General features: G+C 34.4%; 12 protein-coding genes and 2 long non-coding RNA genes across 19 annotated transcripts; 9 read left to right on the forward strand and 5 right to left on the reverse strand.

The window, feature by feature from the left end:
* Positions 1-706: 706 nt before the first annotated feature.
* LOC147064870 (beta-1,3-glucosyltransferase) lies at positions 707-64,450 on the reverse strand. Its single transcript, XM_085958168.1, has 11 exons — positions 64,299-64,450; positions 56,725-56,769; positions 12,682-12,791; positions 10,402-10,578; positions 8,176-8,312; positions 7,533-7,716; positions 7,186-7,321; positions 5,850-6,003; positions 4,809-5,067; positions 2,936-3,159; positions 707-1,133 (listed from the first exon to the last, which is right to left on the reverse strand). The coding sequence occupies exons 1-10, from the start codon at positions 64,309-64,311 to the stop codon at positions 2,989-2,991; spliced, it is 1,386 nt and encodes a 461-aa protein (XP_085814294.1). The 5' UTR covers positions 64,312-64,450; the 3' UTR covers positions 707-1,133; positions 2,936-2,988.
* A 281-nt stretch (positions 64,451-64,731) lies between these two features.
* LOC147064871 (peroxisomal acyl-coenzyme A oxidase 3-like) lies at positions 64,732-92,902 on the forward strand. 5 transcript variants are annotated; one of them, XM_085958313.1, is made up of 13 exons: positions 64,732-65,049; positions 73,971-74,115; positions 76,155-76,292; positions 78,455-78,770; positions 80,021-80,195; positions 82,343-82,625; positions 83,366-83,468; positions 84,511-84,648; positions 88,572-88,805; positions 89,411-89,565; positions 90,751-90,882; positions 91,797-91,949; positions 92,654-92,902. In XM_085958313.1, exons 1-13 carry the CDS (start codon positions 64,955-64,957, stop codon positions 92,762-92,764), a joined length of 2,178 nt encoding a protein of 725 aa, XP_085814439.1. In that variant the 5' UTR covers positions 64,732-64,954; the 3' UTR covers positions 92,765-92,902. The 5 variants fall into 5 exon arrangements, with proteins under 5 accessions (XP_085814439.1, XP_085814442.1, XP_085814441.1 ...); XM_085958316.1 differs by having other exon boundaries at positions 64,732-64,975; XM_085958315.1 differs by having other exon boundaries at positions 64,732-64,779.
* A 5,155-nt stretch (positions 92,903-98,057) lies between these two features.
* Positions 98,058-114,187, forward strand: LOC147064872 (peroxisomal acyl-coenzyme A oxidase 3-like). The gene is made up of 11 exons (XM_085958318.1): positions 98,058-98,304; positions 103,618-103,933; positions 105,297-105,471; positions 107,010-107,292; positions 107,870-107,972; positions 108,857-108,997; positions 109,408-109,641; positions 110,251-110,405; positions 111,282-111,413; positions 113,268-113,420; positions 113,938-114,187. The coding sequence occupies exons 1-11, from the start codon at positions 98,125-98,127 to the stop codon at positions 114,046-114,048; spliced, it is 1,983 nt and encodes a 660-aa protein (XP_085814444.1). The 5' UTR covers positions 98,058-98,124; the 3' UTR covers positions 114,049-114,187.
* LOC147064873 (uncharacterized) lies at positions 109,852-119,774 on the reverse strand. Its single transcript, XR_015071956.1, has 3 exons — positions 119,688-119,774; positions 111,257-111,423; positions 109,852-110,953 (listed from the first exon to the last, which is right to left on the reverse strand). It is a non-coding gene; the product is annotated as an uncharacterized LOC147064873 (long non-coding RNA).
* A 111-nt stretch (positions 119,775-119,885) lies between these two features.
* LOC147064874 (uncharacterized) lies at positions 119,886-121,492 on the forward strand. The gene has a single exon (XM_085957514.1). It carries the CDS (start codon positions 119,909-119,911, stop codon positions 121,283-121,285), a length of 1,377 nt encoding a protein of 458 aa, XP_085813640.1. The 5' UTR covers positions 119,886-119,908; the 3' UTR covers positions 121,286-121,492.
* Positions 121,493-125,655: 4,163 nt separating this feature from the next.
* On the forward strand, positions 125,656-141,504 carry Ir68a (Ionotropic receptor 68a). The gene is made up of 8 exons (XM_085957723.1): positions 125,656-126,269; positions 128,792-128,984; positions 129,559-129,707; positions 132,458-132,845; positions 133,503-133,789; positions 136,333-136,481; positions 138,140-138,377; positions 140,737-141,504. The coding sequence occupies exons 1-8, from the start codon at positions 125,656-125,658 to the stop codon at positions 141,434-141,436; spliced, it is 2,718 nt and encodes a 905-aa protein (XP_085813849.1). The 3' UTR covers positions 141,437-141,504.
* Positions 141,505-144,896: 3,392 nt separating this feature from the next.
* Positions 144,897-523,237, forward strand: LOC147064876 (RWD domain-containing protein 4). Of its 2 annotated transcripts, XR_015071938.1 has the most exons (6): positions 144,897-145,027; positions 145,114-145,220; positions 146,986-147,095; positions 151,481-151,673; positions 151,961-152,768; positions 523,007-523,237. XR_015071938.1 is itself a non-coding variant. In XM_085958181.1 (5 exons), exons 2-5 carry the CDS (start codon positions 145,116-145,118, stop codon positions 152,147-152,149), a joined length of 597 nt encoding a protein of 198 aa, XP_085814307.1. In that variant the 5' UTR covers positions 144,897-145,027; positions 145,114-145,115; the 3' UTR covers positions 152,150-153,349. The 2 variants fall into 2 exon arrangements, 1 of the variants encoding a protein (XP_085814307.1); XM_085958181.1 differs by lacking the exon at positions 523,007-523,237 and having other exon boundaries at positions 151,961-153,349.
* On the reverse strand, positions 155,064-164,987 carry LOC147064877 (RUS family member 1). The gene is made up of 10 exons (XM_085958179.1): positions 164,851-164,987; positions 164,539-164,697; positions 161,598-161,777; positions 160,728-160,866; positions 159,315-159,472; positions 158,418-158,562; positions 158,020-158,222; positions 156,930-157,189; positions 156,201-156,363; positions 155,064-156,009 (listed from the first exon to the last, which is right to left on the reverse strand). The coding sequence occupies exons 1-10, from the start codon at positions 164,876-164,878 to the stop codon at positions 155,930-155,932; spliced, it is 1,515 nt and encodes a 504-aa protein (XP_085814305.1). The 5' UTR covers positions 164,879-164,987; the 3' UTR covers positions 155,064-155,929.
* On the forward strand, positions 165,314-167,892 carry LOC147064878 (cytochrome b5 domain-containing protein 1). Its single transcript, XM_085957724.1, has 3 exons — positions 165,314-165,442; positions 165,676-165,943; positions 167,576-167,892. The coding sequence occupies exons 1-3, from the start codon at positions 165,314-165,316 to the stop codon at positions 167,890-167,892; spliced, it is 714 nt and encodes a 237-aa protein (XP_085813850.1).
* On the forward strand, positions 395,571-441,965 carry Traf4 (TNF receptor associated factor 4). The gene is made up of 5 exons (XM_085958180.1): positions 395,571-396,186; positions 437,793-438,059; positions 438,298-438,615; positions 439,707-439,967; positions 440,462-441,965. The coding sequence occupies exons 1-5, from the start codon at positions 395,974-395,976 to the stop codon at positions 440,813-440,815; spliced, it is 1,413 nt and encodes a 470-aa protein (XP_085814306.1). The 5' UTR covers positions 395,571-395,973; the 3' UTR covers positions 440,816-441,965.
* LOC147064880 (zinc finger MYM-type protein 1-like) lies at positions 490,385-494,993 on the forward strand. The gene has a single exon (XM_085958178.1). The coding sequence runs from the start codon at positions 491,410-491,412 to the stop codon at positions 493,489-493,491; it is 2,082 nt and encodes a 693-aa protein (XP_085814304.1). The 5' UTR covers positions 490,385-491,409; the 3' UTR covers positions 493,492-494,993.
* On the reverse strand, positions 496,896-515,782 carry LOC147064881 (uncharacterized). The gene is made up of 3 exons (XR_015071939.1): positions 515,407-515,782; positions 502,808-502,978; positions 496,896-501,029 (listed from the first exon to the last, which is right to left on the reverse strand). It is a non-coding gene; the product is annotated as an uncharacterized LOC147064881 (long non-coding RNA).
* Positions 523,238-525,273: 2,036 nt separating the features above from the next.
* Positions 525,274-877,445, reverse strand: Drak (Death-associated protein kinase related). Its single transcript, XM_085958187.1, has 5 exons — positions 876,830-877,445; positions 532,335-532,547; positions 531,410-531,678; positions 530,222-530,450; positions 525,274-527,935 (listed from the first exon to the last, which is right to left on the reverse strand). Exons 1-5 carry the CDS (start codon positions 876,976-876,978, stop codon positions 527,272-527,274), a joined length of 1,524 nt encoding a protein of 507 aa, XP_085814313.1. The 5' UTR covers positions 876,979-877,445; the 3' UTR covers positions 525,274-527,271.
* Positions 877,446-877,828: 383 nt separating this feature from the next.
* Blos2 (biogenesis of lysosome-related organelles complex 1 subunit 2) lies at positions 877,829-878,453 on the forward strand. The gene has a single exon (XM_085957459.1). It carries the CDS (start codon positions 878,020-878,022, stop codon positions 878,443-878,445), a length of 426 nt encoding a protein of 141 aa, XP_085813585.1. The 5' UTR covers positions 877,829-878,019; the 3' UTR covers positions 878,446-878,453.
* Positions 878,454-881,320: the final 2,867 nt, after the last annotated feature.

An 881,320-nucleotide genomic window follows, 5' to 3' on the forward strand; every position in this document is an offset into this window, starting at 1 on the left:
TAACCTGTAAACTAGACATTTTAAAATACTTCTATATTTAAAACACAGCTTAGATACAATATCAGATTTCAACTGACATAATTGACTGAATAAATTGTCTTAGTCTATGAATAAACTAACTAACAAATAAAAATCACGAGATAATTTTTTTTTTTTTTTTAACAACAATCAATATTTATATGTGATTGAATCCCATAGAAATATTTTTTTAAAATTATCTTATAAATTATTTTGAATAAATGTGCACTTACGTAAAATGTAAGCGCTCCTTAAATAGTTTACCAATTTATATGGACCGCCGCAGACGTGTTGAAATTATGAGAAACAAACTTCATATAAAAAAGTTTTCGATTCACGCGAACATAATCCATACAATATGTGAAGCGAAACGAGATGTCGCTTATTTTTTTAAACCTTCGAGACATGCCATAAATGGTGCTTATTGAAATAGTGGAAAAGATCGTAAAATTATTATGACAATTCTACGATAGATGTCGTTGGGCATATTGAATATATTATTATGTGATTATCTTATTTAATATGTCAATATAAAATTAAAAAATATTTTTCTTAAGAAGGTAGGCTTTAAATAATCGCCTAGTATGAAGTCTTCGCCACTGACATACTCTAACCTTGAGTAGATACATAATATAAAATATAGGGTAACAGGAGAAATATAATATTGGGTGAAAATGAAACACAAGAATATTGATATGTTATTATTTGTACAAAATGCCTTTATTGGACGTAAAACTTTTTTAACATCATCAATAAAACACTTTATTTATGTACAAACATCAACTCCGAACACATAATTTCATCACATAGTTTTAACGACAGCCATATTTCATTACCTATTAATATTATTTGATGGAAATATTTATCGAATTCGATGTACATAATTTTACTTAATATTTACACAAATAAATTGTCCATAATACTGAATATATGGCATAATAATAATTATATTGTCTATAATAAATCACTCATTGAAGATGGCATGTCCATTGTCTATGGAAATATTAGTCCGCATTAGTCTTTTGAATTTGAATAGATGCATGTTTCATAATATCGCGGTGGAGAGAAATTCTTCTTATTATGATGTTATTCTGATCCTGAAGACTACTCTGATCCTGTGAAAGCCATACAACATCATTAAAACATACGTTTTCATTCAAACGTTAAATATTATTTAAATAGTAGTGATCATTTAAATGTATCAAACTAAAAATAACTAGTTTACTCTATTTTATGGTGCATAAAAAAGCTTCAATTTTATATCTCATACTACTTTATTACAAATTTGGAAGATAAAAAAAATTAAGGGAGAATTACGCTAAGCATTAATTTACATCTATAGATTTCTAAAATTGTTAGTTTATCAAGCATTAAAGATTGATCATATTATTATACAAAAAAATTCGACCGTGTTTAGGAAAAAGGGCATAACCCTCACAGATCAAATTTTACAGGAGGGGCAAAAAACGTTTTTTTGAATGATTTTAGTTTAATATTTAAAAAAAAAAAAAAATAGGCACAGACATTGGGTGCTAGATGATTCATGATTTGGTGTAATATATTTTCGATCTAATAATAATTCAAGAAGTTATTACAGAAAAATCATTGAAATTGAAAGTAAATGCTTTTTTCCTTAAATTAAAACTTAATTAATCTCAATTAAGACCTGAATTTAGATAATAATTCGGTATTTGCGGCTTATTTCCGTTTTATAGAACGTGTATTTAGTTGTATACATTGTTAATATCGAATAAAAGCACTTTTCGAAAAATCGTGGGTTACGCCCTATTTCCTAAACAGCCGATATGCAAGATTGTTTAAATTTGACTGACATCAAATGGATGAGTATTCATCCCCTTTTTAGCAAATGCTAAACTTTGATTCTAATAATGTAAGATCGGTTACATGTTAATTGTACGTAAAACATTTCACAGTGACACAGTTTGCCGTGAACTTTCTTATCAGAAAGAGATGACCATATATTATACGGTCTCCAATTTTATTAGATTCAATATTTTCATAGCTGATTTTGGCAAAATTCATGAATCAAGAATGAAAACCTAACCTAACCTAACAAATAATCCAGTATATCGCCTATTTTCAAAATTTGTTTGCTGCTGGCTTCCAGTAAAGTGTAAAACGACAAGAACCGTGTTTTATATAAACATGAATTTTTTGTCAGTAGGTACTATAAAAAGGTTGAATGGTCTTTAATATATGGCCATATATTTCCGATACAACATTTCACGGTAAAGTGTGATACGGCGAACTGCATACGTACAAGTTTCCGGTCACGTGAAAGATCGTCCAGTTTGTCCGAAATATTAGACGTCACAAAAGTCACATTTTGACTTACACACCCTTACCATTATAATATTATCATGGCTGCGGGCGGGCATCAGCAGTGATCTATTTTCACAAAAAAAAAATGGATATGCCCGATTGACCGAAAAAACCCACTCACGAACGCTGATGTAATTGCGCAGTTACTGGGCGCAACAATTGCCATCACAGTACCTCGACTCGAATTCTCGAGTCTGGCGAGCGCTTGTATTTTGCGTGCGAGAGGTGATACGCCGTGAGTGCATGTGGACGGCTCAATAAGGTCATCTATACCTAGCAAGCGCACAAGTTGTTAGGTGCTAGTCAAATCGCCACATCTGGGCAGGCTTCTAATCTGATAATGTTTTTATCAAAAAAAAAACAATCTAAAACTTATACAATCGCGTTGTGTAACATGTAATTTCAATTGAATTTTGTACATGCCATGTACTAAGATATACTAATATAAAATGGGACTGTAAAAACTACACGCAAATAGCGAGAAAATATGAATTCCGGGCACGTAAAATCAGGGCTCCACTGTATATTGCTTTATTTTAATTCTAGTAATAGTCAAAATTCATCGGTGACTCACCTGTCACACATTTTCGTCGTCTCCAGGAGTTATATGAAATACCAATCACCATCTTATAATTCCTTATGCCTAATAGTGTCCTGCACCATATTTCTCAGAAACTTGAGGTCATCTCTTTCAAACCAATCTTTGTATACTTGCACAGGGTCTATCATCCAATGCTTGTGAAATGAAATTGGTCTATGAGGAGCGAGATATTCAGAAGAATAATCGATTGGGCGTGCCTGGAAAATAAATGAGCCAGTCACAGTTTAGGAATTTTCATGCCGTTAATATTAGACTCGCAGCTTAATTGATTTAAGAATTCTGGTTTCTGTTCGAATAGACCCATTCTGTGATAATAATTTAGGGAAAAAATCTATACCTACTCAACATACAATCGGATTTAAAACACTTTGGCTGTGCGGGTGCAAATGACGCATGCCGAACGAAATATAATTTGTCATATAAATCCAACATGCGTCCATTTATTGTTCTATTAGTAACAATTAATAATATATTCATTGACATGTTTTCTTTTTCAAATAAATGGGTAACGTTTTTAGTCATCTTTATACGATTTAAGAATTAATACCCCCGTCGCCATCGCGAAACAAATTGACGTGTTCACACCTCGCGTTCGCTCTCCGAATGCCAGCGAGTCCAAAATTTCGTCGCGCCTATAGTTGAAAATTATTTGCCGTTTCACTGATGTATCGTCTTAAGCAAAACAATATTTCGCTTGATGACATGTTGCTACTACTAAAAACTTTTCCCAAAAACATGGCCACACTTACCTATTTGCCTGTATTTTTAAGCAAGTTTTCTATCAGTGACGGCATAGATGAAACATGGACATTAAAATGTGTACTTAGATATTTAAAATATTTGTAATCAATTTTTATATCATGTTCATTTATTCATGGACAGATGTATCTTGGTCTGGACTGGCTTAGAGAAAGGGGGGGGACCAGTTTGAAGAGACTGCACATGATTAGTAGCAGGAATATATCGTCGGTGTTTTATAAAAAAGGGGCGAATCAACCATTTTGGCGAAATCGAGATTTTAATGAAAAAACAATATGTACCTACCTCACTAGCTTTGTTGTGTAAAAACGGCGAATTTGTATCTCCACAGGAAAGTACTTAAAAACGATAATCGTAAGGGCGAATATCTAATTAGTGTTACTGATAAAAAGCGAATGTGACATATTGAGCCTTTTAAAATATTATAAAGTTTATTATAAAGACAGTAATATTCTTTCTAGGCTTCATTATAAACTTGTTAGACATTTATAATCATCCACAGGTAATTAATGAATGTCAAAAGGTAAAAATCCTCCTGTAAAATAACATTTTGGTTACAGTCCTACAAACCTTTCTAAAGAACGGTCAAAAATGGAACTACAAACTACAATATGGACGCCATATTAAAAACGACATTCGAATGTCAGATTATGTCCAGTTGCGAGTCTTGATTGGGTAGTTTTCGACAGTGGCTCCCCCATCCATTCTTTAGATAAGTTTGTAGGTCTGTAATTAGTCTTTCTTACAAAACACCGACGATATATATGGGGCAATGACAACAATCGTCTGCAAAAAATTCAATGAAAAGTTTACCAATAACATTTTAGAATGTAATGTTGGATAACAACTAAATTAAATGTATAACCACATATTAGCAAAAGAATAATTTCACATGACTTTATTTTCAACTGTAGAATGATGACTTATTGTGAAATAACGAAAGATTATAATATGTATCACTCTGAAATAATGGTATTACTATAATGGCATATATAATTATTTCCCAAAGGTACCCCAAATTCTTTATTTTTGACTGTGACCTGGTCCCTTGACATTCTGAAGTCAGGAAAATATATATTATTTATACCTGATGAAACAGTGGAGAATGTATGACGGGAACTTTGATTGATGCCAGACAAACTCCAAGCCACATATCATCAGGAGATGAGGGACTCGGACAGGCGCATTCTATAAGCCGCGGAAGCAAGTCAACACTCAAGACTAAGCTGCCCCCGCCTGTCAAATAGTCGTAGCCCTTCCCATTGAGGATATCGTAGCCGTAACGTTCCCCGAGAGCTACGTTTTTGTTTCCGTAACACGAGAGCACTTCACAGAGACGAGAAACACTGAAAACAATCAAATAATAAAATATTCACATCAATTTTATCAGTCACAACACATTTTATTCTTGAAAATTCTTATACATAAAAAATAGATGAGAAATTATCATTTCAAAACCAAAATCAAAAACAAGAAGGTCATAAAACTAAGTTGGTAATCACTTAAATATTGTCTGTTACATAAAGTTTATTGGTAAGATTTTATGTACAAAAGCCCAGCTCTATCTTTTCTCTGGGAAATTTGAATCTGTTTGTGATATCAAAATATGGTAGATCTAACACCATACGCCAGATGTGTAGGTATTTTGAAGGCTAGATGCGTATCCAAAAATGATCTGGCAAGAATAACGCAAAGTTGACAACAACACAACAAACTGGCTCTGATCATTATTAGATGGCATGTTGTAATCAAATGTAATGTAATAGATTGATGTCTTTCCAACAAGAGTTGACAGTTAACACGATATTATTGTTCAAGCATTCGCATTATCTTAACGGATATTTTTAAAATTTTTTGATAAATGAAAATATTATTGTCGATATGGTCGATCTTATGAATCCAGTAAACTCTATTTTGGTCAATAGCGAGATTTTTATTGAACCTACACAGAACAGATAATAAATATAATTCCGATGGGCTATATACCAATACAGTAAATTTTGACGCAGGGTTTTGAATGTGTGAGTGTCCTACGAAAATGAACCACGCATTATATACTGCTATTAGGTATATTTAATGCTACTTCAATTATTAAAAGTTAATATTGTAATACGTAAAATGAAAATACCTCAATATTGTGTCATCATCCGCAATAACAACCCACTTTATGTGAGGTTGAGATTTCAAATAGTTTGACAGGTAACTCAGGATTCCCATGGTCTTGGCGCAGTGTCCCCTTTCTGTATTTTCAATCCCCAAATCCATTGTTGGTATTGAGGTATCTGAAAGATATTTTAGTAATTCAATAAAATATTATTATATAGATGTCTCTCAATAATAAGAGATGTATCCGTTTTTACACAAGAATTCATTCACAAAAATTTGTTTATGAGATAAATCTCTACCTTTAAATACCTTTGTATGTATATATTTTTATAGATTATATTATGGTATGACGAGGACCACTATATTCAGGCTGCGGCACGAAACTATGAATTTCGATCGTAATTATTGGTTATAAACCTAACCGAAAAAAAAACGTTATTTTTAAAAACGGTACATGTTTCCGGTACACGCGCGTTAACATGATCTTACTCCCTAGTTCATTTATCGTTTGTCAATTTATGGCTACGGTCGTATGTTATAGCTTAACCACTGGGACATGCCAATAGAAATGGCGTATTTCAAAAAAATACTACCTTATTCTTAGGTCAATAATTATTATAAAACAATCATTATTCGTAGGATGTTTATCACATTTGAATGGTCAAAGACATAGCTTATAATCAGTATCTTTAGAATTATCTTCAAATGGGTTAATCGCATTTTTTGAATAATAAAATGCCTAATTCTTGTCAAATTTTGGATCACAGAGATTATAAAATATAATTTTTTATCGTAAATATTTCACTATAATAATTTCAACATAAATTTTACTAATGGTTTTATAAATGCGTTTGAAAATTACTAAAACTAAAAAATCTTAACACCACTGCACATGGAAGTACTGAAATATGACTATATTCTAAAACATTAGATCAAGGGTTTAAAAGAATACTATTTTATGTAGTAAAAATACTTTATGCAGTCATCAAATGTTTAAAATAAATATAAAGGATAATAAGGCTTCAAAATTATATAAATAGATTATCAACAACGTTTAAGGAATGTCCAGGGTTATGCTTTGAAAATACCATAAAACCTCCATTTTGACATACGTTGGGCATGTGGGCCCTTAATATATCCTAGAGTCGTCGCACACAATAATGGCAAAACCTGATGGCAGGAAATAAGAGAGTGCAGGGACAATTTGCTGCTGACCCAAGCGGTGAACCCGCACGCACATGAGTTGAGCATACAGGGAATAGGCGGTAAACAGTTTAAATCGCATATTCCCTGTACGTCTTTCAAAGGTGTGCGCGATGGGTCTAAATCTGTTATTGTACATTAAAATAAATTCTCACCATTTTTATCACTGAAAAACATTAAATTTGAAGCGAATCTTCCCCAAGTTTTTTTAACAACTGGTACCCTGACTTTGTGGAACTCGTGGTAAGTCTTTACGGCAAAGAAAAATGATTCCTTTGGCACCGGATCACCCTGAAAAAAATTCACAGTTTATTTTATATATCTTACTGTCACTAGTTGGAAAATTATTGGAATAGCATATGGAGACTTCTAGGATGAAACCTTAGCTGGGTAACCAGGGCATTTATGTAAGTATACATAATATTCTCTCTCCATAGCATAGGAGTTAAGCGAATGGCTTACAACACACTGGTCAAAATGTATTTATCAATTACAAACTTACACAGGCTTCGTGACTCTTCGGATATGTGGCACAGGTCTTGCTGGAGACGATGCAAAATTCATCAGAATGCGTAAGCTGAGACCCTTGACCGTTGTCATAGACAAACGTGGCTAGCTCAAACGCAGGATCGATAGAGAATTCTGTGTGCGATGTCGACTCGTTTTCTTTGAAACGGTGGTGGAGTCTGAAATTTTAAAAAGCTGGCATCAATACAAACATAAAATTTCTGGCTATGAGAGTTCGTATGATTTAATATGAGAAAAAAACTTTGTAAAGCCTTAAATTCTTAAAGCTTATGGATGGGGTCTAATAATCAACAAGTTGTTGCGAAGAATAATTGATTTAGATTTCATAATCGATTTGTTTTGATATCAAAATATGAACACCGAAGTGTGTCACACCTGTAATGCTGACATGGTATGATTGCTACAGTATTCCCCCTCCAGAAATTAAGTAGTAATTTTGATATACGAGTGACATGCAATTGCTACATCCACATATAAAATCAAAAAATCTTTGCTTCAAAAGCACTACAATATACTTGATGCCAAATTTCTTGCTTAACCCCAAGCCATTTCAGCATTCCTCAAGTACAACGAATAATAAAAGGTGAAAAGTATTAAAATTTGATTATATGACTTACGTTCGTAGCAGGGCCATACTCATGGCGAATCCTGAAGCGAAGTTCGGGTACGTAAAGTCATACTCTTCAGTCGCAAGAGAAAAGTGGTGGATTATCGTAGGCTCCACGTCTTTCAAGCCATGTCCGATCCAGATTTCCTAGAAAGGAAATTTAATATATAATAAATGTATATATCATCATCAACCGAGGTCGATCTACTGCTCATAGAAGGTCTCCCCTAGCTCTCTCCACTCTTCTCGGTCTCTAGTTCTTTGCCGCCACGTACATCTACCGAACTTGGAAATGGACAAGTACGAGCATTTGCCAATGTTACCATAATAATGTTCCAAACATGGGATCCTGAGAATAATTATTTTTGAATAGAAAAAAAAAATTGTTATACTTTTCCAGAAATTGTCTCAGAAAAAGTAAAGGGAAACCGTGTTTCATCCTAATCGGCAGTGGCGAAGGGTGGAGGTAAGCTGTTAAGATCCGCCATAAATAGTGCACACTAAACTTTATCAGTCATACGTATTTGTTTTCATTGAAATAAGACTACAACTTACAGATGGTGTTCTTTAGTTTTTAAAATACAATTAAACCCTGCGAAAACCAAGCCATAATAGATAATAGTCAAAAAATACTCGTCTATCTATAAAGTATCTATAATTATGCACTTAAATCATACATAACTTTGACTATTTTATAGATAGAGTAATATTTTTTATCTATTATGGTTTGGTTTAGGCAGGGCTTAATGAATTTTAAAAAATGAACCAACAATATGTGTAATATGTATTCTAAATACAACGAAATCGGATAGGTATGAATGAAAAGGTGTGCACAATTTTGTCGTATCGCCCAAAATATACCAAAACGATTGTGGTTTGGCTTAGTCAGGGTTTAATTGATTTTTAAAAACTAACCAATACAATCTGTAAATTATAGTCTCAACTCAATAAAAACAAATACGTACGACTAACAAAGTTTAATGTGCACTATTTATGGCGAATCTTAATAGCCTACCTCCACCCTACGCTACTGCTAATCGGAGCATATGGCCCTTCACAGAGTGGATGTTGTATTAACATATTTTTATTGCGAGGAATAGTAGTTAACCATTCACCCAACCCATAGGGTCCTTGCATTAACACATTGGCAAAATAACATGCGTTTATGACAGGCTGCGAGATCCTATATATTATAAGCGATGAGAATTTTCTCTGCCAAATAGCTTATTTATATCTTCTTACCCGGTTTGGCATATTTTGGCCTACAAGAGTTGGAAACATTGTTCGATCTGGTAAGTTTTGAAAAAAAATCATCACCGTGTTTTTTTGTATTTCTTAAAATAATTAATTTTATTCGAAACAACACCTTACATATTGGTGGAATTCGTAATATGGGGAAATAAATTGTATTATTTTATTTTCAGCACGGTCAGTTCAATTTGGCAGTTAGTTTAGGTAAAATAAAATCCCATTATCTGATAAAGTTTCCTAAACTTTTAATATTCCAGTAGGTACCCCTTTAGAAACTTAGATCTTATCACGTGTTTTTGTAGCTTTTTTTCTATACGTTTTTTTATTTTACTTTTTCGATTTTCAAAAATTAAATATTTCCGAAAAAATATAGTAGATACCTACCTACCAATGGCATTATTAATGGACAACGCACTCAATACAGTAGCTAGCAAGTAAATTCGCACATAGCGAGATTCGCACATGTATAGGTAGACGTCACGCAATTTCCATTATGCGATATCACGCATCGGGAATTTATAGCAATATCACCTTTATTGTAATGGCGTTAGAACAGTGTTTCTATTCAATGTCAATGTCAATGATCATTTGAGCGAGCCCGTTTGAACCGAACCATTCGGCAGACCCGACAAAAAGCATCGGGAATTTATAGAAATATCACTTTTATTGTAATGGCGTTAGAACAGATTATGCCATTCGGCAGACTCGACAAAAAAGTGAGTGTCATTTTTTTTCCAGGTGCTTCGTCCATATAAATGTCATTGCTACCTACAGAAATGATAAAACATTTCACTGGTAAGTACCTAAGTCAAACATTTTACGAAAAAAAATCGCCTGCGGGTACGCATACCACAGTTTTAGAAACACTGATTGTACCTATTGAAATTGCAGAAAATGTATTTATTTACATTAACTAACTAAACTAAGTCCAAGACGTTGACAACATAAAGAAAAAATTGGCTAGTATGCAAGAGAGTTATGTTACCTCTTTCGGATCATAATCTATGAGTATCTCCCTAAGATGAGGCAGTCTAACTGTGATGTGCTGATCGCAGAAGAAGACCCATTTTGCGGAAGTGCTGTGATCCTCGGCTAGCTGCGACAGGAGAGGCAGCACCGTCCAGGAGCCTCTGGCGTGTGTCGTTACCACTTCTGGCTTCCTCTAAGAAATATATATTTTTCAAGTGAAACATGCACCGGCAGAGTGAATCAGGCTGATGTGAACGAGAAACAGGCCACAGTGAACCACCGTCAGCTGTGAACCAAATGTGTGGACCAGAACCAGTTTGACCAACCCACAATTATTATTCAGTTCTGAGATAATTGGTGTTAAAGTTATAGATTCATTGAAAAAAAGCTCAATATTGCTTCCGCAAAATACCTGATAATTTAACTCAATCACTTGAAGGCTTGTATTCATTGTTATCTGTTGAAAAATCTTCATCTGTTTGTTCTAGCATTTCACAAATAATGTCAGACTTGTCCGCCATTTATATGTGGAATAGATGAATACGGCACCCATTATGAATTATTGGTACAGTTCGGTTATGAGGAATACAGCGGCAACACACACTTTGAAAAAAGCCGATATACTGGATTATTTGTTAGTTTAACCTAACCAAACCTAAACTAACCCAAACTGACAAATAATCCAGTATATCGGGTATTTTCAAAATGTGTTTTCCGCTGTATTCCTCATAACCGAACTGTACCCAATTTATATCATTACAAGAAATGACTGTGGATGGCAGTGTCATAAGACGACAATTTTTAGTGATAAGTCATATTTGAACCAGACACAAAATTAATATTTAATAGCGATGAGATGTCTAACTTAGTTTTCTCATTTTTGTGGGTTGGACAAGTCTGGTTCTGATCCACACAAATAAACTTTTGAGGCGGTGACAAATATGAAAAAAATTGAGAATCATTAGGGCTTAGACACGCGGTGTTGCAATTGGTGGTCCTTGCTTTAGTCCAATTGGACACGTTTGGAATCAAGCGAGACATGCTTTGACGCATCGCAGTCTGCGTCGTTTTGCAGTGACGTGTATTTGCCCGTAGTACCTACAAATGTATTAAATTATAAAAAATCATTGGATCAAAACATAAAACTCCGCCATCTTTTATTAAAAATTGTGAAATAATTAGAGGATCGTAACAAATAAATAATCAAGAATCATGTAAATAGTAGGTACAGAATTTAGATAAATTGGAAACCTCAGAATCATACAAATTAGAAAAAAATCTTGAAAAAAAATCCATAGGATTATGATGGGTCAATGTGCTTTATCAATTTAGTCACCTGCACCCACTTGAATAAAAAAAACAATGTTTGTTAAATAAGATATACGCCCACGATGGTCGCGCGGCTTAAGCGTCGGCCTATACCGTAGTGGGTCCCAGGTTCGAATCCTGGGTCCGGCAAGTACACATATTGCTTTTCAATTTGAGTTGAGTCAGAGTCCATACCTAATAGGTTGAGCAAGTGGCTGATATCCATTTCTCGTAAAAACAAAATCTGTTAATACAAACCCACTCTGTGGAGGCCCATATATAATAAATGATCTTATTAGGATCGGACATGATCGGAAAAAAATCAATAAACGCGATTATTCTTGAAGATCAAGTTACGTGAACACTGAAAATCAATTAATGAAACCACAGCCTTCTATATTTTTCATATAAATAGAAAGCTGTGGTAAAACTCGTCATCGCCGTGAATTAGGGGATTTATGATAAATTATGACATTTTTTATATGTATTTTGGAATTTATCAAGAGGAATATTTGAGGAGCAAACATTCAAAAAGTGATTTGTCACACATTTTGAAAAATGCCGTTTATTGTCAATTCTGATAGTCCATATTTAAATCTATGAAAGGAAACCAGAATCAGTGTTCAAAGAACCTTTTATCATATAAAAAAATATAATGCCTTGATTTTCATTCAAATAGTGTTTTGCCCACAAGTTTCATGCAAATCGTGTTTTGTCCAAATTTCAAATCAAAAAATGAACCACTTCCGCGAATTTTGGATTATACCAAATACCAGGTTTAAAATTCTTTCCTTAAACAGTTTTATAATAAAAAAACCATTTTGAGTACAATATGTTTTTCTTGATTATCTCAGCTCAACATTTGTGTGACAAATCACGTTTTGAATGTTTGCTCCTCATTTATATTCAAGGACAACGAAAATATTTAAATATTTGAACGAAGTACCTAAATAAGTGGTCATTAATAATATAGAATAACTTTTCATACATGTTCCTCCTCTAAAGCCTGGGTTATAATCTCCCTCTTTAGTCTGTCTGCCAAACTGGTATGGTACGGGTGATGCTGGCTTAATATTACGAATAAGATGTCTGCATAATCTGAAACAAGAGAAAAAATAACAACATTATACATATGGACAATAGGCATAGGGATTAGGCGAATGTTTAAAAACCACGATTGGCCACTTGCATACGTTGCTAAACTACGACCATATTTTGGAGAAAGCATTAAATACAAAAATACAAGATAAAAAGAACCTTTTATATACTTGTACTTGATATCAAACTTGTACTTGATATGAAGTAAATAAAAAACAAACAAACAAACAAATATGGAATACTGAAATATCATTTTGATTTCCATAGTAACGCACGTATATATTAATAATTTAGTTGCTATGACCATCCAATTAGCAACCAATAATAGTGGATTAGATTACGGATTTCTTCCGAAATAACTTTTCATACAAAACAGAATTAACTGAAAATGAATTCAATTCTACTTAAAGATGGCTAAAAGAATGCACTGGCATCGTGTCAGTGACGTCCCCTGGGGTAGGCAGATTGAGTGTCGCTTGGGGGCGGCAGTTACCCAAAGGGCGGCAAATAGAGGAGAATCACTAGGTACCATATAGAAATAGATAACTAAACTTAGTAATAACGGAAATATCTATCCATTAAAAAAGTCAGCTCAATGGTTGGAAACAAAATGTATTAATTAGGTACGAATAAGGATTTTTTGTCGGGTTCGCGATGTCTAGTTTACTTCCGTTGTCCTTGGATGTCAAGTTCTTGGTGAACAGCAATGACACGTGCATACATTATTTAAAATTTATCCAAATATGTTTGCCAGTCACTCGCGAGTTTTGGAAGTTGTCAAGTGTATTTTTAAATTTACCTATCTGAAACCGTAGAGTCGCAATATTGTCTATTGAAGCAGAGAAGGCATTTACATTAGATTTATATTGTTAGTAATGTATCCACACAACACATATTTCTTAGATATTGGAGACATGAAAGAATGATATTATAAAGTACTATATAAAAAATGTGGCGGCATTTTGGCACTGCCTAGGGGCGGCATTTTGTCCAGGGACGTCACTGCATCGTGTTCTGATAAATTCTAAAAGTTTTAAATGTCTAGCTAGTCGGGAAGTTAATTAAAAATTGATTGCAAGATTTGTACTGGATAAACAACCACCGGACAAATAAGAATACGAGCTAATAAAAACGTTGTAATAATAATAATTGTGACTGAATTTATATTGGGTTTAATCTCAATGAATAGTGGACAAAGAGTTGAGGGTCTACCACTCCACTGTGGATATGTCTTTATCTCTTCTCGAAAAGATTTTAGGGGTGACATTTTCCGCTAAATGAAATAGTAGATACCCACGATAACCGGCGACTACGTGACAAAAATGTTGAATTGCTCGCACGAATTTAAAATCTTCTCGCTTTTTTCTCTCTAATACAAGGCAAATATCATTTAGTACGACTGCTGAAAGGATATCTCTATGCTTGTACCACACCCCACCACACTGAAGCTCTGGATATGGTTTACGTCGTTAGGATACCAGATCATTAGGATCCATTTTGATTTAATTTTAATAGTAAGATCTGTGGGTCTATTCTATACTTATCGAACACTAAATTGATAAATAGTATCAAACTTAGGGTAGGTTTGTATCAAAATATTAGCACTTATTGTAACAATTACACGAAGCCGGTTTTTATTGTTGCAATAAGTGCGATATTTTAACAGCAGCAAGATAGGTGCTGTTAAAATATAGCACTTATTGCAACAATAAAAACCGGCTTCGTGTAATTGTTACAATAAGTGCTAATATTTTGATACAAACATACCCTAAGTTTGATAATATTTTTCACTTTATCACTTTAGCGGTCGATAAGCATAGAATAGACCCACTGACCCCCTGAAGCGCCCCTGTAGCTATCGCCAAGATTTTTTTTTAGAATAATTATTAATAACAATAACCATATCTTTGCTTTTTCGTACAAGGTGGTTGTTAGTAATTTTGAACAATCACAGGCACCCAGGCTTTCAGAAAAACACATAAATATTGTGTGTCCTGACCGGGAATCGAACCCAGGAACTCTCGGGTGGAAGGCAAGCGACTTACGCACTGCACCACGAGAGCCGCCTGCTATCGCCAAGGTTAAGGGCAGTTTGATATTCTACAGTAGTGTTCCTCAAAAGTGAACCTCAAGGTTCCGCGATGTAAAATTAAGGGTAGGTAATCTTTTTTTTTATTTCACAATAAATCCATTTGAATTATTGAGTTGTCGGCACTCGACTGACATCATATTATTAAGCACTGATCACAACGTCCTTTTATGGTAGCCAAGTAGAGTATACGCTTTATAACTTTGCACTTTTTACTACACTGATACGCCTCTTTGCCTGATTACCTCGCACAAAATTACATAAAATGATAATATTCACTTCTATTCATATATGTCGTAAATCAATAAAAAAATATATAATAATATTATATCATATAATGTTTGAGGCTTTCACGGTTGTTTTTTATCGTAGTATATTCTTGGGTTTTCACCGTGTCTCCTTCTTCCTTCTTTACTCGACGTTTCGGGCTCGTTGCAGAGGCCATTATCAAGAGATATGTTTTATGATGAAATGTAGTGTAGGTATGTGAATGTAAACGTTGCTCTAAGAATGTCAAAAGGAATCCGATTATCTAAGAGCAAACGTTGCTCAGAGTAATCTGTCAATCATTATGACCGAGGATACCGGCTCGAATATTAGATTTTGCTGATAGTGCCGGAAGCCATGACTTTTTTTTTTTTTTTTTTTTAACCGTAATCGGGATGATGAATTACGGTTAAAAACGATTCATCATAAAACATATCTCTTGATAATGGCCTCTGCAACGAGCCCGAAACGTCGAGTAAAGAAGGAGACACGGTGAAAACCCAAGAATATACTACGATATTATATCATGTAAAGAAATATTTTTAGAATAATTACAACATTGTCATCCTAGAGCCGGAGTGCAAAGTTATGAAGTGGCAACTCTAACATGCGATCATTCGCCATGCTGGATAAATAGCCATTTTTATTAGTCAGAAAACACTACAAATAATTATATAATAAAATTCTACATGTGAATTATCATGTAATTATATCAATCAGCATATCTCACCAAATTGCATCGCACAGCCACATATTTGAAATGTTAATATTGTAAGTAAAACAGCGCCGCAGGTGATTTTTTTTTTACTATTGGAGAAAATTTGTGGTGTTTGTTTATCTCACTTAACTAGTCGACCCACTATGTTGCCCCCCGCCTAAGGTCAGGCTCCCAGGCTAGAATCCTGTCAGCCCCTTTGTGGGGGGTCATGCATTACGGATACGTATGTGATGTCACGCATGCGGATAAGAACTCCATATCGACCATATCTATAAATAAGAAGTACAGTAGCACCGTAAGCTCCACTTAACAGATATAATATAATATCTTCTTCCTATGCCATTCCCCACCAGAGGTGGGCAACCATGTGGGTGATCTTCGCTTTATCATCTGTTACCCAGAACAGTTCTGTCAAGCTGCACTCGGTACCAATCACGGAAGTTATTAGGAAACTAACAGTTGATCTATCTTTAGATAATGAGATGCTCGAAATAGGTACTGTAGATGTCTGGCTTTAATACTAAGCACAACTTCTCGATCGTACCATAAGACAAAAGATGAGAAGATGGAGTCATACAGTAACTTTAACCTGCTGCGCCTACGGGATAAACATCATAGTGTAATGAAATCTAGTCAATTATATCTATGTTACGCTGCCAGTAATCTTCTTCTTCTTTCACCCTATCACGACCCAGCATTGGGGCATATGGCAAGCACAAATTCGCGCCACTTCCCTTGATCCATCGCCAACTCTCGCGCCACACGCCATCCCAGACCTGCAGCGCGTAGATCGCTTTTGTAGCACCGCTGCAGGGTGAGGGAGGGCCGGCCACGACGATGGAACCATTGAGGCTGTGCCACAAGGGTACGAAGCGTCGTACTCTTTGGCGGCATCCGGAACACATGTCCCAGCCACGTAAAACGTCCCTTCGTGATTAGGCAGCTATGTCTACTCACGAACTCGGGTGTTTGTAACGTGGTCGTACCAATGTACCCCTGAGATTCGGCGGAGACATCGATTCTCAAAGCTCAAAAGCCGAGATCCTCGAAGCTTGTAAGATGAAATGCCTCACAGCCATGCAGGAGCACAGGTAGCACGCACGCGTTGATTATTCTGTGAGGACCAAACGTCCTTGTTCTGCCAGTAATAGTCAAACTTTTTAAACTATTCCCACGTGCCTCGTCCCAACTATCTAATAATAAAGATAATAACGCGAAAGCACTGTTTGCATATTATTTACCACTGCATTCGCGACCATAAACAATCCACTATCTTCTGGAAGTTGAGCGGTAAATTTGGTGGGAGTATGACTGCAAGAATGTTCCGAGAAACTAAATGCACGTTCCGTGAATATTATGCACTGTTATCGAAATCTGCACGCGAAGCTATTTTCTTCATTTGAACCGAGCGGTAAAAATGTTGCCAGTATTAAAATGAAAAATACAAACATGTACCTACAGGTAAATCATTCTACGGTGGCACCATGGGTGATTCGCGTGTGTGTATTGGTATAATTTGCTACAATGCCTTCACATCGTAAGATATATTTAAAAAAAATAAGGCCCGTAGTACCTATATCATTTAAATTATGTGCAATTCATTTTGCATTGCAGACTAATTTGTAGCATACATCACTATTTTCGGTCACGTCATTCTGTCAAAGACGGTAAACATTCCAATAAAATTTTAGATTCACCAAAAGAGTAGGTAAATTCGATAAATTATGAGATGCCAAGATAAATCCTGAAACTTGAATTTGTGAATAAACCTTATTATTTAAAATATATTTTAGATGGAAAACCACAAAATACTCGTATATTTATACGTATATACATAACAACAAAACGTCAAAAGATAGAATAATAGAAGAAAAGATAGAAGCAGGCGATAACAGTGTAAAATGTGCTACAAATGTATCTGCAATGCGAAATTGCGTGCATTTAATTTAATAATTAGTCTTAGTAATGTTTTCCCTGCTTCACTTTCACAAAAAATGTGAGAGAAAACATCTTCAACATCATTGAATAAGATAATAGGTATTAGGTATGTATGTTTTCTTTAGATATACTTAATATTGTTAATGTAAATTGTACGTAAAACATTTCACCGTGGCACAGTTCGCCGTGAGCTTTCTTATCGAAAAGAGATGATCGTATACTATACATACGGTCTGCAATTTTATTAGATTCACTATGAACATTAATTCAATTTTCATAGCTGATTTTGGCAAAATTCATGAATTCAAAAATGAAAACTTAACCTAACCTAAAAAATTATCCAGTATATCGGCTATTTTCAAAATTTGTTTGCTGCTGGCTTCCTATATAGTGTAAACCGACAAGAATCGTGTTTTATTTAGACATGAATAATTTTATGTCAGTACTATACGACCCAAAGAGGTTGGACGGTCTTTAAAATACAGCCATATATTTCCGATACAACATTTCACGGTGAAGTGTGATACGGCGAACTGCATACGTACAAGTTTCCGGACACATAGTCGCCTACGCGCTCTCTTTTACAACGATTAGCGGTAAAAAAAATGAAATATGTACTTAGTTAATTGTACCATCGTCAGAATGTACTGGTGCCTATGTAGGTACTAATATTAAATCAAATTGTAAGTGTACTCGAGACAGTGTCAGTGGAGCTGATCAATAATGTTTACCTATCTATAACTTTATAGAAGAGGAAGAAGCATAATCGAATATTACGAAGATTCGAATGCAGTGTTCTAAAATAGAACACTGGCGAACATAGACAACGGTCATTATACTATGCACCTCGCAATGGGGCGTGCATTATATTAAAGTGCATAGATAACGAGCCAGATGAAATATTATTCAGGTCTTAAATATGACGGCGTCGCAAGGAAAATGGCATCACGGCACGGCCACTGCTATTAACTGCTTCATTATACTTCACATTTTAGATATCAAAGGAAACTTGCTGTACCTAACGTAACCATAGACTAATTTTATTTATATATTAAAAGGTCGCATAGGTAAATTTGGGTAAATTGTATTTTACTTGAGGTTGTATGGATACTATCCGTGGTTTCATCCAATTGACTTTCTCTTAGGTATGCTTACATACTGTAGTCTGCAATTTAGAAGAGATCTTTATTTTAGCTACGTATTTTTTTCGACTTATACGATGTATAAATGAGAACTCTGCCATTCTGGGCAGTGTTGACCTGTGTGTCCCTGATAACTATCTTAGAAATAGGGAGCATCAGTTATTTATTCTCCCTAGGTGCAGAACCAATTTTCCACTGGTAATGCCAATTGGGAGGGCGATAACTATGTTCAACCAAATTGCTTCGGGTGTTGATATATTCCACTTCCGTGAAGGTGAGTTTAGGTGGACGCTATTTTATGAATTATTAAAATAGGGTCTCCTTAGCAAACTCGGTGTACTTCTTTGAACTTCTACAGATGTATAATTGTATTTTCATTTTTGTCGTTTTTATTACTTTTCTTCTTTATAATAATGTTTTATGTCGTGTTGTGAACGTCTTAAACTTATAACTTGTAATGTCCACAATATCTTTAAAAAAATAATTGCAATTGAAATAAATTAAGAATAGCAATAAAGGCGACATATCTACCAACATGATGGAATTTTACGTTTGGCAATGATTGCTCGGGTCGGTTGAATTGTCATCTAGGTTAGCATTTTAGAACATTAAGGGGGGACATGCTCGACGTATGTCAAAATCGAGCTTTTATTGCATTTTCAAACCATGATCCTGGACATTCCTTAAACGTTGTAGATAATCTATTTATATAATTTTGAAGCCTTATTATCCTTTATATTTATTTTAAACATTTGATGACTGCATAAAGTATTTTTATTACATAAAATAGTATTCTTTTAAACCTTTCGCTCTAATGTTTTAGAATATAGTCATATTTCGGTACATGAATGTGCAGTGGTGTTAAGATTTTTTACATTTATTAATTTTTAAACGCATTTATAAAACCATTAGTATAATTTATGACGAGATAATTTTAGTAAAATATTCACGATAAAAATTTATATTGATAATCTCTGTGATCCCAAATTTGACAAGAATTAGGCATTATATTATTCAAAAAATCGGCAAGATTAACACATTTGAAGATAATTCTAAAGATACTCATTATAAACTATGTTTTTGACCATTCAAGTGTGATAAACATCCTACGAATAATGATTGCTTTATAATAATTATTGACCTAAGAATAAGGTAGTGTTTTTTTGAAATACGCCATTTCTTTTGTCATTCCCCAGTGGTTAAACTACAACATACGGCCGTAGCCATAAATTAACAAACTATAATTAAAGTAGGGAGTAAAATGATATTGAAGCGCGTGTTTCAACATGTACCGTTTAAATTTTTTTTTTTAAAAATTCGGTTAGGTACATGTTCAAACACGCGCGTTAACATAATTTTACTCCCTACTTTAATTATAGTTTGTCAATTTATGGCTACGGCCGTATGTACTACTACATCAAATGTTTAAAATAAATATAAAGGATAATAAGGCTTCAAAATTATATAAATAGATTATCTACAACGTTTAAGGAATGTCCAGGATCATGGTTTAAAAATACAATAAAAACTCAATTTTGACCTACGCTGAGCATGTGGGTCGTTAAGTTACATTTAAAAAAAATAAAAAGTTTGTAGTCCGTTTCACGCTGAAACAACGCACCATGTCACACTTTTGAAATTTAAAGAAATGATGTTTTAAACATTTAATTTCTAAATTAGGTGGGTATATGGCATTGTGAGTTTATTAATTGTTTTATACAAAACATAATCAACCAACATTATATTATTGTATAACAAGAAGGAAATTTCAGAATTAAACTAACCAGTAAGGCATTTCTGAAATGTTTTATTGTCCCGCTAGCCTTTTTAGACTCATCAAGAACCATCTCTCCGGCCGAAAAGTCATAGTCGAATATGTTGGTATGTCTGGCACAGAGGAGACGTCAAAGGACTGCATACGGGGTTCGTCTTCCATGCTCTCCTGTGAAACATACTTCTCGAGTATATACTCTCTTGGTCGTTCACTGAATACGACGAAATATTCTAAAGAAATTTTCAGGGTTTTTGCGAGGCGGTTTCATAGACCATAGCCAACTTCAAATCAGTTGCGGGTAGACAAATCTCGAATAAGGGATTTTCATATCTACGCATTCAAAAACAATAAAGTTGTTAGAGTGCGAATCACAATGAATAGAATATATACATATTTCCTACAAAGTCTACGGATTATTCAAGTTTAGCTCACAAAGATACCTAAAATTCTTCATTTTCGATCTTCTCATGACACACGGGCCCGTTGAGTCTACTATAGTGGAATAGTAGATGCGATTTCTTCTGATGTGCAGCATTTAGGCAGAAACTCGCGGTTTCCATATATATTTTTTAGCGATTTTTCGTATTTTTAAATAAATTCACTTGAATTGTCGACACTCGGCTTCGTGACTGATCGTGACCCTCTTTTGTGATAGCCAAGTAACATGCGACCCTTCGTCATATTGGATAGTCATTTTTATTAGTCGGAAAACACACTAAAAATAATTAAGTATACCATAAAATTCTGTGTCAATTTTTTTTACTATTAAAAAAAGTAAATTTGTGGTGTGTTGTTATCTCACATAACTGGTCGACCTGCCACGCCTGGCGCCCCCTAAGCCCGGCCCTCCAGGCTAGAGCCCTGTCAGTCCCCCCTTACGGAAGGCATGACTGTAGTTACCTACTTACATCAATAATATTGCATTTCTTCATCAATATAGCTTTCGATCGCTCGTCACCCCATACAACTACATAATATAGTTTTCTGTTTGGTTAAAACTACCGAACTTCACGCTAATGTGGCATGTTTATAGGTACACAATACCAAAGACGTTGAAAAAACGTTTTCTATAGAGATGGAGCCGAAATGTATGAAATCGAAGTAAAATATGACCACTGGCCCGCTGATTAAGTTAGCTACAAGTGACTTGCATTGCAGGTTCTTTTGCAGAAAACTTCACACTACTCCCATGATATTTATTTGACAATTTGCAGGGCGTAGGTATAAAAAGACAGTCCGTCATGATTTGAAGGCGTCCACCGAAAAGGGGTTTATATAAAACATCATGTCACTGCCACAGTTTTTGAGATATTAGCAATACTAAAATGCTTACCGTAGAAGAGGGGTTTATATAATTATTTTATTATCAAAAAAAAATTGTCAATGATAAAGAGTGCTTTCATGAACATAATTATTATCACAGATATGCTCCAAAAGTCCACATGATCGAAGAAAACGTTTTGTCCTCTCCTGAACAATTTTGTTTTTGCATATAGACCCCTTTTCGGGGGACGCCTTCATTTGTAGATAAGCAGCCAATAATACTGCACTTCGGCGTTATTATTTAGTTGAAAAATTAAAAATGTCCGCCATTGCTTGACTGATAAGTGAACTAAGCGATCTTAATATTTGTGATGCGCTTACAACATAATTTCAAATGATGAAATAGCGTACAAGACTCTTTTTATTTATAGTTCAAATACAGACTTTTCAGTCATGTCAAAACGACGCAAAAATAGCTCTAAACACCAGTGAAGATATAAATGCTAAAAGACAATAATAATATTATGTTAAATAATGTAACAGAAAGGGCTCGATAAACCTCCATAATACGCAATACACGCCATCTATTTGCACGACCCAACAGCGGCTGTCAAATTCGAAAAAGGAATTTTATTGAAAAGGCGCGAAATGTAGATAAAACATCATGGCTGTCGTAACCTTTTGACAGTTTGCTTTTAAAATGTAATATTTTCCGCGTAGGGAAATCAATCAATCGGAGAAGCGGAGGCAGCGAGGCTCCGGAGGAAGCGACGAACAGGCGAAATTCGCGGGTATATTTTATAGATCAGTGGCGAGCCTACTTTGTCAAAACCAGTGCCAGAGAAAGCATATGAAAGTGATATATGTAGGTATATGTACCTGATTTTGAGCTTGTTAGACTAATCTGAAATCTCTAATTAAATGAGTTGTGTCGTAGTCCAATAATTACATATACAATAAAGTATCTTATTGCGTTTCCCATAATAATCAATTTGATTGAACGCGTGTGTTTGTGATTTCGAAATTTGCACGTTGATCAGTGCACAAAATATAGTTTTTAAAAGGTTTGGTTGGTTGTTCATTCCGTTATAACTTAAAAAATATTAAAAAAAAAACTATGATGAAACTTACACAGACCACATTGTTGGTGACACTTTTTCATCCTCATCATCATCATCCTCATAATGTTTGAAAGTTAAATATGTATACATAAATAATAATAAATGCAACCATTCTTCACGAACAGGTAAAGTATTCAAATGACAGCGGTGATGTGTGGTGAGGGTAGAGGGTCGCACACCTACACCTAACCGTTGTCGATCTCCTGGGCTCACTCAAGTTCGCATTCGAGTATAACTGACTTACGTATCTAAGTTTATATTCTCGTTCATAAGAATTCACAGGTTTTACAATCTGCAACACAGAGATTATGTCGACTACGATAAGTCAATGACAATTTTCAACTTAACAAATCACGATTTGAAAAAAAAAATATATATTTTCCACGTCCCAAATTTCCCAAGTTCGTCACAAGTTTCCACGTTCCAAATGATTGAACCTTATAAAAAACTATGTTACACGGTAAATTCCCTAATCCCTTTATGGCTTAACATCCTCGATGTATAGGTTACCTACATATAAATTGTACGTAAAACATTTCACCGTGGCACAGTTTGCCGTGAGCTTTCTACCGGAGAACATTAACATTATGAACATTAATTCAATTTTCATAGCCGATTTTGGCAAAATTCATGAATTCAAGAATAATACCTAACCTAACAAATAATCCAGTATATCGGCTATTTATGTTTGCCGCTGGCTTCCTAAAAAGTTTACGTTTACAGTGTAAACCGACAAGAACCGTGTTTTATTATTAATTTTATTTCGGTACTTTACGACCTAAAGAGATTGGACGGTCTTTAATATACGACCATATTATATTTCCGATACAATATTTCACGATACAGTGTGATACTCCGAATTGCATACTTACAAATTTCCGGACACGGATGCATAATGCAGAGCGTTTGAGCGGAGCTCGGAACAGGAGCACATAAAATGTGTAGTGCTCTACTGCTCCGGATTATTTCTTTATTATTAAATTTTCGTCCTAAAATCAAATGAAAGTAGTATATTTTGAAACTTTGCAACACTGGAATTATTTGAAATATGGCAACACTGCCGAGTGATAAATAACCTCACTTTTTTGACAAAGAGGCAAATAATGAGAGTCGATTTGCTGGCGGTAATTTTGTTTAATATAATTAATAATGAAAATGACGATTATTTTAAAACTACTTATTTTTACATTTGTATACATATATATATATATATATATAATACTTATTAAAACTTTATACCCGGAGCGAAGCAGACCCTGGAGCGGAGCCAGAGCAAGTATTAGGTCCCGGAGAGGAGCAACTCAAAAAAGGGTCCGCTCCATCGCTCTGGTATAATGTCGCACCGTGAGTGTAAAACCAAGGCAACTGCATATTTTTCAATTTCGAGATTAAATGCAAAACAACTGCAAAAGTCGTGAACTTGATAATTTAAAAGTGAAGTAACTGAAAGAACATGCAATATATGTAGATATAAACCAAGTATTATGTTTTTTTTTAGAAACTCTATTTCTCCTAACAAAACGAAAACTTCAAACCCTAATATATCCAAAATATGTATTTTACAGATGCCTTAGTTTTACAGTCACGGTGCGAGTGTTAGTATGAAAGATATTAATAATAAAATGTTCAATGTTTTCTATGGAATTATTATTGTTCCGGTCCGCTACTGATTGCAGCCGATATGGATCTTTCAGCACTTCGAACATATTTTTGAGTCAGCAGATTTGAATTCGGAATCCAACTCCCGCCGCTGATGTTTTATTCAGCCGAAAGTTTTGTTTTGCGACAATCCCGTCATGAATTTATCGAAGGAGTGAGACGCGATCTCGCTAAGTATCGTCTGCCAACTGGCACAAGTGTGGGGAACTAACTATGAGCACATTCTACAAAGTTATGTAAATCTGATACAATGGGGAAAGTTTATTGGAACTTTCGAAACAAATAATACGTGCCAACATATTATTGTTCTATTCCCTTTTTTTTAAATCATAATAATGCACGAAAAACTGTTTCACAACATGATTGTATGAACGAACATTATCTTAAAAACGTGTTTTTAAACGTATGTATAGACTTTTAGCATTATTTATATAATCCATATAAATATATTAATACTATCGACCGAAGGTAGCTAGGTACTTGATGGAATTTGAATTTGAATATTAATGGATTTAAGTTTTGTACTATTCCATTTGAGTCATTTTTTGCGACCCGGGTTTACCTGTTGGTGCACACATAGTGCTTGATAGATGCCGAAAGACGAAACAAAAAAACGACTCAAATGGAATAATACAAAACTTAAATCCATTAGAATCCATAAAAATATGTTTTTACCTAGTTGAGCCCAAAACCTACTTACTACATACACAATTTAGTTACCCTCTTCTTCTTGGTCGTCTCCTCATGGCTGAGGATCGTAACCATCTTGAAATTCAGGATAAGCGTTGTGTTTACGTGACAAAATTTAATGCATTATAATATGATACGACGTAAATATTGAAAATTACACATTATCCTTTGACACGTCTTTTAGTTTATCCCATATTTCTACGCATTCGAGAATCATACCTTCTTACAACCAGTTCCCATTATGTTTGCGTTTCCCCAAAATATCCTAAAATATCACCAATATTGAATGCGTTTACGTGACAAAATTTAATGTATAATATGATAGACGGTGGAGAGAGAGGATAGAGGTGCATACTAGGCATAACGCGAAAGGACAAAATGAAGAATGAGTGAATAAGGCAACAGACAAGGGTTTGCGATGTAATAGAGTTTGCTAAAAACCTTAAATGGAAATGGGCTGGACACATAGCTTGGATAAAGTACAATCGTTGGACAAATTTAGTCATCCAGTTGTATCCAAGAGGTACAAAACGTCCGCAAGGTAGACCTAGAGGCCGCTGGATCGATGAAATGATAATGTTAGGCAGAACTACGTGGCATCGCAACGCACAGTACCGAGAGTAGTGGAATCAGCTTGGAGAGGCCTTCATCCAGCAGTGGATAGATTCAGGCTGATGATGATGATAATAGAAGTAAATATTTTAAAAATATTTATCTCATATTTCTCCACATTCCAGAGTCGTATCTTCGTACAACCACAACCAGAAAGTAACGCACTTCCCAATATTTTTGTGTTCCCAGGATTTTCTTTTTTGAAGTGTAAAATATTTAAATTTGGATCTAGCTAGGAATGTATTTTTTTTGAATTTAAAAAAGGTTTTAATTTTCTAATTGATTACCTACCTAATAGGTATTGTACGTTATTAAAACCGTACTTGCGCCTGTTGTGTTCTCGTCCGCTTAATGGCCTCGAATTATATGAGCGGCTATACTCAGTCGAATTTTAGTTTCGGTTTATAATTTTCATAGTAAATCGAATTAGTTATCCACCAATCTGCAGGCAGCGTTCTATAGAGAGCTCTCCACAAAGGCTACGGAATCCAATTATGGGTATTAATTAACTATACAAAGCTTATAATGCAGTTTATAGTGTGGTTGCATAGACAGAACTAAATATAATCTATGAGTATACAATGTTCCTATCAGTAGCGAAGTGTGAATGTAGGCTGTTAAGATCCGCCATAAATAGTGCATGTTGAACTATGTTAGTCATACGTATTTATTTTTATTGAACTAAGACTACAATTTACAGATGGTGTTGGTTAATTTTTAAAAATAAATAAAACACTGCCTAAACCAAACCATAATAGTTTTGGTATACTTTGGGCGATACGACAAAATTGTGCACACTTTTTTAATTCATACTTATTGGTTTTACGTATTACACATAATGCTGGTTCATTTTTTAAATACATTAAGCCATGCCTAAACCAAACTATAATTGATAACAAATATTATTCTATCTATAAAATATCCAAATATATGTATGGTTTGATTGCATAATTTTTGTTATTTTATAGATAGACGAGTATTTTTTATTATGACTTGGTTCGCAGGGTTTAATTGAATTTTAAAAACTAACTAACACCCTCCGTAAATTGTAATTTTATTTCAATGAAAACAAATACGCATAACTTACAAAGTTTACTGTACACTATTTATGGCAGATCTTAACAGCCTACCTTCACCCTTCACCACCGGTACCTATAGTGTGCGATATTTATTTCACTATATTGAGCTACATGTCCAGTGGCGGGATACAGGGCTTCGCCAAGCGGGGTGTTGGGGCGCCAGCACCCTGGCGGCAAAATACCCGAATAATATTTTTAGTATTAAATACCCACAACACTATAAACCTCTCAAAACCAAATCGGCCCATATCACACCCGGTCTTAATCTGGCGTATAACGAAGCCCTACGTGAAAAATCATCCGCTGTTTTGTATTTAATAGTTTTATGTCATTCTTGGACTAACACCATGTGCAAGGAACGATTATTTTATTGAGAGATTATTAGAGATCTGTTTGATTAAAAGGTTTGATATCGACTAATTATATCTAATAATATAAAATGATAAGTTCGAGTGACGAGTAGGTACTTAATTATCGTCTGAGATCGTTTGTTATAATATTATGTCGATTGACCTGTGTGTCCATGATAACTATCTTACAAATCGGGAGCATCAGTTGCTTGTTCTTCCAAGGCAGGGGAGGGCAAACTGCGGCCCGCGGGCCGCATGTGGCCCGCCGGGTATTTTTTGCGGCCCGCCATCATTAATTGTACTTCTGATTACGAATAACTTTTTTATATATTTTTTAAAAAATATTGACAATAGATTAAAATTTGAAGAATTTGTTGTTTCATTAATGTATTATCTCAGTATGTCTTCCTTGCGTCTCGTCTCACACTATGTAACCACTATCTTCTATGTTGAACATCGTGACACATTTAAATACTTTTAACTCTGCGTTGCAAGGAAAAAAAATATATGCCCACGATATGGTGAAGAGTTTGAATGGATTTCAATTAAAACTCAAGTTGTTCCTTCGACAAATATCGAATAAAAACGTGGACCACTTTCCAAATTTGAAGTTGCTGAATATACCAGAATATAAATTTGAAGAATATGGTAAAATTATTAAAGCTCTGAATGACGATTTTTTACAAAGATTTGGTGACTTCCGAAAACTTGAGACAAGTTTAGCAACAGTAGGTACGCGATCCATTTTCAATAGATATTGATAGTATACTGACAGAGCTACAACTTGAGATTATTGGTCTGCAGTGTGACACTGATTTAAGAGAATTGCATCGTCGTGAAGATATATTCAAATTTTACAATGTCCTTAATTCAGACAAATTCGAACAACTTAAAGATTATGCAAGAAAAATGTTCGTTGTTTTTGGATCAACCTATATATGTGAACAAACATTTTCGATCATGAACCTCAATAAAAATTCTTTACGATCAAATATCTCCGATGCCCATTTACAAGCAGTTTTGAAAATATCAACTACAAAATTAACACCTGAATTTGAAAAAATGTACAACACTTTCATTCTCTTCATTAATTTTTTTGTAATGTTTATTTTTCGTGATAATAAATAGTGTATATCTAAAAATGGTATTTTACTTGCGGCCCGCCGCTCATTTTGAATTCTTGAATTTGGCCCTCCATCCAAAAAGTTTGCCTGCCCCTGTTCCAAGGTGTAGAACTAACCTGCCATCGGTAATGCCAATTGAGAAGGCAATAATTCTGTTCAACTAAATAACTTCGGATATTGACATATTCCACATACGTGAGGATGAGTATAGGTGGGCATTGTTTTATAAATTTTTAAAATAGCCTACTTAGCTCATTCGGTGTCCATCCTTGTGTCTAATTTATAATTTTTGTATTTACACTTTCTACTGTTCTTTTTTTATATACCTATACTGTTTTAATAATCTTTCTTTGTTTTTAAATGTCATGTTGTGAACGTTTTAATTAATAATTTGTAATATTCACTATATGTAAAATAAATAAATAAATAAATGATTTGGTGTTACTATAAAATGCAGAAAGTTGATATTTTTGATATCCATAAATCCATGTGAAAAAAATATGTTCATACTTATGTTGTTATTTTGGATACCTACCATAAATGGTATGCATGCATGCCAATTTATCATTTTCAAATTGCATCTAGGGAACTATCTAGGAAGCGAACTGGGACAGCAATAATATATATGCGAACCGTTTTCACAATACTGTGGTATGGGGCAACTGAGAATCTACAATAAACAGCACCGCGACGTTACGAACAAGCGTCGTAGAAGCTGCGTGCTAAATTTTCCTGTCGGTGGGGTTAAAAGAATATTATTTATCATGATTAAAAAAATAATAAACTCATTTAACACATAGGTAATTAATGTATGAAAGAAACGAGAGTATTCAATGAGTGAACAGATTTTTTAATTAAGTAATTGATGTTGGCCACTTTGCTCGCTGGCCTAGGTGCATGCTTTGGGTTGTGGGGATTACACATTTTAAAAAAACCCAGACTCACTACTTTATAACCGAACCAATCTTTGTAATCAGTGCATAATATGCAATCAAAAATCATCTCTTTCGTCTTTAAATAAAAATCTAATATAAAAGAAAATTTTTGAAATACAGTATATAAATTAATAACTTCACAACATCGAATCAATCCAACATATTATGGTTTTGTTATTCTATTTTCATACAAATCAAATCAAATCGAATCAAATCAAATCAAATCAAATTTATTTATTTTACATAAATAATGAACATAACAAATTATAAATTCAAAGCGTTCACGACATGATATAAAATAAGTGTTAATAAATTTAAAAATAAAAATACAGAGAATAAGTAATAAAATAAGAAATAAAATAAGTAACAAAATAAAAGTAGATGGAAGCACACAGAGTGAACTTTGATAGACCCTATCTTAAAAACTTATAAAACAACGTCCACCTAAATTCACCCTCACGTAAGTGGAATATATCAATATCCGAAGCGATTTCATTAAACATGGTTACTGCGAACGATTAACGATGTTGCTAAGTAAAATTAAAACATTATAATATAACATATATAAGACAGTGGCGAAGGGTGACTTTTGGAAAGAGATAGGCTGTGGAGATATGAGAAAAAAATATACTTGTCACAATACACAACACAATGACACACATCACAAGATACAATTATTTTAAATTTTTAAAATCAATTTTTAATTATATCTCATTGAATCCAATAGAAATTATTTTTTTAAATCATTTTAGGTATGTATTTATTATTTGTTTAAAGCGACAGACATCGACAATAAACATATTCCTACATAGTGTAGGGCCTACAGTAAGCGTATCCTGTAGCGCTTATAGATTCGGTTCAAATTTACAGACATGCTTGATGTTATGTGACGTCATAGCGATACAAAATTTAGTTTGGATTTTGTCGATCGGAATCCGAAGCTAATTCAGTTGAAAATAGATGGCGCTTGTGGCCACTTAATTTTTATTCGAAACTCAACTAAATTAAACGATGTTCTAAATTCTGACGATAGATGACTCTGAATTGTTTTATATTTTGCATACATATTTTTTATTTACCTATTTTAATATAAATCAAATACTTGAAGATATATTGTTCTTAGAAGGTAGGCTTTAAATAATCGCCTAGTATGGAGCCTTCGCCACTGATATAAGATTTGTACAGACCTACAAACTTACCTATAGAATGGCCAAAAATGGAACTACGAACTACCATAGGCCGCTATTTGTCGACGAATGTCAGATTTTGTCCAGTTACAGGTCTTGATTGGGTAGTTTTCGACAGTGGCTCCCCCATCCCATTCTTCAGATCAGTTTGTAGGTCTGTAGAACATTTTTACAGTAGTAGATTTTATAGCCAGAGGAAAATAAATATAGTGTAATTTATAGTATGAGAATTTATCACTCGGTATTTATTTACCACATATAAAAAACTTGCTTTACAAAACGTGTTTCGTTCACTTGGTGAGCTTTATCAAGTACATAATATGACTATAAAACTCACATTATAAAATTATGACTATATACCATCGAGTAAACGAAGTATTCCAAGAAAAGAATAATATTTTATAGGTTGGAGGATTGGCATTATTATAAGCGCTGTCTTCGTTTTGACTTTTCGATAGGTACGAATGGCATACGCGTCTGACACTTTTGTGATTGTGCATTTAAATATCTGGGCTATATCTGCTCACATTTTGTTGAATAGGTAGGTATATGTACTTGTCTAATACGTAAACAGTTATTACGATTCAACTCCACACTGAGAAACCAATTCATCACTTACCCAATCATTTCAGGATAGTCTGTTTCTCATTTTCACTAATCATTATTAATGCATTGGAAATATTCACAATAATAATGGGCGATATTAGTGAAAATTATTAAAAATAATTACAAGATAAAATGAACTTTTTATATACAACGTTTTTAAATTTTCTGTTGAATCATATAAACTTGACTTGACCAGCTTAAACGATCAAAAAAAATTGTACTTGATAGAAATAATACTAAAATGTCATTTTGACACCCATATTGATTTCCATAGTAACGCACGTATACATTAATAATTTAGTTGCTAGGACCCCAGACCCCTAGCAACCAATAATAGTGGATTGGATTACGGATATCTTACAAAATAACTTTTCATACAAAACAAAATTAGCTGAAAATGAATTCAATTCTACTTAAAGATGGCTAAAAGTATTAAAGGAATGCATTGGCATCGTGTTCTGATATATTCTAAAAGTTGAAATGTGTAGCTAGTCGGGAAGTTAGTTAAAAATCTACTGTAAGATTTGTACCGGATAAAAACAATCACCGGACAAATAAGAATACGAGCTAATAATGAATTTCGGCTAATTTAAACAATAGAAAATGAGCCCATTTTTTTATATTCGCCTTCTAGTTCCGACTAGTTACATAGTACGCCACTGTAAGGGGCAAGAAGACTCTTGTAGGACACTGGTTATTATTAGTTATGGGGGCTATTTCGATTTAAGACATGCTTGGGTGCCACTTATCGAGTTATAATGTTATAGAAGAGCTACGTAGCTACGTGAGAGGGTACTTGGTTCCCAAATATATGATAATATTATGCATATTATTCCAATATACACGATGTTGCGATGCAGATTTATAATATGTATTTCGCAAATCGGTCCTTACCTCAATAAGCGAGTAGTGAACTAGTTATTTTTCCCCCCGACCATGTCCGATCCTAATAGGATATAAATATAATATGGGCCTCCACAGAATAGAGGTTTGTATTAACAGATTTTGTTTTTTACGAGAAATGAAAAAAAAGAAAAAAAGCGAGACCAGTTGTCAAAACGAATGCGAAGGTGTATTATTGACATCTTAACACGTGTTTAAGTTTATCCCATATTCTTCCACACTCAAGATCGGTTGCCTGTTTCAGTTCCCATTATTTCTGAGTTACCTGACTGCAACGCAGGTAAATTTAATCATTCGCCTTAAAGAACTAACTCACTTCAACTAATCAATCAAATCATGATATAGCTAACGTAAAAAAAAATAGTTTTCATGAATATCTTTGAACCTACTTACTGTAATCAACTGCTGCGCTTACTCACTTACTGCGCTAAAGATGTTCGGCTTTGTCTTGCCTACTTCCCGGACCTTTTCGCATGTTACGGTACTAAAAATTCTCTATAACTCCTTAGTTAGAAGCAGACTTGAGAGTGGATCTATCGTTTGGGCCCCGCATCAGTTGAAGTACGGCCTTATGGTGGAGAGAGTCCAAAAGAATTTTTTGAATTTTTGATCCTTTACTTTCGGCTGTATGGATATTATCCGACTGGTATGCTCACTTACTGTAGCTTAAAATTTAGAAGGAATCTTTATTTAGCTACATATTTTTTCAGACTTATACGCGGCATAAATGTGAACTCTGCCATTCTTGGTGATGTTGGCTTGTGTGTCTCAGATAATTACTTTAGGAATCGAGGGGATCCGTTGTTTGTTCTTCCAAGATGCAGAACTAACCTGCCATTACTAATGCCAATTGGGAGGGAAATAACCATGTTTAATGAAATCGCTTCGGATATTGATATATTCCACATAGGTGAGAGTGAATTTAGGTGGACGTTGTTTTATAAGTTTTTAAGATAGGGTCTATCAAGGTTCACTCTGTGTGCTTCCATCTACTTTTATTTTTGTTATTTTATTTTATTTCTTTTCTTATTTTATTATTAACTCACATTCTCTATATATATTTTTTTTTAATTATTAACACTATGTCATGTCGTGAACGCTTTGAATTTATAATTTGTTATGTTCATTATATGTAAAATAAATAAATTTGAATTTGAATCAAATGTATTTGTATGCTCAGAAAGTACGCTATGACCGAATATTAGTTATGAGTTAACGTGAAGCTAGTGTTCACTCCATCGTTACTGACAATAAGTTTTGGCTACACCGTATCGCCACCCGTTCAAGGGAAACTTACATTAACTCCTAACTGTTATTAATGTGATAAAACTGAAAAGATAACAAAGAAAATGAAAATGTGGATGTACCACGAAACCGAGAGGAAAAAAAACGACCCCAGATAATACCATGCATGATTGTGTAGATATACAGTTGAGTAGGTTTAAATTTGACTTAGTTGCAGCGTTCGAAATGGACAATTTTACGAACCGGAGCGCTCGATAATTTTCCGAAAATATTAACATATTTATGTAATAATTTTATGAAAGTATTTTATAAAAATTGTGTATGTATTCGATTTTTTGTTATATAACTGCCAAGATTATACGGTTTAACGGGCCAGTTTTGTGTCGTGTGCGAAATTTGGGCATAATCGGCAAGGTAGATGACAATAATTGAGGTTTACGTGTCACATCATAAATATTATTTTTTAATATGATTCCCATATGTTTCGTGTAAACTTTAAAAACTATATTTAAATATGTAAATGATTATATTACTTTTAAATAATTCACGAATTATAATGCAACTTTTATTTTTCCACGAGACGGAGCGATAATCTCGAGGATTTCACGAACAGGAGCTGCGCTCCGGTGCGTTCCAGTCCGTTTCGAGCGCTGCTTAGTTGTAAGTATGTAGATTGTAGAAAGATTTATATAAGACGAGATTGCTCCCAGAATTCAAACTGGCATTGGAATGGGACGACTTTGTGCCAGCGTCTGGACTAGAAGAGTCTAGACTAGAAGAGACTAGAAGAGTCAGCGTCTGGAATCCAATCCCGAGCCGAAATCCCGGGATTTTGGGATTACAATGACAAGAACGCGCGTGTTTGAACATGTACCTAACCGATTTTTTTAACGGTACATGTTCAAACACGCGCGTTAACATCATTTTACTCCTTACTTCAATTATAGTTTGTCAATTTATGGCTACGGCCGTATGTTGTAGCTTATCCACTGAGGAATGCCAAAAGAAATGGCGTATTTCAAAAAAACACTACCTTATTTTTAGGTCAATAATTATTATAAAGCAATCATTATTCGTAGGACGTTTATCACACTTGAATGGTCAAAGACATAGCTTATAATTAGTATCTTTAGAATTATCTTCAAATGTGTTAATCTTGCCCATTTTTTGAATAATAAAATGCCCAATTCTTGTCAAATTTGGGATCACAGAGATTATCAATATAATTTTTTATCGTAAATATTTCACTATAATAATGTCGATATAAATTATACTGATGGTTTTATAAATGCGTTTAAAAATTAATAAATGTAAAAAATCTTAACACCACTGCACATTTATGTACTGAACTATGACTATATTCTAAAACATTAGAGCGAGAGGTTTAAAAGAATACTATTTTATGTAATAAAAATACTTTATGCAGTCATCAAATGTTTAAAATAAATATAAAGGATAATAAGGCTTCAAAATAATATAAATAGATTATCTACAACGTTTAAGGTATGCCCAGGATCATGCTTTGAAAATAGAACAAAAGCTCAATTTTGACCTACGCTGAGCATGTCCCCCTTAATATAAAATTTTTATATTTACAAATAACATTGATAAAATCGGTCAAAAATAAATCTAGTATAATTTATACCATTTAAGACATTTATTGTTAATATTGTATATCTACGTTCAATCTTGGAAATACATAAGTTTAATAGATTAAATAATATTGTAATATAAATAATAATGTGAATTTAATATGAGATTGCTGTTTCTGATAGTAAAGACTTAATGAATGGATTAGCGAGATTTAAAATAGTAAAGCAAGTAATCATGGTGTACTTATGGCCAACGCTTCATAAATCTAACGAGTCAACCAAATATGAAACTGTCGTAAAACGTATGAGATCATGGTGGAATTACTTTGTTAAAAGTGCGAGGCATTGTTTTTTCCAATCTTTCTCATTTTTATTAATTTATGTGAAAAAATAAAATGAATCTGCAACTTACACATGGGTATAAATCAAACTTTATTCAAACTCAGTATATTTCTAATGTAGTTATTTGTTATTAAAAGTATTTTTTCTGTTATATTTTCGTTTTTATTTTATTTTCCATAAAAATTGATAAAAAAAACTCAATCCCGAAAGTTTCGGGATTATTTTTATCAATCCCGGGATTCATTGCTATCGAAAATAGCTCGGGATCCCGGGAATTGGAATCCCTAGTCTGGACTACACGACAACTGTGCAATTGACATATTCGCGCCGGTATAGATAAATAAAATTGGAGGATATATAAACTAGAGATTTTAATATTATCGATCGCGCCCCCTCCCATATATTGATACATATATGTAGTTCAATTACTAACCGACGCCCGGCTCTCGCCAAATATTTTAGTTATAACGTCTACTTGAACTTGCTAACAATTTTAAATAAAATAAAAGAAATGGTTTAATAACATGATAATAATTAGCCACCATAAAAAACATAGGTATATTTTTGTAGCAATAAAAATATACCTATATTTTTTATGGTGGCTAATTATTAAATTTTTCAACCATAATCATTTGTTTACAAAAGCATAACCATACCCAAGTGTCTACGAATAGGGTAGTTAACGAGGGCCATTTTAATGTTCTTCTTTAAATTTTCCTTATAAAGATTCTAAAGATAGGTAATATCGACTGAAAAGTTTGAGTCTTTTTTTACGAAATCAAATATAGCTACAGATAACTAACGATAGACAAGCAACCGGGGTTCCTTAACCTTTTTGAGACGCGGCCCAGATTATGGTAATTGTTTTGGTTTTGCGACCCAAGAAAAAAAATCCACCCAAAGTCGAGAGATATCTTTTATTTTATTTTTTTGCCCAAGCGGTTGATCCGCATCATAAAAATGTTCAGTCCAGAATCAAAATCGAAAGCTTTTACTGTAGTTCTTCCTTTCAAAAACTTTCAAAAGTTATTTATTATCTTAAAGTGTGTCATTATTGATCAGTGGTGAAGGGTGACTTTTGGAAAGAGGTAGGCTGTGGAGATCTGATAAAAAGAGCACACTTGTCAGGTATAATTACGAGAATAGTATGATATTTACTACTAATGAATAGGTACACACTAATAAATGACGACACACTAATTCAATGAAACTTCAAAAACTCATTGACGACATAAAAATGAGCGATGTGTTTAAATTACGTATTTTTCGAAACATGTGTACCCATCAAAAATCATTAGATAAAATTTATTTTTATTTTTATAAACAATCTATACTTACTTATTTATTAATATTCGATTAAACGCAGTTGAAATTATTTTTTTAATTATCTAATTATTAATGATTTTGGACAAAGTGCGCAGTCCAGACAACAATATTATGCGCGAATGTTTTAGGCTCTGCGATAGGAGCTTACCTTATTTCGTACAAATAAGCAGACTTGCTGAGGTTACGAGACGTAAAGTCCATACGAAAAAAATTCAGAATTATTTCACACATAATCGGAAATTTATTTACGTCGAGACGTCGCGGCGTTTATTATTTAATTTACGGCGCGCTGTGGTATATTTTTTAATACCTTTGCAGATTGTTTTGTAAACTGTGTAATACTGTAATACATTCCTACTTATACGACATCTCTCGTTGGCAAAATAAATTATTTTTATATAACATAAAATAATGAAGTGATTAAGTATATAAATATGTCAATATGCAATTAAAAATTATTTTTAATTGCATATTGCGGCTTTAAATAATCGCCTAGTATGGAGTCTTCGCCACTGTTATTGATAGTGTTCTGTGACCCACTCAACGTGCCAATCGATCTAATTTAGAGAATCCCTGAAATAAGCCACGATGAGTTTATTTCTTATTGACACGTGTCTATGAATTACGGTGGTAGGTTAATCGTGTTTTTTGATTTCCCAAATGAGTTATAAAACGTCTACGTTGTAGATGGATTAAGATCTTATCTGAATAAAGAAATTGGAATGTGTGGGTGTCCATTATTGTAGACTAATTTTCCCAAACTGTGTGCGGTGTGGACGCGCGTTCCGTGAAAAACGATTATCGAATAAGTAAGAAAACATAGTTTAATTAACATAATTTTGCTTTTTAGCAAGTAGGTACTTATTTCGAGTTATTTTTTTTAATAAATCAGTTAGAGCAGTATCAACTAGATTAATTAGTATTTAAAATATATATACAGTTGTATATATTTCATTACAATTGACAATTAATATGTTGAAAAAACTTTCTTCTATTAAGAGCGTACTTCAGTGGAACGACAAATAATTTTCAACAGTAGGTGCGACGAAATTTCTCACTAGTCGCAAATAGGAGACCGACAGTCGAGGTGTCCGCACGTCGATTTGTTTTGTCATGGTGTCGGATGAAAATATTCTTAAATCGTGTAAAGATGACTAAAAAACTTTACGTATGTACTTAAAAAAGAAAACATGTCAATGAATATACTATTATTATTAGTAATAAAACCATAAACATAACATTAAATGGACGCATGTTGGATTTTTATGACAAATTATATTTCGTTCGGCACGCGTCATTTGTACAATCCGCGCATCGCCTAGCCACGATATTTTTAGACCATGCCTCGACTGAAGTATATCCTTAATAAAATAGTCTATATTTAATATATAAATCATAATTTACGTGCATAAATAAATACTCAAAACAAAACGTCAACAGTAAGCCGCCATTTTGGAAATGGATGTTAGTCACTTGCTATTAGGTCCATACTGACTACAAACATACATTGAAAAACAACATGATAATTTTTCCCAGACCCGGGATTAGAACCACGATATGATGACCGTGCGGCTTAAACATCGGCTTATAATGTCATGGGTCCCAGGTTCGAATCCTGGGTCTGGCAAATAGACGCTGTTACTAATAGGTAATAACCTAATACTAATAGGTTGAGCAAGTGACTGACATCAATATCTCGTAAAATCAAAATCTGTTAATACAACCTCCACCCTGTGGAGACCCGTATGATCTTATTAGAATTGAACATGGTGAAGTATTATAGGCAAATGGTGGAGGTTATATTATCAACAGACCTTTTAAAAGGGGAATGGTTGTATACCATTCGCCAAACCCTTCAGATCCGTGGTCAGGATGAAACACACATTGTAAAATTATATATACACCATCATAAATCGTCAGGTGTTCGAATATAGAACTAATCTCATCACAGTATAAAAAGTATTGAATGATATGTCAAATGCTAGCATGTGGCACCCACACTCAGCAGACAACTTATACTGGTAATAACATGTGATTTTGGCTTATGCGGTAAAATACTGGAACAATGAATATGAGCAGACGCGATATCTTTTCTTGTATAGGAATTAGGCATGTCTAATATGATCATTAATACGGTCGCTATCATAAACTACTTGTATCAAATCTATTAGGTACATCGCAAAGCCCACTATAATCAGGTCGGGCACTGAATAGCGAGTTATGATGGTAATGCGAGTTATTTATTATCTTCGAAAGCAATGCGGTAACCCGTTCACATAAATAAATATTTTATTCAAATTAATTAATGTATTACCATTTTAAATCATTTTCTATAAACAATTTACCATATTATATTTGAAGAATAAGCAACAACCAGCACTACGATCGAAATTTGCAGCTTCGTGCCCCGTCTGAATATAGTCAGCCTTACCCTTCAGCTATGTCTCGCTTCGTGGTCAAATTATGGAACCGCACGCCAATAGATACAAAACAATCTGCAAAGGTTTAAAAAAAAAATATACCACAGCGCATCATTTGCCTTGACGTAAATAAATCTCGAATTATTTCTCAAGGAATTGTGACATTTTTTCATATGGACTTTACCTCACGTAACTACGCTTAGTTAGTGTATCAAATTGTATGAAATATGGTAGGCTCCTATTGCAGAGCTTAAAACCTTCGCGCATAATATTGTTGTCATGACTGCACTTTGGTCAAAATTATTAATAACTAGCTGAAGTACCCGGCTTCGCACAGGGTCGCTTCGTGGTTATATTTAACTTAGATATTTAAAAAATAGTAAGAGGTAATTATTTTTTTAATATTAAAATATCTGTGTAATACAATATGGCAATATGAAAATAATTCTAATAGGAGTAAAGGTCAAACAAAAGAACACTAAATTAAAATCGAATCCAAAATATGAAAACGTTGTTAATGTTATTATATGTAGTAAAAAATAAATCAAAATTGGATGGAACAAACAAACAACAATCTTTGCATGTTATATAATACTAATTCAGAAACCTTCGCAGGTGTGCGCACAACAACTGACAAAAGTTTCATCGCAATCGGATGAATGGTATAGGAACGCATACGAATAGAAGAAGAAGATGATTTTCTAATTCATTAATCTTCGTGGGCATGCGCACGACAACTCACCAAAGTTTCATTGCAATCGGATTAATGGTATAGGAACGCATACGAATAGAAGAAGATGGTTGTATTAATTCAGAAACCTTCGCGGGTGTTGGCACAATTACTGACGAAAATTTTATTGCAATCGTATGATTGGAATAGGAACGCATACGAATAGAAGAATATAGAATAGAAGAAGAAGATGGTTGTACTAATTCAGAAACCTTTGCGGGTGTTATTACAACAACTGACGAAGGTTTCATCGCAATCGGATGAATGGTATAGGGACCATACGAATAAAAGAAGATAGAATGAAGAAGAAGAAGAAGAAGATGGTTGTATCAATTCACAAACCTTAGCGGACGTGAGAACAACACTTGATCAAAATTTCATTTTGTTTTTTGCTTTTTTTCAATTGCATTTCATCGCAATCGGATGAATGGTAGGTATAGGAACCATACGAATAAAAGAATATATAATGAAGAAGAAGAAGATGGTTTTTCTTATTCAGAAACCTTTGCAGGTGTGCGTACAACAACTGATGAATGATGTATGAACCATACGAATAAAAGAAAATAGAATGAAGAAGAAGAAGAAGATGATAATTTTTGTAATTCAGAAACCTTCGCGGGTGTCCATACAACCACTTACCAAAATTTCATCGCAATCGGATGAATGGTATAGGAACGTATACGGGACAGACAGACAGACATTCATTTTTTTTATATATAAGATATAGCCTATACTCTTCGCGCAAGTGCAAGCAATAAGTTGACAAAGTTTTATCGCAATCGGATGAACGGTATGGCAGCGCATAAAATACGAACAAACAAACAAACAAACAAATATTGATTTTTATATATTAGATTAGATAATTTAAAAAAATATATTTCTATGGCGTTTAACCGCATATCAATAAATATAGATTGTTTTTAAAAATACGTAATGTAAACTCATCACTCAATTTTATGTCGTCAGTAAGTTTTTGAAGTTTCATTGAATTAGTGTGTACCTTTTCATTAGAAGTAATATCGTATTATCTTCTTATTTCCCGTAAGTATACCTGACAAGTGTACTCTTGTTCTCAGATCACCACAGCCCACCTCTTTCTAAAAGTCACCCTTCGCCACTGATAGATACACAATAACTGTGTCATTGGCAAGATGTCTTCGTACCTGAAAAGTTTGACAACCGCTGTTGCACATATTTGTATTGTCGCATTCCCAATAAAATTTCACCGAGTAGAGAAGAACACAACCGGTCGAGAATTGGATTTTTCCCCATTTAATATCCCAGAAAACGTATTAAATCGCAAAAAAAAATAAAAATACAGAATCACGCCATCCTTTGACTGCAGAGACCCGTCGACGTAACAATAACATTTTATGCGCTGGCGGTGGAAGGGGGGAGGGCGCCGGGAGGAGGGAAAAAACAAGGACGGCACGAACACGGGCGACAAAAGAAAAATATTTACGCCGGTTCGCAAATAATGGAGAAAAATTGATAACTGCCAAGGCGTGATTTTATGATTCGTTCGGCGTTATTGGTTTCTCACGGCGGTGGGCTTCCCCGAGACATGTTTTGCGGGCATACGTTCCGAACGGGTTGACCCGTCCGCGGACGACATTATCGTTAAAATCTTATTATATTCGAATCAAGGAAATATTGTTGTTTTAAGAATACAATACAACAAAAAATCGGTGGGTGTACGCGCGTTAAAAGTTATACTTCTTTGGCGTAACAAACCAAAATAAGCCGTTACCCGATTCAATTAATATTACAGTGGATTAGGTTGATGAAAACGTACGCGATTCATCTGTGTCTCATATAGCACATGATAATTGTAATTTAATTATTGTATTGGACCATATCTCATCTTTGCCATACAGCGGTTATAATCGATTCAGAAGTGCCCATGATGAATTAATAAAAAATCAAATTTTAATATAATTTTTTTAATATTTACCAACTAAACATTCACAAAATTTATTTATTTATTTATATATAATTTTACTCGTAAATGATACTTACATAAATATAGCCTCAAATCTTGATACACAATCTTTACAATGAAAAAAATATATACACTCCAATATAAATAAAGTTTTATGAATATAAATTAACAGTGTAGAATGTTAGTCTCCAGAAATTTGTTTATAAACATATATATTTATTATTATGACACAATATTGGTTATGTTCACAACACGTGTCTTTACTTGGTTGTATTGAACGACTAACTAAATGACACTATGCGCATGCTCGCAACTTCGTCGCACGCTAAAAATACGCTCGGATCTATTTTCCCAAACGAGCTAAAAAAAAATATAACTTCAAAAACGTGAAGAAAACATGACTTATTGACAGAATTTACAAGATTTACGAGGGAAATAAGATAACGGTTAACAAAGAGTTTATTTTATCCATAATTGGATGTAGTTACGAAGAAGGAAGCAATTTGCAAAAACTATTTTTTTTCCGTAAATAAAAATTCGGAAATTTTATATTAACAAAAACTACATTTTTCAGATACGATACTTTTTCTTTCGATACGACTCTACCCTATAATATATCAGGGCTTCGAACCGGAATTGAACCGAAAAGTGGAAAAACCGTTCTTTTTATCGGAACCGAACCGAATGTCGGTTTTTTCGGTTCGGCACATGTTCAAACACGAGCGTTAACATGATATTACTCACCAACTATGGTGCACTGCGATGTAGCAATTGCGCCGCTAGGCGACGTTAGTCATTGACGAAAACATCAATTCGACAAGCATAATATGTCATTATGTATACGAAATAATTAATATGCTGTTTTTTTCAATTGAAATATGTGTGTCAAATTCAAGGCGCACAGAAATCATAATAAAAATATAATATATTATTTTTTAAATTTATGGCTACGGCCATGCGGTGCAACAGAACCATTGGTTTCGGAGCGTGGTGTCGGGCTGTCGTAAAAGTACCATAAAATGTTCTAAATTATGGTAGAAAATATTTTATTAATACAAATAAAAACGGAATAAAAAAATTAATATTCGGAGCTGATCCGAAAACCGGAAAACAGTTATTTTTTTGGATAGAAAACCGAAACGAAAAAAATAACGATTCGAAGCCCTGCTATATAATACACACTACTTTAACCCAGGCATCGCTGATAAAAATATTTACCTGATATATTATTATGAATAGAAAATTTAGATACTTAAAAAAAATATGTAATCGTTCTTTATCATTATTGTTGCTGTGACACTAGAGTGGGGTAGGGGGCGTACCTGCGTCCGCGGACACGCTGTTGGTAACCCCTTGAATCCGGTGTAACACTCATTTGACACGATCGAGAAATTAACTACTTAAATAAATACCGCGTCATGTAAAACAGACAACGGCAGCGAATAATGAAGTAGAAAGAATAAATATTTAACACGATGATTGGGCAAACAGCATAAATGCGAGAACTGCGTGTTGAGCGACGCGTTAATTCGATGTTTGCACTTCGGTAACGGGTTAAAAAGCAGATAAAAAGCGGACAATAAAAGAAAATTGGTTCAGCGAATAACACCATCGGGGCGGACGTCGTCACGCGACGATCGCGCTTAATACCACTCATAAACCACACACACACTATTATGACGAGCGTGTACAAACGATAAGGGATGTTCAAAATATGCCTATTATGTAAGATTACTATAATGCGCTGACTGCATAGCAGTGGCGAAGGGTGGAGGTAGGCTGTTAAGATCCGACATAAATAGTGTAAATCAAACTGTGCCAGTCATAAGTATTTGTTTTTATTGAGTTAAGACTACAATAATTTACAGATGGTGTTGGTTAGTTTTTAAAAATGTATTAAACCCTTCCTAAACAAAACCAAAATAGTTTTGGTACGCTTTGGGCGATCAGACAAAATTCGAGTGCTTAAAGTCAGACAACGTTATCTACAAAAAAGTGTTTTTTTTTTTAGATAACGTTATTTTACATTTAAGGCTACATGATAGTCAAACAACGTTATGTCAATCTTTTCTAATTTCTTATTAAATCGTCAGTAAAGTTTAACGCTAACTACATAAGTTACCCTTGTTTTCGTATTTTTTTAAACTATCCCTATAAATTTTAACATCATCATAAGCAAGATAAATGTACAATACACAATAAATTATAAAATATTAACATTAGGTTTTAAATAAACATTTCCCTTGTTGAGTTACAAGAATCTAAAATAACGATTTTTGGCTCTACTGTAAAGTTGCACTTTTGTAGATAGTGTTGTTTGACACTAAGCCCTCGAATTGTGCACACCTTTTCAGTCATACTTATTTGTTTTCGTTGAATTAAGAATACATAATATTATTACTGTTAGTTTTTTTTTAATTCATTAAACCCTGCCTAAACCAAACCATAATAGATAAACTATATTATTATTCTATCTATAATAAATATATTCAAAATTATGTATGCTTTAATGCGATACATTTAGAAATGTTGTAGATAGACGAGTATTTTTGACTATTATCAATAATTATGGCTTGGTTTTAGTAGGGTTTAGTTGAATTTTAAGAACTAACCAACATTATCTGTAAATTGTAGTCTTATTTCAATGAAAACAAATACATATGACTGACAAATTTTAGTGTGCACTATTTATTTCGGATCTTAACAGCCTACCTCCACCCTTCGCCACTGCTGTATAGTAACATCTAGTTATCGACAAAAATTGTCGCAGTCGATAATGTAGCACTCCTCAAAAAAGACTTAGGCCTAAAGCCCATCAAGACGGACGAGCGGGCGCAGTCGGCGTAAGAAGCGTATATTCATAACCATAATCACACGCCTCTTGCCGCGCATTACCCTTCACCTATGTAATAAGGAGCCCAAGAAGCACAAAATAATTATTATTACATCGTCTCTCATAACAAAGCAATAAAAATATTATATTATTTCTCCGGGCTTGTAATTAAATATCGGACACGCAATAACTAAACAAAGCGTACACTGTTCTGAATAATGGCTTCTCGCCCGTCTTATCGACGACGCTTCAAGGAGCGTGATTTTGCTTGCTGTGTTCAATGAATGGTTCAATGAATTGTATTTTCGTTAAATCGTATCGCTGAGAAGCGAAAAACGGTGACTCATGCGGCACGCGGGCACAAGGCGTCGTCAAATCCAATGGGCGCTGGCGTATTTGATTACGTTGTATTTTCGACGATTTACGCGCCACTTATAGAAATTTTGCGCGAGCGCCCCACTCGCTGCGTCAATGGGCTTTATGCCTTAGATCACATTGTAATTTAGTCGTGTTACAGAAGACAATCAATAAGTAGATAGGAATTAAAAACTGTTCTGATTATTAAGTAATCAATTCTGACTCCACATCTCAAAAAAACTTAAACCTAATAACTACACAGCTATAGCTGTTTTAGAGGGATGAATTGCGGCGTAGCAGGTTTAATCAAATCATTGACTTTCCATGGGGTAGCCGGCTCTGGCGTTGCATATGGGCGGCGAACAAAGGAACGATACAAATTATAGACGAGTGGCTGTTTTTAAGGCTTATACTTCAGTTGAGGCATGGTCTAAAAATATCGTGGCTAGGCGATGCGCGGATTGTGCAAATGACGCGTGCCGAACGAAATATAATTTGTCATAAAAATCCAACATGCGTCCATTTAATGTTATGTTTATTGTTATATTACTAATAATAATAGTATATTCATTGACATGTTTTCTTATTTAAATACATACTTCTTCTTCTACGTCATCTTTAGACGATTTAAGAATATTTTCATCCGACGTCATGACAAAACAAATCGGCGTGCGGACACCTCGACCATCGGTCTCCGATTGGCGACTAGTGAAAAATTTCGTCGCACCTACTGTTGAAAATTATTTGCCGTTTCACTGAAGTACGCTCTTAATGAAGCAGACGATGACGACGATGAGGTCGCTTCATTAAAAAGTATCTACATATTAGTTTAAAAAATACAAAATTAAGGATATTTTTTTTAAATGGACTCCTTATACATTTTTTGTGTGCACGTCTGCGGGTGACTCTCTAGTGTCCAGGTAGAAACAGGGCACGATTGCTACTGACCGGTGCGAACGCCTTTATTTTCGTCCTACCCGATCAATCATGAAGCTACATAAAAGTGTAAATTTCAAAATTTTAAAGATCGAACGAGTCTGTATGTCAAAGTATTCCTTTATGTCTTATAATAATGCATCGGTTTAGGTAAAATATCACAAACGCATTATTATGGTGGCAACTCTACATACTGTTGAAACTAAAATATAATGCAAGTCACTATAAATATAGGTATTTTTAGTAACTTGCAGATATTTTTCGTGTTGACGCTAATTCTAATAAAGACCGATATTTACACTGTAAACTGATGAAAATAGCAGTGTTAGATAGGCGACTACTAGAGCCAAGGGTCAATATAACACGATATACGATTTTGTTACAGTCCGGCTCGTGCCAGGCGTTTCTGACAGCTGATAAGTTTGATTTACGATTGGGCAGTGTTGACAAGCGAAATAAACGTGTATATTACAGATTATCGCAGTTATGATTTGAACGCCCCCGATACGGTGTGCGGAATATTATTACTTCTGGTCAGAGGTGTCCACCCGCGGCCTACGGACGATTTAATAAATTTAGTTAGCATCCAGAAAAGGTCTTGGTAAAAAAAGTAAGGTAATATTTTTTTTTACGTAAACAGTTTATTCCATGTAGACAATTATAATAAATAGCTTTCTCTGTCGGCGCGTCGGCTTTTCGATCCAATAATCGTTAATTGAAAATTTGAAATTTTCATACATTTTTATACAACATTATCACAAACTAAGGGCGTAATGCTCAATTCGTACTTACCACAAACTTACAGTAAAATTGGTAAATAGCCGAAATCCATCTGTTAACTATAGATTATAGTGATAAGGAATCCTTAACCATAGACTACTTTTGTTATGAACTACCCCCCTTCTGTATTTCCATTGACCGCTGACAGCTGCTGTCAAAATACATTTACGTGTCTTTAAAACGGCCAATACACTCAAATTCATTTAACAATTGATCTCAATATGGGTATTGAACAACTATTAAATATCCGTGACATTTAATACGACATATTTTCCTTTACTTTCTTGATTCTGTACATGTTTTAATTTAGTAAAACCGATTATCGAATTGAAATGTCAGCGTCAATGAATTATGAATTAACTTTTCTTATTCAGATTTAGATATTTATGTAATATTAAACCAATAGATAGGTAGTTGAAATATATAAGTATTTAGTTACCTACACACCAACATGGTAATATTAGTTTTAATCACTCTATATAATTATTCACATCATGGCATATTTGTATTAATTGTAAATGACAAAATCTGACATTTCAACGGCAAGTGTTACCATATCGGGAAAAACATGGGTCAAAAAATAACTTATATTATTCACTAATTGCGGAGACATTTAATAATTTTAATTAAATATTAATTGTGTATTTATAGTTATTGAATTTATTTTGTATATTTTTCATATTTTTGTCATCGTTTAACAATTACAAAATAATTTACCTAAATTATGAAAAAGAGAATTTTTATATATGGTAATATTTTCAATAGAAAAACAGAACGAAGCTATTGCAGATTTGGTGGACCATAGACAACTCGATCATAACTATGAAAGGCTTTCTGGATAGTGTTTTGTTGTAATTATGAGCCCTATGCACAATCGTCTGTCATAATTACAACAAAATTTAAGGTTTTATGCAGTAATAAAAATACTTTATGCAGTCATCAAATGTTTAAAATAAATATAAAGGATAATAAGGCTTCAAAATTATATAAATAGATTATCTACAACGTTTAAGGAGTGTCCAGGATCATGGTTTGAAAATACAATAAAAACTCAATTTTGACCTTCGACGAGCATGTCCCCCCTTAATATTTAATAAAAATGATTAAATGTCTCCGGAATTAGTGAATAATATAGTAAGTTATTTTTTGACCATGTTTTTCCCGATACGGTAACACTTGCCGTTGAAATGTGAGATTTTGTCATTTACAATTATTACAGATATATGCCATGATGTGAATAATTATATAGAGTGATTAAAACTAATATTACCATGTTGGTGTGTAGGTAACTAAGTACTTATATATTTCAACTACCTATCTATTGGTTTAATATTACATAAATATCTAGATCTGAATAAGAAAAGTTAATTCATAATTCATTGACACTGACATTTCAATTCGATAATCGGTTTTACTAAATTAAGACATGTACAGAATCAAGAAAGTAAAGGAAAATATGTCGTATTAAATGTCACGGATATTTAATAGTTGTTCAATACCCATATTGAGATCAATTGTTAAATGAATTTGAGTGTATTGGCCGTTTTAAAGACACGGCAATTTATTTTGACAGCAGCTGTCAGTGGTAAATGGCAATACGGAAGGGGGGCAAGGGGGCGAGTTCATAACAAAAGTAGTCTATGGTTAAGGATTCCTTATCTCTATAATCTATAGTTAACAGATGGATTTCGGCTACTTACAATTTTTACTGTTATTTTATGGTAAGTACGAATTGAGCATCGCGCTCTATGACAGACGATTGAGCATCGCGCTCTAAGATTATATGAGGTAATATTAGGTTGGGGTAGGTTATGTTTGGTTTGGTTTGGTCTAAAAAGAAAGTTGTAAAATCTCATGTTCACCTCTGCGGCACATTTACCAAAAGCAAATTAAAGTCAATGTATCTTGCAATTTTTTTACGAATGGACAATTTTATGCATTGTTTGACTAGTATTGTGCTACGGACCGGAGGCGGAGACGTTAACTTTACTGTCAGCGCTTCCCCGAAACTACTGGTGTTCATTGTTGGATCTCAAAGGATCTTTGACCCAAACTGTGAAGATGGCACCTGGCGATGTATTGTGATGGCAAAACCATTGTCATTCTATCACGTGACATGAGGCTTTTTGTATAAAGCCTAACAGGCGATTATGTATTAATTACTTAATTTCGGCGCTCTGGATTCGTCCCGTAGTCTCGTGGTTTGAGCGTCCGACTCTTGTGATAACGCAATTTTATGGCTCGAGGTCGAATTGCGGCTGGGGCGGTTGGGCATTACTTTTTTAAAATTGTCCCGTTGTCTTTTTTTCGTATAAATACTTAATAAATATTATAAAAAATGTAAAATATAATATTTTTTGTTCAGTAAAATATGGAATATTGTTATAGCCCGCATCTTTGAGCTTATCTTTGTATGCTTATCAAGTATTAATAAGTATGCATAATGAATGGCTGGTAATGCATTTGATAAAGAATTGTTTTAATAAGTAATCGACTGGAATACAATGTATCTTTATCGCTCATTGTTTCAAACTTATTTCTAAGGGATATTGTCGTCTGAGAAAGTCATAAGTACGTAATACGAGGGTGGTCCCAGAAGTACCCGACCTAACAATAAAAACACAAAAAAATTGGGATTTTTTTTTATTTCTCTACGTAGTCTCCTTTTAGGTCGATACACTTTTTCCAGCGATGTTCAATAGCTTTGATACCCTGTTTATAGTGAGAATTGTAGAGTTTCTCAAAATAGCCATCAACCGCCGACTCCACCTTTGCCACCAAGCCATTTTTTCAAGTTTGGAAACAGAAAATAAGCCGAGGGGGCTAAATCTGGCGAATAGAGTTTGTGAGGAAGCAATTCGAACATTAACTCATTGATTTTGGCCATCGCGATAACGGATGTGTGAACTAATGAATTGTCCTGATGAAACGAAACTTTCTTTTTCGCCAAATGCGGTTGTTTTTTCTTGATTTCATTACTAAAACGCTGCAATAAGTTTGCATAATACACGCTGTTGATTGATTTTCCTTTCTGAAGATAATCAATGAAAATTACCCCACGCGTATCCCAAAAAACTGACGCCATGACCTTGCCTGCAGATGGAACTATCTTCGCCTTCTTTGGAGCCGATTCTCCCATTTAAGTCGATTGTTTTGACTGTTCTTTCGTCTCAGGTGTAAAGTGATGGACCAATGTTTCATCCATGGTTATGAATAGACGCAAAAACTCTGCTTTATTGCTGTGAAACTTCGCCAAACACTCGATTGAAACATCCTCACGATACTGTTTTTGTTCCATTGTGAGTAATCGCGGCACCCACCTTGCGCACAGCTTTCTCATATCCAAATTTTCAGTCAATATGTGATGTACAGCACTTTTTAAAATGCCTACCAAGTCTACTAGCTCGCGCAATTTCAGTCGACGTTCATCCAATACCATTTTGTGGATTTTCGTCACCATTTCTGGCATGGTCACCTCATTTGGTCGACCACTGTGATGTTCGTCTTAGCAGCTCGTACAGCCTCGTACTCAGCCAACCAATATGTTACTGTTGTAAACAAAGGAGCAGACACCCCACAGAATAGAATCTAGCGCCGCTTTGATATTGGTTGGACTGAAGCCTTTCAAATGAAAATATTGTATCACATGAAGATAACCAATTTTTCCATGTTTACAAATTCACTGAGAGCGTTCACTGTTGATGGCTGACAAATAATTACTGAACAACGTAGCGTCGTCAAACTTCAAACTTAGGCTTTATAAGGTTGGTACTTTCTATCATGGTCACTATTTTCAAACAACAACTGCTATCTATACGTCAGGTCGGGTACTTCCGGGACTACCGGTATCAATGTTTGTTTTCTTAACAAAAATAGGTTTTCAACTTAGTTTAAATTCAACCTTTACGAAAGGACGCATCGACTGCTTTCAATCACTGTATCAAACCAGATGTTAACAAGTTATTGTCTAAAATATAATCTGCAGTAAGTATATACATTTTCCCATCTTGCTGTCCATCTACCGCAAATTAATCTAATATAATGGGATCTTCCCCCATTGAATAAATAAAACGTATTGTAACGCAATAATGTATGTGATGTAATGTATGAAAAATTAGACTATCCTGCTGTGGCGATGGGTGTAGGTAGGGTGGATCTACCATAGATAGTACAGACTAAGCTTTGTCAGTTATATGTATTTGTTTACATTGAAATAAAACTACAATTTACAGATGATGTTGGTTAGTTTTTAAAATTCAATTAAACCCTGGGAAAACCAAGCCACAATACGTATCTGTCCATATAATATTTAAAATTATGCCATTAAATCATACTTCGTTTTGGATATTTCATAACTCATTCCGTCAGCGCTGTAAGGATTTTAATAGATAGAATAATATTTTTAACTACTATTGTTTGGTTTAGGCAAGGTTTAATGAATTATAAAAAAACTAACCAACAACATGACGTGCAATTATATGTATTCTTAGATCAACGAAAACAAATAAGTATGAATGACAAAGTGCAATATATAAACATATTGTATTCTATTAAAATGTCAGTGATAGCAATCGGCGATTGCCAGCTTTTCTGCTTGGCCTATCAGTCTGAAGTGGTGTCAGACGATATTGTGAAGGCCAGACTCCAAAATAGACTACGCATATGAGCCCAAATTTATGTTGGCAGTGACGACATGCAAATCGTAAAACTGACAAGTCAGCGAAATGTCAAACTGTCTGAGGTGAATGAAAATCCATTCCGAAGGGAAAACTATGGCGCCGTCTATGCATACTTCACAATTATATTAATATCCAACACCGCCAAGCCGTCTGCAAGACCTAGCGAGACAGACTGGCGACCGCCAGCTGGCTCTGCCAGTATTAACAATTACCTTTTTATAAAATCAGTTTAAATATAAAAGGTGTTTATAGTATGAAAATGATCCCGCCGTTATGAACAAAATTCAAATTCAAGTAAGTGCCTTTTGTAAATATGGTTGTCTTAGGATTTGTTTTCAGTTATCTACCACACCATATCTATCTTCAGCAGCAACCATTCGCCATTGGTCCAGAACAATTGTGATGCTGCTTCGTTCAGCTTTGCAAGTCTGCTAAGAACTTCAACTGATTTCCTGTCCGGCAAGAATTAATGGCGTAAATCGTATAGTTTATTGATGAGATTTGTATTATGTACATATTTGTAATATACATTACAGATATCAAGCAATAGAGTCGACAGGGGTCGTGTAGTTTTGTGTAATTTGAGAATAGCACGGTCCAAATTACTAAGATTGATAACCTCTGATAGTGGAGGAAAGAAACCCGATCGACCCAACAACGAAATTAGATAACCATTTCCATTACACACGGATACTGCCAGTCACGGCGCCTCCGCTGCCACCCGGCCCATCGACAATAAACAATGGCCGACCATAATAGAAGAAAATAAGTTTTCCGACAACACGCTTGTAATAAGTGTTAAGTTGAGTCGCGCAATAAAGCCTGCGAAAAAGTTTCAGAAGCCACCTTTGTGACGTGAAAATTATTATCAGAATGCGTAGCTGATCTTTTGATAAGCTAGGCGGATGTCGTGGTGTAGTGCGTAAGGTTTTGGCCTTCCATTCGGGAGCTCTGGGTTTGTGATTGTTCAAAATTACTAACAACCACGTTGTACGAAAAAGAAAGGACATGGTTATTAATAATTTAAAAAAATCTTTTGGTAGGAGGGTCATGGCCCCTACAAGGGGGGAGGCTGACAGGACTCTAGCCTGGGGTGGGGGGTCGACCAGTTAAGTGAGATAAACACACATCACAAATTTGCTTAATTAGGATTAGGTTAAAAAAATGCATTTTAAAATATCTGACTATGCGATGCAATTCGATGAGATAGATACGTATGATTGATTAAATTAAATGATAATTCACTGTAGAATTTTATTTTATAATAATGTGTTTCCTGACTAATAAACATGGTTATGTATCAAATATAGTGAATGGTCGCATGTTACTTGGCTACCATAAAAGGGAGTTGCGATCACTGCTTTATAATATGATAGATATCTAATGCCAACAACTCAATAATTCAAGTGGATTTAATGAAAAATATAGAAAAATCGCTAAAAGTACATGGAACACCCTTAATTATACCTAGCATAACCATGGTGTTCCACGGAATACCATTTGGAGAACTCTGTAGAACACCAAACTGCCCTTAACCTTGGTGATAGGTAGAGCGCCCGCAAACATCCTGGCCTGGGGGCCCGCTTCAGGATGTGGGGCCATGAGGAAGGTACTTGTTTCTTTTGCAGGAACCGGAACCGAACCGATATATCCTTTTTACATGAACCGGAACGAAAACCGAAACGAAAAAAAATGTTCGAAACCTTGGTTTTTAACAATTTTCACACTATTGACCGGATATTTTGGTCCGTTACCTATATCCGAAGTCCGCTATATCCAGGTCTGTTATATAGAGGTTCTACTGCAAAATCAAACTTGTCTCCAATGGGTTAAGCGAACGTCTCAGGTGCGTCTCATGTCTCTTTACTGGAATATTTATTTTAAAGTCGTAAAGAGAAACAAGGAATAGCCTTTGGAATTGAACGCAAACATTTCGTATCGCTCGAGGCTCTTCAGTGGAGACTGTAGAATGTGATGGCATCGCAACACTCTTTACTGCAAATGGCTGCATATACATATTTCGTTTACTTTTTTGCAACCCTGTGTTTTGAAATGCCGCCGTTTGTTTATTTTCCTTTCGTTTGTTTGTGCTAACATTTTGAATTCGATGCATTCCGATCGACCTGCATTGATTTATAAACTGTCACTGTCAAACTGTATTGAGAAAAAATAATTACAAGATAAAAATAACTTTTTATATACCACGTTTTTAAATTTTCTGTTGAATCAAATAAACTTGACAATTCTATGTATTAATAAATACTTTTTTTGTACTTGATAGAAATACTGAATAAATATAGAATACTGAAATGTCATTTTGATATTTCATATCGATTTCCATAGTAACGCACGTATATATTAATAATTTAGTTGCTAGAACCCCATTAGCAACTAATAATAGTGTATTACTTTTAACGATTTTTTTCCGAAACATACAAAAACAGAATTAACTGAAAATGAATTCAATTCTGCTTAAAGATGACCAAAAGTATTAAAAGAATTCATTGTCGTCGTGTTCTGATATATTCTAAATGTCTAGCTAGTCGGGAAGTTATTTAAAAATCGATTGCAAGATTTGTACCGGACAAAGAACCACCGGACAAATAAAAATACAAAAGAAAAACAATGTAAAAAATAACATAGCCCGCCATCAAATCATGTATGAATTTAGAATAAATTATTTGCGTAATAGTACGATATAATTGATTTGCATAAAAAAATTAAAACTGACTATTTACTTCTAAAAACACTCGGGGCTTTGCACCTCGCGGGGGGGCTCCACCCCCCTGGGTCCCTCAGATGATAGTTACTTAAACCGTAACGGCTAAAATTATTAAACATGGATCATGCTTTGCCTACTGATTCTCCTCTGAAAGCTGGTTATCCAAATGCGAAAGAAAATTTATTTGTCAAAGTAACCGAATCCAAAGGATTCAAACAATTTAACTTTTCTATTTAACTAGTCTATTTTTCGTAACGCTTTTGCGTCGGATATCATGAGTAAAACATGTTCCATGTTAAAATCTGTATGCGTGGAGGTAGGAAACATTTGTGGGAAACGAAATGTTGCTTTGGAAGAATGTGAACTATGATGGAATTCTGGAGAGAAAGAACGGTAACCGGACATGTCATGTTTTGTCATGCTCTGTTTTGTCATGAAACCGAAAGAACATGTTATATTGTATTTGTTTTCTTGTACCTAATTAAAGTAGAATTTCGATAATAATCAAAGTCAAACAATGATATTAAGGAACAGTACATATTATTTTCTTTCTAATATCTCCTTCAATTTTTATTAAAATAATCCCAATATGTCGGCATCTCACAATTATTGTGTAAGCGTCGACTTATAAATACTTCCCGAAGACAATCGAAAGATCGTGTCAAGTGAAACTCTCGGAAAAATATTACGTTGTCTGATTGTAAAGAAATAGTTAAATAAGTATGTATTGAACCAACGACATATATTTAAATACACTACAAAGGAAGACATGATAAATTTGAATCTTCAGAATTGCAAATGAGATGCAATCAATTCATTGAAAATATCCGATACTTGTGAGCTCTGCAGTTGAGCTTACAGTGATATATAAACTATTTTTAACTATATCTGCAAAACGCTAATATTTTCAATCTTCCTATACGGTGTTCAAATATATATAAGTAAGTATATATATATGTTTTTTTTTCTACATACCGTGAACCAGGGAACTCAGACATAACGGGTAAGGCGATAGCAGGTAACCGACTCGAGTAAGGAAGAATCCGGGTTAAACTTACGCACGTGTCAAGAATACGTTTTACGTCGAATACTGAAAACTGCTCTCGGTTTGTGCATTTACGCGCATTTAACGTTGGTATATTACACACACTATTGCACGTACATAATGCGTGCTTCATTTTCGTAGGACACTCACACATTCAAAACACTGCATCAACATGCGGCGTATTGAATATAGCCTATCGGTATTCTATTTATTATCTGTTCTGTGCCGTGAACATTACAAATTATAAATTTAAAATGTTCACATAGAAACAGTGTAAAGAAGTAATAAATATATGCAGTATCACAAAAACAGTATGAAAAATAAAGTAAAAGATGCAAAAAATATAAAAAAAAAATTATAAAAAATATAAATTATAAAGCATAACACACCAAATGTGCTAAGAGGACCATATTTTAAGAATTTATAAAACAACGTCCACCTATACTCATCCTGGCGTAGGTGGAATATATCAACATCCGAAGCGATTTGGTTGAATAGAAAGAGTTATTGCCCTCCCAATTGGCATTATCAATGGCAGGTTAGTTCTGCTCCTCGGGAGATCAAACAACTGATGCTCCCGATTTCTACGATAGTTATCAGGGACACACAAGTCAATACTATCAAGAATGGCAGAGTTCTCATTTACACCACGTATAAGTCGAAAAAAATACGTGGCCAAATATTGATATCTTCTAGCATTTAAATTACAGTATATAACCATACCGACCTAAGAGAAAGTCAGTTGGATAAAGCCACGGATAGTATCCATATAACCTAAAATAAAGGAGTCTCAAAATTTTCTTTTGAACTCTCTCACCATAAGGTCATATTTCAACTGATGCAGGGCCCAAGCAATCGAACCACTCTCAAGCCGGCTTCTAACTAAGAAATTATAAAGAATTTTGTTGAAACTAGAATCCAATAGAAAGAAAATTGAATAAATGTCTCTACGCTGGAAAAGCTTGGCATCAAAGAACGGCTCACAGCCAACTGCAAGAGACGCGTTCTTCAATTCTTTGGCCACGCAGTAAGAAGAAATCCGAGCAGCCTGGAGAGAAGTATGATCTCTGGTTGCGTCAAGAAAACGACTGAATCAAAAAGATCAGCGCAGGATCGCTCTAGATCAATGTTTTTCAAAGTATTAGCTTCGGAAATAATGGGGGGGGGTGTTGAATAGAAATAAGGGGGCGGTGAAAGCATGAAAGAAATTTTAAAAAAGCTGTATGTCATACCAACATGTTTCAAGTTAGTGTTGTGTATCATAATATAGTTAAATTCGTAGTGATTATTGTGTTAAATTTATTTTTAAAAACTAACCAGCACCAACTGCAAATTGTATTCTTAGTCCCATGAAAACAAATGAGTATGATTGACAAAGTTTAGTGTGCACTATTTATGTAAAATCTTAATAGGCTACCCCCACTCCTAGACAATGAGACGTGTTGGCGACGTGAATAATGTTGACAGGTGGTACTGCCACCTGGTAATATTTGCTACTGTCAATAGAATATTTAATTGTGTACTTACTGAGAGCTGCAGTGGAAATGGCGATTTGCAACAGCAAAACGAGCCCTGTAAAGAGAATAAAAAAACATTAATTTAAGGCACTAAATTCAATTCTAAGGCGTAGGTCCCGGTTCGAATCCCGGGTCTGTCAAACTCACATGTTCTTCAATGTGTGTTTCGATCCAGAGTACGGACCCTATAGGTTGAGCAAGTGGCGAACATCCATTTCTCGTAAAAACAAAAATCTGTTAATACAACCTCCACTCTATGGAGACCCATATTATAATCTTCTTAGAATCGAACATGATATAAAAAAATATTAAGTACATACATAGGGGTTGAGACGGCTTCAAAGCAAGTTGGAATATGAATAAGCGGAATAAAAGTAAAGAATATGACATACAATCCCCGCTATAGTCAGACCGTGACACAAAACCGTAAATTTCGATCGTAGTGCCAGCACTTTGAATGAAATATAGTAAACTGTTTTTATAAGATGTTTCATATTGAAATAAATGGTAATACGTTAGTTAAATCGAACGAAATATAGAATCGTAAATCTTCATTTACTGCGAACAGGTTTCTGCATTTCATTCGAAAATTATCAATTACTAGCACTACTATCGTAACTCGCAATCCCTGGCCTGTCTATAGTCGGCCCTGATACAATGCCTAGACATTAGTTGTAATTTATTCATTATGATTTAACGTATTTTACCACGTTTTTCTTAGCTCGTATTCTTGTTTGTCCGGTGGTTGTTTATCCAGTACAAACCTTGCAATTGATTTTTAACTAACTTCCCGAATAGCTAGACATTTGAAACTTTTAGAATATATCAGAACACGATGCCAATGCATTCTTTTAATACGTTTAGCCATCTTTAAGTAGAATTGAATTCATTTTCAGTTAATTCTGTTTTGTATGAAAAGTTATTTCGGAAGAAATCCGTAATCCAATCCACTATTATTGGTTGCTAAGGGGGTTGTCCTAGCAACTAAATTATTATTATATACGTGCGTTACTATGGAAATCAAAATGACATTTCAGTATTCTATATTAAATTTTGTTTGTTGCAAAATAGCAAAAAAATGATTTGTTAACAATTGCCTTATTTTTCCTAAATTATTAATACATAGAATTGTCAAGTTTATATGATGGATTCAACAGAAAATTTAAAAACGTGGTATATAAAAAGTTCTTTTTATATTGTAATTATTATATCATGAATTTTATTTTCAGTTCTAAGAAATTTTGACTTTTACACCATTAACGAGACTATAATTGAGGTGGTGAGTATTGCACGAATATAATCAGTGTTGCCAATTTAACATTTTTCTTGCCAAGTCATATTTATTATTATGTTTTTCGTGTTTTAAGAAGAATGTGTTACGTTACGTTTTAAATAAGCGGTGTACCTATATACATTGGTGTTATTAGCGAAGGGTGGAGGTGGGCTCTTATTAGCCACCATAAATAGTGCAAATTAAAATTCATTAGTCATACGTATTAGTTTTTTTTCAACTAAGACTACAATAATTAACAGATGGTGTTGATTAGTTTTAAAAAAATCAATTAAACCCTGCCTAACCAAACCATAATAGTTTAGTATAGGTACATAGGGCGATACGAAAAAATTGGAGACATTTTTTCGTTCATACTTATTTGTTTTCGTCGGATTAACTGATAGAATACATATTACACATATTGTTGGTTCGTTTTTTTTATAGCCAAACTATAATTGATAAAAAAATATTATTCTATCTATAAAATATCCAAAGTTATGTATGATTTAATTGTATCATTTTAAATATTTTCTAGATAGGCGAGTATTTTTTGACTATTACCTATTATGGCTTGGTTACTGCAGGGTTTAATTGATTTTTTAAAACTAACCTACACCATCTATAAATTGTAGTCTTATTTCAATGAAAACAAATACCTACGTATGACTGACAAAGTTTAGTGTGCACTATTTTGGTGGATATTAACAGTCTACCTTCACCCTTCGCCACTGATTGGTATGAAAATACACCATGCATATTGCGATATAAACCAATGTTAGTAATATACTACTTAACTTCTCAATCAAAATAGTTACAAGTTAGAATTCTGTTATAAATAATTAAGTATTATAGTATTGAAAAAACTGCTTCTAACTACCTATTTGTTTTTAATTATTTTGTTTTCCAAAAACCCACAGCCTGTAACGTGTCAAGTCAGTTTCCTGAGATTTTAGAACACAATATGTTTACATCATACGGTCCAAGCTCTGGATGAAACCACATTGAAAAAGAAACATGTTACTTTAAGAGTTCGCAGCGCTAACCTACGGGTTTTAAGCGTGTTTTCTGCCACCACTCCACTGCGGACACATTAATACCAACCGTAATTAAATTAATTATGTACCGACCAAGTAAAGAACAAATAAAATTCGTCCGAAACAAAGTTATCAGTGCAATATCTCGTAAAAATAAACCAACCTCCAATTACAGCAACTGAGAAAACTTTCATCGTAGCAGTTGCGAAAAAGCTCGTAGCAGTGAACCCCTTCTACAGCCGCTACGCCAGACCAACTAAACTTTCACTGGTATAAAGATACTGCTACGGTAGATACGGCGTAGAACCTGCGCTTGCTCATACGAAGTTGTGATACAGTATAATAAACAAACAACTTTTATAGCGGATAGTTGGATCCGAATTTAAACATAATTTAATAACAATATAGTATTGTTAACTAAACAGTTTCTAATTGCCAATTACAAATAACAATATGTTACTATGTATTATTAATGTTGCATTGATTATAAGGCGCACCCTTAGTCACCAATCATAAAATAAAAATAAATCAAATTTACGATTTTTCTGAATTATATTATCATCATCAGCCGGGGGCGATCCACCGCTGGATGAAAGTCTCCTCTAACTCCCTCCACTCTTCTCGATCCCTAGTCCTTCGCTGCCACGTACAGCTACCGAATTTTGTGAGTTCGTCTACCCAGCAGGTTATGGTGTGGACCTTCGCGTACTCTTTGTCTGTTTCCTAATCCATTGATTTATTTTTTGATCTTTCCGTGTTATGCCCAACATGCACATTTCCATGCCACATTGCACTACTCGTATTTTTTGATTTCCCTCAGATTAATAGTCCATGTTTCACATGCATATGTGAGCGTTGGTAACACATGTTGGTTGAACACTTCACGCTTAAGACTACTATTCAGGTGTCCAAATGCACTTGTATCATTAGTTATATGTAATTATATGAATTCTCGAGACGACAAACCCGAATATACATGTATATTAATTGGTTACATCCAAATTGTACGTCTGCAGTTCACCGTGAGAAACAAATGGTCGCATAGGATTGAGAAATTACGAAAAATGTCGCGTTGTCCGTGGAGCAGTTTACCAACACCTACGTTAATTCAGAAGTCTACATAAATATATACGATATTACGATTGTAATTTCTATTGTCATCTGTCTTTCCCGGTGTCTATTCTGGTGGTTTTAACAACGTATTTTGCAAGCGTTTTATTTTAACACAAATTTGATAACAAATGATAATATAAATAATATTAAATTCTACAGGTATTTTTTAAGTCGATGACTATTACAGTTGTAACACCATTATCAACACTAAATTTATATGAACATATATGTAAAATGGAATTCTATCAAGTAAATGCTGACTCAATTAATAAACGAATTTGATCTCAATACGGCCATTTATTTCCGATACGACAGCTCACGGTGAACTATGGTACGGCGAACTACATGCGTACAATTTTCTGGACATGATGAGTGAATGAATGAGAAAATATATTAAAAATTATAATAAAACAAAGCATTACACGTGGATTACTTATAATATTTTGCTGTTTCAAAATGTTACTTTTCATCTCGAATAATCTAGTTGGCGACCTCCTAGAAATCATCTTGTGAATCCCCTGATTTGAGACTTTAGCGTCTAGGCCGTGCCACCATAAAACGCACGCGTACCATAGATTTCCGGCCACTGAGGTATGGAATGATACCATACAAATACAAAAAAGTTAGTAACATATTATTATTAAATACATTTGTTAATTATATTATTATAAAGTATTTCAGTTATTTGTTAAAAAAGTGAGATCCAATTGTTGGCCATTGTACATCTAGCTATTATACAACAGTCAAATTCATTGGTGCTGGTGAGACAGCGATATGTCGAATTAAATTGGATAAATTCTTTCCAAGAGCAAAAAAGGAACTTACTTTCCATATACGGTGGATATTCGATACGTAACCCTACATTTAGCTAGAACTGTGATTCCAAACTGGTTCCTTGAGTTCCTCGAACTCATTTAAAAGCTGGCGAAAAACGTTATTGTAATTGAGTAAAACATTAAAAAAACGTGAATGAATATTGAAAATTTTGATTCTTTCATAATATATCAATCATTACAAAATATATGTGTACGAAAGTAAAGGGGAGAGATACCTAATCACGAGGCCAATTATAGTTAGCCCGTGACACGAAACTGTAAATTTCGATTAGTGCTAGTTATTGCTCATATTTCGATTGTAGAAAATAATGATTGTTTCATATTGAAATGAATTTTCCGACCATGCCCGATCCTAATAGGATCATATGGACCTCCACAGAGTAGAGGTTTGTATTAACAGATTTTGTTTTTTACGAGAAATGGATGTCAGCCACTTGCACAACCTATTAGGTCCATTTAATTAAGGTAATTAAGGTCCATGAGGTCACACAAATTGAAAAAAAAAAAAAGTGTACTAGCCAGGCCCAGGATTCGAACTTGGGAACCACGGCGTTATAGTCCAACGCTTAAGCCGCGCGGCCACCGTGGGTACGAAATGAATAGTAATACGTTAATAGATTTGAACGAAAGGAGGATCAGAACTGTTTCCTCGTGTCAAGCCTATCAGGCACCATTAGCGTGGGTGCAATGCTAGTTAATGCGCTCCCTAAAGACATAGACATTTTCAATGGTGTGCTGAATTTTGTTTTTGAAACTTTATTTTACTGTATACAATTGTTTATGTTTATTATTTTTTCGTCTTCTCTCTTTGGGTACTCTTTTCTAAGGGTAATATTTATTATAATGTAAATCTCGTGTTGTGAACGTCCTGAATTTTGATTTGTTATGTCCACAATGCTTTGTTTTCTTAAATAAATAAATGCAATCTAAAATATTCACTTACCTACTGTGAACACTTACAGGTTACCGCATTGGATTCTAAAATAATCAACAACTACAACTACCATCGAAATTCAGTGCCCCGGCCTGTCTATAGTCGGCCTTGGCCTAATCACTAAGATAACTTTGCATATTATATACTAATGAACTAATGTGTAAAATTTACTAATTTAACGACGTTAATTCGATTCATCCCCTTTTTCTTTTATTCATTTATTATGTATCCATGGTTCATTTGACATATTAAACTCATTTTTTTCGTTTTTCAGACATAGCTCCCTTTTCCTTTCACACAGATCTGTATTTTTATATATACCTAAAGATAATATTTTTTGGTAAACAGTAATAAAGTGAATAATATTGTTTTTTAAACTTCTGTCTAACGTAATGTGTGTAAACCGAGTAGGGGGTTTCCCAATAATTTACAAAATATGGGTAGGTTTTAAATATAGGTTCTTCAGACCAAAAAAGGTTCGGAATCGCTGCGAGTCTAGAATCTACTAAACTAAACAGTAAAATAATTACAAGATAAAAAGAACTTTTTATATACAAGGTTTTTAAATTTTCTGTTCAATTATTTATTATGCTCAATATGCTCAAACTTGTACTTGATATGAAGTAAGTAAATAAAAAACAAACAAACAGATATAGAACACTGAAATGTCATTTTGATTTCCATAGTAACGCACGTAAGATATATTAATAATTTAGTTCCTAGGACCACCCACTTAACAACCAATAATAGTGGATTAGATTACGGATTTCTTGCGAAATAACTTTTCATGCAAAACAGAATTAACTGAAAATGAATTCAATTCTTCTTAAAGATGGCTAAAAGTATTAAAAGGATGCATTGGCATCGTGTTATGATATATTCTAAAAGTTTCAAATGTCTAGCTATTCGGGAAGTTAGTTAAAAATCGATTGCAAGATTTGTACTAATAATATATATAAAATAATTAAAAAATAACTACATTAGAAATAAACTGAGTTTGAATGAAGTTTGATTTATACCCATGTGTAGGTAGCCGATTCATTTTATTTTTTCACATAAATTATTAAAAATGAGAAAGATTGGAAAAAACAATGCTTCGCACTTTTAACAAAGTAATTCCACCATGATATCATACGTTTTACGGCAATTTCATATTTGGCTGACTAATTAGATTTATGAAGCGGAAAGGCCATAAGTACGCCATGATTATTTGCTTTACTATTTTAAATCTCGCTAATCTATTCATTATGTCTTTACTATCAGAAACAGCAATCTCATATTAAATTCACATTATTATTTGTATTACAATATTATTTACTCCATTAAACTTGTGTATTTCCAAGATTGAACGTATACAATATTAACAATAAATTTCTTAAATAGAATGAATTATACTAGATTTATTTTTGGTCGATTTTATCAGTGTTATTTGTAATATAAATTTTTTATATAAACAATGGAATAAAATGCCAATCCCGGGACCAGTCCCGGGATCCCGGGATTGTCAAATTGTAATCCCGAAATCCCGGCATCAGAATTTTGGCTCGGGATTGGATTCCCTAGTATTCACTAAGTATACTTGAAGCATAATGGAAAAAAATTACATATTTCAATTTACGGTAATAACTAATACATAATAATACATATATAATAACGGTATGAGGTAAGTAGCTAGATATCAGTGGTGGAGTAAGACACTTTTGGTTCTGGTACCCAACTGGAGACCCCACAGTAAAATTAATAAAACAATAGTATCACAACCCATTTTCCCCTGTAAAATAGCTTTGTTTAAGGGTTGTGATCTATTATTTTTATTATTAATATTATTCTTCAGACGTTGGCAGGACCGCGAGCCAACAAAAATTAAAAAAATAAAACTAAAATCGAAACCTACTCATAAATATTCTCTTTATTTATTTTATTGCCGTCCTTCAACAGTGCATGACCTGCCTACCCTCACAGGGTATTGCTAGAGTTATAACATGTATCGATAATTTCTCTTGAAAGGGACTAAAAAAAACTTCACGGATAAATTAGTTACATACCTATAGATAATTATTTAAAAATAGGCAGGTCATGCACTGCTTAATGGGTGGCAAATAAAAGAAGGAGAGAGAACAATTCAACATTTGAGAGTAGTTTTCGGTGAAGGGACATTTTTTGAAAGTAGACTTGATTAAAAAAAAAAACGTTTTCAAAGCGGCGAACCATGAATCCGAATTTAATATAAATGTGACCGCAAGTGAAATCTTTCAGTTAATTTCTTTACGACACACTTACCAAATTAATGTTCTTTAAATGTTTATCTTATATTTTTGAACATTTTACCATTAAATGACAGCAACGATTTTTTCTACAGAAACTAAACAATGAAATATAACGTATTATCTTTACCGATTATATGCATACTGTGTGTAGTTATCACTTATCACGTATTCACTTGGGTGATATCTATAATGATTGTTGTAGGTTTTCATTTAAAACAAAATCATTGTTTGCGTGATATTAAACTTACTGTCAGACTTGGTAGAGACATTATTCAGATCACAGATTCAGATTTTGACAGTTGTTTTCAAACATTACACATTGCCAGTTACAAAAATTATAACAATACAAGAAACAGTGATGCACTGTCTAAGATTTAAAAAATAAAAACATTCGACTACAAGATAAATTATTGTTTATTTGTAATATTCACAATAAATATATGGATAATAATAATATTTTCAAAATATTATATTAATAAAGACACTTTTTTATTTATTTTCTTCTAGGTATATGATTGAGTATACACAAAACATTGTGAATTATTATCTTTTGCCAGCTTGTCAAAGCAATTGAAGAAAAGGAACTGACGTCTCGTTTGTTATCATTAGTAAGTCAATGAGATTATTATTATGTAAATAGATTAATGTAAACTCCAATCATTGTGCATACTGATTAAATCGTTGCGGTGGAATGGGCAAGGTTCATTTTTGCCAAAGCCGTTTGACCGGTACGAGCTGCACTTGACACCGAAGTGGTATGGAAGGAAAACAAGTGGGAGAATAATGATGATAAGACGCAACATCGTAAGAAAGTTTATTTCGTACACAACTACATTGCGCAGTTTCCGCGAGGCTTCGTCAGTGACTTGTAAAGCAAAGTAAATAATATAACATTAAAACATATCAATGGTTCAAGTTTTAATTTTAATTACTAATACAAATTAACTGCGGTGGCGGGATGGTGATTTAAAGTGTGTGAATAAAATAATTATTACAACTTAACTTTTAAAAGAAATATTTATGTTTAGGCTGACCATATCTCCTTGGGATATAAACAGAGTAATTAGGTAGGTGGGGTGTCATGATGTTTAAACTATAGTACATACTCATTTGATTAAATCTTTATAAAACCTAAAAAGTTGCATACATAATATGTAGCCTTCTGTGGTTTCCCTATCAAATCACGAAAGCAAGGTCAAGTTTGTAATAAGTGTCATTTTTCTATATAACAATGAGTTACATACATCTTCTCTTTTCCGAGTTTGTATGGAAATTTGTTGACCGTTCTTTGTTTCACTTTCATAATATTATGAGGCTCCATCATTGTTAACTTTACTGTTGTTCACAAAAATATGCCAGATAGGGTAAGAAAATAAGCTAGATTTTGCCATAATTATTAACATTGTTTTTACAAGAACAAAGGTTGAAGAAGAATTTCGTGTTTTACAACTAATAAAATATGACATAAATACTTGAAATTAAAAAATTATGCAGGTAATAAATTAAGTCATCAATAATTTGTATATAATATTTATTTAATTTCATACAAAGTAGGTACCTACAAAAGACCAGCATGTTGATTTTCAAGCAAATCTGGTACTTATAATATTGTAGCTTTATTATGAGACATTGTAAGTTATCTGTCTTGTCAAAAAACGCTAAATTTAAGGCCATATGAGAATTTTGCAAGATAGGTGCCTATTCAAAAATGCTTCATCTGGCAAGAAAAACGCTAAGTTGGCAACACTGGCCGCTCCTTCTCTACAAGAGAATTTCTTCAACATCTTTATAGAAAAAAGACACAGTAAATTAAAGATAATATTAATAACAATGCATATAAAATTCCATCCGGCAGAGACCCAATAAAAAAATTAAGTACAGGTTGAAAACAGGATATATTAAGTATTATGGTCAACCTATTTGCTTTTTTTTCACCTCTCTAAAACTGCAAAATTACTTCATTATTAATAGATGATCTTGGTTGATGGCAGTCGATTGAAAATAGCATTTGTCACTTTTACTTTTATTCAACATAAATTTTCATTGCAATGACTAAATAATGAGTACTTTCTAGTGTAGCTACTCGCAGCACAAAGTAAATTACTGTCATGAACATTTAGCTGATTATATTCACTTTTAGTTTTGTTTTTTATGGCTACATAATTACAGTTTATGAAATGTGTTTCAATTATTTACCTACCTAGTGAAATTACATTATAAAATATTAAGTTTATTTGTAAGTACTTATTTGGTCATAAAAATTTATATTATCTGTGTCATTGTCAAGCTGTCATTTTTGATAAAAACAATCAATCACATTTTAATTTATGAACTACGAGTAATCTCATCAAAAGTACTTTTCACTTGTTTTTTTTCAATATATTTGTTGATAGAAGGCTCTGAAACTGCCTCGTTTGCGCCGTATTCAATCGCTCAACTTTCCTCTCCTTTTCAGTTCATTTACATTCATACAATGTACTGACCTAGCCAGTGCAGTCTCCCAAACTTAATTGATTGAACTGCACTACAACTTCGTACAGAGTATAGATAGGTACCTTGTCCTCTGATCGGTCCATAAATATGGTGGGAAATTTTTCTTTAGGGCCTTGTATATTTCGCAGAGTTAATGTCCAGCTTTCCTAAGCTTCTGTGAGCGTGACTTTATGAGTGTTTTGTAAAATGTGCTTTATTTCAGCGATGTAGTAGGTGGGGCTTAAAATGTCTTAATATACCGAAGTAGGTTTCATTTGTTCGCTGCCATAATTCTCTTATTAATTTCCTCTGTAATCTCGTTATTAGGTTCATGTAAGACCTAAGGTAGACGAAACTGTCGGTCATTCAAACGGTACCTGTGTAGATGCAGTTTCTCATAGTGTAACAAAGACAGGCATATATAATATTTTAGCTTTGTTTTCATCGCCGATTCTGATAATATGGCAATGATATCTATATCATTGGCATATACCAACAGCTGCATAGGTTTATACCACAGAAAAGATTAAAAATATATAATTTTAATTGCCAGTTGCCACAGATGAAGGTTTTGAACCCAGGTTTGGTTTATTATTTTACGATGTTCAGGGTATAAGACACTGGGAATACAACGCGTGCTGAGTATCATCATCAATTACCAATATTGAATGCGAGTTGTGTTTACGTGACAAACTTTAATGCGTAATAATTTTATGATACAAATGTAAATATTAAAAATAACATTTATTCTTTAACACAAAAAATTCAGAAGCTTACAAACTATTTTGATTAATGCAAGCAAGCTTGCAACTGCAGGATAATACATGTTTACCCATAAATTATCTTGTTATCGCCGCGATAATACTTACTGTCAACAGTAAATATGGATAAATGGGGTATTACTTTAATTATCAACTACATTAAAGTTTGAATTTTGCACCATCCTTCGGGCCGGAAGCCGCGATTTAATTAAAAGTTAATCAAACAATTATTATTTTTAATTGTACCACTCTCAGATTATACGTCATTCAATTAGAATAATTATATTCATCTCACCTTTAGCCCCCCAGAGATATTAATAGATACCTCACAATCATTGCATAAATAAAAATATCATGTATGTAGATCTAAATACTACATACTTATTTCTTCCACTGTTAAGATTAGTAAATAATCACATAATACTTATTTAAACTCGACTTTTGAACAGCTGGTCATGATACTGTCACCTCTGATTTATGTTTCTTATCTAATTAATTGTTTTTAGTGCATATGTTCTAACATTGATTGTTCCTACTCATTCTTTTTTTTAATTTTTGCAGTTATTTTCAAGCAGGTATGCAGGTATGTTATAATAGAAAAGTAGGTAGATATAGTCAGGTGGCATAGCTCGGAAAATCCAACAAATTGTACACTTTTCTCGTTACATGTAAATTGTACATATTACATTTCACCGTATCACAGTTTGCCGTGAGCTTGCTTATCGGCTTTGTCTCGGTACTATATGACCTAGAGGTGGCAGGTTATATGAAAGTATGGTGAAGCAGGCTGGTATGGTGAGGCGGGCTGGTAATCAAGTTGCGACAAAATTTCCACGTTAACATTATATTACGTTATGATGACCAAAGTAAATCCTCCGTGATGCCCTGAATATTTTTTATCCTGTCGCCATTTCTCTTAAGTTATCGGCTATTGTTGGCCTGCTTCATTCAGTTCATACCTCTATGTATACGACCCAAAAAGGTTGGACGGTCTTTAATATACGACCATATATTTCCGATACAACATTTAACGGTGAAGTGTGATACGGTGAACTGAATATGTTTCCGGACACGCACTTTTGTATAAAAGCATGAACTTTGATATGATGAATAGGTATATCCTAAGCATGGCCCTCACTAGGGGGGGCTGACAGGGCTCTAGCCTAGTAGTCCGGGCTCAGGGGGGGCCCGGCATGACGGGTCGACCAGATAAATGAGATAAATACACATCTTAAATTTGCTCTAATAGCAAAAAAAGTCTCCTGCGACGCTAGTTTGGTTCGGAGTTATTACCATTTTAAAAAATATGGTTGTTGGGACGTGTTGAATAATACTCGACAACTCCATAATTCGATATGTTATAAAATCGCTAACTTACACTGAATTTTATTTGACCTCGAACACCATTTGAAAAACAATACTCGAGAGCGTCAAACTGCCTTTAACCATAGCGATAGGTAGGGGGGGCCGCCCAAGATCCTGGCCTGGGGGCCCGCTTCAAGATGTGGGGGCCATGATCATAAGTGTATTTCTTAAGTTATTGAATTGCTTCAATATTTACCCATTCTAAATGTCAAAATGGCGGAGAAAAGTGAAATTCTACCATCTGCAATTTGTATTCTTAGGCCATCCGCTCACGCAGAAACTAAAATCTGATGAACTGGTTAGTGATGGAACTCAAACTGACCAGTGACTGATGCTTCACACATACGGCGAACTGAAACCTAATAATCTTATAACCTCAAACTGTCAAACCCATTGTCTTTCCTACGTCATTCTAAGCTTTTTACGGGAATATTCTGGCAGCCTGTAATTAATTATACAGGCAGGAGTATTTCTCAACATCTGCCACATATTTTAAATTAAAAATCGGTTCGCTCATCTTTAACTTTTGACATCATGAATTGTTATTGCTTGTTTAGTTCAGTTCAGTGGTACCAATTTTGTTAAGAAAATATGATTTTTCATCGAATCTTGATATTGGTACCATTGTATTATGGGTGATTGGAAACTGAGAGACTGGGAGACTAGCATGTCGCGTCTCTTCGGTTTCGGTCACGGACGTTTCGAAACTGAGAGATTCCAGTCTTGACGTCACCGAGCTGCAATTGAAATACTTTAGCTAGATACTGGAGTTTCAGTCTTGTCTTTTTTGAGTATGTGAGCGGAAGGCCTTAGTTTAATGAAAACAAGTATGACTGATAAAGTTTAGTGTATTTTCCACTGTCACATATGCAGATGATTATATTTATAAAATAAATAATGTTATTTAGGTTAAGTGCTTATCTAGAGAGAGATGTTTACTAACTTACATATTGTCTAATATTTTTCTTTGTATTATAATTTAGCTACGTTATCTTTCTCACCTTAAACAAGAGTTTAGAATGTTGATTATAATGTAAAGCAAATAAAACTCAACTTTTCTTGATTCTTCTCGTTAATTGATTTCTCGAAAAATTTCTCTTTAAGGCTCATTTTCTTTTGAAGATTATTTTTCTGTCAAGAGTTTTTTTGTCTAACTCGAACAAAGTTTGCTGGCAAATTTTTAACAATTTCTATTTAGGACCAAACTCAAAAGTTTTTTTATTTACCTGTGTGCTACATTCGAGCTATTATAAAATCATAATTAAGTGCACAGCTTACTAAAATTTTCTGTGCTTGGAATTATAGAGTTGCTGCACATTTTACCAAGTTGGGTAAATCAACTTCAAACTTAAATATGTAATTGTCAGTTTTACATAACTTTTATCAACATTCTGTTAGTGAAGTCTTCTTTTTTATCACTATTCTATACAACATGTTATACACAATGTCAAGGTTGACTAATAGACCGGCCGGTGCACTGAATTGCGAGTTACGATGGTAGTATTAGTTATTAATTATTTTCAAATGCAATGCCGTAACCTATTCACAGTGAATGAAGATTTTTGATTGTATATTTTGTTGAAATCAATTTCAATATGAAACAATCATCGTTTTCCACAAATAGTTTATCATATTGCACTCGAAATATGACCAACAACTAGCGCTACGATCGAAATTCACTATATCATGTTACTGCCTGATTATAGTGGGCGTTGCACCATGTCTATTGGATATACTGCGATATTGGAAATAAAATGCCAATGTCTTTTCGTACAAAGCTAGCTCCTAACTCATTTTTAACTAGAATATGTTTATTGGCACGATCTACCTTGAAATATCGTAATGCAAAGGTGACATACATAATTTTTGTATTGTAATGAAGCATCAGAAAGCATGCTGCATTAAAACCGGGTGCTCTGCCTCTAGACCGGTGGTGTAGTTGGATACAGCGAAATAAAAAATTATTTATTCTATCACGGACCCAAACCAAAATATTTGTAATTATAAAACTAAACACATATAGACGCTTTAATAAACTATTTCTTTTATTCAACGGACACAAGATTTGAGAATGTAACATTCTATATACACTGAACTCCCCATTTACACGGTAGATACGTTCCACGCGATACCGTGTTAAAAAAAACATGTAATAAAATTATACACTAAAATACTTTAAAAAATCAAAGGTAACAAAATTTGTTAAATATTTAATATTATTCACTATGTTTTAACACATTCTGATTGTTCTTCAACATGCATTCAGAGTTTGTCAGATAGGCTTTGCACCGTGGTATTTCGAAATTGTGTAAAAAGGAAGTACAGTGTACTGAATATACATAATTTGAAAAAATCTCATGCATATAAACACTAGAAAAAATCATTTTGTAGAGGAAAAAAATACGACACCCAACGGGACTTGAATCTGTATCTGCTGGATTCGCACCAGAATGCTTTTCCGATTAAGCTACGGTCATCTTATTGAACTATGACGATTTTAACTAGTAGTTGCTACATGAAATGCTTATCGAATTGCGTGAAAATGTTGGCTATCGGTTTTAGTATATTAAATTAAGGTAGGTATCAATTAATTCCTTAATTAATAACCGATGTGGCGGATCACTCAATTATTTAGTTTTTATAACGGGTGTCAATTTTTTTTCTACAAAATGATTTTTTCTAGTGTGTATATCAGTGGCGAAGTGTGGAGGTAGGCTGTTAAGATTCGCTATAAATAGTGCACACTAAACTTTTTTAGTCATATGTATTTGTTTTTATTGAACTAAGACTACAATTTACAGATGGTGTTACTTAGTTTTTAAAAATCAATTAAACCCTGCCTAACGAAACCATAATAGTTTTGGTCTAATTTGGGCAATACGATAAAATTGTGCACACTTTTTCATTCATAGTTATTTGTTTTCGTTGGATTAAAAATACATATTACACATATTGTTGGTTAATTTTTTTAATTCATTAAGCCCTGCCTATACCAAACTATAATAAATAAAAAATATTATTCTATTTATAAAATATTCAAAGTTATGTATGATTTAATTGCATATTTTTAGATATTTTATAGATAGACATGTATTTTTTGACTATTATCTATTATGGCTTGGTTTCTCAGAGTTTAATTGAATTTTAAAAACTAACCAACACTATCTGTAAATTGTAGTCTTATATCAATGAAAACAAATATGTATGTCTGAAAAAGTTTAATGTGCACTGTTTATGGCGGATCTTAACAGCCTACCTCCACCCTTCGCCACTGGTGTATATGCATGAAATGTTTTCAAATTATGTATATTCAACATATAGACGTTTTTGTCAAATCTATATTAAGTACTGAAATAAATGGGTCCACACTGTATATCTAATGAGTTTGAACATCCACAAGTATCTATAATACAAGCAACATCTCAAATTTAAAATCAGTCACATTACCTAAACGTCCCCGTCACTTATCCAATGACTTGTGTTCAATCAAGATCAATTGAAAATTCTTTAGAATGTTTCGCTTAAATATGAGTAGTTGGAATAACAAAATTTCAACAACTTGCTAACAATAATATTCAAGTCACTTAAGTCTTTGAGTGCGCAAAGATAATATTCGATACCGATTCACAAAAACTGTGCTAAGAAAGAGATTCTATACTAAATTAGCAAAAATATATTTTCCATTATCTTCTTACGCTTTAAAGTACGCGCTCTTAACCCATGGGTCGCGATATATTTCGCTATCAACTAAATAGAAAATACATTTTTAAATAAGTGACTTAATGTTTGAATATTATTGAATATGGAACTTTTTCGGACGGAACTTCATGTTATATAAATATTTATACTGTGAAAAATTTATGTGGCACCTGAGAAATTGACACTCGATTAAACTCGTCGACGGAAACTCAGGAATTTGGTTGAAAGTGGGAACCAACGGGTCCGTTTATCGATTACCGGTGTAATAAATTAAAATAAGTCTTCAAGACACAACTAAAGTGAAAAAAAAATATGTTGACTGACAATTCACATACCTACTTAAAAAAAACATGTTTTGTGAGAAAATGACAGATAATGCATCTGTTTGAGTTGTTCACAATTGTTTGTTATTGTATTAGGTTTTTGGATTGTCACTGTGTGTTCTAATTCTTCTTTCTTTTTCTCAACGTTTTGGGCCTATTGCAGAAGAGACAATGAGTCCGGAACGTCCAGGAAAGAGAGAGGAAGAACACACGGTGATATTGAAATTAATGGCCCTAAGAAACTACACCCACCCCGCACCTGCTCTTAATCGGGCATATTATGGGACAGGGTATCAGGAGCAGTTACCCAAGACCAAAGTCACCATGCCCTAGTGCAGCGATGGCAAATACGTGGCACACATACCCAACTTGGCACGCTAAAAGCTTTTGACGGCTCGCCAATAAATAAAAAAAATTTAATATAATAATATTGAAAACATGGAAATGCTGCTGATACTTTTATATCTGCTAAAAACTAGCAATCTCGTTGTTGACCATTTTTTCTTCCACGTACTCATATGAAAGTATTTTTTCTACATTGAATCGTACATTCAAAGGCTAGAAATAGGTTTACAAAAGAAGATTCGGCAGCATGTATTAATTTGCAATCAACGACATATCAACCTGATATTAAAAAAGTCTCGCAAATAACATGAAACAAAAAACCTCAAACAAAAATTAGTGTGTTATTAAATGTTTTTTATTGCCTTATTTTCTTTCATTTTATGTGTATCATTTTTTGCTTTATTGATTTATATTATATCATGTGTACACCTAAAAGGGAATGGCACACACCACGAATTACAAAAAAAATGGCTTATTTTGGCACGCCGATCAAATACTATTTGCCATCCCTGCCCTAGTGTGATTTGACTGAATTTACATGACTTTAAGTAAAGAGTGTCCTTGGGAGAGAGGTTGGTCATGGTGACAATTCAAAAATCTTATAGAATGATGCACCTGTAAAATTTTGTTTCATAATTATTTGTAATGTGTTTTTTTCACCCTATTGAAAATGTGGTGGGGAATTGCAGGTTACTTGGCTATTATAAAAATTATTAAAGGGGGTTGCAACTCGAATAACTTTGGGAAACGGTGCTAACAAAAGTTTTGGTGTTAGCATTAAGTAATCAAATACTTGTGCATTTGATTAAGTATTTTATTGTGTCTTTGTTCAAGAATGGAACCTGATCAAAGCATCCCGTTGACGAGTATATTGACAGATTTCCCAAAGGGTCCTTTAACTGTTTATAGAAAAAAGGCTTCTTTTGAATGGAGGAAATTAAAATTAGCAATCGACGGGGAGGAAATGATTCGATACAAAGTAAGTCATTAACCGTTAACTTACGTTAACCATAATTTTATTACTTTTCCATAAATTATTATTTAAATATGTTTCCTAGATATATTGCGCACCCACTTTGAAATACCTTCAGTATCTGCCTCTAGTGCCATGTGTCACATCCGGTACATTCACGTGCTGTTTTGTCAATGTGTGTTGCATTCAGAGCCAGGTACCAAATCGGTTGAGCGAATGGGATAATGGGACCATGGGATAAACTCCAATATTAAGAATAAAATGATTGTAATTTTTTATACAAAGCAGTTACATTTTTGAGTTGTGTTTCACGCATAATTCGATATGTGGTGATGCATTTAGTATAATATGTTACTTGTAATCATTTAATCCTCTACATCTCATCTATTGTTACAGTGTCACAAAAAAAAATATTATTACGCAGTATTTTAAATGCATAATTAATTACGTACTAAAATACACTGAATAAATTAAATTATTCTTTTTATGATTGTCAAATTATAATAATCATTTTCATTGTGTTTCATAATCTCTTACTTTCACACTAAAAAATAATACTCACATTTTTTACAACGTTTTAATAGCTCGTATTCTTGTTTGTCCGGTGGTTGTTTGTCCAGTACAAATCTTGCAATCGATTTTTAACTAACTTCCCGACTAGCTGGAGATTTGAAACTTTTAGAATATATCAGAACACGACGCCAATGCATTCTTTTAATACTTTTAGCCATCTTTAAGCAGAATTGAATTCATTTTCAGTTAATTCTGTTTTGTATGAAAAGTTATTTCGGAAGAAATTCGTAATCCAATCCACTATTATTGGTTGCTAAGTGGGTGGTACTAGCAACTAAATTATTAATATATACGTGCGTTACTATGGAAATCAAAATGACATTTCAGTATTCTATATTTGTTTGTTTGTTTGTTTTTTATTTACTTCATATCAAGTACAAGTTTGAGTATATTGAGCATAATACTTCAACAGAAATTTTAAAAACGTATATAAAAAGTTCTTTTTATCTTGTAATTATTGTTAATTTATTTAGATCCGTTTTAAATATAGAACGTTGCTGTCTCATCAATTGTATAAATACATAAATAATGTCTCAAAAGCATTCATTGCAAGGAAGGAATCATAATTTATTCAAACATTTTCTTTAACGTAACAAAAAAATTGTGTGGCCTTATGAATTCATTAACACTGGTCTAAATTAAATAACGTTGTCCATGACTTGACTGTTTTGTATTAAATTAAACTGATAATCCACTGTTAACCACTATAAATGGAGCATATAATATAATATATTACATACAATCCCTCACGTAGACATCATTGGCTTTACGATCCAGTGTGGACATTGACAACCTCCCGAAGACGCTTCTTAATATTTTTTACGAGTAATAGTCAGGTATTATCCATTCACTCAACCTAGTAGATCCGTGCTCTGAATCCTAAAATACATTAAAAAAAAATTCAGACGCACCTTTTAAACCCATGACTCCTGGCTTCGGGAGAAGACATTCTACCACTGAACCAGGACAGGCTATAAATTATCATGATATATACGAAAATAATGACGCATCCAAACATCCGTATTAATTTTGAATATACACTAATTGTTTATATAGTATTAATTTTTGCACTAGTTCACATCCGGCTTTTTTAATGTGATTGGAAAAATTTTGTCTTTTTTTAATAAATATAATATGTGCAGATGCACTTTGATTCAAGGTATGGGTGTTTGTCATATTCTTAGCATACTTCTTTCCAATCCTATGTGAAGAATCGCTGATCAAACAAATTGCTAGCAACCATAAGCGCTTGAAAAACTCATGCATAGACCTAATAAGTTGAGTGAATATCTAATAAGCATCACGCCGTGACAGTAATTTACCGATGGGGCACTAAATGACCACTCGCTGGTTAGATGAACTCATAAAATTTGGTGGATGCATGTGGCAGCGAAGGCCTTCATCCAACAGTTGATCAACCCCGGCTAATGATGTTGATGATTTTTATTTTATGTCGCCCCTTTCTATTCCAGGACTTTCTGTGGAAAATTTTACAAAATGACGAAGTCTTTCACCTGTCACCTGAAACTGAACCCTTGGATGAGCAGAGATACCTTGTGCAGAAACGTATGAAGGCTTTGCACGACTATAACTTGCTGGCCGTGGATAAGGTTCGTGCTTTATGTCTGATTATATACCGCAGAAATTAAATTTCTGCAATGTGTCATATTCAACGTAATGTATGTAATATTTGACAGGCACCGACTTGCTTTTTTTGAGATATCGAGAATCAAGAATGAAATGTTCTAAGTAAATTATCTGATAAAGTAAATAGACATCACCTACGTTATTTTGCTTTTTTATCTGGAAACCAACCGTGAAGAATCTAATGGTGAAGGTTTTAGATTGATTGTGTCATTAATAAAAAGGTTGTATTGGGACCCCATGTTTGGAGCACCAGAAGAAGCTGAAACTCGACCTCAGCGTGACTAATAATATACTTTATAATTTGTAAAATTTTTATTATCGGACGACCAGTAGTTTTTGAGTTTTATTAATTAGATATAGTCACGTAATTCCATCAATTCATTGATCCAGTTGACTTCACGGCAGACAGCGATTATCCAATCAGATAAAAATATTTAAAAAAGACACACCAGGGATAAAAGATGAAATGTCAACAAAAAACGATTAAAAATTCATAAACACCACACAATACCGGTGTTACATAGTTAATTGTGTTAAGACATTCAATGGTAATGTGATTCATTACAATCCTTCAATGATTATGTAAAATTGTCATCAAATAAGTATGACACTCAGACGCTTATCACTGTCAGAGTCCAAAGTAGTACTGTGTCCATGCCATGAGATAGTATTGATAATCTGAAATCAATAATTTCAGTGATTATTCTTGTAATACAATATATAAAAGGTACCTACTGGCATGTCTTTATACTACTAATGTTGTAAAAACTCACACATATGTACGGTACATAGTCCATACCTATATGTATTTATAACATTGGTCGCCCAAAGAAAGCAAGGGCAATTACATTTTTTGCAAGCAGTGAAGCAGTATTGTGTATTTTAGAATGTATGTGTTGACAAAAGAATCATATGAAATAGTATTATAACCACAGTAACTTTGAAATAGAGCTTTATCCTCTAAGTTAATTTCATGTGTCAGAATTATGATTTTAGCGACTAAATATAAATGCAAAGAAAATCACAAGCAAAAAACTTACTTTTACATACATTTTCAATTATTGTTTTAGTTGGTAGCAATGTGCCCCTACCCTGTAACAACTTGCCCCCGGCTGGGGCACATTGTCACAATTTTAATTTTTTGTTATTGCTATTGTAAATTTTGTAAGGTATGTATGGAGACAAATAAACCGTATTGTAATAGCTAAATATATCGTCTCTGTTCTGGCAAAACACACTAACTGGAGAATACTAGTTTTGAGTAATTTAACTTTGAAGTTAAGATGTTTGAAATGGTCTATAATGTGAGTTTATTAAGTAATCATAAAAAGGATGACTTTAAAATAAAGACTGTTTATTTATTAAGAAGGTTTCCATACGGTGAAGTTTGAAATAAGGAACATTTTGGTATAACTAACTCAATATGTAATTTTTTCGAATTAGTGTCTTCTGCCAGAACCGTGACGATATGTAGAATTAGTAATAATTAATATGATGTGTCTTAAGATAAACGGATTTCAGCTATTTAACTTTTTATTTTTTTGTAACAACTAGCCTCTACTAGGCAACTAGCCTCCCCCTACCTAAAACCTTGTTTATTTTTATATATTTTTTTTAATTTTTGTATTGGTACATTGTTGAATATTCAAAAAGGTGTCTGTGTTATTTAATGAAATAAAGGGGGTGGCGCCAAGATTAGATTTTTTTTAAAGGGAGGCGTAGTAATATGAAGTTTAGAAACCACTACTTTATAGTACGTACGCGTTGTTTCTCAAAAAATTAACGGAAGATTTGAGATAGTCAGTCGCTTTTTTTACATGTTCTGACAAAAGAAAAAATACAGCGAATTGAAAATATCTGTTTCAAAGCAATGCAATTGTTAATCTCTTTTGCGGAGCTGGTATAAACCCAAAATGTTGTATTTCATTATTCATTTTGCTGGCTACGTGACATCACTGTCCCGACAAGACCTTGCCTATGCGCACGGAAGAAAGTTGCAATACTGCTCCCAGTTTTTATATGTCCCAGTCGAGACAATTTTCAATATGTGACTGGGCTTAGTGTTTCTCATAATGATGATCCATTGAATACCAGTGAAATAATAATTCTTAAATGGTTTTCCCAGATTGCGTTGAATAATCGATTGCCGTCAGCATGGTGCGAGGCTCTGTTCATGTACGACGTGTCAACCGGTGTCAAGCTTGGCCTGGGGTATGGCATGTTTGTCAATGTGATACGAGGATTGGGAACGGACAGGCACTACAAATTCATCGAGGCTGCTCTGAACTCAGAGATCTCCGGATGCTTTGCGCTCACGGAGATAGCACATGGCTCCAACGCCAAGGGCATGAGAACGACGGCAACGTATGACCTTGAAAGCAAGGACTTCATCCTGCACTCTGCTGACTTCGAGGCTGCCAAATGTTGGGTCGGTGCTCTAGGTAAAGTATTATGTTTATTTCCATTGAGCTATTCAAATTCGTACCCATGTTTCTTTCTTTGTTGGTAGAACAGCCATATTTTTCTATAAATATGAAACCATGGGTTGCATGTTCAAACGCTCAGCTGATCAAGCTAGTTGTTTTTTTTCGATTTGTAGTAGATCCCGCTCAAGGATGTAATTAGATTGGGTGAATAGTTAACAACTATGTAGTCAATGTAAATAAAAAGGATTTAAAATTTTTTATATTATAACAATGAATTTTTCAAGAAAAATTATAGTGGGTAGGTACTGTCATACCCCCGAATTGTCCCCATTTGGGGATGTCTCCTTTGGAGGTCTAGAGAAGCCGGAACCGTTATCGAGCTGACGCGTAGAAATGGTTGATTGCGAGGAAAAAAAAAATTAAAACATAACCGGCAATATTGTTTGTTCAAATGCTGTTAAAAATAAAGGGAACAGCAACACCGCATTCTTGTACTCGCTGATGAACGTTTTTCGCGCGCAGTAGAATCTTCCAGAAGCGGTTTACTAGCGAATTTGTAAACAGTGCGATTCATGCGCCCCGCAAATATTTTATAAAAATGTAATAATCAAAGCCGTATACTGTAAATAAAATCTCACCGTTTTCGACCATCATTCCGGTGTTTACTTTGTTCACTCTCAAGTACAGAACAACAGACGATGACCAGCATATTGAGAGGGGAGGGAAAATTCATCTCCTCGCTCCCAACATTTTGACAGGAGGTGACAGTACCATGGATAGAACTTATCAAACTACATTTTGAATGATAACGATATCCATTAAAACAATGTAATTAAAATTGAACTTCCATTGAACGCATATTTTATATTAGTACAAAAATTCCCCAAAAACTCGTCATGGCACATTCACCACATTCTACTGCCCTGGCACCATCAGATTATCATCTTTTCCGCAGACTGGAAAACCATATTAATGGGAAACGGTTTATTACAAAAGATGACATCCAAAGGTAGCTTGATTTATTCTTCAGCCACATTTTTATGGGGTTACCTAATGCAGGTAATCCTTGTTCAATGCAGACCCTGGCAAGTGCGAATTTGTTATTGAATTGCATTCAATTTTTAATAATATTTTTTTGTCCCATACTCATTTTGACATTTGTCATAAAATCGCCAGGAATCATCATAATGAGTGGAATAACGCACAAATAGGGGTTTTTTTAACTTTAGCCCCAAAGTCATAACATATTACGTTTTATTTTGCAGGAAAATGTGCAACGCATGCTGTTGTCTACGCCAAGCTAATAACGCCAAATGGAGAAGACCAAGGCCTCCACGCTTTTGTAGTTCCAATACGGTGCACGCGCACCTTGAAACCTTTCGCCGGTGTGATCGTGGGAGACCTCGGTGAAAAAATTGGCCTCAATGGCATTGACAACGGGTACGGAAATCCCATTATATTCAATATTGTTTTCCCACCATAACCACTACTGCGGGTCTATTCTATACACAAGGCTGCTTTTGGCCGCTACGGCAGCTATCTAGTGTAGGAAAGTATCGAAGTTTTAGCACTTATTGTAACAATTACACTAAGTTAGCCGTCTAAACAGTTAAAACTGACTATCTCGCTCTAAAATTTATCATAGCCAAGAGAGGTGCTGTTAAAACATAGCACTTATTGTAACAATTACAACTAATGATGAGCTGATGGAACTTATCATCAAAAGCAAGTGTATATCGTCGGTGTTTTGTAAAAAGGGCGAATTAACCAAAATGCTACTTTACAAGAGGAGGATTTTTAACTTTTGACATTTATTTGTTTTTTACCTGTAGATGATTATAAATATCTAACAAGTTTATAATAAAGCTTAGAAAGAATACTGTCATTATAATAGGTATTATAATATTATATTTTAAAAGGCCTAATATGTCACATTTGCTTTTTATTTCGTAATTTTAATTAATTTAATTTTAGTCGATTATCGTTTTTAAGTACTTTCCTGTAGAGATAAAAATTCTGCATTTTTACACAACAAAGCTAGTGGGGTACATATTGTATTTTCATTAAAATCTCGATTTCGCCAAAATGGTTGATTCGCCCTTTTTACAAAACACCGACAAATCTCACCGTATTGACACCGTATATCTCATGTTTTTGACACAAAACGTTGCAAATTTTGTGATGTTGTCAACTCCAGTAAGATCTCTATTTAATACGTAAGTAGCAAGAAAGACCCGTATTGGAGATATCTTAGTTATGATAGGAATTGAGTGGAGAAAGTGTAAAAATATATACATTCAGTTGTAATATAATATAATTTTATAGAGGTGTTGAAGGAGAAGCGTTTACCATAACTATTTTTATTGCCTAAACTAGTATACGTGAAAATCGTGTTAAAATTAACCATCAGTCTCGTCATATTACGTGATTTGTGCTGCATCATTCACAGCCTGCCTCAGGAGTAAGAGAAAGTGAAGATGAAAATCCCCGCATTTAAACTGAGTTGTAGTTTTTCCTTACCGTCGCGCAATAGGGTCTTTGCAATGGGTGCGCAAAAAATGACAAAAATTTATCACAAACGGGAAATTTAGTACGTATTTCTTTTTGAGACGAGTGTGGTTGTTTACGTTTAACATCTCATGTAGTATATCATTGCCTATTCGAAGTTGGACATGCCTGCTCTAAAAAATCGAGAGTGTCGGTTGTTTGGTTTCCTAACGTATGTAACCAATCTTTCATTGTTGATTCCAACCGGGAGGGAAATAGTGTGCAACCAAATTGATTCGGATATTGTTATATTTCATTTACGTGAAGTGAATTTAGATGAAGTTTTGTTTATAAATCTCTTAAAATACGGTCTATTTAACTAGTAGCCTTACTGCTTTCTCTCACTGTATGTTTATGTCACATTGTGAAAATCTTAAATCAATAAATTATATCTTATAAGGGGATCTAACTGTTCCTTCTTCTATTTATAAAAGTCGTGGGTGTCTAGAAAAGAATATGGTATATTTGATTTTAGACGGTAACAATACAATTTTATATGAGCGAGTATAATAAGTTCGAGGGCGTAGTCAGACCATGTACCTACCCAGCTCAATCAAATAGCTGACTGGACTCTGATAGGGCTTACGGCTAAATATTTATCCGTTTTCAGAGTGCATGCAAGACTACTGTAGTGAACAAGGTGAATTTGCTTTCTTGACAAAGCCAAGCTCGACTCAATTCTAATCCATAACTGAAGGCCAAACATCGCATTATATAGTCAAATAGGCTACGCCTTCTCTGCCGTCGTCTATGTGATAACGTCTGCGCGCTGTAGATTGAATTGAGAAAATATTAAGGTTTGGCGGAATTATGTGACACTGAAAAATAAGGAACCAGAGAAGTGGAGAAGTCCTGTAATGGATTGAGACAAGCTGATGATGAATGTCCATAATAATATCTTATAATAAATTAATCAGTATAGCCAGTCTAAAGTGAATGATCACTTCATTTGCTAGCAGCGCCGTGTGAAAAGAGCATTGCAATTACGATCGCAATATATATGCAGTGCTTCAAATTGATTGTTATAATTCATTTTTCAGATTTGTCATGTTCAATTCCTATCACATACCCGCAGAAAATTTGCTCAATAAACTGGGTGACGTGGATGACAATGGGAACTACGTCTCTCCCATTCGGGATTCCAGCAAACGGTTCGGAGCATCGCTGGGCATCCTCTCGGGGGGCCGCGTGCAGATCACAGGAATGGCCACCAACCAGCTGCAGAAAGCCATCACCATCGCCATCCGGTACTCTTCGGTTCGAAGGCAATTTGGACCCGACGACTCCAAAGATGAATTCCCTGTCATTGAATATCAGCAACAGGTAATATTTTGAATTAATTAACACAATTTTAGGCATCCACGGAGATACTGAAATAAGACGCAATTTAAATTAAAATCACCAACCAGTAGCTTATGCCGCATATTAATGTATTTCAAAGGGCGTGACTAATTTTTAAACAGTGGTTCGCAACACATCCGTGATTTATTACTAGAGACGCGACATGCTAGTCACCAGACTACTAGTTACAAACTGAAACAATGTTCTCATGGTAACTCAAAACCACTCAGATGTCTATACAAAAAGAAAAAATATGAGTGACCAATTTTTAATATAAAATTTGTTGCAGAAGTGGAGAAAATTTCTCTATAATAATTACAGGCTGTCTAAATATTCCTTTAGAATATTTCAGTTTGACAGCTTGTGATTTTAATCACTTAGGAGTAGCGCCGTATGCAAAACACCAGTAACTGACCAGTTGTATCTTCTCTGAGAATCTCCGTAGGCTGAAGAAGACCTTAGAGATAAAAACTACTTCTTGAATTTGTAATGGATACATTATTATGAACTCAAATATAAATCGATTTATAGTATTTTTTGTGAATGAAATTATTGTTTGTTAATCTAAATAATTAATATTAATACTATCGACCGATGGTAATTTGAATTTAAATTCTAATGGATTTAAGTTTTGCACTATTCCATTTGAGTCGTTTTTGGTGACCCGGGTTTCGCCTTTCTAAAGTAATATTAAACAACATAATACTTTTGATATTTTTCAGCAATTCCGACTGATCCCGTATTTGGCAGCTACCTACGCCATGCGAATTTTCGCAAACTGGTTCTCGGAAACTCATACAAAGTTTGTCATGGACTCGTTTATGAGTGAGTATTCAAATACGATCTGAGTGGTAATGTGAAGAAGGTGTGGGTCTCGGATTCGAATCCCGAGTCTGGCAAATTCACATATTGTTTGGACCGTGCACCTAATGAGTTTGTGGCTAACATCGCATTTCTTGTAAAAAAAATTGTTCAGAAACCTCTTCTTGTGGCTCTAAAGCAAATGGAAAAAAATGTAATTTAAAATTATAAAATTACAAATGCATGTGCACATTGATTGCTGACTAGATAATTGATAATTACTTTTTTAATTACCACATTTAAATAGCATGCTAATTATATATTATATCGAATGCCCACCTAGTCGTTACTCGCTAGGCGCATCCGGAACTCTTTCTTCCTCTATTTATAAATGATAAGTTGTGGATGTCTCGAAGAGTATACGGTTTATTTGATTTTATACGGTATCAATACGATAAATTGATGTGCGCTAGTATAAGTTCGATGTAATTTATACTGGAACTATGGCGTAGTCAGACTTTGTACCTAGCTCAATCGAATAGCTCACTTGACTCTGATAGGGCTTACGGCTAACCGTTTATCCGTTTTCAGAGTGCAAGCAAGACTACTGTAGTAAACTCAGTGATTTAGGTCTCTTGACTGAAGGTTGACTTAATTCTAATTGATAACTGAAGGCCATGAAGGCCAAACGTCGCCTTATATAGTCAAATAGGCGACCTCTTCTCTGCCGTCTATGTGATAACGTCGGCGCGCTGTAGTGGGAGCGCCTGATAGCGGGGGCGTGCGATACTGGGGGCGCCCAGACGGCGCTGTATGCGATGTCCGATGAGTGAAAGAGAAAGTATTCGAAGGCCCCTCGCTATAAGAATATCTTAATCTGAATATCTTGTCAGATTTATATCTTTCATTGCAAATAATAGCTTTTTCACGGAATCTACAACATTAATTTTACTGTTTCATTTTGAAAGAATATGAAATATGAAACTATTTTCTTTCATAAACTTTTGAATTATTGACAATTTCAAATTATGAGTGAATTAATAAAATTTTACTGTATCGATTTTAGACAAAAACTCCAACGGTTTTCCAAGGGGAATAGAAATTCATGCCCTGTCTTCAGCTGCGAAACCCATTATCACATGGACTGCGAGGGATGGAATCCAGGTGTGCAGAGAGGCATGCGGTGGACACGGATATTTGAAAGGTGTGCAAAAACGTACATATTAAGGTGATGTCTCTAGGTAAAGTTGTTATCTAAAAATAGCTAGAAAAGTTTATTAATCGGTAAATATATATTCAAAAGTAATGAGAAAAATAAAATAAAAAATTAAGAAGTATCATGGAGTTCTATATACCAAAAATAAGTGTCAAATTCGGTACATTTCTATCGGGTGGTAAGAATGAATGACATAAGATTTATTATCAAAATTACGATAAAAATGTACGTAAATCTATTACCCAGGGAAACGCTAAGCGAAAATTGGAATTTATTATATCCTTATATCTCTTTTTTCAAATTTAAAAAACATCGATTTAGAGGTTAGAAAGCACGCAATTAAAATCGAAAAATCTCGGCTTACACGCAATTTATCGCGAATAACGCTTAGCGTTTCTATTAAAAATATTATTTATTAATTTTTACGGCAGTTATTTAAATTTAATCTTGTATTTTTGTATATTAACGAATCGATAGAAATCGAAACCATAATAATTGCTCAAATTGGCAACATGTTTGTCTGTATGGTGCTGCCGTTGTGGAATTATTTGGAAACAAAATATCTCCATACAAAACACACATACCATAACATGACGTTGAAAATGAAACTCACACATAGACAAGACAAAATAACATTTCTCTGCATTTTGACAAAAATCAGTTTATCAGTTTGAGGCGAAATTGCCATATGAATAAAAATAACTTAATAATTGAAATTACAATATTAACTTAATTTACGTATAAACCTGCCTATATTCAAAATTTGAAACTGCGAATTATTTGCAATTAGTATTTGCTTAAATTACAACTGTTTTTTTATCATTATTTATGATAAAAATAATCAACAAAATAAACAAATCTCGCATTTTAACATATGGTAGCATTAGTCTATGGTAGCATTCGTGCTCTCGATCTAATATCGGATTTATGACAATTCTTTTTTATTTGGCCATTATTAGGTATATTGTTTGAAAACAGGAAGGAATCGACTCATCAGTAACATTTTTGTCAAGTAAGTAAACTTTTCAGTGTATAATAAATAATATTATTATCGTACATCAAAATGACAAACTATGTCACGCAGTTTTGATTGTCAAACAAACATTCAAAAATTATTGAAAAGAGTTACATATACTGTATTTTCAATCACCATCATGCATTTATCATCAATATATATTATTTTAGGCGTAGACTCATCGTTTTCGTAAAATTATAAATACTTTACGTTAGTTTGAGGTTATGTTTATGACAAATGTCATCGAGCCCATCTTGTACGTTTTGTAAATTATCTAATAGATAGTGAATTTCTTTCATTCGCATATTATGATTGTAGAACCGAATTTAATAAAATAAAATTTTAATTTCATTCAAAATTACTGAAACTTGTCTCGAAAATGTATCTCATAATCATCATTATAATTATTCACAATGCTACAGTGATAAGTTTGACACGAGTATATGAATGTAATTAGGTTATGTTTTTTTGTTTACATATAGATAAATCTTTTAATACTGATGAACTCGACGAAATATTGGACGACAGACTGCGAAGTCGGCGACGGTTACGAGTCCGACAACAGCGACGACATTTACATTCGACATTTACAACCTTCGACATCACAATCCAGGGTGCTTCCCTGGCTCACAAAATGGTAGGTTTACAATTTTCTTAATAATATATTTATTGGTTTTATATACCATCCGGTCATACACTAGATTCATTTTCATTACATGCTTTGGCATAAAAACAAGAATTCATTACATCTTGTACACATGATGTAGCGATTGTCTCGAATGAGGAGTTGATGGTTTGAATAGTAAACTTCAATCAAAACATATTATTACCCATCATTATTTGTATTTTTACTGCTAAATACTTGAATTAATGAGGAAATATGGATTATGTAATAATATTTTTTTCCTATTGTTTCAGTATGCCGAATGCTGGTCCGGAATTGGAGGAAGATTTGTTGGCGAGAGGGCATGTCGGCGATCGGATAATTGCTTATTACAGGACTGCGATGAAGACATGCAAATGGCCTGTGAGGGTTTTTAACCACTTTGTGGACTTGGCGGTAGTAAACTGTTGGCTAATGTATATGCGGAATTGTAAACTAGAAAATGTACCCCGAAAGGATATTATGAGACTGTTGTCGTACTGAATCAGATTAGCGAAAGCTATGATTCGGTATGAAGATCGGGTAGCCAACATTTTAACACTGCCAGCACGAGGTCGGCCAAGAAACATGTCGACATCGCAGGTAGACACAGAGCCACCAGCTCGCAGGAGAACGGTTTTCCCCCAACCGATCGCTGAGGTACGTTTGGACAGCGTTGGCCACCATTCAGCATCCGTGTGCAGATACCCTGGATGCAAGTCCCGCACCAGGTATATTTGCATAAAATGCAATATATACGTGTGCACAAAATTTTGCTTTGAGCTGTATCACACAGTATAGGATGCAGCTCAAAGCAATTTTAAAGTACATATCGTCGTTGAAACTAGAAAATTGTGTAACTCCAAAAACACTACTTTACAGGAGAGACAAAAAACATTATGGTTTCCTATACAAATGTATGGTTTTGGAGTGAAATCATCCATGATTTAACAATGATACAATTTTTCTGGAATTACAAAATTTGCAAGACGGATAGATATTATCAACGGCCACTAGATGGCATTCAAAGTCAATTTTCGATTAAAACGGAGTTACACAATTTTCTAGTTTCAACGACGATATTTAGGGTTTTATTTCATAATTTTAACTAATTTTAAGTGTAAATATATTTAATTATCCTATTTATAATGTTTTTGTATTGTTTTTATTGTGTAATGTTCTATTAAAATTGACCATTCCTATGACAAGTTGTTTTCTTTACCTTCCCTAAGTTTATAGAGTAGGTAATATTCATCTGCAGTGTTACCTGGTATGTGCATATAGTATATTTTACTTTACAAAATAAAAAAAACGTAAAAAAAATTTTTTTGTCAATAGACTAATACTTCTCTTCCATAAAATCAAAGAAATATTTTTTTTGATGGCTGGTTCTCCCTCGGGTCTCAAGTGGTTATATTTGAATATATTATTATATTCTTAAATAATAATATGTAAATGAATTTTTGTCTAGCAATTTTATTCATCTAGAATTCCATTCCATTGGCAACTTTAATTTACTTTTAAAATTAGTTATGGTAACTCACTGCCATCTGATTGAAACTGACCAAAGTTTTTAGTAACAGATTTTTAGAAATTCATGGTAGATGCCTTTAAATATAAATAGATGGCGTAAAAGTCACATTATATGTGTTATTTAGGCCGAAGACATCGCCTTAATGTGTACGTTAACACATCCGCGGACATGACGTCTATAAACGTCGTATTTTGTGAGATGTGATATGACAGGACGTTCATTGACATCCTGTACTGTGGAACGGAATACAACACAACATTTATAGAAGTCGTATTTTGGATTAAAACAATATGTTCCCTTCTACTTCTTGTGTCATGGTGCAAAAATATTTCCATTAGATAGTGTCGTATCTTAAGATTTAACTCATTTCTATATATCTAAATCGAAAATTTAAACTACAACGTTGGAAAGGTTATGGACTCCTTCAAATACTTTTTCCAGTTGATCTGGCTCAGCCCTAAAATCCCCAGTGGTGCAATCCCTTGGCCTCAGGGGATGTGGACATAGCTCACCATGCCTGTAACTCCTCTGGCATTCTTTGCACGTGACCGATCCACCCAAGTCTTTTTATGTTCCTGTGTTCTATTCACCCCACCATCCAACTCCTCAATGTACGTCAATCTCAAAATGTAATTTTTTGCCTGCCTCATTTAAAATACGATCGAGAAAATAGAATATAGTGACAAATTAAACTTAATCCATGGTTTTTGTTATTTCAGCAACTGGAATCGGAGACATGCGTAACGAGAATGATGCAAACTGCACGTACGAGGGTGAAAATAGTATTTTAATCCAGCAGACCAGCAATTGGCTACTCGGCTTGTGGCGAAACCTGCAGAAAGGCGAGCAGATTGACACCCCATACAAAACGGCGGACTTCTTAAATAACTACAAAAATTTAGATAAAACTACTTTCAAACCGAAAACTGCTATAGAAATAATCGAACCTACAAGTAAGTATATCTATTATGTATCTCGCAATGAGAATTTTCATTCTAACCAGTTGTGGCCTGTCCTCCTGGACGATCCAGCGCCGACCTGACACTCTAATTGTTTTGACCGAGCACATTTAAATATCCCATGGCACAGTCCAGCCATCTCAATTTTGGACGTCCAGGTCTTCTCTTACCATCGGGGGTTGTGTACACACCCACCTCGTTGGTATATCCTCCGGCATTCTATGCATGTGGCCTATCCAGCCAGTCTCTTTGTGATTCGCTCGCACTCTCCGAGTGATCTGTTCGCTCCCATAAAGTATGTATAGCTCCTCATTATACCTTGACCTCCTGTGGGTGAGTGGTGGCCTGTGGATTTCAGAATATTCTTTGGTGGGGGTGCACTGAAAACATACCTTTTTAAAAAGAAGAATAACGTCTATAATTTAATAAATAAATTTGGATACATACATCAAAATTGTATCGAATACTGATTATCTATGAAAATATCTACCAAAAAGACCATTGGCAATAAAGCAACCATTGAAGTTGTTTGAAGTTTATATTTATCATAAATTTATATCGTGCATTTTTCATACTATGTATAACTAATTTCTTTTCAGATTTAATAAACTCTTATAGATGGCTTGTGTGCTATATGTTAAAACTGACATTTGAGAAAGTTGAAAGGCTTTCGAAAGAAGGAAACGATAACTTCACCGTGAGAAACAACACTCAAGCGTACCACGCTGCCATTTTGTCTGCCGTGTTTGCCGAGGTAATTTTTGACATTGTCAATCAAATTTATTCACTCTTTATTGATTATGACCTATATCAGGGATCGCAAAGATAAGGGAAGTGGGTTACCTTCTGGGTGTGTGAAGAAATATGGGATAAACTTAAACATGTGTTAAAGAGTGTTATTTTCTGTATTTATGTCTGTATCATAATATGCATTAAAGTAAACAAAATGCGCATTCGTAATATTTGAGGACATTCAATGGGCTATGTATTTCTCGCATTTTATGGCCTGACTGTTATTAAGCCATAAACCATTAGGGCCAATTGATCCATTTTCTAATTTTTTACGGGCCGCAGTGGGTAAAAGTGTTGAAAAATAATGATATATTATACTAGACGAGAGATAGATTTTATTATTTTATTGTTACGTATTGGCGACGAAGTACTTGTTGTTTTGGGCCGCATGCGTCCCACAGGCCGCAGTTTGTGCATCACTGGCATATGGCCACAGGCTTTAACATTTCCATCTGTTCTGTGGTCTACACAAACAATAAAATTGATGTTTGTTATTTCAAAATATTTTAAAGTTTTTTTATTTTTGTTTTTTTTTTCCGTTATGACTCAAAAACTACTGGATCAATATTTATAAAACTTACATAGCTCATAGCCTTGACCTCCATGCCTGTATTCTGTGTGAACCAAATGTCGTTTGTTTAATGCGTGCGTCCTACCTGTGCTCCTGTATAGCTGAGACATGGCATCTTACTAAGCTTCAAAGGTATCGGCTTTTGAGCTTTGAGAACCGGTGTCTTTGCCGAATCTTAGGGGTACATTGGTACAACCGCGTTACAAAAACCCGAGTTCGTGAGCGGACACAGCAGCCTTCGGTGATTGAGGTAATCACGAAGAGACGCTTTACATGGCTGGGACATGTGTTCCGGATGCCGCCAAACTTGTGGCACAGCCTCAAGGGCTCCGTCGTCGTGGCCGGCCCTCCCTCACCGTGCAGCGGTGCTACAAAAGCAATCTACACGTTGCAGGTCTGACATAGCATGAGGCGCAAGAGTTGGTGATGAATCGAGGGAAGTGGCGTGAACTTGTGCTTGCCCTATGCCCCAATGCTGGGTTGTGACAGGGTGAAAGAATAAGAAGAAAGAAGCTCATAGCAGTGCTAATTTTTTTTGCAACAAAACCCACGTCATTTGTTTATTGTTTATTTCAGCACGCCATTGTTGATCATTTTCACACATTTGCAATGAATGTGGAAGACAAAAATACAAGAGAGGTTCTGATGAAATTGGTGTCATTGTATGGTGCCTGGTCGTTGGAGAAACATCTTGCAACTTTGTATATTGTAAGTATGCCTAGTATATTATTTACTGCTGCTTTTACTAGCAAAGTTAACATTAGGGTTTAACTCGAGGTGTGATGGTTTTGAAAACTGATAGTCCGAAATACACCATCAATACTCACATCACGACAATATTGCCACTGTCGTGTTGCATTTCAAGTGACAGTTGCTGGTCTCTAGTGAACACATCTAAAAAGTAACAGTTTCTCAGAATTTGCAAATCAAAAATGATCAAAACTTTCTGAACAACGGTAGTCTAAAATTCCTTCATCACATGAATAAAATAGGTTTAAAAATGAATACAGTAGAATCTCGATTATATAATTTCGAAAAAATATGTAGTCAATGAAAAAAAGGTGAAAATTTCAGATAAAGCTGGTAAAAATATATTTTTATATAAGTTTTTGATTATCTGGATATGCAGACTATCTACATTCTCAATCTGTCCAGATAATCAAGGTTTTTGTGTAGTTTAAAATCCCTAGAATTACCAACAATATAGATTAAACTCTAATTTGTTCCTCACAGCTTATTTTTTCATTAAAAATCCACTCTGTAACAACTTCACCCAACTATCTTTTTCCCACACTACGCACATGAATTCAAACGTACCGAATATTCATACTGAATAAAGTTTCCCATGTGAACGAAACATGTGTCATCTATCTTTATAATATTATGTGTTTGAATACCAAGTGATATTATAAAAATCATCATGAATTACCAACAAGTAAGCGCTGACTTAAAAAGACACTAAATTGACTTTCTGTTTTACTTTACACACGCTAATTTCGAGGATTTCTCTTGACGTAACAAAAAGTTAAATGTCAGTCAAAAATATACAGGATGTAAAACCCTAAAGCAGCACGGACAACAATTAAACCAATATTTATTGTATTATTATTTAATACTTTCAGGGAGGATATTTTTCGAAGGATGCAGGTCTTTTACTTCGGGAAGGTATCCTGGATTTGTGTGTAGCATTAAAACCGGAAGCAGTGTCGCTCGTAGATACCATCGCCCCACCCGATTTCATCCTGAATTCGGTTCTCGGAAACAGCGATGGATATGTAAGTCCATAAATACGTATTTTTACATAATCTTCATAAATTAGATTTTTAAAAATCTATATCTACTGACTGAATTTTTAACCGGATGGCTGCCAATGACGTCGTAAGATGCAAACTTTTCCGTGAACGGAATGCCGCTCATACAAAAATGACGTCTTTGGACGTCCCGCTTTAAATGGGATTACTAACGTAAATCAATTATTTTAAATATATAAATATGTTGAACACACAACGACATATATTGGGAATATCGTCACAGAATTCGTTTTTACTACTTGAAACGTAAATTAATTTTAATATCCGCCATACATACACCTACCGGCAGTAAAAAGGTTAATTGGGCAAAGAAAACACGATTTCACACGTGGATTATTTACTTGTAAATTCACAAATATTACATTTTCTTTCATTATTACAGACGTTATATTCACTGTACCCTAATTCTCTGTACAAATTTTTGCATTGTTTTTTCTGCTACTTTTAAATTAGCAAATATCGCATTTGGTTTCACTTTACTAGTCTCTGTTTGTGTAATGTCGAACATTACACTTTTTCTAGTGTCTTGAGAATAAAATACACTAGTCTCAAAAGTACAAATGACTTGCAGCTAATTTAACCACCAGCATTAGTAACCTTAGTAACTTCACTTTGAAATACAAGTATTATATAAACACTTCAGTTTCAATTTCATCTGTTTTTTTTAGGTGTACCAAAATTTGCAATCGTCGATATTCTCGTATCCTGGAGCGTTGACCAGACCAAACTGGTGGAAGGAAGTCGTCCATTGGGAAACCAAAATGCCCTCAAAGCTTTAATAACTCTTATGATATTACATATACATTTTACATACTTTTAGGATAGGCTCAGGTTTACTGTATTAAATACAATGCTTTGTTTATTTTATTTTTTTACATTTTATTAAAAATATTGATTGTTACAATTGTTATTACATATTTGAATTGTTTTATTTTATACCCCGCCCTAATGCTCCAATTACATGAGCAGACCTGATGATTCACAATGATCATCATGAGCAACCATCGCTTTCATCAAAACCCACTATAACACTTATTATTATTTTAAGAAAATCATTAAAAACTTTTTGAACTAAAAAGGTTTTTGAATGTTACACATAGTGTTATAGTGCGAATTGATATACGCATTGATTTCGTTTCATAAATGACAGAATGACAGAATCGTAGCAGATTTTGAAAGAGGCGATAAAATTGTCGTGTAGAGATTTTAAAAACGAATCCATTGATATATAATGTATATCTTAATTATTTCAAAAAAGTGTTATAGTGGGTTTTGAAATTTAGCGACACATATAACAATTACGATTCATATTCAGCGATGAGGTTTAAGCAAGTAAAGGTTATATAATTAAAGAATTAATCGGAGCAGTTTTCACATACTTATTTATACACGGAACGGGAATCAAACATGTAATTTCTTGGTATGGCAAGTTATAAGCAATTTATTCCCCTAATATTGGATTATATCCCATAGACGGTGTTTAAAATGTTATTTTTGTAGTAACAGTATATACAGTCGAATTTGGTTATTACGATCACGGAAATAGCGAGATCTCGGATGTAATGAGGAAACATTCGTTGACATTTTAGTTTATGATTTTCTCCATACATTTATTCACTTTTATAACGAGCTTCTCGGGTATACGGAACAAAACTGTTAATGTGCCAATCGTTTAAAAACAACATTTTCGACCCTAAGCAATAAAATCCGACCGGGAAGTTAACTAGACTGATGCCGTCGGGATCGGATTACGTTTATGATACTAGATAAGTTTCTAAGTACCTAATTTGTTTTTTCACCGACAACATTGAAAAAGTATCCACGCATATGGTTGAAATTGCATTTAAAAAATCCAAGTTTTGTTCAGTCAGTAGGTACCTACCAGCGCCGGCGGCTCAACACTTCATTACAATAAACAACTTCTTTTGTAGTTTATGAATACCATGCTTGTTTCGGGGATTTTTACGATGGTTTTCAGATTTTTTATGTTCATATGCTTAAATAGAACGTGGCGCGAAAAATGTTATATAATGAGCAAATTCAGTCGGTCCCACCTTCCTCGTAAATAACCAAGTGCGACTGTAATTTGAATGTTTTGGCCTTACTTACCATACTTCAAATACTAAGAATATAATAGACATAGGAGAAAAATCGAGAATTTTTCTTGGAAGAGTAATATTGGATGATTGATAAATCAGCTGTCGCTGGATAAAATGTTGCCAATTCGAAAGACAAACCTCTCAAAAAACACCCTTTATTAACTCCAATCGTAGTGAATACTGATGAATTTGTTGCGTTAAAATAGGCAAGGTTAATTTTTGCCAAAGCCGTTTGACCGGTATGAGCTACACTTACTGCTGTTGTGGTTTGGAAAACAAGTGGGAGAATAATGATAATAAGACATAACATTGTGAGAGATTTTATTTAGTTCTCAACTACATTGCGCAGTTTCAGCGAGGCTTCATCAGTGACTTGTACAGCAAAGTAAATAATATCACAACATTAAAAATATATCAATGGTTCAAGTTTTATTACTAACACAAAATAACTTTGGTGTCGGTTTGGTGATTTAAAGTGTGTGAATAAAATAATAACACTTCTATGTACTAAAAAAATATTTACGTTCGTTGACCATAGCTCCGTGGGACCTAACCACGGTATATAGGGAGGTGGGTCATAGTGTTTAAACTATACTTATTTCATTAAATAAAGAAAGCCATATAAAACCAAAATTTTGCACAAAGAATATGGAGCCTTTTGTGGTTTCCATATCAAAATCACAAAAACAATGTCAAGTCTGTCATAAGTGCCATTTTTCTATGTAACTTTAAATTATAAGACTTTTTTGCTTCACTTTCATATTATGAGGCTCCATCATTGTTGTCAACTGCCATTCACAAAAATATGCCAGATAGGGTAAGAAAATTAGCTAAATTTTGTCATAAATATTAATATTGTTTTTACAAGAACAAAGGTCGAAGAAGAATTTCGTGTTTTACAACTAATAAAATACGACATAAATTCTCGAAATTAAAAATGAATGCAGGTACGAAATTTAGTCATAAATTTGTATATAATATTTATTTAATTTATACGAAATACCTACAAAAGGCATGTTGATTTTCAAGCAAATCTGGTACATATAATATTGTAGCCTTATTATGAGACGTAAGCTAAATTTAACATCATACGCCAGATGCAAATTTTGCAAGCTACATGCTTATTCAAAAAAGTTAAATCATGCAAGAAAAACACTAAGTTGGCAATGCTGGGCTCCGTCTCTACATGATAAGGATTTCTTCAACATCTTTGTAGAAAACAGACTGTAAATTAATAATAACATCAATGTATACAAAATTTCCTCTGGCTGAGGCCTAATAATTAAATTAAGTACATGAACCTATTGGCTTATTTTTGTTTCACCTCTAAAACTAAAATTAATCTTGGTTGATGGCATTTAAGTCAATTCAAAATAGAATTTGTCATTTACTTTATTCAACATTTCATTGCAATGACTAAATAATGAGTACTTTCTTGTGTAGCAACTCGATAGCACAAAGTAAATTACTGACATGAACATGATAATATCTAGTAGTTAGCTATTTATATTCACTATTAGTTTTTCTTTTTAGTTTTTTATGGCTATATAATTATAGTTTATTAAATGTGTTTCAATTATTTACCTACCTACAAAGTTGCAACTCAAAAAACGTTTGGGAACCCATGCATTAAAGGGTGCTAACAAAACAAATAATATTGTGGATCCCAAGTTCGAATCCTGGATCTGGCAAATATACACATATTGTTTTTGAATTCGTGTTTGGAGTCAAAGTATGGACCTTATAGCAAATGACATACATCCATTTCTCGTAAAAAAAAAAATCTGTTGGGTCCATAATATGATCTTATTAGGATCGGACATGGTCAAAATAGTTACCATTTGTTACAAGGCGCTTAAGATGTTGGGCTTCGTCATACGTTCTTCCCGGGTCTTTTCGGATGTTACGGTATTAAAACTTTTGCTTAATTCTTTAGTTTGAAGCAGGCTTGAGAATGGGTCTATTGTTTGGGCACCGCATCAGTGAAGTATGGCCTTATGGTCAAGAGGGTTCAGTAGAAATTCTTGAGACTCCTTTACTTGAAGTTATATGGATACTATCCGTGGCTTTATCCAACTGACTTTCTCTTAGGTATGTCCACATACCGCAGTCTGCAATTTAGAAGAGATTTTTATTTAGCTATGTATTTTTTTCGACTTATACGAGGTATAAATGAGAACTCTGCCATTCAGGGCAGTGTTGACCTGTGTGTCCCTGATAACTATCTTAGAAATGGGTAGCATCAGTTATTTATTCTCCCAAGGTGCAGAACCAACCTACCACTGGTGGTGCCACATATCGTCGGTGTTTTGTAAAAAGGGCGAATCAACCATTTTGGCGAAATCGAGATTTTAATGAAAATACAATATGTACCCCACTAGCTTTGTTGTGTAAAAACGGCGAATTTTTATCTCCACAGGAAAGTACTTAAAAACGAAAATCGACTAAAATTAAATTAATTAAAATTACGAAATAAAAAGCAAATGTGACATATTAGGCCTTTTTAAAATATTATATAATAAATACCTATTATAATGACAGTATTCTTTTTACTCTCTCGCACTTTTTACAAAACACCGACGATATGGTCAACCAAATTGCTTCGGGTGTTGATATATTCCACTTGCGTGAGGTGAGTTTAGGTGAACGCTATTTTATAAATTCTTAAAATAGAGTCTACTTAGCTAACTCGGTGTACTTCTTTAAACTACCATAGATGTATAATTGTATTTTCACTGTGTTTGTATGTTTATTTTATATTATGTTCTCTTTTTATATTTTCATTTTTATCCCTTTTATTACTTTTCTTTTTTTTTCTTCTTTATAATACTGTTTCATGTCATGTTGTGAACGTCTTAAACTTATAATTTGTAATGTCCACAATATGTAAAATAAATAAATTGAATATAATAGCAGCAAAGCAATAGATCACCAATTATGTCAGTAAATACAAATTATTGTAGCATTTGATAATGTATTTTATTTTGTAGAAATCATTTTTATAAATATTTTTTTGTTCAAGAATGGAACCAGATCACAGCATCCCGTTGGCAAGTATATTGACAGATTTCCCAAAGGGTCCTTTAACTGTTTATAGAAAAAAGGCTTCTTTCGAATGGAGGAAGTTAAAATTAGCAATCGACGGAGAGGATATGATTCGATACAAAGTAAGTCACTAACTATTTACGTTAACCAGAATTACTTTCCGATGAATTATTGCTTAAATATGTTTGATAGATAAAAGCGCACCAATGGTGGAATAGTTACAGTGTTCGCCTCTATTGCCATGTGTCACATCTGGTACATTCTCGTACTGTTTTTTTCAATATGTGCTTCATTCAGGGCAAGGACCAGATCGGTTGAGCAACGCACACATGGGATAAACTCTAATATTTAAAATAAAATGATTGTAACTTTTTATACAAAGCAGTTAGATTTTTGAGTTGTGTTACACACATAAATTGGTACGTGGTGATGTATGTAGCAGTGGCGAAGGTTGGAGGTAGGCTGTTAAGATCCGGCATAATAAGTCTAGAAATCATGTTATGGTGTAATTGCATTTTGAAGTTTGACATGCTTTATAAAATCTGGCATAATGCTAATTTCTTTGTGCTTTATATCGGATGACCTTGAATTTTTATAATATATAGACACATAATCCATTATTAACTCTAATTACCTAAATTATCGACTTACCAACTTTTGGCAGCAACCCCAGGAATTATGCAGATGCACTTTGATTGAAGGCATATGTGTTTGTGATGTTCTTAACATACTTCTTCCCAATCCGATGAATCGTTTGAACCCAGTGCCCAATAAGTTCAGTGAATGGCTATTTCTTGTAAAAGATACTGTAATTTACGTTATATATACCCAAGGGTAATAAACAACCACTAGGAAAGCTTAAAACCCGCTTGATAGATGTACTTATAAAGTTTGGTGGATGTATATGTCAGCAAAAAATAACTAGGGACTGAGAAGAGAAGAGTGGAGGGAAGAAGGTGGGAGGCCTTCATTCAACAGTGAATCGACCCCGGCTAATGATGATGATATTTATTTTATGTTGCCCCTTTCTTTTCCAGGACTTTGTGTGTAAAATTTTACAAAATGACAATATCTTCCGCCTGTCACCTGAAACCGAACCCTTGGATGAGCAGCGATACATTGTGCAGAAACGTATAAAGGCTTTGCACAACTATAACTTGATGGCCATGGAAAAGGTTTGTGTTTTATTTCAGATTATACTGCAGAAATCAAATTTATGTAATGTGTCATGTCCACTTTATTAACCATAAGCTTAATTAAGTAAGAAGCCAGTTTTTCTCAGGTGGAATTTATGGTATGTAATTTTTGACAGGCGCCAGCACTCGAAAAGGAAAAGTTTACGAACCTCAATTTTCTGAAAATATTTACATAGTTCTCAAATTTTATGTGTATTCTTTAAAAATAAGTGTGTTAGATTTTCTATTATATTGCCTATCTAGCTCAGACGGTCAAAGTATTTTTTCCGTGAGACGGAGCGATAATATTACCAATTTCACGAGCCAGAACGGCGCTCCGGTCATTTCAAGCCTGACAGGTGCATGCTTTTGTTTCTTTTTAAAAATATACTTTGTTTCTTTTGAGATATTAAATAATGAAATGTTCTCAAAAAGTCAATTATCTCATAAATTAAATCAACAACATTATTTTGAGTTTTTATCTCGAAACCGACCACAAAGAATTGGTGAAGGTTGTATGTTGATTGTATCATTAATAAAAAAGTTTGTTTTTCTGGAAGAAGGTTGTATGGACACCAGAAGAAGATGAAACTCTACTACAGTGAGACTAATAAAATACTCTATAACCTGTTAAAGTTTCATTTTTATACGACGAGTAGTTTTTGAGTCATATGCGAACAAACGGAAATGATCAAACAATCATATCCATTAATTCATTGATCAAGTTGGCTTTAAGGCAGCCAGTGGTTATCCATTCAAAAGCAGACAATAATAGACACTCCAGGGATAAAAGATGAAATTTAATGTCAGTATTAAAATGAACAAAAAATGATTAAAAACACAGCACAATATGTTTGTTACATTCCACGGTAAACTGGTTTCTTACAATAGTATTTATTATTATTCCTTCAACAATGTAATAATTTATTCTGTGTATAAAATTGTCATCAAATAGTTAAGTTTTATAACTGTCAGAGTCCAAAGTAATGCTATGTCCACGTCATAAGATAATCTAAATTCAATAATTTCAGTGATTATTCTTATAATAAAAAACATAATAATAATATTATTATTATGTAATATGTAGGTAGGTACTTACATCTTTTTATTCTACGAATAGTAAAAACTGTGGTAAGCGACATAAGTCCATATCTGTAATATATTATTAATAATATTTTCGCTTTAAGACAAGGTCGTCCAAAGTAGCGTAATAAATAACATTTTTTGCAAGCAGTGAATCATGAATGATCTTTTTTCTACTTGATATTGTCTACTTAAGGGCCGAAGTATGTTAGGGATCTAAGCCTGCTCAATTGGTTAACTTTATAAGAAATATATTACATAATGTCATTATTTTTGACCATTGTATAGCAACTGGTCCATTAATGACAAATAGATATTTTTTTTATAACTTGGTAAATTCAACCACAATAATTATAACAGGTATTATGAACTGTCAATAAAAAAAATCTATTCAACAATTGAAAAGACCTTAATAAAGAAATCAACACAAATTACCCAATAAATGATCCATAAAATGTGGTTTATTGTTATGTTATGGCCAAATTTACAGTTGAAGGGGCCCTGGGTTAATATAATATTTTGTACAATTTATTAAAACAACAGTTTACAAAATCTTAATTATTTTTAATAGTCTTACCTTACGATAAAGGTTCAAATATATTATGATGCACGTCGCTTACTGTCACGTGATGTCACAGTAAGCTGCCGCTACGGGAAAAAAATGTGTAATATCATTTTCTTGATGTTTAAAATGTTATCAGACTGATGCTCCCATCCCGTAGCACATTTTGAACCTTTAAACCAGGGGTTCACAAACTTTTTCATCAAAGGGACAATTTTGAAATCAAAAATATTTGCCCATTCGCCATTTCTTTTGTAAATATTTTCTGTTTTTAAAAAACATATGTGTAAACTTATATTTTTAACTAAATATTCGTAATAGAATATCGTAATATTTAAATATTATTATCACTCTAATAATAAATATAATATTGAAATTTTTTCACCGTGTGATTTATGCAATTGTTTATTTAAAACTAAATCCTGCAATCTAGGCTCAATGTTTGTGGTGTGAATACGCAAAACGGATGCGATATGGTTGTCTGTTAATTTTGATCCTAAGTTTGATTTATTAATGCTCATTGTAGAAAATGTTTTTTCACAAATATATGTACTTCCAAATAAAGAAGCCATTTGATGAGCATGTTTAACTATATTTGGATATACCTCAAGTGTAAGTCCTTTGTAGAATTCAATTAAATTCTTATCACTATAAGATGCTTTTGCTTCCACGTTTTCTTACCTATTCATTCAAACTGCATATTTACGGGAACAGCACTTCGCACATACGCATACACAAATATCAAAGTGTCTGACCATTCATTCTAGCCAGAGGATATGTAATTCTAAATGTAATTTTTAATATTCGATATGAAGAATAAAAAATAATATAGATTTAACATAAATCTCGCGGGACACACTTTGTGAACCCCTGCTTTAAACAAACTTGTCAGTTAGGAAAATATGCCGAAATCACCAGAACAACAATTAAGTCACTTCACGCACACCGCACTGCATGATGGTATCGCATCACTCAATGAACGTTTTTTATCATTTTCTACATGCCTAGATACACGCGTGTTTTTTGTTTTTAGCGGTTGGCACTATGTATTTTCTATAAGAATGTTGTCTATTACCTATGATCTGCAGGTTGGGTTGGTTCTGTTCAAAATAATATCGCAACTAATATTAATTAACTAATAATTAACATATGCACACGTAGAAACTGTTAAAATTAATTGAAATTGGCATGAATAATGAATAATAATTCAAAATACTAATACATTAAAGTAGGCACTCTCCATCATTGAATTTATAGAGATGGTGATCATTCAAAATATTCTACATAATGATGAAACCATAGACTAAATTTATCGCCGTGACAGCATGACAGTATGCAACATGCATCATGTTTTTGAAGCATTGCACATTTTTCAACGACAACAAATATTTTGGTTGATGCATACAATAATTTTTGCATGTCAAAACGTCTTAATGCTACGGTGGTTTTTGCCGCTTCATAAATTTCTACATGTAAATTCATATTCTTTCAGTGGCTTATTTCTTGCATCTGCTTGAAAGTTATGGCATATTTTATTGATTGTAGATGCCAACTTTTATGCAGCATTTGGATCCTGCTAATTAATTCGCGTGCGGGCGGCTGCTTAATCTAACTGTTTTCATCAACATTTCCAAATTTTATTTTTCGAATCCTGGGTCTCCTATCAATTTTTAATCCCCGGGCTCTAACCCCTTTAGCCCTATGGTAAATTAGGCTCTGCTTATTTATGAGTCAATCACAAACAAAATTTATATGGTACTTAAAAAAACATCCAATATAACTCAAAACCATCAAAAGATGCACATAGTGGGTATCAACCATTGATATACTACTGGATGAATCATATGCTTCTAAAATGACGCCCGATTTTCAGCGACTCGGCCAGTGTTAAAACTTACTGTTTTAATATCAGCGGACTTAACTTGATATAAGCTCACTTAATATTTGTCTCGAAAACGACCTGGCAATAATTATGAGTAAGCCCGATCTAGCTTGCATCTTACTCTAACTAATAGTCAGCGCATGACGACTTGCTCTGTCCGCTCAGACATGAATTTTTGGTAGCTTGTAAGCTTTGGGTTGCAGCACCCTTAGGGTCACTATTCCAAGAACGCAAATTAATTTTTACAGCCAGGGCAATACAGGTGAAATTCGGGAATCCATGTTAACGGTCTTAACGCATTATACCTACAAGGAAATATTATAAGACGATATTCGTAATATCTTCTTTTGTGGTACATTTTTAAAATGACACTTGTATGGGTACTCCTCATCTAGTAGTATATCAATGGTATCAACGCAATATTTAGAAGTGTGCATTATTTATTTGCTAATAAATGGCATACTTATATTATAATATAGTATCATTTAAGATTAAATCAAACATTTATTGTAAAAAAAAAATTATATTACATTATTTAGTTAATGTTACACATGTTGGTTAGTTGTCAACGATAAGTTGCTGAACTAAAAATCCGCTATCCTCTGCATACAGTGATACACACTAATGTCATTCAATAGCAGAAAATATTAACTTTAAGTATCATTTTGCTCATTTTATTTTCCTGTCGTAATTAAAATATTGTCATTTGCAAGTAACCACACTGAAGCTACTTTTTTAAGTATCTGTGGTAAAAGACAATATCGCTGTGCACATAAATGGCTTTAACCACTGGTTTTTTTTTGCATTCAATGTCATCAATATATTGTATTATTTTTTTAAAAAATCCCTAATCTATTAAGACAACTAATAACTTACTTACTGTGTGCAAATTACCAGCCACACTAGTTGCGGATTTTCAGAATTACCATGACTATTTACTACGGTAAAGAAGAGAGAACAACCCCAGTACAAGAACCCCAGTTGTCTTCCCAGATTATGCCAGCGTAGTAACATACAAAGGATGGTATTTAGCAGTAGCGAAGGGTGGAGGTAGGCTGTTAAGATCTGCCATAAATAGTGCACATTAAACTTCGTTAGTCATACGTATTTATTTTTATTGAACTAAGACTACAATTTACAGATGGTATTGGTTAGTTTTTAAAAATGAATTAAACGCTGCCTAAACTAAGCCATAATAGTTTTTGTACATTTTGGGCGATACAACAAAATTGTGCACACTTTTTTATTAATACTTATTTGTTTTCGTTAGATTAAGAATACATATTACACGTATTGTTGGTTCAATTTATAAATTCATTAAGCCCTGCCTAAATCAAACTATAATAGATAAAAAATATTATTCTAACTATAAAATATCCAAAGTTATGTATGACTTATTTGCATAATTTAAGATATTTTATATAGAGTATTTTTTAACTATTAACTATTGGTTTCGCAGGGTTTAGTTGAATTTTAAGAACTAACCAACACCATCTGTAAATTGTAGTCCTATTTCAATGAAAACAAATACGTATGACTGACAACGTTTAGTGTGCACTATTTATGGCGGATCTTAACAGCCTACCTCTACCCTTCGCTACTGATTAGTATTTACTATTTACTATTTAGTGACTTTACAAGACGCCGGAATCTAGTTGGGTAGAAGAAAAATCATCCTAGCTTAAGACTAGATGCATCCAGCACATGGCTGGATGTTAAGTCTTCCCTTTACTGTTTCTTATATTTGAATATTAGTAAAATAATAATTCTTAAATGGTTTTTCCAGATTGTGTTGGATAATCGAATGCCGGCAGCATTGTGCGAAATTCTGTTCATGTACGACGTGTCAACCACTGTCAAGCTTGGCCTGGCATACAATATGTTTACCAATGTGATAAGAGGAATGGGAACGGACAGGCACTACAAGTTCATCGAGGCCACTCTGAACTCAGAGATCTTCGGATGCTTTGCCCTTACAGAGATGGCGCACGGCTCCAACGTCAAGGGCATGAGAACTACGGCAACGTATGACCTCGCAAGCAAGGACTTTATTCTGCACTCTCCCGACTTCGAGGCCGCTAAATGTTGGGTCGGTGGTCTAGGTAAAGTATACTTTTATTTCTATTTAGCTACTCAATTCCATAGTTGGCTCCGTTGGTAGAACGGCCATATTTGTATAAATAATATGAAACCATGAGTCGCATGTTCGGCGGCTGATCATGCTACATGTTTTTTCAATTTGTATTTGATCCAGCGCAAGGACGTTATGGGTTGTGTGAATGACTAACAACTACAGTACTCTCTCAACAATCCGCCACCCCAAAAACCAGACAAAGTGTCAATTTAGTGAAAGCTGCGGATTATAGTGCATACATACAAAATATGGTAAAAATTGAAACAGGTAATTCGTAAAAATAGTTTTTTTGAGAAATTTGTACTCGCAAATTACGGTTTTAGTTATAATCAAAATCAAGTATATACTAAATTATACATATTTATAAACCAAGTTTATTAACTAAATATTAAACAGTAAATCACTTGACACAACCAGTTGTTCAGCGAGGCAGATGTTCTTGAATGGCTTAGGATTCCTGGCTTTGCCTATGACCAAAAGCTTCATTTTGTGTGCCCCGGTTGCATTGGAGCACAGCATAATTGTGATGCATTCCTTGGGCACTTTCCTCCCTGGTACATTACTTTCTTCGCGATGAACGTACGATTTACGAAGGACAAGTTTCCAAAATAAACCCGTCTCATCTGCGTTGTATACTTGTACACGACGGACTACTGAATTTGACAATCGAATACCGGCGAATTATAGAGCTTGATTTTGTGCTTTCAACTAGTAAAAATAACGGCGGATTATAGTAGTTGTCGGATAATCGAGCGGCGGATTACTGAGAGTGTACTGTATTCATTATAAATAAAAAAGATTTCAAATTACTTATATATTCTCCGGAAAAATCGAATTTTTTGTAAATTATAACAATGAAATTTTCACATGTGAATTACATGTTTCATTTTGACATGTGCCATAATCCAGGAATTGTCATAATGAATGTACCATCTTCAAAACGTATCCCCCGCATTACCTGTACATGATGGGTGGAGACAAGTAAATTTAGCCCCTAGGGGTGGCAGGTCATATGAAAGTATGGTGAAGCAGGCAAGTATGATGAAAAGGTATGGTGAGTCAGGCTGATAATCAATTTACGGAAAAATTTCCACGTTAACATTATATCATATGGGTACGTTATAATGACCAAAATAAATCCTCCGTGATGCCCTGCATTTTTTTTACCGCGTCGCTATTTCTTGTATATTGTATTGTTGGCCTGCTTCATTCAGTTGTATGAGAAAGCCGATTCCTTGCCCGTCTTTTTATTTAATACTCTATGTTTAGCCCCAATGAACTCCTCTAAAATTCAAAATGATAATGTTAAAATATACCGTTTTATTTTGCAGGAAAATGTGCAACGCATGCTGTTGTCTACGCCAAGCTAATAACGCCAAACGGAGAAGACCACGGCCTTCACGTTTTTGTAGTTCCAATCCGGTGCACGCGCACCTTGAAACCTTTCGCCGGTGTGATTGTGGGAGACCTCGGTGAAAAAATTGGCCTTAATGGCATTGACAACGGGTACAGAAATGTCATTATATTCTATATTGTTTTCCCACCATATCGACTACTGATTCAGCCTTTCATGGAGGCAGGGCTAGAAATGGACCGGAACGCACCGGAGCGCCGTTCTGATTAATAAAATCTCGTAGGAAAATAATTTGACCGTCTGAGCTAGAACGGCCATAAAACAAAAAAAACCAACACTTATATTTATAAAATACTCATAAATTTAGATAACTTTGTTAATATTTTCTTAAAATCATCGAGCGCTCCGGTTCGTAAAATTTTCCATTTCGAGCACTGCATGGAGAGCAAGTGTGATACCGTATATCTCATGTCTTCATACACAGAGAAAACATCACCAATTTTATAATGACATCAACTCCAATGAGATCACTATCTTTATACTTTCCAACCTGATGCCAATTAGGAGTCCAATAGCTGTGATCAACCAAATTAGTTCGGATATTGTTATATTCCACTTATGTGAGGTGAATTTAGATGAATGTTATTTTATAATTTCTTAAAATAGGGTCTGTTTAATGCGATGTCTTTATCAACCAGATGCACCTAGCGGAAAAATACAAAGCTTACTATTTGAGACATTTTTCTGATAATTTACAATTTCAACTGCATTAATTAATAAATATGTATCTCAAAACAAAAAGAATTTCAAATTATACACATTACACAATGAATTAGTAAAAAATCTCTTAAGTTAAACCTAAAAAACTTAATAAAGTAAATTTTAATAATAAATATGACTATAAAATATAATATGTAATAATAAGATGGGGGGTTACAACTATTTTTAGAGTTTATCTTTGACTTAAAATAAAAAATATTTTTCTTTTTAATGTTTTCATATACATATTTATTAATTAATACAGTTAAAATTGAAAATTCAAAATTATCAATAAAATGTCTCATATTGCAAGCTTCGTATTTTTCCGTGAGGTGCCTCTGGTAGGTAAAGACATCGCCTTTCTCACTATATGTTTATGTCATGTTGTGAACATTTTGAATCAATCATTTTGCCAACTTTTCACAGTAAATTTTATCATATTATATCCATCTATGGGCAATTTTTTTTTATGTCTGAGATAAATGTATGAAGCGTAAAGGCAGAAAAAGGATTAAATGGTAGCAAAAGAGAGTGTGCGAGATAGTTAAGCATGGCAAAACTATTAAATGGTGATGGACCAGATACATAACCCGTAAAGAGTATTACAGCTAGAAAAATCTGATAATCCAGAGGTACCCAGAGGATATACGAAAACTTTGCTCCAAGGTGCACTGGATTGACAAAATATTAAGGTTCGGCGGAATTATCTGACACTGAAAAACAAGGAACCGAGAGAAGTGGAAGAGTCCAGTAGTAGTTTGAGACAAGCTGATGATGAATGTCCATAATATTTTACAATAAATTAATCAGTACAGCCAGTCTAAAGTGTATGATCACTTCATTTACTACCAGCGCCATGTGAAAAGAGCACTGCAATCACTGTCGGAAAATACAGTGCTTTCCAAATTGATTGTTACCATTAATTTTTCAGATTTGTTATGTTCAATTCCTATCACATACCCGCTGAAAATTTGCTCAATAAACTGGGTGATGTGGATGACAATGGGAACTACGTGTCTCCCGTTCGTGATTCCAGTAAACGGTTTGGAGCATCGCTGGGCATCCTCTCGGGGGGCCGCGTGCAGATCACGGTAATAGCAACAAACCTGCTGCAGAAAGCCATCACGGTCGCCATTCGGTACTCTTCAGTTCGAAAACAATTTGGACCCGATGACTCCAAAGATGAATTCCCTGTCATCGAATATCAGCAACAGGTAATATTTTGAATTATGTAACACAATTTTAGGTCTCCCACCCACGGAGCTACTGAAAGACGATTCTACGAATAATGATTGCTTTATAATAATTATTGACCTAAGAATAAAGTAGTATTTTTTTGAAATACGCCATTTCTATTGGCATTTCCCAGTGGTTAAGCTACAACATACGGCCGTAGCCATAAATTGACAAACGATAAATGAAATAGGGAGTGGTATCAAGGTAACGTGCGTGTTTGAACATGTACCGTTTTTTAAAAAATATATTTTTTTTTGTTAGGTACATGTTCAAACACGCGTATTGCTGTCATCAAATGTTTAAAATAAATATAAAGGATAATAAGGCTTCAAAATTATATAAATAGATTATCTACAATGTGTAAGGAATGTCCAGGGTTATGGTCTGAAAATACCATAAAAGCTCCATTTTGACGTACGCTGAGCATCTGGGCCCTTAAGTTTAAATTCCAAACTATTCATAAATCTAGTATTTTTAGTTATGTAGCTTATTTTTTTAAGAGTTGCCATTTCTAAAGTAAAGTAAAATAATATAATTACTTTTGATATTTTTCAGCAATTCCGACTGATCCCATATTTGGCAGCTACCTACGCCATGCGAATCTTCGCAAACTGGTTCATGCAAACTCACACAGACTTTGTCGTCGACTCGTTTATGAGTGAGTATAATCAGACTATTAAGCAAAATTTTGAATTACATAATGTAGGTATCTAATTTGGGAAAGCGAACACCGAGTGTTAACGTGAAGTGGTATGTCAAATTCGCATGTTGTTTGGACCATGTAGGTACCTAATAATTTGCATTTCTCAATAAAATAAAATGTTAGGAAACCTCTTCGTGAGGTGTCCACAATTCATGTCAGCTTGTAGAGCAAATAAAGAAAATGTAATTTAGTATAATGAAAATATGTACATCAGTGGCGAAGGGTGGAGGTAGGCTTTTAAGATCCGACATAAATAATGCACAATAAACTTTGTCAGTCATACTTGTTTGTTTTTATAGAATTAAGACTGCAATGTGTGGATAGTGTACCTATATGTACTGGTTTTTAAATGTAATTAAAAAATCCCAGCCATATGATAGTAGGTAAAAGTCAAAAATTATTTGTTTATCCATAAAATATTTAAAATTATCCAACATCACATGGTTTAATTGATTTAAAAAAACTAACCAGCACCATCTTCAAATTGTATTTTTAGTTTTATAAAAACAAATAAGTATGACTGACAAAGTTTACTGTGCACTATTTATGATGAATCTTAACAGCCTACCTCCACCCCTCGCCACCGATGTACATGTGGCCTTAATAATATCAAACTATTTTTAATAGGTATCTATTAATTTGAAAGAAAAAGTAAAATAAAACTGAATATATAAGATTCTTGTCAGATTTATATATTTTATTGAAAATAATAGTTTTTTCACGGGATCTAAAACCATAATTTTACTATTTCATTTTGAATTTTATATGTCATTATTTTCTAATAATTATAGACAATATCGAATTGTGAGTGAGTTAATATTTTACAATATTGATTATAGATAAAAACACCAGCAACGGTTATTCAAAGGGAATAGAGATTCATGCTCTATCTTCGGCTGCGAAACCCATTGTCACGTGGACTGCAAGGGATGGAATCCAGGTGTCCAGAGAGGCATGCGGTGGACACGGATATTTGAAAGGTGAGTAAATACATAGATTGTCTTTTTTAAATACGCTAATATTCATTTTTATCTACTTCTTACTATGATATAATCATCATTTTTGGCACTACAACGATTGGCAGGTCATGGCCTACTTCAAAAATTTTTCCAGTTGATTTGGATCTGCTCTAAAATCCCCTTAGCCTCAAGAGATCCAAACATAGCTCACCGTGCCTGTAACTCCGCTGGTATTCTTTGCATGTTGCTGATCCACCGTAGTCTCTGTTTTTTCGTATGCCACATATTCTATTAACTCTTATTAAATACATTCAACTCCTCATCGTACCTCAACCTCCAAATATTGTTTTCTGCCAGCCTCATTTAAAATACGATCGAGGGAATAGAAAATAGTGACAAATAAAGCTTGATCCATGGTTTTGCTATTCCAGCAACGGGAATCGGAGATATGCGTAACGAGAATGATGCAAACTGCACATACGAAGGTGAAAATAGTATTTTAATCCAGCAGACCAGCAATTGGCTACTCGGCTTATGGCGAAACCTGCAGAATGGCGAGCAGATCAACACCCCATACAAAACGGCGGACTTCTTAAATAACTATAAAAATTTAGATAAAACTACTTTCAAACCGAAAACTGCTAGAGAAATAATCGAACCTACAAGTAAGTTTATATGTATCTCCCAGTTACAATTGTCATTCCACCCAGTGGCGGCCTGTGGATTTCAGAATAGTATTTGGTGGGGACGCACTGAAAACATACCTTTCAAAAAAGAATTAGAAAACGGTCTATAACTTGATCATTTGGATACATCAAAATTTTATTAAGCACTGATTATCTACACGAACACCAACCAAAAAAAACCATTGGATTGAATAATTTTGCATACATTTTTATTATGTCATTAATAATAAATAAAACTACATATGGTCTTCACAATGTGATTGCCGCACATGTATTTGTTAAAATTGCAACCATTGAAATTATTTGAAGTTTATATTAACTATAAATGTATCATTTTTTAATTGACAGATCGACAGTGCCAAGTTATTTATTATTTTGACAAACAGTCCATAATCAGTTAACTTTACATAACGTCAACCATCTTTGCATTAATTAGGCCCTTAATCTATCTACTTTGATTCCTCAATTAAAACCAATGTAATACATGAATCATTTGGGTGTAACTAATTATTGTATTGCCTTGTAAATACTACATTACAAAATGAAATCCACTGTGTGTTGGTTAACTGTTATTGCAATTATTTTCAGATTTAATAAACTCTTATAGATGGCTTGTGTGCTATGTGTTGAAAATGACATTCGAGAAAGTTGAAAGGCTATTGAAAGAAGGAAACGATAACTTCACCGTGAGAAACAACACTCAAGCGTACCACGCTGCCATTCTATCTGCCGTCTTTGCCGAGGTATTTTTTGAGATTGTCATTTTCAAGTCTTAATATTTTGTGGATTTCTGCCGATTAAAACAGAAGAATATTCATTGATTATGTCCTACACTAGGGAACACAAAATTAAGGGAAGTGGGTTACCATCTGGGTGTGGCTGTAAAAACGTAAAGAAATATGGAATAAACATGTGTTAAAGAACATTATTTTCTATATATTATTATAATAAACATTAAAGTTTATCAATTAAACAAAAGGAGAGTTCATTATTGATAATATTTGAGGACATTCAACGGGCTTTGTATTTCTTGAGTTTTATGGCCTGACTGTTATTATTTCATAAACCAAAACTGCCATCAAAGTCTTGGTCTATCACTCTATCATATTAATCTGTTCTGTGGTCTACACAGTGATACACAAATAATAAAATTGATGTCTGTGATTTCAAAGTATTTGCATTTTAATCTGCATTTTAACTATTTCCACAATAAAGGGGACGGCATTCTAAGTTTGAATAAGGTAGCACTTAGCCTAGAGATGTCACTGTTGGTATGAGTTTCATCTTTGTTCTGAAATTAAATTAAGTTTTCATTGATTCTGTTCCCATTATAATTTCTTTCAAAATAAAATAAAAGTGTTAATTTATGCTTCAAGAATAATTCAACGTAAAAATATGGAATGGTATAATTATTGTGAAAGACAGTAAAAACATTATTGCCTTTATGACAAGACAAAAATATATATGTGTACCTACAATATGTAATTAGGTAAACATGGAACAAAAATGTATTCAACTAAATCTGAGTTTTTATATTATGTAAGGCCGGTTACAATTCGTAGTAGAGGTAGATTTTTATTGTAACAAAACTCACGTCACTTGTTTGTTATTTATTTCAGCACGCCATTGTTGATCGCTTTTACACATTCGCAATGAATGTGGAAGACAAGAATGCAAAAGAGGTTCTGATGAAATTGGTCTCATTGTATGGTGCCTGGTCGTTGGAGAAACATCTTGCAACGTTGTATATTGTAAGTATGGCTGAAATTAGAACATATTATTATTATTTACATACTGCTGCTTTTACTATCAAGGTTATTCTACAAATACTTCTCGAGGTGCAACAGTTTGGAGATAGTATCGCCACCATCGCATACCTCTAGTTATAGTTGCCGGTCTCTACTGAGCATATTAGACGCCTAAAAAGTAATAATTTCTCAGAAACTAAAATTTGCAAACCACTTAATTGAAAATTATTAAAACTTTCTGAAAGACAGTAATTTCAAAGTATTTGAATAAAATAGATTTTAAAATGAATATGTAGGTACAGTAAAATCTCGATTATCCGGATCTATATAATGCTCATTAGTTTCGTAATTAAGTATTTAGAAAAATATGTAACTAATGAAAAAAGTGTAAATTTCAAAGAAAATTCGGTAAATACAGTACTCTCTCAGTAATCCACCACCTCAAAAACCAGACAAGTGTCCAATTAGTGAAAACGGCGGATTATAGTGCATGAATACAAAATATTGTAAAAATTTAGACAGATATTTCGTAAAAATAGTTTTTATTGAGAAATTTGTGCAAGCAACTAGCAAAGAATATTGTTGAAGATTGTGTCATCTCATAATTTATGCATCATGATGAATGTGTTGACGGTTGCATTATTTTCCTCTGCCCATTTAATCGTGACGCGTCAGTCCCGGCTAGTGCATCTTCTGATTTGACTGTATGAGCTACGGTCAGTTGACAATTATTGCCTTAACTTTCCGCTATCCATTCTTCTAAAGCATTTCGCTTTAGCTCTGAGTTTTCAGTCGCCCTCTGAATCAATTCCTCTAATGGAATTAAGTCTTCCGGTTCCCAGTTTTCATCATCTTGATTCATGGAGGGCCATAGCTTTTTTCACGATTAAATTATTGCTCATCCCGGTAGGTTGTTCCATGCCTCAGCTACATTAAATCATCATCAGCCTGCATCTATCCACTGCTGGATGAAGGCCTCTTCAAGCTGCTTCCACTTCTTTCGGTCTTGTGCATTGCGTTGCCACGTACTTCCGCAGAACTTGATCATTTCATCGATCCAGCGGCCTCTAGGTCTACCTTGCGAACGTTTTGTACTTTTTGGATACCACTGGATGACTAGATTTGTCCAACAATTGTCTCTTCTTAGAACTATGTGTCCAGCCCATCTCCATTTAAGGCTTTTAATAAACTCTATTACATTGCAAACCCTTGTCTGCTTCCTTATCCACTCATTCCTCTTTTTGTCTTTTCGCGTTATGCCCAGCATGCACCTCTCCATACCACGTTGTGCTACTCTAAGTTTCTGGATCTCTCTTTTACTTATGGTCCATGTTTCACACGCATATGTCATTACGGGAAGCACATACCGGTTGAACACTTTGCGCTTTAGGCACAGTGGAAGGTCACTTTTGAAGACATTATTCAGGCGGCCAAAAGCACTCCAGCCTAGCTTTACTCTGCGAACAATTTCATCGAATATACATCCATCTATAGACACTTGTTGTCCCAGATAGATGTAGCTTTTCACCTGTTCGAGCTGAGTGCCATTGATGAGGATCTCTTTTTCTCCCGCAAAGCAGTTGAACATGACTTTCGTCTTTGTTACATTAAATACGACTATTTAATTTTACGACTACACGCGGCAGACTATTTAATTTTACATACGAATACCGGCGAATTTAACTAGAAAAAATAACGGCGGATTATAGTAGTTGTCAGATAATCGAGCAGCGGATTACTGAGAGAGTACTGTATATATTTTTGTATTAGTTTTCGATTATTTGGAATTATCATTAATCAAGACTACAATATATCGACGACTCCAATATTTATTGATTATTATTTTAATACTTTCAGGGAGGATATTTCTCAAAGGATGCAGGCCACTTGCTTCGGGAAGGTATCCTGGATTTGTGTATAGCAATAAAACCAGAAGCAGTGTCGCTCGTAGATACCATCGCCCCACCCGATTTCATCCTGAATTCGGTTCTCGGAAACAGCGATGGATATGTATGTCCATCAATATATATATATTTTTTAAATAACATTCATAAATTGATTTTTAACAAACTAAATCTACTGACTGAATTTTTATTTAACTCATTTGGTGCTAACACTGCGACTGGCACGTTTGGAGTAATTGGCCATTAAATATAATTAACATGTTATTTAAATGTGGTAATTAAAAGTTTAGTAGTGATTGTGTTAATAGGACAAAGAAAATACATTAATTAACAATTATTATTTTATTATTACAGAAGTTATTCACTTTATCATAATTTTATTCTCGATACAATTTTTTGCATTGTGTTTTTTGCTATTTTTAAGTTAGCAAACATCACATTTCGTTTCACTTTACTAGTTTCTGTTTGCGTACTGTCAAACATTACACATTTTCTAGTATTTTGAGAATAAAATACACTAGTCTCAAAAGTACAAATGACTTGCAGATAATTTAACCACTAGCATTAGTAACCTTAGTAACTTCACTTTCAAATACAAGTATAATGACTTGTTTTTTTTTCAGGTGTACCAAAATTTGCAATCATCGATATTCTCGTATCCAGGAGCGTTGAGCAGACCAAACTGGTGGAAGGAAGTCGTCCATTGGGAAACCAAAATGCCCTCAAAGCTTTAATAATATCAACTCTTATGATATTATATTATATTTTACATAGTTTTAGGATCGGCTCAGGTTTACTGTATTAAATACCTACAATGCTTTGTTTTTACATTTTATTAAAAATATTGATTGTTACAATTAATGTTTATTACATATTTGAACTTTTATTTTTTACCCCTCCCTAATAGGTACTCTAATTACATGAGCATTACATTTTACACATGCATGGATTTTCTGCTGACAGTATGTATTATCGCGACCATAACAAGAAAATGCATGTATAAACATGTATCATCGACCAAATTGCATGCGTGGATCAAAAATGATCAGAAACTTGAAAAAGACAGTTGGAATTTGTGTGATATGTGATAGGTGGCGCATTAAAATGGGTGGATAATAAACAAAGGCACACACAAAACAAACACTGCCTAATGTTTATATTACAGTACTTACGAGTAATGACATTTTAATAGACTCGCTAATTTATATTAACAGTGGGTATGTAATAGAGCATATTATGTTAATGTATGATATTTCGTATGTATGATATATATATATATAAATCCAGCTATCATTGTTGCGTCCTTTTACAGAACCCACAGTATAGCGTCCATCTGAAAGACTTGATTTTTCGTAAATTTGAACAAAGTATATTCTTTTTGTCATTTATCTGACAACCGTGAGGTATTTAAATTTTTGAAAAACGTTTATATAAAAATATACAAAAATAAAAAACTACCTTTCAATGACCCGCTTACCGGAACTCCTTTCATATTAATACATTGGGGGGGTCCTTCATATATTTTTTCATAGTGGGTAGCATGTCGTGCGTCCCACTTGTATATTTGATTTGATTGTCCCAACAATCGGACATCTTGCGATGTTGCCACTATTTCTCTACGTTTTTGTTTAATAGGTATGTAGATAGGTTGTTATTGAATGTTAAAGCGTTCTGGGAAGAGCGCTATGATCATGGCGCGTTATTATGAGTTTTCGGAGACTATTATTTAGAATAGAAAAATTGGAATGGTACTCTTTATTATGGTTAGTGATATGAGATATATTATGTTTTGTTGGGTAGGTACTTTCCAACCTTTTTCAGATCATTCTCCCGCCTCAATTTTCTTTCGTCTTTGCTGGAATACTTATTTTTAGGTCTCGTAGATCTTGATATTTTCTATAATATAGTATGTGGCAGTATCGAAGGATGGAGGTAGGTTGTAAGATTCGACATAAATTGTCTGCACTAAACTTTGTCAGTCATACGTATTTGTTTTCATTGAAATAAGACTAGAGATCGGTTGGTTTGTTTTTAAAATTCAATTAAACCCTGCGAAAACCAAGCCATAATAGATAATAGTCAATAAATACTAGTAAGTATATCTATAAAATATCTAAAATTATGCAATTAAGTCATTCATAACTTTGGACATTTTATATATATAATAATATTTTTTTTATCTATTATAATTTGGTTTAGGAAGGGCTTCATTAATTTTACTAACATTAATTTTAACAATTAACCAACAATATGTGTAATATGTATTATGAATCCAACGAAAACAAATAAGTATGAATGAAAAAGTGTAATCAATTTTGTCGTATCGTCCAAAATATACCAAAACTATTTTGGTTTGGTTTAGGCAGGGTTTAATTAATTTTTTTAAACTAACCAACACCATCTGTAAATTGTAGTCTTAGTTCAATAAAAATAAATACGTGTGACTAACAAAGTTTAATGTGGATTATTTATGGCAGGTCTTAACAGCCTACCTCCACACTTCGCTGCTGGAAGGTGGTAATTAAGTTTCATAATTCTCTGATTCCCTTTACTGTGATAAGTAAAACTATACTTTGCGGATCCATAAAATTTTATAAGCAAAGAGAAAGAGCGTATTTAATATAAAATTGATAGCATAACATTCTTATAAGTATATCTGAATAAACACAAAAAAACTAGATATTTATTTATTTTATATAATGTCATTGTCCAGGATCTATCCGATGCTGGGTGAAAGAAAAATAGTCATAAGCAACAAAATTATTTTTAATAAATTCATATTATAATAACTGTTATAGTATTATAGTTACTACTTTAAATAATAACTATATCTACATGAAGTTAGGTTGGTAGTTAGTAGAAACATTAGTTGATAAAAATAATAGGCACCCAATATGTACTTCAAAATAGTTACACAATTTAATAATTTAAAAAAACAAGAACAATGTCTAAATAAAGTTAGGTTTTTGGTAGAAACACAATATTATGACATTGTATAAGAAAAAAATAACCCTATATATAATGGAAAATAGGTTAACAAAAAGAAAAAAACAAGAATTACCTACAAGTAACAAAATAAAGTTAAGATGGTTGATAAAAACATACGAGTATCAATAAAATAGCTGGTGATAAACTTTTGGAAAAATTTCAATAAAGCATCTTTCCCTACCAACAATAAAAATAAAGATATTAAGGAATGAGTAATGAATAAATAATAATTATTATTGTTATTGCATCACACGTGCTGGCATAAAAAGCTGGAATACAGCGTTGCCAACCGTAAGACGTACGACACGCGACACATTGTAAACAAAATATACAGGCACAAATATACAATCATCGCTAGTAGCGCCGTCAGCGACAAAACTGCAAACTACAAATACATATTTTGTTCCTATGAGGTAACAAAACTGCGTCTAGGCTATTTTCGGTTTTAGACTCTATGAGCGGTTGGGAGATGAGAAAACGTAAAATTACATGAATTCAATTCTGCGTCCGTATACCGGACGCCGAATTACAGTTGGACGCAAGATTGAATGAAAGTGTCCTATTAGATGACGCAGTAATGATAGCGGGATGTATATATATATATATATATATATAAATCCAGCTATCATTGGTGCGTCCTTTTACGGACCCCACAGTATAGCGTCCATCAGAAAGACTTGATTTTTCGTAAATTTAAATAAAGTATATTCTTTTTGTCATGCACCTGACAACCGTGAGGTATTTACATTTTTGAAAAACGTTTATTTAAAAATATACAAAAACAAAAAACCACCTTTTAATAACCCGCTTATCGGAACTCCTTTCATATTAATACATTAAGGCGTCCTGCATATATTTCGTTATAGTGGGTAGCGTCTAGTGCGCCCAACTTGTATATTTCGTTAGATTATCCCAACAATCGGACGTCTTGCAACGTTGCCACTATTTCTTTACGTTTTTGTTTTATAGTTAGGTACGTTGTTATTGAATGTTAAAGCGTTCGTACGTAATTATGAGTATTTTGGAGACAATTATTTAGAATAGAAAAATTGGAATGGTACTCGTATTTATATTATTATGTTTCGTGATATGATTGATATATGTAATGTTGGGTATTTTCCAACCTTTGTCTTTTCATTCTCCCGCCTCAATTTTCTTCCGTCTTTGCTGGAATACTTATTTTTAAGTATCGGAGATTTTGATATCTTCTATATAGTAGGTGGCAGTAGCGAAGGGTGGGCGTGGGCTTTTAAGATCCGCCATAAATAGTTTTTTGTTAGTCATAGATATTTGTTTTTATTGAAGTAAGATTACAATTTACAGAGGGTGCTGGTTAGTTTTAAAAAATCAATTAAACCCTGCATAACCAAACCATAATAGTTTTGGTATACTTTGGGCGATACTACAAAATTTTACACACTTTTTCATTCATACTTATTAGTTTTCGTTGGATTACATATTATTACAAAAATTTTTGGCTCATTTTTTTAAATTCAATAAACATCCTAAACATCCATAAGATGTCCAAAGTTATATTTGATTTAATTGCATAAATTTAGATATTTTATAGATAGATGAATATCTTTTGACTGTTATTTATTATGGATTGGTTTCGCAGGGTCTAATTACATTTTAAAAACTTAAAAACACCGTGTGTAAATTGTAGTCGTATTTCAATGAAAACAAATACGTATGACTGACAAAATTTTATGTGCACTATTTATAGCTGATCTTAACAGCCTATCTCCATCCTTTGCCACTGGTAGGTGGTAATTAAGTTTCAAAATTCTCTGATTTCCTTTACTCTGATAAGTGAAACTATATTTTGCGGATTCATTAATTGTATAAGCAGAGTGTTTACAATAAAATTAATAGCATATTACCTGTATAGGTACCTACATTTGAATAAACACAAAAAAACTAGATATTTATTTAGTTTATATAATGTCATCATCATTGTCCAGGGTCTATCCAATGCTGGGTGAAAGAAAAATAGTCATAAGCCACAATTTTTTTTTATACATTCATATTCCTTGTGATGTGTAGATTAATAATAGTACACACAAATAAACACAGCAAAACGGCTATAATAATATAAAAATGCTCATATCTCAAAACAATGTTTTTGTGGCATATTATTGTCTTGTAATAACCCATTCAATTGTAAAAACGTGTATCTTCGTATTTTAAACATTTCCTTAAATATCATTGTTAAAAGAAAATTAGAGGGCGGCAAACTCAAGGACTGTCCTAGACGGCAAAACCCTTAGCTACGTCACTACCTTATCTTAAAGGAAAAGCATAAAATGAAACGAAACAATGGTACTGTTCGGTTATACGGAATACAGCGGAAAACGCATTTTTAGAATACCCGATATACTGGATTATTTGTTAGTTTGGGTTAGTTTAGGTTAGGTTAGGTTAGTTTAGGTTAGGTTAGGTTTGGTTAGGTTGACCTAACAAATAATCCAGTTTCTCGGCTATTTTCAAAATGTGTTTTCCGCTGTATTCCGTATAACCGAACAGTACCGAAACAATTAATAAAACATGGTTTTTATAATGAAATATTATTTATCTTTTATAAATTGAAAATAACGTAGTACCTATTCAATAATAATTGGGTGTCGTGACACACATAAAAAGTATTTTCATTTAATTGGGACATAATACCTTAATATAGTTAAGGTAATTGATAAAATTATACAATAGTGGATATGAAAAAAAGGTACCTACCCGATCTGTACTTAAAAATAATCATACAAATTAATAATTATTTTTATTTTTTACTAAACATACATTATTATTACTCTTATTAATATAATAATAAATCACCATATTGTGATTTATGCAGTAATATTATTGTTTGTTTCAAACTAAATCCTGCAATCTAGGCTCAAATTTTGTGGTGTGAATAAGCAAAACAGATGCGATATGGTTGTATGTTAATTTTGATCTTAAGTTTGATTTATCAATGCTCATTGTATAAAATGTTTTTTCACAGAATATATAGGTAGGTACTTACCAAATAAAGAAGACATTAAATTTGATGAGCATGTTTAGCTATATTTGGACATACCTCAAGTGAAAGTCCTTTGTAAAATTTAATTAAATTCTTATCACGATAAGATGCTTTTGCTTTAACGTTCTCTTGCAAATCTATTAATTTAAACTGCATATTTACGGAAACAGCGTCCGGGTTACATGAAAAGGGAACCTGCCCACATTAGAAGCCCCTGGTGTAGGATCAAACACAAGAAAATCTTCTTCTATATCTTTTACAATGTAAGATACTTTTATAGTTATTAAGACCCCATATAGTTGCGAGATGATATCATTGAAATAATTATTATTGCATTAATAATTATATTAAAATCTTAATGAGTACCTAGGCATCAAGTGAGCACCGAAATAAAAACATCCAAAAATTGCGGCGTGATTGAAATGATGACATTTAATACAGGAGCGTCCGTATAACGTATAACTTACTTTTTTTTAAATTCTGGCAGCACTTGTTCGTATTTTTTTTGTTGCGTCATCACCCTAACCGTTCTGTATTTTTGTAAACTTCAAATTCAAACTTGTAACAATTTCTCTGTCTAGTTCGTCATGGACGGAATAAAGAAATTTGACGATAAGGAAAATATTATTGATAAATATAAAATGATAAAGTCAGCAGTCAAGCCCTTCCAAAAGAGTGGTTTAAATAAAGTTACTACTCAAACCACTAACGAAATCACACCAAAAGTTTTAAACCCCAAGGACCGTGCTTTCAAACCGTTGAACGCGAAGCAATATCAACCTATGCCTTCACGGATTACGCCGATGAATACTCATAAAGAGGTCGTTAAAAACAAACCTTTATCATCGACAACGGCCGCCAGAGATTACAAAAATATCGCCATGACAGCAGCAGTCAGACAAACGATCGCAGCTAAAACACCACAAATACCGAAACTTCCCAGTAGAATCCCGCAAACGGTAGAGACCATGACTGTCTCCGTATCACAGGGTATCGTAATTAAAGAGGGAGTCGTTCCTAAACTGGAGCAAGTCGCCACCCAGCCCATCCCCAAAGTGCAAAATCCCACTACATGTGAAGTTACGTCGACTGTTTTGGATGATCCCAGTACAGCTGTTGTGGTTGCCCCTTCGACGTCAGAGCAAGAAGCTGCTCCGAAAAAGCAACTTTGGTGTTTAGACAACTTCGATCTTGGCAAACCTCTAGGAAAAGGTAAATTTGGAAACGTTTACTTAGCCAGAGAGAAACAATCTAAATTTGTTGTGGCAATCAAAGTGCTGTTCAAAAATCAAATACAGGCATCTGAGGTGGAACATCAGGTCCGCCGTGAGGTAGAAATCCAAACTCACCTCCGGCACCCCAACATCCTTCGAATGTACGGATACTTTCATGATGATAAGCGGGTTTACTTAATATTGGAGTTTGCAAGAAACGGAGCACTTTATAAACACTTGCAAGATCAGCCTAATAAACGATTCTCCGAGAAGAGAGCGGCAGGTTACATTAGAGATCTTACAAACGCTTTAATGTATTGCCATAGTAAAAAAGTAATCCACCGTGACATTAAACCGGAAAATATTCTAGTGGGAAGTAACGGAGAGTTAAAAATGGCTGACTTTGGATGGTCAGTTCACGCTCCGTCGTCCAGAAGGTATACGTTATGCGGTACGGTCGATTACCTTTCCCCTGAAATGGTGCAGGGTAAAGCTCATACTTACACCGTTGACCTATGGAGCTTGGGTATTCTCTGCTACGAGATGATTGTCGGTCAGCCTCCGTTTGACGCTCGGGAGTACGGGCAGACTTACCGGAAGATTCTCTCGGCCGATATTAAATTCCCAGACTTTGTGAGTGCGAACGCAAAGGATTTGATCTCGAAGCTTGTCGTAGTTAACCCTGAAGGACGACTACCCTTGAAGGATGTTCTAGTGCACCCGTGGATGGTTGAAAATCTTTCTAGCTAATATATAAACAGGTTATGTTAATTATCGTATCCGACAATTCAGTGTATCTAAATTTAAACTATTTTATTACAGAGTACAGCTTTACCTTGTATGAATGAGCCTTGATTTTAACACTACTGTACAGTTAACCCATTGAGAATTTTGGTTTCAGTTACTGTATTGAAATATCTGATAATGTTTGCTAGTGTGTCTTTATTTTCTTCTTGATCCCTGCCTCCAAAAATCCCTGTTTATTTGGGTCGTTTGACTTGAAAAACTGGTTGAAATCCTCCTGAAGCACCCGTAGCACATGGCCGAGCCACATCTGACATCGCTTCTTCACTTTTAAAGTGATAAGCGGTGGCACGGTGTGAATACTTATCTACTAATTACTTCTTAATTTATACCACCAAACACAAACATCCGTTCTCGAACCTCAGTATGCAGCTGCTCTGAGCCTTAAAGCTGTCTACACTTGATGTTTTGTCTGTCGGCTAATCAGGGGAAAATCTGGATCGGGACCAGTGGCAATGCACAAAATGTTGGTTTTCTTCGCGTTGATAGTCAAACCGACTCGGCACGAATTATTTTGAAACCTGTCGGTTGTCACTTGAATACCCGCTTGTGTCTTATAGCTTTCTAGAAATATATACGAGTCGAAGCAGTTTAGAATATTACAATGTGACACATTTATGAAGCATCATAGTGGAGAATTCGGGGAACTTATAATGCTCGCAGTAATCACGTCATGATAAGCGGCACTACCACAATTTTTCTTAATCATTTTACACTCTTGTCTCCCGTACGAATTGGTCAACTGGATGGTTTTTTTCCATTTGTAGATCAAGCGATATTTGCTGACATAATTGTGTTTTCTTAAAAATTTATTCAATTAGCGCAACCCTTGAAAATTCCTTCCAGGGAATGGGACAATTTGCCAATGTCTATTGGACAACTCTGACTGAGGGACAGATATCTGAGTGCTATGATAAATCAATTATGTCAAGAAATTCATATAAATCACGAGTTGAACCAGTAAATAGACAAACACTTCTAACATAAAGTGTGTACCTATAATCAAGCCAAACCAAAGACGCATGTCAATGGTGTGGTTTCATATTCCACTCTACCGCCACCAATATTGCACAATAAGTAGGCACAATATTTTTTACAAATTGCGCAATGCATTTCATGAACTTTTGATTAGCACAGTACAAACCTTCAATATGAAGATCAGCGATATTGTGCAATGACAACGATATGTCCTCACTGTCAGTGGTGAAGATTGGAGGTAGGTCTGACATAAATTGTGCACACCAAACTTTGTAAGTCAAAGGTATTTGTTTTCATTAATCTGAGACTACAATGTGTCGATAGTGTTTGTTAGTTTTTAATATTCAATTAAACCCTGCCTAATCCAGCCATAGTCATCATTATCAGGGGCGCGACAACCCGGTGTGGGTCCTGGCCTCCTCCAACAGCTCCCTCCACCTGTCCCTATCCAGTGTGGCCGCTTTCCAATTTGGTACCCCCAGAATACGGCAGTCACTGGCAGCTCCATCCAACCAGCGAATCTTTGGCCTCCCACTTCTTCTACGTCCTATTGGATTGCTGGACATCACTCTCTTTGCTGGTTCATTGTCATTCATACGGTGCACATGACCTAGCCATCGCAGTCTCCCAATCTTGATTGATTGAACTGCGCTGCAATCTTCGTACAGCCCGTTGAGCTCAGCATTACCTATATCTTCTCCAATTGATGCCATCCCTGATCGGTCCATATATACGGCGGAGAATTTTACTTTCAAAGATGTTCAGGGCTCGTTCAATCCAGCCATAGTAGATAACAGTTAAAAAATATTTGTTAATTAATAAAATGCAAATTGTATTCTTAGTTCAATGAAAACAAATAAGTATGACTGACAAAGTTTAGTCACTATTTATGTTGAATCTTAACAGCCTTCCTCCACCCCTCGCCACCGACACATTGCACAATATCACTGATCATCATATTGAAGGTTTGTACTGTGCTAATCAAAGGTTCATGAAATACATTACGCAATTTGTAATAGACTTGCTGATTGATGTCATAATGTGCTTGTATTTTTTCCCGCATTTCATTTATCATAGCGGCACGGCCTGTTGTCCTAGGAAAGTTCAGTCACCATGCCGAATCATCCTAAATCCTTCCACATGCTACCGGTGAGTAACAAAAGTCCCTTGGCGAATGAATTACTCAATGATATTATAATTATGTCTGATAAATGTATAAATTTAAATAGTGTACGCCTTCTATTTCCGCTCGGCTGCTGTTTGTTGTTAAAGTTGAAAATAGAATAGAACTTTGCCATCTATGGAACTAAAAATCAGTCCCTGTTTCACGTACTTCCCCATGACCACCTTTTCCGCTCTTATAATGCTATGATGTCGCAGTCATGATCTGTTGGTCCGTCTATAGTTCATTATAGTATAACGATTCATAGGTATAGCTGTATATTTGGAAATTATGCTAAGGTATATTTAATTTACATTTATAATTCAGTCATTTTGAATTTGTTGTTTAATGTACTGAACTGCTGCGAAATTGAACAACTTTATGTATTGCATTTTGTTTATAAGTGAAACATTTCTTTATACTGCTCTTGGTTATTGGTTTAAAACTCTCGAAGTAATAAAATGTTTTGATATGTAAGTAATTTGATCTTTGAATGCATAATGTGTTGCAATAATTCTTCTCATATTTAGAAAGAGGTTTTATAATGTTTGAACATGTTATTAATACTATACGGTTTTTTACTATTCAAAATATTTGATGTAATCAGTAATGTAATGTCAGGTGGGTGATTAAGACTGTTTGAATAAACTGAAAATGATAATTCTCTTTATTCACAATTGACTTATATCTTTTATTATTAGTTATTAGTTTTAATTGTGTTTTTATGTTAATCTTAGAAGTGTTTTTGTATGTAGTTTTAATTAGAGAAATATAATTTTAATGTTTTTACACTTACGACTTACGTGGCATTCAGTCAGTAAAATGAAATTTAAAAAAAATATATCACCATGGAAAACAGAATGGTAATAACATATACTAATAATAATATAATAAATCTGACTTGGAGGTTCTATAATTATTTAATAATTCCATAGACAATTTTGTGTATTTAATAAATATATTTTAATAGCATGGTGGCATATGAAAAAATATCAATTTAGGGTAAATAATACATTTTATTTGAACAATATTTTTTGTAGCATTTGTATCATTTCTGCTAATAAATACTTTTAAAGAAAATAATGAAAATGTTTCTTACTGAGAGTCAAATAATCATTTAATTTTATGATTCCTTATATTCATATTAGGCTTTTCCCAGCTATCCCGGTCTACTGTTTATTTATCCAGTATTAACCGGTTATATGCCGGGAGTTTTAGTATGGCCGTGCATGAAGGGCCGCGATTTTCTTTTAAAAAATAAAACCTAATAAATATATATTTTTTGGCGATAAATTAATAGTATATCATATAGATTTACCAAATAAATGCACTATTTGTCATCTGCTTCGCCATTTATTAAAAAAATCAAAACCAAATATTTTACAAAACGTCAGGGTTGTCACAAAACTTACACACGATTATAAAACTATCATAAAAGAAATGAACTATAAAATCACAATATTCCAGTATTCCACCCGTGAAACAAAGTTTGGTTAGCAATGCAAATATCACGAGACAACTGACTGATATTGTCAACACGTGTGTGTCAACCCTGCTGAGCGACAAATATCGGTAACGAGATGAAGCTATTTTAAAACACTGATTTTAAAACAAAAAAAAAGTTGTGCAAATACGAAAACATTACACCATGATTCCAAGACATGTTGCTGTGTATACCATATGTTGGAATTATTAAAATAATTGTCATTGGATAGTAAAAATAGGTGTCAAAGTGTACCGTATATATACGGTCATTTGCTATGGTCGGCACTGCGCTCACGGAATTGTAGACCGTATATATACGGTCGTGGCATCTAACCGGTTAAATCCTTTGAATGCACATCAATTATTTAATAATCCATTAATCAATTGCATATAATGCCGGAGGATTTATGCCAGCAAGGTGGGCTATGTGCGCAACCCCCGAGGGCAAGAGAAGATCTGGATAGCCGAAATTGAGATGGTTGGCCTGCGCCACAGGATATTTAAGAATGCTCGGTCAAAGCAACTGGATCGTCCAGGATGGAGGAAGTTTTTGAAGGAGGCCAAGACCCACCAATGATTGTAGTGCCATAAATGATGAACGGAACTCATCAACGGAGAATACCTCAGTCACCTGCGTTTTGCAGACGACATTGTTGTCTTCGCGGAAAGTTAAGAAGAACTCCAAGGCATGATGCAAGAGCTCGCAAATGAAAGCTTGAAAGTAGGTTTAAAGATTAATGTCTCAAAGACAAAACTAATGATAAACCACTTCGCTGATCCAAAAGCGATCTTCATTAACGGCAATCAAATCGAAAGGACCAACAGCTATATCTACCTCGGTGAGCAAATGTCTGTAGATGGAGGCATAGATGACGAGATTGCTCAAAGAGCCAAGCTAGCATGGAGTGCATTCGGGCGCTTCAGTAATATCTTCAAGAGCGACCTTCCAATATGCCTGAAGCGTAAAGTATTCAACCAATGTGTGCTACCAGTGCTAACGTATGCTTGCGAAACATGGACTCCCAACACACGCGAGATCCAAAAATTGAGAGTTGCGCAATGTGGCATGGAAATGTGCATGTTGGGCATAACGCGTAAGGACCGCAGAAGAAACCAATGGATAAGAAAGCAAACAATAGTGAGAGATGTGATAGAGGTTACCAAACTGATGAAATGGCGATGGGCCGGACATATCGCACGGCGAACGGACAACCGCTGGACGAATACAGTCATTCAGTGGTACTCGAGGGGCACTAAGCAGCCACAGGGTCGCCCCAAAACCTGCTGGATTGACGGACTTGTCAGGTTTGATGGAAGTACGTGGCAGAAAGCAAGGAACCGAGAAGAGTGGAGGGAGCTGGGGGAGGCCTTCATCCAGCAGTGGATCGACCCCGGCTGAAAATATATAAATGATGATGATTAATCAATTGCGGAAAAATTAAATTTTACTTAATTTGCAATTGTCCATTGCAACATAGACTCGTTTTCTTAGGCGTGAGGAATAATAGGGTGAGTGAGGAAGCAATTCGAACTTTAACTCATTGATTTTGGCCACTGCGATAACGGATGTGTGAACTGGTGCATTGTGCTGATGAAACGAAACTTTCTTTTTCACCAAATGTGGTTGTTTTTTCTTGATTTCATCACTCAAACGCTGCAATAAGTTTGCATAATACCCGTTGATTGATTTTCCTTTCTGAAGATAATCAATGAAAATTACCCCACGCGTATCCCAAAAAGCTAACGCCATGACCTTGCCTGCAGATGGAACTGTCTTCGCCTTCTTTGAAGCATTTCTCCCCTTTCAGTCCATTGTTTTGACTGTTCCTTCGTCTCAGGTGTGAAGTGATGGACCCATGTTTCATCCATGGTAATGAAGAGACGCAAAAACTTTGCTTTATTGCTGTGAAACTTCGCCAAACACTCGATTGAAACATCCTCACAATTTTTTGTTTCATTGTGAGTAATGGCGGCACCCACCTTGCGCACAGCTTTCTCATGTACAAATTTTTAGTCAATATGTGATGTACAGCACTTTTTGAAATGCCTACCATGTCTGCTAGCTCGCGCAATTTCAGTCGACGTTCATCCAATACCATTTTGTGGATTTTCGTCACCATTTCTGGCGTGGTCACCTCATTTGGTCAACCACTGCGATGTTCGTCTTGGCAGCTCATCCGGAATCGTTTGAACTCGGCCACCCAATATTTTACAGTTGTAAACAAAGGAGCAGACACCCCCAGAGGAGAATCTAGCGCCGCTTTGATATTGGTTGGACTGAAGCCTTTCAAATGAAAGTATTGTATCACATGACGATGACCAATTTTTTCCATATTTACAAATTCACTGAGAGCGTTCACTGTTAATGGCTGACAAACAATTACTGGACAACGTAGCATCGTCAAACTTCAAACTTAAGCTTTATAAGGTTGGTACTTTTTAAGATGGTCATTATTTTCAAACTGTCATCTATACGTCAGGTCGGGTACTTCTGGGATACCCGGTATTGTCGCGGCCATAACAAAAAATGCACATGTAAACACAAACTATCATACAAGTTATAAGATTGCATGCATGGATCAAAAAAAATTAGAGGCTTCTAATTTTCACGTGACAATTGGACTGTGTGATATCTGCGAATGCACAGTAGAACAATAATGGCGAACCTACCAGAAAAAAACGAACTACCCCGCACAGAGATTTATTTTGACGTTTACTGATTTTCACGACCTGTCAAATAGCACCATACAATGATAACATCGCGTCTGGGTTACTCTTTAATAATGAGATTGAGGAGACAGTCAGGACTTTTATGTGTTAACAGTTATTATCGGGATTGTTTAAAATACACACTATTGTTGCAAGTAAATCCATGCACGTGTACAGGCGCCAATACTTCATGCGCAAATCATGCCATAATATAAATAACGTATAAGGCTATTTCTGTTTTTATAGTCCACATTCTTTGGATCACATAGATTAGAGACACGTTGCCTTTATTGCAATTTGTTTCAGTAGTCATGAGATGTCAACTGTGATTGACAGGTCTGAATTGAAAAATCTATTATGCATTGGAAGTTAAGTAATTTGATTTGACTTCAACAGAATAATATAAAACTCTTATCACGAAACTAAATTGAATTTGGAAAGCGTAGCGGCTTGCAGATTTGTCAGTTTGATTATTCGGATTATAGGAGTCACAAATACATATTCTTCTAATAATTACTCTTTAACAAAATAATATGGATAGTCACATTAAAATGGCCATTTTATTATGCTCATTCTACATTGTGGAATCACATTTGGTTGATTTAAATAATCAGTAATATTTTTAAGAATCATAATTTATGTAAAAAAGGAAGAATCGAATATTAATTGAGGAACTTGGTGGAAGACGGATGTATATACTGTCGAACAAGAGCTTCTTGCCCATGTGTTAAAACTGTGAACTAACAATCCTCTCCAGTAAAGCTAATCACACTTCCGTTTTCAAATGAGGAACGCCCCAAATATTTTATTTTAATTTTACGCTCTTTAAGCCTTTTACAGACAGTACGAAACTATATTTACGAGAAAAACACATTCGAACATCTTAATTAATACAAACAATGTCTTTCAGTATGGGTACATATTGCTCACTCTAATGACATTTGTAGTCGTCAAATCAATTTTGGGTGAAATTGTAAAGAACGAATTGAGAATTCTAAAGACACAACCGAATGTCCCAGTTTTATCTAGTTCCTCAATTATAAAATTTTGTTCATTAACGGAACAGTAGTGTGTAATATTTGGAATAACAATTTGTATAATTTGGATTATGCTTTCAGAAATCGTCACGAAGACAAATTTATCCGTGATATTTCTGCCAAAAGGGATTTAGAAAAGCTTGTGAGTGCCATTACGAATAATTTAATAGAGGCAAACAAACTTAATTGTATTTCTGTTATAACCGACAATATCTATTTGGATGTCTTTGATGCAAAATGGTTTCGCTCTAAAATAACAGTTCCATTTTTAATGGTAATTATTTTTGATTATGTTTGTTTCCATTGTAATGTTTTGTATGGGAACAAACTCTTCTTCTGCCAGATAGAGCCTTATGTGGTTTCTTATTCATTTCACTGAATTTAGTTCCATTTTTGTATGTAAACGTAAACTCAATGAACTGCTTGACATCTTTGAGTATATCAATATGTTTCAAAATTTTCAATATGTGCTCTGTTTTAATGTGGAATTTTATATATTATATTGTTTCATAGGTGCATGCAACATTTACAAATAAATTATTTAAATTGACATTATATGAGTGTCTGTTGAATCCAGGAAATAAGTTCTTGCAATTTTACACACTTTACAACTTCTAGACAACTGGACATGGCTCTATACTGGTTCATAGTCATTCATAATATGATGCTTATGACCTAATCATCACAGTCAACTAATCTTGATCTGCACTCGAATTTTCACACCGATCTAAAGATATATTTTGAGGCGTAATTAAGCATTGGTTTTACAAGATGTCTTGTAAAGCTTAGTTTGTTAATGTGAGTTTTATTAACTACGATAAATATGCATGTTTTAAATATTATTCCAGGTGGTTGTCGAAGAATATGAGGATCTTCTCTCACCGAATTTCGATACACTTGAATCATTACGACAGATGCGAAGAGATGGATGCCAAGTGTACATAATTATGATCGCTAATGGAATGCAAGTGGCACGCTTACTCCGATTTGGTGACAGGCAAGTAGCTTGAATTAGTCAATATATTTTATGTGCACATTGATCCTTTTTTATTTTGCCACTACATTCATGCTTAGAAAATTTGAGCTCTATAAAACTATAACCCAATGTATGCCACGCCTCTGCAATTCTGTACTTGCAAGGCCAGCCATAAAAAATAAGCATGTATACATGCCATTCTTCACATGCATTATACTAGCCCGAGTCAATTGCTTTAAATACTTTGAAGGGTACACAGCAAAAACAACCTCATAGAATTGTTCACATTTTTGATATTTAAATGCCAATTTGTTCAAGAGAGGAAGCGCTCAAGAATGGTATCATTAAAACTACCAAAATCGATTTTATTGCTTCATAAATGAAGGGAGGAGAAGTGTAGTCAAGGCCAAAATCACCTCATTGCGTTAAAAACTGCACAAAAACGTAGGATATATTTTATTATTTTGTTTCACTTTTATTATATTTCAAAATAAATTAGAAATCAATATATAAATTCTTTTACTTAAGGGGACGCTCTACAGAATTGCCCTTGAGAATTGAAAATATGATTTTTTTACATGTGGTCCGGAATTGTTGCTCTACTGGTAATATTCAAAGGTCGCCGACAATGCTTTGGTCTAAAGTAAATAATGTTATCTTAATTAAATTTAAATCATAAACACTGTCGAAGTGAATAAAGAATGGGGTGACCAAAAAATGATATCTTCTAATATACGTAAATGTTACTAAATTCAATTTGTTAATCAGCTATTTGGTGGCAAGTAATTGCAACCAATATGATGGATAGCCACGATATAAACATAATAATATATTAATAACGTTTTAACCTGAAAACCTTTAACTAAACATACGAAGGATGTTGAAATACACATCTACCTACATTTTTATTTCATGTGCTATCCAAGAAAACATTATTAATGAATAGTATTTATTTTGAATGTGTAAGACATATTACATAATTATTAAAAATAAATAGGTACATATTGTTTAATTCTAATGCATATTTTAAAAAAACGTGGAATATAGTTTATTATAAAAAGAAAGTGACTTTTTATTACTTACCAGATTGGTTTAAATTTAGTCTGACACTTTTAAAAACAAGTAACGCAACTTTACTTTTAGTTGGTAGGTACAATAATTATTGTATTTTGTTGAAAGTAAAGCCAATGCAAGAAATAATTTATACTTATAAAAAATGATTATTAACGTGGTCACCCACAGATTACTTTTTTATTCATAGCTAGCGGATCGCCGAGAACAAGACAAAAAAAACTGCCGACAGACTCGAATCACCCAGGGCTGTCGAAGACGTCTTACTTGTTTTTAAGATAAATTGTTTTTAATTGTGTGCAGTTTTATTTTTTATCTTGCCCATCTCGCGTAAGGCTATCTGATATTATAAAAGTCACACAGTACAACAGTGTTTAAATCTAATATGTAATTGCACCGGTTTAATTAAAAACTATAACGAAATTAACATTTTAATGATTTACAGATTTTCCTATGTTATATCAACTTAATAGCAATTTTAATGAGACCAGATACATATTACGATATATCCAAAATACACATCATCAGATAATATGTGAAATATTTTGATAAGCAAAAAAATAAGAACAATACAAAAATAACATAACATAATCAGCCAGTCTTTTCATAATTATTTTAGATGAATGTTGTATGCCGTTTGACGCTTGGAAGTATGTAATTATTCCATCTGTACAGTAAGCTATTTTTAACTTTAAATTTGTAACTATTTAAAACCGAAAATTAGATTGATATTATTTTGACAGCCCTGTATTCGTTCGGCCGGCTTCAGGTTACGTCGCATACATGTTATCTTTGAAGGGAATAATAATAATAATGATATTCGTTCGACCGAGAATTGTAATTAATAATTATTGCGTTTCTTAAAATAAATCCCCGATGGTTAGAGGTTTTTGAGGTTAGACTGAATTAAAATGACGTCCTTTCAACGCTGAGGTTTATTTCTGACTAAACTATGAATGACCTTGTTCCTGTTCAGCTGAGTCTTAATATTAAACCCATTTTTCAACTAATAACAATTTCATTCTTCTTTCTGCTCCCTTGCACAATTATCATTTTGTATCACCTTCATTTTATATATTGTACACACACTGCCATCTCTTGGAATTATGGTGAAATTCTTAACCGAATTACCTGATCAGTGCCACGGGCGAGTTGACTCGCCAAAGCATGTATGTCGCGTCAGGCCACGGATGAGATAACTCGCGGGTTCTTGTAAACGTCATAACTTCTGAATGAAATAATGTATATTTTCTAAACAATATTTATCATTTTAGTGTGAAAATATTCACGATAATCTCGAGAAACATGTTGATTTGGTAAATTTTCACAAATATTTTTCATTCTGTTCCTATTTCATATTTTTTAAGGGATTTAATTTATTCCAAAAATAGCTGGTCTACAAGTGTCCACCTAGTAAAAATTGGCTGGCAGTGATAAGGTATACCAAATAGATACCAGATAGATAAGATTATACCAAAAAAATATATGTTTATGTACAAAGTAAGAAATTCGCGGCCCGCCAATGCTAATATCGTCAATGCTAATCGGTGGCGCTATAGTTGAATACATATTATTGAAATTTTATATTATTTTTACCTATCATACATCTTTCTTTGATATCATAGAATTATTTTGCTAACTTTTACAGTCAGTAACCTAACCTAACCTAACCTACTAATCTGTGAAATGTTACTTGACAGATACCGCGTAATTGACACAAGAGCAAAATTTGTTTTGCTACATGACTTCCGGGTCTTCAAATCAGATATTCAATACATATGGAAAAGGATAGTTAATGTGGTCTTCATTCGACATTATGTGGGCAATGTTCGTAAAGATAATGACGAGTCTTGGTTTGAACTGACCACCGTACCGTTTCCGTCGCCGATTCGAGAGGTATTAGTACCGCGAAGATTGATCACGTGGAAGAGTAACAAGGAGGCTGATCTCTCATTCTTATTCAAAGAGAAAACATTGGATTTGAAAGGACACAATCTTCATGTGGTTGTTTTGCCTCACGTGCCAGCGGTGGTTGTAAATTCAAAAGAAAATAAGAATGGAACTCGTTTTGGTGGAATGGAAATTGAGGTAAACATGTCTATACATACTTGCTTTGCTCTCCACCACCGGCCACATCTCCACACCTGTTAAGCAGGTGTATACCGTGCTAAAAGTAACCCAGGAGCAACTTTCCAAGACTTTAGTAGGCGTACACTAGGACTAGTGTGCGTGATTCTTGCTTTGATATAGTAAATTACAGTCAATTCTCAGTGATAAAAGACCTCACTCGCCGTAAAATGCTGTAAATAAACTTTTTGAAAGCTGAGAAATTTTCCCTCATAGATACCAAGTCGCAATGGCCGACCGATACAACTAAGGGTCGGACCGACTTGAAAACCTCTTCCCTTTGCCTATACAATTTAAAATAGACAGTGTATTATACAATAAAAACCTAACTATTCGAACTAAGAGGTAATTTTAGGTTTTGTAACAAACTGAGGACCTGACAGATTTGGAGGCCTCCTAAGGAAAATTTTGCCTGTGCGACAAATCACCATTGGTTGTCAAAATATATCAAAAATTATGTCGCTATGGTATTTTGGTACTATCAGTACTTCACGGAAATACTCCACTATGCTTGTGAATCCTGGGCTACTCCATCCAACCACTGATACTATGAGTTCCTAACACTCTTTTCACACAAGAAAACATCCTGTATATTAATGATAAAGCATTTTGTTGAAGATAATGAAGGCATTCGCTTCCGCAATGAACTTTCTTCCTAAAGTGTATGAGCCGAATAATGTTATGAAGGAACAATGGGGTTATAAGCAACTGAATGGCTCTTTTACCGGCCTGCTTGGTGAGATGGTGGGCGGCAACGCGGACATTGCTTTGGGAAATTTGCATTATACCCCATACCACCTGCAGCTTACCGATCTGACAATACCTTACATAACAGAATGTCTCACCTTTTTAACACCTGAGTCATTGACAGACTACTCATGGAAGACTTTGATTCTACCATTTAAGTAAGTAGTATTTCTCTCATTTGCTCAAGTATTTATTGTTATAATTGAGGCGTCTAATTACAAAAAGCGACAAGTCCACAATTCAATATTTTCAGGAAACGACGTTTTTATGTTTCAAGCTTCAATTATTTGTTTTAACGTGAGATTATTTTTCCATTATATTCTATGTCGAAATTAAAACCAAATGGCAATTTGTTTCAGCTGATAAACTCTTAAATGTAATAAATATAGGCAAAATCAAATTGGATGTAGCGCTATTTGTATCTCACTTTTTAATTTACTCCGCATAAGTCATATATTTCAGTGGCACTGTCATGAGTTTACCAGATGCAACAGCAAGGGAGACGCCCTTTTCAATATTGAACGTCCCTTTAGCGATGGTGCCCACAGACGCGTCGGGCGCGCGAAGTCGGCGAATGCAGTGTTTATTCATAACCATAATCACATGTCTCTTCCCGCGCATTACCCTTCACCTATGTTATAAGCGGCCCAAGCAGCACAAAATAAATATTATTAGAGCGCCTCTCATAACAAAGCAATAAAAATATTATATTATTTCGGGCTTGTAATTAAAATTTACGACGACATTATTCAACCAGCGATAAACTGAACACGCAATAAAATAAAACAATGACTTCTCTGTAATTAAATAATTGCTTTTCGCCCGTCGATCGACGAGGCCTCGCGCAGCGTGTTTTTGCTCGCTGTGTTCAATGAATGGACTCCATTGTATTTTCTTTCATTCGTATCGCCGAGAAGCGGTGATTCGCGAAAAAACGATGATTCATGCGGCGCGCGCGTAAAATGCGTCGTCAAATCCAGTGGGCGCTGGCGTATTTGATTACGTTGTATTTTCATTGATTTACGCGCCACTTGTAGAAATTTTGCGCGAGCGCCGCACTCGCTGCGTCAATGGGCTTTATGCCTTATTGGTTGACTTAAACACGTGCGAAATCAACCAAGCTTTAAATAATATGACACACGGACTTGGCGCTTTTTGTAATAAATCGAGACTTAAAATATTTTTTTTCGTAGGGTTATGTCGCGTTTTGGAATTTATAGATCAATACATATTGTGTAAAATTATACAAAGAATACGTGCGTATTTTTTTCTCGATTTTGACCAAATGTGGACTTATCGCTTTTTGGAATTAGACACCTCAATTCATTCATTTTATAATTATTGGGCAACATTTATAGTTTGAATAATGCTGTAACGTTTTTGAATAATCGCAATTATTTAGTGGGGATTTTTAATCTTTTCACTGCCAGCCAAATTTTACTGGATACAAGCCAGCAATTTCTGGAATAAAATAAATTACATGAAACATTGAAAAATTGTGAAAAAGCTGTCAAATTGACACGTTTACCTATTTTTTTCGTCAACATTTTTGACGGCTTGTTACGATGTCGACACGAATTAAATCGTTTATGGCCTGACGGTACATAAAAACTCTGGTGAATAAACTCGCCCGTGGCGCTTAATGAGTTAATTAAAATATTGATTTGACGGTATATTTAAAAAGTGATTTTATTTGATCAAAAAAACTGTAAACAATTTTTCAATATCTTTTAATATCTTTCAATATGTATTATTTTAGTTGAATATGAAATTAAAGATTAATCAAATATCTGTGACTCTTATGTTTCCATCTTCATTTCAATTGTTGAGTAGGAATTCGGTGGATAACTATATACAAACCCTTATAAAGTAGCTAAAATCCCTAGTTCTTCGTTGCCATGTGCATCCGTGGCCCTCGTATATAAGTGCGTAAGGCGATAGACTTTCATCCGAGGACTCTGATTCAAATACCGGTGAGGTCACAATATTTATGTAATTTTCTCAAAGCCTGGGTGTTTGTGATTGTTTCACTTCTATTACTAATAATGATACTACTGTTTCACTGCACTACTGTCATTGGGACTTATGGCCTGTTATCTATCTATAAATCTGTCAAACTTAGTGAGTTTGCTGATTCAGCGGGTTTTAGAACAGCCCTGTGGTTGTTTAATGTTCCGTGCGTGCTACTGTATGACTGTATTTATCTAGCAGTTGTCCACTTGCTGAACACCATATCCAGCCCATTGCTATTTCATCAGGTGAGCAACCTCTATCACACCGTGTACTCTTGTCTGCCTCCTTAGTCTTTTTGTGATCTTTCTGCATTATGCCCACCACCCAAGTACAATTTTTGGTTTTCTTTCGGGTCCATATTTCAATTACATACGTGTAGCATTGGTAGCAAACAATGGTTGAACACTTTACGCTTTAAGCACTTTTAAAAATACTATTCAGTCGACTAATGTGCTCGATGGAAGTTGGTTTCTATGAGCAATTTTGTCATACATGACATTCAGATTTTATTTTAAAAGAACATGGTATAATAGTAAAATACCATACCAATAAAAACATTAATGTATAATCTATATTGAGAGAGTAAAATAGAACCTATTTTAAGAAATTACATCAAAACAATGTAAACATAAATTTATTGTCATGTAAGTGATATCTGAAATATAATATGGTACTAATTTGTTTTCAGACTCAACATGTGGATTGCTGTGCTGATTGTTTTATTCATGAGTGGATTTATATTTTATGCTTTGGCAAAATTTCACTATAAATTAAATGATTCCAATACTTTACCAATAGAAGAGACATTGGAAGAAAAAAAGTTTGCAGTTATAAAAGGTAACTATGTATTGAATGTGACAATTTAACTGCCCAACCTGTGTGCCAGAGGACTTCATTACACTTCCTTTATAAATCATATAAATTCTGATAAATATTCATATTAAGCCTCGATTACACTTATTGAAGGGATTCACGACGCGCTATGTGACCTTGGCCGTGAATACTTCAGTGCATCTATTCTATACACAATAATGCTATTGGTGGCTATCGAAGGTAGTTTATCATATCTATGTATTTAGTGTTATAATTGTTACAATAAGTTAGTTGAAATTGGGCCAATTACAACTAACGATGGCCGCGCGGTTTAAGTCTGCCTCTAACGTTGTAGGTCCCAGGTTCGAATCCTGGATATGGTAAGTACACATATTGTTTTTCAAATTGTGTAGAGTCAGAGTATGGACCTAATAGGTTGATGATACACCCCTGTTACAGGCGGGCTTCTCCCGGTGTAAAATAATCATTTAGTAGTCATAAGCTGAAACGTAACCCTGACCTCTAGAAACGGCTTCATAAAACATCTAATCTGATTCCTTGCTCAACTACGTAAGTATTTTTTTTATTCATAAGTAAAGGCCTTCGTCCGGTGTGTGAAAATCATATACTGGGCGGAGGTGTAATTAAGATAAATTTAATTTGATTTAAAAAGTATAAATGATGATGGATGAAAGAGATAATTTTAAGACTAAATATAAGTATTTAAATCTAATAAATTTTGCCGCACATTGCGCAACGTTAAAATTTCCGCGCGCCTGCGCCGAGGTGGGCCTCGTGATTCGTCAAATCAAAAGGATCATGCGATCAGTTTGGCCAATCACGAGAGTCCTTTTTGCTGGTCGGCGTAGGTACGAGGAATTTAAAAAGAGGAAAAAAGTTAGTAAGCGTCCTTTGTAAACCGTGTACGGACCTGCGAAACTGATTGTAAGAACAAAATATGTAAAAGACTACAAAATAACGTTGTCCAACTAAATATTAAAATATATAACGCTAAGACCCGCACAAGAAAGACTTGGTGTTTTATTTAACCTAACAAACATAAATATATCGTTCTTTTTTTTGTGAATCCGGGGTTCGATGGACACCTGAGCTAGCCGCTGGAACCCTGGATATCTCATTGAGCAAGTGGCTAACATCCATTTCTCATAAAAACAAAATCTGTTAATACAAAAACCTCCACTATGTGGAGGCCTATATGATCTTATTAGGATCGGACATGGTAAAAAAAAAATTATTACAATACCTCTCTTGGCTGTGTTGTTAACTTTTAGAACGAGATACTCTTTAGACGGCCAACTTATTGTAACAATTATAATATCTCAATACATAAATATAATAAAATGCTCTCGATAGCCGCCGATAGCAGTCTTGTGTATGGAATAGATGAGCAGATGTGTCTATAATTGAATGTGTTGAAATTAATTGAATTTTTAATTTTAATAATTCTAATTAAATTTTGAATAATTGAGGCGTAAATTGTGGAAAATGAAAAGGTAAAACCAATTATTAAATATACTAAAAATAAACAGGTCAGAAACTAAACGCTAATAGCGGATAAACATGAATTTTAGGCACGTAAAATCAATGTTCCACTGTAGATGGAAAAAAATTGGTATAACACAGTTTGTATTAGGGTGGTGTGATTCAATTATTTCTTACAGCTGTTGGTGGCAATAAAAAAATTCAAATACCGAGGAAAGTCGTGGGGCTATATCTTTTTGAAGAGATGCCCAACAGCATTCTTTATACTTTCGGAATGCTGTTAGTGGTATCTTTACCTAAGCTTCCGTCTGGCTGGTCACTGCGTCTGCTAACTGGTTGGTACTGGCTTTACTGTGTATTGGTTGTCGTTTCATATAGAGCAAGTATGACAGCAATACTTGCCAATCCCGTAAGAAGGTTAGTCAATGTATGTATATATAGAATTATTCCCCACTATATTATAATATTGTCTCACGCATATCATAAGGGGGGAGGGTAGCAGGGGCAGTACCTCAGATGCTTAGTTGTTAGGAAATATCTGCATGGGTAAGTAGTACTTGAGTCGATAAAGAACTAGTCTCGCATGCTATAGAACCAGTTTCAAACCTTGTTTGATCCAAGATTTTTTCATTGATATCCCTAATAGTTATTTTTCTTATGGTGCTTGCAATAAAGAATGTTACATTCTTTAATCTTGTGTGTATATGTTACGCCGAATCTGAGAAATTGACTATTACATGAAATGGGCTAAATTTTGCCTAAATCATGAAAAATGCAAGCCCGTTGCCTTATTCATGAACTAGACAAAATATCTGGTGAGTGCATGAATTCCGCAGTAATTTTTCTGCCTTGTTCATGCATTGGACAAATTAGATAGTAGCGCTACGGTGGTATTTTTTGCAACTAAACTAAATGTGTGAAATGCTCGTGGATTGGAAAAAATATATGTATATTATCTATGGTCAAAATAGGTGGTCGCGCTCCGGTGGTATTTTTTGCAACTAATCAAACTAACCAAATGTGTCAAATAATTTCATTGATAATAATATAAAAATATACCAATCAATAACTAAAATGACGTTCATATCCATTTACTATGCGCAAAAAAACTAGAACTATAATATGATAACGGATGAATTTTGATAAAAGGTATTTTCGCGATTTGATTCGTGCTTGGGTATCGTACATGCAATGGTCGATTGTACGTTTTTGATAGTTTGTTGGCACTTGTTAGCTAACCTCAAAATGGACATTCAGTTGAATAATTCAGAATTTCAAAACCTAACCTAACCTTACCTAACCTAACCCAACCCAACCTAACCTAATAATATTATATTATGTCCAATTATAACTAATAAAATCATCCGTATTAAATTTACTTTTTCTGCTGTCATGTTGACAGTTTAAGAATTCCATGCCCTGGCGACTTCATGTACTCGGCAGAAAATTTACCTTATTCATGAATAAGGCAACAGGCTTGACTATTACATGAATTAGCCAAAATTTAGCCCATTTCATGTAATAGTCAATTTCGCACATTTGGCGTAACATATACACTATTAAATTTGTATTATGATATTCGAATACATTTACCGAGTGAATGAAGCATGGTTAAGTTGATACAATGCACAGATATTAACATCACTAAGTTGGCATTTATGATTTGACTACTTGATGATTTACTTGTCATGGTTTATATGATCTGCAAATTTGCAAATAATCGTCATGAAATTCTTTTCAAATAAATGTGAAGTCATTCGTAGTTAATCTAATCAGCTGACCAGAGGTATTTTTTGCTTCACTTTCATAATTCTCAAGATTCTCTTCTTAAGATTCTATTAATTGAAGAGTGACATTCCTAACCGGCCTAAGTCTAAAAATCTGATTTTAAGATAATCATATTTTTGTGATTTGCAATTTACCTCTTAATTTTTCGGTACTATAATGTTTGGCAATTTCATAGAAAGTTCAAAGACTCGAAAACATGATATATAATAACATTAAAATAGTAAAACTTCAAAAAAATTCATTCAAAAACTGACTTTTCTTTCAAAATGGCCGTAAGTATGTACTAAGTACAGTTTGGAACACAATAAACTAAAGTTGAGTATCTTTTGTGTGTACAATAATTATGATTGTGTAATAGAATGTTGTCATAGACAGGTCTGTAGGGATGATTAATGATTGAAAATAATATTAAATTTCTTTCACTTTATTGCATTTTTTGATAAAAAGTAAACATTGTAACTTTTACAGCATAATAATATATTATGTAATAATACTACAATGTAGGAATCTTCTTCAATAAAAAAATAGTTTACTGATGTGCACATGAACTTATAAAACACAAATTCTCTAATATTTCATCTGACATTTCTAATCTGACGTGTTAAAATATTATATTATGGCCGCTTGGAACGTAAATGTAGCAAAAAGAGCATGCGCATATATCCTTAGGCGAGTTTGGAAAGAATTAACCGTTACCTTAGTGCTGTTTTGAAAAAAAAATGCACATTTCGACATCAAATTGAAGAGACTTGTAAAATATAAGTTTTAGTGAGACTAAAGATCTCAGCACACTCTATCGGATTCCATCAAAACATGAAAATTTGTAATTTTGGAATACAGCCAGTTTGGAATGTCACTTTTCAATTTATAAGAAGAAGATTCCTTCAACATCTTTATTCATCACTATCTTAAATAAAAAATAATCTAATTTAAAATAAATAAATAGTTTAAAAATGCCATCTTTATAATGATATTAAATATATTCCAGGGTAACTATTGATACAATAAATCAATTGGCAGATAGCTCAATCACCTGCGGCGGATGGGGCGATCAAGTCAAGATATTTTTCGTCAACTCTCTCGATGAGAAAAGCAAAAAGATTGGAGACAAATTTGAAACAGTCAATAACGCTAAAGACGGTGTCTTGAGAGTTGCAAAAGGAGACCTTGCATATTTTGAGGACGTATACTTTCTGAAATATCTCAGTGTTAGCCATCAGCAGAATTCTGGAATGAAGAGAAATCGCACACTGTATCAGAATAAAATCAATGAGACAAATGATGTTTCGATAAGTTCGCCTGAAAACAGAAATTTACACATCATGCAAGAGTGTGCTATAAATATGCCTGTATCGATTGGACTTCAAAAGAATTCTCCTCTAAAACCGAGAGCTGATAAACTTTTAAGGAGGATAATGGAAGCTGGACTTATACAAAAATGGTTGAACGATGTAATGGTGCCAATTTACGCTGCAATGTCATCAGCTGATGAAAGTAATACAAAAGCTCTCATGACTCTGCAAAAATTGTACGGTGGATTTGTGGCTTTGGGTATCGGTTATTTTCTAGGCACAATGTTTTTTATCGGAGAACATATTCACTGGCATTATTTTGTTAAACGTGATCCCAATTTTGATATTTACGCATTAGATCTTTACTATCGTTCTAAACAAATAATACATAAATAAAGGAAGTAGGTTACCTTCTAGGTGAGGCTGTAAGAAGGTATAATTCTTGAGTGTGGAGATATAATGTGGGATAACTGATTACTTGTAATTTTTATTCTAAATGTCATGTTGTGAACGTCCTGAATTAATAATTTGTTATGTACTCAACGTGTCTTTTTCAAATAAATAAATAAATACATATTAAGGCGATACATCAGTGAAACGGCAAATAATTTTCAACTATAGGCTCGATGAAATTTTGGACTCGCTGCCATTTGGAGAGAGAACGTCGAGCTGGAAACACGTCAATTTGTTTTGTGATGGCGACGGGCGTATTAATTCTTAAATCGTGTGAAGATGACTAAAAACGTTACCCATTTACCTTAAAAAGAAAACATGTCAATGAATATATTATTATTGTTACTGTTAGAACAATAAACAGAACATTAAATGGACACATGTTGGATTTATATGACAAATTATATTTCGTTTGACATGCGTTATTTGCACCCGCGACCTGCAATCCGCGCATCGCCTAGCCACGATCTTTTTAGACCGTGCCTCAACTGAGGTATAGCCTTAAAGAATAATATGCTATTTTTAATAGTTACGTCTGTATCATAATACTATGCATTAGAGTTTGTCACGTAAACAAAACGTACATTCAATATTCAATTGGTAATATTTTAGGACACTCGGTGGGCTTTATATTATTTATTGCGTTTTATGGCCTGACTATCATTAATTAGGAATAAACCAAAACTGGCTTCAAAGCCTTGGTCTATGGCAACTGACTTTCGCATTTCTATCTTATTTTACTGTTCTGTGGTTATAAAGATTTATTCAGTATTTTAAGGAAAATCTTTAATGCTAGAAATGAGTCGTATAGTTTCTATATACGATAAGTCCACTTTGATAAAATGTTGGCAAACTAAATATTTTCATTTAAAACTACTTCTTCTTATGAAAACCTATGATTGAATTTATATTATGGTGGTGTGTTGTTTTTATACAAATATTCACAATAAAATTAATCATTTTCGTAGCAGTAAAGGAGAAATTGACAAAACAGTGATGGATTTATCGGCATTTGGAACTGTCAAATTTATCGTATTTAGGAACCCAGTAGGTGTGACTTATCGGTCTTTGTTTCTCAACGCTAACGATAAGTGGTTGACAAGTATAGGGTAAATAAAAATAAATACAAAAATAATTTGTTAGAATGATTTCATTCATTGGTGATCTGAGAATTTTCGTCAGTAAAATAAAAATCGTATTTTTTTTAAATTTATTTATTATCATAAAACCTAATACATTAGAACGAATCGAACATAAGTTTTGTCTTCTCTTCATCTAATAGACATATGATTAGTAAAATAAAATCAAAAAAATATAACATGGTTAGGTAACTTAAAAAGATTTTTTAGGTAAGTGATAGTATAAAAAGATACACAAATGTAATTATCGTCTTCGCTCCTAAGCAGAGCATATGAACCTCCACAGAGTGAAGGTTATATTAAGAGACCCTTTTTTTCGAGGAATGGTTGTTAGCCATTCGCCCAACCCATTAGGCCCTTGCACTGGATCAAGCATACATTGAAAAAACAACATGCACTTTTACACAATGTACCTATTATGTATAATGTTGACACTTTTTTACTATCAAGAATGTAATCACAATATTTTTTTTTTAAATAAACGTATTCCGAGTACCTAAGTAATTTTTAACAGAAAAAAATGTTAAAAAAAAATCTTATTAAAAAACCATTATTTGAAACGAGGGAAGTTTACATTCACACAGATTTTATTTTGTGCAGGTAGAACAATTATTACAAAAAAGTACGGAAATAACTAAAATAAAAACAATTGTTTAATTCGAGAGAAATTCTCAATCACCCAGTATTTGCCAACACTTAATGCAAAATAGTTTATTTTAAATACCTTTCCCGATGATCCACGTTCTTTTTCCATAATTCCTAATTGATGAATCGTTTCCTTGATGTATTTCCTTCCACTTTAGCAACATTCTGGGTAAGATCACACATTATTTCGTTGTATTTCTACTAAAAACTTGAGACACTTTTGATAATGCGAACTGCTACAACGGCCATGTTGATTTTAGCAAATGCTCGATGCTAATTGGCTGTCTACAAGGTCGCATGGATTTATCGGCCTTAGGAACCAACCGCACCGTGGATTTATCGCTGATAGGAATTCATCGTGATTTTGAAACTGTCTTTTCATATGAATTTATAGCTTTTAGGAACGAATCAACTGAACCAAATTGTGGAGCGCTGGCGGTAGAAAAAAATGTCATCATTACCTCAATTTTGATCAAAAGTGCACTTATCGTATATAGGAACTATACGACTCAAATAATCTATGACATGTACGGTTTTATAAACAAAAATATAAATTGGTATCTACACAGAATATGACCAATGAATGAATATTATGTTAAAGATTGTCCATTCTGTGATATCAAGACACATAAATAATTTTATAGTCCAGCTAATACGCACTTTATCTATTTATTTTTATTATTAGGAGTATTAGTCACAAAACAAAAATTAATTAACGGTGATTTTAAACGCAGTGTTATTATGAAACTAGGTAGTATGGTAATTTAAAATGGCAGCACATGGAAGAATGGAATTTATTTACTCAGTAAGACAAGGGTTAAGAACCAAAAAAGGGTGGGATGGTGTGATAATACAGTCAATATAGATGCTCTATAATATATTGCTTGGAATAATTGGGGCTTGATAGTAAAAGAATAGCTGAGCTTTGACTTGAGCCCGAACCCTGCGCTATTACGAACTGAGATATCCAACTTCTTTAACTATATCATACAATGCTGAGCTCTAAGGGCTGTACAAAGATTCCAGGACGGTATAATCAATCAAGATTGGGAAACTGCACTGGCTGGATCATACGCACTGTCTGTTGACGAGATTAATGTTAAGCAGTGCAATAGGGTTGCAGAAAAAATAATGAACAGGTCAAAAATCTATCCATGATCCGATTACAAAGAAGTGAAAGTAGGTAGGTACCTGATGAAATTGTTTCAAAGATTGTTTTTATTAGGAGATGTTATGATTGTCTTTTCCATCAAATATTTTTTTCCTAGTCGATGTAAAACATTATAATATTATTAAATTGTACTTAACTGTAAAATAAATGATTCCTAATAAAGTAGTTTTACAAAAGTCAAAAGATGCTTTCATCATCAAATTAGTAAATTATAGTGGGTCGTAAACAGGGAACCCAGAAATAAATTGTTCTGTGGTCGTAAAGTAAATAAATGATTGATTTTGAGGGTATACACACTTATTATTTTAATTTTAAGATAGAGGCTGATTTTATAACAAAAAAAAAATGAGAACCTCATTTATTTTGCAACAATATGCCGAGCCTACTTTTAAATTTAGACCATAGATAATATACATTTAGACTGGCAGCACTGAGAAATGTCAATAGACAATAATAAAAAATTGACATTTGTAAAAGTAAATTACAAATTCGCTGTACATGCAGCTGTCAATTTAATTTGCCCTAATGGTTCTAACAAAAACTCATTTAAATCACTCCACCGAATATAAAACAATAAGAGTAAGTTTCTAATCATTATTCCAAATAACTTGTGACAGATTATTTTGATTTCGTATCGATTTTAATACAAATTTTGTGTTACCCAGAGATGACTGATGCAGAATTACAAACAGAGGAAAGAGAAGTGCTCTCTTCTATTTATGACGGCGATGAGGCCTTTAAACAAATATCGTCCAGCGTTTTTCAATATAAGGTATGGAACTTTTAATTGATTTGTTTGTGCATTGACAACATGTGGGTTAACATTGATATAAACATGGGTTCAAAAGATTTCCTGAAGTTCATAAAGGAAAAAGTAATCACACAGCACTGTATATTGACCTAATAATTGTTACGAAAATGTTAAAATATGTAATTAGTATGAATTTAAGTAAAATTGTCATATAGTAAGTTCCTCACCCTAAATATACATTTATCAATGTGAGAAATTTGTTAAAGTCCAAAGGCATTGAATAAAACATTCTTTAGACAGACAGAGCTTAATATATGAATCTATTAGGAGTAAGAATCATGAAGTGGCGTGTGGCTACTTATAATTGTAGAAAATGCTGTTGAATAACAATCATAATAATATGCACATATTATTATCTACTACTATTGTGGCAGATGATGTAATATGGTGTTTGGCAATGCGGTATAGTTGCTCTAGATATTAAAATATGTTTGATAATTGTCCCGCAAATGCCGTCATGAGCTTTTATAATTATTTTTTTTACGAAAACAGTTTATTCCATGCAGACAATTATAATAAATACCCTTTTCTGTCGGCGCATCGGCTTTTCGATCCAATAATCGTTGATTGAAAATTTGAAACTTTCATACATTTTGATGCATCATTATCACAAACTAAGATTATATTAGGTTGGGGTAGGTTAGTGATACATCCCTGTTACAGGCCTGCCCGTGTGAAAAAATCATTTAATAATTATAAGCCAAAATGTAACCCTAACCTCTAGAAACGGCTTCATAAAACATCTAATTTGATTCCTTCACTCCTCAACTACGTAAATATTTTATTCATAAATAAAGGCCTTTGTCCGGTGCGTGAAAATCACTTACTGGGCGGAGGTGTAATTAAGATAAATTTTAAAGTATAAATGATGATGGATGAAAGAGATAATTTTAAGACTAAATAAAATATATAAGTAAGAATTTAAATATTATAATTTTGCCGCGCATTGCACAATGCTAAAATCTTCGCACGCCGGTGCCAAAGTCAGCCTCGTGATTCGCCGAATCCAAAGATCATCTGATCGGATTTGGCCAATTACGAGAGCTCTTTGGTAAGTCGGCGTGGGTTCGGAGGAATTTCAAAAAAGGGAACCCCGAGAGACAAGTTAGTGAGCGTCCTTTGTTAAAAGCATACAGACCTGATGACTGTAATTGTAGAAACCCGAAAATAAACTTAAAGATTAAAAATATAAGACCACATTACGAACAAGAAAGACCTTTTTTTTATTTAATTTCTTTCGTTTAATTTTCTGTGAATCCGGGGTTCTATCGACACCTGAGCCAGCCACTGGAACCCTGGATATCTCATTAGGTTAGGTTAGGTTTGGTTTGGTCTAAAAAGAAAGTTTTAAAATCTCATGACGGCATCTGCGCCACATTTACCAAATATTTACATAATATATAATTATACAATAAATACATGTGTATATTGATTATTTCTGGGGATGCTTCACATCCGGAGCATCTATGGACCGCACGCCACTGGTTATGACAGTAGGGTGCAAGTCGGTTTACAGGAAGCCAGGCGGGAACTTTCACAGTCAATTTTGGCAAAATTCACGAGTTCAAGAATGAAAACCTAACCTAACAAATAATCCAGTATATCGGCTATTTTCAAAAAAAAAATGCGACTGGCTTTCTGTAAACCGACAAGAACCGCTAATAGTACCTACCTACTCTAAAGGTTTCTAATAATTCAACCTGAATTTTATTTTATTCTGTTCCAGTATGGAGAAAACGAAGACATAAAGTCATTCCTGTTGGAAATATCATGGGGCCCCAATTATCCATCTGAAAAACCAGCCATAAATATGGATACATTTTACAATAGGAATTTGTGAGTGTCAATGTATTTTAATTTTAACTGATGCGTACTAGTAACGTGGTATGGTCCATAACCCATGTGAGACAACCGGCGCCAATTTAACGCCGCTATTGACCAAGTGATTCTGAACAATCATATTTCTTAAACCCTACAAATTTACGTGTTTAATTAAGTTAATTAATGTGTTTCAATACCTACACAAGTTGTAGCAGGCTTAGTAAATTCTTATTAAATTTACTACAATATTTAATCTGACTGTTGGTCCTTTTTTTTTCTCTTTTTCTGTCTGTCTCCAATGGGTTAAGACCTATTCTACAAGACAAGGTAAAAGCCCGCGGTTTGGCTTCTACCGACTGTGTCATCAGACAGAATTGGCCAGTCTGGATAGGCATTGAAAGGTGTAATTCCTACTAGCAGGCGAACAAGTATTCTGTTTAAACGTTCCATTTAACAGTAATATTCCTACAATGCCACTGGATTGATTACCGTGTCCATTTCGCAACTCATTAACGCGTGTTAACAGCATGTTTTTTGTTCACCTGCTGCGTTTTGACAGTCATATGTAGGTGAATTTAGGGGCAGGCGTCTGTAACGACTAAATCGCAGCGTGTTACCTGCTGGTATAGCATGGCCCTAAACAGTGGCGGCCGGTGACAAGAATATGAGGGAGTGCAAAAAAGACTCACCTATTTATGCAAGAAGTCCATCCTCCGATCCTTGGATTTTGAAAACACGTCAATAACACGAATATTAAAGTCTGGTATTGACGATATCAATTGTTTTTCTATACTTAGCATCGCAAGAGCATTTAGCCTGCCTTGAGACATAGTATTTCTCAAAAATGACTTAACCCTCTTTAAAGTTGAGAAACAACGCTCACTTTCCACTGAAGTCATCGGAATTGTACAAATTATTTTTAATAGGGTAACACTTTCACTAAATACTTCCAGTAAATTATTATTAGTGAAAAGTTGAAGTATCGACAATGCTCCATCAGTAACGTAGAAATCTTCTCTACTGTATAAGACTATTAGTTCATTTTTAAGTTTAAATTTGTCAATAATGTCGTATAATGAGGTTACCGTATTAAAATCTGTAGTTGGAAAATTTGTATGATAATCCCGAAACTTTTCACTAAAAAACAATTTGGCTATTACTAAATGACCTTTATATTCGAAACGATCTTTCGCTTGGTTCACTATAATGTCGCATACTTCATTGCATATCACAGAATGAGGTAAATCATTGGGACGACGTTTTTTCGATGGTTGAATTTGTGACATATGATTATTTTGACGAATACGTTCTATAGCACGCGTAAAGTGTTCAATGTCCATATTTATCTCCAACACGTCCTTTGACCTCGATTGAAGTTGTTTAAAAAGTATATCACAGTTTGGCATAATTTTGGCAAAGAAATCTAACCAATAGTTAAAATTGTCTTCGTTTAAATACCGTAACAACATTCCAGCTTGATTAATGGTATCGGCGTCTAAATTTTCAGATTCTAAAATGTGTTCCATGCACTCTTTTAACTGATCGCGATAAGTATGCACAACAGTAACTGTTCTTATATTGAAATTCCACCTCGTTGTTGGTGCTGCTGGTATTTTTCTATGAACTATTTCTTTCAAGATATCAGTTCGCTTCGCAGACCTCGAAAAAAAAATTGGAAACGCTCGTAAATTAGCAAAAAAGTTTCGGACTATGGTGTTAGCTGAAACACTTCTTTCCATTATCAAATTCAATTGATGTGCATAACAATGTATGAAGTGTGCGTGTGGATACGAAGCTTTTATCAAAGCCTGTACACCACCTAATCGGCCACTCATCACGGATGCGCCGTCATAACTCTGGCCAATTAGTTGTGCTTGTTTAATGTCGAGAAGTTCTAGTTCTTTCAAAATTTCAGATGCAATACCTGCCGCAGTGTGGTTTTTCGGCGTCATAAATTTCCAGAATCGTTCATGTATCTGTCCTCGTAGTTCATACCTTATGACCAAAACAAGTTGTTCTGTAGTAGATATGTCCGTTGTTTCATCTGCTTGTATAGCTACAAACTTGCTTTGTGATATTTCATTTTTAATTTCGTTACGGCACACCTCTAGAATCGAATCTAAAATGTCATTTTGAATCGTTTTTGACGTACCCTTAAAAACACTATTGCTCTCCAAATGCTGTCTCATGGCTATGTCAATTTCCGAGACAAAGTCAATAAGCCCTCGGTAAACACCTGGATTATTTGAATCTGCAGATTCATCATGTCCTCTAAGAGCTAATTCAAATGCACCACAGAACTTCACACAGTCAATCAATCTGGATAAAATAAAACGATTTTTGTCGACACATTCATTAAATTGTTTCACAGATAAACGGTACCCTGCATCCAATTGTGAACGTATATCTATTTCTCCCAAGACTGCAAGTTGCATTTCATTTAAAATATGTTTTTCTGAACCACTGTGTTTTTTGATTTTTACTGACAGGTGGACCAAGTCTTGAATCCCATGGACCGTCCAGTTAACTTCTCCGCCGAACAACAGACACGGAAAACAAAATAGGGTATTAAGAATATTACATCCGCAAAGCCATTGTGTTTTTGAGTACATTTGCACATTAAATTTCCGATTAACAATCTTCGTTTTCACTGTACACTTTTGAATTAAATTTATACATGGCAAAGGACGGCCTGCCACTTTAATATCAATTCGTTTGGAAAAATCGTGACGATTGTCCTTAATATATGCAACTGAATACACGGTACTCATTGTAAACACTATTAAATCTATATTATAAACCCAACTGTCGAACGATCAACCCATAGACTATATCAACCAAACTAACAGTCGTGATGATTCTATTTTTGACACAATATGCATCGACATGAAGTTCGTCATTTCATTATAATAATTAGGCATCCAACTGTACCTCGACGCATCGCCTGAGTTATATGTAGGAATATTCATATTGGTTAGTGAGGTTTGTGTATAAAAGTCCAAATGACTAGTTAATGTGTGTGTGCTTTCGACCGGTACACTGTACTTGAAATGAAAAGTAGATGAAAAACATCGTTTCCAACGAAGACTCATGTAGTCTTATAGAACTTTGGTGATTTTGATTCTACAAGCTTCATTTCTTTTGTCGTTGTGGTTGTCCGCTATAAATGTGTGCGTGTAAAATGTGCGTAAATTCAAGGAACACTTCGAATAATGCACCCTGGCGTATCACATCGATGGAATTATTATGTGTGTATTGGTCGCGTCTCATCGACATTGTTTTTTCGACATTTGTGTGTATGGGTGACTGAGGCGAAGTGTTGAGCGCTTGCGTTACCATTGTTCGGAAACGCGCGGAATTTAAAATGAGTGATTTCGCATAAGTTTTCGGTATCGCATTTTTCTGAATACATGGGGGTTTTATATTATATATTTTTATTTAATCTATGATGGGAGTGCACTGCACACTTTGCTCCTTTACTAGAGCCGTCCCTGGCCCTAAATGAGAGGCGGTGTGTGCACGGAATGGCATTTATTAAGCTGTACATAGTGTCACTAAATGCCCAAGTTACAATAGGAGACGATGGCTCTCACCGAGAAATGTCACTTTCAATCTCTTTGTCGAATCATGAGCAAAATAGAAACATTTCTATTGTATCCTGATCCATCTTGACGATTGGGGTGAAAGATTGCCTCGAAGGCACTAACCTCTGTATCCACTAGCATTCGGCGCGCCCATGTTGAGGTGTAATAGTCTCCGGACTTTATTCATTATTTTAACAGACAAATAATCATATGAAACAAAAATAATATGTTTTCATCCAATCAGCAACATGTCTAAATACAATAATAGTTTACAGTGTATGTCGGAAAACAGTTCCGTGTAACCACCAAACTGACCAAGAGATATTTTTCAGTTTACTTATAAGTTTTAACACTAGCAACACATAATAATTGTTATAGACCGCCGGTTTTTGTTTGAAGGACTAGTCTGACTTTGACAGCTGATGAATAACAGGAATGTGTATTATTTATTAATAACACTGATGGTTAATATATTTGATTTGAGAATTTTTTATAATTCAATTTGAAACAAGAAAGGGCGAATCAATATGTCAAGCAATCTGGGATCTGATTTTGACAGCTGAAAAGTGGACCACTCATTACTTGTGCAAAAAGTTATGCTCAGGCTTTATTAATCTAAAGATGGCGGTGTATAGACCAATCACAGCTAGCATTGAGACGATCCAATTGGTACCTATCTGAATTGTTGCTTGTAATTGATATTTACGGATGACAATTTTATTGTTGTTCATGATGTCGGCATAAATCTTGTTTTAATTGTTTAAGCATTATGTACAATTTTTTTATTGTTAATTAATTTTTCACTTGATATTTCAGAGTGGAACCAGTAAAGAATAAAATAATCTCAATCGTAAACGAAGAAGCGGATCAATGGATAGGCTGTGCGATGACCTACACATTATTCGAATGCTTAAAAGAAAGATATTTAGAAATTCTTGAAGACCAGCTCGAGGTGGTTATACCGGAGTTATCTGCTGAAGTGGAAAAGGTTTCTCTGGACGACGGGCAGGTATGTAATATTATGAAGATGTTGAAGAGCCTATGTTTCTAATGCCTAGTCCAAAATATATCAGTTCATTTAAACCTTATATGAAAAATGTTAACGAAAATAGAATAAGAAATAAATAAAAAAAGAGTTAAAAGAATTCTCTTGGGCCGCACACAGAAAAATGTCATTCATTACTGATGAGAACTGTTAAAACTGCAAGAATACCAGAGTGTGTTCCGACCCCGATGCACGATTGATTGCAATCCCTACTTGCTTAAAATATATATGTGTTCATTTATTATTTCTAGGATGATAACAAAAAGGCACCTAAGAAAGAACAAATGACTAAGTCTCAGAAGAGAAGGGCATGGGACCGTGCGGAGACGGGGAAAGGGGGCGAGAAGCCTCGCGGCTGGGATTGGGTAGACCTCGTTAAGCATCTCTCACAAGCTCCAGGACCGAAACAAGCCCAACAGGCGGCGTTAGCATCGTCTTAGTCTTTAAATTTCATAATCATAATAGACTCGTATGTAATTGGGTATATTGAAGCAAAAATATCTGACCCACAAAAACTGCAAACTGAAAAATTGCATGTTTTATTACAAATCACATGTTTCCAAGGTTTATCAAAATCATGTATTTTTTATACAATTTATTTTTCTTCTGACGGTTAGATAGGGTCTCGTAAGTCACTTATATTTGACACATATTGTTAAAAACTATATGGAAAACGATTGTTGGTTAAAAAAAAAATTGTTAAAACAATACAATCAAAAGACAATATCGAGGGTATACTGACAGAAAGCATTAACTCATTAAAACAAGTTCTGAGGTAATCGCAAAAAGGACTTAATTTTTTTTTTTAAAGCGTTTTCCCACGTAGTTTTTTTTATAATTTAAAAACATTTTTTCTACATTATAAAGACTAACCTTTATGGCAAACACAATATACGACATGTTACAAGTCCTTTATTTTGTATACACAGAACGCATTAGGTCATTATCATGCTATCTATCAGAATAAAAAAATAACAATATGATTTAATAATGTTTCTATTTTCTCGCCATTATATCCTATGCCTTTGTGCGTTTTACCAGGACGTAGAACGTAAAATTGTATACATTTTGGCATTTAAAACAGAAAAACGGCAAAAACTGAAATAATGCGTTCTGTCAGTATACCCTCGATATCTAATATCCACCAAAGGTTTTAGCAAGCAGTTTGCATACAATTAATTACCTCAGCTGTTTTTTAATGTTGGGGGTTACTGCCAAAAGTTAGTAAGTCTCGAAATCACATTATGGAATAATTGCAGTTTGAAGTTTGACATGCCCTCTAAAATCAGGGATAATACTAATTTCTTTGTGCTTTATGTGCATGTTCTATATTATATTTACTTACCAACTTTTGGTAGCAACTCCACATGATTGCTAACATAATTTTACCACCTAAAACCTAGACACTTGCAATGTAATTAGTAGGTAATGGTTATAATAATATGTAAATACATAGTGCTACAGTGTGAAAAGTGTACCCATTAAACATTTATTTGTGAGTCAGATGTTTTTGCTTCATTACTGCAATTTAATCTTTATGCCATTTCAACGGAGAGTAAATCTAGCCTGTCATAAATGCAATATGTATCGTTTTTTATACAATTATAAATAATTTTGTGTGGTCAGAATAGCAAGTTATGAAAAAAAAGTACTGACATCCCAGACTGGGAAACTGACATGATTTATTTTAATTGTTCAGTTGTTTTTTTCTTTTATTAGGTATTTCAATTATGTGTATATATTATTTATTTTCACAGTGAAAAGATTAAACAATTAGTTTATTTTGCAATTTATTGGTATATTTAGATGAATTTCCCACTTATTAAAATTGTTGTGTTCAAAAATCATAAAGTTGCAACATCAACATTATTACATAATAATATAAACATTGAATTTGTTAAAATTATTGTTACAAAAATCTTAGAAAAATATAATTTTACAGTATGTACCTATATTTATTATGTAATAAATAATATGTTGACAATTTTGCCTAGTTAAAATATGTATAAAAATTACGCATTTATGTATTGTGCTTCCAATAATCAGATCATTTTATTTATTATTAAATCAACCTCCAAATATACTATTATTATGTAATGCATGATCCATAACCATTTCTATGCCTCTCGATTTTACTATGGCAGTACCTGACGGGCCGCAGATTTTTAACGACATACGTTGAATGTAGAATGAAGTTCTTACTAAAATTGCTGTAAGACTGATAATGTTTGGATTAGTATTTCATAATTATTCAAACAGATGTCACTGTGCTTAATTTTTTAGATTATGTAAATTAATCGACAGTGGCTAGTGGCGAAATTTGTATGTGCGGCATGTCAATCACGGCCTAATGGAGCGAGAAAACTCGCTGGAGGCATAGAACCGGTTAAAGAGCCAAGCCATCGTTAGCGATAGTGACAACAGTGAAACCTTGTTAATTCTGACACTCGTAATTCTAAATTTAGTGTACATAATTTGATTTTTTGCCAATTTTTAATTTAATAGAAAATATAAAAAAGATTTTTATTACCTGTCCAAAATGAGTTAACCAGGCAGGTATGTATAAAGATTCAAATACAAAATAGAATAGTCTGATACAATACAATATAATATACCTGCCATGTCTAATGCGTCGATCGCAGGATGGATTCTGGTTGACCATACCATCGGCCCTTAGGAATTGAGTAATAAAAATGTAAAAAGCGTCGACATTCAGTTGTAATATATTATGAGGTTTTGAATGGGAAGCATTTACCCTAATTATTATTTATTTTCGTAATATGTGAAAGTCGTTTTCTTATTAACCATGAAGTTCGCGTGACATCATATCACGTGATCCATAACATCACTGACAGTCTGCCACTGAACTGAGAGAAAGAAGTGATGTGAATCCCCGCGCTTTTAATTGAGGCATAGTTCCACTTATCATCGCGCAGTAGGCTCTTTTCACAGTAGGAGAATAGTTTAATGATGAGTGTACTAAAGTAGACCAAAACATCATAATATTCACGACGACGAATGGGAAATTGAGTATTTTTTGTATTGGGGAAAACAAGTAGCTACATTGTTCTCAGCCAGATATATTACATTTGTTCAAGTTGAAGAATGTCAATGGAAGAGTGTTGTAGATCACTAGCATATTTAATACTGGGTAGTACAATACCGCCTACTTGAAGTTGGACATGTCTGCAATATAAATAATCATTTTCAAAATATAGGTTTTGTTTAATTAAAGACAAATTTTGAATTATCAGAAGAATTTTGTGTAGTAAAAATTTCGAATTACACCACATTTCGAATTAAAAAAGGTTTTGCTGTGCTCGTATATAAATGTCATTAGAAATAACAAAAAGTCATTGTTAATTATGCTTATAATGCACGACGGAAGTTGTGGCTTATGAACATTAGGCTCCAACGATTACGGAAAGTATTTATTAGTATATAAATCGTTTTTATGGTATTTTTGTGATTAAAAAATGATCTATACATAGGTATACTATTGAATTGTTTGTTGGAGATATCTGTGAATAGTTGATCAGTTATTATAATATTATTACCAACAGCGTGTATGTTGATATATAATAAATGAAATTATAATCTTTTACAAAAAAATATTTGCTTTATTTGTTTAAAATACATTAAAATTATAATATGTAGCTCTTCTATTTCAGGAGTTCCTTGGTTCAGTCTCATTACTTACACAATAAAAAAAACTATAAAAACAACAAATAGATCACATTAGATATTACTAAACTTAATAGATCAAATGACATATAAAAAAAAGTGTGTAGGAGGTCACGCAACTGAAGTGAAACCTGTTTCCATCTATAAAATTTTCAAATAAATCACGAGTAAAAAAGATTCACTTCAATAAAACAATAAAAATTGTTTAGATATTGCCATCTGTTATTACTAACACAAGTAATATGTTTAATAAAATTATTGGTTTGAATCTATAATAATAGATTTCTTCCTTCCTTACAGTTAACAGTATTAACTCTCGTAAAAATATTAGTTATATAAAATATGCAACTGCTGTAAAAGGTATAAATAATGACCGAGCTCCTTAAAATTAAGCACCATTGCATCACCAATTGAAAAAACCTCGATGGAGGCCAATCCTGGAGGTGGACAAGGTTGTATTACGAAGATAAAGATGGAATGGGAATGAAGTAGGTATCTATCCTTCATAAAGATCTCTTCTATTGTTTGCTGTAGTCTTATTCATTTTTCTGGTCACCGTGTGTCCATTGTCCTCTCCATTCTCCTGATAGAATGAGACATTGATTCAATCTCCAACCTGTTGATATAACACAATACTTAATTTAAAAAATTTGCTGCGTAAAATGTACAAGACACTTTGAGGGGGACTTATTGACACATGTATAAAATATAGTTATTTCTTCCAATTTCAAAGTGAGATGGATTCAGATAAATACTTTTTCTAAATACCTATTCAACTGCACAGAAATATTGATTGATGCATTTTACCTGTATTTTTTAGACCATCACTAAAATCGCCCCACTCCTTGGTGACATAATCTTGAATCTTTTGACAGAACTCGATAGATGAAGTTTCTGAAGTATCTTTCATAGACTTGCGGAAACTTTGAAATTCTTCCTGAGAATGCCAGGTGGAATCAGAGAGAAGAGCCTGAAAGAAACAATAATTACTAGCAGACAAACTGAATACGTATCACAAGATTTTAGTACTGACTTTCTTTCAATTGAGCTAGTAAAGATGGATTTAAAATTTTACAAAATTGGAGAGTTTCAACTGTACATCGACAACATAAAAGTGTTGTATGGTTTTCGTAGATTTCTCAAACTCAAAACAATTTTTTTAAAGTATAATACAGCATAAATTTTCCAGAATTCACGCCAAAGATGTTGAATGAATCTTCTGTGGTTTCCGTGTTAAAATTGTTGGAAACGAGTTTCAGTTTAATGTAAGTGGCATTTTTGTAAGCAAAAATAAAGCACACTCATTTTAGAGTTTGCAATAAAAATTACATTATGATTTTAGCCACTTGCTCAATCCATTAGGTCCATACTTTGACTCACATCACTCACTCACTTGAAAAACAATAGGTGCATTTGCCAGACCCAGGATTCAAACCTAGGACCCACGACATTATAAGCCGACACGTGAGCCACTCAGCCATCATATAATAGTTATATTATTACATGTTGTAAACATAGTGATTGTACTTCACTTACCAGAGGTCGATTGTCATTTGCTGATAGTAAAATCCCATAGACAACTGCATGGAAATATGAACATAGCGTGTCTTCCGACGATGCAGACTTATCTAATACTATACAGATGTTTTTCATTTTTGAATTAACTATCAGTAGATATTTGGAATGTTTAAATACACATATGGCATTGTTCATGTCATTCAATGAAGTTTCTTCGGAAGCAACCAAATTCTTTATTGAATTTCCTACATTTATTTTATAGCCGCATATGTTTTCCTCTGAAATCATAAAGTAGGTATACATTATATTCAGCAGACGGAATTCGTATTCACTGTGTCAAAATTAACTTCGAATTGGTATAGTATAGTAGTTAGTAGAACATCACATAAATATTATTTTCAAATTTATAATCATCCATGTCGAAATTATAAGTTATACGTTATACCATAATACGATATGTGGCCTAGGACAGGGCGCTGAGCCAGGGTATGTTTTTTTATCAGAATGCGGTATACGGCAGTTATCGAATAAAAATAAGATTACAATGTGATACAGGTTGAAACGGAATCAATTTCAGGTGTCGACAAGTTAAAGTCCAAGTGACCAGCCCAGGTAACTGGCCAGGTCTATGTGATGAGTATTCGCCATTTCCATCATAGTATAAGACAATATGTTATAGGTACAAATTTCATCGAGGCAACATGTAATTATGAAGAAATTGTCTGTGACAATTTCTGCTGGCAGACACAAAGTGTTTGCCCTTCATTGCAACATAACCTATACTTATATTATCATCTATATAGCTGATCCGCGTTTGCCTTTTGATTAATTCATACCGTGTCTGTAATTGTATAGGTTAATGGTTAATGTAACTAAATAAATTAACACAGTGATCATGGAAATAATGTTATATCTTTCATCCTACATTTCCAGTTGGTTTACGCCCTTCGATGAAATAACATTATGTCCGTTGGATTGTATCATAAAAGAAAGGTACTTTAACAATAGCATAAAACTAGAGTTTCAGAATGTTGATTATAATCACTAGAAAACGTGAAGAAATCGTAAAAGCTTGCATTTTCACCAATGAATGATCAGGGATACATACCCGTTATATTGTTTTCAAAGAAGAAAACTGGCTCCCGGGCATTGACAAAGCTTGGTTTTACAAACATCTTATGCTGCAGATAAATCATAATTGTAATCAGATACCGGCTAGAGTTGAATTTTTGCAGGCAGACCGATTTTACCGCTCGGTAATTTGAAAAGATGTGCAGCGAGGTGAAGAGGAAAAACAACGGCCAAATGAACCTGGAAAAATAACACATAATTCATACTGGATATAAGCTGGGTTGTACATCTAAACTCATCTTGACTGCAACAAGTCGAATATATCAATGTGGTTTTGTTGGTATTCACAAAACACATGTAGAGTCCGATTTCTATAACCTGGCGTACACGTCACCACGGTTCTTTTATGAACTAGCACGTCATGCATTGACTTACTGATCGCAGACAGAAAGAATGACAATTGCAGCGAGAGACGCAATGAGATTGGTTGCAGTTTCCTGCGATCCATCTTTGGCAGCGACGTCGGCTAAGTTTCCTCTCACAGACTGGTGCTGGATCAGAGCAGCTCGTGTTGCCCCACCTGGTAGGAAATTACATACAGTTTAATGTTTTACATCAACAGCGATCACCATAATTTATTGAATTTGAATTTTTCAATGATTTCCTCCAGCACAGCAAGAAAAGGTAGAGGTCAGCAGAGGCGGAGGGAGAAAGAGATTCCCTCGGCTATGCAATCTCTGTCAGTGGCACAATGTCCAAGGCGTTAATAATATGATACAATTAGCCTAGGATCTCTTCACTTAGATTATTCGGCAGTTTTGTATTAGCTTCAACTGTTACTTATTACAATGTTTTATTTTGTTGCAATGTGTTCATCTCTCTCATGGGCATTTAAATTCAGTAAAAGCACACATTGAAGAGATCATTAGTAAGTTCCTGTTTCCAGGTCCTCTCGATTATCCATATTTTTATTATCCAAACCAGCTTAATTCCCGTTTGGTTCGGATAATCAAGGTTCTAATATAATTCAAACTTGTTGGGAAGTGGTATTGTGGAATGGTAGTTTTGTGACACTCTAAACATATTTATTTAACCCATACGTACCGATAAGCACGTAAACATGCCCAAACGAATCGAGTCTATATTGTGATAGACATTTTAACATGCCTGAAATTAATTGAAATCAAATTTTCCTGCAGTTAATAAATAAATAACGAGTGTCAAAAAGGTTGCCCAGCTGCAACCAGGAAGTAGAATTTTAGAGGGATGATAAAATATAGTTTACTCATATATATTATTGTTGAATGGAAAACTACTGGTTGAACTGCTAACCTGATACTCCTACGATGGCTTTCATAACAGTTGAGATACAGAGAATGACTGTCGTATAGCCTCCGAACATTGGCAGCGCTAACTCCAAACACAAAGCCGCATCATTCAGAACATCAGCTACAAGTCTCCATTTTTTGCAGTCAGCATCTAAGGAGGTCCTAAAATATAAATAAAGAAATTTTCAATAAAATATTTTTTTATTAAAATATGCAAATATTTACTAATGTAGAATTCAGGCACATATCTATTAGTAAAAATACGTGTAGCTTGCGGGACTTGGAACAGCATCTATCTGATTCTGGCCAATGTGTTGATACTATCCGTGGCTTTATCCAACTGGCTTTCTCTTAGGTATGCTTACATACCGTAGTTTAAATGCTAGAATATATCAATATATGGCCACATATTTTTTTTCGATTTATACGTGGTATAAATGAGAACTCTGCCATTCTTCGTAGTATCGATTTGTGTGTCCCTTGTCTTAGAAGACAGGAGCATCAGTTGTTTGTTTTTCCCAAGGTCCAGAACTACCTGCCATTGGTGATGCCAGTAATTGGGAGGGCAACACCTAAATCACTGCGGATGTTGATATATTCCACCTACCTGAGGATGAGTATTAATTGTAGGCGTTGTTTTATAAATTCTTAAAATAGGGTTCATTATGCTTCCATGCTTTATAATTTTTGTACCTATTCACCTTTTCTACTGTTTTTTTAATACTGGATATATATCTTTCTTCTTTACAGTGTTTTAATATTATTTCTTTGTTTTTAAATGTCACGTTGTGAGCGTCTTAAATTTATAATTTGTAATGTTCACTGTGTGTAAAAATATGTAAATTTTAAATTAAATTTGAAAGCATAGAATAGGGTGGCATTCGGTGGCATGCCTCGGGTCAGGAGGCTGGTAGGGTGGGTTCTAGTTTATTGAAGACTAAGACAATTACAGCATGAAGATTACAAGATTCAAGCAGTCGACAAATATAGACCGGGTAAACGTAAAAGTCCTAGTGACGAAAAGTTAACGATACGTTAATAAAACAGGTGTGAGAGTTAGTTTGAGTTTATATTGTAGAACAGTATATCACATTGCATGATTTATTATTAGCAACTACATCGTAGAAAGGCAGGTATAGCTAGCCTTATCGGAATTGGGCAGCTGTTATATATGAGTATAATATAACTAATTTACATACAAAAATTGAATAATATAAATTTGCAATTATCTTCGTTTATTTGGCCGTGAAATGCTATTCTGAGTTGTTTTCGGAGACCATCCGAAGTATTAAATTTATTTATTAATAAAGCGTATTGGCCGGAATCTGATAAATGCAGTTTCAACTCCCGCTTCAATAGGGAAATTGTTAATACCAACTGGTGATAATCCTGGTATTTATCATAGTAGAGTTCTTACCCTTTCCACCATGCAAAAGCGATCCTGCCTATATGACCAGTCCCGTCCTTTATAACCCATGTTATTGTCGCCGCGAGGGGAGTAGCTTCTACATTTCCTACGCCGACTCCTTTCATAACAGCTTGGGTTGCGAGTATTCCTGAATGATATTATAAATCTAAATTATTAGCGCAAATATGCGAAGTAAGCCGTACAATATTACTTATATTATGACTGGCAGGAAGAACGACAATATGAGAGTGCGGTAGATTACAGCCTACCAATGGCGAAGGGTGGAGGTAGGTTGTTACAATCCGCCATAAATGGTGCACACTAAACTTTGTCAGTCATACATATTTGTTTTCATTGAAATAAGACTACAATTTACAGATATTCAATTAAACCTTGCGAATCTAAGCCACAATAGGTAATAGTCAAAAAATACTATCTATAAAATATCTAAAATTATGCAATTAAATCATACATAACTTTGAATATTTTATAGATAGAATAATATTTTTTATCTATTATAGTTTGGTTTAGGGAGGGCTTAATGAATTTTAAAAATTTAACCAAAAATATGTGTAAAATGTATTCTTAATCCAACGAAAAGAAATAAGTATGAATGAAAAAGTGTACAATTTTGTTGTATCTCCCAAAGTATACCAAAACTATTATGGTTTGGTTTCGGCAGGGTTTCATTGATTTTTAAAAACTAATCAATACCATCTGTAAATTGTGGCCTTAGTTCAATAAAAACAAACAGGTATGACTAACAATGTGTAATGTGCAATATTTATGGCGGATCTTAACCCTTCGCTACTGCAGCCTACTTGAAGTTGGATATGCCAGCAGTATAACATACACTTACGACAGTAAACTTTAACTTACCAGTAATTGTACTGCAAAACGCCTGAGTAGTATCCCATATCTGATAGCTCGTATAATCCTCACTCACGCTGGACGGATAACCTTGGGGCAGGAATATTTCCCATAGGAAATTCCTGATGCTGTCTTGTATATTACTGTTAGTGGAACTCTCCATCGAAACTGGCACCAGGACTTTCTGATCTAAAAATAACAAATAGCATAAGTGGCTCATCTTAGCACAGTAGTTATTTGTGAAACTGAAAAATCGGTATGCCCTTTTTTCTGCAGTGATTTACTATCATCCTAAATTGACTATGCATTATTATTGAATTATTACAGTTGAAATTTTTCGAGCTGTGTAACTAAAACTCACTGATATATTATTATATATTATTGTATCTAAAGCAGTCAAAAAAATATCGATACTTCAGTACTTTGCTTCCAGTAACAGTATAGATATTTTTTTGTCAATATCAGAACAAATGATAATTTTTCTCTTTTTGGAATTTTTAAATGCTCGATAGCGGCGACCATAATTGCATTATTTTCAGTGTAGTTTTTGTCATAGTTTTTACTCTAACAGTGTTTCCCAAAGAGTGGTACGCGTACCCCCTGGGGTACGGGAAGAGTTCGGCGGAGGTATGCGCTGCACCGGGATTTGACTGCACCTAATACAACAAGCATTAATACGACATCAATACAACATCCATGATAGAAGGTTTATCTCATGCGGAAGAAGAGTAACTGTTTAAATTAGCTTCAGACCGATTCTTGAAATAATATACTTAACATCATTCTGGTTGCAAATGCAACATGTGTATCCAGTTTTAACAGAGAAAGTCCTGAAATACATCTTCTTATCCAACTTCATATCTATGTAAAGTTGCTTTTTCAGTATTTGTAGACATTAAGTCAAAAAAATGGAACAGGCTTTTGGATGTGGAACCCCATGTCAGATTAAATTTAATAACCGGGGCACCAAATTACGATGATCTGTCTCAATAGAAACAATTATTTCATCCTTCTCATTGATTATAATGAATGTTATTTATAATATATATAACATATATTTATTTTATTATGAATGAATTTTATTTTTCTTTATTTTGTTTATGTACTAAAAAGGAAAAAATAAATATATTTTGATTGTTATTAAACTATATGCAATTTTTTTTCGAGGTGTACTCAGTGTTACGGAAATTATAGAACGGGTACCTACACAGATGTCGAAAGTTTGGGAAACATCGAGTCTAGATAGAACCTAATATTACATATTATAATAAATTAAGTGGAAATTATTTTTGTTTCATATTCTTTGATATAGGTATATGACGTCTGACAATATGTAAATATTGTGAATAATATCACCATTTTGAAGTTAATTATTGACAGTTGTTTTGGGTTGACATGTCAAAAACACCAACCACTGCACACTGCAATTCCTGTGATCAGTAACACAAACTATTTTTTAATGCGTAACGAAATAAATATGTACAGAGAAATGGGGTGAGATTAGACCAATGCTATTTTGAAAACTTTTTGTACCAAATTAATGTTTTAAGCGCATCAAATTTTGTTATACAGCCATCCTGCATGATTATATAAATATAGTATTATATCATGGTAAATCAAACAATTATTTGTGATTTATGATTTATGCTTCAGATTTATGCATAATACATATTTCTTCCGATGCCGTAGTTTTGTTTCAGTAATTAATTTCAATAATACTTAGTTTTAATTAAAATAAATCACAATAATAATATGTAGCACTAGTGTCATTTATTTTAATATTAGTCAGGACCTGGTTTCGTCCTCTTCAAAGGGACATTGTCAAACTGGTAATGTTGACAATGTATCTTTCGATAATGTACCAGTTGCCAATGTCCCTTTGACTCGAACGAAACCAGTCCTGACTAGGGAATCCAATCCCGAGCCAAAATTCTGATCCCAGGATTTCGGGATTACAATTTGACAATCCCGGGATCCCGGGACTGGTCCCGGGATTGGCATTTTTTTCCATTGTTAATATAAAATTTTTATAGTTACAAATAACATTGATAAAATCGGTCAAAAATAAATCTAGTATAATTTATACTATTTAAGACATTTATTGTTAATATTGTATACGTTCAATCTTGGAAATACACAAGTTTAATGGAGTAAATAATATTGTAATATAAATAATAATGTGAATTTAATATGAGATTGCTGTTTCTGATAGTAAAGACATAATGAATGGATTAGCGAGATTTAAAATAGTAAAGCAAATAATCATGGCATACTTATGGCCTTTCCGCTTCATAAATCTAATTAGTCAGCCAAATATGAAACTGCCGTAAAACGTATGATATCATGGTGGAATTACTTTGTTAAAAGTGCGAAGTATTGTTTTTTTCCAATCTTTCTCATTTTTAATAATTTATGTGAAAAAATAAAATGAATCGGCAACCTACACATGGGTATAAATCAAACTTCATTCAAACTCAGTTTATTTCTAATGTAGTTATTTTTTATTAAAAGTATTTTTTCTGTTATATTTTCGCTTTTATTTTATTTTCCATAAAAATTGATAAAAAAATCAATCCCGGGATTATGTTTTCAATCCCGGGATTCATAGGTATCGAAAATAGCTCGGGATCCCGGGATTGGAATTCCTAGTCCTGACTTACATAAAAATAAAAGGAACTAGCACTACATAATATTGTGTTTTATTTTAATTAATACAATGAATTTCCACCAAAAATTGATAGTTAACTAAAACCATAAAAGGAATATTTAGTTTATTCAAAATATCTACATCTGTCTCATCTCTAACTCATGCATGTTTTTATTATATTTTTCAAACTCCTTGGATTCCCCTTGGTTTCACTCTACGGTAAATTATTCATCCTAGACTCAGGAAGGAATACATCACAGTATTATGATTATGACCTATTGAATAATTTATTTAGATACCCACCTGTAGGTTGAACATAATGAACTTCTTTTCCAAAGGAAGCATTTATTTCTGATAAAAGAAACGCATCATTTTTCTTTGAAGTTAAATTTGACGCTACAGGATTCACTGTTTTGTTATTGGTAAAAGATGTGGCTGTCTCTTCAAACGGCAGAATGTTTTCTATAAAAGAAAACATTAACAAATAATTTTAGAAGTTATACCTACTCAGTGGTATGTTTTCATACAGTATTTATAATTTAGCTTCAAAAAATTTGGTAGTATTCATTCGTCAAAATAGGAGACAAATATATAAAATATGAATATATCTATTACCATACTTGAAGTCGGAAATGATATCCATGGTTGTTTAATTAAAATATTTAATATTGATAATTAAATCGATAATAATAAACCGGCATGTAATTTGTTTACATTTACAACACTTGACATATGACAGCTACGTTGACAGCATAGACCATAGATAATATACGCGACAAACAACAGCTGATTATGGTCTATGGTAGTATAATACTGCCATTACCAATAAATGAAATATCTAAACAATTTTGTGGTAATTTTTAAATAGATAATAATTCACGATATACTTTTGGAATTCATACATTTTTCCGACAAAATTAATTCATGGGACAATTTTGTCACATTCAACAAACTTCAACGGTGTTCCTAAAGAACTTTTGTCTCAAAAATTACGAAAAAACAAAAGCATAAACATTTAACGTCAAACCCATAATTTTATTCTGTGTACTAAAAACCTTTTTTTTAATTTTGTTTAAAAATGAAAAAGAAAGTGTGGTTTTTGCCATCAGAAGTTGTTATTCATAATAGGTGCTATGATATATGGATAATTATAAATAGAAAAATATTTAATCTGACAAATTTGGTAAAAGAAAATGTAGATAATGATGTGAGAAAATATTTATTTCAGATTTTAGATTTTTGGTTCCTACGATAATATTATTTTTAATAGAATGTACATAGGTTTTATTGTCATGATACTAATATTTCTATTCAAACGCAAATTTAATAGGAATGGATTGATAGATAATAATATTTTTTCAGTGTTTCTCAACCAAATAGGAATCTAATTGGGTGAGTTAACAATAAATTTAATATTCTCCTCATAAATATTTTTTTTAGGAAATCCTTCCTATTCTTGCGTTTGCTGGCAAAGACATCAGTCATTGGTTTGACCAACTCGGAGATTTTAAAACATTTGTACATTCAATAACAGGATTGCGAATTCCATATGCACCGTTCGGTCCAGTTTTGGATTACAATAATATAAATGAAGAAAATGAAAACGTGGACCCTGATGGTAAATTGCCTTGGTGGAGAGATAACAAGTACGTTGAGGGATTCGTGACAGTCAATGCCAGACCGCTTAAAATTATTAATTCTCTGACAGGTAAAAATACCAACATAATACCTAATTATAATTAACCACCTCCCACTATAGATCTTGACCGCATTGAGAAAAAATGTCAACTCTATTTTTGATGCAAGTTTTTTGGTAATTCTGCCGCAGATGAGCTTTTATCATTTTTTTTAAGAGAACAGTTTATTCCATGTAGACCAGTGGTTTCCAAACTTTATGTTACTACGCCTCCATTACAAAAAAATCTAATCTTGGCGCCTCCCCCTCCCTTTATTGCTTTATTCCATTAAATAATACACACATTTTTACGTCTACAAATGTACTAATACAAAAAATGAAAAAAAAACTGAATTAAGAAAATAAACAAGGTTTTACCATATTATATTCATTTTTAAATTTATTTGTTTTCATGCGATTGATGTACTTACTTATTTATTAGCACAAAGTGCTATTTTTTTACTAAATGGGCTTGCATTGATTTATTCACTCAATTTTACCCAAAATAGACGAGTTCAGCAATAAAGTTTTTTTTTCGACCATGTCCGATACTGATATGATCATATGGGCCTCCACAGAGTAGAGGTTTGTATTGACAGATTTTGTTTTTTTTACGAGAAATGGATGTCAGCCACTTGCTCAACCTATTAGGTCCATACCCTGACACACACAAATTGAAAAACAATATGACGTGTACTTGCCAGACCCAGGATTGGAACCTGGGACCCACGGCTTTATAGTCCAACGCTTAAGCCGCGCGGCCACCGTTCCTAAATAGATTTGTCTCTTCAATATGATTTAACCATTTTATATCATTGTTTCATGAAATAGCTAGCGCACTTCACAATTAATAGTATAGAAGTATAGTATAGAGGTATAATAAAATTAGTCTCCCAGACGGATTTCCAAGCAACATAACTTTTAAAGGACTGTTTTTTAATGTAGTTATAACTAGCGGCCGTTTTATGAACTATCCACTTGCAAACTGCAAACCTGTGGCTACATTATTTGTGTTAAACTTTTCGCGCCTCCCTCAGCGACAGTCCGCGCCTCCCAGTTTGGAAATCGCTGATGTAGACAATAATTATTATAATAAATACCATTTTCTGTCGGCGCATAGGCTTTTCGATCCAATAATTGTTAATTTAAAATTTGAAATTTTCATACATATCATCACAAACTAAGATTATATTAGGTAATATTAGGATGGGGTAGGTTATGTTAGGTTAGGTTTGGTTTGGTTAAAAGAAAGTTATAAAATCTCATGACGGCATCTGCGGCACATTTACCACTTGTTTTACTTTGGACGCTAAAGACGCACCTAGCGCGTAATGATTAGATGGCCAATCGATATAATTAGCATGCTATTTAAATGTGGTAATTAAAAAGTAATTATCTAGTCAGCAGTCAATGTGTTAAGCCTCAAAGGTGCGGTCTCCTCTTTCAACCATTGTAATCACCTCTGGTTAGTCTTTCGCCCGGTCCTTTTATTGAAATAATTGAATACATTGTAAATACTATTTATAATTATTATTAGTATATCTTCGCTGTCGTGCAAGAGGTTGAGGAAATGGGTATCAAACGGTCCTGGCAAAAAACCACACTTCCAAAGACACCAAATATATTATGATCCGTCATTCAGTGATGATATTTCTGATGTTTCAGGATGTGCAGTGCTTCTAAACGTTTGCGAAGAAGAAACCTTTTACGAAATTGCAGAGCGATACAAAAAGTTCAACAGTGCCTGTCTGCAGGATTATTCGTGGTGGCATATAAATGAGCCCATAGTCATGTCCAAGACGCTACTTGGGAACAATATCAGTGATGACAGGATGAAGTTTATAAGACTGGGTATCGACGAGGATTTTCACACCCCTGCAATTATTTTGATTTATCATGATGACTGCACATTGGAGTGTCAAATTTCAGATTCGGCCGAATCACTGAGATCTCACCTAGATTTGTCACTGTCCAGCACATAGAATTTAAATGGATGGATGTCTCTCTATCATATTATTATATCGTAATTTCATAATGGATCAAAATTATTCTTTGACGTTCACATGCTTCTTTGAATTTTCATAAGAATTAAAATTTATTTTTAAATTATTATATTAATTATTTTGTCACACTGTAAACATTAAATAATATTGTATGTTCAATACGTTCAGTGCTCGGCCGTAGTGGTTTGGCGGGCGCGGCGCGGCGGCGTCTTGCGAAACTCAAACGTATAACCGTGTGTTTTATGCCCCAAAAAAGACACTGTCTACGAACATTTCACACACGGTTATCCGTTTGAGTTTCGCAAGACACCGCCGCGCCGCGCCCGCCAAACCACTACGGCTGAGCACTCACAGTATAACAAGTACCGTTTTTCAAAATAAGGAAAAAATAATAAGGTTTCGAGATAAATTAAATAATAAAGCAAGTAAGTAAAAATATCAATTAAAAATAATGAGAAACCTACAGCAGAAACAGTGAGGAGTCTACCTAGTAAGTTACACAGATCATAATATTTTAAGCAGAGCTGTTAGTACACCTACATTTTTAAAGGTTCGGTTCCATCAAGTCAAAAATCAGTCGGGCAGTTTTAAAGTTCCTATAAATATTACCTGCGTATGCTTATATGCCTGAATGCCGAATGGGATGTAACCAAGCCGTGGAGAAGGCTGTCGGATGGCCAAATCATTATGGGTCATGACTCATGATCCTCAGTCATGTGGTCCCAACGAAGAAGAATATTTATACCTATTGACATTATTATAATGAATAATATACTAGTTTATCAAGACATCTTTATTAGGTGGAGCTTATGGACACAATAATAATAATATGTAGGTTTTCAACCACAGAAGTAAACCTTTAGTAAAACGTTACGTCGGAATGTACAATGCTCCCGATTTGTTCGATGGTTATCAGGAGCACACTGACCAACACTAGCAAGGATGGCTGAGTTATCATTTACATAATCGTTATATTCATTCAAGGCAGAATAAAATGCACCTAAATTACTAGGTAAAATAACGGTTTTGAAATACAGTAGATACCTACGTAAGTAAGCCCAATAGAAAATCTGTCAATAAAAATATGATAAAGGGCAGTGGCGAGGGGTGTAGTTAGGCTGTTAAGATCCGACATAAATAGTGCACACTAAACTTTATCAGTGATACTTATTTGTTTTCATTGAACTAATAATACAAATTGCAGATGGTGCTGGTTAGTTCTTAAAAATCAATTAAACCCTGTCTAAACCAAACCATAATAGTTTAGGCATGCTATGTATGATCCGACAAAAATAGTGTAAGTACATTTTTTCGATGTATTAAGAATATTACAGATGGTGTTGGTTAGTTTTTTTAGTTCATTAACCCCTGCCTAAACCAAACCATGATAGATAAAAATATTCTTCTATGTAATAGATATACGAATATATGTTTTGACTATTATCTATTATGGCTTGGTTACTCAGGGTTAAATTGAATTTTATAAACCAATTTGTTGTCTTAGTTCAATGAAAACAAATACAAATGACTGACAAAGTTTAGTGTACACTATTTATGTCGGATATTAATAGGCTATCTCCACCCTTCGCCACTGATGTAATATGGAGTTAATTTAAAAAAAGAAAATAGTCATTTTCTGTCAAAATTATTGAGCTCCACAATACCGTGGTATGTTTATTTATATTTATAGTAACAGCATGTTGCAAGTCAGCTCATTTTTATTCCATATCCCATTAACATACTCATTCCCAAGATGGTCATGATGAGGTCAGAAAGTCTGTCACCGTCACACTGGCTGAACTAACAAAACCGATATTGTTCCGCTCCGCGGGCACCCGTCTCGGCGGCCTGCGGACACCAGCCGCCCCTGGCTATTCCTAGCACGCGCTTGCACCTGAAATTTTACATTTCTGTACGCGCACCGTGAAATATTTTAACAACATCGAATACCTAATGAGTTTTTTAAATCACAGTGACGGCGAATGATTACAATTTAGTATTCTGTATTTTGCACCCTCTCATATTATTATGTTCGTGCGATTCTTATGAACTCATTCTAATAGTAAGTACCTACACACCCACATTCTTGCTCGATGGTTTTACGCTTATTCCAACATGTCTCAACTCAACGTGTGTACCATCTGACTTGATGGTTTTTTGTTCGACATCGAGCAAATTGCACGATCCGAAAAAGATTGAAGGTCCGTAATTCTTGCTCGATGCAGTTTGAGTGATGGAGTGAGGACGCACCGGCAAGGCTCGTGTGGCCTCGCTCTCACTCGTGGTGGTGCGACGGTGGCCTCACAGCGTCTTGTGTCAATTTGCTCAACTGTATGGATGCAACGTCGAGCGTGCTTCCAAGTCAACATGCTCGATCGAGCAAAACCGTCGAGCAAGAACGTGCGTGGGTACTAAGTCTTATAATATAACACCAATAACGATTACTCAACAGTATTTTGTACGTTGGCGGATAGGAAAATAGCCTTTGTAAGATTTATTAAACACAACACGGGTTAGTATTTTTAATTTTAAAATTCATCAATAAGGTATATTTTTCATTACCACAATCACACTACTTAATTGAAATAATATAATTTTATTAAATTAAAATGATCAATAATATTATACCCGCGAAAATACGTCATGTGAAAATAAATAATTACAATGCTTATAAGTACGACAACATCTTTTTCACTAAGTGTTAAAACTGTGAACTAACATGTTCCTCCCATTTTTAACCGCACTTCCATTATAAACTAACAAGCTCCTCCCATTTAGCCGACAACAGCGCTTCCTTCACGTAGCCAAGAAAATGTTGCAGAAGTAATAATACATGTTGAATTGGTTGGGCTGTATCTTTTCGTTCTAGTAAATGATTTTGTGCTCATCATGCTCACGTCTGATATTTTTTAAACTAAATTGTGAACACAATTTCCAAAAGAACTTAACAATGAGACGAGGCGTGGTGGTTTTAGGTACGTGGAGGTCTGAGGCGCTGACAAGTTTTGAGGTCATCGTGCGAGAGTTTTTTTATTATGCAATAAACCACCATTGAGTATTAAAGGTATGGCAATAATTGCTATGTTGCCAGGATTTTTTTTACAATTTTATACATTCAAATTGACAAAAAATGTTTTTTTTATGATTTTCATACTTTCTGACGAAGCGATCGCGTCATCTGTTTTATGAGAATCCACCACGGGTTACGAGAATTGGCTTCCAAAACAAAATGTAGTGTAAAAATGGGGGCTTAATTTTTGCCAATTAAAATATTATTATGTCATTCTTTCGTAAGAATGGTCACTCATGGTCAGACCCTGCAACAAATTCGCCGGTATGCACCTGGTACCTACCCATATTATATATTATATTTATTAGAAATATTAGTACAAGCTATACACATAACAGAAGTCTAGCAATGACGGCGTTAATGGCATATTTTAATATAATTCGTAGGTTGGGGGGAACTACGCACCAGTGACCAGTGGCGTACCGTCACGGCTAGCGACCGAGGAACCCGTCTTCGCATCCATTAAAATCATTATTATTCCTTAAAAAAAACACAAATGTTATTCACGGACAATGGATAAATAATGCACTTAAAATGTGGTGTATGGTTAATGGAGATTAATAGTTATAATTCTCTTTTGTTAGTGCGCAATATGGGCGATGGATGAAGCGTATTTAATTGGATAGTATTAAAAAAATCGTGATGTGAATTTTTTTCATTTGCAGTTTTATTGAAAGTAAGTATATACCGCCCACGGTGGCCGCGCGGCATAAGCGTTGGACTATAAAGCCGTGGGTCCCAGGTTCGAATCCTGGGTCTGGCAAGTACACATATTGTTTTTCAATTTGTGTGTGTCAGGGTATGGACCTAATAGGTTGAGCAAGTGGCTGACATCCATTTCTCGTAAAAAACAAAATCTGTCAATGCAAACCTCCACTCTGTGGAGGCCCATATGATCCTATCAGGATCGGACATGGTCGAAAAAAAAAAAAAAAAAAAAAGTATATTATAAATAATTTTATATACTTAACCACATTTTAATATTTTCCAAAAAAATATGCCTGATTTGATTTACCTACAGCTTTCTACACAGTTCCAATTTTAAAAACATTATTTTCGTCGATGACAGATGAAAAAAATAAATGATCGTTGCTGTCATTTGCATTGCGCCCTGAAAAAATGTTATTACTTATATTTTTTTTTGTTTTCTTTATTTTATTACTTATATCACACCTGCATATTACCTATTATACCTGCAACATATTATGCCACACAATTTATAATACCATATTATCTTTCCCAATCATTGATAGATAACCTTCATCATCACAGCAGGACAAACATTCGATAAGTCGTCGATACCGCTTATGAATATATGGTGGATCAATCAAACTATAATCCAGCCAATCCCGGAGCATTATCCGATCAGTTATAAGCAACATTTACTAAGCCATCGGCTTACCCGTGGCATTTGAAAAATATATACTATTAATAATCGTGTTCCATCATATTTGCACTATTTACGATTCTGGAAGATAGCTCAATATATTTCGTACTTATGCGATATAGTTGTAGTTATAGCATTAGCTTCCACCTTTATGGCTTGTTTTTCGAATGAACGAACGCCTACATATGTGTTAAATTAGCTTTAACGTAATCTGACCACCTTTCCAGTCAACGCCACGAAATCCCATATTATTATTAATATCAATTCAATCCCTCAATAGTCAATGTTATCACTGTTATCAGGGTTCCATGCAGTGCTTGATTTACACTTGAAAAGGTACTGGGGCCTGGATTATACCTATTGATTGAGGGGGGGCAAAGCCCAACTTATTAAAACGTAATTTAAAAAAATATATTTATTTTAATTTATATATTTGCTTATTACTACGCATGTAAAGTTGTAAAAAGAACACTGAAATGCAACACGAGGTTTCCTAAACGATACGTTCACAAATTGTATCGGCTGTAGCCTCTTTAGCCCTATGGTAAATTTAGCCTTGGTTCCGGGGCTGATTTCTGGTTTCATCTCCAGCTCTGATTAAACTCCGTTATTTATTAATCTTGTAAATGATCAAAAGTAGAAATAATGGCCATATGTGTATTTTCTTTTTGAGACCATCAATTTTTTTTATGCTCCGTTTTCAGTAAAAACTCTTTAGGTAGGTACACATTATTATTATATATCACGCAGAAATGTTTTATTTTTGTATAAATAAGTATATATTATTATTTATTAAAATACCTAATTAACTCAAGACAGACTTAATATTCTCGTTCAGTAATTTAGTTGTTCAATGTCAGAATGGCTAAAAATCAATGTAAAAAGTTATTAAATATATTTTCACACTGCAACTACTCTTCCATCCTGGAACAGAAATGGATGAACATGTTTATTTTTAATAAATGCTAACATTCTGAAATACTTACCACGGAAATATTGGGATCTGAAATACGTAACGGGTGTGGAGTAACAGGCAACCGATCTCGACTGTGGAAGAATATGGAATATGGGATAAACTTAAACACGTGTCAAAATACGCTTGTCCTTCGTTCTGACAGCTGCTCTCGGCTTATGCACTGACGCTCATTCAATATTGGCGTATTTTAAGGTTGCAACACACGCTATTGCACGTCAATAATGTGTGGTTCATTTTCGTAGGTAGGACACTCACACATTCAAAACCCTGCGTCAAAATATGGTGTATTGGGGTTATCGGAATTATATTTATTAATCTGTTCGGTGTGAAATACTTACCTGCATGAGGATTTGATTGTTTTAATATAATTTATTTTTACTCTGTCTTGCCAATGTATTATTGAACTATTCTAAAGATCGCTTTTTACGAGCAGTGCCAACTCGGAGAATAACCCGTGAAGCCTGAATGTAGCAAGTTTTATTTGTCTTAATTCTGTATGTGATACAACGTGCGAATCTGTTTATTTATAAAACATTTGTAAACAAAGCAAGAGGGCGGGCCAGATGTCACGGTGCAATCACATTCACTTCTGTAATAGCCCTCAAAATAACAATATTCTCTAACCCCATGCGAAGAATACATTTTTATGGACGTATAACTCCCATGCTGAGTTTAATCTACTCATCAGTATCAACAGAATAACCATCCATGTCGGTTACGCAAAACTGTGAATGTTTCACTATTATTACGTGACGCGGGTGCCGAAAAGTGTATTGAAAAACTTCATAGATAACATTCGTCCGATTGAAGTTTTCGCGAGCTTTTTTTAAATTTATATAGTGCACAAAATGGCGATGAAGTAGTTCATGAGATTCACGACAGTGTTGCTAGTAATTAAAACATGGATTTATTTATTAATGACAAATAATTAATAAATTAGAATGGTTACTATTACTATGGGAATTAATTATTGAGTTTCATCAACAAAATCTTCGTGTGACGTGTGTTTTGGCGGGTTATTAAAGGAAATCATAACATTCAAAATGGCTGCGGAAAAGTGTTGAATTTTCTTGGTGTTTACGTACCTAATCAATTTTCAATGGTATTGTTTTTCCCGTGCGCAGGAAATCAGCCTAATCTGTTTATTGTCGATGTCGATATATATATATATATCTCTCAGTGTTTAGATCGCGCCTGTTGTATCGCATTGTCTCACTCAGCGATGCTCCCACCATTTCTTGGTTCATACCTAAAAGTAGTGTAGTAGAAAGGTACTACACTGTTTTTTTAATACTTACATAAAACATCGGCATTTATGTAGGTAGGTAACTAATCGTAGTTTGTACCTACGCATGTAGCATTCAATACCATAATAATTTTAATATTTTTAGTGAAGAATACAGGTAATTTAAGAATGTAACATTCTTTATTTAAATTACAAAGATGGCAGTCACTAGCCGCTTGGTATACCGGGTAGGCTTTAGTCAATTACGTCGGTATTAGGAATTTTAAAGCGGTAATTTATTGGTAATAAATCTAATAATTTGTATTTGAAATAAGATTCAATCAGAGATTTTTTTAGGCAAGTTGGTTCTTGTCGGTTTAAGGGAAGCCAGCGGCAAACAAATTTTTAAAATAGACTATATACTGGATTATTTGTTAGGTTATGTTAGGTTTTCATTCTTGAAATCATGAATTTTGCCAAAATCGACTATGTAAATTGGCGCGGTTCCCGCCTGGATTCCGTAAACCGACATACCGGCAAGTTTTTACGGCAAGAATGTTTATAATGTACATAATATATCACACAACTATCACGAGTATTGATTTCTTTCGAATATTTGTTTATAAAGAGGGGTGGAATGGATAGATACACCCAGTGTTGCACAATAACTTCATTTCAACCTCCCCCCTCAATAATAATAATAACAAATTGAATCGGTGGCGAGGGCTAAAAATATTTTTTAGGGTTGCCAGTTATGTTGTCGTGTTTACGCTTAGTTGATGTGTAACACTTGGGTTTCTTGTCAAATTAAAACGTTACAAATAGAGCAATCAATTAAAGAGACAAGGAGTCTGTGTAGTCAGGCGTAATATGTCTTTTTTATTTTGTTTTGCACTCAAAAGGTATGAACAGATGAGATGACACACACTTTCGGTAACACTATTTTTTCTAGGTAGCATAACAGTAAATAAAAATAATATTTACATTCCAATTGTATACTTATTATATATCATGAACATATTATATCTCTACCTAAGTAACTGTTCTTCTGTTAACTCAACTTCTGTTGAAATCAATGATATTATATATTATATATATATTAAAAAAAACTATGAAAAAGATAAATTGCAATTACCATTATACATATTTTAACATCCCTTTCTAAAAATGAGCAATGAATTCCAATTTTTATATGATGTACGTTTCCATTATTATAATCAATGGTTGAAATACAAAATTTTCATGAAACACAAAATGGAGATTTTTAAAATCCATCTGTTTGATCCAGGGAACTCAGAAATAATGGGAACTGAAATACATAACGGGTAAGGCGATAGCAGGTAACCGAGTCGAGTAAGGAAGAATCCGTGTTAAACTTACACACGACGTGTCAAGAATACGTTTTACGTCGAATACTGAAAACTGCTCTCGGCTTATGCATTTACGCTCATTTAATGTTGGTGTATTACATACACTATTGCACGTGCATAATGCGTGCTTGATTTTCGTAGGGCACTCACACATTCAAAAGCCTGCTTCAACATGCGGCGTGTTGAATATAGCCTATCGGTATTCTATTTATTATCTGTTCTGTGGTTTGATTCATTGTAACTCAATATCTACAAAATCAATATTGATAAAACTTGCACAACTTATAGTCTATACAATATTGGATTTTATAATTCAGTTTTATCTAAATATGTATCTGAAATAAGTTTTCTATAAGTTTTAATTAAACGTATTTTTTTCAATACTAATATTAAGAATGTTACATTCTCAGATCGAATAGAATTATAACCCACACCTATCGTATTCCGGAAGCGAAATTTACCAATTAAGCTACTGACCTACACCAAGTCCATGCTGATATTTTCTTTAAATTTTCAAGGGTTTTTCTAATTTTGAGTTTTTGAGGCTGTTCCAAATTACGTATTTATCAGTGGTGTGCGGTCCATAGATGCTGTGGATCGGAGCATGCCCATAAGTAGTATTCGATAAATTATTATGTAACAATATCACGTAGGAATAATTGCACAATTATTATATGGTAGGTACTTAGATTTAATTAAAATAGTTATACTTTTTCTAAAGGCTTTATATTATATAATATAAGGGTCTAGCACAATGCAATGGAATGTAATTCGAAAATAAAATTAGACATTCGTGAATTATGGGTACTTTTAAAATATATTATATTTAAAATTATTATTCATATTTAAATTATTATAAGTATTATTGATGACACCCATGGTGGCCGCGCGGCTTAAGCGTTGGACTATCACGCCGTGGGTCCCAGGTTCGAATCTTGGGTCTGGCAAGTACACATATTGTTTTTCAATTTGTGTGTGAGTCAGGGTATTGACCTAATAGGTTGAGCAAGTGGCTAACATCCATTTCTCGTAAAAAAACAAAATCTGTTAATACAAACCTCTACTCTGTGGAGGCCCATAATATGATCCTATTTGGATATGACATGGTCGGAAATAATGATTTTATTGTGCATATTATAATTAAGTTCCAACGAGAAGAGATATTTTATTTTTATATAAAGCCTCAGGCATTCACAATCCGTAATAAAAAAATATTATGTTAAGACCAAAATGAATTAAAACTACTAAGTAGTACACAGAAACTTATTAAAATTCCCCGTCTACTTTCTATATAGAATCTTAACGAACGTCTATTTATTTTATTTGAAAGTGCTGCGCCTAATTGTCCTAGCGCCCAGTTGTCCCATCTTTCACGGTTGATTATTATTTTTTTATGTATAATTATTATGAATGTAGATATTTTTGACACCCACGGTGGCCGCGCGGCTTGAGCGTTGGACTATCACGCCGTGGGTCTCAGGTTCGAATACTGGGTCTGGCAAGTACACATATTGTTTTTCAATCTGTGTGTAAGTCAGGGTATGGACCTAATAGGTTGAGCAAGTGGCTGACATCTATTTCTCGTAAAAAAAACAAATTCTGTTAATACAAACCTCTACTCTGTGGAGGCCCATAATGATCCTATTAGGATCGGACATGGTCAAAAAAAATATATATATTTTTTAGAATATACATACTTCCTACACTTTGAAATAGCACACAGCATACAACCCGCCAATATTCAATAATTTGCAAATAACCATAAATAGATACAGGATACCTATACCATGTTTTCTGCCCTTTCTATACTCGTAGACTGACAGAATTGCGATGTGCAGTCTGTGGGTTTTATACTTTATTAACATGTAGTGAGTTTTGCAATATAATTGCATTATATAATATAAAGAGGGAAGAATACATAGGTATAATCAATTTATGCGTAGAATGTGCACACGTGTCCCAACTAATTGTGTGCAGTCAGAATAATGCGCATATTACAAGTAAAACCATACCGGTCATTTCCATATATATATTTTTTATATACTTATATGGCTTTTTATAATATGCATTGTTAGACTGCAGAGAATATTAAGAACCTACTTTAGGGAGGAATCCAGTTTTTATTACGTATTAAATAATAATTCTTCGATTGAAAAGCATCTGCAACGTCATTATTGAAGTCAGTAGCCATGAAAGTTATGATGCAAAAATATACGTATATAATTACTTAGTGTCATAATTTCTACGTTACACTAGACTACATTAATAGTATTACTAGGTACATAGTATCAGTGACGAAGGGTGGAGGTGGGTTGTTAAGATCAGTCATAAATAGTGAACACTAAACTTTGTCAGTCAGACGTATTTGTTTTCATTGAACTAAAACTACAGTGTGTATTTAATATTCAATATTTTTTATCGATTATTTTTTGGAACGGCAGGGTTAATGAATTAAAAAAAACTAATCAACACTGTCTGTAATATATTATATTCTTAAATAAGTATGACTGAAAAAGTGTGCACTATTTTTGTTGGATCGCCCAAAGCATACCCAAACTATTATGGTTTGCTTTAGAAAGGGTTTAATTTAATTAATTGTTTTTTTAATGAACATCTGACAAAATTTCTGACAATTGCGTTTCATGTCAAGGGCATTCTGACAAAATATAAACATGTTATGCTTGATCTTTCAAGCGAAGTTCAATGCTATAGATCTACCAGTATTAGTTGTCTGCTGAGTGAGGACGTCACATGCTAACATTTGACATATCATTCAAAACTTTTTATACTGTATTCAGCTTAGTTCTTAATTAACGTATTTGTTTTCATTGAAATAAGACTATGATTTAGAGACTGAGTTGATTAGTTTTAAAAAATCAATTAATCCCTGCGAAACCAATCCATAATAAATAATAGTCAAAAAATACTCGTCTATCTATAAAATATCTATGCACTTAAATCATACATAAATTTGGATATTTTATAGATATAATAATATTGGTGTATATTATAGTTTGGTTTAGGCAGGGCTTAATGAATTTAAAATAATGAACCAACAATATGTGTAGGTAATAGGTATGTATTCTTTATCCAACGAAAACAAATAATTAGTAAGAATGAAAAAATGTGCACAATTTTGTCGTATAGCCCAAAGTATAGCAAAACTATTATGGTTTGGTTTAGGCAGGGTTTAATTGATTTTTTTAAATTAACCAACACCATCTGCCAATTTTATTGTAGTCTTAGTTCAATAAAAACAAATACATGACTAATAAAGTTTAATGTGCACTATTCATGGCGGATATTAACAGCCTACCTCCACCCTAAGTTACTGCATAGTATAATACTATATTATATCATATCATCAGCTGGAGTTGATCCACTGTTTGATGAAGGCCTCCCCTAGCTCGCTCCACTGTTCTCGTTCCTTAGTTCTTCGCTGCCACGTACATCCGTTAAACATTACGAGATCCGTCGGATTTTACGACGTTTAGTGACGTTTTCGGACGTTTAGTGCCATTTGGATATCACTGTATGAAGGCATTTGTCCAGTGGTTGTTCACGTGTCCAGCTCATTGCCATTTCATTTGCTTAGCGACCTCTATCACATCGCGTACTCTTCTCTGCTTCCTTATCCATTGTTTATTTTGTGATCTTTTCGCGTTATGCATAACATGCATCTTTCCATGCCAGATTTGCCTACTTGTATCGTACATTAAGAGTCCATGTTTTATACGGATACTTGAGCGTTGGTAGCACACATTGGTTGAACACTTTACGCTTACGTCTCAATGAGAAGTTACATTTGAAGATGCTATTCAGGGGCCTTATGTTCTAACTTGTGACATTAAGTCACCCGACGACATGACGTAATTGTGACGTAAGCCAATACACGGTCGAGGCAAGCCGCCCAACCTAGGGACGGCAACGTATATGAAAGTATGGTGAGGCAGGCTGGTAATCAAGTTATGGTAGCACTTCAACGTGCGTCACATTGACGTTCAGTTTGCATTGGTAAATCAACGTGGAAGGTTCGCCTGAGCTAGGTAATATTCAGTAAAAATGGTTGTGTGTAGTGTGTTAAATTGTAAAAACGACAGTAATGAAAAGAATAAACGCGTAGGAGCCGTGCCGTATCACAAATGAGTATATTTAATTAATTTTATACATGTTAAAATAATAATCTAAAATAAACTCGGCTGCATAACGCATGCTTAAATTCGTTCCGAATTACTCTGTTTACATACCATTACACAGCAGTCGTGTTTGTATTGCTCAGGACCGCATTTAAGTGAACGCATTGATTATTAATATTATAATTGAATATAAGTAACACATTTTGATTGTATCGTATATTTGAGCATTGTTATATCATTGTATGCGTTGATACTTTGATATTATTCACTTTTTAAAAATTGTGAATAACGTTATTTATTTATTTATTTATTTATTTATTTATTTATTTATTTATTTATTTATTTATTTTGTTTACAATATTAATTGATTATGAGACGTGTTTGTGTTCAGATATTTATAATCCATATACCTAACTATAGATATGTACGTACTATATATTATATAAGTTAGGAAAGGAAAGTTGTTTACTTATATATTATATATATTGTAGGTATATATATTATATTGTAGTATAACTTAATTAAACCCGAACTAATTACAAATGTGTAAGTTAAACTTAATTAAGGCTGAATTAATTACAGTGATGGGATATTTGCAAGAATTTAATAATGTGTTTTCTATATCTTTATGTAAACTTTATTTTTGATTAATATAATATGACATAATATATATTAATAACCTTTTATAATTTTATTTACTTTAATTACTTTATTGCTATTATTATAATTACTTTATTACTTGTATTAATTTTGAAAGACAAATAGAGTAAGTACCTAAATAACCTACCTATCTTTTCATAAATTCCCAACATTCAAATATAATTATACTAAAATCCTAACAGTGTTGTCATTTTAAACCTTCCTTCGCTGAAAATTATTATATTATATGAGTACGTAGTAACTACGTAAGGTACTACGGTCAAAGGGCCAACGTAAATCCTCAGTGATGCCCTGCGTTTTTTTTATCGCGTCGCTTTTTCTCGTAAGTTGTCGGCTGTCGTCGACATGCTTCATTTGGTTGCATGAGTAACCCGCTTCGTTGCCTATCTCTATATTTAGAACATCTATGCGCCCAACGCACACAGCTCAAACATGCTGAAACACCTATTTGTGTATGGGGACAATGGATAACGCCAGTGTTTGAGCAGCGTTAATTTCTCGAATGCTATTATCACTCCGGTAGTACGTCACAATGATGTCATATGACGTCATGTCGACCGGGAGACTTGGACTCGCAAGTTCTAACATAAGGCCCCAGGGGCTCGATTTCCAAACTATCGTCTCGTGTGGCACCAGACGATAGTTAGGAAATCGGGCTGCAGGCGTCCAAATGTCAGTTTGGTTCTGTTTATTAAAAACGCAATATTAAAAACATTATCGGCAATTATTATTAAAAGTGATATACACAGATATTTATAGGTATATTGTCAAACAACTAGATCTATAATGACAATGCCTGATCAGTGGCAGTTTTCCAAGAAGAATAATATGAGGCTGCTTCTTTATGAGAAAGTACCAACCAAAAACTTAAGATGTAGGTACTTAACACTCAATGGTGGATTACCGCACGGGATTCAAGCGTGTCAACGAATCGGACCTTCAAGTATCTAATATTACTACTAGGTTAGTGTAATATGATCGAGATTCTTACTTATAGGTAACTCGTTGAAATTAAGAAGTCTGGTCTCTTTAATTTGATATCAAAATATCTGTTTTTAGTGCACTAGTTAAGGATTTCACATTCATATTTAGAAAAATGTAGCCTGCAGCAGCGCTATTGTGCTCTTCTTTGTTGCAGTTTGAGTAGGCCTCTATTGCCATCTATCGGGTTTTTTTTTGCACAAATTTAACGTTTCAGATCTCGGTGTCAGTAACATAATATAATAATATTATATTTGACGTAAGCCGGCTCTCACATCACAACTCGCCTCGCTTGCAACGTGTCGAATACGTCGATGTGACGTCATCGTTATTCACAAAACACACGTTGCCAAATGGAGCTCCGCAGATTGGTCGAATGCGACTGTTTAGTATGAAAAAAATATCTGCTGTTGCAATCGACAAGTTGCATGCGTCTCGGGCTCCTAGTCGAAGACGCCAGGTCGCATACAAACAACTACTAATTGGTAATTCATATACCGGCTCAACGATCACCCTATCCAAATATCTATTACGTTTCGAAGGTTACGTACGACTGTCGCTAGGTAGATCTGCGCGGTTTTCATCTGCAACACCGGGTCGCCGTTCTTGGAAGGTTTGATTTGTGGCTATGCGGCTGCCGAGGCGAGTATAGATGTGAGAGCCGACTATGATATTTATTTTATTGTCAGTGTCTTGCATAAACGATGTGAGAAATGTCATCTGATAAACAAAAAACGAACAAATCATAACAAGCATTGGACTCATTAGAGTGTGACAAATTGAAAAAGAGACACATTTAAAAAAAAATGATAATTTTCAGTGAACATGATTTTTATTTCATTAAAGATTAGCAAAAAAATATTCTTTATTGTCTATTAAACATTCTGCAATAATTTTTATAAGCTGATTACAAAATAATATGCATTTTATCTGGGGAAACCGATGTCAATTTTACAACATCGAAAGTGATTTTGGTTGAATAATTATTGTGGTTTTGATGTGAGAATTCGACCGATTTCTCCATTGTGCCAAATTTTACAATATACAAGGCCGAAGGTATTGAGATTTTTAAAACAATGATCCGTTGTAAATTTTCTATTAATAAAAAATCATTTATACAATGCATGCTTCACAGATATCAAAATTAATAGACACTATAGCGATATTTATATAAAATAATTTGGGTACAATTACTATTTTCGATTCTAAACGGACAATGATTTGAGTTGCCCCATCTCCACCCGCCATGTATATGCAGCCGCGGCTTATGCACGGCCGCCTTCCATGACGCTATAAACGTATCAGAATGAAATGATTTTAGTGTCACACTTTCTTGTCCCTAAGCGATGATGCACGGAACTGATGTAGCAACCATGCACCTTAGTGCTTAAAGAAAGAGTTTTTGAAAATAAAAAGAATCTTGACTTGCTCTGCCGTCATTTATATTTAATGACATGAAGTGTCCTCTGTACCCGTGTACTCAAACTCTGCCGAAACAGAGCAGTCAGGAGTTGAAAGTGATGAATCTAGTGATGGATCGGAATTATTCCGTCCTCTATAAGTTGGCCTTGGTTGATATCAAGTCGGCGTGGCCAATCGGGCCCGTGTGTGGACGGAGCCTGGCAAACAGCTCCGCTCGGTCGGATCCCATCAACGGGCTGTCCCAGAGGACGTGTTCAGTGTCTTGATGGTCGTGCCCGCATGTGCATTCAGGCCCATGTCCTATCAAACGAAAACCATGTAGCTTGGCTGCGAAGTCACCATGGCCGGTCAGGAACTGGCTTACCCAGTGTGTTAAACGGATACGTTTGTCGTCCCTTGGTGGATGCCGACGACCTCGACTGCCATGTATCGATTGCTATCTTGTAAACGTACAGTATGCCTGTAAGATACGTCTTCAGACAAATGTACAATATTATTGGCCTCCGCGGAGTTGAGGTTATATTGATATATGTTTTACGAGGAATAGTTGTCAGCTACTCGCCGAACCTATTAGGGCTCTAGATGAGATATAAATTATAAATCGAGATGTGATTTTATCGACCAGTGTACACAATATGTCTTAGACAGGATGCTCATCAATTTCCAATTGTTTATAAAGTCTGATATATAATATATATGTAGATATTTGAATTGAATGACGAATCTTTTGAGTAATTTTGTTCATTGGTCAACGTTCAACTGAATCGTGGGAATAATTCCTGGCAACGAGCGGTCAACCCATATACAATACAATATAAAAATGTCCAAGTACGAGCATTGATTTGACTATTTCACGCCTTGCATTCATAATAATTTTACATTATTATTTACTAATTATCGTTAACACAATAATACTGCTTACCAGCTTACATACATCATTGTTTTACTGTGGATATAAAAAACATTTAGAAAATTAATACTATCGAGATCGACTGAGACTACATACTACTTGATGGAATTTAAATTTAGATTCTGTTTGATTTAAATTTTGTACTATTCCATTTGAATCATATTTTGCAACGGGTCTCGCCTTTTGGCCAATGGTAAATGCACACTGACAACCAATGAATGCAGTTCATAATTCTCGTACAGTGAAAAGTTAAATAAAATTAGAATTTAACTACATTAGGATTAAAATTGGATGATTTTCACGATTAATATTTTCACTATATTTATTATTATGAACTATTTTTTTTATTCAACGAATAATTCACAAGATTTAAGAATGTAACATTTTTTTATTGAACACACATAATTTGGAAACACCTAAGAAACATATATATATATAAATATATATATATTTCCAAGTACATTCCCCATAGCCAGACAATTTTGAGTCTAGATCTGACCTGAAGCTAAAACTAAGCGTGTTTACCTACACGTTATTGCGAGCTGTCGCATCCACAAGTGGTCATCAATCGTATCGTTATAATTATTATTATTATTATTGTAGGTATCCGTTTGTGTCATCGGCGTTGTTTTCTTTTTTGGACATATCGCATAGGAATATTAAAGCATACATTGGATAGATACCCCAGATAGTTGCACCAATTTATGAGTGCCATGGTTCCTCCAGTGGCCACAGGCTTTGCGTGTCCATATAATGAGCCAGTGGAGAAGGATGTTCGACAGTAACTCACCCGGGTCACGAGCCTCAGTCATAAGATCTTGAAAAAAAATAGTAATATTGTATTCTGTCCGTTTCTGGGCGAAGTCCGGACCCAAATGCTCTCCCTCCCTCCTTGTATGCACGCCTGTTAGGGAATAATGTGACCAATAAGTAAAATGATTTCTTTCGGGGTTATTGGAATTATTGATGGATAAATTTGTTTGAAGAATTGAAGAGTTTATGTATATGTCGTGTTGTCAATCTAATCTTAACCAATATATGAATAAAATAAACATACAAATGTCTTCAGTCAATCCTGTGTCCAAACTCCAAGGGGTTAACGTCTTGAATGAATAGAATAAATCACCATAATGTCGCTTTTGATAAGCTAGCGCATAATGGGGCGCGATGAATCATTGCCAGCCTAAAAAAAGACAAAAGAGTAGAAACTAGCAACACTGGGAATACAGGTCGTGGCGTATTCACTCCTGAATATCTCCCCGAGCTATTGACCTCTCGAAGAATTGAAAAGCATAAGTACAGCTTTTGAGGTCTCAGGACCCCGCGGCGATGACTCTCTACTAAATTCCCCATTTGTCATCCACATTTTGTAACTCTGTAAAGAAAATGTCTACGGGCTTTACGATAATCATTGAATAAAAATATTTGGTAAGACCGGACATTACTAGGTACTCTTTTTAATATTTATAATACGCTGGAAAAAAGTTTTTTCAAGATTGTTGTAAACATCGGCGAATATTTCAGCATTTTGTGTCTTTCGGTTTTGGTATTGTGGCAATACAGAAGCCCTTTTCAAAGTAAATAAAAATGATCTTAAACGAATTATTATTTTCTGGAAAATGGAATATTTTCCTGACTACTATAAATTATAAAAAAAGTCCTACATCTTCGAGAGAGAATAATCACAAATGAACACGATGAAATAATTATACAATTAATATTTTGATCTTTAGATTATTCTTTTAAAATACTGGGATTATACAAACTGGTTTATTAAACAAAATAACAAAAAATATGAAGGACTTAAACTATAGTGGTACGTGAGTACGTGAAAATTGTCTATGTCTTCATCGGCCATATCCGTCCATTAGTTCAAGCATATTATGGACCACCACGCGGCGCCTCCAAGAATCCCTGTCACTCGCCAGTCTTCTTGCATCGTTCTAGATCATACAATATCATAGCTCCGCCGTATACACTCTATATATAGTATTTAACGACCTTCCAGGACGCCGGAATCCGAAGAATGAGGGAAAGGCAAGCCATGTTGAGGTTCTCTTCTGACATCCGCAGTACATACCCGAGCTAGGTGCAAGGTCGCATCTTCACTCTCAGGCTCAGCGTGATTAGAGGCTGCTTGGTGCGTTCTCTTATCTTATAGTACACCGCACGCACAGTATCTGTCGCAAACATTTTATTTTCTAAGGTATCATATCATATCATCTCTTGATAATGGCCTCTGCAACGAGCCCGAAACGTCGAGGAAAGAAGGAAGAAGGACACACGGTGGAAACCCAAAAATCTACTACGATATCTACATATAAAGTTTATTTATTTCCTGCATTCATAATATTATACCTGTATGGCATATGTACCCGACATATATACATCATTCTTTTAGATCTATGATAAATAATAATTCAACCAAACGCCTATCCGAAATTTCAATCAAACGTGTGTTTCATTATTTTTGACACGTATTCATCGCACATGAATCACCCTGACTTTGACCCAATCGCTTGACCTCATATATTTATTTATGTATTTTATTCAAATGGGGTGAATCATTGGCTTTGTTATGGGCGTTATGGAAATACAGGTAAGCACATAGATATACCTCACAATTTTATTACCATTCGAAAATAATTACTCAAAGGTATTATATTTTTAAAAATTGCGTTCTTTCTAGTAGATAGGTAGGTCTTCAAATTATGCATGTTGAATAAAGAATGTTACATTTTTAAATCATATGAATTATTCTTTGAATAAACAAATGATATAATAATACATATTTAACATTGTTCGATGACCTTATCACGCTCACAGCGTAAAGTTCTGATTATATCGAGAAGTACGTCGCATACTGTCACGGCGACAAATTTAGTCTATGGTTTCGTGATTTTGCAGAATATTTTGAATGAATACCACCTCTGTAAATTCAATGATAGAGAGTGCCAACTCTAATGTATTAGTATTTTAAATTATTATTCATGCTAGTTTCAATTAATTGTAACAGTTTCTACGTGTGCGTACGTTAAAATTACTTGCGATATTATATCCATAGATATTTGTTGAACAAAACCCAACCTGCAGACCATTGATAATAGACAACATTCTATATTCTATAAAATACATAGTGCCAACCTCTAAAAACAATGTTTCATGCGGGTGTCAATGCAGTGCGCTACACGTGAAGTGACCTCATTCTTGTTCTGGTGATTTCGGCAGATTTTGCTAACTGACAATGTTCGTTTCAAACTTGTACAACAACGTTCCAACGGTAACAACGTTTAAAATGTAATACGGGATGGGAGCATCAGTTTGATAACATTTGTAACACCAATAAAAATTAAATTACATAATGTGACGTCACGTGATAGTACGCGACGTGTATCTCAATATAATCATAACTTTATCAAATATCAATCCATTGTTGACATGAAATATATATATTTATCTTGTCGCACATAAATAAAGCTCTAATTCAACACTCTATTAAACAAATTGCCCAAACTATTGTAATTTTTATGACTAAAATAGCTTTTAAAAGAGTCGGCCAATGAATATAAAATTTGGTTTAATCTAAAAATTCATCTAAATGTAGTATTTTCTATTGTTGATACATAATAAAATAACAACAACAAGTCTTACTTTAAAGTATCTATGTAAATTTCTTTTTTTTCTTTGTCACCTTCCATTGGTGTAATTGAACTTCTGGATTTCGGTTGACAAGATAGAAATATATCAGACAACATGAATATTATGAAAATGCAATAGGCGTACCAAGAAAACTTGCGGGAGGAGCTTTATAAACTCAATGAAATCGACAGATTAATAATATAGGAACTAAGATCTAGGACATTGGTTCAATGCATTCAATGAATGGTCAAAAACATTTTTTTTTGCTGTTGTAAAAAAACATATCTTAAAGGAAAGGGTGCTGTGTGAAGGTGGACAATTAAGGATTTGTGGTATCTTTGCAAGCTTAGCTTAGGCTTAGATAATCTGTAGACTTATTTTAATGGGGATATAATACATTAAACTGTCATATCATGGCAAATGGTTATATGTAAATTTTACTCTAAACATTTCACCGTGGCACAGTTCGCCGTGAGCTTTCTTATCGGAAAGAGATGACCGTATAGGTAATATACGGTCTCTAATTTTATTAGATTCAATAATTATGAACATTAATTCAATTTTCATAGCTGATTTTGACAAAATTCGTGAATGAAAACCTAACCTAACCTAAAAAATATTACAGAATATATTTTTTCGATATATAATGTTAAATTAGATGAAAATTGAAGATATAATTTGAAAAAGTGCTATAGCCCGGAACATCTGATGTACCAAATATGGCTTTATTCTCAATGTTAACACGACTATGTTTACAAAAATACTCTTTTATGGTATTTATATATTTTATATGATCAAATTTTTCATTTCTGAAATAAAAAATTCAATATATCATAATGAATGAATGACATATACGTATTTTTACAACGTCCACACTTGCTTGGTAATTTTTCTTTAATGAACCGAATAATACATCACGTTACATCACTATATTTAATTTAATAATATCCTAGCATCCATTACATTACAAACTTTTCAGGTGGCTCAACTCTGCAGAACTATTAATCGAGTGGAACTGTTTTTTTTTCTTTTGCCTCCTTCAAATTAAGTTGCTCCAAACTTACCATTCATTATAACTGGACAACTGTATCGTTATTAATTGTTTTTTCCCTTCTATTTTCTGTTTTCCTTTCATATAATATTTATGTTTTTTTTTTGTATATTTAATTTTCATTTTCTTATAATATTATGTACTATCCCTTTTTCTAGTACTTTTTCATAACTGTTTATTTTAATTAATACAATTATGATCTATGTGTCCGCCTATTATTGGGATCATTACTTATTCAACGTGTTTATGTGTTATACCTATGTACACATAATATTCTATAATTCTGTGATTTATGCTGTTGGTTGCCATTAATAAAAAAACAACAATGAAAATTACAGTATTATGGGATTACAGTAAAGACATGCATAAGAATATAAATAATTTAATAAATTTGAAAAATTAATAAAAATATTTTTTCCACTTCTAGGCTATTATTTTTTAATTATTTAGTTTCAAGCAAAATAATTAACACAAACTGATACAATTTTGGAGCTACTATTTTAAGTCTAAGAAATGAAAGAAATGACACCATTTTTACCTTACCTCTATGACGTTGCTAGTGATATGTCGCTATGTGACCACATTATTATAGGCCTGGGGTACAGCCGAGATTTGAGCCCAGCACTCCATCCCTATTTAGACCAGCGATAGAAAGGATCATATGATACAAAAAGAGAGGAAAATTAGATAATATATTAGAGTGCACGCGGTTCTATCTTCTGGATACAGCGGCAAACACATTTTGAAAATAGCCGATATACTGGATTACTTGTTAGTTTGGGTGAGTTTAGGTTAGTTTAGGTTAGGTTGGGTTAGGTTATCCTAACAAATAATCCAGTATATCGGCTATTTTCAAAATGTGTTTGCCGCTGTATCCAGGATAAGCGACTAGTACCGTACACGCTTTCCAAATAGCTGATGGAAATAAATTATTAGTAACGAAACTAAGTAAGGATTTAATGTAGATTTTGGACGTCACTGTCAAAATGTATACCATGTCACCTAGTACGAGTTTAGTGAAGAATAAAGATTAGATAAGGCTTTGGGAAAAATGACTCATGTCAAAGTCGGAACATACGACCTCATTATTTGTCCCCCAATAATTTTACGTCACTTTTGTGTCACTTTTTAATGCCTCGCTTAATTGTTGGACCGTTCCAAGCGCATTCTTACGTCTTATAAACGCATGTAGATATTTAAATCTTTATCCCCGTACAGATCGACAGAATTGAATTTATTATAATATATACTTACATAACATAATATATCTTCCCATTCTTTCCTATCTATCAGTGGCGAAAGGTGGAGGTAAACTGTTAAGATCCGCCATAAATAGTGCACACTAAACTTTGTCTGTCATCCGTATTTGTTTTCATTGAAATAAGACTATAATTTACAGATGGTGTTGATTGGTTTTTAAAGTACAATTAAACCCTGCGAAAACCAAACCATAATAGATAATAGTCAAAAAATACTCGTCTATATATAAAGTATCTATAATTATGCAATTAAATAATATTATAGTTTTGTTTAGGCAGGGCCTAATGAATTTAAGAAATTAACCAACAATATTATGTGAACGAAACGAAACCAAATAGGTATGAATGAAAAAGTGTGCAAAATTTTGTCGTATCGCCCAAAATATACCAAAACTATTATGGTTTGGTTTAGGCAGGGTTTAATTGGTTTTTAAAAACTAACCAATACCATCTGTAAATTGTAGTCTTAGCTCAACAAAAACAAATACGTATGACCAACAAAGTTTAATGTGCAATATTTATGGCGGATCTTAACAGCCTACCTCCACCCTTCGCCACTGCTATCTATAATATTACTCTATAACATAAAAAGATAAGCTGAAACCTGCAATTTTTCCCGTTATGTTTATCTATCAGGTTTCTTCTGCTGTTTTTTTGTCTTATTACTCTTATTAAAAAATTCTTTTTGCCTATTTTCCGTATACTAAGGCACTTTAAATACAACACATACGCTAGTGCGGTGACAATATGAGTAGTCGAGTCGTAAAATCCGCTCTGAATATTTGTACAGCACCCTTTCTTATAAATTGCATGACATTTCCTTACGAATTAATATGATATATTTACATAGTAGAGGTGTGAAATAAAAACCGCTTTTACTTGATCCGTTTTTAGACTCAACAAATTATATATTTTATTAAAAACTGGGGGCGGTCCGGTACTATATACATGCAGTTTCCCTAGGATGTTTTTGAAAAACTAACTTGTATGTTAATGGTCCTTCGGTTCTGAAACCGTAGTAATAGATTCGTCGTAGACGGTTAACAAAATGTAACAAAAACATGGTTATCATCGATCTACTTTTCGAGATATTGGAACATGAACATTGCATTATTTTACGTGCGTAACCCTTCTAGCATATCATCATCATATTAATAATCATTATTATTATTATTATTCGCTGTTATCGTATCGAAGGAAATAGTATCAATACTCGCAAGTAATAGTGCCTGTACACGTGCATGTATTTTCTTGAACCACTAGTGTGTATTTTAAACTATCGTGAAAATAACTGTTTATACATAAAAATGGTGACTGTCCCTCCAATCTCATTCTTCAAGCGTAAGCAAGACGCTATGTTGTCATCGTATGATGCTATTTGACAGATTCATACAGATTCGGACAAGTTCATAGATAATCCGTAGACGTCAAAATATTCTGTGCGGTGTAGTTCGTATTTCTTCCGGCAGTTTCGCCACTGTCGTTCTACTGCGCATGAGCACCGCCATGCAAGTACCAATTATTGCGTGAAAATTCAGAAGTTTCTAAACTTTTTTGATACATGCATGCAATCTTGCAACATGCACGATCATACGTGTTTATACTAAATTTTCTTGTTACGGCCGCGATAATACGTACTATCAGCAGTAAATCCATGCACGTGCAAACGTGGTTTAATAACGCCTGTACACGTGCATGGATTTACTTGTACCAATAGTGTTTATTTAAAACTATTGCGATAATAACACGTAAAAGTGCTGACTGTTTCACCAATCTCATTCTTCAAGATTAAGCGAGACGCGATGTTATCATTTTATGGTACTATTTGACGAGTCGTGAAAATCAGTTAACCTCAAAATGAGCCTCTGCGCGGTATCGTTCTACTGCGCAGGCGCAGATATTCTACGATCAAATTGCCGCGTGAAAATTCAGAAGCTTCCGAATATGTGTTTACACGTGCATTTTCTTGTTATGGCCGCGATAATACGTATGTACTGTTAGCAGTAAATCCATGCGGGTATAACGGCATCAAATTAATGATAGGTAGGTACTTGTCCGCGAGGGTTCCATTTCAAAAAAAATGTAAAATCAGTATCAGTATTGAAAGAAAGTAACGACCCCAAAGTCTCGAAGTATCGGTAAAACTATCGATACATTTTTGGCAACCCTAGTTCCAATATGCATAACCGATTCCTTTAATTAAAAAACTGAATAAACCTCTACAATACTAAAAATACTTATGCATCTTGTTTAATCAGCTACTTATTTTTTTTAATTATCACCGCAACGTTCACACACTTTAAATAAAATTATGGTGCCGATGAAACTTTATCCTTTCAAATAATATCATGTTACCAATATGAAATAATTAAATACATTTAGATGGGTATTAATATTTATTAAATTATGCATGCAACCTTCTCATTTATATTATTTTAGTTGTAATGTAAAATCTGGAAGAGACATGGTGTGATTTAAAAAAACAAGTGATGAAAATAATAATCCCAAAGTGATACATTATATAAACGAATTAATCAAACAAGTTCGTGTATACACTGCATTACTATATACATAATTTAAACATTTAATACAATTACAGTTGGAAAGTGTTTTTGACCTTAAACCTGGATTCCTGGAATGGCCACCCTGCCTCTGTACGTGACTTTAGACGGGTAAGTCCTTTTACATTAATTTATCACTGTCAATACTGGAATATTTCTACTTTGAAGATAATGGCCCCACCAAACTACACCCGGTATTAATCGGGCGTATCACGGGGTCGTATATTTGGGGATGTGAAGCATATTTTTTTATCACTGGGAATGTCTCGAGAGCAGTTACCCAAGACTGAAGTCGCCATGCATTCAAATTTATTTTGACTGACTGTCCTTAACTGTACTTAAATTTAACCATTGGAGAGAGGAGCAGGTAGAGGTAAAATTGTAGGAAGTAGTTAAAAGTAACAAAAGCTATTACAAAACCGCTGAACAATCTAAGTGAAGAGCTCTTCACGTTGGTAATATGCAACAAAACAGGTCGGATGGTCCGATCGGCTCAACAGCTAGCTGAACCGACTTCAGCAGCTCTTCCCTTTCCGTAGACATTTTAGGACATTCCACATGACACATGGACATCTTGAACGGGAATCTGTCTACAGTGGCAACTAAAAGCAATTCGCAATTGTATTGGTTTGGTATTGTATGTTACAATACAATGCCTATTTCAATGCAAACAATCGACACCGATACAGTATGATGCAGAATGATTACAGTTTTTCATACCATTGCTCTGCCAATTGAGTGGGTATTCATAGAACGACTGCCTTCGTCTTGTGATATTCTGGTAGCCAGACCATTCAAATGTAGCATGACCAGGACCCTTGTTAAGGGACAAAGGTTTTTTGACTGATTTTAATTCAATTTCTTCCACCGAATTTACCAAGTTCTACTCTGGAACTTTTGAGCAAACGACGCCATCTTGGTAAAATGGCAGTCAACAATTGTTTTTAAATAATATTTCATTAACCATGATCCCTACAGAAATTTTATACTCAGATGAAATAAAGGTCTGTAAATTTTACACAAAAAAGGTAGGTATTTCACATATTTTTGGTAAATTAAACGCTTTATCACTATTTAAAAATTAATATTAACATTTAGTAGTCTTCTCGGTTTTTTTCGTAAAAATTGTAGGTATGCTTAGTTAATATAATATATAACCTTGAACCTGTGGAGGCTTAAATGATTTTCATAGAACCGAAAATCCTGATTTACTTGTAATTATATGATTGTCTTTTACCAGCGGCGATTTTCTTTGACGCAGATGACGCAATCGATTCGTCAGAAAGGGGCATCGAAACAGTTCAAACCAGTTATACAATTATTAAATTAGGTACCGCCTGTGAATACACTCGGATGTAGCGATATGCTAGTACTGCACTGTAAGTATCTGTCAAACTATTATAAGAGTAGCCTATAATTTGTTTTCGTTCACGACCGGATTAAAATAAACGATTCGTTTACTTGCGTGTTAGATTATCTATAGTAACATCTATCGAGCCTTCCGGCTTTTGCCTAAATCTTCTTGTTGGAGAGTACATAATAATATTATCTGCGTCAAAGAAAATCGCTGCTGGCTGAAAGTGTGCCTTTGCATGGCCCCCACATCCTGAAGCGGGCCCCTAGGCTAGTATCTTTAGCGCCCCCCTACCTATCGCTAAGGATAAAGGCAGTGTGACGCTCCACAGTAGCTTTTTCCAAATGATGTACGCGGCAAAATTAATGTGTATATTTTTAGTGTTTTTTTTTATATTTTAATACATTCAATTTAAATATGGAATTATCGAGTATACACAAACAAAAATTGTATCGTACAAACACATAATTTTAAATAATAACATTATTGAAGGAAAATGATTTTTTTTACTATTAGAGAGGATTTGTGATGTGAATTTATATCACTTTATCTGGTCGACTCGCCATGCCGGGCCCTTCCTGAGCCCGGGCCCCCAGGCTAGAGCCCTGTCAGCCCCCCTTTGTGGGGGCTATGGCCCTCTGATCTATATAATGACATATTTTCAACAACAAAATCACAGTTAGCAATCATGGCCTGAATTAAAAATGATTGATTATTTATGATCCGTTGTCTTCTTCAATACACATACAACACTACGTCTTCCTAATGTGTATAAATTTAACCAAGCACCCACACATTACTCATTACAAAGAATGCTTCGCCATCGCTCACCGGCCCAAATCGCTCATTATTTGTCTGATCGTAAATCCTTCAGTGGATCGTTCTGTGATCGCCATACTTGTCACGTTTACTGCTCTCCGATTTCAGTTATTTCACGCCCGAGCAGACACGGATTTAGGAAAAGGGTTACTAATAATAATTAATCATGGGTCATTTCGGGTAATCAATTATCATGTTTGTCTGGCTAGATTGATTTGAAGTCAATCACATTTTAATAAAATTGGGTATATACATATTATTATGTAATAATTAATAGGCTTGGCAAAACTGAGATTTCACTTGATTTGTAGCTCAAGAAATCTATAGATTGAATAAACTGTAATACTTAAATAAAAAATATTTTTTTTTTGTATTGTTTTAAATATTATAATATAAAAACATTGTTAAAATAAACGTACCTAAATCAACGTACCTAAATCAACCACTATCACATCCATTCTTATCGTGGATTACTTTAATAATATAATATTGTTTTGATTTATAATGGATGTAAAAAGCTGTCTTCATAATAGAATGTGAGTTTGAGAGGAAAATCTTTCCAAAATTAAAATTTAGAGAGAACCTGGCGCCGTCTAGGAATTAAGATAAATATGTACCTAACTAGATTTTAAATCACAAAAGATGGTCGTCAATATTAACGAATTTGTAAATATCTCGGGCACATAGTTATTGATTAATTTATTGTGATTATGTATGATACAGGTGATTCAAATAGTCGATCACATTGGCCTGAATCCGATGGATGCGGTTTGAAGTCCCGCCCGCCACCAATATTTGTTTCTAATATGTTACTGAAGTATTTCGAATTATGTCTATCCAATATTATGTCGAATGTGTCTTTGAGAGGAAAATCTATCGGAAAATGTGATGCGATGCCAGCCACCAGTTTTTTCCCCAATATGTGAGGTATTTCGAATTATGTATATTCAATAAGAAAGATTACATTCTTCAATCATGTGAATTATTCAATGAATAAAAAAGGTAATTTAATTTAAAAGAATATTTGTTGTTATTAGAAACATTAGAAACATTTGTTACTATTGGAAACACTAGTCCCGACTCTAACAACCCTGTATTCAGGGCTCGAAATGGACCGGAACGCACCGGAGCGCCGTTCCGGTTCGTAAAATCCCCAAAATTATCGCTCCGTCTCGTGGACATTTTAAATTGACAGTGAGCTAGATTTTCCATTTAATGTAAAAATGTAAAAGTTTGTCCACACTGGTAATTTCATTAAATTTCACGATAATTATCAAAATTTGTTTGACCAAAAATTATTTTAATCGAAATTTAATGAGGTTGCCAACAACTTGTTTCCAATGTGGACACGGTATAACGCGTTTATTTTTATAAAATACACAAGCAATTAGATAACTATGTTAACATTTTCATAAAATAATGAGCGCTCCGGTTCGTAAAATATTCCATTTCGAGCGCTGCCTGGATTAGGTACTATCTTTACAACATTACGGGTATTCGAGACTCCTTCGGTAGATTGACGTAGGTATCCATAACTACACGTACCTACATCAAATAATATTTGCAATATAATCAAAACGTCCAAATTTCAACTCCTTGAACCGGATACAAATTGGCGTTAAACCGCCCTTTTTCGAGTGTGTCCCTCAAAAAAGATGTTTTGTTTATTCAAAAGTAGAAGTTGCCATTTCTACATTGATATCGTTGTCTGAATTCTGGACTTCACTAAGGCGCCAATAGAGGTAACTATTTTACGTGAGCCACCTTCTTTATCGGCATAATATTTTTTATATTATAAGCAGACATATTGTATATTCTGTATATTGATTACAACTCAAGTCGGTTCAACAAGCATTTGAGCCTATCGGACCGTCCAACCTGGTCGCCACAAACGCCAATTTTGTTACATTTAGAAAATTTGCTTCGCACACTGTCAACGTGAAGATCTCTTTACGAAGATTGTTCGGCAGTTTTCGTTATTTGCCACGATTTTTAATTCAATCAAAATACATACACTTGAGTGCCTTTGTGACACGTATTGGGTAGCTTATATTGAAACATTCCTAGTTATATAAAACACTGATGCTTAACACCAAACGTGGGGTCTTTAGGTGATATGGCCGATTAAGACCGGGTTTGGTGCAGGGCGGTGTGGTTTGGAAGGGCTGTTAACTTCAATACTGATCGACTAATGTTTGACTAAATAAATAACTATAATGTCTAAAAATGTATCCTTATTCCATCTCTGTATTAATTTGAATAACGTGAAACTGAGACTAATCTCCTCAGTTCAGTATCTGCAAACAATTATTTTGCCGGAGTTGGGTGTCATGCGATTGCGCTGTACCGCTTGGCTGACTCACTCATAGTTGCGCCTCGAATATCTCTCACTTGGGACCAATTAGGGGTGGAAATTTATGTATTTCAAAACACCGCGCGTAACAACACCTGTAAATGATTAATCTACACATGGAAAAAAGCTCAAGGGTCCTACTGGAATGAAGAAGATGGAGTCCATCACTCATCTAAGCCAGTTATCATAATATTGGAAGATTGAAACTTCGTCGACCGACGTGACCAAGGGCGGCTCTACCCTATGGGTTCATGGGGACCATCCCCACATCCATATCATGTCAAAAATACACATCCGATATTATTATTATTATTAGATATAATATACCTACTTCATTACATGATTAAAATTACAAATCTCGTTCTACAAAGGATGCGAATGCATTAGCGTTAGTGTACGCATACCGGGAGCGATTCAAATAACCCTGAGGTGAATAAAAAAGCTCGCTGTACATACAGTAGGCGCTCGGTAATCCGGCGTTCACGAATCCGGCACGTCCAATAGCTCTCCTGCTCTATAGGATCAGGTCTCTCAGGTTTCATATTAAACTGCCGGATTATAGAGCGGATTTCGGAGCGGATCAGATTTACTGGAAAGATTTTACTGTGAAAATCTGTGATAGAATTATTTCCTACAGAAATCCAATAATAGGTGAAAAAATATGGGTGCCGGATTACCGAGCGCCTACTGTATGTCATTGTTCAAAACCGATAATGATAAGTCGATAATTATTAATTATTATTATTATTAATTAGGTTTTTTAAGCACGCTTTTTAGTTATGACTAAGTAACGACTCATACGATGTATGTATTGTCTTCTTCTTCTTATTGTGCCATCCCCTAGCGGAGGTCGGCCACCATCAAGGCGATCTTGTCTTTGTCGTCTGCTACCCAGAACAGTACAGTGGAGCTGCACTCGTACCAATCACGAAGGTTCTTAAGCCACGAAATGCGGCGCCATCCTCTGCTACGCTTCCCATTGATCTTTCCTTGAATGACAAGTTGGGGAATGCTGTATTTTTGTCCTCTCATAATGTGGCCGAGGTACTGTAGTTTCCTGGTTTTGATACTACGTAGAACTTCTCGGTCTTTCTCCATTCGATTGAGAACTTCAACATTTGTCACCCGGTCAGTCCAAGGAATTTTTGAGGATGCGTCTATACAGCCACATCTCGAAAGCTTCAAGGCTCCGTGACATCTCTTGGTTTAGCGTTCATACTTCCATACCATAGAAAAGAATTGTCAGAACATAGCAACGTACCATATGCAGTCTCAGACCTAGGTTAAGATCTCGATTGCTATATGTATTTACGTATTATTTATTCTGAAAAATCACTCATTTCCCATTACTAAAATAATATTATTATAAGTAGCTTGGTACATGATATATAATAATTATTATGAGGAAGTAGGTATATACGTATATTTAATAATTAATGGCTAAACCCACCACCTAGAAAGTCGTCGAGCCGCCACTGGACGTGACGATGGCATACCCAATCAAAATCAATACGTATTGTAAGAAAATGCTTAAAAACAATGTCACACATCTTTTGAATGTTAGTATAATAAAATGTTGTGTCTATGTTATAATATCCAGGCGCGTACACAAGGTGGTATCTCCCCCAGGAACGAATTATTTAGATTAATAGAATTTAACTTCTTCTTCTTCTTTTTAGTCAAGACCTCATCCTAGCGAAGGGAAACCTATCTAAAACCACCGATTTCTCCAGATTCTCTACTACACAATGAGTAATATACCCGAAAATTGCAGAATGTCTGCAGTGCAATATTTTACCTGTCGAAGAAATGCAAAACAACAATTTACAAAGATATTAATTATTGCATTAGATACATTCTCTTTCCTTCAAGATCCACGAGACGATTAGTATGTTTCACAATGTAAGTGTAAAAAATCAACCAAAGATTTTTAAATACTGGCAACATAACTATATTTCTATATTTTCAACACCAAATTGTCATTTATCGTTCACGGTAATTGGTTGTGAGGTAGTCTCCAAACCTGTCAGTGAATCGAGCCACTGTGTACATACATAAAACCACCAATACTTTGACGAAGAATTTCAGTTACAGACCGACAGCTATAACTTGAGGTGCGCGAACTAATACCTCGCAATACACCGGCAATACTCACATCGAGACACTAATGCAAAGATCACACCTCAACTTATAGGTGTACCTACTCAGTGGCGAGGGGTGAAGGTAGACTGTTAAGATTCTCATTTACCCTCTGTCTAAGTTACATGAAATCGTTTAACGCCCTACAATCTACATTATATCAGACCGACTTGGCACGCGGCGCACATTATATCCTTGGCGAACGGTGGATTTAGGCAGTGGAGATTCGAGATTTCACAGTACAAACAAAACTTTGTCAGTCATACTTATTTGTTTTCATTGAACTAAGAATACAATCTGTAGATAGTACTGGTTAGCTTAAAATTTTTAATTAAACCCTGCCTAACCAAAACATAATAGTTTAGGTATGGTATGGCCTATGGGCGATCCGACAAAAATAGTGCACACTTTTTCAGTCATAGTTATTTGTATTCGTTGAATTTAGAACACATTTACAGATGGTGTTGGTTAGTTTTTTTTAATTCATCAAGGCATGCCTAAACCAAACCTCAATCGATACAATATATTCTTCTATCTATAAAATATCTAAAATTATGTATGGTTTAATGGCATAAACGATTTTTTTAATTGAAGTTACCTACATCATTTTAAAAACACTTCTGAGAAAATAAATATAACCAATAGAAAAAATCCAGCAGGAATCGAACCTGCGTCTCTTGGGATTCGCACCCATGGACATCGACCACAATGCTATAGGTATCATATCTAATTGCGACAAATTTTAACTAATGGGTCTTACAATACTCTCTGAAGCGCTTTTCAAATTGAGTTACTATTGGTAATCGGCTTTTGTAATTTAAATCAAAGAAGGTATTAATTACGTTAATTACTAATCGATGTCATGGTTCACTCCAAGATGTTATGTTGTAAATTGAGTGAATAACTCGTTAAATATAAAAAATAGTTCATTAGAATATTTTTTTTGTCTATTATCTACTGGTTGGATTAGGCAGAGTTTAATTGGATTTTAAAAACTAACAATTACTATGGATACATTGTAGTCTTAGTTCAATGAAAACAAATACGTTTGGCTGACAAAGTTTATTGTGCATTATTTATGTCGGATACAAGTTAAACTATTAAAGTTTAAAATAACTCATTGCAACTTTGTTTTGACATTACAAATAAGCGTTACCGAAATATTGAATACTGTTGTGAAATAAAACGGTATAAAAATGGACCAATAATGAATACTGAATAATTAATCGTTGTCGAATTTATTCCAACAATGGAGATCTGCTCCTACTTCTCAGGCAATTGTTTGCAAATTTCTGTTACGATCCGCTAAACTAAGTCCGACAGTAATGAGTGAATATGTAGATTGCCGTCATTATCTGATATCTAAAAAGTAAAAGGCATCTGATTGAGAGTGATCCGGGCAATAAACGGATATAGAAAGTGTAAAAAAATACACACTTTTATGCGTAATTTTGCGTGGGATAATAGGTTTAAATTATTAGAATCTTGTCTACCGATTAAAACTATTTTATAATATTATTAATACTATCGACCGAGGGTACTTGATGGAATTTGAAATTAAATTCTAATGGATTCAAATTTTGTACTGTTCGAGTTGAGTCTTTGATGATTAAGATGCCAAAAGGCGAAATCCAGATCGCAAAAAAACGACTCAAATGGAATAGTACAAAACTTATATCTATTAGACAGGGGTTCACAAAGTCTGTCCCGCGGGCCAATTATGTCGTGCGTGACTTTTTGATGTGTCCCGCAAGATTTATGTTAAATTTTATTATTTTATATTCTTCATATCGAATATTAAAATTACATTTAGAATTAAATATCCTCTGGAAAAAAATGAATGGTCAAACAATTTGATATTTGTGCATGCGATGTGCAAAGCGCTGTTCCCGTAAATATGCAGTTTCAATGAATAGATTTGCGAGAGAACGTGGAAGCAAAAGCATCTTATCGTGATAAGAATTCAATTGAATTCTACAAAGGACTTTCACTTGAGGTATATTCAAATATAGTTGAACATGCTCATCAAATGGGTTCATTATTTGGAAGTACCTATATTTGTGGAAAAAATATTTCCAATAATGAGCATTAATAAATCTTACTTAAGATTAAAATTAACAGACAGCCATATCGCATCTGGTTTGTGTATTCACACCACAAACGTTGAACTTAGATTGCATGATTTAGTTTCAAACAAACAATTACACAAATCACATGGTGAAAAATTTTAAATATTATTTTTTAGTATATTAATAAGAGTAATAATAATGTACATATGTATATTTAGTTTATACAATGAAATATTTATTTTTTATTTTTTTGCCTTATGTTTTTCAAAAACAGAAAATATTCACAAAATATTTTTGATTTCATAATTGTTCCTTTGACGAAAAAGTTTGTGAAACGCTGTATTAGAATTTAAATTTAAATTCCATCAAGTACCCTCGGTCGATAGTATTAATACCATTAGAACTATTTATAATATCAATTAAAGCGTTAAATAATAACAGGATATCCAGAAATGTGGAGAGTGTGATAGAATTTCCAAGTTTAGTATATCTTCTGATTTCTTTCAGATGTAAGGTGCATTGGGGTAATTCCGACAGAAATTTATATGAGATGACTAGAGGTTATATATTTCGGTTAATTATTCAAAGTGTTTCATATTTATTGCCATTATTGTTTTACCTCTGTGTACTTAAAGAAAAGATGTATGATAAATATATATTAGATTCTTGAATATATAGTTGGGTTCTTTAAATTGAGAATTTGAAATATTGAGTCATTTTTTTTTGGTATTGGGGAAATTACGAACTATCTTGGGGTAATTCCGAAATTATTCAAAAGTTGATTTTATTGCACTTTGACCGAAGGTTTACCTTTCTTTTTCGACCGTAAATACTCCTAACACAAAATATCATCAATTTTGTTATTAGTTTCCATTATCCCTAACTTTTGATACTATTAGTTCGGAATTACCCCAAAAAAAGATAGTGGTTCTCAACATTTCAGTTAAGTACTTAGGATTATAGGGATTGTGGAACGGGATGGAGCAGAGCAGGTTTATTCCCGGTTGTCACTACCAGTTTTGTTCCCACCGGTGACAAATAATGAGAAAAAATATTTCAATATGACACAAGTACGGGGAAAATCAAAGAAAGTGATAATTTTAAAAATCAATTTTTATTTGAGTCTACATTCTTATTTGCCTAACTTGATAGAACAATATTTTTTTATAAAGATGTCTTTTGTTTACTTACTGCTTTTTGCATAACGAAATAAACTTTCTTCATACCCATACAATTAAATTAGTCAACATTATAAATAGAGCGCCTATTATTGTGATGAAGAAATTATCCTATTCCATTTAATTAAACTTGTCCCTATCAATATTTGGATTGGTCGATTCGATGATAGATATTAATTACAATCAATATATTTTCCTGGTTTTAGCGATTTAAAGTTTAGAGATTGTTTATTAAAAAAATAGAAATACTTTTAATATTTTTTTAGAGTTCACAGAGATTGATCATCAATAAAAGAGAATAATTCAAATGGATACACGGAAATAGATTAACAAGATAAGATGACTCTCTCGGCCGTCGACCCAGTGAGCAGATGAACTTGCCATAGGATTAGTTCTCTTCAAGTGTGTATCGCATTTGACAAATTGTTATTGCACCACAATAATAGTTAAACTGAAGATGATAGTTCGTACAGCGTCTAAATACCCACCTTTACCTGCACTGTGTATCATGGAGACAGTGACGTCTCTATGCAAAGTGCCGCCCTTGGGCATACTTAGAATGGAGTCTACTTTAATTTTTAGCCTCAAATTGCATGCAAAAAATGCAATGCAAACATTTTCACGAAACATAAGTATTGTTTAAATTGTAACGCTTCAGTATCATCAGTCAAATATAATAAGTTGAATAATGGCAATGTGGTTACTAGTTGATCAGTACCGGTTTTGATAATGGATAGTAAGATCATAACTTACTTGAAGATACACACACATGCATAAGCTGGCAGACCATACTGGTCAGGGCTCGAAATGGACCGGAACGCACCGGAGCGCCGTTCTGGTTCGTGAAATCTGTAAAGTTATCGCTCCGTCTCGTGGACAAAATAATTTGACCGTCTGAGCTAGATATGCCATATAATAAAAAATCTAGTACACTTATGTTTATAAAATACACATAAAATTCTATAACCATGTTAATTTTCGAGCGCTCCGGTTCGTAATCTTTTCCATTTCGAGCGCTGATACTGGTTCACTAATAGTATTAGTACTTTAATTCATGATTAATTTTATTACCAAGCATAAAATACAGCCACATAAGTTGGCTCCCTAAATTAATTCGATGTATGATTATACAACTACTTTATCGAGAAGACAGAATATCACTATTATTTAAGAGAATTAATACGTAGTACATGTTTTACTACCTTCCGTATGGTGGAGATACTAACCATTAAAAGAATGAAGCACATTTCTTTACAAAATGGACACTTAAAATTATTTAGTACCTCGTTAAATCGGGTGCACGTCAAAATTCCCCTAGGGCGGATTATTAGGGGGCTTATTTTTAATAAAATCCATAGACAAACTTCCGCAAAAGCGGAGGGCAAGTAAGCGATAAAATTTCATAGCCCACAGAACGAAATATTACAACAGCGTGAAATGTAAATAATAATAAATTCGTAGTCAGATGAAAATAAAAGTGAAATAATAATGCACGGAGTTCGTTAGCTGGAGGTGTTTTCAAAAATAGAACACCGTGCATGCATTTTGAATTTTATTTTAAGCTATTTTATATGATGCAGCTTTCCTCGGCACACGTCATCTGAATATAACCAATGATGGTGCACTTAAAGTGGTTCTCAAACGGAATTTTAGTATTAAACAATTAGATCGCTGCGGTCCGGATATATATTTTTTAAGCGATGCTTTCCACCCAGTCGAATCTTTTCATTATGCGTGTCGCTTATATTGAGTATACGGATACTACGCGTCGCTTTAATTAATCTCTGGCAGGGAACTCAGAAATACCTAATGGGTAAGGCAGTGGTCGGCAAACTCATTTGTCAACAGAGCCAAATATCAACAGTACAACGATTAAGATTTTTTTGAGAGCCAAATTTCTTAATCTTAAATTATATAATATGTAGGTACAATGTTTATTAACTTGATATCATGCGTAATATGATCTTATCTATTGATAAAAATTAAATTGTAAGTATGGTATCCATACAATTCAATCATGACAATGACTGATAAACACTCAATGTGAATAGTGGTCTAGCATCTCCTTGGATAGCTTGGGAAGTCAGGTTTGCATGTTGCTGTTTTTAATTTTAAGCACAATTCCAGGTTCTCATCAATAAGACGACTTCTCAATTTACTCTTGATTTCCTCTCTAAGAAATCTCTTTACTAGCCACTAAACTTGCATTAATAACATTTTTGGAAGATTATCTTCAGTAATAATTAAAGACAGAACTTGATTTTTCTTGACTCTTCTAAAGTTTCTCAACTGCTTTCTTCCTTGCATCACCGACATGATATTTAGTGCTAAATGACGTGACAGGGCGTGTTTAGTTGTAAAGTGTCTCTCCAAATTTGACCTCTTGTTATGGTCCAATTTTTCCCGACAAATAATACAGGTCGGTATGTCATTTAAGTTTTGAATAAACGCGAAAGTCTCGGTCCATTCAACTTTAAATTCACGGTTTTCATCTTCCGTTTTTCTTTGATTCTTCTTTGTAGCCATGCTAAATAGGGCAGAGTGCATTTGTGGAAGAGCCGCATTCAAGGGGCCAAAGAGCCGCATGTGGCTTGCGAGCCGCGGTTTGCCGACCGCTGCGGTAGAATATACGTTTTATAACTATGCACTTTTTTGCACTTTCTACTACACTGATTCGCCTCTTTGCCTAATAACCTATCATAAAATTAGATCAAATGATATTCGCTTGTATTAATAAATTTAGGTACTAATAAGAAAATAAATGGATTCTATATATGTGAAAAAATATTTTTAGAATATATTACATCATTTTCATCCTAGAGCCGGGAGTGCAAAGTTACGAAGAAGAAACTCTAGCAGGTAACCGATCTCGAGTAAGGAAGAATCCGGGATACACTTAAACACCTGTCAAGAATACGTTATACGTCGAATACTGACAACTGCTCTCGGTTTATGCGTTGACGCTCATTTAATATTGGTGTATTACACACACTATTGAACGTGCATAATGCGTGTTTCATTTTCGTAGGACACTCACACATTCAAAACCCTGCATCAAAATGTAGCGTATTGAATATAGCCTATCGGAATTCTATTTATTGCCTGTTCTGTGATCTCTGATCATGACATCATTGCGTAGATCTGTCACATTACACCTCTGGATGGTGTTTAATGGTCTTCCAGCTTGAGGCACCCATAATATGTGCCCAAATATATCCAACGTCGTGTCTTCATCTTGTGACGAGAGGCTGCATTGCTCTCTTTCATGATAATTTCAAAGACATAATATGCATACCGTAAGCATTCGGAACCTTTGATATATCGAAATAAAATTTTAATCTGTACTAATAATATAGGTAGTCTATTATATAAACTTGCAAGTTTCATAAATATTGGTCAAGAGCCAGTTGAGCAGCTATAATGGTAAAAAATATACAGATAGACAACAAGTAAAAAGAAAAACTATGTTGTGTGGGTATCACGGCAATAGTCAAAAGCTGATAAAATGCAAAAATTCAATTTTATTAGAAGTATGTAGGTATATATAAATATACCTACCCAATAATCCATGATATAAAGAGGTGCACGCTGGGCATATTTTGATAAGCAACAAATAAGGTTGTACGGTGTAATTGAGTTAACTAAAAACACCCCGGGCGGCTCTCGTGGTGCAGTGCGTAAGGCGCTGGTCTTCCACCCGAAACTTCTGGGTTCGATCCCCGGCGAGGACACAATATTTATGTGTTTTTCTCAAAGTTTGGCTGTTTGTGATTGTTCAAAAGCAAGGACATAGTTATTAATAATTCTAAAAAAAACTAAAAACACCCTATATTAAAATGATCACTTGGACGTGTAGCTCGAAAGAGAGACAATTGTTGTATGAATAAAATCATCCAGCAGCAGGTACCCAAAAGGGCGAAGACATAATATGAAAGTTGAGGCCACTGGATTTTCGAGATAGTTATATTTTTCAGAGGTAGGTTCAATTTAAAATACAGCACCGATCAGCTTGAAGAGGCCTTCAACCATCAATAGATTGATCTAGCTAGGCTGATGAAAAGTTAATAAAATTATATTACATTTTTGTTTTATCAGGATATTTTATGACATGTAATTAAAACAGTTTGATAATCTTCGCGATACACACGGATATTGAACATTTCAAAAATTGACGTGGAAAGAGCGCGCAAGCGACGCGTTCCAAAAGCAATAAATTTAAAAGTAGAACAGAACGAAAAGCGATGGACGCCATTGCTATTAGACTGTGAGCACTTTGGTAAAGTTTCATCATTTTAATTCCAACTTTCAGTATTGTGGTGAAAAATATCATTAATTAAAACATTCCAGACACTTTTGTTCTTCAGTGGCAAAGTGTGGAAGTAGGCCATTGAGATGCGACAAAAATAGTACACACTAAACATTACTTAGTCATAATTATTTGTTTTAATTGGACTGAGAATACAAATTGCAGATGGTGTTGGTTTTTTTTTAAATTCAATTAAACCCTGCCTAAAGTTAACCATAATAGATGTTAGAAAGGATTTTTTCATCATCTCTATCTATACAATATCTAAATATTTATGCCATTAAATTATACCTACATGATAGTATTACATATTTTATAGATACATGAATATTTTTTTTACCAATTATGGTTTGGTTAGGCAGGTTTTAACCAAATTTTAAAACCCACCAGAAATTTCTATTTTTAGTTAAATGAAAACAAATAAGTATGACTTATAAAGTGTGCATTATTCTTTTCGGGTCTCTATAGCCTACCTATACCATTATGGTTTGGTTTAGGCAGGGTTTAATTGTGTTTAAAAACTAACCAACACCATCTGAAATTTGTATTCGTAGTTGAATGAAAAAGTTAAGCGTGCACTATTTACGTCGAATCTCCACAGCCTATATCCACCATTCGCCACTGTTGTTCTGTATACATGGTCACCAGGCTTAACAATGGAGTTTAAAGTGCGTCATATCCGTGGAATCTTGTTACCGGATAACGAATAAGAAAATGACACTGATTAACAAAATGGGAGGAATTTAGCATTATTAAGAGGAAAATATTTTTCTTAATAATACGTATCATCATCAGCCTGAATCTATCCACTGCTGGATGAAGGCCTCTTCAAGCTGCTTCCACTTCTCTCGGTCCTGTGGATTGCAATGCAGCGTACTTCCGAAGAACTTTATCATTTCATCGATCCAGCGGCCTCTAGGTCTACCTTGCGGACGTTTTGTACTTCTTGGATACCACTGGATGACTAGATTTGTCCAACGATTGTCTCTTCTTCGATGTGTCCAGCCCATCTCCATTTAAGGCTTTTAATAAACTCTATTACATCGCAAACCCTTGTCTGCTTCCTTATCTACTCATTCCTCTTTTTGTCCTTTCGCGTTATGCCCAGCATGCACCTCTCCATACCACGTTGTGTTACTCTAAGTTTCTAGATCTCTCTTTTACTTAGGGTCCATGTTTCACACGCATATGTGATCACAGGAAGCGCCCACTGGTTGAACATTATTATTCAGGCGGCCAAAAGCACTCCAGCCTAGCTTTACTCTGCGAACAATTTCATCAAATATATACAATATGTATATACGTATAGTAAGTATATAATATATACGAATAGAGGCCCGATAAGGATAGGTTTCACGGGCTGAGCTAAACTTACTATATATGCATAATAATTTAATGATTTCATGGAATCCAAATATTCAGATTTGGTGACCGGAACGACTAAATTCGTTTGGTATCAAATTTACGTACATGTGCTGGCAACTATGCACGAGGAATAATTCACATAGGTACTTAATTAAAAAAATATATATCACTATTACTAAAAATTACAAGATAAAAAGAACTTTTTATATACAATGTTTTTAAATTCTCTTGAACCATATAAACTTTACTTGACTAGCTTAAACGATCAAAAAATTTGTACTTGAAAGAAATACTGAATACATATTATTATTATGGAATACTGAAATCTCATTTTTACATTTTATATTGATTTCCATAGTAATACATACTAACCTAACCTAACCTAACCTAACCTAACCTAACCTAACCTAACCTAACCTAACCTAACCTAACCTAACCACACGCAGTATATATTAATAATTTAGTTGCTAGACCCTAGACCTAGCAACCAATAATAGTGTTTTACTTTTTACGGATTTCTTCCGAAATAACTTTTCATACAAAACAGAATTAACTGAAAATGAATTCAATTCTACTTAAAGATGGCTAAAAGTATTAAAAGAATGCATTGGCATCGTGTCCTGAGATATTCTAAAAGTTTCAAATGTCTAGCTAGTCGGGAAGTTAGTTAAAAACCACCGGACAAATAAGAATACGACCTAATAAAAACGTTGTAAAATTAATAATCACTATCACGTTACAAAATAATAATTGTATTTTGAACATTTTGATTCACTACAAATAACTTTTAATAATACACATTATAAAGAAGATATCCATTATTACTTACAATCCAAGGCCCACATATAGTCAGGTCGTGACACGAAACTGTAAACTTCGATCGTAGTGCCAGTTATTGCTCGTACTTCGAATGCAATATTGTAAATTAATTTTGTAGAAAATGATCGGTGTTGCATATTGTGAAATAAATGGTAATTATATTTCGAACGAAATATGCAATAGAAAATCTCTATTTACAGTGACGTTCCTAGATAAAATGCCGCCCCTAGGCAGCGCCAAAATGCCGCTTAATTTTTTATACAGTATTTTTATCATCCTTTCATCAGTAAAATATCTAAGAAATGTGTTGTATGAATACTTACATTACTAACAAAATATATACCACTAAATCTAATTTAAATCCCATCTCTGCTTCAATATACAATATTGCGAGTCCACGCTTTTCAACACATTTAAAAATACACTTGACAAAATCCAAAACTCACGAGTGACTGGCAAAAATATTTGGATAAATTTTAAATTAGGTAAGTATGTATGTACCTACCTATAATTCGCAAATCTGCACGTATAATTGCTGATCATCAAGGACGTGACGTCCAAGTACCTACAACGTTAAATCGAGTTCTGTTCATCAAGGACGTCGAAGGGCAACGGAAGTAAGCTACACATCGTGAACCCGACAAAAAAATACAGTCCCGTTAAACCTTATATGTTAATTAATACATTTTGTTTCCAACCAGTGAGCTGATTTTTTTAATGTAACGATATTTCCTTTATTACTAAGTTTAAGTAGCTATGTCTAAATATACCTAACGATTCTTCTCGATTTTCCACCCTTCGAGTAACTGCCGCCCCCAAGCGATGCTCAATCTGCCTACCCCACGGGACGTCACTGTCTATTTATTGCAAACAGGTTACTGAATTGCATTCGAAGATAATCGATAACTAGCACTACTATACAATTCTCAATTCACTGCCACGACTTAATTACAGTCAATTAAACAATTTTGCACCATTTTTCTTTTTATACATTTCTAAATAATGCAGCAATAGTAACGTAAACAAAGTCATAGTAAAAAAAATCGAATTAAAACATAAGTAACTAAGTTCTAGGGTACTTATACATTTTCCATGAATCAAAAAATTGACTATGCTCGTTCATTGAGGGATTTATTAAAATTATTGAAAATATCATAATTTGTTAAAAAAATTTAAGTTAGTTCAGTGCAGGGAACGTTAACTGTTCTGTAGTCGGGTGAAATTATACTGCACTGTAGTGACCGTAGCAAGTTTTTCTTGAGGTGGATAAAATGAATCCCGGTGCATCGATATATAAGAGCACTAACTCAAAATCGTTTCGGGATCACGACGGCACGTGTATGGCGCACGCCACCTGTCCTTCACCTTAATGCCAGGGCCTTGTCAAGGAATTTCTTTTAAGACCACGTCGATAATAGATGATTTTCAAATCGGCCATTTATATAATATATATATAAATTTTAGGGCTCTACGCCAATAGTAACTCAATTTGGAAAGCGCTTCAGAGAGTATTAAGAGCCATTAATAAAATTTGTCGCAATTAAGTATGGCGCCTATAGCATAGTGGTATATGTGCATGGGCGCGAAACCCGAGAGATGCAGGTTCGATCCTGCTGGGTGTCTTACTTTTTTCAAAAAAGATTTTTTCTATTGGTTATAATATATTTTCTCAAAATTGTTTTCAAAATTATGCATTTTCAATAATTAGAAAGTTACATTCTCAAATCTTGTGAATTAATAGTTGAATAAAAAATAGTTAATTAGAGATTAAAATAGTATTTGAAGTGTGCATAATTAACGTATTTGAGTTAGGGTTTAAAAAGGAAATGAGTCCATAAGAAAAAACTGTTCCATAAATAAACAGAACGGTGAGAAAACAGAACAGCGATAAACAGAACAATGACACGCCGTGGGTCTCAGGTTCGAATCCTGGGTCTGGCAAGTACACATATTGTTTTTCAATTTGTGTGTGAGTCAGGGTATGGACCTAATATGTTGAGCAAGTGGCTGACATCCATTTCTCGTAAAAAAACAAAATCTGTTAATACAAAACCTCTACTCTGTGGAGGCCCATATGATCCTATTAGGATCGGACATGGTCGGAACAATTGAAATTGTCGTATCTATATAAATTATGTTGCATAGTTTTTTTTTAATAACACATGTTTTCAATACACCGTAAAAAATCAAATTATTGATTTCTGCATTTCTAATCGCTGAAAAGCCTCAATTAAACGGGACTCAACTCGGTGTTGCCGACAAGCTAAGTATATCTCGTCTTAATCAATCTAATATGTTCAAAAAATGCAAGGGTGACTAGGTACAACAAAATAATGAATGAGTTTCATAATTCTGTGGAGTTTTGCATGATTATCAAAATCAAGGAGGTCACCGTTCTGTTTAAGGTATTCATGTTCTGTTTTGTCCGATTACCAAAAAAACATGTCAACTACTTACTATTATTATTGAGCTGTGAGTTTTCTAACCGCTGACTACAGTCGGATATAAAACGACAAGCTATTTTAAACACATGCCCATTATAGTATAATCATGATGAAGTCTTCCTGTCTATCAAAATTGTGTCGCAGTTATTTTTCCAACTTTTGGGAGGTCTGCTGGAGGGACAGTGATCCATCATAAGGTGTGGGATTCTAGGTTCGTCAATCCTTTCCACGTGTGTATTTAATTTTCCTGATCATATTCTCAACTTTCTGTAAATTTCTCTGATCTGTTAATTTCTTATATTATGTATTTCACCTGCGTGTTTTGAGTATATTCATTTCTACGCTTTGAAATATACATTTAGTTTCGGTGTGTGCTCTGGACTCAATCCTCAATGCCATATTATGTAAGTCAGAATTGGTCTTAGGCACATTTTGTAAATTAGTATTTTGCTGTATGTACAAGATTATACATTCTCATATTTGGGTTTTTCCTAAGAATGTCTTGTAACTATCCAGAGTAAACAACAGCTTTACTTAATTTCCATTTAATTCCACTCTTGAGATGTCATTAAATGAGCAGATCAACCCACAGATCTCAGAGTTAAGTCTTTCCTCTCCCTACCGAGTGCCACCCTTATGATAAATTATTGCTAAATAAAATAAACACGCACATCACTAATATAATATTCATGGGTTTAGTTGTGTCGATTCAATGATGGTAAAACTTTTAATACTAACTGTATAACATGAATTTCGTTGAAACTTATCAATCAAATATTGTCGTTGAAAATCATACATTGTCAAATGACATAAGTGTATGTGTATGGCTTCATTACATTCATTGTCCGCAAAATTTTATTATAGGCACTCTAATAATATCAATTAAGTAAATAATACGTGCTTACATCCCTGGTTTCAGACACAGGGCGCAGCTGCCTTTAGTGAAACAGCTGCCCTGCGCCGCGATTTGACTCAAAAAAATTAACATTAAAAACCAAAACACCCGCCTCACAAAACACGTTTTAAATCTTTAAATACATTATTATCGCCAGATCGTTTCAGGAGATTTACGCCATGTTGCATTTATGAACATGGCAACACTAATTTAGACCGGAATAAGTATTTATTTTTAAATTTAGAATGTAATTCAAATATCTGCACATAGAATACATAGGTACCTACTGATCTATTTTAAATGTACTTATTGCAAATTAATGAAATCTAATAAACAGGGAAATAAAATGACCTAACATCGACTTCAAAGTAAAATAATTGCCATTATACATAACCTGTTTTCAACATTCTGTTCCTAATTAATGAGGTCTTGTTCTTATAGATGATCCATTATTACTATTCGAAGACAAAAGAATTATATTTATTTATGTTTATGAGTGTGTATACTATTTGAAAGGGTATAAGTCAAGCCAACAAATTACAGTTAGATAAGTTGCTATGAAAATCATAACAAAAGTGCATGGAGTGTAATCTGTTATAATGCGAATAAAATGCCTAATATAGCCAAAAGTAAATAAAATCCAAAGTGGCGCAAAAATGTATGCCCAATATAGTCAATCTCTTGGTCGTTTGTCACATTGTTAGATGTAATTGATCTGAAGTTTTCCGTAAAGTTTATTAAGAAACACCTGAACCAACCCTGAAGGACATGGGCATTGAAGTTAAAAGCCCTTCACCAAAGCCGCCCCGCACCATCCTCGGTCTTAATCGAGAGTATAAGGTACCCTTCAATTGGTGATGTGAAGCATCTGAATCAATTGGACCTCGGGAGTATCCTGGGAGAAAATGCCCAAGACCAGGGCTTGAAATGGACCGGAGCGCCGTTCTGGTTCGTGAAATCGGTAAAATTATCGCTCCGTCTCGTGGAAAAAATTAATTTGACCGCCTGAGCTAGATAGGCTATAAGATAACAAAAAATCTAACACACTTATTTTTATAAAATACACATAACATTTGATAACTATGTTATATCTTCGGAAAATTGTCGAGCGCACCGTTTCGTGAACTTTTCCATTTCGAGCGCTGCCCAAGACTTAGGTTGCTACGCTCAGAGTGAGCTCTGGCTGAGTTTACTGAGTTTACTCTAATATAAAGTGCCGGGGAGAGAAAAAGCAAATGGAAATTACTAAAAAGAAAATGAAGTTGTTTATTAAATCAAAAGAACGAAGCTAATCATACGGACAGCAAAATTTATGTGAATAGATGTTCACGCCCGCAGTAAGACGCCGCAAATTTTAAAAGCAGGATAATTGACCTCTGTAGCAACCAAGTCAGACGCGCCGATAGGTCCAATAGCTGGCTGGACCGACCTGAGCATTTCCTCCTGTTCTGAGCACATACTCAGACATTCCCAAAGGATGTGGTTAGCATCCTGTATTTTCCCCTCCGTATGACCATGTCGGACGGCTTGCAAGTCCAAGCTCTAAGAGCCTGCCAGAGAATCCACAATGACCAGTCACAAATTGACTGGTGTACCTAATGGTCTGGAGTCAGATATTTGGTTATCTCCATTCGCCACTATATGGACATGGGCAAATAACGCCAAAAGGAACGCAGAGTGTGTCTGACTGGAGAGAGAGAGAGATAAGGATAGAGATTCCTGGACGACGGTTGTCTAGTCGGCCATGATTCCGAATGGTCTATAGCGCTAGTTCAAGTAAATAAATAAGTAAGATACTAATAATACTATATAATCAAATGTATGTCAGTTATCTACTGATTTATTTGTAGTAGGTACAAACATATTTAATTTGTTTTGTATTTTTTTCGTTATATTCCAAAACTCGTATAACGTTAGTACATACACACTTGACAAACAATTGATATATTTTTACTCAAATAATCACTATCATCATCATCAGGGGCGCGACAGCCCGGTGTGGGTCCTAGCCTCCTCCAACAGCTCCCTCCACCTGTCCCTATCTAGTGTGGCCGCTTTCCAATTTGGTACCCCCAGAATACGGCAGTCACTGGCAGCTCCATCTAACCAGCGAATCTTTGGCTTCCCTCTTCTTCTACGTCCTATTGGATTGCTGGACATCACTCTCTTTGCCGGTTCATTGTCATTCATACGGTGCACATGACCTAGCCATCGCAGTCTCCCAATCTTAATTGATTGAACTGCGCTGCAATCTTCGTACAGTCCGTAGAGCTCAGCATTATATCTTCTCCTCCAATTGGTGCCATCTCTGATCGGTCCATATATACGCCGCAGAATTTTTCTTAATATCCTTAATAATCACTATGAATGATTTAATTAAGTTACTTGAATAAGAAAAACATGTATAGGAACTCTGTCTCTCTCTCTCTCTTCTTGGTAGTCCCCTCATGGCTGACGATCGTGAATACCTTTGAATTTTGTCATCTTTTGAGCAATCACCAGTCTATCCAGGTTGTCTAGTCCGGGAATACAAAAACCGCAGAAGGTGTTTCAGACATAAGCACGTGCTTTGTCCAAGAAATGCGAAGCATTCGGCGCCAACACCACATCTCGAAGGCATCAATTGACTTCCGATCCCTTGCCTTCAGGGTTCATGACTCGACACCGAATAAATCATACGTATTGGTACATAAATGTATAGAATCAACAAAATATTTTTATAATAAAATAAGACAATAGGTACAGCCGAGTAAATATTTATTTATTAATTTAAAAAGACATTGAGCACATTACAAATTAATAATTCAAGACGTTCATAACATGACATTTAGAATAAAAAGTACAAGTAAATCAACTAGGAAAATAAACAAGCTAAGTACAGAAAAAAACAAAGCAAAAAATAATTTTATAAAAAAGAAATAAAACAAAAAACAAAACTTATTCAAAAAAAAAAATACAAATTAAACAATGAAATAGAATTTTAAAAACAAAATACATATTGCATCGCTAAAAATCTCTACATCTCTAGGGAGTGCATTGACCAGCCGCACAGCCCTCGCTATTGGTGCCTGATGAGTCTGACATGAGGAAACAGCTTTCACACATGTTATTGACGGGTGCATAAAAATTCAAATTTTCCAGAATATCGGGATTGGAAACTATATCACGCGAGAGCAGGGGAAAATGCTTTAAGAGAATCCACAAAGAATAGTATTCAGGGAATTCTTTGTATTGTACAGTAATTGTATATGTACATAATAATATGGTACTTATATTATTATTTGCTGTTGAATGTTTTATTGTAAGCGAATTCTGTTTCAATGGTATTATAGGTTATTGCAAATCTCACCAGGTGCATTCGGCCCTTGTGGTAATGATTGATGTTGCAAAAAATACCCGCCCGGCCGTATGGTATGGCATATTATATTATTTTATACGAAAAACTATTTATGTTTAAGAAAGATTTGTCAATTTTATTTGTTGGAGAACTTGATAATATTTTATTAATTATTACTAATATGAATCCTATACAAACTGTTCATCTAGATATCTAGAGGGAATCACGTAAGATTTGGTGATAGGTGGGTGACCAGTGAAACATATGAGGGCACTTTTGATATTAGGTTTATATGAGTTAATTAAATATGTTGTTAATTTTAACTTGTGTGCATGAGTGTGTAATGCGCGTGTGTTGCGCCCAGAGGCCTGCGACGGAGGATCAAGTAATGACTGAAGTGAGCGGGACGCTATATTTTTATAATACAACATTATAATATACTAAATTATAGTAATTACAGAAGATTTTGATATTGTTGATTTAGAAACTTTTTTTTTGCAAAATAAACAAGGAAATGGCGGCCTGTTTTGAACTTTTGTTATACTGACTTACACCAACAATACCTTCACAAACGTCGAGGTGACTTGTGGATCTATTCTATACTTACACAAGACTGCTATCAGATATCAAGGGTAGTTCATCATATTATGTTTGTATTGAGGTATTATAATTGTTATAATAAGTCTAAATAGTCAAACTATCTATCTCGCTCTAAAATTTAACACAACCAAGAGAGGTTCTAAACACTTAGTGTAACAATTAGTAATAGCAGTCTTGTTTGTTGCTACTCAAAATGTCAACTGTTTTATCACCAAGTGAATAACAAAAAAATCACATGTGAACAAATTATGCAGTAGCAAAGGAATTAAATCGTCGCTGACAGACCCGTATAGTGCGGTTTTTATTTAATACTTACTACTATTTTTTATACGTAATACGAGGAGAGCGATTGGAGTATCTGATAATATTATGTAACTATTAAATTTAAAATAATTAAATATATGTTTAGTCTAATATACTTACTATATCATTACATTTTAACATTTTACTACTTTTATCCAATGTGGTATTTTTGTATGTGTCAACAATTACAATATGGATAAATTGGGCCTTCTGTCAAATAAGTTGTGCACTACTAAACTGGTGTAAAGCTTACTACACATGGACTTTATTTTCATGGCTATATTCACATGGTTATATTTTCTTAAAAAATAAAACGGAAGATACACTATATTTGTCAGTGTCACTTTGGACATCAACTTCTTTATTTTATGAATTTTAACAAAAAGGCGAAGAGGATAAAACCTATGATATTGTATATTATTATTTATTAATTTTTATAGAAAAAGAGTATTTATGGCATTACAGAGATTGGCCAATGCGCCATAATACATGATAAATACAAATAAATTATAAAAATGATTTAATTACAAATAACAACCAATATAACAAGAAAGTAAAAAAGAAAGTATATGCTTATCTAGATATTAAAGTAAAATGATAAATACAATTAATTATAAATTGAACACGTCCACAAACATGATATTATCGCATTCGCTGCTGAATAGATAATGAGATTTTAATTGCCCCCTTTAAAATGCACGTTAATTACATCGATCGGCCGCCTGGTCATTACGCGCCGTGTGCGTCTTCCGCGTCCAAAGTATTATAGTTAATAAAAAATAAATCAACCTTTATGGTGCCATCGAATAAGTTAATCGCACGATACACAGTATCATGAAACATCACATCCGCCCTGCGATGGGGTATCTGAAGACCGTAGAGTTACGACCGATATTGGTGGGAACATACAAATTAATATTATTATTATTAAATAATATTATTATTAAAAATTAATCAATTTATGTAATGTATTTAATTGTGAATTAATTGTTGACACTCCCTGAATCTATTTAAATTAAGAATATCAACAATAAATAATTATTCACTGGTTCTGTTTTTTAGGATTACTAATCAAGGAATGTACTTCTTTTGATCGACTTCCGACTATAGTAAGGTGCGGCGGTCTCAGGTGAACAAGCAAAATGTACTTACCTAACTAAAAAGAAAGGAAAAGGAGCTACGGTGTAATTATCATTGAAAAACGATACGGTGGGGTCATCTGCCACCTGTCACCTGGCGTAAAGCTGGCGTTTGTATACCTCAGTATTAATTGCAATAAGAATGACGTAAAAAAGGAAAATATTTATTTTCAGGTACCTATTACCCATTACATTACATTTAATTAAATTATCTACTGGTTGAGCAAATATGTATTACATTTTATTTCCACATACAATAGTTATCGACTGTCATAGATATTTGGGTATTAATAATTCAATTAGTTTTGTCTATTAAGTTGTGATCAAATTGAGATGCATGTCACGTCACTGTCACGCTGTCACGGCGTCAAATTTAGTCTATGGTTTCGTCATTTTGCAGAATATTTTTAATGATCACCACCTCTGTAAATTCAATGATGGATAGTGCCATGTCTAATGTATTAGTATTTTGAATTATTATTCATTATTCATGCTAATTTCAATTAATTTTAACAGTTTCTACGTGTGCGTACGTTTAAATTACTTGCGATACGATATTCATAGATAATATTTTGAACAGAACCCAACCAGCAGAACATAGATAATAGAACACATTCTCATAGAAAATACATAGTGCCAACCACTAAAAATAAAAAATATCCGATTTTGACGTATTTCGAAAATGTTTAGGCAAGTAGAAATGATAAAAAACTTTCATTAAGTCATGCAGGTGTAGATGCAGTGCGGTTCAACGTGAGGTGACCTCATTGTTGTTTTCGTGATTTCGGCAGATTTTGCTAACTGACAATGTTCGTTTAAAGGTTCAAAATGTGCTACGGGATGGAAGCATCAGTCTGATAACATTTTACATACCAAGAAAAATGACATTACACACTTTTATTCCGTAACGGCAGCTTACTGTGACGTCACGTGATAGTAGGCGACATGCACCATAATGTATTTCGCGCTTAAATGTTATAAAAATTAATATCTCACGTGATATGAGAAAAATATCTGCAATTCAAATTTGTCATGAACTTATGATAGCTTGATAAAATATGTTGAGAAAAAGTCGTTAAGAGCATACTTCAGTGAAACGGCAAATAATTTTCAACTAAGAGTGCGACGAAATTTCACGAAAAATCAGGAAATCGTGTAAAGATGACTAAAAAACGTTACCCATTTATTTGAAAAAGAAAACATGTCAATGAATATATTATTATTATTACTAATAGAACAATAAATATAAAATTAAATGGACGCATGTTGATTTTTTATGACAAATTATGTTTTGTTTTGCACGCGCGTTTGCACAATTTTCGCGTCGCGTAGTCACGATCGTTTTAGACCATGCCCCAGCTGAAGTATTATAGCCTTAAGTAAAATTGCACCTTTAAGTTACTCGGTAGGGTCACCTGGCGTTAAGGAATGTTATTAAGACGCGCGCCGAACGACAGATGGCAACATCAGACAGAAGGATTTTAATGTTACCATTGGATAAAAATATAATAGGGTGAAAAAAACACAGGGTTGGCAAAAAAAAATATCCCCCTGACAGAAGTAAAAATGTTGTCTCGCATTTTATCTTAATGGCTATTGCCGGGTAGTTTTTATCATTAGATAGTGCCATAATAATAACTGACATCATTTTCCGACAGCCTTATGGTTTTAATGTCAATTTAAGTGCTCGAATTGGAAAATTTCACGAACAGGAACGCTCTATAATTTTCCAAAAAAACGGTATGCTTATTTTTTTCTTTACATACGTACGTACGTTGGATGTATAAATGCAACAATAAACTTTGAACTTCTTACGTGGATGTATATTGAGCAAGTGGGCAAAGATTGTCAGCGCCGCAGGCGAAAGAACCTCGTCTCAACAAAGTATACCGTCAAGAATTGTATTATTCTTTACTCTTACTTTATCTACCACCCACAATCAGCAGGCATGTTACTTCTACCACCACTCGTCACTGCTTATAACTTATATTACTGTCTCATTTGGGATAGTTCAGTTTGTTAATTAATTAAACTTAAAAAACAACATATCCACATACCTACCATAAAGATTCAAATTAAAAATTAGTTTACATATAACAAATTTTACAGATTATAGATTCAAGACGAGCACAGAATATTTTTAAAAAAATCAAAGAAATAGTATTAAAATAGTGTTTAAAAATAAAGAAATAGATGCAGCAACTATTAGAAAAAATAGTAAGTACCTATACAGAGACGAGTAAATACAAAATTTATACAGTACATATCTGTACACCGATAGAGCTAACTACGCCATTTAATTATTTAAGAAGTTATAAAACAAAGAATTATAATTATTATAATTATAATAAATCGTTCACATAAACTCGTTCTCACGCAGGAGGAATATACCACTATCCGAAGCAATTTGGTTGAACACAGTGTGTAAGCGTTCTTAAGATAAATCAATCGGATAAAGCCATGGATGGCATCCACACAGCTTCAAACAAAGGATCCTCAAAGATTTCTTTTGAACCTTCTCCACCATAAGGGCCATTAGGCCATACCCACTTCTAAGAAAAGCTTCAAGCCATCATCACCAAACTACGTACTTATAGCATTTTAAATTACCAATGGTGTATCATTAATTATCGGCTTTTGAGCTTTGAGAATCGATGTCTCCGCCGAATCTTAGGGGTACATTGGTACGACCGCGTTATAAATACCCGAGTTCGTGAGCACAGCAGCCTTCGGTGATTAAAGTTATCACGAAGAGACGATTTACGTGGCTGGGACACGTATTCCGGATGCCGCCAAAGAGTGCGGCACTTCGTACCCTTGTGGCACAGCCTCAAGGGTTCCATCGCCGTGGCCGCCTCTCCCTCACCCTGCAGCGGTGCTACAAAAGCGACCTATTTGCTGCAGGTCTGACATGGCGGGAGGCGCATGGCGATGGACCGAGGGAAGTGGCGCCAATGCTTGCCCTATGCCCCAATATTAGGACATGACAGGGTAGAAGAAGAAGTATCATTAATTATATAAGATAAAACATGACGGAAGGTGCAACTCGAGTTGCTGAACACGATTCCTATAGAATAATATAAAATTGTCATTAATCAGTAGGTACCTACCTATATTCAACATTATAAGGACTTATATTGTAGTGTATGTATATACCTATACCATAGGCCCCACATCGTGAAGCTGGCCCCCAGGCTAGGATCTTTGGTGGGGCCCCCTTCTTATCGCTAAGAATAAAGGCAGTATGTACGGGGTAACAATAATCTGTATATTTAGTGTTTTATTGTATATTTTAAAACATTCATACGAATTATGGAGATGTCCAGTATTGATAAACAATTAAGAATTGTTTCGTATAACCACATAACTATAAATAATAGTACCTATTGTAAGAAAATTCTTTTTTTTACTATTAAAGCAAATTTGTGATGTGTGTTTATCTCACTTATCTGGTCGATTCGCCTCGCCGGGCTCCTCCTGAGCACGGGCTCTCAGGCTAGAGCCCTCTCAGCCCCTCGTTGTGGAGACCATGACCTATATGTTACAATGATGATGCTTTGGTTACCATTATTGTAATATACGTACACTTACCACCTCAGATTAAAGAACTTACCACCGTATTTATTTAATCTATGACTACCATCTAAAATTATTTGTTGTCCGCACTGAACACGTACCTACCTAATTTGTGAGTGTATTTTAAGCTAAACGATTCAATTTGTGATGTTTGTCCTTACCTAGTCTCATTATAGTCATTATTATTGCCACGGTGATGAATAATGATAATACAGAACAATAATTTATTATTATGATAGTAATAAAATTTTATTGGAGCATATTCTTTTTTTTTAAAACAAATTTACAACAAAAATTAACTAAAAGTTCTCTACATAGTAGGTATCTATTATTTCTATTATTTTTAAAGTAGCAAGTTACAACGTATGTAATTATAACACAATAGAAACGTCCCTTAAAAATAAACTAATTACGGTAGGCTATTCAATAGTTTCATACCAAAAACATTTTTGTAGGAAAATGGCATAATGGTGCATTTATTTATTATTCACTGTAAAAATAAGGGTTTACGACACGTCATAAATATTTTTTAACACGTCGAGTCAATTGTCGAAATGACATTGAATCAGAAAACGCTGTTTCAACTGTATTGTCGATCTTAAATGCTTATCGGAGTGAATTCTTAATGTTTTAGCAGATTTACAAGAAGTACCTACTACTTAATTAAACCTTCATAAAATTTATAAATATCCACTCATATTTATCATTTTCAAAACGAAAAAATTCTGCTTGTGGCCACTGGTCAACAGCATTATATGTTAAATCAGTTTGGATACCAACGACAAAAAATATACTTATATGTAATATATAGAAAGGTATCGCCTGCTGAGATGTTTAACCAAATTTTAAGAGAACAAATTTAAATAATACAAAATGTTTTAAAAAACAAGCGATTATCACTAATAAGTAGATTTTAGCGGAATTGTACGATTTAAATTACCAAACTTTATCATATTAATTTTACCACCGAAAATTTTGCCCGCAAAAATAGACGTGGGTATAAAATTAACACGGCGATTAGATGGCGATGAAAATAAATAAGTTTTATCACTCACAATAAAATATAAGTAATAAATTAGTAGGTAAGTAAATTCGCAATGCATACCAGTCAAAGGTGAAAGCGAGACTGTACTGAGATGTTTCATACTTTAGAAATTATTATACAAATATGTAGGTGCCAACTTTATTTTTTATTGAATTTAAGTTATTAAAGTACAAAAGGTTTTCAAACAATGTCAGCAAAGGCACAATTCTTTTGTAACTTGCAGCTGTAGTTACTTTTTTTATGTAAGTATGCAATTATTTGGAGTGCTTAGACAATGCATTTAGACACGGATGTATCGACACAAAAAAGAAAATTGAAAGAAATTTAGGGATGTCATAAATTTTATTGTTAACCCTTGCACGCCCGGCATGACATAACTTCGTTAATTTTTAATTTTGAGAAAAACTTTAAAAGATACATTCACACATAAATATCTCAATCTAACGAACCGCAACGCAATTTTAAATGAATCCACGAGCCGGAACGGTATATTTTGAAATTCCACGAACCACAACGGCGCTCCGGTGCGTTCCTGTCCATTTCGAGCGCTGAATTTAATACTTTCCTGAACCCTGGGCAGCAAATGGCATCATTTTGAGATACCAGCGGTCTCTAAATTCAATAAGCATGCAAACCAGTGGCGGAGGGTGGAGGTAGGCTGTATAGATCTGACATAAATAGTGCTCTCTAAATTTTATCAGTCAAATGTATTTGTTTTTATTGAACCGAGACTACAATGTGTATTGTTTGTTAGTTTTTTTTAAATTCAATTAAGCCCTGCCAAATTCAAGCCATATGTAGTAGATAATAGTAAAAAAATATTCGTTTATCTATAAAATATCTAAAATTATGCCATTAAACCATACAAAACCATAGATATTTTATAGATAGAAGAATATTTTTTATCGATTATGGTTTTGTTAGACAGAGCTTAATGAATTTTAAAAAACTAACCAACACTGTCATCTATCTGTAATATTATATTGTATTCTTAATTCAACGGAAACAAATACCTAAGTATGACTGAAAAAGTGTGCACTATTTTTATCAGATTGGCCATAGCATACCTAAACTATCATGGTTTGGTCTAGGCAGGGCTTAATTGAATTTTAAAAACTAACCAGCACCATCTGCAATTTGTATTATTTGTTCAATGAAAATAAATAGGTATGACTGGCAAAGTTTAGTGTGCACTATTCATGTCGAATCTTAACAGTCTACCTCAACGCCTCACCAATGATGCAAGCTTTTTGAAATATAAATTATCTGGCGAGCTACACCTACATTTTTATGTATTCCGGATTTAGTAAATAATGGAAAGCATTTAGTTTGAAAACGTAATTCACAAAAAAATCATACATTAGTTGTCGACTGTAAAAACTAAAAAGGACGTATTCCACGCAAATCATATTTTACAGGGGGCAAATCTATGCAGGGGGCACCAAAACGTTTTTGTCATGGTTTTTGGTCAAAGTTAAAATAAAAATTATACATAACTGTGCGTGATACTCAATACCTTGGTTTTATTAATAATTATTGAGTTAATTAAATAAAAACCAACAAAAATGTTGGTTAAGTCGTTTTTCCCACTTGACTTCCTTATTTTTTGAAATTTTAAGCTAAATTTAGATAATAAATCGGCATGTGCAGCGTATATCATTTTGACACAATGTGTCAGTCGTGTACAACGTTATTATCAGATAAAACCTCTTTTGAAAAAACTGAGGGTTACGTCCTTTTTCCTTTCTACATTTTCTACATTTGCTTCCTATTGAAGCGGATTAATAAATAATAATATTGTAATGAAACAAAAAGTTCCCACAACCTGTAATTCATTGTGACCATTGGAAGCTAAGACCAGGGGTGGCCACACTTTTTTTTTCTAGGATCGACTAGTTGAAAAAAAATATTTATGGCGATCGACTAATATCACTTGTAATTATATCATGCAAGAACAATAGAAACCCATTTTTTATAATTAAAATATGTATTTTGAAAACAGATATTTTATATATATCAAAAAGAACGATACAGAAACTTCGAATTAATGACAATAATATACTTAAGTAATATTATTATGTCTTTCACTTTTAAAAAAATTAAGTAGGTACACATTAACTGTAATTTCGACATAGTTACACAATTTACCTGTATATCGAATATTAAAAATGTTGTAGTAGCCAAGTAACATGCAACCCTTTGCCAGGAAACGTACTTAAAATAAATTCTATACAATATGAATTATCATTTAATTACATCAATAATCATATCACATCAAATTGCATCGGACTGCCATAAATTTTAAAATTTAAATATCCGTCGAGGGAAATAGCGCCGCAGGCGACTTTTTTATTATTCGAACAAATTTGTGGTTTGTGTTTTTCTTACCTAACTGGTCGATCTGGTGTATGATGCAATGATAACTGATAAAAGTGGGTACTGTTTCCTCGTTTTTACATAAAGTAATAAACCCAACATGATTCCCAACCATAGCAGGAGCTCCATTAGTCGTTACTGATACTAGTTTATGAAAAGGAAATCGAGTACGATTAATATACGACTTAAATTCATTAAATATATCTTCTCTTTTGAATTGTTCCTCCATTGGTAAAACTGTTAATAATTCTTCTGAAGCAAACATATCTTAAACCAATCGAATAAAAACGCATAGTTAGTTGTGCAATATCCGTGTAATCTACCGACTCAACAAATTGCAAGGATAGGAATTTACATTTATTTTATTAATGTTTTCCTGTAGAATTTCTTTTAAGTTTTCATCACTTGTGTTCTTCGCATAACTGTATTTCTTGATAATGATATGGAAGAGAAGAGATATGAACTAACGTATTTTAAGAGCTGGAACTTCGAGTAGTTTTGACTCGTTTGAACAAGAAATAGTACAATATATTATTATGTTGCACTGGCCATCCCTGCTCTATACATGATAAATAAAGGCTTGTATCAATAAATTAAATACCAAGAAATGAGGTGATGCCTAATTTAGTCACACCGAGCGGTGTCTTTCAAAAAAAATAGCCTACGACCCCATACATCCGGTCTCTTGTCCGCTTTTAATACCGCGGACTAAACTTGTTCTGTACTTTCTTGGTCATTATTCATTAATAATATACCATAAAGCCACTTATTGTATCGTAATACTGGTTTAGCTACAGCTGTTTCAGACATTAGCGGATCCAGAAAATTGTCAAGGGCGATGGGTCATTCGATTTGAAAAAGTAATTCACAAAACATGCATAAAATATAGATAATTCTATATTATCTATCAAATATATTTAACGATAAAAAGAATTGTGTATATTTTGTACATTTTGATGCAATAGAGTAAATAGTGAAATATTAATACATCATTTCAGCTGGAATTTATCTACAGCTAGATGAATGCCTCCCGTAGATCCTTCTATCCATCTCGTTTCGTAGTTTTTCGCTTCCATGCATTGGTCAACGAACTTGACCAGCTCAACAATCGGGTGGTTTTATTGGAGAGAGGCAAATGGCAATTTAATGCCCCTTGGGCAAGGCCAGATTTAGAGTATATGCTTCATAACTTAGCAATCCTGCTTTAGGATGAAAATGATGTTATATAATCTAAAAATATATTTTTAGATTTATTATCTATTTATGTATTTATTATTACAGTATAAATGAATATCATTTAATCAGGCAATGAGGCGTATCAGTGTAGTACCTACAAAGTGCAAAAAAGTGCAAATTTATAAAACGTAGGTATACTCTACTGTACGGCTAAAGGACATATAGCTTTGAGCACCTATTCTAGTACGGGCCCCGGAATCTGAAAAATAATATGAAATAATTTACAAAATGTTGCGTCATTGGAATGCCCAAATGTAAGATCTTCTAAATTCTAGCAGATGGGAGCCCAATTCCAAGTTTAATTACTTAAAACATTCAAATTTCTTTAATTCATCTGACCTAACGTGAATATATGAATATCACAATTCCCTCCTATCCAAATTATTACAATATTATCACACTATCACTTTCCCATTAGCACGTGACATCAAAATATATGAACGACTCCTGTACACTGCATTTATTACGTAAACATGGCCAAAAAATTGAGTCAATGGTGCGATTAAAATAAAAAAATTATCGCAATTATTTAGTAAATAATAAAATAATTTATGTGCGTGTAAAAGAAATACACAAAATTCAAATTTAAGTCCCGCAAGTGTCCGAATGTGCATTTTTTTCTATTGACCATCACTAAGGTTTACCATACGTCCCGGCTTAACCGGGATTGTCCCGGTTTCCCGGACCCAGCTGGTTTGCCATTTTGTCCCGGCTGTTGAACCGCGTACGAATAATTGTCAATAATAAATTGCAATGATTGACCGTATAGTAGTCTCGTAGGTATATGTGATGAGACAGCAGGGAACGGTGCGAAAAAGATCATTCCAGCGAGAAGTACGGCTGGTACAATAAATAAATAAAATAATTTAAATTTCTACTACAGCAGACCTTCTGCATTCTTTTTTTGTACATACTTTTAGTAGGTAATAAAACAATTGTTGGTGGTTAAATTTGTTTCTTTGCCCTATACCCAGTTCCTGTCCCGGTTTAGAGTTTCATAATTATGGTAAGCCAACGGCCATCACATACCTTCGTCTAACTCTAATATACATTCATCGCCATTATTGTATGACTTGGCCATGGCCCCCCTTGGATCCGTCTTTGGTTCTAGAATAAATGAATATTCTTTCAATAATGACTGAATTGAATATAGTCATAATGGCGAGTCTATTTCTCATCTATAATGAATAGAATAACAATTTAATTATTAATCACCTTAATGTTCCGGTAAATTGCTAGAATAATTTAATCAATAATTTAAAAAGAAACTGTGTAAAAAATAATTGGTTTGACCGTAAAAAAGGTGTTCATAAAGTCTTTGAATAAACAACTTTATTGCGCAATTAGCATTGCTTGATTACACGTATTATTTTATTTCTTTTATACTATTGTATTATAATGACGGTATTAGGTACTTAATTATTTACGCATATTTATCTGACAAACGTGTCGATTTTAACTCATGAACCATGTTTATAGGTACTGTCTATTTCATTAAACTGTAAAAAAAAACTTTATTTGGTCATGGTACTCACAATCAACATAACCTATATAGTATCTATCGGTATATTAATTAAAAGTCAAAATATATTTTGTTTGATTTCATTTTCCTACTTGACATCAACTGACATATTATACATAATATAAAAAATACAAAGTCACCTTTCCAGCCAATTCCAATTTTGAATTTTCACTACAGTTTGCATATTTTGGATTCGATTTGGATTTCTTTTGTTTCACTTGGCTGCCAGCATTACTTTTCATTTTGGCATGTTCTATGCCTAGATACATATATCTTTTATATCGAAGAATGTAATTATTATTATTTTGATAACTAAGACGAATGTATATCGATCAATGAAGTGATCTCGTGCGAAGCCGGGTAGTTAGGTACTTTATGTAAATAAAAATAAAGTTTGTGTATTTTGGATTCAGTTTTAATTAGGTGTTCTTTTGTTTGACTATTTTCATTTTGACATACTGCATGCCTAGATACAAATATTTTCATGTTGAAAAATATAATTGTTATTGTTTTATAATGTAAGATAAATTGTATGTATTTAAAGTGACCTGGTGTGAAACCGGAATTTTTCGATATTTTTGACGTAGAATATGTCTTTTAAATCGGTCCCGTATCATACAATTTTTAACATCTACAACTCAGCAACTAATCAACGATTAGTAACATGTAACACCTGATTATAAAATCAAAAGTCCAATGTTATCAACGTCCGCCAATTAAAAAGAATGCGGGATAAGCAATTTAACACAAGAAGTCCCTTGAATGTTCACAAATATTAACAATATTTCAGACGTAAATATTGAAATTTTTATATTCTATACCTAACTAGTTTATCCCCTATCCGTACTCTAGAGTCGTACCTTCTTACAGCCACACCCAGAAGATAACGCTCTTCCCATAATTTTGGTGTTCATTATAACATGTCCAGTTATATTGAAATTTGCTTTGATGCAATAGTAAACTAACTAAATTAATCTGTATTCAGTATTTTAATTTTTCCCACTATATTAAATCTCGATCCATTGGATCACTAATTATTTAAAAATCATATAAAAAATTAAATAACCCTATTTTATTAGAAATTAACTCTACCTACATTGCAATAAAGTTATTTGTCCAATAATTATTATACAAGTATGCCCACTGTAACACTAAGATTATGTTTCTGTATGAGTATCGTGGTTATGAATGTATGAAAAGTAGATTAACACCGAAATGACTCGAAGGAATTAACGGAGGCCTTCATTCAGTAATAAACCGATCACGACTGATGCATTTATTTATAAATGGTACATGGGTCTTAGAACAAATATTTGTGTAGAATATGATCGGCTCGAAATTTGTTCTAGGTTATTATTTTCTCCAGGTTTCTGTAATACCGCAGCGTTGATGTTCTTTAAGCAATCTTTGCGGAAATGATTACAATATTGATACTTATTTATAATACCTACTATAAGAATAAATTATAGTAGGTAGTGAGTAAGTATTTATTTATTTATTTATTTATTTATTTATTTATTTATTTATTTATTTATTTATAAAAAAGAGTATTACGGCATTACAGCTTTTGGCCAATGCGCCATAATACATAATACATACAAATATATAAAAATATCTTAATTACAAATAACAACTAATATGACAAGAAAGAGGAAAAGACAGCATGTGTAAATATTAAAGAAATAAGATAATATATACAATTATAAATTTATCCTATTTAAAACGTCTACAAACATTATATAATTAATAAAAAACAAATCAACCTTTATGGTGCCATCAAATAAGCTAATTGCACGATACACAGCATCATGAAACATAACATCTGTCCTGCGACAAGGTATCTTGAAGACCGTGGAGCTGCGAGTGATATTGGTGGGAACATGAAAATTAATATTTGCCAGTATATGCGGATTGTAAATGAACCCACGAAGAAGTAAAAAGAAATGCTTTAAAAGAACAATCACTCTTCGGGTAGACAGGGATTGCATTGATAGCATACCCAGAAGAAAACGAGTCGGGAAATTCATTTATTGTCATTATCATAAGGAAAGAACCCGTATGTTCTTAAGTAGAGAAATCTAAGAAATCTATTGTGGACTCGATCCAGCTTAATTGTGTGCATGAACCTATTAGGACTCCAAATAATGCTGGCATATTCAAGAATGCTCAACACAAATGATACGTATAATGTACGTAGCACTCGGACGTTTTCGAATGATTTTGAAACCCTCATAACAAAACCAAGCATTTTGCTAGATCTAGTACTGATGTTAAGAATATGCTGATTGAAAGTGAACTTTGTATCATACAATACTCCCAAATCTTTTATCTCCGTTACCCTACTCAATATTATACCAGACAATGTGTATGGGAACAATAAGGTGTGCCTTGAACGATTGAATGAAATAATATTACATTTGGAGGTAGCGAATTCAAGTTTATTTAAGATAGACCATTGCGAGATAGCATCTAGGTCAGACTGCAACATCGCACAGCATAATGGGGTTTCAATAGTTCGAAAAAGTTTAAGATCATCTGCGAATAGCAAACAAGAAGAATTGGTTATAACTTTGACAATATCATCAAAAAATATTAAAAACAAAATTGGGCCAAGATTTGAACCTTGAGGAACACCAGAGTTTGTTCTAAAAATCCGCGATTCATTCCCATGGTAATCAACAAATTGACGGCGATTTTTCAAATAAGAAGCAAAAAAACATATTATACTATATGACGCGCCAAATGTACAAAGCTTTTGTAATAAAATATCGTGATCAACACGATCAAATGCCTTGGAAATATCTGTGTACACAGAATCAACTTGAATTGACTTATCCATAGAATTTGAAATAAAATTATTATACACTATAAGATTTGTTACTGTGGACCGCCTAAGTCGAAAACCATGCTGCGAATCGGAGAGGCGAGAGTCTATTTGACGGTTGATGTTTATATGTAATATCGATTCAAATAATTTACATGGAGCCGAAAGAACTGCTATTGGCCTATAGTTAGAGATCTCTGATCTAGATCCCTTTTTATGAAGCGGCCTTAGGCGGGTTATTTTCCATGCATCAGGAAAAGTGCTGGATGCTATGATTAAATTAAATATATGTTTAAGCGGAAAGGATATATGTTCGTAACAGCCCTTAACCACATAAGGTGGCAAGCCATCTGGACCAAATGAACTTTTGGGAGACAAATTTGAAAACCCATATTCCATATCTTTCTCGTCAAAAGCTGAGATTTGAATATCTTGCGTTGCAGACGAAGGACCAGCAGAATCGGGGTCAAGTAGCGGTTCTATTGAGCTATAAAGTGATTCAAAATGCTTAGCAAATGCATCAGATATAACATGGTTCTCTATAGGATCATTATTCAACGTCATCATGGCATTGTCTTTTGTAGTACTACTGGAACTAAGCGAATGAATATATTTCCAAAAACAATTAGGATCTGAGACAATATTTCGACCAATCGACGTTAGATATGATTTGTGAGCCGAAGAGATGTCACACTTCAATGAGTTTCTAAGACAGGAAAATTTACTATAATCTGCAGTCCGTCTATGTTTTTTCCACAGTGCATGATAATATGCCTTTGACCTTAGATTATAAATAATTTCTGGCGTAAACCACTTAGGATATGAGTACTTCGGTAGATGAACGAGCCGGCGAGGGAAACAGGAGTCCAGACTATTATAAAATTTATTATAAAAAATAGCTAATGCCGTGTTTACATCAATTTGTTCATATAAAGAGGTCCAATCTGTAGTACTCAAAGAATTATACAGCGCTAAAAAATTTCCATTTGAAAAATTCCATTGCGGATTATGCCTATTCAGTGGAGGAATCGACGAATCATTTCTGTGCGATACATGCTTAAAAGATAAAATTGTGCAAGTAGAGGGATGATAGACATCTTCAGGAACGAGAGGCTCATCACACGCGCTGACCACCGTGCAACCAACGTTAGATAGCACCAAATCAAGCGTCTGACCGAGACTATTTTTCACAGAAGAAAATTGTTTTAAATTAAATAAATTATTAAAGCTGGTATAATCAGATTCAATTATACCAGCGGAATACAAATTAAAATCTCCCAAAATAATTAGTTTTTTGTTGGGCAGTACCAAATTTTCTATTATGTGAAAAAAGTCACTGTATGTAGTCGCTGAGCTGCCGGGAGGGAAGTATACAGCGGCCAAGTACAGTGAACAAAAGTTAAAATTAACTTTACACAAATTAAAATCAAAATCATATTCAGTTAAATTTGATCTGGTTGGATATAAAGTTTGTGTGGATAAAGCTACCCCATTTCTAATTGCCAGCAAAACGCCCCCACCTCGTCTACCATTTCGACGGTCTGTTCTATGCACAGAATATTCACTTCCGAACAGCTCATTGGCCGATATGGTGTCGTCGAGCCATGTTTCGCTTAGAGCAATTATCGATGGTCGGGCACACAATATACCCTCTTTAAATGTATTTACTTTAGTTTTAAGGCCTCTTACATTTTGATAATAAATCTCGCATGACCAAGGTGCGGAAGTTGTTGAATGATGCTTATTATAAGCGAGTCATGCTGAGGATGGGTGAGGGATTTCAATTGAGTAGTCCGTCATTGATCGCTCCCTCTGCTCCGCATACAGGCGAGCCGGACATGTTGCACTATGGGTCGGGTGGTCATATGGCCGCTTGTGACGGCGGCAGGCAACGCATTTTGGTGAAGCTTCCTTCACGGGGCAGTCCGCACGGTCGTGGCCTGGTTCGGCACAGTAAGAACAGGTGACGTCTTTTGCCGAGCATGATTTGGCCATGTGCCCATATAAGTGGCATTTATTGCACTTGGTTACCCCTAGATAGTTCTGGAGTGGGAAAGAGTCCCACCCCATGTACAGTCTGTCATCTGCAATGAGAGCAGACCACACCGCGGCAGGTACATACGTGATATAATGGCATCTGCCAGTCCTGGGACCCGCCTTGTGGCTGAGGCGTACGGCCTGGTAGGCCTCCTCAGATAGACCCGTTTGCTCTCTTGTAGAGTTGTAAATTGCCTCCCGAAGCTGGGGTTCTGTAGTGGAAGCCGGCATATTAAAAATAATAATGCGAGGCTGCTTTTTTCCTGCAAGTTTAACACTCAGAGCAGTCTCTGAGGTCTCCAGAGCGCTGACGAGACGCTTGGCCTCGTCCTCAGAGCGGGGGTGTACGATAACACCCCCGTTTCTGACGTTTCTAATTTCCGTTATTTGTACCCCAATATCCCTGGGGTTAAGGGACTTCTTGATGAGCTCTCTTGTCGTTTCCGATCGTTTTTCTCCTTCTCCCGTAGGGAAAAAGAGGACTCCAGGCCTTGGTGCTAGCGGCAACAGCGAAGGAAATGCTGACCCGGTGACAGCAGGTGCCGTGAATGGCGCCGCTGCCGGACGCTGCCGCCTTCCTAACGCAGTAGCCCAGGTGGTATCAATAGGGGGGGCAGTGATGGTAGGCTCCTTGTTGATTTGTAATGTGGCAGTTTTGAGAGTTTTCGTCTGCTCTCTTAAATCAGCAATGGCCAGGTTTTGATTTTCAATGCTTAACGCTTTCGCTGCTGAATAGATAATGAGATTTTAATTGCCCCCTTTAAAATGCACGTTAATTACATCGATCGGCCGCCTGGTCATTACGCACCGTGTGCGTCTTCCGCGTCCAAAGTATTAATTGCCTATCACGAAGTTGAATCTGCAGGCCCTTAATCTCGCATTCCTGCGCTACGACTTTAATCTCCAGCTTGGCCATGCACAAATTCTGCCTTCCAACAGCCTCGGAAAGGCTTAGTAGGGAATTATGTAGCTTATCTTTAGACTCAGCCCTGAGGGAGGAGTGCACTTCATGTAAGCACGTTTGTATGTCATCATAGATGACATTATTTTCAGGCTCGGTTGTGGTGTCCGATACTGCTGAATCTATAACGACGTTGCAGTCGCTTTCGACATCCGACGTACTCGGGGGTGCAGGCTGGTGGCTTCTTTGCTTGGTTTTCTTTTGCTTTGGCTCTCTTTCTCCATCTTCAGCAGTAGAGGCCTTATCTTGTTGTGATTTGGGGCTCTTCGGCGAGCGTTCCTTTTTTGACCGCTCGCGTACGCGTGTTCCGATTCCTGAAGCAGTTTTTGCATGGCCTGGAATGTCCGGTAGCGATTCCCCACGAGGAGGGGTCCGTTTGAGCGGCATATTACTATGCCTTTGCTGCCAATATGATTTAAATGTCTGAACGGTTGCTACCTTAGGATTTTGCAAGATCACTTAGTTTTACCGGAGTGTAGGTCATTATAACTAAACACAAAGTACGATTTTAAACTGTTGCCTTAATCCATAATAATAATAAGAAATTACAAAATTACAATATTAAACTATCCCGTTTATTTATTAACTACAAAATCGTTATTATTAATAATTATTATAAATATAAGATGAACTAAATCGAAACAATTTGTACAACGTTAACAAATTTTTATGAAACACCAAATTTAATTACTAGCTTAACACTAATTTAACGATTTATAATGATCGTTTATGATCGTAATAACTAATTAAGCAAAGCAATTATTTGTAATTAGACGTATATTAGAAGTATAATAATCTTTTATAGGTATTATGTTCTTAAAGATATTTATATGAGATGTCTATTATGCCTTATTATTTTATTGGCATTTGATACGTTCTTCCACCCTAATACACTTTTTTGACTATATGTGTAATAATTATCATAATAAAAAAACAAGAATAAATTATGTGGTGAGGTCCTAACCAATCACATCCGGTGTCAGTGTCTGCGAGGAATGATGAGGACGATAAAGGATCGCTTGCGATGTGGTAATCCAGTAGCGCGCGAAAGACTCTTAATAAATTTAATTAAATAAATGTTCAAAATTAAGAACAAACATAATGTTGAAAACTTAACGCTTAAAACCCATTTGCTGCGGACCTTTTAATTAATATTTAATTACCACATTTAAATACCATGCTAATTATGTATAATGGTAAAGTTTATTTTATGTATTCTGAACAATATTGCAAATACAATTTAGTGAAGTGATTTCCAAATAGGTTCCGGATGCATTTAAAAAATCTTATGAAAAAAATACAATCCAAAGTTAGCTCGTGTTACAAATGATTTAATGTGATATATTATCAAACACTGAAGCATTTAAGGAGATTATTTTAATTATATATTATGGGCAAAATCAAATTAAAGGAGGACTGCAAATAATATGGGTTTTAAGAGTAGATTCTGTGGAGGTGACATTTTTTCTGCTGTGGTGCTAATACTATATCTGTCTATACCTACTCTTGTGGGTGTATCTATTTTTGAATATTTTTAAATACTTACAACCTTTTAGATCTTTCTGTGTTACTCATGTAGAGGTTATTCGAGATTTCATAAATTGTCTAAAAGAATCCGATCAGAGTTAAAAGGTTTATAACTACTGATAGTATGTACCTAGCGTAATATTATTTTATTTTGGCCGCAAGACAGGTAAGTTGTAATTTTAATCCTATTCACGATAAGAAGGTCAAAGTTGATCAAAAATCTACCAATTAATAAAATAATTGACATTCAACAAAAAAATTCAGAATTAACAAAAACATTGTTTAAAACCTATTATAATGGAGTTCTGCTACGTTATGATAGTTAAAACAATTAATTATCTATTTATAATCTAATAATAAAGTACAAAGTAAAAAAATAAGGTAATAATAAATAAAATAAAGACGTCACTGGTGTAACCGGGGGCGCGGGAACCTCTTCGCCATGACAATGGAGGGATCACTGCTCGAATTCTTTGCATTCCTTCCCAACAAATTAACTTCGACCTTAAGATTCCCGCAGTTTGTTCAACAAGTCCTGGAGTATAAACACTATTTTTCCGTTGACAGTCTGACATTAGTCTAAATACCCTGAGAAAACCTAATTGACTTACAACAATTTACCTAATATCCAATCAAATAGTCCATGTATTTATTAAAATGGGTGGTCCGACCATCAAGATGCTGAACACGTCATATAAAACTGCCCGTTGATGGGATCCGACCGAGCGGATCTGTTTGACAGGGTCCGTCCACACACGGGCTCGATTGGCCACGCCGACTTGATATCAACCAAGGCTAACTTTAAGGCATTTGAAAACTTTGCTGCGTATGAAGGACGAAATGATACCAATCCCTCCTTAGATTCATCACTTTCAACTCCTGACTCCTCTTCTTCGCCAGAGATTCAGTACACGCGTACAGAAGACACTTCATGTCATTAAAGATAAATGACGGCAGAGCAAGTCAAGATTCTTTATATTTTCAAAATTTTTTTCTTTACGTACTAAGGTGCATGGTTGCTACATCAGTCCTGTGCAGCATCGCTTCGGGACAAGGAAGTGTGGTACTAAAATCTTTTCTTTGTGACATATTTATAGCGTCATGGAAGGCGGCCGAGCACAAACCGCGGCTGCATGTATATGGCGGGTGGAGATGGGGCAACTCAAATCATGGTCCAGATTGGTCTTTGATCCAAATATCTTCCCAAGAAACAGCATAATATATTATGAACAGTCCAATGTAATAAAAATAAACATATAAGTTAGCAAGGCGTAGGTATCTAACGGCTAACCATATAAAACTTTATGACCCCAGTTGTACAAATTTTTTGACAATTATGTATGCAAAGACTTACCGTTTGATGGAATAACATTATTTAGCATACTATTTTCATATATGGTAATGTTTCTTTCTTATTTTGGATATAATATTAATAAAACACGACATGATGGCTCAGCCGAAAACGTGCAAATCATTTTAATACTTTAGTATTACTTATGCGCTATTTCGCGTTTCCGAAAACACAGAGCAGAATTGTGAAAGATTAAATTGATTATCTATATTTATAATTTTATAACTTCTACTTAGTCAAAACAATATTATGCTTGCACAGTAGAGTACACAATTCAGCCAGAAATAACATAGATTTTCTAATTGCTTAGTTGATTAAATTGTCCTCCAATATCTCTATTCTGAGGTCTACTTCTCTTTCTGTGTCTCTCTTGATGTTACGGCCCAGGGACCGAGTGCTTACAGGAGTACCTTCATAAACTTCATAGAAAGCTCTTGAGCTTCGGGCCCTCAATACATTGACGATACATTAAACCCGTTTCCATACGAATGCCGAGCTCTACGAATACTTTAAGCATACTATAGTATAATACATAGTTTTCGAGTATCTTGATATACGAAATATATTATATTTATTACGCTTTCCACAGAAAGTTTTCAGTAATAAAGTCTATCTCTAGAGCAAGGATAGAAGGATTTAGCGAATGGTAATCATTTGATCAAATATTTTTACTATCCGTACAAGTCTCGCCGACGCATTATCATGATAGTGACACTTTAGATCAGTGGTCCCCAACCCCCTGTCCGTGGATCAAATGTTACCGGGCCGCCCAAGGAACATTAAATTATTTCCATTTTATGTACTGCGGTGTATTTCTCTCGGGTTTGTGCGACTTTCCATGGACAAGAGGTTAACCGGGAGCTGAGAGACATCACTATCTTAAAACTACGTTTGAGACAACAACTCTGCCGGTGTTCTGGATTAAAGTCATGGCGGAATACCCTGAGATTCCCACCACATCACTTAAATCCCTATTGCCATTTCCGACATCCTATCTGTGTGAAGCGGGGTTTTCTGCAATGACAGCAACCAAAACAAAACAACGGAATAAACTGGACATAAGCAACACACTTCGGGTGTCATTGTCTCATATTACCCTACCCTAGGTGGAACCGTATCGTTGCACAGAAACAAGCTCAGGGTTTTCATTGATTTAGCGTTCTAGTCTGTTAAAATGTTAAATCACTTTATATTCATTTTTTGGTGTACCTAACTATATTTTATTTTGAAGGCATGTTTAAACACAATTAAATTAAAATTATTAAATCAAAGCAATCTAAAATATAAACAATCAACGTCCCCCTCCCCCTCAACGGGCCGCGGTAAAATTATAAAATGTTGACCGGTCTGCGGCGATAAAAAGGTTAGGGACCTCTGCTTTAGATAATAAAATAATTTAATAATTTATATAACATACAACATTGCAGTAAAAAATATCCAGTAAGTAATTGATTAATATTTAAAAGTTAATAGTGTGTAACTCTACAATAGGTTAGTCAATCTAGTCTCTTATATGTTTACAAACATCGTAGAATAGGACTGTAGAAGGAAGTTGCTTATTATAAAATGATGTCTTTTTTTACTGAAAATTTGTTTTTATGAGTGCGTTCACGCCTATTGTGTCTACATTTTATGATGCATGTTCATAAATTCAAATTTAAAATTTGATTAAACTGATAAGAGGTACGTGAATAATTAATTAAATTATATTAATTAAAATATTCCAAGAACTTGAGAAATTGAAATAAAAGTATTGTTGTTCCATTTCCATGAAACCGATATATATATATTTTAACTTCAGAAGATAAAATAAAGGACCTCCACAGAGTTAAGGTTTGTATTAACAGATTTTTGTTTTTACGAGAAATAGATGTTAGCCACTTGCTCAACCTATTAGGTTCATACTCTGTGTACAAACACACATTAAAAACAATATGTATATTTACCAGACCCAGTTTTTAACCTGACATTATAAGCCAACGCGTTAACCGCTCAGCCATCATGGGCGTATAATTATTACCAAATTATTATAACATTAGTTACACAGGTACTGTTATTTCACCCGCCAGTTATAAATGGAGGACAATTAATAATTATATTTAACAAATAATTATTGTCATCAGCCGGGATCGATCCACTGCAAACACTGTGAAGACTTCCCCTAACTCTTTCCACTCTTCTCGGTCTATAGTTCTATGCTGCTACGTAACTCACCAAACTTTATGAGTTCACATATCCAGCGATTCTCCACTCGCCGAACAACATAACCTGCCCGTTGCCATTTCACCTATTTAACGACCTCTACCACATTACGTACCTGCTTCCTTATCCATTGGTTTGTTTTGCGGTCTTTCCGCGTTATGCCCAACGTGCACCTTTCGCCGTTAGCTACGTTTCGCTACTCGTTATTTTTGAAATGTTTCACATGCCACACATTGGTTGAACACTTAATACACAATAAGTTAATAAAAATATTTCAAAATAGGCTGATCAATGTTGTTTTAGGCATTTAATCAGTCAAATATATTTGTGTAAATTTAACGATTGTCCAAAATATTTATCAAATCCTTTCATGTTATCAGAGTCCGTTCAAGAACTATTGATGTTTAGTCTTAGTAGGTTTTACCCATAGACTATAGATACATATTTTACCACGTTTTCTTAGCTCGTATTCTTGTTTGTCCGGTGGTTGTTTATCCAGTAAAAATCTTGCAATCGATTTTTAACTAACTTCCCGACTAGCTAGACATTTGAAACTTTTAGAATATATCAGAACACGATGCCAATGCATTCTTTTAATACTTTTAGCCATCTTTAAGTAGAATTGAATTCATTTTCAGTTAATTCTGTTTTGTATGAAAAGTTATTTCGGAAGAAATCCGTAATCCAAACCACTATATTGGTTGCTGAGGGGGTGGTCCTAGCAACTAAATTATTAATATATACGTGCGTTACTATGAAAATCAAAATGACATTTCAGTATTCTATATTTGTTTGTTTGTTGCAAAATAGCAAAAAAATGATTTATTGACAATTGCCTTATTTGTCCTAAATTATTAATACATAGAATTGTCAAGTTTATATGACTCAACAGAAAATTTAAAAACGTGGTATATAAAAAGTTCTTTTTATCTTGTAATTATTTATTTATTTCATTGGTGTAGGTACGAGGGTGGGTCAATAATTCCTTAGAAAAAAGCATTAAAACAGTTTTTATTTTTGTATTTTTTTTTATTTCTCAACATAATCTCCTTGGAGCTCAATACACTTGGTAAGACGTTTCTCAATTTTTTTAAACCGTCAGAAAAATAAGTTTTCGGAAGGTCCTCAAAATAAGCATTTGTCCGATCGATGACTTCTTCATTTGAAAAAAAACGTTGTCCACTTAGCCATTTTTTTAAGTTTGGGAAAAGGAAAAAGTCACTGGGGGCTAAATCTGGCGAATACGGTGGGTGGTCGACCAATTCGAACTTCAATTCTTCAATTTTAGCCATTGATCGTAAACATGTGTGAACACGGGCATTGTCCTGATGAAAGAGGATTTTTTTCCTGTTTAAATGAGGCCGTTTTTCTTCAATTTTGTTTTTTAGCTGGTCCAATAAAGATGCATAATAATCCCCTGTTATTGTTTTTCCTTTTTCCAAATAGTCAACGAAAATAATTTCACGTGCATCCCAAAATACAGTAGCCATAACCTTACCAGCTGATTTTACGGTTTTCGCCTTCTTTGGACATGGTTTGCCTTCGCAATCCACTGCTTTGACTGTTCTTTCGTCTCGGGAGTATAGTGGTGTATCCATGTTTCATCCACAGTCACAAAGCGACGAAAAAATTCATCCGGATTGCGTTGCATGAGCGACAACAGGGCTTTAGAGGCCACCACCCTATTGCGTTTATTGTCGACTGTGAGCAAACGCGGCACCCATCTTGCAGAAATATTTTTCATGCCCAATTTGTCATGTAAAATAGAAATGACGCTACCTTTTGAGATCCCTGTAACCTCAATTATCTCACTCAACTTTAATCTTCGGTCACTTAACACCATATCGTGGATTTTATTGATCATTTCTGGTGTAGTCACCTCTACAGGACGTCCTGAGCGTGGTTCATCCTTTGTTGATGTACGACCACGTTTAAATTCATTTAACCAGTTATAAATAGTTGCAAGTGAAGGAGCAGATATGCCGTGAACTAAATCCAACTCATTTTTTATTTCCTTTGCTGTTAACCCTTTTATATTAAAATGTTTAATAACAGCTCTAAACTCAATTTTCTCCATTTTCCATTTTTCCATTTTCCACAAGCAAATTTTTTTTTAAATGTACGAGAAACACACAACAACCCGACCAATCTGATTGAAACTTCGCAGCATACTGAATCGGTAGTGCCGCTGCATGAAAACAAACCGCTTACAGTACTAGTCGCGCCACCTGTCGGCTTTTCTAAGGACTTATTGACCCACCCTCGTACTATACTTTGTATGATAATCATAAATTCTTCACTAAAAGCAGTGGTGGGGAACCACATGGTATAAGAGCCCGCTGTGCTAAAGCGTTCGTAGACCCAGGGCGGACAAATGACAATGATCTATAACTTCCAAAATTTACCAAAACATACGAAAATTTTCTTAAGAACATAATGAATTACAGAAACCAATTAATTAAAATAATGCAAATTTTAGTTTGCTTATATTTATTGCAATAAAGTGTTTGTTGCTAATTTTGCATACCATTCTTAGCCAACTCGCACATATAAACTCGTCTTGTCTGCAACGTGTCGAATACGTTGATGTGACGTTATCGTTATTCACAAAACATACGTTGTCAAATGGAGCTCCGCACATTCGTAGAATGCGACTTATTAGTTTGAAAAAAAATATCTAGTGCTTGTTAGTAACAAGTCACATGCATCTCGGGCTGCGAGTCGAAGACGCCAGAATGCATACGCACTCCTATGAATTGGTCATTCATATATATAGAGGCTCGCTGGTCGCCGCATCCAAATATGTATACTTACGTTTCGAGAGGTTACGCGCGACTGTCTCTAGGTAGATATGCGCGGTCTTCATATGCAGCATCGGAGCGACGTTCCTAGAAGGTTTGATTTATGGCTGTGCAGCAAACGAGGCGAGTTTAGATGTGAGAGTCAGCCATTCTGGGTAGTGTTGACATGTGTGTCTCTGATAACTATCTCAGAAATAGAGAGCATCAGTTGTTTATTCTCCCAAGGTGCAGAACCAATCTGCCCACTGGTAACGCCAATAGGGAGAGCGATAACTATGTTCAACCAAATTGCTTCGGGTGTTGATATATTCCACTTGCGTGAGGTTGAGTTTAGGTAGACGCTATTTTATAATATATTATTAAAATAGGGTCGCCTTAGTAAACTCGGTGTAGGTACTTCTTTGAACTTATATAGATGTATAATTGCATTTTTACTGCTTTGATATGTTTATATTATGTTGTTTTTTTTTATATTTTCATTTTTATCATTTTTATTACTTTTTTCGGTTCTATCTATACGTTTATCCTGGATTCAGCGGCAAACACATTTTGAAAATAGCCGATATACTGGATTATTTATTAGTTTGGGTTAGTTTAGGTTAGGTTAAGTTAGGTTAGGTTAGCTTAGGTTATCTATTATTATTTTGGAAATGTGTTTGCCCCTGTATCCAGGATAACCGACTAGTACCCTTTTTTCTTTATTATAATGTTTCATTTCATGTTGTGAACGTCTTATACTTATAATTTGCAATGTCCACAATATGTGTCCACAATAATTGGAATTAATTAAAAATTACTTTTAAATTATAGGTCAATGGAAAATGTAACAATCATTTACGTTTAAAACCTATAAACATCGTTTACTATAAATATTTAAATATGGAATTGGCGGTATTCGGAAACAGATGCTTCAATTGTTAGGGTATGTTACTAAAAAGAGTGCATGTACCTACTTATAATATTAATGTCTTCCAATCTATCATAAAATAAACAATTCTATCACTGGCTACTTTTAAACATAAAAACAAAAAATTCTCACCGTAAAACGTAATTCTCAAATGAAACACTTTTAAGCGGACAGCAAACATCTTGTTTAATATTTTACGAGCTTCTCAGAGAGATATAAAATGGTGGATTGTGGAATTATTTTGCTCAATTTGTTATCTTTATGATTTAGTTTTTTAGCGGCTTGAACTTGTTGTTTTACTATTAAAATTCCGACAACCTTGCCGGCCATCCTGTTTATATCCTTTCCTTCCATAACTTCTGCAGCGGCGACGTGCTGTCTCGCGCCAGTGCCGAATCAAGAATAATTAAATATCTACAATTATTATTGAATATTATTAATTTAAAAAACTATTACTACTGCCAGTCCTAATTAGAAAAGTATTTTTAAAAAATCAGTAGGTACTTTTGTACAGAGAGTTTAGACAATTTTGCATGTGAATTATCATGCTTCTGAATTCAAGGCGTCTCTTTTTTCATTATGGTTAATTAGATATGTTTAAAATACATTCACTGCTGACCAGTTAAATACTTTTTAATTACCACATTTAAATATATATATATATATACTTAATTACACTTTTGTATAAATCATGATGGGTAAGAAAGACCATCATGATTATTTAATGATATTCAATAAATTTATACATGTAGTGTATGGTGTTTAACTTTTTACAATAATTGGAAGCCCATAAAATAGCAAGATGGCGGCCGAAAAATTACATTAAAAATTCCGATTTCTTTATATAAATACGTATACATATCGCACCATGAGTGTAAAACCAATATTTTGGATATATTAGGGTTTGAAGTTTTCGTTTTGTTATGAGAAATAGAGTTTCTAAAAAAATATTTGGTTTATATCTACATTATATTGCACGTTCTTTCAGTTACTTCACTTTTACATTATCAAGTTCATGACTATTGCAGTTGTTTTGCATTTAATCTCGAAATTGAAAAATTTGCAGATGCGTTGGTATTACACTCACTGTATAACATGTATAACTTTATTTAATTGAAAAAAATGATGATTGACTTTATTTAATTTTCAATAGCAGCCACAGATAATAGACATGTTACACACTTAATTGACACCGTTTTAAAGTAATTGACTTAAAGTGTTATAATCAATACAAAGCCCGCAGTCATACGAGTATTAACTACACTTACGCAGTCTATGAAAGTACTGTGGCTGCTATTAACAATTACATAAACTTGTTTAGAACCAAATGACTATAGCCAAAACTCTTGGACATTAAAATCATATCATTTAACTAATTTTTTTACGCTACGTCAAAACTCACAATTGAATTACTAGTTCCGTGTATGACAAAGTATGCAATATATTTTTATAAGTTTCTAATTTTTAAATTATGGGTTAATGCGCTCGATATGGCTGAGCGGTGACATATACGCTTATTAAGTCGTAGATTTCGGATTCAATTCCCGGGCCTGGGAAATCCACATACTGTAAAAATGAATTGATTAACCTACGTAGGACAAAGGTAGACAAGAATTACTTAAGTAGATAGTTGTGGCATTATGATTGCCTAAATTCGCTACTGCATTTCGTACAAGTCCTGGGAAGGCGGCCAGTGCACGTTCAGCATTCGCCAGTCACAGGTCTTTTAGCTCCGGATGTAGGAAACCGTAGAACCTGATCGCAACCGCACGCCGATTATGACTGGTCGGCTCTAGACGATGCGTTGATTCGTACTACGAAGGATATCATTTTACTCCAAGTGAACATAGAAAAGAGAGCCATAGTCAAAATTATATAATTTGAAATGTGGAAATAATGTTGTATGCTAATATCATAATAATATGTGTAATGTATATTATTAACAAGTTTTCAAATAACTCTTTTTTTTCTTGATAGTCGATATTTATCACGGCTAAGTGTCACGATTTCTACTGACTGCAAAATGATGATTTTCCTCCATTTCTTCTTCCATTACACAGATAAGAGAAGTTGCTTTTTTCCTCCACCACCCACCACTTCTGTACAATCTTTTCTTTCTTTGTAATGCGGAGAATATCCCGAGAGCAACCTACCAATACCTTGACTGATATGGATTGCACTGACATGGATCCTTGTTGGATCAAATTCATTGAATCAATATAAATTATACACCCGCTAATATGACAGGAAAATGGCATAAAGCCAGGGAACTCGGAAATAATGGGAACTGAAATACCTAACGGGTAAGAAGAAGCAGGCAACCGATCTTGAGTAAGGAAGAATACATGATACATTTAAACACGTGAAAAGAATACGTCATACGTCGAATACTGTATTACATACACTATTGCACGTCTATAATGCGTGGCTCATTTTGTTAGGGCACTCATACATTCAAAACCCTGCGTCAAAATTTCCCGTATTGGTATATAGCCTATCAAATTCTATTTATTATCTGTTCTGTACCTAAATCCGAACAATGTGATACTTTTCTATTTTCAGTATTTTCTGTATGTTGTGTAGGTATGTCAAAACATACTAAAATCATTATGTTTTTTGTATATTAGCGAATCATTCGCCGCATTACGAACATATTCGTATGCATTGGCGCATCGTTTTTTAGCCCCTTTTTGACATTCGTGTCTCGCATTCTCGATTATAAAAATCCAAGCAACATTATTTTGACTTTATAACCTCATTAATTTACCATAAACAAACCAATCGGATTTTGAGTTTGGAAATCGATTAAAAATTTTTTTGTTGGGTTATTATATAACTGGGCGACGTAGGATGTGTCCTGTTTTTACTTTATATTTACCACCAATTATCATGCGTTCAAAGGCTGTCATAATCAAATATGCATCATGTTTTTTTTAATATAATTTCGTGACATCTACCGGAAAATTATCATAACACAGATCGGTAAATTGCACTAAAGCTAAAGTTTTTTCATTGTTAGCCTTCAAGCAAATAATTAAAAATTAGATCATTTAAAAAAAATTACGCCGAACCACTTCAATAATATAGATATAATATACATTTTAGACATTGCGTCAACTATTACAGTATTAGTACTAGGGATTGCTATACCGGGATTTCAAAACCGGTATTCCAGTATTTATCAATACCGAAATACCGGTTTTAAAAATCCAAAATACCGGAATTTTATATTCTTTATTTCAATATAATATTAAGAGAAAGCACACTCGTTTACGTTTTTGAAAATGAATTATAAGTTATGTGCTGCTAAAATGCAAATATATTGAGTGAATCCAACAGAGGTTAAAAAATAATAAAACAAATTTCATCAAATATATTTATATAAGTAATTATCGCGATGAATTATCATAATATTATTTCGAAATAGGAAATATCCGTGACAAAAATGTTCAATTATTCTATAATTAAAGATTACTGTACAAGCGTTGAATTTATGAAGCTTTTCCTGCAGCCTGGACTTATTTTTTTTTTTTTTTTTTTTTTCGACCATGTCCGATCCTGATAGGATCATATGGGCCTCCACAAAGTGGAGGATTGACAGATTTTGTTTTTTTACGAGAAATGGATGTCAGCCACTTGCTCAACCTATTAGGTCCATACCCTGACACACACAAATTGAAAAACAATATGTGTACTTGCCAGACCCAGGATTCGAACCTGGGACCCACGGCTTTATAGTCCAACGCTTATGCCGCGCGGCCACCGTGGACTTATATACACTTGATTAACTTTTGAGGGCTTTGGTTAAAATTATCAATATATTCATGCTATAAAATAATATTTTTAAAAGATTTTAATATATATATTTATTTATAAGCACCTACTTCTGTTTTTTTAATTTTTAATAAATACCGGTATTCAATAAGAAATACCGAAAAACCGGTATTGACATTTTCATTCAGTATGGCAATCCCTAATTAGTACGTATCGATTATTAATCTGTTACTGATATTATGTAATATACAGTTTATTTGTATTAATGTCGACTTCCAATTTAAACTATTACCTGGGAAGGAGTCGTCGCCACCGGTATATGAAAATAAAATGAATAGCTTTAACATTTACCTGTCGTCAGATCATTTTGTCCACGTCTCGGCACTGCGGAAGTGACTCTCCGGCGTCCATTGTTTTCAAATCGGCAACCTGCTCAGGTCAACCAGTTAAAACATTTAATTCACCTATGCAGATTTCATAAACAGCGACATGTTGAAGCTTGTACACAGGTAGGCTTTCAACCGTTTCCCACATAGCTGAGGATCGGTGGAGCATGTCTACCAAGTACTTAATCTTTATGGTAGCTTATCTTGCTCATAACTATTTTATATAGCCTTTTACAACTCACTTATAAATATTCATACTTAGTTCGCTGGAAAGCTTGTGATTAATCGGCCTACCGGATGTGTTTTTGATGTTACATATTAGGAGCTAAGTTATTATAAAATAGTAAAAAAAAACTTTGTTTTATGTTCAATTTTATATTAAGTATTACTCAGTTGTTCACTGTAGTGTTGCAATATTACGGTGGGTGCAAGCAGCAAATATAATGTATAATATTTTACAACGAACATATTATTTTCATAACTGCAGTTAAAGAACTAAAGCGATGGTCGGTCGGTTGGTGGCATAATACATAATTCGACTATAGAAAGGAAAGAGGACGTAACCCTCAGTTTTAAAAAAAATAGGTTTTATTGTATAATAACGTTATACACACTAAATTTACGTTGTGTCTATTGGATGTAAGCTGCAAAAGGCGATTTATTTTTTTAAATGTATTTGGCAATTAAAAAAAATGGAAGTGAAGTGGGAAAATGACATAACCATAATATTAGATTAGAAATATATTAATCAAATTATTAATTATCATGCACTTCACGGTTATGTCTATTTTGTATTTTTACTTTGACCGAAAACCATAACAAAAACGTTATTGTGCCTCCTGTAAAATTTGATTTGTGTGGATTACGTCCTTTTTTCTTTGTATACATGTAAAAAATGTTTCAATCTCATCTAATCAAAATTCTGATTTGTTACAATTTTGTACTATTTCATTTAAACCTTTTTTTGCGACCCGGGTTTCGCATCTTCATGCACTATATGCACTCAGCAATGGTGTTAATACTGTTAATCAGTTAAAATTTAAATACGATTTCCACTAAGCAACCTTGAATCGAAGTCATCTAACAGTGGGGGTAAGCTGCTAAGATATGACATAAATCGTGCGCATAGGTGAATTTTAAAAAAAAACTTACCCAATACGGTATTATGTATTTTTAATTTTATTTTTTTTCGACCATATCCGATCCTAAAAAGATCATATGGGCCTCCACAGAATGGAGGTTTGTATTAACAGATTTTATTTTTACGAGAAATGGATGTCAGCCACTTGCTCAACCTATTAGGTCATACTCTGACTTATACACAAATTGAAAAACAATATGTGTACTTACCAGACCCTGGATTCGAACCTATGACCCGCGGCGTTATAGGCCGACGCTTAAGCCCCGCAGCCATCCTAATTCAACGAAAACAAATAAGACGTATGACTGAAAAAGTGTGCATTATTCTGTCGGATCGCCCATAGTATACATAAACTGTTATGATTTGGTTTAAGCAGGGTTTAATTGAAATTTTAAAAGCTAACCACCAGTACCATCTGAAAATTTATTATTAGTTCAATACGACTGACAAAGTCTGAAATATTTATGTCGAATCTTTACAGTATACCTACTAACTGTCATCCGACCATATTATTTGTCGTACAGGATTCAGTTATCTTGTTAGCATAATTACAAAATAATTACAAAATAAAAAGAACTTTTTATATACTTACAACGTTTTTAAATTTTCTGTTGAATAATTATGCTCAATATGCTCAAACTTGTACTTGATATGAAGTAAATAAAAAACAAACAAACAAACAAATATAGAATACTGAAATGTCATTTTGTCATTTCATTTTTATTTCCATAGTAACGCACGTATATATTAATAATTTAGTTACTAGGACCACCCCCTTAGCAACCAATAATAGTCTTTTACTTTTTACGGATTTTTCTGAAATAACTTTCGATACAAAACAGAATTAACTGAAAATGAATTCAATTCTGCTTAAAGATGGCTAAAAGTATTAAAAGAATGCATTGGCATCGTGTACTGATATATTCTAAAAGTTTCAATTAATGTCTAGCTAGTCGGGAAGTTAGTTAAAAATCGATTGCGAGATTTGTACTGGACAAACAATCACCGGACAAACAAGAATACGAGCTAATAAAAACGTTGTAAATAACGTCATTTTATAACATTATTAAATTCATGAATCATATTTTTCTTCGAAACAACTGATGCTGCAATCACAAGCCAATCATATTCATACCAGTCAAAACTTTCTGAGTCCCAACAGCCCAGCATGTGTGCAAGTTTAAAATAAAATGCATTGCGTATTATCGTACTTTAATAGATATTTAAGAGATACATAGGCTACTTCCAGAATTTAATGAAAACCGCCCACGTACGTTCGCACGTGTCTTTCCCAACGGATAGATCTACTCAGGTAATGCGTAAACACTATTCATTCGCGATGTACAAATAGTAAAAAGTTTCAGATGGCATGATTTTTTTCCGCCTACGGGATTTGGTGGTTGTTAATGATTCGTTTTAGTTGAGTGCTAATGATAATTATTTAAATATTTTAATTAAACTACAGTTTCATTAATGAGCACTACCCACACAAGATTATACGTTTCACTGGATGCCCTCCAAAAAAAAACTAGAACCAGCGTTTGGCAGCCAAATAACTGCTAGAGTATATGCTTCATAACTTTGGACTCCGACTCTAGGATGAAAATGATGTAATATATTCTAAAAATATTTTTGTACTTATTTATCTATGTATTTATTTATTACTACATATAGTACGAGTATAATATAAGTAGTATAGTATAAATAAGTATAGTATATAATAAGTATAGTAAGTATATAATAAATATAATAAGTATATTATAAATATAGTATAATATATTATAATACAAGTGAATATCATTTGATCTATTGTATTCGAGGTAATCACGCAAAGAGGCGTATCAGTGTAGTCATGAGTGCAAAAAATTGCAAAGTTTTAAAACGTATAGGTACTCTACAAGTCTACAACATAAAGAGGTCATTTTCTTTGACGCATATAACGCAATCGATTCATCAAAATATTTAAAAGGGGGGCTCGAAACAGTTCAACAATACTACAGTGTACCAAAGTCTTGAAACTATGCGGATGTATCACACAATATATCAATTTATTACCCAATGTATAATTAAATCCCTGCGTCATAAACATCAAAAGGGCTTGTCTATAGCTTTAACTACTCAAACATATTATACAATATACGTACCATTACACAACAAATAAACCACTTGTGTGTCGTTACTGTCATCTTCAATAATAATTCGATAGCAAAAAGATAAGTACATTGTTGTTTTTCGTGAGTGTTAAGGGGGACATGCTCAGCGTACGTCAAAATGGAGCTTTTATGCTATTTTCAAAGCATGATCCTGGACATCCCTTAAACGTTGTAGATAATCTATTTAGATAATTTTGAAGCCTTATTATCCTTTATATTTATTTTAAACATTTGATGACTGCATAAAGTATTTTTATTACATAAAATAGTATTCTTTTAAACCTCTCGCTCTAATGTTTTAGAATATAAAAACAGCAGAGTTTTTTTTTTCAGACAAAACAGTTGCATTCGACCAATCTACGGAGTTCCATTTGGCAACGTATGTTTTGTGAATAACGATGATGTCACATTGACGTATTCAACACGTTGCAGGCCAGACGAGTTTTGATGTGAGAGCCGGGTATAAAACGTGGTCGATAATATTAATTGATTTTGAAAGAATTTACGTTACAAAATTTCGGCCCGGTAAGTGATTTCACCTTTAACCTAAACTAGTAAATCACACCGCCATTTCGACGGATGTTGTTTCAAGTTCTATACGGTAGGTACTTCCAAATATTTTCTATAAAAAATCTAATGTATTGTATGTTTCTGAGGTTGTTCCAAATTACGTATGTTGAATAAATTAAATAGACACAACGTCTAAAAACTATCAGTTCAGTTGTATCAGTTGGCAAGATCGAAGATCGAATCATCTTATTGGAAGGGGTAATAATAATTATTACTGGGTAGCAGTCAGTTATTGTGAACCAGCGGCTGAGGTAGTTGCCTTGTGAACGTGCGGAGGCGGTATGCGGCCTTCCGGATGTACGAAACCCTTCTGTCAGCTATATGCAACTATTTTAAATGTTTGCAAGCCAAATTTTAATATGTGTACTTATTTTGTTTACCTTCAGTGCTCCAGGCATGCAAGTAGTATAATATTATAATAGTTGAATTAACAAGTTATTTTCCGTGAATTACCTGTCCGTTATTCGGTCAATAAGTGGTAAAAGAAGGCACAGAAAAGGGAGAGCATTCTGAACCCGAGAGGTAAGCTATGCTACTCAAAAATTATACCGTTTCAATTCAATACGATAAAATAGTAAATACTTACCTACCTAAGTAGTGTAACCTTTTTTCTTTAAGTTACATTATAATATACGACATAGAGGCTATGAGTTGTGATTTCATTTCAAGTGAGTGGAGTGGTAAATCATAACAAAATTATATACGGTCGAGATCTCTCCGGACGTATTTATTTTATTTCTAAGATTTTTACATTAAACAGAAACTTAATAATTACAAAATGGTTGTGATTAAATTTGCCTAGGTATCTACCAATAAAAATGGCTAGATTTACATTACTAAAACAAATCTATGGTCTAGTTTCTATTAGCGATGATATTATAAAGATATTATATCACTTAGATGATTTCTGCTGTCGACTTCTGAAAAAAAAATGCATGTACTCGCGAATGTATATATATTGGTTTTTTATCGAACCAAGCTTCTCTCCACGAAATATAAAATTAAAAATTAAGCGGAATGTTTTGATTAAACACAATAAATACATCACTGCATTACACCTCGACGATGGTAACGGGTTATCAAATAAGAGATATTATAATATATATATATAGTGAATTTCTATCTCAATAAGTTGATTATGTCACGAGCACGGCATGTTGTACCATCTTGTTGGAACCACATACGGTCCAGACCAAAATCATTTTAATTCATGCCACAAAAAAATCAGTAAGTAATCACATTTTAGTACCTACCATTTTCCATTAACAGTAACTGCATTACAATTTTCGCTTTCACCCAAATTTTCTAATTACACCTCTAGACCATAAACCACACCAATCTGTTAATTTGTGTGGATGTAAAAGTGTTCCAAGAATAACATATTATGGGTCTTCATTACTTCAAATGTGACTTCATTATATTCTGTATTCAGGTATTTTTCATCAGTTAAGTCCCAGCAGTCACAATATGTCGTTATAAATACAATCAAGCTACTGAACTCCATAGACCATGGCCCCCATATCCTGAAGCGGGCTACCAGGCTATAATCTTTAGCACCCCCCCATACCTATCGCTAAATTTAAAGGCAGTGTGACTATATACCGTTGTGTATTCCAAATAGTGTTTTAGGTAAAAATAAGGGTAGTTTTAGTGTTTTTTTGTATTTTTAATACACCCACATGAATTATGAAGATATCGAATATTGACAAACAATAATCAAAAGTTCCATCACACAACCACATAATTGATATTATTAATTATGCGAATGTTGGCGGGCCTCGTGGTTAGGGAATCCAATCCCGAGCCAAAATTCTGATCCCGGGATTTTGGGATTACAATTTGATAATCCCGGGATCCCGGGACTGGTCCCGGGATTGGCATTTTTTCCATAGTTAATACATTTTTTTTTTAATATTTACAAATAACATTGATAAAATCGGGCAAAAATAAATAATTTAAGTATACTATTTAAGACATTTTTATGCAACGTTTTCATTAGCTCGTATTCTTATTTGTCCGGTAGTTGTTTGTCCGGTACAAATCTTGCAATCGATTTTTAACTAACTTCCCGGCTAGCTAGACATTTGAAACATTTTAAATATATCAAAACACGATGTCAATGGATTCTTTTAATACTTTTAGCCATATTTAAGCAGAATCGAATTCATTTTCAATTAATTCTGTTTTGTATAGAAAGTTATTTCAGAAAAATCCGTAAAAAGTTAAAGACTATTATTGGTTACTAAGGCGGTGGTCCTAGCAACTAAATTATTAAAATATACGTGCGTTACTATGGAAATCAAAATGAAATGTCAAAATGACATTTCAGTATTTTACATTTGTTTGTTTGTTTGATTTTTTATTTAATTCATATCAAGTACAAGTTTGAGCATATTTATTATAATAATTCAACAGAAAATTTAAAAACGTTGTATATAAAAGTTCTTTTTATTTTGAAATTATTATTGTTAATTATGTTAATTGTTCAATCTTGAAGATACATAAGTTTAATGGAGTAATGTAATATAAATAATAATGTGAATTTAATATGAGATTGCTGTTTCTGGTAGTAAAGACTTAATTAATGGGTTAGCTAGATTTTAAATAGTAATGCAAATCGTGGTGTATGGCCTTTTCGCTTCATAAATCTAATTAATCAGCCAAATATGAAACTGCCGTAAAACGTATAAGATCATGGTGGAATTACTTTGTTAAAAGTGCGAAGAATTGTTTTTTTCCAATCTTTCTCATTTTTATTGATTTATGTGAAAAAATAAAATGAATCGGCAACTTACATATGGGTATAAATCAAACTTCATTCAAACTCAGTTTATTTCTAATTTAATTATTTGTTATTAAAAGTATTTTTTCTGTTATATTTTAGTTTTTATTTTATTTTCCATAAAAATTGATAAAAAATCAATCCCGAAATCCCGGGATTATGTTTACCAATCCCGGGATTCATGGGTATTGAAAATATCTCGGGATTGGAATCCCTACTCGTGGTGCAGTGGGTAATGCGCTGGCCTTCCACCCGAGAGTTCTGGGTTCGATTCCCGGCGAGGACACAATATATATGTATTTTTCTCACCCACCACCTTGTACGAAAAAGCAAGGACATGGTTATTAATAATTCTAAAAAAACAAAAAAATATGCGAATGTTTTTACTATTAGTGCATTTTTTTCATATGTGTTTATCTCACTTGGCTGGTCAATTCGCCAGGCTGGGCCCCCCTTAAGCCAGGGCCTAGACTATAATAAATGTTTTAAGTATAATAATAGCTGATTTAATTTATTTTGGATGATGGATTTAATAAAAACGAGGCTAAGATACACCATCACTGTACATTTTACCATCTGCTGCCTGTGAACCTGACAGGATTCCACGAAGTACCCTTTCCATAATGGCATCACATCCACAATACATCCGGTGCATGGAGTATCTGAATTCAGCCCGAGGTTTGACCCGTCAATAGTGATAAATTTCGGTGCATAATGATTCTTTATTTCGTTTTCAATCGATTATTTTTACAACTCGTATATCGATGACTGAGAAATTTTTGGTTGCAAAATTATAAATATTAGTACTTCCACAGTCTACAACTCTACACAATCGAATTATTCATTTCTGTAGATCATGTGACTAAATATTTATATATGTACCTACGTTAAGCGAGCATACAGAACAATGTTTTGGGGGGTCTATTTTGAAAATATCTATAATGATTTATTTTTGATTTTTAAGAAAGTGGGAGGGGCTGGTTTTAACAACAATTTGCAGGTACCATTGACTTGCGGTTTATCTCGTCTAATACTTATAGCTTCCCGTCACTTTAACTTTAGCCCCCCGCATTTTTCCAGCTACATTATCCATACATTCAGATTTTTTTGTCTAGCGATGAGCACCTGGCCTGCAGCTATAACTACGTGTCTTGTTCACAAGTGGTTATAGAATATGAGTGACCTAATGATCATTATTATTATTAGGATCATTGGTGTACGTTTGTGTCATCCGCGCTGTCTTGTCTTTTTGACATGCCACGTTAGAATATTAAAGCAAACATTGGATGCCTCAGATAGTTTGACAAATCGATGAGATCTATTGACATTTAGGTCTTGCGTGTCGTAGAATTACAAAAAGGGAGGAGTCAACACGTTATTCGACACCCAAGCCAATCTTGTCATTATCCTCAGTTATGAGGTCCTGACAAAGAAGAAGTAGAAATATCCCATTCACCTAAGTAATTTGTATTTTTCATTTCTGGGGAGGATTCACGCGTCGTTCATGGACCATTGCAGACAGTGCTTCGATTGCTATCAAATATCTGATAATAACGCTGTTATCATTATCAGATATGTGATAGTTACAACTTCATACTTACGATCACCTACCAGAAGTATAATATATATGATATAATTATTGCATTTTTAATTTACTTACCTACATTTTTTATTCTATCTTTTCTTTGTATTTCGGTGGATCTTGTTACGTATTTTTATGTATATTATTTAGACGTGAATTTGATCTCATTACTATACGGCCATCTATTTCCGATACAACATTTCATGGTAAATTGTAATACAGCCAACTGCATTTCTAGACTCGTAACTTTATGGGTTCGTTAATCCAGACGGCATTTTTGGCCAGCATTGGAATTCCATATGCTTAGCGATGTCTATCGCATCGCGTCCCGTTTTCTGCCTTCAAATTCATTGGTTTATTTTGTGGTCTTTCCACGTCAAGGCCCAACATACACTTTACCATGCCACATTGCGCAACTCATAGTTTTTGGATTTCTTTTGTTTATATGAACTAGTGATACCTATAAAGCCTCTATTTATGTCATTGCGTTTTAATATTTACGAGTGTATAATAAAAAATATTTAAATAGGTACTGACTTTAAATGAATAACAATATTATAAGGTACACTAATCTTTTAAACGGTGTTGCCGCAAGCTAAGAAATAGTTTAATTATTCGTGGCGCGTGTGTACCTTTATCCCACGCATTTTAAAGGCTTGTTAATGAACACAACGGTATGGAAATTCTCTCTGATTTTTCCGTAATTAGAATAAAGATATGTACGTATTTGCATAGTTTAAAATAGATACCTACACGAAATTCACGTTTTCACGTCTTATAGTACTTCCGTATTACATTCGTATTAATTCAGGGCCGGATCTATGATCCTTAATAAAGCTATAGCCCGGGGCTCCAAATTGCTATGGGTTATCGGGTACCAGGCGACGTTTGTGTACTATTTAGCTAACAATAATATCATGAGTATAGTGACGTCCCGTGGGGGTAGGCAGATTGAGCGTCGTTTAGGGGCGACAGTTACTCGAAAAGCGGTAAATCGAGGAAAATCATTTAGAATATATAGAAACAGCTACCCAAACTTAGTAATAAGGAAAATATCTTTCCATTAAAAAAATTAACTCACTGGTTTTGTCGGGTTTGCAATATCTAGTTTACTTCCGTTACCCTTCGACGTCCTTAATGACCAAAAATGACACGTGCAGATTTGCGAATAATTAGTCTGATATTTTGTTACTAATGTATCCATACAACACATTTCTTAGATATTGGACTCATGAAAGGATGATAAAAATAATGTAAGTTTAACAATGAGGCGGCATTTTGGTGCTGCCTAGGGGCGGCATTTTATCTAGGAACGTCACTGCATGAGTACATCAGTAGGTAGGGTAGAGTACATCAGTAGGGTATCAAAATTAATTTATAGCTAAATACCGCGTCGATTTGAATGGCAATAGAGATTGGTAGATATCTGTTTTGATGAAGCCGGTGTATTTTACATTAGTTTCATCAAGAATGACAGTCGCATGAGAGAATTACCACGCGGACCCGATTACACGGCGACAGTTCAGACGGTTAACTGATTGTAATCATTAACAGCCTCAAATGGTTAGTTATGTTATAACGTACTTGTACTTGCTAATAATTTAATAAACTATTTCTTTTATTCAACGAATAATATGTTTAATATTCACATAAACGTATAAGTATATCTTTTTAATAGAACATATTTTATTTTATTCACAAGCTGTTTTTTGTATAAAAGGTTTCTCTAAATATTGCGATTGTTTGTGTTCACTTGTATAATGCTCTAAAAGTCTAAAGCACAGGTTCTCAATATGTATAGGGGCACAGCCCCCCATATTTTTTAACTAACCTTTTTTGCATCACCATCTTAAAAAAAACAATTATTGCAAATATAATTTTTAAACATGGATTATTATATGGATAGGATAGATAGGGTGTGACCCATATCCTATTTCTGAGATCAAAAAATGTTTCAATGAGAGAAGATATAACTCATCCTTAATCATATTTATAAGTATTTTTATTAGCAATAAAAGAAGGCTTTGGATTTAAAACTTATAGCATGAATCTGATGCATTTCGACGAGTTTGCTAATATCAGGCTCGAATTAACTTTAAAACAGCCGTAAGTCACCGCGTTCAGTAACTTGCAGCCGATTTCTCTTTTTAGTTAGCAACGTTGCGACAGCACTAAATCTACGTTCACACAATGCTATAGATCAACTAATGCTATCAGAGATCGTTGAACAACCGACCATAACACCCAGGGTACAGTTGAGAGATTTGCTTCTGCAGCCAAAATTCTTGGTAGCCATTCTTGAATTTAATTTTTAATTCTTAGATTTTTATTGATAGAATTTGTCTACCGTCGCCCCTCTAGATTTCCTTAACGCCCCTTAATTTTCTTTGAGCCTTATACTGCCCCCTAAAATCTTCCAACGCCCACAGGGGGGCGTTATCGCCCACTTTGAGAAAGACTGGTCTAAAGCATATTAATACCTAAGCAATAAATAATGTACATAGTAAGGAGTTTGTACCACTGAACTCTGAAGCATATGTATTATTATACTTGACCTATCACTTAGGTTTTAGATTACACTTGGATAGATATCAATCTGTTGATTGAAATCATTACCTTGTCAGCTGTTATTTATCTACACTACACCATTATCGATATATTGTATTCGTTGCTCGGTGGACAACGGTAAACCTTCTAGCTTGCTTTAAGCACCTGTAATTCCGCAAAAGAAAATTAATGACAACAAGAAAAGACCTAGCCTACATCCTCTGGTAGGCAAAAAACCGACATTACCTCCACAACAGATTGCAAGCGAAGGATTGTATGAAATAATTAGGCAGGTGAGGTTATTTATTAATTATCTGGATTCAATTAGATTCTTGAAATTGAATTTAATGGAGAAGAGTTTGTTAAAGATATGTTTTTTTTTGTTCTATTACAAGAAATCAATCAATACCACAGGTGGAATTTTTAAACTAAAATGAGATCATATTAAAAAGGTTATTGGACACATATTGTAATGTTACCGCTCATGTAATAATTCTGGCATCATTTATGTCAGTGATTATCAACCTTCATTTTTTCGACCAAATTAAATACAAAATAATTACAAGATAAAAAGAACTTTTTAAATACAACGTTTTTAAATTTTCTGTTTAATCATATAAACTTAACTTGACTAGCTTAAACGATCAAAAAAAATTGTACTTGATAGAAATAATACTGAATGACTGTCATATTGATTTCCATAGTAACGCACGTATATATTAATAATTTAGTTGCTAGGACCCCAGACCCCTTGGAACCAATTAATAATGGTGTGGAAATAACTTTTCATACAAAACAGAATTAACTGAAAATGAATTCAATTCTACTTAAAAATGGATAAAAGTATTTAAAAAATGCATTGGCATCGTGTTATGATATATTCTAAAAGTTTCAAATGTCCAGCTAGTCGGGAAGTTAGTTAAAAATCGATTGCAAGATTTGTATCGGACAAAGAACCACTGGACAAATAAGAATACGAGCTAAGAAAAACGTTGTAATAAATTATATTTTCACATAAACTATATAATTTTTGATTTTACATTATTTGATAAAATAAGCAAATCTTTATTGATTCTTTATATTAGATACCTACTAGCAAATATTACCAAGCGGCACTAGCACCTGTCAACATTACCATGCGTAATCTCCCTGTCTCCCTCTCTCTCATACGTTTACGTGTATGTTATATCTTATTGTTTTTGTGCTGGTGTTTCAGCCTTAATCATTAATTTATTGTCTGTCAGCTGCTTCGTCAGTTTGCGGAGTTTTTGTAGAGTTTCTTGACATTTCCGAGCACGTCATCGCTGAACTCAATCATTTGGTAAGCGGCGACGCATGGCTGATAGTTCATCTTCATTCAAATTGTTTATGTTTGTGTTAGGTTACAATAGGTTAAAATACCATATTCCTGTTATAATCACTCTTAAACCGATTGGATAACATACTAATTTATCAATACTTTAATCACTCGATACGTTATTACCGCACAGGAAGCATTTGTCAAACTATTATGAGAGTATTCTTTCACGACCCGATTAAAATAAACGATTACTCTGATTTTAAAAATTAATAATTTGCATTCATCTATGTTTAATACGTCTTCTCCCTATCTCGCCCTTGCTTACAAATTTTCATATGTTTTCTCTCATGTACCTATTACCAGTGGCAAAGGGTGGAGGTAGGCTTTTAAGACACGCCATTAATAATGCACATAAAATTTTGTTAGTCATACTTATTTGTTTTTATAGACTAGAATTTACAGATGGTGGTGGTTAGTTTTTTAAAAATCAATTAAGCACTGCCTAAACCAAGCCATAATAGTTTTGGTATATTTTGGGCGATAAGACAAAATTGTGCACACTTTTTCAATCATACTTATTTGTTTTCGTTGGATTAAGAATACCTACATATAACACATATTGTTGGTTCAACGGCAAATATTTTTCAACTGTATGTGGAACGAAATTACGGCCGTGTTGCCATTCGGAGAGCGATAGTCGGGGTGTCTGCACGTCGATTCGTTTTGTCATGGCGTCGGATGAAAATATTCTTAAATCGTGTAAAGATGACTAAAAAACTTTACGTCTGTACTTAAAAAAGAAAACATGTCAATGAAGATACTATTATTATTACGAATATAATAATAAACATAGCATAAAAAGGACGCATGTTGAACTTTTATGACAAATTATATTTCGTTCGGCTTGCGTAATTTGCACCCGCGACCCGCAATCTGCGCATCGCCTAGTCACGATCTTTTTAGACCATGCCCAGCTGAGGTATAGCCTTAAGCCCTGCCTAAACCAAACTGTAATAGATAAAAAAATATTATTCTATCTATAAATATCCAAAGTTATTTATGATGTAATTGCATATATTTTTAGATAGACGAGTATTTTTTGACTATTACTTATTATGGCTTAGTTTCGCAGGGTTTGATTGAATTTTAAAAACTAACCAACACCATCGGTAAATTGAATTGTCTTGTTTCAATGAAAACAAATACATATGACTGACAAAGTTTAATGTGCACTAATTATGGCGGATCTTAACAGCCTACCTCCACCCTTCACCACTGCCTATTACATACAGTTCATTATCTTTATTGGAAACAACAATAATAATCCTATTTAGATATATATTATTAAATCAATTCCGTTATATAACAACATAAAAAAAACACTTTTAAAAACATCCAGTCATATAAGATAGAAGATGTTCGCATCGAATCGTTTTTGCACGGTGGCAAAGTTGAAAAATGCATAAAGTAGGAGGCTAACATCCGATTTATTGCAGGTTCGAGTCGCATAGAGGTCGGGGCGAGTGTAATTTATATTACATCACGCACTAGAGTTTAATTGTAGACGTTTCTACTCACTATCGAGCGGCCTGGCCGTTGTGACCACAAGAAAAGGGCATAATATACCTAGGTATATAATAATATATGAGATAATACGTAGGGGGGAATATAACAATTTCTTATTTCTAATAAGTGTAAAAAAACGTATGCAGTTTGCCGTAACACAGTTCATCGTGAGATATTTTATCGGAAATAGATGCCCGTATTCGTATAAAATATTGAAATCAATTCCTAATCTAAATAAACCACTTAAAAACCACCAGAATATAAGGAAAGACAGGAATAATAGGTAGGTAAGTAAATTAGAAATGCAAATATGCAATCATAATATCGTATAATTTATATAAAATTCTGGTAGGTTCTCGTATCAAGTATCTGATTATAATTACAGGATTATTATCAAACATTTGATGCCAATCAATATTAAATTAATGTTCTTATTGAATCTATACTATATATTAGTACTATCTGGATGATCCACGAACAACGTGTTTTTTTTAGCTCAATGGTATACGGGAATTTCTTTCCAGTAAGACAGCTCACGGTAAACTGTGCTACGGCGAAATTTAATACGTACAATTTACATGTAACCACATCAAACATGACAAGTAGCTATCGTTTGAGGACGCTACAATGTCGTCGATCTAGGGGTGGCAGGTTATATGAAAGTATGGTGAAGCAGTCAAGTATGGTGAAAAAGTATGGTGAGGCAGGCTGGTAATCAATTTGCGGCAAAATTTCCACGTTAACGTTGTATTATATGGGTACGTTATAATGACCAAAGTAAATCCTCCGTGATGCCCTGCCTTTTTTTTATCGCGTCGCTATTTATCGAAAGTTGTCGGCTATTGTAGGCCTGCTTCATTCAGCTGTATGTCAGCTGATTCCTTGCCCATCTTTTTATTTAATACCTCTATGTCGTTGATATATTATTACTAAAGGCATATTTTCGCGATCGTTTTTTAACACCAGATGACGTTAATGGGGGAGGGCGTCTTCGAGTCACAAAGTGTGTAAGCGAATAGAGTATTACTTATCGCTGTATTATTGTTTACTAGAAAAAATTACCGGATGGCAGTGCCACCTGTCAACATTCTTTGATGTGACTTATTTCTGCAACATAAATTTTTTTGATTAAAATCACATTTCGTCGTTGAAAATAGAAAATTATGTAACTCCGTTTTAATCGAAAATTGACTTTGAATGCCATCTAAGTAGTGGCTGTTGATAATATAATATATCTTACAATTTTTTTAATTCCAAAAAAAATTTAACATTGTTAAATCATGGATGATTTAACTCCAAAACCATATATTTGTATAGGAAACCATAATGTTTTTTGTCTCTCCTGTAAAGTAGAATTTTCTACTTTCAATGTCGATTTAGATTATTAGTTATTACTCCCTTACTTTCCTGTAAAAAGAATCGCTTAATACTTTATATTTACTCTGTATGCCAATAGGTACTACACTGTAAGTATTTGTCAAACTATTTCGAGAGTATCCTATCATTTGTTTTTTTTACTATCGATTAAAATTAATAATTTATTTGGTACTGTTCGGTTATACGGAATACAGCGGAAAACGCATTTTGAAAATAGCAGATAAACTGGACTATTTATTAAGTTAACCTAACCAAACCAAACCTAACCTAACTTAACCTAACCTAACCTAACCTAACCCAAACTAACAAATAATCCAGTTTATCGGCTATTTTCAAAATGCGTTTTCCGCTGTATTCCGTATAACCGAACAGTACCATTTATTTTCAAATTTAGATTTTACGTTTACGTGTATATTTTCTTTTAACATGCTTCTTTTAAAACGTTTTTTAGTTGTCTCACGTTCCCCTATACATTTACATGTTTTCCCCTATTACATATTACAGATAAATCAAGATAAATATAATAATATATAAGGCAATAAGAAATGTTTGCTTAATACTGCCATGTGTAATGTTTAAAAGAAGAGACAACGTGGCGCAGATGATAAAAGCAGTTCTAATTAGGACGACGCACAAATCGGAATGCAGAATACCTGTGCATGGGAAATGTAGTATTTACACAGGAATGTGCAGGGGGTCCACGGTGAAAACGACAAAATTATAAATTATTATATTATATAAGTCCTCATCTTTAAGAAATCAATAGTCTTTGTTTTGAAATGGACAACCTCCCATACCATTTAATAATTGATCGATTGGAAGGCCATTAAATAAGAAAATCTCTAGTAAAATATAAAATGTATTTTTTTCTTCAAAAAATAAGTTGATCTGAAGAAATGCTTCGATGCGAATTCGTGACATTGGCAGGTGACGTCACACGCGTAACTAACCTACCCAATACAAGCAATGGAATGCAAGCCTACTATTACATCACCAGTGGTGGAACTACATTTCGCCAGGATACGGAGGGGTCCAGTGTCCATGGAGTCCTTCAAAAAAAATCAAGATCTATAATCATAATACAGTGTGTCGAAGCATCCATTGAGTGTAACTCCAATGAACCATTCAATTATTTGTGTTAATACAGATGTTTCTTACATAATTAATTTATTGTTAAATGTCGCAAACACATGATGTGTAATCATCGACCAATCTTCAAATAAAGTATGTATGTTCGGGAAAAAAATATAAATTTGTTCATTTTAAATATTGAAAAAAATTTGCCTGCGGCACAATTTTATTTTACTTATATAGATTGTTGTTACACTTAGGTATATATAATTTTTAATTTTATGCTTTTAAGCTACCAATAAATATTTTAGAAATTAAAACTATTTGAAAATTTACTTTAGTTTCGGTGCTAATTTTATTGATATTCGTATAGTATATACAGTTAAGCTCGATTTTCTAATGTGGGTCCATGCAAAAATACAGTATTGGAGACTTGTAATTATCAATCCTCTATCTATACCATTGCTCTAGTTGCAGATTCGGACTATAAATACTCAAGCGCACACACAGAAAAATGTTATAATGGGAGCCATTTAGAAAAATATCCATAATAACTATTGATTGCGAGCGGGTTGGGGTTAATAAAATCTAGCAAATCCTACTGACTTCCTCATTTACCACGTAGATTCCTGCATTTTCCGGGTACATACCCCATACACACACATTTCGCTGTTTCAATCTAGCTATGACCACCTAGCCTGCAGCTATAAAAACTACGGGTACTCACCTACGAGCTATTACTACATGTCGCATTCACAAGTGGTTATCGAAAGCATTTTGTCTAACGGTCATATGATTACTAAGATCGTTAGTGTCTGTTTGTATCGTCCGTGCCATCTTGTTTTGTAGACATACTGCATGAGGATATTAAAGCAAAAACACTAATTCATATATGCCACGAGTCTTCCACTGACACAGGTCTTGCGTGTCATATCTAAAATACCAAGAGTAGTGAGGTTAACCCTTTGAGAAGGCTGTTCGACAGCCAATTCATCACCGTTACGATCCTCAGTAATAAGGTCCTAGTGAAGAATAAGAGGCCATCCATAGCGGCTTAGAACCGTGTGACACACTAAACTTATGACTTCTGTTCATGAAAATATATTTTCACTAAGTTTGTAAGTATGGTATAAATGAACTTGATCAGATGCTTATAATTTATACTTTGTGAAAACATATTTCCATGAACAGAAATTATAAGTTTAGTATGGCACACGCAAACCGCATACGGTTTCAGTCTATGGATTGCCCCTAAAAAGAAGTAATATTCCATTTATCTAAACGGTTTGTATTTTGTCTGTTTCTGGGAGGGGATTCGGATCCCAAAACCCTCCCCTTGTCTACGCGCCTGACTATACCTAATACACAACACGCAACTCATGTCGGTCTGCAAAGAGTAAAAAGATGCGCCTTGTCCTCTCGGCTGTCGAACCGGGTATTGCAGACTCTTCCACTCTGTCAAGCGTAATTTGTCAACCGTAGACTCAGATGGACAGCAAAGATGCTTGATGAATATTCAAGCGGCATTTATCAGTGGTATGTAAATGCATTGCATTGATGGACATATAAGTGCAATGAGGCCAATCAAGTAAGTTCCTTGGATCTGAGTAAAACATGTATTTACATCTTTTTTTGCTTTTAAACTACGCTCGTGATGAATACTTAATGAAGTGATTATTTTGACATTAGGTAGGTACCATTAATTTTTGTTATCTCATTTTTTGTGTAAGTAATTTACAATCGAATCCTTGTAAATAGATACATAATAACTACAAAACAACACAAATATTAATCTTTCCAAACTAACCCGCCCTGCGCCACACTCGCCAAAGTCGCATTTTGAGATAATGAGACATTCACATTTTTTAGAATTTTCAATAATGTGGATGAATCTTTTGATTTATGGTATAAGCAAAAACCAGTAAATTTTCAATCGATGCTGTCTTTTTGCTGCTTATAGATCTCTTTATAATCTGTCATCTTGTTTCGAATAACTGCTGTTTCGCAAAAAAAAAAAATTAAAAACAATGTGTATTTTTATACTGAAATATATTTTATACTGCTTTTCAAATGTTCAAAATTTCACGTAGAACATTATCCATATACTAAATTGACTAAATCAATTTGTGATTTTTGTCGAAAAGCTGCCTTTTTCCTTATGGATAAGAGTGGTTTTCCCACTCGATAATTAAGTAGGTAAGTGTATCTTCGTACAGCCCCAGAAAGTAACCCACTTCCCTTATGTGTGTATTCCTTGATAATAACAATGTATATTTTATTGAGCATACATAATTTGAAAATACCTCAGAGATATAAGCACTAGAAAAAAAAGGTTGAAATAGTTACGACGCCTCGCGGGATACGAACCCGCGCTCACTGGATTCGCTCAAATGTACTATACCAACTACGCTACGTGTGTCCCATCTAATTGCGATGAAATTAACTAGTAGTTTTGTCCACCTCACAAACTGCGTTAATTTCGTCTTGTATTTTAAATCAAAATATTAATTACCCCAAAAACTAACCGATGAATCTCTTCAAATTCCAGCGCAAAAAGTTTGTTTAATTGTTATATTATATTAATTTCTCTGAGGTGTTTTCAAATTATGTATGTTTAATAAAATAATGTTACATTCTCAAATCTCTTCAATTATTTATTATTAAAAGACGTTAAACAATCACATACATCCAGGCTATGAGATAATCAAATACTTACATAATAATATATTGTGATCTAGTCGGGAATCATACCCGGAGCCCGCGGATGTAAGGCCAGCGCCTTACGCACCAGACTACGAGGGACTATTAGTTGCAATATTAAAAGTACTACCAATTTTAATTTAACTGTGACTTTTTAATTCACGACAAATTAAAATATAAAAACAGAGTGAATAAATATTACATAAGCAGTAAAAAACATGGAAAATAGGCGTAATAAAAGTTGATTGAATTGCTTTACTCAATAAATAAAGTTTTTAAACATTACATAACGAAAATGAAAACTTATGATATTGAATTGTGGTTTAAATTCTTTGAGACTTAATATACTATGGTACCTAACAGTATCTTGTTAAATAATGAATAATGGAAGGGAAGGTAAGCAGAGACAGCCACAGGAAGACATGACGTGGTTGGCAAACCATCGAATTAAGGAGGAAGTGCGCTTATAACTTTATATTCCACAGGATGCCCTTGTAAACCCTTTCAAAATTTAAAACATGGCGTACATTTTACAATATTTTAACTGGAATACAGTATGTAGTCGTAAAGAGATCATAAATTTAATCGGCAGTTCATTATTAGTGGTAGTTTTTTTAATTGACAATAAAATTCAATTAGTCTGCTCTTGGTTGCCTTCTAAAGAAGTTTCTAAGCATTTTTTTACGAAAAATAATTATTAGTCATTCGCTTAATCTTAAATATACATTGTATGGATACAGACACATATTCAAAGAGTGATGACATAATATGGAAACATTCTAAATGCATTAATATTGACCCAAGGTTTCTCATCAGAAGACTTCGAATACGACTTCCGATGGGGTCACAATATAATAATATGTATGTGATTTTATCGAAGTCTGGGTATTTCTGTGATTTTTTTACTATGTACTACTACACTACTGTCATTGAGCTTCATGGTAAATTGTAGTACTCAAGGAACCCAAAAATAAGAGAAACGAATTAACTTTTGAATTATAATATGCATTAAAGTTTGACATGTAAACGCAACACATAGACGCATTCAATATTGGTTTTATTTGAGTACATTATGGGGAATTTCTATTTATTTCTTGCGTTTGCCCCTGATTAAATCATAAACAAAAACCCGTCAAAGTCTTGGTTTATGATGATTGGCTTTCATATTTATATTTTATTAATCTGTTATGTGGTAGCCGAAAATAGAATAAGAACCCATACATAGTATGTATTATACAGCGTCAAATAAGTAGGTACCTATCTACTATATGTTTAGTATTCCTTCAGTGTACACTATTTATATTAATCAATATTATCAAAATAGAAAAACTGATTTCACAAATTGGAAAATACGGAAAAAACAGTGGTCGCGCGACTTAAGCGTTGGACTTTCACGCCGTGCATCCCAGGTTCGAATCCTGGGTCTGGCAAGTACACATATTGTTTTTTAATTTGTGTGTGAGTCAGGGTATGGACCTAATAGGTTGAGCAAGTGGCTGACATCCATTTCTCGTAAAAAACATAATTTGTTAATACAAACCTCTATTCTGTGGAGGCCCATATGATCCTGTTAGGATCGGATATGGTCAGAAAAAAAATATGTTATAGTATGTGTTTATTTATAAAATAGAAACACTTCCGGTTTAGTATATATTCAGAGTTCACAGAAATTATTCAATAATAACAGAGAATACTTCAAACGGTACACGAAAACAGATTAACAAGATAAAATGACTCGTTCGACCAAATAACCAGATGAACTTGCCAAAGGATTAGTTCAGTTCAGGCAGGTATCACATTAGACAACTAGAAACCACACCTATCACTAGATACGAATATCGACAATGTAAGGTGCTTAGTTTCAACATAGAGGACCTGTATGATCAAAGAGCTGACTGGCTGTAAGATCGTGGGAGATAAAACTTACGGAGTTAACATAGAGTTAAATCGTAATCCGTCTACATAGCGCTTGCCGCATCCAGTCAATGGGCAGCGATAAATATGGGGCTTTTTTTGAAATCACGCCGCTACAATGTCCGATTATATCTTAAAGAAAGTATACAAAATAATAAAATTATTTCATTAAAAAAGAAAATCTACATATTATTCTAAAGTCTCCAAGATTAATGATGATTGTAACATGTTAAACACTAATTTTAAATAGCTAAAGATAGCAGCAGACCATGTCAGATCGCGTGAAGATATTTTCAATATTAAGTGAAAACGGAAATTCAATAAATTTCTCAGTGAAGATTAAAAACTGTAGACAACTAAACAAATAAAAATAAATAATACATAAATTTTCAGTGAGAGCATATTAATCGTATGTTATATTAGTAAACGAAATAAATAACGTAAATAATTACAATATAAACCCAGCGAAACCAAGCCACAATAGATAATAGTAAAAAATACGCGTCTATCTATAAAATATCTAAAATGATGCAATTAAATCATACATAACTTTGGATATTTTATAGATAGAATAATATTTTTGTATCTATTATAGTTTAATTTAGGCAGGGCTTAATGAGTTTAAATAATTACAAGATAAAAAGAACTTTTTATATACAACGTTTTTAAATTTTCTGTTGAATCATATAAACTTGACTTGACTAGCTTAAACGATCATAAAAAATTGTATTTGATAGAAATAATACTGAAATGTCATTTTTACATTCATATTTTCCATAGTAACGCACGTATATATTAATAATTTCCTAGCAAAAAATAATAGTGGATTAGATTACGGATTTCTTCCAAAATAACTTTTCATACAAAACAGAATTAACTGAAAATGAATTTAATTCTACTTAAAGATGGCTTTAAAGTATTTAAAAATGCATTGGAAGCATTGGCATCATTTTCTGATATATTCTAAAAGTTTCAAATGTCTAGCTAGTCGGGAAGTTAATTAAAAATCGATTGCAAGATTTGTACCGGACAAACAACCACCTAACAAATAAGAATACGACCTAATAAAAACGTTGTAATAAAATAGCAAATATGTCTTGAGAAAATTTAAAGAATATGAATGTATAATACAAATCAATATTATTAACTGTTTGAATTATTGAATTATTTACCATATTATACTCCAGCATAGGACACAATGACAGGTTCAAGGATTTGAAAACCCGAGGCACTGACTGAATTTGAGACCACCAATGATAAAAAATAAAATAAATTCCAACAGTATAAAATATCAATATATCATCACGCGCGTATCAGGACAGCGTGACTGAGGATCTTAACCTCCTTCTCAAAGGGTTGGCCCCGTTCATCTCGGTATTCTACGACACGCAAGGCCTATGTCCAGTGAAAAACACGTGGCACTCATAAATTGGTATAATCATAATATGTAGCATACAATACTTATTTCCTTTAATATTCTGATGCGGTATGTTCAAGAAAAAAAGGCGGCGCGAATGACACAAATAGACAATAACGATCTTAATAAATATTATGTGTTCATCGCTAGTCTCAAAGTTTGGAGTGTGGTATGGAGTATGCACAGGGAAAACTGGAGGGATCGGCATGGTAATATAATAAACTATTATGGATAATTTTTCGAAATGGTCCGCCCCCATACCATTCTTCTATGTACGTACCTGATGTAGATACATATCTTTCCTAGAATCACATCCTGTGAATCAATGCATAATAATATGAGTGGTTTATTTTTTGTATAAAAATATATGTATTATTTGTATGACTAATTTGAACCGTTTCGAGGCCCCTTTTAAAATCTTCTGTAGAATCAATTGCGTTGTCTGTGTCAAAGAAAATTGTCGCTGTATAAGAGTCCTAAATATGATCTTGCAATGAAAATCTTCAAACATAGGTACCATAGACTATAGATACATCTAGACGCCACCCGTTGCATTGCTAAATGAAGCTACGTGCCGTGCGTTTGGTTTGTGGGCGAGCGAACGCATTCGCCTACAAATGTTCGAGACCATAGACCATTTTGCTAGTGCTCGCCCAAAGTGCTCGCACTAGACGCTCAGAATTAAAATATAATTTTCTATTTTTTTACGTTATATAGTATTTTTAAGCGGTCAAAATGCAACCATTAAGTAAAGATATCCATAATTTAAGTTATTATAGAGAAACACTAGGTCACTGATATTAAAATAAATAATAATATACAAATAAATTCTCACGAACATGTATCAACTTACCTATGAAACGTAATACCATCTTCTTGCTTATCAGTACGGCTACCATATTTTAATACAACACGCAGAACCACCTTTCCTACTTAATTAACTAAAAATATATACCACTGACTTTATGTTTAACACAAAAAATAGCAAATTTAGCAACACGAACTCGCAGATTATCGATGCTACATGAAGCGATTCACCACAATTTTCCAGCGATACTTTTGGAAACTGACTCAAAAATATGTAGACCTTTTATCTTACTCTAGCGCGTGTCGCAGAGATTATAAGGGTGCCGAATACTTTCTCACTCGCACTCATGCATCGTTTTTGTTCAGGCCTTGATAGGTACAATTTTTTTATGCCGAGTTGACATTTGAAAATAATATTGCAGTTCTCAGTGAGTGCATTATCGAATACACGCTGGAACAATGGCTATCGCTTGAATTCCGACAGGTTATTGCATTTCACAGATTGGCTTGCTTGACTTTCACGTTCATTACGGCTCACCTTAGATAAATGTCAGAATAGCAATACCAACCTAACATACCTATGTTGTACAACAAATAGCTTTACGTTCAAGCCAGATGCATAAAAAGTTGCACCTCAACAAAGTTAGCGAAGTGAAATTTAATCAAATTTTATCATGATCTCTACCAGGGACGCGCCAAGTGTGGCTGCTGCCCGGGTGCCACTAGAAGACTTTAAACTTAAACTATTGTTTCATCGTCATCAAAATACAAAACAAAAATTATGACAAATTTTACCAAATAAATAATAATAAGAAGAGCATTCTGAATTATAATGCAAAGCATCTTTAATCGATACGTAAAATGTTTATTTTGGACCCCAAACACCACCACTTGGCCTATACCTACGCCTCCAAGAAACATACATTTTAAACGAGAACCAATTAAGTATATTAATTCATTATGAACCACACTCTTGTAAATTAATAGGCGACAGCGTCACCTGTCAACATTCTTTCAGCTAAGAGGGTAACCATATTTAAAGATAAAGAATGCGCCAATTTAAATACCAATATAGATTGGTGGGTATCTGTTAATCAAATAATTAATTACATAGTTAATGAAAATCTGTTAATACAAACCTCCGCTCCGTGGAGGCCCATATGATCCTATTAGGATCGGACATGGTCAATAGAAGAAAAAAAAAATGGATTGGTAAATATCTATTTCGATAAAGCCGGTGTATTTTCCGTAAGTTTCATCCAATGGGACAGTCGCATGAGAGAACTACCACGCGGACCCGATTCCGCCATTATTATTACTATGCAATTAATAATTGTCCCGGTGCAGATAGAAAAAGAGAGCTTGGCTGTTTCACACGAGACACCAGTGTCTCGAGCTGCATTTACACATAAATGAATGGGCGAATTCAGATGGAGAAACACGTGTGTCGTTCATTTATATGTATATGCAGTATCCAGACACCAGTATCTCGTGTGAAATGGCTCTGAATCTATGTGTTGCGCTGCGTTACAGACAGACTTACAGATAGATAAATAGAGACAAATATATATAATGTTTAAAAATTGGAAATTATTTTACAAGAAATAATTTAATAATAATTATGGTCGGTATTTCCTTGTAAATTTTAGTCATTGTATTCGTTAGCTAACTATAAACTGTTATGAATATTACAATAATAATATGTGTACTTATATTAATATTTATTTCATACGTGAAACTTACATGTCTTGTAAAAAACTTCGCATTTTTTAAACGTAAAAAGCCTTATCTTAAGCCTCAATCATCGCGTAGTTTTTCCAACCATGCAAATAAATCTTCCGCATTCGGCTGACATGTTTATAATATTATGGTAGAATTATTATTATAAAAATCTCTCAATAATGTGCACACTCCCACGCGTTGAGACTTTTACAGTTTCACCCGCGTCTATCAGAAACTGAGAAAATAACACTCCGCTTGCATCGAAGGTATTCTAAGGCATTCGCATTGTTACTCAGGTGAAGATTGAATCACACGTCATAGTAAATATTCCATAAAAATAATGTTATTTATCTTTACGCTATTTTATATGACGCGCGCGATCTTGAGTAGGTATACTATCTTTGAAGAGGTTGTCAGGAGATCTATTAAAACACGAATACCTAATTCAAAATAAATACTATGAAATTCTAATTCTTTTTATTTTTTTGGTACCGTTGCCGACTAAATTGCAGTACACCTCGCTATCCATATATCAGTGGCGAAGAGTGGAGGTAGGCTGTTAAGATTCAACATAAATAGTACACATTAAAAGTTGTCAGTCATATTTATTTGTTTTCATTGAACCAAGAATACAATTTGCAGACTATGCCGGTAAGTTTTTAAAATTCAATTAAACTCTGCCTAAACCATACCATAATAATTTAGGTATGCTATGGGCGATCCGACAAAAAATAGTGCACACTTTTTCTGTCATGCTTATTTGTTTTCGTTGAATTATGAATACATATTTACAGATGGTGTTGGTTAGTTTTATAAAATTCATTAAGCCCTGTCTTTTTCAAACCATAATTGTTAAAAAATATTGTTCTATCTATAAACCTTCTAAAATTATATTGTATGGTATAATGATAATATCATAATTTTAGATATTTATATATAAACGAATATTTTTTGACTATGGCTTGGATTAGGCAGGGTTTAATTGAATAAAAAAAACTAACAAATACCATCTACACATTGTAGTATTGGTTCAATGAAAACTAATATCTACGTATGGCTGACAAAGTTTAGTGTGCACTATTTATGTCTGATCTTAACAGCCTACCTCCACCATTTGCCACTGCCTAATACACATCATAGAAATTTAATGCTACCCGCGACTACGATTTTGGCATCTCTGAATTACACTGTCGGGCTACGACCTAGGCCCTAGGCGAACTAACTAGGTATATCCTGAATTAAAATACATATGTTTATAAAGTAATCTACATTACAGCTTATAATTATTTAAAGATGTTGCCAACATTGAGAAAGAACAAATTAACTGAGTAACAGAATTAACTATATTGAAACAAACAATGCATACAGAAATCAAGTACATAGAATATATTATTAATATTTAATAGACGTTAATCCGAACGACTCATGGTTATGTCGATAACTCGATGTGGAGACCCGTCACCAGGACAGTGAACAGATATGAGGTTCCAGTTCGAGTCCCTGTTTTCTGAAGTTATTTCAATATTAGTGTATTTTCAATAACAAGAAAAAAATACATTATATGTAAATATATTTGTCTTGATTTATCTGTCTGTCTGTAACGCCTAAGCTGTCTCAATGCGACGTACGTAAATTTTCATGCGAATGAGTTTGCGACTTTGTTGCGCTGCCGCATAAATAGAACCTATGTTGCATCCCTCTCATGCGCGCTGGACTTAATAGCTTAGCCACGTATATGTATTTATCACTTTAAATATACCGACTTTATCGAAATAGATACCTATATTGTGATTCAAATTGATACTATGAATACTATTACCCGACATTGCCTTGCCTTTAATGTAAAAAAATAGTATTATTGAACTCATCGACATTAATGTTAACAGATTGCATAACCACCCGCCAATCGCAAGTTACCACAATAACGCAGTGTCCTGCGGCACCTTACCGTAGCTTGTGGTATCCTGCGGTAAAATTTGGTTATGATTTCATCACTCATAATAGGTCCCACAAATTTTGTATTAAATATTACCCAAATCATAAGAAAAACACTGCAACTAACTTACTAATATCTAAAGAGGCCTATAATAGTAGGTATAATATAAACCTTCAAACAATTACCACGCTCTTATATATAAAAAAACATACTACTAATAAATACATTCGTCACCGTCGTCATATTCAGTAATAATTGTTTTGATTTACACTATGTATTTACATCATGTGATTTTAGAAAAGATGTATTTTTATGAGGTACGATGGAAGTTGTAATTTATGATTTTATTGATTTTTTATCACCAGGAGTCCTCAAAATTATTCAGTACCTCTGGTATCTACATTATAATATAGAATATAGATACGAAAACTTGCCACTGGTAATGCCAATTGGGAGAACGATAACTATGTTCAACGAAATTGCTTCGGGTGTTGATATATTCCACCTACGTGAGGATGAGTATAGGTTGACGTTGCTTTATAAATTCTTAAAATAGGGCCTGCTTCACTCATCCAGTGTACTTCCTTGTACCTATCTAATTAATATTTTTTTAATGTACACATTTCTACTGTAATAACTTACTATCTATCTCTATACTGATCTATCTCTTTTTTTATGTAATACTGTTTTATATTTCTTTATTTCTAAATGTCATGTTGTGAACGTCTTACATTTATAATTTGTAATGTCCATGATATGTTAAAAATAAATAAATTGAAATTGAAAAGTGAAACCCGGGTCCCTAAAAGTGTTTCTTGTGAAATTTTACACAACTCTTATTATCTATATTAGAATTATTTCCATAAAATTAAAACAACAGTAAATACTTGATTATTCAACAACTGCGGTATGACGATAGATACATACTTAATATTAGATAATATACATTATTATTTAAAATACAATGTTGATCAAATTCACTTTAAAAGATACGGCTATCTAGAAAAATAATTGCTAAACAATTAATGCAATTGTTAATAGGCGAAGGTTTTTTCTCAGCACATAAGCGTTGCATCACAAAGAAAAATACATCTAATGATGAATAAACTGGGTAATTATCATACGCTCTCGCTGACTTGTCGCGGTGTATTTTCTCTACAACGGGTAAGCATAATAAAATAATACTCGCTGAAGACTGACGACCGTTCATATCCGCTGCGACCGGTGGACTCGGTTACAGGTGATTTCGCTTGTCAGATGTGCTTCCACTGCGTCTCTGACCGGTACTAACTGAACACCCGCAGTTTAATTAGCCGCCTGCACTGTCGCAAATAATATAATCTATTGTGTTCCAAATTTGAAAAAAAAAAAACAAACAATCATAGACTAAATAATTATATTTTTTAAATTCAATTTTAAAAGCGGCCGCGTGCGAATTGTGCAAGACGTGCATATTGAACGTTAATTAATTTCGCGATTTTGCATTTTTATTTACGTAAACCGTGTATTGTTTTTAAATTAAACTAGTAATAAATCATTCTAAACAACATAGACAATATTACAACCTGTGTGAATATTAAACAACCATTGTTGCTGTAATTGTCTCTGTTAATAAAATAAACTATTTTAAAATCACTTTGTTTATCAAAATAATAAGTGTTTATTGTTCAGTGTTTTATTAGATACTAAAATTTAAAAAAAAACGTTTAAATTATAATAAATAGAAAAAATATATAGTTATTCGTGTCCATGAAAAAAATGGTGCCAGTTGGACTTCTCTTCAAAGTTAACAGGTAATTTAATTAAGTTTAATTTAACAACCATCATTATTTATTGACATTTACCGTACGGACTTGTAGCATGTATTTTTTTGATCTAGCAATATTTTTGCGGTACAGTTTTGTGGTAGGTCCAAAAATTGCAGGGTTAAAGATGAATCGTTGATTCCTTACAGCATTGTATTTAATTTAAAACAACACATACATTTGAATACGCCTTTTATAGCCTTTCAATTGATATATATATATATTTATAGTTAACACTTTATAATATTATCGAATATTGTTTACATTTTTATCAGATCGACTAGAACCGTAGTTAAAGTGATAATTATTATCGTTTGTTATCATTGTTATCAATTTTATCTTCTGTTTTTTATTGGTAGAAAGCTGTGATAATTATTAAATGAATAATAATATTATTTAGAATTATTTTTAATCCTTCTCAAGGGAACATTTTTTAAATTAACAGATAATTATTTGAATAAAATTTTTTAAATATTTTTTCAAGCTTAGATAACAAGAGAGTTTGATTTTTTTCTGCCGCTATAATCAATGCTACAGTAAAATAATGTGGTACACATTTATTAGTACTTACATTACTTACATACACAAAATAACAACCACAGTCCAAGAAAATCCAGTAAAATATTGTTTTCATGGCCGAGGCCAATGGCATTGCATTTTTCAAAATAGTAGGTATACTAAAAAAACTAAAATAAGAAGAATCTTAATATCAAGAAAATATGTTGTCTGCAGACAAAGTTATTCGCGAAGGTGACATCACAAGTCTTCCCAGCGAAGGATTGTAAAAGATCGCAATTTCCAACGGTTTTACAAAGTTGTGAATTTTTTTTAATGTACGTCCATAGTCCATACATATTATACCATAGCCAGTGCTGGCGAACTGATGGCACGCGAATAAATTATGTGGTACATTATGACGTTCAGTGGGAGTAGGCAGGTCATGCGTTGCATAGGGGCTGCGAATGAAGCAGGCGACGCGGTCGCTTCATTAAAATGACATTTGAATTTAAACAATGATCGAAGAATACAAAACACAATTGTAATGGCGATTTACTGCACAGGCAGCATGTACACAAGGGTGCCTCCAAACCTGTCAGCGACACAGACCTCCATCTACCTAAAAATACCACTGTTTGAGAGTAAGTGTCGTGAAAATCTTCTAATTCTCAGTGGCTGATGTGTATGTGAATTTAAAGATTTTTGGTGTATTTGTCTAATTCAGATTGCCGAAAATAAATATGAAAATATGTACCTAACAAATTTGTAAATAATAAATATGTAAATGGGTACCTAACAATTTGAAACTAATAACTTTGCTTAAGGACGACATTTACAACAACAGGGACGATTCCAAACGTCACGGAATTTGAAGAGATACTAATGAACCATGAGCACCAGGCTGAAATAGGAAACGGAAAATCATCCAGACGTAGTTTTCGGAAATAAATGAAAGCTATACAAATGTATCATCTTTCATTTTGGGGGATTTGTTTTCTTTCCCGAAGGCGACCTAAAGCTTTCTCGAAGCTAATTAATATACTAATCTGATTTTTTAAATTTGTTAAAAATATTTTTTTTTGTTTGTTTAGAACCTAAATATTTTCTCTATGCATAAAAAGGTTTTATTAATAATTTAATAATCATATTATTATTTCGATCAATGTTTATCATTATTAAGTATTCGATTTATTCATTTATTATTTCATTATTATATTAAAATCCACCACCATAAATGGTTATGACTTTAATGAGGTACAAATATGCCCTGTGAAGCTTTTCCGGTGTATCCCGCTTGTAGTAAACTAAGTAAACAATCGATTCTTATTTGTTTTGTATCACAACCTACAACCCAGCATGGTTCCTGAATTCCTTAAAAATCTGCCCAGAATCCGCCTAGATCGTACTCGACATTATTCATCCATCTTGCACGTAGTCGTCCAAAATGTCTTCTGCCATCTGGCTTCCAAAATATCTGTTGTTTTGCCGTGCGTGACTCATACATCCTGAGTCAACCATCTGAAACGTTCCATACTAATAGTTTTTACAATATACGGGTCTTTGTATAACTTATATAATTACATATTAGTTGTATCTATTTCTCCACCCTGGTTAATTACTATTGATATTCCTAAGACACCACATTGCACTCGACCACCCTACGTTTGCGGTTCAACGTCATGAAACGCAGAAACTTAGCGAGATCACTGAGGCAACATTTCATTATAAGCATTAATCGACTCAGTGATGTCTCATGGGGATAGGCAGGTTATGCGTTACATAGGGGTGGCAAATAAAGAAACTAGTACAAATATTATAACTTTTGAGTACAATGGTGGTTTTCCATTAAAGTGACGCATCAGTGAAACGCCAAATAATTTTCAACTGTACGCGCGACGAAATTTTGTACTCGCTTCGCATTCATTGAGAGAACGTCGAGTCAGACATACGTCACTTTGCTGCGTGATGGCGACGGGCCAATTAATTCTAAAATCGTGTAAAGATGACTAAAAACGTTACCCATTTACTTTAAAAAGAAAACATGTCAATGAATATATTATTATTGTTACTAATAGAATAATAAACAGAACATAAAATGGACGTATGTTGGATTTATATGAGAAATAATATTTCGTTTGACAGGCGTCTTTTGCACCCGCGACCCGCAATCCGCACATCGCCTAGCAACGATCTTTTTAGACCGTGCCTCAACTAATGCATGGCCTTAAGCAAAAGCTTCATTAGAGTGTCGACATCTTTGATTAGAAAATAATCAAAGCATAAAAAGTCCCGATATAACTATTGCTGTATTGTAATATACATTGCAATGATGGTTTATCGGACAAGCAAAAGGACCTAAACACCGTTTTTTTGAGAGCATGTTTCGAGGAAAATATGCTCTAATTTTCAGTAGATGGATGTGTTTATCAATTTAAAGATTTTTTGTGTATTTGTCTGGTTAAGATAGCCGAAAATATAATTATTATCAAATAGGTAAGTAGTGATATGAATGTGTTCATATCGGAGGGTTTGTTTTTACTTTAATTAAAAAACCACGGATTCGGGAAATTCAAAAATTTATTTTGCTTCACACGAGATACCAGATATAGATATTGATTAAAGTAACAATTATTATGAATTTTTAAATAACACTTTGGCGCTAAAAAGGTGGCGATTTAGATTCGGACACGTCAGAACGACAGTCAAAAGCTAGTTACCGACTACATACCCTCTATCCTTCCAGCCATTCCAATGAAGTCAAACAACGGTACTTTTTTCACTATTTTTTTATATTATACTTTCTCACTTTATTTCGCTGTGAATCCCGATCTGGGATTCCTCGATCGTTTCATTTATTTAAAAGTTATTATTATGTACAAGTTGTTTTCTTATTAACTCTGTTGATTACAGGATTATTGATGGAGGAATCTTGCGATATTTGATATCAGTAAATACCTAACGAATTTGCAGAATATTTTAAACTAAAAATGAATGTTGACGGTATTCTACCCCCACTTAAGGGCAATATTTTATCTAGGGACGTCACTGAATCGACTGATTACATCTTTTATTTTTAAGTGTCACAAAATCCTCATAATCAATGATGTAATCATATTCAAAAGTATTGACTTCCTACATTATATAAATTTTGAAAATGTGATTATATTTTAATGTATTTATTATGTAAGTATAAGTATTGATTTCGGCTTATACCTATGCCTTTTGCCGATAGGTGTAAAATGTGCGATTATGTGCGGGATGTAGGTACATTAAATGCGTGTCCAGAAACTTGTACATATGCAGTTTGCCGTATCACACTTTACCGTGAAATGTTGTGTCGGAAATATATGGCCGTATATTAAAGACCGTCCAACTTGTTTGGGTCGTATAGTAGTGACATAAAATTGTCTAAAAACACAGTTTTTGTCCGTTTACAATTTAAAGGAAGGCAGCAGAAAACAATTTTTGAAAAAAGCCGATTTACTGGATTATATATAGGTTAGGTTTTCATTCTTGAATTCATGAATTTTACCAAAATCAGCTATGAAAATTGAATTAATGCTCATACTGAATCTAATGAAATTGAAGACCTTATAGTATACGGTCATCTCTTTCCGATAAAAAGCTAACGGCTGTGCCACGGTGAAATGTTTTACGTACAATTTACATGTAACCTATTAGGTGACGGCGGTTGAACTTCAGGGCATTCAGAAAGTCCATATTTTTGGCATTCATTAACCATAAATACTTAAGATCCAACGGTCGCCTTCTTCCGTCACGAGCTCCCAGCCGACGTTTTTACATTACTATGTACAAAAACTGCCATAAATCAATACTATAAAAGCATGCACCAATAAAGAACTACTGATTTAACGACTATATGAACACAACTATATTTGCTTACTCTACCGGGTGTAGTACACAGGCTACGAATCTCGAATTTGGATAAATATGGGATAAACTTAAACAAGTGTTATTTTCCTTACTTACATTTGTTTCAACATATATGTAATTGAACATTATATAATTTAGAAAAACACTTTCTGAGAGAGTATATTATTACCAATAGAAAAAATCTTTTTTGAAAAAAGTAAGCCACCCGGCCGGGAATCGAACCCTGCATCTCCACGGGTAAACGTAATTAGTTTTCCACATAAACGAAGCTCACATTTAGGATTTGAGGACAGTTGGAACCAAGGCCTGAACAAAAACGATGCATGAGTGCGAGTGAGAAAGTATTCGACACCCTTATAATCTCTGCGACATGCGCTAGAGTAAGATAAAAGGTCTACATATTTTTAAGTTGGTTTCCAAAAATATCGCCGGCAAATTGTGCTGAATCGCTTCACGTAGCGTGTTGTCGTGTTGCTAAATTTGCTATTTTTTGTGTTAAACATAAAGTCAGTGGTAAATATTCTTAGTTAATTAAGTAGGAAAGGTGGTTCTGCATGTTGTTTTAAAATATGGTAGCCGTACTGATAAGCAAGAAGATGGTATTACGTTTCATAGGTAAGTTGATACATGTTCGTGACAATTTATTTGTATATTATTATTTATTTTAATATCAGTGACCTAGTGTTTCTTTAAAATAACTTAAATTATGGATATATTTACCTAATTGGTTGCATTTTGACCGCTTAAAAATACTATATAACGTAAAAAAACAGAAAATTATATTTTAATTCTGAGCGTCTAGTGCGAGCACTTTGGGCGAGCACTAGCGAAATGGTCTATGGTCTCGAACATTTATAGGCGAATGCGTTCGCTCGCCCACAAACCAAACGTACGGCACGTAGCTTCATTTAGCAATGCAACGGGTGGCGTCTATATGTATCTATAGTCTATGGTTGGAACGCTTTATATTTTTTGGGCTAGATCAAAAAATTATAAAAATAGCCCGACTTCTAAGCCATGGTTTTCACATAAAATTTATATCATATCGACTGTGTTTAGGAAAAAGGGCGTAACCCTCGATTTTTCAAAAAATGCTTTTATTAGATATTAACAATGTATACAATTAAATACACGTTCTGTAAAAAGGAAGTAAGCCACAAATGCCGATCTATTATCTAAATTCAGGTTTTAATTGAGTTTTAATTAAGTTTTAATTTAAGGAAAAAAGCATTTACCCTCAATTTCAATGATTTTTTTGTAATAACTTCTTTAATTATTAGTAGATCAAAAAGATATTACACCAAATCATCAATCATCATGCACCCAATGTCTGTGACTATTTTTTTTATTAATATTGAACCAAAATCATTCAAAAAACGTTTTTTGCCTCTCCTGTAAAATTTGTTCTGTGTGGATTACGCCCTTTTTCCTAAACACAGTCGATATATTATTATTTGATGTAGATTTCAACAAATTCATAGTAAATATACATACTCCTTACTCATTTTAAATAAAAATATTACATATTATTATTATTATTATAATTATATCGAATAAGATAACTTGCACTGCCCCCCCATTATTAATCGGTGTTCTTATGGTTTTGTGTCGTTATAAAAAATGTATTTCTTATTTTTTTAATTTGTGACATTTTGTGGTTTCTCACGAGGTCAGCTAGGGTTCAGATATAACCCATAAGTTTATTTGCAATCAAGTTACAATAATTTATTGTACAATAAAAAGAGTCACTGATACTTTGTGTTATAAAAACAAGATAAAAATACACCTACAGAAATTATAATAATATGTAAGTAGGCATCTATTATACAAAACATGTATTTCCTTATTGACGTTTTTATATAATTCTATGTATACACCAAAAATACATGAAAATTCCACATATTTTTTTAAAATCGGAATAGAATTGTCATCGATCGTGACTCCATTTAATTATAATAACATGATAATTATTTGTGACTGATGACTGACGTGAAATTTAGATAATGCAACGGGCTGACCCAATATAGGCCCAACAACTCACATGCTTATCGCGATCACGTTCTTAAAGTCATTTTTATTGCAAAATTATGCAGATACTAAAAAAATTGGAGAGGATTTGAATTATAAAGAATTTACATAACTGTGTTGTCTGAGTTTTAGCACTTTTTAAAAAAAGAGTTCTTTAAACAAAACAGCAAAATGAGTCGTGCAGAAACAAACGAGTTGATATTATTATTGCATAGTTTAAATTCGCAAACGTCTACTATGGAGTGTGCTCTCCAGTTTGAAAAACATTGTGACCTAATCCTAATAGCGCCTGCACCTGTAGACGTGTATGTATTTACTGGCAGCAATTAAACTATCGTGACAATAGCTGTTTACTCTTACAGTGACAAGCACTGACTGTCTCTCCAATCTCATTCTTCAAGAGTAAGCGAGTTGCAATGTTATCATTTTACTATTTGACACGTCGTACAAATCGTTTAACTCCAAAATGAGTCTCTCCGCGGTGTAGTTCGTTTTTTTGCCGGCAGGTTCGCCACAATCGTTCTACTGCGCAGGCGCAGATCGAAAACATCCCAACAAGCTTCCGAACTTTTTTGATTCATTCATGAAATCTTGCAACTGCAGGATAATACATGCCGCATTAATATGCACTATCACCAGTAAATCCATGCACGCGTAAACGATGTATAATTCAATAAATTCAATGACAGTTTTGTTAAGCTGAAATTAAACCGGTCAGTGATGTCCCTAGGCAAAGTATCGCCCTTAAGCAGACTTAGAATTCCCTCTTCATGTTTAGTCTTAAATTTAATGTAATTTGTTGGATAACTACCGACCTATATTATTAGTCATCATCTACTGAGAGGATTAAAGCATTTCCACCAAGGCCTGAACAAAAACGATGCATGAGTGCGAGTGAGAAAGTATTCGGCACCCTTACAATCTCTGCGACACGCGCTAGAGTAAGATAAAAGGTCTACTAGCTACAAGCCAGTTTCCAAAAGTATCGCCATCAAATCGGGGCGAAACGCTTCACATAGCGTCGATAACTTGCGAGCTCGTGTTGCTAAAATTGATATTTTTTGTGTTAAACATAAAGTCAGTGGTAAATATTTTTGGTTAATTAAGTAGAAAAGATGGTTCTGTGTGTTGTCTTAAAATATGGTAGCCGTACTGATAAGCAAGAAGATGGTATTACGTTTCATAAGTAAGTTGATACATGTTCGTGATAATTTATTTGTATTTTATTATATATTTTAATATCAGTGACCTAGTGTTTCTTTAAAATAACTTAAATCATGGATATCTTTATCTAATGGTTGCATTTTGACCGCTTAAAAATAATATATAACGTAAAAAAATAGAAAATTATATTTTAATTCTGAACGTCTAGTGCGAGCATTTTGGGCGAGCACTAGCGAAATGGTCTATGGTCTCGAACATTTGTAGGCGAATTCGTTCACTCGCTCACAAGCCAAACGCAAGGCACGCTGCTTCATTTAGCAATGCAACGGGTGGCGTCTAGATGTATCTATAGTCTAAGATTTCCACGAAACATAGTCTCAACGAACGGTGTTGTTAGGTGCGTGTGCGGTGTAAGTCTGAGGCCTTGACAGTTGTCGAGCTGTAAACATTATTTTCCTGTGCAATGTACCACCATTGGGGATTACAATGCTAACATATGAATAATAGAATTGGTTAACCGAATTTTGAATGCTTCTATTATTTTTTAAACTAAGATGTCGGCACTTTTCAACGAATCGACTCCATCGTCTGCTTTACGGGAAACCACCACTGCTTTCAAAAGGTATAATATTCGCATTCGTTCTTTCGTTTGCCACCCTTTATAGTGTGCTACCCCTAAGCAACGAATGGCCTTCCTACCTCAATGGGGCGTCACTGATATCGACAGATTCTCAAACCGATCGCGAAATGTCATTTTGGATCGTTTCCTAGAGTCGTTGTCAAAATATAATAATCTTATTTTTCGCGCATGACTAAATCTATGATCAGTGACAGTTGGGTCAACGATTACTGAAAACATGACGTGGTAACCATCGACCCAATGTCACCGGTATTTTATAGAGTCGTTAGCGAAAAGTAGGAATTATTATTTTTTGGCCACGACGTCAGTGAAAGATCCAAAAGTGACATTTCATGATCGGGGGGACGATCGTGGCAGACGATCGGCGTGAGAATCTTCCAGTATAATTGACCTTTATTAACGTCACCTTTTTTAATATTTTAGAATATATAATTAAATAAAATAGCTAAATTGCCATTTTAGGTACTAAGGCTGCAGATATACGGCATTGCAATGGACGTGCGTAGAGTATATGTTTCATAACTTTGCACTCCGGGTCTAGGATTAAAATGATGTAACATAATCTAAAAATACTATTTTTACATATATTATCTATTTATTTATATTAATACAAGTAAATATCATTTGATCTAATTTTATACGAGGTTATCAGAAAGAGGCATATCAGTGTAGTAAAACCTGAAAAAAACTGCAAAGTTATAAAACGTATAATGTACTCCACGTAGGATTTGTTTTATCCAATTGATGATTCTAATCGGATCGCACGTCGACTGCGATGCCGTGTGTCCGCGCCCTAAGTGGAACGAATGGGTCTCAGAATCACAGAACAGCTGATAAATGATATAGAAATGTGAAAGCCATTCGCCACGTACCAAGGATTTGAAGCCAATTTAAGCACACCGACCCATGGATCGAAGATCTAAAGGCGGCAATATTAAGATACCGCCAACCTCCCAAACCAACCCCTAATCCCAAGATGCACTAAATGACCACAGGAATGCCTTAAAATCCAATGTATAGACCGCCCACTTTTCTATCTCTGTTAGTAGTAAAATTTTCTAACCGCCCACCGGTTCCACAGTAGTGATTTATAAAGTAGGGTAGTAACTTTTAAAGTAGTTTTTAAAACCCCTACCGCCCAGCATGAAAGCTGAAACGCCCACTAGTGGGCGGTAGGGACCAGGTTGACTACCCCTGGTATAGACGAACTCATAAAAATGTGGATGTCGTTGGTGATCACCGTGAACTTTCTATCGGAAAGAGATGAACCGTATACTATACGTTCTCCAATCTTATTAAATTAAATATGAATATTAATTAAATTTTCTTAGCTGATTTTGGCAAAATTCACGAATTCAAGAATGAAAATCTTTGTAAAAAAGTAAGACACTCGGCAGGAATCGAACCTGCATCTCCTGGGTTTACGCCCCAATCTGCGCATTATCCACTATGCTACGAGGTGCCATACTAATGACGACAAACTTTAACTATTTTATTTTAATATCTGCTCATTAGCGTTCTTCCAAATCATGTGTATGTCCAATATGTACGTTCAATAATTATTAGAATGGTACATTCTTAAATCATGTGAATTATTCGTTGAATAAAAGAAATAGTTAATTAACAATATTTCACGGTGAAGTGTGATACGGCGAACTGCATACGTACAAGTTTCCGGACACGGTGCAAAACTGGGGACCGAAAAAATTGGAGGAAGGTAGGATTGACCCCGCTTGATGATGATCATTGATCACGAATAAAATATTAAAATACTCGAGCTGATTGCAAATCTCTAGACTTCTAAAAGATTCCAGCCGACCGATACGATGTTAGACATCATAATAAATTTAGTACCGCTTTGCATAGTCGTTTTTTATTTACATTTACGAGTTTTTAACTACGTAGACTTGGCCTTTCTCAGAGGCTCAGCGACATATTGACACTTTGTCACCTGCAACAGTTGTGGCTCGCGGCTCGCGGCATGTCGTTCATTCACCTTTGTGATAGATCAGGAAAGCCTACGCACAATGATGTTATATGAGTGGCTTGTGGATAATTATCATTGCGAAAGCTCTAAGTGCAGCTACTACCAACACGGAAGGTTGTTAATGGCTGACTATTCCTTAGAAATATTGCTCAGAACAGGCGCGCACATAGAAAATGGTTTGTAGGGTCCATTATTTTTCACCGGGTCTTTTCGATTGTTACGGTATTAAAACTTTTATTTAATTCTTTAGTTCGAAGCAGACTTGAGAGTAGGTCTATTGTTTGAGAGGGTACAGAAGAAATTCTTGAGACTCCTTTACTTGTGGTTGTATGGATACTATCCGTGGGTTTATCCAACTGACTTTCTCTTAAGCATGCTTACATACTCTTACATCTTACTCTTATATCTTACAAATCTGCAATTTAGAAGAAATCTTTATTTAGCTTTTTTTTCGACTTATACGAGGTATAAATGAGAACTCTGCCACTCTGGGCAGTGTTGACCTGTGTCTCCCTGATAACTATCTTAGAAATAGAGACCATCAGTTGTTTATTCTCCCAAGGTGCAGAACCAACCTGCCACTGGTAATGCCAATTGGGAGGGCGATAACTATGTTCAACGAAATTGCTTCGGGTGTTGATATATTCCACCTACGTGAGAATGAGTTTAGGTGGACGTTGTTTTATAAATTCTTAAAATAGGGTCTGCTTAACTCATCCGGTGTACTTCCTTTTACCTATCTAATTTATATTTTTTGTATTTACACATTTCTACTGTTTTATAACATACTATCTATCTCTATACTGATCTATCTCTTTTTTATGTAATACTATTTTATATTTCTTTGTTTCTAAATGCCATGGTGTGAACGTCTTAAACTTATAATTTATAATGTCCACAATATGTTAAAAAATAAATAAATTGAAATTGAATTGATGAATATATTTATTGATTTTAAGGCGAAATATAGCGGGTGGCACTGACTTCCACACTTACCCCGCTTACTAGTTATAGATTTTCATTGCTTCAACCGCACTTTTACAGGTACATTCATCATACCCAGAAACCACACTTTGAGTCGAGCGATAAAGGCCTGGTCTGCAGGCATAACTAAGAGTGCTCACCTAAGATTTATTGCGAGATGTCACATTCACAAGTGGTTATTGAATGCGTGTGGCTTAACGGTTATCATCTAACCCGAACCCCCCTTGTATGCGCACCTGGCTTAGAAATATTGACAGGAGCGGAATCAAGGAACGATTTACAAATTCTCTGAGTTGCCTCACGAGCAGGTCACCGACATTCAAGAATTTCAAAAGATTACAATCAAAAATCAGATTTCAGAATCACTAAAATAAAAAGTTTCACGAAATAGCTTATATAATTATTCAGTTTAGCAATAATGATGTACCTACATCCCAATAAGAGAATTCTCGAAGAATTCTTATATGTGAATGATTTTTTTTAAATTTCCCGGCAATGTGTTTGTTCGCCGGAAGAGCTAAAAAATGTTTCAATTTTCAATCTGAAATTGATATCTGTAAACAACAAAAAAAAAAAAAGATTTATCCGCACCCACGTCCTCCGAGACAATATGTGTCAAGAAAGAATGAACCTTCGTTTTTGGATATTTCATTGTCAACAATTAGTTTACACGCTGAACGACTGACTATCCCTAATTATAATATATATTCACAATATGGTAAACGAACGACTATCAATTACTGTTTGTCCAGAAAAATCCTTCAGCACTCTAAAGCCCATTTCCATTTACTCACTGGCGAATTAAATCAATAATAAATTGTATAAATTAACTACGAGATTACTGCATTTTATCATTTTATAACTCTTGAGTTGTAATTAACTTTCTTTTAGAATTTCTTTTGTTATATTATACAGACAATTAGTCATTCCAACATGAACATTATGACAAATGAAATTTTCTAATACCAACAATTACCGTGTGTCTTAAATTTCAAATTTAAAAGTATATCTATACATTGTAATTATTCTTTGATTAAATTATATTTAGATCATATTAATATGAATTGAATACGATTGAATAAAATTGCCGCGCACCTGCCGGTCTGACAAATTCACATATTGTTTTCCAATGTGTGTTTGGAGCCATAGTATAGAATAAGGAATCCAATCCCGAGCCAAAATTCTGATCCCGGGATTTCGGGATTACAATTTGACAATCGCGGGATTGGCATTTTTTTCCATTGTTAATATAAAATTTTTATATTTACAAATAACATTGATGAAATCGATCAAAAATAAATCTAGTATAATTTATACTATTTAAGACATTTATTGTCAATATTGTATACATTCAAACTTGTATTGTAATATAAATAATAACGTGAATTCAATATGAGATTGCTGTTTCTGATAGTAAAGACTTAATGAATTTAGACGAGATTTCAAATAGTAAAGCAAATCATGGTGTACTTATGGCCTTTCCACTTCATAAATCTAATTAGTCAGCCAAATATGAAACTGCCGTAAAACGTATGAGATCATGGTAGAATTACTTTGTTAATAGTGCGAACCATTGTTTTTTTCCAATCTTTCTCATTTTTATTAATTTATGTGAAAAAATAAAATGAATCGGCAACTTACATATGGGTATAAATCAAACTTCATTCAAACTTTGTTTATTTCTAATGTAGTTCTTTGTTTTAAAAGTATTTTTTCTGTTATATTTTCGTTTTTATTTTATTTTCCATAAAAATTGATAAAAAAACCAATCCCGAAAGTTTCGGGATAATATTTATCAATCCCGGGATTCATAGGTATCGAAAATAGCTCGGGATCCCGGGATTGGAATCCCTAGTATAGACCTAATAATTTGGCTAATATCCATTTCTCGTAAAAACAAAAATATACATAAAATTCGAACAAAGTAAATCTAAGTGTATAATATACGTATACAAGTTGTTTATGTGAAGAGAATTTAATGAATAGTGAACCGGTGAACTAAATGGGTAAATAGAGAAGTTAAATAGCTACCTGCCTACCAATGAGATTCTAATTTATACACAAAGGTTTTCGAAATGAATCCCCCCCCTAATCATTTTTATGTGTGAACGCATGGTTTCAAGTTGTGTCCGGAAACTTGTACGTATGCAGTTCGCCGTATCACACTCTACTATGAAATGTTATATCGGAAATATATCGCCGTATATTAAAGACCATCCAACCTCTTTGGGTCGTATAGTACAGTGCTCCGCAACCGGAGTGCCGTGAGACGATGCTAGGTGTGCCGCGGTGCATTGATTAAAAAAACACAAATAAATAAAACAATGCAAGGTCAAAGTGAAAATAAATTAGAAGGAGTTAAGACAAGGATCTCTAAAAATGTACCAAAGGACATACCAGACCACCATTGAAAACAAACAATTGATTTTGGATCCGTCTCAAAAACATTTAACTTTGCTGCAAAAAAAAAATCATCATTACTTTCTTACAATCAATACGCCTGGATTCGAAACCCTTTGGCAACCAATACCGAAAATTGTATAGAAACGCTTTCACTATAAATTCGAGAGGAATTGGTTGAATTGAGAAACGACGGGGCGCTAAAACTGAACTTCGCCGATGTTCCATTCAATTGGCTATTTTCTGGATTTCGGTTAATAAATAATGTCCTCGGTATTTTTGTATAATCTAAGGTCCTCGGATTTCCGACAAGGCTATCGCAGTTCAGCTCCCATTGTCTACGACATATCTGGTGAGAAAAGTTTTTCAACTCAAGTTTTAATTAAAAATAATAAGTAGTCTTGCTTGAAGGGTCTTGACTTTGTGTTTCTCTTTAAAATATCAAGTCAAAATATATAAAACTTTTACGTTCATTGAAACAAGCTCAGTTATCACATTAATGACCTAGTTATTATATTGATAATACAATACATGGAAATATGTACGTTTAGTTCTTCGTCGTGTGTTATGTTGTTTGTATATTTAATTATTTATCAAATAAAAAAACATAAAGTAATGTAATTTTGGAGCATGGCCCCTACAAGGGGGGACTGACAGGGCTCTAGCCTGGGGAGGGGGGGCGTGGCAGGTCAACCAGATAAGTGAGATGAACACAAATTGCTCTAATAGTAAAAAAAAGTCGCCTGTGACGCTGTTTTACTACGCTATTATTAATATTTTAAAGCATGTGATTGTAACATACAATTTATTATTATTATGTCAATACTCGACAAATAATTATTCTTAACCCGACAACTAACCATAATTCAAGTGAATGTGTTAATAACTACAAAAAATCGCATACAATCAATACCATCAATTTTACTTCGAACACCATTTAAAAAACGCCATTTTAGAGTAGGTATGTGGGGTCCATGATTTGGTGTATAATTTGTTTTACGTGTGGTGTGCCACGGAATTTTGGGAAGACCTTTAGTGTGCCGTGCGTGATAAAAGGTTACGGAGCACTGGTATAGTAGGTACTGACATAAAATTCATGTCTAAATAAAACACGGTTCTTGTCGGTTTACACTTTACAGGAAGCCAGCAGCAAACAAAGTTTGAAAATAGTCGACATACTGGATTATTTGTTAGGTTAGGTTTTCATTCTTGAATTCATGAATTTTGCTAAAATCAGCCATGAAAATTGAATTAATGTTCATATTGAATCTAATAAAATTGGAGACCGTGAAGTATACGGTCATCTCTTTCCGATAATAAAACTCACGGCAAACTGTGCCACGGTGAAATGTTTTACGTACAATGGACATGTAACCGTTTCAAGTTACTACAGGCGTCTGCTATGCTGAATATTACGTATTTCAAATATATACTTGGAATGAATATAAAATGGCTTTTAGGAAGTTTACAATAATTACACAGTAATTTCATGACCCTTAATTATACTCAATTACACCTGCCATTAAAAGTGTCGATCATTATTCTAATCACATTTGTTTTGTTTTGTTTACAGTGAAGGACTCTTTACATGTCCAGTGAATGCATCGCCAATTGATTACGCAAAGGTAAGCTATTTACAACACTCCTCACTTACATATTGTTATTATAATAGAACTAACTACCTGGTATTTAGTAATTACCTGACATTTATTTATTGTCGTGAGATAAAAATGAATTTCAAGGATCGCATCAGGGCCCACCAAGGATAGTTGTCAATGCGAAAGCAACAATGAAGATATAAATCACACTATTTGGCAATATCCGTTTATGATGATCAAAGACAAAGGCTCTCTAAAAATGTTAGAAGTCAACATTATCAATTACCTCTTAATAAGAAGTTTTTCGCTTAGCCAAACATCAATGCGCTTTTGTGTATCCATTTTAAGAGAACGTAACATGTAAGTATAAAATATAATACCACATGGTTGAAGCTAAGTTGTAAAATATTATGTAGGTAGTACCAAATATGAATAGTATCTCTTTTTTGTATTTATAATCATGAACCCAACTACCAATACAACTGCCTTATAGTACATTGTTATAAATAATATTAAAGATTCATATCTACTTCTATTAATTATTCTTATAAGATTATTAGATTAATTATTATAGAAAAATATAGTAATTATTCATATAACAACACAATTATTAAAATATATATGCAATCTATCTACATTAAAACAATATCATTTAACGTGGTTTGTGAAGCATGCGTAAATAATTATATTATACGGGTATTCTGCAAAATAATAAAATTATGGACGATTTATGTTATCTTCCATCTAGGGTGCTGGGGTCTTATTATTCATTTTATATGTGATATACAGTCATATTTTCTAGATTGTTTTTTATATACACGCAATTATGGTCAAATAGATTCATAATATTCATTGTGTTATATTTTCTTGGAAAGTGGAGAATGACTTATTCGATTTTTTATGCAATCATATTGTACTGGCACACAAGAGGCGGGGAGGGGGAATACATTTTTTAGGCAAATTGAATATTAACTCTTCTTCTTTTTTATCAAGACCTCATGACTGAGGATCAATGACGTGCGTCGGCAAAGTGCCGCCGTTCAACAGACTTAAAATGCCGTCCCTTTTCATTTTACAACGTTTTTCTTAGCTCGTATTCTTATTTGTCCGCTGGTTCTTTGTCCGGAACAAATCTTGCAATCGATTTTTAACTAACTTCCCGACTAGCTAGACATTTGAAACTATTATAATATATTATCAAAACACGATGCCAATGCATTTTTTAATACTTTTAGCCAATCTTTTAGCCATCTTTAAGTAGAATTGAATTCATTATCAGTTAATTCTGTTTTGTATGAAAAGTTATTTCGACACCATTATTGGTTGCCGAGGGTCTGGGGTCCTAGCAACTAAATTATTAATATAAACGTGCGTTACTATGTACCTAAATCAATATGACATGTCAAGTACAAATTTTTTTGATCGTTAAGCTAGCCAAGTCAAGTTTATATGATTCAACAGAAAATTTAAAAACGTTGTATATAAAAAGTTCTTTTTATCTTGTAATTATTTTATTTTGTCTCAAAGTGTATGCAAATATGTTAGGTGTATACCTACCTATTTATTATATTGTCTTATACACTTACAATACTTACAAATACATCAAAATTATTGAATTCTAAGGAGGATTAGAGAATTTCTACGAAATTTATCAAACTAGGGGGGGGTTTAGATACGAGGACTTATTTTAAAACTAAGATGTCGGTATTTTCTAACGAAGCGACCATAATCAAACCGCCACAGCTTTCACATGCTGTAATAATCATATTCATTTCTTTATTTGCCGCCCCTAAGCAACGCATGTCCTGCATATCCTCACGACCTGTCATTGCTGAAGATCATGACCATTATGATTTGCTATCAAATAGCCTTTCCAACGGACCGGCCTTAGTCTACTCGGTTTTCCAAGATACGCAAGGCTTGTGGCCACTGGAAAATCCAAGGCACTCATAAATTGGTACAACTACTTGGGGCATCCAATATTTGCTTTAATATTCCGATGCGTCATATATAAAAGATAAGACAGCGCGGATAACACAAGCGGACACTAATTATCCTAATAAACAAGACCGTTGATACACGCGCATTCGATACTCACATGTGAATGCGACAGCTCGCAATAAGTCGTAGATGAGAACACTTAGTTATACCAGGTGTTCATCGCTGACTCAAAGTGCGGAATGTCTGGGTATGGAGAATTTACCTTGAAAAGTGCGATATTTCACGGGTGAGGAAAATGTGGAAGCTAGAGGCACCTGCTAGAGAATCAGTTTTTACTCAACTGAATTTAACAGACCCCTAAAATACAAGATTTTTTTTTCTAAATGGACTCATCAGATACCTGGTTCCCAATCCAACCGCACAATAAACGTTCTGGAATCGCTTTCATGTAATCTAATTTTGTAAAAAAAATAAAGGTCACATTATAATATTTCAGTATCTTTAGATAGTACCTATTGTGTTTTATTTTACAATGCATTATTTAATTGAAATACAGTGCAACATTTTATCGTAATGTACGTTTTTAATATTGCCCAGTGAAACGTTTTACTAACTTTTACTGATTCGAAATGCAATTCAAATGCATGGTTTTATATCACACACAGTAGCGTCGAATCGTGACAAATGAATTAATATTCATACATTTTGGAATAAAATAAAATACAATAAAAGTGCGTGATTCATATATCATCGGCGTCGTCCATTAAGGGCCAACATCCCCAACGTAGATTAAAATGGAGTTTTATGGTATTTTCAATGCATAATCCTGGAAATTCCTTAAACGTTGTAGATAATCTATTTATATAATTTTGAAGCCTTATTATCCTTTATATTTATTTTAAACATTTCATGACTGCATAAAGTATTTTTATTACATAAAATAGTATTCTTTTAAACCTCTCGATCTAATGTTTTAGAATATAGTCATATTTCAGTACATTCATGTGCAGTGGTGTTAAGATTTTTAAGGTTTATTAATTTTTAAGCGCATTTATAAAACCAGTAGTAAAAATTATGTTAACATTATACAGTGAAATATGTGCGATAAAAAAATATATTTCATAATCTCTGTGATCTCAAATTTGATAAGAATTAGGCATTTTATTATTGAAAAAAAAAATGGGCACGATTAACACATTTGAAGATAATTCTAAAGATACAGATAAGCTATGTATTTGACCAATCAAAAAAAGAAAAATTTCGGTTCGGTACATGTTCAAATACGCGCGTTAACATGATCTTACTCCCTACTTCATTTATCGTTTGTCAATTTATGGCTACGGCCGTATGTTGTAGCTTAACCACTGAGAAATGCCAATAGAAATGGCATATTTCAAAAAAATACTGCCTTATTCTTAGGTCAGTAATTATTATAAAACAATCATTATTTGTAAGATGTTTATCACATTTTCACAGTCAATGGTGTTAATTTAAAAAATATGTACATACCTAAATGTATTTTTTATACACACCACTGATAAAATATGCCGATAAATACACGTCCGCTTTTTAATCCGCAAACTTCCGCCGCCGCAGTGAGCTTTATTTAAAGCTTTTATATTATTAAAAGTTACGAGTCATTGTGAGCTTTTATTTAAACTGCTAAACTTATAATAATATGCTGGTAGTCAAGGAGATGTAAGTATTTTTACAGGAAATACAAATAATACACATTGTACTTTTTTAATTGACTTTACATCCGGTATGGATTTGGCGCCGCCACTCGAAAGTTTGTCTACACATATTTGTTAGAAAAATAAATCGTTGTTAGCCATTCGGTCAGATTATCAATCTAGATATGACCGGCTAAAATAAAGCTTGTCACACACGTAGTTATTTTATGTAAAGCTACATATATATTAATATATTCTATTAATGTCATTTAAATTGCCTATAATATATTTATAGAATAATTTCCCTAGATTTTATAGAAAGAAGTAATATAAGAAATAAGATTAAAAAAATAATAATAACTATTATTCTATATATTCATTTCACGTAGATTCCACATAAGTTTGTGTAAATATAAATCCACTTCACGAAGAGCGTGCCCAATCTCATAAGCCACAGCACGACTGTCCTAATCTAAGACCATGTTTATTATATTCGTATATAAAGCTAATATTCTTTACTGACTTTGTAGAAATAAATTATCGGCTAGGGACTATGCACTGCTGGGTTTAGGCTTTCCTTAACTGCCACCACTCTTTCCGCTCCCTAGTTCTTCGCTAAACTGCCAAAATGTCTCGATGTAGAGGTTTTTAGAGCTATGGCGATCAAGACCGGTTTCTTTCATTTAGTCATGAGAACAGAGTCGTCAAGCAGGGAACTGGGTTTATGCACTGACGCTCATTCAATATTTGTGTATTTGAAGGCTGCAACACACACTATTGCACGCACACATTCAAAGCCCTTCATCAAAATGTACTGTATTGGAATCATGGCCTCTAAGAGGAAGCTGGCAGGGATCTAGCCTAGTGGCCCGGGCTTAGGGGGGGGGGGGTGGCGTGGACAGTTAAGTGAGATATAATGAGATATTATATATATAATGTGCGATGCAATTTGATGTGATATGAAGATTGATATAGTTAAATGATAATTCATGTTTAGACTATTATTTTATAATTATTTTTATTGTGTTCCCTGACTATAAACATGGCTATTTATCCAATATGTAGAGGGGTCGCATGTTACTTGGCCACCACAAATAGGGTCGCTATTAGTGCTTCATAACATGATGCTGAGTGTCGACAACTCAATAAATCAATTGGATTTATTTAAAAAGACAAAAATCACTAAAAAATACATAAAACACCCTTAATTTGACCTCAAAGAAACCTGGGGTTCCGCAGAATGCCATTTGGGGAACACTAATGTAAAAAAAATCACATTGCCCTTCACCTTAGCGATAGGTCTGGGGGCCCGATTCCGGATGTGGGGGCCATGATTAGGATATAGTCTATCGGAATTATATTTATTAATCTGTTCTGTGTCGTCAAGTGACAATGTTTATGTTGCATTCATTCAAAACTTCATACGAAATCTATTAAAACGACGAAAGTGTGAGAGCGTACCAACGTAAATATTTAATGAACATCGGATAAAGTATAATGATTACTCTGATAATTTATACTGTGCATAGTATCGCTGTTTTAGAAATTTAAAATGATGGTGATACATAGAAAATTTCACAGCAATTTATGTAAATAATTTGCCGCCATTTATACGAAATAAATGGCTTTCCGACAGGTACTTAATAAACAATAATGACATTTAAATAAGTTTTCAAATTCAATTCATGCGTCCTACGCACGGTCCCGGCAATTTATGTCTTCCACGAAATCACCTCATAATAATATATCGATTGCCATAACATTAAAATTAATATCGAATAAACAGAGATAATAAATTTTGGTTTCATAACTATAAAGAGACTTTATCCGTAACTAATATATTTGACTATAATCAATGATGTTGTTGATGAATGAATTCATTTACAATGATTAAGCCTTCATAGCTGCGAATTTTGCATTATTTGTAGCAACGTACTTTAAATTATTTTTAATTCAATTAAGCAATTAAGGCAATGGTTAAGTATTAGGTTAGGGGAAATTATTCGCACATAGTTTTTCATTAGTTTTTTTATACCTACTGAAATTTTCACAAATTCATCAGTTTAACTTGGTTATTACGAGGAAGATGGGACCGTTAAAGTTCCACCACCACCCGTCATATATGCACAGCCGTGGATATGCACGGCCGCTTTCCATGACGATTTAAACGTGTCTGAAAGAAGTGATTTTAAGTGCTCATTCCGTCCTGAGACGGAGCCGCACAGGACTGATGCTGCAACCATGTGCTTAAAAAAGAAAGTTAAGAAAGATTTTTTTTGTTTTTGGACTGGCTCTGCTGTCCACTGACGTTAAGCGCCCTGTGTACCCGCATACTGGACCGACAGAATTTGCTCGTTATAAGCGTTACTCGTTATATCAGAGAATAGGTATTTTTAAATGAGCGGTCACTTAAAACAAAAAGTCGCAATTCAAACAAAAATACACAATTAGAATTTTTCCCCGAAACATGCATGGTATTCAACTACAAAAGAAGTTGTTTATTGTAATGAATGCTGGTAGATACCTACTGCCTTCACAAACCTTTTTACATGCAATTTCAACCATATGCGTGGATACTTTTTCAATATTGTCGACGAAAACACCAAATAGGTAAGTACTTAAGGACTTAACTAGTGTTATAAACGTAATGCGATCCCGGCAGCATCACGTCCAGTCGGATTTTATTGCTTAGGGTCGAAATGTTTTTAAACGATCGATACATCAAGTTTTAAGAAAAATTTTGACGATATTTTAGCTCGTTATAACAGTGAATAAATGTATGGAGAAAATCATAAACAAAATGTCAACTAATGTTTCCTTGTTACATCCGAGATCTCACTATATCTGTGATCGTAATAAGCGAGTTTGACATTCACGTAAGTATAAATAAAGGCTATATTGACTGAAATTTGTGTAATAAGTTCCTGGGGCATGAACACATTCAAAATGTAATTATTAAGTGAATTTTAGTAACTAGTAATAATTAATTACTTACTTTGATAATATTATTGTTGGATAAATAAGTAGCATGAATATTATCTAAACTAAAAGTTTAAAAAAGTAGCACCTACAAGCTGGAAATGGAATCGAAACTGGAACCCTAAAAAGCCCTTCATTATTTTGGAACCGGAACCGGCACCGGAAACATTTAATTCCGAATCATGGTAATCCTGAATCGGAACCTAAAATCCTTAAAAATATTATTTTCTATTATTTTTGATCGTCGTTCACTCACGCTGGAGACGATTATTCAAAAGAAAAATTAAAATATTATATTAGACATAATTTTGACGCAATGTTTTGCTGAAGTTGTTTTTGCTAAAAATATTGAATAATATCTGGAATAGTATATAAATCACATATGCGTGTGAAACATGGACCCTAAGTAAAAGAGATATCCAGAAACTTAGAGTAGCACAACGTGGTATGGAAAGGTGCATGCTGGACATAACGCGAAACGACAAAGTCAGGACAAAAATGAGTGTATAAGGAAACAGACAATTGTTTGCGATGCAATAGAGTTCGCTAAAAACCTCAAATGGAAATAGGCTGGACACATAGCTCGCTCGAAGTAAGGACAATCGTTGGACAAATCTAGTCATCCAATGGTATCCAAGAGGTACAAAACGTCCACAAGGTAGACCTAGAGGCAACGCAACGCACAAGACCGAGAGAAGTTGAATCAACTTGGAAAGGCCTTCATTCAGCAGTGGATAGATTCAGGCTCATGATGATGATGATATAAATCTATTAACTTTTTGAGTTTTTAAATTAAAATAAAACATTCAAAATAAAACTGTGATGGAACCAAACCCCATTATTATTTTCACTGGAACCGAATATTTGAAAAACCTCTAATGTTAAGCCATGCCTTATCCCAACTCACAATATTATTAAAAATTAAAAAATATAGGTATATGTGAAAAAATAGGGTAACTAAAAGGAGTGTGGCTTATTTATTGAATTAGAGTCCTCCAAACTGTTGTTGGTTCTGACTGTACTAGATCTTATTATTTCTACTGTTCTGTACTAAACTAATTGACGATAAAAATACACACCATATATTGTATTATACTAGATAACATAATATTATTATTATTATTATGATACCACGTATATGTTATTACCTATATATTGTGGATGTATAATGGGTTCAAAGCTTTTGTTAGACAAACTGTAGGACATTAAACTTGCAGTGGATATAAGTAAAACTACTCGCTAATGGCACATGTTCGATAACCGCCCACCAAATTATACCAAGACCCTTTTTACTTTTGGATATTACTGGTAATTTGATTGTCTGCTACAGATATTCTTAAAATGTTTACCATATAAACACTACACATATAAATAATTATTACACGCACAAAACATAAACAGTAAAAATAACTTTTGAGAGTAAATCGATAAAGATTGGTTCAGAAGACTTATAATGTTAAATATTCAGCTTGCTGAAAAAAACATAGATGGATTTGTAAGTTAATCTGCTAATTACTGATTTATATGATATTATCATTTTGTAGTATAGCGTAATTCATTGGCTTTCTTTGGTTCTTCATTTCTTCGTATTATTTTCCTCTTTCAACTTAAATATCCGTAATAGTTTAAAGGGAACAAAATATGTTTTCTAGCGGCCAAATTTAGAACTAAAATCACTAAGTATATTCAAAAAACAACAAAACCACCACAAATTATTTGCTTGATACAAAATTGTGACATACGCCGGTATTACACTATCAAAGATCTTAATTTGACAAAGATGTTTAATAAAAATATTTTATAGGTTATGTTTAAAAAATGGATAACGAATGTACTTCTTGTACAATGTGTACGTTTATGTTATGCTATTATTGATATCTGAGTGGCTAGTACCAGTAGTACCTGTATAACATTTCATATTTTTTGTATCTAACGATCAATAATTTGTTTATTAATTGCTTGCCGTCATACATCGTATCAAAACTAGGGATTGCAATACCGAATGAAAATGTCAATACCGGTTTTTCGGTATTTCTTATTGAATTGTTGAAATTTGTTTTATTATTATTTCATCTCCGTTGGATTCACTCAATATATTTGCATTTTAGCAGCACCTAACTTATAATTCATTTTCAAAAACGTAAACGAGTGTGCTTTCTTAATACCAAAAATTCCGGTATTTTGGATTTAAAAAACCGGTATTTTGGTATTGATAAATATTGGAATACCGATTTTGAAATACCGGTATTGCAACCCCTAGTCAAAACAATAGAAACCCAGTATTGTCATCTTTATTGAAATTTTAGTAGATCTGCTAATAAAAATATTAATATAACGTCACATTTACGTAATAATAGTGAGATTATAATAATAGAATGCTTTACTAAGGCCACTAACCATCAAATAAATAATATCGTTTATTTACAAACATTTTTATCAGCCTACTAAATTTTGAAAATGTTATCTGATAAAACAGAAAACTGCAATACACTCTTTACCATAGATAGACCAATCTTTGATAAAAGGTAATGTTATGATATTGCCTTCTATAAAAGATATTATGAATGAAATATTTTATAAAATATAGACTATTTATACTGTAAAAGATTTTATAAAACATTCTTCATGATATAAGACATTTCTTAAAGATCGTTAATAATTTAATATAGTCTGTGTTATGTTTTCTTAAAATGCTGAAGGGCTTAGGTACATTAACTTCGTGATAATATCCGTATAGCAATAATATGTATAAAGACAACAGGCGATGATTCCCAAGTACAGTAGTGTTGTAGTAAAACAATATTGCAGTCGTAGTACGATTACAAATGTCCAAACTATGAGAAAACTACATGAATATATTGTGACCTCGCCGAGAATCGGACACGGAGCCCCGGGTGAGAGCCCAGTGCTTTCCGCACTGGACTACGAGGGCAGACGACAAATCGGACGTCTTCCTAACTATACTTTAGGCAATAAATTCATGTAAAATTACTATTTAAAAACAATCTGTAAGACGATTAATAATATAATAAAATTCCGGGTACTGTTCGGTTATCAGGAATACAGCGGAAAACACATTTTGAAAATACCCGATATACTGCATTATTTGTTAGTTTAGATTAGGTTAGGTTTGGTTAGGTTAGGTTAACCTAACAAATAATCCAGTTTATCGGCTATTTTCAAAATGTGTTTTCCGCTGTATTCCTGATAACCGAACAGTACCAAATTCTGTCATCTGATGGCCTCGATTACCGTTCGTCATTATTTTCTGATGTTTTCTTAACACGAATTTGCTATTAAAATATTACGATACATAATTAGGTAGTTAAGGATAAAATTTCAATTAGATTATTTTAATTTCTCAAAACAGCGAGGCTTCAATAATAATTTTACAACACATAACACTTAAGTACCTACTATTGATTTGGTATAGAAATTAATATTTTTCGTAATTGAATAAATAAAAAATATTTAATAAAATTGAGTAACACTGGTTTTAGAAAGATAGTCACAGCTGGTTCAACTTTTTTTACGGGATGGTCATGGATGGACTATAACGTAAACGTAGTTACCCGACAACTTACGAGAGATGAACCATAATTTTCTTCGACTTGCTGTTTTCCTTAACTTTCAGCAACAATTTTTAAAAATAATCTTCAAGCTTCGGAATAGATAGGTAAGCTATTTAAAAATAAATTCCTTGGTATATTTAAATGTAGTCAACACCAATAACAATCTAGGATCTAGGCTTGTGAAACGCATATAAAATTAAGGTTATGTTACACTGTTACAGTATAAAAATAAGGGATTCAGCGGGTCTATTCTATACACAAGGCGATTATCGACCGCTAAGTCAGTTAAGTTAGCCGTCTAAACAGTCAAACGGTCTATCTTGCTCTAAATTTTATCACATCACAGAGAGGTGCTGTTAAAATATAGCACTTATTACAACAATTACAACGAACTTATTGTAATTGTTACAATAAGTGTTAACACTTTGATACAAACCTACCCTAGTTAGCCGACGAATTTATCACTTTAGCGGTCGATAAGTATAGAATAGACCCACAGTTCTGCTCTGTCAAATTGATTTCCGTCTACGCGTCTACTAATGAAACTCGTAATGCGTTTTTTTAATACACAGGTATAATAACTCCAACCTCTGTTGACATTTTCGTCAAGTAATTCAAAATATTACAGACCCTTTATTAGAACGAAGAATAGCATTACATATTCAAATAATCATTGCGATGTCTTCATATACACTTAATATTTATATCTTATTCTATTACTTTTAAATATTATATATGACCTGTGGCGAAGGGTGACTTTTGCAAATCAGAGTAAAAGAGCACACTTGTCAGGTATAATAGTTACGGAAATAAGAAGATAACACGATATTACCTACTACTAAACATACATAATTTTGAAAACACTTCTGAGAAAATATATTATAACCACTAGATTTTTTTAAAAATTAAGACACTTCCCGCAGGAATTGAACCTGCGTCTAGATATTACTAATTATGAATAGGTAGGTATACACTAATGACAACGACGCTCTAATTCGATGGAATTTTGATAGCTCACTGATGATATAAAACTGAACGATGGGTTTAAATTACTTATGTCCATATTTTTCTGAATATTTATAAACATCAAAAATCATTACCTAGATAAAATTTATTTTTATTTTTAAAAACAATCAAGCATGTATTCTTTTTAGATTATCTTATTATTAATTATGTGGGACATAGCCGCAGTCATCGACAATAATATTATACGCAAAGGTTTTAGACTTCGCCTTTTGAGTCTACCGTATTGCATACATAACGGTAGACGCAGCTGTGGTCCAAGAGGTAAAGTACATTTTTTTAAATTTGACATTCATCCGATACATACAATAGTTGAAGAGAGATGTCGCTGCGGCATATTTTTTTTAACCTATTACAGATGGTTCTGTATATATTTATAATACATTTCTACATATACGACAGATGTCGTTGATAAATTAAAATATTTTTGTAGAACGTAAAATCTTATATAATATTGAAGTTATTATTTAAAATACGTTAATATGCAATTCAAAAATATTTTATTTAAGACAATAGGCATTGAATAATCGCCTTGTATGGAGTCTTTGCCACTGTGTGTGACAATATATAATAGGTATGTAAACGGAATTCTATGTGAATTCAAGCTGAAATCAAAAAACGACAATATCGCAGTTGGGTGTAAAATGTTACTTTATATTATATTGTGTCAAATTGTAGTATCTCCCTGATTTTAAATGGGAATTATAGCAACTTGTGTTACTCCTGAGTTTCAAAAAAGTATGTAAATGTCGCAACAGCTGTTACAAAATTTTAACATTAAAGATGTAAAGCAGTGACGTCCCGTGGGGGTAGGCAGATTGAGCGTCGCTTGGGGGCGGCAGTTACTTGAAGGGCGGCAAATCGAGGAGAATCATTTGATATATGTAGAAATAGGTAGGTACATAAACTCAATAATAATAGAAATATCTTTCCATGAAAAAATCAGCTCACTGGTTGGAAATAAAATGTATTAATTAACATAAAAGGTTTAACAGGACTGTGATTTTTTTGTCGGATTTGCGATGTCTAGTTGACTTCCGTTGTCACGTGCAAATTATATTTGAATTATAGGTAGATACACGAGTACTCAAGTACCTACCTAATTAATTTATCCGAATATTCTTGCCAGTCATTCGCGAGTTTTGAATTTTGTCAGGTGTATTTTTAAATATATCTGAAACCGTGGATGGCATTTAAATTAGATTTAGTGGTATATATATATTGTTAGTAATGTATCCATACAACACATTTCTTAGATATTGGAGTAAAATAAAAATAAAAAAAATACTGTAAGTATAAAAATGTGCGGTGCAGTTTTGGTGCAGCCTAGGGGCGGCATTTTGTCTAGCGACGTCACTGATGTAAAGCGTCGAATAATAATTTCATCTGTGTATGAGCCATGGCCCCCACATCCTGAAGCGGGCCTCCAGTCTAGGATCTTACCTATCGCTAAGGATAAAGGCAGTGTGACGCTCTCTACCTACCTTAATATATCTATGGATGCTCTACAGTAGCGTTTTCCAAATGGTGTAATGGTGTAATAAAATTAATATATTTAGTGTTTTTTTGTATACTTATTTTAATACATCCATTTGAATTATGGACTTGTTGGGTATCGATACACAATTGAAAATTGCATCTTTGAACTACATACATACATAATAACATAACCAGAGCAATGAATTAAAAAATCTCCAATAAAAATGTTGCAAATCGACCTACTACTTATATACAATAATATTATGGTAGGTACCTTCGAGAATTTTTTTTTCCGATTACAAACGGCAATTCGTAGTTACAAGCTACAACATTTTGACACTATGAGTCGATATTATACTCTTTCAATAGTTTTCGTGCAGAGGGCACGTCATGTCAGCCGCAATGTTTATAAGTGTCGTTTTTTTTTCTTTCCTCGTTCTACAACCTATTATAGTACGCAAGACCAGTCGTAGGTCTCGTAAGAGTCGTAAGTACAATGCGTTTGAAAAAAAAGTGAATACACTTGGATCCCAGCTGTTCGCTGCAAGCAAGATCAAGTTACAAACGCATCCTAAACAGATGCACTCAATGTGTGCATCTAATGTCAGTGGCGTACACGCTAGCCATGCCAGAAGGTTTTTTTTCTTCTAGATACTAAATATATACAGAAGTCAAACTTCATCACTGAATTGCGACTTTGTACGTCGTGTGTTGTCTTCCGAAAGAAGGTTTACATATCATTGTTTAACCTTCTTCCTATTTGTTGCGACAATCATGGCCCCCACAAGGAGGGGGGCTGACAGGGTTCTAGTCTGGGGGCCCGGGCTCTTGGGGGGCCCAACGTCGCGAGTCGACCAGTGAGATAAACACACATCACAAATTTGCTCTAATAGTAAAAAAAGTCGCCTGTATTAATGTTTATATTTTAAAATAGGTATGTGATTGTGCGATGTAATTTTTTATCGTGTCATTACTTGATAACTCCATATTTCAAGTGGACGTAAGTATAAAAATACACTAAATATCCTTAATTTTACCGTGAACACCATTTGGCAAACGCTACTGTAGAGCATCACACTGCTTTTAACCTTGGCGATAGGTAGGGGGGCCCGACAAATATCCTAGCCTTGGGGCCGGCTTTAGGATGTGGGGGCCACCCAACTACTTTAATAATTGAAACATTGACTTTTTAATTGTACTCCCAAGAAATGTATATTCTTTCCAGCTTTCTTTTGCTTACATTTTCCCCTGTATGATTAACTGAAACAGTCCATATTATTTGTCATTTCGTATATTATGACAAATTAAGTAGGTTTTCGTTTGATTACAATGAATATGATTTCATGGCTTTTTGAACCAATTTTTTTTGCAGTATGTACCTACTACATATTTACATATTATTTTTGGTTTACATAATATCGTAAAGATTCTCCCTAGAACCATTTTTTTGATCACATTTAAGACACGCTTCTTTGTTGATGTTACAAAGAAAAGTACAAATATGTTTTCTAATATGAAACCGTACTAATAAACTTTTAAATGTACCTACGTCTCACATTAAAATTTGTTATATATATCACCTAATTATCATGATGGCCGAGCGGCTTACGCGTCGGGTTATAATGTCGTGGGTACCAGGTTCGAATCCTGGGTGTGGCAAGTACACATATTGTTTTTCAATGTGTGTTCGTAGTCAAAGTATGGATCTAATAGGTTGAGCAAATGGTTAACATCCATTTATCGTAAAAACAAAATGTGTTAATACAAATCTACACTATGTGGAAGCTCATATTATTATGTTCGTATTAAGATCGGACATGGTCAAAAAATATATATTTCTAATGACGCTACAGCTGAAATTAGCCCTTTTGGTTTTTTCCAATAGATAAAATATGTAGCCATTCTTCCCCTCTTCCGTAATTAAGCTCATATCTACTATACATATCATATAAATGAAACAAATACGTCCGTTGAGATTTCAACCGAGATTTATTATTCGTTATCATTTACCGCTACATTAATTAAATCCAAATCCATAGTTTTCTACCCTGTATTGTTTTGATGACTTGAAACTCTTTTTGGAAGTTGTCACCTTAAACGATTGTCGTCAGCTCCAACTTGATATAAATAATATATTAAATTGGGGCAGGCGAAACAAACTAGAGTTCAATATTGATAAATGCAATCTTTTATCGTTTACCAGAGCCTCAAAAGTGTTGTTTTTCAAATACTCGATGCATGGCAGAGTTCTGTCTCGAATATCATCTGTAAGGGATCTTGGCATTACGTTTGAGAGTAAACTGACATTTATTAGCCATATAGTTACCATTTGTAACAAAGCGCTTAAAATTTTGGGGTTCGTCATGCGTACTTCCCGGGTCTTTTCAGACGTTACGGTATTAAAACTTTTATTTAATCTCAAGCAGACTTGAGAGTGGGTCTATGGTTTGGGCACCGCATCAGTTGAAGTATGACCTTATGGTGGAGAGGGTACAGAAGAAATTCTTGAGATTCCTTTACTTGAGATTGTATGGATACTATCCGTGGCTTTATCCAACTGACTTTCTCTTAGGCATGCTTACATACTGCAGTCTGCAACTTAGAAGAGATCTTTATTTAGCTACGTATTTTTTCGACTTATACGAAGTATAAATGAGAACTCTGCCATTCTGGGCAGTGTTGACCTGTGTGTCCCTGATAACTATCTTAGAAATAGAGACCATCCGTTGTTTATTCTCCCAAGGTGCAGAACCAACCTGCCACTGGTAATGCCAATTGGGAGAGCGATAACTATGTTCAACGAAATTGCTTCGGGTGTTGATATATTCCACCTACATGAGAATGAGTTTCGGTATATGTTGTTTTATAAATTCTTAAAATAGGGTCTGCTTAACTCATCCGGTGTACTTCCTTGTACCTATCTAATTTATCTACTGATATATCTCTTTTTTTATGTAATACTGTTATATTTATGTATCATTGTTTCTAAATGTCATGTTGTGAACGTCTTAAACTTATAATTAGTAATGTCCACAATATGTTAAAAAAAAAAATTGAAAATAAATAAATAAAAAAAAATTGAAATTAAATAAATCGAATTGTACCTAAGGTAAACAACTGTAATCGGAAGATTACTATATCTAGTTACTTAATTAAATTCTCTATTATACAAAGTTACCTGCAATTAATTATTAAATTTAATATTAAACTCTCCGCACGCCCTTTGTCATTATTCCGTTTGCCTCCGGGCTATGGAAAATGTTGTTTGAATCAGAAGTGAATTAAAAAAAATAACGCTTTCAAATATATACGAATCTTTTGTACTCCTATCCTATGTCAAGAAGATCAAAATAATCATTAACTGCCACAGTTTTTTTTCTAATAAGCACTCGTTTCACCTCGTCTAAACATCACGATCTCACAGAAAGTCGTTAGTTTAACGAGATTTATGAATTATGGTAAATAAAAATAAACAATATTAATGTACTCAATAATTAGGCTGGTGCAGGTGTTAGGGTCAAGCGACCATTAGTATATACACGGGATACGTAGACAAGTATTATATACTACATTACTTATAGATACATGGAGGAAATTATCTGTTTTTCTATAGTTGTTAGTGGTATTATAGTGCCCAACGGCTTATTCCTATTATAAGTACGTAGCACACCCGTTAATAAAATTCAATAAATAAAGCATAGGTATTTACTTCTTCGTCTTACTTCATTTTACTATTTTCCTTTTAAACCAAGGCCTGAACAAAAACGATGCATAAGTGCGAGTGAGAAAGTATTCGGTACCCTTACAATCTCTGCGACACGCGCTAGAGTAAGATAAAAGGTCTACTAGCTACAAGCCAGTTTCCAAAAGTATCGCCATCAAATCGGGGCGAAACGCTTCACATAGCGTCGATAACTCGCGAGCTCGTGTTGCTAAAATTGATATTTTTTATGTTAAACATAAAGTCAGTGGTAAATATTTTTGGTTAATTAAGTAGAAAATATGGTTTTGTGTGTTGTCTTAAAATGTGGTAGCCGTACTGATAAGCAAGAAGATGGTATTACGTTTCATAAGTAAGTTGATACATGTTCGTGATAATTTATTTGTATTTTATTATATATTTTAATATCAGTGACCTAGTGTTTCTTTAAAATAACTTAAAATATGGATATCTTTATCTAATGGTTGCATTTTGACCGCTTAAAAATACTATATAACGTAAAAAAATAGAATATTATATTTTAATTCTGAGCGTCTAGTGCTAGCACTTTGGGCGAGCACTAGCAAAATGGTCTATGGTCTCGAACATTTGTAGACGAATGCGTTCGCTCGCTCACAAACCAAACGCAGGGCACGCGGCTTCATTTAGCAATGCAACGGGTGGCGTCTAGAGGTATCTATAGTCTAAGTTTTAAACCGTAATATTATATTGTATCCATGATCATACTTACAAGGAAGTTAGGAGTATAAGTAGGTACTTACTACTATTTTAAATTTCTTTTTTTTTCAGCGCATCCCGGGAAAATATTTTAACAGATAACAAAGTGTATTTTTTTTAAATTTACCAAAATATTTATGTAGTCTGTATTTATGTATTATTTTTTAATTTAAAAAGTTTTGTAAGTACAACTATTTAAAATTATATTCGGAGAAGAAACAAAAATGGGAAGTCAGTTATGTACTGTGTGATGTTGTAACACGGTTTAATTAATAAATCATGAATGTGAAGAAATATGAACTTAAACACATCTTAATAAATTCATTCTCTTCTTGGTCGTTCCCACGGCTGAGAATCGTGACCATACTTGAATTTTGTCATCTTTTGAGCGACCAAGACTTTCTACCCCTCTCGATCCTTTGCTTCTCTCAGGGCAGAGTGCATGATGTCCCTAAAAACCTTACTCAATTCCTCGCGAGTATTCTCAACTGCCAGTGACGTCTTTAGGCAAGGTGCCGCCCATGGGCACTTATAATGCCGACCCGATTGCCGACCCCTTTCACGTTTAGTGTGAGACCTCAGTGCCAGCGTTCGGCGCAGCGTTGAGCGTTCTGCACAATTCAAACGTACAACCGTATAAATTTATAACCATAAAAAGACACTGTCTACGAACATTTTCACACACGGTTATACGTTTGAGTTGCGCAAAACGCTCAACGCTGCGCCAAACGCTGCCACTCAGGACGTACACTTAGTCTCAAATTGTATGCAAAATTATTAGCTGCATTCTACTATATTATAAAACTGACAAATGAAACAAAATGACATAGATAATTATCATCTACTGACGATTTGAGTATTTCTACGATAACTACTCCCAAACAGCGATGGTTTTAGATGCGTTTGCACTTACAAGTTTGAAGACTCTCTTATGACTTCTCTAAACTAAGATGTCAGTACTTTCTAACGATGGAAAACGCAACTGCTTTTAACAGTTGTTATGCATAAGCAACGCATAGCCTGCCCACTCCCACAGGACGTCACTGTCAACAGCTCTTCTTTTATAAAATAAGTTGTATAAAATATTACAACTCATTGCCTTCCTTGATAATAAAATATATTGAAAACGGTTCTTCAGTTACGAGTACAAAAATTCGCAGCACAACATACTCTACTCGTTCATTAATATGACTATCGCACGCTATTAAAATATTTATTCGTCATACTCATAACTCAAAACGCAGAGATTGGCCACTATATTTTCTACACATTACATTCATAATATTAATATAGTTATCATTAGAATAGCATCTATCAATTATAATAGAAAATTTATTATTAACGCGTGGATGCCACCTACTTTCCTGTTATTTTTTGTATAACACTACTCTTTACCACGAAATCGTCATGAATTATAACGTTTCGTGATAATTAAAAAAATGTAACTGTTCCTACTGTTAATATCGTATGGTGCGTGCTTGGCTGAAATAAACACGCAATTATTATAAGAGGGACCAAATTATATACGTAGTGATAATCATTTTTGCGAGTATTTTATACATAATATTCATTATATTCTAAATAGTTAATACAGTCGAACATTACTTATTACGATCAAGGAAATAGCGAGATCTCGGATGTAATAAGGAAACATTCGTTGACATTTTAGTTTTAGATTTTCTCCATACATTTATTCACTTTTTTAACGAGCTACTTCTCGAGTATACGGTATACCGAGCAAAACTGTTAATGAGTCGATCGTTTAAAAACAACATTTTCGACCTTAAGGGCGAACGTGCTCAACGTGGGTCAAAATGGCACTTTTTCTATTTTCAAAGCATGATCCTGGACATATCTTAAACGTTGTAGATAATCTATTTATATAATGTTGAAGCCTTATATTTCCTTTATATTTATTTTAAACATTTGATGACTGCATAAAGTATTTTTATTACATAAAATAGTACTTATTATTTTAAACCTCTCGCTCTAATGTTTTAGAATATAGTTTCAGTACATAAATGTGCAGTGGTGTTAAGATTTTTTACATTTATTAATTTTTAAACGCATTTATAAAACCATCAGTATAATTTATATCGACATTATTATAGTGAAATATTTACGATAAAAAATTATATTGATAATCTCTGTGATCCCAAATTTGACAAGAATTGGGCATTTTATTATTCAAAAAATGGGCAAGATTAACACATTTGAAGATAATTCTAATGATACTCATTATTAGCTATGTCTTTGACCATTCAAGTGTGATAAACATCCTATGAATAATGATTGCTTTATAATAATTATTGACCTAAGAATAAGGTAGTGTTTTTTTGAAATAAGCCATTTCTTTTGGTATTCCCCAGTGGTTAAGCTACAACATACGGCCGTAGCCATAAATTGACAAACTATAATTGAAGTAAGGAGTAAAATTATGTTAACGCGCGTATTTGAACATGTACCTAACCGATTTTTTTTTTAAACGGTACATGTTCAAACACGTTTTTTAAACGGTACAAGTCCGCCCTTAAGCAATAAAATCCGACCGGGCAATTAACTAAACCGATGCCGCCGGGATCGGATTACGTTTATGACACTAGTTAAGTGTCTAAGTACCTAATTGGTGTTTTCGCCGACAACATTGAAAAAGTATCCACGCATATGGTTGAAATTGCATTTAAAAAATCCAAGCTTTGTGAAGTCAGTAGGTACCTACAAGCGCCGGCGGCTCAGCACTTCATTACAATAATCAACCTATTTTGTAGTTTATGAATGCCATGCTTGTTTCGGGGATTTTTACGACGGTTTTCAGATTTTTTATGTTCTATGCTTAAATAGAACGTGGCGCGAAAAATGTTATATGACGATATAATAATATGCTTATAACGAGCAAATTCAGTCGGTCCCATCTTCCTCGTAATAACCAAGTTAGACTGTATTGTATACATATTATAGTCTTCTAAATAGTTAATACTTAGATGCGGTTATATCCATTTTCTAAAGAAGTCTTTTTTTACCTAGATAATTTGGCCATCTAAAAGCCTGGCTTTATCAACAGTACGCAGGACTTGTGCTAGTGGGAAACCCATTGCATTATTGATTACATCGTGAGTTTAATCCGATCCCGGCGGCATCCTGTCCGGTCGGATTTTATTGCTTAGGGTCGAAACTTTTTTAAACGATCGACACAAAAAAAAATACGATATTTTAGCTCGGTAAACCCGATAAGTAGCTCGTTATAAAAGTGAATAAATGTATGGAGAAAATCATAAACTAAAATGTCAACGAATATTTCCTCGTAACATCCGAGATCTCGCTATATCCGTTATAAGCATTAGGCCACACGCAGTCGATAACTACTTATGGACGCAACAGGCAGCAATAACTAGATCAGAATCCGTTGTTATAACTGCTGACCGACTCGTTGTACATATAAGTTCAAAGGTAAATTCCAAGTGCTTTCCCGTCACCTTAAATACCTACTCAATAATTATCCTTTTACAACGTTTTTTACATTACAACGTTTTTATTAGGTCATATTCTTATTTGTCCGGTGGTTGTTTGTCCGGTACAAATCTTGCAATCGATTTTTAATTAACTTCCTGACTAGCTAGCATGTATTTTTTAGCCATCTTTAAGTAGAAATAAATTCATTTTCAGTTCATTATGTTTTGTATAAAAAGTTATTTCGGAAAAAATCCGTAAATCAATCCACTATTATTGGTTGCTAGGAAATTATTAATATATACGTGCGTTACTATGGAAATCAATATGAGTGTCAAAATGACAGTTCAGTATTATTTCTATCAAATACAATTTTTTTTGATCATTTAAGCTAGTCAAGTCAAGTTTATATGATTCAACAGAAAATTTAAAAACGTTGTATATAAAAAGTTATTTTTATCTTGTAATTACTTATTGACAATCTTTCGAAACGGACCCCATACCATATTTTTCCGCGTGCGCGCATGGATCTTACGATGTCTCAAGATTATAATTTATTAAAACGTTACAAAATAAATACATTCAATATATTAGACTGATAATTTGCCATTCGATATACTGTCTGTTTTTTTGCCATGATGTATTATTATTATGATCACATTCATGTAAATATTTGTCCGTGATTTATTTATTACATAATTCAAAACGGTACTTACAAAATAACAATAACTGAGCTAAACGTTTTTTATCGCTCCTAATATAATGAATTAAAATGAACAACATTGACTTTATCTTGTTTCGAACGAGCTTAGTTCACCTTGTAATTATTTTCAGTACAACTTAACAACGGTGTTTGCGTGAACAAAAACTGCAATTCTTCATTTTTTGCCATGTCAAAATTAATTTAATACAAACTCTCAGGCTTATAATATTAACAATAGAGTTGCACAACCAGCATCTAAAAACAACAATCACGCTGTTTTCTAAGAAGAGGTAAATATTTAGACTAAATTGAGAGTTGGATTTATTATATTTTTTTAATAATAATGAATCCCTCTAAGTTGTGATACAATTAATGATTTTACACAACTTATAGATAATTAAATATTATCCACTGTCGGAAGCCACTCATAAGAAATGATTAATGATTATTGCAGGTACTTTTCTCCTATATAATCTTAGGTTATATATTTTACAATCACGATGGCCGCGCGGCTTAAGGCACCTCAGTTGAGGCACGGTCTAAAAAGATCGTGGCTAGGCGATGCGCGGATTGCGAGTCGCGGGTGCAAGTGACGCATGCCAAACGAAATATAATTTGTCATATAAATCCAACATGCGTCCTTTTAATGTTCTCTTTATTGTTCTATTAGTAACAATAATAATATATTCATTGACATGTTTTCTTTTTCAAGTAAATGGGTAACGTTTTTAGTCATCTTTACACGATTTAAGAATTAATACCCCCGTCGCCATCACGAAACAAATTGACGTGTTCCCAGCTCGACGTTCTCTCTCCGAATGGCAGCGAGTCCAAAATTTCGTCACGGCTATAGTTGAAAATTATTTTCCGTTTCACTGATGTATCGCCTTAAGCGTTGGCCTATAGTGTCGTGGGTCCCAGGTTCAAATCCTGGGTCTGGCAATTACACATAATTGTTTTTCAATTTGTGTATGAGTCAGGGTATGGACCTAATAGGTTGAACAAATGTCTGATATCCATTTCTTGTAAAAACAAAATCTGTTAATACAAACCTCAACTCTGTGGAGGCCCATATGATTCTATTAGGATCGGACATGGTTAAAAAAATATAATTAAAATAAGTTAAGCTCACTAATATACATAATTTGAAAACACCACTAGAAAAATAAGAATAAAAGAAAAGAATTAAGAAGAATAAAATAAATAGTTTATTAAATTATTACCAAGTGCAAGTACGTTATAACTAAAATTTTGAGTGATCCAGGCGTCGGGTTGTAATTAGGGCAATTAATTGATACCTTGATTTAAAACATAAAAACCGATCGCCAGCGCATTTCATATAAAACTACTGGTTAAATTCATCGTAATTAATTAGGACGCTCGTAGCTTAATTGGTAAATCACTTTGGCGTAAATTCAGTGGTTCAAATTCAAGAGAACCTATCTATAATATACAATCTAACATTATTAATTCATCTTCATTTTTTGTACCTAAATTTTAACTGTGGTATGTCAAATTCAACCAATCAGTACACAATCTGCTTTATGATCAATTATGGTAAATGAAATTGCTAACTTAATCGTAATAGACGTCCGGCGCTAGCCAAATTTTATTATTGACGTTTAAACTTAAAAAAAGTGTCTATCTATAATAATGAATACTTATAACATTCTTAAAAACCTTGTGTATATTCAGTATTAAATATAAAAATATATATTTTTAAGCAAATACTTTCATATCTACACAAAAACTACATCTATATGGGACAACAAGTATCTATAGATGGATGTATATTTGATGAAATTGTTCGCAGAGTAATGCTAGGCTGGAGTGCTTTTAGCCGCCTGAATAATGACTTTAAAAGTGACCTCCCACTGTGCCTAAAGCACAGTGTTCAATCAGTGTGTGCTTTCCGTTATCACATATGCGTGTGATACATGGACCCTAAGTAAAAGAGAGATCCAGAAACACCATACCACAACGTGATATGAAAAGGTGCATGCTGGGCATAACGCGAAAGGACAAAAAGAGGAATGAGTGGATAAAGTGGACAGGCAAGGGTTTGCGATGTAATAGAGTTCGCAATAAATCTCAAATGGAAATGGGCTGGACACATAGCTCGAAGAAGGGACAAATTTATACATCCAGTGGCATCCAAGAGGTACAAACCGTCCGCAAGGTAGACCTAGAGGCCACAGGACCGAGAGAAGTTGAATCAGCTTGGAGAGGCCTTCATTTTGAAGTGGATAGAATCAAGGTGATGATGATGATGACTCATATATATATACGTAGCTACCTAATTATCTCACAAAACCATTAAAAAAAATATATTTTTTTTGTAAAAACCCAAATTTCCATTTGAATTCAAGTGCAATTTATGTTTCACCAAGCACTGCCATTAAATATGTTGCCTTAAAAATATAATAAATGGTGATGTTTTTTTAATAAAATTAAGATATTTTACATGTTAATTTCATATATTATCGTTTTCTTAATTACCAGTTTGTTTAATATATTGTATAATACCAATATTGAACAAAAGCTTTACAAATACCATATTTTTAATGGACGGCATTGAAAACATAACATGTCATATTGTGTAAACTGGTTTTATTGAGGCGACGTGTATTATTATTAATGTAATATTATTCATTTTTAATTTGTAGGTATACCTACTTAATTCTATTATTAATAACACAAATAATAATATGTGAATTATAAGTGTAGGTGGATATTCAATAATTTATATATTATTATGTTAACAAATTTGTTATAATTAATAGATAATAATTACGTGTTGCAATAGTCTCTATAAAAAGCCTTGCGAGGCCGCGTTGCAATATTATTATGCTTTTGTAAGACATAAAGATAAGTAGGAGTCAGAAATACTATATCATCGATGAGGTATTTCGCAATGCAAAAATAGTTTAAGGCAGTGATGTTCCGTATAACGGATTTCTATCAAACGGTTCCCAAAATATGGTGGGGCACATCGAATTATTGACTGACATAAACACAGAGAATGGAGAAAAAAACGAATTGATTTTTCTACAGCCATTATTATCTGATTATCGGATGCTGAGTTGGTTTTTAATAATATAATGAGATCTCTTGAATTATATAAACGTCAGTGTATTATATCGTGAGGTTACTGTCAAAAGTTAGTAAGTCGATAATTTAGGTATTTAAAGTTAACAACGTATTATATGTCTAATTATAAATATGTGTGCTACAGAAAAAAATCAATGTTATCCGATAAAATATAGAACATGCACATAACGCACAAAGAAATTACCATAATGACCGTTTTTTTTATAATCATTAATTTAATTATAAATGTAATAATTAATATGAAGCAAAATAAAACATAGCTGAAACTTCGTAACTTAACTCATTTGCTGCTGACTAAATAATGATTTTTTAATTACCACCTTTAAAATGCACGTTAATTACATCGATCGGCCGCCTGGTCATTACTCTTCAGCGACCAAAGTATTAATAAAAATAAAAAAAATACCAAGCATATGAAACATTCAACGGGCACAAATAGCAGACTATTACTGATGATGGTCACGATATGAAAATTACAAATTATAAGTTAACACATTCACAATATGACATTAAACACCGGAACTTACATTCACACCACAAGAATAATATAATATTGATATCCGAAATAATTTAGTTGAGAACGGTGTTATTATCATCCCAGTTTGCGTTAGCATCACCAATTACAGGTTAGTTACGCATATTGAGATAACACTCAATACTTCTGATTTATTAGATACCTATCACCGACGTACATAATAGAGTCAAATAAACCTATCTTAATTTTTAACAATTTTGAGTTACGTATGGTACTGGACATTAAATGACAAGTTATGTTAAGTGACAAAGAAACTTATCAAAAAATTCAATGGATAAAAGATAATTCAATACATATCTCCTGCAAACACTTTCTTGTTAATGTCTGTGGAATGTAAATTTACTTGTGTTTGGGGTCTCCTGTAAAGTAGAGAAAAATGAAATACGTTTCTTTGACTCTAAGGGGCCGAAATATCATAATAACAAAGTTATCAATTAAACGTCAGAAATAAATAAGTAGGTACATAATCGAAAAAATAAGGCGTCCCTATAAAAAGGATATATATGCAATATTCACAAATGTTCAGGAGAGATGAAAAACACAACAATAAATACAATAATTTCAAAGTTTTATGTGTATATTTTAAAAGTTAGGCATTTTCTTAAAAAAAAACAGTATTTTAAGATACAATACATAATAGATCAAACAATAAAAACATAAAAACTCAAAGTAAAGGTATCAAATTGTTCATCGCATGTAGACCCATCTAATCCACATTAGCCAACCTTGTCGAACGAATTTTGATAAGAAGTGTTGCGATATTATGAAAATTAAATTCCTCACGCTGTGTAAACTGTGTTACAGACCCTTTAAATACAATAAAATCACTTTGATACCAATGTATTATATAGACCCTTTTTCTAGGGATGCCTTCAAATATCTTTCCTAACTTTAAATTACGTAAGCGTGCCAAAAAGAAACAAAGTATCCATTCACTGTGTTATCAATTTAAAATATTTGTAATCAATTATTAAACAATGTAGTTCATTTCCTAGCGAAAAATGAAAAAAAATCCGATACCCTTGCATTATTATCTGAAGTCATTTTATTGTCAACCGATTCGGTGGTATACTATTTTTTAACATCCGGGTCGTGCGAGCCGTTGCGAATTTGTAGAGGACATCTCAAATCTAACGACACGAAGATGGAAACAAGAGATGGTAGATGAACGTGGATTGAAGAGGGAGGAAATGCTTGCTTACCGTTAAGCGCATCGGCTTTGAAACAACCTATAAAGGCTATAAAGTAACATTATAGTAAAGTCGGCGATATTATACGTATTAAAACAGCGGATGTCAGAGGCGACTTAGATCATTGATTGATTTAGAAATGAATCGTGATTAGAAATTGCATAACTACATAACTAAATTTATGCATCATCAAAATCAGTAATATTTAAATAAATAAGTAAATAAAAATCTTTGTCCATTGAATAAATAAATGCAATTATAATCTCAAAATATATTAAAATGCACTAAAAATATTTACGCGTCGAAATATCATCATTATAAGGGACTGCAATTTTACGGATTGTATCAGTGTCGACTTCACATAATAATATTACAACGTTTTTCTTAGCTCGTATTCTTGTTTGTCCGGTGGCTCTTTGTCCGGTACAAATCTTGCAATCGATTTTTAACTAACTTTTCGACTAGCTAGATATTTGAAACTTTTAGAATATATCAGAACACGATGCCAATGCATTTTTTAATACTTTTAGCCATTTTTAAGTAGAATTGAATTAATTTTCAGTTAATTCTGTTTTGTATTAAAAGTTATTTCGATACCATTATTGGTTGTCAGGGGTCTGGGGTCCTAGCAACTAAATTAGTAATATATACGTGCTTTACTATGGAAATCAATATGATATGTCAAGTACAAATTTTTTTGATCGTTTAAGCTAGTCAAGTCAAGTTTACATGGTTCAACAGAATTTAAAAAAGTTGTATATAAAAAGTTCTTTTTGTCTTGTAATTATTTTATTTATTAATTCTGAATGTATCTATCATTATAAAAAAAGTTGTAAAACAGTGATATTTACGTCATCTTCAAAGATGAAATTTTTTTTTTAATTCTGTCAGTGTCTATTAACTAGTTTGATCGAATGTGATTTAAGTATTGTTTAATGTATATGATTGATGAACAACACAATGTACAATAGCATAGTATTATATTATATACTACTAGCTGAAGTACCCGGCTTCGCACGGGGTCGCTTCGTGGTTATATTTATCTTAGATATTTGAAAAATAATAAGAGGTAATTATTTCTTTAATATTAAAATATCTGTGTAATACAATATGGCAATATGAAAATAATTATAATAGGAGTAAAGGTCAAACATAAGAACACTAAATTAATATCGAATCCAAAATATGAAAACGTTATTAATGTTATAAATATGTAGTAAAAAAAAATCAAAATTGGATGGAACAAACAAACAACAAACTTTGTATGTTATATAATAATAATTTAGAAACCGCACACAACTGACAAAAGTTTCATCGCAATCGGATGAATGGTATAGGAACGCATACGAATAGTATAAGAAGATGATTTTATAATTCAGAAACCTTCGTGGGCATGCGCATGACAACTCACCAAAGTTTCATTGCAATCGGATTAATGGTATAGGAACGCATACGAATAGAAGAAGAAGAAGATGGTTGTACTAATTCAAAAACCTTCGCGGGCTTGCGCACAACAACTGGTCAAAATTTCATCACAATCGGATGAATGGCATAAGAACGCATACAAATATAAGAAGAAAAAGATGATTGTAGTAATTCAGAAACCTTTGCGGGCAAGGGCACAACAACTCACCAAAGTTTCATTGCAATCGGATGAATGGTATAGGAATGCATACGAATAGAAGAAGAAGAAGATGGTTGTACTAATTCAGAACTCTTTGCGGGCGTGCTCACAACAACTGGTCAAAATTTCATCGCAATCGGATGAATGGTATAAGAACGCATACAAATAGAAGAAGATAGAATAGAAGAAAAAGAAAATAGTTGTAACAATTCAGAGACCTTTGCGGCGTGAGCACAACAGTTGATCAAAATTTCATTGCAATCGGATGAATGGTATAGGAACGCATACGAATAGAAGATAGAATAGAAGAAGAAGATGGTTGCACCAATTCAGAAACCTTCGCGGGTGTTGGCACAATTACTGACGAAAAATTTGTTGCAATCGGATGAATGGAATAGAAACGCATACGAATAGAAGAATATAGAATAGAAGAAGAAGAAGAAGAAGATAGTTGTACTAATTCAAAAACCATTGCGGGTGTTACCACAACAACTGACGAAGGTTTCATCGCAATCGGATAAATGGTATAGGGACCATACGAATAAAAGAAGATAGAATGAAGAAGAAGAAGAAGAAGATGGTTGTACTAATTCAGAAACCTTCGCGGGTGTAGGCACAATTACTAACGAAAATTTTATTGCAATCGGATGAATAGAATAGGAACGCATACGAATAGAAGAATATAGAATAGAAGAAGAAGAAGAAGAAGATGGTTGTACTAATTAAAAAACCATTGCGGGTGTTACCACAATAACTGATGAAGGTTTCATTGCAATCGGATGAATGGTATAGGGACCATACGAATAAAAGAAGATAGAATGAAGAAGAAGAAGAAGATAGTTGTACTAATTCAGAAACCTTTGCGGGTGTTGGCACAATTACTGACGAAAATTTTATTGCAATCGGATGAATGGAATAGGAACGCATACGAATAGAAGAATATAGAATAGAAGAAGAAGAAGAAGAAGAAGAAGAAGATGGTTGTACTAATTCAAAAACCATTGCGGGTGTTACCACAACAACTGATGAAGGTTTCATCGCAATCGGATAAATGGTATAGGGACCATACGAATAAAAGAAGATAGAATGAAGAAGAAGAAGAAGATGATGATTTTTCTAATTCAGAAACTTTCATGGGTATGCATACAACCACTTGCCAAAATTTCATTGCAATCGGATGAATGGTATAGGAACCATACGAATAAAAGAAAATATAATGAAGAAGAAGAAGAAGATGATGATTTTTCTAATTCAGAAACCTTTATGGGTATGCATACAACCACTTACCAAAATTTCATTGCAATCGGATGAATGGTATAGGAACGCATACGGGACAGACACACAGACATACAGACAGGCAGACATTCATTTTTATATATTAGTATAGCCTATACTCTTCCCGCAAGTGCAAGCAATAAGTTTACAAAGTTTTATCGCAATCGGATGAACGGTATGGCTGCGCATTAAATACGAACAAACAAACACACAAATATTAATTTTTATATATTAGAAGATATGTATATACGAGAAATATAGTGGATAGATTAAAAATGTATGCGATTTTAAGTAAGAGAATTTATTTACCACTAAAATATATATTTTAAAAATGTATGTATTTATGTACATATTACATTTATTTAAATTAGGCAGTGACATATCTAGAAATTATAGACACCTCATGATTATCGCAGCCTACACCATCCATTCAAATCTAAACGAATTCGCGTACGTCATACCAGTAAAACTATTTGTACTCTTTTAAAGAAATGTATGATAATAACAATCTTTACAATCTGCCGACTGCGGTTTCATCTTTTTCTATTTTGTCTGTCTAATTCTACTAATTTATCTGTGTCTATGTAGTTGGGCTTGAATATTTTTCATTAGATTTTTACAACACTCATTTTAATCGAGTTAGTAGAGCGGTCGTCCATAAGACTGACGACCACAGGATCGATTTTGTGGCTGGTAAATTAAAAGTGTAATGTATATAGTTTTATTTATTTATCAGTAAAACACTGAAGAATAAACAAAATTCAACTTTAAGCCGCGTAAGCATTACTGTCTCCATTAGCGAAGGGTGGGGGCAAGCTGTTAGGATCTGACATAAATAGTGCACACTAAACTTTAACGTATTTGTTTTCATTGAACTAAGACTACACTGTCTAGCTAGATAGTGTTTGTTAGTTTTCAAAGTTCAATTAAACCCCGCCTAATCCAAGCCATAAGTAGATAATTATAGTCAAAAAATATTCCTTTATCTATAAAATATCTAAATGTATGTACGGTTTAACATAGCATAATTTTGGATAATTTTTATCGATTATGGTTTGATTTAGACACGGCAGGGCTTATTGATTTTATACAAAAAACTAAGTAACACTATCTTTGATATTATTCATTTTTAATTCAACAAAAACAAATATGTAGGTATTACTGAAAAGGTGTGCACTAGTTTTGTCAGGTCGCACATAGTATACCTTAACTATTATGGTTTAGTTTAAGCAGGGTTTAATTGATTTTTATAAACTTACCAGTATCAACTGCAAATAATTGTATTCAAAGGCCAATAAAAACAAATATGTATGACTGACAAAGTTAAGTGTGCGCTATTTATATCGAATCTTAACAGCCTACCTCCACCCTTCATGGTAGTTATATTTATGTGCCAATGTTAATTTATTTTAATCATTTACCGGTTTCTTGTATGATACAACAAGAAATAAAATTTAATATATTTGCCAATCCAAGTGACCAAACAACAATTAAATCAATTACCATTGACATTATTACCTTTCGATACATTACGGTCCAGGTGCATATGCAGCCGGCCCTGTCTGAATAAGGAGTCGCAAATATCACCTGTCTACCCCCTTGCCCCTCTTTCCGGGCACAGCACCCCTTACCTGTGCTCCATCTATATCGGTTCGTGAGGTGAGCGACACGTCGGGCGGCCTTGCAATGCTAACCGGTGCAATAGTCACGTTCTCTACATTATGCATACATCCTGAATCTATTACAATACTATTATTGTTAACCGAACGATTGAAACCGCATATAGATTATAGACACACAGGTAATCTTCATGGTTAATATTTATTCATGAATGATTATTAAATTTTAACTGACTTTTTACTGCATCGTATAAGTACCTACCCATTTTTAAAATATGTGCAACGCTAGATAGATGAATGAAATAATTGTAACCGGACAAAACAGAACGTGACAAAACAGAACAGTGACAAAACAGAACAGCCAGCGGAAAAATAAAACATTATTTTTTGTGGAATCTATTTATTAATAAAATTAATTAATTTAAAAAAAAACTTCGGTTTAAAATATTTAATATTTAAAAAAATTCAATTTTAAGTGAAAATGTGAAAAATTCATTATTTTCAAAATTATCAACTGTTATTAAGTACCTATATATACATTAAAACCGTTATTTTCAAAATAATGATTCTTTTTATATTTTCACTTAAAAATCTCGACTTAAGAGTAGTAATTTACCTCAATAAAAATAAGTACTTTTACCCACTTATGTAGATAACGCAATATACTTTTATTATATCGTATGCAGTCAATAATAATACTAATGTAAGAGGGGGGAAGTTGAGGAACTCTAATGAAAAGAGAGAGAGAGAGAGGGAAATGGCTAGAACTTTAGAAATAAACTTTCCATACATAGCAAATTACAATATTATTATCAGAATATCAGAGATAGGTACCTTATGTTATATTAATTTTGTTATCTATTCAGTTAACGAAATATTAACGGATGCGCCATTATAAACCAGTTTCTTCAGTTTTTTATTAAATTAGATTACGAATTTTGGTATCAGTTGGATAATTGATTAAATTAATGACTTAATGAAATCAATAATCAATTTCCCATCTCTCTGGATGACAGCGACGATAAATTAAAACCTACACCTCGAAATGGATCACCTATATAAGTATTAAGCAAGTAGGTATTTTAAATAATGACTATTCCAACCAATTAGTGATGAGTGATGCTACATACATATACAAATATATATTTTTAACGATCGTCCAGTTCATTAGTCAGACAACTCCAAAAAAAAAAAATTTGAGTTAAATATGCAGTTTTGTGTAAAATTTTACACTCTATCTGGTTCAGTACTCAGATATGTCCAAAATGCTACCAAAAAATACTAATGCTGATAAACTTCTAAAGAATTAAATGAAATGTTGATATTGTCTGGTTCATTAAAAGAATATTTCTAAATATCCTCTCTAAATATCTCTAAAAGAACCTAATCTTTAAACACATGACGATAAAATATATAAAATTCTGGCATAAATCAATATTAGATTTTTTGGTGACCATTACAATATTGCTTTTGCCATTATCTCAAAAGTAGTTATTTCTGATATTCTGACTAATGAACTGGATGATCTACCTATATATAGACCGCCTGATATACAGCATCATTCAGCATCAGCGCATCTATTCTATACACAAGGCTGCTATCATAATATATCATATTTATGTATCGAGGCGGTTAATTGTTACAATAAGTTACAATAAGAACTGTGAAAAAGTTTTAACAGCACCTCTCTTTGCTGTGTTAACTTTTAGAGTGAGATAGAAGGTTTTGACAGTTTAGACTGAGTAATTTATTGTATTTATCGCCCACGGTGGTCGCGCGGCTTAAGCGTTGGACTATCACGCCGTGGGTCCCAGGTTCGAATCCTGGGTCTGGAAAGTACACATATTGTTTTTCAATTTGTGTGTGAGTCAGGGTATGGACCTAATAGGTTGAGCAAGTGGCTGACATCCATTTTTCGTAAAAAACAAATTCTGTTAATACAAACCTCTACTCTGTGGAGGCCCATATGATCATATTAGGATCGGACATGGTAGAAAAAAAAATACTGTATCACCTACGATGGCCGCGTGGCTTAAGCGTTGGCCTTTAGTGTCGTGGGTCCCAGGTTCGAATCCTGGGTCTGACAAATACACATATTGTTATTCAATTTGTGTTTGAGTCAGAGTATGGACCTAATAGGTTGAGCAAGTGGCTGACATCCATTTCTCGTAAAAACAAAATCTGTTAATACAAACCTCTACTCTGTGGAGGCCCATATGATCTTATTCGGATCGGACATGATCGAAAAAAAAATATAATACTTCAATATATAAATATAAACCGAATGAATTATGTGCTTAGATAAATATGAATGGTAGGAAAAATATCAAAAAAAGTCGTCCGATATTTTATTATAGAACATGCACATAAAGCGCAAATAAATTAACATTCTATGCCTGATTTTAGAGGACATGTCAAACTTCAAATTGCAATTACTCCGTAGCATGGTTTCAAGACTTACCAACTTTTGGCAGCAACCCATTGATATACTACTGGATGAATCATATTCTTCTTAAAATGATGCCCGATTTTCAGCGACTCGGCCGGTGTTAATACTTACTGTTTTAATATCAGCGGACTTAACTCGATATAAGATCACTTAATATTTGTCTCGAAAACGACCTGGCAATAATTATTATGAGAAAGCCCGATCTAGCTTGCATCTTACTCTAACTAATCGTCAGCGCATGATGACTTGCTCTGTCTGTTTTGCGTTGCAGCCACCCTTAGGTTCACTATTCCAAGAACGCAAATTTAGTTTTACAGCCAGAGCAATACGGGTGAAATTCGGGAATCCATGTTAACGGTCGTAACGCATTATACCTACCAGGGAATATTATAAGACGATATTCGTAATATCTTCTTTTGTGGTACATTTTTAAAATAACACTTGTATGGGAACTCCTCATCTAGTAGTATATCAATGCAGCAACCCCACAATATAACTATAATATTCAATAATGTACTGTTCTTCACGGATACGGACCGTTTACTTCCCTCCAATGCCCAGTCATCGTCACTGATTTCCATAAATGGAAAAATAGCAGTTTGCTACAAGAATATTGAATAAATTTACAAAGTAACGTAGTTTAGCATTTGACATTATACGAGGAATTTTCAGTGTGCGGCAATGTTATGCACATTTTTAGCATTCACCTGTGAATCCCTCCCACTAACAATTCATTTTATTGATAAGTACCTCCAGTAACATAATTTTGCCTTTCTCTTGCGCGCTGTTGCATGTTTATGCATCACGATACTAAAAAAAATGTGTATTGATTTTATAACAAACAATGTGACACGAGACATAAATTAGTTATTATAATAAACACGATGATATTTTAAAAAAGGTTTTCTTCTAAAGTAAAAAAATATGAGAAACTTCATCAGAAGGTGGCCAGGAATACGATTGGATAACCAATGGAATATATATATATATATATTGTGTAAGTTAGCTTGTAAAGAGTTATATTATGACATTCGTATAAAGTAAAACTATCTAAATTTCATTTATATTTATGAATTTTCTATATTGACAAACCTAATCAATTTTAAGAAACTTGATTTTTAATAAAAACAGTATAATATGTATTCTTCATTCATTTTGCAACACAACATTATGTAAATATTTGTTGACACGTTAGTAGAATAGAACAACAATGTTGGGACTACAGGGACATGTATGCAGTATTTCAGAGTAAAAAAAAAATATTCACATTCATTTGTTTTTATCTGTTTATGTAATAATTATGCGTTTTAAACCAAAGATAATTATTAACAAAAATCTTTTACTATAAAGATTGAGCTTAAATGTAATATATTAAAGCAACAAAGGGCATCTGTTCTACCAATTTTCATACAATTTATGAAGGGGTATAAGGGATTATGGTTCACTTCGCTATGAAAAATGGTACTCATCGCAGACTGAAACTAGCTAGCTTCAGTGATGTTGATAGGGAAATCACAGAAGGCTACATTTGGAAAAGAGTGGTCTCTTCAACATCGTTGCTTTTAATATATTAAGACGTTATATATCAAGATTTATTTATTCAAAAAACATACATTGACCACATAACAAATTATTAATTCAAGACGTTAACAACATGACACTTAGAATAAAAAGTAAAGGTAAATCAACTAAGTAGAGAAAAAACAAAGCAAAAAATAATTTTATGTCAAAAGAAATAAAACAAAAATAGCAACAATACAAATTAAACAATAACATAGAATTTTAAAAATAAAATACACATTGCATCGCTTAAAATGTCTATATCTCTAGGGAGTGCATTGGCCAGCCGCACAGCCCTCGCTATTGGTGCCTGGTAAGCCTGACATGAGAAAGCAGCTTTCACCCAAAATGGGTCACGTATGTAATTGACGGGTGCAAAAAACTCAAATTTTCCAGAATATCGGGATTGGAAACTATACCACGTGAGAGCAGGGAAAATGCTTTAAGAGCAGAAGTGACATACGAGCTTCAAGAGAATGAAAGGTGAGCATGCCTTGAAGAAAGTTAGTCGGAAAATACTCGTTTGAGAAACTGTCAAAAAAAAATAATTATATACATTATTATAAAGACATCGAAGAAATTTCTTCTGAATACGCTCTAAAACAAGCTTATAGGAAACCTCATAAGGTCTCCAGATAATGGACCCATACTCAAGAATACTCCGTACCAATGGCACATAGAGTGTACGTAAAACAACATAAAAAGGATCGAGATACCGATTTGCAATTGATTTTAAAGCTCAAAGTATTTGTTTTGATATTATATTATATAGCGGGGCGGGGCAAATAAATTACTCAACTATCGTATATGTGCCTGCCAGGTAAATTTTAAACTTAGTCTACCGTAGTTTATATGTCATGATGATTTAAGCTGTTAATTACAGCACAATAACATAGCTGTATAAATGGTGATACTGTCTAACATAACATCGCGTTTTATAACACGGTAAACAAAACCGGAGTCTGACATTTTGGCGACAGTCGGATGCAAAAGTGGGTCACACCACTTCAACTCTGCAGGTATTATGACAATAATTATTATTCGCCGCGGTGGCGTCACTTTTAATTACACGATGGAACAATGCGCTGTAATAAGTCTTTCTCTTAACAAGTAAATTTTGTATGTTTACTTAAATGGTTACCCACTTTATCTCAACGTCTACATTTCTTTCTGTTTTTGTATTACTTTCTATGGCATGAAGGTATAAAGACCGGTAGTGCAGTGGGGACATGGCCCCCACATCATGAAGCGGGCCCCCTACCTGTCGTTAAGATTAAGATCAGTGTAATTTTCAACAGAACCCCAGAGTTTAGGGTATTCTGTGTATTTTTAGCGATTTTTAAATAAATCCATTTGATTTATTGAGTTGCCGGTAATTAAGTAGCATGCTACCCGTCAACATATTGGATGAAAAGCCATTTTGTGAGTTAGGAAACATACTTAGTTAAAATATCATACCACATCAAATTACATGGCACGGTTACATAATTATGTTTAATGTTAATAATCATTAAGGAAAATAGTGCCGCGCCACAAGCGACTTTTTTAAAATTATTTATTCATATTACCTATATTATATTTTAAATTTGAGGTGTATGTTTCTCTCATTCTCCACCACGCCGGGCCCCCTCTAAGCCCGGGCTCCCAGGCTAGAGACCTGACCGCCCTCCTCTTGTAGGTGCCATGAGTGAAGGCCATGGTCAGGATGTTTGACGAGCCCTCCTACCTATCGATAAGGTTAAGGGCAATATGATGCTCTACAGCAGTGGTTCCCAAAGTTCACTGGGCTTCGACCCATCTAACAAAAATTTCCAATCTTGGGACCCACCTCTTAGCTGTCTTAGAGAAAAGAGGGCATAAATATTGGCAATGCTCAGATTCCCTAGTGGCGAGTCGTGGAACTACTTAATGCTGTCTATTTGTTCTAATTGAAATAAAAAAAAATATTTTTTATAAGTGTTACCAATATGAATGAAAGACTGTTGAAATAAGAAACACAACTTAAATTTAAAAAAAAATATTACTTAAATACCTACACCTGCAAAGTTTTTTTACAAAGTTATTTCAATGGGAAGGATTTATTTGTTTCTTATTTTTCTTCATTACAGTTTTAGCATTAACTTCAACTTTAGTTACTTTTAATCGCAGTGAGTTTGATATATCTAATTTATTTCGGTATTTAGTTTTAATGTTAACCATAGCCGAAAATCCGACCTCACATAGATATGAGGTAGTAAAGAGGAGGAGGACTTTCATAGCTTCATTGACCAGGCAATGATAATTATCAGCAACTGAGAGACAGAATTTCGTTTAAAACTATTTTTCAGTGACGTATCTTCTGATAAATCAATGAGTTCTTCACTTGCTTTTGTTGACATACTAGTTGGTAAGTCGTCTTGAAATGGGTTACAAATCCAACGCAACGAATCAAACTTTTTCATCTCTTCCCCAAAATAGTCGTCAAAGTTATTTATCAACAGTGTGATAAATGACTGGAAATTTCAGACAGTACGTTCTTCTTAGGCTGCACTTGGTTTTTAATAATAAAAGTTTCAAGTGTTTCAAAACTACTAATTTTTAGGAATTATAAATAACTGAGTGAAATATCAAATTTATCACTTCCTATTTTTTTTTAATTCATGTATACAGTGGCGAGGGCCCACTCAATATTCGCTCGCGACCCACTGGTGGGTCGCGACCCATAGTTTGGGAAACCATGCTCTACAGTAGTTTTCCCCAAATGGTACTCAGAGAATTTTGAAGTCAAATCAAAGGTATTCGATATTTTTATAGCAATTTTTGACTTTTTTACTTGAATTAAGTATTGAGTTGTCAGCACTTGTCATAATATTATGAAGCACTAATCGCGACCCCCTTTTTTGGTAACCAAGTGACATACGAGCTTTCGACATAATGGATAAATAACCATTTATATTAATCACGCTAAAAATAATTATAAAATAAAATTCATCACGTGAGTTATCATTTAATTATATTATCAACTCCTTGAAACCCTATGCCAGGTCCCGCCTAAGCCCGGGCCTAAAGGCTAGAACCCTGTCAGCCCCTCCCTTGTGGGGTACATGAGTGATGCCATAGTTTTTTCAAACACAATAAAATATTCCATATGAATATTATAAACACACAATACTTTTGAATGACGTGAATAAGTAACTATACACTATAATATAAGATAGATTCGCCCAAAATTACCCCATAAGAATATTATTTGACTGCAGTACTAACCCTTATCTCATGATGGTAATTTCTAATACGTAGCTGATATGCATGGTTCACTCTAGACTAGAAACTCGTGTAAATCTCGAGCTATTAGATTGGTTCCATAGTTCGCGGTTGCTGACTTAACCTACCGTTGATGTCTCTTTGGTGTTAACGGCATTTTTGTCGATACGTTATTTTGCGCACAGTACAATAATAATATTTCCGAGTTCCCTGATTTTGCGTGTCCGAATAATTGTACGTATGCAGTTTGATATATCACATTCACCGTGAGCTGTTGTACCCCAATACACTACATTTTGAAGCAGGGTTTTAAATGTGTGAGTATCCTAGGAAAATGTGAAAAAATTAAACACACATTATGGACGTGCAAAAGTATGTATTGCAACCTTCAAATACAACAATATTGGATGGGTGTCAGTGCATAAACCGAGAGAAATTGTCAGAACGAAGGACACGCTTATAGTGACGTATTCTTAACACGTGTTGAGGTTTATCCAGAGTCTCCGCTCCGGGTAAAAAGTTGTAATAGTTATTATATGTATACAATGTTAAAAAATAAGTAGTTAAAATAAGGTAAGTATTGATTATATTAAACAAAATCGTCATTAATTGTTTGCCTCTTCTGTAACAAAAAAGGGAGGTTATTTATCACTCGTCTTTAAATAATTCCAATGTTGCAAAGTATCAAATATAATATTTTTAAAAAAATCATCCGGAGCAGCGGAGCATTACACATTTTCGGTGCTCCGGCTAAAACCCAATTGCTCCACTGCTCCGTGCTCTTGCTCCTAGCTCCCTCCAACGCTTTTGGGTTTATCCCATATTCTTCCACACTCGAGATCAGTTTTCTGTTACTCCACACCCGTTAGGTATTTCAGTTCCAATTAATTCTGTGTTCCCTCAGTCGCTGACAGCTGTCAAAATAATCAAGTGACATCAATATGATCATACTCAAAGCAATAATAATTAGTATTTTGTAGTTCGCTTATTCGTATTTATGAATTACACAAATTTTATGTTGGTTAAAAGGAGTTTGGTAATACATTAATGTTTTTTTTTATTTATTTAAAATAGTGATGCCTATGATAAAAAAAAACGATAGCATTATATTACATTTAAATAATAGCTATGCCGTTGCAGTCGATTATTCTGTATAATAACAAATCCTCATCAAAAATAACGGCCTTCAAAAATAAAGAAAACATAATTTTGTAAATACCAAAGACATAATAGAATCGGATAGACATTTTAATAAATTGGATGGAATTTCACTCGTGACAATAAAGGAATTTCGCTTTTTAAATCCGCATTGTGTGAAACAATTTTTTAAAAATATCAAGTTTCATTTATTTTTATTTTACGCCCTGCAAAGGGGTCTGAATGAATTCCTCTCTCATTGTAGGGTGCCCTTTAATACATCTCATATGACAGGATCTTTAAAGAATTATCTTATTATTCTGACAATCTTGTCTGGCGATGTTGAGGCAGACATGATTCAAATTCAAATGATGGCTATTTGATTGTATGTTGAAAATGCATTCACTATGTATGCATGGCTTTATCAAATAATGTTTTGTTATGCATACTTTTTCTTTACAATAAAAAAAATATCTCGAATATTGAGTTGATACTTGATCATTTTAATATAGGCGTGCACACAGAAAATGGTATGAGGGGAGGGGGGGGGGTTTAACTTAAAAAAATATACATATTATTAAAATAATTGATTTTTGATTTTTAAAAGATTGTTACTGTAACATGTCGCAGTCCAATGTAGTAGTTTCTCACATCTCCTTCTTCTTCTTCTTCGGCCATATCCGCGACTTATTTGGTGCATATGGACACCAAGCGGAGCCTCCAAGAATCCTTGTCATCGCCAGTCTTCTTGCTTCGTTCCAGGTCAAACCATTATCCCGTAGCTCCGCCGTATACACTCTATAGATAGTATTTAGTGGCCTTCCAGGACGCCGGAATCCGGTCGGCTTGAAAAACAGGCAAGCCAGGTTGAGGTTCTCTTCTGGCATCCGCAGCACGTGGCCGAGCCAGGTCCAACGTCGCCTCTTCATTCTCATATGGGGGTTCATAATTCGATTCCCAATGAGTTCAAAATTTTTTTTTGTGATTTTCTCAAACTAGTGTGTTTCTGTAATTGTTTCACGACTACTACTGTTTCGTTTATCGATAATAGTACAGTATTTAGACCTCCTTAAATTCGAGTCCAGAAATTTGTGCGTATGCAGTTCGCCGCATCACACTTCACCGTGAAATTTTGTGTCTAAAATATATGGTCGTATATTAAAGACCGTCCAACCTCTTTGGATTATATAGTACTGAGATAAAATTCATTTCTAAATAAAATACGGTTTTTGTCGGTTTAGAGTACCAACTTAATCCATAGCAAATATTTTTTTAAAATAGCCGATGTACTGGATTATTTGTTAGGTTAGGTTAGGTTTTCATTCTTGAATTTTGCCAAAATCAGAGATGACCATATAGTATACGGTCATCTCTTTCCGATAAGAAAGCTCACGGCAAACTGTGCTACGGTGAAATTTAATATATACAATTTACATGTAGCCTTTCAATTATCTCTTTTATATGGACACTGCTATGTATTGAACAGAGCACAGGACTAACCAATACACCCTTCTCCACCTGCAGTCTCTGTACAGCTGTGGATTATGCACGGCCGCCTTCCACAGCGCTGTATTGCGACATAATGAATATTTAATTGCTCACATTTCGTTCCGAACGGAGCCGCACGGGACCGATTATTTGCAACCATACACCTCGGTGCTTAATACTGACTCTAGAAAGAAAGTGAGGTCCAGCTCTGCTGGGCGCCGGCGTGATGCGCCCTATGTACCTGCGTACTGATATTTTAATCTGATTCTACGGAGGAGTCGGGATTATTCCGCTCCCCATACGACGCTGCAAATTTTTCAAATATCGCAAAATTGGCCTCTGTTGCAATCAGGTCCGCGTGGCCAATTGGACCTTTGTGAAGATGGACCCTGGCAAACAGCTCCAGTCAATCATTTAGAAAGACTCAAGATAAAGGACCCGACAATATTCGGTACGGACCAGATAATTTGGAGATACTTGTAGTTTTGGATAGCATCTAGGTAAGATACAGCAGAGGAAGAGTGTCGGCGCGCTGAAGCGACCAAGTCAGGGAGCTTACTGGGGACAATATTCACTATGCACTGAGAGAAACAGAGGACGGAGAGGAGTGGAGAGGAGTGGAGACTCTTGATCGCTCAGAAGATGACCGTTGTCAAGGTATTTATGACCTTCAGTCGTGAATGTCAGTCATGACCAAGAAGAAGAAAAAAAACTATCTTTAAATACAAAAAAAAACAATCCTCTTCTCATGAATTTGCTGAAAAATAAATAGGTACATAGCTATAATATGTTTATTATATATCCGCTACAGAGGAGATGCAAATTTGAATTCTTGTAAATAATTAAATAAAATGAGAATCGTCTCAATTTTTTCGTAGTCTTCATCAGAGCTCAACCCCATCATTCCAAACCTAACCTGGATCCAAATACAAACATAGAGAAATCATAATTAACTATACCCATTAAACCAATGCCGTCGTGATTAAAACTCGTGACCCATTCATTGATGAGACGTGCAACTCGCTAACTAATAGATACCTTCTCCATGATAATGGGTCTGGCAAATACACATTTTTTTTTCAATTTGTGTTTGAGTATGGACCTAATAGGTTGAGCAAGTGGCTAACATCCATTTCTCGTAAAAAAAACTGTTAATACAAGCCTTCACTCTGTTGGCTCATAATGATCATATTAAGATTGGACATCATAAACAAAAATACTAGTTTTGAATATTATTTTTTTTTCAAATATAATAATTTATAATTATATTATTTTATTGAAATCTTTATGATATATTTTGGTTACATATAAGTTGTACGTATGCAGTTGGCCGTAGGACAATTATTATTATTCTTCGTGAGCCTGTGTCCTTGTAACATGTGTTCGTAAAGCACTTAATCACATTTCGAGTTGTTCGTTGAACATTTCACAATGAATTTTAAATGCGGCGCTAGTTTGCAAACAGCAATGTTCCAATTAGATTCAATTCGAATGAATAACGATGAAACTATATATTAAATAATATATACGATATGATTATTTTAATTTAGATACCTGCCAATTTTCTTCTATCCTTCCGATGGTTTTTTACGTATTTTTAAGTGTTTTATTTTGACATGAATATTATAGGTTAACTGAAACGACAATATTTACTTCAATATATTAATTTACAGTTTACCAATAAGTGTCTACTTAACTGTATCCATTTCTCGAAAATACTTTATGTAGCTATCTAATTGGAACATTACTGTTTGCAAACTACTGTCGCATTTTCTAACATACGTACAATATACTCCACGGTGAAATGTGCAAACACATTTTGAAAATAGCCGATATACTGGATTATTTGTTAGGTTGGGTTAGTTTAGGTTAGGTTAAGTTAGGTTAGGTTAGGTTTTAATTCTTGAATTTTGCCAAAATCGGTTATGATAATTAGCGCGGTTCCCGTCTGGCTTCCCCATAACCGACTTGTACCATTTTATGTATACACAAATAATATACTATTGACAGTAAAAAATCTAAATTAAAACACCAATAACCAAATAACAAACATAAATAATTCAGTTATTCGACTAATAACGAATACTAGATATCTATATGCCCGTGACCGTATATTATGTTAGAATTTAGATTATGATAAAATTAAAAACCTACATACCACTTTCTGACCGTTAGAAACCGTAGATATTGACTTATACAATATTATAAATCCATTTATAACAATTTATTTGTTTGAGTTAACTTTAAAAGGTTTGGCAACGTTCCATGACGAAATATTACAACAATTTAAATAGTAAATTCCATACAATTAAGATAATTTCTATTAACATATCTATGCGGATTAATTAAATTGTTTTCAAATAAAAAGTAATGTTACTGCATACAATTCCTTTCATGGCTTCGACCACTTGTGCTGATGAATTCCATCACCACCACTCTTCCACACGCTTTGTGAAGTGGAATGTCAGAAACCCACACACCATATTTTCGTGATTAAATATTACCTCGCGGCTTAGTGATAATTATGCAAATGGTCTATTTGTGAAAAGCTTTGAAATCGATTGAATTTATTTAAAAAAAAAAAAAAAAAAGATTCACGTTTCTAAAATTTATATCTTTCTCACAGTTATATTTAATCTATGATTCTCACGTAATGGTAACTAAAAATGTTTTACACATATATAACAATTTAGAATGCCGGAAGAAATCTTTATAAGTCATAAACTCTATTTTAATGATAAAAATAACCATGGAATATATAATAATTAGGGTAGATTTACGATTTTTCAAAAATTGAGTATAAATTGATATTACCTAAACTAAAGCCAAAGCATAAACTTACATTAACAGGGTATATACATTATACGAGTAATATAAACACTCCAATAATACGTAGGTACATATATTATTTAAAAAATCTTTAATAAAAAATATTTTTAGTTTTAACTTACACACTTACTCACTTACATGATATTATGATTCTCAGAAAGATTTACATTGATCATTTTACTGGGTACCTACGTTGGAAATTGGTAGTTTCAATTTATGATTTTTGTTTTTTTTATCGCGGGAGCCTCAAAATCGGGTCTAGGACGATTTGGCGCCGGGACAACTGGACGCCACGCAATTCGAAAAGATATAGACGTTAGCTACATAATAAAGGTACTTTATTAATTGAGTTAGCATTTACTTGGTAGAATTCCATTTTACAAGAAATGAAAATATAATTAATATTAAATTCTACAGGTTTTTAAAAAGGTTTGTCGATAGCTATTTCGGTTGTAACACCATTATCAAGAATATTCAGATAAGCCGTTGCTTAAATACTATACGTATAGATAGAGACAGAATACATTTCTTATTCGTTCCAACAATATTATGAATTTGTACACTTATTATATACGAAATATATATATACGAAAACCCTAAGTGGGTTTTTTAATGGATATCAAAATTTTCAAAATTTACAAAATTTTGTAAAAGTAAGTATAGAAAATCCTTACAACATAAATATTATTGTACTGTAATACCCAATAATGTTGCAAGTCTCTTCTGCGCACACAGATGGTACCATGCCGGTACAGTGACGTCACATACGTAGCCGAAACGAATGACTGACCTCGAATAGGACCTAAGACCTACGCATTCGCTGATTCACATTGTTCTATTCTACTGCAGCCAATGACATATAATGTCATTGACTGCAGCCCATGCCAAGTGAAATTTGTTACATGCGACAAACAAATATTTTTTCTACAAAAAATGTCACACCGACGCTATTTGTAACATTAATTTACATGTCTTTTGTGAATGACAACAAAATCACATCGACAAATTCGACGTATTGCAGTCGAGACGAGTTTTTATGTGCGACCAGGCTTAGTAAGCTTTTTAGCTTTTATAATACGAGTATGTTGGTACCGATATTAGTTTATCTCCTTATAAAATGGATTGTTACAAGTCGGTTATGGGGAAGCCAGCGGCAAACACATTTTGAAAATAGCCGATATACTGGATTATTTGTTAGGTTGGGTTAGTTTAGGTTAAGTTAGGTTAGGTTAGGTTATGTTTTCATTCTTGAATTCATGAATTTTGCCGAAATCGGCTATGAAAATTAGCGCGGTTACCGCCTGGCTTCCCCGTAACCGACTTGTTCCAAAGGTTTTATTCCACATATTTGGATCCTTTTAGTTGTTTGGGGTGATATATATATATATATATATATATATTACATTTACAATCTGTTTCTGTAATTATATCAATTCGAAGAAAAAATCGTGATGTTTCCTATTGTGGTGCGAAATACTGGTGGTCCGTTTTTATTTCAAAAGGTGGCGTTGGTGGCGATCTCGACAATAATTATTTTCAGAAGTGCCGAGCGGTGTCGCTTTGACTCTTTGACGTGAAAAACGTTACATTCTACGTAGGATACATTTTATTATAATTTATATCGATCACATTATTACTTTCTGCGAATTTTGATCTAAATAAATTTATTGAAATCCTTTTCAAGATTGCCGCCTTTAACGGACGCTTCACAATTTATTTATTCTTTTAAATATTTGACGTTCAATCGATCTTCGGCTCAAAACCATAACAGAAAGGATACAACCCCATAATGTGCAGTGACGTAACAAGGGGTGTGCGAGCGATACAGATGATTCGGGCGCATATCGGGTAGGGGCGCCGAAGTGGAGTTTTGTTGAACGTCCAAGAAAGGTCTTTTTGGTGTTTATAATCATTAAAAAAATGTGTTTATGTTATACTAAAGTCGAATGTAATTTATCAGTTGTCTTTCATCTGGTTAATTATGTAGGTACTGTTCGGTTATCGATTACAGCGGAAAACACATTTTGAAAATAGCCGATAAACTGGGTTAACCTAACCAAACCTAACCTAACCTAAACTAACCCAAACTAACAAATAATCCAGTATATCGCGTATTTTCAAAATGTGTTTTCCGCTGTATTCCTGATAACCGAAAAGTACCATTATGTATATAATGTTAAAAATTTACTGTTTTCCCATCATAATCAAGTATATGAAGAGTTCTATGATTTTTATACTAGCAAAAAATCAGGGATCTTGAACTTTTTCAGTCTTACGGGCAGTAAATTTTTGAAAATTAGTTTTTTAATCTGTAGGTATAATTTTAATTGTGTTTATGATAACCAGATACCGTCTAACTTATCATGTTATTGGTAGATAATAAGTATGCTCCCATAGGTGCCTACAAGTGTTATATTCCGTAAGGGGTGGGGTGCATTTTTCCTAGGTACTGGCCCCGGGCGCTAAAATATATCTTCTGACTATGTCCGATCCTAATAAGATCATAAGCCTCCACAGATTTTGTTTTACGAGAAATGGATGTCAGCCACTTGCTCAACCCATACTCTGACTCATACACAAAATTGAAAAACAAGATGTGTACTATCCAGACCCAGGATTCGAACCAGGGACACACGACGCCTCGCATTTTGGCAATAGTAGGTCATAATTATATTACCGACGCCTTGGAACTCCTCACAATGGGAGACAATGTGGAGTGGTGTGAGATTTGCTATTTGATAGTGAAATAATTACAAGATAAAAAGAACTTTTTATATACAACGTTTTTAAATATTCTGATGAATTATTGTGCTCAATATGTTCAAACTTGTGCTTGATATGAAGTAAATAAAAAACAAATAAATATAGAATACTGAAATATCATTTTGACATTACATTTTGATTTCCATAGTGACGCACGTATATATTAATAATTTAGTTGCTAGGACCAGCCCCTTAGCAATCAATAATAGTCTTCTACTTTTTACGGATTTTTCTGAAATAACTTTCCATACAAAATAGAATCCATCGTGGGTGGGCTAAAATATATACTTACCAATTAATTATATAAGTAAGTATACTTTTTAAAGGGCTAGTAAATAATAATAGTATGTAGGTATAGTGAAGCCTTTGCCAGTAGTATTTACGTTTAACCACTATCGATTATTGATTAAGTATATTACCCGCTTACATTCTTGCATTGAATTGCGGTAGATCCGTAAACTAAACATTTACTTACGTCGATTCGCGTATAAAACGCAAAGGAATGTTGTGGTTTTATATGTGGGCTTATTTTCAGCTAAAAGGTGCAGGCTTAGGTAGACACGTATAGCTTATCATCGGCAGGTAATGGCAGGTTAATTCTAAGAAATTTTAGCAATGATTGATTACAATGTTTACCGATATCAATGACAACCTGCTCATTGCAAAATTAATGTTCAAATTTATTTATTTAATATTTTATTTTATTATAGGAGTATTTTAGTACTTATACCAAAGAGATTCTTTGACTTATACAGTTTATAATATAATATTACAGTAACATATTATATCTAGTAAGCTAGATACAGTATAGTTGTTAGGCGGACAGAATGCAACCAGTGACGTCCCTAGACAAAATGCCGCCCCATTATTTATACAGTATTTTTTATCATCCTTTCATGACTCCTATATCTAAGAAATGTGTTGTATGGATACCAGTGGCAAAGAGTGGAAGTAGGCTGTTAAAATTCGCTATAAATAGTGCACACTTTTTCATTCATAGTTATTCGTTTTCGTTGGATTAAAAATACATATTACACATATTGTTGGTTATTTTTTTAAATTCATTAAGCTCTGACTAAACCAAACTATCTTCTAATATATAAAAATTAATATTTGTGTGTTTGTTTGTTCGTATTGAATGCGCAGCCATACCGTTCATCCGATTGCGATAAAACTTTGTAAACTTATTTCTTGCACTTGCGCGAAGAGTATAGGCTATACTAATATATAAAAATGAATGTCTGTCTGTCTGTATGTCTGTGTGTCTGTCCTGTATGCGTTCCTATACCATTCATCCGATTGCGATGAAATTTTGGTAAGTGGTTGTATGCACACCCATGAAGGTTTCTGAATTAGAAAAATCATCATCTTCTTCTTCTTCTTCATTCTATTTTTTTTTATTCGTATGGTTCCTATACCATTCATCCGATTGCAATGAAATTTTGGTAAGTGGTTGTATGCACACCCATGAAGGTTTTTTAATTAGAAAAATCATCATCTTCTTCTTCTTCTTCATTATATCGTCTTTTATTCGTATGGTTCCTATACCATTCATCCGATTGCGATGAAACCTTCGTCAGTTGTTGTGTTAACACCCGCAAAGGTTTCTGAAATAGTACAACCATCTTCTTCTTCTTCTTCTTATTCATTCTATCTTATTTTATTCGTATGGTCCCTATACTATTCATCCGATTGCAATGAAACCTTCGTCAGTTTTTGTGGTAACACCCGCAATGGTTTTTTAATTAGTACAACCATCTTCTTCTTCTTCTTCTATTCTATATTTTTCTATTCGTATGGTCCCTATACCATTCATCCGATTGCAATGAAACCTTCGTCAGTTTTGTGGTAATACCCGCAATGGTTTCTGAATTAGTACAACCATCTTCTTCTTCTATTCTATATTTTTCTATTCGTATGCGTTCCTATTCCATCCATCCGATTGCAATAAAATTTTCGTCAGTAATTGTGCCAACACCCGCGAAGGTTTCTGAATTAGTACAACCATCTTCTTCTTCTTCTTCATTCTATCTTCTTTTATTCGTATGGTCCCTATACCATTCATCCGATAGCGATGAAACCTTCGTCAGTTGTTGTGGTAACACCCGCAATAGTTTTTGAATTAGTACAACTATCTTCTTCTATTCTATATTCTTCTATTCGTATGCGTTTCTATTCCATTCATCCGATTGCAATAAAATTTACGTCAGTAATTGTGCCAACACCCGCGAAGGTTTCTGAATTAGTACAACCATCTTCTTCTTCTATTCTATCTTCTTCTATTCTATCTTCTTCTATTCGTATCCGTTCCTATACCATCCATCCGATTGCAATGAAAATTTGATCAAGTGTTGTGTTTACGCCCGCAAAGGTTTCTGAATTGATACAACCATTTTCTTCTTCTATTCGTATGCGTTCCTATACCATTCATCCGATTGCAAGTGTTGTGCCCTTGCCCGCAAAGGTTTCTGAATTAGTACAATCATCTTTTTCTTCTATTTGTATGCGTTCTTATGCCATTCATCCGATTGTGATGAAATTTTGACCAGTTGTGCGCACGCCCGCGAAGTTTTTGAATTAGTACAACCATCTTCTTCTATTCGTATGCGTTCCTATACCATTAATCCGATTGCAATGAAACTTTGGTGAGTTTTCATGCGCATACCCACGAAGATTTCTGAATTAGAAAATCATCTTCTACTATTCGTATGCGTTCCTATACCATTCATCCGATTGCGATGAAACTTTTTTCAGTTGTTGTGCGCACACCTGCGAAGGTTTCTAAATTATTAATATATAAAATACAAAGTTTGTTGTTTGTTTGTTCCATCCAATTTTGTTTTTTTTTTTTTACTACATATTAATAACATTAATAACGTTTTCATATTTTGGATTCGATTTTAATTTAGTGTTTTTACTCCTATTATAATTATTTTCATATTGCCATATTGTATTACACAGATATTTTAATATAAAAAAATAATTACCTCTTATTATTTTTCAAATATCTAAGATAAATATAACCACGAAGCGACCCTGTGCGAAGCCGGGTACTTCAGCTAGTAATAAATAAAAAATATGATTCTATTTATAAAATATTCAAAGTTATGTATGATTTAATTGCATAATTTTAGATATTTTATAAATAGACATGTATTTTTTGACTATTATCTATTATGGCTTGGTTTCTCAGGGTTTAATTGAATTTTAAAAACTATCCAACACTATCTGTAAATTGTAGTCTTATTTCAATGAAAACAAATATGTATGTCTGAAAAAGTTTAATGTGCACTGTTTATGGCGGATCTTAACAGCCTACCTCCACCCTTCACCACTGATGGATACCCACATAACTAAGAAAATATAATTAGGTACCACTAAATCTAATTTTATTTAAATACCATCTCTGCTTCAATATACAATATTGCGAGTCCACGGTTTCAGATGCATTTAAAAATACACCTGACAACTTAAGGTAAGTATGTACCTACCTATAATTCAAATATAATTCGCAAATCTGCACGTGTTATGCATGCTGATTATCAAGAACGTGACGTCCAATAACAGCGGAAGTAGACTAGATATCGCGAATCCGATAAAAAAATACAGTTCTGTTAAATCTTTTATGTAAATTAATACATTTTGTTTCCAACCAGTGGACTGATTTTTTAAATGGAAAGATATTTCCGTTATTATTAGTTTAGGTAGCTATTTTCTACATGGAGCTAATGATTCTCCTCGATTTGCCGCCCCCAAGCGACGCTCAATCTGCCTACCCCCACCGGACGTCACTGAATGCAACTCGCTTTCATTTTAGTCTCAAACTGTATGCAAATAATAATTGTGAAGAAAACATTATAAACCCTAAATATATTTTGAAAATTCCGCAACCCCCTCCCGCTCTCGCAGTAACAGGTTAAGTGGAGTAGAGATCTGACACATTGACTGATTTTGTAGATGAAAAAAATCACATCCACATACTTAATCTAGTGTCAAAAATATAGGTAAGTATATATTTAATATTAGTAATTTTTGTTTTCATTTTTAGTCTCTTAGCAACGCATAACTTGCCTAATCCCTCCGAACATCACTGATTTAAACATTGTTGAATCGTTGAGCGGGTGTTCTGTGAAATCTAAATTGAAATTATTTAAATTAAAAAAAAACATAAAATTTGTGAGAAATATGCATGTTTTTTGAGATTTTGGTATAATTGAAAACTATGATTGATATAATGAAAAACTAGTTTCAAACTATTTGGAGGCCTTCTTTAAATTTTCTGATTAGTCGATTGCGTCATTTGCGTCAAAGAAAATCCCCGCCGCCTCCTTGTACGGACGCCTCTAAAAGATTGATTTAAGTAAGTGCTTATATATTATTTATCATCCTGAAATTGGTTACAATGTATTGTATAAGATGGGGGGCAGAAAACCGATCAGAATAGAGGTGTTTGTTTCCAAGTTCCAAGGTTTGAATATAAGTTCCTAAATTTAATCTTATATAAATTGTTACCGATCACTATATACTATATCGTCTACTTATTATGCAAACCGTTTTATGTCTGTTTTAGAAAAAAATACAGGAGAGAGTTAAAACGTATTATTTGTTACATTTCTTTTATAAATAAAAGAGTTTTTTCTACGATATTATTTAAAGTTCACTCTTTTTTGATAAACTCATAAATTTAAAACTTTTTTATTTAAGTACCTATAAAAGAACTGTCCAAAAAATTAGCGCTTATCAGGCGCGGACCGGACAACCTAGAGAGACTGGTAGTTTTGGGTGGCCTCCAGGGAAGGCGAAGCAGAGGAAGCGCGTCTGCGCGTTGGAGCGACCAACTGAAAGAGCTGACTGGGGAGGGGGCACCATCCATTCTGCCCTGAGAGAAGCGGAAGATCGAGAAGGATGGAAAGTCTCGGTCGCTTAAAGGATGGCGAAATTCAAATGTGGTCACGATCCTCAGTCATGAGTGCACGACCAAGAAGAAGAGATTAAAGAACTGTATAATACGTGTTAATTTTAACTCTCTCTTGAACTTTTTTCTAAAACAGACATAAAAGGTTTGCATAGTAGGCCGACGATATGTAGGTACCTACATTCTTTATCAATATTAACAGTCTGTTTTTAAGGTAAGTACCAAATCAAGTGAAAATAAAAAAAAATACTTAATAAAAATTCTAACCTATCTTGGAATGTCAAAAGAACGTAAATTATAATAGAAACATAGTAATTTAATATATCGCAGACATGTTAGTTTCTAGGTTACATGGTCTCTGTGTAAGTCCGCCAAACCGCATGCCCACTTATCGAGAAATGCATGAACATGTCCAGCCTACTGCCGTTTTAGTATACACAGAAATGGTAGCATGAAAATCAGATCGTTGAAGAATGTTGTGGAAATGTTATTATTCCTTTTGAAAGCACCCTGTCTGTGACAGCTGCAAAATGATGTCGGCGGCCCAACAATTACTTATTTATCGAATACCGCAAAGATCCCAAAACTGTAACTCTATAGTACTATTTTTGCATTGTCTCATATTTTTCTGTAAATTGTTGATATTATTAATAATCTGTTACTGCAGTTTCATCTAGACTGAAATAAATACATAAGCACATAATTTGGAACACATCAGAAAAATACATATTAGAAACATATTAAATACATATATATATACATTTATACGGAGCAAGACTCGAACCTGCATTAATGGATTAATGCTAATGCGCGGCTTAAGCGTCGGCCTTTGGCGTTGTGGATCCCAGGTTTGAATCTTGGGTATTGCAAGTACACATAATGTTTTTCAATTTGTGTATGAGTTAGAGTATGGACCTATTAGGTTGAGCAAGTGGCTGACATCCATTTCTCGTACACACAAAATCTGTTAATACAAACCTCTACTCTGTAGAGACCCATTTGATCCTATTTGGATCGGACATGGTCGGAATGAATGAATAATGTTCTTTATCAATTCAACCATCCATTCCACACATAATCATAATATCATCCAACGAATGCGGGTTCGAATACTTCGAATCCAGCTCCTTGCCTACATATTTTTTAACAATATTTGTCTAGTTTAGTACCTACATATTATGTTTCTGACGTAGGTATTCCATATTAAGCATATACATCAACGAATACTACATTCTAAAAATGCTGTAGCTTATTTGAAACAGTTTAGTGAATATTTACATCGTGTCCGGACATTTGCTCGTATGCAGTTCACCGTGAAATGTTGTATCGGAAATATATACTACTACTACTTCACCATGTTCGATCCTAAGAGGATCATGACATGGGCGTTCACAGAGTGGAGGTTGTATTAACAGATTTTGTTTGTACGAGAAATGGATGGTAGCCACTTGCTCAACCTAATAGGTCTATACTCTAACTCATACACAAATTGAAAAGCAATATATTATGTACTTTCCAGATCCAAGATTCGAACCTGTGACCCACGACGTTATAGGACGACGATTAAGCAGGCGGCCATCGTAAGCGTCATAATATAACACTTCACCGTGAAATGTTGTACCGGAAATATATGGCCGTATATTAAAGACAGTCCAACCTCTTTGGATCGTATAGTACTGAGGTAAAATTTATGTAAGTTAATAAAACACGGTTCTTGTCGGTTTGAAGGAAGCCAGCGGCAAACAAATTTAAAAAAATAATTACAAGATAAAAAGAACTTTTTATATACAATGTTTTTAAATTTTCTGTTGATTTTTTATGCTCAAACTTGTACTTGATATGAAGTAAATAAAAAACAAACAAACAAATATAGAATACTGAAAGGTCATTTTGATTTCCATAGTAACGCACGTATATATTAAAAATTTAGTTTGTAGGACCACCCACTTAGCAACCAATAATAGTGGATTGGATTACGGATTTCTTCAGAAATAACTTTTCATACAAAACAGAATTAATTGAAAATGAATTCAATTCTACTTAAAGATGGCTAAAGGTATTAAAAGAATGCATTGGCAACGTGTTCGCTAGTCGGGAAGTTAGTTAAAAATCGATTGCGAAATTTGTACTGGATAAACAACCACCGGACAAATAAGAATACAAGCTAATAAAAACGTTGTAATAAGCGATATACTGGATTATTTGTTAGATTAGGTTAGGTTAGGATCTAATAAAATTGGAACATTATTGTCTGCAATGCTACACGAACAACGCGTAATTTTTCCATCTCTTCCCGATAAGAAAGCTCACGGCGAACTGTGCTACGGTGAAATGTAATACGTACAATTTATATGTAACCTATTTACATACATTTAAACTATTTTTATTTTCACAAACCGGCCAGTCCAGACAATATCGTCAAAATCTATAAAAAAAATATAATATGTACAATATTAAAGTTATTATACTATAACATGTGTAATTTCACACAGTAATTTATGTATTCATATTTAACTTTTAACACTCGCCATCATTAAAAGCATTTGAAAAAAATAAGATTTACACAAACCGTTTAATCAAAATGATACAAATACACTAAAAACCGAAACGAGTATTAACATATAAACTATTCATAACATATTTTTTTTTAAATACTTACACTTATTGCCTATAAAAAACTTCATGTCTTGTATTTTATTTCACATATCGGTTCTTGTTGGTTTACTTTACAAGAAGCCAACGGCAAACAAATTTTGAAAATAATCGATATACTGGATTATTTGTTAGGTTAGGTTATATTAGGTTTTCATTCTTTAATTCATGAATTTTGCCAAATTCGGCTATGAAAATTAGCGCGGATCCCGCAAGGATAGTTAAACTCTTTCACAAATTCATATAGTAAAAAGATCTACTGAGTAACTAAGCAAAATTCCTGAATAAAAAAAATAATTGAATGAAGTTTTGAAAGCAAATTTTAAGCACCATTGGTAGGCAAGGTGTTCCGGCCCAAACACCAGATGTTTCTGTTTTTGTTTCCACATTTCTTCAACAGCTTGGCCTCTTCAGCTCTGCACCCTGCACTAAACATCATAGGATTCATAGGAACTATTCTATAACGTACAACAGAAGCATACATTAATGTGTAATATAAGGTACAATGGGTAGACAATTTCCGATATGCCTCCATGACGCTGTACTTCATATTATTAATCCGAATATAACCGTATTCTGAATGTGTGAATTATCTTATTGTTTAATCTCAGTTAACTTATACTTAGCAATCTATCATGCAAGTTTGTGGTCTATTGTAGTATTTTTAATGTTGCTATAATGCGTAGTGTGGTGATAGGTTTTTCCCGAATCATGGTAATTATATTTACTTATTTAATAACGAGGATATTACATAATATCACAGGTTATTTAAATTTATTATTATTATGTATGGTAAATTGTAACCTGCTATTCAATATAGGAGTAATACCTGCTATGCATATGATAATAATGTATCAAACGATCACTGTTATTAATCATTGTACATGATTAATGTCCTCACCAAGCCCTCCGCATGAGCCGATTTTAGTGAGTAATGTTTAACCAAGTGCATAGCCTGTCTTGCACATTCCCAAATGTAGAAATATTATTGAATTTCTTTTTTAAATAATCCCTTTATCTAATGCGTCAGGTGAAAGATCGTTTTCTAGAAAGAGCGTATAAAAAATTATTTGAGAAGTACCATAGGAGAAGAAAGATTAAATAGTATGGCCATTTTGCATATAGAGCAAGAAATCTTAAACCGAATTGACACTGACAAAATAATTGACGAATTTGCAAGAAATAAAGCAAGACGAAAATTTATTTAAAAAATATGTTTTTTTATTCCATTTCTTTTACCTTTGTTATATTTTATATTAATAAATTAATGAGATTTTCCATTTATATAACTTTTTTTCTAACTTCCGAAAGGGGGGTCCGAAATTTTTACCGCTCAGGGCCTCCGCTCGACTTGATCCGCCCCAGCCTATGTGTTATAACGTATCTAGTGGATTAAACTATAAGAATTGTGTTCTGTTATAATTAATTAATATCGTTTTTAATATTCTCAAAGTTCTAACCCATAACAGTACTATTATTAGTGAGATTTTGTATGGATATAGTATGTATCCTGTAAGTAGGTACATTCAATATTACTACCTATCCTAAAAAAATATTGTCCATCACCAAAGAATTTTGAAGAAGGTTTTCTTCAAAATCTTTGTCCGTCACCTACTAAAAATATGCCTTATCCTCTCGACCGTGAGCTAAGCTAAGATTATGAAAATCTGTGGTTAAAAAGTTGAAATTTATTAATATTAATCCAAGGCTAAAAAATAACTTATTACTGCAACACGACATAGGTACCTACGTAAGTAGGTACCTATTTACACTTCCTGCATTATTTGTATATACATTACCTAATGTAAATGTGAAAATTTGAAATGACGTATTTTCTTTAAATTTCAATAAAAATATTTCACAATACCAAGAGAAATAAAAAGTAAACAAATATACAGAATGAACTACCTAAGCCTGGATCTGTGCGTCCTCGTCTCTGCCCAGCTGTTTCATTCCTATGAATATCCAGTCTGTGCCTTTAGACTTTTTAGACACGTACCTATGTAGTATAATAATTATAGTGCCTGTACACATGCATGGTTTTACTGGCAACACTAGCGTGTAAATTAAACTATCGCGACAATAACTGTTTACACACAAAAAAACACAGTTTTCGGTTCGGTACATGTTAAAACACGCGCGTTAACATGATCTTACTCCCTACTTCAGTTTTAGTTTGTCAATTTATGGCTACGGACGTATGTTGTAGCTTAACCACAGGGGAACGCCAAAAGAAATGGCGTATTTCAAAAAAACACTACCTTATTCTTAGGTCAATAATTATTATAAAGCAATCATTATTCGTAGGATGTTTTATCACATTTGAATGGTTAAAGACATAGCTTATAATCAGTAACTTTAAAATTATCTTCAAATTTGTTAATCGTGCCCATTTTTTGAATAATAAAATGCCCAATTCTTGTCAAATTTGGGATCACAGAGATTTTAAATATAATTTTTTATCGTAAATATTTCACTACCTAAGTATATAATCTTAACACTAATTTTACTAATGGTTTTATAAATGCATTTAAAAATTAATAAATCCTAACACCACTGCACATGGATGTACTGAAATGTAACTTTATCCTAAAAAACATTAGATCGAGAGGTTTAAAAGAATACTATTGTATGTAATAAAGATACTTTATGCAGTCATCAAAATGTTTAAAATAAATATAAAGGATGATAAGGCCACAAAATTATATAAATAGATTATCTACAACGTTTAAGGAATGTCCAGGCTTATGCTCTGAAAATATCATAAAACTCCATTTTGACCTACGTGGCGCACGTGGGCCTACTGTAGTTTTTTTATGTAAGTATGTATAACGGAATAGCAAGGATAAGCAAAAATGTAAAAAAATAACTGTGCTTGTGACCATTGGAAATGTCAAATATTATTATTTATTAGTAAACCATAGACAGACTATTTAATTGTTTAACTGTTGTATAATTATTCGAATAGATTTATCTCGGCTAAAATAAAACCACAGCAATTTCATAAAATATTATACTTAATACAAACTACATATTACACTTTTCAATGTTTAAATTAACATTTACATTTCAATATCATAATCACAATACGTATAAAAATAATAATTAAATAAATATATCACACTTGTTATAGACAAGTCGCAAACTTTCCATTCGACCTTGACACAGTACCTACCAACCAGCTCCACAATAGAAACTGAAAACCATATAAATTTACGAGACCGATTCAAGACTTTATAATATAAGCATTCATTTCATTCGTTCTAATCAAAATGCAATTTATAACACATCACCATACGGCGTATGTACACAGTGAATATAATAGTATAAAAAAAATATAATAGTGGCGATAGTGGTGGTTTCAGGCTGGTAGTCTAGAAATCAGCACTGTCTATTAACCGGTTCGCAAATATACTAGTAACAATCGTGTAAGAAGTGTGTAAATTAAATTATCATATTATTTTGTTCCTGACCAGAACAAATGTGCCTCCATAGTAGAGGCGAAGGGTGGAGGTAGGATGTTAAGATCCGCTATAAATAGTGCACACTAAACTTTGTCAGTCATATGTATTTGTTTTCATTGAGTCTACGATTTACAGATGGTGTTGGTTAATTTTTAAAATTCAATTAAACCCTACGAAAACCAAGCCATAATAGATAACAGTCAAAAAATATTCGTCTATCTATAAAATATCTAAAAATACGCAATTAAATCATACATAACTCTGAATATTTTATAGATAGAATAATATTGTTTACTATTTTAGTTTGGTTTAGGCAGGGCTTAATGAATTTAAAAAAAAAAATAATTGTAAAATGCTTAGATTGGTAATACAGTATGTACCTATTCTTAATCCAACGAAAACAAATAAGTATGAATGAAAAAGTGTGCACAATTTTGTCGTATAGCCCAAAATATACTAAAACTATTATGGTTTGCTTTAGGCAGGGCTTAATAATTGATTTTTTTTAAACTAACGAATATCATCTGTAAATTGTTGCCTTAGTTCAATACAAACGAATACGTATGACTAACATATTTTTGACAAAGTTTAATGTGCACTATTCATGGCGGAGCTTAACAGCCTACCTCCAGCCTTCGCTACTGCGTCCACAGAGATGACTTTTTTCAAGGAATACATGTAAGCCTTTCGCATAACTCATTGGGACATCTGTCTGGACCAAACAGAGTTTGAAAAAAACAAATAAAATATGCAATTACAAATCCGATGGCTTCAGAGAGACATGCTCTACTAATTATATGGTTTTTTACAGTAGGTTAATCGTTTGTTTACATTACGCATCTAAATGTTCATTTCACTAACTTATTGGGATAACGTGAACAAAAAATAGTGTACCTACAAAATTAATTTTATCGGAGGGTAACTTGATATAATTTGAATTGAAATTCTGATTTATTCAGTTTGTACTATTTCCATTTGAATTATTTTTTGCGACCTGGATATTAATTACTCTTCGACATCTTCAAGCACTGTGCGCGCTCACCAATGACAACTGCACACTGACCATATAAGAATAATAATTATTGATGCTTCACAACGAAATGTATGGTCCCGTGATACGGCCGATTAAGGGAATCACGTCAAAAGTTGCGATTTCATAGAGATATGTATATTAACCAATTAACCGAATTACGAAGCATACAATAATAGATTCCTGAGCAATGACATTATTAATGGACGACGCACTCAGTACAGTAGCTAGCAAGTAAATTCACTCATAGCGACATTCGCACGTGCATAGGTAGACGTCACGCAATATCCATTATGCGATATCACGCATCGGGAATTTATAGCAATATCACCTTTATTGTAATGGCGTTAGAACACTGTTTCTAGTATCAATGTTTGTTTGAGCGAACCCGTTCGAACCGAACCATTCGGCAGACCCAACAAAAAGCATCGGGAATTTATAGCAATATCACCTTTATTGTAATGGCGTTAGAACAGATTATGCCATTCGGCAGACCCGACAAAAAAGTGAGTGTCATTTTTTCCCCCAGATGATTCGTCCATATTAATGTCATTATTCCTGAGGGTCTAGGATGATTCGGCGCCGGGACAACTGGACGCCACGCAATCTAATGAAATATAGACAAAAAAGAATAGACGTTCGTGAATAATTTTAGTTAAGTTCTTAAAAAATATATATTTAATATTAGATATCATTTCTATTTATATTGTTAAGTATTTATATTATTATTTAATACCTACTTGGTGAGAGTTTAAATATGCACACGTAAATAATAATTTAATTAAGTATGTTTAAGTTCCTATGAGAAGAGATCTCTTTATTTTTTTATAATGCCTCAGGCATGATAATTCTCAATCCGCAATAAAAAAAACATTATGTTAAGAGCAAAATGAATTAAAACTACTAAGTAGGATATAGAAACTGATTAAAATTCCTCCTGTACTTAAGTATAAAATTATAACAAACGTATATTTATTTCATTCGATAGCGCGACGCCCAATTGTCCTGGCGCCCAGTTGTCCCATTTCCATTCGTGAGGCTCTGATTCCAATACAAATTATCTTCGAGGCAACTTTACTAGATGTCACTATAATTAAAATAATTACATGTCAATAATAAATATTCTAAAAACCGATACATAATTAATTATTTAAACATTAGTAGGTACTTATATACATATAGGTATATCATATTGTATTTTATTTCAGCCGGGCTTATATTTTAACATATTATTTCGACAAAATATATATAAAAAACAAAATCGGCAAGATGCGTGTATAATGTACAGCGCTTATCCCATATTTCTCCGCACTCACAGTCTCACCAATTATGTCTAATGTTAACTGATCCATGCTAGTATAAATGGTACGAACAAATTAATGAAAAATATTAATTACTTAACCAATTATATGGATTACGTTGCGATTCAATAGATCTTCTTAATTGATTTCATCAACTGGTTCGCGTACATCAGCGTAAACCACTAGTTGGTCGTGACAACACTGATTAGTGATTAAAGTATTGAGTAGTTATTGAATCACAAATCAGAATTCAAACTGGATCCGGGTGAAAAAATCGCCTTGCTTTCCAATCCAAACACTTACGTAAGTTTAGAATACAATGTGATAATGCCATTCCATCTTTAGCCCAGTTGGCTGGCGCAAGTTGAGACTTGCTCAGGTCTTTGCTCAGTCAACTCGTAAACAAAGAACCTGCGAAGCCTTATTGCTTATTATGTAGGTAGTTATGTGTGTGTCGGTCTACTGATACAATACCTATGAGAGAGGCTTTTATCGAAACTGGACGCAGGTCGTCAACCATTCTAATTATTAATTATCTTGGTATTAATTAACAATAAATATTAACATTAATTTGGAGTACCTACTTATTACCTATTAGAGTGGCAAAATATCGAATTGAATAATTCCCAACTGATACCTATTAAATTAATTAAATATTTTTAAAACTACATAAGTACTTGTAATCGGCATTAAAACCATACAAACTACAACAAACTAGAAAATTTCTTATAGAGGGTGAGATTCTAATACAGTAGAACTTAATATATACATAGATAACAAATAGAATTCCGATAGGCTATATAGGTACCAATACAGTAAATTTTGACGCAGGGTTTTAAATGTGTGAGTGTCCTACGAAAATGAGCCACGCATTATAGACGTGTAATAGTGTGTGTAAAGGCGCGTCCACACTATGCCAATGTTGTTGTTGGCAATGCCAGTTGCTGTAAAAACGTCTACATCTGTGTTGGCATTTAATTAGTTTAGTCGCACAATGTTCACCGAGGCCACGTGAGGCCAGTGGTTGGCACGTCCCCACTCTCTGTTCTCATTGGCTTTCTTTGAAGGAGACCGACACTCGATCGATTTTTGCCAATGGTCACGTCTACTTCTACATCGTTTCAGCTTTTCCAACTGGCAAACAGCGGCATAGTGTGGTCACGCCTTAATACACCAATATTAAATGGGCGTCAATACATAAACCGAGAGCAATTGACAGTATTCTTGACAAGTGTTTTAATTTATCCCGTATTCTTAGATTAAGGAATCCCGTACTCTTCCTTACTCAAGATCGGTTGCCTGCTTCTCCTTACCCGTTAGGTATTTAAGTTCTCATTATTTCTGAGTTCCCTGTATCTGACTATTACGGTTGAGGGGGTGTCCGTTAAGGCCAAAAGTCCGTTATATAAAAACAGAAACAAAATCCTGTTTATTCGTCTTCGAATGATAATATATCCAGACAACACCCGTTGTGCAGTGACGTTAATATTGTATGTCGACGGGCATGCTTTCGGTAATTCTGCTTTGAAAAATTAGTCAAGTTTTGTTTGCACTTTTGAAATCTGCTATTTTTTATAATCAACTCTCAAAAGTTACGAAAACGTATGTAATAATATAAAAATTGAATTTCGTTATCTGACGAATAATTAATTAATAAATGTTATTAGATTATCAACATTTTAAACAGCGGTGATTTAAACATGTAAGCATTAAGAGGATGTTTTTAATAATTCTCACATTTGACCAACAAACCATTTAAATCTTTGCATAATCAATAATAACGATGGTTCTGAACACCTGTCAGGTAGAGAGGTGTATACAAAACAATATATATGTAGGTAATATCGTTATGCTCGGATGACCGCCGCGAGATTAACAGGTTGATACAAGTCGAGACAAGTCACCAGCTTTTGAATTGGGTGCCGCCTCTCGGGTCCTTCGCGTCCTTGCATCAGTGGAGGCTTTGATTTCGAAATACAATGAAATTCTACGTGATCTGCATACATAACAGCATTGTAAATAATAATATCTCGTTAAATTTTCAAAGCCAATAAAAAAACTTGCTTTGCAGAAATATAGTCCGTTATAAACCAATAATTTAAAATCCCAGACATTAGTGATGATCCTAATATCACCAATATGAAAGGAAAATATAAATAGTAGTACCTACTCTAGTTATATAAAGAAATAAGTAACTAAAACACAACTAAAAGGTTTTTGCTAAATTAAGCAACATTGGGTGACGACTTTTTCAGAAACAATAATTCATCTTGAATCTATCTATAATAATAATACATACAAATGTAATGCCTGTATGTGGTTTTGATATAATATGTATTTGCGTTTAGGGAATCCAATCCCGAGCCAAAATTCTGATCCCGGGATTACAATTTGACAATCCCGGGATTGGGATTTTTTTCCATTGTTAATATAAAATTTTTATATTTACAAATAACATTGATAAAATCGGTCAAAAATAAATCTAGTATAATTTATACTATTTAAGACATTTATTGTTAATATTGTATACGTTAAATCTTGGAAATACACAAGTTTAATGGAGTAAATAATATTATAATATAAATAATAATGTGAATTTAATATGAGATTGCTATTTCTGATAGTAAAGACATAATGAATAGATCAGCGAGATTTAAATTAGTAAAGCAAATAATCATGGCGTATTTATGGCCTTTCCGCTTCATAAATCTAATTAGTCAGCCAAATATGAAACTGCCGTAAAACGTATGATATCATGGTGGAATTACTTTGTTAAAAGTGCGAAGCATTGTTTTTTTACCAATCTTTCTCATTTTTAATAATCTATGGGAAAAAATAAAATGAATCGGCAACCTACACATCAAACTTCATTCAAACTCAGTTTATTTCTAATGTAGTTATTTTGTATTAAAAATATTTTTTCTGTTATATTTTCCATAAAAATTGATAAAAAAATCAATCCCGAAATCCCGGGATTATGTTTATCAATCCCGGGATTCATAGGTATCGAAAATAGCCCGGGATTGGATTCCCTATTTGCGTTGACTGTTTGTTTACTGTACCAATTGATAGCATTGTATGTGTCAATTTAGTAGATTATCTCAAATAATGGTTGCAAAATGGTCAAACAACAGCGGTGGAGTGTTGCGGTGTCGGCAGAGGGATGCGTGCCTATATCCAACCCTTCTCAAATAACGCACTTGCAATAATCCATCACGAGTAGGAAAAGTTGTCAAATAGCGATGGCAATATAGATAATTATTGTAAATAAAATAAACTATTATAATTATTATGTACTTAATAGGTAAGTAGGTATTATGTTTTATTTTCATTAATATATAATTTTCACCGAAAATCAAACGCAGTTGACTCTTAGCGATTGATAAAATATTTCTTGAATCACAGCATGCTCACATACAAAGGTGAGGACTCAAAGTGCGGAGTGTCTGGGAATAGGGAATATCTCAGGAAAAGTACGGAGGTTAACAGCTGTTGAATCGACGAAAACCTATAAGTAGTAGACGGAATAAATTAGGCACCTGTTAGATTTTGTTAATCCGACCCCCTCCCCTCGCCTAATTACAAAACAATAATAAATAATTATTATTATATTATTACTGATGAGAAAGAGAGACCTATGATGGTCAGCAGTGGATGTCTCCGGGCCCAAGATGAATTAGGAGGAGAAGATGCTGTCCCTAGATAAATTATTGAAATAATCAATTGTGAAATGTTTATTTAATATTTTCGTTAGGTTAGCATCGTAATAATACACATATGAAACAATGTATTATTGTACTTAATCATAATTAATTGACCAAAGCAGACTCAGTTTAACTTTTGTTTGAAATACGCGCCGTGCCGCGCGTCTTATAGCGAAAGCGAATAATAAAGACACTTCCGGATTTGTAAACCTAAGAATATTGATGAATACTGATAGTAAGTAGACGATTCATCCCCTGATTGTTTTTTTTTTTTGCCAAGAAAGGGTGTTGTAATTTCGAGTCCCGCCACTAAGCTAAAAACAGAGCGTCGGAGCGGACCCTTTTTTGAGTTGCTCCCCTTGATATATCAATGATTGCTCCGCTCCGGGACCTAATACTTGCTCCGGCTACGCTCCAGAGTCTGCTTCGCTCCGGGTAAAAAGTTTTAATAAGTATTATTATGTAAGTATATAAATGTTATTAAATGCTATTAAACAAAATTTCCCAACAGCAAATCGTCTCTCATTATTTGCCTCTTCTTTCAAAAAAGTGAGGTTTTTTATCACTCGGTAGTGTTGAAATATTTTAAATAATTCCAGTGTTGCAAAGTGTCAAAATATACTATTTTCATTGGACTTAGGACGAAAAATTGATAATAAAAAAAAACATCCGTAGCAGTGGGGCAGTACACATTTTCTGTGCTCCGGCTCCGCTTCTGCTCCGTGTAAAATTCCATTGCTCCAGTACTCCGTGCTCCTGCTCCGAGCTCCGCTCCAACGCTCTGGCTAAAAATCAATTCCAAATAAATCAGTATCAAAATAAATGTGTTTGATTGGATTAGATTGTAAATGAAGTACCTACCTGTTATCAATTACTTTATCTCTCGAATCGACATCATAATATCGAGTTTCCTCCCATTACCCCTAAAGTACGATAAGCCCAATGTCACAATGGGAACTTTTGTTTAGTACAGCCTTGCCATTGGCAATGAAAAGTGTGAGAAATACCATCTTACTTACTTCATTCCATTCTTTCAAACTATTTTTCTTATTATTTCGCGAGCATAATAGGCTATTTAAAAACTTGTAATATTATAATATAATTCTGCTCGTTGAAATTTTAGATTGGGCAAATTCCAAAATGGCGGTTATTTTTCTTTTCAAAAACACTGTTTTTAAACGACGTAGCTATTATGTTTCGCACCTACCTATTATTCGTAGCCTCATTCTCATGTTTTTCTGTACCTAGCTGTAAAGAATAATCGTAAAAAATAAATATATGCAAGCTATGATGAAAAAGAAATTTTGCATATTATTATAGTTGAATCCGTACGAAAAATAAATCATATTAATATATTCACTCTCTGAATAATTATTGTTTCTTTTTCACAGCTGCCCTTTATTCTTGGTTAGGTACATGTAAATTGTACGTATTACATTTCACCGTAGCACAGTTTGTCGTGAGCTTTCTTATCGGAAAGAGATGACCGTAAAGTATACAGACATTTATATAGCACCGAGATGAAAAAATACGCGTTGTTCGTGGAGTATTGCAGACAATAATGCTTCTTCAAGTATGAAAACCTAACTTAATCTAACAATTAATAATCCTGTATATGGGCTATTTTCAAAAATTGTTTGCCGCTGGCTTCCTGGAAACCGACAAGAACCATGTTTTATTTAGACATGAATTTTATCTCAGTACTATACGAGCCAAAGAGGTTGAACGGTCTTTAATAATCTTGTATCTACCGCAGAACTTCATCATTTCACCGATCCAGCGGCCTCTAGGTCTACCTTGCGGACGTTTTGTACCTCTTGGGTACCACTGGATGACTAGATTTGTCCAAAGATTGTCCCTTCTTCGAGCTATGTGTCCAGCCCATTTCCATTTGAGGTCTTTAGCTTTAACTCTACTACATCGCAAACCCTTATCTGTTTCGACCATATATTTTCGAAACAATAATTCACAGTGAAGTATGATACGGCGATCTGTATACGTACAAATTTCCGGACACGAATTTTACATTAAATGTAAAATTCGTGACTGGACCATTTTATATTACTATTCTAGATTTCTAGTACTGAGGAAGTCATCTGTCAAGGTACAGCATAACCATAGACGATTGTGGTATTAGTGTATGATACAACTAACTCGAATATTAGTCTATGGTATAACTCTGATTGGAATAGTTAGGACAGAGAAGAATACTATCCTATTAAATTAAAAAAAGCGGCCAACTAAATTATTTCTTCCCAAATTTTAATCTATTCTGACACACAAATATTTATACTTGACATTAAACATTTTAATAAATTCCCTGTGTTTATTTAAATACTTTCTCATATTATTATTTGAATACTTACCATTTAGCATTTTTTACTTGCTGCTAATTTTAAATTATTCCCAAAGATTAATAAAATACTTAAGATACTTCCTGTTTCTTAATATTTATACTTACCGAAAAATTAGAGGCCTTTTATATTTTGTACAATATAACAGAAACTTGTCGCAGAAAAAAATCCTGATTGCGACAAGCTGAAAACCATAGACTAATATTCGAGTTAGTTGTATCATACACTAATACCACAATCGTCTATGGTTATGCTGTACCTTGACAGATGACTTCCTCAGTACTAGAAATCTAGAATAGTAATATAAAATGGTCCAGTGACTAAAATATGAAAAAAAACTGCTTTAAAACAAGCTTAATAGTCAAGGATTTGGTCGTATCAAAATTCAATTTCAACCCGCTTCGGTTCCACTTCCTCAAAACATATACTTAATCAAATCCCTGTTAACAAGTACATCCTTGAAAAGTAGTTATGTTATTAAAAATAATTAGGTAAGTAGTTACAATAGATTTAAAATAGAATTAATAATGATTAGTAACAGATTTTCGAAACGTGGAAGTATCATGCTATTGATCATTTTTGTATAAAAACGTTATTCATTCAGTCAAGAATAATCTGTTAATGAAAACCGGTTGTCATTAAAAGATTTATTTTGTAACGACTTATTAGTAGGTACAACGATCTTTGTAAGTTTTTGTATGTATTCATTCACTGATAGATCTTTAGCCAGACTTATTCCGAAGTAACTTACACGTCATAGTACAGCGCCTTCTCGAATTATCGATTGCTCTCGCCATATCAATAGTAAAGTCAAAGCCAGATCAGTGATTATTTGAAATGACGTATTCATGATGACATAAAAGTAATCACCTCGATTTCGTCGCTTTAATTTAATGGATGTACTATCAATTCATCCCCATTTACTCGGTATGCACTTATTAAGGCTATACTTGCGCTGTTGCTGTTGGATTAAGAATACATATTACACATATTGTTGGTTCATTTTTTTAAAATTCGTTAAGCCCTGCCTAAACCAAACTATATCTTATATATATTATTCTATCTATAAAACATCCAAAGTTGTGTATGATATAATGGCATATTTTTAGATATTTTATAGATAGACGAGTATTTTTGACTATTATCTATGATGGGTTACTTTTCGCAAGGTTTGGTTGAATTTTAAAAACTAACCACTGTAGATTTGTAGTCTTATTTCAATGAAAACGAATACCTACGTATGACTGACAAAGTTAAATGTGCACTATTTATGGCGGGTCTTAACAGCCTACCTCCACCCTTCGCCACTGCTACATACATATTATAATAAACTGCCCTCGATAGCCACCGGTAGTGTATAGAATAGAGGCGCATAGTTGAGGCATGGTCTAAAAAGATCGTGGCTAGGCGATGCGCGGATTGTGCAAATGACGCGTGCCGAACGAAATATAATTTGTCATAAAAATCCAACATGCGTCCATTTAGTGTTATGTTTATTATTACATTACTAATAATAATAGTAAATTCATTGACTTGTTTTCTTTTTTAAGTACATACGTAAAGTTTTTTAGTCATCTTTACACGATTTAAGAATATTTTCATCCGACGCCATGACAATGACTTGTTTCCGATTGGCGACTAGTGAGAAATTTCGTCGCACCTATTGTTGAAAATTATTTGCCGTTTCACTGAAGTACGCTCTTAAGCATGCCCCCACATCCTGAAGCGGGCCCCCAGACTAGGATATTTGGCGGGCCCCCCTACCTATCGCTTAACATAATGGTAGTGCGACGCTCTACAGTAGCGTTTTCCAAATGGTGTACGCGGTAAAAATTAATGCTTTATTGTGTATTTCAATATATCCATTTAAATTACTTATGGAGTTCTCGAGTATTGATACACAATTAAAAATTGTATTGTACAACCCCATGCATTTAAATATTATATATTGAAAATAGCGCCGCAGGCGACTTTTTTTACTGGTAAAGCAAATTTATGATGTGTGTGTTTATCTTACTTATCTGGCGACTCGCCTCGCCAATCGCCGGGCCCCTCTTGAGCCCGGGCCCTCAGGCTAGAGCCCTGTCAGCCTCCCTCTTGTGGGGGCCATGCTCTTAAGTATAATATACATTTGTATTCCAGGATTTTTCCGCCTAGTTACTTTAAAGCGAATACTCTACCTACCAGAACCACCTAGCAGAAAAATATGAAGCTTCCAATTTGAGACATTTTTTTGATAATTTACAATTTAAAGTGTTTTAATTAATAAATAATACGTACCTGTCTAAAATCGTTAAAATGTTAAAATATTTTTTTTATTTTAAGTCAAAGATTTTTTTTTAAATATCTTATAAAATGTGAATTCGTTACATAATTAAAGGATCCAATCTTATTATTACATATTATTTTACGGTCATATTTATTATTAGAATTAAGTTTATTAAATTTTCTCAAATGTACCTAATTTGTAAAGATTTTTGACTAATACACAATTTTGATGTTTTTTTTTTTAAAAAAAAACATCGATTTTTAGAAAAAATAAAAATGTTGATATCCTTTTTAATTATATAAAATCGAGCTTCAATATTGGGACCGTAGGTACCTAAATTTATTCAGGTATTAACTATTAAGTATTTTTCCACTAGGTGCCTCTGGTAGGCGGAGTATTCGCCTTAAAGAATTCAAATAATCTTATATCTATTGACATGAGAGTGAAGAGACAAGTATTATTTTATTATATTATATAGTAATGTTGTTTATCTATATATATAAAACAAAGTCGGGTTAGTTACACCATTTATAACTCAAGAACGGCTGGACAGATTTTTATAATCTTTGTTTTGTTGGATTTGTCTCCGCCCGGAATAACAGAATAGCTATTAAAACATAGGATAAATCACGGAAAAAATAAATTATGAAGAAAATTAATTTTCTCATACATTTTGACATTTTGAACAATAAACGCGCAATCGAAAATAAAAGAAAATCACAAAAAATTTAAATCCATATATAACGATACATGACAGAAAGAATAAACAAGAAACAAACAAACAAATGAAAGGCGTTGTGTATTAATAATCTATCCTTTGACAGTTGATTCAGTTCAATATGCGCAAGATGCAATGACATAATATGTTCGTCATTACGGTCGTCCAGATTTATTCATCACCTTTACATGAAATCCGAAATGAATAGAAATTGTTCAACTGCTACTCCCCGGACAAACATAAAGTGATCGGCACGACATCACCGCACGTGTGTTTAAACAAAAAATCCTGTCGCTGATGAACTGCGTCTTTGAGGATACTCGATGCTGGATGTATTCGATTGAATGACAAAAACGAAGCTTGCCGCATGCACACATTCTTATTTGGTGAGTCGAAAGAATTCGACCAGACCAAAAAGATTACATCATATGTGCCGAGATTCCTGATCCCGAAACCGATCCAGACCTGCATGATGTTGTAATTACGTACATGATTCATGGACAGTGTGGCGCCATCAACCCCCAATCACCGTGCATGGTCGACGGCTAGTGTTCCAAGCGTTATCCATGAAGTTTAACGGCGGAGACTATCACTGCCAATGATGGTTATCCACTGTATCGGCGTCGATCACCCAATGATAACGGTAGAACTATCACAACGAAAATGAAGTGAAACGATATCGTGGTCGACAACACTTGGATTGTTCCGTATTCGCCACTTTTTTCCAAAACATTCAAGGCGCATTGCACCGTGGAGTTTTTCAATTCAGTGAAGTCCATCAAATACATCTGCAAATATGTCACCAAAGGCAGCGATATTGTAGTTTTTGGCGTTCAAACTCCCAATACCAACGATGAAATCACGCACTATCAAGTTGGTCGATATGTGAGCTGCAATGAAGCAATTTGGCGTATTCTTTCATTCCCCATTCATGAACGTCATCTCACTGCTGTACATTTGGCGGTGCATCTGGAGAATGGTCAGCAAGTTTGTTTCAACGCATCGAATGTTGCTCAACGTGCTGAAATATCTCCAGCGCCAACATTGACCAGTTTCTTTTCGATTTGCCAAAGCGATCCGTTTTCACAAACGTTGTTCTACTCTAAGATGCCACGTTATTAAACTTGGAACGCTTCATCGAAGAAATTTCAACGTCGGAAGCAAGGCGATGCGGTTCCTGATCATCTGGATGTGCATTCTACTGATGCTCTTGGTCGCATTTACACAGTTCATCCGAAGAATGGCGAATGATTCTACTTGCGGTTGTTGCTGGTAAATTTTCGTGGGCCGACATCATTTGAATCACTTCAAACTATCGATGGTGTAGTGTGCCCAACATTTTGTGCTGCATTTCAAAAGCTCAATTTGCTTGAAAATGATACTCATTGGGACATGACAATCGCTAAAGCATTTGTTTCTGCATCTCCAAGTCAGATACGCACATTATTTGCAATCATTATTTCGACATGCTTACCATCAAATCCACCTGAGCTGTGGAACAAGTACAAGGATGACATGTCAGAAGACATTTTACATCGAATTCGTGTCAGTTCAGAGAATCCCGATCTCAAAGTGAATGAGGAAATACATAACCAGGCTTTGCTTTTGATCGAAGACATGTGTTATCTCATGTGCGGCAGTTTGTTAGTCAAGTTAGGAATGCCAACGCCTGATTGTGGAATGAATGACGCTTTCAATCGAGAATTGGAACGTGAACATGAATATGATTGAGATGCATTGAACCAATCAGTTCGAACGAATGTACCACTGTTCAACCCCCAACAGAAGGAAGTGTACGATACGTTAATGAAGGCAATTGATGATGAAAATGGTGGCTTATTTTTCCTCGATGCGCCCGGTAGAACTGGGAAGACATTCCTCATGTTCATGATTTCGCCACTGTTCGTGCGAGATCCGAAATTAATGTATCAGTTGCTTTTTTCGGGATAGCGGCCACGTTGCTAGGAGGATGCTGAACGGCTCATTCAGCGTTGAAATTGCCGATAAACCTTCAAACGACTCAAAAACCGACATGCAACATTGCGAAACACTCAGCAATGGCCAAAGGTTTGGAAGCAAGTAAAATCATCAGCTGGTATGAGTGCACAATGGCGCACAAACGCGCATTGGAAGCACTCAATCGAACTATGAAAGATCTGCGATCAAAATGTTTTGGAGGCGCAATGATTCTACTATCTGGTGATTTCCGCCAAACACTACCAGTCATTCCAAGATCGACCGCTGCCGATGAAATAAACCCTTGCCTCAAATCATCGACTCTGTGGCGCTATGTGAAGAAACTTCAGCTGTCGACAAACATGCGTTGCATTGCTAAACGATCCATCTGCCGAAGATTTCTCCAAGCAATTGCTGACTATCGGTAACGGCCGTGTTCCTGTCGATGAATCGAATGGATAGATTTCGTTTCCGCTGAATTTTTGCAATTTCGTCTCAACGAAGGATGACCTCATCAACAAAGTGTTCCCGAACATCATTGCTAACCACGATCAACAAATCACAAGGCCAATCCTTGAGTGTTTGTGGCCTGAATCTAGAAAATGAATGTTCCTCTCACGGTCAATTGTACGTAGCATGATCACGTGTCGGCAAACCATCCACTTTGTTCGTTCTCGCACTTGACAACAAAACGAAAAATGTCGTATAGCACAAGTTACTTCAATGAAGGGAATCGACCCGAGTGCAACCCATCCACCAAATAGTTTAACAGAAAGTAGTGCAACAATGCTACGCGAATCATATCTATTCACTTCAATAAAGCAAATGCCTTGCTGCCACGTGAATTACATTAATTTCAATGTAATTAAAATACTTTTCATTTTGATTTGATTTTTGCACATTTATTGAACTTAAATAATTTTGAGTATTCATAAAAACCGAATTAAATTCAGCTAATAAGTTAACACAAGATTTCTTGATTCAGAGGCGGTACGAAGTTCGCCGGGTCAGCTAGTATAATATATATATTATATACAATACTGGCCAACCCCTAATAACCCACATCCTATTTGAAATCTTTCAAGGTTTTTTAACTTCTTATAAAATTATTCCGTTGGACGTCGAAACCATGTCGTATGAATTTGCTCACTAAATGTAAATTTTAGATTATTTACCTGCCTTACTAGTCCGTTGTGCTAGCTCATCGTTTACTTTGTGGTACTAATATAAATGTTGATAAAATTTATCAACATACTTTCTTTGCAAATGTGTACATTTTGACGTAATAGCAACAATGACTGTTTGTTCAGAAGCGGTCAAGCGCCGGCTAGACGCTCATGCATTACCACAATCTTGCCTGCGCAAATCGATTTGTATCGGGAAGCCCGTGTGTATGGTTGGGAAAACTGAAGCTCGCGCAAACTGAAAAGCATCCCGCGCAGGCAAGTCGAGGGCGATATGACCGGTTGGACTAAATCGGCCTCGCGACCTTACTGGAGAAAAATAAAAAAGAAATTATACATAAGTTAAAATTTAATTACTATCAAATGTGAGAATACACATTTAAGACGCGAGGCCCCCTGTGCAATACAATCATAGAATTAATTCTCAACTCTAAGTACGACGCGTGTCCAGTAAAGTTACTCAGGACTAAATTAAAGACACGTTAAAAAAACATCTTATCGGCATCATGGAAGATACAGTACAAAACAATACTGCTAAAAGAAAAAAAACTCCATTTTAATTTTGAAATTAATTTAAAATCTAATTATGCTATTGTCAAATAATTATAACTAATTTGTTAAAATATCATCTTGATTGGGTATGTAATTTTGTAAAATGTCGTGTCAATTTGTTTATGAAGATTTAATAAAAGGTTTACCAATTAAACTATTCACACGTGGTGGAGTGCCAATCGATATTAGTGTAGAAGTAGATTGTAGAAGATAATATCGTGGCCTCGCATCACATGCTCCAATGCCTCCAATCGGGCCTCGCACTAGCTAGGACCAGCTCTGGTCTTGTTATTCGACCGGCAAAATGCTTTACGAGCGACGTTATTACGGATATTGAAATCTCGGGTAGAATTTTACATCCCTACAATTAGAAAAAAAATGTGTATTGTACAGAACTCTTAAAATGCGGTGGAAGTAGGTACATGTCAGTAAGAATTTATTAGGGAACGAGTCGAAGGAGTAAGGAGACGCCTTCATCCAGCATAGAATGAACTTCAGTTGATGATAATGATAATTTTACAAAGTGAACCATTAAAAGACTCAATGTGAACTCGGTTTTTTAAAAATATCATAAACTCACCAAACAATCGACGTCCGAAACATTCTAACGAGGATTGTGAAGTATTTCCGTTTACGGATTATAAACACCGCAAAAAAACGCAATGCCAAACTTTTTGTGTTATCATTTTTTTTCTACCTGTTTGTTACAAAGGCTTCGTCTTTAGTTCGATTGCTCAATTCGATATGATGTCATTAATATATAAGTAGCAGTGTAATTTCATTTTTAAAACTGGCGACCGCCATCAACTTCATCCGCGTGAAATACCTAAATTACGAGTATTATTTGGTAAGAGTAATAATTATTGACCTAAGAATAAGGTAGTTTTTTTTAAACGGTACATGTTCAAACACGCGCGTTAAGATGATCTTACTCCCTACTTCATTTATCGTTTGTCAATTTATGGCTACGACCGTATGTTGTGTAGCTTAACCACTAGGTAAGGCCAATAGAAATGACGTATTTCAAAATAATACTACCTTATTCTTAGGTCAATAATAATTATTATAAAACAATCATTATTCGTAGGATGTTTATCACATTTGAATGGTCAAAGACATAGCTTATAATCAATATCTTTATTATTATGTTCAAATGTGTTAATCTTGCCCATTTTTTGAATAATAAAATGCCCAATTCTTGTCAAATTTGGAATCAGAGAGATTATAAAATATATTTTTTTATCGTAAATATTTCACTATTTATAATGTTAACATTAATTTTACTAATGGTTTTGTAAATGCGTTTAAAAATTAATAAATCTTAACACCACTGCACATGGATGTACTGAAATATGACTATATTCTAAAACATTAGATCGAGAGGTTTAAAAGAATACTATTTTATGTAATAAAAATACTTTATGCAGTCATGTTTAAAATAAATATAAAGGATAATAAGGCTTCAAAATTATATAAATAGATTGTCTACAACGTTTAAGGAATGTCCAGGGTTATGCTCTGAAAATACCATAAAATCTCCATTTTGTCTTACGTTGGGCATGTGGGCCCTTAATGAATTTAAAAAAATGAACTAACAATCTGTGTAATATGTATACCTAATCCAACGAAAACAAATAAGTATGAATGAAAAAGTATGCACAATTTTGTCGTATTACCCAAATTATACCAAAACTATTATGGTTTGGTTTTGGCAGGGTTTAATTGATTTTTAAAAACAAACCAACACCATCTGTAAATTGTAGTCTTAATTCAATAAAAACAAATACGAATGACTAACAAAGTTTAATGTGCACTATTTATGACGGATCTTAACAGCCTACCTCTACCCTTCGCTACTGCTATATATAGGCATATTTAAATGGTGTAGAAATTACCTGCTTTGGCTGTTATTTGTTTGGCATTATCATGTATTTTCTCACCACAGATGATGAAACCTTGGCGAAACATTTTCTCATAGTTAGTTCAGTGTCATTTCGTCTTGCCCTTGAAGCATTTGATACATCAGGGACCGGATAGTGGTAATTCCACATTACGTCCGGCCATCAGCATAGCCTATATTATTATATTATATTAGCAAGTACACACAGTGTCTACTGACAACTCCATAGAAATTATATTCTGTTTTATTGTCCAATCATAATAACATGAACAACGGAAACTGCGGTACAAATAGGTCTTGACTTGATTTAAATCGAAAACTGAAATATTATTACATTATTCACGGACGCGCTAAAAGGCCTATGTTAAAAAGGGGTGTTAGGGTATGAAACACCCGAGCAATAATATTTAGAGAACAGCAAAAATCAGACAAAACTACAGAATAGATGTAAATAGAATTCCAATATACTACATTTTGACGCAGGGGTTTGAATGTGAGTGTCCTACGAAAATGAACCACACATTATAGACGTACAATAGTGTGCATTGCAACTGTCAAATAAATACACCAATATTGAAAGAATGTCAGTGCCACAGAACAGATAATAAATAGAACACCGATAGGCCATATTCAAAACGCCGCATGGTGAAGCAGGATTTTGAATGTGTGAGTGTCCTACGAAAATGAAGCACGCATTATGCACGTGCAATGGTGTGTGTAATACACCAACATTAAATGAGCGTAAATGCATAAACCGAGAGCAGTTTTCAGTATTCGACGTATTTGAATATTTGAATGAAGTTTGATTTACACACATATGTAAGTTGCCGATTCATTTTATTTTTCACATAAATTAATAAAAATGAGAAAGATTGGAAAAAAACAATGCTTCGCACTATTAACAAAGTAATTCCACCATGATCTCATATGTATTACGGTAGTATTTGGCTGACTAATTAGATTTATGAAGCGGAAAGGCCATAAGTACACCATGATTTGCTTTACTATTTGAAATCTCACTAACCCATTCATTAAGCCATTACTATCAGAAATAGCAATCTCATATTAAATTCACATTATTATTTATATTACAATATTATTTACTCCATTAAACTTATGTACGAGATTTCCAAGATTGAACGTATACAATATTAACAATAAATGTCTTAAATAGTATAAACTATACTTACTACTCGTAGATTTATTTTTGACAGATTTTATCAATGTTATCTGTAAATATAAAATTTTTATATTAACAATGGAAAAAAATGCAAATCCCGGGATTGTCAAATTGTATCTAATCCCGAAATCCCGGGATCAGAATTTTATTAAAACCGTATTATATTAAAGTTATTACACAGAAGAAAAGTGTAAATGGAAAAATATATAAATTATATACAAGGAAGTGCACCGAATGAGCTAAGCAGACCATATTTTAAGAATTTATTAAACAATGCCCACCTATACTCATCCTCACGCAGGTGGAATATGTCAATATCCGAAGTGATTTGTTTGAACAGAGTTATTGCCTTCCCAATTGGCATTACCAATGGCAGGTTAGTTCTGCACAATAGGAGAACAAACCACTGATGCTCCCGATTTCTAAGATGGTTATCAGAGACACACAGGTCGCGTTATGTGGCCATCTCGTTATGTACCTACGAGTATGGAGTACTCTTTTCGGCTTCAAATTGAATTTTATTCCAAATCTTAATCTAAAATACAGACTCTATTTAAACAAACAGATAAGCACTATTATATTCTTTCCCAATATCATAATAGTATACATATTTTAGTAGATTAATGCATGTGTCGCTTTACTGAGCGTTATTATATTATTATTAAGCATATCCCAGTATTTTTTAACGGTTGACAAACCGGTTTAGCTGGTCACTAGTAGAATGATACAGTGGTTGTCACAATATAAACAACATTCAATGTTATTATTATATTATTATATTATTAAAATAATATTATTAATTATTAATATTATTATATTATTAAAATATCAATCGCTTCTAATGAAGAATACTTATATCAGTTTTGCATTTGGCCACATATAATAACAACTCCTCTCGCGTTGGTTTGAAAATCAACGCGAAGAAAACCAACGTCTTAATAACGTGTAATAGCAACTGTCCTGTGGGTCTATTCTATGCTTATCGACCGCTAAAGTGATAAAGTGAAAAATATTATCAAACTTAGGGTAGGTTTGTATCAAAATATTAGCACTTATTGTAACAATTACACGAAGCCGGTTTTTATTGTTGCAATAAGTGCTATATTTTAACAGCACCTATCTTGCTGCTGTTAAAATATCGCACTTATTGCAACAATAAAAACCGGCTTCGTGTAATTGTTACAATAAGTGCTAATATTTTGATACAAACCTACCCTAAGTTTGATACTATTTATCAATTTAGTGTTCGATAAGTATAGAATAGACCCACTGATCCAGATTTCCCTCTGATTAGCGACGAACGAAACATCGAGAGCATCGAAAGCTTCAAGTACCTGGGGGTACACATCACGGGAAATGGCATTTTGCAGAAAGAGCTCGCTATCCGAATGGGAATGGCTGGAGCAACATTCAACTCGATGCGAAATGTCTGGGACTCACGATTGTACTCGGTCATTATTAGTACGCCTATTCGACGCTTGCATTCTGACGGTGCTGCTTTACGGTAACGAATCATGGCACCTTACGAAGGCTCAGAGCAACCGTATACTGAGCTTCGAAAACAGATGTTTACGACTAATACTGGGTGTGCGGTGGTGGTATAACTTTAGGAGCAACGAGGAGATAAGAGAACGCACCAAGCAGCCTCTCATCACGCTGAAAGTGAAGAGGCGACGTTGGACCTGGCTTGGCCACGTGCTGCGGATGCCAGAAGAGAACTTCAACCTGGCTTGCCTGTTCTTCAAGCCGACCGGATTCCGGTGTCCTGGAAGGCCGCTAAATACAATCTACAGAGTGTATACGGCGGAGCTACGGGATGCTGGTTTGACCTGGAACGAAGCAAGAAGACTGGCGAGCGACAGGGATTATTGGAGGCACCGCGTGGTGTCCATATGCTCCAGTTAAGGGGCGGATATGGCAAAAGAAAGAAGAAATTATATACTACTGACCTGTGGCCAATTTATGATAAGTGCATAATTATTGGTAATTTCTAGATATAAATCTATAAAAAAATATTTTTTATGGCCGTCAGTAAACAAAATGGAAATGTCCGCCTGCAAATTTAGGGTATGCCTGTAAAGATGAAGCATTTTAAATGCAACGGTTGCTCCATGTAGACTGGACTCCAGACCATGAGATCAAGGTCGAAACGGCAAGAAGCATTTTCGAAAAAATGAAAGATCTCTTCTGCACTGAAGTGGTCACGTGGCACGTCACATAGTGGCGAAGGGTGGAGATAGGCTGTTAAGATCCGACATAAATAGTGCACACTAAACTTAGTCAGTCATTCGTATTTGTTTTCATTGAACTAGGACTATAAATTACAGATGGTACCTATTGGTTAGATTTTTAATTTTAAAGCAAGTTTGTTGTGTGTGTGTTTATCTCACTTAACTGGTCGACCCACAACACGGGGTCCTCCCTAAGCCCGGTCCCCAGGCTAAAATACTGTCGGCCCACCCTCCCCCTTATGATAGGAAGCGTAGGTCGAAGAAGATGCCCTTGGCAACGCTATCTCTAGCTAAATATCCAAGGCTTTGAAGATCTAACATGACTGGTCCAAGATATGTGACATTTACTGCAATTTAGTTGACACACTTCAATAAAAGACATTGAAACATGAAAATAAGGTTAATATTTCGAAATCATTATTTTATTTAAGTAATCAGTACATTTTGAACAATACTGCTTTAATGCAATCCGTTGCATTATAAGTAATAACACGTACGTTGAATCTAGTCTCTGGACAAGACATTAGACACCATTTCTATCAGACTATACGACTTATGAATATGTATTATTAATTCAGTACTATTTAAATTAAATCACATATTATCCCACGATATAATATATTATTATAATAATAAAATGATTCGTTTGCATTTAATATATTGACGTCTTAACGGCAAATAAAAGCGTTGAATTAATTAGTACTCAGTAGAATAATTTTACTCAAAGTCTTAATATCATCATCATCAGCCGAGGTAGATACACTGTTAGCTCAATCCACTCTTCTCATTCCCGAGATCTTTAAGAGCGTACTTCAGTGAAACGGCAAATAATTTTCAACAGAAGGTGCGATGAAATTTCTCACTAGTCGCCAATCGGAGACCGACAGTCGAGGTGTCCGCACGTCGATTTGTTTTGTCATGGCGTCGGATGAAAATATTCTTAAATCGTGTAAAGATGACTAAAAAACTTTACGTATGTACTTAAAAAAGAAAACATGTCAATGAATATACTATTATTATTAGTAATATAACAATAAACATAACATTAAATGGACGCATGTTGGATTTTTATGACAAATTATATTTCGTTCGGCGCGCATCATTTGCACAATCCGCGCATCGCATAGCCACGTTCTTTTTAGACCATGCCTCAACTGAAGTATACCTAACCTTAACATAACATCAGCTAAAGTTATAAAATTGTTTTTGTCTCTATTTTCCCATTACTAACTCTCCCAATCTTGTTTTGTTGTGTTAACTGTATATTCATGGCGGAACTGCATTGTATCATTGATTAGTTTAATAAAACGCAAAAATTCTTAGTACTTATTCCACTTTTAATAAATAAATCTGGACCGGTTTCGTCCGCCTCAAAGGGACATTTTCAACCAAATAATATTTATAAAACAGGTATTTACGAAAACAAATTCAAAAGGCGACCCAAATAATCTACCAATACATTGCATTATCCGTCCAATAATACTTTCTCAATAACAATTAAATTTAAATTAATTAAATTGGATATACACTAAATAACATATTCTAAAATTATTATCATAAAACAAAATATGAAGCAATAAGCACTTACAATAACATTTCAATATCCAAACACATATTTTATGATTTTTTTTTGTTTGACCATGTCTGTTACTAATAGGATCATATTATGGGCCTCTACAGAGTGGAGGTTTGTATTAACAGATTTTATTTTTACGAGAAATGGATGTCAGCTACTTGCTCAACCTATTAGGTCCATACTCTGACTCATACACAAATTGAAAAACAATATGTGTACTTGCCAGACCCAGGATTCGAACCTAGGACCCTCGACACCACAGAACAGATAATAAATAGAATACCGATAGGCAATACTCAATACGCCGCATGGTGAAGCAGGCTTTTGAATGTGTGAGTGTCCTACGAAAATGAAGCAAGCATTATGCACGTGCAATAGTGTGTGTAATACACCAACATTAAATGAACGTAAATGTATAAACCGAGAGCAGTTTTTAGTATTCGACGTAAAACGTATTCTTAACACGTGTGTAAGTTTAACCCGGATTCTTCCTTACTCGAGTCGGTTACCTGCTATCGCCTTACCCGTTGTGTATTTCAGTTCCCATTATTTCTGAGTTCCCTGCTCGACACTATAGACCGGCGCTTAAGCTACGCGGCCATCGTGTATATTATCCATATTTAATAACACAAAAAAATTTGATTAATAAATTCATTTAAGTAAGTATAAAATTTACAATAAAAAATAAACAATATTACCCCTTGATGTAAAAATGAATATAATTACGAATATAAACGAAAATATGAGTCAACATTAAATAACAAATAAAATAAATTGATAATTTCTATAATCTAAGATTGATAAATAATGTACAATAATCTATAAAGCTATGGTAAATCCACTAATCAATAAGACAATCCCAAACCTTATTTATGATACAAAAACGGAGATGACACAAAATTCAATTTATCATTTAACAAATAAGAATTAGGCAAAAATATATTAGTACCTATTAATCTCTAGGATTTTGCAAAAACAAAAAATGCGTTTTATTAACTCGTACAATTTTCTGTTGATATTTCAGAGCTCTGTGTCTCGTTTCAATGTCCACACCTGTATGTATCTATAGTCTAAGGTCCACACGAAATTTTGTATCTTAGCATGGAATTGGAATATAGTAAGTAAAATAGACAACAGCATTGAAAATTAACGTTGAAAAAAACTGGTCTCTTTAGTGCTAAAAGCAACGAGGTTAATAAGCAAATTTTGATCTTGTTTAGATTAATCTGAAACGAGTAAATATAATTGAATTCAAGGACGAAAACTATATCATTTCATGTTGACAGTTATATTAATTTATGTTGTTGACATAATGTTATTCAAGGATCATTTTCGTGGGTACAAATTTCATAATTTATATTTAAGACGCGTTTAATATAATATTATACTTAGATTTTTTTCTTTTCGGAATTCAACGGCCGTTGATTTGGTAATTTTCTAAACCAGTTTTTTTGCTGCGAAATTCTACTATGGCGGTTAAAAACAGCAAAATTCGTTTTATTTGAATACATTAATGCATAATAATAATATGCTGAAACGATGATTCATTTACCAGCTGATAAATCAAGTCTTTTTCGTTTAGGGCGGCCCATTTTGTAATACTTATGTTTCCATTTACTTAGAAATATTCCTACTGACTTATCTATGCATGATAAACACCCATTTTAATGCGTGATAGAAAGCATTTACTGATAATTTTCAATTGTTATACTTTATTCTGTTGACAAGTTTCTAACCCGAGGGTATTAATTATTATCGTCTTACTAGGTAAATACAAGATGGAACCAAACATCACTAATAACAATGCAACACTCTGTTACCAAAATACAATAATAGGTAGGAATTATGTTACGCATTTACCAAAATGATAATAGATAGTAGTACCTAATGGTAATTTATTATCCATGACAAACTACTGATTTCTTACCTGAGAAAGGTAGTTTCATTCGTGTAATTGTATTGTATTCAGTAAACAAAACAGTTGACGATATTTTATAATAACAAACACTCTACGTTGTAGGTAGGTTGGTTCTACCTTCATCCAATTATTCATGTCCAGAAAATTGTACGTAAATTACAGTTTTCCATGAGCGATTAGCCGTTGTATCGGAAACCGATGGATGTACAGAACAGATTAATATAATAATGTAAAGGTCAGTGTTGTCCTGGACCATGGTTCTGGAACGGTTTTTTTTATTATTTTATGACCCAACCCAAACAACATAAAGCATGCCGACGGTCTTCTCTTCATTGTGACAATCATGCACTGATACAGATGTATTGGAAATACCTAGCATAATTATTACTTAACACGTGTCTAAGTCTATCTGGTTCTTGTCAGTGTACTGGAAGACAGCGGCAAACAAATTTTGAAAATACAAGATACATATACTGGATTATTTGTTAGGTTAGGTTTTAATTCTTAAATAAAATTATTCATGAAATTTCCCGAAATTGGCTATGAAAATAAGCGCGGTTCCCGCCTGGTTTCCTGTAAACTGACTTGTACCGTTTATCCCCACTCAAAGTCTGAAGCCTGTTATACCTACCACTTATACCACACCCAGTGGGGTAAGTCAGTTCCCATTCATTTTGTCTTCCTGGCTTCATGGCTGTATAACATTGAGATCAAATCCATGACTAAATAAAACAGTTAAAAAATATATAGTAAAAACCACTGGAATTCATGGAAAAGACAAAATGGGTGGGTAATTAAATTAGAAATGCAATCATTTCATATACTTACTTATTTTCATATAAAATTCTGAATGATTCAAAAGTAGGTTGGCAAGTATCACCTCATAATAAATATAAATAATAAATATCTGATAATAATATCAAAAAAATGTTTTTATTTTTACTTTTTAATACAATCAATTTAACTGGACCACTGGTTTTAGTTGTGAATTGAATATTTTTAGCTAGTCTTTTTCAATCTCTTTGTTAACGTCATCTTACCAAAATCAGCAATCCTTTCGGACACCATTTTGGATACGCATGACTACCTAGATATGTTTAAAAAGAACTTCATATTTTTATTACAAGCATTAATAAGTAAGTATTATTAAATTGCCAAACATCGACCGACAGTAATACCTAATATTAATGAATTACATTTTCCTTTACAATATAATAATAATATTATATGTAAATAATACATACTGTTTTGATAGTTATATTAAATTATTATAGGTTTCCTTAGGCGTATGGTACTTACGTTATGTTCTCTCAATTCTTTTCTATGGTATGGAAGTATGGACGCTAAACCAAGAGATGTCACGGAGACTTGAAGCTTTCGAGATGTGGCTGTAAAAACGCATCCTCAAAATTCCTTGGATTGACCTGGTGACAAATGTTGAAGTTCTCAATCGAATGGGAAAGGACCGAGAAGTTCTGCGTAGTATCAAAACTAGGAAACTACAGTACCTCGGCCACATTATGAGAGTACAAAAGTGCAGCATTCCCCAACTTGTTATTTAAGGAAAGATCAATGGTAAGCGTAGCAGAAGATGACGCCGCATTTCTTCCGTGACTGGTACGAGTGCAGCTCCACTGAACTATTCCGGGTAGCAGATGACAAATATCGGCTTGATGGTGGCCGACCTCCGCTAGGGGATGGCACAATAAGAAGAAGATAGGTTTCCTCTAATTATATGAAATAGGTATAACGTTCAGGCAATAAATAAAATTAAGGGTCTGCATGACGAAATAAAACAGTACAGATTGCACACGTGTCCGACTTGCAAACACAAAAAAAAAATTACAAAGGTTTCTGCATAAAGGTCTTCCTTTGTCTGGCGAGCCACTTAAGTAGTGGCATTATAATAAAATAATAAATGAAAAAAATGCTGGGAGAAATTTAGTAGGTAGGTACATCTGTTCACTTAATTTTGGCGGGAATAACGTTCCATAAATAAATTGCAGACGTTACATTTTGCTTTCAATTGTTTGTATAAACGTTTTGTATTTTCGTATTAATTATTATGGATAATAAATTGAATTCATTTTGATTTTGAATGTTTGTGTTTTGAACCGAGAGCAGTTGTCTGTATTTGACGTATTCTTCCTTACTCGAGATCGGTTACCTGCTACTCCTTAGTCCTTACCCGTTAGGTATTTCAGTACCCTTTATATCTGAGTTCCCTGGGATTATCGATAATTCTAACTGTTTTTAGACGGTTCGGCGCTGGGACAACTGGGTGCTACGCAATCGGATGAAATTCGAAAATAAATAGACGTTCGTAAATTATAGCTACTTTTAAAATTTATATTTAATACTTATCGATATATTATTATATTATTTAATACTCGGTGAGAATTTACATATGCACACGTAAATCATGATTTAATTATCCATATTATGTTTAAGTTCCCACGAGAAGAGAGTTATTTTATTTTTATATGAAGCGTCAGGTATAATAATTCTCAATCCGCAATAAAAAAAAAACATTATGTTAAAAGCAAAATCAATTAAAACTACTAAGTAGTAGATATAAACCTATTAAACTTCATGGTTTATTTTCTGTATCGTAATGAACGTAGATCTATTTCATTAATGAACGTTATTTCATTTGTTTCCTGGCGTCCATTTGTCCCAGTGCCCTGTTTTTGCACGTGACACACTGTGTGGTTTTCAATTTCAACATTGTACTTTTGAGAATCGATAGTTTCACGTAATTTTAGTGTACACTGGGACGACCACGTTTCTAGCACCCAATCAAGTTCATCATGAACTAACACGACAGTCCTTAATGATGAATGAGATAACGAAGAGGCGGTTGAGATGACTGGGACATAATAATTATGTTCTGGAAAACCTATTGTTTTTTAATGTGATGAAGTTGAGCAAATGGCTAGTAACCATCCCTCGTATAAAAGTGTGTTAACAAAACCTCCCACCTTGTGGACGCTGGCTGATATGCTCCGATTTTGAGCAAAAACACTGTTATATAACAAATGAAAACCGGGGGTTATTGAATTTTTATTCAGTTTTAGGGGTTCATTTTGTATTTTAACAAAACTTATGAACTCAATATTTATATGTCAAATAATATGTAAGTACGAGTAGCATAAGTAATTACCTACAAGTTTTGTATTAAGTAGGGGGTGCATTTTTTATTACTGCCCGGGTGCTAAAACACCTTGCTACGTCACTGGACATCACTAATGGAAGGTACATTATGCATTTTTGGAAAGCATACTACTAACAGATCAGCAATAATAATTACATTATTATTTGATGAATATAAAATGAATTTTAAATTTTATATAAAGTATTGAAAAATGTAACCAATGTAAAAGTAAATTTCTCATCTTTTATGACGGGCATGTGAACAAACACGCAATAGATGATAAAATTAAAAATTTTAAATTTGATTAAATGTTTTGTATTTAACAATATGCTAAAGCAAGCGAACTAACTAACTGGATGAGAATTTTTAAGACAATGAATGCTCTTTTGAAGATTTGTAGCGATTAATTTGTTTGGAAAGTGTTAATGAATTTTGAATTGCACTTCCACTGCTGTAAATTAGAGATTTCACTGATTTTGATAAGTTAAATCTAGTTTTACCTTCACGCTAAATGGTTTATGGTATATAGTGTACAGTTATATTACCGATTTGCATTACAAGATGAATTTGTAAAGATACCTATCTTATTTTTAGTTAGGTAGAATAGAATTAGTTAGGAACAAACTAATTCATTACATTTCACAATCCACTGTGAACTGTCGTACTGTAAAAAGATGGCCGTCTACTGTATGTAGCACTGAGATCAAAAAGCGTTGTTCGGGGAGAATTAGTATTGTTAAAATGTTATTACATTCAATTCAGTAAAAAATAACAATGTATCAATTCCTTTTCCAATTATTATTTAAGATATCTGTTTTTGAGGATGTACTATTATAAGTAGGCCCTTCTGATGGCACTGGAACAACTGGACGTCATGACAAGTGGGTGCCGCAATGTCGAATTAAATAACGTTCATTAATAAAATAAATAGACGTTCGTTACTGTTATACTCAAATTGTGAGTTAATAATAATTGTGTGAACTACATATTTCCCCCAATATCTTCTGATGAATCGACTGCGTCACCAGCGTCACAGACAATCACCGCTGTCTGTAAAACGATAAAGGTTGAAAAACACTGCATTAAATTTAACTTGTTTATAATAATGCTTGTCAGCTAGTGGGTATAAGTTGTTCCAGCGATAATGGAAGAGAGTTAGGTTTATTTTTAGATAGCTGGATATAACTGACAGGCGACCGTATTCCGAAAATAGTTTCCTTTGTTGTTTGTAAACAAAGTTCTTTTTAACCGAAAAGCGACGATATTGAAGATGTTGTTGTTGTTGTGAAATAGGTAAGTACACTACTTGGTGAAATTGAAGTTAAATGACGCTCAGTTAAGTGAGTGTGATTAAAACACAAAATACAACAACAAAAAAACACAGTTAAATCAGAGAATCATTACTTTTGGTCCTCTTTTCGTTTTTTCTCGTTTCGCTGGTATCTTATTATTAAATTTATACTTCCAAAGTGCGTACTGCGTAGGTAACAATAAGGTAATCAGTTCAATCATAATTATTTGTCTTCTCGGTTGTCCACAGTAATAGGATGAAGTACCTATATAATTCTATCTGCGTGCACTCAATGCGAAATTCTGCATGAAATCGAATGTTATCATCTTCAATTCATCACACTGTGTTTATTGTTCAACGGTGTAGTATGCGTATATATCTATACCTAAAAATGGTTTAGGGAATCCATTTTGAAAAAATATTTTTTATTAAATTTTAATCCGGCTTAAAAAAATTCAGTTGCAATTCTCCATACCCAGACACTCCGCACTTTGAGTGTAGCTATAAACATCGGACCTGCAGGTATAATAAAGAGTAAGTTCGTGCGAGCTGTCGTCTCTACAAGTGGTTATCAATCGGGCCTGGTTTAACGGTCATAATTATTAGGATCGTTAACTGTCTTGTCTCTTATACACGCCGCATCAGAATATTAAAGCAAACATGGGATGCCCCAGATCATTACCGTGCCCGAAAATTTGTACGTATGCAGTTCGCCGTATCACACTTCACCATGAAATGTTTATCGGAAATATATGGTCGTATTTAAAGACCGTCCAACCTCTTTGCGTCGTATAGTACTGAGATAAAATTCATGTCTAAATAAAACACGGTTCTTGTCGTATTACAATTATTACAGGAAGCCAGTGGCAAAAAAATGAAAATAACCGATATACCATAATATACTATACGGTCATCTCTTTCCGACAAGAAACCTCAAGGCGAACAGTGCTACGGTAAAATGTAATACGTACAATTTACATGTAACCTATTTACATAGGTACATTAAATCTATAGAATACTCAAGTTTATTTTCAAAAACCGACTAGTCCAGATAATATCGTCGAAATCTATAAAAAAAATATAATATTATAGTTATTGTTATTATACTACGATATCATGACGTGTAATTTCATACAGAAATTTATGTATTTATATTTAACTTTTAACACTCACCATCATCAAAAGCATTTGAAAAAAATAAGATTTACACAAACCGTTTAATAAAAATGATACAAATAAGTACACCAAAAACCGAAACGAATATAAACATATAAATTCTTCATAATATATATTTTTTTAAATAAGTTACTCGTATTGCCTATAAAAATCTTTATGTGTTGTATTTTATTTCATAATAATATATTGGTTTTTGCCGGTTAACAGGAAGCCAGCGGCAAACATATTTTAAAAATAGCCGATATGCTGGATTATTTGTTAGGTTAGGTTAGGTTTTCATTCTTTAATTAATTTCTTTTATTTTATTAACTGTCAATTCATGGTGGAACTGCATTGTATTGTTGTTTTAATTTAATAAAACGCAATTTTTTTGTAGTACTTATTCCACTTTTAATCAATAAATTAGGACCGGTTGCAAAATTTGAAAAATTGCGTTTTATTAAATTAAAACAACAATTCTTTAATTAATGAATTATGCCAAAATTGGCTATGAAAATTGGCGCGATTCCCGTATGGATGTCTTCTTCATGGCCCCCATATCCTAAAGCAGGCCCCCAGTTCAGAATCATTGATGGCCTCCCCTACCTATCGCTAAGGTTAAAGGCAGTCTGATGTTCTACAGTGGCGTTTTCCAAATGGTTTTCGAGGTCAAATAAAATTCAGTGTAGATTTTTTAACACAACCAAAAATTGCGTCGCACAACCATATAATTTTAAAATGTGACTAAACCTGAAGTAAAATAGCGCCGCAGGTGACTTTTTTACTACTTATTAGAGGTTATTTAAAATGTGTGTTAATCTCATTTATCTGGTCGACCGCCACGCCTGGCCCCTAGACTAAAAACCTGTCAGCCCCCCCCCTACCCTTGTGGGGGCCATGGTCTTCTTATATATTTATTTTAAATTATTTCAAAAGTTTATATAGTAAAAAGATTAACCAAGTAACTCTATCGCCCTAAAGAATCCTAAGCCCGGGCCCCCAAGCTAGAGCCCTGTCATGGTTTAATTAAATTTTAAAAACTAACTACAACTATCTATTCTGCAAAGTATTCTTAGTTCAATGAAAACAAATAAGTATGACTTAAAAGTTTAGTGTGCACTATTTTGATGTAGAATCTTGTCAGCTTGTCTCCACCCGTTGCCACTGCTATCTACATTATATATTATTAATAATAATAAAATTCAGGTGTATGTCTGCGACGTTGACATTGATCAGTCAAGTTTAAAGATGCGAGCGTGTTTGAAAAAATCTAAAATTAATACTCAGTTCATAATGACATAGTCGCTTCGTTCACTAAGTGAAAGCTCTAATTAGTCGTCAAGCGTGACATTACGTTTTCCTAGGCGACAATATTAGTGGCTCTAATTATTTATTAGTAGAATTAACTGACATTTTCAATTGGTACAATAATGCCACTTCAAACGTAAAAAAAAATGAAACCAATTAGTACACACATACATAATTTTGAAAACACTTCTGAGAAAATATATTATACTTAACAGCGTACATAAGTGAAACGCAAATAATTTTCAACTGTATGTAGAACGAAATTACGGCCGCGTTGTCATTCGGAGAGCGATATTCGAGGCGTCTGGACGTCGACGTCGATTCGTTTTGTCATGGCGTCGGATGAAAATATTCTTAAATCGTGTAAAGATGACTAAAAAACTTTACGTATGTACTTAAAAAAGAAATCATGTCAATGAATATACTATTATTATTACGAATATAATAATAAACATAACATAAAAAGGACGTATGTTGAACTTTCATAACAAATTATATTTCGTTCGGCTTCCGTCATTTGCACCCGCGAGCCGCATTCCGCGCATCGCCTAGTCACGATCTTTTTAGACCATGCCTAAATCTTGTTTGAAAAAAAGTAAGACACCCAGCAGGAATCGAACCCGCATCTTTCGGGATTCGCACCCATGCACAAAAGAAAATCTATTGGTTATAATATATTTTCTCAAAAGTGTGTAGGTATGTTCAATAATTAGAATGTTACATTCTTAAATCTTGTGAATTATTCGTTGAACAAAAAAATGGTTAATTAATACATTCATGTTTATAATGTATCTATGTGCATATTATTATGCGTGTCTGTTACTGTCCTATAATTATTTAGTTCATTTAAAGTTATTTTACAGTAGGTACATTTCATTAAAAAAAATGTGTTGCATCGGCGCGCGCAACTTCGCCACACGCCAAAAATACACTCTGATCCAAGGCCTGAACAAATACGATGCATGAGTGCGAGTGAGAAAGTATTCGGCACCCTTGCAATCTCTGCGACACGCGCTAGAGTAAGATAAAAGATATACATATGTATGAGCTAGTTTCCAAAAGTATCGCCATCAAATCGGGGCGAAACGCTTCACATAGCGTCGATAACTTGCCAGCTCGTGTTGCTAAAATTGATATTTTTTGTGTTAAACATAAAGTCAGTGGTAAATATTTTTAGTTAATTAACTAGAAAAGATGGTTCTGTGTGTTGTCTTAAAATGTGGTAGCCGTACTGATAAGCAAGAAGATGGTATTACGTTTCATAGGTAAGTTGATACATGTTCGTGATAATTTATTTGTATTTTATTATATATTTTAATATCAGTGACCTAGTGTTTCTTTAAAATAACTTAAATTATGGATATCTTTATCTAATGGTTGTATTTTGACCGCTTAAAAATACTATATAACGTAAAAAAATAGAAAATTATATTTTAATTCTGAGCGTCTAGTGCGAGCACTTTGGGCGAGCACTAGCGAAATGGTCTATGATCTTGAACATTTGTAGACGAATGCGTTCGCTCGCCCACAAACCAAACGCAAGGCACACGGCTTCATTTAGGAATGCAACGGGTGGCGTCTAGATGTATCCATAGTCTAAGCTCTGATCTGTTTTCCCAAACGCGCCAAAAGAATAGTATAACTTCAAAAAAAACGTAAGTAAGGACGCCGCTTACTAGCAACAAGTGACATCGTGAAAAAATGCCTTTCTTCAAGCATGCGCATGTTGTAGGTCGCTCTGTGTTATTACACATCATGATCTGTAAAAATTCCACAATGTTTTGAGCTGTCTATATATTATTATATTTAAGTATTTAGATTTATTTATTTATTTCATAGTCATATTATGAAATTGCAGCTTTTGGCCAATGCACCACGTGTTTGTTGAGCAGTTTAATATATTTAAGTATTTAAAAAAGACACACTAAGCACGTAACAAATTATTAATTCAATACTTTCACAACATTTAGAATAAAAAGTACAGGTTACTTGGTAAAGAATGAAAAAGCAAAAAATAATTTCATAGTGAAAGAAATAAAATTTTAAAAAATCAACAATAACTCAAGAATAATAGAATAGATATATAGAAGGAAAATGCAGTACATATTATTATACACAAGTCAACAGAGAATATAGAAAAAAATAAAATAATTGATGGAGTATAAGTATTTATAATAATTTAATTACGATAAAACAATAATGTATTAGGGCTATTAAGCCATTAGGGTATGCATATTATTGTGCAGGTAACATAAAATAGAAAACGTAATGGTCTATGAGCAATATAAGGGAAAATAAAGATTATACTTATTTTAATGGCTATTAGAGCTATAAATCTAGATACGATAGCAAACTGTAAGATGGACTTATTATATAATATGGTTAATCGTATCGTTTTCGTCGTGGCCGAATGACTGAGGATGATGATTTGGCCGCCTGAAAGCCTTCTCCGCGGTTTGATTCCATCCCTATCGGCATTAAGTGGCATGCAGGGCGTTTGCCAGTGTGAAACCTGTGGCATTGATTGGCCCATCCATCTGGAGGGAATCGTTATTTCTGACCTTGACCTACATTGCCCAATGGTACGAGTGTTTTTAGACTGCCATCTTCGCTATGGACTATATGACCAAAGAGATTCTGTGTCGAATCTAGAATTCGCCACTGCAGACACATTTTCTCCATTTTGTAAAATGTTTGTCTTCTTCTTCTTCTTCTTCTTTCACCCTGTCACGTCCCAACATTGGGGCATAGGGCAAGCACAAGTTGGCGCCACTTCCCTCGGTCCATCGCCAACTCCTGTGCCTCCCGCCATGTCAGACCTGCAGCACATAGGTCACTTTTGTAGCATCGCTGCAGGGTGAGGGAGGGCCGGCCACGGCGACGGAACCCTTGAGGCTGTGCCACAAGGGTACGAAGTGCCGCACTCTTTGGCGGCATCCGGAATACATGTCCCAGCCACGTAATTCGTCTCTTTGTGATAACTTAAGACCTACAAACGTATCTGAAGAATCGATGGGGGAGCTACAGTCGAAAACTACCCAATTAAGACTCGCAACTGGACAGAATGTAATATTCTAATGTCGTTTTCAATATGGCATCTATATAGTAGTTCGTAGTTCCATTTTTGATCGTTCTTTAGATAAGTTTGTATGGCTGTAGAATTATTATTACAAAACACAAAAAAACACACTTAACTTGAAAATGTTGTAGAATGCTGCCATTTTTAAAAAAAATAATTACTAGGTATCATCTCATGGCACTCACACCACTCACGTGTAATTATAAATATCTAAGTACCTACATACATGTTTATTTCATTCATAAAATAATATTACTATTACAGAACGCCATCGAAAATTTGCTTTGAATGCGCAATTAGTTCGGAAATAATTTGCAACTCTGTACGCCATTAGGGTTTGCAATACCGGATAGATAGGTATACCGAAATCTTCGAATTAAAAGTATTACAATCCCGGGATTTCAAAATTATTTTCATATTATAATTTTTGTTACATAAATTACACTTCAAAAAGTTACCTATTACAAAAAAATATTGTAAAATAAACATAATTTAACTCCTTGTGTCTTCCTTTCTTTCCAGTAGCGCTCTAATCGAGCCTTGACCTCCTCCATTTTTCTTGAGCTCCAGCAATCACCAACCAGTCCTACATGCCTGGTAGCTCCAATAACACGTCCATTTTCAAGAATCCAGGAGATCCAATCTTCCGTTTAGTTATACAAAATGCATTTTATAAAAAAAAAATATAGACAGACCTATTATAGCCCGTAGCGGACCAAGGCTGCCTCAAGCAGACTCCTCCACTCACCTGGTCCAAAATTCTCCGCTTAAACACCTGCAACTTCTGGGAATCACTGACAGTTTACTGTCCACATTTCAGGTCAGTAGCACACTATTGGTGACAACATTATTTTATATAGACAGGCAGTGACGTCCCGTGGTGGTAGCCAGGTCATGCGTTGCATATGAGTGGAACATAATAAAGGGCAGCGAGTGGAGGAACAAATACAAGTATTACAACTTTTGAAAGCATGAAACAGACGATGCGGTCGCTTTATTAGAAAGTATCCACATGTTAGTTAAGTTAGCTAACCTAACCTAACCTAACAATATTGCAGACAATTTGAAACTAAAAATATAAGAGGACGGCATTCTAAGTCTACTGTAGGGCGGCATTTTGCTTAGGGACGTCACTGAGTTTTGTGTTTCTTGATTCTTGGTGCATACCTAAGGAAAAACCAAAACTAAAAACACTTTTTCCGGGATTGTAATTCATTCATTCTGGAAATGCAATCCCTAGTTGTCATGCAGTGCCCCAATAAAAAGTCACTGTCAGCGACTGTCTGGTGCTGCACACAGCAATCACTGCAACTGTAATTCGAAGCTGCATGCTAAAACAATAACCTCGCATCGTGGGAACAAATAATTGAACGTACTTCTGACTAAGTGATTTGATTACCATACAATATAAACACATAAACAATTGAGACAGAAATCAATCTCTGTGCGAATTGTGAAGAGTTGCATTCCGAGAACGATGTTTACCCGTGGAAATCACTCGAGGAATAAGAATTTCATTTGATTTATTGGTTTGTTTTTGCGTGATTTTGTTTGAAATCGTGCGAAATTTGAATGATATTTTCTAACGCGATTAAGTAGGTACTATTATTCAATTGCTTCTAAATCATCTGTGAACCAAACTCATCAATCCAAGGCCTAGTTTAAATAATGAGCGGGAAATCGCAATTAAATAATGATGCGAAAAAAACGAAAGTTTAAAAATCAAATAATATTCACCCATATATATTCTCTCTTTCTTAAAGGCGCTACATTCCAAATCTTGCTTTAGCGTTCACATTTTTTCCTCCATACCCCTCAGTCTCCAGTTGTCTTCAGACATGCCTGGACACCAAACGTTACTGCCACCCACAGAGCTATTCTAACATCACTTGACTCATATGCTTGACTCCAAAGCTTTTTTCGGAGACCGCGTATGGTAAGTTGTTATGTTCTCTCAACTCTTTCCTATAGTATGGAAGTATGGACGCTAAACCAAGAGATGCCACGGAGACTTGAAACTTTCGAAATGTGGCTGTATGGACGCATCCTCAAAATTTCTTGGACTGACCGGGTGACAAATGTTGAAGATCTCAATCGAATGGGAAAGGACCGATAAGTTCGGCGTAGTATCAAAACCAGGAAACTCCAGTACCTCGGCCACATATTTAGAGGACAAAAGTACAGCATTCTCCAACTTGTCATTCAAGGAATGATCAATGGTAAGCGTAGCAGAGGACGGTGCCGCATTTCGTGGCTTAAAAACCTCCGCAATTGGTACGAACGAGTCCAGCTCCACTGAACTGTTCCGGGTAGAAGATGACAAATCTTAAATCGCCCTGATGGTTGCTGACCTCCGCTAGGGTATGGCACAATAATAAAAACTCCAAAATCAATAAAAAGTTATAAGTATGCTATATCGTATTCAGTTAATAATCCCGGGCTGTGAACTGTCAGACGTGATGTTTTTTTAACACGGCCACTCGTGACCTGTTTTGAATTGTTTTGGACCGAGATAGTGTACGACAATAATTAACATATTGAGAATTGAGATACAGTGATATTGAAAACCACAACATATTTTTAATAGCGATTTTGTCTTACTTAATTCCAAATGCATTCGATTAGAATTTTTAATTAAAATGTTTGGACGAGATTATGAATAGGTTGAGCAAGTGATTAATGTCAATTTCCTGTAAAAAAAACAAAATCTGTTAATTCAATCTCTTCTCTGTGCGCATATGATCCTTTTCTTAGGATCGAATATGGTGATGTGTGTTTCCCTGTATTTGAAGCAATTACGAAAGTGAATGAATATTTGTTGCATAGATATTGAAATAGAAAACAGTTTGGCATATAAATTTGAAAAAAATGGTCGTTAGGTAGGTTTTGAAACTAATGTGTTCAGATGGGTAGGTATATAAATAGTTTGTCATATATTTCATAATGTCCAATAATCAAAATGATCAAGATTGCTTTCAACATTATCATAGATCTGTCACATGCGGTGTGGTACCTACTTACATGGCTAAGTAAAATCGTTACATCACCTTCAAGTCGTGAACTCCGAAGATTGAACAATGAGAGGATGCATGGGACATGTGACATACAACACTGAACATAATGGCCGCCGGGAAATCTCGAGGCGAGTAAAAGTATTAAGTATGGAGGGAATAAAGACAATACAGGTTTGTGATTGCGGACGATTATAATGTAACATTAACCAGTGGCCACGTGCCATGGAAAAGATAAAGAAACCACTAGGCGTCGTGATCTAAGACTTTTTGGACGGTATTAATCAAAAACATTTTGGCAGGGTCGAACGTCGGTTTTAAAACGCCGCACGAAACACGTATTAAGAAAAGATTTTTTGAGTATTTTTTGTAATTTTACTATTGACTATACGGATTGACATTATGCTTAGCTCCATCCACCAAGCATCACTGACAAAAATATGACCAATCTCACAATCTTACATATAAATTTACAATAAAAGAAATTAATATAAGTATCTATATGGATTATAGAAATAGTGAGCATCAGTAAAGTTGTATGTTATCCTAAGACGCATTTCTAAAATACCATTGGTGATGCCAATTGGGCGGGCAATAACTACGTTCAACGTTCAACCAAATCGCTTCTGATGTTGATATATTTCACCTACCCGAGGATGAGTATAATAGATGGGCGTTGTTCTATAACTTCTTAAAATGGGGTATAGTTAGCTCATTTGGTGTAGTTCCATGTATCTACTAACTACCTACTTAATAATTTTTGTATTTACTCATTACACTGTTTTTCTAATACTTCGTATATTTCTTTGTTTGGTCGTGTCGTGTCGTAAACGTCTTGGATTTGTAATTTGTAATGTTCACTAAATGTAAATAAATAAATATGAATTTAAATTTGAATCATATTCCATCCAATTTTGAAGTGAATTAAAAAACGAAAATATAGTTAACTACATAGGTAGTTCAATATTATTACGTATGTAATTATATATAGTATGTATAAGAAACAGTCGATTCTCGATTTTATTTATTCGATACTTCTCCTCTACATACAAAAGAAACATCGTTTCAATGTTACTGTATGTGCAATATAAATAATTTGTTTTTCTAATATTGCCCAATGCCTGGCGAAGACTCTGGTTTCAACAAAATATTATTATGTGACTTTAAGCATGACGACTTTTATCACATGGTCATGATCTAAAATATAATGTGTTGTCCAAAAATACTATGACAAAATATAAAGAATAATAATTTCAAAACGAGTATTTTTAATACGTATTCTTACTAATCTAGTCTAACTGACATTGGAGACATTTCAAAACATTTAAATAAAACAACACAAACGACATACCTACAACTTAGTATATGAATAAGAAAACACGTTTTTTGTTCAATCTATGCCATGAAAACTCACCCTTTTAATTTTCCACTGGCATAATTGTAGAGGGGTAGTGAAAATCGTTAAATTGTAGGTGTGCAAAGGTGTGCCGATGTACACAGCAATTATTAAAGTTATTTTAGTTTTAGACCACTCCCATAATGCAGCTTTCATATTTATTTCCTAATTGACAAACAAAGTTTATTTCAATACTGAATGTTCTGACAGTCGAGTCGGAAACAGAAAAGACCAAAAAGTGGAACATTTAAAAAATGATGTCTCTTATTCTTGCTTCGAAACTCAAAGTACTGTCAATTTTTAAATCATTCAAAGTTTGGCTAAATTTATTAACCTAGTATGTTTTAGCGGCAAAGATTAAAATTGTGACGTAAAAAAATGAGCACGATTAAATAGGTACTTTTTTAAATTTTATTTTTATGAAATATTTTTATCATAATTTAATCATAAAATTTCTCGATCCCTTTTAACGATTTTTTCATATTGTGAATTACATAGCATCTTTTTTTAATGCTGATAATGAAAAAAGGCAGTATAAAGGTGGTAAATAATAAAGGTTTTAATCAGAGAACTCAGAAATAGTGGGAACTGAAATACCTAACGGCTATGGAGAAACAGGCAACCGATCTCGAGTGTGGAAAAATATGGGATAAACTTAAACACGTGTCAAGAATACGCTTGTATTTCGTTCTGAGAACTGCTCTCGTTTTATGCAATGACACTCATTCAATATTGGTGTATTTGAAGGTTGCAACACACACTATTGCACGTCTATAATGTGTGGTTCACTTTCGTAGGACACATTCAAAACCCTGCATAGTGTATTGGGATAATAGCCTATAGGAATTATATTTATTAATCTGTTCTGTGGTTTTAATTTTAGTACAATTTGCCGATCTGTTGCGATATTTTATATGTACAAGATAATTTTATGTGCGGATTATTACAACCGTTGAACGCATGAGTATTGTTAATAAATATACGATGCAGTACAATTATTACATTAATTACGTATCAATGTATATGTTAGTCTTTTAAGGTGTTATGCAATATAAATTTTATTTTATTGAAGCAGGGTTCACCAGCTTGGACCTAACTACTATAGAACTATCATTAAGATTAAATGTCTGTGTTTAACCAGTTTGTTGATCCCAACATAATTAAATATTATTATTATAAATTAATTCAACATACCGAGAGAAAGAGTGAAGAATTTGGAAATACATGCTAAACGCAGTATTGATACTATCTAATCTATTTACCTGTTACCTTCACGATTTTACATAGTTACCAATAACGCAAATTCTTTGAGGCATAGTGATGTTAGCGATTAGCTTGATTGTACAGTTGAACAAGACTTACCTCGATTTTATTCGTGCTTTCTTCTTTTCTATAATATGCATACTAGAACAATAATTGCTATCTTACAAAGCAGTACATTTTTTTTTTTTTTTTATTAAAGCAGTACATTTTAATTGGAACAATTTAGTATGCTAGGTTTGTAAAGTGTTTCACCTGTGTTTGTTAGTTTCTAATGTATTATATTTATATTATAAGGAAGCAGGCAAGAGTACGCGATGTGATCAGCCGTGGTCGATCCACTACTAGATGAAGGCCTTCCTTTAACTCCCTTCACTCTTCTCGAGCCTTTGTTTTCGCTGCCATGCATATCCACCGAACAATGTGTTCGTTTATCCAGCGCTTTTTGGGGCATCTTTGTGGGTGTTTAGTGCCAGTGACGTCCCTAGATAAAATGCCGCCTCATTTTTTTTAAACATTATTTTTATCATCCTTTCATGAGTCCAATATCTAAGAAATGTGTTCTATGGATACATTACCAACAAAATATCAGACTAATCGCAAATCTGCAAATGTGGTCTCTGGTTTCTGGTCACTAAGGACGTTACGTTGAAGGGCAACGGAAGTAAACTAGATATCGTGAACCCGATAAAACCAGTGAGCTGATTTTTTTAATGGAAAGATATTTTCACTATTTTATGGAGGGATTTTCGTTATTACTAAGTTTATGTAGCTATTTCTATATATTCCAAATGATTTTCCTCGATTTGCCGCCCTTCGAGTAACTGCCGCCCCAAAGCGACGCTCAATCTGCTTACCCCCACGGGACGTCACTGTTTAGTGCCCCTCGGGTGCCGATGTTAGCGACCTCTATCGCATAGCGTACTCTTGTGTGTTTTCTTATCCATTAATTTCTTTTGTGGTATTTTTGCGTTATGCCCAACATGTACATTTCCTTGTCACGTTGCGCTACTCGTAATTTTTGTATTTCTCTTTTATGTTTTACGCACATTCGTAAACACTGGTAGCACACATTGAACGCTTGGCACAATGGGAGGTCACTTTTCAAGATACTATTCGGGCGCCCAAATGCACTCCATGCCAGTTTGGTTATTCGGGCAATATCGTCACACATACCAGTAAATAGGTATACCCACTACCATGGCCCCCACATCCTGAAGTGGGCCCCCCTACCTATCGTTAAAGATAAAGGCAGTGTGACGCACTACAGTAGCGTTTTCCAAATGGTGTACGCGGAAAATTAATGTGTATATTTAGTGTTTTTTTTGTATACTCGTACATCCATTTGAATTAAGTAGTGGTCGAGTATCAAGTGCAAAATAAAAAAATTGTATTGTAGGTACAACCACATAATTTTAAATAATAACATTATTGAGGAAACGAAGTGCCGCAGGCAACTTTTTTTTAACTATTAGAGAGAATGTTTGATGTGTTTTTATATCACTTAACTGGTCGACTCGCCACGCCGGGCCCTTCTTGAGCCCGGACCCCCAGGCTAGAGCCCTGTCAGCCCCCCTTTTGTGGGGGCCATGCCTACTACCTAAATAATTCACCGCCTTCTTCTACTCACAAACATGGATAATCTAAGATAAATAATTAACATAATTATTAATCGATATTAATTGCAAAGCTATGGAATTTTTTTTATACCTAAGCATTGCTAAAAAAATGCAAAATTGAAACCCCTAAATTTGTGAGACACGGTGCAACAGCCCCTCCAGTGGTACATAACAATTATGTGTATTAGTATATAATAACATAGTACGATAGCTCGTGCGTTGAGCAAACAAATAAGCACCCTCACTTATCCACTAAATAGGGGGCGAAAAAAATCCAATATCGATCGCAAAAAAACACGACAAACTCGACGGAAGCTTGTTGCATATTTGGCGAGGTTTTGTATGCTGTAACGCGAGACAAGATGGAAGGGTGTAATGGAGAACGGTTTTGTTCGAAGAGTGTGACGCCCCCTCGATCCTTTTTGCCCTCGCCAGCTGCGAACCCTGTACCCTCACTCCGCATCCTCTTTTGCACCCTTATTTCACATCATTCACCTCGATATCCATGTGTGTCTCTACGCTGAACACCCTGGCGTTACGAATTGAGTTATCTGCATCAGCTGCTCGAAATAAGCTTTTCTTTGACTTATTTTAACATTATATTATGAGATCAGCTGTTTGCCTGGCGTTCTAGTCGTAGTAATGAGTGTTTACCTCTAACTTTTTTCAAATTCTATAAATGTTTTAGATTTTTAGAAGGTAATAATATCTACAATATAAAATTAACGTAAACTATATTTTACCATTATAATTCAAATTTAAATTTATTTATTTACATATAGTGAAAATTACAAATTCAAGACATTCACAATATAACATGAAAAAACAATGAAATATAAATAGAAACACTCTTAAAAAAATAGTACAAAAAAAGTATAAGTACTTACTATTTCTTTGAACATACATAAGTTGGAGTACCTCAGAAACATACTTATTACTTATAAGATAACATATTGTTACGTGTCGGGATGAGAAGCCGCTTCCATGGAATGCCGGCCAATATCCCTTACCAATCAAGTCGCCTGTAAAATCTGTACCTAATCACGCCGAAATTAATAAAAAATCTATGCGTCCGAGGTGGAATGACAATTTTCATTAATATCGGCAACTGTCTTTTGTGATTTTTAATCAAGGTATTAACAGTAAAACCTTGATTCCTATTAATTGAACAAACAAATACACCAAAAATATTTAAATGTACATTCACAGTACTGAGACTTGTTCCACGAAACCTACTCTCAAACAGTGGTGATTTTAGGTACGTGGATGTTTGTGGTACTGACAGGTTTGGAGGCACTGTAAAATTGGTCTATGTGATAAACTGACATTAAAATATGTATTATATTTTTGACAGTACAATACTAGTTATGTTGTCAGTATTTTTAAAACTGAGATGTCGATGCTTCATGGAAAGCCGCCGCTGCTCTCAACAGTTGAAATATTATTGTATTTGTTCATTAATTGAGTTACCATTTACTTGGTAGTATTCCATTTTACAAGAAATGAAAATATAATTAATATTAAATTCTACAGGTTTTTTTTAAAAAGGTTTTGTGGATAGCTATTTCGGTTGTAACACCATTATCAAGACTATTAAGATAGGCCGTTTGCCATTGCTTAAATATTATACGTATAGATAGAGACAAATACATTTTCTTATTCGTTCCAATTGTTCGTTCCAATCGTATGGTGTCACAACCAAAATAGCTATCCACAAAACCTTTTTTAAAAAACCTGTAGAAATTAATATTATTTATATTTTCATTTCTTTTATTTGTTCCTTTATTCGCCGCCCTTTATAGTGAGCCGCCCCTATGTAACGCATGACTTGCTTGCCCCCACGGAACGGCACTGGGTATACATTCATTTATATTATACGAAATAATGAAACTCTATTGAGGGCAGTCTTATTCCTCAAATGGTGCGTCCACTAGTAAGTGATTTTAGTTGTGATTCGATTTAAAATGCTGTTTTTCACTCAAGTCAGCGTTCAGGTGCAACTTTAGTTTTATAAAATCACCTAGAGTCTGGCATCATCTCCCGTCGTACAAAAATTCTAATCCAACCAATGTCATTGGATCCAACCAATACTGACTGACCTATGGGTCGGAGTGTTGAACTCTAACGCTGAGTTGAATATATGTGAGAGGAAAGTCCTGCATAGGATATATGGGTTCATACCAGAAGGAGAAGAATGACGTATTCGCTATAACCTGGGGCTCTACAACCTCTAGAAAATGCATCAAGAATTGACAGTGATCAACCAGTCGGAGGTCGACCGGCACTCCAGTGGTTGGACAGTGTCAACATATGTACGGCCTAGTTTCAAATCCCCCTTTGAACATTTTTGAGTTAGATATGTATTTAGATGGATAGTTTTGTTAGGTAGGTGGGTAGGTAGGTGTACCTACATATATGATGGCCAAAGATTTAACTTTAAAAAACGCCAAAAATCGCCAATAAGTAGGACGTATGATAAAAAATTAGGGTAAATTTCAAAACCCGCTAAAATGGTTGGGTGTGCTTTTCAAATACCCCTAAAATGAAAAGCCAAAATACTTTATACTTTAGAATGTAACGAATTAAAAAAATAAATACATAAAGTTCACAGATTTAATAGATATAAGTTTTTCTCATTTTTCTCAAAACTTCTTAAAAGTGTTTTAGGGGTTTTGAAATTAGGCGCTTCATATCAGCTAGAGCGACCGGCACACAGTCTTGGAGAACACAGGTCCAAGTTCGGGGGAGATGGAAGAAGTTCTTGGAGGAAGCTAATACCTTCCCTTGGATGATATGTTTTACTTGACAGGTTAAAATCGTCACAAATTAAAGGCAATTCAAAAAGTAAACAACAAGTATATATGTTCAGTTACCGAGTACGTTCATAGATTAAGGTAATAATAAAAAAACTTGAACAAGTTTTTATGTTGTTTTAAAACAAAACAACAAAATAAAAGCAATCAGATTAAAATCTCCTATTTTTCCTAGAGTAATACTAGCTTTTTTTAATAGTATCTACCAGGTTTTAAAAAAGGAACAAAATGAAAAGTCTCCCGGAGGCTCTTAGGCAGTTTAAATTTCCAGATAAAGAACCGCTCTTTATATTATTATCTTTTGATTTTTCTGTTTTATTTTTACGTATATAATTTGATTATACGTAGTGAGGCTTCATAATACAACGACCCCGTTTTCTGTGTTTTTTTTATTTATTTATTTGGCTGTTGAAGCTTAGGTTGTCTTCAAAAGTTTCTATTATAATGATTGTAGTTTTTAACCAATGCGATACCGGCCAGTCTGTCGGAATTGAAATTGGTAACGTTGTATTTTTTTGTCAATAAAATGCAGCCGACCGGAAAACTGCGCGGGCGGGTAAATTTGCAAGGGTTCTTGTCAATTTAGTAGTGGAAGAAACTTTGAAATTAGCCGATATCATGGCCCCCACAAGGGGGGCTGACAGGGCTCTAGCCTAGGAGCCCGGGTTCAGGAGAGCTCGGCGTGGCGGGTTCGACCACATAATTGAAATAAACACACATCTTAAATGTGCCCTAATAGTAAAAAAAAGTCGGCGCAATTTTACTTCAGAGTTATTACCATTTTAAAATATACTTACCTAAGTATGGTTGTGCGATGCAATTTTTGGTTATTGTGTGTTGATACTCGACAACTCCATAATTCGATGTGTTAAAAATCGCTAAAATTAAACTGAATTTTAATAAACCTCGAACACCATTTAAAAAACGCCACTGTAGAGCAGCAGACTACCCAGACTACATTTAACCTTAGTGATAACTAGGGGGGCCCGCTTCAGGATGTGGGAGCCATGGCCGATATACTGGACTATTTGTTAGGTTAGGTTAGATTATCATTCATGAATTTTGCTGAAATCGGCTATGAGAATTGCCGCTGTTCCCGCATGGCTTTCAGTAAACAGACTAGCACCTACTCACTATATTTAAAAAAATACTAACATTAAAAAAACAATTACTTATAGTAAATTACTAAATTTCATAAAAAAGGTCTTGCGAAACGATAATCAAAAGTTATCTCATTATTTCTAGAAAACCCTGAGACGAGAATTGTCACACTACGAAGGAACTCAGAAACAATGGGAAGTGAAATACCTAACGGGTAACGAGTAGCAGGTAACCGAGCTCGAGTAAGGGAGAACCGGGATAAACTTAAACACGTGCCGAGAATACGTCATATGTTGAATACTGACAACTGCTCTCGGTTTAGCCTTTGACGTTCATTTAATATTGGTGTATTATACACACGCACGTGCATAATGCGTGTTTCATTTTCGTAGGACACTCACACATTCAAAACCCTGCATTATAAATATTATAATGTAGGTAGGGTGTTGAATATAGCCTATCGGAATTATATTTATTATCTGTTCTGTGCACACTACTCAAAAATTTACCAAAACTGCTGATAGCATGATAAATATTTATCACTTAGGGCAGACCAGGGAACGGTTATTAATCTCTTCTGTTTAGTTATATTTTTGGAAAACTATTGTTCTTTGTTATTTTTTTTTTTAATTTAAATAATGTTCCAAGATGCAATGTGTTAGTTTGGTATCGATAAAGAAGCTTTAACGGGGTGAAAGGGACAAACTTACCCGACGACGAAAGTAAAACGGAGACAAGGCGTATGCAGCTGCCGGCCAAAGGGCAGTCCACGCGGCCATTACTGCACTCAATGTCAAATAGTTCGTTTACAAAACTTAAATTACAATATTTTATGAGACCCCATTGTTATTCAAATCCGTACTGTCAATGCGTGATTTCTTTTTTTTATTGTGGACCGTATCTGGTAATTTAATAAGCAGTAGAAAGATATTATACAAAATAATATTATTACTACAGCCAATAATGGAAAATTATAACGATAATAAAATTGTGTAAATTTATGTTTTGTTTACATTTTGTTTACTTTAATCTACTGGTAAATTATTGTTCTTATGGCTACCGTGCAACAAACACTTCGTTGCATGTGTGTTCGGTCGGTAACCGGACAAAACAGAACAGCCAGGGGAAAAATGAAACATTAATTTTTGTGGAATCTATTTAGGTTAGGTGAGGTTAGGTTAGGTTAGGTCATTATTTCGTTGTACCTAGTCACCCAATCATTTTGAACATATTATATTGATTAAGATGAAATATCCTAAGTTTGCCGGCAAAGTCCCGTTTATTTGAGGCTTTCTAGCCATTGATTTATTATGGCGTATTGAAAATCTGTGCTATTAAAAATCTATCAACATAATAGAGATAAGACAATTTCATTATTAAATTTATATTTTTCCTGAAAGGTCATAGTTATATTTATCGTTGTTCTGTTTTGTCACTGTTTTTTGTCATGTTCTGTTTTGTCATGTTCTGTTTTGCAGCGCTCGAAATGAAAATTTTTACGAACCGGAGCGCTCGATAATTTTGTGAAAATATTAACCTTGTTATCTAATTGTAACTATAGGTATTTTATAAAATAAGTCTGTTAGATTTTTTATTATATGACATATCTAGCTCAGGCGGTCAGATTAATATTTCCACGAGACGAAGTAATAATTTTGGAGATTTTATGAACCGGAACGGCGCTCCGGTGCGTTCCGGCTCATTTCGAGACCTGGTTTGGCACTGTTCTGTTTTGTATAATAATATACATATAGTTTGAATCACAGAACAGATGAATACGACATAAATATGAAAGCCAGTCGCCATGGTCAAAATTTTTGAAGCAGAGTTCGCTTTATAACTTTAATAATGGTTCCCAATCAGTCGATCCCAATAACGATTGTGAATTTTTAAAATAATAATGATTTTCATATTTTTCTACAGTTATACAGTTTCTTATCACCACCATTAAAAATGAATAAAAATAATGTCCAAAGTTTAGCTCAAACCATAGTAATGATTTCTCCAATGGATGTGTGGAAATTCAAATTACAGTTGATTGAATTGCACAATTATTACAATCTTCTGATATATGGATAGTAGGTACCCATATTTAAAATGTAAATACCCATATTTAATACCCATATGTAAATACCCATATTTAAAAAAAGGACGTCTGTCATCGGATTTTATCAAGTTTTGGAAGTACATATTATTATGATACATATCTATACATATTACATGAATCTTCATTTTCTCATATTAAATGTATTCAATTCAAATATTGAACACGTTTAAAGGGTGACCACCGTGATGACAGTTTGCGTTTTGCAACAAATAATTTTATTGTAAGTCGAATTATTTAAAGATTCCAATGATTCAAATGAAACAACGTCAAATATGTCATTAATTATACATATTAATAAAATATATTTGAATTAATGAAAAACTGCATGAAACCCTTGGGTACACTTGCGTTAGAGGCCATAAACCCAAGGTACACAAGGCGCCGACTGTTCTCAAATATTGAATGCGTGCTTCGTTTACGTGACAAACTTTAATGCATATTACTATGAGACAGGCGTGACTATTGAAAATTACACATTCTTTAACCAGTGATTAATTTTATCTCATAGTTCTCCAAACTAAAGATCCGTACCCGGTATGGTAAGACAGTTCCCATTATTTTTTTGTTCCCTGGTCTGAATATTTGATTATATCAAGATATCCAGTATGCATAAAATTAGTATAATATGCTTAATGGAAAAAAGGAATGAGTCAAATCAACGTAGAGGGATTCGTCGTTTTAGAAGTAAAAGTTATCCGAAATTCATTTTCTTTGGCTTTCATAATGATTTTAGACTTTCCCTTTTTTTTGGTTTCGTACAAAGATATTATATTTGTATCCATGACACCCAATACATTAATTGAATGGCTAAAAACCGATCTTTTTGTTGACTTGTTTCCTCAATGTTCTCAAGATAATATGCTGTACTGTCCAACAAGAAGATTTAGGCCCCACCCGGAAGGCACTGTCGTCGACTAAATGGGAAGAGCTTATCAGTTCACAGTTTTAACACGTAGCCAAGAAGATGTTGTTCGACAGTAGCTAGAGCGATGCCGAGCGAGAGAAAACGATACAATAGACTACATGTAAGAGCAGTCAGAAATAATAATTAAATTTATCCTATGTAAATCGTGAGCAGTAGAAGAAATCTCAATCTGCAAATATCAAGATTAAGTTGTTCCACTATAAAATGTGAACTGTCCAAAAATACATTAAACTCGATAACAATGTTTGCTGAGTTCCAAACTAAATATGATTGTGCACGTGCATTTGTGTGGTGGATAATTATACAAACCATTGTAAAATGTGTATGCGTACTTCAAGAATATGCATACTGTATAGTGTATAATATTATTATAAATATTTTTTCGGTTCTAAAAATATTTGTGACAACCCTGCAAGGAGTCTTAACGCACGTGCAGAAGCCTCTCACAGGAAGTGTTGCACGAGCCCCCTGCCCTTCCCCCCTCCCAGCCTTCAATACACTTCAATATTTCCACTACCAACACATGTTTTCAACACATGCGCAAGTACGTAACAAAAAGCTCTCGTCTTGCCCGCTACGTCACTGAATTTCACTCGTAAACCGGCCGCCGTGCGTTACGGACGTGTAGATAAATTCACGCGTCAGTTTGAAACGCACAGCTGATCGCTGTAAACAAAATAAATTATTGTGCATTATTTAACTTTATAAAACAATACAATTTACTCAAATGAGGTTATGTGCTCCAATGGCTATATGTAATGCATTAACGACTAATAATAACATTATAGTGATTGAAACCGAGTGGAGTTGATTGGATTATTATTTGAAAATAGAAGTAGACTATGTTAATTAAAATTGGCCTAAATCTAACGGACTTGTTAAAAGTTAAACAGTGATTTTTTTTAAATAAACTTTTAGTGTTTCGTTATAAACAGACAGTGCTTTACTACAATTTCGTTCAAAGTGTTTCCCAAACGAGGAAAAATGGTGCGAAGTCTCGCGCAGTGGACAAAGACCCTGAGCTTCCCGTCGAGGTTGTCTCCGAACAGGAGCTCCAAGGAGAGCGTCATCAACGTACAGCCGGGGCTGGGGGCTGGAGCCTCTCCGACGCCTAGCTCCTCGTCCATTCCCCGGCGGTCCAACTCGCCGGACCAGAAGAGCGTCACGCCGATTCCCATCACGGAGATCAGCCAAATTGTAAGCGACAGCTTTACATAATATGTGTTTATATTTCTTTACGGAATTTACGACAAGAATGTATGTAAAACACCAAGAAAAACTTTATGACGGGTGGAAAACATATTATTGATTTATCTATCCTATACTATAGTATACCTTCTCTAAATAAGTATTATTGTATATGGTTATTTACCTATTTGTTAGTATGCTAAGTATTATAAACAGGGCTTTTTTGGAATGTATCGCGGTGGAACGGCGTTCCGGCACATTTTTTCATGGTATTTTTAACGTTTCAAAAGCAATTAGACGAATTTTCCTGAATCATCTCATAATATGAAAAGACCTATTATCTGAAAAACTATCGCGTTTGATAATACATATATGCATTGAATTATATTACCATTTTTTCAAGTGAATGTGAACACTAATTTTCGCAAATGAATCTAATTATTACCCCAAACAAGAGGTTCGTGAAGACTAAAACAGTTTCGGAACTTTTGTTAATCAAGCTCGTCGGACCACCTTTGACACTTTTTGATCCTTCAAAATACGTTGATCGGTGGTTACTCAATGGAAGACATTCGGCCATAAACACTAGGAATCAAGACGATTTGCCTGACGAAAATTGGACTGAACTTTGGAAATCACCATGGCCCCCACAAAGTGGGGCTGAGAGGGCTCTAGCTTAGGGAATTGACCAGATAAGTGAGATAAACGCTAAACAAATTTGCTTTAATGGTAAAAAAAAAATACATAGGTGGTATCAAAATATGTTAATGTTATTTTGCGGTATGAATATGTTTTAATAAACAAGTCAACAAATGAATGCAAAAATTATAATTATAATTAATAATAATTAACGCAAATGAGTACCTACCTACCCGCGAGCCACGAGAGGTAAAATGTCCGCTTTAGACACCTGAGGTTTCGGGTTCAGTCCTGCGTCTGTCAAATTAACATTTTGTTTTTCCATCATGCATTTGAATCTAGCTAGGAATCATAGTTGAACGCTTGGCTAATGCCGGGTCCACACTGGCAACCTCGTTAGATTTTACGATAATAATGATTATTGTAAAATTTAATGAGGTTGCCAGTGTGGATACGGCATAACAATCGTTGATCGCTTAACATACACTTTGGAGACGACCATACGGGGTTGTAGAGCCAATTGAAGAAAAAACTGATTTTATTGCTTTAATTATTAATACCTAAATAAATAATTACGCATCGTCGACAGTTTAAAATTGAAATAATGTAGCATAATATAATAATAAATATATATTATTACTAAACTTATTAGGGCATTCAATATACCTACCTACATAGTTTCGTTTGTCGTAAGTTTTGCTGTGGTGGCTGAATTCGATAGCGTAACGTTTATACAAAGCAAAAATAAATAGCCAAATAGTGATACCATAAAAATTAGTGACACATCAAAATTTCGTGAGAATTTCTCGAGGATATGCCCGCATTCCAACCGCGCCTTTTATTATAAAAAACCGCGATTAATCGTAATAAACAACAATAGTACATTATACCCGATGTTCATTTATTTATTTTGTTGTGTATCTTATCTTTCCAAGATTCTGAGGGTGATAAATGCCATTTCTGCAAGTGCCGCAGGCGAAAAAATATTTAATGAACGAATTCTATCGATAATTGTCGTATTTTTTTTAAAAATTAATTATGGTATGCAGATTAGAAAAGATTTATTGGTACATGTCTGTTTACTGGAAGCTAGGCGGGGGAACAGCGGCAGTTTTCATAGCCGATTTCGGCAAATTTCATGAATTCAAGAATCTGACCTAACAGGTAATCCAGTATATCGGCTATTTTCATTTTTTTGCCGCTGGCTTTAACTATTGGTCAATTTTAATACCTACTCATCAGCGCTCTTCCAAATCAAGCTACTTAGTAATCGAAGTAATAGATATCTACTTTGATTTAAGAAACAAAAATCGATTGCCAAAGTAGCTTGATTTGGAAGAGCGCTGATAAAATTGACCAATAGTTAAAATTTGTCGCAATTAGTATGTCACTGCGTAGCATATTGGTAAATGCGACGGATGGGGGCGTAAACCCGGGAGATACAGGGTTCGATTCTCCGTCGGGGTGGCTTACTTTTTTCTAAAAAGATTTTATCTATTGGTTATAATATACTCTCTGTTGTGAGTGTTTTTCTAAATTATGTGTGTTCAATAATTAGAATGATACATTCTTAAATCTTGTGAATTATTCGTTGAATAAAAGAAATAGTTTACTCTTGCAATATACAATATGTACAGTAAATTAAGTGATTCACTGCAACAGTGATACAATTAGTAAAAAAGTTTAATTGAGTCAATGAATCACACAATTATGACTGTAAGTAAGTATGTACAATATTATTATGCGCTTGTTTAAATTATTTCTTTCAAACTTTTCCTCGTCTGTGGCCTGGCTTTCAAAATAACAACATTGCGTCTATTTTTAAACATTTAAACCTGAAACGAAGATAGGACATTATTAACTCGTTTCCAATTTTAACTGCGATGGTTTGCGAGAAGCTCGAACGCTATGACTAATCATCAGCACTCACATCACGTTTCTAAAAGGCCATAGGTATATTGTTTTTGTAGAAAATCACACAAAGTTTTCAGGTAGAGTTCCACAGTGGCGAACTTATTTTTTATTTATTATATTCTGTATCCAATTAAACACTACATAAATCAATTTTTGTCCAAAATGAACTGTTTTTCTCGCTCCAAGTAAGTCGTCAGAAAATCTTAGCTATTAAAAGTCGTTATGAAATACCATAAGACTAATAGAAATAAATGCAATAATATTATATAGTATGTAATTGTTTAGGGAAAGCGTTTTATGTAGATTTGGATATAATTAATTTAGTAAGTATTATCGTTGTATTCAATTGCTACACTACATAAAAAGTGCACTAATCTGATGTTAATATTCCCCAGTTAAGACCCGAACACAGCAGACGTATGCATATAATTCTATATTGCACTGAATTTTACCTAGGTACTTAAAATGTTAACTAGCACCATCTGCGAATTGTATTCTTAGTCCAATGAAATCAAATAAGTATGACTAAGAAAGTTAAGTGTGCAGTTATGTATGTCGAATCTTAACAGCCTACCTCCACCCCTCGCCACTGCGCGGTATAGTAGTAGTAGAGTGTCCGCCACTAAATCTGTTTGTCACGCAAATGCATGGTTAATAAAATTATGAGCGCTATTTTTTCAATATGTGCTTGGACCAAGAACATTGACCTAACCTGACTTGAACCTAATCGATCAATATTGTGACTCAAAACTGTGTTGGCAAAATTCACACCAGAAGGGAGAAAAGTATTTTTTTAATAGCTATAGGGTAAGGGGAGATAATTTCGTGATAGATTTTACAAAGTAGGTAGGTACTCTATGAAACTGTAGGCTTACATAATATTAAAATTGCAATATTGGTGAGTTAAATGGCTGGATTTTAACTTTATGATAGGCAATACATAGGATTTGTAAAGTTAGTAGCTATTAAAAATATTGATAATTTTGTTTGAACCCGAGGAGTAAGGTAAAATGTCGTGATAAAGGATGTTAATATCGTGGTAGTGGTAAGTTAATATCGTGATAAATGGATTAACACCAACAGTATGCTGGTATAATTGCAATTCATATATTCTTGTTTATCGATCACTAAACTTGTGAGTATTTTATACTTATTGAAAAAAAAACTTAGCTGCATTTTTATAAAACTCCCTCGTTATTTTATGTCATTCCAATATTGAATTCTAAGGCCGTACCTACTTATATATTTCATAGCTGATTTTTTTTCGATGAACCATAAAGTTTAGTAATATGTAGTACATTATCGACGTTAATATTTTGTTTATATACAAAAAATATTATAAACTATGTAACATATTTATATTATTTTTCAAGTGTTCTTCAAATATACTTAGGCACCCGTTATAAAATTGTATTCAGTTTAAGTACCTACCTAAGTAATATTATAAACGTAAATATTTTTACGTGACCAATGACCATAATGTTTTCTGAAAACATGTTGTCCATCGATTAGTTAATGACCAATCATATTAGTTCTGTTTTCTACAAAGCTTTCAGATTATCAGTGGTGAAAGTTTTCCACTACATGTATATAGTTACGTCTCTAAGTACGAGTATGTAGATTTATTTAATAAGCTTACGAATATGTCTAAAAGCACAAATGCTCGGTTGCGAATATACCTAGATATGATAAGTTCTGGCATTACCTACTGAAGACTGAAAGATTATTGAGGTTAAAACATTTTCTACGTTGTCATCAATTTGAGACATTTTTTTGATAATTTACAATTTAAACTATATTAATTAATAAATATTATGTATCTGATAACATTAAAAAGAAAAATATTTTTTTATTTTAAGTCAAAGTCAATAAATTGTAAAAAAATGTTATAAAATGTGAATTTGTTAAAAGATCCTATCTGATTATGATATGTTATTTTATGGACACTTTTACTAATTCATAGTTTTAATATTTTTATATTTATTTTAAAAAACATAGATTTTTATAAAAATGTAAATGTGTAGGTCCTTTAAATACTTTGAAATCCTATACTGACGATCATAATAATAATTATTATCGTTAGACCACAGGCATTCGACAACCACTTGTGGATGCGATACGTTCCAATGCAATAATAACTTAACTGCATGCCATCTCTGCATCTCAAAGTGCGGAGTGTTTAGCTATGGGGAATATACCTGTAAAAGTGGACCCCCCCCCACTGTTGAAGCGACGACAAGAATTGGTAGGCGAGTAAATACGGAAGTGAACGTGAACCCAGCCCTCTTCCGTCGTCTCAAAAAAAAAAAATATCACGAATATTTTTCTAAATGGACCCTACCGTAATATTTCTTTTTCTGCGCGACTGTATTCTTCTGTAAGTGGTAGGCTACTTTTCGTATGCACATATTATCTACCTGTCGGTATGGTTTCCTGATAGAAAATTAGGAGCGTCCGTCCAATATGCCGACTATTTCTAGTTGAAGATAGATAGTAAACATAGCACAGTATCTATCGCTGAGATGGTATGGCAAGTTTGTTTGGGGCTTGCCAGATCTAGCTTAGCATGCTGATGCCGACCTAGCGGCTTCAACATTTCTCGATTGTATTTAAATATAGATTCCGTGTATATTTATTATGTGAACCATGGGCAGTCAACTGAGTAAATGTTCAAACTAATCACAATTTTATAAAACTATAGCTAACTATCATTATCTTATTATCTATCATAAAATGACACAATTATTTTCCTGTAGCAAGAATATTATTGGTGTTGATTTTAGTATAAAAGAACCGAAACATTAAACAGTAAAATAGATGATTAGGAGGTAAATGGCTGTACACAGTAACGTCCCTATACAAAATGCCACCCCATTTTTTTATACAGTATTTTTTTATTATCCTTTCATGACTCCAATATCTGATAAATGTTTTGTATGGATACATTACTAACAAAGTATATACCCCTAAAACATACGCAACTAAATTTAGATATAAAAAGTGAATAAATATAATAATAGGTAATTTTGTTAGACACCCAAATCATCAGAGTCTGAGATTCTTTTTCTGACACATTTGGTTTGTACCATTTAGCAATACACAGATTTATTATTTTCACACAATATTTACTGTTATTTATTGTACAACATGTAAAAAAAATGTTAGCTATTTATATATATATATACCGAATGATTCTCTTCGATTTGCCGCCCATATAGTAACTGCCGCCCCCAAGCGATGCTCAATCTGCCTACCCCCATGGGAAGTCACTGGCTGTACATAATGCTTTCGAGTGTTTAGACGTAAACATGCATAATATATTTCTGCAAATACCAGGGAACTCGGAAATAATGGGAACTGAAATATAATAATATAATACAGTAACAAGGCAACCGATCTAAAGTGTGGAAGAGTATGGGATAAACTCAAACAAGTGTTAAGAATACGTCATACGTCGAATACTGACAACTGTTCTCGGTTTATGCATTGACGTTCATTTAATATTGGTGTATTCCATACACAATTGGACGTGCATAATGTCTGGTTCATTGTCGTAGGACACTGACACATTCAAAACACTGCATCAAAATGTAGTGTATCGGAATTATATTTGTTAATCTGTTCTGTGCCAACACTATCTGCAATTTGTAGTCTTAGTTCAATGAAAACAAATACGTATGACTAACCAAGTTTAGTGTGCACTATTTATGTCGAATTTTATCGGTCTACTTCCCTTCCCCATAATCGGATTATAATCACAGAGTAAGTTGAATAAAGATTAAGTAACATTAATGATTAACTCATCGATGTAGATGAGGACTTTTGTATTTTTATTAAGTGACTCATCCTCGTCTCTGATAATAACACATAAAGAATTAACCAATTTCTACCTATATGTTCATAATAGTACCTACATATTAATTTATTATTCCAACATTAACATGATAGAATCATTTCTTATGAAAAAGGTTGTGAATTACTGATGTAAACAAACTGAGCGACGGACGAAATGCGAGTGGTCGATTGGAGAATGAAATACCAGAACAGAAATATAACCAATATTCATTTTATCAAAAACTGTTTAGATGTCATTAAGATAATCTATATAATTTGATGAATGCGTATTAAGAATTCAGTGGCGAAGACTCCTTGCTAAATATTTTGAATATATCACTAGTAACAGACTTAACAGGGGCATCCATACGTAACATGCTGTAATAATTTTCATCGCAGTATAACCTATATAGATGCGTTACGTCGTATATTTACCATCAATACTCATGCATTCAAAGGGTGTAATAATCCGTACGTAAATTTATCATATTTTGTTTATTATAATATCGTGAAATCTACTGGCAAAATTTTCTTAATTCTCTGATTATTCTACGTTCACATTATGATTATTGTGTACCTATTCATTAGTAGTAATGTCATACCCAGGGAACTCAGAAATAATGGGAACTGAAATACACAACTGGTAAGGCGATAGCAGGTAACCGAGTCGAGTAAGGAAGAATCCGGGTTAAACTTACCCACGTGTCTAGAATACGTTTTACGTCGAATACTGAAAACAGTGAAAACTGCTCTCGGTTTATGCATTTACGCTCATTTAATGTTGGTGTATTACACACACTATTGCACGTGCATAATGCGTGCTTCATTTTCGTAGGGCACTCACACATTCAAAAGCCTGTTTCACCATGCGGCGTATTGAATATAGCCTAGCGGTATTCTAATTATTATCTGTTCTGTGGTCATACCTATGCACTGTTTCCGAAAATGTGTACGTATGCAGTAGGTTGTATCACAGTTTGTCCTGAGCTTTTGTATTGGAAATAGATGACCGTACCTATGTATAGTATTGAGATCAAACCCATACCTAAATATAAATTCGTATGAAAACCCACAGAAATAAATACAAGATTAAGACGGAAATAATAAATAATTACAAAAAACAATAATATCGTATATATTTATATTTTAATAGGTGCTTCAAGTCGTATCCATTAATTATCTGATGATAATAAATGACAGCGTTATTTTCAGATATTTGATAACAATAAAAATCAAATGAATTGAATCTAATAAAATTAAAAGCAGTTTGTATTTCTCCACGAATATCGCGTAATTTGATCTCATTTATTCATCTCTTTCCGTTAAGACAGCTCACGGTGAACTGTTATACTGCTTAATATAATCTTAAACCCTATGTACTATTTCCCCCATAGCCTACCTGGGTACTTCCATAAGTCACCCTTGGCCCACTGATTTATAAAAATATATTATAGAAAACTCTCAAAATAAAAATTATTCCCTACAACTTTGTATTTAATTTATTAAGACATCAAAATTACCTTGTGAATAATAAATAGCATTGAAGACGCCTTTATTCGGCAGTTTATGTTAACACACAGCAGTTGTTGATGACTGGTGATGAATGATTATTCCATAATTAACGATTATTTGCAATTTATCAGATCTGATGATTACACAATAAAGTATAACATAACACATTACAAAATATAATTCTATGCTGTAAGCATTTTTGAAAGTGTCAACGACTCAAATACAGTGTGTTGACCCAGTGAATACTTTTGCGTATGAGAATACAAATAGGTACAATACTATACACACATATTATAGAATAGTATACTTAACAATATTTTCTATGAGCGAATAAATACCGCAATATTTTTTTTAAAACAGACAGTTTTTGGGCTCGCGCTTTCTTTAAATAACTCGAATGTTGGCTTGCTTTGTGTTTGCATCTCAAATAAACTCCATTACTCATTATAGACGTATAGAATATAGAATAATCAACTGTCTTCTTCGTAGTATCAGGTTTTCAATTAATTCAGGGAGTCACAGAATTTAGGAAAGGCAACACTCTTTTTGTCAGTTTAGTTTCAAAAATAGTCGACGCATTAAAAATGCTGATATTTGGGTGTGAAGCATCAGCAGTTATTTATGCCTGGGATTGTCTCAGGAGCAGTTGCCCAGGACTGAGGTCACACTCAAGTGTGATTTGACTGGGTTTACTGAGACACAATTCAATCAAAGTGCCCATAGAAGAAAGTAGGACGGAGAATTAACAAAAATAAATGATTCTAATTAATGTACATATAATATGCAAAAACAAAATATGTATGCATATTATTGTATTGACGATTTATCGCACAGGCAAAATTTGCACAAAAGTGCCTAAAACGACCACTGTTTTAGTTTAGATGTCGTGGAAATACTCTAATTCTCAGTAGATCGTGTGTACTTACGTCAATTTAAAGATTTTTGGGTGTATTTGTCTGATTTTACGATAACCGGAAATTAATAATAAAATAGATAAATAGATTGGTATATAACGAGTTTTCAGATCATTTTAAACTAAAATGAAAGGGGACGGTACTTTTAGGGACACTAGGGACGTTAGCCTCACTGTGCTTCGCGTTTCTTGAGGTTTACCTAAAAATTACCAATATCTCCATTGTATCCGGCCGCCGACGTCTTATTGCGGACGTGAAGATCAACTTCACATAGTTTAGTATGTCCGAATTGTTTTTGCATATTTTATGAAAATGAATTAAAATTATTTATTTTTATTAATTCTCCGTGCTCCTATCTCCCATAGGCACTTTGATTAAGATTAAATTATGTCTCAGTAAACTCAGTCAAATCAAACTCAGCCCAAGACTTCGATGCTTCACATTCAAATATAGGGCCTCGTGATTCGCTCGATTACGACCAAGTGGGCGACTTGGTTTGGAGGTAACTATTAGGTAGGTCTACGACGAGTTTTACTTTGTATAGGTACCATAATTATTTTGGTGCATTTTTCTTTGGTATGAGTTAATAATGGCACATCAACAGTCGTTAAGTTCATTAAGTCAGAAAAGCGGTATCAACGTTCGTAGCAATAATGCAACTAACAAATAATATAAAGTAAAAATATGCGAATAACAATTAAAAGAAATGCCGCAAGATGTAGCTTCACACTTGACGACCCATCGTAACGAGACGCAATGCCTCGTCGCTGTTAACAATGGCAAACAAAAACACATTTTCGCGATGTTATTATATAGATAGGTAGTTAATAATAATTCTTTCCGGAGTAAAATTTATGATAATTTAATCAGGTGAGGTAGACGACCAGAATACACGCAATAATTTGTGTTGAATATAGTGTTTTTTTTGGTAGCATGGTTTGCATTTCCGACTCTTGGGCTCCCACGTGATTCGTAATCCTAAAAATCCCTAGATATCGGGATAAGTTTTTTTATATTTTTTTGTCAAAATAGATAAATAAATGTAATTTATAATAATTTTTCCTACATGTTGATTTATTAGTTGATAGCTATTTCTGTTATCACACCACTATCAAGACTACAGGTAAAATTACCTGTACTTTGTAGAATTTAATATAATTCATATTTGTATAATGGAATTTTACGTAATAAAAGTTAACTTGATCCATAAAAAACACTCGAAGTAAGTGACAGTTTCTAGTAAAAAATATTATATTTAAATCTAGGGAAATATAGGAAAAATAGGGAAATCAGCTGAAGAAATAAACTCATCAAGTCTAATTACGAACCGAAAAGAGTAAAAGGAGCAATGATGATGCCTTATCTATAAGTTGATCGACTCCGGGTAATGATAATGATGAAAATTACAAGATAAAAATATTTTTTTTATATAGGTACAACGTTTTTAAATTCTGTTGAACCATATATAAACTTGACTTGACTAGCTTAAACGATCAAAAAAATTGTACTTGACATGTCATATTGATTTCCATAGTAACGCACGTAGGTATATATTAATAATTTAGTTGCTCCCTAGCAACCAATAATGGTGTCGAAATAACTTTTCATACAAAACAGAATTAACTGAAAATGAATTCAATTCTACTTAAAGATGGCTAAAAGAATGTAAAAAAATGCATTGGCATCGTGTTCTGATATATTCTAAAAGTTTCAAATGTCTAGCTAGTCGGGAAGTTAGTTAAAAATCGATTGCAAGACTTGTACAGGACAAATAAGAATACGAGCTAAGAAAAACGTTGTAAAAGAGCTCGTATTTTGACCATTTCGACCGGTTCGGAATCGGGATTTAAAAGTGTTAGCGGGGATTACAATCTCTACTTAGGATAATACCGGATGACTACAGAATGTAGTACATCTATGACAATGTGGCAATTTACATGTCAACTTTAATACAAAAACGTCGTAGTTATAATATTATCGATGTATAATATCTACTATAAGATAAATAAACAAAAGAGAGATGACAGTTAGTAACATGTAACACGTCTTACAAACTCAGAACAAATACGCGAACCGACGTGGTTCAAATCTGTATGACTCTATTAAATTTCATTATATTATATAAGTAGTCTCTACTTAGTAGAGACATAAAGATACTCCACTGCACTGTTGTTATCCGCTGCATTGGAACACGTTTCAATAACTGCATTATATCAATGATAATTCTATTTTTAGTAATACTTCAATAACAAAGCAGGTAGATTTCACATAATTTCAAGTAGATAATTCATTTTTATTATCTAGTCTTGGCTGCAACGTGTGGGCGAACGAGTTTAATTTCACTTGCATGCCCAATTATCAAAACTTGCGTCACTTTAATATAAATTTCTAGAAAACGCTGACTGTTAAATGATCAAATTCTTAAAAAATGCCATGACTACGTGGCTACCGTTAGGTATTACAACGTAATATAAATTGTATTAATTAATGCAACTACATACATGACAAAAATGATCCTATACTCTACACTTCTACAGTATCGTTACTTGATTGGGTATTTGACATTAATTATTACTTCAAGCTAATCATGAAGTGTCCAATATTGGCGATTGTCCAATTTTTTACGAGTTTTAGAAGGTTTCTTTCGGTATTATAAATTCTAATTATAAAATATACGTAACAACCTTCCTCTAAAACCATCAGGCCTGAAAAAAATCATATTTTAAGTGTCTTTAAGCTAGTGGCTAACAAGCACCATTCTTTCCAATAGTTTATGAATGGTGGTGGAACTGTCCCTCCAACCTCATTTTTCGAGAGTAAGCGAGACGCGATGTTGTCATTTTATTTTACTATTTGGCAGGTCGTAAAAATCGGTTAATCTCAAAAATTGAGTCTCTCCGCGGTGTAGTTCGTTTTTTTGAAATTTTATCGCAGATCGAAAAAAACCCAAATGTCGTATGAAAATTCCGATGCTTTTGAACTTGTTTGATTCATGCATGCAATCTTGCGAGTGCAGGATACCTAATACATGTTAAAACGTATAAGTATTGTCTTGTTATGGCCGCGATAATACGTACTGTCAACAGTGAATCCATGCACGTGTAAACGGAGTATAAAACACAATAATGTAATACGTTTTATTCGAATTCCGCTTCAATTGGACACTTTCAATTGATACAATATATACAATTTTACAAATTTCTATAGTATTTGTTAGTATCCACATAAAATTAAATTAAAAATAGCTATTTGTATGTATAGTTTCAGTACTATTGGATTTTATTTTAAGCCATAGAAATCATTGAATATTGTACTTCTCTTTTTGGTGTCACAAAACCTATATGAATCTTGGCCTCATCCAAATATTTACATTTAAAACAATCTTTGCACTCCTTCGGCTTTATAATTTGATCTGTATGTACATACAATGTTTTGTTAATAATATGTAATTTTATATTATTTTTTACGAGCATTTTAATCTTTAAATAAATTTCGATTCTGATCTATGTCAGATCGGTCGTAACATGACTAACATAATCACCGTAAATAAGCGAGGCCGATTTTTGAAGGAATCCGGAACAAACAATGGAAATGCCAATGCAGCCCGTCAGAACTTCTTTACCATTAACTTGCAGCAACGAGTAAACTTAAATGCCTATATTATTTATGAAATAAAAAAGATTGGATATAAATACGCAAGTAAAATGATGCGGAGTTATTTACGTCAAATCTTTTTGTTAGTCTGCAAATTTAATTAAAATTCCTCCCCGTTTGACGGGCCGATGCACTTTGCATAACGGTTTTTGCAAGAATGCAAACAACTCTGAGTGCACCAGCGTATATGAGAAACCACAATAAATTACGATTAGGCTCGTTGTCTACTCGTCTAGTATGCATAACGTGTCTCCATGGCATGCATAAATGAGTTTAGATGCTCAGGATTATAATAATGTTACTCTCACGGTGGGAATTGATTCTTTTTATAAATGTCACTGACAATCAGCTGTTCTCACATTTAACGCCATTTGCAATCATGAATTCCGTCAAAACTAAAGATAGAAGTATTTATAATATGCATTAGGATTTTTAAGTCATTGCGATTTTAACATCGACCGATTGTACGAGTGGTTAATAAGTTAATTATGTATTTGTCTTCTTCTATTGTCAGCCCCAGAAACAAAATAGCGGCTCGCATTCTGGTTATGTGAGATACGTGAATAATGTTAAATACAGGTCTAATTTATTTATTATAATAATATATTATTATCCAATTCTATGAATTTAAGTATTTTAGCAATATCCGCATATTACATAATCATGACGTATGTAATTAACAAATTGGGTGAAGCTGAAATTATAGCAGTATATCACAGCAGAATTATATTAAATGAACCTGCAATGCAAAGCCACTTTTAGTTAACTTGATCAGTAGACCAGAGATCCTTATTTGCTTCAATTGCATATCTCTAATGAAAGTAGTTTCAACATCCTTAGTAAAAACCTTATTTTTATTTAGTTTGAGAATGAATATCAATCTCTATTCTCTATATACATAATAATAATGTATTATTTATTTTATTGAGACTTAATGGAGAAACTGTGTTGTAAAGAATTAAAAAAGAAAAAAATGCACGAGAGCCACCATAACAATATAAATTATAATTATTTGTACTATGGATGACTACATTATTATATTAGTTTTATGGAAATATAATAATATTGAGTGACACAATTTGGCAGCCGGTATCAAATATGAAAACACGCAGCCATATTTGGACCAATGCAAAATTATGTTACGGATCATATGCATAATAACCATTCCAGACCTTGACAAGCTGAAAATCAAAATTATATAAGTAACTATTGTAATATAATCTTTCTGGTCTTCGTTTATCGTTTTTCCTGAACTTTCCATTACATCAGCGATTTCCAAACTGGGCGACGCGCCTCCCTGGGGAGCCGCAGATTAGGGTAAAAGGAGGCGCGATCAGGATGATGAATTTGGATTGACTACTATTGAAAAGTAAAAAAAAATGATAGAATTATCATGAGATACTTCATTGAAACTAATAATTGAGAATGAAACCCTTGTTCAATTTTAGTTGAGTCGAAGTAAAGAATATAATACTCTATCAAGCAAAGCAATGCGAGTAATATTGCCATTCGTAACATCATATTTTTGCGAAACGGGATTTGGTGAATTATCTGCAATTTGTAAAACTTTGTGCTAATAAAATAAACAATCACATCCATCCCATTAAAATTAATATACTATTACAAATTACTTATAGTAAAATCTTCTAATTATTCTGTCAATTACGATTTTTTTTATATTAACACACTTTTTATCATTTAAAAAAATGTGTGTGCATTATTTTATGAAATAAGAGGGGAGGCGCCAAGATGAGATTTTTTAAAGGGGGGCGTAGTAACATAGAGTTTGGAAACCACTGATTACATTATTACGATTGATTAGCAAAAGGTATTCGAGGAAACGTTTCTTCGCGATTAACATAACTAAGCACCAAACCAGGTGATAACATCATTTTTATATTCCGATGAGAAGACAAGTTAGTAGCATGTTAATTCTAATCTCAGTAAATGAAATCAGTTGTAACGATACTGGAAACGACCAGTTAGCTTTTCACGCAGGAAATTGAATATCTGTTTTAGTTTCTCAGATTTGTACTGACAAGCGGAAGTTCTCACTTATGAATATACGTGGCGTCTCGAGTGACAGACGATAACTTCGATAACACACACTTGCAACATGTACGAACGATAGCTGGTACAATTTAATAGTGTTTGATGTCATTTGTATATTGTAAGTTGAAACATACGTGGTGACATCTGTGATTTTATTCGGTATAAGTCGGTTTATGGGAAACCAGGCGGGAACCGCGCCAGTTTGTCATGGCCAATTTTGGCAAAATTCATGAATTCAAGAATGAAAATCTAACTTAACCTAACCGAACCTAACACATACCTAATCCAGAAAGTATATTGGCTATTTTCAAACTTTGTTTGCAGCTGGCTTCCCTTAAACCGACAAGAACATTTTATTCTTTATTAATAATATGTATTCTCACTTATCAATATTGACGCCCACGATGACCGAGCGAGTGTCATCGATCCCAGGTTCGAAACCTGGGTCTGGCAAATACATAGGTATATTGTTTTTCAATGAGTATGGATCTAATAGGTTGAGCAGGTTGCTAACATAATTTCTCGTAAAAACAAAAATTTGTTAAAACAAACCTCCACTATCTGGAGAAACACCTGATCTTCTTAGAATCGGACATGGTTAATATACCTATTATGTATGTATTCTTCATTGTTGAAGGTGAAAAATATTAGTTCTTGAGCTGTTAAAGTAATAGATATTTCTGCAATGAATATGAAAACTCAACACAGCGAAAACCATATCCATTACGTGCTGAACCACCACCTGAACGAGAAGTTCCCTTCATCCTTGTGCCTGGATAGTCACAGGAGGAACTTCCCAATATTTGGATTACCTAGAATCACGTTCAGTAAAAAATGTGCAGAATTCTTAATTTAACACTCCCCGTATGACACCGCAAATAATGTTCAACTGAAAGTTCTTATCTTGAGGAAAAGGAAGAAACATTTTCAAATCTTAGTTTTATTATTAAATAATAATTTTATTCTTAATTTGACAAAATTACATAAATAATGTTATTCTTTTTCGTGAAACGTGTATTAGTGATTTACTTTCAATCAAGAATGTAGTTACATGCAATGTGAAAAAAATCCAGTTTATATATTGTATTATTTAATTATATAGTACGCAACACGAAAATGCAATATAATTCGACATTCTGTTCTGTATGCAATGCGTATGCAACTTGCTAATATGCCTCATAATTTGCGGCGTTTTTATTGCATCATAACTGTGATATGCGAATTTTTTAGCAATGTAATAATATGACGTTTTATAACAATAGACAATAATATTACTAAAAAGTATATTTTGCTACGCTTCAAGAAGCTAATTACATTCTTTATCAGAATGGTAACACTTGGTTACATGTAATTATTATTTTGCTATTAATATTTAGTTACACAGAATTTACATTCTCTTATCATGTAACAGGTATGTATGTACTATTAATTGGTTTTAGATATTTTGAATTAACATTTTTTTACGTCTTAAAGTTCAATCCGCTATTCTATTGTTGGCGGTGTTGCCCTTAACACTATTAAATTGTTTCGACGCGCGTTAATTATTTTATTATTTATTGATTAACAGCTGCACAATTTTATTTTAATTAATTTCGGGCATTTTCTGCTACTAAAATGTTTTAAAAAATGTTTTAGGTTATAGGCCATCGATTTCTTTACTCCATTTTTAACAAGTTTCTATTAATCATTATCTCAAAATGCACGTTGTACTTGTCGATTTCAAATGTCAAACATAGATCGTTAATTTTTCATCAAGAATAAAGTGTTTTTAGACCAAAAACCAAACCAAACCCTAACACAATCTACTCTAACCCATAAATAAGTAGCTTGTGTTAGGTTTTGTTCTGGTTTTCGGTCTCAAAAGACATTGATCACAAAAACTATAATATGGAGTAATATAGCTTTACCCATAGATCTTCAAATTGATTATAAGAATTGGTGAAAAGAAATTATCAGAATCAGACAAAAATATAATAAAAAATGCTTGTTGCCATTTTAAAAGAGATTTAAAATTTTATATTGTCTAAATGTAAGCATTATTCATAGATTATAATTCCGGGAAGCGATTTGGCTGTTTGCCCCTGAAACCATTCTCGCGAAAATGATTACAGAATTCTCGCTGTAAAAAAAATAAACCAACCTGATTGCCAGTCGTGACCAAAAAATACAATCTTCTGAATCTGTAAATTTATAAATTTATGCAATGTTGATTGAAATAATAAAGTCATATCGAAGTGACTTGTGCCAGGTACGAGAAGGTGGCCGCCAGTTCCTCGCAGTCGCAACATTCCTGCGAATTATTTTATCAAACTAAACTTGCAAGTCGAGACTATTCACAACACTTAAAGCCAGGTGAATAAATTATATTAGGATCAGTAACTGAACAAAACAGTGCCGTGCTTATAAATCCGGCATACACTTACATTTTGATTTAAATTATTGAAAAAGGAGGCGTTTCTCTGGTCCATCTGATCAGATGTAAGTAAAGATAGTCTTGATAATGGTGTTACAACCTAAATAGCTATCGACAAACCTGTTTTAAGAACCTGTAGAATTTAATATTGATAATATTTTCATTTCTTGTAAAATGGTAATCGATAAAAACTCACATCCCCTTGGTTTAATTAATCTTATGGATGTACTGGATCGAATGGATGTACTGATCAACGACTATAATTCTAATACATTACATCGAGAGGTTTAAAAGAATACTATTTTATGCAATAAAAGTACTTTATGCAGTCATCAAATGTTTAAAATAAATATAAAGGATAATAAGGCTATACTTATATAATTTTGAAAATTATATAAATAGATTATCTACAACGTTTAAGGAATGCCCAGGCTTATGCTCTGAAAATACCATAAAAACCCCATTTTGACCATCGTGGCGCATGTGGGCCCTTAAATCTATTAAATTAATTAATAACATTGACGTACGACTGGCGACTGCACGCCAATGGTTCAGCGAACGATGTGACCCGCCGACTACCTGTTGTCTTCGACCTGCGTGATTCACGCATAATAATAATAACACGCCGACGAGAGAACTCATCGGAGATGCAAGTTTTATCACATTACATCGATGTCGTATCCGGCATGACGTCATTAATTTCGCGAACATTATCCAATTTGCACTCACCTGGATTATCTATGTATATATAAAACGTCACCGAAATGGATTCAAGTGACTTATCCAAATAAAATGAATTAACACCAAATTAACCAGAAATAGAGATCTTTTGAGAGAGTTTTTAAAAAAGAAAACTTTATCGTCAATTATCTCTTGAGCCTATAACTACAATGCGCAAGGCACGAAATTCCCATACAGTGGGTCCCTGATTCAATTCAATGTACCTACGTATCCGGAAATTTGTACGTATGCAGTTCGCCGTATCACACTTCACCATGAAATATTGTATCGGACATATATGGTAGTATATTAAAGACCATCCAACCCCTTTGGGTCGTATCTGTTGAGATAATATTCATGTCTAAATAAAACACGGTTCTTGTCGGTTTAACACAGAAAGTCACCGGGCAACAATTTTTGAAAATGACCGAAAAACTGGATCATTATTGTTAGGTTAGGTTAGTGAATTCATGAAGTTTGCCAAAATCGGCTATGAAAATAAAATTGAATTGTTCATATTGAATCTAATAAAATTGGAGACGGTGAAATGCTTTACGTACATTTTACATGTAACCACCTATCACAGTACAGTCATATTATAATAATATGTAATTTCCTCAAGTCTGGAGTTTCTGTGATGTGTTTCACTAGTTACATGCATACTATTATATTGAGTTCTAGTTATTTACTGTTAAAAAGCCTCCCTAAGAATGCCCAGTTAATTTTAGATATTGTAAATTTCATTATATTTCACAATTTCCTTCTGAATTTTAAACTGTAAATACGACAGCATGCCGGACTACATTTTTCAGCAATTAATTAGAAAGTACATATGCAATTATTTCTCTCTAGATTGTAACTAAATGTGATTTTAATTAGCGAATTCATTTTATTTGGATACAATGCTGTGTGCAATTTTTTTTTTAACAAAAACTCTTTATGCGTTCACTATCTATGATAAATACCAACTCAACAATAGGTCTATTTTTTGAATGGTGATTTTCTATTATTTCAACAAAAACTTTGTCTACTATTACAAAATTATAACAGTATTTAGGTAGCCATATAGAAATTTGTTTTCAAATGTTAATTGATTTCCTTTTTTTTAAATAGGGGTAAATAGAACGTCGCATTCTTTTGTTTAAAATATTTTATTGTTGCGTTTATTTTGTACAACTTACAATGATCTTGTAATAGTACTCTTCCATATTCGTCGCTTTCTTTAGTGATCTTTACGTGCAATGCCCAACATGCACGTTGCTATAAATTATGCTTAATATTGGGATATCTCTTACGTACGAGTCCATTTTTCTCATGTTAATGTTCATGTTAAAATACTTACCTTGATATTTAATGCATATTAAATGCAATTCCAATTCAATAAAAACACCTTTCAAACTACATGTTGATAAATATCGATTTTTACACGAAAGTGGATTATTGACTTATATTATCAATCAAGATTTACGTTAATATGGATCTGCATTGAATGCTAATCATACTCATTAATTAAACAGTCACATGCCAGTGTTGTTTCAGGAATATTCTCTACTGTATTTCATTTCAAATGCGTTTTATCAGTTATTGTACCTCAGTGGCGAGGGGTGGAGGTAGGCTGTTAAGATTCGACATACATACTGCACACTAAACATTATCAGTTATACTTATTTGTTTTTATTGAACTAAGAATACAATTTCATGCTGGTTAGTTTTTAAAATTCAATTAAACCCTGCCTAAACAGAACCATAATAATTTATGTATGCTATGGGCAAAATTAGTGCACACTTTTTCAGTCATAATTATTTGTTTTCGTTGAATTAAAATATATAATTATTATCACAGATGTTAATTATTTTTTTAAATTCAATAATCCCCGTCTAAACCAAACCATAATCAATTAAATATAATCTTCTTTCTATAAACTATGTATACTTTAATGACATAATTTTAGATATTTTTTGACTATTATCTACTATGGCTTAGATTAGGCAGGGTTTAATTTAATTGTATAAACTAACAAACTTCATCTACACATTGTAGTATTAGTACAATGAAAATAAATACGTTTGACTGACAAAATTTAGTGTGAACTATTTATGTCGGATCTTAACAGTCTACATCCACCCTTCGCCACTGTAATGTACTTGTTAATTAAACGAAGATTGGAATCAGGTGAATAATATCTAGACCACAGTATCTTTTCATTTAGCACTTTTATCAGTATTATCAGATATGCCATTATTCCTCAAAAAATTTGTATAGTATTATCTTTATTTTGAATTAGATTCGTTTAATTTTTAATTAATCGTAATGTAAATATTGTCGTAAATTTAATGTAATCAGAGGCTTAAAAATTGTAATTGTGATTGTTATCTTGTGCCATATATTAAATTAGATACAATTATCTGTTAATTAATCGGCTGCGTAAAATATTGAATTAGGCCATTTTTAGTGGTATTTGTTTATTTTATTGTTTGGTCATTTTCTACACAGCAGAGTTGTGCGTATCAAATGAACGGGTAAGTGGGTAAAATATGATTGTTAGGTTTAATCTATAAACCGGTTCTCGCGGAGCCGTGGATTTAGAAGGAAGAAAAACGATTAAATATAATATGTACTTACTTATGTATTGACGTTAGTTTGTTGCACCTTGTCGCCGGCAAAGTTCCTTCACACTAAACTTTCAAAAATATCTTCATACATATTCATAGCAAGTTGTCGCACAGTCATTGTGTCATATTATAATTATTATTGTATTACATAATACGATTACGTCTGTCGTGTTAATTTGATTTTAATATTACTTTTGTATTGGCAACACTGTCTATGTCTATGGTATTTAAATCAGAGCTGAAATCGGAACCGGTACCAAACCCTGAGAACTTATTAATTATTTTGTGACTGGGACCGAACTCTTGATTCTGAATCTTGAGGACACCAAACTGAACCCTTTAAAAATTACAGGATTCCAGAGCTTCAATTTTTCTATTATTTTAGTTGTTGCCAGCATAGATTTAGTTGCCAGTTATTCCGAAAACATTAATTAATGATATGGTATTCACCTGTTAAGGATATCTTAAAAAACGGTAAATACTTTTGGAGATCTATCTACCTTTTAATATCTGGTAGGTAGTATAATAGAGGCAGTGACGTCCCTAGATAAAATGTCGCCCCTAGGCAGTGCCAAAATGCCGCCTCATTTTTTATACAGTATTTTTATCATCCTTTCACGAGTCCAATAATATATAAGAAATATGTTGTATGGATACTTTACTAACAAAACATCAGACTAATTATTCGCAAATCTGCACGTCTCATTTCTGGTCACCAAGGACGTCGAAGGGGAACGGAAGTAAACTATGTATCGCGAACCCGAGTAAACCAGTGAGCTGAATTTTTTAATGAAAAATATTTTCGTTATTACTAAGTTTTGGTAGCTATTTCTATATATTCCAAATCATTTTCCTCGATTTGCCGCCCTTCGAGTAATTGCCGCCCCCAAGCGACGCTCAATCTGCCTACCCCCACGGGACGTCACTGAATAGAGGTAGATATATAAGAGGTTTTAAAAAGCCGGTACCAAATCTTGGATTCAGAGTTCTGATTTTTAACTTGATAGGACCGAAACCCATTCGATTTTTCTACTGAAACCGAACCCAGAAAATAATCATACAACTGAGGGTTTCTAACCTAACCTAACTGCTCTGATGTGAATATAATAAATTGTTATTGTTTATGTTTAAGTTAAATCACATGTAATTTTCACATCACCTATTGCACTGCCGTCAAAATATATATTGTATTCTGTTAGATTTTCAAACTCATCTGAAGTACATTCCATAAAATTCGTGGTTTAGTTTCGTGATAGCATAACCGCGTACTTATTTACATATTGATCACCCTTCACAAATAAAAATATAAATAATAAATAAATGTGGACAACTGCAGATAAATGCACTAATTGTGTACGATTTTAAAACATGGTGGATGGTAGTAACCTAATCGTAAGTACGAAACTTGATTGTTTATATTCTATGATGTAAAATTGTAAAACGAATATAGCTCTCCGATGTCGATACTAGTATTAGTAATATAATATATTACTATTTAAATATTTTACCATAATTCTTTCAAGATTTATAAAATATTATGTAGGTAGGTAAATTGATGGATGTTCATCATAAAGGTTTTATTGTCGATATTAATATAGAGAGCGTTTATGTCATTCATTATGGCATCCTATTCTAAATTCAAATCACTCAGGCTGGGCAAACGTCTCCCATATTATTACAGTATAATTTTATTAGATCCATATGGCTCGAGCGAGATGGTGCGGCTGGCTGTCGAAAATAAAAATAAACCCATGAGGATAATTTAATTTATGGTGCGAGAGCATCTTCCAGTGGTTCGGCTCCCACGGTAGGTGGATGGTGCATCGCCCGCGGCACGGGACGACTTGCCCTGTCTGGTAGGCAAAATGATAACAGAATAATATTATTATTTTGTACAGGGTTGCCATTTTACTAATAATAAATTATACATCAATACGTGTTTATATTATCATCAAAGACGGGAGATATCAATGTTGGATGCAGACTTTTTAAGATTGTTGGTTATCAGCCATTCAGTCAACTCCTTGGGACGTGTCATGGATATTACTCACATAATTATATTGATTGATAAAACCGTACGCTATTTATCGTATGCAAAAGTCTAGCTTCTAGTCACGTGGCACATCGATCATCCAATACAAAAGTTTCAAATAGTTGTATGAATAATATTTATTCCGAAAGTATAAAAAAATATTTTGATTTTCGATTATCTGTATATTTACCTTATTCTCCAATTAGTCCGGACGATTCTACTGTAATGGCATTGGATTTTTCACCGGTTTAATTGTCATGTTAAGTTACGTATTTCTAACTAACGATAGCCCACGACTTCGTCCATGTTATTAACGGAAATAAATAATAGTCTACTTAATTCAATTTGAATTTTTCAAGTCAATGATATGGATAACGGTTGAATCTGGGCATGCACCACTCTAACAGCATGTCACATCACTATTCCACCGCTGCTGTGTGACCACTTTACCTATATTGTGTTCAGTTGCAGGTGCGTTATTAAGGTTTTATATTGTAACTTTAGAACCTTTTGAGACATCGAGATGAATTTTTTTACGAATAGCGTATAGCAAAAAGCTGATCATACCGTAAATATGTTGATACCATAGGCTATAGGGCATAGACAGACACTTCGTATGTATGGTATAATACATTTTTTAGATCTCTAAATTACTAACGTTAATGAAGTTTTGAAAATGGCGTTAGCTACCGACAAACTTTATAAGAAACGTGGATATATTATATTGTTTACTCTTTTCTTTTTATCATGTTGTATCGGTAGGTACCAAAATTCCTTCGAATAAAAAATTCTCCATTTTCATATCCGTCGATTATCGCATTCTTCCTCTAATACCATCTGGTGTTTGGTAACCGCAGGGCAGCCCATCAGCCGGATATCGTCTTTGTAACCCTTCGGAACCGTTCTGCATGACGACCTACTCCTTTGGCCTGAGGTTATTCCAAAAAATATCCATTCAATAGAATAAAATAACACTTCACAATTCCGACGGGCTAACAGACAATTTTAATCCCATTATACCTAATAATATTATTGTTTGTAATCAGTTTATAAAACATGCAAATTATACGAGCAAACTAGTAATTTGAAAAAAAGTTTGTGGTTTCGTTCTTTGTAATAGGTAGCTATTAATTTAATAGTTTATAATACCGATTCATTCTTTAAAAAAAACATCTCTAAATACAAATATAAATGGATCGAATATTATTCACTACCTACCTATCGAAGGTATTGGAGAAAACAATAATAATTGTCTATAGACAACCAATTTTCTTATAAACTCTGGAAGCAATTGGTGCAATTTTTGGCACAAAAAAATGTCACTTGCATCAAACAGAAGGCTCCACATATGTTACTATGTACTTAAATTTACATACACTTTCTTGGAAGTTGTTTCTGGGAGAGGTTGTAGTGTAGCGAATGGCACTATACTGACATGGTAACATGAGGAGAGCTCATCACAGTTGAGTAAGAAGTGGCAGAATGCCTAATAACAAAACCCGTAGTTTCGGTTCAAATGCACTTGCTGTTTTTTAAATGTGTATTTTAAATGTGTATTTGAATCATTGTTTCAGAAAATGGCTGACAGAGTGACGTCAATTCCTTGTGAATTTAACTCTGCGCATCTATTATATACACAAGACTGCTATCGAGGGTAGTTTATCATAATATGTTTGTATTGAGGTCAAAAAGTTAGCCGTCTAAACAGTCAAAACTGTCCACCTCGCTCTAAAATTTAGCACAGCCAAGAGAGGTGCTGTTAAAATATATCACTTATTATAACAATTACAACTAACTTATTGTAAAAATTATAATACCTCAATACAAACATATAAAAAACTACCTTCGACAGCAGTCTTGTGTGTAGATTAGATGCGATGGGGGCATCATTTACTAATTTGTATATACATATTCGTATTAATACAGTGTATTATATTAATTAATATAAAACACAATAATATGTAGTAATTATTCCATTCCATACAATAATAATCAGGACTGGTCTCAGCCGCTTCAAAAAGACATCGTCAACTGGTACAGAATATAATACATATATCTAATAATTATGACAATTTTCAAATGAATAATTAAACAAAAGGTAGCGGCCGAAACCGGTTTAATTATACAATGTATTTCCATCAAAGATTGCCTAAAAAATAGTATAAAATAAAACTATTTATTATTATTTACGCTGAAAGAAAGTTTAAAGGGGGGAATGTGATGTTAATTACTTGGGTTTAACTTTCATTTTTAATAATATTCCGATTATGTCGATGACCTGAGTATTTCCCTCGGGCTGTCAATTTTGACAAAATAAACAGAAAATACACAGTAGCTTCGTACTATTAATTATATTTAGAAAGTTAATTATTTCCTATAAAAATAACTAACCTAGAATTTATGAGGTTCAGTGCTTATTTAATTGATAACAATTGGAAATTTCTTAATCCACTGCTGGATGAAGTCGTTGTCATTATTATTATACGTCATATTTCTATCGAATATGTACTCTGCACAGATCAGATAATAAATAGAATACCGATAGGCTATATTCAATACGCCGCATCTTGATGCAGGGTTTTGAATGTATGAGTGTCCTACGAAAATGAAGCACGCATAATGCATGGGCAATAGTGTGTGTAATACACCAACAATTAAATGAGCGTAAATGCGTATAAACCGAGAACAGTTTTCAGTATTCGACGTAAAACGTATTCTTGACACGTGTGTAAGTTTAACCCGTATTCTTCCTTACTCGAGTCGGTTACCTACTATCACCTTGCCCGTTATGTATCTCAATTCCCATTATTTCTGAGTTCCCTGGTACGCTGTGTTACCACCATAGATAAGATACTTAGTTACCACGCGCTTCGGCAGAACATAACTACTAGCTTGTGGACCCAGCATTTTCGGATATTTTCTACCGCTGGATGACTAGATGTATCCCGACGATTGTTTCTTCTTCAACCAATGTGACTTGCCTAATTTCATTTGCGGTGTTACAGTGTTTCGTGTCCGGAAACTTGTACGTATGTAGTTCGCCGTATCACACTTCACCGTGAAATGTTGTCTCGGAAATATATGGCCGTATATTAAAGACCGTCTAACCTCTGGGCCGTACAGTACTGACATAAAATTCATGTCTAAATGAAACACGGTTCATGTCGGTTTACAGACACTTTACAGGAAGCCAGCAGAAAACAAATTTTGAAAATATATACTGGATTATTTGTTAGGTTAGGTTTTCATTCTTGTTCATAATTTCATAATGTTTCTATTTTTTGTTTGATTGTTTATGTTTTCCAGGTTACAACACCCTATCCCTATTATAATTACCCTTAAATCTCTTGGATAACATACCTACCTACTAATTTATCGATACTTTGAATCACTTGATATTCTATTATTTCTATTACAACCTGTCTAGTATGAGGGTATCATTTATTTTCTTTCACGACCCGATTAAAATAAACGATTTCTACGATTTTTCAAATTTAGAATTTGTGTTTATACGTGTATGTTTAATACGACTTCTCACTGTAGGTATCATTTTTTCTTGCACATTTTCATGCGTAACAGATAACTCAAGATAATATCTAAATATGGTAATTCTGATTCTTATTTTAGCACGATATAACATTATAATAGAATTTAAAGAAGTTTTTTAAATAACAATACAAATCTCAATTCACACAAGCTTGTAATTTAGAATTTTAATCATAGTTTGAATTAAAAAATAAATAAACGCCTATGTACACACTGTCTTTGCATTTGTCTTTCAGAATGACATTCCTAGACTACCAATTAAAAATAGGCAGTTATCCGGTAACTCCTTTTATAGGTCGACTGCATTAAACTAGTCCGCCGGTTATAAATAGGCCGACTATTGATTGCTAAATATTCGAAACCAGCGGTTCCTGATACACTTTTGGCACTTTTGTTTGCAGTAATTAAGAAGGAATAGGCAAGGTATGTAAATGATACAAGAAAATCGCACAAAGAAACATTGTGCGTGTATATAACACCCTGCCGCCATACGAGAAGAATGTAGGTACAACAACAAAAACATCGTGTGAGTAATAAACGAGGCTTACCTACATATTGAAATATTATATATCAAAGCCCACTACAGTCAGACCGTGACACGAAATTTTGATGCTAGTGCTCAATGACATTAATATGGACGAAGCATCTAGAAAATAAAATGACACTCACTTTGTGTCGGGTCTGCCGGATGGCGAAATTCATATTTTAATATCGGTATCCTACGCTCTAATGAACATTCTGCTTGCAAGCGGTCTGGCGACACCGCTGGGTCTGCCCATACAAAATTTCTGACTGTCAGGTTTCGACTCCACCGTTATTATTGTGTTACAAAATGCCAATGTGCCTAGTTAAAAATTGTAAAAAAAATCTACTTAACACTCCAAGAAAGATGGGATATCACTTTGCATGTGTTAGTATTATTTATTATTTATAAAATGCCATTTTAAGATATTGATGAATGTTTATTCAATGCAATTGAATGACAGGAACCATTGGACAGTCAGTCGCCTGTGATTCGCTGGGCTCACTTGCGTCTAATCTCCGAGAAGTCGTAAGTAACCGAGAATCTGTTTCTAACGCAATGAGTCATGACACTAATACGCCATTACAATAAAGGTTATATTACTATAAATTCTCGAAGCTTGTATCGCATAATGGAAACAGATACGTCAATGGTCACGTGACATCTACCTATACATCTGTGAATGACTTTCATGCACAATTTCTCGTGCGCGCCGGGTATGAAGTGAGTCGTCCATTTAATATGTCATTGCTAGTGCTAGTCATTGCTCATACTTTGAATGCAATATGATAAACTGTAGAAAATGATAATTGTTGCTTATTGAAATAAATGGTAATAATTTTAACGAAATATGCAATCTAAAATGTTCATTTATTGCGGATAGGTTATCGAATTATTGCATTCAAAGATAATTTTTATAACTAACACTGTGACACGAACAAAAACGCCGACCTTCAGTTAGTGTTTGTGGCAGAGTATGGTTTAACGACATAACTATACAAATCTAGCCTTGTAGTCAATTCTACTTCTCAATAGCCATGCGACAACCTCACGACACGGTTTAGACAGGATATATAAGTCCCATGGTTCTAAATTATGGAAGAAGCAGAGAAGAAATGGTCGAAAGAGACCTTGAACAGGTAACCAGTAACGTAATCGTTTAGTAATAGGAAGTAAAATGTATGTTGTTAACCTTTTCTTTGTAAATGTAATAAAATTTTACGTAAAAAATTTCGCCTCCAAAAATCGAGACTGCTAAAGTGTAATTAGAGCGCTGTGACCACAGGCCTCGAAATGACACGTCACGTAGATTCGGCGCGATCTAATTTGGAAATAATTTCCGGGAAATCTCCATGAAACTTAGAAAATAAGTTATGGAAGAGATTGTTTACGTAAAATTTAGCAAGTACGTGCTTCAATAACTTTTATAGCAATAATGGAAATGTATGAGAATTGAGAAAGAAAATTGAATATTTATAAATTTATATACTGTATAATTATAAATAAAGAATTTTAATACTAATTTTATCAATACAAGATAGAAGCTAACTACCGTTATAAAAATACTGTAAACGCGTACTTATACTTATAGACGCGTAATTATAATTATAGATTTTGTTAATGCTATAACTTGCTGACTATAATGAATATTGTAAAAGTAACAATTGGAAAAACTTAAGATTCTGGTATAGATGGGTTTCTACCCATAAACAATAATAAATCTTAATCGCATCCTAAGTAATAAAAGAATCAAAAATCACAACTAAAAATACGAATTATCGCTCAACCTTGAACTTTAAAGAAAATCTATTTCAGTCAAAAGTACCGACCAGCTGGTTCACGTCGCGAGACAAAAATAGATTCAAGGTTGCATTCAAATTACTACATAAAAGTCACTATGCAAGATTAAATAAGTTAGTAACTGTTCGTGTATAACATCTTGTTAGGATTAAGCATTTATATATTTAAGTTGAAATGTTAAGTATAATATTATAGTATTTTCTCGTAATAATGTTCGTCCGAAAGGTAAATATCGAATGAGAAAGTTTCTGCGGCTCCAAACAGTTTTATTAAAACTTAGTAAAATTCTATTGGCCTAAAAAGGCCGAGAGTGGTGGAAAGGACTAGTACATGGGTGTCAACCTTTCGTTTTGACATTTTAAATTTAAAGACTGCCATTCCCTTATTTAGTACCCGAATACCTATTCCGATACCTCGTTGGAAAGCTAGAAACTTTCCCCTTCGTTTGAACACGAAAAATCATATAAAATCAACTATTTTGCTTACGTCATCCTAACTGCGCATTTAAGGGACATGTTCTAGAGGGTGCTTGAAACACCCCTATTGAGTCTTAATTTTGCGAAAATAAAGTAGAGTAAATTTAACCCGACTAAATTAGAAGATATCTCTATTAGAAAGTTGCCAGGAACGGGAGATATACGTAAATTTATCCCGTGAGAGAAAGATATACATCTGCTATCCCTTACGGACTGTTTCCTGTTAAACCTCTATCCGAAGGGTATAAAAGGCGACCACTTTTCCCGTAAAATCATTAGTTTCTACACTCTTCACCAGCGATCTTCAGCAAGCAGCAGTCCTCACTGCAAAGTTGTGAGACATGGTTCTCAGTACATTCGCGATTCCTACGTACCAGTAAGTCCCCCTTCGTCGGGCAAAACGTAACGCGAATAACACGTATCTGTCGGTAGTGACGTCGGCCGCTAAAACGCAGCGCGAATAGCACGTATCTGCCGGTAGTGACGTACACGCGGAGTAATTTTATTTTTCATTACTCATCCTACGAGGTGACGTAATCGGGATAAATTACGCGATCGGATTTGTTTTATAAAAACAAATTAATAAACTCAGTCTGTAATAATAAATTTTACAAATCTTTTCGGGATTATAAAATAAATTTTTGAAACTTTATTAAGTAAACATAATCATAAAGTAGATTTTAGTAAACAAATTCATAAACATAAAAACAAATTTTAGTAAATAAATTTGTAAACATTAAGCAAACCTTTTGTAAACAAGTCTGTAAACACAAATAAATATTTGTAAATACACTGTGAACATAAATAAACTTTATAAACAACAATAAAATAATTCTATTCTTTTATAAACCTAATACTGTGTGACCAAAGAATAATTTATATTTTCTTTCTTATGGGAAAATATTTCATGAATTAAAAATATCCAAAGAATATCTGTGTATACATTCTCTGAATTAGGTGTGACTTTTTGGGAACTTGTGAAAGATTTCACAGAGATCCTATAGTGAACAAATAAATAGTTTGCTGATACTTTAATGAGATTTAATTACGGGAACAATGACAGTTAACCTTATTGTGTGACCGTGAACTCTAGTACCTGAATAAATTCGGCACCACACCAGCTGAGAGTTTTATTCGGGAATTCAAAAGTTGTGATACTACAAAGGAGATCCACCTCTCCTAGTTCATCACTAGTCTCCTCAGTGACGGCCCGGTAGCATTATTGAGCTAGCCGTGAGCCGGGTCATGTCAACTGCCATAATAATTCGCAATTCAATGACACGGCCTATAGATAGTCGACCTTGATTACTTATAATCTTGTATAATAGACTAATGCGTTAGCCTAATTTTTGTATAGCTTAAATGTTTTAAAAGCCTTAAAATGACTTCAAACACAATAAAAACAAAAGCATTTTTCCCACCAAATAGAAAGAGGTTTAACCCATCAACCGTGTATAACACATAATTAATAATAGAATAGTCGTGTAAAGGTGGTTACTTTTAAAATCAATTCTTCTGATGCGTTGCGTAAATCTCAATAAATTGCGCCCTGTACATTAACTAACACTAACTTGTTTAAAAATTGACATTTTATCATAAAATGTTTGAGAAAGACCAGCTTTTGTTAGTAGCCATTAATATATTACTTTACAATTTCTCAGCTATCACAAATACAACAGTTTGGCATCTTTAAACAGATAACATCAATTTATTTGATTAGCATTATTACAAAATCTTTACATAGTTCGGTAAAAGGTATTTTAACAGGAAATGTTTGATGTCAAATGACTTGAAGATAAAAGGTTTCAATCACTGAAATATTCGTTGAATTAACATTCAGAAGTGATAGTAGAGACAGTAGTGTGGGAGGGACAACATTTCGAACGCTACGCTAAGAGAATCGTTAAGTAGTTTACAAGGAAATTCACTTGGATTTGGAAAAAAAATAATATCTACATAAGATATTGGCTTCACATTCCGCAAGTGGTTGCTAGGTCAACGTTACCATATAAAACCGATAAAGAAAACCTTCAAATTATAAATGGTACATTTTAGCTTGGCTTTTTATCATTTTGGGGTTAGTTTGAAACGGGTAAGTACACAGTTCTTTCTGCATTATTTGTAGCTGTCACTTATTTGCGTCAAACATAAGCATTTCGGCAATCTATAGGTTTTTGATGCAGTTTTTTTCCAGTACTGGTTAGAGTATTCATTTTATAATTTTGCACTTTTTACCACACTGATACGCCTCTTTGCCTGATTCCCTCACATAAAATTAGATTAAATGATATTCACTTGTATTAATATCATCATCTGCCTGAATCTATCCACTGCTGGATGAAGGCCTCTTCAAGCTGCTTCCACTTCTCTCGGTCCTGTGCATTGCGTTGCCACGTACTTCCGCAGAACTTTATCATTTCATTGATCCAGTGGCCTCTAGCTCTACCTTGCGGACGTTTTGTAGTTCTTGGATACCACTGGATGAATAGATTTGTCCAACAATTGTCTCTTCTTCGAGCTATGTGTCCAGCCCATCTCCATTTAAGGCTTTTAATAAACTCTATTACATCGCAAACCCTTGTCTGCTTCCTTCCTTATGTATTAATATAAGTGGCAATAAATAGATAATATATGTAAAAAATAAATGATTACAATATATTACATCATTTTCATCCTCGAACTGGAGTGCAAAGTTATGATGCGTTCTCTACCACTATACTAAATGAACTAACTTGTCCAGATCCAATCGATAGAATGCCCATTCCAAACGTATAGCGAAATTAATTATTATAGTGAATGTGTTTATCTCAGTATTTCAATTAAGGTTCAAATAGACTATATGACGATCGGGGACATATATGCTAAGAGCGTTTTAGTGTATATGATCAAATCTATGCCATTCCGACATATTATACATACATATTGTATGAAAGCTATGACATCGTATTTACACTCTGTGACACCCTGTGACACAGGACGCCAACATAAGAAACGGGTTTTTCGACATATATATGACCGATCGTCATAGAGTCTATTTGAATCATTAGGTACCCCTTTAGCCAGCATATGTGGAAGATATCTTAACATTTGTTGTGTAAGGATCAGCAAAGCAAGATCATAACCCAATCCCCATCTATCAATCACAGAACACTAACCTCTATTTTACGATGTACCTTAAAGTTTGCTTACTTACCAATTTTTACAGTCCATTGCGCTATGCCAATTCAACACAAAAATAATCTGAAATAGGTTACCTTCTGGGTGAGGTTGTTACAAGTTTTAAATCTCGAGTGTGAAGAAATGTGTGATAAATTTAAACGCGTTAAAAATATTTTATTTTTAATAATTATGTCTGTGTGTATTAATGATTTTAACGTAACCGTAAAGCGCTTTCAATATTGGTGATATTTCGGAAGCTGTGTATTTATTGCGTTTTATTGCCTGATCGTCATAAAATCAAAACTGGCTTTAAAGTCTTGGTCTATTATGGCGACTTGCTTTCGCATTTCTCTCTTATTATTCTGTTCCCGTTATAGTTTGTAGTGTCCACAACGTGTTCAAATAATAATTTTAAAATTAGAAATCTTACATAATCACTTAATCAGTGATAAATTAATGTAATATCAAACACCGGATGCCACTAGTGACAGCGTCATTAATATTCGGCATAACCATTACATTATATACACACAGGTGCTAAATTTCGCTTTAAAAATTATCGCGATCTACATTTTATTATAGAATAGGCAAGAGGCCGAACGGATTCTCTCTGTCCCTATCTCCTCTTGATGACAACGGTTAGAAAAAATAATATATGCATGTCAACAAAATTCTGCGACCTCATAATATTACTATCAGGTGCGTCGCCCACTCACCTTTTTTTTGTTTAACCCGAAACAGAGTCATTGCGAAATAACTTGTAAAAAAAACTCTCGTGCGGCGTGTGGGAAGCCGTTATAATCATTTAATATCAACGAGAAGAATTTTTTTTTATAATTTATAGCAGATGTTTTATGAAATTCTAAATATATTAAAATTAAACTGAATTTCATCAATCTTTAAACATCGCTGATCATAATGCAACTGCAGTCCTGATCATGAATCATAGCCATTACGAAACTTGTTACCATTAACAATCACCACGTAATACCAACAAAATTACATTTTCTGGTTAAATAATTTAATTGATAAATAAATATATATTATATTAATATTCTTTTTTGCTGACGATGACCGAACGGTTATGCGTCAGGCTTTGTTTTTCAATGTGTGTTTGGACCCAGAACAATGTGTTGATCAAGTAACTAACGTATATTTCTCATAAAACAAAAATCTGTTAAATGCGGCTCAGCGCATCTATTCACACAAAACTGCTATCGGCAGCTATCGAGGGTAGTTTTTCATATTGCTGTATCGAAGTATTAGCACTCATTGTAAAAATTACAATAAATTAGTTGTAATTGTTACTATAAGTGCTGTTGCTGTTTTAACAGCACCTCTCTTGACTGTGCTAAATTTTAGAGCGAGATAGTTAGTTTTGACTTTTTAGACGACTTACTTATTGTAACAAATATAACACTTCAATACAAACATAATATGATAAACTACCCTCGTTAACCGCCGATAGTAGTCTTGTTTATAGAATAAATGCGCAGATACATATACGATTGTAGAGTTGCAACATAGCCGGCAGTTTTGATTTATAACTAATTTGTATGTGCGATCGGGGTTATGTTAGGTTAGGTTAGGTCTGGTTAGATTAGCGAGACTGCGGGTAGCCTGCGAACATAATATTTTGATGGAGACACTAAATGTGCATAGCAACGAAGAGCCTAAAATATTTGAGAAATAATCGGAATTTTGATTTCAATTGAATAGGTTATGACAATTATCAATCCATCAAGACAAATGAACATGTATTTTATATCAATATAAGCACATCAAAATTAATTTCGTTGCTATCGTCAATCAATAAATATTATTGTTTATCTTTGAATTCGTTTTGTTATGAGAACCTCGTGTTTAAAGTATCTGCATTTTTTTGTAATATTAAAAAAACATAATTTATTATAACTCGAAAAGGTACTTACTTACCTGTAACGATTTGACATGTCGGTGTGTCCATTAATTTGATTGAGCCTAGCGAAATGTTTTGAAACACATCGTAGGCGGCAATATTTGTACAATAAAAATAATATTAGCTAATTGTAATATAATCATAAGTTTTAGAGTTTTAGACATTCATGGGTAGGTATCTATTGATTATACTTATACATAACACCTATATAAGCATAATTTTGGTACAGTCGAACTTGGTTATTACGAGGAAGATGGGACCGACTGAATTTGCTCGTTAAATCGTTATATAACATTTTTCGCGCCACGTTATATTTAAGCATAGAACATAAAAAATCTGAAAACCATGTAAAACCCCCTAAACAAGCATGGCATTCATAAACTACAAAAGAAGTTGTTTATTGTAATGAAGTGCTGAGCCGCCGGCGCTGGTAGGTACCTATTGAGTACTGACTTCACAAAGCTTGGATGTTTTACATGCAATTTCAACCATATGCGTGGATACTTCTTCAATGTTGTCGGCGAAAATTCCAATTCGGTACTTTAACTAGTCTCATAAACGTAATCCGATCCCGGCGGCATCGGCCTAGTTAACTAACTGCCCTGTCGGATTTTATTGCTTAGGGTCGAAAATGTTGTTTTTAAACGATCGACACATTACAGTTTTGCTCGGTATACCCAAGAAGTAGCTCGTTATAAAAGTGAATCAATGTATGAAAAAAATCATAAACTAAAATGTCAACGAATGTTTTCTCATTACATCCGAGATCTCGCTATTTCCGTGATCGTAATAACCAAGTTCGACTGTATTTATTTCTTTATATTACATTAGTAATATTATAGTAATGTAAAACATAACGTATGATTGTCTACCTTTTTTGGCTGCAGCATACGTGAAAGCATGATCAAATGAGCGGTTTCATTTCCATTTCCAAAAGTTCCATTTCCAAAAGTTCTGTGTTCGGTCCGGTGTTCCTATTATGGTTCAATTTCCAGCTCTGATTTAAATATATATTATTTCAAATCAAATCAACCTAACTAACTGAAAACGTCAATATGATAAGTTCTTTTGCGGACAGTCTGTACACAAACGAACGCATAAAATCTTGAAAATGTGTTAATTATTACAATATATTTCACTGCATCTCTTGCTAGCTGTTTATGGATGAGCTGTCTGTCAATTTCTCACGCTCAATCCAGCCGCCCCCTCACTGTACTTTTTTTTGAGATGCATCGTCTTTCGCCCTCACAAAAACAGTTTTTATTGTTTATGATTTTCAATGTGCAATGGATATTTCACTTGTATCGGGCCGACAAAGCATCGAGATTTTTTTTATGATATCGGTCTTCATGTATCGGAAACCTTTTCTCGTAGGTTTACTATCTACTACTGAAGTCTACGCTGGCTCTCACTTCTAAACTCGTCCGTCTGCAACGTGTCGAATACGTCGATGTAACGTCATCGTTATTCACAAAACACACGTTATCTTGTGGACCTTCGCACACTGGTAGAATAAAACATATGGAGGCACATGCAATTATTTTCACCCGACATGCAGCGCAGGTATTATCCCGTAATGTCGCACGTCGTCATTCATTTTGTCTTGCCAAATGGCGTCACTGTCCTCGCACGGCCTTGCTGTACGCACATAAGTAAGTTTCATGTTGCGCTCATTTTGATTTATGACTTATCCCAGTCGAGACGATTTTCAATGTGCGACTGGGCACATGCAGAGATGTCGCCGTTAAAATAACATGAGTAGCTCGGCCACTACATTGTAACAGACTTGTGAAATGCAATTATTGCATCTGTCAAAATAGTCACGTAGGTTTCGTTTATACATAATATAATTTGTGTTTGTACTGTATGTATACGATATGAATATATTATCAATTTGACTTACGTTTCTCAATTTAGTAGTGCCATCAGTCTCTAAATAATGTCCGATTTTGATTCGCTTTAAGTAGCAGTAAATTTTGACTAAGCATCTGACCATTAGAAAACTTCCGTACGCTATGACGATTATAATGCTGTCAACTGCAATTATTAGATTATATATTCTCCTGCATAGTGGTAAACCCTTTAAAATAGATACATACACCTACATTAAAATAATATGCTGAAACATGAACCCGAATTTACAACATGCATGCACTCTTAGTGTAATGTAAGGAAGCAAATTGTTTTTTTTTTTTTTTTTTAACTAAATTCATCAAATAATTAAATTTGTATTAGCAGTAACACAGTTCACCGTGAACTGTTGTATCAGAAATAGATTTCCTCATATTATTGAGATCGAATTCATGCATAAATTAAACACGTAATAGGTACAAACCACCGCAATGCAAGGAAAAGGCAGAAGAAAATACGTATCTAGATAAGTTAATTATTATGTAATACAATCATATCGTATATATATTAGTATATTACTATAAAAAATCTGAATGATTCAAAAGTAGGTTAGCAAGTAGGTGCTCATAAGTATCAAGTCGTACCTATCAAATATCTGATGATAATAATGACATCGTAATTTTCACATATTGGATACCAATCATCATCAATCTAATAAAATCGGAACATTACTGTCTGAAATGCTCCACGAAACGCGCTATTTTCTTATTTCAATGCTATACGGCCCCATCCATTTACACGAAACCGAATCGTTAAAGATGGACATTTTATTCTTCAGCGTTCATCAATTAGTGTCTGTAGCAGGGAACTCAGAAATAATGGGAAATGCAATACCTGACGGGTAAGGAGAAGCAGGCAACCGATCTCGAGTAAGGAAGAAGAGAATACGGGATAAATTTAAACACGTGTCAAGAATACGTCATACGCCGAATACTGACAACTGCTCTCGGTTTATGCATTGACGATCATTTAATATTTTTTGTGTATTACACACACTATTGCATGTCTATAATGCGTGGTTCATTTTCGTAGGACACTCACACATTCAAAATGTACTGTATGCCTATCAGAATTCTATTTATTATCTGTTCTGTGGTCTGTACACTCGTCTACCAAAGGTTGTGGATCCCATCATGACGATATCAGCAATGTGGGAGGCGTATTTTATAGTATGACATTCTTCAAGCACTAATACATTCTGTACGGTATAATTTATGACACTACAAGTAAATATTTGCGCACAATACTCATCCCAGCCCTTGGATTTGCTGCCTTGGACAATGAATGGTCCATCATACAATCATACTCAAGGCATGAGGGTGACGAATCCATCTGTACAACTAAGTTACGATAACAGAGATACCTAGCTAACGTATTACCATTGTATTACATTATTATTTATGAAAAGCTTATAGATAACTTATAACAAGTCAATTCATTCAAAAATGTGAAAAAAAACAGTTAGGTAGGTAGGATTTGATTTACCGATTATTGTGTAGGACGTGGGTACTATCGAGTACTGACTCGAAGCGAAAAGTCTCGCAAGCCCTCTGTTGGTTGGACTTTAAATTATTCAGACATTATTCCAAATTCAAAATGAAACCTCATTTGACATTTCATTGTTTTTCTTATCTTTTAATAGTAAAAAATTATGACGCATTTTGTAATGCATTTGAAACAAAAAAATCTCACGGCAAGTTCGTGAATTAATTTGACCCAATATCGGAATATTAATACACTATTGATTGCGCTATTATATTGTTTTTTAATTTGTTTTTGAGTCACGGTATGGACCTAATAGGTTGAGCAAGTGGCTGACATCCATTTCTCGTAAAAAAAATATGTTATTATAAATTTCCACTCTGTGGTGGCCCATAATATTATGATCTTATTAGGATCGGACACGGTCGAAAAAAAATTGATTAATGGCCAAATGCAGAGATGTCGCCGTTAAGTTAGCCTAACTGAAATGTTCATTTATTATAAACATATCGCTTGTTTTCTCACTGACTGCCACTAAATTGCTGCTTTTGGCGGCGTAAGCTTAAGTAATGGTATAACTATGCATTTAGCCCTAAGACTTGACCTAAGTTTGTTCAGAATTAATGACTTCACACGATTTTCGATATTTTTGAACACCCTCCATGTGAATGATGAAAGACACGCAACCACCCAAAAGGCTTCATTCAATACAGATTCGAATGGAAAAATCAGTGTCTGGAAGTGGAGATCAAGACTGCGATGTTTGCGCCAGTTTTGTGTTGCCTAGTTAAGATTATAGTAATTTGACACATTGGATAGTAATAACAACTTGATTTTCACGACAGAAAAAAATCCCTCCCTGTGGAAACATAGCTTTGAAGGCGGCTCTCGTGGTGCAGTGCGTAAGGCGCTTGCCTCCTACCCGAGAGTTCTGGGTTCGATTCCCGGTGAGGACACGATATTTTCATGTGTTTTTCTCAAAGCCTGGGTGTTTGTGATTGTTCAAAATTACTAACAACCACCTTGTACGAAAAAGCAAGGACCTGATTATTAATAATTACAAAAAAAAAACACAGCTTTGAAATTTAATAAACTACACTCTGTAAAGCACTTGCGTATTCCAATCTCTCATGAAGTCATAAGATAGTCCATAGGTATTCACATATTGTGAAACTATCTATTATTATCGGGCGGCAAATCGAGGGTAAACGCACCAGTGAGTGACCACCGTGATTCTCGCCGGGGGTCCCTTTATTCTGCATTTTGACGAAAGTTAAAAATATTATTTACCTACGATGCGGGAGACACGATGTAGTCGGAATTGAGTGCAAAGCTATTATGATAGGCAGATAATCATTATTGCATTACGAAGTTTCAAGAATTTCGTCAAAAATATATATTATGTATAGATTTATTAATAGTGTGAATGTAACATGTAAACATAACACATAATAATAATATTATTATTGCTTATCTGTCATATTATCTGAAATACGGAAAAGTTATTGATAAATGATTCAGTACATTTTAAATCAAATTCGATCGTGTTTATCACGAATCTGAGTTGAATGGCATTCGATGTGTATAATATCAGTTTGCAGGATATTAAAAATAAATAACGTTTCCCTCATTCGGCATTCCTGTCGTTTGAGATAAAATTTTTATCGCTCTTATCTTCCGCTGTGAAGTTTGTTTACATTCGACATTCGCCCTGAAAATGTAAACAAACATAAAAAAATACACACGTCTGTTACAAACAAGATATCTGAAAATAAATAGCTAGACTACTGATGCTGAGATTAAAATTAATTTTAGTGACATGTGGACTGAATATTTACCAATATTTATTTACGTATGAACATATATCACGTTAGCAGAAGTTCGATAGTTTTGACAGAAAATAAGTCATGGAGCCAAGTGAGAGAATACGATGCAATAGACTTGATGTAAGTTAAGTCGGGAATAGTAAACATAAAAACAATTGGTTCTTGTCGGTTTACACTTTAGAGGAAGCCAGCGGCAAACAAATTTTGAAAATAGCCTATATACTGGATTATTTGTTAGTTTAGGTTAGTTTTCATTCTTGAATTCATGAATTATGTCAAAATCGGCCATGCAAATTAAAAAAATAGTAGGTACAAAATAATCAAAATAACCATGTGCACAGGCGAGCAGTCTGAAATAGTATTGGCAACAATAATAATTAGCTCTGTGTAATTCGTGCGCACCAGAAAAAATCGCATCTGCGCTAGTTCAAAGTTAAATTGTTCCACTATAATATAATCATCCGTACTACTTGCACCAATACCGCAACTTGTGAACAGGCCGAATTAGTAATCGTGCTGTTTATACCCATTGGTATTAGAGCAAGTACTAATGATTAGTACTAAGCCCTCGTAAACAAGCCGTGATTCGTGCCCACACATGAAGCAATCGCGTCTGCGCGTGTTCAACATTTAATTATTGTTCCACTACAATAATTTTGCATTGCATATTATAAACTGTCAAGTATGGAGCATAATAACTTTTAGTATGCCATTGCAACGAGTCGTAAGACGATGATATTAAGCGTATTTATATATAAAAAATACAATATCAGGTTAAATTCTTTCGTAGTATATTTGTGTAGAAACATTACATCTGTTTATTTAGCTTGATTGCATAGTGTTGTATTGCAATACTGTCATAACATAACTAAAAGCATGTTAACCCGAGTTTTCTTTTCTGGGTTCTTTGAATTATTATGTATCGCTCAGTTTCCCAACTATAAAATGACGTGTGGATAAAAAATGCTAAAATTAGAATATATTATGACAAAATTCAAATAGGTTGGGCGGGTTTTTTATTAAGACCCCACATGCCGCTTGCTTTTCTATTGAAAAGGGCAAGTTGTTTTCCGGTTTTAATTATTTAATTAATAAACCTACGTATTTTAAACATAGAATTGGACAGAACACCGGATTTGGGTAATATAAATACAATGAATGACTGTGTGTATTTTTATAGTATGTACAGCTTGTTTGCGGTAACGGTTTAACAGGATAAGGAAAAGAATATTATGTAGAATGCAAGTACAGTATTTATTCTTGAAAAAAGATAAAGAAAGACATGGATCTGTTCAAAAAGGTTTAGTTTTAGTGTGAACAACATTTCTCTGGTGACGTGTCGTACTTTTATGTTGTTTCAAATTCATATTAATTTTGCGGTCTCCGATGACCGACAAAATTGTTTTTTGTTCTGCTGGAATCTCAGGAGCTCCCCGGATTTGTATTTCCTTGTGTGCTATATTTTTTTCCGCTATATCAAATAAAAAATAATTCTTAAATGCCAGTCTGTTTTTTGGTGTCCAGTGATCATCATTGTTGTTTTGTTATTTGTGAAAATGTTGAATTATCTGTTTGGAAGCAAGCGAAAGCCAAAGAGGCGGCAAACATTTAGTTATTTTCCTAAAGAAGCAGTGAGCAACATTATAATATACCTACTGACGTTTGTTTTACAATGAAAATAATAATCAAGGAGCCGATTTTTAAATGAGGCCCAACAATTGTTTAATTTTTAATTGACTATTTCTTTTATTCAACGAATAATTTACAAGATTTAAGAATGTACCATTCTAATTATTGAACACACATAATTCTGAAAACACTCAATAGAGAAAATAGAGCCAATAGAAAAAATCTTTTTTCGAAAAAAGTAAGACACCCGGCTGGAATCGAACCAGCGTCTCTTGGGTTTCGCGCCCTGTGCATTACCACTATGCTACGACTGCCATGCTTAAATGCGACAAACTTTAACTATTGGCTTTTTTATTAATAATACCTGCTCATCAGTGCTCTCCAAATTGAGTTACGGTAGGCAATCGATTTTTGTATTCTAAATTACCACTGATTGATTAGAATTGTCCAACGATTGTCTCTTTTTCGAGTTATGTGTCCTGCCCGTTTTCTTTTAAGGCTTTTGGCAAATTCTTTTAGATTGCATACCCGACTCTGTCCCAGTCCATAAATTACACCCACAAAACAAATTAATAAGATAGAAATACGAAACCCGATCGCCATGGACCAACACTTTGAAGGTAGTTTTGGTTTATGACTTAATGACGGTCAGACCAAAAGATGCTAGAAATTAATGTCCTCAAATATTTGATGCGTACTTCGTTTACGTGACGGATTATTATGTATGAAACAGACGTACATATTAAAAATTCTTTAACGCGTGTTTAATTTTATCCCATATTATTTCTCCACACGCGAGAATGGTACCTACCTTCTTACAGCTACACCTAGAAGGTAACCCACTTCCATTATTTGTCTGTTCGCTGATTACACCCATAATGTATCTTTCCATACCACACAATGCTACCTACTACATTTTCTCGATGTCTCTTTTACTTACAAAGAAAGATTCATATTTCACTTGGATCCTTGTATGCAATCTGATCAGTTTTATTTGTCCCAAGTTAATTATCATTGACTTTAACATATTGTTTTCTCATTTTTTCAGATATATCCTGATCCAGATTCGGAGAAGGCCATAATGGGTTCAGTGGTGTACTGTATCCATCACAAGGAGGGCTGCAAGTGGTCCGACGAGCTGCGGAAGCTGAAGGCTCATCTGAACACATGCAAGCATGACGCCGTTCCATGCGGAAGCCACTGTGGGGCCATGATCCCCAGGGTTCTGATGCAGGACCACCTCCGGTACACATGTCCTCAGCGAAGGGCCAACTGCGAGTTTTGCAACAAGGAGTTCTCTGGACACATGCTTGAGGTGAGTTTTTATTGCTTTGAAATGTTACCAATTTCATAGAAAATAATGATTGTTTGTTTAATTTGAGAAAAAGTGGTAATACGTTAATTAATATGAACGAAATATCAAACGAAAATATTTACTGCATTCAAAGTTAATGAATAACTAACACTACCATCAGATCTCACTGTGGGCCATGTTTTATAATACAATACATGAATTGAAATCAAACAACTGATCATGGTGTTGTCCATTTCAGAATCACTCTGGCAACTGTGGCTATGAGCCAACGTACTGCGAGAACAAATGCGGCGTGAAGATCCAGCGTCGTCTCCTCGCCCAGCACAAGAGCAATGACTGCACCAAGAGGTTGGTCGGCTGCAGGCACTGCGGCAAGGAGTTCGTCGCGGACACCCTCAGCACTCACCACACTGCCTGCCCCCGCCTCCCCGTCGCCTGTCCACACCGCTGCGAGGCCCCGCTTCTGCCCAGGGAGGAGCTAGATGTTCACCTTAAAGATCAGTGCACCACACTTGTCATTCCGTGCAACTTCAAAGATGCTGGGTGCCGGTTTAAGGTTGGTTTCATCTTCTTATTTTCGTGCGATCTTTGCTACCCCGGAACAGTTCGGTGGAGCTGTGCTCGTACTAATCACGGAGGTTCTTAAGCTACGAGATGTGGCATTATAATTAATGCTGTCGGTAATTTTGTCCTCCCATAGTGTTACAACCGAGATAGGTACTGTAGTTTTCTAGTTTTGATACTACGCTACGTTGGTTTCATAATTTACTATATTTAGGTAGTTAAAGAGGACTGTTTTAATGATTGGTTTATACCACGAAACAACTGTGTCAGCTAAAGTAAAATTAACAAAAATAGCTTTGTTTCAAAACCATTATTTACAGTTATATTATACTAGTTATATTATATTTACAGTTATATAGTACGTTCCCAAAGGAAATTTAATATTATATTTATTATATAAGATTGGAGTAAAGCATTTTCATTCAAATAAATAACTCTAAAAATTTTCTATGATGTGGATTTATATTTACAAAGTTACAGAGGAAAAACTTTTTTTATAGTTGGAGGTTAAAAGGAAGAATAGACTCCTGTTTATTAATTTTCATACAAACCGTGAAGTAAGCTAGTAGATAAGCTCTTCTTGTTGGGTAGAAAAATAGCACTTACGATTAATAATAATTGAAACTTGCATTGAAAACGGAAGATTTGATTTTGAGCCTAAATCGTGTATTGTGACAATGCCGTAGCTTTGATATTAATAAAAACTACATAATATTTCAAATTATACATTTTTTTTTTATTTTCTAGAATCTAGATTATGTTTTTTAAATTAAATAATAAATAAATTATAAACATAAATCATTAAAATCTCATATGTTCAGAGACTTAGGAACACACATTTTATAACAGGTTATTGAAAAATTTACCAACGCATTAAAATGTAAATTATCAGGAAATAACACTAAATTCCATGTCAGATGCCCCTAGTAGAGTCCATTCAGGTTACTGAAGTCAATAATATAAATTCCTCGATCAGGTTCTGAATTAAAATTGGCATCATCACATGCTGGTCTGAAGCCTTACAAACATTATATCGTACGGTGTCATCCGTATATTCAAAATATGTTTTGATATTTTCATCAGGGTTCGAGAGTTCTGCTGGAAAGACACTTGGAAGAGAACTGCGCACAACACCTGTCTCTAGTCGGAGCTTTGGCCAGCAGACAACAGCAACAGATCACAACCCTCAAAGCGGCCATGGCCCGAATGTCCTTGAACTATACCGGCACCCTTATCTGGAAAATCAGCGACTGGGCATCCAAAATGGTGGAGGCAAAGACCAAAGATGGAATAGAACTCATCTCACCACCTTTCTACACTAGTCAATATGGATACAAATTGCAGGTAATTGACAATATTCAATTTATGGATTCCGTTTAGAATCTTTACATTACCAGCAGATCTATTCTAATATAACACAACATAACGCTTAATTCCGAAATAATGGAAAATTGTGATAAACATGCTATGATGTATTTGTTCAAAGTGTTAATTATCTCGGGGTTATGAAATGTCAAAAATAACATTTGTTAACATCGCCTCTGTTGTCCACGAGGCAATATATTATAATTATAATTAGATCAGCCCACGTACTGTCATTATTATGCAAAGGCGACTTCTCACATAAGGTAAAGCATGGGTACCAACTCAAAGATTCATCGTGATAGAGATAAATGGTATTTTTTATAATATCATAAACTAACCACTTTTGATTTTGAGATCAAAGGTTTCCAAACTTCAATAGAGGCTTTGAGAATATAGTAGAATGAACATATTGTTATTTGGTATTTTACATCAATCATTACCTGAATATATATTTTTATCTTTTGATTTTTTAGGCTTCTCTATTTCTTAACGGCAACGGCGCTGGTGAGGCCTCCCACATGTCAGTGTACATCAAAATCCTTCCCGGCGATTACGACGCCCTCCTCCGCTGGCCGTTCTCTCACTCCGTTTCCTTCACCCTCTTCGATCAGACGGCGTGCGCGGAGAAAGCATGCAACATCGTGGAGAGTTTCATCCCGGACCCCACGTGGAAAAACTTCCAGAGACCCAGCAGAGAACCGGATACCCTCGGGTTCGGTTTTCCCAGATTCGTCTCTCACGAGATGCTCAAGAAAAGGCATTTCGTCAAGGACGACGTCATGTTTGTGCGTGTCAAGGTGGACCCCAGTAAAATCATAGCAGTTTAAAATAATATGTATCTATAATATTACGGCCATTTATTTTTGTAACGGTTAAATAGAAATTGAGCTTAACTTGAGGTATTGATGATTTTGATATAACAAAAACAAATGTTATGATGTAAATTGTTAAATTAATTAACATAATAATATTTTCCATGCCTTATTTGTCTGTCAGAACTCATCAGAATAACATTAGCGTCTTTCTAAGAATTTTATTTGTTTTTGTATTGTATGTACTGATAAAAATAACCAGACAAAAATAGAATATTATTATAAATGTACCACTTTGTAGTTAAAAATTGACTATCGGTGATAGCGGACATTTTGATTCAAAAAATTGTTTCAAATCATTATTCAATCACACATAGAAACAAAAACTGATAGAAATTTTATTTATTTTGATGCAGTTTTCCAAGCTACCCCTGTACATACTAAAAAATATCTTTCGACTGCAGTATTCAATATAATATAATTATATAAGCAGTGAATGCTTACTTGATCTATCATTTTTTGAAGAGGCCAGATGAATGAGGTATAAAGCAGGAATCGTTTTTTCAGGGGGTTAAAATATGATTATGACAAGTTCAGTGTGACCAGAGGTGTTTTAGATACGTGGAAGACCGGGCCATTGACAGGTTCAGAATCCCCCATCTGAAAATGTTGCCTATGTGCCACTATTGAAAGTTAAAAATATATCAATTTTTTTAGGATTTGTTACTTCAGATTGGTATCTATTCTATCTATTCTACTTTCTGACAAAGTGACAATCCCGTATACTTCATGGAAAACAGAACAACCAGTGTTGCCTGTAATTTTATTATAACTTTGGTTTCACTTGTAAAATGGTAAAACATACTATAATTTTCTACTTAATATGCGATTCAGGATTTCATTTTGGATCCTACTATATTCATTCCATAAACAATCACTCAAACCTAAAAATATGACAAATTAGATAAAAGATTTTAACTTATTCCACACTGTTTTGTCAAGAAATGATAGATCAAAATTCCACCATATATTATTTTATTATAGAGGTTATTTTCGGTTAATAATGACATAATAAATAAGCGAAAAAGTAGTCAATAAGTTTCACCTTTTAATATAATTTTTTTTTGGTTGGTGCGATCTCTTAAAATTATTTTGAACACATTCAAAAAAAAAAAAAAAATCATCATTATCAAGGCAGTTAGACTGCATAACATAATAATATCATATATCTTGTAAATAAGTATGTAGGATTATAAAAGAACTGTACATATCTCATAATCGTATTCGAACATAATAGTTATTACGGAAATAATAATCATATATTTTTTAATATAGAATTTAGCTTATTAATATTATTATCATTATAAGCATTCATCTCGATCATGCCATTATAGACTAGTGGCATATTTTAATATCCATCAACGAATTACAATACATTTATTACCTGGCAAAAACTTACCATTCTTCTTCTTGTTTCTACAACCCTTGGCAGGTGGGTCTTGGCTTAAGAATTATGATTTCATTTGTCATCGCAGTCTATGTTAACTCATTTAGTGCTGACAACGCGACTGGCGCGTTTGCATTAGATATAATTAATATGATATTTAAATGTGGTAATTAGATATTAATTAACGGATCAGCCACAGTGATTGTGTTGAACATATCCACAAAATGGACATGTCAGTTGCAGATTTATTCCATTCCGCCCAAGAATAATTTTGTCATTACCCTCAATAATGATTTATGTTACATTTGGGCATTTTGAGGTAATCAAATAAAACTATTTTGTTGAGGAGAAACTATTTATAGTCAAACTTAGTTATTACGATCACGGAAATAGCGAGATCTCGGATGTAATGACATTTTAGTTTATGATTTTCGCCATACATATATTCACTTTTATAACGAGCTACTTCTCGGGTATACCGAACTAAGCTGTTAATGTGTCGATCGTTTAAAAACAACATTTTCGACCCTAAACAATAAAATCCGACAGGGCAGTCAACTAGACCGATGCTGCCGGGATCGGGTTACGTTTATGACACTAGTTGAGTGTCTAAGTACCTAATTGGTGTTTTCGCTGACAACATTGAAAAAGTATCCACGCACAAGGTTGAAATTGCATGTAAAAAATCCAAGCTTTGTGAAGTCAGTAGGTACCTGTACCAGCACCGGCGGCTTAGCACTTCATTACAATAAACAACTTCTTTTTTAGTTTCTGAATGCCATGCTTGTTTCGGGGATTTTTACGATCGTTGTCGTGAAGCGAAAAATGTTATATAACGATATAACGAGTAAATTCAGTCGGTCCCATCTTCCTCGTAATAACCTAGTTCGACTGTAATTAAAAGGCGTCTCCTGTATTTATTACTTATTTATTCCTCTTCCAGTTTTCCATCTGCATGGGTTAACAAAAACTCTCGTGTCATCCTCCATTTTGACAGATGCATAGATCATTATTGTAGGGAGGCCAACATAACCGATCAAAAACAAGTGACTTCATGTTGCTAGACCAAAAAAATAAATATGCCTAAACAGAGGCAATATATTGCTATTGGTTTTAAAGTCGGTTACGGTTGGTTCCAATGCAAATCCAAAATAAACTCCATTATTGTTTGTTCAATTCGATTTTAAACCAGAATGTTGATTGGAAAGTCAGTTAAATTCATCAACTTACATAATATTACATTACTTAATATACAAAAAGAAAATTATCTATTTTCAGTCCTAAATGTGCTTGATGGCGCGATGGCTTTTTGTGATTATCTCAAAATTGGGGATTATGGAGCCAACTAACCTTGAAACCAATACATTCATTTTGATGAGTTATTTAATTTTTTTTTGTTCTGTAACTATCGAAATCCATAAGGATAAAAATAAAATTGTTCCCGAAGTGAGCGGAAAAGTAGCCAAAACAATGAAATTCGTAGCGATATTGAACAATAATTATTTAGTGCTCCAAATGCACCTCACATTATTCATGAATCGTACCAACTTTTAGGCAGGGCAGGGTAGGCCTCGTTAATAAAATGAATAATGATGTTTCTGAATTGAGCTTGGTGCCTCTTTGATTAATAATATCATCGTTATGGCCAGACTATCTCCAATATTATTTTATTTAACAAGGACTGTTTGCCTCGGAAGAGCCTCAGAGTGGAACACATGTTTCGCTTGCCGGGTGAGTGCCGATATGAGTGTTTCTAATGTCTGTCAATAGGTGGCCACTGTCTTTTAAATATAAATCAAAGTTACATAACATTAATAATTTGGTGTGTATATATTTTCAATAAAGAACGCTAAATCTTGATTCATTTGTTACATAATTCCAGTGTGTGAAAGGGAAAGGGTGATAAAATTAATGGGAACTTACTTACCGTACTGGGTGTACAAACTACAGCTGTCGAAAAATATGGGATAAACACGTGTTAAATAATGTTATTTTCAATAGTTATGTCTGTATGATAATATGTCATGTAAATGTAACGTGCATGCAATATTGAGGGCCTTCGGTAAGCTGTTATACTTGAGTTTTATGGCCTGACCGTCATAAAAGCACCCTGCTTCAAAAGCTTATGGCTTTTACATTATTATTTATTAATCTGTTCTGTAGTTTTTGACAACCTTATATGGGAATTTCTATATTTTTGTGTGAAAAAATCTACTTATTCTCGGGCATTGTTTCGGTTTGTCCTTTTTTCTCATAGGTGTATTACTGTATTGCATTGTGGTTTTATCTCCCTTCTCCCTTCGTACACAGAATTACTCCCGAGTCTCAGTGTGCAGTTAAACTTTGCCATTCTCCATCTATAATGTTAAATTCACTGGGGAAAAAAACATTTGATGGTTTCACTCATTATGATCTGTACATAGTGTTCTATTGTTTTTTTAATTTAATTTGTGGCTACATTCACACAAATTGAACTTCTTTAAATAGATGTTTACTTGTTGTGTGAAGTTATAAAAAAGCTGGAGATAAACCAAAGGTTGTTTTGATTTCTTTGCACACCACCCATCATGTATAATTCGCAATGCAAAGAAATTCATAATCAGTCATAACGTGTAGAACTTTAAATATAATATTATGTATATTGCATTTTAATATTGTCATTTTTGCTTTTTGAAATGTATAATTTTATTATTCACTGTTCTTTGGGTATAATTTACATCATGTGTACTCCTCGATGAGAATATAATGAATGTAAAAAAAACACAGATTTACTTGTGTTACAGCTGTACTTAGCTTTTTCATGTGTATATATATATTTTAGCAGATAAGTTTAAAAGTGGTTTTATATAAGAAAATAAACAATGATTAATAAATTTAACTCTTTTATTTATAAATAAAATACAGATTCCATACAAAACAAACATACAAAAGAAGTAATCAGACTATAAATATATAATTGCACTCATGTGTATATTTTTTATATAGAAAGGTTTATTGAAATATTTTAACATGGGGAGGCGCAGTACTGACTCATTTATAGAGGCAGGTTCATTAAGGTCAAAGAAACGTATTTCAATTATTAGCAATTTTTAGTAGGTACCATGCTACTGGGACATGAAAATTAAAAAAGGTAAAACATAGTTCAGTTCTCCTGAAAACACTTTCTTGTTCAATGGTCAGTGGAATGTAAATTTACTTGTGTTTTAAGTGTCCAGTAGAGTAGAGAAAATGAAATACATTTTTTAGGCCCTAAGGGCCGAGGTGAGCTTATGTGATATTTTTGGCATGGAAATGTCAGAAAGTTAAGAATGCAAATCGTTGGTCAATGTTAATACCCCGTATCTGACTTATGATGAAAATGACTAAAAATTCCCGTATTTGTAGTTATTTTGACAAATTTAAGTAATTAACAGCCATTTTAGTAATTTCCCGTATCTGAACATTGCAGGAATAAACCTGTAATATCCCATATCTTGCCTCCAAGCTGTCAAGCATGTTGCATGACAAGTGTTAAATTCAGCTTCAGAATGTCACTTTCGAATTATTTAAAACGTAAAACAATTAGGACGTTTCCTTTGCTTTACCACTTTTTACGTTACGGATTATTGGCAATACAACATGTGTGTGCCATTAGTCAGATACGGGTTATTAAATATTTAGTTTCTTAGCTTCCTGCACAATTTGTAAAAAGTCACTTACGTAATATTAACATTAGGCCATCAACATGCAATAATTCTTCACACTCGATTAGCGTAAAAATATGGAAGAATTTTACTCAGTTAAAAATGAAAAAACAAAATTTCAATTGAAAATTCTATATCAGTCTGCAAATGAGGTATACTATATCTTTGATTTTTAGTAATTGAAGGAGGAAAACGTAAATAACAATTATTTTATGCACACACAGCTGGAGTTTTTGCATTGTAATCCAACGTTAATACTAAAATGCTTATAATTTTACACAATCAGTTAATTAGTTATGTGTGTATTGTGACAACTGTTCTGAACTCATTTTTAATTATGTCTTTTACACTCCAATCCACATGAATGAATTAAAATCACATCCAAATACAGAAAATACAATTGGACATACTTATGCAGAAAGTAGCCAGTCCACAAAAATAAAAAGAGATTTGCTATAAATCAGATGCGAGAAGGTTTTCTCTACATTCTGCTGAAAATAGCCAAGCCGCAAAAAAATTATTCTTGAAATAAAATACTATTTACAATTTGACATTTTACATACATTTTTAATAAACATGTTACTAAAGTACCATTATCTCAGCTCGACATTATTGTGGACTGGCTACATTCTGCATAAACTACGTTCAATTTAATATCAGATGCAGAATACACAAAAAATATAGGTAGTAATTAACAAAACAATATAAAGTATGATTAGAAACTCTTTTATCTGGATCTGCGTAATTGTACATACAAAACTTTGTATGAATCATAGAGTAATCAGGATAATCGAGGTACTTACTACATACATTACAAAGGCACTATATCACAAATACAGGACACATTTAAATAAGATAAGCTCAAAAGAAATAATATTTAAAAAAAAACATTACATATAAATTTTGACAAATGTATTTATTATTTATAAATGGCGCATGTCATTATACCATTTCACCACTACTACAGTGGACTACAGTGGGAGAACCAATCGTGCTGCATACATACGCCCAGCAATTACAATTACATGATGTGTGAATCTTGCAAAAAGTTTTCGAGATTTATGAAATAAATTAATTTTATCAGTTTTTAATTAACTCTGCCGGGGAATACTTTAAATGAAAATTATATACACAAAATGAGGTTAGAATCTCAAACATTACTTCACAGACACAATATAGAATCGTTCCAGAGCTTCAAAAAATTTCTTCAGATACATGATGAATCAACAAATGATTACAACAAAATCAAATTATTACAAAAAAAATACACCTAGTGGACCAAAAAGAACCGAACCATGCTAGTTCTAAAACCCCTCCAGTGCTTCTTTCCACATACTCTGATACGTCTCATTTTGAGTGGTCATCCACAGGAGCGACAAGCAATGAGACAAGAGTAAAATTTACCTTAGTGAGTGATTCCACCCGGGTTGAAATTGTTATCCAAGACTATGGTATCTAAGATGGAAAGTACAATCAATAGGGCACAATTGCCTGATTTTTATAACAGAAATGCGTTATACTGCGTCAACTCGTACAGCTAGAGACTGGACTATAAGCCAGCTATGAATGTCGGTCCAAACCAACTCGGCCAACATTTGGCTACCAAGTGATCCTAGACAAAAAAACATAAGATAGAATGTTGGGTATCAAACTTGGATTTCCATAAAAAACGCAATTGGAAATATCAAAATCGGAGATGATAAATAAGGACGTGATCAGATATTGCATGACAAAAGTGCGGTCAAATCAGCAAACAATTACAATTAATCTCCTTCCTTTAAAAAATTGGAAAACATTTTTTATGAAGTATTTTTATACCCATTACATATTTTCCATACTCATTTAAAAAGAATTATTTTATAAGTAAATTGAGTTACTTTGCAAATTGTGAGTGATGATTATAATATTATAATAATCACATTTAAATGGTTTTTCTCCTGAATGAGTCATTTGATGTATTTTGAGATGTTTCTTATGCAGACATTGTTTAAAACAAACATTGCATTGATGATGTTTTTAAGTAGTATGTGCAATTTTATGTTTTTTTATATCACAGCTTCGTATGATTTTTGAAAACACACGCATTGATGTGGCCTTTCACCAGAATGTGCCATGTGTGTGTAAATTCATGTCATCAGATCTTCTGCAGGAGTAATTAACCATTAAAAAACAATTCAACTTCGTTTTAGTTAAACTTTTTGATATATCAGCAAAAAATATTACCAATAGCCTATTATTTTGTTTATATGAGCACGGATTCCATGACATTTTCCTCTGAGTGTTTTATTAGTTTCGTGCGTGATAGGTCTTCTGTAATGATAGGTAAAGATTCAGGGGTCGCAAAACGCCTAAGAAACATATTTCCCAATTTACTGGTGTGGCATTGTGCCAATCATAAGCTGAAGCTAGCAGTCAATGATGTAGTCAAAGAAGTTGCTGGTATAAACCATATCAAAATTTTCATTGATAAATTATACATGTCATATGAGACGATTAAGATCAAAAATGGTCATCTCCAAAATAATCAACTTTTCAACTAACACTGGCAATTTACTCCTCAATGAAATATCTTCAAGATGTCACGGTCAAAATTAGTCAAATAAAATCGAAACACATAGAAAAGACGTGTAAAAATGGCATTAGTAACAAAGAGTCAAATCTTACATTGTGTAAGAATCGAAATTGGTCAAATCTGTGCAGCCAATCAGAGCCCTAGAAAAATCCCACATGACAGGAGTGTTCATAGAAGATTAGTACCCTTTGAATTGCTAATGGCAATTGTTGTGATTGACCGTTGACAGTACCTCGGACAATATTATCATTTTAATTGTGTATTGTGAACAATACGATGAGTGGAATACAAGTGGTGGAGCCCAAAGAAGCAAGGAAACGACTGGTACAAAAAGATAAATGGAAGAAGACAATGGACAAGCAGAAAAGGTTAGTTTATTTCTGTCACCACATCATTGCCAGTGGAGTTACATGATTGCGTATTTTTAAAGATAGTTATAAAAGTTGAAAGCTCGCATAATGGTGGGTTAGGATGCAAGATCAAATTCTAGAGTTCATGTGATAATATTATTTGAGCGATTAGTGGCCGAAAGAGTTGCGTTTCGCAAATGGGTATTTTGGATTAAATAATCTTCCAAAAGTATTTGTTCATATTATAATTGAATATTATTATGTACGTAATTCAAAATAAATTTTAATACTTTAAAAGTAAAATGAAAAATGTAGGTACATAGACAAATATATATTTACCTAAATTTATAATCCCTAATTTATTCTCTTTCAGATATCAATCGAAGACCGTGCCAAAGTACCCGGTCTGCCAACATTATTCCAAAGCTTTCCCTATCATTGAGTATGCAAGATGTAAACAATTTTCACAAAGCATTCTACCGCTTAAGTGATAAAATATCTCAAGATAATTTTATTATTAAACATTGCATGGATAAAAAAGTCACTCGAAACCGTCCAGCTGTGGTATTGGAAACAAGAAGTCAATATCCATTGTTTACACGGTTCGTTGACGGGGGGAGTTAGTCTCATACCGGTTTGCAAAGGTACTTTATGAATATTTTGGGCATCAAAAAAGGAAGGTAACAGATGGTGGTTGGTGAAGTACACGATTCTGAAACCGTGCTGTATGTCTGGTATGAGTTTTTTTCTTATTTATAAGATTTTAAGTCTTGCGTTTATGGCTCTTTCTAGAATTTTACTCATCGTGGGAAGTAAACTAAATGGCCTGTGGTTCTGTGTGAGTTTAAGATTCTTGCCTGGATTGGGCAAATGATGTCGGAATTTTCCAGGCATCTGGAAAGTATTGCTGTTCTAGGCAAGCATTGAGGATGCTTGTTAGGGATGCGATTCCTTTATCTGGGAGCCTTTTTACGGTAAGGTTACTTACACCGTCGTTTCCAGGCGCATTACGATTTTAAAGTCGTTTAATGAGAATCTCTGATTCGTCTGTTGTGACGACTGTTAATGGTGTCTATGAAGGACTAGGTGTTAAGTTGACTAGAGCGCTGGGTTCTTTGGTAATTGCGTTTACGTTTCTAGAATGGATTAACAAACTCAAAAATCTAGTTAAGGCAGCGCTCTGTTTTGTCCGGTTACCCTGTTACTCATACCTGGTGGTCATTGGTCCATGAAGCGTACAATTGCAGACAATGGTTCATCGAAAATTTTAGGAAGTTCAGGAACTATGTTATTATTGAAATCTTCACAATCAAGTATCAGCCAAGGCTCTTCAGCCTCTGAAGAGCCTTTGCTGATACTTAGTTCCTGAACTTCCTAAAATTGTCGATGAACCGTTGTCTGCAGTTCTACGCTACATGGACCAAGGCCCACTAGGTATGAGTAACACGGTAACCGGACAAAACAGAACATGACAAAACAGAGCGCTACCCTGAACTAGATTTTTGAGTTTGTAAATCCATTCTAGAAATGTAAACGCAATTACAAAACAACCCAGCGCTGCAGTCAACTTAACACCTAGTTCTCCAGACACCATTAACAGCCGTCACAGCAGACGAATCAGAGATTCTCAATAAACAACTTAAGAATCGTAATGCGCCTGGAAACGACAGTGTAAGTAACCTAACCCTAAAAAGGCTCCCAGATAAAGGAATCGTATTCCTAACAAGCATCCTAAATGCTTGCCTAGAACAGATATACTTTCCAGATGCCTGGAAAATTGGCGGCATCATTTGCCCAATCCAGGCAAGAATCTTAAACTCCCACAGAGCAACAGGCCGTTTCCCACAATGAGTAAAATTCTAGAAAGAGGCAAGACTTAAAATCTTATGAATAAGAAAAAACTGATACCAGACAAACAGCACGGTTTCAGAATCGTGTACTCCACCAACCACCATCTGTCACGCAACACAGAGTACATCGCAGATGCTCTTAATCACAAGTTCACAGTAGGAGTGTTTTTAAGATATAGCTGAACACCTTCGACAAAGTTTGGATCGAAGGCCTACTAATAGTTAAACTATCAAGAGCATAACTAGACCTTCCGATGATCCTACACCTCACAAGAAGACAGTTTTCAGTAAAATATCATGCCACCAAATCCAGCATACAGACTACCAAGCCAGAGTCCCCCAAGGTTCATTACTAGCCCCCCCCACGCTGTACAACCTTTTCACTAAACACACCCATCCGTCCAAACAGCTCAAAAAATCCTACATAGTAGCACAATACGCCGATGACACCACAATCCTAGCTAAATCAGAAAATAGAAACCTCGCCAGACTTGGTTAAAAAAAAAATTCGCATGGTGCTCCACTTGGTGCATCAGGATCAATGCGGATGAAAGTGCAGCAGTTACATTCTCAAACCGCCGTAACAACCATTCCAAATCCAAAAAGACACTCCGTATGCACAACATGGAAATCCCCATGTCAGATACAGTCAAATACCTAGGCCTCCACCTAGATAGAAGGCTCACCTTCCACAGTCACATCAACATCAGGACAGACAGGCCAGAATAGCCAAAGCCAAACTAACCCAGTGATAGGCAAATATAGCAAAATCTTCCTCAGAGGAAAACTCCTATATACTACCCATCATCAGACCCATCATGACATAAACCTACCCCGGTAGCCCCACCCTCATCTAGGACACATACTTCCGCACCATCACACAGGCCCCTCGATACGTCCTGAGGCACAACCATTCAGAGACCTAGAAGATCATATCCTAAAACTAGCTACAAAGTTCTACTCAATGACAGACCACCTCAACCCTTCAATCAACAACCTGAATGACTATGACGAAAACGTCCCCACTGAGTTCAACGGGCCAAAAACAATCCTGAGGAAAAGCCCCCTAGCTTCCACAATAAATACATGAACCACTAACGGACCCTCTCTGATTATAGATCCGAAGCAGCCACCCACCATCAAGCATTATCACAAACACTAATTTCTTACATTAGTCAACACAACTTCCTATACAGATTATAATCACAGCGGAAGGGTTTTTGGATGAGTATTGCACACCCCACCCCATTTTCACCCCCCTAAACAGTGCATGGTCTGCCACCCCCACAGGATGTTACTGCATATATGTAAAGTTTGGTGACACTAGATCCTCCACTTTGTTGGAAATTGAAATCTATACAAAATATCTCTTTATATAATATGGTTTACTTAATTTACAAAATAAGGTAATCACTTCATCCCCATGGATAAGATTCACAATTTGAGAGAATCGGGTGTCACTCAATTAAGAAAGTGCCTATTTCAAGGTGTTTACCCATTTTACTCTCATAAATGGTATTGCTTTCTCTTCAGAGGATACCACCCCACTCGGAAGCCAAGACTTTGCTACCCGGGATAAGTTCATGGTGATAATCATTGAGGATGGTAAATGCCTACCAATCTATTATTTATTGTGAACATTGGTTATTCCATTAAAATATTGTTCTATTTTCTGTATATTTTCTATCCAATTTTATCATTTTAGTGTGAAAATAGTCACGATAAATTCGAGATACATGTTGATTTGGTAAGTTTTCACTAATATTTATCATTCTGTTCCTATTTCATATTTTTTAAGGGATTTATTTTATTCTATAAATTCCAAAAACAAGTGTCTACCTAGTAAAAATTAGCTGGCAGTGAAAAGGTCGATTCATAATTAATTTAGGATGATTGAATTAATTGCACAATGTTTACTGCAACTTATTCTTAATTACAAAGATGGTAGCCATTCATATGTCGACGACATTTGGAAACCTGCCTCAGTTACATTGATATTAAGAATATCCACAAGAACTATATTAGGAATGACGTGTGTTCGAATATAAATGTATGTTTATGAGGCTTTTTCAAATTATATGTTAAAAGTTTTTACAATATTTATAATATGCAGTATAATGTATAAACAAACATCCATGTATTTATTAAAATGGGACCTCAACAATGTAACAGAGATTTCAATATTCAACAAGACAATCGTTGTCCAATGCTGCTGCTACTCGTATGTTATATTTTCTATCTTCCTGTATGGGACAAATTAAGTATACTTGGACAATGGACATGCAAATTATAAATTGGAAGATTCTACTATGTGGAAGTATGCAATGTCATCATCATCATTATCATCAGCCTGAATCTATCCACTGCTGGATGAAGGCTAAGCTGAAGGAAATATCAAACTAATGATATTATTGAATCTAATAAAATTGGAATATTACTGTCTGCAATGCTCCACGAACAACGCAGGATTTTTTGATCTCAATGCTTATGGACTTTTTTTTTCGAAATGACAGCTCCAACTGATCTGTAATACATACAATTTATATGTAACCCATCTAGGTATAGCACCGGCAGACGTTGAATATTGTGACACAAAAATCTACATTATTGATGCATCATCTGGTCATTATTACCTATGAAGTATTAAGCCGGGTACTCATTAGCAAGCCGTAACCATGTTCGTTGCAAATACAGTAACCAGTATGGATACCAAATAATTAGTTTGCGAGCCTAATAAATAATTATTCTAGATATGGTTACAGTTACGGCTTGCTAATGAGTACCCGGCTTTATAAATAGTTCATAATCATAAAAAAATGACACCCTAGCTCTTATACAGTGTGTTTCACAATCGATTTGCAATAGTTGTACATTATGCTGTCTGAGAAAAGAAAGGATATTTATATGTACATAAGTCTTCAAAATTAGTTAAATATATCCATACATATTTATAATCAAAAAAGGATGATTCAAATCAACATAACGAATTAATAAATTTCACACAAAATATAAGAATCCTAATGAGGAAAGTGTGTAAAGTTGTCCAAAATTCAATTTACATAGTGAGTTTAGACACAGTATGATCATGACATTCATTTTTATTACAAAATTCACATTGTTGAATAGTGAACATGAATAGGCATAGTTAGTATTGCAATAGTGATTCAAAATACTAGTGAAACACCAAATGAAACCAAAATAAATTATATTTTATGCCCAAAACAACCTACTAAATTTATAATAATACTTAAATAAGTTTACCATCTGGAATGGACCCCGTCAAATCAAAACAAATATTTATGCAAGCAATGCAATTATGAGACTGTGTAGAGCATTAAGCACGTCATATGCACGTTTAGCTGTACATGTATTGGTGCTGGCTAGGGGTCGCCACTAGAAATACCCACTCCTACATAAAAAATGTTAGTACCTAGGTAAAAGTTGACATACATATTATTATTATTATAATAATACAACATATGTCACAAGTTGTTTTAGTTTGCCAGTCAGACGTCAGTGATTAACGGTCATCCATCCATTTAAATAAGTTTTAAATTATATTTGTTAATACATACTCCCTATTAGTATTGTGAAGTTTGATTAAGATTTGATTTTTGAAATTTGTAGATAGTTTTCATCTCACGTTACTAAAATAATTTTGATAAATAATATTAAGTAGGTACTATGATGAATGAGGTGGATTATTTTGTGACGTTGCAGACGTCACCAACGGGCTAATTAACAATCATAATTAGTAGAGAGGTTTTTCTCTCGCGGGCAACACTAAAATCCTGCGGTTGGCACTTCAAGCTTCCGGGTTGGATGAGTGGTGGGGGGATCGATGTCAGGCGATCGAATTGGATCTCCTTTCCTTTTCTGGTTGACCCTTGAGAACGAGAGGACGTTGGGAGGAGCGATTCCCGCTTGGCAATTTGCCAAGCGGCTGTAAATACATTTCAATTTCATTTTTTTAGTATTAATTAATTTTAAGTTTTTGTTTTAATTATAACCTCACTCACATGTGGATATTTTGGTTTAAGTTTAAGTTAGTTGCTGAGAACTTATTGTGTTAAAATTTTAGTTTGCAGACGCTGATATTGTGTCTTTTGTATAACGTAAATATTTATGTATTATAACCTCGTCGTTTGTGAACGGTGGTGATTTTTCTATGGCGTCATGTCGCCATTTATGTACCATTGACTTTTAATTGCATTTTCTTTAAATACAGTGAGGTTAAAATTATCACGGTGTTTCATTTAATTTAATTGTATCCCGTAATATTATGTTCTTTTCTTTCATAGAAAAGGCTTTGGCGTCCAATAGAGTCAAGTTTTCAGTGCTCGCAATTAGCTCCTGCAGCGGGTATGGTAAACATTATCCATCGAATACCAATTGATTTCGATGGTCCTTTCCGTAACAGGATTGGAATTCATCAGAGAGATAGTGTGGAAACCCAGTACCCTGAGCTAGCGGTGCCTGTTATCCACATAGCTTGGATAACAGTGTTAAATGAAGGTCGGTTGTTATTTTTCATTTAACAATTTATTGAAATATAAGTTCAGTACATTGACATTTGAAGATAAACTAGAAGTGAAATGATTAGGGCCTCACCAACCTAGTGATTTAGTTATTGTGTATGAACTAGTGAAACAAAAAAAGTGAAACGAAAGGAGAATGTTCGAAGCTTTTTTACTAACCAAGAGATGCATCCATCCAGACCACAAATTGGGCCTCGGGTCGGTCGCGAAGCCACCGAGGTCCATTAAACAAAAGAGGAAGTAAAAAAAACCCTAAAGGCACTCCTAAAGACAACTACTTGATATAACGGGGATAGTTAAGACTATCTGGTGCCCCATAATTTATGCCATTACCGTAATTGGAAGTTTTAATATGAAATCCAAAAAAAGTTTGTGGGATGAAATTTCTCGCAAAATGATAGGATATGGGTTCGAGTTTACACATGCTCAGTGTGAGAACAGGTGGAGGGTCCTGGAGCGTAATTATAAAAATTATAAAGATAGGGTGAACAGGACAGGTGAGGGTCGACAGACCTTCCAGCTTCTAAACGAAATGGACGATATATTTTACCAGAGGCAAAAAATATATCCGGTGATGGCGATGTCCTCGGACACAATTGCGGGGTTAGAAATTTTGTGATATCTCCATTTTTTTCAAACAATGATGAAATTCCGGCCGCCAGCACAAACCGCCTAAACAAGATTAAAAATATAATCTATTACTTCACGAAGAAATTTCAGGAAGTGTATAAGCCGAATCAAAACCTGTCTCTAGACGAAGGAATGATTCCGTGGAGAGGTCATCTGAATTGTCGAGTATACAATCCGATGAAAATAATAAAATATGGCATTCTGAATAGAATGATTTGTGAGTCAAAGAGTGGATATATCTGCAATTTTAAATTATATTCAGGTATATGCGCGCTACTTTAGATTCCACAATAACTCAATTGCTGTCACCATACCTAAATCAATGGCATAACGTACACGCAGATAATTACTATAATAGCTACTATAATAGTTTAGCTAATTATCTAATGGGGTTAAAAACTCGTATCTGTGGCACAATTAGAAAAAATCGAGGTATACCACCAATACTATACAAAATATCTCTTTACATAATATGTGGGTCTATTCTATGCTTATCGACCGCTAAAGTGATAAAGTGAAAAATATTATCAAACTTAGGGTAGGTTTGTATCAAAATATTAGCACTTATTGTAACAATTACACGAAGCCGGTTTTTATTGTTGCAATAAGTGCGATATTTTAACAGCAGCAAGATAGGTGCTGTTAAAATATAGCACTTATTGCAACAATAAAAACCGGCTTCGTGTAATTGTTACAATAAGTGCTAATATTTTGATACAAACCTACCCTAAGTTTGATAATATTTTTCACTTTATCACTTTAGCGGTCGATAAGCATAGAATAGACCCAATGGTTTACCTAATTTACAAAATAAGGTAATCACTTCATCCCCATGGATAAAGTTCACAATTTGAGAGAATCGGGTGTCACTCAATTAAGAAAGTGCCTATTTCAAGGTGTTTACCCATTTTACTCTCATAAATGGTATTGCTTTCTCTTCAGAGGATACCACCCTACTCGGAAGCCAAGACTTTGCTACCCGGGATAAGTCCATGGTGATAATCATTGAGGATGGTAAATGCCTACCAATCTATTATTTATTGTGAACATTGGTTATTCCATTAAAATATTGTTACAGACCGATTTTCAAAATAGTTTTAGTAACCCATATGTAAAACTTTGTGAACCACCCAAAAAACGTTGCCAAAATTAACTAAATGATGAGCAATATTTAAGCATCGTGTTTAAGCCACAAAGCCGGACCGAAAACAGGCAGATGCCACTTCAAATTTAAAAATTACCACAACAATCCGAGATCAGCTCACGCACTCAAATGGAAAGATGTGACGATCCAAGAACTGAAAAAATGAAAAATACCATCGGGGATTGTTGGTCCACAAATCCTCGGATAGAGACCCCATATTTTAGAAAAACAATGAGCTGCGATAGATTTCAAGCGGCCACGTTTATTAGCGCAGTCGCCTAATCGTGTCACTTCAAAGTGCCAAGCAAACTACTGAATTTACTCCCTCATTGGGTGTCCCGAGCGGAACCGCACGGGACTGATACAACCAAGCACTGCAGTGCTACAATGCAATGGCTACCTTAAGAGAGTCATAGTTACGCCCGCCGTTTACCGCGATATCTCCATTTTTCAAACAATGATGAAATTCCGGCCGCCAGCACAAACCGCCTAAACGAGATTCAAAACATAATCGATTACTTCACGAAGAAATTTCAGGAAGTGTATAAGCCGAATCAAAACCTGTCTCTAGACGAAGGGATGATTCCGTGGAGAGGTCGTCTGAATTGTCGAGTATACAATCCGATGAAAATAATAAAATATGGCATTCTGAATAGAATGATTTGTGAGTCAAAGAGTGGATATATCTGCAATTTTAAATTATATTCAGGTATTGGAGAGGTCGTCTGAATTGTCGAGTATACAATCCGATGAAAATAATAAAATATGGCATTCTGAATAGAATGATTTGTGAGTCAAAGAGTGGATATATCTGCAATTTTAAATTATATTCAGGTATATGCGCGCTACTTTAGATTCCACAATAACTCAATTGCTGTCACCATACCTAAATCAATGGCATAACGTACACGCAGATAATTACTATAATAGCTACTATAATAGTTTAGCTAATTATCTAATGGGGTTAAAAACTCGTATCTGTGGCACAATTAGAAAAAATCGAGGTATACCGCCAATACTGAAAAATATACATCTTAAAATCCAGGAAACCACATATCGACGAAAAGGGGATGTACTTCTTCAAGCAAGAAGAGAGATGTAAGGATGATCTCTACGATACATCAAGCCGATGATATAGTAGATACCGGAAAAATTGACAGAAGAACTGGGTTACCTATCAAAAAACCAAAATGTATTGTGGATTACAATAATTATATGAATGGCGTTGATCTTGCAGATCAATATCTATCTTACAATCCAATATGCAGAAAATCTTTAAAGTGGACCAAAAAAGCTTCCTTATACCTCATAACCGGTCTTTATGCCGAGTCGTGATTTCCGAAAGTTACTAGTGTTAGATAGATGCCTTTTGCTTATAAGGAATAAGATATGAACAATACGAATGTTAATAAGTTAGTAAGAGTTGGTTCATTGGGTCCCCACTTGAGTTTACTTGATCGTACACCCTTAAAAGTGACAGATTGGACTTTTCCAGTACCTCTCAATCATAAGTCAGATCACAGCGCCAGGACACACTGCTTTACCCAGCTGGATTGACCCCAGGGGGATGAAAGTTCCATACAGCGAACGTGACCACCTAATACTCAGTTTTCAGAATAGATGGTAGCACGGTCACACACGAAGTCGCATGATACAAGGCCATTTCAATGACCAATCAGAGCTCACCCATGGTCCAGCCAATCAACATTCGAGCTTTCGATCAGTCTTTTCAAATTTCATGTCAATTCTACATGATATTTTCAAAACAAAAGCAGTCGTCCAAGTGTCAATAGTGTCAGAATAATATTGCTGTTCGGCGTTTTTAAACCATATTGACAAATGGTTTTGCAATCCGATAGCTGATAAAATAAGTTAATGGGTAAGTCTACTTTTATTATATTATGTTTATAGGTATATACAATTGTATGCCCCTTGAAATTTCTTTGCAGTCGTGGTATCGGAATAATGATAGTACTTACTTTCCTATTGTAATTTTCACGTTTGCAAATCTACCAAGGCAAACATAAAAAATAGGTAGGCATATAAAGAAGATTATGTTTGAGTAAATTACGTACCTACCTATAGGTATAACATGTCTATATTATATTTGCGCATTCTTACAAAAGTGTAAATAGCGACCATTGTCATTTTATATTTTGAGATTAAGTAGATTTTAAAATTATTGTTTCAGAATCTACATCAGTTGATCGTCAAGCGATGAAAATTTATAAAGAAATCTTCAAGCTACACAATATATGAAATAATTAATGAAATCATCAATCTGACAGGAAGTGCTGACAAATAACTTCCATGGTGGGAGTGCATTACTACTATTATTATTACATAATTATGTCCTCATAAATTTATATTGTTACTCATAATTTGTCAATATGATTATCATTGCAATAAAGTGTACCTATCTGTGGGTCTATTCTATGCTTATCGACCGCTAAAGTGATAAAGTGAAAAATATTATCAAACTTAGGGTAGGTTTGTATCAAAATATTAGCACTTATTGTAACAATTACACGAAGCCGGTTTTTATTGTTGCAATAAGTGCTATATTTTAACAGCACCTATCTTGCTGCTGTTAAAATATCGCACTTATTGCAACAATAAAAACCGGCTACGTGTAATTGTTACAATAAGTGCTAATATTTTGATACAAACCTACCCTAAGTTTGATACTATTTATCAATTTAGTGTTCGATAAGTATAGAATAGACCCACTGAATTGAAATATCGACTTTTATTCATTTTTATCACAATTTCGTTTTTATAATTATAAATACTTTTTGGGTTCGGATCTATGGTTCTGTCATAGCCAAAACTTCTAGTCACGCCAATAGATGGTGCCAATTATAGGGGGTATCTTCTTGTATGGAACTTACGAATCTATATATATATATATATATACGTCTGTTATCTATGATTGACCAACACTTCTCGTTTGACACACGTACCGACAACACCTCTCTGCAACCGCTCCGATCTCAGCCTTCACTACTGAATTAATTTGCAAAAATTATTCTGTACTGTTATCGCACCGGAATCCAGATACCATCGACTCGCCGCTATCATCGCCAGCCTGAGGATTTCTAGCAGCCATCGACCTGCCGCTGAATAGTCTTTTTTAAGATAATCGCCGACAGCCGACTAACCTAGTATCTTCGCCGGGCCTTCATAGTGGAGAATCGACCCGTCTTACGTGTCCAGACCTGAATTGCGCCTCTCTCGCCTACCCGCCCACCCAATCACATACACCTACCTACTATCCACCGCCCAGTGAAGTGCTTAGCCGCGGGCCACCGCTTTCGTGTTCTCCAAAGTGTTGTGTTTCGTGTGTACCCGTGGAGTGCAACGCTGTCAGTTCCGTGCAGTTCAGTGTTTTTGTCGTGTGCGATCCGAGTAAACCTCATCTCACCAGAGTTGTCGCCATCCCGGATCGCATAAATCGACGGCGGCCCCGTTCAGCTCGGTCCAGCCAGCGCAAGTGCCCCAGGGAGACCACCGGATCACCGCGCCTCAGGAGACGAGGCTGCAGCTAAGCAATCTATCACCCTGTTTATCCTATTTAATTAAATTTCACTCTTGCCCATACCAATTTTACTATAAATTCATCAGCTCACATAGAATAAATTAAATACCTACTAACGTTAAATCTTTTCAAAACTGCAAAAAAGCACAGAGGCTTCACCTACCTGCTCGTATAACAATAGACTCGCTCGGTCCGTCTGACCCTTTTACGCCTCGTACCTTTTTACCTCAGCTCGCCGAGAGACCCTTTCTCAGCCCCTTTTTTCAGCCCCTAAAACTAGTACCTAAAAAACTTCCATACCTACCAACCACCCATCCAACCCTCCCCCCCCACCTACCCCGACCCCCCTACCCACCGTGCAACATCATTGCGCAATATTTTCAAAATTTTCAAATTAATTAATTTTCGCGCCCTTTAATAATTTTTATTTTTTACTTATTGCACTAACTTGGATTGCGCAATAGTAACCCTCCCCCCCTACCTACCGTGCATTATCATTGCGCAATAATTTTTAAAAATTAATTTTCGCGACCTTAATAATATAATATTTGTTCTCTACTTATTGCACAAACTCGGATTGCGCAATCAACATCAACCCTCCCCCCCTACCTACTCCGACCTCCCCTACCTACCGCGCTTCCACATTGCGCAATAATTCTAAACTCATTTTCGCGCCATTTACTAACAAACTTATTTCCACAACATTGCACAAAATTGGATTGCGCAATTTTTTCAATTTTCAATCTTATTTAATATTCTTTTTCTTTTCTTTTTTCCTATCCTTCTCTACTTCTTATTTTTGTTTCATTCTTGTTCACCTTTTACTTACTACAAACATTGCACAAATTTGGATTGCGCAATTTTAATTATAATTATAAAAAATTTTTTTGAAATTTTTAACTTTTTAATTTCTTCTCTTAATTTTTACTAATCTTTAAGTTTTATTTTTTCATATTTTCCTCTCTGCATTTACTTAAAATGGCTCCCGCCAAAAAGAATAACCAAAACCCAAAAACCCAACCCTCGTTGATCACTCAATTACTGGCCTTCCTTATGAATGTCCAGGTTTCACCGGCCGAAGCAGAGACCCTGAACAAAATACAAACTTTTATCAAACATTGCGAACCCGCTGACATCTCCACTTCTCCCCCAGGTACACCGACTACAGGACGCCAAACCAGGAGCACCTCCCGGAATAATAATCAACCCGCCCAAACCCAGCTCCCTGACTCCCAAGCTACCATCACCCCAGATGAAGTACATAACTTGGACTCAGATGAGGAGGACAGCCTCATTAACACCTCCAATTCCACATCCTCCCCCCTCACCAAGGAGATCCGCAAAAACTTAGACGAAGGAACTCCCAAACGATTGGAAACAATCACTGAGAATGAAGCAACCTCCCCCCCCAACCACTCCACCCCCATAACCCTGGGGAAAAAAGCGCGCAAAAGAATGGAGCACAACGAGAGCAGGAGAAACGCCTCGAGCTCCTCAATCAGCTCACCCAAGGCTCCCACAAACCCTGCCATCGTTCCACCTCCTACACCAACTCAAACTCCCATACCGGACTCTCCACCAGGATTCTCTAGCGCCAGCTCCAGCGCCAGCTCGCAGTCGAACACGCCCCCTCCTAACCCCCCCCCGACAACCACCAACAAATCAATCAAGATCCCACCCATTGTCATTCATGACAAAGCAGTTTACAGGAGATTCCAACACGACCTGTTCCGGTCAGGAATACCCTTAGGAGACGCTGTAGACACCCGAGAAGGCATAAAAATCACCTTCCCAACCATTGAGGCATACCGATACGCCCAAAACAAACTCCAAAACGATAAGACTGCATATAACTCTTACCAAATGCAATCCGACAAACCATATAAAATCGTCCTCAGAGGACTCGACCCAATTTACACCGAGCAGGAGATTCTAGACGAACTCCTCCTGCTCAACTACCCAGTCCAAAAAGTTCACAGAATGAACAAAGGACAAAACAGGACCCCCATGCCCCTAGTCCTCCTGGACGTCGAGAAGTCAGAAAAAGGAAAGGAAGTCTACAACCTGACCTCACTATGGCAACTCCGCATTCAGGCGGAACCCCTCAGGAGGAAAGCAGCTGCTGGGCAATGTCACAACTGCCAAGGCTTCCACCATTCGGCAATGCACTGCCATGCCCCTCCGAGATGTGTCAAATGTGCAGGAAGCCACAAAACTGACACCTGCTCTCACACCCGAGAAATGGGCCCGGCCACTTGCGCCAATTGCCAGGGCTCGCACCCCGCTAATTTCAAGGGCTGCCCTAGACGCCCAGGCAACCAAGGTTTCCCCAGACGCCAGCCCCCGCAGCCTCTGATGAGCCTGCCGGCGCAGCGTCCGAACGCCTGGACCGCAAGAGCGGCCTCCCAGCGTAACAACGCCCCCCAATCCCAGGTCCCACCCACAACTACCACCACATTCATCACCCTCCCGCAGGAGCACCCTCAGATTCAGCACCTTTTACAGCTGTCTCAGAGGATAAAGTCCATATCGGAGGATGTCCAATCCACACTACAGACCATCTGCCCAACCCTCTATGGCCGGTAAAATAAAACCGACATCACTACAGACCGCGTTCTGGAACACCCGAGGATCACTCCTCAAAGACAAACACGAAGTCCGACACTTCCTGCGCGAGCACGACATTGACATACTTCTCGTCAATGAAACATGGCTCAAACCCTCGCATCGTATTAACATACCGAACTATACTATACATAGAACCGACAGACCTACTAAAGGTGGCGGAACAGCCATCATCGTAAAATCACATATCGAGCACTGTTCAACACACTTTCAGCCAACCGCGCGCGTCGTCCCACGTCCGGCTATAGAATCTACCTCGATATTAGTAACCACTAAGAATTACGGCTTAGTTAAATTCACAGCTATCTACTGTCCTCCGAAGAACAAGATCACCAGGTCAGACTACGACAATTTACTGGATACAAATAACACTCCCACAGTCATAGCCGGAGACTTCAACGCCAAGCATTCCGCTTGGAACAACCGTAAGTCAACAGCTCGTGGAGTGATATTACACGACTTTATCCAAGCTAGCCAATCAGTGATAGTCGCACCTCTGTCGCCCACAAACTTCCCAAACAGAGGCATGCCTAGTATTCTCGACTTTGCCATTATCCGTAATACCAACTACATCCCCATAATTCGTACGGTAGATGAACTCAATTCCGATCATAAACCGGTCTTATTGTTCCTCGGGGATGCATTGGACCCGCTAGTCACGTCACCAGACTCCCAACGATATAAAGTATCATGGGAAGACTTTGCCATTCATCTGGAGGAACACCACACGATTCCATTAGATCTCTCGTCAACACCTAAGATAGATTCCGCAATAAGGGACCTGACAGCTTCTATAAACGAAGCAATCAAATCCGCTTCTTCTTCGATCAGTCAGACTGACACCCACAGACTGGATATGCCAAAATCCACTAGAAGTAAAATCACGGCGAGAAACCGCGCCAGAAAAATCTCCCAAATCTTGGGAGATCAGCCCTCCTTTCGCAAGTTTAAAAAACTAAGGAATGAGGTTCGCAAATTAAACGCCATACACGCTAGTGAGACCTGGAATTCCAAACTCACAGAGTTACTAAAGGGTAGTGACCCCTTCTGGAAACTCTCTAAAGCCTTGAGGATAAAGAAATGTCCTATCACTCCCCTGAAAGCCCATAATAAAATGGTCTTCACGACTGAGGAGAAACTCGAGGTATTTGCGGACAGCCTCCAAAATCAATTTAGACCCAACGAGACAAACACTTCTAAAAGGTCCACCAGACGACACCTAAAATCAATTGAAGATAGGGCCAGCGCTATAATACACAATAGAATAGTTCCTCCACCCTCTCCGATTACTCCAACCTCCACTCAGGAAGTTGAATATTTAATCTCACGACTTAAAAATCGTTCAGCGCCAGGCAATGACGGAGTGAGCAACCTCTCCCTCAAGAAACTACCAGAGAAAGGCATCCTTGCCTTAACAGGAATCTTCAATGCCTGTTTAGAGCTGCAATACTTCCCAGATGACTGGAAACTTGCGGACATCATCCTCCTGCCAAAACCTGGCAAGGATCACACACTCCCCGAGAGTCACCGGCCGATCAGTCTCCTCCCTACGATGAGCAAACTCTTAGAAAGACTTATAAATGCCAGACTTCAAATCGTTATCCATGAGAAGAAACTCATACCAGACGTACAGCACGGGTTCAGAGCCGGTCACGCAACGAACCACCAACTGCTGCGTGTAACAGAATATATAACAGACGGTTTCAATCATCATAAAACTACAGTTGGCTTGTTCTTAGATATTGCTAAGGCCTTCGATAAAGTTTGGATCGAAGGACTTATAGTTAAACTCTCTGAGGCCGAAATTGAGCAACCAATCATTAAAATCTTACACTCGTTCATCACCGACAGACACTTCGCAGTCAAACTGTTCGGAGAAAGATCCACAATCAGACCCGCAAGCGCCGGAGTCCCTCAAGGCTCTGTACTCGCTCCATCTCTGTATAATCTATATACAAGAGACATTCCAATCCCATTAGATACCCCTTCAGATTCGTGCATAATAGCACAATATGCAGACGATACAGCGATCCTATCTCGATCGATGCATCGACACAGAGCTACAGAATTAGTCCAAAAGTCGGCCGATCAGGTCTCCGCCTGGTGCGATAAATGGCGCATAAAAATAAACGCAGACAAAAGTAACGCCATTTGCTTCAAGCGCAACTTTAAAAAGCGACCTAGCGAACGCAAGCGCAATTTTCCACACCTGGTAATGCATAAAACTAAAATCCCTTGGACCAATACGGTCAAATATCTTGGTCTAACGCTAGACACCGCACTCAACTTTTCTAAACACATTAGCGAAAAAAGACGCCAAGCCGTCATAGTCTTAGCACAGCTCAAACCCATGATAGGAAATAGGAGCAAGCTTGCCCATCGCAGCAAACTGCTATTATACACAGCTATCGTTCGCCCCATTATGACCTACGCGTGCCCCGTCTGGGCATATGCCGGCCTAAAATTCATCAACAAACTGCAAATCCTACAGAACAAAACTCTCAGAGCAATCACAAATGCTCCCTGGTTCGTCAGGAACACCACACTCCACAGCGATCTTAACTTGGAAACCCTCCAAACCCACATCCTCAAGCTCACGAAGCAATTCTACAGCTCCATCAACAACCATCCCAACACGACAATCAAAGACTTACTACAATATGACATACACGATCACTACCAATTCGACCGGCCAAGGAGGGTACTCCTTCAGATACCCCCCTCCCCTAAATAATACTCTGTATTATTATTATTTTTCTATTTTTCTTGTACTTTTCTCTTATGATTACAGATCCCTTACCACTCAACCTAGACCGATCAACACCCAGGACGTCCGGATGACCCAGGAGGGTACTTCTATAATTCCCCCCTCCCCTAATAAAATATCCTTTTTCCTCACATAAATTCTCTCTTTGTTTATTCTTTACTTCTTGTACTTCTCCATGATTACAGATCCAATGTCAATCAACATAGACCGACCACCACCCAAGACGACCGGATGACCCAGGAGGATATCTCCAATAAATCCCCCCTCCCCTAAATAAATATCCTTTCTCCTTCACTTTTTTCAATCTACTATTATTTTTTTGTACCTTTATGTCTCCCTACAGATTAAAACCACAGCGGAGGGGTTTTTGGCCGGAGTTGGGCTTGCTCACCTCCGGAGTTTTTCACCCCTCTGCGGCTCAAATTTTGATGAGCAAACGGGCTAAGACCCGAATGTACCAAACGATAAAGATGAGACTATGCAGCCGATTTGCTTTTGGCCTTCTCTCAGTCTTCCTGGGAGCACTCGACTGGATTGGAAGAAGACGACCCCAACACGGGATTCGGATTGGACCAACACCTAACCCCACGGACTGAACGCTGGACTCCGCAGAACCGGACTGAAGCGAGATGTGGGGTGGAAGGTCGATGGAGGCCTGTGACGGCGGCGGTTCTGTTGTTTTGTTTGCACACGCGAAGCACTTTTTTCTTTTTACTTACTAGAGATCCCTTCTCCCAGACCTAAAACCTAGCCTCGGTCGGTCGCGAAACCACTGAGGCCGGGTCCTTTTTCACACCCAATCATGCTTCACTCCCGACAGGCACTTCATATAAAGGGGATAGACGCTAAAAACCGTCTAGGTGGCCCAAATGAATAAGCACATATCCTAAGTAACTATGATTGACCCTCAACCAATTACACGACTCATTGCCCAGAGTCCATGACCGAGCGGACTACCCCAAAAAGGGAAACCCACCCATTTTAGCTAATAAGCGGAGAATATTTTACCGACCACTAGAGAGTATTATAAAAAGCTTGCTGTGTGGCTCGATAACTTTGTCAGGTATCTCTCTATGAGGGCAAACAACTAGAAGATAATGAGAAAATTAACGGCAATAATACTTTTTTGAACATCCCCCCAACGAAGCAACGTGCTTCTCAATCAGATTGTAATATTTTCACCAGTAAGTGACTTTTTATGTTTCTTAACATCACCAAGTTGTGATCATCTATGGTGAACACGCATTGCTTCCGTAATGTAGCCCAAACCTAGAGTAAATAATACATTGTTTTATGTTTCAGATAAAAGATATGACAGCATATTAGCGCGTGTTGGTGTCCCTCGTGTTGATCAACTCACCCCCAAGGCAAGAATACTCCATGAAACAGCGGTTAATGTTCGAAGGCAGATAACAAGGGCATTAAATGGTGGCGCATTCTGCAAAAAAACTACCGTCTCTGTCAAACAATGTGAGAGGCCAAAGTGTTACATACGAATTGATAGAAATCATTAATTTATATCTTCTGTTACAAAATGGAAATGTTTTTCGCAGATAGACAAAAGATTGAAGAAATTTTACTGTCCCTGTATTGGACTACTGGTAGACAAAACATCTATGGAAGATATAAAATCTGTAATCAAAAACATTATGTTCATTGCATTGTCAAATGTCAAATTCATGAAAACATTCAAAGTACTTTATCTAAAAATTTCCTCATATCATAATATGATGTGGCGAATGGAATTTGTGATAATTTATTACAACATGATACAACACATTTTTAATTTTACCAATTTTGTCAATGTAAATAGCTGTAATTTTGTACTGACGTACAATGTTTGGACGATTTGTTGACGCATTTAACAAATGCATTATTTCAACGTGTGAATCAATCTCATCTGGTTCACATTTTATATCCATTGTATGTATTGATTGATTCGTAAATGTAACAAACATATTAAGAAAGCTTTCAACGCGTGGAGTAGCAATTGTCAGGCTTGACCATAGACTGATATCTATATACTAGCCTTGATAATAACCGTTTACCATTTTTTGTATAAATGATTTTGATTTAGGAGTCATCGGTCGACAAGTTCACAAATTTTATGCGGTCAGAAAAGAACTACCCACATTAGATAAATTGCAAAAAGTTTTGAGAAAGATATACAGTTCCAAGGTAGTCGCGAGACTCCGTAAGATACTGCAAAATTTAGAATTTCATTTTAGAAATACTAAAACTAACCGTAAATTGCTTATTATTATTGTTGATTATAGGTATGGCAAGACATAAGGCGCAATACGAGGGTCAAAAGAGTTAAAACCATCAACTCCCAAAGGAAGACGGGAGAAGGACGGCCATCTAGAATCTCTACTCTTACTTTCTTATGTCGAGTACTTCTGGGACTACCCTCTTATGTGATTATTTGTTGTATTTTGTAGTCAGGTGATAGACAGAATAAGAACATTGCTAGCATGTACACCTTATGTCGACCCGAAGATTACCACCCTGCTTCAGAAGATTGCCTTTGAAGTCTTTGAAAATCAGGAACTGGAAAAGACGTGCCGAGGACCGTTCAAAATCAGGAACAGGAAAAGACGTGTGGAAGACCGTTCCGGCTGGAGGACGGCGGTGGAGGAGGCCAGGGCTCGATTGGAAGGACTTGGAAGGCAGAACCGACATTGATATGTACCTCATAGACAGCAACATCCGTGATGACCTTACGACGATATATCTCACCAAAAGGAAGCGAAGAGCGTCTGATTTCGCCTACATTTACGGCTTCCTCACGCTGGCTTATGGAGTCCCGCCACACAGAACACTGCCTATGCTAACACTCAAGAAAAACAGATCAATGCCAAAGCCAGGCACCTTCAAACAAATGACAGACAAAGAGTTGGAAGACCGCTGGGGAGACATACTTGGCGACTTGGACCCCCCCTCCTCAGATGAGGAGGAGAAATCAGACGACACTGCATCTATACTCCAGGAGCACACCAAACGTTTGCAAGCTTCCGGGCATGCATCCGCGGGGACTGAGAGCACCGATAAGCCCGCCCGTCAGTATAACTGATGCCAAAAACCTGAAAACGGGTGTTATACTTCAGATCACTGACAGGGACTCATACCGACTCACTGTCAACATCCTTGATACCGACAAAATTTCCTTTCACAGCTATAACTTACATGAAGAAAAACCACTGAAGGTAGTTCTTCGTGGAATTCCAGAAGAAATCGCCGCCGAAGAGGTCCACGTCGAACTGACAAGACGGGGATTCAAAGTTAAACACACATATAGCGAAGCTATTCGACCTTTCCATAAAGGTCGAACCACTTCGCCAAAGAACACCAGATGGACAGTGCCACAGCTGCCAAGGCTTCGGCCATGCAGCATCATGCTGCCATGCCACCCCGACATGTGTTCGCTGTGCAGGAGAACACCTCACCACGGACTGCGAGAAACCAAACCGCACTGACCTGGCAAAATGCGCCAACTGTGGCGGGCCACACCCGGCCAACTACAGGGGGTTCCCTCGGCACCCTGAACACGCAAAATACGCCTATACCGACGCCGAGAAACGCCTCGACGAGAAATCGAGAGCCAACTTGGCATGGCCAAGACCTGCATGGGACAAGCAACAACCGTCGCTTCGCCCAGCATGGATGGACCGACAAGACACTCCAACAGTATCAGTATACAAACAGAGTCCAAAAGCTTATAGATTTTTGTCTAAGGTGTTTGTTTTGCCTGCTCCACGAACATTGCTGAAAGTTCTTCAGAGAGTACGATTGACTGATGGCATTAATGACCATATATTTGCTCACCTCAAACAGATTGTGCGTAGAATACCACAAGAACAAAGATATTGCACATTACTCTTTGATGAAATGGCTCTGAGTCCCCGTTTACAATATGATGAAAGGAAGGACAGAATCGAAGGCTTCGAAGACTATGGCAATAATCGAAGGACCAACAAAATTGCTGATCATGTGCTTGTTTTTATGATAAGAGGCATACGTCGTAAATTTAAACAACCTGTTGCTTACACAAGACCAATCAAGTGTGGGGATGTCACATCTCTATTTATCGGGGACGATTTATTTGATACAATTGCCAAAGAAACGAACGCATATCGTGAAAGAAATTACCACAACAATATGAGATCAGCTCACGCACTCAAATGGAAAGATGTGACGATCCAAGAACTGAAAAAATGGTATGTAGAAACAATATGCGATCAAGGCAAGGGTAATGAGGCTGCCATCAAGCAACTCATCCAGCAGACAAAAAGATCGTATTTGAGCGACGAGAAACGAGCTCATCTCTATAAGAGTGAGAAGTAAATGGGCAAAAAGTAATACCAATATTTGATACTCCCCCCATTTAATGAAAGGAATGAGAAATAACTTATTGACAAAAAACTTAAAATGCACAATTGACGGAAAACAATTAGTTGGAAAATGGGATCATGCGGTACAAAAGTATATCATGCTGATACTACAATGAATGATATTAGGGTGTTACCAAAATTGACAGAGCTCCATGTAGTACCAGATAAAATCCCAAAAATGAAGGTGAAATATGCCAGTCAGATTTTTAGTCATGGAGTGGGTGCGAACATGCTACTCTTTGCCAGTATGCAGGGGCGGCTCTTCCTTTGGGTACCTAGGGGACAGACCCCGGTCCCCTCATCATCATTCTATAATCAATATTCAATTGATATTCATGTTATACGTTCCTACCATAATACATTGATTTTGTATAAATTAATTAAGTATATATTTTATTTGCACCGTTTACCCATCCCTAATTCTTGTTTCGTGGCGCAACCCTGTTAATGCTTCAGTCTACCTACGTAGCAGGTACGTACAACGATAATGTCCGGTCACAGTTCTGAGAACTTTCCGAGTTCCCTTGTAGCCGGGACCATCTGGAATGGACCCCTTCAAATCAAAACAAATATTTATGCAAGCAATGCAATTATGAGACTGTGTAGAGCATTAAGCACGTCATATGCACGTTTAGCTGTACATGTATTGGTGCTGGCTAGGGGTCGCCACTAGAAATACCCACTCCTACATAAAAAATGTTAGTACCTAGGTAAAAGTTGACGTACATATTATTATTATTATAATAATACAACATATGTCACAAGTTGTTTTAGTTTGCCAGTCAGACGTCAGTGATTAACGTCAGTGATTAACGGTCATCTATCCATTTAAATAAGTTTTAAATTATATTTGTTAATACATACTCCCTATTAGTATTGTGAAGTTTGATTAAGATTTGATTTTTGAAATTTGTAGATAGTTTTCATCTCACGTTACTAAAATAATTTTGATAAATAATATTAAGTAGGTACTATGATGAATGAGGTGGATTATTTATTGAAATATAAGTTAAGTACATTGACATTTGAAGATAAACTAGAAGTGAAACGATTAGGGCCTCACCAACCTAGTGATTTAGTTATTGTGTATGAACTAGTGAAACAAAAAAAGTAAAACGAAAGGAGAATGTTCGAAGCTTTTTTACTAACCAAGAGATGCATCCATCCAGACCAAAAGAGGAAGTAAAAAAAACCCTGAAGGCACTCCTAAAGACAACTACTTGATATAACGGGGATAGTTAAGACTATCTGGTGCCCCATAATTTATGCCATTACCGTAATTGGAAGTTTTAATATGAAATCCAAAAAAAGTTTGTGGGATGAAATTTCTCGCAAAATGATAGGATATGGGTTCGAGTTTACACATGCTCAGTGTGAGAACAGGGGAGGGTCCTGGAGCGTAATTATAAAAATTATAAAGATAGGGTGAACAGGACAGGTGAGGGTCGACAGACCTTCCAGCTTCTAAACGAAATGAACGATATATTTTACCAGAGGCAAAACATATATCCGGTGATGGCGATGTCCTCGGACACAATTGCGGGGTTAGAAATTTTGTGATATCTCCATTTTTTTCAAACAATGATGAAATTCCGGCCGCCAGCACAAACCGCCTAAACAAGATTAAAAATATAATCTATTACTTTACGAAGAAATTTCAGGAAGTGTATAAGCCGAATCAAAACCTGTCTCTAGACGAAGGAATTATTCCGTGGAGAGGTCATCTGAATTGTCGAGTATACAATCCGATGAAAATAATAAAATATTGCATTCTGAATAGAATGATTTGTGAGTCAAAGAGTGGATATATCTGCAATTTTAAATTATATTCAGGTATATGCGCGCTACTTTAGATTCCACAATAACTCAATTGCTGTCACCATACCTAAATCAATGGCATAACGTACACGCAGATAATTACTATAATAGCTACTATAATAGTTTAGCTAATTATCTAATGGGGTTAAAAACTCGTATCTGTGGCACAATTAGAAAAAATCGAGGTATACCACCAATACTATACAAAATATCTCTTTACATAATATGGTTTACACATTGACATATTGATATTCTATTTTTTTATAAAATGTTTTCTTTGTATTTGTGTTTTTTGTTTACGTTTTGTAAATACATTTAAAAATAGATTTATTATTTTAAAACATTTTTGTTTATTATTTATTAATAAATTATGAATATAAGAAAATAAATTATGGGAAAATGAGAAGTTATGGAAGGAGTTTGTCGATTAAAATTAGGTGGTGCCCGCCACCCTACCGATATTTTAGAATGTGCTCTAGAGTACAAAAAGGTTGGGAACCCCTGCCCTAAGTCAAACCCAAAACTTAATAAATAATTTGGAAAAAAAAAACGCTTTTATTAAATTGGTTTACTTTTTTTCACAAAATAATGTCTCATTGTCAAATTTTATTTAAACAAATAAAGCCTTTAGCATGACGATTCTTAAAAAAACTCATTTTCCCCAAAAACTGAGTTGCATCCGTCTGCCTCATTGCTTTCCAGTTATATTAATATCCTACATATTATTAATATAATTAGTATCCAGTCAGATTATGTTATAAGCAGAAATTATTATACTTAAAATAAGAAAAAGTGTACCAAAACAAGATTAGTTTTCAATTATAAGCAAAACCATACGGCAAGCAATACCGACATTTTATTCAAATACTAATTAATATTAAAATCACTCCGAAAAAAAACCCGCGCGATGTTTTCCATAAGGCAACGATGCAAAGTCAGAGGTACGAAACTCATGTGAAATTACACGCTAAACTAAAAATTAAATTCAATCGCAAATGACAGTAGGGGCGGGGCGTACCGAAGCTACTGTCGTCTATTTCTCAATTATAAACTATGAATCGCGAAGGTGGAGTAATAAAAAAAAATCAGAAGGTATCGCTTACTGGAATGTGTTTATATAATAGATGTAAACCTAGGAATAGTTTAGAATTAAAGAAAGAGGAAGATGAAGAATGTTTGTGTAAAGGTAAATACTGCAAAAGATAAACGTCCCAACGCAGTAGTTCTTGCCGAGAAAATGGTGTAAGTAAACGTAAGTAGTGATTTAACCGATTCTGGTAATATTAATAAAAGTAAACATGCTCAAAGCAAAAATTTAAATTAATCAAATAAAAACATTCCTTCCGGATGTTAAAATTAGTTTCTAATAATGACATTAAATATCCAATTGAAATATGTGATAGAATGGATCCTACTATTAAAAAATAAAGCCTCTTCAAGCAGTCGCTAATAAGATTCCGTAAATAATATAATTTTAACCAATACAGAAAACAGTAAATTGTATTATGTACAACTTAACTGACAAGAAAGGTAATTTTAATAATAATACATAATGTAACAAGCTCAACTAATAAAATGTTAACTACCACTGAAATGTCTAATATAAACTAATAAAAAGTTTCCGCATCTAAGATTAAGGGCCGTATGTATGAGAGTCCCAAATTCTTTATAAGCTATTTAACCGATTTTCCATCGAATAGCTTATAACACTGTTTGTGACGTAAGCGATCTGACGTCATGCGCCATTAAAAATGGCTGCCTCAGCTGTCACTTTCAAATTGTCATTTTAATTTTGCATTCATTGCAACAAACGTTTGGTTGAGGCCCTTGTTTGTTTTGTAGATTCTGTAAAACATTTGCGAACTTTAAAAACAGTTCCTAGTCGTGCTGTTTACAAAATACGTATAATTTTGATCCCTAGTCTATAATCTAGATAGTAGGTAACTGATAAAATGCCTCGTACCTATTTCGCTTGCAATATTTCTCATGTAGACATAAGATGGACTTACGTAAGATTACGATAAAATATCTCCGCTATACCACCGCAAAAATATGTACCTACTGCTGTATCTGGCATTAAAATATACCATTGGAAGCATTCTTCAAAATATTATGGTACCTACCTACCTAGTTAATTATTGTAAGATAATTGTAATAAACAAGGCACAACTCTCAAATACACTGGAAACATCAATAGTTGTCATACAGTGATTGGTATAAATCAGGGGCGGCAAACTTTTTGGATGGAGGGCCAAATTCAAGAATTCAAAATGAGCGGCGGGCCGCAAGTAAAATACCATTTTTAGATATACACTATTTATTATCACGAAAAATAAACATTACAAAAAAAATATTGTGAAGAATGAAAGTGTTGTACATTTTTTCAAATTCAGGTGTTAATTTTGTGGTTGATATTTTCAAAACTGCTTGTAAATGGGCATCGGAGATATTTGATCGTAAAGAATTTTTATTGAGGTTCATGATCGAAAATGTTTGTTCACATATATAGGTTGATCCAAAAACAACGAAAATTTTTCTTGCATAATCTTTAAGTTGTTCGAATTTGTCTGAATTAAGGGCATTGTAAAATTTGGATATATCTTCACGACGATGCAATTCTCTTAAATCAGTGTCACACTGCAGACCAATAATCTCAAGTTGTAGCTCTGTAAGTACACTATCAATATCTATTGAAAATGGATCGCGTACTGTTGCTAAACCAATGACATTATTAATGGACGACGCACTCAATACAGTAGCTAGCAAGTAAATTCGCATGTATAGGTAGACGTCACGCAATTTCCATTATGCGATATCACGCATCGGGAATTTATAGCAATATGACCTTTATTGTAATGGCGTTAGAGCAGTGTTTCTAATGTCAATGTTGATTTGAGCGAACCAGTTCGAACCGAACCATTCGGCAGACCCAACAAAAAGCATCAGGAATTTATAGCAATATCACCTTTATTGTAATGGCGTTAGAACAGATTATGCCATTCGGCAGACCCGACAATAAAGTGAGTGACATTTTCTTTTCCATATGATTCGTCCATATTACTTAATGTCATTGTGCTAAACTTGTCTCAATTTTTCGGAAGTCACCAAATCTTTGTAAAAAATCGTCATTCAGAGCTTTAATAATTCTACCATATTCTTCAAATTTATATTCTGGTATATTCAGCAACTTCAAAGTTGGAAAGTGGTACACGTTCTTATTTAATATTTGTCGAAGGAACAGCTTGAGTTTTAATTGAAATCCATTCAAACTCTTCACCATATCGTGGGCATATATTTTTTTCCTTGCAAAACGCAGAGTTAAAAGTATTTAAATGTGTCACGATGTTCAACATAGAAAATAGTATTACATAGTGTGAGACGAGACGCAAGGAAGACGTACTGAGATAGTACATTAACGAAACAACAAATTCTTCAAATTTTAATCTATTGTCAATATTTCTTAAAAAAATATAAAAAAAGTTATTCGTAATCAGAAGTACAATTCGAGTGCTTAAAGTCAGACAACGTTATCTACAAAAAAGTGTTTTTTTTTTTTTTTTGAGATAACGTTATTTTACATTTACGTCTACATGATAGTCAAACAACGTTATGTCAATCTTTTCTAATTTCTTATTAAATCGTCAGTAAAGTTTAACGCTAATTACATAAATTACCCTTGTTTTCATATTTCTTAAAAACTATCCCTATAAATTTTAACATCATCATAAGCAAGATAAATCTACATTACACAATAAATTATAAAATATTAACATTAGGTTTTAAATAAACATTTCCCTTGTTAAGTGACAAGAATCTAAAATAACGATTTTTGGCTCTCCTGTAAAGTTTCACTTTTGTAGATAGTGTTGTTTGACACTAAGCCCTCGAATTAATGATGGCGGGCCGCAAAAAAATACCCGGCGGGCCGCAGTTTGCCCTCCCCTGGTATAAATGATAATATTATACAGAGATCATTACATATTATTGTCTAAACCATTTGAATTTTCTGTCATTTGTTCTTATTCTGTTTTGACATCTATTGAAGTGAAGTTAGTCATAATAATATTCAGTATTGCCACCAAATGTATTCAGTGTTGCCACCAAATGGAAAAGTATACTGGCAATACAACCTTTCGTACAGTAGAATAATTGAGCCGTTGCCCGGAATAATGTTGTATCCAACAAAATTGTCAATGTTGAGTTATTGATGGAATAATGTTGGGTATGTTTTTATGCATCGTTTAAGGTAGGTAGTATGGCAAAGAAAAATTATTTAGGCTTGTGGCAGCATTTTAAAGTTATTGGTTTGTGGAAGAATGTTGTATATGTTATTGTGAAAATGGCGTCGCCGTCCGTCAATATCACGGAGCGTGGTATAATTCACTTGAATAAAGAAAGAAAACAGACATCTAATGTTTTAAACTGGACAAATATCAAAGCTAGGAAGCTGAAGGATGTAGGAAAAGAGTATTTATCCAGAAAAAATATTATTAAGCCTGCAATTTACCCGTCGAAACAGTTTTGTGGAATAATGTTGTATACCATTTGACAGTTCTGTTGATCTCATGAATAAAATTATTACGTTCGACATATTATTAATATGTCGAACGTTAATCGATTGTATTCAATTGATTTATCCATATTGTTATTGGAAATGTTGTTTGATAATAATGCTGGCATTGTAGTGCTCTATAGTATGTGAAATTTTCATATACAACATTTTTCCACTAATTTACTATATTTTTTTGTAATAAATCCAAATTTAATTGCCTTTCTTCACCACTTTACATTTCAAACTTTTAATATATGTATGTCTATTGTATTTAAAATATAAAATGTAACAAAACATAACTGGTTTAATTTTTTCCATTTTTCTCAAAACAAGAATATTGTTGGATACAACGTTATTCTGGGCAAGGGCTCAATTATAAAATACATGTGATAAAATAGCTGATAAATTATTTAAAGTTCATAATAATTATTCATGTATAATTATTAAATTTATATGGTACCGTTCGCACACTTTCAGACACATTTACAATTTCAAAATTTTGAATTATTTATCGGGGAATGAAATTTTATAATACGAACACCATGACACATGAGAAGTCACGTTCGTGACGTCATTTAACAGCTAATTACGTTTGTACTCATGCATACAAACGTGCAGTATATAGCCTATAAGGTTTTTGGGAATCTCATGCATACGACCCTAAGTTAATAAAGGCGTGTATTTTTCAAGTAAGTATTAATAGACAATTTTGATAAGTTTTTAAATTTCAAGTGTCAGAATCTTTAATCATTGGTAAGTATTTATTTCGAAACGTCAGAATAATGTCGCCAGTTGCAATGTGGAGGGTAAAATAATGTTTGAGCAAGTAATTATAATAAAAAATCGGTTGTAAAACTAAATAATCATTATTTAAATTACGTATGTCAGTAGATATAACATATATCCATTATTATTATGATAATTTGACAAGTAAACAACTTTATATGGGATGCAGAGCAATTTAGGGTTACCATCCTCGCACATTAAGAATATTTGTCTATGATCGCATGAATATTCGGTACAAATAACCATTATTGTGATTATTAAAAGAACCTCAGAAGTATCGAAGGTGCAGCAAAAAGAGCTAAGCATATGGGCACACCACAAAGGGAAGACAGATAACCTTAATTCCGATAACTTTAAACCCAAAATATAATAAGTGATCAATTGATTGATTGACAGTTTACAAATATTATGGAAATTAAAAATATATTAAACTATTATTGTCTAATTGAAAAAACCCATTTTATAAATTATTTCTATTGAAATGATTGTGAATTATTTGTCTTCAATAATTGAAATTGCATGCAAAATTACTAAAGTTAAGTGTGAGTTAATGAATTATTTCAACCTCGAAAAAAATTCGAGTACCTACCTAGGTACCTATAAGTATTGGATAACGGAGTGACTTCGAATTATTGTAATTCATCAAATTATTATTGTACCTACTTATAGTAATAACTAAATAATTATAGTAATAGCATCTAAGATCGTACCTACATTAGCTGTTAAAATAAATTACAATTAATATTGCTCGTTTAATAATTTAAAATTGCTTGTGGCTACATAAAAAAAAAAAAATATAATAATTCATCGCAATACTAGGTATCGTTTCAATAATGGCTATTTAAATTTATTGTACCTAATACATAATAATTATGTAGGAACATGTTTATGGATATTATACTACCGGATAACTTTTATTATTCATAAAAACATCTAAGGACATAATTAATATCATTAATTAAATTGTCATAATTATTATGTAGGGATATTTTTTTAAAACCTTTTTTTACCTATCTAGGTAGGTATGTAATAATGAGAGAATTATACCTTATTGCATGTTTAATTTTATTAAAAATGTTATACGGTAAAATATTGTTCATAATATTACTATTACAACCAAATTTTTCATACATTTTGAATGAGATTGAAATAGCTAATATGATTGATCGAACTAATAAATCGAGTTTATGTGATAATGATATTAAATTATTCAATTAAAATAGATAGGTAGCTGCTTACTGGTTTACATGTCGATGAGAAAACATTAATTAACTAAGTATAATAAAAATCTTTTAGATATGTAGGTAACGAAACTAATAACATCGAGACAATTAAGGCATATTAATAGTACATTTTGCTTATTTCAAAATTACAGAAATCGATTAATTATTATTACACCAAATAGTTTTATTTATAGTAGGTACCTACCTACTCTTTTGTATCTTCATTGATGATCGACACTGACTAGGCATTTTGATTTGGGGAAAATATTGTTAATTTTTTTCAAAATTTATAATAACCTGGCCACACTGATCACCGTTGACATGTTTACAAGCCAAGCGTCCTTTCAATTTCTATTTATCATTCTTTCCTTCCATCGTCTTCCCATTGTCGAGTCGTGTAAACAATTATTGTGACTTGCCCTGAAGTAAAATATTTTTATTATAATATCACGTGGCATTATATTTGAGCCGTTGCCCGGAATAATGTTGTATCCAACAAAATTGTCAATGTTGAGTTATTGATGGAATAATGTTGGGTATGTTTTTATGCATCGTTTAAGGTAGGTAGTATGGCAAAGAAAAAATATTTAGGCTTGTGGCAGCATTTTAAAGTTATTGGTTTGTGGAAGAACGTTGTATATGTTATTGTCAAAATGGCGTCGCCGTCCGTCAATATCACGGAGCGTGGTATAATTCACTTGAATAAAGGAAGAAAACGAACATCTAATGTTTTAAACTGGACAAATATCAAAGCTAGGAAGCTGAAGGATGTAGGAAAAGAGTATTTATCCAGAAAAAATATTATTAAGCCTGCAATTTACCCGTCGAAACAGTTTTGTGGAATAATGTTGTATACCATTTGACAGTTCTGTTGATCTCATGAATAAAATTATTACGTTCGACATATTATTAATATGTCGAACGTTAATCGATTGTATTCAATTGATTTATCCATATTGTTATTTGAAATGTTGTTTGATAATAATGCTGGCATTGTAGTGCTCTATATATTGTAACTTAATCTAATACCGTTTCAATTTTTTTAATCGTTCCTAGTTCTATTTTGCAAGGTCTCGTTTGTGCCAAAAAAAATTTATTCCTGGATGTGTTCTCTATTTTAATATAAAGACAAATATTCAATTAGCATTCAGGTTACTGAATCACAATGGACAAAGTCATCATCTCGTCTCATGTATTGAGAGTCGAATGTCGGACGCTATGTTCAGAAAGCAGACGAAGATAATTCTAAGCTCAAAAACCTCAATGACATGTGTGAATTCATGTAAGATGAGCATGCTGCCTTTTTAAAGACACTATTGAGTGAAGCAGAATGAATAAAATACATTTTGCGGAATAATGTTGTATGTGAAATTTTCATATACAACATTTTTCCACTAATTTACTATATTTTTTTTTAATAAATCCAAATTTAATTGCCTTTCTTCACAACTTTACATTTAAAACTCTTAATAATTGTATGTTTATTGTGTTTAAAATATAAAATGTAACAAAACATAACTGGTTTAATTTTTTCCATTTTTCTCAAAACAAGAATATTGTTGGATACAACGTTATTCCGGGCAAGGGCTCATTTAATACACGAGCACGTGGTATATTAATTATCAAAATTTAATCTGAATGCGGTACTTAGTCGAGAAACAATAGATTCATTCGCTGTCTACAAAGAGGTATGTAAAATTTTTATTATTTCATCAATATTATTATAATATATATTACCAATACTCCTTTGCTTATTAAGTAAGAATAACATTAATTCCCGTTGGGAGATTAAGTGAAAGCTATGACCACTAATTTTTCGCCATTCGAATCGCTGTTACCATTTTGTCGTTTTCCATTAATGAAATGACTGCTGCATTTACGTGGCGTGTACTTGACAGAAGCTAGGATTTTGAGAATTGTTTTACCTTACCGGCCCTACGTTGAAGCCAATGGTTAAAAACCTTCAGTGGACTGGCTAAAACGATGGCATACATTGAAAGAATTTAAAAAGAAGTCTGATAGTTGGGTTTATTTGTTTGAAATGCCATTGACGGTGCGCGGCGTCACAAGCATCACAGACGTTTTATGGCGGTCTACCGCTGAAATGTGTCAAAATCGCTTATGGCTTTCGCACATCTATATATTATCGTAATTTAAACCCTGACCAGGTTAATATTTATTGTCAAAATTTGACGTAAGCATTGGGACGTACTATAACTATATCAATATTTTTTTTATATCTTTTAGTTGCTGTTTGTACCTAAAAAAATGGAAGGGTACTTGGAGATGTATATGTCAGATGAATCGACGGAAGATGTTACCCTAAATCCAACATTTAACAATGCACGTCGAAGAATGAAGAGGGAGAGAACTTGGGAGAAAATTATGACGTATAACTGCAAGGAAGATGCCGAGACCGCAGTGAAAGCTGAAAAAATTTGGAGCTTTCACTATAGAAATGCAACAATTGAAGGAAGTAAAATTTATTATCGCTGTAATGCAGTCAAAAAGAGGGCGCAGCAATGTGATGCTGGAGTATATTTACTTTTTGATAGCAGGTCCGACAATGTGTTTTTATTTAAAGCGACTGACCCCCATACCCATGCGGAAGACTTGGCACCAGTAAGGCTCTCTGATGAACTAAAATTGGAAATAAATGCACTATTCGAATTGAAAGTGAAACCGAAAAAAATGACGCAAATTTTGTTAGAAAAGGGATATCAATTCAAAAAAACACAATTGAATAATTACTTATCCAGAATGAAGAAAGATATTTATGGACCAAGCCAGATTAGTATGGGCGAACTGGAGCAGTGGTGCTTGGACCATGCAACGGTACCAGAGTGTGATGATACCGCATATGTGATTGCACATAGATTTAAATATAGCAGTGCGGATGATAATGAATCAGAATTTGGTGTATTCGTCTCAACGAATCGGCTCTTAAGAAATGCTGTTAAGTCGAAAAATATCCACACAGATGCAACATACAAATTGGTATGGGAAGGGATGCCTGTATTGGTCATAGGGTGCACTGATGCCGATCGCCAGTTTAATGTTACTGGAATGGCAGTCTGCTCCCATGAGCAAACTGCAGACTTTATTTTTATTTTTCGAGCCCTGGTTACGGGTGTCTGCAACGTAAACGAGACAATTAATCCTGATTATCTCATCTCGGATGCATCCCCTGCCATACGAAATGCATTTTGTCATGTTTTTGGGGCCGATAAATTACAAATAATGTGCTGGGCCCACATGCGGCGAAATACTAACAAGAAAGTGGAATCTTTGGTCGATGCCCGTTACAGGATGGCGATCATGGCGGACATTGATTTGCTGCAGTTGGCGCCTAATACAAAAGTGTTTCAAAATGCAGTGCCGCTTTTTATAAACAAATGGCTTGACATAGGTGAATCTAACATTATTACATATTTTAATATGCAGTGGCTAACCACACACCGGAATTGGTACGAAGGAGCTGCCGAGCGAACTCCATCGACTAATAATGCACTGGAGGCATTTAATTTATGTATAAAAAGAGAAGAGACATTCCGGGAAAGGTTGCCTGTTGCAAGATTTCTTCAGTTAACTCTCCAGACATCTGAGAAATGGTCGAAGGACTATTTCCTAGGAACGAAAATCATCCACTGCACAACAACAATTGAGTTGCGACACTGGACAGAGGGATATCAATGGGCAAAATCGGATGTGAGGGTGACAATTAAATCTTCACAGGATAATATTACCCAATATTTTTGTCCGTCGGCTGGTTCCACACAGGTGACATCGGAAGAGATTTCTGGTGTTACCCAAATGTTATGGCGTACGTTCGACGAGTACGCAGATATGGCGTTTAAAGTGTGGATAGTGGAAGTGCCCATTGGGGAAAATTGGGTAAATGGGAGATGTAGTTGTCCGAAATATTTTAAGAAGTACATGTGTAAACATTTAATTGGTTTGGCTATACGCCTGAAATATGCTAAACCTCCTCCGGCCGCAAAACAAATCCCCATAGGAAAGAAAAGGCAAAGAGGGAGGCCAAAGTTGGCAACCCGAGCTCTTTTGATAGATTAAGAATGTGTTAGTAATAAGTTTGTAAATAAAAAACTTTTAATGTTTGGCTGTAAATATGTATGTTTTGTATTTTTTATAATCATTGTCGAATGCTAATGGTTGGTCGTTTGTAATTGAAAGGTTTATGTTAGCGATTGACTGTATCTGTGTTTTGTATTTTCGATTTGAGGAGTATGTATTTTATACGATCATTGTCGAATGCTAATATGTAATAATTCATCATCATCGCGGTTTCTTTATGGTAGTAAGTTGTCGTTTGTAATTGAAAGACTTTGTTAACGATTGACTGTATCTGTGTTTTGTATTTTCGATTTGAGGAGTATGTATTTTTTACGATCATTGTCGAATGCTAATATGTAGTAATTCATCATCATCGCGGTTTCTTTATGGTAGTAAGTTGTCGTTTGTAATTGAAAGACTCTGTTAGCGATTGACTGTGTATCTGTGTTTTATATTTATGATTTGAGGAGTGTGTATTTTTTATGATCATTGTCGAATGCTAATAGTTATCATTCATCATCATCGTGGTTTCTTTATGATAATAAGTTGTCGTTTGTAATTGAAAGACTTTGTTAGTGATTGACTGTGTATCTGTGTTTTTTGTCTTTTTTTATAATCATGAAGTGCTAATCGTTGCCTTTAATTGTTATCGTGGCCATTGTCAAATCACAGCAACTCTGAATTTGTATCTAAAAAACTTTGTTTCTAAATCATTATAACTGAGTTTTACCATGCTGAAAGGTCAGTTTGATCAATGTTGTATTTTAATCTACTGCATTGAGTTTGTGTTTTTGATTCAGTTACCCACTGTATTTTTAAATATTAATTATTCTCATCAAAGTCAGTTCACTTTTTATAATTGTGTTTCATGTAATTGTGAAGAGACCTTAAGGCCATGCATTAGTTGAGGCACGGTCTAAAAAGATCGTTGCTAGGCGATGTGCGGATTGCGGGTCGCGGGTGAAAATGACGCCTGTCAAACGAAATATTATTTCTCATATAAATCCAACATACGTCCATTTTATGTTCTGTTTATTATTCTATTAGTATCAATAATAATATATTCATTGACATGTTTGCTTTTTAAAGTAAATGGGTAAAGTTTTTAGTCATCTTTACACGATTTTAGAATTAATTGGCCCGTCGCCATCACGCAGCAAAGTGACGTGCGTCCGACTCCACGTTCTCTCAATGAATGCGAAGCAAGTACAAATTTTCGTCGCGCGTACAGTTGAACATTATTTGGCGTTTCACTGATGCGTCACCTTAAATATAGTCATATTTGTGTAAATGTGTAGGCTTGTGTGTTACTTAGAATGGGATTCTTATGTCGTCTATCCCCATTGATTTTGTTAAAATATTTTGATTGTCTTAGGAAAAATAATAAATGTATTTTTTTGTAAACTGAAGTCTGCCTTATTATTTATTCTAATGTCGAAAATATAGGTACCTATAATAAACTATACAAACTGAAGTATGCCTTGTTATTTATTGCAATGTTGGAAAATACATTTTATAATACCCACTATACAACAGAACTCAATGGAGCATGTATTTTCAATGATCTAGGCCAGAGTGTAGATCCAAAAAACAGGTATGTAATGAACATTAATTTGATAAAAATAATTCTGTTGGACCCAGAGCCAACAGTTACAGCTGACGGCTAAAACGAATTTCTTAAGAAATCTGTTCAGAAGATCCAAATTGTTTCGTGGAGCCATTTTTTGGATACATTCATTATAGAAAAAAATACTATTCTAGATTTCTAGTGGTTGGGAAGTCAACTGTCATCTGTCAAGGTACAACATAACCATAGACAAAAAATATGGTACAACTAACTTATTTATTAGTCTATGGTATAACCCTCGTTGGAGTGCCAGAGAAGAATACTATCCTACAAAAATTTAAAAAGCGGCCCACTAAATTATTTCTGCCCAAATTTTAATCTATTCTGACACACAAATATTTATACTAGCTATTGAGCATTTTAATAATTCCCTGTGCTTTTTTAAATACTTTCTCACATTTATTTGAATACTTACCAATGATTATTTTTTTACTTGTTGTTGATTTTAAATTATTCCCAACTTTTAATAAACTACTTTTAATAAGATACTTCCTGTTTTTGCGTATTTATACTTACCGATTAATTAGAAGCCGTTAATAAACAATAAGTTAAACTAAGTACATTTAATATAAGTTAGTGTATAAGTCTTGCTTGTAAAAAATTAAAAAACACAAAGGAAGACATTTTAATTTTGATATTACGCCCTATAGTTTGACTGAGCTAGTCAACATTTCTGGGGTAGTATTACTAGGTATTGTCCGGCAACTTCATCTTGGCTACGTGGCAAAACTGTGAACTACAATCGAACTTCCGGTTTCAAATAAGGAACGCCCCCAAATTATTCATTACATTTTTGACAGTCGTATTGGACGCATTTATCTATTTACGTAATTTGAAGCTTTTTATATTCAAAAGATGTCTAAAACAATACAAAGGGATGTTCGTAATATTATTAGTAAACTTTTGATGTATTATGAAGAAGAAAAAGAGTAGCATTTAAAAGGTGAGCCTATACAATACTTAAACAAGCCCATATCACGGGTGGCGGTCATGTCAGGTATGTCAAAATTCAGTGTTGTAATACTAGAAATATTTCCCCAAATACTGGGAATTAGGTTTGTTTATTATATAGTTGTGTGTATCGTAATATGTTTCATTAATATTTTTAGACGTATAATAATTAAGTATAAATGATCATTTAAGTACACTGGCAGTGTAATAATAAATTGGCAAGAAGAATATTTTCAAGAATAAACATTATTGTAATTAAATCAATTATTGGAGATGTAAAATTTACAAAAATGCTTAAAATTATATAGATACTTATACGAAGTGTATCATTAACTTACAGGAATATCCCCAAGGACAGTTTCGAGAATCAAGAAAGAAATGACTACAGCGAGTGCCTCCTTTTCAAAAATCGTAACGCCTGGAAAAAAACGCCGTGGAAAAAAATAAGATTGCATTGGACAGTATGGACTTATGTACCATACGTCAAAAAGTGCAAGAGTTTTATACTGTCCGCAAACAAGTTCCGACGCTGCGAACCTTACTAGTTTCTTTAAGAGAGTGCATGGACTTTCAAGGAAGCAAAGAATTTTTACGGCGATGGTTACATAAGCTAGGGTTTAAATTTAAAAAAAGCCTTTCTAAAAGAAATAATATTATCATAGAGAGACACGACATAGTTGCGTGGAGAGGTAGATATCTCAATACTATGCGAAACAATCGACTTGGTGAAAATCGTCCTGTGTTCTATATAGATAAAACATACGTGCACGCATCCTATGTTATGAATAAATGTTGGCATAGTGATGATATTAGAGGAGTTTTGAAACCGGAATCCGCTGGTCCTCGATTATGCATAATACATGCTGGGACTGAAAATGGGTTTATTAATAATGGATTGGTAGTATTTAAATCTAAATCAAAATCTGAAGACTACCATGACGGTACGAACACAACTAATTTTAAACAATGGGTGGAAACACGCCTTGTTCCAAACATTCCCACAAATTCTATAATAGTTATTGATAATGCCCTTTACCATAGCATTAAAATAAATAAACCGCCAACTATGGCCAATAAAAAAAGCGTTGGCTTGAAAAATGAAAGAATGGCTGAAAGAAAATAATATTATATTCGAAGAAAATATGGTTAAAACTAAATTGAAAGAAATACTTGATAGAAATAAACCACCACCAAAGTATTTATTCGACGAGCTGATCAAAGAAAAAGGCTCAACAGCAGTTCGACTACCACCATACCACTGTGATCTTAACCCAATAGAATCTATGTGGTCACTTGTGAAAAGAAGAATTTCAAGTAATAATGTTGATTGCCGAGCAGCTGACATGCAGAGGATTAACAGAAGATGCTTTTGGAACGATAACACCGGACGATTGGAAAAATCAATTTGAACACACAATACATTTGGAAGAGGATTATATGGTAAAAGATAGATGTTGTGAGACTATGAGTGACCAAAGTTTAGTTTTTAGTGTCGATTTTGATAGCAGTAGTGAAAGTGAATTAGTATCGATCGAGTGATGTTGAAGCGAATATGTCTGGTGTAGAATACCTCACATGATGATTGGTTTAATCAATTTTTAATGTCGTGTCCTTGGAAATGTACTTTTAAAAGTTGTGTTGATGACCTTACATATGATGTTATAAATTATTTGAATCTTATTTGTATTTACGGTTAGTTAATTAGTTGTCCTTGTATTTTTAAACTGATAAGTAGGAACATATTGTTTTAAAGTTTATAATGTTAGGAGGATATAATTTAATTTATAGAAAATTATTTTCACAGTAGTATGTGTTTCTGCAACAATTTTACTAAAAATACTATAAAAGACGTCATTTGTAAATTATAAAAAAATGTGATTAGGCCATCAATATAATATTGAATATGTTATATCTTTCACTTCTACTTATTTAATCATAATTTGTGTTCTCCTAATTATTTAATTCATAAATACCTGCAGCAATATTATCAGTGAATGTGGGTACAATGATAGATTTCCTTCCAAATTCAATAATTACGCTGTATTAATTAACCTAATATAATAGTAATGAGGTGAAATTATTTGCAATAATTTTTCTATTGATACTTATCGAACAATAATTAGACTTATAAATTAATTACTTACTGAGAATAGAATTGATATAAATTAAAAACCTAATTTCGCGGGATTTGTTTTCTCAAAAAATGACAACACTGAGAAATATTCTATACGCGACACGGGCGACTTCCTGTTGTCGCCTAAATAATGTTGTCGTACAGTAGGTATACCGATTCCATAAAATAAAAAATACTATTATTCGAATTTGACTTTGAAGTCCTTGAGATAGAGTTTGATCTTCCTTTTCCGCGTGAGGAGTTATTTTACAAATTTATCCCATTTCTTGTCGTTAGTCATTCCTTTTTCTGGCAATACCCAAACCCGCGTCCCCAAACAACTTTTTATACATAGATTTGGGAGGTCTGGGTGTAGCGTCTATAATTTCGTTCGTGATTATCTAACAAAATAATCTTGTCGTACATTAAGTGATCGTTAAGTGAATATTAAGTTATCAGTGAATATGGCACAACACCTGGAGGACCGTGAGGAGGAAAATTTACAATCGATGGACACGTCAGACGGCGAAACGGAACTTCTTCAGGAGGAAGAGTTCGATGTCAGAGCGTCAATCAGGACGCTAATGTTTGAGGTATCTTCGTACATTATTTCAGCAGAGGGACAGACAAGGAGTGGCACAACCACCGCCGACCCTTGAGGCGGAGAAAACCTCGGTGATGAACCGTTTACGGCCCCCACAAAATCTTGGGGGTCAAAGTACCAGTAATTTAAACTACTGTTAAGGAACCAATGTTCCCCAAGCCAGACCCGGCTCGATTCCTGGAATTGACTGGACTCCAACATTTCGACTCCGATGATTGGGCTGGTGTAAGATACGAGGGTGGGTCAATAAGTCCTTAGAAAAGCCGACAGGTGGCGCGACTAGTACTGTAAGCGGTTTGTTTTCATGCAGCGGCACTACCGATTCAGTATGCTGCGAAGTTTCAATCAGATTGGTCGGGTTGTTGTGTGTTTCTCGTACATTTAAAAAAAAAATTTGCTTGCGGAAAATGGAAAAATGGAAAATGGAGAAAATTGAGTTTAGAGCTGTTATTAAACATTTTAATATAAAAGGGTTAACAGCAAAGGAAATAAAAAATGAGTTGGATTTAGTTCACGGCATATCTGCTCCTTCACTTGCAACTATTTATAACTGGTTAAATGAATTTAAACGTGGTCGTACATCAACAAAGGATGAACCACGCTCAGGACGTCCTGTAGAGGTGACTACACCAGAAATGATCAATAAAATCCACGATATGGTGTTAAGTGACCGAAGATTAAAGTTGAGTGAGATAATTGAGGTTACAGGGATCTCAAAAGGTAGCGTCATTTCTATTTTACATGACAAATTGGGCATGAAAAATATTTCTGCAAGATGGGTGCCGCGTTTGCTCACAGTCGACAATAAACGCAATAGGGTGGTGGCCTCTAAAGCCCTGTTGTCGCTAATGCAACGCAATCCGGATGAATTTTTTCGTCGCTTTGTGACTGTAGATGAAACATGGATACACCACTATACTCCCGAGACGAAAGAACAGTCAAAGCAGTGGATTGCGAAGGCAAACCATGTCCAAAGAAGGCGAAAACCGTGAAATCAGCTGGTAAGGTTATGGCTACTGTATTTTGGGATGCACGTGAAATTATTTTCGTTGACTATTTGGAAAAAGGAAAAACAATAACAGGGGATTATTATGCATCTTTATTGGACCAGCTAAAAAACAAAATTGAAGAAAAACGGCCTCATTTAAACAGGAAAAAAATCCTCTTTCATCAGGACAATGCCCGTGTTCACACATGTTTACGATCAATGGCTAAAATTGAAGAATTGAAGTTCGAATTGGTCGACCACCCACCGTATTCGCCAGATTTAGCCCCCCAGTGACTTTTTCCTTTTCCCAAACTTAAAAAAATGGCTAAGTGGACAACGTTTTTTTTCAAATGAAGAAGTCATCGATCGGACAAATGCTTATTTTGAGGACCTTCCGAAAACTTATTTTTCTGACGGTTTAAAAAAAATTGAGAAACGTCTAACCAAGTGTATTGAGCTCCAAGGAGATTATGTTGAGAAATAAAAAAAAAATACAAAAATAAAAACTGTTTTAATGCTTTTTTCTAAGGAATTATTGACCCACCCTCGTACAACGACGCCCAAAAACAATTTTAATAACAGTTTTATTGGTAGGTAAAACCCCTTTCATTATTATTCACTGTTTCAGATGTGTGTGCATTTGCTATTTTCTAAAAATAGCTTTTCTAGTCTATTTTTATACATAAGTTATTCCGTATTTTACTTAAGATGTCAAATGTAAATAAAAAAGCGAAGTCCTATTTGGACACACTTTACTTTAATGCCAACTGGTCTAGCAAGATGCGATATTTGCAGAATTCATTTATCAACAAAGGGCGGCTCAATCAGTAATTTATCTTGTCATCTAAAATCAAAACATGGAACAGTTCCGTTAATTAGAAACTCGGTCGTTTCAACTATTTCAACGGAAACCACTAATTCACAAAGTCATAGTTAACCATGACTATATTGCTAATTAGTCACATACAACATCCAGTACATCAATTCAATCTGCATACGTAACCCTAAATAATGTAAGCGTTGGCAATGTAAATAATATAATTTCTGCGGCAAGAACTAATATTCCTTCAACGTCAAATATTCGCGGTTATTTTCATCAACCCATGACCATTGCGAAATCAAAAACATTCATCGGGAATTGTTAAACATGATCATCAAAGATTACCTACCATTTTCTATCGTAGAAAGTGAATCGTTCAAGACTCTTGTTAATTCATTGTCATGTTCAGTGGCGATTTTCCAATGAGAGCGGTGGAGCGGTGAACACCCACCCACCCACTCAATTTATGCGAAAATATTTTTTTTTTAAATAAGTATTTCATTTATATTTGATTTATTAAAAGTGTTCTGATCTATTAATTACCGTGGTCATTAATTCATATACAAAAACAAATTCCAATATGTGTTTTTAACCGGCTATTTTAAAGACTTGTTCATTTGAGCGATATACCGTGTCGCTCGTCTGTCGGAAAGCGCCCGGAAATCTTATATCGATTAATGCTTTTGCAATGAGCAAAAAACCAATTTGTACATATTTTTTCATCGTGAAATGTCGTCTACGCGAGCGACGGTTCAAGTCGCTCACGTCCGAATGCCTACTTCGAAGAACGTCGGGAATATTCGGTCTTAAAACCATACAGCCCGTATTACACAACAATTATTGTTTGACAATTTTTATTCAATATTATTATAAAAATAAATTCGTTTCACAGTACGTATATTAAATTTCCGCACATGTTGACAATATTTCTCAAATTTAAGCGAAGTACAATTTAAAAATAAACTTCAAGTTTTTTTCAGTTTGACAACTAAATTCACAATGTTTATCAATTATGATATCTCTCCAAACTAGCTCTGTGGGGTTTTAACATGCGTGGTAGGGTGGAAATCGTAAAATATCACGGCTGTGATGTGCAATGCTTTAATAATGTTAATTTTGATGAGTTACTGCTTTCAAGAGCCACATTAAATCAGGTCACCTATTTTCTTAATATGTTATTGAAGTAAGTCATTCCTTAATATGTTGCTTCTCATAAGCGGAAGTTCTATTTTTTATTCGAATTGAATGATAAATGGCATTACTGATGGTAATATTCTCAATAATTGTCCATTCAATAAAATAAAACATTTGCTAACACGAAGACGAGATTGTCACGCGTTGGCAAGTTATAGTATTGCAGCTTGTAATATTGACGTGGTTTCCGGCTGCAACAGCTGATCAACATCGCCAGTTGCCATTAGTTCCCGCTTATTGGTAATGTAAAACGGTGGTGCGCGCTTGTTAAATTATTTTTCAATGTGATATTTTTAGTTACTGTGTACATTAGTTTTTTTTAAAATGGCACCGTTTGATGTTGAGTACATAAAAAAACATTCTAATACGTTTGAAGAACGCCTTCGTATTAAAAGCAGCAGCAGACCTGTTCCTAACCTAAAATTAAAACAACAATGCGTTTCAAAAACTAAAAAATACGAAAGAACATTCAATGTTAAACAATATGAACAAAATTCATGGCTGTGTGGATGTGACAAATTAAATGCACTATTCTGTTTTCCATGTATTGTTTTTAGTGGCAGTGACGAGTGGACCATCAAAGGTGTAGTGGATTTGGCGCACTTGACAATAAAAATTAAAAAACATGCTGCTTCACAAATACATTTAACAAATTGTATGCATTTGGCCGCTTTAGGAACGATGAATATACGGCAACAACTGGATTCAGGGTACCGAAAATCAATCAAAGAATTTAACGAAAAAGTTGATAAAAATCGATACATATTATCCAGATTGATTGATTGCGTTAAATTCTGTGGCGCATTCGAATTAGCACTACGTGGGCATGACGAATCAGCTGGATCGCTAAATCCAGGAGTGTATAAAGGGTTGGTGAATTTTGTTTCTGAAATAGATCTGTCAATGAAAGAGCATTTAGATAGTAATAGTGCTTTTAAAGGAATTTCATGTAACATACAGAACGATATTTTGGATGCAATGCTTATGGTATGTCAAGATGAAATTAAACAACAAATTGCTAGCTGTAGATTTGTTGCTGTTCAAGCAGATGAGACAACTGATATATCGACACAAACACAGCTTGTGTTTGTTATAAGATATACAAAAGATGGCGAAATTTTTGAACGATTTTGGAAATTTATACATCCGAAAGGACATACTGCCCATGATATCGCTGCAGAAATTCTGAAAGAGTTAGAAATTTTACAAATTGACAAAAATAAACTTGTTGGTCAATGTTATGATGGTGCTGCTGTTATGTCGGGACGATTAGGAGGTGTACAATCAATTATAAAGTCTACATTTCCTTACGCATTTTTTGTCCATTGTTACGCACACCAATTTAACTTGGTTTTAGAAAAAAGCGTAAATGTAAATAGAAATGTGGCAAATTTTTTTGCAAACTTACATGCATTTCCACCTTTTTTCTCGAGATCATCTAAACGTATGGAGATTTTGAAAAATATAGTGAAGAAGAAAATTCCATCAGCCAATCAAACTAGATGGAATTTTAATATACGGACAGTTCGCGCTGTTCATGATAATAGTGAATCATTGAAGGAGTGCTTAGACGTTCTATTAAACGATAATTCCAACGACTACAACACAATTAATCAAGCTGAAATGTTACTGGGTTACTTAAACAATAATTTATTTATATTTTGGTTAAATTTTTTTTCAAAAGTAATGCCTGTGTGTGAAATATTATTTCAACAGTTTCAATCGCGCAATATTGATAATATTAAGATCCAAAATAGTGTTGGTGATTTCGAACGGGCAATGGTTAATATCCGCCAATCATCTGATACCTTAACTGAACCTATAGTGACAAAACGTCGGCGAGTGAATGATTTACCCTGTTTAGTGGAATCCAAGCAAGTGTGTGATTTAATAATTAATCAAGCAAAAGACCGTTTTCAATTTTGTGATCATTTATTAGCATCCAAATTATTTTATTCTGATCAATTTATTAATTATCATAAATCTTTTCCTACAAATGATTTTAATTTGGTGACTAAAACGTATGACTTTTTAGATAAAAATAAATTCAAAAATGAATTGTCTGTTATTTACAGCTTGGATAATTTTTATAATGCTGATGGTGCCTCAGCATTATTAAACATTTTAATCGAAAAAAATCTCATTGACACATTTACGGAAACGGTTTTACTATTAAACTTAATTTGTACTATTCCGATGACATCAGTGGAAAGCGAAAGATGTTTTTCCACACTCAAACGGATTAAGTGTTTTAGTAGAAACACCATCGCGCAACCAAGATTGAACGCATTATGTATGCTCAGTATCGAAAAAAAAATGATACAAGAGATTCCTGACTTCAACAAACGCGTAATTGAAAAATTTGTGTCTATGAAAAACAGAAGAATGGATTTCTCATACAAATGAACAATAAATCCCGGTCACTGCCGGATACGAGATATTTCGGTACTACCTACTAATAATTCGGTCAAAACAAATTGTTTGTGTCTACCAGTTTGTGTAAAAGTTTAAAATCCATTTTTTTTCAAGAAAAACTGTTTTTAGAAGTACAACAAATAATAAATGGTGAGTTATTTATGATTTTTTTTAAATGTACTTAATTAAAAAACCAATAGTTTTTTTGATTTTTTGGTGAAGTTTTGATGAAGGCAAATGCCTTTTTACTGCAGTCAACAGGTGAAAAAAGTGAACTCCCAGTAAAATAACTCACCGGTCGCCACTGGTCATGTTAGAACATGCCCACATTTGGGCTTCGATTTTTATTACACTGGCAACACCAAGCTCGACGGCAGAACGAATACGCATGCGTGCGTTGAAAAACTTTGAAGGACGGCCGTTAGAACAATTCCGGCGCGAAGTGAACGGAGATTATATACCGTAAAGGCCGACCGATTCTCGCTCTCTCGGTCTCAAACGCCCATATCTCTCGGTCTCCGGTGAGAATTTTTTACGATAACGACAGATTGTTGGACATCTGCGTGTAATGACGATTATATGGCGATGACTGTGCATTTATTAAATAGTAGTTATCAAAACGAGTCTGCCTTATTAGATTGTTTTAAAAGATCGGGAAATCATACTTCTGAATATTTGGGGGCAAAGTTAAAAAGAGTCTTGGGTGATTCGAATATCCCGAATGAAAAGAGTATTGCTGTAGTCAGCGACAACGCATCCAATATTGTTAAAGCAATTAAAGATAACAACTGGAAGCACGTGCCGTGTTTTGCACATGTGCTTAATTTAATTGTAAAAACTGGAATTGAGCAAATTCCAAATACCAGAGCTAAGGTGAAAAATATTGTTGAACTTTTCAAGCGATCGACTAAAGCCAAAGAGAAGTTTTTCAACCTTCAGAGACAAATGAACCCAGAGAAGCAAGCATTGTCGCTGAAACAAGACGTCCCCACAAGGTGGAACTCAACATTTTGTATATTTGAAATGTTCCTAAATCTGAGGGAACCGATCATAGCTACAATCCCTTTGGTCAAACCACAATTGCAGCAGCTTGATGCAACGACTGGGATACTTCGAAGTATGCCACTATGTTATTATCATTTTTTAATGATGCAACAATCGAAATGAGTAGCGAAAAGACGGTAACTTTATATAAGGTCATATTGCTGAGCAATAGCTTGAAGAAACATTGCGTCAATTTTAAAACTCACAAATTTCCTCCAGTTGTTGGTAAGATGGTAGAGGGTATGTTGTTTAGGATGGAAAAATACTTTCACCAGTTCAAATTCAATAAATTATTGGCAGATGCAACACTTTTAGATCCGCATTATAAAAATTATGGTTTTATTGACCAGAACTCCTGCAAAATGGTAAAAGATAACCTAACTATGCTTGCGAGAAATGCTCCAATAAGGTCTGCCAATATTTCTTCAAATTTAGTAAGTGCTGAATTAGCTACCCTCTGGAAAGTTCTTCAACGATATGGGATGATTTTGATAAGCAAGTAGCCAACGTAATCCAAGATGATAGTCCACAGGCTAATGCTTTAATCGAAGTGAATCAGTATATGAAAGAACCAATGATGAATCGACGTTGCGATCCTCTCAAATGGTGGTTCGATCGCAAAGAATATTATCCTAGACTTGCATGGGTGGTCAAAAAGCGTCTATCGATCGTAGCAACCTTGTGAAAGAGTATTTTCGAAAAGTAGTCTTAATAATCAGTGAAAGACGTTCTAGACTTAAACCAAACAAACTGTCAAAAATGTTATTTTTAAATTATAATTTGAAATAAGGTAAATTACATTTTTATGAATTTAAAGTGTCAGTGTTATAATACATAATATTATAGTGTTCATATTATTAAAGAGTGTTCAATTAATTACAGGAAAAGTCATGAATAATGTGAAATAAGTTTAATTCAATTACTATATTGTGTTGAAAGTGTCAGTGTTAAAATAAAAATAGAGTGTTCATATTATGAAAGAATTTATAAAATGTTTTCAAATAATTACGGGATACGTCCGTTATGGACGTTACGGTTATGCTGGGCTATTTTTTATAATTGATATCTAAAATCCGTTACTCAATATTATGATATTAAAATTAAACATGGCATATGGTTACATAAAAATATTTTGGGATAGGTATTTATTTGTTTTGCTATATTACATACAAATTATCATAAGCATGGTAGGTATCTGTAGTTATTTTTACCCACTATACCAGTGGTTTTTAACCAGGGTTCGATCGAACCCCAAGGGTTCGGTGAGTCAGTCTCAGGGGTTCAGCGGAGGTCAAGACACACACCCGACTCATATGATTTGTGATGACACCGCACTAGCACCGGCAAAACTAAGAGAACACTTCCTTAAGCTGCATGGAGATGGCGATTAGAAAGAGAGGCCGGCTATCCGCACGCCGACAAAAAAATGCACTCTCTTGTCTCGACCATCGCCCAGTGCGAGCGGACCCCTCCGGGGCAGCAGCGAACCATTCACTTAGGACGCCATCTTGTCAGCCACACGTGTACCATCACTCAGTGGCGCCGTGGCGCGATATTTTTATTTCTGCGTGTCTCTGCAGCTACGCCCCCGCGGCTGTCCCGCCTACCGTCCAGCCCCTCGCCGCCTACCGCGATCCCGGAATGTGCCACGTGCTTCGCGCCCCTCGCCGCCTACCGTGATCCCAGAACCTGCCACGAGTTTCGCGCCCATTGCCGCCGACCGCTATCAATCCGCGCAAGGCTGCTCAGCCCACAGATAAATGTTGTGTAAACGCAACCTCGTGATAATAATATAAAGTGAAGTGCAAATCAATTAAACGTTACGTTCCCTTAAATAATCAACCTCTATCGCCCACGCCAACTTAATGCATTGTGGCACCAAACATGCGCTCTATAATAATTTTAGTTTGTCTCAGTCATGCTGAATCTATGTATAACTTCATGTATGACTTCCATGTTTTCATGTAAATAAATCTAATTCCGCGCGGAATTTCAAATTAAATTTCTGTGTTATGTTATAACTAATCCTGCCCGCCCATGATGTCTATCTGACTTATTACTTCCTTTATATCTCAAATCTTCACCTGTACTATCAATCAATTTTATACCCGTGTAATTCACTGATTAAATTTGTTTCACTATTAATTAAATTATACCTGTGTAATTCACTAATTAAATTTGTTTTGTTACTAAACAATCAACCCTATATTTCTGTCGCCTATTCTTGTAATAAACGTGCTTCGTTTTGAACAGACCGAGTGTTTGATTTCTCCACCCACCTCACATTACCTACCTAGATAATAAGTTATTTTTAATTGATGTTATTTTATGTTCTTTTAAATATATTTTTTGGATCTATTTGTAATAAGTCCTTTAATTGCTTAATAAAAACAGTTATCTTAATTTCATATTACGTTTTTTATGGAAATAATATCTATCTGACAATAAAGTAAAAAGAAATATTATCTATCTGCTTGATTTCTTTTATTATGACATTACAATTTCCATACATCTTCTTTAAATCACTGTTTTAGTACTAATATTAAATCATTTCACTTGAAAAATAATACCGATGCCGACAAAAACAGTTTTTTGTACCCCCTGAAAAGATGACTATTTGTCATCAGCTAGATACTGTTGTCAGATCACCGTCGATATGCTCAAACTACGTTGAAAGAATATTAGGCGAGATAAAGACAAATTAAAAACGTGTTTAATCTTGGCAACGGACAGCAAATTGGAACTTGGGTTTTGACTGTCGACAATTTATTTTTTCCCAGTGTAAATATCGGCAAAATGGATATGGTGTGTGGGCATTGCGATTCAACAATGAAACACCAGGAATTTGCTGCGCGAATGGCAAAGTTAAATTGCCGACATTGCATCTACGACCTGATCCATTGTTGTCATTGCTTTCGGGTGACTCACCTGATTCCAAACATTCGCAAATATAATTTAAATGACATCTTTTGGAGCCAACAAAGTTTTCCAAGATCAGTACATGCCTACTTTCAATATTCAAGGACTAATATATCACCGTGTTGGTTCATTTCTACAGGTTTCCGACGCTGAACATAAATTTCTACAAATCTACTTTATGGGTGACAATGATGCACAAGTTGATCAACGCGCTGCGATGCACTTGCAGGCACAAACGCCACATAATATCCTATTTGCAAATATTTTTCCACTAACACAATGCATTAATAAAATTATTCAAAACTTCTATTGACAACTTACCGGCGGATAATTACACAAATACGAGCCGACAAAACACCACGCGGACAGCATGCCGGACGCTACAACACACCTACCATCAATAAAGTTGCGATTGTCATAGTTGGTGAGGAACGTGATACGCGTGATATAATTCTTCAGCGACGGAATAATACAATCCAATGTGTCGCTGAAACACATCGATCTTACGATGCGCTGCAGTATCCCATAAAGTTTTGGGAGGGGCAGGACGAATATCACTTCAATATTATGCAAACTAATCCAATCACAGGTAACTAAAGAAATCTTTATTTCATTTTATCAAATAAAAATATTTTTTTTTTAACTTTCAAACATTCGTAAATGTAATTTAAATTTTTCTTATCTTTCGTTTACTTTATTCTTACAGGTGAACAACTCAATAAAAAAGTATCAGCGATAAATTATTATTCATACCGCATAATGATACCTCAGAATGAACAAATCAAATTCTGCAATGCCATCAATTATTTCATCAATACGTGGTAGACATGTATGCCAAAATTGAATCCGAACGTTTGTTATTCATTCGCTTAAATCAAACATTGTTGCGTTCAGAAGAATACATTCATTTACGTGATGCAATTGAAAAAGATGGAAATGTTTCAGACATTCGCAAAATGGTCATACGTCCAGCAACTTTCAATGGCAGCCCACGGCATATGCATGAATATGCACAAGATGCCATGGCATATGTGCATTCATATGGCTGCTCTGACTTTATCATCACATTTACATGCAATCCAGCATGGCAAGATAAAGGAGCTTCTATTACCCGGTCAGCTTCCATCCGATTTGACTGCACGAATATTCAAACAAAAACTTACTAAACTGATGGACTTACTTAATTGTGAAGTATCACATTTATGGTGAAACTCGCTGCTGGATGTATGCGATTGAATGGCAGAAGAGGACTTCCACATGCTCATATGGCTCAAAACGAAAATACACGCAGCTCAAATTGGTGATGTCATTTGTGCAGAAATTCCTAATCCTGAAGAAGATCCACTGCTGTTCGATATTGTGACAAAAACCATGGTGCATGGACCAATGAATCCACAATCTCCTTGCATGGTGAACAATAAATACATGAAAAAGTACCCCAGAGACTTAGTTCATGAAACACGCACTGGTGATGACGGATATCCACAATACAGACGCCGAAAACCAGAAGATGGAGGTCATACAACAACAATCAGAATGAGAAATGTTGACGTTGAAATCAACAACAGATGGATTGTGCCATACTGTCCTTTGTTATCGAAAACATTCAAAGCTCATATCAACGTCGAATATTGTCGTTCCATCAAATCTATCAAGTATATATGCAAATACGTCAACAAAGGCAGCGATATGGCAGTAGTCAGTATTGATAGACCTGATGAGCGCAACGATGAAGTGAGTCAATTTCAAACAGGTCGATATATCAGCAGCAACAAGGCTGTTCGACGTATTTTGAGTTTCTCAATCCACAGTTGCAATCCCAATGTTGTTTTCATCTCAGTGTTAATCTTGAAAATGGACAAAGAGTCTATTTCACGGCAGACACTGCACGAAATGTTGTTGCTGAACCAGCCAGCGCATACAAGCATTTTCTGCGCTGTGTGAAGATGTATTTGCCAAGACATTATTGTACGCAGGAGTTCCAAAGTACTATACATGGAATGCTACATCCAAGAAATTCCAACGACGTAAGCAAGGCTTGCGTGTTGAAGGCTATCAAAATCTGTATTTGACTGACGCATTGGGCCGTATTTACACAGTATGTATATCCAAATAATGCCGAGTGTTACTATTTAAGAATGCTATTGGTTAATGTCAAAGGTCCTACTTCATTTGCAAATTTGAGAACGGTTGATGGCGTAGAATGCCAGACATACAGAGAAGCTTGCCAAAAGCTTCATTTCCTCGAAGATGGCCAACAGTGGGAAACGACATTGACGGACGCACGTGCCAGCTGTCATCCGCGACAAATTCAAACATTATTCGCTATAATTTTGACCACATGTTCGCCATCAAACCTGAAATATTTGTGGGAAAAATTCAGAGAGGATTTGAGCGAAGACATTTTGCAACGTGTTTGTACCGTTAACAATGACATGGGTCACTGCGGATGATTCCTCCGCGATAATCGTCAAAAGTGAACCACGTAAACGGGACTTTACTTACTTTGTAATTAGAAAGGTAAAAACCAAAATTTTATAGTCACTTTCTCATTCAGGTTTTTAATACTTCAAATTTGACGCAATGCACTTGCGCAGTGAGTAAACCAGAATTGGTTTGAAATCCGACGTAAGAGTATGCATTCCCGCAAGTTACTAACGGTCAGAAACCATCAGAAATGGTTTGACCCAACACTTCAAACCACTTTTCTCTGACTCGTCTGATTAAAAACGATCTGTCAAATTGACAGTCGTCAAAAAGTATACATAACCCAAAAACGATATTGATCTATTATTTTCGTACAAATATTTTGTTTTGCCATTTTCTCGACATATTACTTTTTCCGAAAGAAAGTAGGATTAAGAAAAATCGAGATATACAGCATTCTCCGCAATATGTAAGACAATTGAAATGTTAATAAAATATTTTAGATATCAACATTGAATTAGTTACCTATACACATACCTACACAAAGTTCGATTTGTATAATATCATCATATCATTTATATGACCAAAAATTAACTACATATACCCTGAAAAACCCCTCCATAATATTCTCACCCTATAGTGAAGTTTAAAATGCAGACCTTTTGTTGAAGCAAACGGAAAACAGTCGGGTTTTATATGTAACTAATTTCAAATTAAGTTTCACATTACAATCACAGATGGAATTGAACACACATGATAACGCAATGAACACAGCAGACATGAATAGAATCAACTAGGAGTGGCCTCTATCTAGCAATGGATTCATCCAGGCTGATAATAATTTTGATATCATATTGTAATCATGTGACAAATCAAAAACTACCGCCCAATAGCAGGGCCAACACGACAACCTAATGAGCACACACATTGAAGAAAATTGTCATTGAAAAATCACACATTTTAGTATAAATAACAATACAAAACTCTCCGGAAGTAGAATTCCCGCCGGTGAAGCATGAAGAACTTGCATCTGGAACATTCCAGGATCCCCGGAGAATCTGGATAACTGCAATTGGAAGAGACGTCCACGTTGGCTGTCGAGATATTACTATGGTGTTGCCAATAATGTAGATAACACTCTGGGGAAAAAAAACATTTTTCTCATTTATTTTAAAATCTGTACTTTATTTTATTATATTAAATATATTTTATAAAAATAAAAATTTATACCCTGAAAATACTTCACATAGTGAGATATCCTGAGTTCTAGGCTAGCTCAGGGTTAATAAGCGTTAATAAGCATGTGGCTTTATATTTTCAGTGATTTTCTTTTCTACACAATTATATACTAATAATTAAAACAATAGTTTATTTTTGGCGCGGAGTACACGAATTCAACTTGCGTCAGCTCGCAACTCGTGTTTCTTAAGACTGCCTCATTAAATGTTTAAAAATTCTCGTGTGAGTGTGTCTTCCACTCTTACATCGTATACACCCATCTCTTTCAAGCTCATAAAACAAGACCTTTCATTAGATTTACAAACTATTCCTATTACTAAATTAATTACAATTTTAATGGTATAAATCTTAATATTACACTTAAAGCTATTAGTTTGAAATTTTATATCTAGGTACATACTATAATTAGCATTCTAAATCTAACATTTATTCCTTTTTATCCAGATAGCCAAGTGAAACGTCATAAGTCTTTCATATTCTGTTAATTGACTATGTGACCAAGCTGCACGCTTAGGCCTACAAAACTTTATTCCGGCTCCCCATTGAAGACGGGAAGTCCAGGAGTATGTCAATAGAGACATGGAGAACTTTTGATGGTCAACTCGGAAAAGTGCGATCAAACTGAGTGCCAAAAAGTTGGGAGTATGCGGATTCCGAGAACGCTGATAAGTTTTTTATACCTTTTTATAAGAACTGGTTGGTATTGATTTGCCAGTGGCGTAGGGTGGAAGTAAGCTGCAGAGATATGATATAAATAGTGTGAACTAAACATTGTCAATCATACTTACTATTTGTTTTCATTAAATTAAGAATACAAATTGCAGATGGTGCTGATTAGTCCTTAAAAATCAATTAAACCCTAAACCAAACCATAATAGATAAAAAAAAAAAATCTATATCCATCTATAAAATATCTAAAATTATGCCAATAAATCATAATCAGTATGATGAAATTCTGTGACTGCAGAATTCACATGTTGTTTATTTTGTATTTGCCTTTTTACTAAGTTGTATTATCTTACGGTTGACGGCCGCAGTGGTGAAGAGTGGAGTAGGCTGTGGAAATTCAACATAAATAATGCACAATTTGTTTTCATTGAACTAAGAATACAAATTGCAAATAGTGTTGGTTAGTTTAATTTTATTTAACATTGGCTAAGCCCGCTAAACCAAACCATAATAGAAAAAATTATTCCTAATAAGATCATATGGGCCTCCACAGGATGGAGGTTTGTATTAACAGATTATGTTTTTACGAGAAATGGATGTAAGCCACTAATTATATTCTATATATATTATATTCTGCCTCATACCCAAATTGAAAAACAATAGCAGAAACAACAAACCCAGGATTAAGACCTGGGATCCACGACGTTATAGGCTGATGCTTAAGCCGCGTGGCCATCGTGTGGGGCCGTCTAACATAAGATAATACAACCTAGTAAAAAAGCAAATATAGAATAAACAACATGTGAAAATTTGGCAGTCGCAGGATTCATCAGACTGCTTCAGAAAGCAAAATGACACTATTGCATCACAAGCAATAAAGTGTAAAGACAATCACTGCTGACCTGTTAATTAATTTTTAATTACCACATTTAAATAGCATGTTAATTATATCTAATGGCCAGGTAACGCAAACGCACCAGTCACAGTGTCAGTTTAAAAAAAAAATTACCTTCTAAAAAGAAGAGATGACCTAGTCCAAATTTTCTGTACGATAGTCCAGTCAACCATAATTTTCATTTTCTCCAGTTTTCATCCATGTGACAATGCAGGTCTCCGGGAGGCCATGCGAATATCCCAGATGTCCTCGGTAGCCGACACTGAACAGAAATCTCACCTCCACCTGCAGAATAATAGTATGCCCATGACACAAATGAGGGGAGTAGGCTAAGAAGCCGGAAACAAATGCATTTAATTTATAAACCTCTAATGTTTGATTTAATAAAGTTACCATGTCTACCTGTTAAGGGGGGACGTGCTCAGCGTGGGTCAAAATTGAGCTTTTGTTCTATTTTCAAAGCATGATCCTGGACATACCTTAAATGTTGTAGATAATCTATTTATATAATTTTGAAGCCTTATTATCCTTTATATTTATTTAAAATATTTGATGACTGCATTAAGTATTTTTATTACATAAAATAGTATTATTTAAACCTCTCGCTCTAATGTTTTAGAATATAGTCATATTTCAGTACATAAATGTGCAGTGGTGTTAAGATTTTTTACGTTTATTATTTTTTAAACGCAATTTATAAAACCATTAGTATAATTTATGTCGACATTATTATAGTGAAATATTTACGATAAAAAATTATATTGATAATCTCTGTGATCCCAAATTTGATAAGAATTGAAGCGTCTAATTACAAAAAGCGATAAAACCACATCGAGAAAAAAATACGTTCGTATTGTACGCGTAATTTTACACCATGTGTGAAAATTTTATGTTTCTAAACCCGATATAAACCTACAAAAAAAATATTTAAATTCTTAATTTGGTACAAAAAGCGATATAATCATACATCGGAATATTTTAAATCTGGTTAATTCCGCGCGCATTTCTGTCGACCAATCAGCGAGCGGTAAATATTAAAAATGGCATCAGAACTAAATCTAAAGTTTTACGATCAAGGTGACAGTTATTCGGTGTATTCATCTTGTTTTATCACTATAAATAATGAGTGACTAACTCAAAAATTTAGAAAAGATCACCAATGAAGTGTCTAGAAAGCGAATACAAAACAAAGATTCGTAAAAGAACAGGAGCGCCGTATAAAGTAAGTAAATTTTGCACTACATGCCATGTACAGTGTAACCGCTAAATATATATTTTTTTATTTTTAATTAGTATTTTTTGCGTAATATTTTTGTGTATACGAAGTGTTATGTCATCAAATGTTTGTTTTTTTTTTTTATGTGAAATATATTAGATTTTAATTGATTATAGTTCATGCACTTTCTTACGTTGAGTGTTTTCTATGAAAATATTAAGCTTATCAAAACAATTTGTTAAAATGAAATTCCAGTGGATTCCAAATGCATCTGGTGTTTATTATATTCTTTATACTAACTTTATAAAAATTATGATTAAAATTAAACTGTTCCCATACATATATTGTCACCAAATAAATGCGTGCGACCCCCGTCGCGCTAAGGTTGTCTACCCCTGTGCTGGACAGGGCAGAGGGATAACGGTTGTTTTAAGAAAGCGGCGGATCGCGAACGTTCCAAGGTCAGCAATGCGACCCTGACCGTACTACCTGCTGTCTTACGCAAAGCAAAAGAAAATAAAGCATCCGATAAATTAAAGACACACGTTCCCGCGAGAAACATGACGTTCCTAGATATTAGAACCAGACATAACCGCTCGAATATCCACCCCATTCGACTTAAAATTGTAAATAATTAGAGTTGAAACACGCCAGCAACAACCAACACACCACAGGGGAAGCTTTTAAATGAGCCGGCGCAACGTGAAGAAGCTCTCTTTTCTTCCCCGACGCCTTGAGGACATCACCTGGACCTTCACGGTACCTTCAAAAACCTCACACATCAGCCCGATATATAAACCTAAGTACCCTGTGTCGATATAACTGTTGATTTCTCATTCGTTTATAACCTTATGTATTATTAACTTTCGTCTTTCCCGCCTATTTCCGGCCGAATTCACCTCAAACTAGTGTCTTCCACTGGGTCTAAATAATATCAAAACCGTGCCCTGCTACTATAGAATTAATTCCAGTAATACTGGCTTTGTTTTTAATTATTATTAATTATTGTTTCCTTTTTTTTATGTTGTATATTATTGATTTATGTGTGTGTTTTTCTTTTCGTAGACATAGCGCCGTTATTCGAGGCCTCACATATAATTTCATCTCATGGTTATTTTTAAATTTATTCCGCGATCCACTGACTTTGATATTGCCATTACCATGTTTAGATATTAAGATTAATTAAGGCTTGTAATTTTTGTAGTATGATGTATAGTGCCACAATATTTTAATCGGGGAATAAACTAAATAATAGTTGCGTTAAATCATAATGGTTCGCGCCGAATTGGTTTGAAACCGATACAATCGCCGCGAGGCGGGGTATATGCTGCCACCTGTGGGCGCTCGCCGGAAGTGAGTCGGCGACGCGATAATTATTACGATTTGACATGTATTATTGTAATGTTAATTTTTTTGTTTTAATTATTTCGCAGTTACGTTGGTATTAATCGAATCAATAAATAATTGGCGGACGTCGTAGGTGTCATCGAAGGCTTGAACCTCTATTCCTGCCCGTAAAAGTAAATTTCATTGAGTGCCTTCATTCTAAGTTAGGTGAAATTTTGTGGCACAATATTTCATCAAATACGCATAGATATAGGGTTCTGCTTGTCTCTAGTTGTGTCAACGGCTAATATAACCAGACCGGGACGACTAACAGGTGTTTGAAGGCTTCCAATCTTTGTCTTTGAATTAATGTAACTTTGTTCGCAAATACCACTGCCACCTGTCGGCCATCCATATATCATAATAATTTTTAATACAAAAATATACCCTTTCAGAAAACCAATAAGCTCCCCTGTCTCTGGAAAGGGTCAGGTTCGAAGATTGGCAAGCAGGTTCGTGTAGCCAAGTCTTCACAGGTTCGAACTGTGGTTGCAGTACTGGGTATCTTTGGCCCAGCACTCTCAAGCGAAGCCCTATATCGGTCACATTAAATATGGTTAAATTAGTGTATAGTTTTTCATTATGACGGTGAGATTTTCATTTGCTATTTGATGTGCCCCTATGGTAATATAATCTATGCTGTACCTGTATAATTATTTAACCCCTTCAGGCCCCTACCGTTAGTTAAGTAAATTTGTGTTGTAACTAGTTGATTATTTTTGTTCATGTATAATTCAATAATTAAACCTGTATTTGTGATTGAATAACATCGTAAACCATATTTCTGTCGTCTACTGTATTAAACGGATCTCTGTTGAGACGATCGAGCGTTTCATTTCGACCACCCGAGTCTCCTTCCTTCTCAATATTACACTAAATAAATTGCTTTCTATTTTTTTAGGTACATCCCCACTAATTTTCCTGATCTCACCGTGCCGACACAATGCAAGGGGCTTTAACTGTGGTACCGTAACTGTAGACAATTATTGTGTGTAATTTTAATTTGTTGGCATTTATGTATTTCATCGAAATATGTCATTCTTTGTATGTCAACTATGTAAAATAAATATTATTTTAATAGTTATTTAATTTCATTATCTTTTAATACACTATAACATTTTGGTATTTTCTACCCTTCATATTCTGTGCCCATCCTTTCCTGGATTAAGAGTTCAGGGAAATTCCTAATCACGCTTAATTCCGAAAAAAAAACTAACATACATTTCATCCAAAATAATCTACAATAAAATGTTCTGTTCTACATTATTTTACTTTATATTACGAGGGTGGGTCAATAAGTCCTTAGAAAAGCCGACAGGTGCGCGACTAGTACTGTAAGCAGTTTGTTTTCATGCAGCGGCACTACCGATTCAGTATGCTGCGAAGTTTCAATCAGATTGGTCGAGTTGTTGTGTGTTTCTCGTACATTTAAAAAAAAAATTTGCTTGTGGAAAATGGAAAATGGAGAAAATTGAGTTTAGAGCTGTTATTAAACATTTTAATATAAAAGGGTTAACAGCAAAGGAAATAAAAAATGAGTTGGATTTAGTTCACGGCATATCTGCTCCTTCACTTGCAACTATTTATAACTGATTAAATGAATTTAAACGTGGTCGTACATCAATAAAGGATGAACCACGCTCAGGACGTCCTGTAGAGGTGACTACACCAGAAATGATCAATAAAATCCACGATATGGTGTTAAGTGACCGAAGATTAAAGTTGAGTGAGATAATTGAGGTTACAGGGATCTCAAAAGGTAGCGTCATTTCTATTTTACATGACAAATTGGGCATGAAAAAAATTTCTGCAAGATGGGTGCCGCGTTTGCTCACAGTCGACAATAAACGCAATAGGGTGGTGGCCTCTAAAGCCCTGTTGTCGCTCATGCAACGCAATCCGGATGAATTTTTTCGTCGCTTTGTGACTGTAGATGAAACATGGATACACCACTATACTCCCGAGACGAAAGAACAGTCAAAGCAGTGGATTGCGAAAGGCGAACCATGTCCAAAGAAGGCGAATACCGTAAAATCAGCTGGTAAGGTTATGGCTACTGTATTTTGGGATGCACGTGGAATTATTTTCGTTGACTATTTGGAAAAAGGAAAAACAATAACAGGGGATTATTATGCATCTTTATTGGACCAGCTAAAAAACAAAATTGAAGAAAAACGGCCTCATTTAAACAGGAAAAAAATCCTCTTTCATTAGGACAATGCCCGTGTTCACACATGTTTACGATCAATGGCTAAAATTGAAGAATTGAAGTTCGAATTGGTCGACCACCCACCGTATTCGCCAGATTTAGCCCCCAGTGACTTTTTCCTTTTCCCAAACTTAAAAAAATGGCTAAGTGGACAACGTTTTTTTCAAATGAAGAAGTCATCGATCGGACAAATGCTTATTTTGAGGACCTTCCGAAAATTTATTTTTCTGACGGTTTAAAAAAAATTGAGAAACGTCTAACCAAGTGTATTGAGCTCCAAGGAGATTATGTTGAGAAATAAAAAAAAAATACAAAAATAAAAACTGTTTTAATGCTTTTTTCTAAGGAATTATTGACCCACCCTCGTATCTAAGCTTTTATTTTCATTTCTATTATCTAAGTTTTATTACCAGTTCAATTTATAATACTTACATGTAAATCTTTAAAAACATTTGTGTTATACCATGCTAATATTTTTTTAATTTAGAGCAAAAAATAACATTAGTTTTAGTACAAACTGTTTCCTAACCATGCTGTAGCTTCTCCTCGGCGCGTGCCGAATGAGAGGTGAGTTTGCGCCAATCCTAAAGTCGGTTACAAATCGCAATATATACAATCTTATTTTGCTAATATTTATTTGATTATAGAGTTTATAGGCACTTAGACATTGTTATTTTGTTCTAATTTAAACATACAATATGATGGAATACATAATCTTAACTTAAAATAACAAATTTTACCTTAAAACATAAAAACATGTTTCCTGCAAATATTGAAAATGTTATCATATCGCTTTTTGTAACTAGACGCTTCAATTAGGCATTTTATTATTCAAAAAATGGGCAAGATTTACACATTTGAAGATCTAAACATCCTATGAATAATGATTGCTTTATAATAATTATTGACCTAAGAATAAGGTAGTGTTTTTTTGAAATACGCCATTTCTTTTGGCATTCCCCAGTGGTTAAGCTACAACATACGGCCGTAGCCATAAATTGACAAACTATAATTGAAGTAGGGAGTAAAATGATGTTAACGCGCGTGTTTGAACATGTACCGTTTAAAAAAAAATAAAAAAAATTTCGGTTAGGTAGCCAAATATAATAAGTTAGTTAAGTTGAAGAATAATGTTGCGAGTGTGGAATTCTAGTAATCTCACTGAAATGCTTCAAGTTTGACTGTTGAAGGTAGTAGGTATATAGTGGAATCATTCCACAGTTTCTCCTTACCATCCCACAGTAGGCTTTATGCGCAGGCTACACGGTAGCGACTTGCCTGTGCAAAAAAGACGGAACACTCTCGCGTGGCCACAGGGCACAGGTAAAACTGCGCAAACCTCATTACGTTACAACAGAAGTCGTCGTCGTGAAAACACTGTTTTTCGGAATCGCAACAATGTCGTGTCAAGTGACGATTTGTTTTTGTCATAATCGTTTTTCTACTGTTTATTGGTTAATAAAAGAGAAATAAATCCTCCAGATCCAAATGGACCAAACAATGGCTATTGAGAAGAAACATACACTCGCATATAAATCAGCATTTTTTGCTTAAATTTAATATAATATATACTAGTGGCAGTGACGTCCCGTGGGGGTAGGCAGATTGAGCGTCGCTTGGGGGCGGCAGTTACTCGAAGGGCGGCATATCTAAGAGAAACAATAAATAGATATAGGAATAGGTACCTACCTAAACTTAGTAATAACGGAAATATCTTTCCATTAAAAAAATCAGCTCACTGGTTGGAAACAAAATGTACCTATTAATTATCATAAACGGTTTAACAGGGCTGTATTTTTTTTCGGCCGGTGCGCATGGGAGCCCGGGTTCAGCAAACCGGCGAGCGAGGGGATCCTGCTCATCTTGGCTTGCTTTGACGAACTGATGCACAAATACCGGTAACAATAACTGAATGTGATTATTGGCGCTGTGCTACGGGTCTGTTCCCCGCTATGAAGGCTTCAGAAGAGTTCTAAATCATTCGGCCGTCGATAACTATCTTAAAAAAGACTATTAGTGGCGGCAGAAGTTCGTCAGGAATCCTCCGGATGGGCGTTAATAACAGTGATGCAGTGTCTATAGGTGGCAAGTTGAAACGGCGAAATCGTTTCAACGAAGGTTGCAGGATCGTATTAAAATCGAATCGGCGAGGGTGGCGGAGCAAGGTGGCGGAATACAGTGGCGGAATTGTATCGGAATTATTTACTAGTATCGGAGCGCGTTAGTATGACTATTTGCGACGAGTGCCAGTCGTGGAAAAAAAAGGCTAAAATACTATACTTTTGAATATGGGCTAAGTTTTTTTTTCAAAAAGATTTCATTTCTACAATAAAAAAATACACCAAAAATACCAAAATTACGATATTGTCGTATCATAATTTGGTGCGAAGTACTATAATTTCGTAATAAGAGGGAATTCCCCGTTTCCTACTTTTTTGTGACAGACAAAAAACCTATACATTTTCAACAGAAAATAATGAGTAGGTAGCTAACTACTATTTTATTTTTGGACAAAACACTATAATTTTGGTCCCCGTACTATACTATATACACGCATCAAAAATTTGCTCTAATAGTAAAAAAAGTCGCCTGCGGCGCAAGTTTACTTTGAGATTGTTAAAAGTTTGAAATACTTATATGGTTGTGGAATACCTAAAAATTTTTGATTATAGTTTGTCGATATCAAATACTTCGAGTAGATGTAGGTAGGTTCTCAACAAAACAATAAATACTAACTGTTACTTCGCGGAACAACATTTGGGGAACGCTATAGGTAGGGGGGCCCGCCAATGATCTTGGCTAGGGGGCCCCGCTTCAGGATGTGGGGCATGGCCTACCCCCCACGGGACGTCACTGCCACTAGTATATATTATATTTAAGCAAAAAATGCTGATTTATATGCGAGTGTATGTTTCTTCTAAATAGCCATTGTTTGGTCCATTTGGATCTGGAGGATTTATTTCTCTTTTATTAACCAATAAACAATAGAAAAGTGCTTGTGACAAAAACAAATTGTCACTTGACACGACATTGCTGCGATTCGGAAAAACAGTGTTTTCACGACGACGACTTCTGTTGTAACGTAATGAGGTTTGCGCAGTTTTACTTGTGCTGTGTGGCCACGCGAGTGTTCCGTCTTTTTTGCACAGGCAAGACCGCGCAGGCAAGTCGCTGCGGTTTGCGCGCGCTTCCGTTTTCCCGTCCATACACACCAGCTTCTCGATACAAACCGGTTTGCGCAGGTAAGCTTGTCGTAAAGCATGAGCGTCTAGTCGGCGCTTTAGGGATACACGGTAGGATACAGGTGTGCTATAAAAGTATAATATTATAGCTATAAATCAAGTGCGACTATTGAAGACAGTATTGCATCATTATTTAATTTGACGCCTCAATGGCCCACAACCCAAAATAGGTACCGTAAAACCCCCTAACTTCGCCTGGTTTTTTAACAGAAAGTCGTTTTGCCACCAAAATATCCACCAATATGAAGTTTATAGACCTTATGTAATGCACAATGCTAGTGTTTATTTTTATTTATATTGAAGTAACACCCTTTTCATACTAAATAATACAATAAATCACTATTTTTTATATAGACGAAGTTACGGCACGATTCCGTATTTAAATTTAGGTCTTATGCTAGAGACAATTTGACATATTTTAAAGAAATATCTATGTTGGCGAAGTTAGGAATCACTTCAATGACAGTTTCATACAACCTACCAATTTACGCTAGGGTTGCCAAAGACCAAAGCATTATAGTATCATTTTTATGTATTGATTTAGATAGTAAATTTTTAATAAAGGAAGTATGAGAAAAATTGTTAACTGGTGAATCAAAGTGATGAATAGTTTTTAGTCTAAAAACCATAAAAATAAAAAAACACATCTACTTCAAAAAAAAGCATTTTTTTGTGACAACCCTAAAGCCATGAGAAGTGTAGGAACATGTAGTTTCTAGATATGAGAAATGAGTCACTTAATGAGGACTCCGACCGAATAGGTCAATTACGGATAGTGATTTATTCGGATAGATTAGGTCAATTGTGTCTTTTGTTGCCGTAATAAAATGTATAGTACAACGCGTACGAATTACGGAATCTCGTCGCCCTCGTTACATTTGGCAAGCAGACTATATCACTATATTATATTCAAAATATGAAGAACCTACCTCTACAAGATTCGTAGAAATCAGCAAAAAGTTAAGAGGTATTCCGAAAAAATTTCTTCAAACCGGACTCGAAAAAACGGTACTAATACAAACACGGCGAAAATAATGGCGGTTTGAAAATTTTGTGGTGACAGGACAAATATTATCTTTAAAATCGCCTTAAACCTCAATTACATTGAGCTTCTTTACGAGCTGTGTGTTGGCGAATTTATAATCTGCCTGTAAAGTCGCCCAGTGTAATCATCGAACAAGCTAACATGTTAGGTAATGTTATGTAAAAGGCGTTAAACAAAGTGAAAGAGTTTCCTTTGTCTTAACTTCAGATGAATGGCAAAGCAAGGAAACCCAGAAACGGAGAGAAAAAAGTCTTAAAGAAGAACAAGTCAAGAAAAGAAAAGAGGAGAGAATCCAAAAACAAAAGGAAGTGAAAACTAAACAAGGAGAAAAGAAAAACCTTACAAAAAAAACAGCAGCAACGTTAACACTCCCGTTGCCACGATGGTCTCGCAGTTTAGAAATGACCTTAAATCATAGATACCCCACTTATTATTATGTATATAAACGTCTACTTTTAGCTATTTGTAGATAAAATATTTAGGCATAAAAAGAAAAATATGTAGGTAGTTGAATTGAATGTCTTATATGTAAAATTAATCATTTTTCAAAAGTCTAATCAATATTTTGATAAGACAGTGACAGGGCTATCTAGAAAGATATACGTTAGAGAAACGCGCATAATAGTAATGTAAACATGAGACACTATTTTAAAATGTCATTTGTTAGGCAGAGATAGAAATTTATGTCTTTGTTCAACATAATTCTGTGAAGGATGCATTCAGCCGTAGCCTCTTACAATATATCGAACCTTGAATTATAAATTTTTCAAATGCATCTCACGATAAACGCCAAAGCAACCCTTAATGTAATGTTATAAGTGTTCATTTTAGCAAGTCAACTTCGCTTTATATGCCGTTTATTCCAAAATACTGACAGGAAGGGCTCAGTTTTATTGAGCCCGTAATAAAAAAAAAATGTACCCGGATTTTGAATACAGACCCTTATTGCCAGGTATGTAAGAATTACATCGGTTTGTGGGCCATGTGTATTTGAAAACTTCGAGCGACCTAAAAAAAACATACTATTATTTGGGTGCACAGCAGGCAGTCGAACGGTTAGATTTGTGCGTACTCCCATCATCTACACGTCGATTATCAAATTGACAAATATTTTTGAAAATATTTAATCATGCCGAGAAGATATTTAACAGAGGAAGAAATCAGGGTGGCTGCAGAGGAGTTTTGTGATGACTCTGATATTGAGGTTGAAGTGAACGACAATAATATTTTGGATAATGAAAATTTAATAGAAGTTTATAATATATAAGTATTAAATTGCGGTACCTATCATATACATATGTATAAAAGTAGATTTTTCTGGGGATACAATATTATATTAAATATATGTTTATGTATTTTATTATTGACTATAAAACCTCTTGTTATGAAATTATCTAAAAGTAGGTGTGATATATCTATAGTCTAAGAGGTATAGACTTAATACGTGCATATAGGTTCAAGTAGCGTAGTGATTCAATTTTTTTAATGTGTATTATTTCAACATAATAAACATAATATTAAAATATATTTAGTAGAAACTATACGATCGGAGTATTTTTGTTGTTTAAGTATTCTTATGTAAGTATATTTTTAATGTGTTTTAAAATCCGATTTTTAATAAAACCTAATAACATGATACAATAAGATCACAATGTTTTAAAATTATGTATATAGGCAATCGATATTGCAAAATTATAACTATTATTTTATGTGGTAAACGTGATAACGCAAGTCCATGCAGATGTTATGCTACCTAAAAACATCCCTCATTCGCTTCGGATGAATTAGCCACCCCCACTCTCCGTGAAATGACAGCGTGTGTTGGTTGTTCCATTTAAAACAGATCGAGACATGCCGTGGTTTGGTTATGATGTACATTTATCGATGTTCGATTATTATACACGATTATAAGATAATTGCATGTGATATACACAGAATAATATGTTAAACGATGACTAAATAGTATTTAAAAACATACTTTACCTTTTGAAGCAATCAATTAGCTTTTAAAATACCTTAAAATGCCAAATTTCTATTGGGACACTGAGTGGACAGCATGGGAACGGGCGTAATTTTTTTACCATGGTAAGGGAAAGGTTAATAAACAGAGTAAGAAAGTGCAGTTCGTACCTGTGCAAAATACAACTAAAAGAGAATGTCAAGTGGAAAGAGAACCTAATGTAAAAAAAGAGAATAAGCTACCCGAAACGAAAAGAATCAAAGTACTGGCCAATATAAGATTGAACAACCCTCTGATGCCAATAGTTAACCAACTAGTTGATGAAGACAAGAAAAATTATGGGATTCGAGATCCCTTTGATAAAATTTTAAGCAGTCGTAAGAAATCATACACGCTGGAAGAACTTGAAGCCATTTTAAACAATGGTGATTAAATATTTAAACGGTTAACATCATAAGAACTTACGTAATTTAATTTTAGACACCTAAATATATTTTGAGAATCTTTTGATCTCAATTAGTTCCCAAATTTACTAGATTTTTATTTAAATATAAGCATTGTTTCTTTTGAGGTTTTTTAAAAATAATGTTATCTAAGAATAAATGTATGAATACTAGTGTAAAACGTGTTTGATTTGCATGATTAGTACACTTTTTTGGATCTCTATTAGGGCTTGCGCAGACAGAGAGCGGTCAGGCGGTCTGCGTTCCGCGTTCGGAGTTCTGCGTTCTTTGTACTGTATGGACTTCATACTGTATGGGTACACAGCCGGCGGTCAGACCGCGCCGGTCAATTGGAACGCTAGCGTTCTAGAGTTCTATTCCCGGAATTACAAAGAACGCCGTACCTCCCGTCCAGTCCCGTCATAGGAATTTGAGCAGTCACACAACATAGAGCGAAACCACACGGGGGAGTGAGTACGCAACAGCGGTGCTTTCTCACTTCCACTCGCAGTCGGAATATAGCGGTCTCGCATTATGCAGCGCCTGTGTCAGTACAACGTTTGTAAACAAATGGAACGCTTATTGTTGACCGCCACCTGTCTGCTGTCCCTGAACGCTAGCGGTCAACGGTCGGTTGAACGCAGAACTCCGACCGCTCTCTGTCTGCGCAAGCCCTTAACTGTGCCAATAATTGGAAAAGGTTGTGTCAATAATAGGGAAAAGTATGCCAATAATTGGAATAAGGGCCAAACTCAGGAAATATCACAAGTGTGTGCATAAGCACAATACAAAAGTGTTATTGGAAGTATTCAAATAAAGTTAAGTAAACATATTATTTAAATCAGGAACTTAGAAAGATAATTGATAGAATACTATGCGAACTTGAACTGCTCAGTTCCCTTAAAGTGCCAATAATTGGGTGGTTCACCCTAATAGGTTTGCTGAAGATGAAGTAGATATCACAGTGGATGACACAAAAAGATGCGGAAGATTCATTCGGCTATATAATAAATATTAAACAGACGAATAAATCTTTGTCAGGTTTGTTTTGTTCATAATAAAACAAACCCAAGACATAATATTATGTAAAACCAAAATGGAGGCACCACGAAACCGCGTGCTTTATGAACTAGGTACCTACCGAAATAACAATAGAAAGGTGATTAAAACAAATCTCATTAAAACATATATTAGGTATATAACGAATCCTACCTCGACTGTTCTCCTCGTCCAGGAAACCATCGTTGGCGGCGTAACTCTGCATTTTTTATATTGCCTGTTTACACGGTTTTGTTTCCAATAAATACAACTCAGCAACGCTTTGAGCCAATTCCCAGATTGCATCTAGTTGGAAATACTTTTGTCTGCTACAAAGCTTGGCGTGATGTTTACTGTCGTATTTTCAGTGAGAAAAACGACTTCATCGGCAACCACTAAAACTAGATTTCAGTTTCTTCATGTTGCTAACCGCTATTCGCAAGCTCTCGCCACGGCCCACAAGACCGGGAACAAGCAAAACAGAACAAGAAACGAAGAAAGCCGGAAGTTGTCTGTCATTTGTCTTTGACATTGACAACAACAACTCTATGTTTTGCCGCCTTTTTACTTGTCTTAATACCAAATAAGCATACTTTTCAATTTCATTTATGAGGCTGATAAAATGATGAAATTGTTCTATTAAATTATTATAAATTGATTAGAATTATTTTTAAAATGTCATGCAAATAATTTCAGTACTATTAGTAGTTTATAATAAGAATAAAATTTTATAAATAACCGTAGGTTAAGTAAAAAAACACTGCTTTTGTCCTGTAAGCTGGCAATTTTCTAAAAATTAAAATGGGGCAACATCTTGAAATTACTTACGTGATTTATGGCTTAGATGTTCTCGGTCCCAAATAAAAGCAATCCCATGTAAACAATGCATGTAAATAACCATACCACATGGCTTGTAGAGCGTATTTACGATTCCTCAATTAGCGCTTGGCCGTAGTCATGGGGCGTCTTCGACGCGGAATAGGCGCGGGGACGGGCACGGGTAGAGTGTCCGTAGTAGCCAATGACATTTATATGGACGAATCATGTGGAAAATAAAATGACACTCACTTTGTGTCGGGTCTGCCGGATGGCGAAATTCATATTTTAATATCGGTATCCTTCGCTCAAATGAACATTCCGCTTGCAAGCGGTCTGGCGACACCGCTGGGTCTGCCCATACAAAATATCGATGCAATTCAATGACAGAACAATTTGACAGAAATGGCCGAACATTTTTACGCAGGCAGCGATGATTTCTCCGTTCCTATAAGGGCTCAACGCACAAATGGTGATTTATAAATTTGGTCCGTATTGTAATGACAGTAAGGTATATATTCGTTCAATTTTTCAAATATGGTAGTACTGTTTGCACCGTACTTCAGCTAATTGATTTGCATGAACGGACTGGTAATATTATTTTCAATTTATTATATGTAATTAAAAATATTTTTTGACATCGTTTGTTTAATTTAAAATACTTTTTGTCGCGAAATCGATAAATGTATTGTGAAGTATATATTTTTATAATTGAATCGCTACAAATTAAAAAGTGAAATAATGAAGAAGGGAGAATAGTAGTATTATGTCAATGGATTTAGCGGTTTTATTGTCATTATTATCTCTCATTAAATTTTAGAGTTCCTCGCAAAGCAGAAAGGCGATTACATTGGACATATATACTTAGAGTATTAAGATGCGATCCATGTTGGACACCATCGGATGAATGTGTAATATGTTCTGATCATTTTGATAGAAAACATTTCATCACGACAAGGAATGGACTTCGTCGATTAACAAAAGATAATAATCTCATATCATGTGCTCCATTTACTTTTTATGAATATTTCTATTTACTTTCTGTTGTTTTCTCTGTTTGCTTGCTCTCTGAATTATTAAAACATGCACCTATAATATAACGTTAATCGTGTATTTTTTATAACTTCATTCTTGATTTTATTGTCATTTCTTGTTGTGATTCTATAATATTTAAATAAATAGTAATAGAATTGTTATCATTTTCATGCTGAAATAATATTTTCTCCAATAAACTGATACTGGTTTTGTCATTAAAACATTTTCAACGGATCAATTTTCAGTTTCAAAATATTCTTATTAAACGCCGCTTCAAATTATACCAAATTATTATATTGCAATTCAATAACCATCATAATATGTTATTGTTTAATCTCAAACATCTTAAGCAAAGCAATATGATCAAAACGTGAAAATCTAATTACATATTCGTTGATATTTATTTGTACACTGTATGGTTTGTTAGCGCCGTAGCAAAGAATATTTTGTTTAGACAAACAACTTTTCTCAAAACTACGTAATATTCGTATTTCTTCCATAATTTGCCGCCCCTCATAATGTGGCGCCCCTAAGCAACGTTTGGTCTGCTTATCGTGTATTTTTTATAACTTGTTTCTTGATATTTTTTGTTTTCATTGTTTATGTCATAATAATTAAATTAACAATACCATTGTTATCATTACCATGATTTGATAATATACGGGTATCGTTGTTATAACATTTTCCACGGATCAACTTTCAGTTGAAAATGTCGTAATGATGAAACTGGTATCGCCTGTTTGAAAATAAATGTACGAAGATACATACGTCAAACATACAATAATAATATATTTTTATAACCTGTTTTTATCTCGAATAAATGGCGTTCAATAAAAATTTAATTGTGTTTGACTATTTTTTTTTGTTATATTTATCTACCTCCGTTCTCTTGTATTATTATCATAGGTACCTACTTTCTTCTGTATTCATACTTCGAAATTGTGTTATTAATTGATAAAAGGCATGTATTTATTATACACACAACAAAAAGAATAATAATAAAAATAACGAGTTACAAAAATATTTAAAGTTATTAATTAAGGGCAGAATTCCCAGTTTGCGTCTGGAATCGTTTCGCTGAATGCCTGGAAGCGTTTCGCTGAATCTCCGGAAGACGTAAGTAACCCGAGAATTCTAACGCGATGACATTAATACGCCGTTACAATAAAGGCTATATTACTCTAAATTCTCGAAGCTTGATATCGTATAATGGAAATGCAACGTCATATGATCACGTGATGTCTACCTATACATCTGTGAATAAGTTTCGTGCACTATTTCTCGTGCTCGCCGATATGAAATGAGTTGTCCATTTAATACGTCATTGGTAGTAGCCCGCGCGCGTCCAGTCGTGTTCAGCGTCAAATCAGGGATAGGAAACCATAAACACAGAAAAGCTTTTACTGGAAAACTCCTATTTGAAATGGCAAAACTTTGCAGCAAAATATGGGGCCAATGAAATCAATATGGAAAGCACTAATTTAACAGAAGAATTTTATAACTTATACAAGAAACTGCGGGAACAACCAGACAAGTTTTTCGAAAAAGAGTAACATGAGAAAATATTTGATTAAGTATATTCTAATTGATTTAAGTTTTTTCTATTCCTTTTGAGTCATTTTTTGCGATCCGACTATCGCCTTTTGGCATCTTCAAATACCACCAATGGTGAATACACACTGTCATCTGATACAGTTAATTCCTGTTTATTTGGTAAATTTATATAATATATGAATTTAAATTCAAATTCCATCAAGTACGCTTGGTCGATTTTATATTTTGATTATATATTGGATAATATGTAAGTTAAAGTTTAAAAAAGACTTTTCGGTTCATATGGTGTGAATGTAGGTGTAGAATGTACACTTCATAACTTTGCACCCCGGCTCTAGGATGGAAATGATGTACCTACTTAATATATTTTATTTGTATTATGTTTATATTTTTTTATTAAGGAAAACAAACAGTTACATAGACTACAAATATGTATAAAATAGACTAGAAAAAGATATTGCAACAAGCAAAGTTTCCATATAAATTATAATAATTATAGTTAATCATATTATAATTTAAATACAGAGAAATTAGATAAAGAGATAAATGAGAAAGAATATTGAATAATTATAGACAAAAAAAACATTTTTTTATGTACCTACCTTTATAACTGTAAGTAAGATAAGTATACAATATTATATGTGCGTTAAGAATTATTGAAATTTAAAGATATTATTTTTACATAATATATATTTATTTAGTACTACATATTATATTAATACAAGTGAATATCATTTGATATAATTTTATGCGACGTAATAAGGCAAAGAGGCGTATCAGTGTAGTAAAAAGTGCAACGTTATAAAACGTATACCTACTTTACATCACTGAGCACTATCTATGCTTTGTGAAAATAATACCATAAATACACCAGACGCGCGCGGTAAGCTCATGATGGTTTGAGACACCCGCTACTCGCTCGTTTCCCGCGTCGGCGCCCGTCTATTCAGTGCGGACACCTCTATGCGCGCAGTATGGGAAGAGCCCGACGCATGTACGATCTTGCCTGCGTCGAGCTAGACGCGCCAAAACAACACGCGCGAACACCCGTCCCCGCGCATTGTCTACGGACACGTCGAGACGTGTTCATACGTTTGAGTTGCCCGCCCCGCCGCCGCCCCGCGCCCGCCAAACCACCACGGACGAGCACTTAGGGTTGTCACACACAATTTATAATAACATACCGTATTAGAATTAATTTTAGAAAAATAAAGTTTAATGCAAAAATAACAAATAATATCCCACTAGCCTCAAATAGTCCACACAATTAAAAATTTAAATGATGTTAGGGTTGTCACAAATAGCGATTTTATAAAATTATTGACACGATAAATAGAAATATGTTCACAATAGTGCTTTATGATGTTCATATAACGTACATGATAGATTAAAAATTTATTTTTGTGTGGTATGTTTCGAAACATGGCACTGCACATAAGGACACATTACATTGCTTGCAAAAGAATTTTGTAGATGTTCTTTTTTTTGAGGCAGCACATACCACACAACGCCTTCTACTTATACTTCTTGCAGAAGTAGATGGCTCGGATGTAGAAGTGGGCAAAAAATCCATAAAATGTGTGTTTGCTCCAATACGGGAATGTAATGTAACAGACTTCCGCTTACGAGTGTTCGTTTTTTTATTATGTTCATCTAGCAATTGCTTGATAACTTTTGATTGAATTTCTCTTATAAAAATTGTCGAAACAAAAACTTTTTATTCATTTTGTGAGTCATTAACAGATGTCGGACCAATATTCAATAACACCAACTGAAAAATAATATTAATTTACGCGTAATAGTGTGAACTCACCGGTGCGTCTTTAGCTTGTATGGTTAGTAGGTATGCGACACACCGGTGAGCTCTTAGCTTTCTTAACTTTAATGGCTTAAATCCACTACTTTTTTATTGATGTTATCACTATTCACATAAAATCAAAATTATAAAATAACGCAAATACCAAATCTCTTATTATCATGGTAAAAAATAGTTTGCAAAACATGTTTCACACCAATAAATGTTCTGTTGTGAGATAAATCAACCTAAATGAAAAGTTTCGACTGCGATTTTTTTTCAATTCAGTACATGTTCAAACACGCGCGTTAACATGACCTTACTCCCTACTTTAGTTATAGTTTGTCAATTTATGGCTACGGCCGTATGTTGTAGCTTAGCCACTGTTTTATCACATTTAGAATTATCTTGAAATGTGGTAATCTTGCCGATTTTTTGAATAATATAATTCCTAATTCTTGTCAAATTTGGGATCACAGAGATTATAGATATAATTTTTTATTGTAAATATTTCACTATAACAATGTCAACATAAATTTTACTACTTAATGGTTTTATAAATGCGTTTAAAAATTAATAAATGTAAAAAATCTTAACACCACTGCACATTTATGTACTGAAATATTCTAAAACATTAGATCGAGATGTTTAAAAGAATACTATTTTATGTAGGTAGGTAATAAAAATACTTTATGCAGTCAATAAATATAAAGGATAATAAGGCTTCAAGATTATATAAATAGATTATCTACGTTTAAGGAATGTTCAGGCTAATGGTTTGAAAATACCATAAAACCTCCATTTTGACCTACGTAGGGCATGTGGGCCTTTAATTCATAATTTTTATTCTCCTAATTATTTAATTAATAAATTCCTGTAGCAATATAATCAGTTAATGTGGGTTTAATGATTTATTTCCTTCCAAACTCAATAATTACCGAGTATTAATTAACCTAACTAGGTACTTATCATAATACTAATAATTAAGAGATGAAATTATTTGAATTTATTTTTTTATTGTTAATTATCGAATAATAGTTGGGCTTCTAAGTGAATTACTGAGAATGGAATTGTTATAAATAAAAAATCTAATTTCGGCGGATTGGTTTTCTCAAAAAATGACAACAGAAAAAATCTTCTACATGCGACTTTCTGTTATCGCCGAGATCTTGTTGTTGACAGTAGTTTAATAATTTATTCATATTGATAGTAACTTTTTTTTTCGATTTTCTATGTGTAATACGGGGCTGTTTCCTTCTTAGACACTCGTGTACTGGCTGAAAACAGCTGAACACAACCGAATATCAAAAGGTTCACTTTTATGCTGTCATACTATATAGACAGTACTCCATCTCTATAGAAGAAGATTTCTATCAACTTCTTTGGTACATACATTTTTTACACAACTGGTGCCATTGTTCTTAAATCTGTTTGATGCAGTGTAAGGGCCCAATGGGTTGGGGCGAACGTCTGATTACCATTCCTTAATAGAACATCTGTCAATATAACCTCCTCTCTCTTGTCTATATGGTCTGCTTCGGAACAAAAATGATAATATACTTTACAGTCAATATGCAGCCTCACATCTTTCACTATTACACATTCACATATAAAACCAATCTCAGGTACAATTGTCAAATGATTTGACTCTGCAGAACCACGAATCATCATAGAAATCGAGTGAAACTGGTTTGTTAACTTCTAATCTCATTTAAAATAAGTTGCCCCAAGCCAGATTCATAAAAAATCTGGATAATGGTATTGTATATTACATGTCCTTTTTTTTTACCGTCCTCTGGTGACCTGCTTCCCTATAATAACTGTGTTTCTTTGAATGCATTTGTTTTTAATTTCTCCGTCCACTTTATACGATTTATTAACATGTAATGTTTGATTTAACAATGTTTTCTATGTCCACCTTGTTATTGCATCAATTATTTATTCATTTATTTTGTATCTCATATTCATTAATATTCTATATTACGTACGCTGAAATAAGTTATTGTATCCCAAATATTCCATAGAGGAATTTTCAGTTGTGAGGAGTATAAAATAGGGTAGGCATGTCCACCAGATAGAAAATATAAAACGCGTGTACATTTATCTGTAATGTAATATGATTTTATACAGTTTTGACGGGGAAACATGAACCATTTCTATTTTTATGTTCTTCAGTTAACGTGAGTCACTTTCAAATGAAGGGAGGAAACTTACAGCCTGCTGCAGGAGTGAACGAAAGTGAAGATGAAAATCCCAGCGTTTTAAACCGAGGCATAGAGTTCCCCTTTCTGTCCTTTGCACCACGGTAGGAGAATAATTTGATGATGAATGCAATGAGTGCCCAAAAGATGTCGAAAACTTAACATTTTTATGATGAATTCAAAATTGAGTGTTTATTTATGATGGTGAAAGCCGAATGTTGTTTAATTTGCCATGTTTGTGTCGTCAGCCAATTATTATGTTTGTTTAAGTTGAAAAATACAATGGGAGAATGTGGTATTCTGGTAGATCATTGCTATTTAGTAGATGACAGTTTACTTCAAGTTGGAAATGTCTGAAATAGTGGATATCGAGGGTATACTGACAGAAAGCATTAACTCATTAAAACAAGTTCTGAGACAATCGCAAAAAGGACTTTAATTTTTTTTTCAAAGCGTTCTCCAACGTAGATTTTCTTATGATTTAAAAACATTTTTTCTACATTATAAAGACTAACCTTTATGGCAAACACAATATACGACATGTTACAAGTCCTGTATTTTGAATACGCAGAACGCATTAGGTCATTATCATGCTTTCTATCAGAATAAAAAAATAACAATATGATTTAATAATGTTTCTATTTTCTCACCATTATTTCATATGCCTTTTTGCGTTTTACCAGGACGTAGAGCGTAAAATTGTATACATTTTGGCACTTAAAACAGAAAAACAGCAAAAACTAAAATAATGCGTTCTGTCAGTATACCCTCGATAATATCGATATATATTATATAGTATATAAAAGGAAAAAAATATTTTCTTAGTGTATCACAATAATTTATTTTATACAAGTGTGTTACGAAAACATCTGTAAACATCTTGAAGGACAATCAAAATTACAAAAGAGAAACTAAAAATAGCTACAACTATACAATAATAACAACTGACAATAATATGATTTCATATTTTGCTTTTCTCTCTTTCTATCTTTCTCTCTCTCACGCTCTTCCCTTCGGAGGTAAAACCAGTTTTAATTTTATTAGTGTATTATGAACGATGTCATAAAATATATTTATTTTAAATCTATAGTTTAATGCGTACAATTAAGTAAAAATAAAAAGTGAAATTAAATAAATATGCAATAGTTAAATATAATAATTACAAATAATTTTACCGTTTTAACATTAAGTTACAAAAAAAAAGAAAAAAAAAAGAAATTGTTTTTTTTGTTCAAAAAATTAAGAAAAATAAAATGATGTCGTCAAAGACAAAGAGTTAAAATAAAATAATTAATTCGATAGGTAGGACATTTCCAAATAAAACTATTATGCTACTGTCAATTTTAAATTGATAATTTTAATTATTGAATCAGATGAAACATGATCCATCAATTGATAATAATAGAAAAAGCACTGGCTGTAATTTTTGAATTAGGGTAGGCACATTATTGTTTAAATAAAATGATCTTGTCGTCATTCAAATAAAGGGAATGTGGATCATGATGAAATATCATAGTTTAATATGGATGAAATATATAATTAAAATAAGATTTTTTAAAAAGAAAAATAGATTAAATACAAAAATCACGCTATCCTAAGATAATGTAATGTATGAAATGCTGGGATTTATAATTATCAATTTATCGAATGATCGCATTACTGTATTCAAGAAAATAGTTCATCTGAGGATAGTAAGACACTTATCGAAACTTTCATACACGCCTTGGTTTAATTTAAATGAAGAAATGATAGTTAAAATAAACCCCAATATTAAAAAACACACTCTCTGTCTGGTGTCTTCCGCCATTACAGAGGAGCTTTGAGCTTAATAAACTCATATTATAAAGCATGTTAGGTTACAACTTATTATATAGTATGAAAAATGTACATATTAACATGACTTCGATTCGACCGTCCAACTAATGAACTGTATACAAAAATCAGTATTCAATACTAAATTGGTGAAATCATCTTATTACATATACACATTTTTGAAATGAATAAGGCTGCAACTCTATCAAACATAAGTTGCTACAAAACATGTCCAAAAATCGCAGAAAAACATTACATAAGTACTTCACAGTCGATTCAACCTTTTGTCAGCGAATTATTTCTTCAATTAACGAGACACACACGGAGCAAGTTTAGTTATTTGAAGATAGATTTATTTAAATAATTAATTATAATTGCATTTAGTGATAAACATTCTTTTTGAAAAGTTTGTGGTTCTCAACCATCTATAGAGCATGTTATTCCAAAATATTTAATATATTTTTTTAATAATTTATGTCACAAAAAACGAATGTTACATTTGCACTACATAACTTCCAAATCTCATCGATAAGATATGCTATATAGTACATATAATTGAAGAAATAATAATTTAACTGAAATTGATGTCATCACAAAAATATGACAATATGGCATGACGCAGTATCAATCTCGAACACCGTACAATTTATAGTAGGTACAATACTTTGTAAAAATGTTATATGTACTATAATTTTACGCCTAGTATGCCAAATCGTATCCGTACTAGATAATCGTACTATATAATCAGTAAGTATAGAAAAAGATGGCAACACTGTACCATATTGTATTTTTTTTTTCATAATATGTATATATTATGTAACTTTTTCTCCACCAAAAACATATATTAGTTTTATAGTAACTTCCCAAATTTATTAATGGTCGTATGTAGTACCCATATTTTAAGAAAAAATAATATTTCATTTGAATTTATAAAAGTGCCATAAGGGTTAAACCAGATTTCCGTGGTAGTGACTAATTAATTTTTTGTGACGTGTGTGTTTAGGTAATCAATGTAATTTAAGTAACACTGTTTTGATGCCGTACCTCTTAGCATATTTCTGTAGTGATAAATGCAGCCACGCATCAAAATAAATATCTCAACGAAACCATATTCAGACAAATCAAAAAGGTAGGTGTTCATACTGTCTGTGTTTCTCCGAGAATGTCTATAGGCATGGCATGCATATTAAATAAATGTTTTATAAAACAGTAATATGAACATAAATACAAACGAAACAGTGAAGGTCTGAAAAAAAATATTTTGAATAGGTATTCTCATCTTTATAACTTTGGTAAATTATTTAGAGTGAAACATTTTGGACCAGCCAGTTCTTTATAGATTCAGCAATTTTGCTCCTAAACTTTTAGTTTAGAGCAGTTCACAAGGGTCCGTCTTCAGACGGCGACCAGTTATCAATGAGACGAAGCTTTATAGTGAAATAACAGTGATGGATTCAAGGTTGATACCAGTATGACAAGGTTTCATGTAGCATATTATATTACATTCATTATTCGCTGGGCCTGCCCCCTCACAAGGATCACATGTTATGGATCAATAGATCTCGAAAAAGAATTTTGGAATCTGTTTTGTAGCAACTTAACAAATACATACATACTCATTCATAATGTTTGCGCCGCCAGATGGGCGCGATAGTACGTTTGATTTGATGGTATATTACATTAAATTTGAACAATAAGGCAGTTAAGAGTTACCCTGGACGACATACACAACTATTATATACACAATACACCCTTAAACTCTAGTAGGGAATGGATCCAAAATGTAGATACTGGCTAAATTACAAGAAATTTTCAATTAGAACCCCCGGATAAAAATATTAACACTGAGAATGATGGGAACACTATTGATAATTTATGTATTTACATGACAATTAATTTTATTTTCATTGAATTGTACTCAATAACGATGCAAGGCTGTGTTTTCAAAACACCTGCGAATCGGAGATCATTTTCAATTGAACGAAAGATTTGACACGATAATCATCCATCATTATAAAGAGTCAAGTTTAATAATTGTGCTAAGTAGTAAATTTTACCGTTTATCCGTCAATCTATATCACTAAATACGAATCAAACAAATCGGTCAAAGGAAAATGATCCATCCTCATCCGTGAATACATTACATTAGTATCTAAATGTTAACTTTGTTTAAGGTTGGCACTCTAATAAGGCAGTTGTCATTCTCGCCAAGAGAATTCAATTGTCTAACATTGAAGTAATCACTGGTATTTGTACATTTAAGAGTTAAGCACCATTTAGCTAATATTATTATTACATTGGCAGACGCCTCATCACCGCGTATAATCGACGGACTGCTCAGGTTGTATTGTCATGTAGCCGGTTACACCGCCAATATAAACCTTCGATTTGTAACAATAAATCTACAAATTCGTACGAAATTTATCATTTATCCACGAGACTATTAAGTTTTCCAGCCACTCAATTTAACCATAAGAATTATACAATAGTACAATCAATATATAATTTTATTATATAAAGTTATGACATCGGGCGATTGAAATGATATGAATAGCTTCACGAAAATTTCTGTGTACTGTTAACAATTTGAGAGATTATTTTATTATTTAATGAAATATATACCTACTATTATAATGCATTTATAGATTTATACGATGGCACAATCCTAACAGTTATCGATCTTTAATAGTTATTACAGTATTAGTAAAACGTCACTCCGCATTCAGGGGGTGGTCAAGTAAAAGGAAGCCAGCCTCACTCGAAGAAATCAATACACAGCTTGTGCACCGCGATCTGATAGCAGGCGCACACGGCCCCGATTAAATATCAACAGAGGATCGCTCTATCGACGTGATTGATAGGGCCACCATTGTGTTTGTGGGTAGATACTAGATTGCAGCACTGCACTTCGCATTTGGGGCAGTCGTACGATGACTCGGAGGATTTCCTAACGTCGGTGTCGTAGTTGACACAAGAATTGCAGCTGCTACCGTTGCTGGTTCCGTTTGAAGTCATCAGCGGATTGTTTTCTTTGGTGTGGGATTTTCCGTTGACCGCTTCGAATGCCTTGCAAACGCCCGATACAGATTTCCCGGTGTAAATGCTGTTTGCTTCGCACTTCTTCTCCGTAGATAACTTGGTGGTGTCCGTTTGAAATTTTTTGCAGAGGTTGAGCACGGAAGTGGGCGAACCGGGGTGCGACTTCCGGCTGACTTTCGGGGTGGAAGGAGCGTCCGGGAAGGCCGGAGAGGTTTCTCTGTGATGCGGATGTTTCAGGTGTGCTAGGATTGAATTGTTTGATTCGCTGTCTTCTGTTTGGTCTCCGTTAGTGGTGCCACCATTTTCAGGTATGACGACGCACAATTGGGAGTCTTTGTAATTTTCGAGCGAGGGAGTCAATAAATCTTCCAGGTCTTGAGTTGTATAGGAAAGCTTGGAGTCTTCGTTCAGCCAAGGATGATCTAAGCATTGCTGAACTGTCATACGGCCCCTGAAAAACAAAGAAAATGGTTCACGTTAGTTTTTGAAAATCGCATATTTTAAGAATACACAAAATGTTATTATTTATTGATATCATAATACCCGCATAAAAAGTATCCATTCATGATTCTGGTATTGTATATTATCATAATGAAAAAAAATCCTAATTGGTAGAGTAGGTATTATATGGAAAGAAAGTGTCAATATTTACAGGTAAAAGTATTTTGATTAATAACTTAAAGTAAACTTTTTTGACATCCCTATCTGTTATCTGTAGGTGGTGTAAAGTAATTTATTTTTATTAGTGACAGTCTATGTAAAGGTCCTTTTAAACGATCAGTTCTGCCGTCCGATCAGTCTCCGTTTCAGTCGGACTGTCAGTTAAATTGACGTATAAATACGAAACTGAAGCAGCCGACTGAAACCGAAACGGAGACGTGACATGGATTTTCCATCAGTTACCGTATCCGTTTTTAGAGTTTCCAGTTAAATTGACGTGTAAATTACTATGTTGCCGTATTTTTCATACTACTTTTCTAATTTCAATTGAAATTGTATTATTTCTTCAAATATGGGTACCGATATGTTTAGAAAGTATTATAAAAATAATATTCATTTTTAGTGGATACGTAAATATACATAGCCCGAACGACCAAGACAGAAACCTTGACCAAAATGTCTAAAAGGACCTTAAGAGTGAATTAATCTATTAGTAGATTGATGGACAGTAACTATTTTCACATGTATTAAAAACTTAAAATGGCTTTATAATGTATGAAAACATGTAAGAAATATCGATAATTTATTAAAAAAAACACGGTAATTTAATAAACGTCATTACCCGCCTACTGACTGAGCGAGCAGCCTCGGGCATTTGCTTCGTGAAAATCGCTGCGCGAGGCAGCTCACACCCGTGCTCGCAACTAATTAAACACACGCAAGGCAGCCGCGCGCAGCACCTTTGAGCATCGATAAACCGACAACGATTGTATCGGTCGTGGCAACGCTCGGCGAGAAGGCGCGTGCGTTTGCCTTGGATGAGTCGCGTACAGACTGACTGACTGAACATTTTGCATCGCGAGACTTTTACGTATATTATCTATGGCGAAGCTGCCTCGCGGCCACGCGAGGCTGCTCGCTCAGCCAGTACGTGCCTATTAAAAGTAAACTTCTAATAATATTATACTGACACCAAATAAAACAATAAATGCCTAAATCCCCCATCAATAATTATTAAATAATTAATCGATAGAGTTGGGAAGGAAAGAACTCGTACATAATAATAACATTTGTAGCTTTCAATGAGACGATCGAGGAATGGTAGACCGGTATGCACAGCAATACAAAGAATTCCATGAATCATGGCACAGTTAAGTTAAAGAACCGTTGCTTGACTCTGCATGGCTGGAGGGATAGAGGGTAGTTACTAGTAGGTAGTCGGGAAGTACCCCTTAGAACCGCCTAACCTAAATCACAACCTTATATTTCGCGAACAGTATGCGTATATACTTTTAATAATATAATGGGTACTGTTCGGTTATACCGGAGGCAGCGGAAAACGCATTTTGAAAATAGCCGATAAACTGGATTATTTGTTAGGTTAACCTAACCAAACCTAACCTAACCTAACCTAACCTAACCCAACCTAACCGAACCTAAACTAACCCAAACTAACAAATAATCCAGTTTATCGACTATTTTCAAAATGCGTTTTCCGCTGCCTCCGGTATAACCGAACAGTACCATATAATGTAATCCAAACGGTTTGTCACTTCAATATCTATATCTTATATCTTGCGTAAAGAGCAAAATATATTAATATTTAATTGCACCGAATCCGTGGTTTTAATTAAGTAAAAACCAACCCTTCCATATCAATACATACAGTAAAACCTCGATTTTGCAGACTTTGGATTTAATGGACAAAATGTCCAGTATGTACTCCGCTCGTAAAAAATGTTCAGCGCATGATTACACAGCATTACATGCTGTAATTGGTTATATTGTTGCGTGTCGTGAATTTCTGCAAGTTATAACACATGCCCACCGATGTCTGACGGGTAAACAGGAGCTTTTTTGTGTTTTTGAAACTTTAAACTTTGTTTTTTTTTAAGAACATTGTTTATTTGTTTACTTAACTACAAAATATAATTAAAAACAGGTAAATAAACTAATTTGTCATTTTTATAAAACACCCATTCGAAAACCTAATTTGTTTTATAATGGATCTTGTTGCTTAGATTAGTCGGTTATATCGAGATTTAACTGTAATACCAAATGTGAATAGTGAACTCACTTGGGGTCGATAATGAGTGCTGCTCTTATGAAGTCGAAGGCTTCATCGGAGACTTTTGTGAAGATGTCTTCCGGGAAGGAGAGGGCGCACTGTGAGATGTTGAGGAAGGTCTCTTGTTTGTTAGAACCGGCGAAAGGGCTGTAGCCGCTTAGCAATACGTAAGCGAGGACACCCACTGACCAAATATCCGTTGACAGAGATATCGGTTCATAGGATAGTATTTCTGGAGCTGGAAATATAACAAATTTGCCATCAATATTTGAAGTATCACAAAAAGTATGGTGAAGTATTTATTAAATATAGAAATTCTTAGCAAGAGAAAGTTGGAACCTTTTTGGTGGGCTGGATTATAAAATATATTAAACCACAGACATTAACTTATTGACATAAGGCTTTAAATTGTTGTCAATCATGATTGCTTACCCATACCTATTAACAACTATTTATTAATGTTAAAATAATTAGTTGAAAATTGAGAATTTTGGGTAGGCTAAGGGGCCCGACTAACATTGCCGGAGAAAAATTTGATGCCTTTCATGTCATTAGGTTGCATAATTATTATCATATAAAAATGTTTTGTACTTACAACAAAATGGTATTATTTTAAAGCATATCAAGCCATATTTCGCTTCATAAGTTACCTGTGATGATTTTGTCAGTACATGCATATCATCGGCTTACTATGCAAACCTTCTATGTCTGTTTTATGCAAATGTTGAGGAGAGAATTAAAACGTATTATTTATAACATTTCATTAATAAATTTATTTTTTTTAATTTATGATAATAAGAGTGTACTTTAAATAATATTGTAGAAAAAACTTTTTTATTTATAAAAGAAATGTATTAAATGAGACAAATAATACGTTTTAACTCTCTCCTCAATATTTACACAAAACAGACAGAAGGTTTGCATAGTAGGCCGACGCGATATACCTACATAATTAAATTTTCACTAAATACTTGTTTTGTAAAATCTGTTTGATAAAACTTTCTATGGAAGTTTGCAATTGACTCGTAAATTTCAAGAAATTGTAACGTTGATTGCAGCTTTGAAATTCACATTCTGTGATGATTTCGTATACTACTATCGCAAGGTATATTTTATCCAAGCACATGAATAATAAAATAAATAAAGAAATATTGTAATATAATTTATAACAACACTTGATTGATGGATGAAACTCACCAACATAATCAGGTGTACCGAGTATCTCCCTGACCTCCACGCCAGGCTCGATGACCCTGGATATGCCGAAGTCGCAGAGCTTGACCTCTCCGCCTTCATGCAGGTCCTTGGTAAGCAGGAGGTTCTGTGGTTTGATATCAAGGTGTGCGAGGCCGCGCGCGTGCAGGTGTGTCAGCCCCTCCAGGATGTGACGCATGGCTCGGCGGGCGTTGGGCTCATTTACGCGTTCTTCATCATCCAGGACGCGCTGTAACTCACCACCAGCAGCGCTGAAACCAATAAAAGTGCCATTAAAGTTGGCCAAATACTGAACCTTAGTCATGGAAACGTTTCCATTCTGTTAGAGGGCTTTGAAATCTAATAACCTATAAATTATCCAATATTTTAAAAGATTTGGACTTACGCATTTGAAAAAAAGATGTATTATTTTGGAAAGAAAGATTGAAGATTAATGTAAAATATTACAGGTTCTCCTGAGGAGATCTGAGACTAGTTTAATTCTAGGCAATCTGTAGTGCGGGTTCGAATCCCACGCCTGGAGAAAATCCAATGTTGTTTTTCAATGTGTGTTTAATCCCAAGCAAGGATCCAACGGGTTGGGTAAGTGGATACGACCATTCATCATAAAGAGAGTTAACTCTGTGAAGGCCCATACTCCCGAAAATAGTCATTTACCTAATAGGGGTTCCACTCAACAGGCACTTCATGAAACCAGCCATTGTAGCCAACACCCTTCACCATAAAAAATATACACGATGCGGTGTCAACATGAAGAGGCGGAGGACGTGGCGTTGGACCGCGGGTAATGGCGCAACCCGGTTTTCGCCCTACGCTCCGAGGCTGAAGTGATTACGTAATAATGACGGTGTGGTGTCGTCACCCGTTATCAATGAAATCGAAAATGGATCAAAATGTGTCTCCTTACAGTTCTAAGACGAGGGCAACTTCTGTCTTGGTGTCATAGACCTCGTGAAGGCGCACCAGGCGGTCTGAGTCGGCGCACATGGCCAGCACGGCCACCTCGTGGTGGATCTCCTTGGTGGTGTCGGCCAGCCGGCGCCGCTTCCTGATGAACTTGGCCGCGTACTCGATGCCGCTCTCCAAGTGCCGGATCTTGCGGACTGCTGCGAATTTCCCCCTGAAAACAACAAGAAACAGAACCATTAGCCATTCACATTCATCTACAGTAGCTTTCAATGCAGGCCATATTCAGAGAATGCTAGATTACAGGACTTCAAAATAACCTGATCCTACTCCAACGGAAGCGACCTAAAGACATACCTACCACCAAACAGATGAAATGTCGCTGTGAAGAACGACTGGAATAATATGGTAAGGCATGGAAACTGGAGATTGACGAAAGGAGTCAGCAGATGATTTTTAAGGACGAAGAGCGTATGTAGCGACCAAATAATGTCATTGGAACCGACGGTAAAAAGTAGTTATCAGCGCATCTATTCTGTACACAAGACTGCTATCGGCAGCTATCGAGGGTAGTTTTTCATGTTTGTATCGAAGTATTACAATTCAACAGTAAAACTGTCTATCTCGCTCTAAAAATTAGCACACTCAAGAAAGGTCCTGTTAAAACATAACACTTATTGGTAACAATAAAATTACAACTAACTTATTGTAATTGTTACAATAAGTGCTAATACAAAACAAAACAAAACTGCCCTCGATAGCTGCCGATAGTAGTCTTGTGTATAGAATAGATGTGCTGTGCAGAAGTATTAATAGTGGATAACGCAAAGAGCACCCATCCTCGTTTCGTTGGAAAAGTGCCTGTTTCTGAAACGACTGACGAAATATATGAACCTACCTATTGTTTTTTTCATTGTATGTTTTACCCAGTGCAAGGATTCAATGAGTTGCGCAAGTGGCCAACAGCAAATCTTCAAAACCGTCTGATGATGATAATAATATAACTTCTATTCCGTGGAGGCTTGTATGTTCCACTTGGGAGCGAAAATTCTCTGATAGACGTCCGAAAGAGAAGAAGACTGAGTAATCAGTATGTAGTCGAAAATAACAACGATTAGCTAAAAGCACGAGTTGGATTTTATTGTAATAAAAAATAACAACAGAATAATTCCGATGATCAATCGTTGATACTGAAATTTCACGGGAGCCTTGACCGAGATGAAACAAAATTCGCTTGCTTCAAGTATGTAATAATATTATGTTATTCACTACCTCCGTATACAGTACAAAATTAACCAAGAGCAAAATACTATAGGTATGAATTTAACAATTTACTACCGGCAAGGCTGGTCGTGCAAAAAAGACGAATGGATTTTGAGAAGATTTCTTGCGAATCAAAAGAATGGACAGGAGTTCGATGAACCTAGACGCGGCGCGGCCTAGCTAATAATAAAAATGTGCAAGGTGAACGCTACGCAATTAGATTAAAAAATCAAGTAAAAAAAATAGTTTAATGATTACGTTAAATACAACATGTCCTGTCAAATAGTACAAAAAATGACGGTTTGTTGGCTTTTGAGCGAGTGGAAAGTTTTGTGTGTCATCATCACAATCGCACTACCTGACTCGCCCGCTTTTAAACTCGCCGACTAGCAGCTTGTTAAGTAGCTCAATGTCATCGACGCTTTAAAGACATTTTTTTTTATCTTTTCCACCGGTAACTAGGTTTTGTTTACGCGTATTTTATACGCGACTTTTATTTATTAAATACTGAAATTATTTAATGCATTTGTTCAGTAGCTGAAGACACCCTCCCAACCCCCCAGGAATCGTGACCCATAGGTTGGGATTTTTTGGGAACCCGTATTGTAGGCCATTCTATTTGACATTAGCTATAAAAAAAATGAAACGTCATAACCTTATAATATAATATGCATATTTTGGTACCTATATAATATATATCTAATCTTTCCACTGTGACAGGGCTACGGTGAGTCGTGACCAGTTAGTCACTCACTACGGCCAGGATGAGTGACCGCACGCCATATGGCACGGAATGGCTGAGCAAAAAAAACAGCGGTCCTCCCTCCGACCAGCGGAGTGTTGCAACGAATCGACAGGTCGCAAAGAATCTCCGACGATGGCGTGGCAGGTGTTGAAAGGTCAGGGGCGGACCGGCGCCATTACTAACAAGTGGATCTACCTTTTGCCGATCCAGCAGGGCATGCGTCAGGGAGGAGAACCGAACTTGAGACTTGCGAGATTAACACAAGCCCTTGTAAAATTCTAAATTTCATATTTACATTATTTCATCTGCGAAATTATTCCAACTGATACATTTTAACGTCTGAATAAATATTCGAGAAACCTCACACTATCCCCGAAGAGTGAAGTTTTTAAACAACGTGTTCATCCAGTACTAACATAATATGGGTGTGAAAAAAAGAATAAAATGGCGACCAAGAACCCTCTATATCGACGAGACAAACAAGGTTTGTAAAAGTGCGTGACAACGAAAGACTAAGGACCGAGAAGAACGGGGGCAGCAAAGAGAGACCTTCATCCAGCAGCGAATTGAAAGTGGCTAACATGATGACACTATTTCATGGAAAATGGGTGATGAGCACAGAACAGATTCAATAAGATAGAACTGAGAAAGCCAGCCGCTATACACCAAGATCAGATTTTGGTTTACGACTTAATCAAGGTCAGGCTATAAAAAGAAAGAAATACTGATGGCCCGAGGAGTGTGACTAAATTTAAACAGACGTAACTATTGAAAATAACATGATATTCTTGAACACATGTGAAAAAGATTAAAACATATTTATCCCACACTCGACAATTGTACTTTCTTACAGCCACGCCTAGATGGTATAGCCCACTTCCTTTATTTTTGTGTTCCCTGGTGAAGAAGTAAACAAAAACGCGCGGAAAATAAGATGGAAAAGTTTCAAAACGACTTTCGATACTTTCGTCGGGCAGAAGGCAAACGAACAAAAAATGTCCCATTCAACAGGCCGAAGACAATCGAGGTGCAGAAAGAATGAAAGCGAAAAAAAATGTCGCAATGGCAAAAAAGAGTTTGCAAAAAGGTAGTGGCGAAATTTATGATTTATTATCGGCGACGACAATTAAGTCCGCAACAGTGTTCAGTTAACTTTCTTCATCGCACAAAACATCGTATGCATAGATACGCAGGGTTGCAACGCCGGTTTTCTGTATACCAAAATACTGGATCCGGACAATTTATTGTCAGCTGTGCGGATAGATCCAGAAGTATTATTACAATCGTAATAATGTACCGATGGCGCGTGTGAATCTATTTGAAATTGGCGCGTTTTAACAAGATGCGCTTTCTCCTTGCGAAAGCAGTACCTACCTAACATAAGCGCTTCGACATCAAGCAGAAAAAAAAACCTGAAAAATGGCTAGTTGTTTTCGGGCCGAGAGAGCATGTCGCGATCTCGGCCCAATGTGCTTTGTCGAATGTGTAATTAATTAATACCTAAATAATGTGTTCATTTAAAAATGAAGTGACGATTATCAATTACCTACCTCTCGATTCGAGGCTAGTTTTTTTGCCACACAACGTAAAGTACCATAAGCCACAACAGTATCTACACGATGTTATATTGAAGAAACTTATAATAGACATAAGTACTCTTTTATTTATTGTCTTTTTAAAAATGCATCCTAAGTTTTCAGTACATATCATTGAATACACATTTTATTGCACGTTTGTATTGCAAATCACAATCGAGATTATCCATAAACATAAACAAAGGCAATGTATCTCAATATACGAAAAATGGTTTTTTATTTCGACAATAAACGTTTTACGTATGGGAAAGCTAGGCTCAGTCTAAATGGTGGAGATTCATAACTTCTCTGTCCCATGCTCCTGTGGCAGGCCGTGAGTGATACAATACGAATCAAGTAATACGACGAGGTCACGCGTACTTCCTCATGGTTAATTTGAAAAAGGCTTTCATGTAAGCTGGTTAAGGAAACAAAAATAGGAATGGTTAATGCTTCCACTTCAAAATTAAATGAAATCATACTTTTTTTTTCTTTTAACCGTGTTCGATCGTAATAGGATTAATTGTCTGAACAGATTTTTGTTTTTACGAAAAATAGATGTTAGCCACTTGCTCAACCTATTATGTACATATTATACTCCGACTCCAAACACAAATTGAAAAACAATATGTGTATTTTACAGACCCAGAATACGAATCTGGAACCCACCGACATTAAATTTCTATGGGCCATGGTGCGATCAACCAAAATCTATCCACGATCAAAGCGTTGGACATTCCTGTTCAAAGCAATGATATTAAATTTATAAGATTTATGTTCTGTTATAACTACGAGCCGCGATGTGTATAAAATGTTATTGTAGGTAAATCTAAAAGTGCACATTCGTATGCTTTAATTTTAAAATATGACACTTAGATTTTAAAATAATAAATACCGATATTTTTATTGCTATTTTAACCGGTACCTACCGAAGTCCCTGGCCATATCAACGTCGATCGTCAATATTTTCATTGATAAAATTCAGTACAGTCGTGGCAAAAAATGCTGCCTCTGGGTGAAGTAAAATCCGGACAGTATTCACGTTATATTTACAGAAGTATTGCGGAACTACCACCATGAAAATTATTTTGATGAGACACGAGTTCTGATCAAAGAAGTAATGATCAATTTGATGATTTGCAGTTTTGGGTCCGGTTTCGGTGATAAAGAGACAATAGTTTAACGTTGTGATAACACTGATAACAACGAAAAAACGCTGTACCTTAGGACTAAAAGTGCGGTAGTCACGTTTTTATTAATTTTGAGTTAAGTATGCAGATTTAAACGTTCTCTTAACGCTGACAATTTGGGAGTTCAATGTCACATGGTTTTCAAAATAGTTGCTTCTAAAATGACGGTGTGTATTCCAATTATTATACTTTAGAGCTGAAAGAGTGGATGTTCAATTTAAGTCATTTTTAAGCTATAGCAAAAAGATTAATTGCAATAATGCAGAAGTAGAGGAATGCAGGGGTTTTAGTCTGAACGCGAGTGAGTATTTTGAATAGATTAGAACTGCAAAATATTGAATATGTGACTTCCAGAATTTTAGCTCTAAGGTACAGTCATACGTAATATTTACATTTGAATGGAAATATGGTTATTTAATACAATATACAGCTAACGATCTTCTACAAGGAATCTTCTGGACCAAGTATCGCATTAATGTGACAATTATTAAGACATTGAGACTGTCAGGTTTATGTTAAAAAAATATTTGGGCTATCTGTGGATTATCAAATATTTCAGAAACGAGGAAAATTAAACCAAGTCTTAAATATTTAATAAGAAATAGGAAAGCCGGAAGTTTTTAAACTAGGAGAAATCTTTTGCCATTTAAAGGGAGGGCACGATAACGATCTCAGAATACGTTTAATCAAGATTAAGGACACATTTAATTTAAAACAACTATAAATACGCCATCGTTATAGAATATAGATGAAGACTGCACTTGGTTTATTCTTTACACCAGTGTTAACTAAATAAGATTGTGACGTTGATATTTAATTCTCAATCGACAAAAAATGCCGTCAGTTTATGTATACTTATATTTGACATCGATGCGATGAGCAAATAAACGGCATGATCGGACTTATAAAAATAATTTTCACAGGATTGTGGCGTTAAAATTAGGTACACCAGTGTTTCCCAAACTTTCGATATCCGTATACTCCTTCTATAATTTTCGTAACACTGAGTACCCTCGTAAAAAAATGCATATACTTTAATAACAATCAAAATATTTTTTTTCCTTTTTAGTACATAAACAAAATAATAATAAACGAAAAATAAAATTCATTCATAATAAAATATTTCTAAATAAAATAAATAAAAGTTATATTATAAATAACATTTATTTTATAATCAATGAGAAAGATGAAATTGTTTATGTTGAGACGACAGATCATCGTAATTATTTGGTTCCTTGGTTGTTAATTTTAATCTGAGATGCGGTTCCACATCCAAAAGCCTATTCGTTTTTTTTTACTTTTTTTTTTTGACCATGTCCGATCCTAATAGGATCATATGGGCCTACACAGAGTAGAGGTTTGTATTAACAGATTTTGTTTTTTACGAGAAATGGAAGTCAGCCACTTAACCTATTGGGTCCATACCCTGACACACACACAAATTGATAAACGATATGTGTACTAGCCAGACCCAGGATTCGAACCTGGTACCCACGGCGTTATAGTCCAACGCTTAAGCCGCGCGGCCACCGTGGGTGTCAAACCGGGTGGGGGTTTTTACTTAATATTTGCAAATGCTAAAAAAGCAAATTCACAAATATATGAAGTTGGAAAAGGTAAGATGTATTTCAGGACTTTCTCTCTCTGTTAAAACTGGATACACATATTGCATTTGCAACCAGAATGATGTTAAAAACGTACACTCCTTATATTTATTTTTCAAGATGTCTGTACCTAATTCCAACAATTATTGCTCTTCTTCCGCATGCGATAAACTTTCTAGCATTGATGTTGTATTAATTGATGTCGTATCAATGCTTGTTGCACCAGGCGCAGCCAAAGCCCGGTGCAGCGCGTACCCCATCTACATCTTTCCGTACCACACTTTGGGAAACACTGCAATACTCCATTGTACGGAATTATATTTAAATAATCAAAAAATGGCGTACGAAATCGTTCGCCACGGCGATCGGCATTTCGCCGGCAACGTCCTTTGCCGATTAATAATAAAACGTTCCGCACAAAATGATGACGATAATATTATTATTAATACGACGCGTTTCGACACTCGGCTCAATTAGGCAGGCTCTCGAAATTCGACAAAAGGTAAATACTATCCATCCATCACGATCTTCACGATCCGGCAGACACGACAGACGTCAAAACAGAACAGTGCCACTGATGATGAGCATCGTCCCGTCAGCGGTACATCACCGCGATGACGTGACAAAGCGATATCGCAACAAAACGAATGTGTAGATAGTTACATGGTCGATTACACTACGTGTGAGGAAACTAGCTAGTATAATCATTCCTATCGATATCTGTAATGTAATGTTTTATTGAAATTCAAGTTGAAGTAGTTAAGATACCTTAACCCAGTGGGCGGTTGATACTTTTTGGGTAGAATACCAGTTATCATGTTATAATCCTCTTACTGAGTGACGTTGGTGGGCCAAATTTAGCATTTATTATACAGGTGAGGATTGATAGTGGACGCTGTTTGAGTGCTGTAAACACAGGTTCAAGCTGTAGGTACGTCGATTCTTTATTTTAATTGACTACAATCCAGAATGCATATTGGCCGCCTCCTGTAGATATATATATATATTTTTTATGCTTAATAGTTGTTGGACATCCAATCAATCTATTGGGTCCACCGTCCGGAGTATCTACTGTAAAAACACCTTCATAAGCGGGCATGCTACCACTCCACCATTAATTTAAAATTTACCTTCAATAGTACATAACATTCTAACTAGGCGAAGATTTTTCGAAACATAAAAACTCATATAAAATAATATTATTATTAAAAATGCGGTCTATCACGCGATGTTATGTTTTTTTTTATGTCTAGTAATTTTATTTTTCTGTTAAATTATTTATAGTTTCCGCAATTATTGTCCAAAAAGGAAACTGACAATAATTTGAAAGGCTTCGGAAAGTCAACCTATTCTTACGTGACTTTCAATAAATATTATTATTATTAAGACGTTGGCATAGTGTAAATTTAACAAGCGTGAAAAGCATTGCATTACAGGTTTTATTATAATCGGCACTTAAGAATTTTATTATGTCATTTTTGTGGTATTTCAAAGCATTTTTATTGCCAGTATAAATTAATTGTCGAATAAAGTTTTTTGATAAAGTTAATTCTTGAGAATATTTTCAATAATGGAGAAAAATCCGTCGAACCCATTGGCCGGCTCTCCCATCTAAACTCGCCCCGTCTGCCGCACAGCCATAAATCAAAATTTCTAGGAACGTCGCTCCGATGTTGCATATGAAAACCGCGAACATAGGCACCGAGCTGACAGTCGCGGGTAACCTCTCGAAAGTGGATGTATTGAGATGCGGCGACCGGCGAGCCTGTATGTATAGGAATGACCAATTCGTAGGTGTGCGTATGAGTTCTGGCGGCTTCGACTCGCAGCCCGAGACGCATGCGCAACTAAAAAGTCGCATTCCACCAATGTGCGGGCTCCATTTGGCAACGCATGTTTTGTGAATAACTATGACGTCACATCGACGTATTCTGCACGTTGCAGACGAGACGAGGTTTGATGTGTGAGCCGGCTTATTGGATATTATCTGTTATTTAGTCTAAGAGTGAGATACCTAGTATGCTACGTTCAATGACGATATTATAATATGTTCTTTTTTATGCCGCCAGCAAAAAGTTTTTTCTTCTCAAATGTTATTAATTTTGTACCCTCTACCAATATTACATTCTAAAGATATTCATCCATAGGTATTATCTTAATCAAAGGAATGCTTTTTGATTGTTCAATGTCTTGGCCAAAAGCCTAATCATTCATTATTGGTTCTAAAATAAAGTCATATCAAGAGCATTTCTGGTCCAGTAATTTTATTGTTGGTAGGTAACTATTATATAGGGAAACCTGGAAAACGTTGCAATAGGTAGGTACTTATGAATTTTAAAAAATGTGAAAATGTTCGTAAAATAGTATCTTCTTATTATAAGGTACCTACTTACTAACAATCCGCCCTAGGGATCCGGACGAATACGTGTGAAAGCGCAGGGGGGGGGGGTGTTTCATGTTAAAACACTGGTTTAATAAATCTGATTTACGGGACAGGAATATCGATTAAGAGCGGCGTCCTAATCTTGCGGCAGCAAGGCTAAACTAACCAAGACTCACTGTAAACTGTTCAAATGTGGGAGTGAACTCTATGGATGTATCCGGGGCACGTCTCATAATCACGAAATGCGTGAAAAATCGGATTTGATAGGAATGAAATGATGTCGTCACAAAAAGTTGATGTTAGTAGGTACATACTGATTGACAAAAATTAAGTGGCTTGGCTAATTAATAACTATCATCAGTTCGTCGTAATTTTTCCCGTAAGAAATATTGGTCAATCTCCAATACGGTGGACAATCGAGAACAGTCCCTTTAATCATGTATCTTTAATCATGTATGTCTTTCAAAGGTGACAGTATGTTGTCAGTACCTACTACAATTTATTTTATTATGTTGTTTCTGCGAATGCAAAACGCGGTCGAATGCAGTAGGTATCCAAAACAACAAAAAACCCGGCGCCGTGAACATTGTGAATGCGCACTGCTCAATGTATTTATCAACACGAAGAATCCGGGAGTAAGCAATCAATCTGACAGTGAAAGGGATGCGCAGAGGCCGCAATATTTTTGAGGCTGCGAACTTTCTCCGGCCATCGAGAGGAGAGAGACGGGTGGGGGAGGGGGCACTCTCGGAGGGCGGAGGGTGGTGAGGAGCGGTGACCCCCTCGGCACAACCTACGGAGGTAAATAAATAAACGTGCATCATCAGCTGGGGAGCGTAGCCTCCGTGAAATGATGCTCTGTGGCCGGCGACGGAGCGAGTTGCAACATCTCGCGACAAAAATGCGATGTTTCCAAGTCATACACGATTTAGTTAGAGCGGTAGGTAGTACGTTTTTTATTACAAAAAGTATCCAAAGTTAAATTGATAAATATTCATTAGCTATGTATTTTAATAGAGGCGAGATAACTAATTTACCAGCTGACTCCTGAACTATATTTCATCGACGAGTTGTAAGAACCTCCTCCGTTTAGTTAAAATGTTTTTTTTTTTTAATATACCGCATAGTTTAATGTTTAATTAAAACTCTCAATGTTCTAAATAAACCAACAAAACTAAAATATAAATTGCAAACGAAACCTGCAAATTTACATGGTATCATTAATACCGTAATACCTCCCCAATTTATGTAGTAATCACATATATTTCATCATTTATTACAAACACTCAATGCTAGCGAGCCCTTTACTACATATTATTGAGACAAATCAAATTATTCATTCCCTTCTCGGTCGCTACCTCAAGAACCACCTTGAAACGCAGACATCTTCTGAGCGAAGAAGACACTCCACCCCTCACGGCCAACGACCTAATAGTTCCCTCTAGCTAGGTTTAAATAAAACCCACCCCGCACCACACAAGATCTTAATCGAGCGTATCACGAGACCCTGACTGATTTTATACTTTAATCAAAGTGCCCATGGGAGAGAGGAGCACAGAGAATTAACAAAAATAGATGATTATTATTAATTTACATATATAGTATGTAAAAACAAAGCTAAACAATACCGACATATTAAACTATGTGAAGAGAACTTCACGTCCGCAATAAGGCGTCGTTTTTTTTAAAGCATTATAGTTGGCCTTTGTGGACACCAAGTTGGACGGCCTGAAGAGCCCAGCAGCTTCACGGTCAACTGTTACCCTCGGAGCAGAGTGAATGCTTCCACCGATAAGTTCCTTCACTTGGTTGCTCCAGCGCGCCGACGTTCTTACTCTGTTTCGCCTTCCCTGAAGACAACCCAACCCCACCAGTCTAGTCTCTCCAGGATTAAACTGATTCAATTATTATATTATGTTTCGTTATTTGTATTTTTGGTAGGCAGGAAGACTCAACGTACTATAATTTCGACGCTAATATTGCAAGAAAATATAATTTAGACATCTTTTTCAGATTTAATAAACCTACTCAAACTCAACGTCATAGAAAAAGAAAAGAAAAAATAGGTTATTAAAAATTATTAGCAAGTTCAAGTACTTACCTAAGTTACAACAAAAATTCTTGGAGTGATCCGTGACGTCGGTTAGTATTTAAAGTAATAAGTACCTACTTTGATTTGAAATACAAAAGCCGATTGCCAATAGTAGCTCAATTTGGAAAGCGCTTCAGTGAGTATTCAAAGCCATCAGTTAAAATTTGTCGCAAATAAGTATGGCACCTTTAGCACAGTGGTTTATGTGCGTAGGCCCAATACCCGAGAGATGCAGGTTCGATTCCTGCGGGGTGTCTTACTCTTTTCAAAACTCGTATATTTTTTCAGAAGTCTTCAAAATTATGTATGCTTAAAAGAAAGATTTCAACACTGCTACGTATTTTCTCGGACACGGCTCCGAGAGCCGTAAAACGTAACATTGCCAATACAAATATTTGCACACGTAATAAATTCAATAGCGGATTAATTCAACAGCACGTTGTTTTATACGAGCGGGGATAACTCCACAGGTGAGGCGGAGCGCAGAATTACTTGAACATTACCGTCTCCCCGCGACCAGCTGGCGCCGGCGCCCGATAGCAACGAAGCCAAACCACTAATTCATTACTCTTGTACGGTAAGTGCATTATATGTATAATATATTAATATTTTATTGCTCTGGGTGACATTGTAAAGTGACCGAATAAACAAACATAATTTAATGCCCGGCGAACTCTGACGCAAGACGATAATTCCCCTCTCGGAGACGCGGTGGTAGACATCTTCCGATTACGAAACACAGGCGATCGGTGAAATATTTTCATATTTAGAAAGTGCGCGAGAGATGCATTCTTATGTTGCCGGGCACACACTGCCGATGGAATGTTATTAACGCAATCGGATTGCATACTGTAACAAAAGCATGCGGCGCCAACCGCGCATGCCATTGGTGCAAGAGGATGCTGGGTAAATTGAAATGATATAATTACGTATTCTTCTTGTTTTATCATGTCCGCGTGAGATGCGCCTAAACACTCACATTTTCGCGTATTGGAGGACACTGTGACATAATGGCTTACTGGAGCTTAGATTAATCAATACTCCACTAGTACGTACATAGAGAACTAATAATAATTACTATACTAGCGAAAAAACGACTGCATGCTTCGTTCACATATTAATTAATATTCCGCATGAGAAATACGATTTACCCACTCTAACTATAGCTGATATACCATCATAAATCGGCAGGTGTTTGAATTTAGAACTAAACTCATCACAGTATAAAACGCATTGAATTATAATATGAATGTCAAATGTTAGCATGTGGCGCCCTCACTCAGCAGACAACGTATACTGGTGGATCCATACTAATAAAGTCGAGTAGCAGATGTGTAGATTGTTTTGATTATGCGACCTCCGAAACTGCACCAGTGTCCAAGACGTCGATGATCTGATACGCGTGGTCTTGTATAAGGTAGCGAGACCCGATACAGCCAAGCCGTGACACGAAACTGTAAACATCGATGGTAGTGCTAGTCGTTCCTCATACTTCGAATGCAACTATTTGTACAAATTTATTATTATTGCGTATTGAATAAATCATGGTAACAATAAAAAAAAAACATTTATTACGAACAGGTAACCGCATTGCATTTGAAGATAATCGATAACTAGCACTACCATCGTAAGTCGCAATAATCGCAATCGTATAGAGGTAGAATATATATACGTACTGCAATTTTATCCACAAACTTCGATCGAAAACAGCGCTGAGAAGCCGAAAAAATTATATAAATATGGCTGACAAAAGGTGTCATGAGAGGTTAGCAGTCACGACTCACGAGTCACCCATCCGACTGACTGTATAGTGTATAAAAATCACACATTATTTTAATCAGGCACCTATTGTGTATGTGGGTGTATGAATTCGTACAAATTATCGCTTTCGCCCAAGTGCAGATCGATGAAAGTGTCTCCGTACAAAATACATAATATGTATAGGTAACCATTATAGGTATATCTCCAGATTAACAAAATGAAACGACATGAACATCGTTAGAATTAAACCAATTTACCAAGTTTTATATTATATTACATCGTCACGGGAATCATAATATGAAAAGTAATTATATTTAATGGTTTTGAAACAAAGGTATTCTCTAATATGTATTATAGTATTTATTTTATTAAATAAAACAACTTTGTTTCAAAACCATTATAATAAAGTTCCACCACGTAAATAATGACAGTTCAATTATTAATCATTACATTTAAATTATCGTCAAGATTTAATACATTTTATTTAATTTGCAGGTTTTAAATTATTGGTAATTAATAAAATTATTCATTGAATAACCAATCAAAAACATTCGAAAAAAATGTAAACTAGCTATTTATGTGAAATCACTAATCGATAATCAATCACTTTAAAAAAAATATTTTTCAATTTATGAATGCATCGAATGCACCGTAAAACAGTCTTATTCAATATTTGATGATTATAAATTGAGTTTCGGTTTACATTATACTATTACCTAGTTGCAGACATGGGTAATGAATGTAATGATAATTATTAGGTAAGCCCGATAATTTAACACAAATCTTTACCCGGTAAAGAGTGCAGTGTCCGTTGCAAATCGTTTTACTTCAATAGTTGGCCTTAAAAACCAACATTGCGTCAGCGTGATAATGCAATAAATTATAGATAATTATTATGCTATAACCACCGATAACACTAATTTGATTTTCATATAGGAGCGCAATATAATATAACTCATAATTATTTCCAGTACAGGTAACTGAATATAATAAAAATGCATACGAAGGTACACACTACATGACTACACACTATGGCAATCTTAACAACACAATCAAAAGTACAGTTGAAACACAATATTTTATTATAACATGGATACATTGAAATATATAAATAGTGTTTCGTCTCACGCGACCTTCCAATTTCCACGTTTATGTTTTCATGGTACCCTAAAATAGCAATTAGTTGGACGAGGGAGTCAGCCGTTCATCATACAGTTTCTCAAATCTTGGAATCAAACTAGATGCAGCTACCCACTGACATACTTGAACAAATCGTCGCCCTAAGTAGAATACAAACTCAGTCCCATATATGTCCCAAAAGTGACCACCTTAAGTGTTCAACCAATGTGTGATACCAACGCTCACGTATGCGTGTTAAACAAAGACTCTTAAATCCAAGAGTCAAAAGTATCGCAACGTTGGATGGAAAGGTTCATGTTGTGGATAACGTGGAAAGACCGCCAAATAAGCCAACGGATCAGGAGGCAGACAAGAGTACGCGATGCGATAGAGGTCGCTAATCAGGTGAAATGGCGATGGGCTGAACATGTCGCTCGGCGAGTGGACAACCTCTGGACAAATGCCGTCATAAAGTGGCACTGAACGGAGCTAGGGGGGGGGGCCTTCATTCAGCAGTGGATCGCCCCAGCTGATGATGATATTTTTAGTTTTAAACTTTATATAAAGTCATTACATACCTCAGATTGTTAGAATATTTTGTTGTTTTATTTTAAACATCATATAGGTACCTACACGAAGTTTTTTTAAATCCCGACATACCTACACACGCAGAGATCGCTAACGCCGCAGGCGAAAACAATATGGATTTCAAGGAATATACTAATATACTACTGCCCTCGGGGAATACGTACATAGCCCGTCTTGTTAGTTTTAAGATACACCTCATTTCACAGTAAATGATGACAAGAAACGTGCAGAATATCATCCCCCCCCCCCCCCCCCCCAACAACGGAAAATTGCTGCTGCTAGCCAGTTAACTATTTAGTGAACAATGTACAATATGTTTGACTATGAAAAAATAATAAGTATTTCTTATCATCGCATTTAATTAAATGGTTGGTTTTAACTTGTTCACAATCTTCATACAATTCATTCAACTCAAACGATTCCTAGAAAAGCGACATTCCTCTATTAAATGATAATGTGCAGTTCTTGCAGTAAATGCCCTCGATATAATAAAATTAATAACTCTAATTACCTTTAACGACCTGAGCAATGATTATCATTATAATATAACTTAATATGTAGTATGTCAGAAGAATCTCCATTCGCTTCATGATAGAAAACTATTAATATGTAAAAATAAAGAGGTGTAAGACGGTGTCAGATTCATCTGGCAGTGTAGCCGACTCATTTAGGTGTTGGTTTCGTAACTTTACACTTACAAATGACACTAACCTGTAACTACCTACCTACTATGTATAGTGAGAAGCGCAGCGTGGCATATAAAGGTGCGAATTGCAAATAAGGCGGAAAGACTACAAAATAAACTAATAAATAACGAGGTAGACAAGAGTACGCGTTGCGATGAAATGACAAGTGGGACTGCTGGAGAAATGCTGTCATACCGTGGTACACAAGGGGTGATAAGCGACTATCCGCCCTAAGCCCCTAACTAGTCTAAAATCGACGAACTCGACATGAGTGAATGGGAACACGGGGAGGCTTTCATCCAGCATTGAATCGACCCAGGCGGATGATGATAACGAACGGTATCTACGCTTTTGCTATTTTACAATTTAAAAATCAACCAAAATTTACTTCACAAAGGTATGGCTTTGATATCGTATGTTTTTAATGTTAAAAATGTCCGAATGAAGTGGTCGAAACCGGTCCTGAGTATTGTTAGATTATTTGGAATACTACATAACGTTGTGTATTATTTTAATTAATACCTACAATATATGTTTCCAGCAATAATTGACAGTTAACACCATTCAAGAAATCAATATTGTATAATAGCGCATTAACTAAGTAGATACTTTATCCGATAATTAACTTTTCTAGGGTCAGGCTATTGCAGTACTCGGGGGCTAGTCTAATCTAGTCCAGTGAAATTGTTATATTTATGTTGTTCTATTTTATCGATCAGCTGATACATCGGTTAGATTAACTTAATTGGCAATGATCGATTAAATCAAGCACATCTCAGTACAGAGTGGTCCGCGACGTATCGCAACGAAGTATTATTAGTATTAATACGGATGGCGCAACAGAAGACACGGAGAATTCAATATAGATATACGATAGACAAACAAATGTCAATTAGACAGGAGACATATTGAGTATTGCAACGATCGTTCTACATAGCCAGTGACAAATAGATTTGCAGAAATAGAACTATCGATTAGATAAGAACAATATATTTAATTACACACAGACCTACAATGATGAAATCAATACAATCTATTGAATTGATCACATTAATAATTAACCCTCCCGCATACGCACCACCGATTTTGTATGGGTGTACTTTCACCACCATTTACATTTACAATATATAAACCGCACAATCAGGCTCCAAACAGAAGACCTTACCTACTAATGAGAAATGATTTTGAATTTTGCAGACATAATAGGTACGCGGGCTTCATACCGAAGTAACTGAATTACATTAAAAATATAGTACCTAACCCAATAAACGGTAGGTTGCCAGTTTAGTAGTAGTAAAGTTAAAGCAAAAGATGATAATTAGGTTAGGTTATAGCAAGTGTGGGGAATGCCACTATACCCGTAAGGGCCCACATGCTCAGCGTAGGTCAAAATGGAGCTTTTATAGAATTTTCAGAGCATAACCCTGGACTATTATTATTATTATTTATATTTATTTTAAACATGAAGACTGCATAAAGTATTTTTATTACATGAGATAGTATTCTTTTAAACCTCTCGCTCTAATGTTCTAATACTCTAATTAATTTTCATGTTCCCACCAATATCACTCGTAGCTCCACGGTCTTCAAGATACCTCGTCGCAGGACAGATGTTATGTTTCATGATGCTGTGTATCGTGCAATTAGCTTATTTGATGGCACCATAAAGGTTGATTTGTTTTTTATTAACTATATAATGTTTGTGGACGTATTAAATAGGCTAAATTTATAATTGTATAAATTATCATATTTCATTAATATTTACACATGCTGTCTTTTTATTGTTATTTGTAATTAAGATATTTTTATACATTTTTATTTATTATGTAATATGGCGCATTGGCCAATAGCTGTAATGCCGTAATACTGTTTTTATAAATAAATAAATAAATAGTCATATTTCAGTACATCCATGTGCAGTGGTGTTAAGATTTTTTATATTTATTAATTTTTAAACGCATTTACAAAACCATTAGTAAAATTAATGTTAACATTATAATATAGTGTAAAAATTATATTTTATACAAAATGTACAAAATTATATTTTATAACCTTTGTGATCCCAAATTTAGTTTCTTTCCTTCTCCTCTCTTGTGAGGGTAATATTTGCTATAGATAAAGGTATGTATTTTTATTTAACTTTGTTTGATTAGAACCAATTTTTTTTCAATTTAAATCTCACGTTGTGAAGTTGTGTTATCTGCACAATGTTTTGTTTTTTAAAATAAATAATTCAAGTACTTCAATGAGTCGACGTAATAACTTTAGAAGAGAAATGGTCCCCAAAACTGGTCACAATTATTTTATCAAACGAAAATAATGAAATGTGAACAAATCATGGAAACAACTTACAGACAGGACAGTAAGTTAATAACAGCATTATTAACATTAATTCACGTAAAGTTGTTGAATAAATATTTGAATGCGTATTTATTTCCTGCAGACTCGGCGCACATTTTATTACCATTCTCCCCTGACAGTGGAATAGAAATTCCTCATCATAACTCGGTGATCATTCAACTTGCATACCTACCTTACGTAGATGGGTACCTGGCGCAATCATCCAAGTGCAAAAGCCGCGTGACTTACGACTCGCGAAAGGGAATGAACTTGGCGCGGTGCAGAGTGCGGGGCGACCGCCAACAAACTGTGCAGAGGAGAGGATGGGGAGCAAAAAATGAAATAAGTAGTATGAACCAGCTGCATTCCACAGGAGCAGATGTGAGACGCCTGGACTGGAGACGCGACTTGACTTTGCTGGATGGCAACCAAACTGGCTGCGGCGATATTGTGAAGATTGTCAATCAGGGTTGAAATTCGATCATGCACGAACTGTCATAAAATAATTATGGAGTGCTCAATACCTACGTATAAAGCCAGTAACAATCAGAATCGATAGTGTCTTAGTAAGCTTATGGACATTAATAAGAATACGTAGAACATAATGGCCAACCAATAACTGACTGTTAAAAGCAATTGAAAACCGTTAGTGATTAATGCCAAAATTAATATCTACTTGTCGTTATTGACATTAAAATGCACTAGGAAATATAAATTAAATTTAACTGAATCTAAAATACAGACAACATTGCATCTACCAGGGAAATGCCAGTGGCGGATTTAGGAACGCGGAGGATCAAGTCGCTGACAGCGACAATACAAACGACAGCAACAAACGTACTGCAATATTTATGTTGACCGGATTTTGGTTGACCGCGTGTTGGTATCGTTACTTTCAACTCATTTTTTCATCGTTACAAAGTGATTTCGTCGTCGCCGCAATGCCAGAGGAATATATCCTTCTTCTAGATCGCCACGTCGGAATGTCACCTTACTCAAAGTGTGGTTTCCACTGGCTCTTGCCCCCAACGAATCTTACAAATCGTATCCAGTTTTCAGACCTCTCATATTATACAAAATTATTACAAAAATATATACTTAAAGAAGGTGGATTGTAACTAGTAGGTACCTACATAAAGTTAAAATATTTGTACATTTCCGCACTGCTGCCTGGACATATCAGGCTGTGTCACCCATAAGGATATCGCCAAGATTTTATTGAAAGGGTTCCTTTGACACACTATCTTAACCTATAATATATACCACTATTAGAGGTACTCATCCCTGCCATTATTCGTTAACCCCTCCTTATAAAAAAGTTGTTACTCAGCATAGGTATTACAGTATACACGAAAGATGCGCAATTTCCCGCAAACTATTACGGCACGAAGTCGGCACCAACTCACACCGGATAGAAATGAGTATAGTAGGTATACTGGCTGGGAAAACACTCCCCTAACATCGAGAGCTGCCACGACTCACCGACACAATGGTGTCGATAATAAACTTTTGCAGGAATAATAATTACGTATAAATCAAACAACATTCCTTGGTACAGAACGGGTTATGTTGTGAGCTCAGGTATTATGTAAGTTAGTATGAGAATAGGTTGAGTTCGGTGAATGGATGATGGTGTATTGTATGTAATTATAGTGAATATATTTTTTTCTACAACCACAAAATTGCTACTTCGCACGGTCTTCGTACAAACCAAATAAATTGTATTTATAAGGTTTTATGTATATAAGTGAAGCTGATATCAATGTCACTACAGACCTACGAGCTTATCTGTAGAATGGCCAAAAATGGAACTACGAACTACCATAGGACGCCATTTTTAAAATTTCAATAGAATGATCATATTTTGTCAAGTTATGAGTCTTCATTGGGTAGTTTACGTCAGTGGCTCCCCCATCCCATTCTTCAGATAAGTTTGTATGTCTGTACAGTGCGACTTCTATCCCAGGTCTCCTACATCACTAATTACTTACCCCGCATTTATTTTCCCCGTTACTACATTCGCCACGCCCATAGTTCAGTGTATGTTGGATATCGCGTGGAGTTTTATTAACATTAAAATGCCTAAACCTTTTCAGAAGCAGACGAAGAGCACTATTTTAAATGAAGACGTATTGTGAGGACTAGAAATAGAAGAACAATCCTCTCAATGGTGCCAGAGATAGAGCAACATACTACATTGCTTCGCTTAATACAGACGCTTTGGTGCAGACATTAACTGGAATAAAAGTAAGGCCAACTACTGTACCTACACACAAATTACGCAATACCATTAATATATAGTGTATACTATACTGGAAAACAAGACGAGGGATGCGAGGATTTCGGTCCATAATACCAACACAATAGGTATATAATGAAATGATGTTTCCAAAGAGCTGTTGAAATATTGGCGAGATCACGTCCAAATGCTGCATTTTTACTTGCAAACCGAACCATAAACATTCATATTTTTTGCCCAGCTGAAATGCGTTCGTCGAAAAATTATTGAACAGTGCACCGAAAAGAATCCGACCAAACATGGCAGAGACAAAACAGACGGGCAAAAAAAGAACAATCCGGAATAAATTGAGACGAAAATAACTCCGACGGCCTGCATGATAATGTATCATTGTCGAGTACCCGGCGAATCGAATCGAGTGCATTGTCGAGCGAGTTTGAAATTCGAGGGGACCTTGCAAGGGCGGGCAAAAAAGAGTAAGACTGCCCGCAATGGCACGAAAATAAATAAATATCGCGTGGAGACGTGTACTGTAGTATCAGCGTGACAGCGAGAGCCGCCATTCGGGCGCATTTTTGAGAGCCAACTTCTTCGATCCGTGCAATCACCATCCGGAGAAAGGACCAAGGAGCATTGTCCTGAAATGGAAGGGTTGACCAACCGGCCGGAAAACGTACGGCTGTCCTACTAACTAATAAGATTTTAGAGAATTGCGTGTTGACTGTAGATCAATAATCTTGACTGAATATACACATAAGATTAATCAACGCAGCATTCTTTTTATTGAAAATATGTAATTAAGAAAAGCCGCAGAAACTTATAAATTAGAAAAATCCTAAAAAAAATCTTGGACACAGTGGAGTTCGAACTCATCGAAGTATCCCCCTCTACACCAGCAATACGTTCGAATGGAATTTCATTTACAAACTATATATTATTATTGATTCTCGGTCATCTTAAACGGGCAGATGCATATATTTGAACGAATCTAACGTTCACTGGAAACGCACTTGTGACGTTTACAAAAAAAAACCTTTCGGCGAATCCTACTCTCGATCGGAATAGATGCAATTATATTTACTTACTTTTTGTAGGTATCGCTTCTAAGCAGTGCATGGCCTGCCTACTCTCAAAAGGAATAAAACTAAATGTATTTACTTTCTTTTTGTGCGCTTCCAAGCAGTGTAAGGCATGGCTATACCCCACGGGATATCATTGTATTAATTTATTGTTCGCAATCTGATTGGTGACCACTTAAACTACCGCACCCCGGGTTTGCAGGGCATCAAGCACAATCGCTGCCAAATACTCGGTGTAAAAAGTAATAATATGTACTAAGAGGGCGCGCCAGAGCTTCTTCACCTGCATGACGGGGCGGAAATTGCTGGAAGAAAACAGACTATAGCTCAATTTCGGCAATTACGCCAAAGTCAGTACTATGAAAGATTGACTCATTCTGCTTATCTAAAACATCAATGAGGTAACGAACGACCTTGTGACCCATACAGTAACTAAGTATACATGATCGAGGCTATATGCATATTAATGTAGTTAGATTATTTTCCTCGTTACCTCTAAACGTCTAAACTAACTATATTTAAAATGCATTTCCACGATTTCTAGGTTTGTTCTTTACATTAGTGACTCATATTCGATTTAATCACGGTAAACTAATAATTCTTAAACCGAATAAACTAATAAAAAGTAATAATCCAAGGTAAACGTTTAAAGTATTTATAAACCTGTCAAAAGTAAATCACATGTAATTTTATCTTATTGGAAACATGCGTTAGTACTCAGTAGGTAAATTTGATAATAACACCTTATCACAAGATTTATGCAGCTTATGGCAAGGTATTTTGTTTACATGTAGTTAATTACCAATATGCAATAAAAAATAATAATAAATGATCGTTGATCATCCTCAAATGTGTGTCATGATCAAAAAGTCAACTAAATTATTGTGTTTACACTAAGTACAAAATGATTTTGAGATGTAGTACCACCCAGCATAACAAGTTACCTACAGACATACATAATGTATCAAATCTGCACAATCGCGCGTAATCTAAGTTAGATCAATCTCGGTGCTTGGGATAGAATAAAAAATAATACAAGTTTAGTGGACCAGCGACCATGCTGGGCAATCAATTTATAATACCTACATAGCTAAATACAGATGTCTTAGGCAAATTGTATTAGTATAAAATATAAGAGTATATCTTCTTAAGTAGGCAGACCTTACATCTTAGCCACTACTATAATCAGTAGATATTCTAAATGCGTCCGACTATAAATCAATATATAACAATAAACAATGATTGACATTTGATATTAATTATATTTGGAAAAATAATCGATAATGATGAACAGTGTACATGATTTATTACTTCCTCTGAAGCATAATAAACTACGGTCACCGCACTCGATGCACTCGCGAATCGTCGGGGAGGGGGTTGAAGGAAGTGCATCAGGAAGGGAGTGCGCGCGGCAGTGGGGGGCGAGAGGGCGAAGGACGCTGGGGCCGCGGCAAGGTCGCGCAGGCCGATGCCCCCCCGGCCGCTGCGCTTCTTATCTCGGCGCTTCCCGATCGATCAAACATCTACGTACCACGACGCTGCACTCTTAACTTTTCTTATGCACGGTCGATCCGACTCGCTTTACTCGCGAGAGGCTTTTATTTTTACATGTATGACATGCGCATCTAACATGGGTAACAAACCATAGAATGGCGGCATGGCTGTTGGGTGTGATTGTGAAGCACTGTGAAACAACATACGAGTAGGTATATTGCCATCAAACATGTACCTAAAAAAAAAACAACTTTACTAAAGATACACAAGTAAGATGTATATCAAAACGCTTGGCACATGCATGCCCTATCGTATATAGTATTAACAGTATAAAACACTGAGAAATTATCTACTTGTGTTATTTTATGGCATGTCCGGAAATTTGTAGGTATGCAGTTCGCCGTATCCTTCACCGTGAAATGTTGTAGGTATCGGAAATATAATATGGTCGTATATTAAAGACCGTCCAAACACTTTGGGTCGTACAATACTGAAATAAAATTCATGTCTAAATAAAACACGGTTCTTGTCGGTTTGCAGGAAGCCAGCGGCAAACAAATTTTGAAAATAGCCGATATACGGGATTATTTGTTAGGTTGGGTAAGGTTAGGTTTTCAATCTTGAATTCATGAATTTTGCCAAAATCGGCTATGAAAATTGAATTAATGTTCATATTGAATCTAATAAAATTGGAGACCGTATAGTATACTGTCATCTCTTTAAGATAGAAAGCTCACGGCGAACTGTGCTACGGTCAAATGTTTTACGTACAATTTACATTTATGGTAGGTAAGTACCTCAATTTTGTAACGTGTATATATTCAATTAATCTATTTTGAACCATACCCTTGCTTTTTCATACAAGGTTCAATGTTGTAACATTATTAGAGATGCAGAGATAAAGCACATACCTAATTACATATATTATTCAATTTTGCTGAAGTATTTACATTGCGATTTTTAGATGAAAACTGTAGTGAGTAAGTAAAGTGTCATTGTTATGAGTGACTGTAATATGGTAGGGACTGAATTAGATATTTTTTGTAGTGTTTCTGTGTTATTTTGTTCTTTAGTATTTCGCGACGCTTTTGGAGGTCAATTTTGTAATAATATACATACATTTATATATTCTTTATAACACTACAATAGGCCAAGAAGCCCAATGGCTGTAGTAGCAACTAGTGAAATTAATGGTGAAGACGTGTCGTTCTACTCCGACACGAGCACTTCCATATTAGATAGAGCAAAAGCAGATTTATCTATCGCAAACGTTTATTACTTTCGTCTCAGGATGTATCGGCTAATAAAATTAATATTATACAAGAGGAGTAGTTCGCGTATGGAATCACGATGCTGGAACTCATGTAGAGATTTATGAGAGCTGTTCGCATTTTTAATATCTCACTCATAATCAACTTCCCATGATCTGACTGTAAATCACATTTATATAATCGCAAAAAGCGGCTGAATAACTTTCTGTTGTTTTATAGACTTTTAATTTTACTATTAGATATTATTCGCAACAAATACAAACATATTATAACTATATATAAATACCCATAGTAAAGTGTCGACGAGTCAACTACATATGAAGATAAAATAGTAAAAATAACGCAATGTAAAGAGAAAAAAAATAATATTTTGAAGAAAACACAAATATTTAAACGTTGTAGTTGATACTAAAGTAAATTAAAAAAAAATACAACAACAATACTAAGTAAAAAAGAGAAGGAAGAGAGGACGAAAGAAACCGATGGATAAGAGCCACCGCCCATGACGATAGTCGGTCGGTGTAATTCGAGGTCGGTAGGTGAGCATAACCACACTGAGTCCGTGTAGATTGTGCACTGTCTGAGTATTGTGAAATATAAAGTGGGGTAAATCGGAAGTACCGCTGCAGTAGGGTATGCATAGAGGTGATAGAAGATCACTGTGCGCCAATAATATCTGGTGGTTAGCCGAACAACCTGCCGTTTATGGGCCATAGCGCCGTGTTGTACCGACCTGCCGTCGTTGTGGGCGGTGGATCTATGGAGGCATGCAAGAGTTCGCGATGTGATAGACGTTGACAAGCTGAAGAAATTAAAATGAGCCGGATAAATGCAGTCACACAGTGATAGGTACTCATAAAACAACCACAGCTCCGCCAATAAACCCACCGGATCTAAGAAAGAATCAAGTTGATCTGATGTACCTACGTGGCAGCGAAGAAATAGTAGCGAGAAGAGTGAAAGAAAATAAATTAGGCTTTAATTCAGTAGTATATCTACCCCGGATGATGCTAGTCACTAAATATTATAAGTAGGTATATCATGCTTGAACAGTTACAAAACCGATGATAAATATTGGGAGTTGGTGATGGAAATACATGACAGTACCCTCCGACACTAAAATTGAATTGGCCACATCAACGTAATAAATTCAATATTAGACTTTGAAATTATACTTTATCGATTGCAATGAAGATAGCGAAAGACGAGTTAAGACAGACTGAATGTTTGCCTGAAGTTATGAGGGAAGGTGATCCAAAACCTTCACCACGATATGAACGAAATCAAGATTGGCACAGGCGAAACATAACCTTAGCGGACAATATTCGCACACCAGTGTGCCGAGAGAGGCGTGGATAAAAATGAGGATTATATTCTCAACTCAATATGAGCTTTAACGAAAATACTTTACCGAAGAGCTTTTAATAATCACAGTAGGTACACGATATTAATTTGTATATATTATGAAGATACATTCTTTAATCATTTTTGTTAACACTACAATAGAGTATAGGAAACTATTTGAGCCACATTTGCGTGATCGATCGGGAAGAGTGTTTGAAAGTATTTTAACAATAAAATTATGTTATTAAAACATTCTTTATTTTTCACAATAGTCGTTTTAAAACATACCACAAGATATTTCTTTACCTTGAATAGAGAAAAGAACTTTTTATGGAAGTATGAATCAATTCAATTAAAAAATACAACCATTAAACGCGTATCGTAATATTTTTCAATTAACGTCTATAGAAATTTAAAAAGCGAGGATGTATCGAAGCGAGAAAATATCTTTCAAAGGATTTTATTCACCCGTTGATGAACCACTATTGAGAAGGTTTTTTTTGTAAACTATCTTATTACGATCATCAACTAACTCATCTTTTCGTTTGTATTATTTACAATATTTAGAGTCAATCGTCGTAATGATCTATAATAATCTATCAGTATTAAATATTAGCCATCCACACAAAACCGGATATTCTCAACGTCACAAATGAGACACCTTTTTTCCACATCGGTTATGTTCCCGATAAGGCCATCTACAACGTAGTCGCAATATCAAACGATTTGATTTGAAAATTATTCTCCCATATTTGTCATGACAAACGATTCCAAACTAAATGATTTTTTTTGAGTCGCTAACGGCTAAACCTAAAGCGTGCAAGCATGTTGAATTTACTGATAAATAAGCAGTAGGGTACTGTAATCTTCTGTTCTTTTGTTACCTTCCACTCATTCGGGAGAGAAGGACGATGGTGTGATTTAAATTTCAAATTGGGCGCAATTTCTAGTATACTTGCTCGATACACACATACAGTTGTTGCAATAACTTATTACAGAAAACTGGAGTAGAGATAAACCGATAAGAGAGACATTTGCATTTCCCGGGAAGATGGCGTGAGATTAATTTACATACATTAGTAAATTGCTCTTAAAACAGGTTGTTACATAATGTAGCACGCGACCATTTTGAATTTATTCCCGGATATATACCGGCATAATAATGTTATGTAATACCTATGTACTTTCATAAGATCTGATAATAATATACTCGTATCATATCTAAATTTCAGTAAAATAAATGCATGGAAAATAATGATATGAAGCATTACTTCTCTCCCTACCAATGCCGGATCGCTGTGCAGTGTGCATTTCTATCGGACATAAATTATTGCATACCTTCCAGAGCTGTTAAAATTTGAAGAAGTCACCGTAAACGGAACTTATTATATGGTATCAAACAGGGAACTCAGAAATAATGGGAACTGAAATACCTAACGCGTAAGGAGTAGCGGGTAACCGATCTCGAGTGAGGAAGATCTGGGATAAACTTAAACACGTGTCAAGAATACGTCATACGTTGAATACTGACAACTGCTCTCGGTTTAGGGATCGACGCTCTTTTAATATTGGTGTATTACACACTATAGCACATGCATAATGCGTGTTTCATTTTCGTATGACACTCGCACATTCAAAACCCTGCATCAAAATGTAGTGTATTGAATATTGCCTATCGGAATTATATTTATTATCTGTTCTGTGGTATCAAATTATTGAAAGTAGGTACTAAACATATTGTAGTTTTTCAGAGATTGATAATAAAATTAATATTGGCTGAGAAGATGTGGTGGATACATGATATATTTACATTTTAAAATCAATCTGGCCAATGACTTAAAAATGATTCTGTGAATAACAACACCGGTAAAACTACCCTGTGGCATAAACTTTCACGAAACAACACGAAAAATCCGCTGTAGTAAATGTTAAGAATATGTACGCACGTGGAAATTGAATCGACATAATAAAATAACATATATATACTAATGCGGCAATCAAATGTAAATCAATCATGTTTGGTTTATATCAAACGTGGACAACATATCGGATTGAAAGTCTATAACGTATTTTATTGTATCCGCAGCTCATAACAACGACTGATCGATTAGTTACACCTACCACGAGGTCGGTGCTATGTAGGAGCTATTAAAATATTGAATGCACCTGCACGGGACAGGACTATAATTAATACATTTTTAAATGTTTTATTACGGACTAAGCCATTACAAGATTGATTCGACAATCGTTGACCGATTCGTTCCAGAAAATAACGAATTTTATAACAGAGCAGTGACACGCAACAAGTGTGTCGTGAGCCGGCCATGTGCCTAGAAACTTTGCCACAAACTGAAATATTCAGAATGTACTTTTTGTCTACTGGTCTTACTGGTTGGTTTACTTATTCAAACTATTTAAAATAATTAAAACAACAATTGGGGAACTAACCAATTAAGCGTCAAGTTTTTGAGATTAAGCAATAACTATCTGTTATTGGCTGTACAAGTCGATGTGAAGAAGTGTATTACATTTATATTAATTTATTGTTTTTACGGGAAACTGTTATTAATCATTAGCTTGATTTATTACGTGTATGGTCTGGGTTAAACCACTGACATATTAATATACATCAATGATCCAATCACACACGGAAATGGCATGAGAATTTTTCAGATGCAGAATTCTAACCGCAGAACAGATTAACAAATATAATTCCAATAGGCTATTCCACAATATACTACATTTTGACGCAGGGTTTTGAATGTGTGAGTGTCATACGAAAATGTGCCACACATTGTAGACGTGAAATAGTGTGTGTTGCAACCTTCAAATAGGTACACAAATATTGAATGAGCGTCAATGCATATACCGAGAGCAGTTGTCAGAACGAAGGACAAGCGTATTCTTTACACGTGTTTAAAATTATCCCATATTCTTCCACATTCGAGATTGGTTGCCTGTTACTCCACACCCGTTAGATATTTCAGTTCCCATTATTTCTTGAGTTTCCTGATTCTAACACATAGCTTCAAGAACGAGCATTGCCACTGAGCGAGTGCAATAACTATATTTTCTACAGTTCTAGAAAAATAGAAAAAAAACTTTGTTCATTTCAAAGCAATCGACGGCACAAATTTTCCTGTTTTTCACAAGAAAATTATCAGCACGTAATGACGCAACTGCATGTTTGTTAATTTTTCAATGTTTACAATATAAAATATTATCGACTTATATAATGACTAAATTTCAGCTATGCCAATGATAAAGAAAGGTTCAGGAGCGCTGTAATTGAGTATCGTGGTATTAAAAATAATATTCCGTATTACTTAATGATACATGTATCAATAACTCCACGGATATCAATTATTTAGAAATTAAAGTAATTTTCGCAAATAATTTTCATCTCATTTAAAAAAGAGCGGAAGTGAACGCCTAAAGATACCCAGTAATATTTTAAAATTGAAATGTACACACTTTGTTCGAAATAAATCATTAATAACGAAAATGAAAAAAAATATTGACAGTCCACGCTTGTTATCGGAAGGAGGAAATGTAACAAACATTAAATCAGAGGAATGCAATCTTGCGTTGTCTAATATATAGATAAACTAATATTATACAATGATCTTTGAAACTATTAAAACTATATAAATACTTAATACAACTCGCAATATTCTCAAATCTTCGACGTATGAAGATCCACTTCAACCATTGACTTACCAGAAGATGTGAATTTAGACATGGCTTACCTGAAAAAAAAAGAAAAAAACATTTAGTATAAATATTAAAAACAATATTATACTGAGGAATCAATGTATTGATTTCACTGCCATATTATTGACAAAACTAAGATGTCGTCACCTTACTATTAAAACCTCGTAAGTCTGTTTGAGAAGAATGTTGGGGGAGGGAAGGAAAAAACGTAATAAAAACAATATGTTAAACACCTCTCTAATCGATGAATCTGCCAACACTGATTGTGAAATACGAGGTTTTAATTCCATGTTTGAAACCAGGAACGAGACTTTAAAATGTGTCGATAGATGGACAGCACACTAATTAAAAATGTTTATTTGTTTAAATTTTCTCGAACAAACTTCATTTTTCCATAATATCGGACTTAAGAGGTTATAATAGTAAGATGACGATAATATGTTAAAATATTGATAAGAAAAAATATTAATGTTAATACCAAAGGTTGAATTCAAATAATTTAAATATATGCGATGTTGGTACCTATATAGGTACCAGGCATCTACAATACGGGAAGAGTATCTACAATAATTTTATTACTCTGGGTAGCAAAGACCACACCAAATTCTTCATGTTTATAAGTAAGTGATGGCAATATTCAAAAATGTATTTTTTTCCTTACGAGTTAAAAAAGGGGTGAGGGTAATAAATAATCATATAACTGTAAGCAGAGGTAAATTTAATAACCCAATAGTAATATTACGAACTGATAAAATAACTTCGATAATTTTTCATTATTATTAACTGCAGTTTTCAAACGTTAACGGTGAATCACTAAAACGTAAAAAAATCAGACCCAAATGATATGACGTAATTATTATAAACTGAGGAAGCCACAACTCATCCAGTCCAACACTCTTTAGGTCATCAGTGATTAAATTATTGCCGAAATAGAGTAAAACACCTCCCGCATTCGACTTCCGCTTTTACTAGACGTGGTGCATTCCCATAAAATGTCACAATAATAAGATAAATAGGAGACGCGGCAAGCCATAAATGCCAACTTTCATACTATGTTACTTCCCAGAGCGTCCCATCCAACGCGAATCGGTTAAATTTATATTTCTAGAAATTGCTGGTCAATATGTCCTGTCTTGCTGGACATGATTAAAATATCTGCAAACCTACAAATATATCAATTAAGTTAAGTACAGTTAGTAGAAATTTAGACAGCTTCCTGATTATTATTTCAACGTCTGGGACTGAGAAAATTTCTCATATTTAATATGGAATTTTCTAAACGAGCCCTGGGATATTTTGATATTTACATAATTAATACTGCTTGTTGAAAATAATAAATTGAATTTGGAAATCGAAACGATTGGTTATATTATTAAAAATAGAATGTAAAAAAGCTGATTTAAGCCGTATTTCTCTGCTAAAAAACCCGTAACTGAATCTCTGAATAAAAATCTGAAGAATATAACAGAAATATTTCCGAAGTAGGAAGCAGAAAAAAGATGAAGATATGAGAATCAAAGAAGAAACCTCCAGCAAACTGATTTAATTCGCTGAATAATATAATATGAGAAATATCTATATACCCCGATGATATTTAATCACGGAACACATTAATAAGATAGAAATGCGAAAGCCAATCCACCTGCACCAAAACTTAAATGAAAGTTTTGGCATTTGACTAAACGAAGATCATGTCATTAAACGCAAGAAATACAATGTTTAATGCATATTAAGATACATACGTAAATATTGAAAATAACATACTTATTATTTTTTAATATTTTTCCACACCACAGAAACGTATTTAGGTAAACCACTCCACAGTGGTACCGTAGGTAAGGCAAAAAGGATTCGCAGTTGTATTGGTAATGAATTCACATGTGAAACGCTTATGGTGGCACTGAATAACGATTTACCTATAGGTACATACGTTTACCTTTTTACTCAGAAGGTAAACGTATGTTTGTGTTCCCCATATCTAACGCATTTCAAATAATCGTTATGCACACCGCGTTAAACACTCAATTAACACCAGTAAGGTTTTAAAATTATTATTGATTTTCATGTATTGTCTTCATGGTGCATTTACCTAAATAATATGTTCTCGCGATTTCATATGGTTAATAATAATTATTGTATATGAGTGTGTTTATTTATCTTGTTGTCTATTGAGTTCACACAATGAATTATCTCCGTGACGGCTGTTGACAAAACACAACATGATTCACGACAATATAATTAAAAAGATGTCAACACGGAGGCGGCATCCCTATTAGTACGCCACGAGGAGGAGCCATCGATCCAAATGAGGAATGGACTCCAGCAGGAAATAGCCGCGGAATGCGAATGCCGAGCGATGTGCTCTGCCCACCGCTTTCGGCCCGCGCTGACATTTAAGTTCAATCCGGGCCGCAGGTTTATTTATGCACGGCCTAAAAATACGAGGTGCATCTCGCGGCGACTGAATGCGAATTCTCTGGCGCCGGCCGTGGCATCTCTCCCGGCCACTTTTGCTTTTGTTTGCGTCTGACAACAGTCGCGCCGAATCACTAAGGCCGACTCTCGGCCGGGCGCACGCTAATTTCAAAGTAGTGTAGTACTCGCATACTTGCGGTTTCGACACAGTATGCAGTAGCGCACTTATCTCACTCTAGGGTCAAGGTGTCGAGAGATTCTGACGGAAGCATTTACTAAATTGGACTCAGATTTTACATGCCCTAATTTCATTAAGATCTACTAATACCTACACAAAATTCGCGTTGCACAAACTACTCGTATTGAAAACAATTAATAAGTTCACTTATAAATCTTTTAATGCTGAAGGTATGACTGTATGTAGAAAGTTAATATTATTATATTTGGGCTTGATTTCATTGACAGATATGACAATTAAATTAGATTAATTATTAAAATTGAAATATTTAACAAACAAAAAGCTCGTAACGGATCATTTTGGATTGCAGTTTATAAAATTTCGTCAGTGGACAGTGGACAGTTAGCAGAAAACTTTGTAATTTCTACGTCTTTAAATTGTCTCAATGTCAGCCATGACTATAACAAAAAAACGCTCAACTGAAGTGTGAGTACTTTGAAAAAATACAGGGTCTACATTGTTTTTCATTCAAAGTTATTTAATTAAACACGAAATAAATATTATAGATTTAACCTTTCCATTCACCCAACTGGAATTAATAAACATATAACCACAAACATATCACTAGAAAAATGTTTTACATAATACAGTTTAGTTTAGTTTAGTAAAACTACACATTTATAAGATGCGACACTGGCGTTTGTAGATTGCTAATTGCACTACGATTACGTCGGAGTTAATGGCGAACGATATTCGATAAGTATATAATAAATTGAAAAATGGAAAAAAATAACGTTTTAGCAAGAAAATTACAGGCACCTGCTTGAGGTCAATATTCCTAATAAACTGTAAATAATCATAATTGTAGTAAAATGCGATGGGTACCTACTTCAAAATTAACATGCATTTTTAAAACATAATTCTATCGGCAGAGTGTACTTGATGGGAATTGGATTTATAATCTGTACACATAGCGAGTGCTGAAAGGCGAAACCCGGGTCACGAACGGCCATTATGACGGGCTTTCACAAAACAATAAATATAAATATTATGAATCAAAGCGCTACAGCCTTTATGGCATTATATCGCCGAGCTTTAAATATATAATTGATGATACAAACGACATAGCGCGGTAACTCAAAAAGTATTGCCAAAATATGTACAACATTAATGATACCTGTATGCAAGAGTATAACACTATGTTATGATGAGTCAATATTGTCAACTTTATGAGAGAAAAATTTGTGATATATTACGTTTTCAACATCTGGTATTATTAGTGAGAAGTTTAAGGTAGGTTACCTACATACAATTCTACATAGTTATATTTTTGTATAGTATTGTAAACTAGAGCGACAAAAAATATTTCCCACCGTTTCGTAGAGTAGAACTTTCGCAAAGCACCCAACCATAAAGTCTAGCGAAAATCGAAAGTTGCAATTAATATTCGTCACGAATAAATTTTATTGTTTATTAAATCAATCTTTGAATACGTTTCCTGCACCGCCCTTCGTCTGACGGCGCGCGATTGCATATTATTACAAATTAGATCCGAGTGCCAATTATTTAACCCAGGTGAAATTGCGCAATTCGATTGATATACTAATATGACACGGTGTGCAATGAGTTGCTGCAGTACTGCGGGTGGAGGGACATCCGTCTCCAAAGATACGCCAATCCCCCTACCTACCTGACGCCTTCGCACATTCTACGAAACGGGAAATATTTGCAGGAATAATTAATTATTCCGTCCAATGTATTGGTCATTCAACAGTAGTGGTGTCCGTTTGTGATTACGTCAATGTTAATAAATTTATTATTGACATGATTCATAAATTTAAAAATACTACTATAGTAAATGCATAAACGTCACTACTGCAATTTTTAATCACTGTCAAACGTCCGATAAAAAAGTTTCACCGCAGATGATATCACCTTATGATATAATTTAAAACTTCAATAATATACCACACGAAAATTGATATCTTTTCATTGATATCATTTTATAACCGCTACTTTCATGTAAAACCGTTTAATTAGTATACTTTATGCGCTAATGTAAAGTAAAAATGATTAAAAATAGGTAATCGTGGGTGTATCATCAAATAATTCTTTACAGTAATTACAACTACTATTCAGCGCCTTCCTCCCTTGGAAAATAACAGAAAACATTACCAATGATAATTATATAATCATTAATTAAATTATTGTCGGACAGGTACTAAAATTAGGTGTCAGAATCAAAATTACGGAACACAGATCTAATAAAAATTAGGTAAGTTTTAGTACGCCAATTAAATCGACACTACTATGCAACAAATCGACTGTTATGAATAAATATGACGATGCTGTGTTCCGACGTTCTCAGGCGATTATTAGTATTATTACTCTCGGTTTAACTAAAAATTCATAGCCAACTATCTCATAGCATTTCAGTATATACACAATTAGTCGGTTTATTTGCTGTATCTATGATTGCAATAGTCAATTTTTGGAGTCATACGGCGAGAGCGAATTTTTCTTTTTCATCACCAAAGAAAGCTATAGTAAGTTATAATATAAGTCAATCTACAAATCCTCGCTCCCACCACGGCCAGGAAGTGCGTTTCTCGTTCGTTACGCCACTATATATTATCTACACCCGAAATGACTTTCATGTGACAAAGGTGAACTGATTGTCATGTGACAAAGGTGGACTGAAAATATCCAATCTCAATTTATCAGTTACCTAGGTTGGGGCCATTATACAGTTGTACGAACTCCGGAGTACGAATTATCAACATATTGAAGATGCTTACAACATAATATTAAATTGACAAAAATATAAGTAAATATATTTTTTTTATAAAGAAATATAAAAGTAGACGATAGATAGACTGGTAGAAAGGTCGGTGAGTAAAGTTCAAATAAACGTAAATGTATCCCGTATTAGTTTCCTTAAATAGCCGTCCGTAATACGCCAGTAGATTAGATGTCTAGTGAGGAAGAAAGATTTTAGATTGATAGCCACGTACTACGGGACAAGAAGTATTGAAAAACTTCCATCACAAGTTGGACGAATAACATCAGAAGAGTCACCAGCCTTAGTTCGATGCGGAAAGCACACGACCGCATGCAATGGAGAGATATGGAGGCAGTAGACATTTACAGGCTAAAGAAGATCAAAAACTCTGCACAAAACGACTGCAACCACGAGATATGAATTCACGCACTGCATTGAAGTGACCACTAGACATTGTATGATTCACGCGAATCCGTCTGGCGCTTCAAGGAATTTATGGCGATCGTGTTTCCTGGAAGAATCCGGGAAGAGAACCGAGCGAGTGAGTAGTAGTGAGTAACACATCGGGTAATTATAAATAACCGTTCAACACTCACGCCGAGGGTGGGAAAAGTTAATTTTGACGTCGTCCACTAATAGATTCGTCACTGAACAGGTGACAGATTGGATGAGACAACGAAACGAGTAATTAGTTAAATGTAATCAATTAAGTATTTTCATTATTAAGATCATTGTGAGTGTATGGATGTGTAGTAAACGTACCTGAGCACATCAGTAACACAGTAAAAGTACTTTATTTTGTGTGTAAAACAAGATTGCGAAAGAATTTAATTTTCAAATATGAGTAAGTATGTACATAATTACTTGTCAAATTTTATTTACGATTCGCGCGTTTTTGTCACTGTCTTATACGTGAATGTGTATCTTACTAGCATGATGGATTCAAACAAAAAGATGTTGTATCAAAAATGGTACATACTCCTTTAGACTGTAAATTACGCGTAAACGGTCACAGCTGTTTTAAGATTTGGCCTAAAATTCTCTGACGCCACAAATCATTTTAAGAAATATACAGTAGTTTTATAAGTAGTATGCATGTTATGAAAGAAATGCAGGAAATAATAAACGTTGAACCATTGAAAAAATAATTAATTTCATAAAAAATAGACAATTAAATTTTAGAGAAAATTGACATCTCAATATCGAAATAAGATGCAAAATATGCGCTTTATAATGTGGACGATAATAAAAGTAAATCCACACGAAATCTGCGAATGGCTGCACATCTGTGTACCCCTTCTATAATTTTCGTAACTCTGAGTAGGTAGGTACCCCTCATCAAAAAATAAATGCATATATTTACATACTTTAATAACAATCAAAATATATTATTTTTTTCCTTTTTAGCAAATAAACATAACAATAATAATACATGAAAAATAAAATTCATTTATAATAAAATATAAATAAAAGTTATATTATAAATAACATTCATCATAATCAATGAGAAGGATGAAATTGTTTATGTTGAGACGACAGATCATCATAATTTGGTTTCCTGGTTGTTAATTTTAATCTGAGATACGGTTCCACATCTAAAGGCTCTTCCTTTTTTTGACTTAATGTCTACAAACGCTGAAAAAGTAACTTCACATAGATATGAAGTTGGAAAAGGCAAGATGTATTTTAAGACTTTCTCTGTTAAAGCTGGATACACATGTTGCATTTGCAACCAGAATGGTGTTAAAGTACACTCCTTATATTTATTTTTCAAGAATCCGTCTGAAGCTAATTCCAACAATTGCTCTTCTGCATGTTATAAACGTTCTAGCATGGATGTTGTATTCATGTTGAACGGATACCTTATCCATTCAATATTTTTGTTTAAATCAGAAAAATAGTTTTTCCGACCCACTTGTGTTATACATTACAGAGTATCAACGTCAATTTTACAAGCCCAACTTGTTATAAACTCACGAAGAGAGGGAAACGAGTCCACTTCTCTATTATCAACTCCCGGTGCAGCGCGTATCCCCATCAAACTCTTCCCTTACCACACTTTGGGAAACACTGAGTTAAAATATCAACCCAAACCAATAGATTTATAATTGTATATATCATACATTCCCTATTAGGCATTTCCATATGTTTGATACCCATGAAATTAAAGCCATAAACTCAATAATTTGATACACACGACATGGATGTTAGATATAAAATTAATCGTGCTCCTATCGGAAAGTACGTTCAGCGCGTTGCGCAACGCCTATTAAAGTAATAACCGTCCGTACAGCACGTTAAGATAAATAAACCCAACACAGCCAGATACAAACACATCGACCGCAGCCGATACGATCTCAGAAGGGTGTGAATCTGGGTTAGGCGGACTAAAAATTTTACATAAAAATAGTCGTGACCCGACACTCATTATCGACACAACTTCGTGAGATAATATACTTAAAACTGCAGAAAATTGCAATCAAGGTTGACGCAATCCATGTAAGAACTAACACATTTTAACATTATGCAAGAGTAACTAAGTGGTTCAAAAACGCTAAGATACTCGTAGATACTTTGAATAATATATATGCAAACTGAATTTATAATGCGCGATTTTAATATTATTATATTAAACATAAGAGAAACAGATCAAGGTTGAAATAACATATTGCATATGAATGAAAACCATTTACGACTTTCTTTAAAGTATTGTTAAATTTGCTTCAACCCCTTAATCCAGTATCGAAGTACATTACGTCAAGTACAAGACTGCGCCAGTGTCAGGTCCTTCGCCTATCATTATTCAAACATACATTCTTAGCTAGGTCCACCACTATTAGTCAGGCCGTGACACGAAACTGTAAACTTTGATGGCAGTGCTAGTTATTGCTTATACCTACCCCGTTTACAGGTCCATGGATTTACTGCTGACATTACGTATTATCGCGGCCATAACAAGAAAATGCACGTGTAAAGACGTATTATCGTGAAAGTTGCAAGATTTTATGCATGCATCAAAAAAAGTTCTGAAGCTTCTAAATTTTCACGAGACAGTTGGGATTTAGCCTATATCTACGCCTGCGCCGTAGAACGATAGTGACGAACCTGCCGGTAAAAAAATGAACTACACCGCGCACTTATTTTGACGTAAACCGATTTTCACGACCTGTCAAATAGTACTGTAATATGACAACATCGCGTCTCGCTTACTCTTGACGAATGAGATTGGAGAGACAGTCCGTAGTTTTACGTGTAAACAGTTATTATTGCAATAGTTTTAAATACACACTATCGGTGAAAGTGAATCCATGCTCGTGTACAAGCGCTATTATACTCTTGCTTCACAACACACGTAGGGCTTCGTATACGCTCGCTTACGACCGAGTGTGTTGCGGGGCGGGCTGATTTGGAGGTACGCTACTTACGGTACCCTACATTTATGTTATTTGTGGAAAAGTAGTGGTGATTAAGGGATGTTATATTTTAATACCATTAACTACTAGTGAATTTGAAACATTCTTATAATATAAACATACGATACAACATTTTTATATAAGAGTCGTACTGCAAAAGCGAAGTCATGGACTCTTGGAACTCCGCATACTAAATTCTTTACAAATTTGAAATTCAGAGCATACGTTATTAGTGGATTTATCGGAACATCAGAGTTGGCATTAAGTGAACTCGCATAAGTTGATTGCCAAAGGTCGGGCAACACCATTCTACCCACGTGTGCTTACTCCTTGCCGATCGCCTCTATAATTTATGGAAAACGATTATTGTGATGTATGAAAAAATATAATTGGATGGTGGTCATTACGCAATACTCCGCACACGGAGCGTACAACCAGGAGATACAACAAATCAATGAAATTTAAACGTAACATTCGTCATTTCGATTATCACCAAGCCGTCAAGAAAATAATAACACAATGTAGCAATCATTTTGTACATTAATACGTAAAGTGATTGAGGTAGTGTATATATATGATATATACATATATATATATATATATATAGATATTCTACTATTTTTAAAAAGTGTGTATTAAATAAAATTAATGGTAAATTATAAGTAGAATGCGGTGGGCGTAGTTGGAGGGCGCCGATGCTGTTGCACTATAATTATAACAATTACCCTAATTGATAAAATGTAATTCTATTATCAATGCTAACGACAATAAGATGTTCATAAATCATGCAAAATCGATTACAAATAGACCCCTGTCAATAACAATTAACTTACATATTAAATCAACATTTAAGCAAGTCAACTATTACATAATATATATTGAATAATGCAATGATGCTGAATAAATACATTCACTTTATCAAGTAATATTAATATTTTTTTAAATTCAAATTTATTTATATTACGTACGGTAAGAGAATGAGAAATCAGATTAGCATGGATTTTTCTCGTCTTATATCATATTTAACGATAATTTAATGTTATTGTTTGAAACCTTTCCCGAGATCGAGAGGAATCCATTGGTATATAACATATTGGACTTTCAATAAGATGTGATATGATTTTTTCTTGAAATTCAGAATTATATTTATGTAGGTATATAAAAAAATAAACAATTACATATTATTAATATTATTATACTTGTTGTCGGCGGAGAAAAAAAATGTCGTTACTGTTATGTATTTAAGGACAGGTATCCACTTGTTACAGCATTGTGTGTCATTGAGTACTTATCTCAATTCCCCCACGTATCTATCACTGTGGTGTATCCGCACTAATAGAGTAACGTATCATCCCTTAGAGGGCTCGCACATCAGAACTCGCCGCATGCGTCTTACGACGAATTCGTCGATGTGACGTCATCGTAAACCAAGAAACAAACGTTATCAAATGGAGCTTCGCAGATTGGCCGTTGCAATTGCAACGCGAGACGATCCGCTTGATCCGCAGATGCAACATGTCGAATTTAATACAGCCTGCATGTCGTATCTAAAAAAAGTCGACTAAGCGCAAGCGCACAGCCCGCGGCCATCGGCCATTTCTGTCTCTATCTCTGTCTACACTGTCACTGCTCGCTCATCGCTGGTCACCGCGTTTGACGTTTGTTCACACAATCAACAATTTTAGTTTTTTAGTTTTAAGTTTTATCAAGGAATACCGCCTGCCCGTTCTCGGAAGCTTTGATTTATGGCGGTTAGGCACACGAGGCGAGTTGTGATGTGCGAGCCGGCTTAGATGTGACGGCGAAAAACCATCAAACTGCCGATGTAGCCCGTGGCAACGATTGCGTGCCAGCTACACATCTACGCAACACGTGCATACCGGCCACAAGAATGAATTTATACTACCGCAGGATTAAAAATAAATAATAAACAAAGACACTTTAAAAAATGTTTATTTGATTTCCAACCAGATTAAAACTATACCTCAGCTGAGGCACGGTCTAGATCTAGAAAGATCGTGACTAGGCGATGCGCGGATTGCGGGTCGCGGGTGCAAATGACGCAAGCAGAACGAAATATAATTTGTCATAAAAGTTCAAAATGCGTCCTTTTTATGTTATGTTTATTATTATATTCGTAATAATAACAGTATATTCATTGACTCCATCACAAAAGAAATTGACGTGCGTACAGGTCGACTATACCTCTCCGAATGGCAACGCGCTGCAAAATTTTGTTCCACATAGTGTTGAAAATTATTTGCCGTTTCACTTATGTGCGCTCTTAACATAAAATAATAATACTTAATCCGATTAACAGACAAATTACAATGTGACTTAATCGGTGCACTTAAGCAAGATTAATATTAATATCATTACATATTATGTATATAAATAAAATATGAAAATTATATCCAATGTTCTTGGAGAACGTGACAGCAAATGAGCTATCAACATTAAAAATGATAGTTAGCGTAGTGTTTAACGCAAAACATCTGCGACGGCTATGAATACATCAGACTAATTATATTAATGTAACTACTATTCATCATAATGTAAGGATACAATTGATACAAATAATCTAATATAAATTAAAAGGGGCATGGTTCCAATCAGAGAACGCAAGTCAATTACACATACATAATATACAATGTAGTAGAATATAGACGGGGATTATAATGTATACACTGTTATTTCAAACAGGGAGGTGTAGGCAAATAGTACGTATCTACTACAAACTACACATTTTTTGAAAATGTGCGATCGATGCGTGTCGATGTGCGAATATGAGGCTGATCACTAGGGCCCGGATTTGTATGCAACAAAATCATGGTTATATGCATGCACGTATGCACTTAAAATCAATAAAATATGCAGTAAAACCGAAGAAATATGCAGTTAAAAATTGTCATTTTTTGTGGGAAAAATTGTAAATACCCACTTTACCCAATATTACTGACAACAAATCGAATAAATAGTTAATAATTTTTCAACATAATACGACATCAGAACAATAAACACAAACAAAGAATCAATAAATCAATTACAATTTTCAAATTAGTTTTTTCACAAGTACCTACAAATAATAGAATAATAAATGCAATGTAAACCAAACATAACTTAAAAAACAAAAACGACACACTTAACTATTTATTCCTAAATACTATTTTCTGTTTTTTGCCCGAAAAAAAAATACATTTTTTTTTTCAATATTATACTCTGGCATTAAATTTTTCCGCATAGATATCTGTCAGTATTTTGTTTATATGCGGAAAACTACCTCTCAACGTCCACTTGGGCAAACTTTAAATAATAGTGCCCGAGTTTACTTCACCCTTTCCACTGATAAATCCACAGCTCGGAGATGGCATTAAAAATGCAAGTGCATCTAAACTGTCTTCCTTTCTAACTTAGTTATATTTCGATAAAATAATTTAAAAAAACTAAAATTATACATTCAAAAGCTCTATAATATGCATTTATTTATGAAATATGCACTCTAATGTCTCAAATATGCTCTAACGTCTCAAATATGCATTTATATGCACAATAAAATTTTATTTTTGGATTCTGTGTCTTTCAAAACAAATTTCTGTGCGACTCTCATAGCTGTGCATACACCCTAATAAAACATGCACTAGCATATAAATCCGGGCCCTACTGATCACATTCTGCGGGCATTCTCCGCATCGCGTCGCGTCTACAAGTGGCCGTCGTGTTCGTCTGTAATTGTTGAGTTGTTTTTCCTTCAAAATAGCAAAATTTTTATAAAAAGAATTAATTTTTAGTGCTGTGTGCATGGTATCAATTTATTTATTTTCGGTTTATAACCGAAGACTTCGATACGGATTATAAGAGAATCCTACACATGGTTCAGTACCAAAACAATGGCAATCTTTCGATTAAAAATAATTAACCGACGAAAATAGTTGTTCTTACTCAAAAATGGTCAAAATAGCGGTTTGCTATTTTCTTCATTGAATTAAACGTATCTAATTTAAAAAAAAAAAAAAACTATTTCTTTCATTCAAATGAATAATTCACAAGATTTTGAAAATGTAACATTCCAAATATTGAACGTACATAACTTGAAAACACTTTTGACTAAAAGAAATAGTTTATTAAAAATTGTTAGCAAGTTCAAGTAGACGTTATAACTAAAAATATTGGCGAGAGCCGGACGTCGGTTGGTAATTAATATTCCTTGATTTAATACACAAAAACCGATAGTTAATAATAACGCAATTTGATAGGCATTTTATGTATAACCTACTAGCTTAAATTATCGTCATTAGATCTCGTAGTCGGTCTCGGTTGTCTCGTAGCATAATGGTTAATGCACAGATTGGCGCGACACCAATGGTTATACGGGTTCACATACCGTCGAGGTTCGTATTTTTTTCAAAATATGATTTTTTCTAGTGGGTATATATCTGAAGTGTTTTCAAGTTATGTATGTTGAGTATCTAGTAATGTTGGTAATGAGTTTCATTCAAATTCTTCAATAATATTATGTATTTTTCACATACCTAACATTTATTTGTATTGGTATATCGATTTAAAAAATATGTATTAAACCAGTGTTTTAGGTGAAGTACATTTAAAAATCTAGTATGTGTTAGCTAAATCAACTATGGAAAAACTGCTAAACTATTGAATTCGAACTTTACCCGCATGTCAATAGGTTCGCCTTCCCTGATAGAGGTTATATGTGAGATAAATAAAATTGAAATCATACCTGTCTACAAAGCCAGCATGAGTGAAAGGTTTCAGCAGGTAAGTGAGTATAATAATGATCTACGACTTATTATAAATTATTATAATGGCTATTATCTAGCACAAATCGACATGAAATAGATTTTCTGCTCAATTATGTAATACTTATCAACAAATGTTTACTTGTGAGGAAGTAACAAGTTAATCAAACCAAAAAACTACCTTTTCCATTATTTACTTTGCGCAACTGATAATAGTATGAGGGAATTATAATGGGAAATATTAATGACATAGCAGCAACATACGAATGGATACGTATTTTATTATATTAAGAAATTAAATTCAATTATAAATTATGCATGCCATGCCTACATAATTGAATGTTATAAACATAATGTAATGGTGTGCAAAATACGACACGTTTCTAAATATTATTCTAAGCCCTAGAATAAATACTAAACAGATTTCGAGCAGATACTAAACAAAAATAGATTTCGTAGTTTACTAAATTTGTACAAGTCTTAGAGAATCGGTCGAAAACGGGATGTAGGTATTTTGATAGTGTCGTGTCGTGAACATATAAAAAGCGTATAGTTACATTAATTAATTGTAATATATTAACTACATCCAGTGAAATTCCGATTTTATATTTTTGAAGGGACGAAAAAGGTAAATAGCGGGAAAACTGGTGGTAATGAACATTTTTAAAAAAATCATACAAAATTGGTTTAGAGCATATTATTTGGTATGTCTATGTGTTCCATCACCTTTTCAAAAATGTTCATTTTCTCTCGAACTAACAATGTTTTTCTTTGCTGAGACATTATTTGAATGAGTAGGTATAAACAAAAAGAATAACATAAAAAAAATCTTGGTATTGGTCACCGCAGACATGCCTATAAATAGAATTGCACAAATACGCTTCGGATTTTATTCATTTCAATGATTTTCATGTGAATTGAATAAGTATGTTAAAACAAATTGGAGTTAATTTTAATACCTATGCAAGGTATTTCAGATGTAAATCGAGGGAAATAATAACATAAAACTGGGTATTAAAAATGCACTAAAATGTACTACTTAATATGAAACAGGACTGCAGAAACTACACGCTAATAGCGGGAAAACGTTTAATAATTACGTTAAACTACTAAACGTTAAAATTTCCAGGCACGTAAATCGGGGTTCATTCAATGTGATTTTTGTGATTTACCATTCCTATTTTAAATTTCTGAACGACTCGTAGCTTAGGCTTACATGAAGGTCGTTTTAAAATAAACCATGAAGAAAAGCTCGTATGATTGAGAAAAGGAGAAGACGTGAACCTCCGTGTTTTAAACTGAGGAGTAGTTTTATCTTACAGTCGCGCAGTAGCCTCTTTAGGAGAGAAGGATAATAATTTGACCAAAAGAAGACTAAAACATATATTTTTTTACGATAAACGTGAAATTGGGTAGTTCTTTGTGATGATGAAAGTCATGTTTAATTTGTATCGCCTCAGTTGTCATCAGCCAAATATAAATCATGAAGAATGACAAAGGGAGAGTGTGGGAGATCACTTCCAGTATTGATACTAGATACTAGACCACAGCCTACGCGTTAATAGTCTAAACTCTTTTGTACAAATTGATTTGTTTCAGAGCAATTGATATACAATTATAATGTCTTCTACACACAAAGATAGCAAAAAATAATAATTAAAATATGACGAAAAATCAAATGATTAAGTGTTTATAACGCCTAGTTAAAAAAGGTTAGAAAGAAATTTGTAATCATCATTATTACACGGCCTAGTGACCTCTCCTCCGTCGAAACAGACACGATCTCGATCTTGGTGAGTAAATACTTACTTAAATGAATGGATTATTTGTAAATAATGCAAAAAATTAATAATACCTACCAATGTTAACCGAGGTAAAAAAGACAAATCGTGCACGATCGAATAAAAAGAATTACCATAAGCGATTTTACTATAATATAATCTAGTCTCTGTTACAAAGCATTCAGTTGACCTACAATTAAAATTAGTTAAATCTGTATTAATTTATATTCAAACTGTGAATTTTGCTACTTTCCGATGATGTTGATTCTGGAGTGTGCTCGAAAAGTTCTTGACCGGTTAATAACGGCATCATACAAGTACACTTAAATCAAATGTGCTATTATAATTCGGTTTTGACAAGATATTGAAAGCGAATTTAGTATCCGAGGATCACGAAGAATGCCCAAGTAAATATAATACTGTGGTGGTACGCTTTGGAGATCTGACATAAATAGTGCAAACTAAAATTTGTCAGTCTTCTGTCATACTTGTTGACATTTAACTAATTTTAGTTTGTTTTTAAAATTCAAATAAACACCCCGTCAACCAAGCCGTAATAGTTAATAGTAAAAAAATATTCAATTAATCTATAAAATATCAAAAATAATAGGTACCTACCACTTAAATTTAAATTATAAATAATTTGAGATATTTTAAAGATACCTACCTATAATAACATTTTTTTTATCTCTTATGGTTTGCTTAGGGAGGACTAACCAACACCATCTGTAATGTGCATTCTTAATTCAAATAAAACAAATAAGTATGACTGACAAAGTATAGTGAGCACTATTTATGTCAATTCTCCACAGCCTACCTCCACCATTCGTCAAGGATATAAACGCGTGCTAAGTAGGTCATATAATGTAGGTCGTTAAAAAAATGACGTAATTTGGACAGGAGGGTAAACTAGTTTGTAACGAAGTGTGATGTGTGTAGGGTTAAAATATACATAACATCGTGTGACGTCTATATTTACATCTACTCCCTGAGTAAGTCTCCAGTATCGGACATGTAAGGTCCTCAGCAGACTGAAAAACATAACGAGGCATGGAGCATCTGTGTCCATTCAAGGCATTCTCACTAAAATACAATTTCAATGATAGTCTATATTCTATAAGTCTATAAGATATGCTGAGGTGCAGAACGTTGCCTTTGCCAACATATACCTATGAATCCATCGTAGAATTGACACTGCGAATAAAAGATTATCAGAGTATGAATTTCATCGATAGTTACATGTTACAAACCTTTTAATTAAATGATAAGACAAGATATTAATATTATGTCGAAGAGGGGTAATTGTTTGATAGCGATAACCTTTATAATCTCAATGATATTACCACGAAATGATACAGTTAATTCCGGTAATCGTTCTATTGCGATTACAACGAATATTATACGTTAATATCATTTGCATAATCAGATTTAACCAAACAACAGTTATCAATATGAGCAAATTCTATTCTCACCATTAATCTCATAGTTTAGAATAAACAATCTAAAAGATAATAAACAATCAATGTTATTATTATCTGCGATAAAGTTCATTCAGCGGTTTAGTTACGCCGTAAATCTATCTACTGCTACTACACCATCACGAAGCGTTTTAAAATCAACATCGCGCAGAACCTAAATTCACCGCAAATGGAATAAAAGAGACGAAGACGCGCCAGTCCGGCTTCTAGTGAACTGTAGCTTCCAGTATTATGTTTCTAAAATAGATAATCCGACAATAGCTTTCCAGAGATACATCTGCGAGCAAGTCCTCTGAAACAATCGCAGTACGAGATTGCGCTGTGAATCGCAAGATACGCCAGTACAATGGGCCATAAGAAACATTGTATCATGCAAAGAATTGGTCAACAGGTTACTCAACAAAGCTGTATCTTTATTCTATCAGTTTGCAGTATTCACATAAAAAATGCAACAATACGTTTGTAAAGAAAACCCTAACAGTAAACCTAGTTTGACAGTTTAATCGGGAATTGAAATCAGTAGAAGCAAACGGACTGATTGTATTCAATAAACACAGATGAAATTTTAAAAGTCTCTTCGTAAAATTTGCAATACAATCAATGATGGATTACTATATTTTTTCAATAAGTATCACAAAAAAAACCCAGCCAGAATAAGCAAATTACAGTTATTTATTTCGGAGTCAATGGGCTGGACACATTTCGAAGAAGGGACAATCGTTGGACAAATTTAGTTATCCAGTGGTACCCAAGAGATACAAAACGTCCGCAAGGTAGACCTAGAGGCCGCTGGATCGATGGAATGATACAATTCTGTGGAAATACGCGGCAACGCAGCGCACAGGACCGAGAGAAGTGGAATTAGCTTGGAGAGGCGTTCATCCAGCAGTGGATAGATTCAGGCTGATGATGATGATTTTGGAGTCAGATTATGTTGATATTGATTCGATATTAATAATAATAACATTGAGTGTGCGTAATTCTAAATATGTATTCTAAATATATACCTGAGCAAAAACTATCTATATAATAATAAATAAGTATAAATATGTTTAATTGATTCCCTTTTCCTACTTGGCCTAAACATCTAAATACAAAAATACAAAGTTTGATTGTTCTAATTATCTCTCTTGCAAACCCCAATTTTAAATTTTCACGACAGATAATTTTGTATATTTTGGATTCGATTTTAATTTCTTTTGTTTGGCTTGACTGTCAGATTTATTTTCATTTTGATATGTTGCATGCCCAGGTATAGATATTTTAATATTGAAGAATATTACTATCATTAAATAAATGATAATTATGGAAACCCTACTAATAGACATAGAACAAACAATACGCCAGAAAGTAATGAGTGAGCGGTGATATTTCATTCTGAGCTAGAAGCGAACCAGTCATTTCGCAATCAGTTGGTCCATGCCAGCACACTCAGGTTACAAGTTACAATTAGCAAGAATTAACACAACAGCGGCTGTAGCTAATTCAGCTCAATTGAATCACGTGGACAACAATGCTAAACAAACTGACAGAGAAACGAAAAATAGAAACTGTTGCATTAATCTTATTCATTTTAATCAACACACAAGATAATCACAGAGAAGCCAATAAAATGCCACGATTACATCTGTGCATATATTCTATACATACACAATACTGCTATCGGCCACTTTAGGCAGCTATCAAGGGTAGTTTTTAATATTTTTGTATTGAAGTTTTTTTTCGACCATGTCCGATCCTAATAATATCATATGGGTCTCCACAGGGTGGAGGTTTGTATTAACATATTTTGTTTTTACGATAAATGGATGTCAGCCACTTGCTTAACCTATTAAGTTCATATGTAGACAAATTGAAAAACAATATGTGTAATTTCCATACCCAGGATTCGAACCTGAGACCCACGACGCTTAAACAGCGCGGCCATCGTGGTTGAAGTATTAGCACTCATTGTAACAATTACAATAAGTTAGTGTGACAATAAGTGCTATGTTTTAACATCACCTCTCTTGACTGTGTTAAATTTTAGAGCGAGATAGACAGTTTTGACTGTTTAGACGGCTACCTTATTGTAATAATTATAGATAGATATGGAGATAGCAGTCTTGTGTATAGAATATAATATGATAATATGCCTACTTCGCGTTTACACCGTATGGAGCTTGTCTTTCTTCATCTATAAAACAATTTAACATACCTAAGTTATTAAGCTACGATTCTTTTGAGAAGGTGTGTGCTTATTTTAATATTTTAAATTTTAGTGAAGTTTTCACTTTATTTGAGTTTACCATATTCAGTAGGTACCAAATTTGTCCCAGTAATATTATACTATCATCACCTGTAATTTCCCACGAAACCTTCGCTATAATCATTATCGCCGTTCTTTTACGATTGGCCATCATAAAAGCTCAAACGACACGATTTTTTTCTCTAAAACTACGTAAAAGGAATGAAACGAAAAGGTAGTAAAAGAGTCTCACCGCCTTCAAAAGACCCGCCCTTGTTATCTGATGAGGAAAAGTGTATTGGGCAATACGGCATTTTACGACGAAGTTTTTAGTGCATTATTATGAATACTTACTTTCTGAGAAAGATGTGATTTAATCAATGGGCCGTTGCAGGTAAGTAAGGAATTTCAGTATTTTACTTAGAAAGCTTACTTTTGATGTCGATCAATTGCCGACAGGTAATCAAACATACCTGCTAATAAATGGATTAGTTACTACTAAAATAATGTCGACGATTCATCCGTAATCAGTGTTGAACGATTTAACCAAGTTAGGTATATACGGTTTATATAGAGGAGGAGATGTACCTACACTCTTAATGGGGGCGAAAAGAGAATTGTCACCTCAATACTAAAACTAAATTTTCACTGTTTTTGAGATAGCTATTGAATATGATTCTACATTTTCTTCTCTACAAAATGATACAACTACATAGTTAAGTCGAAAGTTAATGGGAACTGTATTTATTTTGTGTTTGAAAATATTAGATAGATACTTTAAAACCATAAATCCGTTAAATAAATAAAATAATATATCCACAATATTTATTCATAAAATTGAACATTATTTGTTCCCAATTAGACAAGCACAATTTTCCATTTTTATTTTAAATAATAATTATAGCCTAGATTTATGTTAATCAAGTAAAGTTTAAATTTCAATTTCCCAACAATGACAAAACCATAGTTTTCTAGTTGTAGTATTGAGGTGACGAGATGTTCTATATTTAAAATAAAGAATTACAGTATACAATACCAACACAATAAAAATAAATGTTTACAGTTCTCCAATTGAATAAACTTCTTTTTAAAGAAATTGTCTATTAAAACGCGGACTAAACAATAATACATCGACGCTTCATTCAAGTGCAGAGAGTTGCATCGACTGTAGGTACCAACACTTACATACAAAGAACTGGGCAACATTCTCAGCGAAATAGGAGAGATACACGACCGTGACATTACATTGTTGTGAATCGATTAATATATTTATTATTCAATCGACAAAATAAACTGTCTTAAACGGTTACGGAGTTACACAAGACGCCGCGTAACGGGACGATGCATGAACGGAATTACGTTTATGGCGGACATCCGTTTTAGTTTACCATTCATTCTTTTTGAAAGCGGATATGATTATAATTGATTTTATTAATATGTATGCGAGCCAAGGACCAGAAATTTTCGGGTAGCCCCTTGTAGAGCTGTGTCCAAGGCTGCCGTGAAATTTAATAATATTTTGGTCACATGCCTCACGTAGCTATATTTTATAACACTATTTAATTCTTTATCAAAAACAAGCTGGCGTTTAAAACATTGATGATTAATTAACTATTTTTTTTTATTCAATGAATAATTTACAAGATTTAAGAATATAACATTATAATTATTGAACATACATAATTTTGAAAATACTTCTGAGAAAATATATTATAAACAATAGACAAAATCTTTTTGACACCGGCAGCAATCGAACCTGCATCTCTCGGGTTTCGCGCCCATGCACATATACCACTATGCTAAAGGCGCCATACTTAGTTGTGACAAATTTTAACTAACGGCTCTAAAATACTCTGAAGCGCTTTCCAAATTGAGTTACTATTGGCGATCAACTTTTATATTTGGATAGATGAGTTACATGATCAATAATACACTAGCATTAACACATCTTCTACAAATGTAATGCATAGATCAATGCTACATATTTTTTGGAAATCGATATTAGGTACCACCGGTTTTTGTATGAAGGACTAGTCTGACTTCGACAACTGATGAATAACAGGAATGTATATTATTTATAAATAACACTGATAGTTAATATATCTGATTTGAGGTTTTTTTATAATTCAATTTGAAACGAGAAAGGGCGAATCAATATGTCAGAAGCAATCTGGTATCTGATTTTGACAGTTGAAAAGTGGACCACTCGTTGCTCGTGCAAAAAGTTATGCTCAGGCTTTATTAATCTAAAGATGGCGGTGGGTCAGCACTCTTCAGCCATACGAAAAGAAAGACCTTTTTTCATGATAATGCATTTTTTTGTTAAAATGGTTTTATAATGCACACACAGGTTACCGTATCTGATTGGCTTGAAGAAAGAACAAGCCAGAATGAGTTGCATTTGGCCCAGTAATGTTCAATGGCTACACCTTCGTTAAACCTACATATATGGTTTTCTTTCTTTTCACCTTATTTCGTCGAACAGGGAATTGTAATTCCACGCATATTTTTAAAAGTTTAGTCGATATCTATTCCTGTTATCACATCACGGTAACATCTGAGTCCAAAATAACATAGCGTATAAGTACAAGACTAAAACATTACATAGGTACTTAAATAGAAGCATTGTGTCATTCAAGATGCAAATGTGTGTATATTTGATTTTAAATTTGGTATCAAACAACACTCTCCTAACAGAGTAAGTTCAAAGAATACAAAAATAGAAAAATGGTATGCAACGTGAATATGATCTTAATATGGGGACAGGCAATGAATGCATTCATTAAATTATAAAATCAAGGACTAATTTATTAGTACATGCCTAAAGACGGCCACAATCAGATTTCCGAGTGGACATACAGCAAGTAAATTAGCGTCCTTCGCTATACAATGACCACATCCTGCGATGGAGTCGTTCGGATTGCCCACTGACTGACTGGCGGTAGGACAGTCTCGTGCAATGTCTATCCTGCCCCCCCTGCCCGTAAGCGAACACGTACTGCGTATCCTCGTTAGTATGAGATCAACAGAATAATTTAATGACATGCATCGAAATTCAAAGAAACGCTATTGAATCATCGACGATAAATACGCAGGGTTGCCATAGTTAAAAAATAATTAGATGTTTTGTTTAATTTCTAATATGTTTGTACCAAATTATTATTCTTTGACGTTATTTAATTGTATTCATTGCTGAAAATCTCATGAGACTGTTCTTTTTGTGATTAGACCTGTGAAAAAAAATAATATGCAGTGAAATACCTTAACCAATATGACGTCCATCGACAAAACCAGAATATGACTCTCACTATCGATTATTGTACAAGCACACGATTTTATTTTAAAGGGAAATTATGGAAAACTATCATTACCAGAGACTTATTTAAGCAAAACAATTTTCTGTTAATAGTTATACAATATCTTTAATCATTTCAAAGCAGTATACGGAAATTGAAAATGACATTTTGCATAACGCACATTAAAAATTAATAGTATTTTGAACATTCCTATCATTTTTTTGATTATAAACAACAAATAAGACGTAATTTTCTAAAGTGGCAACTTTTTTTACTGGTAGACTAGCTGGAACCACACTGTTGAGAGTACTTGACAATATGAAACTTTCAGAAACCACAAAATTCAACATCACATCAACAACGTTTTAGGGAAGAGAAATGAGCATACCTATAGCATTTTCCAGCTTTGTCAAAAAGGGGGTGTGACAAATTAGAAAAGTACCTCCAAATCGGTATACTTACATGAGGCTTTCGCTTTCTGTACAAAGAATTACTTCTTGAGCTGTCAGATTCAATCATAGACGTAATTTAAAGTTTTAAGTGTAACCTTTCTAAAAAGTTTTAAACATATTCATTTAAAACTATAATAATCACCAATCAATTTATATACAATAGTGGGTATAACCTGAGGTGTTTTCAAGTTATGTATGTTCAATTTATATACATATTCCACTACGGGACTACGGCTTGGCGTTAAAAAAACTTCAGCAGCTCATCAATTCTGCCATCGCAAGTCAGTGATTACAGCCCTGAAATAGATACGACCGTCAACCATATTAGGTTTAGTAACATACTTGGAGGAAATCGTCTCATCCGGCGATTGAAGACACTGTCGTCAGTAACAGTTATGTAATTTTTAAGTAATAATATTTAATTTATAAATAGGTAGTATTTTTGTTGGCTGTTTTGTACATATACATATACAAATAAAAACACCAGGCGTGATTGATGGGAGAGGCTATTCTTTGGATAGTTGGCACTAAAGCTCTGTATTTTATCAACAGAAAGTATAGCTAACGAGCTCAGAGAATAATTAAGTACTCGTCACTCGAAACATCATAATCAGTCGATATCAAACCGTTCAATCAAGCGGTTCAAAATTAACCTCTCAATTAAATAGTCGTCCTACGCACATTGTGTTTGCCCTAATATAACATAAAACTATTAACATATTTAACTATTTTCGAAATATATACATATCCTCAAAATGTAATATAGTAAATATAACCATTAAAAACAGTTCTGTCTATCAATCAATTATATCAAAAACTTAAACTTAGTAGCCCCTTCTTAAATGAATAAACAAATACATATTTAGATTAACTGTCAAACCAATGTCGATCGATGATATTATTTTCATAAACAAAATGAAGGTTTGAAAGTAATCGACATTATTAGCTTATTTTTTGGAGGTATTACATGATAACACATACATTGCTTTATTGGCAGAATAAACGTAATTTTAATAATCGCAATCAGAGTGAGACATTGGACACCTGTCCTTATTTTGATTTCGCAACAAATCATACCAAGAGCAATAGTCATAAAACGTTTTCTTAAAAAAATCAATTAATTATATTATAGGTAAACGAGACAGTAAAAATACAGTTAAATTTTAATAATCCACTGCAAATTGCGAGCCTACGCCGGAGACAAACCATTAAAATGTAATGAAAATAAGTCGTGTGTTTAGATTCGGCTACGTTGATAAATATATTATTATGTTAATCTACCAATTACTATGATTATGCCAGCTCGGAAGGTTTTAATTATTTTTTAAGTATACCACAGATGTAATAATATTTATGGCGCAGGCTCCGTCAACACCTGAAGGTTAATGCCAGTTATTTTGTATGGTAGGTAGATTGAATAATAAATAAATAAATATGCAGACGACAAAATATTTGAAATTGTTGATAAGTTAATAGATGAGATTTGTACCAAAGCTATAATGTAAGGTAGTAATGTAGATTTCTGTATATTCAAAACCGTAAAATATCTAAACATAGGTATCTATTACATATGTAGTACCCATATTACGATTCCCATGGCATTTTTATTAGCAATGTATACATACATACACCTATAGTAGAAAGCGGTGTAACTATCCGTCAGTAGTCAAACTTAGGAAAGCTTAACAAACTAAATTTTAATAGGTAATTAATATGACCATAAAATAATATGTAGTAATAAGATGGGGAGGGGATCCTTTAACAAATTCACATTTTATAATATTTTTTGACAGTTGTACGTTTATCTTTGAATTAAAATAAAAAACATTTTTCTTTTTAATGGTTTCAGATACATTAGTATTAATTAAATACAGTTTAAATTGTAAATTATTAAAAAAATGTAAGCTTCGTATTTTCCGTTACTTGTAGGTATCGCCTTAAAGAAAATATTAAAAGAATATTAAAGAAGAAAAGAAGCTTAAAACAATACTCAACATTAGTTCCCTTTATTATAAAGAAACTGTAGTATATATTAACCCATTTATCTGTTAGTTAAACATACTCACCGTTCGGTTAAACGTTAAATTCTACCATTAACTTCAGCAGGGTTCTGGCTATAAAATGACAATACGGTAAAAACAATAGACATTTCTCCCATATTTCATAATAATACCTGCATGCAATAATAATTAAGTAATACATATTATGTAGTTTCGTACTAATTCATATAGTTCAATCATTTTTAGCGATCAGGTTTGCTGTATCATCTGGTATATTTATTACACTGAAATATTAGAGAAGGTTGTATAATTTACAATATTGCAACTTAATTAGAATTTAAATTATTTACATCAAATACATCGATAGTATTGATTAATCATATTTTTAATTTGATAATGAAATACAACGATTTCGAGTTCTATCAAAAGAATAAAAGAAAATCTATATTTAATATCATAATCCCAAGTTTTCCATCTTCAACAATGATTGATGATAATATAAATTATTCAAAGGAATGTCTCAAACGACAAAGAAGATAGAAAATCTCATTAACTTACAAAAAGTCTCGACTTGACCTACCTCGCAAGAATTCAAATTGACTTGTGCATGATATACACAGCATCTCCGACGACGAGCTGCTTTCACAACAACAACAATAACAATAAACTCGTGTTAATCTCGATTTATTTTATGCAAAACGTGAAAATGGCCAAATAAGGGCGTGCGAAAACGACACAGCGATAATTCAGATCCGAGTGTCGGCATCTAATTATGCAGAATTGCGCAGACTCGGATGATAATGGTAGTAGTTTGTGGAGACACGACACAGGCTAGATGAAGGAGGGCACACAATGGCCGGCTCGATTCCCAGGCCCTCGCCTTCAAAGGCCGCGGGCCGCACGACTAACCCACATACATTACAATAATTTATAATGCCCGGCCGGATGCATTCGCCGCGAAAAGTAGGTATTCTACCAAAAAATCTATAGTCCTATTCACCGCTATGTGGATTCGCCTTCTGCCGATCCAGAAGGTCAAACCGGTCAAGCAAGTGAGAAAAAACTGCAATATTTACATTACAACTACATATCATAATATTGACATTGGTTTGAATTTCAAAAACACAGCAAAATTACTTAGTTAGCCATTCCCTACCCTAATTTATGTGACATTTATGAAAACTTGCTTTTCTGTAAAATTCACATAAAATTACAAACATCCAAGTCGATCATTCGCTATAATAATGGCGGCATATTTATTGCAAGTAGAATAATATAGCCAACATGAAACGTTTGACTACTCGTGAGAGCGAATTCCGCAATCACAATAAGATATTTTTTTTTAAATCCAATGTATGTGTTTCCATCATAATGTCATGGCTTGGACTCACAGAGTCGAGCCAATAACTGACAGGTAACTGCCAAATCACGTAAAATTTATGCAAATGGATTTATCTCCTATTATTATCTATTGACCTATGCATATTACATTAATAGATTATATAAAATCAAGTGCACAATAAAAACAACACAACCACCTTTACTTCCTATACTATTATTACATACCATTTTATCAATCATTTTGAGGGGGTAGAGGTACAGGTACAGGTTAGCAGGCCATCCATAGACTGAATCCGTATGCGGTTTAGAACCGTGTGCCATACTAAACTCATGATTTCTGTTCACGAAAATATATTTTCATAACGGTTTCAGTCTATGGATGGCCTCTAGGGCTCCGACATATGTGTCTGAACCCTTATATGAGCCTATCTCCACTGGTTCCCACCTATGCAGAATGCTACAAAGATATGAGAACGTATTTGAAATATTTAATAAACCATGTAAAACCCATGTGTTTCATCTACAGTATTTTGTAAAATTCCCATGATGATTACGTGGATCTTTTTATTATTTAGTACACGCTCCGTCCAACAATTAGCTAATAAGGGTAACACATTGCTGTATGTATTGGGGTTATTATACCGAAATTCTAATTCACTGAAATTTCTAGATAAGTATCTAAAAGATATTCAATGAAGGCAATATCGACATGACTAAATTTAATATAAATATTGGCTGAATTAAATTCAAACAAAGACAGAGAATCGAAACTAGGAACCATCTGATTAATTACACCTAGTTAAAATCGACGTAAGACAAACCAGTGACCTCCTTATTGAATAGGTCCAGATGAAATAGTGATCCAAATCGTGATGATAACAATAGAGCGGTACAGCGGTATAACATCGGTCAGGTCAGCTAGGGTCACCCGCCCGATAGAGGGGCAACAAAGGATGACGAATGCGAAACGCTGCCTCTGATACACAAACACCATTAGCGTAAAACTCGCCGTCCGACATCGCCGCTGCAATAAATTGACGTTCGGCGATAATAAAATGCAATATAATCATAAAAAGAGATCTGGTTTTTTGCGCGACTGGGCCACGCGAATGAAAATTGGAACAGGCTCTGGATGTGCAAATTCGATGGAAACTACCTATCACATTAAAAAGGTCTGCCTACAAACAATGTACATACTCGCTTTAAAATATTAACATTATTCCTGGTAGGTACTTGATCGCTACAATTTATAAAGGATTTTGACCGGTTTAGTCCGCTGCTTAGGCTTTGGCGGAAGTTGTCTGATATTAAATTGTTTCTACAGTATCTATCAAGAAGTGAAAAATATATAGACTACATAGATACTTAGGTATTATAATCCCTGTCAGATTCTTAAATTTCGGAATTACTAGACTTTGAATTCCGGGAATTCAGGGACATACTCTCTCAATGGATTACGTGTCTAAGTTCCAACTTTTTTTTTTACAAAAATTCCCATAGTCCCAGGATTAAGAAATCAAGCGGGATTCCGGGAATGTAAACTCTACCGTAGCAAGTAAATACTACACATAATAAGACATAGGTACGTACAATAATTAGTCGTTTTTACGCCAGTAAACAAATCACAGGACGCAGGTTCTTACGAAGCTTTCTACAAATGAATATGCAGTGCAGTATTGCCATCTTTTCTATGTTAAATATAGTACCTACAAAGGTGAAAAAAAAGTATTTTTGAAAAAGCTATACATGAACATTTTTCGTCCTGAAGTCTTTAAAAATTATAGTATTTCAACATAACTACTTCGCGTAAAATTATAGTATTTTTCACTTTTCTCCTAATCAAAATTATAGTATTGTACTACTAATATTGATAAATAGGTTTGGCAGGTAGGTATCCCCTTTTCAGTTTCATTTTCATAATAAGTATACGAAAGCTCCATTTGTATACAGAAATGTTTTCCGAACAGGAACTTTTAAGCTACCTTTACACGCCTACACGTATTAATATTGATATTTCTCGTGTAAGGGGTGGAATGAACTGACGAATATTCGAATACTTTGATATTTGACCATTAGTATTGGCAATACCATAGATAAATTTAGATCATAGATAATAAATATCAAATTAAGGTGAGTATAATTTCTTCGTTTTTTATTCACTTTCGCCGATAAACCAATATGTTTAAACTTGATAATGGTAAAATGATGACCAAAATGCCTTTGAATGACTATTTATTTCGATCAATTATATCAGTAAAATTGAGAAACTGTATGAAAATTGGATAAGTATGTAGTTTTTAAAACATGTATATCGCTATAATCTCACAATAATTGAAATCGAGTAACAACGAGTAAGGTCGATAAAACATGGATGCTGATTACTGTCACCATTACTGACAGTAATACTGACCGTGTTGGGTCTGCTTTAACAACCAAACTCACCCGTGTCTTCTATGAAATGACATCACCAACCAATCATTAATAATACCCAGCGACCATCGCTATATTTTAGATTTGTTATTAAATCAAATTAAAAACCTACTCGAAGATTTCATCGTTCAATTATAATTATAGTAATCAGATACAACAAAGATAGTCCGATGTATCCCAAGTAAAAGTTCTATCCACACAAAAAACGACAAGTATATTAATTATATCGTGCTACATCGTCGAATGCCGCGATTATTCAAGTAGGTCTCATCTCGAGACGTAATTTAGGCGTTCAACAATAATAAATTGGCCAACGATACTTTCGAGAGAAGACTTCATTAGGTCACTGCAAGTTTTTTTTTAAATTTTACTACGGCGCTATTAAACCGCTGAAACAATATAATTCCCCACAACGGCGTGTAATTAGCATGTTTTGCCTGCAAACAACACTGGAGCCATAAATCTTCCGAGCCGTAATTGACGAAAATTAAAAACGAAACAAACAAAAAAAACGCGGACAATACAAGCAAAAGCGAAAGGCCACTATGCCAAGATTTGTTTATGCGTTTATCATTATTTCATTCTGTACTGAGACCTGCGTTACATATTACACGGAAGCATCTTGCCTCGTACTTGGATACCCGAGACTCATCTGCGGATTGCATCGCGGTCGAAGAATGATAACTGTGTCCGGTTTTCCAATCGCGCGTACAGGAATGAATTGCTCAAACGTAGTGTTGTTAATTCAACGAATCCGTCTATGGTCAAGCATTTTCTTTAGGTTAAGAGTTTAACTCAGTCATATAAAATCAAAAGGAGAATAACATATAAATATACCTAGGGACCTACCCCTTTAATTGACAATTAAAAAAAATGAAGATATCGTAATAATAATCGATTAAAAATTAAAAAAACACGTGTTCCAATGTTCACTAGGTATATTGATAATTCTACATTTTTCTAGGTTCTGATTCTGAAAGTAGGCACTTCTACATCGTATGTATATTCATAAAATATGAAATCTACTTGTTTGTTAGTTGTATATAATTAAACCAGAGGTTGATTGCAAAGTTTATAGGTATTCATCAGCCTCCATTTTTATTACATATATTTGACGACTAAATTTCAACAATATTTTTTATTAATTTAAATGCCTTTAAGGACATTTTATTTAGCTAATGGATTTTTCTAATTATTTATTAATGTGTTCAAAAAAAATATTATATTTGCAGTCCTAAATGTAATTGACAGTTTTTTCATCTCAAAATGGCGAAAATGACTAACAACCTCATTTGATTAAGTATTATACATATACCTACCTACAACTCGATTCATAGTTGTTATTTTTAACGAAATAATATTTACGTAAAATACTTTCTTTCGCGGTACGAGAAGCAAGTGAAGTTCTTAATGATTGCCATCATTTAAAAGTACTATATAATTTATTCATTTTAAAAATCATATTATTATTGACCGATTGGCTTTTTTATTTGATTTATATAAATCATCATAACATTTACATTTTACCCTGAATTTAAAGCAGATGCCGTTCAAGAGTGATAACACTGTTTCATTATGGCGCTGAAACCATGGATTCCGTAGTAATTATTAAAGATTATACTTAAATACAATCAATTACAAATGTCTTCTTTGTTATATTGAAATGCGGAGGAGGTAAAAATCATGCATACATGATGGGACAGTCACATGATAATACGATGTAAGTACGGAAATCCAGTGACATCGCGGGTGTTCCGTTCGACCTTTTAATGTTGACATTTATTATATTATTAGCCAATCGACCTGCAAAAAGGTTCACCGCAAACCCTGATATGGACAAGTACACAGCATAACCGAGTGAGCAAGTGCCGCGACGTGGGCCGCACTAGTTCGAAAACAATCACCAAATCGCACCGGCCTAAACCAAATCGTAAATGGCCGGACGATTAGCGAGACTTTCCAGCTGATTATTTGGCCTGACAAAAAAAAAAACAGCGAATCAAGGCAATCAAAACGGCCGAGCGACGGTGCTGAGTACACACGCTGTCATTTTATAAATGATTCGATTCGTTATTGTTTGCTAGGAGGTTGGAGGCATTTACTCGGCGACGAAGGGACGGGAGGTGTCATCGCGTGGAAATGCCGTGACGAATGGGGTACGCCAAAAAATCCGCCCTCGCCGACTGAGAATTAAGCGCTTCACGCACGGATTAGTCTCGATTTATCCCCATATAAACGAATAAAGTAAAGTTCATAAGGTAGGTACACTCGTGCTACTTCACCGTCCTGTTTTCAAGAGAAAGGTCCTGCAAGATTTCGATGACACAATTCAGATTGACAGATTGCGATACGCCGCACGAAGACTAGATAACGAAACCGACAATAGGTAAAAACGGTAATCGGTGTCATGACCCTATCGAGCAGAATATTAAGCTGAGAAATGAATCTCTGAAATGAATCTGGAGAAATTAATTAGAAATCCTCCTATTCAACTAACATAACGGTGTGATAGAATCCACCATATTAAATTTCAAGCATGAAAAAGATATTAGCTTATTCTTCCTCCAATGGCATTACAGTCCAAATCAAGCATTGACCGCTCTTCTATTCTCTTTCTGCAAAATATACCTACTAATAAACTAATAGAACTGGTTTACTGAAGTTTAGCTCAAGACTTTATGGTTCTACAGTGGGACTTATAAATCAAGTCTTCTACGTCACAGCGCTACATCGCTGATACTGTTACGTTACGTGGTTCTTCTTCCGAAACGATACTATTACGTCACATCCTCTTTGCGTGTTGACTTGTCATAATCAAATACTATATTTCTAACACTATTTAGAGAAATTAAAAGCTTTCTTTTCTGTTTCTCCCATTCGAAATAACGCTCTTCGTCTGCTGCCGGACAAGTTTGGGCATTTTAATGTTAATAAAACTCGACGCGATGTTGAACATACATTGAATTATGGGCTCGGGGAAAATAGTAAAGGGGAAAGTAAAAGCGGAGGGAGGGTTTTAGTTCCAGAAACGACCGTGGTGACGTATAAGATTAAAAGTCGCATTATGCAATCCGATGTGGATCTTAGCCGCTTCACGGAGGGTTCTTAAAAGATTTTAGCGCCTATTATCTTAAATACTTAGGAAAATATAATTGACATATCAATCTACCATTCATTACATTACATAGAGTACACACTAAGGAACGATAGAACATATTATATTATTATAGGTATATCCAGCAAATCGCCGAGTGCAAAACGTGTAGACCACGACATTAGATTATTATGGAGACGCGAATATTAATTGCAGCACGACCGAGCGCGAAAAAAAAATGTTACACATTCAAAGCCGAGAGACCAGGACTGGTTCTGTTGACAACCCACTCACACGGCTCGACGACATTATTAATCCAACTGAGAATAATGAGCGCAGGTAAATCATCCGGGCTGGCTTGTATGCCTTAAAATGGCAGGTACTAAACGCTACACCATTATGTTTGCCTCTCAAAGTCAATGATGATAGGAATGGCACATTGGGTGGAAAATATATTTTACAATGGTCATATATTACAAATATGCTTGCAGTTTTTAGCACATTGTTAAATGGAGTGTTGAAAATTTCAATTCGATAAATGAGTTTTTGTTAACATTATTGCTATACTTGTCTAATACGATCAATACTGCGACATTCAATTGTATTGTTGAATGACTAATAAAACACGTGCCGTGTTTATTACTTATGTATTCACTTTATTTCAAAACGAATTCGTTCATACTAATGTCGTTGTGCAAAACTCCGTTTCGTAGGATTATCAAGTCATAATATCTGTACCTAGCCAGCGTAAGTTATCTAAAAAAATAACAAGTTAAGATTTTCAATTTAAGCTTTATTGTTTAAGAATTTCGTGTTGCAGTTATGAATAGACTCTGCCATACATGATAACTTAGGTACAAGATCTGTAACTAACTCATTTTGGCAAAATTTGACATGAATCAATCTGGCTCTGAGGTACTTATACATATTATAAATATTATTTTTCGCCATGTGTTTTCCTCACCACCAAAAAAGCTCGATCTCGTCAATAAATTATTGGGTTTAGTTAAGGAATTAATTGTTACTGATCCTGGGAATAAACTAAATATTCTTCAGTACGAAGAGGTTATTGTTATTAGTTATTGTTACTAATAGTTACTATTTTTTCCGTCCATGTCCGATCCTAATAGGATCATATGGGCCTCCACAGAGTAGAGGTTTGTATTAACAGATTTTGTTTTTACGAGAAATGGATGTCAGCCACTTGCTCAACCTATTAGGTACATACTCTGACTCACACACAAATTGAAAAACAAAATGTGTACTTGCCAGACCCAGGATTCACACCTGGGACCCACAGCGTGATAGTCCAACGCTTAAGCCGAGTGGCCACCGTGAATTAGAAAATTAGAAAATAATTACTATTGCTCACGCGTTGAAGAAGCGCTTCAAAAACTGAATCGCCACTTAGCGGCGCTTCTGAAAAACGTAAATGTAGAAAGGCTCTGATGCAGACATTTACAAAAATCAATAACTAAAGACATCTGTTATTTGAGCGTTTGGATCCTTATTTACAAACAAGTAATTTTTGAAGAAATAAGGTTCGATTATGTCACCAGGGTAAACCGCACGAAACAGTGCATTTTTGCGGATGCAATAGAGTCTGCAGGGTCTCTTCTGGATTGATCTCGCTTTATAAATGCGACATTTTCCATATTAACAAACTCGTTATGTTAAAAATGAGCTTCATCGCTGAACGCAATTTTACGGTAAAACAACGAAAATCATCGACTACATACATAGGTAGTGATTTTCAAAGTAAATTTAGATAATCTGGTAGCGTTGTTCAAGTGTTACTGTACTCACGATGATCTGCCAGACTATCCTAATCATAAAAGTCAAAAAGTGAGCGTAGTATCACAGCTCGGTTTACTGCACATGCAACAAAAATAAGTATACACCGGGGTGACGTCATCGTATTACTCGTTGTGTATTTCGATTGACACTCTGGCATCATACGATAAAATCCACAAATCGGTTATCAAATTTTTCCTGAATGCTGCGGCATCATTACTGCGCTTCCTATATCCTGCATCGCTGGACGCGGATGTTATGACGACCCATAAAACCGTGCCCCGCAACTGCCGAACATAAAACCCATTCTCAAGTTTACGGATCCAGCAGTAAAACGGCCAAACGACAGACGGACGCGAATAATAAGGAGCCGGAAATATCTTGGTAGTATTTTGATGGACGGTTTATAGGTACCGGGCGCCGGATGCATCTGTGTATATTTAGTTAATGTTAATACCGTCTCATTATCCTCGTCTCGCATCAAAGGATGGCACATTGCACTGAGAGTAAATGCATGCCTTGCAGTTTTGTTAGTCTACAAGGTTAAGGTAGGTAGTTTTAAGATGTATAATACATGTTTAAAACACTGATAGATCGTTAATGAAGTATATTAAAACCGTCATTCACTGGCATAATATATTTACAAGGAAGAGAGGTGATATTATAGTAGATACTAGATACCTACATGAAATTACCATTATTATTCCCTCTTAAGGGGGGACATGCTCGTCGAAGGTCAAAATTGAGTTTTTATTGTATTTTCAAACCATGATACTGGACACTCCTTAAACGTTGTAGATAATCTATTTATATAATTTTGAAGCCTTATTATCCTTTATAGTTATTTTAAACATTTGATGACTGCATAAAGTATTTTTGTTACATAAAATAGTATTCTTTCAAACCTCTCGCTCTAATGTTTTAGAATATAGTCATATTTCGGTACATAACTGTGCAGTGGTGTTAAGATTTTTTACGTTTATTAATTTTTAAACGCATTTATGAAACCATTAGTATAATTTATTACGAGATAATTTTTGTAAAATATTCACGATAAAAAATTATATTGATAATCTCTTTGATCCCAAATTTGACAAGAATTAGGCATTTTATTATTTAAAAAATCGGCAAGATTAACACATTTGAAGATGATTCTAAAGTAATTTATTATAAGCTATGTCTTTGACCATTTGAGTGTGATAAACGTCTTATGAATAATGATTGCTTTATAATAATTATTGACCTAAGAATAAGGTAGTGTTTTTTTGAAATACGCCATTTCTTTTCTCATTCCCTAGTGGTTAAGCTACAACATACGGCCGTAGCCATAAATTGACAAACTATAATTAAAGTAAGGAGTAAAATTATGTTAACGCGCGTGTTTGAACATGTACCTAACCGAATTTTTTTTTATTTTTTTTTAAACGGTACATGTTCAAACACGCGCGTCAATATCATTTTACTCCCTACTTCAATTATAGTTTGTCAATTTATGGCTACGGCCGTATGTTGTAGCTTAACTACTGGGGAATGACAAAAGAAATGGCGTATTTCAAAAAAACACTACCTTATTCTTAGGTCAATAATTATTATAAAGCAATGATTATTCATAAGATGTTTATCACACTTGAATGGTCAAAGACATAGCTTATAATAAATATCTTTAGAATCATCTTCAAATGTGTTAATCTTGCCGATTTTTTTAATAATAAAATGCCTAATTCTTGTCAAATTTGGGATCACATAGATTATCAATATAATTTTTTATCGTGAATATTTTACAAAAATTATCTCGTAATAAATTATACTAATGGTTTTATAAATGCGTTTAAAAATTAATAAATGTAAAAAATCTTAACACCACTGCACAGTTATGTACCGAAATATGACTATATTCTAAAACATTAGAGCGAGAGGTTTAAAAGAATACTATTTTATGTAACAAAAATACTTTATGCAGTCATCAAATGTTTAAAATAACTATAAAGGATAATAAGGCTTCAAAATTATATAAATAGATTATGTACAACGTTTAAGGAGTGTCCAGGATCATGGTTTGAAAATACAATAAAAACTCAATTTTGACCTACGACAAGCACGTGGGCCGTTAAGCGGAGGATAAGGGCCATCCAAAGAGTCGTTAAGATAGAAAATCACATATCAAAATATTACACGCAACATTGTACGTACAATTATTGAGTTATAGTCAACAGTGAGTTGAACGTAAAAAAAAGTTTAAAGACAACCTTCGCAATATAGACGGAACCTAATTATTATGAATGCTAAGCTGAGAAAATGGTAAATAAAACTGATGATTGGATTGGATTATCTGAGAATCATTTTGCATTATATTAATTTGTAGCAAAGCTCACACCGTCATTGCACACATCTGTCAAAGCCATAAGCAGTTCAGCACATTTTCAGATTTACACTCAATGGCATAAATTATTGAATATAGGCAAAAAATGGCCTGACAGATGTATTTAATTACTACATACATTACGCATTTCGAACATAATACATGGTCGACTTGCACCAAAACTAAAACATTCAATTAATGCATAAATCAATCAGTAGTTACTGTATGTAGTGATTTCCCTCATCAGCGAGTCTACTACATCCATACACGCATAAACGTAATTCAGATGGGGAAATGTATTATACTTAAAATAACAACAACTAAACTTTCATGCACATATGCTTAAATGCAAACGCTGAAAATTAATAATTGGGTATTCAGTATGGGTAGGAATTCGACTGCAGTCTGACGAAACCAATACTTAATTCAAGACCACCAGAAGACGAGGAAAAGGCGACAAAGAAAAAGGTCACAGGATTTCCAGAAGATAAGATCCATCACGCAGTTCACTTCTTAGAATATTATATTCGTCAGTATGTATTTGTTTTGGGGTAATCAGCGATTCCCGACACGCCCGGTACATAAGCGAGACAATGCAAGTCCTTAACATAATGTTATTCACATATGACAAAAGTCGTGAGTGTACAAACATCGAAAAGGACTATTATAACGATACGCCGATCGCGCTTGAATAGAACAACACTATATTTGACAAGGCACGAATCGGACTGAAGGCGTGACGCGTGAAAGCTCCAACTTGAAATAAAACATCGGTCATGATGATGAGGCGGGCTGCCGTCGTTGTCTCCATCACGAGCTCTTTGACAAGAACTTTAAGGAGTGTCAAGATTTGTATAGTATTAATAGCGTTGTTCAAAGTATTCGTCTTTTTAAATAACCGGGTATTCGAGTAATAAAAAAAAACGAGCATTGAAGATGCATGATAAATTATTATGCAATCGCCTCTAACCAATAGCGGCTGGTCCATTAGGTCAATTGGTCAATGACCCTCCAAAAATAAACATCTTACAATCTATGTAGGTTATAATCTAAGATGTAGGTACAATGTATTATAATAATTATCGGCTAACACGTCAAGGCGAGACGCACACGGACGAACGAACTGTGTGTATAAAATTCAAACAAAATGAATCCGCTCGGTCGCTATAATTTGGGCATTTGGAAATATGCCGGAATAAAATATTTCTACCTATTTCTCTTTCTCTCTCATTTTCCATATGTGAAATGGAGAAAACACACATTTCGCCAGTCTTTTTTTTAATTTGTTTTTACGATGCATAGGCAAGATTTTCGTCATTGTCCCAGAAAGAGATAACAATACATTTTTCAGTGTGTTAAAGGAAACAGGTATAAAACGTTGTTCTGTTATTAATTATTATTGCCTCGCGATTTCATCGAGCATGTATTATATTACCTACTAAGCATGAGCATGTATTATATTACCTACCAAACATGGTTTCAACCGTATTATTTTTTATATTTTTATTATTTCAAACTTCCTATTGTTGTCTGAAAGTTTCATATTATGCAATGTCATTGTTTGTTTTGTAATATTATAGTACTCAACCAAAAATAGCTTTTTAGTTTAGTTTAAATACAACCTTTGACTAAAACGCATCGACTGCATTCATTGTATTAAACAGTTAAACCATTGTATAAAAGTTACCCTTTAAAATGTAATCTGCTATATTAATCGTAAAAGTTACCTTCTAATAAAATCAGTGGAAATATAAAAAGTGTTTATATATACATGATCCCGCCATTTCATAACAGTACACAACACTTTTTCTGATAGTGATAGTTTAATGAAAAAGCTACGGAGTTTTTATTAAATATTTTTGATTGTTTGATGTGAAAATAGACATTTTTTTTAAGGTTAAGTAGGTATCTATCTTTTTAATCTAACTATCTAACAATTTATATCACTTCTTTTATAATGTATAAAAAGCCAATTTGCTATACGTCTTTTAAGTGTACAACGAAAAGGCAAATTAAAATAATATAAAACTGACCTACCAAATCATCGAGCATAGAGCCGCCAATGCCTCTAACTGTATAATAAATATGTAATGCTAATTTCAAAATGTCACTTTAATAAGATTTGATTTAAGTAGGTTAATAAACATTGACATAAAATTTACATAAGTTTATCTATAGCACCCTTGATAATATGAGCCAAATAGTGACAGAAATATTTTAAACGAGAAAGATTACTAATTAACTAGGATGCCTCACATGTCTTTTCGTCAAATTGACTGGATTCCGTCGCCCTGAAAGGCTGTTAAATGGCATGATCTGAGACGATGAAAGAAGACTGGCGAGCGACAGAGATTCTTGGACATTCGTGGACACGAGCAAAGAAAAATTAATACCGGTAAAATTTTAATGATTAAATAAGTGATTTGGTATAAGGAAAGTATTATATATTATGCACATCGAATAAAAGGGTTTAAAAAAGTTTTCAACTATTATTTACTTGTTTATAATTTGGCAATTTAACTGCTAAACTAATCGAAATCGATTCGATTATTTTTAAATGTTGCAGTTATTGATTTTCACTACACGTTCCCGGATTTGGAAATTACACTAAAAAAAATCTGTTTAAATTGTCATATTATTATTAATCGAGAAAATACTCGACCAATCAAAATTAACTAAAATAGAAACTGTGATTGACATCCCTAACAATTACGATTATGGCTTTCTAACAAGCATGGACAATCGGTAATTGAAGTTTTGTAGATTTTTAAACTGCTCGCATGCATGTGACACGCATGCCTGATTAAGTTTAGTAATAACTAATAAGTTAAAAGAGTAAGTGACGGATACAATGGGAACGTCAACGTAATTATTATAAACAAAACAAATATAAGTAATACTGGCGGGTCACGCAATGTATGTTTGTTTAAATGTGATGATACGATATGCGATGAATAACATACGTATAATTGATTTTCACTATGCAAATGCATTTACAATATACGGTATTTATCCTCTCAAATTTTATGTTGCATCTGCGTGAAAAAAAATATGGATATACGGACAAAGATGAAATAATTACAAGATAAAAAGAACTTTTTATACACAACGCTTTTAAATTTTCTGTTGAATCATATAAACTTGACTTGACTAGCATAAACAATAAAAAAAATTGTACTTGATAGAAATAATACTGAAATGTCATTTTGACATGTCATATTGATTTCCAGAGTAACGCACGTATATATTAATAATTTAGTTGCTAGGACCCCAGACCCCTAGCAACCAATAATGGTGTCGAAATAACTTTTCATACAAAACAGAATTAACTGTAAAAGAATTCAATTCTACTTAAAGGTGGCTAAACTATTAAAAAATGCATTGGCATCGTGTTCTGATATATTCTAAAAGTTTCAAATGTCTAGCTAGTCGGGATGTTAGTAAAAAATCGATTGCAAGATTTGTACCGGACAAAGAACCACCGGTCAAATAAGAAGACGAGATAGAAAAACGTTGTAAAATACAACAATTGACATGACATAGATTCGACGAAAAATACCAAAGTGCTTAACAATATATTTTTCGATCCAAAAAAAATATTTAGGTTTAATGTTGATGGAATTATGCGCGGCAATCAATTTCTCATGTGCGTTCCCTTAAAAGCCCATGTGCGCGAGCACTAGCGCACATATTAGGACAGCAGTGGCGAAGAGTGGAGGTCAGCTATTAAGATCCGACATAAATAGTCCACGCTAAACTTTGCTACTGAAAATGGGTAGGTACGATTATACCTAATAATTACAGTATGTTGTTTTAACTCACACCGCTACCAACCAGATTTCGTCAGGGAAAACGGTCACGTCACCTAATTATGTGGCTACCAAATCCGAGTACACGAAAAGGTACATAATAATAATTGAAAAACTATAATTCCGGAGGCTCCGGGTTCCATACCCAGTGAGGTCATAAAATATTAATGTGATTTTCTCGAATTCTGGATGTTTGTGATCGTTACACTTATATTACTAACTACACTGCTGTCATTGGGCCTCATAACGTATTGTAGTGAATAATAATTATATTTAAGTATTTAAAATTTTTTCAGTTTCATAATTTATTATTTTACTTTTTTATGTTTGTATGCTATGTGTCTACTTTTTGTCTGTAGAAAAATGTGTAGGAATGTCAAATTTAATATACCTATTTGAGGTATATGAAAATGTATTTGGTCAAACTAGGATAGGTGCAAAATAGATATTTTTCTTTAGAAGAGTTTTTAAAGAAATGGTAAATTTTATAAAACTAATAATCATATAGGTGTGTACTACACTGTTATATTATTTGAATATTATACTGCATTGACAAAATAAAGGAGCAAATAAAATGGTAATAAAACTGTACCTATTTATACATATACCAAAATGACAACGTTATGTCTAAATATAATAATTAGTTTAAAAATATTTTTTTTATAATATTTAGCCATAATATGTTGACCAAAAAAACACTTCAATCTAGAATTAATTTAAAATGAATTTGTGGAGAATCGTCCAAATGCCACAATAGCATAGAATCATAATCACAATCATGACTAATAAATTAGTTGATTCAGCTTCTCAATCTAAACCTAAACCTAAACGAAGTGAATGGACGGGGAAGAAGAACGCAGAGCGATGCCGAGAAAAGAAGCAAGAGCAGGATGGATTCCGTTGTGTTGTGACCCACGACGGCCGAGCCGGACGGGGTCAACGACAAATTAATTTTAACCAGCGACACTTCCTCCCGACGTCCCCCCGCGGAAGCCCTTAACGAGGAATGGGTGCATCGTGTAGCTCTGTAGCTGAACGTATCGTGCTCAGATGCATTCATCGCTCACTTTATCACCCGGCAAATGAATAATGCAACAGCCCCGATACATCTTATTCTACGACGGCGTTTTAATGGATGACTATCACGTGCTTTCTGAATCAATTATTCAGTGTTTGTGATCCTAGTGTTTAACTAAGAACCCTTGACATTGTATTAAAATGTATCATGACGCTGATTGCGAAATCAATCAACAATCAAAATAGTCATGATTGCAGACATGTCCCAATTAATTGTCGGGCTGACTGAAAGCTGGAGAATATCATCGTTCCTACCACGCAGGTGGTTTAGAATATAAAGAAACCCTAGAAACATAGGCGTTAAATTAATTCGAGACTCCTACGGCCCTACGACAGAAGTTATACGAATCAATTATCAGTAGAAAAAATGGATCAATTTTACAATGTAAGTACCTATTTAAATAAATAAATTGACGTAGACCTACCTACCTATATAATAAACATGCAAAGATATTGGTCGATGTTTGAGCTTTCACGGTTGTTTTTTATCGTAATAGATTTTTGGGTTTCCACCGCGTGTACAACTCCCTTCTTTCCTCAACGTTTCGGGCTCGTTGCAGATGCCATTATCATGTAATCTCTTCATAATGGCCTCTGCAACGAGCCAGAAACGTCAAGGAAAGAAGGAAGTTGTACAAGCGGTGGAAACCGAAAAATATATTACGATATTGGTCGATATTACGTTGAGACGTTTAAAACTACAACACGACATGCAGTCCAATGACAGTAGTATAGCAGCAGCAGTGAACCAATCACATTAATGTATTGTATTATCACCAGGTTGAGCTCGGTGCCCCAAGACGAGAAAGCAGTGCCTTACGCATTTGCATTGGTATACATCGTTGTAATGAATAACGTTTCCAAAAAGTTATAATCTATATAAAATCATTTTTCTTTATTATAATAATATAGTAATATTTCTCACTCAACACATCATATGAGAAACTTAACAGGTAGACATTGCTGTCTGTCTTTGAAACCTGTGTTCAATTATCGTGCACTTAATCCTTTATCACTGAGCATGCAGAACAATTTCGAGACCTTGCAGATATAAACGGACGGGAAATAAAATAATTGCCACGCAAAAACAACCTGATGTAAAAGCGCGCAATCAAAAAATAAGAGGCGGCGCGGATCCGAACCCGCTGCCGGAAGAAATTGCCACGATGATTTAAGCGCTGCTGAAACGAACCGAGTGGCATTTCATTGCGATCTCGCGAGATAATTATTATGCATTTGACTCGGCTGCCGTTATGAGATTCCTCCGTACAATTTGCCCATCGGGACGGATACATCTGAAAGACTCTCTCGCATTCCTCCCCAGATATAATAAGGAGAACAAATTTCATTATTTGACAGTCAATTAGACCAGTCTGGGAATATAAACAGACAGCAAAGAAAACAGAATATACATACATACAATATTATGAAAATCTTATATTACTTATAATTATAAATCATCATTTTAATCATCAAAAATAGAGTAGGTAGGTAGGTACCAAATTCGATTTGATTTTAATTTATCCGACTATTATTATTTGCTAAGTCTACCCGCACATAAACTAACGGCTCCACTGTTGCTATCTGACGAATTTTAACTACACGTGGTGAATTTTGCATTTGCGTTATTTTCAAAAAGTGGTCGGATAGCAGTGGTAAAATGGTGAAGTTAAGTGGGGTAGAGGGTCGCGTGCCTACATTCCACCGTTGTCAATAGCGCGAGATTACTCGGAAATAATAATAAAAATTAATCAGGAAGTGGTCAGATATTTTTGGTAGATTGGAAGTGAGAGTAAACAGTTGTCTATAATAGAGATATCTTCAATATGTATGCACTAATAAAGCCTTGACAGTGTCCTTGACGATGGCCGCGCGGCTAAAGCGTCGGCCTATAGCATCGTGGGTACCAGGTTCGGATCATGGGTCTGACAAGTACACATATTGGTTTTCAATTTGTGTATGTGTCAGAGTATGTACCTAATAGGTTGAGCAAGTGGCTGACATCGATTTCTCGTAAAGACAAAATCTGTTAATACAAACCTCTACTTTGTGGAGGCCCATATTATGATCTCATTAGGAACAGAAATGGTCGAAAAAAAGCCCTTTCAAATTCTCGTCGAAACCTAGGCGTAAGACCATATTGATAATAAGAAATATATTATATAGGTAATCATCATTATTGACGTATTCAGTCATCGATAGCAGAATAATACACCACCAGCTGTTACCTACATCAAACGTATACTAACTTTACGATTCAGTTCTCACATATAGGAAGTGGGTACAATCTTTCAAGAAGGTCGCACGTACTGAACGAAATGTAAGTGATGCTGAATTTAAAAAAAGCGCGCTGCTATCATTAATGCACATTTTTCAAGCACACCATAAATCGTCCTTAATTCGAGTCATTAGCCGACCATTCGAGGGGTCGTCGATTTCAATTAAAACGAGATCTCTCATAAGTGGCGTCTCGGGCGGAATTTTAATCCGGTTCACAGAATAACATTCACGGGATCCTCTCGACTACTATGTAAATTTGACGTGTTATTAACGAATGATAAAATTGTAAGATGTTTCACTCGATGGGAATGGATGGGGAGCAGACAACAAAAAAGGTGTTTACCCGACGATGGCCTTCGGATGCTCGCTGAACCGGACAAAGTCTCATTTTACCGTGTAGTCTTCTGAATCCTTAATAGATGATTAACGTTTCTTACCTGAAAAGAAAAGAAGATATAAATTAGATATGTGCATAATTAACCAGGACAAGACATATAACATAAAGATTACAAGAGCTAAAAAGTAAATATCAAGTAGGTAGAATGTAACCTGTCCATTTTTCCTTTGTAATGTCCACAGTGTGTACAAATAAATTAAAATTAATTAATATTATGTACTACCTACTACTAGGTGTGTAAAGACACTTCTCGAAAAAATATATTTTCTGCAGACGTTCACGGTTAGCTGACATTGCATTACGTTTTTAGAACGGCCTCTACATTGGGCCCAAACTATTAAGGAAGAAGGTGGCAGTTCTAAAAAATCAAATGCCTAAATAACAACAATTAGTATGGGATACGAAAATGCGGCGTTACACCTACGGAGTTAATTCATAATATTACAAAGGTAAATACTAGTTGACTCAAATAATTCCACTCTACACTTTATCAATCACGAAGGGACGAATATTTTCCACGCATCCAAAATTAAAGCAACTACGCCGATGACGTCATAAGATTCCGGTAGAGCATACCGGAAATAAAAGACGGCATTTTTGAAAATAAATAAGTATATGTAAATGAATAAGTGTGCACAATTTTGTCGTATTGCTCAAAGTATACCAATACTATTATGGTTTGGATAGTCAGGATTTAATTGATTTTTAAAAACTAACCACCACCATCTGTAAATTGTAGTCTTATTTCAATGAAAACAAATACGTATGACTGACGAAGTTTAATGTGCACTATTTATGTCGGATATCAACAGCCTACCTCCACCCTTCGCCACTGTTACCCATAGCCTAGTAGCCTACCCCCACCTTAAAAAGCAGTCTTCGCCACTGCAATCAGCACTAAAACAAACTCGTTAACTAAATAATTAAATTATACACTTAGAGGCGGCTCTCATGGTGCAGTGCGTAGGGCCTTCCACGAGTTGTGGTTTCAGTTCCCGGTCAGGACACAATATGTATGTGTTTTTCGTAAAGCCTGGGTGTTTGTGATTGTTCAAAATTGCTAACAACCACCTTGTACGAAAAAACAAAGACATGGTTATTAATAATTCTAAATATATATATATATATACACTTGCAGCATACCCTTATAAATTTACTTTACATTTGTAACATATCTGTAAATAGGTACACAAAGAAATGTATTTAATACACAAAAAAATCAAAGTAGATAGGACAAGTACCTAATCGTTTCTATCACTTTGTCTTTGGAGTTTGTCTTTGGACATTATGGTATTGTGACTAACAAAAAAATATTACTTAACTAGTTAAAAGGACGGACCAAGCCAGTTAGTTATTCACAAGGTGAAGCAGTGTCAATTGACTAGGAAAGGAAAATGTGATATTATGCTAACGAGGTGCGTTCTCACGAGAGAGAGGCAGGAAGACATCATCATCACCTGCTCGCGGAGCTGGTTTCTAGACTGTCAATGATGCGCCAACTCCGTTATTTGCGACGTCAACTTAAGTAAGATTCCGCGAAGGGATTAAATCTATCATACAAGTCATACTAGTTAGTACCAATTACGTTAAATTGATTATATTTCTAAGCTCAATAAAATTGAAAACGGAAATATATAATATATTATATTCATTTAAAATAAAACGTTCAGTTTGAAGTATGTCATTACCAATTAAGACAGTAGGTACCTAGTTATATCAGCAACGAAGATGCATCTAAAAATGTACATACATGTTTAACTACGTGTGTACATATTTTAATACAAGACGTGTTTCGAGTGAGATTGCCGGCATTTGTAGGTTTCTATAATACCTTTAATATTTCCTTTTTGTAGTTGTTTATTCATTTAAGATTAAGTGATCACCATTTGTAGTTGTTCAACTACCAATTTTAATTTTTAATATGTGGATACATAATTGATTGAAAGACAGAAATGTTTATAATGGTTAATTATTAATATTTAGATAATATTAATTTCGTTATCAATGTTAATAATGTAGTATTTAATAGTTTTAAGTTATATTAGGACAGACTAAAATATATGCGTGGAACGACTATTTAATAGAGGTTAATTTTGAACTGCTTGCTTAAAAGGTTTGATATCGACTGATACAATGTAATATAAGTTCGAATGATGAGTACTTAATTATCGTCTGAGATCGTTAGTTATATTTTCTGTTGATATGTTACCATATATTTACACTACAATGTCATAAACTGTTTTATACTCCAAATACTCACTTCTTTCTGACACAACTAACGCTGCGCACAAATAAACTGACTATCTGCAGTCACCGTTAGTAAATACACTATGTACACTACATTTTCCATATCGTTTTACGGTACACACGCCACGTGCAACGATAGTACCTCGCTTACTAGCGCTTTGATACTTCCGTGGTTCTCCCAGTTACATGATAGTGTTGATCTGCTGCTATAAACATGGGTGGGATCCTCACCGATGAGGCGCCGCGATCTGTTGAATCCACAAGTGTTTATTATAAGATATGTGAGCATGATCTAGAACTCCAGAAGTAGTTTACAATCCAGCTGCATTGTCACTGTCATTATTATAAATGAACACACATTTGCGGAAAAACTATACCAACTGACCAAAATTTTGTTGTGCTAAGGGAATTAAAGAAGCAATAAATCACATTGTTAATAAAATTCAAAACCTAATAACACAATCTGACGTGAATTGCGGTAGGGCCAGTATTATGGTGTCTGAGAGGAAACGGGTGGTGCGAGAAGAGGGCAAGAGGTAACCTTACCACCCGCCGAGAGGAATTTCTATCCTCCTGCGTGGATAGTCCAACAGAAGAACAGGTTCTTATCGACTTCCACTACGGCCGGCAATTCGAACCGGCGATCGAACATCTATTGAATACAATAGAAGTTATCAAGCCGAGCGCTTATCCCGTGTAATCTAATGCCCACGAAACTCTTCCGGATAGAAATAAATAATAGTAAATAAAATCATCGCAGACGACTATACACTCTATTCCAAGGGTTTCGGCCCTACGCATTAGAAACGAGCTGATATAGAAGATTTAACTATACTTATACTACGTTATATAAGAAATGGCCACACGTGTATTATTAACATAAAAAATGTGTAAGTATAATATTTTTATATAATAATATGTAGACATATGAAAATAGTAAGAGGTACAAGTAGCTCAAAAGATTTTTTTTTATAATTGTTGTCACGTCAAAATTCCAATTTTGAATAGGTAAGTACCTATCTAACTAATGATGAAGGAAATTTTAAAAACAATTGAAAGTAACACGTTATTATTATTGCTAGCGCGTGGAGTGGGCACGATAAAGTTTATAGTGATGTATTATAATAATATTCAACGTTTGTGTTCAAGTATATAAATTCATTATAAAATAGCAAGTCCCACGTCATATCACAAATGCTCCCATGAGGACAAGTGCCATTCATTAAGTAAATGGATAAAACATCTACGAATTAGGGCCTGGAACTCTTCACCCCGAATACAGAATAGTAAGGATAAAATATAGACATTAATCACAAGGATGAGAGATTCCGCGACGTATATTTTTCTTAAGTGTTGTGTTCATCGTTACAAGCTGGGGTCGATCTACTACTGGATGAAGACCTTCCCATATCCCCTTCATTCATATTCGTGCATACCAAAATATTTAATTAAGCAACGGGAATTAGTTAATTTTAAGATATGTTGAAAAAAGTGATCGAGTAAACTTTATTTTCACTGTTAACGTATTTGATACGATTTTCATTAAACCTCATAACAGAAAAAAATCCTGATGTATAACCGAGGTACGATTAAATTGAAGTACCTACCTATATTTTGACGTATTATTAAGTGGGGCGATACGAAAGCAAGTCAATAGGCCATTCTATATTTGGAAAAACCCACATGGGCACCGAAAAATTTACTAGATAAAGGAACACAATTAACATTAAGTAGGCTCCAATTGAAATTCTGTCCACTCTTCAAAGGTAAACTTTTTAATGTAGAAAATAAAAAAAAAATTCAATTTGGATGATGTCGTGATATATCTACTCCCGATACAGGGCGACCGAACAATATAATGTATATATATATAATAAGGCAGTAGTGAAGGGTGGAGGTAGGCTGTTGACCTTCACCACTGTCATCAGGATAGTTCTCTATTGGAGCAAACGACTCATCTATTCGAGCAAACATAGATATCAAATATTGCTAAATTTATTAACCCGCTTAAAGTAAAATTAACCAAGTTAGATCTTCCTGATAGTGGAAACTAATACGGTTTCAAAAATACTTAGTATTTAAAGTCTGATCAAAACTCACATGTAGTGGGTGTATTGTACTATATACCTATTATACTTGTGGGAGAAAGCATAGCAATCATTATTCAATTTGTGCATGTAAGTTCCCCATAAAATCGACAATGATTTGAGTATGTTACGACATCGAAGTATCAAAATTCGTTAGCAACTCTTTGCAATAGCCATACGATTATCATGATGATGAACCGCGCGTGGGTTTCTTTCGGGCTTCTGCTTCGCTTACCAACTGTTGCAGCATACACACAATGAATAATATTATGTATTAAATAACAGTGATGCCTGCCGATCAGGACCGAATTAGCCACAATATGCCGATGATACCACAAAAGTCTTCAAAATTTCAGTGTATTTTTCACATGTATAACTCGTTTGACTACCTATACTCCGTATAATCTTTCTCGACTCACACTGAACTACACCAATGGGTCCGACAACATAACGCAGTAGTTAGGTACCTACCACATATCGTTCCAAGTTTTCAGCACACGGTTTCCAAGCCATACACAAAACTGGCCTTTTCATTATGCAAAAAGGCGGCCCATTTTATAACGTAACAATGCAGTGATGTTTAAAGCCACATTTAACCGAGCATTCATTATTAAACGTATAATTTCGTCTACATTATCATAGTTATTATAAATCAGCGGCACTCTAGATGCGGAGCACCCCCAAAATAGGCACTATGTAACAATAAGTTTGTCAAATAAAACTATATTCAGTTACACCATTTGGGAGACAGAAAGCTAAAATGAATACTTATATAACACAATGAAAATTTATAATAAGCAGTTGTACCTACATAATGTCGATAGAAATATATAGCTAAATTCTAATGGATTTAAGTTTTGTACTTTTCCATTTGAGTCGTTTTTTGGCGACCCGGGTTTCGCCTTTCGGCATCTTCAAGGCAAAACCCGGGTCGCCAAAAACGACTCAAATGGAATAGTACAAAACTTAAATCCATTAAAATTCAAATTCCATCAAGTACCATCGGTCGATAGTAACCACCTACCTATTAATATTATAAATATAGCTAAATAAAATATACCATCTAATTGCACAGAAAACACATAATATTATTACATACAATATCATTGAGTATTTCTGGATATGCTCCGCATCAACAGCATACTACATAGAACGCATCCATACAAGAAATAGTCACCGTACGCTACTGATGTCCATGATCAACATTTTTTTTTTTAAATAATTACATGTCCTTGTTTGTACACGTATAATGAATCTACTTCGTAGGAACCTGTCAAAATAAACTATATTAAAACATTACATAAAATTATGGCCCGCCGGGATTAATACCGGTGTCCGGCCCGCCTATTAGGACGAGCGCCCAACGTCACCTAAGTAACGGTCGTAGATAGAACAACTAAACTAAACGAATATCATTACGACTGCTCGTAAATGTTCCCGGTCTTCCCGATACGGCGATCACATCCGGTGGCCAACTGCGCGACTCCCCTCGATCGACACGTCTTTACGATTTTATTGACAAGTTACATGCTGTTAATAATACTTCATACATTGCAGCAATGCTAATACGTCTCCCACTGTGCTTCAATGTCATCATCATCAGCCTAGAGATGAAAGCCTCTCCAAGCTGAATTTATTCCTCTCGTTACCTACTGTGCGGTACGTTGCCATGTAATTCGGTATAGCCGAAGATTCATCTGCTTCTAGATCTACATTTAAGACGTTTTCTATCTCTTGCGCGTCAGGCATACTCTAGTAAAAGCACAACCAAGATCTTGGAAAGTTGCTCGTAGGACATATTCTCAGAACAACTTTGAAGGGCGTATAACGTTCGTTACGCCACGGTATACGATTGCATGACGTGTTGGAGAGGTCAGCCTAACTCCCATCGTTGTCAAAATGGAGTTACGATTAAATAAACTGTGTGATGTGAAAATGGGACGTTATAACAACAAAACAAGTTTCAGCTTTTGACAACTTCATGTGATAACATTATTCCTTCATGTGACATTTAAAAATTATTAAAGGCGTTGATTCAATTCGTTCCTTGTCACCCTAACGTACCTATATTAAAACAGGCTACCGTATGGTTAATTTGAAATATTCACCTTTTTTCAAATTTCCAAAGTAATCTGTTTTAGTGTCGCGCACAGACAAGAGTTTGTTTTTATAGAATTAATACGTCAAAACTTTAGTCATTTTAACTCCTAAACACTATGTATTATGGAGTTAAGGTTCTATATTTCTAAGAGAGCAAACTAGCAAAATAACAGAAGTGTTTACAATAAATTAATATTTATGACTCAATATTACAAAACAGACAATAAACACATAAATCGTCCATTCTAACTCCCCAACATTTTATAAAATAACTCAGATACAGAATCTGCACATACATTATCTACTCAACATAAAAACAAATTATAAGACATCTACTTAATCAAATCATATATTATTGTGACATAACATGACTCTTAAAATATCCAATATATCAACAAACAACGCCAGTAGAAAAGCTAATTTAATCAAGCAACTTCCTGCTTTTCACCCTCCACCCAGCGTACCAGACAAACGGAAATTCTCAATTGAAAATAACTAAATCCAGCTTTAAGCATGACGTCGTATTATTAAGTCAGGTCAGTGATGCATTACTATACATGTCAGTGAAAAAAATCTCTGGAATTTGTAACTTTTCCGTGCAAGTGCATCGGAGAGTCCCCTCACACGTGTCGCTGCCATAAATGCAGTCAGAAGTGAAGAAAGAGAAACGGGAGGAACGAACGACATCCAAGCAGCGTTGCCAGCATCGCATTTTATCTTGATATATCCCATATTTTAAGTGCGTTAACGAACAATCCCATATACCCCCGCGAAGAGGTAAGAAGCAAAGGGGCTTCTCTGCACTTTTAAAATGCACACCAGTTGTAATGTTCAAATTAGATAAGATAAATGTACCTATTACTTGTAATTGAAACAATAGTCAGAGTAGCTCAATTCACTTTACTCATATAATATTATAAAACTTATAATGTACCTAAAAACCTTAAAAAATGTGTCAATGTAAAAAAAAAATTATGCGCATATCTCAATATGCAAATAATAGAGAGAAGCCCTTTTGCTTTTGACCTACTCAATTACACCACATTTTCTTGAAAACCACCAAAATATAGGCATACGTGAAAAAATACAAGGTATGCAGATAGGTACTCTACGATCTTTGCATCCGCAAATCCCAGTAGGCAGCGCTAATAATTTGTGTGTTCGCAGATGGTCGCTATCGCAGACAGTGTTTGCATCGCTCCTCTTTCGCTATTTATATTGCTCGTATTTCGAATAATTTAATAAACATATTTACATATTATTATATTAGTTGATAACAAGGGGCACCAACCGCCCCCACAGGGACGACCTCAAACCCACTGGATAGACAAACTCATAAAGTTCGAAGGATATACGTGGCAGCAAAGAACTAGGGACCGATAAGAGTGCGAAAGAGCCAGGGGAGGACTTCAATGGATTGACCCCTGCCGATGAAGACGATATTATAAATCCTAATGAAACGCACGTCTATGCTTCTCTTCTCATAGAAACAATGTTCACAATTAATACCTAGTGTTTAAAATCCCGGCAGGCATTATTTTTTACTTTGCCAATTAGATGATTTTCTTACCATGTCTGGTATATTTTTGTCAACGACTGTAGCAGCTGGCAACACTGCACCGGGAGAGGAAAATGCAGGAATGAAGGGGCGCGCGGGGGAGTCCCATTCATGCGGGCTGGAACGGCGGCGGATTGGAAAACTAAAAAGTTATTTTTTAACTGAGGGCTAAATTGGACGCGGTGTGGCTAGCCAGCCGACCGCGGTTCAAGATCAACGATCGGGAAGATGATACATCACACTTCCAAAGCGACTGACTCCTGCACCGCATTCTGCAGTCGCGGCGAAGTTTATTTAAACTTGACAGTCGGATAAACGATGGCCCATCAAACGGGAGAATTCGGTAATAAGCCTGCACTATACTTTAAGATCATTGAACGTCTGGATATTTCGAGTGCTAATACTCAAATGTTATCTCATTTTTAGAAAGAACAAAAAACTCATCATCAACAGCAGCTTTTATACAAAACGTTGCAACATCTTAAGGTGAGTTTTTTCACGGTTTCAGTTAATTGCCAGGATCATTACTACATACCCAAAAACTGTTATTATGTAATATAAAATTTAAAAAAAATACATAATACTGATTCAAGACCGTTTCAAGGACGTTTTCAACTGAAACAAAAAAAAAATCTGCTAAGCGGACAAAACTGGTCCTAATATTTATTCAATTGTGTGTAATAAGTATTATTTAAATTATTAACATAATATCTTTTGAGAATTGACAATTAAGAAGGTGAACTTTTATATTATGCAATGCACGAGGCGTGGAGTAGGTAGGTACATAGTAATAAATCGATGGACACAACTCTTCCGATAATCCAACGTGTTTAATAAATTGCATTGCACGGTTTAGTAATGACATTCGGCATCGATTTCACCACCTTTCATATTTCAGACAAATAAAAAAAACAAAAAAAAAGTGCACGTACCTACCTACTAGGCGATTTTCCAAATTACTCTTGACACAATCTAACGTGTTCATCATTCATCAGGGTGGAGTAGACAGTTAAGATCCAAGATAAATAATGCACACTAAATTTTGTCAATAATACATTTTAATTTTAGTAATATTTGTTTTCATTGAATTAAAAGTAGCTACAATTTACAGATGGTATTGGTTAGTTTTTAAAATTCAACCAAACCTTAAGGCTTAATGAGTTAAAAAAACTAACCAACAACTTGTGTATTCAAGGAAAACAAATAAGTATGAATGAAAAAAAATGCACTATTTTGTCGGATCGCCCATAACATTATGGTTCGGTTTAGGCATGTTTTCATTGATTTTTAAAATCTAACCAACACTACCTATAAATTGTAGTCTTGTTTCAATAAAAACAAATACGTATGACTGACATAGCTTTATGTGCATTATTTATGTCAAAGCCTAATAGCCTACCTTCACCCTTAGCAACCTGTCATTCATACATTATTGGCTTTACAATCCGTCGTTGATCTCTAAAACAGATTTAAAAAGACGTGATCGTTGACAATTCGCTTAAATTCTTGTGTACGTTCGTTCTCTGGATTCGACACAGAAGATAATGAAGAAAACCCTTCTTTGGAGTTTATATTTGATTTTCGAAACGGATATTCCGCAACCAGTCCGTCAACTATTTCACAAGTCAATATTGTGAATAAATTTCTCATACGCGACAAAAGTCATACGCTCATTTAGATATCAGGTGAGACGTCAATATTTATTTTGCATATATATTATAGCGGTGCGCTAGAAAAGTGGTTTCAAAGAGGCTACGAATAATTCGCACCTATGCGCGCCAGAATCCAGTGCGAAGAAAGTTAATCTGTCCGCGGATGAAAACGAAAATCGTGTCACTCAAAGCGAAAGGTTGCGGCAACGGTCGACGATTACGCCGTACCAGTTCGCTAAAATTGCAGTAGGAAACTCCGCGACGGAGTGGTCCGGTGATTGCAGTCGCATCGATAACAGCGGCTCGCATGCGACACGAATAACGCATGCTAGAATGATTATTATTTAGTTATCACTGGGTGCACTACATTAGAAACGGTACGGTAATGAATGAGTGTCCACTACGGTTAGATGTAAATTGTACGTAAAACATTTCACCGTAGTTCCTACAGTTCGCCGTGAGCCTTCTATCGGAAATTTTATTAGATGCAATATGAACATTAATTCAATTTTCATAGCCGATTTTGGCAAAATTCATGAATGAAACCCTAATCTAACCTAAGAAATATCGGCCGTTTCCAAAATGTCTTTGCCGCTGGCTTCCTGTAAACCGACAAGAACCGTGTTTTATTTAGACATGAATTTTATGTCACCACTGTACGACCCAAAGAGGTTCGACAGTTTTTAATAAACGACCATAATAATATTATATACAACATTTAACGGTGAAGTGTGATACTGCGAACTGCACTGGACACGGTTCACTACTGACTACTCACTACACGATGTGACCGCAGTAAAAGAAAATCCGACCATCATCCACAAAATTCACAAAATGAAGGAACATATTAAATGAACGTTTCTTAAACCAATGAATACATATTATCATAACACGACTACTAACAATGCAATAATGCAACTGCAGAAATATTATTATTAATAGAATGAGAAATATTAATATACTAGTCTAAGTTTATCAAATTGACAATAATTCATAAGCTAGTAATGTATAATATGGTAGTTGTACGTACAGATTCCCTGATTCTATTCTGTATACTTTTTCCAATGAATTAATAAACTAGCATCATGCAAAAGGACCGTCACCCCAACGAGCAAATCTGCATCAAACTAATGTAACACTGACCAATGAATAACCGAGGCCCTTACGTTACGCCAAGTCGAGAAAGTGAACACATATTCTCCTAAAAGCTTTTGTAGCTTTTATGTTGAGTTGGTAAATCATGAATGGAAACGATTAGCGTAAACTCCAGAGTTACGATGCAGGCCGGAGATATCAATGAGATCATTAAAACAGTACTCCAAATAGGCATTCATTAACGTTCAGAAATAACTATAACGCAATGAAATTCTGCCAAATGACAACACGTGCAGACTGCAGATTTTAGTTTTCAAATAAGAAGCGCATTCTCAAAAGGTAGGTACTATATTTATTTTTTAACAAAAATAAAGACACTGCTGCAATATGCATATACCTACTCACGAGTTACATTAAAATCGTGAGTATATGTATCACTTTTATCATTATATCGTACCCATATTCTGGCAACATGTCCCATCTAACATTTTTGTCGAAATTAATATTGTGCATGGATACGTAGCCAATCTACGTGACTTATCCATAATTTTCATAACTTAAGAAATATAAATATTAGAAAAAATCTCGAAAAAATACGGTGCTGGGCGGGACTTGAACCAGCGCCATTGGACCGAACCAACACCGTGGATTCCGCATAATGTACTTTACCAATTTAGCCACATTTACCCTACCTAATTACGATGAAATAAGCTAATAGTAATGCAATTGAGCGCTTCTCAAATTTCGTTAATAGTGGCTAAATGCTTTTACAATTTGAATCAAGGTACCAATAATAGTTACTTTGTACCTTGCTTTCTAACCGGCATAAATAGATGTTCAAAAAAATTGATACGTCATGTACTCTATTACGGAAAACAAATTTATCTTATCAGATCATCGGTAAATTTAAATAGTAAAATGAAAAGATTCTTAACGCGATTGATAAAAAAACATCCACATTTGAACTTCATATAAAATGGTTCGTTTTTCGCTCTCCTGTAGTTTAAGATATTTTGTAAATTGTGACAATTTATTGCCAGAATGCCAGCGATATGCCACCTATTACGGAAGGTTTGATTTGACATCGATTTTCCATATTTTTTACACTAAATTATTAGAATAGATTCTAAATATGTTATAAAAGATAATGTTATGTCATATTATTAATATATTATTTCCCGAGGAAAAAAATATATGGCATTACTGCATAATTATGATTAATAAGTGACGTTCGCAGCTTATAAGTACATTATTCCGTTTGCCAAATTGTATTATACCCGTCGACAACATTGTATTATCATATAGATCTAAAATACAAAAACTAGCCCACATTGCTTTCGCAATGGAAGAAATAAAACTATACTTCATTCACTTACCTGAAAGAAGGTGCAACAAGTAAAATTAATATTGCGCACAAGAGTAGGCGGAATGGTACATAATGCGCCTAAACAATCATAATCATTGCGCCGAATGCGTCTACCAATAAACTAGGCAAATTAACTTCATTACAGTCAATAAAATATAATAACATCACTATTCCACAATGCTTCGAAGGATATAATTTACTTTATTGGTTGCTGGTACAGCTGCAATAAATGATTACTTTGCTTTCGATTTAATTCATATTTCCACATATTGACACAATAATTTTTATTCAAAACAAATTATCTTCGCAGTTGTTTCCTCGTTACCTCACAGTTCTTATTTTACTCACAATTCTCCCTGGGGCAGTGGGCTTAACTGAATAAGATCATGTCGTATTCTGGATTTGATCAGTCCTACATGCAGGTGTTCTTCCTCTTCATGGCTTACCCTGCCAATTATTGCCTATTCCATCGAACCTGTTATTCCCTCTCTAAATCACAAAGCAAATACTGAAACAGTTCGTATCTGACAAACTGTCCGTCTTTTATAATATTTAATTCTTCAAATAAGAATTTGTTGATACGATTGGATACCCAGGCGAGCATGACTGAGCATACGGCTCCAATTCTTCATCTCGATTCACTGCTTTTATGGTTTTTATATATTTCCGCTGCATAAAAAAAATATACATATAATATAATGACCAAGCTTTCTACGAGGTCAATTTTAGTAATCGTTTTAGGTATATTTACTAAACTAAACAATATAAAATTATAAGCTAATTAATAACTGCAGTGGTTTTCTGTCACGTTTTTAAACACAATTTTCGAATACTTTTTAAAGACTTTGAGTCCGGTAGGAAGGTGCTAATACGGAGACAATACATTCAATTGAAATTTGGGGGCGGTTCGGTACTCCAAACTTGATTCCTTAATACAACGTTATAAAAAAAACTTTTTTTGTTAATCTATCAATCGGTAACATTCACTAAAGATTCGTCATCAACGGTTTCCAGATAGAAATACATAGTTATTACAAAAAAAACATAGGTGTCGTCGATCTACTTCTTGAGATAATTGAATATAAATATTACCAGTGGCGATTCTCCCTTGAGAGCGTTGGAGCGGTGCACACCCACCCACTCAATTTATGCGAAAAGACTTTTTTTAAATGAGTATTTAATTTATATTTGATTAATTAAAAGTGTTCTGATCTATTACCGTAGTCATTAATTCATATACAAAAACAAATTCTAATATGTGTTTTTAACCGGCTATTTTAAATAATAATATTATATGTTGATGTGAGCGATATTCGCCATCGCTCGACCAAAGCGCCCAGTAATCTAATTTCGATTTCTTTGCAATGAGAAAGAGCGTCGTCTGGCGCGTGGAACAGCAATACGTAAATATTTTTTCTACGTGCTCGGGAGCGACAGTTCAAGTCGCTCTCGGCCCGAACGCAGATTCAGCCCGTATCAGACGTACAATTATTGTATGACAATTTTTATTCAATATTATTATAAAAATAAATTCTTTTCACGTACGCATTTAAATTTCTGCACATGTTGACAACATTTCTCAAATTTAGGCGAAGTACAATTTAAAAATAAACTTCAAGTTTTTTTTCAGTTTGATAACTAAATTCACAATGTTTATCAATTATGATATCTCTTCAAACTAGCTCTGTAATACGTCTGACTATAAAACATTTTAATCGAAAAAAATCTCATTGACACATTTACGGAAACGGTTTTACTATTAAATTTAATTTTTACTATTCCGATGACATCAGTGGAAAGCGAAAGATGTTTTTTCACACTCAAACGGATCAAGTGTTTTAGTAGAAACACCATCGCGCAATCAAGATTGAACGCATTATGTATGCTCAGTATCGAAAAAAGAATGATACAAGAGATTCCTGACTTCAACAAACGCGTAATTGAAAAATTTGTGTCGATGAAAAACAGAAGAATGGATTTCTCATACAAATGAACAATAAATCCCGGTCACTGCCAGATACGAGATATTTCGGTACTACTAATAATTCGGTCAAAACAAAATAGTTTGTGTTAAAGTTTAAAATCCATTTTTTTTTCAAGAAAAACTGTTTTTAGAGGTACAACAAATAATAAATAGTGAGTTATTTATTATTTCTTTTAAATGTACTAAATTAAAAAAACCAATAGTTTTTTTTTTTTGATTTTTTGGTGAAGTTTTGATGAAGGCAAATGCCTTTTTACGGCAGTCAAAAGGTGAAAAAAGTGAACTCCCAGTAAAATAACTCACCGGTCGCCACTGAATATTACATCAGTGCAAAAAGTGAATAGGGGTAGTGGTGAGGAATGTGATGGAGCACCACTACTATATTAGTATAAAAATATATTCTTAGATTTCTATGAGGGTCGGTTACGTGGCCATGTTAATTCCTCATATCTTGCGCCCATTAGTACCTAAGTGAATGCATATACATATTATATTAAAACGCCACGACTGGTTATTACTAATGGCACACTAGCACTGAGTAGATACAACAAACACAAGATTTCTAAAGTATTTTCCAATGATGATAATATTATATAAACATAATAAACGATCAGAATATTATAGAAACGTCACTTTAGCAAATTGGCATTAATTTCACATGGCAAGAGTGATTACGGCAGGATTGAAATCGTATTATTACCGACCCGGACGTGAGCGGGTAACACTTCTCACGTATGATAAAGATAATGTGCACGCATAATAAAGTCTCCGTCTCCGCACGGGCGATTGTTTTGCCAACGTGTAAAATCACAACACAGTTCAGCGGCTATTAACAATCGGATACTGCGTGTAAAAAAAAAAAAAAACAATACACACATGAAAGTCTATCAAAGTGAAATAGGTACACATTTCACATTCTCTTTACGAAAAATAATAATTGATTAGCAGGCAAACAATACATTTTGGTGATTTAAATTTAGAAGAAAAAAACGTGTAGAGAAATTTGATTAATTGAAATCTGAAAATAAAATGTAATTGTTTTGTCACTGGTAGGTACCTATTGAAGTTAGTTAGACACACTGACATTCAAGTAACATTTTTGCTAGTGTCACGACCTCCAGTGACGTTAACGAGTGTGTCACCGTCGATGGTAAATACCAATTGCGAAGGGTGGAGGTAGGCTGTTAAGATCCGCCATAAATAATGCACACAAAATTTTGCTAGTCATACGTATTTGTTTTTATTGCACTAAAGCGTCAATTACATTGAGCTACTTTACGAGCTGTTTGTTGGCGAATTTAAAAGCGATTGCTGCGATTGTGATGATGACACACAAAACATCCCATTCGCTGAGAAGCCACAAGCCAGCGACTATTTTGACAAAACGTAGTTCGTTTTTTTACCGGGAGGTTGCTACTACGCTCTACTGCGCAGACGCAGTAGGCCCACACGCCGGCGTGTAGCGTGTAAAGTTGACCGGCTTTCAACTTTTCTCGGTAGATTGTTTACAATCTGCTTGTTAGCTTGTTCAATGATGACACTGGGCGACTTTACAGGCATATTGTAAATTCGCCAAAAAACAGCTAGTAAAATAGCTCAATGTAAATGACGCATATGACTGCAATTTACAGATGGTGTTAGTTTTTAAAAATCAATTAAACCTTGGCTAAACGAAACCATAATAGTTTTGGTCTATTTTGGGCGATACGACAAAATTTTGCACACAATTTTATTCATTTGTTTTGGTTGGATTAAAAATACGTCATATTACACATGTTGTCGGTCCATTGTTTTAATTCATTAAGCCCTGCCTTACCAAACTATAATAAAGAAAAAATATTATTCTACATATAAAATATATTCAAAGTTATGTATGATTTCATTGCATAATTTTAGATATTTTATACAGAGACGAGTATTTTTTTATCATTATCTATTATGGCTTGATTTTCTCAGAGTTTAATTGAATTTAAAAAACTAACCAACACCATCTGTAAATTGTAGTGTTATTTCAATGAAAATAAATACGTCAAAATGTCTGAAAAGGTTTAATGTTCACTATTGATGGCGGATCTTAACAGCCTACTCCCACCCTTCGCCACTGGTAAATACCTACTCTCCAATTATTAACTCCAACGGGAGACTTTAAGACCATGATATGATTCATAAAGGACTGATGGAGCTAAGTGTGATAGCACTTTCATCAACGGCTATTTTGAAAACGGTTTGAGGCAAACAACGCGCAGGCTGCACTTCGGTGCGTTTATCCAGCGAACGAAAAAATGCCCAAATGTAGACAAGGATATTCACGAACCTGCAAATGCACTTTACTGATAGCATATCTGATATCCATGTATACCAAACCAATTCATTTCCCAGTAGTTCCGGCAAAATGTTTCGCAGTGCGTAAACAATGGCGAATACGCGAAGCTATGCGATCGGGCTGCGAGATAACGAAATGTACGTAACACAGCCGTTGCAGTAGAAATCGATCCGAGAGAATGATAGGATATCGCGGGCCAGGCGGAAGAAGTCCGAGGAATAATATGCAGTCGATATCTAAAGAGAGAAAACGTCGAGCGGAAAAGCTTTTCAGATCGATCGCTTGGGTGTCGCGTAATTGCACGCTTCACTAGACTTGCAGCGCGACATTAAACTGCATCAGTGGTCCTTTTCGTATGGTTCGAGGAATTAGGCAACAATTATAAAGACCCAGCATGAATTTTGGAACGATACCATATCCAGTTAGGTTTTAAATGACTATTTATCTTACATCACGTCAATTAAAATAAAACACAATACAAATGTAGTAAAGGTACTGTAATATATTCCACATAATCGATGTCTTCTGCTTTAGAGTAAATTCTTAATTGATACAAAACTACAATTTTAGATTATTTAAACTAACATGTTAATAAAAACAATTACATTCACTTAACTTTTATCATCCGTTATGGTGTTAACTATCAATCTTTGGTGGAAATATCGTCTCTGTTCTGGCAGAATACACTAACTGGAGAATACTAGTTTTGAGTAATTTGACTATGAAGTTGTTAAAATGTTTGAAATGGTCTATCATGTGAGTTTATTGAGTAATCGTAAAAAGGATGACTTTAAAATAAAGACTGTTTATTTATTAAGAAGGTTTCCAGACGGTAAAGTTTGAAATAAGGAACATTTTGGTATAACTAACTCAATATGTCATTTTTTCGAATTAGTGTCTTCTGCCAGAACAGTGACGATATTATATTGTATTGATGAAAATCAAACAATATTATATTGTGTTAATTCGCTTTAAGTGGAGATTGTCAAGTAGTCCATGGAAACTAGAGTGTCCCTTTGAAGCGGACGAAACGGGCCCTGAGTACCTAGTATTAAACTAAATTGAATAATAATTAGTATGTACTACAAACTGGGTTTTATTTTAATTCAAGTTTTATTAATTAATATAACAGTATTATAAAATGATAAAAATGCATGCTGATTTAGTAATAATGTGTGTGTGATCCCGTGTAAGGACCTATCGCGATGTACGGATGGCTAACAACCAACTGTACCTCGTAAAAATATAGCGTATTATTTAACCTCCACTCTGCGGAAGCTCATATGCTGCACTGGGGAGCGAACGTGGAAATTAACTGTTTTATATCATTTACTACCCAATAGGTACAGTTTATTTTCTCGGTTTGAAAGAAGACGTCAGGAAATAATATATAATTTTTCACGTATTTCTATTTTTCAGTACCTTGTAAAATAGCAGATGACAATGCTGTTTCAAAGTTAAATCGAAATCAGTTTGTAATTTAAATATACAAACTAAATACGAATATTTTCTATATAATATATGTAATATTATTTTTAATTAGGCAGTAAACTCCAAATACGTTGTATGTAAAGATAGTGATCGTTTGTAACTAGACACTATGTGTAATATTCTTTATTTAAACTGGCGTTTACGTGGTAGAATTCAATTAATGAAAACCAATAAATGTAAATAACTAATGAAAGTATCACAAAAACTGAAAATATGATAGATTTTAGATACTACGTCATGACGTGTCGCATTTTAAAAGGTTCTCCACAACTGCACAATAAAATTTTCCTCCGCCAAACAACAATCGAGCACGGCGATACGATAGAATATAGATAATCCAATGGGCAAATAGGCGGCTGCATCAAGTGCGATCGATGTTAATGGGGACATAATTTATCTCTGCGAATGGGCCGAGATGAAGTTAATAACGAGTAACACACGTCGGAAAACATATTTCCATTCATTTATAAACAATCCATTATGTCTGTGCAATGATAAAGTATTGTGAACACAAAGGCTGCGTTTGACATGGGATATGGAATTTTATAGAAATGTCATTGTTGAATAATGGATGAATTTTATTATTACTGTTTCAGACGAATGCTAAAATACAGCGTTTTACGCGGCCGTACGTGGTAACAGATAAATAAAATTATACATTTAATATTTAGTAATACAAATAACAGCATAATTTTTATCAAGAACATAATTATTGACAAACAGCGGTTCGCGAGTAAAAGTGCAGTTTTCTGGTTTTAATACTACACAGAACTTCTCAGTCTTTTCCCATTCGATTCAGAACGTCAACATTTGTCCAATTTTAATTTTGAGGATGCATCCATACAGCCATATCTGGAAATCATCAAAAATGGCCTTTTAAAAAACCCCTAATCATTGGGTTATCTACTCATATTTGGCTCACCTTTGTTAAAATTTAACCAAGGAATGATTAATTAACACGTAGTAGAGTAAATAATGTCGTGGCTCCCATGTTCAAATCCTCGGTCTGGCAAATACACAGATTCCTTGTCAATTTGTGTTTAGAGTCTGGACCTATTAGGTTGAGCAAGACGTGTCCAACATCCATTTCTCGGAAAAACAAAATCTGTTAATGCAGCATTTACGCTGTGGAGGCCCATATGATCTTCTAAGGATCGAACATGATGAAGTAGTAGTTGTAGAGATAATCTGAAAATCAAACCTATTCCAATTATAACTAACCTAAATAACTACAGTTTTATTCTAATGATTAGTTGTACCTACCCACTTACTTTATTACATACAACTCAATTAAAATAACTCACATCGTTTTATAAGTCGTATGATGGTAAAGGTTCAAAATCGTCGTGATTTATTCTATATGTCTAATGAAATTATTATTCGTCCAAAGCATCTTAAACACAAGTCTAGCAGTTGGGTAAAGATGGAAGTTTTCTTTCACGATTCGGCGATAAATTCTGCGAACATGGCCAAGAAAGTGTCCCCGACCTCTAGGCGTAAATTACCATCACGAGCAAGCACACAACCGGCTAAGCCCTCTTTGTTCTACGCTGGAATGTCGTCTCCGGTCGATATTTTTACACCACATTGCACTTCGCGATGTTATTGCAATATTAATACTAAAATATCGTATTTACGTCCGTCCGTCGCGGCCAAGGTCTGCAGGTGAGATTTACCTGTGATCATATTGTTCGCTCCTGTCGCGCATTGGAATCTGCGCGCTGGGCGCAGGGCCGTAGTCAGATACCTTAGAGTGCGTACAGTCGTCTATTTAAGAGGGTACAAAACAAGGTAGAAAATACCCATCTATATTTCCTTATCCCGTTTAGTACATATATGTACTAAACGGTGGATGGATATCATAATATATCATGACTCCGATTTTGTGTCCATCATGGTCTGATTAATCCAATGCATTTATGTGTGCCTGCAACACATGCTAAAATTCTTACCAGGTAGTTATATATCTAGGTAATTAGTAAGTTTCTTTCACATTCAGCGTTTAGTTGGTGGTAAATCATAATAATTAATAAAATTCATCAGTTGGTATCCATTATCATCAGTATATACTACAACCATGGACTCCACATCCTGAAGCGGGCCCCCAGGCTAGGATGTTTGGCGCCCCCCCCTACCTATCGGTAAGGGTAAAGGCAGTGTGACGGACTGCAGTAGCGTTTTCCAAATGGCATACGCGGTAAAATTAAAGTGTATTTTTAGCGATTTTTTGTAGTTTTAATATGTACATCCATTTGAATTACTTTTTTTATTATTAGAGCAAATTTGTGATGTGTTTATCTCACTAATCTGGTCGACTCGTCACGCCGGGCCCTTTCCGAGCCCGGGCCCCCAGGCTAAAGCCCTGTCAGCCCCCCCTTTGTGGGGGCCATGACTACAACCCAATGCGCGTATTGACTTTCAACAGAAAACGTCTCCATTCCATCTCAAGCTACTTTACTACCATAGATTCTCTTGGATGCTGTGACAGACGCAGTCCAACAGCCTCGGCAAAAGTCAGCATTTGAGCGAAACATGTAACTTTTTGTATGACATTATTTTGAAATTTTCATTCTGTCGATTTCTAAGCAGCACACATTCTTTTTTTAGGTCATGACCATTCAGTTTAGTTAATGTTATCATTAATTGTATCATTATCTATGTTTCAGAATAGTATGTAATATTATCGTGTTACTTTTTCGCGAATAATGAATTTTCTTTGCGAATGCTTAGTGTGTAATGCTTAGTACACTCACTCGGGCGGCCAGTGTCTCGAGTACGGTCCTGACCCGCCGTATCGTATTATATTATTAACCCGTGGCCATCTACGGCGGAGATTATTGCTTTCACACTGCCTTTTATAATCCGGGAAACCCGCTGATAAATGCACCCGCGTCGACTCGACATACACGAGGAATAAGAATATTAATACCGTCATAACAATAATGCCTCCTCGCAGCTGTTATCCTTGAGAGATAATCGCAATTAACATGGCAAAGGAGAGGTAAACACACGCTCTTCTTATTTACGTCCATTAAACTGCGGATTGAGAGAGATGGCATCTCGCAAAACAAATGTCTTTGTCGATTTAGATTACGCTGTTATTTAAACGTTAGTAGGTTTTTCTTGTACAACAATAATAAAGGAATCTTTTATCTCTAAAAGGTAGACAGATTAATTCTGCAATATTACTGAACGTAAAACGTCATCACATTGTTTTGTTAAAATATATTCGCGTAAGGACTTTTATTCCGTACGTTCACTGACTATATGTTTATAGTTATATAGTAGGTTGGTACTCTGTATCTTGATCATGCGGGAGGTCTCTATTTTGTATTATGACTGACTTGTATCCGGATTTATGAGGCATGATACTATATTATAAGGTCGAATATATTAATCACATTTTTGACGCTTTTGCTGGTCTTTGTTAGTAGTGTCAGATGTTGTGATGTTCTACCCCTAACTCGATAAAGAATTCACTGAATCAGACTACAGGAGGACCTCGACTTTCGCACATAATTGGTTCCTGAAAAGGTGTGCGAATGTTGAATGTTCGAAAGTAGAGGGAAGTAAAAAAAAAATTAAATTGTGTGTATTTTGAAATATTTATTTATCAAGTAGGTTTTTAGAAGGTTTATGCCCAGGGGCAACTGATTCTTCCTTAGATAAGAATGTACGACTAGGCATTTTTTTCCAAAATAAACCTGTGTCATCTACATTAAATATTTGGCTAGAGGAATATTCTCCATCTTCAATAATTTTGGATAATGAGGAAATAAATTTTTTTGCAGCATCTTTATCCGCATCAGTCGATTTTCCAGTGAATTAAATATAAAGCAACCGTTACTTGCTTGAAAAATCGTGTTAGAATCTTCTTTTTCTAGCCTTCCAATCTTTGTAGAAACTAAGAGCCTTCGCTTGAATGATTGAAATATTCAGAGGGTCATCCATAATTATGCCGTGTCCTTTGGAAACAACCTTTAAAGACAATATATTTCCACAATTTTGAACGTAGTCCTTAATTTTATTTTTATTTTTCATAATTGAACATATCGTAGTAGACCTGTTTGTATCATACGAACGTCTGATTGAAGCAAAAAATTCACCGCAACAGAACGTCATGTGAAGTTTATAAGTCCTTGTTTTCTTTTTGTTCGTATCAACACTGCAGTTTTTCCGTTTCTCACTCATGTTTATAAATTTTTAGGGTGAAATATTTCAAATGAAGAAAATTAGCAAAACGCACAACATCACACGCTCGCACGCGCTCCTGCGCAAGACTAAACCTATCCTAGCTAGCTCACAAGCAAAGTGACAGGTGCGAGCAGGATGCAAGTGACGCAAGAAATGCACTGGCTTGTGAGCGAGCGAGAAGGGGGTATCTTAACCCCACGGCCAGCGCGACGTTTTAAAAAAAACGACTTTTTTTGAAATGTGCGAAATAGCGAATTGTGCGAAAGTCGAACGTTCGTAAGTCGAGGTCCGCCTGTATACGAAAATATATTATTATTAAATAGAATTATACACAATATTTCACAAGTTATGACATACATAATGTATGTCTGTAAATTTATGATAGGCGCAACACAGTTATTTTTGTATGGAGAGTTTGAAACAATAAATTCCTCCATCGAGAAGGGTGTTATAACTTTATATAAATAAATACCCATCAAATACTGATAAAAGTGAATGTCGACATTTATGCAAAATTTACAGCTACCACAGAAACATACTAGCAATTAAGGTAATTACTTGCTAGGCAATTAAGTACCTATAGGTTAATCATTTTGCACCATGTGAGATTCGCAGATACATTAGTATTAAATTTGCTGCAATGCCTGTCTCATGCAAGCAAGTACTTAATTTAATACCATTTAAACTGCGAATCAGTTTTGCCGTACACATGGTGCCACTGAAGAATGATTTTCCTATAGTATAGACTATAGGCCATGATTGTTTTGCTTCCGTTTTCTAAACTATTTACCCTGCAACGAAGTCAAAGTGCAGAAACAGACTCGACGCCACACCAGATATTCGAATGCAACTTACCAATATTGTGCCTGATATCAAGAAGATATGCAATTCAAGGACTCAAAATCATCGAAGTCATTAACTAAGTGCTTTATTTATTCATATTGTTATGTTTATATTATAGTTGTATAGTTAAAAATATGTAATTACTAAATAAATAATGTGTTTTCTTAACATTTTTTAAATTTAACTAGTAGGAATCAATCTAAAAAACAAGCCAAGTGGTCCGTTAAAATTTCCAGGTTTGCGAAGTGTTCATTGCAGAAAAAGTTTGGGAAACCCTGTCCGATACAACCAACAACCAAGCCAAAAAAAATGTAACAGTGTAATTGAAGTGAGTATAAATGACATATAATTGAAAAAAATATTGGAAGCCGAATTCACTTATTTACGTGTGAAAGAAGATTCAATAATTTATGTTATAAAAATTATTGAAATATATCCCATTGACATGGTATATAAAATGTTAGTATTGTCATAGCAACAGTCGATTCATTAGTAATTGGCTCGACTAGTTTCTTCTCCAAACACTAAAAATCAATAGAGTAGTAATAAATAGATGGACGGAACAGATTAACAAATATAATTCAGATATGCTATACCCAAATACACTACATTTTGAAGCAGAGATTTGAACGTGTGAGTGTCCTACGAAAATGAAACACACACTATAGACGTGCAACGTGTTAAGGTTTATCCCATATTCTTCCACACTCGAGATCGGTTGCCTGTTACTCCACATCCGTTAGGTATTTCAGTTCCCATTAATTCCGTGTCCCCTAAATAGATCATTTTTCAGACTAGTATTTACGAAATGTATAATTTAATACGTACGTGATATTATTTTAATTAATGTCACGTTTCAACCCTGCGCGTTTAATAGAAACAAACTGATGATTACAAAGTATCTTAAAGTAAACGTTATCATTTGAATACAACGCTGTGGCGCGGTGCAATTAAACTGATATAAGCACTTGCCGGCTGCAATTATTATTCCGAATCGACTGACTGTCGCCAGTGATGTCGTACAGACTCGTTGCAGCTGTACCTATATTGTAATCCAGCTTCACAATGCACCAAGACACAAGAATATACTTAACATTTTAATTATAACATCGGACAATTTCAGATATCAATATTTTATGAAAATAATTTTATTATTGTCCCACAGAGGGCAAAGAAAAATGATGTAGATTCTTTTGCAGATATTTTAAACAGAAAAAAGAATTTGTAAATTTGTCGACACGTTTTCTCCGAGCTTTATTAATTTACCTTGATGACCGCATGGTAGCAACATTAATAAAATAAAGTACCGCCTTTTTATTGTATTATAGCGAGTTGGGAATATCTTTCACATTTAAGCACAGACAGCATTACCATTTTCAATTACTTGTCTCCCGTCACGGGTTACCTCCCGACTCGCTCCGTACACTCAATTGCACGTGTAGAGCAGTGTTGCCATCTTTTTTAATGCTGATTATAGTAAAAAGGCGTAAAAATTATAGTATTTCTGATAAAAATATAGTACAGGAACATTTTTCGTCTTGAATCCCTTAAAATTATAGTATTTTGGCATATTTGGCATTAAATTATAGTATTTTACATTTTTTCCCAAATAAAAATTATAGTATTGTACTTTAATTATAGTATGGTTGGCAACACTGGTGTAGAGATTCAAGTAGGCCAACATATTTTTTCCTAAAAGTTGTACATACATATAAACCAGAGAGAAAAGTAAATTAATCGATTTAGCTGTAACTCCAAGGCTAATAGGTACTACCAAAGTAGAAAAACTCTCTGAAAGCTCATTAAAATCCTTTTTTTTTTATTATGGATTAAATATATCCTTAGCAATCGCCCGAAATTATATAAATAATAAATCAGTAAAAATGTGAGCAATTTAACACGATCTAATCCAGTTGATTAAAAAAACAACTTTCCGAGAGCTGGCGGATGCATCATGTAAATGTAAAATAACCATCGTTGACCATAACATAGAAGAGTACCTATAAGTTTTATAACTTTGCACTTTTTTGCACTTCTTACTACACTGATACGCCTTTTTGCCTGATTACCTCGCATAAAATTATGTAGTAGGTAATACAAAAATAAATAGATTATACGTTATGTGAAAAAAATGTTTTTAGAATACCTATATTACATCATTTTCATCCTAGAGCCAGAGTGAAAGTTTATGAAGTAGCAACTCTACACGCTTTACTCGGTGTACCATTCAGTTGAACTTGGCGAATCTTCTTCTATAGAAGGTTAGTGACCGAAACGTCTTTATGGAATTACCACATCAAATCATATTATTTAATATTCAACTGATAAGCCTCAGTAACCCTCTCAATTTCACCGTACATTGCCCTAGGTAACGACAGAAGTTCAAGTTCACTAAAATAAGAGCAAACGCCCATTAAAACTACAGTGCGGTATGTCGATATAAGATGTATGGCCTGGATGAGTCGGTTTGATTGTTTTGATCCACGTGTGTGTGTTGAATTGCGAGGGGCGGGGGCGGCGCATTCCGAACGCTGGCCGCCCGACGCTGATCCGCCGTTTTGTAGGTTGGCGCCACACTCACACACTCTCGCGGTGCATAATCCGCGAGCGCGCCTCGGAAGTCGCCACCTCCAGTCACACTCACTGCTTACTTGTCTTGCCGTATCGCGTGCTATATGGCAATGCTAGGGATGCTCTTTATCGATACAACACTGTTTCGATACTTGCATCAATTAATTTACAGGAGACACAATAATTCCATACATCTGAACAGAAAAAGGGGTACCTTTTCTAGAAACGGTTATTATAGATATTATGAGTTGCCTAGCCATAACTCACATAGTCCAAAAATTGAGTTTTGAGATAATCGCAAAAAAACACCAGACACTGTTTTTGCGATTAGAAGAAGAGTATTGAACTCCCTTTACATTTTTTTAAAATATATACAATATGCTGTACACTATACAGTCAACTTTGTCAACGATTTTCATATGGTTTAAAGTGACTTTTGATAGACAACTATTTTTCGTTATATGGATTAAAAACGCCTTTAGAATCACTTCTTGGAATATTTAAAAAAAAAAATGTATTAAGATGAAGGCGATAAAAGAACACAATAGGTATACCTAAATTAATGCAATTTAGAAATTAAGTCTCATTACAATGCAGTTAGAGTTCATTTTTCCGTCACTTTCATCCGCATTTACCTGTTTATTAAAAAAATAAGATTTTATAGTATAATTCTGACAGATTAAACTTTAGGGCAGATTCAAATTTTAGTTGTCATTTTATTTTTCATACACTGACCAGAGACAGTCCTTACAATAATTATAAGAAGGGATTTGCCTCAATGGTGAGACAACATGTTACAAAATATCACACGTGGTCGCACGGTTATATCTTTACTTATTATAATTTTCCAATTTATTCGGCTCAATTGTGTTTCATAGTGCCGTTACCTGATTTGATAATGCTGACAGATTGTTTAGTATTCATCACCAATCGAATACCTAGTATCGATCGTCTATCCCCATAGCCCGCCAATCACATCCCTACGCCTCTACTGTGTAGGAATAGCGAGTTCGGGTTTTGTTGTATGTTTCGCAGCCGGCAGTGCGCTAACACCTACCAGGGGCGGACAGATTCAATTATTGCATAAGTGGAATGCGGTTCGAGATGATTATTGATTCCTAGTCGCGATTCTGCACGTCGATACATTACCGGCCATCCGCAATACCTCCGGCGTATTCGTTGAAATGTTTTACACATCAAATAAACACAGTGTAGGTACTGCCACTATTATTAAACTTACAAAAAATATGCGAATAAAGTCACTCGTTTCTTACATGTTGTTTTACTATTGAAGTAGATTTTTATGTAGGTAGTAATTTGTCACGTGCTTTTGACATTCCATTTCCTTTATTGGATTGTTTTTAACATAGTCTCTAAATAAACAGTGTCTATTTAGAGATTATGTCAAAAGAATCCAATAATTTAACATAAATAAGAGAAAGGGTAAGTAGTTTAAAACTAGGGTTCTCATTTCACTAAAACCAAAAACACTCTTTTTACTTAACAGGGCATCATTGCGGTCAATCCTATTCCGTACAGTATTGCAAATTGCAACACACATCAAATATTATTAATATCAATAACCGCAGCGTGTCAGAGTACGACTTTTACCTATTGTAGTGAATCGAACCGTACGCCGTGCAACGGGATATGCAACCTACACGGGATGAGTAGTTTTTTCATCAGTGATAGCTCACAGGATTATTGCATTACGACCGCGGATAGCGCGATGCAACTTAGAATGTGCGTGCACGATGCAGTTTAATGAAGCCGCCTACTGAGGCAATCAATGTTAATGCTAATCCTAACTTAATACCACGTACCGTACGTCTTTGCTTATAATCTCCATACGGTTCCATAGATCGCAACAATCCCTGTTAGCGGATGCTATACGCCGCAATAATGAATTATGCACATGAATAAATAACCACCAACTCTCGTAGTCCAATAGGTAAAACACTAGCATTTCGCAAGCCTCGTGGACTGTTGTGACGTTAAAATACGAATACTTGTCACAAATAACGTAATTTGCAGGTAAGCTGTCAGTGACGACAATATTCTCATTTTACATGAAGCCGTCGCCAATTTGAGGCGCAGTGTGGCCTTCTCAGAATGTTAGTACGGTAACAACCGATTGAGCAGGTATTTGGTTATAATGTAGGTACTAAAAGATTATCAAAATTGTACAGACACGACAAATCCAAAATAAATCTTAATATTCATAAAAATTGAGGGCAACGTCGAGTCTACGAGGAACAGGTTCCAGCCTAATCCCCGAAGGGGGATCAATTTAGTGGATGTCAGTAGGTACCTGGTCATGTGTGCTTCATTACTGAGGATGTCCTTTTTATGAACATTAAACGGTTCTAGGAGGTTTCATGTTCATATTATGTTTAGGCTCCATCTCTATAGAAGAAGGGTTTCATCTTATCATTATAAATGTTATTGATTATACCTACACAATAATTTGTTTTAATCAAAATTAAGAATCAATAAGATAATATTATTTACTGATTCAAAGATGTACATATTTTGAAAGTGGGCATGGCACAATTTATATTTGATAGCTAGATGGCATTATCGCCAGATAAAGATTTTAAATGCAAAAGTATACGCTATCTAGGACTTATTTGTATCAGATAAATTACATTTGTACACATATTAGGCATATTCTCTCCTCTAAAATAATAATTTCGCAATCGTATAATAATTATTGACTTTGGCATTGACATATTATAAGCATTCTATTGTGAACGAACACATAGATAAATATTAAAAAAAAAACTATGTGGAAATAGTGAGTGTGTTTATTAATTTTTGCCATTTAGATCGTCTTTCCGACATAAACAATATACACACAATAATTCTAATAGAGAATGACATGTTAATAATAGTCACCTTCGACATGATAAATATTTTAGTCAACCTTTATTAATTTGTTAAACATGAAAAAAAAGCAAATGTATTTTTTTCCGAATATCCATGACATTTTGAGTAAGTTTGGCAAAACGATCACATAACTGTCGCACTACATAATATTATAACATAAATTATATCGTTTAAAAAAATAACTAAGGAAAAAGAAAATAATATAGTCTATCTAATATTTATAGGTACTCAAAAAATATTCACAAAAATTATATGTGTGCCTTATTTCACAGAATATAATATAATTTGTACGATTTCAAAACTTAATGACTTACAGAAACCGATATGTTAAATTCTTGTTAGCTTATATGTTTTACAATTACGGCTTAATTGATTTATTCTTCGAAGTTGAAAATAAAATAAAATCGAAATAATAATTCAACACAAAAATTTACATCTGAAACGCGAAGTCATTTACTTGCTGCAAAGAGTGGTTTTTGTAAATAACGCTCTTATTAGATATATCATTCATTTGAAAATAATGTGTGCAAACGTCAGAAAAATATTAATAAAATAATTTCAATAATTGACTCACAAATAAGTCTTGTTTAATTGCGTAAGCAATTTGACTAGATAATTAGCACGTATAAGAAAATTAACTACAACCTTATAACAGATTCTCATACAGATCGATGATAGTGTGTTACATATTATGACTTACGTCGATTTAACTACCAATAATTATGTCCCATATTCATAGTCTTCTGGAGATATCAATCTCCGAAGAATGCTTAAATTGAGTGGTTAAAAAGCAAAATAAGTAATAATTTAAGGCCGTTGCCGCAATAAAATAAATAGGCAATAACTAATAACCGTATGTTAATTTTAATGAACAATTAGACAACGTAAAATTTTAAATTATAATGTACAAACATGGCATTTGGCTATTAATGTCTTCATCAGTCGGAATGTTAGATCACCGGTCAGAACACATACTACGTTTGAGCGGTTCTCAGTGGTTTTCAAGCGCATATTATACTTAATATAAACATAAACGAAAGCAATCTATGCATAAAACAGTTAACACAATAAAATAAGTATACTTAACAAACAATTTGAACTAATATTAGGATCAGTCTTACGAGGTTTTATTATATCACTTATTTTCGGAATGTTTTTAGTATCTACGCTTTGAATTGGTAGCAATATAAAAAAATCATATTTAAAATGTTTCGGTAATATAATATGATTTTGTTCACATAAATAACTTTAATCCGGCGTATTTGTTTCTATGCTTTCACAGAACATAGCCTACATTTAATGTGAATGTTTTGGTTCCCGTACACGTTTCATATCATGGTCAATATATATAATATATATAATCATTAAGAGCATATGTACATAAGTGAAACGGCAAATAATTTTCAACAGCAGGTGGAACGAGATTTCGCAGTCGTCGCCAATCGGAGACTGACAGTAGAGGTGTGAGCACGTCAATTTGTTTTGTGATGGCGTCGGAGGAATATATTCTTAAATCGTGTAAAGATGACTAGAAAACGTTCCGCATGTACTTGAAAAAGAAAACATGTCAATGAATATACTCTTATTATTACGAATATAATAATAAACATAACATTAAAAGGACGCATGTTAAATTTTTATGACAAATTATATTTCGTTCGGCTCGCGTCATTTGCACAATCCGCGCATCGCCTAGTCACGATCATTTTAGACCATGCCTCAGTTGAAGTATAGCATTAATACTAAAGTAACACCATGGACATAACAGGTTAAGTATCAGGATTTCTGATTATAAATATTTGCACGTTTAATCTTCTTCCTTTGGTGCCGTCTACTATTGGAGGTTGGTGAGCAACTTGCAGTAGGTATACCTTCGTATCTCGACCCAGTAGTAACAGATCCCTAACGCCTTGGGCATTGAGACATTTACGAAGCTTACGAAGCCAAGAGAATCCCCGTCTACCTTCCCATGCACTATGAGTTACATAGATCCAATGATGTTAATGGATAGATCATACTTCTCGATGCGGCAAATATCGAAGTAGTATGCAGCTTTTCATTAGATTAATAATCTGATAATGTATGCAAACGACTGCTTAATTTAAGTCAACCTGAAATTGTGTTGAAACATTAATTGTTTATCAAGATTAAAATTAGATTGTAAATCAACGATGTTGAAAATGATTTTATCTTAAGTATAGGTATAATCAGTTATTTATAAAATGTGGGATAACTCAACAGACCATTGCCTGGCTTATTAAGGCTATACTTCAGTTAAGGCATGGTCTAAAAATATCGTGGCTAGGCGATGCGAGGATTGTACAAATGACACGTGCCGAACGAAATATAATTTGTCATAAAAATCCAACATGCGTCCATTTAATGTTATGTTTATTGTTATATTACTAATATTAATATTATATTTCCTTAAATTAATAATAGTTTTCTTTTTAAGTACATACGTAAAGTTTTTTAGTCATCGATACACGAATATTTTCATCCGACGCCATGACAAAACAAATCGAAGTGCTCGACTGTCCGTCTCCGATTGGCGACTAGTGAGAAATTTGGTTGCACCTACTGTTGAAAATTATTTGCCGTTTCACTGAAGTACGCTCTTAATAATTGCAACCACGAAATTTTACAGACACGTTCGTCAGATGAACCGCGATTTTTCAAAACAAAGTTTCATATAATATTCGTATCGCGATAAAATCAAGGCACACCACGTGAACTGTGCAATGACAATGCGAATATCGGGATAATATTGCCATGACAACGATAATTATTACTCAGTAAGATTAAGTAGGTTGAATAGTTTCTAGTGTGACTTCAACCATTCGGGCAAACACTCGACGGAGTACATTTCGGTTTCATTCTCAATACGATTCAGCAAACAGCAAAACAAACCGGTGCCCGGAGACCAGCTGTGAATCTGCGACATGAGATAAGACGAGAGAGAAGTGCCGCGTAAACAATAATTTCGACAGCGATTTCTCTCAACGCCAGCGACAATATTAAATTTACACTCGAGACTTGCATTTTACATGTCGGTAAATATTGTTGTAGATGTCGAGTTGATAGCCGATGTGGTGGAAGTTAGAAGAAAGCATTCGCGTGAACATGCATGCACTCGACCGGAGATTAGCACAGCGGCAATGATCATCTCCACTGACACCTTTGCACAATAAAATCCAGAAGAGCATAGAAAATCTACATTGTATGTCAAGTGAACTCGGTGAGTTCAAAATTATATCCTAGAGCTATAGTATTATTATTGCCAGACGAAGATTTATAGCGCCCGCCCAATAAATTTAATAAATAAATAACAATACATACATACTGATATGTTATTCATTTTCTTCTTTTGTATGTCACATAACAATGTCTCGAATAAAGAAATAGGTGTGTCAGATCTAATGCATTCTAGCATTCAAAGGTATACTGGTTTACAAAATTGTGCATGTCAGGAAGATTATGCCGGAAGGAAGCTTGTCATGACCAAAAAATATTTTTGGGCGAAAAAAATATACAAATGTCCGTGCACTGTCATTTATTTGAATCCAACTCACTCTGCAAACATAGCTATCAAAACTAAACGTAGTTAGGGCAGTCGGCGTCGTAAAAAATTGCACAATATAATTAAGACAAAATTCCATGGGACCACGCGTTGTTACTTCCGACGAAACGCTAAAAACATGGTCGTATTTGTTTGTCAATACGTATGAGCGTGTTTTCCGTCTATGATATTATTCATAATACAAAATATTATTTTGATTACATTGTAGTTGACCATAAGAAATCATATATTATGTAAATTGTATGTGTGAAGAAATAAATACCCATGACTTTTTATTTATTAGTTTCAAAATATGTATCACCAGTTTTCACGATAAAATTGATTTTAAAGCTAAATACATTAAATACAGTATAATTGCAAAAAAACAGCGTTAAGCAAAATCAAGTTACATATTTATTTTGAGAAGCTCTTGCACAGTCTGCCCACTTCGCCAACCCAGCAACACCAGACATTATTGATCTACAAGTGAGATACATTTCAGCTTTAGACTTTGTTTTCAGGATATCGCGAGCCAAATACTACAAGGTTCCAAGTGTTTATTTTTTGACAAAACTATCCTAATAATGCAGTAGTATTCTAAGTTACTTTTGTTTTTCTAAAAACAAACACTTAGAACCTTGTAGTTCTGCAATCGCGATATTCCTACCTTCATTGTACCAGTATAGGCCCAATTATATATTCACATATGCATGGAGATACATATTTACTAACATATCAGGTGATCATTCGGTACCAGCAGTAACGATGCATACAAGTTTTACAACTTTACACGAACAAAAAAAAACGTATCATATTACTACGACCTCCTACACGGCGAAACACACGGACCGAACAATATAACTGTAAAAGGTCAATGACTAGAATTAATTCGATAAATTCTCTGCCAAAATCTAACAATGTAATGCGGCGCGGAGCGAAGGGTCGTGACCCCCCGTTTGCACACAGCTGGATTAGCATACAAACAAAGAAACGTGGAAGAGAACGACCGTAGCCCACTCAAATCGAGCGATTTTTATTTCATGATTAGCTACTTACCTGACGATTGTTATTAGTGCAGGGTCCCATAGACTTTTCGTATACATAATATGCGGAACGAATTCTGACAATTGGAATAGGTTCTAGGGGTCACCAAGATATATAATGTCGATGTCGCCAGGCGATATTAGTGGTCAATTTTTTTTTATTGAGGTTTTAATTTTTTTTCTTATAACCCATTAAAAATTGTTCTGAGTTCTTCAATAAAACCATGACCGAATCAGTAATTGATTGAAAATGCAATAATTGTACCATGCCATCGGCATGGTCGTAGAACGGTTCGTCCCATTTGAAAAAATAAAAATAGCGGGTACTGCAATGTGTTCAAAATTATCGATTCTTAGGATCCTCCTTGGCTTAAATTATTTTATTTAGTAGTATTTTTGTATAGAATCACCCAGATTGCTTTTTTACCATATTATATGCATATGACATTAGTTTTAGTATTATGGTTAATACAGAAACTCTGTAGGTTGCACATATAAGTAGGTGAATAAATGAAATAACGATAACCACTTACCACACTACGTACACATTTATTTAAAAAAAAAGATACAAGTCAAGTGTTCAAACTGCTTTAAGTATCATGATCACAGTTTTTACAAACACTACTTACACATTTGCACAATGATATACATGTCAAAGCCGATTTCTTATAACTACATGATAATGTACGGCAGTTAGAATTACATTTGCATGGCCTAACTAAATAATTTGGTAGAGGTTCATTCGTCATTTTTCTTGGATACGAATTATTTTCTCGTAACTCAAAGCCAAGTTGTAGGAAATCAGTAGGCTCAATAGTGTATCAGATGAGCTTTTCCATAAATAAACTTGTGTTGAAGCCCTTAAACAGCGTTAAAGATAAAGAAAGATCCTTGAAGATTTTCCCTTAGATGTTGTGGATTAATTGCAAAGATTATTTTGTGAGCCCTCAAAATAAATTACAGCTTGTTAAATTTATTTGCGAAAATGCTCCCACATTTGCAAAAATCAACGAAGAAAGTGAGCTGTATTGTACTGTACTGATTTGTGGTGGATTTGACGACCCCACACAATGGTTTAAATTGTAGTGATCAATTTTTAATGACGCCATTGATTTAAAATCAAAATCATTAGATTCTAGAATGAACTCTAGATTCTAGAATGTTCTGTTATATATTTCATGCTGTAAAAAATGCAAAATTTGGAGATTAACACACTCCCGATACAGATGTTTTAATCTTAGGCATTTATTTCTGGAATAAACTTGCAACGATTGGTTGCCGTGGATTATGGTTTGAGGGATCTCAAAAGAAATCCCGTGTTTTAGGATGGCATTTGGCAGCTGAATCTCTTGGTGAAAATATTTGTAATATTTTGCCAGTATTACATTCTTTAACCGGCTATTACACCACTAGTTGCATAGGTACAAAAAAACAAGCTTTAACCATCTCGTCAAAGAGTTTTGTTCAGGATGCACTTTCAGCTTTAGGAAATGGTTTGTTGGAGACCACAGCAGTTTCAAGACCTGGAAAAAGTTTGCACTTACTTATTATGTAAACAAAAAACAACAGCGGATGAACTTCGATATAAATTTATTTCCCAAAATATTGGATTTAGTTTAAATTTGTCAAGAGTGATATGCACATATGATTCATTGTATTTACACTGTTAGGCTTCAGCACAAGTTAATTTATGGAAAAGCTCATCTGATCCACTATTTGTAATTCTAACTGCCGTACACTATCATGTAGCTATAAGAAATCGGCTTTGACATGCATATCATTGTGCAAATGTGTAAGTAGTGTTGGAAAAACTGTGATCATGATACTTAAAGCAGTTTGAACACTTGACTTGTTTCTTTTTTTTATTAAGTGTCTACTTAGTGTGGTTAGTCGTTATCGTTATTTCATTTATTCACCAACCTATATGTGCAACCTACATTATTTCTGTATTAACCATAATACTAAAACAATGTCATATGCATATAACATGGTAAAGAAAGAAATCTGGGTGATTCTATACACAAATGCTACTAAAAAATATAATTTAAGCCAAGGAGGATCCTAAGAATCGATAATTTTGAACACATTGCAGTACCCGCTATTTTTATTTTTTCAAATGGGACGAACCGTTCTACGACCATGCCGATGGCATGGTACAATTATTGCATTTTCAATCAATTACTGATTCGGTCATGGTTTCATTGAAGAACTCAGAACAATTTTTGGTGGGTTATAAGAAAAAAAATTAAAACCTCAATAAAAAAAAATTGACCACTAATATCGCCTGGCAACATCGACATTATATATCTTGGTGACCCCTAGAACCTATTCCAATTGTCAGAATGCGTTCCGCATATTATGTATACGACAAGTCTATGGGATCCTGCACTATATGGAATCAGGCAGACCCGTATCGAATGACACCAGCTTTGTTAGTGTTTTATATAAATGCAACGTACCTACCTATACTTGAAATCCCATAAAAATATACTAAATACCCAACCTTGTAAATTGAAAGACAAATAAAATTTATGAAACTGCTTTATCAATTAATCAAGACGAGATTGCCGCAGGTTAAGTCTTGTGCACCGTATTCTTAAATGATCATTGATTTTCTAGCCAGGAGAAAAGTAAGCAAAAATTTCGCTTGATCCGTGGAACTAGCTACTCTAGAACTTCGAGTATGTACCTATTTAACACAATCACTGCAAACCTTTTAATTACCAGATTTAAATAACACGTTAATTATATATAACGGCCAACTGCTCCAAATGCGCTACTCGCGGTGTCAGCACTAAATGAGTAATCAACAAATCCACGACAAAAGGTTTTTTGCAGTGAGTAAGGACTCGACGTGAGAAGATGATGGTAATGATTTGCAATGATATTACTTCCTTCGCATTGTTAATATCCAACAGTGGCGAAGGGTGGAGGTAAGCTGCACACTTAACGTTGTCAGTCATTGTTTTCATTGAAATAAGACTACAATTTACAGACGGTGTTGGCTAGTATTTAAAATTATAAACCCTGCGAAACCAAGCCATAATAGATAATAGTAAAAAATACTCGTCTATCTATAAAATATCTAATATTATGCAATTAAACCATACACAACTTTGGATATTTTATATATAGAATAGGATTTTTTATCTAGTATAGTTTGGTTCAGGCAGGGCTTAATGAATTTAAAAAAAATAACCAACAATAGATACCTATGTGTAATAATATGTATTCTCAATACAACGAAAACAAATAAGTATGAATTAAAAAGTGTGCAAAATTTTGTCGTATAGCCCAAAGTATACCAAAACTATTATGGTTTGGTTTAGGTAGGGTTTAATTGATTGTTAACAACAAACCAACACCATCTGTAGACTGTAGTCTTAGTTCAATAAAAACAAATACGTATAACTAACAAAGTTTAATGTTCACTATTTATATCGGATCTTAACAGCCTACCTCCACCCTTCGCTACTGATATCCAGCTTCGGAGAGTACCTAGAGCAAGCATAAGGGAGGGTCATTCACGAAGACGGGAATTTGTGGGACACACGGCATCCGAAGCACCTATTTCTAATCACATCCATCATCAAGAACTGACAATTCTGGTCGCGGTCGTACAAGTGTACTCCGAATATAAATTCTCAAATCTAAAAATCAGAGACCTTTAACTTACATTAATCATATTTCCACAGTTATACGTTTATATTATGTATACACAAGAATTAATGTCATTATTGTCAGGTATCGTTGGAAGGTCATATAATAATATAACAATTGAATAATAGTCCACATTAATATAGAAACATTATTAACTATTTAAATAAAAACTATGACAGTAAATCTCTTATATTCTGCAGAATATAAATGCCAAGGAAATGAACTCATCATTTTTATACCTACTATAATAATATAATATGTCATTTTATTATAGAAATTATCCAAGGCAGGACGATCAGCATTGACCATAGCCTAGATTCGACACTGCATGGAAAGGATGATATCCGTAACGTTTTAATGAAAAGATCACATTTGAAATATTAGTAACGTAATTATTTGGATTTTGGGCGTCCGACTGTGCTGGCTACCTAATCGGGCGAGTGTCGTGGGAAGCCGCTCGATCGGCAATTATTCCGTTAACGCTTTTTGCGCAAAGTCGATACGAAACAAAGTAATCTCGTTGCGAAACGAATTGACTCGTCAGGCCTCCCGGGGCGAACTGTCCAAATATGAATCGAACCGATTTAACGCCAATTAACATTTCTGATTAACGAAATCACACACATAACCAAAAATACATAGGTACCTTCAAATAAAGGATTTTAACATAGTACACCAAATCAATTAATAACGACAACGAGCAATAACTAAGGTAAATGTAGTAGGTATGTATTATTAAGTGGCAACCACCTCTATTCCCGTTACCAGAGCAATAGCAATAAGCAGAGAACCATCCTGCGTGGTTTCAATTTGAGGGTCTGCGTATTTAAATAATAATAAAAAAAATCCCACGGTCAAAAACTATAACAATCCGCCAAACGTATGTATTTTCATATAAGTTTGACAATAAAAGAAAAACACGTGTGATGATGTGACGATACTTACTGTTAACACAATCACTGCTGAACTTTTAATTACCACATTTAAATAACACTTTAATTATATCTAATGACCAAGTACTCCAAACACGCCAGTCGTGGTGTTAGAAATAAATGAGTTAATTAGAAATGCTGATTTTTCTTCACCCCAAGAAACGATGGCAGGATAAATTTACATTTTTTTTTTATATTTCTAACAAGTTAAGTACTACAGTTGTTGGCAAGCCGACAGCCATGCGTATAAGGACTGGATTGGGATTGTGGGAACACAGTTACGTGAATTTTATGAAATTTGTATATACGTACATAATACTGCAATATTAATACAACATCTCGCAAGTTATGAATTTTAAGAATCTTAATAATGAACTGTCATATTTTATTGGATTATTTCACAATGATAATAATTCTCCAATTAACACCCCTCAGTGATGCATTATTACATTGTTCACGTCATTAATAAGCTACTTTGACTCTAAATTTACTTAAAAGTTTATTCTAGAAAGTCAAAAATGGATAATTTATACAGGTTAAATTACGTAAGTTTCATCTCATAATTATTAGGAAAGGATACTCTATAAAATTAAATTACAGATTTTGATCTGCTTTCGAAATTATTGAAAAATAACCATCACATTTAATAATATATGGTATGGATTGCTTTTAATAAAGTTCTATGAAATACTCTTGATTGCATTGATAAAAACACGGGAGAATTATTATCATTATACGTTGTGCCTAACATGCAATTTGGTGCAGCAAGAAAATTAGGCGATTGAATCGATGATACAATTTGGTTACACGGTACGATCCAATCCTGCATACTGGACAAGAAGACGACAACAACTCGTAAGACGAATAAAATTCACGATAGATGTCGTAAATTAGGTAGGTACCTACGTCAATTATTTAAAAAAGTATTTATTTATACAGGACACTAGCTTATATAGAAAATAATAATATTAATGACATGAACTCAAATTTGCAATATACATCCTTATTACGAAGTGGGTAAAGTTTACTTTTCCAACTATACCTATTTATGGACCATAATAGACTGAAACCTTTAAAATTATGTAACTGAGATAGATGATTTGGTTATTAAGACGTTCAAAATTAAATTTCTGCATTAATTAACGATGACAACATTGCAATATAACTACATAATACGGAACAACAGTTGTTGTAACTGAAGTGAAAAACTGTCTCGAAGGTAAATTTAGGGGGAAAAAAACATTCAATGAGATAGTAATGTTCGATTTTTCGATAGCAAAATTCGTCGTCGACTCGCGTCTCACGGGCAACAAACACACCGTGTAAGTCCAGTATTCGCCCAATCAATGCGATTAAATTGGTCGACAATGATGCACGCCCATATCGAAATGGAAAAGCAACGTCGGAGATTGATGTGCTCCATTGAAACCGGCCACGATAGTAAGTTTCATAATAACATAACCAACATACACGAGCGGAGCGTGTAGGGATCGCTATTTATCGCAAGACTCGGCGAAAGGTATACAGCAAACGGCACACGTGATTGTGGAAATGTCCAACAGAGTTTAAACTGGAAACTAAAACTCTCAGAGGTGAAATTATTGTCGTGTAAATAGACTGAAAGTATTGGTTGGTTTGGAGGTGTCTATGTTTGTATTGATCGCAATAAATGAATATTTTCGGTTGTTTTAGTTTTTGTTGAAAATTTATTTCCATATGCAATAACCATCATTTTCTAAACAGTTGACCATGCATTCGAAGTATGAGCAATTAATAACTAGCACTACCTATCGAAGGTTACAATTTCGTATCAAAGCCTAACAACTAGGTATAGTGGTCATTGCCATAATTCAAATCAAAAAGTAGTTGACGGGAAAATATTTCAATTTAATAATTACTTACTTAGGCTGGCGCCACAGACTATTAAGACCCATGGCCAACTGCACAACCGTATCCAGGAATCTCTACCCGAAGGCTCTCTCTCCAGTTGGAAACACTAAGCCTTTATTAATTAAAAATATATGTTCTGATTTTGGCTGTTCCGTGGATTAAGACAGATAATGAAAAGTGAAATCTTGTCAATACGTAGATCAAGCATCAGTATTTAATCAGAATGTGTCAAATTTGAGTTTCAATTTAACGAACACTTGAACCGTATGATAAAACGTTATTAGTTGGGCACAGATTAACTAGCCATATATTGCGATAACTAATTAAATATTTTTAAACACACTTGGCCTAGTTGTGGTAATAAGGTAATACAAAATTTAAATAACGGAGATAGCTATAAAAATCGCCAGTTACGAAATAATTGCGACACTTGATTTATCTATTGTCAAAACGGACTTGTACAAGACAAAAGCAAAGATTATTAACGGGCCGTTAACAGATTTGTAAATGAAAAGGCGCAGGTGGGTGTGCCGGGACATGATTTAAATTAAAATGAAAACAAATCACGGGGGGTCGCGCCGTGTCATGTGCAGTCGAGAAAGTCAAAGGAGACCGAGGACGTGTATGCTGAGTGGACGAAAGTGAGACCTCAAGTGACTGTAATGTCCACATTAATATTGCGGCATGCTTATATGCTATGGACCAGTAAATTCATGGAAAATAAATAACCAAGTATAAACTACGATTGACAAATACTTATCTTTTTTAATTTTCATCGAGGCTATAAAAATGAGTTTTTGCTTTCGTCTAACCACTGAGCAGATTAATCAGCTAAGAAATGCACCTCTACTACATCTGTGCAATTAACCAGAGGATTGGAGCGGACCATTTTGTGAGCTGCCAGGGTCTGCCTCGCTCCGGGTAAAAAGTTTTAATAAGTAATTATATGTACACAAATGTTAAAAAAAATTAAAAATAAATAGTTTTGAAATAGGGTTTATTATTCGTCCTTTTTATTATTAGATATTTCTATAAAAAAAAACCGACAGCAAATCGTCTTTCATTATCTGCCTCTTCTGTCAAAAAAATGATGTTATTTATCAAACGCCAATCTTGCCGTATTTCAAATAATTCCAGTGTTGCAAAGTGTCAAATATAATATTTTCATTGGATTTTAGGACGAAAATTTAATAATAAAAAAAAACATCCGGGGCAGTGGAGCATTACAAATTTACGGTGCTCTGGCTCGGCTCCTGTTCCGGGTATAACCCATTGCTCAACTGCTCCGGCTCCGAGCTCCGCTCCAAAGCTCTGTAATTAACTGAAGCGGTACTTATTTGATATTTCGCATGACATGTCGCCAAATAATTCGATATTTCGATTCATCAAAATAAATGGGCCGCTTAGATACATTCTTTTGAATTACCTATATCAAAATCATTAAGGTCTGTCAATAGCCTTTGCCACTTTTCTTGGTTTCTAGTTATTCACTGCCGAACTTGATAAGCCCATAGATCGAGAATGTGTTTGAACAACCTAGTGGTCATTAAGTGCTCTTTTCGAGTAATTATATCGTTATGGATTATTGATTCATAAGATATCCCGAGGATTCTTCAGTAAACCCATACTAATTATCAATGAGATTTTTATAATTTATAATTATAACAAAAACTGCAATAAAACGACATAAATATATATTGCAAAAGGAGAAGATTTAAAAAGCATTTTAACTATTTGTATTTAAACCACACAAGTATCGAACTATTGTTGTTTCTCTCTAATAATATTGCAGTCATTACCACTTGGCTACGTAGTCAGATTGATTTAACACCGTAGCAGTGCATTACCTACATCAATTAAGACGCGTGAAATTGCCACACATTGCCATTGTATAAAAAAAGCAATCTTGTTTTCATCTCCGCACCATAGAAGGAATTTTTGGAGAAAAAATCCGTTACTCGATGATAAGCAAGATTTTTTTCATTGAGTGGCAATAAACAAGTTACAGTAAGTAAGTCGTCTGTATGTAGAGAAATATATTAACAAACCAAAAAAATACTGAATAAAAACCATCAATGGTACAAGGATCCAAAAGAATTCGTAAACTAGAAGGTAAGCAAAGTTCGTCATTTAAATTGGCAAAATTCAAAATAGATTTAACGGGACTTTACAACTAATTTAAATTACAATTAAAATTCAATGCTATCATCCAATCAATGCGTAGGTACAATAAAAATCCGAATCGAGTAAAAAATATCAAGTTATTTAATAAAATAATATTTACGCCACTTTAGTTCTTTGGATATTTATTTATGTTTAGTTGTTCATTTTTTTTTTAAATTCCAATTCATTATTGTCAAGAAATTATAAATTAATACATAAGATCGAAAAAAATCGGCAAAGAATAGAATGGTGCCTTTGAAACTAACAAACAGTAGCCATCTCCGCAACCGTTATGCAATAAATATCAAACTTACTGGTAAATTGTATCATCTTCGTGTTTACACAATTAACGTTTATCATGCATGCGTAGTTTAAAAGACGATGGAGTATTGTTATCTTATGCATTTGCTGGGTGCAGGGCGGTCCAGGGAAATGCAAATCCCGATTCGATCTTATGCGCGATATTATTTACCCCCCCCCCCCCCCCAATGGTTGATGATGTGGAGGGGGTCTTGCTTATCACTGTGAATAGTTACAATAATTAAAATGACAACAGAAAAATAATATTTTACCTTCTAGAAGTCATCTTTCAATATTGCTTTGTACCGCATCTCCCATGATCCCCAACCGAATTATTTTGAATATGTTTCAAAGAGTCTTTTTTATCAATTTCAATTTAAGTAGTTCCGGAATCATTAGAAACGTGTCGCTTTCGATTTATCCCGAAAATTCTATAATTCTAGTGCACGAGGGCCTCGCATATAAAATATTTTTTACTCACTCAATTATTTAATAGACATTAAACCAGGGGCGGGCAAACTTTTTGGATGGAGGGCCAAATTCAAAAATTCAAAATGCCATTTAAAATGCAAGTAAAATACCATTTTTAGATATACACTATTTATTATCACGAAAAATAAGCATCACAAAAAAAATTATGAGAAGTGTTGTACAATTTTTCAAATTCAGGTGTTAATTTTGTGGTTTATATTTTCAAAACTGCTTGTAAATGGGCATCGGAGATATTAGATCGTAAAGAATTTTTATTGAGGTTCATGATCGAAAATGTTTGTTCACATATATAGGTTGATCCAAAAACAACGAACATTTTTCTTGCATAATCTTTAAGTTGTTCGAATTTGTCTGAATTAAGGGCATTGTAAAATTTGGATATATCTTCACGACGATGCAATTCTCTTAAATCAGTGTCACACTGCAGACCAATAATCTCAAGTTGTAGCTCTGTCAGTACACTATCAATATCTATTGAAAATGGATCGCGTACTGTTGCTAAACTTGTCTCAATCTTTTTGTCACCAAATCTTTGTAAAAAATCGTCATTCAGAGCTTTAATAATTTTACCATATTCTTCAAATTTATATTCTGGTATATTCAGCAACTTCAAAGTTGGAAAGTGGTCCACGTTCTTATTCGATATTTGTCGAAGGAACAACTTGAATTTTAATTGAAATCCATTCAAACTCTTCGCCATATTGTGAGCATATATTTGTTTTCCTTGCAACGCAGAGTTAAAAGTATTTAAATGTGCCACGATGTTCAACATAGAAAATAGTGGTTACATAGTGTGAGACGAGACGCAAGGAAGACATACTGAGATAATACATTAACGAAACAACAAATTCTTCAAATTTTAATCTATTTTCAATATTTTTTAAAAAAATATAAAAAAAGTTATTCGTAATCAGAAGTACAATTAATGATGGCGGGCCGCAAAAAAATACCCAGCGGGCCACATGCGGCCCGCGGGCCGCAGTTTGCCCTCCCCTGCATTAAACCAACTTTAATACATCGTTTCATTTTTTTTATTACATCGGAAGTCACTTAGGGCGCGAGGATCAATTGGGCCCAATCGGTTCAATCGCCCTAAGAACGAGCCTGGCTGGGACTACTAACTTCAGCGGGTAGTATGTACCTATATTGGACATCATTTTTATGATAGTGAGTTATTGTTTACACATTCGAAAACTTTTGTTTTCTTCAAGAATAAACTAGGTAGGTAGGTACACTAGATTAATTAAAATAAAAGACACTATGTACCCAATACTTATTCCAGATAATTTAATAAGCATCAGGACGTTATGGGCAATGACTGTACTTTTACGTAACCAGATTGTGACAAGAATGCATATTGCAAATATATAATAATGATGGCCGATGTTCGTAAAGAAGAAAGCAATATTTTGTTATTCTATTATGCTAACATGTCCATTTAAATAATGAGATATTGTATATTTAATTATTAGTTTGCATTATATTACAAGTCGATGTACAAAGTTGATGCCAAAACGATGAAGTCACAAAATGAATAATACAAATTAATTCATAATGTTGATGACTTTGAATAGACAGTTGGCAATTATCAAATTTTAACAGATTTTGTTCACCTGTCCGCGTGAGACGATTCAAAAAAAAATCGCGAGAGTTCATAGTGAAAAGTCACTTTCGGAATGGCCAATTAATCAAATAAAAAAAACGCCAGTTGCCAAACGAAAGTGTACAACATACCTTACATACACACGACAATTTGTTTCTCACGGGCAAAAATCCCGAAAAGCAATTTTCGAGTGAACAAGTGAATACATCCACTTCGCATGTTGGCAATAATTAATTCAACACTAATTTGTATTTCCGAATGCAATACAATATGTGATTACGTTCACACGCTTCACAAAGAAAAACAAAATACGCATAGCAAGTTAGTATATTCATACCAATACGTAGATAATAATTATATTACGAAGATTTTATGTTATTAGTAACTAGTCGTTGATTTATTTATGCCGGGACGTTTCCGTCATAGCAAATGAAGCAGTCAGAGTCATCAGAATACAAGAATTACAATGTCTACGAAAAAAAAAGATTACAATTTGAAATAATCACTGAACGTTGGTAGAGTTCACATAATCTCAATCACTCGGAAAAATTGGTATCTACCTATTATAAAAGTCGATCGATATGCTGTACTAATTAAAATTATGACACCAGGTCAATTACTATCCATGCAGAAAGTTTTTAACTTAGTATCTGAATATCAATATTAAAAATCATACTTTGTAATTTTAAATCAAAATATAATGATCTTTTAAAAGTAGATTTAATTATTTTAGAAAATCTATAACATAAGTACCTACGTCAATGTCATGTTTTTCAATCGAATTAATATGTCAACCCCGAAAAGGTGTATTATGTAAAACTTTACAACAAGAATAAATTACCGTACCTTAATGCAGATGTCAATATTGCCGCGAAGTATTCATGATAAGTAATTAACAATGCCCCTTACCTGAAAAGAAAAAATATACAATTAATATTACTTCTAAATATGTATTGTGATTGTTAACCCTGTCAAAGCTAACAATTCTGTAAGTCAAATAGAATTTCTGAATGGCTAAATGAAAGTGCGTCCTGCTTCATAATTTTATTATTTTGCAAGCTATTCTTTTTTACTTAAAATAGCGTTATAATCAAAATAATATGTACCAGCGCATCACTTATATAAAAAATTAATTGTTACTATTTTCTGTTATTCAACGAATAATTTACAAGATTTAAGAATGTATGTACCATTCTAATTATTGAACATACATAATTCTGAAAACACTCATGAGAAAATATAGACAATAGAAAAAATATTTTTCGAAAAAACTAAGACACCCGGCAGGAAACGAACCTGCGTCTCTTGGGTATCGCGCCCTGTATAAATAACATATATACAGGGCTAAATTACAAACAACACTATCTACAAAAGTGCAACTTTACAGGAGACAGGCCAGAAAACGTTTTTTTAGTTTCTAGTAACTCAACAAAGGAGATGTTTATTTAAAACCTAATGTTTATATTTTACAATTTATTGTGTATTGTACAATTATCTGACTTAAATGGTGATATTAAAATTTATAGGTATGGTTTTAAAAACAAGGGTAACATTATGTACGTTATACGTTAAACATTACTGACGATTTAAGAAGAAACTAGAAAAGATTGACAAACAGTTGTTTGACTATCATGTAGCCGAGAATGTAAAATAACGTTATCTAAAAAAAAAAAAAACAAACACTTTTTTGTAGATAACGTTGTTTGATTTTAAGCACTCGATTGGTTAAGATAGTAACTGATCTATTTCAAAGTGATAAAAGTGTGATATTATTACTGTGATACAAGTATGACCAGCCGACGTTGCTGACTTGGCAAGCGAATAATTTGCATACAAATCGAATAAAATAAATAATCGCGCATATATGGAGTCGACTCTGGACCGCAGAGACACACAATTCAATCGATCGGCGACTCGAAATTAATCGGCTGTGTTTACATTACAATATCGCATTACCGAAAAGACATCTAGAGATTAGATTCGCCCACACATATCGACGGCTCTTTGTATATGGGGCGAGATAGTGAAATAATTGATAATCTGGATTAAAGTCCTAAATCAAGGCTGGCGAAATCAGTGGTGTATTGGGGTCAAAAAAAGCTGTACCTACTTCTTAAGACACCATTCAGTTCAATTAATTTACAATTTTTCAGCATATTGTGGAAATTACAAATCAATTACTAATAATTCCAAGATAAAAAGAACTATAAATATACCACGTTTTTAAATTTTCTGTTGAATCATATAAACTTGACAATACTATGTATTAATAAATACTTTTTTTTGTACTTGATAGAAATACATATATAATACTGAAATGTCATTTTGACATTTCATATTGATTTCCACGCAACGCACGTATATATTAATAATTTAGTTGCTAGGACCCCTTAGCAACCAATAATAGTGTTTTACTTTTACGATTTTTTCCAAAACACAAAACGGAATTAACTGAAAACGAATTCAATTCTGCTTAAAGATGGCTAAGCGTATTAAAAGAATGCATTGTCGTCGTGTTCTGATATATTCTAAAAGTTTCAAATGTTTAGCTAGTCGGGAAGTTAGTTAAAAATATTCAATCGTCCAATACAAATCTTGGAGAAACAAGAAAAAAATTGTAATGGACAAACAAGAATACGAGCTAATGAAAACGTAGTAAAATATATGTTTAGGTAGTACCTATATACTCGTAAATATAGTGAGCAGTAGTGACAAACATTTTAAGTTGTTAAATAAAAATGTTGCACGTAAATTGTACGGATTACATTTTGCCGTAGCACAGTTCGCCGTGAACTGCACGTTCATACTTATATAAATCTCAGCTGATGAATATTAGCGAATTTTACTAGCAGAATTAGCTGGATTTCATAGTAAATTAATGAATTAGAGCAGTCTTTCTCAACCGCTCCAAATCGGTTTCTGATTACTATTTCAATAAACAATACTTATAATTTTCCGTATCCGGAAACATGTTTGTATGTAGTTCGCCGTATCACAATTCACCGTGAAATGTTGTATCGGAAATATTATATGGCCATATATTAAAGACCGTCCAACCTATTCGGGTCGTATAGTACGAACATAAAATTAATGTCTAAATAAAACGCGGTTCTTGTCGGTTTACACTTTACAGGAAGCCAGCAACTCACAATTTTTGAAAATAGCGGATATACTGCATTATTTGTTAGGTAGGGTTTTCATTCTTGAATTCATGAATTTTGCCCAAATCACCAATGAAAATTGAATTAATGTTCACATTGAATCTAATAAAATTTGAGACCGTATTGTATGTATACGGTCATCTCTTTCCGATAAGAAAGCTCACGGCGAACTGTGCTACGGTGAAATGTTTTACGTACAATTTATATGTAACTGTTTTTTCGGCATTTGCAATTCCCGAAATAATCTTCTATTTTTACCGGTCCGTAAGTGTAAAAAGTGTATAAGAGATCTCTGTATTAGAGGTCGATAGAAAAGTACCTACATACTTAAAACTAAAGGTAACCGATTTTGCAACTAAAATGTAATGTACCCTCATTCATTAATCGAGTTAAATAGATAGTTAATTTCAAAATCATATTCTTTACGATACACCTCTGGTCCACAATAAATATATTATAATTACTATAACGACTTAAAAAACGAGAACAATAAATTTTCCAATAGAACAGATTCAGCTGCCAGAGTACCCAGCTACGTTCCGAAAACGGCGGTTTCTGCTCGCGAATAAAACGAATACGAGGAATAATTAATTTATGCAGCCATAGGAAAAAAAAACAATCGCAAATATAAATTAAAACTAATATAAATCAACGCCCACAGGAAAACCTCGACTAGTGCAAAAACAGACGAGATGTCTGTCAGCGGTTCGCTCTCAGCATAATAATAACGTATTGAATTTTTAATTTGTTAATACACATTTTTAAATAAATAAAAAAAAAATAAAATTGCCAATCATAATTTGCAGATTATGAAACGTAAAAAATGCTAGAAATTAATAATATTGTGCATTCTAAATAAAATTAATTAGCTTTGAACATTATCCGGCATTTTTTGACATGGGCAATTCTGATTGATATTCCAAATAATTATGTATTATGAATCGGCCATATACCACGTCTTTTGCTTTCTAATGGATTGTGTAATTATGACTAAAAAATAAAACGTAAAATAGATTATAATAGGTCCCTTCAAACTACGTCAATTACATTCGTCGCCGGCCCTTTGATCAGGGGTAATTTACAATAATACATGAGAATTTTGGGCAAAGATGGCTCGAAGAATACATATTCAATATAGAGTAAGTATAAAAATAGTGAAGCCATAACAGCTGTGATTCGAGCAAGTATATTAAACAAATCTCTCAAAGAGCTAATGAAAACTATATTATTATCTATGGGTGTGTGATATTTGATAGTTATTAACCAATTATGAACCCAAAAACATAGTGCAGAAGTCATTTGCCTAAAAAAAGCTCAAAGGTTCCAATAATTTCCATATTCGTCTGGCATCTAAGAGCAATGTTGGTTTTATCAAACATGTAATAACCAGAATATGGGGAGGAAATGCTTTTCCAGTCTTCAATATTTCCCTAATAATTTTGTATGTTTACAATTAATACTCCAGCATGTACTTATGACTTTTGTGTTATGAGTCCGTTACTTGACAGTGATTCCCAGAAGCTGCAGGTGTTTCAGGGCAGAGTCTTGAGAAAGATCTTTCCCCTAGTCTGGGATGATGGCAACTGGCGACGTCATGGCGATAATCATAAAATCTACAAGCCTGACGACAGATTCAGCAAAACCCATCGACTGTGATGGGTCGGTCACGTGAATTATTTTTTATAGATGAAGAACCAACCACACACAAAGCGTATCACGTTTAATGTTCCAGATAACGGTTTCGGTAGATTCGCGAGCGGTAGATGTAATTGGGTGGAAAAGGTTAGCCGAGAACCAGGCAAAATAGAGGAATCTACTTGAGTCGGCCAAAATTCATCCCTGGATGTAGTGCAAGAAAGGAAGAAGTGGTTTAACTTACGGAGTATTTTATTAATTATTGATCTCAGGAAAAGTCAAATCTTAATTTCAGGTAGTAGGTAATAATATCATTAAACACAAATTTAATAGATTTTTGACAACATCCAGAAAAGTTACATGCACCCTGCCTGCACAGAAGACGACACTATAAAAGGAAGTATATTGTAGAATGTAGATATACACAATGTCGATAACGCATTTAAACAAGATGGGAATAGCCCGCCTCCTACATAGACTATGGAATAAAAAAAACACAAAACCTAGCGATGAATTACTAAGCTCGAGGCCCTTATATGTAAGCCCGATCTAAAAGCTACCGTGGGACGGACGCTACATTGTAGTATCGAATCCACAATATCGTTTACGACCCATGTGATATCGATAGTCGCGTGCAAAGTGGCCACAACGGCATACAATGGCGGGCGGCGAACAAGATAACGGAATGTGGAAAACGTCTTCATGATCATAATGCGAGATGAAGTGGTCACTCGAGAGCGAAGGCGGAGACCCCGAAGAGTGGACTCAGTGGCGCAACCGGGATGGCGCTGACACTGCTGATCATGAAGAAAGATAAAAAGGTAGAATGGAAGTGCGAGGAAAATGATTTCGTTGAACAACAAACATAAATTGATTATAAACTACAATGGATTAAAATTTTGTACTTTTTCGCGTGAATCGTTTTTTGCGGCCCGAGTTTCGCCTTTCGGCATATTCATGCGCTATTAGTTCCCTCTAAACCAACTACCCCCGCACCACACCCGTGTCACGAGGCCCTACGTTTGATGTGAAGCATCAGCAGTTATTCACGTCTGGGAGTGTCTCAGGAGTAGATACCTAAGACTGAGGGCGCCATGCACCCAAGTGTGCTTTGACTAAGACATAATTTAATCAAAAGGTATGCAATATTTTTGTCAGATCGCCCATAGCACCCCTAAACTATTGTGGTTTGGTTAGGCAGGGTTTAATTGAATTTTAAAAACTAATCAGCACCACCTGCAAATTCTATTCTTAGTTCAATGAAAACAAATAAGTATGACAGACAACGTTTAGTGTGCACTATTTATGTCGAGTCTTAAAAGCCTACCCCCACCCCTCGCCACTGATATATATAATAACAGTATAATATATATATTATATTTTGATCTGGAGCTTTATATTTTTTCCATAGCACCCTCCACTACGTATGGCACAAATGCGCCAATGAAAAAAACTATCAATAAATTTAGACGCGGCCTTCGCTGTACTTCCGCAGCGAGATACCCAGCATCATAGAATATGTTTAACATAATAATATATTACATAAAAACACTATACAAATAATGCTCAGTGAAACTTTATACAGCACTAATAAAGCTGTAACTGACACTGTAAAGTATTTTATTCATAACATATTTTAATAATAATACGATGGCAGATTGCGAGCTTTCGAAGTCTGCCTACGCATTTTACTGTTATGTTATGATAAATAATTCTAACTGTAGGTACGATTTTTCTCTCCGAAGACATAACAGTTCCGAAAATAATGATAATCATCACGAGAAGAACAAAAAAACGTAATTAAAAAACGCAGGCAAGGTCGCAACCGTTGGCCGCACGCAAATTACGTACATATATACGTAACAATGATTAATGACAGTAAAAGGAAACTTCAACCGAACATTACGCAATATCGTAGAAAACGTATTTAATTATGTAAAATTTTAATCATTTTCTACTGATACAAGACAATGAACAGAAGTGATTCCAGTTTTGTATTTAATTAACAAAAACACAAATCGGCAGAACATAATAATTATATTTACGATGACGTGACTAGATCGCACCAAAAACTGTCAACATTTTCATAAACACTATACTTGATTAAAAGTTGCCAATTAAGAAAAAAACTTGTATTTAAAGACGAGAGGACATTAAAAATGTGTGTATGGGAAGGCATATAAAAACGTGTGACAAGAGTGGACGGAAGTCGTGGAAGAGATCAAATACATCGCTCAAAAAGGGTAGTCTATAAATGACGTTACACTATTTTCGGTAGGTATTTTTGACCAGCACCCCCCCACCCCCCCACCCCTTCCGCCACACTTGTTACCAAATCTTTTGACACTTAAGGCTGAAGTATACTTCAGCTGAGGCATGGTGTAAAAAGATCGTGACTATGCGACGCGTTTTGTGCAAATGACGCGTGCCGAACAAAACATAATTTGACATAAAAATTCAACATGCGTCCATTTAATGGTATGTTTATTGTTATATTAGTAATAATAATAATAATATATTCATTGACATGTTCTTTTTCGAGTACATGCGTAACGTTTTTTAGTCATCATTACACGATATAAGAATATATTGACGTGCTCATACCTCGACTACCGCTCTCCGATTGGCGACGAGTGCGAAATTTCGTCCCACCTATTGTTAAAAATTATTTGCCGTTTCACTTATGTATGCCTTTAACATGTTGACATATTATATTCTCAAAAAAAAATAGTATATGTCGTGGTAGTTTTGTAACGTCGCATTTTCCGCAACCAACTCCGTCAACGAACATTATATCAACCCCCTCGCCTTTAGGGATTAACGTCCTATTAAATGGACGACCCCCCAAGTGTGATGGATTCACTATTTTCAGACGATAACGGTATCGGACAAGATTGCAAATTAAACTCGCAATATTTCGCCCAGTGATAAAAAAAATTCTTTAAAAGTAAACGAGAAGGTAATAATTCTTTCTAATAACCACGGGCAAAATATCGATTGACAGATAGTTACATGCACTCAATCAGTATAGAATTAACATGGCATAAGACATGAGCATTTGCCTATCCGTTAATTACTTGGTTAATTACGAACAGAGCATCAACCTACATTTTGGTAAATTATCCCTTCTGGCTTCTCTTGCTAGCAATCAATAGTGAATGAGTAAATGCATAACGCCAATAACGTGCAAAGGGACCAAGCGATTATTATTAAATTTGATCCATCGGACTGAATAACGACAACTGCTAGATCGTAATAAAAAATATTTTGTCGCGATTATTATAGTGTAGGCCTCCAAAACTTAAAATATTGGTTCGATGAACTTCGACAGCTGATATATAAATCTGTCCCATGTTTGTAAAAGGATTTTCGTGATGGGTGTAGCGTAGCGATAAACGTAAGCAAATAATAATTATTACATTATGAAAATTAAATCTCACGCACGAAAAAAATACATTTGAATTAGGAGTCAGTTGGATTTCTCTTTGGAACACAATTATTATTTTCGCAATAATGGACTATCTCTAACAAATAGTACAATACCTACTATTAGGTATTGTTTTATTTTTTATTAGGACTGTTTTTAAAAAAGGCATGTCGTGACGATGACGAAAAAGAAATTGAATAATAAAAATAGTGTGTGGATGCAAAATTATTATGACAAACGAAAAGAAACTAAGGTATTACAAATTAAAATGACAGTTAAAAAAAATAATCCCGGTATTTCGGTAGTATAGTTTCTTCAATCCTACGATACCGGCCGGTATTGGCTATAACTCATATTTTAGCATTGTTTTTCAGTAATTTAACCCACACACTAATATCAACATTTTCTGTCTTCTGAATTAATTAGTTGTACGACATACTTAAGTTACTAACTGCAGAAGAATAAATTATATATTCTTAAAACTTAGTAATTGTAGACTAAATAGTAAGTTTTTTTTAAACGTGAATTTCATATAAGTGTTAATCTAAAAAACTTTTTTCTGTCAAATAGCTAATATTCTCACCCTATCTGGCATATTTTGTCAACACTTTCCAAGAATAATAATACTTCATGCATGTCTGGTTCAAAATTACTTAGTATCAGTAACCGTTACGATATTTTACATAAACAAAACAAACTGTTAAATACAAACCTACTTACGAACTTCCGATACTACTACGAAATATGTACCTGTCGAAAAAAAATAGTGTACCTACATAAATAAAAATAAATAGTTTTAATACTTTTAAATGGACAGTATATTTCTTATATAATGGTCTTTGGGTTAGATTGATATCATGCAAAAAACGTTAATCCCGAAATTCCGGCAATCCGGAAATCCACCAATTTTTGCCCCAGTATTGGTAACCCTAATCCATACACACACTAAATAATTTAGTGACGTTTAGTAGGTATTTTTTTCGATGTTACCTACACAATATGTTCACCTCAGAATGACTAATTAATATTTTGTGACTTCCGAACAGAGAGTACACCCACCATCTCTATTCAATTTGATATCAATTGTTCTCGTATAGTAAGTATAAATTATTCCCTACATAGTCTCCATTCGTTGCGTTAGCATTATCTAGATTTCACTGCACGGAATGAATTAATAAATTGCCAATTTTCACTACGATTTATTGAAGGAGTTTTTATATCTGCTCTAACCAGTAACCAATGTATGGTGTTAATTATTTACAGTGGTTTATTAACCTCGAACTGGAGATGGTTGTCAATGATCGACGAGAGTGTTCAAATTCATTGCGAAAATTTCCCAAAACGTGCATGAACTCGAGTTCGACGTCCTTGCCAGTCACCCGAGCACATACCATTGTGACAGTCGTCACTGACAACAATGAAAATGAAGGAGAGAAAAGACGGCAACGGTAGCCGGCTCGGCGACACTTCAAAAGCGCGTTGTTGCGTCGCCAAATACTGTCACCTGGCGGATCGCGGTAGGTATTACGATACAAGTGTAGGAATCTGCGATAGCCATAAAAATGAACGCGGTAAGTGACCCACCTCACCTCACAAATTATATCTTAATGCAACACTTTAAATACTTGATTCATGATTATACATGAAAAACGACTAAAGAATCACTTTTACGTTAGATTAGGACTGATGTTTACTTGGTTCTTATATTTTACAACCAATTCTTCTAACGCTATATACTATATACATACGTTCCTTAGGTGATTATAGACCAAGCGGCAAAGCCCACTATAGTCAGGCCGCAGCACGAAACTGTGTTGATCGTAGAGCTAGTTATTTCTCAAACTTCGTACCTATGTAATATGGTAATACGTTTATTAATTTGAACGAAACATGCAATCGAAGACCTTCATTTATTGCGAACATGTTACCGCTTTGCATTCGAAGTTAAACAATAACTAGCACTACCATCGGAAGTCGCAATTATAACATGTGGATAGTTTTAGCGGACCAACATGCCCTAATCCGAATATACTCTAGAAGGCAGGCCAATTTGAGACTCTTAAAACGTCCGCATCAAGCACGTTACCAAGCCAGGTTCAACTTCGCATCTTCACCTTAGATGTGACAGAGGTTGCATGGACAGCTTTCTTATCTCATCGTTCCTCTTAAAGCCATACACCGAGTATACGCCGCAAACATATTACGTTCTCGTAACTCAACATACAGTTGCTAGTCTTTATAAAGTACCATGAGTCTACCATGAATATTCAAAAAATAGAATTGTCTTTACCACGACGTGTGCTCGGTTTACATAGCAAAACTCGTGACGTGTAATGTCAATTAAAATGCTTTTAAAATCATATTAATCAGGTAATGGAATTAATTGCACACAGAGTAAACGCCTAATCCATTGTAAAACTATTCAATTATGAGCGAAAAAATCTAAAATGTTCGCAATATTCAAATTTGCGAGTAATTTATAATAAACAATGGTAACTCATACATATAGCCAAATACAACTCAGGTGGGAACTACAATCAAGATTTCGGATTTATAAAAAATAATAAGACACATATCTATCTACTGGTTTTCGGAATATGTATAATGGTTAGACCGTATTATATATATATATATTTAAATTAAAAAGACCGTCTCAACATATTCAATAACTGTACAATATTAACATTAAAAATCGTTTGATTTTAACGGTAGATATTTAAGTAATTTTAAACAGTAATGTACAAAAAACAGATGTTCGTTCTATCGACACACAATAAGGCAAAATTAAAATGATGTATTATTTATAATTGATAATAAATTGAGTAGTTCGTATGTAGGTACATCCATAAGAAAGAAGCAACAGATGCCATGCGAACAGCAAAAGAATTTAATTAAAATAAATCGTCCGATTCAATAATCGCAGTTATTTTTCACTCGATAGATTTGTAAGACGGCAATCAAAAATATAGACATGTCCATTTTTTTTGGTAATTCGATATAAATGGGTATGCAAATAACTGTTAAAAATACTTAAAAAACTGTGGTTTGGCATTTCTTCTATTCATACAACATAACTAATGGATTAACTAATAAGTAATAATATACGTGAATGTGAGTGTTTTTTAAAGTGAATATTTATCTTGAAAATAATCAGGCAGCAAAAAAAGGTCAAACAATGTGCGGGGGAGACGAATAAATGAAGACGTCGTGTTAATGCAGTTTTGATTGTTTCATCACCTGTCACAGAGCTATAGCAAAAAAATATCGCACGCAGTTTCGCGTGGTATAAACACCAATACTTCCTCTTCCATTGCTCCACACATTTAATGGATACACTTAAATAACACTCCCAAGTATCTTCATGATAATCTCAACGACAAAAAACTCAACGATAGAACAAATTGCAATAAAACATTTTCCTTATCTGCGAGATACATTTATAATATCGGATAATAAGCAAGTATTATACTGCAAGATAAGATTTTTTTTTTCAAAATTTATCAAACACTTAGGTACTTACTGATTTCACTCTGTGAGATTAAAATCGCAACATAAGTAGGTATCTGACACAAACAAGGATTGAAATCGACAATGGAAATACATTGGGATTAGATATATTAGTCAGGATGCTGTTTCAAAATATTTAAAGATTTTCGCGATAGCTTGTTTGAAGTCAAATATTCCGAAGGCTCCAATGAAAACAGAAGTTTAATAATTGATCCTATCACTTGATGCCCACATTATAAAATTGGCTAACCAAAATTAAATCAATTTATACTTCGATATACACGGTTTTTTGCTACTTCCGCGTGTTTCCAAAATTGGCGACGAATTAATCACAGGAATTATTGAACAGGCTTAATCGTACAAATGGAATATATACGTAATTACTAAGCGAGACATCAAAAGCCTTAATGTCGACAGCTGCATTTAGACACCACCATGCCCAAAAACATTGGTTTACGAACTCTCTGTCTTGGGTTTCATTCCTATAATATTAATCTTGACTCGGCTGACAGCCTTCTCCACGAGTTGGCTCTACCCCCTTCGGCATTCAGGCAAGCAGGGCGTGTGTCAGTGGACACCCCGTGGCATTCTTAATCTGGAACATATCACCAAAAAATTCGCGAGTCCGGCGAATGCAAAGAAGAATCTCTTACTTACCCTTCTTACCATCCAAATATTGTTTTGCAACGTATTTTTCTTTTTGAATAAAACGTTTTACTTTTTTGTCCAAGTTTCATAGGGTTACTATAATACAAATTAGGAAGATTAGAGAGAGAGAAAGAGAGAGAGATAACTCACACTTTATAAGAAACGTGATTTTAATAAAAACAATAACTACATATAGACAAAATGAATAATAATACGTTCATATCGCACCACACAAAAATACAATTAATGCGCGCAATAAATATTACATTTTCAAGTTGACAAATAATAGTATCTATTCAATTAATGTTGGAGGAACCATTGAAGGACACCGAGATACAGGAAGGAAGAAAAAACCATGGCTAAAAAACGTCATAGATTGGACTGTTATATTATGAAATACCGAATTAGTTCTCATAGGTAATCGGCAACGTTGGGAAAACCAGAACTGTCACTTAAATCTAACGATCTCGAACCACGTTTCTCGTATTCATGTTCCAACAAGTGATTCGGAGGATATTTCAAAAAATCTTCATGATCAATGACCCAAGCGGGCAAGCCTTCTTTAGTCGAAATATTTGCGTAAATTCTCACCTACCAGTAACTTTGGGCCGTTCACACAGGCGCATACGAAACATTGTCACATTAATATTCCGAATGAGTTGCAGGATAATCCGTGATTTGAACAAGATAGTAAGTACCTACGCAAGTCGGTACAGGTGACATAAGTGAGAGAATCCCGCCAGTGACTCGTGAGTCATGAGTCATGTCGGAGAAATGAAACAAAATAAATGATTGTTGCTCGATTACGAAGGAGGAGAGGACGCACAACGCCTACAGAACGTGAAATAAAATGTATCACTACGTTATCTGAACTGTTTTCGAGACTCACATTATATTCGACATCAGCGATTAGTCGCGGCATTGTGGAGAATTATGTAAATCCGACGATGTTTTTGACCCCAAAAATGGGTACCGAGATCAAAATATCACCATATACGGTAAATTATTCAATTTTTGTATAAATACGACTAAGAAATATCTAAAGGGCATACATATGTCAAGAATAGTAAGCATAGTTAGGTAAGTAATACTTACTAAATAGTTAAGGTGTAAGGCATGGCCCCCACATCCTGAAGCGGGCCGTCAGGCTAGGAACTTTGGCGGGCCCCCTTACGTATCGTTAAGAATAAAGACAGTGTGACGCTCTACAGTAGCGTTTTCCAAATGGTGTACGCAGTAAAATTAATATATCTAGTGTTTTTTCTTGTATATTTTAATACATCCATTTGAATTATGGAGTTGTCGGGTATCGATACACAATTAAAAATTGCGTCGTCCGACCACCTAATTTTAAATAATAGCACCGCAGGCTACTTTTTTTACGATTAGAGCAAATTTGAGATGTGTGTTTATCTCACTTACTTGGCCGACTTGCCACGCCGGGCCCCCAGGCTAGAGCCCTGTCAGCCCCCCCCCCCTTGTGGGGGCTATGGTGTAAGGTATGATGTCGGATAACCGGACAGGTAGGATATAAATTCAATGATATAAATTGAAATGATGACATAACATCGAGTTACAGTATACAGTGGCACCATAGACACGATAAACGCTCATTGCAGTGTGGTATCATTTCTTACCATACAACAGGCAATGCCGCAAACAATTCCGACACATCCGCGAATCGCTTATGGCGCCACCGTGTACTTACTATGTACCTACATAATATAGTAAATACCATAATTTCAATTGGAGTACAAATATGTAGATATAGTTGGAAAAACAATCGTTTTTTTTTCAAAAGAACTTTCAAAATAGTTTACAAAATTATAAAATATTAAACAATAATGGAAACATGTTCATTATAATTCTAATAACACCATTGCATGTTATATAAAAATAACTGTCAAAATTATTCATAAAAAGTAATTTAAAATTTTGATCATACAACGCCAACATTTTTTATTTTGTGGGTTACGAAATAATTGGTATGTGGATGAATAGCATATTACATTTTATCGTTACCGGGCTAAAACCTTGTTCCTGTTGGACATAACTCGATGCAACGGTGGCGAAGAGTGGAGGTAGGCTGTTAAGATCTGACATAAATAGTGCACAATAAACTTTGTCAGTCGTATTTGTTTTCATTGAACTAAGACAATAATTAACAGACGATGTTGGTTAGTTTTTAAAATTCAATTATTTAAGCCCTGCGGAACCAACCCATAATAGGTAATACTAGTCAAAAAATGTTCATTTATCTAGAAAATATCTAAAATTATACCATTAAATGATTAAATCATACATAATTTCAGATATATTATAGATACAATAACATTCTTGATCTATTTTGGTTTGGTTAAGGCAGGGCTTAATGAATTTAAAAAATAACCAACAGGATGTTAAATATGTTTTGTTAAGAATGAAGTGTTCACTATTTGGTCGAATCATTCATAGCGTAACAAAACTATTACGGTTTGGCGTAGGCAGGGTTTAATTGATTTATAAAAACTAACCAACACCATCCCGTAAATTGTAGTCTTAGTTCCATAAAAACAAATACGTATGACTGATAAAGTTTAGCGTGCTCTATTTATATTAGATATTAATAGCCTACCTCCACCCTTAGCCACTGCAATTCAATGTCAATAAAAATAACATCGAAGTGACCCTTATATTACAGTAATATTAGAATGCTTTACAAAAATAATTCTCGTTTGATGATACTACAGGTACTAGGTACTACACCTATAAACTCAGATTAAGCTAAAAATACGTATACTAGATGCATAAGTAGCAAGTTTCAAACCGAAAACGATTATGAATTCAAGGAAGCAACTAGCAGCCGCGAACACACCATAACGGGCGCAACCCGCCTGCCATGCAAAATGCATATCCACCGATAAAAAATGCCTAAAATATGTAAAAATTCAACAACAGTTTCTGAATAAAAACGAGTGTCGGCGACGCGCAAGGACCACGCCGTCCGCATCCTTGGCAAAATATCGCCGAGAATACTAAAACAGGAAGACAAATCATTCGATTCAACACACGAAAACAAAAATTCACCGTGAATAATTCGTACAAAAATAGCCAAATTCAAAATGCTACGTGGCGTGCGACTCAATCCTACGCGACGGCCATGCCCACTGGCGGAAACGAACCTGTGACCCTTCGATTAGCCTTCGGCTGATACCAAATATTGCCAAATTAGATGAACGGTGATTCACGTGAAACGCGATAATACCTACTTACTACTTTACTACTGTTGCGTGTTAAAAAACGCCAATTGTGTGTTGGTGGTACAAAACAATTATTATTATCAAGTGAAATATAACATATTAAAATATGAGACAGGGTAATCGACTTCATGCAGCAGATTAAAATTAATAAATGCATTCCAACAAAAGCTCTGAGATGATTCCATAATTATAAATATAATATGTCATCCTCATAAGTCATTCCATCAAATGGAATAGTACAAAAAGTACCTTCGGTCGATAGTATTAGCCTCAGAATCGATTTACACGTCATAATCTAGTGAGATTCTCATTGACAATGCTTGTTCACTATTTCAAGTAACAAGAGCGTCATCAAATATTCATTACGGAGAGGAAAATTGGAAGTAATGAGATCGATTATTATTTAAGAAAAGTAAATAGGAGGCGAAAGTTATCACATAGGTACATGCCATATATTTATTTGGACACTGAAGGTTCGCCCGCAAGGGTAATTAATTAATTGGACGTCTGAGCTAAACCGACTAAACGCACGCTTTCTTTTGATAATACAAAAATCATGAACTTATTTAATGCAACAATATGGATATTAAAAGCCTTCAATCCAAACCCGTGCGAGATGATGTCCAGCAAGTATCAACTAGAAAGCTGATGTTATTTTATATTCAAAATATTGAGTAACAAAACGATAAAAAGGTGGGATTTCGGTGGAGATTTATGTTTTAGGAAACATAAAAATGTTGGTACGCGAGAGGTACACATAAATATACGCCTACCGTTTCGTATGATATTTCCTCGTACAAGCAAAATAAACGAGGAATAAACAACACGCGAAATCATCTGAATTATTAACGCGTCTGATTGAACTTGAAAATGAATTTATTGACTAATTAATTGTAATTTCGGCACATCATAAAAGGCGCATCTGCCAGATCCCATGGTTAACGAGTAAATCAGGAGTTGTGGAAGTAATAAAATAAAATCGAGAAACAATGTCTGTTATTTTAAATACATGACAAACTCATTAATAATCCTGCGTGGTTTTTAATGGGGCATGTTACTGGATCGCCACATTAGGCTTGCTATCATATTATTAGTATGTTCACTATTAATAATTATTGATGGAAAGATATTAATAAAAAATAAACACTTTAATAATACGCAAGATATATTTTTATTTTTCGTATGTTTTCCACAATTCTCAGGCTGTCCGCAAACATCAACCACTAAACGTTACGTTCGATCACCCCCTGCTCGCCTGTCGACCGATCCGCATCAATATGTATATCAGTTCTGCTGTTAACTCACAACAGTCACAGCCTTACGCCTGATGTATTTTTGTCAGTCTTATGCCGGGTCCACACCGAAAACAAGTCGCGCGACAACTCGTTAAATTTTACGATAAGCATGATAATTATCGTAAAATTTCTTAAGCAATTATGATATTTATCGTAAAATTTAACGAGTTGTCGCGCGACTTGTTGCCGGTGTGGACCAGGCATTATATTCATGCAATTAATGTAAGCACCAAACATTTTTTTTAAATATCTTTAGTTATTTTTTATATTTTAATAAATATAATATATATAAGTAACAAAATTTGTAATCAAACATTTTGTATTCAATGGATAAGTCACAAGGTTTAAGAATGTAGCATTTGTTATTTGAAAAACAAAATAAACATATCCATCACGAAAGTTGGTCGCCAATATTAACGAAACTTAATATTAACTCCAGTCACATAGCTGTCGGTTAATTTCGTCGTGATTAGGTATGAGTAGTATGATACAGATGGCTTTATTGGTGAAGCTAAGGCCGACTATAGATAGACCGGGGCACTGAATTAGTTACGATTGTAGTGCTATTTATTCAATGCGGTAACCTGTCGTATATTTCGTTCAATTCAATTAAGGTGACGCATCAGTGAAACGCCAAATAATTTTCAACTGTACGCGCGACGAAATTTTGTACTCGCTTCGCATTCATTGAGAGAACGTCGAGTCAGACATACGTCACTTTGCTGCGTGATGGCGACGGGCCAATTAATTCTAAAATCGTGTAAAGATGACTAAAAACGTTACCCATTTACTTTAAAAAGAAAACATGTCAATGAATATATTATTATTGTTACTAATAGAATAATAAACAGAACATAAAATGGACGTATGTTGGATTTATATGAGAAATAATATTTCGTTTGACAGGCGTCTTTTGCACCCGCGACCCGCAATCCGCACATCGCCTAGCAACGATCTTTTTAGACCGTGCCTCAACTAATGCATGGCCTTAACGTATTACCATTTATTTCAATATAAAACAATTTTCTACAAACAGTTAAGTATATTGTACTCGAAGTATGATCAATAACTAGCACTACGATTGAAATTTAAAGTTTTGTATCACGGCCTGACTAAGCACGATCGACGGAATCCAATGAGTGCGGGTTGACTCCTGCATTGTATCATTTTTTTTCCCAAGAGGTGAAATATTCCAAATCTAATATATAAAAATTAATATTTGTGTGTTTGTTTGTTCGTATTGAATGCGCAGCCACACCGTTCATCCGATTGCAATAAAACTTTGTAAACTTATTGCTTGCACTTGCGGGAAGAGTATAGGCTATACTAATATATAAAAATGAGTGTCTGTCTGTCTGTATGTCTGTCTGTCTGTGTGTCTGTCCCGTATGCGTTCCTATACCATTCATCCGATTGCGATGAAATTTTGGTAAGTGGTTATATGCACACCCATGAAGGTTTCTGAATTAAAAAAATCATCATCATCTTCTTTTTCTTCATTCAATTTTCTTTTATTCGTATGGTTCCTATACCATTCATCCGATTGCAATAAAATTTTGGTAAATGGTTGTATGCACACCCATTAAGGTTTCTGAATTAGAAAAATTATCATCTTCTTCTTCTTCTTCATTCTATCTTCTTTTATTCGTATGGTTCCTATACCATTCATCCGATTGCGATGAAACCTTCGTCAGTTGTTGTGTTAACACCCGCAAAGGTTTCTGAAATAGTACAACCATCTTCTTTTTCTTCTTTTTCTTCATTCTATCTTCTTTTATTCGTATGGTCCCTATACCATTCATCCGATTGCAATGAAACTTCGTCAGTTGTTGTGGTAACACCCGCAATGGTTTTTGAATTAGTACAACCATCTTCTTCTTCTTCTTCTATTCGTATGCGTTCTAATTCCATTCATCCGATTGCAATAAAATTTTCGTCAGTAATTGTGCCAACACCCGCGAGGTTTCTGAATTTTACAACCATCTTCTTCTTCTTCTTCATTCTATCTTCTTTTATTCGTATGGTCCTTATACCATTCATCCAATTGCAATGAAATTTTCGTCAGTAATTGTGCCAACACCCGCGAAGGTTTCTGAATTAGTACAACCATCTTCTTCTTCTATTATATCTTCTTCTATTCGTATGCGTTCCTATACCATTCATCCGATTGCAATGAAATTTTGATCAAGTGTTGTGCTCACGCCGCAAAGGTTTCTGAATTGATAAAACTATTTTCTTTTTCTTCTATTCTATCTTCTTCTATTTGTATGCGTTCTTATACCATTCATCCGATTGCGATGAAATCTTGAACAATTGTTGTGAGCACGCCCGCGAAAGGTTCTGAATTAGTACAACCATCTTCTTCTTCTTCTATTCGTATGCGTTCCTATACCATTCATCCGATTGCAATGAAAATTTGATCAAGTGTTGTGTTTACGCCCGCAATCTGAATTGATACAACCATTTTCTTTTTCTTCTATTCTATCTTCTTCTATTCGTATGCGTTCTTATACCATTCATCCAACTGCGATGAAATTTTGACCAGTTGTTGTGCGCAAGCCCGCAAAGGTTTCTGAATTAGTACAACCATCTTCTTCTTCTATTCTATCTTCTTCTATTCGTATGCGTTCCTATACCATTCATCCGATTGCAATGAAATTTTGATCAAGTGTTGTGCTCACGCCGCAAAGGTTTCTGAATTGATACAACTATTTTCTTTTTCTTCTATTCTATCTTCTTCTATTTGTATGCGTTCTTATACCATTCATCCGATTGCGATGAAATCTTGAACAATTGTTGTGAGCACGCCCGCGAAAGGTTCTGAATTAGTACAACCATCTTCTTCTTCTTCTATTCGTATGCGTTCCTATACCATTCATCCGATTGCAATGAAAATTTGATCAAGTGTTGTGTTTACGCCCGCAATCTGAATTGATACAACCATTTTCTTTTTCTTCTATTCTATCTTCTTCTATTCGTATGCGTTCTTATACCATTCATCCAACTGCGATGAAATTTTGACCAGTTGTTGTGCGCAAGCCGGCAAAGGTTTCTAAATTAGTACAACCATCTTCTTCTTCTATTCTATCTTCTTCTATTCGTATGCGTTCCTATACCATTCATCCGATTGCAATGAAATTTTGATCAAGTGTTGTGCTCACGCCGCAAAGGTTTCTGAATTGATACAACTATTTTCTTTTTCTTCTATTCTATCTTCTTCTATTTGTATGCGTTCTTATACCATTCATCCGATTGCGATGAAATCTTGAACAATTGTTGTGAGCACGCCCGCGAAAGGTTCTGAATTAGTACAACCATCTTCTTCTTCTTCTATTCGTATGCGTTCCTATACCATTCATCCGATTGCAATGAAAATTTGATCAAGTGTTGTGTTTACGCCCGCAATCTGAATTGATACAACCATTTTCTTTTTCTTCTATTCTATCTTCTTCTATTCGTATGCGTTCTTATACCATTCATCCAACTGCGATGAAATTTTGACCAGTTGTTGTGCGCAAGCCCGCAAAGGTTTCTGAATTAGTACAACCATCTTCTTCTTCTATTCGTATGCGTTCCTATACCATTCATCCGATTGCAATGAAATTTTGATCAAGTGTTGTGCTCACGCGGCAAAGGTTTCTGAATTGATACAACTATTTTCTTTTTCTTCTATTCTATCTTCTTCTATTTGTATGCGTTCTTATACCATTCATCCGATTGCGATGAAATCTTGAAAAATTGTTGTGAGCACGCCCGCGAAAGGTTCTGAATTAGTACAACCATCTTCTTCTTCTTCTATTCGTATGCGTTCCTATACCATTCATCCGATTGCAATGAAAATTTGATCAAGTGTTGTGTTTACGCCCGCAATCTAAATTGATACAACCATTTTCTTTTTCTTCTATTCTATCTTCTTCTATTCTATTATTTCTGAATTAGTACGATCATCTTTTTCTTCTTCTATTCTATGCGTACTTATACCATTCATCCAACTGCGATGAAATTTTGACCAGTTGTTGTGCGCAAGCCCGCGAAGGTTTCTGAATTAGTACAACCATCTTCTTCTTCTTCTATTCGTATGCGTTCCTATACCATTCATCCGATTGCAATGAAACTTTGGTGAGTTGTCGTGCGCACGCCTGCAAAGGTTTCTGAATTAGTACAACCATCATCTTCTTCTTCTATTCGAATGCGTACTTACACCATTCATCCGATTGCAATGAAACTTTGGTGAGTTGTCGTGCGCATGCCCACGAAGATTTCTGAATTAGAAAATCATCTTCTACTTCTATTCGTATGCGTTCCTATACCATTCATCCGATTGCAATGACATTTCTATCAAGTGTTGTGCCCTTGGCCGCAAAGGTTTCTGAATTAGTACGATCATCTTTTTCTTCTTCTATTTGTATGCGTTCTTATGCCATTCATCCGATTGTGATGAAATTTTGACCAGTTGTTGTGCGCACGCCCGCAAAGGTTTTTGAATTAGTACAACCATCTTCTTCTTCTTCTATTCGTATGTGTTCCTATTCCATTAATTCGACTGCAATGAAACTTTGGTGAGTTGTCATGTGCATGCCCACGAAGATTTCTGAATTAGAAAATCATCTTCTTCTACTATTCGTATGCGTTCCTATACCAATCATCCGATTGCGATGAAACTTTTGTCAGTTGGTGTGCGCACACCTGCAAAGGTTTCTAAATTATTATTATATAAAATACAAAGTTTGTTGTTTGTTTGTTCCATCCAATTTTGATTTTTTTTTTACTACATATTAATAACATTAATAACGTTTTAATATTTTGGATTCGATTTTAATTTAGTGTTCTTATGTTTGACCTTTACTCCTATTAGAATTATTTTCATATTGCCATATTGTATTACACAGATATTTTAATATTAAAAAAATAATTACCTCTTATTATTTTTCAAATATCTAAGATAAATATAACCACGAAGCGACCCTGTGCGAAGCCGGGTACTTCAGCTAGTGATTAATAAAAAAAAGCATATGCACATAGCTGACTAGTCGGCAATGGTTATAAGTAAGTAATACAAAAAGCAATAGACAGCCCTGCAACATGAGAATTTGTTCTCTGCATACCCGAGATTATGTACGCATGTATATAATTTAATCGACTTAATAAAATATGTATCTACGTAATATAAATCGATCGAAGTGATTCCATCTTACATATATTTTTATAATAGTGATAATGGTGCACTTGGATATAATATAATATCTGGTCGCATAAAATCATCATTAACGAGCGTGTAATTGCATTAATAATAAAAAAAAAAACATGTAGGTACGCGGTGCATGCATACTTAGACACGAGAACAATTTTGATAACATGGCATATTACACAGATGGTGTCGTGGAGTTGGGTTAACTTTACACATTGGTTATTGCCTTTTTAGGCGAGGCGAGTTATTATTATTGTGGTTTGAGCGATACGCTGGAACCAGTTGAGCGCTGTATCTTTTATATTACGTAGTACATTAGCTACGATACAATTTTCCTCTACGTATCGTAAAAGAAGTTTGGTATAAAACCCATCGCAATATAATAGATATAGCAGAATATTGACGATTATATTGAGCAGTCCTATCAGCAATGCGATATTTGAAAAGATAAACAAATGTTAACTATATATATTTTCCAATAATTAACCTGCTTGATTTGACCAACAACCACGTGAACAACTACATCTATCTCGGTCAACAAAAATGTCAATCGACAATGATATGTATGACGAGATTTCTCGCAGAACCAAGCTGCCATGGAGTGCTTATGGACGCCTGAATAGTATCGTGACCTCCCATTGTGCCCTAAGCGTATTCAATTTTGTTTTTTTAACGGTGAACATTACAAATTATAAATTTAAGACGTTCACAACATGATATTTAAAAACAAATAAATAGAATTAAAGAGTGTAAGGAAGAAATACATGTATGCAGCAGTATCACAAAAACAGTCAAAAAGTACAGTCAAAAAATTATAAAGCATGGAAGCACACCGAAATAGCTAAGTGGACCGGACCCTATATTAAGAATTTATAAAACAATGCTCACCCATACCTACTCATTCTCACGTAGGTGGAATATATCAACATCCGAAGCGATTAGGTTGAACAGAGTTATTGCCCTTATAACGCGGAAAGATGACAAAATAAACTAATGGATGAGAAAGCAGATAAGATTATGTGATGTAATAGAGGTCGCTAAAGAGTTGCAGTGGCAATGGGCTGGACACGTGACTCGGGGAATGGATAATTGCTGAATACCGTCATGCAGTGGTATCCAAGGAGCACTAGACGACCACAGTGACGCCCTAACCTGGATAAACGAAACGAAAGTTCGGTGGATGTACTTGGCAGCGAAGACCTAAGGACCGATAAGAGTGGATACAACAGTGGATGGACCCCGGCAGATGATGACGATATTTTCCATTACAATTTTTAATTATTTCCAATCTTGCCCTTAAATTCTCAATTCTATGGCGATAGAAACGTCTCGTTTTTGAGCTGAAATATAAATCTTCTGCCTACTGAACAGTTTCTCATTAATTAATATAATTTTGTAGACTGCCGAAAACACGATAAACAAGAATAAACCAGTATTTCTCATTATGTAAAATTTTAGTCGCAGGACTCACAGGTCACTTTCAAACGTTAGCTGATGCTGATAATGTGTTGATAATTTTTATTAACTGTGAAATGGTATACGTAGCAGCGTAGGTACCTACCAACTCATATTCTGAATGGGAAATGTTAAGCTTTTTTGATAGCACTCAATTGAAAACATCACAATGGTATTTCTCGGCCTGACTCACGAGGTGGACCGATAACAATTCGATTCGACCCTACAACCTGTTCGAACGTCGAGACGAATTATCGACTCGGATATATCCTACGCCTCCATTCTATTAAACATGGGCACGTAAACAGCGGCCCGCGGACCACATATTATCCATAACAGAATCCATACAAAATGTAGCTTATTATGACGTACCACCGATTTAGATCAAAATTATTTTTCATTTAGAAATGTAGATTGATTATTGAAAATACATAACTAGAATATCTCGAGAAACATACCGAAGTCTACTTGGGTCAATAGCTAATTGGTTAGACAGTTTTTCCTGCGATGGAACACTTCGCAAATCCTGAAATATTAACGAAACACCTGCTTATTTTGTAGAGTAGGTAAATAATACATAATCAATTTTTATATGTTCCATGACTTTGGGTGCTTGAATTGCAAATCTTCTTGATATCAGGTACAAATATTAGGAAGTTGAATTCTTATATCTGGTGTGGCGTCGAGCCAGTTCCTGGTCTTTGACTTCGTTGCAGCATAAATAGGAAAACCCTGCTTCGCATAAATATGTCTTAGTAAACGGAAGTAAAACAATAAGTTTGGTTTGACATACTGCTGGGGTACTCTTCTAATAAATTCGCGGATCACCTATTCACGTTCCGCGAGAACATCGCTTTGGGAAACCCTGGGTTGGAGTGCTCTTCCAGCAAATAAAAGCTGCGTGTTCGAAACCCACTGGTTCCACGACTATTTAAAGTTACATTTTACCAATGAATGTAATAATGTACCTAAACTTTGTCCAACACACTGGATTTTTCGAGTCTTGTCTGTAAAATAATAGCGCAGGTGATTTATCTAAAAAATAGTTACATAATATGGTAATTAATAAGGTTATGATTTCAAAGTTAACTGACTGCCAACGTTGTCCCAACTGACTTAACGCAATCTCATAACATAGCAAGTTTTACTCTGTCCCTTTTCCATGCAAATATCTGGCCACGTCTTTACTAGCAGGACCATACAGGGTCGTACCTACGTTTTTATTTTACATGTTTGACAAAAAAATCAACAAAACGACGCAACATTCAAATTCAAAGGATGGCTCTCGGTTATATAAAAATATTGACGAGCACTGACGGTGTCGATGAGGGAAACGCGCATCGACGATTCGGCCTCACCTCTCAATTTGGGAGAAGGACGCGAGGATTTTTCTACCTGGGCCTTCCAGCATCATCATCACTCGCATAGTCCCTCCTAGACCTGCTACAGGTAGGCGCGGCCCGTGATCAATCCAATCGCTTGCTACAAATCACATGCAGGAACCGAACTATCGACGACAAAAAACAACAAAATTTTACCGGTCGATCCTGGCGGCGAGTTTGAAGAAAAAACTACAGTTAATCAAACCACAATGGCATGAATGGTAGTCTGATCAGGTTAGGTAAATCATAGTAGGTTCATAAACTACAGTGTCTCCAGGGTAAGGCAAAAGCGAATCGCAGTTGTATTGATAATGATAGCTAAAAAAATAATCGAAACATGCATTTGAATACACACGCGAATCGTACATGGTGCCACTGTTGAATGATTTACCTATACAGTAAAGGTTATACTTTTACCATAGAACAGATTAATATAATACGAATGCAAAAGCCAGTCGTTATAAACCAAGACTTGAAGTCTGTTTTGGTTCATGACTTATATATAGACGGTCATACCATCATAACACGTAAGAAATATAAGGCACGCCGATGTCACCAAATATTTAAAATTTCGCACAGATATTTATAAATGATAAGTCACAGAGCGATCAACATACAGGCCAAGATTAATTAACCATTCGTTTCAAGAAGTGGCACCCACCATCAGTCATCATAATTAAGTGCTGTACAGATCAGATGAAACCGGTCCTTGCCGTTATTAACAAATTTGTGGATGAAGTACGACAACCAATAATATTTCAGTAGGTAGATGATCATTAAAAGTATGAATGCCAATTGACTGACATCAACAATATGCGAGTGAAAACCCCAATCTATTACGATGAGTGATGACACATTGAATTTAATTTCCGGTAAATTGTTTGTATACAGATCGCCTAATAAATTATCAACGTGAGCTTTTTTACGGGTGGCATACTGACAAAAGGTTATACAGCAATGAGACTAAACATGATTGTTTGTGGAGCATTTTATAACTATATCTACTTTTACAGCTTCATTGCAATATAAAACACATAAGCACTGGAATAAACCAGGAAGACAAACGATTATAGGTATGTAGATACATACCTAAGAAATTTCAAAAAAAAACCTGCCTATAAATGTAAGAAATAATATGAATGATCTAAAAGTAGGTACTTACGCGTTATTTTTACAAATAATGGCTCAAGTTCAATATTGTAACATCACTCACTGTAAAGAACATAAACGTTGTACCTATCTAAAAAAAAACGCACGTGTGTACAAAATTACCATTCGGTCAAATAATATTCGGCAAACTGCATACGTACATGTTCATTCAATGCAATTTAGGTTAAATTAAACTATATATACTTTAGTCGTTATAAGTATATTTCTCTTTGTCTATTCTGTTTTATCTCAAAACAGCTGATATTCTATATAACATTAATATCATTGTTGTAAAGTATCTTGCATGTTTGTATTATTGAGGAAATGCTGACCTTTTCGAAAGACAAAACATAACTTAACCTACATAGCAACCATAATAAATTCAAAAACAATAAAATGACAAAAGGTGCATTAATTGTATAAAAAAACGTAACGGGAAATATTATTGTCATGTTAAGAAACCTCAATCTATTCGACATACAAAAAAAATATTTAAATAACAAGTTGCTTCGGGGGTACTTTTTATAATATTATCTCCATAGATAGTATCTTACAAGGAAGGGCGTGGGAATGACACAAAGTAAATGGCTAGGTGGCCCACGACCAATGCGACAAACTAACAATGTGTATTTTTTTCTTATTTTACAAAGAATCTTATGGACACAGCACACACTGAGGCAGTGTTACGTGGAAGGATGCATCGGCGGCGGATGAGAGGACAGGTAAGGGCGCGAGTATACACAACATAGTAGATAATATTATGACCGCCTTCGACGATCCGCGGACATTATTACACGAGAAGAATGCATGTTACTGTGTTTTATAAATTTATTGATTACAATAATCCAAGGTGTTGACAATAACTCATAGAGAAACTGTGATCGATCATTATTAGATATATTAATGTTCTAATATAATGTAATTTCATCGATAATAATTATTGACAATGAAACTGAATTATCTTATTAAAAACATATTCCCGAAATTGGAGATAAAAAAACAATAAGTACATGCAAGTAATGGAGAAAGCAAAATTACCCAGTTGATTTTGATGGATTTTGACAATTTTGCTGATTTTATTTAATACTATAAAGACTACGCTGGCTTACGTTATGTTAGGTTAGGATAAGACCAGGTTTGAAATAAAAAGGGCAATTCTCAAATTGACAGCAGAAAAAATTGAAATACTATTTTATTAGTTTCGAATATTTCACTAACGACAAACAAAAAAAAACTTCGTGATTGGATTCTATAGAATTATAATTATTATGCAATATATTGCATAATAATTAATATCCTTATTCTTCAATTCATATCCATACCTACATGGGACAAATCTACATGTGACAATTTACTACAATATTAGAATGCGACATCAATAATTAATATCAATTGAGGTGCATACTATTTCTTCCATATTGCAATATGTTAACTCTTATCGATCTGACCGTGTAATAGCATCAAAAAACGACGCAACGGGAGATCTGAGGATTCAAAGGCACTACATAGAATTGTGCTAAGAGCCATTAACATATATTTTGGATACCTAGCCGTGTTTACCGAGCCCGTATAATAAATATCGAGGATCGAAAAGGGACAAGAGGTTCTGTGGGAACTTTATATTATTAAATGTTAAACTAAAATCGCCGATGCTTTAAACTGAATTAGAACCGGTGGGTGAAATTACACTCATATCATTCATAAAACATAACAGTATTTCACCTCTGAATATATCAAATATGCAGTGCTATTGTATTCATTTTTCACGCGGTCACATTTAATTACTACTGATGGAATGGCTATACACACACTCTAAAAAAATACGGATTAAAAGAAACTACAAAACACCGACATAAATTTATTCCGTATGTCACACGCGGCATCTGATGAGGTCACGTCACATATTGACATAGGTACTTTATTTGTAGTTATGTTGTGGGGGTGGGTAATACATAAGCAGCTTAGGTGCGGAAATACGTATATTATATACTTTTTACTTCCTTTTTTTAAACGCAAAATAACCCTGCAAGCACTGATACATACTCTTATGTCATAATTTAAAAGATTTTCATCTTATTTCCCTTATTGAAATGGTTGAAAACAAATGATTATTTGACAAAGGAACAACAATGCGAAAAATAATTAAAAATGGCTGTGGTCATTATAATTATTGTGATTAAGGGCGGCCACTGGTATTATGCAACGGGCACCTGAATATTTTCACAAGTAATGAAAAGGGAAAGTTTTTTTTTTATAATCTATTAACGTCCATGGGCACGAAAGCAACGGAAAAGGAAACAGCCACTGACATAAAGATAGATAAATAATATTATTCTACTGTTGAGAAGTTTAAGTCTAATGAGGCTCTATTCATGCGCTGCACAAAGTCATTTTTCTTGCAAACGCTTGTAAGGAGAAAATATTTAAGCTCTTTAAGTCACAAAACAGGCGTTAAATTTTACTTGTACTTCTGGCGAAGAAATCCGAACCACCGATTTACGGATGTCAATCATTTATCTATTATTCCATTGAATGATATTTTCTCTACACTGTGAAAGAAAGCGTTGTTTACTAACCCATTGAAAGATCTAATACAAAAGTGTAAAGAGCCTACTCAAAGGTGAGATTAAGAGTCGTGACTTTAGCAGCCAAATCCGTTCCACGAAAAGGCAGTAAGCTCGTTAAAGATTATTGTCAATATTGTTCAAAGTCTCACATGTTTATTTATCAATAAAAATGTATCTAAGAGATTCCACTAAGTACTTAATTAGAGGCAGTAATACATACTTTTTGTATTATACGTATTGTTATGTTGAAACATTACGTTCCGGAAGTAGTTGCTTGAGAAAGAGATGTGGTAAAATATTGTTTATACCAGGGAACTCAGAAATAATGGGAATTTAAATACCTAACGGGTAAGGAGAAGCAGGCAACCGATCTCGAGTAAGGTCGAATACAGGATAAACACGTGTCAAGAATACGTAATACGTCGAATATTGAAATCTATTCTCGGTTTATACATTGACGCTCATTTAATATTGGTGTATTACACACACTACCGCAGGTCTATAATGCGTGGTTAATTTTCGTAGACACTCACATATATTATTCCAAACCCTCAAGCCAAGACTTACTGTATTGGTATATAGCCTATCGGAATTATATTTATTATCTGTTCTGTGGTTGATACGTTGTGAACACGAAGTAATTGATAAATTGCATAAACTAAATTGTAGTACCTAAGTATTTTGATTTATTTCACATAACATACTTGATCAAAATACTGAATATGGCAGTCAGCGTATTTATCAACGAAAAAGAAAAAGGTATAAGAAGTCACTTTAAAGGAAGCTTTCTCTGACCTGGTAATAATAAACTGAACAATAGAAGTATCTATTAATTATATTATGTTTTCGCCACGATATCTGGATAAAAATGCCGTCAATCAGTGGTACCCGAGGGACAGAGTGGATGTACGTGGCAGAGAAGAACTAGGGACCTATAAGAGTGAAGCGAGACATCCCCTACCTTCATACATCAGTAGATGATGATGATTAGAAAGCACTAATCTAATGTTTTTTTTACTCGAAATTCCACATTTTATGTCTGTATATATTTTTAAATCAGCAAGGCATTTAGCAAAAAAAGTAAGCTGTGAGGGACTGTGTATTTGTTTCAGAATCTATTCACCGAATATGGAAAACCCTTAACAGATTAGAACTAGGGCGCACTCGAGACATTGTGGTGAAATAACGAAGCCTGCAAATGCAGCGAAATGAAAAGCAAGTAGGTATCACCCGTTTTTTAAGGAAGGTACGCCTAAGAAAATAAAATTTCATTGATATCGTGTATATAAGCTGAAAAAATGTATGTGTAGCGACACCCTTGAAAACACCCAACACGAAGAAGGAAACAGTATATTTTCTACACAGTTGTCCATAGTAAAAAATGGGGTTACGAAGCACTCTTAGTCGCTACTATACGTAGGTACTATCAACATCACCGTCGTTGTGGCAGTACGTGGATGCTTTAGGAACAATTTTGAAATATTGAATAAGTTAACACCTACATTCATACAGACAGGCGGGGAGATATATTAAAATAATAATTGATTACAGCTCGCGGTCAAGCGATGTTCTACGAAACACACGAAAAAATTAATAGGCTCCTAACGATTACATATGCATTTTGTGAAACATAATAGGAAAATGTGTAGAAAAAAAACCTCACAAGATAAGATGGGTGCAATCAGCAGCCGGCTCTTGCAGCGGTCAAAATGGATGACTCACGTAACCTAGCCATCACGAAAAGAAAAATAATTAAATCCCCAAAGGTGTTGAGCACGGAGATAATAAAAAATGCACGTGTTCAATGTCTTTCTCACTCTAATGCGTGTACCGTGTAACTGATTCTTAATACAAAATAGTCGTGTTTCGAATCACAAATTATCATTGTTGGCAATCACGAAGGCACTACCAATCAGCGAACTTCATTGGGGTTAGAAGAAGGGCTTCTCTCTAATAAATTGGGCATGTTTGCCATTGCAACCAAACATTAATAAACTGAAAGTGATTTATTTAATACCTACTAATAAAAATATTTTATATTCTAATGGATTTAAGTTTTGTACTATACCATTTGACTCGTTTTTTGCGACTCGGGTTTCGCCATCAGGCAAAATGTGTATTCGCATTTTTGTTAAAATTTACTGCTGTAGGTATAGTGTATATAATCCGCGTGGATGAATCAGAGGAGGTGGCGGAATTTAATTAAATCGAGGATTTACAAACTAAAGATATCCACCGTGATGTCCAAACTCCCACGGCCGTGGCTGTGTCGTTATTAAATCCGACCTTCGTTCCCTGAAGAACGGCAGAGTTTCTTCAAGGCGTTGTCACGCCTGCCAGTCGCATAGGTCCAGCGGCGGTGATCTGCGCCCCGGCACGTCTCTTTCATTTCTCAGCGGGCACATTCAATCATTAGAAAGTGAATCGTCCGCACACATTCCGATTAAGACCGCGGGATCATCATTATATAAAGGCAATCATCAGACATAACTGCGGAGAATAAGCGAAATAGAAAGGTTACGGCCGGTCGAAGAGGATGTTACACGCAGAACAAAATAAGCAGCGTTCGCGTAAAAATACTTTTACCCGGATCAAAAAAACTGCCTACCTAATTGATGAAGAAAGCATCGTGCGATCTACGGTAAAAAAACGCGTGATAAAGACAAAGCCCTGTGTGAATCTGAGTATCTTTTAACCTATCCAGTATCCATCCCAAGGCCGACAATAATCAAGGCGCGGCAGTCGGCACTAAGCTGTGAATCTATATCTTAGTGCTAGTTAACGCTCAAACTTCGAAGGCACTATTTGTAGAAAATGACTGTTCATATACAAAAAAATATGGTAATATTATGCTAATTAATTTGACGTAATCTTATTTTCTTTTGACCGTGTCCGATCCTAATAGGATCCATAATATGGGCCTCCAAAGAGTGGTTTGCATTAACATTTTTCTTTTACTAGAAATGGATGTTAGCCTCTTGCTCAACCTACTAGGTCCATACTCTGACTCCAAACACAATTTGGAAAACAATATATGTATTTTCCAGACCCAGGATTCGAACATGGGACCCACGACATTATAAGCTGACGCGCAAGCCGCTAGGCCATCGCGGGTTGACGTACCTAATATGCAATAGAAAATGCATTGCATTCCGAGATGGGTAATAACTAGCACTACCATAGAAACTCGCAGTTCACTGCTACAACCTGAGTGTAGTGGGCCCTGTATCCATCCATTTGGTCATCATTAGCATCCGTGGTCGATTCACTTCTGGATAAAGACTTCTCCTAGTCCTTCAGTGGAACATACACCTGCCGAACTTGATAAAGACAATTCAACTAATTTCTCCTGGAGAACAATTCCGGCACATTGCCATTATGTCAGCTTGATGACCTTTATCACATTTCGTAGTCTTGTCTGGCTGACAATCGATTTGGTGACATTGGTTAACGACGTATTAGACACACTGGGAAGTCACTTTTTATGATATTATTCAAGAGCCGAAATGCGCTCTACGCCAGCGTGGTTCTTGCAAGCAACCTCGACCGATTGTAATATAATAATATGTACCTATCAGTCTTATGTGTTCTTTATGTTGTGTCCGCGAGAGAAATGTGCCTAATTTTTTCAACGTCTTGGCTACGTTTTCAATACCTGCATATCTATAACCTTAACACAATTATAAATAAGAATCTACATTAGCTACAATTAAAACTATAAAAATATGGGAAAATAACATTAACACCTTTACGTAGAATTAGTATGGTGGTAGACAAAACCTCTGAAGCACGAAGAATGAAAACTAACTACCGGTTCACAAAAAGCTAAAAAAGCTGCGTACGTGAGTCATAAGCTGCGAGGAGACAACTCACTGACGCCAGACTCGCGAACTGCATTTACAAACAAGAGAGCTTTTAATTCCACGAAAGTGAATCATCACAATAATAAAGGGCGGCATCATAATGGTTGCTATTATAAGGATATTCGTTTCAACTCGTCAAACCCTTTCATATTAATATCATCTCTTTTATTCGGGTGGGTAATCAAAATAAAGTGTTCAAAGAATATAGGTACCTATTTGACATTTTACAGTCGATGGAACAGTTTTGTAGGTACCCAAGCATAAATAACTAGGAACGGAAAAGATTATGTACTGCATCTTACATTATTATTATTATTATGTTGTAATAGTAGTATGGCAAGTTTAAACAGATATAGAATACCTACTTCTTCTTTTTCTTCGACCATGCCTGATCCTAAAGGGATCATAAATAGGCGTCCACAGAGTGGAGGTTATATAAACAGATTTTATTTTTACGAGGAATGGATGTCAGCAACTTGCTCAACTTATTAGGTCCATACTCCATGACTCATACATAAATTGAAAAACAATAATATGTGTACTTGCCAGACCCAGGATTCGAACTTGGAGCCCTCGATGCTACAAGCCGACGCTTAAGCCGCGCGACCATCGTGGGTGTTATGGGGAAATAGTTAATAAATACGTATAATAATATGTACCTATATGTTTTAGATTTATTAAAACTAACTGTATGTAACTATCTATGCACAATAACACAATGATCAGATAACTTGCAAAACCTCCATTAGAAATAATTTATTCAGCGACAGTAAATTATTGATAACATTAAATTTAGCACGAATACGTTCTGCAAATACATCAAAGTCAACGATAATCTGTCCTGTCGCTGGACTTGTGTAATACGTTGACGTTTAATACTATACGAGAGTAAGAAACAAAAACACCGCATTAAATCACTTTTCGCCGTACGTAAACACAGACATTTCGAATAGGAAGAGATTGATTGCTTTATGCTAATAAGCAACTAGGTATGTTAGCAAAAGAAATTCTTAAAAAAAACATAATCAAAGAACGGCAAAGTGCTTACACACGGTGATACACTACGAAATAACTTTATAAGGAGAGGGAACATATTGTGAACTCTTTTAGAATGCGGTTAGCAAGGACTCTATATGGAAATAACTTAATGTAATTAGGTGTGCAGAGGATTTTCAACAATGTCCGTATATTAACCGTATTTACACAATAATTAGCGACGTCATCCATATTATTGTACATTTGTGTGGTGATGAAAGTGTAAAAACCATTCTATAATTTAGTTATGGACAGATGTATATTGGTTTATTAAATTTCAATACGGCAACAATATACAGTAAACACTGGCTAATCCCAGCGCAATATCTTCGCTGGTGACCCGACACCGGTACGTGATGATGGGCCTTGGCCTCCGACGCGCCGGCGAAGGAATTCAAGATATTCCAGGCGCCACGGCTGTTTATCGACGTGCACCATCTATTTATTTATTCATTTGCACTTGCGGAGATGCTGTGAATATGCATGTTATTTTTGTATTTATTTGTAACAGCGCTTTAAGCGATGCCGACGGAATGCCTAATTAGCGCCAGACGAGTAATTATTGTTGCAAGACTAAAAAACGAATTCGATTCGCAAATACATTCACGCATCTCTTCAATTGAGTGGAAGGGAACTATACCGACAGAATATTATGGGATAGGTTCCTAATAATAAATTGATCCTTGACATTTTGCAGAAGTAGTCAAGGAAGTGTCAAACGGCAAAGAGTTTATTATTAAAAGCTCGCCAATAAGTAATACCTAAGTAAATCTGTGGTACCTACTGTCATGACTATGAGAAATGTTAACACGAAGTGATATAAAGCAAATTTTCTTCTGTAGAGTTTTCAAAACAGTAGATTTTACACAATAATATAATTATGTAGGTACCTATATCCTTATTAGAAAAGCAATTGTTTCCATGAAACATTTTCTTTAATAAAAATACAATTAGGTACATATAGGTACCTAATTGTAACATGTCATTATGTTGATCGTTGCGTAAACAAAATAATGATAGTAAGCGTTGATCTATATATACCTAAGTACAGTGGTAGTGGGTATTCAATATTAGAAACCATATTTTTATAATCATTATAACTTTTTTCTACAATTTTTTTTTAAATTACAAAAAATATGATTTAATGTTTACGTTTTGATTAATAAGTATAAAAATCAATAGAAGAATAATTAAATTCCTAACATGCATGCAAAATTTTACTGTTGAATAAGATTTTCTACCTCATTTTAAATCATTTTTTTTTACCAAAAAGTATCCAGTACCTAATCAATCATTAAGTATTTTGCTACTTATCCCAAAAAATTGGAAGATCAAATCAATTCAAATCTACATACATAAGTAGGCTTTGCTAATTTTGCTAAATCTACCTACGATATCAAAAGTAAACATTGACAGAATTTATTATTATTACATGATATTTTCAAATAAGCGCCATAATTTTGCACTTTCAATTAAAGCGACTTTCATTTCCAAAACCAGAATACCTATTCCTGTTCTTCCATCAACGATCCATATACGATAAACTCCATTATTTTATAAAGGCCCACGCGTCCTTGGACACAACTAGTTTTTAATAAAGAAGTCGTTAGATATAAATATCCTCCGAACACACGTGGGCCTATTCCACTCACAATAAGGAAACTTGTCTACGATGAAAAGACCTAAAAGTATCTCGGCTGAGATACGGCATACCGATGACAAAAAGTTTAAATTATTCATAACAGAATCCTGAAGAATCAGACATAATGACTCAGGATGAAAGTCCGATGACTTCGCCCTCACAGGATAGTGCAGGAAGCACGCGCCAAACGAGGATCGAGTGATTATTTTCTGCAGGCTATTTTTTATTATTATTCATCTCTATTTCGGAGACGCCATCTTCCCACACGACCCGCCATCTAAAAGCGGCGGGTAAATTAATAAAACCCAATCGGAATACGAGATGAGCAGAATCCACATTTAGATTAATTACCCATCAGTTTGTAATTGGCGACATTATATTGCGCGACATAGTTTTTTTTTTACATTGGCGACATCGCGCAATAGTACCCGACACAAGTTCGTAACTGAAAATTTTGAGTACATTACTTAAATTAAACGTGAAATTTCATGTAATACATTAAACTCAATCATTGGATGCCGGATTATCAAGAAATGTTTTTTAATCGTGTTATTTTAGGTAGGTACTTAAATTACATTCTATATTTATGAATACCATGTTCAATCAATGTACATGGAAATTAACATAGTTCAAAAATTTGCGAATACAGAATTCTACAGCATTTCAGCGAGGCCATAATCTATATAAGTATGAGAAAATGACGAAAAGAGGAGAGTTAGAGAGAGAATCAAAAAAATATTTGAGATTTGTACTATTTTGAATAGGAATAAAAACTACAGGGGTGATACAAAACTCTTCGAATTCTATCGGGTTACCTACAGTCCTAATAAATTTAATATTATTAATTAATTAGTCAATATTTATTTGGCCGGACTCGAACATACTAGGCACTGGATAGTCGCCGATAGATAATCAGTAATCTTCCAAAAAATGTATCAAAGACCAAATCTAAGTATCCTAATAGTTCCAATTTAAAATACACCTAATAGGTACCTATATACATAATTAGAAAAAAAGTCTTATACGATACCTATTTTTTTTTTAATTCTATTTATTAAGGAAACAAACAGTTACATATTGATTGCAACAATTTAAAATATAATAATGAAAAGTTATTGCAACCAGCAAAGTTTCCATGTATACATTATAATATAGTTAAGCCTAACAAGATAGAGAGTAAGAATAACATAAATATAAAGAAATTAGAGAAAAATGAGGAAAAATAATGAATAATTAAATTATATACAAAAAAGTAACATAAAAAAAATATATAAGTATATATATCTAATTATACAAAATTTTGGAGATAAGCGCGTTTAAATGAAACAGGTGACTTATTAAAAGGATCAACGGTGGAAAAATACATATTATAATTTAAACAAGAGCGCCGAATAAAAGAGTTTTGTGCATAATTAGAACCGCTACAACTGATGTGGTACAAAGTTTGGTTTCGCGTAAATCTTGATGGGCAATGGAAACCCACCCTTTCGAGTAGGTTTGGCGAGTCAACAGAACCATTGATAATTTTAAAAAGAAAATATTGATCAGATATAGAACGTCGACTTTCCAAAGATGGTACCATAAAAGTTGCAGTGGTCGAAATAGAATTAGATAAATCATAACAGTAAGCTTTAAAATTGGTTTATACAAAAAAAATATTTTGGTATAATTGAGTATAGCAAATCAAGGAAAATAAATAAACTTACGTCTTGATTATTATTTGAAATGCCACAGATGGCATTGCATTCGTAATGAAAATTAATAAATTATCGACATGACATGTTAAAAGTGCAGATACACGCTAATGCCAATAACGTAAGCGATACATTATTGTTTTTAATTATCTAAATAGACCTCATGAGCTCTCTATATATAGGTAAACACGACGTGGCATTTATACTACATTATAAACTCCGCGATTTACACCTGCGATTAAAATGTTGACCGAGTGTTAATTAGTTGGATAAGAGAAATAATTAATGCATTAAAAGCGCATACATGGAACAAAGTTTTTGAATAATCAACGGCCAAGATTTAAATACGGCCGTAAGCCTAAAAAACACTCGTTTTAAATAAATTGTGAGGATAAGATGCCATGGAAAAATAGGTGATGTGATGATAAAATTATTGCCAATGATTCATCGCTGTACATCGTGCCATAAACTAGTTTGAACTAGATGTCAAGGAATTTCAGATTTCCACTGCAACATAATAGACGTGTATATCTATTTACTAAGGTGTTTTTTTATACAGTGTACCTACTTACAATAACATTGGTAATTTGGAGTCAATGGACTACGTACAGAGAACGAGGCATCAGTATATAAGAAAACATTGGGCTATTTATGTAGGATGTTATACAATTATTCTGTACCTATTGTTTATTGGTTGATCTATTCCGACAGGGCATATTTTATTTAAATATGTTGATAGTATATTTTGAGAATCACGAATAGGTAATAAATGATAATCTACATATTACATTAGTCTGGGGCTAGATATAATAATCACAATCATTAGCTCAGTCCTGTAAAGGTTTCTTCGCAGAATTTTTTAGAGAAATTGTTGCTCTGAATCCAAAACCAAACAAAAAATTAAATGAATAACATTTTTGAAAAACTACAGTATCTTAGAAAAACATTGTATCATTTAATTTAAGCTATTGATCCGTAGATGATCCATGCAAATTATTTCTAATACTTATGTTTATCTGAGATACGTAAAATTCATCCAATTCAGCCCACTCGGTCTAACATTTTGAAGAATCTAACGTTCTTAAATCTCGTGTATAATCATTACTGAATGAAACAAATATCATTTGCATTTATTTGTCAGACGCCAAATGTGATTTTAGGATGAGTCCACCGCGGAATTTCTCCTTAGGTGTTAAGTTACATACGTAGTAATTGATTCCTTGCTTAAACGAATACCTACGGAAATGAAAATAAGTGGAAATAGGTAAATTGCAAGCTACTGAACACTTTGAATTTTATTAGTGGCACTTGGTATTAACTGTCAATTTATACTTTTTTTTAAATTAATTAAATCAATAGTCAATATATAGTACGTATTCCATGTAATATTATGGTATAATAACAAGCCTATCTAATAACGGACAAAATATGCAACTAGGTATAACACAAATATTGAATAGGAATATATTCTTCTACTTCTGTCGAGTCAGTGCGAGAGATGGGCCTAGTAGCTAGATTCTTCCCAACGACGCCTTGGCCACCACCATCGGCTTCAGGATTATATTGTAATTGCATTTTAGTTATCAAACTCTGTCTAGGTTTTATAAAGTTAACATTGGCGTGTATGGATACTGCATAGTAAAATCCATATCTAATCAGTCTGTTCTATAAATCACTATGTGAATCAAAATCATCTAGATACATACCTAAGTCAAAGAAAACAGACACATATCCATATAGACATGTCAATTTAATCCGTATATTAAAACAGACACACAAGATATTTTCAACTCCATAATCACCTGTTGTTTCAATAGAAATATATTAAGTACTTATTCCAAAAGAAATTATTACAAACCCAAGACAAAAATATCAATAATACTCTCCCCGTGTTGATTAAGTAATCGAGAAACGTAATGCGTAGGGAATTCCGCGGCTATTACTTCTTTCCACATCGATGCGTGATGCCGCCTACCGCCAGCCACCGGTAGATGATGAGTCAGCAGCCAGCTTTCAGCAGGAAGGAGACGGCTGGTGGAGTGGGCAACACATCGACACTCACCACCGAGGGCGGCGACAACGCACCAAGTAACAACATTCTGCAGAGGCTTTGTGACAAATAGTATTACTACGAGATAATACGGACAAGTTACGTAACTTGGATATCGATAAATCACGTTGTAACTTTTACTCAGCGATTGTCATTGCCAAATTGGCTTGGGAAGGTAATAAATACGTAAATTGAAAGTGTTAAAGGTCAGCTGTATCATAAATTAATTCATCACACGTAATCACAACGTCTTATCCATGGTATGTATTTGAGAATAAAAGTGTTGTATCCATCACTATGCACCTGTTATTTCTTAACGGGAAAACATAACAATATTAATCGAAATAACAACACAAGTATTTTATTATCCTATTTATCAAATATGTAAGTATTGCGATAATACAAAACCAAACGTTTAAACTATTTGTAACCAAACGATAATGCCGTCAAATCGGTCTGTGTATTTTAAACATGTGGAAAAGTCAATGTAAATAAAAAATATTTAACTAACACAATAACAACGATTGCATTTACATTTTACAAAGCATTATATTTATTTATATACTCTTGGGATCAAAATAATTAATTAAGTATGTAAATAAAGTAGTCTCAACAAAATATCTTAATTGAGTTGAGTGATATGTAATACCTACTTAAAATATAATAGGTAGGTACATTGTATTCCGATTAACATAATATGTGACTTTCAAATACTTAACAAATGTAATAGATTTTTGAATTAATAACATTTTATATATGACATGTTGGTAAGTTTAAAAATATAGTTTTCGTCGAGAGTTTGAACCCTCAGAATATGCATGCGTATCATAGAATATAGCTAAATTATTATGTCAAATTATGTGGAAATGTCGGTGATTGTGACATTTTATCAAACACAGCACAATTAATCAGCCGAGTTCATTCATGATGTCTTGATAATAATGTTCATGGTCCCCAAATCCTCAAGCGGGTCCCCAAAATTTAAAAAAAAAACACTTAGAATTTAATATAAGTACTAAATGAAATAATTATACCAGTAAATGCTGACAATTAATATACCTATTAGTGAATATTTTGTTTACAAACCTTTATGGTGAGTTATATAGACTGCTGAGCTACGACTACGCTCTACAATTGTGATTATGAAGTGCTTACCTGAAAATAAAAGAAAACAATACTTAATGAAATGTTGAAATATAAATGTGTTTATCGGCAAGGCATGAGCTAAATCACAGTCGAAGTATTGATGTATATAATTCAAACAGTTTATTAATCATTCTACATTGTCAAACCAAGGAAGTACCTATATACTGTTAAAAATCATCCAATTATTCCTGTGAACAGAATTACCGAATAAAATGTATAAATTGTGATGTCCAATTGAATTTGAAAAAAGGTGAAGAAACCAAATTACAGTTTAGTTTAGGCAATGACTCGGCGCTCGGACGTCGCGAATATTAATTACATCGTAACGGAGCCTCCTTATTTCACGAGAGACCATCACACCGGCGACCAGTGACCACGTCCGATCCGATTCGGTCGTCACCTGCCCTAGGGCGATCCGACAACACCGACTGCTGTCAGGGCGCTGCATTGTTTGCGAACGGGGTGTACAACTCACAGTCCGCGGGCCAGTATATGATTGTGATTGCTGTGAATGAATGAATATTATTTGCAAGCATTATTACTTAAAAAAAAACCATTGTCTAGGGTTCGGTGTTAGCACCCCGTATTTTTACAGGGGGATTTGGACGAATTATCGTTACTGTACCGAATGAGGAATTACAGAAGCGTGGCCTCATCATATCACTTTATTTGTATTGCATCACTAAAGACCTATCTCAGGAGTGACAGAAAGACAAGATGTAAATCTCCGCGTTTTAAACTTCACCGTAGTTCCCCTTACCGTCGCGCAGTAGACCCTTTACATATTAAATAAGTATGTAGTTTGACGATGAGTGTAATGGGTGCACAAAAGAAACCCACACTGTGGGTTCTTCTTGTTGAAGAATGACTATAGTAGAGTGCGGTATACTACTGTATAATAATATAACATTGAATACTTGAAGTTGGACTTGCCTGATCTATAATTTATATCTATTATATTCTATCTATAGGTAACATTATATAGCTGGCCACAGCGGATTTAGAACTGATATGATTATTTCAAGAGTGCAAAAACAAGGTATACACATAAACGATAATATTATATAATATAGCTTCGCCAGACTTTGAAGAAACCCCGAATTATGTAATTACAGAATAGCAACATAAATTAGCAAAGTTTCTAATATTGTTTTTTTAAATACTGCCCGACTAGTTGACATCGTATGTATGCATTGGACGAATAAAACCAACAGTAATATTAACTTGCGAGGGTAACGAACCGGCTCCATTGTGGGCATAGGAAGTGCGCACGCGCGACTGTTGGGAGCCTCTCCCTGCCCCCGACTCGGCGCTCGGCCCAGCCGGGAGTCCAACGGTTGCACCTGTCGACGAGGTGCGCGAACGCGAGACACAAAAGCCCGTTATCAGCCGCCATGCTAAGTTATACACGCCAAAGGCCAAACACTTTTGCCCAACATAGAGGGTGCAGACGAACTATTGTATAAGTATGTAAGAAAACTTGTGCTTGCGATATTGACGAGAAATGTTACTACAAAAAACGTCTAATAACGCCTTATATAGAAGATGGAACCGCTCTAAATGAAAATGGAGCCGAAAAGGAAATAGATAGAATGATTCTCATTTAATGTACTCAAAACATGATCAAAGACATCAGTTGCTGTCATATTAATCCAAAGACGACGATGAAAACTTGAGTGTAACTGGAAAAAGGCTACACTTAGACTTCGCTATACAGATTAATTTTTAGCAACTTTTACATTGTTAACACTCGCGTTTATAGATTCACTCAAAAGATCAATTCCATAAATTATTGTGAATTTGTTACAAAAGCGAATGTTATTGTTTTGATAACTACTATATGGGCATTTTCGCCAAAGTTTGTACATTGCGTTTTTGGCATGTCCCATGACTTTGATTGATTTTTTCATAGTTATTATATTATAAAATGTTGGAAAGTTATGTACTTTTAACATGCAAATTTATTAATTTACTCTATTCAATCAGTTAAATACAACTATCTGACCTGTATATATTTTTAATTGATTATTTAGATCGAAAGGTAGTGCGTTTTTACCATGTCCCACCCATAAATTCAAATAAACAAAGTCTGATTTCGTCATTAATTTTGAGTGTGTAAAATTAAATTCGTAGTGTTTTCAACAGCTTACATTATATATTTTTGGAAAATATATAGTTTTTTCGTAAATTTGTACCAATATTGAAAAAAAATCACGTTTAAAGTGTGTCCCAGGATATTTGAAAAAGTGGAACTCCACATTCCGTTACCACGATTTTAGCATGAAGGCGAAAAATTTTCACTATAAATATGTTTTTTTTTAATGTAGCAACATTTTTGTATAACACTGATCGCCATGTACACTTTAAATTGTTGGTGTGTGTCGGTATCGCTATCGGAACAGGTTGCTTTCTGGGTTGGTCATTTAAGAAGTTCCACTACTGTTACCACGATTTATAAGGTAAGAAAACACATATTTCTATTTCACATACTACACATATGGAGCTTATCTTTCATACTACAGATATAATAAAACATATCGCAGGTTTAACAATAAAACTAAGCTAAATTTTGGCTTCAAACACTTCTGAAACAGAATCCGTTACTTCCACTCCGAAACTATATTGGTGGTAACGTATATGTGGAATGTAAAAGTAACGAAATGGCATGCATAAAGTTGGGTTTACAGTGTGTGTTTAGTTCTTCATAGATTATAAAAAAAATTATTTTGTCTGTTCGTATGAAAAACAAAAATATTTTCATTAAAAAATATAAAAAATAACCTGACTATAATATAATAATATAATAAAGATTAAAAAAGTATGTGATATGTCTGAATACGCAAAAATAGCGCACATAAAAGTATGGAGATAAAAAAAAACAACAGAAGGAAAAGAAAAAACACCAGACTGAAATAATTGCGAGACAGGCACTGGCTCTGTCATACTCTTTCTGTTATACGCCACCAAAATTTTAAAACTTCTCCATACATTTTAGGCATAGAAATTTATAAAAATGTATGAAAAAGTATTTTTTTGTCACGTTTAACAGAAATGTGTACTCTCGATTAGATTTAATACCTAGAACTGTAGGTATTCACGAAATGTCAGAAAAGTACGTCTTGATTACAATCAACCTGTATAGCTACATTTTATGTTGATGAATACAATTAAATTTCAAGACAACATAAAGTCGAACTTGGTTATTACGAGGAAGATGGGACCGACTGAATTTGCTTGTTATAAGCGTTACTCGTTATATCAGAGAATAGGTATTTTTAAATGAGCATGTCACATTACACAAAAAGCCGAAAATAAAAAATTTGGAAACCATCGTAAAAATCCCCGAAACGAGCATGGCATTCATAAACTACAAAAGAAGTTGTTTATTGTAATTAACGCTGGTAGGTACCTACGGACTTCACAAACCTTGGATTTTTCAACCATATGCGTGGATACTTTTTTATTATTGTCGGTGAAACACCAATAAGGTAGGTACTTAGACACTTTACTAGTGTCATAAACGTAATCCGACCCCGGCGGCATCCTGTCCAATCGGATTTTATTGCTTAGGGTCGAAATGTTTTAAAACGGTCGACACATTAACAGTATTTTAGCTCGGTATATCCGATAAGTTGCTCGTTATAACAGTGAAAGAATTAAATGTATGGCGAAAATCATAAACCAATTGTCAACAAATGTTTCGTTATTACATCCGAGATCTCGCTATGTCAGAGATCGTAATAACCGAGTTTGACTATAATTATTTTCGTAAAAGTTATATACTCCGTGCCGCGCTAGGAACTCGCGTCTGAATCCCTTGCTGATTTTTTTTTTCATATATTGTTAATTTGCTTAAAAATATTTTTTATCTGAGTTACAAATAATATAAATGCCAAATAAAGTTATGGTAATGTATAGTGTGTCAAAATTATTACCTACCTTATTTTACAAGTATTGTGAAATTTATTATAAAATATGTCTATTTTAGTGATTAAGTTTGATTTGTTTTGTTATTTTGACGCACGTTGAATATTTATCTGTCTATCAAAAAATTCAAATAAATTTCATAAAACAAAAATTTGTTTTTATGGTAACATGTAACTTAAGCTTTACAAATTACACTCCGTTACCATTTCGTTCCATTCCGAAAATGTCCCCAAAAAAGTTGAACGTTAACTATTTTTCATTTGATTATTAAATAACGAAACTTATTTATTTTTCCAATAAAATTTAGTAAAAGTGATTATTGTCTTTAAAAAAATAGCAGAACGAACATTGATTGGTTTTTTCAAATACTAAAGGAAAAATGCTCTGCCATTATAGACATAGGGTAACGGAGGGGAACGAAATGTGCCCAAGAATTAAAATTCAATAATATTTTTTGACTATTTGTAGTTTTATTTTGAAGTGTATGGTTTTTTTAATCTAATAGAGCTCTTTTAAGTGATAAAAAGTGTTTCATTCATGTTTTAAAAGCTAAGTTTCGTAGTCACGGAACGGAAACTTATTATGCCCAATTTCATAATAAAAATGATATAAATATTGTATTAATCAATATTTTGCTGAAAAATTGCTATCACCAATTCAGCAATAGAACAAGGAATCTGCTAGCTATATAAAAATGGTTAATTTGAGTGAAAAAATAATATTACCCAAATTTCAAACATGTACAAACTTTGGCGAAAATGCCCATATACATGGACATTTCGAGCACAAACACGATCGACTCGTACCGAACCAGAGCATTCACATTATAAGGCAAATGCAGTTGTAATAAATAATAAATGATATTGACCGCATTTTCAGCTAAATACACAATATTTAGATGAGCATCGATCATATTAAGAATAATAGTATAGGTATACCTACGTTAAAATAGCTGTCAATAATGAAAAGGTGTGTCTAAGCACCAACTTAACCCCTTAATGTGAATATGAATTTATCTGTGTCGACCAATTAATACAACCATATTAAAAACATTCAAATTTTCAATCGAGTGCTGTAATAGTTATTGTAATACGAAAAGTTAGTACGCCCTATCGTTCATCTTAATCGTATATGTAGTTCAAACAATTTCGTTTCGGCACTTACGGATAAAACTGATAATATAAAATATATTGCACATGTTTAAGTCACAAGCGGGATTTGAATATCAGTCATTAGTATAGGTGTAAAGAATGGAAAGGTCACGTTCGTGCAGCACTTCGGTATGCAAATATCAACACAGGTGATCCGAGCCAGCGCTAATATCAATTTGATACCCAAGAATAAATATATTTATTTGACGACAGATTAGTGCACAGCTTAGGAATTTCTAAATTCATCATGTCCTATAAATAAATGGCAATAAACTTTAAAGATTTCGACTTCAAAACTGTCTAATATAATGTCTAGTATAATGTCGCTAATGTGATGAAGAGACTCTCAATCATCTGTCAGAGACGAACTCTTCAATTAGTCGGGTCGCACATCTAACTTCGTGTCGACTGCAATACGTCGAATATGTCAATGTGATTTTCTTGGTATTCACAAAACATAATGCAATTTAATGTACCCATACTAAGCTCATACGCGACATTTTGAAATAAAAAAACAGCTGGCAATCAACAAATTTCACTTGACATGATGCGCAGCGCAGGAATACATCCAAAATGTCGCATCAGCACATGTGTAGGAGCTGCTTTTTCATTAATTTCGGCTAGCTATCCCAGTTGAGACGATTTTGAAAGTGAGACCGGGATATGGCCATGCAGCAAGGAGGGGAGGATTAGGATTACCAATGACAAAATAGGCACACTGGGCCGACCAAATAAAAATACGAAAGAATCCTTATTGGTATAAGCAACCAGTTGAGCTCCAGCAAGGAGTGAAAATTAGAGAATGATAATATCCATTCAGATGTAAAGGCGAGGTACAAGTAAGGAAGATGTGCATGAAAAAAAATCTACGGGACACGTCACAAGAGTCATTTAAAGCTGTCAATTTCCGGAAGAATCATCCAAAAGAATACATTGAGAAGACGACAAATATCTACGGGGAAAAGCGAATTGACGATATTCAGTATAATATACTGATATAAGTACCAGGGTTGGCGAACCTTTTTACGTACCCACGCGTGCCAAAATTTCCCAAATATTATTTTTTGACTGTCTGGCGTGCCGAACAGTTTTGTATAGGGAAAAATAGTAATTCATTCAATAAGAAAACATAAGAATTCTATTAAAAAGGTTCAAAAATATAATTTATTATTGGAGAATTTATTACTTTATTGGATACTTAGTTTGGTTTTTACGCACAAATTGACGTCAGAATTACTCAGATCAGATAAGGCGTTCGCTCGCTACAGTGGTCTCAAGTATTGTACATTGATTGTAAATCGATCAAAATCAGTGGGTCGCGGCTTGGTTTTCCCCGCCGCCTGTTGAGGTCAGTGTGATAATATTATACGTGACACATAAAACCTAGGGACCAACCTATTCAATTAAAGTTAAATGTAATGATTCCTATCTGCCTGCTATTTTTTATACAATGCCTGTCATTTTTATGCTTGAATTTAGTATTTTCCGCTTGCGCATCGATTGGTAAAAATATTATTAATAACCGAAGAAAATGCGAATGGCAAATTGGCAATGTCGTTGTAATTTTTTTAAATTACCTACTTATATAATATATAAGTATTATTTATTTGTAAAACTTTTTTGTATTTTTTTAAAATTATATTGCTTAATTTTTTTCTCTTCAACATAAAACATTCGCGTGCCATAGGTTCGCCATTACTGTTATATACTATATATATATATGTACCCACATACAAGTGAATGTTAATTTATTGCTTTTAATTATAATTTACTCAGGCGTTTGCCCCATTTAAGATTTACATCGACATCGTTTTACAATATTACGATGGAAATAAATAATTATTAAAATATTACCTACATAATATATTCATTTTAATACTAGCATAAATAGCATTGAAGAAAACTCTCGTGGCAGAATCGAGCTCGACTAACATGCAATATCCAATAAATTATTGCGAAAATATTTTACGCGACGCCTCAAATACAAAATAATAACAGCACACTATCGATTGTGGTAGAATTCAATTCCGTACATGACAATTAAGCGGCGTTACGAGACTTGTGCAACAGACAGACGGACGGCAACAGTACAACAGCGAACGACTCCAGTTTATTTATCGCAAGTGGCATTTGGTGTTGTGTTGTGTTGCTCGGTTGGAAATATTATACATTTTACGATACTATAAATCAATTTCGACATTAAATATTGACATTGTCTCTGGCACTTTATATAGAAACATTTTTCTTTTTTCAAATACAGAACATTTCATTACGAAATTGAATGTTGCAGCTGTTAAAAAAAAATCAAACACAATATATGAACGCCACCTACACTGTGTTTATTTAACGACTGTTATTATAATATACCATGACTTTTAGTGAGGCTTGGGCCTATTCAATCGACCGGGAGCACAAAATATACATATTTAAAAAGAATCATTCAACTTTACGAAACACTATAATACATAGGTATCACTAATGAAAGGTAAATTTTTTTTTCGACCATGTCCGATTCTAATAGGATCAAATGGGCCTCCACAGAGTATAGGTTTGTATTACCTAACAGAATTTTTGTTTTTTACGAGAAATGGATGTCAGCCAGTTGCTCAACCTATTAGTTCCATTACCCTGACTCACACACAATTTGAAAAACAATATGTGTACTTGCCAGACCCAGGATTCGAACCTGAGACCCACGGCGTGATAGTCCAACGCTTAAGCCGCGCGGCCGCCGTGGGTAAAATTATACTTATTATAAATTATATATAAAAAAAAACACTGATAAGATGCTACTACTAGGAAGACAGGATATACCTATACGTGTGCATATCCCAGGGATAAAAGACAACCTGGTGCTGGACAGCCTTGAATGGCTGAACAGCACCAAAAAATTAAAAGAGGCGTTGCTGGGTCGCCCGGAATGGAGACGGTAAAGTTTCTGGTGGACGCCAAACCCGCTAATGGCTGCAACGCTTATAATGATGAATACAAAAATGTTTTAGTTAGTGGCGAAATCGCTCACGTTGACTTATAATCCAGCGTAGCCAAGATAGCATTTTTCTTTCCAGATACCTATATAATTTTTAAGTAGTCGCCTAGTTGGCAAAAATCGTATCTGGCATATTATGACATTAAATGCAGCATTTTTTCACAACACATTTAAGTAAAGTAACACACGTACCTAAGTCGAAAACGCCTTTTTTTGATAAATAGATTTACTAGGCATGCCTTTTTGCATAAATTTGAAATTCTTAAAAAAATGTCGCTGCTCAAATAATAAGTAAAAAGCGTTTTTGGTTTTAGTGAAATGAGAACCCAAGTTTGAGTTAATTAAAAAAAAAAAATAACATTAGGTGCCTACCTAATTTATATTTTTAGATAGGTGATTATGTAAACATGTGTTGGAAAGGAAAATACTTTTTTAATTTTACATGAGTATATTTTTATAAGTATTAAAATAGTCAAGTGTGTCTAAATTAATGTAATATATTTATGAATAACTACTCTAAATTAAGCAAGATCGGGCATAGGAATAACATCACGCACCCGCCAGTCGCAACAGACGTAATATTTATTACGTGAGCAAGGAAAGATTTTCTTATAATATAATACAGGTTAACCGGTGACTCATACGTACGGGAAAGACACAAACCCGCGCGCAGTAGCTGAGATTAAAACATTTTTTAATACATTTTTTTCTGTGGGGTTGAAAATAGCGAACATGCACTACAGGTATCTTCGGCTCTGTGTATTCTTCTTCTTCCCCCTTAGTACATATACGATTCCATCTTCGTAGAATGATTGTAAGATGTTTTTTTTACAGGTCGTCTTGAGAGATAACTGGCATTGATTTGTTAGACAACAGTACAATAAAATTATGATATTGTTACAATAGATTATCAAGACTAAATTATTGTCTGTGTTTTATCGGTTTAATATACGACTGTTTGGATTCGACTCACGACCGGCATATCACTATTAAAACGCCATAAAATTAAATTTAATAGCGAAATAAAAAGAACGAGGATAATAACAATATTATTACGATGATTGCGGCAGCGGATCGAGTCGCCATATGAAATAGATCGCGGGGGCGTAGCCTAGGCAACGGGCAAACAAACCTCGTCGCTCGTGTCTTGTCTCTCTACCAAAAACGGGCGCAGAAGGTGACTCAGCCGCGCGCCAAGTTCAAAGCCGGAACGCAGATAAACTAATGATAATAATTACCGCCGCAGTTGTTAGTATGGATTGTTTCCAAAACAAATTGAGATAATGGTCGACCTAGACGTGACGCGGCAACGTCAGCTGTTTCAAATCCATTGCTGCGAAGAGACCTCACTTTGCACTCAGTCTCCTTTAATAGCAAGAAAACTGCTCAACGTCCCAACTAATGTGTGTGGATTATGAACTAAACTGGACAACACAAACATATACCTCTTTAAACCAACCCACCTAGCATCAATCTCAATAAAGCGTATCACGAGGCCCTACGTTTGCGTGTGAATCATCAGCAGTTTTTCACACCTAAGAATGTCGTAGGAGCAGTGTTTCGCTTATACTACTAACTAACTACACTACTGTTATTGGGCCTCATGGCCTGTTGTAGTGTTAAAAAATAATACGTAATATGTAATATTATATTCTACCTACATATGTAGATATTAATTATAATTATTACAATTTCTTCGGTTAATCGACTGCTATCGAGTCCATGTCCATCATTGATACTTTAGGCCAGGAACATATCATGAGAAAAGCATGCAGGTAGGTACTTATATCTAATTATCAATTATAGAATAATAATATGCTGTACCTAGATGCGGTGCAAACGACAATTATCTGAATATATTCATATTTTTACTATATCAACAAGACATCTTTTTAAGTTGATGAAGTGGGACTTATTTTGATATCTCTTGATAATGGCCTCTGCAATCAGCCCGAAACGTCGAGGAAAGAAGGAAGAAGTACACACGGTGGAAACCCAAAAATCTATTACGATAAAAAAAACAACGTGAAAGTCTCAAACATTATATTCCTGTCATATTTAGTTTCAGAAATAAGGACAACAATAATTATTTATTCAGTTTCAGTTCAGTTATTATCTATTTTGGATATGCTATCTCAGACCCCTCGCCCACTACGACGTTGCGATGTGTTGCTGTGGCCGTCGTAATGGACGCAGGCTCTAGGTCTAGCTAGAGCTCATCAAAATTAAAATCAAAATCCTTCATCGTGTTTCAGTTGTGTAACGATGGCCGCGCGGCTTAAGCGTCGGCCTATAGCGTCGTGGGTCCCAGGTTCGAATCCTGGGTATGGCTAGTACACATACTGTTTTTTCAATTTGTGTATGAGTCAAAGGATGGACCTAATATGTTGAGCAAGTGGCTGACATCCATTTCTTGTAAAAACAAAATCTGTTAATACAAACATCCACTCTATTATTATGATCGTATTAGGATCGGACATGGTCGAAAAAAAAACCTATTATTAACGTCGAAATTCCTACCTGCTATCATACAAAGTCCTGTTTCCAATTTATAGCAGGGCTCATGATAAACCAACAAAGAGGAAAATAATACTAATCTACTCAACTCTGCTATTAACAAATCTACCAAAATTAAGGACCTCCATAAATGAAAATAATACACGGCGCCTTACGGGCGCTTCGCTAATTGTCCGGTGTCCAAATGGGCGAAACGTTTTCGAAACAAGAGTTATCGTACTTGCCAAATACTTCCTTATTTTCATAGAAACCAAGCTTCCGGGACGCCAATTTCGATTTTTTTCACACGAGGCTGGCAATTAGGTAAACAGATGTAACGCAAAATACCACGATTGATTAATGGCATATAATTAAATGGTAAAACAGACATAAATAACAGTTGAATAAAAAAAGCGATAAATCAAGGCGCAAAAGCAGTACCTACCTACTTCTACATATTATTGAGACAGAAAAATGTTTTGTACACCACCAGTGACTAGATATTATACAGAACTGAACTTTAAGTGGATTTAGCCATATTATGATATGACACAGCAGTTATATTTTAATGGAGTTCCATAATATAGGTACCTATATTTACATACGTTCTATAAATGCGATGGAAATACGTGACAGTAAAAAACAACGGACAGAAGAAAGTGGAAAGAGGTAGGTACGCAAGACCTTCCAGAATTCAACCGAACCTGCCTGGTAATAATCATGAAGATGAAGGCTTCTCAAGACTGATCTCATCCCTTCTTGTCGTATGCGTTATATTAAAACGTATTTCCACGGTTCTTAAATAATTCGCGGATTCAACGGCGTATAGGTCTACCTTTATGACATTTTCTACCACTGATGTATCACTGGATAAGTAACTAAATTTGTCCAGCGATTGTCTCTTCATCGAGCTATGTGACGTGCCTATTTTCAAAAACGTACCTGGAGATAAGGACTCCGATATATGCATATGCTCAGGCTGAAAAGCGAAGGGTAGGTGGTGCCGTGCTTGAAAATTTTCTCATCAAAAAATCTCTTTAAAATGTTCAACACTGTAGTAGCATACTCATTCATTAAGTACCTAATGGAAATTAAAATTACATCTTAATAAAATAAAAAAAAAACAAACATCTAACATAGAAATTCAATATAGTTTTAAACGTAAAACTCCATTATAAAAGAAGGTTCTATTGTATTCCATCGATGAATACACAATAAAATTAATCAGATGAGTTAAAAATAATAACATGACAAGATATAGGCACCTACCACAATATACCTTGTTAAAAATTCACACATAAAAAAGACTACAGTCACGCGTCATTCATTGGCTATCGATTACTTAATTAATAAGATTTCTTCTCGAAGCGAACGATCACAATATCGTGAAATATTGTATGAATTAAATTTACTCATTTGAATGAGATGACGAAACAATTTGCGAATTCATAATAACACTACAATGAATATGAAAAACTTCCCCGCTGCGAATATGTAAGCCCGTTTACTCATCACTCGATTGAGGTGTCACCGCTTTGTAGGCACAATGATAAATATTACATCCACATTGGCCTAGTTGGTAGAGCGACCATCTTTGTAAAAATACGAAGCCGTGGATCGGCTGGTTAAAAATGTATGTTGTTTTTATTTCAATTTGTACTTTATTCAGTCCATAAACACAGTGGGTTGTGCTAACAAATAAGTATTCCACGTAAACGTTTCATAATACATGGTCCACTCTGTGGAGATTTACTTAATATTAATATTAATTTCAAACTCTCAACACAGACGGAAAAAATGATCAAAATTTAGAAGCCACAAAAATATAAGTGTAATAAATATGAATCGTGAGTACAGGACGGTCAGGTGACACGTGTGGAAATAGTACTTATTAAGAAATATACCTGTATCATTTTAAAAGGGAGATTTTGGATAACTCCGTTGACTCCAGCAGTGCAAGTAGACGACAGTAGGGGGGTAATCTTTTCATTTCCTTTTACCATCAATACGGTACTAAGGTGATCACTGAAATGACGTGTGACACGAAAAGTTGCCAACAATCTCCTAACACCTGAATCGATTATGTCCTTTGTTGCTTTTGCCATTGTTAATTCAGTCACTTTAATGATAATGTCGCTCCATCTGGACTGAACACGTCTCGCGGACAGTGGGCAAGATGCATTGAATGTCCTAAATCTACCTGGATTAAAGAATTAATTATGTTAAAAGTGTGTCAACCAAGGACTGTAACGGGTAGAAGATGTTAAGGGAGTCTTTGATGATGACATAAAACCACGTTTATACAGACTAATGAAATATTGGAGAGGCCTTAGATGGGCCAAACGAGGCCTTATTTGTAGTTGGTTATCTTTAACAAAAGTCGTTAAACTTATAATCGTGGCTACAAAACGAGATAATCTTGTTAATATCACGTCCAGATCGTGAAGCAATTACCTGAGATTTAAAGTGGATTAAAATACGCGTGCTTTAATATGACAGGTGATTATAATAAAATTATCGCACGATACCTAGGGGCAGGTAAAAAAATTACTAGATTTAAACGATTAAAATCGTCAATGTTTATTTTTAATAGATTAAAAAAAACAACTTCGCTAATTAAATTCACCATCAGCAAACATGGTAACTAGGCAGTGACTCACGGTACACGGTGCCTACTTTGTTCACGTCAATGTCCAGCATCATTACGCTGCGTTCTGTATATAAAGTGATATCCCAAAATTGGTATAATACATATATCTGCATAACTTTCCGAATACCGACGGCTATTTATATCTCGCCAATGCAGGGGACGGTAGCCGTACGGCCGTGCCATATAAAGCTATGCTGGCAGGAATGTACCGGCGCTCGCGAACCAGTGTTGCCAACTCTTGTCATCCAACATGCTATGCCAGGCGGGTTGAAAAGGGAAGGTGAAAGTATTTGGATACATGCTAGACATCTTGTAGACATCTTCAATGCTAAAACAAAAATATCTTTCAAAACAACACTTATGGTTAATTGAAGAAAATCGACGTTAACAGCAAAACATGCGAATTACTTTTTTAAGAAGTTTATTCGTCCACAAAATCAAGAAAGTTAAAAAAATAATACAAAATTTGGTACTTATATTAAACCTCATATATTATTATTATTATTGATCATAAATAATTTTGAAAATACTTCTGAGAAAATATAATATTATAACCAATAGAAAAAATCTATTTGAAAAAAGCAAGAAACCACACCCCACCCCACAGGAATCGAACCTGCATCTCTTGCGTATCGCGCCCATGCACATATAACCACTATGCTAAAGGAGTCGTACTTAATTGTGACAAAATTTAATTAATGGCTTTTTTAATACTCAATGAAATGCTTTCCAAATTGAGCTACTATTGGCGATCGGCTTTTGTATTTTAAATCAATGTAGGTATTAGTTTAATTAGAATTACTAACCGACGTCACGGATCACTCCCAAGATTTTTTGTCGCAACTTGAACTTGCTAATAATTTTTAATCAACCATTTTTTTTAAATTTTTATTTCACAAGATACATAATTTTGAAAACACTATTATTACCGCTAAGTTGGCAATGCTTTGCGATCACAGCGCGCGGGGACACAGTTTGGACATACGTTCATAATGCGGCCGGAATTCCGTGGAGGATTTACCACGAAACACGAACATTACCGCCGACAGTCGGTTGGGATTCAAAATAAGATGATGCGAGTAGTTTGAACTCTGCGACCCTTTAAGGATGTGTCTGGCATATCGATTCATGTTTTTTTCTGACAAATAACACATGAAGTCACCTGGTATCGAAAAGTAGAGGCGTTGATTGAAACATTTCGTGTCCGATTGAAATAAAATCTCAAATTGAATTGAAGTGAAGGAACTTCTTCACTTCTTCGAGACCCTGTTTCGTTAAGCAAAGAACCATCACTCCAATGATATTATTCGATATAACCTAGTTATAATGTTTGTTCTATAGTACCTGCATAAAATTAACATCTTTTTAGACTAGTTATTTTGTTCAGTAAAATAACGAGGATAAATCTCACCGCGTCATGAAGTGCACCCACCGCAGAGCAGAGGTAGGATCGCAACTGGATCGTAGGCGAGAACCCTTCAGTTAGATCACATTCACATATTTTGACAAGTGTTTTCATTCTAGGATGAGCCCTGCATAACATACAAAAGAATCTTTGGAAAAATAAGCATGCACGTGAATGCCAAATGGATGAATTATTGAAACTCAAATTAATTCAATCCCATTCCATATTTGTTTATTGTCGACAGTGTGGACGTCACATACCTTCACAACATGTGTTTATATTGTAAAAGTGAGAAAGAATATTAAATATAATAATACTATAAAGTAGAAACAGTGAGGAGTCAAAGTTTGGTGTAGGTATAGATCAATTTTATTGAAAACCCGGTAAAATTTACGGTCGTAAAACGGTTCATCCCTTTTTAAAAAAATGTAAATAGATGGTAGCACAATTATAAGCATTTTCGATTAATAGGAATGGCAAATTCTCTCACAGACTAATTAACAGTATGTCTTTATAGAAAATTAGAAACACTCGATCTGATTATTTAAATTAATCTGGGAAGGAGTTATATCGAGTGAGTTAAACTTGATAAACATGCCCTATTTTAAGAATTTAAATAACATAATCCATCTAACCATTTTCCTCAATCTATCAGTTCCCAAAATGTTGACCTGTTGATGGATAAATGATTTTAGGAGAGCTAAGTACTATTTCTAATGTAATATTACGCACTGCGTCCGTACCAACGATTCCTTTTTGAGGACACGTTTCGCTTTTTTTATATACTTGCATACATACATTTGCAGTCTCAGCTGTTGTGTAATACTAAAAAAAACATATTAAGCGCCTCCTTGGGCGGCGTTTACGATGATCTGTTATTGTTGTTAAAGCTTATGAAACCGATATGGCTCTCTCGTCGATTCCGTAAAAAGCCTGCGAATCCGGGACGTAGGTCGCACGTTGCTTCACGTCAGATGACTCACCTGCGCCGGTGATTTTGATCGGAATAAAATAATACAAAAAAAGGTAAAACGATTGTGAACTGCCGCTGTATGTGTGCGTGTGTGCGGTGGTGCGGGGCGCCCGCCGCCGGCTAGGAAGGTCGTTCGGTTGCCGGTTATGTGCAGACAGCAACATCACATGCACTCTGTTGTGTTACAAATCAGTAGTGACACATGCAGCCAACTGTACGAGATAAATTATTAATGGCAAATCATAAAAAAATAACACAAATGTTACACGCAAAAAATCATTAATCAAATTGATTAGCGATTGCAGATTACGCCTCAAGTAGTTATAATTATTCATTTTATTATTTTGTTCCACCGCGACATGGCAATGTTGACATAAACGAGGTAGTAATTCAATTTCAATATATTTATTTATAAACGAACAATGGACATTGTAAAATTATAAGACTTTTTACACTACTTATAAGATTTATGGATAAAAACTATCTGCATATTGCGTGTCAGGCCCGGTTGAAAATACCGTGAACTAAAACCCAAAAGTTAAATTAAATATTTTTAAAAAATCATTAGTTATATCGCACCGCCAGTAAGATACTGTCGTAAGTCTGGAATCGTCGTTTTAGAATTATGGATAAGGTTAGATTTGTCTTTTTTTGGTATTTTAATAAAATACTGTCGTATCTCAAACTAAAATAGTGTCAGAGAAAAGACACTTAATACAGTACCTATATTTCTTTCCGAAAACTGTTAAATCGATAATAAAATAGTGTAGATAAATAAATAATGTAAGATAATAAAATACGACAGTATTATACAAGAAACTATCTAAAAAACTAATTATACATGTCATGTTTAATATCAAGCAATTACATCCGTGAGACATCATTTTTTGAAGTCTACCTTATAATTTCGTGAAAATGTAGGAATATTTTACTCGAACCTATACGAAAAACGGCGTGGCGTATATCGTAGATACCTATCACGATAAATAACATTAGTCGAAAATAAGTTTTAAAAACAATTTGACAGCATCTTGTCCACCAAATGTATTAATAAAAAGTACGCAAGTCATCAGTAAGCTATTGAAAATCTATATAAAACACTGCATATAAACTAGAACCAGTTTCAATTTGACCATAAAATGATTCATGTGTATTATTTTACCAACCTATTTCGATTTATAAAATAAAATAAATAATAATAATTTTAAAGTTGCTTATTTAAAGTGTGAATTTGGTATTTAGACTTAGATACCTATGTAGACTTGCCCAACCACAACAGATATAAAAAAGTAATGAGGAAGAACAGTGAGAAGTCTCTAAAGTCTAAGTAAACCCCATAAGCATCAATAAAAAAGTTAATCGAAGTTTTAACGTTTAACCTTATGTATGTAAGTGTAATAATATATCAATATTCAAAACAATTTCGCCGATGCCCCCCCAAATGGTAAGTTAGCTGCATCTTGTGAACACCAGCAGCTGTTTGCATTAAGAATATTTTATTAATTCTCTACTAACTAATTTACACCATCACAAAAAGAAGATATTATAATAAAACAGTCTTCGTGTAATAAATATTATAAAACAAGATAATTAAAGCATTTGATTTTTAAGTGTCGATTGCGATTCCAAAAATCAAGTTGTGCAAGTTTAAAGTTGAAGATGTCACATTGAAATCTTCGAATAAACACAACAAACGAATGAGAATTTTACCCGTGGCATCTCATTGTCGTAGATTATTATTATATTATATGAAATCATCAGGAGTGAATCGGGCAAGGGATATTGTTCGATTACTGAAACATTATTTTTTACCTTATGTTATGCGTTATGGTTTCAAAAGTTATTTTTAGAAATCAATAATAATATTCGATATCGCAAAATTACAAATGGACACTGATGTTACAACCAAAATGTAGCTATCGACTTAATATATTTTATGGTATTGAATATATTCTACCAAATGCCAATTCAATTAGTAACGTATTTCAATGATATTAATATTAATAGTACGTCGCTCAATTCAAAGATATCGAGGATCGGGCACTAGAGAAGCTTATTAAAGTGATTTTTTTAATCTCCGATACGTGTTTGTGCGGTTGATTGACCGCATTACAGCATGCAAATTTGCTCCTTCTATTTTATAAGTCAAGAATCCAAAAGTCAAGCAGTAATCTAAAAGTCAATTAAGTACATGTATTTGGACAAGTGAAATGTATTAAACAGGTGCAAATAATATTATGTGATTCTCAAGTAAAGTTGAATGTTTCTAATCACCCACAGTTTAGAATATATGGAGACTGCATTTTACAAACAGCCTATATAGAAAAGAACAACAATGATATTATGAATACATGAAACCAAATTTGGTCTAATGACCATTATTGCAATGTAGCGAGAGTTGATTTTTCAACCACTTTCTTCTGTATTTGGGCAGACTAGTTTACGAGGGATGTATTATTTTCACATGGTGCATACGGACATCACTGTCCAACGCTTCTGTCAAACCGCATTTAAGGGAATGACCCGCCCCCACCACACTAGGTTTTAATCGGGCTTAAAACTGGACCCTATGCTTAGTGTTGAAGCATCAGTATTTTTTTAATGTCTGAACATGTCTCAGGTGCAGTTACCCAAGACTAAGGTCAGCATTAATTGAAGTATGTTTTGACTGAATGTACAAGCCTTTGTGTTAAGGCTCGCAGCGCAGCGTCATGTGCCATTGCTCCAATAATATCGGTTCACTATGAGAGTAAAAAACGCAAACATAAATCCCTCCAAACCAACCCGCCCCGCGCCACACCCGGACTTAATCGAGCGTGTCACAAGACCCTACGTTTGGATCTGAAGCATTAGCAGTTTTTTACGCTTGGGAATGTCTCAAGAGCATATACCCAAGACCGAAGACAAGAAGATACCCAATCAGCATTCACTGAAGTGTGCTTTGACTGAATTTACACGAAATTCTATGTTTAGATGTGAAGCATCAGTATTTTTATGACTAAGAATGTCTCATGGGCAGTTACCCAATACTGAGGTCACCATTCACTGAAGTGTGCTTTGACTGAATTTACACGACTTTGTGTAAAGACCCGTAGCGCGGCATCATGCGCTATTGCTCAGTTCATAGGATATCAGTTCATTTGGAGATTCAACAACTGACTCGCATCACCAATCCTCTTCTGTCGCGCGACAAAATACTATAATATGATTAGAAACCGCGCGTTCGGATTCGCAATTAGAGCCGCGGTATTGCCCACATTAGCGGTCGCGCACAGTTTATTAGACGGTTTCCCTAACGATGGTGTGATTATCGCTAGCGCCTGCCGCTCTTTCCCCGCTCTCGCCGAGAGATAGCGCGAGACAATGATCGGGTGTCACGCCATCCGACAATCGCGCGTTCGCGGCTGACCCACTAATCCGCGACACATCCGAACTCTCTTTCGGTTCTCACGGACAACGATGATGATGATGGCGAGCGTAAAAAAGTGTCTCATTAGGCGGCTGTCTCGCTGCGGCGACATGTCACGTTATTATGTTCGCTTCCCGGAAGACGAAAATCTTGAACGGACCGCTGTAAAACGTCAAACAGTACCTATTCGTTTGGCGGGGATACACGGGTATACTTTCTCAATTATGGATAAACCGAGCATAGTTTAAATGATTATTTTTTTTACAACGCCAACTTTCAAATTTTAAATATAATTACGATAGTATTTATTTAGAAGAAAACGCACGAAATAATTGGTTTAATTCGCATCAACACACGCCATGTTAGCCGAACAATATCGTCTTATATCCAATTTATGGAACCATCATTATATTATTATTAATCCGCGTAGGGATACAATTATATTGTATCATCCCGTGAAAGCGATTAATATGAATGAAATACAAAAAGTCATAATCCATTGAATATAATAATATGGCATGTCGCGTACTGTAAAGAATAAGTTAATGTAGACCTACCTATTGCTGTTCTGATCGTCGGGCGACGGGTGCAAATCAAAATTACATAGAAACACAAAGCCATAATTCGTCTCTGTTCTGGCAGAACACACTAACTGGAGAACACTAGTTTTGAGTAATTTGACTTTGAAGTTGTTAAAATGTTTGAAATGGTCTATCATGTGAGTTTATTAAGTAATCATAAAAAGGACGACTTTAAAATAAAGACTGTTTATTTATTAAGGTTTCCAGACGGTAAAGTTTGAAATAAGGAAAATTTTGGTATAACTAACTCAAAAAAACAAAACAATTTGAAATATGAAAACAGTATATTGACATACTAAAATAAAAGTAAAATAACTTTGCAATACCTACATCGAAAAATAATATTCATTTTATACCCCGATGCAAAAAAAAAATCGACAGGAAATACCATGCCTGGCCTGTCTGTTCTTATTATGTGCAATTTGTCGATAACTACTATCAATAATCAGATTATACGCACTTGATTCCACTCATTGTGACAGTTCCTGGCACGTGTCACATGTCAAAATAAATGTCAGACAAAAAAATATGTTATTAAATATCCATCGCGATATAACGAATTGGCAGTCGAGGGGGTCGTAATAAACGAGGGTTATTAGTATTATCGTTTACTACTATACATACTACCACAGTAGGTACAGTGATTAAAATAACATTACTATTTCTCTTATACCAATTCTGAATCACAAAATTATACTGACTATCTTCTTATTACCAAAAATAAATATAGTTTTCTAGTAAGTAGAAGTAGAGTAGGTATACGTTTTATAACTTTGCATTTTTTGCACTCTTTACTACACTGATACCCGATTACCTCGCATAAAATTAGATCATACAATATTCACTTGTATTAATATAATAATATGTAGTAATAAGAAAATAAATAGATAATATAAATATGTAAAAAAATATTTTTAGAATATATTAATTACATCATTTTCATCCTAGAGCCGGAATGCTTATGAAGTTACAACTCTACTTAGATATAGTTGGGTTTCATACAATGCCGACTATAGACTGGCCATGGCACTGACTTGCAAGTTACGATAGTAGTGCTAGTGATTAATAATTTTCGTTTGCAATGCGGTAACATGTTTGCAGTAAATAACAATATTCTATTTTAAAATTCGTTGAAAACAATCAACAACCACATTGCACTCGATATATGAGCAAATAACTAGCACTACTATCGAATATTTACAGTTTCGTGTCACGAACCGACTACAAGTGACGCTAGGTTCCATAAGAATTCAGAAATGCGAAACGCTGTATTTAACACGAACGAAAAATAGTCGAGTCATTCGTCGCTTTACTCTCTAACGGACATTTCCGAACCGGTTCTAAAACGCACCTCCACCTGTTGTATGGAAATTGTAATTATCACCACCATAAGAGGAAGTCCGCAATGGAAACCAATTATTATCGTGAACTCGCAATATTATAACGTATTCTGTGTGCGATACAACTATGCAGCGTGTAAATAGGTACAAACCAGGGTATGCAATTCCGGAACTCCGCTCAATTTCTCAATGCCCTTATTTCGGGATTGAAAATACTATATTTTTTGTCAACTAAAGATGTATATACATATAAATTAATGAAATTAATAGTATCTACATAAAAAAAATGTGTCAAATTACGTCGAATTGACTATAAATTTAATATTATACGAGACAATTCTAATTTCACATTTTCACTACCACTAACAAATACATATGAAAAACGTTTCTCGATTTATTCGATGAATATTTTCAGGCGAATATGAATAGCAGCATTTATAATATTATCATCGATAAATAAATATTGGCCTGCAAACATACATGAATAGACAGAAAACACGCGTGACGTTGACAGTGAAGTCGCAAGTTATCACGCTTGTGGCTTGACAGTACATACAATCTCGTTAACTTAGTAAGGGTTACTTAAAGTTAACTCGTTCATGTCACTCTTTATGTTAAATAAAAATGTGTGTAAGATTTAGCCAATGGTACATGCATATCGTAATAATAGACTGGATGTTACTATCTTCACTCTTGTATCGTTCATGATGGACGTCATCGACGTTAGCGCTAGATGCCACCATTATAACTTGAGGTGCGGCGGTTTGACACCGGGATGTTATAATAATTGTCGGTCTTTAAAGTGGGGTTTTTCCGCATCGCTCTAGCGCCTTTTGACTCGGGGTTTGAATTCGTGGTCTCGGCGACAGTGTGGAGCAGACATAATATACTATTAAGCCCTTGCCTAAAAAATCCGGTTAACAATGTGAAAATGTTTTGTATGGAATTCTATATTACTGACCTTGTTAAAAAAAATACTGTAATTGGGCAATTAATAATGAGTTCACCAATACCGGCACCAAGAAAAATACCTAATCCCGAAATTCTGAGATTTAAAATTCCGACCGGGATTGCAATCCCTAGTCCGTACCTCAAACAGAATAATTTTGTACGCGAAACGCCAAAAAAAACATTGTCGACCATAAATGATACTCGCATAACGACGACTGACATTAGTTACGTTAGGAATTCAATTTCATCATATTATTATTATATTTTTTTGTAACCTTGGCATACCGATCCGCATTTTTTGTTTGAAGAAAAATCATTAGGTACCTACGTATCTAACAATCGCCACCAGTCAGTTAATTTCTTTAAATATATTATAATATAATATTGAGGATAAAATATTTTTACTGTCACGAATTTACTCATCGGATAATAATTTATAAAATGTGCCATTCACCAAATAAAAACATATTTTACGATACGCGTTTCCCTCACATGGTAAGTTTATGTTTACCTACTGAAATTTACGTAATGTTTTAATTATCACTGTCAATTTATACCTACTGTGTGGTAGGAGGAGAAAAGTATTTACATTTAACGGGATAGTAGGTACCAAATTCCAAGCTCGTTCCCCAATAAAAATTTCCACCTTCTCTACTCAATTATTATAGCTTGGAATCTTATTAACTATCCCTTTATCACATTAAGTACCATTTATATGCAACAAAAATATGTTATCAAAAAAAAAAATAGATCTCGAGAAAATGCATGAAAAAAATATGCAGCCAAACACTACTACAAAAACTCTCCTGGGAATATCAGGAAATCTGGAACAGAAACCTATGACTGATGTCGCTACGTACTCAAGTGTACTTTGACTGAGTTTACAGATACTTTATTTAGAGAGGAGCACGGAGAGCTAACAACAACAAAAACAAATGATTCTAATCAATTACCATCATTACATTAGTACAATAAATGAAATTAGATAGCATAATAAAGTCAGATGAATCGGTAGCATAACGGATAAGCGCTGTCACACTGAAAAGGCAATATGGGAGATCGAATCCCAATCGTTCTAATATAATTTTAATAATTGTAGGTATACATTTATATTTCTGAAGTTTTTCAAAACGTAATTGTATTCAATGTGAAATACGATGTGTCGGTTACTATGGGTTTAACATGACTTTTCATTTTCTAATCCAACATTGGCATATTACATGCGACCAGAGCGAATATAACTTCGCAAAACAGCAATCATCTAGAATAGATATACTTGGCTCCCAACCCGACGTGTGAATAGCTCAGCGGGGATAGCATAGCAATCGCGGTGACCATTTAGCGCGATTCTTCCGCATCACGATGCCCTCCGGCGCCCGTCCGTTCGCGGCAGCACTGTGGGAAAGCCTTTCGCGAGCGGCCCGATTCGGCCCTGGACAGCCCCACCAAATTGCAGGCCTCGGCCGTAACCCTTCTGCCGGCCGCCTGGCTCTTCGGCGGAGACGGCGATTATGCGAATTATCTAGGAGGGACTTCAACGCGCGCTGTCTTGCAAATCAACAGCTAACTAAACTGACTATGGTAGATACAATGGCAACGGATGGCAATCGAACGTTTTTCTGAGTTTTTCGTATTATGTAGTCAACATTTACAAAAGTTAACAGCGTTATGAAGATTTCATACATATTCATGAAGACATAAAATATAAATATAATTAATTAATCCGTTTATAAATTCATAACATCATGCAATTTAGACGAGGAAGTGTCATTATGTCATTTTAATAAACGTTGAAAAAATATTTAGACATTTAGACAAATTGATTAATTCAATTTTATAGATTGTAATCCACTAATAATTAACAAATAAATAATGCTGCAATAATTAATGCAACATCTGTGTTTGGTTCACTCCCCATCAACCGTAGTCTCTTGTTTTAAGGTAGGGGTCGGCAAACTTTTGACACAGAAGAACCAAATTTAATATTAGTAGCAAGTACCTACCTATAAGGATTTAGAATTACAAGAAATGAAAATATAATTAATATTAAATTCTACAGGTTTTTAAAAGGTTTGTCGATAGCTATTTCGGTTGTAACACTATTATCAAGACTATTCAGATAGGCCGTTTGCCTTTGCTTAAATACTATACGTGTATAGATAGAGACAGAATACATTTTCTTTTTCGTTCCAGCAATATTATGAATTTGTACAATTATTTTAATTGTAATATTATTAATACTTTGAAAACCCTAAGTGGGATTTTTTTAAATGGATATCAAAATTTATCAACATTACAGTGTTTGAGTACTTAGTGAGTTATTTATTGACATTATTAATCAATTATAATCTTATTAGTATAACTGTCTTAATCGTGTGTTTAAATTATATTTAATAGTGGCGACTAGGGAATCCAATCCCGAGCCAAAATTCTGATCCCGGGATTTCGGGATTACAATTTGACAATCCCGGGATCCCGGGACTGGTCCCGGGATTGGGATTTTTTTCCATTGTTAATATAAAATTTTTATATTTACAAATAACATTGATAAAATCGGTCAAAAATAAATCTAGTATAATTTATACTATTTAAGACATTTATTGTTAATATTGTATACGTTAAATCTTGGAAATACACAAGTTTAATGGAGTAAATAATATTGTAATATAAATAATAATGTGAATTTAATATGAGATTGCTATTTCTGATAGTAAAGACATAATGAATAGATCAACGAGATTTAAAATAGTAAAGCAAATAATCATGGCGTACTTATGGCCTTTCCGCTTCATAAATCTAATTAGTCAGCCAAATATGAAACTGCCGTAAAACGTATGATATCATGGTGGAATTACTTTGTTAAAAATTCGAAGCATTGTTTTTTTACCAATCTTTCTTATTTTTAATAATCTATGTGAAAAAATAAAATGAATCGGCAACCTACACATCAAACTTCATTCAAACTCAGTTTATTTCTAATGTAGTTATTTTGTATTAAAAGTATTTTTTCTGTTATATTTTCCATAAAAATTGATAAAAAAATCAATCCCGAAATCCCGGGATTATGTTTATCAATCCCGGGATTCATAGGTATCGAAAATAGCTCGGAATCCCGGGATCCCGGGATTCGGGATCCCGGGATTGGATTCCCTAGTGGCGACGAATGCAATACCAAATTTTCATTAATTATGTGATTACTTTTGGATAATTCGCGATTAATTTCCAACTGTTCGAGTAAATTTAATTTTAGACCTTTATTACATATATGAAAACATTCCGGCGTTATATTATTACTGATGCTATGCGAATTTGATATCAAATGTTTAGCAAACTGTGAATCTGTTTTACCATTCCTGAAAGACCGGAGGTGTTTTTCGAAACGAGTTTTTATTGGCCTCCCAGATAGACCAATATAGCATAGACTACATGTAGTGTATATACATATGCACATATATGTGTGTAAAATGGAATTCTACCAAGTAAATGCTAACTCAATTAATAAAAGGATTTAGATTTCTTTATAGCCAGCGATGTATATTACGATATGGAGGTGAGGGAGGGGGATTTGACAGCTAATGGACTGCCCATGATTAACAATGTAAACGGTTAAAGAGGAATAACGCTCGCATGTACAAAATCGTGGTAAATACTTTCTGTACCTAAATCTTCTCAATTTCAGAAACATTCACAGAAAAAAGTCTGTAGGAGAGGCATTGTATCCTAAGTATGTAGTATTTGACAAGTGGTACATACTGTAGCATGTACCTACTTGTAGCATGCTACTACTTGTACACTGTAGCTGTTGACAAGTAGGTACATAATGTTACATGTAAATTGTACGTAAAACATTTCACCGTGGCACAGTTCGCCGTGAGCTATGTTATTGGAAAGAGATGACCGTATGTATACTATACGGTCTCCAATTTTATTAGATTCAATATGAACATTAATTCAATTTTCATAGCTGATTTTGGCAACATTCATGAATTCAAGAATGAAACCTAGCCTAACCAAACCTAATAAATAATCTAGTATATTTTTAAAATTTGTTTGCTGCGGCTTCCTGTGAAGTGTAAACCGACAAGAACCGTTTTTTATTCATACATGTATTTTATGTTAATACTATACGCCCCAAGAAGGTTGGACGGTCTTTAAGATACGGCCATATATTTCCGACATAATATTTCACGGTGAAGTGTCATACGGCAAACTGCATACGTGAAAGTTTCCGGAGACGACTGCGGTGCGGTTATGGTATTTTTATTTTCACATCAAAATATTTCCGAAAGACCGCGCTCGCGTAAATAATAACATGTTTCGCGTGCCGAGATTTGACGATCCGACAAAGTGTTGATAATAATATGTTTATATTGCATAATACGTATCATATCATAGACGAGCACAATGTTTACAACACGATAATCTTCACTAAGACAAAACTATCGATATGTCATTAGGATTATGGATTAAGCTTGCAAACATGAACAACAATTAAAGACCGTAATATATTATGTGCGACCAAAAGCCAGACAAAAATAAATTAATAAAATAACACAACTGGCTTATTAAGACTAACATGCACTTTGGGAAGTGCGATTAGCATTAGTGCATATTTCGCAAGCCGCGTGTCGAATTCTCACGTGCACACTTTTTACCTGCGAAGTAAATTAAATCCCCTGTCAAGTGAGGTGTCAAAGAGACTTATTATGGTAGAGATAAAGACGAAAAATATCGTAAGCTGCCAGCTCACGTCACTCAACCCCGAAGCATACAAAGGCGCGAAGTTCGCACGCGTTGTGTACGTATGAAAGTGCAGCTACGATTTATGACAACTTTCAACATTCATTACGAAGCGTATTAATGAAAATTAACTGAATCACTCTTACGAGTCAGTCATAGATTACATCTGTGAATGATTTGTGCGCGTAGTGGAGGAAAATAATATTATGAAGCACTTGAGAATCGAGTTGAGAATCCATAAAACGATTTAATCGATTAAATTACTAAAAATTAAAAAAAAAACCTTAGATGAAGGAAGTCTAAACACTGTGAAGAAAAAAAATCTATTAATTTTCTTACAAACTTACGACAGTCTGTTAAAAATATTATTTAGCATAAATCCGAAAATGAACGCCAAATTAAAAAAAAAAATGGTATACCGCTGAGATAAACAATTTTGCATAATATTTATTTTGTAAATATCTCTATTATCGACATTCTTTCCTCGGTTAGCCTGCGTTTAGGTTTTTAGCAGCTTAGCCAGCAGGATGGCCACTTGGGAAAACTCGTCGTACCTATTAGATATAGCAGTGGTTTTTAACGAGTGCACCGCTAGCTTGTTGTAAGTGCACCGCGAAAATAATGATAAAAGCAGAAAGATCCGCGAAATAGTGAAAACCAGAAAGTCCTTTGCTAAATTATGAAAGCGAAAGTTCTAATGTGATTCAGATTTTGCCGAATCGATCTGTTTAATTTTTTAATTTGTGTAATTTGTAATAAAAGTAATGTAGGTACGCATATTTTCTTTGTTTTCTGACCGTTTGATTTTGGTACACCGCAATTTTTTCCTATGATCAAAAGTGCACCGTGACTTCAAAAAGGTTAAGAACCACTGCGATAGAGTCAAAGTTTGCAAAAGTCACAAGAGCCGTATTTAGACGAGTGCACTCAAAACAACAGAGCCATGCTAGTCGTGTACAATAATTGCACGTGCGGTTAGATTCGCAAGAGTATCAAACAGGTACCTAAATCGAAGAAAATAAATAATTGCTGACATCACAAAAGAAAAAAGTCACATTTATAATGATTAATTCTAGCTTACAGTACTTGCATAGTAATAATTTCTAAATAACACATAAATCATAAAGTAAAGAAACACGGTTAAAAATCCTGGAATTAAAATCTATCGCACGGTAAATTTCCCGTGAACCACAAAACCGAAGGCTCGTAATTAGTCAAACCATCCGAATCGGGGTTGCATGTAAATTGTACGTAAAATATTTCACCGTGGCACAGTTCGCCGTGAGTTTTCTTATCGGTAAGAGATGACCGTATACTATATGGTCTCCAATTTATTTTATTAGATTCAATATTACCATTAATTCAATTTGCATAGCTGAATTTGGCAAAATTCATGAATTCAGGAATGAAAATCTAACCTAACTTAACCTAATCTAACGTAACTTAACCTGAACTAACAAATAATCCAGTAGATCGGCTATTTTCAAAATTTGAAAAGCTGCTGGCTTCCTGTAATAAGTGTAAACCGACAAGAACCGTGTTTTATTTATACATGAATTTATTTTATGTCAGTACTATACGACCCAAAGAGGTTAGGCGGTCTTTAATATACGGCCATATATTTCGGAAGCAAACAAGGGTTTGCGATGTAATAGAGTTCATTAAAAGCCTCAAATGGAGATGGGCTGGACACATAGCTCGAAGAAGAGACAATCGTTGGACAAATTTAGTCATCCAGTGGTATCCAAGAGGTACAAAACGTCAGCAAAGTTGGATCGATGAAATGATAAAGTTCTGCGGAAGTACCTACGTGACAACGCAACGCACATGACCGAGAGAAGTGGAAGCAGGTTGAAGAGGCTTTCATCGAGCAGTGGATAGATTCAACCTGATGACGATGACATTTCCGATACAACATTTCACGGTTAAGTGTGATACGGCGAACTACGTACAAGTTTCCGGATACGCCGAATCGGAGCCTCGGTCGTGAGGTCCTGACGAAAACGAAGAAGAGTAATACGCATTACACTTAACTAATATTTTAAAACGTTTTTAAACAGTTGGTTAAAAGTGACTACCCAGTTAAAAGTTAAACGCAATCAATCCAATTATCTAAGAAGATAGCCGCGACCGCATGAACGAAAATAACCGATCATTTAATAATGGGCACGTTCGGATAATTAATTAACCGTGAATGATATATCCACGCGAGGGATAAATGTCGAAATGCACAGGTAAGTAAGCATACGGAGAGGGCTAGGCTTACGAAATGCGAGTGTTGGGAAACCGAGTAGGTACTCACAACAAACATGATCGAATTCACTGACTTATTACTGAGTGGCGAGACGAACTTTCGAAAGTTGAGGCGTTCCCAAAAGCTTCCTGCTGCCATTGCCTTAACCGCCACTTCGCGATAACATTAATTTACATACGAAATTACACCTAGATGTTCACAGTTTGTACGGAATACCGCTTCAAAACAATGCAACTAACGTAACGTAACATTACAGCATAATAATTGAACGAAGCTGGTTACTATTACAGTGAGGCGGACGATTGGAGGAATTTTGTCACATAAATAAAGCTTAAGTCGGTGACATGACCCGGCTCACGGCTAGCTCAGTAATGCTACCGGGCCGTCACTGAGGAGACTAGTGATGAATTAGGAGAGGTGGATCTCCTTTGTAGTATCACAACCTTTGAATTCCCGAATAAAACTCTCAGCTGGTGTGGTGCCGAATTTATTCAGGTACTAGAGTTCACGGTCACACAATAAGGTTAACTGTCATTGTTCCCGTAATTAAATCTCATTAAAGTATCAGCAAACTATTTATTTGTTCACTATAGGATCTCTGTGAAATCTTTCACAAATTCCCGAAAAGTCACACCTAATTCAGAGAATGTATACGCAGATATTCTTTGGATATTTTTAATTCGAGAAATATTTTCCCATAAGAAAGAAAATATAAATTATTCTTTGGTCACACAGTATTAGGTTTATAAAAAAGAATAGAATTATTTTATTGTTGTTTATAAAGTTTATTTATATTCACAGTGTATTTACAAATATTTATTTGTGATTACAGACTTGTTTACAGAAGGTTTGCTTAATGTTTACAAATTTATTTACTAAAATTTGTTTTTATGTTTATGAATTTGTTTACAAAAGTTTATTTTATAATTATGTTTACTTAATAAAGTTTCAAAAATTTATTTTATAATTCCGAAAAAAGATTTGTAAAATTTATTATTACAAACTGAGTTTATTAATTTGTTTTTATAAAACAAATCCGATCACGTAATTTATCCCGATTACGTCACCTCGTATGATGAGTAATGAAAAATGAAATTACTCCGCGAGCGCGTTACTATCGACAGATACGTGGTATTCGAGCTACGTTTTAGCGGTCGACGTCACTACCGACAGATACGTGTTATTCGCGCTACGTTTTGCGGCACACGTCACGACCGGCAGATACGAGATATTCGCGTTACTTTTTGCCCGTCGATGGGGACTTATTGTAGGTAAATTTCACGAATGTTACTGAGAACCGTATCTCGTATCCGCGGAAGGACTGCTGCTTAGTAGTAGATCGCTGGTGAGAAGTGTAGAAACTAATGATTTTACGGAAAAAGGATGTCACCTTTTATACCCTCGGGATGGAGGTTTAACAGGAAACAGTCCGTAAGGGATAGCAGATGTATATCTTTCTCTCACGGGATAAATTTACGTATATCTCCCGTTCCTGGTAACTTTCTAATAGAGATATCTTCTAATTAAATCGGGTTAAATTTACTCTACTTTATTTCCGCAAAATTAAGACTTAATAGGGGTGTTTTAAGCACCCTCTAGAACATGTCCTTTAAATACGTAGTTACGGTGACGTCAGCAAAATAGTTGATTTTATATGATTTTTCGTGTTCAAACGAAGGGGAAAGTTTTTAGCTTTCCAACGAGGTATCAGAATAGGTACTCGTGTACTAAATAAGGGAATGGCAGTCTTTAAATTTAAAATGTCAAAATGAAAGGTTGACACCCACGTACTAGTCCTTTCCACCACTCTTGGCCCTTTTAGGCCAATAGAATTTTACTAAGTTTTAATAAAACTATTTGGAGCCGCAGAAAACGTTTCATTCGATATTTACCTTTCGGACGAACATTATTACGTGAAAATACTATAATATTATACTTAACATTTCAACTTAAATATATAAATGCTTAATCCTAACAAGATGTTATTTACAAGCGACTACAAATTTATTTCGTCCTTAATAGTGGCTTTTCCATAGTAATCTAAACGTAACCTTGAATCTATTTTTATCCGGCAACTCAACACAGCCGGGCCGTAAATTCTAGTCGAACAGAATTCAGTTAAGGTTCAAGGTCACGCGCCAATTTGTGTTTTTAGTCGCAGTATTTGATTCTTTTATTACTTAGGAGGCAATTAAGATTTATTATTGTTTATGGGTAGAAACCCATCTATACCAGAATCTCAAGTTTTTCCAATTGTTACTTTTACAATATTCATTATAGTCAGCAAGTTATAGCATTAACAAAATCTATAATTATAATTACGCGTCTATAGATATAGATACGCGTTTACAATATTTTTATAACGGTAGTTAACTCCTATCTTGTATTGATAAAATTAGTATTAAAATTCTTTATTTACAATTATACAGTATATAAATTTATAAATATTCAATTTTCTTTTCCAATTTTCATACACTTCCATTATAGCTATAAAAGTTATTGAAGCATGTACCTGCTTAATTTTACGTAAACAATCTCTCCCATAACTTATTTTCTAAGTTTAATGGAGATTTCCCGGAAATTATTTCCGAAATAGATCGATTTGAAATTTCATGGCGTGTCATTTCGAGGTCTGCGGTCACAGCGTTCCAATTACACTTGAACAGTCTCGATTCTCCGAGGCGAAATTTTTTACGTAAAATTTTATTACATTTTACAAAGAAAAGGTTAACAACATACATTTTACTTCCTAATACTAAACGATTACGCTACTGGTTACCTGTTCATGGTCTTTTTCGACCATTTCTTCTCTGCTTCTTCCATAGTTTAGGACCATGGGACTTATATATTCTGTTTGTACCTCGTCGTGAGGTTGTCGCACGGCTATTTGAGAAGTAGAATTGACTACAAGGCTAGATTTGTATAGTTATGTCGTTAAACCATACTCTGCCATAAACACTAACTGAAGGTCGGCGTTTTTGTTCGTGTCAAATGCCCACCCTTAATAAAGACATAACTGTATATGTCTAGTCTCAATTCACCATTGCCACACCTCAGGACTCAGTAATATGCAAAGCGATAAAGCAACAGTAAAGCATATTCAAAATAAAATATACAAAATCTGCGCATGCACACAAAGTTTTTCTTTTACTTTTTATAATTAATATTCGCCCAGATTCAGGTCTTAAAATTCTAATTAATAAAAGAAAATTATATAATTCAATAATTCTGAAGTTAAAAATTTTATTTCGAGGACGGTGAGTGCTGTATGGGACGACTACTGCTTTTCCTGCCGAGGGACAACCGCAAAGAAGAGGACTCACGGAGACGCTCCCTTTACGACCCATGGACAGAAGTAGAGTTCGACTTCCCGTCGCGAATCACGTTCCCGCTTACTAGAAAATACGGCATAGTACCATGATATGCCAGGGAGACTCCCCTGACAATACCTTTAACATTAAATTACATAGGGTCATTTAAACCTATTTAATCCAACGCTCAATACTCCTGGCTATATATTACATTCTACAGAATTTGAAATCAATCCCAATTAAGAGACTTATTTTTCGCAGCTCCGAATACTAATAAGGACTTAGCGTGAAAGTTACGAACTTCCCCACGCCTAAATTAGCAACACGTCTTCATTTCGCAGCTCCGAATACTATTAGGGGCTTAGCGTGGAAGTCAAGGACTTCCCCATGCCCTAATTAGCAACACTTTCTTCGTTTTGCTCTCCCCGAAGACTTATTTCTTTCTCGCTTCGAGAAAAGACTCGTTTGCTTCGATAATAGACTTATTTCTTTATCGCTCCTCTCGAAGACTTGTTGTTTGCTCCGATAATAGACTTATTTCTTTATCGCTCCTCTCGAAGACTTGTGGTTTGCTCCGATAATAGACTTATTTCTTTATCGCTCCTCTCGAAGACTTGTTGTTTGCTTCGATAATAGACTTATTTCTTTATCGCTCCTCTCGAAGACTTGTTGTTTGCTTTGATAATAGACTTATTTCTTTATCGCTCCTCTCAAAGACTTGTTGTTTGCTTCGATAATAGACTTATTTCTTTATCGCTCCTCTCGAAGACTTGTTTGTTTCGCAGCTCCGAATACTAATAAGGACTTAGCGTGAAAGTCACGGACTTCCCCACGCCTTAATTAGCAACACGTTCTTCGTTTCGCTCTCCCCGAAGACTTATTTCTCTTTTGCTTCGAGAAAAGACTTGTCTTTCGCTTCGATCAGAGACTTATTTCTTTATCGCTCCTCTCGAAGTCTTATCGCTCGCTTCGATAATAGACTTATTTCTTTATCGCTCCTCTCGAAGACTTATAGCTCGGTTTAGTTAGAGACTTAGCTTACAGGCGATGGCGGTAGCGATCGCTTTGAGCGACGCTTACCTGATCGGCCTATACGCTGATACTGACGTTTGGGGGGCGCATTCCGGATGGGGGCGTCTCGTAAGACAGCGTCCAACGCATCCCGCCACTCGCCAAAGGTAGTACCTTGATCTTTGCTCCAGGGCGTTGGGAAGTTGGTCCTCGCAGGGCGCCGCCCTCCCAACCGTCCCACTCTCCTAAATTCTCTCTTGGGGGGCGCTATCTTGATGGGGGCGTCTCGTAAGACTGCGTCCAACGCATCCAGCCTCTCGCCAAGGATCCTCTCTTCATTAGATATTGTCGAGTCAACAATTCTTTCCACTTCAGCTTCTCCACCGCTAAGTTCGGAATCTGTTCCTGAACTCGCCAGTAGTTCTTCCCGCGCACATTCCTGCGCATCCATACGACGTTCTGACAGGGCGTGCACTCCCTCGTCTCTGTCGTTGGTAGCTGTGGAAAGCGGCGTAGGTGATACCACCGGGTCGTCTGCTCTTTCATTAGCCAGATTCTTCTCAAACTATTTCGCACCGCAGCTCCGAATACTAGTAAAGGACTTAGCGTGGAAGTCATGCGCTTCCCCATGCCTTAACTAGCAACACTCTTTCCGCTATTAATTTAAAATATATTACACTTATCACTGATATGTATATCACGCTTATCATAATCATATATATCAAATTAATACTAGTATTTAAAACACTCTTATTACTAACATTTTTATCAAATTTAATATTTAAATCTTTAGGAGGTAAACTATTTTTATTACGTGCAATTGCAGTAGTTGGCAATTTCTCTTCACCCGGCGCATCCAACGTACTACCTACAATTGTCCACGTACTTCTGACTACGCTATTTGGACGGTCTGCAGTCGTTACAGATGGTAGTGTCTTTTGACACGCCGCAAAGTTCTGTCCCCGACTACACCTGTCCCTAGGATCTAAAATATTTACAGAACCGAGAAAATCCGTAGATATTTTGCTTTGTTGGTCATGGGCCGCCGTAGCTGAGTCCCATAACTCTTGTTCTCCGTTATTGAGTATATCACCGCCTTTGAGACGATGATCATACACAACAACTCTTTCGTCACTATATCTAGCTTTATCTATATACATTAAGTTCATGTTTCTTAGTTCAAACTTAACGCTATCAAAATTAATCTTATTAAGCTTACGTAACTTATTTTTAATAATCTTAATACTAAAGGACTTACATTTACTTGATTTTTGTTTAAGATAACGATTATAGTCATCTAATGCTATGAGCTCTTCTTCATTAAGTTTATTTCGCCTTAATTTACCGAAGGTATTAATGTTTTGTAGTCGACGATTAGTTCGACTCTTCCTAATAATATTCTTAACGTCAGCCTCGTGGGGTCTGTTCGCCAATTTAAAAGGTGAGTCCCTTCCTAAAGTTTCGTTGCTCGATTGCAACGACGATCGACTATCTAAACTACATACATCGCTATTAATATCAAGTAAACTGCCAGCTTCGGCTTTAGTATAATTAGTACTATTAATATTTTTACACAAATGGTTAGCGGAAGCACAATAATTCGTTAGATTATTTGTTACAAAAGATCTGTCGTCAGTATCGACGAGACTACAGTTACTTACGTTTGCCGATGTTCTCAGCACACCAAGAGCGCCACTGCTTACGCCTTCGCCGCATCCACTGCTAGCTGTCTTTAACTGCTTATCTTGATAACCTTCTTCCTTGCCGCCAACATTTATTTCATAACTCCCTAATTCTAATTTATCTAAAAACTTTTTATATTCTATTTCGCCGCCGGTAAAAGAATCATTAGCTCGCGAAGTCTCAACATTGGACAACGTCTTACCGCTATTCTTTTTATTAAGATTTTCTACTATTTTACTAGCAGAATTATTAATATCGCGTTTGCGATAATTCTCCGGTCTTACGCTGCTATCCTTTACAAGAGGACCTGTACAAAGATTAACTTGGTTACTGGGGCCAGCTTCGACCTCACAGTGAACCTTAGGGTTAAATGATTTCACCGGAAGGGTGTCCTTCAGTTCACTTTCACAGTTAACCCTATTCGCCAGAAGAGCGTCTATGTCACTAGCTAGAACTCGGCTGAACGGCGTTCGAGGAACGTTCGTGTCACCTTCTTGAGTCTTCTCTTCGGCGGTCCGCCAGTGTTCGTCGTCTTGGAGCCATCGACGATCAACCCGGTCCGCGAGCCGTCTTCATGGCTCCTTTCTGGTCTGCTGAGCTGCTTGCCTGTCTGGGCAATCCTTGTTTTCATGGAAGCCAGGACAATGTTGACAACGCCTTTGTCTGGCACTGCCTCGCTCTTCAACGCGAGGACGTGGGCGGTACGCAGGTCTTTCTGAATCGTTTTGCTGGTCTGATTGCCGTGGAGGCCTTTTATCAACAGCCTCCGTGGTCTTATCAGATTTCGCGTTAGTCTCTTGTACCGAACGCGGCTTCTCGCGCCAAGTATTTTGCTGAGCGGGCCTCTTTTCATTGTTTGCCTTGACGGCATTTCCTGGAGATGGCTCGGAAGCCAATGCCGATTTCAATGGTCGAAGTGTATGAGCTACTTCAAGCAGCTCGTCCATCGTCTTCCATTTCCCTTGATTAACCCTTATTTGATCGCTCACGGTGAGTAGGTCATAAAAGGTTGAAGCCAGGGTTTCCGACTTCATTTCCGGAAGGAGTACCTTGGCTAATTCCATCTTCTTCAGGAGGAAACCATAAGCTCCCTCTTGAGGTCCTTGCTCTTTATGTTCGAGCTCCGTTCGTTGAGCACGACGCCTTGAAGGTGATTCGAAGTGCTCTTTCAGGTCGTTACTAAACGACCGCCAACTGTCCGATGTGTCAATATTCTTGGCCCAAGTCTTGGCCTCTCCTCTGAGCTGACGCATAGCCAACTCTGTCCAATTCTCAGCTGGGTACTTCACAGCTTCGCAATATTCTCTGCAGCGTCGGAGAAAAAGTTCAACGCTCTGCTTTGGGCTACCCTCATAGGTGGAATGGAGTTCCGGCTTAACATGGCACGGGGTACACACGGCTGGTTCTGGTGGTGCCATTTTTTGTTTGGGATCCGACGTGCTTACTTGCAAAAATGAATCCTCTTCGGGGAATACTTGCGCGTTTTGCAAGCCTTCTTCCAATATGAAGTCTTCTTATACACTCGGACCCGGAACAGGGTTCGGCATAATTTCTTCGAATTCCTCCGTCCCCTGGAGTTGGAAGAAGCGGACCTTCGACCGTAAATTCATATAAAAATTCAGCTATCGATTGCGCCGGTTTTCAGCTTCCTACGACCACCCGTTCGTCCGCAATCGACGTTTAAAGTATTTTGAGGGCATGCGCTGCTTGTCGCTGATAACCCTGAAGGCTTGCAACTCCTGTTACAAGCGTCCAATCTTCTCCGTTTAAAATCTTATATTGTAATAGGTACAGGCCTTCATGTACCTATACCCATGACGTCACGGTAGTTATGATAATTATCGAGATTTTAATATACAAAGTAGTATAAATTTATTTTTTTCAAAAAATTTTTTCTTTGTCTGGGTCCTTGTACCTATACTTGTATGGTACTCAACTTTATATTAGAAAAAAGCTTAAAAATTCACACGAAATTTTTATTGTGCATTTTATTCTTAATTCTATTATTTCTGTTACGGTGAGTAACACAATTTATTTTTATACTTTCTTTATGGCTTAAAAGGGTCAGAGAGATCCTTTGGATAGTCTCATCGACATACTTTTGCTTAATGTCGGTATCTGACTCTAATAAATTACCAAAAGTATTTATTTTATTTATTCTTTCCTTTTCCAAGTAAATCAAGAAAAGTATTCTATATATAGTTGCCTTTACGTATATATTCTTCTCCAAATTATATTTTTCAAAAGTATTCATCACTGGTTCCTCGTTAATGCGAGTTACACTTTATTTCATTGTACTCACATTTATAAAGTTGAGGTAGATCGCTCTTGTAGCTCCGGTATAAGGTTCTTAAAACCTCTCAGGTAACCACAATTCATTGATACACTTCACAATATATTGTTTTTAAAATCTTTTAGTAGATCTTAGTTGTAGGATCGTTCAGGTTTTCGCAACCTGAAGATGCCGCACGCATTTGGGCGCCATAATGACATGACCCGGCTCACGGCTAGCTCAGTAATGCTACCGGGCCGTCACTGAGGAGACTAGTGATGAATTAGGAGAGGTGGATCTCCTTTGTAGTATCACAACCTTTGAATTCCCGAATAAAACTCTCAGCTGGTGTGGTGCCGAATTTATTCAGGTACTAGAGTTCACGGTCACACAATAAGGTTAACTGTCATTGTTCCCGTAATTAAATCTCATTAAAGTATCAGCAAACTATTTATTTGTTCACTATAGGATCTCTGTGAAATCTTTCACAAATTCCCGAAAAGTCACACCTAATTCAGAGAATGTATACGCAGATATTCTTTGGATATTTTTAATTCGAGAAATATTTTCCCATAAGAAAGAAAATATAAATTATTCTTTGGTCACACAGTATTAGGTTTATAAAAAAGAATAGAATTATTTTATTGTTGTTTATAAAGTTTATTTATATTCACAGTGTATTTACAAATATTTATTTGTGATTACAGACTTGTTTACAGAAGGTTTGCTTAATGTTTACAAATTTATTTACTAAAATTTGTTTTTATGTTTATGAATTTGTTTACAAAAGTTTATTTTATAATTATGTTTACTTAATAAAGTTTCAAAAATTTATTTTATAATTCCGAAAAAAGATTTGTAAAATTTATTATTACAAACTGAGTTTATTAATTTGTTTTTATAAAACAAATCCGATCACGTAATTTATCCCGATTACGTCACCTCGTATGATGAGTAATGAAAAATGAAATTACTCCGCGAGCGCGTTACTATCGACAGATACGTGGTATTCGAGCTACGTTTTAGCGGTCGACGTCACTACCGACAGATACGTGTTATTCGCGCTACGTTTTGCGGCACACGTCACGACCGGCAGATACGAGATATTCGCGTTACTTTTTGCCCGTCGATGGGGACTTATTGTAGGTAAATTTCACGAATGTTACTGAGAACCGTATCTCGTATCCGCGGAAGGACTGCTGCTTAGTAGGAGATCGCTGGTGAGAAGTGTAGAAACTAATGATTTTACGGAAAAAGGATGTCACCTTTTATACCCTCGGGATGGAGGTTTAACAGGAAACAGTCCGTAAGGGATAGCAGATGTATATCTTTCTCTCACGGGATAAATTTACGTATATCTCCCGTTCCTGGTAACTTTCTAATAGAGATATCTTCTAATTAAATCGGGTTAAATTTACTCTACTTTATTTCCGCAAAATTAAGACTTAATAGGGGTGTTTTAAGCACCCTCTAGAACATGTCCTTTAAATACGTAGTTACGGTGACGTCAGCAAAATAGTTGATTTTATATGATTTTTCGTGTTCAAACGAAGGGGAAAGTTTTTAGCTTTCCAACGAGGTATCAGAATAGGTACTCGTGTACTAAATAAGGGAATGGCAGTCTTTAAATTTAAAATGTCAAAATGAAAGGTTGACACCCACGTACTAGTCCTTTCCACCACTCTTGGCCCTTTTAGGCCAATAGAATTTTACTAAGTTTTAATAAAACTATTTGGAGCCGCAGAAAACGTTTCATTCGATATTTACCTTTCGGACGAACATTATTACGTGAAAATACTATAATATTATACTTAACATTTCAACTTAAATATATAAATGCTTAATCCTAACAAGATGTTATTTACAAGCGACTACAAATTTATTTCGTCCTTAATAGTGGCTTTTCCATAGTAATCTAAACGTAACCTTGAATCTATTTTTATCCGGCAACTCAACACAGCCGGGCCGTAAATTCTAGTCGAACAGAATTCAGTTAAGGTTCAAGGTCACGCGCCAATTTGTGTTTTTAGTCGCAGTATTTGATTCTTTTATTACTTAGGAGGCAATTAAGATTTATTATTGTTTATGGGTAGAAACCCATCTATACCAGAATCTCAAGTTTTTCCAATTGTTACTTTTACAATATTCATTATAGTCAGCAAGTTATAGCATTAACAAAATCTATAATTATAATTACGCGTCTATAGATATAGATACGCGTTTACAATATTTTTATAACGGTAGTTAACTCCTATCTTGTATTGATAAAATTAGTATTAAAATTCTTTATTTACAATTATACAGTATATAAATTTATAAATATTCAATTTTCTTTTCCAATTTTCATACACTTCCATTATAGCTATAAAAGTTATTGAAGCATGTACCTGCTTAATTTTACGTAAACAATCTCTCCCATAACTTATTTTCTAAGTTTAATGGAGATTTCCCGGAAATTATTTCCGAAATAGATCGATTTGAAATTTCATGGCGTGTCATTTCGAGGTCTGCGGTCACAGCGTTCCAATTACACTTGAACAGTCTCGATTCTCCGAGGCGAAATTTTTTACGTAAAATTTTATTACATTTTACAAAGAAAAGGTTAACAACATACATTTTACTTCCTAATACTAAACGATTACGCTACTGGTTACCTGTTCATGGTCTTTTTCGACCATTTCTTCTCTGCTTCTTCCATAGTTTAGGACCATGGGACTTATATATTCTGTTTGTACCTCGTCGTGAGGTTGTCGCACGGCTATTTGAGAAGTAGAATTGACTACAAGGCTAGATTTGTATAGTTATGTCGTTAAACCATACTCTGCCATAAACACTAACTGAAGGTCGGCGTTTTTGTTCGTGTCATCGGTAACCTACATTTTTATTTTTCTTGATAACTGATTATGTAAATACCTACTTATCGTATGTATAAGTATATTACTCATGAAATATCTTCGTTTAATGAAAATAAAACCGTATCATGACTGCAAAGACAGTTTTGATACTATACGACAAACTTTAAATATGATTTTTCATTAATTTTAATGACGTTAGTGACATTTTATTTCTCTATTCGCTTTTTCAAATTGTTTACTAATAGTAAAAATAAAATATTTTATTTGTAGTCTCAAGTGAGCTACACGGTTTTTGCGATTATCTCAAAATGGCGGATTAAGGTTACCGATACCTACTTTGAAACACACAGCCTTATATTATTACGTACGATTTGATATAAAAAAGAGTGGAAACATAAACGTATAACCAAACATACATTGGAGGCAGTGTACTATGCCTTCCATGTTTTATAAAAGAATGCGCTTAAAAGCAATGCTATAAAAGATTTGATAGAACATTTTGTCAAAGATATTTGATAGACGCATCCATCATGAACAACATGACTAATATCGACAAGTAACTTACACTACACTATTTAGACAAACATGCTTACATTGTTAATAAGAAAATAATGACAACGCTAACACTTCTCCTTCCCTCTATTTTATAGCATAAGCTGTCAGTTGGATCGATTCTCCACATGACTATCTACTACCAACGATTCTGATCTTCTCTAACGTCTACATGATGAGTCCCGTCTAAAGCGCTATGTCAAACGTAGTTCTAACATAAACAAGGCTATTAATTATAATGGCATAAGGGAATCGGGATGAAACAAAGTCGAGGACAAGGCCAAATCACCTGGGTCACTATCCGTATTCATGAAATCACCCGACAAAGAAGATACTCACAATACGACGATTATAACTGTTTGAAGAAGAAGTAAATTAAAATATCTATCACGTATACTGCCGGGTACTCACTAGCGAGCCGTAACTGTGACAGTTGCAGATACAGTAATCAGTATGGACGCCAAATAATTAGTTCGCGAGCCTAATAAATCATTATTTCGTACCTAGCATCATCATCAGTCGGTGAGATCCTGTATCGGAGATATCCTGTGTCTGATCGGTAGGTGGTTACAGTATCTGGAACGATTACAGTTACGGCTCGCTAATGAGTACCCGGCATAAGAACCTAAATATCGATAATGTACTGATAGGATTGCCATTGTATTATAATACGGTAGTACCTATAATCCATCAAAAAGCAGATATTATGAACAGTAGTAGATTTGCCAGAAGTAGATTTGCGAAAAAATGTTTATCACAAATACACAATGACATTAATATGGGCGGAGCATCTGGAGAAAAAAATGACACTCACTTTATTTGTCGGGTCTGCCGAATGGCATAATCTGTTCTAACGCCATTACAATAAAGGTGATATTGCTATAAATTCCCGAAACTTTTTGTCGGGTCTGCCGAATGGTTCGGTTCGAACATGTTCGCTCAAACGAACATTGATACTAGAAACACTGTTCTAACGCCGTTACAATAAAGGTGATATTGCTATAAATTCCCGATGCGTGATATCGCATAATGGATATTGCGTGACGTCTACCTATGCACGTGCGAATGTCACTATGGGCGAAATTACTTGCTAGCTACTGTACAGAGTGCGTCGTCCATTAATAATGTCATGGCAAATATATTACTATGCTTAGGAGCCAACAAATCAGGAAATCCAACACAGTTGTTGATACTTTTATTAGCCTTAGGTTCGACGATCGTGGATGAATCGTTTCAAACGTCTGTGGCCGCAGGGCGTGCGTCGAGGTTTCACCTTGAGACTACTAGATCGTTTAAAACTCCGAAATTTAATTAAACCCTTCGAAGCATGGGAAACTGGATTCGGCCGTAAAACGACTCGGCTCGGACTTCCCTCCCACGCCCGCCAAGTTAAACGTTTTTTTACACAAGTCGTTAACATAACCATTATAATAATATTGTTAATGAATAATGATTGCTCCTTGAGAGATTAGGACGTAAAAATGTCTATCAATTTCGTTAATTTTTAATTAGTCAAAAACGTCATACAAAACACAAATCAATGTTCATAATTAATACGCAACAGTTCCGTAATAGAACGCATTCAAAACGGGAACCAGCTCTTGAGTAGGTATAATGATCGTTTTTAATTACAATTTATCTGTAGGTATCGGTACGAAAAATCGGTTCTTAAAGATTATTTAACGTTCAACATGGCATGAAATATGAAAATGAAAAAATACCTAAATACCTGAGATTTTTAAAAAGCATAATATATTACAATCAGTTGCAGCTGCAGAAACATATTAGAAAATCCTTCCAATAATTATGGACCATGTGAGATACAAAAAACACATATTATTATTATATCGCATGCCGGGCGAGTCATTTACCAATTAATTAAGCTACTGAAGAAGCAAGTAGTTACTACCAATTCAGATATTACTAACAACTACGCATCTGTAATATTTTTGACAACGATATTGTTCTAATATTAATTAAATCGAGGCAAACGAGGGTCCCTCAAAAAAAATGTTAAGAAACTTCTATGTGAGGCGGCCAAGATCAACATGTATCTAATAATTGTAGAGCCAATTAAAAAAAGTACATTACCATCATTGGCTCATAGATGGCGATGGCTCCAGGACGACAATCTTATAATTCTCACATTTAACCTTAAGCTGTTTGAACCTTCGTGATATCAATATTAAATTCAAAATGTTGAAATATAAAATTTTGCGTATTCATAGTATTCAATAAAATTATTAATTAAAACTATTAGCAAGTGCAAAGACGCCTAAACTATATAGTTATTCGATCAACCAGGGTTCGGATTATTTCAATGAAACACGTGATACACTACACCAAATGACAGGGACGTAATGACGTCATTTTATTACTTTGGGAGACGAATCTAGCAGTGGTACGAACAAAATTACTATGTAAATTTCACATCAAACAAGCAATAAAAACACGCACGTTAATCTTCTAACGCCGGCCGACCGAATCAATGCGTCTTCGTACGGGCGACATTTATGGGATTTTATGTTTTACTATCCACGTAATAATTTGATACGTTAAATTTTTGTATACAAATAAACAGGCTCCGCTAAAATCCAGGGGGTCTCTCTCTCGCGGATGTAGCATTAAACATGTAAATGTCGCAACGAGATAAGCCAGTCGTAAATTAAGAGACGAATCATAAAAAATACTATTTTACACGAAATATTATCACTGGTCTGATATACAAATTTAGAAGCCGTAAAACTTTTTTACATGGATAGTACTTATAATTTAATGGATACCTATATATACGTAATATAATCAACATACCAAAATCTCTCAATGTCGCATAATCGTAAAAAATCAACACTAAAGTAAACAATTCTGTGTATAATACTTTTAGAATCCATGGACAACGTATTTAAATACTTACTTACTACGCATTCAACATAATATAGTTACAAACGTTGTTTTCACCTTCCAGATTTGATCGATTCAAATTACACATTCTACATTATTTTTTATTACTATTTTTAAACACTCACCTTACCTATAGGTAATTACTAATTATAGTAGAGAGATAATAAAAAACCACTCAATACTAATAATTCTAAAATTTACATTACTCAACCATGTTCGATCCTAAGAGGATCACTATTGACTTCCAAAGAATGGATGTTGTAATAAACAGATTTTTGTTTTGATGAGAAATGAGTATTGGCCACGCCACTTGCTCAACATATAAGATCCTGACACCAATCACATATTGAAAAAAATAACACGAAAACCCAAAAATTACTGTACCAATATTGACGAAACACACAGTTTATCGACTATGGTACCAATTTACTATAGTTTCATTTAGATATATGAAAATGTTCCAAGGTTAAGATAAAACAACGCACAACAATTAACTCCGCTTTGATTACTCCGTTTTGAAGCGTAAATGCATTCATTATTCATCGAATCACACCAAACGTAGATGTGTTTATTAATGTATGAATTCTGTTGTTTAATTTCATAATTTTCGATTTTTACATAAGCAAACCGAAACGTAAATTTCGGTACACACTTGATTCGAATTCACTATATTTTCAAATTCTGATTTATTTATTCTGGGACACACAAGTCAATAACTAACAATAAGGGCAGAGTTTCCATCGCCACGTGAGCGAAACACGTGCCCTGGATACCAAGTTATAAATTTTATCAAGAGTTTTAAAGAAGATACATAAAATTGGATTTAAACAATGTATTCAAATGACTAATACTACTAATAATTACAAGCGTAATTAGTATCATAGAATAAATAAACAATAAACCGCAAACACAAAGAACACGCAATTATTAATAAAGTCCCATTATAATAATTAATAACATGCAGAGCAACAGACAAAGAACCACGATCAGTATGGAGAAACCCATCCCTGGTTATCGGGCCAAGTTTTCCACATTGGCAGTGAAGTAAGGCGAAGTCGCAGTCGGCGGCGTTCCGTTTTAAGCCGAGCATGAAATTTCACTTTACCACTGCACTTCCATTTCCGGAAACCCCCCTTTGTTGTCCGCCGCGCCGAAAGGTCTTACCTGAAACAAAGAGACGAAAGCACATTAGACACACACAAAGCACTCGACATTTTCCCATGGAGATAATGAACTCCGAACAAGGCGAGAACGGCCCGTTCCGCGTACAACAAGCCAACACAAGTATCACTTGCCAACAATAATAATCCCGGTTCTAGGTCCTAAGACAATTGTGCCCTCTGACGTAACCCCGGTTAACTAAAGGTAAATAACTACCTCAGTTTATGATAATCACAGGGGGTCAGAGGTGATTTTGAATAAACAAATACTTGCGAGATTCAGTTTGATAAAATGCTATGGTGCGAGTTGGTTAATTCACTATACATAAGACATTTATTGTAGTACCTATCTAGTCACAAATCCGATGTGGAAATTTCACAAAACCCGCTATGTATAGTTTTAAAACCCCCTTTCGATTTGGGGTATTTATCATCACGGTTTTATACCGGTAAAATTTTTGAGAAAACAAAATAAATATTGATATATTGGATATGAAGTGAAATCTTATACATATAAGTGTTTTTTGTGATATTTATACATTTTAAGTAGAAAAATGGCCCAAGCAGATTTTGTGACTAGACGACTCGAAATAAAATACCAACATATTTAGCTAATTAAACAAGCGCTTACATGGTATAACTCCATTATAAGGCTTTTGTTAATCAATTATCGTAGAATTAACAAAAAATTCTCTGTTTTAAAATCGTCAATTCAAGAAAAACTTGCATTTATATTGTCTCGTTACAATACTCAAAAATAATCGTAGTAAAGAAATATATAACTGCCCAAACCAAATTATATTCGCCTAGACAAAGCATTCGCCTAGATTGGCTAAATGCTATATAGTTATACAATAGGAGGAGGCCAAGACCCACGCAGGATTGCACCGCCAGGAAGAAGGGTTTACTTGAGAACTGGAAAGGTAGAAAAATCCCAGGAAGCTTATTCATCATGATCTTTCATTTCAGACCGCAATGTCCGAAATGATAAATTTAAAATTATGTACTGCTTCAGTTAATCAAACATGAGAGGAAAAGGGGCAATAGAAAAAGAACGAAGAAGGCTGATCAGTGGTTTGAACTAACACAAGGTCACTTATTTATCAAAGCAGCAATGAATAAAACGAGGATGAAAATAATGATGGAAAACCTTCGTTTAGTTTTTAGAAGACGGCAAATAAATACAAGTAGGTACCTACATATTGTGAAAATGGTGCTTAGATACTTTGAAAAAAAATACCAGCTAAAGGTGAATATTGTTATAGGTAACTAAATCTAGGTTATAACTCAGGTGAGCAGATAGCAGAACAACAACAAAAAATCAATATGATCACTGGTTATCGCCGTTTATGTAATCCATGGTCAAAATGTTACTCAATTAGTAGAATAATTAGACGTGTTCCAAATTCAAAATGTCGGCTGCACTGATAACACTGATAAGATAGCGAAACCACAACCGTAAACCGTTTTGTTATCACAAAATAATCGTTCACGATTTTTCAGAAATAGCAGTCGGTTAATCGGATGTAATAAAATATCTATAAAATTATTCATGGATTTTCTATATAATATTAACATCAATATTATTTTTATATTGCACAAGGAAAGTGTATAAGTAGTAACGCTAACGATTAATTTTGGCGTAATCTAAATATCCAAATTCACGTCGTGTTGTCCAATCCAGTTGTCATCTACAAAATGGACAATCAATTTATTTCACGGATGATAACCAACCCCAAGAATCGATCATCCAGAATAAAACTCCAATGGCAGTAGTTCAGTACGTAAGGCACTGGCTTCTGATCCGGGGGGTCCGAATTAGGTTTCCGGTGAGGTCACAATTAGGGATTCCAATCCCGGGATCCCGGGATCCCGAGCTATTTTCGATACCTATGAATCCCGGGATTGATAAACGTAATCCCGGGATTTCGGGATTGATTTTTTATCAATTTTTATGGAAAATAAAATAAAAGCGAAAATATAACAGAAAAAATACTTTTAATAAAAAATAACTACATTAGAAATAAACTCAGTTTGAATGAAGTTTGATTTATATCCATGTGTAGGTTGCCGATTCATTTTATTTTTTCACGTAAATTATTAAAAATGGAAAGATTGGAAAAAAACAATGCTTCGCACTTTTAACAAAGTAATTCCACCATGATTATTTGCTTTAATATCGCTAATCCATTCATTAAGTCTTTACTATTAGAAACAGCAATCTCCTATTAAATTCACATCATTATTTAAATTACAATATTATTTACTCCGTTAAACTTGTGTATTTCCAAGATTGAACGTATACAATATTAACAATAAATGTCTTAAATTGTATAAATTATACTAGATTTATTTTTGACCGATTTTATCAATGTTATTTGTAATTATAATTTTTTTATATTAACAATGGAAAAAATGCCAATCCCGGGATTGTCAAATTGTAATCCCGAAATCCCGGGATCAGAATTTTGGCTCGGGATTGGATTCCCTAGTCACAATACATCTATGTGATTTACTCTAAGCCTGGATTGTTTATGCGATTGTTTCACTTCTACTACTGGTATAAATGCATTGTATTAACAATTAAAATACTTACAAGATAAAAATAACTTTTTATATACAACGTTTTTAAATTTTCTGTTGAATTATTATGCTCAATATGCTCAAACGTGTACTTGATATGAAGTAAATAAAAAACAAACAAATTTAATATAGAATACTGAAATGACATTTTGACATTTCATTTTGATTTCCATAGTAACGCACGTATATATTAATAATTTAGTTGCTAGGACCACCCCTTAGCAACCAATAATAGTCTTACTTTTTACGGAGTTTTCTGAAATAACTTTCCATACAAAACAGAATTAACTGAAAATGAATTTAATTCTGCTTGAAGATAGCTAAAAGTATTAAAAGAATGCATTGGCATCGTGTTCTGATATATTTGAAAAGTTTCAAATGTCTAGCTAGTAGGGAAGTTAGTTAAAAATCGATTGCAAGATTTTTACTGGACAAAAAACCACTGGACAAACAAGAATACGAGCTAATTAAAACGTTGTAATAAAGCACAATATTTATTCCACTCAGTACTAATAGTATCTACTAGTAATTAGTAAGTACTAAATTTGTGTATTATTTTAATTATTACTAATATAGTATGCTTAAACGAACGACTTACGTTAAGATAGATGCCAACCTCATTAAAAATATAATGGTGTATTACATCATACATTTTTTTATGAATTTTGGAAACTCCAATAAATGGCAAGGCAATGGCAAGGCAATGGCAAGTCATAAAAAGATTATGCTTCACATTCAATCGTAGGGTTCCGTGGTACGCCCGATTAAGACCGGGTGTGGTGTGTGGCGGATGTTCTTTGGTGGAGCCATTTACTTCAATGTCAGGTCTCTCCTTAACGATTATATCCAACATGGGTTTTTTTCGTTTGTAATGTTAAAATAAAAAAAAATATAATATGAAACTGCTAGTAGGTACCACAGAAAAAATGCAGGCTAGAGTTGATTGGCATATTGGAATAATTAATGCACTCTATAACCAACGTGAAACGACAAAATTAATAGCAAAATGTTTTCAGTTGACATTTTAGCTATAGCTATATGCACGACGAAAGTATCTACCGTATAATATAATATAACATAGCCGGTTACGAAACGTATCACAGAGAACAAAGGTACGGAGTTGTAAATATAATAAAATATGTATGTGCATTTTAAAATATGTCGCACGCTCTTCAGCACTCGACATGCTGTTGTTACCATAAAGATAATAATTATTGTAAACAGACCATAGATGGTAAAAAATAATTACCAGTCGTGCGATTTTCCGGCTCACCCGAGATATTATGCAACATGAGTTTAGATATTTTTTTCATTTCCCTCTTTGCATAATAGTCTGTGATCGTGGATCACATCTCCCTTCTCTGTATGCATCTGTCGCTATTCTAACTCTTTCTTACATAACTATCGTTTGTTTTCAAGAATTTTCATTCATTTTTTTGAAAGGGGAGACAAATTTAATATATCCCACGGCAGCGTATAATATTATATTATTCAACACATAATCAAACCAATCTTTCAGACAGATTGTACTTAAAAATAATTGAATACATACACCTATGACCTATGTTATAATTTATACAAAACAGAAAAACAATGTTATGTGGACTTAAAACGTAACATATTAAGAAATTTATATACCATGCGTTTATGTGTCAAATATAGAGTACTTAAGGAAATTGAGATCCTGGAATCAAAATATATGCGTTAAATTTTCCTTCACTCATTGGATGTTAGTCTGTTACAAAAGGTACAACCATTACGCGAGTAGACAAGTACGGCGTATGACAAATTATTGCCATACTTATACAGAAAACCCTCACGTTAATGTTAAATCCATTCAAAGCCTTCAAGCAAGAAAATACATTCATTTCTATATGTATAAAATTAATTGGAAAAGGGTGGATAATAATAATATATGGTTGGCATTTACTATGACTATTAATTATACGGTTCAAAAAATTGTCCTCGTACATAGTCTTACGCTAAAGTGAAATTGTCTTAACAGAATTTAGTCATTATTACCGATAATTTCATTAACTACGATTTGAATATGGGCAACGTTTTGGTACTGTTCGGTTATACCGGAGGCAGCGGAAAACGCATTTTGAAAATAGCCGATAAACTGGATTATTTGTTAGTTTGGGTTAGTTTAGGTTCGGTTAGGTTGGGTTAGGTTAGGTTAGGTTAGGTTAGGTTAGGTTAGGTTTGGTTAGGTTAACCTAACAAATAATCCAGTTTATCGGCTATTTTCAAAATGCGTTTTCCGCTGCCTCCGGTATAACCGAACAGTACCATACATATTTGTCATCATAATAAAAGCTTGCAAATGAATACTATTTCCATGTTTGATAGTGCACAATTTGTTTGTTAAGAAAACTCTGCGACTAATTTAATACACTATTCGTGTTTGAAGGTTTGTCCTCCGCAGCCAGTTATGGTGGCGAGGAAGTGGGCTCCTTCATCACGACCGAGCGAAGGAACCTTTCCGCCAGCCGGCGGGCCATGTGAAACGATCCATCACGACTTTTCGACTAACAACAACACGCCATCATAATATTATTCTATATGCAGCCACAGCGACCTAACCAACAGACGATTAAGAAATTCAAAATAATGGTGAAACGAAGAATTTTACTGCATTTAAATAGGTACAATACTTCACTTCACACAGTTCATAAGTCGCACTACATAAAACAGATAGATAGAGTATACGTTTTATAACTTTGCACTCTTCACTATACTGATACGCCTCTTTGCCTGATTACCTCGCGTAAAATTAGATTAAACGATATTCACCTGTATTAATATATTATGTAGTAATAAATAAATATAATATAATATAAGTATGTAAAAATATATTTTTAGAAATTACATAATTTTCGTCCTAGAGCCAGAGTGCAAAGCTATAATGCATATACTCTTGAACCTTTAGTTATTGAGTTAAATAAGTGAGGGTAAAATCAAGAATTTTTACAATAAGTAAAATATATTTGGTACGACTGGCTGAAAGAAAATTGGAAAGAATTCCACGAATATAAATGTAGTAATAAACAAATAGATATGTAAAAAAATATTTCTAGAATATATTACTTAAGGATACATCAGTGAAACGGCAAATAATTTTCAACTATAGGCGCGACGAAATTTTGGACTCGCTCGCATTCTGAGAGAGAACGTCGAGCTGGAAACACGTCACTTTGTTTCGTGATGGCGACGGGCGTATTAATTCTTAAATCGTGTAAAGATGACTAAAAATGTTACCCATTTGCTTTAAAAATAAAACATTTCAATGAATATATTATTATTGTTACTAATAGAACAATAAACAGAGCATAAAATGGACGTAGGTATGTTGGATTTATATGACAAATTATATTTCGTTTGGCATGCATCATTTGCACCCGCGACCCGCAATCCGCGCATCGCCTAGCCACGATCTTTTTAGACCGTCCCTCAACTGAGGTACAACCTTAAGCACCTACGTCATTTTCATCATAGAACCGGAGTGCAAAGTTATGGTGCCATATACTCTTCTTGCCTATTTTTTTAATATATCTCCTGTCGAATATATTTGTGTTATATCAATTATTATCAATCAAAATTTTTAAAATCCTTACGGCCATAAAACTTGTATGTTGAATGCAATAAAAACGATGTTATTTTTCTTAACGTGGCATCCCCTATCGGAGGTCGGCCACCATCATGACGATCTTTACTATTTGGAGCTGAATTCGTACCGATCACGGATATTTTTTAGCAATTAAATGCGGCGTCGCCTTCTGCTACGTTTACTATTGGATAATCAATAATTGGGAAATGCTGTAATTTTGTCCTCTCATAATATCGCCGAGGTACGTTAAAACGATTTTAAAACGTGATAGTTTTAACTATTACTTACAGACAATAGATTTGTGAATGATAATTTATTTGAAATTTGCAATAACACTGTTACTTATTGTTAAAATTATCTCGAAATCTACATTGTTTCATGCAGTTCTATGATAAAATATAGGCATACCTACATAATGTATATTCAACAAGATAAGACATCTCGCAATCAATATATTGGCAAACCGTTTGCTACTTAATAATTTGAATGTACATACATAATCCCATTTTTTTTATAATGGTAATATTTACAGCAACGGCAAACCAGTTACCCACTTAAATCAATAATACAAAAACAAGCCACGCTGCCGATAAAGCAGGATTACTTATTCTAACAAGTAAAAATCTTTATTTATGAGCACTAAATATTTATGGAGATTATTTTTTTTGCAACCCAACATTGCTTTCTCACTGACGAGTATGATAAAATCAACAGCCCCGGGCGTTCAATTATGCTAATGCGGCTGATTAACAAAATAAGAGCATCATATATGTTGATTATAGACATACGGAGTCACTCGATTATTTATAAATCCGTACATAATACGGCATTATTACAGAATAGACAATATAAAAAATGCGAGACAATAATCTGAACTTGCCTGCGATGACATTAATCAGCTATAAGTTTAAACTTTTAGTGGCTATTAATACTAATGTGATTGGGCTTTTGTAGTCGAGTATTTATAAGACCTGACCGTGGGTGGCGGTTCGAATCCCGTGGTTGGGCTAAAATAAAGATGCCTGAGTCCCATATATTTATGCATCTGAGAATTCCGTGGATAGCCAAATGTAAATGTACCAACGATTCCATAATCAGCCAATTCTGGATTTGAGATATGCTGTCCTTACTTTGTCTTTGCCGGATTCTAGAGTCGTATATATAGGCCGCAGATAAGGTTACAACCTGGACCTGGTTGCGTCGAGACAACGGCAGGATGCGACGAGGAAGAGCTCCCCCGAATCGAAGACCAAATTAAGAGTTCAAGGTTTAACATTAACGACGGCCTTGCGTACTACAAAATGTAGAGCGGGATGGACCAAAGCTGTGGAGACGGCGACAGTCGTCCAAATCACCTCGTTTCTGAGGTCCCGACGTCCTTGCAATGAAAAAATATTGCGCAATACACCATACTTTATTATAAGAGTAGATACATCAATAGAAAAATTCTAATGAATGTATTTTGTTACTTTATTGTCCTCACGTAGAATAAGTAGAAGGTCGACTGTATTCGATTTCCACTAGCGAAATTTCAGAAAACCGGTGCACCTCCGACACCACAACTGCTTTTTGCCTTTAAGGATTTTTACAAAATACCTGCTTGGACTGTTCGTTGTCGAACATTCCCTGGACGTGTCCTGCTCACAAAAGTCGTCCAATCGACAGTGCATTATATTGTATTCATTATTGCACCGAATATGCCTCGCTATAATATATATTCGTAACTGACCAAATTGAACAACGGGTGAGATTTTAATTTTAATTTTAAATTCACAATTTTATTACACGCAAATTGAAAAAAAAAAAAAACAATTACTCGGATAAATTAAAATTATCATGAATCATGACATCCCACATGGCACGTACACAGGCCATCTGATATAAAAAAACAAAACAAAAATAATTAATAACGTTTTTGTCCGTGTTGCGTAATAGTAATTTATTTGACTTTTGTACCAGATAAAGAAGATCGGGCAATGCAGGTGGATGTCCAATAATTTACCATGTTTGGGCGGATGGAATTTTTATGGACAAAAGTAACCGAATTCTCGAAATCATCGGCATTGTTTACACAATAATGGCCGATAATAAATTTGTAATAAAACAAAACACGGTCGGAAACGAAAATAAAAACATAGCCCATAAAACGCGCGTTGCAAAACACGCATCATCGTATGCAGGCTTCGACTCCACAGCGAGACACTCCTAACATAGAACTTAGGGTTATCACATCCAAATACTTTCATTAAATTAATGAAAATACAAATTGTCAATTTAATTGTATAGCGGGAGTGAAGTGGCAATTGAAGCACGAGGACCCCTCCAGAGCGTAGTAGAAAGATTTCAGAAGACTTCAAATGTAAAAGCCTTGATCCAACAATGTCAGCAGTACGTCATACCTCATAGTTGCTCACAAGATATAATATTGAAGTATAAGGAAGGATTGATCCTGAATGCTTATTCAAGGTTGATCGATCGGTTCTCTATCTCTCCTTCTACTACTCTGCTCTGTCATTACTCGTTTTCACTTGCAAGTTAAAACAGGAATAACTGCAATGAGCAATATACTTACTAGGTACCTAAGGAAAACGGAGGAAACATAGGTAAATAAATATTTTGTTCTTCAAACTCGTGAGACTAGGTTCCATTGCTTTACGCAATAATCATTTTATATCAGCTGTTTGGACAATTTTCCTTGATGAAATTAACAGTCTACTTTTTGTCATATGCCGCCGCTTACCGGGTCTGGATTTGAGACACACAACACGTAAATCTGCTTATATGACCTCACTGTCCAGAAATCTTCTTTTGATTGCACAATTAATGATAATAATATGCAAGTTGATATGTCTCTGGACGCAATATCATGTGGTCAAAGTAAAATGTTTTTGGTTTTAACTGCGTTGGTCTTTTTCATTCTCGATATCACCTACAGTCCTACACGTTCGTAAATTCGTCCTTCCAACTGATCGGAGCATACGCTGCACACCATCATTTCGAAAGCTTCAAAATTTTTAAGCGTATTCCTCCGTGATGAGCCACGCGCCTACATGCTCTGATTCCCAGGAAGTGCTAGTAAGACTAATTACACAAAACTACCGAGTCCCTGTCACGACTGACACTAAAAATTCGATACGCCGAACAAAACCTGTGTTTTCTTCGGCGAGTTCATGGGAGTTAATAAACGAGATTCGGTATGCAAATAAATCGTAGACAAAAACTGTGCCGTCCCGCCTCTGGGCATACTTGATAATCAAAACGTAAGGAATTATATATGGGCGGCCCACTCTCTTGCAAGTGAGTGGAGTACTGATGTCAGGGATGGCGAACCTATGGCACTTGAGATGACTTTTCATGGCACGCGAATTTTTTATGTTGATAACAAAAAATAGATATATGTAATTTAAAAAAAAAATACAAAAAAGGTTTTACACATACCTAAATAGACATTATACAACATTAAGAATGCGTGTATTCTTCGGTTTTTAATAATATTTTAACCAATAATATGTATCAATCGATGGGCAAACGAAACGACGAAATGTACGCATAAATGACAGATCGCATTGTATAAAAAATAACAGGCAGATACTCTTAAAGAATAAGCATTATAAATAGTTTAAATTGCATAGGTCACAGATAATAATATTATAGCACTGACCTCATCAGGCGGCGGGAAAACCCGCGTCGAGGAGAGGATGCCTCATCTGATCCGAGCAATTTTCGCGACGATTTGTGCGCATAGAACCAAACAAAGGAAGTATTTATAGTAATACTCAGGAACTCAATTTCTTATAATTTTTAAACTTTTTTTTAATAGAATTCTTACAACTATTTTTTTCCTGCTCGAACTATTCGAAAAACTGCGCGGCACGTCAACGTCAGACAGTCAAAAGATTATATTTGGAAAATTTTGGCACGCGTACGTAAAAGGGTTCGCGAGCCCTGACTTAGGTACTATCTTGACTGCGCGCGGCGGGTCTCGCCCGATTCGGCCACAATATGAAATTTATAGATCGCCGCATTCTTGTGCGATGCTGGTGCACTTTGCCTTATCGATCCACGGACGTAAATAATTGATGCAACGCGTTCCGGAAATGCCTGGACACAATGAACATAATATATGTACAAGCCGCTCGAACCAGAGGTGCTATTTTTAAAACAATTGTAATGGAGCCATCTATCTTAATGACAAAATGATACTAAAATCTCCGGGTATAAATTTAACAATCAGAATGGATTTAAATAAGCCGTCCATATACGGCTTCTCGCCCTTTAGGGTTCAAACAGATGCCAGTAGAGCGCATCGAAACTTGAAAAAATATAAATTTGACATTCAAATTGGATAAGTACATTTGGAATCAAGTTAGACCTGCTGCAACTGTAGTTTCATGTGTCTCAACCCTTAGGGGAGTTTCATAATGTGATAATAATTACAATACATCGTAATACGAGCTAAGAATAAAATACAGACTCAACTAGTTGTTTGAGTCGAACTCTTTAGGGAGGAGGGGAGCAGTAGGTGATAGCTTAGAGAGAATGTTCGTGATTGGCAAAGAACACCGTAAAAGAATAAGAACAACCATACACAAGAAGACCGATGAAATAAAAATGGAGAAAAACAGTGATCATGCATAAATAAACGTCTTCAAATAAAGATAATCAATAGTTACGTTGAATGTGCCAAAGTCTATATATTTAGGCACTGATTGAGAAGCGATTATTTTACGACGTTTTGCACCTATTTCACGGTCTATTCTCGCGGATCCACGATGATAACTAACTTCGTGGATCGTGAAATATCTAACAGAAGGGTTCAAAACGAACTAAGAGCGCGTTCCTAAGATACGCACCTATCTTTAAGACACCAATATCGGCATCGTAGATTGCGTCGCCTAAGGTATCAATACATAATAATACGTCATATAGCAGGTATATCCACGGAAAAAAGGCAGTGGCACAGAACGAAACCATTTTAAATACAGTCAAGACACACCTAAGTCAAACTAAATTACCAACTCTGGACGGTGTTTATAGCTAAGTTAATCCAGATGATTCTGCAACTCACTCCGAGGCCAATATTACATTTTTCGTATTATAATAGAAATAGATAGTGGATTGTAATAATAGTTAGTGCCCAAGATAGTTGAAAGATCCGAAGAAACATGCAGAATCAAGTTGGTTTTAATGTACGTATTTTGTAATATTATCTTTATTCTACATTGTCAAGGAAACTTCTCAACATAATTAATGATCTTAACGAATAAGGTCTTAACAAGTTGAAAATGATAAAAATAGGACCATCTTAAAATAATAATTATAGACCTACATTTAGGAATGTTGTTCTTAAATTTGTAAAATTGTCTTGAACATTAACTACGCAGAACTACAAAAATGTGCAGGTTAATTGAATGTATGAAAATTAACCGTGTCAAAACGACATTTTTAACTAGTCACATGAGTTAATTTTAATTAGTAAGTAGGCACTTATCTTCCAATCAAGCGCGATTGAGACATATTGTGAGTATGTATGTAAATATAGTGCAGTTTCATTGTGGTAACGGTCGTCGATGCCGCAAGCTGGGTCAGTGTGTCATTTTAAAATAAGATAACTCGACAAAGAATGTCGAACGGCTTGATAAGAATAAACGCGGTGACATAATAATATTATAAAAGCGTTATACGCAACGTGGAGGAAACGACCCCACCCGGATTTGGTGGGTAAACGAGATTGGGTGCCTTTTGTGACCAACGCTGCGAAATGGCAATGCAAAACGTGATAAGCTCAATACGCGAGTCATAGCTACTACAGGATTAATTATTATTACTTAGATTGCATGTCGCAATAATGCTCAACGTTTAGTGAAATCAGACTGGTAAGTTCTTACTCCTAGAACTAAGAAAACGTACGTCCTTCAATAAAGGGGGCAGGACGTGGTTGACCAGAAAATATTACGCGATATTGTAGTGTCGTGTGATTCGAGCCAGAGCCCTTATTCGTCAAACGGTAAAATAATTATGTAGCAATCCACACAATATAATATAACCGAGTCAATTCCACATGATATAAATTAAAAAAAATATCTATACTTTATTAGATATTATATAAGTACTATGTTTAACATAAAAAACTTAGCAGACTGAGAGCACAAAGGAGCGCACAGGTATCAGGCTCTCAGAAACGAACCGAGGTGCATAATATGCATGACATTTTATTCGGAGAATATTACGTACATTTACGAAACAGAAAGATGCACGATATCATGTCCTCCCAACAAACTATTGTCGTAGTGTAAGTCGCGCGCGAAATGATATACAGCCGCGTTGCAAAACTGACAGTACGATACCGCCTTGGGCCGCTGGTGCCCTGGTAACGAACGTACTCCCGGCATACATAATATTATTGTCGCGGCGCTTTGTTCCGTATTTGGGGGAAGGCTTTATCGCGACGGATTTGAACATGTTTACGGCGTTTTGTGACATTTCTAAACGTGTTAAATTTCATTCCAAACTTAGATATTATCTACACTGTATACAATATACCTACATGGCTCATCGAAAACACTCACTACACAACCAAAAGTATAAAACATGACACAACAGCTTACATTCTAGTATATTCTTATAACAGTGAATCGATATTATAATTATTCAAAGTGGTATGGAATCCCTATTTAAAAATTAAATTAAGTTAATAATAATGAATAAGAAAAACCTAGTATTGGATGAGTAATAGTGGCATGACCCCCGTATCCTGAAGCGAGTCACTGCCTATCGCTATGGATAAGTTATAAGTTATAAGGCTAAGTTAAGGACAGTATAATGTTCTACAGTAGTGTTCTCCAAATGGTTTCTTTGATGTATCTATAGTCTAAGGTTTCTTTATAATTTTAAATGAATCCACCTGAATTATTGAGTTTTCGGCACTCAGCATCATATTATGAAGCTATGATTGCGACCCACTTTTCAAATATCCAAGTAGCATAATGTGACCATTCGCCATATTGGATTAATAGCCATTTATATTAATCAGGCAACGAACTAAAAATAATTACAAAATATAATTATAAACGTAAAGTATGATTTAATTATATCAATCATATCACAACATAAATAAGTCACGAGTAAAATAGCGCCGCTGGAGACTTTTTTATATTAAAGCATATTTGTGATGTGTTTTTCTCACTTGACTGGTCGACCCGCCACATCAGGCCCCAGGCTAGAACCCTGTCGCACCCCCCCCAGGTGGGCATGGACAGTGGCTGCAATACCCTTAAAATAAATAGTTTTTCCTGCTTGTAGTTCTATTACTGTATCATGATCTTAATAAATGGTATTGATTATTGGTTGATGTTGCAGATGTTCAAATGACTTAGTTATTAATCTAATTCTGGCGATTAAAAAATGAAGAAAATAAATGAAGGAACATAACCCACTTCTACGGACTTCACATAAAACTAAATATTATATCTCTCGCAAATAGGTCAACAACAATTATCTCTACAAAACCAACTTAGTTAAACAATAGTTAAGTAGTTATTAATTGTTTAAATTACCTTATACACTACTTTAAAGTGGACACCTTTCGAACGTAATGACGCTACATAAATCTCATGCTTTATCTTTAAACTCGAATAAAAAAACGTAATACAAATTAACGTAATAAAAATATCATTTAGAATTTTTAGATGATAAACACAATTTTGAGAAACTATACTACTTTGTTAAATTAATATTACGACGTTGGTTAAAATCAGAATAGCGAAAATTTAAGACTATAGATTATGCGGAACGAATGGATTATATGGGTTACACAGCGACTGAAATACGAAGAAAAAGAGCAGATAAGCGCAATATCCATTAGCGATACCGTTCGGCACGAGGTGCACAATTCGCTAAACAAAAGCGTCAAACCATAATGATAATGCAACAGATTGGCAGTGTTACGTAAGTGAGGTAAGGGCACACGGAACGAGTGCACGATCAAAACAGACTTGTGCAACGGCCGCTAAATGCATGGCAAACCATAGGAAGCCTGCTTTGGCTCAATATCCGACGGCCCTATTAGTAGCTCTGTTTACAGAGCGATTACCAAAGAAGCTGTGTAACTTTGTTTAGAATGCTACAACACTGGGAATGTTGCATTAGTGTTGAATATTTGTTTGAAGCGGACCGATTGTTGAAATTCCGAAGCCGGCGTGAGAATTTTCCATCTCCGCGTAAACTAATTAGTTTATTAAGATTATCACACAACTGCTTCTTTGTCTTCTGTCAGTTGCTTGTCATCATAAGTCATTTACACCGCTCATTTTAGATGAGAACAATGACTAGGTACGAAAAATATTCGCTTAGAGTTTAAATGTGATGCAAATACTTACTTAAAATTTTAATAGTTATAAATGTTATAATGCAAGAAATGGAAAAATGTATTATTACTATTTAGAAAACTAAACCAAACATATTATCTAAGTCGTAATCCAAACAACATCACTGCAATCATGATGAGTGTCGTTCGATTTGTTAAATGGTCGTTGTCAAGTAATTATTACTCAGGGAATAGAGTAAAATATCATATTCTGAGGTAATGGTAAACCAGAAATTGGACCACAGTGAATTAATAGATCCAAAGCAGATTAGAAATAACCAGAAGTTCCGTTCCCCAATAGAAACATCGTATATGCTAATATGCTATCATTTATTTTGTCCATTGGTGATGATTCTAATATTGGTGGAATTACGTTTTACAAAATGATAATATAAATGTTATTAAATTCTATGGTTCGGTTGAAAGATCATTGTACAGACTAAAACGACTTGTATGTACGCCTAATATGTATAAAACTGATGAAACGAGATGACTCTCTCCCTTGGGATTATTCATGAATAATACATAATTACTTGGAAACGGTATTCAACAACAATGAATTTACTCTGACATATTTCATTTTATACTAGTATTACCGTAAAATGTGCCTTTCCATGGTGCAAGGCATTAGCATTAATGTACATATTTTTAAATAATGCAATAATTGACCCATATTAGGTACAAGCAAAAGTTAAAGCGAAGAGCATGTTTTATAGAATTATTCACAGCATTTCCTGGAGAGACCACTTGGCAAAAGTGTTAATACACAAGTACGATGAAAAATAAAAACAATAAATACAAAATCGAAACAGTAAATACAAAATGCTTCAGCCTACGATTCAAGGCAAAGTAAACTATAAAAGTGAAAATTTTGATTGATAGAAAAATCTACGGGACCGGTTCAATTTCAACACATTATCCTGTTTTTTTTTTTATCAAATTCAGCAGCTGTTTCCAATCTGCATAGTCATGGCGGTACTCAACATGCAGTAGAATACCAAATAGAACTAAAAACATGACGAATAAGTATGTGCCACAACATTATTGAGAGAATAATTCGGAGTGTACCTATAGAAAGAGAATGCGACAAAAAATGTGACACTGATATAAATCGACCCAAAATTCTTCAATGGTTACTCAAATAATTTAGCATAATAATGCAGTGGTATGATGGCGCTTTGATGCACGCTTTGTGCGACTCTCAGTAGGTCGATTGCTGACATTTTTTTTTCTCAAGTCGTTCAGGTGAGCGAGTGAGAGACGTGGGCAAGCAGAGGAGGCGATCGCAGCTGATAATAAAGTCTTTCAACACGAGTGGCTAGTGGTGTGGTTGGTGGTGACTAGGGATGTCAAAAAAATTATCGACACTTTCTTATCAATACTTCCGACACTTAGGTCATTGGTTGCTCTGTTAAGTTATTATTATTTGAGATAGTTGCATTAATTAGTAAGAGATAAATAATAGAGAATTTCGTAGACTTGTAATATGAGATAAAAATAGCGAAATTTCATTATAAATAATTAATTAACAGGTTAATGAAAAAGGCTAAAAGTGAAAAAATTATCCAAAGCTGAAAAATATGCAGTATCGTCATGTTTCCCCTTTTTGACACTACAACATACCCAATGACATTGTTTCCCTTCCTACCCTAACGTCCGTGTGAATACAACGTACACAAAATACCCAATATAATTGAGCCACCGACTGTTTTACTATACATACTAAGTAAGTAATAACGAAATTAGATTAAACATAGGAAAATTATTGTAGTAATGTTCTCATTTTTCATACTTTATCGATCTGAGCACACTATACTGATGTTTGGTGACAGAATAAGAGATCCACAACATTCATACACATAACACACAAGCATATTATTTTCATTTTTTACGTTATACAATTCGCAATGGCCAAGTGTATATTATGGTCATTTGCTGTGTTATATTTTAACCATGCGGTTTGATGAGAAAAAAAGTCATCATTTTCAGATAATATTATATGTATTATTATTAGTCGCAAATGTTAAAATATTTCGAGGCTCCCTGGAAAAGGCTTCAAGGTATCAAATGCTTTTTACGTCCGATACGGCATCCCTAGCGGTGACCCAATAAGTAAGTAAATAAATACCACGGCTTCGATTCACTTTCAACGCTGCCACGCGCAATAGCGTTGCGGAAGTTCTTCTCGCAGAATCCGCAATAAAAATAACAGGCCTTACGAAAAAATGGTTTAAAAAAAATATGTTTCACAAGTCGTCTGATCTGGTAACTATACTTTCGTGTAGGAATCGAACGGTACAGACAAAAGCTCCAATGGTCATGTATGCATGCATAATTCTGCAATTATCAACAGTGGAATTGAAAAGCCGGTGTACTTACATAATTAGCTCCAACTGCAATGCGTGTTATCTAAAAGCAACAATGGCTGCTTGCTAGATAACAAATATGCTGGTATCACGTTAGTTTACTTAACAATGCCGTTGGGAAATAGCGAACACCTACGATGAATTCTCTGGATAAAAAAATAATTTTAAAACATTTTAGACACTACATAGTATATCGTGGAAAACGTCTTAATATCTTAGTATCTAATGTGAAAAAAGGTATATCATACGGTATTTATTATCGCAGTATTCTAACTAAATAAGTCACAGATATTATATAATATGACCATTGGTCAGTGGTGAAGGATGGAGGTAGGCTGTTAAGATCCGATATAAACAGTGCACTCTAAACGGTTTGTTAGTTTTTAAAATTCAAATACCTACTGCTATTGGTTGTACATAATTATAAGTAGTAGGCACCTAAGGCATTTTACTTAAATTGATTGAATCAGGGTGCTTCCAAGAACTTTCTTTATCTGACTATAATGAAATGGTTATGGTTAAACACACATCGGACGTAGTGCGGCTGATAATGGACTTCGATTCTACAGTACCTATTTGATCCCCCATCTAGCTCCAAAACTTTACAAGCCAGATTGCAGAGCGTTATACTAATTGGCATTAAAAATTGTTCTATACATGGGATATTACTGTCATAATATCACTATTACTAGCAAAGTACAGTTAAGAAGGTCTCTAGTAATAACAAAGGACAGATTAAGTAATCGAGCTAAATCGGGAGATATGTATGTCAACGATAAGAGTAAATAAATAGGTACATCCTAAATTGGCGATACACAATCGAATGGGTTAAACATAATAATCATGAAATATCGTTTTCATATTGGTAAGTAATCAGTACTAAATTGACTTTTATGCTTTTGGCGACCTTGTAGGGAAATAAAAAAGAAAATTTCGATCCACTGCTGATAATTTTGCCTTGAGTTACTCGCGTACCTACGTCTTATACTGCAATTCAGGATGTTACGTGTTTGTGCATGTAATTACCTTATTTATATATTTGTCTTGATTTATCTGTAACGCATTAGAAAAAACATATTAAATATGTAGGAGAACTCGAGGCAAGTAGAAGACGTATTAAATGGGATAAGTTAAAAGAAAAGATACACGAAAATAAAGGAATCGTTTATTTTAATCTGGCCGTGAAAGGAAACAAATGAGAGGATACTCTCTTAATAGTTTGACAAATGATTTTAAAGCCTACATGTGATTTTAATCAAAATAATTTCAGTTGCAGAACTAAGGCACATACAAGAAATTTATGTTGACAGGTGGCACTGCCAATCGGTATTTTTTTCTAATTTTTATTCGCGTTATCTCATTACAGGCCTGGAAATTAAGTCTCGAAGCTCAATTAAGAAACTTGCTACAAATTAATCCGAAATACAAAATGACTCGCAACCGATTAATTAAGTACCCATACGTCGTATTTGTAACCGTATTTTCTGCTTCATTTCCAAACACTTATAAAATCTGCATCGAAGAAGGTGTTCCAAAGATATCTTTGGCAATATCCAACACAGCAGTCAGCAACTGGAGCGAGTTAAGACAGGTATTACAAAACAAGACGAGAAGAAAGAGGATTGCGTCAGCGGCTGTACTCACATACCGGACAAGCCAGACAGCCAGTGTTCTTTAGCTATCTGATAGATTTCAGGCGTGGCAATAATAATTATACTGCGAAACAATCGGGATAATACTAGTCGGATCGAACACACCTGGCGCGGCGGCTGTGAGAGATGGACAATGCGTCACGTCACCCGAGAGGAATGCCGTCGAAATGGCTCCCATCCGTGGATGATGCGAGCTGCTATTATTCGCACGTGCTCCACCATGAGACTCACGGCAATGATTCGTATGCAAATCGAGTCGCCGTTCTGCAGAATGGCGTGCAATGCAAAACGTGTATGGCACTAATTTTAAATGGTTTTCTTTGTGCAACTTGCGTCACGACACAATATGCAGCTGGGAAAATGGCCACCATATTTATATGACTAATCAAATTGTATGCAAATTTTTCACACAATCACTGGAATTTTCAATTTATACAATTTGTCGGCGTTAATTATTAATTGAATTATTATTCTCCGTGAGACAGCCATATCAATATTAAGCATTTTTTGTGAAGTCACTAGTGTGAAGCTGATTGCTATCATCAGTAGGACAAATGCAGCACTTACCTATTATCAGTCGCAATTAAAATTCAATACACAGATAAAAGTTGACAACATCATACAAATTCAGTATAATATGGAATTATCAATTATCATAAGTTGTTTCAATGGGTTTTCATTTATGTTTATTACTTTTAACCGAGATCTAATGGGGAAATCGAGCCGAATTACAGTTTTATGATATTGTCAACTTCTGCGCAGTGCTGATAAAGAGGATACTGCCCAGTACCTCCAAGTTAGTGAAGGCCCTAGGGCCAGTAAAATAATGAACATAGGATAAAATTTTTTGATAAGGGGATGAACATGAATTAAATTTTCTGTTTGTGATACATGTGTTATATTAAAGTCAAATTGGAAATACGAAAAAATTCAAAGCTCTTGTGATTGTAGGTATAGGTAGGTATCTGCAATTAATTTCTACGATAAACGGGTTTCGGGAAAGCGAACAAAATACTGCCTAAATTAATATCAGATACTCTAATTCTAATGTCAACTTTGAATCTAAAATGAAAAAATATTATAACTTAATAAAAAAACCAAGAGTATTAATTACGATTGAAAACGTTTTTCCGAGATCCTCTGCAGGGGTAAATCTTGCCCTGCGGTATTTCATTGATGACAAAGAAAATCGCCGACAAATTCGTAAAAGATAAAACGATGAAGAATATCAAATTTATTGGATTTTCATTGCGAATATATACCTAGTTGTACATACCCACAAACAATATGCTTGCACTATTAACAATATAACATGCTTCTTAATCTAATAAATTTCTTAGAATCTCAAAGTATGTATAGTAAATATGATATTGTGCATTCCTTCCAACAGAATAATCTGTGGGTATAATGGACACTTGCCTTTCTCGGAATTATGGCGTGAACTGTAACATTATAATGTCGCCACAGATACCTTAAGACTTCATGACATATTTGCGCTATAAATGTATCAATAATATAACTTCAGAATTTTCTACGTATCATTTGTGGAAAACCAATAAATGAAGCACTTACGCCAGAAAGAACGGCCCACACAGACCGGAAGCTGCGACATTATACGGTGTTTTGTGGCAACTTTACTTGGTGCGGTGCGTGTGGGCCGACCCTTGCTCGAGAAAACTGACAGTGACAATAAAAGCATCAATAAGCCCAGGAAACTAAGTACTAAGGACACATTTCACGCAGTAAAAATATTATTTTGGCAACCGTTCGTGCAGAGGTCGAAAGCAGAGACGAAGGTATTATGGCTACCAATTTTTCTCGCCAGTATTCAATTATTGATGATGGCATTTGTAATAGCATAATGGCATAGTTATAATAAATAACACTTCAGAAACATACCCACTATAAAAAATAGTTTTGAAGAAATAAGAATGCTAAATTTTTAAACCTTATGTATTTATTCATCATTTTTATAATGTCGTGGGTCTCGGGTTCGAACACCGGTGCTGACAAAAATTAACGTGATGTATGGAACCAGACTATAGACCTAGTCTGTTTTATATAAGCTGACGTGCGGTTCCCCCCCACCCCCGCTTCAGCATTCGGCACTGCATTCCCTCTCACCCCCCCCGCCCATTGAAAACTTGCAACAGTCGAACGCGATGGCACTATACTTTCTGTCCGTAAGCGACGTGACGTAAACGCCAACTTATAGAATACAGACTCTTAATAGGTTAAAATGCTTTCTGTCCATAAACGACGTGACGTGAACGCCAACTTATAGAATACAGACTCTAATAGGTTAAGCAAGTAGCTAACATCGATTTTTCGTAAAATCAAACATCTGTTAATACAACCACGGTGAGCATGTAAAAGCCCATAATATGATCTTGGGATCGAACATGGTTTTAAAAAAAGAAAACATTCATTGAATAAAAGAATAGTTTAATAATTAGGGATATATATCTCTATATATATAAAAATCTCGTGTCACGATGTTTGTGGTCGAACTCCTCCGAAACGGCTCGACCGATTTTTATGAATTTTTTTATGTATAATTGTTAGGTATGAGAATAGGTCAACAAGTATATTTCATACCGCTAGGTGATTCGGGTATCTCTATCCAGAAAAAAAATTCTTTAAGGCTCGACCGATTTTTATGATTTTTTTTATGTATATTTGTTAGGTATGAGAATAGGTCAACAAGTATATTTCATACCGCTAGGTGATTCGGGTATCTCTATCCAGAAAAAAATTTCTTTTATTTTTTTGACAATTTTTTTTTGTATTTTTTTTTTATTTGGCATCAAAAAATACCTATAACCCAAAATTTTCACCTTGCTACCTCCACTCTCCCATTTTTTAATCGCGATTTTAGTATTTTTGTATGAACAAATGAACCGTCGTTCGTATTTCAAACAGAACGAAATTATTTATGTTGTTGAATGACAGGTGGCGGTACGTCCGAGAAGAATTCACGAGAAGCGTCACGTTATTTTGACAATTCATTCGGCATATCACAAGACAGTGTGTGCAAAATGTTGTACGATTTATTTTAATTTATCTATTTGTGTGTGTGTGTGTGTTGTGTTACAGTGTACAATGCCAGCAAGACGTGAGGGGGCCTATTTGAGCCGTCAAACGAATAAAGCAACAAACATGCGAAACATTAGAGCAGAAATCACAGACGAACAAATCCAACAAGATAACGAAAATGTGCGTGTGAGCATATCGCGATTGCGTGAATCTCAATCACAAGAGGCACAAGCTGAACGAAATAAACAACAACAATTGGAACGGAGACAAGCGCGCCGGTTTGCAGTTAACACGCGCAGAGCAAATGACCGACAACGCCAACAAGTACATCGAGCATTATCCGCTTCGTTCCTTCGTCTTGCATTCGAATACGAGCCAGATATTGAATATTCCGCTCATCCGAAAGTGCTGATTGGTGCTATGGACAAAGAATGTCCCCATTGTCATGCGCTAAAATTCAAACATGAGTCAGCCGGTATGTGTTGCGCATCAGGAAAAGTGCAACTACCAGAAATTGAGACACCACCAGAACCATTGAACGGCTTGCTCATCGGCACGGATCCAGATTCAAACCTGTTCCTGAAATCCATTCGCACATTCAATTCATGCTTCCAAATGACTTCGTTCGGAGCTACAGAAATAGTTCACAATACTGCGGCAAATGGTCAACAATTCCATTCAACGTTCAAAATCAAAGGCCAAGTGTACCACAAAGTAGGCTCATTGCTGCCAATGCCAAACGAACCACATAAATTTTTACAAATTTACTTAATGGGCGGTGAGGACATCAATCGCGTAGATGCACGTTGCGGCTACAATAACCTCAATTCGCCTAATGCTAGGCGCATCGTCGGCGAACTGGACACCCTATTGAATGAGCACAACGAATTATTGAAATTCTTCAAATCATACATGCACGAATTGCAAAGTGACAACCACTCTATTGTCATCAATCCTGATAAAACACCAGCTGGAGAGCACGTGCGTCGATTCAATGCGCCTGTTGTTGACGACGTTGCTGGAATCATGGTTGGCGACCGCACATCGCCGCGAGAAATCGTGATTCGAAGAAGAAACAATAATCTGGAGTTCATCGCTGACACACACCGTTCATACGACGCTCTCCAATATCCGCTAATTTTCTGGAAGGGACAAGACGGATATTGCATAAACATTAAACAACGAGATCCCGCCACAGGTAATTCATTCATTATAAACATCATTATTCATTTTGAATTAATATTTATGAATGAATTAATATTTTTGAATATGTTGTTACAGGAGCCGAAACAAACAAGAAAGTGAGCTCGATGGATTTTTATGCGTATCGTATGATGATTCGACGCGGTCAGGACAACGTCATTCTGCGATGTCGTGAGCTGTGCCAACAATTCATGGTTGACATGTACGCGAAGGTAGAGAGCGAACGACTGCGATTCCTACGACACAATCAACAGAAGCTGCGTGCGGAAGAATACATTCACTTGCGAGACGCTATCATGAGCGACGCCGACACCGCCGAAATTGGTAACTCTATCATTCTACCATCATCCTACGTAGAAGAAGAATACATACAGGATGCTATGACTTTCGTGCGCGAGTACGGACGACCGTGTTTATTTATAACGTTTACATGTAATCCAAAGTGGCAGGAGATTACATCTTTGCTATTGCCAGGCCAAAATGCAATACATCGTCATGATATTACAGCACGTGTGTTCAAACAAAAATTGAAGTCTTTAATGAGCTTCATTACAAAATTACACGTATTCGGTCCCACACGTTGCTGGATGTATTCGGTAGAATGGCAAAAGCGAGGATTACCTCATGCACACATTTTGATTTGGTTAGTCGACAAAATACGCCCTGAAGAAATCGATAGTGTAATTTCCGCGGAAATTATAGATCCGTCTACTGATCAACTACTGTTCGATATCGTTACCACAAACATGATTCATGGCCCATGCGGTGATCTGAATCGTTTATCGCCTTGCATGGCAGATGGAAATGTACAAAGCGTTTTCCTAAACATTTCACCAACGACACGATCACAAATGTCGACGGATATCCAATGTATCGTCGAAGAAATACTGATAATGGCGGACAATCATTTACACTAAATATCAACAACGCAGACATTGACATTGACAATCGTTGGGTGGTACCATATTCGCCTCTGCTGAGCAAAACATTCAATGCTCATATCAATGTTGAGTTCTGCAGTTCGGTGAAGAGCATCAAATACATTTGCAAGTATGTGAATAAAGGCAGCGATATGGCTGTATTTCAAATTCAAAATACCGATGTGAATGCTCCTCGATTGAATGACAACGACGAAATAATGCGCTACCAAATTGGCCGGTACATCAGCTCCAATGAAGCTGTCTGGCGTATCTTTGGTTTCCCAATTCATGAACGGGACCCAGCAGTTATACATTTAGCCGTCCATCTTGAAAACGGCCAGCGCGTATTTTTCACCAACGAGACAGCAATTGAGCGTGCCATAAATCCACCAAAAACTACACTCACCGAATTTTTCGAATTGTGTAATCGTGCGGATACTTTCGGTGCCTTTGCACGAACATTACTCTATTCCGAAGTACCTCGCTATTTCACACGGAATCAAACAAAAAAATGGATGCCCCGCAAGCAAGGCACACCAATTGTTGCGTGCCCCGGCCTATTCAAATCAAACACTTTGGGCCGAGTATATACAGTCAATCCAAGGCAGATTGAGTGTTTCTATCTGCGACTGTTGTTGGTTAATGTCACCGGCTCATTATCATTTCAAGATATACGCAAAGTGAATGGGCAACAGTATCCAACATATAAAGATGCATGCCTTGCACTCGGCTTGCTCGAAGACGACAATCACTGGGACGATATGCTTGCTGAAGCAGCATTGTGCTGTACAGCAACACAAATTCGTCTACTATTCGCTATAGTGTTGACTACATGTTTCCCGGGACGAGCAGACACGTTGTGGGATAAGCACAAAGATTCAATGACTGACGATATATTGCATCGAATTCGTACACGGCGCAACGATCTAACGATTACATTCAGTGACGCTATGTACAATGAAGCATTGATTACTATCGAGGATCTTTGCGTTGTCATTGCCAATTTACCAAAAGTTCGCCAAAAGTTCGCCAAATCGAAGTACTTCTGATTTAATGGACACCGAAATGAATCGTGAACTGCAGTACGATACTGCAGAAATGGCAGCGATTGTTACTCGCAATGTCCCACTACTGACTCATGAACAAAAAATCATTTACGACCGCATTATGCTGGCAGTTTTGGCGGGACAAGGTGGATTCTTTTTTTTGGATGCACCAGGTGGAACTGGCAAAACATTTCTCATTTCGCTAATTCTCGCCAAAATACGATCAAATAATGGCATTGCATTGGCTGTTGCATCATCTGGCATTGCAGCAACTTTATTGGATGGAGGCAGAAAAGCTCATTCAGCATTTAAGCTGCCACTGAATATTCATAATAACCCAGACGCAATGTGCAATATAAAAAAACAATCGTCCATGGCCACAGTGCTGAAACAATGCAAAATTATCATCTGGGATGAATGCACTATGGCACACAAACATTCTCTTGAGGCGTTGAACAGAACACTTAAAGATATAAAAAACAACGACAAACTATTCGGCGGCACTCTATTATTCCTTTCAGGTGATTTCAGACAAACACTTCCCATCATTCCACGTTCAACGTACGCTGATGAGATCAACGCTTGCTTGAAATCATCGCCACTGTGGCGTAATGTTGAAAAGGTCCAGCTAAAAATAAACATGCGCGTGCAAATGTTACAAGATCCATCTGCTGACACATTCTCGAACCAATTGTTAGATATCGGCGATGGAAAAGTTGCTGTCTATGAAAATACTGGATGCATAAAATTGCCCACTAATTTCTGCAGAATCGTTGATTCGCAAAATGCTCTCATTGACCGCATATTTCCCGATGTACGCACACAATACATAAATCATGCGTGGCTAGCAGAAAGAGCCATTTTGGCAGCAAAAAATGTGGACGTTGACGATTTCAACTTCAAGATACAGCAGTCATTGCCAGGCGATTTGGTATCATACAAATCGATCGATACAGTTTGCGATGTCAACGAAGCTGTAAATTAACCAACAGAGTTTTTGAACTCACTGGATTTACCAGGCATGTCAACACACCTTCTACGACTGAAAGTTGGATCTCCGGTTATTTTACTTCGGAATTTGAACCCACCACGGCTGTGCAATGGCACGCGATTGGTCATTAAAAAATTGATGAAAAACATTATCGAAGCCACCATTTTGAATGGCAAATTCCAAGCCGAAAATGTTTTGCTGCCACGAATTCCAATGATTCTTACAGACGTGCCAATTGAATTCAAACGCGTTCAATTTCCTATTAGATTGGCATTCACAATGACAATCAATAAGTCGCAAGGCCAATCTATGTCTGTTTGCGGCTTAGATCTGGGCACACCATGTTTTTCACACGGACAATTGTACGTGGCATGTTCTCGCGTGGGCAAACCATCGAGCTTATTCGTGTTAGCTAAAGACGGACTGACAAAAAATATTGTACACTCAATTGCTCTTCAAAATTAATATTGATTTTCTTTATTTCATTTTCCTACTTTAGGATAAAAAAATTATAATTTTTTTTCACTTTACATTTAACTTTTAAGAGATCAAACAATGAATATTTTATCGGCGGTCATCGTCTACAGTGCTCCATTCCTCTTTCTGTCATAGATATCATCCCCACACACTTACAATACATTCGTTATTTTTTATTTAACAACCAAAATATTTACTAGAAATAATTTAGATGGCAGAACAACGTTTGCCGGGTCAGCTAGTATTATATAAGAAATAAATGGATAATATGTAATCATAATCACTGAAAACTCACTATCAAAACTGCATATCACAATTACGTTTGTCAAAATGGCAAAGAGCAACCCATTATGTTGTTTATTCATCTGAAAGTTAGTAAAAATTAGCCTTACACGAACATTACGTATGTCGTAATTTTCATCGGAAAGATCCACTTACGCGTAGCACAATGAAAACAATCTGAGACCGATGGCCGGCATGTGAAAAGTGCTGCACGTATTAAATCTGACTTACTCAAACAATAGACGTTCACTTAGCAGTAGTATTATTGAGCGGGGCAATTGGGCAATGAAATTGAATCAAATTATTTACGGTTACACCAGGCACACGGATTACATGGCAGAACATACAAAGAATACACCAAATATAACTAAAAATTGTCCAATCTAATTGTAGGAATACATCAATATAATTTGTTTTATAGTCTTAACTTTCAACGGTACTAAGTACATTGCAATAGAATCTATTTTTTGTATCGGGATACCTTCATGACTAATTAGACTAGGATCACACATCTCCATCTTTACATATCCTCTGTAAGCTTTATATGGGTGTAATTGATAATAAACTATTATCAAGATTCAAGAGTGCACTATAAATATAAATGCTTTCACAATCAATGAGTCAACAGATCATTTAACCGCGCGAAGTCTTGTGGAACTAGCACAAAACAAAACGCCAGGAGGAAAGTTTAAATTTTAGATAATTAGTGAGGTCCAGCACGATAATATAAAAAAACTAACATACCAACAAACGGGGAAGTAGTATAAATTCTTAGCACAAACGCAAGATTATCGGAAAAGAAATCATGATTTCCAACAATAATGAAACTAATAGGACCGCTTGTAAGGCATTTTTGTTTATATATCCCGCAGAGAATATGAAAACCTGGATCAACTAGTAGTATTTGGTCAAGTCAAAGGTCGGAGACTCGGAGAGGACTAGAAAGAGCTCCCTCTAGTCTCTAGACGGAGAAAATCACGATGGACACGGATTTTCCGCTGACATAGGCTTTGAATGCCGAGGGAGGCAGAACCAATGCCTGGAGAAGGCTGTCATAAGGAAAGTCATCCGATGCCCCATCAAAGAAAAAGTTATAACACATAAATAATATGACTAAACGTAAATTGACACGCTATAGAATAATACAATATTATATAGATAGTACATAATAAACGTGATTTAAAAACGATCAAGAACCGGATTAGGGTAAACAGTTAAAGTACAATGTTATCAAATAATTAAATGTTACTATCACAAGAAAACAGTGTTATACAATGAAGAAAATAAATGAATAAAGGAGAAAGTGTTTCAGTTACTGATCGGGACTGCATAACGTGCAAGTAGCAAAAGCGTGTAAGGAAAATAAGTGTTGGGAACAATACCAGATATTTCCTTGTTGATAATACGTAATTGGTATGGTTTAATTTGCACCTTTGCATCGCGTGGGAAGCAATCCGTTCAATGGATCGATGTTCATTGTTCTCTCTGCAATATCTGTAACGGCGAAATAAAAAGGGAAACTTGTCTATGAGGCTGTACTGTGTCACGCCTGTTGTAAGACGCGTTCCCTACGAGCTGCGGAGTGAACATCTTTATGAAGTGCGAAAGCCCATAAAATATTTACGCGCACTATACAGAATTGTCCGTAGATCATTCGGACAGAATCATTTACCAAAATAAGACACAAAACAAAAATAAATGAACCATATTAGTCAGTAATTGCATAGCTATTCATGTGAATGGAATTTATATTTTCAAAATATTTTAGGCCGTCGCTATTTAAATAAGGTACCTACGTATACTGTGCTTTTTTTCATTAGCTCTACATTCCAACATGGACCTTTAGCGAAAATAGGTGTTGCTATTTAATAATACACGTTAGTAGTAAATACACATTTAATAAAAATCAGCACGATATCAACGACTTCGTAAGCATGGAGTTAAAAGTCCTATTTGAGCGGAACTCGGAACAGGAGCACGGAGCAGTGGAGCAATGGGGTTTTACCCGGAGCAGGAGCGGAACCGGAGCAGGAGCGGAACCGGAGCGCCGTACATTTGTAGTGCTCCACTGCTCCGGGTGTTTTTTTTTTTTAATATTAATTTTCGTCCTAACATCCAAATAAAATATTATATATTTGCAATAGGTACTGGAAATATTTTAATTAATTCTACGTTAGAAGAGGCAGATAATGAAAGACCATTTGCTGTTGGAAATTTTGTTTAATAGGATAATTAATAATTAAAAAGACGAATAATAAACCTTATTTCAAAACTACTTATATTTTAATTATTTAATATTTATATACATGTAATGCCTATTAACCTATTTTTACCCGGGGCAGAGCAAACCCTGGCGCGGAGCTGGAGCAAGTACTAGATCCCGGAGCGGAGCAACTCAAAAAATGGTCCGCTCCAAGCTTTTTATTAGTAAGATGAAAACCACCGCCGAAATATCTTGTCCAAATTTGTCGACCTCTTTTAATTCTGATTAGAATGTGCCTACGCTTAATGACACAAAATGCACTTGTTCATGTTTACATACGAGGTAGGTATTTTATTTTAATAAATTAAATGTTTTTGTCAAATTAACGCCATGCCACGCAAAAAATATTGTATTGAGCTCAGGAAGAATAATAAATAAATAGTACACGGGTACTGAAGGGCGTTGAAGACATGAACTGTGTTAATATCTAGTCTAATATTTATTTACCGAGCAGAAGTCGACGTGTTAACGTCTCACTGGCAACGGTATCTCATTCCCATCTTGAATCTCAACGAGCCGGCAATAATAAAATATTAAATTACATCTCAACATTACGACGTTGTTGCGGAAGAAAGAGCGTTGCATAAAAAATCCTCCATCGAAAACGGTGCTAACTGCTAACGACTTCCTTTGTCTAAACGGATTATCCGTACAGATCTTTCCTCGTTATAGCAACAACGTCAGAACAAACAGTTGCTGCAAAACCCGCTTGAAGGTTCTCTGCAACGCGAAGATACGTACGTCGGTGTAGAGAAAAAAATCGCCGGAATGACCCCGATCGGCTAGTTTGGTAACTGTTCTGCGGCGATCAATGTAATAATAATTATGCTCAATATACGGCGTTATATTCGCATATTATACGAGTCAGCAAAAAAAAAACCCGGCAGTCAGCGGAATTTGGAGAAAAATTACAGTTTTACTGCAGACATTCGCAACAGTGTCGGATAAATAAAGCCAACTAAATAAGATATGTAAATAAAAATAGCGAGTTGTCAGACAGACTACGATGTACATAATAATTATTGATTTCTAAAAACACACTGGAATTACTGATTGAATGTTCATCTAACATACGTGTTGATATACCACACGTGAATTTACTCAAGCATATAGGACACTCCACTTGAGCAGCGAATGAGAAGCCTCGTAACATATTTTAGTATCACTGTCGTGTATAGAAAAGAACGAGCATTCAAAATTCACTCAAACAAACCAATTTAACGCATTGAAAATTGAAACATCCAAATAGGTACTTGGGGACAACATGACAGATAGCTCGTATTCAAGCAGGCATATAGTTTGCTTTGAGTTATATTTTTTAATTACACGACTTGGTGTGAATCTTGGCCACCTACCAAAGATTGTTTTGCAAGGAATCGTTGTTAACCATTAGATTAACCAAGGCAGATATTAGATCTTCGCTCTGAACCCAAACACGTAGAAAAAAAGATGTGAATTTGCCCGGCGCGATATTCTGACTCGAAACCCGCGGCTTCAGAACCGGAATGTAATGTTAAAACAATGACAACACAATAAAATATTTAACGCTGAAAAATTAATTCTTTAAACGTACCTTAAAACAAAATATGGAAAGCATGTTTTTATGTGGCAAAAACGATCCATTAAGTCGACTTAAAATATAAATTTACTTATTACAAAAATTAAAGATTCGTTGTTAATTGAATTGAAAAGACGATAGTCTCGCGGTGGACGGTCGAAACACGAAACCGGCAGCAAAGTGAGAGCACCCCCGCACGCAGAAGCCGCTGACGATAGTATATCCCAGAAGAGACATCCGAGATTGAAATGCCTCCGACAATCGATACGATACTTCTTTTACGAAGAAGTCATTCCTTACAATAGCTACCCAGACACTCAAGTTACGAAATGAAAGGCGATAAGTATGTAGTATTCAGAAAATTCAATTAATATCAATATCGGGAAGCGAGTCGTGGTTTCTAATATCACAAGGATGTACCAACTGTTGCAATGCGTTGCTGACTGCGGCTTTGCAAAGGTTAAAATCAATATCGGGAAGCGAGTCGTGGTTTCTAATATCACAAGGATGTACCAACTGTTGCAATGCGTTGCTGACTGCGGCTTTGCAAAGGTTAAACGAGAACACAATCGGGCGTTGAAATGTGTCATTAAATAAATGCAACGATTTCATAAACCGGTATTTGGATTAAAAGTATAAATAATTACGTACGACGATAATTGTAAACGTACGACAATTTGAGAAACGCCTCTGTCTTTTTATACCATTATCAAGGCATATAGTTACCACTCGTCCACGGCGCCGAGTAATACAGTGTCCGCATAATTATAAAGTTATGGATGGCATGTTCAAATCCCAAGATTGGCAATTTTTTCAAATGTGTGTTTGGACATAATATAATCCACAAAATATGTTAAGCATGTGGCTAACAATATAAATTTCTCATTAAAAAAAAATATTTAGAGATCTCTTCGGGAGGCGGCTTAAACCTACAGAGAATGCATGTACAGCCGTGGATACGCAGGGCCACCTTCCATGACGCTTGAAATGTGTCTGAAAGAATAGATTTTACGTGATCATTCTGCTATTCCTCTATAGACCTATAGCCCTATATAACAAGACTATAACTAAACGAAAAGATTTAAGTACCAACATATCATACAACTATACAATTTATAACATTGCTAATGATACCAGGTAGACAGAAATATTCCAACGACTGATGAAAACAAAAATGTTTAAACTAAAAAATCCGATTGAATGAATCTGATTGAATAAAATTTCTTATCAAAATTGATTCTAAAATCATGTTGGAGCATTGGCCAAATGTAGAAAATACAGTAATTATTATATGAGAGTAAAAGTATACTACTATACTTCTTAGTTATATGACGACACAACTTCTTCGGTGGGCTCCTCAATCATTCATCGTCGTACTGGAGGTCTTTTAAACATGCATTATCTCTGCCGACAATATGTTGCAGGGGGCATATGTGGAATGCGTGGCGTAACGTGAGACCGTTGAGAGATACCGGTCGAACAATTAAACGCCTAATGAGAGGAGCGGCGCTCCCGCGAACTGCAGTCGTTTCGCGGGTGCAACAGTTAGCATGAGATTTATTGGATGCCCGTTTCGAAGAATCGCCCAAGAGTCAGTCACTAAACAACAGCTCATTTCATAGAATGAATATTAATATTAACGGTAGGTACACAGTATAAAGAAGAAATAATGATTCTTAAAAATGATACAATACGGTCATGTTGGAATCTATTAACGTGTTTTTGATTGGAATTCATAAAATCGATATTGGTTGGTTAGATAGAATACTAGTAACAGTAACCCATCTAAGGTATCTTATTACTAATTTTAAACATGTGTTGAAATATTTCATTATTGACATGACGGTGAATAACGATTAACTTACCGAAGTCCAATTCTCTGACAGTTGACATAAGTTTTTGGATAATTTTTAAAGGTGACATAGAAACATACATAAAAATTATATCACATTTTATTATATTTAGGACCGGTTTCAATTTACGAATTAGCATTGTCAATTTGAACAAAATATTCCGATGGTCGAATCATATCACGAAATCGCTTTCTACATACCTCCTTATCTGCAGCAAACTGAACATGGTCTATCAACATAAAAATAGCTCCTTAAAGAAATGCTGTCATTAACAACTACATACTCTATTCATATGCCTTATTTCCTTTCGGTTGGCAAACGTTAATTGAGATGGATCGTCTGATAATTGGACCGCCAGTGCTGCGGCGCTACTTTCCAGGAAAACGCGAACCAATCAAATCGCTTCAATTCAATTGACATTCGGTCGGATGCTAGTTCGGCGACAATGTCATTTTAGTACACGCTGCGTTTCTCGATAATTGCAATACCCCCCACAGAGAGGCGCCACCGTCAATCAAGAGTAAATTTATTCAAAAATGGGTAGAGTTTATAACGTACATATAGTGGTAGAGATTATGTGTTAAGTTAGTTTTAATTCAAATGGAGTTACCTATAAGCGTTTTTTTTGTTTTTATTAAAGTATTTTCTGAAAAGACACTCGAAATTACGTGTAGATATTGCTTTATGTACACCAATTCAATAAAGGTCAAATTTCGACGATATGTTCAATGCGCCTGAACTACAGCGTTTATCTCAGTTTGGATTCAATAATGGGTTTGCACTTTGTACAAATAAATTTAGTGTAAATAGGTAGTGGAATCACTTTTTATGATGCACCATATGCACGCAATGCAAGCCCCGATGTCCGTCGTATAGCCGATTCGCTACGCGTTTTGTTTATCAAATATAGTTCATTCTCCTGACATATGAACAAAGTGGTTCTCCACGCACACGCATTGTATAAACAAAATATTATACATAACTTTATAATTTCTAATATCAGTTTTCTCCTCCGTTCACTAAAAACATTCCATCCTTTCAATCCCAGTATTCCTCGCCGTATTCGTCCGGAGTTAGAGGGCGGTTTGTTAGTAGGTACTAGGTACATGTAACGAAGATATGAACAGTAGAAATCAGGGAACTCAGAAATAATAGGAACTGAAATATCTAACGGGTGTGGAGAAGCAGGCAACCGATCTCGAGTGTGGAACAAACGGGATAAACTTAAACACATGTCAAGAATACGTCATACGTCGAATACTGACAACTGCGCTCGGTTATGAATTGTCGCTCATTTAATATTGGTGTAGGTATTGAAGGTTGCAACACACTATTGCACGTCTATAATACATGGTTAATTTTCGTTGGACACTCACACATTCAAAACCCTGCGTCAAAATGTAGTTTATTGGAATATAGCCTATGGGAATTATATTTATTAATCTGTTCTGTGGTAGGTACGTACCTAAAGAAAATCGCCTACTTCGGATTTAAGATGCCCGAAGTATAAAGTCAACTTAATTATTGTAAAGCGGAAAATAGAGCAACGGCGACGAATAGGGTGGAAATGTTTGTTTTGACTGCGAAATATAAGACACTAGATACACCCACGGTGGCCGCGCGGCTTCAGCGTTGAACTATAAAGCCGTGGGTCAAAGGTTCGAATCCTGGGTCTGGCAAGTACACATATTGTTTTTCAATTTGTGTTTGTCAGGGTATGGATATAATAGGTTGAGCAAGTGGCTGACATCCATTTCTCGTAAAAACAAAATCTGTCAATACAAACCTCCACTCTGTGGAGGCCCATATGATCCTATCAGAATCGGACATGGTAGATAGGAATTAATAGACCCAAGAACTTGATGCTTGCTTTGTACAGAAAGAAAAAAGAAGGTACCTACCTACATTGAAATACCTGTGGCAATATTTCTGAGGCCCATATGATCCTATCAGAATCGGACATGGTAGATAGGAATTAATAGACCCAAGAACTTGATGCTTGCGTTGTACAGAAAGAAAAAAGAAGGTACCTACCTACATTGAAATACCTGTGGCAATATTTCTATTTCGGTTTGAATCCAGCGCCTAATTTTATTGATATAACCATTTTTTTATTCTAGACCTAGGCAAACATAAAAATAGAGGGAAAAAATGTTGATTGAGTCTAAGTAGGTAGTTACAATTTAATAAATTTAGCACTTTGCTAGTATATAACCACTGTGCCCTCCGCTGTACCCGAATTGGTGAGTGTGGGCGCGATAGTAGAGCGATTCGCGCGCAAACGTTGTAATTTATTTCAAAGCATACATAATGGATTGCACAAAAAGCGCGATTACGATTACACAAACCGGCGAGGCGAAGACAAAACGTTTCCTGGCACTTGATGAAGTGTTCGCACATTATTCACAACATTATTGCAAACGCAGCGCCGATTTGAGGAGTAATAGGCATGTTGGACCGCTGTTTTCCGGGTCGGGGGTTGGACGGACGTCAATGAAAGGTAAAGAGATACCATTTTAAACCTAATACCGTATAATCAGCATAATTTAAAACGACGTATATGCATTTAATTTATTGCCGCGAGTCAGCATTGTCAGAGATGTATTGTAATGGTGAATTCGTAAGCTACGTCCTCACCCAAATTCTAAAACACACCTACAGTATTTATTTCAAATTGCTAAGAATGAACCATTGTAAAAACTCAACTGCTTTTAAAGCAAAGGTAAATTTTGTGGCATTTAGAAAATTTGCGGCGTCGTACTGTCAACGTGAAGATCTCTACACTTAGTTGTTTTTTGCTACAGTTTAATTTTGCTTATATGCGCTCCTCTCCTCCACGGGCACTCTAAGCATGGCGACCTTGGGTCACAGTCTTGGCTAACTGCTCCTGAGATATGCCCAGTCATAAAAAAGAACCGATGCCTTCACACCCCAAACGAGAGATCTCGATATTCACCCGATTAAGACTGGGTGTTAGCTTTAGGTGATTTTATGATGTTACCTAGTTCGATATATGTATTTTTTAAATAATTATTTGATTTAAAAAATCTTTCTTTAATTTCAATTTATCAAAATAATTTATTTAAATTTCGGTTGGTAATGACGTGTTTGAGAGAATAAAAAACATATAATGGCACTCCATCTTCTAAATACAAAAAAGCAATATTTGACACATTTACTTCATTTCACTGACATGCAAAATTAACTTAAAATATAAACAAATAATATAAAAATTCAATGCCTACAAATATGTAAGTCGGTAAAGGATTTATTTGAATTAAATGAATAATACATGAGTCCTATCCTGCAATATCTTTTGTCTAAACCGAATGTATCCATTGATCCAATGAACTGATTTACAACCGTATATAAACCTTAGATAAACGGACTCATATATAATACAAATATTGTTTTAGATTTTTCTACATAAAAGTTATTCTTTCGCCATTCAACATTTTGCACAAATATAATGAATTCATTTCCTTATGGATCGGATAAGTCACGTTTTACGAATACTCCCCTTGATAATAATATTATGTACTCAGTACTGTTAAAAATATATTAAACATCAATATTTGGTGCACATATACATTGCAACTTCCTTAAACAACCGTCGTGAAAATAATTCAAACAGCAGCGCTAAATTATTATTAATATTTATGCAACAGTTCATTGTGCAGCGACCCGGTGCTTAGTGGCAACGTGTCCACATGGTGCGCGAATCAATTCAAAGCGGCCTTGGTTCGAATCAGAGCCATCAAAGCGCAATTGCTTGTCGGACAATAAAAATTCGATTCAATAATATAAAACCCATTAAAATGACATAATTTATGCCCGACTGGGACAATAAAAAATAATAACCATTTTTTTTATTAAGACCTGTGCGTAGGGGAATTATTGCTATGCGACATTAAATATTAGCGATGTTAAAAATTGATTCGTTTTTGATTGGATAAAACAATTTAAAAATCGTTCTTAAGTATTCATTCATTGATAAGTCGTAAACAGTTTTTAGTTTGGCACAGATTAATTAATAATTAGTACCTAACACCTTTATGTTCAAAAGTTTCCACGTTTTTTTTTTAAATAAAAAGGCTACACTATAAAAGAGATAAATAGTTTTAAAATAACCTGGATATATGAAAGCGAGTCAAGCAGCCGTCGAATCGAAGGTGAGTGATGCGATGTTGTATATGGCGTGGTTATGTTCCCTCTTAATGTCCACTTCCCTTAATTTTGTCTACATCCTGGCCCTAATAAATTGCGGACATGGACCGAGAAAGATCAACATAAAACATAGAGCAATAACTTGAGATATCACAAACACCTAAATTTTTAATCTTCTACATTTCACACGACAGAAAGCCAGTAAACGCCGGAAAATATAATTTATTATAATCCGTAAGAAGGAAACGAACGCCAAAGTAAAGTCTCTTGAACGATCAATAATGTATTTATCTTTTATTATTGTATAAATAAAATGATTAAAAATGTAAAAACAAGTAAAAATACCAACCGTTAATAAAAATTAATCTTCTTTACATGTACGTATAAGCAAAGAATGAGGTCACCACTATCAAATTTTATAGAAGTAAATACCCGTACTGGCGTATTGAAAAATAATTTAACAGTAATTACGAATACCTATTCAGTTTTATACATAAATAATCGAAAGCAGTAGATGTCTAGTTCTTTTCCTATTAATTGGTAAAAAACAGCGATAATACCTGCCAATGTGCAATGGATATTTTTAGAACTACGATTAAAAACACATAAATTCTACAATAATTATGTTTTATTAAACGCAGAACACAGGTAAGCAATAAATCCATAATCATCACACTCATTAGTTTTAATAACCAGATAGACGATAGGTATACGATGCATAGAAATACTCATCATAGCAATTATTTAGTTTAATTGTATTGATCCACTCATTTTGTACAGGATACGTGAACAATAATTATTATTAAGAGTCCGTGCGTACAGTTTTAATGCAATAATCAATAATAATTGGATCCAGTACATGCACAAAAATAAGAATATTTTTATACAAATTCTCGTGTAGCAAGAACTGTGTTATTAAAACTTGATTTACTGGTCGGCAGTTTTATTGATTGGATTGATAAAAAAACAGATGACGAGAGATCTAAAATAAATAACTGCCGATATGCACAGGTGACTTCTTCACTTAACTAGTTGAAAATATTCTAGCGATTTTATTGTGGTGGGGTGTATTCGCGTTATTTCGGTACTGCTGTTTTCAGGGGATACACCGCAGTTAAACACTGACTGAAAACATGCATCTGCCACGCATAATCAAAACATACTGATACATAGAACCAAATCACGTTTTAAACCTCATAAATTAAATCATAACCTCCTTCAATATTTTAGCATTCAGTTTTAGTGAAAATGAGCTGGCATGCACTACCAGTGCCTCTCTGATGGTAACTATTTCTTAACATCATTTCTATACATCATACAAAACCAGTGGATCGAGTCTGCAGAACTATGAATCTTCACAGTGATCGAGTGGATCTGTTTAGTTCATTTGCCTTTCAAATTAAGTTGAACTCACTGTAACTGGACGACTGCTTTCTTATTGTATTTTTCTTTTCTTATATTGCCGTCTTCTCTACATAAATATATTTATCTACGTTTTTCTGTATATTTTCTATTTTTCTGAAGATGTGTTTTTCTTTTTTAATCGTTTTCGATAACTCTTCAATATATTCTTTATAACTGTATTTTATATTTGATCTAATTTAATTTGATTTATCATTCTTTTTGTGTCCGCCTGTTATTGGGGACCATCACGTCATATTCTTTTATTCTATATTCTCATTATAGTTATTATCTGTGATTGATCCTGTTGGTTGACCTAAATAAAAAAAAATATGTAACCCTGTGTTGGTAACTGCGGTTTTGTTTGTGTGTAATTTATACATTGTTGTCTACACCCTGTCGTCATGCAAGATAATGGATGAATGTTCTACTCAAGGAATATTCCACATGGGTGCAAATCAGAAGAAAGCATGACTATCGAAACGAGATCTACGTTTACGTTTTCTGCACGCCATCGCAACGGTCAAGTAATAGACAAGTACTTACACGCAATGGAATGCGACAAACCTCTTGTCTTTCATGAATATTTTCAGGAGCAGCGTTTTACTATGTTAAGTTATCCACTGTGAAAATACTAAGCTGATGAATATTATTGACATAATAATATTATAATGATAATTAAATAAGTTGATTAAACTTATAGCGTTGTGGATAATGGTCAAAAGCTACACGATATAAAATTGCTATAATCGAATAATCGAATATTAAAATAACCTGGCCTCAACAGGTTGGGCCTATGATTAAGTGGGTAATAAATCAGTGTGGTTTCGATGGCAATTTTAGCAGCCATTAGTTCGGAAATGAGTCGCCACAATAATTTATTTATCTACCTTTACGGCTTACCAACCGGAAAGATTTATTCTTCCAATGCCATCATCACCACAAAAAATCTTACAATATAATGTACCCATTTACTTAAATATTATTTAATTATTAGAAACATGTGCAAAGAGTCCAATAGGACTACATCAGACATTGCTGCCTTTGCTTCCAACAGGGTCCATATATGATTACTTTACATTTTACATTGATTGATAAACAGAATTGTTTAGAAAGGTTAAGTATTTTATACACTTTGTACACTGTATTACATTTTGAGGATGTATATTTTTAAATAATATTAATTTGGTTATCTACATTAATTTAGTACCTACCTATTTAATAGTGATATGTAATTCTCGGACAATTATTACAATTTATGCAAAGAACGGTTAATTAATTGAGAGGTCAATTTTGAACTGGTTGATTCAAAGGTTTGACATCGACAGATTAATATGATGTTCGAGTGACGAGTACTGAAGTATTGTCTTAGCTCGTCAGTTATAGGTACTTTATGATGATAGATTTTACTGTATGAGTTTGTAGATACCACTGAATCTTCAATAAATACACTATTATATTGTCGACATGCTCATCAACGTAATTATGCACAAAGATACATTACATATTTTTTCAATTTATAAATTGTTACTTATGTTATTTTCAGTCGTTAAAAACAAACAATTGAAAATTCGACCCGCCCTTGATTCCTACCCAGATTAACAAAGTTCAAAAATGTTTAGTATCAAAATAGTAGTAAAATCGAATACATTAAGAAAATGCATTGTGCATGTGTTGCCGATTAAATATTTAATAAAATGTGATTGGAAAAAGCAGCCGTCAGAAATCGACTTACCCCGCATTCCATCAAAAAATGTCATACGTGTCTTCAATTCTTTCGTATACAATAAATAACATGGGAAGTCGATATAAAATATAGTATGTAGGTATAGGTACCTAAACATATGAGAAGAATCACAGGTTGGTAAAGGAATGGTAACTATTCATTGGAGATACGGCTAACTGAAAGATATTCGAATGAACAGAAAATCATTACTTTTTCTTTCGGCCTAAAAAGCTTGTGATATTCATCAGTAAAAATGCAACAATGTCGAAAATTTTCAATATCTAATCATAAAATTCTCGATCCTGCCTGTTCCGTATGCGCGATTTTGTCATAGCAAAATTTAAAAAAAAAAACGTTTCATAATAGTAAAAAAATATCCACTATCTTATCGCCCTGTTGATAAAACCGGTTGAATAACATTTTATTTTTTGACAAACAGAAACGTATATATAGCGAAACTTAATTTGCAAAACGACCGGAAAGAGACTTACTTACTCCCACTCAGAAAGCGAATAGATACATACAGTCCAAACTGATACCACAAATAGACAAAAAAAAATACAATAAATAGGTAATTCAACATAAATTATCATAAAATGTCAAGGTGGCGCTATAATCGCGTGATTAAATTCCTCGCGTGTCACCTTAGCAAATCCCACCAATACCTAAACATATTATGATGAGTCTAATAAACAAGAAGCAATTACTCACTGGGGAAATATCATATAGTTATATATAAATATTTTTTTTAACGTATGATAATTGATAACACTATTGTAATTATGTTAATGTCTAAAAAATACAATTATGACACAATTTTTCCTGTTCTAGGTAAACGTAGAGAACAGTCAAGAGAGGATATCCAACCGTAGCTTCGAATCTCGGATATAATATTGTGTAGGCACATTAATTAAAATTTACATTAGGGATTTTAAGCACTATATAGTTTAGTACCTAGTGGTCAATACGGGGACATAAAATAAATCACGTTTTTACAGATCTTGTGACATCCATAAGGAGTTTAGTTATTTAAATTTTAAACCTTAATAATATATTATTATTAAAACTATGGACTAATAAAACAATCTGCAGAATTTAATTGACATCTGAAAAGAGGCGATTTACGCGGAATAATAGCTTGATATTTAAATGTGAGACACTACAACCAATGAAGATATTATTATGCAAGTCTGATTGAGTTTGTCTTCACTGTTTTTGTTTTATATTCATGGCTTGTTTATCAGAAAAATGATATTGATAAAATAAAAACAATGCGGAAATAACATAATTTTGAAAAACTTCAGAAGCATACACATTAGAAAAAATCTTGAAAAAAAGTTAGACCGAGTGAGTCCACACTCTAATACTTATGTATGTTTTTGAGGTTATCAAAATTATGTTATTTCTATAATAAAGAATCAACATTCCTAAAAAAAACCTTGTGTAGGTAAGTATATTCAATTTGAAGAAAGAAAAAAAACAACATTAATGACAATGGCAAGGTTCACCAGTCGTCAATGTCCCTTTGAAGCGACTGATATACAAATAAGTGGAATTAGTACCTATTACAATGTTTTATTTTATGTACTTCCAACAAGAATTAACAGTAACGTTGTCATCATGAAAGGAAAAAAATGATAAATGCAACGTTCAAAAAATCAGTCAAAAAATGGGGAGATTGTAGGATGGATACATTATTTACTTAACTGTAAATATTCGAGTAATATTGTATGGTAAGCAAGCGCCTATCTCATTACATTATTAAGATAGCTGCTTATTTTACAAAATCGAAGGGGGCTGAATGGCCAGGTGCAAATTCCATTCCTCTTCTAACGCAGTTGGCGAAATCATTTTAAATGGAAACATAAAGTAAAAAAAAATGTGTTGAGGAGTAAAGGGAAGTATGTACCTATATTATATCCTGCAAAGGACCAAAGTGTGGTGGTTATGGACGTTACGGTGAAGTAAGAATAAGTAAATTCTAGTTAAAAGCAACGATATATTTTGATGACGTGGGACGTGTATAGTTTTAATGTCGCTGCTGTCAAAACCGCACGGCATTTAGATAAACAAAACGCATGTCATTCGTTACGTGCGGATACGGCCAAACCGTAGAAACAACAATCACAATTACGCTGATAGTAAGAATCGTATATAACGTCGAACAGCGATAAATAACATAAATGCCCTATTAATCTTCTTTGTGCGAGAACGGAGACTGTCGCGGTGACACCTCGGACAATACTAACATCAACTCTGAAATGTTTAAATACCTGTGCAGATAGACCTACTGGATAAACATTCACCCAAAGAGCTAACTTACTGTTAGGTACCTATTCGAGACGAGTCGTTCAATGTGTAAAGGCTGATGGACGGTTGAACGGAATAAAGTCAAATCAAAAAAAAACAACATAAATATGTTAACTTCGACGGATGTGTGCCGTTTTGCCGTCAGCTTAAAGCCAGTCTAATATTTCTGCCTACAATGTACCAGTATTTATGATGGCCCGATAGAGCCACTTCTACACAAAGTCGAGCAAAAAAAAACAGCGGCTATAGATGGTAATAAATTTTCAAAAAAGTCGCAACATACAAAGTGAAGCAGAATCTTGATAGCGTTTCAGACGTGGAAGCACAACGCGGCCTTAAAAGCTATTCTATTTTAGCAGGCGGCAGGTGTTGGATAATTTATTGGAGACTGTCAGGTTTTAGCGAATAAGTATTTGGTTCACAATTTCATAGTTGCACGAATGCCTATAACTTAATTATGTTGAATGTAGATTCTCACATCTGATAAATCGGAATTACGATAAAAATCTAAGAAAATAAGGACACTCATGATGGTAAATTTAATTAATTACTGAAAAAATAACAAGATGTAGTTTTATATTAATTTTAGAATCGTGGACACTAACTGTGAAATCAGCTGGACTGATAAAAGACATTTGAGAGAAAAATGTTATGGTGAAAAAATAATAGAAATGTGATTCGCTATTGTACAACAGGATTCGAAGCTCAAACTGGGCAGGTCCAGCGTGTGCCAGAGACATGGGTACTAAATCGCCCCTACCCGTAAAAACCCCAAGAGGAATCACACCAACCGGGATGCGCCGGGAAGTATCTTTATATCTGAAAACGCTGAATTTAACGTCTTACACCAGATACATATTTTGCAAGTTATAGCAAATATTAATATGCCTATACAAGAATGCTAGACCTGCCAACGCTTAAAAGGTCCTTTATAATTTTTTTAAAAAATACAAAGTTTGTGAACTTTGTCATAATTATGATCGATCAAGCCAAACTATTAAAATAATGATAGTATTTGATGGTTAGTTTTATTAAACTTAGTAGAACAATATGTTTTATTTCAGTTTATAGGGAGAAATAAAAAGTTGAAACCCGTATAATTAAAACTATCAGGAAATCACCAATCATATCAATCATAAGGTGACAAAAGAAAAAATAAGTTATGTAGTATGTCGTACCTATCATAAATATAAAAAGGTAATAATCGAATATCAGCATGATCGATGGTTTCAACATCTCCACGAACACGACAATTTAAATTGACAGGTTTGTGAGCTTTATCATTTGGTCAATCCAAACTATTAAGATAATGATAGTACATATTTGATGGTTAGTTTTATTAAACTTACTATTACTAGAACAATAATATATTTTATTTCGGTTTACCCTTGTTTTACTCCTTAGAAATAAAAGGTTGATATAATTAAACTATCAGGAAATTACTAATCATAACTGACAAAAGAAAAAAATAAGTTGTAAAATTATGTAAGTAATTATGCATGATCATATTATTATAACATACCTATTATAAAAAAGGTAAAATTCAATATCAGCATGATCGAGGGTTTCATCATCTCCACGTAACACAATCAAAACATGTTATGATATTTTCGAGAAAATAAATAAACTCTGTTTTTATATTGCACGTCATTCGAAATGCAAATGAGTTGTTTTAGGGGCAATATTCAAAGCGAATGACCCCTATATCCGGGGTACCAGACGGCACGGGCAGGTGGCACGTCTGCGACGCCCAAAGAAACGCATTGCCAAAATAATTTACACGCAACCGCCTCAGCAGAGTGCGCTGCACGTGTTGTTAGCTGCAGGTAGCTAATTTTTCACCTTTAAGGCGAAGTCTTCATTGAGCCTTTTTTAAAGAGGCACCTAGCGGAAAAATACGAAGCTTGCAATTTGAGACATTTTTTTGATAATTTACAATTTCAACTGTAATAATGTATAAATATGTATTTGAAAACATTAAAAATAAAAATATTTTTTATTTTAAGTCAAAGACAAACTTACAATTTTAAAAAATGTAATAAAATGTGAATTTGTTCTATCGGTCCGCACCCTATTAATACATATATTTTATGGTCATATTTATTATTAATATTTAGTTTATTAAGTTTTCTAAGCATCACCTAAGCGATTTTTGACAAATTCATAGTTTTAATATTTTTTATATTTATTTTAAAAAACATCGATTTTTATAAAAAATATAAATGTGTGTAACTTGAAATCCTTTTTATTTATATCAAATCAATAATTTTTATAAATATAAATAAAATATTTATATTAATATAAATAAAAAAGATTTCAAGTTATACACATTTATATTTTTTATAAAAATCGATGTTTTTTAAAATACGATATAAAAAATAATAAAACTATGAATTTGTCAAAAATCGCTTAGGTGATGCTTAGAAAACTTAATAAACTAAATATTCCACCCCTAACTCAAAGTATGGTTAAGAATGGTGTGGTAAATAAAATGAATGCGTAAATACGTCCTCCCTACAATATACTTTTGACTTGCGATTCACTTTAAAAAAACTAACAAATAATAATGATTGTTTGATTCGACAATAGTTACACATAATATCACACAAATATTCAATGCAAAGTAAAGAATCTACGCATGTTTAAAATCAACTCCGTTTAATTGTATTGTAAAGTCGTTGCACGTCTACTCTATTATTTTATTATCTCTACGGGTGCATGCTCATACACGCGTATATTATCTAATTATCTATGCTGTTCTCACCTATTCGAAGAGCTTGAATCGGTAGATCCACGGGTGAAAAAAAATCGAATAATAGATACTCTTTGTCAGACCGAAGAGTCGACCTCTCTCTTCGCATTGGCACGAGCACCAGTATGCGAGAGGCATCCAGGTCGGCCGAGATGGCGATCGGCGACCCACTATCGGGCAGCCGCGGGGCCCCCGTCCGCGGCGGCGAGATGCGCGGCTGACGACGCGGAGGCCGACTGTGGATCTCGGCCACCGGGGCGAAAGCGACCAGCCTCGTTGTGTGCCGGCGATTCTAGACTGATGGGCCGCCGAGGAATGCTACCGGTACAAGGTGCATCTTTATTTGTTTTATATCAACATTACTCAGATAATTAATTTAAAAAAATTGCACGCTTATCGTAGGAATCCAACAACCACCTAACCATAAGCGGGATACCACAAGGAACAATTAAAAAAAAAAGGAAAATTAGCATTACTTTCTGTTTATCAGTGGCGAAAAATCCCATAATATCGTGTCAAAATGGAGTTTTTTTTTCTATTTTCAAAGCATCATCCTGGACATACCTTAAACATTGTAGATAATCTATATAATTTTGAAGCCTTATTATCCTTTATATTTATTTTAAACATTTGATGACTGCATAAAGTATTTTTATTACATAAAATAGTATTCTTTTAAACCTCTCTATATAGTCGAAATATAGTCATATTTCAGTACATAACTGTGCAGTGGTGTTAAGATTTTTTACATTTATTAATTTTTAAACGCATTTGTAAAATCATCAGTATAATTTATATCGACATTATTATAGTGGAATATTTACTATAAAAAATTATATTGATAATCTCTGTGATCCCAAATTTGACAAGAATTAGGCATTTTATTATTCAAAAAATGGGCAAGATTAACAGATTTGAAGATAATTCTAAAGATACTCATTATAAGCTATGTTTTTGACCATTCAAGTGTGATAAACATTCTACGAATAATAATTGCTTTATAATAATTATTGACTTAAGAATAAGGTAGTGTTTTTTTGAAATACGCCATTTCTTTTGGCATTCCCCAGTGGTTAAGCCACAACATACGGCCGTAGCCATAAATTGACAAACTATAATTGAAGTAGGGAGTAGAATGATGTTAACGCGCGTGTTTTACAACGTTTAAGGTATGTCCAGGATCATGCTTGGAAAATAGAACAAAAGCTCCATTTTGACCTACGCTGAGCATGTCGCCCCTTGCAGCGTAGGTATCTTCTAAATAAAATAAATTATTTGCTTTGATACGTATTTAAACATATGTTTATATTCTACGAAAAATATAATTTGCCAACGACATAGGTATTGTCTGGAATGGATGTACGAGTATTATAAATTGGTTGTCGATTTGGTCAATCAGGCGACTCGTAGCAATAATTCCAGTACCAGAACATAATACGTAAATGGCTATATATAACACAATCTAATAAAGGCTTCAACCAATTAGGCAGGTGCATCTCGTATATAGAATACGATTACACACGTATCGTAAAAAAAAAACACTCAATATCAAAAACCTGAGGCTCTTGGTATAAAATTCTGACATATTTACAATATCTATTCATTCTGGGACTCGATGCGAAACAGTTCCTTCGACTAAACACTGAACTACCGAGACTGTAGAATTTTCTAGCCCGAGTTCGAATCGCTGTTGGGCATTAGTTTTTATATCCATTTTAGTGCATGTTGTCCCTTTTTCGTGAAATATCTATTAGAAAACGATATGGGGTGATACACGTTGGGCATAACGTGTAGATACCGAAAAAAATGGGTAAAGAAACAGACAAAATTATTCGATATAATACATAGTGTGAACAACAGAATTATCACCGCTGGACAAATCTCATCACCTGTGATAAAATTGGAAACACATTATTACCTTAATAGTATACTTATAGAAATATGATATTTTGTCTCTGCCGTTAATATTTCTTACAGACAAAACTATTACAAATAAAACGGTAGGTACTCTGTTAAATTCCATCAAAATTGTTTCAAAGTTGACGGTTATTTAGGTCTATCACACCGATGTTTCTTAACCTTTTTACATCCGCGGACCACAAAAAAAATCAAAAAATGTTTTGCTGACCATCAACATTAGAATAAAATAATAAATATTTATATTTACAATATTTTTGAAACAATTGTCGAAATATAATACAACCCCACTTCAAATGTTGGGTTTCTAGGTAAGTAACTATTTTTGAACTGCAGAAAAATTTTGCGGCCCACCCAAAAAGCTTCGCGGACCACCGGTTAAGAAATTATGTATCACACCACTATAAAAACTAATTCATATCATTCTTTTTATTAGACTACTCGTCAATTATTGTATGAAGCTTATCTTTTGATTTTAGAATCTATATAATAGGATTTATTCCATGGGGTAGTTTACAAACATATTAAGAATTATTATGAAGATTCTAATGGATTTAAGTTTTTTACTGACACTTGCCTTTTGATGAGTTGGATCCATTGGAATTTAAATAGTCGATAGTATTATTATTATATTATTAACTCTGAGTGTTTTTGCCGTTTTCCCAAATACAGTGAAGTGCATCTCCGTCGCGTTTGCTTCTAATAAATTGTATTCTTCATACTATCAAACAGATCACAATGAAATTTTAATAATAGTAGGCCATCCGCCGCGAAGATGGCAGCGTTGCAGGTCGATCTTCGCATGCACTCGCTTGACCGATATTCGCGCCGGCCGGCCCGACGTCATTGCGAAGAATACCCACACACCAACCCAGAGGCTGGGGCTTTCACAAACCCATTTTTCTCGCGACTTCATTACCCCTCCCTCAATGAATGAGGCGAGTAACCCACTTAAGCACAACGTCACTTTCAATTTACAACAGTTATATTGTTGAGCTGGTGGTGAAGTCTGGACTGGTCGAATATCGGACCAGGTGTTCCGAGTGCTTTGCGCAAAGGCCTATTGAATGAAACTAAAAATGACAACATACATTATGAATATTTATAATGAACATAATTAGTATTTATATAATTGGCGGTCAGTCTGATATGTAAAATTATTGAAGAATTTCTAGCGACAAATTGTAAGATAAAAATATAATAAAACTGAAAAAAATACCAGGTAGCTTCGCGACCTGTCAACATATTGTCGATATGCTCACAGATACTATTTAGCTAATACTAATAATACCACGTTTCACATTACAAGCAAAGCGATATAGGGTAACAATGTTCATAGTTACAGAACGAGTCGATTTGAATACAAATATAGATTGGTGGGTATCTATTCCGATAAAACAAGGTGTATTTTGCGTGCTTTAGGTACATTGGTATTGTCTTAAAGTAGTTTTTTTTTTATTTAAAAAATAACGAAACTTTAATTAAAACAATACAGTGAATGGGCTCGTGTGTGCGAAATGCGTATACGTAAATAAGCGATTAAGTGCAACGCGCACCGTGGGCGTTCTATTTATACGATCGCACAACAAAGACGCAAACTCTTTTGCTTGCAAATAAATCAATTGCATATAAACGTCGACCGTAATACATACTATTTATTGCAACTACTGTCAAATACGGTGGCACCCGATAGACACTAAACGACCACGAGGCTTCCACAAAACAAGCTGGATCGACGATCTCACGAAGATTGACAGAAGTACTTAAGTACGAACTTCTTGTTTATTAAATTTTTCGTTGTATTTTGATTTGGGATTTTATGCGTAGATCGATTATCGAGAGGTGAACGGCGTCAGTACCCACTCTTGCAAAGAGCGAAGAGTCTAGGAGAGTAGTTGGAATAACACACGATGAGCAACATACAACTATAAGTTTAAAATGAATATAAGAAGGTACCTATGTATATAAAAAAAAACATTTAATTAAATAATTTTCCTTATCAAGCCGTCAACCGCAAAAAAATCATGCCACAAAACTGCAATGTTCGACAATTTTATTAATCATAAAAAAATTACCTTGCCTTTTGCATCATACCGATTCCAGGTAAAAATAAATAAATAGGTGTCAGCTTGAGTCGAATAATTTGAATGAAAAACACATTACTTTTTTATTCATACATTTTTGCAGAGGTGTTGAGTTATGCGCGAGAGGTTGACACTCGGAAAAAAATGATATGTGCAATTTACGAGATACCTAAGTATAACGTAACATAATGTTACAGAAATTAAAAAAGTTATATGAAAAAAAAAATCGTGGCATAATTACTGATAAAGTGACCTACCTTGCTAGATAAATTAAATTATTCTTGTCTCATAATATATCAATGCGTTAATATCTATACAATTAATCAGTAAAATGTCTATTGATATTATTAAGATAATAAGTCATAACATAACATAAGAATGCCATGTTAATCAAAACACTGTCCTGAGATTGGTATAAATAAAAGTTATATTATAATGTACTGTGTTTTTTTTCTTCAATGTACTTAATATAAAGTACATTTTTGAATGAATAAGAATTAATAGTTGACATGCCATATTATGCTGAACTTAGGTTAATTTAGATTCTTACCAACAACCCTCCCCCCCCCACCCGCCGCGACTTTACGAGCTTGGAGTTACGCGGTTCTTTATCCGATACTTCAAATCCAGTTCCACCAGAAAAGCACATGACAATAATTGCAAGCTTGACAGAAGATCTTAACTCAATTGAAAAGGGCTTTAAGATTTTAGAAAACAGACTCCAACGAAGACCGCGTTTTAAAGCTACAAAGCAAGGAATAATTTTTTTATTAGTTTGCTACGAAGAAATTATGCGTGATAAAAAGAAGGGATTAGACATCGACATCAAAATAACTTTTTTACGTAAATTTATAATTTAGGTTGAAGCTTTTCATAATAAATATATTATGTCTTAAACGATCAGGAGTGATGTTAGCATTATTATTACCAAACTTTTGGTTTATTGCAAAAGAATACATCTAAGAAAAGAGTCGATACATATTTTTTTTTATTTTTTTAAATATTTCGTACATATTAATATGTAACTGCAGATTTATTAAATATTACTGTTCTAGTGTTTTGTTAGTCCTCGGTCTCAATTAAACAACATTTATATGTATTTATATGCAAAGTTGTACCCGACTTGCGCGAATTCGACATAAGCGATTTTCGTCGGACCCATACTACAGCAAACCAGTTTAATATTCCAGATCAATCGGTCGGATAAAAATAAAATACAATATTATAATATAAACATAAACCAATATAATCAATCAGATTGCAACTAATATATCGTCACTGTTCTGGCAGAAAACACCAATTCGAAAAAATTACATATTGAGTTAGTTATACCAAAATGTTCCTTATTTCAAACTTTACCGTCTGGAAACCTTCTTAATAAATAAAGAGTCTTTATTTTAAAGTCATCCTTTTTACGATTACCTAATAAACTCACATGCTAGACCATTTCAAACATTTTAACAACTTCAAAGTCAAATTACTCAACACTAATATTCACCAGTTAGTGTGTTCTGCCAGAGCAGAGACGATATTTAGAACATACATAATTGAATTGAATTAATCGCATGCATAGGTATACCTACTAGAAAAAAGTATACGGCATTACGTATCCGGAAATTTGTACGTAAACATTTCACCGCAGGACACTTATTTGTGTGCCGCAGTACGTGAAACATGAGTTCGTGTAACATTTAATCAAATGACGAGTTCTTCGTTGAACATTTCACCGTTGAGTATATTTGTACGTATGCTACAACATGTATCGAGTTCTATGAGATGTCTTTACTAGATTAGGTTAGGTTAGGGTTCATCTAATTGGAACAGTACTATTTGCAAACTATCGCCGCATTTTGTAAGATACGTACAAATGTATTCCACGGTAAAATGTTCAACGAAGAACTCGTCATTTGATAAAAATGTTATACGAACTCATGTTTCACGTACTGTGGCGCACGAATAAGTGTCCCACGATGAACTGCATACGTACAACTTACAAGTAACCACTACATTATTGGTGGCATTAAACGACAAGGGCGCCCTAAAACCCGCTGGTTAGGCGAACATAGTAAGTTCGTGGATTTACGTGGCAGCGAAGAAACATAGCAGATGAAGATCTTCGAAAATCGATCATTGATTTCCAATAATGAGGGGGTCAAACGGTTAACGACTGAAATATTGAACGGCCCGTGTACCGTTCGCGATTCGCAACGCGGAAGAGCCGCAGTTGTCGATTTTTTACAAATTTCCTCCGCGTCACTCCGCGGCGTGGCCGGACGATAAGTTTCGCTTCTGCCGATACCTCTCGGGAACGGTAAAAACGGGTTGGTGGCCGTTTTTACTTTGCCTACAACAGCAGACTGGCGACTACAAAACCCGAATGGTTCGCTGGCCCATTCAACTCGTTGGTGTCTGGTGTTATACAATCAACGCACCGGTTCGCAGGACGTAGTGTCAACTTTGGTGAATGAATGAGAAACAACATCCACTATATTTAATGCCCTTCGGGGATCAGACCGTAACCGACGTCTGATGGTCTCATAACTAGGAGTAGCTTAAAGTATGTAGGTAATAAAAATATTTAGTAGTATTGTATGTATCTCCACAAATTTGGTAGTGGTTCCAGAATGTTTTGCCAGTGAGCCATTACTGAGAAGGTCACGCTGTAGCGAGAGGGGATCACGATTAGATAGGATCGTGACTTGCTGTTTTACCTGATAATTATTGCAGATAACGCCAACACAGACGTATATACACATCAAATCAACCCGCCACACACCACACTCGGTCTTAATAAAGCATATCACGAGGCCCTACGTTTGGTGTGAAGCGTCAGAAGTTTTCTACGCATGAGAATGTCTCAGGAGCAGTTACCCAAGACCAAGGTCGCCACGCACCCAAGTGTGCTTTGACCAAGTGTAAATTGACTTATTCAATGAAAGTTCCCATGGTAGGTAGAGAGGAGTACGGAGAACTAACAAAAATAAAAACTATAAGTACCTAAGTAATATTATTAAACAAATATATATAAAACAAAGCTAACTCAAAACTGATGAACATTCTATAAGAATCTTCACGTCGGCAGTAATACGCCGCAAACTCACAGGTTCATTTTATCAATTATTCTATAATTTAGTTAACTATAGAATAATTATTGTAATCTGTACGCTGTGTTTATCTGCACAACACAAGCCGTTATCTCCACCGAGTTCTTGTTTATTGGGTTCGTCACTACGCAGATTTAGCAACTGTGCAAGTAACCTTGAGACTGTTGGTTACCTTCCACTAGACATGCAGACAGCTTACGAGTCAGGATTTCATCTTATCTCGTCCCAACGAACTTATTTTGTTTTATAAAGATTATAATACGTATATTGTAATAAACTGGATTGCAGAAAAGGGAACCCCCGTAGTATGGCTTGACAAATTCCTCCTTTCGACCACTCAAAAAAAACTATTAGGTACATACATAGGTACATAGGTATTCCTTCACAATACTAAAGTTAACACAAAACAGTGTAAGATATTAATTGAAAAATAAACTGTTGGTTAAATTAATCCCAAACGCGATAACTATATCGCATCACAATAGTATGACAATTCCTTTATTCAGTTTGTAACAATAGATTCAACAATAAAATAAAGTAACATAGATGTAATTACTTAGGAAACTATAACAAAACAAACTGCATTAGGAATGCGTAATCTATTGGACCATTCCATATAATATGTACCTAAGTTTATTTCTAAAGCATGATATTGAATATAACGTAATTTATTTTAGAAGCTGCAATATATCGTCATTGTCTATTTTACTGTATGTACCTATATTTAGTTACTATTTGCGTAATTTATTGTAGCTAAACTGGTATTCACCTTAATACCTTAGCGCGTTTGTAAATTGTAAAAAATGGACGACATTATTTAACTATTACTTTTAATAATGTGTACTTCGAAGTTACAATATGTGTCAGATTAATTTACTTTCTGTGCGCAATACTATTTAACTCAATGAAACGATTTAATCGTTATCAACATGTTACGATACTTTCTGTGATCTGTCCCAATATTAAGGCAGGTTATTGAATGCTCGTTCGAGAACTTATTAATGTCATCTGAGTACTTTTACCAATCTAGAAAATATAAACTCATTTAGATTACAGAACTCGTGAAGTGGACTTCATTGTGAAATATATTAAATTTTAAATGTAGGCCAAATTCATTTATGACAATATTGATTGTCGGTACCGAATGATAAAAAAATATTAATAATTATTACGATTTTTGATTATATAAAAAAAATACATTGCGAGATAGATCAGTAAAAATAACTGCGGTAAGGCAATAACAATAAATTATTGTGAAATCAGATGATCAATGCAATATTAAATATTGCAGTTTATTCTCTTAATGTGAAAATCACAATAAATCTATTTGGACATGACATAAATTACAACCTAAATAAAAATATGATAGGCAGGGTAGTTTTTTTAAATATCGCAAACTCTGTGCATCAGTATGGCCCTACAGTACCGTTTACGTGACTTGGATTGTATTTATTTTTTTAAATAACAGACTATAAAACAATATGATAGGTATAAGTTGCAGGTATTCAAGAGTGGCATTTTTCGCCCTGCCACGTCCCTACTGCCCTGGCCCTACCACGGAATACGTAGGTACGGATACATAAGTGTGGATGTAGTGCCTCACGATTAGTGTACCAGAATTAAAACGAAATGCGTCAAGATCTTGACTTCGGTAGCTTGATAATATCCATAAAGCCTAGTGGATGCTGTAAGTTGATAACTGTAGAAAGCGAGTAGCGTCTTTACTATTAGCGCTATTACATAATATTTGACTTAATAATGTTTGTGCAGTAAAGAAATGTCGTGATGGTAGAAATTTATAATTTAAACAATCAATTTTCAAAACTCGGACAGTGCCCAAACCATAATAATATGATTCACCTTATATAATATATAAAAATGAGATATTATGTAAAGGTTTCTTACGAATTCTTTTAGCCGATGTCTGTCTTCATCGTTTCAAGAGTACTGACATCTTAACTGTATCCTCAATGTCTTACCTGGAAAAGAAGAAAAATATATGGGTGAGTATTACAAGAATACAAGACTTATAATTATAATATATGAAATTGGTATTGGAAAAACAATATCATTTGCATAATCATATTTATTGAAGAGCCTCTCGATCCATTATCATTGTTTGTCCATAATCAATAACGGCCATGACACAATTAGAAATTAACGATACAAACAAAGCACTCATTATTATATCATTAATATAAAATAATATGTTAGCCATTGTTCGAATTCAGATTATGCAACAATGTTTTCCCTATTGACTATTGAGAAATGTTAACACACCTAATATAAACAAAAACTTATATATTGTTGCTAGAATTTCCTTGTTCTAATCTACATTACAATTTATTTTTAATTATATTGTAACATAGGGGTGTTGAATTATCGGATATGGTAAATACCTCCGAATATTATAATATGAATTGTTTGAGGGAAAATTAGAAGAGGAAGCATACATTATAGATTATTATTTAATCATTTCATTTCACGGTCAAACGAGATTAATAATTATTGGTATTTTTTTTGCTGTTGACCGCAACACAATATGATTGGTAGAATGATGATTCAATACGAAACGTCGTCGCCCAAGTTCAAAGATACTATATTAATTGGGTAAGTTTTGAGTTATTTGGGTTTGAAAATTGAATCATAATATGTATGGATATATTTAGGGTACAATAGAATTCGGATTTGTGAGGACTTATGCCGATTGTAAAAATATGGAGGCACCTACTGACGGAGACAAAACATACACACAAGGACACAAGTGTCATAGGTACCTAAATCACAAAGTATTCCACTTGTACAACAAATTAATACAAAAACTGTAAAATAATCAAGACAGATAAATCCTACATAATCAGCGGCCATTTTATTTTACGCAAAAAACGCAATCGATTCGTCAAAAGTTTTAAAAGGGGGCCTCGAAACAGTCCAAATCAGTCATAAAATTAAAAAAATACACAAAAAATATATTTATCAAAAATTGAGTGTGCAATATTGCTCGGCGCATAATAAAATGACTCCAATATAAAATTTAATTAAAGAGGGTCTCTAAAACCGAACCACTTACCAAAGTTATTTTTAACTTTATTCAAGAATGATATTTACTAAACAAATGGTCTTGGGATGTCTATGATCATGGAGGTATTAAATATTTAAAATTTGTATTATTTTATACAAATGAAAAATAGTTTTTATCGTAGGGGGTGGGGGTTCAAAAACAGTCAATGCGCCGAGACAGCATAATATAAAGCAGCTGGGATAAAAATATGTCAATAGTTTTGACAAAAATTAAGTATAAACATTCTATATAACATCAAATAAAAATACATCAAATCTGATCAATTACAAACATGAGCCATAAATTTATCGATAAATATTTCTAGATAAAAAGAAATTATGGTCCGAAAACACCCTTATCGGTAGAGTTTTAAATCAGTTTTTTACAAACATCTTAGGGAAGATTCCCGCATATGGCACATACATAGATTTTAAACAGACTTACAGTTGAAACCAGTTTATTCCGATTCCTTCATTATGAAACACTGCGAAGAAATATAATTTAATAAAACGACTATGTGTTATTACATTAAATAACACGAATAGATAATCCAATAACGGTTGTTTCACCATAGACCAAACAGCAGGGTGGTCTAGTTGCACCGCGAATACTAAAACGCGTGCATAATGGCCATAATGAAAATGACAAAGCGTTTAAAGCGCTTGCATTATAGGCGGACCGGACCGACTGCTGATTGCACCATAATATTATAACAATAATTTATTGCATTGTATAAAAGCTCTAGCGGCGCGCGCCGGGGCCCAAACTTGATTGGATTAAGTGCAAACGCATAATTTATCGGTGTCACGGTGGCTAAAAAGTTCACTGCGGCGGGCGCTTATAATAATAATTCATGCCCTAATGAATTTCACAACGCCTGATCTGATTATTGGTAGTATTGTGAGCGGGCAAGGAAGCGTTTGCTGGCAGATTTTACATTACAATCTGAACGGGCGTTGGGCCGATATGGCGTAATCAAGAAAAAGCGTATCTATCCATCATAACGTCGCTCGATTCGACCCGTCAAAACGTTTCTATTGAAACAGAAGCTTTCAACTACAGGACCGTTCATATTTTTGTGTATTACCATTACGTAGATACCTAGATTAAATCCGAACGTAGACCATATTAAATTTGTTGCCAAATTATCTCAATTCTTAACGCATGAAAATAAAATGTAGTAAAAGTTATTTAGAACAAGATACTAACAAAACCATCGATTGTATTGGGCTACTTTTACATACAAAGGTAGCCCGATTGAAATTTAATTAAAAACATCAAATAAAGCATGTCGAATTTTACAAAAAAAAATATACTCCAGTACGCAGCACAGTGTAATTAAATATAAATCATTTTAATGTCCAGTTATCGGATCGGATGATTTGGCAGTCGAACTTTTTTCGTATAATTAAATAACTACTGATAGACAATCTTTATTACTAACAGCTTCGGGCGAAGTCTTTTACTATGTGTATTTCAAAATCTGCGAGAACGCGATCGATCTAATACAAAAATAAAATGATCTAATTAAGATTTGCACACTATGTTTTTTTCCTACAAAATAATGTGGCAATCAATCCAAAGTAGATACATACAGTTCGCAATTTAAACGAATTAGAATAATGTACACCTTTAGTACTAGCAGTCAATGGGAATTAATCCCAATAAAACACCAGAAAGCATCATAATATACTACGTAATTCTGATATATACCCAAGTCACAGAACCGAGAAGAATAGAACCAGCTGTCGATAGATCCATGATGATGATAATTGCGTGAATATGGCATATAATTGAAAGGAAGTACATCTACATAAATTATGCCTAATATGTCGGCTGTCTGTCTGCTCAAAACCGACAAGTAAAATATTATGTCGTAGGTATAGATATATCGTAAATTCTCATTATTGAATTTTCCAAAACAACCTTTCTTTTCATGAATGACATACTGACATACATAATGACCGGTGGACGATTAAACAGGCAACAGGACACAGATGGACCACGCATGGGAAAGATCAAACTGGCGATCATATTTAAAAGACTTATAAACATACCACATCAACGTAAAATACGATGGATTTTACGGAACATAAGCCATAATTAACACTAATCAAATTCGGCGATTCTTGTCGGTTTACAGGAAGCCAGCGGCAAACAAATTTTGAAAATAGCCGATATATTGGATTATTTGTTAGGTTAGGTTTTCATTCTTGAATTCCTGAATTTTGCCAAAATCAGCTATGAAAATTAGCGCGGTTCCCGTCCGGCTTCCTGTAAACCGGCTTGTACCATTTCGTGCACACTAGAAGATATAGAGCATTCGACAGTAAATGGATTTTTTGAATATCTCATAATAAAGAGAAATGCAATTAAAAGCAGTATAAAATTACAGATCTAGAATAGTATTAAATTGAATCAATATCAATATATTCGTTGTCATCTTTAAGAATTAGGAATGCGACCATTCTTCAACATTGCTGAACTCTGAATCTAGTCTCGATTTTTTGTCTGGCTTCTTCCTATCTCAACTTAGAGGTCAACGCCCCTGGTTAATTTTCACATTGAATCGATAGTTAGTTATAATTATTAAATATATATTCATAATGAACCCTAACCAGCCCTGTCCAGAAGAAAACAAGCGATTGCAACGAATCAGACGATATGTAATATTAATTTCAGTCGATTAGCTCCGGGTACAAGAAACCGAGCGATCGATGCAATGCAACGTCATCGTCGATTCCACAACACAATACGGAATCACAGCGAAATCGAACGAACGGATAGATCGACGTGAGAACAACGCGTTACGAAAACATCTGTTGCAGCGGTGTTACCAATAGCCAAACACCGCAACAACCGCACCAACAATGAATGATGTACCGCAACCAGTATTCGATATTAAAAATATCTCATTCGAGAAAATTACGTGTGGCTATCACAAATTTGCAACAAAACGAAGCATTAAATTTCGGTAATAAACATACTTATAATATTTTTTAGAATTCATCGAAACGTATCTCATTGAATATAAATAAAAGTTCAACGGAAAAACGCCACATCTGGTTGGAATAAAATAAATAGCTGGTGGTAATACATGTGGCAGCACCGATCGAAAACCATGCAACAAACCACAACCAATCACATCGTTAAATAAATATGATTTTTTTTAATGCGATCAAAAGAAGAAGCATTGCCTGTGTTCGAAAATGACCTCAACGAAAATGTTTGCCTCCGGAGTCCGGAGGCAAAATACCTATACTATTTATTATTAAAGTAAATATTCGAACGCGAGATCAATAAAACTGGAACCCCATCCGTTCTGATCAGCCGCTGCAAGGTTGTGACTTTTTTTACAGCCATTGAAAAGATTAATGAACTTTGAATTTAGACGTGAAGAGATTTTTGCATGATTTCATTTTATGGGCGCGGAATAAATTGATAATGTCAAATAAACAAATGGGTCGGTCGCCTGTGGAGATGAACCAGTACAATAATCAGAATAGCATGAATTTAATGCTTACACCCAAATTATGAACTGGCTTGGAAATATGCGATATATTATAATATATTATATTGTTTCTGAAATATATTAGAGATCACGCCACAAACACAAAAGCTTGGATTGAAACATCAGTCAAGCTACTGTAATACGAGGGTGGGTCAATAATTCCTTAGAAAAAAGCATTAAAACAGGTTTTATTTTTGTATTTTTTTTTTATTTCTCAACATAATTTCCTTGGAGCTCAATACACTTGGTTAGACGTTTCTCAATTTTTTTTAAGCCGTCAGAAAAATAAGTTTTCGGAAGGTCCTCAAAATAAGCATTTGTCCGATCGATGACTTCTTCATTTGAAAAAAAACGTTGTCCACTTAGCCATTTTTTTAAGTTTGGGAAAAGGAAAAAGTCACTGGGGGCTAAATCTGGCGAATACGGTGGGTGGTCGACCAATTCGAACTTCAATTCTTCAATTTTAGCCATTGATCGTAAACATGTGTGAACACGGGCATTGTCCTGATGAAAGAGGATTTTTTTCCTGTTTAAATGAGGCCGTTTTTCTTCAATTTTGTTTTTTAGCTGGTCCAATAAAGATGCATAATAATCCCCTGTTATTTTTTTTCCTTTTTCCAAATAGTCAACGAAAATAATTTCACGTGCATCCCAAAATACAGTAGCCATAACCTTACCAGCTGATTTTACGGTTTTCGCCTTCTTTGGACATGGTTTGCCTTCGCAATCCACTGCTTTGACTGTTCTTTCGTCTCGGGAGTATAGTGGTGTATCCATGTTTCATCTACAGTCACAAAGCGACGAAAAAATTCATCCGGATTGCGTTGCATGAGCGACAACAGGGCTTTAGAGGCCACCACCCTACTGCGTTTATTGTCGACTGTGAGCAAACGCGGCACCCATCTTGCAGAAATATTTTTCATGCCCAATTTGGCATGTAAAATAGAAATGACGCTACCTTTTGAGATCCCTGTAACCTCAATTATCTCACTCAACTTTAATCTTCGGTCACTTAACACCATATCGTGGATTTTATTGATCATTTCTGGTGTAGTCACCTCTACAGGACGTCCTGAGCGTGGTTCATCCTTTGTTGATGTACGACCACGTTTAAATTCATTTAACCAGTTATAAATAGTTGCAAGTGAAGGAGCAGATATGCCGTGAACTAAATCCAACTCATTTTTTATTTCCTTTGCTGTTAACCCTTTTATATTAAAATGTTTAATAACAACTCTAAACTAAATTTTCTCCATTTTCCATTTTTCCATTTTCCACAAGCAAACTTTTTTTTTAAATGTACGAGAAACACACAACAACCCGACCAATCTGATTGAAACTTCGCAGCATACTGAATCGGTAGTGCCGCTGCATGAAAACAAACCGCTTGCAGTACTAGTCGCGCCACCTGTCGGCTTTTCTAAGGACTTATTGACCCACCCTCGTACCATTAACTCTGATTAAAATTGACGTAGATAAAATAAGGTAAATGTGATGATACAGTGCTACAGTGGGAACAAGTAGCAGACTAAGTATCAAATTCTCACCAATCTTCGGTTCCTTGTTTTTCGCTGCCACTAAACCACCTAATTAAGCTGAATATATTTTTTTAATATCAAATTTGTAAAATACATAATAAATCGTGGTATTTCCTACAAGATACATTATTTATATTTAAAATTTAAAAAATTTATACTTAAATTTAAAAAAATGCACCTAACTCGTTTTCATAAAATTAATGACAGTTTAATGTCACTTGTTTCCGTTCCACGTCGAATACGGATAATCATTAACTGCAATTTAAGAGAGAATTTATTTAACTTTTACTGATTACCTTTATTACTGAAATATACGCTTATCGATTTTTATACTCAACTGCAGATGACCCAAATGACACAAAACTGCATCTCAAGAATTTAAAACACACACACACACACATAAACCGTAAGCTGGGCGAATATCTTTAATGTTATCAAAATGATAATATCAAGATCAGAGCCACAAGCCGAACATCCCGTACAAGGGTAAACTTCTTATTTGTCGGTCCCATAAGGGTATTATTATATTTTTCTTAACCGTTTCCCTAGAAAGACTCGTTGGCAAAGCAAATTCAAACATTCCAATTCTTCGAAGATTAGGTACATGTAGGAAAGAGCATTAATGTACTTACTAGACCCAACCCTATAAATATAATTAGCCTGGAAACCGATGTCTGCCTCTCAGATCACAAGGTTTAAGTTAGAAGAAAATGTAGGGGAAAACTTACAAAATTTAATAATTATTATGTGATGTAGATTCGTCAAAAAATGTTATACAAATATTGAAGATCAATATCTATTGAAATGGTCAATATGGGTGAGACTGAAAGCCTAATGTTAATAGGTAATTATTAATGTAATCCCTCTTACTACAAATCGCAGTAATAATAATATTACTTATCATTTTAACATGAACCGTTTAAGAAAATCTGAATTAGAATGCCGAATCTCAACAATGATAAACGATAATTGGTTGTCCCAAATCACCATTAAACACGTACTTCGCTTCGGGCCTAGTATAAAATTGACACGAGTGTTGGCACTTTGATAAATCATGTCGCGAAAATGTAACAAGTATTTAAGTTAGTAACAACGAGCGCCTAAATTGAATTGAAAGATGAAACAGCGCTCTTCGGTACTTAGTCCCGTGATATCTCGTATAATACCAACCACTAGTGGAAATAAATTATCAATATGGAACACCATCTTCCAAATCCACAATATTCGGAACCTATCCAATACCTATAATATTTAATGGAGCAATCAATCAAAACGTGACACTGAATGTTTATCGACGGGTGTGTCCATAATATTATTTGTATTGAGGTGACAATATATCAAGAAAGACACATCAATAATAATATATGTGTACAAAAGATAGGGTTTACTATCCCGGGATCTCGCTTGATATTTCGACATTGGTTTTAATATTATGTTCCTAAATATTATGATTCTGATGAAAATAGAGTAATTTCATGATTCCAATAATCATTACTATAACTCAATGAAAGTAAGAGTTTAAAATTGAAACCAAATTAAACTAAACACAATATGCAGGACTAATTATTCCACTAAGTTAAATAATAAACGTGACCGATCCTATTTATTATTGAACTAATTAATACTACATAGGTACTGTGTTTTATTTTAATTAATATTTAAAGAAACTACCGTTATAATTTAATATGTATAGCAAATTATCGTAAAGCTAATTAAGTAATATTGTTTTTTCCTCTACATATAAATTCTTACATACCTCATTATTATTTTTCATTAAGTACTAGAACAGGAAAATTATTGTAGAATTGTTTTAAGGTGTTTCGAAATAGTAGTAAAATTGTATCCATATGTGAAATTTTTCATTCATCATAATCGAGAAACCCTAAATCCCGAGATTGAACATTCTGTCCGTGATTACAAACAATCCCTAGTTACAAGGTGACCAGAAGATAAACGACGGAGATACCTGATTAAAATGTCTTATCAATGTGGTTCTCCTCTTATCAGATAACGCAACGATAAGAAACGTTTTATTGTGTTGTAATTATTCAAAAATCGTGTACATAAAATTTTACAAGCCGTGGAAATGTTAGTATGACAAGTGAAGTATTTTTTTTAACACGAGAGACAACACTCGATAAAAATAAATTCAGATCTTATCTATACAATATTGTACTAATTCTAATGAATGGTCGTGTTTTGCATTGTAGACACGGCGATGCAAACAAGAACTATTTCAAAACCTAAATTCGCAGTCAGTTATAGATCTGTAAGTAAAGCGGTAGAATTTGTAGCTCCGCAGATCTACGATAAGATATCCGCAGCACTGATATAATGATAAGCATTTAGCTACAGCAATTAAACAAAACAAAAAAAACATAAAGTCGCTACCATATATATTTTCCATGTATTTCTAACACGGTCGTAAATGTAGCTTTTGTAAGATTTCACCTACGTTGATTTTATCAAATAAATATAATATAATATGGAAATTATTCCCAAAGATAATAATTATTTCGGAACAAGTTTTCCTTAGCTGACGATATGAAAACCAAATAACGGCGAACGTATTTCAAATGAGATAATTTTATATTTTCTTGTGATAGAAAAAGCTTTAACATATTATAATAATGAAAAACCTACACTCGTTTGGTCCTGATTTGATTATGGTCCATAGGCGTTCATATCGTTAGTCATTAATTAAAATGTTGGTACCTACATATTCCATCACCTTCAAAACAAGGTAGGCATTTTTATACAAGCCTACCAACTTTGTTTGGGCTCTTTGAAATCGTTCTAGTTGTCATCACAACATTTCAAAGGATCGTATTATTAACACAATGAACACTTAGAATAATGGTTCAAAAATATACATAAATCAGTCGGCTGTCTTCATTTTGCCTTGATATAATGCAATATTTCTCTCCGCTATCCAGATACAACGCTACTGTGAAACAAAATGATATTTCATCTTTGAAAAAAGTACGAACGAGCGAAGTTTTAATTGTGTAATTAAATCGAATGACGCCCGAGGAATGTACGGCCGCAAAACAATATGGACGCCACGCTGAGAGGCTTATGGCGACCTTCACTCCGCGGCGACCCCATCATTCGTACATCAAGATTATCGAGAATACCATAATGGAAGCAGATAGTATTTCATATAGCAAAATGGGAGAGAGAGGCAATAGTTTTTAGCAGCACAGTGTTATTTATATTATCTTACCGTGGTATTTTGTACCTCTTAATTTAAATGTTCGTTTATGTCAAGTACATAATGAGACGTTTAGGAATACTTTTTGCAGACGAGATTTACAGTCACAAAAATGCGTAATTATATTGAGATACGAATTGTATCATTAAATATCGGAATGAAACAGCTGTAAACTACTCGCTTGATAAGCAGTGTCACCACCTACTTTAATACATTAGTAAAATCCAATTTGTGGCAAAATCGATTTCGCCAAATATTTTGCGTAAAGTTACTTAATTACTGTGTTATAATAATCTCTATAAGTACAGGAACCAATCTGATGGTGCTTAAAATTGCAAACCACTTGATCACACATTAAACAACAATTTTATAACAAAAAATGTTAAAAATCATTATGTAAATGAAAATGAAAAAAGAATCACTGCCTACCGTTATTTCAAAATATACATATCAAGATATAACATATTATTGCGTCTTGTATATATTCGGTTAGAAGATAATATAGGTACTCGTAGGGTATTTACTAAAGATACTATAGAAATTCCTCTCGGCTTAAGAGCGTACATAAGTGAAACGGTAAATAATTTTCAACTGTATGCGGAACGAAATTACGGCCGCGTTGCCATTCGGAGAGCGATAGTCGAGGTGTCTGCACGTCGATTCATTTTGTCATGGTGTCGGATGAAAATATTCTTAAATCGAGTAAAGATGACTAAAAAACTTTACGTATGTACATAAAAAAGAAAAAATGTCAATGCATATACTATTATTATTACGAATATAATAATAAACAACATAAAAAGGACGCATGTTGAACTTTTATGACAAATTATATTTCGTTCGGCTTGCGTCATTTGCACCCGCGACCCGCAATCGGCGCATCGCGTGGTCACGATCTTTTTAGACCATGCCTCAGCTGAGGTATAGCCTTAAGCTAAAACTAGATTTTTAAACATGCAACGATAATCATTTTATTCAGTAAAAAATTAATAAGTTAAACTAAAGAAGAGTCGGCAGAAATTTGACAGTGCGTTCGTGAGAAAGTGATATAAGTACCTATTTAATTAATATTAGATAATTATATACAAACGTACATAATAATATGTACAACGTCGCGTATAATTTGATTCGTTATTTTAATCTCGATCAAAGAATAAATAGCAGTTAAAACATAAGTTAAAATGAACTTTGAGGCATATTTGGTGATCAAGAATATTGTTTAGACCCAAGAAGAAGACTCTTTATATAATTAGTGTAATTATAAAATAAGTATAATAATTATAGTAGGAACATGTTCAATCGTTGGATAATCCAAACGGGAGAACAGTAATTCGCAAGCGACCGAGAAAATTCTTAACGTAACTAAAACCAAAAAATGTCCAAAATACACTAAATAATCTATGAAAAAGCGAATCAAGTACATATATACAGATACCGAGCCACAAGACAAGCGTTGATGATTGGGATAGCGTTGCGAAAGCCATTTTCAGCAATGCGCCGAGTCATTCTCGATGTGCTCATGTAATCCAATGACCACGCCAGCCCGAGAGTCGCAGGGCGTCAATTAAACGCTCGTGATCAAGAGTCACAGCGAGAGAGAGACCCACCTTCGCATACCGCGGATGCAAAACAAACCACAACAATCGATTCCCCGTTAAATCTGAGCGCCACGCAAGTCGCGGCCGAGGATTCCTGCACTGCCCACCCGCACACTACTCCAAACAAAATAATGCTCACACGTATCTCTTCGCATAGTACTCTAGTACTAAGCACTTACCAAGCGCCACGATAAATTGTTATATCATTGCGTTAGTGTGTCGATGCTGAGATCCAGTGGTGTTCATAGATGAAGGTCAATGGTCACACGTAAATGGTCACAGATTCATGACAGTGGATCCTTTGTTTTAAAAAAGATTCGGAGAACACACCATCTACAGAAGATTATTTTAGACATGATTTTTTTTCATGAGCACCACTAATAAGGACACGTCTTGTAAACAATTTTTTATTAAGTATTTAATTAAGTAGATCGCTCGTGACCAGCTGACACTTAATTATAGACAACGCTGTAGTCATCCAATATATTATAGTTAAAAGACTAGGTACTTACTCGTTAATTGAACTAATTTTTTACATGGTAGAAGAACTCCATCATCCGAGTGTACGTTTTATAATTTTGCACTTTTTACTACGCTGATATGTTTCTTTGCTTAATTACCTCGGATAAAATTAGATCAAAATGATATTCACTTGTATTATGTAGTAATAAATAAATAGATAATATATGTAAAAATATATTTTTAGAATATATCGCAACTAAACTAAACACAATCCAAAAAACGTCAAACAGAGAAAATCAGCTTTGAAGTTTTTACTTTTCGCATTTTTGTACTATGTTTTTGAAATATGTTTAGATATTGAATGAAGTTTTGACTTGAATTTGATGACTTATGAGATATGAAATTTTCGGTACATATACTATGAACGATAGACAATGAAACATAGTAATTAACTCATAACACGTAAGTTTGGACTTGTGGCGGTTTACTTGCGAGGTGCGATATAACATGATTTTCATCCTAGAAAATCAAGAATATTTACAATAAGTAAAATATATCTCGTACGACTGAAAGAAAATTTGGAAGAATTCCATGCATGAGAGCGATATATATATATATATATATATATATATATACTATATAGTATATCCTTCGGTGAAGGAAGAAACACAAATTACATAGTATCTAATTTTTATAACTCAATTTCCCTTAACAATTGAAACCGGTTTTCATCAATGATTTTGCACGTATAGATTAAGGCTTCATATGTGTAATCTTTTTGGGGTGATAACATTACAAAAGTTGCCAACCAGCTGCTAAAAATCAGGAACTGGAAAAAGTCAAGCGGAGGACCGTTCCGGCTGGAGGACGACGGTGGAGGAGGCCAGGGCTCAACTTGAGCTGTAGCGCCGTCGAAGAAGAAGATATGCAATCTTTACAATAATTCGACGGCAGTCAAAAAAACACACCACTCCACTGCGGTTGATGTCGAATCGTGCGGCGTCTTGGTGCTAAGAAAACAATTAATTAATCTCAATAATGCGACTATCGAATCCATTTAGAGACAATTATTATTGATGCACGCGTACACGGGTTCCAAACGAATTCATTCAACGCGGAAAGGAACAAATCGAGGCACTTGATTTCAATGTTAAATTCATTACACTAAATGAAGTTTGATGGAAAATTATCCGCTGTCATCATCATCAGACGATTTAGTGGACAAAGAAAAAAAAATATTCTAATGGATGACATATTGGGGATGTATGGGGGGGGGGGTGTATGGAGATTTATACACTTAATATTAAATCAGCAGATTGATGCGGATGAAGCAATCAATTCATCAGAAGATTTAAAATTAGGACTCGTTCAAGTCAAAAATCAAACCAGTAATAAACATTATAAAGTTATAAATACATATTTATAAGATGGGTATTTCTAACAAAAAAGTTTATAATATTACCCAAACTATTACAAAATCTCTGCAACTAATATCAAAAGGATTTGTAACATAATTAGTCAAACAAATACATACGTACCTACTTTAACACAAAAAACCACTAATATAATATAATTATAATAAAATGTCATCCATCCATGTTTTTTATAGAAAATGAATACATTGATATTTTTAATATAAATAAATTAGTGCTTCAGGCATCCACGTCCCTAAACCAGCCAAGGGTACTATTTTTTATTATTGAACTGGACAGCTACAAAGTCCATTCACCGTTGAATTCGGGATATCGTGTGTTTGGGATCAATGGATGGGTGTTCCTCCCTTGTAAAAAGTTTGTAAATATAACCTACACTACTTGGAGGTTCATAGTATGCTCTACTTACAATCGAAAATGCTAATTTACCTGTAAAATACATTTTATTTGGTTGGGATGATACAAACAGACGAACGATCCGCATATTAAGTTAGTTTGTTATTTTAATGAGTTCGATTAATAATCAGTCATCCAAACTGGTATCTGTTAATCCTCAGTATTATATTGTAAATAAAATTAATCCTTCATTATGTAAATAACCCGGAAGTGGGTATTATACAACATTGACAGTAATGCCGTTACGACCGAAAAGAACAAACTAATGACTACTGCAACAATTAAACTATTCCGTATGTCCCACGGTCATTTTCTGCAGAGAACGTCTCGAAATAACTGCATTAAAAGAATTAACTCATTCATTAGCGAGTGAAAGAGTCTGAAGTGTTAACTGTAATTTAAATATTTTTCGAATTATGTCATCAAAGAGAAGCAAGAGCACCTTGCATAAAACTATAATAGCTGAGAGAAAAAAAGGCAACTATGTAGCGATGAAAAATTGCAAAATATGTTGCACAATTGCTCCGGACATCAAATATGCGGAAATTATATAACATATAATAGAATATCTTCACTAATGATCACTAGGTATTTTAAAGAAAAAAATACTACGTGGCTTTCACGTATAAATACCATGGTTGAACTTAAATAGTTTCCTTATAATACATACACAAAAGATAAGTAGCGTTTTGATAAATCAAAGGAAAATATACTAAAAGATTCCTTCAGAGCACTGCAAAAAATTCTTCTGGCAAAAAAGATACAATTCAGAACCATATTAAATTGATTTGTTAGCAGAAAGAAGAATAAATATATATTTTTTAAGTTCCTATGTGTGACGTGTAACGTGGAAGGGGTGAAAATGATACAAATGCCCAAAGTAATGTAGCTTTATTGTAGCAGACGAAGAGCGTCGGCGCGGTGGAGCGACCGAATGAAGGAGCTGACTAGAGGCAGCATTCACCATGGCTTAAGAGAAGCAGAGGATCGAGAGGGATGAAAATTCTTGGTCGCTCAAAAGATGACACAATTGAAATGTGGTCACAATCAACAGATAAAAATATGAGGGAACGACCAAGAAGAAGATTGTATTAACAAAAAGTACGTATACTACTGGCATCTTTGAATGATCATTTATATTTATATAAGTTCAATGATTCAGTTGGAAACGTTTTACGACTCATAAATGCACTGCTGGAAGATGTTGTCATATTTAAAAATGAGCTGTAAGTCATGTTTATGTTTATTTTTGTTGCGCATCTATCAAATTATAATATAATATGACTAGAAACATTATCCTTTTTTATTTCAGTTATCTAAGTTTCTCTATGAACACAAATGCATTTTATTATTAGCTGGCTATTTAAATCGTATAATATCGTGCATAAATACATACTTACTTGACTGTCAAGTTATATAATATAATATATATGTAAGTATACAATTATTAATTAAATAATAAGATTTTTATATCGTTTGACAGTATGTACCTGGTGTAAATAAAAGGTTAAATAAAATAATATATTTACAAATAAATTCAAGCATTAAAATTAATGACAGAAAATATAAAGCAGACTGAATAATTTTATAGTTAATAAAAAAAAGTAAAAGTTAACGCACGACAACGGCGATGAAGCTCGATACGATATTGATATTAATGTGAACAGTCTGAAAGGCATTTCATTTATCACTTTTATCAGGCATGGTGCCACATCGCCAGATAGGCGACGGCGGTGGTAGAAAAATCGTCTCGAGTCGCGCACACAGCGGGCGTCGCCGCCTCGGCGTCCTTCGCCCGCCCTGCCGGAACAAAGCGCATCTCTTCTTGTCGGACGGCAAAACCCGTCATAACTCAAGAAGAAAAAATAACAACGCATTCTGCGCCGATCGACCAACAAGCGACCTAGAAGGCCGAAATAATAAGTGATATTAAAATCACTCAATGATTTCGTTATAATATACAACATCAATATCTCACTATAGAAAAATAATATAACGAATTTGATATGACACCAAAATCATCGCAATCCGAACGTGATTAAGATACTCAGGATATTGCTACCACGCAGAAATTTCCTAACAACTATACTAAGTTATTTTTAAATCGATAAAGTTTACTACCTTCGTAAATTTCACTCGCAATATGCAATATGCCAATATGGTAACTGTTTCGTTTTGAAAAAAAAAATGTTGGTAAAATGAACGAAATATTATATAATGGAATATTTTCATTTACTGCAAACCAGTTGCCACATTGCATTCGAAGTTAAGAAATAACTAGCACTACCATCGAAATTAGCCATCTAGTTCCGCTGCATGGCGATATACGGCCTAGATAAAATCCTAGGTATTATGACATTCTGTATGCAGTTTGACCGATGCATGCATCTTGATTCTGGCGGAGTATTTCCAGGAAACTCTCTGGAACAAGTCTTCAATCAAAGTATTGCCAGTAGTGTCAGGACTAGTGTTGACTTTTGATTAGTCGCCGTCCTTCTATTGTGCTTTCTATATGAGTGTCTACAAGTTCAATAAAAAAAGTAATAAATAACGATGGAGTGTTCGAGCATCGAAAGCGGAGCATAGTACAGATCCTTAATAAAAAGCATGGTGATTGATAGATACCAAAAAGATATCACCCGAAGTTTACAAAAGATTAACTAAATAATACGAAAATATTATTATGAAATTATAATATCGTCACTGTTCTGGCAGAAGACACTAATTCGAAAAAATGACATTGAGTTAGTACCAAAATGTTCCTTATTTCAAACTTTACCGTCTGAAAACCTTCTTAATAAATAAACAGTCTTTATTTTAAAGTCATCCTTTTTACGATTACTTAATAAACTTACATGATAGACCATTTCAAACATTTTAACAACTTCAAAGTCAAATTACTCAAAACTAGTATTCTCCAGTTAGTGTGTTCTGCCAGAACAGAGACGATATTCTCTGTCGATAAAATATTGAATATTCTGCCGAGTATAGACAATATGTATGGAACTGTGTAGGTAAAGGCAAGATCAAGTCGTGATCGAAAAGTGTGCTTTTTAATATCCCGAGTTTCTTCTCGAATTGTTCGTTTCCGGTTCGACGAAAAGGTCTTTGGTAATCGGTAATTCTAATCTCTTATGGGAAACTCTCCCGCAAAGGTCGACCGCCGCCAATATTGCAAGAGAAATCTCGTGCACTTACTTACCTGTGGTGGGTAAATTACTCGGTATTCAGCAAGAAACAAATACGGTATTACTGTAAAAACGGCGTTGGAGATATTATAACATTAATTAATTGTTTTTGTAAAAAACGCTTCTGGGAGAATGTAACTATACTGAAGAATCCATGAGAATTTAAGAAAATAATCAGATGTGTAATATTGTGACGTTTGACTTCATGTAACGGTAAACTGCTAAATATGAGTCAGGTGGAATTTTATATTTTTCCAAGCTATATTATATACAGTATTTTCCTTCTCCATATCGAAGTATTTAGATAATGAGCGTGTATTCTTATCTAAGATTACACACACACGTATCATTTAATATAACTACAGTAAGCAGCGCGTGATATTTTATTTCAAAATATAATGCGAGTAATTAGATTCTGTTCAACGAATATATTCTTGAAAATAGTAGATAATATTACTATGCGAAGACAAGTCAGATTAACCAATAATTAATTATCCGTACTACCACTGGACAGCTTCGAAAGAAAGATTTTGCGACACATCTATATCAGTTCTCAAATGATGTTCGTTGGATGCCCAGGACTGAAGGGCCGGTCGGAGTATCAAGACTAAATCGGAAGAAATGAGTAGCCCAAGTATTCCAGGAAACACAAATATTGGGTTACCATCTGTACGAGGGTGTAAGAGGATAAAATTCTCGAGTGTGGAGTAGTACTTTCAATAATTATGACCTATGTATAGATAATATGCATTAAAGTTTGGGACGAAAACTATTGGAAATATTTGAAAGCACATGTCGGGCTTTGTATTTCTTGCGTTTTATGGCATAATCTTCATTGAGTAAAACTGGCTTCAAAAACTCGGACTACGGCGTCTGAATTTCGCATTTTTTTGTTATTAATCTGACACAAAAAAACACACAATCTATGCGAGTGGTTAAGATCAGAAAATCGTTGCAATGCATTTTTATAAAATTGTCAGTCTTTTGAACATGCAAATACCTACTCTAAAATATTAAGGCATGTCCTAACTAACCGCCTTTCGACTCCGGACGAATCTCTGGAGAGAGAGGTGGAATGTTTTTTTGTAAGGAGGTTGCTTCACGATGAACACTGATCATTGTAAGACTAACTAGTCACTGAATAACAGATTTATTGAGAAACAATAGATATTACAATATAAGTATGTATAATATAATATGTTTGATTATACAGCGGTGTCGTCACAAAAAGAGGGTGTTAGTACCTACTGTCGAACAAGCATTTCTTGTCCACGTGTTATAACTGTGAACTAACAATCCCCTCCAGTAAAGCTAATCACACGTCCGTTTTTAAATGAGGAACGCGCTCAAGCTTATCATTTCATTTTACGCTCCCGTGATGTACGGATCTATCAATTAATATATGTAATCTGAAACTTATTATAGTAAAAATATGTTTTAAACGATCAGGAGTGATGTTAGAATTATTATTAGTTCATTTTTTGGTTTATTGCGAAGAAGAAAAGGAGTCGCATCTGAAAAGAGAGCTGATACATAATTTAAACATGCCTCTAGCACGCGTTGCCGCGATGACAGGTATGTCACTGAGAAGTCTACTATATCGACCGTGTTTAGGAAAAAGGGCGTAACCCACACAGCTCAAATTTTACAGGAGAAGCAAAAATGTTTTTTTGAATGATTTTGATTCAATATTATTTAAAAAAAAATAGGCACAGACATTGGGTGCATGATGATTGACGATTTGGTGTAATATCTTTTTGATCTACTAATAATTAAAGAAGTTATTACAGAAAAATCAATAAAATTGAGGGTAAATGCTTTATTCCTTAAATTAAAACTTAATTAAACCTCAATTAAAACCTGAATTTAGATAATAAATCAGCATTTGTGGCTTACTTCCTTTTTACAGAACGTGTATGTAGTTGTATACATTGTTAATATATAATAAAAGCACTTTTAGAAAAATCGAGGGTTACGCCCATTTTCCTAAACACACTCGATATGCGACTACAGCGACTTCCTGTTATCGCCGATTTCTTGTTGTCGCTCAGTACCTAAACGTATTACCGAAAACTCGAGTAGTAACGTAATCGTTGATTATTATGTAAATTTCGACTATTTCCCTGTATATATTACAATACAACAATCCACAGGTGTGGAACAAGACTATTTTGAAAATCGATATCGTAAGAAGGTAAAGGAGGCCAACAGCTTCTGAACGAGCCGCACACATTTAACAAAATCTGTGGGAACAGCATTACATTATACCAATTAGCATGGAATTATAAGCGGATTCGATTATAAAACAACAACAAAGGAAACGTCTTGTGTCGATTCGCACGGCGACCGACCTACGCCCGCGATCAGACAATCGTCTCGCGAAGGTCGGCCGGCCGATGAAAGTCTTCGTTTCAATGCGGATGTCGGAGTACGGACGGGTACCCAGTACATACCCCACGAGATAAACATTTATCACAGGCAACATTATTAAAGGCGTCGATTAAAGTTACTGACAGGATTAACGTATCATGAATGCGCCCCCCCTGTATCGGGTTGGCAATTATTATCATTGCAACAAGTCGCTATCAAATACTGGAAAAGGATTTCAATTGTATATACTGACTCTCAAATCATTCCACAAATGGCAAAATATCTACTTCTAATATGCAGAATTATGTACCAAATATGTATTGGCTGATTAAAACAATCTTCATTACTATAATTCGCTCAACAACTTTTTGTGGTACGTTTCTAAGAGATTTTATTTAGAGATTTTATTATTAGAGATGATAATTTTATATTTGTTTAGTGTACTTACCTAATTAACCGTACATCATTAGTGTAAAGACAGTGTATTAATTAAAATAAAACACAGTACAATATTATAATACGTAGGTTTTATTTCAGTTTCGCAGGACATTCTCGATAGAAACGTAGGTTTTATTTCAGTTTCACAGGACATTCTCAATACACCTTATCCTCTACTCTCGACTGCAATGCCTATATTATTGCGGTGTGTCCATGTGCAATATATATTATATTACATGTAGGTATATAAACATTATCAATCTCTAGGGCGGTTCAAACCCATCGTGTGAAATATATACACATATATACCACAGTGGCAAAGGGTGAAGGTAGGCTGTTAAAATCCGCATAAATAATGCACACTAAATTTTGTTAGTCATACGTATTTGTTTTTTAATTGAACCAATACTGTAATTTACAGATGGTCCTAGTTTTTAAAAATCAATTATACCCTGCCTAAATGAAACCATAATAATTTTGGTTTATTTTGGGCGATATACCTAGTACATAATTCCACAGATCCATATTTAAATTTAAAACAATAGCACCCACTGGTCAATGTAGATTTTCAAGATTTTACAGTTCTGTGAATTATAATGCAGTTTCAAACTACATTGTGTGCATCGTAATGGTAAATTGGTTCATTGCGAAACGACGTTTGAAGTTCTTTCATAACAAAAACGGCCATGATCTTCAAGCAGTTTTTATTACTGTATGCATGCGATATTTTAAATGCACATTTCGTATTTAACGGGCAATATAATATAATACTATATTTACTATAATATATAGCCGAATGGCATAATAATGCAGGAAGTAAAAAAAACAGATAATTTAAACAAACATTTCTGTGTTTTATTACTGTTTCAAAACATCACACACCTATCTCATCGAGCCATATCGGTACGGTTTTGAGTTGTATCGGTTTGTTAGCCTCGTTAGCGATGAGTACATCGACGGATCGATTTCAAATTAGGCTACTTTATGGGAAATTAATCTTGTTTGCGGCTAAGGTCAGAAGACTTTGAAAGGCGCAATAGCACTGCTCTATACGCGAATCGAACAAAATAAATGTAATTAAAACACATCACACAACACAAGTCTAATCCGAAAACAACATGAATAAAAATTGTGTCTAAGGTTTCGTCTATAAATGTATTCATTGAATTAGTACACTGAGCCTCGTTGCAACTACTAGGTATGGAAATTTCATAAATTAATATCTTAACAAAACGTAGGTACCTATATAAAATAAGATCAGGTGTTGCATGGTTACCGCTGTGGCTTTGAAATGCGATGATTGAATTTATAAAACATTATAATAATTATTGTTAATGAATACAATCAGATAATTGATCAGATCAGAATATATCGATACTTCAGTTGAGTACTAACGAGAATAGGCTTTCTCTCTCTTCGTATGATATCCCAAATTTACCAACTGCTTTCCAGGTGAAATTAGTCGATCGACCCAACTGAAAGTCAGACATAGTTGACTAGCGTATGCCTTTCAGGCAACACGCTCTATTTCTTATACATTCTATGGAGTTGCATAATTTTGGTTCTAATATGGTATGGCACTTGCATCTTATGTGAAGAGCCTATTCTTTTTATTATAGGAGTTAGAAATTTAAAATTATTATTAATTATAAAAAATAGTTTCAACATAATTATTCTGTAGAAAACTGACAAAAATGGAGTCTGCTTCCTGGGTACAAATATTATGTCAGCGAGAGATATCTGATAAAATTTACAATTGAGTAGAGGGTATTTTTTAGCTAGGTTACTTATGGAGAATGCTTAATTATCTTGTTCATTCATTAATTATTATTACTCTCAATGTTTTAATTTATTTATAGGATGGTAGATATAACTATTTTAAGCTTGCCCGATTTGTACATTGAAGAATTTTTAAATTAACTAAATACTATATTTCGGTACCTACTGTGATGGCAAACGGTTATAACTGCTGTTTACTCATTTTACAGGAGAGCAAAAACAAAATTTTGAAATCAGTCTAGAAATTAGTTTAAGATATTTTGAAGTATTTTATATCAAAATAAGCGATCCCATCCCAATACAAACCTTTAATCATTTCTTTTAAAAAAAATTTAAGTTTTATTATTATCTTGCATTCTAAACATATCTATATATCTTTTTGTCATATCAACCTTTTTTCACATTTGGTCTGATGCCGATATCTTTTAACATTACTTTGTTACCAATAAGGTTGCAGCTCTAATATTTTACCACACCAAATTATGTACACTCTAGAACATTTAAGGAAGAAAACTTAAGAAGTGAAAAAAATGCAGTTATACACGTCTGCCATCACAATACCGATTTAATAAAGAATTGCTTACCTCCGATACTTGCTATGCTCTTTCATTAGAGAATAATATCTCGAATGTATTGTATTTAAAAACAAATATGGAAATTTAAAAAAATGGGCAAATCATAAAAATAATAATCATTTTTCACTAACAACTAAAAAATGTAGATAAGCAGGATAAAATAATCCGTAATGATTGAAAGTAAAATATTAAAAAAAACATATATTGATATCAAAATATTGCGATACCTATGCCGGAAAAATAGTATGCCTAAACTGTCACGCCTTTCTTGCGTACAACCTCCGGCCCGGATATCTGATTACCAGGGCCAGCTCACAACGATGTATCAGGGGGGCATACGACTTAATAGGTCGTCGGTGGATTAAGAGTCAAACATAATAACGAGCGACGAGGTGAGAATGCGGTCATGCGCATCACGAATCGGCCGACTTATGAGATCACGACGAAGAAGTTAGACGAAACCGATATCGTTAATTAGCCGAATTAAAACGAGAACTTAGGTAACCCCGTCGGGGATCTATAATGTATTCCATTACAATGTGGCCAACGTTAAAATTTTCAACAAAAAAAGACTATCCATTATGCTATCTCGTATCGCTCCATAAGTATGTCATAATAGCCGTAAAACCTGAAAGATGGTTTTAATGTTATTTTTTAGAGTCGTTTCCTACTCTTGATATAATTTATATACACCAATAAATCACTGAGTTAATTGTGTAGAAGTAAGATAAACATCTTCCGTGGAAAAAAATACCTGCTATCCGTTACTTCAATAGGTTAACCGAGACGCAGGTATTCGAATTATCTTTGTAGTGTAGGTAATGAATAATATATTAATGCTCAGTTACAATGGATTATTTGCATAAATAGCGAATGCCTTTCGGGGTTAACTGTGTTTGTTCAATAATTCTTAAATGCCACGGTATTGTACGGTAAAAGTTCATACTGATAAAGCTAAGTAGATTAATACTTAATGCATATTTTAAATTGCACTTTGCGTTTAGAATGTTGCGCATACAGAATGAATATAATGGCAGTATCGACAAAATATATAGTTATATTTTATGAGAAGATAACGGCATTAGTAAAAAAATGTCCAGTTTCACATTAACAGCAAGCCGGTAAAAGGAGTTGACCACGTAAAATAGCTCGGTCACTGTCTTCAGTAAAACTGTATCCCAGGCTGTGAGATCAAGGATGGAGGGCGATCTATGGATAATGTAGCACTACAGAGTCACAACTAACATGTCAAAAGTAACAGCCCATCAGAAAACTAGAGGCTTTCCAAATACAACTGTACTGGCCGGCGTACAATCATGGTTTTCTGAGGTGCCCAAGTATCAAATAAGGAAGTTTTAAGGTGAGCCAGTTAGTCAAGAGAATTTATATCCACCAAATGCAAATTCGGCCGTATCTTCCGCAATAATAAATATGATTTCCCCTAACTCATAATTCAGAGAGAAGAAGGCTCACTTGAGAATTCTCTCTCAGCAATGCAACCTCCGTCAGTAGCTCAATATCCAACGCCTTGGTGTACTCCAATCTGATCGATACTCTGTGAGATATGACAGCACCAAGAGACGGGATACAGTGATCTCGACTGCCTACACGTAACATCTTCACTGCTGGAAACCAGCTAAGTATGGCCTTTATTAATATAAATTAGTCGGCTCCATTACCATTGGTAAAAATAGCAATAAAAATAATCAACATCTGCAAATTGATTGTGTTGTGAAATTGCACAAGACCGGGAAATAAAATAACGTTGATTGGTTCAATGACAAACAGATTGATTCAATTCGACCTTTCCAGCAGACTGAATCAATATTATTTTGAAAAGGATAGTTTCCTAGTATGTCTAAAGAGTAAAGCGATTAACACATTGAATAAAAGTCATTTTTTTTCTTGTTAGTTTCTCGTATCAACATTAATGCTACATTTCAAACAAATCTAATTGTTTCATAGTGAACACCTTAAAAATTTGAGTATATTACTATATTATATACAAATTAAAAATATATATATCCGATAAAACAGCTACTAATATAATCAGACATAAATACTTTGATACTTAATATACTTAATATTCTGCATAACTTAACAATGATCATTACCACTTTTTATTAGAAGTTGTTGTATGAAGAATGTCCTGGTAAGCGGGCGAACCAGCTTCTGATCGTTAATAAATTTTAATTATATGTAATAAAAATAAACTAAATTCTTACCTATGTTGTTTTATTCTAAATAATATTATTTCCATGCAGGATTGACAGCTGTTGTTAGCACCATTCAACTAGTGTTTTGAAAATGTTGCATTTAAGTTAATATCAAGTTGTGTAGCAATCAATGGTGCCCATTAAAAGTTAGAGTGGGATGTTTTCCGATATAATTATATTATGAATACGTTTATTTTTTTTCGTAAAAATCAATAAAAACAATAAATAAACGAGTCCATTTCAGTACCTAGCGCCATGCGGCATACTGATTGCAGTCACACATTTTAATATCGAGGTCAGAACATTTCTCGGATTTTTTTCTTTCGTCGAAATAAACTCATCGCGAAGCCAGTATGACAGATTAAAACTAAACAAATCCAACGAAAAAAAGATAACACTTCTAAACTAGTTTTATTCAATACAAATCCTGTTAATGCTCCAAAGCAACGGGAATGGTGTTACGTTACGAGAAGAAGAAAGAATTAAACGGGTTTTTGTAAGAGAAGTCTAACCTATGCCACGGCACAAGAAATCACGAAACGTAAGCTATTTTTCTTGATAAAATATGAAACATTAATTGCGTGACATCGCTGAAGTTCAATATCAGTGCGTAAAACCACAAATCGCTTATCTGAAGAATTATATTTTTTAAAAGTCACAGCATTTCATTTGAATACAACAGAGCGACTGAATAAAACAAACAAAAAACTATAGCCACATTAATTAAATATTCAACGCCACACAAACCCTGGGTTATTGTTGAGACTATGGCCCGTTTCAGACGGGACACCGGTGTCGCGCTCGATATAACATAGGAAACCTTTGTATTCGAATAAAGGGACCTTTGTATTATGTTTATGAACGCCCTAGAGCCAATGAGTCAACGCGTGTCCGGTACACTTCTCCGTCGGCCGCTACATTCTCAAGCCGCCGATACACTTGTTTTTATTACGCAGCCAGTTTTATGTTCCACTTTATAACGCGAAATTATGCGTTGACTCATTAACTCTGGGGCGTTCATAAACATAATACAAAAGCCCCTTTATTCGAATACAAAGATTTAGACCTATATTATTATATCGAGCGCGACACCGGTGTCTCGTCTGAAACGGGCCAAATTCTCAAATTCTCTGATCTCATTTTCCGCATAATTATTCACCATTTGGAGACTGAAAGCTCCCGACTCGTAAGAGTGACCGTGTGAAACTATCCTTTCGCTTATGGAGTGTAGAAAATAATGGCGGAGGTTTGTTGAAGACAACGGAGTCTCTAGTTATGTGAAGAAACGACATCGAACACGTGTGCTTATTAATGACATCTTCTTACTACTTAGTATGACCGCAGTATCAAAGCTCAACTCAAAAGAATATTCCTATAACACACTTAGCCGGCACATTCTCAATTTTGTGAAGACAGAATGCGCGTCAAACCACTTTCGTCGAGTCTGCGTCAACTCTTCTAGGCAAGTATCCTACCTACTTGGCCATCATTCACAAATCTCTAACTACCAAAAAACTCGAAAAAAATATAATATTTAACATCCATCGGCTAGACCAGGGGGGGGTAAACTGCGGCCCGCGGGCCGCATGTGGCCCGCCGGGTATTTTTTTGCGGCCCGCAATCATTAATTGTACTTCTGATTATGAATAACTTTTTTATAATTTTTAAAAAAAAATATTGACAATAGATTAAAATTTGAAGAATTTGTTGTTTAGTGAATGTATTATCTCAGTACGTCTTCCTTGCGTCTAGTCTCACACTATGTAACCACTATTTTCTACGTTGAACATCGTGACACACTTAAATACTTTTAACTCCGCGTTGCAAAGAAAAAAAATATATGCCCATGATATTGTAAAAAGTTTGAATGGATTTCAATTAAAACTCAAGTTATTCCTTCAACAAATATCGAATAACAACATGGACTACTTTCCAAATTTGAAGTTGCTGAATATGCCAAAATATAAATTTGAAGAATATGGTAAAATTATTGAAGCTCTGAATGACGATTTTTCACAAAGATTTGGTGACTTCCGAAAAATTGAGACAAGTTTAGCAATAGTACGCGATTCATTTTCAATAGATATTGATAGTGTACCGACAGAGCTACAACCCGAGATTATTGATCTGGAGTGTGACACTGATTTAAGAGAATTGCATCGTTGTGAAGAAATCTCCAAATTTTACAATGCCCTTAATTCAGACAAATTCGACCAACTTAAAGATTATGCAAGAAAAATGTTCGTTATTTTTGGATCAACCTATATATTATTATTATGTGAACAAACATTTTCGATCATGAACGTCAATAAAAATTCTTTACGATCAAATATCTCCGATGCCCATTTACAAGCAGTTTTGAGAATATCAACTACAAAATTAACTTTTAAAATAACCTGAATTAAAAAAAAATATTAAAAAATGTACAACAGTTTCATTCTTCTCATATTTTTTTTTTTGTAAAGTTTATTTTTCGTTATAATAAACACTGTACATCTAAAAATGGTATTTTACTTGCGGCCCGCCGCTCATTTTGAATTCTTGAATTTGGCCCTCCATCCAAAAAGTTTGCCCCCCCTGGGCTAGACTTACCCATCTGAATAAGTAATTTAAACCTCATACAGTAAATCAGCCAACGTGTAAAGTTCAATTAGATCGTTTCAGAGATTATATTAAATTGACCGGGAAACTTACATGATTAAAAAAAACTACATACGGTTATGTTATAATATTTGTCGATTGGAAGTATATATAACGTACTTAAAGCTATATTTAATTATAAGGTTCAATCATACATAAATCAAATACCATTCGGTGATAATTAAAAAAATCTTATACCAATATTTCATCATTAAATTGTTCTTACTTATCTTATCTCACCTATCACGTTGTAAAACAATAATTCATCAATGGTGCAATTATCTTAATCAGAAGCTCATTAATGCCTATACAAAGAAGCATACACACCATCCATTTACTGTAAAGCATATTTCCTGCATTTTTATTTAGTAATTATACCAAAGTAAGATTTACGTTCACGAAAATCACAATCGATAGCTGGCGCGCAAACAGAAAATGATTTGGGGGGTCCATTTTGAAAAAATATACATATTTTTTTATAAATTGACGCATGAGGATGAGGGGTTAAGAAAATTTAGCAGGTGCCACTGACTTCCACATTTACTCCACGCAGCTTCTTGTCGCTTCAACCGCTAAATAACGAGCTTTTCCAGATAAATTCCTCATACCCAAACACTCCGCATTTTGAGTCCGTATTTATTTATCGACGAGTTATTTCGAGCTGTCACATCCACATGTCGCATGGCTTAACGGTCATAATTTTTAAGATCGTTACTGTTCGTTTGTGTCGTCCGCGCTGTCCTGTCTCGTAGACATGCCGCATCGGTATATAGAAGCAAACATTGAATGCCCCAGATAGTTGCACCAATTTATGAGTACCACGGGTCTTGCATGTCGTAGAATGCCAAGAGGAGTGAGCTATTATAGGTTGTTCGACAGTCACATCATTCGGGTCACGATCCTCAGTGATGAGGTCCTGACGAGATTAATAACTTGTATTTTTTTCGCGTGCACAACTGATCGACAGCTAAATCAAATCGCGCATTAATATTTATGGCACAGACATATTAATAAAATTTATATTACATTTTACACAATAATTGGTGGCCATAATGCAATAATTATGATGTTGAATAAAAAAAACTACTATCAGGACATGACAATTTACATCCTGTTAAAATAACTTAAGGTAATTCTATACATTAAAAACAAACCGCAGAATAATACGGTCGCGAAAAAAATAATTAACCACGTTCGCGAGAGATACAATCGAATGTCAAAAGAACGAAAAAAATCGTATTGTAAAAATTGGCATGGACGACAACAAATTTAAAACGCCGCCGCCCGAGTTCATGGTAGGCAAATAATTATTATTATGGCACAGTTACCTAATTTATACGAGCCGTAAGTTTTTTCACAATCGTGACACAACACAGAACTAATCGATCGCTTGAGCAACTACTGGCGGCGGGTGAGATGGAAAAACAAACCAACACGCACCCAATCAATCTGGGCTAATGTCGCAGGTTCGTGATCTGCGAGAAGCCTTGACTCCCTTTTGTTCTCCGGCAGTGAGTTGCGGCCGTTTCTGGTCATTATTTTACTCCAATCAGCAGTGTCCGGCGGTCAAAATACATATATCAACAATTGACATCAGATAAAAGGCGTCTGATAACTTCAGATGGCAGCGGCTGATATAAATAAGTCAATTTATTTTGGGTTATGAATGGTTGTGACAGATAAATATTGATTGTTTTGCGATTTCGTAAGAGGTTTGTTGCTGTGCTGTCCAACAGTCAATGCTACACTGCTAATGAATATAAAATATCATGTTGATTGAATTGGTATTGAAATGGTGTGAAAATAACGTAACATAGGGTAATTCGATAACCAATAAAAATATCTGAGTACAGCCACCAGAATATAAACATTCTAAACGAATAGGTACATACGAATAGAAACGGGCAATGCACATAAAATATAATTAAGAAAAAGAATACGATTAAAAAAGTGTAAATAATAAAAACGCCTTAGGAAATCACATAATCATCCGGTACCAAAGATAGAGTTATATGTTTATTATACCATATAATCTATTTTATATGATAATTTTTCCTTTGAAGTCAAATGGTTATACATTTTATTATTTTCTTGGTGGAAACAATGCAGTCGCCGGAGGAAAATATAGAACACAGTCTTATCAGAGGAATTTGTCAAGATAAGATAGCGGGTAAGTTATCTGCTAATATTGTGATAAATCTAATGCAAACCACACATGAAAAAGTCTTAATCAGCATTGTCATGTAAAATCTTAGTAATAATTAATGTAAATTCGTGTGATGAGAAATAGCATAGTGTCAGATACATTACAATGTCTACAATTCAATTATACTGCTTTGAATAAAAGTTTTCTTATTGTAAAAAATTATTAGTACAATTATTAAAATAAAAAAACAAAAACATTTTAACACAATTAAAAAAACCCTGCTGTTGACAAAATTTAACGATGTAGGAACATTCTTTATTGAACATATTATTATAGGTATAATCGGAAACACCTCAAAAAGTATCCATCGGATTCCCACATATGTGCGTTAACAATTTAGCCACCTTTACCCTACCTAATTACGACAAAATTAACCCAAGAGTTATACAAGTGAAGCGCCTCTCAGCGATGATTAATTATTATAAATGTTACCTGCTTAATTGAAAACTATGCCGAATACAACTCTAGATTTACTTAATCATGGAAATAAAAAAAAGGATTGAATCAACCGAAGAATGAAAACTGACAGTATTGTAATATAATATTATTTTAAAGGATGTTTTGCAGGTTATAAGTAGGGCCCGGATTTGTATGCAACAAAAAACATGGTTATATGCATGCACGTATGCACTTAAAATCAATAAAATATGCACTAAAACCGAAGAAATATGCAGTTAAAAATTGACATTTTTGTGGGAAAAAATTGTAAATACCCACTTTACCCAATATTACTGACAAAAAATCGAATAAACAGTTAATAATTTTTCAACATAATACGATATCAGAACAAAAAACACAAACAAAGAATATAAAGTTAATCATTTACAATTTTTAAAATAGTTTTTTCACAAGTACCTACAAATAATTGAATAATAAATGCAATGTATACCAAACATAACTAAAAAAACAAAAACGACACACTTAACTATTCCTAAATACTATTTTCTGTTTTTCGCCCGAAAAAAAATTACATTATTTTTTTCAATATTATGCTCTGCAATTAAATTTTTCCGCATAGGTAACTGTCAGTATTTTGTTTATATGCGTAAAACTACCTCTCAACGTCCACTTGGGCAAACTTTAAATAATAGTGCCCGAGTTGACTTTAAAGCATTAAAAATGCAAGTGCATCTAAACTTTCTTCCTTCCTAACTAAGTTATATTTCGATAAAATAATTTAAAAAAACTAAAATTATACATTCAAAAGCTCTAAAATATGCATTTATTTATGAAATATGCACTAATGTCTCAAATATGCATTTATATGCACAATAAAATTTTATTTTTGGATTCTGTGTCTTTCAAAACAGATTTCTGTGCAACTCTCATACCTGTGCATACACCCTAACAAAACATGCACTAGCATATAAATCCAGGCCCTAGTTATAAGTATGTATAAGGAAAATTAATGTAATATAATAGTATAGCAACACTAATAAAAGAGTGTAAGTACCTACCTATACGTCAAAAAATTAACAAGGTAGGTAGTTCAATATGAAATTTAAAACCAAGGAAATCGTTAAATTTTTATGCAAATACCCACACGTTTATTCAGATGATGCATCTTGGTTTAAATGGCATCAAGGCACAGGAAAATATATACACAAAATTGATAAATGAATCGTTTTAAACGGAGAAAAAAACCATTAGCGAGCATTCAAACGTATTATCGAAACGATTTCAAATGCGAATTAGCGTATACCTACTTGTGTTGTAGGTTGCGACTTGAAAGAGGCGAGCAAGTACAATCGAATTAAAGGCACGACTTATCAGTGAGACAAATGGGCATTCACCGTCGGCAAAGGTCACCCGTTCGAATCCGGTTGTAGCGAGAGTTTGAAAAAAAATGGGAGACAAAAGTGCAATACTAACCGAGATATGGATGAAAACCCAGCCAATAATGAATTGAGCTTGTATTCGATTTGATTACCAGTAATTTGGAATAACCACAACCCAACATATACTAGGCACAATATGTCTTATTCCGAAGCTGATGTAGAAAGTTTCGTTGCAATTAAAAATCTTCTAATAGTGAGTTTTATGTTGCATTGGTTCATATTAATTAGGTATCCAAATACTTGCATCCTGTGTTTTTCTTCTGTCGTGTTCATGCGAGAGATGTGCCTAAACTCCTCCCAACTACGTATTGGCCGCCGTGATGGCCCTCTGTCATTATAAACATGTAAATCCGATTCATCGTCCTCCAAAGTCCTGCGCGCCCCAGGTAGAATATATTTATGGAATAAGGCTGAATAGTCGTATCTCTAGCGCCACCTCGCCATACGGCTTCTCGGCTCCGGGATCTCCTTGGTTGACATAAGGAAACTTTTCCTGGCGTGATTATTTACCTGCATTGAACTACTAAGAACCACTAATCTGTCTTTCAAGATTATTTCGGGCCTCTGTTCTGTGTGTCTAACAATGTAATAATAATCTAATATTGATATCGGTTACCTTTCGCCCCCTGCTTTTTTAAAATAATAATTAACCAATTAATTTGTCCTAGGTACTCATAATGTACAATTTAGGAATGAACACAATTCACATTCCTGACATTTTACCATTGACCGGGTTTGTTTTTTGACGTGTCAAAAGGCCAACCCTGTCACGACTCACGAGCTCTAATAAAATAATATAATCAACAATAAAGTTCCTTATCTCGCGATTCGAAAGGCAATACAAATTGCTAATAATTAATGAAACTGGCAATATAAAAGGAGACAACAAAAAACCAAAGTTAATGAGTGACGAAAAGTAAAAAATATAATGCATAACGGTGGTTAGTTAAATTATTTAATAGTTGCAGCGAGAGATTGAGATAAGGCAATATGCAAAAACCCTGAACTGGTTGGCAACTCGTGGACACTTATAGGTGTTAATATAGGTAGATTATGTTGAGTATTAGCAACCACATTGGCAAAATATTTGCAAAAACGACATTCTCCGTTTATGTAAACAATAATTATCAATGGCCGCGACCAACGCAGCACCGCAGAATAAAAATATTTAAATTTATAAAAACTATCTAGGCATGAACAGCGTATAAAAAAGTAATTAATACAACACGTCATCTACTTACACACCAAATAAGTATGCATACATTTAATAAATTATCATGAAAACTCTCTTGCAGTGTGAGCATTCAAAATTTATATCCACGAACAAAAGTGACATTATACTTATACATAATACTCATCGATCGGGCAAGTTTATTGTGACAGATGTCATGTCAAGGCCGTCTATAGTCTAGTCGCGGCACTAAACTGCGAATTTCGATGGTAGTGCAAGTTATTGCTTAACTTCGAATGCATTTTGGCAACCTATTCGCAGTTAATGAAGATATTGTATTGCATGAAACAATCGTTTTCAGTAAAAAAAAATTTTAAAAAAACATATTGCGTTCAAAGTATAACAAAGTAAACTCACTACGATCGAAATTCACAATATTTCAATTCCAAAACGTCATCAAAATAGATTACTGATCGTACATTATCGGTGGTGGTAATTTAGCTTAGTATCTGGCAGAAGACCGCATTTCGTATGAATATAAAAATGAGACAAGCGATAGCGCTCATAGAACGCGTCGAGCGGGCGAAGTCGGCGAATGCAGTGTTTATTCATAACCATAATCACACGTCTCTTCCCGCGCATTACCCTTCACCTATGTAATAAGCGGCCCAAGCAGCACAAAATAATTATTTTTACAGTGTCTCTCATAACAAAGCAATAAAAATATTATATTATTTCGGGGCTTGTCATTAATATTTACGACGACATTATTCAACCAGCGATAAACTGAACACGCAATAAAATTAAACAATGACTTCTCTGTAATTAAATAATTGCTTTTCGCCCGTCGATCGACGAGGCCTCGAGCAGCGTAATTTTGGTAGCCGTGTTCAATGAATGGACTTCTTTGTATTTTCATTAAATCGTATCGCCGAGAAGCGAAAAACGGTGACTCATGCGGCACGCGGGGCGCAAGGCATCGTGAAGTCCAGTGGGCGCTGGCGTATTTGATTACGTTGTATTTTTGATGATTTACGCGCCACTTGTAGAAATTTTGCGCGAGCGCCGCACTCGCTGCGTCAATGGGCTTTATGCCTTAAGGTCACGTACGACAAGGCAGGAAAGCAATCATGATAATGACAAGTACTGTACAGTTTTATTTCAAGAAAATTACATACAAAATGCGCCCTCCCGAAAGTATCTACTATGTAACTAAATGGTGGCACCCCGGGCGCGTCTTGCCAAACCCTAGATCTATCAGTATAAGTTGTCAATAAGTTGAGTGAGGGCACCACATGCGAACATTTGGCAAATCGTTCAATACTTGTTATACTGTAATGAGCTTAGTTCTAAATTCGAGCACCAGACGATTTATGATGGTATATCTTATACATCGATGTGGCTTTTGGCGACCGCATTTCAACATCGCTCATACAGACTCTCCAGCTGATACAGCATACATCATACATACACGTAGACATATAGCTCCAGACCCTACTTAACGCAAATACATGAGTAGTATTATAATCTAGCTTCACAACAATGGCGCCATAATGTATTACCAATGAATGCATCACAAGGATAACGTAATTATAATGTAGAAATAATAAAGTTGCACATTATGAAGCTGTCAATGCGTACTATACCGAGAGGAGTTGAATTTGACAAGCGAAGGTTCATTAACATATCAAGCCTTGTATTAATTCTCAATTATTATACATTTCATTACTTAATTAGTTTCGTTAAAATAATTATTACAAAATCGATTCTGACAGACTCAGAAATAACTCTTACCTACCACAGAGATATCGTGAGACAGTTCTGATTGCAATCGTTGCGAAAAGAAGACGGTATCTTTAAATTGCTTATTCATTTTACTCTCAGATCACGAATTAAACGCTTGTTGCACCCAGCATTTGACAGCGTTATGCAATACGTCTGAATATTACCATTTATGCTGTAGGATAAATATAAACGAGTACCTAAGTATGTATTTATCTACTTGGTGCATAGTATACAGGTAGTACTTGCAACGTGCATTAACATAGACAAATCCGCTCTAACCGGTTCATAAAGTTTTAACTTAGGTAATTACAATATTATTTAGTATCAAAACTGGAAGCCGAAGAATTTCTCTTCATAAAATACTTACAGGACATTAGAAATGCATATGAAATGTGTGGATATATTTGAATCTCGGTGAAAATTTTATACAACATAATACTATACAATTATATTATATACTGGCATAATTAGAATATATAAAGACACCTACTAATTATTCGTGCATTTGATTTACCGTACCTATCTGCTATTAGCATAAACTCATAACATAACATAAGATCATCTTGCTTGACAATACGCTATGGTCACCAACCTGTTTAGAATATTATTGAATTAAGATTTAGGTACGAGGGTGGGTCAATAATTCCTTAGAAAAAAGCATTAAAACAGTTTTTATTTTTGTATTTTTTTTTTTATTTCTCAACATAATCTCCTTGGAGCTCAATACACTTGGTTAGACGTTTCTCAATTTTTTTAAACCGTCAGAAAAATAAGTTTTCGGAAGGTCCTTAAAATAAGCATTTGTCCGATCGATGACTTCTTCATTTGAAAAAAAACGTTGTCCACTTAGCCATTTTTTTAAGTTTGGGAAAAGGAAAAAGTCACTGGGGGCTAAATCTGGCGAATACGGTGGGTGGTCGACCAATTCGAACTTCAATCCTTCAATTTTAGCCATTGATCGTAAACATGTGTGAACACGGGCATTGTCCTGATGAAAGAGGATTTTTTTCCTGTTTAAATGAGGCCGTTTTTCTTCAATTTTGTTTTTTAGCTGGTCCAATAAAGATGCATAATAATCCCCTGTTATTGTTTTTCCTTTTTCCAAATAGTCAACGAAAATAATTCTACGTGCATCCCAAAATACTGTAGCCATAACTTTACCAGCTGATTTTACGGTTTTCGCCTTCTTTGGACATGGTTCGCCTTTCGCAATCCACTGCTTTGACTGTTCTTTCGTCTCGGGAGTATAGTGGTGTATCCATGTTTCATCTACAGTCACAAAGCGACGAAAAAAATCATCCGGATTGCGTTGCATGAGCGACAACAGGGCTTTAGAGGCCACCACCCTATTGCGTTTATTGTCGACTGTGAGCAAACGCGGCACCCATCTTGCAGATTTTTTTTTCATGCCCAATTTGTCATGTAAAATAGAAATGACGCTACCTTTTGAGATCCCTGTAACCTCAATTATCTCACTCAACTTTAATCTTCGGTCACTTAACACCATATCGTGGATTTTATTGATCATTTCTGGTGTAGTCACCTCTACAGGACGTCCTGAGCGTGGTTCATCATTTGTTGATGTACGACCACGTTCAAATTCATTTAACCAGTTATAAATAGTTGCAAGTGAAGGAGCAGATATGCCGTGAACTAAATCCAACTCATTTTTTATTTCCTTTGCTGTTAACCCTTTTATATTAAAATGTTTAATAACAGCTCTAAACTCAATTTTCTCCATTTTCCATTTTCCACAAGCAAATTTTTTTTTAAATGTACGAGAAACACACAACAACCCGACCAATCTGATTGAAACTTCGCAGCATACTGAATCGGTAGTGCCGCTGCATGAAAACAAACCGCTTACAATACTAGTCGCGCCACCTGTCGGCTTTTCTAAGGACTTATTGACCCACCCTCGTAGGTACTAATCCGAATTATAAGTCTACGGATTGTCTCAAAATTTGACAGATTTGAACTCATCACTTCGTGTCCTTGTAAAAGGGCGACATCTGACGGGTATGGCAGAAAAAGAAAGAACCGAAATAAGTCGATAGCTATTAATTACGGTCTTTCTACAGACTATGATGCCATGAGACGAAATATATTATGTTAAAGCTTGCAAGAGAAATCTTAAAAAAAAAAAAAAATATACTTACATACACTAAGATGGCATACGAAAATACAGAGACTGCGCTCGATCTGCCATCTACATAAATAATGACCGAGAAAATACCAGAAAGTACACAACTCCCGATGGAAAGAAAATACCTGGGCCGCCGAAACTGAGATGACTGGACTGCGCCACAGGAGACTTAAGAATGCTCGGTAAAAGCATAATAAGTAAGTTAAGTTGCGCTGGATCATCCAAGCTGGATGAAGTTTTTGAAGGAGACCAAGACCCGCCAAGGGTTGTGTCCCATAAATTATGATGGTGATTATATATATATTACATTATTTGCAGAAGTGCATTATTTTAATATTTAGAAAAACCTCGAAAGCCTCGGCCTTCCTGCAGACAGATAAGCAAACTGTAAATAGAAACAGTTTTAAATTTACATTAATAATATAAGTATAATTTTAGTACTGTTATTCATTGTGAGCATAATAATATATAGCATTAACAATATTCGACATGTCCGGGTTGTCGTTACGTCGATATCTCATTTATCAGTGCACCACTCATAGACGTAATCATAAATAATCGACAGTGCTGTATTGTGAGAAGAATATTCGAATATTATGCTTTGTATTTTTTTTGTTTTTTAAATAAATAATAAAATTAAATAGATAATCAATCCGTAGGCAATATATTATAAGGTTATCATACTATAAATTTTTAAAACTCATACCAACCAATTTTTTCTGATTCCCACAAAAATTGACATTTGGTGTTCAGTATTGTTTGGCAAATCATCATTGAAGTATACACAGTTGTACAGCGTATACGAATTGTTAAAATTTATCACAACAATAATAAATCTATTCATTCGATCTATTCGATCAAAATAATCGACGTACAGAGCTAAAGATTCGTCATTTAATTGGAAAATTCAAGTCAAATTGTAATGTTTGCGATATTGAGAATCTAACCCGTCAAAACGTAAACGTATTGCTGAAAATATCGATGTTGTGAATCAAAGTGCAAATGAAAATTCAGAACATTCAATTACACGTCGTTCTCGAGAGCTTGGACATTCTTATGGCACTACATTCAATATTCGTCATTAAGATTTGCATTTGACCTATTTTTTTTTAAAACGAAAATGGCAATGCAGGAGAATGCTACAGAAACATGTTTACTGATTTTGGTAGGGAGGATATGTGGTTCAAACATGATGGTGCAACATGCCATACAACTCGTAACACAATCAACTTAATGAGACAAAAGTTCAATGAATATATTTCTTATTTGATAACCATTATTAAGCACATTAATGTGTAATCAATTCAGGCTTTTAGTGAATAAGCTAAAAAACAGTCTAAATATGCAGACAGCACTTTGATTATTCTACTTGTTCCACGTCCACTATAATGGACACCACGCAAAACTACCAAAAATCACAACTGGCGAGAGGCATCTCTAGTCAGTGGCGTTGCATTAAATCTAAGTTCTATTAGCATAACATTTATCTATAGATTCCGTTGTTACCGAATCAATAATTAACTCTGTGTACCGACTACCGTTTCACCACAATAATTATTACACTTCCAATCCGAGAATTACATAAGCGATTTGTTTTTATTTTTTATTGATGTTTTTTGCGCTCTGTCCTTTTACGCTCCGCCTGCGGTGTAATCAATTTTGAGTCACTTTCTGGTTGATTTCCTATCATTAACAAGTGAAATAAATGGACACTTTTAAACACTGAAGCAGTTTGACGGTGGAATAAAATACAATCTGTATCCATTATTAACCCTTTCTAAACCTTGGATTTATAATAAAATAATACGAAAAATGTGCCTGATTGGTAGATTTTATTTATTTTCAAGATTTTATCAACCTCTTAAACTTTATTTAGCTTATTATGGAAGCGGAACACGTGTCGTATTAAACATTGTATTTAATAATGTGGTGAATGGATAAATTTAATATTGTTAATTATTAGCATGTATATTTTCTGTAAGGACGGATTTCAATCCGTATGTCGTCTAACCTAACCTGCCATTGGAAATGGCAATTAGATGGCCAATAACTGTGTGTTAAACCAAGTTACCTCGGATATTTATACATTCCACTTGCGTGAGAATTAGTGTAGAATTTTTACTGATTTATATATTAAAATAGGGTCGACTTAGCTCTTTCGGCATATTTAAATGCAGGTAGGTATCTACTTGCATTAATATTATTCTTTATACTATTTTCCGATAACTGCTCATGTTTCTTTGTTTTTTCCATATTTTGTACACGTCTTGAACTTGTAAAGTTCACTATAATATGTAAATAAATAAATTTGAATTACACAGTGCGTTAGTAAAGAGTAGTAGACTCCATAGTGGCGTAACTGGTTTTGCGCCAGTCTCTAAAAGCGTAGGCACTGGTTCGATCTGGCAATATTTTCATGTTGTTTTTGATTGTGTGTTTGATCCAGAGCGAGAACCGAATGAATTGAGCAAATAGCCATTATGTACCTATTCTGTATTCGATTTTTTTTTGTATAAAATTGTGAGTATGTTTTTGTTTTCATTTTTCTGTATAAAGTTGTAACTTTTTTTTATTATTAATATTATTATTATAATACAATATATTATATTCTCTTCTTCTCTCTTGTCAGTGTAATATTTATTATAACGTAAATATCGTGTTGTGAACGTCTTGAATTTAGATTTATGTCCACCATGTTTTCTTTTCTTAAATAAATAAATAAGGATTAATTACGTAAAGAAGTCTAACATAGCTTCTACTCTACGGAGGCACACATACTCTGGCGAGTTAAACTGGGGATATAGTTTTTTTTCAATATGTAGGTAGAATAAAGGTATACACATATAATTGGTAAATAAAAACGTAAGTACTGAGGTTTTTGTACTTATATGTAATTAAACTCAAAATTTACTCGAAACATGAAATACCAAATACATAGCAACAGTATTTATTCTCTGTATATGAAAAAAGTTCATAATATAAGCAAATAAACCCGCACAAAACCATAAAAAATCACTTTGTTATTCATTTCTATATTAAATAATATACTATTTTTATAATCAATAAATCAAGATTCTTCATCCTGTACGGATGTCCTAGTCGGTTGCCCACATTTTCATTGTTTATAAAAAGTACAATACCTAACAATAAAAAAAACGCATCTGTTTTTCACAACATGCGTAACGGGGTTTTGCCAGTTTTGCTTTTCTTCGATGATTAAAGTCACACTCCATAATTGAACGTTGTCACGACATTAAAATCCGTGTGAGATTGGTGTACCTACCTAGGGATTGCGCAACCGGTGCATAATATCATTAATATCAAACAGAAGTCGATTCGTAATATCCCAACATGGGATAATATACTAAAATATCAATTATGCATAAGTAATATTATTATTTAATATCTTACAGTAGTGCATGATGTAATAATTTTGTAATCATTGTTTGTTTTAGACAACCTGATACTGCAGAATTACGTACTTGTATTATCGTAGTCATTGCATTTTATTTCGCAGATAAAAAATAATATTACGTATAGATAATTTATAAGTATCATTAATTCTTACAATTTCCATTTGCAATGAATTCGAAATGCCAGGTAAAGTAGAAGAAAAAGAACACTGTGAACGACCAGACTAGACAAAAAAAATATATGTATTATAACCATAGGCTCATGAACCCACACTATCCCTTATTTTAGTATCATCGTCAGCTGAATGCAGAACTATTCTAACTCACATTATAAATATTTATTATGTTTGTAGTTAAATTTAGTAGGACTATTGATGAAAATAATGATGCACAAATGTGTCTTTATAAATAATAAATAACTTAAATATGATTCAAAGAACACTTCTGTAATTCCACTAAGAATGAACACTTTGCGAACGAAGTAAAGTAGGTACAAGCGATTTTTTAATGACAGTAATTTTTCGCCACCAATTTGGTCAATATCCTCAATACGTTCAATTTCAGATGAGAATTGCTACAAGATTTGAGGATTCATTTCTTATCCGATCATTTCGCGATGGTTGATCTCGCATTTTTTACAGTCGTCGTACGGCATCCATCGACAGCTGATGTACGCCTATCGGTATGCATAGTCCCATAGATTTGCCACTTCATGAATAATTAAGACCAACGATTTAATAATAAAAAATGCATTCTTCAGTCTAAAAAAATCGGAATCATATTGACAGGATTGTCTTATTACAGTGGCGAAGGGTGGAGGTAGGCTGTTAAGATTCGCTATAAATAGTGCACACTAAGCTATGTTAGTCATATGTATTTGTTTTTATTGAATTAAGACTACAATTTACAGATGGTGTTAGTTAGTTTTTAAAAATCAATTAAACTCTGCCTAAACGAAACCATAATAGATTTGGTCTAATTTGGGCAATACGACAAAATTGTGCACAATTTTTCACTCATAGTTATTTGTTTTCGTTGGATTAAAACTACATATTACACATATTGTTGGTTCATTTTTTTAATTCATTAAGTCCTGCGTAAATCAAACTATAATAAATAAAAAATATTATTCTATCTATAAAATGCTCAAAGTTATGTATGATTTAATTGCATAATTTTAGATATTTTATAGATAGACGTGTATTTTTTGACTATTATCTATTATGGCTTGGTTTTTCAGGGTTTAATTGATTTTTTTAAATCTAACCAACATTATCTGTAAATTGTAGTCTTATTTCAATGAAAACAAATATGTATGTCTGAAAAAGTTTAATGTGCACTATTTATGGCGGATCTTAACAGCCTACCTCCACCCTTCGCCACTGTCTTATTATGATAAACTAAAACCGACTCTACCGAATAATTGCAGACTGTTGAAGGTACGTTTTGCATTAAACTTGCAATGGGCGGGTGAGCAGAGAGAGACCTGTGAGGCCTATGGGCGCCTGCCGGTGGCAGATCGTAGGCGAGAAATAATAATTACAATAATCATTAGTATTATAAAATCGCCTGTACACTTTTTGCAAGGCGCCGTTTGATCGGTCGGTTAGTTGAGCATGACAGCTGCCATTCGTTACGCTAGGTAGTGGAAATTAACAACGACGTTTACAATAATATTCTATATTAGAAATTAATAGACTTTTGACACGTAGACGAGCCAGATAGGCTAGCTAAAACCTCCCGACTTCCAAGTAATTACGAAAGTTTGGCAATATTGAATACTGTGTACCTACTGCATTATAACTGCATACTAATTTGGTGAAAATGGTGAGTTTTAAGACGACAAGGCGATTGTATGCGATTTAATAAAGTAACTGGAAGGAACATTGCTCGAAGAAGAGATAATCATTAGATAAATCTTTACGAATGGTACCCAAGAGATAGAGCAAGTCCGAAAGGTAGATATAACTGCTGGATCGAGAAAATAGTTCAACTCTGCGGTAGTACGTTTTAACGCGAGACATAGATCAAGAGAATATAACTATCTTATAAATAAGAAGCCTTCATCCATCAGTGAATATATCAAATAATGAAGAGACAACAAATCGGTTGTCATCGTATTCTCCAACACGACCAAAGTAAACGATTGAAAAAAACTAATATGAATGGATCATCTAATAAAACCTAGGCGAAAGCACCCTGGAAATCTGTCGGTGTAATTCAATAATACATTGTTAAATTAGAATGAATAAGTACACCGAATCGCGGACTTTACAGTTGGCTACTTTTACAATTTATGTAGATTCTTATAACTCTTGGTGAGCATAAACAAATATTAAAAAAGGTAATAAATCAGCATCTTGACATAGTGAGATAAAATTAAAAACTATTTTCATACTATGCAAATTGAATGAAAGTATTTCATTAATAAAATAACATAATTAATAATAAACAACAAATTATTAATGTGCAACGATTCATTATGGCATAGTGATATAGCATTATTATCCTACATTCCAGAAATCACCGGATAAAATAATTCTCCCAAGGCTTTCTTCTCACGATACCTATGCTATACAAGTATACGCGTACAATAATTATTACTGTTGAATAAATCATGAAATGCAACAAGAGATTTAAAAATAAATTCGTTTTATTATTTTCTTTCGTTACATCACCAGAGCAATTTATTTATTGTGTATATTAACACATCACACGACCTTGTCGAAATGGTGCTGTTACTGCTGTTAATTTCCAGTATCTTTCAGTTAATATACATAGCTAATAATAACGTCATTATGTTTGAGATAATAAAACATCATTACTTTTCAAAACAAACTGATTAAAAAGTCATAAAAAACAGTGATTTATTTTTGCGACAGGATTTCATCAACACATTTTGCATCACCAGAAAGACATTAATAACGTTATCTAATGAAATAAGAAATATATTGAATACAAGAGATGATTCTAGAATAATTTCAAACAAAGAAAACATAATATACCTATCTCTTTCAAGGACGTTAAAGAAGAAGAATTTGTTTTCAAATATTCGAAATATTCTGATAATCTCCTAGTCTTTCTCCGTTAGGCTCCAGGTTTTACACACATACCTACGAATATACCGAAATTAGTTAAGAATATTTAGTCAGTCATAAAAAATCGCGCATGTTATACACATATGATAACGAAGTATAAAATCAGGAGCAAGGGAGCGGATGTACCTACAAGGACACGAAAAATATCACCATAATTAGACAATTCAAATAATAATAGTATTTTGATCGAGCAAAGATTCACCTACTACGAAGCTTTTAATTACCATAATACTAGAATAATCGATACGACAATATTCTATTCCCACAAAGGAACACATAAGGACGTGACCGTAACAATTGGGCCAATGTCAGCATACAATTTGGATATAAAGCGGCTGCTGAACAAATAACAAGAAATCGATTAGGAATATAATAATAGCAACATGTATTATATTGTATCAACCGCAGAGAACTGAATTCTTTTCAATTTATGCATTGTTTTCTCTTTTCCACGCGACCTCATATCACACTTCTGTATATTCTGTACTTGAATTGATTAGTAACCGAATCAGTAGATAGAAGGGGTTGCACACTAGTAAAAATACCGGTAAAATATATATATTTTATAATATACCGAGCTGCCATAATTAAAACAACTTTCCAGTGTCTAAAAACATGTGTAGTGTTTATTGAATTAAGTAATATAAAAAAGAATGTCTGTAGTTTAATGTCGTGACTGAAACGCTATTTGGATAACAGTAGTATAAAGAGCATTTTGTATATTTAAAGCTTGCATTTTCAATTTATTGGGCTTATATAATATTATATCTACCATTGATTGAAAAGGTAACATTTGATTTTTATGCAGTCGCAAGATTCGAGTCCGCCACGTCGGCTAGGTCGGATGTCAACAGGGCGAACTTTACTTAATCGTCTGCTTATAAAAATCCAACTAAAGTCATTAAATACCCATCTCTATTAATTATTATACCTACCATTTCAATCAATATAATAAATATGTCGTTGCATACTTTGACGTTTTTTCAGTTTTATGCCCATGTGGCTCATGTGGGGGGTAACAGCTTGGAAAGACTGACTATAATTGGGCATCGCTAATGGTGAAGGAGGAAGAAAAAGAACAGCTGGACGATCAAATCAAGATTGCGGTAGAATGTTCATTAGTATTGTCATTCTTTCAACTAAGGCCAGGAACAATTAGAAGAGAATAGTCCGCTCTAGTCTAACAGTCGTCAGTATTCAACTAACAACATTTAAATAAAATCACGCGAAGTAATCGAGATCAAAAATGTACATGTAAATCACACCGTAGCACAAACACTATTGTTCATACCGGTTAAAAAGCAATCGAAATACCGGCTTTAGTCGTGTTGCGAATTGTTTAAGTGAGTGAGTAGATATTTTGTATCCCTTGCACAAAAGCATAGCGAATTGGCATCAATATCAACCACGAGGAGTGAGTGAAGTGTTGATCTGTCTGTGGGTCCGCAATGTCGACTCCACGCCAGTTAAACCGGCCTTGCAAGATCGCACACATATTATTATTATCGTATTTTTTTGCTCACGATTATCGCAGTGGGACCTACGTACGTATAGTATGCCGCTGACCGCTAACACAATGATGTCTCCGATACTCGCGTGATAAAAGTATAACTAGATAAATATATAAATTCCGTTGCAATAATTATAAAATGACAAAAGAATGCAGCGGATGCGGCCGCAGATCGAGCAAAACAAAAATTGCATTCCAATATTACAATAATAATGTGATTCATTTAATATAAACTCATCTTCATTTTTACATTAGACACTAAGAGAAGAAGTAGGAAAAAGAAGTAGGTATGTTTTGTAACATTCATTATATTATGTATACTTATTGAGTTATTATGATCAAAATCGAATATCATAAATAATTGAATGATGATTAAAGTGGCATAATATGTATTATATTATGAAAGAGTCAGGTTTGCGGCCGACAGCAGGACTTGCAATTTGCAATGCGTGCATAAGGGTGGTGTCATAAAAAAGGGGTGTCACTATCTATGGAAACCATGTATGTACATACAATATTTTATAACAGATTTTGAAAACTGTTTCATGATAAAGCGATCTTTAATTAGTTTGAGAAAATATCAAAAAATTAGACACATAATATTTTATTACAGTGATAATATTACGAATGGTGAATCAAAATACAGGCTGAGATGCTAAAAATCACATATTTTTTTATGTACTAACAATAATAGTACTATATAAATAATATACCAAGAAGAATGACTCTAAATATGTACTACAATACAGCATACATAAATGCTAGTCGCAAATACGGATATATTGACAGGGTCGCTATCGCATGCGTACATTAGGAGAGGAGAATAATATTATAGAAAACAAACACTTGTCAACAAGTTGAAATATACTGCAACCAAACTAAAATTAATTGTTCATATTTTGTGGAAAAAAACGACACGACTATTTGTTAACGCATGCTGAAAAAAAGTGTAGCGGATTCAAAGCGGAAACAAATAAAAACTGATTGCTACAAGCGTTTTTGCTGCCAACCAACGCATTTTGATGAAGCGAATCGAGAGTCGGCTGAATAATCATTACGTCAATTAATTATTCAATACAAAATAGTACAATATACCTACATATAAAAAAATAATAAAACGAATACGCGTAATCAATATGCAAACATCCGTACACTGGACAGAAAACATGCAAAATTGTTCGACCTATTGACCAATATTAATTAGACGATGTTTGCATGTTGTATGGTAAAAAAAACTAGATATATTTTTAAATAATATTATAATGTCTAACAATAATAGTTTATTGTTAGATTTTATACAGCAGCTTAGAGTAGGCGAATACTATGAAATGTATCTGGGATTGCGGTGAATTTCGGATCAATTTCTTAGTGGACCACGAGACTGCGACCACGAGATCCGTTTAAGGTTGCACACAATATTATTGTATGCAGTAAAGTGATATCATTACTGTGTATCTTGTTGACATACACCGGTGTCTATGTTCATAGATTCAAACAAACAAATGACTAGGTGAAAGTATAATAAAAAATATCGATGTGTGTACTTATGTAAGCGCGTTAGAAGTTATACTTCTTTGGCGTAACAAAACTTGTGATAAACTAGATTCTTTGACTAGCTCTTGATTATCTTGTTAAATTACACACTCAAGAAAAAGGACCGCTGATTGGAACGCCGTTGGTTTATTTCTATACACTTTAACTTATATTATTAAATTATAAAATGGTTTCTCGTTTTTTTATTTTTAAAGTACCAAATTTCAAGCTGGCGTTTAATCGTTTGTTTACATAAGGAGTTGCAAATGGCCAACAATAATGAATTCGCTGCCTAGGCAACAGAACAATTCTAAACTATAATGTTATACTGTATAATTGTCACGATTGCAGGATCATACTGTAGCGTAAAGGTAGTGCGTTCGGCTGATAACCGAACAATCGGTGGTTCGAATTCAATCGAGTGCGTTTTTGTTCGTGTGAAAAAATAAATCATGTGTAACATGTCACACGCCAAAAGTATAACTTCAAAAATATACATATAACTAAAATCTAAAAGTGTATTGTAAATCTATAAAGAAAGTTAATAACAATTAAATTAGGCTTACTGAAATCCTAATTCAGTGATATGTTGCGATTTCTGTTGCATTCATATAAAAAAATAACCATTTTTCGTGTTCTTAGTAAAAACTAAATTATAAAATTTATTATGCAAACAGAATATCGCAGAGATATCGTTCGAAAATATAGTTTAAATTAAGTTATCGTATGGAAAATGTGTTTCGAATTTCGAATGTTGCGTGATTGACTCCATTCCATACCAGAACAGAATATTTTGTTAATGTGTAGATCCAGAGTATGCCAGTTTACGGCCCAGAAAACTATAAGAGAGGGAATGCCTGAAGTAACAATCTATCTATCATGTACACTTCTATATACATTTGCTACGTGGCAAGGACGCGTACGTTTAATTTCCTAGGCGCATATAATGCGCTCCTGATATGCAACTTAATGTCGTACGATTTAAAAGAGCTATCTTTATCAGTAATATATTTAAAATCAATTGCGGTCATGTAGAAAATGGCAAATGATTATAATATTATTACACATTTGCAAAGCAGCCGTATTCATTATCAGTTATCTTATCATAGTTTCCGTTGGAGTGCAGTACAACATTCGTGTGGAGAATTCCATAGAATTTACAACGCGATATATCGCACCGACAATCGACTCTAAACACTTGCCATGTTCATACTAAAAGGAATAATTAGTAAACAAAAAAAAGTTAACCATTGGAAATAGTTACAGAGACTAGTTTGTATGCGGTTGAAGTCAAAGGAAAGGGAAGCCATGGCAAAGGCCGTACACATTATGAGGCTACATTAGCGACTGATTAGATCGTATTCAATAGTGCGGTATTTCAAAAAATGTAACTCCTCCAAGATCCAAGATAAGTAGTAAAGTTGCTACTTGTAAATACCAAGAGCACGTTGTCGTTTTAAAGTAAGTATGTAACACTATTTATCGTGAACACGAAACTACATTAAATAGTAATAAAGATTCCTAAAAAACTATGTACCACATTAGGTAAAGTTACATAGTCGTCTTTCAGCAATTCAATATGCCAGAGAAAATGAGGCAGGCCATTGGTCTTTCGCGAGATGAAACTACCAATGGCAACCATATAGTTAGCATATCAAACTGGGAAGCGGCCACTTTGGATAGGGACAGGCGGAGAGAGCAGTGAAAGCCTCGAAGGAAATCCACCCTCCGCTTCTGATAATGAGTTTGGGAAGGGACCTAAATCGATCTTTTATAACATAATATAGTGAATATATATTTTATATTTGCAACATATAATTTCAACGACTAAATCCAATAAAATCCAAGTAATTAAACTATTTACTAATAATATCTAATAATTATTATATCATCTTTTCTACTATAGAATGTAAAACTTGTCTTCTGACTGTCTGTTCTGGCAGTCGCGTCCACTTTAGGAAGAATGCACTGGTGAAGGATAGCAGCGTCGCCAATTCACCATTTTTCTTGCCAGATTTAGCATTTTTTAATAGACATCTAGTTTGCAAAATACGCATCTGTCGTAATATGGTGTTAAATCTAGCATTTTTGAACAACGTAAACAACTTAAAATTTCTTATAAAAAAAACTAGAACACTACACTAACTTCCTTAAAAATCAACATGCCGGTTCAATAATATTTTACCGATAAATTAAATGTAACATACACTACTTAAGTTATAAGTGATGATCAAATTTCTAATTTGATACATTTTTGCTTGTACATGACTTACTTATTTATTAGTTGGGGAAACAATTAACTCTTCTTCAAAACAATCTTAAAAATTATGACTTATTCTTTAAGTGTCTAGACTAGATTTTTTAATAATAAGAAAATCCACAGTTTTTTCTGTCAATTAACTTATTTTTTACCCTATCCGGGATATATTTCTCAAAGACAGTTGGCAATACTGCTGATTTTAAATTAGAAAATTACAATTACGTGTGTGCTCAGATGGTAGTTTCCACTTAAACAACAAACGGACTGTTAAAATAGAATGATATTGTTATTTACGAATTATTATTAATTGACATTGTCCAATGCAAATGAAGAAGGGAACGGAGACGGTCAAATAGAATTATAATTAAATAAGTTCTCATTAACTTGCACACAATAATTAATTGACTCAATTAATATAATTAATAATCCCATTAGAGGAGATCCCACAGTGCGCCATCTCGTATTAATCAATCGTCCACATGCATAATAAAATAATCGATTGCGAGCGGTCTTATTTGCATTTTTCGCTCATAATCATCATCTCCTGCGCGAGTAAACAGCACCGCAGCCATGAAAATGCGATGCCCACCTGTTTACGCCATAATTGAAGATGGATTGTTTAATTATCGCCGAGGATTAGAGGTTGGATCTTCAGTGTCATTAGTACAATTATTTGCTTTAATTATCTTCCCCCGCAAACCGAGGTATGTTATTATATTAATGGAAGGATGCACCACCGACACATAATTGAAACGCGGGTGCAGTAATCCCCGCCCTACATAATGCCAATAAGCCAATAAGTCCATAATAAAATCGTGATGTAATAATAATTGAGCCGTTGCCCGGAATAATGTTGTATCCAACAAAATTATCAATGTTGAGTTATTGATGGAATAATCTTGCATCGTTTAAGGTAGGCAGTATGGCAAAGAACAAATATTTAGGCTTGTGGCAGCATTTTAAAGTTATTGGTTTGTGGAAGAACGTTGTATATGTTATTGTCAAAATGGCGTCGTCGTCCGTCAATATCACGGAGCGTGGTATAATTCACTTGAATAAAGGAAGAAAACGGACATCTAATGTTTTAAACGGGAAACATATCAAAGCTAGGAATCTGAAAGATGTAGGAAAAAGGTATTTATCAGCAGCAGAGGAAAAATAAATAAAATACATTTTGCGGAATAATGTTGTATGTGAAATTTTCATATACAACATTTTTCCACTAATTTACTATATTTTTTTGTAATAAATTCAAATGTAATTGGCTTTCTTCACCACTTTACATTTAAAACTCTTAATAATGGTATGTTTATTGTATCTAAAATATAAAATGGAGCAAAACATAACTGGTTTAATTTTTTCCATTTTTCTCAAAACAAGAATATTGTTGGATACAACGTTATTCCGGGCAACGGCTCAATTATTAAATAATAACATAAGGTGCTGAGAATTAAAGGAGTACACTTGACTTTTGAGTAAGAATTTTTCACATTTCACAATCGCATACCTATTTGAGCGTCAACAAAAGGGATGATTAAATATAAACAATCCAGACTATGGGTAAATCAGTATACAGTGGCACCATGGACACGGTAAAACCACCATTCTGTTGTAGTGGAATTGTTTGCTAGCATAGAAACAAGCATTGCAGAAAACTATTCCAGTACAACCGCGTGTCGCCTATAGTACCACTGTAGAACGATTTACCTATACCTACGTCTACATGAGGCCTAGGATTATCCTGTTGAACAAGTCACTACACTACAGTTCCTACCATCGTACCTCATACATCAACCCCGTGCAGGATTACAATCCGACCTACCCTCGAGAATAATCTCTCAACTAGGGAACATAGGGAATTGCATCGCTCTGCTGATGGCAATCAGAGACTATCTCCAATATAACAGCTCAAATAACACGATGCGGTCTGACTCTGGACTGCAACCGACTATTCACCGAAGACCTGCGACGACAACCTATGTAAAATATTTATCTGTATTTTTTTAGTTTGATAGAGGACCTAACCCAGGTGTTCCAAATGAATTTTAAAAATAATAACACATTGTTATTTCGTATAGCATTCCATATTCCCATAAGGCTGACAGATCTGATAGCACATATTAAAATTTTAGAGCTACCAACCTTATGGATAAATGGCATGAAATTTAAATCCAGCGCTCTAATTAGGAATCTAAGAGATGTTTCGTACATCAGCAAAATACTGTGCCTGCCAATCTTCAAAATTAAATTAGCCAACTTTAGAGGTTATGATGGAAAAGTGAAAATGAGTCAATAATAAATAATATTATTAAGAAGTTACTTACTGGTTTTCCTGGGAACCTTGTGCAATGCAAAGGAGAATGCTAATATTGTTACCAAACAGCAAGCAACCATGTATGAATCTTCATTTTGTAAAGCAACAAGTAAAATAATATACCATACCAGATAGGCGTACATACACTTTCTTTTAAAGTTTTGCCAAGCCAGGTGTGTTTATAATCACTATTGTTCAATTAATATGGTAAGTTTCGATACTATTGATACTTAAACAGCTGTTAATAGCATTGCATCATTAATTAATTATCGAGACGGTATGAGAAAGTATAAAATAAAATAATTAGACAGAATGCGACGATGCAGCTACTGCAGTTTCTCCCCTGTAATTTCCCATTCGACATCAACATTTTTGTCACCCGGTCACCTCAAGGAATGTTGAAGATAATTCTATAATAATATTAAGTATAGTACCTATTGTCTAAATAGAATAAGAAAAACCAACTGAGTGAACATGTACAATGCAAAGACTGAAATAATTATATAATAGGAGATCAACAATACACTGTAATGGCAGCATGATGCACGCTACAGAGACCTTCGGCGAATCTGTGACCATCATCACGACAAACCACAATAGGTACCATCACATCAATTACATAATTGCCTGCTCGTTCTCCCCCGCACCGTAGTAAACAATGAGTATCTACACGTCATTATTTTAAATAAACTATAGTAAAAACTGCAGATAATATCGAATAAATTTGTACTACCTGTTTACAGGTACTAATTATACCAAACGCGCACGACGAAAGTATATTATAATGTATTATCATATTTTTGACAATTAAATAATGTTAAAATAATGAATCTTGACATTACCTAAGCATATTGTAGCTAGGTAACTACTTGAAAGAAATAACTTACTGCAAACATTTAATTGATGGAAATGCAGACAACTTATGTACGAATATTTAATGCTTTCGAATTAGTTTATAAGTTATAGTATCCTCATGGTATATTCACCATATAAAAAATATTTAATTGGTTACGTGTTTCGCTTATACAGTGAGACAATTAGTGAGATTTATAAAGTACATAATATTATTAGTATTATTACAATAATTTCGTGCTGCGAATTAAACAAGTCTCTACCTCTACTCATAATTAAACAGAAGATATACTACCTATCATTAAACAATGAGTTTTCAGCAGTTTTCACAACACGCATAGGACCCGCCTATATTTATGGGTGAAACATGATTCAAACATGAAAGTAACTGCTTTCCATGGAAAGCTGTAAGCCCTATATTCCCAAAATTGGAGTAGGTATATCCCATGGACATGGTGTATAAAATGTCATTATTTTCATAGCAATAGTGTATAAGATAATGACTAAAAACATTAATAAACAACAAAGGAATATCAATATTATTTCGAGGAATAATATGAAGGATCGTTTTATTTTAGAACGATACGAAATGTTGAAAACAGTTATATAGAATCGTCAATTGCATATTTATTTCACTTTGAAGACGATTAAAACTTAAAAGGACACCTGTGCACTCGTATTGGTTCAATCCACATCACATCAATTGCCATTGGTATGCGATGGGATGCAGATAACAAGGGCCAAATATAATGTACGAAAGGAAGGGATAAAAGATCCATGATATATTCCTATCCCCTCTGCCCAAATCAGCTACCCTTTCACACATTATATAGAGCTTTTTCAAATATCTATCATGTAAACTCAAACGAAGAAATGTGACGTTATACTTGACTATATTTTATAAAATATTACATGAATTAAACGCTGAATCTCTCGCAAAGATGGCATAGTAGTTTTGAAAGTATTACAATATTCTCATCTAACCAAAATATCAGTAGATATAGTGTATATACGAAAGTACAATGGGGACAAAATAGAGACGACTAGATATTATTATTTTTATAATGAAGACATTAATAAAACTTCATGTTAGTTTATTCATTCATCGTGTACACTATTAATTATATAGTTTTTTTGTATGTATATAATATTATCTGCGAAATCTTTGAATCTGTGGCCAGCCAAGCAAGAACCTGCACTGCCTGCAGTTATGACGACAATAATTACAAAGTATTTAAATACTCAACTATTCATCAATATTGTAAGAATAGGCATTAAATTAGAATACCACTCGCTGTGAATAAAAATAAAATAGGCAAGCATTAATTTACTGGCACGGAATTTACCCGATAATATTATTATTGTTTTCTCTTTTCGTATATTGTATATCATATTATTTTGCTTTGTCACCGGCGAATAACGAATGGAGAATGACAGAGCGTGAACTTCTAATTTGGAGAAAGCACTTTTGACTTCCAAGTGAGGAAGTCATTTGAAGAATTGGCTCCACTAACTTGTGCAGTAAATAAAAATGCGTTGGCGGTTTTCGCGCACACTCATTTGGTTTATTTACTCGTGAATATGGTACGAATTAATAATGTTATTATTATTGTCGATCTCCTCGCACTTGTAATGTAGGTACGCTTCGTGTGTGGGTTAGCGTTATTAACAATGTGATATGCAGAAAAGGCTTTTAATTTTCTAATCTTCAACAGATTCTGGTTTTCTATTCGATTAAGTGTGAAGAGAACAACTACGTAATATTTTCTATATAAATAAGTCAATAAATTGAGAGAAATAAAATAAAATTATTACTATTAGGTATGTTTTCGTTTATAGTGCGTTTCTCACGTTTTTGTATTTAAAACAAACCGGTTTAGTCTTAATGACACTATCGACTGGCTAATTTTGTTGCATTAACTGTAGTACAAATTTAGATTGCATAAAAAGTACATCATTACTTTGTCAGGTGTTTTCCGATCTGTATTTAAAATATAAATCAGTATCGGAGCTTCATTTTTTTAAATGTTGATACCGTGACATCGGTTCGGAGGTTTTATTGGTAAGGAAAGTGTCACTTTGGACTAGGTAATTCGACTGGCAATGCCATAACACTTCCACAATCATTCTCGATATAAAACCGTCTTTATTGAATCCTCCAAGTTATTCAAAGAAACTGAAAATATTGCAAGTACTATGAGTACGAGTCAATTATTGTTTCACGAGCTGTTGAACGATACATTTTCTTCTATGGAGTGTCACTGAAAGTGAAATACACAATTCATCAAAAATGGCGTCAAGTGAAATTACACTGCAGATTAGAATTCAAACAATTTGTTATATCAATGCAGAAATTTCATCGAGAGAAAGACGAATAGGAAAAAAGAGTCGTTGGTGGATAAAATCATAGACAAATAGGTATACTAATATACATGGGTAATGCGACGTAATACTGTGGGGATATGTACTCAGGGCGCGGTGCGCATGCACAGGACTTTTGGAATCATCCCGCATTGAACACAAAATGATCCAAAAGTAGATCAAGTTGAACTTCATTCACTTTTGATTCCGGATGATCACTTTCGATGATTCGTTGATGAATATGCATTTACACTGGTCACTGCGGATGATTCCTCCGCGATGATCGTCAAAAGTGAATCATGTAAACGGGACTTAAAGTTATTTATTACTCTACATTGATTATGTGCACGCATTCCGCCGTACGCATAGCAGAAGTTAATGTAGAGACCCACCCGTAGCGTCCTTCACTTGGGCGTACCATTTTGCGAGAATAAAATAATATTCAACGATTCACGAAGATAAATGCCAGTACGAAATAATTTACGGCACTTGGTGTTATTCAAACCGCCAGAGTGATTTTAATCCTCATGTCCGATCTCGCAGTGTGAAATAACCAAGGTGCACAATCTGTGCAAGGATCTTGCACGCACCGATCGATCACCAGCCCAACGCCAAGTGCACGTAACAATTATTATTTCCCAATCGCTTTATGAAGTTATCGCGATCGCCGTCCGCGAAATGTCGTAGTTAATTCACGTCACTTCGAGTTCCATGAACCGCCCACAGGAAGGGTCAGTCTGTATCCACAGCAAAAACGATGGTTCGTATAAATTCCACAAAGGAAACTAATTAGTAATGTATTTAATTGTGTGTGAATAAGTTCACATATTGATTATAATATACTAGTTCTTATCATATTGCCAATATTTTCATAACTCTGTGCAATCTAGTTTTAGTTCACTTAGTCTACCTAGCCAAGATGTAGTCCTATAATGTAACTAGAAAGAGGGATCCATGAAAAATGTGCCTGCACACATAATTTTGTTATTTCATTTTTGACAAAATTCTTCAAGCCCCAATCATTTATATAATATGTACTTCTTATGTATATATTTTGGGTAAGGGAAAAAAACAGACAGGCAAATATGTTATAGTTCATATCTCAATCGAATCCTGACCGTAGCAGTGGACTGATACTGATAGCGACTGAAATGATGATGATAGTGTTGTTTCGGAGCTTTGATCTTGACTATTTAGAAGAGATACCGAGCTTAAGTAGTAATAAACAATTTCATCTGCAGGGTTTTGACACAGTATTTTTGCATTGAGTTTTAAGTCATATGAATCACAGACACAATTACGAAATAGACGCGTGGCAACGACAGACTGACAGGAGTCCTTCATCCAGCAGTGGATCGATAGTTGATGAGATGATGACATCTATATTGGAACGTTGACCTTGCCTATGCATTTAGCAAGAAATTACACCGACGTAGTGAGATTGAACTCTGCAGGGTTTATTTTTTTCAAGATATCCACGACACATTTTTTACAAATTTCAATCATAAACCACATGAGGAGTGGTCCTTTGAGAGCGAGCGGCTCGCGTCCTCAGTGTTCTCGCGTTGCAGCAATTAATAATGGCTGCCGGGTCGCGAAAAATGGGTATTTAACGCAGGTCGAACGAGCGGTGGGTGGATGGATTACAAACGGTGTTGCCAGTGCATATTAATCATTAATGCGCTCGCTGATGCGGACCACGGACGGACGCGATGAGGCAACACCGGGCGGTGATTTATGACCAGATCGGGCGGGAATAATAAAGCGATTAGCGGATTATCCGCGCCAATGATCGTATTGTCCGTTGGCGATCCGCGTATAATAACGTAAACCAGAAATATCCTGCGTCTAGGTGTATTATTACTTTGTCCTTGGGAAGTAATAAGAATAAGATTAAACTAATATATTATCTGAATATTACAATATGGTTAAGAATGCATTTACGAAATCTTAGATACATTTGAATAATATTATAATGAATTTATTTAATTATGATATTATGTTCGTAACATTGCAACCAGCACAATAAAAGAAAAATATTTCTGGAATTTTCAATAAGTAACTGCTTGTATCTACTATATTGTTGTTTAGTTTTAGTATTGTTTGCTAAAATAACGAATAACATACGAGCGAAAATATTATGAAACAAAATGTCAACATGGCGGATTGCAAGATGGTTCGCGTTAACGTCACCATAGACAATCCGTTGATCAAATCCCTTGAGTTTGTTTGGCCCAGCAGAAATTTAAGCTCTCTTTCGCTCTGTATTACTCAAATTGATCAAGTGTAATTTATGTGAAGCATATCATCAGATGGTAATTAGGATCGCATAGTTGGGTGAAATTTGAGCGTTAGGACCAAAGCACACTGCAAGTGGCCGAGCGATGCGTGCATGATGTGAGGCGTCAAAAGCACACAGCGAATGCGCAAAGCTAGTGCCGTTTAGTCCCCCTGTGCGCATCGCACGGCTTCTTGCAGTGTGCTCCGCCATTAACATGTATAATAATGATAATATCCCTGTGAAATTAATTAGCTATTATTATTTAGTGTGATTTAATAATATCGTCCATTGAATTGACATTTTCATATCGAGTCTTATCATTTGGCACCCCAACGTGACAGCACCTAAAGCTGACGAGACGATCCCGTGTAGTCCGGACTACCATGTTTCAGAGAACAGAAAAAAGTGCAGTGGACGGCACCGAGATAGTCAAGTGCTTTCAAAATGATTATAATGGAAAAATGCATGTTTGTAACAAACAATCAATGGATCAGCTGAATGCAGAACTATTCAAACTAACATTTGAAATGTTTTGCAGAAGAGTTTTTTGAAACAGCCTACTTCAGTTATTTATTATTTTTATTATTATTTACAAATTATGCACCATTTTTTTCATCAACACTCCTACTAAAATATGATGCGTACATTTAATTATCCATAAAAATAATAAGTAATTTCAGTGAGTTATTTAAAAAAACTCTCCCCTCAAAAATTTCAATTGTTAGTTAGAATAGTTCTGCATTCTGCTTCTATACAAGGACGACAGTAAAACTGATCATTGATTATAATTTATAGTCTTAGGTACCTACCGGTTAAGAATCAGGAGTACACCATCGTAAAAACACAGGTTCTTATACATATCGTTAGCGCTACCTCCCCAGCCCATGTATTAACAAATTGCATTAGAGGCTTAACGAACGAGGCACCACTACCTGGCAGAGAATCCAGTGTAATAAAACGCTAGCCATCAATAACACATTGACGATCTATTTTAACGGCTCTCGGACAAATTGATAGTAAAATCGCCGGTAATATTCTTATGGATACACAGGGAAGACACCACATTAGAGGCGTACGTCCGGTGTGATGATTTATTGTACACTGAGATGGAAAAAATAACAAGGTGGGTGCTTACATTATAACACAAAACGAGAATATTTACATGAATTCTTCAAATCAAATTCCAGGTCAAATCAGCATCCCGTAGCTCCGCCGGATACACTCTATAGATAGTATTTAGCGGCCTTCCAGGACGCCGGAATCCGGTTGGCTTGAAGAACAGGCAAGTCTGGTTGAAATTCTCTTCTGGCATCTGCAGCACGTGTCCCGAGCCAGGTCCGACGTCGCCTCTTCACTCTCGGCGTGATGAGAGGCTGCTTAGTGCATTCTCTTATCTCCTCGTTGGTCCTACACCCAGTATCCGTCGGAAACATCTGTTTTCGAAGCTCAGTATATATTACACGTACATTATACGTAGGTACATAACATATACTACCTGTAACTACATTATGCATATCAATATTGAAATACTCCATAACGCAGATATAACCACTTGTGGGAGCCAAGTGGCTGCGGACTGCAATAATTTGTTATATTGTTTATACGGGACGTTAAACACAACACACGGCACGCAGCAAAAGTCTACAACATGTCGGTGCGACCGACCTCCGATGTCACCCCGCACATGAATACAAAATAGCATAGGAGAAATTGTCAAAACGTATATTCCTAAGTCAATACTTTGTATCAACATAATAAAAGTGAACATTTTAAATAAATTGATCGATTAAAAGACAAAACACCAATCTGCGTTGACCTGACGCCTAGCTTCAAATTATAATCAAGATCCGAGGCGCTCAATCACGGATCGGAGCGAGAGGTGGTAATTCACGCAGCTGATGGGAATCGCCTCCGCGGCCTTTGAACCGCGAGTAGTCCGGACTCCGGAGCGTTCAGCTGCAGCAGTCGTGCCGCTATGCCGAGCACTCCGACGGTGATAATTAAACATTCGATTACCGGACGAAGAAGAGAAGGAAAGCCTCTCGAGTCTCGCTCCCCGAGGGCAATAAATCGGAGTTATTGGACGGGACGGCGCGAGCTCGCACGACCCGAGCGCCGTCGTCGTGACCGATAATGCCAACGTTTTCGAGTCTCACGTTTTACAGAAAATAATGCGCTTTATGGATTCGGACAGCCGGACGCGAGAGCGGAGAATGCAATAATTATTATTACTGACATATCGGTATTGCATAGAAAATACGCTGACCATCTTCTTTTGCTATAAATAATAGAAATTGCTTTATAAAAAGTAGAAATACAGTCAAGAAAAAATCAATAAAATATGTACGTAAAACCAGGACTGACCCAGCCATAGGGGTTTTCCCACCTAGGCCGACAGGTCAGACAAGCCAGGTCAGGGTACTGAATAGCGAGTTGCGATTGTAGTGCAAGTTATTGGATTATAAGGATCATGTCCGTGTTTCGTTGAATACTTGGACTTTTGACCCAAAAAAGAATTGTGAAATCTGGAGTCAAATATAGTATTATTAATGATCTTGAAATAAATTAACCAGTTAGGTATTTTCCTTTCTGTGAGTATTATCGGCTTGTATTGAATTGTATTGCCAGATACAATGTGACAAGGTCGTGCATGTGCAGTAGAAATGTACACAACCATCGTAGAATTCCATCGAGGTTTATCTATATTGACTATTAATCGCAAGAGAGATATCTAAAACAGAGTATACCTACGTCTTATCAGCTAAGCCGAGTCTTTATCACACAATTGCAATGTTCAGATTACTGCGATAATGGGTAAATAGACTGCTATTTATGTAAGTATCTGTGCCAGGAGAAACGAAGACACAACTTTGGAAAGTCTACTGTATGTGGTAAGTATATTTTCTCGGAAAAACACGTAGTTACTTAGTCCAGGTAACCTAACTCAAATTCATTTGTAGTAAATAATTTTACAACTACGCATTTTAATACACCATAAATCACTATTCATATGATTTATAAAGCTGTACGTCAGTCGTATCATAGCTAGTGATATGTAGGGATTCCAATCCCTAGATCCCGAATCCCGAGCTATTTTCGTTACCTATTAATCCCGGGATTGATAAACATAATCCCGGGATTTCGGGATTGATTTTTTTATCAATTTTTATGGAAAATAAAATAAAAGCGAAAATATAACAGAAAAAATACTTTTAATAAAAATAACTACATTAGAAATAAACTGAATTTGAATGAAGTTTGATTTATACCCAGTGTAGGTTGCCGATTCATTTTATTTTTTCACATAAATTATTAAAAATGAGAAAGATTGGAAAAAAACAATACTTCGCACTTTTAACAAAGTAATTCTACCATGATATCATACGTTTTACGGCAGTTTCATATTTGGCTGACTAATTAGATTTATGAAGCGGAAAGGCCATAAGTACGCCATGATTATGATATCATACGTTTTACGGCAGTTTCATATTTGGCTGACTAATTAGATTTATGAAGCGGAAAGGCCATAAGTACGCCATGATTACTTGCTTTACTATTTTAAATCTCGCTAATCCATTCATTATGTCTTTACTATCAGAAACAGCAATATCATATTAAATTCACATTATTATTTATATTACAATATTATTTACTCCTTTAAACTTGTGTATTTCCAAGATTGAACGTATACAATATTAACAATAAATGTCTTAAATAGTATAAATTATACTAGATTTATTTTTAACCGATTTTATCAATGTTATTTGTAAATATAATTTTTTTATATTAACAATGGAAAAAAATGCCAATCCCGGGATCCCGGGATTGTCAAATTGTAATCCCGAAATCCCGGGATCAGAATTTTGGGTCAGGATTGGATTCCCTAGTGATATGTTAGTAAAGAAAATGTGTCTGTTGCGAAAGGACATTATGGATATCATTTAGTAAAAACTGCAGATAAAAAAATACAGTTATAGACAAACCGCTTACCGGGAAATTGATAGCGAATTTGTTTTTGCAATTTGATTAAAAGGAGGCGTATTTTATCAGTGGACACAATACTCTACTAACTTGAGGAAATATACTATGATTCCATCGATAAAATAAATAAACCACAAAAGGAAAAATTCTAAGCAGAAAATTGAATGGTTTGACACGACGCACGCGACAGCTATCGCATTAAGGTGGTACCTAACTACTTATGTATTTTCCAGATTAGACAAGGAAGTTTCACAAAGGCAATCAAACGTTAAATATTATTTCAAATAGTTAGTTGGACAGGTATTTTACACTGAGGTCAATTGATACATTTAATATCTTGAAATATCCTCAGTAAAATTGGAGTTTTCTTTGTGGTCATTCATGATAATTCTATAGTTAATGTTTTTAGCAAAGGTCTCCCTCCCCTTGAACGGTCAGTAATGACAATAATCACATGACGAATATTATTTTATATGTAAGTATATTCACTTTAATATAAAAATGTAAACGAAACAAAAGTGTCATAGTAAACACATTTTATGATATGCGCCAACTCGTTTTATGGTCAGACTAATCTAATATAATTTTCAATAAATTCAATAGATGGCAGCGAAGAATTAGGGACGACAAGGTTACCTCAGTTGATAATTAGGAAACGAAATACTTAAATAAAAATCCAAACTTCAAAAATGACAATAACTTTTTATTTAAATGTTCTATCTAGGTATTAGTCTGGCTATTTAAATTATAAGTATTAGTTGAATGCATGATTAGGTAACACATTAGTTTCGAGTTAACAGAGGTAACTTGCTAATCGACCAGGGTAGCATTGAACGGACAACAATATCAAAAGATGGCATGGAAGAAACAATGCGAGATATCGATCAAGAGGAAGGACCAGCACCGGCGAGCGGATCTCGTAAATTATGCCGGCCCCCTTTTTATAGGAACGGGTACACCCATTTCAATACAATACAATAATAACAATGGATTTAAATATTAATCGAGGCTAGCGCGAGGAAACCGCGATCGAACACCGCCGCTCCGCCTAGGAAGACAGCCACCAGTTCTGTGTTGGTGTGTTTGAGGAAATGGATCTGAGAACAAATCCGAGTACATATTATGCAACTAAGTATACGGCGTTTTTTTTCAAATATTAACAATGACGAACATTAGACAGTAAATCGATAGTACGAAGAAAGAAAACAAACATGATGTGGTGATTGGTGAGTGACCACACCATAAATGTTTGATATACGATTAGGTATAAGATGTTGATATCACTTTTGTAAGTAAACGCTCATGAATCGTGGCTACACCAAATTATATACGTATTATTAATTTGTATGGAAATTCCAAATTAATGACCGTAGCAGTCCAGTAGTTCAGGTAAACACTCAAACCTCAAACTTCCACTAAGTGAAAAGGCGGTTTGTATTTTTTGACAACGCTACACATAATTCGAATAAAAAGGTGGCATTATACTAAGTGTGAACTATTTTCGGGGAATAAAATAATAATAACGAGACCGTTTTATCACCGAACGAATGATGTTAAAGGTCGATTAGATTATTAAATATTTTATTAAAAAAATATGTTTACCTAAATAGTTATATGTAGGCACATTATTATTTTAATTCCCAACGTAGATTGTAACGATCTATATTATGGACCACCAGCCTTGAAAATCGCACAATATATTTTTATTTGCTACTGGTTAGCACTACGCAGTTATCCATATACCTACACGAGGTGCGTTGTATCAAATATTATACACTGTTTCAGTGTACAAATCAATCATAACACCCATTTTCCACGTGCATGGATTTACAGCTGACAGTGAATAATTCAGAAGCTTTCGAACTTTTTTGATTCATGCATGCAATCTTGCCAAATGCAGGATAATGCATGTTTACAGTACATTTTCTTGGTATAGCCGCGATATACGCTCTACTGCTGGCAGTAAATCCATGCACGTGTTCGGGCGCTACAATTATATTTCAATGAAATTAAAACAAAAGGTATCGTATATTATGCAAACGTAAGTATAGTGTCACTGATCTGATATGTCATACTTTGTTATATCGTTTAATATACTGCTTGTAAAACCTTATTATTTTGAAAGAAAAGCAGAAAAAAATTTAGCTCTTATAACAAATTAGAATATAGTAGAACCTCGATATAACGGACTAATGCGGGTGAGGGGGTGTCCGTTAAAGCTGGAAGTCCGTTATATAAAAACTCAAAACAAAATCTTGTTTATTCGTCTTCGAATGATATACTTATACATACACTGTGGCGTGAAAACGTTCGATTGCTTTCGGTAAATTCTCATTCGAAAAAAGAAGCAAGTTTCGTTTGCACTTTTGAAATCTGCCAAGTCCTGAACAAAAACGATGCATAAGTGCGAGTGAGAAGGTATTCGGCACCCTTATAATCTCTGCGACACGCGCTAGAGTAAGATAAAAGGTTTACAGATGTGTGAGATGATTTGCTGTGGTGTCGCCGCAAAATCTCAGTTCTTGCTCCTTTTTTATAATCAACTCTCTAAAATTACGAAAATGCGTGTATAGAGTTAAATTTATTTCGTTATCTGACGAATAGTCAATAAATGTTATTAGATTATCACTCGGAAAACATCGTTTAGAAGCGGTGGGTGACACTTAGATTTAATTATGTATAACATTAACAAATGTTTTTAACAATCTTCACATTTGACCAGATATTTTGTCTGTTATATCGAGGTACTACTGTAGTAAGTATCTCAATCTTTAAAATGCATTAAATATTTTTATTCAGTGAGGCGTGTTTTGCGGAATATTAGCCCAACATTTTCTACCTTGATTCAATTAAGCTCCCTGTATTTTTGTATTTATTATGTATTACTATTATGAAGGAAAATTGTGTCCACCACAAAAAATACCTGTCAACCACCATTCAAGAGAATTTATGTGTGAAAATTTAAAACATCCATCTCAATGTTCTGGGAAACAAACTATTACCCCAATTAAACAATTTAAATAATGGACACGATTAGTACAATAATGTGTAAAAGTACCCAAACTCCTTCGGTGGGAATTTAATTCTCATTTTTTTACACATAAAAACCAGTTTCTTCAAAGCTGATAATAATCTAGCTAACTCTCGTCGTTCTGGTCCGCGAAGCAAACTTATTTAAAATTCTAATACAATGTGCATTATATTACGATAATACAAATTCGATCTGAATATTCATAGTAATATTATAAGACGAATGCGTTATCATAATAACTGTAGGATTATAATAGATAATTTTATTCAGTCTTCACAAACCGAAGTGTTTAGCCAATAAAATCGAGTTACCTACCACGTATCATGTTGGAATAAATGTTATTGAATTCGCAAACCTGACTATAAAATTAAGTATGTAAACGCAATAACGTTTAGCTACAGTATAATCGCATTAATATATCATATATTATGGCCAGCGATTAAAAACGCATATTTTACAATACGAATGTTTTATCCAATAAAATTCATAACAAGAGATAAATTACTAAAGAATAAATTAATAAAATGTACGTGGATACCGTACTCCCAGGAATAAAAGTATTTTTATTTTCAATATAAATTACATATTACCACTTGTGTTAACTACAGAGAAGATAAAATACTACAGTGGGCGTAAGGCATGTCTAGAATACAATAAATGAAGTTTTGAAAACACTTTATTAAATCGTTTAACATGGGGGCGAAAAGATCACGTGGCTGGCTGCATAATATTATAAGAGCAATCAACAAGGCGGGCTATGTATCTGCAGAGGTTTTGTACAATTATAACCCTACAAATATCATGTTGTTGTCTATGGTCATCGATAGACCACAGACAATGAAGCAACGAAAACACAGCTGTCATTGAGCCTTCTTATAATGTAGTCGACACGCGCCACTGTTCCGTGTCACTCATCATATCTAATTTCCAACGAATAATTATTTAAACCTTTCAACTCAAACTAAAATGAATATGACAGTCATTTCTTACCGTGTTACCGAACTCAATTACCATAGAATAAAACCAAGAAAATACCAACTCGTGCATTATTCATCACTGCCCGAACATAATATTATGTCATTCACACTTGAGCAACCATCTGAACTTAAACTTAACATCGGGAGGAAGAATAACGCTGAGTTCATCCCCCCGACATACCCGAGAATAATAGATGATATGGACAGCCGAGACTGAGATAGGTAGACTGACAAACGTATCTTTACCTCACGGCACGTAGTAAACTCGTTCGACGCGGACGACACGGCTGCCGTGTCCCCGTTAAACGGCCATTAGATGCAATTAGCATGTTATTTAAATGTGGTAATTAAAAATTAATTTAAAGGTACGCACGCAGTGATTGTGTTAAGTTTTGTGTTCTCCAAAACCACGTTGCATTATGATAACTAAAACGGTGAACAAATTACCAAAATAGTATGTATTTTTATTTAAATTCTAACTGGTAAAGGAAATTTAATTATCGACAGGACATGTACATTTGTAGGGAGTCCCCTTCCATAGGATGTGGGCACGGTAAGTAGAATCCAAATTTAGAAGACAACCATAAGACAGAACGAATGTCGGAACCCTAATGCCAACAGCCGTGTCCTAGTCAAAGTGTATTAATTATAGACACCGGAATTTGAAAAAGAAAAAAAAACTACACCCGGGTGATGTACGATCATTAGGGGAATGCACGTACGCCGACAAATATTTAAATATTAATGCTTCTTCTTCGAAACAAAACAAAAATAATACCAGTATCTTATTATGAGACTGCAGCAGTACTTAAGTATTATATTATAATATAATTCTCCAATTTGAAACAAACAACTGTAATGAGTTTCAATGATTTTGAGTACAGTTATATCTATATTTATAGGGTTCATCGGAGAAACGAGCGATAATAGTTAATTAATTACGTTAAAATTAATCGAAAGTTAACTTATTAAGCAATTATTAATATCATCATTTACTTAATGTGGGGAAATATAGGTAAATACGTTCAATGAAATCAATAACTATAGTGAATTTGTTAAACAAATGCATTAATATACTCTTATTTATATTTAATTCAGCAATTGGGCCAGTAAAAAGTTATTCAAACATTGATTTCAATTAAACTATCTGAATCGTCAAATCTAAGTTTTTATAACGAATACGATTGAGGGTTTAGTGATTTCATTCTGTGCAATAGGCAGATATAAGTGGACGTGTACTTAGGTACCTACCGTGTACACGAAACATTGACACTCAGTAAAAGAAATGTCCACGCTGGGCATAACGCGTAATGACAAAAACGAAATCATTGCATAAGAAAATAGGCAAGAGTATGGGGTAAGCGAGTAGTTTTATAGACATAGACACGCGCAGATGACACATGTCGAAGAGATTAGCTGAACAAATCTAGTAGGTACATAGATCAGTAGGTATAAAACTTACCAAATAGATAATCGAAGGCTGCTGGATAGACAAAATAACCGAGTACATGGAAACGCAACGCAAAAGACCGAAAGACACACGGAAGCGAGTCTTCATTCAGTATGATAGTGTTACTTTTAGACGGACTAAGCATATTATTTATACCTACAGAAAAACGCAAGAATTCACTTGCGACTCAAGTATGAGCTAAACGTAATGATAATAATTTTTACTTATACATATAAAACTTGTTGTATTTACAAGTTCCATGTCTTTGATAATTAGACAGAGATGTGTTAGTACTATTGAATGCACTGACATATTATACTGATTCTTCAGCAAGTAACTAATCAGTAATCACCTAGTGAACGTTAACGTTAATCAATTTGAAGCTCATTAAAAATAAAAGTTCAGCGCAGGCATATTATATTGATTGATACGGATCTGACATTACAAATTTGACGTGTCCGATGTCGACTTCGTCAGTTACATCCGCAAAAACGCGGCGTAAACTGCTGAAACGCGAGACATTTTCAAACGCGAACCATGTAGGCCGGATGCAAACTCGTCCACAGCTGATAGATAGATGAACATGGAGTAAAAAAAAAACATAAGTATTGCTATGGCAGAGAGCATTATAAAAATAATTCATTAAAAAACTAACTTTCCAATTTGTAAGTAAGTCGGTATGTAGGAATTTTATCGATTGCAAATTTGATTTTACTCCGACTGGACCACCTGAACGCCATAAAAAAATACCTTGCTCATTTTAAAAAAAAAGACTCGTTTAACGATAAAATGTATCTATTTCGAAATGACTTCATACATATCGAATTGTAGGTATACCATTACTGCAGTAAGTGAATGAAAATAATACGGTACATAACTTTAAATTGACTCTTTCATTTCGGGACCAAGTATAAACAAAAGGCATTCCAGTGGATAACTAATATCCATTTTAAATATAGACACTAACTCCTTCCATACGTTTCCAAGCGTAGGTACAGTGGTACAGAGCACAGGCTTTACCTTAGAACTAATTTACGACCAGCTACCGGTCGCGTTGTCTTTGCTAATGCACTTTGGACTACGATTCTGAAACTGTATAATATAAATAAATGTAAGTAGGTACCTCCTTAAAAATAATTTTACAGAGCGAAAGAATAATGGTATGCGTCCTTCAGTTGATTGATAGGAATGTTTGAGGAGCATTTGTTTAATTTGGAAACTCTTCTGTGTTGTGTTGAGATCGATTCGCTCCCTGAAGATTTATTACGCATTCTATTAATTAGCCCTCGGCCGATCGGTCTGATTGTTATATTATAAGAACCCACAGAAACAATGTTCGTTACGAGTAAAAAGCAAATTGACAATACGATTCAGAAGTACATATTCTGAAATATGTTGACAAACCCACAAAAAGAAGAAGTACGTATGTCCAAGCAAATAAATACCAGTGGCGAAGGGTGGAGGTAGGCTGTTAAGATCCGCCATAAATAGTGCACATTAAACTTTTTCAGACATACATATTTATTTTCATTGAAATAAGACTACAATTTACAGAAAGTGTTGGTTAGTTTTTAAAATTCAATTAAACCCTGAAAAACCAAGCCATAATAGATAATAAGTCAAAAAATACATGTATATTTATAAAATATCTAAAATTATGCAGTTAAATCATACATAACTTTGAATATTTTATAAATAGAATAATATTTTTTATTTATTATAGTGTGGTTTGAGCAGTTCTCAATGAAATAAAAAAATGAACCAATAATATGTGTAATATGTATTTTTAATCCAACGAAAACAAATAACTATGAATGAAAAAGTGTGCACAATTTTGTCGTATCGCCCAAATTAGACCAAAACTATTATGGTTTCGTTTAGGCAGGGTTTAATTGATTTTTAAAAACTAACTGACACCATCTGTAAATTGTAGTCTTAGTTCAATAAAAACAAATACATAAAACTAACAAAGTTTAGTGTGCACTATGTATAGCGAATCTTAACAGCCTACCTCCACCCTTCACCACTGATAAATACTACCTATCAGACATTCCTATTAAGCAATTCCCTCACCATATAATATATAAATCGAATTCACCTGGATTATTCAATCACTTTACATGTCCAATAGAAAATGCTTTCATTGTACAGTGGCGCGCACGAATCTCTTGCATTGTCTGACAACAGAAAACTGTGTTAGTGCATAATAATTGTACCTATACGTATACACAATAGACCAGCTCTCCATCAACTTCTCAATTTTTGTGCCCGCACGTTACACCCATTGCATAATTACTTAGGATAGTCTCGATATTAATGGACACGTCATAAATAACGCGAACTTTTAACCACATTGTCTATATTTATGTAGATCCTTATTAATGAGCTGGCTTATTTAGTAAATCAATGGCCACATCGTACTGGGAGAATGAGGATTGTGTGTACTTTCTCCAATCACCCTCGCTAAGAATGTTGTTGAACTCACTGTTACAACATGTATCTCCCAATGTATCCAAATTATTAGAATACAAACATTCCGAACATACATACAGTAAAAATAAAATGCAAAAATGTCACATAATAGTCACGAGATTAATAAGACAAAGACTATATTAATTTATAATCTGTATGTTGAGAAGCCGTGTTGTCATTACAGCAGACCGCGGATTGACAAAGGGTATGTTATACAGGTACAAGTTAAGAACATTATTTCATAGATATGATAGTGAGATTAGAGTTTAAAAAAAACGACAACGTATACGGCACAGGGTCGAGATACCGAATGAACTTCTATCGGGTCACGTTCGTGTTGACATTGCCCGTGCAATAAAATTACCCATAGTAAGTGAGTACTAAATTTACTTTAATTTACAGACATTTTCGTGTCCAGCGTAAAGCAAGCATAATAATATATAGTAGAGTTGTATTCATATAAGCGAAAATCGTTTAGCTTTACCGTATTGTATATTATATTTATTGCGGAGCTGTTAATTAAAATTATAAAAAAGCAGGACTGGTGAAATAAAGTGATACCCAATAATTATTACTTGTTTTATGATATTGATTGTTAATTTTATTCAATATCGCAGTGAGTGGAAGTGCAGCTTTAATCAATGTTAGTAAAAGTTTCCCGTAACAGGACTATTACGAATAATACTGAGTTCCGTTAAGTATTTTGTATCTGATAAACTGTGTAACTACGTATTGTGTATAGTACAAAATATGACAATGTAACATTATCATTTATTAGCGCAATCTCTGTTATCACTGCCAGTATCCTCTGGTTGTGTAAATAAATCTAGGTATAAGAATGATGCGTGTGCGCACAATTAACGAGAATAATCATAAAAATTGTGATTTTCTAATTATTACTTATTTAACATAATAAATGAAAAACGTTGATTGCATTTGTACGTAGTGTAATATCAAGAAATAGCATACCGATTTTTGATGATGCATTCTGTGCACATACATAAATGTATAGCTATATTTTACACGGGATGACGGTATACCTCGACAATGGTAATACATAGACTTTGCTCATGCCGCTCGACTCTATAGGAAAATTTGATCAGTGTGTTCTAGGTCTAGGAATGAGCTTATGAATGAGAGAAATGAGAAAATTGCTTATTTATTACACACAGCGGTTTATATATTCTCAGCGTTTGTTGTCATTCGTTGTCAAGTCATCGTTAGTGTCGAAGATTACAAGTAGGTACCTACCTATACTCTATAATATCAGCCAGTTTGATAATTACAGTGAATAATAGTGCGAGTGATAAATTATGAAGCCAATCGTCAACACAATATTATATAATGTAATCTGTATACCTCTCGAACGAGGCGGTAACGCCATCATTGACTATCTTGTTTAGGGAATCCAATCCCGAGCCAAAATTCTGATCCCGGGATTTCGGGATTACAATTTGACAATCCCGGGATCCCGGGACTGGTCCCGGGATTGGGATTTTTTTCCATTGTTAATATAAAATTTTTATATTTACAAATATAATTGATAAAATCGGTCAAAAATAAATCTAGTATAATTTATACTATTTAAGACATTTATTGTTAATATTGAATACGTTAAATCTTGGAAATACACAAGTTTAATGGAGTAAATAATATTGTAATATAAATAATAATGTGAATTTAATATGAGATTGCTATTTCTGATAGTAAAGACATAATGAATAGATCAGCGAGATTTAAAATAGTAAAGCAAATAATCATGGCGTACTTATGGCCTTTCCGCTTCATAAATCTAATTAGTCAGCCAAATATGAAACTGCCGTAAAACGTATGATATCATGGTGGAATTACTTTGTTAAAAGTGCGAAGCATTGTTTTTTTACCAATCTTTCTCATTTGTAATAATCTATGTGAAAAATAAAATGAATCGGCAACCTACACATCAAACTTCATTCAAACTCAGTTTATTTCTAATGTAGCTATTTTGTATTAAAAGTATTTTTTCTGTTATATTTTCCATAAAAATTGATAAAAAAATCAATCCCGAAATCCCGGGATTATGTTTATCAATCCCGGGATTCATAGGTATCGAAAATAGCTCGGGATCCCGGGATTGGATTCCCTAATTTTGTTGAATCGGGTCTAGTGAAATTCCCATTTGATTTGATTTGTAGAAACCGATTCAGAGTGACATTTTTATGACGCGAATCATCGGGGCAGATCGCACGGTTTCGTGCGATTTGAGGATTAGAAATGTTTCAGAATATTATAAAAGTATTAATATTAAATTTGCGAAACGAAGACTGCTCTTTGCTATGATTTTAATTAGTTACGGTAACAAATTTAGAGTTAGAAAATGTCTTAAGAGTTTGTTCACCTTGAAATGAAAAAAAGCTGATTTTTACGCGGAATATCTCTCATTTCGTCCATTTGGTTCGATTTCCCGTGGCATTAAATATAACAGGTACAAAATATTATTGAAGTACTATCGCGCAAAATACGGGGCTATATAGTATCATTTTTTATCATGAGCTTTTATCGTTATCATTTCATCAACAACGTGACGTATAAATAAATAATTCTCTCACAATTAACTGTTGAAAATCACACGGCAACATTGTGCATTAAAATTCAATCATTACTTTGAAAATATTCGTAATTAACAGCATTAAAGAATTAAAGACTAACGGATTCGGGTTGGTTAGGCTTCGTGTCATATGCCCCAATCTGCCCCGTTAACACAGGGAGCTTCTAACAATGTATGCTGTGATTATATATAGAGGTTGGAGAGGTTGGGCTAGTAAAATAAGTATCCACAGCGGATGATATAACCGATCAATGATAAAAATTCCATTGCGGGATTTATTTTAATCAAAAATAAAAATCTAATTTCTAATAAAAATGACACGTTTCAGCGGCAGTTGCAATAGATAGACGGGGCGAAACTAGTCATATGACGACCGCATGTGAATATTTTGATTCGACAGTGAAAAAAATTAAAAAATAAACCGTCAAAAGCGACTGACGTCATGCGCGAGTTCGGCAAGACCGAACGAGTCCCCCGCGTGGCAAATATAATAATTCAATTAAAATTTTATTATATTTATGATTAAACACCATCTCATTCCAACGAACACAAACGAGAAATACTAGTTACACGGCGAAAATTTGCACGTGAATCATAAACACTGTCTGATACGGACAAAAAACGGGTAGGATTAGGAGACCCACGCTTCGTTCACTGTGCTCCGTTCTTGCCATGTTTGCATGGCGAATTTTGCCATATTTATTATCTACAATCTCGCAACGGGCTACTACTTATTATGTGAAGAATTTATTATAAATTTACCACTTTGTGAGTGATGTTAGATAGTCTGCAAAATACGGCTAGCGTGTCACATTATTGGAACGCGTGCATAGTCCATCCGTTAGAAATATTAAAACAGAAAATACAAGTACCATAATGCCTATCATGTCGAGATACCGCCGAGAAAACAACCCTCCGTTAACGTCTATTATTTCAGGGAATCTTTCCTACCAAGTTTTCTGGAATTCACGAATAGGGAACAGTCACAAATTCTCAACCAACATTTTTTTTCTCTATTAGATTATGATACGGGAACCATTCAAATGCAAAGTACGAACATGGATAGCAATATCACGAAATTGCTTCAGCGGAACCCTGACTCACGAAATTGTAATGAATATAACTAATAAAATGCTCTCTCTTACTGTATAGTTTCAATATAATTATGAAACGAGACAGTAGTACAAAGTTCACCATTAAACCAAGGTCTCATCCATGGTTCCCACATGCTGAAGCGGGCCCCCAGACCAGGGTCTTTGGCGGCCCCACCCACCTATCGCTAGGGTTAAGGACAGTTTGATGCTCTACAGTAGTGTTTCCCAAATTCTACATGGGAATTATCAAGTATATCGATCATCATATCAAACCAAATTGCAAGGGACAACCACATACTGCCTGATATGCCCCCCCTCACCTTGTGTGGGGGCCATGGTCTCACGTCTATCGTTATTGTAAAAAATACGGAGTAGAAAATGTAGTTTCCAACAGCATAAACAAACAATTTTGACACAACATCTTGGGATGTGTAGTATTATATCACATTATTATAGGTATATTTCCCTGAATACATTGGCATTTTGAATTCAAAACCTCATTTCAAATTCATTACCTGAATGGCGACAATTCGCGCTGTGTCCTTGGTAGAGTGAGTCACCGATTCCAATGAAAGATGCTATTAATATACTGCGAAAACACCTATAGATAAGAGTTAAGTCCTACAGCCTAGTAAGAGTCCGCGATTAATCTAAAGATTAATTTTACTTTTATAAATAATAATATTGGGACACACCCAGCCCAGCCGTGTATTTTGGCTATGTTTTCCGTCGTTTCCGCGCAAACTTATCACTTGTTTAAGATTCGATATCAATTCGCACGATAACATTTTATTATTCTGAAATAAAACGACGAATCACAGCCCACCGCGATTGGTAGTCAATCTCATAAAACTCTCAGTGGCATATTATTTATTAAATCACACTAATTTGTATGTAAGTAAGCGATTCTCGCATTGAATGTGTTTCCGCATTGCGTGCAGCCGATAATGGTTTTCCACGATTTTCGTTTCCCAGAGAATATCGTATTAATAATTATGTAACCAATACCAATAGTGATTATTATAATCCGGTAATTAGTACATATTATTTCCAATTCCGATCCTCGGATCAGCGTTAACACTTTGTCCGATGTTCCGAGCATGATTTTCCTTCAAAGAAAGGTACCTACCGTATAAATAAACATTCCACATTAGCGACATGATTCGCAATAACAAAAAAAATAACCCAAGTGTGTATCAGTATCAGTGGCGAAGGGTGGAGGTAGACTGTTAAGATCCGACATAAATAGTGCACATTAAACTTTGTTAGTCATACGTATTCGTTTTTGTTGAAGTAAGACTACAATTTACAGATGATGTAGGTTAGTTTTTAAAAATCAATTCCATTCAAACCAAACCAGAATAGTTTTGGTAGCACTTTGGGTGATCCGACAAAATTGTGGACACATTTCATACTAATCTGTTTTCGTTGAATTAGAAATGCATATTCGGTACGCATCTTGTTGGTTATTTTGTTTTAAATTCATTATGCCCTGTCTAAACCAAACTTTAATAGATAAAAAAATATTCTATGTATAAAATATTAAAAATTATGTATGATTTAATGGCATAATTTTTTAGATAGACGAATATTTGACTATTATCTATTATGGCCTAGTTTTCGCAGGGTTTAATTGAATTTTAAAAACGAAACAACACCATGTGTAAATTATTGTAGTGCCTAGTTAAATGAAAACAAATACGTATGACTGACTAAGTTTAGTGTGCACTATTTATTGCGGATCTTAACAGCCTACCTCCACCCATCGCGACTGCAATCTATACAGCGTTTTCTACGACGAACATTATAATATACTTCTTATAGATATATTCCATATTATAATGTCGACATCGAAAACTTCATAATATGTTCAGTATGTGTTAAAAACAAATAAGTATGTGTAACATAGTCAGATTCAATAACATTACGCGTCCAAAAGTACAGGGAAGCGAATTTGGACAGAGATGGATGGAGACTAAAACCGGCACACATTTGTAGCGCTATTAAAAAAACGAAATTTATAATAAATTAGAAAATGAATAATTTTCATATTTATTTTAAACTGTCTTTTCTAGAAACATAATTTACATCTCTTTATAATATTTAAGATGAGAATCCTGTGAAAGCTGATCCCTAAATCTCAGGATTGCAAGATGAACAAATCGAGTGGTAAGCATCTCGGGATTAAGAATTGCATGCCATATTAACAATAATAATATAAAGATCCGATCATTTGTCACGCAAATTTTACTTCGAAAAAGCGTTACGGAATAGTTCACGGGGTATAAACTGAGAGGATATTATTATCTTCGAGACGCTTGATGATTTTGACCACTTTTTACAGTGATCGCGTGCAAGAATCGCTGTTGCCAAAGCCAATAGAGAAGCAGAACTATTACGTCAATTAAATGGCAACATAATAATAATAAAATGTCACGCTCAAAATGAATCTCTAATAATGCAGGAATAGAGAAAATGAAACCATAGTTTTAATGACGCCGGCAGCGACATGAAGAAATCTTTTTCTCTATCAAAATGTCGTGAAAACCCGAAAGCATTGATTTCTCGCCTTAATTATAAATACTAAGCACAAACACAAAACATAATCACAGCCTTTACAGTTCAAACAAATCAATTCTATAATATAAACATCTAAATAAATGCCTTTATGTGTCCGCATATTTTTTTCGATTTTAGTGTAATAGTAAAATTACACGACTGATAATAATTTTATTTAATTTCTCAATTTGAAAGTCATGCATCGTGGAGTTAGGCTGTAAGTTGAAGTAGGCGCCTAATTACAATTCCATCCTTATCAAAACTTGAATTTGATGCCGCCAATTTACCATATTATACAATGATGGTTTTAGAAAAAAAGAAGCTCGAGCCTCTTGTAGGCTCAATACTACAGCAATATAGTTGAGTATCTAGCCAGGTTTTTGAAATATGTGATTGATTATTCGGTTGATGTTACACTTTGTGGAAGTGATTGTAACAAAATAAGCATCTTTTTCAGATCTGCATACTTTCTGACGAAGCGACTGCTTCATGGAAAACCGCTAATGACCTAAGAAAATCTATGCTGAGTATCATATTCTCATAATAAATCTAAAAAGTCATTTTATTCATAACAATGTAGAAGGGCAATAGAAACGATTTTTAAACTATTCGTATCGAAATAGCCTAGATAAAGTATGAAGATACATAGTCGTAAAGGGGAAAGGTGTCATATTATAGTCTATTCACCCTATTTTACCGGTACCTACTGTAAATTATTATAGAAGAAAACATAAAATACGTTTGATTGTCAAGATATAAATTAAATTTCTAGGTTGGAATGACACACTGAACAAATCGTTCAAGAAAATGGCTCATAAATTGAGTTTGTCAGATGGAAAACCAGATATACTTAGCACTTCATAAACAAACCTTTTAACTAAATGTCAGGATAATGGGCGGTCATTTCTGGAAACGATAGTATGCAACACATGCAAGTAGTAAGTAAGTGTGCCACGACTTTCTTTACTTCTGCTTGTTTTGTTGCTGTCTTCAAACGAAGGTCGGCGTCCAAATTGCAGTATCCCCTATCCTACGCCAGTGGTATCAAATCACCAACGCCTTGGACATTGAGCCACTTACGGATTTTTATACAATAGATACATCATACATTTTTTAATAATTGAAAAGAATACAGTAGATTACGTGAGTAATTATAATATTATTTAATTATGTGATGCCCGAAATAATAAGAAAAATTTTCATTCTTACAAAGGTCATTCAATTAAAAAAAAATCAATCAGACAATATAAAAAAAAACTCCCGCAAATTGCGCAAGATGCGATGATAAAGATTTGCGCATAAAATAAAATATAAATACTTAATTATCGAACAATGAAAACAATATAATATTTTTTCAACACAGTCCACAACAATAAAATTGGCCATGCCCACTCTCGTTTCCGAAAATGGCGTTCGCCTAAATACAATCACCGTTCGATTTTCAAATAATCATTTTTATTCCCCGCCAGCTGATTGCACTGTATTCAATAGTGTCATTAAAAATATTGTATGGCTATTTAATTATAATCGGGTCGGCTTGGGAAAGCGGTGTTGCCGACCGAACCACGGTGGCAGCATTTATAAATCTAGTAGGTACAAACTCACCTCTACTCTACGCCAAGTCAAGAGTTTTGTACTCGATTCAAATTTATTCAAGAGATTTTTCAGTTGATTGTGTTTGTTTATATTATTATTTTATGTGTCGTAACGTAAGTCGTCAGCAAACGTTTTAGTGAGCGTTCAATTTATTACGCTGATTATCAACGAATATGAATTTATAAACACAGTTTGATAGTAAACATATTTTTAAGAATACGTAATTGCAAACTCGTAAAGAGACTGTAGAATAATCAATCACGAGACTCTCCTAATTATAAAAAATACTAAACAAATAATCTTCAAAAGAGAAACATACTTCATAATATTTAAAATACTTAATACTTTTATCTATCTACCTACTCGCACTATCGCTGAGCAGTTTTATTTATTACGAATATAAAATACAAACTAGATCTTGTGTACATAATAAATAATATGACGTTACCAAATATTGTCGTTAATTTTCTAACGGAGATTCGAATCCGTGAAAGGTAAGCCGGATAATTACAAAAAAAAATAAAGTAGAATTGTTAGCTACTGTCACCGACAGGTTTTTCCGCCCCTGAGGGGGGCGCTCCCATAAGGAGTAGTGCCACCCAGCCGCTCGGTCTGACCCTGGTAGTCAATGCGCCACCGATGAAATGATGACGACCCTTGGCAAAGCTGAACAAAATATTTCATGTGTTAAGTCCCGCAGTTTGCTCTGACAGGCCCCACGGCTTCTCAGAGTGAACTGTGGATGGTTAAGTCGGTCGCCACAGACCATGTAAATAATAGGTAATAGGTAATATAGTATAAGATTAAATTTTTGTTTTGTTGTCAATATGGTAAAGGGTAATTAAATTAAATGTGATTTGTTTATGATAAGGTATAGTGTAAATTGTAAAATATTCATATGTAAGGCAAAGGATTAAATAGTAATAAAGGGGGACTTATGGATGGGCGTTGAGGGTATGTAATTAGATAGTTAAGATGTACGTAGTGATAAGGGTATATAGATCGATGTCGCTACGCGTCGCACGTACACGGCACAGTAATTGTTAATATATGCTCATAGGCCTGTTGCGAAGGCTCCCTTTTGCACGTATGTGCAATCACAAAGCGTAGCAACACTTAGGCAATCATCGATCCGATTATAATCACGATCCCGCGTAATTAATGTTCATTTCAATTTCGATTATTAATATCCGCGGTCATTCCGCGCGCGGCGTTTCCGAATCGGTATTCTGGCAGCTTTCCTGCTCGCACATACGACGGCGTCTCTGTCGTATGTGTAGAAACCGATTTCGCGATACAAATTTTCTCGCTTTGCAGTGACAGAGCCCCTCTCGCTCGCGTGTATGACGGCATCACGCTCACGCACGACGGGAGAATCGGATCAATGATTTTGGTCGATCAAGGAGACCACGTACTGGAATAAAGTGCGGGAAATCTTTGATCGGCTAGGTATGAGTATGTACTAAACAATTATTACTGCCTATATGTTTGGTTGACGGAATGACATCCGTCAACTAGTCGTAAGTATGTGCCTGTGGCGACACCGAGCTATATTAGTTGTTAATGTGAGAAAGATTGCGCGACCAGTACGTTTATATATTAGAATCAAGTAACTTCCCCGCGTAATATCGTTTTATATTAAGCTTTTATTTTGTAGTCAGATTACCAATCTACCGAGTTCATGTTTTTAGACCAACGTCAAGTAGGTATTCAGGCCGTCGGGACGCCTCAAAGTTGAGCCCCCCGACGGTAGTTGGCCGAAAGATTGATATGCGCTGTCGTAGGCCTGGTGCCACCAATATGCCAATTAACCACTGGCATATGACGCCATATCATCCAGGCTAACTTTGTAGTACTCTTGTTTCTGAGTGAGAGGTACCTTCGCCCCGCTAGAGCCCGGAAAGCCGGCCGCCGCGCGAACGCCCCTCCCTCAGCCATGAAGAGCGCCACCACGCGGGGGGTGTGCTGTATCGATAGGTAATTCAACCACGAATCCGTCGATGCCTCGCACGCCTTCGTAGGTGCGTTTTTCGTGGGGCTGGCCCAGAAACAATGCAGTATTGCTACAGCAATTACACACTCTCGGTACCGACAGGTACTCGAAGTACGTATGTGACGAGTGAGCGACGCCGCCCACCGGCGAGCGTCGACTCGCGCCCATAATTTTACTTAGTCGGACCTTACGTAGATGTCGCGGGTAATTAGTCATTGCACAATTTCCGCCACTCTCGTAAGGAAACCGTTAATTCATTTTGTCACCCGAAAAACGTTGAGCTAAGGGATGAAATCGGCCAGATTTGCATATAAACCCCCTATTTTTAATTTCTAGATCAGTCGACGCCCGCTTTTACGACCCTGAACCTGCGAAGGTCAGCGGCGTAATTTTATTCACATTTTCACATACAAGTCGCCAGGACTTGTGAGGAGGTACTCGCCCAGGTCCTGATACCTACAGGCAGATACCTACCTCTCTACCTACTGTCACTTTGACAGATAGGAGTGAAGTGTCAACCAGCGACTTAGACGTTTTATTCGCGAGATTTATCCTTTTATTACCGGACCGGTCCCCAACCTTTTATCGCGGTGCCCCGTGTTCGCGCAATCTCGCTTACGGATAAAAATAGATTAATTCTTAAATAACTGAATAATAATTGTGTTAGTTTATATAATTAGTGTTATATCTTAAATAAGACTTTTTAATAATTTTGTGGTTTCGGACATAGATAATTCGAACTTTGTGACCTTTGTGGACGCGGAACCTAATAAATTGCTTTAATATAGTAAAAAGTTCTTTCATTGGACTAGACATAGTGCCTACCTGTTCTTCCTACAATCTGAATGTACCTCCACTCCAGGCCCGGAGCTAGCCGAGGATTCGGAGGCCTACACTACCACAAATTGTTATACGAGGGTGGGTCAATAAGTCCTTAGAAAAGCCGACAGGTGGCGCGACTAGTACTGTAAGCGGTTTGTTTTCATGCAGCGGCACTACCGATTCAGTATGCTGCGAAGTTTCAATCAGATTGGTCGGGTTGTTGTGTGTTTCTCGTACATTTAAAAAAAAAATTTGCTTGTGGAAAATGGAAAAATGGAAAATGGAGAAAATTGAGTTTAGAGCTGTTATTAAAAATTTTAATATAAAAGGGTTAACAGCAAAGGAAATAAAAAATGAGTTGGATTTAGTTCACGGCATATCTGCTCCTTCACTTGCAACTATTTATAACTGGTTAAATGAATTTAAACGTGGTCGTACATCAACAAAGGATGAACCACGCTCAGGACGTCTTGTAGAGGTGACTACACCAGAAATGATCAATAAAATCCACGATATGGTGTTAAGTGACCGAAGATTAAAGTTGAGTGAGATAATTGAGGTTACAGGGATCTCAAAAGGTAGCGTCATTTCTATTTTACATGACAAATTGGGCATGAAAAATATTTCTGCAAGATGGGTGCCGCGTTTGCTCACAGTCGACAATAAACGCAATAAGGTGGTGGCCTCTAAAGCCCTGTTGTCGCTCATGCAACGCAATCCGGATGAATTTTTTCGTCGTTTTGTGACTGTAGATGAAACATGGATACACCACTATACTCCCGAGACGAAAGAACAGTCAAAGCAGTGGATTGCGAAGGCAAACCATGTCCAAAGAAGGTGAAAACCGTAAAATCAGCTGGTAAGGTTATGGCTACTGTATTTTGGGATGCACGTGAAATTATTTTCGTTGACTATTTGGAAAAAGGAAAAACAATAACAGGGGATTATTATGCATCTTTATTGGACCAGCTAAAAAACAAAATTGAAGAAAAACGGCCTCATTTAAACAGGAAAAAAATCCTCTTTCACCAGGACAATGCCCGTGTTCACACATGTTTACGATCAATGGCTAAAATTGAAGAATTGAAGTTCGAATTGGTCGACCACCCACCGTATTCGCCAGATTTAGCCCCCAGTGACTTTTTCCTTTTCCCAAACTTAAAAAAATGGCTAAGTGGACAACGTTTTTTTTTTCAAATGAAGAAGTCATCGATCGGACAAATGCTTATTTTGAGGACCTTCCGAAAACTTATTTTTCTGACGGTTTAAAAAAAATTGAGAAACGTCTAACCAAGTGTATTGAGCTCCAAGGAGATTATGTTGAGAAATAAAAAAAAAATACAAAAATAAAAACTGTTTTAATGCTTTTTTCTAAGGAATTATTGACCCACCCTCGTACATTAACTATATACATATACTTAATTTAAATAAACTTAACTCAATTGAGACTGGGTGTTCTGATTATGGGTTTATATAACACCAAACTCAGGGTCGCACTAAGTGGATCACATAAATATCAACTCAAGCGATAAGCTCTTTGTACGAAAAAAGCCACTTTTCCTCGTATAGTAGGTAAGCAACCCCCCCGTATAATTATGATATCTTGGAGAAGCCTTCATTCAGCATTGGATTCATTCTGATTGACGATGGTTATAGAAAGAGGCAGGCACACCGCTCGAGCAACATAATATGGTCGCGGGGTTGAAATCATCACAAAGTGATAATAAAACCCTAAAGGGTGACCAAGAGTTAGATGGAACAGAATCAAGGCAACGAAATAATATACACACACTGAGACGAGTGGAATACCCACAACAGTATATCAATCCATACTGATGTTGGCGATATTACAGTGTACAAAATATACAGACGTGAAAAATAAATTTACAATCATGGATCGGCCGCTGTGTCCATTCCATACTTTGTATCAAACGCTTTCTTATTGAGATCTCTGTGGATAGCTGAAAAAATGTCAAGTTGGTTGATTATTTGGTGTTTTTTCCCAGTGAAGTGGCAAGTAGGTACAGAGTTTTTTTTTTATTTGAATAGTTTGGCGTGCGCAAATCGCAGGGGCATGATACCGTGACGCAACTCTCACAGAGCGAGCGACCTTGCGACACGGCAAACTCGCCTGGAAAAGCCGTTAAGAGAATTTTATTATGCGATAGTTTCCACGGTTGAGCGACATACCGCGAGTTTGAGGGTGATAGCCTAACGCAGAACCGAGGAAAGAATAAAAATTCAACTCATAATCATCTAAAATGAAATTCAATAGGTATGCTGAATAGTTTTCTGCTCGCTCGGTTTGAGGAGCTGGTGTAAAAACACACACAACAAATAGATCCAAACACGTGAATCGTGATCGTCGCAGAGAAAAATAAACTGGGTTTCAATACGTCATAAGCAGATAGGTAAATAATTGTTAATAACATTAATTAATAATAGATACTCAATATATGTAACGCCAATGTCAAAAAAGCATCATCAAACAATGTTATAATATAATTTCAAATACCCTTTCCATAGTTACAGGTAGGGTAACAAAGAAACCAAAAAATATCATGCAAATGTTGTCGTTAAAAACCTCCCCATTGCAATTGCACACGCAGAAATTGACAAACTTATATATAAAAAAAACCATTACTTAAGTGTCTACTCACGGTGAAGCCCTTACTCAGCCTTTCTACAAGAGGCGCACCTACCGGAAAAATACGAAGCTTGCAATTTGAGACATTTTTTTGATAATTTACAATTTTAACAATATTAATTAATGAATATGTATCTGAAAACATTAAAAAGAAAAATATTTTTTATTTTAAGTCATCAAAAATAAACCTACAATTTAAGAAAAATGTTATAAAATGTGAATTTGGTGCAGGGTCCCACGTTATTATTACATATTATTTTATAGTCATATTTATTATTAAATTTAGTTTATTAAGTTTTATATTTTTTGTGAAAGAGATTTTTGACTAATTCATAGTTTTAATATTTTTTATATTCATTTTAAAAAACATCGATTTTTATAAAAATATAAATGTGTACAACTTGAAATCCTATTGATTTATATCAAAATGAGCGTCAATATTGGGACCATACCTAAATAAGATGAAATTTATTTATTTATTTAATACCATTGACTCAGTTGGTAGGTGTACCGCTCAATATTTTGTGAAGCCACCAACATACGGCATTATTATAATCCTCGTCTACTGAAGCGGCAGAGGTTAAATGCACATTAAATTTACCAGCTGATCTTCGCTGCTACATAATATCCAATTCTTTAATTATACGACAGATTAATCTTCAATTTAAAAAAAGATCAGCGAGTGAAACCGCTCACTAGTCTTATTAGCACTTACATTTCAAGTTATCCCGTCAGTAAAATAAAATATCTCACTCCTAGATGCTGTCGCGAGACCGTTGGCAAACAGTGCCAAACAATGAACGGCAGGAAACTCGAATCGAAGACGAGGCGATGCCTCGACGGTGTGTTTGAATAGCTGCGGCCGGAGGTCGCGCGGACCGGTGAACTCTCGCAGCGATCTGCATAATAATTTTCAAACCGAAATATCCTCCGATCAAATTATCATCAGACTGTCGTAAACAACTAAAAAAAATCGCCTCCATCAGCATATTAGTGTGAGCAAACAAAATATGGGCATGAATGAAAACGATCATGTTTCGCATTATTTTACAAATACCAAACAAAAGACGTTAATATGCTAATTTAAATTTAGCGAATTGATATACTATTACGTATGACTATTATAAATTATTACAGTCTTCGCCTGATTTCCATTTTCACAGGCGACATTTAAGAACACACATCGAAATATTACCAATGCCGTTAAGCAGTGGCGAAGGGTGGAGGTAGACTGTTAAGATCCGGCCTAAATAGTACACAATACTCTTTGTCAGTCTTACGTATTTGTTTTCATTGAATTAAGTCTACAATTTACAGATGGTGTTGGTTAGTTTTTAAAAATCAATAAATTCCTGCCTAAACCAAACCGTAATAGTTTTGGTATATTTTGGGCGATACGACAAAATTGTGCACGCTTTTTCATTCATACTTATTTGTTTTCGTTGAATTAAAAATACATATTACACATAGTGTTGGTTAGTTTTTTTATAATTCATTAAACCCTGCCTTACCAAACCATAGTAGATAAAAAAAATATTCTATCTATTAAATATCCAAAATGATGTATGATTTAATGGCATAATTTTAAATATTTTATAGATAGAAGAGTAGGTTTTTTACTATTATCTATTATGGCTTGGTTTTTGTAGGGTTTAATTGAATTTTAAAAACTAACCAACACCATCTGTAAATTATAGTCTTGGTTCAATGAAAACAAATTCGTTTAAGTGACAAACTTTAGTCTGTACTATTTATGGCGGATCTTAACAGCCTACCTCCACCCTTCATGCCTTCAAGTTACCCCTAAAATAATATCACGATCTACAAAATCACTCAACTAAATAAATACATTATAGAGTTATGCGACTGTGAGAAACAAATGCCATTTAAACGTGGTTTTTTATGGTTAATAAATTAGCCACCAATTTTAATTGAATTGCCGGCGGTTAGATTCAATCTTCAATCCACACTCCTGTCTATGGTGATTGATACGGATAATAGACAATTAATTCGCGCGTATGTATGTAACCATAGCTGCGAACCTGTCAACCTGCCAATAATTAATATTTTACACCTCAATCTAGACATTTTTGACATGTAGTACTTACTAAGTACTAACCTATTCAATCAAACGAACTGAATAGCATAAATGACTCATTAATCGGTGACCTTCAAATCAGTATCCCATTATTATACACGGGCATTATGAAAAATCGAATCGATAATAATGCAAACACAAAAAAATGAGCACACTCTCATTAATTTTAAAAATATCACCCGGTACAACAGCATAATCAGATTGAATTGATTCAGTACACGGTCAAATGACAGTATTACGAAATACCATGTTTTAAGTTGTTAGGACAACGCGAAAACATCCATCTATCTCCACGAGAGGGGAGAATAATAAAAAAATATTATATCAAGCAAAGGTCAAGTCGCCCCCGTTCTGTAACCTGATTAAAACCGCCCGCACAGTTACCCAATCAATTTTTTTTATTGATTATTCGAAAAACCAGTTCGACACATAATCTTTAAATCCGAGCGTACAGTCGTGTTCGCGAATTTACAGTGGCCAATAGGTATTTATTATTAGCTACGGGTTGCGAATTTCGAGCGTCGATGTCTAATCTTACAATAGTCAAGTTTTTCTCGACATTAGAACGATTTGTTCCAACTGGGAGTAAATACAATAAAAATATAAAAGGAATAAATATCAAGCCTTATTTAAAAATAAAGGTTTAGTAATATAAAATACAAGCAGGCGTGTCAACAATTGATTGTTCTTGGAAAACGTATCCACCTATTACATTATTCACTGATTAGTGATTACTATGTATATTATATTTGTATACTATATAAGTTGAATGTGGTACCTAAGCAAGTGTAAAATGAACATTAAGAAATCGATATTTTTCTTCTTTAAGCATGTCCACTCCCTGGGTAGAGCATCCTGAGTATGGGGAGTGAATTAAAATTAAACTTCTGAGAGTCTCGAATAATGGGTAAGGTCAACGGAGCTTCTCCCCCACGATAGAAGTGCGGGTAAGTACAAAGCGTGTAACACCTATGTTCACATTAGCCATGCCCACTAAGATGCAATGACATTCTACAAACTGAAGAACATTGTGTTGCCATTGATAACTACACCGCTAAATTAATAGATATAATTATTATATCCGATGTAACTAAGCACTTAACTAAGTAACAAAACAAATTGACATTTTCAGGTGAAGTTTGGCGAAAGGAAAACCTGAGCCACAATCAAATGCATAATAATATAATTCAAAAGAATATCCGTAACGAGGCCAGTAAACATTTCACGTAGATAACCTCAATACATACCACCCGAGAGCTTTTTTTGTTACCTACATCAAATGGCAAACTTTACTGCTTCCAAAATAGTTTATTGTTTCGATAGTGGAGTAAGCTAATGCTCACGATTTGTATTTTATAATGCGACCACCGCATCGGCATTTAGAGTGACAGCACGTATCTGCAGTAGTTGCTAGGATACTGGGATTATTTACCCGTGGTGTGCTGCGCCCGCGCCGACCTTGCCTTCTCTCAGCCAACAAGGAAATTTCATTTGATTTTATTCGCTGCGAAATAATAATTAATAACGCCGTGGACGTGGACGTTTTTATTGGCGTGCCTTATTGGTCGCATTAACAGTGATATTTTCATAACGATACAAGATTATAAATATATACGAAACGTATGCATTCGTATTTGTTGACGGAAGAAAATGTCGGCATTTACTCAATTCAATTCGCAGAGTTCCATAATATTCAATAATATCTAATAGTCATTGTTTATCGTCAAGCAGCATCACATATTTCAAAACAAGTATCAATAATATCAATTGGTATATGAATAAAGATTAATCGAACCCTGCCCCTCATCTAAAATGTCAAGCGATATGAAATAAAATTACAAGAAAGTAAAATTGAATGTTTACAGTTTCTGCAGTTCCTACCTAGATATTGCACTTAAAACAACATGGGTTTTGAAAACACTTCAAATAATTACAAGATAAAAAGAACTTTTTATATACAACGTTTTTAAATTTTCTGTTGAATTATTATGCTCAAACTTGTACTTGATATGAAGTATATAAACAACAAACAAACAAACAAATATATAATACTGAAATGTCATTTTGACATTTCATTTTGATTTCCATAGTAACGCACGTATATGTTAATAATTTTGTTGCTAGGACCACCCCCTTAGCAACCAATAATAGTCTTACTTTTTACGGATTTTTCTGAAATAACTTTCCATACAAAACAGAATTAACTGAAAATGAATTCAATTCTGCTTAAAGATGGCTAAAAAGTATTAAAAGAATGCATTGGCATCGTGTTCTGATATATTCTAAAAGTTTCAAATATCCAGATAGTCGGGAAGTTAGTTAAAAATCGATTGCAAGATATGTACTGAACAAACAACCACCGGACAAACAAGAATACGAGGTAATAAAAACGTTGTGATAAAAAATCATTTAATTTTCAATCATGCAAAGTTTTATTCCTGATTCAAAACCTTTTCAATTTCAATTCAATTGTTTCTCCCGTCATTTACATGGATCATAGGTCACACCTAAATCAAGTTTTTACCGACTTGAAAACTATACGTTTAATCAAGTGACATAAGTTTACTTAGAATTCTGTAATAATATAAATTCCACAAATTTCGTTTTATAGTCGATAGCTATAATACGTCAGCTATAACACCATTATCAAGGCAACTATATATACGTACTATTAGTTTTATATTATGCGTGTTGGGTGTCGAAGGGTGTCTGTTGTAGGTAGGCACGTTGTTGTAAGTAGATAACTGAAAAAAAGTCGTAGGACAGTCAAATTTAAATTGTGTTTCTCTTCAGTATTATACTGAACAGATTATATTTTACGTTTTAATAATCGATATTACAGGGAAAAATTCAATTGGCAATAAATTAAATATAAAAAAAGTAATGCCCAACCGCGATCGTCGTTTTGACCGCGGAATTATTTGGCATCATGTCCAGCGCCCCTAGGGCCTAGATAAAGTGTTTATAGGTACAATCGCTGTAAGCACCGTAGATCCCGTTATGCTTAAATACCTACAGCCTCAGATTATGTGATAATTTATGATACTGTGTTTGATATTGTTTATGTGTGTGCCTTAGTATATAAATCCCATAGCTGATTACGTAAATTGTGCAAGCGGCCAATAATACATACACACCGACAGGTGTCGTTGGCAAATTATATTATTTTTGTAGAATATTAGGGTACTCTTTAAATAATCGCCTAGTATGGAGTATTCGCCACTGTTTAGTGTGGAATATTGAAAATATTTTACCATCAAAGTAAGAACATTCTTCGGTTTTAGCTTGTCAGAGAGAATTATTTATTCTTATGATGTAAGTAAGCATATTAAATTTATGATGTCGGTGTTTGAAATAATGTTTAGAATGCAATAAATGATATGAAAACAATACCAACGGTAAATCGATAAATTTGAATGCATTTTCTTATCAACACAAAATAATGATGCTATAAAATGATTATCAGAAAATTCAAGAACGGAATTTTACTACGTTTAATACATAACAGGCAAGTAATAATTTATGCAATTAGATCAAGCACCGGGGCGAACCGCGAGATGCAATTAAAAATGTTTTATGAAAATTCCAGAATGATTTCATTACCAACCTATTTATTATTAACGCGCATTTGTGAGCGCAGGAAGCATTATTACCATTCCCGGTAGGGCATGGATGGGAGAAAACGAAAACTCCCCTGGAGAGAACCGAACCGGAACCAAGAGTCACGGCGAACGGTGCAGTAAACATAATTATAATAATTATAATATCCGGATGGAATAACACAAAATAACTACTATCTACCAACATTATAAACATAAGATAGGTTATGATAAGTACCTACAGATATTTCCATAGTTGGATGTGATTGAAGATGGGATTTGAATGACAATACAGTGTGCCGTATGTCGAAACATCATAATTCATAATATTGTCATTTAAACACATGACAGTAATGAAAATATTTAATTCCCAATGAATTTTCTATTGTATGTACATACATAATATAAGAAATATCTACTGACTAGGTAGAATTCGGTTACTATTAATAGTGGAAATACAGTTGAAATCTGATACATTATTATTATCTACTTGGGAACCTAAGAATTTTGTAACTAAGTGGACCTGATTTCTTTATGCTCAGCACCAACTTAAGTACTTATTATCAAAACATATCTCATCGAGTAGGTATTTTAGAAGGTGCTAATCATCTACAGACTGTACAGTGTACAGGTACACCATTAGAATATAAGTATGTGTATTTTGTTGCAACTACATACATGATTATTTATCATGTATGTGTATTAAACTTGGTCTAACAGGAAAGGACATTCAATTGTTTACGTTTACACACATATTAGGCATCGCCCGGAAAGACAGAAAAGGTATCGGATGGATAAGGAAGCAAACGAAATATGCGCCAAAATTAAGTATTGTAAAATCATTAAATCTCGATGGGCCGGACACATAACTCGCAGACAGGATGGCCGCTGGACGAATGCGATTATCCAATGGTATCGGAGGAATATAGTCGCCCCAAGGTCGGTCGACAAATTATCATTAAGGTTCGGCAGAATAACCTGGCAGAGCAGAGCAGTGGAGAGAGCTTTACGAGGCCTTCATTCAGCAGTGGATTGAGACAGGATTTTGAGTTGACATCTTAGATAGTCAACTACTGTTCTTATTCATCGACTCTTACTTATATACTTATCTGCAAATGACGACTTAATACACATACAAAAAACTATAAAACAGTAGATTTACTTTGAGTTAAAAAGCAAATTATAATGTTTTATCCAAAAATATAAAGCTTTATTACATGTTGCATATTGTAAAATTACTTCCGCATAGTCTTAAATACAATGTTTTGTTTAACAACATTATTTATTGCTCAGCTACCAATATTATTATTATCCTATAATTGGCAAAAAAAACTAATACCTCAGTCACATACAATAACATTAAACGCCACAATCTCTTTTTAATGCTGTAAATAATAAATTGTGCATAAAAATCACCTTGGACGTGATCTATACACGAGAAAGAGTTCCTGAACAAAAATCGAAATAACAGTGAATATGTACCACCAGTTAATATGCAGTAAGTCTAAAATACTCACATGAAGATATTATAATATCAAGTTGAGTAAGTAGGTACCTACCTAATGTTTTAATGGAAGCTCACATCTCCCAACTGACTGAGGACTGCGAATCGCATTCAGGATTAAATTACTTAATTGCTGGGTTAGTAAATAATTAACAAAACGGTCCTACAACCAAGTTCATTTCACTTCAAACATTAAACGCAAAAAAATAAGTAGATATAAGTATAAGTTGCTCTCACGTGTTTGTATTTTGCCTACTGTTTCTCGCTGATCGAAGGCCGATTAGGATTACTAACCAATATTGTTTATTGATTTATGTGCTCGTCAGGCAACAAACATTACATTATGATTTGCTTTGCCCAACATCAAAATGCTTAATAAATAATAATAAATTATTCTACCTGGAAAATTAACCCCGCGAGCGAGGAATATCGCAAAGTCAGCCGACGAGTTATCTTATTTCCCACGCTCGTCACTCTTCACGAAGGAGCACGCCATTCCGCAAAATCCCTCGACCGTCCCAGCACCGACGAGGCCGGATTTAACCAAGTCATATTTCTTTTTATTCATAATAAATTACATTTATAATATTATTAAGTATCTACTTATTTTATTTACTGCGGGGCAGGTTAGACGAAATTTCAATCTATCCATCCTTTCCACACCACCGGTTGCGGTTTTTAAATTGCGACAAAATTTGTCAAACATTGCATTTTTTTATTTTACAAAATAATATGACGATTTCAAAAATACTGAGAACTCACGACTGGTGCCAGTTTAGCCAGCAGTAAAGGGTAAAGAACAGATAAATAAATCAATGTGTTCTCTAGATAAATGGCCTACACACGGAACACAATATTTGTAGAAAACACAAGTAGGGATTAAGTATTAGGCCCTAGGCAAAGTCTCAAATTGTATAAATATTTGTGAGGTACCTATTTATATTAGTTAGGTACTTAGTTATATAATTATTTTCTGCTATCTTAAACGGATAAGTGTATCTACCACAAATCCTCCTTTCGAACAATGATATTTTAGGAACACTTGGGGGTCTGAGACACTGACAGGTTTGGAGGCCCCCTTGTGAAAAATATGCATAATATGCGATAGACCGCCATTGGGTATTACAACACAAAATAGAATGGTTTATCAGGATTTTTTATGCTTCCATCATTGTTTTAACTAAGATGTCCGCAATTTATAAACGACTGCATTGTAGGTGTACTTCATGGGATCCGCCACTACTCTCAAAAGTTGTTATGTGTCGAGTTCGTGCCTTCATTTGCCGGTCATAAGCAACGCATGAGCTGCTTGCCCCCACGTGACGTCGTTGAGTATAGGTAAATCATTACGCAGTTGCACAATGGATGGGTACCTACACGGCTTACAGTTCCAGTGGTATTGTTTGCAAGCAACGAAACATGCATTGCAGCAAACAATTCCAATACATACGCGAATCGCCTATGGTGTCACTATAAATAATAATGACCTATAATGTACTTCTAATAATTTGGCCCATTGTCTATTTGTTATAGGTACATAAACATAACATTATGTTGTTATGAGATGTATGTAATTAATATCAATACTGAAACCTAGGGTTTCCGAGCATTGCTAATTAATAAGGTCTGTACTTAGTTTTGTTTTTAAATGCCTGTAGGTACATGTTCCATTGACCCATTCTGTCTACCTACTAAAAACCGACGGAATTACGAACAGTCTCCTGGCTTACTTATGGTGAAATACATGATAGTAATGAAGGGGTATTCCTGGGTTTATTTTATCATTAATGGTTGCTTTTTCCATTTAGAAAGGCTGAAATAATTATTACTTATTAAATTACTTACATACCCCTTTAGTAGAGGATAAGCCGCATTAGAATGTAGTACTTACCTAGGTAGATAAGACGTGAACGTAAAATCAATTATAAAGCCATGATAAAAGGTAAGCCTCTTTATAATTATGAAGGGGCACCGGTAAAAGAGTGAATTTTGAAAACAACATATAATAATAATTAGTATTGTGAACCTAGCATAAATGTATTGGATTTATTTCAAGAATATCCACTAAGATGTTTCTGACCCACGATGTTATCCGAACTACGTAGGTACTTACAATAAATTTAATAATAGTCAAGATTTGATAATATATTATTATACATTATTATAGTGTATGGATACGATAAAAACTAAATAAAATTGAGTTTTAAAACTGCAAAAGGGGTTAGCAACGTCTGTAATACATACCATAATTATTTTATTAATATAGAATATGGCACCAACTGTCAAATATTATTCAAAAAAAGTTCGAAAACGGTTGGGTTAAAAATCAAATACATAGGTAGGTACTTTATCATTATTACAAATGAATTCGAACAGCTGTGATCCTGGTCATTGTTTATTTATGAGATGCATTTACACTTTGAAACACTATAATGAATGTCGAATAGTTCAATAAGTAAAGATTGGAATGCGAATGACAACCAATGAAATATTATAGAGCCAGTCTACTACACGCACAGGCCATAACGAGATTAATACAGTACCTATGTCGAAATACAGAAAAGATTATTAGGATTCTACCAGTAACAGATGAAAAGAATTCATAGCTTTGCGTTTAAGGAAAACAAGAACAAGAATTTTATTGAAATTACCTTGCAAATGGTTTCTGCTCCACATGGTAAACATCAGTAATAGGTTCCGACCGGATCAAGGCCCGCATTTTCTCCTCTGAAAGTTCTAGGAGTCCATCACCACTCCTTTTCACGTCTTTCTTTACTTTATCACCACATAAATAACTCATTTTCACAGTATGGTTGTACACTTTGATTAAAATATTATGATAAAAATTCACAAAGAAAAGAATTTCCTGAGATGACCAAACAGCCGAAGATCAAAACTGCATCAAAGCAAATAAATAAATGCTCGGTGAAATTTGAAAAGAATCAGGTGTTTTGGAGGGTCTATTTACTTCACCTTAAGAATTTATATGGCCACAATAATTACGCCTTTGCAATTATTTTGATAACGTATCGTTTATCTATACATTGGAGACGTGTAAGAGCAAACCGAACAAAAAACATTTCGATAATACGTTAACACGAATAATTATAATATCATTCACCGACGGACACGAATGAAGTTTTAAAACATACTAAACACTGTAATAATTTTAAAACTTGAAATTTTGAAAAAAAATCATTAAAAAATGATAATACGAGAACTATCTCAACAGTCAGCGACCGGCCACCAACAGACACATTTCCGTATGTTACGTTTTCAAAGAAACGTTTTGTTTGTGATCTAAAACGTTTCACAAATTTACCACGACGATCGCAGCAATCGCGAATAATTCAAATCAAACACAAGCGCTGCCATCTATATTCAGAATTAGTACTGTACAATAAATGTTGCCAATACAATATAAAAGAGTATTAGCATCTCTGTGTTTTTTTGCGTAAGACCATTTTATTAATTATTAATATTGTCATACTATGTATGTATAATATGATAACATAAAAAATATTTAAAGTATGCTTAATTTGAATATCACAATTTCACCACATTCCCGAAATAAATAATAATTGCTCTTCACATGAGAAACAAATTTATAGTCTACTGTTGTATTAGAATAAAATTGTCTATTAAATTAACGTCAACTTAATCGACCTGTCAAGTGTCAAATATAAAATATTTTGTTGTAACTCCTCATAATCCCATAATATAAATCGCTGAAAGAGTATGCACTTGTACAAACTTGTGTGTAGAATTTTCTGTGTATTGCTAGTAGATTCTTAAAATATACATAAGTATATAAGAGTATCCAGACAGAAAGACTATTATCATGTTAGAAGGAAACCCGACAGAATCATGCGAAACGCCAAAAAAATGGCCAACATTATCAACAAGTACATCCAGCTTCGAAGCACTCAACCCTCATGACCCAAATCTGAGTCGCTTGGCCACAAAAATGTTCGAGAAAGCCGCAGATTATCTAAGTGGAGAATTGACATTGACACAAGAAGATTTCAAACTGCTGGAGGAAATGAATCGCGTAACAGCCTCTAAATACTCAGACCTTCATATAATTGCAGGAAATTTGAACACAGTAGTAGGAAAACTGGATAATTTATACGAAGAATTGCAACCTTATCTTGAGAAAATAGACGCCATCGGTGCTAGCATTCAGGAATTAGAAAATGCTGCTTTTAAATTGGATTCGTATTCGAAAAAACTTGAAGCTAAAATGAATTATTTAATAAAACGCTAAAGCTATAATAGAGTCTTTCAATAACTAGATTTATTATTCCCCTTTCCGCATATCCACTCCGGAGTAAATGGACTGACACGTTGTGGAAATCCATTAAAGTAAAATCTTCATCCTTTTTCTTAAAGAAATACTCATCTCATACCTTACCAACTACGTACACTAACCTTACTGTCACCAGTGGTACACTCCAGATAGTTTCCAATACTATTATGTTACATGCAATTATAGTTTTGAGTCACGTGAATAAAAAAAGTTATGTCGCTTTTATTTTGAAGTTGAAACCAATTGGGAACCACCAAAAATGTGTGTGATGTGATCAGTCAGTTCAATTCTTTAGGGGAAAATGTGTTGATCTTCAGCATCCCGCCGCAAATTTTATTTTGGCCGACGCATTTACTGATTTTGAGGCCCCTTACGATCTGAGGAACCTCCTTCCACAGCCTTTCAAAAAATGCTGTGTTGCTGTCTACACACTAGTCTAATCACTGAATTCTAGGTCTCCCGACCTCCCTTATGTGGTGATGATCTGATTATGTGAAGACGGAAGTAATTACTTCTGTGAAACAATGGATTTTGGGTGTTTCAGTTGGTTCATGCTTTATTTTATATTAAGAAAAATTCACCAACTCATACAAGGCGCAAACCCAAATGGAATTTTCATTAATCATCTCTATGCCACAGTGGTAATTTTGAAGTAATTAAAAATAAGTAGAGAATAAATAATTTAAATACAGGCGGCCCTCAAGTTTCGTACGTAATTGGTTCCCAGAAATGTGTAAAAATGTTGATTGTATGAAAGTAGAGTAATGTAAAAAAACATCTAAAAGTGTAGGTAGGTACATTAAAATATTTATTGATCAATGAGTATAATAAAGTTAACTAGGCGTATTATAGCAAACAGGTGTTTTTCCACGCTTTTTTCTTTGTGGAGAGAGGATAGCCTGCATGGCATCGCCCAGTATTTGCATCAACACAAATCTAACTTTTACGAAATGGCGAATTGTATGAAAGTCGAGGGACGCCTGATATGACTTTTGTTTCAATGTCAACTATGTTCCAATTGGGTTAAATATGAAATGAATGCAAACTAATTAAAATTGCAAGACAAATTTCTGTCATATACGTTTTGTAGATGGTATTTAGTTGCCTTCCAGGACGTTGAAATCCAGTTGGCTTGAAAAACAAGCTAGCCAGGTTGAATTTCCTTTGACATTGTAGCTCGCAACTGAGCCAGGTTCAACACCACTTTTTCACTCTACAGTGTGATGAAAGGCTGCTTGATCCGCTCTCTTATCTCCTCGTTACTCCTTAAGTATCAGCCCCTAAACATCTGTTTTCTAAGCTCAATATACAGTTACTTTGAGCCTTCATAAGGTGCCACGACTCACTACCGCAAGTATAGGATTGATAATCATTATCTAATATTTATATTGATTTAATATTTGAAACTTTAAAATACAAATGATAATTTGTAATAACACTGTTCCCATTATATTATCCTATATCTAAAATCGCTTCCAAGGTTTGTAAATATTTTACAGATGTTCATTCTTACCGCAGATAAAAAAAAGGTCAATAACTTTTGTGATACATATTTTTAAGTGTTTTCCATCACGGAAACATGTATCATTTTCTTCATCATCATCATTTTATTCTGTGCAGTGAATGGTTTTACTAAATATAGGACAAAAGACGCGCTCAAAAGATCGTCGCTGTAAGATTGGTTTGTCGAATAGACCAAATGTCAAATGTTCAGGAGACTAAATACATGAAGGTATTTAAATTGTTGTTTTTACAGCATATGAATGCTGTTTTTATTACAAAACAATTTAAAGAAAAGGATGATTCTGGTCCATTTAGATACAAAAAAATCATTCTGCATTCAAAGGTCGATTTCGACAAAAACAGATATTCGACACATTCACAAATGGAAAAATAAAATAAATGTTTAAAATGCTGTAGGTCTATTTTTTTGTATGATATTTTTAAAATTCAATATTTTATACCGGTTGGTAAGAATCCGTGTCACAATGGCCGCGCGGCTTAAGCGTCGTGGGACCCAGGTTCGAATCCTGGTTCTGACGAATACAAATATCGTTTTTTAATTTGTGTTTGGGTCAGGGTATGGACCTAATAGGTTGAGCAAGTGTCTGACATCTGTTTCTCGTCAAAACAAAATCTGTTAAGGTGAAACCTTTACTCAGCCTTTCTACAAGAGGCACCTAGCGGAAAAATACAAAACTTGCAATTTGAGAGATTTTTTTATAAAATTATCAAAAAAATGTCTCAAATTGCAAGCTTTGTATTTTTCCGCTAGGTGCCTCTTGTAGAAAGGCTTCACCTTAATACAAACCTCCACTCTGTGGAGGCCCATATGATCTTATTAGGATCGGAGATGGTTGAAAAAAAAAGTATCCGTGTTATCTAATATATTCACCTGTAGCGAACTTTTTTGTAAACACATTTAATACCATAAATTTTCAATAGATGCCCATATAGTGTAAAAAAACATTACCAAGCACATGTTCTAACACAAGAATTTCTCGTGTTTGGGCACCAATGGGTTAAGCCAAATATATCAGAACCAGCGGCGGCTCCTCTAATACCATGCAAGTGCTACGCACCGCCTGCATTTTTGAAGACATCGCTCAACTTTTCATTGTTATTCATATGTGTATCACTCACTTAGCGAAGTAGAACATGTAGCAATATTATGAACAATACTTCGTTCATGGGCGCAAAGCGATTCCGATCCAAATAGATTTTCAGTTTGCACAAGATTACAATGAGGTCATTGTATACTTCTTAAACCGTGGTCCAATGTTCCTATGTAGCGTTGTGTGTAGCATTTTTTATACATTTTCTGATCGGCGCA

Source organism: Rhyacophila brunnea, unplaced genomic scaffold (genome assembly GCF_057557595.1).
Source record: "Rhyacophila brunnea isolate RB1 unplaced genomic scaffold, BYU_Rbru_1.0 scaffold_7, whole genome shotgun sequence".
NCBI lineage: Eukaryota > Metazoa > Arthropoda > Insecta > Trichoptera > Rhyacophilidae > Rhyacophila > Rhyacophila brunnea.

Excerpts from the sequence above, each read along its gene's own strand:
- LOC147064874 (XM_085957514.1), top strand. The coding sequence starts at position 119,909 with ATGGACGGAATAAAGAAATTTGACGATAAGGAAAATATTATTGATAAA.
- LOC147064870 (XM_085958168.1), bottom strand. Across the intron at positions 7,322-7,532 it reads CGAAGAGTCACGAAGCCTGT|GGTGATCCGGTGCCAAAGGA; the intron begins GTAAGTTTGTAA and ends AATTTTTTTCAG. Across the intron at positions 6,004-7,185 it reads GTTTTTCAGTGATAAAAATG|ATACCTCAATACCAACAATG; the intron begins GTGAGAATTTAT and ends AATATCTTTCAG.
- Ir68a (XM_085957723.1), top strand. The coding sequence starts at position 125,656 with ATGCAAGAGCTCGCAAATGAAAGCTTGAAAGTAGGTTTAAAGATTAAT. Across the intron at positions 129,708-132,457 it reads TTACTCCGATTTGGTGACAG|ATACCGCGTAATTGACACAA; the intron begins GCAAGTAGCTTG and ends GTTACTTGACAG. Across the intron at positions 133,790-136,332 it reads ACTTTGATTCTACCATTTAA|ACTCAACATGTGGATTGCTG; the intron begins GTAAGTAGTATT and ends ATTTGTTTTCAG.
- LOC147064877 (XM_085958179.1), bottom strand. The coding sequence starts at position 164,878 with ATGGATATCATTTCCGACTTCAAGTATG. Across the intron at positions 159,473-160,727 it reads GCTTTTGCATGGTGGAAAGG|GACCTCCTTAGATGCTGACT; the intron begins GTAAGAACTCTA and ends TTTATATTTTAG. Across the intron at positions 156,010-156,200 it reads TGATGGTCTAAAAAATACAG|GTTGGAGATTGAATCAATGT; the intron begins GTAAAATGCATC and ends TTATATCAACAG.
- LOC147064880 (XM_085958178.1), top strand. The coding sequence starts at position 491,410 with ATGGCACCGTTTGATGTTGAGTACATAAAAAAACATTCTAATACGTTT.
- LOC147064876 (XM_085958181.1), top strand. The coding sequence starts at position 145,116 with ATGACTGATGCAGAATTACAAACAGAGGAAAGAGAAGTGCTCTCTTCT. Across the intron at positions 147,096-151,480 it reads ACATTTTACAATAGGAATTT|AGTGGAACCAGTAAAGAATA; the intron begins GTGAGTGTCAAT and ends TTGATATTTCAG. Across the intron at positions 151,674-151,960 it reads TTTCTCTGGACGACGGGCAG|GATGATAACAAAAAGGCACC; the intron begins GTATGTAATATT and ends TATTATTTCTAG.
- Drak (XM_085958187.1), bottom strand. The coding sequence starts at position 876,978 with ATGAGTTATTTATGTGGTGATAAAGTAAAGAAAGACGTGAAAAGGAGT. Across the intron at positions 531,679-532,334 it reads GTTGCCCTCGTCTTAGAACT|CGCTGCTGGTGGTGAGTTAC; the intron begins GTAAGGAGACAC and ends TATTGGTTTCAG. Across the intron at positions 530,451-531,409 it reads CGGTACACCTGATTATGTTG|CTCCAGAAATACTATCCTAT; the intron begins GTGAGTTTCATC and ends TTATATTTCCAG.
- LOC147064872 (XM_085958318.1), top strand. The coding sequence starts at position 98,125 with ATGATGATGATATTTATTTTATGTTGCCCCTTTCTTTTCCAGGACTTT. Across the intron at positions 109,642-110,250 it reads AGAAATAATCGAACCTACAA|ATTTAATAAACTCTTATAGA; the intron begins GTAAGTTTATAT and ends AATTATTTTCAG. Across the intron at positions 111,414-113,267 it reads ATCTTGCAACGTTGTATATT|GGAGGATATTTCTCAAAGGA; the intron begins GTAAGTATGGCT and ends TAATACTTTCAG.
- Traf4 (XM_085958180.1), top strand. The coding sequence starts at position 395,974 with ATGGTGCGAAGTCTCGCGCAGTGGACAAAGACCCTGAGCTTCCCGTCG. Across the intron at positions 396,187-437,792 it reads TCACGGAGATCAGCCAAATT|ATATATCCTGATCCAGATTC; the intron begins GTAAGCGACAGC and ends TCATTTTTTCAG. Across the intron at positions 438,060-438,297 it reads TCTCTGGACACATGCTTGAG|AATCACTCTGGCAACTGTGG; the intron begins GTGAGTTTTTAT and ends TGTCCATTTCAG.
- LOC147064871 (XM_085958313.1), top strand. The coding sequence starts at position 64,955 with ATGATGATAAGACGCAACATCGTAAGAAAGTTTATTTCGTACACAACT. Across the intron at positions 80,196-82,342 it reads CTCAATGGCATTGACAACGG|ATTTGTCATGTTCAATTCCT; the intron begins GTACGGAAATCC and ends TTCATTTTTCAG. Across the intron at positions 88,806-89,410 it reads AGAAATAATCGAACCTACAA|ATTTAATAAACTCTTATAGA; the intron begins GTAAGTATATCT and ends ATTTCTTTTCAG.
- Blos2 (XM_085957459.1), top strand. The coding sequence starts at position 878,020 with ATGTTAGAAGGAAACCCGACAGAATCATGCGAAACGCCAAAAAAATGG.
- LOC147064878 (XM_085957724.1), top strand. The coding sequence starts at position 165,314 with ATGAAAAAGAAAGTGTGGTTTTTGCCATCAGAAGTTGTTATTCATAAT. Across the intron at positions 165,443-165,675 it reads AAGAAAATGTAGATAATGAT|GAAATCCTTCCTATTCTTGC; the intron begins GTGAGAAAATAT and ends TATTTTTTTTAG. Across the intron at positions 165,944-167,575 it reads AATTATTAATTCTCTGACAG|GATGTGCAGTGCTTCTAAAC; the intron begins GTAAAAATACCA and ends CTGATGTTTCAG.